This window comes from Vulpes lagopus, chromosome 16, assembly GCF_018345385.1.
Source record: "Vulpes lagopus strain Blue_001 chromosome 16, ASM1834538v1, whole genome shotgun sequence".
NCBI classification, from domain to species: domain Eukaryota; kingdom Metazoa; phylum Chordata; class Mammalia; order Carnivora; family Canidae; genus Vulpes; species Vulpes lagopus.
The window spans coordinates 4,709,801-5,863,233 of NC_054839.1; the positions used below are offsets into that span (position 1 = coordinate 4,709,801).

General features: G+C 39.7%; 2 protein-coding genes, 2 long non-coding RNA genes and 1 pseudogene across 5 annotated transcripts in view; all 5 read left to right on the forward strand.

The window, feature by feature from the left end:
- The first annotated feature begins 10,071 nt into the window (after positions 1 to 10,071).
- Positions 10,072 to 647,511, forward strand: NALF1 (NALCN channel auxiliary factor 1). Of its 2 annotated transcripts, XM_041730891.1 has the most exons (4): positions 10,072 to 11,886; positions 613,205 to 613,376; positions 645,481 to 645,526; positions 647,217 to 647,299. In XM_041730891.1, the coding sequence occupies exons 1-3, from the start codon at positions 10,987 to 10,989 to the stop codon at positions 645,501 to 645,503; spliced, it is 1,095 nt and encodes a 364-aa protein (XP_041586825.1). In that variant the 5' UTR covers positions 10,072 to 10,986; the 3' UTR covers positions 645,504 to 645,526; positions 647,217 to 647,299. The 2 variants fall into 2 exon arrangements, with proteins under 2 accessions (XP_041586825.1, XP_041586824.1); XM_041730890.1 differs by lacking the exon at positions 645,481 to 645,526 and having other exon boundaries at positions 647,217 to 647,511.
- LOC121476812 lies at positions 106,157 to 107,124 on the forward strand (annotated as a pseudogene).
- Positions 647,512 to 1,019,427: 371,916 nt separating the features above from the next.
- Positions 1,019,428 to 1,021,641, forward strand: LOC121476947. Its single transcript, XR_005984060.1, has 3 exons — positions 1,019,428 to 1,019,448; positions 1,020,225 to 1,020,296; positions 1,021,609 to 1,021,641. It is a non-coding gene; the product is annotated as an uncharacterized LOC121476947 (long non-coding RNA).
- An 85,663-nt stretch (positions 1,021,642 to 1,107,304) lies between these two features.
- Positions 1,107,305 to 1,120,670, forward strand: LOC121476949. Its single transcript, XR_005984061.1, has 4 exons — positions 1,107,305 to 1,107,405; positions 1,109,926 to 1,110,106; positions 1,110,932 to 1,111,214; positions 1,120,002 to 1,120,670. It is a non-coding gene; the product is annotated as an uncharacterized LOC121476949 (long non-coding RNA).
- Positions 1,120,671 to 1,148,682: 28,012 nt separating this feature from the next.
- ARGLU1 (arginine and glutamate rich 1) overlaps positions 1,148,683 to 1,153,433 on the forward strand; it is a 24,872-nt gene continuing 20,121 nt past the window's right edge. The window contains exon 1 of the mRNA XM_041731086.1: positions 1,148,683 to 1,149,259. Within this exon, the coding sequence (XP_041587020.1) occupies positions 1,148,913 to 1,149,259 (347 nt within the window). The 5' untranslated portion in view covers positions 1,148,683 to 1,148,912. The remainder of the gene's footprint in view (positions 1,149,260 to 1,153,433) is intronic.

Here is a 1,153,433-nt window from a genome sequence, read left to right on the forward strand (position 1 = left end):
CTTGGATGTTCACTTATAGGTCAACCACTCTTCCCTTCAGTGTGTATGGCTGGGGTAGAAGCTCACCCAGCTCTATACTGTCAAATGATTTCGGCGTTTGGAAGAGATGGTGTGTGCGCAGTGTGCATCTCTATCTACAGTTGTGGCTGTATGTATTACAGCGACACAGTTCACATCCCAAAGTAATAGGAGATTGGGAGCAACCTCACATTCTTAGGGGAAAACTGTTAAGAAAACCTCGGCCGTGGGGCGGGGGGCAGGGGGGTGTCACAGCCTTGCTCTCTGCTCCGGGCTCGACATCTTGACCGTGGAGTATTCTTCCTCCCATCTGGAGCATCCCAACCTCCCGTGACCCCCACTCTGACGGCCTGCACCCCAGCCCCCACTGAGTGGGGCTGTGCTGCCGCTAGGACTTCCGCAGAGCGGGCTACCGGGATGCCCAGCTCTAGATGTGGGTCATGTGAGGCCACAGTGATTGGATCAAGAATGATCACACCACTTCAGCCTCTTCAATCACAGGGAATGTCAGGACTTTTTGTGGAAGCTACTGGAAGAAGATCAGTCATTCCTGATGGTCTTGAACTTTGAAGCAATGAGGTGGTAGATGCTGACACGCTCCTTCCCCATGCATGTGAGAAGAGCCAACAAATTAGAAGTCAGAGCAGACTGTTAGACCATAAAACTGGCAAAGAAGTCAGTTTTCACCCCAAAAATACAGCTATGCCTGAGAAAGGGTTTACCCCTGGACTATTCAGTTACATGAGCCAATAAAGTGATTTCTATTTGGGCCTGTTTAGGAATTTTTTTTTCCCTATCACTTTCTATAGAAGGAATCTTAACTGATGCTGCATGTGGCTCACTGTCTCTGATACAGTTGTATCATAGGCATAAGCATCTTTCATGCAGCATGTTTTAGAGGAGAAGATATGTGAGATCCTGTTGAATTACTCTTACTAAAAAAATACTGGTATGTGCTGCTACTCTATGAGCTGCAGTAAATGCAAAAAGACATTCTGTCCATGAGCAGCTTACAACAAAGTGGTTTTGTTGTGTTGTTTTTAGAAGGTGTGATTGTATAAGCAAACACAGGCAATGCTTACAGGTACATATCAAGATGGGAGGGTCTTTAACACATATTGCCCACTTGATGTGAATGACTCATGATAGAATTTTAGGAGGTATATGAACCCTGCAAAATTGCAGGCAGAGTATTAGTGCATGAGGATATAGAATCTCTTTTGGGGAGACTCTGCAGAGCTTAGAGTATCAAAGAGATCCTTCACCTCCCACATGGTTAAGAGTCACTATTGTGTACATTATTGTGGAAACACCCAAAAGGAAAGTAATCAATAAGTTATATTTATGACATGTTGAGGACATGTTCACATTTATATTCCTAGAAAAGTAAATAGGATACGACTCAATATATACTGGTTAAATGGATTATGAACAACAAGCTCTGGTATGGTCAAGCAGCTCTTGGGTGGTTCTATGGAATGTCACTGGGAAATCTTGTACCAACCAGAGAATCCATTTGTGTAATGGTGAGACTGTTCTTTTCTTTTAAAAGAAAAAAAAATCCCTGAAAATGTATTCTTAACTGCTGCCACATGAACATTTATCATATTGTTCTCTACCATGATCTTAAAAATCATTACTTAGAATGACATCTCATACTTGCTATTGTGGAATCATTACCCCAGAAATAATCATTAAATTTACCTTCCTTAAAAAAATGTCCTTTGCATGAAGAGAAATCTCACAGAGGAAGACATGGACATGGCCAACATGCACATGAGAAAATGCTCTGCATCACTTGCCATCAGGGAAATACAAATCAAAACCACAATGAGATACCACCTCACACCAGTGAGAATGGGGAAAATTAACAAGGCAGGAAACAACAAATGTTGGAGAGGATGTAGAGAAAAGGGAACCCTCTTACACTGTTGGTGGGAATGTGAACTGGTGCAGCCACTCTGGAAAACTGTGTGGAGGTTCCTCAAAGAGTTAAAAATAGACCTGCCCTACGACCCAGCAATTGCACTGTTGGGGATTTACCCCAAAGATTCAGATGCAATGAAACGTCGGGACACCTGCACCCCGATGTTTCTATCAGCAATGGCCACAATAGCCAAACTGTGGAAGGAGCCTCGGTGTCCATCGAAAGATGAATGGATAAAGAAGATGTGGTTTATGTATACAATGGAATATTCCTCAGCAATTAGAAACGACAAATACCCACCATTTGCTTCAACGTGGATGGAACTGGAGGGTATTATGCTGAGTGAAATAAGTCAATCGGAGAAGGACAAACAGTGTATGTTCTCATTCATTTGGGGAATATGAATGATAGTGAAAGGGAATATAAAGGAAGGGAAAAGAAATGTTGGGAAATATCAGGAAGGGAGACAGAACATAAAGACTCCTAACTCGGGGAAACGAACTAAGGGTGGTGGAAGGGGAGGAGGGTGGGTGTTGGAGGGGAATGGGTGACGGGCACTGAGGTGGACACTTGACGGGATGAGCACTGGGTGTTGTTCTGTATGTTGGTAAATTGAACACCAATAAAAATTAATTAAAAAAAATTTAAAAAAAATGTCCTTTGTTTCATTAACAGCTTCATTGGGTAATCTTATAAGCATCTAAAACCAACATTACTGGATATTATTTTAGGGAAATGTATCTTCCCAAAAAGAAGTATGAAATAAAAGAGAGCCCCCCATAATATGAGATTTTGTAAGGATTCAGATATAAAGTAGCTCTTTCTTTTACTTTTTAAAAAATATTTTATTTATTTATGATAGACATAGAGAGAGAGAGAGAGGCAGAGGCACAGGCAGAGGGAGAGACAGGCTCCATGTTGGGAGCCCGATGTGGGACTCAATCCCGGGGCCTCAGGATTGTGCCCTGGGCCAAAGACAGGCGCTAAACCGCTGAGCCACCCAGGGATCCCCCTTCTTTTACTTTTATGAGGGATGATTTCTTTCAGGAAAAATAATGTTACTTTGTTTTAAGGTATATGTAAATTAACTTGGAGAGAGTTTCCATCTTTATAATGATCATCTTCCTATTTAGACACTGGCAGATTTTTCCTACTGTTCAAATATCTTATATTCCTCAGTAACTTCTGTTTATTTCTCCGTGTGGACCTTGCTCTGTGAATCTTGAAATGTTTTATCTTTGTTACTTTTTTACTTGCAAAACTGTGTGTGTGTTTATTACACACATACTCAGCATAGAATTTGGGAAAAGCTTAATTTCTATGATGATGATGATATAGATTTTTAATGTTAAGTGTGAGGTACTGTTTTTGCATTCTATGGAAAGTGCTCATGAAAGCCTGTAACTCTATATGTGCTAATTCTTAATCACAGATAATATTATTTAACACTACATTCTCCAACAGATGGATATTGATATTGGTTTAGAGTATGCATTCTAATTTGACCAATACTGGCCACTCTATCTCGCGGGGTCTTTACCTTGGACTGAAAGGTTCATTGGCTGTACCAAGTTACCAAGAGGGACCCTTTTAAAAATGCAGTTTCCCTGGACCTCATCTTGGTGCTACTGAAGCAGGTCTCTGGGGAGGGGCCCAAGTTTGCTAAGGCTTCACTTGATGCTGTGCCCACTAGCATTTGGAAACCACTGAGCTGCAGCCCATTGGAAGTGCACACATGGAGAGCAAGTCCTAGTTTTGTGCAATCAACCTAATCGAGTCAAGGTCATCTGAGGTTATCAAAAGATTCTGGCACATTTACCATTGTTGCTAATTAACCAGAGTCCTCAGACACCTGATGGTACCAGAACCTGCCTTTTTCTTTAAAGAGAGGTTGTATTAGTAAATTATAGTTGGCCTAAAAGTTTAAGGTTTAATCATATTTTCTTTATAAATGAACAGGCTACTCTTTATTAGTTGTTTAAGTTTAATTTGCTTTAAAAAAAAAAGATATGCTGGTCAAGAATTTGCACATTATCTATGAATTCCAAAAGCACAACATTCCTTTCTAGATCAATAGGTATTTAAGGATGTAATTTATTTTCACTTATATGTGGCACATAAATAATGTATAATAAAATCAAAGAGGATGAGCCTATTTCTGTGCATCCAGAAGACATTCAAAATGAAAAAAGAAAGCATCTCAGGGTTGTTATATATTTGGTTTTTGGAGTGGGAATATTCAAGTAGTGGTTCTCACTAGAAAAGAAGATGTTAGATTTGACTCTCTATGATAAAATTATTTGGCAGATGTTAACTCTAAGGAATTGGGGCAAATGTTTGAGAAGATGACAAATGTATTATTTTATATGTTTTATAATATAAAAACAGAGTAAGAAAACTGTCTCCCTTCCAATGCATAACAAATCTAGCCATTTAAATAGGAATAAAATACAAATTTCCATGAAAATAAGTCTAATCAAATATTGTAACAACTCTGAACTCTTTGAAAGACAGAAGCATAGATGATACTCTAAACAGAGCAAAAGGAGCTGTGATATATATGTAGATCATTTCTGCAGTGCTCTTTTGTAAAAGGCACATCCTGTTGCCAGATCCCTCAATATAATGTATTTGCAACTGTGTACTATTCAGCAACCTTCTGAAATGTGCCTGTGCTATTAAACTACTCTGTGCCATTAGTCACACTCTTAGGTGAAACCCACGTAGGAGTTTCTAGACTCCACAGCCTGCTTTTTCTGATAAATGAAGCCTACATTCCAGCCAAGCTATTTGCTCTTCCTTTTTACTGTGCTACATTTGGGCTGATAAGTAACAAGAACCAACATTTACTAATCTGGTTAACACCTTCTCCGAACATATTTCTCATTTTGATTTTAGTGAACAGTGATGTTAATGAAAGCAAACGTTCAAATCATTATCTACTTTTCCTCAATGAGTTCCAACCACATTCGGAAAGGCCAATTTCCTTTGCTTATTGTACAGTGTCATTCATGATGGAGCTCCATCCCTTCTCTCTAATATCTTCCTTTCCACCTCCCCACATACTTCCATACTCTAGCAGAGCCCACTCACCCATAAATTCTCCCCTGCGCTCTTTCAAGTACCAGAGTTCTTGAACATTGGGGATCTTCTTCAAGAATCCTTCCTAATGTCATTTAACCCCCTTGATACTTTGCTATCCTGATCCTTCTCAAAATCAGATTGGAGTTCACCCCTCCTGTGAAGTCTGCCTAGTTGGTAATCCTTGAGCGTTCCCCATTGTATTATGGTTGCTGGACTAGTCATTTTCTCTACTCCCTGACTAAGCTTCATGGGGTCAGACAGGGTCTATCCTCTTTGTCCCCCCACAGAGAACCAACGTACAGCAAACAGAGGCGGGATTGGTTGTGAATGTTTTACTTTCAGAGGGCATACACCCTTGAAGCTGTCTTATTTTAAAGCATCTTAATTCGTGGGAACTATTACGAGAAGGCAAGGTGGAGATTACAAAGAATTGTTTGTTCTTACAAAGAATTGACTATAATCTGTTGTAGAAAGAGAGTATTACTGTCTGAATTATAAAAAAAAAATCAGATAAAAGAGCAGGCTTCATAGCCTCTGTTATTTTAATGCAATATATCAGACTTTTACTAAGCATCATTGAAATATTTTGTGAGACATAATTTGACTAGATATGAATAACAACAAGCTAAAAACAACAGTGCCTGGTTTTGCTTCTTCCCCTTGTTTGAGAGTAATGGTCCTTTAATTTTATATATTGTACATTTTTAGAATTTTCTCATTCTTAGTCCTCTTTCTGATTCAATCACACACTTAGAGAAAAGAGAGTGAGGCTAATATTCTGAGACCATTAGAATTTGTGTGTCTCTGATTAAAATGAACAATGCAATACTGAAGGGAAATTTGTGTTATTATCTAATAAATGTGGATATGTATGCTATGATGCTTCCTACTTCATTCTTCAAAAATCTGGTTTAGTAAATATCCTAAAATGGGATTTATAATATAAAGTAAATGTTAGATACTACAAAATAGAAATAATGACTGTATATGAGTGTTGGAATTACTTATGACCTCTAAAATTGGTTGTTTGTTGTAATTATTTATAATGTGCACACAGTAGCTGCACAATAATAACTATATATATGAATACACATATATTTAGTTTATGATATATTGTGGCTGAGAATTCACATATAAAGGACAGTTGCCTGATTAATAAATAATATGATTAACAAACAATATTTTCATCTGAATTATGAAGAGAAATTCTGACACTAATCAGATTTAAGTGATAATTGTCAATTACCCCTTAACTTTGTATTGAGCAGCGAGGTTAAGGGAGTTTCTTTTTTTTTTTTTTTTTAATTTTTTTATTTATTTATGATAGTCACAGAGAGATAGAGAGAGAGGCAGAGACACAGGCAGAGGGAGAAGCAGGCTCCATGCACCGGGAGCCCGATGCGGGATTCGATCCCGGATCTCCAGGATCGCACCCTGGGCCAAAGGCAGGCGCCAAACCACTGCGCCACCCAGGGATCCCGTTAAGGGAGTTTCTAGAGAGTTTTCTAGTCTCTTGAAAAAATTCTGTAATGAGATGTATGATGAGGTGATGGTTCTAGGTGAGGAGTTTTGAGATTATAAATTCCTTAAATATAAAGTAAAAGTTACAGCTTTATCTCTGATGCCAGAGCTTCACCCATATAGATATGAATTAAGTAACTATGACTTTGGTGTGTTTCTAGAGCAGTGGTTCTCGATAGGGGCGATTTTGCTCCCAAGCATTTGGCAATGCTTGCAGACATTTTTAGTTGCCAGAACTGGGGAGAGATGGGTGTGCTACTGGTGTTTCATGAGTAGAGGCCATGGAGCCTGGTGAACCTTGTACAAAATATAGGACAGGTTCCCCCCCTCCCCAACAAAGAATTTTTTGCCCTAAATGTCCGTAGAAATGAGGCTGAGGCACACTGTGTGGAATAATTGTAAATAGTTTGATCTCAGTAGCTGTGTTGGTCCTTAGCTTTAAAATACCTCCCTTAGGAGTTGTTATGAGTCTGTCTGTCAATAACAGGAGCACTCACCAGAGCCCAGCTCCAGGCTTACACATGAAATTTGAAGCTGAAAATAAATATGGAGTGGTTGGGTTGGGAAAGGAAGTTAGTACAAAATTATAGCCTACTGGACTTGGGAGAAGAAAGACAAAATATGTATTTTAAGAATAAATAGGATAGTTCATTTTAGCACAACTTTTGCCCTTTTTTTCTTGGAAGAGGAACTTAAGAAGGTCTTTTCATAGTCAACCAACATGCTTTTAATCACTGTGAATAAGAGTATGTGTGACCTGAGTTGAAAGTGCCAGGATTGGAGGCACATGGGGTGCGCAGGACACTGGGTTGGGCAGTGGTGGGGTGCTGCACAGCTGGGGAGTTGCTGTCTGTTTAGGAATTTCAGCCTTGGATCCCTTACAACAGCCACTTTGCTCACCTTTTTTTGTAGGGTAGCAGAAAGGCTCTGATAGATTTTTCCATTTTTATGTGAAAAAGCCAGTTGCCCTCAGATCCTATTTGTGTTTTGAAACTCGGTCTGGTCTGTCTGTGAGCTTTCTGTGTGAGCTTTGTAGCTCAGGGACCCTGTGCGCTTCCCTAGCCAAGCATTTTCTGAGCTTTCTATCTTGTTCAGGAGAGATCAAGAGAAATATAAACCGGTCAAATTAGGAAGAAACAAAGTGAAGAAAAATGAAAGGGTAGATATGAGGCAGCAATGAAATTAAATCCTGCCACCCAGGTTTTAAATTGCGAAATGTAGAGCTAGAGATAAAGATAGATAACAGAGATAATCAAGAAAAATTCCTTTTAACATTATCTACAATTTTTAAAAAATCCTCACTTGGAGTCTACAAAAAGAAAGGCCTCAGAATGCATTTCATCTGTATTTTGTCACAAAGGGCCAACTGGTTCAAAACAAAAAGGAGAGGGAATCATCTCAGGATTTAGATATGTTCACTTTCATGTTCTGCAAAATCTTTTATTGAATAACAGAAATGCAGACCTCTGATATTATCTCCACATATATTATTTATACAGTAGAAAATGCCAGACCCTAAACTCATGTCCAAAAGCAGACTTTATGTTGTACTTAAATCTGATTGGGCTTAAAAGGGTTGAAGCTTTACATTTAAGAAAAGAGTAATCATGATAAGAGGGTAGAAGAATGCTCTCTAAAATTTTAAAGGATTTTTTCCAAAGGATATCCTTATCTACATAACTGGTTGACAAAAGAATATTTTATTCAATGTCAAGATATTTAAACTATTGAAAGAGAAGAATTAAAAGACTATCCCCTCAGCTTAAGCTGGGTTCAGATACAGAGCTCAGGAAAAAAAAAAAAAAAAAGAAGTTTTATTTCACGTTTAATGTTCAACAGAACTTCAATCTTTGCGTATTAAAAGATCTTCTGAGGTAAGGATAAACTTGCCATAGAACATATATCAGTTTCTAGATCTTATATGTAGTTAAAAAAATTAGCATGTTGAGATCCAAGTGCCAGAATGATATACTCACACCAATGGTCTTTTAAAAACATTACATGACACCTAAAGATCAACCAGCCTTCAAACTTCACCAAGCTTTGATGGTCACTGCATACAGTTTTTAGGAACTTAGTATTTATATGAGTAAAATTTAGCATATACCTTATGATGCTGCGGGAAGGGCTGGCTGCCCTTTATGTCTATAATCCTGCCCATTATGTTTTTCGCCTTGCCATTTTAAGAGATACCCTACCCTGTTCTCGTGTCTCAACGCTCACAGCGCCTCTGGAAGGAAAGTGAAGACGCATGATGATGATCCATCCTTTTGGTTCCCTAGGATATTTACTTGGAACAATGGCACCCTAGTATTGCCCACGTGAATGTGCACCGGACAGAGTATTTGGGTCATTAGAAAGCAGAGGAGGGAGACTGACAGAGTGAGTGGCTGGGGTGGAGCAAACCGCTGCCCAAAGCGACAGCTAGAGAGAGCCCGACAGCGCTGTGCTCGGGGTGCGCGCACCGGGGAGCTGGCTTCGGCGCAGCCTCCTGCTCCCGCAGCTCGGGTGGGAGTGAGGGGGGGAGCGGGCAGGGTCCTCGGGTAAAACGAGACCTTTGCCCACAGCATCGCTCTGCGCGATGAGATCGAGGGGACCCCCGATTTCCCCAGCGCGTCTGCTGCTTTCCGTTCTCGGAACTCCGAGAGCCGACGCTAAGGGGCACCAGAGGCTCGGACTGCAGCGGCTGCCTCCTGGGCACCCCGGTAGCCCGCTCTGCGGAAGTCCTAGCGGCGGCACAGCCCCACTCAGTGGGGGCTGGGGTGCAGGCCGTCGGAGTGGGGGTCACGGGAGGTTGGGATGCTCCAGATGGGAGGAAGAATACTCCGCGGTCAAGACGTCGAGCCCGGAGCAGAGAGCAAGGCTGTGACACCCCCCTGCCCCCCGCCCCACGGCCGAGGTCTTCTTAACGGTTTTCCCCTAAGAATGTGAGGTTGCTCCCAATCTCCTATTACTTGGGATGTGAACTGTGTCGCTGTAATACATTCAGCCACAACTGTAGATGGAGATGCACACTGCGCGCACACCATCTCTTCCAAACGCCGAAATCATTTGACAAAATAATTCGACACACTGGGAGCTGTCGATCCGCAGTTCTCTGGGGGTCCCTAGGCACACGCAGGGACCTCCCTAGCCAGTTCGCGTCTACTCCCCCGTCCCCCATCCTTTCCCGCGAAGTCCATCATTGCCTAGTTGCCAGAAGGCAGCACAGCCCCTCGCCCCGCTGGAAACCTCGAACCGCCCTCCCGCAGCTCGGACTTTCTCCGGAGGCAGAGTGGGAGCCGGAGATGCTGTAGGCATCAGCCAGCATCCTCGGCCGTGCGGGCCGCACGCTGACTTCGACCAGTGGCAACAGAAAAGAGGAAAACCGAAAGGTGGGGCGGGCGCCGGGCGCGCAGAAGCCCAGGCGGGGCCCGCGGGCACAGCCGCCCCCTCCGCCGCGGCCCGCGTGCGTCCTCGCCCGCTGCGCCGGGGCCCAGCCCGGTGCCACTGCGCCAGGATGGAGAGGTTTCGGCGCGGGAGGAGATGACGCAAAAGCCAGTGCTCCCCCCAAAAAAGTGTTTCTCCAGGACGAAGATGGCGGCAACTTAGCCGGGGACTGAAGATGACTGTGGCTCTCGGGAGGCCCAGCCCAGGCGATTCGGCCCCGAGGTCCGGGGGAGGCGGCGTCAGCAGTCGGAGCCCGGCGGCGGCGGCGCCCGCGGGCAGACCTGCGGCAGCGGCGGCGGCGGCGGCGGCGGCGGCGGCGGCTGGAGCGCGGGGTGGGGGGTGGGGGGGAGGGAGAGCCCTGCCGGCGGCGGCTGCCCAGGCTCCGGACTCGGGGAGCGCAAGCGAGAAGTAGGAGCAGGCGGAGGAGAGAGCACGGAGAAGGAAAGGAAGGAGGAGGAAGAGGAGGAGGAGGAGGAGAGGAGCTGGGGAGGCGCTCCGGTCGCCGTCAGTGGGCAGCGGAGACGCGGCATGCCCCTGGCAGGGGAGAGCGGGCTGCCCTCAGCAGGGCCATGGGGACCCGCGCTGTGACCATGCCTGGGTGAGAGGAGCAGCGCCAGCCGCCCCGCCACCTCCACCAGCATCACCTCCTGCACTCAGCTCACCACCGGCCACCAGCCCCAGCCTCCTCCGGCTGCCTCTCCTCCTCCTCCTCCTCTCTCTCTCTCTCTCTCTCTCTCTCTCTCCATTATTGTTTTCTACTCTACAGAGGATGGGGTCGGCTTATGACTAGGTCGGGAGCAAGTCAGATCTTCCTCCAAAGCTGGTAATATTTATGTAGGCAAAAAGAGAGAGACCAGAGGGAGAGAGAGAGAGAGAGAGAGAGAGAGAGAACACGAACCGGGAGGAGGGGATAAGGAAATTAAACCCTTTAAGTCAATGCATATTGTGGTGACAGCGGCACAGGAGCCCTCACGGTGGAGTCGGCCAGGGCTGTGCGTTCCCAAAATATGACCAGGGGTGCCTGGATGTGTCGGCAGTATGACGACGGCTTAAAAATCTGGTTGGCAGCACCCCGGGAGAACGAGAAACCGTTCATCGATTCAGAGAGGGCTCAGAAATGGCGACTGTCTCTGGCATCTCTCTTGTTTTTCACAGTCCTGCTCTCTGATCACTTGTGGTTCTGCGCCGAGGCCAAGCTGACCCGGACCCGGGACAAGGAGCAGCAGCAGCAGCAGCAGCAGCAGCAGCAGCGACAGCAGCAGCGACAGCAGCAGCGGCGGCAGCGGCAGCAGGAGCCCTCCTGGCCCGCGCTCCTGGCGAGCATGGGGGAGTCCTCGCCCGCCGCCCAGGCACACAGACTCCTCTCCGCCTCCTCGTCCCCCACCCTGCCCCCCTCCCCGGCAGACGGCGGCGGCGGCAAGGGCAACCGAGGCAAAAACAACCGGAGCAAGGCTCTTTTTCTAGGAAACTCTGCCAAGCCCGTGTGGCGCCTGGAGACTTGTTACCCCCAGGGCGCCTCCTCGGGCCAGTGCTTCACGGTGGAGAGCGCGGACGCAGTGTGCGCCAGGAACTGGAGTCGGGGGGTGGCGGCCGCGGGGGAGGAGCAGCAGGTGAGGGGGACGCATCCAACTCCGCTCTGGAACTTGTCGGATTTTTACCTTTCGTTTTGTAATTCCTACACACTTTGGGAGTTGTTCTCGGGGTTGTCCAGTCCCAACACTTTGAACTGTAGTCTGGATGTGGTGCTCAAGGAGGGCGGCGAGATGACCACTTGCAGGCAGTGCGTCGAGGCTTACCAAGACTACGACCACCACGCTCAGGAGAAATACGAAGAGTTTGAGAGTGTGCTCCATAAATATTTACAGTCGGAGGAGTACTCGGTGAAATCGTGTCCTGAGGACTGTAAGGTAGGAACAGGGGATTCTCTCCCCTCTCCCATCTTGCGTTTTTCTGTCTTGTGTGCGTTTGGCCAAGATGTCTTCTGGAGTTTTAAAAAAAAAAAAAAAAATTGTTTTTTTTTTTTTTTTTTTTTTTTTTGACGCTGGTTTTGTTACTTCAGTTGTTTTTGTGGTTATAAGGGCCTGACTTGCTGCTTGAGTTGGGAATGCCTCGAGGATCGCTTGTGGACTGGTGCCTTCTTCTGAGAATCCTTGGAAGCTCAGGGAAGACCCTGGTGTTCTGAGCTCATAAAGCTGTTGCTTAACTATCTCTTACAGCTATGCAATTGGTTCAAACTCTGTTCCCTTTAAAAAAAAAAAAGGAATTTGGATGCAGCTTGCTAGGAAGACAGACATGGGACTGCATACTGATGACCCCAGATAAAACCAGACTCAGCGACAGGCGTGTATGGTTTGGCTTATGGACCTGTACACATGATTTCTCTGATAGTGACATTATTAAATTGGTTGACCAGAGGGACAATAGAAAGTGTTTGTAGTTGTTTATGCAGGAAGATGAAAAAGCGTTTTACCTGTTTTTACAGGGGCAGTTCTGGTTGTTTGCAAAGTGTGGAGGCCTACCTAAGCATATTTATTCACCAGAAGTTCCTGGTGTTCTCTTAGACAATTGTGTAATAATTGATCGGAGACTCACTACAAGTAGAAAGTTTTAATTAAGTATCTGGTGATCGAAGATGAGTGTTAGCTTATTTATCAGACATCTTATGTAATTAGCTTTAGTTTTCAGGATGCTCTTCAGAAAGGCTGAATGGCAAGTGCTAGATGCTGTGAATGAAATATACCGAACTCTTTAATAATGTGTATTATATTCAACCTCTTCCTGCTGAATACAATAAAGGGTATAATCCTTGCTGATTGACAAAGGAAAAGAGAATCCAAGTTTCTCAAGAAACGTCAATGTAATCCTGGGTGCATGTGCTAATAGGAGTGTTCCTGTCCATGGTGCTGAAATGAGATTTGCCTGAGATCTGTTGAAGATGAAGATACTGCAGTGACCTTTTAGTAGGAAAGAAATGATGACAGAGACTCAGTAAGCCTTTATGTTTCATTCCAAGGGTAATTTCTTAAACAACACAATAAAATAGTATTGCTTTTTAAAAGAAATAATACACCACATTCTCTTCCTTTCTCTTCACTACTCCCCCACACAAGAACAGGACAACCGTCTCTCTTCTGCCTCACTTTGTATTGGGGAAATGTAATGAAGGGCAATATGGATCAAAGGTTTGAGATACTTTGATAAGAGAACTGTGCTAAAAGATACCTGTTTAAAATGAACATAGTTCAAGAGCTGTATTTTACTTTGGTTTGATCACTTGTGCTTTTGACAATTAAGCTAAACTCAAACTAAACTTGCTTTGTCAACATCCTTTAAAAGACCAGAAACATATCTTCTTTGCGCATAGTAATATTGAGTTTACAACATTAATTTGGAATGCTACTTCACTAGATAAACGGATCTTAAACTTTCTACCTATTTTTCTTAACCATACCACAGTAACTCATGCCTGGAGATCAAAGTTATTCTTAATGGCAGAAGTTAATGACTAATGTTTATTGCATAGTTGTTTATGTTGACAAGATATGTTGCATCAGAATTGTAAAGATAAGGACACTAATTCCACTACTAATAAAAAAGGATACAAGGGCTTCAGTATAGTTATGTTTAAAAATGGCACCTTGTAATAATATGAATTTGCTTGCTTCTCTGAATGCAAACTTTTATAGAAATTTCTAGTAATTCCAATTTGTATAGATTCAGTATTTAAAAGATAGTCTCCATTGCCAATAGACTGCACCATATTTTCAAATAAACATGTCTAATATATCTTTGTTCAAATGCCCAGATTTTAAATATATATTAATGTTTCTTTTCACCTTGACCTGAAATAAATCTCAACTTGATATTTATATTATCATAGCTGTAAGGTAGAGTGTAGGTTAAACTAATTTATCATATTATAAGCTACTTCTGTATTGTGTTTCTTTATAAAAGAATCATCATCACCTGTACACACAAAGGCATATTATAAAAATATTAAATCCTTTTTAGCAAGATTTCTTCCTCACATAGAAAATTAAATACAGACATTAAAAAAAATAAATACAGACATTTGAATTTTTCATTGCCATAACACAGAATTTATTACCCATGATGTCTTGTAAGCCATTTCTTGGTTGTGTGATTTTGGCTGATTTGTCAATTTGACATTTATTCCATAATAACTGTTTTCAAAAATTACAGTTTCAAATTTAAGGTGTCAGTGTTTTTGGCTAATAACTCATAAGTTGAGAATTTGGTTCCTTAGTTTAATGTATGATGTCTTTATGATTCTCCAAAAGTCACAAACATATCCACATACAAATTATACTACATGGCTAAAAATGCTACTTGTACACATTTGAAGGATGTGTCTGAATTCTTTCTAAATACAGTTATTTCAAACATGCTTACATTTATTAAAAGAAGATTATCATCAGGGACCTTGTCAAAATATACATTCTACGCAAAATTTTCCATGTTTTATGGTAGCCGCAAAGTCCTAGGTTACATTAAAAGTAAATGCATTATATTTCTTGCATTGGTAATATATTCATGAAAAAGATGCAATTTTGATACTTTATAAACATATTTTAGAACTAAAGGTAGAATATATTTAGTCATATTAGCTATACAAATTGTTATAATTCATATTCTAGGAGAAATATATTAACTTTATCATACCCATATATAATCAAATGACTAAAGCAGTGATTTCTAAGCTTTAAAACTTAGGGCATGTATTATTACCTTATAGTTTTATAATCTTCACTTCATTAAGATAAATGACACATGGCGTATATGTATAAAATTAGAATAGATCAAATTTAATTTTTATTTAACTTTCTTGAAAAGCTTTTTGGCCCATTATGCAAAAAACAAAACAAAACAAAACAAAACAAAACAAAACAACAACAAAAAAACCAAACAAAAACAAACCCTTAATGTTGATCTAATACGATCATAATGTCTTGATTGAGTCCAAAGTAATTAAAGATAAAATACAGCTTACATTTACATTAGCAAGCGTTTGTATTGCAGCATATAATAGAAAAAATTGGTATCCAAGAATATTTCCTAATATTCTAAAAAATAACTGGTTTATTTTTTTTTAAGGAAATACACACATTTGTCTAGGAAGTAATTTATAAAAAAATAAAGAACAAAACCCATTGCATATATCATTTATATTATAGCATTCAAACTGCTGTACTAAATAAATCAGGTAGCAAAAATTATGACAGTAATTTTTCTCTGTAGTTTGTAGTGTTGTTCAAAATAATGTTTTTGATATTCTTCTTTAAGAAGAACCTAACAAATCTGTAAAAACCTTCAAGTTGGGTGGTGGTATTAAAAAATACAATATTCTAAGTTACAAAATTACATATGCATGTTTTTAATTTGCTGAGTTTTTTTATCTAAATAAAAATCTTCTGTTAAATATGCCATTCTTTAGCCCCTAAGTGTTCTTGAAGATGTATATTATAAAAACTTGTGATACTTAGGAAATATAAGTTTCTGGGTGAACAGGTGAACTTTTGTTACTGCTAACTTTATTTACTTAGTATACCTTAGTGAAAGCAGGTTTGAGATTAGATTCTAACATAAATCATTAAATCCTCTGTATTTTAGTTCTGTCAGCACTTAGTCTAATCTTTATACTCTCACAAATATAAGCATTCTCATATTTTTATTTCTATAATCTCATATTAAAGCAGATTTTATTGCCTATTTTTATTTAACAATCACTGACCAAAAAGGTAACCCTGCCAGGGTTAAGCATATATGACAGTTGTGATACCTGAAGCTTTCTGCATTGTTTGCAAGAACCACTCACAAACAGTAACCAGTTTGGTAACGGAATTTAGGTTACATAATGTGCAGTTTGGAAAAAAGGCATTTCTTAAGTTCTTATTTATTTTGGTGTCATGCACTATAGATTCTTAAAAAATAGTTTTTTTAAAAAGAAAATAAAATATTTAACAATTCTTTCCACTAAAATATTATTTTGCTGTTAAGTGCTATTGTATGTATTATGACACTGTTCAAAAGTGTAGAATACATCTACAAATACAACTCTTTTATATTTAACCACTTTATTATTTTCAAATCTGTAAAATCAAACAGCCTAACCATGCAGATGATCACTTTAACCATTAATAAGGCCATTTATAAGGTCAAAGCCACTACCATAATCATTTTTATGACCCAGATTTTTTATTATATTTTTGCTCCACATACAACTACTGATTTATGATCTGTGTTTTATTTTTATAAGGAAACAACCCAAATTTTATCTTAATGTTGTTTTATAGACTAAAGAATGAATATTTTTACTTTGAACTTATAACTGGGTCAAATTGACAGCTATATAGGGCATAACCACAAAGTTTCAATAATTGCTGTTTTACACTCGTTTAATCACTTTAATTAGATGAAGATGATGTCTGCATATGCAAGGTGAATTAAAATATGAAGGAAAGGAGATCAAACAACACTTTGACTCTCAGGCTTCCCCATATATAGATCATAATACATTAAGATATATTTTCTTGCTAGATTGAATATGCAAGAACAAATATACAGATAGCTATTTCAAAGAAGAAAACATTTTGGTTTGAATTATCTGACCTATTGCTTAATTTCAATTCTTAGTTGCCTGTTTAAATCTTCATCTCATCTTCTATATCAAAAACACATTAATTCAGCACCAAACATTTTTTGTCATTTATTTTATATTGATTTATACTGCAAGATGTTTCTTCAATATCAGTAAACATTTAGTCTAGATCAATGGTCCATGGGGTCACATTGGCATATCCTGGGGGACTCTTTGAAGAAACTCTTAGTCCCGAAAGAGATTCTAAGGAATTTCATTGGTTTGGCTTGTGTTATTGGCTTGGGATCTCCAGTTTCCCTGGTGACTCTCGTGTGTGGCAAAGGTTGAGAACCACTGTTCTATTTGACAGTGACAGCTCCAATGCAAGGACCTTCTAGTTCCTGTGCTTCTATAATACATAATAATCTCATTTGCTCAACTGATGAGAATGGAACTCAGATATTTTTGAAAAGTTGTAGAAGCAACAGAACATAGCCAGAGGGCAGGGAGCAAATATATAGTAACTAGGATGAGGAAGTAGATGAAAAGTGAACCAACTGGATGAAAGTTTTAAGGGATATGACCAAAGAGAACGCGGAGAGAAGGAGGTGGATTCAGAAGACCAGAGTCTTGAATGTTTAAGGAGGGCGCTTTGGCTGTGACTATTCTTTCTTTTAGGTAGAACTGAGTCATCATACTTCTGTTTGGTAACGGGCTGATAATATGACTGCAGAAACTGAATGATCGTCTTTCTGAGCCTGACTGATAAAGTATTAGATTAGAGGAGCTCCAGCCTTATTTTTGTCTCTAATTTTAGTCTATATAAATGGCCAAAATTTAGACTTTTTAAAAAGTACATGGTTGGTTTTAAGAGAAAATCTTTTGCTTTTCATAATATTTTGCATGATTCTGTCCTATTCTTCATCTGTTCACTTTATTAATCCTAGGAAGTCACTAATTGTTTTTTTTTACTTTCCTTTAATTGTAATGATGAGACATATTTTTAAAACTTATTTCTATATTAGTATGATAACTACATGAAATTCATACAGTTTTTTTTTTTAAAGTACAAAAGCTAAGTAGTTACAGATTATGACAAAGCTTAGTTTAGGAATTAGTTTTAAGAGGATCTTATTATTTTGTTTGGAAGTGATTATAATACGAATAATATTTTATTTTATAACATTTTAGATAATAAGTTACTGTGAAACATTAAATCTAAGTTTTAATCTAAGAAAAAATTAGATGATATTACAATGAAATAATGGAATTTCTTTAATGAAATGTAAATTTACTCTGCTTCCTTAAAACTGAAAACAAAAGATGATTAACATTTGCCTTTATTGTAATAATTGGTTACTGATTTATAGTATGTACTGTATCGGAATACATGAAAATATTTCCTTCTTGGCTGTTGAAAGTGTTAAAAGGTAATAGTTGATCCCTCCCCCACCTCCAATCACCTCTCAGGAGTCGGTTTCTACATTAAATCATTTATAAACAAAATGTTGTATAAGTTACCACAGATGGTAAAAAAAAAAAGTCTTGCAAAAATAGAAATTTAATATCTGTTTAAACACTGTTACTGATTTTAGCAGTGACAGTAGCATATTCACACATAGTATGTGATAGGTGAATGCAACAATTAGTTCTATGGAAATGCATGGGGATTCTGTATGTCAGCTCCTCCATCCTGCACAGGAGGGAAAATGGGCTCTAGTCAAAACTGTGTATAAAGATTCCTTGGTTTTCTTACTTTTCTCTCAGTGTACCTTCTTCTTATCACCTGGCAGAGTCTCCTGGCATCTAGAAGTGGCATTTCCAAGGCCTGTGTCTCATGGGAAGCCCAAAGTTCAGGACTCTTTGCATCTCTACTGTCATCAAAAATGATCAGTCTCTTTCTTACTAAACCATCACTGACTTTATTTGAAAAGAAGATTGAACTAAGATGTAAATGGTTGATCGTGACAATGTATTAGCTCTCACAGAAAATGATTTGAATCACTCATAGATTTAAGTGCTTGGAACAAGCTTCAGCAGTAGCAGTTTAATAACCTTTAGAGCTTATTAGAAGTCAGAAACTTGTCTAATTCGTTTAATCTTTACATCATTTCTATATGAGGTAATATTATCACAGATTTTATCGATGAGTAAAGCGAGGACAGAAAGTTAACTATTCCAAGGTCAAACAGCTGAGCAGAGTGTTAAAGATCAAGTTCACAAAAAAAAAAAAAAAAAGATCATGTTCACTTTGTTACTTTAATGCATTTTCTCTTTTTCTTTTAGTATGAGCTTTATCAACATACCAAAGAATGGGAAGATTAGTATGATTAGCCCGCACATACTTTCACGTAATTTAATGACTGTTAAAGATCTTGCTGTGGGAGATAGCTCTGGGGAGGTGTCTGTGCTCCATTGTGAAGGACTGTATATCCCCTGCTAAGGCCTAGGAATTTTATTTTCTGTGTGAAGAAATATCAGAGAGGAATTTTAATCGAGTGGGATTCATTTGGGAAGCTTTGTTTTTTTTTTTTGTTTTTTTTTTTTCAAAAATTAGCTCTGGCAGCAATGTGACAATAGGTTGGGAGAGGGTGAAGTAATGCCAGAGAGACCGATTCAGAATATGCTGTCTTCTGTAGGGGTAATAGGATGGCTCCAAATCAGTACTCTCCAACAGAACTTTCTATGATAAAGGAAATGTTTTTTATTCTCCACCCTGTCCAATATGGTAGCCCCAAGCTATGTGTGCTACTGAGCAGCTGAAATGTGGCTAGGATGAATGAAGATCTGAATTTTAAATTTTATTTAAATTTAATTATCCTAAATTTAAATAGCCCAGGATCTAGTGGCTACCATGTTGGGCAGAAAATTCTAAATGACGACAGGGGCCATGGAAGTGGAGAAGAAAGGCCAATTCCAGAGACTTTTCTCAGTCCAATCTTACCAACTGTAGAGGAAGGATATGATTCAAGATGTATAAAGGGTGAGATTACAGATGTTGATACCATTGAAAGAAATAGAGGAAAGAACAAGTTGGGATTGACATCATTGAAAGAAACAAGGAGTTCATTTTTGTAGATAATGATAGCAGAAGATATCCAGCAGATAGCATGCCATGTGAGTTGGTTGAGGAAGTTTGGTTGTGAAGCTCACTCTCCACATGGAGGTTTGATGTGGGAAGCTGTGGACAGAGATTAGATGACCTAACAAAAACAAATTATATAGAAAGAAGGTTAAAGGTGAATCCTAAAGAAGAACAACATCTAAAGTTTTGGGCAGAAAAGGGACCAGGAAAGGAGACCGAGAAGCACAAGGAATGAGTGAAGATATGAGGGAGAATGAAAATGGGAGTGGGAGATGAATATACAAGAGAGAAGGAGAGGGAGAAGAATAGGCAGAGGGAAGGGAGAAGGAATCATGGGAATGTGATAATCTGAAGGGTAAAGGGAAGGAGTTTAAGAAAGATGCAGAATCAGTCAGGAGTGTCTTATCTTGCAGAAAGGACATGCGGGATGAAGCCTAGGCGTAGGTCACTGGATTTGGCCATTAGTTCTTGTCGACCTTACAAGAGTAGTTTCAATAGATTGTCAGGGAGAGATGTCAAATTGTGATGGATTAAGGAATGAGTTGGAGCTGAGATAAAGACTAGTCTTAATGACTCTTCCTTAGGAGAGAAAAGAGAAAGAGAAAGGAACAGGTGGAGAGATGTGAATTTATTTATTTATTTATTTTTAAAATGATTTTATTTATTTATTCATGAAGAAACAGAGAGGAGACAGAGAGAGGGAGAGACACAGGCAGAGGGAGAGGCAGGCTCCATGCAGGGAGCCTGATGTGGGACTTGATCCTGGGTCTCCAGGATCATGCCCTGGGCAGAAGGTGGTGCTAAACTGCAGAGCCGCCCAGGCTACCCAAGGGAGATGTGAATTTAAAGAAATATTTTATGTTGAAGTAAACTTGAGGATATTTGTAGATTATGATCTAGGACCCCGATGGGAATATGAGATAGAAAGTACCAGATTCAGAAAAAAAATTAGTGGAGGCACCAGATCCCAAAGAAAAGGTGATGGGCTCCCATCTATTCTTAGCCTTGGGGAGGAAGAGAGGTTGTATCTGTGCATTCTGCTATACAACTCAGATCCTTTATTTTGTTATATCTTAAACAGGATAAATGCTTTAATTTCAGGATTTCAGAAAATAAAAAGCATTTGTCATCTTGAATATGCTTTTTTTTTGGTATTTTTTTTTATTGGAGTTCGATTTGCCAACATATAGTATAACACCCAGTGCTCATCCCGTCAAGTGCCTTGAATATGCTTAAATGAAGTAGGAAATTCATTTTCAAATAATACAAAATAATGACTGTAAATAGCAACAATTATATAATACATGTTACTCTAAATACTTTCTTTAGGAATGTGTTGGGCTGAGGTTTAATTGTATAATTAATCGTGTATTAACCCACCAAATTAAATATAGCTATCTCTTTATAGAATTTCTTTTAAAAATATTGAAATAGAAATAAAAAGTAATTTTAAACCTAATAGAGAATGTCATAAAATTATTAAAAGGACAATTGAAGATAGCCTGGATTCAGCCCTCAGATTCACCATTTATTAGTTAGTGACATCACCCTAGTTACTTAAAATTGGGATTTTAGTATCTCTTCTATAACATGGTTACAAGGAAGAAATCAGGAGACTCCATACATATTATTATATCCAACCTAAGGCTTGATGATGCCCAATAAATGGGTAACAATTCATTAAAAACCACAGGGGGAAAAACATGAAAAAATCTATAAAATTAACATAGTCTTCACTTGAGATCGCATCGAAATTGTCTGGGAAACAATACCCATTTACAAGAGTTTTATAAGCAGACTTTGCGTCTTGGTTGATAAAATTCTCAGTTTTATTACTTCTACATGCTTCTCTAGAAAGGTGAATAAATTATTGAACAATGCTATCGGAAAACATAAGTTCAGCCGGAGTGAAAACATTCCATTCTTAAAGCTTGAAGTTTTTCTCTATTTTAGATTAAAAATTAATTTAATTAATGTGCTCGGCTTTGGACTATGTGGATTCCCTTAGGTTACCCCAGAAGGATTTGAGCCATCTTATGCAATTTTTTGAGAGGACATTTGGAGAAACCATTATAATGATCTTCCGTCTCTTGGTTAAAAAGATAAATCTTGGGGAAGGTTCTGTGTTAGGTAGTTTGTAAGGCATTGCAAAGTCATGCCTTCAAAATCTATTTTAAAAGATAAGGCCCTTTGCCCCGCCCTCTAAATATTTGGCTCTGTTTTTGTTTTTTGTGTCCCTGTTATTTTCTGCTCTGACCCACATTTACCCACTCAGCCACACTTAATATTTTTATTGATTGGGGAGTGAGAGGAAGTTTAGGTAAAAGATTTTTTTGATATTGAACCTGAGCTAGTAGACAAGGCAAACATGGCAGGTGCCACGACATAGAAGACTGAATGAGGAGAAGACTAGGCTATGCTCCGTATGTGGGAACATGATTACCCTGAGAAAGAGAAGACACGGGGTGACACAGCAAGATTCTTTAACTAGATAAAAATCAGCGTGTGGGAGAGGGGGGTCTTATTATCCAGTACTTTATGTGGCTCTAGGGTGAGAATGAGGCTCTATACATAGGTGTTTTATGCAGGAATATCTCTACTCCCTATAGGGAAGAGTGTTCTATTAAAGGGTACAATGGAAGAACTTGCCTGAGGAAATCAGAGCACATTGCTACAGAAGATGTACAAATGGGATGGGAGTTATCTGCCATGACCCTACAGGACATCCTGCCTGTGTGTTGCAGGTTGACCAGATGATTGTAAATATCCCATCCAACAGCCTTTGGCATAAGATGAGGCACCCAGAAGTGATAGGTTTACACAGTGAGCTTGTGCTTATTGCTAATCTCTGTCAAAGAAAAATTTTCTTACACAGAAAATATAACTGTTTTCCTAGCCTAGCACCTCACTCATAGTAATACTTTGCTTTAAAAAAAATGAAAGTCCTGACAATATCAATGTTAAATTATTTCTCTGGTTCCTGTTTATATTGTTATTGGTCTGAATAACTTTAAAAAAGAATGAATCAACTACATATGCTTACCCTGAAGATGTATAGGAATGGAGTTAGACGATAGAGGAATTTTTTTGTTGTTTTTGCTGATTTGCAGAAACACTCATTATCTTCTGATTACAAGCATATCCTTTCCTGTAATAGACTGTCACACACGACTCAGCACATGGTCAGACTGGGTAGAAGAAGGTGGGCAAGACATTGGGCAAGACAGTGTGGGGCACCTGTGCTTTCTGACACCATGGCCTCAGCCCAAGTCCAAGGGAAGTCGTGGGGAAAGAGACCACATGCAAATGTGAATGGTCTTGCTGGCCACTGGAGCTGTGAGTCTCTGCAACCAATCTGCTCTGTGGAGGGTTGGTCAATTAAAAGGTTTCAGATACGTTCTGTTTGTCCCATGAAGTGTCTCCATATATATTGAAAATTTAAAAGTTGCTTTCTCTATTGGTTTTGCAGTGCTTCTTTTCATGCATTAACTCACCCCGTATCTGGTTCTTTGGGGACATTATTACCAGAAGCAAAATTGCTGTATAAAATTCCCCACTCTTGTAGAATGGTACTCAATATTTATTAGGTTTTTACCTTAAATAAGCCCTATTCTGGTGATGCAAGCATCTTATTTCCCACAACAGTCCAACATCATGGACAAAACTAGCATTCTCAGCAAATAGGGTGACAGTGACTAAGAGTTAGAGAGGTTAAAGAATATGATGCTGAAGTTCTCACAGTAGGTGTGGTGTAGCCAGAGTTTACACCTAGTAGCTTAATCTCAGAGGTTTAATTTAGTTATTATATTACGTTGTCCACTCTGCCATAAATTGTTGCTCATGTCTAGTTGTTTTTTTATTTTTGTTTTTTTTTTTAAGGGTTGGGATTATGGGTGGGAAGTAGTGGGAATAGATGGAATGTAAAGTTCTTTGGCACATAAAAAGAAACACAACACACTTCATCCAGATTTCTTGTTGCTGCAGCAGCTTTGTGTGGGGAATAAACAGGGGCCTAAAAGTTAGAATGGCCAAGATACAAATTGCTGTTCCCTCGGATCCTTTGAGATAGGGGCACTTCTATCTAATTTGAGGGAACACTGAGAGGAGGAGCAGAGCATTTTACAGGATAGTAAAATGTAGCTGGCCAGTCGTCTTCTCAGCTGAAGCCACTCTGAAAGGAGATGATTGCTTCTTACCGCACAGCAGCGCCACTTGTCCTACTATTTAGACACTGAGCTCGTAGAAAACATTGACAAGTTTGTCCTTCTAATCTAGTAATTAGCTTCTAATCAAAACTGTCCTTCTAGTTCAGATCAGCTGCCTGATAGAGATCTTGAATTTAGTTTCCATAGGGGCATTTTTAAAAGCACTGTTTTATGTTTAACCTTGGGAATCATAGAGACCCTACTTAGATAAAACCTGTGATCGTCTGTATGAAGAGAAACAAATGTTTTTAAGAAGGGCGATCTGAATCTTAAACCACTTAAAAACAGGATTTCTCCTTCCCCGTAGTGAAAACTGGGCTGACAGCCAGGAGCCATTGGGCAAGACAGTGTGGGGCACCTGTGCTTTCTGACACCATGGCCTCAGCCCAAGTCCAAGGGAAGTCGTGGGGAAAGAGACCACATGCAAATGTGAATGATCTTGCTGGTCACTGGAGCTCTGAGTCTCTGCAACCAATCTGCTTTGTGGAGGGTTGGCCAATTATGACAAGTTTCAGATACGTTCTGTTTGTCTCATGAAGTGTCTCACTATATATTGGAATTTTAAAAGTCACTTTGGAAAAATGAATCCTTCCATTTCACTTTGGTTTAGAATTTTTTAACTTTTCATTTTTATTCAATGTGTCTGAAAAATTCCAATGAAGAAGAAGGAATTCAAGTCTGAGTAAACAAAATCCTTGTGGGCATAGTTTGATTTCAATGATAAATATACATTGTGTTTTCACCTGCTTAACCATGGACTTGATTGCCCTCTTCAGTTTATTGGTTAAGATTATTAAGATAATAAATCCACTCTTTAGGTATTTTGACATTTTTTGTTCTTATAACTTAATGGATGAAATAGGTCAATCATGTATGATACACTATTTTACCTCCCAAGAGTCAAAGGAGGCTATCTATCTGTCTATCTATCTATCATTTTTTTTTTTCAAAAACAAGCATACTTACTATAAGAGTACATGAACTTTCTTGTTTGTTGATTTGGTCTTTGACAAATAATTTTCTTAAATTCAAATACTTCAAAATCTGAGGGAAGTTAACAAAATCTCTTGGTATTTATAGTCCTGTCTTTAATCTTACATTTCTTTTTTTTTTTTCTTTAAAGATTATTTATTTATTTATTTATTTATTTATTTATTTATTTTTCATGAGAGACACAGAGAGAGAGAGAGAGAGAGAGAGAGAGCCAGAGACACAGGCAGAGGGAGAAGCAGGCTCCACACAGCGAGGGAGCCCGATGTGGGACTCGATCCTGGGTCTCTGCGATCACGCCTGGACTGAAGGCAGCGCTAAACCACTGAGCTACCTGGGCTGCCCTAATCTTACATTCATATTAAGAACTTGAACTTTTTCATAATAGAAATCTAAAATGTTTCCTTAAAGCTTTGGGAATTAAAAATTTTTTGATGTTTCTCAATTTCATAAAGGCAGAGATTTTTTTTTAAAGGTCTTAGTCACAAGAGCAAGTTTTAACACTGACGAGGCCATCTGTCTTTGTCGCTGTTGCGTGGTCCAGATGGGCAGCACTGCAGATGTGTTAGCTGGAGAGTTCACTGTCCTTTCGTTCCACTGCTTGAGTATTGGTGCTGTCAGCTTTTCCTTGCTTCCACTTGGCTGTGTCCACACAGGAAAAGGAAAATAAGATCAATAAATAACTACAATTAAGACAAATACAGATTCCCAAAGATTTGAAATGCTGTTTTGTTACTCAACTTTTTGGGCTAATCATCTTTGTCAAAAATATGATGCATCCCTACTGAGGAAATGATGCTTACTTCTCCAGTGTTGCACATTAATTGGACGGATGTTTAATTTTCTCATGGCATCTGCTTTAAACAGAAAAGTGCAAAAGCTAAGCAGTGCAAATGTGTGTTTCTTTAATGACTTGATTATATTAATAATACTAAAATAGTACAGCTAAAGGCATTATACGGCACTCAACAATTTCCTTTTTTCCAAGTCAAGACTAGGGTAGATGAGGAATTGTAGAAGAGTTAACTTATGATACATACAGTTCAGGGGAAAAAAATCGTATCATCATCCAAATATATTTATTTGTCTTAATGGCCTGATCTTTGAAATACATGGGTTCAGATGAAGTAGCTAAATTCATGCTACCAACAGACCAAGGAAAACATGCAATTATATTTGAGAGTTCCCATTTTCTACCTTTGACCAGTTACTACAGTTTACTCTTGTCTGTGTAGCGCTGTCTCCATTCTGGGCTATTTTAATCAATTCCCATCCTACATTTTAAAAAATACCATGATAATATATAATGCATTTAATATGATAAGTTATTAAGGGTAGTTTCCCAAGCAGCTGTCCAGCCAAGTTCCTCTGACTTCTCCAATAAATGATTAAGGGTTGTCCTCTAGGGTTGCTGTTCCTTGTTGTGGAATAAGCAGGTGAATCAGTGGGGCCAAAGAAGCATCGGCACTGAAGAGAACGCGTGCATTTTCTCAGAATGATCACAACAATTATTTGCAGTGGATATGATAATTGTCATCCAGATGCATTAAAGGATATTGCATAAGAACATTTTAATAATTTAATTTGTAATCATTGTCTCTGTGACTCCATTTTGTTATACAAATTTTATGTACTATATAGGAAAAAAACTGTATAGAGACAAATGAATATTACTTTCTAAAAATGGATCTTTAGTGGAGACTGTTGTTGGATAGTCTGAGCACTATTATTATATGGCAACAGTAATTTAGACACTGAGATAAAAGATATCCCACAGTGCACCTAGTTAAAAAAAGAATAAATAATCAGACATTTCATCATGTGTGACTCATAAGTGGACATGCAAAAAAAGTAAGAAATTTATATATAAACAGGGTAATTATTAAAGCAAGGGAAGGAAGGAATACGAGAGAAAATGCAGGACAACACTTGCTTTCCACTCCCCCCGCCCCCATGCACAGGAATGAGAGCAAGATTAAAGCCATGTAAATATCTTAATCCAAAAGCTGTTGTGCTCATAATGTGTTCCTGAAAGAAAACAACCTTGGCAACAAATTTTCTTTTTCATATGGTCCCACTTTCAACGTATAAGTGAACATTAGATTTTCCTCAGAGTCTTGAAATTTGGACCATGCCGCAACTCGCTTACAAAAACTTCATGGTTTTTCTGTTCAAATACAGTAGACTGTAAGATAATTATAAAATATGGTGTTTGATATCTTTGTCACTGAACAACAGAGGTATTTATATGGGAACTATAAACAGAGTATTTTATTTGTACATGCTTCTTTATGGGTAATTATGGGTTTGAAAAGTCAGAAACAGCAGTGTGATTACTCCATAGCTCGCAGCGGGGCTGTGTGAGTCCTTAATCTGGCCACTTAAAGAAAGAAACAGCTATTCATCTCTGAACCTTTCCAGAGAAGCAATTTTTAAAATCCGAGGCTGCTTCCCAAATTTAGAAAACTTCAGAAAAGTATATCACTTTTTGGTTCTGCTGGTGAATTTATGAATTTTAGGAAACTGGAAGGATACTGCAGCTTGATCGAAGTGCATCAAAGTCAGGAAGAGATTGAAAGAGAAAATATTCCACTTGATAGAAAAAAGCAAGAGAGACTATTTGACAGCATAATGGAAACTTTTTCATCAATCCTCCCATAAAAATGACGATTTTTTTCTTTATTACAAGATCTTATTCAGATATTTAACTAGGATGTTCAGAGCAGCAAAATTATTATATTACCTGAGAAATCATCCAGACAGTTCAAACAGTTCCAAAAATTCAAATTGTTCATAGGCAAATGTTTTAAAATAATACTTTCCAAACATTGTTCTTATTACTTCACATTATGAAATGATCTAGAGTGTTAGAAATAAAATAAGGAAGAGGCTCAACCCCTAATGGCCAATCATGGGCTTTGGTGGAAAGTCTATTCTGTGTATTTTTTTGATACTCCCCCAACTAAGAGGGTGCAGGCATGCCCTCCCTTTGGATCTAGGCATGCTTGTGGCTGCTTCATACAAAAGACTGGGGCATAAGTGATGCTCTGGAACTTCCATGGTAGCTGATAGATGGCCATGCACTCTTAGTCCTGTTTTCTACGACACATATTCTGGAGGGTTTGAGCTATCATATAAGACGTTCAAGTACCCCCAGACCAACCCACTATAAGGAAGCCCAAGGCATATAGAGAGGTCAGGGTGGGCTTTCTTGTAGACAGCCTCAGTTAAAGCCAGACTTTGTGTTGTCCCAGGCCAGGTTCAGACTTCTGGGGGAAACCTCCAGATGAGTCAGATGCCAGCCACTCTAAGTCACACAGAACCCCTCGGATCTTCTCCAAGCAGCAGACTCTTTAGAGGGAAGAAAAGCTACCTCCTTTATGTAGTTTAACTTCCTGATCCACAGCATCTTAGACTGTAATAAAAGGGTTGTTGTTTTAAACTACATTTTTGGGTGGTATGTTAGGCAGCAACGAACTAAATGTGGTTCAGTAATTGTTGAATGATTCTCCATTGTGTGAGAGATTCCATTGAATAAAACTAATGAAAGTGAAAAAAAAAAAAACCCAACAAACAACTGATGTGGCCTCATTTTTTTATTGAATTTTTAAATTCGTTTAGCAGTAAATACTCATGCATTGACTCTTGTGCACAATTCATCATCTGAGGAATTAGGAGACATATGAAAAGATACAATACCTGTGAGCAGGTTGTGTACAATGTAAGTGAAAAGATACAGTTTGACACTGAATATATGAACAGTGCCCTGAAGGGATATAGCACACTCCTCTGGGAATTCAGGATAGACCAACTTCTTACTTCTTTCACTGGCTTTTTACTAACATCTTTCACTGTTGCATCCTTATGTGGCAAATAAAATGTAAATTAACTGTTCAATCAAAATATATCTGCTGAAATTTTTGAAAGAAGCAATTTTAAAGGCTGCATTATTTGGAATATTCTGTTGAAATCTTTGTATTTTAAATTTTTTTTAAAGCTAAGAAACCACAATGAATGGGTCCTCTTGAAACTGAATTATTTACTGTGCATTTAAAGCATTTAAGCGTTAGATTATACTGATACTCTCTCATCCACTGAGTTTCTACTATTCTGTAGGAGAAAGTAGTTGCAGTTTCATGAACATGTTATAATATCACCTTTTTGTTCTTGCACCTTCGCCATAACTTTGGAATATTGTAAACAGCATTTGCACAAATTTGCACATTCAATTTATCTGAAAATTTTTGGGAAGCGTTAAAGGCTAATAATATTCATAGAAATCACAAAAGAAAACTAGGTATGGTACAGTCAGTAGCAAGTGGCATCATTTAACCATTAGGTAGAATATGAAGAGGTGAGCAATTGTCATGAAAGCACCAACTAGTTTTCAGAATGACTTACTAGACTTTTTATTCAATGGAGTGGTTGCCGTTTTCCGTGGATTATTCCAAAAATGAAATCATGCATTAGATTTCTTTTTGAAGTGTAAGTTGAAGTGAAACAGCTTGAGTTTATTTTTCTTGCTTTGCAAAAGAAAAAAAAAAGGAGGGATTTCTGTTGTATTAGTTATCTATTACTGTGTACCAAATTACCACAAACATAGAGATTTAAAACTGCGCACATTTATTATCTCACAACATCTGTGGGTCAGAAGTCTGGACATGGCTTATGTATGTCCTCAGCGAGCACACAGTTAAGGTGTGCTCCAGGCTGGGGCCTCATCTGAGACTCAACTCTACTCTTCATCTGAGAACATCAGATAAAGCCCTTGTGGTTGTTGGCAGAGCATGTGCCTTGCTGACCGAGGAACTGAGGACTTCAGATACTTGCGGCCCGTTGGCTGGATTCTGCCCTTGATTCATTGCCATGTGTCCCTCTGTGGAGCAGCTTGCTTTTTTAAAGCCACAAGAGGGAAGGGTTCATGGCAAGATGGATGTTATAATTGTACATAATGCCATCATGAAATGACATCCTTCTTTGCTCTATTCTGTTCTTTGGAAGGAAGTCCGATGGAGGCTACACAAGAACATAAAGACCATAAGAGGCATCATGGGGCCACCCAAGAGACTATTTGCACATATGTTACTTTTAAAGGTCCCTCAAATACATCATTCTTTAGATATTCAAAGACAATTTCACATATCTCAGACAGATAAATGTTTTTGTTTTATGTTGCTACCAAATCAAGAAATATTTGATAAATATTTAACAGTAATTGTAGGAAACCATCAGCATTATGAAGTACATATATGTTTTACTGTAGGAATAGGTAAATAAAACTTATTAGGCATGATCTGCATGGGGAAAATGGAATTCTAACTAAAGAAATCGAAAACAGTCATTTCCAAGCCTTTTTATTTCTTCTACAATTGTTTCTGTATAAAACTAAATTCTAAATTTGCCTTGAAATATTTCCTTAAAATATAAGAAACTTGCTATGCTTATGGAATAATAAGTGTCACGTAATTGCTTTAGAGGAATATAATCTGTTTCCTAAAATGTATTTTAGGGTAAATTAATGAATCTGTACAACTGTAGTTTCTAAGTGATGACTTATAAATCCCATAAAAAGATCGACTTTATTTAGACCAATACAGAAATCACACATGCCAGTTTATTCATCCATATAAATCTCATTTTTCTGGAATGCTGCCCATAATGCTAGATTCATATTAAAGGTTTCGGCAGTGGGATTTAAAATAAACATGAAGGCACATAAGGGCAACTTCCTTTATGACTAGAGACCAGGAAACACTCCTTTTTCAACTCTTCTGACTGTATTAGAATTCTTTTTGTGATGGATTCTAGAGTGCTGGATATGCTTATGGGGGCTGCATTTTTGTCTTTAGACCTTGAACTTCATTAAAGTAGTTGCTTAGCACATAGAAAATGGAAATCACAGTTTTGGAAATAATGTTCTGATTTCTGGGTTCATACTCATTGAGGAACTGGTACATTTCAGTATGGAGGGAGAGTAAATTAGATAGGATAATTGGGCAGACAGGGTAAGTAAGAGTCAAGTATACTGCTGCTCTGTGCACCTCAACTTCAGCTATTCTATGACATCAGCTCGCTCTGTTCCACAGCATACACTGATCTTCTAGTATTTAAGGAAGTTGAGATGGATTACTGCAATGTTTCATTACTAAAATGATTCCAAGCATATGCCACCCAATAACATCAGCTTAGTATTTAAGGAAAAATGGAATTAGAAGTTCTTCATCTGGACTTAGGTCATGCCAAAGTGATGAAAAGGTGCAAAGTTAAGGATTAAAAAATATATATCTCTGGGTTTTCTCTGGCTGTAATGGAACTGTCTCCTGGACATTCTGAAGTGACTGTTACAGTATATGTATATTGTTCTTTTTTTCCCTATGTATAATTGCTCACTTAGAAATATGTGCTATGTAACATCAGGTCCAGAACTCTATGATTTATCCTTGCACCACACTTGTTACACTAGGTACTGTTTACAAAATATTCACTGAATTGATATTATTCATTTGGAGAAAAGTTGAGTTTTGATTCCATAAACGTATAAAAAAGTTGGGTAGCCAAATCTGTTGTGATTCCCAGAAATCCTATCCATATGCTATCTTCTCAAGGAAATTATGTACAGTTCAGTTTTGGTCCTTTGCTGTGTGGGTTTTAGATGAAGTCATGCGGGATTACAATGTCAAAATCTTGTTTGAATTAAGGAGAAAGAAATTAAACAAACCATCTCTTCATTTCAAAGTATATTCATTTCATTGTCAAACTATCGGCACTTGTTGGATTTCTTCAAATCAAAGCATGATTCATATAATTACTGTATTATGATTCGCTTTATTAAAGGGCGGAAGGTATTTTAATGGTTTGTGACGAATGAAGAGAAGATGAAATACGAAGAACTTGTCTGAGTGAGACCTGCTGAATATTGAATTTAGTTATAGTTATTGTTGAATGTTCTCTTAATAAGATTGAATCCACAGGCAAGACATTTTGTTCCTTAAAATCCCACTGAAGTATATTTTAAGAATGACCTACATAATGATGAATTTTCAAATTCTTATTAGCATCCTGCAAAAAAGAAAAAAAGTACTCTGGCATAATGACCTGGCTTTTCAGTTTCAATTCATGCTTGTTATTATGTTTTCTTCCAGTCATTTCATAAGAGTATGTTGTAAAGTTATTGATTTCCCAGATTTAAAAAAAAAATCTATATTTTATTTATAGCTACTTACAACTTGCTCAACAGACTGCACTTCTTTCCTGTAATAAATATTAGAGGAGGGAATGTTAAGTTATTCTAATTGACAATTTTTAGAACCCTTCAAAAAGGACATTCCTTTAGAAATTTGGTAAGAGGATAGTATTAATATCCATTATTTACTAATTTACATCAGGTTTAATTATGCAGAAGGTAAAGACCGAGCTTCAGTACTTGAATGGAAAATAAGGAAGTACTTTTGCAGTAACTTTGTTTCTCTGGAAACCATAGTATTTGATGTTAAGGAACAGTGTCTGTTTCATGAAATAAGATTTTGATCATCAGTAAATAGTTTCTCTTCAAACATCTATAAAGTGCTATTAAGCTTTTTCTTTACTTTTCACTTGATTCCATTCATAGATGCCTTCAGTTTCTACTAGCTGTCCTTAGTGAGTTTTGAGTCAATCAGGCTCTACCCCAGGAAGGCAGCACAGACATCTTCCATATGTAATTTGGAGGTTTAAGGATGTATCTGATGGGAAATAAAACTGAAACAAAAAATTGGGCTGATTAGGCTTATTCACTTGTGGATTTCACTTACCTTTACCGGGTGAACCACTTGGGGAGCTTATTAAAATGTCAGGCTTGATTAGTGGCCTTGAGGTGGGGCCTGAGCTTCTGCATTTCCAAGTTTCCTGCTCATTGCTGTGATGCACATGCATGGATTCGACCATATTCTGTGCTGCATTGTGTGGGATTTGAGATGATAATACCAATGAGAATGCTTCCATCCTACCCTCCTTTGTTTTAGCAGACCCTTGACATTTATGATGTAACATCCAGAGTTTGACAGACTTGTAGATTTACTTCATACTACCACTGAGGTTCAATTTTGAATTGCCCATTATAAGAATAAGTCATTCATCAATTAAACAAATTTGTACTGATGCCTTACTGTGTGCTAGGCATTCTCTTAGGTGCTGGGTAACAAGACTCAGATAAGTAAATAGATAACGGTAATACGATGTGATTATTGCTACTTAAGGAATGTCCAGGTACTATGTGAGGCTTTGGAAAGCCTGCTCTGAGGAACTCATGTGCAGGCTGAAACCTGAAGGCAGCAAGGGTATATGTGGGACACGGCATAGAGAAACATTCCAGATGTCCTGCCTCCCAGAGTGCGCTCCATAGATCAACATCAGAGACCTGACTGCAGGGCTTATTAGGAATAGAGTTGTGGGCCTCTCCCCAGGCCTCCTGCGTCCCAGAATCAGAATCTGCATTTTAACAAGATCCTCAGATAACTCAGTCAAGGGGACACTGACTGTAGGGGAGAGAGTGGGGATGTGCAGGAGACTCTAGGAAATTTATTTCATTGGAGGAGACTGCTAGCAGTATCTTGAAAATGGTTCCTTGAAGACCAGTTGGTGAAAAGAGATTATTCCTGAGTTTCTTTGTTAGTTTATCATAAAGTGTAATGCTTTGTGTTAATTTTTAATTAACTGCTAAAAACGTCTGGAAGTGCTGAGTGCAAAGTCCATTGTTAGCTGGAAGCTCTACCACTGTCTGAATTGGGGCTAAAGTTATCAGGAGTGGACTCCTCTGGCTTCAAGTACTTGACTAAAGTCTCTATTGTCATTCAGGGAACAATCTCTGTTTGAAAAACGTTTAATTATTATTGCCAGACATGAGGAATATTGATTATGGCAATCTACTCCAAGAAAGGAGTGTTTCTTATAGACCGTCACTCATATTTAACATGTTAAACTTCATGTGGGCATTTATTTTCAGCGATGGAGGTGATGCTTTGGTTCTTCCTAACAGATGCTCCCTATTTAATTTCAGCTTTCAAACAAAATAGTCTAAGATCTCAGAAATGTAAGAGTCATCACGTAGAAGCATAAAACTGACATAGTCTTTCTAAATTCAGCCATACTTATTGGATGCCTACTGCAAAGATTGGTATATACATTGTAACTTTCATAAATCTGTCCAGTTAACTTTTGGTAAAAAGTTGTTTTTTACAAATCCACTTTATATTCCATCCATCCATCCATCCATCCATCCATCCATCCATCCTTCTAGTATCCTTGGATCACAGTTGATATATTCAAGAATATTATTTTTTCATTAGACTCATTAGACAGTTTGTATTTAATGCATGATCTATAAAAAGTAAATAAAATGAAGAGGATAGAAACTTGCACATAATAATGAAGGAAGTAAATTTCATATGCTGTGAGGTCCATAGTTAAGAATTTGTTTTAAAAGGAACTGAGGTTTGGGGCACCTGGATGGCTAAAAGGGTTAAAGCATCTGACTCTTGATTTCAGCTTACGTCATGATCTCAGGGTTGTGAGATCGAGCCCTACCTTGGACTCCACACTGGGTGTGGAGCCTGCTTAGGATTGTCTCTCTCCCTCTGCCCTCCTCTGCAATATAAGTAAAAAATTAAAAATAACTGAGTTTTTACTTATCAGTTTTAGCACCCTGGGCATTTTATTTTCAATTACTTTATTTTAAAAATGTTCTATACATTTAGCCTTATGTGATGGTTAACATTTCCTCCCTCCATCTCTCCCTCCCTCCCTCTTCCTATCGGTCCTCTTTTCTCTTCTCTTCTTTCTCTTCTCTTCTCTTCTCTTCTCTTCTCTTCTCTTCTCTTCTCTTCTCTTCTCTTCTTCTCTTCTTCTCTTCTTTCTCTCTCCTCTTTTTTCTTTCTTTCTTTTTTTCATTTTTCTTTTTTCTTTCTTCTTTCTTCTGATGTTATTTAAGAAATATATCTTATTCTACTTTCCTTCTCTGTGACCTGAAATGTTAATTATTACCATAACTTTGAAATATCTCAATGTGAGAAGCCTAATTTGTTTGAAGAGTCATCCATAATTTATAAAAGTTGTCAAGCTCTGTCCATTTTAGATGGGGAATCTCCTAAAAAACAGCCATATTTAGACTGAGAGATTGCTCATTTGTTATGACCATAGCACGCATGGTCTTGACTTAGGACTTTCTATGATGGCTTGGAGTATTTTAGGCTCATTCAGTATAATGTATTTCACTTTCAATGTCAAACTCTGAATCAGATGCTTAATCATGGGTCTGATATGGTACTGGCCCAGACCATGATGTCTCCCGGAACTTCTGATTTGGACTTGCATCAAGGTAGCTTTTACTCTTGGGTATCAGGAAAGGAGCAATTTGAAAATATAAATAAGGTGGAGACATGGGTGGGAGTGTTCAAGACACCTTCATGGATAAGAGAAAATTGCGTGGAGACACATCTACTCACTCTGAGTTTGTTTTCTACCTCCAGCTATATCAGCATAGAAATCATTTATACTTGTCTAAACTCTCATATAGGTAGGACATTCTGGGTTTTTAAGTGTATCTCATGCAAGCAGTAGATCCCCCTCCTTTCCTACTCCGGCTTAGTTCTAGATTTCTCTCTCTCTCTCTTTGGGACTTCCCATGCTCAGTCCTGGCCACAACCTACTGCTAATATAGTATTAATTTCATGTATCAAGGAGATTACTGATAGAATTCAGAGCCCTTATGGGAGAAAAGGAGGGTGAGATCAGTCAAATGAGGCTCAGAAAAACATTTAAAAAATAGAAAGTTACATACGAATGGGCAATTATTCAGGCATCTTTAAAAAACACCAAGTAAAAGCTTTCATTTTTTTAAGATCAAGTTTCAGAATTTAAATAATTTCACAAAACTACCACTTTTATAATCTCAAAGTGATATTATTCTTTTTTGTCTTAAATGTAAAATAGTCCTTCAGAAGTTATATAAAAGAGACTAAGGATTCATTAGTTACAGTGAAGTTCCCTTGCCCTTTATTTTGCAAGGAAGTTACAGATGCTTAACCATATTTTAGCTGAGGGTACTGGAGAGCAGTGTTGCTCCACAGAATTTTCACAATAATAGAAATGTTTTGTATCTTTACCATCCAATACAAGATGGTAGTCACTAGCCACCTGTGGCAGTTGAGCACTTGAAATGTGATGAGTAAAACAGAGACTACCTGTTTTAAAAACTATAAATCTTTAGTTTTTTTTCTAAGTTTAATTAGTTTAAAATTTAAAGATCCACATGTGGCTAGCGGCTACCATCTTGAGCAGCACAGTTGTAGAGAATGGCAGCGATTTCATAAATGTTGACTGCATGGCTTTTTGTAGCTCTGTGACAGTGTCGGGGTGACTTGCATACACCCTGTACTCAGTTAATGATGAATAAGGTGAGGTGTAATTAAAATTCACCATATACCAGTCCTTATTCATAAGTCATTTTTATCCACATGAAAGAATGTAAGACCCTTAATAAGAAGCTCTCAGGTGATTGTCAGTTTTTTGGTAAAGTCAAATGAGTTTGCTCCAATAGTTGTAAGATCAATGTTATAAGACCCACAAATTGTGTGATTGTGCTATGTGGCATGAATAGGCAGACTTGGCTGTCAGTAAGGTGAGCTTTGAGGAACTGCTGTCTTATGACGGTATCTCCTTTGGTGGGGCAACGTGTCATAGGGATGATTCTGTAAGTGATACCTGAGCTTCAGGGCCAGGATGTCTATCTCTGCAGTTTAAAATCGGCGTGAGCCATTTACTTAATTTTTCTGACTTAGTTTCTTTATCTCTAATAGGAGGAGAAAAAGCACCTAACTCCCAGGGTTGTTATAAAGATTAAATAAATCCAGATTACTAAAGCACTTAGAATAATGACTGGCACATTGTTAGTGCCACAGAAGTATTTGTTAAATAAAAGAATATACTTGGCATATAAAACATAGCTGTCAGCCATCATTCACTATTGATGATCTGCTAAATGTCATTACTTGAATGTTACATGTACTTCTGCTGCTTAGGCAAGGGTCAGTGGCATGGATAACATGTACTTGGTTCTTTTTTTTTATTTATTTATGATAGTCACACACAGAGAGAGAGAGGCAGAGACATAGGCAGAGGGAGAAGCAGGCTCAATGCACCGGGAGCCCGACGTGGGATTCGATCCCGGGTCTCCAGGATCGCGCCCTGGGCCAAAAGCAGGCGCCAAACCGCTGCGCCACCCAGGGATCTCCCATGTGCTGGTTCTTGGACCCTGGGCCCTTCTTTGCCTTGTCCAAGAATATCTGGGTGATACTCTTGTTGAAGAGAACATGTGAAATCTGATTGGGATACCAGGGAGTACACAGGGGAGTGTCTTAGTGATACTTAAATAACAAGCTGGACATAAACATCACACTGGCAGATGTCTCCTCCCAGACACTTGTCAAGGTTAGATTAAATCACTGTCAAGTCTTCCTGAAGGATGTGATGCGAATGATTAATTATACAGGAGGTTACAAGATGCTGAAAGACAAAATATGTCATGCTCAAAAATGTCTGAGAATTAGTAGCTTTAAAAAGAAAAGTTAATTATATTTCTTTATGGCATGTCTACTCATAGTCTTCCATGTATCACTGTGCCTTGTGAATCTCCAAACTTGTTTAAGCATTAGACTCTTTTTGAAAGGCATTGTGAGGAACTCATGCCCAGTATAACTCAAGGCACTGTAAAATAAATCAAACTAGGGGATCCCTGGGTGGCTCAGTGGTTCAGTGCCTGCCTTTGGCCCAGGGTGTGATCCTGGAGTCCCGGGATCGAGTCCCACATCGGGCTCCTGGGATGGAGCCTGCTTCTCCCTCTGCCTGTGTCTCTGTCTCCTCTCTCTTTCTCTCTCTCTATGTCTACCATGAATGAATAATAAATAAAATCTTTAAAAAAATAAATAAATCAAACTATAGTAGAGAGAATTTGAACACATGCTACTATTCATTGGTAAATGTACAAACTTCTGCTGTTAGTCTTTATATGGGATATACTTTTAATCTACATATTTGATTTTGAAAGCAATTCTAAGTTTGCATCCTAATGATTGCCACTACTTAGTGAATTTTTAAAAGGCAGTATACCAAATATTTGTAGTAGACACATTATTTCTTTGTGATCTAATACAAGTAATTTGATCTCTCTTGGTTTTTGATCTTATCTATAAACTAGGTTTTGTTTACATACAAGTAGATGATGAAACATCTGTTTTTATGTTTCAGTTCTGGTATCTTTGAATACATGAATTTTGGACCACATTTACTTTAATGATATATTTGGTATTTTAAGGAAAAAATAAATTCCTTGTCTGACCTTGCTGTACTTAGAAGTAATATTGTCTAAAATGTTCCAAAATAAAATAAACATTAAAAAAAATCACAATGTATATATGAAAAGAAAATAATATTTCACCAAGCTATAAATAAGAAAGATTTCATAAATACAAGCAGAAAGCAGTGTGTTTTGATTCTTCATATATAACTATTCATTTGTGTGTGTGTGTGTGTGTGTGTGTGTGTATAATATATATATATTTATTTATTTTAGAGAGAGTGTGTGGAGCAGGAGGGGGTGGAGCAGAGGGAGAGGGAGAGCAAGACTCTTAAGCAGGCTCCACACCCAGCATGGAGCCTGACAAGGGACTCAGTCTCATGACTCTGAGATCATGATCTGAGCTGAAATCAGGAACTGAGTGCTCAACAGACTGAGCCACCCAGGAAACCCCTGTTCACTAATATTTTCTGTCAAAGGATGAAAATTTAAATATAGATGTATATTTCTACATATGATTTGTGAGACACATTCTTTTCTAAGAATGTTTGAGATTTCAGTGATACTTCAAGCATCTAGTAACTATCACAAATAGTGAAACAGGAATGCAATCAACGTATTTCCCAGAACTTACTCAAACAGTATGCTTCCCCTGTGGCAGTGTGAAAACAGTCTTTGTGAAATGTGGTGTGTAAAAACAAAACAAAGCAAAACAAAGTTAAACAAAAAATTGAAGACATTTTAATTTTTTCCAGTTTGGGCTTCCTTTTTTTTTTTTTTTTTTTTAAAGATTTATTTACTTATTCATGAGAGACACACAGAGAGAGGCAGAGACATAGGCAGAGGGAGAAGCAGACTCCCTGCAGGGAGCCTGATTTGGGACTTGATGCCAAGACCCCAAGATCATGCCCTGAGCTGAAGGCAGATGCTCAACTGCTGAGCCACGCAGGTGTCCCCAGTTTGGGCTTCTTAAAAGATTTATTATTTGAGAGAGAAAGAGCATGCAAGTGAGCACATGAGTGGAGAGGGAGGGGCAAAAGGAGAGGGAGAAAGAATCTCAAGCAGACTCTACGCCCAGCATGGAGCCCCAGGCATCCTCCATTTCAGGACTCTGAGATCATGACCTGAACCAAAATCAAGAGTCAGGTGCTCAACTGACTGAACCACCCAGATGCCCATCCAGTTTGGGCTTTTTAAAATTTTTAATTGAGATTTCAGCTTTTCTTTTGCATTCTATATTGTATGGGCCATAAAAGCCCTGAGTCATTTTCATAGAGAAGAACCAAGAACTAATAAAAAATAGAACATTTGCAACTGATGATACTTAACATAGTGAATTTCAGCATTGGCATTTTCCCATGTCTTACCCTCAAGCATTTTAATATTATTTATTAATATCAATTGTTTTATTATAATGAATTCATTAATAATATTATTTTCCTTTTTAAGTGAAAGTACTCCCGAGGAATACTTCCTAATGTCATCCTCTTGCTAAGTGGTAATCTTTATCTTTGACCAGCCCCTTTTCCCTTTAGTATGGTACCCTGGGAGCATACATAGCCAGGGCTCTCACTCCATGGCAAGATCCTTTGGCAGTAATTTTGGCAGTGGCAGATGGAGGCATCAGCATTCCCAGATTGCCTTGACCATCATCGGATTGGAAAACCTAAAGCACTGTTAAAATTTTATTACTTGAAATCTGCTTAGGTATAATTGCATAAATTAACAAATATGTTTTGAACATGTTCTATATACAGATCATGGGGGAGGTGCCTATAATAGTTTCTGTAATTGTGCTTGTTGAATGCACGTATGAATAAATAATTTAAGGGGAGACACAGAGTTGCTTAAAACCATTTGTATTCCAGGCCAGAATGCTGTGTATCACTAGAAAACGGTCAAGTTGTGTCAAGTTGTGTCAAGTTCAACAAGGAAGGATTAGGAAAGATTTTATTTAGGAAGTGGTTTTTAAATTGAATGGTCAGGATGAGTGGGATCTTACATTACAGATAAATAGTCATCCTCTCTTTCCTGTTTTCTAATAGAGCCCCAATATCCTGAGGTTAGTTGCAGGTAAAAGGGACCATGTGATCAAGCCAAGTACTGGCCAATAAAATGCAGACAGAAATTCAGGGTAGCCCCTTGGTGCGGTCATCTGAAGGGGGAAGGGCATTCCTTTCCCTTCAATGGCTCCACTTGGCTACCTGAAGGCTAGTGTGATGTTCTCCAGCACCAGCAGGCATCTCGAGCCCTCATAAGGAAGGTTGTCATTCTATGGATGGTGCAGCAGACCTGAGGAGTATTTGGAGACACTAACCCAACATCGACTACTTTGAGCCTGATTTTTCCCTTTTTTACCAGAGAAATAAATCACCTCCTTGAAGCCACTATTATTTTGGGATTTTACTGTTACATGTAGCTTGCGTGAATAAGTAATTGAAAATATGCATATGGCAGTGATGTTGCTGAAGAGGTATATGGGCCATGCTCATTTCTTTTAGTTTCTTTATATTTATATTTATATCTTGTGATATTTAATAGGATCACTTTGTAGATCTCGTTTGATCTACACAAGAATATAGGAAGTCCATAGTATGTGTGTATCTGTAGAGTACTTGTGTTCGTGTCTTTGTGCATGAAGGGGAGGGGGTTGCAAGTTTAAATGGAAAGAGTATAATACACAATACCATTTTGCCATCCTAAATGATGCATAGAATAGTCTTGAAGTTATATCTAAGACACTAAAAATAATGGCCTTTCACCATCTCCATTATTTTTTCCATTTATTCTTTGGCTTCCAAATTTTTTATGGTCTGTGAACATTCTTCATTTAATATGTAAATAATATTTAAGAGATACTTTTGTCTTAAATGTGCACAGATTTTTATACTATGGACCCAGACTTGGTAATTCAACTCTGCCACTTTCTAGCTGGGTAACCTTAGGCAACTTTCTGAAATTTTCTTTCCTTTAATTTCATCACAGGTAAAATGGGAAAGAATAGAACTTACCCCAGAGATTGAATTAAAATATGGCACTTGGCACCAATGAACACTATCAAAGGATGAACAATTATTGTAGTGGGAATCCTTTCATGAAAAGCCATAGAGTTTAGACTTGATTGATCCACATTTAAAATAGCAAACAATTTAAATTGGGAACAGAAGCATGTTGGATGAGGAAACTGGAGTTTTAGGTAGGTTGAAAAGATTGAACTTTGGAAGAGGGACCAAAACAAGGATAAAGTACAGATGTTAAAACATCGTTTAAATAAGAACTGGGCACTCACACAGGTGACCAGAATCAGAGGAGCCAGCCTGCCTGCCTTCGTCTGGCATAGGGATTGTTTTAAGCCCTAACCTAGTTAGACCAACTAAATATCAACCTTTAAACCATAGCTTTTTTTTTTTTTTTTTTTTTTTTTTACAAATCAGGTATATTTTCCCACAAAGATGGCACTTTTAACCTATTTCATGGTGGCAGAGGTCATCATCTATCCTTGCTCTCTGAGGGGGCAAGACTCAGAATCAGAATAGGAATCTGAATTTTGCAGCCAAAGATAAGGCACCTGAGGTTTGTGTGGGAGAAGCATCTGGTATGCTGTCTCTCTGAAAGGCAGTACTGTTAATTCTTCTCTTGCCAGAACATAATAATTATTCACCAATAAAATGTGATAGAAGATTTGTTTTTGAATAATGACTTCTGTACTAAAAACATCCCCAAACGCCTTGCAGATGAATGATTGAAGAGCTCCCTTACTCTCCCACCTGTTCAGGAGTAACTGGAACCTCTAACAGCATTTTTTTTAAAGCCAAATGAGATCACAATGGGGGAAGACTACCGTGGAGGTGGTGTGTTTGACATTAATTTAAATGATAGCTTGAATAAAACAGATCTATCTCCAAGGCACTTTTTACACTCTTGCTGTCTTCATTGTTTCTGCTGAGATCTCTTTAATCAATGGTATAGCCTGGATGCATATTCATATAACATACATCCCACCAATTAGCTGTTATATGCAATGCAGTCTGAAGTGCCTCTAAGAACATGTCCCTGAGCCCCCTTTGAATAGGAAAAACAAAATAATTTCCAGATTTCCAAGTGGGATGTGCAGTGTAAGCACTTACTGAAAAACAACGTGGAAGCTGAAAACACATTCAATGTCATTTCATCTTCTTGCTTAAGGAAAAGGTAATCCATGGTGGGCCTTCTGGTATTATGCATGTGCATTAGCTGGGAGCTTAAAATGCAGATTCTGATTCCATTAATGAGACAGGGTGTGAGAGGGCATTTCTAACAGATCCCAGGTGACGCTGATGGTGCTAGTGTTTGCACTGCATCTGTGGTATAAAGAGATGCCTTCTAATAGATGTGAGAAAGGAACTCTACTTTGTCATGAGTGGTTCTTGAGCTTGGTTTACTGGGCTTTCAGCATTTGAAAAGTCAACTGAAAACAGAAGTCTCAGGTGCTGCTACTCATATTCTGAGCACCGGATATAAATACCAAACAAGTATTTGTATAGCACATGAGTCAAACGTGAGTTTAGGACCGATGTTTTCAAAACATCTAGATCATCTAATGATGGAGGCTCTCTCGTAAGTCACTTATGACTGCTTTCTCAAAGAGATGTCTCAGTGAAGTGACCTTGGAGGTTTTCAGGCTTTTTTTTTAATAGAAAAAACTGGGGACACCTGGGTGGCTCAGCGGTTGAATATCTGCCTTTGGCTCAGGGCGTGATCTCAGTCATGGGATCGAGTCCCACATCAGGCTCCCTGCGAAGAGCCTGCTTCTCCCTCTGCCTGTGTCTCTGCCTCTCTCTCTCTCATAAATAAATAAATAAAAATCTTAAAAAAAGAGAAAAAACGGGTAAAATATCATTTCCATTCATCCTCCTCCTCAAAGGTCTTTTCTGAAACCCGGTTGGGGCTATGAAGTGCTCTGTTGAGTAAGCGGAGCAGATGTCATGAGGGCTCCTGGGAGAGTCTGTGTAGCTGGCAGGGCATCCAGGGTCCCAAGACTCTCCCCAGACTGTGCTGGGTCTTTGTATGGCTCAGGCTGTATTATTTTTCTGTGTTCCCGGAACCTCCTTCTATTTTTTCAGGATCCATTCTACGCAGCATCTCCTGTACTTACAGACTCACCTAAACATTCCTCTAAAAGGTGAGTGCCCCAGGAAATGCATGGAGGTGTGTTGACAGTGGGAGGGGAGGGCCCTTCATTGCTAGGAAGAGTTCTAATAAGCCCACAGAGTTCTTCATTTAGTAGATCAGAACTTGAACCTGTGAGAGTGTCTGCTGCTCTTTATCTCCTCTTTTCTGGGCACCAGCCCATGTGTCTCTTCTACATGGTGGACACTCTTCAAGATTGGTGAGCTTACAAAAAGGGTTGTGAATCACATGTACTGTTAGCAACATTCATAGAGTGCTTTACTATTTACAAAGCTTTTTTACATAAATTGTCTCAACAGCGGATGTTGGGCCACTTGCCTGAGGTCAGTTGGCTGGGGTGGCTTTTGAAGGTTGTTCTGAAGCCGGGTCAGAGCTTGTCAGTGCTGGTAAATGCTGTCACATACAGAGTCTTCAAGCATACACTGGTATTTATTTACAAGTATTATGCAATCCTGATTTTCTTCCTTTTTATGTTATGCTATATTTTGAGTCTTTTCTTAATTAAAACTGTAATTTGATAAAAATATTTTTTTTAATTCCATTTCATAAGTAAATGGGCTCACCCATTTTTCAGAGATTAATTTCTCATTCTTGATGATGTCCTTATTGACATATTTAATAGGAAAAGAGCACCTGCTGAGCAGGAACACAACACTGGGCTCCATCCCACGACCCCCAGATCGTGACCTGGGCCGAAGTCAAGAACCAGATGCTTAACTGACTGAGCCATTCAGGCATCCCAGGGTTTTATTTCTCTGTGTATGTAAAAATAGAAAAAAAAATAGTTTAAGGAGCCATTACATGTGCACTTGTCTGCTTCTGTGTCCTGTGACACTGTATCTTGACAGTCATCTTGTGAATAAACACCGTGCTACATCAAAGGAAAAAAATCAATAATTAACTGGTCATTAACCCTATATCAGACTCCATGGATGATGCATGATCCTATACTTTCATGAAAGAAGGAAGCAGAAGAAAAAGGAAGATACTAAGGCAATCTGTGTCTGCTGTGTTGTTCCAAAGCCAGTTGTCACTGATAGCAGTTCTCCTCTATGTTATCTTCTCTTACTCCTCCATGCCATTTGCTGAAATTAGTCTGGTGCTCTTGTCTCATTTCCTTAGGAACTTTCCTGAGTGATTCGTTATATAGGAAATTATTATCCCTCAGTGAAGAAAGTAACATTATAGGTGAATGATGTTTTGACAGAATTTTCAAAATTAAATTGCATATCATACCTTAGCAGAGTTGAAATATCTTAATGTATATGCTCCTGAGAGAGTTATCTTTATCATCCAAATAGAGGATATGAGAATGAAAAACAATTCTGTTTTTCGTATCAAAAATTGGAGAGTAGAGCTTTTCTCCAGGCAAATGATCCAGCTGTCTGGGGTAACATTTAGACATGAAATTCAGAATCTTTTTAATTACACTCATTAATTGTTTACCCAGTTATTACATCATTAATTGCCACCCTTGTTGGGCCAGTACCCAGATGACTACCATCTCACAAGCTTTGCTGATAAGTAGGGGATGATTCATTGCATTTTCCTCCACTCTCTTGACATCAATTCTTAGAGGTTTATGGTTATTAAAAATATATATAACAATTCAGTTTCATGTTCCCTGACTCAAATATAAGACCGAAATGGTCTCATTTTATCCTATGTTTGAAATTTCTCCCTTAAAGTTGCCAAAGTTCATACATACATTACTGAATGGCATTATTAAAAATAAGAAGCATCTTATCTTAATAATGTAATATTGAAATTTAAATATTACTATGAGAAGAAATGAAAATGGTGTCAGGAAGCAATACCTTTTCACGGAAAGCATTTATGATGACATAGATAATGAGGTGGTCAGAAACCTCAGTTTTCCTTTTTTCATTTTTTGTATTGTGATAAGAACACTTAACTGGGGAATCTACCTTCTTAATAAAATTTAAAGTGCACAGTACCGTGTTGTTAAATACGAGCACTGTATTATACAGTTAGTCTCCAGCACTCATTTATCTTGTATAACTGAACCTTTACACTAACCCTTGAATAACAAGTCTCAATTTTCGCCTCTCTCCTACTCCCACCCCCACCCCCCCCCCCCCCCCCCCCCCCCCGAGCCTCTGGTAACTGCCCTTCTACTCTTTTTGTAGGAGTTTGGCTATTTTATTATTTATTTATTTAGATTATTTTAGATGCCTCGGGAAGTGCAGTCTTGCAGTATTTGTCCTTTTGTATCTGGTTTATTTCACTTAGTGTAGTGTCCTCTGGGTGCATACATATCGTCGCATATGGTAGAACTGCCTTCTTTTTTAAGACTGGATATATTCCATTGTGTATGTATACTACATTTTCTTTATCTGCTCATCTAGCAGTGGACACATAGGTTACAGAAATCTTGGCTTTTGTTTCGCCACTTTCATTAATTGGTTGAGAAATTTTTGACCTATTGTTTAATCTGTGGGCTGCCATTGCTTTGCTACATAAAACAACTTATTTTTACCATCTTTTTATCAGAGACAATTTTAAAGCTGAATGGTGATGGTTGAACATGAGTGAAAAAGTTAAACATGGCATACAAGAAAGCTAAATAAATTCTATGTAGTTCAAATCATGATCAGGAGATTGAAATGTACAGTATGAATTTTAGCAGATAGAAGTAACCAATGTAATAAGAGAACTAACAAGAATAGTGTTTTTTTTTTTAAGAAAAATTCTCTAAGTAAGGGGTGAAAAGGAGGTGACTGTTAATCCTACTAGCACATAATACAGAGAAAAGTTATTTTGAACCTGGTATAAAATGATACCAAAACATTCATATTTGTACTCAAAAGACATATCTGTCTTCTGAGGATAAGTATTTCAGATTCATAGAGATAGAAAAGTAGAATGGTGGTTGCCAGGGGCTGGAGTGAGGTAGAAATGGGGACTTCTTGTTTATTGGGAATGGAGTTTCAGTTTGGAAAAACATACATTTTGGTCTGCACAATGTAAACTATCCATCTTATCAATTTGCAGACCATACACTGAGTAGGACTGCTTTGAACATATTACAACAGGAGGTAGGAAGGGCACAGGGCCACAGACAAGTGGGTCGAAGTGGTGTCCAAGTATGTTTCTTGCTTATTTGATGAGAATATTGGGTAATGGCAGCACTTTTGGGGGTCATGTAAATAGATTAGGGTCGGCATAGGTTGTGAAATTACCAAGTTACTCCTTGCTAAGCCTCCCTGTGACTTCAGTGTCTTCAACACTGTGACTCTATGAATAAATTGAAAACTATATACCACCTCTCTTATAGATGACAGTTGCATATAGAAAAATGATTTATATGTTTAATGCAGTATAGCCTTCTGTTACAATACAAGCTTTGTCTAGTGAATAGTGATTTCAAAAAGTATATGCATGTAAACTTTACTGGAGAAAAACAGGTAAGCTTACTAATATGTTAGAAAACGTTCAGATGTGAGGAAGCTCAGGATCTTTTTCTCATAATTTATGCTGATGCACCGATAATACTTTGTTGCAGAATTAATACAGTTGTCCTAAATTTTATTATAATTGTTACAACACCAAAATGCAAAAAGAAGTTCCGTCGGTAATATGATTCCTTCAATGTCAATGGTTTTGTCTGAAAGTATTTGAAGATCTGGCGTTATGCAACCACTGCTAAGAAAACAAACGGCTTAGGTTTTAAAAGTTTTTTCCTTTCTGTTGTGGGCACAGAGTGTCAACATTGAAATGTCGAGTTTATCCTTGTGATTTTTGTCTAGTAAATTTCTGAACTACGCATGTGACTTTCATGGCACAGGGAATACAGTCCATCAGAGTCAGGCTTCGGTTGACCAACAGGATTAGAAACACATCAGTCACTGCCTAATACTGTGCTCTTTGGCCAGAGCATGGAGCAAATATGGCAGCAGGACGTAGAGGTAGGGACTTTTAGTCCATCTCCTTGTCATTCTGACACCTGCCAAAGATCCTTTTTCTCTCTGCTCTGAATACATAATAATGGAGAATCTCTATGGGGTATGTGCCTTATGTTCCCAGATTTGCATCTTCACTTTTGTTCATTTGGCCAGCCACAGTCTTACCTGCAGAAAAGGAGTGGGCTTGTTCTTGCTGCAGCTCGCTTTGAAAACTCAGTTCTAAGTTGAGACAGTGAATACAAGTTGTATTGAACCCCGGCCAGGAAAACAAAACAAAACAAAACAAAACAAAACAAAACAAAACAAAACAAAACAAAACAACAGTGTACATAATCTAGTGCTTAGAGAAATGTCTTTGTCCTGGTAATGATACATCTATAACCCAAACTATTCCTCCATGCTGATCCGAAACCCCAGCCCTATTCACCTAGATTGAGTTGCTAGTTTTTCAAGTGAAATTTTGAATTCACGTCTGTTTTGTACAGTTTTTGAATAGGTGAGCAATTGTTAAGCTATTATTCTTTTATCTGCTTCTCTAAGCAGAAATAAATCTTCTCTGAAAAGAGATATTGAATTGGATGCACTAGAAATGGAAATCATGTTTTTTGGTATGGGAGATTGTGTGTGTGTGTGTTCTGATTGAATGTGTTGTGCGTCATTAGATACTCTGAATTTCCTCATAGTATTCTCTTTGGGGAAAAAAGAAAGATCTCTGTGGTTCCACTTTCAAAAAACACTACTTTCTGAGTGATATGATTTAATCAAATGAAATTAGATGGTTACAGAAAAGCAGTGAGCACGCACTAGTATATGCAGGTGCTATTCTACCGAGAGCCTGACCTGAGGCCTTCTCACTTCCTGTGTTCACTGTGGTGACTGCAGATTAGAGCCACACACAATGACAAGAATGCTGACTCTATAATGCTAACAAAGTTGGGAATGCAAGTCTCCCATGGATCTCCATGGTAATTACTCATGAAAACCTTTGCAGAAAGAAAGAGATTATGCAGTTTAATAAAAGTGCTACAAGCATTTTAAGACTAGGGTGAAAAATTGCCCAAATGCGAAATAATGTGAAGTCTAATTCACAGATGGCTTCGGTTTGCTCGGACACTCTAAGACCTCTCTCAGCTGCCACATGCCCGACAACATGCACACACACACAGACGTGGGAAGCTTGCTTGTGGCTCTGCTGATGTTTTGTTCAAAGAAATATGTGAGCGTGGGTATTCCCAGGAGAACTGATCTTTTCTGTGCTGAGATATTTTTAACTGCCCTTTCTAAAATTTACACAAGTTCAATTTTCTTAAAACCGTAGCCAGTAATAATGATATTGTGTTTTCCCCCCAGCTCTCTACTATACCAACAAAGATGTGACCTGTCCCATTTTTATGTCTGTGGCAAATAAAGCAGTATGTTTACAAGTAGAATGTTGCCTTAAACATGTTGAATAAAACTAGACTTATGGATTTGCAGGATGCCATAGACTAAATGCATTTCTCCAAAATTCATATGTTGAAACCTACCCCCTAGGGTGGTGGTGTTTGGAGGTGGAGCCTATGGGAGGGAATTAGGTCATAAGGGTGAAGCCCCCTCGAACAGGATTAGTGCCCTTGTCAAGGAGACTCCAGAGTTCCTCCCTCCACTTGGAATGAATTGGCCAAAAGGTGGCACAATATTGCTGGTCTGGGAAGGTGAGTTTCGGCTATAGATTGTTATGCTTTTTCGTGATCTGGGATCCTTGTGGCAAGACACTGGGTTTAGTTCCTGAGAATAGATCTGTTCTCAATGATTCTGTGGCATACTCTGACTCTGACAGACATTATTAGAGGTGTCTGGGTGGAATCATTCTAAAGGAAAGATATAACTCATTAAGAAGGAGTCGTTTTGTTCCTTTAGCTAAGGCAAACTCTCAGCTGGCTGAAAGGCAGAGGAGAACAGAAGAAGAAAATGCAAAGTGAGCTTACAAATGTAGATAAGACTACTTGGAGTAGCCTTTTATTTATTAGGAAAAAACCTTATTTCTTGAATGCATACTTCACAACTATTTATTTGCACAATTTATGAAATATAAAAAATAATTTATTTTACAGGTTGACTCAAATAATACTAGATTTGATTGGTTAAAACAGGTGTCCAGTTGGAGGTGTCCTTTACTCTGAGTTGACTATGGTCTTCACTGGTCTCGTATATGTTTTCTGCAGGCAGTCACTTCAGTATTTCCAGTTGTGATGCTTCTGCAGGCTAATTGCCAGGGGGATGATTCTGACAGAGACAAATGCGACCCTCATTGAAAAGTGTTTATAAGCTCTCTTCTCTTTATATGAAATATTTTTCTTTTTCTGTTTCACACTTTCATCCTGGAGCCCCCCTGGCATCTTCCTGTTCATGCTGGACCATTACGGATGATCCTTCTTTCCTGCTATTTCTGGGGGATGCTCTCCTGTTTTAAGAATGCAGATTTTATTCCTGCTTTTTCTATTGTGCATGGTCCTCATGCTGTGTTTGACAGCATTTCAACTGCTGGCATTCCCCGAGGCATACTCTCTCAGGTTGTGTTGTTGGTTGAGTGACTTTGCACTATGATGGGAGCTGCACACATGCACACATATGCATAACACATGCATACGTACACTCGTGTAGGCATACACACATGCATATGTACATATGCATGCACACATATTCATACACACGCATATGCATGTGCACATACACATGCAGGAGGAATCTGGCTGGTACCTGTATAGAAATGGACTAGTCCAGAAAGACCACTTCCAGGATCTCAGATGAGTGCACATGCTCTCTCCATCGCTACCCCCTCTGTCTTTCTACTTGATTGTCTGTCTGTCTCTCTCATTTTCTCAGCCTGAAATAGTCTATTGCAGCCTCCAGCAAAGTGTCTGCATTTAAAAGACTACCGGCTGAATACCTCTAGTCTTTAATGAGTTACACTGGTTGTAGTAAAAACACAGATACATTATTGAACTTTGTTTGGAATGGTAATTGCTTATTTAAAAGGTTTATGAAGACTTTTTTTTTTCATGGTTTTCTGGGGGAGGGGAAGTACTGCTTATATGAATGATAAGGGAAGTTGATTATTTTCTACAAGTGTGTGGATTTATTTATTTTTAATTATCTCCCAGCTTTGATTATTAAATAATATTTTCAGAAGTTACTCAATTAATGCTCTCCATGAACTCCACGCTCTCCATGTTTTTAACATGGTGCGTAAGACTGTGGCCTAAGAATAGATTGGAGTGAAGAGATCAGAGGAAGGAAAGAAGGTCCTCATGAAAGATTATAAATATTTTTTTAAAAAATAATTAAGGAGAATCAACATTTTCTTTATATCGTGAGGCATTTGATATTGAACAATATCATTTCACCAATTAAATAGCATGTTTCTTTCAGGTTTGGTTAGCCACAATAAATTATATTTGAAAAGAGACAAGAAATTATAGTTATAAAGCCTTTTAATCATTGGAGATCATCCAATGTAAACCTATTTCCTCATCTTACCAGTGAAGGGTTGTCTAGAAAGTAGATTTTAGGTTACTTATCACAAAATAAAAGGGCTAGTTAGTAGCATAGGCCAGAAATTCTAACTCTTTCCCAGGCTAGGAATATACCAGTTTTACCCTGGGAACCTACAATTGCATTTTACTTTTGTGAATGATGAGTTTACTATTCACAACATTGCCTTTCCTTTCTAAACATCCAAGATACTGTTGGAATCTAAATGAATAAGAAAATAAACAACAGCAGCAAGGTAACCACTAGATTCATGGTTGTGGATTATGTCCTCAAATTCAGGAGAGGTGGAAAGCAATTTCTTCCTTTATCTTTTACTTTCACATTGCCAGCATCAGCCACTGAAGTGAAAAACCAAAATTCATAAGAGCAGTGGCGCAAAGCAGGCATGGCCCATGACTACTTAATGATGGAAAGTATGTATGTACTTGCACAGGTGGACCACAGTTGTGGTGGTGGCTTCTTTTCCTAGAGCTCTGTGATTACCCATATTTGTGTATGAAAGATGGAGGAGCCCACACATGCACAGTGGGGTTGCAATACAAGCAATTTTGGTGGGAATCACTTCTTATAATCCTTTAACCTGGATCAGCTTAGGCCAGAGTTTCCCCCCAGGAGTATCAGATCCCTGGCTTCTATTCTTCTGTCTTGTGTTCTCAAATCTGAGGAATGCTTCCCTGGAAACATTAATGGAGAAGAATTCCATCATAGACTTCTCATTTCAGTGAAGCATCAGCTAAAAGGAAATCATAGAAGAAACTGGTTTTAAGTAGTTAGGTAGTTAAGGAAATTATAGAAGAAAATGGCTTTAAGTCAGTCTATTCACACTGTATTTTCATTTATTTTCTGATTTGGTTGCTCATTCAATAAGGCTTTACTCTATGTCTGGCACCATTAGGTACTGGAGTCAAAGCAGAAGACTTTGATATGGCTCCTGCTATTAACAGTCAGACTATCTCGTGGAAAAACAGAATTATATACCTATAATAATTATTGTAAAGTGGGCTAAAGACGACAGTAGAAATAGCCATTTGTTTGTTCAACAGACAGATGTTGAAAGCCAGCCATGTACCATTAATGTGTGACACAAGACTAAGAAAACATCCTTTTCTTTAAGGCATGTGGAGTCTGATAGGGGATGATAATCAGAGCAGTAAGCACAGTAATCACACTGAGCATTTTCTAGATGCTAGCAGTCCAAGAAACGCTTGACGTGCCTAACTCATTGGCTCCTCACAGCAGCTTTATGAAGGAATCACTACCACTATTTCTGTCTTAGAGATAAGATGGCTGAATACCAGTAGGTTAAATAACCCGCACAGAATCACACAGCTAATCAGTAGCATGGACAATATTCAAACTCAAACTTTCTGGCTCTAAAATCTTATGCCTATCACACAAACTTATGTAAAACTGCATCAAAGGAAGATTACAGAAGGTCTCTGGAAGGTCATGGGAGGCTTCTCTGAAGATGTAAGCTTTGAAAGGTGGTGTAGGACAGAAGCTGGTGTACTCCACTTGGTGGAGAAGGGGAGATGATCGCAGGCAGGGGGATGAACGAAGGCCTTTGGAGAGGGTAGGCAGGCAGTAGGAAATGTCTGTGAAAGTCCGTGGGACCAGGCCATAGTGGAAGGTGAGGCGAGAGGCATGGGCTTCTTGGCTACAGTGAGGAAGCCAGTGCATCGGCATGATTATATATGAAGAACGTTTGGATGCAAGGCGGAGGGGCTCGTGGAGAGTAGGCTGGGTGGCTGTTGGACTTACCCAGGGAGAGTTGCTCACAAGACTGATAATGGGGGGTTAACAAACTGACCACCTAGAAAGGAGTTTTAATTGTATTCAAGTCTCTGTTAAGGGAAGACCCAACAGAGCAGTAACAGCCATTCTGGGTATGAAAGGCAGGGGTTTGCCGAATTGACAAGGAGGGTGACCAGCTGTTCTACAAGAGGAAAGAGAGAGATACTGACAGAAGAACTTTGGGTAATTGGACTGTCACAGTAAGACCAAACAAATGCTCCCAACAGGAGCATTTCCCTTGGTCAGCTGTGTCCAGCACATTTACACAGATTCTTGTCCTCAGCATACTGCGGTGGTGCTTGCTTATTTGTTATGGCCACTGGCAAACAGTTTATTAAAACCCAATTTGAAGAGAGACCAGACTTCCTCAGAAGGGTGAACTAATATTCACACACCATCAATTTCCGGTTTAACTAGAGCAGTTAAACTGCCCATTTCAATCTTTGGGGTAATACTTTTACACTAGAATTTTCCATTGTTCTTTTTACATTTCACTTCTTTAGGTCTTAACTATCTTTCCAGAAGGCAGATGCTATCTCTCCCTTTAACTGTAGTGCCGAAATTTGGAACATTTTCAATCACCTTAGTGCTAAAGCATAAAGGAAAAAGTGAAAAAGGCTGTAAATAGAAGGAGCCCAAGTTCTAACAGTATGCATGATTTGTCAACTGCAGTGCTGAGACTTGTATCAGTGTCTACGTTAATGGTGTAAAATCGCTTCCACATCTTAGTGGTGAAGCAGTGGCTCTCACAGTTGTGTTATGGGATCACCTGGAGGGCTAGTAAGAACACAGATTACTGTGCCTATCCTAGAGAGGTTCACTAGGTCTTATACTTGCATCTGGAAAGAGTTCTAATTGATAGTGATGCTGATGCTGCTAGTGTAGAAAGCACACTTTGAAAATGGCTGGTGGGAAGGAAGGGTGGTCTTAAACTACTTTTCCATGATGCTGAGCCACCACAGGGTTAGAGAGAGAGCAGAGCTCAACCACACAAGTCATTTTTTAAATTAATATTGAACTTTATTTATTTGAGAGAGAGAGAGAGAGAGAGAGAGAGAGAGAGATGAGAGATTGCACAGGCAGGGGAGGGGCAGAGGGAGAGGGAGAAGCAGACTCCCAACTGAGCAGGCATCCTGATGCAGAACTTAATACCAGGACCCAGAGATCATGACCTGAGCTGAAGGCAGACACTTAACCAACTGAGCCACCCAGGTTCCCCTCATGCACACTTTCTAAAAGAGCCATGCTTGCAATTAATTTAGTATGTACACTAGACAGCCTAAATAGAGTCAAAATCACTCTGAAGGTGTGTCATGGCCAGCTGATTCCTATAGCCCTTAGAAAATATACTTGAAAATAAAGATGAATTACGATATAATTAAGAGAAGTTGTTTAAAAGTTTAAGGAAGGAAAAGGAGAATGACACAATCTTTTCACAAACGAATTAAATTCGATGATTGGTTTAAACTCTAATTTCCACTTTTGTTAACATGGTTCATGATTCAACTTTATTTGGATATCACCAGTTACCTCATGAATGTCCTCTGATTGTTCAGGATCCAATCCAATCCAAGCTACCACACTGCATTTTGTTGTCATGCCTCTCCAGTCTCTTCTGGCCCGTGATGGTTTGTGTTATTTCTTTTCTTTTCATGACTATGACGGTTTGAAGTATACTGGCTAAGCATCCTGTAGAATGTCTTCAAGCTAGATTTGTCTACATTTTTCTCAAGATTTGACTGGGGTTGTAAGTTTTTGGAAAGAATACCACAGAGAAAAAAATGACCTCATCACATCGTGTAAGAGGAGACATGACAGCCACAGGACATCACAGCATCATCTACTTTTAGAGTGCTGCCAGTGTTTATATAACTACAGATAGAATTCCTGATGCCATGTGGTAGTAAACATGTAATAGTAAACAACTGAGCCAAGCCCTGTTTCGGTGGTTGAAGGGTATCAGGGTGTATAAGCCATGAGGAAATCAGGTAGAAAATTTTCTTTCTTATAAATATTGATATAATAAACCAAAGTTTGATGAACGTGTTGATAAAACTACAAATAAGTAAAAATCACACTTAAGCACAGAAATCTTTTTAGTTTTTAAAAGAACATTTGTTTTCTGCGCTAGAGACACATTTTAGAGTAAAGAATGTAGGCAGTGATGCACAGGTATAAGACTAGTTTGTGCTTATTCCTATTTTTTGATAAAATGCTAAGGGAGAGAGTATGCAAAATAGGTAGCTTTGCATTTTACCTATGTACTGCAGAGTGCATGGAATGCAGGGTGATTTTTACCAATACCTGAAGTCAGTTTGTGGCAGGGCCTTTTGACGCCAAATTAATTTCTTTCTTTCTTTCTTTCTTTCTTTCTTTCTTTCTTTCTTTCTTTCTTTCTTTCTTTTTCTTTTTTCTTTCCTTCTTTCTTTCTTTTCTTCTTTCTTTTTTTTCTGTCTTTCTTTTTCTTTTTCTTTCTCCTTTTGCTTTTAATTGTATGGAAAATGTTGCCCCTTTTGTAATTTCCAGTGACATCTGTCTTCCAAGCACCTTTTGCTGTAGATTGAGTCCTTGTGGTGGTGGGGGGGGGGGGGGGAGGGGGCGGGGGGGAGTGGAGCTGGTGGTGAAAAGCTTGCGAATGGACTTACTGAAATTGTATATTCTGGTCTGCTGAGTGTGGAGGTATTCCCAGCCCACCCTTAAGTGGCTGGATGGGGGAGTGGCTGGATGGGGGAGCTCTTGGCAAGGTCTTGTTTACTACATTGTACACACAATAGATGGCCTTGAACTGTGACTCTTTGTGGTATGATGAGTTCTAGTAAACTGACCCTTAAGAGTGCAATGGTTTTTGCACTGCAGTTATACGTTTTTGATAAAGCAATACCCAAAGTTCTGTTCCTTTGGAGGAGTTGTGGGGAAACTGAGTGAAAGGTAAAGACGAGAGAAACACCCTGATGATCTGCTAGGTGATCTGCCTTATTGCCATCTCCATGGATAAATTTTCCCTCTGTGCATCAGGAGCCTTGAGTCAATTCAAAGTCTGCTCTTCCCAACAGTTCTCAGGTTCCTTGTGCGAGGCTCCGTCGCCCAGCACAGGCCTTCTAAGGGAATGTAGGACATATTCCTGACTGAGGTGGAGTTCTGACTTGTCTGCACCCTTCACATTATGTCATGTCACCGCAGTGATGTTAAACCAATGGTTGGAATGATAAAAAGCATCCTTGATGGTTCTTTACAGGATCCTTGATGAAATCACTGTGTCAGTTCAGCCAGCATGCCCACACAGTCTTGATGATCCCTCTCTTGAGGTACAAATAAACATTTGCTAGATAGTCAAGGGCTCCCATGTGGGGTGTGGCATGTCCCCTGCCCTCTGTGCCCCAGTGTGGTCACTGTGCCCGCCTTAGAGCAACCCACAGGAGCAGTAGTGTGGGGCTGGTTGCTGCCGGATTTCTAACATTGATTATGAACAACATCATGAAATAATATCATATTTTGCTAAATCAGTGTCTCCTGTGGTTATTAAGCTACAGAGTAGGAATTGGAAAATCTCTGTAAGCAGCAGGCACTGTGACAGAAATATCAATGTAGTGAGGACTGGGAAACATGTATTTCCTATTATAATGTGAAGCCCTTGAGCACAAAGAGAAAGATTTATATAGGAGATAAAGGGAAACAGATTAACTCTCCCAATATTCATTTGGAAATTGTCATTTAGAATTTTGCACTCCCTAAATACTATAAGCTTCTGCCTCACAGGTTTTGAAAGAAGAAGTTTGCATGTCAGCACCTTTACAAGGTAGATAGCGAGCTTCAGGTAACTAGACTGAGGGCAATTTTAGCCAGCTTGTGTGATGCATTAGGGAAAGTCTCGAATAACCCATTCAAAGTAAATGTCAGATGGTATGCGCATTCAATTTTTAAAAACTATGAATGTGATTCAGGACATTGGAGTCAGTCATACTCATGAAAATATATGGTTATCAACAAGTCTAGTGACTTTAACATTTCTTTGGAAGAATAAGAAAACCTTGCATTCACAAAACATCACACAGTGCATCATCATGAAACATGGATTTATTGAGACCTTGTCTTCCTCAAAACACTGTGTATGGCACTGCAGACGACATAAGATGTCTCTATGCGAGAACAAGTCTACTCTGAAGAAGTGTGTAAGAGCATAGGTGTCTGAATGACTTTTTGGACCAAGAATGGGGCATAGAGTTTGGCCAAGCTGGGTTACATGAAACAGGGGTAGGTGGCAGAAGGAAAAGCATGACTTTGAGATCTGGGCAGGAAATCCGTAATGTGTATGTCAAGGATTTAGCTTCTGGGTTTCCTGTGAATAAATCTGTTGTTCAGAGTAGGATTGAACCAGTTTCAACTAGTATATAAATAACTGCAAATCAGAGACCCTGCAAAATAGCAAATTGCAAGGGCCACAGGAAGGTATAGCTAATGAAATCTGTTTGAGAGACATCAGGGAAGGATAGAAGAAAGAAGGAAAGGACGTAAAGGGAGAGAAAGGAAAGGACACAGGGAGGGAGAGAGAGAGTTTCCATGTGGAGGCTTTGGCTTCATTTCATGGACTTTAGAGTTCCAGAACTAGTGATACACTTCTTTTTTTTTTTTTTTTAAGATTTTATTTATTTATTTGTTTGAGACATAGAGAGAGAGAGACGGAGAGAGGCAGAGACACAGGCAGAGGAACAAGCAGGCTCCATGCAGGGAGCCCGACGCGGGACTTGATCCCGGGTCTCCAGGATCACGCCCTGGGCTGAAGGCAGAGCTAAGCTGCTGAGCCACCTGGACTGCCCTAGGGATACACTTCTAAAGGGATTTATGTCTTGATATTACTAAGTGGTCAGTGGGAAATGATTAATATGTATAAGTAGTAAAGGAACATAAATGGATGTGCACTTTAGAGAGATTGGTTTGGCCACAGTTTATAAAATAGATTTTAGATGGGTAGAACACTAACATGTTTGTATCAGCACTGCATTCATTTTTATTGCCGAATAATATTCCACAGACTGGCTCTGCCATGTATTTTTATCCATTCTCCACCTGATAGACATATGGGCCATTTGCACAACAACAAAAATTAAAAAAAATATGTAATACGTATCATATGTAATAATAAAATGTAATAAGCAATGCCTAATATATAGCCAATCTTAGAGGAAGATGTAAAATTACAGAAAGAAGCAAATAGTAAAACAAGTTTGAGCTTTCCAAAATGGAAATGTTATAGGAGGAATGAAATACTTTGGTCTTCTCCAGGTAGATTTCTGTGATTCATGTGTTGTTTATTTAGGTGATAATCTGTTTCTAAATCAGCCACCTCCAAGACCTGTAATGCTGCTGCAGAATATAATAGTCATTTTTATGAACTTAATTATAGTTTTGGTTTCTCTGTTCATTGTGAAAATTTGCTGTGGGCAAATGACACATACAAATAAACATATTTATTCAAAGCTTGCAATTCACAATTTATGAAAATTTGACCAAGCCTGTGCCACAATGATTATATATTAAGTGGTTCATCATATCCTTATGAGGCCAAAGTAGAATAAGCTTTCTAAAATCTCATAATATTGTGGATGGAAATAATGTAGCATTACTTAGAAATTACCATATTATACTCCTTGGAAACAGAAGCTTTGGCTTAAGAAAAATAAAAATAAATACTAGTTATAGCGATGAGAAGTTTTACATGCCAAATATTAAATAAGCTGTATAAAGTTCTAGATGGATCCATGGGTAATATGCATATATATCAGTAAGGAGGAGTTTGAGCTTTAATATTTTAACAAAAACTTTCTAGTCATTATCAGGAATATTATTTCATCAATGTGTCAAAAACATCATAATGCTTGGTAGAGCTAGACTGAGATGTCAGGGTTGTATAGTCTCTACACCTGAATTAAATGAACCCATTTCGAGTGGTTTTTTTTTTTTTCACTAATGTAAGTGAAAAAATGATCTTCAAATATCTTAGAGGTGAACAGTCAAGAGATAGTATTGTAATAAAACAATTCATTAAAGCAGGCCCACAGTGTTTATGCTGGCAAAATGTGGTCAGGAGTTATGTCTACTTAATACAAGTAAAACTGCATTTATACTTGGTATTATAGCATTTATTCTATATCCATATATTTCGTTAATGTAGCATTTATTTCAATAAAACTCGTGAAGATTTATTTTTTGTGGGACTTAATATTTCATTGCTTATTAGTAATCATGTTGAAGTGTTTGACTCTCTATGATATCCAACATTGAAATAATTTCTATTTCTTAGATTTCATTTCTCACGCTTTGTAAAAATATTGAGAAAATTTCGACTGCTATAATTAATTTTTCTAGATGCCAGTGGAAGCAACACAGGTGTAAATGTGCAAAGAGGTAAAGAGATTTAAGTTTCACCTAACCAAAAAGCAAATTTTAGACCTTAGGGGGGGCTGTAAACATCAATAAAATGCATTTTCTGTCTTCTGTGAACTCATTAGAGTGGATGCATATGTCTTATGTAAAAGATGTCAATCAACATAAAATGTAAAAAGTGTAACATAGACACTAAAAGGCACATAATCAAAATGAAAGCAACAATTATTTCTGATTGAGGAATCAGGGACAGTTACAGAACTGTGGCCTTTAAGTTTGCGGTTTGAGGGCACCTGGGTGGCTCAGTGGTTGAATGCCTTTGGCTCAGGGCATGATCTCGAGGTCCTGGGATCAAGTACTGCATCTGCTCCCCACAAGGGAGCCTGTTTCTCCCTCTGCCTATGTCTCTGCCTCTTTTTCTGTGTCTCATGAATAAATAAATAAAATCTTTAGAACAAATAAGTTGGAGTGTGATGGGTTGGTATAATTTCTTAAGTGGACAAAAAGAGACTAGCATTCCTCCTGTGGAAACAGCATGAGTAAAGCAAATATGCACTTGTACCCCACGTTTCAATGGTGATTAATTTTCCAGTGGTCCTGTTAGCTCTTTCCATCTGCTGCAGAAAGGGGAGCATGGCCATTGTTCACATGGGCAGAGGCAGTGGAGAAGGACCTTTCAGGGTTTGGAGTTTTGCTGAGTGACTATAAGAATGTTGTAAGCAGATCCACGGTATTGGAGAATGACTTCGAATGGCACATAGTCATGAGGTGGCTTATCTCAATAACTGCAGGAGGTGTTGGGGCCCTGAGAGGCATGTCTTTGGAAAGGAAGTGGTGATTGGCAGAGGGCTCATGTGGCTTGGGAAGAAAACTTGTGTACACAGTCCTTGTCTAGTTGACAGCCTTTGGGTTTAGTTAGGAAATTCATGGTCTGATTCACAGTGATGTTAAGAAGTGGATTTGGGGAGAGAAAAAGAGAGGGAAAAGTAAAACAAGATGAAATCAAAGAGGGAGACAGATTATTAGAGACTGTTGATCATAGGAAACAAACTGAGGGTTGCTGGAGGGGAGAGAGGAGAGGATAACTGGGTGATGGGCATGAAGGAGGACACATGATGGGATGAGCACTGGGGTTACAGAAGAATGATAAAGAATCACTGAACTCTACCTCTGAAATTAATCCTACATTATATGTTAATAAATTGAATTGAATTTATTTTTATTTTTTAAAGATTTTTATTTATTTATTCGTGAGAGATACAGAGAGAGAGGCAGAGACATAGGCAGAGGGAGAAGCAGGCTCCCTGCGGGAAGCCCGATGTAGGACTTGATTCCAGGACTTCGGGATCATGACCTGAGTCGAAGGCAGATGCTCAACCACTTAGCCACCCAGATGCCCCAATTAATTGAATGTAAATAATAATAAAAAAAAAAGAAGTGGATTTGAGGTTTTATTTCTTTGCAAACTACACAATTAAGAGAAATGTGGAATATTGAATCCAAAATCTCCCAATCTGAAGCTCTGTACCATATGTTGACATTGAGGCTGCTTGCTGTTGTGTGGGCTCAGATTCCCAGAGTAAATTGTTTCTTTCTCACTGGTATGATTTTCAGTGCAGACATTGCATGGTCTTTGATGTCAGAAAACAAGGTTCTTAGCCCTGGTCTTGATATTAGTAAATAAAAGTCACAGGTTTCCTGCCCCAAGAGTGGGTCCTGAATGGGACAATCTGGTCACAAAGCACTTTGATTTGGACCTGCTTTTGGAGGTGGCTTGACCCTATTCCCAACTCTGTCTAATGTTGTGAGCAGAAGCAGGGAGATAAATTTTAAGAGATTTGAAGGAGTTATCTGCCATATGCCTTTTCTCTTACTACATTGTTCTGATCTTTCCAAGGAGTACTTTTATCCCTATAATGAGGATTCTGACAAAACTAGAAGTGAACATGGAAATAGGCAAGACCACTCTATCAGCTAAGCTTTCTTATGAGTCCTGTGTGTCTCTGAGAGCCTCTGTTCACGGTTGATGTGTGTAGCAAGAGGCTCCTTTGAAGCTAAAACAATGTCATTGTCTAGAAGTCAGGAGAAACAGAGAGATTGAAACAAGACAAAGGAAGGGATGAGCTTGGAGGAAATGTTCAAAAACCTAAGTGAAATTTATAGTTTTTGGGGAAAAAAGGAAAGATAGGGAGAGATTCCTTCAGTATTGAAAAAACTAAATAGGTATCATAAGCATTTCATTGTAAACATTGTTTGCTACAATCATGGACATGATAGTCTTACAAAGTATTCCCTGTGGGGTATGTATCTTGGCTGCAAAAGCTCTGGAGTCCCCCAGTACCTTCACAGATTAGGTTATCATTATGGACCCGTAGATAAGTAAACTGTGTGAGGACTGAAAAGAAAAAAAAGCAATTTTCCTAAGTCAGCCTTGGTGAGGAAAGCCTAGAACTCAGTAGATAACGTTTGCTTACTACATATATTGCTGTCTGTAGAAGGAGCCACATTAAAATCTCTGCGTTCATGTATCAGCAATGCATTTGCTATTTTATCACTCTATGTTGGTAGGTAATGCAGTGTGGAAAGTATAAAATAACATCTACTAGTGCTGCTTTGGTGGCTACCACCTATTAGCTCTGATTTGTCTTTTTGGTGAAAATTAATGCTCATCTGTTTTGAAAATGTTCATTTCTTTGTTGGCATTTTTAGATGTTTGTGGATCATTTATCTGAAGTGTTAAACCCTTGGGACGCCTGAGTGGCTCAGTGGTTGAGCGCCTGCCCTCAGCCTGGGGCGTGATCCTGGAGTCCGGGATCGAGTCCCACATCGGGCTCCCTGCATGGAGCCTGCTTCTCCCTCTGCCTATGTCTCTGCCTCTCTCTCTCTCTCTCTGTGTCTCTCCTGAATAAATAAATAAAATATTTTTTAAATAATGAAGTGTTAAACCCTTTGTTTTTACTTGATATTTGATTTTTGCAGAATAAGCCAAGTACAGAAATATTTTTCAATAACTTACCACAATGTATATTTATGCCTGGTGATAATTTGTATTCTGGATGCACATAGCATGTGTTAGATTTTGAGAATGACATTTGCCATAATGCAAAGTGTTTTATGAAGCTGAATAAGCAAACTTCTCAGATCAATGAAATCATACTTATATATTGAATATTTTATAACTGGACTTACTTACAAAGAAGTCATGAGGAGATTAATACTAGAAGAAACTAAATACATTATTATGTTTTTTGCAAGTATGTGTCACTATTAGGTATTTTGATAAGTGTCTACTGGCTCAATATTTAAAGTTTTAAATATACATTAGAAAGAACCAAAATAGAAATAAGAGGAAACTGCCAAAAATTGTTTTAACTTTGAAAAAGAATTATAGGGTGTCTACTAGCAAAGTAATATGATTTATAGGGATAATTTTGAAAGAAAATAAATAAAACGTAGTACCTATGAGTCAGGAGTTTTTAAGCATGTGTTACAAATTTCTTGCATTTAAATTCATGGGGTTAAAAAAGGACTATTAAAAGTAGCCCCTTTTTGTTTTCAGTTACTTGTAGTTGGTTGGAGACACATACAGAAAGTAAAATGTAGACATTTCAGTTTCTTGGGAAATTACTTTAATGGCAGGTCAAAGATTAAGAAATGACTTTTGTAATAAATATTCTCAGAGTGAGTTTCAGATTTTCTCATCTACTTGGTATACTGAATCAACCCCATGTAAAAGCATTTTTGCTTTTCCTACAAGATGTCATATTTTGACATCATACTTTAACGATAAATGAACAATCCATTGCTTTATAAACCTCATGAAATTATATATTACTATCATTTAAAAGATTTATGGAATCATATTAAGAGATGGACACAATCCATTATTGACTTTTTAAAAGAAATGGCTTGCCCCAAGAGTCATTACTTTTTTTTGGTTCTCCTCTGATATAATTTCTTTAATTTCAAGCATAATGTTTTAACATTTCAGTGTTTTAACATTTTTACAAGTAGTAAAGCACAATAAATTCTATTTCATCTTCTCCCAAATTAAAAGGTCAGCATGACGCCACATCATCAAGTGGCTACATTAAGGAAACACCTAAAGGCATAGAGAATTTTAAAGCTGTCAGTAACAGAACCTGAAACACAGCAGAATATTTAGTATTAGAAACTAGGTCATCCCTGCACAGATGCATGTCCCTTCCTTTTTTCTCCAGGTCACTTTGAGGTTTATATGCTCAGTTCAAAATACTCGCAATCTGAAACTGTTACAAAAGGGTGAGCTTTCTGAATGTTTCTCTGTTTATTTCTATATAAGTCTACAAAATCTATTTAGAACATTGAATAACATTAAAAATGTTATAAGCAATCAATCTGTTGTCAGTTTAAATCATATTTTAAACATAAGGTGTTGGGCCTGCTCATTGTAATTTGGTGCATGAAACATCTCCTGTGATTTTATGATCAGCAGCCCTGTCCACGTGAGAGATCTGAGCCAGAAGAAGCCACAGGCCGTTAAACTGAAAATCCAACATTGACAGGAGTTAGAACTGTTAGCAATTCATTAAGAATATGCTTGCAAAATATTTATTCAAGACTTCTGAAACTATAAAACAATGCTGTATTTGCATATAATTTGCTCCTGTGATTGTAATCTTCAGGGTTAATTGCACATAGGATTAAATAAAGTATACCATTTCTCAAGGAAATGTGTATTTACTCATGGAATGTAATTTAGAAATGTCGAAAGTATGCGTTTGTGTGTGTGTGCTTGGAAATGAAGAGATTCAGAAGAAGGTGGATACACTCTGCAGTCTATTATAGCTTCTCCCATGTCCTTTATCTTGGTAGGAATAAAAGAGCCCCTAGGAGGAAGGACAGTGAACATGTTTATTTTGAAATTATCAAGGAGTAAAAGTATCTGGGACATCCTGAAATATTATCTGTACTTATGCTAAAGAGCCTGCAAGTGAAACAGTACAAAGAGAAGCTCGTTTGGAATTTTCAGTGCTAGTGACACTGATAGATTTTGGCAGAAATCGATGGTAACACGTGCACATTTAAGAAAAGTGCATATCATATATAAGAGTAATACACGGAACATCAGAGTGCAGAAATATTCCTCCATGGTGAGAAAGGAATCTGTTCAGATCAGCACGTGTGTACTGGTGCTCCCTGCCTGGCTGGTTTGTGAGGGATTTGTGAGGGGTTTCTCATCTCTTTATTTGGGAAGGAAATGCTCACATGCTAGTGGCTGATCATTCCATTGTAGATGCCTAAGGCTGTGTGCGTAGGGACGACACAAGATGAGTTTATACTGTGCAAAGATTGGGGAAAGCTTCTCAGCTTCTCCCTTAGGCTCCATTAAAGAAGGAGGAAGTGCAAGGAGTGAGGATAGAGCCTGTGAGTCTTTTTGCTCCTGCCTTCCTGCACTGGAGCAGAGCCTTGGACATTTCGTCAATGAATGATGGATGAGCTTGCCCGGCAAAAGGTGGCTATGTGCAAGGTCATGAAGACAATGAAGAGCCATGCGAGGGGGACAGGAAGGCAGGGCTGGACTTTAGTCTGTGCTGTTTAATATTAGTGAGAGGGCTTATAGAGGAGGATTTGCATGATTGCATCTCTGCTTAGGAAAGATAATCTTGGGAAACTACAGAAGAGAATAACTGTGACAAGTAGAGTGGAGAGTGGACAGGACTTGGCAATTCATCACGACAAGGGAAAACTCAGTGAAACTACCAGTTTTGTGATTTAGGCAATGTTTTGAGATCAGAAGCATGGGAAATGAACCAGCTCATCTTGAGAATAATGGAAGAAGAAGAAAATATGGGGCTCCTGGGTGGCTCAGTGGTTGAGCATCTGCCTTCCGCTCAGGTTGTGATCCCGGGGTCCTGGAATCGAGTCCTGCATCAAGTTCCCCAGAGGGAGCCTGCTTCTCCCTCTGCCTGTGTCTCTGCTTCTCTCTCAGTGTCTCTCATGAATAAATAAAATCTTTAAAAAAAGAAAATGTTAGATTTTACCCTCAATCTGAATCAATGATTTCAGGAGGAAGATGTTTACCATGCAGGACATGCTAAGTTTGTCCAGAAAAGCAGGTGTGGAAAACTGAAGCAGATTCCATTCCTTAGATGTCTTTGCTCAGGTTGGTGGCTCTCAAAGTCTTAGTTTGAGGTTTTCCTTGGCATCTGCAGCTCTAGCCATGCACTTAGAGTACCTTCTTTTTGGTAAAGGAGACCAAAGGACTAAGGTATGGGTACAAAACGCAATCAACTTAGAAAGCTTAGTGCATCTGGGTCTAGAAAGTCTAAACAGCCTCAAACGTGAGCTCTGAAAGCCAAGAGAGACCATTACGCATTAATAGTAAGCTGTTGGCCGATAATGAGATGAACCCTCCTTCAAGAAAAGCATTTAACTTCCTGCCGATGTCCTTATTGTCCATGGGTGTCTACTCCCACTCAGAAAACAGAAACAGAGGAACACCTGGGTGGTTCAGTGTTTAGGGTCTGCCTTTGGCTCAGGGCGTGATCCTAGGGTCCTGGGGTCGAGTCCCATCGGGCTCCCCCTGAGGAGCCTGCTTCTTCTTCTGCCCATGTATCTGCCTCTGTGTCTCTCATGAATAAATAAATGAAATCTTTTTTTTTTTTTTAAAGAAAACAAACAGGGCCACTGGATCTGTTTAGTTGATGCTTGTGGCAGTGCGGTGTGGTTGATAGCATGCATGAGGAGAGAAGTAAAGAAAAGATGTTCTCCTGCAGGACTCAAAGAATGGGTGACAAGGTGAAGGAACATTTAGGGGCAGTGAAGAAAAGACTGAGCAAACATTTGTCTACACTACTGTCACGGACCACCACGTTCCAGGTACTCATCTACGTCCCTAGCTCACTCTTGCTCTCTGCCAGGACCAAAGGCATAATGCTCAGAGGCACTTTCTGAGAGTGAGGTATGGCCATCATGTATTGGAAATGTCTTTCTCTGGTGAATTTTTACTTTTAGCTGAAGCAGAACTAATGCCATCCTTCACCATCGTTCCCACATCAGCAATGCTAGAGACTTCTAGTGTTCACTCCTCCCTGGCTATTTCTGTGAAATCCTCTTCTTCTGTACTCCAGACTACCTCAGCCTTGGTTCAGATCCTTATTACACGGCATACTACACAAATCTAAAGTGGTCGATTCCATGCCAAAATTAATCCCAACACTATTTGTTCCTTAGGGAATATGCAAAAAATTATATACCTTAGGGAATATACAAAAAATACAAAAACACCCCTCACTCAACCAGCCATTGGAAAGCCTCAGCTGTTAGGATCAGAATCGTCAACTTCTAGGAAGGCCTCTTTGATGACAAAGACCAAAGCAGAATGATCAGAGTGCACTGATTATAGGGTGAACACTTCGAAGTTTATTATTATTATTTTTTAAGATTTTAAAAAAAGTAATCTCTATACCCAACATAGGGCTCAAACTCACAGTCCCGAGATCAAGAGTCACACGGTCTTTTGAGCCAGCCAGGGGCCTCATTCTCACTTTTGATTTAGGAAGTTACTTGTATGTCCCAGAAGCCATTAGTTGAGATGAATCACGGAAGCAGCCCCTCTGCTGTGTATGGAAGAAGCCTTGATGGTCATCAGAAACCAGGATTTGGATGAGGCGCAGCCACCTTCATCTGTCCTTGGGTAGGGTGCTGCCCCCTGGAGTCCATCCTGTGTTATTTGCAAGGGTAATTGAAGAGCTGACTTGCCTAATGTATAGTGGTGCTCATTAAAGGCATGCTAAATTTGTTGTTTTGGGGTCATTTTATTTCTAATTAGTTTAGGAAATCAAAACAATAAACAAATAAAGCCTCCATATTTTGATAAAACTTTTCTAAGGGGACTTTTCATTCAAAGAATTTAGAAACTTGTCTGCATAGGATCTATCATTCCAAGCAGGTAATCATTACACTGATAAGTGCAGATAAAGCCCAGTGAAGTGTAAATGTAGTATATCGAGAATATGTATTCAGACAATGGGAAGTTTCATCCAAGTCTTTCTGCATGGTTTTTGTGCTAAGTAATACAAACCATTATTAAAAAAATTCTTATCCAGACTAGGCTCTAAAATAATAGTCTGATTTTATAAAGTGGGTTACCTGTGACTGAACAGTTTTCATTATTATTACCTGGGATTCTGAGAGAAATATTGACCAAATTATGTGAATTTTAGAAATGCTTAATTTAGAATATTGATGTCATTAAATTATTGTCATTTCCTCTTGAATTCATGCCAACATAGTTCACACATTGAATCCAATCTCCTCTGGTTTTCTGGGCTGTTCATTTGCTTATCTCAGTAATAGGAACAACTCATAGACATCCTAACCCAAGAGGTTGAGGCCCATTTCTTCCAGGTCCGGGAGGGTTGCCCCTCGTGCAGCACAATGCTAGCACTTATTTATTTTTTTTTTTAATTTTTTTTTAACTTTTATTTATTTATGATAGTCACAGAGAGATAGAGAGAGAGGCAGAGACACAGGCAGAGGGAGAAGCAGGCTCCATGCACTGGGAGCCCGACGCGGGACTCGATCCCGGGTCTCCAGGATCGCGCCCTGGGCCAAAGGCAGGCGCCAAACCGCTGCGCCACCCAGGGATCCCCCAATGCTAGCACTTATTAAGAAAAGGCTTAGCAAATATTTTTGAATAACTATATGCGTGATTCAATGACACCAAACTGAGATTTCCCTGAAAGTTTTTCCTTTTATCTCACATAAGAGATCTTTTCATTTCTACCTGACGAGTGCAGATGGAGCCTTAAATATCTAGAGCAATTGAGTTGATTAGTTCATTTGATCCCAACTTCCCACTAAGAATTTTTTCTCTGGCTCTTTCAGGTGATCACTCTCAATCTTAGACCCAAGCATTTGAACTGATAACACTTCTAGCAATGAAGATGGTATAAAATTGACTTTTCTCTTTTTATTCGGGTAGTCCACCCAGGAGCCTTTGTCTTATTCGTTCATTGATCCACATTCTAAAATTTATTAAGTGTATATCCTTCTGTTAAGCATTGTGTTACATACTACAACTGATATAACAGAAAACATGGTCCTTTGCCTCAAGGAGCCCATGTTTTGGGCAACTCTTCCCCGTTCTAGGAAATGTATATCTATATATGTTCTGTGCTTGAGTAAATTTTGGGTGATGACAGAAAAAAGAAGACGAGGAAAGGGTTAGAGAAAAAACAAATATAAGATGTTCCATTTTTTACTGATTCTAAAATTTATAGAATCATTTACAAATTATTAGAAAACCTATGTGCAAGATGTTTGTAAGGATATATTTTATAAATAGTATGATTTCGGTATTGTTTGTCAAAGTTTTTATTTTAATCTGTATTATATACAGATAAAATAGATGCAACTAATATAATTCAAAATAAAAATATCCCAAAGGCATGTGTTGGGAAGGCTAATTTTGTCACTTCCACCTGTGATAATAAAATATTTTTCTGGGGATATCTCCACAGCATACTAGTAGATAACATGCTAAGTGAATAATACATTTTCTCAAATGGGGAATAAAAGGAATGTCTGACAAATTGAAACAAAACACTTATAAAAATTATGACAGGAAAGACTGGTAGCCTATATTGATCTGTGATAAAATATCTTTTACCCCTGAGAGGAGCCATCTTGCAAACAATTCCTTAATAATAGAGCTAAAGATATTTCCATTGAAGAGCTTTCATAATTGAGGCGATGGCATAAGATGCACTTCATGCAAATTTCCTTTTTTTGGGGGGGGGGAAATTTCTAAAACACATTCCCACCTAAGCACATAACCAACGAGATGGCTCCTTAAGCCACCGATGCACAGATAGTTATAGAATTCAGGCAATGAAATGTGCAAAAGACAGAGAGTAATTCACAATGATTTCATTCAGCCAGCGCAGCAAAGGGTGTGTGTTGGGAAAGAGGAAGAAAGCAGGCAGCGAGGAGCTGGGTGTGCATGTGTGTATTCACGGCCAGTTTGAGAGAGCTGAGAAGATTCGGTTCATCCTTGTGAAACATTTCTGGAATGGCTCTCTATTGGTGTTAATTAGGATATGAAATTAAAATCTGTTCACGTCCAACTGAATATTATGTTAGCAACATAGGGCACATATTTAGTTGGCCCTGAGAGGATTTTAATTTCTGCAGTCAGTTTCTAGAAAAACTTGTAAGGAAGGGAATGTACTGATCTATAATTTCTATCGACATCTGCCAAGGTCCTGCCGAAACCATCTGTCTTATTTTTACTACTTGTCATTGGATTTTCTTGGAATTCCTTGTACATGAGAGAACAGTACCTGAGTGTTACCTATGACTGCATTGTGAGGGTACCTTCCTTAGTGTTTGCTCATTTATTCAGAATCTTCCATGCAAATATTTTAAAACAAATTGACATCATCTTGGTACAATTGAGCTGCTCTTCTGAGATATCTGGGAGATGTCTTACTACTATGCTTTCTATGCATGGATACCTAGGAAAGAAAATTAGGTATGGAGGCAGTGGAGAATATTTTAATGAAATAATTATATTCAGTGATCTGGAATCTCCAGATTGCTGTGACAGCAAATGACATTGTAGTTTTTAAATGCTTCTCTAACAAATATCTTAATATTATGCTATTTAGTGTACCTTTAATTTTTTTATTAATGTGTAAATAAGACTACAGGACAAAGTAAGTGAGGGCCAGTGGTATTTAAGGGCATTTAAACAGTTGAACTGATGAATTGTGTAGCACCTGTAGCAAAATAATTTGTGCAAGCCAATTCCCTTCAAATGTGTTGAGGAGCTAGAGTTAGTATAGAATCGGTTGTTCATTTTGCTGATGTTCTTCTGTTGGATTAAAGATAATTCTAGAGCAACCGTAAAGGCTTTGCCCCAAAGATCTATAGGTTATTATTTTGGAGGAAGAGCACAATACTCTAACTCAGTCCAAGTGATACTGAGAGGGGGACTTGGGTGTTATTTCATTTGCAAACTAGAAATTACTTTGGCTGTTTCTAAATAGTTTAAACATTTTGTTTAATTGCATGAATGCAAGCCAGGATGGAGCTTCTAGAAAAATCATAGGAATCACAGTAAGAATAGCACAGTAAGCTAATTAAAGAAGATTTTCTATAAAATATCGAATCTGAACGTTAAAGTGCCTTGAACTTCCTACTTCACTTGAGCATTGGTTATCTTACTCACAAGAGTTAGGCAATTTCTAACTCCAAGCTTTAGCAGTACTCTCCTGCCTTTTTCTTCTCTTCTTTCTCTCCTTCTTGGTCCTAAATTTCAGTCAAATAACAAACAAAGGTATGTCCTTTAAGTATGAGGATTGCAAAGGAAGTGTTAAGACATAGTTTGGTTCTTAACATTTATTAAGCCCCATCCTCCCCCTACCTCCTTTTCCTCTCCCCCTCCCTCCCCACCTCCCTCCCTCTTGCTTTCTCTCTTTCTCTCCCTCCCCTCTTCCTCTTTCCCTGTCCCTCTTCTCCTCCTCCCCCCTCCCTTCCTCTCCTCAGTCCCCTTCTCCCCTCCTTTTCTTCTCCCTCTCCTCCTGCCCCCCTCTTTCTTCTTACCTCCCTCTCCTCTCTCCCCCCTTTTTCCTTTCTTCCTCTCTCTTTCATTCCCTCTCTCTCCCTCTGTTTTTCTTCAGCTGACATTGATTTTTTTCCCTGTCTCTAATAATTAGTCAAAAATGATGTAATGAACCAAAATCCCAGAGATTCTTTACCTGCAGTTGTTTCTTCTTCCTCCATAAAGTAAAGGGCAGCTGAGCAACATGGGGATCCTCGCCCTTGCCCTTTTGCTTTCAACCACAAACCTAATCATCATACAGTTTGCAGACTTTCAGCATCCTTTGGATGATTTTTTGCATAAAACAGTTTTCTATGTTCATTCTATTTTTAAAAGCACTTAAGAATCAGTCTATGAATCTCCTTCCCTCCTACAGTTTATTATAAGCAAAACAAGCCCTGTCAATTGTAAGCATTGCTTGTGTAAGTAAGTAATGAGTCCACATTTCTAGCCTCTAACCTGTGGTCTTGGGGGCAGGGTGGGGGCTGAGGGGGCTGGAGAAAACTGATGAAATGAAAGTTCTTCTGCTTTCATCATTCTCATGCTTACATATCCAAGGGGAGGGAGGTGAAAAGGAGGTTCAGGAAAACCAGTGTTTAGGAAATGCATGTCCTGGCCCTGGCCCTGCACTGAGTGGGGGTGGGGGGTGGGGGGTGGGGAATGGCAAGTTACCTCTTTCAGAGGCAGGCCCCTACCACAGCAGCTCCAGAAGATCCTGGCCGCTCCAGCCCCAAGGCCGAGGCTGTAAATAGGGCGTAATGAGAGGAGGCTGGTGGCTGCTCCAGAAATAATTTTTCCTGATTTTGCCGTGCATGTTTTCATATCCCAACAGAAGGTGTTTCACTCACTGCAGTAAATGTCTAAGGCCATAGACATTTCTGCAAGGTTTCCCCTGGTGTGGTGTGGGAGGATTCTGTGCTAAGTGGAGGATGTGGCTGTGCTGTGGCCAGGCAGGCAGGCTTTGGGGATGCTAATGTCTGCCATTTCCTGGTTGTGAGATTTGAAATTTATCAGGCTCTCTCGAAGGCTGGGTTTTCTGTAAGATGAGGTTAATTATGAGTGAGTTGTTGTGAGCTTAAAAGAGAAAATATAAAGTTCCTGGCATTTATACATGCACAAAAGGCCAGAATTTATGTTTTTACTCTTTTCACTAATTTGGCAAACATTGCATGTCATTGCACAATATTTTGGGTAGATTGTTTTTTCTTATTGCCAGGACTTTATGTGCTGTGGGATGCGTTCAAAGTCAGACTAGCCAGAAAGACTTAGTTTTGGAAATGAGGCATTGTTTTATCTCACACTGGCAAACTCTACTTAGAAATACTTGAAATGAAACCGTAAAATTATTCCAAACTGAAAGAATTTCCACTCTGGGTACAATTTCTAATCATTTATATCACACCATCAGTTGACTAATCAGCTCTTTGAGCATCTTTCAGAATTCAGAAGAATGGACAGAAAGAACACACATGAAGGAAAAAAGGATTAATCCAATGAAAAGGATGCTATTGAGGAACTATCATAGCATGGAACTTTGCATCTATGTTTTAGGAGTTTCTGCTCATCTAGGAGGAGAATTGCATTACTAGTGATACATGAATACAATTAATAGTAGTGTTTTTGTTCTGAATGAAAAATATCTTTACCTCTAGAGACAAGAAGTTAGCACACTCAACTGCCAACATAGACTTAATGTGCATTTTATTTTATTGTGTCCTCTGAAAAATAATTTTGCACACAGAGGAGAAGAAAATACATGCAACTAAAATTGCCTGCCATCAGGGAGAGCTGATCCGTAGTGATTGTTAGTGAGTGGATAGCTGCCAAAGCGTCCTGTTTACGTGAGGATAAAAGCAGGAAGCATGAATTATGGGGAAAATTGTGTATCCTTCCTTACATATCAACACATCTCTGTGGCCAAGAATATTGTCTTCCAAATCCTAGCAATATGCCTTGCTTTTGAAAGACTTCCACAGAACCCACTTAACCCAAACTGAGGAAAACAGGGACGCTTTTCAAATTGGTGCTAATTGGGGGGCACCTGGGTGGCTCAGTGGTTGATCATCTGCCTTCAACTCAGGTTGTGATCCTGGCGTCCTGGAATCAAGTCCTCCATCAGGCTCCCTGCAGGGAGTCTGTTTCTCCCTTGGCCTGTGTCTCCGCCTCTCTTCTTTGTGTCTCTCATAAATAAATAAAAATAAAATCTTAAAAAAGAAATAAATTGGTGCTAATAATCGCCTTCAAACTTTTTTTTAAGTCATTTAAAAAAATTTTTTTTAAAGATTATTTATGATAGACATAGAGAGAGAGAGAGGCAGAGACACAGGAGGAGGGAGAAGCAGGCCCATGCCGGGAGGGAGCCTGACGTGGGACTCGATCCCAGGACTCCAGGATCGTGCCCTGGGCGGAAGGCAGACGCTAAACCGCTAAACCGCTGAGCCACCCAGGGATCCCCGAAACTTTTAAATACAGAAAAAAATACAATAGTCATCTTGAACCATTTCTCTTCAAACGCATTTTGTGAAGTCTGTTGAAAATCCATTCACATGCAGAATACGAAAGTAACATAAGAAGTATGATGCATTTTTTAATGCTGGAGGAGTATGCATGGGTTAGGCTGTTTTCATTCCTGCCAGACATTAGAGGGATGCCTTTGAGAAGTTTTATTCAAGTAAGTGTCAAGTTAGAATGGTACTTTAAAAAGGTAACTCTAATAGCGTCTTGGAGAATGAATTGAGTTTGGGACCATCAGGTAGAAACAGGGAGGATAGTTTATGTTTGGTATAGGGGGAAGGACCATGCTGAAAGCATAAAACAACACTGGCATTTAGAGAAAGTGAAGGAATAATAAAGATCAATAAAAATAGAGATTCATGCATTCAGAGATTATTTATAATTATTGGGAGAAATACAAGTCCTTGGAAAATATTTAAATGGCATTGGAATTGTAATGTATCTTGGCCAGCAGAAATTAAGATTAAACACATCTCAGTCACTTGTTCATTATCAAATAGGAGGAGAAAATTTGGATAATAGCTAGGTCAAAGATAATTTTTTAAATTAAATACAAGCAAAACACTACACAAAATATTATATTAGGCTAGAAAAAATTCAACTTAAGACATATAGCTGAGCAGTTCTATAAAGGAGAGAGATGAATGTTAGCAAGCTGGATGCTTATTTGATGTGACTAAAAACCACACTCGATTTATTATAGGACTCAAAAAGTTTAAAGAAACAAAGAACATGAGACAAATAAAAGGAAATCCAATAAATCATGACTTTAATCTGCAAAGAGAAATCTATTGAAGGAGAACTATTAGTCTATATAATTACCACACACAAAGATTACCTTACTTTAGCATCAGAACATGATTTGATGAAAAAAAAAAAAAGATTTAACTCTCAATATTTGATGTTTTAAGAAAGGATTGCATAGAAATATAGTAAGACACAAATATACTATGCTGATACACTTGTGACTCTAGGCAGCAATCTATCTGGTAAGAACCAAGATTGATTTTAAGATTACAGAAGAGGGAGGAGGAAAGAAAGAACAAAGACTGTTTTACAGTATGGGGAAATTTCCTCACTTGTACTGACTCAGCACAGGAGTACCCTGAGGAAGACAGTTGGAGAAGAATTTTTTTTTTCCCCAGAATGTTATATAGTTAGTGGAATCCTATAAATGTATGTTAAGCCATCACTCATTATTAGCTGGTGGTAATTGGGGTTTATGAATTGCAAAATGTAAAGTGCTCAATGCACTATGGGTTTTTTAGGGATAATGACCATGATAATCACTGTGTGTTTGGCATTATGCTAAGATAAAAGGATATGTGGAAGTTATAAAAAAACAGAGCCTTCTACCTTCTGAGTATCGAGTTTGTTGGAGGAGAATGACTGTACAGAAAAACGGAAAGGCTCTTTCTTCCATCTTTGTATACCTCCACTTGGTAAAAGGCTAGGGATGTGCAGCCCCACAGAAGCAGAGAGAGCTAACCCAGAGAGGGACTGGCTGGTCAGTTCAGGGAGACTTTCCGTTTTTTTGTTTTGTTTTGTTTTGTTTTGTTTTGTTTTGTTTGCTGATGTGTGACTTCTACAGAAGGATGCCTAACTGGACAAACTGCATTTGAAAGATGAGCCCTGCTGACACCTTATCCCTCCTTCCCTAGATGGATGGCTTTTTTCCTGCTTTCACAAGACATTTACTGAATTACTTATTTATTTTTGGGACTGAGAATGAGCAAATTAGATTGACCTAAATATTGCTAGACTGTATTTTATTTTATCAGAAACACAGGCACGGTTTCTAATTACCCTTGTATTGTGAGTAAAAATTGCAGATGTATGGTTCTAACATTACCTTAGCTAATTTTTGCCTGTTTTGCTTAGCATGCACTCTGTTCTTACAATTATTTGTGTATGCAAATAAATACTGTGTGAAGTGAATGTGAGTATTCACGCACCTCTTTTATTTTATTTATTTATTTTTCTTTTTGCTTTCATTATTAAACCTCTCCAGAGTTGAGATGATGGAATAGATGGATCCAGAGATATTATTGTCTCTCCACTGTTAGAAGAACCTGTTTGGACAGATTTTTTCCCTACTGTTTAAGAACTTACACCAATTATTTGGATCAATTGAAATAATAGCTTTAGGCATGAATATATTGTGTAAGCATTCCAAATATAACTCAAAAAGTATAAGTGCAGTAATTATTCAGTGCTTCCTTGTGATAGGAGTTTGTCTTACAGGACATTAAATTCTTACAATGACCCTGTGATGGACTTGCCATGGTTCTTAATATCCCATAGGTAGAAAATAGGGACAGTATGATTTTTTTAAATCCAATGATGTAGGCTCCAAGAATACTTGTTGAAACTGGCAATATGTGTCAGATTTTAGTAGGTTTTCTGTTTTGTTTTTGTTTTCGGTGCATGAGGGGAGTTTTGAAAAAATGGTCTTATAGTATATTGGTATATTTCGTGTTAAGTATTGACCAAAGAAACTGCATTGCACTCTGAATAGAGAACAAAAGAATTTTTCTATTATAATCTGTGTGTCTCTGTCCAGTTCCGGAGTATAACAATTAAAACAGTTTGAGGGAAAGAAGGATGTAGCAACTATTCAAGAGGGGAGAAAAGCTCACAGGAAAACAACCACAGTTTAGATTGGGTTAAAAGAAAAAACCCAAAAAGTGACATAACCAAGAGCTTTCAGACCCAGTGAAAGGGTGACAGGCAGCTCGTCCTCACTTCCATGGGCACACACAAAGAAATAAGGGGTATGCTGCTCTACAATGTGTTTCCTTCAGACATATTGGCCATAAGTTAAATATCAACTGTGGGAATAACTTACTTAAAGAAGATATTTAACTCTTTTTTTCTGGGTATTATTTGAAACTAGTGAAGCGTCTCTCTCCTTTTGGGAATGGTTTAGGTCTTAATTCCCATGCCTGGAAATAAGAGGAATGAGGATGAGTTAATAAAATTCATATTCAGGCTCATATTTTTTTCCAGAAAATTTCAAGCAACTTTTAAAGACTAAAATTAAAAAAAAAAAAAAAGGAATGATTCACTGTCGATTTAGAGACTAAAGAAAGTAGATAAGCTGAGGTGGGTTTATTTATGTCTGGATACCAGAATTTATAATAGGCTATGTAGGTGGGAGAGACTTTATAACCTAAAATTACTGTAGAAATTGATTCAGAATAACTAAGTCTGATTCAAACTTGTGACTTCTTAATGGGCAGAAACTTTTAACGATGAGATTTAAAAAGTGCTAGTACTAAAATCTTGACATAAACCTACTGGTTAATTAATAGAAGCAGAATCAAGTTATTGCTTGCTCTGTGCTTGGCGTCAACCAATGTAGTTTGGGAAAATGCTAAAGATAGGCTAAGTAAAACATTCCTGATAGCATTTTGCATGGTACTGGGTAGAGCATTTTATTTGATAAATATATTGTGATGGCATTGACTGACTCTAAATTCACACATACAATTTCTTCCTTTTGTGTCACAACATTTACTAACTTCTGCTCTTAGTCTGATTCATGTGAGGCTCTGATTCTCTCCCCTGGAACCTGGGGGATTGGTGCTGTTGGATCAGAGCCCCTTGGCCACTCCCATTTCTTCACTCTAGTCCCATTACCATTTGTGACAGACATTTGGGTTTCTCTTCAATCCAATCAAGGTCTCATCAACTTAAAAGGCTAAACACATTTGTTTTCTGTTCTAATCAACCTCCAGGACAGCATTTTTTTTTTTTTACTTTTTTTTTTTTTTTACTTTTTTTTTTTTTTTTAATTGGAGTTCAATTTGCCAACATATAGCATAACACCCAGTGCTCGTCCCGCCAAATGCCCCCCTCGGTGCCCATCACCCAGTCACCCCACCCCCCGCCCACCTCCCTTTCCGCTACCCCTTGTTCGTTTCCCATAGTTAGGTGTCTCTCATGTTTTGTCATCCTCACTGATACTTTCACCCCTTTCCCTTTATTCTTTCATTAATCTTTATATTCCCCAAATGAATGAGACCATATAATGTTTGTCCTTCTCTGATTATTTCACTCAGCATAATACCCTCCAGTTCCATTCACGTCGAAGCAAATGGTGGTTATTTGTCGTTTCTAATGGCTGAGTAATATTCCATTGTATGCATAGACCACATCTTCTTTATCCATTCATCTTTCGATGGACACTGATGCTCCTTCCACAGTTTGGCTATTGAGGACATTGCTGCTATAAACATTGGGATGCAGGGGTTCTGGCATTTCACTGCATCTGTATCTTTGGGGTAATTCCCCAGCAGTGCAGTTGCTGGGTCGTAGGGCAGGTCTATTTTTAACTCTTTCAGGAACCTCCACACACTTTTCCAGAGTGGCTGCACCAGTTCACATTCCCATCAACAGTGCAGGAGGGTTCCCCTTTCTCCGCATCCTTTCCAACATTTGTTGTTTCCTGTCTTATTAATTTTCACCATTCTCACTGGTGTGAGGTGGTATCTCATGGTGGTTTTGATTTGTATTTCCCTGATGGCCAGTGATGCTGAGCATTTTCTCATGTGCATGTTTGCCATGTCTATGTCTTCTTCTGTGAGATTTCTGTTCATGTCTTTTGCCCATTTCATGATTGGATTGTTTGTTTCTTTGCTGTTGAGTTTAATAAGTTCTTTATAGATCTTGGATACTAGCGCTTTATCTGATATGTCATTTGCAAATATCTTCTCCCATTCTGTGGTTGTCTTTTAGTTCTGTTGACTGTTTATTTTGCTGTGCAGAAGCTTTTTATCTTGATGAAGTCCCAATAATTCATTTTTGCTTTTGTTTCTCTTGCCTTCATGGATGTATCTTGCAAGAAGTTGCTGTGGCCAAGTTCAAAAAGGGTGTTGCCTGTGTTCTCCTCTAGGATTTTGATGGAATCTTGTCTCACATTAAGATCTTTCATCCATTTTGAGTTTATCTTTGTGTATGGTGCAAGAGAGTGGTCTAGTTTCATTCTTCTGCATGTGGATGTCCAATTTTCCCAGCACCATTTATTGAAGAGACTGTCTTTTTTCCAGTGGATATTCTTTCCTCCTTTGTCGAATATTAGTTGACCATAAAGTTGAGGGTCCACTTCTGGATTGTCTATTCTGTTACATTCATCTATGTGCAGGACAGCATTTTTTTTCTTTTTATAAGATTTTATTTATTTATTCATGAGATACACAGAGAGAGAGAGAGAGGCAGAGACACAGACAGAGGAGAAGCAGGCTCCATGCAGGAAGCCTGATGTGGGACCTGATCCCCGGGACTCCAGGATCACGCCCTGGGCCAAAGGCAGGCGCCAAACCACTGAGCCACCCAGGGATCCCCCAGCAGGACAGCATTTTTAATAACTATCGTAAATTTCCAAATTTTTCTTCAACAACTTTCTGACTAACTCTTTCCTTCAAGAACTTGACCAAATGCTTCTCTTAGAGGACAAAAACAAACCAGAATAAAACCATGTAATCATTGATGGGTAGATATGTCCCAGTCATCACATTAGATGCTGATGCTCTCAAGAGAAGCCCTTGGCCTCTGGATCTCACCTTGTAGTGGTTGATATTACAAGAGGACCAGCACTGAGTAGTAATGTATCATGTAGAGCTGTGGAATCACATGGGAGGAACAATAGAAATGATGGGAGTGGATGTGGAAGTTCAAGGAGGGGTTGCCATGTGAAGAACGAGGATATTTCAGGCAGGAAGGTAGTGATTGTTTACACATGGAGAGAGTGCGTCCTTTCCACAAGACTCACCGTATAGTTACCAGTGCAGGGAGAGCAGAGAGAGCCGAGGCCAAAACATAAATGGTTCAAATAAAAGGATTAAAAATGAGAAACATCATGATCAGGCTGACGTTTAAGAATGGGCATTTGGGCCCCCCTATGGAGAATATATCCATAGGGGCAAATGTAGAAGCTGAGATAATAATTAGGAGACTGTTGCAGTTGAGAAACAACGAGGATCAGCTGGAATGGTGGTGACAGCGTGGTGGAAAACAGAAAAATAAGGAGGCAGAAACGGCAGGATTCCAATGTGGAAGGTGGAAGTGATTTAAATACTATGGGTAGTACTCAAAGTTCAGATGGACCAAGATGTTTCAATGGTGGTTCCACTGGGTAAACTAAATATGTAAATTTAGAGTCATGGGTATACTGGCTTTAGGAGGGCTATGGCATAGTTAGTGACCACAGCTCTGGCAGATGTACACCTAATCTGGAAATTAGGAATATAAGTATGAATTAAGGTTTCATGAATCATGGCCATTGATGAAACAAATGAATCCTATTACCTAGGAATATTTGATTAATTGAAGCACATACGATAAGTGTTCAGAGAAGAGTGGTTTTATTCCTTACTCCATAATCTATAAATGTTAGTTTTCAAGAGGTTCACCCTGGTAGGAATATTTGTCTAAAGAAACGACTTTGAAAATCTATTATTTTACATATAGACTTATTATAACAAATGATAGACCAGTTATGGGAAGGTAGCCACACAAGTAGCTCTGAATCCCATTTCCCAAACCCCATAAGAAGACATACAAACATTGACAATAGCTTTAAATCCTTTACCATGACCACATAACATTAGGTCTCGTATTTTTTTGTAAAATTAAAGACACATTAACTGTGAATCAGAGAGGAAACAAAGAGCATAATCAGGACACAGCTCATGTGAATTTGCAAAGCCTTTGAGTATCTAATGAAGTATGTATCTTTGAATAAGCCCACTTACTTAGATATTCTCATTCATATAATTGTGATGATAAGATTTTCTGCCATATGCGGCTATTCCTGGAAAAATTTAAGGCTAGAGTTTCAGATTGGCCAAAATAATTGCTGTGTATGAATATGTATGGATTGCTCAGTATAAGAATATTTTTTGTCATGGCTGTATGAGAAGATCACTTCAGAGAAATTTTACTCCTCAATAACAAATAGTGATGAGAGCTTAATATAATAAAAAAATAATAGTAGGTGTATGTAATTGTTTAAGGCCTGGGAGATTTTCATTGTAGGTCAGTAGTAAGCATAGAGTAGGAGACAGATTAATTGTGTGAAGTGATTATATTAAGGCTCTAGGGTATTTCTTTACTCAGTAGCTTTATTAGCCTTCCTGGAGTCAGTATTCTTTTTCTTAAAAGGAAGATGACAGATTCACCAGACATTAATTTGTCCAACCAGATCTACTCTCTGCCATTGCCTGCTGCTATGGGAGATGGATGGGCCCATCACATCTATTCTAAGCTGTGTCTTAGTGAGGTCCTTCACCATTTGGTCCAGGAAAATAGTTGCTTCAGGAGAAGATGACAGAGAGGGAGGAGCCTGTGTTTGGGGTCATCCTTTAATTCTCTTCCTGGATGTTGCCTTGTCCTGGGTGGGTCCTGAACTCACCTTTGATCTTCCGAAGGAGACCCCTCTGAAACTTTCTTTCCTTCTCACCCCGCCCCCGTCTTTTTGGGTATTGGTTGTGGGAAAAGTTAGGATCCACTAGCCCCTGGCTTCTACACTACCCTTTATGCTGTCCCTCCATCCTATCCATGACTGTCCCTTTGTACAGTAAGTCTCCCCACATAGGCCAATTTGAGTACCATCTGTATCCTATCACATCCTAGAGTTTCTAGAGTTCCATCCAGGAAAGTTATTCTTTGCTTCTGTAGGTTTTGAGAACGACCATCATCAGAATAAAACCATTAGTAAGTTTGTTCAGGAGAACAGTTACTCTAAGCACTTCTTTGCATCTCAATGGAGCAACACTTCTTACCAATTTCATTTTCAATATTGATCAGAGTAAGTCTTCAACTGGTTCACCTGTGACATTTTTATACAACCTGAATTTTCTATTCTACATAAAAACAAGAGTCAATGATTTCCTGAGGAAAATCTTCATAAACTGACACTAGAAACTGGTCTTCAGGCATTCGTGCTGCTTTTGCATAGCAGTGTAAGACAATTACTGTTTTAGTGGTCACTAGAAGCATGCAGTTTCCATATCTGCTCCTCCTGTTTGTCCAAAATCACTTTTTGTCTGAGATACATCACTTAAGTAAAACAGGGTAATAGTTGTGTATGCTAGGTCTTCATGAAAAATCTTCTTTTCTAAAACAGATGAAATGTGTAGAGCCTAATGTGTGCACATTTTCCTGATGTTGTGTGTAGTTTGTCATCTCATATACCATCTGCAGCTGTGATCAGCTTTAGGCTCTCAGGGGGAGAGTTCTCTTAATACCTTACCCTAACGGAGAGGAGCGGTAGCATGGAATTGGTTCTCTGTGATCCGCTGGCCTCCTAAGAGTGCAGCTCTGTCATTGAGCCCTAGAGAGGAGGGAGTCAGAACACTTCTAACAGCTAAGGGGTTTTCATAAGATTTTCACATAAAATTGGTACACAGAAATGTAACTTGGCCTTCTCTATAATTTTCATCATCTGCTAGGAAGTAAACAAACAAATAAAAATCCCAGTGTTTGGTTCATAGGAGTCAGTATCATGCAGAAAAATAATCATAAAAAGGACTATAGATTAATGAGTTGCTTGGTTTATTTATTCATTCAACAAATTATACTGAGCCAGATGGTGAGACTATTATAACGGTTAAAACATATATTCTTATTGTCCACATAATGGTTACAGTTAATGCAAGCAGTGTTCAATTCAATAATAATTAAAATCAGAGGACAGAGATTTTAGAAGCACCTAACTAAAAATTAGACTCCAGATGAAGTGCTGTAAGGAAGAGCTGAAGGGTAGGGTAGGTTTCAGACACGGTCTGGTCAACTGGAAAATTTCTGCCTCTGTCAATTAGCAGAAGTTGTTGATAAATTTTAAGTGATCAGGCCAAATATCACACTCTTAAAACACAATTCAAACATGGAATTTTATTAGTGATGGGAACAGACATGGACAGACTCATGCAGCACCTGGAAAGGGACAGAGTTTACATGTGGGGGCTAGGGGCAAAGTGAAATAAAGTTTTGTGTAGATCCAACATGTAGATCAGATTAAAAATAATTTCCCTGGCTGTTTCTTCACCTGGAGGTTGATTTTTAAATCTCTTAAGGCTGGGGTCATACAGCCTCCACTTCAGGTAGATATACTCTCATATAGCAAGCACCTAGATCAGAATGATTAATGTGGGAAAGATTCATGGACTTAAAAATGAGTTTTTTTGTAGAGACATCTCTAGTTCCAAAAGTGTACAAGTTTAGATCTTCTGTATAATAATATTGGCATGGACAATACTGGTTATTTTCCCCCTTGCATAAGAAGAAATTTGTAAGATTAGCACAAGTAAAATGTAAGCTTCAAATCCACCATAAATTTGATAAATATTTAACATTTTTGCTAGCTCTAGTATATGCAACTGATAAAATACATAGCAGGTATTGATTAAGTAATTCAGTAAATGAACATCTGAATTGTGATGGGCAATATACTGAATGGTAGGAATATAAAGATGAGTTAAAAACTTGTTCCTCATAATCCAGGAACTTACATCTTATCATTGAAGGCATTGAGGTTTTCCACCCCAGCTTTATCAAGATATAATTGGCATATAATATTGTGTAAGTTTAAGGTATACACTGTGATGATTTGATACACTTATATACTGCAAAGTGATTACCACAATGAGGTCATTTAACACCCTTCACTTCATTTAATCAACATTTTTTTTGTTGTTATGGTGAGAATATATAAGAGCTGTTCTCTTCATAATTTTCAATTATGCAATAAAGTACTAACTGTAGTCACCATGCTATACATTACATCTCCAGAATGTAGTCATCTTATAACTAGAAGCTTGTATCCTTTGACCAACATCTTCTCATTTCCTCTTGCCTCCATCCCCTGGCAATCACCAGCCTACTATCTGTGTCTATGAGTTTGGCTTTTACAGATTCCACTTAAAGGGAGGTCATACAGTATTTGTCTTTCTTTGTCTGATATATTTTACCTAACACCTTGAGTGCTCTCAAGGTTCATCAATGTAGCTGCCAATGGTAGGATTTCCTTCTTTCTTGTGACTGAATAATATACCATCATGTATATATACCACATTTTTTTTTCTGTATCCATTTATCTTTCAGTAGATACTTACATTGTTTTCATGTCTTGGCTATTGTGAATAATGCTGCAGTGAACACCAGGAGCTATCTAAATGAGATAATTTTATTTCCTTTGGATAAATGCACAGAGATGGGATTGCTGGATCATATGGTAGTTCTATTTTAATTTTTTGAGGAACCTCCATACTGTTCAGCCTAGTGATCATATCAGTTTATGTTCTTGCTGATGGTGCCTGATGTTCTCTTTTCCCCATGTCATTACCAGGATTTATCTCTTGTCTTTTTGAACATGGGCATCCTAACAGATGCAAAGTGACAGCTCCTCATGGTATTGATTTGCATTTCTTTAATGATGAGTCATGTTGGGCACCTTTTCATGTACTTGTTCACTATTTCTGTGACTTCTTTGGAAAAATGTCTATTCATGTCCTTTGCCTATTTTTTTCAACTGGATGATTTGTTTTTGTTTTTGTTTTGTTTTTGTTTTTGTTTTTGTTTTTTGCTGTTTGTTGTATGAATTCTTTATATATTTAGATATCAGCCCTTATCAAATACCTGATCTGCAGATAACTTCTTCCATTTCAAGGTTAACTTTTTATTCTTTTAGTCTGTTATTTTGTTTTGTTTTGTTCTTTGCTGTCCACAAACTTTTTAGTTTGATGTAGTCCTACTTAGTGATTTTTGCTTTTGTTACTCATGCTTTTGGTGCCATATCCAATCATTGCCAAACCCAGTGTCAAGGAGATTTTTTTCTGTGTTTTGTTAAAGAAGTTTTATGGTTTTATGTCTTAATGTTTGAATCCTTAAATCAATTTCAGCTCATTTTGTGATTAGTGTAAGATAGGGCTCCAATTTCATTCTTTTGCATGTTTCTATCTGGTTTTCCCAACACCATATATTGAAGAGACTTTCCTTTCTTCAATTATTGTACCTGGCTCTTTGTTCAGATGTTAGTTGACTGTATATGCATGAGTTTATTTCTGAGCTCTCAGTTCTATTCTATTAACCTATGTGTTTATTTTTTATGGCAGTGCCATACTGTTCTGATTACCATGGCTTTGTAAATATAGTTTGAAATCAGGAAGTATGGGGTTATCAACTTGTTTTTTCCCAAACATGCTTGTACTTTAGCTATTTGACGTCTTTTGCAGTTCCATACAAAATAGATTGTTCTATTTCTGTGTAGAATGCCATTGGAGTTTTAATAGGGATTGCTTTGAATCTATAGATGGCTTGAAATAGTGTGGATATTTTAATAATATTAACCCTTCCAATCCATGAGGAAGGATGTCTTTCCACATGAGGGTTTTATTATTTTTTAAGACTTTATTTATTTACTTATGATAGACACAGAGAGAGGCAGAGGCATAAGTGGAGAAGCAGACTCCCTACGGGGAGCCTGATGTGGGACTTGATTCCAGAACCCTGGGATCATGACCTGAGCCAAAGGCAGATACTCAACCTCTGAGTGGGCACTCAGGTGCCCCTCCACAGGAGGTTTTTAATCTCAGTTTGGGGCCCCTGTGAAATGGTTGCATAGTAAGAGCCACCATTGCATAGTGCTTTTCAGAAATTAATACACTTTTCAAATATGTTAACTCGTTTGATAGTTTGGACACTTCTGAGAAATGACTATCAGTTATCACTCTCATATTGTAGATCAGGAAGTTGCAACTGGGATTAGGACTTTCCTCTAAGGCAGGGAAAACTTGTGCTAGATGGCAGTGTGGGAGTAAGCCAAAAGTTTGCATAATAAAAAAAAAAACACTTCAAAAAAAGTTAAAGTATTTAGGTGGGTGGGGGATAGAAGATATGGAAAGTAAGAGGAAATAAATGAAGAAAGAAAGAAAGAAATGTGCAAATAGCTAGAAGATTGTGAGTAGTATACAAAGCCTGAGATCGGCTAACTTCCAGAAGTTTTCAAATTTAAGAACAATAATTTGTGTAAAGGAGAGAATGTTGCTCCAATAACTACAACAGCAACAACAATTGTGAATTTAGGGGAAAAATATATCTTTTGGATACAGAGACCAAAGTAATACTAGCACATTTTGTATGAAAATTTAAGAAAATATTCTCTATTCATTTTTAATAAATACAACATTGTTTTCCAGAGGGCTTACAGCCATGAATCATCTTTACATTTTATAGCAGAGGGTGTCCAACGTCAAGGTCTCAGCATGCCATGGAAAGGAAATAATTGAATTGTTAGCATTTGCTTCCTTAGTAAAAGGAAGTTCCTTGTGGTCTTAGGAGAAGGTGGAAAGAGAGTAAAAGAAGAAATTTAAAAGACAGCTTAAGAGTACTAATTAAATCACCAGAGATCTCAGCTTGCTGTGTGAAAATGCCAATGTAGAACCTAGTCTAAGAGTAGTAGAGAGTTAGCTTTTGACATGTGTAGACGCGGTGTTCTTTCACAGCTCTGAATGGTTTGGCTGAGAGAATGTGAGAAGGGACTAGCATGTCAAGGGAAGAATGAGTCTGTGACTCTTTCCCTCTGCTCATTATAATCAGAAAGGCATGTGGAAACATATCAGTGTATGAAAGCTACTATATCTGATTTAGAAACATTATTATATGTGTGAATCAGAGATTATGAACTCTGGTCTGTAACTGTATATTCCCTCAATAAAATATGGAAATGAAAATTACTTGAAGAGGGCTGCCTGGCTGGTTCAGTCGGTTAAGAACTCAGCTCTTGATTTCAGCTCAGATCATGATCTCTAGTTCATTAGATCGAGTCCTGCGTTGGGTTTCCCGCTCAGCATGGAGTCTGTTTGGGAATCTCTCTCCCTTTCCCTCTGCTCCTTCAGCTTGTGCTGTCTCTCTCTCTCTTTCTCTCTCTCCCTAAAATAAATAAATCAATCTTTAAAAAAATTTAAAAAAAGAAAATTAATTGAAGATATGCCATTCTCATGTAGTTACAAAAATGGTATCAGAGATAGACTTTTCTATTTCAGAGCAACAATGGGCAGGGTTGAAATAGCCTAAGAAGAAATCACAAACTCAGGTGTTTTTTTTTTTTTTAATTTGTGTGTGTGTTTTTCTAAATTTTTTATTTAAATTCAGTTTGCCAACATATGGTATAATACCCAGTGCTCATCCCATCAAGTGCCCTCCTTAGTGCCTGTCACTCAGTCACCCACCGTCTTTCCCTTCTGCAACCCTTTGTTAATTTCCCAGAGTTAGGAGTCTCTCATGAACAAACTCAAATATTTGTGTTTTTTTTTAAGATTTTATTTATTCATGAGAGACACAGAGAATAGAGAGAGAGAGAGAGACAGACAGACAGACAGGCAGAGGGAGAAGCAGGCTCCATGCAGGGAGCTTGACATGGGACTTGATCCTGGGTCTCCAGGATCACACCCTGGGCTGAAGGCAGCGCTAAACTGCTGAGCCACCCAGGCTTCCCAAACTCAGATATTTGAATTAATTTTATAACAATGGTGGTGTGAAGATGTTTGTTCTCATTTAGATCAATATAGTGAGACGATGAAATGAATATACAGCAGAGACATGTCAGAAGGTCAGTGAGATTTATGTATGAAAAAGCATAGAGCTGTGAAAATATTGCATCTCTTTATAATAATTCAATCAAAATATTCTAAACATGAAATAATGATGTTCATACAAATCTTATTGTCTTAAAAAGGAAAGAAGAATTTGATGACATATGACTGTAGGGAATGAAAGATTAGGAGCAGTTAAATAGAAATACTTTTAGTCTTTTTAGTAAAAAAAAATGGTACTGGAGGAAAAATCAGAGTTTGTGGCTAAAAGATGCAGATTTAGGAGATGAGGGTTAGGGGCGAGAGCTGAAGCTGCTGAAAGCCATTGGCTGTTGGAAAAGAGTCTCTGAGAATAGGATGCTGCACACAGAGTTGCACATACTGAACAATGAGAGGCAGGAGGAAGAAGAGCATTGAGCAACAGCTGGGTGGGGAGTTTTGGGTTTATAGCCTTCATCTCATGTCCCTACAGAACATTTGTGCTTAGTCCCTTCTAAAAATAGGGAGTTCACTCCCTCACTAAGATGCCCCACTCCTGTCCCCGTCCTGGCTTGAAGTCTGCCTTTATCAAACGTCCAACTCTTGACTTTGGCCTGCATTCAGAAGTCATCCCATTGGTGGCAATGGCTTCCTTTAGGTCTGAGATGTGCACTGGGTGGTACACCCCCTCTGGGTGTTGGGGCTCTCGAGTCCTATGTTCTTGTTTCCTCCAAGTGCTCCTCACGTGGTATCGTTTTCACTTTCTACTTCCCTGATTCTTTTCCTCTGGGCACACACTAAGTAAGTTCCTTCCTAAAATGTGGTGGCCAGATTTAAACATGATGCTCCAAACACATTCCACACACCAAGGAATAGAGGGAGACAGATGTTTTTCTTTGTTCTGAGTCCTGGGTTTCTGTTCCTGCAGCCTAGGTCTGCAGGGGGGCTTTGGCAGCCAGGTGTACCATTCACTCCACTTAATGTTAAATATGCAGCCACCCCAAAGCTCTGGGTGTTGGTAACAAGTTCTTTCATTTATTTAGGTCTCCTTCATTTTGAGATCTGGAGTCAGTTCTTTCTTTCTTTTTAAAGATTTTATTTATTTATTCATGAGAGACACACAGAGAGAGAGACAGAGAGGCAGAGACACAGGCAGAGGAAGAGAAGCAGGCTCCATGCAGGGAGCCCAACGTGGGACTTGATCCCTGGTGTCCAGGATCACACCCTGGGCTGAAGGCAGCGCTAAACCGCTGAGCCACCAGGGCTGCCCTGGAGTCAGTTCTTTAAAACTTAAAATGTGCCCTTTTAAATCTGTTTTATAAAATTACATTCTTAATTCACCAGCAAAATTGGCAGAGAATTTGAACTGGACAAAAGATAAGGACAATGTCACTTCATAGGCATGAAGACCATTTTGGGGAAAATGTGAAAATATGTTTATCAGTTTTTAGCAGTCTGTGATATAAAGTCTATATGAAATGTGATGAGTTTTTTTTTTTGAGGTTTATTTTCTCCAGTTTCTTTAATGTCTCTTTTGCCTCCCTTCCTATAACACACATAAAATTAAAGTTCTGTCCTTGAAAGGCACCAGGGGCTTGGTCTCCCTTTCTTCACTGCTCTTCTCCAGAGCTGAAGAGGCAGACTTGCAGCTGCACCAGTTACTAGCTGTGTGGCTAGGGAAAATTTGAAATTGTCTTTTAACCTTGCTTTTCTTACCTTTGAAATGGGCACAATAATAATGTTGTTCTTGTCAGGATGCTGTGGCGATCATCCAAGATACTTTATGAAGATATGAAGCATTAGATAAATTGCCTCAAACAGAAAGGCATCAGTAAATATTAGCTATTTTTATTGGACTACCACTGAAAAAAAAATTCAGATTTTTTTTTTTTATATTTCAGCACTTACATCCAAGCACATCTCAAGCATTTTTCAAGTATGCATTCACATTTTTGTCTGTTCTAAAATCTGCTACATCTGAAAGAAACTGTTTCCTACTCAACTTTGTATTCTTAAGATCTGTCATGGTTCCTGGTACATAGTGGGTCCTCAAAAAATGCTCGTGAAGTTCATGTAATAAATGGATTAATAAAGGAAGATGTGATGCAATCTAAGAGCACACGTATTGACTTGACTACTGCTTGGTGATGGCGCTTATCAGGATGTAATGCTCCTGTAAACCTGTGACCTGTTCTTTACCTGTTAATCACTATGTTACTATCATTTCTAAAAGCTTACCATGTGCCAGGACAGTTTATGTGCACTTTCTCATTAATGCTCACTACCACCCTCTGACATAGGTTTGATCACTAGTCTCCTCTTACAGAAGAGGAGTGGAGGAACAGAGACTCGCTTAGCTGGGGAGGGGAGGGTGACAGAAGAACCCACCACATCAGGCTCTGAGCCGAGAGAACTCCTCATGCCCCTTTATTGCCTCTCACCCTGCTGATTTGCCCATGCTCTAGGTTTCTACTGATAATAATGATATTTTAAATATTTTATTTATTTATTCATGAGAGACACACAGAGAGAGGTAGAGACATAGGCAGAAGGAGAAGCAGGCTCCCTCTGGGGAGGAACTTGTTGCAGGACTCGATTCCAGGACCCCGGGGTCATGACCTGACCTGAAGGCAGATGCTCAACCCACTGAGTCACCCAGGTGCCCTGAAAATAATGATTTAAATAAAAAAAAAAAAGACTTTGCCCCAGATTTAGGTAGATTTGTACATTTGTATTGTTCTCTCCTGACTGCTTTCAGAAGCTACAGTTGATGGGCCCCCGGCACTTCCTTCTTCCCTCTGGCTGTAAAGCCCAGTTGTGCATGTGAGAAAAAGAAGGTTAGCTGTCACTTTAGGACAGTTTTACTGTGTCAGTGTTCCTAAGATATCACCACTGGGCTGTTCCAGGCCAGGTACATCACCACCACCTGCCCAGTCGTTTCCTAACTAACCTGAGATAGACTCAGCCTCCCCAAATCATCTTCCTTTGTCTTTGAAATGGTGGACGTATTTTCTCATGTTGTTACAAAGAGTAAGTGACATAACACATCCCAGCGTCTAAAATGTTGTCTAGCTTAGAGTAAAACTTGATTTTCTTGCCCAAATGACATTGATAACCCAATGGGGAGACTAGGAATTCACATTGATAACTCTAGTATGCTGTAGTCTCTGAGACTTCATGTATTAGACACATGCAGAATATGGAGATACCAGGGAGGAAAGATCCCTCCTCACTCTGAAAAGAGGGAGGAGGGTTCATAAAAATTAGGATTTCTGCCTGGTCCTTGGAGAAATTTTTGGCTTCTTCGGAGCATGGTTAATTTAATAGCAGTCTGTTTCCCTCAACTGACTGGGTGCAGAGACAGGACTGTTTTCCCAACATTCCCATCCTCACTGTCCAGCAGCAAAGCCTTACACACAACAGATACTCAGTAAATATCTGTTGGATGAATTAATAAATGATAGGGGATGCCACAACCAATGGGATATACTGGTTTTTAGGTCAGAGGTATTTTTAACTCTATTTTACTGCTGAAAAATTTAGACTCAGAAAGGTCATAATTTGTTCAAAATAGTTTATTTAGTCAGGAATAGTGAGCTGAACACAGAATTTCTGTAAAATCTGTTACTTTTTTTTAAGGGTTTTATCACCCTAATTTCAGAAGAAATTCCAGAATAAAATCAAACTTTTGAACTGTCTTGGGATCCAGTCTTGATTTTCCTACCTGATTTAAAAGTCCATTGAATCTGTTGAGAGCTTGCTAATAAAGAGCTGCCACTAAGATTTGCAAATCATTTGCAAAATGTATACCATGACATATAAAATTGGAGCTCTGCAGCACATGTATGCACGTGAAGAAAAATAGACGCATTTAGACTGACTCAGAATTACCGCTACTGCAACGAACCTTCTTCAATATATTGGAAATGTCAAGAGAAGTGATAGAAATAAGTGGCTGCTCTTCTCGCATTCATTAAGGGGTAAATATTCTAGCTTGGTATCTGTAGCATAGTAGACACTCAATTAATGTTTGATGAATAGAAGCATAACAGGCTGACTTAATTAAGTAATTAATTTAATAATGAACTCTTAAAAATACTTAAAGTTGGTCATTTAAGGGGAAAAAACTGTCTTTAGCAGGACTGAAACAAAATGACCTGTATAACCTAGTTGATCTTAAACCCATACAAAATAGTGATATTTATTGTTATTTTTAAATAAGGAAAGCAAACTTAAAACACAAATATGATTTTATTAAATACAACAGAAGATTTTTGTAAGATAATTTTTGGTCTTGTTTTGTTTTAGAAAATTTATGCAGAAACGAAGATATATGGTTAGAATAAGAAGAAAATATCAATCCCCTGGGATTATAAAATTGTTATTTTGTTTACTCCATGGCAAAATAATCTATCAATAACTTCAAAGTATAAACATATAGTAGCTTTAAACAAAAATAGAAGTCTGTATTCAACATTATTATTTATTATTATTATTATTATTATTTAATATTATTTTTAGAGGGGAGTGGGGAGGAGCAGAAGGAGAGGGAGAGAGAATCTTTTTTTTTTAAATATTTTATTTATTTATTCATGAGAGACACAGAAAAAGGCAGAGACATAGCAGAGGGAGAAACAGGCTCCACGTAGGGAGCCCAATGTGGGACTCGATCCTGGATCCTGGGACTCTGGGATCATGACCTGAGCCAAAGGCAGACTTTCAACCACTGAGCCACCCAGGCATCCCAGGAGAGAGAGGGACTCTTAATCGACTCCCTGCTGTGTAGAGCCTGAATTGGGGCTGAATCTCATGACCCGAAATCATGACCTGAGCCAAAACCAAGAGTCAAACATTCAACCAACTGAGCTCAGGCACCCCTCAACATTATTTTTTAACCTGTCTTATTCCATGCATATGATCAATAATCTGGAACTGTGGTTTATCATATATCGTAAGATAGGTTCACATATTCTAGTGCTGTTTTTGTTTTCACTTCATATTTTTGATAAGAAAATTGAAAATAGGGATCCCTGGGTGGCGCAGCGGTTTGGCGCCTGCCTTTGGCCCAGGGCGCGATCCTGGAGACCCGGGATCGAATCCCACATCGGGCTCCCGGTGCATGGAGCCTGCTTCTCCCTCCGCCTGTGCCTCTGCCTCTCTCTCTCTCTCTGTGACTATCATAAATAAATAAAAAAAATTAAAAAAAGAAAAAAAGAAAAAAAAAGAAAATTGAAAATAATTTATCAAGGTGGACTGTGTCAAAGATCTAAATAAGATACATATCACAAGTCAATAGCTTCTGTAGACACATAGTCAATGTACTGTTTACCTTAATTAAGAACCAGTACTTTTGCCTTATTCTTTGCTGAAATTGAGCTCTTTAAAAGTGAGAACTGTGAATTATTCATCCTAAATTACTTGTACTTAGTATATTCTATATACTCATTTAATGTTCATTAAATAAAGCAAATATAAGATGTAAGAAACCTCTTTTTAATGTAAGAGGTAATAAAGATCCATCCTGAAATTTTCCATTCCATAAAATCTAAACATTAATTTTTAACTAGGAACAATCACAAATGGTAGAGAGTTTGCATGTAATTTTCAAATACTGCATTTTTAATACTGTGTTCCATAGAACGCTGCTTCCAAGGGTTGTTAACAGGTGTTTCTCTTATATAGGGTCCAAGCTTTTTGGAGGTTTTATTATAATAGGCTAATACACAAGACCATGACCCAAGGAGAGATATAATTACTGTGTTTCCTACCATCATTTCACTGCAGAGTTTCTCTTTTTATTGAGTAAATTTTAGGAAAGGCCACTGTGAATGATGCTGCAAATTTCAAATTTCAAATTAGTTAATTTATCCTTTGCTGATATGTTTCCTATTTTGTTAATAAGAGACTTTTTTATTTTTAAGGAAGAGACTTTTTTTCATGTAACATTTCTTTCTTTTCTCTTTCTTTCTTCTTTCTTTCTTTCTTTCTTTCTTTCTTTCTTTCTTTCTTTCTTTCTTTCTTCTTTCTTTTTTTTTTTATGATAGTCACACACACACACACACAGAGGCAGAGACATAGGCAGAAAGAGAAGCAGGCTCCATGCATGGGGAGCCCGACGTGGGATTCGATCTCGGGTCTCCAGGATCGCTCCCTGGGCCAAAGGCAGGCGCCAAACCGCTGCGCCACCCAGGGATCCCTCATGTAACATTTCATACAACTCTTCAAATGCCTCAGTGAACTTATATTTTAGGTTGAATATGTATATACACATACATATTTTACATAAATACGTATTTAGGGAGATAGATAAATAGGTAGATATGGTGGTCTCCAGTCTATTTGATAGCCATTAAATGTTATATATGAATTACAATAATAATTTATAGACCTAAAATCTGTTTATATGTTCAATTGCAAAACATTTTAGAAATCAGAATTCAAATACTTATCATATACTAATAAAAACTTTATATTAAAATATAATCAAACCAGTCTAGAAATTTGGGATTTGGAAACATCCAAGAAATAAAGGTAAAAGTTGCATAATATTTGTAATTTGCCTAGATTTTTTGAGCTTTAATCACTAACAATGCAATTCTAAACTGTAAGATAAAATATTATATGAATTACAAGTACATTTTCTTTCTTTTTTAAAAAAAATTTATTTATTTGAGAGAGAGAGATAGCAAGCATGAGCAACGGGGGCAGAGAGAAAGGGAGAATCTCAACCAGAGTCCCTGCTGATCATGGAGCCTGACTTAATTTCATGACCCTGAAATCAGGACCTGAGATGAAACCAAGAGTTGGACTCTCAGTAGACTGCACTGCCCATGCACTCCTCTAAGGACATTTTCAAATGAAGTTACTTTATGCCCCATTGGGGAAAAAAAATGCATGTCAAGTGATTTTACATAAGGTGTTAAATTCAGACTCTTCCTCGGAAGGAAGACAAATGTCTTGAAGGACCTTGAAAGGTCAAGGAAAATTTAAACCAAAACCAAGAATGCAACAAAAGAATTGCCAGAAGCAAAGAAGACACAAAGAAAAGGAAATTCTTTAAATAGGGAAGGAAAAAGATGACAGTTTAGGTCATTGGAGATTTAATTGACTCCTCAAAGTCAGAGAGAACAAAGCAGTCTGAAGACCTTTTACAATGGTCCTATTGAGACTTCACCCCAGCCATTAACATATCTTCCTAATTACACTAGTCAACTCTCAGACAGGCTACTGGTAAACCCTGCATTTTTTGAGAAAAATAATTGGATAATGGCTTGAAAGCAATTAGAAGAATCTTTGGGGAAGAGATTCTGTATTATTTACCTGTAAGAAGATGGTACTTTGAAGTCTATTTCAGAAGTTAAAGCCCAGTTATAAATAATTGTGAAAAATATCTTTCCTGAAGCTGTGGAGCTTTTTTTTGATTGGTGAACTAGAGTTGCTATCCAGTGTTATCTGTGAATAATTTACTATGCATAAATAATGTTAAATAACTCTTTGACCTTTAAAACTTTAACATACAACAGCACTACCACATACACAGTCGAACTTGGCTCTCATCTACACTTACAATGTCAGGCCTCACACAATGGCCCCTGAATTTTAGGTAGGTCCCAACAACAGAAATAATCAAGATGTCTTAGGTAACTCTGGCTGCTGTTGGAGACTATCATAATTATAGGACAAACTGAAGTAGATTTTGAAGTTTAGATATTTGGAGGATCTACACGGATCAAATTTTCAAAGTAGTGGCCATAGCCCACTACAGCTTAGGCTCACAAGCAGAACATAGCTGTGTCCACACGCAGCCACGGATCTAAGGGGCACTGGCTGGTTTACTTAAGCTTAATGGAACAGTTCTTCAATTAAGCACTCTATTTCTGAATTCTGAAAAATTTGCTGTATCTATCAATCAACTACTCTTATTTCTCAATTGGTAGTGTGAATTTTAAGAATTGATGCTCCTACTTCCAAAGAAGATTTTATTTCATTTTCTTCTATTTGCTTATTAGGTGTTAACGATAGAGGAGTACTTACTCAGAGGATGGTTTGAATTGTCCAACCCTGTTCTTAATAAGTGTTTTCTGGAGATCTCAATTAGTAGAAAAAAAAATAAGTCTCAATGATTTTGTTCATATCCTAAGTGTTTTTGAAACTACTATGTAATATTACTTGTTGTGCTCTTTCACTAGGGTATTTTCTTTCTTTTCTTTCTTTCTTTCTTTCTTTCTTTCTTTCTTTCTTTCTTTCTTCTTTCTTTCTTTCTTTTCTTTCTTTTCTTTCTCTCTCTTTCTTTTTTTTAAACTAGGGTATTTTCATAGAATATCCCTACTCCTGCAGAGGAGTGCCAGTTATAGATAAGTATGTTTATTTTCACTTTGCAGAAGAAAAGCTAAGAATCAGAGTAGTAGAATAACTTGCCACAAGCATGCAATATTTAGCATATCTGGGCCATAATTTTAGAAATTAATTATCCACGTATTGAGTGCTTATTAGATAAGCCAGATACTGTTCAAAGCACTGTAGTTATAATGTCTAATTTTATTCTGGAAATGAATCCCAGAAGGCAGCTTCATAGACTTCATTTCCAGTTATGGAAACTGAGGTTCAAACGGTGCAATGACTTGTTCAAAGACTGGGGACTCAGGTGATGTGCTGAGATTTGCATTCAGGTCAGTCTTCCTCTCTGTTGCTCCTGCTCTCTCTCTAGGTGTCTAGGAGTATTTCCTATAATGACCTCCTAGTGATGATTCCTGGGGGTCCTTGCTTTCTCCATGTCTCTTTCTTTATAAATGTCTCCCCATTCTTTAAACAGATCTCTTCTTACATAGAAACATGGAAAGAGACAAACACTCTGTAAAGATTTAGCAATGTCTTAAGGTATGATCTAGAGCAGGGTCTGATAACAAATGTACAGAAAATGTCTATTATAAATGACATTATAAGGATGTATATATTTACAGTTGGCCCTCAGACAACAGGGGGTTAGGAGTGCCAACCTCCCATGTGGTTAAAAATCTGTATATAACTGTTGCCACCCTATAAACTTAACTACTAGCAGCCTACTGTTGACTGGAAGTCTAATCCATAACATGAACAGTTGATTAACACATTTTGTATGTTATATGCATTATATACTGTATTCTTACAATAAACTAAGATAGGGAAAAGAGTGTTATTGAGAAAATCATAAGGAAGAGAAAATACTTTTATAGTGTTGTAGTGTCAAAACATCCACATATAAGTGGATCCCATGTTGTTCACACATATATGTAGTGGCGTCCACATAATGCTTACATTATTACAAGAAAGCATGTGATAGTTCATAAATTCTCCCTAACTTTAAGGCATTAATGTGATTCTAGGTTTCTTCTCAGAAGGAATGCCCTTGTCCCCTAATTGATATATAGATATGTGATCATAGAATATTCTGATGTATACTATGAAGCTAACTCTTATAAACCATTGTAGAGCATTTTAGGATGCTAGAATAGAATTTATTTTTATTTATTTATTTATTTATTTATTTATTTATTTTTTAAATTTTTATTTATTTATGATAGTCACAGAGAGAGAGAGAGGCAGAGACACAGGCAGAGGGAGAAGCAGGCTCCATGCACCGGGAGCCCGATGTGGGATTCGATCCTGGGTCTCCAGGATCGCGCCCTGGGCCAAAGGCAGGCGCCAAACCGCTGCGCCACCCAGGGATCCCTAGAATAGAATTTAATAACCAGTTATTGCCACAAAACACTAATGCAGGGCTAGAATCTGCCTCTGCTGCCCAACCACACTTGGATATAGATCAGGGACAGGGAGTCCTGGCCCTTGAATTCATTCATTTCATTTGGAGGTAAGTAACAGGAAGCCACAAGCCATTTATACCTCTGGGTACAAAGCACAGTGTGACTTTAACTTACGAAAATCTACCATAGAAGGTCATGTGGTGTGCATTTCCATGTGTTAAATTTTTTCTCTGTGTTTGGGCACATGACATTTATTTTGTTTCCATATGAGAGGAGCACACCATGCGTATTTCTGCATCATTTTCTACACCTGAATTTCTCTTATGATTCTCCCTCTCCTGTTGCATTTTCCCTCTGACTCTTTTATGCTTTTGCCCCCACCACCCCAATTTCTAATTCTTGCTGTTGTTAGCCATGTGCTTCCTTTAGCCAAAATATAAAATAAAATTGTAAAAAAATAACTCTGAGTTGCTTTTGAGCTCTTCCTGTGATATGACAGCAAAAATTAATTTTCTTATTTCTGTAGCTTTTCGTTGATTCTTTTTATGGATCAGATGCTCATTAAAACAAAGACTGGGGCAGAAGTGCACATTCTGTGCCTTACAGTGACTGTTTTGAACTGAATCCACGAAATCAATATAGGGCAATCAGCAGTTTAGAAGTTCGATTACATCAGTTTATTTTAATGGAGTTTGTCTTGTGTTTTAAATTGAATCAGCACTCTTTGTTGCTCCAAGTATCAGTAAGTTTGTAATAGGAAATTTTTCTTACGTTTTACATATACAGATATAAATCTTTTCATAGGCTGATCACAATTCTAAAATATTCTACTTGACACTTAATCCATCTACTTAATTCTTATACATAACATTTACCCAGCCAATACTTGAGACAATGAATTGATTACAGGTTTCAATATGTACTTCTCCTGTCATTGTTAAAGCTAATAGATCTGCATTTTGGTCTGTTGTGTAATACAATTTCACTTGGAAGAAAATTTATTTTAGTGACCTGATCATACATTTTCTTTATGTCTGATTTTCACTTGATTTAAAAAGATAATGTTTGAGTGAGTACATTGTTACCTACAACTTCATCTTTTTCAAAGCAGCATTCCTAACACAGCTGCTAAGCCATTGCTTTCATTAGTTTGCTGTCGACTATGAAAGGTGTCCATTTTATTTTACTTGATTGCTGGGGATGATATGGGTTCATCTTACTAACACTGTCCTCAGTGACACTGACTAAGGATCTCAGGTGCTCATTAGCCACAATCCCCTCCTACATAAAAAGGGTGGGACTGCAAAAAGACTCCTTGTACCTACACCTTATATGCAATTACATCCACTTCACTTCGTAACTGAAGATGAAGGATAATTATCATATGTAACTACTGGTAGCCTCTAGTAGAGCTATTATGGATGATTGTTCTTTTTTTAGTTTTTTTTTAGTTTTACAATGAACAAAGAAAAAAACCCAGTTAATATATAGCTATTTTTAAAAAGAGGCTAATGTGACCTAGATAAAGAAGAATTTAAAACAGCTAGTTGATTGGACCCTAAAGGATGTGATTAGTCATAGACATAATATGTTCCTCAAATATTTATTAAGGCTTAATAATAGTTATGCTCTAAATATTTCATTCCTTTCACCCCCCCAATCTAGGTAATATTTATTAGTTTAAATATTTATTAATTTAGTAGGCTTAAATAAACTAAGGTGATATTTCAGGACTACTCAGTGAGACCAGGTTTTATAAATGATGCAAGCAGAGCATCTATTTTCATTTATTATGAATACAAATAGTTAGGAATTCCACCTACCAAATGGTCTCGTGAGAGACCATTCAATTTCATTTTTAAATCTGTCCTCATTTTTTAAGCCTATTCTCATTTTAAAATCTGTCCTTAAGTAGTGTAACTATTTGTATGTGTATATATAGGCAGAAACACACACATTTATATACATACACACATAATTGGAACTAAATAGGTAAATATTAGGTAAGTAGGGTTGCAAGCTTCTGTGCTAAGCTCTAGTAACTAATGAAGATAAGATGGCACTTCACACACACACACACACACACACACACACACACACACACACAAAGATGGCACTTCACTCTGCCATTACTTACATGACCAAGCTATACTGTTCCATCCACATCAACCAGATACTCACCTTGGATTTTTGTTGTTAGATAAATAAATATTTTAGGGAGAAATTTAGAAACCCTGTTGGACTGCATTTATTCAGCACACATTCTAATGATACCCAGCATTTTGGAAATGGGTATTTATGGCTTGTTGAACATTTGCGGTGCAGTGAGAAATCCATACATTGCAATTAACACAACAAAGCTGGAAAATGCAGAAAGTTGTCATTTTACTATCCTTCTGCCGAGCTGCTTGCACGTGTGGTGGTGGTGGTGGGGTGTCTGTGGCATTCTAATCCTAGCTGCATATTTTCTTTCTATGCAGTGGTAAGTCTCATTCAGTGAAGTGGCAGATATATCTGCTAGACATCTCTTTCAGTGGGTGAGGAACAGCGCTTGCTTCAGATAGCACTTACTAAGGACACCCAGTAATTTGCATTGTCTTGAGAAGCAGGGACTAGATGTCTTCCATGTATAAGCTACTCCCAAGTTGTGAGCTACCACCCTTCATAATTTGTACCAGTTCTTTCAGTCCAATACCTGGGAAATTACTAATCAATCATAGCTCTTCAAAGGGCTTGCCTTAATAACCTATAGTTTACCTTAGTACAGAGAGTATTTTTCCTGGAAAAATTGTAAACTCCACTAGAATATATCCCAGCCTGTCCCTGGTTGTTTTGCACTATTTCCACAGATTTTACGATATTGGTCATCTGATGAGTATTTTTGTGATTGAAGTGACTTCTCAGTATTAGCTGTTAAGCTTCCTATGTTTGACAACACAGCATGGCCATTTTGACATAATCACAGTAATTTTTAGGTGCTGGTTTTAAGAAGTCAAGTATACTTGGTCTTCCCTTTCTTGATTTTTCTTATATTACTATCATTTAGATGAGACAGTCCCTTCATTAGAGTACTTTACCATATATTGATCTCAATGTCTCTGTCTCTCTTTCTAGCTCTATGTGCATAGATATAATATAGACATAGATACAGACATAGATAAACAACTATAGATGTTTATAGATATTGTCTCTCTGTGTGTATATACACATACAATAAAGTTTGATGTAATGATGTTGCAGTATCTAGCCGTCTATTTCCTCTCTTAATATGCTCACAATATTTCTATCCTGGCTGAAAGAAGTGGGAACAGAAAACAAAGAGGTCACCACAGTGGGGACACTTCTTTAATATTATGGTACCTGACTGTATGTTGCCTGACAAGCTTTCTCAGAGGTCATGGAACAGAAGGGTTCAAAGACCAAACTAAGAAGACAGAATTGCCGAGACTATTACACCAACGTAAAGGTGCAAGGCAAGATAGGAGGAAGCAAGCCATAGGTAACACACTTAGGATAGGGTGCCTGTGGAGGGGGGCTGCTTGTGATCAAGTAAGGTAGACCTGTTGGCCTCTGCTGGGAAACTCATCCAGCTGGCTAGATACCTGCTGGTCCTGTATTTATATGATTTAAGTAATTTCAGAGTAATAATACAGTGATACAAAACAGTAGGAATTGTACTAGTGGAATATGTGTATATATCTGCATTTAAGTACACAAGTCAATGATAGAAATCATTCTGTATCTCTAAGTTTTCTAGTAATACCTATTTGCTGCTTTCCTTTATATACGTCTATTTCATAATGCAGAAATAGGCCCCATAAACTTAAGAAATCGTTTTGAAGCAAACTTAAAATGGGAACAATCTCATCGACTATTTTTCTACCCAGCGAACGAGGATGGCCTTTCATTTTTTTTTTTTAATTTCGATACGGAAAATTTTAGGATCCCAGATGTTCTGAAAGTACATAATTTGAGAGCCAGTGATTTAGTCTGAAGAAAATAATAATAGGACGACTAAATAACTATTTTAAGGCTAGAAGTGGACATTATATGGAGGATGGCATCTAGTGATACTTAATTTACTGGAGTTGCTATTTTTACCCCTCTGAAATCTGAGTGGTGACTAATTCTTGGAGGAGGAGGAGGAGGAGGTTTAAGAGCACTTTAATTGGATAGTTCTTATTTGTGTAGATGTTGATTTTCTTATTTTAATAATTTTCTGTTGTATTATGTTTAGGAGATTTATGAAATATATAAAATGCTTTCAAATGATTTGTTGGATGCCAGAAAATGATTAATTCATTTTTCTTTGTTTAGATTAAATATTGACACCTCTTAATTTAAAAAAAAATTATCAAAACAGATGTGCTGCTTTCTATTCTTTGTGGCATTCTCTGAGGCTGATATCGGGAGGTTGGAAATCCTGCAATTATTTCGCTTGTTCTCCCTCTGAAAATCTCATAATCAATCAGTTCTTGTTGCCACACAGATAAAATCTAATTCCTTAAGAAACGATATGACTTTTTAATTTATTATTTTATTTTTAATTGTGGTAAAAAAAAAACCACATAACCTAAAATTTACCTTCCTAGCCATTTTAAGTGTACAGTTCTGTAGCGACAAGTATATTCACATTGTTGAGTAACCTATCTCTAAAACTTCTTCAAAAGTCTCTTATAAAACCATAACTCTGAAGCCAGTAGACACCTCCCCACTTCTTTTTTCTCCAGCCCCTGACAGCCACCACTTTGTGAGACTTTCTTCCTCTGACTCCTGTCTGCACTGTTTGGTTTTTCTCCAGCTCATCTTAAAACCTACTGTTTAGGCACACCAAGCTGTCCATATCCCATTCAGGTTCCAATTTCAAGACTCTCATCCACATTCTTTCCCCAGTCATTGTATAGTTAACTTCTGACTCAACTTTCAGTTACAGACTTACAAGACTCTCTTAGAATGGGGGATGTACACCTACCGTGTGCTCCTGTATGCACCCTTCATTTCCAACTATCACAATTAGCTTAAAATTTTTCTTGGTAGAATGTGAGCCCTTCAAAAGTAAAACCAATGGCTATATAAATAAGAACATCTAATTTAGCCTATCATTTTATTCTTGGCCCCGTAGCACATCCTGCATAAATAATTGTTGACTGGATTAACAGTGAAAGCTCAAAATACCTAATTTGAATCTTATTTTGTCACCTACTGGCTGTATGCCCTTGGGGACATAAAGATGATGATGATAATATTAATTACAACGTTAGTGACAGTAGTAGCAAGCAGCCATCGCTGTCACTTACAGAGCAATTGCTATGTACAAGGTACTTTTTAAACTTTTACATGTATTAACTCATTTACTCTTCATAATAATCCTAGTCATGAGGTACTATGAATGTGCCTGTTGTTGGATGAGTAAAGAGGACAGGGATGCAGAGTGATTTATTCAAGGTCACTTAGCTCAAAAGAACAGAACTGTTCCTGAAATCAGACACTTTGAATCTGAACTCATGTTCAGAAATATCACTGCTTTATATGTCGGACCTCCATTTCTTTATTTATAGTATGGGTTATTGTAACTATTTCAAGTATGGGTAATGAGCATTAAATGTTCTGATCTATGCAAGCCACTTAGCACAGTGCCTATTTGGTTTTTTTTGTTTGTTTTGTTTTGTTTTTTAATTTTTATTTATTTATGATAGTTACACACACAGAGAGACAGAGACATAGGCAGAGGGAGAAGCAGGCTCCATGCACCAGGAGCCCGACGTGGGATTCGATCCCGTGTCTCCAGGATCGCACCCTGGGCCAAAGGCTGGCGCCAAACCGCTGCACCACCCAGGGATCCCCACAGTGCCTATTTGTAATGGGAGTTTAATAAATAACTGCATTTATGGCCATAATATATGTCAAGTGCCTTGCTCAATGCTTATAAGGCTGTAGGCTTTCAATAAATGTTAGCTCCCTTCTCTTTCTCCGTAGACAAAGTCAGAGGTGACTACTAATGCAAAGGAATTGGGTTGGAGCATATTGCAGTGGCCACCAAGAAAATAATAGGTACAAGCTGTAGAAGAAGAGCATATATTTAAGAAAACAGCATACTGTAATTGAGTGCTAATACTTTGCTGGGATTGTGATACAAACATCTGGCATTTGAATAAGATTCCTGACTTTGAAAGTATGTTCACATTTCTCATGTCATTTTCGTTTCATGGCTGACCTTGGGAGAAGAGACGTAATATGACAGTTCCCACTGTACAAAGATCTTCAGCAACTTACTGAAGACAGAGAAGCTAGGGTACAGAGAGGAACTCAAAATTGTACTTTTAGATTGTTATGTACAAATGAAATTCATCCTCAAACTAGAACATTTTTGAGAGCAGAGGTGAAAACATAATAATTAAGTTAGTAGACTGGACATAACCTGAGTCTGTCGAGGACCTGAGGAAGTATGGGGTCCCTTTCTTCTGCTCAGATTCTTCCTTCTCTTGTTCACCTTTTCTCTTGTTGGGAGCATCACACTGACTTAAAATATTCTTCATCCTTGAACTGCAGAGAATGAGTCCTCCTTATCAGGGTGTCCATCCTTCCATTTGCTATATGCACAACATTCCACATTATGGAATCAAACGTATCTATTTGGAAAGAATGAGAAATTTACCTTGATGCAATGACTATATACACACATGTGTAAGTGTGGATGTGTGTGTGTATTTGAGATAAAGGCTGATGGGTCAGCCTATCTGAAGTGGTTAGCTTCTATGACTGAACTTTCTTTTTGACCTACTAAAACTTCTTTTATCAGCTATATTTAATCATGAATTAGTTTCCTTATATGGCTGTCACAAAGTGCCATAAACTAGGTGTCTTAAAAGCACAGACATTTATTGTCTTACAGTTCTGAAAGCTAGAAGTCCAAAATCAAGTTGTTTGTGGGGTTTGTACTTTCAGGGGCTTTTGAGGGAGAATCTGCTCAACCTCTGTCCCAGCTTCTGGTCGCCCCCCATGTTTACCTTGCCTTGCAGATAAGAGACATCACTGCAGCCCCTCATCTTCACATGTCATCTCCTGTGTGTCTGTGTCTTTACAACAGTCATCTACAGTCCTATTGAATTAGGGACCCACCGTACTCCAGCATGACCTCATCTGGACATTATGTATGCAATGGTCTTACTTCCAAATCAGGTCACATTCTAAAGTACTCAGGGTTAGAAATTCAATGCTTTTTGTTGTTGTTGTTGTTTTTCTTGGCAGGGAACAATTCAGCTCATAACAATTAGTAAGATCAACCAAACCCAGTCGTATATGGAGGAATTTGCTAATGTTGCACAGTCTGTATCCATCTCTCTTTGGTGATAATCTGTGTTTTAGGAAAGCAAGCAAATGTAAGAACTAATTGTGTCTACTGAAGATATAACCTCCTAGCGACCCTCACCATGCATTAACTGGAAAATGGTGACAGGCTGCAATTTCATCGACAGGAATTACAAACAGTTACTACAAAATTAATGTTTTGCTTAAATTATTGTGTTCACCTGCTGTGCTTAAAAGATAGGAAAATTATTTTCCTTTTAAAGTTAAACAATGATATTCATGTTTTATTGATAACTATTTATTCCATATTTCTTAGTCATGAATAGTTGCTGATTGGAATGGGATTTGATATTTAGTAGAATTATAGATTGTTCACACTCCAGATGTTGAAAATGACAAAGAAGTTATTATTGTAACATGCTCTAGCTTTACATAAACTAAAGAGCATGGTGGTATCTGGATAGCTTCCACGTTCCATGCAGGACACAGCCAGGGAAAAGTGGCAATGTGGCTGAGCAAAAGTCACTGGGCTGAGTGACAGATCCTCTGGGAAGAGATGTGCAATCTCAAGCATTGAAGTCTCAAAGAAAGGGGCAAAAGTAAATGCCATTGAAGGTAGCTCGCTGAGACACCCAACAGAGGGGACGGATGGTTGCAGAGAAAGTGCAGGTAGAGTGTTGGCTGATGGCTTCTGTGAAAGTGGAAGGGCTAGGATTAGCGTCTAGTCTGGCAAGCAGTTCCCTGGATGAGTTGGAATATGGGTCTGGACTCACGAGACCCAGATTCACGTGCAAGACGGCAGAAGCACGCAGGTACCTGTTTCCTCTACCCACTTCTGCCAAGATAAAGGAGTATCCTTAAAAGACTGTCACAGAGAAGTGTCCCTTGTGTCTTGCTATTTCCTCTGAACCCATTGACTCTTCAGCATAAGACAGAGTCTGTTTCAAAATCCACAAGCATCTTTCATGCCTCTGCTCTGAGACCTCCATGGTTCTCCACCAGGCAACTGACATCATTCCTACCTGTCATCACCATCCTCTCTGACTAGAGAGTGTGTATGTATGCTTAAACACATATCGACCTAAGTTTTTCAAAATTATTGAAAGAGATGCTTTGGAAGTAATGATATAAACTGTTTATATCTACAAGAACTCCTTACTATGTATCAGACAAAATTCAGAGTCTTTCAGAGTTAGGGCCTGCATCTTTACAGATCTCTTCCTCCTTTTCCTGTTCAAATAGACCACAGTAGTATCTGTTGAGGGAATGTGATCCACATTGTTAGCTGGAACGTGAAGCTGTCCATACACTGTTGCCCTTCATCTCTTCTGAATTATTATTTCTCCCGAATGAAGCCTCCCTGACAGTGATGTCCATTGTCTCTGCAAACCTCTGGCCCCTTCTCCCACTGCGACAACATCCATGGAACGTCTTCCTTCCCTACTGCTAATTCAGACACGGTCTGTGCTGCTTTCCTATCTTCCTGCGTTTATCCGGAAGGGCTGCACACCAGCACAGGCTGCCTCGTGATGGCACTGCCCCTGGCATAAAGGCATGGACCGCTTCCTGCATCTCCTTCAAAGCTTGTGTAGGGCAAGGCTTTTGTGTTCACGGAAGTCTCCAGTCAAGAGTCATGTCTGCAAATAATGTTTTCCTTTACAAAATAACTTTGAGTGAACACTTCTAATGAGGGACAGCTGGAAGTGAAGACACATTTGTCGGTTTGTAGCCTTTGCTATGAACTTATTAAGTGAAACTTACGATAATAATGTGACAAAGAATTCATGAGACTGATTGTGAAGATTTGTGTGACCACCGTATCTAATGTTGTTACAACAAAATCAGATCCATAAACCTTTGATTGTGACCAAACAATTAGTTTTGCGGTGCACCTAGGCTTCTGTCCTTGTTTACTATGCAAAGAGATAGTGCAGGTCTTCTCTCTGAGGTTAATTGTTGCTTTCACGGCTCACTCACCTTCTTCCCTTATGCACTGTATGATTGTCTCTGACCTATGACGTTCCTGTGAAAATTGACATCCATGGTTAATGGGCCCCAAGAAATAATTCAAATGATGACAGATCCCTGGAGGTGTTTAGTATAGTTAAGTATGCATGTTTGAAGATGATAGTTGTGAAGCTACAAGAGCCATGTCGGGCTTTTCTGGGCTAACATTGTTTCATGTTAAAATGTGGCATCTCCATCATGTTTATATACTTCTGTTTTATATGCATTTTTGTATTTATGATTTCTATGCATTGGCATTAAACAAATAAAATACTTGGTTATGATCAATTCAAGTGCAAGTCCACACTCTGCATCTTTGCTCCTTGAAGGGCAGTCTCTGGACCAGCAACATTGCATCATAGCAAAAGCTTGTTAAACATGCAGAATTCAGGTCAAGAGACCAAGAGAAGGGACTTCAGAGGAATCTTTACCTCAATTATGGCATGATCCTGAAAGGGGCTGCTCACTCAGGTTACTCTGTTCTGGAGCCTTTGAGATGTTCTAGCTGAAAGCAGCCCTGAGAGCTGTATGGCATTCCTTCAACAGCAGCTGGAAGAACAGAGACAGCTCAGGGTTGTTCCAGAACCACAGCTCTGTCTACACACCAGGATCCTGAAAATGAAAGAAAAAAACCCCAAAAACTTTTTATCAACCTTTGTCAGCAGAATAGGACAGTTGACTACTCATCCAGCTCTGCAGTCAGCCACTCATCCAGTACCTGTAAGTGGTGATAGCCAGAAGATATGTCTGAGACATCAGATGTGAGCATAGTTGCTGATGTAGCCTGCGATCCTCGTGTTCTCTAGGCAGAGGAAACCATCTTGCGAGAAAACATCAATTAATATGGATGGCCATGAAGTGCATTGAGGACAACTCCAATTTACTCTCTCATATTCTGACGGTATTACTGAATTTAGAATAAAAGGAAACATTCAAAGGATGAAAGAAAATCTGACTGGAATCCAAACTGACCCCATGGGTTTAAGAGAGAAAATGAGAGAAAAACTGACCCTTGAACAGATCAGAAGCAGTACTGTGAGCAATCCAGGTCACTTTCCTCAACTTTTATTGCCAAGAAACCAGGTTTCAAGTAAAACAAGGTTCGGATGGAAGAGCTTTCCAGTACAGAGATCCAGGTGGAGATAAAGAGAGAGAGCAGCCTATGATTAAAAATTGTGGCTGATCAGAATGAGAAACCTCTGAAAATTGAAATGGAAGTTAAATCACCTGGTAATAATTCAGTATGTCTCTGTGACCTTAGTGTTTCTGAGGATGATTTATTGATTGAGGTCTTTGAGAAGTACAGATTACATCTGAATCTTCCAGAATCTGTGCATACTGAAATGACTACAGCAAAATTTATCAAAGAGAACGCTACATTAATCATCACAATGCCACTGGTGTAAGTCAAGAGCATCATCTGCTTTGGGTTTTCAGTGCTGAAGGCATGTGAATCACAGGACCTTAAAGGTTTATCTTAAACACTAGTTTCGTATTTTCTAAGAGTTCCTTTTCACTGAACAATGTTTTCTCATCAGCTCTTTATCTTCTTCTTCTTTTTTTCTTTTAACTCTCTCCTCCTCAAACTTGGCATTAAGCAGAAACTCCTAAAAAGAGCAGTGCCATGATACACTTGTTTAAAAAGCATTTCTAATGTTATTAAAGTAACAAATATGATTTGGGAAATTCTATCTGTTTCCAGGTGACATGTGAGAATTCTTGGTTTACTGGTTGAATTTTTTTTTTTTTTGGTCTAGGACATTTTTACTTCAGAAAATAAAAATAAAAAATTTAAAAAGCAGAGCTCAAGTGATGATTTGAACTACTACATCAAAATTACAATTCATAAGAAGCTCTATCTTAATGTTTTCTGGGCACACTAAGGTTTGAGCACTCTTCTACATCTCTATAAAGTGTACTCTTCCCAGATGTGGATTAGTGTTTGGTTTTGAAACATTGCCCTTGTTTTGGGGAGTTTAGACCCCCCAGAAAAATAATTTAACAGTTTTCATACACAAAAACTATCTTCTAGTGTCCATCTGGCAGAAGGAGATTTTACTTTGGGGTCACACAGGTGAAATATTATAAAGGAACCTTAGACACAGTGTCTTTGGTTACCTGGAAAGCCCGATTTCATTAGATACTCTGTGTTCAAGAGGACTAAATATTATTGAAAGTAGGTTTTTTCCTCCATAGTGACCTATTTTCACTGTTTATATTTGGTTATATTTTATGTAGAAGTCTATAGAATTGTATATAAATAAAAATTGTGGCCAAATTTATTTGCTGGATCTGACTTTTATTGCTCCTTAAGTAACCGAGCTCCTGGTTGTACAGTGCCTAATTTTATATTCTGATGAATGCTACCAGCTACAATATTAAGTTAGTCCTAAGTCTGCAGTAGACTGTAACTTTTTTCCTACATGTATATACATATGTGTGCAAACTCATATTTGGAGTTAATTTTGAGCAGCTCTGATAGTTGTGTCTATCAACCTAAATTCATTATAGGAGCTGTGGCATTTATAGAGATAAGTAGAGAACAGTTCCTGCTTTTTTGGGCATTTATAATCTAGTATGCAAAATAAATTGAACAGAAATCACTTTGGTATGAAATGCAACAAAAGAGCTCCTGATAACTTTTGGGCAGGGTAATCAAAAAGACATTCTTTGATAAACCGGTATTTAATTGAACTTTGAAAGATATGTAGCACTCCAACAGGTAGAAAAAAGCAAGAGCATTTTAACTGGAAGCAACAGTATGGACAAGACAAGAAAACCAAAAATGATGAGCCACGGAGAGAAAATGACAAATTCCCAGAAAAATAAAGTGAAAGATGTTTTTAAAAAATACCAAAAATTGAAGTCGGAGTGCTCTGCTTGCCACTACTCCATAATATGTACATCTTCTAGCCTTTCTCATAGCTCCGGTATATGAAGGCATTCTTGTTAATCCTGGCAGATGAAAATACTCAGTGGATTTATTTTTAAAAAACATTTCAAAAAAACCCTATTTTTAAAAAACGTTTTAGTTTTTTAAATAATTAAAAAAAAACCATATATGATAGAGAGAGAGTGAATAAGAGAGCACAAGCAGGGGGCCAGGGGAAGTGGCAGAGGGTAGAGAAGCAGGATCCCCACTGAGCAGGGAGACCAACATGGGGCTCTATCCCAGGATCCTGGGATCATGACCTGGGCTGAAGGCCAACACTTGACTGACTGAGCCACCTGATGCCCCTAAATACTGCAAAGAATTTATTTATTTATTTATTTATTTATTTATTTATTTATTTATTATGTTTTAAAAATTTTTATTTATTTATGATAGTCACAGAGAGAGAGAGAGGCAGAGACACAGGCAGGGGGAGAAGCAGGCTCCATGCCCCGGGAGCCCGACGTGGGATTCAATCCCGGGTCTCCAGGATCACACCCTGGGCCAAAGGCAGGCGCCAAACTGCTGCGCCACCCAGGGATCCCAGCAATTTAGAAGACAAATGTGTAAAGATATTTCTCAAAATAGTTAGCTACAAAACCACATAGTCTCAGAATGAAAACATCATTGAGAGGCATCTTCTACTTTAATACAAAGGATGGAAATCCTGTATATCTCCTTCCTGGTTTCCATTTCTGTTTTGCTTAGGTTCATTTAATGACAGGTTTCTTCACTGAAATTTTTAGGACAGCTTTGGGAAAGTCCTTGTTTTCTTAAGTTGATTTGAAATCAGAGGAAAACCATCCAGGGATCTACTTGTCTGTCTATCCCTAAATCCCAAATTAAGAAATTGGGAGTTGTGTGTGTATGCATGTGTATAAAATTTCTGAATACTCTAGAATCTCATTTTTGGATTGAATATAATGGGCCAGCAAATTCAAATCAGATCAAAAGTTTGTCAAGGGATTGCATTAAAAAAAATCACTATTGTGTATCTAATTTCACTTTCTATTGCATAAATAAAAATACAAATTTCACTTGAGAAGTAGGAAGAAAATAATCTCAGAATGAAACATCCCCTATTTGATAACTTAATTTTATCATATGTAGTAAAACTATGCACAATATAGTTTTTTTTCTCACATTTTTCCATGGATTATGGGAAAATGCTTTATCGTCAGCAGACAGACATTTCAAAAGCACGCTTCTATGTGACCTCTATTTTGTAATTATCTCTGGGTAAAATGTCCTTTCAGAACGGAACACCTGCAGTGCCTGGATGATTCGTTCGGTTAAGCAGCTGACTCTTGATTTCAGCTCAAGTCTTGCTCTCAGGGTCCTGGGATTAAGTCCTGTGTCCATGCTCAGTGGGGAGTCTGCCTGTGGATTCTCTCTCCCTCCCCATCTGCCCCTGCCTCAGCTCATGAGCATTCTCTCTCTCTCTCTCTCTCTTAAATAAATAAATAAATAAATATATATATATATATATATATATATATTATTTTTTTAAAGGAATTGAACAGTATATTCTCCAGCAGCATCCTATTTGGATATACCTCTGTGTAAGTGCAGCCACATACAGCTTTATCTCTCCTTGGCATCAGCAGTCTTGTTTGTTCACCTTGCACTTAGACTCTCAGAGCTGTTACTCCCCCATCTTTATTTGTGCAGGAAAGTTTCTGAACCTAAAGGCAACACTGTGTATTTATTTTTATTGAGCTATATCCTATTAGTTTGCCCCAGTGTTTCATTCTGTTGAGAACTTTGATAAATAATGGTGATATATCTCTATAAAGTTTATTTACAATGTCTTCAGACTTTCAAAAAATATGAGCAGAAAAATTATATAAAATTCCTCAAAGAACATATTCTGTGTATCAATAGTATGTGATTTTTAAAATTTTGCTTGGCATAAATAAAAATTAAATAAGTTTTATGTAATTAAAAAAATTCTGCCAGTTTGAAGTTTTGGCAAACACAGCTTTATATCTCTCCATCATCTGTTGAACATTTTTTATAAGGAGGTTTTTAAAAATAAAAATTCTGTATATTTAAGGTGTACAATGTGATGACTTGATATAAATATACATGGTAAAATGATTACTACCGTTAAGCTAACTAACATTTCTTCATAGTTAGCATATTTTGGTGTGCTAAAATGTGTACAGTATTATTAAGTATAGTCATCATACCCATACTTTAAGTATCTTATTTATCCTACATAGCTGAAAATTTGCAACCTTTGACCAACATTTCCCCACTTCTCCCCAACCCCAGCCCCTTGTAACCACGATTCTACTCTGCTTCTATGAGTTCAACTTTTTTTTTTTTTAATTCTACATATAAGTAAGATCATACAGTATTTGTCTTTCTCTGACTTCTTTCACTTAGCATAGTGTCTTCCAGGTTCATCATGATGTCACAAATGGCAAGATTTACTTCTTTCTCAGGAATGAATAATATTACATTGCGTGTGTTGTATCTTTCTTATCCATTCGTCTATGGATGGACATTTAGATTGTTTCCATATCCTGGTTATTATGAATAATTCTGCAATGAACATGGGAGTGCAGATATTTCTTTGAGATACTAATTTTGTTTCCTTTGGATATATACACAGAAGTGGAAAATTTGTATCATATGTTAGTTCTATTTTTAAGTTTTTGAGGAATCTCCATAACACTTTCCATAATGGCTATATCAGTTTGTGTTCCCATCAAGAGTGCACCACTTCCTCTCCAACAGTTGTTATTTTTTGTCTTTTTCATAATAGCTATCCTAAGATATATGAGATAATATCTCATTTTGTTTTTGATTTGCATTTTTCTGATAATCATTGATATTGAGCACCTTTTCACATATCTAGGGGCCACTTGTATGTCTTCTTTTGAGAGATGTCTATTCAGATTCTTTGACCATTTCTTAATCAGGTTATTTGTTTTCTTACTATTGAGTTGTTTGAACTCCTTACATATTTTGGATATTAACCCCTTATCGGATATATGATTTGCAAGTATTTTATCTCATTTTGTAGATTTTCTCTTCATTCTGTTTTTTCCTTTACTGTGCAGAAGGTTTTAAGTTGGGTGTAATAACATTTGTCTGTTTTTGTTTTGTTGACTGTGCTTTTGGGATCACATCCAAAAACTCATTGCCCTGACCAATCTCCAGAGGCTTTCCCCCTATATTTTCTTCTAAAAGTTTTATGGTTTCAGGTCTTATATTTAAGACTTTCATCCACCGTGAGTTGATTTGGGTGAGTTCAAGGTCCAATCTCATTCCTCTGCATATGGGAAACTAGTTTTCTCAGCACCACCTCTTGAAGAGACTATCCTTTCCCCTTTGTGTGTTCTTGGCACTTTCGTTGAAGTTCCACTGACCATTTATGCATGAATTTTTTAAGTTTTGGCAAACATAGCTTTGTATTTCTTCATCATCTGTTCTACATTTTCAAGAAATGTCTCCGTTGTTTTTGTGATGATCAAACATGTTTAAATTAAAACAATAACAAAGAAGATTTATTATTTTGCTGCCAAGAAACTCAACAACTAATTTGGGGTCAGGAAGAATCAGGGCAGAAGTTCATTGGTAACCCGTAAGCAGAAGCCAGTTATAAATAGGAAAAATGGCTATAAACACTTAGAAAAGTAATGACTTCAAGAAGTTAGAAATGTGTCAGGATCCTAGGAAAGGCCTTAGATAAGAAGACAAACATCCAAAGGGCAGATGGCCAAACAGAGACTCAGGGCTAGAGAGAGGATTTCAGAAGAAAACAGTTTTGTCCTTGTGAGGACCATTTGTCTAAAAGGTGATAAGTTGACTATGAACAAATTTTTTAAGAGTCTGAATCTCTTTGGAAAGATTTAGAACATAAATGAATTGACTTTAAAAAGCAACTATGAATCTCATAAAAATCTGCTTTCATCTTATTAAACCATAGTTTAATGTTACATATTATAATGTAACACAGACTTATGTTACAGCCAAAGTCTAAGTGTTGGCTAATACAACAGTGAAATATAATCAGAAGATTAATAGATTGACAGTCTAATGTAGAAGAAAGAAAAGTGTTGTATAATTTTTGTAACGAATATAACATTGGATACATAGCTAGAACATTTGACATGCCATTAGTTACCAAATTTAAGTCATTTAATATTTTTGTTTCATTGTGTATTATGATTACATTACATTTTCTTACATAAAATACTGTTTTTCAAAAACTGACACTGATAAAATGATAGAAGTGAATATATTTTACAAAATTTAAAATTTACATTTTATTATATATCCAAGTTCTATGTGCCTTGATTATATTAATTTCACTTGACATTAATTTAAATTATAAATTTAAATATATATAAATATTTATATGTTTTATGTGTTTATAAGTAATAATGAAGCACTAAGTTTGAGTTTCTTTTAAATTATTTTAAGGTGGGCAACCTCTCACAGGGTATAATATCTGTGAATTTCTGCTGTATGTTTCTCATCATAATTCAGCATTTGAGACATAACTATTTTACAAGGTAGTGCCTTAATAGGACTTGCGTTTGTGCATGTTCAATACCACTGAGCAGGCGATATATACAGTAGAAAGTTCTATTAAAATTACATAGGTCTATTTTAAAGAACTATTATTTATTTACTTATTTTAAAAAATATTTTATTTATTTATTCATGAGAGACACAGAGAGAGAGAGAGACAGAGACACAGGGAGAGGGAGAAGCAGGCTCCATCAGGGAGCCCGACATGGGACTCGATCCCCAGGACCCCAGGATCACGCCCTGAGCCAAAGGCAGACGCTTAACCTCTGAGCCACTCAGGCATCCCACAATTATTTATTTATCAATAAACTGTGCACACATTAGATAACCTGGTCTAATCTTGCAATTGATAAATAAGTAAATGTTTTTAAAATAAAATAAGCAAGCCAGGTAGTTCTTTGTGGTTACTCCAAAGATCAGTTGTTTGGCACTGTATAGCTATTTTAAATCTAAGTAATGTTCTCCAACTCTTTACAAAACAGGGATATTCTTCAAGGTCAGTTTCTCATTATCTTTAACCTGAAAGAAGGCTTCCATAAGAATACAAATGTGACTTCTCTTTTACCTCTACCTTGGGCAAAGCAATATGAAATATTATTGCAACATACTCTACTGTTTTGCTATGAGTCTTAAAATAATTTACCCACTCCAGAAAGGTTAAGGCATGTCATCCAGTTAAAACCTCCTAAGCCTACGAAATAGATTATTTTATGGTAAAGCAGCTTTCCTTTCTAAGCGTGCTTTGCCCTAGAGGAAATGAAGTTGCCACTTTAGAACGCTCAAGAACACCTTCCACTCAGCATCGTAACTCACAGAGATTAATCAGTTTCTGCTCTGTTTTATCACTCAGTCAAGAGGCTTCCAAATTAAGGTTGCCACCCGTCAGACTTGCACCTGTGCACTCTAGGATGCAGCCTTTAATGTAGGCTTTCTCTGTCTTTTTATTTTATTTTTGTTTTTATTTTTGGTTGTCCTACATTATTTATAGAACAGATTTTAAGATTAGTTATTTCAAATTTAGCACTTTTTAGCCCTCTGAACAAAATAAATACTCTTTGAGGAAGTTTATTTTCTAATTTTAAATATCTTATTTAAAAAAATATTTTATTTATTTATTCATGAGAGACACAGAGAGAGAGAGGAGAGAGAGAGAGAGAGAGAGAAAGGCAGACACAGGCAGAGGGAGAAGCAGGTTCCATGCAGGGAGCCTGATGTGGGACTCGATCCCAGGTCTCCAGGATCAGGCCTTTGGCTGAAGGCGGTGCTAAATTGCTGAGCCACCTGGGCTGCCCTAAATATCTTATTTTATGGCATTTTAGCGTAAAGGACTTTCATGATAACATTTAAGAAAATACCATTTAAGAGCTATGATTCTCTACTAGAATTACCTAACTAAGTATTATAGTATAATTATTATTTTAGTGGAAATCTAATATCTGCTTCAAACTATTATTCCTTATCACTATAACATCACTATTTGTGAGTTTTTGTTTATTCACTTATTGTTTTTCTTTGTTTTTTTTTTTTTTAAGATTTTATTTGAGAGACAGAGAGAGTGAGAGAGAGAGAGCATGAGTAGGGAAGAGAGGGAGAGGCAGACTCCTGCTGAGCAAGGAGCCTGATGCAGAACTTGATTCTAGACCTTCAGGATCATGACCTGAGCCAAAGGCAGATACCTAAACGACTGAACTACCCAGAGGCATTTCCTGTAATTATCTCTGGGGTAACATGTCCTTTCAGATCGGAACCCTGCAGTGCCTGGATGATTCGTTCGGTTAAGCAGTGACTCTTGATTTCAGCTCAAGTCTTGCTCTCAGGGTCCTGGGATTAAGTCCTGTGTCCATGCTCAGTGGGGAGTCTGCCTGTGGATTCTCTCTCCCTCCCCATCTGCCCCTGCCTCAGCTCATGAGCATTCTCTCTCTCTCTCTCTCTCTTAAATAAATAAATAAATAAATATATATATATATATATATATATTATTTTTTTAAAGGAATTGAACAGTATATTCTCCAGCAGCATCCTATTTGGATATACCTCTGTGTAAGTGCAGCCACATACAGCTTTATCTCTCCTTGGCATCAGCAGTCTTGTTTGTTCACCTTGCACTTAGACTCTCAGAGCTGTTACTCCCCCATCTTTATTTGTGCAGGAAAGTTTCTGAACCTAAAGGCAACACTGTGTATTTATTTTTATTGAGCTATATCCTATTAGTTTGCCCCAGTGTTTCATTCTGTTGAGAACTTTGATAAATAATGGTGATATATCTCTATAAAGTTTATTTACAATGTCTTCAGACTTTCAAAAAATATGAGCAGAAAAATTATATAAAATTCCTCAAAGAACATATTCTGTGTATCAATAGTATGTGATTTTTAAAATTTTGCTTGGCATAAATAAAAATTAAATAAGTTTTATGTAATTAAAAAAATTCTGCCAGTTTGAAGTTTTGGCAAACACAGCTTTATATCTCTCCATCATCTGTTGAACATTTTTTATAAGGAGGTTTTTAAAAATAAAAATTCTGTATATTTAAGGTGTACAATGTGATGACTTGATATAAATATACATGGTAAAATGATTACTACCGTTAAGCTAACTAACATTTCTTCATAGTTAGCATATTTTGGTGTGCTAAAATGTGTACAGTATTATTAAGTATAGTCATCATACCCATACTTTAAGTATCTTATTTATCCTACATAGCTGAAAATTTGCAACCTTTGACCAACATTTCCCCACTTCTCCCCAACCCCAGCCCCTTGTAACCACGATTCTACTCTGCTTCTATGAGTTCAACTTTTTTTTTTTTTAATTCTACATATAAGTAAGATCATACAGTATTTGTCTTTCTCTGACTTCTTTCACTTAGCATAGTGTCTTCCAGGTTCATCATGATGTCACAAATGGCAAGATTTACTTCTTTCTCAGGAATGAATAATATTACATTGCGTGTGTTGTATCTTTCTTATCCATTCGTCTATGGATGGACATTTAGATTGTTTCCATATCCTGGTTATTATGAATAATTCTGCAATGAACATGGGAGTGCAGATATTTCTTTGAGATACTAATTTTGTTTCCTTTGGATATATACACAGAAGTGGAAAATTTGTATCATATGTTAGTTCTATTTTTAAGTTTTTGAGGAATCTCCATAACACTTTCCATAATGGCTATATCAGTTTGTGTTCCCATCAAGAGTGCACCACTTCCTCTCCAACAGTTGTTATTTTTTGTCTTTTTCATAATAGCTATCCTAAGATATATGAGATAATATCTCATTTTGTTTTTGATTTGCATTTTTCTGATAATCATTGATATTGAGCACCTTTTCACATATCTAGGGGCCACTTGTATGTCTTCTTTTGAGAGATGTCTATTCAGATTCTTTGACCATTTCTTAATCAGGTTATTTGTTTTCTTACTATTGAGTTGTTTGAACTCCTTACATATTTTGGATATTAACCCCTTATCGGATATATGATTTGCAAGTATTTTATCTCATTTTGTAGATTTTCTCTTCATTCTGTTTTTTCCTTTACTGTGCAGAAGGTTTTAAGTTGGGTGTAATAACATTTGTCTGTTTTTGTTTTGTTGACTGTGCTTTTGGGATCACATCCAAAAACTCATTGCCCTGACCAATCTCCAGAGGCTTTCCCCCTATATTTTCTTCTAAAAGTTTTATGGTTTCAGGTCTTATATTTAAGACTTTCATCCACCGTGAGTTGATTTGGGTGAGTTCAAGGTCCAATCTCATTCCTCTGCATATGGGAAACTAGTTTTCTCAGCACCACCTCTTGAAGAGACTATCCTTTCCCCTTTGTGTGTTCTTGGCACTTTCGTTGAAGTTCCACTGACCATTTATGCATGAATTTTTTAAGTTTTGGCAAACATAGCTTTGTATTTCTTCATCATCTGTTCTACATTTTCAAGAAATGTCTCCGTTGTTTTTGTGATGATCAAACATGTTTAAATTAAAACAATAACAAAGAAGATTTATTATTTTGCTGCCAAGAAACTCAACAACTAATTTGGGGTCAGGAAGAATCAGGGCAGAAGTTCATTGGTAACCCGTAAGCAGAAGCCAGTTATAAATAGGAAAAATGGCTATAAACACTTAGAAAAGTAATGACTTCAAGAAGTTAGAAATGTGTCAGGATCCTAGGAAAGGCCTTAGATAAGAAGACAAACATCCAAAGGGCAGATGGCCAAACAGAGACTCAGGGCTAGAGAGAGGATTTCAGAAGAAAACAGTTTTGTCCTTGTGAGGACCATTTGTCTAAAAGGTGATAAGTTGACTATGAACAAATTTTTTAAGAGTCTGAATCTCTTTGGAAAGATTTAGAACATAAATGAATTGACTTTAAAAAGCAACTATGAATCTCATAAAAATCTGCTTTCATCTTATTAAACCATAGTTTAATGTTACATATTATAATGTAACACAGACTTATGTTACAGCCAAAGTCTAAGTGTTGGCTAATACAACAGTGAAATATAATCAGAAGATTAATAGATTGACAGTCTAATGTAGAAGAAAGAAAAGTGTTGTATAATTTTTGTAACGAATATAACATTGGATACATAGCTAGAACATTTGACATGCCATTAGTTACCAAATTTAAGTCATTTAATATTTTTGTTTCATTGTGTATTATGATTACATTACATTTTCTTACATAAAATACTGTTTTTCAAAAACTGACACTGATAAAATGATAGAAGTGAATATATTTTACAAAATTTAAAATTTACATTTTATTATATATCCAAGTTCTATGTGCCTTGATTATATTAATTTCACTTGACATTAATTTAAATTATAAATTTAAATATATATAAATATTTATATGTTTTATGTGTTTATAAGTAATAATGAAGCACTAAGTTTGAGTTTCTTTTAAATTATTTTAAGGTGGGCAACCTCTCACAGGGTATAATATCTGTGAATTTCTGCTGTATGTTTCTCATCATAATTCAGCATTTGAGACATAACTATTTTACAAGGTAGTGCCTTAATAGGACTTGCGTTTGTGCATGTTCAATACCACTGAGCAGGCGATATATACAGTAGAAAGTTCTATTAAAATTACATAGGTCTATTTTAAAGAACTATTATTTATTTACTTATTTTAAAAAATATTTTATTTATTTATTCATGAGAGACACAGAGAGAGAGAGAGACAGAGACACAGGGAGAGGGAGAAGCAGGCTCCATCAGGGAGCCCGACATGGGACTCGATCCCCAGGACCCCAGGATCACGCCCTGAGCCAAAGGCAGACGCTTAACCTCTGAGCCACTCAGGCATCCCACAATTATTTATTTATCAATAAACTGTGCACACATTAGATAACCTGGTCTAATCTTGCAATTGATAAATAAGTAAATGTTTTTAAAATAAAATAAGCAAGCCAGGTAGTTCTTTGTGGTTACTCCAAAGATCAGTTGTTTGGCACTGTATAGCTATTTTTAAATCTAAGTAATGTTCTCCAACTCTTTACAAAACAGGGATATTCTTCAAGGTCAGTTTCTCATTATCTTTAACCTGAAAGAAGGCTTCCATAAGAATACAAATGTGACTTCTCTTTTACCTCTACCTTGGGCAAAGCAATATGAAATATTATTGCAACATACTCTACTGTTTTGCTATGAGTCTTAAAATAATTTACCCACTCCAGAAAGGTTAAGGCATGTCATCCAGTTAAAACCTCCTAAGCCTACGAAATAGATTATTTTATGGTAAAGCAGCTTTCCTTTCTAAGCGTGCTTTGCCCTAGAGGAAATGAAGTTGCCACTTTAGAACGCTCAAGAACACCTTCCACTCAGCATCGTAACTCACAGAGATTAATCAGTTTCTGCTCTGTTTTATCACTCAGTCAAGAGGCTTCCAAATTAAGGTTGCCACCCGTCAGACTTGCACCTGTGCACTCTAGGATGCAGCCTTTAATGTAGGCTTTCTCTGTCTTTTTATTTTATTTTTGTTTTTATTTTTGGTTGTCCTACATTATTTATAGAACAGATTTTAAGATTAGTTATTTCAAATTTAGCACTTTTTAGCCCTCTGAACAAAATAAATACTCTTTGAGGAAGTTTATTTTCTAATTTTAAATATCTTATTTAAAAAAATATTTTATTTATTTATTCATGAGAGACACAGAGAGAGAGAGAGAGAGAGAAAGGCAGACACAGGCAGAGGGAGAAGCAGGTTCCATGCAGGGAGCCTGATGTGGGACTCGATCCCAGGTCTCCAGGATCAGGCCTTTGGCTGAAGGCGGTGCTAAATTGCTGAGCCACCTGGGCTGCCCTAAATATCTTATTTTATGGCATTTTAGCGTAAAGGACTTTCATGATAACATTTAAGAAAATACCATTTAAGAGCTATGATTCTCTACTAGAATTACCTAACTAAGTATTATAGTATAATTATTATTTTAGTGGAAATCTAATATCTGCTTCAAACTATTATTCCTTATCACTATAACATCACTATTTGTGAGTTTTTGTTTATTCACTTATTGTTTTTCTTTGTTTTTTTTTTTTTTAAGATTTTATTTGAGAGACAGAGAGAGTGAGAGAGAGAGAGCATGAGTAGGGAAGAGAGGGAGAGGCAGACTCCTGCTGAGCAAGGAGCCTGATGCAGAACTTGATTCTAGACCTTCAGGATCATGACCTGAGCCAAAGGCAGATACCTAAACGACTGAACTACCCAGAGGCAGTTCCCCAGTTGATTTCTAGGGAGAATCACCACCTATAACAGTCTCTGCATCAGCTGATCAGGGGTGCCTGAGTGGCTCAGTTGGTTAACCATCCGACTCTTGATTTCCACTCGGGTCATGATCTCAGGGTCATGAAATCAAGCCCCACATCAGGCTCCTTGCTCAGCAGAGAGTCTGCTTGAGATTCTCTCCCTCTCCATCTGTTCCTTCCCCCGCTCTCTCTCTCTCTTTCTCTCAAATAAGTAAATCTTTAATAAACAGACAAAAAGATGATCATATATTGGGGAGTATAGTTATGGTGATGCCTCATTTGGTTACTCATCTTCTAATGTCACAAATGACAGTGCCTATGGATGTGGCATGTATATTTTATATTGACACGTTCCCTTGCAGCTAAATGGCCTATTCCAGCTGGTTGACTTTAGATTCCTCACTTTACTTCTCTCATTCTTTCCCTCATCTTCAGATTCACACTAGGCAGGTAAAAGAACAAATATAACATAAGTAAATCAAAGACTGTGTGTGAGATTCCCTACCCCAGTATTTAGCACATAGATTTTCATATGCTAGGCATTTCGAATTCTTATTACTAGCTTCAGTTAAATATTCAAGACATTAAGTTAAATACCAGAGGGCATTCAATGCTTCTGATTCTAAAATTATTCCTGACTAATGAGTATTAATTAATCCTCAGGTCAGTTAACAAATATTTATTGAGTTTACAGTTTTCAAGGAACTGTGTTGTCAACATTAGAGATTCAGCAGAAATAGAAATACATGGAATTTAATAATCTGAACTCACGGAGAATAATTAGTGAATGAATGCAGTATAATTAGCAAAAATAGCCCATGCTGGTATAGCGTATAGACTTGTTCATTTTATTGTTTTGAGATTTCCATTCTGCTGCTTATGTTAAACAAAATATCTTATGTCCAACTGCAAAGCAACCATTTGTACATATTACATGTAAAATAAGGCTGAGTACTGTGTCTTATGAACTACAAACTACAATTGAAATATTTTTGCATACTTTAAATTAGTAAAGAATATAAAATTACCTGCTGAGAAAATAGATGGCCTATTACTTGATAGAATTTACCTACTTTTCATTTATTTGTACTTTTACTCTTTTCAGAGTGAATTAGCATAGAACATCTCATATTCTCCCTGATAAGAAGTGGGGAATCTGGGAATGTGTTTCACCATGCCATGGGAAAGAATACTTAAATTACTATAGTTGAGAGGTGACTGGGTGACTCAGTCAGTTGGATGTCCAACTCTTGGCTTAGGTCATGATCTCAGACTCCTGGGATCTAGCCCCGTGTTGGACTCTATGCTCAGCACAGTCTGCTTGGGACTCTCCTTCTCACTCTTCCCCTTCTTCCTCAACCCCCATGAGCACACGTGCTCTCTCTCTTTCTTTCTCTCTCTAAAAGAAAAAACATAAATCTTTAAAAAAATACTGTGGTTGAGGGATGCCTGGGTGGCTCAGCAATTGAGTGTCTGCCTTTGGCTCAGGGCATGATTCAGGAGTCCTGGGATCAAGTCCACATCAGACTTCCTGCATGGAGCCTGCTTCTCCCTCTGCACATGTCTCTGCCCCCCCCCCCTGTGTGTGTGTGTGTGTCTCATGAATAAATAAATAATACCTTTAAAAAAATACTGTAGCTGAGATTCAACTTTGTCATTAGATGTTAGATCTTTATTTGCTAGATGTTTAATTGTTAGAATTGAAAGTATCACTTGCAGAAATAACCTGGGCTCTTTCAGTTGATAACTGGTTCACTTAAGATGCTCCTCATTAGTAATAAAAATAAAAAAATTAGAGTATAAAAGGGCAGAGTGAGAGAAAACAAACATACAATTAACAAAACCAAAAGATAGATGTTAATTTCCTAACAGCTGGAAGAGAATCCTGGTTTCAGTAGAGTAGGAGAAAGATCCCATCTGGTGAAAGGCTTGATCTTCACAAAGTAAGCATTTGAAATTAGTTGCACAGCAATGGCAGATTTTTAACAGGTAGAGATGGAATAGAATGTCTTACATACAGAAAACCATGTGGATCATATGTAAGAATCATGTGTAAATCATTATCAGAGTGCAGAAAATAATGCTTGATTATGGCATAAAGTGTAAGCAATGAGGGCTCAAGATGGAAACTGAAGTCCAGTTGTAAAGGTTTTGACTATCATGACACCTGTTTTATTCAATGGACAATGAAAAAATAAAATTAATGACTCAACTGTAGGAATGTTGATCTGTCAGTAGAATGGATTAGAGTCGATAGAATTCGGAGAAATATTGGTTTGGATGGAGATAAGTTTTGAGAACACTAAAGCTGGCTTTCTTTGAGATCAAAATCCTGATGAGATTCAAGCAGTTCAGGAAACTAGTCTGTGTAAAAATATTTCCACTGATAACTTTTAGAAACATTCACAAGTGAAAGGCTTATTTAGATGTTTCAATTAAAAAGATTATTTATTTAATCATTTGATTCAAATGTAAAGGGCTTTGGAAAATTTGAGTGGGGATTCCCTCACACTCAAGTACAAATCAGTATAACCGATTTTCTTCCCAGTTGAGTTCACTCTAATTCCCCAGAGAGATATAATAATGTAGAATCGGGCACAATTAACAAGAAAAAAATGCCTGAAGTAGTGACAGAGCAAAACTGATAGAACTATATATAGAACCTTACTGTCATAATGGTAGATCTCAGGATATGTCTCTCAATTACTGATAGATCAAGAAAATGAAAAATCAGCAAAAATAAAGATTTGAACAACAAATGTGATTTAATAAAAACTACATCAGACTACAGTGTTTATATATAAGCATTTTTAAAAAAGATTTATTTTAGAGAGAGAGAGAGTGGGAGGAGCAGAAGGAGAAGGAAAGGGAGGGAGAGAATCTCAAGCAGACTCCTTGCTGAGCCCTGACTTAGGGACTCCATCTCATGACCCAGAGATCATGACCTGAGCCAAAACCAAGAGTTGGAAGCCTATCGGACTGTGGCACCCAGGTACCCCTATATTATAAACACTTTTTAATTATATGTTGTGCCTTTATTTTTAAAAATCATCTATTAAGCCATGCATAAAGTAGATCTCAACAAATCTTAATACATTTTGAAGAATTCATATTACACAAAGACATGGTGAGGTTATAGTGTTTAGTGAAGTATGGACTCTTAAGTCCCTCTGCCTGACCTCAAATCCCATGTTCTTCACTTACTGAAAACTTCAGGAAGATGAATATCCTTTTGCTACTTATTTTTCCCAACTGCAAATAGTTAATAATAGTACTGATTTTATAGAGTTATTGGGAGTATTCCATAACTTTATATATGGGAAGTACTTGGTAAAGTGCCTGGAACATAGTAAAATGATCTAAGAACTTGCTATTATCAATTATTATTATTATTGTGCAGGATGGGAGCAATAGGGAAGAAAGTAGACTTACTGAGTGAAGCAAGATTTCGTTTGGATAGACACCCAGAATGGGGATAGGGGTAGAAGAGTACATGGAAGAAAAAGGGAGAAGGGGGCCCAGTAACTGGGAGGCAGAGAGGGGATCAGTAAAATGGGGATGGAAATAAAGCAAAATCCTCTCTGTTTTTTGTTGAGTGTGTTGGGTGGCAGCAATGGCATTGGAAAACTGGCTACACCATGTTTTTGGCCCTGGTTCTGTCCCTGGCAGCTGTGGAAATGTCTTTATACATCCTGGGTGGTGGTTCCTTGGGGAATAATGACACAGGTGTGTCAATAGCACTCCCCCCCCCCCTTATCATCTTAGGCACGTCACAGGTTGGGAGTTCTGGCTTGACTCTGTAGTTTTAGATGTTCTCATGGACCTGGGACAGAGTACCAGTCATGGAGTTTCTGTGCTGTGTCAGCAATCGCAACCTGCTGTCATATGGTTTTAGGCAATTTTATAATTTCACTGCCAATTTTCTGTGAAGACCAAATATTGTGCCTTTGAGTTCTGATCTTGGTGTACATGTTCACAAGTGTTCTGATAGAAAGTAGAAGCCACGGTAGTCTTTTGGACGCATTGATGACAGTAGGAACGTGATCTATCTTAGAATGGGAGAAATGCTTGCATGAACAGAACATTTACTCTTCATTCAGTCTGATTTTTGGAAAATATGTGAAAGCTTGCTAGGAAGGCCCTGTTTAAAGAGTTATTACGTCGTGCCTCTTTCCAATTAAATCTTGAGAAGAAACCTCAAGATTTTAGTGCATATCTAGCAAAGATGTAGAAAATAACTATGTAAGGACACAAAATTTTCTGACAGCAACATCCCAAGGTAAATAGAGAGTAACCACTCTAAGTGCCGTTGTGGATGAATTAAAGTACAATCGATCTCAAAAGTCTATGCTAAAACAAAGTGTTAAACAGGGAAAAATTGAGTGCTGTAATGGAATGTTTTCATGTGATGTCTTCAGAGGGAACCTAATTTTTCCCCTCAACAGAATATCTATTTCCTTTACATATAGATTGAGTCATCAATATTTATTAAACACCTTGAGGTGAACCTAGGATCTGAGTTACTGCACTGCCTCACTGGCTACAATAAATAATAAATATTGGTACTGTGTTCAAGAATAAGAATACTCTGATTTGAGGGGTTTTTTAATCAGAAAAATAACATAGGTCATGATAAATATTTTACAAAATTTTTTTTTGTTTATGTGAACCCCATCATGAAGTAAGGAATGAGAAATATGGTCAGACCTTTGTTGGCTAAAGAGCAATGGGGGCTTCAGGGAGGATGTTAGAACTTTTTTTTTTTAAATTTTAATTTATTTATGATAGTCACACACAGAGAGAGAGAGAGAGAGAGAGGCAGAGACATAGGCAGAAGGAGAAGCAGGCTCCATGCACCAGGAGCCCGACATGGGATTCGATCCTGGGTCTCCAGGATCACACCCTGGGCCAAAGGCAGGCGCTAAACCGCTGCACCACCCAGGGATCCCGGATGTTAGAACTTTAAGAGGCTTCCATAATCTCATGCAACTGTCTCATGAACATTTATGTGGGTGCTGGCGAGCATCTGCAGTTTGACTCCCCTGCTCCGCCATGACAGAAGTATGAGCCAACTTCTCTCCTTGCTTCTTCTTCCCACTGTGTTGGGATACTCCTTGCCTTTAGTCTTTCTCTGCCTAACTTTCTATAGGTAGAAAGAAAACCTTGCTTCAGGAGTTATAAAAAAATAACAAAACCACGTGTTACCTTGGTTTTGTTTTTACTTGTGTACTGGTTGCAGTGAAAAGCCAGCTTTGTCTCTTTCTACTGCAGAACTTCCCATGATAGATTATAATACCCAGTGTCATGTTTGTTAAGAATTTTTTTTTAAGATTTTAATTATTTATTTGAGGAAGAGAGAGTGAGAGCGAGAGAGAGAGCACAAACAGGAGGAAGAGTAGAAGGAGAGGGAGAAGCAGAGTCCCAGCTGAGCAGGGAGCCCAATCCCAGGACCCTGAGATCACGACCTGAGCTGAGGGCAGATTCTTAACCAACTGAGTCACCCAGGTGCCCCTATTAAAAGATTTCTATTGAAGTTCATAATGGTTCCAACCTACTTGTTGCCAGTGAGGTGATTACATATGTTAATGAAGGAGAATGAAAAAGCTGTACAGTTGAATCATTCATTCAGGAGTGTCGAGGGTCTCCAAGTGCCAAGCACTGTGAGAGAGATGAAATGTACAAATGGATCCTTTCTGCTAAGTTCTTATTGGCTTAGGATTTCATCCTGAGGTTTGGACTCTTAGAAACTTGAGTTTGTCTTGATAATTGAGAGTATAATCATTGCTAAACCATGCCATAGGAGAATATTCATGAACCTCAAATGGAAATTTATCGAACTTCAATAAAAATAACAGTTTCACAAAAAGCAGATTTCTCAGGTTGTCATGACCAGCATTTTGTGTTCTTGTAGGCAGACCAAGTAGTGGAACCGAAGTCTAATCTCAAGGTTGTTCTGAGATCATGAAAGGAGAGGAAGAGGCGTGAATTGCATGATTCACCTGGACTAATATCCTGGGTGGTGCTAGAGGCGCGCACCTGACGTCTGTCCTCCTTGCTTTGATAATTAGTTCCAGGCTGATAAACTGTACCTTTCTTCTGACTGGAATTTCTTTGAGCTGTTAATATCTTTGACTAGGTTTTGGCCTTGGGGATATCATTTTTTAAAAGACTTTGAATAGTTATTTGTGGTTTAACAACAGTGACAGTAGCTACCATCAATTAATCATATGCTTAATATTCTCCAGGCCGTGTGCTGGACTTTAAATGCATGATCGCTTTGAAGCCTCACAAACCTATGGGGCATGTCTTCTTCCATTTCTTGCAAATGAGAATGTTCACATCTCAGAGGATTTAAAGAGCCTGCAAGATCTCGCATTGGATTAAACTCAAGTCCGTCTGACTCAAAGCCTTCTCTGCCTGCTTACTTTCTGAGCTTCCTTTTCATAGTCATGTCCTCGCCTTACAGCCAACCAGGCTGCTTCTAATATATACACCCCTGTCTTTTCCATTCTCTCTGCTGTAGCCTTAATTCTGGGCATCATTATTTGCTACCTAGACTATTGTGCTAGCCTTCTACAAGGATTTCACAACTCTTCTTCCCACTAGCAATCTATTTTTACATGACTGAATGATCAATTTTCCTAAGGCACATGCAGATCATGTCACATACCTTTTTAAAAAAATCATGAAGGCTTCCCATCGCCTATACAAAATAATCACCATTCTTGGTAAGATATACAGTATGCTCTGTGTCTAGTGTCAAAGTCCCCTTTCCAACCATCTTCCTGCTACCCCCCCTTTGCACAGCCTACAGCCAGACAAACAGAAACACTAACTGTGTTCTCCTTATAAATCTGCCGTATGACCCCTATTTTTTGTTTCTCATTCCTTTTACTTGATTAGGCATATCTTCAATTTTTTCATGTCTATATCCTAATCATCACTCATGACTTAACCCAATGAAGTTTAACCTACAGTGATGGATTTGGTACATAATCCATGGTTCCTCTCTTCTTTAAATGCCATCTCCTCTGAAGAGATGCTTCAGGTAGAGCCCCTCCTGTGAGCCTCCTTAGCACGTGATTTGCACTTCCATTATGGCCTCTATTACTTTTAGTATTATACCAGAGTAATTTAAGTGTGCCTTTTCCTACCAGAATATAAGTATCTTGTCCCAGAAGCTTAGACCAAAACAAGGATTTGAGTGCAAGCTATTTATTTTAGAGTTGGTTCCCTTAAGGGGGAATGGGACGTGTGAAGAGGGGAGGGGAGGATGTGTGTTAAGGAGTAAGCTGATGCTCTGAGAAACTGAGATTCAGGCCTCTGGAAATCTGTGAGACATTTTGTGTGTGCCTGCCAGGGAGAAAGAAGCTTGGTTATGCATATGCTGTGTTCCCTTTGGCCCTAGCTCAGGGCGACACCCAGGTAGACCTAACTCCCTAGCCCTCCCAGCCTGGCCTGTGCGGTCTGAGCTGGTCAAGCCAGAGGAAGCGCTCAGGGATGGACCCCCATGGTGAACCTGGTAAAGGTGCATGTCAGGAAATGTGTGTGCCTGGGAAACGTGTGTGGGTAAGACCGGCATTGTCAGGGCAGAATTCTGTGGATTTACCTCTATATTCTCAGTGATGTCCATAATTCTTAGCATGGTTCCATTCATTTCATTTGCTCCTTCATTTAGAACTATCTTATCTGGTGTCCATTAGATGCCAGGCCAAGCGCTCTAGAGATTGCGGCTACAGCCATTGAACAAGATGGATATCAGTGCTGTTCATGTGAAGCTTACACACCATGAGAAGGGGTCGGCAAAGAAGGAAGGAAATAAACAAAGGGATACTTCTGTACAACTAAGTGAGGGACACCTGTAAGCAAACTTTTGTTTGCCTATGCTAAGTTAAAGAAGAAAAACTATGTCAAAAGATTTTTTTTTTTAATCCAGCTAGTAAGGCTTCAGGATTGAGATGCATATCAGTGGGCCTGATTTTAGATGGCTGTCTTTTTACACTTAAAAAAAAATTCCTACCTTATTTACTTAAAGCATTTTTTTCAATTATTATATAGTGGTTGTAGGTATATGAAGTCCATAAGACTGCCTTTCAGAAAGACTACAGAAAAGCAGCTAAGTAGGTGTTCAATAGCTATTTCTTATTAATAATTAAAACATTTATCCATTTTCATAACCACACTTTATCCACAAAACAATAATTAAATTAAAAATAAATTATGTCCTTGATCAATATATGCTTCTGTAAATATTTCTCCTATGAGAGGTTAAATTATTTTCCAATGTAGAATTACTGTTCAGTAAGGTTTCCCTGTGAAATGGGCAGAGATATTCTAACCACATTTGTCATTTGGGAAACCAGCACTCAGAGAAAGTCATAATACTTGATGGAATTCCAACATCCAATTAGCACCATAACCTAATGTAAATAATAGGTATGGGAATTGTATGTCAGATATTTCACTGATGAATCTATACATATTGCCATGACTGAACTATCTTAATATGGATTTGGTTTTGTTGTTTTATAACTAACAAAATACTACTCGTGGGGATCAGTGTTATGCCAGCATATAGTAGGAACACATTAATGTGTATTGAATGAGTGAAAAAATATCATGGTCACTGTGACTCTAGCTCTTAAATTTAACAACATCTGAAGATGTTGTCTGCTACTGTCCTATCCATCCACCCCCACTCCCACCCTTTAACCCACAGAAATAGTTTACTTTTTTTTGTTTGCATTTTAAAGCATATATGTCATCCCTTGCTGTGAAGGGTCCACTATGATTTGATTTTTCTGATCCCCAAGAAAACTGGCGAGAAGTGGCAGCGTATTCCACCGATTTGGCAAACCATTCTTGGACTAGTGATGCATGCAAAGTGTTGCCTGTTGATAAAATGATCATGTGGACAAAGTGAGTAGATTCACTAATATCTAAGAATCGTCTAGGTTGCTAATCATTTGATTTATGATAAAGTAGGTGAAACTAATATGCAAAAACATTTTTAACTTTATAATTACAGATAATAATTTTATAATACTGCACACATGAATCTGAAAGATGAATAGTGATTAATAATACAATGGCTGATGCTATGTAATTTCAAGAAATTCTTTGTAAATGACATTTCATTGATTTTTTAAGTATTTCTTTAGTAATACCCCCTCAAACCAAGAGTAATAATTTGAAATCTCCAGTGATAAAGAGAGTAGATAAAATGTTATCAACAGATCCCTCACGGATTGTGTCTATCCTGATTCTATTCTAAGGCTTTGTTTCTATTCCTAATGGGATATTCTCATTCTGCTTCTATGATTTCCAATGGGAAAATGTATAGTTTTCTATATTCAGAGATATAGTTTTTTTTTTTTACCTGAGAGATATAAAAACATTATTTTTGGAATACAATTTGTGCAAAGCATGTAAAAATCATACTGATTTGAATACACTGTGGAGTTTAGTTCCCCTAGGCCCTAATAAATAACACAGTTTACCTTGTACAATCTGTCTGGCATTAGTCCAGTGATATGTTGGATATGTATTTGTTACCATATGTTCCTGATTCAGTGATGTCAGTATCAGCAGGTGAGAGAGTGTCCAGTGTATGACCAGAAAATCTCTGGAGTCATATTTTTGAGCAAACATGCTCTTTGATAATAAAATTTAAACTTCACTTTTCTTTTTGCAAATCATACACAGCTTTTTCAAAGAGGTATTGACTCCATTTCCAACTGCTTTTTATTTACCCATTGTAACGTTGTAGGAGAAAAGCTCTCAATAATCTGTTGTTATTGATTAGAGTGGTATTGCCATTGTGTCCTTGTGTATTCCCAGGTTCCTGATTATCTGAACCAAGTTGGGCATTAAGAGGATGAGACAGTTTGGGGACAGGGAATGAGGAGAAGCAGGGAAATTGGACGAAGTGCAGGCACATGTAAGACTCATAGTTTCTATGCCATTGGTTCAATGGAAGCTCTCCACCAAGGCCATGAAGCTACAGAATGTATACAAGTCCATCAGCGTAGAAAATGGTGACCTTTGATCCAAAGCAAACTTCTCATATATAGAAATAAATATTAATTGGAAACATTTTAAAAAAGCATAACAGTATTCTTTTCTTTTGTGACTAGACATAAAAAATGTATATGCTATTAACAATTTTTTAAAAGATTTTATTTATTTAGAGAGCATGAGAAGGAGGAGGCACAGAGGGAGAGAGAGAGAGAGAGAGAGAGAGAGAGAGAGAGAATCTCAGACTCCACACTAAGCATGGAGCTTGATGCAGAACTTGATCTCAGGACTCTGAGATTATGACCTGAGCCAAAATCAAGAGTTGGACATTTATTTGACTGAACCACCCAGGTGCCCCACTATTAACAATTTTAATAAGAACTCTCAATAAAAAAGAATTCTTAAAGATATCACCAAGTTTCTCCTAGAAACACTTGAATGAGCCCGATAAATAGGTGATATTAACTTACTTTTCATTTTGTTGACTTTTCACAGTGCAATAGTGCTGAGTGCAGAGATTTATATTCTTAAATGTTTTAATGTTGTACTTTAATAGCACACTGACTAAAAAAAAAAAAAAAATAGCACACTGACTGAACTAGTACCATTTTCACTGATTCTTATGTGCTCATATTTATGACTCTGTAGAAATTTTGTGCTGTCCAAGTGACTTCATGTGTTTTAAATCTCTGTCCTCTCAAATCACACATAGATGTATTTTGCATTCTTCAGAAAGAATATTCTGACCTCTGCATTAAAAGAAGAAGAAAGAAAAAAAAAAAAAAAGAAGAAGAAAGAAATTGTTTCTGCTAGGCACACAAACGATATGGTGGACCACTTGCAGTGCTTTATAGTTAACTGATACCTCATACAAAAATGTGAAAAGAAATCTACAAGGGGATATAAGGGAAAAGAGAGAAACTGAGTGGGGAAATGTTAGAGAGGAAGACAAACCATGAGATACTCCTAACTCTGGGAAACAAAGTGTTGCAGAAGGAGAGGAGAGGGAGGGATGGGGTGACTGGGTGATGGGTGTATAACCACTGGATGTTATACTATATGTTGGCAAATTGAATTTAAATAAAAAATTTTTTAAAAAAGAAATTTACAAGTAATTAGGAAATGTGTTTCTACCCTGGTTTCTTTAGTTCCTCTGGAAGTTATTTATACAAGAGAATATGGTGAGACTAAATAAAATTTAGCATTTTATATTTCTCCTTTTTTCCAGAAACCAGCAAATCTTTTAGGGTTAAGGAAAAAATGATTATAATTAGGAAATGTAAGTGGTTAACAAACATGGATGTTGATCACATATCATTATCAGAGTTTACAGATTGTAGTAATAATGGTCTTCCACTTTTCCCATAGTTTAAAAATCAATTAGTTTTAAAATAAGCATATCGGATATTATTTAGGATTCAGTGAATGGGAATTATGCATTGCCCTGAAATGTTGATACAACTTATTTCAAAAGTCATTTGGCTCAGTAAGCTTATAAATATGCATCGCTTTTGACCTAAGAACATTTATTGTTAGATGTAGAATAGAAGCAACAACAGACTGTTAAGAAATGGTCTCATGAAATTATTAATAATAATTACGGCAACTGGAAACTATATAATGGCTAATAAGGAGGTAACTGGTGCTTGTGTATGATCTATGGTCATGCAGCTATTGTGGAACTGTTTATAAAGATTTAATAATGCTACTTTAATATTTAGAATAAAAGAATATCATGGAAAGGTTGAGGTGGTCCTCAGCTGGCTTCCAAACTGGTTGAATCAGGCAAACAAACCTGGAAGTCGTAGTTCATGGATATACACATAATTAACAATGCAGACCTGCTCCAGTGGTTGGCAGGCCATTAGGGTCTCTTCACTTTCTGGATCTCCATCACCAAGTTAGTCTACAAAAATGAGGTTAATATGGTGGGGTGGCTTTCATTTTGTTTTCTCTTGTTTAAATTTCAGAGAAGGGTGTTGCCTGCCTCTACTCTGACACTTCTTTGTTAGCCTTTATTTTGTCATTGATCCATCAGTGCCTCTTCAAACTCACAATTAGTTTTTGAGTCTTTGATATTCACTCTGGCTTTTTTCATAACTTGTTAGCTAAAAGCACTAACTTAAATGACCAGAATTTCTAGACAGCAGGGTTGAGCAGACAAAAGGGACCATTTAAAACCCCTAACATTTGAACAGTGTTCTAATATGCAAATTAAACAATGTGAATGTAAAATGTCACTTGGGGCTGTGCTTTATACTTGCAGGTTCCTGAAAGAACTAACAGTAGGTACATTTTAAAGAGATTCATAACTAAGCACAAAGGAATGAGTAGGTTTGCTGCTTAGTTGTGTGGATTTATTCCTGCCTGTGAATTGCGGCATCTTATTTTCAGGGAAACCTACTGACAGAAGCAGTAGCAAGGGTGTAATCACCCTGTGGGAACAATCCAACAAGCAAACTCCAGCAGGGAAACATTGTACAGCCTGAGACATGTGGGTGCCACCACTGCCACCGCTCTCAAGAGGGCATCCAAATTTCTCACACACAAGGGCGCAACTGTGGGGTACAGCTTATTAGGTGTGTGTGCATGTATGTCTTAGTGCAATTGGGAAAGAAGCCATAAGACACCACCTTTATTCTCTTACTTTCCACTGGAATATAAATCACATTATATAATCAATCAATTATTGATTTTATGGTTATTGTCAATATGCTGGGACTGTCCCTGCCCTCAGGATCTTCATAGTCTCCTAGGGAACCTAAAATTAACATAAAAATCACTTCAATACAAGGTAAAATGAGAAAATGCCAAGAGAGAGGCAAACAAGTCAAAATAGAGAAAAATTGCTGACAAAAGCTTAGAAGTTCAAAAGCGTCTGGCTGTCATTCTTAGGTAAGACTGTGTTCAGTAACTCATCGATTAGCTATGTTGATGCGACTTCCAGATTCCACAGCTTGTTGAGCATCCACATTATCCTCATGGCACGGACAGTTTGTGGGTGAGGGGATGTTGAAGAAGAAGCCTGTATTCTTTTGATAATAATCTGTTAACAATGCGAATTCAGACCTACAAGGTACAGCTATCTGTATAAAAGCTATTGTTTTTTTCTCACGTGGTAAGATATTTTAGTAAAAATATGATTCTATGCTGATGGTTTCCACAGGAGTCTCTTTGAGGCAGTGAGGATAATCCTCTTGCTCTTTCCTCTTTTGCCACTTATCCTCCTCCCAGCTCCATCTAAGGGTAAAGAAAAATTAAACATATGTGCGTTCAGATGGGGAAATTTGGAGAAGTGAGCTTCTGTGGTTTCATAGCATCTTCCTGGATAAAATGGGCTTGTCAGCATTCTAAAGCCAGGAGAAAAAGGCAAGCTGCCAGAACTCAAATATTGGCTGAAAACATTTGGCCACTCTCTGCAAATTAATTATTTAATTTATCCAACCATGTTATATTCCTGATCATTTGGAATCTCAAGATGCCCGTTACTTAGTCAGCCACAAAGGCATATTGGCTTCGGTGTGCCGTTACTACAGAGATCTAGTTCTCATATGTGGAGTTAAAACCTGATGAAAACCAAACTGTGTTATGAAAATCCTCTGTCTCTGGGACTCTGATAGGAGTAAGTGGTTGAGGTTGCTGTTCCCACCAAGGGTCCATGCAACTGGATGAAGTCTTGATTGGTGCTTCTGAGCCATTGGTCTTCCTGAACCAGGTTGGCTGGTGGAAAATCATTTTTGCCATGGGCAGGCAGACAGGCTTTCCAGTTCACACCTGTAGTTTCTACTACCAGGACCCATGGCCTTTGATCCCATGGACACCAGTTAGCTACTGTTTTACTTCTTTTCCTAGAGAGGGATTTAGAGCAGTGTCTGCACTTTGTCCTATAATGGTGCCTGGAGCATCCTGGGGCAGTGGAAGCAGAAATAAACCATCATTTGGAGGATCTAAGGTAATACTATGTATACAGATTGCTAACATACAGAGAGTACTGCCAGTAGTAGTTCTCGTCATCATTGTTTGTGAGTACATTCCATACCTTTTTAATTTCATCCAAACATTTCTCTTTTTTCTTTTTTTAAAAGATTTATTTATTTATTTGTTTATTTATTTATTTATATATTTATTCATGATAGACATAGAGAGAGAGAGAGAGAGAGAGAGAGAAAGAGGCAGAGACACAGGCAGAGGGAGAAGCAGGCTCCACGCAGGGAGCCCAACGTGGGACTCGATCCCGGGTCTCTAGGATCCTGCCCCAGGCTGAAGGCGGCACTAAACCGTTGAGCCACCTGGGCTGCCCCAAACATTTTTTTTTTCTATAAGATAAACATTGTTATCCACATTATATATCAGAGAAAACTAGGCTCAAAAAGATCAGCGTCTTATCCAAGTCACCCATGTACTGGCAGGAAGAGCTAAACTGCCTCTTTCTGGATCCAAAATTTATAAGGATTTTTTTTTTATAAGATGGCTGGTGTTGCAGCCGAAAAGTAAATATATTTTCATTATTCTGCAGCCAGCTCTTGGCTCTTTCTTTAAGTTCATTATGTTGATGTTGTTTAAGGCATGAAAAAAATCCTTGGGTTTTCTCTTGCCCCAGATGCTCCCTAGTGATGACAATCCCCAACGTTCAGTTCTAGGAGTCATCACTGGCTGACGCTATTCTATATACGAGCATAAGGAGGTGACGTGGTAGCAAGACTAGGTTCTTCTTCATGTCTTCTGTCATTTTGTCTCCTTATTCTGGAAAGTACAAATGAATTATATCCTAGGAGCAACTTTGATGCCACGTGGTATCTCAAGGTAACTATATAAATTAAGCTTTACTGATGACCCTAGTGGCTTTTAATGTCATAATTTTTCTACCAGGTTTTAAAAAAAGTCATTGATTTATCTTCACTGTGAAGATTAGTAACAAGTAAAACATCTTTCCTTAGTTTCAAGGTAATATAAATGTATATATTAGACTAATTATAACATATGCCTTTGCTTTTCAAAAAAGTAATAGATTTAAGATGTATTAGTATTTTTTTTAAGATGTATTAGTATTGATGTTATTTTGCTTTGTAAAGGCACATTCAGATAAACGAAAATTGTAAGGTGTTGAAATCTCCCATGTGACCAAAATTCTATCACTGCTGTCAAAACTCAACAAGAAGACAAATAACTAAGATTTGAGCCACTCAGAATAAATAGAAGCCCTCAAAATTGTTATTGTATGAGTTTACACTCTTGAGCATAGGGATCTAGGAGTATCTGCAGTAAATCATGGGGACGTTCTAGTAAACCGTGGGGATGTTCTGGAAGCTGATTGTAGGAAAGTGGTTCTCAAGTTGCTTTAACTTCTGCAGCCCAGAACCCCAGGGTTGCTTAGGCTGAGAGAGACTAGACATTTGTCTAATTTAAGAAACTGACATAAGGAATGAGTGACTAATGTATTAGTGCTCTAGGCATTTTTTTATTCTAATAGAAGAATGTATTAACCCTAAGGAATGCCCACTATTTCTAGAGAATGTGAATGAAGGGGCTTTGATACAAGAGTTCTTTCTCTTCCCCAGGGAGCTGCCTTTATTTAATTCAAGAATTTTCATTTTAATTCATTGATTTAACACTTTTTTTTTTCAAGCGGTGGTATCCTCCCTCCTGGCCCCTTAGGTTTCTCTGAACTCGAAAAATAAGTCAGAGAAAACCAAGTTTCTACCAAATAGGTGAGCTAGATATGAAATTGCATATCCATATCTTTATGGATGAAGAAGGAGGCTTGGAGGAAAGATTCAGTGGTTAAAACCTGTCACTTATGTTACTCTGTGTACTTACATGTTCTATGTAATATATTTATATTGCTTTGTATACTTATTTATCATGACACCAAAAGTAGGCGGAAGACAAGGCAAAGCCTCAGATCTTGCTGTTAAGAAAAGTAGGTTAGCTAGCAGGTGTCCCATTCCCTGGAGGGGGCAGCTCAGTGGTCAGCAAGTGACCTTCCCCCAAATCACTTGGATGGGACATCTGGGAAGGAGGAATGAGTGGGAAGGGACAAGTCTCTTCTCACAAAGGGTGCAGTTATGGTACACCAAGACTCTGATGACCCAGTGGACATTACTGTGTCCTGGGGAAGATGAATTTTCTTCATGGTGTTGCTGCAGGTGTCCCTGCTGTCTGGCTCCTGATGGGGGGTTCTTTCTTGTATGGCTCCTTCCAAACCCATGCCTCCATGTTATTGGGGTCCCTTTGCCTATAGAAGGCTTGGTAAGGCTCCTGTGTCCACTCTTGGTAAACACACATCTTTTCCAAGTGGAGGAGGGCAGGCTGCCCCTTCTTTCTGCCTGATATCTATCTTTTACATCCTCTTGCTCAAATGGAGGATCCATTCAGGAAAGTCAACATCCAAACTGCAGGGAGTGCAGAGGAGACAGCAGAAAAAAACTAACAGAAGGATGGAAATTATTCAGTCATCACAATGAAAAAGTGGAAACAACCCAGAAGTCCCATCAGCTGATGGATGGGCGAATAAAATGTGATATATCCATAGAATGAATAGCATGCCATTGTAGGAAGAAATGAAATATCAGTACATGCACAACATGGCGAACCTTGAAAACATGCCAAGTGAAAGAAGCCTTATGCAAAGGTCACATATTGCATGGTCCCATTTACATTAAATGTCTAGAATCAGCACATCTGTCAAAATAGAGAGCAGATGAGTGGTTGTCGAGGGCTGTGGGAAATGGAGGAGTTTGAGAAAGAGGATGGCCAAGAAGTGCAGGGTTTCTCTTTCATTAGTAATGAAAGCATTCTAAAATTGTGGTGGTAGGTGCACAATTATGTGAATACACACGACATTGAATTCTACACTTTATTTTTATTTTTTAAGATTTTATTTATTTATTAGAGAGAGAGAGAGAGAGGGAGCATGAGTGGGGGAGAAACATAGGGAGACAGAAAAGCATACCCACCGCTGAGCAGGGAGCCCCATGTGGGGTTTGATCCTAGGACCCCGGGATCATGACCTGAGCCAGAGGCAGATGCTTAACCCACTGAGCCACCCAGGTGCCCCGAGTTGTACACTTTAAATGGGCGAATTTTACAGTATGTGAATTATATCTCAATAAAGCTGGGGTTATTTATTTATTTTAAAGAAAGGTTAGTGAGAATAAATTCCAGGAGACAGAGATTCTCCCTCTCCTCTAGTCATCTATGACATTTATGCCACAGAGGATGCGTTCCAAATGCATCCTCTGTGGCATAATGAGAGGAATGAGAGGATGTGTCCCAGACACCAGGTAGATGATCACATGGCAGTCTTTCATGGAAAGGGGCTTGACCTCCTCTCTGATAGCAGTTGGAACACTACCCTTGCTCTCACACAGTGAGTAGGAGAGGAAGGCCAACCCTAAAGCCAGGCAGCATGACCTCCTGGGAGGCTGCCCCTGCTGCTGAACAGTGGTTTGGCTCATAGGTAGCTAATCCATTTTTTCAAGAGACTGTGGTGTTCAAAGCACCCTGGAAAATGAACAAGTCACTGTGTTTACTGGGCACAATACATTCAATCACATGAATCCATATCAGTTTCAAATCACCTTTGTATTTGTATATATTTGGCTTATGTATGCTATTATACATATATAGCGTGTATATACGTTACATATAGGTATATACTCATATTTATGGGATATGTAGTATAGTATATGTTGTACAGTGTTCAAAATCAAGTGGAAAGAATCCAGAAATTCTTCATGAAGAAGGATGAATGATGCTGCTCATCAGGGAGCTCACAAAGAGCCAAGAATTGCTAGAAATGAGGGAGACAATATGTGAGGAGTTAACCTATGAGAAATAAGTCAGTTTGCAGCAACAGTAATTCCTAATTCCAATTTTCATTTGTTTGGTTTTCCTTGTCATATGATTCCTTTGGTTCCAAATCTAGGCACTTAATGGAGAATTCCATAGGGCATAGGCCGCAGGAGCAAAAAGGTTTTTTGGGATTTTAAAATTTACTATAGCATAAATTAATACATGAATTCTCAAGTACACTTTCCTCAACTGTTATCCCCAGGGCATAACATTTTGTTGATAATTTACATATAATATACAGGCAGTTACTGGCAGGGAACCATGACATTGTTATATCAATTTAGCGATTACCATTTCCTTACAGTATACAGAAATATGATCTAAATTGTTTCCTTGTAATGGCACAGGATTCCTTCCACGGTTTGTTTTCTGGGAAGTTAGTCAGCATGCTGACTTCCTAAGGAAGACCACGGCAAAAAACATCACATTATGAGGGGTGCCTGGGTGGCTCAGTTGGTTAAGTGTCCAACTCTTGATTTGGCTCAGGTTACGATCTCAGGGTCCTGGGATTGAGCCCCATGTTGGGTTCTGTGCTCCATTTTTTCCATGAGCCAGAGGCAGAGTCTCTGCTTGAGCAAGAGTCTGCTTGAGATTCTCGATCTCCTCCTTCTGCCCCTCCCCCTATTCAGGAGCACTCTCGCTCGCTCTCAGATAAATAAATTCTTTTTTTTTAAACATCACATAATACCCTAATAACACAGATTCCTGTACTTTATACTGTAGGAATGACTCCTATGCTCTTCCGACATTTTTGGCGTGCCATCCCACTCTGTTCATTAGCATACAGATGGCATGTGGTGCTAAGCACTTCATCACTGTTCTGAGGCTGAAAACCCAGAGGTAATTTGCAGGGTTTCTATGTTAGATGCCCATAATTGTGCACAGAGTTTGAAATCAAGCATTTCAGTGCACGTTAGCCTACAGACAGGAGTGTTGCTTGGTTCCTGCAGTATCACTATTTTAGATTATATTACTCATTTACTGACTTATAATAAAAGTTAAATGCATGTTGACAAGTCATTCCAAGATGCTTACGTGATTTTATGCAATAATAACAGATACTCCAAAACATTAAAGAGATATGACATTTTTATTGGAAAACACATTGAGTATGATTTCTGTATGACATTTAAAAAATTGTTTCTGAGATATCATAGGTTAATACAAGGCAATGCTGAATGTCTTTTAAGGAAAGTAAGTATTGGTTTGGAACACCAGGGATTCTTAGAGACTCATTTCCAACTCCAGCCAATGAACTAAATTAACAAACACAGCAAAACTGGGAAACGTTAAATCAAAGTGAAGTCCCAAATTGAATTTATGTCATGGCTAAAGGTAAAACAACAACAACTACAACATAAATCACAAAACCCAAAACTGAATGAAACCAACAACAAAAAACAACTCAGCAGCTAATGTCAATCACAACAAAAACAAAAATTCAGGAACCATGGTCTATTTAATATTCATGTTATAAAGAATGTGGCTCAGTCATTAGATAGGAGAATGTTGATGGAGCCGGAATCCACAGTGATAAGTCAACTGTGAAAAGCATTCAGGTATCAGCAATATTTTTATTTTCAATAACTTATTTGTGCTGACTTCTGTGAAGAGAAATCATTTTACTTAAAATGATAATAATAATGAGAAGCTTTTTGATAATAGGTCTATTACGTACAGGTCTATTTTATGAATGTGTTCTATCTTTTCTTCTGAAACAGGTCTTTGACCTTCCTGTAGAAGCTTTAATAGCAGACTCAGAAAACATGCCATAGAGATTATGTTATTGATAATCAGTAGGAATGGCTTTTGTTTAACAGACAAAGAGTTGTACAGATATAGGATATTTAATGTGTTTTGACTACATTGCCTAGATTAGACATCCAGTATATGCTTGAGGTGTCCCCCCAAACCCATCTGCTTTTCAATTATACATGGCCAAGGGGAGCTGCACAGTTTCTAGTTAGTTGGATTTATTTTAAACCAGTTTGCAAAATAAAAAATACATTAATGCCTAAAATCTTAAAGAGCATCTTTATACATTAGATTCCACATTTATGTTTTCTCAGGAGCAATGCAACGCATCACAAATAGCATCCCATGGGGATGAGGCAGAAAAAGAATTTATGATGGCCAAATAAAGACTTAGGTTAGGGATGGGTAAACTTTTCTGTAAAGGGCAAGATACTAAATGTTTTTGGCTTTAGGCTTTGCAGTCAATGTATAGTTTCTGTCACATATTTTTCTTTGTTTTATTTTTGAAACAACCATTTAAAAATGTAAAAGTATTCTTAGACCATTGCAATACAAAACAGATGCATTTGGATCTGGGGCTGCAGTTGGCCTGCTCAACCAAATTCAGTACATAGTTGGTGGCCCAAAGAATAAGTGTCTTCTTTTCAAGGTCTGTCTGGTGCATCCCTTAAGGGGAGTCATTTCAATTGGCCCTCTCTGACATGATGAAAAATGTATATATATATATATATATATATATATATATATATATATATACACCATTTATTAATGTCAAGAAGTTAATCAGAATGTCTTTCAACTACTGCATGCTCTAATTTTTCCCTTCTTGGAGCTTATTCAGTGCATGTCTTTTGGCCTGTTGGTTCTAAACCTTTCCCTTGCCCTTGGAACCAATGTCACTGCTATGCCTGCTTCTGAGGGAAGCTGGTTTCACACTCTCTGCCCAAGTTGTGCATCTTAAAGACTAACAGCATGTCTGCCATTTCCTCATAGCCAGATTCTTCTTCCTCTCCAGAATCAGAAACTGAAGAAATTATAGGAACTTGTGCCAGGAGCAGGGATTCTAATAGATGCCTCCTGCTGGACTTATGGAAGCTTTTTCTTTCCCTGTTTTCCTCAGGGATGCTCCTGAGACCATAGAGTCCCAGGGTGTGACAGTGTGCAGATTTTAAAGGAAAGGATAACACTTCCTAAGTTCTGAAAACCTCAGCCTGTGTAACTCTCGTGAGAAGTGCCATAAGACCCCGAATATTCTTCATGGAGAGTTTTTGGAACAACCCATAGGAAGTCAAATATAGATAAGGAAGTAATGAATCTATCCATTTAAATCTTTTCAGATGGAATTTTTACAAGATTATTTTAGTTTGTTTCTTTATATATATTGTCACCTTTTCCCTCATGGCAAGCTGTGCTTCTGTCCTTTCTTTGTGCAAAAGACACACTACTCTCGAGTCTGTGCTTCCTTTGCCATCATTCAGCCCCTTATGTCATTTAAACATTTTTTTTTCTTGGTCTATTTTCTGCTCTGCCAAGTTGAAATCCTAGGGTCATATAGTTTACACCATAAAGGAAGCATGAATCCCAAACTTGGAGAAATAAAAATGAAGAACTGCCAAACCTTGAAAATATCATCTCTTAGAAAAGAAAACCAACTGAGGCAGAACTCTTTGGAAATGGGGGATGCAAAATAGTCTTAAATTTCTCCTTAAAAATATACATGAAACAAACCTCATATTCTCATCTTTAATTTTCTGTGTTTTCTTTGTAAGCAATAGTGTGTTTTTGCAAATTAATTTGCAACCATCTGTTCCCATATGAAAAAAGAATGCCTTATTTTTCAACTTAAATTATTCAGCTTAAAAATTGACTGTGAATCTATCAATATAAAATTCTAACAGATAGGTAAGGAATTTTGATAAATGCAATTATACATAAGAGCATTTTGACTCTTTAGATCGTTTTTCCTCTTAGATAAAGAGGAAAAGTGGTGAGTAGGAAACATGTATCAAAGGTGGAATATAAAAAAAAGGCTTCGGAAAAAAGTCAAATAAAAATGGGAGTGTGCTGAGGGAAACAACGGAAAAAATCACAGCCCAGGTGTAGGTCTGCTTTATTTTGATGCACCTACTATGAAGCCCAGTTGGACATTTAGAATTGTTTTATGGGCAATTCAATAAGTCAAGTCACTAAATTAATGCTTGCCTGATTGCTTTAAGTGGAATTTTTAACTCTAAGTTACATGACTGGCATTTTTGTCATTTTTAACCCACATTAATTAATCAGCCTTGTACTTATGTTGGACCAGTTTTCTCTTTCCTTCTCTGCAAGTCCATTCTGTTTGCATGTGAGCTGCAAGGGGCCATTTTATTAAAAAAATTACTGGACCCTATTGATTTTGAATTTACCCTCTCTGCATTTGTAGACAATGTAAAATAAAAACATGCATTTCAGGTAGGTAGTGAAACTGAACATCAGAAAATACAAAAGAAATTAATGAGAAACTTTATTATAGCATGTGTATTTTTTATGATAAATATTAATACTATTTTGTATTATAATCTGTATATATCTGTATACAGATAATATGTATTCATATAGTATATTATTTAATGTATATAAACTACATCTATGTATCACATAGTATATATCATATGTTTATACATTATTTTATACATATACTATATGTAATATATATTTAACTATAGTACATTAAATTAAAATAACTTATTAGGTACTGATTATTTAATTTAAATTAAAAAATATACACTTAACTCCAGTGGCCCAGTGTGTCTCTGCAGCTTCAAAGTTGATAAATGCAAAAGTCAATGTGTATTTCTAGACTTACAAAAGAGAATTCTGGGTGCAGCCCGGGTGGCTCAGCGTTTTAGTGCCACCTTCAGCCCAGGTATGATCCTGGAGACCAGGGATCGAGTCCCACGTCAGGCTCCCTGCATGGAGCCTGTTTCTCCCTCTGCCTGTGTCTGTGCCTCTGTGTGTGTGTGTGTGTGTGTGTGTGTGTGTGTCTCATGAATAAATAAATAAAATCTTAAAGAAAAAAAAGAGAGAATCCTGTAAAGTCAGCATTGTATATCTTTGGTGGTTTCCTTTTCTTGCTTGTCTACTGTCTCATCCAATTTTTTTTTTTTTACTATTAACGAAATGTTATTTTCTAAGCATTAGCTGGAAAGGGTTAAATCTAGAGTATTTCTACACCATTGGAGAACTCTTGACATCCATACTAATCAAACAGATAGTAGTAAGACTGTGGCTCTTCTGGGCAGACAGACCTGTCCAGTTCTCCAACATGTTATGCTTAGATTGATGTAGTTCTTGACTCCAGCTTACATGTCCTTACAATCAGAGATAGAGGACTTCAAGAGATGTATTTTCATCTTATTTGTACAGGAAGTAAGACTCTAATTAATTGAACTCAGTTAACTTCATATGTCTTAATAACAAAGAAACTTGTTAATATAAGTCAATTTTATGGAGGTGAGTTTAATTTGATACAATGCAAATTAGACATAATTTTTCCATGACTTAATTTAAAAAATATATACATAACTGTGTGCATGCCATTCTGTTTCTATAAAAGTAAAATGAAACCAAATAAAATATTCACACAGGTTGCTGGTAGCATGTAGCTATGGGAATTGAATCAATGTATTAAGTGTAAAGTTAACTACATCTTGACTATGGTCTGACTGGCATTGGGAGAGAGATTTTGCTCCTTTTGGATACCTAACATCAAAATTTAATACATGTCTATGTTAAAAATCTTGAACTAGCTGTTCCTTTCTGTAATGACCAAGAAACAGAAACATACCAGAAATATATTGATATCACATAATTCAAAATAAATTTTTAGGATGTGGGGATAGGTGTGGTTGGAAGAGAGATGCAACGTAACTTTCACATCATTGCCAATCTCTTTCTGTGTTTAATGGACAATATGTAATGCTGTTATATATAATCCCTATTTAAATAATATATATTCTGGACTTTTCCATTTGGAAAACCTCAAAAGTCTGCTGTTTCCTTTGTTCATTCACTCAAGGAAATGCATTTCCTGTCTTGGAGGTTTACATATTTGGTCTGTTCTTTTCTTTTTAGGATTTTATTTATTTATTCATGAGGGACACAGAGAGAGAGAGAGACAGAGACACAGGCAGAGGGAGAAGCAGACTCCATCAGGGAGCCCGATGTGGGACTCGATCCCAGGACCCTGGGATCACGACCTGAGCCAAAGGCAGACACTCAACCACTGAGCCACTCAGGTGCCCCATGGTCTGTTTTTTATCATGCAGTTTAGATCCAGCAGATTTGAATGTTGACTAACCCAGTCTAACTTGTACTCATAATTTTTTTTATGAAACCTCTTATTCTTATGACAGAGTTTATGTGTATATTCATATGTATGTACACATTTGTATGTATGCGTAATTCAATGAGGATAGAGATTCAATAACTGGTTGAATGAATGAATGCATGCACATGATATTTAAAGAGTGTTTAAAACCAAGTGTTAGAAATTGCCAGACTGAAATTGGGGGCTAAAGAGGAAGGAAAAGAAAGCAAGGAGGAAACGCATGAAGAGAGAGCACCATGGTAGGGCAGAGCCTACAATGAACATAGTATACGATGAACAAGTAGTGGAAGTCGCTAAGGATAATAAAGGATAAAGGATATGATACAGGAATAAGTTATCTCATGTTAATCTTAAAAATTTTTCTTGGAGCACCTGGTGGCTCAGTCGGTTAAGCATCTGCCTTTGGCTCAGATCATGATGCCCAGGTCCTGGGACTGAGTCCCACATCAGGCTCTCTGTTGTGTGGGGGCCTGCCTCTCCTTCTGCTCCTCCTCTGGCTTGTGCACGCGTGCTCTCTCTCTCTCTTAAGTAAATAAGTAAAATCTTAAAAAAAAAGTTTATCTTTTAACATTTGTCTTGCTTCCAGTCGTATGTGACTTGTTTTGATTTATACATGCTTCGCATTTAGGAAAGTTTCAAAGCAGGTCATTGTGTCTTAGTTATGTAAGCAGGGAGGATGTTCTTCTTGTCTGTATGCCCCCACAACTGCCAGCAAAATGCCTTGCACACTGGAGACACACCAAGTCTCTTAAGTTTCTTGTTTCAGTCTTTCAGAATTTCTCAGCTGCATTCTTTTCAGCTTTGTTCAAAGAATTTAATTTTTAGCATATTTTAAGGGCTTGCCAAATGGATTTTTTCGAACTAGTGTGCTAGACTATGAGTTTCCAGGGTCTGGAGGATACCTACACATGTTGGGATGGGAATTGCAGTACAAAAGATACAAAGAATCCACCAGGGACCACAGAGCAGTCAGGCCTTCTGGTATGGATGCATCCATAATGGTACACCCTAGGAATCACATGCTTTATTTCACATTTATCATCTTCTTGACTATCCAGTGTAACTGACTCAATATTATAAATGGATGCAATAATTAATTAGAATTCATTGCACAAGGAATTCTAGCTTTGGATGTAAATTTTAACGATGGCTAGTAAGGTTTTCTTAAATATTGAACATCTATGACAAACACATGCATTGAAAATCCTAAATTGTGTAATCATTGTAACAACCACCCTTTAAGGTCTACTCAGTGCCAACATATATCGTAGTGGTGTTTAATCACAACTCAGGTGTGTGTCCACTGACTTCCATCCCCTATTGTAATGATCTGACCGGACTAGGGCTGAATGCTTTAAATGCAGTATTTGGGATCATTACAGCAACCCTTTCAGCATTTTATTGCTTCCATATTATAGATGAAAATCAAGGTTATGGTTAGGGACGTTTAGTGAGCTGCCTGGTGCATGTGCTAGATATACCAGATTTGATTGCAAGTCTGTCTGAATGCAAAGCCTTTCTCCAATACTCAGCTGCTAGAGCCATAGGCAGACATTTTAAGGAGGGAAATATTGGTGTTGTAAGAGGATGGCAGGAAGGCTTCACAGAAAACACTCCATTGAGGAACAGACTCACAGCTTCACGCCTGAGTCAGATGGCACTACTTATACCCCCTTGGTTCTGGAATAACGAAGTGAAGGCAGCCAGAGCAAGAAAGCATGTGACTGAGCTTCTTCTCAAATTCCTGTTACATGAACCATCAAATCATTGAGTTTCATAGACTGTTTCTCCTGTTTCCTTCAGTTTGGGTTCTCTGAATAGAAAAAGGCTATGGACATCCCACTTTTCTTTATAATAGGATCACATAATGAATTCCTAAATGTTCTTTCCCTTCCTCTCTGTCTCTCTACTTAGGTCATGGTCTACATATAATTCTACTGGAATGTCTCCATTTCTTAACTTACTAAATGTTTCATTTTGAATTTATAATGGCATTAAATCTCAAAGGTTGAATAAAACCCTCAAAGATGACTTCTTCAATTTATCATTGGCCAGAATGTATGGATAACCAGAGAATGCCAGAAAGCCTTATGAATGCATAGGTCGTTCAAGAAAGTTTAAAAATAATCATGAAAAGAGAGTAGGAATGTATCTGAGATATTCACAGTCACCAGCATGCTTCTCTGCACACTGCGGTTCCTCTGTCTCACAGGAGAAAGCAGGGAACATTTTAAATATTTTGCTTGCCACAGCTCAGCAGTAAGATCACTATAACAAGAAGCTGAAATGTAGATCGAGGCTATCCCAGGCATCCATCACTCCCCAGGAGTCAGGTGTTTGGGTTCTGCCAAAGAAGCAGTCTGAAGACATTGTGGGCAGAGCCCAGAAATGGGAAATCCCTTCTCAAGGGCTGGATGAGACTGCCTGCAATTTCCTGCAGCACGGGGCCACGCACGGACCAGGCTCAGAGCTGTATTCTGCATATTTTTTCAGGAACACATAAGACTTGAAGTATTAAACCTGCTATATTTGAAATGCAGTCTAGCATGGAAAATGAAGACGTCTATATGGACTCAGGCTGCATGCACTGCTTGCTTCTCTATATGCGAGCAGTTTGTTTTCGCTTCACTCCTGGAGGCCTGTCAGGGCTCTGAGCTGGACTGGACGGGACTGTATTTTCCTGATACTTAATCCTGGGTGCTGGTGGAAGATGATGAGGGACCAGCTCACTTGTGGAAAGGGCAAGCAGAGACAAGTGGCAGTGAAGCCACTTTCCTCATATGCAGTATTATCCCCTAAAAAACGACACCATTTTCACATATTAACTTTATTTCATGCATTTTGGGTGGGTGTTATCCAGAGCATTCACAATCCTGCCCTTGGTATCTATTCTAGAAATGAAAGTTATGGTTATTTTATGCTATGTTGCTTTATATCTGTTGAGATCCAGTGTCAAACTAGGCTTAAACTCGTCTGCTTCTGAGTAAATAATGCAATTCTCAAATCCCAAAGTGCCATTCCCATGATAGACACAATGAAGTGCCTACAAGCAGCACTGATGTTCTCCTGGATCCAAATGGATTCAGGAAACAATTTCTCCTGTTATCTCGGGGTTCAGTTCCGATCTGACTGCACGGATGAAATTGTGCTGGGTTATTCTCCCAGTATGGAAGACAAAAGCATGTATGCAACCTTTGGTGTAGACAGATGTGTTTCAACCTGTGTTTACCTGGAAGGTGGGAGGAATCACTACCCTCAGCCCAGCAGGATTTTGCTCCAGCGTGATCAGTCATTAAAAGGACATGGGTTAGAACTGCAGTGCAGACAGATGGGTAATGCTTGGCAAATAATAAACTCTGTCTGCATCCCCAGCCAAGTTCCTTCCATCATTTGATTTGGCTAATTTGCTGCTGCAATCTTATAGGTGCTCAAATGCATAACCTAAAAATTCACATCCAACAGGCATCACTGAGCTCAGTACTCAGGTATGATACTTGGAGCTGTGGCTGCTATGAAATTGAACAGAGCATATGATTGTCTTCAAGGAGATGTAATATTGCACAAAAGACATGTACAGATCTAATGAGGGGCAAGCTAACAGGGTGGAGGGCACCACAGTGTCATAGGGTAAAAATTATGTCCCTAGTTAGAGGGGAACTGGAGGGGCTCCAAGGAGGTGGTGACAAATGACAAATGTGGGATGATTTGGGGGTGGAGGCATAGTAGGTGGGGATGGGGAGGGTGTTCCAAACAAAGAGAGAGACATGAGCAAAGAAGGGAGAGAGTAGATAATGATCATTGGAGGGAAGCAGGAGAGCAACACGATGCCATTATATTTAGAGAAATCAGTCATGCAGCCACATTTGCAATGAATATGGGTGTGGGATGCCTGAGAACATGCCCATGAAAAGGCAATTTAGTGGAGTCTGAATTAGAAATGATGAAGGGCTGGTGGGGGGGCGGGCAGAAGCACATGAGTATAGGTTCGGAAAGGAAGAAAAAAAGAGTATACTATGACAGTGGGCTTTCTTTTCTTTAAAAAATATTTATTTATTTATTTGCTTATTTATTTATTTATTTATTTATTTATTTATTTATTTATTTATTTATTTATTTTAGAGAGGAGGTGGGGGCAGAGGCAGAAAAAGAGAGAGACTCTCAAGCAGACTCCCCACTGAGCTCAGAGCCAACATGCATCTCAATCCTATGACGCTGAGCCGAAATCAAGAGTCGGACACTTAACCAATTGTCTAACCCAGGTGCCCCAGCAGTGGGCATCAGAAGCCAGATCCCTGCAAACATTCTATTACCAGCAGCAAAAACTGTCTGAAAGAGGGAATGTAGTTGGAGGTGAAAGGAGAAGATCAGGGACTGGATTGGACTTATGTTAGTTTGTGTTGCTGGAGCATCTAGAACAGACTTCTGACAGGCAGGTAGAAATGTGGATCTGGAGCTGAGAAAAAGACCAGGATGGGATAAATAGACTTTGGTAATCTCTTTAAGAAGGCATGGTCCACGTAGAAAGCATGAGCATATTACCAAAAGAGAAGGTGAATGGGAAGGAAAATGCATGCTTGCACTCAGGGAGAAGGAAGAAAGAGATCCAGATGCAGTGTCCAGAGACAGTCGTGGGAGCTGTGGGCAGACAGGACAGGCCCTTTTGGAACATCTCAGAAATGCAAGAACTCAAACCATCACACAATACAGACTTCGAGGAACTCTGTGAACTTGCAAACCGAGAGGTTCTTGGTAAGGTCCGCAGACAGCTACTAGATTTCAGGTAGCTGCAGAGCTTAGGTTTGACGAAATAGGAAGAGATCACTCTTTCAAAATGATAGTGGTTTGCTAAAAAGAAAAAAATGCAAGAAAAAAGCAAGCTTGGTACCCTGAAAAGTGTTTATGATGATACCTTTCACTAGTGTCTGCTAGAGGCCAGGCACTGCAGATAACTTACCTCATTTAATTTGAACGCATAGTCATAACTAGGATTCAGGTGGATGGAAGGAGATGAAGGCATGGAGGACCACACGTCACCATACTGCCTTCTTCAGTAGAAAAGATGATTGAAGCAGAGTTTAGGACTTTGTTTCAATTCTGGATGGAGCCCCACCCAGCCTTGACTCTTCCTGGTTCCCACTGCGGTGCCCTGCGTACCGGACCTCGCTTCTTAATCAGCATCCCCTAGCTGCCCTGGTGAATACTGTCTGCTCCCTCCCAGCTCTGCCATTCACTGTTCCCTGGTGCTTCCTTTCCTCCCCTTCAAGAATTTTCCAGTAACCTGGAGGGTTTGTCGAACCAGCACTCGCTGGACTCCAGCACCAGTGCTTCTGACTCAGATTTATGATGAGACCTGAGCTTCTGTGTTTCTAGTAAGTTCTAAGATGATGTTTATTGTGCTTGTCAGGGCACCACACATGGGGAGTTTTGCAGTTTAAGAATATTGATAGACTTTTGGGAGGATGGAGACAACTTCAGATCTATGTGGTTGTCAGAAAGAAGAGGGATTTTGCTGATGTTTGGTCCCAGTGGATGGGAAAAGAACCCGTGTGCAGAGTGTACAGGAAAGAAAGAACTGAATTCTAAGGATGCGTTGATGTAGACAGCTGTAGACAACGTTGGGGAGCCAGGAGGACACTGCCAGGTGCCATCGAAGATTCCAGAGTGGACGGGGCCAGTGGAGCAGGGAATCTTTAAACTGCCTCCAGACTCTGCCATGTAGTGATTTTGATTCTGTCATGTTCAGCATTTTTATCAAGTGGCCTGGGCCACCCTTTTCTTCCCAGAAATGCGTCCCAACATTAAAACAATAAAAAATGTGTATAAATGAGTTCCTCTTCATAACACCAGCCTTCCTCTCACCACTCTTGGTCATGGAGCTGCCATCTAAACCACTCGTACCAATTGCTGCTCTCACCAGACCCTCGGATCAGGCATGTGGCCCTTGGAACCAGACATTCCAGAAATTTCCTCTGAAATAAGTCTGTGTTGAAATATACATGTGTCTCCCACCTCTAGTTAAGCTGCCACTGCATTATCCACTTTGGGGAAGGAGGTATTTTCAGCATGATGTCCAGTAAAGATTTTAAAATGTGCCGCCAGCCTGTATGGGAAGTGAAGAGAAAGTGAGTTGCCCAAACAACTTGTCTGTGACAAGTGTAGAGTTTCTCTCAATCAAGCCACGACCCTGGGTGGACTGAGAGCGAGATCAGGAGGGAAAGCTAATCAAACTGTCCTCTCCTGAATGCTGATAAGTCCTCAGTGAGGACTGAGGAGAAAGGTGTGCAGTGAAATGTAACACACTCACTCTTTCCCCTGGTGAGTTTCACACCTGGCTTAAATCATGGAGCAGTGTTCTGGAGTGATTGAAAGTTCTCTTTTCCAAATGCACAGACTCTGATGAATCTTGAACCTTTCAGCACTCTCTTACGGTAATAACCGCTGCTAAGAAGTGCAAATGAAGTCTGATGCCTTTGACAAGTCTTGAATGGTCTTGATGGAAGCATTGATAAGGGCGAGCCTGGATATTAATGTTGCCTTGAAGAGTGACATGAATGGGTTTCAATTACCATCTGGGATGGACACCCTCGTTTTTATAGGTAGCATCCATCTTTTAGCTTCCCAAAGTTAACTGTCTTTCATTGCATTGAACTTAGCAAACTTAGATCGAGTGAAGTTAGAAAAAATGGCTGGCATGCCATATCCTTTACTTGCATTTGTTTCCTTTTCTTTGGAGAGATCCCTGCCCTTCATGGTGGGAAGAAGCTAGGAAAGAGGCATCCAGAAAGCGCTGAAGGACAGCTTTGGGTTGTTGGCTCAAAATGTTTCACAAATGGACTCATTACCCTATCTCATGATCAATGATGGATGGAATGTTGGCCACAAAATGGATTTCTGATATAAAAATTTTTAATCAGGGACTCCTGGGTGGCTCAGCCGTTAAGCGTCTGCCTTCGACTCAGGTTGTGATCTTGGAGTCCCAGGATCGAGTCCCACATTGGGCTCCCTTCATGGAGCCTGCTTCTCCCTCTGCCTGTGTCTCTGCCTCTCTCTCTCTGTATGTCTCTCATGAATAAATAAATAAAATCTTTAATAAAATTTTTTAAATCATAATGTTGAAACCTGCAAGAGGCTTTGATCATTCTTTGTTCATTGTTTTGTGAAATTAACTTAAGTTAGAGTGAAGACCCCACTGGTAGTAAAAGCTAAATTTGGACCCTTACCCAGAGCTTCTGACTCCATCTTTGATATCTTTCCTTATGTCCTCTTCTGTCTCTCTCTCTCTCCACCTTGATTTTTATTCTTTTTCTCTTAGTTGTTTAAAAAAACTTCTCTCCTTTAATCTCTGCAGAGCACTGTCCATTATGCAATTCTTTTTCAGTGTCAACGATCTTTTCTCTGATGATGCAATAAGGGCTGTCATTCACCTCCCCCCCCCTTTAAAAACACAGACACAGAAAAATGATAAGTGTATCATACGTATACTGGATCTGCTGCTGAACTCGAACTCTCCATTTGATCAGGCTCTTGTGTCCACGCTGTGCTGATCACGAAGTGATCAGGGGCCCAGCTGACCGATTGAGCTAAGGTTGTAATAGTGAAGTAAGAACCCCATCTCATACAATCTGCTCTTAAATCTGGGAGTTGAATCTCAGATGGCATATTTAATTTCTGTAATCTTCAGTTGCCTCATCTGTAGAATGTGGACAGGCATCCATCGTGCAGTCCCACTGCGGGGATGATACGGGATCATTCACTGAGGCACGTGGCACAGTGCCTACCTTGCAGTACACAAGCAATAAATGGCACCCTTGTCATTATAAGTTTTTATCATTCTGTTCTACAGAGGAAAAAAAAACCGAGTCCTTAAAAGAGAACAGAGAAGGGAAATACTATGTGATGAATTAAGAAAGGAACAATGACCAATTATATTGTTGTGCTCTGAGAGAGTAAAACCATTTGTCTGCTTTTATTTCCCTCAAAGGATAATCAATATTTGAAATGCTCTGCTTTCTGAAGGAGCAAGCAAATTAGAAGAATATAATTAAATTAAAAAATACATTTAAGAATCCCATTTCTAGGGAACATTAGATGCTGCCTTGCAGTGGCAGTGATCTGACCTGCAGATTTGGGTCAGGAAAGCATCCCCACCACCGCAGGGATGCTGCAGCTCTTAATGCCCTGCTCGGAAGCAGAGGGCAGGGGTTTCCATCTCAGCGCCAGGTTATCAGGCTGGACGTGGTGCACGGCCCACATGGAAATGAAGCCTGGTCCAGGGTCTGTTTGGTTTGTGGGTTAACGAGTCAGCTTCTGTCTTTGATAGCATACAAGAGAAAGTCTTTTGAATTTAAGGAATCAAACCACTGCAGCTGTTATGAGGCAACAGTTTGAAAAGCTTTTGTAGACTGTCTGCTGAAAGACAGCTCTGTACCTTTTCATACAAGCCTTTCACACTGTGTGACATTTTCACTGCTTTCATTTTTTTTATCCTTCTAGCACATGCCACAGTAAAATTACAAGTATAGCAGTCCACCATCTGGTGAGACTCATTCTCCCTGAAACGAAGGTGGGGCTGTGAAGGATGCTCTCCATGTTACGTTCCTGTTCTCCTACATCTGCATCGCTCTGTGTTGTTTCTTGTATTGGCTAATTAAATTTTGAAAAAGAACCTTCAAAATTAATTTCTGTGGCTCTCAAGGCGTCAGTACATCCTCTTGGATCTTGGCTTTATTCAGGACCTCAGAACTTAGTTTGTGTTGATGGCGCACATGTCACATGTTTTAGGCTGTGTATTGCCCTGGTCCCTTCCTTGTTGCTGTTTACCATCTGTGTGTTTGTTTAGGGTTCCTTCTGGTTTTTGAATCCTGTTTGGGGATGTCACTGCTGATTAGTACCTCTTCCAGGGGAGAACAGGAAAAGATGGAATACAGGCATCGAAAATTCTCCAAATCCAAATGTTCACATCTCAGTTTAGTGGAGTCACTGGCCCACTTGGATATTTTTTATTTAGATCCTTGTTATCAAATCAAGGTAGAATTTATAGCTTGTGTGTTTATTATAGGATTAAAAGATAACCTAATTGAAGTTTGTATGCATTACGGTAATTTAATTAAGGTAAAAATTTAGAGGGCTTATACTTTTGGTATGGAAAGGATTAATGTAATTAAGGCCTTATTTATGTATAGTGGCTGGAGATTATTTTGTGTGTGATTTTAGGTAATCCATATAAAAACCTATTTCTCTTCTCTGAAAATAAATGAAAATTGTTTACTATCAATACATTTTTATTTCAAGCAGCAGAACTAAAATATTGTTTTCATTAGCAATATTCTACTATTGCAACCACATGTTTCCTATTAACTGGAAATTAAAAAGTAAGATCAATAGTTACAGCAAAAACATGCTTTCTTAGCCAGTCTCCCAGTCTGTTTCTTTAGGAGATAGTATTTAGAAGAACTCTTGAGAATGCGGTTTGAAATTCCCATTGAACACCTTGAGATTTGTCATATTTTAAGAAGATATTTCTTCTTCTTCTTCTTCTTTTTTTGATATTTCTTCTTTTTACAAACGGTGCCATAGAAACCCTCGTGGAATGTAGATATACCCATGATGATAAAGAAAGCACATGATATCATAATCATGGATACTTTCTCTAGTACCTATGTAACAGTTTGCTTTTCCTTTTAAATGTATATATTTCACACTAGGTTCTTTAGGGAACAATAAAAGAAAGATTATGAGTGTGATACAGTATCGCACTACAACACACACTACAAGTCCATAGACATTTCTGGAATATCTACAAAGAAATGGTAATCATTTAGTTCATGCGGATAACAGTATGATGTGCAAGATACAGCCTCTTCTTTCAAGTTGCTTACAATGTTGTCGGGAGATAAGGTCGATATACAACTGCTAAAACATGTCTGGGAGCAGTCAGTTTCCAAGCATTTCAGAAGAAGGAAGAGTCACATTATTTGGATGATACAGAAAGTATAAAGTAATAGTTAGGATTTGAGCTGGTTTTTCATAAAATAATTACTAACACCTAGATTCAATCATTCCCAACCAGATAAGACCTACTAAGATATAAAAACTAGGAAAAGTTAAAAAAAGAAAACTAGGAAAAGTTTGCTGTTCCACATAAGGTAGATGCCAGAGGGAAGATGTCATGTTGATTTTTATAGAACCACATTAATGCCATGAAGTGTAGCTTTCTCTCAAAAACATCAAGCATAGACTTTTCTATAAAGCATCTTGGGATTGAGGATATCCAACCTATCTCCTTAACATTGGATGCCTGTACCTGCAAATTTGACCGACTTATCAAGTCTCAATGAAACTATCATCACATGAACAGACATCAAATTAATAAGGAAGATTTCATATACATTCATAAATGTTCATCTGCTTTTTAATATATAAAACCAAATAGAATTAATTAATGGGAAAAACTTACTCTTTGTTCATTTTCTAACATTTTAATTGTTTCATCATGAAAAGGAAATTTATCAAATAGCCATATTGTCTATACCCTAAATAGCAAATGTTGAAAGGCTGGAAAGTAATAAAATGAGAAATATCTTGCGAGCCTCTCCAAAATTACTTCCTTAGCATTGTCCACTAAAGCTGTACTGTCCCTCACAGCAGCTACTGGGCATGTTTGACTACTTCAATTTCAATTCATTAGAATTAAATTAAATGAAAAATTCATTTTCTCACTTGAACTAGCCATGGTTCAGGTGCTCAAATGCCACATGTGGCTAGTGGCTTCCGTATGGAAAGTAGAGATACAGAACATTTCCATTTTTTTTAAGGTTTTTAAATTATTATTATCGAGAGAGAGAGAGAGAGCACATGAGCAGTGGGAGAGGCAGAGACAGACAGGGAAGCAGACTCCCTGCTGAGCAGAAGACCGAAATGGGACTCTTTCTTCTTTTTACAAAAAAGGTGCTATCCCAGCACCTGGAGATCATGACATGAGCTGAAAGGCAGACACTTAACCATCTGAGCCACCCAGGTGCCCTGAGCATTTCCATTTTTGTAGAAAGTTCTGTGTAACAGCAGTGCACTTAAGTTCCTTTCAGGATTGGCTGCTTAGGAGATTAAACAAAATTGTATATTTTTAATAATTCATTGAAATATAGCACTCATCTAGAGCTTTTGATCTCCTGGGGTTTCTTTCTGGACTTTGAAAATTCCTGTCTTTGGTTCAATATAAATACTAAGCTCTGATAACTATGGGTAATTATGGTGGTGATGTTGAGGGTGATGGACAGATAATGATGATGGGGCTCTTGGTAATGATAGTAAAAAGGAGAATGAATAGTGAGTCAACCTGAGGGAGTTGAATTTTTATGTGTTATCTAATGAGCGACTGTTGCCAACTCTTCCGATTGGGTGGTTTGTTACATCTGTGATGTGTGTACAGGCCCATTTATGTATACAGAGTCTTTTTCATCAGATGTGAGGGTTGGTGAAAACGTCCATTAGAAATGTTCTATATTTTCGGCTGAGAACTGTAGAATAGACCTTGAATTTATGGTGGGGCACTATGGTCTACTGTCAATGCCTGGTTGTGATTATCATATGCTGCAATTATTTTAAATGATGTAGATAGGGTGTTGTTGAATATTTAGTCTAAGCGTCTTACAATGTGAAACGGTTTAGAAGAGTTTCTATGAACCATTCACATGCCAAGGCTTCTGACCCAATTCTAGCTACTTACTAATGGAAACCAACTTCACAAGGAACTGATGGATCAACCAGAGTTTTTCCAAGGATTTTACTTTAGAGGAGACGTCTTCTCAGGGATGACAGTGATACATTTGCAATCTAAATTATCTCCTTTCCAGAGTAAGTTACCCCATGAAGCACACTTTTGGTCAGATAGCTGCTTGGTTAACACGCAGTCAGAGCTGAAGCCTTTCAGACTCATTTGATCTAGAGGCCTGAGAGAATGTAATGAATTATCCCCATATTCACTGCAGAGCACACCTCACCTGGTAACCAGAAGATCTGCCCAGCTCCTGGGGCAGTGTTGGATACACATGAATGAATTCCCATGCTTCATTTCTCCTGCCAAATAAACATCACTCACACTAACCTGTTTTATATTGTAATATACGTATGTATATGTCTTAATGGAATTTATTGTCATCCTTATCCAAATATAAGAAACTGAGTCTTTGGAAGTAGTATTTTTAGACTCCGCATTACTTTATTTTTAATATTCCATAATACAAATGTTGGGAGACCTGTCATTCAGTAAAGCTGAAACAGATCATGTCAAGTATTACAGGGCTTTTTGAACTTTGGTTTAGCCATTTTTCCTTCTAAAGTGTCATTGATAGTAGTATCATGTTGTTCTTTCATTTTTGTATACAGTTGATTTTATGTTGCCCCACATAAAGCTCTGCTTATTATGTACCTCTGATAAATATAAATGTTACTTATTAATAAACACATTGTATTTCTAAAATGAAAACTTCTAAAACAAGGAAGGCAAAAAAAGGTTTTAAAATCATTGGTTGGTGGTTAACTTGTTGGGTTATGTTTGTGGTTGAAATTGTACCAAAAGTATCAAATTCTTGATGGATTACTTCATGATTCCTTCTGTGAGTGCCCAAAAAAGTGAGGACTTCTTTGGTCATTAAACCACAGTGATACTAGGCATATATCTCTCTTAAGATAATAAAAGCTTGTTTTTTAAATTATTGTTATTTCATACTAATCTTAAGATTATACTGTAAGATTCTTGAGGATGAAGAGTTTGACTTAGTTGTTCTTTCTTCTCTTCAAAAACTTATATGGTGCCTGCTATAGCCAGTGTCTGTCCTTGACTGTATGTATGTTAGGGGTGAGACTATTTCAGGAGATCAGATAAAAGTAATCGAAGGAGTATCCACAAAATAGACTTTCAGCCAAAAAGACGGCAATGTTAAGGAGTTGTTGTATAGTGGTAGTCTCAAATAAAAATTGCTCTTGTTCCACAGCAAGATTACCCTGATTCTCGATGTAATAGAAAAAAAAAATGAAAGCAATATATATTTTACCCTAGGGTAGGCTATTCCCTGGAAGCAAATTTTATCATGGCTTTCAATGGTCCCATCATTATCTTGATATAAAAAATTTATACAAGCATTTTCTAGGTGGCTGCAAATTGACTTCGTTCATCTTTTCTTTGCCATCATCCAGAAAACACACCTATCTATGCAAACAATTTGAGGGAAATTGTAATTATTGTATTAGAATAACATGTGTTTCCAAGTCAAGGATTATTGTATATCTTCTAGGCCTAGATAGAAGTCCTAAAGCCGAAAAATTAGAGCGAAGAGAAAACAGAATATCAGTTAGAGTTCTTATTTGCAAGCAATGGACATTGGCCACTTGGGTGACTAATTTAAGCATAAAAGTAAATTGCATTTAAGGCTATTAAGTAGCTAACGGAAACTCTAGGAAAGCCAGCTAACCCAGCTTGAGATCTATGCAGCTAGGGACCATGCAATTTGTCCTCTAAGCACCTAGTCATAAAATAAAACAAAAATAAATAAAATAAAAATAAAAAAATAAAATAAAATAAACACCTAGTCATATGAGGATGTCACCACAACCATCTGTGGGACAGTGGACAGTGCTGCCACACTACAAACCCTCCCAGAACCTGTTCTCTGCAATTCCTTCCTACTTTGCAAAGTAGGAAGTTCCTAAAATAAGAATCTTATCTTGCAAATAAGAACTCTAACTGATATTCTGTTTTCTCTTCGCTCTAATTTTTCGGCTTTCCTAGCTTCCTCTTCAAAGTAGGGGAAATGAGTGCTGGGTTGACCTGCTTTAGCCAGAACGCTGGAGGGGGAAGGGAGTGTCTGAAATTTTCAATTTGTTTATGAAAATTGGATTCTGCCAAATGAGGTAGGGGATTTCTTAAATGTTAGAAGGGGATTCTGAAATGAAGCAACTACAAGTAATGAAAAAGACTATTCTACATAAAATCTGGTTAAATCTCTTTATCACTGACATCAGATGCATCATTTTTATGACTCAAGAAAGCAAGGAAATTAAATTTTGCCAGATTATTAGATTTACTTTGGCCTACCTGAATGGCCAAGGGAAACAACATTTGTATGAATGTACTGATTCTAAAAGCTGGAGGACAAAATTCTCTCTACATGTACGTGAGACAGCCAAGCAATTGCATTAAACTACTAATGAGATTGAAACTATTAAGAGAGAAACATTTTCCTGCTGATATTTTGGGTTGGAAGATAGGAAGTGTAAGGTCAAAGAATTGGAGACCCTCTGTATATGCAATCATTGAAGCAGCTTGAGGACAAACACACATCCTACTCCTTCTAGCACAGCCTTGTGTGAGTGGGGGCTGGGATTATAATAGTCTTTCTATTTATAAAAATCATTTTTTTTTCTTTTGGATGACACTGTTGCCCAGGAGTAATCCTTCTTTTAGGTAACCAAATGAAATAGATTACATCAAATGCTAAATTTAAATTAGCATGGAGAAAAGATCTTGAGGGAAGGGGCAAATAGGCATAAATGAAATCTCCTCAGGATAAAATTCATCTACTTAAAGGAATGCATGTGAGAAATCTCAGTATAACATGAATCCTTATCAGATTTAATGAAGCCACTGCCAATATGATCTGTCTTGCAGAGCTGCTTGTCCTTACCCTCCACACATCACGTATTCCCAGCAAAAAGAGATACAGGATGAAAGAAGAAATTCATAATGTCTGGAAGGAAGCAGAGTTCTGGCTACATTTCTGATTAATAATTTGACTTCCCTTCCCACATAGAGAGTCCAGAGGAAGCATTTTTTAGGCATTTTATTGCCACTGAAGATTGAATCTTAATGTTTCAGAACACCCCGACCTCCAGCTTTCTCTTTCTCTGCTGTTTAATGCGATGCTGGGAATGTGTCCTTAAACTGAACGACTTGTCATTATTCCAGATGCCTGTGTTACATAGTCCCTGGTGTCGCTGGAGTTAAACCTCAGGCTCCCTGTTAAGTTAAGCTTTCTGCGGCTCCTCCAGAGCTGGAGCCACTGCAGCACTGAACAACACCCCCCCCACCAACCCCTTCCATACCCGCAGTCTGTACAGCGGGAAGAATCACTAGCCAACCCCTTGCTCACTGCTGCAAATCTATTCCCAAATATAAGTTCTCAGTGGAAAAAAATAGTAATGAAAGCAAACCTCCCAAGTTTTATGTAAGCTTTTTCATTAAAGCATCTGTTTATATTTTCTTATACTGAAAGGTATCATTGTTTTCATTTGTCCTCAGCAGAGGGAGGTAGCTAATTCAAGATTTTTTTTTAATGTTAGAGCCTTGGTTTTGGAATAAAATTTAAAGACAATTATATTACTTTCTCAATTTCTTTTTTTTTTTTTAAGATTTTATTTGTTTATTCATGAGAGACACAGAGAGAGAGGCAGAAACACAGGCTGAGTGAGAAGCATGCTGCTGGTGGAGAGCCCAATGTGGGCCTCTGTCCCAGGACCCTGGGATGACACCCTGAGCTGAAGGCAGACAGTCATCTGCTGAGCCACCCAGGCGTCTTCTCAATTTCTTTCTAAGCTGATGTTTTGTTGTGTTTGATAAGACTCTTATTATGACCAATGCCAATTTCTATGTTGTTTTATACTTAATATGTCACTGTGCAAGCACAATTTGGATTATGACTGTAAATATATATATATAATATATATATATTATATATATATATTCACACACACACACATTAACCCCACATGCTGTATACTATAATACACACACACACACACACTATGTACACATATGATAGCATAAACTTTCTAGTGGGATGAAATTTGGCTCGGTCTTGTCACCCTCATTTTATAGAGTCTTGACCTTGGAAATACCTCTTTTCTTATCTATAAAAGAGATTAACATGTGCATCTCTTTCACATGGCTGATATAAAGTTGAAATGAGAGAATGTCTGAACATGGGAGAACCAACTTTCATGACTTTTATTGGCCAGGCGTGAGACTGATCATAGGAAGACTGGTGGCAAGTCCATTTGCACATTAAATAGACACACAAGTGGGGACCTAGACATCTAGGGGCATGCCTCCTCTTCCCCTCCTTCTCTGACCCCTCCCCAGCTTGTTCTCTGGAGTAAGTGAGCCACAGAGATTGATACTCAGGGCACCTCAATTGTAGACTACAGTTTAGAAATAAAACACAATGAATGCATTGAATTCTACATACTGAAAGATGGGGTTTTGTGTCCTAACATCCTTTCACTCGAAAATGCCTGTGGCCATCCATATATTTCCCATAGTTGTAGGTTTTAAATGGTTTCTTCTGATAAACCAGTAACCCCAAACCAAACTCTGGTGACATGAAAGTTTGGGGTTTGGGAACCCCCAACAAATATATATAACTGGATCAAAATTAAATGCTGCTACATTTTGGGATAAGAATGGATAGTATGTAAAATAATTGTCAGAACTGAGAACAGCTCTTATAAACTAGGAATATATATTCACTGAAAAAAAATAAAGAATTTTTATCTAAAGATGAAGGGATTTCCCAAAAAGTACAATGAAAAGGAAAGACATAGTAGCACAGAAGAGATTAGCAAATGAGATAAAACAATCCAGGAAATCTTAGATCTAACTCTTTGGAATTTCAGCAAGGGAAAACAAAGGAAAAGGAATGGAATAGTATCAAAGAAAGAAAGAATTCAATAATCCAGAATCGTGAAATACAAGTCCTCCAATGAAAAAGACCCCTATGCAACCAGAACAGTGGGTGGGGGAAAACTGTAAGGTACACAACCATACAATTTAAAACTGCCACACATACTATTGAGAGCCAACAATGTCTAAAAAAGAAAAACATTTCATGCACATGCATCAGATTTAATTAAATGTCTTAAGAGCAACACTAGAAACTAGAAGACAGAGAGCAATGTTTTTCAATTTATTTTGTACTGGAATTATACAACCAGCCAATTATCAGTAAGAGTGAGAGAAAATCAAGACAGTTTTGGACACTTAAAATTCTCAACAAAATTTTTAACTCCCTTTTGTTATTTATCATGAAGCTTTGGAGGCTGTGCTTCACCAAAACAATGGAGTAAATCATGAAAGAGAAAGCATGAGCTCCAAGAAACAGGGTATTTAATGGAGAAGAGTGGAAAGAGGGCTTCTCTATGGTGCAGGTAGGGGCAAGTTCTAGCGTGAAAGACTCCAGAAAAAATATTAAGAAAATGAAAAGTATAGGCTTTCAGGTACATTTAAAAATAAGTGGATTGAATTGGTAGGGTTTTTAGAGGGATCTTGAGAAATTTTTACAACAGATATGTTAAAAACGAGCAAAGAGATAACATTATTTCTTAGCCTTAAGAAAACATTTGTGGAAAGAATAAGTACATAACACAATGCTTGGGTCCAGCAGGGGACAATTAAATATTCATAAAATACATAAGCTAATTATTAATTTAACTACGATATTGCTTTAGAGGACACAGTATCCATCCACCATAATCGAAAACAAGTAGAACATTCCTAAAATATATAATTCAAGAATCAATTTTTAAGAGGCCTTTTTAAAAGAAATATTACTTTAAATGCTAAAAGAAACAGCTGAAATGGGTAATAACGATTGCTTCTGAGAAGACTAGTGAGTCAGAAGGGTGGATAGGAGACACTTGTCATAATAAGCTTTGTAATAGAAATTGATATTTTAAACTTTCTGTTGCCTGTATTAATTATAGTAGTTGCTACTCCATTGCTTTTAAAGAACAGAACTGAAAGTCAAGAAAATTTAGTAAGTTTGCTAATCTCATTCAGATAGTAAGTGAAAGAAGTATAATTTAAATCAAATCTGTCCGATTCCAAAATTCCATACTTCCTCATTAACAGAGTGTAACCAATAATTCCATATATGTATGGATACCCTTACTCTCTCTCTGCTTTGGTAAATAGACCAGTGTGATTTGCTTTCAAAGAGACATTTGGCCAGTTGAATTGGTCGGCGTCTGCCTTTATTATTATAGTACATGGCCAGTTATGATTTCCTTATCTGTTTGTTCTAGGTAGCTGCCTATGGTGTCTACAAAGTAACTGAAGTTATGGTAAAAAAGTGTCCTAACCTTACTCACACATCCAGATTCATGCGGACTCCCCCTTGCCAGTTCTATAAGAACATACTTATTTTTCTCTGATTTACTGGCCACTGGGAGTTGCTTTTGTATTTTATTTCCCTTCATCCTAAAGGGTAGATATTATTGGTGCTATGTCAGATATGACGACACAGGCTTGGAAGGTAAAGAGTTGCTTTAAGTTCAAGTTAGTTGGGGAGCTGTGGTCTGTAACCAGAACCAACTCCAGAAAACTAATGTCACAGAAGCAGAGAATTTCCAGAAGAGGAAAAATGACTCTATTTTTAAAATAAAATTTGATGGTATAGGAATATTTTGATGTAATAAGAGTGAGCAAGAAAATTGCAAGAATGAATAAAATGGGTCACAAACAGATAAATTGCTGGTCATTTGGGGTAGTACCTACCTGGCTTGTTGGTGAGTTTCAGTGTTTGTTACATGTAGATCTCCCCTCTCCTGGCCCTTAAAACAAAATCCAATGTATCAGAATTCTTAGGAATGCATTCTCAGGCAAACTAGTCAGGGCTTCACAGTCAATTTTGACTTTTCAGTGAAATAGATGATAGATGAGTGTGTGTGTGTGTGTGTGTGTGTGTGAGAGAGAGAGAGAGAGAGAGAGAGAGAGAGAGAGATTAGAATTAAATGCAGTATGCTTTGCTTTAATTTATCAAATCATCAGATTAAAAATGAAATGGAGGGCCAGGAAAAAGTGAATTCATAAATTAGGTTGAAAGAGTAAGGAGCATTGGAGGAAGCAGAAGTGAAGCATCCCTTGACAATGGGTTTTACCATCAAGATTGAGGCTGAAAAGTTTGACTCCTGAGTGCCTAGGATTTGAGACATTATCTCCAGCATGTCCCAGTCCTTTCTTGCTTCAACATCTGTTTGAAAATCCCATCAGTGTTTGTAACAAGCACTGCTCCTGGCTACAGGCTGTTGCACAGATTAATTCTACCTGTAGCACAAGCTTTTCTCTGTCTAGTTCTGTCTTGTAATGCTGAAACACAGAGAAATCAGGTGATGTGATAACATGGTTTGCGATGTCACCTCTACTTTCATGACCTTAAGTGTGGGATTTGATCATTCATTCTCTTCCTTAGTTTCCTTACCTGTAAATGAGGGTGACAGTGTGTACCACATAAGGTCTTGTAAGGATCCATGAAGTTAAGTGTATGACACAACTAGTCCAGCACTTAGAAGAGACTGTGGGTCTTAAGTCTGAGAGTCACACTTTAGCATTTCCAAAATCAAATTATTTTATATGCAATGTGTACATTTATGATATCTTTCTTTTTCCCCTGGGAAACACATTCTATTACCTTCCTCTGGTCAGAGTCAGTGGCACTAAAAATGGCAATATGGCAGGAAGTCCTCAGTAATCAATAATTATTTAGCTGAGGGCCTGGGTGCAGCAAGTTCTCCCTTTAACCCTTATTATAAAGAAAAGGAAGAAAAATGAGTTTCTAAAAGAAATTTGGCTCACATATAAAATAATGGTGCTTCCCATGCAACTCTCACTGAAAAACGTTTCTCTTATTTATTTTAGATATGTACTGTTTTTTTTTTTCCTATATAAATCCAGAAATTGTATCAATGTTCATGTAAGGACTGCTGTTGTTTTTAATTATTTGGGTATATAGTGAATTGGTAGATTTCTAGCCATACATCTATATGAAGTAGACCTCGTTAGTTTGACATAGCTGTCAATATATGTCAAATTAAGATTATTTTCAAATATGTTATCTGCATGGCTTTTTGTTGAGGTTTGTGAGAAAATTTTTACTCATAATGGGTAGTTTGTCTTTAGACTTGTCACTTTTTTATTTGAATTTGTTGGAGATCCCTGAAAAAGGACTAAGAATCCCTTAGTCTGTGTTTCTTTAGCAGCAAGTATAACACTTTAAATCCATAAATAGCCAAAATTAAAGTAATTCCTAGATTACTTCAAACTGGGCCTGATTTGCATAATATCAAACCAATTTAGATTTGATTTCTCAAGAAAATTGAGATTTTAAATGAAAAAAAAAAGTTTGTTTTTGGCTACATTTCATATTTATATCAAAGTATAGTGCCCAGTACATTTTCAAACTTGTTTTTTTTACAAAATATCAATATTTGGAAAAATTTATCATTATATCTTATATGTAATATATAGGAATCCCATATGGATGTGGATCACAGGGAGATAGCAGAAAATTGGCATTGATGACAACTCATTCTCACTAAAGTCTAATTCAAGGAGAGATGATTAAAGTTTTTATCTATTTTTGGCCTTCTCATAGGTCAGAATCATCAGGTGAGTGGTATTAAGTATCTATGAGTCTCAGTACATCTCTTCTTATCTCTTTTTTATATAGATAATTGTGGTTAAAATCGTGGTATGCTCATGTGTCCGTAAGGTTTTATTCTGCTTCATTTATTCTGTTCCAGACATGATAAATACTTATTAAACATGTACAGTGTGCTAAAAATTATGCTATAAGTGAAGGTAAAAAAGATAGATATGCCATCAGCTTGTTCTCATTATATCTACATTGTAATGGAGGGTTTGAAGTATTGAGATTTAACTTTTTTTAAAAGAAACAAACATTTTTACCAAATCTTGTTCAGATTCTGCATATGTTTGTTTTATTCATATACCTTTTTTGTTATTTTCAATTTATGGAATAGATCACAAACCATCCAACAAAGCATAACATTCATATGTTATATTTAAGAATATGCTGTATGATATAAATGGATTTCAGATGCTTGCCTTTTTCAATATTCAATTGTTTATTTGGTTCTGAGCAGATTTTAGTTTGTAAAAATTGTATTTTTTTAAAAAATACCTTTTTTTTAAGATTTTTATTTATTTATTCATGAGACACACAGGGAGAGAGGCAGAGACACAGGCAGAGAGAGATGCAGAGAGAGAGAAGCAGGCTCCATGCAGGGAGCCGGATGTGGGACTTGATCCTGGGTCTCCAGGGTCATGCCCTGAGCCAAAGGCAGGCACCAAACTGCTGAACCACTCAGGCATCCCTAAAAAAAGACTTTTTAAAAGTTTATTTATTTATTTATTTTAGAGGGAGAGAGAGAGCACGTGAGCGCAAACGGGAAAGCACAGAGGGAGAGAGAATCTCAAGCAGACTCCACGCTGAGTGCGGAGCCTGGCTTGGGGCTCAGTCTCACGACTCTGCGATAGTGACCTGAGCTGAAATGAAGAGTTGGTCATTTAACCACCTTGGCCATCCAGATGCCTCTGTAAAGATTATTTTATTAAGAACAACAAAAGTCTGGTTTATGTGAGACAGATAATAAGCTTTTTGTTTTACTTTGACTCTAATGTCACCTGCAAAGTGAGTGTGAGTTGACTTCTCATGATCCAATGCAGTCCGTATAGAAAACCAGGTGAGGAAGACATCCTTGGACACTTTATTGGCCAGCTGGGGTGGCCATGGCAAAATACTACAGACTCACATAATACAAACTGTCTGGAGCCTAGGAGTCCAAGATCAAGATGTGGATTCCTTCCGAGATGGGTAAAGGGAGAATCTGTTCCAAGCCTCTCCCTCAGCTTTTAGTGCTTGCTGGCAATCTTTGGCATTCCTTGGCTTCCCCAGCATCACCCTAATCTCTGTCTTCATCTTCCTGTGTGTGTCTGTGATCAGATCTCCCCTTTTTATAATAAGGATGCCAGTCACATTGGATTAGGAACCCGCCCTAATGATCTCATCTTACCTTGATTAATTGCTTTTGCAATGATCCTCTATCTATCTAGGGTATATTCTAAGGTTTTGGGCGTTAGGACTTCAGCATATGAATTCTGGGGGAATATCATTCAACCCATAACAGATCGTGAATTCTTGGCTCGGATTTACATAAAACTAAATGGATTTTCCAAAACTCTACAAAAAGGCACCCATGACCTGTATCCTTATCATCCTCTTGTTTGGTCGTGTACCTTCTTCATGACTGTTAGAAATTCTCCACAAGTGTTTATAATATGAATAATTATATTTCTACCTATCATTGTTTCCTTATCCTTTCAACTCTAGCTTTGGACCTTCGGTTAAGATGCCACTCTGAGTGCCATACATTACTTGTCCTCCACTGTTGCCTTCTGGTAAACTAGACCAGAAGGTGTTTTCCCAACTACTACTTTTCCCAACTACTACTTTTTTTTGAAGCTGTCCCATTGCACGCTGCTTAATTTTTATTTCCTAAATTTTAACATGAGCACTCTCAACATAAACAATTGATCTGTTCCACTTAATCAAAATATCTTTAATTTTGAATGCTTTCTTTAGTTCAAATCATTCACTCACTAACTCCCAGGAGATAATGCAAAAACCACTTTAGCTTCTCAGGACACATACCCCTAAAAGCTGTCATTCTGAATGTCCTACATTGAATTCTCCCAGGAGAAGTCAAGCCCTGGAAACTATTTGATGCTGTTGAATCTGTGAACTGCTTATTAAGAATATGCTGTTCCCCAGTTTACATCCTTTCCCTCTTGGTGAAGCAATGTATTGCTTCTTCTTGCACTGAACGCAGTCTCACTGGAAGCTTTGTTTGCATCAATCCTCATAGTATAATAGAGTACACCAAGCAAGGACTTGGGAGCACAGAAGAACTGAATTGGATTCTCAGTTCAGCATCTTCTTACCTCTGGAGCACTTCCTTCAACTCTCCTATGCTCACATGCTTCATCTATAAAATCCAGACAGGAAGATTACCTTCTGAGGTTTGTTATGAGTACTAATTATCTCTAACACTTCACGGCAAAATGTTCAGCTCCTTTCTTGAACTTGCCTTTGTGTATTTTTTTCACTTACTTTTACATACTCAAATGCTTTATTAAATAATAATTTCTTCAAAAAGATTGCAAGTTAAAATTAGTTTTATCTACAAGGAGCTATATTGTTTAATTACTTAAATGATAGCATATATGCCATTCAAGATGTGACCTTTGACGATGTCTTCAATTTGAAAGAGGGAATGGAGGCAAATAGATCAAATTGAGTTAAGAGACAGGAATGGAATGTTTTCACACTTACCATAACTTACTCACTTACCCATTACAAGAATCTGAAGACTTTCCATAACATGATATGTCTCTTTCCATTGCTATTATATTCCCAGATTTGCATGAGGAATTTAAGAATCCCCCAAATAAAGTCATTAAAAAGAATATCTGTCTTGACTCTTTGGTGTCTGTATTTTTTTTAATTAAATCTTTCAACATTATTATTGTTTAGAGTTCCAGTCTAGGCTTAAATGACCATCGCTTGTAATTCCTTTTTACAAGCATCCATAGGACTGAGGTATGTATATTTCTTTTAATTGCCAAACTGTCACCAGGATAGTTTTAATTGCATGCATCAGAATGCTGCCACAAAAATTCAACTCTGGTGTGATTCTTTATTTACTGGGATCCTAAAACAAAGAATAGACAAAGATTATGAATTATATCAGTTATAAGAAATTGTCATTATAAGAATTAAGCAGTAAGACCTAGTAAGAGGAAAAAAGAGAAAAGCGAAAGAGAAGTCCAGACACGTGGACAGGGGAGGGCAGGCCAAGGGTAAGAGGTGGAAGAAAAGGTGAGACAGCACTGGTTGGGATGGAGGAGGGGGAATTGAAGATCTGACCCCCTGGGAGCACTTGCAGACACCCGGCATGGCTGTGATTGTTGGCAGGGCCACTTCTCTCTGGATGTTTCAAGGGGACTAGAGAGACAGGATCCCCAGGGAAGCAAGCTGTCTGATCAGCCTTCCTGCCCCGTCCAATGACAGAACACAATTTGGGGCTTTTCGGACTGGATCTTTTTGTTCTGTGTCATTTTGTCCTTCCACTCCATTTAAAAGTGCCTTCCTGCTTCTCCTCATTACCATCACCCTCACCAGCGACCTCCACTTGGAGATTCTTGTTTGCCTGGCTTTGGTGACATTTTCATTAGATAATGCAGTTAGGCCACCAGACGTTCTGCTAGCCTCTGCCTCTGACCTCTGAATTTCCAGAGAAGATTCCTTCAGTTCTCAGCCAGTGGGTCCTTGGCCTTTGGGGCCAGCGTACCCTGCAGAGGAGCTGTAGGATGACACTGAGGAATGCTGCCTTTGACACTGTCCTTGTTTTTTTTTTCCCCCGAAAAATCCTTCTTTTGCGGAAAAAAGAGGTCTGGTTGCATTCATTTGAATAGACACCTTAGAACTGTCATCTTTTTTTTTTTTTTTTTTTTCTTTTTTCCCCCGTTAAGTTCTAAAAACAATTTCCTGGAGCTTTGCCATGCATATGTAAAACATTTTATATTGTTCAAGATATAGTTACATATTTTCCAATTGCTGGTCTCTCTGTGATTATTTTCCAGCTCACCGAAGTGAACAGAGATGGCACATAATTGAAATGTACTAATGTTGAGCTTGTCAGTACTTGAAGTAAAATCCTATCTTACCCTCTTGCAAAAGTTTTTCAAATTCTCAGCAATGTCACCCGAGAGGAGTGGTTGTAGAAAAAGTGTTTGACCTGTGATGTTTGGTGCCTCTGCTCCACATTGCAACAGCCCTGAGGGAGTGAATGACTGGCCCAAGGGCCTTTGTTTTCATGGCCATAAGATCATGGTTTGCATAAGAGAGCCTGTAGCATCAGATAGTAATGACAGTGATTTGAGAATGTGGTTAAGTTGTTTAGCACCAGGACGCCTGGAAGGCTCAGCGGTTGAGCTTTTGCCTTCAGCTCAGGGTGTGATCCCGGGGTCCAGGATTGAGTCCCACTTCGGGCTCCCTGGGTGGAACCTGCTGCTGCCTTTGCCTGGGTCTCTGCCAATCTCTCTCTCTCTCTCTCTCTCTCTGCCCCCCCCCCCCGTGTCTCTCATGAATAAATAAATAAAATCTTTTTTTAAAAAGTTGTTTAACACCGAGTTGGCCACAAAGCAATTCAAAACTGTCAGCCATTATTATAGTGTTGAGAATTATCACATTAGTCTATTATATTTTATTTCAAAAATGTTAAAATGCTGCATAAGAGGTCTTTAGATAAAGATTGTTATTTTTTAGAACTATATTTATTTCTTGCTTAATGTTTGGTTTGGAGATTTCACGTGTTCTTCCGAGGGCTGTCCAGTAGCCCCCTCTCTGTGGTGATCGAGCTGGCCCAGGTGTGCAGAACCACATGCTCCATGTGGCTGTTCAACACTTGACATATGCCTCGTGCAATTGACTGTCTGAATCTCTAATTTTATTTAATTTTAAGTTTTATTTTCATAGCCTAGGGTAGCCATATTTAGCAAATACAAATACAGCTATCCAGTTCAACTTTAACTTTAGACAAATAACAAATACATTTTTAGTATAAATATACCAACAATTGCCTGAGACATACTTTTACTAAGTATTTTATCTGCAAATATAAAATAGCTCATGTCACTAGTGTTTACAGTATTGGGCAGCATGGTCTAGGCTACTCATTTTTTTAAGGAGATGAAATTGCCATACTCATTTAACAAGAACATGGAAGACTTACCACTATATTTAATTCCTCCATCTCATTTTATGGCTTTTTATCTAAAACCAAAAGGCATAGTTTCTTGGTGATATTCTGGGAAGAGTCTGAGATTTAAATAATGTTAAACCAAACCTAATTTGTAATCTGTTGTGAAAGAGAAGCCACATAAATGAAATAGTGGCTAACTTCAGGAAATTACTTTCTTTGAGCCAAGTAGAATGTACAGGTGGTAAGTGGTGCACAGGTAATATAGAAGACAAGACTCAGGGAAGCGCCGGAACGTGGGTTAGTTGCCAAATGGGCAAGGGTTACAGATTTAAATAAGTAATGTTAGTTCCTTAGTTATCTGCACATGTAAGTCCCGAGCATAAGGAAATACCAGCCATCATCTGCTCTCAAGAGAGGTACTAGGAGCAAATGAGGTACTATTTGATCCCCCATCTCTGTAAACTATCTTTCATAATTTCTCAAACTTTAAAGAGAAATTATCAAATGATTGTCCTTATCATTGTCAAATTCATAATTATTTGAAGTCTGATGTATTTCATATTCTGAGACTTCAAAATTGGTTACATGTTTTTTTTTTTCTTATTAAATTATTAGAACTATTGTTAAGATGAGGATGTTTGCATAATCACCAGACAAAATGTAGGGAATGGTAGAGAAATAGGAGTAACAAGACTTTTCTGGTGGGATGAGCATGGGGATGGAGTGAATGTACTTTATAGACGTTCAGACCTCACACAGTTTAAGATGTGTTCATGACGTGTAGTATGCATATCTGTGAAACTAGGGCATGTTCCTTGTCCCTCACTCGGAGTCAAGCCACCATAGCTCAAGGCGGCTTGTCCTTTTTCTGCCTGTACTTTTGTCCCAGCCTTCTCTGTAACCCATTGGACATAACATGCAAGGCCATAGTGTATTCCCTGTTTTCATTGTTACTATCTTACATGCAACAGTCCCAGCACACTCTGTAAACACATTCCTTCTTAGATCCACTCCTGTGGCCATATCATGAGTAAGATAAAATACTCACCTGGCCTCCATAGAGGGCCCTTCCAGCCCTCCCACCCCATCTACTCTCGTGTCCCCACCCCATACCCCCTCCCATTGGCCCTCTTGCTCTCTCTCCTATGTAACAGGCTTGCTCTTACCCTGCAACCTCAGAACAGACTGTTCTGGAATGTCCTACCCCCAGATATTCCCACAACCTTACATAAAATTTTTAGATCAAACACCGTTCCTTCCAAGGGGCTAGCCCTCACCACCAACTGCATCATGCCCAGCTTTGTCACCTTTGCCTAGTTATGGTTTTCTTTTTTTTTTCTTTCTTTCTTTCTTTCTTTCTTTCTTTCTTTCTTTCTTTCTTTCTTTCTTTCTTTTTCTTTCAGACAGCAGGAAGAAGAAGGGCAGAGGAGAGGGAGAGAAAGGATTCCCAGCAGGCTGTACACCCAGCCTGGAACCCAAAGCAGGGCTTGATCCCAGGACCCTGAGATCATGACCTGAGATGAAATCAAGAGTTGGACACTTAACTGACTAAGCCATACAGGTGCCCCTGCCCCATCACATTTTTACAAATCAACCTGCTGTATGGTCTTTACAAGCACCTCTAGTAATAATATTTGTGGCTTATGTGTTTGTTAAATGCTCCCTCAACTAGAATGCAAATCTGTGAGAGAGGAACTCTTTCTCACAGTCACTATTGAATACCAGTAGCTCAGAACACAGCTAGAGCTGGCAAAGACTAGGTACTCCAGTTAGACTGGTTACATGAATCAACAGGATGATGTAATCACTTGTGTTTCTGCACTTTGCATTCATGTATCATCTCATTTTCCTCTGTGCTGTTGTCTTTTATTTATTTTGAATATGGTATGAGTAGAGAAATCCACTGACCCATTAAAGATTTAGAGGGATGTTGCTGGAATAAAATTTAGTTTCAGTTAAGTTTTGCCTTTAAAATATAATATATTCTGTATCATAAAGGAATAGAGACAAGGCTAGAGTAGTTGCTACAATTTTTCATTAATCCTCACTTATAATATGAATGTGCCTTCGGAAAATAATATAGTGTCATGTCTTTTCCTTCTTCCTCCTCCTAAAGTTTGCATTCAGACACATCCATCAAGAATCCAAGCTAATAAACAAAGTTGTTCTTTATCAAAAAAATTAGGTCATTCTTTATTTCAAGCTGTTGTCATTCTACACTTGAATTTTTAACTTGTTATTCTATGTAATCAATTTTCATACATTTTAAAATACTTTAATATTCAATGTACTCATTGTGCTCTTTCCCTACCTTTAGTAATATTGAAGTAATAAAAATGATAAAGTGAGAGTTTGGGTTTCTAAGGAGGTTTTGTTTTGTTTTGTTTTGTTTTGTTTTGTTTTGTTTTGTTTCACCAGGAAGGAAGATGAAATGTGCACACAAGGACCTATAGGAGAGGGCACGATATACCCCAGGCCCCATGAGCTCGGGGAACAAATGTCTGCTGAGTGATGAGAAGGAAAGAGCTCAGTGAGGCAGCAAAGGCATCCATGGGCCTTTAAAGATCTTTGAGATTAAGGTCCACTAATGCTAGCTAGTCCAAAAGAGGCAGAGATGTTATTTTATTTAGAAGCTTTGCACCAGATTGGAGATATCTGCCCACATTTGTGCTTGTTGATTGAGTATCATGAAATCTCTCCTCCTTGGTAACAGAAGAATCCAGGAGACACAACTGAGCTGAAATTACATGTGTTTTCATGCCTTGCCAACTGAAAGCATCACACAGATCTAAGATGTTGTTGACAGTGTTCTATCTTAGAAACCTGTGTCTTGAAATTACAATTAGGATGGAAGGAATATCGGCAGAGAGATGTCATTTCCTGACCCACCCTACACTTCCCCACACTGACTTCTTTCTTCTGAAATCTTCTCTGCTACCAATTGGGACTATCCCCTGCTCTGACAAATACTATGTATTTAGAATTGTTGAGGACAACACTGTTAGTGTTACATTCTGTCTTCAAGGATTGTAACAAAGTTTGGAGTAAGGGTCTTCCAACTCCAGATTCCAGATTCACGTACAGGCACTGCACACCAAAGTGAAGGTGATAAAGACTCCTGTCCTCCCCTCTGCACATTCACACAGAAAATGGGTTCTGAGACTCAGATGCTCAGCATGGTCAAGGATAAGAAACAAAGTTCAAAAAGGTACAAGGTGTCCCCCACCATATGAAATGAAGTTGTGCATGGGGAATTACTACTTCTGATCACAAACACATTGGGGTTGGGGTAGTGGAGTTGGTAAAACACACAGAGAGCTGTGAGGTATGTTCCCTGCACTTGGGAGGCTCAGAGAACCGTTGGTCTCCCATTCCTGAGAGTGTTGAAGGGGTTGTGGCCTGGGACTCAGTGCCCTGGGTATCCCAGATGGAGAGCAGATGGCTGAGAGGATACTCTTGGAGTGGCACCAAGGGTAGCCCCTGGCCAAGGTCTTTGGAGCAAGCATCCATGAGCACTTTACATGCTAATGATATGGGCCATAGAGGCAAGGGCTTGTGTTGGGTTGATGTGGGTCCCATCACCCAGGAGTCCAGCAGACTGCCAAAGGACATCTTTGGGAGTCCAGAGACTGAGGGAGAATCACATGTGAGCACCTAGAATAGAACTGCACCTGTCTGGGATGATAGACACAGCCAAAGAGAGAGGAGCCAGCAGGAAATCTCTAAAGGGGATTTGCCAGCAGTATCCTCAGTAAAAAGAGGTAGCTTCACACTCATGCCTCTCTGGGCACCCAACCTGCACACCCCAGCACTGTGAGAGGGTAAGACCACACAGTCCTGTAGAGTGAAAGCACTGCTGTGTTCTCTTTCCCTTCTGCAGGCAGTGTGGGAAATGGGAAGGTTCAGCACTAAGTTAATTTTGGAGTTTGGAATAGCACATGTTGCCATAGATTCTCAAACTGACAACTCTTGAGATCAAGAGTTTCATGACTGAGCTAGCCATGCTGTTGTTTGGCTTCTTACAACACACTTTACATTTTGTTTTTCTTTTATCTTCAAAATGGACACAGTAATACACTGTCTCTACCGTGTAACTGGAATTGTTAGGGTTTAGAAGAATTAATGCCATGTAGAGGGATTTATGTGAGGTTAGGACATGATGGAGCTCATTTGATGTTAGTTGAATCTGAGTCTATTTGGAGTTTATGAGAGGTTGGGATTGACATTTACAAGCTACATATCATATTCAGAATAGTTTTTATGTGTTTTGGGTGCATTATCTAGTTAGTCATGTCTGTCAGTGAAGTGGCTAGGGGTCCTTTGGATGCTCTGATTTCAGGTTCCAGTGGGAGTCTAGGGTTTGCATGGCTCAGGACAGACTATCATAGAAGCAGCCTCAGGATGGTTCCAGTGGTTCCGGAGAGGAGTGAGTCAATTAGGCCACTGCATTATTTCCATTCCTCTCCTTTGCTGCTTCCTGGGCTTCTGCATCTATAAATAGGTGATGCTTCTGGGACAAGCAGCATCAAGGCTGATGATAGGAGACACAGAAGAGGGTGTGCTCTACAGCACTTTGGGCTCCCTGGAGAGTATGGCCTCCCATTGGGCACCACAGTGGTCAGAATAGTGCAGGATCCAGGTGGCAACATCAAGCGTCAGAAGATGGAGCGCCTGTGGTGTAGGGACAAATTATTCCTGCTTTTCCTCTGGCTTGGTCTACCCTGCTCACCCAGGAGCTGTCCTGGCTCTCCCTCATGTCTACAGGGTCCTATTTGATACTTAGGTTTAGAGACGAACAAGACATTGAGATTGTGTAAAATGGTGATGTTTTCCCCCAAATTTTCTCCTTGGAACCATGGGTTCCTGAATGTACCCCAGGGCCATTTAGGGCGTGAGGGGTTAGATCCAGCAGCCTGTTCAGTCACATTAATTACAGATTGCTCACATGTGTCATTTGAAGTCAGTATGAGCAGTCTTACATACACATGTATATGCACATATGTGAATAAATTGAATGAGTGAATGAATGAACAAATGAATGAATGAAAAGTAAATAAATAAATAAATAAATAAATAAGGTTTTGGGCCCCTAGCCCAGTCAGCTTCTTTATTTTACTAGTAGAAAGGCACATTGCCTGCATTAGAAAGGCTAATCTCTTGAATACTGTGCATGTACTTATGTACTTCCAGGTATTTTGCTAAGTAACATAGGGTCATGTGCTGATATTAAGGAAAAGATCATTCAAAGGTAATAATATTATTGATAGTGACTGTTTAAAAGCTCAATTCTTTAAATGTTTACTCATTTGTAACTAAATTTAAAATATGTACTTCCGGGATCCCTGGGTGGCGCAGCGGTTTGGCGTCTGCCTTTGGCCCAGGGTGCGATCCTGGAGACCCGGGATCGAATCCCATGTCGGGCTCCCAGTGCATGGAGCCTGCTTCTGCTTCTCCCTCTGCCTGTGTCTCTGCCTCTCTCTTTCTCTCTCTCTCTCTCTGTGACTATCATAAATAAATAAATAAAATTTAAAAAAATAAAATAAAATATGTACTTCCAAAAAAGAAAGAAAGAAAGAAAGAAAGAAAAAAGAAAAGCCAAAACCATAAAGAACTGACCAACACACACACACAAGCAGAGGGGTTGGGGTCAGAGGAGGAGCCCTGAAGCCCCACCCCCCACTCCCAGAAACCCGGAGGTTGCTGTCCTGGGCCTTCAGTGCTGAAACTTCTTGGCTGCTTGCCACCACGGTCGTCAGCTTTTGTAGAGAGAAGTTTTCCTCTCTGTGAAAGTACAACAACAAATTATAGGAAGAGGTTAGCTTGGTGTCAGTGGCTCCACTTGGCCTTGCTGCTGAGCTTGGAGTGGGAGGAGCTGAGGCTGCATAGCTCCTGGGAGCTCCGGTACCGTTGGAAGAACCTAGCAACATCATCATCCCTTATGGCTGCTGGGAGGTCTTTGCTATTAATTTATTTATGTGAAAAGATTGACAAGCTTGTGAAAAATGAAATATTAAATTCTTGATCTAATAAAATATCATTTTGAGTTTTTAAAAAATCTCTAGGAAGCTGAATGATCTCAGAATGTATAAAACGTGCAGACCAGAGAGCCAGAGATGAAAGTCAGATAAATCATCATTTAAGCTGCCTTAAGTTTCTCCCAGAAAGGAGAAGAAAATACATATCAAACTCCAGTTCTTGGCCAAATGCTTTTGGATTGCCTCATGAGGTATGATAAATGAAACAGATGTTCAGAGGGGTTGGTCACCTGCTTGCAGTTACCGAGTGAGATTTGGCTTTTACCCCACGACCATGTGGGACAGGGCACTGTTGTAGGAAATCTCTCTGCCCACAACTCAGGAGCTATGGAAACATTTAGGTGAAGTGAATAGGTCATTCTAGAATGCTTTTTGCACTTGAAACCTGGAGATTTGCTGCCCACCTGTACCTTGTGTCCCTTGGACTCCGCACCTTCCCACCTTCCCAGCAGTGATATGCTGGTGCATCATTAATCCCCCCACGTTAAAAACATCCTCTAGTGTACAGGTTCCTTGGGGGAGGAGAAAGCTGTTTGAAGCACAAGCTGAATGTGTAAACCCTACGGCTCTGTAAATGCTTCAAAGAAGGTCACTGGCTTCAAAAATAGTCTAGCCAGGATTATTTTTCATTTTGACACACACACAAAAAAATGGGCTTTGTGGCTTCTGTAATTGTTCATGGCCTGGTTAGTAAGAAATTCAAAAATTCATGATTCCACTGAGAAAATAGGCTGCAGCTGTGTATGGGCATTTTTCACAATTTACTGTGGCAGAAACACACATAAAAGGTCATGAAATAAGAAGAGGTCACGCTAAACCCACATGGGAAGTGGGAAGTGTTCTAGAAAGTTCAAACTTTCTTAAGGCATCTGAAGCAAAGGTCTTGTTTACTTGATTGTTTTTGCTTTCATTATCTTAGATTTCATGGTTATTCCTTTACCCTGTAATCACAGACTTGGGTTGACTGAACAACATGATTAAAAGCAGTAGGTGAGTAACATGGTTAAAAGCCTTTTAAGCAATATTTTGATATTTTATGTGGTTTCGAATTTTTTCACTTAATATTTTATTATTATATCTTCACGTATTCTTGTATGAAATAGTTTTACTGTCTATATAATATTCTATTATCAGATTTGCCATGAAGTATTTTACTGTTCCCCTGTTGAAAATTAATTTTACTTTTGGTTTTTAAACTCTATAAATAATAATGTTGCTATCATAATTGTTGACACAATTCTGACCCAAGTCTGATTACTGCCTATGATACAATTTTAGGGAAAGGAACTATAAAATAGAATGCTTGGCATGGAGCCTGCTTCTCCCTCTGCCTATGTCTCTGCCTCTCTGTTTCTCATGAATAAATAAATAAAATCTTTAAAAAAATAAAATAGAATGCTTGGCCTTTTAAAGAATTTTGATAAATATTGCTGTATTTTCTCTGTTTGGTTTATACCAATTTATACGGGCCTGAGTTTGGAGTCCAATTTACTCTCTCTAGGCATCTGCCCAAATTAGAGGCAGTGTCTCATCATCTGAAGGGTGTTTGAACAGGTAGATAGTTCATATTCTATACGAATTTTTAAAAGTATTTTTTAAAGACTTTATTTATTCATGAGAAAGAGAGAGAGAGAGAGAGAGAGAGGTAGAGACACAGGCATAGGGAGAAGCAGGCTCCATGCAGGGGGCCCGATGAGGGACTCATCCCGAGACTCCAGGATCACGCCCTGGGCCAAAGGCAGACGCTCAACTGCTGAGCCAACCCAGGCATTCCTCTATAGGAATTTTTAAAATCATTTTGATATTTTAGTATCCCCTCCTTTTGCTTTATTAAAATATTTTACATTTTTAATCAGATCGTTTTATAGTCTTATAACCAAAAATAAACATAAGCATGATTTTATGTTTTTTAAAAATTTTATGTGCATATATGTGTGCATTTGAATGTGAAATATATACATATATGTGTGTACATATAAATATTTGACACATATATTAAAATGGCATGTATATTTATTTATATAATATTTATATTATTTATGTTTGGTATATGTATATATTCTGAATATAAATATTTTTCCCTAGAATCCTTCCTCCAACCTGTACCTAGAATTATGCTTCTAAAAGATAAACATCATATAAATCTGCTCATGTAAAAATTCTGTCATAACAACGTCTTGCTGACATGACAGAGGGCAGGGCAGCCCTCTGAGTGAGCCTCATCCCATCTGGTCAGCCTTGAATCCTTTTGTATTTCACAAATAACCTACATATTTTTGTATTGCCCACTATGTCCAAAGTAAGTGTGCCCTGGATTTTTCTTTCTACTCTTCTACACTTGAATATCTGTGGCTCTCCAAAAGCCGAATCCTCAAGCAAAAATGAGGAGAATGCTGACTGCCCACCTCATCTTTAGACACAGGATCCTACTCAGTCTTTGTGACTCTGTTGGTTGAAAAGGTAGTAGTTTATTTATTTATTTATTATTTATTTATTTTGAGAGAAAGGGAGAGAGAGGGGAATGGCATAGAGAGAATCTCAAACAGGCTCCATGCTCAGTGCAGGCCCAATATGAGACTTGATCCTAGGTCCATGAGACCATGACCTGAGCCCAAATCAGGAGTCAGACACTTAACCGACTGAACCACAGGTGCTCCAAAAAAGTAGTGTTTTAATGCATGTATACTGGCAAGTCCATGAGGTCTGGAATGGTCATTTGATCTTCATGTGGATTTGTTTAATTTGATTTCATACTTTCAAGGGACGGAAGGAATGAATAACCTAGTATCCTCTTATCAGGCCTGGGTGTGCTTCCATGAAAGGAAGTGACAGTTGAGGAAGTACTTAGTGACTTTGGGGGAAGGTAGGGTCACAAGATGAGGGTGGTGCGTTTGTTCCTTCAGAGGCTCTGACATTCTACCCGAGGCTGGCAGTTACTAATTAAACCTTTTAGAAATCTGATAGTGGATGGCTCCACATTCTTGGAAGGGAAGTCTTGACATTCTCATGTACCAGACCCCCTGCCATTAGTAGCAAGAAGAGAGTGGAGGAAGAGAATCCGTGTGTGAGTGTGTGTGTGTGTGTGTGTGTGTGTGTGTGTGTGTGTGAATCTGTTTTTAAATACCTGTATATGATTGACATTCTTGGGCCTCACCTGAATTTGCTCCATGACAGTGACCTTTGGCCTTATTTGCTTCCTTGGAATCATAACACAAAACCTTGCAAGGATGAAGGTTGGCATGAACTATGGCACACATCTTAGGGCAACATTGGCAATAGCTGTTAGGTCCTTTGTCCTGACCACATTGCCTGAGGTATTCACCAGATTCAAGTCTTCTGACAATAAATGTATAGCAACAACTTCCAGGATATATCAGCACAATTAGTTAATTTTTGACAATCAAAGACAAGGGCTATTTATTCTATTTGTCTGCATTCGGGTGCATGCAGGGGTGGCAGACAGAAATTCACAACCGATGTGGAATGGAAGTGCACAGAATGGGCCCTTCCCTGACATTCCCAGTGGGGCCAGGAAGGGCTTTTCTGGGGCAGTACCCGGGCTGGAGTCAGTGAGGTGTTCATGAAGGTAGGCAGTGCAGAGCCTGGCCCAGGGGTAGGTGCAGTCCTTGCTCCCTACTCGCTATTGTGTGACCTTAGAAACCACTTGTCTCCGCGAACCTCATATTCTTTGTAAGAAGGGAATGGAAACTACTTCTTGGTATTGGTGAGGATGAAATGAGATCGTGACTGCATTTGTCCCAAAAGTAGGGCTCAGAGGCTCTGTTGTACATCATCCTTGGAGTTATTTGGTGTAGGGAGTAAGGTGTATGGGCACATCCAGGTGGAGAAGGCAGAGAGTGTGGGAATCTCCATCTCCTGGGATGTGGAGCCAGAGCAGCGTTAGGTGAGGCCAGGTGAGACACAGGAGGGCAGGTGACAGGTGGGATGGGGCTGGACAGGCAGAGCCCATGGGTGAGTAACATGGAGGGGACAACATGACAGGACATTCAAAGCCACGCAAATGGATGTGATGATCTGGGAGGTGGGGTTGGGGAGTGGAAGGATGACATGAGTGGAAATAGAAACTGGGAGATCCTGTGAAAATACACCTTTTTAAAAGGCTGGAGGTGGAGACTAAGTGGCAGTGGCCAAGAAGATCAAGAAATTAGACAAAGGGCAGTAAAATCATTTCTTTCCTGACACAGAGCACTCAGCATATCTCATGCCCACCTGGTATTAGATAAACTATTTCATGAGACAAAAATGTTAATTAAGAAATATTTGTGTTGTTCAGACGAGGCCAAATGAGTTTGGTAAAGCAATTAATGCCTAAAGAATAACAGTTCATGTGCTTTATTTTTTCTAAAATCAACTGTTTATTCCAGGGCCACAAGGGCATTTCCTTGGTACACGTGCTTTCCATTCACGAACATTTCCTAATGTGAAATTCAACATTATGCTACTTTACCTTCCAAACTATGAGGGGTTTGCCTAGAAAGATTGACGCCAAAGACAGAGGGGTGACCGAGATGCCCCCTTCTGTGTAGTGCGCAGTGAGTGGTTATATTTTCACTAGCAAAAATTGTGATAGTGGACAAAAAGCCAACCAGGGCCCTCTTGGAAAGTAGATTTGAGGATTTATGAATACACATCCAGACAAGAAGCCTCAAGAAGATGTGTACTTGCTCCTGTGCTCCTCGTGTTTGCTTCCCTCAGGGTGTCTGGCCTCCCTCTTGGCAGCTGTCAGTGTCATTTTCCAGGTCACAGGTATTGCTTGCTTTCAGGGATTTGTCTTTTCAGTGGTCTCTGGCTTATGTAACCAGTTAGGACATGGAACTTTCTTGCTGGCCACTGCTGCACCTGTGTATCATCTCTCAGTGGCCATGTGGCTGTCTCCAGCCTGTACATGAACCATTTGTTTAGGACAGAGATGCTTTTGTTAAACATATGACACTCTAGACAGATTGTTTGGGTTAGACCACAGGTCATAGAAGGTTAGCGCTTGAGGGAGGAGGACGGTAAGGACTCTGTGTACATATACAATGTGATTGTTCAAATTGTTGGAGCCTTTGTTCAGTTTGAGAAATGTCCCCTTAGTAGTATTTTAACTTTGAAAATCCTTTTCAGCTTGGGCAGAATGCTGTGGTCAACACTTATTTTAGGACTTCAGTGTGATTAATGATGCATTTCCACATTTCTAGAGATTCCTGAGATAGAGACAAAGGATGAAGAAGTTATAATGCAATATGATGAAGATACTTTTAGCATTTCTAGCAGATACCTAAAGATTTATCCCCCTGCTCCAAAAGCCATTAGAACAACTCTAATCACATTTATTCAGCAGGCGTCTGCTGGGTGATAGTGCTGTTTGTGAGCAGGTGCCATGAGTGCTGTGGAGACGCAGGAGTCTGTACACCAGTGCAGAGAGCTCACACCAGTTTATTGGTGGTGTGCTGGGCACGCCACAGCACAGAAGCACATTGCCTTGGAAATGGTGCATGGAATGCTATTTTTCTTCTGGAAGGAAAAGTTTAATGTGAAATGTAATATTTGGATTGGACCTTTAAAACAAACTGTAGAAATGTGTCTCCATCCCAGCTGCCTAGCCCCTGGAGGCTCCTTTGCATGCACGCAGCAGAGGACCTCTAACCAGCCTCCCTCGGGCTGGCCTCCACACTTGGTAGCAAAATCCATCACACCTCCTGGTTCCCTGTTGTCTTCCTCCTTCTCCACCCATGAGAGGTAGTCACTGCTGAGCTCCAAGCTTCCACCAGAACCTTACTTCCAAGTAGCTGGAGGGGTAGAAGAGGCAGCAAGATGAAACTACTTTGACAGCATTTTCTCCCACTGCTTGCTTGGCCTTCCAGTCTTGCCATCCTGAATTCATCCATGGTCTCTGTCTGAGTCAGGAAAGCCCTTCACTCTCCATATTTCTCAACATCTTGTTTTATAGTCATATTGGAAGCAGTTTTTGCTTATTCTCTGTGTTATTCATGCATGCGTACATTATAGCACAAGTTGTAGGATTGTGATCATTCTCACTGGCAGTCTCTCCCCATCTGGGGTTGAGCCCCTTGAGAGCAGGCACAGGGCCTGTCATGTTGTATGATGTGCAGAATGGACTGTGTAAAGGCTCTTTGAAAAAACAAAACAAAACAAAAAAATGTGTGCATAAATGCTGACGATTTCAATAGAAATGAAGTGGAAAGAAGGGCATACAGTTCAGAGGACACAGCATGGAAAAACCTTTCCTTCTGGTTAGGAAAGCACACTGTGAAGAATCAGAAGTGCCCAGGGATGAGATAGAAAATGAAGGTGGGATGATTACATGCGTGAGATGATCGATAGCACACTCCTGCTGCTGAGAAGAGAATTTGCTATAATGCAGATTTTAGAAAAGGAAAGTGACACTCCCTCTTGTTTTGTGGGTCACATTCAGACTGCAGGGCAGGGGAGTGGGATGGCAGAGAATGGAGACAAGGACTCTTCTCAGGCTCTTGGCTTTTGTTCTTTGCATCTGAATCTTCCCACTGTGCATGCCAGGTCTAAGGAGCCAGCAGCGGCAGGAAGCCCGGTTAGATCCTGAGCTATGTGCCGAAACTGGAAGTGAAAATAAAATGGCAGGTTGGTATCATCTCCCATCACGAGGACATAGGCCCTCTTGGGATGATGGTTACTAGCCTCTGCTCAGAGCTTGAGGGGCTGGCACCAATGTGGGACATGTGCTGCGTCCTTGCCTCTGACACCCTTCTTGATGCCCCAACAGGTGCACCTGCATGACCAGGTTCCACCCCGTGCTCTCCTTCAGTGGTGGTGTTTAGTTAACAAAACAGCGATCTTGTGCTCACAGGTCCCTTTCCCCAGCGTGGCCAAAGGACTCTAAGTCCCCACCCTAAGAGAACAGGAGCAGCACCTCTGGTGAGGAGTGGCAGAGTCACCACACTCGTCCTGTGTGGTCTCCACCTGCCCAGGGTGGAGGAGGCTGCGGTCCTGGGGGCAAGCCACACCGCGGGCTACCAGATGGGGGATGGTGTGGGCTCTCTGCATATATTTTCCCCTAAATCTGTTAAAACATTTGCTCTGAGAACTATACTAAGCTAACAAGTGAGAAGCAGGAGAAGAAGAAACAGGAGGAGCAGGAGAGGGAAGCCTCCTAATGGGCCGTGGGCATCTCCCACAGACAGGATAGCCCTTGCGGCAGCAGCAATGACAGTAAAAGGGGAGGGAACATTTGAGGCTAGGGTTTTAGGTGTCTTTGAGGTCAGACGTGGATGCGTGGCTACTGTCAGCATTGCTGGGCTAGAAGTGACTGTCTAGACATTGTGGGACAGATGCCTCTCCACGGGAAGGTGTGCCAGTGGAAGAGAAGGGAGGTATGAAAGGCAGGGGCAGGAAGGGGCCGATGGGAGTGGGGTGGGGCGAAAGGTGTCAGACACTGGTCAGGGAGTGTGGGGATGACAGTCCGTGATGAGCAGGTCAGCAGTGACGTTGGAGAGGGTTTTCCATAGAAAATGTTATGACTACGTCCACTGCTAGACTTCAGTGAGCTCATGGCGGAGGGAATATACTGGTGGGGCTACTGCTCTGATTTCACTGCCAGTGGACATAAGAAAGTAGAGCTTTTTCAAGTAATGAGACAAAGAATAATATAAGAGAACCATAGTTTTTAAAAAGGCAATAATTTCCATTTCACTTAAGGGTTACATGAAATATAAGTGAGTGTCCCAGTGTCCTCTCTGGCCATCTGTTTACTTTTCTACAAAATTGTAGTAAGAGTAAGGCCGACCTAACTGTAGTTGAATGAGAATGATGTTTTCACGCCCTGTGTCTGTACTGAGCCTTTGCTCCATTCTGTGTCCTACACTAGATGTTGTGGGTAAGTCCTAAACCAGAGCTTACCTTCTAAGAAAATGCATGTCATGTTATTTCTGAAAGGTAAAGGGCTGTGCAAATATGTGAAAGATATTGTTAGATTGAAAGTATAATAGATATATTAATAAATCTTAGGTGTTAGCAAGTTATTTGGGAAGGTCTCAGGACACTGGACATATTGGAGAAAGAACTGGATGACTTATTTAATGATGACTCACAGCTGGTTAGGAGACTCAAGCATGTTCAATGATAAATGCATGGCCAGGGATCCTGGAGTCTTAAGAATGAGAAGCGGGAGAGCTTACGTTGTCCAAATGTCCACTGGGCCCTGTGTTTGGGGCTTCACAGTCTTGATTTTCATTCTTTTACAAACTTAGGAGGTCAATATTTTCAGTGTAGTTTTACTCTAAAAGGAGACACAGGGTATTTTTTTCCTTTTATTATAAAAATCATTTATATCTTTTGAGAAGATAAAGCACAGAAAAGTATAGGAAAGCAATCCAAAATATTTCCCAGCACACCGTAATGAACACCATTAATATTTTGGTGTATATCCTTTTAGGCATATGATTGTCTCTTGGACAGGAACTATTATATCCTGCTAACTTCTCTTTTTAGATTATTGAAGAGTTTGTGCACATTTTTCATATAATTATTGGTCATTAGTTGTTTGACATTTATGGATTTTTTTTCTTTGTAAATCTAAGACTATCTGAAGATAGTCAGAAGGTTTGCTAAAGGTGAATTCATTGTATAGAAGGATGGCCTGAGACAAGCATCAAAAGATGAATGTACATAAGATTCTAAAACGTACCTAGAGAGCATGGTCTTAGGGACTACCCCCAAACAACAGCAGAATGGCAGTTAGTGTCACCATTGCAAGTACCTGCTCTGGGCCAAGAATGATGGTGGGCATTTTTTACTCAGTAGCTCATTTAACACGTGTAACAGCCTCAAAAGAAAGATATCACCACTCTTATTTTACATGGGAAAGCAGATCCAAAGAGATGTCTTTGTTAGAGAACTCAAATCCCTTACCTCATGTTCACTCACACTGTTTGGAGAATGACAGAAAAAATGGGATTCTGATCCTTCCTATGTTCCTTTGAGCATGAGTGCATGTATGAATGTATGTGTCAGAGAATATTGCTAAGGGTATGGTTATTTTTCCAGTCACTGTGACCATTCTCTTTAGGTGCATTTCAGATTTTTTAAAATTTAAATTCAATTAATTTACATAATGTGTTATTAGTTTCAGAGGCAAAGTGAAATCTTGCCATTTGCAACGATGTGGATGGAACTAGAGGGTATAATGCTGAGCGAAATAAGTCAGTCAGAGAAAGACAGTTATCATATGATCTCATGCATTTGTGGAAATTAAGAAACAAATCAGATGTTTTTAAATCAAAGTATCGTTGACGCACAATGGTATATTAGTAGTTTCAGGTGTACAACTTAGTGACTCAACAAGTCTCTATGTTATGCTCTGCTCACCACAAGTGTAGCTACCACCAGTCACCAGACAAGCTATTATAATACCACTGACTCTATTCCCTGTGCTGTACCTTTTATCCCTGTGACTAATTCCAGAACCAGAAGCCTGAAGTTCCCACTCCCCTTCTCCCATTTTGTTCATCTTCCCACCCTATCTGGCAAATACCAGTTTGTTCCCTGTATTTATGGGTCTGTTTCTGCTTTGTCTCTTGTCTTGTTTTTTAGATTCCACTTATAAGTGAAACCATTTGGTATTTGTCTTTGTCTTATATAATGGAATATTACATATATATGATTCATCTTCTTTATCCATTTATCTGTTGATGGACACTTACGCTGCCTCCAAATCTTGGCTATTGTAAATAATGCTGCAATAAAGGTAGGAGTACCTGTGTCTTTCTCAATTAGTATTTTCATTATATTTGGCAAATACCCTTTTCTACTTTTAATTTTTGGAGGACACTCCCTACTGTTTTCCATAATGACTGTACCTGTTTTCATTCCCACCAGCAGTGCACAAGGGTTCCCCTTTCTCCACCTCCTTGCCAACATTTGTCTTCTGGATCTTAGCCATTCTGACTGGGGTGAGGTGATCTCTCATTATGGTTTTGATTTGCACTTCCCTGATGATCAGTGATGTTGACCATCTTTTCATGTTCCTGCTGGCCATCTGTTTGTCTTCTTTTAAAAATGTCTGTTCAGGTTCTCTCCCCATTTTAATTGGATGATTTGGGGTTTTTTTGGTGTTAAGGTGCATACATCTATACATTTAGAAATTAACCCCTTATTAGACACATCATTTACAAATATCTTCTCCCATTCAGTAGGTTGCCTTTTTGTTTCATTGATGATTTCCTTCACGTGCAAAAAGCTTTTTATTTTGGTGTAGTCTCAAGACTTTATTTTTGCTTTTGTTTCCTTTGCCTAAGGAGATGTATCTAGAAAAATGTTTCCATGGCCCATGTCAAAGAGATTGTTGTCTGTGTTTTTTTTTTTTCCTAGCCTTTCAGAATGTTATTTAAATTTACCTTGCCAATGCCTGTCTCAGTCCATCCTTCTATATAATGGACCTACTTGTATGCAAATGAGCTAATTATCTTCAGATGGTGTTAGATTTACCAAACTTTATGAGCAATTTTCATAAGTAAGTCTACACTGGAGGCATAAACTTTTCACCATACATGAACATCTGGTGAAGTTCAAAGGCTTAATTTCCTAAAAGAGGATTTAACAGCAGCTATTTTGCGTTTTCTGTGAATCATTAAAAATCACAGGGTGAGACCAAATAATTCCAAACATCATTTAAGTTGAGTCAAGCTTTCATCACTGAGAATTTGCAGCATCATTATCTGTACAATTTCCCGACCTAGACAGAATCATTAAACTGGCGGTACCAGCGAGTGGGAGGGTGGATGTGGAAATGGGACTTTGGAACTGTCCTTGCATTTGTTCTGACTTGCATTTTATCCCAAAGCACTTTCACTTTTCCTTGCTAGCTTTTCTCAAAAAAAAAAGAAAGAAAGAAAGAAAGAAAGAAAGAAAGGAGAAAAGAAAAAAAAAAAAGAACCAACAGTTGCTTTCTTAGTGTTTGATTCCTACCCTGAGCTCGCGCACACCAACAGAAGACACTTGAAATGAGGGAGACAAATACGCTGTTATGTGGCTCCTCTTCTGAACAACGTGGTTGTGTTGGTAAACCTATGTGATGAGCTCACATAAGCTCTGCTTGCAAACCTGTTGTAAATAACAGATGTTCCATTGTTCATGCAGCAGCTCTGTGCTCCTTCAGGAAATCCAATACTTCCAGCAGGCCTCAGCCACTCATTTCTATGGTATTGAGTTTGTTTGCTCCATTAATGCTCTGAGTTTGCATCACATGTTCCTGTTTATATTTATTTGGAATAAAGTTGGGCCTTGGGTAAATGTGTACAAAGCAGTTTTAAAGTAACATTCAAAGTTGGACATTTCATCATCTTTCAAGCATTTTCTGTGATAGAACCTTTTCGGCACAACCTTTAAAACAGTGACTGAATTACTGATTATTGCTCAAGGAAGTAATGAGCAAATGCAAATAAAAATGCAAGAGTTGGGATCCCTGGGTGGCGCAGCGGTTTGGCGCCTGCCTTTGGCCCAGGGCGCGATCCTGGAGACTCGGGATCGAGTCCCACGTCAGGCTCCCGGCGCATGGAGCCTGCTTCTCCCTCTGCCTGTGTCTCTGCCTCTCTCTCTCTCTCACTGTGTGCCTATCATAAATAAATAAAATAAAAAAAAAATGCAAGAGTTATGCGTGAAAAAAGGTATCATTAGCATGTACCGTTTACACAGTATCTCCCAAATACTAGAGTTAGATCGCTCCCCTTCTTTCTGGATATCAGGTGGAGGATGGTGCTAACATAGAGTGGGGGCTCACAAAGCATTTATAGATTGTGTAAATGAGTATGTAACTAAAAACATAAGAAAAATACAAAGTTAATATCAATGCTACATAATTAAATTTTCCAAAAAGTATCTGTAGAGTATTAACTTGAAAAGAGAAGGATAAAAGACTTTTAGAGTATGGTTTAGTGCCTTCCAATTTTTAAGCTATTAGAACTTTGTGTGTGTGTGTGTTATCTGAACGTGAAAACTCGGGATCATTCCAATATTTAGTGCACTGTTAAGGACTGTCTGTCTCTCAAGAAGATCGCAGCATCCTTGGGACCCAATCTCATTAACATCCATACCATTCCTCTGAGGTAGATGATAAGCCATGGCTAAATGATAAATGAAAAGCTGTTAGATTTATGACAAAGTATTTCATGCATGGAGTCTCAAAGGGCAGAGAGGCCTGGACTCTCCATGAGCACAACTTAGAAATCACAGGGCTGACCTACTCCTGATTCTGGTGTCCTTAGTTGTGTAGGTCCTGGGGTGGGGGGATCAGAAGTTCAGTGGCCAGTATTTGCTCAGGACTCCTACCTCATGATTGTCACAACTCTGCTATGCAAGTGGAGACAAACCAACAAAGGCAGATGGAGTATGAGGGTATCAGATACACAGACCCAACTAGCTTCCAATGGGGGCTACTCTAGGGAGGTTGGGACCCCACCCCAGCAGCCCTGGCTCCTGGCAGCACCACCTGCCACTGCTGCAAGGTGCCATGGCAGCCCTGAAACTGTCTGTGGGGCTGGGCTTCACAGAAGTCCAAGAGAAAGAAAAGGTTCGGGGACTTCGTAGATTCCAGAAAGGAGATGACTTAGTACGTTGAGATGGAAAGCCTGACTGCACAGAGGACTAGATACTATTCTCCTTTCTTTAAATCTAGTATGCTTCTTATTTGGGGAGGTGAAATGAAATATCTGGTTTTATTTGGTGGATGTTTCAATGATATATGCTGCACCATCCTTCAGTTAACAGGAGAAAGGGCGATTTCAAAATAAATTGCAAACTACTTAAATTACCAGTATAGGTTTTCAGTTAAATATGTTAAATATTTAAATTTAAATATGTTAAATATTTCAGTTAAATATGATAAATAAATATCATTTCTATGTGAGAAATAACCATTGATACAGACTTCCACATAGCCATGTATTTTTATAATTTTAAAGATGTTAATTAAATTGGATGTATAGATACATGATATAAAAATAAATATGTAATAAAAATTGTTCATCCTGCCATCACAAAAAATAAGAAAATGTTTTCCATTATAGAGGGAGGAGAGTTTTCAAAAATTCAAAGTCTCTTCTATGATTTTGTAATGGTTTAATGAGATGACTCTTAAAACATGAAATAAATAATTATAGTACCCCACCTTTTCTGTAAAGAACTGATTTCTGACATCCATAGAAGTTATGCAAATTAATTTTATACCTGATGAATAGACACTTGGCTTTTTTCTAACAGGAAAATTTAAGAATGGAACTTTTAATAATTGACTTTGAAAACTAAAATTTCCTTGAAAACGTATGTTGAAGCAAGAATATTAATATTCTGTTCTCCTTTGCATTGGTTCTCTAACTTCAGATAGGCCTTAAGAATCTTAGAAATCTTCTAGTTTAAAACTTTGCATAATTAATAAGGAAACTGAGGCTCAGATTGTTAATTGACATAAATAATGAAACGGAAAGCAGATTTCTCTCATCTTAATAACCAATAACTAGCATTGATATTGGAGCTTCTTTTCCCTTTGACTCACATTTAAAATTGGAGAGGTAAAACCTTTCAATTAGATGAAGTAAAACTTTTTTTTAAAACAAAAAAAGATTTTATTTATTTGATAGAGTGAGTGGGAGCACAAGCAGTGGCCAGGAGTGGAAGGAGAGGGAGAAGCAGACTCCTCACTGAGCAGGGAGCTCAACATGGAGCTTGATCCCAGAACTCTGAGGTCATGATCTGAGCTGAAGGCAGACACTTAACTGACTGAGCCACCCAGGTGCCCCCAAAGTAAAACTTCCTTGACAGGGGTGATGATAGGATCTATTCTGTGGCATGATTTTGTGAATTAAAGAAGACGGATATGGCTTATCCAAACTTAATTTTTAGTGTGTGGGGAGCAGGATTCCATAAAACTTATTTTGACTCTCAAATTTAAAATATCTTTTATGGTGGGGTGCCTGGGCAGCTCAGTCAGTTAAGCATCCAACTCTTGATTTTGGCTCAGGTCTTGATCTTGGGATTGTGGGATTGAGCCCCACATAGGCCTCCTGGCCCAGAACAGACTCTGCTTGAAATTCTCTTGCCTTCTGCTGCCCACCCCACCTCACATGTTCATGCACTCTCTAAATAAATACATAAATAAATAATCTTGAAAAATAACTTTTATAGCAACTAAATGTGACATTAAATAAAATTAGATTGCTAGGTATCTCTTTATTAGCTGAAACTGCATTTATTGAGTGATCAACATTGATGAAGGAAGAGTTGAGATCAAGATGATACTATAGAAATCTGAAAAAAAAAGGTCTTATGTATAATTGATACCTATTTAAAATGTTTTAATCATTTCTCTTATCCCATGACTCTACATATTTCTTTGTTTTTAATATTTTACAAAAACTTTTAAGGGAATTCACAAAATATAAGCAACATGACAAGACGAAGTAAATACAAGTAAGTATGAAAAATAATGTAGGAGAGTGGCACCTGGGTGGCTCAGTGGTTGAGTGTCTGCCTTTGGCGCAGGTCGTGATCCCGGGGTCCTGGGATCAAGTCCCACACTGGTTTCCCTGCAGGGATCCTGCTTCTCTCTCTTCCTATATCTCTGCCTCTCTCTGTGTGTCTCTCATGGATAAATAAATAAAATCTTAAAAAAAAAATAATGTAGGAGAGCAAGGATTTCCACCAGTAAGTAAGGCATTCAACTGAAGGTTATGCTTAGAACTTTGCACTAGGGCAGAGAAGGGAAAATACATTTTCTGAAGAGTTAGCATGCCTGAGTGACATTATATTTATTAGAAATGATCCACACATTTGTCTTTAAGGTTTACTGCAACCAAAGCTGATACAAGAACCTGTCAGTTATCATATTTACGGAGTCCATGTTGTAAAAAATACTCTTGCTCAAGAAAAAGTACTGTCGTGATACTAATGATATTTGTCTCCAGTTGTGTTTAGCAATATGCTCCATAGTCTTGGAATAAACACAACGATAAATCTCATCAATCCTTGTTACGATAATTGTTATTTTATATTGTATGTAAAACAGTTGCTAAGTATCAGAAAAGGGGGCTGAAGTATGCATGTGTCTTCTACAGTCAAATAATGAGAACTGTTTAGTCAAATTTACAAATATCAAGGAGTTCAGAGCTAAATTTATTATCTCATACAACAAATATCATATGTCAGGTTCTAAGCACCCAGTTGTTCATTGGGGGTTTTGTCATCTCCTTTCACTTTCTGTTTCACTCACCCGCTCTTGATGTACTTTGGCCTCAGTTATTGGTGTGGTCAGCTGGTAAAAACAAAGTACCGAAGTCCCCAAAGGGAGACAATATCACCTGAGTGGATAGACCTCAAATTCAAGGTGCCCTTGGGAAGTTGTCACAGTGCTTACAGAAAACCATGCTGGGGTAAAATTAGGTAAAGACAAATACAGAATATCACTCCAGATTAAAAGAACACTGTGCAAAATTAAAGAACCTTTGGGTACCTCTCCTCCATCAGATGCATTCAGAAGAACCATTTTCTTCTGTTTGTACTTGTAGCAAAAGTATATTAAAATCAGCCATGGATTGGAGATGATTGGAGTAGGATGGAAGTCTGTTCAGAGATAAGTAATAGAAAAGATGTTTATAACTTGGGTTGAAGTGTGGTGAGAAATGCAGATCAGATATGATTTGCAGATCATCATAATGATGTTGGCTTTTCCTGTGAATGAAGTGAGAAAAAATGGAAGGTTTTGCTTGGAAAGGGGACATGATCCAATGTATGTTGACTGTGGTGTTGAAAGCAGAGCTAAGAGAGGGTGGCAAGAATGCAAGTGGACATCAGTTTGGAAATTAACCTGATGACTTGAGTGAACCATGAGAGAACTTGGACAAGATGGAGAAGGGGGTGAAAAGAAGTTGGGTTGTGAGTATAATTGGAAGGTAGAACCAACAGAGTAAATGTGTGGACAGATGGGATATGTGAGTGAGAAGAAGAAGAATGGACGTGTCTCCTAAAAACTAGAAGAATAGAATCCTCACTAACTGCAATGGAAGAGACTGAGGATCAGGACTCAGTCTCAGGACACACTTTTCTGAGATGTCTGTTAGACATGAAGAAGGTAGTGCAAGCATGGGCTTAGTCTTCAGTAAATATTTTTGAGCTAGAGATATACATTTAGGAGTTCTCAACGTATAGAGGACATTTAAAACCATTGCATTAGGTGGGATCACAAAAGAGTGAATGTTGAGAAAAAAAGAGGTCCAAGTAGAGAGCTATGAGCTACTACAACACCAAAAAGTTAAAGAGTTGAGGAGACCTCTTCAATAAATGGTGTTTGGATAACTGGACAGCCACATGCAAAAGAATGAAACTGGACCACTTCCTTACACCATACACAAAAATTAACTCAAAATGGATTAAAGACTTGAAAGTAGGAAGAAAACATAGGTGGTAAGCTCCTTGGTATTGGTATTGGCAATATATATATATATATTATATAATATAATAATTATATATTATATATATTATATATATAATCTAATCTAATATATATATATTAGATTCAACACCAAAAACAAAGGCAATATTGGCAATATATATATTATATAATATAATTATATATTATATATATATATAGTATATATAGATATAATCTAATCTATATATATATATATATATATATTAGATTAGATTATATCTAATAATCTGGAGACCCAGGATCGAGTCCCTTATCGGGCTCCCTGCATGGAGCCTGCTTCTCCCTCTGCCTCTGTCTCTGCCTCTCTCTCTGTGTGTTTCTCATGAATAAATAAATAAAATATTTTAAAAAATTTAAAAAAATCAAGTGGGACTACATCAAACAAAAAAAATCTGCATAGCAAAGGAAACCATCAACAAAATGAAAAAGTAACCTACTGAATTGAAGGAAATATTTGCAAATCATGTATTTGATAAAGAGCTAATGTCCATAATTTATAAAGAACTTGTACAACTCAATAGCAGAAAATAAACAACACATTTAAAATGATGGGCAGCAGATCCAAATAGACATTTTTCCAAAGAATACTTACAGATGGCCAACAGGTACATGAAAAGATGCTCAACATCAGTAGTCATCAAGGAAATCAAAGAAAAAGCCACAGTGAGATACTACCTCATACCTGTTAGAATGGCTATTATATAAAAGACAAGTGTTGGCAAGGATGTGGAGAAAAGGAAATGTTGTGCTGTTGGTGGGAATGTAAATTGGCACAGCCATTATGAAAAACAGTATGGGGGTTCCTCAAAATAATAAAAATAGAACTACCATATGATCCAGCAGTTCTACACCTGGGTATTCATCCAAAGAATACAAAAACACTAACTTGAAAAGATATATGCACCCCCATGTTCTTTGCAGCATTACTTACAGTAGCCAAGACTGGAAAAAGCTTCATCCACTGACAGATGAGTACATAAAATGTTTTAAACACACACACATACAAACATATATATATATATATGTACACAAATGGAATATTATTCAGCCATAAATAAGAATGAAATCTTGCATTTGCAGCAACATGGATGAATCTTGAGGGTGCTATGCTAAGTGAAATAGACAGAGAAAGATAAATACGGTATGATCTCACTTATACGTGAAACATTAAAAAACAAGAACAATGATACAAAAAAACCAAGCTTAAAGATAGGACAGATTGATGCTTGCCAGAGGCAGGATGTAGGGGTGGTAAAATGGGGGAGAGGGGGTCAAAAGGTACAAACTTCCAGTTATAAAATAAATAAGCCATGGGAATGTGAAGTATAGCATGACAACTATAGTTAATAATAATACCATATTATATATTAAAAGTTGCTAAGAGAGCAAAGCTTAGAAGTCCTCATCATAAGGAAAATTACTCTGTAACTATGTAGGGTGATGAGTGTTAGGTAGACTTGTGGTGATCATTTCACATATATACAAATCTTAAATCATTATGTTGTACACCTGGAAGTAATATGAGAAAAACAAGAGTTGAAGAGAAGCCATAAATGGAGAATGAGCAGGAGAGCTGGACAGTGTGGCATCTGGGAGGCCAAGTTGGAAAGTGATTAAAGGAAGGATGGATACTGTGTACTCATGCTGTTGAGTGTGCCAGGCAGGTGAGAGCCCACCATTAATTACCGTGGGGGCCCAGGAAGCTACTGGTGACCTTATTGAGAGGAGTCTTTATAGAAGGATGAGGACAAAAAGCTGACTGGAATGTCTCATGGGAGGTGAAATAATGATGGTGATGATGAAACCTTTTAGATTTTTTTGTAATAAAATATTGCATTGTTTTCTAAATGCCTGAAACACATTTTAATGTACTTCTTGAGCTAGTAATACTGAGAACTTAACGTGTTTGGCTGTAGTTAAACTGTGGAATGACATAGTAAGTTCTACATTTTAAAAAAGGACTAATATCGGGATCCCTGGGTGGCGCAGCGGTTTGGCGCCTGCCTTTGGCCCAGGGCGCGATCCTGGAGACCCGGGATCGAATCCCACGTCGGGCTCCCGGTGCATGGAGCCTGCTTCTCCCTCTGCCTGTGTCTCTGCCTCTCTCTCTATCTCTCTGTGACTATCATAAATAAATAAAAATTAAAAAAAAATTAAAAAAAAATAAAAATAAAAAAGGACTAATATCTTGGTAGTTTTCATTGGAGTTTTCTACTTTGAAGATCATTAAAAATGAACTAGGTTCCCAATTACTGAAAATACCTCAATTGTGTGTTTTTTCCTACAGTAGCAGAACCAGCTACATACCTACTGGAAGTCTCTATTGGCTGTAGGATAAAACAGTTTTATTTCATCAGTTTTCTATTCAGGGCTATTACATTTGGACACAGAGGAGAAAATTTGTTCCCTAAAGAACTGATGAATAAATTTTGTGTGCTAAGTTATGAGAAGAATCACTAGAATTTGCCACCTATAAACACAGAACATCCTTCTTCCAGTATGAAAAATCACAGTACATTTTAATGTAAGGGCTTATTACTCTGAGTACCTATGTGACACCAGTGTAATTTCTCTTTCAGTTAAAAAGAATCATTCAAACTCAGTATTTAGTGTCATAGTAAGTGGGAGGGGAATATCTATTTTGTTTAGATTAATTTATTTAAACTTGCATAGTAGACATATCCATTCGAGTAATGTGCAGAATTTAAATTAATTAAAAATAACTAATTTAAGTTCATTTTAGTTTCTAAAATCTGTAAAACATACTTATCTTGGAAAAGCATAGTCTTGTTTTAGTTGGGCTAAATATGCTTTCAATTTTGTACCTGTTCACCGAGCCCCTGAAAACTGAAAGTATATTTTTACAACTAATAACAGTATTTATTATAATTTAATTAAAATATGGGATCCCTGGGTGGCGCAGCGGTTTGGCGCCTGCCTTTGGCCCAGGGCGCGATCCTGGAGACCCGGGATCGGGTCCCACGTCGGGCTCCTGGTGCATGGAGCCCGCTTCTCCCTCTGCCTGTGTCTCTGCCTCTCTCTCTCTCTCTGTGACTATCATAAATAAATAAAAAAAAATTAAAAAAAAAATAAATGTTTCTCTTAAAAAAACCAAAAAATTTAATTAAAATATGTTCATGGATGCAGATTTCCATTTCTTTCATTTCTTAAAAATAAGAGCTTACATAATAACATCTTACATAAAAGCTTTTGCTGATTTGCTAATTTCAATTTTTAGAATCTTTGAAATTATAAAACATCATAAAGGTGAATTATGTGACATTAATTCTATTTTCAGATTATTTTTAATGGACATGGTACTTGAGAACAACATGAAACACACTGAAAATGATACTATGGTGGCTGAAAACAATCCCAATTGTGATTATTCCTGTATTTTTTCACTGTTTTTTTTTTCCTGATTGTTATCAAGAGTTTTCTTAAGGAAATACTGTTAATGCTCTCAATAATTTTTAAAGTCTACTAAATAAAATGTAGAAGGTTAGTAGATAATATACTTTATTTGCTGCTCTGTCTCATCACAGAGACATATCCTGAAAATAATACGTTTCACTGGTACTTGGCTGACTCTAGTGCCCAGGACATCACATAGGTGTTTTCTGGTATACCAGTGGGTGGTACCTCCATTGTGCTCTTTGCTAGCTGGGCTATGATGATCAGGCCATGGGACATAGAGTGAATGAGAAGAGAGATAGCCAGTGTGGGAGCGGAGAGAAACAAGTCAAAGACTTCCATGACCAAAAGTAGCAAAAGAAGAAATTTAATTTTAATGGAATGAGAGAAGATTTTTGTTCCTTGACTCCATCACCATCCCTTTTACAGCTAATGGGGATTTTCGAATTTAATCTTTCCTAAAGAACAAGTGAATGCTAGTAGCTCCTTCTTGCAATTTTCCCAAAGATTGTAGCTATAGGAGAAATCCACAGAATCATAAAATTATAGATTAAGAATTGAGAAAATTTAAGAATCTGCATAGATTTTTTGCTTGTCTTTTCTTCATTGTCTTTTTTCTTTCCTTCTGGATGAGGCTGTAACAGGTTTAAGTATCAGGCTTAAAATATGTATAAAATTAGTGTTGTGGAATATATTTACTCCTTGACATTTCTTATTAGCTAGCATAATTACCTCAATGTGAATTGGGCTGGGGAACCCATGATTTTCCCCACGATGATGGATGACAGGATGTTATCTCAAACTGTGAGATGGGAGGTAATTCAGTTTTCACAGAACATTTATGTAATGCTAATTGAATTAATCCTTGGGCTTGTGGCATTTCTTGTTCAAGGTATTACACGCCTAGTGCTTTTATTTGGAAAGATGCTTTTCTGTCATGCATTTCGTATTTAGTTGTCTGTAGTTCAAATGGCCACTTGCAAAAGACACGGCTACAGTTACTTGTTTGGCATCATTGGGTCAGTATTCTTTCTTCCTTGAACATGTCATGAACGGAAGATGCAAAAGTAAAATCAAGCTAATCAAACTGCTTTCTTAAGCTAAAGAAGAGCATATATTTTACAGTTAAATTAAAAGTATCTGATGGAGCTTGATTGAATATACTTGCTAGCACTTACTGCTGATAATGGAATGGAATCTGCTTACATGCTGATAAGCTTTGGAGTGTAGAATGAGTATGGTGGACTGCAAGTGGATGAGGAATCCTGGAGTCAAATTTACACAGAGATGTTCAGTATATATCTCCTGATAATGACACAAACTTTTTGAAAAGTTCCTAGACTTAAGAAGCTCAGGGTACTGAACAAGTACCTTTATTTGAGATATACTTGCTTCATTTTCCCTTCTGACAAACTAGAGTTAGTTAATAAAGATACCAACCGCATGCTATAGAGGAGAGGAGGGAGATAGGGTCTCAGGAATAAGCACGGTGTTGGCAGTTTGAGGGGTAAGAAGGACAGCCTTTTTATATATCTATCTGACTTTTTCCTTTTAATGCCAACAACATGGAAGACATTCCACTCAGTACCAAAGATATGAAGATCAAAAGACACTCTGTACTGATAAGACACCAGCAATCTAGTGGGAGAAAAATAAGTACAGAAGATTATGTACAAATTATAGGCTAGAAGTATAAATGGAATGGTGTGTAGCACAAAGAAATGACTCTTGATTCACCCTGGGAGGTGTGGTTGACTTCCCAGTTGGAAGAGACACTTCAGTGGATTCTTAAAATGATAACTAGGAATTAAGAAAGGAAAGTATGTGTGTACATGTGTATGCATGTGTATGGTGAACTGTGACTAGTTGGGGAGGGTATTTCATAGAATATTTAACACGAAAGGACATAACAACATGGAAAAATAGTGGTGGATATGGGTAATGACAAATCATTCAGTGTGTATAGACTTGGAGCATTATGGAGCACATGGACAAGATTAGCTGGATATGCAGTCCAGTTTTAGATTCTTATGGGCTTTCTTGCATTTCATGAAGAAGTAATGGGGACCTATTAAATAAAAAAATTGAGTAGGGAATGACAATCACATTTTTGTTATAGAAATATTCTAGCTATAGTAAGGGAGAAGGATCAGAATTGAGGAGTGAATCATGACGGGGGCTTGTTTTAATTATACTGGTGAGAAATGCTAAATGTGGACAACGGTAAGACAGCTTCTGTGAGGCTGAAGGATGTGTACAAAGTAAAGGATCTGAGTTTAGAATAATATAAAGCTGTGGGCAGAATAAGAATTTGGAGTGTGATTTTTCAGAAATAAAACAATTCTGAATTATGACAAGAAGCAGAGTTTGAAAATGATGCTAGGTTTTCAAAAGTCATAGTGACTAAGTCCATTTTGTAATTAAAGTATAAATTCAATATTCAACATGAAGTATAGTTTAAGGAACAAAGTTTGGATACATGATATAAAATGACCTAAAAATTGTATATATTAGTAAGGAAGTGATAGAGGGCCACACATATTTAAAAGCAGACCAAAGAGATGAAAAATATGAAAACAGTTCAAAAAGCACAGATGATGGGCACAGAAAGCCCTTGTGTAAGCTAAGGAAAGTTGCTAGAGAGAGAAATAATTTGCAGGAGGCAAAGTTCAAAGATAGAAGAGAGTTTTGCAGAATAAGAAAAACTCACCAATCCTCATATTCAGGAGGCTTGCCAAATTTTAACAAAGATAAATAATAATACTTATACCTAGTGACAACATAGCAAAAGTGCAAAACAAAGAGAAAGATGGTGAGAGTAACATATAAGGGAACCACTGTCAGACTAGCAACCGGCATCTTAAAGCATCTGTGGAAACCAGGAGATAAAGTGCTCAGGAAAAATCATTCACATCCTAAAAGTCTGTACTGACTCAAATTCTCTTAGGAGGGTAGACACAATAAAGATAGTTCCAGTCCAAAATAAAGGAAAGAGTTTACCACCACAACCCTCACTAAAGGAACAAAATTCCAGAACATGCAAAATGACCTAAAAATAGTATATATTAGTAAGGAGGTGATTACAGGTCTGAAGTGTCAGATGGCATTGTGAGCCAGGAAATTGGTTAACAGGCGGGAAATCTATGCAAAATTATGTGTGGTGGCGATATTTCAGGTATTGGCAGAGAATGAGGTTTAAGCACTTACTTTAGAACAATAAAATGGTGAGCCATCCTTAGATAGCATGGAGTGGGGGGTAGGTTCTTCTTTAAAAGCAGATACACAGAGTATTTGGTCATAGTCACTGGGCAGCAGTGAAGGAAAAATACAGCTAAACAGCTTTGGAACATGAACCCACAGCATTAAAATTGTAGCCAATAAAATGGAGCCTTCTCTCCACAACTCTCTTGGCAAACTTTCTCTTCTCACTGAGGTCATTGATCAGTCCATTAGCCTCCCAAACACACACACACACACATACACACACGTGCACACACTCAGAGACACATTCACACAACACATACACTCACACAAAATACCATCTCCCTCCCCCAAAAAATAGTCAACCGAAGTACCTTCTTAAGAGCTGCTGTGTATTGTATTGGTGGTTATATTAGCAGGGGAAGGAGTGATTGGCTTGGGAGAATGAAGGAATATTTGTAGTACTTGTAGAATTTCACTATATATACTCACATAAAAGAATTGGATACAGGGATATCTGCATGGCTCAGTGGTTAAGCGGCTGCCTTCAACTCAGGGCATGATCCCGAGGTCCTGGGATAGAGTCTTGAATCAGGCTCCCCACAGGGACCTTGCTTCTCTCTCTGCCTATGTCTCTGCCTCTCTCTCTATCTCTCATGAGTAAATAAATAAACTCTTTAAAAAAAACAAGAATTGGTTACATTTGTCTGAGGCTCAGGGCAAAGTTTGAAACTGAAGATATATAAATATAAATGTATAAAGACATTTTTCTTAATTTATGATATTTAAACACAAGAAAAATTAATATGATGCATCAATAGAATCCTATGTATAATTAACCAACTAATAATCAATGCTACCTGCTTCTGATTGAGAGGAAGTAGTGGACTGAGTTTGTGGGCAACTATTTGGTATTTTCTAAATTCACTTGAATATTAAACAATATTAGAATAGGTTGAAGTTTAAGAATAAAAATAAGCATGTGTTCTGACATTTACAAAGGCCCAAAGTGTGGATAATTAAGTTCAGCCTTTCTTCTGCCTCCTTCTTCTTTTGCTCCTCCTTATCCTTCTTTTCTTCTTTTTAGTCTTTGGAAATATATCATATGTCAAAGCAAAAAACCAGTTGATTTTCAGTTACCTGCTATCCCATTAATAATTACTGTGCTCCCTCAACCTGTGAAATTTCACTGGTACCCTTTCCAAAGTTGTTTTCCACCTCTTTAATTATAAACTGTTTTCTTTTTATTTTTAAATATTTTATTTAAATTCAATTTGCCTATGAACTGTTTTTTAATTGCTAAGTAGTCTATGATTACGGCCGCATGCAAGGCATGCTCCTGGAGGCTATGATGGACAGAATGCTGAGCAAGCAATTCTAGTTCCTCCTCAAGAGGAAACATAAATAGAAAAAAATATATATTGTATTCAATTTACACTGCTTTTATAAATAAACCATGCCATCTCTGTAAAACTGGGAATTTGGTTGGAAAAATATACTCTAACAGATGAGTACAATGGTCTGGTTGCTCTATATTTTGTCAACATATGCACAAAGTGAACTATCAACAAAAAGGAGCATCTGAAGAGCTGCTCTGTTGGGAGCAAGAAAGCTTTGACTATAGAGATTTCATGAAAGGATTTGATCAATATTTATTGTGTTTATAATATGTAGATCACAAAAATATTTCACTAAATCAGAATGTTAATGTTATGTAAACACAGAATCTGAGAGGTCATTCAACTTTTTATTTGTGTATAGGCAGCATGTAGACACAGCCATTTAATAACACCCAACAAGATGACGTCTTCTACCTCATAGGAGTTTGCCAAACACAGAAATAAGTAACCCCTGCATCTGGAGTTTGAGCCCATTTTAAGGAAAGGGCTGCATAGACTTCAAGCACCATGGTTGTTCTATGCAAGTTCTACAAAACATCTAGAGAGAAAGAGAAAAGAGGGGTGCAATTTAGTCTTCAGACTAATGTTTTATGTTTAGTTTAATCTTTTACTTTGCAGTCAGGAGCAATAAAAATGCAGTCTTTTGAGTTGCAAATAAAGGCAGACTTTTGAGGATCTTGCTCCTATATTCTTCCTTTCTCATCTTTGTTACATAGAAAGTTTTCTTTTTCATCTGGAATCTTAAAATACATCCTCCTTGTCTGAAAGACCTATGAACTGCTCACATCACAGAACCTGGTCGCTGCCAGCCAATGATTTTCATTCCCTTTGCACACTTTGAAATGCAGTATGCACAGGATCTGGGTCAAGGCACACAATGACCATATGGTGTGAGCTATGGAACCCCTGGCAGGTGGAATTACCTTATTTTCCTTGATGTTTTGTGCAGAGACTGCCCTCTCCACCTGCCACAGACAGGTGACTAACTAGGCAGCCAGTCACAGTACTCCATGGTTTGAAGTGGAAAGATACTCTCCCTTTTAGGTCTTCTTCACTTTCAGATACTACAGCAAGGACAAAATGGGCTCACTGCGTTTAAAATGGGCATTTATATTTTCACTTGCTTGATTTTTAAATTTTTATTTATAATTTCCCACCCTCAATGTATGCGTGCATATGTGTGAAGGGCAAATAGTCAAAAGCAAGTAAGCTTGACCTTGAAAATACTCCCAGGATTGTTTCCAGTGGAGCAGTTGTGGTGTTCCCTGGAAACTTCAGCTGTGGAGGTCATTCCTCAGACTCCCGTTCTTTGTGACCTGAGGATAGAAGTGGAAGGAACATATTCTATTTAAGGATGGTTTATCTATACAAAAAACTCCAGATGCTTTTACTGAAAGTAAAAATGGAGATAATGACTTAGTGGACAGATTCCAACATTTCTACACTTTATTTTTTTGAATATTTTATTTATTCATTTGAGAGAGAGAGAGTGAGCACAGAGGGAAAGGGAGAAGCAGACTCCTCACTGAACAGAGAACCCAATGCAGGGTTTGATCCCACAAGATCGTGACCTGAGCTGAAGGAAGACACTTAATGGACTGAGCCACCCAGGCACCCCTATTTCTATACTTTACTTTGTAATAAAAAAGGAGAAGGAGAGGAGAGGAAGGAGAAGGAGGAGGAGAGGAGGAGGAGGCAGGAGAGATTTCCTGGGAAGATGATGTAGTAGGAGCATCCTAAGCTCACTCTGTCCCACAGAAACAAGTAGATAACAACCACATCAGTGTAAATAACCCAGAAAACAACGTTAAGACTGGCAGAACGGACTCTCCACAGCTGAACATAGAGAACAGGCCACATTGAAGAGGATAGGAAGGGCAAAAATGCAGTCAGTGGCTAAATAGACTACAGAACTATCAGTGGGGGGGAGCGATGTTGTGGCAGAGAGAGGAGAGAAACAGACTCACACCCTAGGGAGCCTGCTCAGGAAAGGTGAATCCCCATAATATTTGGCTTTGAAAACCAGAGGGGGCCGAATTTCACAAGTTCTTACAATCAGTGAGGTTTAAAACCTGAAACTTTAAAAATCAACAGGCTTCTGGAAGAGTCAAGAGGGCAAGAGGAAACTAAGTCCTTGCCCTTTAAGAGACAAATAGTTCTGGGGAGATACAGCATAGAAGCAACAGTTTGAAAATTGCCTGGCATAAAAAGGAGAAAGATTTGTTTACTAATCTCAGGTGTGTGCTGGAGGGCTAGGAATCCTTGGGAGACTTCTCCAGGAACAAAGGAGCTGCTGGAAACCATTTCCTTCTCCCACCTCTCAGCACATACACAGGATCACCTGCAGGAAGCAGTACTGTGTTAACCACTCACTACTTAACTTGCTTACAGCATGCCCCACCCAAATATTCTCCTGAGGGAATGCCCCGTCCAGCCAAACTTCCCACCCAGAATCCCTCCCACAGTAGATATGGGCAAACCTCACTAACACCTTGTGTCCCACCTACATCTCTTTTCTGCAGATCCACATCTCTAACCTGGCCTGCCTTGATCTGGCAGCTTCAGTCCCCCTCTCACCAGCACAGGCCTTGCTGACACCATCTGCCCCACCATCTGCCCCACCTCTGCCCTACCTGCAGTTCAGTTGTACTGCACCTCTGGCAAATGCCTGGTCTGACTTAGCTTACACCCAAGGCAGCCCTAGGCTAGCAACACAGGGGCCAAACTTTGCCTACAACAGGCCAAGGGAGCCATTGCAGGCAACTGGACTGAAGGAAGAAGTGGCCCATCCATAACAGTAGGACACACACAACACACCTAGGAGATGCTCCTGAAGCACCAGGTTCTGATAAATAAGAGATATTTCCCTGCAGGGCACTGCAGGACCTCTTTTTCATAAGAACACTATTTCAACAGCAGGAGACATAGCTGAAACAGGCACAGAGAGTTACACAAAACGAGGAGACAGAGAAAAATGAAAGAACAAGACAAAATCACAGCAAGACACCTAAACAAAACAGAGATAAGCAATACACCTCATAGAGGATTTGAAGTAGTGGTCATAAGGATACTCACTGGACATGAGAGAAGAGTGGGAGACTTCAGTGAGACCTTTAACAAAGAAATAGAAAATATTTTAAAAAAATGACCAGAGATGAAGAAACTAAAAATACGCTAGATGGAACATACAGTAGACTAGAGGAAGCAGAAGAACAGATCGGCAATTTGGAGGGCAGAGTAATGGAAAGCAGTCAGGCTGGACAAGAAAGAGAAAAAAATAATAAAATGTGAAAACAAACTTAGGAATCTCAGTGACATGATCAAGCATAATAACATTTGCAGTATAGGGGCCCAAGAAGAAAAGAGGGGGAAAAGAGGGCAGAAAACTTATTTGAAGAAATAAGAGCTGAGGAAGGAAATTAAAATCTAGATCCAGAAGACATGAAGAACCCCCAGCAAAATCAACCAAAGGAAGTCCACACCAAGACACATAGTAATTAAATGGCAAAAATTGGTGATAAGGAGAGAATTTTACAGGAAGCAAGAGAACAGAAAACAGTTCCATACTAGGGAAACCCCATAAAGCTATCAGCTGAGTTTTTAGCAGAAACTTTGCAGGCCAGAAGAGAATGGCATAATATATTCAAAGTGCTGAAGGAAAAAATCCTTCAGCCAAGAGTATTCTACCCAGAAATGCTCATTCAGAGTAAGAAGGAGAGATAAAGAGTTTCCCAGAAGAACAAAAGTTAAAGAAACTCATGGCCACTAAACTGGCTGTACAAGAAATATTAAAGGAGACTCTTTGAGGGGAAAAGTAAGACCATAAGTAGGAGAAAAGTAGGAAACACAAAAGCAGTAAAATTCAGCATATCTATAAAGATCAGTCAAGAGATTGACAAAATAAAAGAATGTAAAGTATGACATCATATACAAACACAATAATCCAAAATCTTGGGATGCAACAAAAGCTCTTCTAAGAGGAAAGTTTATAGTAATACGGGCCTACATCAAGAAGCAAGAAACATCTCAAATAAACATTTAACCTTACACTTAAAGTATCTAGAAAAACAAGAACAAACAAAACTCAAAACCAATAGAAGAGGGAATAATAAGGACAAGATCAGAAATGAGCGAAATAGAAACTTAAATAAACAAACAAACAAAAAAACCCCACAATACAACAGATCAATGAAACCAGGATCTGATTACTTCAGAAGATCAGGAAAATTGATAAACCTCTAGCAAGACTCATTAAAAAAATAATACAAAAAGAGGACTCAAACAGAATCAGAAATCAAAGAGGAGAAACAACAATGAACACCACAAAAATACAAAGAGTTATAAGAGAAGTTTATGAGAAATTATATGCCAATAAAGTGGACAATGTGGAAATGAATAAATTTCTAGAAACATATAGCATCCCAAAACTAAATCAAGAGGAAAGAAAATTTAAACAGACTGATTACCAGTAATACACTTGACAGTAAAAACAACAACAACAACAACAACAACAATGAAATTCCCAACAAAGTCCAGGACACAATTCTACCAAACATTTAAAGAAGTGTTAACACCTATTCTTCTCAAACTATTAAAAAAGAAATAGAACAGGAAGGAAGTCTTCCAAATTCATTCTATGAGGCCAGCAATACCTTGATATCAAAACCAGATAAAGACACTACAAAAAAAGTGAACTACAGGCCAACATCCCTGATGAACATAAGTGCAAAAATCCTTAACAAAATATTAGCAAACCAAATGCAATGATATATTAAAGAAACCATTCACCATAATCAAATGAGATTTATTCCTGAGGTACAAGTGTGGTTCAATATTCAGAAATCAATCAACATGATACATTACATCAACAAGAGAAAGGATAAAACCCATGTGATCATTTCAATAGATGCCGAAAAAAGCATTTGACAAAGTACAACATCCGTTCATGATAAAATTCCCAACAAAGTCAGCTTAGAATATACCTCATACATACATCACAGTCAATGGTGAAAAAATGAGAGCTTTTGCCTAAGCTCAAGAGCAAGGCAAGGATGTTCACTCTCACTCCTTTTATTTAACATAATACCAGAAGCGCTAGCTACAACAGTCAGATAAGAAAAAAGAAATGAAAGGCACCTAAATTGTTAAGGAAGAGTATAACTTTCAGTATTTGCAGATGACATGATACTGTATATAAAAAACCCTAAGGACCCCCCCAAAAAAAACTACTAGAAGTGATAAATGAATTTCTATATATTTTTATAAAGATTTTATTTATTCATTTGAAAGAGTACAAGCAGTGGTGGAGTGAGGGGCAGAGGGAAAAGGAGAAGCAGACTCCTGACTGAGCAGGGAGCCCAATGCAAGGCTTGATCCCAGGACCCAAAGATCATGACCTGAGCTGAAAGCAGACCCTTAACTGACTGAGCCACCTAGGGACCCCAGGATTTTCTAGACATTAATAATGAAGTAGCAGAAAGAGAAATTAAGAAAACTATCCTATTTACAAATGCACCAAAGGAATAAAATACCTAGGAATAAACTTAACTAAGAAGGTGAAAGACCTGTACTCTGAAGACTATAAAACATGGATGAAAGAAATTGAAGATGACAGAAACAAATGGAAAAATATTCCATACCCATGCATTGGAAGAAGGGATATTGTTAAAATGTCCATACTACCCAAGCAATCTATATTTAATGCAATCCCTATCAAAATACTGATAGCATTCTTTACAGAACTAGAATAAACCATGCTAAAATTTGTATAGAACTGCAAAAGATCCCAAATAGCTAAATCAATCTTGAGCAAAGCTGAAGGTATCACAATTCCAGATTTTCAGGTGCATTAAAAAGCTGTATTTATCAAAACAGTATGGTAATGGCACAAAAATAGACACATAGGTCAATGAAACCGAATGGAGATCCCAGAAATAAATTGACAATTATATGGCCAATTGATCTTCCACAAAGGAGGCAAAAATATGGAATAGAAAAAAGACAATCTCTTCAACAAATGGTGTTCGAAAAATTGGACAGCTACATGCAAAAGAATGAAACTGGACCATTTTCTTACAACATACACAAAAATAAATTCAAAACTGATTAAGGATCTAAATGTAAGATCTGAAACTGAAATCCTACAAGAGAGCACAGGGTGTAATTTCTCTGACGTTGACGGCATGAACATTTTTCTAGATATGTCTCTTGTTGCAGGAGAAACAAAGGCAAAGATAAACTATTGGAACAACATCAATATAAAAAAGCTTCTGCATAGCAAAGGAAACAATCAATAAAACTAAGCGATAACCTACTGAATGGAAGAAGACATTTGCAAGTGACATATTGATAAAGGGCTAGTATCCAAAACATATAAAGACCTTGTAAACTGAATACAAAAGAACAAACAATCCAATTAAAAATGAGCAGAAGACATGAATAGACATTTCTCCAGTGACATGCAGATGGTCAACAGACTATTGAAAAAATGCTCAACGTCACTAATCATCAGGGAAAAGCAAATGAAAACCACAATGAGCTATCATCTCACACTTGTCAGAATGACTAAAATAAAAAACACAAACAAGTGTTGGCGAGGATACGGAAAGAAAGAAGGCCTTGCGCACTGTTGGTGGGAATGGAAACTGGTACAGCCACTGCAGAAAACTGTATGGAGTGTACTCAAAAAGTTAAAAATAGAACTACCCTATGATCCAGTGATTTCACTACCAAGTATTTATCTGAGGAACTCAAAATACTAATTCAAATGAGTATATGTACCCCTATGTATATTGCAGCATTATCTACGCTAGCCAAATTATGGAGCAGCCCAAGTGTCCACTGGTGAATTAGTGGATAAAGAAGACATGGTATATATGTATATAAAATGGAATATTATTCAGTCATAAATGAAATCTTGCCATTTACAGCAACAAGAATGGATATAGAGTATAAGAGTGAAGTAAGTCACTCAGAGAAAGCCAAATGCCTTATGATTTGTAGAATTTAAGAAACAGAACAATTGAACAAAGAAAAAAAGACAACCCAAAGTATGATTCCTACCTATAAAGAACAAACTGATGTTTACCAGAGGGGAGGTGGTTGAGGGATTGGTGAAATAGGTGATGTGGATTAAGAGTATTCTATCATGATGAGCACTGAGTAATTAATGTATAGAACTGTTGAATCACTATTATATGCAATTGAAACCAAGATAACATTGTGTGTTATCCATACTGGAATTAAAATTTTTTAAAAGGAGAGAAATTTAGCTAATGCTAAGAATAACAATGACTTGATTATATTTATCAGTGTTTGATGACTAGCAACTAAAATAAATAATGCCCCAACGTATAAATAGCAGGGATAATTAGTAGGTAGTTCTTCTCATCACCAAGTACACTTCATTTTCTCTTTTAGGGGATCCCTGGGTGGCGCAGAGGTTTGGTGCCTGCCTTCGGCCCAGGGCGCAATCCTGGAGACCCGGGATCGAATCCCACATCGGGCTCCGGGTGCATGGAGCCTGCTTCTCCCTCTGCCTGTGTCTCTGCCTCTCTCTCTCTCTCTGTGACTATCATAAGTAAATTAAAAAAACACACACACACATTTTCTCTTTTAGCAGTCAGGAACCTTTCAGAGAAAGGTTCAAAATTACCTTATCCTCCCTACAAAAATATATGAAAAATGAGAGTGTATTATTAATCAATTATTGGGCTAACAGTAAAACCAACTCAATATATACAATTTATACATTTAACTCAAATGTGGTAAAATAAAACAAAATAGATCATTTTTCTTGAAATACAGTGTGTTTACAAATGTTTCAAAATGTATTTGTTTATAGTGTTCTATTTTAACCTTACAAAGGACATTTGCTCCTTAAAGAAATCCATGGTGAATTTGTTTGCAAATCAAAAACTAATTTTCTGTAATGCAAGATCCTTAAATTATTTCCCCCCATGTATCTGATTTATTTTATCCATTTATGCATCATTTCAGTGGATGCTGATTGAGGTTTGACTGTGTGCAATTGATGTTCTGTGAATTGGGGAGACAATAGCAAATAGGTGGTTATAGTTTTCCCCTCGCCAAGGATTAGTCTACAGGCAAAGTAAATCATTAAGTAAGCAGTAATATAAAAGAATAATATATATTATGGTAGAAGAACTTATAGCACTGTTGAGTATCTACTTTTCCTCTATGCTGAGGGTATATGTGTGTGCATCCCTGTCCTTAATGTGACAGTGTTTGAAAAATTTTAAGTGGCACAATGCAAGCTAGGTACATTAGGAAATCCAAAAAGGAAGCTTTGGAGAGCTTAATTTCTGTTAGCTGAAGTCTACCTGTTTAATTTTTAATATTTTCTTTAAAGCAGTGTACATATATAGAACAAACTTATAAAATAATCATCAACATTGTTTATAAATAGCAATGTTTATTGCTTTTAAAATGTATTGACTCCAACATCTGTGTGTCTTCAAATATTACATTGCCACTAGCTCCTTCTTATGTTTGTGGTAAAAGTGGAAAGGAAAATATAAAGCTATAATGTTGCCATATATATGCAATAATTTTGCAATTTAGATGAATTTAGCTGGTGTAATCTAAGAGATACTGTGCAAATGAAATACTATTTTGGAATAACATGGGTCTTCTGAGTAGATACTCAAATTGCACAATATATCTAAATAAACTTCATTTGTTTAAGAGTGTCATTTAAAATTACCTGGATTTTTCAAATGATTATGTTTCAAAATAATTAGTTACTGGCATTAAGACATTCTGGTGGAGGAATTTAACAAATTAAGTGAAATAAGAACATATTGTACCTAATGTTTCAGGGATCCTTTAGTTGGACGTTATTAAGTATGCCTATATATTTAATTCATGCTATATTTTCTGCCAATTATGTTTGAATCAGAATCAAAATCTTATTTTTCATTTTAGCATTAAAATTAGAATTATTCTTTTTAAAAAATATTTTATTTATTTATTCATGAGAGACACAAAAAGAGGCAGAGACATAGGCAGAGGGAGAAGCAGGCTCCCTGCAGGGTGCTCGATGTGGGATTCGACCCCAGGACTCTGAGATCATGACCTGAGCCGAAGGCAGACGCTCAACCACTGAGCCACCCCGGTGCCCCAACAAAATTAGTCTTGACCAAACAGCAACATTTTAATCACACCAAAAGTTGCCCATTTGATTTCTCACCAGTCTTCTTCATTCCTATTTCTACTTTGTTGCCTCTGACTTCACTTCTGTGGCAGCATATCTTCTGATAGCATCTGAGGTTAGAGAGTCCCTCTCAGTAATTTGACATGTCATCTTTATGTTGACATATTTACAGAGATGAATATTGCATTTATTTTCATAACCTACACCTTTCTCTTGCTACTCTGATCCCTACCATGTATCAGACTCCCATACATGTATACATAATAATGGCAGAATAAATGAATACCTAGCCTCTGCCAAGAAGGCTTGGAAATATATGCAGAGTTTTCTGTACATTCTAAGGCGTACTGATTTCATCAGTCAAGTTTTCAGAGAGAAGGCAACTGACACTTAGGGAGACAAGGTGACCAAGATTATGTGGTGTTAGTATTGAACTCAAGAAAGTACTGTTTTTTCTTTATTTTTCTTATTCTGCAAAGTCAGGAGCCTAGACAACATTTTATAATGTCTCATATTAGCTTCAGTAAAAAAAAAATCAAAAAGCAAAACTGGTAAAGTATTTAAGAAATCACAGATTATTCTGATTTCTCCTGATTTTGTACAGTTTGTTGTGATTGGTAGGCTGGTGAAGATGATCAGATTGGGCGAGAGTGTCAGATGATTAGGTGGTAATAATGAAATTAAGGCCAGTGAAGCCTACATTTACCATGCAAGTAGCTCTGAATTGTTTTATGTCAATCTATTTTTTTCTCAATAACAGAGAACCTTTTATTATTAGTAAAGATAAATGAAATTTTCTGATGCCATTCTTTCACAAGGAAAGGGCTTTGTTTTCTGAAGAGATTGGATTTCATCCAGCATATCTGCTTCTTGAAATTACACAAAATAATCATTAACAATACAGACAAATCACCATACCAGAATCTTTGAGTGTGAAGAAAAAAATATTGTGGAAAATTTTCCATCAGCATAAAAAACTGGGTTTTAGGGATTTCCTGGCAAAATTTAATGTTTTTATTAGTCAGTGTGTAGTTTTTATTGTTTTTTTTAGAATAAACTAGAAGGTTACCAGGCTTGATAGCTGTAGTTTAATATTCCCTTCCCCACTATGAGATAGTCTTTAAAAAAAATTATTTATTTACTTGGGAGAGAGAGAGAATGCTTGTGCATGCATGAGCTCATGCCCAAGGATGGAGGGTAGGGGCTGAGGGGGAGGGAGAGTCAAAAGTCTCAAACAGACTCCCCAGTGAGCTTGGAGCCTGATGTGGGGCTCGATCTCATGACCTTGACAAGATCATGACCTGAGCCAAAATCAAGACGCTTAACCAACTGAGCCACTCAGGCACTCCAATATACTCTTAACTGGAAACATTTTTCTTCCTTTTTATTTAATTATTTCAACCACAGCAGTGGTATCTAAGACTTAGATGGGAAGATAGAATCATAAGCATGGTTTAAGAAGTTTTTTTTTTTACCTCTTTCAGTTGCTTATTTATTTATTTTTTTAGTTTCTATAGCAGCAAAGAAATACAATACCACAATTCTATTAAATAGTCTCATGGAAGCCCACAGTAAATGTGAAGTTAATGGTCAAAGCTAAAAATGCTACTAAGAAACAAACCAAGAACACTTTGCTAGTGTTTCTGGAAAGTTCAGATGGCCAAAAAATGCTTTTGTGTTGAAATTTTTTATTTCCTGACAAGTAGAGGGGATGTCATAGTTATTCCCAATCTGGAATCCTTGGACAATGAGGTTTACTTTGACCTTCATTTGCCTCTGTTTACACATAGTTGGCACATGTATGAAAGAGGAAAAAAGTGAATGCAGTGGACATACAGCAAATTGTGAACAAATTCAGGATGCTCCAATCTGAGGTGTCCAGTGATATAATGCTTCTAATTATAGGTGCTTCCATATTGTGAAAAGGGATTAATTGATAGTGTTTCCAAGGATAAAGTCCTGTATTGACAATGTGAGGGTGAAAAATTTATCAAGATAGAAGCAGGCAGAAAAATAAAAATGGACTAATGCGCCTAGAATGTTCAAAGCACTATGGCTCAACATTTCAATTTAAAAAAACAACAAAAGAGAAAAAAATGTCTTTTTAAATACTGTGTTCCCTGTGCCCACACATACTTTCTCGCAGAAAGTTTAAAAATTCCAAGTGCATTAAGTAATTTGATATGAACACATGTAACCATTATTTTCCTATTTGATACCTGTGTCTTATTTATTTTTATATTTCCTCCTCTTACTTGCTGTGTGGCATTAGGTTGCAAAATACTTTGAATCAAAGTTAACAGCTTTCTTGACCAGTAGATTCCCCAATATGAAGAGGAAGTAAGTAAAAAATAATACAATATTCTTTTTTTAATAAGCAGCTCATGCTTTCTTTTTTTTTAAGATTTTTAAAATTTATTTATTCATGAGAGATACACAGAGAGAGAGAGAGAGAGAGAGGCAGAGACACAGGCAGAGGGAGAAGCAGGCTCCATGCAGGGACCCCGACGTGGGACTCCATCCCAGGTCTCCAGGATCACTCCCTGGGCTGAAGGTGGCGCCAAACTGCTGAGCCACCCGGGCTGCCCAATAATACAATATTCTTCATCATAATTGAAAGTTTATTTTTTTTTCAGCAAAGCATGATAAAGCTATGTATAGAGATGATCATAACTACATCCATAGAGATTTTTTAAAGTCACATATTATTTCTTCTTGTTTATGATCTCCCATTCATTAAAATGGAAAACTTCCATGTTTGAAATTAGCTTTGATGTATTCACAGAGGGCGCTCTCCATAGCCCTAGTTAAACATTTGAACATCAGGATGGAAAGATGCATCCTCTCTCCTTGCTCAACTCTGAATCTTATTTTGAATAGACTAGATCTTTGTACTTGAGATTTAATAATCTTCAAGTGTGTATTACTGAAAACCCAGCACTGTGGAATAGTTCATTAGGAACCTCGTGTAATCAACTGAAGCTTCAGCTGTGTTCTGAGACAGTTGCAAGTGCTGGAAGATGGGGGTGTGGGTGGGGCTTTGGTTTCATTTCTGAAAAGAGATAAGCAACCTGAACCATCCGTCCATTTCAGAGATAAATAATAGGCTATGCCATTGAGCAGGCTAGTTTTGAAATCACTGTTTAATACTTGGATCTATCAAATTTTTCATTCTGGTAGCTGTATGGACAGTCTCCATACTTTCATGTGCAAGTTTTGTTTGTTTCAGGAATTACTCTCACTCCCTCACCCCCCACCTCATCCCGAAAGAAATCAAGTCTCTGAGATTCCAAATACTGATGAAATCCTCAGCTATTTATTTGTTTGTTTGTTTGTTTTAAAGATTTTAATTATTTATTCATGAGAGATACAGAGACACAGGCAGAAGGAGAAGCAGGCTCCATGCAGGGAGCCTGACGTGGGACTCCATCCCAGGTCTCCAGGATCAAGCTCTGGGCTGAAGGCTGTGCTAAACTGCTGAGCCACCCAAGCTGCCCCTCAGATATTCATTTAAATGATAGACTACAAAATGGAGCTGGGTGACTCAATATTTTGGCATTGTCTAGTTAGAATGGTGAAATGTTTTAAAGAAGCCCCAAATGACCTATCTCTATGATTCCTGATTATTGCTCTGCACAAATGAAGAATGAGGATGGAAGGATGCTCAACCAAATGCCTCAAGTCAATGCTAGTGGATGGTATGACCCTGGGCAAGTCCTTTACTCCCCCTCTCTCCATATATAAAATAGGGAAAATAACTCATTTTTCCCTTCTCTCATAAGTTTTTAAGATTGAATGCAGTAATGGATTTGTACTATTTCCATAAGCAGATACTACTGTTCAAATGTTTGCCAGGAATGAGTTATTTGGTTTTGTTATAGGAGACCAAATTACTACCACTAGGTGCTGCAGCCTGCTTGCACTCTCCACTGGACCAGGGCTGGACTGCCAAACACTTGGTCACTTTGGATGGGGACACTTCAGCTCCACTGAAGCTAAAGTGACCTTCCTTTGCAAACGCTGTTATTAACTTGGGAGGCATCTGTGTCTGTTGCATTTTATTTATGAGGCAGATCAACAGTAGATTATTAATAACCATGTAGGATATGCCCTAATTGGCACGAACTCCTCCAATTCTGGCCATAACCAGCAGCTTTAAAATACTCATGTTAAGAATGGAGAGATGGGCAGAGTAAATTTAATCTCTTAAACATTTAGAGCGTATCATCGTGTTCTTTTCAACCTATAGTTCTCCTTTTAAGTTCCACAGTTTATAGGCTGAAGTAACTCATAACTATCAGCAACAGTCTATGCAGAATTGTATTTCTAAATGACAAGCTGACTTTTAGAAGCCAGAGCCTGTCCTGTGCCTGTAAAATTGTGTTTAGGATTATCTTTGTAGTATGGACTCCAGGACCCAGCATATCACAAAATACAAGGTTTCTCAAAAGAATGTTTGTTTTGTATAAAGTTAAATCTCCTAAAAAAAAGTTAAATCTTCTGTACTATCTCAAATAGTCAATTATCACATCTCTCCTAACTACTCTATAACATAGCATGACTTTTCTAAAATAATTCTTTAGGATATGTTCATTGTTACCTTTCTCCTGTGACCGATCAATTTCTTACTTTTGTGAAAAGTTTTATTACTACTTAACAAAAATTGGATATAGGTAAACATATGCAGTATCTGATAAATATGCCTCATGGAAAAGGAATGAAATTAGATAATTAACTCTATATCCCATGACTCAAATGTAAATATTTGACAAAGGAAACATCTGATTTAATAATTGTATACAAAAATATAACTTGGGAAAAATAATAACTACACAGTCAGTACATTTTTAAAAAACTATTTGTAAATTATATTGTGCAAGATATAAAACCAAAGAGTAATCTTTAAGAATGTGTTTGGTGTAAACAGAACATAACTCTGTATCTTTGTATATATCTTGACATTTTAATCTCCAGATTCAAGAAATCAAAGTCCCTAGAGGAGGATCTAAATATCTATGGAAACAAATAAAATTGAAAGTTCCCACAGTAAGGTGAAAGAGAAAGTAACAATGTTGATGCATAGTATAGCTGGTAATATCATTTTTAACATTTTAAAACAATGACATTGGGGTACCTGGTTGGCTCAGCAGTTGAGTGTCTGCCTTAGGCTCAGGTCATGATCCTGGGGTCCCCGCTGGGAGCCTGTTTCTCTCTCTACCTATGTCTCTGCCTTTCTCTGTGTGTTTCTCATGAATAAATAAAATCTTTTTTAAAAAGTAAAAGTAAAACAATGATATTAAAGAGAATGAAAACAAGGCATAGACTTGGAAAAATGTTTATAAAACACATATCAGATAAAGGACTTAATGTCTAAAATATACAAAAAACTCAACTCTAGGAAAACAAACAGCCCAACTAAAAAAATGGGTAAAAGATCTGAACAGATTCATTAGCAAAGAAGATACTCAGATGGAAAATAAGCATATGTCAAGATGCTCAACAATATAAGTAATTTGGGCATTGCAAATTTGAATAATAGTGAAATACCTCTGCACACCTTATTTCACTGAGCATAATCAAAGCTGTTCTCTTAAAAAAAAGGAAGTCTTAGGAGAGATCTTTATTCTTTTCTTTTTATTGCTTATCATCTTGTACTATATTCTCCACATTTAAAATGCCTGATGACTTAGATTACTACCCTATACTTAAATAGTGAGTGATATCTTCTTTTTAGGTGAATTATTACACTCTGTGTCATGTGTACAATAATGTATTTGATTTCTGAAAACCTGAGTAGATCATACAGAGTCCAGTATATAAGTCGATCAGAAAAGGACAATCATCATATGGTTTCTTTCATATGTGGAATGTAAGAAATAGTGAAAAAGATTATAAGGAAAAGGAGGGGAACTGAGTGGGGAAAATTAGAGAGGGAGACAAACCATGAGAGAGTCCTAACTCTGAGAAAAAAAGAAAGAGTTGCAGAAGGGGAGGTGGATGGTAGATGGGGTGACTGGGTGATGGGCACTGAGTAGGGCACTCGATGAGATGAGCACTGGGTGTTATACTTATATGATGGCAAACTGAATTTAAATTTTAAAAATGTAAAAAAAAAAAAAGAGAGAGAACAGCTTTGCAATAGTTGGGAAAATTAGAATCCCATGTCATGACATTTTATTTCACCACATCATTAGAAAATACTCGTGCTACTATTTAGAATTTGGAAAGGTTCTCACCTGTCTATACCTTTTTTGTTACTTTTTCCCCTCTCTACATAGCCGCCAGTAATCCAGGGAGTATGTGTGAAGAACAAGATAGCGAATGTTAGTGTTTTCCATGTATAACATAAAACCACTTACTCTTCATTTGTGATGGAATAGTCTGTGGTTGACAGTGCTCCTTCTGATAATAACTAGAATAGTTTTATAAAATTTGTGAAAAAAGTTTCTGAGAAGTATCAGCTGCTGAAGCTGTCAGAACTGGAAAGACCATGATTGAGAGTGAAGGGAAGACACTGGTATGAACCGAACTTGCTGTGCTGCATCCCTCTTCTCATAGTGGTGTCTGGGAACTGCTGAGGGCCAGCAGATCAGGACCTTGGGCTAAGAGCAGCCAATGGGAGGCAGAGAAAGCACTCAGGCTCTTTGCATCCCCTTTGAGCTTGAAAGAAAAAAAAAAGTTGGAGATGACCTTTGTCCTGAGACCCAGGAGTAAGGAACACAGAGAGAAGAGAAGCACAAAGAAATAAGCCCAGCACTCAGTACCAATTTCATTTTGAGTTATTTACTGATTTAGCCACTCAGGGCAAGAATCTAAGAAGCCAAGCATAATACAGCTGAAAAGTAAAGCTTTTTTTTTTTTTTCTTCTACTGTTTTCATGATGCTAAGGAGAGAGAATCTAGAGTTTGGAGGCTGCAAAAGAGGACAAGCTGTAGAAAACCCAGGCTGTCCATTGTCAAAAGAAAGCAAGGGAACAGAAAAACAATAATACTAAATGGTAAGTCAAGTAGGTTATAAATAGTAATATGGTAGACATAAATCAAAACATATCAGCAAAACCAAGTAAAATCAGCAAAATGTATATAAACAATCAAAATATGCCCCTTGACAATAGTGAATTGGATACAATATATGACTGTAGGACATTCAAAAAGATTCTACCTAAAGGTAACAATGGAAAATAGAGAAATGGAGAAAATACACAACTTTATTTTTATTTTTTTAAATTTCATTTTAAAGATTTATTTATTTATTCATGACACACACACACACAGAGGCAGAGACACAGGCAGAGGGAGAAGCAGGCTCCACACAGGGAGCCTGAAGTGGGACTCGATCTTGTGTCTCCAGGATCACACCCTGGGCTGAGGGCGGCACTAAACCATTGAGCCTCTTGGGCTGCCCTATCATATGACTTTAAACAGAAAACTGGCTTAGCTATACTAACTCAATCAAGATATATTATGTAAATAAATCATAACATTTCATACAGATAAATTATTTCATGGAAAGATGTAATAATGTGTAGGTAACTAATATTCTAGTTTCAAAATAATCATAGAAGTAAAATGGAAAATAGCCAATTTCACAATCTAGAAGAAAATTTAACCTACCACCCTCAGAAACTGTTGGAACAAGCTGAAAAAAAATTAGGATTTGGGAATTTGAACAGCATAATTAGCAAGCTTGACCTAATTTCCACTACCACCAATAAGTTGTGGGTACCTGTTCTTTTCAAGTTCATGTGAAACATGTACAAAAATTAACCCTAGGCAATCTCAGTACACAAAATGAAGCAAGTCTCAACTACAGGCAAAGGATTTATATCTTTCAGGGCAAAAACATTTTAAACTGAATGATAATGGAAAGATAATATATGAAAAGTTACAGAATGTAGCTAAACCTGTACTTAGAAGGGCATTTTTATCCATAGATACATTACTAAAAAAGAGAGATAAAAGGGCAGTGAACTGAATAATCATCTCCAAAGTCAGAAAAACATGAGCACTTTGCATTCAAAGAAAGTAGGTAGATAATAATAAAAATGAGTTGATATTACTTAAATTGAATATAAATATCAAGTGACTATATGTAAACAAAGTCTCCCTAAATTGGATTTTTGAATAGATTAATAAAATTGACAGATGCTTGGGGCACCCAGGTGGCTCAGTTGGTTGAAAGTTCAACTCTTGATTTTAGCTCAAGTTGTGATCTTGGGGTTGTGAGATCAAGCCCCGCATTCAGCATGGAGTCTGCTTGAGATTCTGTCTCTCCCTCTGCCCCTTTCCCCACTCTCGCTCGCTCTCTCTAAATAAATAAAATCTTAAAGATATTAACAGATGCTTGGAAAATCTGGTCAAGATCTAGAATAGAAAAAAAACAAATTATCGATATGAGGAAGAAAAAAATGGAGCATCATGACAAATTTTACAGATATTTAAAAGTTCCTAGGAAGTTATCAAAAATAGCTATGGCAATAAGTTTGAAAATATAAGTAAACTGGAAAATTTCTAGAAAGTTACTTAATTACTCAAAATCGGCTGATTAGCAAACTTAATTGCCTTGTAACACAACATCTTCCCAAGTTTTGGGGATGAAGAAGTGAACATCTTTGGAGGGACCATTATTCTGTTCACCACAGTCATCAAAGAAATGCAAACTGAATCTAAAAGTTGGCACCTCTCCATGTGCCAGGTTGGCTCAGTTGAAAATCACAAAAGCAAGAGTTGGGGAGAATGTGGACTAGCCATACTTGCTCATGGGATTGCAAACTAGAATAATCAATGAAAACTTGTTTGGTAGTATCTATTACAGCTATATATATATATATATACACACACACACGTAATATGTACATATGCACATGTGTGTATGTATAAGTAGCAATTTCACTTCTAGATATACACACATGGAAATGCTTATATATATTTATAGCAGCACTATCCATGGTAGCCCCAAACTAGAAACTTCAAATATTCATCAATGACATAAAGGACAAATAAATTGTGGTCATTGATATATAGTCAAATAAAGCAATGAGATTGAGTGATCTCTTGACAAAAGACAGACACAATACAACACAGGATATACAATTCCAGTTCTATAAAGTTCAAAATCAAGCAAAACTGATGTGTGATGTTAGAGTCTCAGAATAAAAAAAAAAAAATAGAGTCTCAGAATAGTGGTTACTTTTTCTGGCAAAACAGGATAGGTTAGGGATAGGTAGTACTGATCTGTGTAATGTTTCCAGAAGCATATTTATTTTATGTATGATAAAGTTCAAAATTTTTCAAAGAGGTTTACTTTAAAAACAAACACTTAAAAATGAAAATACTTTTAAGACAACCTGTTGGCTTATGAACTGTGCCCTCAGACTACTGAGACATTTCATCATTTGTAACTTAGGTAAAAGCATCCAAGTATCTTTCCAAACACTGTTCTTCCCAGTCCATAATGCTGGAGTTAGGGAGAATTCTTTCAGTAAGCTCAGGGAGGGGCGTTGGAATAGAAGAGGCACGTGCTGTAAAATTAATTACAATTTGGTTCCAATCCAATCTCTGACATGTATTGGCCACTTAGCACTGGATGGTTCTTGACCTCAGTTTCTGTGTAAACAGAGGGAAGTACCACCAAACCTGATGGGCTAGTATGAAAATTGGAACAGTGGAAGCATGGTTCTGAACACCTAGTACTGTTCCGGAATTAGCAGAAGCTGTCACCCAGCTGTGGATACCTGTCATTAAGCACTCATTGGACTTCAGTGGCAGAAGGAGTTTCAGATTCCTGACTATGAACTTCTTTCTCATTATGACATCCAGCTGCCAAGCAAGGCAGGCAGTCCCTGCTGCTTTGATACCTGCTCTCCCTGGACTCTAGAAGAAGTTAGTTATCATAAGGTCCAGGATTGTTGAGTGAGCAGGAAACGCAACAAAAAGATTTAGTTGTAAGATTCAAATGTTTTGGGGCACCTGGGTGGCTCAGTGGTTGAGCATCTGCCTTTAGCTCAGGTCGCTATCCCGTGGTCCTGGGATCAAGTCCCGCATTGGGCTCCCTTCAGGGAGCCTGCTTCTCCCTCTGCCTGTGTCTCTGCCTCTCTCTCTCTCTGTCTCTCATGAATAAATAAATAAATACATTTTTAAAAAATGATTCAAATGTTTTGTGGCATTAGGCACTGTACAACTTTCTTTGTGGTTCAAAAAAACCCTCTCCTCTTTTGAAATTGAAAATGTATTTTTTCTCATAAAAAGTTAATGTATTAAAATTTAAAAACTGGAAATAAAATTATGGGGGAGAAAATAAAATTACTCATTGTCCTAATTGACCATCCCCTTTTTTTATTCCTTTTCTCCAAATAACCATATTTTATTTCTTCCCAGATTTATTGAGGGATAACTGACACATAAAATTATATATATTTCATGTGTGCAATATGACATTTTGATGTAGGTATATATTGTGAAATGAACACCATGATTAAACTGACACATCCATCACCTGATGTAGATACCGTTTCTGTGTGTGTGTTGAGAACACTTAAGATCTATTCTCTTAGCAAATTTCAAGTATATTATATATTATTACTAACTATAGTCAGTGTATTTTAAATTGTCTTCACTTCCTTCCATTCTTTCCCACCCCTTCACTATATGTAGGGGTTTCTATATCCTGAATTTTTCTAAATCTCATTCTACTGGGAGTTTTTTTTCTAAATAACTTACATATTCTTTGAAACTATATTATAACTAGTATATCCCATACCACCCATGGAAATACCCACAAATCATTTATTTATTCATTTATAGCACAAATCATTTATTTGGATTTTGTAACATATTTAAGGGACCAGGTTTTGAGGAAGAGCATCACCAGCTCATAGATCATCTAAATGGGAATTGGAACAAATGACCCCTTCCTTCTATCAGGCCACACCCTATGCCAGGGCTCCATGGTTGAATTGGTGAATGCAGCCCCTTCCGTCCCTTGGGTTAGATGCACTGAGCAGAGAATGAACTGCAAAACTTAATGGCATAACAGGGCTCCTGAACCAAAGGTCTGCTGTGATATATGCCATCTGCTGACTAATGCTGAGATTTGCTTTTTGCCTCCACAGGCTATGACTCTCATTCATGCATGCAACGTTATGACAAGGCAGATACTCCAACACGAGGTCTCTGATTGAGCTTCTTTTCCTCAGATACCCATGACACAAGAGAGAGAGCACAGCAGCTGTATTTAAGTACAGCTGAACAGGCTTCTGAGTTAAGGAAACACAACGAGAAGGATGAAACAAGGTGTCAGTTAATGACGAACTGCATGGCGTGGCTGTGTTAGGGGCCACACACTGACTCCCGGTTCTCCCTCCACTTGCTCACGTCCCTTTTGCAGCAGCTTCTGCTGACTTTTGCCTTTTCACTGACTGCCCACACATCAATGTGCTGGTCTGTCCTTTCTCAGAAACTGTACACATTTCAGAAATAAATAAAAAAGTAGATAGGGGATTCATCTGGGACAAATTTCATTCGTATTTTCAAGAATTTTTGTTGATATTTGTGGGGACATGTTAGGAATTTATTCTTCAGAAAGATCAAAGTAGATGAATTTCGGCTCCACAACATGCAAGGTGCATGATGATTACCATCTTACACCCTAGGCAGATAAAACGTCTATTTTTTTTTTTCATTTCTTGGAAACTGAAACTCTACAGTGTTTGATACAGTACCAGACATACTTAATAAATACTCAATGGATAAATGCAGAAATGTTTATTTCACTTCAGATATTTGCTTATTGTGCAAACATAAGCCAATATTTTTAGTTTGGTTAACTGAATCATAGACAAAGAAAAAGTGAAACTCAGCCTTTCCTTTTAGTAAAATACAACTCCATGAGTTATGGCAGTCACTTCCTACTGGCTCTGGTATGCATCTAGAGCAATGCCTCTCAGCTTTTACTGTGCATAGAAATCTCCAGGGGATTGTCATCCAGTAGTTCTGGGGGATTCTATATTTCTAACAAGTTCCCAGAGAGTTTGGTAGTTTTGGTCCAAGGACCTCACTTGGTCTCAGCACTGTTTGTCATGCTTGACTGCAATTGGAATCCCATAGGGAGCTAAAAAAGCTGCTGATGCTGAATCTGACTCCTGAGATATTGGGATTTAATTGGTGTGGTGTCAGAAGTGGGTATTGAGGTTGTTGAAGTTCCCCTGAGTTTAACACCGAAGCCCTTTTAGCTTTTTATGTACTTCCAATATACAGGAATTTGAGAGCACTGTGTATAGAGAAACAGCTCTTAAACCTCTCCTAGACTGTTCTCCTCAACCCTGCTGAGTCGCCCCTGCCACCCAAGTCCAATATGTGAGGCTGATGTAGTTCATGAGCTCATAAGCTGAGGCTGTGTGAACCTGGCATTGCCTAATGCAGACTGAAAGGTGAGGTAAATCTGGGTAGCTGGCTGCTATCTGCCACTTGAGAAGTAGAAGCAGTGGTTTGTGTGGTGATTGAAGAATGAAACAAACAAATAAGATCTTGGGGAGATCTTGGGGCCCGGGTTTTCATTCCTCTCTTTTGAGGTCCAACTACACTTAAATGCTTTAGCCTTTACAAAATATTTCTACATCTTTGAAAGAAACAGCCCTCTGGAGGGTAGCTAGCTACTAGCAAATGATTCTTGCCATGATAATAAGTGATCAGTTTAAGCAACAAGGTTTGAAAGTCCTACTGATTATTAAATTATAAATGAGTACCTATGCTCACATAATCTGCATAGAAATATATTGTCAAAATGGCAAATGGGCTTTGGTGAAAAAAAATAGGAAGGTGAATGCAAGAGAGAGGAAGGATGCCAAGAACAGGGGCAACCATTCTTTCCTGATGACCATTTATATTCTCAGCTTTTGTGAACACCTCACCAAAGAGAGATTGAAAGTGTAGGTAAAAGTTATATAGGGTGCATAAAACTCTGCTCCATATGGGAGTTAATAAACCTGTATCTTAATGGGTTTGGTCCTCTTCATTTGGTCCTCTTTGCTTTGTTCTCCTGCGGCGGGGGTGGGGTGGGGGTGGAAATGCATGAACAGATTTCCCTAAGGAAGTATGTTCATGCCAAAGTTGCTGGAGATACCTGGAAAATTAAAACTGATGCATGAGATTTGGTGCTCTGATCTTATTTCTTAGCACTTTGGTACATAATTTGCAGAGGCAAAAGTGTTTTATATTCATGGTCCCTACTTTTGAGGAGTCTCCTATACAGTTTCTTTTATTTGTACATCGTTTTATAGGTGCTGATATGAGAGACAGACATTCAGGATTTAGAACCTCGTCATGCACATTCAAATTACAGCTCTGCCACTTTCTGTTGTGTAACCCTGGACTTCCATTTCTTCATCTGTGAGATGGAGTGATGAAGGTGTCCACCTCTGGTGGATATTGACATGATTAAATTATTTCTGATCAAGGGCTTGGAAGAGGATGGTCCATGCCAGTGGTGGTTTTGTTTTCTAGACATTATTACTATTCTATTCTTGCTCTCATGATGATTTTTATCCTCAAATTTGTATTTCTCTTCTCCAACTAGAAATGCTGACCTCTTATGCCTTTGAGTCTTTCACATCTGGTCCTGGGGCCTATTTATTGTACTTACTGAGTAGGAAGGTCCAGGGATAATGCAGTGAATGTTAACTCCTTTGCATTTGGGACTCTTATTATTTCTGCTCTCGGGAATGATGCGACACGCAGTTCAAATTTCTTTCTTTCACTGAAGCATTATTGTTAGAAAAATATTCATGCAAATGAAGTCTTTGGGAAAAAAATTCTTAGAGGAGTATTTTCCTCCTTTGCTTATAAATATTTCCATAAAGTGATGGATCAAAGTCCACTCTGAATAATCCTTTATCTATGGATTATTGTTTCAGCCTCATATTTATTAATGTCAAATTTCAGGAATTCAAACTGATTTGGGATTAATGAGAGATTATAAGAATGTTACTCAAATAGTTTGAACACATTCCTACTTTATCACAAAAGCATTATATTACAATGAAATAAAACCAACTAAAGCTGATACATCCAGGAGTATTTCATTTTAACTCATATTCTAAAATTCCTTGTCTTTTTAAATCCTAAAAATACTTGCACTGCTGTGTAACAAGGCACATTCTCATCAGTTTGGCTGTAGGCAGATCATCTAGGGCAGGTCATAATTTTTATTTTGTTCCCCTAATGCCTTGGTACTTCGCAGTTGAGACATGGAATTTGTTTATAACCTTTGTTGACAGATACTTTTGAAAAAGCAGGGAAGTGTCAGATCATGGAAGGTCTTGCATTCCAGGTTAAGGCCTGTATTCTGTGGAAAGCAGAGGGGGGTGGCATAAGAGTTTGCCTTGCAAGTCAGTCTGGCTGCCATAGAGGATGGATTAGGAGTAATCCATTTGTCCTCCGGCAAAATAAATGGCTATATTAGGTAAATTATCTCTTCCATGGGACAGCTATCTTTTTCATTATTTCTCTCAGGAGAACAATTTGCTTTTACTGGGAGTGTACTGTAATCAATCGGCTGTTCCAACAATAATCAATCAGCAACTGCTTATTGAGCCTCAGTTAATGAAAAGCATTTTACATGGTATGTGTGTACATGGAAGCCACATGAATGCCCCTGGTTCTGCAGTCTTTAGGAGGAAGCCTGACCCTCCCCCCCCCCCCCACAACCTGTGAGTTCATTACCCACCCCCCTCCCTGCAGCTTTCGCTTCAGACTCCCCATCCCTCTCAGTGCTTCCAGTACACTCTCTCCATCTGGCCCAGGGCCACTGCTCCCTCCCTCCACCCAGGGAGCTTTTCTCCAAAATCTTCAAATGGCTGCCTTCTGACTCATACAGGTTCCAACTCTGCAGAGGTCTTTCCTGATTATACCATAAAAATGCCCTCAGCTGCCCCCTTATTTCATTACTCTCCTGTCTGTTTTCTCCTTTAAAGGGTACCTCGCTCTCTGAAATTGCTTTATTCAACAATGACCTAAGTTTGTTGTTACCTGGTTATCTCTTTTCCCTATGCCTTGTCCCAGTTAGAAAACTCATTAAAGCAGGGACTTCTCCTGCCTTATTCACCGCTACCCAGCACCCCCACCCCCCAGCACTTTGAGCAGAGGCTGGCACATATCAAGCTTTCAATAAATATTTGTTGAATGAATGACAATGAGAAAATTCTCTTGAGAGCACAACAAAATCAAATCTGTGGATCAGGCTTATTTCATATATTATGTATTTATTAGTATGTGAGCAAGTGAGACTTATGAAGACTAGCAAGTATTAAGAAAAAAAAAAGAAAATGAGTTTGGTATACTGAAGAAAACACACAGAAAGACTAATAATTAAGTAAATTATAGGATTAAGACCCACTTAAAGCCTACTATAATTTCATATTTTGAAGCATATCTCTCCTTTCCATGCAAATTTGTGTAAGAAGAGTTAAAAAAAAAAAAAAAAGGCCACCATTGTTTCCAGGAGCAATCAAAAAGCAAAACAAAAGAAAGCTCAGTAAAAATAAATAGAAAAATAAAAATAAATGTATCTCTAAAGGCATCTGATTCTGTTACAGTGAGAAATAAAGAAAAAGGTTTGTCCTTTAGCATTTTCGTCTGAAAATAAAGAATTGTATAGTCTTCTCAATCAATCTCTATTTTCAGCAATCGCAAGTCAATCTTTTAAATAATATGCAAAGAAGAAATATTTTGGTTCATCTTGCAAGTTCTGTGGAATTGGCACAAGACAATTCCAAACAATTATGTTTGTTTAAAAGCTTTCAATGGATGGATGCATGAGCAAACCTATCAATATTTCATTCTAGTTTACTTCTTGTTTGGCAACTTCGATTTTTGGATCAAATTATGCTGGTTAATGGATTCAATAATTCAACTGGTATAGTGACAGTTTGTGCTTCTCAGCCATTTAGGAGGAACTCAACTGACCTTCTGCTTTATGCTTCCTTTGGTACAGATTCAAACTGCACTAATTAGAGCACTCATTCTTTGAATTAGTAGAGTTTCCTACTTATCTTTCCTTCCATACCTTCAAAAAATGTTTTTGTTTACATCTCATGTAGATGGCTTTCTTCCAATATCTCTCAATCTGATTTGGGGCTACACATTTAATAACTGAGTAAACTAGAGTGGAGAGACCAAATTATATTATAAATTTGAAAAAGGCTTTTGCTTCCTATTCAAGCCAATCATTTAACTGTGCAACTAATAGTTTTGCTTTTGGGGTGCTGCTGTTCATAATCAATTGTGAGCATTAAACAGCAGCTATGTGCTGTTCATGGGGTTAGGTGTTCTCCATACACTGATAAATTCCTCAAAATTACAAGGTCCTTACCATCATTCCACCACCATTTTATGGATGGGAGATTGAAATTTTGGAAGGCTAAGTTCATGCTCCAAGAAGAAGTAGCTGGTAAGTAATGAACTTCAGACAGAGATCATGTTGGGAACATGCAGTAGCCTTCAATGGTAGTCTTCAAGACATGAAGGAACTTGAGTGTGTGGCAACAGCCCCAATGTTTGTAGAAGGAACTCTTGTTGTTAAGATGTTCAGATATTCATATTTGGTCTAAATATTTTAATTATTGCCGATTATAGTTTATATGTACTACTAATTTGTGATTTGGATAACTATGAAGTGGAAAACAGAAGATAATGTACAAATATACCAGAAACTCCTTTTTTGGTCTAACCATAATATCACACCCATTCCTGGGCTTGTTCCCAGCACTTTCCAGAAAGGGCTCTCTTCAGAGTTAACTGGAACTCTGGCTCAACTTCACACCCATCCTTAACCTCTCCCTCAGCCACATGCTGTAGCATTCCATGCTGATACTGTAGGTTCTGCCTTTCATCTGGCTCTCTTCGGCCATCCTGAGAATCATCGACTTTTTTGATTATCTCAACATTCTTGCCATTGATTCTGCCTCTGCCTCTACAGTTCTTCCCTCCCTGGAAAAAAAAAAAGAGAGGCAAAGAGAGAAAGAGGGGTTGGGGAGCCAGGAGGAAGAAGAGGAAGGGAAGGTAAGAGGGAGGGAGGGAGGGAGCAAGGAAAGGAGAGAGGAAATAACTGCCTCTGGGTCTCTTTTCATATCCTTTTCCCACCTCTGTGTTCCTTCTCTCTGCTTATCTACATCTTTCCCACATTAACCGAAATCCCACCTCCAGAAATCTGTCTTTTCCTTTGCTCCAAGCTGTGGAGTTTTCTCCTTTCTCTAAATTTCTGCAGCAACACCACATGTTTTAGACACTAATTTGTTCTCTAATTTGCTCACATATATTAACTACATTTTCCCAGGTAGAGTACAAATACATGTGAAAGAAGGGGAAAAAATTAACATGTTGGTTACTCACTGCCTCCCCATCATCCTTACCTCCCTTCTCAGGGGCTATTCAGTAAATATACCTTATTGGAGAGTAAGTGCTTTTTAATGAGCCAGCTAATGTCCCCTACTTGGAGTCAGTCCTATAATTCTACACTATTTCATAAGGAACTAAAGAGCAGGTACTTAGCATATCTTGATTTTTTTAAATTTTTTTTTTTAAGATTTTATTTACTTAGTCATGAAAGACACACAGAGAGAGGTAGAGACGCAGGCAGAGGGAGAAGCAGGCTCCATGCAGGGAGACTGACATGGGACTCGATCCCAGGTCTCCAGGATCAGGCCCTGGGCTGAAGGCGGCACTAAACCGCTGAGCCACTGGAACTGCCTCATATCTTGATTTTTAAAAATGTCATTAAAACCCAATAATTCTCTCAGCAGTATCATATCCAGAACAACATGAGACAAGCTGACCAATTTTGTGATCTAAATATGCATATAGTGTTGTATGTTTGTATACTATTATATATATATATTTATACAAATATACAAAAATGGGGAAAATAAAATGTTGGACAAATGTAGGATGAACTTCAAAGAAAATTGTCTGGATTTGTTTTCTTCTTATTACTGAATGTCTCAATATGGAGAAAAGAAAATAGAAAAGAGGCTTAGAAAGGTGGTAGTGTGACTGTGATGAGATCTAGGCCATAGAGCATCACAGAGATCAGGGGAGGGAGTGAATGAATTGGGTGGGAGTAAAATCAGTGATGGGGTCAGCATTAACAACATGGCATGATCATTTCACAAAGATAATCTGTAACATGTGGCATTGGTAGAACAAGGGAGCTTGAAATGACCCTAGAAATGACCCTTCCCAGCTACTTACATTCCAGGTGTAATGTCTGAAAAGCAAAGGGATATATGATTTGCTCCGTGGCAGCATAGCTCTTACAAGTGCCTTTGTGTCCTGACCTGACTTTCTTTACATTCTACATCATTGTTTTGAGAATTTCTTATATCTGTATTTTGTATGTGTGCTTTATATACATGGAGAGCTTTAAACAATTATTTTTGAAATGTCACTAACATCAGCAATTGTCTGCCTTTATATCAAACTATATACTCTTGTGTATCTGAATGTGCTGCTCGGCCATTCTTTTGCTTGTAAGCAAAGCTTATTTCCTCCCCCCCGCAAAATTTCAAAATAGAGTATAATTGTAAAATCAACAGACTGATTATTCCCCTCTTCTAAAAATACATGCATGCCTTATTTAGCATGTCAATTCTCACTGAAGACAGGTGCTAATTTTTTAAAAAAGAGCTGCATTAATTGAAATTCATCAGTGAATCTACACACCTGCACTTCCATGGTTTTTTGTGAGACCTGTCATAAAAGTTTCTGCTTCTATTTTTGTTTTTCTGGGCTTTCTTTCTCTAGAAAACACATAATACAATAATTGTATTCAGTTTATTCTCTCATTCATTTTTTAAATAATTTGATTATACGTTTTTAATTAAATTCAGTTGATTAACATACAGTGCATAGTTTCAGAGGTAGAGGTCAGTGATTCATGAGTCTTATATAATACCCAGTGTTCATTACATCACTTGCCCTCTTTAATATTCATCACCTCATTACCCTATCCCCCACTCACCCTCAGTTTGTTTCCTATGATTAAGAGTCTCTTAAGTTTATCTCCCTCACTGATTTTGTCTTGTTTTATTTTTCTCTCTCTTCCCTAAGATTCTGTTTTGTTTCTTAAATTCCACTACAAGTGAGATCATGTGACAATTGTCTTTCTCTGATTGACTTATTTCACTTAGCATAATATGCTCTAGTTCCATCCACATCATTTCAAGTGGCAAGATTTCATTTTTTTTTTTTGATGCTGAGCAGTATTCATTGAATATATATACCACATCTTCTTTATCCATTTATCTGTCAAGAGACATCTGGCCTCTTTCCATAGTTTGGCTGTTGTGAACATTGCTGCTATAAACATTGGGGTGCAAGTGCCCCTTCAGATCACTACATTTGTACATTTGGGGTAAATAGCCAGTAGTGCAATTGCTGGGTCATAGGGTCCTCATTCATTTTGAATATAGCATTTATGCTCATTTTGTCATAAAGTCATTGATGCAAATATACTTGCATTATAATCTACTTAAATATAAACTGCTATCAAATTTAACCTTCAATACTTCTGGATAGAAGCAGCTAAAAGTGGAATTTATTTTTTCACCTTCAATTATTGGGTTTGGTGAGGGAATTAAGGGCAAATGACATCATCCTGGGGAGGCAGTTGAAAACATGGTGAAGAAGAAGTCATTAAGAGATGGAAGAGAAGGCCACTTGGATGGCTCAATCAGTAGAGCATGTAACTCTTGATCTTGGGGTCATGAGTTTGAGCCCTATGTTGGGCATAGAACTTACTTTGAAAAAAGACGGGAGAGAAATTAAGAGAGGATCAGTGACCTTGGAACATGCCCATGTGTGGAAACCACAAAAGTTGCAAATATTATTAGGAAGGTGAGTCCCTAGAGAAGGGAAGGGAAGAGCAGTTAAAGGAAAGCCAAGGAGACACATAAAGGGGTCTTGTGTCAGTGTCAGCCAAGGTTAGACTTACGGAGCTCACCCTGGTGTGCTTCCTTACCCAGGGATGGGGAATCCAGAAGGGCCACACAGGTGTGAATAACCCAAGGAGAGAAAGACAGATAAAGCAATCAAAGGGATGTGTGAGTGTGTGTGTGTTGGGGGGGGGAGAGGGATGGTGAATGACTAGATGGAGATAGAGAAATACATACATACATAGAGAAAGATACATACATACAGAGATAGAGAGGTAGACATAGCATTTGCCACCAGAGCATTGAAAATAGGTATATCCTATTACAGACACTTAAAATACTTGGATGTAATGCATCAGTGTAAATTAAATACCATATGCAAAGATTTCTGTCAATTACATATGTCATGTAATAGCTCTCTGTATTGTTATTAATATATTAATATATAAATTTAAAATTTTATACCCCAAATATGAAATGTGGAGGACTAAGATATTGGGATTTTGTCATTTCTGAGGCCCATATGCCAAAACTTTGATGAAGAAATCCAAGAGGAGAAAGAAAAAGAGAGAAAGAGAGAGAGAGAGGAGGAGAGGTGGGGGGATTGGTGGAGAGAGAGAGGAAAGAATATTATAATGTGGCTGAATTGCCTTTGAAAAATAAAAAAGAGCTCATGGTAAACATTACTATTTCCAGCTGTATATAATCTGTATCAGACAAGCTGAGTTGTCCCTCAGTTTGATGTCAGCAAGGATTTGTGGGAGCTTATCATAAAGAAAACAAATCATCTGCTACCTAAGGTCCTGGCAGGTCTGCATGACTAAAGACCTTAGAACCACCAGGCAAGCAACTTTTAGGAGTCGTGCAGCCCTGGTGGCACAGCGGTTTAGCACCACCTGCAGCCCAGGGTGTGATCCTGGAGTCCCGGGATGGAGTCCCACGCCTGGGCTCCCAGTGTGGAGCCTGCTTCTCCCTCTGCCTGGTTCTTGGTGTATGAGAGAGGGATAAGACAGTGGAAAATACAATTTGTCTCAATTAAATCTTCTTGAAATAGAGTGCAGTCTATAAATACTCGTACTTGCAATATCAGACAAAAGTAAAACAAATGTCCTAGAATAGGAAATTTAATTGGGAAACAGGTAAAGGAGAAAAAAAAAATTCACAGAGAAAGAGCATAGTAACATCACTTTTTTTTAAGAGAGAGAGAGAAACAGGAGGGGCAGAAGAAGGGGGACAGAGAATCCCAAGCAGTCTCCTCCATGTCCAGCGCAGAGCACAATGAGGGGCTCCATCTCACAACCCTGAGACCATGACGGGAGCAGAAATCAAGAGTGATGCTCAAATGACTGAGCCGCCCAGGCGACCAAGTAACATCACTTCTTAATCCAAGGTTAAATGTTTGTCTAAGAAGCATTTGATGTTGCAGTGCCCCAGTTATTAAAAATTGCCCAAGTTTTTAATGAATTATTTTGAAGTAAAAACATCAATAATTACTAAAAAATATGTATCACATTTGGCATTCCATGTGCAAGCTAATCAGGGTTTTGTTTGTTTAGATGGTTTTAGGTAACATTTACAGGTTGGCTGGACAACATTAGACAATGGCTTCTTGGGGTTCCTGGCTGGCTCAGTCAGAGGAACATATGACTCTAGATCTCAAAGTTCAAGCCCAGGTTGGGTGTAGATATTACTTAATTTTTTTTTAATCTTAGGAAAAAGATAAAAGACAATGGCTTCTTCCCTGAATAAGGGGAAAAAATGTGTGACTGGGAGAATGTTCAAGCTATTCCTTAAAACTCTGATCATCTCATTTTAAAAGAGCATTGAGAATCACTTCAAGCAACTGAAAATCCATGTTACCTTTTGATATGCAAAAATCTTTAGCAAATTTATTTTAGCTAATTACTTTTCCCATTTGCTGTATAGTTGTGAGCACATTAAATCAATACACCGCTTAATAATGTGAAACACATCTTATGAAAAGTAAAAGAGGTAAAGTGCTTTTCAGACATTTCTGTGACACAAAAGCAGATGAAGCAAAGGGTAAGCTTTTGAGTGAAAGCATGTTAACTCTAACAGTTTTGCCAGTGGCCTCAGTTTCTGACTGAGGCTCACAAAACAGCAAGAGATCAATTAGTATACTCACTTGACATTCTTCTTGAAAAAAACAGTGACATAAAGGGATAGCCTAATGAAAGGAAAGTGGAGATTGGGGATGTATAATGTTCATCACACGGAAAGGGCTTTGGATTTTGCCTTAAAGCAGCTCAAATGCACTGTAAAAAATGCAAAGTGGAACAGTCAGAACTGTCTGTTGATTCCTAACAGCAAATGACCAGAGCATGAATCTTGGCTGTCTTTTTAAATGAAATGCCTTGCTTTGGGAAGATGTCAAGTGTCTGTTACAAGGGTAGTAGGCCTTCATGATGGTTTATTAAAAAGCAAACCAACAAACAGACATAAGAGATCAATCACATGGACAAGGAGGCTGTCCATGCCACTGAAGATAGCTTTGTGTGATAACTTGCACATTTTCAGATTTTATATGGAATCTATAAATGTTGTGAAGATGAAATTAGAGATAGAACTTCTTCATGACATTTATAGATTCCATATAGACATTACTGAGAAATGAAAGTAATTACTTTCATTGTTCTATATATTTTATTTTTCTAGCTTCAAGGCAGGAAAAAGAAAAAAAAACCTTTCAAATTGCATTCCTATTTTTTAAATGAGCTTAGTTTCAGAATAACTCCAAAGGGGTAACCACCCTCCCATTTAAGGCAAACGAAGCCAAACTTATGGATGGTATTCATATTGAATATAGCAAATTTGTACTTTCTCTATGAAAAGTGGGATGTTTTCAGAACTAAGCTGAGAATCAATAATAATGGAGGCAGGGGGAGAAAACATAGAATCCACAGTTACAGTTCTTTCTGCATAATGGTATATTTCATTTGATTCTTTGTTCCAAATTGCTTTCTGAGTGGCATTATGTGTAGGCTTTAAAATATAAGTTTTAGAAGAAATTGCACTCCTGGGCTTACAGGGAAGAATGTTCCTTGGTTACTGACATTCAGGCAGCTTTCATGTAGAGAAAATATAGGTGCAAAGAGACTCTTGCATTACAGTTCCCCTGGCACATGTTAAAAGACAGCCTCCCTGTCCCCCCATGGTAAAGAACACTGAAAGGAATATGACTTTCTGCTAAAACATGGACTCCATTATGGGCTTTTCTGATAATAATCATAAGGAGGAGAAAACTTCATGAAGCCTGGTCATTTTAATAATACAGGGGCTGATAAATTAGTATCATGAAATCAAGCTGGTGCAGCACTTAACCACACAAGGTACCCATTTCCTTTCCTAAGTTGTTTGAAAATCACTATCTAATTCCCACATCTCAGGAGAAATAATAATATTTCTCTAGGTAGTTAAAACTTTTCTGAGGTTACTGGTGTATAGAGCACTGGCTAAGGCAGTTAAAATAGAAATATTTTTTTAAAAATTTTATTTATTTACTTGAGAGAGAGAGAGCACAAGCAGGGGAAGGGGCAGTGGGAGAAGCAGACTCCCTGCTGGTCAGGGAGCCTGAGGTGTGAGGCTTGATCCGAGGACCCTTGGATCATGACCTGAGCCCAAGGCAGATGCCCAACCAACTAAGCCACACGGGTACCCCAATTAGAAATATTTTTTGGGAAAAGAAATCACCTTCTGTACGTTTCGATTCCAGGTCCAATGTGTGATGGCACCTTGAGGTGCACTCCACTTTTGGTGTTCACGCTGGCAGGGTGTGGCAGAGAGCAACGAGAACCAGACGATGCCTTCATTTATTCAACCACGTTCTTACTATAGATCTTCTGGCTTGTTTCCACTGTCTAGTTAAAATAATAATGCAAGGAGCACTTTTGCATATAACTCTTTCACAGCATCTGTGATTGTGATAGATTTATAAAAGCGGGAGCTCCATATACTTTTAGAAGATTTCAAAACATCAATCACCTGATCGGTTATTAACAGAATCTATTAAACATCCATGCCATTATTTTATGTTGTGCATAAGATCAACAAGTCAAAAAAAAAAGCCCTTTGTAATCTGTATAGTCAATACTTTTAAAATAGTTGTTAGGGAACCGAATAAACACTCCGAGTGTTGAGTGAACAACTGTACAATTCCTCTGCTTTGAATATGGAATCCCTCATGTATCATTCATACACTAAATTGACTAAGCTGGTGTCGACATTGCCAAAACAACCTGTCAGTTCAGAGAAAATAATCAGTCAAAACAGTTATTTGGTGTCAGGTAGGAATGAATTTTCTCTTTATAACGGGTTTTGCTGGATTCGTGTAGCTCAGACTTAGAAAGCACATCTATTCCAGAAACATTGTCCTTCCTGGGAAACAATCACATTCCCGTGGCTTGGAAGACAGATGGAAAGGCCATATTAGGAAATGATGAAGAGGAACTGAACATTGGGATTAAATGGAGCAAAAGAGACCGGGTTATTTTTTTTTTCAGAGTGTCATTTATAAACTTTCATTTTCCAGAAGCATTTTGTAAGATAAGCAATGCCTCACATTAAATGTAGCACTAACATAGTAGAAATGAAAGATGGGAAATTAAGTTTTTTTACAATATACCCAAGGTACTCTGAAATTTGTTCTGATGTTGCTTAATTGCTTACGATATAGCTGATTATTTGAAGCTGATGGTTCATTTATATGTGCCATTATCTGCTAGATGCAAGAGTCAACATCTTTCCTGAATCTTTTGGATGTTCTCCAGTTAGTTCTTTTTATCAAAAACATTGAACAATATATGTTTTTCTATTTTTTTATTTTTTATTTTTCAAGTTACATTGCCTCTGGGTGGAGATGAATCTAATTCTGCATCTACATAAAGCTGCAAGTAGAGTAGATTAGGATCAAATTATCAGGTGCTTGTGGAAATTTAATCTCTAAAAGCAAGAAAAAGTGTTCAGTCTACGTGGGAGTTGTGTGTTGTGCCATCATCTTTGGTAATTCCTTACCATAAATGGCTGGAAGGAGCCATGTGCATATAAAAGCAGAGGTTATGCAGAATAAATTCATATGTTAAAAATAGAGATTTGTAAATGTCCAAGGTTTAGCACATTTGAATGTGTTACTGTTAACTTTGGCCTGAAATGCAACTTGGCATTTACCTTGAAAATTTGGAGCTTGAGCATCTTACTCTCATCCTGCTGTGGTCTCACCTCCTTTACTGAGAAGACTGGTGAGGGTAGAATTGGTGAGGGTAGTCAGGCAGCTGAAGAGCTAGAGGATCAGAAAAGGGATTCTGGGAAGACATAAAGTCAAAGTCAGGCAGCCCTGATGGCCCAGCGGTTTGGCGCCACCTTCGGCCCAGGGTGTGATCCTGGAGACCCCGGATGGAGTCCCACATCAGGCTCCCTTCATGGACCCTGCTTCTCCGTCTGCCTGTGTCTCTGCCTCTCTCTCTTTCTCTGTGTCTGTCATGAATAAATAAATAAAATCTTTTTTAAAAAAAAGTCAAAGTCCATAGTTATGGGTAAATCCAAACTTACAACTTAACTATGTCTGATCTAGGATTCACTATTCAGAAGTTTTACACCAAAAATTGGAAAGAAGCCAAGCGCTCATCCATAAATATTAGGGGAAAAAAAAAGGAAACTGATTCTATGGTATTAACTATAAAGTATCTCAGGATAGGTTAAATTTTAAAACAGTGCAGAGTAAGGTGCCTCTCATACTACAATTAATGCAATACGTAGGGAAAAGTGAGTTTGGATGCTTGTGTGTATGTATGGATGCATGTGTGCTTATGTGTCTGTGTGTATATACAGTCCAGGGGGTACACACTATGAGATTAGAATGAGCTGGTGGAGGTGAAGATTGAGGACAATAGAAATCAGAGTAAGAGCAAGACTTTTAATCTGTAATTTATTAAATCATTTTGATTTCCAAGCCATATGAATGAATGACTATTCTAAATGATAAAGTTCACTTTGAAAAAGAAAAACTTTATACCATTTAAAAAAATTTATTTTCCACCTCAAAACAAATAACTTGCTTGAAAAAAAGTATTACACAAGATGACATCCTGTGGTTTTCCCCAGAACTACAGGTGGAGGAATCTCTGATTTCTGAAGAATTTTTACCAGAAAATTCCAGTATACTATGGAGGGTATGAGGTATAATAAATAATTTGAATTTAAAGAGCTCCAGTAATTGTCTACTATGTATTTCCCCATCCTTCCTTCCCACTGGTCACATATAATTTGTACTTATATGGATATAAACCACACAGTAGCTTAGTAGAGGAGCATTAGATAGTAAATCAGAAGTAATCTGCATATAACCTCTTCCTTTTTTTTTTGTATCTTTTTTTTTTAATTTTTTTTAAATTATCTATTTATGATAGTCATACAGAGAGAGAGAGAGGCAAAGACACAGGCAGAGGGAGAAGCAGGCTCCATGCACCGGGAGCCTGATGTGGGATTCGATCCCGGATCTCCAGGATCGCGCCCTGGGCCAAAGGCAGGCGCCAAACCGCTGCGCCACCCAGGGATCCCTTTTTTGTATCTTTAGATAATTGACTAACGTATCTGAGCCTTCATTCCTTTGTTTGCAAAATGAAGATGATTATTCCTCCATCACAGAGTTATTCTCCATCAAAGACTTAATGGTATAATATTCAGAAACCTTTTACAAATATTAAAGTACGATGCAAATGGCATTTGATGGTATTATGGTTATTTTGTGATACTATTGAATGGCATTTACGCTTCATTAAACAAAGTCTACATGTTGACATACTATGCACATCCCCGGTAAATGTTCTCATCCATTGTCTTGCTTTAAAATACTTCTGCATGTTATTTTCCCTACTTCTGGAAATTATTTCCTCATCCTTTGGGCCAAATCAATTTCTTTCCTTCTGTTAGGTTTTCTTTTAATAATCGGCAGAGAAAATTAAAGACAGCAGAGCCAGGAGGTAAGTTCGAGCGTGCTTTAATGGGGAGCACTCCTGGGCAAGGTTCCGTGACTTGGAGAGGTTCGAGTCAGAGAAGTCGCACCCAGGCAAACCTCAGGGGGGGTTTATAAAGAGTTTTTTGGGGGAAGATGGGGATGGGGTGGCAATCTGCGCTGGTGGGAAGATGCTGGCTTGGGGTTGGCCATTTTCAGGTCCCCAGTCTCGCCAGCCCACCATTCTGATCTTTTTGTTTTGTTATAATGGGGCAATGATTCAGATCTGGCTGCTTCCTGCCGATAATAGGGGCGTCGTGGGGTTTATTGGAGGTGGGCAGGCGAGTGTAGGGGTGTAAGAGGAGTTGGGCGATTTCTTGGAGCTTTCCCTACAAAAATCGGATGACACAGGGGCAAAAGAAATTAGGATGATTATGGCACACAGGGGGCCAGCCAAGGGGAGAAACCAAGTCATCCATGTATGGAGGAAGAGGTCCCAAACAGCAGCACCCTGCCGTTGTGACTGGATGTGCTTCCGGAGTTCCTGGATTTTGGTGGTGATGATACCCGATTGATTGATATAGTAGCAGCACTCTTCATTGAGGAATAGGCATGTTCCTCCTTTTTCAGCTGTGAGGAGGTCTAAAGCCCACCTGTTTTGGAGGGCCACTGCTGCCAGGCTAGAGAGTTGGGTCTGTAGGGCCGTTAGGAAGTCCGCGATCCCGTTCCATGTCATCGTTAAGCTCCTGGGAAAGCTTATAATAAAAGTTTTCTGAGGCCCCAATGCCTCCAGCCCCAGCCGCCACCCCTGTCAACACTCCAGTACCTACCAGGAAGGGGAGAAAGACCGCTCTTTTTTTTTCCTGTGGGAGGGGAGTAAGGCAGACTCAAATTCAGCATCTGAGTACAGGGACACAGAGGGGGAGAGGAATACCAGAATACACCCAAATGTGGATGAGTCGTTGCTGTCACGGCACCTGAAGAGTAACCCACCCTCGCAGGAAAGAAAGACTCCAGGTACAGTGCAGTAAGGAGAGGATATGGTTATATTTATGCAGCGTGGATCGGGTGAGGCTGTACTATTAGAGGGCAGGAGGCATGTGAAGTTTGGGGCGCTGGTGAGGGAAATGGGTCACCCAATAAGTCCAGAGTGAAGGGTATGATCCGTTAGGTTAGTGGCTGTAATGGGCAGGTTCCAGGAGGGTGGGACAGGTACCCCAACAATAGCAGATCGGACCAGGGGAAGACAAACCCAGCAGGTGTTAGTGGTAGAAGTATTAAGCCACAGTTGATAGCTAGTGTTAATGATTTCCCTTGTGATGTGTTGGGTGTTAGGGATTTTGGTTAGTTGTTGGAGTGCCGTTAGGTTGATTCTCCTATATTGAGGTGGGGTTGAGAGTTTGGTCAGATTCTGCAGTATTGTTTTAGACTGATATTTTAAGGCCTGGTCCTGTACCCCGCCTCTGTCCAAGAGCCCTATTTGGGCCAGGTAGGACCAACATACTCATCTGGATTTGGGGTAAGCAGTACAGGGGGAGCAACTGGTTTGGGTTAGTTCAGAAATCCAAAATATCTTGCCCTGGGCTTGAGTAGTGATATTGGTCTGGGGGGGGGGGGGTTCCTGCATAGCCTTGGGAAGGCATGAAGGTGAAGGACTGGAAATATTGATTGCGTCCTGAGCTCTGCATGCATGGATCACAGGAGTTAGTCATGGTTCCCTGAGGGAGTGTCAGAACGAGGAGAAGGGGCACAGACCAGCTGAAGTTTGGTGGGCCCCGAGTTTTGGATAGTCCAATCATTTTGTAAGGGGGTCTCTTTAGTTTGGATATATGTACCCACGGGGGGTGACCTAGGAGTTTTGCGGCTATAGGAGTGGTTAGGAAAACAGTATAGGGGCCTGTCCACTTAGATTGTAGAGTCTTAGGGTGTAATTCTTTTAGTAAAATACTATCTCCGGGCGACAGATCTCGCAACATGTCAGGAGTCAGTGGCCCTGGAGCAGGAATGACAGAATCAGCGTGGGCCCGGAGAAGGGCTCTCAAGAGAGTCAGGTAAGGTAGATAGGGGAGAAGAGGGGGTGATGAAGGAAGGTTATGAATAAGTAGAAAGGGTTGCCCGTACAGTAATTCGAAAGAGCTAAGTCCCGAGGGTCTCCTTGGGGCTGCACTAGGCTTGGTTAGGGCATGGGGGAGGAGGGAAGGCCATGACAAGCATGTTTCAAGGGTTGATTTGATAAGCTGTTCCTTGAGAAGGCTGTTGGCCCTCTCTACCTTACCCGACGACTGGGGATGGTAGGGTACATGCAGTTTCCAGGCGATGTTGAGACTTTCGGAGACCTGCTAGGTGATGCTGGATGTGAAAGCTGGCCCGTTATCTGACTGTAAGGTTTGAAGGAGGCCGAATCTGGGGATGATGTGCTCGATAAGTATTTCAGCAACAACATCAGCAGTCTCTCGGGCGGTGGGAAAAGGTTTGATCCAACCAGTAAAGGTATCCACTAAAGTTAAGATATATCAGAAAGCTTTATGATGGGGTATATGGGTAAAGTCAAGTTGCCAGTCCTCGCCCAGTTGATGTCCCCTCAGTTGGTGGTTGGACCCCAGTCGACAGATCCTTCCTTGTGAGTTAACGGAGGAGCATGTTTTACAGGCATGGTGGACAGTTTTGATAGCCCTATGCAGATGAGGGTGATAAAAAGGGGCGACAGAAAGTGATACAACGCCTTAGGTCCTATGTGTAGAGACTGATGGATTTCAGTAAGCAGGGTGTGGAGGAGTTTGTTTGGGAGGGTGATTTTCTCTTGGAGAAAGATCCATCCCTTATCACCAGGTTTGCCCTCCATTTGTTTGAGCTCCTCATCTGAGTAAGACTGGGTATGGGATGTGTTCAGAAACAGAAGAGTGGCTGGGGAAGCCTTTTTAGCCATTTGTTTGGCCACAGTGTCGGCTTTGTTGTTCCCTCGAGAAACGAGGTCCTGGGATGTCTAATGGCCTCAGCAATGTATAATGGCCATTTTGGTGGGGAGGTTGAGGGCCTCCAACAACTTGGTAATAAGGGGTCCATTAACTATGGGCATACCCTTGGTGGTCAGGAACCCCCCATTCCTGCCAAAGTACAGAATGTATGTGTGTAATTAGGTAGGCGTATTTAGAATCTGTATAGATGTTAACCTGTAAGTTCTTGGAGAGATGGAGTGCCCTGATGAGGGCAGCTAACTCAGCCTTCTGGGAGGTAGTTCCCAGAGGAAGGGGAGCTGCCTCAATAATGGTCTCCAGAATGACCACTGCATATCCAGCATGCCACAGGCCATCTGGAGCCATGACGGAACTCCCATCTACAAACAGTACTCCGTCGGGATCTGGAAGAGGCTGATCAGAGAGACTTGGATGAGAGGGGGTAAGATCATCCAGGAGTTGTTGGCAAGAGTGGGTTGGTTCAGAAACAAGAGAAGGTGTGGGTAGAAGAGTAGCGGAGTTGAGATGTGGAGAAGTAGATAAAGAGACTTGAGGATTTTCAATAAACAGTAGATAATAGAGTTGGAGGCGTGAGGGGGTCAAATGGGCCAGGGATCTATGGCCAACCAGGTCTATTAATCGGTGTGGGGAAAAAACAGTGAGGGGCTGCCCGAAGTGAGTTTTAGAGCCTCCTTAGTGAGGGAGGCAGCTGCCGCCAGGGCTCTGACACAGGGTTGCCAGCCTTTAGTTGTGGGGTCCAGCTATTTGGATAGAAAGGCTACCGCCTGGTACGTTGGCCCAGCTGGTTGGGCAAGGAGGCCAGTAGCAGACCCAGATCATTTGTCGGTAAAAAGATGAAATGGTCTAGAAGGGTCTGGGAGGGTTAAAGTGGGTCCTGAGATTCGTCAGTCCCTGAGTTTGGAAAACAGGTTTTGGACTGCAGTGGTGTCAGTCAGGGGGCCGTGGGGGGTTTCCTTGGCTGCTTGATATATGGGTTGAGCCAGAAGGGTGAAGTTAGGTATCCAATGTTGGAAAAAACCCACCAATCACAGGAAGGAAAGGATTTTGGCGGCGCTTTGAGGGGGTTGGAGGTCCCAGAGCAGCTGGATGCGGTCCTCTGTCAAGGACTTGGAGGTGGGAGTTAGGGAATATCCAAGTAGGTGACAGATGGAGTGCAAAGTTGAGCCTTGGCTGGCATGACCCTGTATCTCCTGGACCCCCAAAAGTTCAGTAGAGTGGTGGTATCGTCCTCTGAAGAAGAGAGGGAAGGGCTGCAGAGAAGGAGGCCATCTGCATACTGAAGGAGGGTACTAGTTTTCAGAGAACATTGTTGGAGGTCCTCGGCCAGGGCCTGCCCGAAGCGGTGGGGGCTATCTCGAAAACCCAGAGGGAGGACCATCCACATAAACTGTCCTGAGATGTGTGTGTCTGGGTCCTCCCAGGTAAAGGCAAAGTAGGAATCGGGGTGTGAGGGGACAGTGAAGAAGGCGTCCTTGATGTCACGAGGATGGAAAAATGAGTGGTGTTGGGTGGGACATTGGAAAGAATAGTGTAGGGGTTGGGACCAGCGGAGCCACCTGCTGGTGGCCTCGGCCTCAGGCAGGACCCCCGGAGGGAGGCTCCGGGATGGGGAACCTGCCCTGCGTTTCCAGCGCTGGGTTCAGTTAAGGTCCTGGTGGTGAGAGGAGAGGGGCTCCCCGCCAGCGTGGGGCCTCCCTCTCCTCCCGGGTTTCAGCACCAAATGTTAGGTTTTCCTTTAATGATGGGCGGAGAAAATTAAAGACAGCAGAGCCAGGAGGTAGGTTCGAGCGTGCTTTAATGGGGAGGCTCCCGGGTGGGCGAGGTTCGTGACTTGTGGGGGAAGTCGCGCCCAGGCAAACCTGTGGGTGGGTGGGGGGGGGTGTAAAGAGTTTTCGGCGGGAAGAAGTTAGGGCGCCCTTGGCGGGAAGATGCTGGCCTGGAGTCGGCCGTTTTCAGGTCCCCAGTCTCGCCAGCCCAACACCTTCTATCCCCTGATTAAATATCATCTAATCCCTAAAGTCTTTCCTAATTAATATTGTCTTCTATATGGGACCCTTTAATTTGCTTAATTAATGAATAGACATTTATGACTATTTCCTATGTTTTAGAATTCTCAAGAGATGTGGGGAGCACAAGGAATCAACCTCACCTCATCCACCTTACTTCACAGCAAGCATGCTTGCAAATTTCTGTGCATTTCTGCAGAAATTTTGTGCAGTTGACTCAAACTGCACATATGTTGGGGAGAGGAGAAATTTTCTCTGCCTTTCAAGATTATTTTGGCTCTTCTAAGAATTAAATTGACATGAAACAGATTAACAAAAGAAAATCAAATTTAATTACATACATACAGAGAGTCTCTATAAGAATAGGAGACCCACTGGCAGTCAGGCAATTAAGGCTTACATGCCAGCTAGAGCTAAGGAGAAGCCTGTAGTGGTCTGAGACTTCAAAAAAGAAGGAAAGCAACTCACAGGAATATGAAAAAAGTAAATGTTTGGTAAATCTGTGTTTGTTGGGTGCTGGGCCCTACAGAAACAATAGAACATAGAGAGGAATTTTAAGGAAGAGGCTTTGCTAGATGTCTACCCCACCTAGCTCATATTATACTATAGTTATCTATCATGATTGCTTCCTTCCTGGAGGAGGTCCTCTAGCCATATTCTTTTGGGCAGTTGGGTGAAGGTCCGAGGTTTTTCCTGAGCCTTCTGTTTCTTAAAAATAATCAGCCTAAAATAATACATAGGACAAAGAGATATATTTTGGAGTGGCAAATTTATGTAGGAGAGCAAAATTTGCCATATTGTATATGTAGGAGAGCAATACAACAGGAAGAAACAATGGTGCAGATAGTACATTTGCCTATATTTCACGCCAGACATTGGAATATTTTTTAATTTAAAATTCTTAAACATTCAGAACTTATCGCAGAATAACTTTAGATATATGGCTCAACGGCAGTTAAATTATTTTCTAATATAATTAGCCTGTTCTGAAGCTCAGAAATATTTCCTTTCTGAATGATGTAGACTTTCAACCTAAACAATGTGATCTTGCTTGAAAAACATTATTTTCTTGGAAAAAAATGCATATAGAGAAAAATTGCTATATGGTTTGCTTTTTTGAATATAGATTAAATAAATAAGTCATGATAAGAGATATTGAAGCAGTGCAAGATTTATAAACCTTCTAAATTATATTAATGGGAACTTGAAAGAAAGACTAATCATAAATAATACAGAGTTGACAATGTATGTTTTATATTAATGTTATCTGTGCATTCTTATGAGGCAGTCATAGGCCCAGGTGATGCCAGCCCTCTCTTGTGATCAAGCTTGGGGCAGGACCCACTGCATTCTTAAGAGCATGTCTTTGGCAATAGTGGCAACCTATTACAGAAGGTTTTTTTTAATAATTTATTTTTAGGGGCTCCTGGGTGGCTCAGTCAGTTAAGTGTCTGCCAGACTCAGGTCATGATCTCAGAGTCCTGGAATCAAGCCCTGCATTGGGCTCCCTGCTCAGTGGGAAGCCTGCTTTCCCCTCTCTCTCTACTTGCTTGTGCTCTGTCTGCCAAATAAATAAATAAAATCTTAAAAATAAATAAATAAAAGTAATTTATTTTTTATCTTTCCAGCATTATTGAGATCTAATTGACATATTGTGGAAGTTTAAAGTATACAACATGTTGATTTGATATGCTTAAATATTGCAAAATGATTACCACTGTAGTGCTAGCTAATGCTTTCATCACATCACAGAATCACCATTTCTTTTTTGTACTGAGAATATTTAAGATCTACTCTCCTAGCAACTTTCAAGTATATAATAAAATATTAATAACTTAATCACCATGATGTACATTAGATCCCCAGACTGTATTCATTCTATTATTGGAAGTCTGCAGCCCTGGACCAACATCTTCACTTTTCCCTCATGCTGACAACCACCAAACTACTCTGTTTCTATGAGTTCAATTTTTTTTTTTTTTTATGTTCCACATTTAAGTGATTTGACCTTAAGTGATATGACCTTTCATATACTGGCATATTGTAGATTTTGTTGGTCAGATCAGGTTTGTTCAATGATCTCACCAAGTTTGCAAGGTGCAGTGAATCTGTTTCCCAGATATACATGGTTTCATATTAATGTATTTTTCTCACTTTGACAGAAAACCAATGAAGATGCTGTCAATCACTCCCAATTCCACTTCTATGATAAATTTCTATAATAGTTTCTGAAGATCATTTCCTATGGGAACACTGTTTAAATAAATAAATTAATAAATAAATAGAGAGATAAATAAATAAATATTTAACAATATCAGCCCTTCACTTAAATTAGATCTGAAATGGAGTGAGTTTGGCTGGTGACCAGTGATTTTTTTCACTGACTAATCATTGGCATTCCACCTGGGCAGATTGATTTGTAAATCCTTGGGGTGAAAGCAACTCCGAGATTTTGTAAACTGTATTTTTCTCTTTTCAGTAGCTTACTTTTGAGGTAAGCAGGTAAAATTCATCAGTGACAGGCTCGATAGAATATTCATTCTTGGAAAAACTCTGTCATGGGCGTTTTCAATATTATTCCATGAATCACAGCAGCAACAATTTCATTCCTGGTTACATGTGGCAGAACTGAGTCTTAGAGCAAAGAGGGAGATGAAGTCTCGATTATCCAGTTATTCATGATGACACTTGGATCAGAACCCCAGAAATTTGACTCCAATATGATTTCTGCTCAGGAGGTCAGAGCTTGGTCTAAGCCTTCATTATAGTCTCAGTGGAGTGGAGTGTGTCTCAATTTTTGTCATGGGTTTTGAGTGTTCAGTATTTGAGTAGAGATGATAGGTCAGATAGCCAAAACATGGCCTTCAGGCACATCTGAAGTAAATGTGTATTGTCCCAGAGGAATGAGAATAACTAGATACAAAAGGTAATATCCTGGGCAGCCCCGGTGGTGCAGCGGTTTAGTGCCGCCTGCAGCCCAGGGTGTGATCCTGGAGACCCTGGATCGAGTCCCACGTCAGGCTCCCTCCATGGAGCCTGCTTCTCCCTCTGCCTGTGTCTCTGCCTCTCTCTCTCTCTCTCTCTCTCTGTATGTCTCTATGAATAAATAAATAAAATCTTAAAAAAAAGGTAATATCCTAACAACCATAATAGAGGAAAAATACAATACAACCATCTGAAAGTGAGAGCCTGTTAGTAGTAAGCAGCACAATACTAGAATGGGGACAGTGGGCATGAAGAACATGATTGCCTTTTGCTAGGACAAAAGGCTTTCGATGACTCAAAGACCACCCCTCTATATTTTTACATCTGTCTAATTTAGCTTAAAAGTTCACCAAACATGACTCTTACTGTCCTGTTTCTCAAAGTTCAAAGTTTCTTGATTTTCTTCATAGAGATTAGAAAGCTTAACATTGTCATTAATAAAAGATATGTGCCATCATGTTTCTATAATTCTTTTAACCTCAAGCAACCTTAATAATATCAGGAAATATTGATTACATAAAAATATATTAAGAATATAGTCTTACTGACCAGGAAATATGCAAGCTACCTCATAGTGGACTGATGTGTTAACACAGTAATTTAGGACAGGAAGAATTTGGTGAAATTGCAAGGAGAGTTAAGGCAGTCAGATGTAATTACTGACTCGATCAATCAGAGCATCACATACCTTCCGTGATGGGATGGGTCAGCAGCAAAATTTACAAGATCGTGCATTGGTCTGGTCTTAATCATATGTTCTGCTTGGCAGATGGAATGCTCCCTGAGACTATGAGTCAAGTGTACCCTATGTTTGAGCCTCTAGTTAGCTAAGTGTCATGAAAGCTACCAAGAGGGGAATGGCATGAGTCCTTCCTAATGAACTTAGTGAAAAGAGAGAGAAAGGGAGAGAGAGAAAGCATGACCTGGAGTATGAGAAAGGATTGCTTCTGGCACTGGGAACTAAAGTTTCTTTTTAAAAAAAATCAAATACATTTTGGAAAACTTAGAAACACACAGGAAGGGTTATTAATTTAGATGAGGGAAAGCTTTAAATTCATGTGATGGGCACATTTCCATCATTCCTTCCCTGCAAAGATAGTTCTAGATTCCTCTACCACATGGTCTTATGGGAGTGGAATATCAAAGGAAAAATGGTTGAGTTAGAAATATACTTCATATTTAGGAGCCTATATCTGGCATGATTTGTTGGTTGGATGTCACTGTGTACTAAGTGCATACATTGATTGTCTTTTATACCCTAAATGTCCCAAGAGTGGGCAGAAGAAAAGAGATACGGTGGAAAACAACACATATGCACCAGGTTGTTAATGCTGTGACAAAGTGATTTTGTGCAACGGTATCAAAAACCATTGCCCATCCACCAGGAAACGCATGGATGAAAAAAAACATCCTTTGGTGAGATGATGAGGTGAGAAATGTGGTAAATAAACGGTCTAGCTGGTAAAGAATCTTGTTAGAGATTTGTGAACATTCAGTTTTAGAATTGCAAGGCTGGAGACTTTTCAGTTCCTCCTAGAATTTCCAGATGACACATACAATTAGAGATTACCCTGTCTCATTCAAACATTAGCACATCATTCCTCACAGAGATTATCTCTATTAGTGTATTATGGCTCTTTGTGGCTCAGGTATTGATAGGTTTAAATACCAAGGGCATTTCCCACTTGACCAAATCACCACCATTGTTTTGAAATCCTTTCTCTGGCTCACTATCAAATTGTGGTTCCAATGTATACTTTGGACTTCAATGATAAGCTTCCTGGCTAAGGATTGGCAGCTTTACTCTCTCTCTCTCTGTCTCTCTCTCTCTCTTTCTCTGTCCTAGAGGAGGCTTTTCTGGAATAGGTTTCAAACATCACAATTAGGGATTATTCAGTTTTAAAGGCCCTATAAAAGCCAATTGGAAAATGCCAAGAAAAAAATGTTCAATTGATGTGTGCCAGATTACTTAATAATGCACACACAAAAAGGACACCTGTTTCTTTCCAACCCCCCTAATCTATTAATGATATGGGAAATTTTACAAGAAAACAGAATGTCCAGGCACTAGAGCCTTGGAAATTTCTATATTGGCCTCCTCTGGTAGGGTATGGGGGTTGGGGGAAAGCTTTGGCTGCTGTTGTTTTGGTTAAATCTTGTCATACAACATGGTTACATTAGAAGTCTAAATGATAGACTACGGATAAGGAGACTTGCCTTCTTGTCCCAGTCCTGCCATTAGCTAGTTGTGGACTTTGACGTATGTCACCCAGCAAGCCATTCATCATATAAGCCAGGTGGCAGGACTCCATGATCTCTGAGTACCTTCAAGTTCAAAGTCTGCAATTTTCTCTAAAATTGGAATTCATTACATGACTAATATTTTTTCTAATCTTTACAAATTTGGCTGTAAGAAAAGATTGTATGTTTGGCCATGATCTAAGAAAGAAAAGGACAGTGCATAAAAGAGTCATTTTATGTTCTGAGGTGACCCCCTCTGAATTTTTTGTCATTGAGCTGCATTCCTTCCAAAATCCCACTTAATTAGGATGGCTCAGGAGGATGTTGGCATTGCTGTGAGGCGATAAGGTACTTTATGACAGAGTACTGCTCCCAGCGTTGTTCCAGGCATCAGAAGAGGAGGATCTTTCAGAGAAGCATGACTAGGACTATGGAGCAAGGGATAGATACCAGAAATATTTAGAAATACATCAGCAAGCTTTGGTCATTGTTGCCACATCTTAGCCCATCCTCAGACTGGCAGTCCTGTTGCCATCCCACTCTGTATACCCTGATCTTCAAACTTCTCCCCCAAGACCCTGACACAAGTGAAATCCACCAGCCAGTCGAATCAACTCTCCTCATCTCCATAGCCAGCACCAGCTCTCCTGCCTGCATGGCTGCAGAACCATTCAGAGAAATCTCCTGTTTTCAGCTCTTGTCCTCACTCCACCCCATTTTTCACCCAATGGCCAAGAGCTCTTTTATAAGGTAGTGGGGCACCTGGGTAGCTCAGTCAGTTGGGTATCTGCTCTTAGATTATGGTCTCATGATCTCAGGGTTATGGGAGCAATTTGCATGTCAGGCTCCACGCTTAGCAAGGAGTCTGCTTGAGATACTCTCTATCCCACTCCATCTGCTCCTCTCCCTGCTCTCTCTCTCTCTCAAATAAATAAAAATAAAATATTTAAAATATTTAAAAAATAAAAGCATAAGTTGGAATATGTCACACTTCAATTTAAAACTCAATGGTTGGGGTGCCTGGGTGACACAGCGCAGCATCTGACTCTGGTTTTTGGCTTAGGTCATGATCTCAGGGTGGTGGGATCCAGCCCTTTGTCAGGCTCCATACTCAATGGTGAGTCTGCTTGGGATTCTCTCTCTCCTTCTCCCTCTGCTTCTTCTGCTCATGCTCTCTCTCTCTCTCTCTCAAATAAATAAATAAATCTTTAAAAAAAATTAAAAAAATAAACCTCAAGGGTTTTTCCTTTACACTTAAGACACTACATGATGCTATGGCCCTATGACCTGAGGGCTCACAGTGCTCGAACCCCTACCTTCCTTTGCCATCTTTAAGAAAGTTATGCCCACACTGCAAATAGCTGGTTTCTTCCCATCTCAGCTGAAATCTTTCTCTGAAGAGGCTTTTCCTGATTGTCTTACTTTGGTCCCTCCTGTATTTTCTATCTCAGCATCATATTTATGTGTTCCAGAGCACTTACCACAAACTGAATAGCTTTTTATGTGTTTGTGTTCTTTTTTTTTATGATCTGCTTGGTGAGAGCAAGGATCATGCTTGTCTTATTCATTGTGAAATATTCTAATAAACGTGTTGAATGAATGAATAAATAAATGAACAAAATGCATTTATCAGTCCAGTTGCCTGCATCAATCAGTTCTAAGAATGAGATACAGGAGAATTTCAGGAAGAAAAGGGGATCATAAAAATTCAGAAGCTCAGAAGTTACTCAGAATGGCAAGTCAAGGGCAATCTGGAACAGCATGGGAACTCTGCCAGGCAAGGTGCTGTGGGATGTTAAAGAGAAAATCAAAGGGGAAGATGGAGACAATATCAGGACACCTAAAACCAGTTCCCCTCCTCTTTGGACTTGCTTTTCCAGGGAGCTCCTTCTTCCAATTTGTCATTCCTGTGCTGCTTTGTCTGCCAGACTTGCCTGCCTCGACTTACTTTGGCATTCATTTTGTGGCCTTTTCCTTACTTTTTGCCTTCTCTAACCCAGTGATATCCCCAGGTGCCTTCTTTGTGGCTCATCTTTACTGGAGCTTTTTTTTTTGACTAGCCATTGACCACCCTCTGTGGTGATAGACTATTGTTCTTAAGAATTGTTTTGTCTCACCTCATATACAGGTAATAAAACCAAAATATTCATTCAGCCTCTGATAAGTTGATATTCAAACAACTTGTTATATGGGGGGCATTATGTTCCTCCTCAGAGATGTGAAATAGAAACTTATTACATCCTTTCACAGAATGATAGTAACTGAAGGTATTCTGGTAAGACAGTTCAGTGTAATCAATAAGTGATTAAGTGATTCTTTTTGTCATTTTAATTTTTTTTAAATTTTTATTTATTTATGATAGTCACACAGAGAGAGAGAGAGGCAGAGACACAGGCAGAGGGAGAAGCAGGCTCCATGCCCCGGGAGCCCGACGTGGGACTCGATCCCGGGTCTCCAGGATCTCCCCAAAGGCAGGCACCAAACCGCTGCGCCACCCAGGGATCCCTCTTTTTGTCATTTTAAAAAGGGGCTTCCATATACTGAAGTACACTTGGATTGCTTCCTCAAATGAATTCAGGTTTTCAAAAATTTTTCATGGTTAAATTTAGAAGGACATAAATGTGTTCAAATTTAAGAAAACAAAGTTTGAAATGTAAAATGCCTAATTTCTCGTATTTGGATTATTAAATCCCATGACAAACTGAATATATCTACCATGAATTTAGCTTCTTTTCTATAAACCTATTTATATATACTGGAGAGATCCCAGATTTGTATAGGGTATATACAAATATACCCTAACATCTTTATATTAGAAATAATTCTTCAGAATGATTACATGTGATGCTCTATATAGAAAAAAACAACAGTAATTGTTCTGTAACAGCTTTTCCTTTGCCATTCCTAGATGTTTCACTTGTGTATTTTTATGCTTCAGTGGCATGTGGCTGCCAATCCTGTTTGGTTGCAGTCTGGGACAGCACTTTTGGAACTGTGTCTGTTGGTCATGTTCCCTCACTGTAGTGGGAGAGGACTCGGCAGCATGGCCACTGGCTTGTCCTTTCCTTCTCTCACTATTACTGGTGACCCCAGAGTACTATATGTCTCCTCCTGTGTCAGCTTGTCTTGCATTTGTTCTCTGGAGGATGATGAACTGGCAGCTGCTGACATCTGCTTTGGACTAAAGGAAGGGAGAGTAAACATCTTGTTATCTGAGTCACAGGTAGGCTTCCCTGTATTTCAGAAGGCTTCCCTGAATTCTCTTGCAAAACCAAATTTGTATTTTGTTTTCAGTTTTGACATTTTTCCATCAAAAAAGTGGTGATCAATGGCTTGGAAAGAGACACTTAAAAAATCTGGTCACAACATATATGGTGACAAAATGCTTAGATTATATTGAACTAAAACTGGCCAAAGCTCTTGGATTATTGCTAAGTATGATGGCCTCAGCATGACCAGGAGGCATCTCACAAAGAACAGGGTGTTCATCAGGCAGGTTGACAGAATCAGTCACTGGAGATCGGGTGCTCACTTTAAACCTGAGCACACGTGTGTGTCTGTGTTCTGGAATTTTAATCTTAATATTCAAATTTGCATTTTCTCTTCTTATAAACTTTTATCTTAAAAATAGATTTTTCTTTTCCAGGAAGTTCCTATCTTGTTGATGCAGGCATGACCTTTCACATCTGCTCCTTTACCCTCATCAGCCGTGTTAATATCATGTAAGAAAGCAACGGTCACTTAATGAGCATCAGCGGTGTGACAGGCATGGCACTTCTGATGCATTTGCTCATTTGGTCCTCACTACAGCCCTGTGTAAATTATATCAGTACAGCCAATTTACAGATTAGGACTTCACAGACTGGGCATTATGAAATTCCAAGGGACCCTGGAACTTTAAAATGGCAAGGCTGGCATTATAAAACCAGGCGTGGGAGACTTGCTTTGAGGAGTACATTCTTCTGAGCAGTTACCATATGTTTGGCTTTCTGTTAGACTGAGATGTGATAGTGTTCATCAGTCTTGGAAGGGCTTATAATTTAACTGAGCAGAATGCACATCTGCATTAAAAGAAAAAACAATTCAAGATAATCATTGCTAAGTTTAGATGACTACTAAGTTTATTTTTTTAAGATTTTATTTATTTATTCATGAGAGATACAGAGAGAGAGAGAGAGAGAGAGAGGCAGAGACATAGGCAGAGGGACAAGCAGGCTCCATGCAGGAAGCCCAGTGTGGGACTTAATCTCGGGACCCCCAGGATCATGCCCTGAGCTGAAGGCAGACGCTTAACCGCTGAGCCACCCAGGTGTCCCAATGGCTACTAAGTTTAGATGGACCAGTGCTAGTCAGCCTTTTCATATTAGGTGCACACAGATTGATGAGGCTGGTTCGCAAGGAGGTAACTGGTCCATGGGCTCTAGCACCTCCTGGCTATGTCCCATTGCCCTGGAGGTGGAGTGGATTGATAAATTAGTACCATTCTGAGCTATTTCCTGACTAATGGCTGGCAACTTTATAGACCATCAGTGCTTAGAAATTGGAGAAGGAAGGCTGCAAGGAGCAGGTCTTTTTATGGTACAGATGGAGGGGTTATGAAATAATCCTGGGATTTTGACAAGAGGGCAGTTGTGGGAGAAGAATTAGGCTGGGGGAATAGTAAGAGCAAGCATCAGTAGGTAAACCTGAAAACAGCGGAACCCGGGTGTAAAGACCAGGAAAGGCAGGGTAGGCTTCACTGAATATTTACTATAGACAAAGCACTGTGCTATCACAGAGAGAATACTTACATTGACAGACATGATTTTTCCTTGATAGGAAAAAAAATAAATGTACAGAGTATTGGTTGAATCGAGGGAGGAAGAGTGGAGGTCAAACTTACACAGATTGAATTTTAAAATCATGGCTTCATATTTAGATATTGGTGGTTAGAAACAAAAAGATATATAGGATTGAAATTAAGGAACTTGTTCTTCATTGTCAAAGTAGAAAAAGAATGTATGTGGTTGATGGACGAACTCCCATCTTTCTCCAGAGAACACAGAGTAAATTTGCTTATTTAATGAACATTTAAATAATAGCTTTCTATTTTTGTGGTGTGTTTTTAAGCGCTTTATCAATATCCATTCATCAAATCCTCTTAACTTCCTTCAGGAGAGACTGCACTTCTTTCTTTTCATTTATTGTGGTAAAAAAGATGTAAATTCACTCTTTGTATTAGTTGGGGTCTCCAGAGATGCAGAACCAATAGGTCATTTGGAATATCTGTATATCTATATCTATATTTATATCATCTATGTATCTATAGATCTAATAGAGTCAATATAAGGAATTGGCTCACACAAATGGAGGCTGTCATATCACAAGATCTGCAGCTGGCTAGGTGGAGACCTAGGAGAAGCAATAGATGGAGGTCGAAGACCTCAGAGCCTGGAAAGCCAATGGGATAAGATCCAGTCCAAAAGCTGGCCAGAGACCGAGGGAGAGCTGATATTTCAGCCAGACAAAGGACAGAAAAGACCAGTTCCCCAGCTCCATCAATAGGAGTTTCCTCTTAATCAGGTTTTTTGTTCTATCCAGGTCTCCAGTGGATTGGATGAAAGCCCACCATTAAGGGAGGGCAAAGTGCTTTACTCCCTTTACTGATTCAAATGTTAATGCCATCCATACACTCTCACAGACACATCCAGACTCATGCTTGCCAAATCTCTGGGCATCCTGTGGCCCAGTCAGATTGACACATAAGATTTACTATTACAGACTCTTAACAGTTATTAAGTGTACATTACGGTATTGTTAACCATATGCCCTTTGCTGTGCCATGGATCTCTGCAGCTTTTCCGTCTTGCTAAATCTGTATGCATTGAACAGGAACTCCCTATCTTTCTGCCTCTGCCCCAGGCCCGGCCTCTGCCATCCACCATTGTATATTCTGTTTCTATGAGTTTGACTGTATCTCATAAACGGGGAAATAGGTAGTCTTTGTCTTTTTCTTACTGGCTTATTTCACTGAGCATAATGTCTTTGAGGTTCATCCATGTTGTCACATAGAATTTCCTTCTTTTCTAAGGCTGAATATATTCCATTGTATGTATGCACCACGTTTTAAAAATTTATGCATTCATGGACACTTAGGTTGTTTCCGTATCTTACTCCTATAAATGATCCTGTAACAACCATGGGTCTTTAGCATCTCGTTTTCAATTCTTGTGGATATACCCCGGAAGTTGGATTGCTAGATTCTATGGCAGTTCTATTTTTAAACCTTTCTGAGGAAACTCTGTAGTGTTTTCCATTGTGACAGCACCATTTACAAACCCCAACAGAAGCTCTACTCTTCTTAAAACTCCAACTAAAACACCTTTTCTTGTTTTCTCTTAGCACAGCCGAGACAGACAGACACAAAAATCTATCGAGTACTGTGGGAGAAGAAAAAATGAAAAAAATCACACAAGGTGCAACATAAAAACAGTTAAATCTAAAAGGGCAGTTGCTACTCTGAAGATACCCACATTCCAGGCCCAAAGAGGGAGGAGTGTTTCTTGCACTCTGCTCTGTTTCTCTCACTCCACCTTCCTGTAACATCTACACATGGCAGGCAGCCCTGTGCTGCAGACAGAAGGGAGAGCTTTCCCTGACACCTCACTCCTTCGCAGACAGTGCCAGCTTCATTCTTGAGGCTCCCTGGTGTCATCTTGCTGGGTGCCTGCTCCTGGACCGATGAAAACCATTCTCCATGGTGATTCTTTCCTTCTTCAAATACTGGAAATAGATTTAGGGGACACTGATGGCTGGACATCAGGTTGACATCACCCACACATAAGCTCACTTACACCATTTACTTACTTTCTTACTTTCCATTTGTACTTAGAAAAGTATTTGTTTCCAAGCATCTTAATATAACCTAACTTTTTTAGTACAAATAAACTTCATAACCTCTTAAACCACCATTGACAACTCAGAGACAATCACTGTTACGGATTTGACACGTTATCATCCAGTACAATTTTTAAAAATTTGAACATATATTATATTCAGAAAAAAAAGTATGTCATTGTTTCATGCCTATTTAAAGTTTATAAATGACAAAATACTGTATGCATTGCTCTGTGTTTTTGCCCTTAAAATTATGTGTATGAGAGCTTTTTGTTGATATAGACAATATTCCTTTTATGTGTCATCTCATCTGGTCACCTGGGTGGATCAGGTGATTAAGCATCTGCCTTCAGCTCAGGTCCTGATTCCAGGGTCCTTGTATGGAGACCCGCATTGGGTTCCCTGTTCAGCAGGGTGCCTACTTTTCCCTCTCCCTCTGCCCCTACCCCTTCTTGTACACACTCTCTTTCTCTCTCTCTCTCTCACTCACTGTCCAATAAATAAATAAAAAATCTTGTTCATCTACATAGACAAATGGATATTTAATCTGTTTTTGAATTCTTTCTTTTTATAAATAGTGACACATTGGACACTCTTCCATAAATCCTCTACTTTATTGTAAAATATGAGTGCTTCTCTAGTATATACTCTTGCAAGGAGAACCAATAGGCTGTAAGTGAGAACACATATATCCAATTATGCTAGGTACTGCCAAGTTGCTGGTCAAAGTAGCTGTCCCAATTTGCTGTCCCCTAACACAGACTGCGAGTTCCTTTTCCACATAGCTTCATCAACGTTTGATGTTTCTGAACTTACATTTGTGCGGATCTGAGAGCAGAAAGGGAATTTCATTGTGGCTTTAATTTGTGTGTTCTTCATTACTTATGAAGTAAGTGGATAATTTCTGTGTCCTCTCTATCAGTACCATTATGTATCCATCTTCTTTTTGTTATTTGCTTTTTCTTTGCTGTTGTATGCTGTGTGCCAGGACACCCAGAGTTTAATGTACAACAATAATTATTTTATCTTAAACCTATAAATTGGCTATTCTTTTTCTTCTGCTGTTCTCTAATTTTTAATTTTTTTCCCTTTCGATCCCTGGGTGGCACAGCGGTTTGGCGTCTGCCTTTGGCCCAGGGCGCGGTCCTGGAGACCCGGGATCAAAACCCACATCGGGCTCCCAGTGCATGGAGCCTGCTTCTCCCTCTGCCTGTGTCTCTGCCTCTCTCTCTCTCTCTCTCTCTCTCTCTGACTATCATAAACAAAAAATTTTAAAAAAAATTTTCCCTTTCTCAAAAATTGATTTTTAAGAATGCTTACAAACACACACACACATTACATAGATATATTCATCCAAGTTGAGACACATACACACACATATATTAGATAAATACAGATATGTTTGGGATAATTGTCTGTTATGCAAATGAAATTGTTTTCTCCAAGTGTGTTGCTTGTCTTTTAAATCTGTGGTAATCTATGGCAATAATTGTTAAGATTCTTTTACAGGGATGGGAATTTTATTGAATGCCTTTTTTTCTGAATTAAATGATATGGTCATGTGATTTTATGCTATAATTTTAAAATGTGGTTAATTATATTTGATTTTTATTTTTATTTTATTTATATATGATAGGCACACAGTGAGAGAGAGAGAGAGAGAGGCAGAGACATAGGCAGAGGGAGAAGCAGGCTCCATGCACTGGGAGCCCGACGTGGGATTCGATCCTGGGTCTCCAGGATCGCGCCCTGGGCCAAAGGCAGGTGCCAAACTGCTGCGCCACCCAGGGATCCCTATATTTGATATATATCAAACACAGTATAATCCATGCTTGCATTTCTAGAATTAGTTGTATATCACCAAGTACAGCTTCCAACTCCCAGCCAGTCACAAGGCTACTCACATGTGTCAGGTTTTCTGATATGGTACCACCCCGCTTTTAGCAACACAATCTGTAGTGTAAATGTATTGCTGTGTACCAAGCCACCCAGAGCTTAATTTACAGCAATAATTATTTTATCTTAAATCTACAAACTGGATGGGCTCCACTTGCTCCAGCTTAAGTGGCTTGAAGGAGGCCTAGAATCATCTGGATATTGTCTCACTAGAATATCCGGTGATTGATACTGGCTGTTGGTAGAACTCTTAGCTAGAGCTGCTGGCCAGAAGACTATTATGTGTCCTCACAATATGGTGGCTGGGTCCTAAGGGCAACAATCCTAAGAAAGAGCCCATGGAAGCTATGGGAAATTTAATGACTTAATCTCAGAAGCCATGTAGCCTCACTTCCAACACACTCTGTTCTTCAAAAAAGACACTAAGTTCGGTCCATATTTAAAGAGGGAGAAGTTATATCACTTTTGTTTGGTAGAACTGTCAAAGAATTTGAAAACATGTTTTAACACAAGATGAAATGGATATCAAGAAAGGGACAAATTTTCTCAAAGAGCAGCATCCAATATTTCAGTGTGGTCCAGGGAAAAAGTCCCATCCTCCTGTAAAGAAAAATCAGGGGATTTTATTTATTGGGTAAATATATTTTCTTTGTCCAGGTATGGTTCTAATTTCTTTACAAATTTTGTTCATCAAGTCCTTATAAAACCCTATGTGTTAGGTTCTCTGATTATCCCATTTTCAAGATGCAGAGAATGAGTCAGAGTTGGTTAAGTAAGCTGTTCAGGGTTGCACAGGTAGTAGCAGAGAAGCAGGGCTCAGACCCATATGGTGTATTTCCAGAACCTAGGTTTTATTACATCCTGATTTCTTCTCTGCAGTAGAGACAGGTTGGGGCACATGAGAGGCAGGGAGGGGACACAGGGGCGAAGTGGTTGTCCTTAAGTGAGCCAATGGAATGAAATGAACTACCTCTGTTTATTTTTATTTTATACTTATTTCTTTAAAAAGATACAAATTATGCTGGCCCAAAATTTTTCCATTTTACTACTAGCTTCAAAGAACTAGAGTCTCATTTATTGAAAATCTCATCTGCTTTTGCTAATTATTTAATTCTACTTTCTTTTCATTATTCACTTCCTTCTTTGGGTTTTCCATAAGCTTATTTTACAGCATTTAGAATGTAATTCTTAGGTTATTTATTTATAACCTTTCTTTATATTTATACTAAAAATTCATTCAAGTTTACACATGTGCAAGACCAGTGTAGTTGACTTTCTAATATTTCTGTATGCAGTCCTCTTTTTGCTGTTAAGGTCTAAATACTTTACAGGTTCATTACTGTTTCCTCTTTGTTCACTTTTTTTGTTGATACACCTTGAAAATCTCTAGCCACATTGGAATGAGGACTTACACAATATAGCCCCTCTGAGAGTATTTTCTAGACACTCCCCAGGAACTGTAAACTAACTACAGTAACAATTAGCCTTCATAGTACCACAGAGGGAATTACCTCCAGCTACAAAAGGGCTGGGGTAAAGTTCAAATAGTGCTCTTGTTAATTGAGGAAATTTGATTGCTTAGAAATGAAAACAAATTAAGCCTAATAAATTGTTTCAGTTTTCAGGACGGTTAAAATTTATTTTAAAGAAATCCAAATCACGAGTGCCTCAGAGAAACATTAGAGCAGAGAAAGTATGGAACCAGCCCACCAACTGACTAAATATTCAACTTGGAAACAAGATTTGTGTTGAGAAATTAAGTTTTAAGTTGGATTTTGTTTTTATTTATCTCTAAATATACTTCAAATGTTTCTTCTCGAAAGGCGTTAAGAAATAGAAAACCAATAGGAAGATACAAGAATGTTTCCTCAGGGAGTAGTCAGTCCATAGCCTAGTGTTTAATTTGGTCATTGTAAACACTAGTGCCACTGTCACACAGTCATAGCAAGGCTTGAAAAGTGCTCATTTGGGGGCTTTTAATGTACATGTGAGTTTAACTAGTAGAAAACACATTTGTCTCAAATTGTACATTTTGCCTGCAATGTAGATATGAGTGAAGAATTATGTTCTTTAGGGTATGTCAGGAAATCTGCTGGATATTTAACTACTGAATACTAAAATTCAAACATCTCTAGGTTTGTGTCCCATGATGGATTATGATTTGAATGACATACCCTGGCTGAGTCTACATGTGTTTTTGGAAGGAATTAACTGGTGCATAAGAGGTAAGGCATTAGCTTCTCAGCATGGGAACAGGTTGTCTGCTAGAAAATGTTTCAACAAATGTTTTTTTTTTTTTTCAACTAATGTGTTTCACTGTGTGGAGGGGATGTTTCCCTGAAGCAATGCCTCCATTCTGCTCTGCTTAATGGGAGACACCCTCGTCTAGCTCTCTAGAGACACACCATATGGGAAAATACACCATATTTTCAGCCTATAGAACATTTGTGGAGTCATATGCAGACGGATGGAAATTTAGAAGACTCAAGTTAGGAGTTTTCCCTTCCTAGGGGTACAGCCTTATTTTCTTTATCAAGTCTTATTTTTTTTAATGAGACTCATAAGTAATACACATAGAAAAAGCAAACAGGTAGAAATATTAAAAACAAAATTATGATAATATAAAATCAAGTAAATAGGCCTAATAGTGAATTTATCATTGAGTCTGTTATCAATCTGCACAGCCAAATCCTGAATCAGTTAATGGGGTGGTCAAAAAATGTCTTTACTAGTTTCAGGAACAGTTGGCTATGACGCCTGTTAAGCTGGAAAGAGAGCAGGAGGATGTGTTACATATTTGATACCATGAACAGTAATAGCTTAAACTATTTCACGGAAGAGAAGCACATCAAGTTCTCAGAATTTTGATTTAAGAGAAACACAGGATATTATTAGATGTGATTATATGAAATGATGTCCTTGTCACAAATGGGAGTCATGCTTTGCCCAACACTTTGTATAAATCATCTTTTTGAAGTTGTAGGGCAAAACAGTTTAGAGCCCGTGTCTGGAGCTAATGTGTGCAACCCAGTTAGTTGTCCCATGACCTTGAGCAGATTATGAAACTTCTAATTCTTGGTTTTCTCTCATCTGTAAAAAAGAAACTATATTGCATCTACTTTAGAGTATATTTTAAAAATAAAAATATACATATAAAGTATTTAGCATGAGATTTGTCACATGGAAAGCACTCAGACAGTGAAAGTTATCAGTATTATGCATAGCATTATTACTATTTTGTGGCTAACAGGGTGATTGAAAAGGAAAACACCAATATCTGCTTCATAACAGAGTTCAGCCATGTTTTAAGCACAAAGCAGAGGTTCAAGACCAATGTACCATTGTTCATTGTCATCAGGTAACTTGGAAGTAGCACAAAAATTTTCCTTAGATAAATTTCATCCTGAGGACTTAAATTTTTTAAACAGATTTATTTATTTATTTATCTATCTATTTATTTATTTATTTATTTTAGAAGGACAGAGCATATGCGTGAGTGGGGGGAGAGGCAGAGGAAGAAGGAGAGAGTATCAAGTGGACTCTGAGCTGAGCACAGAGCCCTGGACACAGGGCTGGATCTCACTACCCTAAAATAATGACTTGAGCCAAAATCAAGAGTAGGACACTTTGCCAACTAAGCCACCCAGGTATCCAGAGGACTTAAATTTTTCAAATCAAAATATGGAATATTAATGAGGCAAACTGCCATATTCTGCTTGTGTTTCTCAACCTATGTTTTACCCCCTAGCCTTAGTTAGGATAATTTTTCTATTTGTGTTTTCACTAAAGTCTTCCAAAAGAATATCAAACATGTAAACTAGCATGCATTCTAGACTTTTCTGAAATAAGCAATGTTTTTTTCCAGATACATTTCCTCAGAAATGAAAAATCCACTAATTCAGGTTGGAATTACATTGCCTTGAGTATTTTCATTTTGATTCTGACTCTTCTGAAATGCCTAATTATACGAATAAGAAAAATTATTTCTCAGTTCCTTAGAAATAAGAAAAAAAAAACTACTGAAATCTAAATGTAGGTGGAAAAAAATGAGCAAATAATTGTTTAGATAAAGGACTAGCAATTTTGAATGCCACTTCTCAATTCCCCTAAACAGCAAAAAAGCAATTTTTGCAGGCTTGCATTTGGGGGATGGTGATGATGGTGGTGACAATGATGATGATTGGCAAGAATGCAATTATCAGGAGTATGATCATTTCTGACCTAAAGGTCACAGTTTAAAAACTGTTTGGAGGAGGAGTGACATTTGTATTTTAACTTCTGCTTGGATGCTTTTGTGATGACTTAGACATTAAGCTACATGGTTCATTTTTGTCTTCAAGTATGATTAGAGGACAAATTACTTCTGGAAGATTTAGATTGAAAATGACTTATTCCTCAATTAAAAATAAAATATTTGAGGTAAAACATGGTCTCCTGCATGTGACTCCTGTGTGTCCCTGTGAGACAGCCCTCCAGCTCCAGGGCAGCATAAGGGAAAAATGTCCCAGTGTTCAGTGAATTACATGTAAGTCATCTGAGTGTCAAAAGGTACAAAAAACATGACATTTTCAAAATAGGTAACTGTATTCACCAAAATCCTTTTGGCATTTGGAGTAGCAGATAGAAACATGGAATATGGCACAGCTATATGCAGGGACCATGGTTCCCTGGGCAGCCCCATGATAGTCAAAGGATTCTCATTTTAATCATTGCTTTCTTCTTCAATTTAGTTCATATGATCAGATTTTAAATTGGCTCTTTGTTCACGTGCCATTATGGATCTGTTATTAAAAGGAGAGGAGTGCACTTTTTATATGATATTCTTTAATTCATTTTCCTCTTTCATATTCTATACACATTGGCATGTTGAAAAAATAACCCCTTATCATTGATTCCAGACTGTGTTATTTACATGGTTTATGACTTCAGTCTTTTAAAAACAGCAGTAGTGATTCATTACTGCTTCAAAATTATAAAAAGAGCCCCTCATATTTGGCTAATGTTTCTGATTAACCTGAGAGTAAGTTCTTACATTTGAGCAGTTTTGGGTAGAACATGGCAATCTTTCTTCTTGAGATATGAGCTTATGCCTCTATGGATTTTTGAACAAACAGGAAATGGAGTCCTGAGTCCATAAGTCACCTGGAAAATGTGAATAGAAAGTGCATTTTAATTAGAAAGCTTTGAGAATACCATTTCAATAGGATTGAAATTTCACAACTAATTATTAAATTGCAGACATGTTCAAGAAAAAAGAAAAATGATCATTTGGATTAATCTTAACATTGCTTTTTGAAACAATTAAGGAGTAATTTTTTTTTAATCTCAAGAAGAATTTTGAATTTACCCAAATTTCTCCTCACTGACAGTTCTGTGACCAGAGAATCTGTATTGGGACAACAGCTTATACTATCCTACCCTTTATATCTCTGAAAAAACCTCTGGTCTAACTCATTCTATAGAATGAAAAGATTCGCTGTGCAATTCCTAGACAAGTTGTGAAATAAGCATATATTGTTAAATCTATAATGAAATATAAATATAGGAAATCATGTGTTTTTGTGTGTTTATCCTTTTTGGTCCAGCCAGCCTATGAATGGTATTGGTGAGATGCCTGGATCGATGTGAAAACTTGCAGATATGAGCATATGAATTGCAAGGCCAGATACCAAGGAAAAATTTAATGAATTCAATCTTTTACAGAATCAAACTAAATATTAAGTTAAGCCTTTAAATATTTCTCAAATGTTTAGACGTAAACTAGAATACAATTGGAAATCTGTTGTATAATATTTAAGGAAAGTAAGAAAGTATTAATAAGCCGTGTCACCAATGATAGAAATAACTGCATTCTAGGTTGTTATAATTTCTCAACTGATCGACCTAAAAAATATTTGAGATAAACAAACAGGTTTATCATTATTCTTTTAAGAAAATACCACTTCACTTCAGGGAGGTTGAGTAACCGGGCCACAGACCCTAAGCTAGTAATGGCAGAGGCACATCTAGATAGATCTCTGATATGACTCTATTCTGATGCACCTTACATTGTAACAGGCTATACTTTCTCTCCAAAAAGTAAATCCTTTCTCAACCCTCTCTCCAAAAAGTTAATCCTTTCTCAACCCTTTTCCAATTATAATTCATAAGAAGCCTTCTCTCTTATGACTTGAGTGTGTGGCAGATTCAAATCTCATGGTTTTGTAGAATATTATACTGAGTGATCTGTGGATCTTTTTGTCCAATCTTGTTATTGAATACATATGCTCATTAAGACCAAAGGAGTTTAAATTATTTGCTCGAGCTTCTGCGTCACAGAGCTGGGAATCACAACCAGGTGTATCTCATTCAGGTCAGAAGCCTTTCTACAATAAATAATCAAACCATCTGAACCTTTCTTTGATGCGATTGTCCAGATCATACTATTGATCTATAAGGAAAAAATGTTTAAGGAAACAAGGAGAAACTTATGCTATCAAAAAAAGGAGGGAGAAAGAGAGAAAAGAAAGCTTCAGTATTTTCACTCTAATAGGGTGAAGTGGCCATTGGTTTTAAGTCACAGCATGATTGATTCATAGCTAAGGATCTGTCTATGTGAAGAAACAACTTTGGTTCTACCTTTCCTAGGCAAAGACTATCCTTTGTCTTTGTTGTATTTTTGTGTGTGTAGATATATGTGTGCGCGTGTGTTTTGTCTTATTTTTTCATTGATAGCTTCAAAATAGTGCCTAAGGAAAAGAAAATGCTATAAACTAGTTGTGAAGGAGGTACTGCATTAGTCCTTTTGAAAGTGTAATGAAGACATTGCCTTTTTTTAGGGTATTCATACAACCTTGTGAGATTATAGTCAGGAGGCAGTATAATAATTTAGTTAACAACACTCAAACCCTATTAGTAAAAAAAGTGAATGCTAACTGAATTGGAGTTAATCAAGGAAGAGAGCCCAAGGGGATCTAAATAATTCTTTCCAGAAGGGCACAAGGACACAGTGTTAGAAGGTATATTGGAGGGCAGCCCTGTGGCGCAGCGGTTTAGTGCCGCCTGCAGCTCTGGGTGTGATCCTGGAAACCTGGGATCGAGTCCCATGTCAGGCTCCCTGCATGGAGCCTGCTTCTCCCTCTGTCTGTGTCTCTGCCTTTCTCTCTGTGTCTATGAATAAATAAATAAAATCTTTAATATCTGTTTTTTCATCCACAGTGTGTCTTCCAAGGCCTTTGCCCAGAGCATTTCCCAATGGCACAGACATTTCTCTCGCTCTGCACTCAGCTAACATCACTTCCAATCATGTCTCAAGTCCCTGCATACACATACTGTTGCCCTTTTATTCAAGAAATACTGAGTTCACAGTCAGGAATTCTTCAAAGTACTGCTGATCGATTTTAGAGGCCAAGGAAAGACTGCCCAAAATGTGCTACTTTAGCATATTGATTATTTTAAATAAAAAAATACTTAAGAGACAGACTGTGGAAGGACACTAAGGCCCTCTTCTGTTCTCCTGAAAGGAGGAAATGAACCCTCTAGGTGAAATATTCCCTCCTTCTCCCAAGAGGTAAGGAGTCATCCTAATCTCCAGAGGTATCACCAAGAAGACTATACAAACAACCCTTGTTACTTTTTACTCTTTTCCTACCCCAGCCCAAACTCTGTTTAGAATTCTTTACCAATTAAGCTCCCAAAGTTGCATTTTCTTGGCCCTGTCAATTCCTCACAGATGCAACCAGTACATGGGGATCAAGCCGCATGTCGGACTCTGGGCTCAGTGGGGAAGCTGCTTGAGGATTCTCTCTCCCTCTCCCTCTGCCCATGTGTATGCACTCTCTCTCTCAAAAAATAAAATAATGTTTTTTAAAAAAGTCATTCTACCTCTAAAATAATTAATAATGTGACAGAGGCATTGACAAGTTAACATTATTCTGTCTTTGCTTGCTACTGATTGCATATTCATAAGTATTATAAGAGAGACTATCACATTAGCTAAAAAAACTTAATTAAGTTGGTTGTTGGATGCCTGTCTTAATTGTCATTGTAACATATAATCTTCAAACTTCAACTTCAAATATCATGGTGATTCTCTTATCTATAATATTTCCTAGAGAGATGCATTTCCTACAGCTTCTTAACTGGAGGTAAGAATCTGATTGCTGTAATTAACCACCAGGTGATAAGCTACTGAAACACTGGTCTCGAGTTTTTGTGATTTTATTTTATACAATGTGATAATTTTGCTTCTGTAATAATATAATATGGTGTTAGGCTGTATAATGGGAAAGTGTTTAAAGTTTTTAAAATTTGCTTATTTGTACAGAATTATATATATATAAATATATAGGTATATGTGTATATATGTGTGTGTGTATATATATACATATATTGATTTATTTATATTTATGATCTATTTAATTAGCCAGGGACTTAACCAACTGCCTGTAGGTATTCAGGTATAATTCCTCTAATCTGCCCCATTTTAAAAATTTATTTATTTATTTATCTATCTATCTATTTATAAATATTTTATTTATTTATTTATTCATGAGAGACACAGAGAGAGAGAGAGAAGCAGAGACACAGGCAGAGGGAGAAGCAGGCTCCATGCCGGGTGCCCGACGTGGGACTCGATCCTAGGTCTCCAGGATCAGGCCCTGGGCTGAAGTCAGCGCTAAACTGCTGAACCACCCAGGCTGCCCACAACTTATTTAAATAAAGAAACTAAGTAATATTTCTTCATTGGATTTCTCTATAATAATTAGAATTTGTCAGCTCCTGATTCCACTATACTAGTTAAAATTGACATGAAAGTAAGACTGGAGTGGCAAAAAACAAACAAACAAGAGTACATAAAATGATGTTCTATCTCAACAATAATTTTGAAATGAATTCAAAGTAAAAAATAATAAAATGGCATTTTCATTGGATTTACAAAACTTTAAATATATGTCAATGACAAGTATTGGCTGGAATATGGAAAAAATGAGAAACCAGACTTCCAGAAGGGGTGAAAATGAAATATCTATTTTGAGAAGCAATTTGGCAATATTTTTGAAAGATGATACTAGATATGCTACAACTTAATGTTATTTCTAGATATATCCGTGGAGATACTCTCACAAATTCTGAGAATAATGTCTAACAATCTATTTGTGTTGTTTCATCATGAAAATCTATAAAAATCCAAACGGTCATCAATAAGATAATTTGTGACAAACTTCTACCATGGGATACCATAAAACAAATCAAATTATTTGATTCCTTAATTCAGAAAATATTTATTGTACATCATGTACTCTCCTAGTCTTTGAGGAAAAATCAGCAAACAAGTCAACAGTAATAACAACAAAAAGTCCCAAATACCATTCGGCTTTGCAAACAGGGAAGACAGATTATGTCAGATCATGATAAATAAGAAAAATATGCTACGTAACTAAGTAGTGATGTAGGAAGCAAAAAAAGCTGCTATGTCAGATAGGGTGCTCACTTATAAGGTGATATTTGGCCAGGAACCTGATTTAAGTCAGGGAGCAAACCCTGTCATTATGCGGAGGAAGAAGTTCTTATGCAGAAAGGGCCAGTGAATACCTAAGCATGGACGTCAGAGGAGTCCTAGATTGTAATTTCTGGCTAGCGAAAGTGGAATAATGGACTTCCCTTTTTGTTCCTATGGACAAGATTAAGGAAGGAGCATTCTGAGGAGGGGAAGAATAAAACATTTGGTTTTGGAAATATTAAATTTGTTATGCACATCAGGCTTCCATTCAATGATGTTGTCTTGGCAACTGAATAAATGAAACTGGTGTTCAAGGAGAAAGTTCAGGACTGGAGGTATATATTGGCAACTTCCATCTATAAATTGATTTAAACCTTGGAGATTGGCTGTGATCATCTAACAGCTGAGTATAGACATTAAAGACTGAGCCTTGGGTTATTTAAATATTTAGAGATTGGAAAATAAGAGAATCCAGTGAAAAGAGAACACAAAATTGTTCCAAAGATGAAGGCACAGAACCAGGAGTGCTTGGTTCCATGATATAAAAATTAAATAAAATGGAAATTATGTATCTATGAAAAATTAGGGGTGTGCGCAGGTGTCCATAAAGCATAATGTGGACAGACAGCACAATGTTACTGGCAGCTATCATTCTAAGTGATAGGAATAGGGATTAGGATATGTATTATGTGGACTTTTATTCATTACTGTACTGATTGGCTTTTTTAAAGTAATTATATATTATTTTTCCAATTAGCAGCAAAAGCTTTTTGCATCAAAAAACAAAACAAAACAGGGATCCCTGGGTGGCACAGCGGTTTGGCGCCTGCCTTTGGCCCAGGGTGAGATCCTGGAGATCCGGGATCGAATCCCACGTCAGGCTCCCGGTGCATGGAGCCTGCTTCTCCCTCTGCCTGTGTCTCTGCCTCTCTCTCTCACTGTGTTCCTATCATAAAAATAAAAAAAAAAAAATTAAAAAAAAACAAAACAAAAACAAAAAACACAGGCAGACTGTGCATAAGCTTAGTCTCAGGATAAGTTTCTCCTTCCCTTTACCATTCTATCGAACTATCTAACATTGATTATTTTTCTCTGTAGCTTTTATGTTTTTCCCCTAGAAGCCAGTCATTTGCACAGTTCAATACCCTTTATGTTACCTCTATTATTTATAAGAACAAAAGCCCTGGGAAGAAAGAATTTTCATGAGCATGAGATTGATAGTCTCTCCTGGACTTTAATGTCCACACTAAAATTCATTCATTTTTACTATCTTTATTATATGAAAAAAGGCTTTGGAACGAATGATGTGGAAGATGAGAATCTTCGGTAGACATTATCTAAATCTTGCCTCAAAAGCATAACTTAAGCCAGTTTTTGTTTTGTTTTGCCTTTTTTTTTAAGACTTTGTTCATCTATTTAGGGGAGACACACAGAGAGAGGCAGAGACATAGGTAGAGGGAGAAGCAGGTTCTCTGTGGGGAGCCTAATGTAGGACTCGATCCCAGGACCCCGGGATCATGACCCTGAGCCAAAGGCAGATGCTCAACCACTGAGCCACCCAGGCATCCCAACTTAAACCAGTTTTACCTTAATTCACCTTGTACTATACCTGCAGGAGTGCCATGTGTGCATGCGACTGTGTGTGTGTGTGCCCACGCGCACACACGGAGGGTGCATTGGTTACACAGATCACGAGGCATTAAGGCAGCAACATGCTGCTTTCTGCTAGTATCTTCAATAATAAGTAGTGTTTTTTCAAAGATTGACTTGGACAGTTTATCTGCAAGAACACGTCTCATATTCTAGGAGGGCAAATATGAAAATTAACCCTTTCAAATGTGCAAAATATTGTGCAAGGTTTATCTCAATTTTGAAATAGATCAAAATATCTCAAATGAATACCAAATTAAAGCAGGACCCATAGAGTCACATGCCTAGAAGAGCAAATGATCGCTGTTACTTTAAGTGATGTGACATAATTTCCAAAAGTTCAGCTTTTTAAAAGAACAGGCACGGTGTCCTTCCTAAGATGAGTATAACACTGAGTCCATTGCCAATTTGGAAAAGAGAAAAAACAAGAAACAGGAAAGAAAATTGCTTTTTTTGTATGAGAAGGCACTTAAACTTCTTTAGAGCATCTGACATAGCATGGTTATTTTCCTGGTGAGATTCGGGGAGATCTTAATGTCATGGGACAGCTGCAACCCTGTATTCACAGAGATGCTCCCTCCCTTCGATTACAGCTCTTCCATGAAGATTCCTCCTCTTGTTGCTCTCAGAGCCTGATCCCTTACACACATAAATGTGTACTCACACTCACACATGCAGACACACACACACACACACATACACACAGCAACACAGGCTTTCACTTGCAGGCTGAATTTTAGCAGACTCCATCCAAAAAGTCTTTAATGTTATTCATTTTGTTTAGCATCTCAGTAGCTAGTGGTGACTATCTGAACTATTTTATTTTATTTTATTTTATTTTATTTTATTTTATTTTATTGTTTTATTTTATTTTATTTTTATTTTTCAAGATTTTATTTACTTATTCATGAGAGACAGAGAGAGAGAGAGAGGTAGAGACATAGGCAGAGGGAGAAACAGGCTCTCTGAGGGGAGCCTGATGCGGAACTCCATCCCAGGACCCCAGGATCATGCCCTGAGCCAAAGGTAGATGCTCAACCACTGGGCCACCCAGATGCCCCAGTGGCTGACTATCTAAACGAAGCCCCCAGAAATATCTAAAAAATAAGTGAGAAAGCCAAATGGTACACTGCCCCTTCAGGGCAGACTTTTAGACAATGGTGGCAGATCCTACAAGCATGTGTAAGGTAGGACTTCCCTCCTCCTTGTGTGAAAATGTGTCTGGTACTTTGAGTCTTAATTTTCTAGTTATGTGGAATTGTTCTGCATTTTCTCTCACTCACTTCTAATGGTCACAGATGATGCAACTGATGACCATCTCAGACTAGACATGTTAATCAGAGCTTTGCATTTATCCTTTTAAAAGTGTTTATCTGGAAATAATGGCAATTAGAAAGCATGCCTTAGAAACATATCTGTGATTTCTTATAGAGAAGTATAATCAGCCGTGGTACTGCACTTAACTCAGTATCGACTATTTTGGATTGTCAGGAAAGTAGAGTCTGTAATATTGGTGTGCCATGGAAAGCATAAATAGCTAGGCAGTAATAGAAAAGCTTCCCGCAGTGATCTACACCCATGGCTATTTTTAGTATGATCAATAGGAAATATGAGAAACCTCCTTCTAACAATTTTAATCTACTAAAATTTCTGGACAAGCAAGGAGGAGATCCCTGAATTTGTTCTCATTGTTTAGAATGTTCTGTATAAGAATAATCTTTCTTAGAGGCATATTATGTTCTCATTCTGTCCTAGATTTGATGGACTCCAATTAAAAGGAAAAATTTTCCCTGGTTACGAGCAATGTGACAATTTTAAAACAATGAAGTTGCAGTTTTAATTTTAAAAAGGCTGAAAGATTTCCATTTCGCTTTACGTTGACACTAGAACACTTCAGGTACCCGGGTACCTGCCTGAGTAGCTCATGTTCTGGAATGTTTGCTAACAGAATGTGTGAATGTGTATGTATGTGTGTGTACATGTGTGTGCCTCTATATGTATGTGCACATGCCTGTATATATATGTATATATACAGGCACATGCATGTATGTGTGAGCATGAGTGCATATATGTGCATCTGTGTGCATGCATGTGCCTGCATGTGGGTGTGTGTATATATGTGTGTTTGTGTGTGCACATGCATGCATGCAGATGTGTGTAAAAATGATACCAGGCTCGTAAGCTTCTGGAACATCTTACACTGGAAATCATACCATTTTAAGAGATAATAAACCCCCCAGCCTGAGAGTTTACAGAAGATTCAGTGCATTCTAATTTTGTGCCAAGATTTTCTAACTTTTAACAGAGTTGTCATTGGGGAAGCACCATTTTAATACTTATTTTTTTTAAGGAAAAACAATAACATTAGTTTGCTTTTATTTTCCAACTTTAAGGATAATTGTCATAGTTGAATTTTGGGTAATTAAAATACTATCGTGTTTTTACATAGAAAAATTTGCTTTAAAATTTGCTATACGAAATTATTTTGGTTGTTGTAGTTCTCACTATTTCTGGCTCTCATAAATTAAACTCTAGTGGGCAAAAAATATTTTTAAGATCATCTTAACAGCAATAAATGTAGGATATTTAGGTAACATGCCAATTGATCAATTTCTACAGAGTATGAAAAATGAGGAGAAGGAAAAAGATAGAGATTGGTAATCTTAAAGTCACAAAATGACTATGTATTTCATTGCTCAGATTCATACAGATAATTCATTTATTCACTAGTCATAAATTATCCCATCAAATATTTACTAAATGTCTAATTCCCAAGCAGTAAAGTAGGGGATAGAGTGTTTAGAGGAGAACTGACATTCTCTGGAAGGCAGCACAGAACCAGATTTGGGGGTTTGATGGTAAGGGAGGGTTGGCTTGTAGAAATATTTAGAAATTGACAATTAGTTGGATACTAGGGGTAGATTGGAAAAGAGTCAAAGTTGACTCATATTTCTAGAACAGTTGACTTTGTAATGATCCCAAGGAAAGTTAAAAAAGAATGGCTACTGCATCCCTGATTGACATATTGCACATGTGGTGTGTGCTTTGCAGATAGATATGACATCAAATTTCAGAGCCTCAGAGGGCTGGTCTGAAGATCGTGACATGGGGAGTATCAATGTGCAGGTGAGAGTTAAAATAAAGAGAGTGTATGGGGTCACAAATGAAAGGAGAGAGAAAGCAGAGTAGGGGAAGAATGGAACCCTACAGAAAACCAGCATTTAGGAGGAATTCAGAGGAAGAGTCAGCACTGGCACTCCAGGGAGAAAAATCGATGGTGAGCAAAGGCCAGACCTATCTTACTTCTGGCATGCTTCTAACCAGGGAAGAATCAAAAAAGGGGACTTGGATTTGTAAGGGTAAAAGAATGAACTATGGAGGGGGAAAGAAAGCATAATATAATTAGTGAAATTTTGTGTTGTCAGGAAAGCCACATAGTGAGTTTCAAGGTCAACAGTATGGAAAATAGAAGGGAGATTACTTAAAATCAAAACTGGAGTATCCATTCAGTGTTTCTGTTTCAGTAGGCTAGTGGGCCCAAGAGCCTGCACTCACATTTTCAGCCCAATTTCCATGTTAGGAACCAATTTTTGAGAAAATTGGTTATGAAGACAGATGGATAAATGGATCATCATCTACAAGATTGAGATGCAGTGTTTTGGTCTGGTCAGGCTGCTGTGACAATATACCCCAGACTGGGTGGCTTAGAAACAGATATATTTCTCACAGTCTTGGAGGTTGGAAGTCCAAGATCAAGGTCCCAGCATGGTTGGTTGAGAGGTGTCTTTCATAGATTTCTTGTTGTGTCTTATCTGGTGGAAGGCACTAATCTCATTCATGAAGGTTCCCCTCTCATGATTTAAAACCTTCCAAAGTTCCTACCTCCAAATACCATCACCTTTGGGGGCTAAGATTTCAATATATGGATTTGGGGGACACATAAACATTCAGACCCCATTCATCATTTTGTAGAATAAGAAAGTTTTATTTAGATGTAAATTTGTCTTTCTATCTGGGGGCCTGAAGCTCCATATTCTTGAGCTTCTATAGCTGGCCGCACACTCCTCCTATATATTGTTGTAGAGTTTAAATATATTTTAAAAGACCTGATAGAGTACCTGGGCCATGATAGGTTCTAAACAAAAGCAATTTCCCATTTCTCTTCATTTCTGCTTTTTCTTTGGTAGAAATGTACCAATGACAATCCAAATTGGTCCTTGGTCAAAAATGATTTTTTTCTGTGATCTATAGTGATGACATTAAACAGTTATTTTACTGTCATTCAGGGTATTCGTGTCATGTGTGATCTCAAGCAAATGATGTGTGTTCCCCAAACCTATCACTTATTCTCACTGGATCTCAGAGTTGGCATTTATTGAGTGTTGTAAAGGACAACTTGGCCTTAGGTCCCTCAGAGCTCTAAAGTTGTTATGCATTTGTAACCTCTCACTTAGGGTCGTCATGTACTAGTTGAATTTATTAAAAGCCGTTTTATGTCTATGGGAAGTTGTAGTGATAGTAGGATAATGACCCAATTCTATGTGAAATCAGTAAACAGTTTTCAATACATACTGTCCTAAGCATTATAACAAATTTCAGGATTAAAAAGTAACATAAACATAATAAATGCCAAGAAACACAAGATAAGATGTTTTAGAATATGGTATATAACTTTACATGTTCTTAAAATTTAACTTTCTAGATTAAATTAATGATCCTAAATGTGATAAGAGTATCTATTTGAAACCTATTATTTAGATAATTAATGAAAAATAGCCAAATATATATTCTTTTAGGGAGGTATTAATGCTTAGTTCTTAATGTGAGCCTCATACATTTAGAATTATATGCATATTGAAAAATCACATTTGCTGTAGACCTCAATAGTGTTAACTAAATACTATTTTTACATATCTATAAATGACAAATGCTTGCTTGTATTTCTTTGGGCTTGTATTTCTAAATGCCAATATTAAAAATTTTGCTTTGGGCAAAAGTACACAAAAAAACATATGAATGTCATGTAAGGACAGATGGCTTTCATCCTGGAGGTTTTCATTTCTTATGTACATTTTTTCGAATTTACTAGTAACTACAAACACTGTCAAAAGTTATGCAGAGAAGATTCTTTAGAAATATGTGAAATATCTGTCTAGGCCTGTATACCTACTGATTTTCAGAGCCTGAAGATGCTAACTTAAACATTTGCATATATTTTTAAATAGAATTTTAGTTCAAATACATCAAGACAAACCTTGGTCAAACCAAAGCAAGGCATCCTATTATCTCTGCCATGAAATACAGTCACCTCTATAGCTGTCCCTCTGTTAGTAGATCTTACTGGTTTTAGATGTCATGGTAATTTTATCCCATTTCTTCTTAGAATTAAATGTTAATAATTTTTAAATAGTAGTGATGTAAATAATGTCAAAGGACAAGTCATACTTTTTATGAAACTGTGGTACAACATATTAAAAATAGGATAATATATTAAAGTATTTTTAAATGGATTCTTCTTGCTAGAAAAAAATATAGGCTTCATGATGATAATTACAAGCTTATTAGTAGAATTTTTTTATATATCTGTAGATAACTAGTGTTCCCATTCTTGCATCTTTTCATTCATAGGCATGATAGTAAATGTAACAGTTTGAGTAGACAAAATGTAATTTAAATTCCTTCTTTAAGGAAGATTCTAGCTATTTTTAGCTATATATATATATATAGAGAGAGAGAGAGAGAGATTAAAAAGGTTAGAAATAGCTAAAATGCTTTCATTTGGCCTTTTCTAAAAAATAAAAATGTTTTTGTTGTTTGGATATATCCAAACAAATACAAAATATTCTTTTTGGGGAGGCACAAAAAACAATGGGGTCACAGTATAGCAGATTTGCAAGAGACATTGATTAGAAGAACTAGAAAGTGACATCTCTGCATTTGGTTAGACAAATACTTGAAATTATAGGATAGGGCAAATGTCAATTTTCTACTTGCCCATTCCACAAGCTATAGAATCCCCTCTATCTTTAATACATCAGAAATAATAGTTTTTTCATATAGGTTCGTTGTTGGGGGAAAATGTACAGACTAAGTTTAATTTTTAGAAACTATTTTATCAAATATTTTAATTTGTTTAATTTACATATTTGAAATGATACCGAGAGTCAATCAAGAAGCTTTATTACGATTTTATTTTATTTCTCTCAGAATGAAGTGTTAATTTGCAATTCTAAAAACCACAAATGGTTGAAGAAAAGAAAGTGGCTTTCTTCTTTCCTCAATAGGAAGAGATATAAAATCAATCAAACCTTAATCTAGTTACACTTTAGTCATTTGGAAGTAAAGTCTCCCTTGTAATAAAAGGTAAAATAAAATGAATATGAATTCCTTCTTATGTTGCATCTGGCATTTAACTGACATATGTGGTGGAAGTAAGTAAAAATGTTCTAATTAATTTTTACATTTGTATACAGTCATTCGTCTGGGAGGTAGTTTCTCAATGTACTCAAATATTTCTGTCAGTCTTTGAAAAAGTCTGAAACAATGCTGACTGTCCTAAGCCTATTATATCGCAGAGTAGATGTTAAACTTTGTCACTCAAATGAGAATCCTTATTTGTTTGTCACTGCATTTACCTAAGCCTTGGGAAGGAAGAGGTTTCTGGAATATTCCTTCTATACTCTGTGTCTCACTCATGCCCTCCTTGCACTCACTTGACAGTTTTCTTTCTGTTTTCAATGGTAAGCATAACTACCAGAATGCCTATGGAAAGATATTTTGGTTATATAAAAATTACTTGAGAACTTTTGAAATATAGAATTCCCCTGATGTGAATTCTGTTACATTTCTCATTATTATTCACCCTATTAGGTATTTGGTCCACTGATTGGTCTCTTTCTTTCCTACCTATCCATTTCACATTTACAAGTTCTCTCTATCAACAAGTTTTATAACAGTTCTTATAAACTCTGTTACAGAGTTTATAATTGTAGGCTTTGTAAAAAGTCACACAAACCGCATGACTTCAGAGTTTATCAATCAACTATAGGTAACCTACAGGGGTTTCCAGGTGTCTGTAAGATAAGGCCATATTGCAGATAGAAGCAGTGGAAAATTGGTAGCTGATGAGCAAGGGAGTTATCAAAACCACACATGAAGAAAGTAACTGGGCCAATGGGAGTTCTTGCTATGACGAGACAAACATAGCCTGAACTTCTTACTTAATAAGACAATTAAAATGATACCCATTTACTGCTACCAAAGGACAGCTTAGAGAAATTCACAAGTGAGAGCCAGATCAAGAGATAAAGAGGTTAGTTGGCAATGCTTGAAGCTTGTTCCTAACTTCTGAGAAGGACTCTACCTAGTTTAAATAACAATTTTTTCTGTGTTCAAAATATTTCTTGGCATTGCCAAATATACAAAGTGGTTCCATTTTACTGTATGCTGTTGTACCTCAGAAAGATTTTGTAGACTTATGAATAATAGTTATGAAGATTATATAATTACTAATCTATAATATAAGCAACTTTATTTTCTTTGAAACAATGAATAGATTTGTTCAGTACATGATATTTAAGACAATAAAATACCACACAGTACAGTCTTAATTGTGAATATATGTTCCACTGTTTTTTTCCTAAACAAGTCTAAGATATTTTAGAAATCCAGAGGTTAACAAACTCATTTCTGTTTCCTATAAGAAAAAAATCATGCAAATAAAATTCTCACTTTATAAAGTAGATGTCGAATGTTGTAATTTTCATGAAATTATTACTGTTCATTAAAGATATTAAATCCTTTTATTTACCTTTACATGACAAATAAGATTAAATATTTTCTAAATATATGATGGTGGTATTTTTCATGATAAGAATATTTGTCAAAACAGTATTTGTGACTATTATAATTATTATCTTGATGTATCTCTAGTGTCTTTTTTGCCAGCAAAGCACAGGAGTAGAAAGATCTAATTCTGTTCAAGTAAAAGATAAAGAATATTAGCCTGTTAACTGATAAAAATAGAAGTGGCTAAGAGCTGACCTCGACCTTCTTTTAGCAGAGGTGTCGGTAATCCAGCTGCTCTAAATATGTGATCTGTTTGGTCATCCTGCTAGATGTTATAAATTTAAGCAAATATTGCATGTTCAATCACAGTAAGATAATCACTGCCTCAAGGGAATTGCCCAAAATCAGACAATCAATGAAAAAACTAGTTTACTAGATAATCTACCTCCTTAATCAGTATCTAATTATACATGAATTGTTGTGTTTTATAAATATTTTACTTTAATGTTTCATTTCACAATTGCAGTTTAGTTACACAGAATTTAGAGGTATTTTGTTAAACATCACAAAAACTAAGTAATAGCAGATGTACTCTAATAACCTTAATGTTTAGGCGCAAAACCCCTAGCTCTCACTATCCTGGAAAAGAAAATGTTGAATAGATCATCTATCCTCAGGCCATTGATAATTTTTGTATATGACAGCAAACTCATAAAATGAAATTTTGAAATTTCCAAAAACAGTTAAATCGGCCAGCATCAGTGCACTTGTAAAATCACAAAAGATATCAGGAATTATTTTTCTAAATGAATTTTTTTATAGTAAAAAACATTTCAGCTACTATTTAGTAAAAAGCTACCAGAATTTAGACAGTTGGAATCTGCTTTTGGCTTCTCTTACAACCTGAAAAAGTAACCAAAACTTTAATGGTGGTAAGACTAGTATGTGTAAATTTATCCTCACCTTGATTTTCCAACTACTCCTAGGGAGCCAGTATTCTTAAAATGTTAAAAGGCAGAAAAAGGTAAGACAACAAGATAAACAACAATTTGGGTAATTCACTGACTGACATTTGATTCTTGACTTAGCAATTCATCATACACACTACCACAAAAAAAGAAAGAGAGAGACAGAAAGAGACAGAGAAACCATGAACAAAAATTTGTGGTCCAGCATATCTTGGCAGTAACCAACCGGTTGCTATTTTCTGTCCTGAATATTTTAAGCAAATTTTCAATTAAAATGGATTATAATTAAATTATTTTGGGCAGAAATGTGCCCTAGCCTTTGATTAAGTTGATCATTTCAACATTTTTAAATGCTTAATCTGTTAAAATAACATCAAGTTGTGATATTGCCACTTATGGAAGTTCACTTGCTCTTGGTGCATTTAAAGATTTGGCTCTCTTTCTCTTTTTTCATGACTCCTGGAAAATATGATTGATTCAGTTTTATACACATGCAGAATGCCATCAACATGGTGCCAAGTATACCCCATTCAGAAAAAAACAAAAATTAAAAAGACATTACTTTTTCTGCAGCAGCCAAAATTATGCAGATGTAGAAATTAAAAATCCTCAGAGTACACAACAGAAATTGTTCAAGGGAAATTTATGTTATTCCTTTTCCAATCCCAAATAACAAGATTCATCAATACCAAAACAGCGTAATAGGCAGAGTGGTTCTGTGATGACTACTTTCTCTCCTCCAATTATGCTCAAACCATCATATCTCAGATTCCTTTTTCACTCCTACTTATTTTGGGGTTGTCTTTTTTCTTTTTTTCCCCGCATCAAGGCCCAGCTATCAAGGACTTTCCTCACAGTCTCCAGACATCTTAGGCTCTTATGGTCATGTTTGTCAACTCACCCTTCCCAGGACCTACAACATACCCTTGTACATTGTCATACTGTATCAAGCAAGAGTCAAAAATTGTCTAAAGTGATATGGACCCTTAACTTAGCTGAGACGCTCACTTCTCCTAAGGTTCTCTGTACTTTAAACCTCAGCCTAAATGTGTGTATGTTGATAGTGGCCTACCACTGTGACTCTACATTTGGAGGCTCTTGGACAGTATCATTGTGAGAGAACAAAGAAGGATATTTAAGACATGCCCACTTGATGTGGGCACTGTGGAAATAGCCCTTGTAGCTTAATTAAATAAGTTGCTGGGAATAAAGTCTTATTAAAGTCAGCAGGAAAATTTTTACAAGTCATTCAATCATTCATCCATTCATTCATTTATTTCTAAAAAAAAAAAAAAAAGATTTATTTATCTATCTTAGAGTAGGGGGAAGGGCAGAGGGAAAGGGAGAGAGAAGCAGACTCCGCCCTGAGTGTCTAGCCGGATGTGAGGCTCTGTCTCAGGACCGTGAGATTACAAATCTGAGATCACAACCTGAGCCAACACCAAGAGTTGGAGGCTTAACAGACTGCACCACTCAGGCACCCCTATTCATTCATTCCTTTACCACACTGCATGGTGGTGTGGTCTGAGGATGTGGAAGAAAGGGATAAAGATTGTCTGAATCCTTGTGTGCTTTGTGGTCTAGCAGGGCTGCACTCATGTCTACATGACTCACCCCCTAAATCCAGGTAAAAGTAAAAAGACAGACAGCAATCATGCAAAAAACAATAATGATAAAAGTTAACGACTTGAAGGTTGATCAGGAGCCATACACTTGCCTCATTCATCCTGAGACAAGGTGTGTTTCATTAACTTCCTGGCCTGTTGGCTGGCTTCTTCTCCTCACGTCAGGTGCATGTGCATCACAGTCTCAGATCCCCTTATAATAATATGTTTATTCCTTATCCATTCTTCCTCTCTCCTTTCTTCTCACCCCACTCTGCCCAGGAGCAGCAGATTGAATTGAGCTTTTGGCAACAATTGCCATCAGAAAAAGCAACATTTATATTTGAAAACTTACTTTCTTTATAGAGAACCTGGGATTTAAAAGCAAAGCATCATTGAAATAGGGAAGGATTATGCTGAAAAATATAGCTCAGAAGTATGTCTATTTTGTAGATTCCTGTAGGTTGGTAACTGACCTTCCTAAAAGGTCAGTTTGGGCTTTTGCACCACATAGTTTTTAAGTCTTTTGCTTCTCAAGGATCCATGCCTGGCTGAGAAAAACATGCTTTTCTGTCGTAGTTCAGGTAGAAAGGTTCATCAGTCCTGTGGAATTTCTGGGTCTCCTTCACACCTCTCCCACCCTCTTGAAACTCAGAGCCATGGGGACGCATTTGAACCATCAGCAGCTTTTATCATGCACACCCCCATAACTGTGCCCATTTATGGCTTCACGGAAGTATCTGAGGATGACGGAAGAATCACAGGAAAAGTGAGGCCCTTACTGTTTCACCTTCTACTGTGATGCCTTTTGTTCTTTCTCTCTGAATCTCATCCATTTCTCTTCTCTGTCCATAGATCTTATCCAAAGGGTACCAAAGCATAATGTTGACAATAGGAGAAGGTAAACATGGTAGGGTTTTGGTGATTTGGGAGTGGTCCCCCAGACAATATTCCTTACCTGTGTCCATGTTCTTTGCTCTAACACATTTTGTAAACCTGTTTGTCGCATAAATCTACTTAGGAGAGCTCTGAGTAACAGCATCATCTCTGAGTGATAGCTCTCTGAAACTATATTTCTAAAATGCAGTTATATAACCTACCCCCATAAATAACTAAATACAGTTATTTATTTAAATAACTAACAAAATAGTTAGAAACAGACCCCACATATTAATGTTCCAGCAGCATGTTGGGGCCATTGCATTCAGCACTAGAGCTGTGTGGAACCGAAAGTCCCTGTGACACTCAAACTTTTGGTGCATATGTCTTTTTTTAAAGATTGATTGACCTGATTGATTTGAGAGAGAGAGAGAGAGGGAGAGAGCACACGTACAAGCAGGGGGACAGGCAGAGGGAGAGGGAGAGAGAGAACCTCAAGCAGATTCCCCACCGAGTGTGAAGCCTGACACAGAGTTGAATCTCAAGACCCTGTGATCATGACCTGAGCTGAAATGAAGAGTCTGATGCTCAACCCACTGAGCCACCCACGCGCCCCTCAATGCATGTCTATAAGCCACGTTGACTGCTGGGATGCTCATTAGGATAAAGGATGGCAGGACTACAGTTTTAGTGCTTTACTTTCCTAATAACAACTCCAAGTTGGTTGGATAGTTATCCACCTCACTTTATAAATGGGGGAAGTGAGGTTAAGATTCCTTGGGATTGCAAATTCAGACCTACTCTTCCCTTTAGTGCCTTTCCAGAACACCATATCATCACCAGGAGCCTTGTCCCTTCTCCCTTTCCTTCACACACAGTCTTCTATACTCAGCAAGTGTAAGATGAATGCTATTGCTTGACTACATTTTGTTACCTGCAGAGGTGACAGGCATTCTTCCAGAGCTTAAGCTTCCAAGTTAGATGTTTTGGAGTATTACCTTTAAATCCTATCATATGTGAATGTTCCAGTGCCAAACATATGGTCAAAAGTAATTAAATACGTACTTTGCTTGAGATTTCAGAGAATTGATATTTGTCCCCAACAGAAAGGATTTTGTGAAAGGAGTGATCAAATCAATGAAATCCCATACAGTGTGTTTATGAGGTTGGTATGTGGCAATGGCAGAAAATAAACACAAAGAGCGTCGCTTTGTTGTTCTGAGGTATTTAGTGTCCTTGACTGTGATCCAAGAACAGATGGCAGAGGCTGTCAGCTGGGTGGTGAGGCCCCAGCAAGCAGGAAGTAGGTGATGATAAATGATGGGTAATTTCCCATAGTGGAGCAAATATGCAGAAGGCTCTGCTGAAATAACTACATGCTGGGCTAAGACATCATCCACAGGATCTTGTCCAATAGTTCATTTTTTCCTCCAAGAAAAGAAAATGCAGAAGTCTTCTCCTTTGCCTTTGTGAAATTTTCTTCAGAAAACTGACAATTTATTTGCCCCTGGGGGAAAAAAAATATCAGCCTTATCTGAAAGGTAAAACTGCAGGTTTCTTGCAAGATGAGTTGCATATTTCTTTCTGTCTGTAAGCACTTGGCTTTACCAAAGACATCTTGTTTGCTCACCTTGGCCATGCCGGTCCTGATGGGTTTTGCCCTTTGGTTAAAGGTTTGATCTCGTAATTCAATTCCCAGATTTATTTGTATCCATTTTCAGATGAAGGAACATAAGAAATGCCTTATTTGATTTGTTTCAACAACTGATTATGAAGGATCCATTTTGAAAGGAGATTGATACCTAACTTAATAGAAAAGTTAAGTCTCCGAAACCAGAATAAGTCCGAATTGCAATTTTATCACATTCTACCTGTGTGTCCATAGTCACTCACTTTATCTTTCTGAGCCTCTCTTAATCATCTGAAAAATGGGAAAAAAAATCTCTCCCAAGGCAAATGTAAGGATAAATTATTTTTAATTATTTAAGGAAGCCAGCTGCTATACTACGTAGTAAGTAGCTCATGGGCTACTATGGTAGCCTGACATGCCATGGTAGTGACAGCTCTAGTATTAGTAGCAGTAATAGTTAGTAGTAGTAGTAGTAGTAGTAGTAGTAGTAGTAGTAATCTCAAGAATACAGTATAGTGGAAGAAACAGGCATGGAGTCAGGAGAAATGTGAAAGCCACCCAGCCTGTGGGCTTCAGATGAAATGGTGCATGATACAGAGAAGTTACATCTGAGCAGCTAAAAAGTAATAGAGAGACCTACCTACTATCAGAAATGAATCTTTCCCTTTATCCCAAGTTAGGAGTAAAAACAAGCTGAAAGCATGTGGTGGTTCATTGATATTTGGTTTAATATTATTTATTGCAGTGATAAAGAATGAGAACCGTTTTGATATTTGACATTCACACAAGAAGCAATAATTTAAAAGCCTCTTCCAACTATTGCCTGTATTTGACACACTGATCACTGATTCTCTGGGGTTTAATTTATGATGTTAAATACAGGTATGAACTGATAAATGAATGCAAAAAAATGAGCTCTTCAAATCCAAGATTTGAAAGCAAATAGCTCATTTCGTTAAACAGCCATGCATTAAAATATGCTAAGTGAGTGTACTTTGTAAGTGTCTTGCTTATGAGTGGTAGCTTTATAGACTGACTCTCTGACATTCCAAAGCACAATTTCTGTTAAATCTCTTAAATCACTCTGGTTTATGTCTAATTTTCTTATGTTTGTGATATTAATCTTGTGTTCGTTTGCTGACTCCCTTGTCCTTAGGTGTGATTCATTCAAGCAAATACAGTATTCCTTTCAGGAACAAAAAAGGAAAATTGTTTATTGGAGAGACATAGGTTGTTACTCATCTTTAAAAACATCTCGTGATGGGGGTCCCTGGGTGGCGCAGCGGTTTGGCGCCTGCCTTTGGCCCAGGGCGTGATCCTGGAGACCTGGGATCAAATCCCACATCAGGCTCCCAGTGCATGGAGCCTGCTTCTTCCTCTGCCTATGTCTCTGCCTCTCTCTCTCTCTCTTTCTCTGTGACTATCATAAATAAATTTAAAAAAAAATTAAAAACATCTTGTGAGTTAAAACCAGAGGTTCTAGATGGCCAGGTACCAGCGACCTCTTAGAAAACATAACCTAAATCCTATATGCCCTTAGGCCTCGTTGCTGTACACTTCCTTATGACAGATATTGAACAAATAAGGGAAAGTTAGGAATGTGCTTGGAATGTGCTGGAATGTGCTGGGAATCTTCTTTACTGGAAGTCAAAGGAAAAGGTGATGAGGAGAGGAGAGAAATGGGCAGAGAAAGTAGTAATCTCAAGAATACAGTATAGTGGATAGTGGATAGTGAATAGAGAAAGTAGTAATCTCAAGAATACAGTATAGTGATCAGGTGTATTTCAGTGGGTAGGAACACCTAGGGACACACTCTTCAAAATTTCGAGGAAAGCCAGGTAGTTGCATCCCTGCAGAACTTATATACACACAAAATTCTGTGTATAGTTTCTGAAAGTTTAATTACCCCTAAAATATTCATTAGTGATGTTAGATTAAGAAGCCTCAGTCCCTTTAGGTCAGAGACTGGAAATCATATATGCTAACCTAGTGTACTTCCAATATCAAAGAAACTGAGGGTGCAAACAGCTTGTGATTTCAGAGGTATTTGTTATAGGAAGCTAGACTTAGAGCCGCAGTAGTCTTCTCAGACTGATCATAGGAGTGGATACTCACTGCATTTTACCATCACCAGCCACATAACAATAGGCGGCAAGTATTGATTATTCAGAAACTGAGATCGTGTATGTCTTACCAATCATACTTCATGGTTTATAATTGATCTGAAATAAAACATTTGTGGTATTATAAAACATACTGATAAATTATCTGAAAACTTTTTCATCTGATAAAATGTATCCATAGATCCTAAAATTTAAGATGCACATCACTAAAATGGTTTTGCAAAAATACATCTATATTATAAATATTATATTTTATAAATTGTATATTTTAGAACTATATATTATATTTTATAAATATTATATATATATATGTATCTATCTATATATAAATGTTTTACCTGTCAAAATCAGAATCTGTATTTCTTTCTTTATCAAAATACTGTATGACTCAGAAAAAGAGACAAAGAAAGAAGAAGGAAATCATAATGAAATAGTTTAAGAAGTGGTGGCAATACTCCCACCCTAGGTGTATTATGGGGAAATTTCAGATCATTGTGAAGAAAGGAAAGCTCTGAAATCTTCCAGAGTGGGAAATGAAGGGACATATGAAGAATCAGGAATCAGAACAGGGGGGATCCCTGGGTGGCTCAGTGGTTTGGCGCCTGCCTTTGTCCCAGGGCGCAATCTTGGAGTCCGGGGATCGAGTCCTGCGTCAAGCTCCTGGCATGGAGCCTGCTTCTCTGCCTCTCTCTTTCTCTCTCTCTATGTCTATCATAAATAAATAAAATAAATCTTAAAAAAAAAAAAAAAAAGGAATCAGAACAGCTCTGGATTTCTCAATAGCAAAACCAAAGTGAGAGAACAGGTGCAGACAGATGTCAGGCTGCATATATATTGCAAATAAAAGATTTGAAACTGTCTGGATCATACATAAACTTTGATTTTTCATTAGAGGAGAAAAATCATTATTAAATTATTGTTCTTAGAATTATTTGTTCTTAAGCATAAACTTTTCCATGTTTACAGGTATATAGGTTTGGTTACCCCCCCAAAAAAACTTTATACGTTTAACTTCAAATTTACCTTAAATCCTTCCCTAAATTAAAATTTAAGAAATAATTTATAACTATAGTTTATGGTTAAAACAATCTATACATTTTGACCCAATAACCAGTTATGCTTCCTGCTTATTCAACTTACAGGTCACCATACTGAACATCTGACATTTCTCTATTTTTTTCTTGGTCCGGAACTGTTTGACAAGGCCTCTCTTTTTGTTTTCAGAGTTTAAGGACAGATTCAATAGTTAGCTGCCTGTGACACCTTTCCTGCTTCTCTGAAAATACAGAGGAACTTCTTCATCAGTGCTTCTGGAACAATTGTATTTCCATCATTATTGTGTTTGCCATTCTGGACAGAATTTGAGTGTTTCCGCGTCACTCTTTTCCCATCAGCAGAGCAGAATCCGTGTTCTCCACGCTTATGTGCTAAGTTTCTTTCTTAGTGCTTATTCAGAGTTTGTTCTTAATCACTCTTTGAAAAACAAACCTATGGGGATCCCTGGGTGGCGCAGCGGTTTGGCGCCTGCCTTTGGCCCAGGGCGCAATCTTGGAGACCCGAGATCGAATCCCACGTCGGGCTCCCGGTGTATGGAGCTTGCTTCTTCCTCTGCCTCTCTCTCTCTCTCTCTCTCTCTCTCTCTCTGTGACCATCATAAATAAATAAAAATTAAAAAAAAAAAAGAAAAACAAACCTATGTCTTGGTGTTCATGTCATTATATTAATTTTGGGACACTGTCCAGTCAACAAAATTACCTTTCTTATTTCTTTAAAAAAAAATCTGTAAGTAGCATAGATGGGCTTTGCACTGAGCAACGTATGGCATAGGAGACTTTATTGACAGTGTAGACCAAAATACAAATATTGCTAGGAGAAAGCCCATAAGCCTATAGCATAGGAGAAGTAAGTGCCCAAAGAGATCTTATGAGAGAATGATCATCATAAGATGGAATCTGTGGGAACCAGACCAGTGGCCAATATCACGAACATAAGACGATGGGTGAGAAGAGAGTCACACAGAGTGGGAATGTGTTTGATGTGAACTGATGAGGGTCTGAATGGGTATGGACTGGACATAGAGTGACACATCACTCATGAGGGAACAGGCCACAGGACTCAAGCACTTATTTGCAAGGTTACACCTATTATCTGGACACTTCATAGAATATATGTTCATTTTGCTTTATTAATTAGTACTACAATGATCTACTTACTTTTCTCAGAGTTCAGTTCCCTCTCTCATTACACAATTTTCTTGTACTAAACAAGCTTTTGGTGTTAGTTTTTATTTAAATCATCAAGACAGCTGAGTTTGAAAGCTCATTGATATCTTGGTATTGCTTCTCTCTAAACAATAAACACATACTACATTAAACTTCTGAGGCGTATATAACAACTAAGGTGAGTGCTAAGTAGGGAACTCAAAAGATTTGAATAAGAAATGAGTTATGGTACAGGTTACAGAGCTTTGCTCTGTTCATCCTGCTCCCCTTTTTTTTGGCCTTTAATGGGGTTACTTTTTTCCTGTATGGAAAAATACCACATGTTCACATTCAAGTAATATCATAAAGAAACAATAACACAGCCATTACCCAGCCTCTGACAAATGTCCTGAATCAGTGGTTAGCTTACCGTGGCCTAATCAAAATGCCTCCAAGGAACAAACAGTGCAAACGAAACAGGAGAAACAACTCTATTTTTCTTCAAAAAATCGTTTCCAGGTCTTGGTTTTCCCTGCCAGAGCCTTTTACTTAGCTCTTATCTGGGTTTACCGTGTTGTGGGCATTTTTTCTCTGGTCTCCAGCTCATTAAAAGCCTCTCTTGGCTCCTGTTCAGACAGCCACAGTGAAGGACAGTTTTTCTTCTATTGTTACAGTGGCTCTCTCTTTCCTTTTATTCTTCAGCTCCTTTTTCTTTGATTCTTAAGTTGCCATCAAGCTGCTAGACCTTGCTGGTCAAAACCTGGCATTCCTTCCTCCAGTTCTTAAACTGTTCAGTTATGATTCAGAAAGAGGAGAAAAAAATCTATGCATTAAACATTATCCCCCAAAGTTTTCAGCTTCTACCTCCAAACTCAGAAAGAATACTTGTTTGTTTTAATAAATAGCTTTATTTATTAGGCAAATATATCAATTGACTGTCTTCTATGTGCTAGGCACGCTTCCAGCCCAAACAAATAGAGCAACAAACAAGAAAAAGCCCCGTCTTTCATAAATCATATTTTTAAGAGAAGACACAGAAAAACGGAACAAATACACAATAGTATAATTTCAGAGAGTGAAAAGGAAAGAGGGTCATGTCATGAAGAACATGTGGGGTGGGGAAACGCTACTTTTGAGCCATCAGCCAAGACAGACCTCTCAGGGGTGCCATTGAAGTTGGGACATGAATGATGAAAACTGGACCCATTGTATCCAGAATGGAGGCAGAGCATTCCAAGGGAGAGGAAAGACAGGTCCAAAACTCTTGGATAGGAACCAGGCAAAAGTGTTAGGGAGCAAAGGGAAGACAGACTGGAACATAGTACTTGAAAAGAAAAGTAAATACTGAATGAATACTGATTTTGAAATAGAAAGGAGACAAGATATGGATTCTAGGGGTCTCAGCAAGGAAGCTTGATGCCCAATTAGTAAGTTATTATAGTCATTCAGACAGGATATAAAGATGGCTTGTATCAAAGGGATAATAGTTAAGAAAGGGGTATGGGACTTGTAGAAAGAACAGGACTTGCTGATAGATTAATGTAGAATATGGGGGAAAGGAAAAATCCCAGATGAGACCAGTTTTTGGCTTGAGGCTCTAATGTGTACAAAGATCAGAGACTATTTAAGAAAGTAAAATTCAGCTAAGAATCAGGGGCTGTTAACAGACAGTTAACAAATTGGAACAAATTGGATCATAAAAACAAATAAGTGGAGGGGTCAAGGATTCAGATTTTAAGTTCTAGCCACTCACAATGGACTCTCAAAGGAGTAAAAGAGGAGACAATAATTGGAGGATGAAAGGAGATATAGTATCAGCCTTGGACCCATGGAATTTAGGTCTCAAAGTGAAATCTATCAGGAGATATTTTAAATGAATGGAGAATCAGAGAGTTTTAGTCTGGGATTTTAGATCTAAAGACAGAGTAGTAGAAGTGAAACTTGAGAGTGAAAAGAGGGATGTTACTGATGAAAAGGCAAATATCTTCTCACAAAATGGACAAAGACAAAAGCTGAGCTCAAGGCAGGAAGGAAGAGGAAGAACCAGAAAAGGCAGAGAGTAGAAGGGGATCTTGAAGAGATCTGGAATAACAAGAAGTTGGTGGGATGGAATTGGGAGAGTCTTAAGAACACTGTGGTTCATACAGCATTGGAGGCTACAAAAAATTTGAGGGAGAGAAAATATGCCAAAACAAACAAACAAACAAACAAACAAATCCACCCAATCATCTAATAAGGAGATCTTCACAACAGAGGCAAGAAGATTTAAGTAAATCCTTTAAATCAGAGAGGTAATAAATTGAGTGAGAAGCAATATGGTACACCCCTTGACTTTGCAAAGTAATTATGAACATATATTTCCCAGATTACAGATTACTTTGTTTGGAAGTATTATCACTTTACTAGCTTGGGGTATTGCAGACTGTTAGCTTTTCCCCCCAGATTCATTGATCCTTTCATCCTGGGCCAGTAGAGGTTAACGAGCACACACATACCACTCTCCTTGCAGCTAGGTGTGGCCACATGACCAAGTTCTAGCCAATGGGAGGTGAAAAAGAGATATGTGGGATTTGCATATGTTCATTAAATTGTTCCTTGTTCACTCTCTCCCATTCCCAAATGGAACCTAGGTTTGCTGGTAGACCAACTTCTATAATGTAGATGAGAATGACGAGAATGTCCAAGATGAGGACAGATTTAGAAGATGGAAATAAATTGGAATCTAAAATATCTTCATAAAGCAAAGCCATCATGCCAGCCTGATTTGCCCACTCCCTGCCTCTCACGTGAGGGAGAAACAAACTTTTATATTACTTAGGACATAGAATACTAAGCACTTCTTTCTTCTGAAAGCTTTGCCTAACTTGTAATTTATAAAAGGGATACAGTCCTGGAATATTATCTAGCTATGAAAAAGAATTACATCTTACCATTTGCAACAACATGAATAGAGCTAGGGAATATGATGTTAAGGGAAATAAATCAGTCCAGGAAGACAAATACCCTATGATCTCACTCATATGTGGAATTTAAGAGACAAAAGAAATGAGCAAAGGGGGGAAATGGAAGAGAGACAAGCCAAGAAAAGACTCTTACCAGAGAACACACTGATGGTTTCCAGAGGGGAGGTGGATGGGGGATTGGGTTACATAGGTAATAGGGATGAAGGAGTGCACCTGTCGTGATTAGCACCAGGTGATGTATGGAAGAGTTGAATCATTATATTGTATACCTGAAACTAATATAACACTATATGTCAACTATGCAGGATTTTAAATAAAAACTTATAAAGAAGGGATACAGGCTAGAGTTCGTGTACCTCTAGTCTCTGTAGGGTTGGCTATGATTTACCCCCCTTTTTTTTTTATTTTATTTTATTTTTTTTATTTTTTTTTAATTTTTATTTATTTATTTATGATAGTCACACAGAGAGAGAGAGAGAGAGGCAGAGACACAGGCAGAGGGAGAAGCAGGCTCCATGCACCGGGAGCCCGACGTGGGATTCGATCCCGGGTCTCCAGGATCGCGCCCTGGGCCAAAGGCAGGCGCCCAACCGCTGCGCCACCCAGGGATCCCATATGATTTACCCCCCTTATGAGAACTCTTATCCACAGAAGATTCTGAAGATTTTGAGCAATTGTTAAGTCCATCTCCATCTGAAACTAGAAAATATTTTGTTCCTATACTTCTGTCCTTCTAGACTCCTGATCTTTTGCCATTTGTCACACACTGCATGCCATTTCACCCATCCTTGCTTTCGTGCAGTTGTCTTCTCTTTCTGGAACGGTCTTTCACATTCTTTGCCTGGTTTATCTTACCCCATTTTGTGAGACCTAGATCGTGAAACCTTCCCTGAATTAACTGGGCAATGAGTCATTCCCTTCTTTGACCTATATAGAGGTGACCCACATGCAGGACTTCTTACATAGTCTTACCCTAGACTATCACATTGTGTGGTAATCATCTTTTTACATTAGCCTCCTCTACCAGGCTATGGTCTCCTGGTTGAGTAGATAGGATGAATTTTTTCATCATTGTTTTCCCACCTGGTTCACCCTTTAGAGTTTCTGATACGTAGAAGTCTTTAAAACTTTGAAGCAAAGAATTCTCAGGAGAATAGAGAAAGAAAAATGTTCTCTCCTTTGAGGTAATTATTGTTTCACTATCAGGAATTTTAGACCAGGAAGGAAGGTTGTCAGTGAATTGGTACAGATTACTAATTCAGTGGCTACATAGTACATTTAACTTTGGTCCAGCAAGAGCTGAATCATTATCTGCAATGATAAGACCTGTGGACCTTTCACTCTTACATGAAAAGTTGATGAAGACGGTAGATTGTATTCTACTTTCCTGATTTGAGCAGGACAGAGAACTAATCGCATCTGAGCTTGTTGCTGTTTTATGTCTTTGCTCTTGATCAGGAGTCAGAAATCAAATGTATCAAATGATCAGGAGTCAGAAACCACTTTCCAAATGTGACTTCATATTTTCAGACTAGAATTCAGAGTCCAAGGCTTGTGTTATAGATAGAGAAAAAATTATCACCTTAATATGCAATGATTTGGTTCATACTACAAAAAATCTGACATTTTCATAAACTCTCCCCAAACACAAGCTGGTGGCAGAAAGTGGCAGTCAGGTGTCCATCTTTAACCAAAGGAAAGAGAAAAGGGACCATGAGGCATGCAGAGAGGGTGAAGGAAATAGACCACATACATGAGAGAAAATGTCATATTGTGGGTGACAGCCACAAGTCATTTCTGTGGAGAAACAAACATGGCTTGCCATTTCCCAACACTATTATCTGTCCTTATGGACTCCCACTATGCTGTTGGCCTTAGTCCTTTGATGTAATTTTGCTCTCCTGCATGTATAAAAGAACCAGGTAGAGCATTAGAGTGTTTGGTGAACTAATTTACATTGTTTAATGGAGTTCCTAGGGTGGAGCCGTGTACAGGTAGGAGTCCTGGTTGGCTTGCTGGTTCTGACTCTGCCCTGACTTCATTGGCCTGGGGCTACTCCCTCCATCTCTTCCTCCTAGATCTTCTCAAATGCAAAATGAGTGCATTCCAACTGGTGTTGGCCTTGGAGTCCCTCTGAGTTTAAGAGGTTTTTCTTGGGATCCCTGGGTGGCGCAGCGGTTTGGTGCCTGCCTTTGGCCCAGGGCGCGATCCTGGAGACCCGGAATCGAATCCCACATCGGGCTCCCGGTGCATGGAGCCTGCTTCTCCCTCCACCTGTGTCTCTGCCTCTCTCTCTCTGTGACTATCATAAATAAATAAAAGTTAAAAAAAAAAAATAAGAGGTTTTTCTTTTTACCCCTGGACTCTGCTTACTAATTTTGTTGATGTCAAAGACTCATTAAAGCCCTACGGCTCCAATCTATTGTATATAATTTTTTATTCTATATCCAAATAATTTTTTTTTGCTAGTAGAACATAGAATTTCACAGTAGGCCTTATCTGTGTAAGTTTCAAATTTTCTTTACTTTTAGTACAGTAAAAAGGGTTCCTTTATAAATCTCAAGAACTTTATAGCATATATCCAGGAATTTTAGTAGCTGAGAGCATTATAATATAACATATATAAGTGCAAGATACTTTAATGTAAGAATATTTATTGGTCATTGTACTATTTCCAAGTTAGCAAGAACTTCTCTGCCTGCCCTAGATGGTTTCACTTTCTTTGCCAGCCCTGTTGTACTAGGAGTGCAAGCTTCTGTTTGTAATTCAAAGATAATGTCTCAGCTAAAGAGGCTAAAGAGGAGCTGTTCATTGATAGGCAGATTGAAGCATTGGGTGTGTCTTTTAGGAGTTTCAAGCTGCGGAATCAACCACTGGCCTGCAGAATAATAGAGCCACAGAGCCTTTTACTTGGTGAAACTGATCTACTACCAAGGAGTAAACCAAGTTTCATCTGTATGCTTTATAACATGAAAAAGCAAAGCATGATCTCCAGTAAGTGATTCTAAAACATAAGTATGATTTTAGCATCAAATGCATCTTTTCTTGGTTTGTCCATAGTACCAGGCCAGGTATAAAAATTCAATGATTGATTCATTCAGTGATACATTCAACAAATAACTTCTTGAGTGCTTGTTTTTGTTGGTACTAGGAATAGACCCGAGGTCAAGAAAGAGCCTCTGTTCTCCTGGAGTTTCTCATTCTAGTTGGGATGAAGAAGGAAGCAACAGACCAGGCACAGACATATGACATATGACAAATGACATATTCGCCATGTCACGTGATGATAAGTGATAGAAGAAAATGGTGCAGGATGAGGGGACAAAATGGAAAGTAACCAGTTTGCCATTTGAGTTAGTCTATTTGGTCAAATCTCTGAGCACTGTATCTTTTAGGATCATGTCTTGATGCATAAAATGGAAACTCCACAATAACACTAGTTTAACCAGGACTGAAATTTGTTTCTCATGTGATAGAAGTTCAGAGGCAAGTGATCTAGAGCGGTTATATCAAAGACCTGAGTGACATACATTTATGGTCTTCTATCTATCTGGCCTATCATCCTGACAAGTGACTTTTGTTCTCAAAGTCATTTTATTGATGTGGAAGCTCAAGCATCCTGTCCACATTCTAGGCAACAGGAAGGAAGTGTGTCTAAATGCTCTCTAAGCAGCATTCTTGGACATCACCTACAAGTTCTATTTACACCTCATGGACCAGAATTTAGTTTCCACACCTGGATGCAAGAGTGACTGGGAACTGCAGTTTTTAGCAGAAGACATTGACAAAAAAAGAAGAGGTATATTTGGGGCAGAAAGTTCCTTTCTCAGACACCAATTATGTGCTAAGTACTGTGGGTGTTCTGATTACCCAAGTCAATTATTTCTCCTACCCTGTACCCTGGCAAGCTAAGAGTTCTAAAGAAAGCCAAATTTGGGTCACAGCAAAAGAGACATCTACACAAAAAAAGTAAAATAAGAAAAATTAGATAACTGAGCAGAACCACATTGAGAAGACAGTAAAACTATTTGGTCTAATTATCACGACACAATTATGTTTCAACAGGAGGTCCATGGGCTATTTCTTGATGTGGTTGTCAGGTCAAGAATAATTCTAGAGGCACAAGCAGAAAAATGAAAAGGGCTTTCTAAAGGAAGTGTATATTGTGTGGCTGCAGAATTAGCAAAGGGAAGCATAGCGAGCTCATGACGATTTCAGAGAAGTAACAGGACACCAGATTCTATAGGGTCTTTTAGGCTATGGGTAGCACTTTGGATTTTTCTTTAAGTGGGTTGGAGAGATCACTGATATGCTTTGAGGAGAGTGATAAATTTGACATGTTTTAGAGGAAACATAATTTTTTTTAAAAAAAGATAACATTAAAACCAAAATGAATGATGAATTTTATTCCTGGACAGAAATGTGCCATTTTGTAAGTTATCTTTTTCTAGAGATTTAAAAAATAACTTCTGTCTTTCATGAATAAAATATTTACTTGCTAATTAGTTTACTCAGTGTAAAGCTGATATATGTCGCTCAAGAACTATGAAGGGCCTAAGACTTTACCCTACCTACAAGCTTATAAAAGCCTGACAGTTTCATGGATACGTTGGAAATCATAGGAATACTGAGTCAGAACAAAGGGCAATTTATTACCAAATAGCAACATGCAGACTGTTGTCACTTTATACCTGTTACTGAGCCCCTGTCCCCATAGGGCAACACAGAGTCCAGTGCCACTGACCCACTTGGTGGGTTGCATTACAGGAGGGGAACCCTGAGCTTAGAGACACCACGTCATTTATAATGGGTTGTAGGTATCCCTTCCCTTTGCTCTCTGGAAAGACCAAGAAAGATAATGTGATACATGATAGAGACAGATCTCTATCGCCCAAGGCCGTTCTCTATACAAAGTTTCTTGGAGAAGTAGACCAGACAAAAGGGAATCAGTACCTTTTTATAGGATATGCAGACATGCAGGAGACACTTAGAGAATTATTTCTTGAAATACAATTCTAGTAGTATCATTTGAAAGTATTTGTGCAAGATATAAAATCCCATTATATATGAATGATCATTTTAGTGAATTATAAATTTTCACACAGCATCTTAGGGTAAATCTGAAATGCTATTTATATTGACAGGTGGAATGTGAAGTTCCTTAGAAGCATTGAGAATTTTTTGTAATGTGTCAAATAGGTTCCACAATGATATTCTCATGTTTTATACATAAAAATAATTTTATTTTTTCTGTTTTAATTTTTTAAATTAAACATGTTTTAATTAACATATGATGTTCAGTTCAGTAGTTGAAACACAATCTATGTAAATCCTCCATATCAACAGGTTAAGAAGGGAAATCTAATGATCAATTAATTTACACAGAAAAGGCATTTGACAAAATACCGTATCTGTTTGTGATAAAAATGCTTAGTGCATTAGCATTGTGTTAAGAATATAGAAAGAACTCTCAAAACTCAGAATTAGAAAACAATTAAAAATGTGCAACGTAGGGCACCTGGGTGGCTCAGTGATTGAGTGTCTGCCTTTGGCTCAGGTCGTGACCCCGGGGTCCTGGAATTGGTTCCCACATCAAGCTGCCCACAGGTCCCAGCTTCTCTCTCTGCATATGTCTCTGCCTCTCTCTCTGTGTCTCTCATGAATAAATAAATAAAATCTTTTAAAAAAATGTGCAAAATACATTCCCAGTCATTTCACTGGAGAGGACATACAGATGGTAAACAAGCCCATGAGAAGATGTTCAACATCATTATCCACTGGAGATGTGTGCATTAGTGTTACAGTGAGAGGTCACTACGTACTTCTCAGAATCACCCAAACAGCAAGCAGTTGACAACGTCAGATGCTGGTGAGGGGGTGGAGAACTGCATTGCTCATCCCTTGCTCATAGGTGTATAAAGTGGCACAGCCACTCTAGAAGTGGTTTGCTACTTCCTCTCAAAGCTACAAATGGACTTACAAAGGATCTAATAATTGTACTCTTGGGCACTTATCCCACATAATGAACATTCATTTTCAGCCAAGAATTTGTACATGAATGTTCACTGCTGCCAAAAACTGGAGACTACCCAAATGTCCTTCAATAGGTATATGGTTAAGCAGCCTGCTATATACCTATGGAATGAAATATTACTCAGCAATAAAAATGAATAAAGTACTGATAACACACAATTTGGATGAACCTCAAGGAGATTTTGTGGGTTAAAAAGCCAGTCTCCCATCAGGTTATTGCCTGATTCCATGTACACAATGTTCCTGAACTGACATAGCTGCAGGGATGGAGAATATGTTAGTGGTCACCAGGAGTTAGGACTAGGGGATGGGGTGGATGTAGATATGAAGTGGTAGCTTCAGGGAGGTGTATGGTGATGCTTCAGTTGAATATGTTGATTGCAGTGGTGGTTACACAAAGCTACATATGTAATAACATTGTATAGAACCACACACATAGACACACAAACACACACACAGATAAGTGCATCTATAATGGTGAAATCTTGGTAAGTTTATGGATTGTAGCAATGTCAATTTTTTGTTTTTGATGTTTTTACCCTACTTGTGTAAGATGTTAAAGTTGGGGTTAGCTGGGAGAAGGATATTAAGAGTTTCTCTGCATAGTTCTGTATAATCTAATGCATATCTGTAATTATTTCAGAATGAAAACTTTGAAAAAGTGGGTGTCATTTCAAGTAGACTGTCAAGTCAATCAAGTGTGTTACACTTGAGGCAACCAAGGGGCTCAGTCGGTTAAGCATTAGACTCTTGATCTCAGTTCAGGTCTTGATCTCAGGGTTGTGAATTCAAGCCCTGCACTGGGCTTCATGCTTGGCATGGAGCTTAATTTAAAAAAAAAAAAAAAGTGTATTTGACTAAATTCTAATTATTTTCTGACTTTGAGTCCTTATAACTATTCTTTTAAAGATTTTGTTTATTCATCTGAGAGAGAGCAAGAGAGCATAAGTAGGGGTGGGAGGACTAGTGGGGTGAGGGAAGGGACAGAAAAAGAGGGAGAAGCAGACTCTCTGCTGAACAGGGAACCCTACCCAAGGCTTAATTCCAGGACCCTGAGGTCATGACCTGAGCCAAAGGCAAGCTGCTTAACTGATTGGGCCAACCAGGCACCCCAAATAACTATTATTTTTTTAAAGGCTGAATTTAATATTAATGTTAGCTGGGACTTTCATGCTAAATTTGACAGAATTTAAAGTTTATTATCAAATATCTAAGGTATCTTGGTAAGTATTAGAAAACCTGTACTTGTCGTGGGCATATACATGTACAAAATACATAGACCATTTTAATTTTTAAAGCAAACATTTATATATGTACATATAGATATACGAATAATCTAGTTTTATAAAAAATAATTCTAAAAATATGTATGGACAAAATTGGGAGACTTACATTATACTGTAGAAGATAGTTAATTTGGAGGTATAGAGTTTTTTTCTTTTTTACTTTCTCCATCACATATTTCATTAATATTTGACATTTGTATATCTTAGTCATTTTCTTTTAGTTGAAAAAAAAGTAAAAATCAGGAGAAAAGAAAATGAAGTTTGGCATCTGGCTATACACCAAAACATTGCTGCATTTCATTAAATAAAAAGATTCAAGATGCACTACTATAACGGCACTGAGGTCAGCTGCCCAGCCCTCAGCCGTTCAGGGGCACAGCCTCTGAGGCTCCCAGCCCTTAGTAAATGGATCTTGATGGCAAATGTCAAATTCCCTCGGTTCACACAGCTCTCTTTTAGATTCCCTAATGGTGACCTATAAAATTGGACATCATAAAAAATATGACAAAATAATTTGTTATAAAAGGGACCAAGAGCAATCATGAAATAAGAATGGAAGAAACCATATACAAATGAGACTGTGAGATGTTACAAGTGTATACAAATGAAGGAAACAACTTCTGCAGGAAGCAAGCCCTGGAGGCCTCCAGAGATCCACTCCTTATGGGCTGCCGTTGGCAGCCACCCACTTGGGAGGAAACAGGAGGCCGCTGAGGGTGGGCTCCCCCAGCACCTGTGGTGGGCTGATGGGTACCCTGCCCCTGGACCAGGCAGCTCTGGATTACCTCTGGTGATCTCAGCTCAAACTCCAAGCATTCCTGCTCCTCTGCAATTGTGCCTCGTATTGTCATTGAAATGCAGAGAGGCATGGCTGTGACTACAGAGACTTCCTCGCCTCTATTTTTGGGATGGAGGCAATTTAGGTTCATATTTATTAGTGCACAAATACGCAGTGTGTGACACACTGCCGGTGGGCCTCATTTCCAATAGAATGTGCTCTGCTCCACCCTTCTGTAAAATCCCTCCTGGCCAGGAAAATTGCGAATATCTTCTGTGAAGTGCCTCTCATGAAATCCTCCCCATTGCCATGAATAGGATGAATGTTTTTATAGAAATTCTTGACTTCAGGTGGGAAATGAATAATTTCTCAGCTTAATGTTGCCGAGAAAAATTTCCCTATCAGTTGGAAGTTTTCTTTTAACAACTGTTTCTCGCTAGGAAAGAGTCTTTTGGCTTACCTCGAAGTAAGTTGCCATTCATATATGTTAGCATACTGGCATATTCTTTGATTCTATTTGGAAACAGAGACTATCTTTTACCTGAAAAGTTAAGCCCTACTAGTCATGATAGGTGACTTTTAAGATTGAGAAACATTTGTTTCTGTTTTATTTTTTTTTTATTATTATTATTATTTTTTAATATTTTTCTTTTTTTTTGTGGAGTTTTTTTTTTTAATTTATTTTTTTATTTTACGATAGTCACAGAGAGAGAGAGAGAGAGAGAGAGAGAGAGGCAGAGACATAGGCAGAGGGAGAAGCAGGCTCCATGCACCAGGAGCCTGACGTGGGATTCGATCCTGGGTCTCCAGGATCGCGCCCTGGGCCAAAGGTAGGCGCCAAACCGCTGCGCCACCCAGGGATCCCTGTTTCTGTTTTAAAGAAAAATTTAAATGTTAGAAGCTGCTGGAGGTCACAAGTGAAAACACTGCAAAGTTTCATAGGGAGATTCAAAATTGTACCTAGACAGATACTGTAGGCTCGAGAATTTTGAGAACAATCAGATTAAGGAGAAAAGTCCAACTCCTCTCAGGCTGGAAGAAACAGAGGCCCAAGAAAATGTAAATACAGAAAACAAAAACAGAAAGGAGAGAGAGCAAACACAGGCCACACCCTGATATGATAGAGACCCACAGGCATGCACATCATGTAGCACCATGACAACTGTCTCCCGCTACGGATGAGGATATCATGCCTACTGAGAATAATAGCGTGCTCAAGAATGCATTTGTGGCAGTTTCAGGCCTAGAGAGGAGATTTGCCAACTCTCAGGATTGCTTTCTTTCCAAAATATCTTTGTACATCTTCTCTAGTGCATTGTAAATGGGGATTCTGTTTTGTGTTTCGGTTTTTGTTTGATTTGAACATGGCTTCCTTCTTGGCAGATTTTCTTTATCATATTCCTAGAGTTCCTATTGTATTATTCCTCTTCATTTCAATAATTTCTTCTTTTGGGCCTTTTTTTTTTTTTTTTGTTTCCTCTGGCAACCTCTAAGACTTCTGTTTCTTCTAGTGTGACACTATTTATTTTCATTTTATGTTGGTTGCTTGTCTTTGATTCTGCTCTTTTGTCTTTCCCCCTGACATAGACTACTTTTATGCCTGCTTTTCCTACATTCCCACATTCTTGCACCTTCCTTTGTTCCCACCTTTCTCTACTTCCTACCTGTATTTTGAGTTACCATTCATCTGTATCGTTGTCTTTATTCTGTTTCTTTTTATTTCTGCCTCTTCCTCTTCCATTTGCTTTCTTACTTCATTAAATGACACATTCCCTGATATTTTTTTTTCTCTCACTATAACCAGTTTCACCTTCCTGTTCTTCTCTGATGTAAACATGATTGTGTATGTAAGGTGAAAACCAAGGAAAATATCTTTTTTGGTAGGCATTGATGTTTCATTGCATTGGTCAATATAAAAATTAAAATCATATATATATATATATATATATATATATATATATATATATGCTTTTATATATAATCCTGTTCCCAAAATATATCTACAATGTTCTCTCAGATTTGGGAACATGTGGAAATTCTTGTGGTGAGTCGTCATGAATGTTCCCAATAAAAGCAAATCAAATCCTTTTCTTTCACACCCTGCAACAGTTTTACCTGTATGGGGGTTTGGGCTAAGAATTGTAATGACTGTCTTAGATCTGAAGGATAAAGAGACTCTGCTGCCACTAGCTGGACTGTGGATGAGAAAAACTGACCAAAAGAGAATCCTTGTTCCCTTTTGCTCACCCCTTCAAACCTAGAGCCCAATAAGGTAGAGGCTGATTCAGAGCCAGTGGTTCTTTCTAGAAGAGAGGGAGGAAAGATGTGCAGAGGCTCTGTTAGGCTCTGTTAGATGTTAGAGGCTCTGTTAGGAGCAACTTGTGGTGTTCAGGTGGCTTCTCATGTGGGATATTTGTCTGAGCTAGTCTGAAGAGAAACAGAATTCTGCCTCCCTAAGAATCAAGGTCCAAGATCTAGGGGCTTGGACCCTAGGATTAGACTCTATTTCCCTGGGGATGAGAAAGAGCAGCCAGGGTGAGCTCGGAAAGGCCTGGCCAGGTACAACAACCTCACTGATGAGAGGATATGGCTTATTCCCTCCAGGACACACTTGAAGGGTGATTGGCAATGACTTCTCTTCCATGGAGATTCCCAAATTAAGGAAGTAAGACTGTTTTGAAGAATCAGTCTCTCTCTCTGCCTGTCTTCCCCCCATTCATAACCACTTTATGTTACATTGTGCATTTCTAAAACCTTTGAAATTGAACAAAAAACAAATTAGAATCATGAGACTCTAGAGCTGACAAGACCTTACCATTGGTTAGTTACAGCTCTACATTTGAGAGATGAGCCTCTGAGTTGTAGGAATAGAGGAAGTCTCATTACCCTGAGCTCTGTCAGAATGGACAGCATCTCCTTCCCTACCACAGCTGCTTTCCAGGCAGGACGTTTTTCCCAATATGGCCCACATGTTCTAGAGTGAGCTCAGGATAGCAAGAGTCCCAAAATCCTGCTCTGGTGAACAACAGCAGGTCAAATGTGAGCCATCTGACAGATGTTGAGAGATCTTTGGAAGGGTTTTTTGATAAGGTTATAAAGGATTTGTAAATAGCATTTAATTCTCTCTCATATTCTAAAATGGTTATCTGCCTGACATGTTCATAGTGGATTAATTTATGCTTTTTATTTGGCCCTAGATGGATAAACCAAATAGAATTAGAATTACACAAGTAAATGTTATTTCAAACCCTCCAGTAGCAGGAAATAGCTTTATAACAAAATTACATAACAGCTGGCGCTGTCACCAGTGACCAGAATGGTAGTGTTTTCTTTTGATTCCCTTGCAACTGCACTATCTTCAAAGACTTTTGGAAAAGAGAGGCCGAGCTAAGGGACACGAGGGCTTTACAGGACTAGGTAAGTTATATGTTGCAATATCCACTGCAGTCTCCTCTCCTCATATGAAATCGACTTTGCAAACTTATGTCACCATTTCAAATGTAAATAAAAGAATAACACCTCCACACTAGTGCTTCTCAGATCTTCATGTGCATCCGAGGCATCTCAGAAGTTTGTCATCATGCAGGTTTTATTTCCAAGTTCTGGCTGGAGCCAGAGATTCTGCTTTTCTATGGAGATTTCAAATGACTATGGTCCTTGAACCTTGAATTCTCAGGGGCAGAAGTCTATACTACTGATCATGTTTGTCAACACTGATGGCTATGGTCTGGCCTGACTCTTAAGAGCACAGATCTGCGAGGACTGAGTATTTTGGGATGACAGCTTGTGATTTTAATCAGCAGCTGGCATTCACATAAAGTTGCCATCTCCATACTTACATGAGAGTCACCTTGAGGCAAGGACCATGTCACCTTTCATGGTTTCACTCCTTCAAGTGATGACCTTAAGCTAACTTTGTGCTCAATAAATTAAAAAAAAATCAAATTTGAATAAATGTTGTTAAAACTTCATTAGACATATTTTCACTCACATTAACGTATGCGGTAGAAAAAGTCCTCTGAATTGTGAGTTGAGAAAGCCTTCCCATCAGAGCTCTTAGTAGGGCCCCAGCTCCAGAATTCCAGAAGTCAGCATTGGCAATTCTGAGGTGGAAGAGAGCGGGAATTGGATGTTGAAACTAGGAAGACTCTAGTTGGCTGGGAGGTAATATTTTCTTTAAAAAGAAAGAACTCATAGCACCCAGTGCTGCTCCATCAGATTATTGCGCAATCCTTTAGGGCAGGGACCGATTTAATTTATCCTTGTAGCCTCCTCAGCCTGGAGCTCTGAGGGCGGTCAAAAAACATCTGAAGAGTGAGTTCATACGGCCTGGGAAACAAAGGGCATTATTGTTCTGAAGTTTACATCTGGAGGCTGAAACCCGGAGACTGTACAAAGAAGATTATGGTTTGAAAGACCCACTAGTTCCTTAGCATTTATCAACTGATTTTTCAGAGGAAAATAAAATGGAAACTTTTGTAGTGATATCAGATATCTGCAGCAAGCCGGGTGCTGCAGCTGTGGCGGATGCATACAGGACAGAAGAGGCACAGCAGGGGAGGAATCTGTGCAAGTACAGTGACTGCAAAGTTTACAACCTCCTATCTTCTAGAACAGTCATGCGGCTAGAAATTGAGTGGCAGATAAGGATAGAATACACGCATTACAAACACGTCTCTGACCGTTATTTCTGTGAGAAATGAAACTGCACAGATGCTAGCTTAAAGACTCCTTCAAAGTAGCATGTGTTACAGAATGAAATGGAAGTTAAGTCTATACCAAAATATGCTAATTCCATAGGTTTTCTACCATTCTGAGAAAGTGCACACATGTCTTCAAGCTGTATGGTACAGTGGGCCCAGGAATAAAAGGCAATATTTTTTAATTTCTAAGATCTCAAAGCAAAGTCAAATAGCAAAACCTATGTTTTGAATTTTCTGATAGTCTATTAAACAGTTACTGTTAGATTCTACAAATAAGGTTTCATTAAAGATGTCTAAATCCAAGGGATTACAAGACGGGCTCCTCCCTTTTGTATCCTGTTAGAGATATTAAAATGGCAAACGTTGGATGATTTATTTCAATAAAATCAAGTCTCTTAATACTAATGTAACTAATTTGCAAGCCTGAGAAGTAAGTGCTGGCGATATGTTGTCTCTGCCTTTGAAAAGTCAGTAGAGGGAGGAGACCATTATGTAAGTGCACACTTGCGCTGTGTCCTTCAGCAGGGGCACGCACAGGGCATAGCATCAGCTGTGCTTTGGGACCTGTGAAAGTTTCATACAAAGAGATGGCAATCTTCAAAAATCATAGGTAGGAATCCACAAACCAAAAATCTGACAAGGAGTAGAGAATTTGCTTGTGCTCAGAGTTTCTCCCTCCATATGGCATGTTGGGTAAAGGATAAAGTGGCAACTGCACACCCCTTGACCAGGAATACAAAATTAGCATCACCAGAGAGAGCGGAGAGACACTGGCTGTCCTCAAACACAGTGCCCTGAGAAACAGATATGTGTTTTTCAGAGGGGTGCCTCACGTCTGCCCAAAGTGAGAAACACCACCATATAACTGGCTTTTGGTCTTCAAAATATCAATGTCATGAAGGACTGAGTAAAATTGAGATGTTCCAGGTTAAAAGGAGACTGAAGAGACATGGCAGCTAAGTATACGATGTGATCTCAAACTGAATTTCTATCAGAGCAGGGGAAACATCACAGAGGACATCTAGGTCATCACTGGGTTTGTCACAATTGCAATATGGAATGTATATTCGATGAAACTGTGATATCTGTGCTGTACCTGCTAACTGTGATAGCTGAACTGTTACATAAGAGGATATCTTTGTTCTTGAGAAATAGGAACCTAAATGTGTATTAAGGGGTAAATGGACCTGAATCAAAAAATAACCTTCTGCCACGTGGTTCAGCAAAAACAAAACAAAACAACTGGCAAAGTCGTGCAACATTCAGAACACACATGTAATGACACAGAATAAGGAATTGGCATGAAGTATTTTTAAAAATAGAAATAGTCTCATAGAAACATGGGATTGGTAGCAGGTGGCAGGAAATCAGGTTAGGGAAAGGTATGTTGAGAACAAGTAATTGACTTTCTTCTCAACCATGTTGAGGAGTTTATCCTGGGTTTAAAATGTTCCCAGTGAGGACTTTCACGGTATGTTTTTTAAAAAGTTGTTTCTATGCCTTAGCAAATATAAACATATGAACATTTAAAAATATACTGGTCTTGGCAGAGCACCAGTAGATCGCTATCACTGGGGAGCATAGAGTGCAGACATCTCTGTGTGTGAGAGGGGTATATGTGTGTGGATTTATTATTATGAAGACATGACTAGAAAGAATGCACTAATAAACACATAGTCATGGGCAATTGCTCTCCATTTAAAATAATATAAAGTCTAACCCTACTTCATACCATATTACAGTTATACTCCAGACCTTTTAAAAGACTAAAACATAATGAGTAAAAAAAGTACTAAAAGAAACATAAAATATTTTAAATCTTGGGCTGCAGAGGGACTTCTGAGTAATACAGATTGTAATGCCAGTAGCTATTTTGCTTTTTTATTTGCAGGATCCTTGAAAGAAAATCAACAGACAAATTCTTAAATATTTCTTCTCTTCAGAGATTTCTCTGTCCTGGCTCTCTGGATCCCCACATCTCCCATTCCCAGCCCCACCCTGTGTCTCCTCAAAGGACCTTTCTCCTTTCCTGTCATGTCTGGAGTCTACTGTTTCTTTCCTTTTACTTCAAAACCCCCTTCATGCATTTCTCCCCATATCCTGCCACCAATTTATTCTCTGCATGTATGAGCTTATGTTTTGTTCTGTTTTGCTTTGCTTTAGATTCCACATACAAGAGAGATCCTATGATATTTATCTTTCTCTGTCTGAATTATTTCACTTGGCATAACACCATTGAGGTCCATTCATGTTGCCATAAATGGCACAATCTCATTCCTCTCATAGGGTTGAATAACCACGTCCACTTTTGACCTTATCTCATTCAAGCTTTCCCTTGGAGCTTCCAAATGCATGTTCCAGGAAGCCTGTGGATTCGATCAACACTGCTCTAAGCTTTTACTGGCTTTCAAACACAACACGTGCAAACCTACGTTTCTGCATTCTCTACCTGCCCCTGATCCCAAGTAATGTGGTCATTTCCCGGATGCTCCTTACCTTGCTTAATGGGCTTTCACTCTCTATTGTGATTGGGCGAGACCCTGGAACACTGTGACTTCCTGCTCTCCTCAGCCAGTTTCAGCCTCATCACCACAGATTCTATCTCTCTGCAATATGGTTCGTCTTCCCCTGCTTTTCTCACACTAGTATTGTTCTATTTTAAATCATTATTGTCCTTTCCCTTTTATACAATATTTTAGTTTTAATTTAAAATTTATCATGAGTGAACACTGAAAAGTGATACAAGTTACAGCCCTACAGATTTTATTACTTGTTTTTGCATAGATCTTATGCTGAGTGTATAGTGCATTGCATGACCTTCGTGTCCCTGAGAAGGAGGAGAATCTCCATTTTGATGAGTAGCTTTCCTCGCCCGAGCAACTTATCTAATAATGCATGTGGACCATGTGTATCACCTCTTCGGATATGATGACTGCCTAGGCTGAATGTGTTTGTTCCCTTACTTTGGATCTAGGAAGCTCAGATAACAACCATTAATATAGTATTGGATATTTACTTTTCTTTTGATTTCATCTTATTTCTCTTGAATGTATTTTTCTTGTTCACAAAGGTTTTTTTTTCAATTATTCTTACATTTTATCATACTCTTTGTATCTTTGTCAGCTACTTTTAACTTGTTTTCTCTTTATGAATCACAATCCTTAAGCAATTAAATAGTTATTCCTTACCTGGGCTATTTTCTGTGTCCAGTCACATCCATACTATGCAAGGTGTTGGGGATCACTGACTAAAGTCTTCTCTACTTCTTGTTTTTGAACACACAGGCTGTACTTTGGACACAATTCATCCTCTCTGGTTGCTTGCATTTGCTTCTTCCCCATGAGATCTATCCATGCATGCAGCTTGACTTACCACATCCACCTCTCCAAACCAAATTTCAGTTCAGACCACCGTTGAGGCCAGCAGCAAGCATAGGGAGTGATTTAGTTATGCTCTCCTCATGAAAATAATTATAAGCAACCACAGTTGTTCTTGCTATTTTACTTATGTGGTCACATTGGTATGTCTTAAAGATTTATTTATTTATTTATTCATGAGAGACAGACACAGAGAGAGAGAGGCAGAGGCACAGGCAGAAGAAGGCTCTGTGCAGGGAGCCCCACGCGGGACTTGACCCTGGGTTGCCAGGACCACACCCTGGGCTGCAGGCGGCACTAAACCGCTGTACCACCGGGGCTGCCCTGGTATGTCTTTTAAGAAATCTGGGATACTGTATTTGGACACAAATTTAGCTTATTGGAATTCTATAAAGGAAAGAAGGGACATCTGTTTATTCACAGATTTACCACTTATTGTCTGCAGTATTTGGGGGCCATTAATTTCTATCTCTGAACTCATCAACACTTAAATAACTTTTTCTTTTTCTTAGAAGATTCTCAGGGGAGGCTCTCAATGATATGGAGCCAGTAACCTCTGTGTCTCTGTAGGGATGTGTTTTGGGTTTGAGCTGTGTTTCCTCTTTCTGAATACCAAACCTTTCCAATATGAGCGACCACTGTGACTACAATCCATCCCACAAATACACAAACCCACAACTATAGTGCATAAACGTAACACTGAGAATAGGCACTTTTGATGAAATTATAAATGTTTCTGTTTAACAATAAAGAAAATTGGAGTCACTGTGGAACCTCTTTTCTATTCATCAGACACATGTTTCAGTTGTTTGTATTTTCTTACACAGTGTGGTATGGTAGAAAGTATATTGAAATGGGATTTGGGAACCACAGATTTTGTGCCTTAGGAAAAGCCTTAAATTTTCTGTGCCTGAGTGTTCTGTTCTACAAAATGTGATTTCTTTAATCTTGAAAAGGCCATCCTTCTGAGAAACCAAAATAATTAAAGGAAGAATAACCATCATCCATTTCCTGGGATAGTGGCAACAGTGGAGCAGGAGCAGCCCCATCATTTCGTGTCAACAGCACAAACAAAGCATCTAGAGTCCCTTATGGTGGCAGCAGTGTCCTCAGTTGGTTCTGAAGGGCAATTTGCACAGTGTTTAGCAATGATTTGGGCCATATTACTTCTCATTCTCCAAGTCTGGTCCTCCAATTTTTTAGGCAATTTTGTATTTATTTTCTGCTATAATCAGCCCAAACCCATTTCTTTTGCTCTGGAACTTAGAAGTGATCTAGTCAACTTACATGGTAAGCAATCATCTATAGCAAAAATTTAGAGTAAAATTAGACAAGTATTGATTGAACATTCATGTTTCAAACTGCAGAAAATCTTGGAGTTTTTTAGACAATAATATTAATGTTACTACTGCTAATAAAAGATAGCTTTATTGAGAAACTACTGTATGTCATGATCTGTATTAAGCCTTTATATGAAAAAAAAAAGCCTTTATATGCATTATTTCCTGTAATTCAAGGAAGATATAGGAACTCAAATCTGATGAAAATAAGCCAGATGAAAAAACATGGCCTATAATCTAGTGGAGGAGGAGGAGGATGACGATGACAATGATGAAGATTATGATGACAATGATGTTGGTAATGATGATAATGATGGCAATGACAATGATGATGACAATGACAATAATGATGATTATGATGATGACAGTGATGTTGACAATGATGATGATGACAACATCTGGAATGTGGAGAATCACAGTTAGGGTCAACCGCCTATATGACAGAGCTTGTTTGAAGTGTCTCAAGTCCCAGGCTCTAATGGACCCCAACTCTGATAAATCACCTTCATGCTCAGAAGGAAAGATAAGACTTATGCAACTATTGCTTATAGTGATAACCTCTACATCTCCTGGAATTAGCCTCAACTTAGTGGTAAGCATTCAGTTTTAGAATCCTAATGAATTTATTTGTGAAGCTGTTAATATCTACCATTGGGTTGATGTTTAGGCCGAAAGGACCATTTGAACAGGTATGGTACCTCAGCCAAAACACACCAGTGTGATTTTTGTGGGCTTCCCCACAGGGAGGAAAGGCATCCGTGGTCACTGTTTGGTACAGAGTAGTTGGATAACCAGCACAATTTCAGCAAGTTCTCTTGGTGTTAAACAAAAAATAGCTTGCTTTTAATAAATTAGGAAAACCAGTAAAAATAATGTATATGAAAGTACTCAAAGACATAAGTCAAATAAAACTTTTAGCAAAATAAGTACTAACAACCTATCAAGTTCCTTTTTCTGAATTAAAGAATACAGGGGCAAAGAAAAATAAAATATTCCAAGTTGAACTTGAAGTGGGGAGGAGGTGTGAATTGGGGCTTTATTTATTGCACACCCCAGGAAGGTTAGGACTAGTTAGGACAAGATATAACTAGTAAAGACCAGGCTGAAAAAAAAAAAAAAAAAAAAAGACCAGGCTGGTCCTCTTCTGCCAGCTGCATGGAGACATTTAACACCCTTTCCCCACAAGCCTTCCCAAAGTTTCCATGTTTTGCTGAACGTATGTGGAATTATCACTACACCCTCCCATATGCTTCTAGAAGAGCTAAATAAGAACTCTGTACAGACCGTGCTTGTTCACATGTTTGTTGTGTTTGTGGTAGTAGTCCTCAAGCTTACAAGAATTTGGTGTGGTCAATACTCAGTTTAGGTGAATGAAAAAATGGATAAATGAACAATCTTTTAAAAATACTAACAAAGGGCGCCTGGGTGGCTCAGTTGCTAAACCGACTTGATTTTGGCTCAGGTTGTTGATCTCAGGGTCCTCTTCTTCTGCTCCTCCCCAAATCATGCTCTCTCTCTCTCTCTCTCTCTCAAATAAATAGAATCTGAAAAAAACAAAAACAAAAACAAAAAACAAAAACAAAAAAAACAACTAACTAAACCAATCTATTCTTACTAGGAAGCAAGGCCCTGACCATAAGATTTGATCTAAGAACTTTTTAGGTGTTTCTTTTTTTTTTTTTTTTAATATTTAAAAATCTAATTAAACCATATCACTATTTTGGGAAGATTAACTGCTGTACACTAATCCATAACCCAACACATACGTGCAGGTCCAAGGCTGGAAATTTGCATTATGCAAATAATGTAGCACGGGTGTATTTGCTTCTCTTCTGTGTATTACTGAAGTATTCTTTCCCCCTCCTCCCTCCCACATCCTCTGGCCCTTCCCTGCTCCTCCTTCTCCCCTCCCCTCCTCAGTTCCTTCCTCACCTCCTCCAGCTCTCCTTCCTCTCTCTGTCAAATCCTGGCAGATAAGTAGAGCTTAATAAGAAGGAAGGGTTGAACAATAAAACAGGTAAGAATTCAGTATGTATCTATAAGGTCTCTGAGTCCTAATGTTAAAGAAAAAAGATGAGAAAAATGTTTTAACCCAAATATTTCCTAAGGCTTCTCCACATACATACAAGAAATATATTTTTGGCATATTTTCTAAGATAAGCAAAAAGAACTATTATCGGTCCACATTTGTGGCCAGTGCAAACCTCCCTTCCGCTATCCCTTTCTCTCTTTTATTTTATGTCTTCAAGGACCTCATTTGTGTAAGAATTTGACTGAATTTTCTTCAGCTAAAATAAGTTTAGTTTAACTATAAAACCAGAATAACTTTCAAGAGAAGAATATATCCTACTGTTTTTTTGAAAATCGAATACAATCTTAGACTAGACTTAGATAGAATTTTATTGATTTAGGGTTTGAGAATATTCAGTAATAATTTGAGTAAAGAGGTCATTTAACAGTATTCCTAAACCACATTATTTTAGGTGACATTGGGGCACTTGTTTTGATTTAAACAATATTCTAAACACATATTTTCATGCCCAGTCATTAAAATAGACCTTCATAACTGTTGGTGTGAATGTAAGCTGCTGTAGACAGTGGAAAACAACATGTAAATTCCTCAAAAATATCAAAACTAACTCTATCATATGATCTAGCAATCCCACTTGTGGATATATTTTCAAAGGGATTAAAATCAGGATTGTGAAGGGATATCTGCACCCCCGTGCCAAGTCTGTATTATTCACAATAGCCAAAATTTGGAAACAACCCAAATCTCTGCCAAGAGGTGACTGGAGATAGAAAATTAGTGTATCCATACAATGGAATATTAGCCTTAAAAAAGAAGGAAATCCTACCACATGCTACAACATGAGTAGAGTTTAAGGATAATTGAAGGGAAATAAACCAGTCACAAGAAGACAAACACTGCATGGTTCTGCCATTTCCATGAGTTAGATCTAAAGTAGAATGGTGGTTGGGGGAGGATGAGGAGTAATGGTGGTTGGGGAAGATGAGTTGTTGTTAAAGAGATATAAAGTTTCAGCCCTGCATGATGAAAAGGTTCTAGACACCTGCTGTACTGAATAATGCCTGGAGTGACAATACACTTAAAACTTTGTTAAGAGGTTGGATCTTAAAAAAAAAAAAAAAAAGGTTGGATCTTGCACTAGGTGGTTTTTGCCACAAGAAAAACAATCCAAAAGGTCCACATGGATGTACTAGTGTTATATTTTGCTAGCTAATTTTTTATCTAACCATATCGGCTTACAGACGGTAGAACTAAATTTCTTCTAAAATTATTTGATAAAACCTATTCTTTCCTAATTTAAATAGAACCCTCCCCAATTATTCACAATTATTTTTTAATTATTCTTAAGGAGGCTACCTGGTGAATGATACACTAATTAACAATAAAGGCAATTTGAATAAGCAGAGAAAAGTTAATGACTGTTATCCAGAGTGAATTTGGGTTTCTAGAGAGCTTCCCAAATTTGTTTTACTACAATCAAACATTTTCTCCACTCACAAAATAAACTTTGAGTGATAATTTGCATGAAGAAATTTGTATTATCCTGTTCCAGAGCCCTATTCTAATGGTTAGGGGTTGTGAACCACAATATAATTAAACAGCCTGCTGAATGATTGATTCCATTATTTTGGTTGCTGCTGACTGGAATAATTAGAGATTTGCAATAATCACTCAAATTAAAGTGATTGTTTTACACTTCACCTTGTCTTCTTTACCTGTAATATTTAGGAAACAGAGAATTGCTTCCAGTGGCAACCTGCCTGGGCAGCCGGGGCTCACAGGCTCTTCTGCGCTGCTTTCAGGGCCCCGGGTAGGTGGGTCCTTGTGATGGTCCCTGCAGAGTAGAGGGCCACAGGTAGCTTGCAGGTTCTCCTGCCTGCATGCACTGGCCTCTCCCTGCCTAAGCATTCTCTATGCTCTTAGTCAACATGCCGAGCTCCAGCCCTGCGAGCCAGCCTGATTGTGCATTCTGCAGAGGGGAAGACCTTCCCTCCACCAAAGAAATGGCAATATTTATTATCATGCCTTAGTGGCAGCTGGAGAGCGAGAGAGACAATATGAAAGTGTGGGCAGCAAATGTGGATGGCGAGCCACGCTCAGAGCCTATTAGAAAGGAAGAGTGCATTTCAAATTCTGAAGTCAAACCTGTGAAAATAATGTATCCAATTTGACGGGCACCATGGCTCGCTGTGACAACTCGTCTCCAGCTCCCATATGTTAACTTATTCTCTCAGCATCTTTAGGCCTGCTGCTGCCACCCAGGCAAGGCATGAGGGCATGCCATGCAGGCGGCTGTCCCATGTACCCAAGCTGCAAAGTCTCACAGTGACTAATTGCACTGCTTTCCCTCAGCCCTCCCTTGGCAAGAGATGCTCTGTGTTAAGTGCAGGACACGGTGGTTCTGCTGGAACCTTCCTTGCCCACTCTCTGAAGCAATGGACCCTCTGACTCAGACCTTAACGTATCTGTATTTTTAACTTGTCCTTGTTGCCTTTTCTCGGAGATTTCTGGCATACATCCTGCAACTGGACAGAAGGACAGACACTGTTAATCTACAGAAAGCTAAAAACAAAGTTTTGTGCAAAGAGCAGCTCAGGCACCTCCAGCTACACCATGTCACAGCCTGGCTCTGGCTCTGAACTTTGTTCTGGGCTCAGCGCAGACTGTCCGTCTTACATCAGGAGACCCTACAGGGAACCTGGGGCTTTCCACAGTGGGAGCACCCATCTGCCCAACTGCATAAGGCCACAGGAGTATCATCAACTGCAGAGGGGGAAACTGAGGCCCGCAGGGGCCGATCAACAGGCATTGTACTTGGCAGACCTTCTGAAGTGAGTGGGGATGCTGAGACTGGAACAGGTGACTTCCTGGCTCTGTTGCTTCATGAACCTGCTTTTTAATTAGGCATGGGCTCCTCTGTGCACCTGCTTTACCTGAGGCCAAATCAAGTCTAGGATAAAGATTCATGTGACCTTGAGTAACAGAGCAGGGTTGGGGGAAGTGTGTTGACTCTTCAAGGCTGGGACATTCAGGGCTGGCCTTCTTATAATTAAATCTGAGTCAAAAGACCCTCTATTTGTCATAACTTACTATTGTTCTAAGTGTATCAGTAAGTTTCCATGAATTAATGAGGCTTAGGGGGACACCTGGGTGGCTTGGTGGTTTAGCGTCTGCCTTTGGCTCAGGATGTGATCCTGGAGTCCTGGGATCGAGTCCCACATTGGGCTTCCTGCATGAAGCCTGCTTCTCCCTCTGCCTGTGTCTCTGCCTCTCTCTCTGTGTCTCTCATGAATAAATAAATAAAATCTTAAAAAAATTAATGAGGCTTAATTAACTCCTATTTCTATTAAACGTCAGGTAAATTGATGGATATTTTGAGTGGTGAGGTTTTATTTTTTTTTTTTTTTTTTTTTTTTTTTTTTTTTTTAATTAACTTTTATTGGTGTTTAATTTACCAACATACAGAAAAACACCCAGTGCTCATCCCGTCAAGTGTCCACCTCAGTGCCCGTCACCCATTCCCCTCCAACACCCGCCCTCCTCCCCTTCCACCACCCCTAGTTCATTTCCCCGAGTTAGGAGTCTTTATGTTCTGTCTCCCTTCCTGATATTTCCCAACATTTCTTTTCCCTTCCTTTATATTCCCTTTCACTATTATTCATATTCCCCAAATGAATGAGAACATACACTGTTTGTCCTTCTCCGATTGACTTATTTCACTCAGCATAATACCCTCCAGTTCCATCCACGTTGAAGCAAATGGTGGGTATTTGTCGTTTCTAATTGCTGAGTAATATTCCATTGTATACATAAACCACATCTTCTTTATCCATTCATCTTTCGATGGACACCGAGGCTCCTTCCACAGTTTGGCTATTGTGGCCATTGCTGATAGAAACATCGGGGTGCAGGTGTCCCGACGTTTCATTGCATCTGACTCTTTGGGGTAAATCCCCAACAGTGCAATTGCTGGGTCGTAGGGCAGGTCTATTTTTAACTCTTTGAGGAACCTCCACACAGTTTTCCAGAGTGGCTGCACCAGTTCACATTCCCACCAACAGTGTAAGAGGGTTCCCTTTTCTCCGCATCCTCTCCAACATTTGTTGTTTCCTGCCTTGTTAATTTTCCCCATTCTCACTGGTGTGAGGTGGTATCTCATTGTGGTTTTGATTTGTATTTCCCTGATGGCAAGTGATGCAGAGCATTTTCTCATGTGCATGTTGGCCATGTCCATGTCTTCCTCTGTGAGATTTCTCTTCATGTCTTTTGCCCATTTCATGATTGGATTGTTTGTTTCTTTGGTGTTGAGTTTAATAAGTTCTTTATAGATTTTGGAAACTAGCCCTTTATCTGATATGTCATTTGCAAATATCTTCTCCCATTCTGTAGGTTGTCTTTTAGTTTTGTTGACTGTATCCTTTGCTGTGCAAAAGCTTCTTATCTTGATGAAGTCCCAATAGTTCATTTTTGCTTTTGTTTCTTTTGCCTTCGTGGATGTATCTTGCAAGAAGTTACTGTGGCCAAGTTCAAAAAGGGTGTTGCCTGTGTTCTCCTCTAGGATTTTGATGGAATCTTGTCTCACATTTAGATCTCTGATCCATTTTGAGTTTATCTTTGTGTATGGTGAAAGAGAGTGGTCCAGTTTCATTCTTCTGCATGTGGATGTCCAATTTTCCCAGCACCATTTATTGAAGAGACTGTCTTTCTTCCAATGGATAGTCTTTCCTCCTTTATCGAATATTAGATGGCCGTACATTTCAGGGTCCACTTCTGGGTTCTCTATTCTGTTCCATTGATCTATGTGTCTGTTTTTGTGCCAGTACCACACTGTCTTGATGACCACAGCTTTGTAATATAACCTGAAATCTGGCATTGTGATGCCCCCAGCTAAGGTTTTCTTTTTTAAAATTCCCCTGGCTATTCGGGGTCTTTTCTGATTCCACACAAATCTTAAAATAATTTGTTCTAACTCTCTGAAGAAAGTCCATGGTATTTTGATAGGGATTGCATTAAACGTATAAATTGCCCTGGGTAACATTGACATTTTTACAATATTAATTCTGCCAATCCATGAGCATGGAATATTTTTCCATCTCTTTGTGTCTTCCTCAATTTCTTTCAGAAGTGTTCTATAGTTTTTAGGGTATAGATCTTTTACCTCTTTGGTTAGGTTTATTCCTAGGTATCTTATGCTTTTGGGTGCAATTGTAAATGGGATTGACTCCTTAATTTCTCTTTCTTCAGTCTCATTGTTAGTGTATAGAAATGCCATTGATTTCTGGGCATTGATTTTGTATCCTGCCACGCTACCAAATTGCTGTATGAGTTCTAGCAATCTGGGGGTGGAGGCTTTTGGGTTTTCTATGTAGAGTATCATGTCATCGGCGAAGAGGGAGAGTTTGACTTCTTCTTTGCCAATTTGAATGCCTTTAATGTCTTTTTGTTGTCTGATTGCTGAGGCGAGGACTTCCAGAACTATGTTGAACAGCAGTGGTGAGAGTGGACATCCCTGTCTTGTTCCTGATCTTAGGGGAAAGGCTCCCAGTGCTTCCCCATTGAGAATGATATTTGCTGTGGGCTTTTCGTAGATGGCTTTTAAGATGTCGAGGAAAGTTCCCTCTATCCCAACACTCTGAAGGGTTTTGATCAGGAATGGATGCTGTATTTTGTCAAATGCTTTCTCTGCATCTAATGAGAGTATCATATGGTTCTTGGTTTTTCTCTTGCTGATATGATGAATCACATTGATGGTTTTACGAGTGTTGAACCAGCCTTGTGTCCCAGGGATAAATCCTACTTGGTCATGGTGAATAATTTTCTTAATGTGTTGTTGGATCCTATTGGCTAGTATCTTGTTGAGAATTTTTGCATCCATGTTCATCAGGGATATTGGTCTGTAATTCTCCTTTTTGGTGGGGTCTTTGTCTGGTTTCGGAATTAAGGTGATGCTGGCCTCATAGAACGAATTTGGAAGTACTCCATCTCTTTCTATCTTTCCAAACAGCTTTAGTAGAATAGGTATGATTTCTTCTTTAAACGTTTGATAGAATTCCCCTGGGAAGCCATCTGGCCCTGGACTCTTGTGTCTTGGGAGGTTTTTGATGACTGCTTCAATTTCCTCCCTGGTTATTGGCCTGTTCAGGTTTTCTATTTCTTCCTGCTCCAGTTTTGGTAGTTTGTGGCTTTCCAGGAATGCGTCCATTTCTTCTAGATTTCCTAATTTATTGGCGTACAGCTGTTCATAATATGTTTTTAAAATCGTTTGTATTTCCTTGGTGTTGGTAGTGATGTCCCCTTTCTCATTCATGATTTTATTAATTTGAGTCTTCTCTCTCTTCTTTTTAATAAGGTTGGCTAATGGTTTATCTATCTTATTAATTCTTTCAAAGAACCAACTCCTGGTTCTGTTGATCTGTTCCACAGTTCTTTTGGTCTCGATATCATTGAGTTCTGCTCGAATTTTAATTAACTCTCTTCTTCTGCTGGGGGTGGGGTCTATTTGTTGCTTTTTCTCTAGTTCCTTTATGTGTAAGGTGAGCTTTTGAATTTGAGATCTTTCCAGTTTTTGAATGTATGCTTGTATTGCGATGTATTTCCCCCTCAGGACTGCTTTTGCTGCATCCCAAAGATTTTGAACGGTTGTATCTTCATTTTCATTAGTTTCCATGAATCTTTTTAATTCTTCCTTAATTTCCTGGTTGACCTTTTCATCTTTTAGCAGGATGGTCCTTAACCTCCACGTGTTTGTGGTCCTTCCATATTTCTTGTTGTGATTAAGTTCTAATTTCAAGGCATTATGGTCTGAGAATATACAGGGGACTATCCCGATCTTTTGGTATCGGTTCAGACCCGATTTGTGACCCAGTATGTGGTCTATTCTGGAGAAAGTTCCATGTGCACTTGAGAAGAATGTGTATTCAGTTGAGTTTGGATGTAAAGTTCTGTAGATATCTGTGAAATCCATCTGGTCCAGTGTATCATTTAAAGCTCTCGTTTCTTTGGAGATATTGTGCTTAGAAGACCTATCCAGGGTAGAAAGAGCTAGATTGAAGTCACCAAGTATAAGTGTATTATTATCAAGGTATTTCTTGAGTTTGGTTATTAATTGGTTTAAATATTTGGCAGCTCCCACATTCGGGGCATATATATTGAGGATTGTTAAGTCCTCTTGTTGGATAGATCCTTTGAGTATGAGATAGTGTCCCTCTTCATCTCTCACTATAGTCTTCGGGGTAAATTTTAATTTATCTGATATAAGGATGGCAACCCCTGCTTTCTTTTGAGGACCATTTGAATGGTAAATGGTTCTCCAACCTTTTATTTTCAGGTTGTAGGTGTCCTTCTGTCTAAAATGAGTCTCTTGTAGACAGCAAATAGATGGGTCCTGCTTTTTTATCCAGTCTGAAACCCTGCGCCTTTTGATGGGGTCATTAAGCCCGTTCACATTCAGAGTTACTATTGATAGATATGAGTTTAGTGTCATCATATCTATTCAGTCCTTGTTTTTGTGGATTGTTCCACTGAACTTCTTCTTAAAGGGGAATTTTAAGAGTCCCCCTTAAAATTTCTTGCAGAGCTGGTTTGGAGGTTACATATTCTTTCAGTTCCTGCCTGTCTTGGAAGCTCTTTATCTCTCCTTCGATTTTGAATGAAAGCCTTGCGGGGTAAAGTATTCTTGGTTGCATGTTCTTTTCATTTAGGACCCTGAATATATCCTGCCAGCCCTTTCTGGCCTGCCAGGTCTCTGTGGAGAGGTCTGCTGTTACCCTAATATTCCTCCCCATAAAAGTCAGGGACTTTTTTTCTCTTGCTGCTTTAAGGATCTTCTCCTTATCTTTGGAATTTGCAAGCTTCACTATTAAATGTCGAGGTGTTGAACGGTTTTTGTTGATTTTAGGGGGGGATCTCTCTATTTCCTGGATCTGAATGCCTGTTTCCCTTCCCAGATTCGGAAAGTTTTCAGCTAGGATTTGTTCAAATACATATTCTGGCCCTCTGTCCCTTTCCGCGCCCTCGGGAACCCCAATTAAACGTAGGTTTTTCTTCCTCAGGCTATCATTTATTTCCCTTAATCTATCCTCATGGTCTTTTAATTGCCTGTCTCTTTTTTCCTCAGTTTCCCTCTTTGCCATCAACTTGTCTTCTATGTCACTCACTCGTTCTTCCACCTCGTCAAGCCTCGTCGTTAGGACTTCTAGCTTGGATTGCATCTCATTTAATTGATTTTTAATTTCTGCCTGATTAGATCTAAATTCTGCAGTCATGAAGTCTCTTGAGTCCTTTATGGTTTTTTCTAGAGCCACCAGTAGCTGTAAAATAGTGCTTCTGAATTGGCTTTCTGACATTGAATTGTAATCCATATTTTGTAACTCTGTGGGAGAGTGGGCTGTTTCTGATTCTTTTTTTTGAGGGGTTTTCCTTCTAGTCATTTTGCTCAGTGCAGAGTGGCCAAAAACAAGTTGTATTGGGAAAAGGAGAAAAAGAGAGAGAAGGAAAGAAAAGAGAAAAAGAAAAAAGAGAAAGAAGAAAAAAATAGGGGAAAAAGAGAAGAAAAAGAAAGAAAAAGAAAGAAAGGAGAAAAAAGAAAAAAGGGGGGGTGGGGGAAGCAATCAGAAATCAAGAAGAAAGAGAGAAAAAAAAGCACAAAACAAAACAAAAACAAAAAAAAAACAAAAAAAAAAACAAAAACAAAAAAACAAAAAACAAAAAAAACCACGGGGGAGTATCTTCCGATTCTGTGTAGTTTAAGTCCCTTGACTTCCCTTGGAACTGGTCCGTCTCGCTGGTCTTCTGGGGGAGGGGCCTGCTGTGCTGATTCTCAGGTGTTGGCACTTGGGGGAGCTGCTCTGCCCCTGCCTGGTGCAGGGCTCGGTGGGGGTTGTTGACCCCGTGAGGCCCCGGGAGGAAGCCACAGTGGCGGGGGCAGCTCTGGGACCCTGGATCCAGCCCCCGCAGTAGCTCCGGGGCTCTCCTTCTGCAGGGCCTGGGGGCTCCGGGGCGGGGCCGCTGATCTGCTCAGTTCCAGGCAGGAGCGTCCTTGCTGTCCTGGGCCCTCCCGGCCTCTGCCTGTCCCGGGGGAGGCCGGATCCTGGGCTGTGTCCCGGCGCCCTGTGCTCCGGGGCCTGCGCTGTTGGATTCGCGCTCCCGGCGGTGCAGCCCCCTCCGCGGAGCCGCCGCCCGAGCCTCTCCGAGCTGTTCCCGGAGCCGCGCAGCCCCCTCCGCGCGGAGCTTCTTCCTCCGCCCGAGCCGCCGCCGCTGAGCTGTTCCCGGAGCCCCGCAGCCCCCTCCGCGGAGCCGCCGCCCGAGCCCCTCCGAGCTGCTCCGGGTCCCGCCGAGCGCTGCAGCCCTTAGGGAGCTCGGCGCACTCTCCGGGGCGCAGTTCCTCTGTTACTGTCCCCGGGAGCCCGAGGGCATCCCCGCCCTCCTGGGTCCTGCTCCAATTCCCGGGGAGCCCCTTTCCGCGGGGAAGGTTGGTGCAGCTCCTGCTCCTCCGGGACGGGGCTCTCCTGTCCTGGGGACACTCGCCCCGGCCTCAGCCCGGCTCCTCGGGGCCCCTCCCCCTTGGAGGCCTTTTGTGTCTTTATTTCTTTTTCCCCGTCTTCCTACCTTGATAGAAGCGCGAACTCTTCTCACTGTAGCGTTCCAGCTGGTCTCTCTTTAAACCTCAGGCCGAATTCGTAGGTTTTCAGGATGATTGGATGGTTTTCTAGGTAATTTGCTGAGGACAGGTGACTTGGAGACTCTACTCCTCCGCCATCTTGCCCCTCCCGTGGTGAGGTTTTATTGACAGGAAAGTTCAGCTAAGACCTTACAAATAGAAAATTATCATAATTTATCCATACATTGTAAAAATAAAATTAAAATAATGCGTAGTAAACCGTAATGTTAACTTCAGAAGTAATTGCTAGGTTCATTGAAAGATTAGATGATGTTTGTAAAAGGTTTACAATTACTTACAATAATAAAAACTCTATAAATATTAGCTTAAAAATGTAGTTACCTTTTTAATATACTGCAACTCCCCACATATCTGTTGTCAAGAGTGATGGGTAACAGGTAGGGGGTATGGAGCTATGGGCTGGCATGGGATATGTTTATTGATGATTGCCCAAAGCATGATAACAAAAATGTTTGTTTTTTTAATGAAGTGCATTAGGTACAGTGGGATTTCTTACATGATATAAAATAGTTTTATGAAAAAATTGTGTAGTGTGTTCCTAGCTTTTGCAGGCCAGCAAGCACACCTTATTTTTAACCGCTAGGTAGAATTTTTCTCTCAGAAAATTTCCGTCCTTTCACTTTGCCTGTGTTGATTTTCACTTACTGAATATAGATGCTATGGACAACTCATCTATATGTATTTATGAGATAGAGCTTCTAAACCTTACAAAATTAAATGAGGGTCATTGAATATCTAGTTTTAATTCACTGGTTTGCTAGAGAAAAGTTCAGAGTGGAAATTGATGTAATGTGTTATATACCCTTTATACTTTATTTAATATGAATACACACCATATTTGGATATATATAAATCACTGGTAAAACATACATTTTTTAATTCCAAAAAATGTGCTGTATCTCCATAAACATATTTTAAAAACTATAAGATTAAAGTATCGTCTGAAGACTAGAAATGCCTAATGCAGAACCATAAGATAATTATCCATCATTTTCATATGTTCTTTCCTTTTGTGAGACAACTACTCATTATGAATAAATATGCTATAGTTCCCAGAATGTTCTACAATGCAGTAAGGCTGAAACTCAGAAAGACTGATGTCAGGAGTGTTTTTGTGGTACCTGCAAGAGTAGAAAATTATCTTTGAACTAAGGCACTTCCTAGATTCTCTGTTTATGAGAAGGCAGTATGCACACATGAGCCCAGTTAATAAGCCTGCAGCCTCATGGTTCACTTATCTTTCAGAGAAGCATTTAAAATCACTAAATTCTCCTCTGTAAAGAAGGAAATTCTATTAAATGATCTGTATCTCGATTAAATGATCTGTTTTCCTGATATAATTTAATTTGCTAATGCATAATTTGCTCAATGCATTAATTTAATTAAATAACTCTATAGGCATATTTTGAGTCTTGAAAACAAGCATATGATATATTTATTACATATTGCACGTCATAATTTACACACATATATGCATAGTATATGCATTATTTGTTATATATATTATGTATAACACATAATATATATGTTATAAATATATGCAAAATAAGAAAATAACCTAGTTCGTAGGTTGCAGGCAGATGGTCAAGAAGAGCATCAGTGGTTTCAACACAGCACAATTAGTGCTACATGTAGTGTGTCATGGAATTAAAAGAGAGACAGGGAAGGGTTGCAGAACTTTCTGGAGGGATATTAGGAGATATCTCGAAGGGAGTGCAGTACTTGATGGATGGTGTAGGAGGAGGAAGGACTAGGTTGGCACCAAGATGGGGCAAGGATTTCTAGACAATGGTAACAGTGGCAAGGAGAGGAGCCTCATTTCTTCTTTCCTAATGGAGCTTTTCTTTTCTGTAATCACTTGTCCTACTGTAGGTGGTCATGCAGACATAGCTCTTCTATCTCAATTTTTAAAAACAATTGTTGTTTTACTAGTGGTCTCATGGATTTTAGGCTAGATCAATACATTCCAATTTAATACAAGTGTGTATTCACCACTTTGTTAAAATCTGTGTTAGCCCTACATGAAATTGCTCTAACATGGCCCTAGTATTGAATGCTGAGAATCGTTTATGGGGAGGGGCCATAGGTGTAGGTGTCAGGAGCAGGGGCTCTGGAGCTGCTGGCCTGCATTTAAAACTGGCCCCGCCATTTGCTACCTTGTGTCGCACTGGCAAATCATGCCTTGATGACCTCATCTGTAAATCAGGGATAATGATAGCAGGCTACCTCACAGAGTTATAGTGAGGATTAATTAAGCAAATGCACATAAAGTACTTCGCATAGTACCTAACCAATAGGAAACACAGAAGAGTCATTAGTTGTGTTATTACTCAACTACTGTTAAAAATTAATTTGGTAATCCATGGGTGGTATCTACTGTAGACTCTCTTAAATTTCAAATAATTGAAATTTATATTATTTTAATAAATATTATAAAATGAAAGGATCTGGGATTCCATAACAGAATTCAGCTTTTCTGGATTTCAATTTCAGTGGAGCATTTCTCTTTGAGGAAAACACTGGAACACTCACTTCACCACCTCACCCCTCCCAGTCACATGAACATGGTAAGCTATATGATTCTACATGTGAATTACTCTCTAATGCCACAAAAGTGCAATAAATGATATACATTCTATTTATGAAGTATGATTATTATTAATGACCATTTATTGGATACTCTCCAAGTATTGGGCACTGAGCAAAGAGCTTCACAAATACTTGCATTTACTTCTCTTAACAAAACTATGAAGCAAGTATTTATTGTCCTGACTTACAAATTAGAGGAGCTTAAGATGATAAGAAAGAAGAGGTGACTTAGTGACTGTCACACAGCTCACATTTGACTTGGATTTAGAATATCAGGCCTGTGGATGTCTTTCTGCAAATCCTCTATCATGGTTCTTCCCTATTCAATAAAAGGGCAAATATATTAGGGACTCGATTATACTGAGTGCTGTGGGAAGTGTTACTTGGATACATCAAACAATGTACATACACATATCAAGAGAGCAATATATGTGTGTGTGTGTGTTTGTACACACACACATCTTGTAGCTAGATATACATATATATCTGTCCTTTTTGTAGACATATTTTATATATGTTTATAAATATATACATACATCTTGGGTATCATCTATCACAACATTTCTATTCTTTCTTTACAGCTGTATTAATATAGATGACACCATTTCTATTCTTTACAAAAACAGAAGGTCATTTATATGCTTTATCAGTAGGATTTTGTTGGTCTATTTTTTTAAAATTTGGTAATGGACTTTGGTTTTTTTTTTTTTTTTTTTTGTAGGCATAGAGAGGCTGGACGGTTAGGTTGAAGAAAGCTAGCCAAGAGAAAGAAAGAAAGAAACCAAATAATGAAACTGGCCTCATAGTGAAGTATTTTTGATTTGTATTTGCAGTGCTTGAGGTTGCAGCTAGAGCTCTCTGCCCCCTGGAAGTGCAGATAAAAAGGTCAATATAGAACATGAATCTACAAATGAATGTCGTATTTAGGGGGGTTGATCCTAATTTAAAATGAAATAGCTCAGACCATTATACTGGACACTGAACACCCATGAGGTCAACTAAGGGGAAACACGTAAGAGATTTTGTAGGCAAACCTGCTCTCTGAAGAAGGCTGAAAAACTCAGCACCTTGAGTGTGCTTCCTATTGATTTCTCTTGCCTGCAGGGCAAACGCAGTAGGTGTCTGTTAAGGGCATGAAGTTCAAGTGGCAACTTTCCCTCTGACCTGAGGCCTGAAGGGAGCAGCAGGACAGGGTGAATCTGAACCGCCTTCCCCAGCACAGCAGCGCCTGGGATGCCAGAGGCCAAGTGGGAGTTTGCAAGCATCCCTGGAAGAAGGAAGCCCCAGAGGCTTCAGGCTGTTTGTGGGCAGGCACCTGAGAGCTAGCAAAGTGTCCTCAGATGCCTGACCTAGAGACCGTGATCACTTCAATGTCAAGGAAGCTCTTGTTTGTATTTGCTGAACAGAAGCCTACAAAAATGCAGCATCATTCTTTCTGGAAAGGTATTTGCTACTGGGGAGAAGTTACACGACAGAGGCAAACTAGTTATGAGACATACAAGTACCTCCTGCTTTCGGGAAGTTCTCTTTGCCACGCTTTACCTTTAGGCAAGATCTACAGGAGTCTCTTTTCCCTAATGGGAAGAAACCCAGATAGGATTCTCAGTGCACGCAGGGTGTGTTTGAGGTTAGTTTTGCAGAGAGCCCACGCGGGGACCGCAGCGCCCTCCAGCGCCTTCCCTGGCCACAGCGCGCAGCATCCCCGCAGCAAGGGCCGGCACTCCGCGCTGTGTCCCTGAGCATCTGGGCTTTACCACTGTGTATTTTGTGTATCCCTAAGCAAAATGTATCCGAAGGTATCAGAAAAGCCTAAAGGAGGTGCTTTTTGGGGCCTAGGAATTCTAAAAAAAATATTTTACATATAAATTAGTGACGATTGCTTCTTTGCTTTACACCATTTCGGCTTGGGAAGGCTTCATAGGAACTCTACTTTGGGACAGTGGGGAAGCCCTGTGGCCCCTCCTTAGATCTATTCCTGGGTGTTAGAGCTGAAAGGAGCAGAGATTCCTTTCTCAGTTCAAAGGGCCTTCAGGACCTTGCCCTGCCTGCCTGCCCCACGACCCACACTGCCTGGGTGTCTGGGGCATCTTCACACCCAGCCCCTCTCAACTAGAATGCATCAGACATCCTGCCTTCTCAGCCCTCTGGACACACTGGCCGCTGCCTGCAAACACCCTTACACCCCACCCCACCCCATTAGCTACTCTGACCCTACTTCAAGCTTTAAGGTTGGTTTGGGAGGGATGTTTTCCCAGACCCCACACCCGGCCCCCTTCCATCTGGCAGTAAGCTCAGGCTTTCCTGCCATACACTCCCATAGCCCGTTAGTTTCCTGAGACTGCAGTAACAAAATCCCACAAGCCGGGTCACTTAAAACAGCAGAAATTTCTCTCAGTCTGGGAGGCCTGAAGCTTGACATCATGGTTTCGGCAGGGCCCAGTTCTCTCTGGAGCCTCCAGAGGAGAATCTGTTCCTTGCCTTGCTCTTGGCTTCTGGTGCTGCTGGTGGTCCCTGGCATTCCTTGGCTTCTAGATGCACCACTCCAGTCTGTCATCACAGGACATTCTCCCTGTGTTTCTTCGTATCTTCTTCCCTTCCTGAGAACCTCTCTCTGTGTCTTTCTCTTCTTACAGAGACCAGCAGTGTCTCTACCCTAATGGCCTCATCTGAACTTGACTATGTCTGCAAAGATCTTATTTCCAAATAAGGCTACATTTATAAATACTGAATAGGACCTTGACCTATCTTTTGGGGAGATACAATTAACCCCTAACATATAGCAAACTGTATTTGTCCTCCAGAGTACCCAGGACAGTCTGCCATTGCATGTTTGCTGTGTGGTAGTGAATTGTGTCAAGCCGGTCCCCTCTGGTGGATTGTGAGCCACATGTGTCCACCTCCAGCTATGCCAGATCCCTACACAGGGCATGGCACACAGTGGCTCAAAAATGTTTATGAATGGATGTCTTACTTTTCCTTCCCTCCTGTGTGAACTATTCCCCATCCCCTTCTCCTTCCAAAGGCAGATATTAATAATGGTGACCTCCTTAGATCTGAGCTTGAAAAAGGGACATACACAGGGACAATGACAGAAGCAGAGATAGTGTAGTGGTTGGTGCCGGTGAATGCCCATGTTGTCATTCTGGCCTGTTCGGTCGAAATATGTATTGTCAGACTCTAGGCTAATCTAAGTTTAGCAGCAAGACGGCTTAAAAGAAACTGGATTTCTGACTTTGGAAATTGCTCATGCTTCTATTTTGCCTTTGAGACATTTTTGTTTATTGTAGTGGAAAATTTTGAGGAAAATTGCTGTTTTTCTTCATTTTGGATAGTTAAGGCATCTATTCTCAATTATGGTAGGCCCATTTGAAGTAAAGAAGTCTCTGAACTGGGAATATAAAGCATATTAAAATAAAATCCTAAATGCCAAGCCTTTCTAACTAAGGATTTGGGAAAATAAAAATGTTATTCTATTTGGATGCCCCAGAGAGTGTGTTTGAAGATTCAAGGCCACTTATCTGAAAGCATGGGTCAGCCCACCTCCTTTATTCTTGCAAATTGCTATTACACAGTTTGTTTAGAATTTTTCATAATTTAACTTGCTCTGCGTGTGGCTTGTTATCAGGTGTGTACACTTGGATTATCTATCTAATTCTAGCAGAAAGGGTGCATGTATTACATTTGAGTATCAAGATACTTTTTTTTTTTATTTTGCCTTTTGGATTGTTTTTAATTGCTGTTCGCAGACCAGAAACATCACTCACTGCTTGATTAAAAAAATTTCAGCTATATATATAGATAATAAAAATATTTTATCAGCTATAGATATTTTAACACCGTAAACTTTTCTATATTTTACTATTTCACTTCTAGTTTTCTCTGCACCTCTGAAATGTTCAGAGCTCTAAAACTTTTCTTATCGATGAAACTTTTATTTTTCTTTAGGAAGATATCTAGTAGGCAGAAATTCTCTAATGATTGAATGGTATCTAATGATACCTGCTTTTTCAGATACCCAGTTTCAGTGCCTACTTGGATCATTTTCCCCAGGGGTAGGCTTGCATAACGTTGCAGAGTTATGGCACTTGAATTCATAATATGAGGTTGTTGTTTGATGGTTGTTACTATTTTAAATAAAGTGAGCTGCAATTGAATCATAACATATGATGTAGTATTAATTTCAGGTTTCAATGCTACACATACCTTGAGCTATATTTATTCAGGTTTGGTATCTGGTATGGGAACCATTTATTCTGACTCTAAGAACAGAATTTACCCTGAGAAATAATAGTGTTTGTTACTCATTTCAGAGGATACGAACTTAGTGATAGCCCTGTTCCATATAGATCTTATAGCTTTACAATAATTAAATATATTTCTAATGTGCATTTTGCTTTTTCAAAAGACAATTTGACTTCTAATATTCAGGAAGTCTGTTAAATAGTTTTTGATCAGAATGAATGTGGATGATTTAAATGATCTCTATAACTGAGTAAATTACCAGGGCTTTCCAGAACACAAAGATTAGAAACTTAATAACAATGATGTTGCCAAGGTTATTATTGGCTATGACAGATAAAGGCATTAAGACAACTTATGTAAATCATCAGGGACTACAGGCTATCTGAATGCCATGGCTTCCAATGTTTTCTTCCTTTTTTTTTTTTTTTAAGTTTATTTATTTATTCATGGGAGACACAGAGGGAGAGAGAGAGGCAGAGACATAGGCAGAGGGAGAAACAGGCTCCATGCAGGGAACCCAATGTGGGACTCGATCCCAGGACTCCAAGATCACACCCTGAGCTGAAGGCAGGCACTTAACCACTGAGCCACCCAGGTGTCCCATGTTTTCAAAACCTGAATTAGAATGATAAATTATAGCATAATTTTAAAAGTCTGAATTTATAATATTTTAGTATATTTTCTAACAAGAGCTTAAAGTTCCTAATTCAACTTTTGTTCTTAATAAATTTGAAAAACGTAGAACCGTCAGTACCTATTCTAGCAAAAACGTGTGGAATAACTTCAGTTTTGCTTTAATTTTATTTCCAGTCAATGTGTATACTGATGAAAATCTATGGCTTCATACCAAACCAACACATTAAACAAACAAATCAGTAGATTTTGTTTGGGTAGAAATATTGATATTGATGGTCTTGTAAGCGATAAAAACACATTTGGACCAAATCTAATTAAACTATTAAAAAAAAAAAAACCTCAGCTTTATAGAGACAGTTCAATACAATTTAGCTGTTTAAAGTGTACAGTTGAATGGGCCAGAATGTACTCACAGATGTATGCAAGCTTTGGCACAGTTAGCTTTAGAACGTTTCATCACCACAGAGAAACCTGTAGCCTTTAGTTTTTACCCCTTTATCCCTCAGTTTCCACACCCACCCCCTCAGCTGTAATTGTGACTGGGTTATTTTCTGGGTCTATAGATTGGTCCTATTCTAGACATTTTATGTACAAGGAATCCTAAACCATATGGTCTCCTGTGGCTGGCATTTCAGGATCCACCCATATGGTTGGTACAAGTGGTCAGCACTTCATTTTCATGCATGAATAGTATTCTACCACATGGATAGAGGGTAACTTGTTTTCCCATTCGTCTTTCCATGGGCATTTATTTGGGTGGCTCTCACCCCTCGGCAGTTGCCAATACTGTGGCTGTGAACATTCATAAATGAAGTTTTGTTAGCACACCTGTTCTAAATTCCTTGGCATATATACCTAGGGGATGACCTGCCAGCTTCTATGGTGACTCTGTGTTTGGACAACTAAAAACTGCAGACCTGTTTTTCAAAGAAGCTGTGCCATTTTCCCATCTGCCAGCATCACCTGGGGGCCTGGTTTCTCTGCATTCTGGTCCTTAGCTGGTTTTCATCTGACTTTTCAATACTAGCATCTCACAGACTCGAGGTGGTGTCTCACAGTGGGTTCCGGTTGCATTTTCCTGATGACTAACAAGGGAAAGCATCTTTGTATGTGCTCTTTGCCCATGTGTATATATTCCTTGGAGAAATATCTCTTCATCTCCTTTCCACATTTATTAATTGGGTTAATCCAACCTGCTTTGTAATTTTGGTGATTTTAATTCTTTCCCATAACTTTGCATCTCCATAGTAAGGCTGTTTCTATCAAAGAAAGCCAAGCAGACTCTCCTTTGTCTTGCATTCTCTCTTGCCCTGTGCAGCCTCCACATGCATGCATCTCATTCACATCTATCACATTTAGGTTCATAGGTTACCCGCACAGAGAAACTTTCCCTGATTCCTCTGGACTGGTTTGGGGGTGGGGTGGGGTGGGGGGTGGCCCTATGAATGCCTCCATGGAAGGCTGTGTTTGGCTCTGCAGCCCTGGAGTTGATGACATTTATTCAACAGAGTATGGTGAACATGACTCCAAAGTCTCTGCTTGCATTTATCTCTCTCTCTCTCTCTCTCTCTCTCTCTCTCTCTTTAAGATTTAATTTGTTTACATGACAGAGAGAATACACAAGCAGGGGGAAAGACAGAGGGAGAGGGAGTAGCAGGCTCTCCCCGAGCGGGGAGCCCAATGTGGGGCTCAACTCCAGGATCCTAGGATCATGACCTGAGCCAAAGGCAGATGCCCAACCCACTGAGCCACCTAGGCGCCCCTCTGCATGCCTTTCTTACTAACCTTTACATGACTGAGGGCTTAAGTAACTTACCCAAGAACTCAGATCTATCACGTGGATGACCTGGGATTCAAGCCTTGATACCTGATTCCAGAGCTCATCTTCTTAGTCTACATTGGTTCATTTTGCTCATTTTTACCATATTTAGTTCTGGTAAGTAATTGGCTTACTGTAGCCCTTGACCCGGGTGATTTCCAAGGCTGACACCGGATATCTACTCACCACAGGATCCCCAACACTCATTACAGGAAATGCTGCTTATGCCTTCTCTCTCAGCTGCAGAATTCCCTGCAGCCTCTGCTGTCTTTGCTCAGCTAACCCTTGTTCATCTTTCAAAACACAGATCAGATCCAATCATTTCTAGAAGCGGACCCTCCAAGTGAGTATTGAAGAAAGCACATGTGCTTTCCTAAAGCAGAGCATTTATCATGCTATATTTTAACTCTTGTTTTTTCTGACTCTCCCAGTAAACTATGAGTTTCTTGGGAGCAGAGAGAGGAGTAAACTCATTGTACCCATAGTATATCCCACAGAATGTTTGTTGAGTCGTTGCATAGACTTGTCTGCACTGTATCTATCTCAGTCATGGCTGTGTATCCACTAATATCTGTAATTGCATTCAAGTAAATATTTGTAATTTAGCTGTGTAGAATTAATAAACCAATGTAAAATATTAACTGAAAAATCAGGCTTTTTGGGTCTTGAATAATATACTAGTTGCTAATGCAGCAGGGTTCCTAATTCATTTCTTTGGCAGCAAAATTCTATATACTGCAGCCATAAAAAGAACAGGTAAGGCTTCCTTATTCTTCTTCTGGGAAGAGAAACTGAGTTCATGGTCATGTATGCTGCCTGGCTCTAAAAGCTTGGTGAATGACATAGGCTTGGTAATACAAGGCCATCCCTGAACTCTGCCATCATATTTTATTTTGTTTTGTCCCTATTCTTAGTTATCAAGGGATCCTTCTGATTTCGTACTAAGGTAAAAGGAACAGTGCAGTGGTGGACCACAGTTCTTTCAGCTACAATGCCTTAAAATCTCACTGAGGCTAAGCCATCATCCAAGGATAGAGATTTGATAAATAAGTAGAGTCTACTGGTTTTCTTCATCCTGGGAAAATACTTAACATTTTCCCCTTTATCTGCGGTTCTATGTTTGTATCAGAAAGCTGTCATGTCATTGCTATTATAGGCTATTGGTGGAAATTTTAAGATACTTTCCATCTAAAGGACTCTGCTGGGGAGTCATTCATTTTAATAAGATCATCTTTGTTCTACCTAGTTTTTGTCTGTAACACATCTATTGCTTCAAATTATATATATGAAGTGCAGAGTGGAGGTTTAAAGCTATATATAATGGAAGCTCAGGACTTGATTGTGGTCAATAGGGGGCATAAATTTCTCTTTCTCTTTCTCTAAATGTCAAGGGATTGGTCACTCAGGTGTCTTGAGTCTGGAATAAAAGTTATACCTTTCTTCTGCTTACAAGCTCCTTTTGATCTAGAAAATGAAGGAGAAAAGATACTTTTGCAGGTATAGACATACCAAATTAATATATTGAAGCTATAACAGGACAATGGACCATTCAAACTGTAAGCAGCTTCTTTAAGAGCAAGGCTAGAATAGCAGCTCCAGTAATCAGCTTCCATTTTGAAATAACAAGAAGGCCTTCTTCAAACATGCATATAATGATACTAGCTTTATATTCTTGACAGTTGAATAATTAATTGCAATAAATTTGTAAGATTATTAAAAGCTTTGGATTGGGTGGGGGAAGTAAAGAGCATAAATCTTGCTTTTCATTTTTTGTTTATTACAAGTGGCTGTCAGGACTGTTTTTAATTCATTTAATATTCTTGTTAATAACAAGTCTAATTAAGAAATCCATTAGAAGTCTGTAAAGTTAATTTAACAGGGGGAAATCCTAATGGAGTGTTATTGGAATTGTCTTTATAAAAAGAATGCCACGGGCTTTCATGGATTCTTAATCAGAATCCCCTATCATCTAAATTAGTTCATGTGTGCAAACTTGTACATTTTCAGATTTTTAGTTTGAGCATATCTCAAAACATTTTTAGTGTATATTGTATATGCATGGAGTAGGTCTATCTCCCAGAAATGAATGTTTGCTATGTTGTCAGGAATTTGGAAACTAGATAACTAGATTATATAAAGTGTTCTGAGTATGAAAGAAGATTAAATGATTTTTATTTGTAATGAATTCAGTCTCTTAAAATTCAGTGGCCAGCAGTCACTGTGGAAATTGACACCAGAACATTCAATCAATTACTCTTTACAAAAGCAAATTGTTCACCTCTCTAGAAGATCTGTGTTTTCTACCTCCCAGTCAGCATATATTTACACAAATAAAATATCCATTTTAGAAAATCAAGAATGCAACTTTAGGTTATAGGATACTATCTTTTGATCATGATAGGGAAATTAGAATTTCAAATGTTACTTATGTAGCAGTAGACTGATAAGTGTTTAAATCAAAACTGAGAGGCAGTTTCTTCAAATTTAACAATACTTTTTATATATTGGGTATTTCCAGCCTTAACAGAGGCTGAAGAATATGGAGTTACACTCCTTTCCAGTATCTTAGAGCCATACTATAAGGAGCAGGAGTCAATGTAAAGCCCAGTCTATTCTGTACCCAAGGAGAATGGCATAATGGTCTAAGGGGTATTCCTCAACCATGACAGAGAATGACTTAGTGACATTCTGCTGGGAATTTCTAACAGAATAATAATTCTTTTAGAAATTGTCCTCCAGTAATTATTATATAGCTTAGGAACACTTTAAATTCTGATTAGGCTAACAATACCTAGTCGCTATCTGTTTCTTTGTGTTTTCTTAGTTTTTAATGATATTTTAAGAAACTACTTATTAACTAGAACAACTCTTAAAATTGCCATCATTAAGAACTTGAAAAAAAAGACTTTGTAAATGTATACATCTCAGTAATGTAGAGTAAGACCCATACATCATGCTAGTTAAGAATACCTGCTTTGGAGTCAGGAAGAAGAACTGGGTTTGAATCTCAACTTCAACAGTTTTAATGTAGACACAAAGTCATAATAGCTGTAGTGATAAACACATATTCATGTGACTTGGACCATTTCAAAGGTCAAATAAAGGAATAGTCTATAAAAGAAAAAGTGAAGGATGTATTTATTAAATGACTTAATTAGAATGTAAGTCAATCAGTGTAGAAAACAGATGGTCCTGCAGCTTTTGAGCTGGTTCTCTCCATGTTGGATCCCAATAATATCACCTTTGACATGAGTCTGTAAACTACTGTTGAGATGGCAAAGTGTAAAACCATCCCTTGGATTATAGAAATCAGATGTTAAGGGAATTCTAGTTCTACTAAAATTCTCAAGTGGAATGTTGAAAATGTACCCCAATCCCTAAGTAAACAAGCTAGAATAATGAAGCCAAAGAATAATAAAATGTTACATCTCAGTTATAAAACAGAGCACATGTTAGAGGGAATACATGTTCAAGTTAGTTTCCAAATTGTGGTGACTATTACATACAAAGCCCTCCTATAAAAAGGCTCATTTGGAGGTCTAAATGCCCCGAGGTAAGTAATCAGAAGAGGAGGGAAAACATATCAGTGGTTTTCCAACTTAAGAGTGCATGAAGATCCCCTGGTGGGACCCACTACAGAGTTTTTGAGTCTGTAAGACTGGTGGAAGGTGAGCACTTGTGTTTATCACAAGTTTCCAAGTAATGCTGATATTGCCGGTCCAAGGACCATACTTTGGAAACCACGACTCTAGCTTCCCTCTCACATTCCATCATCTCCACCATCCTTCCTGTGAATTTTTTCCTGTATCCTTTTGCCTCCCAGATACTTACTTCCCTGGTTCTCCCCAGGCAACAGTAGATCCCTCTATCCCTTCTCCTCACTACTGTCCAATAAATCAGATCCTTATGTCATCAAACAATCTGAAGAACTGCTTTCACCTCATGCCATCTTGTGACAGATGAAGACACTCCTTTACAGGTATTAAACTTTTAAGAAGTCCTTAACCAAAGCCATGATCTTTGATGATGCCCTTACAGCCCCCTGCGTGCAACACAGGAGTGAGTGGGGAGGTCGTTGTATTCAGTGAGCTTGTTTTGTTTTGTTTTGTTTTCCAAAGGAAAACCTTTCTAATACTCCCTAAATTCCAGTTCAAAAGATTTCTGGACACACATTAAAGAAACGATGCTAGGAGCATCTAAGTGGCTCAGTTGGTGTAGTGTCTGTCTTGGGCCCAGGTCGTGATCCCAGAGTCCTGGGATTGATTCCTGCATCAGGCTCCCTGCCCAATGGGGAGTCTGTTCTCCATTTGCTTCTCATCCTGCTTGTACTCTCTCTCGCTTTCAAATAAGTAAAAAAAATCCTTAAAAAAAGAAAAAGAAAAAAAATGGTGCTAGAACCATAAATTTACCATTATGCAGTTCAAATGTATAAAATGACTGAAAGTTTTATTTTATTTTATTATTTTTTTATTGAAGGTTTTAATTGAAAGTACAGATAGCAGTCGGATCAAGGCAAAGCAATCCAGTTTCTTAAATGTTATTTTAAGTTTCAGCTTAGTATTTATACTTAATTTGTTTTCTTATCATTTAAAATATGGTGTAGCTATCATTTTTATGTAGTTTTTCTAGTAGCTCTTCTAACATTAATGTAATTTTTGGAGCCTATCTAGGGGGCAAACCTCTTGTCTTTGGTCAACATAATTGCAATTTTATCTTAAAAACCAGCATGAAAATATGATTATATTCCTAAATTAATTTCTAAATTGCTATCTTTTTAGGGATTTATGTTTTCTTTAAATTGAAATTCTTGAGAGTTTCATTAACATCCAAGGCTCATCATATAAATGGACTAGGCATATGACATGGGAATAATCAAAGTCGAATGGTATCTATGAGAAATAATCAGACATTTTGAATAACTCATGTCAGAATATACAGGTATATAGTAACTTCATGAAGTGCATTTTGATTAATTTTCCAGTAGTTTATGAAATGTGAGTTTCGACTAGATTAGACCAAAAATCTGATGTTTCACGGAAACTGAACTCTTAATATTTATTATTTTTTTTAATTTTTATTTATTTATGATAGTCACAGAGAGAGAGAGAGAGAGAGGCAGAGACACAGGCAGAGGGAGAAGCAGGCTCCATGCACCGGGAGCCTGATGTGGGATTCGATCCCGGGTCTCCAGGATCGCGCCCTGGGCCAAAGGCAGGCGCCAAACCGCTGCGCCACCCAGGGATCCCTGAACTCTTAATATTTAATAAGAGAAGTTCCAAATTTATTGATGAGGATGTACACATTCAGGCCACTAGATAAAATACTTCTTTGAAAAACATCGTAATAAAAAAGAAATACTATCAATGTTTGTGACTCATTAAGAAAGTAAGTAGTGGAGTGTCTGGGTGGCTCAAGGGGTTAAGCATCTGCTTTCAGCTCAGGTCATGATCTCAGGGTCCTGGGACCCAGCTCCACATCAGGCTCCTTGCTCAGCGGGGAGTCGGCTTCTTCCTCTCCCTCTGCTGGTCCCCTGCTTGTACTGTCTCTCTCATTCTCTGTCAAATAAATAAAATCTTTTAAAAAGGTAAGTAGCAAAGTAATCCATGATGACAGTTCATTCAAAGAAAATAAAAATCACTGAACATTCTTAATGAATTCTTCAAGACTAACTCTTGCATAGGAACACATTACACATTGGGAGAATTCACAATATTTCAAAGGCTCTGATGCAGTTTTACTTTAAAAATTTGCCCTTGAACATCTATAGTTTTTGAGATTCTACTTCTGTTCAATTTCTCCTGTTTCTCTTTCATTTTATTCTTAGTTGACTACTGTATTCAGACCTGCACACTTAAAAATGATTTAGTGCACAATAAAGTTACTTGTAAATCAGTTAAGAAATAAAACATTTTTCAGCTAATGCTTTTTGGGTTACTAGCTAACTATGTGAGGTAAAAAATTTTAAGTTAAATCAGTGCACTAAATCAGCTATATTAAAGGTTGACTTATAAAATACGATGCCATAATCACATGGAAAACAAATACAAGAATATCCATTGACAAAATGATGAAGAACTTCATGAGCATAAAAGGAATGAAAAACTCAAAGGAAAATGTCCACAAACAGTCTTTAGAAAATCCAAAAGTTCGGCATGTCTTTTTAATTCAAAGGACAGGCAACAACTGCATCTAGGCAAATCAATCCAGTTCCTAAAATGTTATTTTTAGATAAGCCCCTTTAAATTAAAATGCAAGTGAGAACTGGAAAAATTATTTGCAAAATATCTGGCTGTCAAAGTCAAACCAAGATGAGCATACTGACAGAAAAATGGAAAAAAATACATATGAACAGACAAACCATAAAACCCCCAAATGTTCAATGTAAATTTAACTAAAAAGTACCATTCTAAATTTGGAATTAGAATAAATGAGGAACATTGATGATAAAATTGATGCTCCTCTTTTTAGAGGAGCACATTAAAAATATATAAAAACTATATATGAAACTCTATACTTTCTGGTTCAGTACTTCCTCTCATAGGAATGTCCCTTAAGATAACATCTCAGGTGCCAAGGGATAAATATTTTTAAGTGTTCAGCAGGGGGTATTTACATAAGACTGCAGGGGACAGAGTTCTGTCTCTTTAAGAGTTTTCACACAATTAGAATTTTGCCACTAAAAATTGCAATAAACATAGGGAGTATTCTTTGCACAGGGCCCAGATACATCCCTGACATTTACACTACTTCTATATTATTTCTGAAATTTTCCTGACAGAATGGGGGAAAACAGTTCATAGTTCATCTGTTACTTAGTAAAGCTTGTTTTTCTTTGTATGGTGTCAGCTGCTTTTCATAGACGATTAGCCTCAGTGTTCTGGATGGATTCCAGTTCATATAATTATAATGTAATTGGTATTATGTTTTCCCAATAGCTTTGGTGATTTGCAATATTGTTTTGCCTCCTGTTTGTCATGTCAGAGCTGTTCGGTTGTCCCAACAGGGAGAATTTCTGCCCTGGCATTTTTGAATGGAAGGAGTGTTTAATGTGTGCATGTGCATATATTATGCACATGTGCATGCTATGGACATATTAAAATAATCACGTTGAGTACACTTAAGCTTAAGCCAATTCTTTCAACTTTAGAAATATTGAAAAAGAGAAATTTGTCAGATTCTGCTTCTTCCCATGTGCATCTATGTCATTCACAAAAACATTCCTTACCCACCACTATGCACCAGGTTCTACATGGTTCCTGTGCTGGTGGGGGCAGCAGGCAGAACATAGGAAAACATGCAGGGATAATTAATGATTGGAATATATACTATGAATAGAACAAAGGGAGAATGTCTTACAGTGGCAGAGAATTTGCTGTGCACAGACTCAGCAGGCGCTCTGAGCAAGTGACTGGAATGTACCTATGGGACTGAGCTAGCTCTCTAGAGAGAACAGGGCAAAGGCCTGAGCCTGGGAGTCACAGATGTCGGAGGACTGGCTCTAAGGGTGCCCATGCAGCTGAAGGAGAGTGAACCGTGGGGGAAAGTGCCTGTAGGGTGGCAATAGAACCCTTGCTTTTTACCCGTGGCTATTGGTCATTCCTTCTCTTTGATAGGTGAGACTTCTGGGTTAGGCCACTTGTGATTTTGGCTTCTTTCTTCTTTATGAAAGCTACCTTGAAATCCATGGCCACTAGATGAAGGGATATCAAGCCGAGACCAGCCTGTTACACTCGTACCATAGATGGTTTCTCAAGTTCTGTCACTGTCAGAATCTAGTGAGAGCTCATCCTCTCCATCAGGTGGTGCCTGGTCATCTCTCGTGTGGCTGTGTGCGCTGGATTCTAGATCTGAACAAAATGAATCTTGCAATCAATGCAATGTGGGCAGAGCTAGTAGGTGTTTGGCTGGTAGTACCTGGGGCCATCCTGGAAGAGCTGGAAGCCAGCACTCTGCACCTTTTATCTGAGAGTCCAAATTAAGAGCAACAGAACACTACTTTAGGGATTTCAGTGTTTATACTATGAGAATATGGGATTGTATGAAGAGTCAAAATCATGAAACTTGAGGGCCATCCAAACTTGCTAGATCTTTTACTATTCCATGGAAATCCCTCACTCCCTTCTATCTCTCTATTTCCAAATCCCCTTTTCCCTATCTGGAATATTCTCTTTTCCTGACTCTCTCCTCAATTCCTACTCACCTTTTAAAAAAAAATATTTTATTTATTTATTCATGAGAGACAAAGAGAGAGAGGCAGAGACATCAGGCTTGCAGGAGACTGATGCGGTACTTGATTCCAGGACTCTCGGATCACGAACTGAGCCAAAGCAGATGCTCACATACTGAGCCCTAGGTGAGGTGTTCCTCTCCTCACCCTTTTTAAGGCCAAGGAGTTAAGTGACTTCTCAAAGCGACGCAACTTGTTAATGACAGAACTATAGTCTCATCTTCTGTTATTCATTTCTGTCTTCAAATGTGAGCATTGGGAGTGGTCTGCTTGCTGAGCTGTAAGCACTGAGAAGAGGAACGTGATTCAGACCATGTTCCTGACTTTAGGCTGCCCACCATCTCTCTTGGGTAGCCCTGGTTGAACAAGTGGAATGGGATGATGGGATGTAAATGAATGGATGGGGCGCTGTGGGGTAACAGAGGTGGGGCTGGGCAACCTAGGATGAAAGGACTGTAGAATTCACTGTCTATCTGAAAAATAATTAGTGCTTAGCCAGGAAGAGGAAAAGGTTAGTATAGGCAAGGGCCACACACAACCGGTCTACAGAAGTTCACAATACAAGGTATTATGCCATTTTTATTCATTAAAATATTAAGCTGTTCTCTGGTTTCTTGAATACGCTATATCCTCAAATTTTGAACAACACAGAAGTAGAAGTTTGATTGCAAGTGATCAACGCCGGGTTCTTTTCTGTACACCCTGAAAAATCCAATCTGTATTTTAGGAGTGCTATAAATGATTTTCCTAGATGCATCAACAACTGCTGACAGCAGCTTTTGTCATTAAGGAATGTCATCTGTTGTCCTTATCCGATGGGGTAATAATACCTCAGGGCTGAATGGATTCTCGTTTTCACCCCAGCTCATCCTCAGCTCATGCTCACACACCTGAGAGCAGGACAATGCCCTCAGATGCCTCCAGGATGCTGGCATCTTTGAAACTGGACACTTAGGCTGGAGGTTTGTCAAAAGCAGATTTTGAAGCCTCAGATAATTTCATAGGATAAAAAAGAAACAAATGTTCCAGGGACTCAGGTAGTGAATCCCTGATTAATTGGACAGATTTTAATTAAAAACGCATATGCTTCCATACAGATTGTAAGTAACTAATATGCCACATTGTTAGGATATATTTTTATACTTTTTCTTAACCAGAATATGTGGCTTAAACTCATTTTTATTACAGCATAAATGTAGTTTCTATTTACCTCATTATGTCAATGAACAAATTAGGCCCATTGTGAACACTTCTTTTCTAATCAGTAAAACATGTTGATGTTTTTTAATTGCTATTACCAACATGCAAATTATTGTATTATTGTCTAGATTAATTGCAGAGAATAATTTTGAGCTATCTTTATCACATAATTTGCTGGTAATTTAAGAATATTTATGTTTATATACACTTACATTTTTTAATTAGTCAATGTTCTTTCAATTATATTAGTAATAACCTCATTCATTTTAAAGTATATTATGTTTATATTCATTTGTAATAAACAAAATACTTCTGAAATATAAGAAATACTATTTTTTAAAGAGGAAAAATCCAGGCCGGCTTAGGCTGTGCAGAATTTTTTCAATTGAGGCCAAAACTTAGGTAGTTAATGTTCAACCATGTAAAACACACGTGTATGTATATGCATGCACACATGTGCACACTCATGCTCATACATTAATGTTATTAAAAATAATACTTGGGGAAAAAAAAATAATACTTGGGGATCCCTGGGTGGCGCAGCGGTTCGGCGCCTGCCTTTGGCCCAGGGCGCGATCCTGGAGACCCGGGATCGAATCCCACATTGGGCTCCCAGTGCATGGAGCCTGCTTCTCCCTCTGCCTGTGTCTCTGCCTCTCTCTCTCTGTGACTATCATAAATTAAAAAAAATAAATAAAAAATAAATAAAAAATAAAAAATAAAAAATAAAAATAAAAATAATACTTGTGTTCAAAAATGAAAGATTTATGCTTCCCAAATGGATCATATCTATGCAAGCTCTCAAAACATTTTTTTTTTCTGGACCATCAGAGTTCCTCTGTTCATGTTCCCACAGATGTCCTCTGAACCTCTTGCAAATGTTAACAATTTATCACAGAGGAGCCAAGTTAAACATGGAAGTGTATCAAGCACAAATCTGTTCATCCTTCTCCACATCAAAATGATCCCCCATGACAGCAGGTCAAGAGCTGTGATTTTCCAAGTAAGCGTCAACACATCATAGCCCTACTGGACACTTTCTTTTCCTTAACACTCATGGCAACAGAAAATCATGTTTGAAATTTCTCTGGGGTTAATTAGAAAGCTCCAAAGGCGCATTGCAAGTAACGTGGCTTAGAAGAATCATGAACGTCCTCATTTTCTCGTATCTGAGAGCCTCAGTGGATCTTCAGCAGATCAATTGGGTGGATCATAACTAGGTTAGACTATACTCCTTCTCAGTTTCATTTCCTATTGTCATTTGATAGACAAACACTTTCAAAGCTGTCTCGTGTTTGACTAATTTTTATCTGAGCAGCAGATGCTATTTCTTAATCATTAAGGATCTCTAAAATTGAATAGATTTCCATTGATTTGGAAGGTCTTACACTGAATGTTCTCTAAAAAAGAGGTATGAGCTGTACTTCTTGGTAGGACTAATCCCAGGCCTGTAATTTTAGATTGTCTTCTTTTGTTTTGACTTCTAAATCATATCAGTTACATCCATAACATAGCAATTCATATCACTCTCTTAGGATCCCCTTGCTAAACAATTTCTCACTGTTTATCCTACTACGGTAATCTTATTTGTAGTTGCAATGTAACTCAATCCTCAAAAATTGTCAGGCTTACCGTACTGCCTTGGAAAATCTTGCATGAGATGAATAATGAATATTAAATTATTTGCACAAATAACCACACTGTACAAGGACTCTGGTTTTCTCTGCTAGGGGATACATGGATGGCATCAAACAATCAATTGAAACAAAGTTAAGAGATAAAGTCATCAGAAAGTGGTACATCAGCTGCTGCCAGCAAAAGCTTTCAGTCATACTCTCAGTAGAGATGAGCTCTAAGTCACTGTTTTAGGTATAGCTAAACAGTCAAATTATGTTAATAACGTACTTTGTCTCAGCACACCGATGCTCAAGAAAAAAGTATAGGCAGAGGGTAAGTATCTCTAGAAAGAAAGCTAAATGAAAGCAACAAGGTAAAAAGAAAAGACATTTGAAACTTTTGCCCTATGAATGACAGTTAAAGAGTAAAAGGAAACTAAAAATGGGTAGGGGAGCGATATTTGCAAAGCTGATCTTGCATTAAGAGTAGACAACACTGAAAACCAGTAGTAAGAAAAGCAAAAACCCCATCAAAACATGGGAAGAAAACGTGTATGGGCACTCTAGCAAGGAGGATCTATGGATAGCACATGACAAGATGTTCCACATTATTAGCCGTATGGAATTGCAAATTAAAGCCCACTATAAGATAGCACAACATATCAGAATGACTAATATTAAGTATATATGTACTTGCATGCATATATGTATGTATGCACGCACACACACAATATCACGTGCTGGTGCATATGCAGACAGCTGGATCTCTCCTATATTGTTGAAGTAAAATAGAGCAAAAAAAAGTACAAAATAGTAGATGCATCCAGGAAAAGCTTGTCAGTTTCTCTTAAAATTAATTATGTACTTATCATATGCCCTAGAAACCCTAATGCTTTCAAAAGAAAGCACCTGGGTGGCTCAGTTGGTTAAGTATCTGACTCTTGATGTCAGCTCAGGTCATGATCTTAGGGATCTAGGATCGAACCTCAAGTCTGGCTCTATGCTTGGCAGGGAGTCTGCTCAAGATCCTCTCCCTCTCCCTCTGCTGCTCCTCCACTTGTGCCCTTGCATGCACATGCACGCAATGCTCTCTCTACAATAAATAAATCTTAAAAAAATAAAAATAAAAGAATCTGGATGACTGGGTGGCTCAGTTGGTTAAGCATCTGCTTTCAGCTCAGGTCATGATCCCAGTGTCCTAGGTCAAGTCCCACTTCAGGCTCACTACTCAGCGGAGAATCTGCTGCTTCCTCTACCCCTCACCCCTGCTCATGATCTCTGTCTGTCTTATGCTCTCTTTCTCTCAGACAAACAAACAAATAAATAAATAAATAATCTTATTTAAAAAAGGAACCCTTTGATTTTTTTACCCAGCCAAATATATATATACATATATATTAAATATTTTTATTTATTTGTTCATGAGACACAGAGAGAGAGAGAGGCAGAGACATAGGCAGAGGGAGAAGTGGTCTCCTCATAGGAAGCCCAATGTGGGACTCCATCCCAGGACCCCGGGATCATGCCCTGCGCTGAGAGCAGTTGCTCAATCACCGAGCCAACCAGGCATCCTGCAAATGTATATTTTACCCAGGCAAAAATATAAATATATGTTTATACAAGTTTGTATATAAGTTTATAAAGACTATTCATAATGACCAAAAACTGGAATCGACTCAAATACCTTCCAGTGGATGAATAAATAAACTGTGGTACTTCCATGCCATGGAATGGTACTCAGCAATTAAAAACAATGAAATATTGATACAACAACATAGATGCATCTCTGGTGCATAGCTGAAAGAGAGAAGTTAGTCCTGAAAGGTTGCAAACTGTAAGATTTCAGTTCTGTTTTGTTTATATTTTGGAAAAGCCAAAGCTCTGTAGAGATGGAAAATATGGTAGCGTTTTGCTAGGGGCCACGGGTGAGGGGACTGTGTGACTTTCAAGGAACAGTATGAAGGAAGCTTAAGGGGTAGAAGGACCGTCCTGTCTCCTGATTGTGGTGGTTATTACATGAATGGACACGAGTCAAAATTCATGGAACTTTACACACAAAAAGATCTGTTTAGCTATATGCTAACTTAAGTGGAAACTTTTAAAAAGAGGGTTCACATAGGCTCTTCAAATGTTCAGGATTCACTGACTCATCTGTAGGTTAATCTCCCCGAAGCCCCAGGCGCAAAACAAAGTCAGAGATGTGGGGTGAAGTTAAAAGCTTAGAAGTTCACTCCGTCTCTGAGATCTTTGTTTTCTGCCAGAAATTAAGTCTGCTACCGAAATGTTTCAATTCACAGCTTTTAATCTGCAGCTGTTGAACTGTGGCTTTGGAAATCATGTGAAACTGGGAATGTGTAAATATTATATATACAGTAACCTGGAAGGGAGTCTACGTTCCCTTTCTTAACTCAGGTTTGGAGTCCCTGACATCCCTGAGGTTGAGTAAACTTTTGAGTCATCCATCGACCTAACCCCTTTTTATTCAAGTTTTCCTATTGACTTACTCTCTCCGTACCAAGGGTATTCTAAAATTTTGATCATTACACTGCAGTGTGCTTTGAGGCTTTGGGATATAGAATGCTAATTATTATTATGTGGTATCCTAAAAAAGAAATCTCACCTATCTTGCCTACTGTTCTACTGCTTCCTTCCTATTTTCCACCACTTTACTGATTATTTTAGTCTGACTTTTTTCTGTAGGTCTACTTTCTCTCACCCTCCAAATGTTGACATTTTGTTGAGCTAGAAAGTTGGATCTATTGGTTCTCTTCCCTTACTCAGTTTTTTCTTTGAAAAATGGCGTTAACTGTTCTGACTTCTTAGCAAATCTGCTGTGGCCTCTTCAATGAACTACAGACATCCGTTTCCAGTCAGTTGGTTGTTCTGTACCTGACTTTTCTGACAACACCTGGCACTTTCTGTATTTGAAAAGATCCCAGTGCTGCCCAGAGTTGGAATAGAAACTCTCTTGCATTATTGATAGAAATTAAAGCTAGATGCAATTATGGAATTCAAGTTATCAAATGGTACCCAGGGTTTCCATGGCATGCCCTTTGAAGGCCCAATGGCATGCCCATGCTCCTTTGAGCCAGGAGTATCACCTTTTGGAATAAAAAGCAAAGCAAAACAAAATGTATAATCAAGGCCTCATTTTATAGCTGAAAATTTGAAAAAAAAAAAAAACCTTCAACATCTGTAGCTTGGTAATTGTCAAAATGAAGATAATTCTGTGGAATGCACTTCTGTATAGCCATTGCAGGTTTACATTTATTAATATAAAATATACCTACATTATACTATAAAACATAGCATAGTATATAATTGCTTCTAACTTTGATTTTCCTTGGCTTCATCAGATATTATTTTTATCATCAGGAAAAAAATGGATAAAAATTGTAAACAAGCTGGGGATACAATTTAAACAAAAAATAATTTTACTCTCATCTTAAATGTATTTATCATTCTGATTTGCCGTATTTCCACTGGTAGGAACCCCTAGTCCTCCTAACACACACATGTGAAGCATAAGAAGGCAATCTCTCCTTCTCCAGCTTTCATATCTCAGACAGTCTTGGCCCTTGGAACTCTGCAAGAACTCTGTTCTTCCAGAGAGTCTGGGTATGGGGTGGTATAGATAAAAATTGCTATTGTGGAATGGTGTGCAGGGGTGCTTTTGCAATGGAGACTCCTGTGAACTGCTCACCTGTACCACTTTGAGAATCATTCTTTTCATTGAAGCCTATCACCGACAACAGAGTCATCCCATCATGGGTGATCCAGGGCAAACACCATGGTGAGGACCACAGCTCTGAATTCCATTCCTAATTTTATGAATAACCATCCGTATGTGTGAGCCAAAGTCACTTCATTATATAACAAAAGACACCTTTGTCCCTCTCATCACTTTGGAAATCCCAAGGGTTTTAGGAACTCTGTCCCAGAAACAGGGGCGAAGGCCAAAGATATATTTCTTATTTTGAATCACAATATCACACATGCATTTAAATTCTTGTAAATTAAAATGATCTAGTGTGTTGAGAAATGCCGTCCTGGGAGAGATTTTTCAAACATCAGCTCCGTATGGCTTACAAGTGGACTCTGCAACTGCTTGCCTCTTGGAACCTCCTATAGGACTTTTGTGAGATTCATAGCAGTTACTCACCCTCTTTATGCTTCAGTGCCCTCCCCCCTAAATGGGGCTTAGAGTAGGAACTCTCCTATGGGTTTGGGGAGAGAGTAATATATCTAAGGTCCTTATATTAGTGGCTTGGACAACATACCAGCGTTAGCTAGGAGGAGGAGGAATAAGGAGGGCTTATTGCCGGCTGCAATTAATACACCTCTCCATATTTCTAAATATGCAAGGCCAGGCAGTCACAAGCCCAGCTCCTGGAGGGCAGGGATCTGTCCATCTAGCTCTAGCAGGTGAGAGTTTACAGTGGATGTTGGTACTGCCCCACCCTATGTGTTTAGAAATGTGTAGGGAGGCACATTTGGTTGTCAGGCAGGACTGGGGAACCCTACCAGTAGCTATGGCTACGGATGCCAATTGCTCTGCAGTGCACGGGGCAGTCACACACAGTGAAGTGCTGCTTCAGCAAATGACAGAAGTAGCCCTGTTGAGAATCACAGTGTACAGTGGCTTGCATATAGTAAAGGTTTGATAAGTTATTAAGGATTGAGGGAATAAAGTTCATTCACGATGAACTGAATGTAAAATGCTTACTCAGGTGCCAAGCACTGGGTAGCTCTAATAAATGTTGGAGCTTATTAGCTATTGCAGTTACTAAAGACACAGTTTGGGGAGCTGTTTCTCTGATTTCAGATTTAGGTCAAAAGACCTTTCCCAGTCTTGGAGCTCGTTTTCTCCAGGTATGTCTCAGATCTCTGCCTCTTTCTTATTGCAACAATCTTTGTTCTTCAACATTTTATTTCTGGATATTCAATGTGAAGAAAATATGTTGAATGAAGAAATGTAAATTACATGGGAGTTCTGAAACTCATTTACATTCTTTTAATTGTGGTTTTAGAGTACAGAATCCTTATCTAAGTGAAAACTGATGAAGCTGACAGCTTTAACAACAGATTGTTTTTATTTTCATGCACATTTCCTTTTGTACATGCCTGAAAACAGTTATATTCACTGGATCTGCAAAAGCAATTTCAAAGGTATGACTTGGGCTGGTACAAATAAACTTCAATTACCTATAATTTTCTTCCTGTACAAACCTTTATGATGCTGTTCCTAGTGACTATACCAAAGACCTTCCTGAGTCATCAAAAAATAAAGTCTAATCATTGGAGTATTCATTCTACTTCTTGAATTTTATTTTTCTCATCGAAGCATAGTTGGCAAACAATATTCTATTAGTTCTGGTGTACAACGTAGTGGTTTGACACATATATACATCACACAGTCATCACAATGGTTCTAATTGCCACCTGTCACCATACAAAGTGATTACCATATGCTTGTCTATTTTCCTCATGCCGTACTTTACATCCTTATGACTTATTTATTTTACAACTGGAAGTTGGTACCTTATAATCCCCCTCACTTATTTTACCCATTCCTCCACTCCCTTCCCGTCTGGCAACCGTAAGTTTGCCCTCTGTACCTGAGTGTCTTATTTGTTTGTTTTTTAGATTCTATATATGAGTGACATCACATGGTATTTGTCTTCCTCTGTCTGACTCATTTCACTCAGCTACTACTCTCTAGGCTTATCCATGTTGTCACAAATGGCAAGATTTCATTCTGTTTATGGCTGAGTAATATTCCGCTTTGTGTGTGTACTATATATCTTCTTTATCCATTCATTTACTGGTAAACACTTTATTTGCTTCCATAGCTTAGCTGTTGTAAATAATGCTGTAATGAACACAGGGGTGCATATATCTTTTTGAATTTGTGTTTTCATTCGGGGGGAAGGGGGATAAATGCCCAGAAGTGGAATTGCTGGATCACATAATAGTTCTATTTTTAATCTTTTGAGACGCCTCCATACTGTTTTCCATGGTACCTACGCTAATTTACATTCCCAGCAACAGTGCACAAGGGTTCCCTTTCTCCATTTTCACCAACACTTGTTACTTCCTGAGTTGTTGATTTTAACCATTCTGACAGGTGTAAGATGACATCTCATTGTAGGTTCAATTTGCATTTCCCTGATGGTGAGTGATGTTGAGCATCTTTTCATATATCTGTTGGCCATTGAATTCTAATTTTTAAACTGCTTTCCATATGAATTAATGCATGATATTATTGGCAACTTTAATCTAACCAGAGTGCTTCATTTATAAAAATGTCCATTCTCTAACTTTAGTTAGAGATGATTGCTATCTCCAGAATTAGCTGGTGGTTAATTTTAACTGAATAATGCCTGGACATCGTGCCCCAAGCTAATTCTTTCCTCCCTACTTCTGTCTCTTGGTAATGTCAGGAGACAACTGCAGTGGAAGAAAACATTACTTGGGCTGGAAAGTATAGTTCATTTTATTAATTCATGTAGATTCAGTTTCATTTAATATTTTGGTGTTAGATATTCATATTTTGACACTTCAGTTTCTGTGACTAAGAAAGAGTTAAAATAGGATCCTTCAGCGACTTTCTGTGTTCCAGCAAAAAGCAGCAGCTCTTTAACAACTTAAATCACCTTCTAATAATGGGCAAATGGCCATCCCTTGGTAAGCCATGCACTGGATGTTGCTTCTTCCTAAAATGATCCTCCAAACCATCACTCCACTTAATTCTTATAGCACAAAGTGTTTGTAAGTTATAACTTACAGTTGCACACTTTAATGAGGGTTCTATGAGGAGTTCTCTTTTCTTTCCCTACATCCTCTAATACGGTGTTATATAAAAGTCCTCTTTTATCATCCACATACTATGACTTCATTTGTTGAATAACCCACCACAACTGGAATTCAGTGCCCTAAAGACGTTTGCATCTCTTTTTGAGAATCTGAAATATACTATCATTCTGGTTGGAGATCATGTGAACAATAACTAAGATATATTTGTACCTGTGACTGATTATAAACACAGTTCACAAGCCATTGCCTAATGATTTTTACCCGATATTAACCAAAGCTCCCTGGAAGATGCTTTGTAAGCTCTGCACATTACAGTTTCCAGCAGAAGCCGTGCTTTGAGTGCACATCATCTGGGTGCTGGTCTATTTGTATGTTTGCTTTGTTGTCTGACTTTCAATCTCATCTCACTTGGTTTCCCCACAAGGGTCACTGTGGTCTTATCTTCACGTGGTAGTCCCATTTTACTTATGTGTTTCCCATGAATCACTCTGGCCTTGTAGTCTGGTATAATTCCATTTCAAATTCACTTTCCTGAATAAATCATCATGATGTTGAAATGGTCTCCTTTATTTAGGATGCTCCACCTGAAAATCATCATGCCTGTTGAAAAGCACCCAGAAGCAAATGTGCAATTTCAGGCTGACTCAGATACCCTCTTTCACTCACCTTCAGGATAAAGTAATAGCCGAAGCCTGTCAAGGCTGTGATTCACTTATGGAAACTTGCTCTCTGGCCCCCCTGCCCCAGCACTCACCAGCTCCTTACCTGGGTCTGCTTCTTATTTTTTCCCCTAAAACAGTTACCACTTCTCAGATGTCATACATTTCCTCGTTTATCATGTTTTCATTGATCTTCTGTCTATCCCCACTAGGATGGAAGCTCCAGGAGAACAGGTAACCTTGTTTTATAACCAGAAGTATCCTGAGTAATGAGCAAAGTGACACACAGTGCAACCAGTAAATATCTGTTAAATGAATAAGTGAGTGAAACAAAATATATACGTGGAGAAGAAAGAAACTTAAAATTGAGAAAATGGTCTAGTATTTTCTCTAATTGGGAAACAGAATTACTGTTCTGTTTTCATAGACATGTCCCACTGAAGTGTATCTCTGTGTTGCTGAAATATAGGATATATATTTTAAATTCACCATTCATTTCACTTAGGCCTTCCTGGGGCTTGTCGTTCTCCTGTTACCTGTCAGCTGCGATAGATTCACAGACCTTAACGTCATTTCCTAGAAATGTAGAGAGCACCTTTCTTTCCAGATACATATATGAGCACCTCAAATTGCATTTCATCAATTCCACAAAAACTACACTTACTCCTCCAACTCCCTGGTACCCCAAATCCCCACGTTTGAATTTATTCATAGAGTGTGCATAAACGACTAAACAAACCAAATCCATGTGTGGCCCCCATAAAAATGATCTACTTTATATTTAATCATTTGGGAGCAACTTTTGACCTCATCTAATCTGTTTCTCTTCTGTCCTTTCTTTGCCAGCATTTAATTCTTGAAATTGAAATTAAACAATAAAAAATAACAGGGCTATGCAGGAGACACAAAATAAAACAACTGTTTTTTCTCATAGATGACAGAGTCATTTTATACCTCAGTTCTTCACAACTTTTAAGACTTGTGATCCAAGGCAACTCATCTTCTCAGCTGCATTCCGTGCAGGCTTCGTGGGTTGTTTCTGTGTGTGCTATGATCTGGCCTTACTGCAAACTACTTCTCTTACATTAACTTGTAATTTCCTTTCGTTTTCTACTTTAAGAAAGAATTTCCCATTGTTATGGAGGAAGAAGTTAATTCAGGGTTGCTTTTGCCAACATTGCCAGTGTTTTACTGCTTTTTATTTCTTTTCTTTTGATTTTTTAATTATATTTTCTCTATGTTTTTAAACATTCTGAGCTCTTCAATTCTACTTTCAATGCATTGAAAAGTATGTACTAAATAGCACAGATTTTTTTTAATATTCTTAAAAATTTATTTATTCATGAGAGACACACACAGAGAGGCAGAGACACAGGCAGAGGGAGAAGCAGGCTCCCAAAACACAATGGCCAGTGCTTGTATAAAGACAGTTCCTCTGTTCTTGACATAATAGCAGTTACTTTTCACTCCAGTATGTTTTATGTGGATAGAACAGCCAGCAAACAGGATGCACAGTTTTTTGACCCTTTTGTCTGCCATGTTAGTGGGCTGGTTCACCTTGTCTTTATTCTGGGGTCTGCCTTTTCTTTCTTCCCTTCTGTGTCCTCAGACCCAGACTCTGTTCATGGTTGTCTTTGTCTTCTGTCATTTTAGAAAGCTGGATGGGAACTCTTTATTGCTTGTGGATCAAACATCAGCCTTTCTCTCCTGAAAACCCTGCAGGTCATGTCAGTCACTTCGCTGCAGAATGAATGTTTTCATTTTGTTTCCAGAATGGCCGAGGGAGGCCCTCCTGGAAAGGTGGCTCTCCCGCACAGGGCATAGCCTGAAGGAGCCAGTTCACTTCTTTGGGAGGGTTCCTTGGTCCCTTTCACACCCAACTCAACACCTGAGATAGTTTCCTTCTACAGCAGTGATGTTACCTTTTCTCCCATCTTTGTCCCATCACTTTGAATTATTTCTTTTTTCCCTGAAATCTGTTTTCATACCATGGGTACAGTAAGACCATTTCCACTCCAGTCCAACTCCAGAAATGAGCCTGGTAGGGCAGCTATCCCAGTGCCTGGGACGAGAGAGGCATGGCTCACTGTCTGTGAAGAAGGTATTGAGGGAAAAGTGGAATAAATATCTCTAACTCATGGTTACCATGGTGTGTTACAGCACTCTGTGTAATAGTACCTGCTTATTGTTAGCAATAATAGTAACAGATGAGCATAATTGTTTTGTGACTGAGAGTTGTTTCAAACCCAACATCTGTTGTTATAAAACTCTAATTTGGGGCAAATGTCACTGATTTCATCATAAATCTTTTCTGATTCCTCTCCTGGCCCATGGGGATCATGGTAGTACCTACCAGTGGAGCTGGCTATAAGGATGAAGTGGGTTTATTGATGTAAAGGGCTTCACGTGGTGAATGACACATGGTAAGTGCTCAGTATACTGATATTTGATACTCAGTATTATCTAAGCATGAATCTCCAAAGAAAAAAAATTCCAGGAATCTTTAACTTTTCTGTCAAACAATGCCCCATGCCTGACCTTTCCATCCTTGCTGTCAGGGCAGAGGTTTTGGCAACAGGCACCACTCAACTGTTGGCACAGGTCATATTTTCTCATTTAGGCATGGTTTTGTAACAATAGTGCACTTTTACAGAAGCAGTGTGTTTTGCCCACAAAGCTTCCATTTGGAGTGTCCATGATTTCTCATATTCTGTGAGTGAGTTAACTCAGAGTGAGTTGCTCAGAGGAGTTAAGTGACCTGCTTACAACCACATAGCTGGTGGGTCACATAGCCTATTGAATCTTCTTGGAGCTATTTGAGGACAGGTTGTATTCTTATTTATCATGGGAAGCACAGGATTAATACCTGTTAGGTTAGCAAAGATCAGATCTGATCACATTGTCCAGTGCCTACCAATTACCTATGTAATTCCTTAGCTTGTCTAATTTTTTTTAACCTCTATATCCTGTTGTCTGTCCAGTGATTCAACAACAGGAGTGAACAATTAAGTGGGCACATTCTAGGCTTTAGATCAGACAGACCAGAGTTTGAATATGGGCTCAACTATTTGCTCCTTGAACTTCAGCAAATTCCTTAAACTCTCCAAGAAAAGAAAGGAAGGCTTTGGCAAACAAACACAATGTGTATGACTTGGTTTCACACTGCCATGTGAAACGTGTAAATCTCTCTCAGTCAATTCACATATGCAAGATAATGCATCTTACATTTATCTAAATCCAGTCAGAGAAGTTAGTTTGATGTCCACATTTATAACTGGCCCAGTGGTCACTCACATGTCTCAGGATTCTTATGCCGAAGGAAAAATTAGAAGAGACTCCTCAAATCATAAACTATGAGCCACCAAGACACCCACTGTCCATTGAAGTGCATCTCATTATGTCTGATGACCTGGGTTTTCCAAATGGCTTGGTCTAATTCTTTTTCTGGTTTAGCATGCCTTGTTGGACCTTTGACCATTCCTCCAGATGACCTGCTACCTACAGGGAACAGGGGTCCAGTGTGAGGAAGAGAACCTGGGATCTTATCTGCTTGTGCATCTTCACCATTTCCCTAGGCTCGAGGCAATCATTTTGCTTTCTATTCTTACTTCTACCACCATACTTCAAAGGCACTTCTCTTCTCCCTTACAATAGCAATACACCCTTAATTAGTTCGGATTTCAGACAGGAAAAGAGCCAGGATGCTCTGGTCTTAAACAACTGCTTTTCCCTACAATACAAACCTCCTCTGAGGCAGGGAAATACAGAAGTCTCAGAAAGGGCTTGGAGATGGAGAGTGAGAACAATTCATGGCATGACAGTAGCACACAACATATTGTTCTGGCAACTTTTCTGTAGGTTCGATTTTTTTTTTAAGGGTTCAGGGCAGCCCCGGTGGAGCAGCGGTTTAGCGCCGCCTGCAGCCCATGGTGTGATCCTGGAGACCTGGGATCAAGTCCCACATCGAGCTCCCTGCATGGAGCCTGCTTCTCCTTCTCCCTGTGTCTCTGCCTCTGTGTGTGTGTGTGTTTGTGTGTCTCTCATGAATAAATAAAATCTTTAATAAAATAAAAATAAAAAATAAAAAAGGTTGAAAAATATTTTTTTCTTTCTAGATTAATAGCTAAGGGAGTTATTTTGCCACAGAGCACATAGAAGAATGATACATGTTAAGCATGCAGTAATCAGTAACCACCTCAAATGTCCAAATATCAAGGAGAGTATTTTTTTTTCCCCTAAAGTTATCCTTCAAACAAGATGGCATTGTCTTACATTTGAGTCCTCACAAAGTCCTTCCAACTGTGATGCATTCTTTTAAATGCTGATTTTGCAAATACTGTTTTGGGAAGGCATCCCAGTTTGAAGTATATTCAAGTAGTGCTGTTTTGATACCTCTTATAAGAGCTCCCTTAATGATATTTAAGTCATAGAAATTTACTACAGGTCTAATATTTACTCCTCGGGGTTAGGAGCCTACAGTGGCAATGACCTTTAGATATCTATAACTCCACAAGGAAATGAAAACAACCACAAACACTGGCTTTATCCAGATGCTTTTTGTGGTCTGGCATTTGATTTTCAGGAGATTGATCAAAGAGAGTCAAAGTTGTTGCTGGGCATGTGAAGGGGGTTCTCACCTGTTGCATGTTGCATAGCAAGGGAGAGTGCACCATGGAGAATCAAGGGTATCTTGGCAGGTGGATGTTAGAAAGGACCGATCATATGGCATTGAGGTTTGTGGTAGGTGATTCCGGAAGGGCTTAAGTGGGGTTTTGCTCTGGAGGCTGTCCAGAAGCAGGACAGGGTGGGGGATTCCATAATAGGAGATCTCAATCAATATTATCTAGAAGGGAAGACGGGAGTGACAACTCCACTGGACTGTGTATGAAAGTAGGAGTTACTCATGAGCCCAGATGGAGGGGTGTGAGGCTGTCTCTGATCTGAACAATATCCACATTTTGTCTGTGTTCAGATGTGATTACAGAGTGCTGTTGACCTGTCATGGTCACAGAGTGGCCTTGGCTCATGTTGAGGTTCTGTGGAATAGTTTGTGTTCAATAGCAGAATGCCAAGGCATGGCTGTGAGTGACCACAGTCTCTAGACGCCAGAAGCAACTCTGCCCTTTCTCAACCATTTTGTCATCTATAAATTGGGTATGACAATATTGATGTCACAGCATGGTAGTTAAGAAAAAATATTTAATATTAATTTAATATTAATATTTTTAATAAATATTTAATATTTAATATTAATTTAATATTAATATTTTATTTTAAAAAATATTTTATTATTTATTTATTCATGAGAGATACAGAAAGAGAGAGACAGAGACATAGGCAGAGGTAGAAGCAGGTTCCATGCAGGGAGCCCGATGTGGGACTGGATCCCAGGCCTCCAGGACCACTCCCTGAGCCAAAGGCAGACATGCTCAACCGCCGAGACTTCTAGGTGTCCCAAGAACTGCACTAAATAGGTATGAAAGTATGTGACATAGTATCTGAAACATATTAAGTGCTTGATAAAATTTAGTATTATTTCTTTGTTAGCTTAGAAAATACCAGGATCCCAAGCCACATCCACCTCTGTGGTGATTCTGATCTTGGTTTTCCACTGAAAGCAATGAGATTAAACCCTCTGTTGTCAGCTTACATGGGAGAGCATTTGAGCTTTGGGTAGGTAGCATGCAAGGATACACACTTTGTCCAGGAAAAGCAATAGCCAGCTTAAGTTTTAGTTAAACTAATTGTTCTTTTAAGAATTTCAAAGGAAAGTTATTTCAAAGTTATTTTCTCATGATCGTCGTAAGGAAATGTTTTGAACTGGTTAGTGGTTACTTGTTTCCAATTTCCTTATTAATGTATTTACTATCCTGCTGTTTTTTGTTGTTGTTTTTGTGTGTGTGGCTAAAATGAATAGATGAATCTGCATCTAATAAGAGATGTTGAAATTTTGAAAAAAAAAAAAATGGAACGGACCTTGTAATAGTGATTGTGGAAAAGTGCCCCAGGCTTAAGGAAGCCTCACCAGTATTGGGTCTTGGAAGTGTGAATATTTCAAAACTGAAGGAATACCCCACGTTGTAATCCGAGTATATCAATTTCAAATTGTTTCTCACAAAGTCCTTTCCTAAAATCTTTGTAGTGAGGATTTCGTTCCAGTAAATTTAATCAACGGTTCCCTAATTATTAATATACCTTTCAATTGTTATTTAAATTTCTTGGAGTTAAACCACTAAAATAGTGAAAAGTTGTCAATTGCATCAGATAAATATGAAATAAGAGCCCCAAGAATGACTGGTATGTTTGTGTGTGGGTATGTATGCATCTGTGTACAAGGTTACAATGCAGTATGTAATATGTAGATATAATACCACAAAATACAGACACTAATGGTAAATAGGAGAAATCAGTTCTGCATAAATAGTAGGCTGAATTTGTTTATTTTGCATATTCTCAACTAATTTCTGTTTGACACAGAGAAACTGATTAAAAAATAAAACGTGTATCTCAAATATTTAACTGCATTTGCTAACTACTGGAGCTTTGTTAAAATGTAATTTGCAAATAATGATTTATTCTGATGTTAGACTTATTTTCATGACAAATGTTTATAGCAAGCTTTAACAAGAGACATGTAAAAGTTTCCCAAATCCAAGGGGCGCCTGGGTGGCTGTGGTCAATTGAGCATCGGACTCTTGATTTCGGCTCAGGTCACATTTTTTTTTTCCTTTTCCTTAGGCTTTTCATTTGGCTTTGCAATCATCTATGCAACAAGTGCTAATTATTCCCTAATACTCCCTAATATTTTCATAAACATAGCAGGTATGGTTTGAAGGAATCCCAGCAGCAAGAAGCTAAGATAATTTAAGATACCTCAAACCCAAAGTCCTGATTTCAAAGCCAGTTCACCACACCAGAAAAAGTGGGTACTTTACAGCTACTGTAAACTTCGCTATCTTGAATATTTCTGCCTTAGCTGTCTGTGTAGAGGCTGGAAAACGAATACATACTGAGGAGACATTTTTCCCCCCAAAGGACGTGACTTGTCCTTTTAAACATGTATGAGCAGCTTTGTTAACCTCTGGTTACCTCAATTGCTTGTTTCTCATGTAACTTTCTTTCAACAGCCATTAAAAAAAAAAAATTCCAGCACATGAAATGCATGCATCTGTTCTGTGGCCATTATAAACAAATGCTCTGCATTCTAAGTCAATAAAGGCAAGTAAGTTTGAAGGAAAGTCTACCTTCCTCCTACATTTTGCTGCCATTTTTATAGCTTAAAAATCTGCAAATACCCCAAACTCGCTAACTGGGAAATCCCTAACAAAATGCTTAAACTATATCAGCTTAACATAAAATTCTATTTATGAAGTTCTATTTACAATATAAGTAATGATTCCTTCCCTGAGAAGTAGCTTAGAATTCTCATATGCATCCTCTTAATGTGCCATATATTTTGGACATGGTAGCTCTGTCAAAGAGCTCCCAATTCAATTAGAAATTAGCAATATCCCAGAAACTAAGTATTCTTTTCCTCCCTACTAAAAATCATTGAATTGTACACTTTAAATGGGTGAACTCTATTTTATGTGAATTATATCTCCATAAAGCTACTCAGTTTTAAAAATATACTATTTTATTTTTAATTTTAGTATATTTATGAAACATTTCATGAGATATGATTGATATATAAGAAGCTGTACGTATTTAACATACACAATTCAATTAGTTAGGGGTGAATATACACCTGTGAAGCCATCTCCACCATCAACGTCATAGGCTATAGTCATCATCTCCCAAAGTACACTTAGCATTAATATCTACCCTCTTAGCGAATTTTAAGTATGAAGTATACAGTATGTTAACTGTAGGCATTATGTTGTGAGGGATTTGTTTTCCATATACAAGTGAGATGTTAAACTTGAAAAAAAAAAACCTCCCAATACCATGGATATGTCAAACTTTCCAAATTTATATGCCTAGTTCTGGAAATCCAAGACTCACTCGTGCAAAGGCATACTAAAAATCTCTCTTGGCAGTCACCATCTGGACACATCAGAGACACCTCAAGTTCCATATGGATCCAGAGGACCTCTTAGCCTCTGCTGCCCACAAACTGGCTCTTCTATCACCATTCTCTGATTCTTCCCCACGCCCCCGTTGTCAGGTCTCACACATGGAAGTCATGCCTGGCTTTCTCTTTCACTCCCACATCCAGTCCAACATCCGTGCACCTGCTGTCCTACTTCCCTGTAAATCAGACCTTAACCAGCTTTGACCTTCTTCCTGGTACTAGTGAACCCTCTGGACCCCTGCCAGGGTCACCTCCCCCGGCTCCCTGCCTACACTGCGAGCCTCCTGCCTTTCCAGCAGGACATCAAATCATATCATTCAGCTCTGCACACACTGAGGAGGAAATCCACTCCTCAAGCCATACTCGGAGGGGGCCTCCTGCCTTCACTTATTGCACATTAACCTCTCCCACGGCCTCGACATTCCTCACAAGTACCCTGTTCTCCCTGCACTGCCTTCCTACTTGCTGTGCTGTCTCTCTGGAACATTCTTCCCTCACCTGCATGCCTCTGCTCCCTCACTGTCACCTGCTCTGAGCTTCTTCTGAGTTGCAATTCCTCTCTGTTCCCTCTGCAGGTAATTCTCCTTAGTCCTTACAGCTTCTGGCAGTTTTGCCTCAGACGTAGTGGTGTACCTATGATCGTCTGCTTCCCCGGCTGGAGCATAACCTCTCCACAGGCAGGGACTTTTGTCTGTTTTGTTCAACACTGGATCCCTGGGCTAAAAGCAGGGCCTGGCGTAGGTGGGCATTGCTATTTGTTGGATAAACGCATGTGGAGGGTATGGTATCTAGACTCCAGGGCTCAAAGCAACTTTGCCCAGGGTGACAAGAGGAATGACAGGAAAGGGACAGTTAGAATGACACCAAATGCTATGATGTGACTTGAAGGCAAAATAGAGAGAAAGGCCTGAGTGAAAAGATATTTGTCCACAATAAAAATATTAGTTTTGTGGTTTGGTTAGTGCCTAGCATAAAATTGAAAAAAAAAAAAAAAAAGGCAGTGTTTGGAAAAACCTTCAATGTCAGTATCAAGAACTTTGACCTTCAGGTTATAAGGAATATATACACTTTTTTTTTGCAATATATACATTTATATTAGAGAATGCATAACTGAATAATGATGTGATTAGACCTTTTTTTTTTTTAAATTAGGCCTTATTGATAAGACATCAGTTGTCTTTAAAACTTACAAAGAGCAAGAATAGCCACTGGAGGGTCTGCTAAAAAATAGGCCTGTCCTGTCTTATCCCATCTGTCTTCTGTTAAAAGCCAGTGTTCAGGCCACAGGTGTGAATGTCTCCCGGGGTCGATGGGGCAGCAGGGAACCTGAACGGATGAGCTGGTGGGTTGGCGTCCACCTGAGGCATCCGTGTTCGGTTTTACTTGTTTGCATTTGGGAGTCAGAGAGCACTAGTGTGCTGCTAGGAGTCAGCCGAGGACTCTGACCCTGCTAGAGTTTTCTGCAGGCTCCAATCAGCTGAAGTGCCAGCCGCAGTTGGAGCCAGACTCGGCTCAGAACGAGCTATGTACTGGGCCATGCTCCCCGCCGGCCCTGAAGTGGTTATTTCCACAAATAGAGAAACGAGCAAGCTGCATCCCGTGTTTATAGGTCTTTCTTTGAAAGGAAAAAAATACTCATCAAATGACAATATCATTATTCATCCAGCTATGTTTTCCCAAAGCATTTAGGAAGTCAAATTTCACAAAAAATGCCAATGCAGGAGAGAAATCTCAATGTAATCCTGTGGCTGCTTTCACACTTTCATCTCATTGTCTAGAAAAACATCTGACATCATCTGACATTCTAGAATTTATTGTTTGGTTATAAGAAGCAGATAGTACCTTATGGAGGGTTTTTTGTAGTTGTTCTTGTTTGTTTATTTTTAAGTAAAGATGCATCCAGAGTGCCATGGGCTTATGATCAGGTGCTCTGGAGCCACGGGTGGTGACCTGCAGAGATGGTGATCAGATGGTGCAGGTGGGGGTCTCTCAAGGGAGGGATCTCATCAAGGTCATCACTTTTCTCATCTGTTTTATGATCTCAGATGATACCTTTGATGCATCTCACTTGTCTAGATGAATAACCACTGACCTGTACCATAACATATATCTTTAAATAAAAATCTACCAAGGGGTATAACTCAGAGAAGTATAAGGATGATTTAGACTATGTACTATAAGGGGGTGGGTGTTGGAGGGATGAAAGGGAGCCTGGTGTGCTCAAATATCTCTTAAAGGCCTTTCTTGAAAACCAAAGAGTGGTATTAACTGTATTTTTCCCATTGTCACACCATCAACATAAAACATTCTCAAAGTGTTTTTATCATGTTCATATCTTCATCAGACTCTCCAAAACATTAAATAAGAAGGAAGCCTTAATATACCCATCATCCAAAATTATGTGTCCTTTGCACTCTTGACCTTATCAGGCAGGGACTCCATCATAGAAATGGATTGCTTTGCCCATAGTTTGGGCCCAGAAAGAATCTATCTTGTTCTAGGTTTAACAGTCTGCAAATGACAAAAAAATTTATCCAGTCCTTTTAAATTTGAGGGATTCTCACTGCTTCCTCAGAAGAGAGCCTCAAATCGTAATCCTTTTGCATTTGTTCATGAGAAGAGCAGCGAAATGCCCTTCCAGAAGTTCCATTTTTTCCAGTTGGAGATAAATTGTTAGTTGTTCCTATTATACATCAAACAGACTTACTCACATTAAAAGGAATGCCTGAAAGTATATATTTCATAAGATGGAAGAATGCAAAGAAAAGTAATTCCCTTTTCTTATTTTCTGGCAAATCATTATTTCATTTATCCTCCTTAAATCACCACATTCAACAAAAAGTAGAACTCTCCTCCCATCCTTGTGCAGTGTAAATAATTCACACGCCCACACTTAACATTGTCTGAGGAAATTGACTTGGTAAATGCATGCAGTCACGTTCACGTGATATGTTTGACATTCTGAAAATGGAGTTTCTCCTTAAGTACTTCAGTTTATTAAGTCACTGTGCAAAATATTTGTTATTTCAGCAGCTTCCCAGTGGACATCTTCACACCAAGGCAGAGGACACAATGGAAATGACAAAATATACATGTGTATATACATGTATATATGTAATGTGTAAATATGTATAAATATATGTAATGTGTAAATATATATACACAAAATATATATGTAAATATATATAAGTATACATATTTATATATAAGTAAATATAAATAAATAAACATAGATAGATAGATAGATAGATAGATAGATAGATGAACACATGAGAAAAGTGAGAGTTGCAGCAAAGTGATGTTAGACATACAATTATGTTTTAAGATGTAAGTTTTTACAATCACTAGTAACAAAATAGTAGGGCAGTTTTTTTTTATCTCTGTCCACTTTAGAATTAATGTATGTTGGACTGTTAAGCCTTCTCATATTCTTGCTGACAGGCTCCATTATAATCTTCGAACCTCATACATAATAATTGATACGGTTGACCTATAAACTGTGTGTGATCTGTTTTGATGGTATAGATAATTTTGATGCTACTTTTATATCTGACCTTTTAAACGAAATGTTAAGATGAGTTTTAAAGATAATGAGTTGCTTCAGAGAAACAATAGAGTTGTCTATCAGCATATTACTTGGAAATAATGAATAAAAATTGTACTATATGTAGAATGAAGGGAAAGAAAAGTCCCAAAGTCACTTATATTCCAGGAAAAGGGAAAATACACACACATAAAAGAAATTTAGAATAATTAGAGAAGAATATGTCAAATTAAGAATAGCAAGAAAAATAAACCAAGGCACAAGGAAATAATTGATTATATTTTTCCTTTGGTCTGTAAATATTGGTCTTTTTTTTTTTACAGCGTTCTCAAGTATTAGAATGATACTGTAAAAATCACACATTATTACAATAGTGTGAAACAGTGACTTAATCAAGATTATGCATGAGGCACGTAACCTAGAAATTTCCACCTGAATTATGACCTCTGGTTATAAGACAGTGATTTAAGTCTAATTGTTTGTGAATACTATGGATCTCTAAATCTCAAAATGTTTGAGAAACAATAATTTCTGTGTTTGAAGAAGTGTCTTTGAAGTGAACTATATTAATAAAATTTTATAAAGTGACCATATATGAGTTTTTTTCCCCTTCTGGCATTAATTTACTGACTAAAATAACTGAAATAGTAAGAAATCAGGCATCATCTCTTTTTACCTGTCAGTGTGTTGATCTGTTTTCTTTGCTGAAGTATAGGCATCCTTAGGACTGCACCATGAAGGAGTGTGTGTACACATGTGTGCGTGATAGATAGGTACCTGCAGACAGACATAGATGACAAAACCCTAAAAACATTTAAAAATTCATTACTATTATTCTTCCTACACATGTCCATTCTCGTTCAGTTGTTCTGCACGAAAACTGCTTCTAAGTGTTCTACTGAAGATTTTTTTTTCTTAACCTGAAAAAAATCCTTTCTAAATCTTAATGTAGGCAATTGTCAGGGATTGCAGTTTTTATTTCTCTTGTTGAAGAAACTTGGACTTCCTTGCTAAAATAATGACAGCAACATGAATAAAAAATCAAACTCCTGTTTAATTTTCTCAGAATCTGTACATTTCCTTTCATTTTCCTTACCCTGGTGATTGAGAGAGTCTCATTTGTAAGGCGTCTCTTCGGTCTGCAATTACTACCCAGCTCCACACCGTTTTCCCAGGGTCTCCTTCCCCACATTTTCTCTCCTTGAAATTGCAGTGATAAATCTTACCCTTTGATCATTAGTCATCATCTTCCCATATCCCTTTCTGCACAAAATCTGCTTACCCTCTGAAATCACTGCCCCAATTCAATTGACTTTTAGAAACCTGAAACCATTTTTAATGATGATCAGAAAGAGACATCTCCAGGGCTTTCTTATTTTCCCCAACATCAATTGTTCCTATTCTCCCAGAATTCTTTCCCAAGCCCTTGAATTCATCTCCTGTACTTATTCTGTCATGCATCCAACAATAGGAGCCTTTCCTTGGGCTTTCTCCTGTCGGACACATTTTATCGGCATGACTTCTTTGCTATGTGACTAATATTTTCCCAGCTTTCTTTGTTTTGATGTGGGAATAAGACCATCACCAAATACAACTTTTTCATTCTTTCTGGCTGTTTACACACATATTCTGTGTACAGGATTGGTTTTATGTGGCATCCCTTTATTTGGATCATCAATATCCCATCTACTATAATACTAAATTAATAAAATAAAAGATTAAATCTGCTTGGCTTCATCTTAGTTCTTTTGGACAGCAGTTAGAGCCTGGGGGAAGCAGTCAAACCACATGGTTGTATTTTATTTTATTTTTTTTTACATGGTTGTATTTTATAAACCAGTATCTGATCTTACAGGGACAAAGATTCTGATAAACAGGGAACAGGTAAGGTTTACAACTGCTGACTTTACCCGCGTGCATGTGGTAGATCTGCTGATTTGAGTTCCAGTTGTTTTGTTCTATTCAATTGTCAGATGCAACAGAGACAAATTCAGTCATTATCATTAATGGCCTATACCGAGAAGCCCTAGAAGCATGTGAAGGTACCTGAGACCTGGCTTCTGACTCTGGACTGTCTGTATTTGATGAAGAAGATTTTCATGCCATAGATGTCTATGATACCAATCAAATTACAGGGAAGTTATATCCAAAGCTCTGTGGGGAATGCTGAGGGTTATTAATTTTCAGTGCTTTGATTATAAAAGCCATTATTGATGGAGTAGCATTGGATGTGGATATGAAATCATCTGGAAAAATATAACTGAAGGAAAATACGTTACGAGGAGAGAGTGACTTTCCTGATATAACCTGGGTGATCAGAATGCCCACCTTTCTAGGGAGACAACTCAGGATACAGCCATAGCAGGTAATACAGAAACACCACAACATTATATATGATCAGCAATGGTATGCCTGTGTGTTATTGCTTTACAAAATTATGAAATATTGGTGTTTATTTGAAATGACATTCTGTTATTTACTTTTCTATTAGATAAATGCTATTTAAATAATAGGTTGGGAGAGTGCCTGGGTGGCTCAGTGTATTAAATGTCCGACTCAGATCATGATCTCCTGGTCGTGGGATCAAGCCCCTCAAAGGACTCTGCACTCAGTGTGGAGTTTGCTTTGAATTCTTCTTTCTCCCTGCCCCTCCCCACTTGCACTCCTTCTTTCTCTCCGTCTCTCAAATAAATAAATAAATAAAATAGAATGAATTAACAGTGTCAATTAATAGTAATTAAATAGGACTGATAAGTCAAATATATATAATAGAAATTAACAATATTTTTTATAACATTTACTTTTGTTCTTGGGTATAGCAACTTATTCTGACTTTTCTTAAACCCCCTAGTGGATGTTTAAAATTCATAGGCTGTATTATTATATATTCCTAACATTCATAAATGTGATCATTTTAGAAAGGAAATACATAAAATCAGGACTAATTAACCACATATTACCTATATTTAATAAAAAATGCTGACTGTTGCTGTCTGCTCTCTGGCACAGTAGGGTATCTTTACCGTTTGTTTCCATGTGCAGTAATACTTCTCTGGAGTGTCTGAAGCCCTCTTTCCTTGTGCATGGTAGTAAAACTGAATACAGTCAAACATGAATTTCACTTTGAGTTGTAGCTCTGTTCTTGTCAGACCCACATGAGACTGATTTCTGGTGTCCATCCCATGTGATGACTTCAACCTAACGATCCTCTCAACAAAGGGTTCAGAGCAGGAGCAACTTAGGGTTTTCCCTATTAGCAACAGCAGGTTTTAGACTTTTAGGAATTCATTTCCAGTTTTGCAAAAATGGCCCTCCACACTGTACCTATGGGCTTGTTTTGGGAATCCAGCTGTTTGTCAGTTAGGTCTTCTGCATCTAAAAATTCATCACACTGGCTCTCTGTGCCCCCAAAGGGTTGACATTTTTCAACACTCTAAAGCACACTGGTTGTCATCATAAGTTAAACATCCTCTTTCTCAGGAAACATGCTGTCAAAGCACAAACATAATTTGAGCTTGTGAAATCAAAGTTGGTTTCCAAATAAGTTATAATTTTAGTGAAGAAATTGAGAAAGGACTATTTAATTCGTTTTCCCTTTTATGATAACTTTTTTAAAAATTTTATTTATTTATTCATAGACGAGAGAGGCAGAGGGAGAAGCAGGCTCCATGCAGGGAGCCCGATGTGGGACTCGATCCAGGTCCCCAGGATCACACCCCAGCCGGCAGGCAGTGCCAAACCGCTGCACCACCGGGGCTGCCCTTTTTTTAAAAAAATTCTTATGCAGTCTTGGTGAGTTTTTGACATGGCCTACGCAGACCTCTGCACAACTCAGGTGTGGTCAGTTTATTCCTTTTGAGTCTTCCTCTGGACTCTTCAAAGGTTGTTTTGGAGGAGCAGTATAGACATTTCTGTAGAACTATCATCTTGTTCTCTCTTCTCATTCTCAGTGAACTTTCAAATTAGTGAAAGGCATCCTTCATTGTCACACTTTGAAAGTATAACCTTTCAAGCAGGTCGACATTTTAACATCTTCTGTGGCTGACAACATGAATAACCATCTGGTCTATGGGTGCGATCTCCTTCCACAGCTGTGAATTCAAAAAAATCTCATTAAGTGTTTCCACATATTTTAAGGCAACTGAACAGTGGCCAGAACTTTCAATGTGAAAGCCTTAATGCCACAGGGTAGTAAACCACACCCCCATTTAGCGGTGTTGTATATGAGGTATACATCACATTCGGAAGTAATTTTGGGGTGGAAGTGAGTATACAGATTATAGGCTGAGTGCAGTGTGCCAGAATTTATATTTGTGCTTTCTGCACATGTGCAGATAGGTGAGCAATGTGAGCAATGTCTAGTTTGCATTGGGACAATATAGCAATAGTCAGCAATGTCTGTTTTATGTTTACTTTCATTAAATCTTCATAGAAATCAAGAAGACATCTTCAAACTCCATTTTTCAGATCAAAGTACCCATGAGCTAGGGAAGACCATTTTTGACGTTTTCATTGCTGTCATTGGATATATCATTTGATACATTACACAAAACATGATTGTTAGTAGGATCTGGGAAGATCAGCTCTACAGCCTAAAGGCCAACATTTGTGATGTCAAAATTCTTTTTGTTCACCCATAAAGCAGATTGTAGCTTCTGATTTAGGAAATGTAACTTCACTCAGTCTCATTAGGCCAACAAGAGAATGATATGATAATGTGTGCCTGTTTGTGCAGTGGCTGCTATGTTTGACTGAGAGTATCAGTGTCTTTTGGGGCGGCAAAATATTCTGACTGATTTAGAAACTGGCCCATATTGATTGATTGATTGATTTAGAAACATGCTGATGAGGAGAGTCAGTCCCCCGATGCACTTTCACATCCCTTTCACATGCCTAAACCCAAATTCTTTTCCTCATTCTGTGAAATATGCTGTCTTCTGATTGTTTGCCACCCTGATCTGGTCACATGTGTCCTTCCATCTGCCATTAAAATAACACCTTCATTTTACCTTATTTTTCTGTGATGTCTGGGTCAGGCTGGCTTGTATAATCATTTTTTACCTCATGTGAACTCTTAGGAAACATGTCCACAATATCCATTACCTTGAACAATTAAACTAGAGTATGATAGTTCTTGATCCAGAACATGATACAGAGTATCTTGATACGGAGTATGATAGTTAAGCAACAGGCAAACAGACAGACTGTTAAAATGCATGATCAATGCCCATAAGCTGCAATACTGTGACTCATACGGCAGCAGGTGGGTCAATCCATGAGCCAAGTCACGGTCGTCAACATCCATGGTCAGGGAAAACCAGCAGAGGTGACCGCAGAAGGCAAACCATCTACACCATAGCCACTCAAAGTTGAAAACAGTGCTGTTCTCAGCGCTGATTTTTGGGCTGACATAGGAGGTGTGTACTTCTCAGGAGGCATTTCCTGGGATAGGGGACCCCTCAGTCAGAGCAGAATGCTTGGTCAGCCCAGCAGTTTATGCATCTTGATTGCTTGGTACGGAAAGGTGCACCAATGGTTTCTAATCCCACGAATAAACATTCTTTTAGCTTAAGTCTTTGGTCTGTGCTAAAATACCAATATTGCAAAGAGATAGGAGAGATGAAGATGATGATTTATCTATACTTATTGTGAATCAGTTTGCCAGAGAATGAAGCATGAACTAGCAGAACCCCTTGAAGTGGACTGTTTTATGGGATAGATTGAGCAAATCATCTGTAACTATAGAAGGGGGATCTGGGAGTGTAATAGACAAACCTCCCCACCTCAAAATGTTGCTTACGGTTCCTTCTCTTCTAAGGAATCCTGATGCATTCAGGTTCTTTCTTTCTTTTTGAGGGGAATTTTAGTAAGAAGGGAATATGGAATCTCCAGCAAAAGAGCAATTGGCCTTGGGAATGTGGATGAAGTTGTTTAAAGTCATCTCTACTAGAACATAAATTGCAGCTACTGTACCAGTCAGGGATGATTAGTACAGACAAAATCCAAAATTAAGATTCAGCTTTTGTCCTCACAGACCATTTAAAATTTCAGCCATAGTAAGTGTTACAGAGGGGAAGCACATGGTTTTGTGAATGTGTGATAAAGGGCAATTGCACTGATTAAGAGAAGACTTATCTGGGAAGAAGGAGTATTGAGCTGATATCTGAGGAAAGGTTAGGAGTCCCTATGGCCAAAGGCTGCAGAATAGGTCAGGAGAACAGCATGTGCAAAGGCCCTGTGGTGAAAAGCAGTATATTGATTTTGAGGAACTGAAAGAAGACCAGTGTCTTTTTTAGTGATAGAGGAAGTGGAGCACGATGCAAACAGAGGCAAGGTGCTGAGTTGAAATCGTGGGTATGTCTTTTCTTCTGTTTCTTGTTTCCTTTTTTTAAAGAAAGTATCTTTTTACATCCAGCCATTTCTGTTTGGAGCTGAGTGAGTAATAACCCCCACTAACCATTCTGTCTACCTGCCTGTGGATGCTAGCTGCCCTAGGCATGATAACAACCTGTCCTTTCTAACTGTCTAAAGCAGATAGATTCTCTGTCTATCCAGATTCTTTTGGTCACTATCTTCCCCCATCAGTTCAACTATGGCAAGGGGTAAATGCTGGCCTGCTATGCATATGCTTTTGACCTGGCAACACATACACTTCTTTTTTATCAGTATTTCTACTACTGATCTCAAATCATATCCATTTTCAGAATGAATCGTTAGACCTATTTATAAGCAAGCAAAATAGTTTAGTGCTGATGAAACCAACTGATAAGTCTTTTGCCTCATCCATAGTTTCTTCTACAGTTTTTTGTCTTATTTTTCTCTGCTTGCTTCCCCTAAGCCCTCAGAACACTTACAGGACTTTATTTGTTAATGTTCCTGACCCTACATTTCACTGAAGTCATTATTTGTGCAGGGTGACTAAAGGCACCAATACCTCTTACATTTACCCATTGGGACACCAAATCAAAGGTTACAACATGGCGGCCAACCTGAGAGCCTAACTTGCCCATTTCTTAAATTTTACACAATATAAATAAAAGGCTCAGTGTAAGTACTCTTTTGCATCACTTCTTTTTGCGCTCATTTTCTGGGTGCAGATGTTCCCAGGGAATGCCTGTTTGTCCATTCATCACCATTTTTGGTTTGTGTGACAGTCCTGAGCCTCGGCTCAGGGAAATCTCTTTACCACTGTGAATGCTATTTTCCTTGTACATAAAATGGAAATGATAATATCTTTTCCTGCATCTCAGGGCTATCATGAGAGGATAAAACCATAAACAAAATCCTGATCACGAAAGCCCTTGGAACAATGCTAAAAATTATAAAATAGTGGATCATCTTTTTTTAAAATACCAGCAATAAATTCTAATTCAGCCAGACTTGTTCTTAATAACAAATTGCTCCATTTGTCATAATTATTCTACATATTAATATCACTGTGAAGTCATTTCAACAGCTGTCTCTTTTGGCTGCAGATGTTTACCCTCAAAGAAAATGGAATTGTGTACTTGATTTTTCTGGAGTTTTGACTGAACCAGCTTGGAATCTCAACAAACTACAAAAGATCTATTGTTGCCTATCCATGAAGTGCATCTATTAGCAGAACCTCAAAGTTAATCTTTTCCGTCATGCTTTCTTCCTTTGGTATCTAAGAAAACATCCTCCTGGTAGACAGCAGGGAGTGATAGGAAACCAGGAGAGAGGACAAAGAAACAGCCAGTTATAAAAATACTGTGGAAATATGGGAAGGGTGGGGGGTGGTGAGATTGTAGCCAGCCTGGAGGAAGGCAGCAGAGGCTTCTGTGACGGACACTTCACAAAATGAGGTTTTACAGAATGAGAAATATAGGGAGGCCATGGCTCAGAGAAGAGCACAAGAAGACCTGTGAAAGCAAGAGTAGGTATTTAATTTTTTGACCATCAATCTGGGACTATTTCTGATACATCAATCCTCCAAGTCAGGGTACGTTTAAGCCAGGCCTGTAGAAATGAGGCCAAAATACATTTGGAGCCGGGCAGAGTGCCCTGATGGGTACATGCACGCAGACATCATTTATCAGGATGATAACACTGGCGATAATAGAATTATGATTATAAAATAATTACATATTCCATATTACAATTATTTTATCATTTACAATGACGAATCCTACCATGTTTTCACTTTGGCTCATTTTATCTGTTATCTTCAGGTTTTTTCCTCTTTTTTTTCCCCTTTCTATGCAATCTTTGTAAGAATGAATTAAATGTGCTCTGTAAGTCTCCATTCATGTTTACTCCAAACTTGTGGGGTGTTGTAAGGAGAGCACGTGTGTTTGGGGGGCAGGAGTGAGTGGGAGTGTGTATCAGGTAACCAGGAATCACATACGGGGTGAATGGGAGCCAGGCAAGGTTTGTTAGCAGCATTTCTGATGTGGTTATTTTTATGGCTTTCACATTCCAGTGATCATTTCTGCCTTCTCCTCTTGCATCCTTAATTTAGTCTTTGCAGGGGTAGAAAGCTAGGGCTGCCCTAGTTCCCATGGCACCTTTTGGACTGTGGATCGAGGATGCGCTTCTGGTGGGCACAGTCCAGGTGGCTGGTCTTCCACTCCCCCTTACTCACATGGCAGGGCACCCTGACCCTCCAAAGCTATCTATTCAACTACAAATGCAGATTCTAGACTCTTCTGGAAACCTTGTCTTCTTGTAGGTATCATTCACTTTTCCCTTTCTGTTTCAGACCTGGAATCAATCACCTAGTGCCATGTCTGTCATCGTTTATGACCAACAAAATCACTCGCATGTGACCCTAAAGGGGTTCTTCAAGGCTTTGTAAGTGCTTGCAGTCCCAAGTCCTGGTTTACCACCTGCACTGTACAAAATATCCTGTCATTTGGTTCTGTATTTGTTAGGCGTTCCACTTTGCTATGAAGTGAATCAGGACATGGCCTCTGCCACAATTTCTTTTTGCCTTTATTTTTAAAACAAATGTCTTCAACTATAATCCACTGTCTTGCTAGACTCATAAGGCCTTCACTCTTATGCCTTTTTAAGTTGAGTATGTTAAGATGCGTGGTTTAATTTTATTGAGGTAAAACAGTAAGTAGGGGTAGGTGCACAGGTGTCCTTATTCCTGGAAAATTAGGGGTGTAGGCAATTCTGCAAGGTTTCTCTGCAGAATATGCAGGAGATGATTTGGATTAATTAGCTTTTTTATTAGTGTCTCAGGTACATTATATTACCATTTACCATTTTGACAGGCTGCAATGAGTTCTTACATAATAAACCTGAAAAGTAAACCCCAAGAGAGTGATGCCCATATAAATAATGGTACTCTTTTTAAAAATGTGACAGTTTGTGGAAAAATCATAAAATGTTACATGGAGCTTACCAGCAAATGGATATACATTTCCAACCCTGTGGATCTGCCACATGGTGTAAATGTGTGCCGAATCAGCGCATGCTGAAGGTTTCATACTGCTGATCATAAACAACCGACGTTTTCATAAAGGCCCCCTGTTTATTTTTAAGCACCTCATCAACAATAAATTCAGTGTCCGAAAGGATAAGACATATCCACATACTTGGAAACTCACTTCCTAAGTCCTAACTCACTTCCTATGACATTGTGTGTGAAAATAACCAGTGGTCCGTCAACACCTGTTACCTCAGACCATTTTCCAGACACAACAGGCTTAACTACATCCAAGGAGTTACTGTTCTGCATCCACATCACTTTCTGTTTTATATATAAGAAGAGCTGGCTCTCCTTGTACATTGCTAAATGGCTTTATAAAATGAGGATTTAGTATCTTTATGGATATATATTTTTTTACACCCTTAGTGTCGATTTTACTCTTCAGACAGTTATAGTATTTCTCAAAAGTATTACCTCTATGAAAACATGATCAAAAAAAGCTGACCCCTTGGGGTCTCCAAAGACTAGTGGAAATATTTTATGAGAAAAGGAGGGAATGAGAAGGAAGAAGGAAATACTACATTCATTTTCTTGTTCCCTCCCTAGGAAAATTCAAATTGGAAAGAGGGCATGAGAGATTTGAAAGGAACACTCCTCTGTGCATACCTTCCCTGCCACCTTTGGGCAGCTCTCCGTGGGTCACCAGCTAGTGAGGCCACTTGCCCACACAAGACTGGGAAGCATCTCAAACATAGGAACAACTTTTCTCTCCCTTGGGCCTGTCCTCTGCTCTTAGAGACATGAGGATGGAGGGAGACTGTACATCTACTGGAAATTCCTCTCATAATCTTTCACCTCATAATTGCTGTCTGCTCCTATTACCTTTCATCTGTGGCTTAACAACTCCAGACCCAGCTTTGCTTTTTTTCTCTTCAGCAGTTTCTCATCACGAGATGCATCTAGTTAACTGGTGCGTATAAGATCAAGGCCTAGTGGAAAGGTCCACCTGTCCACTGAGCTCAGCTCCCCTTAATACCCATGGAGCAGAGAGAGAGTCATCCTGCACATGTGCAATTTTGGTCAAGATAAACAATGAATACATGTTCTGGATATTGAACCCTTTGCCTGACACTGAGTGACCTTCTAGAGACACACTGGGGAATGAAACCATGGGAGCTGCAGCATTTGGCAGTGTGGGAGGTAAAAGAGGGTATACATAGGTTAGACAAGTGATTTCACAGATTCATAGAGAATCATAACCATCTTCAGTGCTTTGAGCATAGATAACAGGGAAACCTGTTGTGGTGTAGGGATTCAGGAGTGTGTCCTCAAGGATGTAGGTATATTGGAGGGAACAATAAGAGGTGATGGGGGGCTGGGTTAGGCCATGTGCACATGCAAGGATCCCCCCATCCTACCCTGGAGAGGAGCACACTGTTTTGGGATCTGAGAAGAGGAGCCACAACCAAAGACCCTGAAAGTACAGTAAAGGTTTTGGACTTCCATCAAATTTTAGGTAAACATCACACAAGACAGTTTCCAGAAGCTGTGCGAGGATGCATCTATTTTTCTCTCCAAGCAATTGTTCATTTGTGCATTCAGTAAATAGTTACTGGAAATTCTCTCAGACTTGACTCTCTGCTGCATACCCACCGTTTAGAAGCCACTGAGACCCAACCTCTGCCTGCCCCCCTAGCAGCTCGGTCCCTGAAGTATTCACAGCGTCATCACTGAATGTGTGAAGGAAATGAGATGTGGGAAATGCACTGCCTTAATAGGGAGGAAGGTAGAGCACTTGTTTACAAGGTAATGATATTCACTCAGAAGTCTGCCCTGCAATGAGCTGCTTCGCGCTGGTGGATTGAGTTTACGGAACCTGAGGACTGCTGTCACTGCAGATGTCTGGAGCTTTAGAATGTTGGGAAATGTGGAAGGGACTAATGGGGTCCAAGTACTAAGCCTGCCGCAGCTCTAACACAAGTGCCAGTAAAGGGTCTAATTAATTTTTACTAATTAGCAATCACTGAGAGAGGCAACATTGAAAGGCACCGCCGTCATCTCCAAGAGGAGCACAGACACAACTTGTGAAGTCTTCATAATATGTCATTATTACCCTTGAAGCCCTACTTCCTTATTGTGACTATCATAGCTGCCCATTGAGATGTGCTGAGAAGGAAGATCCATTTCAAGTCCTGTGCATGTTAACTAGCATTTATGAGGCTGGTGAGTCCTGGGTGGGTAGAAACTGGAGCAGAAATTGATATACTATCACGTTCCACTGGTCAAGTACTTTGATCGCTGGGAAAACTCTCGAGACAAACACTCCACAACCGTGATCCCTCCAAGAAGCTTCAAAGGAGAAATGTATCATCGTGGCTATGAACTCCAGGTTCTTTGCGGACTGTCTCTGCTTACACATCCGCAGAGTTCTGATTCAAAAAATAAGGACTGCCTGCTGCTCCTAGGAGAGCAGGACTCATGGTACCTTTCTTCTGTTTAGAAGTCAGTGCAGATACCAGAATGCCTCACACATTCTGTAAAGTTGTCTCAGAATCAAAGAAATTTGGGACATGGGATGGGATTTATATTATATTATTTATATTTATATTTATATTTATGTTATATTATATATTATTTATATTATCTGTTAGCCAAAGCATTCAGTATGCTGATTATATGCATATCATATACATAAACATGTGCAGATATCAGAATACCTCATGTATTTCTTCTCTACTCACCTTTGCCCAACGCCTCCTAGGCAGGCCACATTGCCTGCATGCAGGACGTTAACCACAGCTGCGAATAGACTGGAAACATTTATTCCTTTGGGCATTCATTTCACAAGTATTGATTGGCTGGCACAGAGAATCCATAGATGAGTAGTAAGAAGCCCTGTTAGAGCCTTGCTTGTTCTTCATTTAACCTCGATGAGGAAGAAGGAAAAAGAAGGAGCAAGAAGAAGGTCCCTCCAAGTCCAGACTGAACGCTCTGCCCCTGCTAACCTAGTTCTCCTTGCCAAGGTCTTGTGGGGATTTCAAAATACTGAAGAATAATTTAAAGTTCAGACATCTAATGTGTTCTTGTGATTGAAAATATGACCATTCCCCAAAGTAATTTTCCAGAAAGTGTTTATAAAGCAAGAGAGTCATAATTGGACACAAAACTAGTTCAATTCGATTTTGAATATATAACATGCAGGAAAAATGAATAATTCTTTTTTTTTAGAAGTACTGTAATATATAGGGATATTGGACACATATTTCTTTATTTCAATTACCTTTTTACTGTCAGCGAGCTGTAATGAATGATGAATTTCTCATTCTTTTTTTGGCTTTCTGCATTGTGTTATAGTGATTTGAGGGAAAAAATGAGATTTTTTGGAGTTAGGAAATTTGCATTGAATATTGGCTTTTCCATTTACTTGCTAGGGGACTATGGGTAAAACATTTAACCTTTAAAATTGTGAACAGAGGGACTAGTAATAATAATAATAATAAACCAATAGCTATTCCTTTGATTTTTTTGAGACTCTTACAAGATTTTATATATGTACTTTAAACATATATTATATATACATATATATAATTTAAAAATATTTTTTCTAAACTCCAAAGATGTTTTAACTGTATGTTTGTGTAATATATTTATATTTATAAAACTGCAGTCCTTGTGAGTGCTACAGTGTTGTGATGTAACTAGCTTAAGAGTTTAAAAATTAGGTTCCAGGGGTGCCTGGGTGGCTGAGGAGGTTAAGTGTCAGGCTCTTGATTTTGGCTCAGGTCATGATCTCAGGGTCATGAGATCAAGCCCCGAATTGGGCTCCTCACTTAGTACAGAGTCTGCTTCTCGGTCCCCTCTCTTTTCCTCTGCACCTCCCCTCATTCCTGCTCTCTCTCTTTCTCAAATAAATAAAATCTTCTAAAAAATTGGGTTCCAAGTTGATGCTCTAATCCCTTTCTGTGTAATCTAATTCTTATCTAATATCATAATAATGATTGGTTCAAAGCTCTTTGAATAAAATTTGCATGGTTTAAAAAATCATGCAAGTCCTGAAGTAATCTGAAGTCTACTTTGTCTTATGGTTTCCTCCTTGGAAAGGCCTATATTTGTGTCTGGGTAAGAAATATCCTTTACAGGGCAGCCCCGGGTGGCTCAGCGGTTTAGCACCACCTTCAGCCCAGGGTGTGATCCTGGGGACCCGGGATCGAGTCCCATGTTGGGCTCCCTGCATGGAGCCTGCTTCTCCCTCTGCCTGTGTCTCTGCCTCTCTCTCTCTGTCTCTCATGAATAAATAAATAAAATCTTAAAAAAAATATCCTTTACTTATTGCTGCCTTAGTTGCTTTAATAAATCAGATTTCTCTATGTCACAGGTGGAAATCTGATTAGAAGAAGACTTAAATGTACACTGCATATCATCAAATCAAATATGCTGTCCAGTAGCTGACCATGAAAAAAACAGGCAATTAAAATATGATAAGCTATTGACTTTATTACACAACCAGATTCTAGAAATGGGTAAAGTTGTCTCAGAATCAAAGTAATTTGGGACATGGGATGGGATTTATATATATTTTATCTGTTAGCCAAAGCATTCAGTAATATACATATCATATACAGAAACATGTGCATTCATGCCCTCATTCACTGGTAGGTCCTGAGAATGTTTGCTTGTGCTGCCATGACACTTGGTGAACAAAAACACGGAATCAGTGTGGCATATTTCTGTATGGAGCCCACGTGCCGTTTGGGAGGCAGACACTAAACCGAATATCCCACCAATAGATGTAAAACCCCCACACTAAGCACTGCTGGGTCATGTGGTCCTGGCAGGGCAGAGTTGCATGAAGCTGCAGCCAGGAGGATGGCAGGGTATTAATTGTCGGGGGAGGGAGCAGCAGGACATGGTGACTTCTATTTTTCAATTACTCTCAGTACTGAACTTTGGCACCATGGCCAGGGAACTGCTGTGGGGTTGGTCTTGTTCATGTCTGTTTTCTCCCTGCCTGTCTGAGGCCGGAAGTTTCTCTCCCAGGTAGACCACTCTCCATCTGCCGTGTAGAGCGGTTCCAATGCATCTTTGCTTTCCCAAGACAATTATTCCAGGCCGATTCCTATACTCTTGCTGCAAATTGATCTTGTGTAAAGTTTTCTTAATTATTCTGCTTAAAAGCTCTGTTTATTTCTCCTATGTGCTGCAAAAATGTGCCCCCCCTCCACTTAAAGTGAAACTTGCTGCAGTCTCTCCCCTCTTTTTCCATCCCCTTCTCCTTATTTGGATGCTGTCTGTCCTATTCTTAAGTTCTGTGCTCTGCTGTAGATGTAGAAGGATATTACAGGCCTTCTTTTGTTGAAAAGTGATGTCTTCATTGGAGTCCCTGACTGTTTTAGGGTTCTCTAGAGGAAGAACCAGTAAAGTATGTGTGTCTGTCACTATGTATATATGGAATTGGCTCACAAAATTGTTTGCCCTGCAAGTTCAAAATCTGCAGGGCAGGAGGCAGGCTGGAAACCAGGGAAGAGTTGATATTGCCATCTTGAGTCTGTGGGTAAAATTCTGCTAGCATAATTCCCTCTCCTTTGGGGTACCCCAGTCTTTTTTTTCTTAAGACCTTCAATTGATTGAACAAGGCCCACCCATATTATGGAGGGTCACCTGCTTTTTCTAATATCTGTGGGTTCCAGTGTTAATGTCATATAAGAATTACGTTCACAGCAACATGTAGGCTTGTGTTGAACTCAACTATCTGGACACCTGAACCTAGCCAAACTGACATATAAAATTAACCACCATGCTGAAATCATCAGTTTCAGGCAGATGGTAGAAATACAGATAATAGAACACTAATAGAACACTTTCTATATGGCCTAAGTCAACGGTCTTTTTTTTCCACTAAAGCTTCTGGTATTTCTATTATTGATCAGCTAGCACCACTTAAAAATTAGTGTCACAGAGCAGAGGACTCCTGTCAACACTTCTGATCCTCTTGGCACCGTCAAAAGTCATCTTTGACAAGCATTGCTTATGCTGCTAATTAGACCCACACAATCCTTCCACTGAGTCCCATAGAACCTTGCACATTCTCCCCCTCAGGTATTCACTAGCATTTCCTCACCCACAACCCTTCCACTGGAGACAGGACTCTTTTTCATGCATTGCCCACCCAAGCAGTATCTTTCATAACAGGCCCTTAACAGACAGTTTTTAGGTGAACTACAAACAAAAAAGTCAAGCTTAGTGTATCTGTTTACATGCTTCCAGGAGAAGTAACATAAACAATTGTTAGTTCAGTATGATTGCTTTCACATAATAAGCTCTTTCTAATAGAAAAGAAAATATCACTAGGTTTTCTTTTTCCACGAGTGTTTGAAAGGAAAGCGAGAAAGATTTATGTGCTGTGAAATCATTTCAGATATACCATTGTGACAAAGATAGCATTTCATTTATTAGAAATTTTATGTATGGGCAATTTCCACTCTTGGAGAGAAATGTCATGATAGGAAATCCATTTAACTGTGTGAAATGAACACTTTCCTTCAGTGACTTTCTCGTAATCCCTAAGCATTATAATGCAATTGCTGTCTAATTGTGCTAATCAAACTCTTAGCAATCAATCCAGCGGTTATATGTTTGTCAGATCAGCTTAAATGTAGTTAATAGAGGAGAAGATCTTCAGGCTCAAAGAAGCAAATGCTGCCGCAGAACCTCCTTGGTTGCTCAGAAGAATCGACATGTTCAGGTCTTGGTCACAGGAACATCAAAAGGGTTACTTCAGTACCAAATGATCAAAATGTTTTCACTCTCTGTTTAGAATATTTTGAAGAATACAGAACAATTAGTAGATATATTAACCAAAGGATATTGGAAGACCTTCATCAGTACATTTTGTTTAAAATTAGAGATTTGGGATGCCTGGGTGGCTCAGCGGTTGAGCACCTCCCTTCCGCCCAGGGCATGAGCCTGGAGTCCCAGGACCGAGTCCCGCATCGGGCTCCCGACATGGGGCCTGCTTCTCCCTCTGCCTGTGTCTCTGCCTGTCTCTGTGTCTCTCATGAATAAATAAATAAAATCTTTAAAAAAAATAAAATTAGAGGTTCAATGGCAATCCTATATTTAGTGAATACTTACAGCTCTGGAGTTCACCTCTTTTTTTTTTTAATTTTATTTATTTATTCATGAGAGACACAGAGAGAGAGAGGCAGAGACAGAGGCAAAGACAGAGGCAAAGACAGAAGTAGGCTCCATGCAGGGGGCCCGATGTGGGACTCGATCCTGGATCTCCGGGATCATCCCCTGGGCTGAAGGCGGCGTTAAACCCCTGAACCACCCCGGCTGCCCTGGGGTTTACCTTAACTTGTATAACTGCTGCTGATCAGCTTCTAACATACTTCATTTCAGGCCAGAACAAAAAAAATACAGTAGGGCTGCAGTATAAACAGGTGTTACTGTTTTACAGACTCCCCAAAGAATCACGACATGGCACAATTTAGAATCTTTCTGAAGAACAGATTTGAGTCAGAATATCAGCAAGGCAGATATGCTAGGATGATTTAGCTAATGAACAACTTAGCTAATGAATTACCTAGTAAATAAGTAAGCTTAACCTCTAGAGAGGCAAACTTAGTGTTACGAAGAGAGTGTCTCTGAGGTCAGCAGCCAGTTTTTTAAAAAATATATTTTATTTATTTATTTATTCATGAGAGACAGAGAGAGAGAGAAAGAGGCAGAGAGAGAGAGAAAGAGGCAGAGACACAGGCAGAGGGAGAAGCAGGGTCCATGCAGGGAGCCCGATGCGGGCCTTGATCCCGGTCCCCGGATCACGATCTGAGCCGAAAGCACATGCTCAACCGCTAAGCCACCCGGGTATCCCTAGCTGACAGTTTGAACTCCAGCTCCGCCTCACTAGCCCCTTGTCCTTGACCCCTCCACTGCACCCCCCTACCACCTCAACCCCCTCGCCCCAAGCTTTGCCAGCCTTGCTGTGAAGTGAAATGATACCAACAGTAAGAGTGCTAAAAGAAGTTAGCTCCCAATGACCTGATTTGTCTTTTTCACCTCTACATTATGAGTAAAGTAATCCCCTCTATCCACTACTGTTTTGGGTTCTTTATGAAAATTGATCCTTTTTAAAAATTATTTATTTATTTATTCATGAGAGATACAGAGAGAGAGAGAGAAAGAGAGAGAGAGAGAGAGAGAGAGAGGCAGAGACACAGGCAGAGGGAGAGGCAGGCTCCATGCAGGGAGCCCGATGTGGGACTCGATCCCGGGACTCCAGGATCACGCCTTAGGCTGAAGGCAGGCGCCAAACCGCTGAGCCACCCAGGGATCCTGAAAATTGACTTTTTGAAACACACACACACACACACACACACAAATGCACAAACGCACACACACACACACACACACACACACTTTTCCTGCTGTCCTTCAAGCCAGAAATTCTGTAAATGGCTCATCTTCTAGAGCTTTAATCTCATACTCGGTGTCACAGCACTTCTCAGGAAAGTAAAACAGAGTGACAAAAGGTGGGGCAGGAGGCTGGGAGGGGGCAGAAATTGAGTGGAAAGAATTGTGTATAACTTTCCAGAAATGATTTAAGTTCTTCCACAATATTTATTTTCTTAAAAAATCCACTTTGATTTAAATAAAGTTACTGGCAATTTTCAAATACATGGTGGTCTCACTTCACATGTCTGAAATAATCATTTTACAACAGATTGACACTGGTATGAGCATCATATCCTCCTTGATATTATTTAATTAGTAAGTGTTCTCTACCCCTCTTTCCAATTCTTTCCCCTAGAGCAGATCTCACAAAAAAACATCATCTAGCACTCAAATTCAGTTTAGAAATTAATTATTTAATAATTCTAGTCACCAAAGAGCAAAGCGCCACAATGGTGAAAATGGATACGTGTAGAATATATGTCAGGGACAAATGTAACTATTTAAGAAGCTGGTGTGGAGGAGGGCAGAATTAGGATGAGTCTCCTTTGACAGATATGTTAAAATAATCAAAGTTCTTTGTGATACAGGAGATGAATATACTCTTCGTATTTCTTTAATGTGAGTATAAAACTAAAACAAGGCAGGGATATTAGGATGAAAAATTATTCATAAGAAGCCAGTTGTTCTGATGTCAGGAGTTTTGATATTCCCAAAGGCAGATCCTGATTATACATTGGGCATCTCGAGGATTTTGCATTGCCACTTTTCACAGTCAAATGTTTAAGATGCCTGGGCAGGGAAGGAAGAAATGGACCCAAAGTGGGGTGGCTGGTCCTTACTTGTTTTAAGGGACCCACATGAATAGCATCTTCTATGGAAGGAAGGCTGGAACTGACAGTGTGAACAATTCCTTTGGCACTCAGAAACCCATTTGAATAAAAAAGTAACTTTGATGTGAAGAATTTTTAATTCTCCTGGTTTGCCAAGTACTCTGCATGATGAAACTCTAGAGAAAAGTTTGAAATGCAACTTTTATGAAAAGTTAGAAATTATTTCATCTTAGCATTTGGAACAAGCACATTTGTTTCTAAAGATCCTATAGATTAATCAAATGCATATTTTTACTATTTAATGCAGCTGTATAGGATACTTATATAACAGGGAGATTTTGGTGATGCCCATTACTTATTAAATATTCAGCAAATAATGGCATATATTATTACCTATAAGCTCACATATGTGTGCTTTACTGTGATGCTTTATATTACATTTGTAAAATAATTTCATTGGAAGTATGTGTGTTTTATATAAGTCTAAGTATGCATTTATGAAATTGCAGAATTGATTAGATTTTGTTGAATTCCCTGAAGAAAAGAAAATGAGGTCCAACTAGAAATAAAAAGCATTTGCATTAAACCCAACCATGTTTGAGTCGTGCATTAAAAATGTATATTTTCATGTGAGAAAATTAGCTTTGACCACCAAATACTTGAAAGACCATGCCAAAACAAAAATCGTACCTGTTAAGGTTAAAAAAGCCAGCATGAATTTATTCAAGGTTGCTGTAATAAGAAGAGAAGCCAGCATCCCATCTAAATCCACTCTGCCAAAACAAAGTATGGAATGGGATTGTTGACTGTCTGAGTGTGCTGATTGTTTTTACTCCTTTTCCCTAAAAAAGTCAATTTTTCATGATAGGAGGTACTGTTACCACTTCTAGTTATGCACCTGCAGAAGAGAGGTCCCTCTCCCACCACAGAGACCAGGAGATGGCACGCTGTCTCCTCTGAAGTCTACATTTCAAGGGGATGGCTCCCAGGTTCTCAGGAAGACACTCCTGGTTTGTAGAAGTGGCAAGAGGCTTTACAATGATTTACAGCTCAAAAGGACAAAACTTGTAATATTTACAAGTTTAAAAAAAGAGTGCTCTAGGAAACAGAAGTTCAGAGGCCTAGAACCAGGAGGAAGCTTGTGTTTGTGTCTTCATCTCATGGAGGAGAACATTGGGACCATCATGGTTAACCACTGGACTAACATGTTGACCAAGCCAAGTTTCTTTCATTACCTTCACTGTAGGACAAGGCATGACAGAGTCTTTTAGTGGCTTCAGAAGAAAGACCCATGGACAGGTATTGATGAGCTTTTGAGATCTGGACTCAAAGGATTTAAAATGAGTCTTTCATTGCAGGGATCTGATTGAGATTGAGTCAAGGCCATGATACTGTAATTTAGGACTGGTAGACCCAAAAAGGCAAGTGTCTTGAAGCCAGTATTTACAAATGAACAGTGGTTTAAATAGAGAAGGATTCTATTTGGGCAGTTTGGTGGTTTGGGGAAAGTTCTTGAAGCATACAATGAAGTTATTTATAGGTTTATATATATATATATATAGCTTTATCTCCTTGAAAAAGAATTTGCTGGAACAAATAATAAAGGCAGTTGATGTAGAAGGCCTTCATCTTGGTCCTGATCATTAAACTATGGGATGACTCTCAATTCTTGGTAGTTAATTGAAGATTTAACTGTGCGTGTGCATTCATGTGTGTGTGTGTGCGTGCGTGCGTGTGTGTGTGCGTGCGTGCGTGTGTGTGTTAGAAATTGAAATAGAAGACACAGATGGTTTTCATTTGACTTGGATTTGCTTATTAACTCAGTTTCCCTAACTACAAATGCCATTCCTGAGAGCTTCAGGTATCACATGAAAACACTTTATAAGGTCACATCAATATGATTTGTGTTTTTAAAGGAATTAATGTCCATTTAAACACTCTAGTTACTCTCCTAAATTGTTTGTTGACTTACAAATTAATTGATCCCTGAGTTTCTAAATACCTCTTGGCTCATTACAGGAACACTTGTATTAATTGACTCAGCAGAGGATCTCTGTGGTTGTCTCTGCTGCCAGATAATTTTTACCAGGTGAGTCCATTTAGGGATTCTAACATAAATCTGTGATCATACCCGGATGAGACTGGATGCAAAAATCCCAACTCCATGTGCCTGAAGTGAAATGTAGTTTTAAACCGAATTAACCAAATGACCAAAAGTTTATAGATAACTTTAGTCACTGCCATATGAAGGATTAAATGTTTTGGATGGGATTATTCTGTCCAAATATCAAAGAAATAATTTCAAGTTCTTACTCAGAATGATCATCAATTTTCTTACAATATACTAAAAATTAATTCAATAGTATCAATATTTTTTAAAGATTTATTTATTTATTTATTTACTTATTTATTTATGATAGACATAGAGAGAGAGAGAGAGAGAGAGAGAGAGGCAGAGACACAGGAGGAGGGAGAAGCAGGCTCCGTGCTGGGAGCCCAACGTGGGACTCGATCCTGGGACTCCAGGATTGCGCCCTGGGTCAAAGGCAGGTGCCAAACTGCTGAGCCACCAGGGATCCCTAGTATCAATATTTTTAAAGACAGTAATATACTTTTGCAGCCAAAATTTAATTTAGTTTATTTTGTCTTATTTTTCTCTTACATAATTTTATGCATGAGGGATGTGGTCAAATAGGTGGTGGGGGATGTCAGATATTTTCAACTTGTGTTATACCTTTTTATTCTCTATCACATAACTGAATAGGTCAGAATAGCTGACCTTTTACAATCACTCTTTGATGAGCGGTCCTTATTTCAAAATTCAGAGCTCAGGATAGATCATTTGTGTCCATAAAATGTCAACTCAGTTATCAAGAGGCTTCTTGCCTACAAGGACAGGACTTCCTTTGTCACTTGAGGATGCCACTCCCAAAAGTAATTGTATTAATCCTAAAAGACTTCCTTTTTGAAATAGGTATTTCTTTCACAAAATCAATGTGTGGGCTGAGTGCTAATTTGTCTCCTAAAAGAATGGGGTTGCCTGTAGACCTAGAATCTCCTCTTTCCAATGTGCATGTCCCCAGAGGAGTCCTGGACCAGCAATTTATAGGGTTTTGGGCTGCTTTCCCTGTTAGTCCTACATGCATTTCAACTTCTTTGTCTATTAAAAAGAATAAAGGGGAGAACTGTATTTTTGCACTGGATGAAGGCTATGGGTGCTTCTCTGTGAGCTTCTACAGAACATTGTTCATCCTCAGTAAAGAGCTCCTGTGAGGAAATAATTTCTCCCTCAAAGTCTGTTATTTTCTAATTTTATTGTGTCCACTTAATTGAACTGAAAGAGACAATAAATTTCCTGAGAATTTCTTTAGCAGTTTCCAAAATAAAACAAAGTTGTAATTATACTTGTTTTCATTACTTTATCACTTGCCTTTTCAAGGACACCTTTAAAAACACTGATTTGGGGATCCCTGGGTGGCGCAGCGGTTTGGCGCCTGCCTTTGGCCCAGGGCGCGATCCTGGAGACCCGGGATCGAATCCCACATCAGGCTCCCGGTGCATGGAGCCTGCTTCTCCCTCTGCCTATGTCTCTGCCTCTCTCTCTCTCTCTCTCTCTCTCTCTCTCTCTGTGACTATCATAAATAAATAAAAATTAAAAAAAAAAATAAAAACACTGATTTGAAGAGTAAATTCTTATTTATCTAAAGAATCCCCAATAAACCCGTTGTCGAGAAGATCAGGCATTTGATCTTTTTTGTGGTAATGAACACATATGTATGGAATCAAAATGCCGTATGCAAACCAGAAGAGTGGTATCTTTCTCCTGTATTCAGTAGAGGAGCTGCATTTGTATGTAGAGTGCAGAGCTGCAACCCATCACCATGTCTGTCTCCTGGGCTTCAGCTTTTCTGCTCTCCTCTTGAACAATCTAGAGCCTCCTGGCTTTCTGAGGAGAATTTTTTCTTCCATCTTTCTGGATAGAACCAGTTCCAGAGAGCCATGGGTTTGTCTCTCAGTATCTCCAGGTAGGATGGATAGCTTTATCAGCAAGGTTTGCATAAGAGTGGCTTAATGTCAAAATGATTTTGATCAAGATTTGCATAAGAGTGGCTTAATGTCAAAATGCCATCATCTACCATGCTTCATTTCCTGGCTCTGTGAATCATTGTTCCTTCTCAGTCATAAACTGTTTATTTTCATCTTCATTTCAAATTGCAAAAGCGATATGTACTCTGCAAACACTCAGTTGATATAAAAACGTAGAAAATATAGAGTCAAAGTTGTCCCTCAGATTACTCAGAATAACTGTTATTAATAATTTAATGTTATCTTTTGTGATGTATAAATATCTGTGTACATATATATGCCTTATAAGTAACCTAATTATATAAAATATTTTTAATAAAAATATTTCATGGGCAGGGTGGAGCACCTGGGTGGCTCAGTCAGTTGAGTGTCCGAATCTTGGTTTCGGCTCAGGTCGTGATCTTATGTGTTGTATGACTGAGCCCCAAGTGGGGCTCCATGCTCAGTGGGCAGTTCACTTAAAGATATTCTCCCTCTGCTCCTCCCCCCACTCACTCTCTCTCTCTTTCTTTCAAGTAAATCTTTAAAAACAGTATTTCATGTTCATATAGATTCATCTTTCTATTTTTCATGGCCACATTATATTCTGTGATATGTACGTAAAATAATTCATTTCACAATGGATCGTTAAGGGGCTTTTAGGTTTTTCCAGTTTCCTCAGTTTTAGAACTAAGTCTTCAATAAACGTTTTTGTACGTTGTCTTAGTCAGCCTAGGCTGCTATATTGAAATATCATAGACTGGAGGACTTAGACAAGAGACATTTATCTCTCACAGTTCTGGAGGCTGGGAGATAAAGGTGCTGACAGATTTGATTCTGAAGATCATCTTCCTGGCTTACAGACTGCTGCTTCTTGCTGTGTCTTCCTATGATGAGGGAGAAAGAGAGCAGAGGCAGAAACAGAGAGAGAGAAAGAGAGGGGGAGCACTCTTGTCTGTTCTTCTAAGGACACTAATCTCACATGAGGACACCACCCTATGGCCTCATCCAAACCTAATTGCCTTCCAGAGGCCCCATCTCTGTATACCATCACATTAGGGGTTAGGGCTTCAACATATAGATTTTTGAGGGGGACACAGTTGAATATATAGCATATGTATATACATGTGCATATAAAAATATTACTAAAGGATAGCTTCTAGAAAAGAAATTTTTGGTATAATAAACTTCTGTTTTATTCATAACAGGTTATGACTGAGCAGTGTAAGAAAATGTCCTGACTTCCCTGAGCATATTACTATTATATATTATAGCATATTACTACTAACAAATATTTATGACCTTCTCCATCCCAGTAAAGCCTTTTTGCTTTTCTATCTGCTTGAGAGTTTCATTTTCCTTTTGAAAATGAGTATGTTTAAATAATTGACCTAAAGCATTGAAAACTCAAAACTTGGGCAGCCCCAGTGGCTTAGCGGTTTAGCGCCACCTTCACCTAAAGTGATCCTGGAGACCCGGGATCCAGTCCCACGTCGGGCTCCCGCTGCATGGAGCCTGCTTCTCCCTCTGCCTGTGTCTCTGCCTCTCTCTCTCTCTCAATCTCTCTCTCTCTCTCTCTCTGTCTGTCTGTCTCTGTCTCAAATAAATAGATAAAATCTTTAAAAAAAGAAAGAAAACTCAAAAATTTCCTATACTACTTACCTGAACTGTCAATCAGTAAAGAAGTAAGTTAAGAAATAATTAACTATTGTTAATAATATAGTATTGCACACATGAAATTTGCTGAGTAGATCTTAAAAGTTCTCATCACAAGAAACTAATTTTGTGACTATGGTGATGAATGTTAGCTATATATACTCTAGTGATCACTTTGCAATATGCCTGAAACTAATATTAAATTATGTGTCAATTATACCTCAATAAAAAAGAAATAGCTGTAATAAGTATATGCAAAATACTTAGTATTTTAATAAGTACCTTAACAATAAAGTATATGCAAAATAATAAGTATATGCAAAAAAAAATAGAAATAAGTTGAGATAGGGTTCATTAGACCCTTCCAGCTAAGAATTAATCATTCCAGCATGTTTTAAAATAATTTGTTTTTTAATAATTACTACAAGATAATTACTATGAGATCCAAAATAGCCATAGATATTGATTTATATGCTCTAAGAAATATGCCATAAATATATCTTGACTATAAGAATGCACTTTACATCTGTAGTATGTAATTTTGAATTTCTTGTTACTATGGTTAGACTTACAGAAATCATGTGCCTATTTTGTAAGTTTAAAAAATATAGCTTGAAACATGATCTGTGAGCCTGATCATCTATAAACAATACAATCTTTTATCTCTCAGTCCAAGGATATATTTAAAGACTAAATGTAGCTGGGTTGTAAGATAATATATATATTCTAAAGTAGAACTTATTAACACTTTGTTATCACTGTGTTTTTCAAATACTGAGATTTTTAAATCACATTAAAAAAATCAGTATATCTGTGAAAGTAAGAACTTAGAGCTTTGGGAGAAATCAAGGTCATATTTTTTGGTAAAAATTGTACTGAGGAACTGTGCTCAAAATTCAACAAAACATACCATCTTTTATGTACTATTAACTATAATCATACTTCTGTGTATTTATTAAAGAATCATCAAAGATTAACTTCAGTTGCTAATTGTGTATGTTACTAGGTGCATTTTGACCTTATGCCATGCAAATATACCTCTAAAACAATGATTTTCTCTCTCTGTATTTTCCCTCTTCTTTATTTCCAAAGTGCTTTGCTCCTATCTCATCCCTCCTTCATTCTTCCCTCCTTCCTTCCCTCTCTCCCTTTCTTTCTTGTTTTTTTTTTTAATTTAAGTAAACATACAGTGTTATTTTGGTTTCAGATGTGCAATATAATTATTCAACACTGCTATACATTCCTCAGTGCTTTCTTTCTTTTTACTGAAGTGTAGTTGACATGAAAATTTTTAAAGGATTTTCTGTATTGATTTGACAGAGAGAGAGAGAGAGAGAGAGAGAGAGAGAGAAAGAGAGAACAAGCAGAGGAAGGGGCAGAGGCAAAGGGAGGAGAAGACTCCCCACTGAGCAGGAATTCCCAACTAGGGCTCATCCCAGGATCCCAGGATCATGACCTGAGCAAAAGGCAGATGCTTAACCAACTGAGCCACCCAGGCGCCTCAACATACAATGCTATATTAGTTTCAGGAGTACAATAGTGATTCCACAATTCTACACAGAAAGCTATGCCTACCACGGTAAGTATAGTTGCCATTCATCACCATACAACATTATTACAATATGGACTATATTCCCCATGCTGTACTTTTCTTCTCCTTGCCTTATTTATTTTATAACTAGAAGCATATCCTTCTTAATCCTGTCTATTTCATCCACACCCCAACCCTCTCTCTTCTAGCAACCACCAGTTTGTTTTCTGTATTTATGATTCTGTTTCTATTTGTTTGTTCGTGCATTAGTTTTGCTCTTTAGATCATATACAGAATGAAATCACATGGTATTTGTTTTCCTCTGATTTGTTTCACTTAGCATAATACCCTCTTGGTCCATCCACATTGTCAAAAATGGCAAAATACCATTCTTTTTTTGTGGCTGACTGGCATTCCAGTGTGTGTGTGTGTGTGTGTGTGTGTGTGTGTGTGTGTGTTACATCTTCCTTATCCATTCAGCTAGTGAAGGGCACTTAGGTTGCTTTCATATCTTGGCTATTGTAAATAAGGCTATAATGAACATAGGGATGCAAGTATCTTTTCAGATTAGAGTTTTATTTTCTGTGGGTAAATACTCAGTAGTGGAATATAGCATATATTCATATATGAATATATATAATATTCATATATTATATGAATAATAGCATATATTCATATAGCATGGCTGAATATATATAATATTCATATATTATATGAATAATAGCATATATTCATATAGCATGGCTATTTAAAAATTTTTGAGGAATCTCCAAACTATTTTCACAGTAGCTGCACCAGTTTACATTCCTACCAATAATGCACAAGAGTTCTCTTTTCTTCACCTCTTCAGTCAACACTTGTTATTCTTCTATTTTTGATAATAGCCATTATTATAGCTATGTGTCTACATATTGGATTCCTCTCTTACTATTCCATAAGCTCACTCACTCATTAAAAGATGTTCATTAGGTGCTTATTTTCCCCAGAAGTTGTAGGGGTTTTGTATCTGCAGTTTAAAAATATATATCTAGTTAACCAACTGCTGAAAATAGACACCTGTTCACATCTTGTTTCATTTCATTCTCATATTTTTCTTATAATGACTCATGTTAAAGTGAGGAAACAGGCACAGAATTTCAAGTGGAGGAAGCTCTGGTAACTGGCATGACAGTTGTGGCTCTGAAGACTTAGAGCAGCACATGCTCAGCACTGATTTCATCCTGCTGTGGACTAGCATCAAGGGTTGCTGGCTCCTTCTTCTCCAGATATTAAGGTTTATGAGTGTAGAAACATGAACAGCTATTCTTGTTGGTACCTGCAAACATTTGTTGAATGGAATTTAGCTTTTCAGATAGTGGTCTCCATTTCCCTGTAAAATTATTACATTTTAATAAGTTAGGATTGTACTGAATTGAAACAAAAATCACTATACAGCTCACCAGAATGTTTAGCACTTTTCTTCTTTGAGTTGTAAAACACATCAGCAATTTGTTTTTTATTTTCATTAATTCAGTGCATCGCCATGACTCAAGATAGAGATAAGGAACAATCATATGACTTCTCTTAGCCTGATAGTTACTGATTTTAATAGTTCCAAAATATTGATTGCTAATTTGTCTAAAAATTTTACTGATAAAGTAGTTGACTTTTCAATTATCTTATTTGCTCTCATGTAGCTATTCCTCTGCTCAATGCAATATGAACATCAAACTTTTTAACTGGTTCTTATTTTCATTAATCATAAAAAATTGTACCATAAAAAAATTATACCATAAGAGTTAGAAGAAGGTAATGGAATTCTTATTGTGGATTTCACTTTGGTTGTGAAATCAAGATACTGAAATTAAAGAATCAGTGGGACTTGAATACACTGCTATCCTTTTGTAGGTGGATTGTGGAATTTTAAAATTTATTTTACAGAGAAAATGGGAGAATATGGAATAGAAATAGTTTTGCTAGAGAACCAGAGGCATATTTTTGACCTTAGCCTTTCACTAAAGAAAGTATATATCTATGCAGGGGTGCCAAAATTATACAGATTTTAACTTGATATTTTTCATTTCTATTCATAATAGAAATGTTACCAGGACTCATCTACTTCCATGTCAGGGTGGAATGATGTAGCTTGCTCTGTAAATTCAAGTGGCCAGGAACACATGTTACACAATATATAAAAAACTTACACATGTGTTTAAAGGACATATTGAAGTAATAGATAAAAAGAATAATAAAAACTGCCAAAAGAGAGAAGGTGGTCAAAACTGTCATGTGAAGTTTGGTGAGAGATGGAGTCAAGTCTGTAAATGATTGCCAGGCACCACCAGTTGAGTGCAGCATCACAGGGACATAAGTACATGAGAAACTTGGAATGAATGAAGTCGGTAGAGCAATTTGAAAGAGGCAAGAGCAGATTGCAACACCATCACCCCATCTGCACATTGCCTAAACAACCCCCAAATAGAGGAAAAACTGAGAAAACACCCTGAAAAGAAAAACACACGCATACACACAACTTTACAAGAAGTTTCAAAAAACCATATGATACAAAGAGATTTTTCCCAGTTCAAAACCCATTTCCAGCTTAATTCAGTGTTTTTTTTGTTTTGTTTTGTTTTGTTGTTGTTCTTTCTCTCTCTTATCTTGAGGAAGAGGCCTTTGAACCATTAAATAAGCTCTCTCCATCCCTGATTCTGCCTAAAGTCGAATAGATCAGATGATCCAAAATTAGATTTTAGAAGATGTCCATGTGCTCTAGGCCACAAAGGGCAGGTGATGGTTGGGCTCCAGGAAGCAGGAAGTTTCATGCTCCATTCACTCAAGATCCCATGCTGAGACTCTTGGTGACCATCCCCCCCCCCCATTAATCTCTTCTACCCCTAGCTCTCCCCACAACTGACCTTGCCCTTATTATTGGATACATCACATTCCTGAACTTACCCCCAGTGCTCCATCTAATCAATAGCTACAGCACTATTTTGGGTGTGAGTAGGATTCCTTTCCTGGTTCTACTTAGTGAAAATGGCCAAAACTCATTATATAGGAGAGCATTAGCACAGAAGATGTGCCAGTGTAAGCAATTGGTGAACCAACAGATTGCCTAGGAGTTGTTTTGTTCAGTCTTCTGTGATAGAGGTTTCCACAGAGCACAGAGGACCAGGCAGGTGCTAAGATAGGAGTAGCAAGAGTTTGAACAGGGCAGGCTAGGGATGCAGAAAGATTCAAAGGAAAAAGGGAAAACCTTAAGGTTTTTGCTGAACCAAAAGAGTAAACAGAAAGGTATCTAAATAACTATACCATTTGATTAATGGTATATATTAATAATATGCAAATATTTAATAAACCCTAAACCAAGAGATATTTAGTAAACCAGGATGCTACATGTCATTTCCTTTTATATTAAAAAAATCCAAGTTAAAAACTTCTATGATATTACCAAAATCCTGATAATTTTAATGATAGAAGGAATAAGTAAATAATAAATCAGTAAAATAATAAGTAAAAATAAATCAGACTTTCTGATTTTTGTGCCATAAATTTAAAAAGGTAAAAGTAAAGCTTATATGCCAAAATGTAAATTTAATAAAAAGGACAAAGTGTGACCTCTTCAATCCTCTGTGAAAAATAAAACACAGGCCTACCTTATAGAAAAGTGAAGATCCGTTCATAGATTAGTTATTTCACTCATTTAAAATTTCATATTGCATACATTTAAACTGTGGCATGTTTTCCCATAATGTAAAGATTCAAAGTAAGTCTTATAAGCATTTGGAGCTCACAGTGGGATACTTCTCTCAGCCCCCTTGTTTTGTCACCAAAGTGTCATTTTGACTCTTCCCCCTCCCAGCAACATACACTGTCCTTCACATTTAAATTTCCTTCCTTTTCCTGAGTAATAAGAGTAACAGCTGGTCACTTAGCAATTGCCCTTTGATATGCCAGTTTCTTATGGGAGTAGGTGAATAAATTATCTCTAATTTTACAATTGGGCAAAGTTGCCACTATGGGATTTGGTAACGTGTCCAAGGTAGCATGGTTTAGGAAGTTGAGGAGGCGGAGTCAGCCACCTGCCTGAATGGGTGTCTGACAGGTGGGTTGGAGACTTGGAGGATTGCCTCTTTCTAAGCCCAACTGGTGGTCCTGTTTCTCAGGTTTATAGCCCTTTGGTCCTAGCTCTTGTTTTATTTGTTTTTTTTTTTTTAAGATTTTATTTATTTATTCTTGAGAGACAGAGAAAGAGAGAGAGAGAGAGACAGAGAGAGAGAGAGAGGCAGAGATACAGGCGGAGAGAGAAGCAGGCTCCATGCAGGAAGCCCGACGTGGGACTGGATCCCGGGTCTCCAGGATCAGGCTCTGGGCTGAAGGCAGGCACTAAACCACTGAGCCTCCCAGGCTGCCCCTAGCTGTTGTTTTATACTGATCTAGGACTGAAGAGATTTGTTTACCCCAAAGTTCTCCACAACAGGCTTCCTAGCATCCGAAGGGAAGAAAGCAAGCCTTCCTTCTCATTATGCCAGCGACAAGCACAGTTTCTGGTTCTTGGCAAGGGTTCACTAACTGCTCTCCCTGCCTCTTTGGAGTCTTTTTTTTTTTCTTTTTCCCTTGTCTTGTGTCAATACGATCCATGCTTACTTTCTCTATGGTGTGTTCCTTACCCTATAAGAGCTCTCTGATCTCCACAGCTACCCTGCTTCCATTTTGAGCCTTTGTGACACTATTTCTATCATGTATGATAAATAAACCTTATTTTTGGGTGCATGATATTAGGGGTAGTCTGTCTTTATGTCTGTCTTATTTTGTACTTTGCATTTATGTCCACGCTTCTCAGTTCATAAACTTTTCGAAGACAAAACCTCAAATCTCTCTCTCTCACCTTACTCAGTATACCCATATTGCCAATAGAGTGAAGTCAAATTCTGAGGTGCATGCTTTTCCTGCCCAGCTCTCCTTTCCCCTCACTCTATCGTATACCATCTCACAGGTATTTACAATTTCCTTAGCAGATCATATGGGATGATGCTTCAGTGCCCTGAGGATGGTGAGGCATGGACTTTGGGGTCTAAACCACCTACCGTGAAATATTGCATCTTTTCCTTCCATCTATATGTTTTCCTCACTCGTAAAATGAAGACAATAATTCCTACATCAGAGGGCACCATGAGGCCCCAATGAAATAATAAATGTAACATCATGAAGCACTGTTTCTAGTATGAGTAGTTACTCAGAAATGAGAGTCCCTTTCTTTTTCTTATTCAAGACCCCACATCTCCTTCGATCTCAGGTCACTCCTGACTCTCTGTGGAGAATCATCTTTCCATCTGTGCTTCTGTCATTGTGTGCATACCCATGTTGGGGGTTCACTAGTAGGTCTCACAGGACTCAGAAAAGCGGTTGTGTTCATGATCATGGTTTCTTACAGCAAAAGGATGCAGAATTATAATCAGCAAAGGGAAAAGGTACACAAGGTGAAGACCAGGAGAAACCAGGGGCCAGTTTCCAGATGTCTTCTCCCAGTGAAGTCTTACCAATTGTCTTCATTCCCTCTGCAATGAAGAGACAGCATGTATGAAGGGTGCCAACCGGGGATGCTCACTAAGCCTCGGGGTGCAGGGTTTCATTAAGGGCCTGTCTCATAGGCATGTGACACTGACTCCTGCTCCTCACTCTCCAGCTCTGAATAGGTCAAACCACTGAGATCATGGGGCCAAAGGCCTCGAGGATAATTTAAAAAGGCCTTTACTGTAAGTTACACTGTCTGTCATCATAAACTATCTGGTTAAATTGATACAGGATGGCCCAGGGCTGCAGACACACCTAGTCACCGTGGTCAGGCAGGACTTTCCAAGGACTTAGAAGTTAGGCCCCAAGAGCCCACCCAAGACCAGCCCTCCCCAAGCAGGTCTTTTTTTCTGGAATGCTCAGGGCTTGGACCACATGAGCCTGCTGAAGTGACCCTTTGCTGCACACTATTGTTTGGTTTTGTTTTTAAGATTTTATTTATTCATGAGAGACACAGAGAGAAAAGCAGAGACATAGGCAAAGGGAGAAGCAGGCTCTCCCCACAAGCAGCCTGATGTGGGACTCGATCCCAGGACCCTGGGATCACGACCTGAGCTCAAGGCAGAAGCTCACCCCTGAGCCACCCAGGTGCCCCCCAAACTTTGTACTTGTATTTTTTTGGATTCTCCGAGAGCCTTTCAAAGATTCTTAGCAATTTACGGTTATAGTAGAAAGCAAAAGAACTCAGCATGGATCTTTAACTCCAAGAACACGTGATGGCAAAATGCATGATTTCTAGGTGAACAGAGAAACACCTTCCTTGGAAGCCTTTGAACTCTATGAAAACTCTAAAAAGAGAAGAGTCAAAGCTAATGTTTGCAAAGTTAATGTTAGATAAGTGACTGCCTAAAGATATGAATGGGACTAGCCTACTGCCTTTTCGAAAAGTCGTCTTTGTGATGATTGGCAGGATCTGGGATCTGAGACCCAGGGCAAAAAGTAGGATGAAGAACGTGTCTTTGCTTCTCCCACTCAGTTCAATGTAGTATTTCGCTGCATCTTTAGAGTATCATCAAAAACCATGTTTTGAAAACTTGTGGAGCATAGCCTTACTGCAATGGGTACATAAAAGGAAAGAAAAAAGCAGGTATAATTTAAAAAAAAAATGCTTCTGACCTAGTTGAAGACAAAATATGCATGCAGGAAAATGACATGTTTTTTATTCTGTCTACCTCACCTTCAGGCAGGAGGTAGAGTGCTTTCATGTAGAACACAGGGTTTTGGAAGTTTGACACAGAGGTGAAGGAATGTTTTTAATGCATTTATTAAAACCTCACATTCTTCAGCTGGCCAGGTCTAATTTTCTTTGTAGCTCTTTAGTTCATAAATGACATTACATGTGAATATTTATACAAGCCAATGTGTGATTTCACCTGGTTTTACCTACTTTATGGTAATGATAGTTTTCATTGATACAAAGACATTTATCATTAATATATTTTTTCCATTCAATGAAACTATAATTTCTCAAAGTTAATTTTACTAGATCTAATTTTTTAAAAAGGAATAAAAGTTATTTCTACCTTAAACAATGTCAGTGATAAATCTGAAACCTTGCAGCCTAATCCATATCTTTGGTCTTTACTCAGCCTTCAGGTTTTGTTATTGTCCCTTTTAACAAAAATACCCTCTGAATTTTGGTCTTTTAGGTGATCAGTTAAAATCAAGGCAGTATGCTCTGATTTATATACTCTATATATTATAAGGTGGTTTTAAGTCCCACATTAAATATTAAAAGATGTGTCCTCATGTGCCAATTGATTCCTTTGTAGAGAATAGGATTATGTTGAAAACAACCCTAATGTCATATATTTCCTTCTAATAGCCATGATTAGATTATACTGCCACTAGTCAGAGGCGTTCTTTCATTTAAAGGCTAACTTTGATGCCTCTAGAAGAATCTCTAGAAGAAAAGTAATTTTAGAATAACTTTCCCTTGAGTTGAGAGAAAGTAAAATCACTTTTAAAAAACCTGTGGTAGGGATCCCTGGGTGGCGCAGCGGTTTGGCGCCTGCCTTTGGCCCAGGGGCGCGATCCTGGAGACCCGGGATCGAATCCCACATCGGGCTCCCGGTGCATGGAGCCTGCTTCTCCCTCTGCCTGTGTCTCTGCCTCTCTCTCTCTCTCTGTGACTATCATAAATAAATAAAAAAATTAAAAAAATAAATAAATAAATAAATAAAAAACCTGTGGTAAAGGGGCACCTGAGTGGCTCAGTAGGTTAAGCAGCTGACTCTTGATTTCACTTTAGGTCTTGATCTCATGTTGGGCTTTGTACTCAACACAGTCTACTTGTCTTCTCTCTCTCCTTCTGCCACTCCCCCATCTTAAATAAATAAATAAATAAATAAATAAATAAATAAATAAAATCTTAAATAAAAAAATATGGTAACTTTTTATTATCATTATACACAGTCTGGTACATATACTAAGTACAACTATAATAACTATGAAGTTTTTTGCCAACTTGCAAAAGATAGCACCATGTTGAAATCTATCATGAGATTTACCAGGTGCAAAACAGATCAATGCTTTACTTAACCCCAGAATTCTGTGTGCCTTTTGCAGAAATTGAATTTGATGCCCAGAAACATCTTTTATCGAACAAAAGGCCTTGAAACAAATAAGCATATTGGGATAGAGCACACCCACTCCTAGCACAGAATAATACCCTGCATGTCAGTTGTTAGTTCATAATGTTAGAGGTAGCTGCTAAATCTGAGAATTTTGGAGATATGTGTTAAATTAGAAAAATAATTGGATGTTATGTAAAGAGTTGCTAACCCCAGTTGCTGAGCTCCCATCTATAATCCCTCTAGGTGAAGAGCCTGGTTTGAGGGATGCATAGCAGTGCCTCTTGGGGATAAATGTGGAGGTTGTGAATCCCTGGAGATGTCCTGGGCTTCTGGCTTTTTAATTTATCATCTTGTCACCTCCCACTCTTGCCTCTTTGGGGGTGAGATGAAAGAAACGAGGTATAAAGGAATATTCATTTCACTTTTTAATTAAACATTTGGTTTGGTTCCAAAATACAAGACTTCAGTTCACATGCACAGAAAAGATGTCAGAAAAGTGAAAAAAAAAAAAAAAAAGAAAAGTTAAGCCTAGAAAGGATTTTCTTACATAGGGGACTTTTACTTACTTTTGCTTTAGCAGGAAGAAAACTCTGCTTACAGATCCAAATGGCTTTCACATATTGCACCCTTGGAATGAGGCTATTTCTTGAACTCTGTTAGTGCGACTAAGTGCCATGCACCATAGAAGTACAAGACTACAATATTACTGTGGTCTCTGATAAAAAAATACTATCTCTTTTAAATATATTATGTATGAAAATTTGTCAGTATTTGGCTCTATTGTGTCATGTTATAGCTGAGAAAGTTTTTTCATAGCGTGTTTACAAAATGCATCTGTTTATTTATGTTTATATTGTACTTTAAAGGTTTTTATCAATGTGTGATTTATTAGCTCTATGGTGTAAAGTGAAAAGATCTATTTTAAAAGTAACCGATGCTTATTTTCCATCTGCATATCTGGTGAAGTGTCCATTCAGGTCTTCTGCCCATTTTTAAATTGGGTTCTTTCTTTTTTCATTGTTGAGTTTTCTTTGTATATTTTGGAGACAGGTCCTTTTCAGACATGTGTTTTGGAAATACATTCTCCCCAGTCTGTGGCTGGTTTTCTTGACCACGTCTTTACAGAGCACAAGTTTTTAATTTAATGTAGTCTGACATCAATTTTTTCCCTGGATTATGGTTTTGGTGCTGTATCTAAACTGCTTCTAAAAATAGTCGGATAGTTAAAAAAAAATCATTAGGCTGGTGACAAATATTAAGTAACTCCTTTCGTTTTATTGAAATAACACTTGTCATAGGTGGAAAATGAAAATTTCGTCCTAGACCTTCTATTCTTTGTCTTTATATGTCTATTTTGCCCCATTGGTATACTCTTCAGAAAATTTTAATTTAAACCTTTCAAGAATACATAAATCAATCGGAGAAGGACAAACATTATATGGTCTCATTCATTTGGGGAATATAAATAATAATGAAAGGGAATAGAAGGGAAGGGAGAAGAAATGGGTAGGAAATATCAGAAAGGGAGACAGAACATGAAGACTCCTAACTCTGGGAAACGAACTAGGGGTGGTGGAAGGGGAGGAGGGCAGGGGGTGGGGGTGAATGGGCAACGGGCACTGAGGAGGGCACTTGATGGGATGAGCACTGAGTGTTATTCTGTATGTTGGCAAATTGAACACCAATACAAAATAAATTTATTATTTAAAAAAAAGAGTACATAAATCAAAGCAGTTTTCCTTAGTTCCAAAAACATGTTGAAGGTCAAGGAAGTTCTTTTTAAACTTTAAATGCCTCCCTGTTGAACTTCACTTTGTACTTGATCTATCACATGCTCCTTTTTCTATCACAACCCTGGGAAATAGTGGCATTTGACTTTACCTGGCAGGCATTTCCTGCCCCGAACAGCATGCTCCTCCTTTGATAGTTTCTTCTCTCCTTCTGTCGGTCCAGGTTCTGATGGTGCTCCCTGTGTGCCTCTGGCAACTCCTGAGAGTGAGGCAGCCCAAGGCTCTTGGGGTTTGCACACCCTGTTCTTTCTGCCTGGAGTGCCTTTCCCACTGCTTCTTTTAACTTCTTTTTTAATTCTCTTGCTGTCATCTGCCTGTCTGCACACATACACATGTATAAACACATATATATGACATACAAGAACTGTATATAATTAATATATACACTTTGATGAGTTTGGAGGTAAGTGTTCATTCGTGAATTAATCAGAATGATCTATGCCGTACACCTTTCCATCCAAAAGTTTCCTTCTACCTTTATCTATCTATCTATCTATCTATCTATCTATCTATCTATCTATAATTATCATCTATCCATCTAGTAAGAACACCTAACATAAGACCTACACTCTTAGCAAAATGTTAAGATTGCAATACAGTATTGTTAATGATAGACACTATGTTTTACAGTAGATTTCTCAGATTCATTCATCCTGTATAGCCAAAACTTTGTAGCCTTTGACCATCACCTCTCTGTATTGTCCTTCCCCCAGCCCCTGGTACCAGTCATTCTACTTTCTACTTCCAAGACTTTGGTAATTTTTTAAAAAAGATTTTATTATTTATTCATGAGAGACACACAGAGAGAGGCAGAGACATAGGCAGAGGGAGAAGCAGGCTCACTTTGGAAAGCCCTATATGGGAATTGATCCCAGGACCCCAGGATCACGCCTTGAGCCAAAGGCAGACACTCAGCCCCTGAGCCACCCAGATGTCCCAACTTTGGTAATTTTGATTCATCTTGTAAATGGGATCATGCAGTATTTGTCCTGTGACTGACTTATTTTATTTAGCATAATGACCTCCAGATTCATCTATGTTGTCACAAATGGCAAGATTTCTTTCCTTTTTAAGGCTGAATAATGTTCCATTGCATGTCGATACCATACCATATTTTCTTTATCCATTCATCTGTCTGGGACATTTAGTTGCTTCTATGTCTTGGCCATTGCGAATCATACTACAATGAATATGGGAGTGCAGGTATCTCTTTGAGATTCTGATTGCAGTTCCTTTGAACTTCTACTCAAAGTAGAATTTCTGGATCAATGCTAGTTCCATTTTAGTTTTTTGAGGAATCTGCATGCTGTTTTTCCACAGTGGTTGCACTAATTTACATTTCCACCACAAACACAGGGTTTTGGAAGTTTGACACAGAGGTGAAGGAATGTTTTTAATGCATTTATTAAAACCTCACATTCTTCAGCTGGCCAGGTCTAATTTTCTTTGTAGCTCTTTAGTTCATAAATGACATTACATGTGAATATTTATACAAGCCAATGTGTGATTTCACCTGGTTTTACCTACTTTATGGTAATGATAGTTTTCATTGATACAAAGACATTTATCATTAATATATTTTTTCCATTCAATGAAACTATAATTTCTCAAAGTTAATTTTACTAGATCTAATTTTTTAAAAAGGAATAAAAGTTATTTCTACCTTAAACAATGTCAGTGATAAATCTGAAACCTTGCAGCCTAATCCATATCTTTGGTCTTTACTCAGCCTTCAGGTTTTGTTATTGTCCCTTTTAACAAAAATACCCTCTGAATTTTGGTCTTTTAGGTGATCAGTTAAAATCAAGGCAGTATGCTCTGATTTATATACTCTATATATTATAAGGTGGTTTTAAGTCCCACATTAAATATTAAAAGATGTGTCCTCATGTGCCAATTGATTCCTTTGTAGAGAATAGGATTATGTTGAAAACAACCCTAATGTCATATATTTCCTTCTAATAGCCATGATTAGATTATACTGCCACTAGTCAGAGGCGTTCTTTCATTTAAAGGCTAACTTTGATGCCTCTAGAAGAATCTCTAGAAGAAAAGTAATTTTAGAATAACTTTCCCTTGAGTTGAGAGAAAGTAAAATCACTTTTAAAAAACCTGTGGTAGGGATCCCTGGGTGGCGCAGCGGTTTGGCGCCTGCCTTTGGCCCAGGGCGCGATCCTGGAGACCCGGGATCGAATCCCACATCGGGCTCCCGGTGCATGGAGCCTGCTTCTCCCTCTGCCTGTGTCTCTGCCTCTCTCTCTCTCTCTGTGACTATCATAAATAAATAAAAAAATTAAAAAAAAAATAAATAAATAAATAAAAAACCTGTGGTAAAGGGGCACCTGAGTGGCTCAGTAGGTTAAGCAGCTGACTCTTGATTTCACTTTAGGTCTTGATCTCATGTTGGGCTTTGTACTCAACACAGTCTACTTGTCTTCTCTCTCTCCTTCTGCCACTCCCCCATCTTAAATAAATAAATAAATAAATAAATAAATAAATAAATAAAATCTTAAATAAAAAAATATGGTAACTTTTTATTATCATTATACACAGTCTGGTACATATACTAAGTACAACTATAATAACTATGAAGTTTTTTGCCAACTTGCAAAAGATAGCACCATGTTGAAATCTATCATGAGATTTACCAGGTGCAAAACAGATCAATGCTTTACTTAACCCCAGAATTCTGTGTGCCTTTTGCAGAAATTGAATTTGATGCCCAGAAACATCTTTTATCGAACAAAAGGCCTTGAAACAAATAAGCATATTGGGATAGAGCACACCCACTCCTAGCACAGAATAATACCCTGCATGTCAGTTGTTAGTTCATAATGTTAGAGGTAGCTGCTAAATCTGAGAATTTTGGAGATATGTGTTAAATTAGAAAAATAATTGGATGTTATGTAAAGAGTTGCTAACCCCAGTTGCTGAGCTCCCATCTATAATCCCTCTAGGTGAAGAGCCTGGTTTGAGGGATGCATAGCAGTGCCTCTTGGGGATAAATGTGGAGGTTGTGAATCCCTGGAGATGTCCTGGGCTTCTGGCTTTTTAATTTATCATCTTGTCACCTCCCACTCTTGCCTCTTTGGGGGTGAGATGAAAGAAACGAGGTATAAAGGAATATTCATTTCACTTTTTAATTAAACATTTGGTTTGGTTCCAAAATACAAGACTTCAGTTCACATGCACAGAAAAGATGTCAGAAAAGTGAAAAAAAAAAAAAAAAGAAAAGTTAAGCCTAGAAAGGATTTTCTTACATAGGGGACTTTTACTTACTTTTGCTTTAGCAGGAAGAAAACTCTGCTTACAGATCCAAATGGCTTTCACATATTGCACCCTTGGAATGAGGCTATTTCTTGAACTCTGTTAGTGCGACTAAGTGCCATGCACCATAGAAGTACAAGACTACAATATTACTGTGGTCTCTGATAAAAAAATACTATCTCTTTTAAATATATTATGTATGAAAATTTGTCAGTATTTGGCTCTATTGTGTCATGTTATAGCTGAGAAAGTTTTTTCATAGCGTGTTTACAAAATGCATCTGTTTATTTATGTTTATATTGTACTTTAAAGGTTTTTATCAATGTGTAATTTATTAGCTCTATGGTGTAAAGTGAAAAGATCTATTTTAAAAGTAACCGATGCTTATTTTCCATCTGCATATCTGGTGAAGTGTCCATTCAGGTCTTCTGCCCATTTTTAAATTGGGTTCTTTCTTTTTTCATTGTTGAGTTTTCTTTGTATATTTTGGAGACAGGTCCTTTTCAGACATGTGTTTTGGAAATACATTCTCCCCAGTCTGTGGCTGGTTTTCTTGACCACGTCTTTACAGAGCACAAGTTTTTAATTTAATGTAGTCTGACATCAATTTTTTCCCTGGATTATGGTTTTGGTGCTGTATCTAAACTGCTTCTAAAAATAGTCTGATAGTTAAAAAAAAATCATTAGGCTGGTGACAAATATTAAGTAACTCCTTTCGTTTTATTGAAATAACACTTGTCATAGGTGGAAAATGAAAATTTCGTCCTAGACCTTCTATTCTTTGTCTTTATATGTCTATTTTGCCCCATTGGTATACTCTTCAGAAAATTTTAATTTAAACCTTTCAAGAATACATAAATCAATCGGAGAAGGACAAACATTATATGGTCTCATTCATTTGGGGAATATAAATAATAATGAAAGGGAATAGAAGGGAAGGGAGAAGAAATGGGTAGGAAATATCAGAAAGGGAGACAGAACATGAAGACTCCTAACTCTGGGAAACGAACTAGGGGTGGTGGAAGGGGAGGAGGGCAGGGGGTGGGGGTGAATGGGCAACGGGCACTGAGGAGGGCACTTGATGGGATGAGCACTGAGTGTTATTCTGTATGTTGGCAAATTGAACACCAATACAAAATAAATTTATTATTTAAAAAAAAGAGTACATAAATCAAAGCAGTTTTCCTTAGTTCCAAAAACATGTTGAAGGTCAAGGAAGTTCTTTTTAAACTTTAAATGCCTCCCTGTTGAACTTCACTTTGTACTTGATCTATCACATGCTCCTTTTTCTATCACAACCCTGGGAAATAGTGGCATTTGACTTTACCTGGCAGGCATTTCCTGCCCCGAACAGCATGCTCCTCCTTTGATAGTTTCTTCTCTCCTTCTGTCGGTCCAGGTTCTGATGGTGCTCCCTGTGTGCCTCTGGCAACTCCTGAGAGTGAGGCAGCCCAAGGCTCTTGGGGTTTGCACACCCTGTTCTTTCTGCCTGGAGTGCCTTTCCCACTGCTTCTTTTAACTTCTTTTTTAATTCTCTTGCTGTCATCTGCCTGTCTGCACACATACACATGTATAAACACATATATATGACATACAAGAACTGTATATAATTAATATATACACTTTGATGAGTTTGGAGGTAAGTGTTCATTCGTGAATTAATCAGAATGATCTATGCCGTACACCTTTCCATCCAAAAGTTTCCTTCTACCTTTATCTATCTATCTATCTATCTATCTATCTATCTATCTATCTATCTATAATTATCATCTATCCATCTAGTAAGAACACCTAACATAAGACCTACACTCTTAGCAAAATGTTAAGATTGCAATACAGTATTGTTAATGATAGACACTATGTTTTACAGTAGATTTCTCAGATTCATTCATCCTGTATAGCCAAAACTTTGTAGCCTTTGACCATCACCTCTCTGTATTGTCCTTCCCCCAGCCCCTGGTACCAGTCATTCTACTTTCTACTTCCAAGACTTTGGTAATTTTTTAAAAAAGATTTTATTATTTATTCATGAGAGACACACAGAGAGAGGCAGAGACATAGGCAGAGGGAGAAGCAGGCTCACTTTGGAAAGCCCTATATGGGAATTGATCCCAGGACCCCAGGATCACGCCTTGAGCCAAAGGCAGACACTCAGCCCCTGAGCCACCCAGATGTCCCAACTTTGGTAATTTTTGATTCATCTTGTAAATGGGATCATGCAGTATTTGTCCTGTGACTGACTTATTTTATTTAGCATAATGACCTCCAGATTCATCTATGTTGTCACAAATGGCAAGATTTCTTTCCTTTTTAAGGCTGAATAATGTTCCATTGCATGTCGATACCATACCATATTTTCTTTATCCATTCATCTGTCTGGACATTTAGTTTGCTTCTATGTCTTGGCCATTGCGAATCATACTACAATGAATATGGGAGTGCAGGTATCTCTTTGAGATTCTGATTGCAGTTCCTTTGAACTTCTACTCAAAGTAGAATTTCTGGATCAATGCTAGTTCCATTTTAGTTTTTTGAGGAATCTGCATGCTGTTTTTCCACAGTGGTTGCACTAATTTACATTTCCACCACAACAGTGCACAAGGGTTCCATTTTTTTCCCCCACATCTTCTCTGACATTTGTTGTCTTGGCTTTTTATTTTACTGTTTGTTTTTGACAAAGCCATCCTAACAGTTACAAATGGCCAACAGGTATATAAAGGTGCTAAACATCACAAATCATCAGGGAAATGCAAATCAAAACCACAATGATATATTGCTTCTTTGTGCTCATTCTTACTAGGTAAAGACCAGCTCAGGTACTGTTTCCCCCAGAGGTCTTGCTGGTCTCCTCCATCTAATAAAGTGCCCCTTATCTCTCTTGTCACAGTGATTCTCCACTGCTCATTGTGCCATATGTGAGGGCTGGTTGCTTATTTATCTTCCCTCTCCCTCATCAAACTGAACTGTTCTTCTGCCATAGGATATGCCTTTCCTTTGTCTATACTGTGTCTAGAATGAAATCAGCATTAAGTAGATGGGGGTTTTTTTTGAACCAAAAAACAAATGAACAAATGTATAAATGCAAAATGTTTCCCTCTGTATTATTTTCTTCCTGTGGCTTTGTTTTTTGAGAGCAGTAAAATGATAAGCATAGCACATGAGAGATTACTCAAGGATAGTGCTGTGGAGTGCCTATCAGTTAAACTATGTGGCCTGAATGATGTAAGGAAGAATTCACCATACAGAAATGAGCAGGCGAGAGAGAGGCAACGTCTGTATTTGCATTTGGAAATATCTCTGAAGACTATCAGATTCTGCACTTGCACAAGTAAAGAAAATAACCTTGAATGAGGTTGCCAAAGATAAATAAATAAATCAATGGAAACATGCTTGGGAAGTGTTTTTTTGTTGTTGTTGTTGGGCTTTCTTAACCAAAACAAATATTAGAACATTTGTTTAAAAGATGATCTTAGATTTCTATTTACATCTGTTCATGTTATCTTCAATTGGGCCATTAAGCTTTTAACAATAAGTAAATTGTAGTATGTTCAAAACCACATATATTGCTTTTGTTTTATCTTAGCCTAGAAAGATAGAGTTACCAGTTCAGCAAATGAAATATTAAGCATCCTCCTAATGAGGTTTTATGCTAGTAAGTACTCAAATTAGGGAATAGAATCCCTTCCTGCTTCTCTCCTGCCTACCACAAATTCTGGGGCCTCAGCACATTGTTTGTAGAAGCAAATTTGCTTAACATATTATTTCATCAATTATATCAATGCCAGTGTTAGTTCTGCATGTCTGAAAATCTCAGTGATCTTCTATGGTCTCCTGATTTCACCTGCTGTGCTTCTCACAGGTCCAGCGAGAATGCTCATGCTTCCTGGCCTCTGGCTGGTTAACAGGGTGACCATGGGCATGCCACCTCACCATGGCAGGTCTTAGATTCCTCACCAGCAACATGAGGGATTCAGAGCAAATCCTCGACTGTCTCCTCCAGTGCTCATCTTCCATGGACACATTATTGTGTCAATAATGTGTAGAGGTTTTACTTCAAACCAGACCATTCACTGTTGGGATATAAACTTCTTCACCGTTAAAGCGTTCTATTCAGCTTTCTTGTAAAAATTAAGGAAAGGCTCTTTCCAGTGATGTGACCATTGAATCTTTTTGTATGTTATTTTCTACCTGATGTTCTTCTGCCTTTTGCTCTCAAGTCAGTGGATACCATATAAATGTCATCATTTTAAAGTCCTGAACTAAATGAAGACAGTAACTTCTAGAGCTGCTTAGTGGTGACAGAGAACATATTATGGCAACTGTTGTGGAAAGTTCACATCGATCAAATCTCATTTCTTTAATGAGATGATATTGTTTGATTTTAAATACCAGGTTTTTTTTTTTTAAATATATGAACATGACTTCTCACATATACTTCTCACGTGCCATCCATATAAACCACTCCTGAGCATAGATGAGTTCTGTTTCATTTTTCTGAAATAAAGGCCCTAAGAAATCTTAGAATGCACACGGAGGGTCATAGGACCTGTACCGTCGCTGAAAATAAGACTCTTTCTGGAAACCCTCATAGTGGGAAGAGTTTCCCCATTTGTGCACCAGGGAGTAAAAAAGCCTGATGCAGAGACAGGAAATACTGTTTAGAATCTTTAAATGTTTTATTAAACTGAATAGGCCAAGTAGAGAGTTTCATTTAGATGTGGTATGATTTATTTGCGTGATTCCAACTGGTCTCAACCAAAGAATTCTGAAGTTGTTAGATTACTCAGATAATACACAAATTCTGAAAAGTTAATGATAAATATCATGGGCAACATAAATCTCAGTGATAGTGTGGTGTAGGTGTTGACCATTGCTTTCACTTTTATGCAATGCACTTGAGCGAAAAATAGTATCTTGTGCTCAAGTTCTGAATGAAATAGGCACAGTGGTGTCAGGAGAAAGAAAGTCCTAACTCTTGACAAATTCCAATTCTAGGCTATTCTTCTACCCTCTGATGTGGATTGTTAATAGTCTGTAGCAATGAAGAAGATCCTCACAGCTCCCTTCCCCAACTACCTAGTATTTTGATAATCCTACAATAAAAAAGGGAACACTGCAAAGGGCACCTGCAGGGCTCAGTGGTTAAGCATCTGCCTTTGACTCAGGTCATTAACCCCGGGGTCCTGAGATCGAGTCCTGATTTGGGATCCTTGTAGGGAGCGTGCTTCTCCCTCTGCCTGTCTCTGCCTCTCTCTCTCTCTCTCTCTCTCTCTCTCTGTGTGTGAAAGAAAGAAAGAAAACGAAAGATTTTTTTTTTAAAGGAGCACTGCAAAATAAGGTAAGACAATCCAGGATATTTATCTGGTGAGCTGGAAAAACTCATGTCCACCCAAAAACTTGACATGGATGTTTATAGGAGCTTTATTCAGAATTGCCAAAATGTGAAAGCAACCAAGATGTCAGGTAGGTGAGTGCTAAATAAATATCCAGACAATGCACTATTATTCAGAGCTAAAAAAAAAAAAAAAGGCAATGAAGCCATGAAAAGACATGGAGAAACCTTAAATACATATCACAAAATGAAAGAAGTCAGTCTGAAAAGGCTGCCTACTGGAAGGTTCAAACTCTGTGACATTTAGAAGAAAGTATAACTATGGAGACAGCAAAAGGATCAGTGGTTGCTAAGAGTTAGGAAGGAAGAAGGGATGAATAGGTGAACCACAGGGGATTTTTAGGGCAGTGAAAGTGCTATGCATGATACCAAAACATTGGATATGTGTCATTGTACATCTATCAACACCTAATAAAATATACAACACTAAGAGTGAGCCCTAATGTAAACTCTGGACTGTGGGTGATGATGATGTGACACCAGAGTGTATCAGTTATAATAAATATGCCATTCGATCAGGAGATGTGGATAGTGGGGGATGTGTGGGGACGGGCTATATGGGAAATCTCTATCTTCTAGTCAACTTTGCTGTGAACCTGAAAGTGCTTTAAGTCTTTTTTTAAAATAAGGTAGTATTTATGTTCAATCATAGAATTGTTGAGGTGTTCACTGTAACTTGGAATTTCATTAAACATTAGCATTTAAGTACTTAATTTAACTGGGAGACAATGTGTTCTATTGCCAAGTAAAGCAAAAACTGGATTATTAAAAACACTCCCATTGCACTTTAATTTAACGTGATAAAATTGTTCACTAGCCAGCCCCTAATATACTGGTAATAACACATAAGTCTCTTTCATCTGCCTAATGGCAAGAAGATTTAACTCCTAGCAAACAACCACCGTAACAACACAATCTCAAGAAAGGATCTATGGGCCCAGGAAAATCATGTGAATGGTGGGCAGTCCCTGGAGGGACCTCTGGGGTGAGTGTAGGGATTATGTTCTGTCCAGAATGATGTCATTCAGCTGGTTGTGACACAGAAATATTTCCAGATTGTTCACATTTTCTATAGAAACCAGACTGTAAAAACCTCCCCATTTCAAAACCACGCTTCAATGTTAAGCGCGTCTTGGCTGGTGAAAACAAGCATATTGGCAAGACCAGTGGGTCCTGTGGGTCAGCATTGTCTCACCTGCTAGAGCGACAGTGCTGGTTTGAGAATGAGACTCTTGAGGTGTGCTGAGCTAAGGCACTAAGGTGAAGTTGGGCTGGGAAGAGGGGTGGAGAAGCAGGATGAGGTGTGGGCAGCAAGAAGGTCAGAGGAAAAAGGTGGATCAGGACATGATAGAAGGATGGAGATGGAGCAGACAGAGAGAGGGATCAAGGAAGGAAGAAAATAGTGTGAAATCACGGGAGCGATAAAGCAGAGGGCAAGCAAGCAGGACAAGGTGAGAGCCGTGCCCTGTCCCTGGAATTCACATCCAATAGATAAGGCTGAAGGCAGTCCACTCTGTTGGGCCAGTGAGGTGACTTTTGACCTTTGCCACTCGTACAACTGTTGAACCTTGGGGGGATAAATGTCATTTAGGAGTTGGCAAAAGTCAAAGATGGTGGGAAGTTGGAAAGAATCATGCACAATTTCTTTATTTGAGAAGTCTGATAGTTAAAAGAAAGGAACTGATCAGCGACGATGGAGAGTAGGTGAAGTCAAGAGAGGACTAATTTTCCTGGTTAAGGGAAGAGATCTGTTCAAGTGTAAAGCAGAAGTGAGAACCAGCGAGGAGGACAGTGAATAAAAGTGCTGGTGGAAAAGAGAAAATGAGGCCGAGATCTCTCAAGCGTTTATTTAAATATGCTTCTTGTTGCACCTATTTTTAAAAAGACACTGTGCCCTGTCATTCCGGAAGCTCCTATTATTTCACACACTCATGGCTTATTAAGTGCTGTTTGTTCTGGGCATTATAACCCCTAAGTGATCTGGACACAGTATGTTATTATAAAGCTTTAAATTCATCTAATCTAGCCAATGTGCTTCAAGAAGATATCTTGAGACACCCACAATATAATAACTAGGAGGGGAGATCAGGAAAACCTAATTAACTCATCCCAGGCCTTCCTCCCCCGACTGACAAGTCTACACGGTTATATAAATCTCAGGGATGAGTCCTTATATCTGCATCTGCATCCTGGCACAAGAGAAGCAGACATTTCCGCCTGCTGACGTGCTGGCAGGCTCCTGCCAGCCCTGGTGTCAGAGCTCTGAGCCAGCCTGCGGTCCGTGCACGGTCTGCTCAGCAGAGCCCGGTCATCCTAATTGCCTCCCTTTGGGTTTTCATTTCATCTACAGGGGAGCTGGTTTCCAAAGGTCCACATCCTTTGTGTAAGCAAAATAATATGAAATCCAGTGTTATTTCCTGTTCTGTGACTCACGCCCCATCTGGCACAGTCAGGGATTGAAACATCGTCTCCAGGGCACAAAGTGTTTAAAATTTAGCTCATCGTTTGAGGTTTGCACAGCCCATTCCAAGCCTATATTTTCCATTGGTTAAATATTTAGTATTGGCAACATGAATTTGGATTCTTTCGTCGTCTTGCAAATTATTGCTTTATAACGACGAGGGAGGCCTAATGAGGTTGGCAGAGCCTTACTCCATGCCAGATTTGAAGCTGCTTCAGGCCACAGAGGCTGGGGGATCCGCCCGTGGCATCCGTAAGACACCTTCCACATGGCCCATCTGCCTCCTGTTCCTCTGTCCCCACGTTAAGCACACGTCTGGTGCTTCGTTGCTCCCACACCCCCAATCACTCTGGGCAGTAGCCTCAGTGACATGCTTGTTTGGTCATCTCGCTCCTGTACTCCAGCCCCTCATAGCTGGCTGCCCAAATCACTGCAGAAACAGCTCTGGGAAAATCCTCAGGTGCATCAAGTCTTTCAGATGCCTGCATCCCATTCTCTTCCTGGTCCTCACCACTTGGTCTTCCTGCCCTCCCCAACGCTGGCCAGAAGCCACCTTCTCCACCTGGGGCCTGCCTGTCCCTGCCATTCTGGGATGGGCACTGCCGTGTTTCCCTACCTCCCTTGGGATGATTCCTCTTCTGGGGTTCTCATTCCCACGTTGACTTCCCCTAGCCCTTTAGATGTCGGTGTTTTGAAGATCTTCTGGCTACATGGTCGCCTTTATGGTGTCGTCTAGCCCTTTGGACCTTAAATGTAACTCTTAGAGCGATTCTAAGATCTGTCTCCTGTTCAGGGCACTGGGATTGGCTTCCAGGGGGCCCTATGGTGGAAGGTGTGTCACTATTTCTGTCACACTCTCAGTGCCTGTGCCTTCTTCCTGTCATTTTCCTCATCATGTCTCAATCCCCAGCTTCCCTTGGACAGACACCTGGGAGGTGGCCAAATCGGCCGATGCCTGGTGGTGAAGGAGAGAGGTCATTGGAGGCAGTCCACACTGTCCCCTTATTAGTTGTGGAATCCTAGCAAGGCATCCAACCTCTGTGTGCCTCTGTTTCCCTGTTTGCAACATGTGGAATGTTGATGAGACCTCTCGCTTGGGTTGTTATGATGATAAAATAAGTTGCTATATTTACTTTTTATTTTTTTAAGATTTTATTTATTTATTCATGATAAATAATGCCTCACAGAGAGAGGCAGAGACACAGGCCGAGGGAGAAGCAGGCTCCCTGCAGAGAGCCCGATGTGGGACTTGATCCCAGGACCCCAGGATCACAACCTGAGCCAAAGGCAGACGCTCAACCCCTGAGCCACCCAGGGGGCCCATGTTACTATATTTAAAAGACTGAGAATAGCATCTGACACATATTAAGAGCTGTGTGGATGTTCGCTATTATTATTAAACACAGTTTTGTTCGCTAACCTACATTTCTAGCACCAATCTCTCTCCTAAGCTCTAGGGGCAGAGTGGTGTCTTGACCTCCATGCTCCCCAAGCTCTTGACGACAGGATCAATTGCTCTTTACCTACTTCTACCAGCCTGCTTGAGCATTATCTTCCCAGACTTTTAAAGAAAACTCATTATATCCTACCGGCATTCTTGCTTAAATCTCCTCAGTCACTTTAATTTCTTTATCTCTTTTACCCTCCAAATATACCCTCTGCAATGTTACCTCTTCCCTTTTTATCCATTTCATTCTTATGGTTCCATTGTCAATGATCTAGGTCAGTCTTTCTTCGCTAGTTGGGACAATGAAGGTTTCCCAACCAATTCTTCCGTTTTCACATGTCACCCAACCCATCCTCTGGTCCCGCCTGCCCACAGCCCATGCGATGTTCAGACAGCACAGCTGGGCTCTGCAGGCATTCAGAGGCCAGGAAGAGCCCTTCGGCTCCTATCACATTAGCTTGAAAAAGACAGTGCCTATGTGAACCCTATTTGGGCATAGCATCCTTATTCCTTTGAATCCCTAACGTATATGTGTATTGTGCTACTTTTAGATGTTTAACTTTCAAAAACAATCCCAGGGTTGTTTGTATACACAAGTGTGGGGGTTTTTTGGACCCTTGTCACCTAAAAAAATCTCCTGGCAACTTATAGGTGCTCATTAGTTGTTTCTCAAATGATTGAATGAATCAGTAATGCATACAAGGGGAGCCTGGGTGACTCAGTTGGTTAAGCATCTGCCTACAGCTCCAGCTCAGGTCATGATCCCAGGGTCCTGGGATCCAGCTTTGCATTGGGCTCCCTGCTCCTCTGGGAGTCTGCTTCTCCCTCTCTCCCTGCTGCTCCCCTGCTTGTGCTCTCTCTCTCTCTCTCTCTCTCTCTCTCTCTCTAAAATAAATAAATAAAATTCTTTAAAAAAAGTAATGCATACAAAAGTACCTAAACACAAATGTGGACATGTGCATATGACCACCAATCTGGGCCATGACACATCCTGGACACTATCCCTCCCATTCTTCCCTGTAATTATTATATAAATACTCTATCTCCCCACTTTAGTGGACAAAGCCAACTCTATGCTAGGGTAGGATGAAGTGGTCCAAGTTACCAGACTATGAGAAATTGTCTCTTCGATGACCATACCATGTGACTAAAATTCCAAATACAGGAATTTCTCCTTAGGATAAAGTATCAGAAAGAGAAGAACAATGTTAAAAAATCAAATTATCGCTTTAATATATCTGCATGCTTCTTTTCCCCTTTTTTGGTCAAATTCACTTCAGTCATTGTCGCATAGTGATTGGGCACTGGTTGAAAGACACGGCTTGGTGTCAGGTTTGAGCAAGGTACCTGCCGTGTGGGGCCAAGACACAGGGTGACATGGAGCTCAGGACAGAGCAGGAAGGCTGCCTGAGGGTCATTAGTCAGAAGCTAATGAACACTATATGTCGAAGAAAGGGAGCAAATTCAAGCCTGGGGCGGGGGGGGGGGTTGGCAGGAGGTAAACAGAAGACAAAGGGTTAAAATGACCCTGTATTTGAAATAACAGCCATCAGTTCCCCAGGAATCAGAGCTGGATCAGAAGCCTTTTAGATGCTCTGGACTGCAGTAAGATCATACCAACACCCTCCCAAGTGAAGCCCAGAAAGTTCAAGTGCAGACAGCCCTGTACTTCAGCAGTGGCTGCAATTGTCAGGTAGGGTCTTGTGCTCCAGTGTCTATGGCTATTGTGGAGCTTAATCACTGGGAGCCCTGACACCAGATGGCTGGCTTCAAATGCAGTGGTGTTGATGGTGGATGCTACCCCTGGGCTTGAATTCAACACGCACACAGCGCAAATCTGTGCCTTGACGGGTAAGTGACCCTTAGCCACTTACTTCTACCTGCCATGACTCATTTCTTCCTCTGTGAAATGGGACTAATAGAAACAACCCTCTGAGAGAGCTCAGAAAGACAATGGATAAACAATACCTATAAAGTGCTCAGTATGGTGTGTCTTGCCAAAGCTCCATAAAAGTTAGCTCTCGATTTTCCTATTTATTAGTAATGCAGAGATTTGAACATATCTAGGAGATTGTGCCACTCAGTAGAAATAAGCTTTCCAGAGTGACTGGACTGAGACTGCTAAGTTTTGTGGAGAGAGGAGAGAGGGAGTTAAGTGTGGAGCCCCCTGTCAGGTCTAGTTTGGGTGAATTCTAAAGGGGAAGGACCAAGGAAGCAAGAGGGCAGCCAGCGTTTACAGCGATCTTTCCAGGGAAATAATAATAGTAGTAGTAACTAATAATAGCAATAGTAATAATAAAACTTGGAAAGCAAAATGTTGCTATTTTATGACTTAGCTACCGGCCACTCCTGATTTAACCAGCTTGGCAAACCAGGAAAAGTGACTACGGGAAACATTCTTGTTCATGAAAGGGCTCACAAAAGGGCTGAACACACATTTATGAAATGCAAACACCTATGCAGAGCCTCCTCTGTTCATGAGACAAATATTTATTTTATATCTACTATTTGTCGAGCAATGTCAGGTGCTAAGTGTACAGTGGTGAGGAAAAAGGTCGCTGCTTCTGCTCTCACAAGGCAAACATATGTCTACTGGCTCAGAATGGACCATGTGATTACTGCAGACATTGCCAGACTTCTTAATGCATAAATGCCTCTGCACAACCAATGTACTTTGCAATTGTTTAGTGGCGTTCTATATTTTTGTCATCTGGAGGACATAAATAATAAGCTTGCAGAACAATGTAGAAGAGGATTTTGCCATAGAGTCAGCGTATCCTCTTGACCATCTCTTTATTTCAATGTAAGAATAAGCAAACCAGGACACAAATAGTGTGGGAGGGGAGTAACCAGCATAAATTATAGATAGTCCTTGAGGAAACAATATCTCTTCTGGAAAATTAGCCTTAGAAAAAGTATACAATATTACAAAGACAAGTGAATAAAAGTACCATCAGTACAGTAGTTTTAATATGGAGAAAATGGGAATTCCTTCCATAAATAATGTCTATGAAATGAAATACTATGCTGCGAAGAAAAATAATGATGTAGAATAACCATGATGGAGAAAAAGTCATGATACACTAGATTTTAAAAAGGTAGGAAGCAAAATATAGAGGGTACAATTCCAATTTTCTAACTGTGTGTGTGTGTGTGTGTGTGTGTGTGTGTGTGTGTGTGTGTGTCTGTGGGTATATGGGATTATTTCTGAGGGATGAGATTTTAGGCATGTGTTTTTCTTATTCCTTTATCTCCCTTCAGTTTTTTTTCACATGTCTCTATTGAATGGAATTTACTTTAAAATCAGAAATGTGTAAACACACCAAAAGTTTAGGGAAATAAGAACATAAAAAGTACTAAATGGATTTAGATAAAAGAACATACTGGAATTCCTCTTAGCTACGAAAAGCAATCTGTCCCAAATAAAAATATGACATATATTTTTTAAAAACATTATGATAGATTCCAATGAAGAAATAAATCACAGATGAATTACATGGGGTCATTCAAATTAAAGATGAGTTTTTCTGCTCAGCACCATTAGCTCCAGGGGAAATGGAGCTAAAACCACCACGATATACCCCAATGCATCTATCAGAATGACTAAAATGAAAACATAGAGATCACTCCAAATGCTGGTGAGGATGCAGAGAAATGGGATCATTCATACCCTGCTAGTGAACCTGGAGAAAGTCACAGCTATTCTGGAAAATAGTTTGCTGGTCTCTTTCAAAACTAAACCCAGTAATTGTTCAGAGAGATGAAAAATTTATGTTCACACAAACAACTTACATGAGTGGTAATAAAAGTTCTATTTGTAAGCAGCCCAAACTGAAAACAACCCAAATGCCCTTCGGTGAGTAAATAGTTAAACACACAGTGGTCTGTCCATGGAGTGGAATAAAAAATAACAAACCGTAGATACAAGTAACTACTTGGATGGATCTCAAAGGAATTCTAGTGAGTGGGGAAAACCAATCTTAACAGGCTACATATTGTATGATTCCATTTGTATAACATTTGCTGAAATAACAAAATTATAGAGACAAAGAACAGATTTGTGGTTTTTAGGAATTAGGGATTGTAGACAGAGGGTGCTGGTATGCCTATAATAAGCTAGTAGAAGGGAGTTTGGAATAGTTCTGTAACTTGAATGTAGCAGTGGTTACATGAAAATACACAAGTGATAAAATTGCACAGAACAAGCATGTGCATGCATGCACACACATACACAAATGCACACACATGTGTTTTTAAAACTGTTGAAATCTGAAAACTGATCAACCCTATCAGTGGGTCAGTTTTCTCTTTTCATAGTAAACTATAATTATGCAAGATGTACTAGGCAGGAAGCTTGATGAACAGTTCATGAAACTTCTTTGTATATTTTTTTTGTTTTTGTTTGCCACCTTCTTGTGAATCTACAATTATTTCCAGATAAAAAGTTTAAAAGGCATGTGTGTAGGAATAGATGAAATAAGATCAGCAAAGTGTTAATAATCTTTGAAGCTAATGGGTAGCTGCAGGTTAATTATCTTATTATTTTATTTTTCATATTTTTTAAAATTTCCTTAATGAAACAGTAAAGAAAAACATTTTTTAATGAATATTTGTGGGGCACCTGGGTAGTACAGTCGGTTAGACATCTGACTCTTTTTTTTTTTTTAAGATTTTATTTATTTATTCATGAGAGACAGAAAGAGAGACAGAGAGAGACAGAGACACAGGCAGAGGGAGAAGCAGATCCCATGCAGGGAGCCTGACGCAGGACTCGATCCCTGGACTCCTGAATCATGCCCAGGCTAAAGGCGGTGCTAAACCGCTGAGCCACTCGGGCTTCCCCAAGGGATCTGACTCTTGATTTCAGCTCAAGTCATAATCTCAGGGTCCTGATACCTAGTCCGGTATTGGGCTCCACACTCAGCACAGAGTCTGTTTGTCTCTCTTCCTTTGTTTCTCCTTTCTCTCTCTTTAAAATAAACAAAATCTTTAAAAAATGAATTCTTTTTTTAAATGAATTCTTTTATTTAAAAAAAAGACGTGTATAGAAACTGTTACTCTTTCTTAGTAAATAATTAAGAAGAACAATGTCTTGTGCAAAATGGAACTATCCATATAAATATATTTTAACAGTCAAGACATAGCTCTAGGATGGCCCATGAAAACAAATAAGAGGTTTAATGATCGTGTGCATTTAGTCAAGGTTTATTCTAAGCCTTAGTTTTTCCCTTTTATTTTTCATTAATGTAATTTTTTTCTGCACCATTCCAACATTCTTCTTTCATTTGGAGAATGTAGGTATACTAAGATATAAGGATGTTAAGGTGGTTTCTGATTTGCTGGGTTCATAGTGCTACTCCACCCTCCCCCCCCCGCGCCCCCCCGCCAAAAAGCTAATAGTCTCCAGAAATCTGTGGGCAATAGAATTGGCCACATCAAATTACTAAAGGGTGAAGACACCAAATCACAGACTGTTCTACCTAGATTTTTTTTCTCTTTAAATAATCCAAATTGATGAAAATCCATGTTAGCATTGCATACCATAAGATGACTAGGTTAAAATGCTCAGTTAAAGGAAAGCACCAAGTAAACATCTTTATCTTAGTATGATAAGCAGGAAATTTTCAGTAATATTCTTAGCAAAAGATTTCGGTGGGGTGCGGGGCACCTGGGTGGCTCAGTCAATTAAGCATCTGCCTTCTGCTCAGGTCACAATCTCAGGGTCCTGGAATGATTTCAGGGTCCTGGGATTGAGCCCCATATCAGGTATCCCTGTCAGCGGGGACTCTGCTTCTCTCTCTCTCCCTCTGCCACTCTTTCTTTGCTCATGCACTCTCTCTCTCTCTCTCAGATAAATAAATACGATCTAAAAAAAAAAAAAAAAGATTTTGGTGGATATTCTATGCCTAAAGTGAATCCTGATTTTATAATCAATTTTTATCGTAGACATTATTAAAGTAGTCAAGTATATGCAAGGAAAAATGGGAAAAGATAATTCCAGGAAAACCAAAACTAAAAAGAAAATTAGTTAGGATGGTTAATATGAATACTAAAGATGAAATACTTCATGTTGCTAATAAAATTGGATGATGCAAATTTAAATATATTACCAGAAGGACTGTTTGGATTATGCAAAACACATTTTAATAACCACATTTGAAAACAAATTAAGTGTCACTAACGATTTCTCTAGGTCCTTTTTTAGTGAATTACTTAATATAAACTTCCTAACAAGTATTTATTTAAAATATAGTCTCTGTGCACCTACTATGCACTGACTGCCATTGTGCAAACCACAATATGCTGAGATGGCATTTTATAGACATGCCCACTTGCAAATACGAGACTAGAAAACCTTTAAGGGGAGCTAAATATAATTGCAACTACATAAAATTAGTTTAAAGAGAAGGTGTTCTTTATATTTGGACATATTTATAACTGAGAATTTTTCTAAAAATAGGCATTAATACTTCTGTTCATATATGTGGTATTTCCAGTGTTGTAATGAATTTTTCTTTCTTGAAACAAATTGACTGCATATTCTCTCACACTTTTAACCATTAGGAAGGCTAATTTTTTTTTTCTATAAATTATTCTACACATCAGAAAAATGTATTTTTAAGCTTCTTTATTTTACTGTCTTGCCTGTGTTTAGGGACTACTCAGATAAATTATGCCTTTATGCTTTAGTCTTATTTTTTTTAAAGACTTTATTCATTTTTGAGAGATACACAGAGAGAGGCTGAGACTTAGGCTGAGGGGGAAGCAGGCTCCCCACAGGGAGCCCAACATGGGACTTGATCCCGGGGCTCCAGGATCACACCCTGAGCCAAAGGCAGACACTCAACCGCTGAGCCACTCAGGCATTCCTATGCTTTAGTCTTAAACACAGGATTTAAAAATATCGTCCTTAGCATCATAGGAATCTGCACTTGTGAGCTTGCTGTTTCAGTTCAATTTTGGCCACTGTTTCAACATTGATTTGCCATTTTGTTTTGGTTTTTCATGTTTGGGTTATTTTAAAAATTGTGACCCTAAAGCATTTTAATATGACTCAAAAGTTTAATATACATAGTTAAATTTCTTTGCTTCCTTTTAACTACCCTACCCAACACTGTGAGGGAAATCAACTGGATAGCTTAGACCCTTATATTCATTCTCTCTTATGACAGTAATGGGTTTCCACCTTAAGCCCTAGGGCTCCCTCCCATCACACACTCTGCACTGCAATGTAAGGTATCTGAGAGCAGATACCAAACTAAAAATCATCTCAATGAGAAAACAAACTTAAAACAGAAATTGTCACATTTTTCTATGATTTTACCTTGCCATAATTACAAAATAAGCCTTTCTTTGTTGTTGACACCCTTGGTTTGCCATCTTACCTATGCTCATCCAGCATGGAGACACCCTAGATGAACATGAGAGCCCTACAGAACTTTTAGAAAAAAATAAAGAAAACATTTAAGGAGCATCTGTTTGACACATGGAGCAATTTAAGATTTTTTTTAAAAGATTTTATTTATCTATTGATGAGAGACACAGAGAGAGAGACAGAGACATAGGCAGAGGGAGAAGCAGGCTCCCTGTGGGAGCCTGATGTAGGACTCGATCCCAGGACTCTGGGATCACGCCCTGAGCCAAAGACAGATGCTCAAACACTGAGCCATCCAGGCATCCCCAATTTAAGATTTTAAAAGCTTATCAGTAATTAGAAATAATGCTATTAAAATTTGAAAGATCTCAAAGAAACATTCAAGCAGCATCTTGCCAAGGGAAAGGAATCAAAGCTTAAGGATATTGCTCACTTGAATGTAATGCCCATTTCTGAAAACTAATTTCATCAGTTCTGTCTGCACATGCATAATAAAATACAACCAAATAAAAATTATAGGTGCTTCAAAAAGAAGTATGAATGCTTCAATTCAGGATTTTTTTAAACTTTTTTTTTTTTCAATTGAAGCGTAGTTGGTGCAATGTTACATTAGTTTCAGGTGTATGACATAGCATTTCAGCCTCTCTACATGTCTCATCATGCTGTGCTCACCACGGGGGTAACTACCATCCACCGGACAAGGCTGTCACAGTACCATTGACTATAGTCCCAATGCTGTGCCTTTTATTTACATGACTTATTAATTCCGTAACTGGAAGCCTGGATTATTTACTTTCATGACTGAGGACACTTTCCCTAGTTGGAATCATTTGGGTTGGTTATGTAGTCATGGCTCTACCCTTCTCTTTTCACTTCATACCAGAGACCAACAGCTCTCCCTGGATCATGACTCATTCATGTCCATTTTATAGTTTCTGAACTTTTTTATTTGTTTTTTTTTAAAACTTTTAGATATTACCTTTATTTTTTTTTAATTTTTATTTATTTATGATAGAGAGAGAGAGAGAGAGGCAGAGACACAGGCAGAGGGAGAAGCAGGCTCCATGCACTGGGAGCCCGACATGGGATTCGATCCCGGGTCTCCAGGATCGCGCCCTGGGCCAAAGGCAGGCACCAAACCACTGCGCCACCCAGGGATCCCTGAACTTTTTTATTTGTATACGGGATACTGGTCCTGAGGCTTTACTGGTTTCAAATATACAAACTTTTGGAAAGCTCACTTACATTACTGTGCATGTTAGCTACCCTGTTAGCTGGTGTTCTTGGTTCTTCATTGCTAGTCCGAATGATGACAGGACACCAAATTGCCTTTTGCCATAGAACAGCCTCTCAGTTGACATCCACTAAAACATTTTCACAAGATGTCATGTTGTTTGGCATTCTCTTGACCAAAATGATTGGTTTTTTTCCCCCTGCCATCTTCCTAAAATGTATATAGCAATAAATGAAGTTTCTTTGGAGTTTATTAAAATATCTGTGTGGTACATGCATTTACTGTATCATCTTGTCCTCACAACAACCTGAGAATCAGGTCTGACCCCCTCCCTGAAAAGGTGAGAAACAGGTTTAGAAGTGCCCACAGTGGTAAGAGGCAGGGATAGAGACTTACGGCTGAACGAGCCTGAAATTATTTCATACCGATCCACAGCTGACTATCATGAGCTCCAGTGGATTTGGGAGAGATTGCTACTTAGATGATCGTGTCTTGATGCCTTAATTTTTAAATTAAAAAGTGGAAAGAAACTTATTAAGAGGCCTGAGAGATCTTCAGGTGAAGAGAGGACAAGGATTAGTTAAATGGCCAAGGGGCAGGAGGAGGAAGGGGATGAGGTGTGGATGGGAAGGTTTCTAGGGCTGCGGTATCAATAGGATTTGCCACCTGATTCCTTCTAGTCCTCCAAAAAATAGAAAATAGAATTGCATATCGTGGATGAGGGCTCTTTAGTGCTGAGACAAGTGGGAAAACGACTTCACATCTAGTTTCTGATCTCTTCATTTTGGTTTCCTGATTTTTCAAGCCCAATGTGCTGGGCACTGCAGTGGGCTCCTGGTGGTTTTGCCGACTGCAGGAGGTGCCTGGGGTGGCTTAGAGCAGCTCAGAGGAAGGGTCTGTCCATCCTAAGCATTGAGCCCCACCCCATGCTGGTTTCCCCATCTGCTCAGTCACCATCACTGTGCACCTTTACATTCTTGTAAATGACATCATGAATGCCAAGCAGCAAGTGTACCTTAAAATTATATTTGAGGGACGGCTGAGAGGCTCAGTGGTTGAGCGTCTGCTTTCAGCTCAGGGTATGATCCCAGGGTACTGGGATCAAGTCCTACATCAGGCTCCCTGCAGGGAGCCTGCTTCTCCCTCTGCCTCTGCCTCTCTCGCTCTCTCTCTGTGTCTCTCATGAATAAATAAATAAAATCTTTAAAAATGAAACAAAACAAACAAACAAAAACTTATTTGATGACCAATGTTTTTGTCCTGCATATTCTGGGATTGCCTGGTACATGTGTAGCTTTCTCTAACCAGAGAAATGGAGAATAATTAGGGAAAAAGAGGACACTTACCCAGCTTTATCTAGGCAGGACCACACATACTAGATCATTTTGATACACCTACATGTAACATCATAGGAATATATTTTTGATCAGTGGTTTTCGGACCTCTTTTAGTAAGTGATTCTTTCCTTCAAAATGAAGCCCAGTAGTCGAAAAACATGCAAAGACCTGAGCTGACATCTCGATGTAAATGAAACAGAACAAACAATGGTAATTTCCACTAGAAAAAAAAAAAAAAATCAGGTAGATGGGAAGGTGGGTTTCCTTAAAGCAGGCCTGAACCCAGAACCATCCCCAAATTACTCAGGCCAGCCCATCATCACTTCAACCTGGAAACCTGGAGACATAGGTCCCCATTCATAGTTAAATTACAGATAACATCAGCATGTAATTAGAGCACAGAGTCTCAAAATTGCCTCTCAAAAATGCCATCCAGGCCAAAAAGACTTTATTTTTACCGAATGGAATTATCAGCATATTTTAAAAATGAATGTGTTAACTAGAAGGAAGTTTGGTCAGCCAGGAAACTTAGTAAGATGAGAATTGCAGAGAACACATTGGCAGTATCCACGAGAACATGATGGAAACAGAAGCTGACCAGAATTAGGAATCTGTAATTGTAGTACAGATAATTAGAATAGGAGAACAACTAGCTTGCTTTTATTACTGTGTGCTAGATTTTGTACGAGGTACTTGACGTATATTAACTCCCTTAATCGCCCTGACCACCCTATAAAATAAATTATTATCCCTACTTCCCATAAGAAAACCCAGACACAGAGAACTTAAATAAGTTATTCAACGTCACAGGGGAGTAAAGCCAGAGCTTCAAAACAGGTAAGCTGGTCTACAGTCTGTGCCCTGCCTGGGCTCTAGATGAACTGACCAGACGATCTCACTTGACACCATAAATAGTCCAGTACTCATAGGCTAACTTGACTTCTTTGATGTTTTAAAGGCAACCTTCTAGTGATGAGAGGTTTCAACATGTGGTTCTACCTGCAGAAATCATGCTATCTGATAGTTTTACTTCCAAGGGTAAAATATTAAATCAGCATTTTGGTTTTAATCATCTGTCTTATTTAATGAAATCACTCTAAAACTTTCCCTCTTAATGTGCTGAAAAGTGCTATATGTGGACCTATAGAACTGAAGGCCTAACCCAAGCCATGGTCCAATGCACCGTCATCGGCGCATTGTGTGGAAAGGCCATACTATCACCTTGCTACTTGCCTTCTTGCTTCTGTTTGTTCCTGTTATGAGACCACTTCTAGAACGTAAGGCCTTTCTGGCTCTACCAGCCTTCAGGTGAGTAATTAACACCAGCGGCACTCCTATTAGCCCTGAAAAGGTAAAATCCTGTCTAAGGCTCATGGAAATAAGCCCAGGGACTGGAAAGGAAAGCAAAGAGCCCTGTAGGGCATCCGGTTGTTAGCAGACTTAGATCCAGCTGCAAAGTGAACAGGAAATGTCATGTCTCCCAAGGTCCTGCAGCAGCTGAGGATTGCCCTAATGATGCCCTCTTTCTTACCAGTAATACCCCATGCCCACTTTGCTGTTCTCCTCTATACTGGTATATACAAATGTTGAACTGCTCTAGCTCCATGGTGGCACCCAGTCCCAATCTTTACTGCCTCCTGATTTTCTGACTCAGAAGCAGCAACCAATCTAAAATTGATCCCACTTCCCTTAGATCATCCTTTGAGTCCTTCTTCCCCGTCACCAAAAGATAAAATGCTTCCTGTTTCACTCTCATGGAATGGCAGTCCACGGTTCTTGAGTCACCTCCCTCCTTGCAGCTAGTCAAATAAATCTGATTTTGTCAAACTGGTGGCCTTTGAGCCTTTGGCACCTCGTCCAGATCCAGCACCTGGTTCTGAGGCTCCTGGCCTGGCTTCAATCTCTATGGCCTCAATTTGCTGCTCTTTTAACCAGTCTGTAACTTCCAATCTCCAAGACATGATCTCTGGTTTCTGGCCAGTTCATCAGGTCCTTTTATTCACTTAAATTCCCACTTTTTTGAGAAAGACATTAATGTGCACCAGGTGGAGCAGGGAATCGGTATTCATGCAAGCCTGATTATAAGAAGCATTATGTAAGCTTCAAGTTCCTCTTTGGTAAAATGAAAATAATATCTACCTCATCTACTAATGTCATGAGGAATAAATAATGAAATTATAGAATGTGTCTAAAGACTAATTGTTTTTATTTTTATTTTTTTATTTTTTTTAAAGACTAATAGTTTTTAAAACGATCTATTCCTTCCCAAGATACTGCTCACTTTTCTGACCCCAAACTAAGTAGAGCCACTGCCCAATTCCAACCACGGTCTTTGTCTCATATGTAATAATACTAATACTAATGATAATGATAATAATACAAGAGTACCGATTCAGTAGTTAACAGTGACTGTTACTAGATATTAACAGATATCCTAAGCAGTTAAAATTCACTTAACAGGGACACCTGGGTGGCTCAGACATTGAGCATCTGCCTTGCCTTCAGTTCAGGTTGTGATCCTGGAGTCCTGGGATTGAGTCCCACTTTGGGCTGCCCACAGGGAGTCTGCTTCTCCCTTTGCCTATGTCGCTGCCTTTCTCTGTGCCTCTCATGAATAAATAAATAAAATCTTTAAAAAATTTACTTAACATTTCCAACACCTCTCTAAAGCAAGTCTCATTAAAAATTTCACTTCATAGATGAGAAAACAGGACCATGGCAAGGTTACATTACCTGCCATCACACAGCCTGGCATAGTGCTTTAAAAAGTTGAATTGGTGGACAATATTTTTAGAAATCCAAAAATTTTATCTAAGACTCCAAATTTCTAGCTTCTTTGGAAAAAGTTGAAACTCTGGCAGCACCTGGCATGAATTCTGACACAGCAAAGTTAACAGGGTCTGGGTAGTTGACTTAGATGGGTGGGTGCCTTCAGGCAAGCGCATCACCATCTAACACTGTACACCCACTATTTTGCTCCATTTTGTAGACTCCTGGCCCCTAGGCTCCTGCTTAAGTAAAGTAAGACTGTGTTTGCATGTAAGAAATGCAGTAAGAGAGTGAGAAGAGGAAGAGATTTTTTTAGCCTTTGGAACCTAGACACTGGACGTAATGGAACTCTTCTATCGTTATGTTTGTTTAGCTTTCAGAATTAAATTACGGACCCTAATAAATTGATAGTGGTTTTGCTCATTCCAGTGTTAGACTTCCTTCCTGTAACATTATAACAAATTTAACTCGTGCATTGAGAGAAAAAAAAAAACTTATTAATACCAGTGCTATACATTTTTTAAAGTGATGGATTGTCTTAGTCTTATATTCTAAAAGAAATGACTTAAACATTTATTTTTGAAAATTGCAAGTCATTTATGATTTGCAAGTATTAGATATGTTTTTATTACTCTAAGCAAAATAAATCAATTTCTCCAAACTACCCCCAAAGAATCCTCTTAGGAAGAAAAGATATGCACATGTTGAAGAAAAATGAGTAACTTGTAAATAGGATCAAAGGCATGGCCAGGAAAAGCTTTGACTGTCTTGCTTATTCTATAAATATTTTAGAATGAAGCTTACAACACAGATTCACTCAGTTTACTTCCAGCTAAATCTGAAGTAACTAGGGCACTCCACTGATGTTGACTAAGGGTAGTAGAATTTTAATGCAAAAATATATAAAGATAGAAATTAGTCAACATTTCATACAGTTTCAGATCTATTTCTGAGCTTCTCTTGTACTAAGGGTATTCAATGGAGAATGGTCTGGAAGACCTTCTTCCATGATTCTCTGATTATCCAAAATTTCCCAGAATTTGGTCAATATGGCAAATTATATGGAACCAGATACTTGAAGAGAGTCCCAACAAACTCCCCAACACAATTTTTAAAAGCACTAATTGGTGAGTTGGAAAGGGACCTTTTAGATAATATTACCTAAGGTCAGATGACTCATCACAATTGGTGACCTGCTCACCTTGGTTGAAGACAGGGACATTTTTAAAATTTTATGCAATAGCAGCCAAATGAAAATTATAACTGCAAGGATTGAGATTGAGATAAGACTGTGTCTAAAGGAGCTCCTTGAACAACAACACAGTACAAGAATTATGAAACAAGTTCAGTCCGGTGACAGAAATTGGCTTAAACTTTTAGATTTTAAATTTATGGAATTTCATTAGTTGACTAAAATCCAGTTTCAAGCAAGATGCCACGTTAACTTCCTCACAAATAAGAATAGATTGCAATAAATATGCACAGTCAACAAGTGCTTGATTTCTGAGTGTTTACTTCTCCTTTATACTTTATGCTTCAGCACCAGACTTACTAGTAGCTCATCAAACACACCACCTTCTGCTCTTCCTTCCAGTGCTCAATACAAACACTATCACTGACTTTTGCAAAAATGTGTTCCCCTGCTTCTCCAGCACTTGGGATGGTGTATGTAGTAGGTGCTAAATAAACACTTGCTGACTTAATGTAGTAATGTGACACATTCTTTAGCTTCTGTTAGCTCACTTAGTTATGCCTCCTACTAAACTTTAACACACTCTAGTTAAAGCAACTCTTTTCAGTTGATATTTTGATATGTTATTTATGTTTTACTAGTCCACTGTCCTCACCTATGTATATATTCCACAGAACCTTTTCCTCAACTGGGGTAGCTAGGATACTCCACTGTTGTTGATCAAAGGTAGAGTGTTAATGCAAATATATGAAGAGACGGAAGTTAGCATCTCTCAGGGCTTCAAAATGTATTTCTGTAGCCTCCTTTGTAACCAAAGGATACTGGACTAGAAAACCTCTTATATCTCTTCTTTCTATGATTCTCTGATCCTGCATAAAATGCAGTGATAATGGATAAAGTAGATATTTTGAAATATTAAATGGAAGCATTTGTTTTTAAAAGTTCAGATATTAAAGTATACATATAATTAGAGCATGTAAATTCCTTTTAAATTGTCAGCAATCTGTAATTTGCTTTGCAATTTCAAGCACAGTGGAAGGATAATACAGTCAAGGGTAAATTGGTTTGTTTGTTTGTTTGTTTTAGATTATATTTATTTATTCATGAGAGATACAGAGAAAGGCAGAGATATAGACAGAGGGAGAAGCAGGCTCCCCACAGGGAGCCTGATGCAGGGATTCATTCAGTCTCAGGACCCCGGGATCATGACCTGAGGCAAAGTCAGATGTTCAATCACTGAACTGCCCAGGTGCCCAAGGTAAATTGTATTTCTTTCTCCCCGCTCTCCCTTGCTCCCACACTCCTTCCTGCCCAGTAGCATCTGAGACTCTTTCTAGGGAAACTCATTTACTTTGGCTGCAAAATCTGGTCTCATGATGAAAGTTCAAGAAGAGATTCAAGAGACAAATACTGAAACCAGGAAGGATACTCCAGAAGTGGAGTAACTGGTTTCACCACATCCAGCTAAAAGCGGAGTTCCCCACCAACTTGGAGTGATGTGGAAATTAATGAACATAGAGAACAGGACGATCAGGGGAAGACAGCACAGGAACAAAAGAAGCTGGAGAAGATGTGGTGCAGCATTGCAATGGGGAAGGAAGACATGCTAGTTGTCTTTTCTTCTAAAATCACAATCCAAGGGCAAGTGAAGTTTCCCTTAGATATCTCAGAAATATTGTCATTCCCTACTATAAAGACTCGGGCCAACATATATACCAGCAATGGAATGAGAAGGCAGCCAAGAACAGAATCCTGGTGAAAACCAGCCACAAGGGGAACAACTAGAGAGGATTTGTTAGTGTGAGTCCTGTTAACATGGAATGTTCTCACTGTCCTCTGTCTAAGGAGTCAGTATTTATTTTCCTTTAAATGTTATCACTCCTCTGGCAGCCACATGGGCATAATATTACTCTAAATGCTCAGTATGAGAATAACAGAATACGGCAAAAATATGATCTCTGTCTTTGTGCTCTTGATACTAAATTAATACATAACGCTGTGTTGGAATTAGGGCAGCAACCACCCAGCACTGTGGTTACTGACCATTAAATATAACTAATATAAAAAAAAATAAAAAATAAATATAACTAATATAAATTTAGATATTTTGGGGGTACCTGAGTGGCTCAGTTGGTTACATGTCTGACTTTGGCTCAGGTCATGATCCCAGGGTCCTGGGATTGAACCCTGTGTTGGGTTCTTCATTCGGTGGGAAGTCTGCTTGTCTCTCTCCCTCTGCCCCTCCCTCCTGCTTGTGTGAGCACTCTCTCTCACAAATAAATAACTAAAATCTTTAAAGATAAATAGATAAATAATTAAAGATGAAAAAGCGTTTAGATATTTGTAAAATTAAAAAAAAGACATTTGCAATTTTAGCTTTTGGGTTATGTGAACTCTTCATTCCTCAACCCATTAATAATAGTTGACATCTTTGAGCTTAAATACCAAAAACATAGCAGTATGCTTTAAAAATGAATGGCCACAGCATGTATAAGATCATGTTGCTTGTGCACAATGTTAAGAGTCTTAAAAAGCAAACATAGGCATAGAAGTGAGAGCGCACATTCTTTTCTTTGCTCCTCCACTTAAGGGGAGACATCCACCATTTCACCATGAACTCTGATGGTAGCTTTTCATAGGTGCTCTTTAGGAGACAGAGCAAATTCCCTTTTATGCTTTGCTGGCAGTTTTTATCATGGATGGGTGTTGAATTTTTTCAAATGCCTTTTCCGCATTGATTAAAATGATCCCAAGTTTGATTTTGTTATTTTGCTAATATGGTAAATGTCATTAATTTATTCCCAAATACTAAACCAGTCCCACTGTTTAAGATAATCCACACTTGGTCACAATCTATTAATTATCCTTTTTTATGTGCTGGTGAATTCTACCTCTTTTTAAACTTTTCTAGATTTGGGAGGTGTTTTTTAATTGTTTGCCTAATATTTTTTTTCAACAAAATGAATTTTCTCTTTGGAAAACACTGAGTTCCTAATTGTAACTTCAAGTATTATTTCTGAGAACATATGTAAGCAGTATTTAAAAATGTATCCGGAAGACACTCTAAAAGGCAGAACAAATATGTTAATAAATGCACAACGTTCATTGGGCAGGATTGCTTGTTTCCTGTTCTTGTTGGGACTTCTTGCCTTCTAAGATGAAGTTTTCATCTTGCAGTTTTAGAAAGGTGGCTCTCTTAAGGTGAACCACTGACTCAGTTTCGTTTGTATGTGACACAAACTCCCTGGCTCCACAGCATCGGTGGGGTTCTGCAGCAGCAGCACACTGCTGTGAGTATAGCGAGGAGGAACCAGGGATTCCAGGGGCTGGGGAGGCTGCAGGAGGTCTTCTGGGACCCTTGGGGCCCTGCTCGCTGAAAGCAATGCTCTCAGAAAGGAAGCAGCTGTTCTGGTCAGACCATTGTTCCGATTATGTAATGTTACCCCCCACCCCCACTCTATCTCACCGTCTATCTTCAGTTACATAGTGAGGATGTTAATATTTAGCAAAGGCCTCCACATCTCAGGCATCAGATTGTTACCCCTTACCATGGCCTTCCTTTTCATCTTTAAGAGCACACTATACCATCAGCCTGTTTGAGCAGGGGAAAAACTCCAGTACTATTGCAGTTCCCTTCAGGAAGCAAATGGCTAGGTTAATAGCTATGTTGAAACTGCTTGATTTGTCAGCAAGTTAGCGCAAAATGTAATCATTTCTTGAATGGGAAATAGACCTTTATGTCCCTATATAATCACACAAAAGTCATTTAAGAAACAAATAGATTCGTCACTCAGAAAAGCAGGTAAACTGCTGCATGCACTTATTAATATAATGAAGGAAAACATCTCAAATGGATCTACTAACATCATTTTGAGCTAACTTGGCTTTTGATTTTTTTTTTTCTAATCAACCTCCAGATGCTATTATTTTTAATGTCATCTTAGCTCCACAGCTGGGAAAGATTTTCAGAAGCCCATGAAGCAGCTCTATGATCCGTTTCAGGGCCAGAACTAGGAGAACATGTCTGCTTTGTTATTTTCAAGTGACTGGAATTTCTGACACCTTGGGCTTTTTGTCCACATATTTCTTTTCTTCGGTCTCTCTTTTTCTTTTTTCTTTTTCTTTCTTTCTTTTTAAAGAAGGAGAGTGTGCACAAGCAGGGGAGGAGCAGAGGGAAAGGGAGAGAGAGAATCTTAAGCAGGCTCCACATCCAGTGATGAGCCTGATGCAGTACTTGATCTTACAACCCTGAGATCATGACCTGAGCCAAAACCAAGTGTTAGATGCTTAACGGACTGAGACACCCAGGCACCCCATCCATGTATTTCTTGCAGAGAACAAATTATAAATGGTGATATGTGTCAAATCTGCCTCCAGAAATAAAACTGATGTAAGGGCCCCATGAAGGAAAATATCTTGTCAACACAGCCAATCCTTCCACAAATCTACTATTTGATGATCGTCATCATCTGGAAGCCAACATGGAGATAAGATATCCCAGAAGAAAGGGCACGCCAGGCAGTTGGTTGTATTTCTGTGTCTTCACTTTTCTGTAAAGACTGGTAATGGTAACCACATTTACTGAACACTCAATATTTGGGGCCCTCTGCTAAGCCCTTTATATTCACCATCCTATTGAAAGTAAACAAGAATTCTGTGAGATGAAATACTCTCTTCATTTGGAAAATGGGGAAAATGTATCTTGGAAAGGATATTTCAGGTCCTCGAAGTCAGAGCTAATAAGTGCAGAGCTTGAATACAGAGCAAGATTTGTCTCACTTCCCAGCTCTGTGTTCTCAAGTGTTGAATGCTGCTATCCTTCTATGATGTAGGTCCAATGACTTAAGTGGTCTTGTGTTTGTGAGCTCTTATTATTGTTCATATTTGGAAAAGCATAAATCATTTTGGGATTCTAGAGCCAACTGGAAGAAAGGTGCAGAAGGGCTAGGCTGGCAAAATGAACAGAGAGAAAAATCTAACCAAACAGCCTTGTATGAATTGTATGGACTCCTTTTACAACTATAGAGCTAGTGTGAATTTCATTATCTTTGTGATGATGGATCTTTATGCACAGATGAAGAGAAGATCCCATGTCTCTTCACCTACTAAGAGAGAAGTAAAATGAATGTTAAGTTTAAGTATCAGTGAAAATCAACCTACAGTAAATTGGTATAAAATTCCTAATTTTGTAAATATGGTAATTGAAACAGTAGAGTCCATTGACTGATACAAGATGTCTTTACATGTTGGCAAAATAATTTTCAACTCAATACAGAGTGGAATTATACCGCACTGAAATCAGACTTCTTCAAAAGGTAACATAATTTTGAAATTCTAAAATTGGATATGCAATTGGCCAATTCACTTCATATTTTAATATTTTCATAGGGCAGGGATGTCACACGTTGGTACTTGATATTTTCTTGATGTTCTAACACCCCCTCCTTGTTCAATGGACAGCTAATTTGCTCACATTCCCTGGTGGCATAGTGTCTTCAGTGAACAAGACTGGTTGGCCTTGAGATCCAAGCACAGAGATCTGCTCACTCCTGGTGCTCATCCACACATCAGCTGGCAAATTGGCTGCTTCTGTGTTTCTTAAGATGTATCTCTCTATTTCAGCAGAACATCGTGGAGTGTAACCTTACACACTTAATGGAAAATGATCTCTAGGGAAATATTTCCCTTTCACTTCTCCAAGAATTTTTGATAGGATGTGATCCATGATCATCGTCTTTCTTTCATGACCCAAAATGAACCATCTTTTAACTGAAGAAATGGAAAGTGTTCTTCCAAGAAAAAAGAGAATTATCTCCTTAATCTGCCCTCCATAATCTAGCAGCAGATTAATTTGGGATTGGCTGGGCAAATTACCATAAAAGCCAAATCTGTGACCAGTTAAGATGTAGATCAGACAAATTAAGATCATCTTATTTGTAGAAGAAAAATGTAGTCTAACCTCAGAAAGTTATCAGTCATCATTATATAGCAACTAGTCTATTTTCTAGCCTAAAGTTATTACAATATGTAAAATGCATCGTAAAATTATATATTATGTACAATAATGTACAACAATAAAATTAATCCAGTTTTCTTTTTTTGTTTACCTGGCAGCTGTAACAAAATGAGCATTTTTTCGTGGTGTAACTACTAATGCCAGAATTTTTAGGTTCAGAGTGTTTTTGAGAATATGCACACGTAACTTGCTGAGAAGTGAAGTTAGAACAGTGGGGAGTGGATGTCTATTCATGGCTAACACAAGGGGCTGGTCAGACTTCTCTGTAAGATCAAACATAAAAACTAACCTTGAGGTGGGGATGAAAGAAAAGATTGTGATGACATGAGTGGGGGCTGGAGAGAAGGGTCAGTGATTGGGAGTAGGCTTTTGGGCTCAATGGGAGGAAGTGCAGCATCTTTGTGATGGGCAACAAGAATACAGCAAGAAATGAATGTCTCATTTATATCATTTTTGCCTTCATGAATATAAATTCCTTTATTGTTGTCCAAAGTAGTAAATGAAACTGATCATAATCTGAAATTATTTGGCTGGGCAAATTATTAAAATCCCAAAAAAGAAATGAAAACGGATAATGTAGGTAGTGACAGCTTAAGGTCAGAGGTGTTTGAAAATAAAGGCCCCAAGGAAGTTGAAGAATAAAGGCCCCAAGGAAGTTGAAGTGTCTTGTTGGGAGTTGTGAATTTACATAGACAAGCAATTTTGGATCTCTGTCACCCTATCTAGAGGTCAATGTTTAAGGTATAGCTGACAATTGGCTTCCTCACACTTTCATTTATTCACAGAAGTTATCCTTAACCTTGAACGCATTTTGGATTATGCTTGGCTAGCTTTTAACACCTACTAATGCCTGAGCCCCAACCCAGAGAGTCTGATTTTTTGAGAGGAATAGAGAGGGATGGCATCTGATCATCACCATTATTTTAAAGCTTCCCAAAGAATTCTAACCTGCAGCCAAGATGAAGGAGCCTTGAACTTTGTGAGAATAGGGAATATAATGCTGAAAATGTCATGCAAACAAGGAATTTGGAATGGTCCACTTTCTCAAGTGAGGTTCCTCAGTGAATCACATTTTCCACTAATTAAAATCCAAAAGTATTTTAAATCATTACTTTTTCTTAGTTCCTCCAAGGATTCATACAACCACTGCCACCTAGATGCATGTGAAGGAAGTGAATTCATTACATACAATGGCTGCCTTGGGGCAGTCAGGGCTTAATTTTCTTACAGAACGCCTGTTTAGGGATATCTGGTAGATAGAAGAAGGGGGCATTACACAAAGAGTGAGAACCACACACAGAGCGGCATAAATATTTGGGAGTGCATTTCAGAGCCTTGAGGCAGTCACTTCTGTGTCCATTAAGGACATAGCTAAGGAATGGTGGTGCTATTCAAAGTTGGGACAAGCCTCTTTCACACAAACCTCCTTAACATGGCTCCTATTATCAACCAACACCTAATCAATTGAGGTTATGCTGTGCATTGAAACTATTGGCATCATGGCGCTAAGCAAGGTGACCAAATTCTTCATCATGCAAACTGGAACAGTGTGTGCATTTGTGTGTTCAGGGAGTACCCTGATGGGTAAACTGAAACATCAGGAGTCAATTGGGACCTCTTCAAGCATACCAAGAGGCAGACTTGGACCTGTTGCTGGACAGTAAGGAGTGCTACTAGAAGGGAAAGTTACTTGGACAGCACAGAGAGGGCCACATTATGAAGAGAAAAGTAGTATGTGCCCTGGAGTCAGACGGAACTGGGTTTAGATACGAAACTCAGCATCTGTTAAATCTGCTGGCCTTGGTATGTCCAATGCTAGGTATTTGGATTAGCTTTTTTGCTCAATGTTGTATTCCACCTGCCTGACTGTTATGGAATAGCTTTTCAATAAGTTTGTTTGACTATATGGACAAATGAATGAATAAATATATTCCAGAATCTCTCTCCATTTGATTTGGCCTGCTGTGAATGTATTCTGTAGAAATTGATCTGTCTTATTATTTGGAAATCCAAATCTAATCTCTCAGCCCTTCTAGAGGGAAGTTAAGCAGCCTAATATATATATTTTTAAGATTTTATTTAGTTATTCATGAGAGAGACAGAGAGAGAGAGGCAGAGACACAGGCAGAGAGAGAGGCAGGCTCCCCGCAGGGTGTTCAATGTAGGACTCAGTCTCAGACCCTGGGATCCTGCCCTGAACTGAAGGCAGATACTCAACTGCTGAGCCACCCAGGCGTCCTGTAAGCAGCCTGATATTTCATATGTTTTAATAGCTTTATCAAACGTTGCCCTTATGAAACTGCGGTACATTAAGATCCCCAAGTCTTTGTACATCAAACTGCTTTAATTGTCTCCAAAGTGTACATGCATGTGTGATATAGATTGAATTTAGGGTTTTTACATTTATCTCTGTTAAATTTATCTCAGGTTTTTTGTTCTGTATTTTCCTTACATTTGATTTCTTTAAATTTTATTCTTTCTTTATCCTCATGTTTCTTAGCAGTTTGGCGGTGCTGAAAATATTGAATAACAATATTCATTAAGAAGGGTAGAAGGAGAGAACACAGTGCCCTCCACTATAGGTTCTTCTCTCCATTGACATCATTTCATTCATGAACATTAGTGAGTACAGTTCTCCTGTCAATAGCAAATCAACCCAACAGTGCTATGAGCCCACACTGATTTTGTCATATTATCTAAACAGAATCTTCAGGAGGTGTTTTAGGTGCCCTCTGCACTCCCCCTCAATTGCTTTAGCAATTGGTATTCTACTAATCACCCTAATTCACATTTGGCAAGTAAGCATAATAAATACATGGAAAATATTTTGCCTACTTTATGATTTCTTTCTTTAAAAGATTTGAACAATACATACTGCAAGCATTTTAAAGTTATGGCTATATGATTAGGACCCAATATAGAGCCTGGTCTGTAGCATGTATTTTATTCATGCTGAATAATCGATCTTTAAATGTCTGATGATTTATTTAAGGGCTTAGATGGGAGGATTTCACTATTTAAAAATAGTGAAAAGGATGTAGGTTTGTTATTAGCCAGATAGATGTTATGTTGCACCAGAATATTCCTAGTTTGTTAAAATAGGAGACCAAAGGGCACCATAAAAAGTTAACAATGAAATATTTAGCTTAGAACCTCCTCAAAAGCACTGAATTTTTTTCCCCAAAATACTTAATCAGACATTTGAGCATCCAGAATTTAACACTATGCCACCATGTTGCTCTCTTTTGTAACATCCCTGTTATTTTGTGGCTCAGTGCCTTTTCTTGGGCTGTTTCTGATCCTGAGAGGTTCTGTCCTCGGAATGTCAGAGCTGGAAAAGACCAAACAATAATACCGTTTTCAATACCTCTCAAATAATCGGTGATTAGAATGAGATCCAGAAAATGGTTTTTGACATTCAGCCTTCAGTAGCTCTCAACTGCTGACTTCTAGTATGGAGAGAAGCAGAGATCTAGGGGAAGATCCCAGGTTCTGGGTCCAGATTGCCAAAAATTCTGGTCCTGGTTAGGTCATTTGCAGAAGCTGGGTGATCTCAGCCAAATGACTCTCCTAACTTCTGAACCTCAATTTCTTCATCTCTAAAATGTAATAATCACATTCCTGACCTCATTTGGCTGGATCAGCTGGAGCTGAGAGATGTAAAAGCCTGAGAAGAGGGAGCACCATGTACAAGTTAGATTCCACTATTGTCAATACTACCCTCCCCACTTCTTCAGGAGTCAGTTCACGCACCCCTCTTCCAGGAAATCTTTCCAGCCATTTCACCTGTTTCTTCAGTAATTCTGTTTTGCCAATTAGTTCGTTCTGCCTTAGATAACTCAATGTCTTTCTCTCTGGGTAAGGTGGCCTGCCCTATAGACCCAGTGGAATATTTCAAATCAAATACATGCTTGTTGAATGGAAGAACATTTTCCTTTAGTGTACTGAATTTTGGAGATAGCTTTATCTTTTTTTTCCACATTCTTAATAGTCTTTAATGGGGAATTTTTATTCCTGGAACAGAGCTCTCAGCCAGCTTATGAACAATTCCTGTTAGGCCTCTTGAAAGAGGAAGTTCATAATTGGATCTGAAAAGGAAGCCCTGTTCCCTAAGCCTAATCACCCTAGCTTTGAGCAAGCCCAAGAGAAATCACAAGTGCACCCTCTCTCTTTCTGAATCTCTCTTTTCTCTCTCTCTCTCTCTCTCTATATATATATATAATTAATATATATATATTAATTAAAGATGACAAAGATGTCAGAGACCTTTCTTCAAATCTCTTTTTCTTCCATTTTTGCTAACTTCATCTCTGTCTCTCTCTCTTTTCTTTCTTCCTGTTCAAAGTTGATTGATTTGAAGTACTATTTAAGAACATATTATCTAGGACTGACAACTCTGCTCTGGTTCTCTGGATATTCCTTCCATTTCTTAAGAATTTCAACTTTTAAGAAGTGAAATTCAAAGAAATGTGCATGTTTATACTTCAGGTAGTATGCCTCTTGAAAAAATAAAATAAAATTCCCCAGTCAAAATGACTGTGATAACCTCTTAACAACTTATACCATAGTGCTTTTTAAAATTTAAAACAAAATGTTCTGCATGTTACATTCTGGAACTAAAAAATATTTTGGAAGCAGTGTAGTAAAAGTATAAAAAAGTGAACAGAAAACACAAATATCTACGTTGTTCTGAAAAACAGCAGACAAATAGTATAATCATGTATGTTAAATGGAATAAAATAATTATTTGTAGTAAAAAAAGAAATTTTAACTACCTCCTCTGTGTATATTTATCTATTTGAAAAGCCAACATACTTATTTTAAAAATAATGAAATTATCCATTAACATACATCATTGCATGATTTTAGATTTGCATATTAATTTTCTCTACATATGTGTTTGGAATATATAATAAGAAGTGAGGTAATCAGCTAACTTGTTTAAGTTATATAATGGGCTTAGTAATTATTTCATATAAATAAGATTAGCTATATCATCTTAGTTTTATAGGCTTTACAAAGATCAGTTTTAATAACTGTATTATACTTCATTCTCTTATATCAGAAGCCTGAAATCTGAATTATTTTATGACTCAAGGTAGCATGATGTCATTGAGCCAGTGTCTCCAAAAAGCAAGCTGTTGTGGGGTAAAGGAAGAGAAATAAATCTTGGAAGCAATCTGATAAAAATCCTTAGTCTGTGTCTTTGAAGATAGTGCTTACTTGGTCGGAAAAATCTAGAAATTCTGAAGCTGCAGTGCCATTTTGAGGATAGAGCCTGGTTACATAGAAGCAGGTGTGGAGGCCACAACTCTGACCTCTCTCAAAAGCACATCTAATTGGACCTTTTCAAGTTCCTCTTTTTTCTGTATATTAAATGATTCCTTGTGAAAATATGAGGAAAAAAAATCCTCCCAGACACTCTCCTGCATTTCAAAACTGGTGGAGTAGCATGAAGGTTCAGATGTGGTGAAATCTCATGTGAATCTCATGTGACTCTTAGGTGAAGTTTCAATATCTGTTCTGTCTGTAGGTTTCTAAAACTCTCTAAAATGTCATGCCACATTTATTCATTTATTCAACAATTCCTGTTCTTTTGGAGCTTACCACTGAACACAGGTGACAGATAGTAACCAAGCACTGACACCTTGGAGGGTGCAAGAAAAAGAATCCCATTCTTTAACAGCATGTAACAGAAGTCCTTACCTGGTGTGACATGTCGAGGAAGCCTTCTCTGAGGGAGTGATCTTGAAATATGAGGGGATATTGGAGTACAGCTAGGAGATATGAGATGGAAAGAACCCATTGGGGGAACATCTCCTACAGAAGAAAGAAATACTCATTTCCGGGAGTGAGGGCTTGCACGCTCCCTCCAGGAAGAAGAGAAGCATGTGTGGTTGACAGGATGGAGGAAGAGATAAGAGTGGGAAATGTCTTGCAGTCTCCAGTACAGAGATATCTGAGATGTTCTCTTAAAAAATAAGTAAGTAAAAATCAGAGTGAGTAGGAGGTTAAACTTTTCCTAATAGGTTAGTCCTAACTTAGTCACTCTCTTTTTTCTCCTTCTATACTTTGTATAGAAATATATGCTCTCTGTGCTATTGTGCCACTGGTTTTACAGTACATTAGGCCAGATTCACTGATGACATTTTTCTCTTAGGAAATGCACCAGGTCTAAGACGAATGACCCATTAACAGGAAGAATATATCTACATGTTTACCCATGTTAGATTTGTGGTTGTTCATATTGCTTCCACTAGTATAGCTCTGAAGTTCTCTGTCTTTGATATAAAGCATTCTTGTCTCAAAGGGCTAGTTTGCATTTTATTCCAACCAATTCTCTTAATGTTTCCAGGAGGCAAAAATTAGGAGCACAATACTACTTTTTATTTGCCAGAGAAGTTTTGATCTGCTTAACAGAGCAAGGTTCTAGAATAGATACCCCTTTCTCACCCAACAGGAAGATTGAGGAACTTTGCAACTGACAAGTGAAAGGGTGTATATTTTGTGTGTCCAATTTATAGGGGAAATGCTAAGGAACAGAGAGATATAGACCTATCAAGGTGTCATCTCTTCATGTGGAATACCAAAGCACTAAAAATGAACATTTTAGAGACATGTCAATAACTCGCTACATGGGAAATTTTACAAATCCCTGGAGAAGTTCTGCAAATCAAGTGAGCTTTCACAGAAATCACAAAAGTTGAGATCAATAAGGGCTTGAACAGGAAGATGGCGTATTATCGATGGCACATGTCTAAGGAAAATCTGAAATGCTAACTGCTTCTCTCCAACAATGACATCAATTACTTTACACAACCTCATTATTTTTTTAATGTGGGTTGAGGTGATAAATTGGCCTTTGTAAGGTCATCAATAATCACTTAAATTAAAATACTATTCTGTTAATCATGTGCAAAAGCAATCTGCAAGCATGTGGTATGTCAGACTGCCTACGTGTGTTTGAGAAAGCAGCTTGTCCAGACAGACTGAACAAGCTCCATACACTTTGGAAAGTTATCTAGGAGTTAGCTACACCAGTTCATTTGTTGTGTCTCTTATTTTATGAGATCTTATAATAGAAGCTTGCATTTAAAAAATTGAAATCTGAAGCAGGGAAACAATTCTGTTAGAAACAGTATTTCCTTGGATAAAGAAGATGTGGTTTATGTATACAATGGAATATTCCTCAGCCATTAGAAACGACAAATACCCACCATTTGCTTCGAGGTGGATGGAACTGGAGGGTATTATGCTGAGTGCAGTAGAAGAAGAAGAAGGACAAACAGTGTATGTTCTCATTCATTTGGGGAATATAAATAATATTGAAAGGGAATATAAGGGAAGGGAGAAGAAATGTGTGGGAAATATCAGGAAGGGAGACAGAACATAAAGACTCCTAACTCTGGGAAACGAATGAGGGGTGGTGGAAGGGGAGGAGGGCGGGGGGTGGGGGGGAATGGGTGACGGGCACTGAGGGGGACACTTGACGGGATGAGCACTGGGTGTTTTTCTGTATGTTGGTAAATTGAACACCAATAAAAATTAATTTATTAAAAAAAAAGAAACAGTATTTCTTAAAATCTAGATGAATGCTGACAGAGATAAATGGTTCTGTTCAATTAATAATTTAGTGTTCTTTAAAAATAACTTGATAAATTATCTGCATATACTTACTTGTCTGAGGCTGTAGCCCCAGGAAACTGGCAAACAGAAGTTTATGGTGAGTTTACATGTTTGTGTTTACATTGGGGTTACTGAGGTAGTCTGACTCTGGTTCTAGAGTCAATGAAGATTGAAGGTTTCTGTCTCTAGTTTATTAATCCTTTATGTCTGATAAATCTTCAAGGAAAATGATTATTAGTTAGTGTAACAAAATGATTATAAGCAGATTTTGGAATAAGATAGTCTGGCATAGAGTCCTGGCTTGACTACTAAATATATCAGTTACTTTGGGAAATTATTTTAGTGCTTTCAGCCACTGCCTATTTGCTAAGAGGGAATAATCTTGGGACACTTCTCAATGGGTGGATAAGAGTGTTCAGTGCAGGCTGATTATGAATAACTGCTCCATAAACTGTTACTTGCCTCTCTTATGAGTGAAAAAGATAGGAGAAGGATCTTTTTAGCCCTTTTAGGATATTCTGGATATGTGGTAGGTGAATAGGTAGTAAAGAGTTCTTATATAATTGATGACAATACTGCAGGGAGTGCATCTCCCTGGAAGATACTCTCCTTGGGAAGTGGTGGATCCTGGAGGCAGGTTGCTCTGACTCTTACTACCTAGGAGATTCAACATGTGGTTGACTGAAACAGTTTTGCTTCATCATTTGTCTTTTGGTTAGTGTGTCTTTTACAATGTGTCCGTGGTATGTAGTGGGCACCCAGTAAAGGTGAGCTCCTATTACCTGCAAGGCAAAGCATCTGCCAGACAAAAGAGAAAAGGCCACTAGACCTATTGCCACCTATCGAGTGGGTGGAGATGAGTGAGTACTGTCAACCCAGCAGCATACACGTGTGCAGGTGTCTCAGTCCAGTGGAAGTGATTTCAAATTTGTTTTTCCCTTTAAAGGAAAATTTTTCTTTGGTTTATCTGTAGTGCGCGATGGAGGGGGTTTCATAAACACTAATATTAAGTATTAAGAAGGTATTTTAAGAGTTTGAAATTAGGAGATGGATAGGATGTTTTGGAGGAGAGAAGCGGGTATAGGAGCAGGGATGCTAGCTGCGTCTGAGTAGTAGATGATAACTCCCCATGTGTCTCTAGGACTTGTTTGAAGCTGCCCAGGATTCTAAACTGGGAAATTGGAATGTGTACATCTTCCAAGTGGCACTATCACTCCCCTTCTGACTCTTCCTTTTCTTTTTCTTCCCTTTCTTGTCCTCCTCCACATGGATTATCCTCTTCTCGTTCTTTTGTGCACTTCTCTCATGATTTGTAGCAGTGGAAGGAGTTTTACATTTGACTACTATGTTTCGAAGTAGAAATGCCAGTATCTCCAGCCCTGCCCCATGACATCACTCAGGAATCATAAAAGGTATTAATAGCTGTGTTTTCTTCATTATAGTAGAATTGCAGTTAATACATACAAAAGGGGTGATGGAAATAGCACTATTTATCAAACATCCCAGTAGTAATGATTTCAGAAAATTGGCATCGATGGATGCTAAATCTAGTAGCCTAGAGTATGATGAAAAAGAAGACATTTGCATATTCTGAAAGTATCTTTCCATGAGATATTTGTTAATTGCAAAGGAGAAAAATAACTTTATAGTGGAGAAACCTGGAAGACCTCACACTAACCAAGTAATCAAAGTGAACATCACCAGTAATGAGATGTGTCAATATCACACATTCTCTAATATGATGTAGAGAGCAGGACACAGCACCACTATTGTAGTGTGGTTTTCCAAAAGCATACTCTGAATTTAATCTCTATGAAACATTAGACAAACCCAAATTGAGGGACATTCTAAAAGGAAAAATAAAAATAATTATTTTCTGGAGATTCATTAAACAAATCATCCTGAGCATATAATACAGTCTTGCTTTGCAGTAAAAAAAAACTTGTAAATAAATAATTAGAAGATCTGTATTCAGCATATGGAATTCTTCTGAAGCTTTTGGCATATATACAGAATTATCCATATGTCTTCACTAAATTCATAATAATAACGTATTGCTTTTCCAGAGCAATTTCAAAGTTAGACATGTTATTAGGGCTCCAAAATTTATTTTATTTTTTACCTGAGCTGAAAATATTTAATATGAAAATATTATAGGATTTTCCGTCAAAAGCAATTATAGTGAGTATACCAGGAAAGCTTAATACAGGATTTATTTGCACATTTTCTTTCTCTTGTGTTTTCCCCTTCTGTCATTTGAGAATAAAATAAAGAAAAATGTATTTTCTTCAAGTTGCTGTCCTCTTTTTGAAATAATATTTGCTGTTTGTGAGAGGCTACTCGTTTGGAGCACTGGTTTCCCCCATCAGCAGAGGTGGAATATTCCTTAACTACCAGTGACAACAGCTTGGGTTGCAGAAGACAGCAGAAAAATAGCTTCCTTTACTGATTCTGGCTCTTTGTAGCACTGACTATGTCTTGGACTTCCTAGACTTAGAAACTTTTGCTCCAAATTATCTGTTCCTTCTCATCTTTTCTTATTTTTCTGAGCTCAGCTGGTTGGAGTCCACTCTTAAATAAGTATGTTACTAGTACCAGATTGGGGTTTCCTTGTGAAGTCGAGAGTGAAAAGAAATGCATCAGTATGTTGATACCTCCCAAGGCAAGAGTCCATGTGTCCACATCTACATGTGTTGTGTATGTGAACAAACTGATATACTTCAGAGTCAGTATATAATCACTGTGTTAATTTCCTGTCACTGCTGTGACAAATCATCACTAATATGGTGGTCTGAAACAACACAACTTTATTATCTTACAGTCTTGGAGGTCAGAAGACCAAAATAGGCTTCACTAGGGCAATGTCAAGATGTTGATAGGATGGCATGACTTCTGGAGGCTCTTGGAAGTGTTGCATTCTTTCCCCTTCCCACGTAGGCAGTCCCAGGGACTGCCTGCATTCCTTGGTTCCTGGTCTCTAGGCAACTATCAGACCAATCTGACCTTAACTCCCCCAGCCACATATTTCTCTTGTGGAGGACACTTTTGGTTACACTGGGTTCGTCCAGATAGTCCAGAACCATCTCTCTGTCTCAGAAGCCTGTACTTACATGGATAGGCAAAGTTCCTTTTGCCATGTAAGATAATATATTTGCAGGTTTGGGGGATTAGGTTGTGAGCATTTTGGGGGCCATTATTCTGCCTATAATATTCAACCTGCCATCTATATGCAGTAAGGATGTGTTGAAAAAGCAGGATTTTAAAGACGTGGAGAACCATCTACACTGCTAGCATTCATTGATGTATTGAATGTAATTATTAATATTCATGCTGTGGTTTTTAAACTTTTTTTCATGAGACACTCAGGTGCGTAGAATATCTCTCTGGCTAATTTAAAATAAAGTCTTGTTGGGGACTGGTTTGTTGATTAACACTCTTCTTCATCATCAGCATGTACTAAGGTAAAACACATGACAACAGTTGAGATCCTAAAACTCAGAGACAGTTATAATTTCACATCAATGTTACCAGTACTGAAGAGTAAAATCCTAATGGGGAGGAAAATTAGCTTAATTTTTTAAAAAGATTTTGTTTATTTATTCATGAAAGACACAGATTGAGAGGCAGAGGGATAAGCAGGCTCCATGTAGGGAGCCCGATGTGGGACTTGATCCCAGGACCCCGGGATTATGACCTGAGCTAAAGGCAGACGCTGAACCATTGAGCTATCCAGGTGCCCCAAGTTTAATTTTTTAATATGATGCTGGGCATAGTCATGTGTAGAGAAGAATTTAGTAAATATTTTCATAAGAATGATTGCAACCACAATGATGAATGGGAACAGTGGCCCTTCCCTTAAAAGGGGATCAAGTTCCATAAAGCAAATATGGAATGTTTCACAAGTAAGAATCTAATGGTGACATGGAAAGAACCATTACTTCTTAGGGAAAAGAAAACCAAAGCAGAATCCCATGCCTCATTGATGTCACCTTCAGAAAACACAGCTCCAGTTGCTTTGCTTCTAAATAGCCAATATTGTCAGTTAGCCTTTTCCAAAGATGTGTGTGAGTCAGGGCTTTGGTGAAGATTGGGCTGAAAACCAGCAACCCTCTGACCTTTTACACCGCTCAGGACCATTCTTCCAGTGTCTGCAGGAGAGGGGAAGATCTGCTCAATCAACAGGGCAAGCTTGCAGTGAAGGGTACTGACATTGCTCCCCAAGCCTCTCTGCCAGTCTCCTGAGGGCCACACGTGCGAGATCTATCAGGGTAATTGAGCACAAGGAAGAGTCGTTATAGCATTGGGCATAACAACCGTTGTGTCTATCCTTCTCTTTTATATTTATGGAATAACATAAAATTTTCTTGGAGCAATTTGTTCTCTCATCTGTAATGTGCTGTTTTCTGAATCAGAGTTATCATGCCATTTTACTAAGGAGTTATTTTATACACCTATATAGCACAACATACCCCCAGTAAACAAATAAAACCCTGACTGGCTGACAAGTAACTCACACTGGAGCAGTTAAAAACTCTGTTTTTTCAAGGAGAATCAGGATATAAATGTGGATCAAACACCAAAGAAACTGCAGAACAAATCTGTCTTGGGAAGATTATAAATCACCAGAGCTCAGAGAAGACTACTGTTTAAGATTTCAACACCTGTCATGAGGTTATATGAAATGGTTTCCTTTTTCCACTCTTGAAGTAGAGAGTATGCACTGCTGAGAGGGGCACAGTTTGGAGAAAGAATGGTATTTACCCCCACATGTCAAGCCACTTGAGCACTGTATGTTGGTGAGATAAAAACCAATCACAGATCTTCTTTATAACCTTTTATTTGCATTGTTCAGTAAATGTAGTCAAGGCAGCCCCTAAAATAAAAATAATAGCGCAACATCAGGTGAATATTTGATGGCATGCCTGGAGAAATGCACAAAACACAAAAAGTAGGGAGTTATAAAATATTCCCTAGCCAATGATAAATAAGGCACATAGAAATGAAAATGTGGCTCTATAGGCCCATGCATGTGGCTGACTCTCCCTAGATAAAGTATGGAATGGGTTCCACTATAAATCCACAAGAGACATTATCATTTCTGAACTGAAAGCCATCTATGTAGTTCTCATCACTTTTAGGTGATCACCACTGTGCCCTCATGCATCAGCTATAACTTCTCTTGGAATCATGTCAGGTGTATGAGCATCGATGGAATTCAGTTTTATCAGCTAGACATGGACAGTATCTGGCATCACAATAAAAATAACCTCGAGCATGTATTTTTTGTTTTCGCTTGTACATCATTATTACTTTATTAATTAACTTTTCTCAAGGATAGAAGGAATACATTATTAACAGTGTCAAGTTAACAATTTTTGAGAAATTTATATTAAGGAATCCAGCTAAATAAAACAAGTGTGCCTCTAAAACAGTCCAATGATTGTATTCATTTGTTATTTTTTAGCTTTTTTCTAAAATTGAAAAAAATATTACCTTTGCTGGTTATAAAAGCATGCATGTAATTCAAAGCAGTATCCATTTGAACCAGGATTCTTCTTTTAATTCTCTTTGTGGTATGTCTGAATCAAATTTTATAACTATAGTGCCCTAGGAGCAATAGGATATAGAAAGTAAGAAGCCAAATGCCTTTCTAGAGTATAAACTCAGACTCACTTCATTTCTTTACTGTTTTTTTCAATTTTTTCAATTTTGCAAGTATAATTGAGGCTGGTCCCCATGAATACCAGACACGTAAATGTAAGTAAATTGTCTTCCTGGCAGTCCATAGCAAATTGACGTCTGATTTTTTCAAATATTTTTACAATTCACTGAAGAACAATTGAACTTTCAGATAACAATGAAAGATACACACACACACACACACACACACACACACACACACACACGATTATTTATTTATTTGAGAGAGCAGAGGAGACCCTGAGCGGGGGTGAGGGGCAGAGGGAGGGAGAAGCAGACACCTTGCTGAGCAGGGAGCTGGACATGGGGCTCAATCCTAGGACCCTGAGATCATGACTTGAGCCAAAGGCAGACACTTAACCAACTAAGTCACCCAGGCGCCCCTAAAAGCTATGTATTTTTAAAAACATGAAAATCAGGGAAATACTTTAGTAATTAATTTGCTTATTTTCAGTTGCCAGCATGATTGATATCTTCACAATATTTTATAATTTTGCCTCTTTTTTTAAGGAAATAGTTCATAAATCATGTTGATTAAGCATTTTGAAAGAAATGGCTTTAAAAGGGCTAAACAAAGAACTTAAAATTTTTGCACCATTTAATTATTTCACTAGGAGAAGATCTCAAAGTTGAACCACCCATTTGGGGCTTCCACCTATGACTTATACCTTTGCCCACTGGTTATTCAATCTATGCTGGAAACTTCTCTAGGATGTGAAGTCTGCTGCCTCCTACAAGAGACAGTTCTGTTTGTATTTAATGCTATTCCTTCTTATCCAAAACTTATATATCTTTTTCTGTACATTCCAGGATTAGCTTTATAGCAATATTACATGAGTCATGTCCTATCTGCAGGAAAACTGCCTGATTTTAGATATAGGCACAGATGATATACCCAATAGCTGATATTATGTTAGAGAACTTCTCAAATGTAGTTTTATAATTCTAGAAATTTTTAGAACTAATGTAGCTACTTCTATTTCATTATTTTTTAATTAGAAAATTATGTTTAAACCAATCATATGTAAATCTACAAACCAAAATTAGAAAGAACCATAAACTCTTGTGAAGAAAAAAATATCTACTCAGAACATAATGCAGTTCAATGAATCTTTAGTTCTTTGAGGAAAAGTTAAGAATTCCGATTCTAGATCACTTATGTTTCATTTTTAGAGTGTATATAAATGGTCTTTATTTTTGTGGTAGTGGGTGTACATGTATGAGAACTAGATTGTGTGTTATCTCTTGCTGCATACAAATAAACAATTGAATAAAAGAAACAGGTTTTATCTCACAGTGTCTGTGGGTCAGGAATTCAGGACCAGTGTAGCTGAGTGGTTCTTGCTTGGGGTGTCCCTGGAGGCAGGAATTGTGGATTTGTGGTCATCACAAGGGGCCACCAGGAAAAGATGTGCTTCCAGGTTCACATGGGCCTTAACATACAGCTCCCTCCTAGGTTTTCTTCGAAGTAAGTGATCTAAGGGAGAGGGAGAGAGGGAGAACCTAAGCCATTAGCAGTGGTCTTTTTTGTCACCTATAGAGTAAATAAGTCATGGAGATGAAATGTACAGCATGGGGAATGTAGTCAATAGCGTTGTAATAAAGTTGTATGGTGACCGATAATGTCTACACTGATCGTAGTGAGCAGTGAGTAACATGTAGAACTATAGAATCCAGTATGTTATGCACCTAAAGCTAATAGAACAGTGTCTGTTAATTTAAAAAAAATACACATAAGAGACTGAAAGGGAAGGGATGGGGAAGGATATTCCATGTAAGTGGGAGGAATACCTGATAGGAAAAGAACTTACCCTGGGAAATTAGAACCATAGCACAGGCAATGGGTAGTGGTCCAACACAGGATGACTGAGGAAATCATGGGACTGGTTATTCGGAATGTCTTCCAGCCAGTCCCAGAAAATAAATTCTACATTATGAAGGGGGATAATTGAGAGAAAGAATGGTGTTTTGAAAAAAAGTTAAGTAAAGCATTGTGTCACAGGTCCATCGTAAGAAAGCAAGTGAATGAGGTAGTTGTTGTAATAGATGGCCCCTGGGATGGGAGGAAAGGGCCCCAGCTTGGCCAGGTGAATGTTGGAAGCCAGCTGTAGCCATGAACACCGTGAGATGGGCACCCGAGTTCTGGAGAGGCAGGACAGCTCAATAACAGGTCTTCATGGCAAAGAGTGAGGACTGATTCTTCTTTCAAGGGAATGTTGATAAAGTCAAATTGAGATGAGACAATGAAAGCATAAGAAATAGTACACGTAAATGTGTAAAGACTGGCAGGAAGAAGGGAAGAGTATGGGAAGAGGTCAGTGGGAAGTATTTGCAAAGGCTGGGAAGACAGCTTTAAGCTCAAGTGGGTCTCAGATGTCAGACTCTATGTGTCACCCACTCTATGTCAGAAGTTCATGTGTGCAGCGAGCATTTCTCAATGCTGTAGTGAGGAACCAGGAAATCTTAAAGAGCTGCCAGGTCTTAGTGGAACACATCATTTTGGTATGACTTTCAGAATATATTAGAGATTATTTTAAATGGGAAGTACAATGCAGAATTGGATGACCTAATTTGGTTGCATTTTCAGCGAGAGGAAAGGTAAGCCATGATGCCACATACATGATTATACAATTTAATTTTACTCATTTCAGAGCGAAGTCCTTTTATGGCAACAGTAATTAATTTGGGTGGAATGTCACAAATATATTATTTTTCTATTGATTTTGGAAGTTTGAGGCTTTTTTTTTTCTTTCATAATGATGAAATCTGCTATGTTGTCAGTAAGATTCATGGGAAGGAAAGCTTGCCAGTTTTCGCCCACCGCTAATCCTAAATCTGTTTCAATCTAGGTAGTACAGTATGTACTGTTGTTTCCAAGCAGAGGAGACTGTTGTGCACAGAAAAAGAATATCTCATTTTGGTCCTCATTTTTTTTTTCCTTAGGATGCTGGGCATTTGGAAGTGGAAATAAAATCAAATAAAATTTTACTATCTCAGAGTTAATATATTCTTTGGTTAATCATTTAACTTTTAACTCACTGGTCCCTCATCTTCATGATAAAAAAAAAAGAAAGTTAGCACTTGTTATTTATGAAGACAGGATATATACAAGGCAGAGAGTAATTCATAAATGTATTTCCTATATACAAATTGTAATACAATCAGTTAACTTTGTATATCTTGGTTCATCAATCTATGATATGTTTTAAAAATAAGTTTGCAAAAGTAAATTTATTTTTTTTTTTGCAAAAGTAAATTTAAAGAATTATGTTGGGTTATACTTACTAAAATGTCCCACAAAGTTTGTTCTGAAAATGCAAATATTACTAGACTGTTATGTTGCTCATATGGATTTTATTTGCAGTGAAACATCCTAATTCATCACTTGAATTTTTATCTTGCAATGACAATTTTGGTTTTATCTTTATATATGTTGAAGTTATCAAACACTTGCGTCTAGAATGTTGAGCAAGGGTAAAATCATCTGTAGCTATTGATAAAAAGGAAATTTTAGAATAAGTCTATTTTTAAAATATTATTTTAATAGCCTGATTGTTTATGATTTCCACTTTAAGACTTGCCTCCTTCCAAAAACAAACCCACTTACATATATAAACATAATTTTATAGAAACATCTGTTATCAAGATAGAGAAGTAAAATTTAAATTAATCTGTATGTTAAAAAAAAATAATAAAAAAAACCTTGTTTACTGGGAGCAAGACATTTCCATCTTAAGTGGAGAGAAAAAAATTATTATTTAAGGATGATATGATTTTTAACCTTGGAAAATGTAAGGTAATTTAATGAAAATCTGGTTGAAAAAAATAGAGGTCAGCGAGACAACAGACTATGCAATTAATACATAGAATAAATTATATACATATTATTGAATATAATGGAAGAAATTGACTACAAATTTAATTTTGAAAAAATAACAATTACTCATAAAATGCATAGGTAGAAACTTAACAAGGAATACCCAGAATCTATAAAAGAAATGCTGTATAGCTTTTGGAGCAAACAAAAGAAAAAGAATCAATGCAGAAACATTTCTGGCTGTGAAGCTCAGTGCTACAAAACATTGATTAATTTAAAATCTCATACTTATATTGAATTTATGCTCAGCCTAAATCCTACAAACCCTTTTGGTTTTCAACTCCAGAAAATAATTCTGATTTGTATAAGGAGGAATGAACAGGAGCAAAGAGGCAGAAGAAGGAGATATGAGGAAGGAATTGGTTCACTGGCATTTGTTGAGGAAATAGAATTAGAAACGAAACCATCTCTCCTCCCAGAAAACCTCTCCACAAAGATAGAAGAGTAAGCCCTCATAGCACTGAATGAGCATTAAACTAGAAAGTCAGGAGACTGGGGGATGGAGGGGGCCGGTCTGAGAAAGAAGGATGTGGAGACCCTTCTGAAGATAGAGTGCCTGGGCCTGCTTCCACAGAACCCTCCTGGGACCCTCTCCACAAAGCAGAGTTTGGGGCATTGGTGTACTAAATGAGTCAGTCCTTTGGCAGGTTTAACCTTCAGGGAGTTGACTTTCGACCATGATGTCTTCAGCAAGTAGTCTAGAGTGACAATGAAATTGGCACGGGGATGAGCAGCAAGTCAGGGACAGAATGGACACCCCATAAAAACAACCATATATATAAATGGAATGCAAATGAATGAAGAAATATTGTTTAATAAATGCAGGTAGGATGGTGGGGTAGCCATTTGAAGTAAAAATTCAAAGACAGAGGCAGAAAAAAAGGAATGAAGGAAGCATGGAGGAAGAAGGCTTCATAACTTTTATCAAATTATTATCAATATTGAATATTAAAAAGTGACATCATGAAACTACAATAAATATACATAGAGGATTCTTTAAAAATAACGTTCAGTACGGGGAAACTTTTTAAAGCATGTGATTATTACAAGAAATTATTTTAACATATAATTTCAACTACATAAACAAAGCATTTAAAACAAAGCATTGGACACATTTTAATGTGTCCATATAACAAAATTCCCATTTAAATGAAAGTTAAACGAAAACCTGAGAAAAAGTTTTTTCAATATCTATGAGAGTCCTTCCATCTTTTTTTTTTTTTTTTAAGATTTTATTTATTTATTCATGATAGACAGAGAGAGGCAGAGACACAGGCAGAGGGAGAAGCGGGCTCCACGCTGGGAGCCCGATGCGGGACTGGATCCCGGGTCTCCAGGATCACGCCCTGGGCCAAAGGCAGGCACTAAACCACTGGGCCACCCAGGGATCCCCCCCTTCCATCTATAATATATATTCCTAATATAAGATCAACATGACGAGGAAAACCTCACAGTAGAAAAAAACAGTAAAATACACAGAGTTGGGATGCTTGGGTGGCTCAGTGGTTGAGCATCTGTCTTTGGCTCAGGTCATGATCCTAGGGTTCTGTGATTGAGTCCCTCATTGGGGTCCCTGCAGGGAGCCTGCTTCTCCCTCTGCCTATGTCTCTGCCTCTCTTTCTGTGTCTCTCACGAATAAATAAATAAAATTATCTAAAAAATACACAGAGTTGATTCACAAAGGGAGAAAAATAAACTGTCAGTAAACATGAGATATTCACCTTTTCAGTTATCCTGTAATTCAATGAACTCGTATCCATAATTATATCATTTCTGTTTTTTAAACATATATATTCTAAAATTTGTACAGAGACAATTTAAGAAGATTGATAACTTTGGTTTTGACATTTTTCTCTGATTTGCCTGTAATATGCAAGTAGGCCTTATTAATGGATGATACTTAGACATAGAAATTATGTTTCTTATACTGGAAATATGACTCAAATCTATTGTCATTTAACCTTTTTATCATTGCAAATAGCATGCACTTAGAATTAGGTGGTAATTAATTATTTTTTCAAGCTTATGTATTCAGAACCACTTGCTAAAATATGATATTAATACATAAACATAAATTATACAATAACACACATTAAATATTTCCCATAAAAACCAAAAACTTCTTTTCACTCTGGCAGATGGAAATGGGATTATTCTCTTTTCTTTGCGTTCTCTTCTGACTGGGTTCTGGAAAAGATGTTCCTCCTTTTGGCAAGAAAACTGCGGTTAACGTATTCAACAAACCCAGGTTAGGTTTTTTAAAAGCTCACATGGCTTTCATAGACCACACACAATGGGAAGTTCTTCTCATAATATTTCCCTAATGAGAAAAATGGGTGTTTTGCTGGAAAGCAAAGCGACAATTTAGACTTTGATAGGTAGACACTGTACACTGCTACAAAAGCATATTTCTTTTATTATTACAAAGGAAGATTCTACAAGTTCAAATATAGCATGATGTCCATTACTTCCTTCCTGTCTGAGACAATTTCCTGAGGCCAGATGCTCTCATGTGGTACAGCTAGAACTGGAGCACTTGCAGTGTGCTGCATCAATGTATTAATGGGTTAGTCTGCCTTTTTTTGATATTACACTTTATAAATATTCTTGAGGCAAGATTCGACTGAATAATTGTCTTATCCTGTGCTGCAGCCATCACATTATGTGATGGTGACATGCAGAGCGCATTAAATGCAATACCCACTCTGCAATTGTGACTTGCTGCAGAAAACAGAAACAGAGCGGGTGGTAACCTACTACTGTCCTTTATGAAAATCTACTGTGCTGGTGAAGATAGCATATCTGGCAATCTGGGACTCTAATAATACTGCAATGGCAGCATCAGGTCGATATTCTGGTGACATGGAAAACTATTGCCTTGCAGGCAGCAGATGTAATTCATACCCAATAACAGTGATCATTTACTAATATATTTTTTTAATTTAATGTGAGCTTATCTTTAAATATCACTAATATTCAAGTTTTTATCCACTAAATGAAAATAATAATAGTACCTGATCCATAGCCTTATGCTAAAGATTAAATGAGGTGATTTTTGTGACATGTTCAGCATGGTGCTTGGTATAAATAAATCTTCAGTAAGTGTGAGCCATTTTTGTTGCTGTTATTCCAGAGAAAGCTGAGGTTCATCTGGGAAACTCATTCCAGTGTGAAAATCTGGACCTTATGGTGTTTCAGTCTCTGTCCCTTGGAGTCACAGCTCAGTTAGCTGTGAAAGTGTGCGTTGGACAGATTTTAATAATTTGTGGATTGTCAGGTTTTTAAAAGTGCAAATCAGATTGTGTCCGTGGCTTCCCATGGTTCTTAGGATAAAATAGTAAAGAGAGATAGACTTTTGCCAGCCTCACTGGCCTCAGCTCCAGCTTCTCCCTTCTCTACACCACTACTCCTGCACCCTCAAATCTGCAGAGGTGCTTCAAAGGAAATTCCTGCGGGCATTCTGTGGTTGTCTTTCTGGACTTCTCCCAGGGTGTCCTTTGGCCTGAAAAGACCCCTTCTTTCCAGTCCCGTTTATCTAGTTAGCTGTTCTCATTATTTCAAAGTGACATCTTCTAGGAAGTTAACCCTAAGCCCACCCCATGTCAATGCAGCAGTGAGTGCTTAAGGTAGACCTGTGTGCGGGATGAGTGAGGAAGGGCACCCGTAGCTCACTGTAAGTGGTCAGTAAATATAGCTAGTCTTCCTTTATTATAGCTCCTAATACTCTGCTCTTCCTGGTGACTGCCATCATCCTATGATCACTTGTCCTCATTGCAGTGAAGTGCAGTGATGGAGGGAACACCATGGTCTGTTGGCACACTTCATCTGCAGCACCTAGCACAGCGTGTAGCCTACAGGAAGACTTGGACACCTGAATGTCTGAATGAGGAATGAGGAATGAATCAGTGATTTCAAGTCAACTTCAGATTTTATGTTTATCTCCACCCTGTGGGCAGGACTACAATGAACCATTCCCAGAAGAAATGGATCATGGGCCCTGCCACATAGGAAAACCCAGAATCTCCTCACATTTCCTTGAATTTCACATTCCCTCCTTTTGTTCATGAGACTTCTCAAACCACCCTGAGGGGCTTAAAAGCTTAGATGTAATTTTGTTGTAAAAATATATATATATTTCTTTCACATTCTAAAAATGTCACCCAAACAAATGGGATGCCTGGTTTCCGACACTTCTATTGGCAGTGTTGTGACTCTCAATTTGCTATACTACCTCCCACCTGCAAATCTTACTGTTATTGAAAATTGGGTGACTTTGGAACATCTCAGAACTGAGTTTTAAAGTCTCTTCCAGGGGACCCTGGGTGGCTCAGTCAGCTGGGCATCTGCCTTTGTCTTAGGTCATGATCCCAGGGTCCTGGTATCGAACCTCACATTGGGCTCCTTGCTCAGGGGGAAGCCTGCTTCTGCCTCTCTCTCTGTCTGCTTCCCCCCCTGTTTGTGCTCTCTCTCTCTTTATGTCAAATAAATAAATAAAATCTTTAAAAACATAAAATCTCTTACAGGACAAATGAATTCAATAGAGGTGGAAGTTACAGCTCTGCATAGATCTTTTTCAGAACAGATGCAGAATCGCCATGATTTTGCCTGTGTCTTTTACACCACCACCCACTCCTCCTTTAAGATTTTGAATAAGAAATATGGGGCACAGTTGAAGTAAATATTCTGAAACTGATTGACACAAATCCCAGAATCCCAGGCTGTTTTCACCTAAGTGCCATGTAGACTGGTTTACTATTTCTACTTTTTTTTTTTCTGAGACATTTAGAGTTTCCCTAGTCCATACCCAGAAAAACTTTCAAGTGTTTTAAGAGCTTTAGTTATTTGCATGTGTCTGTTTGGTTCTTCAAGCCTTTCCAAATGCAACTATTCCAATTCATAAGGGCCACGTCCTCATAAATGATTGTCCAGGGCCGTTGGGCAGAGCCTGCATCTTCCCAATGGAGTTCATGTGACCCTGGCTTGACAGACCTATGTTTCAGTCTCAATGTGGATCATATTTGTCAGTTGATTTCTTTTAATAGATCATATACAGATTTGCTTTTCCATCTTCATTCTTATACTTTGGGGAAGGAGAGTTCCCATAGTGCAAATCAGAATATAACGACAGGAAATCTGCATATTTAGCAATGCCAATGCTGAAAATATGTCATTACAAATAAGACTCTTTGAATATTGTATTGGCTGCTAGGTTAGAAATGATAATCATTAAATTTTTATCATTACCCACTCCCTGAACACTGTAATCTCTGTGTATCTTGACTTTCCCATCATTGAGGGTTTACTTCAGTTCCTTTCCTTTATGAAAACAACACTGAATATGTCATTTTCCTGTATCATTTTCTTTGAACTTTGAATTCAACTTTTCACCTTTAATCATAAATTGCTTCTCATCAGTCTTTGAACCAGTTTCAATTTGTTTCCAATCTTCCTAATGCATGAGAAAGCTGACATAAGTTAAGAGTTCAGGGTATGTATGCAGTCAGGTAGGTTGAATTGAAATGTATCCATCCATTCCATAAATACTGGTTGACCTCTCCTTATGTGCCAAGAACATGTTTTGTTCTAGACACTGAGATGCAACAGTGAATAAAACATACAAAATTCCTGTTCTCTAATGGTTGACATTCTAGTGGGTGTGACACAATGTAAACAACTAAACAAATGCATATCATAATATCAGGTATAGATATGAATATGAAGGAGGAAAATCCAAAAGGATAGAAGGCAGGAAGGTTGGGAGTATGCTGTTAATTAGGTAGTGTGGACAGGAGAGATCTCTCTGATGATTGAGGACAAATCGTGATGGTATATGGAGAGAACATTCCCGGAAGAGAAAGAGCAAGTGTGAAAAGGTGGGGGAGTGCTTGACATGAACTAACAAGACCTGCAAGCAGTCAGTGTGCCTGGAGCAGAATGGCAGTGATATAAGTGGTTAAGTGTGGAGAGAGGTAAGGTGCCCATTTGGGATACCAGGACACATGTTCTGAATTGCAGTGGTGCAAGCCATGCATGGAGAGTTGAACAGGACCATGGTGTGTTCACACTTGCTTCATGAAAGGCTGGCCATTCTCTGGGTAACAGATTATAGGGTAGCATCTTTCAAATGTTTAGATCATTAACCACTGCTGTAAATCCATTTTTCACTGTGTCCCAGTATAAATATACATATATATATATTATGTGTGTTTATATCATGAATAATAGTTTCATGAAATAATCCTTCACAACGTGCAACACACTTTATATCGCCAATTCCACTACAGTTATTCCTTTACTCCTGTTTTGCCAAGGGACTGCAATATACTAAGTACATTCTCCCACCCAGTTCTGAAATGTACTACTCTAGGACATCAAAAATAAAGAGCAAGGATACTTATCAGGAAGTAGGAGTAGAATTTTAGGTGAGAGACAGTGGTGGCTCTAACTAAGGTGGGTATGGGAAGGTGTGGAGGTTTGCTGGTGGACTGGATGTTTAGTGTGAGAGAAACAAGGGTGTGTGAATTTTTATTTCTATTATCCCCCCGAGTAATCTAAAGGCTGGGATTGTTCAAGAAGACACAGAGGAATGAAGGAGGAAAATATTTGGAGCAGAGAATCAGTAGTCCAGTTTGGGACATGTTCAGTTTCAAGTTCCCTTAGACTTCTAAGTAGCAATATCAAATAGACTTCTAGAGGCACAAATTAGGGAGGAGGATGAGAACATAGATAACATTTTAAGGGCTCTAGCCAAAAGCCATTGGGCTGGGTGAGATCATAACGTGAGCAAGTGAAGATGGGAAAAATCAAAGGCCCAAGATTTTCAGAGATATTGAACACATCACCAGGAAGAAAAGGAGACCCACAGAAAGTCCAAGGAAATAAGGGGAAACCAGCAGCACATGACATCCTGGAAGCCAAGTGAAAAGGGGGTTTAATTGATGGGAATCACCTGCTGCAGATAATTTAATGTGTTGAACCAAAGACAGTTGATCTTCATGGTTCCACTACCCCAACTTAAAAAAACATATCTTTCAAACCCACTTATATTTTAAATATTTTCCACTTCTTAAGAAGCTCCAAAGATCATTAATACACACACACACACACACACACACACGAGTATTTTCATAAATTTTCATAAAACTGAACCCTTGAAAGCTGATGGTATACTTTCCAATTCCAGTATTTTGGAATTTATAGGAATTAATGTATCTATATGTTTCATTATCACATATACATCTATTAAATCCCTTCTCCTCTCTGCTGTTATGGTGTGTCCCATTTCCAGCATCTGACGATCCAAATTAAAAAGCTGTTACACTCTGGGTAATCAATAGACAGGGAAAGGTGGCCTGTTGGCAGTGGTTGGGTTTGCTCTGAAGAAAGAATGTGTAGGAGTGGGGCACTACAAGAGGCAATGTGTTGGACAGATGAGGGTGTGGGTAGAAATCTCCAGTCTGGCTGTATGGTATCTTTATGTAATTCACACTAATGGATGTTATTAGATCAAGATCTGCAATTTAATTTCTGGATAACTATAGATAAGTTGTGTAAACTTTCTGTAAGCATTGGCTTCCACATGTGCATACTGAGAACCGTATTAAAACTGATTTCATTGGTTGTTGTGATGGATACGTGTGACAGCATGCAACGCTCATAGAGTACGTGCATTGTCTAATTCACTAGCATTGATGTTCTTTGAGTTCCTGAATGTGTTCGAGTCATCATTCACCCTGAGATGGGGCACACACTGTTCTTCTAAGCCTCATTGTTCTTCACTGATTAACCTCTGCTCATCAATCATGGTGGAGCCCAGGCAGCAGTTCTCTAGGAAAATTTTCCCTAATTGCCCAGACTCTCTCCCAGGTTTCCCTCTACCTGGCCTTTCCTTCTCACACTTTTTGCATTATTCATATAGTGACTTGATTAATTTCTTCCTAAGACCATAAGAAGGTCAATGAAGGGTCATTTCTCTTTTGAGCATCATTGTGTCTCCAACATCTATCCCAGAGCCTCATCTTTTCCATCAATACTTGTTGACAGAATGTTCAATGACTAGTATCATCATTATTTCACTGCAATGGTGATTAGGTGGTAGGTCTTTTTTCAAGAACCTCTTCAATTGAGTTAAGATATGACATCCACCACTTGGGGCCCAGCTGGTAGCCACCCCTCCTGTTCCTGATAACTTCTTTCAACATAAAGCTGATAGTCTACTCACTTTGGTTTTCTTTATTGATTCATCTTTTTAAACTCCTTGTAATTATCCAGCTCAATATTATTTTGCTATGCTATATATAATCCACAAGATTCGTTCCATAGAAAATTTATATTCCTATTAAAGTACATATGGCAGCATTGGAATATTTGTTGACTGTCTAGCTTCATCTGTGACATCCCTGTGTATTATTTAGTAATGAAATTTGTTCCCTAAGTTTTCATGAGCATATACTGCATGCTTTTTTGATGACTGCCTTCTTAGGAAGCAACTGTTTATTCTTCAGAATATGTTTTCTCTGGGTCAATTTAACCTTAATTTAAAAAAAAAACTCTACATGACCATTAATTGGAAACATATTTATTTTTATTTTTCAAACCTAAGCCATATTGTCTCACTGGGAAAATCTTTTGAAGCTACCATTAATTCAGGGGAGCTGTCATGGGACTGCTGAGACACCTGAAAGGCCATTTACTCTCGAAGTGCCTCCATTCTGTAATGGTTCATGCAGGTTTCAGGAATTGTTTTAACCTCTAAGTTGCAAGTTGCACACTGACAGAATCTCAGTCAGAAAAATTTTCAGAATTACATTTTCATTAGGAGAAAAATATTCCACCCTGGGCAGGAGTGGAAGGATGATTTTGGATTCATATCTCTTCCGAAAAGGTATACTTCAGGATGGGATTTAAGGTCATCTTTATCATGATAATGATGTATTTTCATGTGTGTGTCTTACAGAAGATCTGTAAATAAACTTTTATCTTTTCAAAACTTTCATTGGTTGCACTCTGATGCATGATAAAATCATCAGTTAACACTGATAAATCTTCAGCCTTACTTTTATGTTATCCAATAGTACTTTACCCATTTATTCTTTTCCGCAAACTAAAACAATCTTAGGACCATTTTTTAAAACGTAATGTAAGATCATGGAAATAGGAAGTAAAAATAAGATTCTCTTAAGATATAAAAAGGAAAAAACACTGAAGAGGCATATAATTTCAATCATATATATAACGTTCCTGAATGAGGTGAATCATTGCTTTTCTTTGATCTTTGAGGGGAGAAAAGGTATTGGATTTCCTTGTGGAAGAATTTGCCTTCAGTGTTTAGCATTTATTAAAACTGCTGACCACTTTCCCCCCTGCTTTGCAGGACTGATTTAGCAACTTGCTTAAGCATTACATCCAGCATGTCATATAAGCTATGAAAAATGCATTCTTTTTCATCTTCAGAGAACATTTAAAATGTTGAATTATGCATTTTAAAGACCAAATAAACAGAGTTATTGAGTAGCCTGGATGTCTAATCAGTTCAGACATGCTGCTTTTTTCTCCAGACCAGATTCACCTGCAGAGTGGCTCTTTACTCAGTGGGATTTCTACCGGTTGCATATGTGCTCTGTTAGAGCAAGTGCATTCATTACATGGGAGAGCAAGATACTGAGGATTAAAAAAATAGCTTGAAAAAATAAAAAAATAGCTTGATATAATCTTTAAGTACAAGAATAAGAAACATTGAACTGTTTCCATGATCACCCTTCTATGCATCCAAATCAGAAGGGATTGTGGAAACAGAAGGAAAAGGCAGAAGAGAAAAAGAAAAGGTGGGAAGAAGTTGGGGTCAGATAGGGAGTGCTAGCCCTATATTTGCCAAGAAGCTGCAATTAGTCAACTCAAAGTCTAAATCATCAGGCCTGGAGGTACCCATACCAGACACCTTGATATTGACAAAACTCTGGCCTCTAGCAGGACAATTCTTATACAGTTTTTGCTGAGGTCTGATACTTGGAGCAATAGATAGTGCTGAAATGGTGATGAGTTGGGGTGGCAGAATGGCCAGAAACAAGGAAAAGATCCTAAAAGTCATGGATTACGGTGTTATCTTTAGAACTACTAATAGTGGTAATTCTAAATAACCCGGGGATGCCTGGGTGGCTCAGTGGTCAAGCATCTGCCTTTGGCTCAGGTTGTGATCCTGGGGTCCTGGGATCAAGTCCCACATTGGGCTCCCTTGGGGAGCCTGCTTCTCCCTCTGCCTGTGTCTCTGCCTCTCTCTGTGTCTCTCATGAATAAATAAATAAAATCTTTAAATAAATAAATAACCTGTTTAAGTTGATACACAGTCCCCTCGTATACTTCAACAAGCCAGCCCTCTTAGGTAAGAAGGATATAACCCCTTCTAGAGGCAAGGAACTGAAGCCTTGGGAATTTAAATACTTTGCATAAACACACAGATTTCACATTCAGCTCCTGCTTTGAAGCCCATTCTTTTCTGTGTCCCTTAGTGAACTTGTAGTTGCAGCATACCTCTAGTTGATGTATTTATCAGCAAAAGCCATTAATGACTTATGTAACTCAAAACCTAGATAAAGTGTCAAGTATTGTGTTAGTTACCTATTGCTGCATAGTGAATTGCCTTTATGTTTGTGGCAATAGCAGTTTACAACGACACTGGCTTATCTCAGTGTCTATGGCTCAGGAATCCAGGCACAGCTTAACTGTCTCCTCTGCTCCTCCAGACTGCATTCAAGCTCTTGGGCAGGGACAAAGCCTCATCTGAAGCCTCGACTGTGGAAGGATCCATTTCTAAGTTCATGTGGTTGTTGGCAGAACTCGGGTTCTTTTTTTTTTTTTAAGATTTTATTTGTTTATTCACAAGAGATACACAGAGAGAGACAAGGACATAGGAAGAGGGAGAAGCAGGTTCCCTGTAGGGAGCCTGACATGGGACTCGATCCCAGGACCCTGAAATCACGACTTGAGCCAAAGGCAGACACTCAACTGCTGAGCCACCCAGGTACCCTAGAACTCCAGTTCTGAGGGATTTTGAACTAAGAACTATTGGTTGGAGGCTTTGCTCCATTCCTGACTACATGGGCCTCTCCAGTGTTGCTGCTTGTTTCATCAAGGCCAGCAAAGGGGAGAGTCAGTCAGTAAGGGTGAAATATCTGCCTTATGAGGCCTTAGCATGGAAAGGGCATCCCATCAGTTTTGCTAGGCCAGCCCTAGCAAAGGGCTGAAGGAGGAGGGGAGTATACATGGGCACGAAGGTAAGAATCCCTGGGGGCCATGTGAATGTCTGCCCTCAATAGGAATGGAGATTAAAATACCATTTTATAAGAAATGATAAGGATGTAATCTCACAATTCAGCTTAATGCTAAAATAAATCAATTAATTAATTCAAGAATAATTAAAATGTCCGGTTTTGGAATTAAAGTGATGCTGGCCTCATAGAACGAGTTTGGAAGTACTCCATCTCTTTCTATCTTTCCAAACAGCTTTAGTAGAATAGGTATGGTTTCTTCTTTAAACGTTTGATAGAATTCCTCAGGGAAGCCATCTGGCCCTGGACTTTTATGTCTTGGGAGGTTTTTGATGACTGCTTCAATTTCCTCCCTGGTTATTGGCCTGTTCAGGTTTTCTTTCTTTCAGTTCCAGTTTTGGTAGTTTGTGGTTTTCCAGAAATGAGTCCATTTCTTCTAGATTGCCTAATTTATTGGCTTATAGCTGCTCATAATATGTTTTTAAAATCGTTTGTATTTCCTTGGTGTTGGTAGTGATCTCTCCTTTCTCATTCATGATTTTATTAATTTGAGTCTTTTCTCTCTCTTTTTTTTTTTTTTTAAATAAGGCTGGCTAATGGTTTATCTATTTTACTAATTCTTTCAAAGAACCAACTCCTGGTTTTGTTGATCTGTTCCACAGTTCTTCTGGTCTTGATTTCATTGAGTTCTGCTCAAATCTTTATTAACTCTCTTCTTCTGCTGGGTGTAGGATCTATTTCCTGTTTTTTTCTCTAGCTCCTTTAGGTGTAAGGTTAGCTTGTGTATTTGAGTTCTTTCCAGTTTTTGGATGGCTGCTTGTATTGCAATGTATTTCCCCCTCAGGACTGCTTTTGCTGTATCCCAAAGATTTTGAATGGTTGTATCTTCATTCTCATTAGTTTCCATGAATCTTTTTAATTCTTCCTTAATTTCCTGGTTGACCCTTTCATCTTTTAGCAGGATGGCCCTTAACCTCCACGTGTTTGAAATCCTTCCAAACTTCTTCTTGTGATTTAGCTCTAATTTCAAGGCATTATGGTCTGAGAATATGCAGGGGACAATTCCAATATTTTGGTATTGGTCAAGACCTGATTTGTGACCCAGTATGTGGTCTATTCTGGAGAAAATTCCATGTGCACTTGAGAAGAATGTGTATTCAGTTGTGTTTGGATGTAAAGTTCTGTCGATATCTGTGAAATCCATCTGGTCCAGTGTATCATTTAACGCTCTTGTTTCTTTGGAGATGTTGTGTTTAGAAGACCTATCGAGTGTAGAAAGCACTACATTGAAAATCAAATTGCTTGTGTAAAAAAATCCTTGTTGCCTTTAGTCTCTTCTATACGCATTATGCAATCATGTATCTCCAGTCACATAGCATTGGAGTTGATTGGTAATTATTACAGCAAAAAAAGAAGCTCAACATCGTCTTTTAAAGTGACAATTCTTTCAGTTGGGTGAGGATAATTTAAAAGTGGTCTGTTTGTTTTAGAGATGCATAATATTTTTTCCTTTGACATGGAAATGAGCAGCTCCAGAGAAAAGCCTGTCATACAAAAACCAGTTGACAAAATAATAATTTGCTTTAATTTATCTCCAGTATTTGTTGTGATAAAGATATTTCAGATTTTATTTTAAAGAGACACCATAATCATCAGTGGACTGCTGGACAAGAAAATGAAATCCTTTTAATATCCCAGAGTTGATACAAAGTTCCTTGGGTTCAACATGTTGACCAAATCAGAATATACACATAATCAAGACCTCATTTATTCTGCAACATTCTTGAGCCCATCTCGTGGGGTTGCAATAATCAGGTAGCTAAATAATTTTAGAGGGGAAGAAGTACCTACGTGGGGTCTTATCTAAACTGGCCCAGTCAGTTACTTTTGAGCACAGTGATATATAAGGGTTTGTTTTATAAACTGTGTCATTACAAAAGATAGTAAGAGACTTCTAAAGATAAAAAGTAAAACTGGTTGTGTTAAGGCAAGTTAAGAAAAGCAAATTTAAATTTGTGGGTTTTTTAATGAAAGTTCAAAGATAGGATAATTCAGAAAAGATATAAGACAAGTTTTAGAAAAATACAAGAGCAGTATAGTGAAATCAGATCAATCATATGATTTGTTGCCCATTTGGAGACAATTTTGAATGTGAAAAAGGATATTTGAAATACGTACTTTAAAAAAAATGTATGTATTGACCAACAAATTGATTTATTACATTGGCTGACATTAAAGAGTTAGATACAAAGATCATTTTAATGAAATTCCCTTTAAAAATAAAAAATCCATTATATTAAAACAAAATAGTCCTTAATAACCTCATATTAATTATTTAGACATTAAATAGTACCACTAACAATAATTATTCTTGATAGGTTTTCACATACTTTTAATGGGTGCATTGGCTACATCTCTCCTAAACACTATATCTTTGGCATTTTCCAGTGGGATGCTTTTTAAAATGTGGTCTTAAGTTTTGAAGAATATTATTGCCTTCAATCTTCATTAAATATGAATTTTGCATTGTTTTACTTGTTTTATGTTCACAATATTTGAAAATATCAACATGTCCAATTAACTCTGATCATGCTATACTATTTTTAATTTAGGAAAAAAGTCTTTATCTGAGAAATTCAGAGGAAATTTTACTAATTGGAGCTTATTCTCAATATAACTTTGTATTTAATTGGATAAATATTTGTGCACAAATATTATCAAATTTTTTTGTTTCAAGTCGTTCCATCTTTGCTTGAAAATACGTTTGTGACAAACTTAACAATGTGTATTTATTATTATTATACTAGATGCTTTATGGATTGGTTCTTCAAAACTGTAGGTGTCCCAAATAACACGTAATTCTGGTACAGAGCATAATTTATCCAGTTAAAATTAAGAGTTCCTTCAAAAATTCTTCCTATGAGTTGAGGTATTTCAAGGCTGTAGGTAGAATATCAAAATTAAATCTTGAATACCTTTGAACTCATATCACATTATTTTGTTCAGATTAATCTGTTCCTTCCTTGCTTTTATAAAACTATCGTTTTATTTTTCCTTTTTACACACTTTATTTTCAATTGCTGAAAAAAGCACTATAAAAAATCAAAAGCTAATTGTTTTGGTGCTTTATCAAATATTTTGATTACAAATTTCAACTTTATTTTGACCAAATAGAGCAAAAACTTACAGGCTTTCAGTTCAATGACATCTAATAGTATGCTTGGAATAATTTGCAAAGTTCTTTAATCGTTCAAACATTTCTAAAATCTGATCTATAGCTAACTTTACATTGTACCTAAACACTGCAATTGAAAATGGGCGAACTTAATCTAAAAGAACAAGAATAACACGTTTCACTATGAACAGAACAAATTTCCTAAAGCTTTATTTTGATTTCATGAATTGGTTGGAAAAAATCAAACTTACTGAAACGAACTGATTTTTAATTTGGAACATCTGACGATCCTGCCATTGTTACTCTCCATTCATAAACGTTAACTGCTGGTGATCTGTACCTTGAAATCTCAGCGTTGGAAAATCCTTGAAGTTAACCTTGTCCTAAAGCAGTTTTCAAAGTGTGGATCCCAAACCAGCAGCATCACTGTTAACCAGAAATTCATTAGAAAAACAGTTTCTCAGGCTCCAACCCAGACCTCCTAAGAGGTTAGCAATCAATGTTATTACAAGTCCCCAGATGTCTTTGATGCTTGAAGTTCAAGAACTACTGCCAAAGAGCATAGTTGAAGGCCATCTTCTCCCTTTTGATATTTATTCTGTGAATGCAATTTTTTAAGGTTTACCTAAGGTAAGCATACTTATAAAGAAAAAAATATAACCACCGAGTAAATTGTTTACTATTAAAAAAACCTTAGCTACTCCATTGAGTAATCCATGCCTCAATTTACATAACTAATTGATAATAGGCTAAGTTCATATATGTTAATATGCCTAATTATGTTTGAAAAGCTAGAAATTAGATGATTTGTGAATCATTTATTAAACAATTACACGCGTAAGACATAGTACACAATTCTAAGGTAGAGGCATAAATATGGTGTTAAGCAAATGTCATGGAGACAATTAGCAAAATTTTAAGTCTAGTCTCATTTTTATTGTACATTATGGTCTTGTAAAATGGTTTAAATAAAACATTATGGTCTTTTAAAAGGAGCATCATTATGCATTGACTCTAGTTAACATCATTTTATATAAATAACTTAATTTTGCAACAGTAGGGCACACAGAATTATGTAATTATTGCATACCTTCTTGTTTTTTCCTGTTTTCAATGGTTGTTTTTGTATGGTCTTTTTAATGACATGTCTATAAAGGAAGAATCAAAGTCATTTTAATAGAAATCAAAACTGAGCTTTGGGGCATCCTGCTACTACTTCCTTTCCTCTTGGTAATATGTGTCAGAATTTCCCTAGTACTTTAAACTCTGAGATTGTTGGTGGGGTCTGAGGAGGGTCTGAACTCTTCCAGGGAGTGGAAAGCCAGGGAACTTGAATTAATCAGGGTTCTTCAGGCAAGGGACTCGGGGCGGATGTATCACGGTAATGATGCGGCTAGACCATGGAGTTTTGAGGAGCACTGTGACAGAGCAGACAGGGGAAGGGACCTGTCTTTTTCATCACCTAAGCTGTTTTCTTCCTCAGGCATTTTGTCAGTGTGTATGTGTGTCTGTGCTTGCGCTTGTGTGTGTCTCTTGTTTTCTCTTAGTTTTGAAGGCTTAGTTTTAGGAAGGTACAGTGCAGGTTATATGAGCCATGAATGTTGAGCATCTCACTATATTGTGGGTGTTTTATTGTGTATCTCAAAGTAAGTGTTCATTTATATGGAGTCGCACACACATCTGTGTGCATACACACAGAAGTGCACACAAACACACGTACACACTCTCAGGCACATTCGAACACAGGTACATTTTTCTATTTTATATGTGTGTATCTCCATAAAAAAGAGCATATATACACATAACATGTAATTACATATACATGTATGTTTATATGAAAGGTTGAATGACATTTCTTTCCTCAGAGTATGACATGACACATATCTATCTTAGGTATATATATTTTATGTATAGCTCCCCACCTCCATTTTTTCTTCTATTAAACAAATAATAAGACAGTAAGAGAGCTGATTCTGAAACTTTTGTTGCAGGTCCCTATGTCTAGCCATGGCACTGAGTCTGAGGCTTTTATGGTAATGCCAGACGTGCAACCCGTAGCTGTATTGGCTTTCATGGGGATTTTGGTTGCAAGACTTATATTTCTTTAATCTACTACTATGCTACTCATTAAGATAGACATTTTTCACTGCCACCAAGACATTCTGCTCTAAAATGGAAGCTTTTCTACCATTCCCTGAATTCAGGCTTCTTCACTTATAGAAACGCTCAGATTTAAGAGTGAGGGAATCAATTTTCTAACTGGTGAAAATTCAAAGAGAATGATTTGTTTCTCTTATCTCTTCAAGTTGGAAGAATATTGCTTATGTGTTCCTAACTATCAATTCATTCTCTTCTTCTTATAACAAATATATGTTAAGTATTAATTATATGCTGAACATTGTCTTTTGTGTTGAGAGATTAGCCAGTCATCCAGATCCTTATGAGTATTAAATTACTCAATATTAAAAGACCAAGTCTGCTTATCATAAATAATGTGTGGACATTATTTGTACTTGAGACAGGAATAAGTAAAGAAAAATAAATGAATTTACAATTTAGCAAAATATACTCTTCTATTAATTTATTCCACAAAAGAAGAATTACCCCAAAAAGCCATCATTTTAAAATACTTCCACTCATTTTTGAGAAGTACCCATGAGAGGGCATATATGTTCTTAAACATTACTATTCACATTTTCCATTTTTTCTATATTGTTTGAGATTTTTTTTTATTTCTTTACGAATGAATTAGTTACAACTTCGAACATTTATGATTCCATCCCTCTTTTGGGAAGGTTGAGGGTAAAATCTCTCTCTCCTGAATCCATGGGATAACTGGGAAAAATCTGAATCTTAACAGTGTTAAGCTTTTGTAGTTACTGCTGTGGATAGCCAAAATAACAAGAAAATATGCAGAAAAGATCATTTTGCAAGGAGAAGCATTCCACACTTATTTCAAAATGATTTCTAAAGTTGGAAATTATAACCTTTACCATGAAGTTTAGAGAAAAAATACCAAATTCATTTTTTGAAAAGGACAACCAGGGTGAAAAATGAATTGCCCATTATTTTTCTGCTTCTGGAACATTGTCAGGCTGGTGGAGGGAGAATTAATAAATATCAGTCAAGTTCATCCATATGAGGATCAATTATGTAGTAGCATATTAGCCACCGCAATTTTAACCACTTTTCAGAATGGCCATCATTTATATCATTAGCCTTATATGCCAATCCTTGGGTCATTTTTAGGATGTTGGAATTTTCTATATTTAGGAAGACATATTAATATTAAACATCAAAGTAAGTTTTTGATTCACCTCCTGTCTATGACCACTAATTAAATAGATAAGAGCCAGGGATTAGGTCCTTAGGGCCTCAAATTGGAAACTGTAATAGGTTATTCTACTTGACAAATATAGAGCAAAGGGATGAACCCAAGGTTGTGTCTTTGGGGAGCTCTAAAAATCAAAGTGTTGGAAGCCAAAGTTAATATCAAGTAATGTTTGCATACAGAGACTCTGCCAGACTGGGGAACAGCTCGCACACGATGAGAGTGGAATCCTGGGGGGTTTGCCTCCAATTACATAGGAGTGACTAGGAATCATCTCTTTTGGCTGACACATACATGCAATTAATAGCAGATATACCAGTCTAAGTGAGTGTGCTTGGGTGGGTGCAGTGAATTGGAAAATCACCTCCAAGATCTCATCAATGTTCCTTGACATTCCATGGAAGTTTTATCTTCATGTCAGAAACACACAGATGATAGGTTGAATCCTGGAGCATCTCTAAGTGATTCTTCCTCTTTTTGGCATCTCTAGGCCTAGAGAAGAGAAGGGACATATAAAGGATAGGGAGAAGGCAATCACTACGGGCACTGCATGGAGCTAGAAAGAAAAGCAGACACTTGTGAATGGACTCTGGAATGGCAGACTTCAGGAATGGTGGTTCTTAAGTGGTTTCCCTACTCTGATGGCTAGCTGGGTGCTTAGATACCCTCAACTGCTGTTTGTGGTATTGAGGGCAATACAAACCAGACTTGTAGTAACAGGTGTTCCTTTCCACAAAGGGTAGAGTTCTTTTGTCCAAATATTTTCCCAGGGCCACCTTGATTCATTTAGTCTCTGCCTTTATCTTAACTGATTTTATATATATTTATATGAACTCACAGTCTGATTAATATCATTCAAACAATTAATATCGATAATTCTTACTTTATAATTTTCACCGAGAAGTAATCTCTCTCTCTCTCTTTCTCTCTCTCTCTCTCTCTCTCTCTCTCTCTCTCACACACACACACACACACACACACACTCTGTGGAAGACCTGAAGTGAGGGTGTGAGCAAGGAAGAATCCTGAGAAACCAGCCCCAGGACACCATGAGGGAACTACAATAACTGCATTACATTTTTTGATGTGATGCAGCTTAAATTAACAAGAACGGCACTGGAGCATTCTTTTTCAGTTCTTTCATTCAGTGCTCACGGTGGGGCTTTTCACAATACTTTCTGTGTGCCTGATGTCTTTATTCCGATGGCCTCACCTGAGACACCTGTCTCCATGATAGCTTGCAGTGCCGTCCTTGCTGTAATGATCATTTTCCATCATTGCTCTCCTGACAATCAGTCTAGCTCCTTGAGTGCTTTCAGCATTGCAATGGGATATCGAGATGTTCTTTTGATTGAAAAGAGCCTTGTATATGGTCTCCTTGGTAGCACAGCTGTGCCTCCTGGAGAAGTAATATTGAGAAGCTTCCCTGAATGTCCTGCCTCACGTGCTTCCAGAACTAAATGTGGAAGAGACCATAGGAGAGTTTATTTGATAACAGGATGTTTCCATTATGGTTGAATTGTGCCACCCTCCCCATTTGTACTTTGAAATGTTCTGCAGATTGCATGGTGTCCTCCCACATTCATATGTTGAAGGCCTAATCTTCCATGTGATTCTATTTGGAAATAGAGACTCCAAGGAGGTGACAAAGGTTAAGGGAAGTCATAAAGACGGAGCCCTAATCTGATAGGGCTGGTGTCCTTAAAAGGAGAGGAAGAGGCACCAGTTCTCTCTATATATACTGAATGAGGTTGCCGTCAACAACCTAAGGAGAGAGATCCCATCAGACACCAAACCTGCTGGCACCTTGATCTTGAACTTCTAGTCTTCAGAACTTTGAAAAAATTAATGTCTGTGGTTTAAACCATTCAGTCTAAGGTATTTTGTTACATCATCTGATTTGACTAAGACAGTCTTAACCCCATACTTCAGAATGTGATTGTATTTGGAGGTAGGGTCTGTAAATTTCATTGAGTGAAAATGAGGATATTAAAGTGGGCCTTAATCCAGTATGAAAGCATCCTTATAATAAGAGTAAATTTGGAAATAGACAGAGGAGAGACCACGTGAAGACCATATAGATGGTCACCTCTAAAGAGAGGCTTCAGAAGAAACCACACCTGCCAATATCTTGATATCAGATTTCCAGGTTCCAGAAGAGTGAGACAATAAATTTCTGTGGTTTAAGCCACTTGTCTATAGGATTTTGTTATGACAGCCTAGCAAACAAACTAGTATAGTTTCAGAGAAAATTACAAATTTTCTGTCTAGCAGAAGCAGGAATAACATAGAGGTAAACCTCAGAAAGATATGCCCATGAGTTCATGGTGACAATGTCAAAGGCTTAGCCCTATAGTTCTTGGATCCTCAAAAGGAATCAGGAGTGGGTTCTGATTTGTCTGCATCTCCTGGGAGGCTCTGAATAGTTACCGGGAGGTTTACCGTGGTCTTCAGTTGAAGATCTTCAGTGTGGCTGTTATAAACTTCAGTGTGGGGAAGATCCTGACCTTTCCTAGTGTCACCCCATGGCTGACCAAGTGAGCATAGTCATCAGTCAACTCAGCAACCACCTCCATAGGTTAAAGTGTGACCAGTGGGATCAACTCACTTGGTGTAATCAAGAAGATTATCTTAGTTTCTGAAAATAACGTTCCAACTACTGGCTGCCACAAACACAGAGGTAACCAACTAGACTAATTAATTCTTCTTGTCTTATAAAAGCTGGTCTTCTTGGAAAACATTAACATTCTCATTTCTGAAGTAGCTCCTTGATGGTCTATTAATTTCTTTGGGGCCGAGGGAAATTATGCCCTATATTTTTGTGTTCTCTCTTAGCACTTAGCACAAACAGGAACTCAAAAATATGTCGTTCAATTTAATGAAGCAGGACATAATTGGTTCTCCCCATTAGTATGCTCTACTTGTATCATCCCTGATACTTTGCTGGCCATAAGCAAATGGGTGGAGATGTTGGTAGAGTGTGTTTTGCTTTCCTTCCTCCTTCCCTGATTCTTGCTTTCCTTCTGCCCCCACTGTCCCTTCCAGATCCCCTTTCTGACATCCACATGAGTATGGCCCACACATTTCTGGAAGATGCCCTCAGCTCCACAGTTAATCTGCTGTCGATTTTGGTTTTTTCTCCTATAAAAATCTCATTTATCTTAGATATTTTCATAAAAGCCTCTAATAACAGAATTTGCCCTGAAGTTTCAGTAATGTTAAGAATATATAATATCTCTGCAGATAACTTTTTTATTTCAGAAATAAAGACTTAAAGAAACACTTTCATAATATTAGTCTCTTCAGTGTCACCAATCTTACCACCTGATCATCAGACAGATTTGTGTATACCTGGGCTTCAGATGATGCCAGTTTATATCTTTATCTTAGCTTAAATATTAGTAGCTCTTCCTTGAAGCACTTGGGTGGCTCAGTCAGTTAAGTGTCCAACTCTTGATTTGGCTCAAGTCATGATCTCAGGGTTCTGAGATGAGGCCCTGTGTCAGGCTCCTCGCTCAGCATGTAGTCGGCATGAGATGCTCTCTCTCCCTCTTCCTCTGCCCCTCCCCCTGCTCTCTCTCTCTAAATAAATTAATTAAATAATCTTTAATGGTTCTTACTTCACTCTCAAGTGTTCCATCTTGAATGATGTATTATGTGGCCATATCACATAGTCTACACATTTACAGGGGCAGTTTTGACTCCCAAAAACCATTATTTTAAGGTTTCATTTATTTTAAGTTGCCGAGATCTTCTCCAGTAGATGTTATTTACTACCAGACTCAGTCTGAAACCTGTAGAAATATTTCCCAGTATCATTTTAATAAGTTACTGAACCAATGATGTCTAATAAAATAGAGATTACTATTTTTAATTGATAACTTCATGTGAGCATCCCTTAAAATAATAATGTAAGTGCACTGCTTAAGGGACAGGAGTAACACAAGTTACTAAAGTACTTAGTAAAAATCTGAGAAGTATATTTGGTATGACATTATTTGTCTGTTATCTTTGGTGTGACATTATTTTTCTATTACATTATCCCACAGGTTCCTCTGATCCAGGCTTCAGCTGCATGCATCTTAGCCACCTTGATACTATCTTCCCAACTGTCAATCTGGGCATTTATTATGCAGCATTTTCCTTTTTATTGGTTTAGTCAAGTATCTTGGAAAGTGTCTGCTTTTCATTTCTTTGTCAGTTCTGAAACCCAAAATTCTGGATACAGATATATTTTGCAGATCATTTTTTCTATCAGTTTTGAATTAAAATATACAACGTTAGTACAGGTAAGATTTTACAATAATAAAAAAAATAATAACAAAAAACCCCAAAACTCGCCAAGTCATTTTGGCTGAATCCATCATCGACATTTCTGAGACGACTGTCAGAGTATTATTTTCTCATATTGTGGTTTATTTAATCATCAATAACGTTTGCTGGTTAGCATAAACATAATTCCTAGGGTTTTTTTTTGAGCTATTTTATCTTTGTCATCTCTGTTCTTTCTCTCCCAATGGGGATTGAACCCATGGGCCTATTGATCCATGGAGTTACTGAAAATTAAATAACATCTCCCTTGCCCGAAGAAAGGCAATCCTAGTGAGTGTAGACATTGGCTTTGGGTCACCTCCCAAGCTAATCATTCCAGCTTAATGGCAAAGACTTTTACAGCATCACTGCTTACATCAAGTAGTGATAAATTTGAAAAATGTATAAAATCTGGGTGAATTGCCGTGAAGCCAAATGACTAATGCAGTGACGTGGAATAGTAAGAAGTTGACCTCCTTCACTTATTTTCCCCTTCTTCTTCCTCTTCTTTTTCCTCCTTCTTCTTAACAGAATTACTCACATTGAAAAGGAATTCTAGAGTTTTCGAAAGTTGAATAAGACATAAATCCAAAGTTAATGCATATTCTTTCCCATATAACTCTTTATAGTAAGTAAAACATCAGGGCAAATCTTAAATGTCTTTAAAGAATTACCAAGTTAACACAGATAACAAGGTTTCACAACATGCTTCCTTCCCCCTCCCTCCTTCACTCCATTTCTTCCTTCCTCTCCTCCTCTGGCCTTTGTTACACTCTGCCACACATTGACATTCTTTAAGCTCCTGACACAAGCCATGATTTGCCCTCTCCACCCCCACTGCTCCTGGGGTATAACTCCTCCCTGGAATCTTCATCTCTCCATGCTGGTGAGATCCTTCTTGCAATCTTGATAAAACAGGATGTTAAATGGAACTGTGTCACCCAGATTCTACCAAGGCCCAAAACAATAGATATCACCTTCCAAAATGAGACGGTAGACACATTCTTAAGGAGATAGAGAAACAGTGATGTGTCCCCCACCCCTGGAAAATCTGACCATCAAAAGCCTGGCCAGCCACTTCTGAAAACAGAGGCGTGAAAAATTATTGTTTGAGGGGGCTGTCTCTATCTGATACTTGTCGAATATCAGAATTTGACAGGGCAAAAGATGCATGAGTATTTAGCATGCTGCCTGTATGGGAGGCAGCAAGCAAGGGATTGCTTTAGATATTGTCAAATAGAGCAGCTGAAGGGGCAAAGGACATAGTGCAAAGAAGCTGGAAGTGTTGGCAGATGCCTGGGGACAGAACAAGAACCACAGGCAGCCAGCTAGAGCAGTGATGCTCTAGCCTGGGTGTGGTGTGGGCCTCTTCTGGGCTGGGCCTCCAGGGGACTGAGGGGGAGGAGTCCCAAAGATTCCATAGAAGTAGCCCAGGAAACAAAGACTCACCTTCTATCAGCTGTAACTGAAGAGTGCGATGTCAGGGGTTAAGCAAGAAGGGAGCACAGAAAAGAGAGAAGCCAAGACAAAAGGTAGGGGAGCAATCAGAATTTCAAATAAAATTTGACATTTCTTTATTATTACACTGGACTGGGCACTTGAATTCCTGATCTGAGAACATGACTTGACTTTAAGTGTTTACAGCACTGTTTTATCATCTGGGAAGGAGACACTTCTTGGAACCTGTCCTGGATTCTACCAGCAGAGCTGGGAAGAAACTACCACATAGATTTCAACGGGTGGTAAAGGGAAGGAAAGAGTTGCTTTAGGATGACACTCCCCAAATATCTTACCTGCTCAGGGAGTGCTTATATCAGCTTCAATGTTCCTTCCTCCGCATTTCATCCCCAGGGCTAATTATTGTGCCTGGCACATAATAGATGGTTAACATTTTTCTAAAAATACATTGTCGTAGTGAGCAATCTCAACCTTCCTTCCATTCTTTAAAAGAGAGCCTTGTCTGAAATCTGACAATTGAGTTAACTTCTCCGTGCTTTCCCTCTCTCGTCAGTAAAATGACAGCATTGTCTAGGGTTGGTCTCAGAGAGTTAATGATGCCCACGAGTCAGCCTTGTCTCAAGCTAATTCTAATAACATCAGTTTTTCAGTACTATTGCTTATTGGTTTCTGTTCTGGTGGTTTTCTTTTTGTTTGTTTTGCATCTTAGTTATGTTTCAAGATGCTGAATTCATTCAGGATTTAGAAGTTTTAAGAGTCCAATGTCAAATTAAGTTTCTGTTCAAAAGCCAATAGCCAACCATGAATTTCACCTAGAAATTGTGAGATGTCGAGATATAATTTAAAAAAATTCAAACCCACGAGTCTTATTTTCATGTTTCAGCATCTGACAAGTTACATTGAGGGACAATATTAACTAATAATTGGGCCATTAAATCTACCTTCTTTTCTTTAGGTTCTAGCTCCAACTGTCACAGCAAATTACATATGAATATTATAAATTCTGACCCTTGGAGGTGCCTGGGTAGCTCAGTGTGTGAAACACATCCCTTGGGCTCAAGTCATAATCCCAGGGTCCTGGGATCCAGCCCCACATCGGGGTCCCTGCTTAGCGAGGAGGAGTCTGCTTCTCCTTCTCCCTCTGCCGCTCCCACTGCTTGTGCACTCTCTGTCAAATAAATAAATAAAATCTTTTAAAATAAATAAGTAAATATAAATTCTGACCCTTGAAATAATTCACTTATTCAGTAAGTGTTAATTGAACAGAGCTGACTGCCAGGCACTGCACTCAGCAGCTACAAACATCAAATGATCAATGAACAAATCAGGCAAAATCTTGCCGTCATGAACTTACATGTTAGCGTATTTGCAGAACAGGCACGCCATAAATCATGAAGTCATAAATAGCTATATAAATTAGATAGTGTGTGCCCATTTTCTAGTGCTACCGCAAGAAATTACGACAATCAGGATGGCTCTAAGAGTAGAAATTTAGTCTCCGTCTTGAAGGGTAAAGTCTGAAATCGAGGTATCAGCAGGATTGGTTCTGTCTGTGGCCACGAGAGAATCTGTTCCAGGCTTCTCTCCTAGGCTTGTACATGACGATCTTCTCCCTAGATCTCTCCATTGTCTTCCTTCTATGCCTGTGTCCAAATTTCCCTGTTTTAACAAATAAGGACACCAACCATATCATGTTGGGACCCACCAAAACACCTCGTTTTAACTTGATTACCTCTGTAAAGACTTTGTCTTTAAATAAGGTTACGTTCTGAGGTCTAGGGGTTGGCACTCTACCATTATCTTTCTTGATGTAGCAACAGACCTCAACCCATAACAGTATGTGAGAAGGTGATAGATATTTTGGACAGGGACCTGGAGTGTGGCTGTCTGCAGAGGGAGCAACCTTGTGATGTGGTAAGTTACAAACATTGTCACACCTCCCAGCAGCTTCATTGACTTCTGAAAGTCAAGGATCAGGGGAAGCCTGAATAGCCACGGGAGGGGAGAGGGTGGCCCATTGGGCAAAGACACAGCTCTAGGACCAGATCAGTCCCTGAATCTAGAGAATTACATTATGCTGACATGTTCTTGTGTCATAAGAGCTGCAGTGTTTTAAAGATATTTATGGTTGTAAGGAGTTTAAAGAAAAATTAACAAGAAATGTTTAATATAATATGTGGTATATTCTTTCATTTCTTGTTGCATGACTGTTCTGGAGATGTCTTCTTCTTTTTTGGATTTTATTTATTTATTTGAGAGAGACAGAGACAGAGAGAGAGCATAAGGGTGGAGGTAGAGAGAGAAGCAGGCTTACTGCTGAATATGGAGCCCGATGCAGGGCTCAATCCCAAGATCCTAGGATCATGATCTGAGTTGAAGGCAGATGTTTAACCTACTGAGCCACCCAGGTGCCCCTGGAGATCTTTTCTTATAGATTGTAATGACCTTGCTCCCCTTGCATGGGGGCCTCCTGGATTACAGCAGCTCACAGGCTCTGATGCTATGCCTCTTTCTTTTCCTCACATTCTGTGTGTGCTGAGATGAAGGTGTGGAGAAGCAGGCACCATTCCTTCTTAATATATTTTACTCGATGGAGTGCATTTTATTTAAAAAAATGAGTTAAATGTCCAGTCTGCAGTGTCTCTATCCAGGGCAAGACTTTCTCCCTTAGGTTGTAAAATCTTGTGTCAAATGATACCTGCTTTGTTTTGCATGGCACCGAGGTCTTGTTTATTAGGAGATGCTTACTTTCTCAGATTATACAGCCTTTTTTTCCAATTTCTTAAGTATTCAAAAAGAGGTGATGTTAGGACAGACATATGGATGAGAACATAACAGAGTTATGCGTGAGCATAGCTACTTGTTCCCCCCTGAAGCTTTACAGTTTGCAAAGTACTTGGGAATAGAGCTTTTAGCAGAGAATTTTTGAGAAATAAAGGTATTTAAGCTTTTGTATCTTGGTACCTGTCCAGTGGACACATCCAGGGTAATAAAATATATATGACAGTTTTTCTCTTGCTTCAGATCATAGCTAAAAAATATCTGTGTTGAGTGGATTTCAGACGATCTATAGTTATGAATGATTAAGTGCTGTAAGAGGAATATAGGGAGCATTACATTATACCTCTGATCCTTTAATAACTAGACCAAAGATAGCAACCTGTTTATTTCTCAGAGTCAGTGGGTGAGAATGGGGTTTGGTGCTGCTTCTGTATTATCATCATTAACAGAAGAGAGAGGATATAGAAAGGAGGTGTGTGGTGGGGCAGGGCTGGGGGTGCTGTTCAGTTCTTGTGCACCAAATGCTTTCCAAATGGGTTCCGATGAAGCAAGCAGAGAAAGAGAGAATGGCCAGGGGGAGAGGGTCAGTGATGGTACTTCCACAGCATGTTAAGGGCACCAAGACTTCTGTTTTAATCATGCTGAGGAATGACTTAGCTTAAAAATGCAAATACCTATGAACTTCAGCCAACTTTATGCAAAATTTGGGCTGCTGCCTAACCAATTGTTACCATCACAGACTTGCAAATTTGGCACCTTCCCTCCTGCACACATTCTGAGTCTCCACTTCTGTGAGTTTGGGGGGAAGGCTTGGCCTCCTCTGACACCATGATTACATAAATCTCACCTCAGATCAGAATTGATCTTGGAAATTGTATCGCCCGTGGAGTGGGGGAGGGGGGGATGTGGGGCTCATTTTCCTGACACTGAGCAGATTGTCTGTAGAGTCCCAGAAAACTCCCTTTTAATCTGGTGGTGTGCTTTTGATGGAACAAGGCAGCAGTAGACAGGCGAGTGGCAAACCCCAATCAGTCGAGGTTGTAGCCCATTAAAGGTGTGAAGATAAATCATGTCTTGTTCGGGAAACTGGAGCTCTTGGAGGCAGGGAAGAACCTGCTGCTCACTTGTGTCTGGAGTGGGGGAGGGGGGCTGAACCTGGGAGGGAAACTGTGTCAAACATCATCCTGCCTGCGGTCACAGAACGAGACAAATCAATTCATACAAGGAGTAATACAGGTTTCCGAAATGTCTGAGTTTTCAAAGTTACATTTGGATCACTTCCAGAAAAATCACTTAATTTCTGTTATATTTCTCCCAAGTCTCGAAGACATTTGAAATGGCCAGAATGGCATATAAAAGAAGCATTTTATTTGCCCTACCCAGGGATGCATCCCTCCGTCGTTGTCGCCCTTGTGTGCAGCAGCTACAGATGCTGGGGGCCAAGTGGTTTTCTCATGGGGGCAGGGGGGGCTTATCTAATGCATGGACTGAGCAGATCAACGTATCACCAACTGGTCCGTGGTGCCAGCTACTACATGAAGAGACTATTTGCAATTCTCTGTTTAACGTGTCACTTTGACTTAAAAGATAACTTTGTTCTTATCCCTCCCCTGGGACATCTGTCACCTTACACTACTTCCCTTTGACCTCTACGCTTGCTGTGTGGAAACTAAGTGTTTTCCAAGGTGCAAGTGACAGCACTTGACTAGAATAATCTCAGGTTCCTCTAGGGAGTAGCCTGTGAAAAATTTGTGCACTTATCTGCAAGAGTCACCAGGATGTCCTTAGAATATTAAAACTCTGGGCGGCTGGGTGGCTCAGTCAGTTAAGAGTCTGCCTTTGGCTCAGTTCATGATCTCTCATCCCCAGATAAAGTCCCATTTCTGGCTCCCTGCTCAGTGGAGAGTCAGCATCTCCCTCTGCCACTCCCCCCTCATTCTCTGTCTTTCTGTCTCTCTCTCTCATAAGTTAATAAAATCTTTTTAAAAAAAGAGAGAATATTAAAAATCTGAGGTCATCAAGCCATTTCCCTTCCTTTACAGAATCCACGTGATTGTCAAAGATCCCATCTCAGTTAGCTACCATGAAACCAGGTCAGAGACTAAGTATAGGTCTTAAAATCAAGAGAAAATTAGATTCAGGAAAATCTTTTCAGAGCAGGTGACAGTTCGGTGGCATCGTAGGAAAGGAAGAGCTCGGAGAGTGCCACGGACCAAATGTGTGTGTCGTCCATATCCAGATGTGAAACCCTAGCCCCCAACGTGAAGGCCTTAGGAGGAAAAGAGGTTTGATCTTGAGGGTGGAGCCCCTGTGAAAGGGATTAGGTACCTCACAAAGGGTACCTTGGAGAGCTCCCTCACCCTTCTGCCTGCAGAGGGTCACCCTGTGATGTTGTCATCCTCAACCAGGAAGAGGGCTCTCAGGAGACCCTCAGTGCCCGCAGCCTAGCCAGGACTTGCAGCCTCCACAACTGTGAGAAATAATTTTTGTTGCTCCTAAGCCAGTCTGTGTTCCTTGGTTACAGAAGCGTGGATGGACTACGGGAGAGGATTACAGAAGGACTTTTCAAGTAGTGTAAGGAATTGTGCAAAAGCCCAGATAGTAGAGAGCAAATTGCTCACAAACTGAGGAGGAGACATCACACACACAATCATATCCCAGAATGGAGAAGTGGCTCCACATGAATCAGGGTATCAATTTGACTTTATAGAAAACCAATCAAGGAGACTTTGTCTATAAATAGCACTTTTAAACACTTTGTTTTGTGAAAATTCCAAACATCACATTAACTCAGTTTTGAAGAAAATATATTTTGAGTGAAGATACCTATTTTTGACCTGCTATTTACCAGCCAGCTTCAATGCCAAGCTTACTAAGCATGTTCTTCCTGAGAAGACATGCAAAGGAATAACAATCTCTTGTCCAATAGTGTTTATGAGAAGTGTGATTTTATGTCCTTTAAAGGTGAAAGTTTTTCCCTATTTCAAAACTAAAAAAAAAAAAAGGAAAGTATCTATCTGGTTTTGACAAAACCAAAGGCATTTGTATCTATGTGTGGGACCCATGTTTTAATCTGCAGTTTTGAGCTGATGGACTATTCCTATTCCAAGAGGTATTATTTTTTCATATCGTATCTGGATTGATTTAAGAAAGGTCATTTGGGGCAGCCTGGGTGGCTCAGTGGTTTAGAGCCACCTTTGGCCTGGGGCGTGATCCTGGAGACCTGGGATTGAGTCCCACGTCAGGCTCCCTACAAAGAGCCTGCTTCTGCCTCTGCCTGAGTCTCTGCCTGTCTCCCTCTGTGTCTCTCAGAATAAATAAAATCTTAAAAAGAAAAAAAAGGAAAAAAAAAGTGGGGGGACACCTGGTGGCTCAGTGGTTTGGTGCCTGCCTCTGGCCTAGGGAGTGATCCTGAAGACGAGGGATCTAGTTCTGTGTCGGGCTCCCTGCATGGAGCCTTCTTCTCCCTCTGCCTGTGTCTCTGCCTCTCTCTCTCTCTCTCTCTCTGTGTGTGTGTGTGTGTGTGTCTCATGAATAAATAAATAGAATCTTTTTTTTTTAAAAGAAAGGTCTTTTTTGTTCAACCTAAATATCATATCATTAATGATTGAGAACAAAATTTAAAACTGCTTGATGAAATAGCATTTTCTGTCAATGAAACTAGAATGTGGAAATATGGAATTTTCTCCTTTAACATTGTTTTCTAAGAATTGCCATACACAGATTGCAAACTATTGAACAAAATGGAATCTTGTCCTCCAAGTAGCAGGAAACCTGTTATTTTAAGATACTATCAGTGCAATTAATTTCCAAGAACTTAAAAACGTTTGTTTCACCTCTCCTCATCATTGACATATTTTGAGTTAAATAAAGGAACTCTTGATTTAGAAAAGAAAAAGAAAACAAGGGAAGGGGAGAGACTTATCTTTTTTTTCGACTAAGCATACAAAAAATGAGCGATTCTTTGTGTTAACTTCAGAGATTTCTGAAATAACAAGGTTGGGAATAATAGCTAACATTTAATTACTTCTTACTATGTGCCAGAACTATGTTAACCACTTTACTCTGATTATATAATTTAATTTTTATAACCATATAAGGTAGGTATGGATATTATCATCTGCTTTCTACAGATGGAGAAGCAGATTTACAGGGAATACTTTTCTTGCCTGAAGTCCCACAGGGATGTGTGGGGCTGAGATTCAGACCCAGGCAGCCTGAATCCCAATCCTAAAGGCAGAATCATTGGGAAGTAAACTAGGTGTTGCATCATGCCTTACAAAGAAACAGTAACAAAGCTTCCATATGAAATTCTGTATTTGTGTGGCTTATTTTCATTTTTTAATCATGTAGATAAAGACATGTTTCTTAACCTTTTATTTCATGGCTCTGATTCAGCGGGTTGTGTTGTTCATAAAATCAAACTCATAAGGAGGGAAGTTGATTGGAAATAATCAATAGAGGATACTCATAAATAAAGGTTCATATAGTATCTTACATCTGATTGAAAAAGAAGCCTTGCTTGATTTCACTTATTTAAATTATAATGGATTTACCTTTAATTTGGGAAGAATTATTAGTCCAAATCAGTCACTATAAAGGGATATAAATTATAGGGGAGAGAAAGAAATAACATATTGCTCCCACTCCAAATAAAATTTCAGAAGAGTACCCTGCTTCTTAAAAAATATAATTGTTTAGTGGCTCTGGCACTAAATGCCTAGATTTCCTAAAAAGTAAGACAAGAGGCCAAATCTAGTCTTCTCTAGAGGCACACCAACATTTGAGTTATAGATGCATTTGGTTTAAAACAGTGCTTTTAAAAACAAATTATAAAGCCCAGAGCTTTTAATTGTTAAATTGTGGTTAACTTGAATTTATAAGGCAAATAATACCTAACCTAACTGCACTGAGTGTGCATTAAAAATGAACCAACCAAATTATCTTTCACATAGATAAATAATTTATTTGTAATTTTTATTTTTATTTTACTTATTTTTTAAAGATTTTATATTTTTTAAGAAATCTCTACACCCAAAAGTGGGGCTCAAACTCACAACTTTAAGATCAAGAGTCTTATGCTCCACTGACTAGCCAGCCAGCCCCTGTATTTGTAACTTTTAGAATTAGTTCCTGATTTTACAAGTTACTCATTTTTCACAAGCTTTTTTTCCCCATTTCTTAAACTTGACTACACTTAAATACCATGGATTTATTATTGCCTCAGGAAAAAAAAGAGCAAATGTGGTCAGGCAAACTGTTTCTTTAGTGCATGGGAATAGAAATTTTATTCCCAAAATCTGATTGTTATCCCCACAAAATATTTTTAAACATGATAAGGAGATAAACATTGATTATTATGCACAAAGAAATTGAAAACGTTTTTTCTGAAAAGTGTAGATCTTGGAATATGTTGAACTTCAAAATTTGATAGTTTTAGAATTAAGAGAAAAGGAGATCAAATGTAAATGAATCTGAAATGTCCAATATGCAGAATGACTATATACACAGCTATGGAGGCTTATGTAAATTGAGTAAGCATGTCAAATCCTAACCAGGTTAGTAGAACACCACCAGATGGAGAAGAGGGTCACCAAATGATTTTTGCCATTTTATTCCTAAAGCTGTGTGTTAAGTAGCAGGGATCACATAATACCCTCAACAATTGCTGTTATTATTTTGAAGCTGTAGACATCTTGCAGACTTGTGCTGCAAGAAATCTTTATCGTTTAATGAAGTCACAAAATGTTCAAAATGAACCCAGCGATGGAGCTTCATGATTTAGAGACTGAGGAAGCCCTGCAAAGAGTTGAGATGTGCCATGTGTCAATCCTGGTGTCGCCTTTCATCTGTCACTGGCAGCTGAAGCTGGGAGAGCTAGGGCTGCTGCCTCTGAGAATCTGGCAATCATTTCTTCATGTACCTGCTCTGTGCCACCTGCTCCACATCCATGTTTATTCCCTAATATAGAGCTATCACAAGCCATGTAGCCACAAGCTGATGAACCATGTCAGAAAACAGGTCGGAGAGAAGACACTGAACTCAAAATCAGCTGATACTGTGCTTAGTGTCCACCGGCAAACTGAGGGACGCTCTACTAAACCACTGACCGGTATGCTCAAAAGTGTCAGGGTCCTGAAGACAAGGAAGGGCAGAAGAATGGTCTCAGATCATAGGATACTTGGGAGGTGGAACAATTAAAGCGTTGTGAGGTCTTGAATCCCTTCCTGACATAACAAAGACGCTAGTGGTAGAAGAAGGGTTATTGTTTAGTTAATAGCATTGCACTGATGTTAATTTCTTAGGTCTGATAATTAAACCATGATTATGTAAGACAATGATATTAGGAGAAGCCGGGTGAAGGCTATATTGGAATTCTTGGAACTGTTTTGGCAACTCTCTGTAAGGCTAAAATTATTTCAAAATTAGAACTATAAAAAGTTAAGAAGTAAAACACACGAAGAAAGATAGGGTTGTAGGATTCCAAATCATACATTATGACTCCTAAAAATTTATATGTTGACATCTAAACCCCAAAGCGATGATATCAGGAGGTGGGGCCTTTGGGAGGTACTTAGGTCATGAAGGTGGGGACCTCACAAATGGGATTAGTTCTCATGAAAGAGACCCCACAGAGCTCCCTCACTCCTTCCACCATGTGAGGACAACAAGGAAGAACTATAAACCAGGAAGAGAAACAGACCCCAAATCTCCCTGTGCCTTGGTCTTGGACTCTCCAGCTTTTAGAACATTATAGTATTGTGTTAGAATAGCCTAAATGGACTAAGACAATAAGAATATTTGGCCAAACTCCTCTTATTGTGCTGGGTTGTTAATACAACTATGAAAATATGATTTTTACTTTTAAGTCATCATTTATATATCACTATATACATGTACCATGCATAAGCTGTGTACATATCGTGTGTATACTACCATGTCTGTATCAACTAGGTCATCATTTTATAATGGTTTCATACTTTCATACATAAAATGTTATAAATTTGAACATTTTTAGTGAACATCATATTTCAAATTCATGGTCCCCTTCCTTTTTCTAGGAACACATAGCCTAAAAACCTTTTAAAGCAACGGTCAACCGAATAGACCAATAGTTCTGAGTTTACCCAACATATCTAATGGATATCTCACTTCCTATGTCCTTAGCTAATTTTCTCAAGAACACAAGATTATAACCCATACATTGCAAATTATAGAAATTGACAATATTAAAATTATTAAATGCATGTCTTTTAGTGGCATGAAGTAGTATTGGGCATTACTACTTCATAACTCTCATGAATTTACTCCTCTTTTAGCAAAACATATAAATGCAATTGATAAATTATAGTTCTATTCATTAAATTATTTTTTCAAATTGTTATAAAATTCCACTGTGTAATTCATTTGACAGTTCCATTTTTAAAATTTATAAGAGTTCAGATAGGCTCTGAATTAGATGAACTATTTGCATAGTCTTCTGATTTATTTTTCCATCATAAGCAGTGACTGGCCAGATGGAAAATGTTTCCTTTGTTGGGGGGAGGATTGGAGGCTCTGCACATGCCTAGAGGCAGCATACCATTATTTTGTTTTCGTTCATTTGCCCAACAGCTATTTATGGTACTCTGCTTTGTTCTAGGCACTGTTTTAAATGCTAAGTATTTAACTTGGAAAAAAAAGAAAAGGAAAATTTCTGCCTTAGAGAAGGTATATCTCCATAGGAGAGGTAGACAATAAATATTCAATGTAATTTCAAGATTGATGAGCACTATGATATAAAGAAATGGGTAAGTAAATAAGAAGTTGAATTTGAAGAGGGAGAGGCCATTCTAAGAACAGTGGTCAAAGATGAGCTCTTTGAGGAACTGGCATTTGCTTAAAGATCTAAATGTAGAGATAACTTTAGGTGGTAAGAAGAATGGGCAATAGCCTTGAGAAAGGATGGAATCATTTGGAATGTTTGAAATCCAACAGGAAGACCAATGTGACTACTGGGGACTCAGCAAGGCAGAGATAAATTGGTTGTTGAGGAATCAGGGTCTAGAATATTAGAGGCTTGCAATCTGAGAAGGAGGTTGCACCTCATTCTGAATGCAGGGTAAACCTTTAGAGGGTATTGGGATGAAGTGTAACATGATCTGATTAAGGAAAATTTTGGATGGGTCACTGGGACTGCTTCGGGCAGAAGACACTCTAGATGGGAAGGGTAGATACAAGGAAGTGGATGAGGAGGCAATTGCAGAAGCTCAGCAAGGGAGGATGGTGGCATGAGTTAGGCTGGTACCACTGTGAGGAGTCAGAAGAATTTGTTAATGGAGTCAGTGCGAAGTAGAAGGGAAAAATCATGGATGAGCCCTGTGGTTTCTCACCTGTGTCATACTGTGAGTGGTGATGCCATTTTCTGAGAGAGGAAGTGCTAGGGGAGGAACGGTAGCCAGTGGTGGGGAGTGGAGGTAAAGTTGGGGGTACAGTTCAAATAGCAGCAATGGGTTTGGGGCAGAGTTCAAGGATGGGGATCGAAGTGGCACTCATGCTTCAGAGATGGCTGATGGATATTCCTGCAGGCTGGAAGCATAGGGACCAGAGAGAACTAAGCTTTAGGAAGAGAGGCAAGACCCCTCCTGCTGTCCTGTGCCTGTTGGATCCCGTGCATCAGCAGGAACTTGGTTGAGAAACAACCTATGAAAATCTCCTACTCTCAGATCCCCCTAATCTATTCAGGAGTCCTCAGCATCTCTCACTCCAGCCTTTCTGCTCAGAACTTGGTCATGGAGAGGCAGAAGGGGCTGAGATTCCCTTTCTCCTTCTTCTTTTTCTTCTTCAAGCCTCATTTCCATGTATAATAAAACCTTCTTAAAATATGTGTATAATTGGGGCTCTTCGGTGACTCAGTCAGTTAAGCATCTGCCTTTGGCTCAGGTTATGATCCCAGGGTCCTGGGATCTTGCCCTGTGTAGGGATTCCTGCTCAGCGGGGAGTCTACTCTCTCTCCCTCTTCCTCTGCCTTTCCTCCTGCTCATGCTCTCTCTCTTACACACTCTCTTTCTCTCAAAAAATATTAAAATATGTGTATAATGAAATAGGATTAAACCAGTACTACTAACATGTATCCACTTTCTAATCTCCATCTTTTGACAAACTTTTCTATTTTCCTCAGAGATGGAATATTCTCTGTTTTCTTTGTTTCTGGAAAATACTCCCTCAACAAAATAACAACCCATGTTCTTGTACTGAAAAGGATGTGGGAGGAACTTCACATCCTATTTGATGTTCCAGAACTGCCTTGAATTAATACTTACATGTCTCTCTTCCATGTAAATATCCACTCAAGTTTTAAGTTTCATTGGTTAAGGCTATCAAGTCAAACTTCCTAAGATTCTTGGGATCCCTGGGTGGCGCAGCGGTTTGGCGCCTGCCTTTGGCCCAGGGCGCGATCCTGGAGACCCGGGATCGAATCCCACATCAGGCTCCCAGTGCATGGAGCCTGCTTCTCCCTCTGCCTGTGTCTCTGCCTCTCTCTCTCTCTCTCTCTCTCTCTCTCTGTGACTATCATAAATAAATAATAAAAAAATATATTTAAAAAAAAAAACTTCCTAAGATTCTTAAGATGATTTGCTTGTGAAGCTTTATGTTGTTTTGGTTTTTGTAATCACTATTATATAAGTAAATAAACAGAGTTAAGATAATACAACTATAAAAGAAACATAGTTTTCCAGTATGCAAAAATCTACTAAAGGCTGGGAAAGTTAGAATTTTTCAGCCTATGTTGATTTAAATTGCAGAACTGGAACATTAAAAATACTAATGCTTTTTTAAAACATGTATTTTAGTAGATATATTCAATGAACAACCCAGAAATGCCACATATAAAGAAATAACAAATTAGTACTGGATGTATTGATATAGTAATTATAAAATAATCTGTTCCTTTCTCAGTATCATAAAGGGGAGAGAGGGCCGTATCTGCCGCACACACACACACACACACACACACACACACACACACAAATTCTTGGCACATGTGTAATTTTGTTTTCTTGAAACTTAAAAGGAGTCTATATTAAATGCAGAGGTAAGTGTGGTTTTTAGAATAGAGCATTTATTCACCTCTGGCTTGGCATTTGGGGCATCTGCATGTCCTACTGATTAAACATAAAGACTACATTTCAGCGTTGAGTATAAAGCACATATGTTCTCTTCAGTCCATCATTCCTCTCTCACGGGTGATAGGTTATCTTAGGGCCTATCATTGGTCTGAAGGTCTAATTAGTTCTGAGCAGGTGTCAAATAAAGTGCTCAGGCTGGGGCGGAGTTCATCAGAGGAGGAGGTTCCTGCGAGTCCAGGGTGACAGTGACGAGGCTGCACTGGCAGTGGGGACACCCTCTAAGGAGGCGGGCACTCCCCATGGTCCCCATGTGGGTACAGAGCATCACTGCCTCTGCTGCATCTCCCCTTCACCTGCCGTTCATAGAGCGCTCCAGGCACTCCGAAAACCTATTCCGAGTGGGAAAACATTATATCAGCAAATTATCCTTTCTGCTTTGTACAAACATAGAAATCCTAGACTGTTTTGAGCAACTAATGGAGAGTTACTATAGCAATAACCAAATCAGGTCTGGGTTGGGACTAGGACTTTTGAAGTCATTGTGATTTGTTTTTGTCCGTTTCCTTGGTGATAAGAGAAGCTATAATTAATTAACAGCCTACTACTATGGTTATTTCTGGGTTATCACTGAACAGAACATAAAGTGATTTTTTTGAGCTGTGTACCTTCCAACTCTATTTAAAGTAATTTTTAACAGACAAGGTGGTCTATAGAGATAAAATAATTTCTCTTTAGAAGAGGCCCTGTGAGTTACCTAGCAAAGCAATTACTCTTTCATGATACAATACCAAGTTGTATTAGCTGTGACTTATCAACCCACAGTGGTGATCATTACTTTGGCCAAAAACTACAAAGAATAAAAGCATCCTAAATTAATGTGATCTTAATTTCATTTTTCATTTAAAATAATAAGTCCTGATTTCATTTCCCCATGTTTCAAGATAATCAATATATCATTTGTTTTTCTTCAAAGAACCTGAATTTAAAAAATAATAATAATAAAAGACTCAATCCCTCTCTATCTTATTTTTCAGCAATATTAAAAATCGGGGGAAAAATCTTGTTACCTAAGATTTCCTATAAGGTTAATTATGAATTTTTTGTTCTGTTCTTACCTATATTTTTCAACAATAGCACTGACAATAATTCAAGTGAATTTCCAGCTTTCTAAATTCTCAACTCAATGTTTTATCACTCTGAACCAGAATTTGTGCTAATTTCTCATAACGCTTATGGCTAGAAAAAGTGTCACAATCCTCACAGAAATTTTATTCTCAGGATAAGTTTAGAAATGGATTTTATTTCACAGTGTTCAAAAGCACTTGGTGAGATGTGTCCACACATGTTTAATCTGAACATATAAAAATTGGCCCTGTCACAAATACATATATATGTATATATGCATATATACATTATATATACATAATGTATCTGCAGCTTTTTAACCTGCTAAGGAGCAGATACATAATAATAATTACCATTCATCCTTCTATATCTCAAGTATACAAATCCAATACAAATCTGTGAGAACCTTTTGGTTTACTCTTGGGGAAAAAGTTGTCTTTGTCATTGTCTCCAGCATCACAGAGAAGGTAAAACAAAAACTGGTGTACCTTTGATCTTGCAGGCAACTCCTGTGCCTGGCAGCCGAGAATTTAGAGCGTAATTGTGTTTTGAATTCCCACTCCGGTTAAATTTGGAGGTGGCCACAAAAGACAAGCAGGAAGAGTGAGGAGACAGATTTTAAGTGAAGAAATCACATCTGATAAAAACTAGAACAGCTAGAGAGAAGAAAAGCTGTTTTGGGGAAGGAATGTGAACATGCATACATTGTGTCCATTTGCTGCCCCCAGTCCTCAAAGTTGGAGTTACAAGTGATTTATGTATTGCTGTTGAAAAATTAGTCCAATATGCTGGACTACTTTGAAAATAAACAGAAACCTATCTCTCAGGGCATTTTATACCAGGGCCCTGAGTCGGGGGAGAGACCCTGCCATCTTTCCTGGCTCCTCCTTGTTTGCATGAACCCCTGGAATTCCTTTTATTTCTATGACCCCCGAGAAGATCCCTGTCGAGTGAAGAAGCAAAGTGCATGTGTTCAGTCTCCACCATCCCCTTTGGGGATGCAGGCACAGGGCTGGGTGATGTTTTGACTCAGGAGGAGACCTGGTTACTGTGCCGCTTTCAAGTGCCAGACGTGGAGGTGTTTCTTTTTCGCCCTTGTACCTGTCACTTGCGCATCCGCCAAGGCTCCTGGGTTCCTCTAAGCCTTCCTCAGGAGGAGGGACATATCTGACCACCGGTAAGAGTTCCAGCTCTGGTTTCTGATAAGCCCCTGGTCCTAAGGAGGCCCTAAGGCAAGGCTCCTCCCCCATCAGATTGGGGAAAGACAATGCATGGGCTACTGCCCAGGTGTGAATTGCTTTCTACAGTTTTTGTCTTCTTTGCTGAATAGGAGGCAAAATGATTTAATTGTCTGGGAGGGAAACAGAGACACTGGTTGGTATTAAGTGTCTGGGAGAGGAAGGAGGCTCTTACTGTGCTGAACAGGAGGGAGTTGACAAGAGAAACACAGAACAATGGCCAGGTGTTTAACACTGGCTGAGGTCAGTGACCATGGGTTTACAGTGCAATCAATCCTCCTGGTTGTGCAATTCTCTCCATTTGTGTCTAGAACATATATGATAAAATGGGTGACTTTTTATCCTCCTTTCTAATGTGGCAGGTGTGGGTTATAGACCTATCATTGGTAAGAGGACTCTCTTTCCTAGGGGTTTTGAACCATTTGATGTATTTATTGTAGGTAGGAGCTAAGGTATTTTTAAAATATTGGATGTAATTTGTGGACTCTGTTACATTACAGTCTTCAGCAACTCCCTGAAGACAGAACGTGGCTGATTTTATTTGCAAGGTCTTCTGGTTTTCATACGGGTCCAACTGTAACTGAAACAACTACTCATTTAGTTTATTCAACAAACATTTATTGAGAACCTGTTATGTGCCAGCTACTTTTCTAGGCATGGAAATACAGAGATAGACAAGGTAGGCAAAGTTGCTGCTTTTGTAATGCTTATATGAATATATGCTAATTGTCTTTAAAAAAAACAAGAAAATATTGAGAAGAGAAAGTGAAAGTTCTTCTATGAGAGGTGGAGATGTCCATGAGTGTGTGAACATTGGGGGAGGATCATTGGTATCATCCTAGAGCCTGGCTCTCCTCCCAGGCTCCACTAGTTCATTCCCTATCCCAGTTTGATATATCCTTTCCAAGCTGTCTCTAGAACATTCTTTTCTGTGTGCTGTGAATGTTTATCAGGATAAGGGAATCATGTTCTGTGTTTATCCTTTCCTCAACTTGGAGCTACTTTTTTTGTTCTTTCTTTTCTTTATAGAGTTCTTATATTGATTTAAGAAATTAGAATATTAAACTATTAAGAATTGAAAATTGAAGCCAAAATCAATTTGCTCTATTCCTATTGTTCTATTTCTTTCCTCAATTAATGATGGGAAATATGCAACATGAAGCAGTCAATCCCTGAAATTGGAGAAAGCACAAAGATGAGATATTTCCTAATTACCTACATGGTAGGTATTTTCTGGAGTGTTTTTTTTTTTTCTTTTTTTAAATTAGATTTTTTAAAGATTTTATTTATTTATTTATTTGAGAGAGAGAGAGAACATGAGCAGGTGGGGGAGAGGCAGTGGGAGAGGGAGAAGCAGACTCTTCACTGAACAAGGAGCCTGATCCCAGGATCCTGAGATCACGACCTAAGCCAAAGGCAGATGCTTAACCAACTGAGCCACCCAGGTGCCCCTGTTTTTTTTTATTATTCTTTAATATAAATTTTCATACATAATAATATTTTTGTGGAATGTGACCAAGCACGTTCCAGATTTACTCTTTGACAACATGAAAAATACAAAAAGAATTTCCAATTTATCTTCATTGGCTTGGTCGAACAGAAATGTCAAGTGCAGCTTGTGCATATTTAATGGATATGATTAGGCAAGAAGATTGTATTTTTAAAACCACATACTTGAAAGCTAAACACACACATATGAGATATTATAGTCTTATCCCACTTATATAGTTAACTCATTTTTATTTCTTGAATCATAATTGCTAAAACATTAAATGTACTACATTTATTCTATCAGTTAATGCAATTATATTTATTTGCACTTTTTTTCCTGTAAAACTAAACAAAACAGAACTGAATCATGTATACCATGTATACCATGTATGCATGTATAATCATGTATACCATGACTACCAGAGGTGATTTTTAAAAAATATTCTACCCTTCAGTGAACGGTGCCATTTCAGTTACAAAAGTGTACCTCTTTGCCAAGCCTACGTAAAAATAATCAGGCGACCCTTTTCATTTCATCAAAATAGATTGTTAGTCAAATTATCTGAGAGAATGAATTAGAAAAAAAAAACACAAACAACAAATTCTCTTTGTTGATCTTCTGAGATTAGGGTAAAGCCCAGCAGCTTCTGTGTCCAAATGATCAGGGTAACTCTTAGCATTTCATTCAGGATTTCTGTGAGCCACTCCGTGATGATTACCGAGTGCTTTTCTCAAGTGTAAACTGCTTAATTACTGTTATTTTATCGTTGTAAAGAACATATATTACAAAATCCACCAATGTCCTCTGTTCTTCCGGTTTTCCTATGCAAACCCTTCTGCTTCACTCAACCCGAAGCGGTTCTCTTCCCAGGGATGCACCTTTGCTTGGATTGTCCCCCCCGTGGAACCTGCACATTCTGTGGGGAAGAATTTACTATTAAGAATGTGGAGGAGCACCTGGGGCCTCAGTGCTTGAGCATCTGCTCAGGTCATGATCCCGGGGTCCTGGGATCAAGTCCCACATTGGGCCTGCTTCTCCCTCTGCCTGTGTCTCTGCCTCTCTCTCTCTGTGTCTCTCATGAATAAATAAATAAAATCTGAAAAAAAAGAACGTGAGTTGTTATAAAATAACATGGGAAACATGCTAGTTAGAGAAACAGTGGAAAGGTTGGAAAAGTGAGTATTTTAATATAACTTAATAATTTCCATTGGGAGGAAAACATCCTAACTGTGTTTTTTAGGTGATAAGAGGAAAAACAATGCTCCATTTTCAAGAATAAGTATGATGTTTAAAACTTTGATCCTCGGGACACCTGGGTGGCTCAGTGGTTGAGCGGCTAAGGGCATGATTCTGGAGTCCCGGGATCAAATTCCACATTGGGCTCCCTGCAGGGAGCCTGCTTTTCCCTCTGCCTGTGTCTCTGCCTCTCTTTCTCTGTGGCTCTCATGAATAAATAAATACAACCTTAAAAAAATAATAAAAATAAAACTTTAGTCCTCGAATGCTATTTTTCATAAATATTTTTAAATGAATAGAAACTGCCTTAAATAGGTTGTTTGGACTGATAACCTTTTACCATGCTCAGTCAGATTTCCTTGGCCTTTATGAATCGAAACTGTGCTTCTGTGTGGTGAATCAGACTAAATCTTCATGTTCAAAAAAAAAAAAAAAAAAAAAGAGAGAGAGAGAGAGAGAGAAAAGAAAAGAAAAAGAAAGGAAAAGATGATAGTGTTGCCCTCTTGTGGCTGTTTCAAAGACCAAGTTGATGCTTAGAAAGGTCGGATATGAGGAATATCTGTTACAGGGAGAGGAGTTAGCCCTGGAAATATGGACAGCCTCTTTTATTTGGTCCTGTTTAGGAATGTCACTGGACCAGTGAGTTCTGACCCAGTAGAGGTCCCATCTTTCAGCAGCTGTAGGAGCTGCATTGAGTGCAAAGTGCAAAGTGATTCAGGTGTGGTCAGGATGCCAGCTCTCACTGGAATCTTGATTAAGTCCCTAAAGAGACTCTCAAGTTAAGACATCGGGATTCAAATTCTTTATCTCATATCCAGTCGGTTCTGGACCTTCAGCCTGGTCTGGGGTCTGCTTCCCTGCTGGAAATCCACATCACCGATTATCCTCTGTTCTCCTTCCCAAGAACCCTGGGCTGGTTGTCCCGAATACCAGGTGCTGGTCTTGGATTTGCTGCTCACTTACAGTCATTACTAAGTTACTTTCCTCCTCTGCCTTATTCTTCTGTAATAAAGAATACAAGGAAGAGAGCAGAAAAACCCACACTTGTTGAGCGCCTACCAAGAATCTTGTTTTCTCCTAGGTGTTCTGTACACCTTATATGAAGGTGTCATTATTCATACGATGAATTATGTCACTCAGATAATTATAGGAACTGATGATCCTAAAGGAATCAAACAGAGTATGCGTTATTATCCCTGGTTTACAAGTAGGAAATCAAGACTCAGAAAGGTTAAGTGACTTCATTGAGTTAATAGAGACTAGTAGTGGAGGAATTAGGGTCCAATCCAGACATCTTTCATAGTCTAGTCACGAGTGTTACTGAGAGTGGGTGAGTTCCATTAGTAGGTGCTTAGGTTTGAGAAATGCTGAGCTGAACAATGTCAGGTAGATTTTCTCCAGTGCTCCTCTTGGCCTCTGATATTAAATGTCCACAGCCATGTGTGAATGCCCTTTGACCACAGATTAGTGCTCTTCCAGGCTCGTTTGGAAAGCATCAATAGATGGATGTCCACACATTGTTTTCCATTGTCTCACAGAATCAAGGATCTTCCTTGATTATTTCCTCCACCTCTGAAAGCATTTGTCCTGATTCGTGTTTCTTTCTATGACTGTCTCACAATGCTTATCATATGATTTATTTTAGTGTGGTGATTTCAAGTATTTCTTCTTTGCTTAAATTTTAAATTCCTAGAGGGCCGACATTAGTCTAGAGGTTAAGTATAGTGCCTTTCAAGGAATAGGCACTCAATAAAGAGTTGTGGAATGTGAGAATAAAAGGCTGCGCTTAGGCAAATTACAATTCATATTTAAGCTTGCCTGGGATGTTCATGGCTGGCATGTCAGATGTCCCTGACAAGTTATTATTGTTTCAACAGAGGCATTGCCTGTCTTACCCGGAAGGGTGTCTAAAATAGAAATTGCAGGCATCGTGACACGGCCAGATGGATCTGATCGAAAGGAGGTTTCAGGGCCCTTGAAATCACAAGCCCATTGTTAGAAACTTAGCATCAGTAGGGCTTATAGGAATTTGAAAGATGACAGAAGGAGACACTTAGTTCATCTGTGAGGATTTATTCTCCCAGCACTTGTCCTCTGTGGCTACACGAGGCTCCCCTGAGCTTGTAGGGCTCTGGAGCAAGAGTCCACCCCACCTCCCTGAGCCCTATTCAGGTCCAACAGCAGAGATGCAGTCACAGCATCCTTGGGTTGAACGAGCTCTTAGAGGCCATCTTGACAGGTTATTTTCAAACCATGTAGGATCTTGGGATGAGGGAAGTCTGGAAAGTGATTCAATTTTTATTTCATGACATATGTTTAAATACGCCTAAAACTTAATAAAATGGTAACGCATCAGGCACCACTTTTCCTTTGACTGGCACTGCAAGTTCTTATCTTTTGCTGTTTCTACCCAATCAAAAAATGTCCTGGATTGGAGGGTCAATTACTACTTTTTTTTTTTTTTATTGTGATTCCTCAGGGTCAGTACAATCACGAGAACTTAAAATCGGATATTAAGACCTTCATAAAATCCCAACCCTATGCTGTTTCTAACTTCAAACTGCTGTCTTTGTCAAAATCACCACTTCTGGGTAATGGATTTTCTCATAATCAAAGGTCTAAGGACAGTCTCATGAAATATGCTTATTCTAATGAACTACCACCATTGCTGGTTTATATTTTGGGTCTCTCCTGTGATGATGTCTCAAAACTCTTGCTTCCAACCCCCTCCCCGCACCCCCCTACACACACCTGCAGTGGAAAAATGTGGGCTCACAGAAAAAGAACTAAAATCTGGATCTCTTAACTCAAAGTTTGCTGTTTGACCTTCCAATATGCTTTGCCACAGTTTTGGTTAAAGTCAAATAATATGGTGAGTGAGGAGGAAGTAAATCTTTTAATGGATTAAAAATTATAAAGCTTTGATTTTTTCCCTTTCATATGAAGTCACATTTAGATCTACATGCAGAACAGCCCTCATCTGATTCATTGAAGCCAGCATTAATCTGAGTTCATTATGACCACCAAGGATAGACATTGGCTTTCCACCACCGCTGACTTAGCCTTCGCAAGTCTTCGAGATTCCTCATTTTGAGAATGTAGGGTAGGTAGTACACAGACCTTTGCAAAAGCATGTTTGAATTCTCTCTAGAAATCAGGAAACTCCAGTTTCTTTCAGAGTGGGGTCAGACACAGACCATTTGGGGTAGAGGAAGGATGCCCCCCCACCCCGGCCATTGCCCATTCATCTCACTGTGGTTGGTATGCCCTGGGTAGGGATTACTCGGTGATTGCTCACAAGTATTTGCAGCAAAGCTAACTTTCCCCCAAACTATAATTTAGAAGGCAGAAAGTGAATCTGGGGTTTTTATTCTTTGTCAAGTTCATCGACTTGAAATTTCTGTGCCTCCGGCTAATAGACATTTGACTTTTTGAAAATAAAATTTACAGGTTTCTGAAGAATGGCATTCTATCCACAAGCTTCCCATGATCGCTCTTCCCCCTGCAGGGCAATTCGTGTTAATATGAATTCATAAAAAATAAAAGTTCGTGATAGCTTGTCTTGTTTATTTTCTGTTCCTCCTTTGGGTTGGTAAACGAATGGACCAGACATGTATAAGGCCTTAATTACTATCTTCTCACATTTGCCCTAAGACCATCTTTGAAAAGGCATTAAAACTCAAAGCGTGGAGAAAACATCCTGTCTTTTATTATATTGTAGAACATCATAAATAAGAGGTATTTTTAAGAATAAGCTACTTTTATAGTATCCACTATCCAGAAGAATTTCATCTCTTCCTATTCTTTAAAACTATAAACAGCTTGGATAATAATTAAACTGCATTTGATAGGATCTTCTAAACAAATCTTTAGTAACTCAAGCAGAGGATCATGTTTGGGCCAAAGTAATGATTTCTCCAAACCTTTTATTTCATGACTATGTTAGCTTTCTGTATGTGGTAGCTCTTAATTTTTAATACATCAGTGTATTAATTTACTCAACATATATTTATTAAATATACTCTTTTAGGAGGACAAAACATGTACTGTGGCTTTTTATATACATGCAAATTTGTACACACACAATGAAAAAGATATAGGGGCACCTGAGTGGCTCAGCCAGTTAAAGCATCTGATTCTTGATTTTGGCTCAGATCATGATCTCAGCAACCTGGGATAGAGCCCTGCTCTGGCTCTGCGCTTAGTGGGGAATCTGCTTGGAGTTCTGTCCTTCTGCCCCTCCCCACAATCATGCCCTTGCATGCTCTCTCTCTCTCTCTCTCTCTAAAATGAATAAATAAATCTTCAAAAGGTATAAATATTGCAAAGATAGGGCAGTCCGGGTGGCTCAGCAGTTCAGCACTGCCTTCAGCCCAGGGTCTGATCCGGGAGTTTTGGGATTGAGTCCCACATCGGGCTCCCTGCATGGAGCCTGCTTTTCCCTCTGCCTGTGTCTCTGCCTCTCTCTCTCTCTCTCTCTCTCTCTCTCTCTCTCTCTGTGTGTGTGTGTGTGTGTGTGTGTGTCTTATGAATACATAAATAAAATCTTTAAAAAATATATTGCAAAGATATACATCCATTAAATATTTCCTGTTTTTACCTCTTAATTGTAAACAGGCAATTACAATTTTCTTCTTGTATGCTACTTAACTAATCTAAATTTACCTGTAATAAGAAAAAGGTTTTGAAAAACATTATAGAGTACCTAGGAAAAACTATTATATTCCAGATAGTGAAACATAAGTCCAAAGATGACTCTTGACATTCTCTGGTGGAGGAACCACACCTGGTTGAGGACATTTGGGAAACGCGTCAGAACACATCCTGAGTGACCTGCTGTGGTCATGCATTCCATGCTATGGAAATTCAGAGGAAGAGCCCTGAACTGCCCTTAGAGCAATGGGTCATAGAGGCAAAAACTGGGAGTTTGGGAGCAGATAATGAGTAGACCACAAGTAGAGCAAAAAGGGAGCTACATTTCATGCAGAAGAAATGGAGGGTACAAATGCACAAAACTGTGTGAACAGTTGGCATATTTGATAGTGATGAGTAAATAGGTCAAAATATAATGCATTGGGGGTGTGGCAGGAGATGAGATTAAAATGTGCAAAGGAACTTCACCATAAAAGTTCAACCCTAGGCTGAACTGGGGCTCCCCAAAGGGTATATTGGGAAAAGGACCTTTATAAATATAATTAAGCTAAAGATCTTGAGATGAAAAGATTATGCTAGATTATCTGGATGAGCCCTAAATCCATTCATAAGTGACCTTATAGGAGACACTTAGAAGGAAGCCCTGGAGGAGATGCCCTAAAAAGAGAGGCAGATATCGGAGTACAGTGGCTACAAGGAATGCCAAGGATTGTCTGCTGCCACCAGGAGCTAGGAAAGGCAAGGAACAAAATCTCTCTAAGAGCCTCTGGAGGAAGCCCAGCACTGCTGACACCTAGGTTTTGGACTTGTGGCCTCCAGAACCATAATAGAATATATTTCTGTGGGTTTAAGCCACCAGGTCTATGTCTGTGGTGACTGGCTGTGGCTGCCATAAGAAACTAATACAAAGGGCATTGCATGCCATCTAATGAAGACCTTTACTTGGGCTTCGGTTGGGAATAAATCCATCATATTTGTGTTACAACTTTCCATGGAGGAAAATAATCCTTTAGCTTAGATGCAAGAGCTCATAGGTTTTTATAATAATTATAATGAGTTAGAAAAGCCAATTTGGGTCTGTTTATCTCAAAATAATTGCACAGAACTACATATTTTATATACATAGGGTGAAAATACTCCATCATTAGCACTTTCCATAGGGAATCTAGGTGCTCAGTATAATGGCTGCACTGAAATCAAAGATAGTGTCTTCAGAAAGACATCCTTTTAAAATAAATATTATTGATATGAATGTATTTTTTTGCACAATGAAATAGTTTACCTGAGTTCCTTAAGCCCTATCTTGATTTTTAAAAAAAGATTTTATTGATTTATTCATGAGAGACACAGAGAGAGAGGCAGAAACATAGGCAGAGGGAGAAGCGGGCTCCCTACAGGGATCCCGATGTGGGACTCGATACCAGGACCCCAGGATCATACCCTAAGCAGAAGACAGATGCTCAGCTGCTGAGCCAACCAGGTGCCCCAAGCCCCATTCTGATTTGAGCAATTTTCTTAGCCTGTCCGAACATTTGGTAGTTTGTCAAAGGATATTTTGCCTCTTTGCCTCTAGGGTAGTTATGAATATCAAAATGAAATCCCATATGATTTTGCACAAAGGGGTGCAAAACTGGATGTGAGAACATGTGTGACTCTGGGTACACTTCTGCACATAATTATGATGTGGTATTATGGAAACGTCCTAGATAGCTTGTCCTGTGAGCCCACGAAGCTCCTAATGAAGCCACAGGATTTGTGTGTGCATATCCTCTAGGTGGACCAAAATTCAGACCACCTTCCCAATTTATTCTCCCCAGCTTTGATTTACTTTTGTAAATCAAAAGCCAGGAGAGATGCTGAACAAATAGGAAACATGATCTACACCAGAGCTGAGGCTGAGACTTTGTCCTCTAGCTTCTTGGCCTGAAATCAGTCAGGACAATGTGAATCCTGGAACAGTATTCAGGCCAGTCTCATTCAGGACTGAGCCACCTGTGCACACCTCAGGAGCACTGGCTGACGAGGCACAGGCCTGTGCTCTGGCAGAGAACGAGCCATGGCTCTCACCAAGAGCTTTGCTTTAAACTCAATCTTTGATCACTGCAATTCTTTCCTGAATTGCATACTCAGGATGGAATTAATGTAGTAAACCTGTTCTTATCCTTCACTGATTTCTTTAAATTAATTACCAAATTTAAGCACGTACCACTTAAATGTAGTTTTTCTTTCCTTTTCCTAACTTATACTACCCCATTGTCATCCTTGAGTTGTTCCCAGCATCCCTTCTTGTCTTCCACAGAGGTTGTCCATGCCCAGGGACACTCAGAATAAAGACTCCATTCCCCACATAACAAAGTTTGGGCCAGTGGGATTTATATGGGAATGACATGGAATATTCAGGAAGTGTCTTAAAGGGATGTCTTCATTTCTTCCATTACTTCTTTGTCTGCGTGGTCCAACACTTAGGTGATACCTTGACGTGGAAAGTATATTGATGGCAGTGGATCAACAGAGGAAAAAGAGGTGGGATCCCAGCTGATGTGGAAACCTCAGACCAGACATGATGGCTTATAATTAATTGACAGAGCTATAAACTTCTACACTGCATAAACCACTGTTATTTTGGATTTTCTATCCCATAGCTTGATCTCTCAAAGCAAAAGCCAGATGGCAGAGTTCAAGGTGTGTGGTCGGAATTGGCCATACTGACAATGCGTCATTGAAGGAATAAAATAAAGGGGAAATTATAACCACTATGAGAATTTCTTGTCCCCCAAAATAAACTGGCCTGTGAACTTTTGATGATATACTTACTCATAATGAACTTACTCATCTCAGTATGCCCCCTTCTTTTTGGTTGCAAGCTTAGAGCAGGCTTTGCATTAGAGAACTTAGTAGCAGACACAGAATAAAAGGGAAAGAATGGAGAATGTTATAAAAATCAAAATGGTTATAATTCTCCCTTTAAGTTTAGATGTTTGAAATCTATGTCTCATCATTAGGAGTAATGAATCTCTGCGTATGACCTGATATTTTGGGGTCTTAGAACCATAGCACAGTGAACACTTTCTGCTCCACACATCTGTAGCTACAAATCCAGATTTCATAGAAACCATTAGTACGAGGAAAGTTCATGTATGAGGCTCTCACAACAACTGGCTTCCTGGTATTGAGCCACAGCACATGCTAAGAATGACTTTGTTGTTTCTATCAAAATAGTGATTATCACTCTATGTGTCTCTGGGTGCTTCAGGATGGCCTCTGCATTCCTTGTGTAACTTATTTTGTTGTATTCTGCACACAGGGAAATACAAAACATATCCACAATTGGGTTCATAAAACTTCCGACCCTGTTACACTGTAGCCAAATAGCCAGGTGCTTGGTGTGTGGGGACAGCATGATGAATGACAAGTGAGAATAGGGAAAAGTATATGCAAGTGCATGGTTGTGAGGGTTATTTGACCAGCCAGTGGGGTCGTAGCTAGAAGGCTCTATTAAAGTTCGTGCTATTTTTAGAGGAGGATCTTTCTGCTTGGATTTAAATGTCCAGTTGCCTGTCGGACTCAGTCCACCAGTGAAGCTACAAGAGGTCACTCTCTTGAGGAATCAGAAAGTCTCTGCAGGAGAAGGTCTACCTTTCCAGCAGCCTGAGTGTAGCACAGCACATTAGGAAGCACCGTCAGAACAGCAAAAGGCCAGAACTACTGGAGGTATCGATGCTTCCATTATTATTTTTTGCTTCTCCACTTTGGCCATGTTGCCTCAGCTCAAAACCTCTCGAGAGAACTCTCTAAAGCAGAGGAAGATTGAACTGAGAGTTACACATTCATGGTGTGAATATCCTTTGTACAGGGATCCGAGAAAAAGTTTAGAGCAAAAAGAGCTATGAGTGAATAATTTTGAAGTTTGGGGAATACTTAGGGTTCTTTAGCAAGAGGGAAACAGAAGGCCAACAACTTGTGTTTGCCTTCACACCTGGAAAGTACTTCTGGCTTGCAATGGAGTTTTTTGTTGTTGTTGTTGTTGTTGTTGTTGTTATTGTGGGGGGTGGGGGTTGTTTTGAGCAAAAAAAAAATTTTTTTTTTTTTTAGCTACAGATATTTCTGCTCCTTTTTCAAACTTGGTCTGATCACTTCCACAATAAAACCGCATCCATCATTGTATGTTTTGATGAGCAGGTTTTTTTTTTTTTATGAAGAAAAGAAAACACCATTACACAGTTCAGACATAGAGCTGAGTGGTGACAAGTGCTCTGTCCTTACTTCAGTATGATATTACATCATTGCACGTCAGGACCCTTGAGAGTTGTTCAAAGCAGGACAAATTTTCACAATATTAATTCTGCCAATCCATGAGCATGGAATATTTTTCCATCTCTTTGTGTCTTCCTCAATTTCTTTCAGAAGTGTTCTATAGTTTTTAGGGTATAGATCCTTTACCTCTTTGGTTAGGTTTATTCCTAGGTATCTTATGCTTTTGGGTGCAATTGTAAATGGGATTGACTCCTTAATTTCTCTTTCTTCAGTCTCATTGTTAGTGTATAGAAATGCCACTGACTTCATGTATACAATGGAATATTACTCAGCCATTAGAAATGACAAATACCCACCATTTGCTTCAGTGTGGATGGAACTTGAAGGTATTATGCTGAGTGCAATAAATCAATCGGAGAAGGACAAACATTATATGGTCCATTCATTTGGAGAATGTAAATAATAGTGAAAGGGAATAGAAGGGAAGAGAGAAGAAATGGGTAGGAAATATCAGAAAGGGAGACAGAACATGAAGACTCCTAGCTCTGGGAAACGAACTAGGTGTGGTGGAAGGGGAGGAGGGCGGGGGTGGGGGTGAATGGGTGACGGGCACTGAGGGGGGCACTTGACGGGATGAGCACTGGGTGTTATTCTGTATGTTGGCAAATTGAACACCAATAAAAAATAAATTTATTATTAAAAAAAAACAAAACAAAACAAAGCAGGACAAATGCGTGGGGCTTTGCAGGTGCATCAGAGCTCCACAGCCCTCCAAAATCTGTTCTTATGGGTTGACTTCTGTCCTCCAAACCAGATATTTTGAAGTTCTGACTCTCAACACCTGGGAAAGTGATCTTATTTGGAAAGGTTTTGCACGTGTAATCAAGTTCAGATGAACTCATTAGAGTGGATCTTCCTCTGAGGTAAGTAGGGCCCCCTACTTACTGTAAGAAGGAACTACCATGAGAACACAGGCACTCCCAGAGGTGACATCACATGCCCGCAGAGGCTGAGACCACAGTGATGCAGCTGCACACGAGAAGTTCCACCACCAACAGCTGGAAGAGGCCAAGGAGGAGTCTCCCCTCAAGGTTTCAGATGGGGAAAGACTCAGATGACATCCTAATTTCAGAAATATCTGTTGTTTTAACACCCCTACCCCTGTTGGTGGTACTTTGTTACAGAGGCCCTAGAAAACCAATAGGACTACTCTTTCCCATTTTTGCGAATATCATGGCCAAAGTCATGACCTGACCCAGTGTTTTCATACCCTCAGGGTAGCTTTGTCATTTGTTGAATCGACCAATATAAGATAGATGATGCTCTAGTAATGAGCATCTCCAAAATTTGGCAGCTTAAGAAAACAGGAGTTTAACTCTCCCTTCTGTACTCATGTAATGCAGCTCAGCAGTGGGAATTCTGTTTATCACTGTTTTTCAGTCCCCAGCCTATGACTGTGCCATCTTGAAACAAGCATTCAGGATTTTCTTAGACAGGAGAAGAGGTCATGAAAAATCCTGCACTGGCTTCTAAATGATTCAAGGCAGAGGGGAATCTCATCTTTTACTCACACTTTGTTGCCCCAAAGTAAGTTATTTGGCCTTGTCTCATTCCTAGGAGATGAGAGAGTGTGCCGGGAAGCAGAGATGAGCAAAACGTAATGAGGACCCCTGGTCGTGTTACCACATTTGCTACTTAAAAAAAAAAAAAAAGATTGTATCTATTTATTCATGAGAGACACAGAAAGAGAGAGGCAGAGACATAGGCAGAGGGGGAAGTAGATTTTCTGTGGGGAGTCTGATGCGGGACTCGATCCCAGGACCCTGGGATCACACCCTGAGCCAAAGGCAATGTACAACCACTGAGCCACCCAGGTATCCCCTACATTTGCTAATTGCTTCACTTTATTTTCTCACTTATAAATTGGAATCTCAATACTTACCTTCTTTGGCTGTTGTGAGATTCCAATAAAGGTGTGTAGACCACAACAAATATTAATTCTTTCTCTTTCCACTTTGTTTCTGCATCTTTATAAAACCTTTCCTTCTGTTGCACTTCCTCTGACTTGAGAGTTTCTCTCTGGCCCATTCAGTGATCCCTCTACCGCCTCCCATTCTCAGCCCTTATGTCTTCTCTTGACTCTTCTTCCTCCTCCAGGCTCTGAAATCTAGGCTCTCTGCAATGTCATCTTTTCCATTTGCACCTCCTCTTTCAATGGTCTCCATGTCTATTACTGCACCTCATATCTTTGTGTAGATATCTCTGGTCTTTAACTCTCCTCGAACAACAGAACCAAATTGCCAACTACCTGCTATTTACAATTTCCCGAGCTAGCCGTGTTTCCTTGTTCTTCCAGAGACTTTCTGCAGCAGACTCCACCAGAGGCTTTGAAGCTTACACCAAACGTCATTTCCTTTCACGATGTTGCCTGAATTCCTCCAGCCTACTTAGACCTAATGTTTAAGTACTTTTTATGTACCTACCTAAGTATGGATTCATGAAAAGAGGCTAGGCCATGATTTGACAAGTAAGGACAGCAAGTTCTTGGTTGCTGGCATAAGACAAAAATATTTCCATGTGTGTAAGAAAGACTTGGCTGAAAAGAATGGAACCTGAAACTGATCAAGCCTATAGACTTAGAGGAAGCATGGGGGATAAAATTACACAACACCACTGCTATGCAGTCCATGACCTGAGACTATAGGAAACTACAAGAAGAGAAAATGTTGTTAGCCAAGCATATATAAGAAAAAAGACAGAGAAAAAGAGGAGGAAGAGATAGGAAGAGAAGAGCGGTGGGGGCTGGGGGCGAGAGATAGCTGTAGATCAGAAAAGACATATCAACCTGTTACAATTGTTGCATCCTGATTTGAACAACCCATTAAAAATTATGAAGTAAGAGAAGTTTGATTCTTTGAAGGTATTATTTTAGTTTTCAGGTATGATAATGTTATTTAGTTATGTCCTGAAAGTATATTTAAGTATTTTTAAATAAAATACATTAATATAATGTCTGGTATTCAAAATAATCCAGAGTGTGAAAGTGTGGGTGGGGATATAGATCAAGTATAATTTGGTGCAAATTGAAGCTGGATAATAATATTGAGGGTTCATGTTATTCTCTTTTCTTTCTGAATGTACAAAATTTTTCATAATTAAAAAAAGATCAGCTGAACTTGGTAAACAACAACAAAGCCTCCACCAATGTTCCTGATGTGAAAGGGTGAGATATCTCATTAGCAGTTCAGTTCCAAATGGATTTGATGATTCCTATGGGTTTTTGATATGGAAGTACAGAGGAAAGACAATTTGGTGCCTGAATTCTTTTGGGATCTGAGGATCATAGTTCAGTGGTTTGCATTATAATTTAAATCAAGTTTAAACTCTAATATACTGTCAAATCACAAATAACTAACAACTTTACACAAACTTCCTTTTGCTCCAATTCATTTCATTTCCAATGCAATCTGTTGACTTGTGAATGCATACAAGTATCTACTTTTATTTTCTCTTTATTAGTGTCATAGCAGCCTTCATCAAAGTAATTATTTCTATTGCCATGCATTTAATTTTAACTTGTCTCTTGCATGTTGCTACAAGTCATTTGCAAATTCTCATGTCTATGCAAGAGCATAACCACATTCATGGTCGTGGTCATCAACTTTAAAAATCAATTTCTCCCTTGTGCCCATAGTGAAAATGATTACAGGTTATATAAAAGCAAGTTTTATCATGACAGTGGAGCAGAACTGATGCGGCATACTAATTTAGTCATTAAAGTGTACACAAAAAATTAAGTTGTCTGCAGAGTTTTATTTATTTATTTTTTTCTGCCACAGTTGCACTGTTGCAGGAGAGCACCCTCTCTTCTGATGGGATATAGAATCTCTGAAGCTCTTAGGGGCACTTTGATTTCAACTTCACTTAGAAAGTGATTAAAATGTTATACTCTAGAGGCTCCTGGGTGGCTCAGTCCGTAAAGTGTCTGCTTCAGCTCAGGTCGTGATCCCAGGGTCCTAGGATCCAGCCCCACGTCAGGCTCCCTGCTCAGCCGGGTGTCTGCTTCTCCCTTTCCCCCTGCTTGTGCTCTCTTTCTCTCTGTCAAATAAATAGGTAGGTTCCTGCGAGTCCAGGGTGACAGTGAGGAGGCTGCACTGGCAGAGAGACACAAAATTTAAAAAATAAATAAAATGTGACACTCTAGAAGTGGCAAAATTTTTTCCTTAATTCCTAAAGTGGAGAGATATTGCCATTAACCAAACAAGAAGGAATGGAAAGAGGAAGGAAGAAAAAGGGGAAAGACCTCTTAGCAAGTAGAACTTCGTAATTTTTATGATATGCCACTTAGTACTTTCTCCATGTTGATGAAATCGGCCACTTGTAAAAGAATATTCTGTTTGTGTCTTTTATGAAGTGACATCACAGCAGCTTTTCAACAACTCTTTTAGCTCTAAATCTAACTAGATCACCCATTTATTCCGTTCTAAACACAGAGGGATGGGAAGGCAAAGCCCTTTCAAACTCAGACCTTTGAAGTCAAGGAGAAGAGTCGGGATAATCGCAAAATACATCAATGAACAATACACAGCCAGACAGTGGGACAACTGGGAAGGTGGGAGATGTTCACTGTGGGTTTCAGTGTCCAGGAAGCAATCCCCACAAGAGGAAGGAGACTGAAAGAGACAAATGGGAATCCTTTGATCTGGGAGAAGAGGAAAGCATGAGAGAGCAGTGCACACAATTCCAGGAAGGGAACATTCAGAGCCTCTTTGGGGGACCTTAGTGGAGCAGCCCGACAGCAATGCAGAAGGTAAGATTATAGGCTAATTCAGTGAAGTTGTTCAGGATCTCCAGTAATATCCAGGACTTTAAGCATCTTTTAAAACCAGGAATTAACACGCAAAGTGACACTTTAAGAACGTGCTCTTCTGGTTGAAATGCTGGTAAAAAGCTGCAAAGGTAAGCATTCTCTCTCTGCCATTCTGTCTTTCACCGGACCCTGGAGGAACCTGTATGTGAATAGAAAGCCTACATGTTACCCATCAAGATCAACATCTCAATTATGCATATTGTCATGGTTTTCCAGCTTGTACATTAGCATAGATCTCGGTTCAGGGGTGTGGGCTAAATTTGCTTGCATAATATAGTGTGTTCAATGATGCAGGGGCCACACATATGGTTCATTCTCTGGGATTGGCAGAGGACATTGTATTTTTAATTTGCAACACTGTGATTATTTGGATACTTTAGAATGCCATGTTTCTGGGAGTTTCTTCTCCAAACCTCCTTTCTAAGGAGGCCTACTGTTCCAGTAGTTTAATAAGCTTTCCATATCTCTTGTACTGTGGTTGGCATGACCGCACAGACAATAATGGGGTTTCAGCATATGGGGGGAGTCTGGTTCCCAGCATGTGCAAAGAGCCATGCACTGGGAAGCAATTCTCATCTTTACCTCACTGAAGCTCTCGTACTTTGTGTGGTAGTTACCATCCTTCATGTTCAGTGAAGAGTTAGGTCATTTTCTGAAGGTAACACAGCAAGCAAATGATGAAGCCATGGAAAAATCATATTAATAATATTAAATTAATAATAATTTCATTAAGTTGGTAATAAATTTGATTGAATTATATAGTTGAGGTATATGAAGGGACTGTGTATCCACTTAACAGGTTATTTATTTGTTTGTTTAAAGAGTGTATTTATTTATTCATGAGAGACACACAGAGAGAGGCAGAGACATAGGCAGAAGGGGAAGCAGGATCACTGCGGGGAGCCTGATGCAGGACTCAATCCCATGAACCTGCGATCATGACCTGAGCCAAAGGCAGATGCTCAACCACTGAGCCACCCAGGTGCCCCTCCTTTGCTTTTTTTTTTTTTTTTTTTTTTTTTTTTTACTTATTGCAAACATAATAAATGCATAGGCCAATGTCCTGCTGGGACAATTATCTAACCCTAATACTATCCCTGCAAATAACAGGCCACAGTGACCCCTGAAGTAGCAGGGAGCTGTGCCGAGCTGTTTATTTGAAAACACTTCAAGAAATGATCCGTTAAACTAAGTGCTCTACAATTCATGCCCATATGTTATTTCATGGCTCTCTGCAAGAAAAATGTAGAATTACTTCCCATTATCATCTGCAGATTATGTCTCAGCACTTGGGTGGCAACATTTATTTTTTTGGAGGATCGAATGAGTACAGGGGAGAAAAGAAAAGAATCATCCACTGGCGATGCCCTTCCTCTCCATCTCTGTGTGCAAACATGTCAAAGCTACTTCCTCTGTGACGTATCCCAGAAGCCGTCTCTCTGAAGAACTGCCACAACATCATTCCGCAACATCTTCTGCTTTCTGTATTGTATTATATGTATTCTTATTCATCTCCTTTCTCTTTTATCAGATCTCAGGCCACTTTACGTTTGATTCATCTTATCTCTCACTGTGCGTACCTGAGTAGGACATACGGTAGTCATCAAAAATTTGTCTAAACAATAGGATTGTAACATAGGAAAGTCCTGAGTAGGAACAGAATCAGTGAATTTTATGTGGATGGCCTCTCTTTTTCACACTGATGTTCAAAATGTGAACAAAGATTTCTCATAATAATGAATTCGACAATCTGATTGAATTCATTTTGGTCCTTGCTGAATTTGACCACAGAACATATCCCTGTCCAGTGTGGCTAACAAGAGAAATTTTATTTTATTTTTAAAGATTTTATTTATTAATTCATGAGAGACACAGAGAGAGAGGCAGAGACACACACAGAGGGAGAAGCAGGCTCCGCATAGGAAGCCCAATGCAGGACTCTATCCCAGGACCCCAAGATCCTGACCTGAGCCAAAGGCAGATGCTCAACCCCTGAGCCATCCAGGCGTCCCTCCAGAGAACTTTTAAAAAGAGTTAATTAATTGTAACAAGACTTAGGTCCTCTCTAACAAGCTAAATTTTATTTCAGCAAGAGTTCTATTTACTTTCAGCTTTTGTGTGATCATGAACTTTTAAAAGTACAGATGCCAGTTATTACTCAAAGTGATTTAATTCTAAAGCTTTGCCCTGGTGGGGTAAATTGCATGATCTGTGGGTTTGTATCACCTCTCCTGACCATAAGTTCTAGGCAACCAGTGAAGGTAGATGAGTCAAGAAGTCAGTGACAGAACAGATGCATTCTAGAAGAATAGGGCAAAATTATTGGGTTAATTTTGGATCAATAAAGACTAACCAAACCATAATTTTTTTTCCAAGCAATTTAAGATTCCTTGGTAGATAAACAGCAATATGAAAGAATCTAAGTTTTAGGAAATCACTGTGGCCCTCATCTCCCTAGAGACCTAAGTTCCTATTTTGTGAAAGATCCTTGACATTTTGAAAACTTAATTAACTGAGCATCCCTGGGGTGTAGTGGAGTCTATATTTTCATTAAACTCCCCCTGCCTAAAATATCTGACATAGATTTTCTTTGAAAACTAAACTGTAGACAGGAACCAGTAGTACATGTTTCGGGGCAGTGGGCACATCTGTGCAGCCTCACAGAAGATCTGTGAAGTTCCTGAGATTTTCATCCCTGCTGACTGCTCAGAAGCGTTGCATCTGCTGTGTGTCTGCTGAAGCAGGGGCCACCAGGACTTCATGGAATGGGCTTTCCGAGAGACAGTAATTTGTTACAGAAGAGAGGGCCTTTATGTAGATAGAGGCGAGATACCACTGATCCTAGATTTTCATTGAAATTCTTAGGTGCCAGGAATCTTAATTATTAAATGCACCGATGCAACTTGCTTGAGAAACAGATATCCTACAATGTGAAAAATCTTTCATCTTTTCTTTTCCCAATATCTAGTCAGTATTTTCTGCACAGGAGTCTTCCTTAGAAAAAAAATGTAAAATAAGTATATTCTAGAACCTGTCATCACTATGCCAAAATGAATGGTTGCCAAGACCAGGATTTGTCAAACTGAAATTAGAGACTGATCCTCATACATAGCCTTGCTTGGAACGCCTTGTGACTTAGTTTATCCCCCTTTCCCTGTTCTTTTTTTTTTTCTCCTTCTGCCTCAAAAACTGCCTTTTGGCATCCAATTAGTTGTTTATCCCCGTGATGATATGTCAGTACACTTGAGTTTACAATCCTATTAGGCAGGCACTGTTTTCTATGAGCCCTGTCACCTCACAGTGCACTGCTGTCCCCAGAAGGACAGTGGCACCTTCCCTAAGCAGGAGCATGGAAAACTAAGGGCAAAGGCTAGCATTGCCCAGATGCCTGCTGGGGCTTGCCTGCTAGGAAGATGGGTTTGAGGTTCTCCATTCTACAACCTTCTGAAATCCTTCATCCTCTCAACCCTCCATGAAATCCTGGGATTGCAGCTCTCAGCAGGGTAGGTGATTGTGTTCGCCTATCTTCTCTTTCTGGAAACTTCTTTCTCCAGCACAGTTTCTGTTGTGTCCCCGTGTCTTTGCAAATGTGATGCCAATAGTCAATTCTCATAGACACTTCTAAATCCAGGAGACATTACTAAGGAGCCAAGGGCATCAGAAAGGGGCCACAAGGGGGAAAAAAAAAGAGTCAAATTCTCAGTGTCCAAAATCTTTCTGAACCACCTCACCTCTGGAAATAGACCCTCACCTACAAGTGGCTCCTAGATTTCTCAGCTTTGTCTTCCCCTCCTCCACAGAGCCTTTTCAGCTTCTCCCTCAGAGTCCACGGACTCCCTGACACCTGCCTTACGTCAGGCAGGACGGTCTACGGCTCTGCTCCCGGCCCTGCCCAAGCCCTCGCAGGCCTGCAACGCAGTCCGTTCATTCCTGCATCTGGAGAAGGTAGAGTGCAAGTAGGTAGCTCAGCAAGTGAATAAAATACAAATGCAGTTCGCATTTTTCACAGTTCTAAACATTTATTTTAGGTGACAGTAAAAGAATGATGGCTTGGATGTCAAGGGGAGCCTGGTTCCAATTTCTGTGTAATTTTGAACAAGCTATTTGTATTTTCAGATCCTAGGTTCTCTCAGCTGGAAACGGGGCCCTAATATGAGGTCGTTGTGAGAAGTAAAAGTGTCAACACACGTTGAGCATTTAGGGTGAGGCCTGACACAGACTAGATGCTCAACAGATACTTTCGCTTGTTTCCCTTGTTTAAAGTATAACTATAAATGCCCATAAAGTTTACAGATGATAGATGATATCCCTGATTGTAAACAAGCACTCATCAGTATGTCTTGCACCGTTACTGGTGTATGTGAGCATGCCAACGTCGGGATAGGCTATTGCCATCATAACAAATCACCATAAAGTTTACAACTTAAAAGAATACAAATAAGTGGGGCACCGGGGTGGCTCAGCCCATTAGGTGTCTGCCTTCAGCTCAGGTCTCAGGGTCCAGGGATCTTGCCCCAAGTGAGGTTTCCTGCTCAGCGAGGAGCCTACTTCTCCCTCTCTTCCTTGCTCTTGCTCTCTCTCTCAAATACACAAATAAAACTTAAGAAAAAAAAAACCCAAATATGTTAAAAAAAAGAAAAAGAAAAGAACACAAATATCTCATCAAGGGTTCTGTGGGTCCAAAGTCCTCATTGGCTCAGCTGTGGGATTTCAGAGCCTGAGATGCAGGTTTGTACGGGCTCTTACCAGGAGGCTCTGGGACACATACCCCACCAGGCATGCTCAGGGCATAGCAGAATCCAGGTCCTCAGAGTTGTAGGACAGAGATCCCCATTTCCTCTCTAGCTGTCAGCTGGTGGGCGGAGGGCTGCCCTTACTTCCTAGAAGATTCTCTCCAATCCTTACATGTGGGCCCTACATCTCAGAGCCAGAAATAGCACCTCCAATTGTGTTCACACCTGGGGTTCCTCTGACTTTTCCTTCCTCTGTATTTTTCTGTTTCCGATGAAAAACTGTTCTCCACTTTTAAGGATGCATGTGATTAGATTGGGACCAATCAGATCATCTAAAACAATCTCCCTGTTTCCAGTGCCATCATACTTCTATCCGCAAAGGTGAGGAGTCCTTCAGAACATCTTTGCTCTCCAATCCTTACACGGGAAGAGTTAGCATTTGAAATAAAATGGAGACGTAATAAGTGCAGAATGGAAATGAGCAACATATGAAGAATGTATTGTATCAGATTTCATTGATTTTTATCCTTATAATTTTAATGACCTAAAAATATCATCCTACACATATTCCCTTTGCTTCTTCTGAAAATAAATGACTTGTCGCCAAATGAAATAAGTGAACATTCCTCATTAATGATTAAGAGAAGCATGTTTATTATATGCATTTTAAATTCATCCTATTGATTGCAGACATTTATTGATATCTGTTGAAGTATTAAAGTTACTTTTGAGTAAACTTACCTTTTTAATGCCAGTGAAATGGTTTTTTTAAGTCTGATATTTCAAACTTATAAGAATTAAATTATTTGATTCAATAATATGCACGAATGACATTACTATTAATTTTCCTTTGAAAATGCCCCTGGCAAATCAATCAACCAATCAAATATTGAGAAGCTCTTTTGTTTTCTACAGAAGTCTAATAAAACAAGTAACATTCAAAGCTAGTTTCACAATTGTTACAACAACTGAGAAGTGTTTTGAGATAATTTAATGTAGGCAAAAGGGGGCACCTGGGTGGCTCAGTTGGTTAAGGGTCTGCCTTTGGCTTAGGTCAAGATCCCGGGGTCCTGAGATCGAGCCTCACTTCGGGCTCCCTGCTCAGTGGGGAGCCTGCTTCTTCTTCTCCCTCTGCCTGCTACTCCCCCTGCTTGTGCTCTCTCTCTGCAAATAAATAAATAAAAACCTTTAAAAAATAATAAATGCAGCCAAAAGAAAAACTGGAGTATTTTGAAATGGGTATCTAGGGAAGAATGTCAGTGGTGTTTGACATGTCTTACTTAGAATCAAAAAGTATGTCCAGGCTATTCCTCTGTTAGGAAGTAGGATAGACCAGACCACGTCCAGCCTGGTGCAGAGTAGCTGCTGGTGTGAGGAGTGTTCTTGCTATAGCATTTGCGTCATAAGGACTGTGTGTCTTAAAAGCTTGGAACATTTCATGGACAACCAACAATTAGCTCTCATCACTGTAACACGCTCAGCAGACATTGCTGGAGTTTAAGTTTATACGTTATTATTAGCATAAGTACAATATTTGCAGCCACTCCTAGAGGTATGGTTAGTAATTAGAAAGTCTTTTTATTTTCACTTGACGCAAACACAGACTTTTCTATTTGCACTCTGTATTATTAAACAAGAACTCAGAAATGAGGACAGGCCCGTGGACTCAGGGTCGGGCATTTCATGCTCATCATTAGTTGACTTGGCTGGATAGTCTGCCCATGAAAAAGATGATGGAATTTTAAAGTAGAGCTTGTCATAATTACACAGACTATTTTGTGCACCTTGTTTCATAACTCAGGACATTGTTTGCTTTTCTAGGAAGGCACAGAGTTTAGATATGTCCAATTGAAATTTCAAGTGCCAAAGAATGCTCAATTTAACAGGTAGAAAGAAGTGTACTGAGGTAAGAGTATCAGATGTTTGGTGGTCCCCTGGGTGAGCTGGCATCCCTGATGTCAAAAATAGAATGATGAGGTGACTCCACAGGCAAATGAAATAGGCTGAACCCAGAAGTCAAGACAGTGAGCAGCCCCCACATCTGCGGGCAGTATCACACCCCAACCATCAGTAGAAGCTCCTTGGAGAGGAATCTGGTAAGACCAAAGAAATTTACTCACTTTCAAGACCTCATTATGGCTTTTATAGCCCTTTCCTCCATGAAAAAATATGAAAAATTATGCTTGATCACTTCATTAGCGTAAAGGTGAGTGGGATTCAGGCTGGATTGTATTCACCTTTTATTTTCTTTTCTGATTAAAAAAAAAAAACATTTATAGGTCCCTAGTTGGAAAGGATTTAAGACAATTCAGGATTAGTCCTGAACTCCTGAATATAAGTATAATTTGAAAGACCTCATTAGTAAAATTGTGAGCCTCCTCCTCAAATTCCAAGGAGGAAGAAAAATAGGCAGTTGTCCAAATTACATAATCTACAATACAGAATTGGCTTCATTGTTTCTCAAATTTTGTCAGAATCCTAAATTTGTGACAGTGTAAAATTTGCTCCTTAAAACTAACAATTTCAGAGAAAAACCATCATCATCAGACATTTTAATTATGCCCTAATATACCAATTTTTTGTCAACTCCCTTTCTGTGTGGCTTGTGTTCAAGCATTTAAAGATGACTACAAAAATGGGAATAGCCCTGTCTACTTTCATTTCAATTGTAAGACCAAAGTACATATCTACCTTGTGCCATTTATACTTTATTTTATTTAGCAAGCACATACTGTGTTTACGTGATGACATCTCTAAGAATTTTAAAATATCAATCCTCATTTAATCTCCACAACCATTCATTATGGGTTAAATTGAATCACCCCAAAAGCTGTGTTGAAGTCTCAACCCCCAGAATCTGTGGATGTGGCCTTAATCGAAAAGAAGCTCTTTGCAGACATAATCAAATTAAGGTAAAGTCATCCTGGAGGAGTGTGGGCCCTAAGTCCAGTGTGGCTGGTGTCCTTATTGTAAGAGGCTATGTTATGTGTGTGCGTGTGTGTGTGTGTGTGTGTGTGTGTTTACCACAATAAAATATAATCCTTATATACGTTGTAACTAAAAATTAAAGAAAAGGATCTATTACCCATAGTCACGAGAACAATTTAAATTATTCCATTATAGTTAAACAACACAAGAAAGGTTTTGAAAAATACAGCATGTCGCATCCCAAAGAAAGACTTCATAAAAATTGGGCTACAATATCTGCCATGAAATTGAAACAGCAAGAGCAGGGCTAGGGGATGGACTTTCTTTCCCAAGTGAGCAATTAACTTCTTTGAACAGACTCTTCTGCAGATTCATGCCTTGTCAACCCAGCCTGCTGTAAGAGGGACTATTTCTCTGGATGGTGCATTCTAAGCAAAAAAGGGGAAAAAAATGAACTGTGAAGATAGGATCTTACAACTATTGATCCATAGCAATGTCTGAAGATGGCCTTCAGCCAGATCTTAACAAGCAAGCAAAACTTTACTTGAAACACAACTAAGTTCCCAGTCTTAGTGAAAAACACTTCACCATATATCATTCATGTGGGCAGTAAAGTAGAGTGGTTAAAAGCTTGTACTCAGAAGCAATTGGATTCCAGTTCATCTGCTCTCCAGATGGGCTTTGGGCTGGCTATCTCTCTTAGTGCCTCACTTTCTTCCCTGTAGAGGGAGGTGATAACAGTCCCTCCCTCATGGGTGGTCTATGAGTTTTTAGGGCTGCCATGACAAAGTACCACAACTGGGGCTTAAAATAACAGAAATCTATTCTCTCAGAGTGTGGGAGGCCAAGAGTCTGAAATCAGGGTTGTTCCTTCTTGGGTGCTAAGAGGATGAACCTATTCCATGGCTCTGTCCCACATTCTGGGCCCTGTCCATAATCCTGGGCAATTAATGGTTTGTAACCACATCACTCTAATCTCTTCCTCTATAGCTGTATAGGTGCCTTCCCTCTGTGTGTCTTTGTCTCTGTGTAAATACATGTATATTTACAATATGAAGGATATATATATATATATAATTTTATTTTTACTATATATATATTATTTTATATTTACTATATAAAATAATAGTGATGATAGTAACCATGGTTTGTGGTGAGGATTATAAAGCTAATATACATTATATACATTTAAGAAGTTGGCGTATTCCCCCCCCACACACCCCGTATGCACACACACACACACACACACACACACACACACACTTGGTGGGTTTAGGTCAGTTGGCATAAACTGTGTTTATTGTATTATATCTTTTCAAGTACACTGAAAGTGAAAAGCAGCTCTCTACATAAGAACCCTGTTCTAAATATTTCAGAATTTATGCAAAAGTAACCTCCTTGGAGGTGTCTTTGCCAGGTCTGAAGACATTTTTTTTTCCACCATCGATATAGTCTAGGCCTTCTTGTCCTTAGCACCAAGTGTCTGTTAGAAATCACTGCCATCGCTAGCATGTTGGCAGAAAGGAGGATATGTGTGGGTGTTCCAGGAAAAAAAGATATTAGGAGAAAGAAAAATTGGGCAGTAACAGAACTTTTCCTAAATCTTTTCAGCTTTCATTCTATAAATCAACTAGAGTTCTGCAGAGCCAAAATCTGTCACTAAAGTTCTTTCCCTGGGCTGCAGGGCTGTGATTGAGTGACTTGTCCAAATCTCACAGACGTGATGGTTCAGGAGCTGCCCTTTGCAGTCTGTGATGAGATAGAGACTATTTGTATTTTTTAAAAAAAGGACTTTATGAAAATTGAATTTATGAGGAAATAAACCAGGATGTAAAGAGAATATTAAAACACCAAAACTGAAAATGCACAAAACATAGACTTCCAAAGGCCACAGTGGGAATGTAAAGGAGACACCTGAGTTGTGTGCAGCCTCGTGGCCGCTGGCACCCTTCAAACACGATAGATCTGTATTCTGCTGTCAGTGAAATATACAATAATTCCTCTTTTCCCTCAAATGCTTTCTCCCTTTCCCACTTTAGTTTCTACCTTAATAAAATAAAAAGGAAAGAAAAAATATACAGGAAGCACTTAAAAGAGTGCATATGACAACATACAAATGTAAGAGGGAGTACCATGTTGGCGTGGTAATGGCCATACCTGAAGACAGATTGGTGAGGAAGTCCTGCCGTCTTTGAAATACATTAGGCAGGAGGGATTTTCCTCTCTGCAGTTTTGCATGGTAAATCAAGAACTGTGTTTTATTATTGTCGAGACTCAAGAGGCAGGTAAAATTAACCATGAATAGGAAATATAATAAAGAAATTGAAGAGGAAGGTGTTTTTCTTAAGAGAAAAGATAAGAGTGGAACACAATTAGGAAATGTGTGCATATTTGTGTGCATGCATACACGTGTTTGTGTACATACACTCAAAGAACCACATCTGTACAACTGCGTTTCTATTGATTATGTTATTTGTAAAAGCATAATACATTCTGGCTAGTGTCAAGATCTGATGAGAGATGAAGGAGAAAGTAATGACTTCTTTAAAATTGATGTTTATTGGAACTGGGAAATGTTCTGTCATTATTAGCAAGGAAAGTATGGAATTTCTCATGTTAAAAAATGTAAGTGGTATGGCTTGTCCAATGCCACTAAACCCTCTAGTTCCCCAAAATTTACATGAGTGACTCTATGATGTCACTAAAGAAGTCATATATCCCTTTGTTTTTTCTGGGGGGGATATGATTTTTGAATGACATTTTTGGGGCATCCTGGGCCTTTGCTTCTCAAAGAGTGCTCCGTTGGACCAACAGCATAAGTATCACCAGCGGCTTGTTAAAAATGCAGATTTCTTAGACCCCACCTCAGACTTACTAAATTAGAATGGGGCCGGGGCAGGAATCTCTATTTCAGCCACCCCTCCAAGGTGACTTGTATGCTCCTTTAAATTTGAGAAGCATCATCAAAGTACATAGACATGATTATTTGACAACCTAACATCTTTGCCTTCCTCCTGTGCCCTTAATAGAAATTTGCTACATTTTAAATAAACCCAGTACATGAATCTCTAAGCCAAGAACAACAATAACAATACCGCAAATAATAAGTTTTTTAAATGAAGTGTTTTAAATGAAATAGATTATGAAATTTTAAATTATGGGCACTTGTTGATACGATAGGATATGACTCCATTTGTTAATCTGTTTTATTTTATTTTTTTAAAGATTTTTATTTATTTATCCATGAGAGATACAGAGAGGGAGGCAGAGACATAGGCAGAGGGAGAAGTAGGCTCCCTATGTGGAGCTTGTTGTAGGACTCAATCCCCAGACCCCAGGATCACACCCTGAGCCGAAGGCAGACGCTCAACCGCTGAGCCACCCAGGTGACCCTGTTAGTCTGTTTTATACATAAAGCTTCAAGAAAGACACAGGCAAATAGGCCCAATATTGCATAAAATAGCTATTTCTAAACAAACCCTCCCATAAATCTCACATCTGTATTAGATAATAATAGTAGTAGCCACTCTTACCTAGTGCTTAGTGACAGGCCTTTTCCTAGAAGCTTTGCAAAAATGAATTGACTGAATCTTTACAACATACCCATGATGTGTTGTTTGGTTATTAGCTCCATCTTACAAATGGGAAAATCAAGACTCTGAGAGGTTGAGTCAGTGGCTAAGGTCACACACGTAATAAGTAACAAAGCCCGTAATCCATGGCATGCAGCCTAGCTCCAGATGTCATACCTTAATCACCAAGTATGTGACTTTATTTGTGTTATTTCACTAGTGAGAAAAGTGGAAAGTTCAACACTTTGTTAAGGTGACACAGTTGGTACTTGGCAACCCAGTTTTACCTCTCTCTCCAAACTTGACTGTTTCCTATTCCAGCTCTGTCTCTAAATACTAACCACATAAAATGGCCTTGGCCTCTACTATAAAGGGATTGTGTCCCATTGGGACTGTTAAAAGAATTAGTCCAAATAACCCATGCAAAGAGTTTAGTGCTTTGCACATAGTAAAAACTCAACTTTAGCAAAGATTATTCATTACTGTATTAAGTAGACAAAGATGATACTGATTTCATAGAGTTTAGGAAGTTGTTTTAGCTAAGAAACATCTCCATCTCAGAGATGTTAAAATGAGTAAATACATGCATATTAAAATGAATAAAATATGGCCTTCTCTACATGTTGGATTTTAAATCAGTGTGGAATATTGGATTGTCCCAGCATAACCATACCTGCAGCCAGTTTGTTAAGTTGTTATTATGTGCATGACAGGTGGCAGGAATATATATTTATTTTTCCCCCAGAAATCTGCTAAGGTATTTTTAATATTTCACTGCACAGATAAGACAATTGGGACTTAAGACAATTGGGACTTAGAGAAATTAAACAGCTCTTTCAAAATCAAACCAGTGAGCTCCAGAGTCACAATAGATATTTGGACCCTCTGATCCCAGCCTTTGTACTAAGCTGTGGTGCATCAATGGTCCCAATCCCTGGATACTTTTCTTCAATCTTTCTTCTGTGCAAGTCTTTCAGCTCTGAGAACCTGACTCTTCACAGAGGAAAGAGCCATAACAATTGCATCAAAGGGCTTCATGAGATCAAGGTAGAGAAGGCAAGACCATTGAGGATGGTGTATCCAGCCCAATTCAAAAGCAAGAGTTCAGCTCTTTATTAGTGTTAATTGCACTCAGGAAATAAATACATTACACATCAATGAACTTTAGCAATTAAGTGAGAAGTCCCCAAATACACCTCAACTCCCTCAAGAATTAGACACACAATAAATTAAAAAGAAAGTGGAACATTTGAAAGCAATGCAGGTAGGGCCACTGGGCTCTAGTTCTTCGAAGTATTTATGCAGTAGATTTTATTCTGCTGCAAAGTAATTTCCCTATAATTAAATATAAACAAATAATAGAATTATTGACTTTGATATTGCATTATGGTCTGAGATAGACACATCAGCACCTGGCATTCTAAAGGACCCAATATAGGCTTTCTGATCGAACAAAACACATTTTCCAAGGTATAGGCCACACCATGATAGGTTTCATGCCCAGAATAAGCCCTGTTCTTCTAATGTGCTTTCATAGTTAACAGCAGTAAGCATTTTATTTTCAGGACAAGCTAATACTTGGGACAAAAGAACAATAATGCTGGTTTCTTTTCTTTTGATTGATCATTATGCATATTAATTAATAATGATTAATTAATAATGATTAATTAATAATGATTAGAAAGGTCACTTCAAAGTTGTTCTTACTTTTCTATCTTTATCTCCTTGTCACTGTAAATTAACGAGAAATGAAATGACTTGAAGACTTCAAACCAAGCCCAATCATAAATTTAAATTTATTTTTCCCCCATTCAGGAGTTTTGCTTGAAGCAGGCAGTTGGAAAACAAAATGTAAACTTGTTCTATAACAAATGACTTTCAGGGTAGTTTCATTAAAAAAACAAAACAAAACCAGTTACTTCTACTACTGATAATGGGCTTTCCTCCCAGTTTTGTGCTACATGAAATTAAGGTTCAAGCATATTAATACAGAAGAGGAAGTTAAGGTCTGGTTAGTTGATAGCATGTGACCCCCCCAGCCCTTCTTGCTGACAAGGTAGAAAATAGCAGCTATATTGTGCTCTATGTGGTTTCAACAAGTGACTTTACAACCTTGGTGGCTGTTACACTGGTAGCAACCATCAGATTAAATATATGCAGAATTCCATTATTTTAATATTTGCCCTGTGAAGGTTCTGGAACATAATTTTGCCACTCATGAATTTACCACTAGATTTTAGATACTAAAAAGATACTAATTATGCAAGAAAAAGGAAGACTACCAAAGAGATCCATCCCCTCCCCTATTCTTTTCTTCACCATCCTGTGGTTCTCTAGGACACTTGTTTAGCGGTTTAATTTTGAAAGATTCTTTAATTTTGAAAGATGCATTTCCTACAGCTGAAAGAATTAATTAATTAAAATTTGGAAAGTCTCAATTTATAAAACTAAAAAAAAGGAACTAGTGAAAATCTGGAAGTTACATCTTTATTAATGAGGTTAAACACAAGTGTAGTACAGTTGATTGGGAGAATTAAAAAAATGAGTATAACTTCCTTAAGATGAAAAGAAATGTCATCAATTATATTTGTAAATGGCTATAGATTTTGAGATGGCCATGAAGAAGTCACAGACATGCCCCCACGGCTGGGATTTTAAATTTTTAAAGTGATGGAAAATTAAATGGAGACAGTCAATTGTAGATGAAAGTAAGGAAAAGGTCATTGCTCTGTGGGATTTGATAGGAGATCTCATATGTGCTTCCTCCAGACTTTCTGAAGACTGGTGAAGATTGGTGATAGATTCAAAACACTTCATGAGTTTTATCTGTAGTACATATAATACAGGAGATCAGAGAGCTGCTGTTTTGGTCACAGTGCCCAACAGAAGTTGTCAGGTGTCATTTAATGTAATCTTGAGGAATTTAATGTTCTCATATAGGCAAGCCACCAATTTTAACTTCCTGGGGATTAACAATGAGATTATGGATATTAATTACTGAGTCTCATCTTATTCTCTCTCATTAGCAGAAGACAGTCTCTGTGTGAGAGTACATTGATGCTGGCTTTGCACCTGACTTGGGCAAACGTTCTCTCCAAATCGGTGTCCCCAGACTTCGTGCTGACTCTGCCACTGGGGAGACATACCAGGACTCAGGGAAGTGACCTCTTTAGATTTCCTCGGCTCCTCATCTCTGACAGCAGCTCTCAACATCTCAAAACCTAAACCACGAAAACACCACCATTAATAATAAACAGTAATATAACTCTTCATCATGAATTCTGCCTGAAGCTAAGAAGATTGCCTTCCATTACACCCAGCAAAACAAAAGACCACAAAACTGACAGCCTCAACAACTTAGTAAACATCCCCAGCAGTTTGTTCCCAGGCCGGCCGTGTATTCAGGTGGCTTCCTTATTTACACCCAGCCCTGCCAAAAGAAGGAGGTGATTGCTTTCAATTTATATAAAGAACCATTCTAGAAAGTAAAAAAAAAAAAACAACAAACAAAAACCAACCAAACAAACAAACAAAAAAAAACCCCACATATCCCTAAAGTTAAATGAAGACTCCATTTCTAGTAAGAATTGTAGTTTCAATACATTTTATCTCTGCTTTCACTTTTCAAGGTTAAAAGCATAATCTTACCTCTGGTGAACTCTCAAAGTCTTCCCCTAAGGGAATGGACAGAGCCTTCTGAAGAATGTGTAAATCAAAGGAAATGTAAAGGAACATTCTAGAAAATCAGAGCTCATTTGACAGGATGCTTATGAAGGAGGCATTGGAAAAGATTCTGAATAGGAAAGTGAGGGTCCAATTGAGGAGTTGAGCCTTGGTCGTTGGTTCTATGGGCCACATGTTCTTAATTGCATGATCAAATCAGATGATCAGATTCACCAAGGAAGCATTTTTCAAAAGACACACATTCTGGAGTTTCTGTTTTGAGAAGATTACCCAGGTAATAATGACATCTCTGTATGCAAATCTTAGAATATTAATGCTATATTACCTAAAGGTTTGCTGAAAATTGATTTCCTTGAATTTGATCTGGCATCACATTAATTAAAATATAACAAGAATATTTAAATAGTGTTCAGTTTCCTTTACAATGAAGATTTTGAAATTTGCTGAGGCATTTCTTAACTTCTAAACATAACTTCATGAATGAAACAGTGACATGAATGAACAGAATACATTCCCTTTATTTAAGGGAATCTCAAAAGAAAATAAATATACAAAAATAAAGATACATCCTTTCCCTGAATTATTCATCAGTGAGGAATTCTGAAACTTGCAAATCAAAATAGGTTCTTGAATAGCAGGGAAAATACAGCCCAAACCAACCAACAGAAGCAATCCCTCCTACAGATTGGAAGCATTTACTGTCCTCTCAGGAAAAGAAAGGAGGAGAGCCGATCACCCCCATTGTAACTTTCCCTTCTTCTGCATTTAAGCATATTGTGTATTAATAAGCATTTTATGGAGCAGACCTTTTAAAATATCTCAGGTATTGAATATTTTATGTGTTTTTTCAGATTCTATTAATCTCAACTGTTCATTGATTGTGTATTTGGGAATTTACCTACAAATTTATTTGTAACCCCCAAATCAATACTTGCATGTTTTCATGGTTATTCAGGGACACACACACAGAGCAGCAAGCAGTTTGTGTTACCCTGTGGGCACATCCCCAGCTGAGGTCACACAAGGAAACACTCTGCATCTTACTTTAACTCTAATACCACAAACAAGTACTGTTTTCGTAGTCTGGGTAGTGCCATGTTTTGGGGCTTTTTTTAATGCTTTTTGTTGGTGGTTTCACCATTTAAACAGCCACTGAGAGTAGTGCTGTAGTGTTGTCTAGTGTTCCTCAGTGCAAGAAAGCTGTGATGTACCTTACAGAGAAAATACATCTGTCAGATAAGCTGTATTCTGACACAAGCTACAGTGCTGTTCGTTAGAGTTCAATGTTGACAAATCACCATTATATATCAAATCAGGTCTCTTTAAACAGAAACACACATAAACAAGGTGGGGTACTGATTAGTTGATGAAAATGTTGGGAGTGGGAGCTCTCAGGAACCCAACCCTTTATGTCCCCTAGGAGCAATGGTTCAGTATTTGTTAATTTAGTGTTTGTGGGATCTTGACATATATTAGCATGAGTAATGAAACTACTTCACATTTTCCACAATTTATTTAAAATCGTTATTAGGTGTAGAATTGCATTATTCTTTTATTGTTTTAAATGCTGATAGGAATTCTGTTTCAGCAACGAGTTTCTGCAGAAATATGCTCCCATCTTTACTGTTCTTCAGTGTAACCATGAGTGGAAGAGTTACTGTCTATATTCCATCGATCTGGAGCTGCAGCTCTGGTGATGAAAGAGCTTTGCTCCTCTGTTAAGCCCTGAGGGAGGCCATCTGTCACAGTAGGTGAAAAGGATACCCTCTAGTTATGTTTCTCCACTTCTGCTTCTCTATGGAATTTTTGTCACTATTTAAACAGTTTTGATTTAACCCCCTTCCATGTTTAAATTCTCTCTCTATATGCCAGGTGGCACTGTGGTTAAATGTAAGTGGTTTTGTCTCTTCTGCAAAGTGGGCAATCAGTATGGGGTGGAAAGACTCATTCCAGAATTGTTATGGAACCAATAAGTGAATGTTTTTGAAAGTAGGTTGTTTATTGCCATTTTAACAAAATCTATGTATTCAAAAGCAGATCATCTTACATACACAATATGATTATATACAAAAAGACAATTCCAGGAACTAAGCATTAATATGCAATTTATTTTTTTAAATTAATTTATTTATTCATGAGAGACACAGAGAGAGAGAGACAGAGACAGAGACAGAGACACAGACAGAGGGAGAAGCAGGCTTCGTGCAGGGAACCCAATGTGGGACTTGATCCCGGGACTCCAGGATCATGCCCTGGATCAAAGGCAGGCACCAAACCACTGAGCCACCCAGGGATCCCCATTAATATGCAATTTAAAATGGCTCCTTTATTGGTATCTAATTTAAATTTACTGGCAATTTTCTTTGAAAAGGAAATATTTTACACATAATTTTCTTTTGAAATTGACAATAGAGACAGGATACTGACTGATTTTTGCCTTTTTTTTTTTAATAGACTATTTTGATGTCCTTTGAAATGTATTTTTCCTCCTAAGGGTTAGTATTCAAGGACAAATGAAACTGAAATACTTTGAGAAAACATTCGTGAGCATTTGGATTTTCTTTCTAAATATCTGACCCTTTATGATTCTTTAAAATATGCATAATAATTTCTTCTAATGATTAGTTGAAAGAAGATTGTATCTATTACAAAAAATTGCTTCTTTTTCTAATGAATAATTATGTAAGTTTAAAGAAAGAGCCCAGGATATCCATCAGGAGAACAGGAGTTTAGTAGTGATTCTGTTACTAGTTCAGCATGTGAACCACTACAAGATACTTGATTTTTCTGAGACTTGGTAACTCTAATTGTGAATTGAGGTGCTGACATAGTGTTTCACCTCTGATTCATGTCATCTAGAGGAAAATATGGTAATGTACACATGCCAAAAGAACTTTGCCTTTATGGCTGTATCATTTTTGTTATTTACAAACAAATTGTTTCTCAGTTCTACAAGCAATTGAACAATTGTTCTATAGTCTTCAGAATATATTACTAAGAAAGGTATCAGAAAAATAAGTTAGGTTTGAATTTTCTCTAAATGATAACAAAACTTGAAATCAATATGTAGGACACTCTGGTTCAATTTTGTAAAACTGAAGTTTTACTGCTGTTATGTAAACTTGATTTGAAACACTTTAGAAAAAGTGAATATTTGAAACTACTAGTGTTTTATTTTCTTCTTTAGTTCTCTTACCATCCTATTCTCTATTGTTGCAATTATTACATATTTTATGTAAGTTTGGGGCCATGCTACATTTCTGTATTTATATGATAGCAACCCTAGTCAGCCATTAAAACGATTCACTATGTAATTTAGAGAAAGGATAGATGTGGAAGTAGAAAAAGATGTGGTGCAAAAGGACAAGTTGGTAAAAAACATGTTCATGTATTTGAAAGGATTTTGTGAGCATAAATGCTTATTTTTATTCTTGTTTTGGCCATTCTATGATGTTCTTCATGACAGAATTTGAATTTGGACTTATCACATTTGAAATTGAAAGATCCAGTTCAGCTGTTTGTACACAAATATGAAACAATTATTGCTGGAAGCACATTTATTCCAGTATCCCTGTGTAACCATGGTGATACAGCCCCACAGCTTGAAAAAAATTGCATAGCACTTGCGTCTATGAAAAAGACCTCATGCTATAATTCTGGATCAACCAAGAGAAGAGGGTGGAAACACAATATACTTAAAGCCCAAAATATGCAGTGCCTTTTATTTGACACTTTCTCATTTGGGCTTACATATACATAAACAATTCCTTTCATAGTTACCTTGATGTATTTTTCACCCCAACTGAGAGTCAAGTGAGTATTAGTGTGATTCAGGATTTTATTCCCTACAATTTCATCTATTTTATCAGAATATCAAGGATGTAGATAAAAATGGAAATATTATGTTGATATCATAGATACTAAATATCAAATACCCACATATTTGTCAATGTCTTTTCCCTTTTGTCATCTAGTAAACAGAGTCTCAAATTAGTCCTCTTTGGAGTGAGAATAAAGAGATCAGCTCCTCTTCTAAGGGCTGAAAATCTCCTGGGTTGGTGCCATAACGCATATTCCAGCCAGAGATACTAGAATTTTGACAAGGGCACACTGCCTTGAAATGACTGCTTTTGATTCTGGTTAGTGTAGCTAATCAATGCACCCATCCTCCAGCTCTCTTCACCCTTCCTGTGGGAAGCATGAGTCTGGAGGCTGCGCTGGGAGTGGGTACTGGGACACTTCCCAGAGAGCTGCTCCTCTTGAGTTCTCCAGAACCAAAGAGGCCTTGCAAGCAAAAGTCACATGTGTCATTCCTCAACCTCACTTATCCAAGTCTTAGGACCTTGCCTTGGTCAGTTGAAGTTGCTTTAATAAAATACTTTAGACCAGGGGGATTAAACAACAGACAGTTATTTCCCACAGCTCTGGAGGTGAGAAGTCCAAGATTAGGGTGCCACCTGGGCAGGTCCTGGGGAGTTTACAGATGGCTGCCTTTTTTCTGTGCTTCACATTGGAAGAAAGTGGGGGGGGACATGCACCCTGGTCTCTTCTTATAAAAACACTACTCCCATTCACGAGGCCCCCACCCTCATGACTCCATGCACCCCTCCAAAGCCCCATCCCTTAACACTATTATGATAGGAGTGAGGTCTTCCACATATGAATTTGGGGGAGACACATCCAGTCCATGATAGGCCTGAAATGGAAGGGGAAAGGAAAGAAGTGATCTAAAATTTCAAAAGGTGAGGTTAGGCAACAAACCCCATGGGGACAATTTCTTTCTCTCAAAAAGTGAATTAAAGAGTCAAGTCAGATTTTCTTAGGAGAGAGCTACTAAACAGATGAAAATTAGGTTTGTTGAAAAACAGTTACCTAGGTCAGGACATGATGTTTCCTGGATACTCGACATCAGATTGCATTTACTAAGGAGCAATGCTAGTGTGATTATTTCCACACCACTTGACTATTAAATCTCTACATGGATTTCCAGAAAAATGTTGCAGAGTTATTTGCATTGAAAATTCAATCTTTTGTGCCAGAGAAGACTTTAATGTCTACTGAGATTTTATTCTTATAATGTACTTTTGTAAATTCCATAAGGCTAATTTTCAGTTTTATACTTAAAACAATATTTTAGAGAAATGTAGACTTTTTATGTTTATGGTCTTGAATATTAAGTATCTCATGATCCTGATAATATAGGTCGACTGAGAAGCTCTGCCTCATATATAGATGTTATAGTGTCAAACTCTAAGTTATGTCTCTGATTTAAAACCTAATTAACAATATTTTTGTAGACATATTAGCTCAGAGTATCTGTCCTGAAATTCTTTTTGATCTTCAGTGGAATTGCGTTTGCTTGAGATTCAGCAAAAGAAGTAAATTCCTGATGGCTTAGATAACCAGTGTGGATGCACCCAGAAACCATGTGTGTTGTCTCATTTATTTCTTCCTGTGAATGTAAGGGCTTAGACTTTGGATTACAAGTTTATCCCTCTATTTCCTCCTTTAAATAAATGAGCTGAGAGGGACACCTGAGTAGCTCAGTTGGTTGGTTAAGTGTCTGCCTTTGGCTCAGATCATCTTCAGTCCTGGAATTGAGCCCCGCATTGGCTCCTCACTCAAACAAATAATATCTTTTACAAAAAAAAGGAGATGAGAAAATTGTGTTCTTAGAACCTGGGCAAAAATATTTATGAGGCACTATGCCTCATTTAGAAATGAATTTCATTGAGAAATGTATTTTATTCTTCCAAACACTGGTGCATCCCTGAGACAGGAGAAGAGAGCAGAGCAAACAAAGGTTGAGGCAAAGCCATCCTGTCAAAGTGATCATTATAACTAATTGACAGAGGAAACTGCATTCTGTGAAGGCTTCTGATATCAGGTTTAGAGTTTAGGTTGATCTAAATTAGATAATTATTTAAAAAAAAAACAATTGAATAAACCTCAAGAAAAGTTTGTTTTAAGCACCAGAAGTATTCCAAGCAATGGAGGTAGAGTGTGAAACTCTAAAGAGGAAAATACAAGAAAATAGAGCAGTGAAATCTGAGTGCATGTGCATGTGCATGTGTGTATGGATGCATGTGTGTGTGCATGTCAGAGGGGAAGGGGGTTTAGAAAGACAAGGGATAGGTGCCTGGGTGGCTCAGTCGGTTAAGCCTCTGCCTTCAGCTCAAGTCATGATCCCGGGGTCCTGGGATGGAGCCCCACATCGAGCTCCCTGCTCAGTGGGGAGCCTGCTTCTCCCTTTCCCTCTGCCTGCTGCTCCCTCTGCTTGTGCTCTCTCTCTTTCTGTCAAATAAATAAATAAAACCTTAAGAAAGAAAGAAAGACTGACAAGGGATTTAGGAAAGAGAAAGTCACTTAGGCTCACCTCTGAAGGGTGAGCTGTGCTGGATGGAGGGAGCCACACTCTCAAGAGGGAATGGCAGAGACCTAGGTGTGTCCCCACCAACCTGTACAGTCACCAGTCACATACAACTGATAACCACACCCTAGAAACCTGATAGCTGTTGAGGCCAACTACAAGGAACTTAAGAAGAGATTATTAGCCATTTGAATGCTGGCCTTGCAATCCCAAATACTCAAAATGAAGAGAAATTGAAATGATCACCTACAGTGAGATCTGTTTGAGGTCTGGTGGCTAATGTCAGTGAAAGTTTTAAAAGTATTGCCATCATCACGTTTCATCACCCTGAAATTATTCACAAGCCTGATATATTACCATATCTAGGACACCCAGTGACATTTGATTAAGTGGTAATTACACCAAAAGCCTGATAATAGGAAAAAATGCATTAAAATATGTGAATGACAACCTATTAGAATATTACCCATTATAGAATAGTTTGGACATGGCAGTCTCATTCATATTGCATTTGTTTAATAAAATGATCTCTCTCCAAATGAGTATAGCAGGACAGCTTCAGGATGAGGAGAAGGCAGCATTTCCTGCCTCCCCTCTTCCAGTTAGCTTCATAAGGTATGGGAAGCAAGTGGCCAGCAGAGCTGCAGCCAATGAGCCTAAGACAGTTGTTGGACTCCCTTGATCGTTTTGTAGCTTCTGGTGTTTAGAGACAGGCAAGAGCTGTAGATCTCCTTTCCTGCAACTTTGTTATCCGGTAGACTACTAGTACAGTGGAATCAAATTTCTCTCTAAAGCAAATATTTATTAGCAATGTGACACTAAGACAGTCATTCTATCTGTGCTTCCAGCTCCCTCAAGCCCCATTCTCTCCGGACTGGCCCTCTTTGGTGGCGAAAACTGTCAGTGCAGGCTTCCCACAGAGCAGGTGTGCCATTGGCAAGATCTGCCTAACCTGATGGGATCCTGCCAGTGAATCCTCTAAGGCTGCATTCAGACCGGATCAGGGCTCTAGGCAGGAGGGGGCTCCATGTGTATGAGCACAGATTCCATGCTGGCTACTTCCCCATATCCCAGTCCTGCAGGGTCTGAAGCTCCTGTGCAGCATTTATAGACAGTGTACAATCTTCAACACCCCTTGTAATAGGATGATCATTACAATACCCATTACATCGCTCGGTCCTTTGGATATGGTCTGAGACAGAGAACCTGAGTCCTAATCCAGACTTCTTCACTTGCTAAGAATAAGCTAATTACTTAGCCAAGTCTCAATTTTTATTTTTTATAAAATAGGCAAAAGAGAGAGCTGTTCTAAGAATTAATTGAAATAATGCATGTAAATAACACAGTGCCTTGCACATAGGAAACGTTAATAATTAGTAAAGGCTCTCATGCCTATGGTTGGCAATATTCTCGCAGTCCAGGAATGCATTTTTCTGTCAGCCATGCTTGGACAATCTTGTTTATCTGATGGAGGATGGACAAAAGTGTTTTTGTTGGGTAGCAGAGCCCAACCTATGTTAAACTTCACTTCAGACATGCCGTTAAGAAATGCCGTTTGCTAATTTTGCCAGATGATGGATTACTTAGATAGGGTTCAAATAAATCCCAACCTCCTGCTTCCTGCTTCCTAGCTTTTCTTCCTTCCATATTTTTTCTACTGCCACAAATTTTTAAAAACTTTGTTTCAAATTTTCATATTTTCCTTTTCTGATGACTTGCTGCTCATCAAATGATTTGACAAGAAATAAGAATATTTTCTTAAGAACTAGCAGGTACTATAGGATAAAGTATTAGAAGTCAAAGGACAGAAATGGAATTTTTTCTCCTCTCGGCTGTGAAACTAGCCAGCAGATTTGGGACCAGTCATTATTTTTCTTTTATTCCTTTTCTTTGGTCAAATCAGGACATGAGCCTCACATGATTGTCTGGAAACTGAGTTAAGACATAGATGTGAAATTGGAAAATATAAAAATTTTGAAGAGGTAACTCAGGATGCATTCAATAATCAGGTCTTTATATTACATTATGTAATTTGTATATTTGATTTTTATTTTTTATTTACGGTGTATTCTATTATCCCATTTTTAGGACAATATGCACACTATGCTTTTCAAATTATATGGTACTTGTTAAGGGTCATGAATAATTTGAGAACATGAAAAATAAGTCACATGTTAACAGAGTACTTCCACATTTCCACTGACAATTTCAACATTTGATTGAACAGAGGATCTTTGGCAGGTTGGAGTGGATTGCGATAGCCATCTTTATAATTGATTCTGTTGTTTCAGCAAATCCATTTTGCATCAATAAACATAAATCATTTAAGAGGATTAAAGTAAGAACTTCTATTCATCCAGGTTTTGTTAATATCAAGTGTAGAAATGGTCTATGTGGTATTGAAGTATGTACCTTGAGCTATTGACAGGACATACTTTGGCATAACTGTCCTGGATCAATATATTTTGTTTTAGCTCATCTGCAATGAATAATGATTTCTTTAGAAGTTGCATAAACTACTGAAAAGTGGAAATAATTTTCAGGGAAATCTGGCCATTGCTTCATGAGATTACAGATATATCTTTTACACACACACACACACACACACACGCACATGTACATGCGCCCACACATGCACATCAAACTCATACACAAAATACCATGAGTTAATGTAATGGTGTGGTGAAGAAATGCAAAACTTTGATTAACTGACAGTTAAGTCTTTATGCCATGCTTTACCTGACATAAGGATACATTCTTCGAATTTAGAGATTTTCCAGAATCTTGTTTTTGAATATGTAGAGACATCTTGATACTGTTTTAAAACAGCTTTTGTTTGTTTATTTGTTTTTTTTATAGAACTGTACTACTTTAATCTGCTAACCAGAAAGCTAACTACAAGGTTAAACATGCAAATTTGACCTCAGGTATGCAAATTTGAAATTGCCTCTAGTGCGTTTAGGTAAGCATACTGACCAGAAGGAGGAAGAGTTAGAATGGGTTTAAAGCTTGTCGTGGACAAAAAGCAAAATGTCTTAAAATGCTAAACATTTTGAAATAAATGTTTGATTAAAAATACAAGATAAGGATCCCTGGGTGGCTCAGCGGTTTAGTGCCTGCCTTTGGCCCAGGGCGTGATCCTGGAGTCCTGGAATCGAGTTCCACATCAGGCTCCCTGCATGGAGCCTGCTTCTCCCTCTGCCTGTGTCTCTGTCTCTCTCTCTCTATGTGTCTCTCATGAATAAATAAATAAAATCTTTTAAAAAAATAAAGATACCTATGACATAAAAAATAAGAAGTACTGGAAAATATTTGTCTAAGTGTTGAGACAATTATAAAAACGCATCTTGTCTAAAGCCACCTATAGCTTTCCTACTGGTGGAAAACAAACAAACAAAAATCCATACAGGAAATAAAGGAGAGATACATTCTAACAGTCTGTCTGATATATTCAAATTTAAAACAAAAATTTAGGGAAAAAGTATAAACAAAGGACCAAAGAAACATATAATGAGTATGTATTCATAATTTAGGTATTTTATTCTACAAATATTTGCTGTAGGCCTACCATAGTACAAGTACTCTAGTAGGCTCATGAACTGGAGGAATAGGTAATCATCTCTTATAATCTGATGTGCAGAGCAATGAACAACGAGGAGCCACTGGTAGATTTTTAAGCAGAGGAAGCTATAGTTAAACTTACATTTTTAAAAGAGTTCTCCAAGGACAAAGTAAACAAATTATTGGAAAGGCAAAATCAGAAACTAACTCAGAGGCTAATAATATAACCTTTCCTCCAAATCCCCCAAAAGCAATAGAGCTGTGCAAGACTAGAAATGTGGAAGCAGGATGGATTTTCTCAAAAATTCTAAAATGACAACCTGAAGATTAAAGCCCAATTGAAGCAAGATCATTTAAGTGCCCTGAAATCAGAGTAGAGCTTTTAAAGCTGTTCACTAGACACTGGGGTTTAAGGACATAATACTCTCTCACTGAGCTAGCTCTCTTAAAGTGACTCAGAAGCTGTGTGGCACGAAGGGCATTTGCAGCTTTGTGGGGAGGCAGAGCTGAACCCTGCCACAATTGTGGATAGTGAGGGTCAATGGGCCAGCAATCGCTTGATGGGACTTCACTGGCCACCTCTCATCTGCTGTATTGAGGAAGTGATAAAAATTTCTTCATGAAAAGATGAGTGTCTTAAAAACAGAACCAGCTCTAATTGCAGCGTTAGATGAAAAGAGCAAGTGAAGTCAGTGCTAGTAAAATCTTCCTTGGTATTTACCCTGAAGCCAGGGATTAGCATGCAGTTTCCAGGAAATTACAGATGGAATATTTTTCTGAAATACACAAGGAAGAGAAGGGGAAAGGTAGTGTAATAATGATCCAAGATTGGTTTCTGATATTCAGTGATTGGTTTGTGGTTACTTAAGAAACAAGAGTCATCCCAAGAATCCACCATTAGTTTATCCAAGCTGGTGCCAGAGATTATTTATCTTCTGGGACGTCTTTATTGTTGTCAAAGAGGCACTCAACAAATTAAAGCCTTGTGACAACCTTTTAGGTGAAGATATAGATATGTAGGTTTGTTCACATTGCACATAGGTGAGTTTATAGCTGCTTCAAGTGTTCTTCTAGAGAATGTTGTTGAAGAAAAATACCAGTCTGAAGGGTGCAGTGTACTACAGGACTTACAAGGACCGACTGGATCAGCGTGACCCACCAACTGAAATAACAAAGCAAATTTAGAGATTGTGCGAATGTTCCACAACATTTTGGATAATCTCCACAAATACAAGACAAGGAAACCTGGTTTAACAAAAACCCTGAGTTCAATGTAAAACAATAGGGTAGATGGTATGGCTATAATAATAACAACAATAATAATAATAGGGCATTAGGCTCTATTAATAGAGAAAAAAGATGAAAACTCTCACGCTACCTGAATTGGTTGAATATGTTAGAGTTTTCGTTAAGTTTTGGAAGTCATACTGTAAACAGGGATATCAATGAAGTACAATTTAAAAAGTGTTAACAGGTGGAAAGTCTGTGGAAACCCCCCAAAATGGTGTGTTTTAAAGAAATTGTGGACAAAACCTGTGTCATTCCAAATGTAGGACCAGGAGCAATTCACAGAAATTACTGGAAACCAGAGTTCAGTTCCAGATGAGGACAAGTTTTGTACCATCTAGAGTTATCTGAAAATGGAAAGGGCTGCTTTTCCAGAGAGAAAAAAAGTTGGCCAACGTCCTGATCCTCAGAAAGTCATCTCGCTAATTATTCCTGAAATCAGCATTTAAACACTTGGAACAAACTTGCTAAGTGTAGCTTTTTCTTCAACTCACAAAGCAGATTTAATGTTTCCAGTGGAGTTCGAGATGTTCTTCTAGCAGTGAAAATTGCCCAAACTACAGGGAAAATGATTAATACTCATTATCAATCACTTGCAATGTTCTCATATTTTTGTCTCAATATTCAGAAAAATAAAATTGCTTGTTCTGTTCTTTTAGGCAGCCTGTTCCCTTCAACTCATTAATTTATCTTGGAAACTCCACTTTTCAAATTTAAAGGCTCATAATTAGAATGTTTAATATTGATGGAAAAATTAAAATGAATACATTACCAACAAAAATAAAAACATTTGCCAACCTTTTGAATAAATGTCCGGTAGACTTGCTTCATCTACTGTAACCCTCGCTATTTATCTTAAGATCCGGTGTGTAATAATATTGTAAATTTCTCCAAGTTTTAAACATCCATATCCATAGCCTATGAAGTCACATGAAATCTTTTTTATAAATACTCACAGGAAATAATATTCTGAAAGATATAGTTTCTCTTGAGACAATGTCATCAATAAAAGTTTACAGAGGTTCATAGACAGAAGGAGCATTAGCGGTCGTGCGATATAACCTTTTTCGTTGTAAGATGAAATTTTGCAATCAATAATGATGACACGGGTAAGCTTGTCCTGTCACAGATCAACGTGCCCAGGACATAGAGCTTAGTAAATGTTCATTTAAGCCATGGCTCCTTACTCAAAGGACCTATGGTTCTTGCAACATTAAACATTTATTTATTAGTGATGAGAGGCTTGTAGAAATAATTCTTGATTGTTGCAAGATCTGTTTTGTAGTCCTGATGATTTATTATCCATCCCAGACCCTGTGTGATTAACAATTGAATTCTGTTTCGGTCCAGTGGTCCCTGGACTTGATTCTCAGTAACAGTGAAGTCAATGGGGAAGATTGATTTGGAAAATGCCCACTTGGAGTTGTGGTTTCACTGACCACAGCAGGGTGGGTCAGGAAAAGGTAGTTTCATTTGATTAGTTTGTTTTCTTTGGGGTTTTGTGTTTGGTGGGTGAGAAGAACTCAGGGGAAAACTTCCAAAAGAAAGGTTGCTGTTGGGATGTTTTTCTCCTTCACGGTGAATTTTCAGATTTACTTTCAAGGACTGAAAACGGCCATGTCTTCCTGCTGCCAGTCAGTGTCTGTTTATTTTATATGCGCATATTTAAGAGGCTTATCCTAGAGAAGTATCTGCATAGCATTACACACAACAAGCCAAAAGTCCTGGGATTTGCTTTCCTGGCAAAGTGCTTCTATGCCCATGTCTTCATATACCATATGTTTGCCAATGAGGTTTGAAATTTATATCTGGAGCCCTGTTCTCTTCTCTGAGCTGCTGTTAAATGTCTCCACTTGGATGCGTCACAGACACTTTAAATTTAAACTCTTTAAATTGGCCTCCTGGGCTGTCCATTCAATCCAGCTTCTCCATTTCCAGCCTCAGATTGGTGGTGGCTCTTCTCACCATTCAACCACCCTGGAATCATCATCATCTGAGCAGCTCAGAGTCCTCAGGTGAGCGTGAGGGCAGAGTGCGGTGGGAAAGGCACGCACAGTGGCAAGAGGCTGCCTTAGTTGCTAATTCTGGGACCACCATACACTGATTGCATGCCTTGGACAAGTTATTTGAATCTCACGATTCTACTATTTAATCATCTGTACAAGGAGGACGATTGTCTTAGAACCTACCTTACATAGATGTTTTGAGGGTTTAAAATTAATATTTGTTATTCTATATTTATATTATTTATGCACCTTTAAGAACAATGCATAGCATATCACACTTTCTCCTCACATGTAGCCAACCACTGATTTTCATCTAGTTACCCCTTTAATTTTTTTCTTCATCCGTTCCATCCTTTCTGTCCTGGCTGCCAGTACTTGAATTCTGGTCCTTGTCACCTCTCCGTGAGATACTGCAGTTGCCAGATTATTTATTCATCGTCCCTATGTTGGTCTTACTTTAAATCCATTCTTTATGCTCCTGGCAGAGTGATCTTCCACCATATAAATCGAATCATCATAGCATTCTGTTTAATGTTCATCAGTTCAATATTCCTTTGTGACTCATCATTTGTTTTTAAAGATTTTACTTATTTATTCATGAGAGACAAAGAGAGAGGCAGAGACATAGGCAGAGGGAGAAGCAGGCTCCTTGCGGGGAACACGATGTGGGACTAGGTCCCGGGATCCCAGGATCACGACCTGAGCCAAAGGCGGATGCTCAACCACTGAGCCACCCAGGCATCCTGTGACTCATCATTTTAACATCTAAACCCTTTGGTATTTTTGATGAGACCATTCACGAATAGCCTACTTAACAGTTGGTCCAGCCTTGTATCTTGGCACTTTCTCTTTCATATCTTCTGACCAACACTGTTCAGTCCTCTGTCTCTGGCATCTAGCATCTTGTGAAGCTATTAGGTTCGGGGTGTATTAGCAAACTGAGCTCCTGAGCTATGCTGCTTAATCTTCTCCCAGACAAATGTAAGTCTCTGTATGAAGATGTATGGGTGAATGTGTCTTAGAAATATACATTCATTTTCTTTAGAGATGTGCCTACATATGGGGGCAACTATACATACAGGTGCTTCACCTTGCTTCTGTAATTTAGCAGTACCTAGAGGACATGGCTTCATAAGCAGTCTGTACAGATCGAATCCTTTGAGTCGCTGTTTCATGAATTTTGTGTAAGGCATTCTCCAGTAATGAACCTTTACTCTGTCCCCATATTTTTGCTTGCATAAACAGTGTGGCCATGAGCATCCTTTTACATAGTCTTTGCCTACAAATGTAAGAACACTGAGTGAGAAAATTACCAGAAGTAGAATTGTTAAGTCTAAGGGTGAGAACACTTAAAATGTTTATAAATATTTCCAAGTTATGCTTCAAGAAGGAGCCCGATTTTTACTCCCACGACAGTACACGTGAGATCCCATTACCGTCCTCTGCCTCAGAGCATACAGACATTTTTGCCTATGTGAATCTGAATTCCCATTCAACAGCTATACTTTATAAATACTTCCTTTCTCCTCCGAGGTTTTTTGGGTTTAAAAAAGTGATAGTCCCGCTATGGTTCACTATAGAATAAATCTGGGTTTTTGCAATTTGCATGCATTCAGCAGCTCAATAACTTGGAGAACCTTCTGAAAGCAGTGACAGATTCTATGCAAAAAGAATACAAATGTGAATTATAGCTTTTATTTCGTTTAAGGATGAGTTTTGCTGTTGATAATAAGAGGGAGAAAAACTTCGAAAAGATGTGTTTATTGTGTGCTAATCGACATTGATGTAGTTCACATATGTCCTTGGAAAACTGTCACTCCTAAACAAATCTTTAGTACGTAAATATTTTCCAAATGAAATGAAAAGTTAATAGAAGTTATTTGCTTCTTTTACTTTTTTTCTGGCGGAATTCTTATGCACAGTATTATCACAACATATCTGCATGCTTCTTATGCAGTAGCAGGAAAGTACTAGAATCTTTAGTGATTATTTCTTGTGTTAGTTCTCTTAACTTGTGGTATAGGGTTTTGCATGCTTGTGAAACACCTTTTCATTCCAGAAATTCAGCTTTTATTTTTATTTATTCAACTCTTTTGTTAGTCTTTGCTTCTTTTCCTTGACTACCTTAAACAATTTCTGTGACATTTTTATTTAAAAAATTCTAAAATTAATATTTGGCTGCTTTATTTTATCTGAAATAAAATATTATTTATCTGCTTTATTTTGGTGTCTTTATTTTATCTCAATTATCCCAGATCTTCTTTAAGGCATGGAGATTGTGGTTTAATGTAATTGCTGGTTAAGAGTTCAAAAATAAATTCATTATTTCCTGTTTTTAGGCTATTTTGTGCATATTGTCAATATGCATCTGTTATATACTATTTCATATAACAAATACTTTATAATATACTCTTAAAACTGATAAGATTTAAACCAGACTAGAAATGCCATCCATTCTGTTCATGAGGTAACTTATCTTATCCAAACTAAGATTAAACTTTATGCTTTTGAGTAGAGGGTTTAGGAGCTATCTTGATTTTGAACCTAATGATGATTCCCAGGAATTGTTGTTTTCAGATGTCTAATTTGCTGACATTGCAAATATATAAAATTGTTATCAAAGTCATAGAAAAAAATGGATAAAAACTCAATCTTTTTCTTACTGGGACCTAAAAATGGCTTTGTTAAAAGCCAATGACTGTTATTCAAGTGCCTACATTCTTGAATATTTGTTAGAAATGCATTAAGATATATACTTAGCTAGGCAAGTGTTCCTGTCTCAGTGATGGATTTTTTGCATGGACTGGCTAACTCCAGAAAATAGTTACATTATCATCTTGACTCTTAGCTTATTGACAATCACACTCGCCTTTGAAATAATCTTCTGTTTTACTGAAAAGTTTTGTCATAGGTGATAAAAAACTAAATGTAAGACAAAGTATTATTCTGATTGCAAAATCAGAATTAGAGTCTTAGTCACTAGCTGTTTCAGGTATAATGTTAGGTAAGTTCCATATCTATCACACAATCTTTTTTCTCTTTCTAGAAAGTAGTTTTCATTTACATTTCTAAAAATAAAATAAAAACTTAGGTGTTTACTTTAGAAAATGTTCAGTACTTCCCACTTCTTGCTTTCTGTTATAATTGCAGTGATGACTTAATTAAAGATTTAGGCGCTATTCTTTGGCAACAGAGAATGTAAAATGCGGTCACGGGTTGCAAATAAATCAGCAAAATGCAAAGCAAGTACATTTTTTTTAAAAAAGAGAACTACAACTTAAATCGTAAGATTTTAAGACTTTTTAACTTCCATTTCATTTGTCATTTTTATTGGGAAAAGACTATGCTCATTTCTACTACTTTGGGAAGGAGAAACCAAAAGCAAAAATAATTTTAAGCCAAGAGAGATGCTGTAGACTCAAAAAAATAAAAAAATAAATAAAAAAAAATAAAAACACTGAACAGAAATAGAGACTTAAGCTGAACGTAGGAAAGAGTTGCCACATTTTTCATCCTTAAGTTCTGATAAGTTTGGAAGACCTGGAGGAACTGAATTTCAGTGTCTAAAATAGAAAACACTTATTCAAAAGTAAATCTGACAAAGTACATTGGAAATTGCACTTGCTCAATGCCAGCATGAAGTTGCCTGTGTATGTTTTACTTTATGTTACAGGACAAAGTAACCAAGAGAAGGCAGTCGAGGTAAGAGTATGGAAGGCTTTTCAAGTCACAGGGAGGAAGCGGCACATATGCCACAAAGCATCATAAACTCCTAAGTAAAAAACCGCTCAGGGGTACCTGGGTGGCTCAGTGGTTGAGCATCTGCCTTTGGCTCAGGTCATGATCCCGGGACCCCAGGATGGAGTTCGCATCGGGCTCCCTGCAGGAAGCCTGCTTCTTCCTCTGCCTATGTCTCTGCCTCTCTGTGTGTGCCTCTCATGAATAAATAAATAAAATATTTTTAAAAAACTGTTCTGTGCAAACCAGTGTCCTAAAGAAAAGAGTTGGTCTGTATGGTTCCTCAGAGGCATGGGAAGAAGGTGTCAGGAGGGGTAGCAAGCAGTGCCAAGAGCTTGTCTTCCAGGGGAGCCATGAAGCAGGGTAAACCCAAGAGACATTTTTCAGAATGCATGAAGGATTTATGATGAGGAACTTTGCCAATGAAAAGCAGAGAAATCCTGAAGTCTTTCACATTTTCTATTTTGACACACAAAAAGGGCATCAAGCAAGGAGCCAATCTGAAGGGACGGGTCATATTTTTAGTTTTGGTCAAGCTGCATTTAAGGTGAGGGCAAGGAATCGTCATGGGAGGGCCCGGTTAATTGTTGGGGAGTGTATGGCAATCTAGGGGAATGACGACATCGAGAGAATTGGTGGTGACGTGGCAATGGGGAAAAATGAAGGAACATTGAAAAGTATTTTCAGGGTCTGCACCTGCCCCCACTCCACCTTGCGGCATTGTATGGCTTTGATTCCATTCCATTGCATGAGCTTTTTCTCATTTGTTCCACAAATACTTTTGAGAGACTACTAAGTATTTTGCATGGTGCTTATATACTGGAGATGCTAATAGAAAATGAAGAGATTCCGTTCTGGGGTAGGCAGTTTATCGGAAAATATACACAAAGGAAAAGACGGTAAGAACTCAAGGGGGTAAGCTCAATGTCCGATGAAGTATATACCTAACCTAGACTGAGCAGGGAGGAGGTGCACAGGAAAAAAAAAAATGTTATTAAAGCTAGATAATTAGGGTAAATCCTGGTGAAGGGGAAGAGGGGGAGATCCTGTGCAAAGAAATAAAGGTGGGAGGGAAAAGAGAAGATCACTTCATGCAGGACCTAGTGGAAATCCAGTCTTGCTATAGAATTAATAGAGGGTGTAACTAGACAGACTTCAGAGAGGGTGCAAAATAAAGCACTAAGTCCGGGCACATCATGCAGAGTCTCATTAAGGAACTAGTTCATTAACCTGGGGCAATGAGGAGATGAAAGGATTTGCATTTCCAGATTATGCAGACGGTCCTGAGGAAAGTGGATTCTAGGCCAGCTGGAGGCCAAAAGCCTAATTAGAAAGCAATCAAAGTGTTCTAGGACAGCAAGGGTGAGGGCCCTTACTGGGGTGATGGTGGCAGGGCTCGAGAGAAGGGGAGCAGACCTGAGAGTTATTTCGAAGATGGCCAGACTCCGTAAATTATAAATACTCGCAGGTGACTCGCAGGTGTTTCACTTTCTTCTTTCATTGCTCTAATTTTGTTTTAGAGTTAATTTAGGTTGTGGTTATGATTAGTCTTTTCCATCTGGAAACTCATGCCTTTAAAGTGCTGAGAAATACATTTACATTACTTTTTAAGAAAATCTTGTCCTGGGACACCTGGGTGGCTCAGTGGCTGAGCATCAGCCTTCAGCTCAGGTTGTGATCCTGGCATCCTGGAATGGAGCCCTGCATCAGGCTCCCCGCAGGAAGCCTGCTTCTCCCTCTGCCTCTCTCTCTGAATCTCTCTTGAATAAATAAAAAAAATCTTTAAAAAGGGAAAAAAGAAAATCTTTTCCCTTCTTGTCTGTGCTCTCTTTCGGAGAGAGCTTTATTTCTTTCATTTATCAATTTCTTAATGCCTGTTCTTGATCTTGCTCTTGGCCATTTCTCTCTCTCTCTTCCCTATTTTTTTCTTTGTTACTTCCTGGAGATTTCCTAATTTTATCCTTCACATATCAGAAAAATTTTTTGTTATTTCAACTATCAGCTGAATATTTTACATTTCTTTATATTTTACATTATAAACTTCGAAGAGGTCTTTCTTCTCTAGTCCATTTGTCATGAATGCAGTTTTTTTTTTCCTTTCATTTCAGTGAGAACATAATTTTTGTAGTAGAGTCATTTTCTTCTGCTGTTGGGTATTATGGCCGTTTTCCCAAGTTCTCCCTTCTCATTTGTTTTGGTTCTAGTCTTTTTAAGTCAGGAGTTTTTATCAAATACCTTGTGACACTTTTTTTTTTCTTTCTTTCTTTCTTTTTTAATGATTAGGAGTGAGACACTTAAAAAGCTGACTGGGTAATCTCTTAATGGTGGGTGGGAATATTGGCGTGATTGCGGAATTCTCTGTGTGAAAGCTCCAGCGCGGGCCCTGGACGGTTCTTTCTCTGCCAGGTCAGTTGTCACTTCTGCATTTTGTCTTGTATGGATTACGATTGTGGCTTTTCGGCTTCTCTCTCTGAGTTGCATAGAAGCTGAAGTTCTTATTTCTGTTCCGATTCTCCTTGATTTTATTTTAATGATTTCTAAATTCAGAGAGCACTTTTAGAAATGTTTGAATTGGGGCACCTGGGTGGCTCAGTGGTTGATGGCTGTCTGTGGCTCAAGATGTGACCGGGGGTCCAGGGATTGAGAGTCCTGCATTGGGCTCCCTGCAGGGAGAGCCGGCCTCTCCCTCTGCCTGTGTCTCTGCCTCTCTCTGTGTCTCTCATGAATAAATAAATAAAATATTTTTTAAAAATCTGAATTTTACCACCTTACCATCAGGAGCCTGCCCTCCCCCCCTCCCCCAACTCTTTTTTTTTTAATGGATCACTTTTGGGGAAACTGAATTGTGGTGGATTTGCTCAAAGAGTATCATGTGAATTTAATGAACAATAAAATAGAGTTCAATTTCGAAAAAACTCTTCTTTGGCTAATGTGCTTCAGGGTTCACTTCTAGGCCAGCAAACCCAAGGAATCCCACATAAAGATGTTTTATTAATTAGAAAGCTTATACGTTCTGAGATATGTGTTTTAAGATCTGACAGTTTTCAGATTAAAGAAGCAACATCAACCATTTCACTTTTCAGAGGCTTCTTTGAAAATTGACATACAGTTTCAATCACAGCTTAAGCTTGGGTGGTAAACATGTTTATCTTTTACAGAAGCTGGCTGGGAGGTAACAGGAATTATCTGCGTGTGTGGAGCCTCTTTTATAGCTCGTTTTTTCACTTAGATTGTAGATGAAGTACCTTCAAGCAAAAATAATACAAGCAGTATGGATAGTGGAGATGAGAACAGCTGAAGAACGATCTCATTTGGTAGAAAAAAAAATGTGTTATAACGTCATTCAGGATATTTGGCTGGCTCTGACTGAGTAGTTTTCTTATCAGATTGAGACTTTTTTTTAATCCTTTGTGTTATTTTATCCATTTGTGTTGTTTTATCCACCATGTCTTATGATGAGGGGTGGATATATTTCCATATTTCACATAAAGAAAAAACCAGATCTTTTTTGTTATCATCATTTTTTTTTTCCTGGCAGAAGAGCTACCTTTTTCCTTTATATTTGATGAAATGAAATGAATGATGATACCTCGATATAAAGAAACATCACTGGTGAGAAGAAAAGAAAATCCGTTTTGGTTATTTGTCACTATTATAGGGGAAATCACATCTTACTACCTGAAGCATTAAGATATTAAAAGCAAGACAAAAACAAAAACACAACACATTCACAGAAACACAAAACCAGCTAGCCCTGCAAATACATCCCCCCCACCCCCGCCCCACAGCTGGGAGCCCCTGACACAAGAGTGCCATAGGGATTGACATTTTGGAGGTGATCTCTCGGGGTATTCTGCTTCTAATGTGAAGAAATAAAATGGCTCTTTATGCTTACCTAAGAGGAATCTTGTTGACTGTAAAACTCAGAGAATGGATAAGATTGTAAAAGCAAACCACTTCAACACAACGAACACGAGGCTGGAATGTGAGCCATATGATAACCTCATCCATCACAGAAGCAGGGTGCTTTTTAAGAGGAATATACTGTATGTTCTGACTGTATTCTGGCCAGTGCCCTGGTGAAGAACATGCTAACTGAGCTCCAGAACTGGGAGTAGTCACAAAAAGTGGACAGATTCTTCTGCACACCAAGCACCAACCTTCATGCCAAGCTCCAGCAACATTACCCCCTAACCGAATAGATTTTCTAGATCTTTCCTTGTCTTTCTAGGCAAGGAGGATCTTTCCAGGTCTTTCCTGTTCTTACTACAGACATGTGTACTAGCCTCTTATCAGGGTAACACCATCTCATTACACGTCAGTTCAGGCTTTCCTGACTCAGATCAACTCTGCCTTCTCTTGAGAAGTCTGAGTCTTCCTTGCCTCAGGATTTCTCTCAGAGCTTTGAGAAATGTCCAGCGAAAGTGATCATGTTCTTTGGCATTTAGAAGCAGGAGTATTTCTTGCTTTCATCTAAGTGGTCAAGAATTCCAGAAGCCAATGGATGTGAGGAAACCGGTCATCCTGGAGACCTTATTGTAGTCTATGATTCCTAACCCCTTCTGTACTCAGAGAAAGCCTTTCTCTGAACAAAGAGCTCCTTTTGCTCCGGCTTGTTCTGTTCATTCACTCATCAACAGTTTGGTGAAGCAGTAAGGGCTAGGCAGATACAAAAATGAATGAGATGATGACTCACTATAGTGAACTCCTTGGTTAGCAAAGAGGAGAGTTAAGTGATGGACCCATTTCTACTGAAACAATGCTGTTGTAAAAGATAGATATATAAGTAGACAAGACATTTGGTCTGTAGTCTACATGCCTTAAATTGGATTAGAAGTCAATCCAGTTTCTCACCTCAAAAAATTGGGGTGGGGGAGGAATTAAAAAAAATGGACAGATAAGGAAGGAGGATTCAAGTCTGAAGAGGCTGGTGGCTCCAGAGAAGAGGAGAAGGAATGTATGGGGATGCTTGATTGAGGATTGGCTTGAGGAAAACGGTTGGTGGGTCACCCACACCACATTTTTGCCATTGTAAACAATTTTGCAATAAATCTATTAGTTAATAAATACTTTTCAGATTTGGGATTGATTTTTTTTTTTTTTAGTAGAGACTTTCAAAAGTAGAGGTAGTAGATTGGAGGTACGAGCATTAAAAATTCCCTAATACATATTGCAAATCACTTTCCCAAAAGGTATGCCAATTGACGCTCACCTATGATATCTGAGAGTGCTGGTTTCCCCAAAACTGTGGTAGGATTTGTTTATTTATTTTTGTAACTGTCTATTGGAAAATGGAGAACCTTTGGTTTTGATTTAAAATCAATCAATGTTGGGGCACCTGGGTGGCTTAGTAGTTGAGCATCTGCTTTTGGCTCAGGGTGTGATCCCGGGGTCCTGGGATCGAGTCCTGCATCGGGCTCCCCATGGGGAGTCTGCTTCTCCCTCTGCCTATGTCTCTGCCTCTGTGTGTCTCTCATGAATAAATACATAAACTCTTTAAAATATAGATATAGATATAGATAGATATAATAAAAGCAACTAATGTTGAATATTTTTTCTCAGTCATCAAATGACTGGGTGCTGGTATTTCCTTTGTTCTGAATCATCATTTCATGTCTTGCACTCAGTAATTTTTGGAAACTTCTTGTCTCTTTATTGATAATCCATGGGAAATTGGTGGTGATATTTCATATGGTTACAAATATTTCTCAGTTCCTCTTTACAGTTTTGGTTATGGTGGTTATGGCTCTTAAAGAAATATGGCAAAGGAGAGCACAGATACAAGGTAGGGGAAAAATAGAGGAAGTGGGTTGTAGAAATCTAATGATATTCCCATTGCTTCCCTGAGCAAGATACCATGTAGAAAAAACAATGGCATTAAAGCAGCACAATTACCGTATTTACTACATCCCCCACATTAGTGTTATACCAAGGATGTAAGATGACATATTTCATAATACCAGCTGTGCCTCAGAAGACAATCACAATATCATTAATGATAGTTAGAAATTTCATCATAGGTTACAGTGTAATATATCACTTCTAAGTAATTGTCATTAATCACAGCAAGTTTATATGTCCACTGAAAATATTAGTATAAAGCGAAGGAAGATTTCTTTTTGGCCATTAGACATGAAGCCATACTATTTGCGTTAAAGAGTATCTATTCTCCCAGTGGTTCAAGAGTGAGTGGACTCTGTGGTGCTGCAGAGAATGAGGAGGTCGGGGGTGGGGGCGTCTAAGACTGAAGCCATCTACTGCTTATCTTCTGTCATCAGATTGAATGTTTGCCATCATAACTCCAGCAGATTTTTCTTTAAATTAAAAAAAAGGAATCATGTAAATATAATCCAAATGAATCAAACTAATTAGCAAAAATGATCCTCTCTTGAAGTGAATATATTCTACCTGCCTCGGGGCTGCTACCCTGAGGTTGGTGCCCAAATGGAATCAGTTAAACCACAGCCTTCCACTTTGTCCTGTCCTCCCATCTCTGTCTCCAGAAATAACACCTTTTCTTAATGTAGGTAATAATTTTCGTTGTCACGGCAAACAAGAGAAAACAAAACATTCTCTCTGATTAGTGAGGACAAATGGGCACAAAACAGGACAAAAGCTCCAAGCTACTGGTTCTCCAACTTGGCTACATGGTGGTATAATCTGGGGCTCTTTGACAACTCTGGGGGGCTCACCCCAGAGGGTCTGATTTAATGGGGTTCAGCCAAGGCATTGGCATTTCTAAACTCCCCAGGAGGATTCTTAAGGCAGTAAAGGCTGAGAACAAGTGGTCTGTGGTGCCACCCCTCCTCCCAGGTGTGCCGTTAATAATTAAAGTGACTAAGAGGTCAGATGTAGCATGGCTTCAGTAAGGGGTGGGAGTGTATGCTTTACAAGGAAACACACACACATATGAACACAATATTATGTCATTAAGAAAAAAATGTCAACTCAGGGCTTTCAGGTGAGGTTGAACATGGCAAAGACACAGCATTCTTTAAATTCTTAATTCTCATGGTAAAAATATCAGGTAAAATGGTGTTTCCAATCAGTTACTGGTTGAAAATAAGATGTTATTCACTTTTGTGGTGGTGGTGGTTACTCTTGTTGACAGATCATGATCAGAGTCTTTTCCCTGAGCTCCAAAACTTATAAATGATAATCCATGCAACATTGAGCATTTACCAATCATTGAAATACCAGATTTCATCCTTGATACTAAATCACCACTGATACTAAATGATACCAAAACCATTGCCATTATTCACACATACACACAACTGTGGACCATGGTAGTGAGCTTTGACTTGGATTCTGCTGTTGCTCTAGAGTTTCACGGTTGCTGTAAGGTTCTGCTGTTGCTATATGATTCCACTGTTGCTGTATGATTCCACTGTTGCTTTCTGATTCCATTGTTGCTTTCTGATTCCATTGTTACTATGATTCCACGGTTGCTATATGGTATGTCTGCAACAGATGGGAAGTGGAGATTCATTTCTATAACCACCTTCCAATATCCGTCTTATGTCAATGTGAGAGGTCTCAGCATGGGTTCTTTGGTTTGTTCTTAATGTTTGGCCCATCCAGTGTTTCTCTTTATTTTCAAGGAAGTTAATCTGAGAAAAAGAACAAAAACTTTTTTGGGTATAATGAATAATTAATTTGAGATAATATTTTAATCATAGTTGTTAATTTTTAAATTTTATTTAATTTTCAATTATTTAATATGTAATCATTTTTAATTTTTTTAATTTGTAATTTTGAAAAAATCTTAAACATATAGGAAGGAATAAGAATAATGAATCCCCAGACATCCATCACCCAACTTCAACAGTTATTAACATCTTGCCACTTTTATTTCACACTTCCCACAATCCTGTTTGGTTAATTTGTTACTGTTTTTATGATTTTTAAGATAAAAATTACAAACTTCAAAATGCATACATCCTAGAGATGCAATTTTGACAAATGTGTATACCAATGTCATCTATACTTTTTCATAGCATTGAATCTTTTCTCTACTAGAATGTTTCTTTCTTATTACACCTGGTCAGTCCTGAACCTCCAGAGGCAACTACTGTTTATATTTTTCACATTGTATTATTTTTAGTATTTTCTAAAATTTCAGATGTATGGAAATATGCAGTATATATTTCTTTTGTACCTGGCTTCTTGTGCTCAATGTAAAGTATGTAAGATTCATCTATGTTGCTCTTTGTAGGAGTGTCTTGTTCTTTTCCATTGCGATTTAGTATCCAGGGAGAAAATATGGGTTGGTCAGCAACTCAATGATGCCATTAAGGATACAGGCACCTTCTTTCTACCAACTTCTGTGTGTCAGAGTTGCCAATTTTCATGGATACAAGTTATATCCTTTTGTATCAATATCTAAAGCAGGAGAAGGGGATAAATTAGAAAAACTTGGAAATTTTTAAGCTTAGTCTGGAATAAATAAAATTAACATTTGGATAAATAAGTGAAAGATATGGATATAATGATGCCATTTGTTTTAAAAATCTCACTAACCTATAGGCAACCAGCTTTTTAATTTCATTTTTATCTCCAAACAATTGTTACTCTGAAATTCTGCCTAGATATGGAACAGAAGAATATGAGATTTTATGATTTATTATGTTGCTTTTCTTAATGTAATTCACCTAAAGATGGTAAAGGAAAAAAAAAAATGCCTTTAAAAAAAAAAAAAAAAAAAAAAAGCATGTTTGGTCCCTAAACAATGTGCTGGACACATTGTAGAGACCCACCTATAGGAGATGGTTTGCTGACTTATGACCACCCAGCTGATGAGTGTAAGGCTATGACTTGGAGGAGTGGCATAGGGTTGAATTGGAGGGTTAATTTTGTTCAACCAACTGTAGTTCGGAAACCACTGGTCACATTCTTTTTAATAGCTTGTTATCACCTGCATGCTGAAGGACTTCATCTGAGTTCTTACCATTTTATATTCACAAAAGACCTCCAATAAGACCTTGGAAGACTTCTACATTTATTTTCCAGGAGTTAGCCTGTACTCATAATTACCTAATGGTGTTTAGTATGTTCGTGGAATAATAACAATAGTGATAAATATGAGACGAAATTTGCATAGGGCTACAAAGTTGACAAAGCCCTGACTTCACTCTGGCAATTGACATTCTTATCACTGCCATCTCATTGACACTGGGTTCCTTTGGCTTACTAACGTGTTATGGATCTCCTTTCTCGTTTCACTCTGTCTTCTTTAATTGGATTTTCCTCCTGCCTCTAAGTGTAATTATCATTCAAGGTTCTTAAGGAGGTAGACCAAGAATGAGAACATTAGAATTCTAGTCTTGGATCTGCATTTTAAGCATTTATAGTGGATTCCATTAAATCTCTCAAGCCGTAGTTTGTTTCACTATAAAATGGGCATCTTCATATTTTTAAAATTAATTCTATGGTTTGTTGTCACTATCAATTGAGGTAACACGTGTCCAACACTCTGAACACTCAAAGTTCCTTAAAGTGCAGTGCAAATTTATGGCACCGCAATTACTCTGCTCTCTGCATGGTCTCAGCAAATGCGTCTTTTTTCTTTTTTTCACAGCTCCATCTGTATTTATGACTCCTAAATGTAAAAATATATTTTTCTACTTCTGGCCTAAATTTCAATTTTTAATTTTCAAAATTCATATCTTAATGTTCATTAGTACCTCAAATTCAAAGTTGAGGAACCAATTGTTATAGTTGAAGCATAAAAGGGAAGCTAGATATGAGCATAACACATCTAACTAGAGAAGGGGGATGCTCTCCTGTGTGTAATATCTGCATTATTAAAGATGTTACTGTAACCAAATTTGATTTTTAAAGTTGCAATCACTATTACTATCTCTCGAGTTATATAGGATAAAATGACATGGTGAAAAAAGTGTATGGCCATAAGAAACTGTGGGTATATCTCTAAATTATTTCTAAAGCTTGAATGGGAAACTGAACTATAAAGAACAAGCTGTGTTTTGACTTATTTTCAAAAGGATCTTGATAGTGAAAAATAAAATAAGAAAGTAAATTAATATATGGTTACTTAAAATACAGTACTATTTAGACAATTTAACTACCTGAAGATCTACCCCCCCAAAAAAGAAAAAAACCTCAGTCTTTTAAAAGATACTATCTGCCATAATTTTGAGTTCCTCTTTTTGAAATTCAGTTGCTCACAAGGGAAAATGTTTATTGAAGAGAACAGCTAATCCCTCATGAATCTGGAACATCAAGAAAAGATTAGCTCGATAATGTGTTATGTAATTGGATAGCAGAAAGGCCATGTTGGAAAAGGAAACTTCATTACTTTGGAGTTTGGAATAACAGATAGAAAATGATATTGAGTCCAGCAGTATCACTGCTTTCGGGAACTTCAGAAAATAGATTGAAAATGGGTCAGGCTATGTTGATTCTATATCGTTAATAACAAGTGTCTCAAATTAGGAGAAAAGAGGAAATCAGGCTAATTCCACTTGTGGTACAAACATCCTAATGTTTTTATTTGTCACTTATACACCTATAGTTGATTTATTTTATATATATGTATATACATATATACACACCTCTATCATATACCTACAGAAAAGTGCATAACACATACATGTACAGTTTGTTAAATTTTCTCTCTTGGTTTGGGTCATTTGAACTTGTCAAGCTATTTTTGTTTGAATTTTATGATAACCATTCAATATCCAGAATACAAAAATCTCCCACAACTCAACAACAAAAAGACAAACAAAAATGGACAGGGGACATAAATAGTTCTTTGAAGATTTATAGATGGTCTATATGCATATGAAAAACATTGTCAGTCATTAGGGAAATGTGAATCAAAACCATCACGAAGTCCCAATTCATATCCACCATGATGCCTACAATAAAATAAGGAACAACAATTTTAAAAAAAGGAAAATCATGAGTGTTATCGAGGATGTGGAGTATGTTCTATAAATTAGGTTCAGTAAGAAAGAGAAGATCCTTTGAGGCTCTGGACCAGAAGGAGGCAAACCATGGCCTGTGGCCCAAACCTAGCCAGCAGCACCATTTTTGGCAATTATTGCTCAGTTCTGCTCATGATTCCATAATTTATAATTCAGCAAATGCTTCAAGGCAAAAACAGACAAGAAAGTAAGCGTCTTAAATGAAGGGCCGACCTCTGTGCGGCTCATGCTTCTAAGCTCTGGGATCCTCACATCCTCACATCCATGCTTACTCTCTGGTGGTGTGAACAAGAGTAGATTTTCCACCTAACTTTTCTGGTTGGTTGTGGCCATAGCATTGGTCTCTTAGAAGCTTGTCTGCCACTACTGGCAGGATGACAGTCTCAGGGTGTTGCTTGTTGTTATTATATGTAAATTTTATTTTAACAAAATATGTGAGAATAACTACTGTTAAGTATAAACTATAAGAATAGTGGTCCGAAGAAGTTCAGAAATGAGCAAAAGAACAATAATGTCATACCATAACTTGTAGGGAATAATTTCATTCCAAGATGTAGTTATATATGTGTGTATATGTGTGTGTATATATATATGTACATACATATAAGTGTGTATATATATATATGTATATACATACATATAGTAACTATGTATATATTTGTGTATATTTATGTAAGTGTACCAAGATATCTATATATATCTTGGTATATATATTTATATATATGTATATCTATATATCTATATATATATCAGTAAGTTCATAAAAATGTAATCCCATATAATGTTCTCACTTTTGGTGGGGACAGATGCAGGCGAGTGGTTAAGTGACCCTTCCACATTCACACAGTAAGTCATATCAGAGGCGAATCTACAGCAGAAGTATGGCTCTCTGCCTTTAGAGCACTTTTGGGGGAGGGCAATATTTCAAAGGTACTGCCTCATGTTACTGGCTGTGTCTTGTTTCAGTAATTTTTATATTTGCTTTACATTTTATCGCCTTGTATGGTTTTTACCTTTTCACTTTTTAATTCTTCACATCATGGTGTTTGGTGGTCCTCAGGTTTGAATTAGTGAGTACACAAATGACGGGACACATGGATGAATGTCGCACATTGCAGGCTGGAAACAGCAATGCAAGTCCAAGAACCACCAAAATGTGTGTAGGGATCAGGATGAGGCATTAAACCCACCAGCCTCTGCTAAATTTCATAGGTAGTCTGTATACAAGGGGAAAATAATTTACACCACAGACTGTATTTAAAAGGGAGAAGAATTCAGGGAAATCTCAAACCTTGAATGCTGGCATCCTGTTTTGTAATAGTTTAACCTTAAAGATGTAAGAATATGTAAGAAAGGTTGTGACCTAAGAATTAAGGTTTTTAATCTGCACCTGAATTTTGACTGCTCTGGATATTTATCCTTCTAGCTTTGGGGGATATATTGAAACAAACAAACAAACAAACAAACACTTGAAAAGTTAATCTGAAAGAAAAAAAAAAGTTAATCTGTTCCTCTTGCTAAAACCATATTTTAGCTAATACGTTTTAAAACTGCCTGTGGAGGGTAAACCAGCATGAATATTAGGCACTTAAATAATCAATTTATTCAGTTAATTGCATTGTTTTTCATTGATATTTGGAAGCGATATTTTCATATTTTATTCCATGATGTGTCAATAAGGAAGTGGCAACTGCTAAAATATTCAAACAGCATGAAGTTTTAGCTTACAGTTAAAACTTAAGATGAAAATAATATTGTTCTATCTTTTATCATAACCGAGTATAAATACTTTGAATATGGTAAAAAATAAACAAAGTATATGTGTACATTCATTTCCTGTCACTTAGGAATAATGCAGATATTAGTATGAATCATTCTAGTTGTCCAAATGAACTTAATTAAAGCAACAGTGTAAATAATTCACCTTGTTTAATGAAACTACAAGCACATATGATTAAAATTTGGGCCCATGGGTGTAAATGTAAGGAATATATTCTTATCATGTCATTATCTTGGATTGGAATTTTCTAGATCAATGTTTACTGGTTTTCTAACTAAGTGGAGATACATGGCAGAGCTATGGCATGAATAATGATCAGAGCAGGAACCTTGGGTAACCAGTATTTCTAATTATTTAGAGTGCTAGTGTTTAATAGTGTAACGCTCAGATCCCCAATCCTTGCTGGGCAGTGTAAGAGTAGACTCAGTTGGTATCTGTCTAGATTTGGGGAACTCATTACCCCATACTGACCTTCAGTTCCTGCAAACATTTTGGAAGTTCCTGTGAGGGGTGGGATCTTATGTAAGCTAAGAAATACCTTTTTCTTGCTATAGGCAACATGGATGCTGCCTGACTGAGGATCCTCTGAGTCCTTGAGCCCAACTGGGCCTGTCTGGCACTTCCAGAGTGAAAAAATGCAAGAATTAGTTTTACAAAACTTGCAGGGGCACCTGAATGGCTCAGTGGTTGAGCATCTGCCTTTGGCTCAGATCGTGATCCTGGGGTCCTGGGATCAGGTCTCACATCAGGCTCCCTGCATGGAGCCTGCTTCTCCCTCTGCCTATGTCTCTGCCTCTCTCTGTGTCTCATGAATAAATAATTTTTTTAAAAAGTTAACAATAACAAACCTTGCAGCTCTTCTTTCTCTCACAAAGAACTTGGCAGGAATACATTCATGTTACTGTTTCTATTCTGGAATGAGAATGATCACCTCCAATAACAAATATTTTTAAATTAGGCTGAAATCATCTTGCCTCCTATCCATCATAGGAGATCCCAGGGTCTGCCCCCCACCCTGCCCCTCCACCACAGAGGCACGCAGGTGCACACGTACTCACCCATGCATGCCCCATTCTATCTGCACTGCTGTGCTGTGTGAGAAAATAATACTCCCCTCACATCTTTTCTGTCCCAATAAAATTAGGGTTCATGTGAAGCTGAGGCTCAGGTTCCTTTGTCTGACATGACCTGTAGGTCTAAATCTTTCAGGCTCGGGCTGAGACTACTATTATATAATTATCCAGATGTAAAAACTGCAGACAAGCTAATAACGTACTCATTGCTATTGAATTAATCACTATTAATCGAAAGCACAGTTAGTATCGACTTTGAGAAAAAAAAGTTTGTTTTACAGTGTTTTGGTAAATATATCCCTTTCAGCGCACATTCCTCCATTTCCAGTTCTTAGCTGTAATCTTTTTCTTGATGCTGTTCTCTAAGAACAAGAACCAGGGTTTTGTTGAGAAATAGCTGATTCTCAGGCAGGACAGGGAACATCCCAGCAGAGCCTGAGACAAAGGTGGGCAAAAGATCACTTCTGTGCTACAGCATGAGAAAATAACAGGCAAAGCCAAAATGAGAGACAGTCTACGAAAACCTGCTTGGTCCTCCTCCAGAGTGTCAAGATCATGGAAGATGAGGGAAGAATGAACCCTCCCCAATAGAAGGAGAGGATGAACAGATAATAACAATATCCAGGGTGGGACCCTGGCTTGGATCCTAGGGCAGAAAAAATGGATGATGAGGGGTGGGTGGGGAACTAGTAGGTGTCAATAAGCTATTATATTTATTTAAAAATATTATTCCAAAGTGAATTACCTGTTTTTGAGAATTGTGCTACAGTTATGTGCATCATTATCATTAGGAAAATCTGGGTGAATAGTATATGAAAAATCTCTATACTCTTTTTGTAATTTCTCTGTAAGCTTCAGGTTCTTTCAGTAGAAAAAAATAAATATATGTCTGTGTGTGTGTGTGTGTGTGTATAAATATATGTTTCTTGACTCACAACCTGATCTGTTAGATTTGCCCAAGCTCCAGTGCATAAATATAGAAGTTTTGACTACAGTTGGGGACATGTTTGGGTGGATAACAGATGGCTTTTACTGTAATAAGGGCTCCCTTTAATTGTTCAATAATTCCTCAGAGAATTGGATAACATTGTCTGACCTGTGTGTATCCATGGAGATATTTATAAATGTGCCCTGTTTCTCGTTTTTCTGCTAATGTATGCACAGTTCATATCCATGTGGCTATAATCCGTTCGGCAATAATTCATTAAGTCTGTTCCATGTTGCCATCTGTTACATAACTTCAAAAGTCATTACCAAAATATAAAAATAAGTCTGATTATTAAAGTAGGAAATTATGCACTAAACAAGTTTAATTCCAGTTTGGATTCTACCTCCCAGGCTGGACTGCTTTCAGAGTGTTCCTCAGTTGTGCTGGTGGCCATTGCCTTTCTATAGAAGTTCTGAGACCCCTTGATTTCTTTCCCCCTTTCTCCTTGTGAGTTACACTTTCCAAAATCTAGCCTTTGGAGGATTTCTGGCTATGTCCCTGGGTAAAATGTAAAGATAAAGTTACCTGCTCCTTTTAATATCCTGAGGTCAGATACCCTCCTCTGTAAGTTTCAGACACAGAATTAATTTCAGCAATATACTTTATTTTAGGGACAAGGCAGTAAGACTCGGGTAGATGAACTGTACAAGACCTCAATGATTTTACTGGAAATTGAGAAAAACACTGTTTCTTTTCATTATCAAGGCAGCCGTTAAGTCATTCATTCTTTCATTCATTCATTCCTGTTCATTGATTCATTAACAAACATTCATCTTGTGTTTCCAGGTCCTCAACACTAGAGGTAGGAACAGTGAAAAGACATGATCCTTTTTCCCACAGAGCCTCCAATTTAATGACAAAGGAAAACCAACAGTTATAATAAAGCCCAGAGGAGATTCACAATAAAATCACAGGAAAGAGCCCCATTATACAGACTGAGAAGGTTGAGGATACACAACATGAATTTCATTTGTATTTTCTATTAGAGGTCTAATAATCCATGAAAAAATAATACTCTGGCTGAATGTGGGTCTAAGGGTGGCTAATAAAGCTGCATGAATTTTCTAACTTTCCCCCAGACACCTGTTGCCTGAGTGTGAACTGGAGTTAACACCTGCCGCTGCTCATTTGCAGAGGTGGCTTGTCCTTGACATTGGAGGAGAGCCCTTGAACTAAGGACCTCCACCGTCCTTTGAAATCTAATCTGCAAACACTTCCAATCACTTCACCTTGTTTTGATCAGTTCCTGCCATTCTTTAAGATTCTATCTTTATTCACTTTTTACCTGGTAATTGCCTATCTCCCCCTGTAAAGACCTTAACATTTATACACATGCTGTGATCCAGAAGATTGTGTGACAAGCCAATCCTTACTACCTATTCCTTAAGAGAGTGAAATCCAGGTATCAGTGGATACCCTTGCTCATCACTTTAAAGTGAAATGCTTTCTCTTAAGATGTTCCTCAGTGTAGGTGAAACCAACTTGAAGAGCTTTACAGAAATGATTTTTTCTGGAGCAATGTTAGTGACAAAGTTAGCAACTAAAGCATCTCCATCTTAGATCTGGTTCCTCTCTTAATCGCTCTCGAGGAACATATTATTTTACTTTCAGACTTCTGGTCTCACTGATGAATATTCACCAGATAGCCTTCTAAAAGGTAGCCAGCCTCACAAAATTAAACTATGAACAAATTTAGCTGTAACTTTTTTTTTTTTTTTTTTTTAGAGAAAGAGAGAAAGGGGGGTGGGGAGGAGCAGAGAGAGATTTTTAAGCAGTCTTCACACCCAACGTGGAGCCTAACCTGATGACCCTGAGATCACAACCTGAGCCGAAACCAAGTTGGGTACCCAACCAACTGAGCTACCCAGGTGCCCCCTAACTGTAATTCCTTTTTAATAGCATTAAGTCTAGGTATCTTCCAGTTGTTCTTCTGACATGTTCAAAGAAAATGAAAAAAAAAAAAAAACCCACACTATAATAGATTACAACTGAAAATGCAGTTGGATGCATTACAAGGACTCTATTGGCAGTGTTCCTTGGCAGAGAAAATACAGTTTGGGGGACTGTTATTAATTTGATGATATTGTGCAATTTTTTTGTTTCTTTCATTAATTCATGTCTTATTAAATTAGATAAGAAAATGTACATAAAAATGGAAATAGAGCCAAATTGGCAATGTTTTAAAAAAATGTTTTGAGTGTTCCTGGTATTTTGCTTAATAATTTTCAGAATATATTTTGGCAAGCTATTTTCTTTGGTTCTTTAAGCTCTTGCATTTTAAAGGAATTCAAAGTTTGTCTCAGAATTTGCACTGAGAGTTCAAAATACCTACTTCCAAAGTGGAACTGAAATAACCAGTACTTTTGTAAGAACTTTTGAGAAACTTTTAAAACAGTGCTTCTTTAAATAATCAGATTTTGACAGATGAGGGTGAATTTCATGTCCTTAGGGTTTGATTCTAAAAGAAAACTATAACATTTGATTTAAAAAAAAATAATGTAGTTCAAAATCAAAGTAATTCAATACATATGTCTGTTTTGCTGCTGAGCATCCATCCCTCCTGCTCTTCCCCATCCCCTCCTCTGCTCCCTCCTCCTCCTCTGCTCCCTCCTACCCCTCCTGTTTCAATAATCTGGGAGAGGTTTGAAGCAACAGAGCAAGAGAGCCAGAACAGCAGTGAGAAGGATCTCCAGTGTCTCTTACCGAGGGTGAAAAGATGGTGTGTTGTATTGTTGAGTGAGGACTCTTCCAGGGGCAGTGCCCGAGACACTCACTTGCAAGGATGGGAGACTTTGAAGAGATGTGCCTGAAGAGACACAGGGCAGGGATGACAACTTTCTGACCTCAGACATGTTTCTCGAACTCTTGTTTCTGTTTCCACATCTTTAAGATGAGGATGCCAGTAGTCCTGTCCGGGAGATAGCATTGGTGCGGATTCTATGAGTTAGAACGTGGCAAATGTTCAGAAGAGTACCCAGCACATGTTACACACTAAATAAATACCTGTGGAATGAAGAAAATTTTCAACAAATTTTAGTTATTATTGTGCTTGTTGCCACCACCATTACCTAGCTTCTACAAAGTTCTACAGCTGGTATGGGATATAGGTCTGAGTTTGAAGTTTGGATCTGATATTTCATGACCATGTGACCATGGACAAGTTATGTAACATGAGGCTCAATGTAGCTATAATGAATGGGAAAACATTGCCCACAAAGAGTATCAGGATTAAATAAAATAATGCAAGTCAAAAGGAAGAAACAGTATCTGAGCTCTGATGGTAGGAGTGTCACCTTCCGCCTTCACTTCCTCCATCCCCATGTTCTGAGACTGGCCAGGCCCCCAGTGGGCTGAGACTGGCAGTGGAAATCCCTCGGGTTAACTAGACAGACAACTGAGCAGCCACCGGCAGACCTGGTGACAGTGCCTGGCAGACACTGGCTTACCTCGCAGTAAAAGAAGGTAGAAGAAACCCTGTTTCCTGGGTAGTAGGTCAGGCAGTCTAAGATGAGCTTACACCCTCTCAATTTCTCTGCTAAACTTGCACCCTGTGCCAGAAAATATCTGTGTTTATTTTTATATAAAATCAAAAGGTCTTTCCTCTAAGTCTTTAAACAAAATTGCTTTTCCAGCAAGATGCTTTGTATTTTTTTGGTTTGCTTGGGTTTGTGCCCACTAAAGCCTGGTTTCTCTAAACAGGAGCTTCTTACAAATGCATATTCCCAGGCTCCACTCCAAAATTTCCATGGGCCAGGCCCAGGAATTCACTTTTTTTTTTTTTAAAACAAGGGCATATGGGAATACTAAACAGGCCCGAAATGGGGATGACTCTCTTAATTGCCACTGGTTGCGATAAGTCAAATTTTTTCTTCCAGAAGCTTTTTGCTGGCTATTGTGATAAAGCTCAATCCAATGCCAGTGAGTGGGAAGCAGGAAAATAAGAATTAGAGGCTGCCAGGAAAGTGTTTGGTTGCCTTCAGTCTATGATAGAATATCATGAAATAGCAAAATCAATGCATGCTTTTCAAAGAATCAGACTCCAATAGGGACAGGGTAGCTATAGTGAGATACTGCTTTTCATTGATAAATTTCAGTATCCTTCTGTATTGAATTGTGTAAGAAGTTAAAATGTTTCAGGACTGTGTTCTATTTGGAAATTAAATCAATTTGGAAAATGTATTAATTGTGAAAGTAAAATATCTGAGATATTTAGTTGAGATTAACAGAGCATTTCTTTGAAAAAATATTTTCCTTACTTTTCTAGATACCTAATTTCTAGATATCTCAAGAGATGAGTAACTGAAAATCTTTTGTTTTATTTTTTTTTATTTTTTTATTTTTAATTTATGATAGTCACAGAGAGAGAGAGAGAGAGAGAGACAGGCAGAGACACAGGCAGAGGGAGAAGCAGGCTCCATGCACCGGGAGCTCGACATGGGATTCGATCCTGGGTCCCCAGGATCGCACCCTGGGCCAAAGGCAGGCGCCAAACCGTTGCGCCACCCAGGGATCCCAAATCTTTGGTTTTAAAGGTAACTTCAGGTTATCCTTTATCAATAAAAATCACATCACACTTTTATTTCTTATTACTTAGTGCTTTTATTTTATTTTATTTTTAAGATTTAATTTATTTATTAATGAGATACCCAGAGAGAGAGAGAGAGAGACACAGAGTAAAGCAGGCTGCCTGCAGGGAGCCCCGATGTGGGACTCGATCCCAGGAGCCTGGGATCACGACCTGAGCTAAAGGCAGACGCTCAACTAGTGAGCCACCTGGTGCCCCAACTTAGTTTTAGAAAATGTTAAATCAGATATAGTTTGTCATTTGTTGTTCACATCAGTATAGCTAATGGATAATCAGCCTCCAGAATAAAGATATACATTTGGGGAGAGGATTTTACATATTTGATTATATACTTGAACTAGTCAGTAAGCATAATTAAGCTACAAAATATGGCACAGTAGACACCGTGATGCAATGATAGAAGTATAGTATAGCTGATTCAGGGTAAGCCTCAGCCAACCAGGAACAAGCAAAAGCCTTGTTCCTGAAATTTGCCTCACAGTCTGAACTGAGGACTCCAGGACACTCACACCTTCGATTAGAAACTACTTCCAATTGTGTCAGTTAAGTGTGTCTATTTTTCCTTCTATTGAATAATGCGCAAATTTGAAGATAAACTCAGAAATCTATGCCAGTCTATAAAAACTACAGATGATATGTACGTAAATATATTTAAGTAGCACATGCCTTGCTATCAATTTCTTTACTTAAACTATAGCAGGTTCATTTTAAGATAAAATATTGATACAGAAATACTTTGTTTTTTAATTAATCCTTTTTTTAAGAGAAGAGGGAAATACCTTGCTTACTTAAATCACTAGAACAGGTTTCATGATATGAAATTAACCACCATAATTTGTAACAAGATGTATTTCAATTTCCTGTTGCTACGAGGAAGTGAGGTGGTGAGGAAGTTTCTGAGAAAGGTGCTACTTAGCAGTTTCAAAAGCTTAATAAAAGAATTCTATCGATGAAGTCTATTGAAGTCCAAGCATCCTGACTATATGACAATTCTGTCATTATCTTGTCAGAACACGGAAATGCCAATATGCTGTTACCTGCCACCCTTTTCTTCTGAGCATCCCTGGGTAAGATCATGGTCCAAACTCTCCCCCATCTGAACAACCTCATTATTGCGACTGCTAGTCCTAAGAAATGGCTTGAGTTTTAAATGCATTTATTCTTCATACCTATTCGTTCACACTTTGTGACTCATGGAATGGCCATATTTCTTTAATGTTCTTTTAGTCATTGAAGCATCTATATTCCAAGCTATTCTGGTAGAGTGCTGGTGACGAATTCATCCAGGAAATAGCCTGTTTTATCCCCAAATGGCTCTCAGCTGGATGACTGCAGATGGAGACTGATGGATTTGCGTGTGTATACTCAGATGTCTACACTCCCTGAAAGGATTAGTAAATTTGGATCTGATTATCTTCTAGTTCACTGGTCTTTAAACTATCAGTAAACAGTTTTGAACACATCCCTCCAATAGGTCTGTGTATGTATTCATACATAGCATGCCATATCATAGTATTCATATGTTATAAAGGTATACCATGATACGCCTCTATAATGTATACCTACATTATAAAACAAAAAGAACAGAAAATTCAATGTTTCAGTGAATTTATCAACTCTTTCATTGAGTATTTAAGAAGCACCTGTTTTGTGCCAGATGCTATTCTAAGTGGTAAGGATTCAGCAGTGAATAGGACAAAGTTTGATACTTCATGGAGCATGTATTTTAATGGGTAGATAAACAAAAAATACATAAATATATGACATAATGCTAGTGATAAGTATTTTGAAAAACACATGGTGTTTTTCAGAGTATGATGAGAGGGTATTATTTTAGCTAGGGTGATCAGGAACACTTGAGTAAAGTCTAATAAGCAGAGGGAGGGAAGAATAGTATTTGAAGCAGAGGGAATTGAAAGTAGAAGACTTGAGAATGGGGGATGGAATGAAGATAAACATAATTTACATATTAATAGTTAATGAGCTGCTGTAAGGAGAATGAGGGCATACATATATTTCACATGGTCTTTTAATACTTTGAATCTTTTTGAGCAAACTGCTTGTTTTGTCTAATGGACTTATCATTTTTTCTAACTTCAAAAAATAGCTAACAGAGAACTCATACCAGGAGTAAGAGAGTATCACTGTGTCACTGTTTTCTTTTATCTACACATAAAATATTTTCAGATCATATATTTTCCTACCAAGACATAACACTAGTCTGCTATTAAATATGATTTATATTGGTCAATTGAGGTATGACATCAAGTCTTTTAATAACAGTTATGAATTTTGATTAGATAAGATTATTTTATGATAAAAGCATAGAGTTAGTTGTTAAAATTTTACATTTGTTATTTCACTATTCAATATTAATACAGAAAGACTTAGAAGATAAGGATCAAGTCTTTGGAAGTGTCTGTATGTCACGGTGAAATTATTAGAACCAGAAACACACAGAAGCTTAAATTTATTAATAATCAGCTGTACAATTTTAACAAACATCAGAAGGTCATTTAGGTTAGGATACAAATCTCATGTTAGGTAATCAGAATTCCATGTGATGTAACAAACCTGTCTTTGAAAAAAGCTCTGTGAATTCTGGAAGAAATCTGAATTGCTTGCTCTTTGTTTGACCTATTCAGAGTATCAGAGGGGCCCTAACAAAACAAAAACCCAAACTTCTAAGACAGCAATTGAGAAGCATAATGATATACTAGCTTGTATTATGTATGATTTGTGTACATTATTGCAGAAAGGGAAAAGTCTAAACTAGAAAGTGTTTATAATGCACACTCATAGAAGGGGCCAGATTGATTACTCGATAGTGTTATATTTGCTGTAATATTCCACTGACAAAGTCTGAATCTGTTTGTACCAGAATGGTTTTCCAAACAGCATATGTTGATGGATTGTAGCAGAGATGGAGTGAAGACTATAGTTATCATATATTTTTAGTTACTAACAGTTCTTATCAATTCTACAGCAAGGTAATCATTTCACACCTTCCTAAGAATATGAATCATCTATGTATGTCTATTTTTAAAATAATTCATTGAAGTGAAATTTATATAACATAGAATTAACCATTTTAAAATGAGCAATTCAGTAGCATTTTACTGCATTCACAAGGTTGTACAACTACTACCTCTATCTACTTCTAAAATCTTATCATTGCTCCAAAGCAACGCCCTGCATACATTAATCAGTTTCTCTCCTTTCCTTGTCCCTGGCAACTACCAATCTATGTGTTGTCTCTATAGATATACCTATTCTGAATATTTAATATAGAATGAATCATACAACATGTAATCTTTTATGTCTGGCTTGTTTTCCTTAGAATAATGTTTTCAAAGTTCATCCATGTTTTAACATGTGTCAGTAATTTCATTCCTTTTTTATGACCAAATAGTATTCCATTGTGTATGTATGTGTGTGTGATGTATGTGTGTGTGTGTGTGTGTGTGTGTGTATGTCCCAATTTGTTTATTCATCAATTCATGGGCATTTGAGCTCTTTCTGTCTTTTGGCTAATGTCAGTAGTACTGCTACGAATGTGTGTGTACATGAATTTGGTTATCTGTCTCCAATCCTTTTATTAGGAGATATATGATAATTCTGTGATTAACTTTTAGAGGAAACTGCCAAACTTTTTCCACAACAGCTGAACTATTTTACATTCCCACCAGCAATGAATGAGATTCTCTATTTTTCTTTGATTTTCCACAGTTTGATTATAAAGTTGGTGTGGATCTCTTTGAGTTTATTCTACTTGGAATTTTTAGAACTTCTTAGAAGTATAGCTTGATTTATGTCAACAACTTTGGGGACTTTTGGCCATTATGTCTTCAAATATTCTCTGTGTCATTTTTCTCTCTTCTTGCCTTCTGGGACTCCCATAATGCATATATTGATTAACTTTAAAATTTCCCATAAATCCTTTAGGCTCTGATCATGTTTCTTCATTCCTTTTATTTTTGACTCCTTGGGCTGGATGCTTTCAATTGTCTCATCCTCAAATGAGCCAATTATTTTTTCTGTCTGCTCAAATATGTTGTTGAACCTCTCTAAGGAATTTTGCATTTCAGTTTTTGTACTTTCTGCCCCCAAATTTCTATTCCATTACTGTATTAGTTAACAGGCTGCCATAACAAAATACCATATACTGAGTGGCTTAAACAACAGAAATTTGTTTCTCAGTTCTGGAGACTAGTGAGTCCAAGATGAAGATGCCAGCTAGGTATGTTTCATTATGCAGTATCTTCTCTTGGCTTCTAGGTGGCATTTTCTCTCTCTGAAGGTACATAAGAACTCCTCTTTGTGATTTCATGAAGAGAAACAGAGAGAACTATCTGGTGTCTCTTCTTATCCCATTAATCCCATTGAGAAGCCAGAATCACTAGGGACCAGGTTGAAAACAGGCTCCACATCAAGTATCTGATTAGCTAACAAGTTCACCAATTTTACCTCTATCATTTATCTTCTCCAGGCCATTCTCTCTGTTGTAACCCTAATCTAGTCTTTAAATGAAAGCATTATATATTTTCTTAAAGCACTTAGTGCTGAACCCAATGACATTGGTAGCAAACACTCAGTTACTGCTATGATTATTTACTCCATTGTTTGCCATATAAGTTAAGCCTGACCTCAAAAGTCTTGTCTGGGATAGAATATTGGTGTTGGAGCACCTGGGTGGCTCAGTCAGTTAAGCATGAGACTCTTGATTTCAGCTCAAGTCATGATCTCAGGATTGTGAGAACGAGCTCCGCATTGGGCTCCACACTCGGCATGGAGTCTGCTTAAGATTCTCTTTTCCTCTCCCTCTGTCCCTCTTCCTGCCAGAAAAACAAACAAACAAACAAACAAACAAAACAAAACTATGTTAATGATGAAAACTTGGAGTTCAGATGGGGCTGGTCAAATTAGCAGTGTTAGGTATGTAAGGTTACACCTAGATAGAGTCTACCCTTCCCTGGGTCCTTCCTCTTCTTCAACTAAGGTGCATCAGTTCAGCTGACAATTCAGTCAGTACAGAGTGAAAGCCTTCTCTGTCAGGTTTAAGGAAGTCAGGGTTTTAGACTCCTTGCCTTCATATACTTGGACCAAGAGAGATACCTCATCATCACTCAAGGGTCTAACTACTGTCATTTTTATCATTTCTTGCTGCATCACTCTATTCTATTTCATTCTGTATCATCGGGCTTATAGCAGGACCATGGTTACTCTAAAATATTCTCTTTGCCTCTTCTCATTTTATTTCCTCTAATTAAAATCTTTTCCCCTCATGTTCAAATTATGCCAAATGGTAAAGGATCAACTCACGTTCCACATTTTCTGTGATGCCTTTCCTGCTCCTTCTTGCTACAGGAAGAACCTCATTATTTCAAGAACTCCCATGGCATTTCTTCTGTAAAGCTCTTATGGGATATATCACTGTCAACCTTGTACCAGAGGTATTTGTGTATGTTTCTTATGTTCCCTGTTATTTTGGGAATCCCTTAAGAGCAGAATTTTTTTTCTAAAACATCCTTATATCCCCAAAGCACCTAGCAGTATTTGCATGCAGCAGGCACTCAATAGATATTTTTGGAATAAATTAACATTTTTGCCAATGAATATATGTCAGGGTACAACACTAACATAGACATAGACCTTTATGTTTGCATGTGTATAGAGATACAAAAGATGGACATGCATCATAGAACAGTTCATAGAGAATATTAAGTGAAATTAAGCAAATATATAGCTCTGCTGTGGCAAACGATCAATGCAAAACACTGCAATATTCTATTTCTGATCACATGCCTTTTTAAAGCCAATTAGGAAAACTAAGGACATGGTATCTAGCTGTGAGACTTTTCAGTTTGAGATGTAAGTTCTCATAGTTTCCAGGGACAAGTGATACAAAAAACAGATACAAAATGGAGATTGTGGGGATTAATGATAAAACAGAAGAAAGATAAAACTGCAGGTTGCAAAGAAGCAAGATTGGGTGGGATTTTTTAGAACAAGGAAGCATTTTGTAGGCAGAGTTGAGTGGGTAGAGATGGACAGATTAAAGACAGAGGGATAAAAAAAAATAAAGACAGTGATAACAGGATAATTGATGGTGCAAGGTCTGGGAAGAGGAGATTTCAAGAGCATCTCCGGAAAAATTTACATTAGAAAGGGTTGAGAAAAAAAAAAAAAAGAAAAAAAAAATAAAAAAAAAAAAAAAAGAAAGGGTTGAGAAAAACAAAAAAGAAAGGGTTGAGGAATGGGTGAGGAATGGGGCAGCCATTTCTTCCATTGTGTCTGTAGGAAGTAGAAAGCAGATGAATGTTTTGAGTAAAAGAAGAAAATTGACAGCTTAAATCAAGATGGCCTTGATCTCAGTCCAGTTAGAGGCTGATGTAGAAATTGAGAGGTTAAGAAAGTGCAGATAATTTGTTTAAAAAAAAAAAAAAAGTCCTAAAAAAACAAATAGGCAGATGAACGCTTGAGAACAGATGACATTCATTTACCTTGAATCCAGTCACCATTTTTTGCGGACTTTTTCTGGTAACCTTGCTGCAATGTTGAAAGGGGAATTTAATATAACATGGGAAGTTTAGCTAAATATGTAAAGCAGATAAAAAAAAATTCCTATATGCTCTGGAAAACATTATTCAAAATATTCAAAAGCTAATGGTTTTTGTTAACTCTTCTGCTTCTTCTTAGCCAGTCATTTGTAGCTTAATAGGATCAGGTAAAAGTATTATCATTGTGAGATTTAAAAGAACAATAACAAATCAATAGTAATTAACTGTTAAGTGGTTTTATTTCATATAAACAAACTATTTTATTGGGCATCCAAAATAAACGAATATATTCAGAATATCTGGCATTCTTTTTTTGCTCTATTTTAGATTATGAGAAACATGATAGACTCACCCACTCGTTCACTTATTCATTCACTTATTCATCATGTTATTGGAGCTACTGAGTGTCAGGAAACATGAAAGCAGTGTCAGAGAGAAGGAGGAGGAAAAAAGCCCCGCACAATCCCTAATTCCAGGGAGTTTACTATCTGATGTCTTATATCATCTTCTTCATGTATTTGCTGCATGAACAACTATCAAATAACACGGACTTATTAAGAGTGTTTCTAATTAAAAAAACAAACAGACCAAGCACTATGCTTGGGCAGATAAATGGTAAGGCTAACATTAGATCAGGAGTTTAGGAAAGGCAAAATTCAACATTGAGTACAGATCTATTTTGAGAATGAATGGGTGTATAAAAGACATATAAAACAACCTACCTCGTAACTGACTCTTTCCTTTACTAAATACACTCAAAACCACAAATTTACGTGAATGACAAGTTGGTCATTGATGTGACCTATTATTAAATGGGTAACTGATATTTTGTGGCACATTTTTTAACATCTTATAGAAACTTACCATTAATCATTGTATAAAAGGAAACACATCAGATGCCTTTGACCAAATTTTCTCTTCAATTACTAAATCAGCAAAGTTAAAGGCATAAATATAGTTATGATATGGCAAAAATATTATACACTGTAAATGGGAAAAACAACATTTACTTAAAAAGATTCATGGGAGGATTACCTGATGATGGTGAAGGGCAAATTATGTAAAACACTTACTATCATATTTATTTCATTTGTGAAACTCTTACCAACTTGCTTGTTCTCTTAGGGTCATTTTGATTTGATGCTTATAATTTAGAATATAGTTTAGTATATCATTTCCAGAAGCTCTCTCATTGATACTTTTGAAATTACAGGTCAGTAGAAAAAAATGCCTGGCATTAGTTGATAGGACGTGGGTGTGGACCAAAGTAAAGGTTAGGGAGATGGAGAGAGCCAGAAATAAGAAACCTAGTTACATCCTGTAGGCATTGGTTCTAAAAGCCAGTTTCAGTAGTAGAATGAGTGACTTCTAGTAGCCATTTTCCAGTGCAACACTAATGAGAACCTGACAGCCAAAATCCAAATTTAGAAACTGATAATGACTCTTCTTGGCCCACAGACAACTTAAAACCGCTAAATCTTGACCAAGGGAAGAAATAGAAAGCTTCCCTTCTGGGTAGTTGAGTTTTAAAAGGAAATTGCCTAAAGTAGACATGAATATGCCATTCTTCCTTTTCTGAGAGAAGACAATTGAGAAGAATTAAGAAGAATATTTATTATCTAACTCTTAACATTGTATGGTGGACACTAGAATAGTTTATTCATAACTAGGATAATTGTTTAGAAAAGAAGAGACTTGCATAAATAATGAAGCCATTTTTTTTAAACTGTAGCATTCAATAATGCTTCTTAGTCATTACAAATGACTTTGTAATTTTAAAGTAATTAGTTGGAAATTTTCTAGTTGATATCCACCATACCTTATTTCTAAATCACAGTAGAAAAAAAAAGTTATTTTAAATTACAGGAAGCTCAAATAATTTTGTAGAACTGAAAAAAAAAACCTATAATGTGAATGCAGTGTTCTGTATCTCCTATAACTTATTTAGAAGAAAGATAATTTAATTTTGAAATGTTTCTTGAAGAATATTCTTTTATATTTTTCTCTTCATTTCTTTCTTCATTTATTTCTTTAAAATATACTCATTAAGTTCAAAAAAAGACATCAATATTTTTAGTAAAAAAGAATTGGCTAGCTAAGTTTAAAGATAGCTTTCAGATTATACAATGTTTTAAACTTTAAACACCAACACATAAATTTAGATTTCTTAAATTTATGAATGATGTATTTATCTCTTGATGTAGTTTGGGAAAAAGCCTAATTTTATGTCATAATCTATAGAAAGCTGGAATGGAATATGTTGGTTTTCTTTATAATTGTCAAAAGAGGAGACATATAAATATTTTTCTTTATTGAACTAGACTTGCAGAAAGGTGACCTTAAAATAGCTTTTATTAGACCCAGAATTTATGATTTTATGTGTATGAGTTTCAAGGTCATTTTTTTTTTCTAATTCTTCAACATTGATTTTACATTTAACTGGTTGTGTGCTAAATCCATTATGGCCATGTTAGCCTATTATTTCTTACTTTGCACATAATCTAAGGTGACAGAGGAATAACCCAAGGGAAAAAAATGAGATATATGTTTAAAAGATGCTCTGAGCATGTTTCTTAGAAAATTTAATTTATTTGGGATATGTTCATGGTAGATCACCTCTAAGGAGACCCCATGACCTCTGTTTCCTGATATTCATACCCCTGTATATTCCCTCCTTTGAGTGTGAACTGGACTTATGTCTTCTCTATAATAAGTAGAACATAGAGGAAAGGATGGGATGATAGTTAGGAGATTGGAATAGAAACAGACAGTAGCTTCCTTTGGGGCTCTCTCTTGACTCTCTGGTGCTAAGGGGAGCCAGATGCCATTTTATGAGCAGCCCAGTGGAGTGGTCCCTGTGGTGTAGCAAAGAACTGAGGCCCTAGTCCAACAGCTGTCAAGGAACTGAGGACCTTGGATTAACAGCCCTTTAGAAATTGAAGCCTGCAAAAATGATATGAGTGAGCTTGGAAGTCAGTCTTTCAGCCTCAGCCTGGTCTTAATATACTGAAGGCCTAACCCAAATCTTAACTACAGCCAAATGAGTAATGTGTTCAGGTTTAGCAAATAAAAATACAGGACAGCCTGATGAACTGGAAATTCACATAATCAAAGGTAAGATTTTTCAGTATAAGAATGTCCCATGCAAAGTTTGACACACACATACTTATTGTTTATCTGATGTTCAAATTTAATCTGTTTTTTGTCAGGCAGCACTAGACCTGAGCTGTGGTGAACTGGAGGCATAACTAGGCACCATTCAGATTCCTGATCCCTAGATACTGCAAGATAAGAAATATTTGCTATTTGAAGCCATGAAGTTTTGGGGTTATCTGTTATACAGCAAATGTACTAATGCATTATCTTATAATTAGATAAAGGGTCATACAGGCCTGCGAGGTGGACCAAATTGATTGACATGTGTTTTAATTGGTCTCACAAATGGCAACTAATGATTATGCCTTTATTTTGCCTATCTCAGTAGGATAGAACACAATTATTACTGTGGGAATGGGAGAGACACATTACTTGCATTTAAGTACTACTGACTGAACACTGTCATGCTATTCACCGTAATATTTCTCAAACCCTTCCCCTCTTTTCTCTTCTTGCTTTTTCTCCTGCCAACCAGATAAAGCAAACCCTATCAATTCACCTGATCCACTGCTGTGGCCTTCTAATGACTCTCCCTGCCAGGATGCTTCTACTTGCCTAGGGATTCTCTACGATGTCAGGGTCCATCTTCCTAAATACACAGTCATCATACTTGTTTTCCACAACCCAGAGATTGGGCAGGATAATATTTGGACCAGGAGTAATGCATCCTAAAAATATGGCTAGTCTAAACTTTTGTTGGTTTTGTTCTGCCGGGTTGTCTTATTTCCTGGTGTAAGAGTCACCAAATCATTCACCATACACCCATTGTGATAGGAGTTCCATAAAGAATGGCTCCGTTGTTATCTAAGTATGTGAAATGCAGTCTGTCACTCCCGATGTGGTATATTCATGACATGCAGTAGCAACGGCCAATACAAGCTTTGTGGATATTTATTTTAAAAAATACGCAAATTCACCAGTACAAAAATTTGTTTTCTTAAGATTTTATTTATTTGACAGCGAGAAAGAGAGAGAGAAAGAGGGCACAAAAAGGAGGAGTGGCAGGCAAAGGGAGAGGGAGAAGCAGGCTCTCCACTGAGCAGGGAACCCCATGTGGGGCTCGATCCCAGGACTCTGGGATCATGACCTGAGTGGAAGGCAGATGCTTAGCCGACTAAGCCATCCAAGTGCCTCCATCAGTACAAAATTTTGTATGAAAATTAAAGATTGGTTAAAATTAAAAAAATAAAATAAAATAAAATAGGTTGTCAGACCCCTGGAGATTCAGGTCTTTTTCTTTGGAGAGCTCACTAGAGTGATAGTTATTAACTTTATTGGTATTGCAGACTCTATTGAGAAGCTAGTAAGCATGATTCCTATCCCTAGCAAAACGCAGGGAAGTGCTCCCACAGAAATTTGTAAGCAGTTGAAGGTATTCATAGGACACTTCAACCTATGTGGATTAAGAAGCATAATCTCACTTTATGCTGTGAGATCTGTGATCCTGGGACTCAGCAGGATGTCTGTTCAGCACCTCTGTTTGGAAAGTGCCTTGTCCACTCTCAGTGATTGACCCTGCTTTTCACTATGGATTCCAGCTAAAGGAGATTAATTCCCTAGAAATTGGTTTACATTCTTCTTTTTCATAATTCTTCTTTCTTATGTCATTTTTCTTTCTTCTGGGCACTATCACTTTGCAGCCAAAAGACAATAAAGATGTTAGGTGTCCCAACTGAACATTTGCAATTCTCCTTTGTAATCAAGTTGAATGTTTGTCTTAATGACATTATATGTTAATCCTTCAGATGGAAAACAAAAACTTTATATAATGTGGAAATAATCACTTTCTATTTGGGCAGATAAATGTGACAGTGGCTTCTTTTTTCTTGTCTATTGAGTAAAAATACAGAGGCAAAGGATAACTGTTCAATATAATTTTTATTATCAAATAGTATGGTAGGACTGGTTTACTGGTCCAATGGTGGAAACTTTACAGTAAATTTAGTAACCAGAGTTGCATAAATAAAAAGGCACTTTATATCTATTGAAAATAAAAATATTATATTTATTTACAAAGTTATTTTCACTCATTAATTAATGTTTTTTTCCCGTCATTGGTGTTAGCAGGTCCTTATGTTTCATTTTGCAATTAGGCTGGGCTGCAAGTTTCAAAGACCTTAATCTTAGTGCTGTAAGCAAAATAGGAATTTATCACTCTCTCAGATTAAGTGGGCATAGGCAATTAGAACTGGAAGGTAGCTTTATGGTGGCAGGGACCTCAGCTGCCCCTGTGGTTGTGCCACACATGATTGCCAGGATGTTCATGTTCAAAGATGCTCTAGTGGTTCCAGCTATTACATCCACCCGTGAAGCAGCTGGAAGAAGATGAAGGCAAAGAAGGCATACTTGTTTCTGTAGGGACATTTCAAATTTCCTGCCTGGTTTCTCATGAGGAAAAAACTTAGATCCCATGATATATATCTAGTTACAAGGAAAGACAGGGAATGTGACCCTTTAGATGGAAGAGAATTCACCCAGTTAAAATTTGATGATATCATGCACATATGTGTATGAGAGTAATGATGGTTTATTTTAATGTCTTTATCTTAAAGTCAATCTCAGTATAGACTTTTAAAAATATTTTATGACTGAGGAAAAGGAATGCAGCTGAAGCAATGAGCTGCTAAAAGAGATATTCCTGATACGTGTGTGTGTGTGTGTGTGTGTATAATTGTGTCTGTGTCTGAATATGTGTGTTTGTGTGTGTGTGTCTGTATGGGTGTTTGTCTGGATGTATGTGCATGTATTTGACAATTTTGTAAATATTTTGCAGAAGGAAAAGTTTAGAAACACAACCTAGCCAATAAATGATTTGGTAAAATAAAAGTGACACAGTGCACTCAGGAGCTTACTCAGAAATAAAATCTCTCTGGCTGCAAGTGACTAGGCAATGTTTGAACCCAATGCTGAATTGATCATAATGAAATTTAATTCTAAATCAATGTAAAATCAAGATATATTTCCTGTTTTTGAGAAAAATAATCACCAGCCAAATAAGCCAGTCCTTTCTAATCTTTGGTTTGATCCTTAGTATGCAGCACATTGAAAATTTGGTCAAAACTCTGCATGTAACTTGTTTAGAAGAATTAAAAGATGACTATGATTTTTAAAGCCTGATGAGGTAGAAAGTTCCATTCTTGTTATCTGCCGATAGGTGAATGAACAGAAGACATGAAGAACCTCTGTGAAAAGTCTCATCCTTACTAAATCATGGCTCTCCCTGTGGCTCACTCATTCTTGGACATCGCAATGTGCATGGGTGGTTGTTTTAAAAGCACTGTTGTGTGTTTGTAGAGCTAGCCCTCCAAGACTGCCACCTGTAGGAATTGGGACAGCTTAGAACAATTCTGTGTTGTGTGTTGTGTTGTAAAAATCTAGTACCATTTTTTAATTTCTGGGTAGAAGTCCTGCTGGCAGAGGGGATGCTCAATGCCATTCTCAGTAACAGTGTTCCCTTTCTAAATATTTCATGCTGATCTATTCCCGTGTAAAAATAATATGTAATTGTTTATGTGTAAAAATAATACAAAGAGATCCCATGTGCCCCTTATTCGCTTCCCCAGTGGTATTATCTTGCCAAGTTAAAACATCGCAACAAGAATATGATGATAATGCTATCTATCCATCCTATGATGTTTCTCTAGTTTACTTGTGCTCATTGGTGTGTGTGTGTGTGTGTGTGTTTATTTGTATACAATTTCATTGTATGTGTGTGTTTGTGTATACACCACCCCAGAAAAAGCACAGAAGCACAGTTCCATCACAGGCCTATTTATAAGCCAGCCCCACCCCCCTTTAATCCATAGCAAGCATTCAAGCAGATCCCTTTGATTCCCTCCTTTATTCGTCTGTACTTTTGTCATCGCTTTGCGCAACTGTACCTTCATTGTCAATCCTTATTTATCTGCGGTCCCAGCTAGACTGTAAATTCCATGTTGACCCTGTATTTCCAGCACCTTCCATGTGGCATGAGGCAAAGTAGGTGGTCTATTAGCATTTATTGACTCACTGATGGATTCTGAGGGAAAATGAAAGAAACAAGGTGTCGTGGATGGAGCCTTGCCGAGGAGACAAGTGATTAGCCCTGCAGTGAAATGATTGATTTGTGGAGCTCAGATAACCCTTGTATAAAATAAGGCAGAACAGACCTTGAAGCAGTGCTTGTTCAGGTAATGAGGTGTGTAGAAAGTTGAACCGGTTGGGCTCTCAGGTTGTAGCCACCGAGTCAGAAGGGAAGAAGCCTGATGCGGTGGCCATGCCTCTCTCTGAGGGGACCGTGTTCAGACTTTAACGTGGTGCTAGAATCTAGCCTGAAGAAAAACTGCCTTATCATTGAGCAATAGAGGGGAATTTTGTTAACAATTCATATAGCTGATTTTGTGCATAATTATGGCTCATGTTCTGTCTTTTTTCTCCCCCTTTTGGATAGTTAGAAATTGCAGTGTGGTGTGCTGTGAGGTTGGTCAACTTCTGGCATGTGTTTTTCCCATGACACTACACTTCTGTGTTCATAGTTCAAAAATAGATGATCTATAGAGTCATATTATGAAACTCTTCAACAGGTGAAGTCCAAACATAAGAGGGTGGAAAACTTAGAGCAACGGGAAAAAACTGAGTAAGAAGGAATCAATGCCAATAGGGAAAGCAGGTGTTTGGACAACAGTGTGAACTCCTTTTTATCAGCTGTCTTGGTAGGCATCTATTTGCCAGGATTGGTGTGGGCAAAGTGCCATGTTAACTTATAATGAAGAACCTTGTATCCTTTTGCACACTAAAAATGTGATTTCTTTAATTTCACGAGGATAAATAGGGAATTTTTTAAATTTTAAATAAAATATAAACACAAAATATGTATGAGTATTTTGTACCCATGACAAAATCATGAGGTTGCTTAAAATCTATGAGTCATGCAAAAAAGAACTTTGCACGGGAAGAGAGTAGATTTATATGGTATCTTCAGCTTGCTTATAGGATGTGTATGTTATCTTGCCTGGGTCACTGGCACTCTCTCTTTTGCTGGATTGTTTTGCAAGAACATTTAACCTTTCTTTGTCTCATTTGCTATTTTTAGGATTAGAGTTGATAGCATTTGACACTACTTCTGGGAAGTATGAGAGGATAAATCAGAAAGAATCTGAAATACTGATCTTTCAACACTTTAAAGAAAATCCAAATACTATCCATCTCATATTTTTGTAATTCCCTACAGTGAAACTAAATTGCTGATTTCTTTCTTAAATAATACTTCAGAAATTCTTAAATTATTTAGCTTATATTTAAACCTCTCCCTTGTGGAAAAAAATGACAAGAGTTCCAAGATATCATGGGAAAAATAACTTTGTATTCAGAGACCAAAGGAATTGTTATAATTTTTCTAAATATGTTTCATTTTAGAAAATGTCAGGTCTATGGCATGCCTTCAGATTGATGTTTAAAGTGAATTTTGACATTTAACAGTTGAATTAAAATAAAATGCAGTGAACTACAGAGTATCAAGGGATATGTTAAGTAATAACCAAATTCAGTAATGCTAGATGGAGAATAATAAAGAAATTCAACAAATCATTGAGGAAAAGATAAACAACTCAACAGCATGTTAGAAAAAGCACAGGCAGTTCATGAAAGAAAAATAACTGGACAACACCAGAAAATATATTTAATCTCATCATAATCAAAGAAATAGGTAATATAACCAAAATTAAATCACTTTTTTAATCAAGCAGTTGGCAAAAAAAAAAAAAAAAAGAAAGAAAAAAAAAGCTGGATGACACTAGTTTTCATAAAGGCATGCTGGTAGCATTTCTCTAAAGATAAAATGCTTTCCAACCTGGTAGGTAATCTTTAAGGAATTTCTCCTGTAGAGATACTTCGTGAACTGCACACAAACCTAAGTGCAAGTCTATGAAGTGCAACAGGGTTTGAAGGAGTGAAAGATCAGAAATTACCCAAATGCCCAGCAAAGAGGAAATGATAGATTAGATTATGACATATACGTATGGCATTAAGATGAGTATTGTAGGATCACATTAATCTCTAAGTCAGCATTAACCAAAAAATGGAATTCAACAATAGAATTGTAACACACAATGTGATTCTAGTTATGTATTAAAAATGACTATTGCACGAACATCACCTGAGTGGCCACACAGGTGCATATAAATGTAAATGCATCGAGAAACAGTTTGAATAACTGGTCACCAGAACACCAAACTAGTCACCGCTGCTCCTTCTAGAGAAGGAAGTGGGACATGACATTGGGTCAAGGTAGATGTGGTTGCAAACAGCATGTTTGTCCTTTTTAAAATCACATTACAATTGTATTTGTAAAAAAAAAAAATTTTTTTGTAAAAAATATTTTTAAATGCAAGTGGCATCGTGGACTAATTGTGTTAACAACAACAATAAAAAGAAAGTGGCATTAGTCCAGTTGGTGATAGAGTGTATAAAGTTTGCAATAGTAGTAGTGATGATATAAAGCAAAACAAACCAAGCAAATATTTCCCATCACTCGATCTGGTAAGTTGCCTCCCTTGTGTGAGATCAGGCCTTAGTTGCATCTGAATTTGCTTACTGGTTTAGAAACAGAATTGGGGTAGTTATTTCAATTTAGTCAAAGAAACATATGCTTCCCCAATGAGTTTCTAATAGAAACCAGTTAAACGAATTTAATCTTTAAAATGAGGGACGCCTGGATGGCTCAGTGGTTGAGCATCTGCCTTCCACTCAGGGCGTGGTCACAGATCCTGGGATAGAGTCCCGCATAGCGCTCTCTGTAGGGAGCCTACTTCTCCCTCTATTATTCTGATTTGCTCTCTCTCTCTCTCTGTGTCTCTCATGAGTAAATAAATCAATCTTTAAAAAAATAAAATGTGATGAGAAGCAAATTATTTGTGTATATAAACTAATGATTATAAACCAACATTTAAATTATTTTTCTGAAATGACCTCAACAATTATTAAGAAATTGACAACAGAGTTAATGAAAAAAATCAGTAATTCACCACAACTGAAAAAGTCTTTTAAGTTATTATGTAAAATAAGGATTAAAATACATTAAAAGCAATGGTATGTTTCTCACATTTGGGGGGTTCCAATATCATGAATGGAGAAAAAAATTAAACACATTTTCTTTTCAACTTATTTTGCATCTGAATCTGCCAAATGTACTCTTCATTATCAAGTTAAATCTGGCCAGAATTTCATAAGGAATGGTCATCTATGTTTCTAATTCAATGGATTTACATTGGTTATTGCTGTGAGGTGTCTGTGAGTACCAGTTAGGCATGAAGGGAGGCCTTAAACCTTGCCCACGTGGTTCCAATCTATGGAAAGACCTAGAATAATTTTTATAGTAAAGTGATATAATAGGATGGTACCTATGGACCATTAGGAAATAAATGGAGTATAGAGGCCATAAAAATATGTGGTAGTCTTCATGTTCAGGAACTTGAGTGACCCAATGTGTTTTCTATAAAAACCCAGCAAAGATTCACAGAATGGTTGCTGTGAGTCCACTGAAGCAGGTGTGTGTATAAGTGTAAGTACACAAACATATATACATTTGTATATGTGTATAGTGTGTAAGTATATATATATATATATATACACACACACACACATATACACTTGCATATGTGTAGGTATATGTGTGTGTGTGTGTGCCCTTATTGTCTTTTTATGGGCTGTTGGGAGACTATACATTTATGCATAGAATATAGTTTAGCTGCTAGACTAAGAACCCTCCAAAGGTGACTAGCCATCCTGATCTGCCAATAATGATTTCTAGGATGTGGGACTTTCCTAAAATCCCTGGTAGACCTGGTAGACACCCTAGCCCTTCCTGGCTTTTTTTTTTTTTCCTTTGCTACCCACTTAAGGTCATTTTTCCTGCTCTTAAACATTTGGCAGAAGAGCTTTGTGTCATCTCATTATGAGCATCAACTCTGTAATGCTCTTCATTTTGCCCAATACTTCTACACTGAGCACCACATGCAAATGGTACAATTGTAATAGATATTGTAAAGTGATTTGTCACTTTGAGTTTCATGATATACTGAAGTCACTTATGTACAATGTCATGATCTTGCCCAAGAATGAGGGAGTAAGCCCAGGGCTAGGCCACTCAGTACAGTACAGTCATGTATTTTTGCCCTGATAATATCAGAAATATATGTGAGTCGAGAGCATCAACCCAGTCAGGTAGCCTAAGTGATATAGTTTTATAAACAGTATTTATTCCTATCACAATGTAAAATTTTAGCGTAACTTAAAATTTCTGGTTTGCTGGGGTAAACAGTTGTTTTCTGTGCCTATATCAAATGACTTTTAGAAGTGAATGTATATGGGCACCTGGGTGGCTCAGCTGGCTAAGCATCTGCCTTCGGCTCAGATTGTGATCCCAGGGTCCTGGGATGGAGCCCCACATCCAGCTCCCTGCTTAGCAGGGAGTCTGCTTCTTCCTCCCCCTCTCCCTGCTGCTCCCCCTGCTTGTGCTCTCTCTCTCTCTCTCTCTATTTCGCTCTCTCTCTCTCTCTTTCTGTCAAATAAATAAATACAATCTTAATTAAAAAAAAAAGAAATGAATGTATTCATCTGGGGAAATAGATCCCATGGAAGGGGCTGCTGTTTTGGTTTGATGTACAGAATAAGCATTATCTGAAAAGAAATATGCAGTTTTCACATGTTCTTGCTTTATTTGTTATAATAGGCAGAAGCTTGCTCAATCTTATTTATTCCTTAATGTGCTAAGCATGTAAGTAAACAAGGAAATAAATTAATAAATGCGATTTATTGTTAGGTCACATTATTAGTGCATTGAAATAAGCACCATTTTTGTTTCATTTTAAAATTCATTTATAAAATGTAAAGTTAGATCTGACACAGCGAGTACAAAATGAGTTAAGTGCAATGTAACGTTGAACACTGGGGAGCATTAATCTGGGTTTCAGAAGTTAATGATCTAGCTATGGACAAATGATCCCAGAAATGCTTTGCAAAGATACATATGACCTAGATAGATTTTTCATGCCCAGATACTTTGTTGAAATGGAGAGAAAAATAGGAAAGCCCTATGCCTATAAAGCTGTGCCCTGAAATTTCCACTTTGAAGCTGCAATGGTCAAGCTATTTGTCCTCTGGTATATTTATTACTTTTTGTTAAATGATAAGGGATTTATTTGCTCAAGTAATTGTATATCTAGAAACAGTTCAGTCTCTGAGCTCAACTTAATCCAGTGGTTCCTGCCCTATTCTCTGTATCATTTTCTCAGCTGTGACCTCTGTATGTGTTGACTCAGGGACGTCTCGTTGCTTTCCCTTAATTCTGGGTTCCCTTTTTTTTTATTCCCTTCGACCTTTTAGCCCTGGTTCTCAACATTGACTTTTACTACCTGACCGCATATGCTTCACTGTTGCTTTGTTCCTTTCTCCCAGTCTCTATGGGTGTTTGTTTTGCAAACTTCCTTTTGTGGCTTCCTGATGGAAACTTTTAGCATAATGTGGGTTAGAACCCAATTCTCTTGCTCTGATGATCTCTGGGTCTTGACAGGAGAGTGGGGTTTTACAGAATTACAGGCTTGGTATTTGGATAGGGACTAAATTATTTCTATCACAAATCTTGAGGCCCTAAGTTTCTCTATTAAATGATCTTCTATAGATTTTGAATACTAGCCATTTATATAATAAGACATGTATAAATATCTCCTCCCATTCCACAGGTTGCCTTTTAGTTTTCCTGACTGCTAAGAAAGGCACTTGATGTGATGAGCACTCGGTGTTGTATGCAACTGATGAATCACTGAATTCTACCAATGAAACTAATAAAAAGAAATGATCGTGTAGTTTCTGCCTAAATCCTTTTAAAGATAGGGAGCTCAAGGTACTTTCTGTCTGAGAGCTTTCCTGTGAGCACCTTCTTTCACCTTTAAACTGAAAGTTAACTCCCTGAAAGTAGCACCTGGAAATTTTAATTTAGTATTAGACAACCACAATCCTGTTTCAACTTGAACATCCTTCAATATTGAAAAGCAACTTAGAGATCTTTCACTGTCTGTGCCTTGATTCCATAAACTATTCATAAATATATTTCCTTTTATAGGTCATTCATTATTCTGGTTCCCTTGTTTTTGGATGCTTTTCACTTTGTCAATATAGGGCAAGAATTTAACACAATACTCTTTGTGTGGTGTCATCAGTGAAGAATAAATCTATAGTATTATATCTCATCCTGGTAACATCCTCTTCTCCAAGAACTCCAAAATCATCTGGCATCTTGGTGTCCATATCATCCTAACATCACATCAAGCTTACATAATTAGCTGCAGATAAATCACACCTCAGGTACTTACACAGCTGGGTTTTAGACTTATGAAAGGACTTTGTATGTATCCTAATTAAATTTCACCATGGTAGATTTTACCAGTCTTTCAAGCTAATAATGATCTTCAACTCAGAGGCTATTAGCTCTCTCTTTAGCTGGAAGAATGACACACGGAAACATGAAACATTTTGTTTTACCTTGAATTTCAAATGCTTGAGGAGGCATTGGGAGTGGGATTTTGCAATGTAAAACCAAAACAAACAGAAACAATGTCTATCTTGCCTGACACACTGATTTAGTGTCCTCAAGTTAAAAAATACAAACCTAGAAGAAAAAGTAATACTCAATTTTAATTCATTAGAAACTATTATCATTTAATAGATAATTAATATCATTTAATATATTTTGCCTAAGATCCGAACCAGATCATCTTTGCAGTCATTTGCCATTGCCCAAAATGATATGCCAGGTTGTTTCACAAAAGTATATTCTAGCAGGAAGCAAATCATCTTACTTAAAAACTTCTCCAGTTCAATATGCACTAGATTAGATTCACTTAAATATTACTGCATATGTGTGTATATATTATATACATATCATATAGAAGCTGTGCCCTTTACCACTGATTACTACTAAATTACATTTCCCTCTGAAAAGGAGCTCTGTAACTTGCTAAATGCATCCAGCAAAGCCCAAGTTGTTTAGAGCTAAAATTTTCTCTTACTCCAATCCTGATAGAAGAAAGACTTTCAGAGCCCATAGGGAAGGGTCTTTACAATGTTTCATCACCCACCCTTGCCATCACCCCAAGGGCAGGCTTTCTGCATAGTCATGTCACTCAGCTATGTTTGTCTGCAGAGATGGCTGCCTGCGCCTCTGGCCACCACAGGGCATCAAGTGGTGGGAAATAGGTCACTGGCCTCTTCACAGATGGGAGAGCTCCCTGGAGCAGTTTCTCAAGATCAAAAGAGAAAAACCCATCTCAGCAATGCTCTGAGGTTCTTTATAACCATTCCAGTGGTTTTTACCAGAGCGTATGAGATTAAATCTAAATCCAAAAAAAAAAAAAAATGTGGGAAGGATGATTTTGAAGTCTCATGAGTATTCATGGTAGCTCTTTACACACAGGCATTTTCTCCAGACATTAAGCATATGTTAGATGCATCAAGTATTCTGAATTTCCTATCATTAGTGAAACAATTCTGTGCTCCATGAGAGGTGAGATCTTGACTGTCTTATTTACTGCCATACCCTAGGGGCAGACTAGTAAATGGTCAACAACTGAGCCAAAGGATATGCATGAGTATATGCATCTAAGTTTATTATACATTTTGCTGATATAAAGGATGCATAGCACACAGTTTATATCAACACAAATATGCAATACTCTTGTAAATTCTTTGTAGCCAATTGATTCTCACAGAATGTTTTTGCTTATTTTTGCAAACTCTTCTCTAAGTAGCCAAACTATGGTTGCAACTGACAAGAGTGTGTAATCCCAGATTGAATGATGGTTGATATTTTTAGTTATTTACATTAACCACGAGAAGAAAGTGATAGGGCAAAAAGTATATTAAAACTCCCTTATTTGTCAATCTTATGAAGAAAGCAATTTCCTTTCTGAGTGGATATCTTTTGAACCCTGGAAGAATATTTCCTCAACTCTTAAAATGTGACAACTACTTCCATGAAGCACTTTTAAATTTAATTTGATTAAAACATTTTCTTCATCAATTTCTTAGGATTTGACAATCAATACAACAATAAATCAAGCTGGGTTTACATGGTTTACCTATTTCTGTGCTATAAACTTCCATCAGGGCTGGTCTCAAGGTACAATGTGACATCACTGAAGGCAGAGCTGAAAAAAGATTTACTGTAGCACACCACTATGCAGTATGCAGTGTCTCCACCACCCAAACAGACTAGATGTAAACAATCTCAAGCACAGATCACAGTAAAATGCAGTACAGTAAGAAGTGATACATTTTGAGTATATTTTGTCTCTTCCTAATATGATTTATTTAACTGTAAATTTATATAATTTCACTTTTAATAATGTCTGTTCTTGACAACTAGTTTGCAAAATCCTTAGAAATTTAACAATAGGATTTCCCAAGTCAGTATGAACTGGATTCACAAACCATGGAATATCGTTCTTGTCCGATAAGCATATTTTCATACTGAACATACAGTGTCAAATAATGTTGTTAACATTGCCTGTGCCAATAACTTATTTCTCAAATTTCTTAACATATTGATGATATCTGCCTGTATTAAGAGGCCAACAAACGTGTTGATCAGTTGGTAAGATTCCACTTTTTATTTGAAGGCACAAAAGAAAAGTGACTAAGAGGCAGACAAATTGAGTATAAATCTTGGCTCTGCCACCTACTGGATGGGCATAACTAAGGAACTGACTCAGGATGCTTCACATTATAACGTGGTGATAATAGTAAGAACCACTTTACAGGTTGTCGTAAGCATTAAATCAGAGGCTATTTATCCTATATGAGCTTGGCACATGGCAAAAACTTGGAAAATGTGAATTATTGTCAATTTTGGATTTGTCCTTCCAAATGTTAATTTAGCAGTTGGATTTCTATGTCTGTAATCCAGAGTTGGTCATCTTTGCCTTTCTCAAACCTTGCAAAGGTGTCAGCCAATGACCCAGTAAGGCTGAGTAGCACTCTGTAGCTCAGAGAGTGAAGGGCTCATCCACCAGTGAGTCTTCCCTTGCCCAGTACCCACTGCTGATGCAGAGAAGTTGAATTCTGACCTATCCTCTAATGTGATAGGACTTATTTCACTATTAGGGGATACTAAAACATAAAGGGATGAACAGAAAAAGAAAGATCTTTCTTGATAAGAATTAATATAGACAAAAGCTTTCTGCCAATACAAGAAGGAAAGGCTAAAAGAGTTCACTGTGTTTTCTGCCAATATGCCACCATTCAGGGAGAGGATGAGCAATCTTTTAAAAAATCGTCAATTTTTTCTGCTTTAAAATAGGAATTGTATGTCTATGAGTGAAATAGATGTTTCCCGGGTGCCTATAATCCTCTTCCTTGAGGGGTAGAAGATTGCAGAGTATTTGTGAAATGCCTATAAATGAGAAACTGAAGAGAAACTGAATGTGTCCTCAGTTGAGCAATCTTAGACTTCTAAAGCAATACGCTAATACAGATAAACTAGAAAACTAATTTGGAAAAGAAAAGATTAAGTAAATATAGATTACCATAGGTCAGATGATATGTATTAACTCCTATTGTGTGTTTTTGTTGGGTTGGATATTTTAGGGCTATAAGCCAATAGGTTAATAACAACCAGAAAGTGTTTGTTTGATTGAATTGTACAGGATTGAAGTGCAATTTTTCAGAAACTCTAGGCATATTAGGGAGGTGACATCAGCAATAAGAATTTTTAAAATTTCCGTCATTGACAACTAAGAGGTTAAAGGACAGGTCTTGTGATGCAGGCTGCGTCATATTGCTTACCGGAGGTGGCATACTTAGTGTAAGTCAAGTGACTGACAAATGGGAGTAGTGGCTATAGAGATCACAGTCCCTCACTCCACTGACAATCTTTTGGTTGCAGTGTTAGAAACTTCTACTAAAGCTTTTCTACGACTTTGCCCATCTCCATCTTGTAATGTGGATGGCTCCCCTCCAGCTCATCAGTGTAATTTCTCCTTACTATCCAATACCCAGTGTAAGTCTTTTTTTCTCACAGGATGCTTTTCAGGGTCATGTAAGGTTAATGGTGTGAGCTTCTGATGGAAAAATCTGACTTCAAATTCCTGGCTCTTCCTCTGTCACCATGTCACCTTGACAGGTTAATTCTCCTGCTCTCTGTTCTACAAAGTAAGAATGAGAATATCTCCCTCACAGGACCATGTGTTATTCAAATTGTTGGAACATGTCAAGTGCTCCACACTTTGCCTGTGTGAGCTTGGCATTTAATGATTATTACTCATCTTACTCTTGCCAAGCTCTTATGTGGTTATGGTTTAGATAAGCACATTTAATGCTTCTGGACTAAACATCCGTCATTTGCAGATAGTACTGGATGCACTGGGGCATAGAGACAGTGGTTTGTGCAAGATGGAGCCCTTGCCATCATAAAGTTTATATTCTGGTGGGAGATCCATACAGTAAACAAGTGAAGACATGAATACACGATAAGATGATGCATGAGAGAAGCGATGAAGAATACAGAGACAATGTGGGGCATTGAGAGGGAAGGCTCCTCTGGAGACATGTCATTTGAATAGAATACTGGATGACATTTGAAGGTCCTGGAGAGGCAATGATGAGGAGTGAGGATTGCATGCACAAAGGTACCCCGTCAAGAATGCGCAGATATGCTCAGAAAGATGCACAAAGCCTTGGGTGGCTGGAGAGAAATAATCCCGATAGTGACTAATTCGGTTATACAAATTGGCAGGAGCCATGCTAAGGAGGAAGTGTTCCATAAGTCGTTTTATAAACCATGCTGTGGAATTCATATGTTAGAATGATACAATCTGATTGCAGCATGCAAACAAGCATCAGAGATGTTGGGAACACAAACTCTGAGTTGCAAAGAGGACGATGAGGCGGCTTCCCCCACCCCAGTGTGGAATTTAGGAACCCCACAAAGAGACTAACTTGTGTCTGTTTGCTGTTGTGGGTGGTCTCCTGCAGAGAGGATGGGAACATCTGCAAGCCAGTCCCAAGTGGGTCTGCATCTGGAGAAGCTCTAGCTATCAATCACTTGGTGTCTCTCTTGATTTATGGGCCAATGAATTTAGGAAGAACCTGCTAGGTGTCTACGTTGTTGCTAAAAAGATGTGCTTCACTGCTCCAAAAACAAAGTGGTCACTTGATAAATGGAGGTAATAATTTGGAAAGCATCTGAGACAGAAAAAAGCAGCGGAGAAGGGAATGGTACAACAAGAAAATAGAAGACATCATTTCAAAGTCTTAGCAAATATGAATGGGTTCAAACTGGCCTTTAAAAATTCTATGTAGTGGCTCTGAAAAGCCATACAATAGTAGAATTAAGAGATTTCAAGGAAATGAAAACCGACACATTCTAAACACCATTCTTGAAGAGACATTCACAGTCTCATTTTTCTCTCAAAATCCAACCATGTAACTCCCAATTAAACTTGACAAGAAAAAGTCCCTCTTGGTAGCGGACCACAGATAAGTCAACATAGCCTCCCAACACACTTTAGCTTATATTGTGTTAACACCTGCCTTCTTTGGCTTTTCCATAATTAAATTCCAGGGCTCTCCTACCTGCAAGTCACTGATCTGGTTTTTTTTTTTTTTTTTCGTTTTGCATTTTAAATTATTTTATTTTTTATTTATTTTTTAATAATACATTTTTTATTGGTGTTCAATTTGCCAACATACAGAATAACACCCAGTGCTCATCCCATCAAGTGCCCCCCTCAGTTCCCATCACCCATTCACCCCCACCCCCCGCCCTCCTCCCCTTCCACCACCCCTAGTTCGTTTCCCAGAGTTAGGAGTCTTCATGTCCTGTCTCCCTTTCTGATATTTCCTACCCATTTCTTCTCCCTTCCCTTCTATTCCCTTTCACTATTATTTATATTCCCCAAATGAATGAGAACATATAATGTTTGTCCTTCTCCGATTGACTCATTTCACTCAGCATCACTGATCTCTTTGAAGCAGAGTACTGTTACCTCTTCTGATGCAGCGGATCCCCAGGCCGCCGCCCATTGGCTGTGGCTGCCAGTAGGTACTCACCTTGTCGCTGGCGACACAGTCTGCATTGGGGCCGGCTGCATGTCCCATTGGCCTGTCTGTGGAGCACAATTTGCTCTTCCACTTTTACCAGATTCGTGTCTTTTTAATTGAGATAAGACGAGCCCTGTGTCTTACATTACTTTCTAATTCCATGACTTTTTTTTTTTTTTTTTGATCGGCCAGAAATAGAACTTTCTAGGACTTCCTGGGTTTGCTGCTTTCTGAACATGCTCCTTCCAATGAGGTCGAAATGGAGGCATTTATTGGAGAACAAATTCAGCTGGATGATGGGCCCAGACTAATGAATGGCAGCATTTTGCCTGTTTCTCTCCTCCGGAAACTGTAGTCCAAGATGTTATTAAAAATAAACATGGGTAGCATTCCAATCTCATGTCTCCCACATCGAATGTTACTACTGTCCACAGTGCCCTTGCAGTTACAGGGGAGAGAAGATTTGAACATCCTCCTCCTTCTGACATTCTCTTATCCTGCTCCCTTGTTTGTTTTTGTTTTTAAAATATTTGAAAAATCTTGGAGATCCTGTGTGGCTCAGTTAGTTAAGTGTCTGTCTTCAGCTCAGGTCATGATCTCAGGGTCCTGGGATCAAGCCCCTCATTTGACTTCCTGCTATGTGGGGAATCTGCTTCTCCCTCTTCCCCCCACCCCCACATTCATGTTCTCTCTCTCAATCTCAAATGAATAAATAAAATCTTTTTTAAAAATAAAGTATTTGAAAATTCCCGTTACTATTGCAGAGGGTCATATTTTGAACTCTTTTTTTCTGATATGAATACACAAATACCTTTTTGTTTGGTTAACATCAGAAAATAGTTTTTAGCTAATTTCAATGATGTACATATACTTTCTCTGTGGTATTTTCTCTTGGTAATATGTCCTTAAATAAATAGATGATTTCTTTTTCTGATGTAGAACCAGCATTACACGTGACTCAAATTTAGATTCCCAGTGGTAGTAAAGAATTGGTCTCATCCTTACTTCTGAACCCTGGCTGCACAGTCGAATTAACTTGGGAGCTTGGAAGAGAATGCCAGCACCACAGCTAACCCCCAGAGAATCTGTTATAGTTGTTCTGATTAGGGGACAAAGCATTATTCTATTTTGGAACTCCCCCAAGGGATACTAGTTAGCATCTGGAGTTGAGAACCAGTAATTTATAACTGCCAGAATGCCCCTTACAGCAGGTGCATACTTATAAAGTGATCACCTGACACACATGTAGTGGGTCCATAGGAAAATCAAGTGTTATAATTAAATCAACAAATATAATTTACAAACCAAAACTTTTATGAAACAAAAACTTTTAGACAGAAGCTCAAGACAACATGACTTATTAACAATATGGTTTTTTATTTATTTTATTTTTTTAAGATTTTATTTATTTATTCACAGGAGACACAGAGAGAGAGACAGAGACACAGGCAGAGGGAGAAGCAGGCTCCCTGTGGGGAGCCCAATGCGGGACTAGATCCCAGGACCCCAGGATCACAACCTGAGCTGAAGGCAGATGCTCAACCACTCAGCTACCCAGGCATCCCAACAATATGTTTTTTTGTTGTGTTTTGTTTTAAAGATAGATCCTAAGAGGGAGGGAAGGAGAGGACAAAAGGACAGAAAAGGAAGGGAGAGCAAGAAGATACTTGGGATACAGTGAGAGTGTCGTGCATCCCTGGCTTAATAAAAATGACCGTTTCAGCCATATCCTTACATCTGTATTCAAAACTTAAATTGTTTGCCTCTTTTGAATCTAAAAGTGAAAGCAAACATTTGTGCATGACAAGTATGTACAAGTACATACGAAGGAGTCACTACCCTTCAGGATGTGTCAGGCTCCTGAGGGGCTCAGCCAGCGAAGTGTCTGCCTTCAGCTCAGGTCATGATCCCAGGGTTCTGGGATCAAGTCCCTCATTGGGCTCCCTGCTCAGCAGATAGTCTGCTTCTCCCTCTCCCCCTGCCTCTTCTCCCCTTGTGTGCAGGCATTCTCTCTCACTTGCTCACTCGCTCACTCACTAACTCTCAAATAACTAAATAAAATCTTTCAAGAAAGAGCATTAATCAGAATAGACTCCATCCCTAGCATTCTCCTGTGCAGTTTTACTTGTCTGAATTGTAAAGACCTTTTGGGATGTGATTTTTTTTTTCAGAATCTTTTTTTTTTTATTCCTCTATATTTATTCCCCAGTGAGAAGATAAGTTTCCCAACAAACTGTATTTAATCTAAATTTCCTTGCCATAAATCATCACAAAACAGAAATGTAAGCTTGTAACTGAAAATACAATTATCTTCCTATCATATCTTTGTCAATAAAATCCCAGAAGATAAATTTTGCTTTGATAGCAATCTGGGTCATTTTCTGTCATTTCGTACAGGTGATATTAAATAATAGTAGTGCTCTTACTCTGAATAGACTGCAGGCTAAGGAGAAGGATACAAATTCTGGAATCAGGAAATTTTTCTGGGAGTAAGATGCTCCAACTCATGACATGTCACTGCCATTTTAAAGATACACATTTTGCTTTAAAAATATGTTTGCACATTCATGTAAACAAGGTACACATCTGTGTTTTCTATTTATCATCTTAGATCAACCTTCCAGAATTTTATTTTTAATCTTTGTATTTGTTGCAATGTCTCCATCCACATTCCTTCATGTGAACACCATTCACTTAGAAATCGTTTGGCATTCTGTGTATCAAAGTCTATCCATCACCCCGTACATTCAAAGTTTCCATTTGTCAAAGTGTCCCACTGAACTCTAGTAGAACAATTCTTGTCCATTAGAACGTTCTGCAAAGATGAAAATGTTTATGTCTCTGCCGTCCAATATGACCACACATCACAGGAACTTGAAATGTGGCTAGTGCAACTGAAAAACCACCACCAACAACAACTATATTTTAAATTTTATTTAATTGTAATTAATTTAAATTTAAAATGCTGTATGTGGCTGCCAAAGTGGATGATTAACATACAGAAAAAAAATTAGAAAAGTTAGACTTTATTAAGTTTCACTGTTAGCTTTTCCTTAGGCTACAGAGGATTTTGAATGTTTTGAATGGGTAAGTTTTGTGAGAATTTAAGCTTCTGAATAGATTACTTTCAGTGGTTGTCCATAATACCTGAGAGTAGGCCATAATCAGTTGGATAACTAAACTCTCAAGATCTCAGCAGGAAATGATAGGTTGTAGCCTGAATGTTAAGTGTGACAGTCTTGGAAGAGAGAGCACCTGGGTATTGTACAGTAAAAGTTCTGCATAGAATTTCTTTCCTGATTCTGCAGAATACTTGGGTCTTTCTTCCTTTTAATGCATGTTCTTTTGTTTTGTGACAGTCGCCTTTCCCCTTCCCTTGTGAAGGGCCATATTTTTCTGCTTTCTTGCTCTCTTTTTACCTTTAACTTTCTAAATAATTTTCCTCACCCATTCATTGTTTCAGCAAAGTGGTGGGAATATTAATAATAATGTTAAGATACTTGGCAGGGTACCTTTTCATCTGAGATGCTTAAGGTTCTCCTGTCAATGCGAGTATCCTCCGTGATGCTTGATAATGACTAGCGATTTCTCCATCCTTCCCCACCTCTTCACTGAGCCAGTCTTGTGTTAGACTTGAGCAAAATGTCCAGGTGTGACCTCTTCAGATGCTGCATAATAATACACTGATTGATATTCAGCACATTTCTGTTTTGGAAGTCAGCCAGAATGAGCCCAGGGAGGGACTTTGTTATCTGTTTCCTCCTCTGTGATTTCAAAATCCCTCAGTTATTTGAGATCCCTGTACTTCCTCTATTCTGATCTCATTCCATCATCGTTACCTTTTGTTTGCTACATTGAATTTAGTAAATTCCTTTCAGTCAAAATAACAAATATCCCCATGTCTCCCTGGAGAAGTAGAGAGTTCTTTTAAGTACGTGCGATTTAATGGACACGTATCTTATGGTCTTGGCGAATGATATTCTTTTCTCTCCTACTATATGAGGCAGCTCTTTTGTTCCTGCCTTAATATTAAACATCTTTTCACCAAGGATTTTTAAAAGTTGCTTTTATATTATAATTTATTTTAAAATAATCAAATGGTATTGTCTTTTCCTCAATTGCTTTGATGGCTTATGCAAATCAAATTCATTCTGGGGTATACGTATCACGAAGAACACTGACTATCCATGTCTGTCAAGATAATGCAAGTCAACAGATTATGTCTGCCACCATCTTCTCAAGAGCTTTATTTCAATGGATAACATTAGATAAAAGTGCAAGATAAATGGACTGCTCATTCTTAACTCTTAAAAATTTCCCCTGTCAATATCAAGGAAGAAAAAGGAGTCATATGCTTAGGAGTGACTTACATAATATTTTGCCATTATGTGTCTCAACCAGTAGATTATGGGTGGCATTAATCTGGATTCACTTTAGCACTTCCAACTGTTTCCTTTTCCTCCTTCACGTTAATCCAAGGAGATAAAAAGGCCAAACTAATTAAAAATTAAATTGGATGAGAAGAATTTATTTCCTGGCTAAGAAATGTTCAGTTGCAACTCTGAGTAAATTTTTACAGATGAGAAGTAAATCCTTATGAATAGGTCTCATAATGGGAAAACTAGAATTCTCCAATAAAAAGGACTCCAGTGGAAATTGTCATAAATGTGTGCAATGACTGTACTGGAAATGTACTTTGTCATCCAGAAAATTACCATTTAATTAGTTGTTTATCATGATTTGGGGAAATACTTTTGAAAGATGAGATGCTCTCCTTTTTTCTTTCCTACATCCTAACGTAAGTATGATGTTTGGTAATTTATTGTAAAGAATAATCTCCAAAGTAGTGTTTTCTCCCAGAGCAAATGTAAACCATAATTTTCTTATGTTTAAATAGCCTTTGGTTTTCATATTTTTAGTGTCAAAAGACTCCAGCAAAACCATCTGAATAGGGAAATGTTTTTTAACAGATTTTACAATCTTCAACAGATACTCATGAGACATCAAAATATGTAAATATGGTTGAACCATCTTTTTGAAAGATATACCTTTACCTCATGAGAATTTTGTGTGACATCTCGCCCTGCTCTGAAAAACAAAACAGGTATTAAAAAACAAAAAACAAAAAAACAAACTTGATCTCTGAAAGAGAGCAAAGAAGATGAAAGAATAAAAAAATTCTACATCCTCTAACAGGATTTCAAGCATTAGTATTTGATATTCAAGCAGGATTATAACTCTCCCAGTTTTGCTTCTTTTAAAAAATAGTTTGTTAAATATCATAAACCAGAATTTACTGTATACTGTACAAAAAAAAAAAAAAAGTAGCCCTCTGATAGGGACTGAAGATAAGCCAGGGGAAGCTAGATCTCAAAAAGTGAAGACAATGATTTTTATCTTTGTTTTTGTATAAGGACTTCTTATACCTGAAAATCTGCGAGAAAAATATCCCATACTATTTGAAGCATGTCTTCACATGAATTTTTAAAAATGCACAGATGTAGAGTGTGCAAATGCTGAGGGTTTCAGAGCAGTAAGATGATCTTGGAGCAGAATGAGATACAAGTCCGTGGTGGAGGGAGGGATATTCTCAGGAGCAGCAGGAAGGAGGAGATGTCAGCGTGAGGGGAAGGTGATGGCTTCTGTTTCATATGAGCTGAGTTCGAGTGTGAGGTGATACTTGTTTTTTTGTTTGTTTGTTTGTTTGTTTTTTGTTTGTTTTTTTATGGTTCTGACAGCAAGATGTCAACAGTTCATTTTATTGTAATGCATTTCCTAGGGTCTTATTCAAGTACATGGGACAACAACATTCTTAACAGTTTATTTTTTTTCATATAAGATTGCAGTATTTAAAATTTTTTGTATTAATTTTTCTTTTTTTAATTTATTTTTTATTGGGTGTTCAATTTGCCAACATATAGAATAACACCCAGTGCCCATTCCATCAAGTGCCCCCCTCAATGCCCGTCACCCAGTCACCCCCACCCAGCTATTGCACTGCTGGGGATTTACCCCAAAGATACAGATGCAGTGAAACGCCGGGACACCTGCACCCCGATGTTTATAGCAGCAATGTCCATGATACTTGTTCCTCCAGAAGGAAATGCTGGAGCTCCATTCAGGATGTGGAGTCAAGCCTCAGGAGAAAAGGAGCAGTGGTGTAGACATTTGGTTTTAGGAACCAGCCACACTTAAAAAAAAAAAGAAATCCAGGTTGGGGGAGGGACTTAATTCAGGTTGAATGTCCAAGAAAGAATTCCTTTATTTTAAAATGTTGAGGGGTGCCTGGGTGGCTCAGTGGTTGAGCGTTTGCCTTTGGCGCAAATCATGATCCCAGGGTCCTGGGACTGAGTCCCACGTCGGGCTCCCTGAAGGGAGCCTGCTTCTCCTTCTGCCTGTGTCTCTGCCTCTGTGTGTGTGTCTCTCATGAATAAATAAATAAAATCCTTAAAAATAAAAATAAAATGTTTGAGAAGGGATTATTTTGGGAAAAATTGAAAATATGACTTTTGTCTGCATGGTTGTTAGGCAAACAGAATGTTTTTTCTATTTGATATGATTTCAGTCTCTTTCTGAAAACGTTTCTAGGAGAAAAGATGTGAAGAAGAAAATCAGCGAAATGAGTAGATCAGTGTGTAAAATGACTAAAATGATCCTCTTTGGATTTATTTTACAGGAAGGATATATTCCTAGAGAAAATTATTATTAAACAATACTGATTTGAAAGCCAGTTATTCCTTGGTGAGCAAAGATTGAATATATCTTTCTTTGACTTTCTACAATAGCTTATATTTGGAAATAGTTTTATAATTCAGTAATTGGTTTCCCATCTACTACCCAAGTACTGTCTTTAGTATTTTCATTATAAGAACAGTATGAGGCACAAACAGTTCCTCCCTGAGGACTTTGGGTCAGCTGTGCAAACAGGACCATTCAGATTCAAGGAAGGGAGAAATGAGAGACGAGCTTCAAAATATATACAAGAACTAGATCAGGCAAGCTTCCCAAACACTGGCAGCATTTAATCATTGACAAGGAGAATCTATGTCAAAGGAAAGAACACACCCACCCATGAAGAAAAGCAAATTAGTCATAGTAAGGCTAAAATTTATTTCACATTTTTTTTTTTTGTCTTTCAGACGAAAAATGAGTCTATTCTGGTAAGATGTGAGGTCATTATCATAAAGCTTGTGCAGCACTTAAATAAATTGTGGATTTGGCATCAATACATACCTCTTGAGAGTGACAGTCCACACTCTATAGATGGTGTGTTTCTTTGAATATATGGTCATCAGAAAATTACAAGAAGCATCTTTTCCCAAGCAAGATCACTATAGCAATTGGTATTTATTTTATCAACATCATAACATTGTTCTGGCTCAACTTTTTGCCATGTCATTATCTAGAGTCAAGATGAACAATGGAGTAATTTATTGCAGGATTTGAAATGGCATCCTGTTGAGGGAAAATTCTATTGCAAATCCTGACACAGAATGATGACACAGACTGTTGTGAAGTCCTCGATATGCCTTTTATTGATGAGTTCAGTACATGGGGCAGCTTTCTTGTAGTCCACAAGGCTAGCCTGATTTCTGTGACTTCAGAAGCTTTTGGCACTGCTCTGTCCAGTATTTTTCCTCAGTGATTGGAATAGTGAGGGAGAGGAGAAGAGAGGATAAATGAGAAGTACCTTCAACCGCACAGCTTTTCTTTGGCAGAATTGAATGACTCACAGAACCCACAGTGTGGGAATCGAATAGAGATATCACATCTCTTTCTCTCCCTTCCAGCTGCCTTCCAGATCCTCAGCAGAGAATACCCTTCAGCTTACTGATCCCTGACGGTCAGCCCTGTTTATACGTACAGCACTAGCTGTTCATCTCATGCTGTAGGAAAAAATAAATAAATTTAAAAAATAAATAAATTTAAAAAAAAATAAAAATTCAGCTTTATAAGAAATAAAGAGAGTGGAAGGGAAGGTAGCATTTAACATCTGAAGGCCTTTCTCTAGCTCTATCCATACAGATGTGTGCATTCATTTATTTTCATTTCTTTAAAAAATATTTAATGAGTGTCTAGCATGTTCTAAGCATTATGTTTGATGCCAGGCAATAAACGAAGACAGATAGTGGTCCTAGACTTATACCTAAGTCATATAGGGTCAGGATTTGGATGAGGAAATGTGGTCAAGTACAGGAAGACATACCAGCACATATTGTCACAAGGGCCCTGCAGGAAACCACCCGGGCTGTGACCAGGACTGATAAGAGTGAGGAGTGGGGCTGGGCTGAAGCTAGTCAAGTGGTCTGGGGGAGTCTCTCTAAGGAAATGGAGTTTAAGCAGAGATCTGAAGAGGGAGAAAGGAGAGGTGGAGGGTAAGGCAGGTGGCATTCCAGCACAAAAAACACAGAAAATGCGGAAAGAGCTTAGCTTGCTTGAAGAGACAGAGCCAAGTGGCAGACTCAAGGGAGGGAACCAAGAGCATGGCACAGAGCTACACAGTGGTCAGATCACAGCGCGGTCTTGGAGGCGAGACCTCAGCAGCGATTGCTAGGGCGGTGAGAAGGGAGAGGTCAGCAAAGGCTTGAAAGCAGGGAGTGATGAGGTTTGGGTCAGGTGCCTTGCCCGCTGTGTGAGGATGGATTGCCCTGGGGCCAGCACATAAGTGGTGGCCAAGGGGAGGGTGGCTTCCTTGAGGCTGGCAGTGGTGATGGAGTGAAGGGACAGCTTGGAGGTATTCCAGATGCTCCTTGCAGGTGTGATTGATGGCAGGTGCGATTATCAGTCTGTTTGCTAACAGAGCCGAAGCTGGAATATGGCTGAGAGTGGTCTGTCCAACACATTCAATTTATTTAGGAGATGATTCAGGGAGTCTCTATAACATGCTTACCTCTCACATCTAGAGAGTGACAGAGTCTATAAACCAAATCTTCTTGCTGTGGTCTTTTTCCAACAACACCACTCTGCAAAATGGACCTTCAGGTAAACAGAGACACCAATCACATGCACGTGGCCATAACTTTGAATCATCTATGAGTTCTGCGTTAATCCATTAATTAAAATAAATGTAAATGAATTCAAAACGTATCATTCATAGCTTGTTCAAATATTATGAAAGAAAAGGAACGTGCCACTGGCAAAAACGAAAAACCCCACAAAACCACGATGCCGCTGTATTCTGTAGAATAAGTAGAAGAGAGGTCATAGTACCAAACACATCTCACCATTGGTCTGTGTTTCCTTTCCATTCCATCTGGCCGTCAGAGGCTGACAGCTCCTGCCGCGTGCTCCCCTGGAGCAGGGCAGGGAGGAGGGAGACCGAAGGACGTTCCCAGCAAGGGTCCTTCTCGTCCTCTGCAGCTTCCAAGGTGGACACAGTGAGGACAGTGGGCTGCAGGCTGGAGTGCGCAGAGGAGGCAGGGCAGAGGAAGGCCAGCTCCTCACTCAGAGCCGGCAAGTCTTTGATCGAGAGGATTATTCACTGGTCCTACCAGACCCTCTTTGAAGATGTGTTTATCTACTTTTCTGAGCTGGGAGTGTCAGCCAGGAAATGGACTCTCAAGGCCAATTTGGACTAATTTTAAAAAAGGGATGAGTGGCTCCATGGTCTGGTTTGTCCAAGGGTTTAAGAATTCAGAGGGTTTTCAAGAGCAGTGCTAATTGGAAGATGAGAGTTGCCCCAAGACCCACCGGAGTCAGCAGGCTCTCCCATGTGTGTCCGCCAAGGGACCTGTTTGGATTCATTGCAGTGGCCTCAGGGAAAGGCGTGTGCAGTGAAGTGACAAAGGAGGGGTCCGCTCCCGGCCAACCCTGCTCACCTTGGCTCCACAGCACTTCACTTTTAGGGATTCCACATTGCTGATGGCAGTAATGCCTGTGACGTAGATGTTCCCATTTTACAGGCAAAGAAACCAGAGTGTTGGAATAATTGCATGACTTTTATAGGGCCTGACATTCAGTAATAGTAGGGACATGTGTCGGCTTTCCAAATGACAATAAGATGCCTACTGGATGCCAAACAGTGTGAAGGACTTTTCTTATGTTAATCATTAAATCCTCCCAAAGGCCAATCAATGAGCTCAGTCTCATTCATAACGTACTGCTTGGGGAGAAACTGAGGCATGCACAGGCTCAGTAATGTGCTCTTGGATGCAGAGCTACTTACTAGCTACTTACTAGCTTACATGAAGAAAATTCATGTTCTTATCAAGTAGGCTTCACTACACTTACTAAAATGGCAGGTGTTTATTTCTAACCAATATTAAAGTGTTCCGGGGTTCTCTATGATCGCATCCCAATGTGTGGGAGACACTGTCGCTGGATGATGATCAGCCAGGACGCCAATGGTGCTTTTCTGGGAGGGTGGTCTTCACATGGGGTGTTAGGTTATGATGCCTATGTTTCTGGTTGTGCTGACAGCGCTGTACTCCTGTGCTATAGTAGGAAAAAACAAAAGTGAAATCAGGAGTGTTTGGTAATATAACATGATCCTATAGAGGAGGAATGGTATTGGAGCAACATTATACTCTAATTAAACTCTGAGGGAATCAGGTTGGCCCCAGAAAGTTACTCTGAAAATTTCTTTTCCTACCATTTCTGTTGATATATATTTTAAAAGACTTTATTTATTCATGAGACACACAGAGAGAGGCAGAGACAATGGCAGAGGAAGAAGCAGGATCCCTGCAGAAAGCCTGATGCGGCACTTGATCCCAGGACCCCAGGATCACGACCTGAGCCAAAGGCAAACACTCAACCACTGAGCCACCCAGGGCCCCCCATTTCTGTTGATTTTTAAGCTTCAAGGTAAAAGGTAGATCAGCTCTCCTTTATTGCCATCATAAGCACGCATTTTTGTAGTTTGTGCCTTCCCTGCAAGGGTTCATAACAAAGCTGCCATTGTTTGTGAATAAATATTCAGTTTATGTATATAAACAAATTTTCTCTCTTACTGAGAGGATCAAAACCTATAGTTCCACACTTAATGAGTCATAGATTATGTATTCATCACTAATTGAATCAATTGAGATTGATGTTTTTATAGCTAGTGAAATAAAGGGCCGTCTATGAAGAATTTCTGTGTTGAGCACAAGTTGTGGTGTGTAAGGAGATGAATTCAAGCAAGATGGGGTCAGCGGGGAGCCCCATGCACCCTGGCCACGGCACCCAGAGGAGCAGGAATTGCCTTCATGGGTGGGCATGGTCTCCTGGTGGTTCACCAGCAGAAGAAGATTTGGGAAAGACAATTTTCTATTAACCATTTTGAGACATATTTCCTATGTTATGATGCCTTCTGACACTCCCTTTCCTTTTGAATTCAGCCTAAAAAAAATAGGTGAAGCAAAGGATATCTTTAGACAAATAATTTCTTCTTTGGATTAAGCATAAACACCTTAAATTCTGAAACTGTGCCCTAACCCAAAAAATCTGATTTATAGCCTCACGGAATTCTTAAAAATGTGCTCTGACACAGAAATGGAGTACAGATTCCCACCTCAGCTAAGGTTGTTCTTGTCATGTATTTTCGAAAGAACCTGGGATTGTTAAGACTCCGTGGTGTCTCAGGAAAGAGCCCTCATCTTTGTGGATTTCAGCCTTCTCCTGTCCTAACACAGATGGTAATAGATGAGCACTTACTAAATACATTCTCTGTAGGGGTGAAGTCCTTTCATCTAATAACAGTCCCACCATTATTATTGTTATCTCTGTTTCATAGTTTAGCAGACTGAGAGAGAAATAAAGTAGCCTGTCCAAAGTCATGGACACAGTAAATGGCACCACTGACCTGGGAACCCGGGAGGTCAGGTGCTCAGAAGCACAACCCATCAGCCCCTAAAGGTTGGGAGGAAGAACTGAAACTGCATGAAAACACCCAGCCACGTTCCTGTTTCCATATTGTTCATCCCAATATTGAAAAATAAGTGTGACACTTGTCAATAACTTGTTAAATGCCTGTTTTCCTATGATACTGTTGACTTCATCAAGGTAGAGCACAATTCTCCTACTATGTAGCACAGTTGGAACCCCAGAAACAATTACTGTGTGGATGAATGGAAATCTCATTATCTTGAGGTTGATATTTTAGTATATTACTTAATTTCCACCTACTGCAGGCACTATTTCTATTAAATGTTTTTGTAGAAAGCATTTGTATTGGTTGTATGGCTAAGGCTGCCATAACAACGTACCACAGACTTGGTGGCTGAAACAACAGAAATTATTTTCTTACAATTCTGAGAACTTGAAGTACAAGACCAAGGTATTGGCAGGGTTAGTGAGGCCTCAAGGTCAGGCCTCTCCTCTCAAATGCTAGTTGACCATCTTTAGCCTATGTCTTCACATGGTCTCCCCTCTGTGTGTGTCTGTGTCCTGATTTCCTTGTCTCATAAGGACAGCTGTCTAATGGATTAGGGTCTACCCTGTTGACCTCATTTTAACTTCATTACCACTTTAAAGGGAGCTCTTCAAATGTAGTCACATTCTGAGGTGCTGGGAGTTATGGCTTCAGCATATGGATTTGGGGGAGACACAGTTCAGCCTGTGAAACCATTTCGATTTAGAGTGACTCCTAAGTTCCATTTCTAGTAACAAAAATTAACCTCCTCAAAAAAAAAAAAAAAAAAAAAAAAAAAAAGAAAAAAAATTAACCTCCTCACCAGATCTACCTTAACAGAGCTCTTGAATTCAGAAACTTAGAAATCACCTGACTCCTTTGGCCTCCACAATGCCTCCCTCCAGGCTGTCTGCTCACCACCAACCATTCCCCCCAGGGTGCTTTCTTCTTGTTTCACAACGAATTTGCTCCCAAAGACCTGTGCTACTATTCTTCTTTCCCTTCATTCTTCCTGGGAAAATGTGTATAACTGCATGTGTCAACAGCTCCTAGATTTGTATCTTAAACCCCAGTCTCTCTCCTGAGTTCTAGAATAGTGTAAACTCATAGTATTCCTCCCCAAACCAGCTTTTAATACTCTCCTAGAATAAATGGCACTAACTTAGCTAAACTAGGAATTTGGTACTTGTTATAGGTTGAACTGTGTCCCCTCCCCCCAAAATATATGTTGAAGTCCTAAGCACTTGTGAATGCAGCTGTATGTGGAAACTGGGACTTCGTAGATATACTCAAGCTAAGACAAGGTCATTCAGGTGGGCCCTAATCCAATATGGCTAGCAGCTTTGGAAGAAGAGGAAGCTGCCTTGGGAAGACACAGACATACCCTGGAAGCCATGTGATGACAGGCAGAACGTGGAGGGTACAGCTGCCAGTGACACCAGCTGCTGGGAGAGAGACATGGAGAAGTCTCCATAGAGCCTTCCAGAAACCATGACTCTGCCAACACCTCCACAGAGTCTTGGGCTTCCGTCTCCTGAGGTGTGAGAGAATGAATTTCTGTTGTGTTAAGCCCCCCAGATTGTGGTCCTTTGTTACAGTCGCCCCAGGGAACTGACACAATGCTCAATCTTAAATAGTTGTGTTGTTCCTTTTGCCTTCTATGTTCTATCAGTCACTTTGTCCTGTGTTATTTATCCCACAAATTCTCAAATGCATCTCCTCCTTTCCGTTGCAATGCCACTGCCCTAGCTCAGGTTTTTATTACTTCTTGTGAATATTGCATGTCACTTGTTTCTCTTGCTAGCATCTTGCCCCACTTAAATCTATCCTCCATACTGCTGCTGCCATAATCTAAGTAAAACATCTCTTCATAAAGCTCCCCCTTTCTTAAAATCCGATCTTCCGGTATATGATCAAGTCCAAGTTTCTCGCAAGGACTTAGAAGCTCAGCCTCTCCGTCTGATTGTTGGGTTGCACTGCCACTGCCTGCCCTGCAATTTACAAGGACAGCAAATTGCTGATATTCTGTCCACGCAAAAGCACATCGTTCTAGGACTCTTTATTGTTGCTCCTGTGCCATCTGTCTGGAGAGCCCTTTCCTTCTTGATTCCCTGAGCTAAGATCTACTCATCATCCCAGATTCAGCTCAGAATCAGTTCCTGGCATGAAGGCACCTTGCCCTTGCCCACATCTGGCCTTATGTGTTCCTACAGTTCTAAGTAGGTAGTTATTGGCGCTTCTTGGGGGCAGGAGCCATTCCCTACCAAGAGGGTGCCTACAGGGCCACCGTGTTCAACCTGGACAGTCTGCTCACTGGCACATCAACCAGCTGTCCATTTTAGAGAAAAGCCATGACTCCCATGTCCTTCTCATCCTTCAAATGGCATTTACTGAGTGGACATGATGGAAAGTGCCCATCACTTAATTCTGGTAGGAAGATAAGTTTTTAGGAGCTAAATGACTCGTCTAAGGCCACACAGTTGGTAAGTGGTGATTTCAAAGCATAGACGGGTCACATTGTACCACGCCGGCTCTCTATTTTATAATCTTGACGCTTGCAACAAATTACATTTACTTAATAGACAGTATTCCTCTTATACAAAGTTCAACTCTATCCTGGAAAAGAAATCTTATTTTACACTATTAGCCTCGACGTTTTATAATCCTCCCGATTGGAGATAATATACTTGCTCATCCTGTGCGTCTCCTATGGGAGATTTTACTGTCACGTGTGTGTGTTTGAGTGTGTGTGTGTGTGTGTGTGTGTGTATCATGCATGTCATTATTTCTTAATCATATGTATGTCTTCCGGGAATCTACTTGAGACGACTGCAGCAAAGTTAGGACCCGGAATATTTCTAAATATTTTTATACTTTTCTTCATACTTAGAACTTCAACATTCTGCATACTTATGGTCTAAATGTGTGTTCTAGAACTCACAATCTACAGAGTTTAACTTTCCCTATACCTATTTCCACCTCTTATTATTAAATATTTCTAGTTCTGCGATTTCAAATTCGGTTGCTAGTTGAAATTACTTATAATGCACAAATTCTATATTTTGTGTGGGTTTATAATAATTTCTCATAAAATAATCAAGGACAGAAAAATAACAGAGGGAGAAGTATTATATAATATGTCCCGGGAATGTAATTGGCCAATTATATTGGTCAAATTTAATTAGACCATTGGACAGGAGATTTGCAATGTATGTTCACTAATTTGATGGGTAACATTGAGAAACACATGGCTTCATGTCTGTGTTCCGGTGTTCAAAGTGAAAATATTATTCGCCTAGCCCTGGTGTTTGCAGTTCTGGTATCTCTGGGCTGTGCCACCTTTTCTTCTGTATCCTGACAAAAGCCTTGCACGTTACTGAAAGAGACTGACCTCTGGTCAAATGCAGCTCCCCTGGAACATTTGAAATGGACTTCTCCACAGAAAAAGTGGAGGCTTTCTGCCTTGCCAACCTGAGAGATGGTGATACTTCACTGGACTTTATCCCTGTCTCGTTCCTTTCTCTGTGTCCTTTTGCAGATGGCATGTCTGACACTAGACAAAATGCTGTGACCTGGTACAAACTGCAGCCCGAAACCGAGAACACTGAACAATAACAAGCCCTGGGGACTCCAGTCCTCGTCATCCCCAGTCTTCTCCATTATCCCAAGCAGATGGGATGGGGGCAGAGCTCGGAGGAGGAGAAAGGAGGTAGCAGACATGGGTACCCGCCGCACAGTGCTCCCAAGCACTGTTTGCAGATAGTGATTGAAGGAATTCATGTATGAGTCATATGCTTTCTCTTTTGGAATATTTTCTCTTTGTAAAATGACATCATTCTCCATGATAATATTTACAAGTGCAGAAAACTCCTTCACGTGTCTTCAAAATGTGGGAGACAGTAATAATAACCAATGCCTTTTGAGATGTAGACCCACACTAAGTAGTAATTGAACAGAGTAGAATAATATCAATCTCTATAGTTCATATGATTCTGTCATAATTCTTTGAAAACCATTGGATTAGAAGTGTTCTTGAAAATGATGCTCCTTTGGGTCATAAAAACAAATTGCATTTTACTGGATGCAATGACTTTTTTAAAAAGTATGTGTTCCAAAACTTGGATTCTTTTTATGTTACTCTTCAGGCAGCCAAAAAATGTTAATAGATGGAATTATTAGTCAATATGTAACAACTAGGGGCACCTGGATGGCTCAGTGGTTGAGTGTCTGCCTTCCACTCAGGTTGTGGTCCCAGGGTCCTGGGATCGAGTTCTGCATCAGTATCCCTGCAGGGAGTCTGCTTCTCCCTCTGCCTATGTTTTTGCCTCTCCCTCTGTGTCTCTCATGAATAAATAAATAAAATCTTTATATATATATATATATAGTTTTAAAATATATATATATAAACTATATATACTTATATAGTTTATATATATATATATATATATATATATATATAAACTACTTTCAGGGATCATTCAAATAGTAGGAAGGTGGTATACTTTGTTAGTAAATATTAACTGTTTTATTGATTTGTAATAAGATTTCTAATAAGTTATCAAATAATGAATGATATAGTGGTATGTTAATCCCTTAAAGGAGTTAAACACAAAACCCTACAGGAAGAGAATGTGAAAAAGAAAAGGTGACTATTTATGGAGAGTTTTGAGCCTCTGTTTCAGAGGAAAGCTGCATGGGATTAATTGGCTCTGAGGCTCATCAGGATGAAGGAAGCAGAAAGGAAGGAGGTGTGGGGTATGGGAGCAGCACCATAGCTTGTTAGCATTCAAGAAAGCAGAGCATTGGGGTTGTCATGTCATCAAGTCTGTCTGATGTCTAAGGAGGGGATACTGGGTGTCAATCAAACTAATTACCCAAAATAGAGAAGTCATAAACCAGTTCTTAAGAATAACCATGTTGGAAGGCATTTAAAAATTATAAAGTAAAGCAGTAGCAGAGCTTTTGTGCTTTTTTTTTTTTTTTTTTTTTTTTTTTAAGCTGAGCTTATACCTGGAAACAGTAGTAGAGACTCAGGCGAAGTCACCTGAGATTGCTCTTGGCAAGGCCAAATAGCCTTCGGTGAAGGAGAACAGATGATCTTGGAGGAGCCTGTTCTGCTACTTTTCCATGTGACCCAGGACGCTGCTGAGCACAGGTTCGGCTCACAGAACCTCTCAGGCCTCCCAGGCTGGCTGTCCGGCCTGTCTTTGATGTTTATAAAAATGGCATCCTCATTAAAGCAGAGAACACAAAATCCTGCCACCTCAAGGACACGTTCCCTCTTGTGAAAGGGTAATCAGGTCACAGTTGGCACAGACTCTGCCACACAGGTGGTGTTGTCTTATGTCTGAAGATGCAGGCACAGCCAGTCACCCGGTTTCCCTAGCAAGATGGGGCTCACCGAAGCTTTGGGGAAAGTCCTCCTTGCCAGTTGAGTTCCACCGGATACAAATTTTCTTTGTTTAAAGATATAAGGAAGAAAGGTAGAGAGTGTTTGGAATAAGATGTTGATTCAAAAATCTCCACCGAATGGTGCTGGATTTATTTAAAATAGAACATTGGCCCTAATACTTAATTTCTTGTTTGACACTCGGAGTACTGGAAACCATAGTCAGTTTGTACTATTGCAAAAGTAAAGATTTTTCAGCAACACACTTCTTTATTTCTATTGCCGTTCTATTTCTCATATAATTTTTACAGTAATGCAGGAATTTGAATAGCAATATAATAAAAGGAATGTATAACAGAATACATTCATGTGATATGAGAATAATACATCTAAAACTCTTATTCTTTGTCATTTTACAAATATACTGTACATATTCTTAATCAGGGTATGATTTTTCGTTTAGCTTGAGAATGAATAACTTTTAAAAGTGACTTGTTAGCTGCCTTGTGCATATTTTATGAATGATACTCTCTCCAATTATGATTATTTGACTCATTTTTGCATATGAAATACCTTCACAGTCAATTTTCTGTTGACTTTTAAAAAAGCATGCCTTTTAAATGGCAAATAATTTTTAGACAAAAGCTTTCAAGAAAAAGGAATAGAAGAAATTCTGCTTTCCTTGGGCACATGGTGGGATGCAAAAGTTGTTTCTAAAATGAAGGCTATGTTGCTATAATTACATTTCATTAATAAAATATTTTTAAATGTCAGGGGAGAAAATTATTGTTCACCTCATTATTTGATAACTTATATTAGGAATAAACAGCACTTTGTGTGTGTGTTATTTAAATCTCTCTCTCTTCCTCTCTCTCTCTTTTTCTGGCCTTGTGTGGTAAATGTAGTTGTTCAGGCACTGAATTCAATTTAGCTGGTATTGATTGTTGTTCTGCTCTTCCTGCCTAAGACCTGCTTATGTAATACACAGCAGAGCCAGACAGAAATACGCCTTCGTAAGTCTGTAAGCAAACCACTTACATGTATTTTTGTCCTTTTTACTGTTCCCAAATTTTGGCTGCGATTGTCTGTTGGGGATGTTTTCCCCTCAGATATCTATTTCAATGCCCATAAAGGTCTTTTCACTCAAGATTTCCTGAGGATTAAAATGGGTTGAGGATTAGTGGGCCCACACTCTAGGCTGTGAATGCTGTACCCCTGTGCCTTCTCCTACGTGGTAAGTTGTTTTCTGCTATAGCGAACCCCAGATGCTTCTTGTTCTAACTTGTAATCCTTTCTCCCTAGAAAAAGCTACTACTGCTAGTTGGAGGTGACTCTCATCCCTCTTGCTGTGGTCTTTTGCTGGGGGGCACTTACTTCTATGTCTCTTCCTGCTCCACTCGATCTTCCTGAGATGAGGTTTCAAACTAAGACATGGAGAGGAATCTCTGTCTTTACATTTGTATTACTCAATTTTCAGCATTACAGTACATCCCTTTTCAGCTTAACCATGTTTATTGTTTTATATCAATTCTCAGGGGCATAGAACCAAAAAGCTTTCCTTTGAACTTAAAACAATCTCCAGAAGAGAAGCAGTGTGTTGAGCAAAGAACGCAGATTCTGAAGCTAGTCTGTTAGAGCTCTGAGTCTTACACCAACTCCAATCACCTGTGTATGTGATCTTAAGCAGGTTACTTCTCTGTGTCTCAATTCTTTCACCTGTAAAGATGGAGCTGTGACAGTACCTCATGCCTGGAATTATTTGGATGATGACAGTCTCATCATACCAAGTATCTAGAACAATAACTTAAAAGGAGCAAGTGCTCAAAAAAATGTAGGCTCTTTATATTGTCTCTTTTGTTAGTTTTTCCAGGAGCTATGCACAGTCTTTTTGCATGGGGTTTTAGCTCTCTCTCTCTCTCTCTCTCTGAGTGCTCCACATCTAGCCTCATCATTTCCACCGATGTCACTAGTGAAGTGAGAAATATTATTAAAATGATGAAATTTCCTAAATTTTAAGTACATATCTAGCAATTTGAGCTTATCAATTTGGTCGGTATTGTGAAGAAGAGCCCCTTTGTGTCTCTTCTCAAAGGATTGTGATTAGGGCGATGCATTCAGTTGATTTCTAGCTCTGTTGTCTGTGCTGAGTGAAAGAGCATAGAAGCTTAGAGCTGGAAGGCCTCTGTGAGATCCCATCTATGTTTCCCTGTTCTCCCATAGTTGAGATCTCTTCTACTCTCTATGATGTCGAAGATGATTTAGATAATCAAGATGACTACACTCGGGGATGGTCTTTCCAGTATTGGACAGCCTCCTTGATGAGCTCTATTGTTTCCCTTATTTGGAACTCTTCATTTGTTCATCTCTGATGTGGATGTCAGGCAGGAATAATAGGGCATGCCCTTCCCCACCTAATTACCCTGGCTTTATCTCCAAGGGCTTACGTAAATGGTGACTATGAAAAAGGAAATGACCATGATTTGTAGGACTGACGTCCTTGTCCCTCCATTCTTCCCAGGCCTTAATTGTAAATGTTTAAATTTAGATCAAAGTGCTTGATCAAGCTTGCTCATTCTAAGTGCCCTAACTTTCATAGTTGTCCTGACATACTTCTTTACACCCAACCATTTTGAACTCTATTATTGGAAAATAAAAGGAAATAGATTAAAATTACTTAAAAATGTTGGACTACTTTCACATGAGATGAAACATCAAAACTTCTCTGTTGCAAAGGATGCTGTGTGTAGTCACCAGTGAAGCAGAAGATTTAAAAGATTTTTGAAGGGTAGCTAATATTTTCAGTTCTTCTCTTTGACCTTGAAACCATTATCATATGGTTTGGGGTTGCTCTTTAAATGCACAAATCAGGGCAGTCCCAGTGGCCCAGCGGTTTAGCGCTGCCTTCAGTCCAGGGCGTGATCCTGGAGACGGGGGATCGAGTCCCATGTCTGGCTCCTTGCATGGAGCCTGCTCCTCCCTCTGCCTGTGTCTCTGCCTCTCTCTTTCTCCTCTGTGTCTCTCATGAATAAATAAATAAAAATCTTAAAAAAAAAAAAAAGCACAAATCAGTTTGGGACTCAAAATTACAAAAATTAACAGCTTTCTCTTGAGGGCAAAGAAATTTTTGCACAGCTCAAAAACTGCTTTTTTGTATATTATAGTCCGAAGGCTTTAATGAAGAGCTACCATTAAGGTCAAATTGTAGTTGATTGATAGCAATGCTGAGAAAAAAAAAAGGTGAAAAATACGGTTCATTTTTTTTTTTTTTAATGTGGCGCTTTTCTGTGTAAAGGAAATTCTAGTCTGAAATTAAGGCAACTGCCAATATGCAAAATTCTTCTCAACATAGGGGGGAAAACACGGATTATATGAACCATTAAAAGAGCCACCATCTGGAAGACATTACTGTCTAATGAATTGTACTTACGTAACATTTAAAATCATTACTACTGTAGAAGACATTTGAGATAACATGGACAAAAATATGCAACTAAATGAGGAGATGTGAACCTTTTTGTGTAAAGGTTTGTATGTCATTGGTATGTGTATGGTCTTGGATCTCATATTCCTTCTTTTCCCTTTCTTACCTTGTCCTGGGCAAACATTTTCTATAAAAACTCTATTTGCGGGCAGCCCGGGTGGCTCAGCGGTTTAGTGCCGCCTTCGGCCCAGGGCCTGATCCTGGAGACCCGAGATTGAGTCCCAAGTCAGGCTCCCTGCATGGAGCCTGCTTCTCCCTCTGCCTGTGTCTTCTGCCTCTCTGTCTGTCTCTGTGTGTGTGTGTGTGTGTGTGTGTCTCTCTTTCTCATGAATAAATAAATAAAATCTTAAAAAAAAACCCTCTATTTGCCAATTTTCCATTTCAAGATACATGCTACTGAGCTTCCATTTGGTAAGTTGAAAACCCTTGAATCTAGAACAGCCCACAGCCATCCCTGGCTTGTGGACATCTAAGGCACCCCCAGGGGTCCTGTTCTCCAACCCCCAGCCTGGCTGGCTGGGTGGCTGCCTTTCTCTTTTACCTTCTCTTTTTGGGTTTTCTTCCACTTTTCCACATCTTGTCTTCTTTGTGTTCCTAACAATACCTACTAGACAGGCAATAAATATTTATTATCTTGGAGTTTATAATTTTCCTACTTAATTCTACTGTTTCTTACATATTCAAGGGGGGAAATAACCCAAAGAGAAGACATGGGGTATGGAAGTAAATACAATAATGCCGATATATTCACACATAAAAATACTTAAAGTCTTTTCCACCCCAACAGACAATCAAAGATAAAGTTGCTGACCTTATTTTGTGCTTCTGGTCCATGTGCATAGATATGGAAATGCTTTTGAAATTCAAGGGCATATGGAGATGAAGGTGAGAACATTTTGTAAGTATAGTTTCTCTCCATGTACAAAATCTGGAGTTTCTAGTTTATTAGATTGAACCATATGAACGTGCCATTTTTGCAGATCAAAATGCTTGAATATTAAGAGTTTCTTTTGGCTTCACTTACTAAGATGAACATATACTTGAAATAATAATTTTAATTCAGAAGTGCTTCTGTTGATAAAGATAAACGGTGGCATCTCTTTGTCAAGTTAACTGCACTCAGTCAGCAGCAACTCACACACATTATTTTGTAATAATTCAAATGGTCTTTCTTCTCAAGGGCAAAATCCTAGGAGAAGACTTCTCTATAACGTGGCAAATCTTCTGTCACAGCATGGCACAGGGCTCCTCTGCCTTTCCTTTTTTCTTGCACACACTTGAAGCTTAGTTTGGAATCCGAGGCAAGAAAAATAGTTTCGCTGAGACAGCAATGAGAACATAAGTGAACGTGGAAAACCCCTACCTGGCAAATGAGCTTTTTCGAGCCCAGGGAGACTTTAATTAATGTTAATGGAGAAACCTCCTTCAAAACCCAATTAAGCACTTAAATGTGTTCTTAATGATCTCTGCTCCCTGAGTCAGGGTGTAGAGAGGGGAATTGATTTAACACCAAGAACAAAAATATAAATGTTCGTGGGTCTGTCGTGCTGCTTTTTCTGTCGAAGCTTTGCTTTCTCTTGGTAAACAGGCTTTCCTCCAGATTTCTCAGGCACTCTGAATCTCCTGTTGACCCCTCGTCCCGCTCTCTTGAACGATGCCGTGCAAAGGTTAGTAGCTGAGCCAAAGGCATTCTTTGATGCATAATAACAGTTATATAAAGCATTTTTAAAATACAAACAGATTTTGAATACCTAATTATGCTGCAGGTGTTGCTCAGTCCCCAACATGAGAAATGATCCTCACTCTGTCTTTATCAAGGGCTGACAGAATGAAAACTCCCTCTCCTCAGAGAGAGAATGTCTTTCTCCAGCAGCCCGTCATCCCCATCATCATAATTGGTACTGATGTTAGATTAGCATGTATTTCCCATGATGTATATCCTCATTAAATGTTTTTTAAAGTGAAATCCAAAATGAATTTGCCCACCTAGGTTTACTATTACTTCCAAATAGTTGAGTACCTGTGTCTAAAAGACGGCTTATATTTCATCTGACACATCTCTGGCTCTTCCAATAGTTTTATACTGGAAGCTAAAAGCAAGACAACATTAGGAAATACTATAAAACATTCACATGACATAGCTTCTAAGAAGAGGGTTGGCTTGAACCACAGAAGATAATCAATTTTTCAGAAGAGAATCATCATAATTAAAATGGAGGTTTTTTTTTTTTTTTAGGGAATCAAGCAGAAACATCATCAGCCAAGAGTCTTCAAAATCCTTCAACTTGTGTATTACCCTTATATTACTGTGTGTGTTGATGTTGTTCCAAATAACAATACAAATGACTCCAAAGGACCAAATTCTTTGTGGCATATGTTTGAGATGAACTTGACCACAGAGCATATTGCATGGCTTAGGCCATTGCTTTGCCTTTCCAACAGAAGTATACATTTAACCTCTAGGCCTCTTTTCCCCGCGGTGACTCAATGGTCTTTTTCTCGCCTGCTTTCCCTTCTCTCCCTACTCTCCTGACACTGAATTCTTCCCTCCGTTCTACCCCCTTTGAGATGCATAAGATCACACAAGTGATGTTTGATGATCTGATTTCTCTGAATTAGACTCCCAATCTGGCAACAAAGAGATCATTTCAATATAATTATAAGAGCTATGTTCATAATTCCATGCTGCTTCATTACCTATATTGCATATTTTCAAACAGGCTAGGATAGGTTGGGCTGCCATTAAGCTTAAGATTCACCTTCATGGATATCACTGTTCATCTAAATTAGCCCAAAATACAAACTGTTCGATTATGGTACCATTCCTCTTACCAGTGTATCTGGTCTATGCTTCTCACATACTTAGCACGTGTTGGTGGAAGGAGAAAGTCCATAGACAACTCACTATTCTACCAGCATGTGTAGCGCTCACATTTTGAAATATGGGATTTTGCCAGCACATACTATTGGCAAAGTCCTATTGGATTTGACTTTCCTTATGTATATATGATTATTTTATCTTTCCTACAATCCTATGAGGTTGGTATTACCCATGGAAGCTCAAGTAAATAAGCTAAGTGCAAATAAATGCACTTCTTCAATGTATACCAAGTAATAAAAGCCATGGCTCACAGCTTCCCGTGGCTCTGTCTCATGGGAAGGAATCTATTTCTCCATTATGTTTTCTTCTTCATTATATTGTCAATCTCATCTTTTAAAACTGGAATATATGGGGAGTGTGTGATTGTTTTAACCATACCTACTTTCTTGTTTATCAAGACATGAAAATCACTAGTACTATGCAGTCTTGAATGATGTAATGAAGATGTTTCAGAAAAGCAGTTTGCTAGAATTTTAACTTTAAGTAATTACTGAGAATAGTTGATCAGAAGGTCTGAATTCATTCATAATCACCATTTTGATGTTTAAAAGCCCTCTACAGACATGGTGTTTACCAAACACTTTCCTTAGGAGTTTTACACATTTTGTGTCTTGAAAATCTTTAGCAGCTTGCAATGATCAAACCCATTCAATAAATCTTCATAGATGATCAAGGCACAGTGCTAGACATGGGGGGCTTTCTACATGTGTCAGAAAAAATATTGCCCCAATGACGAGTCCAGTAGATGACAAACTGCTTTACCATTGTCAAAGGAGAAATTAAGGCAACCACAAAGCCGGTATCAAGTGATTCACAACAGTGAGAACTGCAGGATTGAGAGGTATCTGTAGTGGTCATCTGAGGGGTAACTAAGGATGGCCATGCTTTTTTCCTACAAAGAATATTGGGGCAAATTGCACACACAAGTGAAGGTCTATGTAAGTACACAATATCTGTATTGCAAGATGGGAGATATGTAGAAAAGGATTAGGACTTTGACTTAAACAGGAAGAGAATGATTGCAGATGCACAGTGTCAGGCCTCAAGGAATTTCCCACGCAGCTCTGATGATGTATTGAGGTGTTCAGTCTATACTTTTTATTTTGCCAAAGAGAAATCTCCTGAAATAATAGAACACAGAAATGTCTACATACCATATATATATATATATATACATATATATATATGTATATATATATATATATATATATATATAGTGACAAATGAACCACCTACTTAGTGAACAGAAAATATCTAGTCTTCACAGATGCCATGTAGCCAAATGGCAGAGGCCACATAGCCAGCCAAGTGCCTGGGTCCTTGGGGTCTGAAAATAGTCTGGGTTCTAATTTCTGGCTTAGCTTGGTTGCTTCGAGCAGGAATGTGAACTTTCTGGGCCTCATTTTTCATACCCACAAGAAAAGAGGTAGATATTGTTATTTACTGCAGAGGTTTGCTGTGAGGATCAAATGAACTACTACATATAATACTTCTCCCAACATTTTCTGGCACATAATAGATGCTATGTGTTCTTGCCTATCATCTTTGATTTCCTCAACCTGTCAACTTCATTCTGTTGTTTCAGATTGATAGTGATTAAGAAAAGTCATGAAATGGATGTTAACATTTTTTAGATGGTAGATCTACAAAATGCAAGCCTCAGGATTTTGTATTTTGTTACTCACTCACTTTACTCCACACACAGTGAATGAGAAACCTTGCTGAGTGGCTTCTTACATGAGTACTATGTGAAAGAAACAGGCTACTGGCTAATTCTCACTGTGAAAGAAGCAATTTCCATCTAAATGTTTTATGCATTCCAATAAGTATGTAATTAACATTATTTTGCTCATGTAATAGACAATGGAAAAGACATTTTCTAGCTGAATCTAGTTTTAAATAATGGGAAGGACCACAAATTTTAACCAATAAAATCAAACTCTCTCTCTCTCTCTCTCTCTCTCTCTGTATATATATATATATATATATGTATATATATATATATATATATATATTTAATGAGAAAATATATATTTTAGCTGCCTGGCACAATGTCTCCCACATTATGAACTCTTTATTATTTATTTATTTTTTAGTTGAACTACAGTGGACACACAATGTTATCTGAGTTTCAGATGTACAACTTAGTGATTGGACAAATCTAAACCTTATGCTGTGCTCACAAGTACATTTACCATGTGTCACCAATAGTTGACTACATCCTCTGTGTCAGACCTTTTATCCCCATGACTGAAACCAAACTAGATTTTTGCAAGAGTTTTCTGATTTCTTCATCTGATAATATACAACTTACTCAGAGTCTTCCCTCCGGTCTCTCCTCTGGGTGCTGGGTGACATCAGCAGTGGCATGTAGTATGGGTTTAAATCCCAGGCACTCACTGCAATAAATCACTTTCCTCCCAGCTCACTGACCTTCAAGTGAGAAACTTTTACAAAGGGTACTAAATTACGTAAAGACTATTGGAATCCTAGTTCTACTCAGAGGAAAGAAATGTAAGGAGTGTTCATGGATGTGGAAAGTAAAGTTTTGGGTTTTCTTGTTTGGTTGGCTTTTGTTTTAATGTGTAAGGAATAGCTCAGCTCTAGTTGCAGTGTAAGGGGAGCAGGCAGGTGGTATTTTTTTCCCCTTGATGTGGTAATATTTGGCCAAATGTAAAGAAAATGTGTGTGTGTGTGTGTGTGTGTGTGTGTGTGCATGTAGTGAAAGTATAAGAAGAGGATGTCCCTTTGATTTTATTTTATTTTTTAGTATCTCTGTGTAATGAAGTTGAATGAGAAGTTAACTTCGTTGTTGGGGTTTCAGAATAGGTATTTTAAAATGTATTCTAGGGGCTCCTGGGTGGCTCAGTCAGTTAAGTGTCTGACTCTTGATCTCAGCTCCCATCTCGATCTCAGGGTCACTGAGTTCAAGCCCATTGTTGGGCTCCAAGTATTCCATTTACACACGTGACTGTCCTCTCCCCACCCCCATCTCCATTGTTGGCGGCATTTAAGTTTAATTGTCACCTGAAACTCCCCATTTTGATCTTGCCATGTTGTTATATTTTATCTCCATTTGTTCTTGTTGCTTTTTTCCCCCCACTGAGAACATAAAGAATGTGGATTCATCAGTTAACAGATTCTCTCACTTACATAGTGATAAACTGTGAATAACTAAAAACCAAACAAGTCAAACAAGTGGGGTTTGTGTATTAAAAATCACATTTTAGGGGCGCCTGGGTGGCTTAGTCACTTAAACATCCACCTTTGGCTCAGATCATGATCCCAGGGTCCTGGGACTGAGCCCCACATTGGGCTCCCTGCTAAGCAGGGCGTCTGCTTCTCCCTTTGCCCCTGCCCCTCCCTGTACTACTACTACTACTTCTTCTTCTTCTTCTTCTTCTTCTTCTTCTTCTTCTTCTTCTTCTTCTTCTTCTTCTTCTATCTTCATCTTCTCTCTCTCTCAAATAAATAAATAAAATATTTTTAAAAATTAATTTATTAATTAAAATCACATTAAAAATCACTATCAGCAATAAGCTAAAAAGCTTTATCATTACTCTTGATTTAAAATGATCTTTAAGCCTTATTATTTGAAACCAAATAAAACCAATTTATTAGATGATTAATCATTGTTTTAGGGGCTATCGTCATCAGCACAGCAAAACACTCTAAGGAAGCTAACTGCTAGTTTTAAGTTTTAAGGCATTGTCAGGACGCAAACTTCGTGAGCTTTTTATCAACCAGCCTTGCTTTGGACTACTAATATACAACTAATATTCAAATATAGAAATGTCATTTGAATGTGCAATGATTTATGTTTTATTGATGCATATGGACATTCATTCTCAATACAAAAAATTCTTCAATTTAAATATCCAGATCTTCTGATAGAAGTCTACATAATGGTTTGAAAAAGTACTTTCTTAATTTAATTTAGACATATTCCGATACAGTTATAGACTTTCTGCCAGGCTTTACTCTGAATGGTGCTGCCTTCTTCATTCGGAACAATATGTAATAATCAACCCTCTGCTCTGAGGCTGCATCCCCCATGGTTACTAGCAATTTTATTATTCCAATGAATTTCATTAATTATAGTTTTCAGTAATAGTGAATATTGTATTACCTTAAGCAAGGCATTATTCTGTATTAAAAACATGTTTCCAATATGATGCTAATCCCTGGATAAGACAAGACATATGTACTAAGAGTGGTCCACCTGCCTCAAAACTACTGTACTGTGTCTGTATCTGTGGAAGTGAGAACAAGATGTCTTCTTGTCCCAGATTCCTATGTTCTGAAGCACAACATTTTCAGGGTGAGTAGAAAGGGTCCATTAACCTATATTTGTATTCTCAACTCTATGAATAGTGTGGTTGATTTTTCTCTGTGACATACACAACACGGAGAAGAGTAAATGCCTTATATTTCACTAACCTACAGGATCAGATCATGGAAAGTATGGGACAAAAGAACACTCAATTAAAAATTGTCTTAGGAAATGTTTTAGGGAGGAATTAAAAAACCCTATCTTTTATCTTGACTGTTTGCCTTATTTTGAATTATGAAGCCATTGTGCTTGAGTGAATATTTCTGTTACTTGAGCTATATCAACTTCACCATTCGAAGACATGTATTTTTGGACTTCTTCAACAACTACATGACCTAAAATGTTAAGGGACTACATCTTGCTTAATCTCAGTGTTTAATGAGGAATTAGAGAAACAGACAAATTCAGGAAGGAAATATTTCCATCTTCTGTTATCCCTCTAAAATTGTTCAAAACGTTTAAGAATCAAAAGGAGGAGTTATTTACAATATTCTTTGGACTCGACAAAGTATTTACTTTTCACAAGATGCCAATAAATGTAGTATTAGCAGTCACAGATTTAAGGCTTAGCAACTAAGTCAGCTAGGTAATACCAATCATAACAAAGAAATAGTAGATTTTACCACTATTAGTGCTCGTTAAATTTAGCACCCTGATGGCTTATCCAAAATTGTATTTATTTGCCCAGTTTCTATGGCTTAGCCTCAAAAAAGTGCATCAGGAGTATCGGATGTCATCGAGTTTCTGGGTTAGTAATAGTGATAATTAAGTGTTGGTTAAGAAAATAAATTCTGGGATCCCTGGGTGGCGCAGCGGTTTGGCGCCTGCCTTTGGCCCAGGGCGCGATCCTGGAGACCCGGGATCGAATCCCACATTGAGCTCCCGGTGCGTGGAGCCTGCTTCTCCCTCTGCCTGTGTCTCTGCCTCTCTCTCTCTCTCTCTCTCTCTCTCTCTGTATGACTATCATAAATAAATTAAAAAAAATTATAAAAAAAAAAAGAAAAAAAGAAAATAAATTCTACTAAATAGAGCAGGACCACCTCATTGGCCTATGCCACTTGGACTCACCTCTCACTTATGTATGCACGAATTCATTTATCATTCAGGAAATAACCCAGTCCTGCCCCAGACCAAGCCCCCCACTAGTGGATTATTCATTGATGAGTAAGGACAGAGCAGGTTCTTGCCCTCATTATGATTTTATTTTTTGTGTAGTCAGTTAGATAAAATCCATTAAAATATACTAGTGCAATTCAAGCAAATGCTCAGTTTAAATGTCTGGCCAACACAATTTCACAATTGACATGACTTTTTCCAGTACTTAAAAAGTTTATCATTGCTTTTTGAACTATTTCAGGTTTCTTATAAGTGGGCTATACACACTCAGGGCATTCACAAGATGATCCATTGGAATGTGACCGGAAAATAGTACAATTCTATTCAGAGTTATCATCTATCCTATTCTTTGCAATAGCTTATGTTTTGTGTCTGTTTTATAGTGTGTGTATTATACAACAGTTCTTGTGTATACTTTATAAATCAATATTTATGTAACAGAATATGCTAAAAATTTTTGAACAAGTGAATAATACCAACTTTAGCAAGTATTGTTTAAAATGTATACAGTTTAATGTCACTTCTGTATAATAATAGTTGAATAAATGTTTATGAGAGAAATGACCAGTGTAGGGTAAAGGGGTGGATTTAGGACCAGGACCAGAAAAATAAGCTTCCTGACTGGTGGTAGCCATTAGTTCTAGCAAGAGGCATTTTTTTTTTTTCCAGACATAGTTCTGGTTCCTTCCTCATTAACAATAGTATTACTTGTGTCATCAATGGTAGATTTTCAAGCATGTGTCAATAAGACCACAAACATGATCCTTTGCAGCCCTTAAAATATTTCACTCTTGGATAAACTGCAGAGCAGTTGGTAAAATGTCTTATTGAAATAGGCAGTGGATTATGAAGTGTAGAGAAAGTTTGAATCTCCAAAACTTACCCCCAGAAGAGGGGTTTCTCCCAGCCCAGGAACAACTCACAGAAACTCCTAGGGGTTGGTGTTTGTTTATACCTGATGTGGGTGGTGTGCAATAAAACAGAGTCAGATGATGAATGGGAGCAGGGGAAAGTGACCAATTCTCAGCCCGACTCTGCTCAATTCTGCTGTGCGGCTCTGGCCAAGTTGCTGTGATTCCTGAGCCTCGTTTTTCATACTTGTAAAGTTGGAATAATCGCACTCTTCTCACATAGCTAATGCATTGAAGACACAGCAGGAAAACCGATCCTAGTAAATAGTTATCGGCTTTCACCACTATCTTCCTCCTGCCCTCTGCTCTGCTTCTTTCACAGGCATGCCGGCCTCTACTGTCTTCCTCTCTCTGATGAGCCATGGCACTCCCTTTCAAGGACTTATCCCTCCTCTGGTCCAGAACCCTCCCCTCTTTCGGTCATCAGTGACTTCTGCTTTCTCCAAAGGCAAGAGCCCTGATCAGAACACGCCACCTAGCAGGTCTTGCCTCGTCTCCTTTCATTTGATGACATTATTTTTGATGCCAGGAAAAATGTCCTCTAATGAAATTTTTAACCTGCCTTCCACCCCTGCTCTCAAGAGTACTTATCTCGTGTCGGGTCCATAGCCAGCTCTCAAGAAATAATTTTGGATTAACAGATAGATTGAACGATACCTTTGAAGCTCCAGTTAGCTTCTTCTGTTTCATGATAACAGGCTGTAAGTCTGTATCCTAATTGGAATTTTGTGTATTTTTGTGCTCACTCTGTGACTTTTTAAAGCTATAAATTCTAATTGGATCATGGGCACTTTTTGCTGGCAATCAGTACAGATCAGGTTTAAATAAATAGCATGTTTCAAGGGCTACTGCTCTCCCAAGGCACTGGTTTGCTCATAGTCTACAAGGGCAGTGGTCGTCTTTCCCCATGCCTGCTCCTCACTGCTAGCAAACATTCTCGGATAAAGCAGAAAACCATACTGATAACATGATGTTGGCACTAGTTGCTGTGCATCAACTCTGATGTCAAAATCAGAAGTGCTCACATCCATGGAAAACATGAAGACTGGAAAGATCTCACTCAACCAAGGGACAGGGCACCTTCTTTGAGCAAAGGTAGATTATTGTTTTAATTGATATCTCTTGTGAATCTGCTACTGGTAAAGCAGGGCTGCCATTGTGCATTGTTGGTTCAGAAACATCCGGACAATACAGCCAGGAGATAGGAAATTTGGATATATACCCACAGCATTTTATATTATGGTTCTGTAATGTATACAACTATGTAAAATTATTAGGATAGAATGTTATAAATAGTATCAGAAACAACTAGAAAATAGATAACTAACTTTATTCTTTCAGATTTTCCATATCTTACTTTGGGTACTATGACAAAGTCATGCATTAAGTTTCTTCAGACCTTTTCTATGTGTGTGTTTAAATGAGACAATTAAAAGTATGTTCCATTCTATTTAGTCTTATGAAGAAATGAATACATCTGAATTTTTTTGGTGAATTTACTGATGACTTATAGTTCTACTGAATACATTAGTATTTTCTAAATATGTTCTAGATTCCGGATTATGACACTCATTAATTTAAGTAATCATCAAGTGCTCCTGTAATCCTACACGAGTCCTACAGAGTAGGGGAAATTTGCCACATTGCCACATTCACTTTCCTTCTTTATTTGGTAAATACATTATCCTTTTATATGACTAGGACTGGTTTTAGATTTTCTATCTATAGACTCACTTCTCTATCTTCAAAAGGCTGATTTCCCACCTTTTAAACCTTTTTCAACATTCTAAACTGGCCTAAGGCATGGAACACAAAACTGAATTTATATTGAAGTGTTTGCTCACTGCTTTTTTAAAGCTGTAAATTTCTAATAAGGTCCTTGGTACTTTTACTGCAGTTCGTAGAGACCAAGTTTAAATACATGGTGTGTTTAGAGCATGATGAGACATGAAATACTGCCGCATTCCCAGGTATTAACTGGTTGATGGTCTATAAAAGGAATTTCATTTTTTCCTATTCCTACAGCCATGCCCACCCATGGCTGAGACTGAGAAGTAGTCTCCATGAAAGAAATGCTTTTCTCTCCAACTTCCATAGCAGAGCTCCTGGCGTCTTTGTCACTAACATGAAAATCTGAACGTGGATCCTTAAAAGAGATATTTCTTGACACTGAGATGGCTGTTCACTGTAAGCTTAATTCATCTACTACTAGCATCTTTATATTCATTTCTGAGCATACAATAGAGCAGTTCAGGAAACGCATGCATTAGCGTAATCTGTCTGCCAGAGCTTTGTAGCCAAACTCTCGGCCAAAGCGGCAAGTCCATTTTTAAAAACAAGTAACTCTGCCCTCTGAGGCTCTGCAGGCCTTCCTGAACCCTGCTCATTCCACCACACCCGGCCACCCCTTTGTGTGGGAGCCCTGGCTGCTTGTATCCCAATCCCCATTGTGTCTCAGGACCTAAACACGGCCAGCTGTTTGGAGAGTGAGGTTCAATCCATGAAGTAGTCTTTCCAAATCTTATTTTTAAAGGATTTCCTTGGCCTCCAATAGAAGAGTTAGTTAATCAGTTCAAAGGGATCCATAGGATTCACTGTCTTGGAAGCTCATCAAGGTTCTGGTTTGAGCCTCTATTCTGTACAGGGGGCCAGAGCCAGTGGGACTGGCTCATATTAACCACATCACAGGACAGAGCTGTGAAGACCTGAGGGCCATGGGATTAATTCCCAATGAAAATCTGAGGAAGGGAAAAAAAAAAAAAAAAAAAGAAAATCTGAGGAAGGGACAACCCAGGGCTCTGAGACACAAAAACGCACAAGTGTCCCTAGCAGGGAAGGCAGACAAGAAAGGAACTTCGGGTTCAGGGCAAACCTATAGAGACAGTCCATTTCAGTTCCTGAGAAGAGGTGCATTAGGCTTACAGATGGGGCCACACAGGGTGGTAGGAACCAGCTGGGCTAAGGGATCTGCAAGTCGAACGGGTTGAAGAGCATGGCTGCAGGACCACGAAGGCATGGCAGGTTTAGTGAGCCCACAGGTCTCCCTCCATGGCTAGAGAGTAGAGTGATGAAGGGCACAGAGAGAAATGAGCACCAGTGCCAGGCAAGCAAAAGTCACGATACTCTGGGCCCATTAAGGAGTTCCACGTTCTTCCTGAGTACTGTACAGAGGCCTGGAGTGATTTCAAGTGGCACAATGAGATAATCGCATCAATTGTGGAACGATTACTCAAGCTCAGTGTGGAGAGCAGCATGGAGGAGGAGTCCATGCCTGAAGTCACCCAGTGAAGTCTGTGGATGTGTCCATGTGTCAGTCTAGTGATGGTGACAGCTGGGGTGGTGGGGGAGTGATGGTGGTGATAGGAATCAGAAGGTGTGAGTAGATCTCAGAGATGTTTAGGAGGTGGACTTGGAGGTCAAACAGCTGTGGGAGGGAGCAAGAGGAGGCATCAGGTGTGACTCCCAGCTTTCTCACTCTTGACTCTCCCTGAAGGGAAGATGCCAAATTCCACTGTGGGACCCACAACAATTAAGAGGATTGAGGACTGACACAGAAACATGTCAGGGACCATTTCAAGAGCAACCAGATGCTTGAGAGAGAGAGAGAAAGGTACTTTGCAAACCAAGATTTTAGCTTCACTGTTTTACAGATGACCACTGAATCACCATGGGACTGGATAATTGCCCTGAAAGTTTAGAACAGAAGCCTGAGTAACACCAACATTTTGGGGGAATGGCCAGGGACAGCAGTGACAGCAGAGACACTGGCACAGACGGGGGATGCAACAGGGAGTGAATAGCTGGAGTCCCACGGATGTGGCAAGAAGGAGCTCAATCAGTAGCGTTCAATACTGCCAAGAGGTCACATAAGAAAACAACCGATTTTAGCAGCTGGATTTATCATCAGAGAGGCCAAGTTGCTTAAAAAGAACAGCCTCTGTGGAGTGGTTGGGGCTGATGCCAAGTCAAGGAAAAGAAGTTGAGGCAAGCAAACTGGGGGCAAAGCCAGGCAGGTGTAAATGAGGGAGAAAGGGGAAAGAGAAACCAGGCTGGCTTTGTATCCCTTGGATAGCTCTGAAGACAGGGACAAATTCTCTGCTTGTTTAGGATGGAGCGTTCTCTATTTATGAAAGTTCCATAAAGTGGGCTTTTTTTTTTTTTTTGTCATCTGCAGCATCTCATGTATATCCACAGACCTTCGCAATAGCACCCCAGTTGGCAGACTGGCCCAGCTGGCCTCACCCCCTTTACTGACCGGCCTCTCTTCCTGTGTGGAGTGAGCCCAGTGCTAGCATGGTAGTGAGCATGCTTCGGATGGGCTTCAAAATGTAGGGCAGCGCCAGGAAGCTAGGGGAGTTCTGAAGTTCAGGGGAATAGACCAAGTGAATAACAAGATCCCGAAGTGGGTCACAGACAGAAACGAAGACATCTGCATCTTATTTAGGAAACAGAGCCAAGACATAGCCCTGAAGACAAGGTGAGCTGACATTGGAGGATCAAGGAGCCTGGCGCTCAGTACACTGCCCATCTCTTAATGTATTCTGCAGAAGCCTTAGCTCATCATTAGGCAGAGGTTTGTTTTCTTGTTTCCCTCTTAGAATACATCAGCATTTCTGATTTCTGGGTGCAGTGTGCTTTAACGAGACACAGACACAAATAAAAAAGAAAGCCGACATTCAGACACAGGAACGTGAGCATTCATTTTGCTTCTACCTGCATTTACAATTGCAACAGCATGCGGCATGCATCAAAGTGCACTAGCCCGAGGCACTGGCTATAGCAGACTATTGCTTACATAACCAGTTATTTCACCCTCACACACTCAAAACTTGGCCACTAATGCATTAGAGCTAACAGGGAAGGATCTAATAAAATGTATCAACACATGTTATAAATGTAGAAAGAATCCGTCCTTGCTAATACTTGGAGAAATAGGGAAGCAACCTCCTAGTAGAAGATGACAGCCATTTCCGATACCTGACATTTTTCTTAAATGATAAAATATTGTAACCAACGTGATATTTTTTTTTCAGCAGGCCAATGTATAGTTGCAATATAAATCTCTATCTAACTCTGAATCATTGATACAGATTTGGGGGAGGAAGGCAAGCATATTTAAAAGAAATGAGAATCCCAGTTTCTATTAGAATCATATTACTCTTATGTTTTTGAAAGGCTCCTCACAAGATTAGTCATATCCAAATGGAATGTCCAGAGCCAAAAGAAGTAATAAGAACCAGACATGGTAGATGCTAATAGTCATTTATAACCGCAATCCTGTTGACCATGATTATTTAGGATACCATGTATAACTTCTAAGGAACAAAATTGTGACTGTTTTAGGGTCACCCTTCTATCCACATAAAGCATTCCCTTCTGGAGCCCTATAGCTTAACATCCCCTGACCGCCCATTGTACCTCTTGGGATTCTCAGCTCAACCATGCTTGTGCCATTACACCCCAAACACTGCTGAATACTGAAAATTATCTTTAAGACACATCATTCTTCATTGTGAGTTACAAGATGAGTTCTGTAGACCAGGCTCCCTTGGATTGCCCCTCCTCTCCTCTCTCTTTGCTGTCCTTATTCACAGCTTCAAATAGGCCTGTGTGTCCCAGGGATAGGCATGCAGAGAAGACCCAGAAGTCAGCCTGGAGGCAGGTGGGGTGGCTCATGACAGCCCACTGTGTGCAATTACAAGGGAAAACTTCCAAAGTGCAGTCCTGAAATGAGATGATTTGGGGGCGGGAGGGGTGGCGGGAAGGATGTTAGGAGTGAATGATGCCTTCCAAATAACATGGCACATTATTAAAACAACAGCCTGGAAGCCAGGTTGCCATCAACTGCGATCATTCGAGGCCCTGATGTCCACTTTAAAATGAAAGGCTCAGCAGGACCACTGCCAGGACCTCTCCATCTGGAACACCCTGCCTCAGTGACTCCAGAGATGCACACCTGTTCAGGTGGTGACCACTTCCCGCATCCCCCAGGGGAGCTCCAGCTGCCAGAGTTCCCAGTGAGAACAGTGCTAGTCCGGCTGTGGAGACCTGAACTCCATTTGCTTGCTACTATAAATTCTCTGTACTTGTTATTTTATTTGTAAAATATTTCCCAAACACATCTTGAAGTTTTCCCCGGGAAACAAATAGCAAGTGAGAAGATGGTTTGGGGAAAAGAGAGAATATCGTGATCCTGATATTCGGTAAAAATGACATTCTTCTTTAGGCCATTTTTATCCCTTAGTCTGTTGCTTTTGTAGACTATAACTTGAGAATATTCCCTATTAGCTGTATGATGGGCAGCTGTCAAGCAAACATTCTGTACAGTGGTCATTTGCAGAGTGGAGGTGAGCACGCAGGTGGAGGGATCCTTTGAGAAGTCCTTCGTGAGCAGGGTCACCTGGCAAACATTGCTGTCCAGACACAAGAGTCCCTGCCCTCGGGGAGGGGTGTGGGTGAACTACGTTCACCCATGAGTTTATCGACTTACACATTGCATTTTTTTCTTCTCAATTTATTGTTCAGCATCGTATAACCATTTGTACCATTGAGCAACACCTAGCAAAGCAATTACCTAATATTTCTCTTGAGAGGAGAAGGTGAAGCCATCATAAGAAAAGACTCCTGACCTTCTTCATACGGTAGAGTTTTCATGAAAAAAAGACAGCTGTATTTATTGTCATTGTGTGCTTTTGTTTGAAAATCTGTTAGTACTTTTAAAAATTAATCATCTGGTTTCTTTAGCTTTGTGCCACTGAAAACCATCCAACTTTCTCAGACTCCCTTCCTCAGAACAGTCTAAAAGGGTGTTAGAAATTATCTCAGAGCCATTCACTTCTGACACTGTCCTACTGAGAAGCCTCCTCACAGTGCATTGGCACAAGCTCTCAGGATCTCCCAGGACAGCCTGTTTTATTCTGGTACATCTCTTCTGGCAAGAAAGCTCTTCATGCCACACCATCATGTACCTGTCTCCTCTCCCTTTTGTCTTTAGCCTCTGAGTTCACATTTAAAAAGCTCTTGGCTTCAGTACATGGCAGTCATTCCCTCCAAGTCAACAGTAAAGGCCTCACCTTTCTTTTTCTGCTCAGAAATCTTTCCCTGATTAGGACACCTGGTTGGCTCAGTAGTTGAACATCTCCCTTTGGCTCAGGTCCTGATCTCGGGGTCCTGGGATCAAGTCCTGCATCAGGCTCCTGCAGGGAGCCTGCTTCTCTCTCTGCCTATGTCTCTGCCTCTCTCTGTGTGTCTTTCATGAATAAATAAATAAACTTTTTAAGAAAAAAAAAAAAGCTTTCCCTAATTGCTTTCTGACATATCAAATCCTCAGCACTAAAATTTTAGAAGATGTTTAAGGTGCAGATGAGGAATCTTCCATTGCATTTTAAAAGTCTTGGAGTCAGTGCATAAGAACTGATGATGTGTTGAAACCTGGCCGGAGAGGTTGTTATTATGCCGTGGAAGGTCCAGAGTCCTGAACACTTTCATCCAGAGTTACTACCTGATATTTATAAAAACTGCTTTCATTACTTACTAGGCCTTTAAGTGAAAAATCTGAGAAGGAAATATAGCTGAAATAGCATTTAAGGAACCAGAATAAAAATGGATCCATTCCAGTTGCATGATGCCGATTGCAAAGAGAATGTGGATATTTCAGGACAGTCTCCAATTTGTGATACCCCATTGTCTACAAGAGGGGACAGAGTCCTGCCCATGATGCGGTTACCAGGACCAGGATGCAACTTGCTGTTCAAAAACCACTTTAATTTGAAAAATTGGTGCAAAAGCAAAGTAGGAGGCAGAATAGGAAGTGCACAGTCTGGCCCATGCATTACATGCAACTTTCTGGAATTACAGAGCAGTATTCCCCAAAAGCAAAGGCGTAACTCTACTTTTTACAACCCAGAAGTACACAGAATGTGAGCATTCCTCAAAACAGAACTTTACTGTTGGAACTGTATACATACTCCTACCCCTAGAACCGACAAAAGGAAATTAGAACCAGGAATTGCAAGACAGAAATCCCATTCTTAGATTATATCATAAATGTCCTCTATCGTATTATATATTATGTCGGATTGCACGAGTACCAATGGTATTTTGAAAAACAATCTGCAACTGCCCCCAAGTACAGCTGAAGAACCATTCACTTTTCTTTCTTCTGAAATGCATACTTCTAGCATGGTGTCACTGCCCCCACCTGCCACTTCTGTCCTGATGGCCCACATTCACACACTTAAGCCTGTTGTTTCCACATTGAAATTTAAGAAATCTTAGGGGTTCCCTCAGCTATTGTATTATTTCCTAATGTATGCTATTATCTTAAGACCTATTCGGGGGATCCCTGGGTGGCTCAGAGGTTTGGCGCCTGCCTTTGGCTCAGGGCGCCATCCTGGAGTCCCGGGATCGAGTCCCGAGTCAAGCTCCCGGCATGGAGCCTGCTTCTCCCTCTGCCTGTATCTCTGCCAATCTCTCTCTCTCTCTCTCTCTCTCTCTCTCTCTCTATGTCTATCACAAATAAAAAAATAAAAATTTTTAAAAAATTTTAAAAAAGACCTATTCAAAAGACCTATGGGAGTACAAATTATTTGTATATTTTCCTATCAAGTTTTAAAGAGTTATAAGCCCTTATAAATAAATTACTTTCAAGGTGGGGGTGCTTGGGTGGCTCTGTCGGTTGGACATCCAACTCCTGATTGCAGTTAAGGTCTTGATCTCAGAGTCGTGAGTTCAGGCCCCTCCGTTTGGCTCCACATTGGGCGTGGAGCCTACTTAAAATAAATAATTAGATACATAAATACATAAATAAATAACTGAGGACAGCAAATAAATTACTCTTAGCCTATATCTGAATTTCACATGCATCCCATTATACCCCCACCAAAGCACCTTTGATCAAAGAATTAAGTTTCATGTTGATCAAACTAATGCAAAGTTATGAATAAAATTGCAACATCAAACAGACATTGGCCAGGCAAATGCAATTTGGTGCTGATGTCAGATTGATTCAACTCCCTTATGATTTTATAAATTCTTCTTAAAAGACATTTCCAGATTAAACATAGCATAATTCTGAAAATGCAGGATTTGGAATCCTATGGAGAGTGGGTTTGAATTCTGGATTTTTCATTTACTCCCATTCCTAATTATTATTTGTATGCAAAGCACAACTCATAGTTACCTTCCAAGTGTGTGCAGAGAATTACCTGGAGGAAAAAGTACAGAACGTGCTTAGAACAGAGTATGAAGTTAGTAAATACTAAGTGCTGTTCTCGCTCTTACTGTCAAAAGTTGATGACCTCGTAGTGTACGTTTAACTGTAAACCAGTCACGTTTCTAGATAAAACTGAGTTCACAAAATCTTCCCTGAATGTTATTAACCTGGGAAATAGACAAACAGCCACCATCGGTGCCTGGAATCTGGGAATGACCTGAGTCATAGTGATCTATACTGTACATGGGTATTTTTGTCCTTGTTTTATTTGGATTTAGGTGCAGCTTGATTCCTTATGGTAGAAAAAAGGTATTGGTTCCATATTTATTTTCCTAAATATCTATTAAAAACAAAGAGATAAATGAAGTCATAAGCATTTCACATTTTATCAAATTAACTAAATTCTTAACCCATATTCATGTGGATCTTACACTATCTCAAAGGTCCAAATTGTGGTTTTGATGAGATTTCACTCCGAAACACATCGAGGTATGTTAGGTCTGCACCAGGCTGGTTGTTTCCGGGCTTTGGGACGATGAGGTTTTTAATGCACTTGATGTGAGTCATAAATGTAAATGCCCACTGCTACTTGTTCTAGGGCTCTGGTGCTGGCAGGCTTTGTCTGCACCGCCTGTTGGCCCCGTTGGCAGAGGACTCAGCGCCATCTAGTGTCCCCTGGAAGCCCAGCTAGAGGGATTTCCTATTCAGGACTGAGTCGCCGCCGGGCACCCTGCAGTCAGTGCCTACAGACCACACACTGGTTATTTGCTTTCTGTATCACTGGATTTTGAAGCTTCCGGTTCTGATGAACTCCACTGTTTTTCAAGCGAGTTCCATCAACTCCAAAGCCACGTTACCTTTTGCATTCTCTGAGAAGCTCACTCGATAATGTTTTTGCCCTATTGCAGACTTTCGTTGCTACGTTGTTATCACTTGCAGCTGGCATTGTGTTAAAGAGCTTTCTGGAAATGAAAGTTTCCTTATGATCCACTTGGCACCACAGCATGCTTCTCACAGTACAGCATGTCCTGTATTAGAGACAGAACTCTTGTCATCCCTCCCGATTTTTGATTCTTCTCTTTTTCAGATTGTCTACAAAGCCTGGCTCTGTTCCCAGTACTTTGAAGTCGCTCAGTTTAACTGCAGAAAGACAATTCCTTGCAAGCAATACTGTTTGGAGGTTCAGACGAGGTGTCCGTTTATATTGCCCGACAATGATGAAGTCATCTACGGGGGACTCTCAAGTTTCATCTGTACAGGTACAGTGCAGGGCAGGGTCTGCCACACAGCCTCTCCTGGTGGTTTGCTTCCCTAGGTGACGTTGCTTTGCTTTGTTGTTTCCTTCTATGGATGTAACCTTGAAGATGTGCCTGGCAGGTTTCCATGCTTTCCTCAGAGATGCCCTGAAAGAACTTGGTTAGGAAAGATCACATTATGTCTAGAGTGCCTGTGACCCATAAGCATTAATTTTGCAAAGGAATAATTCTGAGGGGAAAATGTTATAGCAATCATGAGATATGCTTAAATCTGACTTAGAGAATGCTGCGTGCATCTTTGTATTACATAAGAACAGATGATGTGACAAGGCCAGTAAAATTATGCATCTTCTTCGCATTAGACTATTTTCCTGAGAAGTTTTACATTACTTTATCTTAAATAATCAAGATCATAAAGAACTGTCTACCTAAGGTATTCATGTGTGCGTTAGAGATGCACAATAAAGGTTCAATACAATTTTATCTTATAGTTCCCCTTAACAATGTTTGCTTCTTTCAGCAAATGACTCAGACTGGGCCAAACACTAATATCAGCCTTCAATTTCTGGATATTTACAAGCATTACATAAGTTAGACAAAAATAAGATGTAAAGAATAAGAGCAAATTGTTTTTTAAAAAAATAAATGGTGAGTAGACAAGTGAGAATAAGACACTTTGCCATGATGATGTGATAATCAGAGTTGTTGCTCTACATTATCTCAGTACAAAAAGTGTTATGCGTGTCCTTGTCACTAGATGACTTCAGTTGGGGCAGGGTTAATTTTCAAGGTTTAAGGATAAAATGCTACCATAAACATCAAGAAATATGAAAGGCTCCTTCATGTATTAGATTTTATGAATCACCCCCAAAACAGGGTACCATGTTGAGATGCTCAAAATGAGGGTTTATCAAATTAGTTCTAGCTCACGTATTCATATAACTATGTGTTAGCCATACTGTTCTAAGTGATAGGATATCAAGAGACAGTTGAACAAATTACTACCCTAAGAACTGGATGCTTTAAGAACTGGATGATTATTTCCTGTGCTGCCCAGCCTTGTGAGAAGAACATCTCAGTGAAGGCTACGAGACATGGGCTTTTGTCCTATTGCTATTAAATACATTCTTTCCCAGCCATCAGGTAGCTCCTCATTAGTAAATTAGTAGTAACAGATACCCCTTAAGCACGTTTGCTATGAGGATTTTGGATAAGGGAGAAGCACAAGATACATCAGCAATAGGCAATAGTGATTGTATGTAAGAAAGTGATTTGTAGAATGTAAATGGATTTACTAATCATTTTTGTTATTCACTGATTGAATGCAGAAACCATTTCTTCAGCTCCTCTCTTGTGGGAAGACAGAGCAAGAATGAGAGAGAGAGAGACAGAGTGAGAGAGAGAGAAAATGAAAGGGGAAGGAGGAAGGAAGGAAAGAGGGGAGGAAGGAGGAGAGAAGGAAGGAAATAAATTAGTATCATCTCCCTTTGAATTTGAGCCAAAATTAATCAGACACAGGCTATTAATTTACTTGACATTCACATAAAACTTTCCGTAAGTTGTCATCAAGATAAAGTCTTCAGTTCTTGACTCTGTGGGCAATCAGGTTGTCTGTGATGTTAGGACTTCAGAGAACCTTGTGGGATTTTATGTAAAGGTTGTCTTTTCATTCACATGCATATCGATTTTTTTTTCCTAGAGAAGGTCAGTAGTTTTCATCAGGTTCTCAAAGTAGACAACAACCTCAAAAACCTTCTCATCAGATGAAGGATGGATGGTTGTCTTTCTCTTCTCCTGTTCCTGGTCTTTGATCTGCATGTGTGGATCTGATATAGGTTTGAATATTCACCCCTCTTCCTTGTACACTTTCAAGGCCATCAGAAAGCTGAAGATAAGATGCAGTCTCTTTTCCACATAACATGGGTAGAAAGTCCACCATATATGTTTTTTAACTGGGGTATAGTTGATTAGCATTACATTAGTTTCAGGTGTACAGTACAGTGATTTGACAAGTTTATAAGTTATGCTCTGCTCACCACAAGAGTAGCTGTCATCTGTCACCCTAAACACTATTACAATATCACTGGCTATATTTCTACCCCTTGTTCCTGTGACTTATTAATTTTATAATTGGAAGTCTGTACCTCCCACTCCCCTTTACCCATTTTGTTCATCCCTCACACCTTTTCCCTCTGGCAACGATCAGTTTATTCTCTGTATTTATGGGTCTGTTTCTGGTTTTGTTTGTTTCTTTGGTTGGTTGGTTGGTTGGTTGGTTGGTTGGTTGGTTGGTTTTGCAGATTCCACATCTAAGTGAAGTCAAATGGTATTTATCTTCTACCTTATAGTCTTAATTGTCTTTGAGTTTTGAAAATTCAGCTTTTTTATAGCCATGGCTACATCATTACAGAAAACAGGAAAAAGGGAGGTGTGTCACTGGGTGGGTCCAGAGAAAATGCCATGGAGCCTAGAAGATTTTCGGGAGAATCCCATCCCTGAACACCCAGAACCTAACTCTTCATTCACCACTCTCACTTCGGCTCCTGTTCCTTTCATTACTGAACTTCTCAGGATCCCTGGGTGGCTCAGCGGTTTAGCACCTGCCTTTGGCCCCAGGAGTCCTGGGAGTCCCAGGATCAAGTCCCACATCAGATTCCCTGCATGGAGCCTGCCTCTCCCTCTGCCTGTGTCTCTGCATCTCTCTCTCTCTCTCTCTCTCTCTCTCTCTCTCTCTCTCTGTCTCTCATGAATAAATAAATAAAACCTTAAAAAAATAAAACATTACTCAACTTCTAAAAATGTGCAGAATAAAATCTGAAGGCATCTTATCCTGAAGTTCTACAAAATTTTCTGACAGAAACAATACTGATCCTCAGATTGAGCTTCTTTTCTAAGATGTGACCCAGGTCTTCTTGAAGAATTCTCTCTCTTGATAACTAGCAGTCATCATTCCCCCTTCAGAGGTCCCTTGAATTTTGCTGCTAGACCTGAATGAGAGAGATGTTTCTACTGATGCCAATCACTTGCTGGCTTTTCTCCACTAAGGACGGTTCCAAACAAGACCCCAGAACAGCATCCTTCTGGGATGATGTTGGCCCAGAGAATAGCTCCCAAGAACCACTTGGTCAAAGCTATGGAGCCAAGAGTAAGACTTTTGTAGGTATAGTATTTATTCTCCAACATTGTCACACAAGTTTTGGCAGCTCATCTCTTACAGATGGACATGAAGATCCAAATAACTCACCTTTTAGATGGAGTGAATGTGACTCATGTCAGATGCCTTATTCATTTTGAACGAAATGTCTTCAGTACTCAGGCAGGATTGGACTAAATATAGGAAAGAAATAGGAATTTTTTTTTGCTAGTTTACCACTTGGCTTCAGTTAACCTAAGGCCACCTTGGAAGGCTGGCCCACAGTAACTTTTCATGTTCATGAGTGGTGTTGGACTTCTTCCTTATTGAAATAGGTAGGATGACAATCACTAAACACAGTTTTATGAAAAGAAATTAACTAATAGATTGGTCTTAATCTTGCCTCAGTAATTTTTGTTTTAATTTAATAAGTTTTTTTCCATTCTATATTGTGAAAAATATAATCATTTATCATCAAGAATTGAATGAGTAAATGGAGTGTCCTTAAATTCCACATACTTAATTATGGAGGTTTCCCTACTATTGGAAATATATCCAATTCACATATTCCAGAAGAATAGAGATATCCTCTAGATTCAACCTCAGAAAAAGTGTTCAAAAAGCACATTCCTACATATGGCTTGTTGCCAGATGCTGTCCGAGGGAGCATCAATTTTGTTCAAGGTTCTTCTGCATGGTAACAATCAAGTGGTGTGATGATGGCTTTTCCTTAGAGTCATCTGCATCCTGCCTTTTCAGGAGGTGGGGTTCTAGGACACCCAGTTCTTCCTCTCATAGGTGTTATTATTACTAACTCTTATAGACACTCAGGATTCCTGTCATCTGCCCAAAAAGGGCATCTTAGCTCTTGGGTTCCGTTTTGGTGACAGTTATTAGTGTTTAGGGCATCGTTGTTTATGACATTTGCATTGCTTACCCACCTCCTAAATTTGAATGTTTTAAATTTTTATGTTTTGATCACCTGCTACTTCATGTGTCTCTGATCCTTAGTAAGCCCATCAGTTACGAAAAAAACCCAAAACATCCGAGAACACATGTCTACTGCTACTCAGTGTCTTTGACTAAGGATGTTACAGAAGGTCTTGGCCAAATGCTCTAACCACAAATGTAGATGACAGGAAGAGGGCCTCCGTATATGTTTAATTTTGATTCTGTTTTAGGAGATAAAGGAAAGACACTTTGCTTGAGATCACTCTTGGGTTTGTTTGTTTGTTTGTTTGTTTTCCTGCTAAAGAATAAAATGGACACATTACTTAAGGAGTATTTGAAAAATTAATTGGGCAGAAATTCTGATGTGCTGTCAGGGTGAAACCTGTCTTTGATGTTAGGCATTATCGAGCTAAAACTTTCCAAGGTGGGTTCTGTTCTTGAGCTCAGTTTGCATAATGCACTGCTATTTTAGAAACTCCGTTTTTTCATCTTCAAAGCGCAGGGGTGGAGTCGCTGGTAGATTCTACATGTCAACCCATCACTGTGGTAATTATGTGGATTTCCCCCTGCACCCTCCCCCGCCTTGTTCTAGATTCCCCGGGAGGAATCCCTGATTGCTTACCTGTAACAGTGAACCAACATTAAGAAAACAGCAGTAGCAGAGGATCACAGGCTGTGGGTGCTATGGTAACAAACATTATGAAAATTGCCATTTGATTGATAGATAAAATAGAGCCGACAAGATTTGCTGCTCTATTTTTCATAAATTATTGGAAGAAAAAAAGTAAAGTTGGTCTGCTGGGGGTTACTGACAACGGAGATAAAACATATTTTGAGAAATCTGTGTAAATTCTGCATTTCATTTTCCAGGGCTGTGACAAGAATAGGGTTATGTTTCTGTCTCTGGGGGAACGCAGTGGGCTGCTGTTGGTGGTGACGGTGACAGGGCTGATTAGAAGTGATGGAGGACGGCCGCCCCCTGGTGGCGCCGCTGCGCCACTGCAGCAGGACGTGGTCCCTGCTGGCGAGATGGGGAAACGTCCCCTGGGAGAAGAAGATGGGAGGAAATACTCTGATACGCATATTGTTCAAATCAGAGAGGAATTTTTCTTAATGTCTCATGTCTCATAATTCACATGAAAGCATTCATAACTGGGAAGTATTATCTCCAAAATCCAGTTCTGACATGACTAGAACTGATAAAGACTTTTTTTTTTTGAATGATATAAAAGATTTTCCCATTAAAGGACAGTTTTAGTGGAAAAACCAGCTGCCCATAGATTTTCTTTTGTACACCTATGCTGTTTTAAATTTCTGCATTTTCCTCAGTGTGTGAATATATTTCACTGTTTTCTAGAACGTGGTGGAAGAGGAGTTCTGAGAATAGAATGACCAAGGGGCACTTTTTTATAGTGACATTTATTGTCAACCACCTTCTAATAAATACATAAAAAATAAGGCCAAGAGAAATTTGAGAGGAGATGGCATGACTAGAATAGAATAAGGAAATATGAAATTGGGTTATTTAAAAAAAAAAGTAGAATGGAGTATCTTTGTGTATTGGGGACATCTTCTTCCATTAAAACATTGTGCTTTCTGAAGTTTATTTGACTTCATATATCCCGATCTGAGTTCAGGTCTTCATCCTCAAGACTGCCTTTCCCAAATTCCCCTCCGACATATTCCCAACAGCTCAGGTTTGCCTTGAACAGAAGGATAATGCAGGGAATAGGCGCCGAATGGCAGTTAGGAGTCTGGATTATGCCCCCAAATGTGAATTTTGGAGAGCCACACCCTCTAGAAGGTTTCTATGCCCTTGTCCCTCCAAGAGGCTCACAGAATCTGGAGTTTAACGGGGACCATCTCTGGTCCATCATGGTACTTGCAGAAGGTCAAAGTGCCATCATCATTCCAGAGCAGAAGGAAGAGTCCAGGCTCATTCATGTTTGGGCAGCAAGATACTTGATACCTGAATGATCCCAAGAAGAAATGTGGAGAAATTCATCTAGTTCTGGCTTTGCCGATAACAGTGATCAAACCCTTCATAAGCCTGCTCCCTGAGACAAAGTTTGGGGGAATTCTAAGAGAACTCAAGTTGTCCTTCATGATCCACCTGATGGAACAGGAGAACTGGAAGGGGTTAGACCAAGGGAAGTTGAGGCAACCAGGCCTGGAACCAGCCCCAAGAAGGGTGCAACCTGGATCGCGTTGAGCTTGGAGCTTGCCACTCCAGAGGAACATCAAGGGCTGAGCCTCATCAGGTAAGTGAGCCCTGCAGATGGACCAAGCAGAAAGCTGGCCTCTTTGATGCCACGTAGGGAGGATATGAGTGGCATTGGCTCACGGTTGCCCATTACCTTGCAGGGCAGGTGACCTTTCCTGTATCTGCCAGCTATGTCTGGTCTTCTCTGAACCACCCGGGATGGACAACCACTCTTTGCTCAAGCCAGAACTGCTGAATGCTACCGTCACCCAGGGGCAGTGCCAGGGACCGGGATGGCGAGATGGTTAGTCTGAACCGAGGTGGAAGTTGAATGAAAACGTCAGCGATTTTCTCTAGAGTGAGAAGGGGGATGACATACACGTCCTCATCATGCAAGTTCCCCAGAACTTTGTGTGACTCATTAAATTCAAAAGTGCTTACAACTGGCATGGTAGTGGTGAAGGCAGTAAGGCAAGGGAACGATGCTAATTCTGGAATTTCCATTAAGAAGGGCGGGCAAAGACGGATCTCCCAGAACAGGTGAAATCTTACTTAATGAAGTAGTGTGCCTGGTTTGCCTGCAATTCAGTGTCTCTGAATCATCTACATCCTCCTTGTAGCTGCTCTGAATCCTGAACTGCTTTAGACATTGCAGGTATCTGACAAGATTATAGAGTCAGCCAGTTTTAGAACCAGCTTGAATTACAGAAGCCATGTGGTCTGATGTTGCTTTAACAGAGGATGATACAGAGCCTCCCCCCAACACATACACCCTCTTAACGAATGCTGTTATTCCAGAAAAAAGGAATAGACCCACATTCCCTGGCTGGTAGATCAGTGTTTGTCTTACTAGCACGAGGGGAAATGACCAGTCAATCCATCCTGAGATGAACCTGTGGGCAGTTGTTTCCTTCCCATATAGCAGCTGGAGGACACGGGTCCGTGGGTGAGAGGACCAACCACAGCTGGGGCCTGGGTAACACGTGTTCAGCACTTCAGCACACACGTTCTCTTTCACGACACCACGTGTTGCATTAAAAATGAGTATGATAAGTATTCTCTGCCCAGCCCATTTTTTTCTGGTTGAAGGAAAGAGACCTGTCAAGCTCTGTTCTCTGGGAAATGCACTTGGATGAGTTAGCAAGGTTTTTAGGTTGCGTACGTACAGAGATGCACACGTGTTAGTGCAAAGGGTCACGACAAAGATCCGAAGTCTCTAAAATGTTGGTGTAAATAATATTGTCAATCTAAATGACCTTCCTCTACTTTGTGTTTGTTCATATGTTTGGGTCCCCTAAAGAAGTAATGCATTGCATAAACTTTAGAAAGGAAAATGAATCAATTTTTCTCAATTTTAAACTCTTGTGGGGTTTGTCTTTTTTTTTCTTTTTCTTTTTTTTTTTTTTTTTTTTTTTTGATGGTTTGGCTTGGAATTACCAGATGAGATGTATCAGGTAGTCATAATGAATACTCTTTTAGAAAAAGAATATTAGAACATGTTGTCAATCTGCATGTTCTTCAAATTAGTAGAATTTAGAAACTCAGTTTTCACACGCATGATGCAGTCATCGTTCAAAATAATTTTTAAAATTTTCTTTGAAAATAATTTTCATAGGGGTGCCTTAGTGGCTCAGTCAGAGGGTAGATGTCTGCCTTCAGCTCAGGTCGTGATCCTGGGGTCCTGGGCTAGAGCCCCGTGTTGGGCTCCCTGTTCAGCCAGGAGTCTGCTTCTCCCTTTCCCTCTGCCCCTTCTCCTGACTCCTGCTCTCTCTGTCTCTCAAATACATAAATAAAATCTTTAAAAAGAAAATAATTTTCACAGTCTACAGCATCCTTTTTAGGCTTTAGGAGATTTATCTGAATGTGTGTATACACATGCACATGTATACAGACATATAGCCATATATGTATAAGTAATTTGTTTATACAAGTCACATATACAATTTAAATATGCATATAATGAAAAGAGCTAAATTTCACAAGTAATGCAGATAATTATAAAAGGAAATATGGGGATCCCTGGGTGGCGCAGCGGTTTGGCGCCTGCCTTTGGCTCAGGGCGCGATCCTGGAGACCCGGGATCGAATCCCACATCAGGCTCCCGGTGCATGGAGCCTGCTTCTCCCTCCACCTGTGTCTCTGCCTCTCTCTCTCTCTGTGACTATCATAAATAAATAAAAAAAAAAAAAAAAAAATTAAAAAAAAAAAAAAAAAAAAAAAAAAAAAAAAGGAAATATGTTTAAAAATTGAAAATCAGTTTTTAAGCATGGCTTTAAAATTAGCTTTAAAGCCAATTCCAAAAACAGGAGTGAATCCAATTTAAGGAAGACAGCACTGATGGAATTAATGTTTAACCTCCCTAAAGGAAAGCTTGAAAATACAGAGCCCAGTCGAGAATAAAACTTCTAGGATGCTATTTAAGATGATTTTTTAAAAGATTTTATTTATTCATTAGAGACAGAGAGAGAGACACAGAGGCAGAGAAGAAGCAGGCTCCTCGCAGGGAGCCCGATGTGGGACTCGATCCCAGGACCCCGGAATCACACCCTGAGCCGAAGGCAGATGTTCAACCTCCTGAGCCACCCAGGCATACTAAGACAATGATTTTATTGCCTTTATTACCCTATTGGTGCTACTACTTTCCAGTCCCAAAGGTGCCATATTGTCTCTTTATTAACCGGTCGATGCCATCCAAAGTCAAGCAGGGAGTCTGATAACACTGGCTTCACCATGACACTTGCTCCCTCTGGTGAGTGTAGGGTTCTGGGTACTCTCCATTAGCATTCCCTCCTGACTGAACATTTCATCATCAGAGGGGAAAGAAAGCTTTGTTGGGTTGAGTTGGAACATTTGCCATGATTCAGTCTTTCTTTGTGTATGTGGCCTCAGAAAGCCCCAGAAAGTCCAGCTTCCTCTTTCACCTTTGAAGACAAACATTGCAAGGGAAATTGAAATAATTTCAACCACAAGAGAAATAATGGTCCTGAGATAGTGTCTATTTCATACTGCAGCATGAATTCTTACAGTCATCATTTACTCATTAAATGTAGAGTCCTATTTTGAACGTGCAAAGCCAAAGATTGTTGAGTCTGATCTCTTCCACAGTCTCATATTACGTGCACATGAGTAGATAAAGTCAATATCTTTGCCCAACATACCACATTGTAAAGGCCAGTTTTGGGCAGCCCAGGTGGCTCAGCGGTTTAGCGCCACCTTCAGCCCAGGGCCTGATCCTGGGGTCCCGGGTTCGAGTCCCACATCAAGCTCCCTGCATGGACCCTGCTTCTCCCTCTGCCTGTGTCTCTGCCTCTCTCTCCCTCTCTATCTCTCTCATGAATAAATAAAATCTTTAAAAAAATAAAAATAAAGGCCAATTTTCAGGATTTGGTTACAAAGCCACACTAGTTTTCACTAGCTGTCATTTCTCCTACAGTGATCATTCTCTGTGCCAGCACGGTGGGTAGACCTGTGCACTGCATCATGTCCCACTCACGCCACCGCTATTCCATCTCTTGGTTTGCCAATAGAGTTGCTGCCCATTGTATCCATGAATAGGAGTAAAACCATATGACTGTACTGATGTCACTGAGACTAAGGAAGCTATGACATAGGCTTGAAATAAATACATTGTATTTACTTATTTGTGAATTTGTAATACATGCACATACATGGCACAATGTTTGAAAGATATTGAGGAGTGGAAATGAAGCCAAGTCTATCCCCACTCCAACCGACAACACAGTTGTTGGCTAGAAATTTATCAAAATCCAACCCGTTCCAAATCGATGGCATTTAGGTGATTTCTAATTTGTTATTAAATCCAGTTTGGCAAGGGCTGTTTTTGTTGCCTTCTTATTCCTCCACTTGTGAGGTTATCTGTAGGGTAGATGCTGTAGCAAGAGGTGGAGGTGGGCTTGTTGGATCAGAGGGTTCTAGGCGATTAGCATTTGGAAGAAACTCATCATGTGGCCCATTCAGAGCAAGGATCATCCCTTTCTCAAAGTCCTCATGCCTTTAGGTGGTCCCTAAACTCCTGCACAGGGTTAGATTTGACCCTGTAACCCACGGTGCCCTGCCAGCCTCACTTGCCATCCCTTCTCCTGTGGAGTCCAGCCCTCCCAATGCCATCCAGCATAGCATGAGGCACACCCTTCTTCATGCTTTCACTTGGCTAACCCTTGGGTATTTGTCATTCTCTTAGGAGGCTCCTGACACTCCACATTGGGGCTGAATGTATTTGTGCCCACAGCACCCGTGCCCCCATCTTGTAACCCTGCTGTGCTGCAGGGCACTTCATCATGCGGGACGGGCCCATCCTTCCCACCTGACAGTGAACCAAATGGGGGCCAGAACTTAACACTGCTTCTGGAAGTGTCTCCAAGGGCTAACAAAAGTGCCTGACATAGAGTGTTTAGTAAGCAACTACGTAATGGATGAATTAATGGGTAACAGCCCAAAGGGCTCAATGGTGGTCCCCATGGTAAGCAAAGAGGGTGCTTCCCTCACCTCAGGAAGTCCTGAGAGCCGGCAGGTGCCTTCTGCCTGTATCCCTCTTCCCGACATCATGAGGACTCACACAAAAGGGGGCTGACAGTTAGATGCACTTTAACAAAATATTTCCCCTGTGGAGACCAAAGAAAGTCAGCATTTCACTTTAAAGCCATCTGTTCCCTCTTGTTCCATCCCCCACTGCATGCATTATGAAAATTCGTGTTGAATGGAGTTCACACCATCCTCCTGCAGCTTGCTTACTCAGTGCAGCCGGAAGCACTGGGATTTTACAAAAGCCTAGTAATAAATGATGTGACATCTCACCTTATGGGATTTACATATTAAATGCCCCCCACTTGCCACCAAACTGAATGTCATAATTCTGTCCTCAGCCCCCTAAATTCATGGGTTGACGTCCTAGCCCCCAGGTCCTCAAAATGTGATCTTATTTGAAAGTGGGGTCTTTATGGAGATAATCACGTTAAAGTAAGGTCATTCACCTGGGCCCTCATCCAATATTGGCTAATGTACATAAGATTTTGCTGGGCCTCCCATAACAAAATGCCACCGACTGGGTGGTTTAAGCAACAGAAATTAATTTCCTCATAGTCCCGGAGGCTGAAAGTCCAAAATCAACGAGCTGGTGGGTTTGGCTTCACCAAAGCCACTGCTTGTGCCACTTTTTGTGGTGTCTTCACATTTTCTTCCCTTTGTATGTACTCCTGGCATCTTTCTGTGTGTCCAAATGTCCTTCTGTTAGGACATCAGATTAGAACCCTTCCCCCTCCAAGACCTCATTTTAAATTAACCCCTCTTTAAAGGATCCATCTCTAAATAGGACCACATTTTGAGTTACTGGAGCTTAGGGCTTCAACATAACAATTTTAGGGCATACAGTTTGTCCCACAAGAACAGGCTCATAAAATAGGAAAAGTTGGACAACAGAGAGAAGATGCTGTGGAGAGGCACAGGGAAGATGATGGTCTTCAAACCAACTGACCAACACCCTGACCTCAGACTTCTGGTGCCCAGAACCATAAAAACAGACATTCCTGTTGTTCAACTCTCCCTATGTGGCATGGTGTCATGGCAGCCCCAAGCAATGCCTAGCAATTTTGGAGTAAAGCAGACAAATTCAGTATTGTTTGTTCAAGAATAGAATAATGTGTAAGTCTTATATGAAGACAAATTTTGCATACTTCAAAAGTTCTGGAGGATTAGAAGAGAGGAAGCAATAAAAAGGAATTATAAAGGCAATGAGGTAGCTCAGCAGAGAGGATTTAAAGGATAATACTTATGTAGGGAGAGTAATAATGAAGAAGAGAGAGCACTAACCATTACAGATCATTTTTAATTGTAAAATAAAATTATTTTGGTAAATTTCATGGATCATCTTCTGAAGGAGTTTAGAACCACAGCTTGCAATGTCGTCGTGTGTGCTGTGTCCACATTTTCATGGTCCAACCATTAGCAGATTTTTAAGCCTGGATCCAAAAACCCTTTATCTCAGATAACTGCTGTTAGAGACTTTTTGTTTTAGAGAAATCTAGCCACTCTCTGTACTTTCTGTTCAATATTGCTGTGAACCTAAAACTGTTCTAAAAAATAAAGTCAATTGTAAAAGGGGAAAGGGAAAAGCTCGAGCCAAATAAACTTTCCATCTCTAGATAAATTGTCTTCTATTTGAAAATGTGATTGTTCTAATCACTTCTAACCTACTCTTGCGTTGGAAAGAAATATATAACAGTTTTATTAAATTGGTGGACAGCTTTCAAATTCTAAATCTTAATCCTTTGAAAAAGAATGGTTTACATCTATGTTCATTGCTGTTATTCTTTCCAAAAAGAGATAACTTTTGAAAAGCTTGAAGAAATTTCCATCTAGGAAAAAATTACATTTATTGAAAAATTACGAGCTCCATCAATTAGCACAAACAGAAGCAAACCTAATCATGGAACTAGGGGACCCCCTGTGTGAAATCATGAAGTCTCCTGGATGAAAAGACCCCGTCTATCACCCAGCACCTTGGTGGGTCTCACGCTGCCTCCAAGGACCATCCCTTGGACTGAGGGAAAGCTGAAGTGTCACTGGGAACTGGTTCAGTAATCACTCAGAAGTGTCTGCAGGGTGAAGAAGCAGGTAATGCCTTGCTTGACTCATATTTGTCCAACACAGTAGCTCAATGATTAAACCTGGGAGATAAGAACACTGAAGAGTAGGGAAATAAGGAAGCTTTCCCAAGTTTCCATGGTAGCCACAGGAGAAGCCATAAGAGAAGCCACAGAAGAAGCCACGGCATCTGACTTCCTGCCTAGCACAGCATTGGCTCTCACTCACTGGTCCTTTTCACCAGGACTTGACTTTGTAACTTCCATAGCTGATCTTCTCTTACTGTGAGTTTCTTACCACACACTGGACTCCAGAGGGTCATGAGCATTTCTGGTTTTTATTGTAAAATGCTTGCTATGCTAGAGAGATTTGTCCAAGGATAAATGTGGTGAATGTATGTAAAATTATATTCTTGGAGGTGCTGGGTGGCTCAGTTGGTTAGGTGTCTGACTCTTGGTTTCTGCTCAGGTCATGATCTCAGGGTCCTGAGACCACCCTGGGCATGGAGTCTGCTTAAGATTCTCTCTCTCCCTCTGCCTCTCTCTCTCTCTCTCTCTTTCAAATAAATAAATCTTTTTAAAAAATCATATTCTTTCTTCTCCATATTTTACCTCCTGAAAAGCATGTTCTATGTCCTTTCTTCCTAAGTATGTTTTTTTTTTGCATTTTCATGCATTCAACAAAAATTTCCTAAAGACCCATTGCATTAATTTTCTATTACTGCTCTGACAAACAGTCACAAATGTAGTGTTTAGAGGCTTAAAACAAAGCAAATATATTATCTCACAGTTCTGTAGGTCACAATGTGGACACAGATCTCATCAGGCTAAAATCAAGATGTCCAAAGGCTTTGTTCTTTATAGAGGCCTGAGAAGAAGATTCAATTCCTGTTCATTCTGAATGTTGGCAGAATTAATTTCCTTGCTGTTGTCAGACCAAGTTCCTCTTTCTTGCTGGATGTCTGCTAGGATAACTCCCAGCTTCTAGAAGTTACTCACATTCCTTGGCTTGTGGTGCCCCTTCTCCATGCTCAAAGTCAGCAATGGTGGAGAAGGCTCACCCATCACATCTCTCTTACCCACAATTTGGACCTTTGAGCTATGAATCCCTTTCCATTTTAAGAGCTCGTGTGATTAGATTAGTCTCATTTGGATAATCTCCCTGTTTTAAGGTTGGCTAATGAGCAATCTTAATTCCATCTGCATCCCTAATTCCTTTTTGCCATGTAACCAGATATTCATGTTCTGGGATTCAGATGTGGACACCTCTGGGGGACATCACTTTGCATACACATACTATCGAGCATTATGCCAGATGCTGGTGATAGAAAGATTAATAGATGTGGTTCATAACCTAAGAAACACATGTTCATTTGTAGAAGTGAACAAATTAAATGAAGGCTGGACTGGTGCTATTATATGTAAAGTATGAAGAAAGTACAGAGGAGGAAGGGCATATTCACTAGTTCTCCATAATTTTTCTTGTAAGTATGGAGAAAGTTATTATCACAAATGCACAGACATGAGAAGGGGATACAAACTAGTTTTTCCCAGTTTAAACAGGTTATTTCCTAAGCAAAGATAAAATCCAAGAAAATTTAATTCATTGCTTCCAGGCTACCTTCCTGTGTCACTATCACTACTATTGCAACTACCACTAGGACTCCTACTGGCCACTAAACTTGAGTGGGGACCTGGGCAAGACATTCAGCTGAGCACTTAAGATACACCATCTCATTAAATCCTCACAATGTCTCTAGGAGGACATTATGTGTTGGTGACTCTTGCAAGTGGCAGAAACTTAACTGAAACTTACTTAAGCAAAATGAGAATTCATTGTTTATATAATTGAAAAATCCTGAGATAAACTTCAGAGCATCTTATATATCATTCATTAGGTGGATGATAGAGAGATAGATAGATAGATAGATAGACAGATAGATAGATAATACATAGATAGATAATAGACAAACATAGATACAGTGAGATATATAGATATATGATCTATATATAGGTACACATGGAGAGATTAAGTATTTATGTGGATCAATCACTATTTCTAGTTCCAACACTCATTTTGCTTTTTCTCCCCAGCTCTGAGCTCTGCTTTTATCTCTGCTAATTGAGTTTACCAACAGCGACAGATTTATAACCTCTTGGTTTAGAAACCACAGCTGGAAGAGACCACCCCATTCCCAGTATTTCTGCAGAAGTCCTGCATTGGAGTAGATAGCCCTAACTTAGGGTCCCATGACCACACTTGAGCAGTCACAGTGGTGTGGGCCAGTCAGGTGGCCCCTGGGCCCTCCTGCGTGGGAAAGAGGCCAACCAGCCTCACCTGCACTGCATCCATCCAGTGGAGGAGGACTGTTTCCTAAAATAAAATCCCTATGCTCTGCTCAGGGGAGAAAGGCACGTTCCCTAAACTAAACTGCGGGTGTACCTGGAGACATGCCCCTGCCACAAGGAGATCAAGAAAGCATGCGTGACTCTCTGAGGGAGCTGTAGAGCCCAGGGCAGCCTCATCCCAGACACTGTGCTCGCAGCGGTGTGCCAACTACACTACAGAAACTAGGCATTTCCTTGACAAATCTAACTAGAAAAAAAAATAAGCTTAATCATTTTAAAATGTTTTGGTGAGTCCACATGAGCAAAAAGGAGGTAAGAAAAGAAAAACCACCATCTATCACCAAGAGGAAAATACCATTTTATACCATGAATAGGGCTTCGAATTATTAAATACTCTTCCATAGCATAATTTAATGTTTGAGTGATAATACAGTATATGAGCATAATGTAACTTACTTAAGTGTTTTACTGAATGCAGGACTATAGAAGACATGCTGCTATGAACATGTATGCACACATTTCCACACACTTCAGATTTAGTTCCCTAAATGCACTGAAGTGGGCTTGGTGGGTAAAAGGGCACACAAAAGTTTAACCTTTGATATTTATTGCTGAAAACTCAGAAAGTTCATGACAACATAGATTTCCCCAGCAGTGCGTTATACTTCTTGTTTGTGAGCATAGTTTGTCATAAGGAATATGCCCCCTTGTTGTAAGTGAAATAATTATGCTTCATTACTTTTCAATTCTTTAGATAGTATTTGGACTTTTTTACATTGGCTCTTTTTAGTTCTCTTCTATGTTGCCTAATAACATCTCCTTTTAATTTAATACACCATCTTTTCTTTTTTCCTTCCTTTCTTTCTGTCATCAGCCATGCACCTTCTCCTTTCCTGTTTCTTGTGGGAAACACAGAATTTTTAAGGATGCCGTTTCACCCACATGGGGTAAGACGGCACTAATCAAACAGTGCAGATGTCAAGCAGAGGGGACCCACTGAGCCTCATTTCTCCACACATTAGTTTATATTAGTACTGCCTCTGAGAGGCGTTACTTCGCAACACATTCTTACTATTATTTTTCATACCTTCTCAGTTAATAGGTCTCCTACCAAACTGATATTCTCCATCTCTCAAATAAGTGTTGTAACTAAATGTTAAATCCTGTTATTTAAAAAAAAAAAATCCTGTTATTTTTCAAAAAAAGAAGAAAAAAGGAGGAGGAGGAGGAGGAGGAGGAGGAGGAGGAGGAGGAGAATTTCCTGATGTTTTATTTCTATCACTTTAAACGCTTCCTTTGGCTAATTAGCAACCATTGTCAGTCTCCTTTGTATTTTGTTAAAACTTGAGTCTTGTTTCTTCAATGGCAGATGTAAACCAATGACCCCAGAGGGCGACAATCAGAAAGCAAAACAGAAATAATTCAAGATGTCATTGGATGAAATGAATCATAATTACATCGCTCCACCTGGCATTGTAACTAAGGAAATAAACAATTAATGTGCTGCTGCCTGAGACGTTCCCTTTGGCAATCAACGTGCTGGAATTTCACTTAATGGAAAATATGTGTGAATATAAGATATAACCTTATTTTTAATGGAAGCGTGCCTTCTATCAATGAGTGATAGCTTCTTCAAATGGATCTATCCCCCATCTGCCAAATCCCCACCTGCCCACCACCAAAGTCCCTGCTTCCAATGTTTCTGTAATTCCTTTCTGAAAATAGTTCTTAAATTGTTTTATTTTCCTTTGAATGCCCTACTTTATTTTTTTTTTTAAGATTTTATTTATTTACTCATGAGAGACAACAGTGAGGCAGAGACACAGTCAGAGGGAGAAGCAGGCTCCCTGCAGGGAACCCGATGCAGGACTGATCCTGGATCTGGGACCACACCCCAAGCCAAAGGCAGACACTCAACCACTGAGCCACCCAGGCGCCCCTGTTAAATTTAATATTAACTCTCAAATACAGAGACCAATGTTCTTACCTGGTCCACAAACTGTCTTGTATATTGACTTTTCTTTGGAGTCAGACTATTGCCAACTTAAGTTTTGGCATTTGTTTTGAGTAAAGACATTTTGACTGAAGTCACAACTGTTTTTGTTCACATTTAATGTTTCAAAAACTGGTACATCAAATTGGGAAAATAATTTCCCCCTAGCTCATTGAAAAGAAAGCCTATTTTTGAAGTCAGGATCTACTTATGAGGTGTTTCCCTGCCTTGAAGCCATTAACGTGTGTCTGCGCACGCATGAGTGTACACAGACGTTGGGCTAGTTCTATATGGGCTCTATTACAGAGAAAGTCTGGTTTTCTTTTTAGAAAGAAAAGCAGGAAATGTTGTTCGTACTCTAAAAACACTGACGGATCAAAGCATTAGCAAAACTGTCTCTTCAATTACAACTCATGGTTTGAGACACTGCAGCCCTAGAATTATTTATATAGTTTCCTGTTTGCAAGGATATTTCCTTTGCAGACTCATAGGTACCAAGGATTTCCAAATTAGAAAAAGGACTGTGGGATATACACTAAACAATGACACTGATTTATAAAACCAGTGGGCCCACTGTGCCATTTCCCAGAGGAAAATAACAAAAATAAATAGAAACAGAGAGTAATAGGTAATGTTCTTAACAAGGACCATACAGTTTTCTTCATGGGGCTTCTTGGGCAATGCTGCTGAGCTGGCTAGTGCTAAGCACGAAGTCACAGAAACATCTATGAGAGAGAGCCAACGTTTTCACATCCTCCTGTGATGTGAATTCCTATGACACACTTACACAAATTTTTCTGAATCTCTGAAATGTACTTCATGAAATTCCTCCAACACTCTTCCCATCTGTGACAGCAGTGTGACCAGAGAAGTGAAAGCATCTCGCAGCAATGTTGGTTCATAGTGAAGAAAGAGAAAGAATTAAGATTTTTATTCCTTTCTCTGATGACTCTTGTAGGCACCACTTGAGTCCCAGGTACTTGGTAACTTATGAGAAACAAGAAGAGGAACATGAGTCTTTCTATCCCAACAGTACCCATGGCCCTGAACCCTGCCTTGTTTTGAGACTTTGTGCAGACCCAAATAGTTGCACTGTAGCCTGGAATCCATATGGCTCTCCTCCACACCGTCCAATAAAGCCTCCTTCAAGGACGCCAGGAAAGGATTCATTGGGGAGGGAGTAGAAAATTAAAATGATACAATTGGTGGAATGTATCTTCTTTGTCCATTTTTTTTTTTTGCTTTTCTATTTTCTTATAATACATTTTTAAAAATCAAGAACTCACTTATAACTATTTTCTGGCAAATAACAATGTGCAATGTGATATTTAACAGTGTGTGTCAGATTTCTGTTTAGATTATATTCCCTCCGGCTGCAGACAGTCTTTGTTTTTCTAGCACAGTCCTGGAAAACTTTAGGACCCATTATCAAGACATTTTCAAATGCCCAATTTATTTCTCGACTCAGTTTATGGCCTTAATGAATGAGTGAATTCTCTGTAGAATATCTCCGCCATTTTAATGTGGGCTTTTGATTTTCATTTCATTTAGCATCATTTTCAGTTTTTAGAGCAATTTATAGTCTAGTTAATGCAGAGTTAGCTTTCCATGTTGAATGGCCTTTATATAACCAGGTATTTGTGCTTTGTCATCTAATATACTCAACTTACTGAAACGCTCTCTTACAACTCCAGATACATTATTCTTTGCGTCTTTCCCCTCATCAAACAAATACTTATTATTCTTTGGGGGATAAACAGCCTGCTAGGTATTTAGATCACCAAGACGGCATGAAGGAGTGATCCTTATTCTCAAATGTCAACTAGAAGAAAAGTAATATAATGTTGTTAATATTAGATGCCAGACCATGCTAGCATTTGTTCATCATAGTGATCTGAGACACCTCCACTGCTCTCCTCAAAAAACTACTCAAACGTATACCTTAAATACCTAAAATTTACCCTTGCTTAAAAAAAGATACTATAAAAATTATAAATATACAAATACTCACAAATTTGATTCTATTTATTTCCGTAGATGGTCATTATAATTTGGTCATTATGATTTCTAAATTTCTTAGCTTGACTTCTCATTTAATATTGTCTTACCAGCCCAATTATAAAAGAACCCTAGAAAACTAGCAAATTCTCAAGAGATAACTTATTTCTATTATTTTTACCTTAAAAAGGGTGGACACTGGGATCCCCAGGTGGCTCAGCGGTTTGGAGCCTGCCTTCGGCCCAGGGTGTGATTCTGGAGTCCCAGGATCGAGTCCCACATCAGGCTTCCTGCATGGAGCCTGCTTCTCCCTCTGCCTGTGTCTCTGCCTCTCTCTCTCTGTGTCTCTCATGAATAAATAAATAAAATCTTAAAAAAAAAAAAAAGGGTGGACACAATTTGGATTCTGGTGTTGATTTTGTATTTTTTGTATTTCCAAATAAATCCTATTGTGTTCACGTGAAATTACTCTTCCAGCCAATATAAAATGAAGAGATACTAAAATTGAAACACTAAGTTCTGCAACACTAAGGATTTACACGATGGCAAAAATTATCTTGGTAATGGGTAAACCATTGCATTGCAAACCATGGGTGTAACTAATGGTCCAAGCTGGCAAGCTGAAGCCAAAATTTTATGTCCCATGTGCCTCTAAATCTTATCAAAATTGAAATAAGAACTATAAAATGAAACATATTTGTAGAAGCAACAGAACCATTTTGTTTTGTTTTGTTTTACAAAGTGGGACACTATTAAAATGCAGACTTACAATTTTTTTTTTCTGTGGAAGAGCAAAGGCAGTTGTAAGATTTTAGAACACAGCCAGAATTGGGAGCAGGCTCTAAGAGACCCCACAGCGGGGAAGGGTATCGTTCTTCCATCAGGACCTTCTACTGATTGTGGCTTGTTCTGAGGATATAGCAGGATCAGGAGGACACGGAAACGTTCTGATGAAGTGAAGCTCTCAGCAGACACTGAGCCAACTGATTCGTCCTCACGCAGCAGCAGTGTTTGCCCACAAAACCCAAGGATCTACCTTCTAATGACATTGAATGAGATCCTGAGAGGGGTGCAAGGAAGCCTTCTTAGCAATGCCTCTGGAAGTGGTGGGAAGGGAACCTCAGCTTGTCCTTTTCATCCCCATTCACTCACCCAAGGAGAATGCTGCCCTGCAGAGAGACCTGCAGCCTGAAGGAAACGTTATATGGAAGGGCTGGGACCCACCCAATATAATCTTTTTGGAGAAAACATAACAAAACAAAAGGACACAGAGTGGAAGCAGACACGGGATTGGCTATCAAAGCAATGTGTGAAGGACTTTTTCCAGAGTGAAAGAAAAATACGGTTTTAGTTGCAAGGAGCTCAGCAGAAGAAGCTATAGAGAAACCATATGCAAACATATCTTCTTGAGATTTTATAATACAACAGATACATGCAACATCCAAAAAGGTTTCACTGAAGATAGCAAGCTCCCTGTGAAACGAGAGGGATGCTGACATTAGTGTGGAGGCAGGGTGTGGGACTCCTTGGTCTTCTCCCCCAATAATATGCCTGTGGGCACATGACATTACATGACAGAAAGCACTCTGCATGTGGAATTAAGGTTGCTAACCAGCTCATATTAAATCTTCCTAAAAATAGGAAGATTGTCCTGGGGGATCCCTGGGTGGCTCAGCGGTTTAGCGCCTGCCTTTGGCCCAGGGCGCGATCCTGGAGTCCCGGGATTGAGTCCCGCGGTGGGGTCCCGGCATGAAGCCTGCTTCTCCCTCTGCCTGTGTCTCTGCCTCATTCTGTCTCTCTATGTATGTCTATCATAAATAAATCAATAAATCTTAAAAAAAAAAAAAAAACAGGAAGATTGTCTTGGGTCAACCAGGTGGGCCCAACATCATCACAGAAGAGAGAAGTGCAGGGCCAGAAGGATGAGTCATGAGGATCAGAGAAATGGGAGGTGGGAAAGACTCAACTCCACTGTTACTAGATTTCATAATGGGGAAAGAGGCCACCAGCCAGGGGGATGAGGTGGCTTCTAGAAGCAGATCTCTAGTCAACTGCTGCAAGAAAATAGGGATCTACAACCACAAGAGAGTAAATTTTGCAAATGTCCTGAATCATCCTGGATAGTCAAGGCCAATTCCTATATTTCAGCCTCACAGAACCCCAAGTGGGGAAGCCAGTCAAACTTGCCCTGGCTTCTGACCTACAGAACTGGGAGGTGAGAAACAGATGCCATTTTAAGCCACTGTGTCTGTGACAGGTTTTTACAGTAGCAATAGAAAGCCAACACACATCTTGGTACTGGAAGTCTGGGGCTGCATAACAAATACCAGGAAATGTGGAAGTGGCTTTGGAACCAGACCATGGGGGATGTTGGGAGAAGTTTGAATAGCATGATAACGAAAATCCCAGATTGCCTTGAACTGGATGTTGGTAGAAGTGTGGCATGAAAGACCACTGGCCAGGGCTCAGAGGGAGATGAGGAGGAGGGTGTTAATGGTAACTGGAAACATGTTATGTAGTATTAGGAAGCCTATCAGAATGGGATCCTGCAGAAGCATGGAAGGCAGAGATTGTAAGCGATGGAGTTGGCTCTATGGTGGAAAAGATTTCCCAGCAAAGTGTTTCAGGCTACATCTGTAGCCTGGTGTTTTCTTGCTGTCTAGAATAAAATGCAAAAAGAGACAGATAAATTGAGGGAACCATTAAACAATACAAATCCAGGATTTGATAATTTGGGAAAATCTCTGTCTTCCAAGATGGCAAGAGATAAAAAAATGTCCTGTCAGGAAAGCATGCTCTGGAGAAAACAAAACAGAACAGAACAGAGGGTGTGGCAGCACAACCAATGCCAACACCTCAGAAAGTCTGAATGTTCCACGTACGCAGTTATACAGAGGCTCTTTGAAGAGGTGACAGGTGTGACTCAGAGATCCTCTCAGCCATCTGAGCAGGGGCCAAAAACAGCAAAGGGATTATCTAGGAAAGATCTGTGGAGGCGCTTCTTGTCGAGAGAGTGAATCCTTGTGACACAGACAAGAGTCTCACATAGTTATCAAGAATTCATATCAGCAAAAACACTGCCAGCTTGGACTGGAAGGGACAGGCAGGATGGAAGGAAGAAAGGGAGTCAGACACCCCCAGCCACACTAATGAAACTACTCAGCTGTAAACACGTGCCGTTTGTCATAAAAGAGGAAGGATGGTCAGAGGGCAGAGCTCTGGGCCCAGAGGGGAAGCTGAGAACCACACAGGATTATTCCCAAGCCTGGAAACCAAATGGAGTTTGTGGTGCTGGCCTTCAAAACTGAATTGGACGATGACGTTTTTTCCTGCCATTGTCTTCATTTATGACGCTGAGTGTCTGTAAGTCCTAGCCTGTGCTTGTCTCAACGTCTCAACATTGGATGCTGGGAGCAGATAACTTGTTTTCTACAATCTCCACAGATGAAGAGAAATTGTGCCCCAGGATGGATTACATTTAGAATCACATCCATACCTAATGTAGGTGATTTGGGTCAGGAAATTCGAGGATTTTGAACTAAGATCTAGAGGTTTCCATACTTTGAGTTGCTGCTGTTTTGGGTGGAGACATTTGGAATCTTTGGATGTGGTTTGCATGTGGCATGGATGTGAAACTTTGGAAGCAGAGGGCAGAGTGATAGACTGAGTAATGCCTTCCTCAATGAAAAAGATGCCTGTGACCAATCCTTGGAACCTATGAACACACTGCATGGCAAAAAAGATTTTGCAGGTAGGATTGAGGTTATGGACTTTGAAGTAGAAGATCATCCTGGATAATCTGGGTGGGCCCATTCTGATCACATGAGCCCTGAAAACCACAGAAGAAGACAGACAGTCAGAGACACAGTATGAGAGGCAGGAGAGTTGACACTAAAGGAGGGTTAGAGAGAATGAGTAGGACCCACAGATCATTGCTGGCTTGGAAGGTGGAGAAAGGGACCACCAGCCAAGAAGCAGGGATAGAGACCTCCTGGATGCTGAGAGTTACCCTGTCAACAGTGTGTGAGGACTGCAGGACCCCAGTCCTACAAGTAAAGAAAACCAAATTCTGCCAATACACTTAATGGCCTCAGAAGTAAATCCTCCTCAGAATCTCCAGAAAGGAATTCAGCCCTGCCAACACTTTGATTTTAGTTTGTGAACACAGGCCAGAGAAACCAATCAGCCTTGCTAGACTTCCCACAGGAGTGTGAGTAGATGAATGAGTGCTGGTTTCACCGCTGAATGTGTGGTGAGCTTTTACTCATCAACAGGAAACACATACAACTAGAACCTTCACCACTAGATGCTGAGATACAGCCAACAGATGCCTCAAAAGTTATTAGAACCAAAAAGATTGTGAACTAGGATCTATACCTGACAAACTGTCTTTCAATTGTGAGAATGAAGTTTTTTTGTTTAAATTAAATATGTATACTCTTGAAAGTTTACCTTCCACACGTCCCATCTGGAACATAATTTAAAGTTTTACTCTAGTCAAACAAAAGAGTAGCCTGAGAAAGAGAATACTGTAGGATCTTGTGGTGGTATAGTGGAAATCACTCATGAGATAATATGTGCAACAAAAATATCCTGCTCATATTAGAACATTGAAACTGGTATGATTATGAGACTGGATGGGTCAGTGATACAGGGAAGAAGTTAAAACATTTTTTTCTGATTCTATGAAAAAATGCAAGGCAGCTAGAACCTCAGGAAAAATGTGCAAGAGAATCATGAGTCATATATCAAGGAATCTAAAATTTTCATGATTTTTATGAATTGATGAAGCATAAAAAGTGAGAATCTGTTTTTCCTAATATGTAAATGATGTTGAGTAAGAGTATTGTAATGAAATAGGATTAAATGAATTCTCAGGATGCACTTTTTTTTTCTAACTTTCAATATTCAAAATTAATGTACATAACACATACACACAGGAAACTGTAGTTTTAGAGAAAAAAAACAATTATTGGCCACCTTTCGGGATCAGGGGAGGAGGAAAGAACTGTAGTGAGTTCTTTAGTGGGTCTAAAAATCACTGGATTAAGAAATAGCTGAAGGAATTTGTTGTATAGAGTTACAGAGATAATCATTCCCAACACAAAAGCAAACCAAAAGCAGATACAATCCATCAGAAGTGTTTATCCTTGGAGAACAGGATTAGGATTGAAGAGAAAGGTATTTGTTTGCTTTCCATTTTATTGCCTTATGTTGTTCCAGGGTTTTTATTTCCATACTCATGTAATAATTTTCTCATTGCCATTATTGCTCATTTATTTCAAAAACATTATTTTTTTATGATGAAAATGCATTCCAGTTAAAGTCTCCTGGGTGGGCATAAGTAAAAGGTTATCATGCAGTCTTATCCTTAGGACCTTTAACAATTCCTCTTCAGGAAAAAAAAAAAAAAAAAAAGGAGCAGACAGTAAGTGGCAAAGTAAACAGAAGCATCTGACTTCCCCACTTCTGACTCCAGTGAAATAACCAAGGGAACATGAGAACTGTAGGCCATTAGAAAGGGGCTTCCTAGCCACCCCAAAACAGAGCCATTTCTTTAAGAGGAATAGAAATCAGATCAGATTCGAGCACACTGGGGACTTGCTTGCAATTCTCCCTCAGGAGAAAGCGTGAGCACTGTCGGAGGGAAAACATGGAGATCTGTGATCCACAAGTCCTTATTTGGAGGAAAATGCTTTACAGAGTTGAGAGAGAGCTGGTCAATGTTCCACTGGATTTTCTGAAGCCAGTGCTGACCCTAGGCATTCTCCACAGCTGTGCAGGGGCCCTCAGGACAGGACATGGGCTTCTTCTGAAATGCAGCCCCGAGGAGGTGTGGGTGGTCACAGGAAAGCAGATTCAGAAAAGATGCAGGTGAAAAGAACTAACTGGGGAAAGGTTAGCCAGAGCCCTGAATCCCTTCCTGTACTTCTAACAGCATCCTCAGGGGAGTGAGATGTCAAACTAAATAAACAACAAAGCTACTCCAGCTGTTCTGGAGGCAAATGGAAACATATCTTTGTTCAAAGATAAATATACAGAATATTATTTCCTAGGGCTATTGTAAGAAAAATGTCTCACAATTCTGGAGGCTAGAAGTCCAAGATGAATGTGTCATACGGTTGGTTCCTTTTGAGGGATGAGAGGGACTGTCTGTTCCACTCTTGACTCCTAGCAGATTGCTGGGTTTGCCAGCAATCTCTTGTTTTCCTTGACTTGTAGATGCCTCACCCCTTCACATGACCTTCTCCCTGATCTGTTCCAGTCTTCCCTCTATCCATGCCTGTCTCTGGGTCCAATTTCTTTTTTTTATTATTTTAAATTTATGGACACAGATCACATTGGACTAGATATCACATAGTGGCCTCATCTTGATTAAGTCTCTTAAGACCTTCTTTCCAAATCAGGTCACATTCTGTAGTACTAGGTTCTAGGTCTTCAACATATCTCTTTGGGGGACTTGATTCAACCTTTAACACACAGAAAATGAAATATGGAATCTAATTAGAATATACTTTACATGGGAGGAGGAAGACAGAGTTTGAGAAGAAGAATGATAGAGCACATATTTGAGAAAAGTTACTATAAGGGTAATTTTAGACTGCATCTACTCAATAAAATTCAAGAACATATAGGACCTTTAAAACAAAGGGAGAAGAGTAAAAAGGGAATTTGGCTGAGAAGCAGGCAACCATAACACTAGGTTTAAGTTAAAAAAAGACAATATTGCAAGGCAACAAAGAAAATTTGCAAATACATTATAGATGTGTAGTATCAACCATCTAGAAATTGGAATAAGCCAAGGGGAGGGATGAGCATGTAGGGGCAAGGCCCAAGGCAGAAACCAACAATGTAGAAATGGTGACAGGGAATGTGATAAGTTGAAAACATACAAAACATAAAACCGAGGAAAGAAACAATAAAAGAAACGATGAGAAATATCTTTCCTGAACTTCAGGACACTCATTGGCAGGTTAAAGTGATTCCTCCCATTCTGTAAAAATTTTTAAAATGAGATTAAATTCAAAACATTTCTGAATTTTGAGAGTGAAGGAGGTATCCTACAAGCTCCAGGGAGAAACTACCATATTTGACCACTGATGTTTCATGTCCCTCAAAAAGAGTGGATGGCATCCATGGACATGTCTGTTCTGCAGGCATCTCTCTCTCATCTCAGTACCTGGCTGGTGGGACCGGCAAGGATGATCAGAACAAGTCCAGGATTGTGTCACAACCTGATGGCATTGAACTGAGAGAACCAGATGAGGAAGTCCTGTGTGTGCATATGCATAAAAAGACAGCCAAGCCTTCCTTCCCCTGCGAGGTGTGCAGCGGGGAGTTGAGATTACAGTGCTCATCTCCACCACATGAGGACATGTCCTTTTCTGATGACCAATCCCGTGATTCATGTCACCTGGTGTACCTTGTATTTCATGAAAAGGGCTTGAATTTTTCCACTATTCCTCCTACCATCTGTTCTTATCCTTTTAATTTTTCACCTAAATCAGCTCCTGTGAGTTTCTGTTAATTGCAACCACATAATCTCTGAATAAGATCTATATAAAGCAATATGCAGGTATTATTAATAATTAAGAGGAGACAGGCTATAAAATGAGTAATGTGACAATAATTGAGTTTAAAACATCTGATGGTAGCCAAAAATGATACAGAATGAGGTGTTGAAGGAAACAAAATTTTGTTAATTTATCAGTGATCCTGAATTACAAAAAAAATAGGTTCAACTATGTATGTTTTCTAAAAGCCAAGGTCTAGTAGAATTGACAATAGCAAGCATTTAGCACATTATGAAAAAACAGCATTTAAATATGCTTACATAGAAAAAGATAGAAAAAAGTAAAGAAACATTTTTAAATGTTTGGAAATGCTATTATATGATGATAAAAGCAAGATCAAGCACTACAAGTCTGACAGTAAATGTAAGTGGATTAAACTCTCCTTTTTCAATCATTGTGAAATTCTTATAGGTAGAACACAGTACAGAGAAAATATAGAGATCAAGAAAAATTAAAATAATGGACAAAGATATATCAGATGACTGTGCTAATATGCATGAAGTTTACATTAATACTGGACAAAATATGTTCAAAACAACAACAGAACAAAACCAACAAAACTTCACCAAAAAAAAAGTATATGTATGTACTTTGTAAGAACAAAGAGTATCATGTTTTCTTGATTAATAGTAAATGTCAAGTGAAAAATATGAAGTTATTAATTTTCTTTACCTACTGACTTAATAGCCAAATGTATAAAGCAGAATCATCAGAAATGGTTGAAGAAGACACATTTCTCAGTTGATGACATTCTGAATAAGAAAAAAAATATATAAACATAAAGATTAAGCATTGTTACCAATGTTAATATTTGTAAAAAATAGTAAAGATGATAATTTTACATAACATGAAGAAAATCCACAAAGAAAGCAATTAGGGAAAAACTTTTTAAAGGCCACATTCTTGAAATTAAGGTAAATAAAACCTGAAATTAGTGACAAAAATAGTTTTGAAAATGTATCAGTGACATTATTTAAAAGCCATAAAACACTCTTTTAAGTCATTTAGATATAAAAGGAAATGGGTATTGCAATTACAGAATATGGAAAATCACTACATATTAAAACATAAGAAAATTGGCTGAAGCTATTCTCAGATGGAAATTTAGATCAGTAACTGAGTTATTAAGGAAAAACATGAATTTAAATGAATAAAGTGGCACTCAATTCAATATAGTTAGAAGGGGAAATAATAAATGAAAATCAACCAAAAGATAAAAATAATTAAGAAATCAATGTATTAACGAACAGAATATATCAATGTTCAAGAGCTATATCCCTGATAATGCAAAACAAAGTGGGCAAAAAAAAATCTTGAAAATCTTACCAGGGTCAAAAAAAGATGAAACAAAGTTTAATGATGAAGGAGAGGATTAGAAAACTAGTTTTAAAATATGTATAGTTCTACATGGATAAATATAAAAGTCTCAATAAAAAAAGCTATTTTTAGAGAAATATGAATGATCAAACTTGTCACAAAACAACCTTGACAGATTAATAGCCATGAAAGAAATTTTAAAATTATGAAAATTACCTTAAAGAAAGACCTTATAGCTAGAAAGTTTTATAGATTCCATGCCATATAAATTACTCTAGAGTTACTAAAACTCAATAGTAATGTGTATAGAATACACATTTATAGTATATGCATATTACATATACAATCTCACTTAGTAATACAAACACAGCATTTAAAATCAATACTACCCAATCAAATAAAGAATAACATGGTAAAGTATAGTCACACATGCTGAATAGACTTTTCCATGTGAAATATAGAAATTACATGCACACTCTGTGTGTATATATGTGTCCGTATTAATTAAAAAGTTGGGGAAACAAAAAAAAAAGTTGGGGAAACCAATTCCAGCAGTTTCTTTTTGTTTCTTTTTTCCTCCTATCAAAGTCACATTTGGAGTGATTTCCTCTCTTCTTTTTACTTTACTGTTTTTTTGAGACTTTTGCATTCAGAAAAATTTTAAGTATATCACTTGTTCAGATATCTGAAAAAATTAGTCTCATATATGATGGTAAAAGGTAAATTACTGAGATAACAAAGGAATATATGTGGTTATTTTAAGGATTTCCTTAGAATATTTGGCTTTCCTGTACTTAGACGATATTTATAATGACCATACTAGAGTAATTGTTTTGAGCTATGAAAAATAAGGTTTTTCCCATTGAGTGGCTCAGATGAATGGGAAACAGTAAAATAATTTGAATTGGATGTTCCTTAAAGTCTTTTTTCATAATAGATTCTGATTCCACTATTTATCCCAACTTAGAATAGGAATAATAATTATTATGTGAGATTTTACTATCTGCCAGGCACTCTTCTCAGCAATGTATGTATATTATTTAATTTTCAAAGAAATCTCATGAGGTTGGTACTCTAAGCTAGAATAATAATTGCTATTATTATTATTCAATGTCAAATAGCAACTAATGATTCATCAGAGATTGCAAATAGAGCATTTTGTAAGCAAAATGTATCAGAACATTTCATTCACTGAAAATTTCCTCTTTTCCTTTCGAAACCCCAATCAGTTATATACCTGTGCAATGAAATGATTGCTTGAGAAATGATTTTCATTTGGAAATAAGTTCTCGTGGTCCCTTGAAATGATGTGGAAGAGTTAGATGCTTTGGGTAGACTTCCCAGGAAATGCATCTGTATGCAGGTGGTTCATCGGGAAAGTGTATCTGTGAGAGTCAGGAAAGGAAGGTTAGGCAGGGGGTCAGTATCCGAAGCTGAGATGGCCTTTCACAGATGCTCTGATGACTGGAAGTGGCTGCCCAGAGGCTGTGAGATAGTTTCTGGGGAAACACTGAGGCAGGATCCACCTGCCAGCAGCATTCCTAGCTAGGGGAGTGGATCTGAGATGGAACAGAGTAGAATGGGGCAGAGAAGAGTGCAGTCATGTTTTCTATGCAGACTCAACAGGAAAGAAATTATTTTTAGGCATAAATCTGAAAGAATGGAAGAATGGAGACAACAACCAGAACCTCTTAGAAACTAGAACGAAAACTGGTGCCCAGTAAAGGGTTTGTTGAAATCTTTGCTGACACAGCAGAGGGGAACCAGGAAGCAGGATTCACATCCCAAACTCTCCAGACACAGGGACAGAGGGCAGCCCATACTGTGAAGGCAGCAGCAGAGTGAGGATAGGGTGGGAGGTAGAAATCTGTTTAGAAGCCATCAGATCTGCACAGCCCATGCCCACCTCTCCAACCCAGCACTTGCTCTCCTCAACCCCAGAGAAAGGCATTTACCCATTTCTTTATGCAGGGAGGACTATTTTTAGGAGATGGTTGGAGAGAGTTGTTGGGTTGGGTGCCACTAGGGTGGGGAGGTTTGGGGAGGGACCCAAAATGTGGGTTAAATGAATGTGTACACACTGGGTGGAGACCCTCCCAACCCCAGCTATCTTCTCCCATTTGATTCTCAGCACTGCCTCTGTTCTCCTGGACAGATAACACTGGCTATTTTCTAGGAAATCTCACCAATGTAAAGGGAAGAAATGAACAAGTTTTTCCATTTAAACAGTTCAGGCAGGTTCCCTCACCAGGCCACTCACACCCCTCCTTAGGTGTCCTGATTTACAATGCTTTTCACTGTGGGCATTCAATCAAGAATGCATAGGCTTCCCACATAAAAAATAAGAAACAAAGAAGAAAAACGTGGCTCAGAGAAAACAGAGCCCATCCAGGGAGGAAATAAAACATGAAAAATACAAGCCCTGCAAATATCTCAGCAATAAAAGGATATGTTGCAACTGTGAAATGAAAACAGTTCAAAAAAAGAAAGAAAAAGAAAGAAAGAAAAAGGAATAAAGAAAGAAACAAAGAAAGAAAGAAACAAAGAAAGAAACAAAGAGAAATCCAACATTCAGAGTTCATAAAAGAGCTCTCGGAAATTAAAATGTGATAGAAAAAAAACACAATAAAATCATTACACGATAAAGCTCCCTGAATCCTCCAGAAAGTAGAGCAAAGAGATGAAGTGGCATAAAAGTAGGAGAGTTGAGATCAGAGAATTACAGGACAGTTCCCAGAGGCCTGATGAAGGAAGGCAGGAGTCATGCTCAGAAATCTGAAGGATAAGAATTTCTGAACTGGAATTCCATGCTTAGCCAAACAAGCAGTTAAAAAGACAAGGTAGAATAAACACATTTTTCGACATGCAGCGTCTTGGATATTTGCTCCAATGGACTTTCCTTAGGAAGATGCTAGATGCCACAGTCCCCCAAATCGAGAAAGGACACGTAGGCTATTCCTGAATAGGAAACCCAGAGAACGGGGATGCAAGCGTCCCCTGCGAGGGCGTTCACTGAGACAGTGGGGCTGGAGGTTGGGCGCCAGGCATAAAACAACAGGTCCCAATGGTAGAAGACTCCAGGAGAAAAGATAGAACACCCTATTTTGCTGGAACAGCTGGGAAGTACTTGAGGTTGAAGTAGTAAGTACTTAGGAAGCTGTAAGATAATTATTATCTTAGGAAAACCAAAGCTGTAAGTTACAGAAAACTCAAATTGACTGTGTGTCTGAGTTAAGAACTGTTTTTTGTCGTATCCTAATAAAGAGAACTTTGTTGAATGACTACCATGCAGGGACGGGGGTGCATAGGAGCTGAAAAATGAGTATTGATGATGTTGCTGTCATGTGTCCCAGGGGGAAATCTATGAAGACAACAAGTGAAAAATCAAGAAAAGCATAAAACAGGTTATTTGCAGAAATGTAGCTAAATACAGAAACAGCGAAAAGAGGTTCAAGTACTTGCCTCTGAGAAGGAAGAATTGGGGATGGGGGAGGTGGAGGCATTTAAAAAAAAATTTCTTGTGGAATTGTTTGATTATTCATATATATGCATGTATAACCCTGAAAAAAAATCTTACTAAAAGGATGCACAAGGGGAAAAGGAACTGTATGAATTTTATCAGTCGAGAAGAAGAGTACATTTATTGGCCTGAATGAACTGCTTTATTCTCTATGAAATGACTTTAGTCATGGAGTTTGCTAGTCAGCAAACTAGCTTCTGAGTTTGGGAGAGCTTCTTACTTGGATGAAATCATTAAATATATTCTTGTTATATTCTAAAATGTTGATCTAAATGACCTTTAGATTTCTATTCTTATGATCTTAACTATAAACTCTCTTCTTTGTAGAATATAATTTTGGAAAACGTATACTTCAATAAATGATTAGCCTACTAGTGAGGTATCGTATATGAAAAAAGAAAATATCATACATTAAAAATGTCGTAGCTGCAGACCTCATTAATTCAGTTTTTTTTCCATATTCTATCTAGGAGAAGGTGAAGTTTACCTTTGAATGCCTAAGAAGAAATGAATATTGTAAGCATCATTATAAGGATATCTTGGTCATTTCTTTAAAAGAAACTGAAGATTGTAGTATATAATATTGTATTTAATAGAGTCTCTTTTTTTAACAAATATATATCGAGTGTATTAATGTAATAAATGCTTGTTGAGGATCTATTTTGTTCAGGCATTCTACTACGTATTGGGAACACAAAGCCAAAATATATAGTTCTTGCTTTTAAGGTGACAGATGAATAAGGAAATTGACATAAAACTAGCAAGTGTGCTGAAAAGGACAGATAACAGTGGCTCCAGTGAAGAGCTAACGTAGAATGGACTTGCAGCCCAGGACAGAGTGTAGACTTCACACAGGGAATTTCAGGGGAGTTGAAGCATAAATGAGAGTAAAGTCCGTGGACTGATGGGAAAGAATCTAGGAACAAAAAGCAGTCTTGGGCAGTGGTGAAAGTATCATGTGTTCTGGGAAGAGCCAGTAGCTCAGGATGTCCTGAAGCACAGGTCAAGGAGTCTGAAGAGATGGGAAAAGACATTGTAGATTGTATTATGTAGGTGGAGGCAATGAGACACTATTAATAGCTATTATTATTAAGAGCGAACATTTTCAAATGACTTCTCTATGCTAGGCACTAAGCCCAGGTCTTCACATACCAAATCTTATTTAAAACTACTCTATCCTCACTTCAAAAGTTTCAGGCTTGAGGATAGCACAATACAATTTGTGTAGAAACTTTATTCTACCATTCTTGAGAAAATGTGGCTGTTGAGTGAAAAGAAAAAAAAAAGACACAGAATGGTTTAAGTAGCTACTTAACAACATTACACATAATAGGGCAAGGGGCAAGATCGGAAAGATGGAGGTAGTCATGCGTTTTATTCTTTTTACCACTTTGAAAGTTTCTAGAATATCCATCAATCAATTTAAAAATGAGAACAATGTCTTATTATAGAGGAAGAGGGGAAAGGAGGGGGGAGAAAGAAGAGATTGGGGGGAGAGGGAAGAAAAGAGAGAGGGAGCAAAGGAGACAGTCTTTCATGGGGAGGCAGGTGCTGGAGGCGGGGAGGCTGGAAACAGAACTCCTAGAAGGATGGGGAGACCCTTCTGGCAATGTCCAGGCACAGGACAGGCATCCTTCAGCAGAAGAGCAAATGGAAGAGTCAGAGCATAATTTACCAAACAAATCCAAAGGAAAGGGTCCCCCCCTTGGATGCTTGGGCGGCTCTGCCCACTCACCAAGAAGGAGAGCGAGGACCCCTGAGGGTGGGGAGACCAGTGAAGGCGGTCCCCGAAGCTGTGATGCTGTGCTTGGGGGGTTGCTTGGCTTAGCACAACCAGTTACTAGCTGTGGCTTTGGGCGATGCACCAGTTAATCATATTCCTGGTGAAGAGAAGGGGTGGGGGGCGGGGGGTACGACCCTGGGCACCAAGCGGGTGATTCCGCATTCATCAGGACCCAGAACTTCCCCCTGGTCTGAGCTCCGGGAATAGAAGCAGCACAGTGAGGCATTCGCAAAGACGGGCCTGCGCACAGTCGACCGACCATGCACCCACATGGTCTCCGCCGGCCTCTCCTTTACGAAGGGCTCCGGCCCGCCAGGTGTTGTGGCTCAGAACTGAGAGAGGTGACAGCTTCTGCCCGCTGGGAGCTCCTCCCGGCGGCTCGGCCCTCCCCGTAACCGCACCCTGTCTTCCTCCCGTCCCCAGGGCTCTACGAAACCTTTCTAAGCAACGATGAACCCGAATGCTGTGATGTCAGGAGAGAAGAGCGCCCGAGCAAGCCCTCCAGGGGGACGCTGGGGCCCAGCAGCGCCTGTCACAGGACGTCGCCCACAGTGTCATCCGCAAGCAGACTGTGCCACGGCAGACTCAAGCTGTGCGTGCTCGTGCTGATCCTGCTGCACACCGTGCTCGCGGCCTCCGCGGCGCAGAACGGCACGGCGCTGGGCCTCGGGGGCGTGCAGGCGCTGGACGAGAGCTCGCCGCGCGACGAGTAGCCCGGGGGCGCGGGGGCGCGGGGGCGGGGCGGGGCGGGGCGGGGCGGGGCGCGGGGGCGGGGCGGGGCGCGGGGGCGGGGCGGGGGCGGGGCCGCCGGGGCGCCCGCAGCTCCGGCCCCAGCTCGGCCCCAGCTCGGCCCCAGCTCCGGCCCCGCCCCGCCCCGCCCCGCCCCGCCCCGCCCCGCCCCGCCCCCGCTCGGGCCCACCCTCCGGGCGTTTTTACCCTCTCGCCGCTGCCCGGGAGGCCGTTAGGGAAAAACTGAAGATGGGCCTGGATCCAAACGAGGACACAAACACAGCTTTTTATTGACTAAAAGGCTGTAAAGTGACTTAAATTTCTCACACCATTTTATACACTGTGTTTTAATGTTTGGAGGTTTTATTTGCTTTCCCTCGGTTTGGATTTATTTGTTTTCTTTCGTTTTAATTTTTTATTTTTATTTTTTATTTTTTTTGCACTTGTTACTACAGGATTTATTTTCGGGGATGGTTTCTCAGAGGTAAACTGAGTCTTCACTGTCTCTTTCTCTCTATCTATATATATATTTCTAGTCATTGTGTGTGTTCATCAGATAGTTCTGTCTCTATGTCCTGTCAGTTTCTATTAGAGGAATGATCGCTATGACCTCACGGTATAGCAAAATACAACAACAACAACAACAACAAAAAAAATCATAAAAGATAAAAAAAGACAAAAAAAAGAAAACAACAAAAAATACAAATAAAAAAAAACCCCTAACTCTTCCCTCCTGCCTCCAGCCCCCCCCCCGCCCTCCCAGCACCTCCCCTCCCCTCCCCTCCCCTCCCCTCCCCTCCCCTCCCAGCACCTCCCCTCCCCCTCCCCCTCCCCCCCTCCCCCCTCCCCCGCCCCCAGCAGACAACGTGGCTTGCTTCTGTTTGTGCAGCCGCAGTGCGGGCGCGCGCGCTCCGGGGCTTCGGGCCGCAGTGGTCCACCCCACCGGGAGCAGAACAAGAGGTTCCTTTTTAGCCGAACAAACAAGTGCTCTCCATGGTAGGCGGAATCAGACACTCAACACATTTTTATGTTGACAACAAAATAAAAGCAAAGAAAACCACCATGAACTATGTTGCTCCCGTTCCCCTTCTCCGAGCCCCCCGCCCGCTGCCCCCACCCCCGTCGGGATGCACGAGGCTGGAAGCCCCTCCTGCAGGACTGCAGGCGGGCTTTCGTGCACATCTCGGTGTGTGGGGGCCTTTGAACGACAACAGAGGGTCTGAGGACACAAATCTGGGTTTCTTTCTCCTCTCTGTGGTTGTGGAGGAGGCCGTAGAGATGCTCCAACACCTGCAGTATACAGAATATGTACAATTTTACCCCAGTATCTCCCCAACCCATAATTTAAAATTTTCCAGGTATAAAGTGTATGCAATTCTGCATTATCACAAAAGAACTTGTTAAAAGAAATAGATTAGCCATTTTCATTCAAGTGCAAAAACTTTGTCACTCGAACACGCTCTAGATAGTTGATGAGAAAAGGAGAAGTCAGATCGCTCTGTTTGTATTTTTCTTTTTGTGGGAACATTTCACCTGCTGAGTGTATATGAATTTGCTTTCTAAAAAAAAAGGCTTTTATGAGTTTACAGTAGAATCAGTGGAAGGAAGAGTTCATAAGGGCTGTTTTTAAAAAAACAAACAAACAAACAAAACAAATGATTAAAAAAAAACACTTCACATTCCTTCCTATACTCTAACTACATTTGGGAAGTGCACTTCAGATATGTTTGCTGTGTAGCTGGGAGATGAAGGAAAACCATAGAAAAGGTCCTCGTAGCGAACAAAATTTAGTTATTAACTTTATAGCTATGAAATTCCCCCTGGCATTTGTTTTTGTTCAAACAAACTTTAATCTCTGCATCATACTTAACCCTGCGACATGCGTACAGTATGCATATTTTGTTTTGAATAAAAAAATGTTTTGTTCCAGTCTGTTAAGAATATTCAAAAAATAATAAAGGTATTGCTTAATAAAATTGCTAGAATTGTTTAGCAGTACATGCACAAATATTTTACTAGATTCTTCGTTTTAATAGTGTTTTGTTGAGACTGAAAATCCTAAAATGGTCTGCGCAAATACAAAAAAAAAAAAAAACACCAAAAATCCAAAATTCTCCAGTTTTTGTTCCTTTTTTAAAAATGTTTTTTTTTTTCCTGGAAATGTTAACACACATTCACAAGTGCATGTGCACACACACGCACACACACACATATAACAGTCACAGTATTTTTAATTTACAGAAATACAGTGCTATTTCTGGGGCCACAGTGGGTGGAAAGAGGGCTGGGGGCACTGAGTTGTGGTGAGTGTTAAACACTCGTAGAAATGAATGTGTTTAAAGGGCATCTACTGATAGGCCACAGATTTCTGTGGAATTGGGGGATGACAGAAGTAGGGAAGCAGTGGTTAGAGGGTGAATGGGTGCTGACTCATAAAAAAAAGATTTAGGGTGAGCTCTTTTTCAATTGCCCTCTTTAAGGGCTTTAAGACATATGGCTAGGAAGAAGTTTGTTCTGAATTTCCCCTACCTCTGCCATGCAAAGGCCACACCACAGTGCATTTATCCAGTGCTCCTCATGCTTTTGTTTGTGCCATGGGAATTTCCATTCTTTGGGATGATGACAAATCAACACAGATGCAAATTCCACCCACTCCCATGGGAAGAAGTTATTATTTCTAGGCACTGGGCAACATGATTGAAAAAAAAAAAACAGTATCCCATGACAATCAGGGTTCCATTTTCTCTTAGTATCTTTTGCATCTGGTTAAATTTTTTTTCAAATATAGAGGGATTGGAAGATACCACTGGGCCATGTTTCAGCTTTAGTTTGGGGAAGATGGCAGCCAAAAGAAGGAGACCAAAAACCACCACTACTTTACCAGACAGGTAAGTCCTCCAGAAAACAATTTCAAGGGTTGGGAGAAACAGCACACAGTATTTAATTGTGCTGTGAACCTATAATTTAGGTGAGGAAGGGCTGGAAGGGAGAGGGCAGGGATGAGTTACACCCCACACGTCAACCATTAGATTGTCGCTCCTTCTATCTAGTAGGATTCTTTTCTTGCCATATACGTTTATTCTTATTATGTGAAAATAATCTCAGTGCCTGGTATTTAATACTGTAAATGTGTAAGTACTTCCCTATGACATTTCCACTGACACAGGGAACTAAAGCAGCTTTTCCTGGGGTCAGCCAAAGGAACTGAACAGGCAATGACTCCTAGTCAGAGTCAAAAAGCAGCCATTGAAGATGCAAATCTCACTACACCCACAGGTCATTTAGTTTTTCCACTTGATCAACATACATATGTTAATTCTACACACAAAAAAAATTAAGACACTGCACCTTTGGTTTTTTTTTAAGATTTTATTTATTTATTCATGAGAGACACACAGAAAGAGAGAGAGAGAGAGAGAGAGAGAGGCAGAAACACAGGCAGAGGGAGAAGCAAGCTCCATGCAGGGAGCCTGACGGGGAGACTCCAGGATCACGCCCTAGGCTGAAGGCAGGCGCTAAACCACTGAGCCACCCAGGGATCCCCAACACTGCACCTTTGTAATTGTCATCCCATTTTATTTTTCTCATAGTGGATATCCATGGCATAGCAGATAATGAATGACAATATTGAAACTTTTATTTCTGAAAGCAAATTGAAAATCAAGAAAATAATATTTCATCCACAAATGTGTAGAACAGTCTTCCTCATGTTTAAAATTGTCTTTTTTTTTCTGCAATAGAGAAATTCCAGCTTGTGGAAGATTTCGATTCTGGAAAACCAAATGTCAAGTAACATAGTGGAGTTGGAGGTCATGCCTTACAGCATTTACATTCAGTGAGACTTCAAACTGAATGTTCTTTCATTTAAAAGATCATGTTGTGGGCAGCCCAGGTGGCTCAGCGGTTTAGCGCCACCTTCAGCCCAGGGCCTGATCCAGGAGACCTGGGATCAAGTCCCCGTCAGGCTCCCTGCATGGAGCCTGCTTTTCCCTCTGCCTGTGTCTCTGCCTCTCCCTCCCTCCCTCTCTCTCTCTCTCTCTCTCTCTCTCTCTGTCTCTCATGAATAAATAAATAAAATCTTAAAAAAAAAAAAAGATCATGTTGTTCCCCTCTCTCACTATATAGTAAGTGAAAGTTGTTCATTTAAATGGCATCTTTAGAGACAAAGGAATGTAGTTCCTTACCAATGAATTGTTCCCATTAAGTACTAGAACCTGTAGTCATTAAAATAAAAGATTTAAGTCAGGCAGCAAGGAAAGAAAGGAAAACAAGAAAGAGAGAGAAGGAAGGAAGGTAGGAAGAAAAACAAAAATGGATTTTTATATGAATGAATAAGAACATAATTTTTGCCAGGAAAAAAGAATAAATGAAAGATCCATGTGCCCAAGAGATTGCATTTGATACCCAGACAGCATTAAAACATTGATCAGTCTGAGACACCATTTGTGTTCTTTTTTAGGTAACAACTATATTTGCTACTGGAAGTATTCAGTCAGAGATATGAAAGGTGCATCTTGTTTTTACTAGAATTGCAGACAGGTATTTGATTATATACACATGCAAATATACATATAAGGAGGAAAGCTATAATGCTATAGCACGCCTTCATAGTGATATGTAGGCATATAATGTATATGTATATACATCATTTACAAGTAAAACTTTAACCACAAAATTATTCCATCCATGACAATACACACATAACATTATAATGAATGAATTCTATTTTTGTTTTGCTAAAGTTTGAGCAGCATGCTCATTTAAACACTCTACCTACTTTGATGCAGAAAACAGACTCTCAGATTGTCTCTATTAGTGAAGGAATAATAATTTTTAAGTAATCAGAATCTTCTCTATCTCCCAAGCATTAATGATGTTTAGAAAAAAATGAATATTTCATGCAGGTACTGAGCGATGGTGAACAACCAGTCTTTAAATGGGAAGGGGGAAAAAAACAAGTGGAGCATAAAGCAGTATCTCCACAACATTTATAAGAAATTTGAAACTGCTTCAGAGCCTAGAAATTCTCTGTACAATGATAAAATGAGATAGATAATCCTCTTGGCCTTGGAATAAAACTCAAGGCACGAAACCAAATATGAAAGATATTCTGACATACTTCAGGGCTGTGTTTACCTGACACAAGACATTCAGCTTAAAGTTACAAATCGTAAATTGCCTGCTGTGTCATCTGAAGCCACACAGGCTGGTAGCCAGAAGCTGGAGCTCCCACCACATCTGAGGGTGAATTCCAAACATGGGCTCTGTAGCGCAGTGAGAGTCATAGGTCTCACCCCTGCTATGGAAGTATAATTTATTTTCTCCAAATTCTAAGATAAATATAAGATGTGTAGGTTTTAACTTAAAAAGGTAAAAATGATTAAAAGAACACAAAAGGTTTCCAATGCCTTAAGCCACATCTGGCCAAGTTTCCTCTTGCTACACCCCCAGCTGCTCCTCCGGTCAATGCAGTGAAATAAAGAAGAAGGAGGTCGGTGGGAACATGTTGATGAAATCCCCAGCTAAGAGTGGTAGTACAGTGTGCTTTTAAAACTCTTTGTTTACAGCTGAAAAGAAGCACAGGATCTTAGGGGCAAAGCCATGGTCTGCACAAGGCAGCCAGGACATATTTGAACATGAGATCACATAATGTGCAAACACCTAGGGGACCACTTAAGTGAGACAAATAATATAAATGTGCCTAGACACAATGGGGTCCTTGGTTACAGTTGTGATGATTACATGTTCTTGAAGGAAATTTACTGCTTTCTTGTGGGAACTGCTCCTGCAGTCTTTCGGGGTCACGGGATTAGACTGGTTTTTCTCTTAATATATTTTAAGGCACACTTCACATTTTTAATCTAATAAACTGACCATGGATGACTTTTCAACAGTTTTTTTTTAAAAAAAAATATATATATATATTATAGAATTAAAGTGAACTCTAATGACTTAATGTACACAGCTTCTGTTTCTTATTGTCTGCCCCTCCCCCCACACCAATTCTACAAGGAATAGTAAAAGAAATACATAAGAATTGAGAGGTGGCCCCATGGGCAAGTGTGAATTGATCTAAGATGGTCCTGGAAATAATGATGCAGGCTCAGAGTGGTTTTTATTTTTTAAAAATAAAAGCTGCTTGTGGATTTATTTTTTCTAAGTACAAATCTTTGACACCTCTGGATTCCATAAACAAAAACACTACAAGTAAATTTAAACGTATTCTGCATGAATATAGTTCTAAACTGAATTGCTATCTCTTTGTCTTAAAAGAATATTATAATTCCCATGGAAAGAAATCACACTGAAAAAATCAGGAAGCCTGAAAAGTTTTTGATAAAGTCTACAGAAATGGATTATGTAGAGTTCTTTTATTTTCTTTCATTCTTTTTTTTTTTTTTTTGGTAGAACCATTTATTCCCAGCACTCAGTTTAAATGGAAAGACCTGAAGTATGATTATAATCTGAACAGTCTACATTTGAGAGAAGCAAATATTGTGGATATAAAATTTAATTTTTTTTTAAGTTTTAGTTTTAATTCCACTTGGTTAACATGGTGTTCTATTAGTTTCAAGTGTATGACATAGTGTTTCAACATCCATATATCATTCTGTGCTCATCACAAGTGCACTTCTTAATCCCGGCACCTATTTAATGCATCCACTCCACCTCTTTTCTGGTACCCATCAGTTTGTTCTCTATAATTTATTCTGTTTCTTGGGTGACCTTTTCTCATTTCCCCAATTCTAGTCTTTCTACCCCATCTTGCCACTTCTCTGTATCTACTAGATATTTTAATGTATTTGCATATATTTGACCCACTCCCTATTTCTAAAACTAACATATTCAAATGTTTTCCCATTTACAATTTCACTGGAAAGCCAGACTATTGCTATTGATCTATGGATATTGGCTGCTGATCAGCGGGTATAGAAATGGTGACCCTTTCTCTGAAAACTTCCAGCCCCTCCCACACTGACTGCCTCAAGCTGCCAGCTGTTCAAATGCTAGCTAACTAGAAGGGCATTTGTTTTGAAAAGTAAATTTCAACATATGTCCATTTCTTATTGACCATCACACCTAACAGAAAGTGAACATCCAAGCAAAAGTTAAAGTTCTATGTGGACATTGGGAAAAGCCTGAAATGAAGACTACATCCCTGTTACTTTTTCTCCTTATTTTCTTCCTTTTACTTGATACGATTTTTCATTTCTATGTCATGATAAGCATCTGAATGTTTGCACTGGAGCTTAATGGGCCATATTTCCATTTTTAATAGATTTATCAATGATATGTGATTTATTAAAAATAGGGATGACTTACAAACATGTTATTTTCATTTTTTCCTAAGTTCCTTCAAATACACTTTTAAGTAAATAGAAACAGAAACAAGTACTAATACCTGGCAATTCTGAAGGGTTAAGAGTGATGTAAAAATGAGCAAATTTCACTAAGCTGTTATGTAGTACAGAAGCAGCTAGAAGAATGCTTTATTTCTCAAATTTCAAATTCTAAGATCCTTAAAATATTAAATATTAAATACTGATTTTTCAAAAGTTATAAAAGTCACTGGTAAGGTTTGTTTATGCCTTGTTTCTTTGGTCAGCTAGATTGTGCCTCTGCTTTTCTTCTCACTACCATTGTGTTATTGATCCAAGTAACTCCTCTTTAAATATAATTGGCCAAATTTCTCTATGTAGATATGTTGTTAGGCTTGATTGTCTGTTGATTGAGATTTTAAAAATTATCTAGTTAAATATGAAGCTTTCAGTGCTTTATTTAGCTTCTTTCTTTTGTATCTTACTTTTATTTTATTTTTTATTCCTGGCTATTTCTATATATGGTTTGAAAAAATGGAGCAGCCCAGCTAAGGTAATAATTTCTGCTGACTTTGTCGATCCATGGAGAAGATGAGGGAACCAAGCATATGGATTGAAGTTGCCCAAAATGGTCAGTCCAGCTACAGTCTTGTTCCCAACCTCAAGAGCCACAGGCATGATGTTTCTGGATAAGCCAGGTGCTGATGTGGCCATAAAACCAGGGATCCTACTGAGGCCCTTGTTAAGAATGTCATTATATTATAACACCAAAAATGATATGTCTATCTATATTTTCCTTCCCCTTCATTTAAAGGGCACACAAAAGTTATCAGTAAATGAAATCTAACAGCAACAAAATTTGTTTCTAAGCCTTTAAACAATGATTGAATTTTGATGAAAAACTCCATAAAACATTTGCTACACCCCCTACACAAAAATCAAGTTGAGCCAAAGCATTTTGATTTAATGTGATTATCTTTTTCTGAAATATGATACAATGAAATAAGGTTTGGGGTACCTAAAGTGTACACCGTGATAAATAAGTAATCAACTATATTTCAAATATTTTCACGTAATTCTGCCATAATTAGTCTAAAATTTGGTACTCTTCTTTGTATTGCAGTTTGCCTCTCCCTTTAAAACAATGTAACCTTTTATTTCATTGATGTGGTTTTTTAGAAGCTGTCTTTCTGTAGCTTTCTGGATCTCTTCAAATTTCATATGGAACCTTGCAGAGTCAGACTCCTTTCAGTAAAAAGCTTGGAATTAATATCTCTACTCATCTGTTCACCCCAATGTGTATCAAAGTACTCATGTTGTTACGAGTTGTTATAAGAGATTTAAGTACCTGCTTTGATTCTGATCTTCTTTGCCCTTTCCTCCTCCTTCCCAATCTCTACCTCCCTCTCCTCTCTCCTCTCTGTCTCTGTCTCAGCCTCTTTGTCTCTGTCTCAACTTCAGGATTTTGAAATGAGATCTCTTAGTGTCAATGTCATTATTGAACCATGTGGGCTGTCCTCTGATTGTTAAAATTGGAAAGAGGATTAAATTATATTAAAAGATGTGAAATATATTAAATGCAGCATCCTTAGAATATGTTTGGTTGTGCAACCAAGACCTTTTAATTTTCTTGTGAAAACTCTGATGCTCTAATTTTATTATAATTACAAAGAGATAGTCTGTTCCAAAAGAGGAAAGCTGTGAGAGCATATGAAAAGCACTAATATAATACCTTTACAAGAACGCATTTAAAGATGCAAACAGTGACTTTGACTTTTTCAGGGTTAGGCATTTGGATTTACATATATTATAATAAAAGAGAAAATTTACTTTCAAAACTCGATTTTGGAAAAAATGTATTTCAACTGAAATGGAAATTTAACCTCCACAGAAATCCAATTGTATTGCATACATTTTTAAACTCTTGAGAAATCCATTTTTATATTTTTTATGGAGAAGTAGCATCTTAACAAGAGCTTGGCCCTCTTTATCAACACCCACAACATCCCACAACACCACTGATTTTGTATTTATCTGAATAATCTGCAAACTATACAGTGGTAAGTAACACTACACCTTCAAATGGGTGGATCGATTTTGAAAGATCTAGGGCTAAAGAAAATACGTGAAGGGATTCTTTCTTTTAAGAGTAATCCATCTCAAATTTTATAACCCTGTACAATGACAAATAACAGCCAAATCCTGCAGAATGGAACAGGAATATTTAATGTATCAAATCAGCATGGAATTTTATTCATAGATACAGATAAACACCAGATTTCTTCTTTCTTTTCCCCGTGAACCCAGCCAATCAATTCATCTATTTCTCCCTCAGGTTTTTCTCAGAGGTAAGTGTAAAGTGAAAATTTATTTCTTGTGTCATTAGAGGAGGAACGATGAAGCTCAGGGACAATATTTTTTGTACCCCTGTCAAAAAGTCCCTGGTACACTCAGCTCTCATCATCAGAGCAGGGGGCACTGCATCTCCCAGACAGCAGCTTCTGATGACTAAGCTTTTCTACTGAAGAGGATTGGGAACCTGTCCTGAAACAGCAGTCAAGCTCATATAAGAACAAGATGTGGGGGAAGAGAATACATTCCTTTTTTAAATCATGTGATGAACACAAATACAATTTCTGGGCAATAAAAATACGTCTTGAGGTATTCAAAGGAGCATTATATAAATTTCTTTTCTTCTGTTTTATTTTATCAAAGTTTCCAGAAAGTGGAGCACCTGGGTTATTTAAGCTCTGCTTTGGGCTCAGGTTGTGATCCCAGAGTCTAGGGATCTGGCCCTGCATCAGGCTCTCTGCTCAGTGAGGTATCTCTGCTTCTCCCTCTCCCTCTGCTGTTCCTCCCCCTGCTCATGCTCTCTTTCTCAAATAACTAACTAACTAACTAGCTAAATAAATAAATAAATAGATAAATAAATAAATAAATAAATAAATAAAATCTTAAAAAAAAGTTTCCAAAGAGTGGAAAAAACCCTGGAAATTAAAATCAAGTTTTAATGCCTTTCATTTTCAGAAGAGTAAGTATACCTTACATTTCCATTTATTAACTTATTTTAAACAGACATATGAACTGCCCACATTCATGACTTTCAATCATTTATTGGAAAAAAAAAACTTTGTGAGAAGTCTCCAGTCACTGGGACTAAGCTAGGCTTTGGAGAAACTGATATAAAAGAAGTAATTTTGGTCTTCTGGGAGTTCTGGGACCAGTATGGGAGAAGGGCATAGGGTGATGATGCGAAGAGTAGGCCAATAGGATGGTAAACTTAGAGCACTATGGGAACATTCAACTCTGACTGGCAAAAGTTAAAATTTCACAGATAAAGTGGCCTCATAACCAAAGAAGAGGTTAGCAAGCAAATGACAGAGTATGTGGTCTCATGCAGAAGACTAAAGCAGAAGAGACCACTGTGTGCAGTTCAGAGAGACACACTGGGAGAGTCTCATGGTTGGAGAAACAAGGGGCCACCCAGCTCAGAAGTTTGGATTTGACCCCCAAAGAAAAAACCATGAGAGACTATTTTAAAAATTATACTGCATAAGGACCTTCATGCATTTAAATTTTTTCCCTTGGCAAGAGCATACAGCATAGATCGAGGGAAGTAAAGCCGTAAGGGACTATAACATTGGTGGGAAATAATGAGAGTCTGAGCAAATGCATCAGTGAATGAGACCAAGAAAAGGAATGGATCTGAGAAATAGTATGATGTAGAATAGTGGGGCTTGATGATTTTCTGAATACGAGTGATAAAGATAAGTAAAAAAAAAAAAAAAAAAAAAAGACATGCATGAAAAGGAATCTCAGTTTTCCAGTGTGGCCATTCATCATATAAAGAATCCTGGAAGAATATATTTGGGACCGTGGACAACCTGTGCACATTTAGGAATGTTTCAGGGGTCCAGGAGACTGCCTCACAGTAGCATAATACATCTGTTACTTAGGATAACGCTGCCTGTTCTACAAAATTTCAATAGCTCAGCTTAAGAGTTTGCCTTTTGCTTCCTTGAACACCTAGTGAGTACCTCTCCTGTGGCTACTTCCAATTCCCAGGCTTCTTGTCTTGACCTCCCACCCAACCCGAGGCCTCATCTGGGCCCATAGCAACCCAGATGAAAGGGACAGTGTGGGAAAGCTGCAACCACTTTCCAAACATGACAGTGACTGAAGCTTTGGAGACTAGAGCTCTGAGGGAATTGAATGACGTTGGGCATAGTGGTTAAAAGGACAAAGAACGCTTAGAGGAGACATAACTTTTCTTAATCATCTGTCAAGGTCAGGCATTTTTCATAATTCATTTTTGGTTCTCACAACAAATCTCAAAAAAGTTGTTTTCCATTCTAGATTATTGGAGGAGGTACAAGTCTCAGAGAGCCACAGAAACAGGTCAAGGTCATATAAGTACTGAACACCTGTGTTTGGACTCAAGTGTGATTTTTCTAATGCCAGGCTTTTCTGCTTCCCTCACAAAACACTTAGTATAACCCTGCTCTCCTTCATCTGGGAAGAGTCCAGAGTAAATGAGACTATTTAAAGTTCAATTTTAGTCTTAAATAATATAAACAAATTGCATTTTTAATTGTCAAAAATAAAGGAGAATTGCAATGAAATTGTTTGGTGAAAGCATCCCCATTTTTCCATTCATGCCTTTTGGTCCTCAAGGTCAGTGAATTTATAGAACTTTCTATTCACAGATTTATACTTGCCAAATCTCTGGTCTTATAATGAAGATCTGGCTTTTCAGTGTTGATTAAATATGATCATATCACAAGGCTGTGGAATTCCAAAGAAAATTAGTCAATATTAATTGAAATAGGCTACCATAGGGTTCAGGTCAATGGTCAAGATGAGTAATAGACATTATCTTCAATTTTGACAGCTTTACAGCTTAGTGAAGGCTACAGGCATACAGAACTGGCAGCCATACTTTTCACTTTATATTCTTGGCCTATTGTTGGCAAGTGATCAAATAATCTTTGTATCCAATGATTTAGTGGTTGGGATTCATTCTTTCAAAGCTGAGAGTGAAAATCACTGTTCTCCATAGGGAAATATATTAAAAGAGAGAACATAAATGTTATTACTAAGGACATATAAAACTGAAAGGTGACACATTATAAACCCAATGCTATATCCAGCTCAATGACAACAATGGTCATTTGTGGACAAAGTTGGAAATTCTTCTTGAAGTCTCCACATGTTGGGGTGGCCAGAAAAATTCCTATAATGTCATAAAAATCTATTTTTAAGAGAGTATTTAATTTTTCTAAATGACTCTTTAATCTATTTTTTTTTACTTGATTTTCAGAATCAAAGATAGCATGATATATACACTTTTTAAAAAGATACGTTCTGGATTTTATTGTCTTAGCCTTGGTCCTTCTAACTTCTGAAATCTTTAAAACCTGCCTCTATATTCCAAAATAATATATAATAAGCAGTTTTGGAAAGCACTGGGTAGTTGATTTTACTAATTGGCAAGAGAAATATGCATTGTACTGACTTTTGGTTAGATAAAATTAATGAGTACAATTGTCTTGGGGTCCCTGGGTGGCTCAGTCAGCTCAGGTCATGATCTCAGAGTCCAGGGATTGAGCCCCATATCAGGCTTCCTGCTCAGCAGGGAATCTGCTTTTCCCTCTCCCTCTCCCCCTCCCCCCTGCTCGTGCTCTTTCCTTTTCTCTTTCTCTCTTTCTCAGATAAATAAATAAAATCTTTTTAAAAAATGAATACAATTGTCTGTGTGAGCAAAATGGAGATTCTGGGTATAATAGACTATGCTGGGTTTTAGTCTATTTCCTGATGATAAGCCCAAATTAAATATCTTCATAATATCTGTCAGGTTTTATGTGCAGAAATTACAAGTTGTTTGCATTATTCAATATGGTAATGGGACTATTATGAAAATCCCAAGCTGATTTGTGAGCTAACACACTGAATAAGAACTCACTAGAAATTAAAGAATCTATATTTTGTTGTTCTTATAGGGAAGTTGTTCAATATAAATCTGGTTGAGGAACAATGCATTTGGAAAGGTTAAACTAATAAACCTGTATTTAGATTATCTGGGATTATCTGTCAAAACTCAATTTCCAGATTAATATTAATTCATTTCTGCTTAATGGGAATATCTCTATTTCTTGGAACAGTGACTTTGCTAATAGTAATTTGATTATGTATGGTAAGATTTAGAAAAGAGTTAATGGCAATGTATTTTAATATTCCTTAGCATTATAAAATTAATCATTTAAAGTAACCTTACCCACCTAGCACATCAGTAACTAACAGATAGCTAACATATCAGTTACTTAATACCATGAACACAATATTTAGATACTTATCACTTGTACATACCCAAAGGAGATGCCAAAATCTCACTGGCCCACTATAAAACATAACTATGTAATAAAACTATTATAATACAATATAGACATATTAGAATTTTAATGAAAATGAAACATTGCCTGAAATTTTAGATAGCAAAGTCAAAATTGTAAATTTTTGTCCCCTACTGAATATATGAATTAAAATTCTTTTTTTCATCAAATAAAAAGTAGAAAGCCAGGTCACTTGTTCACTAATCCAAATATCCTAGTTTTACATAATTTGTGGTGTGATATTTCTAAAATAATTTGAGGGTGTTCTTAGCTAACTTAGCCCTTTTAAGGTTTCTATTATTTTAATACAATTTATTTCTAATTATGAAAAACTTTGTGGTATGTTTTGTTATACTGAAACAATCACAAACTCGCAGTATAGTTGCAAGAACAGTCCAATCAACTTTTCCCCCTTTCCCAAACCATTTGAGAATAAATTGCCAACCTGAAGTCCTACCTTCTCTGATAAATTTTAAGTGTATATACTATGAAAAAAAAACCACTCTTCTTCATAACTACAATACAATCTTCAAAATCAGAAAGCTAATAATGAAACTTGCCACTGTCTAATTCTTGGATCTTATTCAAAATTTCACCTATTGTCTCAAAAGTGACCTATAGGGTAAAATAGTCCAATTTAGAATCACATGTTACATTAAGCTGTCATGCTTCTTTTGTCACCTTCAGTGTGAAACAGTTCCTTAGTATGTCTCTTACTTTTATGATTTTAAAAGTTATACGCTACTTATTTTTTAGAAAGTCTCATAATTTGTGTTTTCTGATCATTTTATAGTATTATATTGAAGGAATATCAGAAATATTTTTCCTATCATGTAAAACATGATTTTGGCCTGTCCCATTAATGATGATCTTCATTTTGACTACATTATAAAAGTGGTTGCCAGCCCCATGCCTGGGGACATCACCATAAAAAAACAACAGAAATAGAAAAAGCAAAATAAATTCAAATAAAGAGGAAAATCATGAAAGTAGACAGAGCAAAACGACACTTTATATACAGAGAACCATCAAGCAAAGAATGTCAGCACCTCATCAGAACTTATGGGACCAGAACAACATTTTTAAAATTCTGAAAGGAAAAAGTAAACTTTCTTCCTCAAAAATTCTATAACTAGTGAAAATATCCTTCAATAATTAAGATGAAACAAAAGCATTTTCAGCTAAAGTCAAACAGAGAATTTATCAAAACTAGACCTGTACTCTAAAAAATGTTAAGAGAAGTTTTTGAGACTAAGGAAAATGGTAGCAGTGGGAAATCAGGATTGTCCAGAATGAATGGGGAGCATTGGAAAAGGTAAATATAGAGCTAAATATAAAAATAATTTTTTTCTTAATTTCTTTTAAAAGGTCACTGTTGAAAATATAAAGTGTAAGATTGCATCAGGGGGTTTATAATGTTATTAGATGTATTGTGAAAAGATAAAGATGCATATTGTAATCCCATTTACAAAAATAAATAAATAAACAAGTACAGAGAGTTATAGCTAAGGAGATAATATAAATTAAATTAAAATTCTGAAAATATTCAAAGAAGACAAAAAAGAGAGAACAAAGGAATGAAACACATAGGGACAAACTGAAAGTAAATAGTAAAATATTAGACCTAAATCCAACTATGTCACCAATTACATTAAATATTCCAATTAAAAGGCAGAGATTATTCAATCAGTGGTTCTAATCAGACCCAACTGTCTAGGTTCTAACAAGACCCAACTGTCTATAAGAGAGACCTTTTAAATATAAAACCACAACCAGGTTGAAAGCAAATAGCTGTAAAAAATATATGCTATGTAAACAGTAAGTGTAAGAAAGCTGAAATGGCTATATTAGTTAAAACAGACTTTGAGAATCCAGTATTACCAAAGTAAATAAGGGAGTTTCCATAATGATAGAATTAAAGTGAGAAATTCTATGATAGTAGGAGACTTTCATACTTCTCCTTCAGCAACTGACAGAACTGAACAAAAAAACAGCAAAGATATAGAAGATCAGAGCACTAACAATCACCTAGTTGTACTTGATACTTACAGTGGTAGAGTACGTGCTCTTGATACTTACTATGGTAGAGGATATGTTCTTTTCAAGTGCTGATAGTATAATGCAAACAATAGAGTTAACAATAGTATAAACAAAAGTATATATACAGGGCTATAAAACATGTCTTTAAATTTTTTCAAGGATTAAAGTAATACAGAATGTGTTACATGATCACAAGTGAATTAAATAAAAAGCCAATGATAGTAAGATATCTTTAAAAAAGGCTAATATATTTAGAAATCATTTTTAATATTAATGTATTTATTTATTTTTTAAGATTTTATTCATTTATTTATTTGAGAGAGAGAGAGCATGAGCAGGGGAAGGAGTAGAGGGAGAGGCAAATTCTCCATTGAGCAGAGAGCCTGACTCAAGGCTCAGTATTAGGACCAGAGATCATGACATGAACCAAAGGCAGATGCTTAACCAACTGAGCCACCCAGGCACCCTTATTTTTAAAAATATTTACAAATTAAACACATTCAAAGAAATCACATAGGAAATTAGAAAATATTTGTAATAAAAATGCAATATATCAAAATTTGTAAGGAATAGCTAAAGTAGTTTTCAGACAAATATACATAAATTCAAATGCTTATATTAGACACTAAGGAAAATTTAACATCAATATTCTAAAGTTCTGGGCAGGCCGGGTGGCTCAACTGTTTAGTGCTGCCTTCAGCCCAGGGCATGATCCTGGACACCCGGGATCGAGTCCCTGTCAGGCTCCCTGCATGGAGCCTGCTTCTCCCTCTGCCTGTGTCTCTGCCTCTCTCTGTGTGTTTCTCATGAATAAATAAATAAAATCTTTTAAAATTTTTTTAAAAAAACAAAAAATAATAAAATATTCTAAAGTTCTGCAAGATAGTAGAAAAGGAAGGGCAAAGTACACTCAAAGCATGTAGAAAGGAAAAAAATACTAAGAGTGAGAGATGAGTTTTTGCTATGCACTTAATGTTTGTATCTCCTCAAAATTCATGTGTTGAAACCCTAATCCCCGATGTTATGGTATTTGAAGATGGAACCTTCAAAATGCAATTAGGTCATAAAAGTAGAGTTTTAGTGATGAAAGTATTACCCTTATAGAAGACACATTAGAGAAATGATGCCTTCCAGCCATGTGAAGACACAGCAAGAAGGTTGCCATTACAAATAAGAAAGAAGGCTCTCACTAGACATTGAAATCTTCTGGTAACTTAATTCTTGACTTTGTAGCCTCCAGAACCATGAGTAATAAAGTTCTGTTGTTTGAGCCACTCATGCTATAATAGTTTGTTACAGCAAACCAAACTGATTAAGACAGGAATCATCAAGATTGCAAAATAAAATAGAGAAAAGTAACCAATCCAAAACCTTGCTTTTTGAAGTTATTGACATTTACAACACCCTCGCTAAACTAATCTAAAAATTAAAGGATGCAAATTATCAATATAACAAGTAACTAAAGGGTTATTACTACAGATCCTACAGACATTAAAAGGATACTATGATAATATTACAAACAACTTTTGCCAATAATTTCAAAAAAAAAAAGGAATATAAAAATCCCCTGAAAGGTTTCACAAACTACAAAAGCTCACTCAAGAAGAAAATAATAACTCAAATAGCCTTGTATTTAGTAAAGAAAATGGAATTCACAGTCCAAACCTTTCAAAAAGAAACTCCAGTACAAGGTGGCTTCATTAGAGAAACTTTCAAACATTTAAGAAAATAGTAATACCATTCCATACAAAGTCTTTTAGAAAATATAATAGGAGGGAACATTAACCAACTTATGTTATTGGTCTGCATTACCCTATCAAAACCATTTGCTTTTATAAAAAAAAAGCTACAAAAACTATATTCTTCTTGAATATGGCTGAAAAATCCATGGGTCTTGTCAGTCAGAATGGTTTTCAATCAAACTTGAAGTTTTATTGACTATGTCAATATGTGTGCACAATTTAGTTACATGCCTATAGGATTTTGTGCATGTTGAAATAACAAAATGAAATAAAAACTTTCACATTTTTTACTATATTAATAAATATTATAATTACACAAAAGTTACAAATATGTAAAAATTAGAGGGAAATAATCTCCAAATACATATATATTTTTAAACTTTGCTGAATAATGGCTGGATGGGTCAATATTGCTCAGTATTTCCTTATAAGGGCATTCCCCAAAAAGACCAAATAAGCCCAAAAAAATTATGCACAATAGTTTTTCATATATGTGTATATAGATGTGGATACCTGTGTACTTTTATGTTCAATGAGTAAAGTAGCCTGATTAAATATTATAAAGGGCATTTAAATATTTATATGCATTGCCTTTTCATCTCCTATACAATTTCATATGATTATAAGAAAGATTTTTTAGCTATAAACATTGATCTGTGTTGTTTCTTTGGCAAATAGTGGCACTAATTATGGACACAATATACATATCAAGGTGTTGGCAGAACCATGCTGCCTCTGAAAACTCTAGATGAGAATTCTTCCTGCCTCCTGGTCCTCTCAGGTGTTTCTTGGTTTGTGACAGCTTCATTTCAACCTCTGCCACTGTCTTCACATGGCCATCTTCCTCATTTGTGTCTTTGGCTTCACATGGTGTTCTTTTTTCTGAGTCTCTGTTTGTAAAGACATCACTCACAATGGATTAGGGTCCATCCTAATGACCTCATATAACTTGATTATATTTGCCAAGATCCACTTGCCAAAAATGGTCATATTCACAGGTACTGGGGGTTAGGATTTCAACAATCTTTTGTGGGGTATGATTCAACCCATAACAAATAATATTATTTGCCTGAAGGATCAATGCTGATTATTATTACTAAGTGGATCAAGCACTTTGTGTTAATTTTCTAATAAAAGAATTTGAATTGGCAGCCCTTTCCCTCTCATTCGCCTGTGCATATTAGCATTGTTTGATTGGTCTGTAAGACCTAATCAGTAGGCTTAACTATAATTTTGTTGAATTCAATAAGAATCACTTGTTCATATATAGGAACAATATCTACAAACTAGCTCTCATTAACAATGTCATTTTATACTGATACAGTTAATTATTCAAATATTCAACATCAATGAGATTTATGTCCAAGGAGTAATCATAATTCCCTCACACATATTTGTTTCATCAAACTGGATCATCTGTAGTGACTTGCCTGACTGGATTACACATGAGGATGGTTCATTCTAGAACCTCAGTCCCTTGTTCTGATCATCATTTAATATAAATTGACTTTATGAAAATCATTTGAGTCCTAGTTCTTTTCTCCATGCTCAAGTTAACTCTGAAAATAAGTTTTTCTTCCTGGATTTCAAGATTCCTGATTTTTTTCTTTACAAATTTATATTGCAGATCCATCCTGAGGATATATCAGTGGGCTTAACAACACTTCATGTAACAAAGGAAAGCATCCCTATGGCCCCTCTTCATCAATGATGTCTCTAGGTACTTCCAATCTTTGCACTACTGACATTCTGGGATCGATAATTTTTTGTCACGTGCATTGGAGGATGTTCATCTGTATCCGTGGTCTCTACCACTAGATGCCAGAAGTGCCCCCATCCCTATTATTGTGACAATCAAAACATCTTCATACATTGCCATCCATTTCTTGAGGATCCTTGCCCTTGACTGAATTATGACCCCTTGAAGGAAACTGGATGGGCTCTCACTTATACAAAAATGCCAAAAATGCTGGAAAAAATCTTATAGCTCTTAATGTCTTTGTTTTTCCAAGACAGAATCTTTAAAAATGCATGCAGTTAAGTGTTGTCATTATTTATTGATACTGGTAGGATAATATTGATAACACAGCATTATTTATTTATTTATTAATATTTCATTTATCTATTTAGAAAGCATAGGAGAAGGGCTGAGGGGAGAGAGAGGGTGAGAGAGGATCCAAAGCTGACTCTCCACTGAGCTCGGAGCTCAATGCAGGGCTCCATCCCACAACCTGAGCAGAAATCAAGAGTGGGATGCTTAACCAGCTGAGCCACCCAGGCGCTCCAATTTGGCATTATCTATCGATAAACATTTTATTTGGAGTCATTCTGAAGGAGTTTTGTTTGGCGATGTTTTGTAATTAAAATCCAAACTTTTAATTCTGTTACACCCGTTTGAAATTCAATTTAAGAAGCCATACTTTGCCCTAATTAAAATAATTTGCTCAACAGCTACAAGTGAAATAAACAAACACAAGGAGGAAAGGAATGAACTTTTGGATGGCAGGTGCTTCCAAATGTTTTTAAAAATTGTTTTGCTCTCTTTTATTTTCTCTCAGGTAAGGAAACTAATTCGGAAGGAATAAAATAATTGACCTAGGTGTGACAGCTCATTTTTTATTGTTTTGTTTTTATACATAGAAAGACAATTTACTTCTTCAGATATTGATGACAATATATTCACAAAACTCTGAAATACTCAGGATAGTTATGTCATACAATGGTATTGGTGTCCATATTCATTAACCAGATAAGTCAATACCATTCTGAGTGATGGGGTGACTGTTTTCTACATAAATAATCAATCTTAGCAACCAAAACCTAAGAGAATATTACCTCATATCATGGGCCACTCAAAAGGACTATCCCCTGAAATTCATATTTATGTTGATAAATATTTGTAGTCATAAATATTTGACTACCCTTGAAGCGCATGTCTTCTGAGTTACATAAATAATTAAGTAATAAAGCATTATTTTACAAAAGGATGTTGTAATCCTAGTAAACACAAGTAGATATTGCTGCTAGCAGTCTCAAACAACAAACAGAAACAATACCAAAACTGAAGCATTACCAGAGCAATTTATGATAAAGAAAAAAAAAAGAATTTCAGGGATGAATAAGTGTAGAGGATTGAGAAATAAAGTCTTCTAGTCATAAAATAAATAATACACAGGGATATAATGTATAGAACAAGTAATGTAGCAAATATAACCAGATTTATTCTAGTGATCATTTCATTTTGTATATAAATATCAAGTCACCATGTTGTTCATCTGAAACTGATATGATGCTGTATATCAGTCATACCTGAATAAAAATAATAATTTCAGGAAAGTAGAATACAAAACAAAAAAGTGTAAGGTTATTATGAAATTATAAAGACTTCTCTGTGAATCTGAAGCATATAGCTAAATTATAAGCTGAAAAGCAAAGTGCTCAAGCTATTGTGTGCATTGTCTCCATTATATAAAAAATGCTTCACCTAATCTATAAGGTCACAAATACTGGAAACTAAGGTTTTGGTTCTTAATAAAAACTAACTTTTTTCTAAAGATTGATTTTAAATAATAAGATCATGGTAATCTTTTGAACAAGTGTTTATAATTGAATGACTCTCCATAGAAAGGACATAGGATGACTTTACTATGCTCTGTGGTAAAAAGTGTGCCTGGAATCTTCTTAACAAGGGCAGCCCCTTAGTTCCTATGCCAGCACTCCAATACTGGGGACTGTCTCCTAACCAGGGTTGTGCAGCAGGGCTGGGGCAGCCTATTGCTTGATATAATCTAGGAGTTAACAGATTGGTGCTTTCAGAGTTTATCAAAATATAGTTTTGAATTTTTCATCTACCACTCAGTTTACTAAGAAGAAAATTCACAGCACTGGGTACAGAATTATTCCATCCAAAATAATATAAAGGACCATCAGTGACTTAGATTCCAACACTGAGCTACTTAAGAGGAAGTGCCTTAATAAAGGTGCTTCTTCTACATTTCAGGAAGACATGCATATGATGAAGGTAATTTTTCCTCTGAGGGGCAGAAGGGAGACTGGAACCTGTGTTGTGTGCTGGGTGAGGAGGGGCAGAGATCCATGCAGGACCTTAGACTTCAGTGATCCTTCCTCCCTCCAGGGAAAAGGGCACGTGGGCTATGTGAGTGTGCCTGTCCCTTGGCCCTGTGGAAATGAGGGGAACTCAACATCTGGGTGGAGAAAGAGCAAAGATATATGGGAATGGAAAGAGCATTTTTCTGGAGTCTCAACAGGACACTTATCACTTTCATTCTGCCACTCTACAGGCTCCAAGAGCAGAAAATTCTGTCCTTTCCATCACATGCCAACCCATAAGATGCTGAGGCAGTTCACCTCTGCCACTTAATGTACCAAAGAACTGTTGGTCTAAGAGGCCTTGGCAGCTGGGGCATAGGAAGAACCAGCTCCTTGGTGAATTCGAGTAAATGGAAGAGTTCAATGATGACTTTTTAAAAAGGAAATGAGAGTATTCAAGGATATTAAAGCACATAAGACAACTCATGTTTTGGAGGATGTTTTTAAAAATCTGATTATTGAAATAAAGAGTCAGGTACTAAACTGAATGTTGTGGAGATCTAGTAGGTCAAGTGGGAAAATTCTTTCAAATCGTAGGAAAATATATGAAAAGATAGAAGTCATGAAGGCAAAGCTAGGGGACTTTAAGGAGAGATTCAAAAAATTTATGAAAAGATGTAATGAGTAGAAGATAGCCAATTAATCAAATAATAGAAGAAATTTCCCTCAGAGGAAAAATTTTGTCTGGAAATTGAGAAAGATCATTGAATTTCATATGGGATTGGTGAGAAGAAACAAATATCTAAGCACAGACTTGGTCCAAAATCTCCAAGCCTCAAGGATAAACAAAAATCCTTATTAAAGTATACAGAAATAGAAATATAAATTCTTATTTTTACTTTATGCACAATGACATTTCTACTCTTTTACATGAAATTGATGGACTTCATCATTTAATGAAAATGTATGGTGTTTTAGTACAAATATAATATTTTAATGTAGTAGTAGCATGGTGGAAATAGCAAGAACTTCAGAGTTAGACAGACATGACCTTTTTAATCTTATGGCCTCCAGAAAAGAATCTATTTTACTGAAGCCCCAGTGTATTTGTCTGTAAAGTGGGGATATTTATGTCACAGAGTTGCGGGAGGCATTAAGTGGCTAATTTCACAAACATGTATAGAGATACTTACTCTGTGAACATCATCATGCCAGGCCCAGGGCATCCAGCTGTGAACAACACAAATATAATCACCTTCTCAAGAAGCTTAGAGATGTAGACTATTGCAGTATAGACAGATACTACATGGCTAACCTTATTGTTTGTAATTTTTTTAGAGTTGTAACTCTTCCAGATTGAAGCACAGGATGCACTGTGACGGCAAGCCGTGGGTGGGAATGAAGGCAGAACTGATGTTGGTGTTCATGTAGACTTCCTTCACAGCAAACAAGATGGGCTCTTAAGGGTGTGGGACCAAAGATGTAGCAGTCTGATGCAATGAAGAGAAAATAAAGGGAAAAGTGGAAAACTATGGAGCCTACCAGGTAGAGGGAAAGGCCTGGACATGGGGAGATGGTGTGGAGGAATTTGGTAGTTTCCAGGAACTGGAAGAAAACTCATGTAGATAAGCAAGTGATGGCCTGTGAGCCAAATCCTGCTGCCCTTTCTGTACAGCCAGTGAGCTAAGAACACTCTTATCTTGTTGAACAGTTAAAAATGTTTAGATCTCATGTTTTTTCTTACCACAATACAATAACATAAAATAAAATATTTTAAAAAGATAATATTTTGTGAAGATGAAGATAGGAAATTCAAATTTCAGTTTCCATAAAGTTTTATTAGAACATGGTCCTATCCACTTACTTACTTCTGTGACTGCTTCCACATTATGATGGTGGCTTTGAGTGGTTGCGCCAGAAATCAATGGCCCACAAAGGCTGAAGTATGTACTATCCACATCTCTGCAGAAAACGTTTGCCAACCTCTGACATAGATAAAACACAAAAACTCAGGGAAGAGTGGAAAAATGAAACCCTGATGAGGTAGGCAGGACACAAATCATAGGCTGTATTTAACAAACAATAGGTTGTTGATAAATGATTGTTGTTGTTATTATGCGAGACACTTAATCACAATTTATATCACTGCATCTACAGGAAAACACATTTCAATATTCCAGCCAAACACATTTAATATCAACTTTGGATCATAATCAATTCTTTTTCTGTAAGTTCAAGAACTCCTTTATTTAAAAAATAGTTCTGATTTATATATAAGCTCCGGTTTATAAACAAGTTTATAAAAAATGATGAGCATCCCTTTATGTTCTTGGTTGTACCTAGAGGATAATTAGCTGCCCAGTGGTGGAGAGAGATAGTCTTATTAGCCACTGCTGGCAGAGCAATTTTTCTGCTTTGAAAGTAAAGTCAATTGTAGTGCTATGTTATGAGATGATGAGCCAAAAATACATTTGATTGAGCCAAATGGGCCACTCTATTCCAGGTTACTCAAATCAGAAGGGACACATCTTGGAAAGATTATAAAGAAAATTAGTTAAGAGGATATTTTCAAAGTAGGGACCACAGTGATCACTACCATGTTCTAGGAGTTGGGCAGGTTTTTATACAAATGCTGCTTTGGAATTTCAATCAACTGTTAATTATCCATGCTAATGGGGGAGAAAGGAAGTAGAGACATTACAAAAGTATGAATAACCCCAAGTCATTTTTGTCTGGCTTTGGTATGCATTCTATGTGTTTTCAGCACCTGGCTCACCTTAACAATTACATTTGATTAATATTAAAAATTCTATTTCCTAGGCACTAACATGATAGCAGGGAAAAGTCACTCAGAAACAGCTTGAGAGAAGCTGCTCTTGAATTTAAAAACTTGCTATTATAGCAAAGTGGATAATTCCCGGAAATGTTGTTTAAATGGTAGAATATTGGCAGCTGTCAATATTTGCCACATGGAGAGGGCACCGGCTTGGCTACAAAGCAAAGTCTTCCCATTCCTTTGGAGATTCCTTTTGCTAAGTGCTACAAACTTTAATGTGACCAAATCTCCCCATGACAGCTCCATGTCCTAATTCTTGACTAGTCCTGATTCTCATTGCTTCCTAGGACCTTTATACATCTGGAGCTGATGCAGGAACTTTCTTGACAGTAGAGTAAGTAAGACTTAGCAAAAACAAAAACAAAAACAAAAACAGGGCAGCCCCGGTGGCGCAGCGGTTCAGCGCCACATGCAGCCTGGGGTGTGGTCCTGGAGACCCGGGATCGAGTCCCACATCTGGCTCCCTGCATGGAGCCTACTTCTCCCTCTGTCTGTGTCTCTGCCTCTTTCTCTGAATAAATAAAAAATAAAAAATCTTAAAAAAACAAAACAAAACAAAACCTAGTCTACTGTATTGGCTTCGATGGTGTAACATGTAGCTGTATTCTTCCCTGAAGGGACCAGATACAGAAAATGGAAACCCTACAATCTGGCCTATGGAATATAAATAACCCTAACCATTTCCCCATAGGTGAGGTAATTAATAGACTGCGGCCAGAGAGAAACAAAAGACCTTTCAAAAAAAGGAAAGTGTGGCAGAAAGTCTTAAATTTGCCACATATGATCCATGTCTCCTGTTTCACTCTTTTTGGTTAGTCCCACACCCTTAAGTCAGATATTCTCTATTACTCTTGCCAGTCAAAAATCCCATTCTTGATCCATGTTTCTCCATGGTTTTACCCAAGATGCTAAGAGCACCAGAAGAAAAACAACTACACCATGATGCTGTTTGATGCTGCCATTACAAATACAGAAGGTCTAACAGTGACAACAGACATTCGTGCTGTGCTAACTTTGCTTTCTCTCTCCTGTGCTCTTCTCTGGTTATTTCAAACTATCTTTTCCCTTCTCAGATCATTGACTTCTTATTACTCAGCTTAAGCAAATGACCTCACCTTCCCCTTCTCAAAGAAATGACAAGCCATCACAGGAGACATTTTCACTTTCTGTCCCTAGTGATGACTATCCATTTGTACCCAAACACACACACACACACCCCACATATGGAGTCTTCTGCCTGCAATGGGTAACATGTCTGTCCTGGCCTAGATCAATCCCTTCTTCTGCCTCAGGACACTGTCTCCTCCTGATATCTTCAGGGATTTTTCTCACTTGATGATTTTTTTTTTTCTATATTGGATTCTTCTAATCACTACTTAAGCATTCTTCATCCTCCGTCTTAAAATAGACACTTGACCCCACTAGCAACAGCTGTATCTCTCTCTTCCACTTCAACTAACTTTTTCAAATACTTGTTTATACTTGCTGTCTCTAGCTCTTCCCTTCCTGCCCTACTCTGCCCTACCCTAAAATCCACTATCTCCCCTTTTACTTCAATATAATGGTTCTCATGAGATCACCATGATTTCCTTGTCAATAAATCCAGTGGACACTTCTAGCTTTATATTCCTTGACCTTTCTGCAGATCTTGGCCACTCCCTGCTTCTTGAACTGTTCCCTCTCATCACTTTCATGACTGCAAACTCTTCTGATTGCTCTCCTGCCTCTTTTAGCCTGTCCTCTTTTGCTTTCTTTCCTACTGCCTCCATCTTCCCAGCGCATCTCCGGTTTCTGTCGTAATCCCTCCCCCTTGTCACAGTGCCCCTTGATGAATTCATCCTCTCCATGACAGTTACAACCAACAAATCCAACCTGGATTTCAGATGTGCTTCATAGTGCCAACAAAATCCCAACAAACCCCAACAAAAGCTCTCCATTGAGATATCCTTTGGCATCTCAACCCCAAAATATCCAAAAATAAAAACCTTCTCACTTATAGTCCTCCAACTTCTGTTTCTACCTTGGTGAATGGTTCAAATACCGAGTTAAATAACCCAGAAAGTTGAGACTCTTCATGGTCCCTCCTTCAAACAAACCTAAAGTCCTATTGATTCTACCTCTTAAATGTTTCTCTTATATGTTCACTGTGTTTCATTCCAACAATCAATCCCTTAGGATGATGCTGACTTTTCTAGTGAATTGTTGGAAGAACTTTCTTTTTTTTTTTTTAATTTTTTTTTTGTATTTATTTATGATAGTCACACAGAGAGAGAGAGAGAGAGGCAGAGACACAGGCAGAGGGAGAAGCAGGCTCCATGCACCGGGAGCCCGACGTGGGATTCGATCCCGGGTCTCCAGGATCGCGCCCTGGGCCAAAGGCAGGCGCCAAACCGCTGCGCCACGCAGGGATCCCGTTGGAAGAACTTTCTAAGGAACTTGTACTCCAGTCTTGATTGTTCTCAGTCCCTTGTCCACAGTGGCAGCATGACTTTTTGTAAAAGACCTAAATCTGATTATCATTTCCTTTTGTATAACATTATTGTCATATTTTTTTGGTCATACATTGGCAAAAATCATCATTAAAATGGCTAATAAGGATCTTATCAAATCCTCTTCTTTGTCAGCCCTATAATTTTCTTTCCATCCACCAATGTCCTCTTTTTCTCATTTTTGATTGCATTTCATTGAAATCACAGGATTAAGCAAGCATTCCAATTAGAAAAACCATTACACAAGCGTTTCCAAACACAGCCATGTTTTGGTCTGGGGTTTCCCAATTACTGGCTATGACCTCGGGCAAGGTATTTAACCTATTCATAACTTAGTTTCCTCAACAATAAAATGGCGTTGCTAGTGATAATCATTTCTGGCTCACAGTACTATTTTAAGGGCTAAATAGGTAATTCAAGCACAGTGGTTAAAAAAGAGATTGGCATGTACCAAGTGCTCTGAAGGTGTGGTCCACTATTTTTTCACAATTATTTCCTTGCAATTGCTCAGACTCTCTTGATGGTTCTCCTAAGATGTTAATTAGACAAACTCTAACACAGGAAAAATACAAATTTACACAATCTCTGGCTTGTCCCATACAGAAAGTAGTTGCCGGATCTTTCCACCACACAAGCAGACTGATTATATAACCCATGGGCTCCAGTGGGCTTGCAATACTGTCCAACAAAATGCCAGGTTTTCTAGTCATAATACAAAGCCGTTTTGATGACTTTTCTCAATTCTCAAACCTCCTGTAGCCTCCTTCCCACAAATCCTCATTTTCAGCTTATTAATTTGCCTTATGTTCAATCAAGAGACCAGGAAATTTCAGACTGAAAGCCTGTGATCATCTCATCTCAAATCTAAATCCCCACCTGAGTCATTTCCTACTTCTCTCTGTCTTTCCAAAGAAAGGGGCGAGACTTCTCTCATCAAAGAGCAATACACACTATCCAGGGTCCCAGCCCCTTAAACCTTTCCCAGGGATGTGGCTCCCTTGGCTGTCTGCCCCACCGTCTCTGTCCACTTTGCCCTCTGCTGATTCCTCTCACCAACATTCTGGATATTTCACCCAGTCTGTAACCTAATGAGAGGCCAGGTTAGAAATTAAAAAAAAAAAAAAAAAAAGCCAAGGGCCTAAGCAAGATCATCTGAGAAGAGAGCAGAATGTAGATTAAAAGAGGCCAGAGCCCTAGGGCCCACCAGCATTTAGATACCGTGAAGGAAGAGCCAGAAAGGCTCAGATCACCCCCACACATGTATTCTTGTCCACCTGTCCTTCTATAACCATGGGCTGATGTCTCTGCTGACACCCAGGTTTCTTGACACTTTCAATACCAGGGCTTCCTGCTTCTCATTCCAACTACGCCCAACTGAACTCTGAACAGGTGCAAGTTTTAAAATTACTTCAATTTATTTTGCTCACATCTCTTTTTCATGTTCACTTAAAGGTGACATATGATTTGAAAAATCTATGCCTGAATATGTCAAGAACAATATCTGCTGATAAGTATAAAGAGGGATTCTAATTAAAGGACAGCTTTGGGTTATAGTTTAATTAGCCACATTTTTCCCCAGTGGAACATAGAATATCAATGTGTCCTATAATCAGCGGCATCTGAGTTGTGATGGGAAACTTACCACAGATGTACAGACACCTTCACTGATCACCAGTAATACCGAGCTCGTCTCCCCCCACTGGAACGCTCTTCTGTTCTCCTTCAGGTGCTTATCCCAATCCTAAATTTGTTTGTCTCTGTATCTGCTGTGTAACTATCTCTGGAACTAAGGTCTTTGAAAGCAAAGTCATACCTGTTTGGTTCACCCAATATACATGCTGCCAACAGAGCAACTGGTTCATGATGGACTTTCACTTCGTGTTTGTGGGTTTTCTTAATCAGTGGGTGCAAGCCTCCTTTGGGAAGCTCACTGCATGTCAGTAATGAAATGTTAGTTGCTATAGGCTACAATGAAGTAAAAGACCATCGACTTTGATTTTTACCCTAGACTTCTGTCCTTAAGTACTAAAACAAACTTGCTGTAAAAACACTTTAACATGAGAACACTCTAGGGCTTTATAAAATAAGACATATAAAAGGCCATTGGTTTTTATTTAGCAGTACAATTAGGATAAAGCTTTAAGATTTGGTCACTGCATTCCCCAGGTGAACCTTATTAATGAAATGACCAAATGTATAGTCAGGAAATGTCCTGCAAGCATGGTTGCAGACCCTAAAATGGGACTTTTCCAGAAGACAGAACAGAAGACAAACATAAACAAAGCTCTGGAAATTTCTTGCACAAATCTAAAGCAAAAATCCCCATCTGGGTTTTCCTTTGTGCAACGGTGGACATAAACCAGAGTACAGCAACCATTCCATAATCTCTCAAGTCCTTAAGCAAAGGATAAATGTAATTTTCCCTTCTGGATAAGAAAATTAAAAGTCAACGCTGATTTGGAGCAGGTGTCAACGCTTAAGTGGATCATAAATCATAATTAAATAAATGGTGCCTTATCTCATCTTTTGATCTAAGTTTTTCCTTTTCAAGACAAAGTGAAATGGTAGAAATCCTTAGACCAGTTATGTTTCTTTGGAATGTGGATTTGTCCCTTTGGTTCTGGGTGGAGACTGGTGTTATTACATGAGACATCATCATTTGTGTACGTGTGTTTGGGCACTGTCTTTGGCTGCTCTTGTAGGATGGAAAAACGCAATTGAATCACAAAAGCAATTAGAGATCTACAACTTGCATTTGAAAAATCAATTATGAGCTGCCACAACAGACCTAAGAAGTTGAACAAATAAAATGTAATAATTTGCTTCCTCCTGGGGATAATGTGAGACTAAATAAGAAAACATGTATGAAGTGCTCTTTGAAAACGTCTCAATGCATGATATTAACAATCATTATTTTTCCTATATTTTCTGGCTCATTAATTTATATCCAGATTTGAAAAGATTTATGCACCATTTTAATTTTAAAAAGCCACACGAAATAATAATTTTAAAATAGATTATATGTAAATTCACAAAGGAGAATGTTTCTAGGGTGCAAAATGATTTTTAGAATTTGGTTTCTTGTTAAATCCTTTTTAGAAATGTTAGACCAAATATAACCAGGAGAGGGCAGTCATGCTTCATACTTCTACATTCTGCTCTTTAGCTTGGACAGGAATAGTCATTTCAATTTTTCATTGCAAATCAAAGCATAATTATAAGCTAATGTCCTATTCTGCCACCAGCCTCAAAGGTCATCAGAGTATGTTCTATAAATGAAAAGAAATTGTTAGTTCTAATTACATGTAAAATTAGTATTGTATGCTCTGGAACTGCTTGTTTCTTGTTGGTTTTACTCTTCCTCTTAAATGGAAATATCATTAGAGAGACAAAGAGTAGCTCCCAATATCCTTCATGGATTAAATCCTATGCATTGTAGTCTATTTCAAATATTTGATTTATTATCTCTAAAACTTAGATCGCTTCAAATGCAATTACTATGTTTTTGTAGCTCCTGAATTTCTCAGCAAGGATACTTAAACTTACTTGAGTGAAATGAAACCAAACAAGAAGTAAATTTAGTTTTTTGTAAACCAGATACTTTCCCTACAGTTTCCTGTACTCAGGAAAACTAAAAATAGTGGAGTTGGCTTGGGCTCTGACCTGGTTGAAGGGGTGAATGTGGCTGTGTGTGCATTTGAATCATGACTCTCCCCAAGTCTTGGAAATGATGTGTGGTTAATTTGAACATAAGATGTATCAGCAAGAGGAGCACATTCATGCAGAAGGAATAACATTCTAAGTGACCCTGAAGAGCCCAAGGCAAAATTCTCAAGTAAGCAACTATCTGGGGCACTCTCATCCATTTGGGCACTGATACTCCTGAATTCAAGTCAAATTTAGCAGAACTGAGAACAATGGATGGAAACTACAATGAAGCAGATTTCAGGTCAGCTCAGACAGAGCTCTGTAACAATCAGGGCCAGGGAATGAAAGAATGGTTTCTGTGAGAAATGAATTAGTGACCAAGGACCAAAGTAGCTACTGAAGTTCAAGGAGGTTATCTTTAAGTCAGTTGACAAATCTAGAATGTTGTAAAGGCACTACATACTTGTTGAATGTCTATTACGTGCAAGCTACTGTTTCCATGGATCTTCATGCTGTTATCACTCTCCAAATCCTACTTTGGTACCATCCAAGAGCCAGTGTTTGAAGAGATACTCAGTGGGTTTCCCTTTGCTTTGAAACTTTAACTGGCCCATAGACCAAAGACTCTACCAGCTTCTGAATCTCACAAATAGGTACAATCTATAAAGAAGGAAAGCGTAGAATAGGTTCATCTTTGTTTCACTTTCTCTGGTTCTACCGGTGAGTCAGTGGCAGTAGACACTGGGTTCAGATGCTAAACTGCAATTAGAGCCTCCTGTTCTGTGCCATCAAAATGCCCCACTCCTTCTCAAATGCCCTTTCCCAAAAATGTGCACCCTGACGTTCTGAGGATATCCAAATCCTTCCCTGTGAGTGAGAAGAGTCAGACTTTGTCCATTGCACCTGCCTCTTGTTTGGGCACAGGGGCTGAGCTGCTCTTCACCCCTCTTCCGCCCCATCTCATCCCCTGCACTGGGTTGGTTATCCAAATCACTTCTCTTTGTCCATCAGTGCCCCGTGGGATCATGAAATCCCACTGCCTTTGAGGGTCTTCAGTAATTCTCTTTTGATCCCTGTGCCCATCCTTCATTGTATAAGCCAGACCCCCTAAAGCACTCTCCAAATGGCCTTTTAGAGATTCTCCCAGTGGATATTTCCTGACCACTACATATGGAGCACCATATATACCAGGAATCAGGTAAGCCGGGCTTTAAATGAATTACTTCATTTAATATTTAAAGTAACACAAATTAACAAAATTAATTATGAGAATTAATTAGTGATAGATGTCAGGAAGCCCATCCAGTAAAAGTGACCTGGCAATGAAGCCTGCCACATCCTATACCAGTTTGATTGAACCATGAATGGAAAATATATATTAATGTGTTTTGCAGCCAAAATGAACAATAGCTAGTGAGTAGACTAGGTTAAATACGTTTAATTTACTAAACTACTGGAGGAGTCATAAAAAGTCATCAAAACCCAAACTGATCCAAACCAATATTTCAATTAATTCTAGTGCTCCAATTTAGTTTAAAAATTAAGCAGAGGCATAGTGCTTTTTTTTTTCTTACTGTTCTTACTACTGTTCTTCTATTCACTTACATAAAACACTTGCAATTGCGAAATAAAATTCCTTATTTATACACTGGAATAATAATGGAATAATAATATTAACCTACATCATAGGAATAACTTTGAAACTACGTTAGATTATCAAAGCACCAATACATAGTAAATGTTCAGTAAACGTCAGCTATTTTTATGATTTGCAATATTACCAGAATGTCATTCCTAAAGCAAGAATTTGTGTCCCATTTGTTCATTCCTATGTTTTGGCACCTAAAACAGAACCTGGAATGTCATACACACTCAAGAAATGACTGTTGAGGGGCAGCCCTGGTGGTGTCAGTGGTTTAGCGCTGCCTTTGGCCCAGGGCATGATCCTGGAGACCTGGGATCGAGTCCCGCATCGGGCTCCCTGCATGGAGCCTGCTTCTCTCTCTGCCTGTGTCTGTGTGCCCCTCTCTCTCTCTCTCTCTGTCTCTCATGAATAAATAAATAAAATCTTAAAAAAAAAAAAAGAAAGACATGACTGTTGAATGCTGTCTGGCATAGTGAATAGAGCCTGGGCCATGACACAAAACTGTTCAGAGAGCAACGTGCCCACTCCGCTGTACAGCCTAGATACTACTCAATCTCCCTTTACTTCTTCATTGATAAGTGAAGGTAATGTTAATACTCATCCCATAGGTTTATTGTGAGGGTTAAGTGGGAAATGCTCATAAAATATTTAGAAAAGCCCTTGGAATATTTACTAAGTGGCACATAACTATTAACAGTTGCTATACTGTCTTGTAGTGTAAGAAATTAAAATTTCGGGTACAGTATTTAGTCCTTCCAATACACCAATGCTTATACTTACGTGTGAGCTGTTACAAATGAGAAAGTCAAAGCATAAGAGTTATATAAGTTTTCTAAGGTCAATTTCTAAAGCTCTGTGGTCATAGCTCCAGGTTTTGAAGCAAGGTGTGCCTCATTTTAGTGACCACGTTCTTCAGCATTAGCTCCTTTATACATGGTCCTGGGTAGGTTGTTTTAAAATAAATACAGGGCAGCCCCGGTGGCCCAGTGATTTAGCGCTGCCTTCAGCCCAGAGTGTGATCCTGATGACCCTGGATCGAGTCCCAGGTCAGGCTCCTGGCATGGAGCCCGCTTCTCCCTCTGCCTGTGTCTCTGCCTCTCTCTTTCTCTCTGTGTCTATCATGAATAAATAAACAAAATCTTTTTAAAAAATAATAAAATTAAATAAAATAATACAGTATACTCACACAACTGGTATATGATATAAGTGATAGTTGGTATGAATTATCCTGAAAATACTCAACATGCATATACTTGCACAAATCTTTTTGCTTATGAAGGCAGCTTTCTGGCATTCGTCAACACTCTGACCAAACAACTGGGCTGCTGGTCTGAGACACATTTGGGCCAGCAGTGTATCTGAGGAGTCATCAAGATGTCACTGTAAATGCATATGGGTAGGCAACATCAGAAGCAGGCCCCAAGGCATAAGATTTAAACATGAAGAATAGTTTCAGAAGAAGCATGCTGAAGTTCAGAATGAGACAACGAGAGAGGGAGGTTTTTTAAAAAGATTTATTTATTTGGGGGGGGGAGGGGCAGAGGGAGAGGAAGAGAGAACCTTCAAGCAGACTCCTCACTGAGTGTGGAGTCCAATACAGGGCTCGATTTCATGACAACTCTGAGATCATGACCTGAGCCAAAGTCAAGAGTCGGAGGCTTAACTGACTGAACCACCCAGGGGCTGAGAGAGGGAGAGTTTTGAGAGGGAGCTGTAGGGCCCTACCTGAAGCAGTGTGGAGATCCCATAGCTTCAAGAATTGTTGTTCCCACTAGGCTAAGATGATGTGTAGGTCATCCTTGTTTTTTTTTTTTTTTTAGGTCATCCTTGTAAGTCTATGACTGCTTATCTAGTCCCATGTCTTAGACCAGACCTCTTCGTTATAATATTCTCCTGGGCCTAGAAGAAGCTTAGTTAGCATCCTCTGCTAATTCATACCATGCATATTGAGTATCCAGTAGACCAGAAGCCCAGTCTTCTGACCTGACTGGCAATTTAAGATTTGACAAATTTTTATCTTCTTAGGCACCTCTTGTCTCTTTTTCAGTGCACTATTTATCCTTGGAGACTTCTGTCTCTATCAGAGCAAGGACAAAGGAGCATCCTGGGCCCATGGTGTTGACTTTCCTAGGGGAAGATTTTATTTATTTATTCATGAGGCAGAGAGAGAGAGAGAGAGAATGAGAGAAAGAGAGAGGCAGAAGGAGAAGCAGGCTCCATGCAGGGAGCCCAATGTGGGACCCATCCCTGGGCTCCAGGATCACGCCCTGAGCCGAAGGCAGATGCTCAACCGCTGAGCCATCCATCCATCCTTATCTTAACTATTAACATGAGGTTTTTTTTCTCAGTATTTCAGATCATCCCTGGGTAGAATGGGGTGGGGAGGTGATAGAGCAAGCAAATAGATGTTACTGGAGCTTAGCCTCCACACATCTCACTGAATCGTATAGCAATTTATTCTTCTTGTATGGCTGGGGTCATGCATACATAGGATTGAGAGAATTGTGTGTGTCAGGACGAAAGTACATAGTATGTACCATAATACTATTATGAGAAATGCCTGGTTAATGCTTGATTTTGTAAAGAGCAAAAAGTAAGATGGTTTTCTTATTAACCGGGCTTAAGCAAGTTCAAATATACTTTGAAGTATTAATAAATAACTGATACTAAGGTGTATTAATTTGTTGACAACTCTGCTACATACTTTTTCTGATGTTTTAAATGAAATATTAACCAGTGTTTAGACTTTAGCTCCAGATGATGAATCAGGAATATAGTTTCCCACAGAACTGATTGGATGTTTTTTGTTTATGGCTGACTCATGCATATTTTGGGAGCTTCCCCATCATTCCCACCCCCACTTCAACACGTAAGAGTTCAGATTTGTTCATTCCTAACTAGAAGTTAAATTTTGCAGTAGAAGAAAGTGGATGTAACATCTCTCTATTTAAAAAATTAAATCGAGAGCATATATGGTCTTACCAGGAGCATTTCCAGGCTTGCCAATAAAATTAAAATATCATTTGTGTGCATCCCTTTGCACACTTCCAAATCTTCCAGTAAGTTGTTGCACTTACCACTAGCATCTATAAGTTATTTCACGAGGCTTTCTCAGAACAGAATGGCTGTGCTGACTTGTGCTGCTTTCAACAGCTTTTTCTGTCTCACACATCCCCTTGTAACTTTCAGCCACACACTGTACAGTTAAGATTTATGTTAACAAAAAATTATTGTTAATTATTTGCCAGATATTCTGCTAAGCATTTGTGTTTGTTGCTTCTCGTATAGCCCCATAAAGTAAGAAGTGCTCTTATCTCCAGTATAAAAGTTGGAAGATTTGAGACTAAGAGATATTGAACAGCTGCTATGTGGCAGGTATTAGATTTTAGCCCAGAGCCTTCATCTCCGAATTTTCGCTAAGCATTTTGCTCAGACACTAGAAATGTAAAAAATAAATAAATTAAATTAAAAAAAAAAAACAAAGATATCTCCTACTAGGTAGAAAAAGTTAGAAGATGACATATAAACAAAGAAAATAATTATAATATGATTGGTTTCAAAGTACTATTATTTACTAAATATTATGGGAGGGAGATTCACTGAGATTAAGTTCCTATTGTGTGCCACCTACTCTTCTGGGCACCTTGCAGATGCTATGCCATTTAACGATCAAATTAAACTTCTAAGGAAGCTAGTGTTGGCCCATCTAGAAATGCAGAGGAACAATGAACGTCAGGAGCCATGGTTGGGGATGGCCAGGGAACAGAATGGACAGGCCTCTCACCGAATGGAATGGACACTAAATATATCCTCCACATGGCAAAGTCTGCTCTGGATTCATCAAGCCCTAGGACTTTCTCCAGGTGGGCACACATCCAGACCCATCTCCCAACCTTCCCTGAGTGAAGTAGGCTCCTCTGAGTGATTTCTGTCCAGTGGGATGTGAGCCTAAGGGATACTCATAATTTCTGGACTTGACCCCTGCAAGGTTCACCTGCCCCTTCTCATGTTCCTCATCAGCCTGCTGGAAGCAGAGCATCCCATGCCAACTCTAAGCCACAGGGCACAGTAGAGCCACCATATGAAGAAGGCTGTGTCTCTGAAAAATGGAGGGAGGGACAAATCATCCTACATGGCATTAAGCTGCTGGGGGTTGGAGCTTGTTAGAGCCTTGAGCTTACCCTAAGTATCTTGGATGTTGGTTTGGTTTTAGAGAGGGAGACGGTATGTGTTTTGAAGATGAATCTGAAGTGTCTGGTATTTGGCAAGAACTGATGCTCGTGACAAATTGTGGGGGAAAAACAGGAAAGTTCTGATGTTCTTCCAATTCAAGTCGCAAACATTAGTTTATGCCATTTGGGGACTACTTGCCAATTCTTGTTGAAACAATTTCTAACTGGCCCAATAACAACCTACAAATCGACCGAATAGGACCTTTAGTATGCTGGTGTAACACCAGCTCTCAAATTTACTGTGTGCAATAAGCATCTGGGGACAAATTCAGATTCTAACTCACAAGGTTTGAGACCTGATAGTTTTTACTCCTAACAATCATCCAAGTGATTCTGACACAGAGGGTTAATGGTGAACCCCATTTTGGAAAAAGCTGCCTGAGGTCTAATCTACAGATGGGATCCAGACTTTCTGAGATTAAAAATGGAAGAAAACAGCAGCGCTCAGCACACATGAAGAAGGACTCAGTAGGCAGAATCTCAGGACAGGACAGAAGAGCAGCCCCGAGGGGATGTGGTCCCAGAGGGAGCGAGGCAAACGAATACCCGACTCACCTTTGTTCACCTGGCAGAGTTTCTTCTTAGGCCAAACAGCGTTCCAATGGGCCCATTACCTGGAGGGGTCAGCAAATAGGACCCATCGGCTTCTCCAGGTCCCACATTCCTGTTCTATGTTATATGGATCCGTATGGTGTAAATAATTTAAATACTGCTGCATATAAAATACATATCAGAATCTACTTCTGGAATCAAGATTCTGTCTTGAGACTTGGGAGGTATTTTTAATAAACATGAGCTACCTTTGGATGTTCGTCACTGTGAACTGCCCATCAGAACACGTGAGCTATAAACTGGTGCATTTGCTCTTGCTCATTCATGAACTTATTCGAATAAGATGATGGCATTTCTTCCTGACAAGCTCCCCATTGTGCATTCCTCTCCTCTTCCTGCTTTAAGGTGACAGGATGGAGCAGGTTCCATTACGTTCCATCTCGGCTTAATCCCTTGCTGCCACGAGAAGTGGAAAATGCAATTAAATGCACTTCTGAAACCTGCCCCCAGAGTGCTGTTTACAATATTGCCTGCATTAAACAGGCGGAGCACGGCCATGCGGCCACTCTTTGCATCTGGTAGCTTTGCCGAGCTTTGGGAAACCCGTTTGTAAATTAAAGCATTCAATCAGCTGGCCTAGGAATAAATTCCAGTTGTTATAAAAGAATATAGTTCAAATAAACACTCTTGTGAGCTCTATGCAGAGTCGGGTTGCAGGGTGGGAGGGCTGGCAGGGACTCCATGGGGGCTGAATTTGGGTTCCATTTTGTTCAGAAAATGTCAGTGGAATTTAAATATTCACAGACCTTAAAGTGGCCTTAAAAATAGGACTTTAAACCGTGCAGGACTTTACCTTCCTCACCTTAAATGTCAATCCGTTATTTGGTTAAGCAGAAGCATCGTGAAGGCTGCGCATTTCTTTAGGTGAAAGATGTTGCTTTCCTGTCTGACCATATGTTCCATCCCCTTCTCTCTCAGGGAAGAGTGCTAAGTAACAGGTGTGTAGGAGCCAAGATAAGATGAAACATGTTCTTGGCTCCACCTAGTGCCTGGTGGGTGGCCATAGTCAGGACAGGAAGCCTCTCGGTGTTGCCATTTGCCTGTTTAAATCGAAGGCATCAGATGGACGAGGACATCACACTTTCTACCCACAGCATCCTTGTTCCATCTTTAAGGGGCCGGGAATTAGATGGGGCGGGCACACTGAGCGAACATTTCTTCAGCACCTTCCCTCAAAGGACGGTCGATTTCCACCCCACCACTCCCTCCTGAATATCCTTTTTCCCTCTCAGAAATGCTTTCTTTTTCCATTGGTGAGTGACCACATTCCCAGGCATCCTCCACACATGAGCCACAGGCTGGAGATGACTTGTAGTAGCTGTGGTCTCGGGGGTCCTTCACCATCTTCTTCTGTGGCCCTTCTCACTCTTTCTCTCATTGTCACAGTTAAAATATTTGCATTCCCATCCACGGCTTACCCCAACATAGGCAATTCCAGAGCATGGACAATTCATCTCCTGCCTGTATTTGCCATTTGTCACTCCATCTCTGTCTCCCACTGTCCCCTCTCTGTCTCTCTGTCTCTGTTCACTGGTCCCCCATCTTGCTCCATCTCTGTGCCCCTGTCCTCCATGCATTGCTCTCCTGTAAGGTGGTAAGTAAACTCAAGATGCAATTCTCTTCAGTAGCAGCTGCAAATGTGTTGAGAGGCTGAGGTGAGCCAAGCACAGAGCCAAGTGTCTGGGATCAAAAGAGGCCTCACAGGAGGACACCAGTCCCTGTTTTCTCCAGAGCCTTTCATCAGGGAACACTCTCAGCTTTGGCAAAAACATTTAGCTCCACTGATCCACAAGCCTGAGGTGACCAAAGAGCTTGTGTGTCAGTCTTCATGGACCATGTGCCCACGGGTCTCACTATGCCATGAGCCTGAGAAACGCCCTTGCGCAGATAGTCCTAGCACCTTCCTCTCCCCAGAACACTGGACCGACATTTAAAGATTTTATTTATTCATGAGAGACACACACAGAGAGAGAGGCAGAGACACAGACAGAGGGAGAAGCAGGCTCCCTGTGGGGAGCGCGATGCAGGACTCCATCCCGGGACCCCGGGATCACATCCTGAGCCAAAGGCAGAAGCTCAACCACTGAGCCACCCATGTGTCCCTGGATCAGCCTTTATAATGATTTTCAATTCAGCTCTCTTTTCCCTTGCTGGAATTAACATCTTAACCTGACTCTAAGCCCTGGGAGCTAGTGTCTTGCCACCATACCTGTGTCTTATCAGCTCCATCTTCTATACTTGACCTGAAATTGCATCCTGAGGCCAGGTGCTGGGATGGGTCTCCTGGTCCCACCTGACCCTACATTCTGCACACACATGTCTGCCAGTGTGCCTGTCAACCAAGTTGGAAACAATGTGCATAGGAACACTCACTGGATGGAAACTGGAGCGGACTTCTGGTCACCCTACTTAACAGTGGTCAGCTTTGCTTTTCCCCACACACAGCCTTTCCAGGCCCAGCTTCTTCACCCCAACACCTGCTTTGGGTTTCAGGCTTCATTGCCTCTCACAACTCCTTCTACCCCACTTATAACTCCATGAAGAAATAGGCTCATAATATGGTTAGAAGGACTTATATTTGGCAGACCAAAAATAACAATGAGTCGGTTATATTTATATCATTGCTGCAAGTAAGAGATCTCACAACATGGGAAGCAGAAGCCATGAGAAAGTAGGAAGCTTGTAGTAGACTCAGAGGTGCAAGTGTTGTGTGGTGGCCTAACAATGAATACATATTAGAGATAGGGGCATAGTCTGTAGGAATAAGGATGAAGATTGACCAGCAAAGGTGAGAAGTGGAAACATTTTTGCAGAACTATAGGTTTCATTTAGGAGGTCATGACAAATCTTCGGAGATGTCACTGAAGTCAAACAGGCGCATATACCAGGCTAAGTAGTAAAAAGAGGTTTCCATGAACAGCATAGAGAATTGGATTATAATTCCAGGTCTGCCTGGGCCAGGATGTATAGTTTTAGACAAGTTATTTATTCTCCCACTGACCTTAGGTATTAAGGCGTGTGTAGAAGTGGCCAGTAACATTTTTTGTGATGAACCACTTTGTAATAAGATGACTCTGAGACATATTAGGAGTGACTCCATAAGAGTTCTGAAGGAAAGATATTTTATGGAGTTAGAAAAATTAATAAGGAGTATATCACATGATGAGCAAGGGGGCAAAATGTAGCAGTAGGGAAATTAGCCAAAGAATCTTTATAATTATGATATGGACTAGTGTGGTGAGTATAAGCAAACATAACAGAATGTGAGAGACTTTAAAAAGAAGGAAATTTACAGAATGTTTTTGTAATTTGAAATGGAAGAGGAAGTCATAATGACATAGAGATTTTAACTGAGTTAGAGCAAGAATGATAGTACCATAACTCAAAATTAAGGAATTAGAATCAGAACAAGACCTGGGGATGAGAAACACTTTCTGTAAAAGGCCAGATAGTAAAAATTTTTGTGGCCATATTGTCTCAGTCAGCACTGCTTAATTCTGCTGTGATAGCACAATGGTAGCTGTAAACAATATGTAAACAAGTTGTCATAACTTTATAAATAAAACTTTATTTATAAAAACAGATGGTAGGCCAGATTTGGCCCATGGACTGTAATTTGCTGACCCCTATGCTAGATGAGTAGACATTTGAAATGTTGATTTTTGAGAAATCACAAACTTAAATGCTTACAATGTTGAGTAGGTACTGCAAATGTGTGAATTGGTTCAAATGTAAGTAATAAAGAATAATGGGGTATGCAGCAAGAAATCATGCATTATGTATGATGAAATTAAAATTCAAAGCATTAAAAAATAAGTGTTGTATTAGCTAGTCAAAACAAGTGGCAGTTATGTGAATAGGGCATCCAGGCAAAGATAACCTGGGTGGATAAATCACAGGTTGATATTATGGAGTTACCTATACAAATGTAATGACTGATTCTAGGAGCTTGATCTGCCTAGAGAAAAATTAGGGGGGAAAAAGTGAATTTCATTGTTAAGTCCTGGAATATGCCCACTTTAGAAACAGAAAAATGTGTTAGTCACAAAAAGTGTAGCCCAAGAAATAAGAGTTTCAAAGAGGGGAAACTATTTCCTGAAGAGCTGAAGATGGAAGAGTTTGAAGAAGGAGCAGTCAGGTCAACAGGATGCTGTACTGCCTAGCAGTCCCAGAGAACACAAACTGATAGGAGACCCATTGGTTTAGAGTGCAAGAGGTGTTGATGTCCTTGGAGAGGTTGTCTCAGTGGAGAAGTGTGAGTGGAATCTTAGGATTTTAGGTTACATTGTGAGGATAAGACATGAGTAGGAGACCAACCCTGTAGGCAGAACATTTGATGTAGGAACAGACAGGTCTGGGTTCAGCCCTCTGCTCAGATTGTTATTAGCTACTTATAACTTAATCTCGCTACAGTTAGTTTAATCTCTTTGAGATACAGTTCTATTATATTTAAAATGAGGGAATTAATATTCTTGCTCAGGATTGTGATAGAACTGGAAGTGAGACAGATTCACGCACATCCTACCGTGGTGCCTGGCATGTATCAGCCTCTCAACATTTGCCTCCCTGGCCTCTCACTTCCCAATTTTCTTGGAATATATATATCTCTGTTTTAAAAGGTATGGTGGTCAACACCCAGTTATAACCTGGCATAAATCAACCTCAAGTTCTTGTCCACGTGAAAAAATAAAGGGTCAAGTTGAAGCCATGGGATAGTCCATTTCTTAATGTGAGAGAACATACCAGCAAGAACCAGAGCTTGCTCATATGTCTGCTCAACTAGTTATGATTCAATGCAATGTTGTTGTTTTTTTTTTTTTTTTGCACTCTAGGTGCTTTTATGCTAAAGGAGAAGACAGCAAGATTTTTTTAAATGTTAAATAACTTCCTTTACTACCGTTTGAAGTAAAAGGACTTTTATTTTAAAATTAATAACATAAGGGAAAAGGATTCTACCCTATGATTAAGTCAAAATGAACATAAGGCAATTTTGAACTCTTTTTTCCTAATTGTCAAGCCCATGAATTAAAGTTGTAAAGTCTCAGAAAATTAATGGTTAACATTAGTTCAATTGCTCTAAGAGCATTTCATACTACAGACTAAATTTTTAGAGATTTTTAAATAAGAATATTTTGGATTCCATACTTAATATATAGGTGACTCTTGAACCACACAAGTTTGAACTGCATGGGTTCACTTACAGGTGGGCTTTTTACAGTTCATACTATAAATATACTTTCTCTTTTTAATGATTTTCTTAATAACGTTTTCTTTGGTTTACTTTAGTGTATGATAGTATAAAATAAACATAACATAAAACATCCCATGTGTTAATCGACTATATTATCAGTAAGGCTTCTGGTTAACAGTAAGCTATTAATTGCTAAGTGTTTGGGGAGTCAAAAGTAATACATGGATTTTTGGCTGCATGGGGGTTGCACACCTTAACCCCCACATTGTTCAAGGGTCAACTATAAACTGTAATGAAATTAATGAATTTCCTAAGTGTCATGTGTAGGTCTGACACTCTTTTGATATTATTAACCTAATTTATTTTTTTAAGAATTTTATTTAGTAGAGAGAGAGAGAGAGAGAGAGAGAACATGTGCATGAGTGGAGGGAGGAGCAGAAGGAGAGGGAGAGGGAGAAGCAGACTCCCTGCTAAGCAGGTAGTCAGATGCAGGGCTTGATCCCAGGACCCTGAGGTCATGACCTGAGCTGAAGGCAGATACTTAATCAACTAAGCCATCTAGGTGCCCCTTAATAGCTTAATTTAAATAATACTTTATAGTTATTTGGGTTAGTATTTTATTAAATGTCAATCCCCAAACTTTTAAGATGAACTATATAATACCTATATTTAAAATGAGGATATTGATCCTACAAAGATTATCACAAAACGACTCAACTTTTTACCACCTTGTTTCATCTCTAATGTTTGTCCTTGGATCGGAGAAGTATCTACTTCTTCAGAGATCCCTAAAAGGCCCGAAAACCACTGTGAAAACTGGTTTGTATCTTCACCCTCAAATCCAGATCCTAAAATAATTGTCTATCATCCCAAGAGTGAGAGCCTAAAGTAGTTGGAAAATATGAATAAGCCAAGTGGCATTAGGGGGCACAGGTAAAGAGCCCAGACCCAAGAAGGGTGACCAGCAGTCTAAATCACAATTTCCTAAGTTTCGGCACAAAATAAATTTCAATCTGCATTTCTCCCTCTATATGAGAAACCTGATCTGGCAGGTGGACACTTAAGAGGAATCTTAAGCATAAGACTTCTAGGAGACTTAGTACTTTTGCAACAGAGAAGTGGAGAGAGTTAATGAGGATGAACCTTCCAGAAAGCTGACTGTAAGACAAAGAGTATATGATGGAAGGAGAAAGGGGGAAAGGACTGAACACACTCTTTCATCCATTGACCAGATAATTGTCATCTCCTCGATAGTAGATGAACAGGAGGCATGGAGAAGATGATGAACAAGATACTACGAGTCCCCTCCAGGATCTTTCCTCTAGACACGACCTTGGGATTTGAAGCAGTGAGTGGCTGGGGAGATGGGCAACAATCCAGTCCCTGAGGAGAAGGGCTTGGCGGGCCAAAGCAAGTCAGCTGGAATCCAGGGCAGAATTCCTTTCTCAGAAGAGAATAATGGTACAAGACAGGAAACCAAGACAGACACTCAGCTGCAGACTAAACAAACACAGGGGAATATTGGGGCAGAATTATAACTTGATGCACAGGGACTGTGCAGGGGCTCTGCAGAGACTCCAGGAAGGACACTCATGAGCTGAGACTAACTTTAGACTTCATCCAATGAAGAATGGACCCCTAGCCAAAGAGTGTCTGTAGCTGAAAGGGACTTAACCAAGATGAACTGAGACTTAGCCTTTAGACAACAGTCATCACATGGTGTCTCCTAAATAGTCAATTTTGGTGTGTATTTTTAAAGTTAACTTCTATCTCTGAAATTTTCACATTTTCTCTCAGTCCAAAATTTAGATTACCATGAATGTTATAAAAGATCCAAGTTGATTATAACTTCTAACAAAGTGAAACAGTGAATTTGTTATTTTTAGTATATTCATATCACTCAATAAATACCCATGGTCTTATCCCCTCAGATGTAAAAGAGGGATTAAAATCTGTCCAGCTTTGGCGATCCTGAAATTAGAATTTTGCCTTGTCTATAAGATACTCAAACATGTGGTCAAGTAAATCAAACATCCTGGAGATTTAAAGTGAATTCTTTCTAACTATTTTCTGATATGTGGCAAAATAGTTCATCAGTTGAAATTTTAGGTTGAATATTGGGATAATACTATTTTCTAAGTATTTCCAGATTTTTCTAATTCTCATGTTTTTTATACTATTAAATAAAGCAATCCACATTTTTAAGACATTATATAAAGAGCATTTCCTGCCAGGAGTTGCTGGCAAAGATTATGTTTTTAGTTTTCTTGTACCCCAAGTACCTGAAAGTCTCCTGGGAATGTTAGCAATTGCTAAAAAATTATTTGATTTGTACTTCATGTAAATATGACGAGCTGATTCAATATTTTTACCTATTGGGTACACAGATGGTCCCCAGGATGGTTTGACAGGTCCAAACAGGATGGTTTGACAACAATCCTTCAAGGTTGCCAAATCCAACAAGATTTCACAGCAACGAAGAGTAATACATATTCAGGAGAAACTGAATTCAAATTTGGAATTTGGGTCTTGTCTCAGTGCAATGATATGCGGTTCAATCCTCTATCCCAGTCCTGGGAAGTGGCAGCACATCGCCCACTCAGCCACATGGTCACCAGGGTCAACAACTGATATGCTGACAACCCTTGTGTACCTGTGCATCACTTTCAGTATTCTATATATTACATGAGATATTCCACCTCTTATTATCAAATAGGCTTTGTGTTAGATGACTTTGCCCAACCATAGGCTAATGTAAGTGTTCTGAGCATGTTTAAGGCAGGCTAGGCTAAGCTATGGTATTTGGTAGATTAGGTATATTAAATTCTTTTTTAATGTATGATATTTTCAACTTACAGTGGGTGTTTTTTAGAGGGGAAGAGGGGCAGAGGGAGAGGGAAAGAGAGAATCATAAGCAGGCTCCACGCCCAGTGCAGAGCCCGATGCAGGACTGGATCTCACAAACCTGAGATCATCACCTGAACCAAAGGAGTCAGACACTTAATGAACCAAGCCACACAGGCACCCCTACAATAGGTTTTTCAGGATGTAGACCTATGGTAAGTTGAGGAAGATCTGTATAGTGATTCTTGTGTTATACCCTGCTGGAGAAGGGCCACCAGGATGGCCACTGGGAAACTGATATCCTGGAAAACTGATCTAGAAGATCTCCCAGGGAAAGAAAATGCCTATCCTCCTACCATAACTGAAATGTTTGGAATACTTAGATGGATGAAGGGAGTTTTAGATTTACACATTGAATCACCAGTTAATCAGGACTGAGTGTTCATTCATTCAACAGATTTTTGTAGAGCACCTACCTTCTCTGTGCCACACAGTGCAGATCAGGAATACAGGGAAGGTTAAGTCAAAGACTCTAACCCCATGATACTCCCACTTTTATGGGAAACTCCGAAAACAACCAAGAGATCACAAAAGAGCATTCTCTCTGGTTCATGGGTATAGCTGTACTAGGTGGCCAGAAGCAAACAAACAGCTAGCATACTTAAGCGTGTTAAAACCCAGCACCAGTCTTATAAATAAATTCTAATATTACTAGCTCCTTCTTTAAAATATTTTTTACAATTCTTCCATTCCATGTCATTCATACATTCATCAAACTACTTATAGAGTGCCTAATGCCAGGCACTTTGTAAGCTGATATGACTACAAACTTGACAAGTGTCTGCTCTGAGGAATAATGTATGTGAACAACATTACTGAATGTGTAGATAGATAGATAGATAGATAGATAGATAGATAGATAGATATCTCTATAGGAATTCACATGAAGGAGTGCTCAATTTTGTGTGCTGGGCATAAGGTAGAGGAGGGCTTCTGAGAAAAATGTTTCACTGGAATTAAGCAGAATTTCATTATGTGATGAAGAACTGAAAAAAGCTTTCCCAGGCACAGAGGCAGCTAGGATAATAGTAACAGTATTTTGGAAACAGCAAGTAATGTGTCTGAACAAAGGAATTTTGGCAACAGCAGGGAGATGGCCCCATGGAGATGGGGAAGAAAGATTTGTTCTTTGATACTCGAAGGTAGTCGAGTGGGCAGTGAAAGGCTTTGCAGACTTTGCAGGGTTTCATCTGATTGGAATCATCCAATTGGCTACATGAAAGCCCTGGAAATCCTGCCTCTGTGTACTCTAACATTTATCCTCATGTAAGTTCAAGTGGGGAGGAAATCACCATGTACATAACCTTAGAAGATAATTATTTATAACTATATTATAATCTACATAGAGCAGTTATTAGCAGTCACTCTTCTCAGCCATAAAAAGATCATTAATAAGGTGAAAGACCTAGATATACAGCAAGGGGGATTTTTCTCAAGGCTTTATTTCAATGAAGGAGAATACAATATAAATCACGTTTTAGTGATGATGAAATGTGTGACAGCAAATCTAAGTGTCATATATCATAAGGAGAATTTTGTCAAATATCATATTTCATTCTGCTGACACAAAACTATCAAACATCTCAGACACTGTCTCTGCCTGGCTACATAAATTTCATGTCAATTTTATTGCCATTTTGTTAATGAAATATAAAAATTAAATGTATTGCAATGAAACTGTGAAATAAGTCATATTCCACATGCCTTTGGCTTTAAGGAAAATAGAGTGGAATAGTGATAATCAAGTATTGAGCCCAGTGGTGAAAAAAAGAGTGAAAGTCTATAAAAGTAATCTGATGGATGTTCTCTACCTTTCCTCACTTCAAATTTAGTCTGCTTGGGAATCTGTGTTTAGGTAAGTCATAGGTCATTCTCTATGAGCTAGGATTGATTGACTGACTGATTGACCAAACCAAAGCTAATCCTTTGTTTAATTAATTTTATGATAGCACTCTGATGAACAAAAGGGGTCAAATAATAGATCCCTATTGTATAAGTTACATGAAATTGCAAACAATATGCAACCCCAAATGACAGCGTAGCCGGCCAATTGCCTTCAGCGAGCATTAATTTGTGTCCAAGTGTATGCCAGGCCCTGTGCTTGTAAATTGCTTTGTCACAACCTCATGATATTTGTGCTCAGGTTTTCAACATCATTTCTACATTTTCCCAACCCACTCTATACAGAATGGATGATAAAAAGAGGGTGCCCCTATGGAAGACTCTGGGAGAAATAGACATAACCAGAAAGAGCCCCAGCCCAGCTGGATTTCTGAGCTTCTGGGGCATTAGATATACTTACAGCAGAATGCCAGTCTCTGCCTGGCTAACCTACTGAATGAGATGACTCCAAAGGCTGTGTCCCTGCTCCCGCGAGCATCCCACGAAACCTCTGAGTCAATAAAAAAGCACATAAAGGTGCAGGAAAGGTGAGCCAAATACCCAAGACAGACATAAGGGGCGATGTCAGGATTTTAAACAAGTATCACAGACAAAACTTTCTAATGATTATTGCAATATATGACTTTGCAAACAATATTTTCTATAAATTGGGTTTTGACTTGAAGGAAACAGAAATCTATGTAAATAGGGGCTGAAGCTTGATTTTCTCAGACTCTGTCTATTCTAACAATGAATGAATCCGTTCTAAGCTTATCTAACTGTGGCAGAAGCAAAAGATCAGCTCATCAGATTTTGGCCTAGAATTCTTTATAAAGGTAGAGAAAATTATGCCTACTAAGAATTCCATTTCAGTTCAATTTACTCTCAGCTATATGGAGCATCTGAAATGGGAACAATATAAAAGGATCAGGAGAGCTTTAAGAATAAAAGGAGAGAATTAAGTGTGCAGAGTGGGTACACTGAAGTTTTAGCACTAAGTAGAATGCTTTTACCAGGTAATTGTCGGTGTGTGTGTAACAGCAAGCAAATAACATTTGTTTATTTTCTTGTATTTCAATTTATGTATCACCTATATTTGTAATACTTCTGTCCACCACAAAAAAATAAAATAGAGAAATTTTACTTTTTGAAGATTTAATGTGGGAGCAAGACTCAGAAACAACTCTTTTCTCCCCCTCAAATGCAGTATTCTATATCCAGACAGCAAACATCATTGAGAAAACACTTCATGCCTAGCAACGGACTGACTCCTGTCTATACTTACAGAACACTTAATAATCAGAAGGATTTATTAATGAAACTCGTACAGTCTTACTCTGATTATTGTATATAAACAAAAGTTCTTAAAAATTATTAAAGAATTAAAATTACTAATTAAGTTAACAATAAATATCAAGAATAGGGTAACTTCCCCAGGAGTAAGAAACTCGTTGTTTATATATTCAAACCACTTGTCTAGCATCAGTTTTGTTTGCTGTAGAAACTGGACAATGCTGAGATGGGTATCAAGCCTTCTGTTCAAAAAATTCCTAGTATTTTGCTACTTATTAAGTAGGTCTCCGTGTTTTACAACCGTTCTGCCTGTGATATTAGACACTGCGTAAATATTTGTAATTTATTTTCTTTCTATCTTACCAAGGGAAGATCAAAAGGTTTTATGATTTAAGTTAACTCAGCAAAGAACTAGTCAAATGTCTACCTCACGGGTGAGCCGTAAAGGTTGCTTATCTCTTTTACTGCATGCTTGGATCAGTAGAATTCTAAAAGCTTATAATATTTATCGAAATGTATTTTCTGAGGAGGATTTATTATTAATGTATATGATTCTGTCATTTGTTCACCTTAGCATTTATTTTGTTAAGCACAGGGATATAGACAAGGATGAAATGCAGTCTGCTATTCAAAGGCCCACGCTGTTATCCGCATCCCTACCTCGGACCTGGATCAAACAGGTCACCTTCACGATTGTGACATTTGTGCCTACCACTACCTTGCTGCATCTACTCTCAAAACCAGAGTCCCCATGTTGGAAGTAATTTTTTTTATTTCTAGGTTTGGAATAACACTGGAGTAAATCATTTCCTCGATTCTGTTGTGCTTGAAGCACATTCTAAACTCTGCTTTCCCAGTGAAGCCCGGCTGGGTGAATGCTTCCTCTTTGAATGGGCTGAGGCTTTGTTCTTTTTTATCATCTACACACAGGCACCAAGGGGTCTCTTGGCTGAAGTAGGTTCCTCGGGGCTGAGGTTTTCGTTGTGATAACCTAACCATTCAAGGCTTTGCCCTTTAGATGGGCCCTTCAGACTGTTTAATGAAGCGAAGAGCTGGCAAAGGACTTTGTTCTCTCGGGGCCCTTTCCACCGCTTGGGACCATATTGTTTTACAACACACTGATAGAGAGCTTTTATAAGATTTGCCTCACGTAAGTGCATTTTAAGAAATTCACATAATGCTTGGAAGAGCAAGATAATCAAAGATGGAATGGGAAATGTGAGGATGATTGCATTTTAAAGGCAGAGCATATGATTGGATGTTAAAAACAACTTTCCCAATTTTCAAAAGTACCAGGTTTTAATATTCACATGCAAAAATGCCACGATAGATTTAACAGAAACGCTGCACTTAGAAATTAAGAAAGTAAAGAAGCGAAATGTGGTCAGGGTCTGTGTAAAGGCTTCCCTTTCAGACACAGAAGCTGAATTTCCCATGCATCCGGAGACTCTGAGGGTCCTGCAGGGCGCATTGGAAATCACCGTGGTCCCTGGTGACGAAAAGCTCTCAATGAGTACAAAGTGTTATTATTATCCTGACAGTTTGAGACACCCTTAATGGCAATCACTTAAAAGAAGGCTTTCACAACCAAAATATTACAAAATTAACCTTTTGGGGAGTTGCGGGGCAGTTATCAAATATTTGGAAGCAAGGACAATTTAAGGGAGCCATCAGAAACTCCACAGTCTAACAAGAATGAGGTTGATGAAGATTGTGTCCAGTGTAGGAACAGAATACTGACTCCCACCGTCCTGAAAACGCTCTGCAGGGAGAGGCCTTTCAGAGAATGGAGGCTGTGATTTGTCTTCTTCGCCTGGCTTAGAAATTGCAGAATTTTTTTAAAGGTTTTATTTATTTATTCATGAGAGAGACACAGAAAGAGAGGGAGAGACACAGGCAGAGGGAGAGGCAGGCTCCCTGAAGGGAGCCCGATGCAGGACTCGATCCCAGGACCCTGGGATCACGACCTGAGCCAAAGGCAGTCGCTCAACCATAGAGCCACCCAGGCTTAACCTTGCAGAACATTTTTAAGAGTTCGAGGCCAGGGGTAATTGATATATCTTATCAAATTATACACAGTTAATTGTATCACCTGACATGACCCGGTTGACAAAGAATATGTGATTGCCCTTCAGGAGCCCTGGACTTGTATCCCAGGGATTCCTACACCTACTTATGTGCTCTGTGTCAAATCACTGAACCTGATGAGCCTGCTTATCAGTTGTCACATGGAGGACTCTGGACGAGATAATCACTGAAGTCACTTCTAACATTCCATGTTTGAAAGTCAATATAGCTAACATCCATCTCAATACATCCAAGCTCTTCTGGCATGCTTTTCAATTTATAACATCATCTGTGGACAAGATCCCCACGATGTTGGGAAAGTGGAAATGAGGGGAGGTGTATATTGATATATTTTGGGAAATTGTGATTGTGTTAGTATTTTCAAGTTACAACCTGAATATAAAAACTCTTTCCTGTACCAGGCATTGGGCTGGGGGCTGGGATATAATGAACCTAACCCAATGTCCACACTCAGTGCAGTTGGGAGACCATACAAATAAAAAGACAAACTACAGTGTGATCGATATTATGACACAGGTTTCTTCCTAATATCCTGTGTGTATTTTCATGTCCATAAAACACAGCTTTATGTTTGCTGAGCTGAAAGTCCATCTATGAATAATACTGACATAATGTCACTAGCTTTCATAATAGCTCTCTGTTAAAAATGTGAAAAGCATACGTTTTTATGTGCCATGTTGACTCTGGATTCTAGGCCTGTGCCTGAAACCCTCCTCCCCATGAGGTGCCCTCCCCCCCTTCATCTAGCTATATCCCACTCACCCTTTAGGCCAACTTCCATTGCAACTGGTCATGACCTCATCTCAGCTAGCTCCATAGCCATGGTTCTCAGAGTACAGCTCCTTGGGCAGCAGCATCACCAGGGACTGCTTAGAATGCAAACTCTCTGGCCTCATCCAGAGCTGAAGAATCAGTAGACCTTGGAGGGGGACCCAGCAATCTGTGTTTGAGCCAGCCTTCCGGGCGATTTGGATTCTGCTGACTTATAAGATTAAATCACTGCTTTGTTGCCATTGTTCACTTATGGCCTATAGATGGTCAGCTCCACATATGCAGCAACACACTTCCCAATGCCCTGCTATTCATGGTGTCTGATGCATATTGGGTAGTCAAATATTTTGAAACAAATCTTTAAAACATAATATAAAATAAAAAATAAAAGCATCTATCTGTGTGATAAAATATCGCACAGATAGAATATAAACTTTAACTAAGGAATCTATCCTGCTGGAGATGACAGATTAATCCCACTTAAAGCCTTCATCTTGTACTTCCTTCCCTAATAATTCCCATAAGCTTCTAGCTACTGATGTAGTTAGATCAGTGACTCTCCACTGGGATCACCCCTCCCCTCCCCGCCAAGGGATATGTGGCAATGTCTGGAAACATTTTTGGTTCTGACAACTTGGGTAGATGGACACTTCTTGCATCTAGTGAGTAGAGACCAGGGATGCTGCTAAACATCCTACAATGTCCAGGACAGCCCTTCACTATAAAGAACTATCCAGTCCAAAATGTCAACAGTGCCAAGCTAAGAAACACTGATCTGATGTGTGAGAAAGTTATTCCAACATCCTGCCCAGCATTCAAGCCCTTTATTAGAAACTTACCCACCCACCACTGGAGTTCTTCAAAAATGTCCCTGATTTCCTCCTAACATATTATGTCTTGCCAATGTAATTTTTTTTAAAAATTTTTATTTATTTATGATAGTCACACAGAGAGAGAGAGAGAGAGGCAGAGATACAGGCAGAGGGAGAAGCAGGCTCCATGCACCGGGAGCCTGACGTGGGATTCGATCCCGGGTCTCCAGGATCGCGCCCTGGGCCAAAGGCAGGCGCAAACTGCTGCGCCACCCAGGGATCCCGCCAATGTAATTTTTAATAAACTGTAGGAACTGAATTAAACATTATAGCAGTTAATTAGACATAAAACTTTCTTCTCCTAAACATTCACTAAGACTCAGGTGCAGACTACAGCTTAATGGCTTTACAACAATGGCATATCTTCACCAGAGATGCTGAACTTCTGGATCTGCAGAAGTCCCTGTAAGAAGTGATTTTTTTTTTAATTCTTCATAGCAGTCATCCCCAAGGTTAGGAAGTCAATAGTTCTTTCCCTCTGACTCATTATAGGGAGATAAAGGAGACTGCAGGCACTTCTTTTTAAATCTGTTTCCCGGGGGACACCTGGAGAGCCCAGCAGTTGAGCTTCTGCTTTCGGCTCAGGGCATGATCCTGGCGTCTGGGATCAAGTCCCACATCAGGCTCCTTGAAGGGAGCTTGCTTCTCTCTCTACCTGTGTCTCTGCCTGTCTCTCTCTCTGTGTGGGTCTCTCGTGAATAAATAAATAAAATCTCTAAAAAAAAAAAAATCTGTTTCCCCAGTTGTAAAGTGGTGGCTTGAACAAGCTGAGGAATAGCTTACCTTTGGAAGATATTTCAAGAAATGCCTTTTACACACATGACCAACATGATGAATCAGCAGGGCATTTTTACCACTGAGTCTGGATAGAGCTTCAGATGTAGCATAGAGCAACAGGCACTGGTTTGGCAACTATGACCAGGGAGCAGAGATCTGTTTTGTGCTACCCTGATATACATTAAGTCTGTGCTCCTTAAGTGATGTATCTCCAAGCTCTCTGAGGAGATATTTCACCTTAACCTGGCATACCACCTACCCCATACAATGGTAACTCCAAAAGGAGCATCAAGAGTGCATGGTTGGTGGGTTGTCAACAGCTGCTTCCAGCAACAGAACAGAACAAGTTATTCCTGCCAGGACAGTGGAGGCAACGTATTCAGCCATGACTTCTATAGAGCTGTAGGACCCAAGCTGTCAGGGGTGACCTCTCACCTCAACCTGCACAGGACAGATGAGGGCAGGACGCCACATGATGGTTGTGAGACCAAAGAGCTCCGGCACAAGACTTGTCCGGAGCCTGCATGCCTGAGCGCCAGCTGAGTCACACTTCAAGGCATCACCTTCAGTGCATATTTTCCTCTGCTCTCCTTGAAGCAGGACTACAGAGGAGACTTGAAATGACACAGGTTTCTAGGAAATGTGGCAAAACGCCAAACCCTAGCCCAAGAAGTGGGAGCACACAAAAAACACTCAAATCTCAGGTAGCCATGCACTGCACGCTCACCTTCATGATGAATTCTAGGTTCCAGAGATTATAGGGTGGAATTACATAATTAGATGTTGGTAATGGTGACTTCAGAGCAAAATTTAATTTACTGATATGGTTAAGATAAAGAGGATAGTGATCAGCTGTCTGTTAAATTAGGCCTTCACTGGTTGTAAAGGGTTCAATGGGGTCCCCATGTAAAAGGTTTGGGTTGCCTGAGTCTATGTCTAGAAATTTGGCTTCTGTCAGTATGCTTAGAAAGGATTAAATGTGGACCAGCTTACTGTGATAAAACTTAGAAGAGATCAAGCTAGTATTTCACATTATAAGACTAAACGAGTGAGATAAAAATACTTGAGCTTACTGTGCAGAATTTATAAGGGTCACTCTGCAGTTTTCAGGAACCTGAGGATAGGTGGGCACCAGAGCAAATGTACAATAGTATTAATAATTATTGTCCTAGATAATATATAAACCTAGTGGACTCTGCATTTCTTGAAACTGAGCACACTAGTTATTTCACTGATTGAATATTCAGATATGGGAGATGTATGATTTCTTTCTGTTAAATGTTGAATGGATACTATAATTTTGTGTTTTCTGACTCCCATTTTTCTATGCTTTGCATAGATTTTCCCTCTTTGGTTGATACTGACCTTTTCTCATACAACCAATATACTAATTCTATCACAGATCATCACAATTAATCATTCCAGGCTGAAGATTTCCATCCTCGGCTTTTCCAATTTGGATGGAGATACAGCATTTGCAGTTAGCTGTCACTCAGGCGAGCTAACTTTCATTAGATTATTTCCTAAGGATTTACCTTAATTGTAGTTTCTAGGGTCATATTTCTATAGATCAATATTCATTGAACTCGAATCAGATAAGATTATTGTTTCAGGGGCGCCTGAGTGGCTCAGTTGGTTAAACATCTGCCTTCAACTCAGGTCATGATCCCGGGCTCCTGGGATGGAGCCCCACAAAAGCCTTCTTCTCTCTCTGCCCCTTCACCCCCATCATGCTTGCTCACTCTCTCTCTGAAATAAATAAATAAAATCTTAAAAAAAAAAAAAAAAGACCATTGTTTCAGCTGGTTCACGCTCTCCATAACCTCTAGCTCAGTACTATGCCCTGGACCATATGATGGATGGCTGTTAATCAAATAGAGTGAAATTAGGGATTCCCTAATTTCAGGGGTTTAGCGCCTGCCTTCGGCCCAGGGCGTGATCCTGGAGTCCCGGGATTGAGTCCCACATCGGGCTCCCCGTGTGGAGCCTGCTTCTCCCTCTGCCTGTGTCTCTGCCTCTCTCTCTCTCTGTTAAATGTTGAATGAATACTATAATTTTGTGTTTTCTGACTCCCATTTTTCTGTGCTTTGTATAGATTTTCTCTGTGTCTCTCATGAATAAATAAATAAAATCTTTAAAAAATAGAGTGAAATTCATAGACGTATTTTTGGTCTACTCAATGCTAAGCATCGACTCTGACTCCTTCTTTCCTCACAGAATTAATTACTTTGGCTACATTTTCCAAATCACATACAAATGGAGTATTTCTCAAAAACCCTTTCCTGTCACTTATGTATGAAATAAGTACTTAAAAGTTTTTTGTGAAATTGATTTTTAAAATTATTGGGTAATCTTTCCCCTGAAATGCTGCGATAAATGTGGAGTGTAAACTTCTGGGAAGCCGGGGATCAGCCACGTACAGTCCTGGAGCTTCTCTTCACACAGCACTCTTTGCACCCAACGGTTCTCAAACATTTTCCTCCTGAAGACATTCTTTGTTTTGTTTTGTTTTCCTCTCCACAGCCACATGCTTTTAAAGCAATCCTCCAAAGATAGTTAAGTACAAAGCTAATCCAGAGAAACCATTACCACCAAGCAGTTATTCCGTGTCCTCTGCATGCTGCCTCCTCCAAAAGCCCTCAAGCCTCAGAAGGAACAGCAGCAGGTAGAGAAGTGGGAGACTGACAACGGCGCAAACTAGGTCCATTCATTCTGTTTCATGGTGCTGCCACCAAGCAGTTATTTGGGGATATTTCAATATGTTTTTTCACTTCATTAGAAGTCTCCCACATGTCTGCCTTTCCGATGAACAGAGACTTTGTGGGCATCGGCTAAGTCTACATGGCGATGCTGCATCAAAATGGTACCAAGGGGTCTGACACCTTCTGATTGCTTCTCCATATAAAAGCCCCGTTTCAGGGAAAACCAGAATTTTACCAGCTTGCACGACCTCTGTATGCTCCAGAGGAAAAATAAGGGAGCATATATGGGTTAGCACAAAATTTCACGTGAAAAGCAATACACACCAACATCTGTTGAGGGTGAATGGTGTTAGCCACCTAGTGAGCTTCACATCCAGTGTGGTGGTGTAACAGGTCATGATTATGTGAAGTACATTAGTCCTTTGCTTTGACAACAGGCAAGAGTACCCAGAATGACCTATTCCAGTTCCATGACTTTCTGAAAGTCAATGTTGGTGGTGATAATTTTAGATAAATAAAACCTTCATTGGTCCTAAGAACTTGGACATTATTCTTTCCTGAAAATTATTCACCCATTACAGCCAAAATGTGTGATTTAACATCTTCTCTTCCCAGCATTCATCCTCCTTCTTTGACGGCATACTATTAACTTTTATACTTAAATTTTTCTGTAATTCAGAAATGTGTAATGACTGTCTTAAAGCCTACCTACAATACATAAAAATGCATTTGTACTATTCTAATATAAAATTGCTTCTATGAGAAAAGAAAATGTGTTAAAGATCAAGGAATATTGTTTATAAGTGAAATGAGAAGTGACATTCTTGATACCACTTAAAAATTGCTTCTTTCAATATTCATTCGCGCACTTTGATTATTCGTATGTCTCACATTCGTGTTGTTTTACCTTAGCAGAAAACAAATATTTAATAAGTTTGATTGACATTGGGGCTGACTGGAATATCATGCCAATAAATTTTGAAAAATCAGCTAACAGCAGAGTACTGAGAAATGCAATGTCACTTTATCATTGCAGAAATAAAAATACATTTTCAATTTTTCATGACGTTTAACCATCCTTTCCTGAACTCAATGAATCTAAAATATGTGGTTGGATAAAAGTAATTAAAGTGTGGACGTTTTGAGTTATTTTGATATTTGAAATGAGAACTTGTCTACCTTACTGCTCCTCATCCATCAACCTTTTTTTTTTTTTTTTTAGCTTCAAGTGACCTTAAAGTTATTTAGACACAATAACCTTGAAGACCAGTTCTTAAACTTTGATAAGCAGCCCTTCTTTATTTTAGTAAGATTTCTTTGACAGGGACAATAAGATCAAGGGTTCCTTCATTTTCACTGGAAACTGAGGCCAGAAGCAAAATCCAAGCGTCGCACTGAACGAGCCTCTCCTCAAAGACAATGCTTTTATGGATCACATAGACACAACCAAGCAGTCACCTCTTTCTGGTTCAAGAAACATTGCAGCAAACAATGGGGCGGGAGGAGCTATGTTGTTCTTGAACATGATCGTAGATTATTATAGTTTCTTGATTTTAGAAGTGGTGCATCAGGTACCCTGATAACATGTCCATGGTACATTTATAATATCCTACCTTCTTCCAAGTTGCCAGTCTGAAGAGACATTTTGATAGCAATAATACAACCCAGGTGCTTTTTATTCCCAAATTATGAACATAATGTTAATTTTGTATAAAATGCAATGCCAGATGATACATGGATGTAGGACATGTTTATACCTGCACAGATACGGATCTTAGCATTCAAGTAAGAGATGTGTATTTAGGAATTATGTATTAAAGGACTGGATTTCCCTTCTGCAGAACTGGTTCTCAAGTTGTGGTCTCCAGATCAGCAGCACCACCTGAGAAATTGTTAGAAATCAAGATTCTGGGGTAACTGGGTGATGGACATTAAGGAAGGTACATGATGTAATGAGCCGTGGATATCATATGAGACTAATGAATCACTGGTCTCTACCTCTGAAACCAATAATACATTATATGTTAATTAATTAAATTTAAATTTAAAAGAAGAAGAATAAGAAAAAAGAGAAATGAAGATACTTGAGCTCATCCAGACCCACTGAGTCAGGATCTCTTGTGGTGGGGCCCAGAAGTCTGCATTTTAACAAGCATTTTAACAAAAAGAATCTGATGCACACTGATCTGAGAGCCACAGTTTTGTAGCAGTGGTTCTCAAAGCATGCAGTATGCTTGGCGAATCCCCAAGACCTTTTGAGCTGCAAGGAAAACTACTTTTTATAATAATACTAAGATTCTATTTGCCTTTTATACTGTGTATTCTATTTGCCCTTCTGCTATAAAAGCAAGGATGAATGACCCTGCTGATTCCTTAACACCAAACAAGGCAGTGGCACCGAACTATATTAATAGATATGTATTTTTTTTACCAGCACAAGCATACAATTTTATAAAGAAATGCTAATTTCACTTAAATACATTATTTATTTTTAAAAAGATTTTATTTATTTATAAGAGACACACAGAGAGAGAGGCAGAGACATAGGCAGAGGGAGAAGCAGGCTCACCGCGAGAATCCTGATATCACTTGAGTTGTAAGCTGAATTAGCAGCCTTTATTCGTGGAACAATATTTTTACTTGATAGAAAACTGACAGACTGGTTATTCAGATGTGAGTATCTGGCAGACATTTTCTCCAAAATGCATAAAGTGAATTCATCATCACAAGGAAAAACAATTGACAGGATTTGTTGCCAAATGTTGAGTTTAGAACAAAAATTAATATTTTGGACACCTGGTGTTTGTCACTGTAGGCTTAATGGTTTTCCTGCGCTTTACTCTTTAATGAAATCAGTTAGGATAATTACAAATGTGATTTTTAAAATAACATATATGAATATGTTAGCTGCATAATTTATCAAATTGTGTACAGTAGAATAGCCACCCAAAGTGCAAGCCAGAACAAAGGTTTCTAAAGTAAGAACACATGGGAAGTTCAATGGTAGAATTTTGGGTTCCATGTTTCACCTGACCTTTCCAAAACAAGTACTTGTTGAGTTTTGCTGAAGTATCAAAGAACACCCAGAATTACCTGAAAGGGCGCCAGAGTACTCCTTTCTTCTTACATTTCATTTTGGTGTGAGGCTAGATTTTTTTCTCCTATACCTAAGCCAAAACAATGGCTTACAGCAGATTGAACGCAAAAGCAGATCTGAGAGCACAGCTGTCTTCTGTTAAGTCAGACATTAATAGATTTGCAAAATGCAAAACGATGTCAGGCTTCTCACTTTTTTACACATTGGAAAACATGGTTATTTTCATACAGAGGTGTTGTTTATCTTAACATAGGATGGTTTTATTATTGCTTTTTAAAGAATAATTAATAAATAAATACATTAAAATTGTACAGCCTTTATATCACAAGTGTCCATAGTTATAACTCACACAAACAGAAGTTCTTGGCATCCTTAATAAATTTCACCTTCCCCTGAGAAGTAAGTGCTCCCCTGTCAAAGAAGTACATTGATGACATCGGTCACAGGATGGAGACATGACCCGCTGTGCTCCCTGGTTCTGCACCTACCAGAGTCTTTGCTATTTCCAGGACCCAGCTCTCAGGCCGTCCTCTCTGAAGAGGAGCTTCTCCTGATTTCTTCTTGCCCAGATCCTTGTTAAGGCTTCACTGCGATAGAACAGACTCCCGTTTGTTTAGGCCATTGTTAATGAGAGGCCTTGAAATTAACACCATTATTATTATTATTATTATTATGCTAATAATGAGTTGTTTTTCCTTCCAAAAAAGAAGTATGAACTCTGTGGTTCAGAGTGGGTCACTGCACGGGATGTTATGGGGACACGGTATCTTGCCTTTTCATTCTCCCAAGGCCTCCATTTCTTATTTTCAGGATCGCAGGTTCCCTGTGGAGCTTCTAGGCATCACATCAGCATTCCTGGGGGCAGGAGGGGAAAGGAGATGGATGTTCTCCTAGCAGATTGTCTTCTTCTTTGTAAAGGGAAGCCTTCTTCAGGGGCTTCTGCTTGTCCCTTGCTGGCCAGAACTGGGTCATGCGACTACACCAGTTGCAAGAAGGCTGGGATGGTAAGGATTTTTACCTTCCCAGCTATCGGGGCAGCAGAAGGTGGAGGGAGAGGGGTTGTAATGGCTTTCAGAGAGCAAACCCATGGCATCTGCCATGTGCATCTGTTAGTGTGCCAGTCATTCTCTGTCACACCTCTCCCACTCGCCACTATGCCTCTCCACAGCCAAGACCTGCCTAACATTCCATCTTCATCCCTGTGTCTATCCCAGCACCTGGCTCCATGGTCTGAGGGGCTTCCTCTATGAACACTCTATTTTAAAGTTATAACATTGTTAATTATTCCCACATTGGCCCTCCTTACCCCTTTTCCTGATTATTTTTTCTTCAAGGGCAATTGTTAAAATCTAATACTCCTTCTCTCTCTCTCTCTCTCTCTCTCTCTCTCTATATATATATATATATATATATATATATATATATACCAACTCTAATACCAGCTCAGAGATATATGAGTTTTGCCTTTTTTTAACAGATGCTAAGGTCTCAGGTTTATTTGTGCAAATAGCACAGAAGGACACCAGCCCCGCGCAGACAGAAGCTCAGGGGTTGTACTAGTCTTTCCATCCTCACATTGGCTGACAGAGGCCCCTACACAGGAACCTTTGTGGGGCCCTGGACATCTTCAGGAGACTGAGCTGGTCTTGCAGCTACAGCCAGGGCCTTAGTTTGAAACTTGGCCTTGGCTTTTGGCCTGTAGAGCCTGAGATCCTTGGCAAGATGGGCATGAGCATGTTTCCAGAGCTTGGGGTGAATGACATAGGCAAATCAATTGAGCTTGCGGCTGCCACCCTTTGGGATCTTGGGTTGACCTCATTGAACTTGATGAGGGCCCTGATGGCCTTGGCACATGTATCATGGCCTTGGCAGTGTTGGCTTACATCTCCTTTAGGATCTTCTTGTGTTTCTTGGCAAAGCACTGTTCCTCAGGAACTTGGTTCCAAACTTCCTTTGTGATGGAGGCTTCTTGATGCCATTTCTGTACTATTTTCATAACTAGTTGTGAGTGGTGTGGTTCTTGGACTTGACTGTGTCTGCATCAAAGCCAGCGGCTCCCAGGGTGCCTGGCCAGAAGAAAAAGAAGAATTTTTCCTCTTTGACTGCTACATCCCAGGACCTAGTACAATGTGGAACATGCATAAATGTGGTGCTCCATAAATGCTTGTTGAATGAATAAATAAGCGCAGTGAACGTTCATGGAAGAAGAGAAAGAAAGAATGAAGGAAAGAAAGAAGAGGACACAAGAGAAAAACTAATCACTTCTTTCCAAACCAAAATCTTATAAATTATTGATGAAAAATCATTTTGTAGGAGTTGAGAAGTATGAATATACCTTCAGCTTATTGCCAACTTATCACTGCATAGCATTTCTTATAATTATTGTCTTTTAGAATATACCATACCACTAACTTTCAGAAGCTTTACTAGTAAATGTGATTATGTGACTCTCTATATTCTTCAGAACGAATGTTGTATGAGTTAAAGATGTTATCATTATAATAATTTTATTTTGCCGACATTACTTTGAATCATGCTCTGTAGGCAATGGACACCTCGCAATGACTCATCATGAGGCAGTAAGCCATCTCTTTTTTAAATCTGAAAGATACATTTTCTCAAAAATATACATTTCTCAAAAAAAATCCCTCTTCTTAATATTAATGTTGTATTCCTTTCTTTGGAAGATGCTGTTTGAAATTCTGAAGACTGACAACTTCACACAGGCTTGATTTGTTATTTTCTGTAGGAAAAGCCTCCTGAGGATGTGAGAGCTGCTCTCAGAATGAAGAGTAACAGTGCACACTTGAGTTTACAACAGGGAACTGCTGTTCTGTCATTTAGATGTGCAATGTTGCTGTGCCAAGCAGCACAGAGCATCAGAAAAGATTCAATAATCATCCCTTCACTAATGTTAATTGTGACTGGCAATGGACAGCAGTGTATGACTCTTGAAAAGAATCCCCAAAGTGAGGTTTCAATTCTACATTCTTTTAAACAAATAAAATACATAAAACCACTCATTATTCAGAATGAATCTTACTCAAAATTTCCAAGGGCCAAACAAATGTTCTTCCATTCATCGTTACAAGTGGGTGGCAGGCAGACCATATTTCGCTGTTCGAGATGGTAAGCAAAAAAGAAAGGGACCTTCCAATATGGAGCAGTTAAGAGACTAATCATGGCAATCACCTGGTGCTTGCATGTCAGCCTCTATTCTGAAAACCCTCTGCACAAGTTCATTAAAATGGTGCTGCCTTTTCAAATCATTGCTATCAATATTTATTTTCACAGACTTCTAAAGCTGCAATCGTCCCCCGCCTCCCAAAATTTGGCTGCAGAGCCTCAAAAACACTTTGTTCAAAACAGGAAACGGGAGGTAACTTGCTGTTAGTTTTATTGGATCCTGTTAAATGTTAAAACAAACAAACAAACAAACAAAAAACTCGTGCATTGATATTTTATTCCATTTTTTAGAAAATGGGATGTTTAATTTCGTCATCCTCCCCATCACCATCCGGGTTTGGTAAAATATACGGCAGTGGGGAGGAACAACACACCCTCTAGATTCTCAGGACTTCGCCGCTATGTTTTATCAACCAGGGAAGAAACAATGGAGCCAGAGGTGGCCTTGGTGAGGTGGGAAATTAAATTTTTAAAAACATTTTCCAGCATGGGCTGTGGCATAGGTATTTGTGCATGCCCCTATACCAGACTCAATAATATTTTTGAAGATAATGATAAAGAGGGTGTTTTTGTAGGGATAAAAGCAGGAAAGAGATGGGGCAAAGAAAACCTGTTTGGAAGGCTGCCCAAGACTCTACGTCGGGTCAACAGGATGATCTTGTTTCCATTCTCACAGAGGCACCAACCTCAGGTGGGATGGCTGCCATAACCCTGTGAGAAGGAAAGTGGAGCAAGAAACTGCCTGTTTCCATGCATCATTTGTGTAACTTGGGGGTGACTCAAGCCCTAGAGGAAGCCCAACTGATTTGCCATTCAAAACAGCAAGAAGGAAAAGGGGCTTGCTGTTGCAAAGATATCCCTCAAGACCTTCAGAGCTGGAGAAGGCAGAAATCTGCAGAGACCCTCTGGTCTCTGATGCCCCGGGATGTGTGTCGGGTCATTTTCAACCTTGCCTGACTGTCACTGAAGGTTGAAATCCACCCGGCGTGGCCGCTTGGGTGTCCAAGGTGTGGGAGCAGATCATGGAACCCTTGTTTCCAACTGTGACACTGACCAGGGGGTTGAGTCCCTGCAGGCACACTGCTGGGGCCCCGGGCTGGTTCTGTCCCAATCCCAGTGCAGAAGGAGGAATGAAGATGCCTCCAGGTGGACACCCAGAACCTTTGCCGTTCACTGTCCACAGATGACACGAGCCTTTGAATATGCCACCCTAACAGCCACGCCCCACCAGGCAGGGCCTGCTGTGTTCTAATGTGTCATCCCAGCTGGCACCTCATTTCTAATACTGGTAAGTAGTAAATGCATATGCATGAGAATGGGCACATTTGCCATTAAAAGTAGGTTTCCTTTAATTAGAATTTTTTATACTCTAGTCTCTCAGTTTATGAACCTTTCTGATAGATGAGCTTCTTTTAGATAATTGGTTGGGATGAGTGAATGCCCCAATATTTGTTTAGCAAGGATGTCAATGAATTATGAATGGAAGCAAATAGTTCCATTGGGCAAGCACCCTAATTAATAAAGCCAGTTTCCTGTGGTCTCACGTATGCAAGAGCGGTACCAGGGCTCTGTGGCAATGTAGCCGATGTGTGTAACAGATGTTAGAGGTATTCCTGGAGACAGAACAAGGCCCAGGGGAGGCAAGCTGGCTGGACTCTGAAACAATGCTCTTTTATTCTCTGAATATCTTTTCTCCCTTCCTTACCACAAGGACCTGGACCATATCAAGGCATTTGCATAAGACACTTGGATAGTTTCATCGCTAGCCCTGATGATGTTTGACAGGACCTCTCCTGGGAATTCTCTTGGGAAGTAAATATTCGTAAACTACAAACAAAGCCAATCTATAGCCAGTGTGCACATGTTGCATACCGCCTGATAAAATAGCCAAACATCTCTATACCTTTTGCTAAATAAACTGCTCATAAGCTTTAGGCCCCACCTTAGATTGCAGAACCTCATCATTATCCGGTAACAGTAGAGATAAAGTCTGGCCCCACAAGAAGTCTTTAGGTCCAGCTCCCGATATTAGTCTGGCCTGTCCTTATTGGAAATTTCTTCTGCCTTACTGGTTGTGATATATTTGGAGTTTGATGTCTGGGTGGCCTTCTCAACCCCCAAATCTTACATTCTTTTATTTTTCAAAGATTTTATTTATTTATTAGAGAGAGAGGGAAAGCATGAGCTAGGGGGAGGGGTAGAGGGAGGGAGAGAAGCAGATTCCCCACTGAGCAGAGAGCCCAACGAAGGGCTCCATCCTAGGACCCCGGGATCATGACCTGAGCCAAAGGCAGGCGCTTAACCACCTGAACCACTCAGGGCTCCACCAAATCTTACATTCTTAAGTTTTGCACAACAATACAGAGTGGAATGCTATTTGAGTCTACAGGAATGACTAGTACCTTTTCATCTTCCATGTAGGCATCCATCTACCTGGATAGCCTTGGGAGGAAGAATAGAAGGCAGGGCACTGTTGTGGCCTTAAAATATATTACATTCTGGCATAGCAAGAATATGAAACCCTAAGTCCCTGGTAGGTTCTGTGCTGCTCTGAGGCTGACTATGTTGCTAGGTGCTTTGATGCATGTTTTATGTCACTTAATCCTCATGATATGTACATGGGTGGAGGTATTACAGTGCACATTTTATGGCTGAGTACAAGAGTTTTGACTCTTTTCAGTGGAACATGGGGTGTCACCCTTACTCTGGATGGCCTCTGAGATTCCTGCCCCCTCATCTACATACACAGTGTCTATTACTGAACTCTTTGTCCGTGGGTAAGACCTTGGAATACATGGCAAAGGGAAAGAGATTTGCAGATGTCATTAAGGTCTCTAATCAGTTAACTTGAACTTAATCAAAGGATGGAGTAATCTGAATGTGTCTGGCCAATCAGATAAGCACTTGAAAAGAAACCCAGAGGCCAGAGAATGTCTGAACAGCAGCAAATGCCCTATGTGAAGAAGGAAATTGCAATGGTATGGAGAGGACCACACAGCAAAGAGAGGCAGGGAGCCTCCGGGAGCTGAGATTGTAGACCCACAACCATGGAGAGCAGCATTCTGCTGACAACCAGTGAACTGAGGCAAGGAAACGAGCATTGGATGGGACCCCAGGCTCAGCTGGACCCAGATTCACACTTTGATGAGAACCAGGGAATGAGAACCTAAGTTACCAAGTTTGTACTTTAGACCCATGAAAACTAGAAGAAGACAGACATATTTTAAGTGTGGAGTCTGTGGGAGCTATTATGTTAGGCCTCTGGCCAGCTCAGAGGTCATGCACATGAAGGTCACACACAACAGACCATCCACAAGAAAACACATGAAGTCATCTATTGCCTGCCTACAAGGAGGATAACCTATAGTAGCCCGATGTTCAATTCATGCCAAGTATTGGTTGCTAATGGGTACCAGCATTTAACTTCAAGGTGAATGAGCAGAAGCTCAGGCCTACATTCATCCTGGAAAATATTTGATGTCAACTACACATCAGTCAATAGGTTTATTGACTATAAATGATGTTGAAGCTTCAGTACCAAAAAAAGAAATAGGGTATGGTAGTTGTTTACCCTATGAAGTATCAGAGACCACGTAACTATTAATTAGAACTAAGTTAGTACAGATGTGGTTAAAATATACCATGAGAGGTAGGGCGAGTGGGGAGGGGCATCTCATCAGTTGGGGAACCTGCATTGGCTTAAACTGATATCTGTGTCGGTTAACCTGAAAGTAGGCCAAAGATAGCAGTCTTTCCATTTTGATTGAGCATCATTGTACATCATCTACTTAGGATAATTCAAATGACTTTCTCTTAAAACCACTATAATGAACATAAATGACACTGACAAATATGGGAATCAGAATCATCGAAAGTTTACTGTGCTACATTGAATTAGGCTTGAAGCCTTGCCATGCTGTCAGAAAACTGTCATTACAATGAGCCCGTGGGTAGAGAAAAGAGCAGCTGTTAAGTTCTGTTACCTTGAAGAAGGGTCCTCTAGGCTTCAAGGCAGCATTGATCATCCAGCTACACCTCCAAACACCAGTTTCCCTTCAAGGCTGGCAACTCCTCTATGTCCATAGCTAACGAGGATGTAGGATTGTTCTGCTATGGCTCCAATATGCCTGTTTAGGGTTCTATCCACTAGAATCCTTGTGATATCCTGTTATGCCTTCATTTAAGACAACTGGATAATGCACCAGCATCATGTTCGGCCAATGCTGTAGACGTAGATTGGGATTAGAGATGTTTCCCCAGCCTTGCTACCAAATCAGGCTCCCTTAGGGATTGGAAGTGGAGGGCTATTTGTAATTATACCTGGAGAACAGGTATAAACCAGGGCACTTCAGGCAAATCAGGTCTTATGGTCACCTTTGTTCTGAGGGTCATTGATCTCAGCAAAATTCAGCCACACTTGCAGACATTTGATGGCAAACAAAATGGTCAGCAACCTATTACATGAGCAGTGAGATTCCAGCTCTTTACTTCTGGTAATCTGAGAAATGTTCCATTGAAGTTTCTTCCTGGACAAGCAGTGCATTGTTACAGTGGCAGGGTTCACCGTGACCAACCAGAATCAGGTTGGAGTAAGCTTCACACTATCACCTAGTGTCAGGTGATCACAAACCTTCTGACCAGTGACAGCACAGAGCACCATGCAGGGCTTACTGCCTGAGATGTCCCTCCCAAGGTTAGAAGGTGAAGGTTCTGCTAGATTCATAGAGCCTCTCATGCGAGACTGGGAGTAACTCAAAAATATCTGAGCCAACCCATGTGTCCTGAATAACAGTGCTATGGCTTGAAATGTGTACCCCAGAAAAGTTATGTTGGAGTCCTAACTCCCAGAACCTCACATTATAATTTTATTTGGAGATAAGGTTTTTATGGAAGTGATCCCGTTAAAATGAGTTTGTTAGGGTAGGCCAAGGGGAGTTTAGAAACAGAGGCTGATAAGCACACAAGGAGAATGCCGTGTGAAGATGAAGACGGGGTGGTGGTGAGGCTTCTATAAGCTAAGAAACGCCAAAGATTGCGAGCAAACCCCCCAGAAGCTAGGAAGAGGCAGGAAGAATTCTGCCCAGAGTCTTAAGGGATCATGACCCTGCTGGCACCTCCATTTCACACTTTAACCTCCAGAACTGTGAGGCAATAAATTTCTGTTGCTTGAAGCCACTCAGTTTGTGGCATTTTATTATAGCAGCCCCAGAAAAATGAATACAGCCACATTCATTAACAAACCAGCTGTCACAATTAACATGATCCTGTTTTGAAAAGGGAAGATGTACACACCTAAGGACTCCATATTCCGAGTAACTGAGCACACACATAAAGGTGAATGTCAATGTCAGGAGAAGAAGACTGTAGCCATGCAAAAGATGTGAGTGAATATGAGTGGTAGGAGACAACTATTCCACAAAACTATATCCCTCTTAGACACTTCCCAGGAAACACGCTTTGCTCAAGGATTTTTCCATCTCAGGGTGGTCATAGCACAGACTCCCCTAGAATACATTAGCTTTGCAGATGTATTCTCATCAGAGCAAAGCCAAAATCAACCCCCTGCTGTTTCACAGACCCATCTTCCCAAGCAGTCACGTAGGTCAGGAGGACATCTTCCTGTCCCTTAAAGTCACTAGCATCCTGGAGCCCAACACACGCTGATCATCTTTCACTTCTGTCTCTATCCCCCAGTGCCCTGATCCCCGTACATGACCTTTCTGCCCACCCACAGGAATGTAGAGTCCTCCCTGGAGAAATGCCCTCAGTTGCCACTCTTTCTGCTTGAATAAGTTGATTTCAGTATGACTCCTCTCTCTTTCCCTCTTGCCAGGAAGAAGTACCACTACTCTTTTCCTAGATTAACCTCTCTTCATTCATCTTTCCATAGAGTATCTGGTGATTTTCTGGTTTATGCCATACACTGTCTCAGGAACTCTCCATACAAAACACTTCTGCACCCAGGCACCTTACAGCTGCTTGTAAAAGACAGACTTAGGGAAAGAAAGCTACAGTGCAGAGTGATGGGCTTCAAGACAGGATACAATGATACCAATCCAGCCCTACAGCTAAGCTACAATTTTTAATCAGACAGCGAGATCCCCTCCCCTTCTGTGCCCTCTCAGCCATGGCATTCATTCTCTCTACCTTCACCTTTCTGCATTTCATCCTGTGATTTTGCTTCATGATTCTCTCACTAAAACCTTGATGCATAATCATTATTTTAGATAAGGAAAGGTCCCAACCTCATAGGATAACTTACGTGTTTTTTACATATAGTGTGTCATCATGATTCTAGGAATAGATCACTTTTTAAAAAAATATTTTATTTATTTATTTATTTATTTATTTATTTATTTATTTATTTGACAGAGTGAGAGAGAGAGAGAGAACACAAGCAAGGGAGTGGCAGGCAGAGGGAGTGGGAGAAGCAGGCTGTCGCTAAGCAAAGAGTCCCATGTGGGGCTCAATCCCAGGACCCTGGTATCACCACCTGAGTAGAAGGCAGATGCCTAACTGAGTGAGCCACCCAGGTGTCCTAGGTCAGTATTTTTAATCGAATCATACAACACACGGAGTTTTGAAATCTTTTTAATTTTGCCTATTACCATATTATGTCATAATTCAATCTTCCTTCATACATGGCATATGCATTTTATATTATTTAGCCTTATTGCCTATAGTTAGATATTTCCCAGACTTGTGTTAATGGAAACAATCCTCTTGTGAATATCTATACTAATATGCAAATCTTTTGCACATCTCTGATAGTTTCCTTTGGAATTCCTGAATCCATATGTATATACTATTATAATAACTTATATAGCTAAATATTTATGCAAAGATTATTTTTACCAATTTACTCTCCCAGATGCAGTTTAAAGGCTAGCCTCTTTTTTAATTGAAAGGAACAATGACTCATTCATATTTCTTAAGTACTATCAAGGGGGTGGAAGTAATATGAAGACGCACAGGAAGGGAGTCTGGAGAAAGCCAAATTATCAGAGAACAAAAAGGACCAGGACCAGGAAAAAAAAATCATTCTCAATGACCTTAAAAATTGAAATCACAAGTTTGTACATGCTTCTGTATTTTCATTATACATCTCCGCCATGACTATGATCTTTTTTTTTAAATTAATTTTTATTGGTGTTCAATTTACCAACATACAGAAAAACACCCAGTGCTCATCCCGTCAAGTGTCCACCTCAGTGCCCGTCACCCATTCCCCTCCAACACCCGCCCTCCTCCCCTTCCACCACCCCTAGTTCATTTCCCCGAGTTCATGACTATGATCTTGTTATTTTCTGCATTCTCTTTTTTTTAACTAAAATCTTCTTTCTTTTTTTATTTAAATTCAATTAGCCAACATACAGTACATCATTAGTTTCAGATATAGTGTTCAATAATTAATCAGTAGTGTATAACACCCAGTGCTCATCACATCACGTACCCTACCTCATGCCCATCACCCAGTTGCCCCATCCCCCCACCCACCTCCCCTTCTCAACCCTCAGTTTGTTTTCCAGAGTTAGGAGTCTCTCATGGTTTGTTTTACTCTTTAATTTTTCCCCCTCTCAGTTTCCCCACCTTCCCTTATGGTCCCTTTCACTATTTCTTATATTTCGCATATAAGTGAGATGATATGATAATTGTCTTTCTCTGATTGACTTATTTCACTCAGCATAATACCCTCCAGTTAAAAAAAAATACCCTCCGGTTCCATCCACATTGATATAAATGGTAGTTATTCATCCTTTCTGATGGCTAATATTCCACTGTGTATATAGACCACATCTTCTTTATCCATTCATCTGTTGATGGACATATTGGCTCTTTCCACAGTTTGGCCATTGTGGACATTGCTGCTATAAACAGTGGAGTTCAGGTGCCCCTTTGGATCACTACATTTGTATTTTTGGGGTAAAGACCCAGTAGTACAATTGCTGGGTCAGAGGGTAGCTCTATTCTTAACTTCTTGAGGAACCTCCATACTGTTTTCCAGAGTGGCTGCACCAGCTTGCATTCCCACTAACAGTGCAAGAGTATTCCCCTTTCTCCACATCCTCTCCACCTTTGTTGTTTCCTGTCTTGTTAATTTTAGCCTTTCTGACAGGTGTGAGGTGGTATCTCATTGCAGTTTTGATTTGTATTTCCCTGATGACAAATGATGTGGAGCATTTTTTCATGTGTCTGTTGGCCATTTGCATGTCTTCTTTGGAGAAATGTCTGTTCATGTATTCTGGATTATTTGTTTTTTGGGTGTTGAGTTTGATATGTTCTTTATAGATCTTGGATACTAGCCCTTTCTCTGATACGTCATTTGCAAATATGTTCTCCCATTCTGTAGGTTGTCTTTTAGTTCTGTTGACTGTTTCCTTTGTTTTGCAGAAGTTTTTATCTTAATGAAGTCCCAGTAGTTCATTTTTGCTTTTGTTTCCCTTGCCTTTAGAGACATGTCTTGCAAGAAGTTGCTGCAGCTAGGTCAAAGAGGTTGCTGCCTGTGTTCTCACCTGGATTTTTGATGGATTCCTATCTCACATTGAGGTCTTTCATCCATTTTGAATTTATCTTTGTGTCTGGTGTAAGAGAATGTTCCAGTTTCATTTTTCTGCATGTGGCTGTCCAATTTCCCCAGAACCGTTTATTGAAGAGACTGCTTTTATCCCATTGCATATTCCTCCTGCTTTGTCAAGTATTAATTGACCATAAAGTTGAGGGTCCATTTCTGGGTTCTCTATTCTGTTCCATTGGTCTATGTGTCTGTTTTTGTGCCAGTAATGATTACACCTCTATAATATCACTTGCATCAGGCATTGTGATGACATCAACTTTTTTTTTTTTTTTTATTCATCATTCCACTGGCTATTCGGGGTCTTTTCTGGTTCCATACAAATTTCAGGATTATTTGTTCCACCTCTGTGAAAAATGTCGATGGTAGGGATTGCATTGAATGTGTATATTGCTCTGGGTATCATAGATATTTTAACAATATTCTTCTAAATCATGAGCATGGAATGTTTTTCTAACCCTTGTGTCTTCCTCAATTTCTTTCATAAGTCTTCTGGAGTTTTTAGAGTACAGATCCTTTACCTCTTTGGTTAGGTTTATTCCTAAGTATCTTATGGGTTTTGGTGCAATTATAAATGGGATTGATCCCTTAATTTCTCTTTCTTCAGTTTCATTGTTAGTGTATAGGAATGCAGCTGATTCCTGTGTATTGATTCTGTATCCTGACATGTTGCTGAATTCCTGTATGAGTTCTAACAATTTTGAGATGGAGTCTTTTGAGTTTCCACATATAGTATCATGTCATCTGCAAAGAGTGAGTTTGACTTCTTCTTTGCCAATTTGAATGCCTTTTATTTCTTTTTGTTGTCTATTGCTGAGGCTAGGACTTCTGGTACTATGTTGAACAAAACGGTGAGAGTGGGCATCCCTGTCATGTTCCTCACCTTAGGGAAAAGCCCTCAGTTTTTCCCCCATTGAGAATGATATTCAATGTGGGCTTTTCACAGATGGCTTTTTATGATATTGAAGTATGATCCCTCTATCCCTACACTTTGAAGAGTTTTAATCAAGAAAGGATGCTGTATTTGGTCAAATTCTTTTTCTGCATCAATTAAGAGGATCATGTGGTTCTTGTTTTTTCTTTTATTAATGTGATCTATCACATTGATTGATTTATGAATGTTGAACCACCCTTGCCTCTCAGGAATAAATCCCACTTGGTCATGGTGAATATTTCTTTTAACATACTCTTGGATACTATTGACTAGTATCTTGGTGAGTATTTGGACATCCATGTTCATCAGAGGTATTAGTCTCTAATTCTCCTTTTTGATGAGGTCTTTGTCTGGTTTTGGGATCAAGGTAATTCTGGCCTCATAGAAGGAGTTTGAAAGTTTTCCTTCTACTTCTATTTTTTGAAACAGCTTCAGTAGAAGAAATATTATTTCTTCTTTAAATGTTTGGTAGAATTTCCCTGGGAAGCTATCTGGCCCTGGACTCTTGTTTTTTGGAAAGTTTTTGATTACTGCTTCAATTCCCTTGCTGGTTACTGGTCTGTTCAGGTTTTCTATTTCTTCTTGTTTCGGTTTTGATTGTTTATAAATTTCTAGGAATGCATCCATTTCTTCCAGATTGTCTACTTTGTTGGCATATAGTTGCTCATAATATATTCTTAAAATTGTTTGAATTTTATTGGTTTCATTGATGATTTTTTATTTTGGGTCCTTTCCTTCTCTTTTTGGTAAGTCTGGCTAGGTGTTTATCAATCTTATTAACTTTTTCAAAGAACCGGCTTCTAGTTTCATTGATCTTTTCTACTCTTCTCCTGGTTTCCATTTCATTGAGTTCTGCTCTAATGTTTATATTTCTCTTCTTGGCCTTGGTTTAAGTTATATTTGCTGTTCTTTCTCCAGCCCCTTCAAGTGTAAGGTTAGTTTGCATATTTGAAAGTTTTCTAATTTTTTTGAGAGAGACTTATATTGCTATGTACTTCTCTCTTAGGACTGCCTTTGGTGTATCCCAAAGGTTTTGAACATTGTATTTTCATTTTCATTTGTTTCCATGAATTTTTAAAATTCTTCTTTAATTTCCTGGTTGACCCATTCAATCTTTAGTGGGATGCTCTTTAACCTCCAACTGTTTGGGTTCCCAGAAATTTCCTTTTGTGATAGAGTTCAAGTTTCAAAGCATTGTGGTCTGTAACTAAGCAGGAAATAATCCCAGTCATTTGTTATCGGTTGAGACCTGATTCGTGACCTAGCATGTGATCTATTCTGGAGAATGTTCCATGTGCATTCAAAAAGAATGTGTATTCTGTTGCTTTAGGGTGGAATGTTCTGCATATACCTATGAAGTCCATCTGATCCACAGGTTATTCAAAGCCCTTGTTTTCTTGTTGATCTTCTGCTTAGAAGATCTGCCCATTGCTGTGAGTGGGATGTTGACATCCCCTACTATTATTATATTATTATCAATGTACTTCTTTAATTTGCTTATTAATTAATTTATATAATTAGCTGCTCCCAATTTAGGAGCATGAATATTTATAATTGTTAAGTGTTCTTGTTGGATAGGCCTTTTAAGTATGATATAGTGTCCCTCTTCATCCCTTACTACAATCTTTGGTTTAAAATCTAACTTGTCTGATATGAGGATTATTACCCCAGCTTTCTTTTAAGGTCCATTAACATGATAAATTGTTCTCCATTCCCTCACTTTCAATCTGGAAGTGTCTTTAGGTCTAAAATGAGTCTCTTGTAGACAGCATATGGATGGATCTTGATCTTTTATCCAATCTGACACCCTGTGCCTTTTGCTTAGAGCAGTTAGCCCATTTACATTCAGAGTAACTAATGAAAGATATGCATTTCGTGCCATTGTATTGTCCCTGTTTCTGTAGATGATTGTTTCTTTCCGGTCTATGTCACTTTTGGACTCCCTCTCTCTTCACTTACAGGATCCCTCTTAATATTTCTTGCAGGGTTGGTTTATTGGTCACAGAGTCATTTAGTTTCTGTCTATCTTGGAAGCTCTTTATCTCTCCTTCCATTCTGAATGACAGCCTTGCTGGATAAAATATTCCTGGCAGCATGTTTTTCTCATTTAGTACCCTGAATACATCATGCCAGTCCTCTCTGGCCTGCCAGGTCTCTGTGGATAGGTCTACTGCCAGTCTAATGTTCCTACCACTATAGGTTAAGGAGTTCTTGTCTCAAACTACTTTCAGGATTTTCTCTTTATCTCTAAAATTTGCAAGCCTCGCCATTATATATCGGGGTGTTGATCTATTTTTATTGATTTGGGGAGGGGTCCTCTCTTCCTTTTGTACTTCAATGCCTGTTTCCTTCTCCAGATTAGAGAAGTTCTCAGCTATGATTTGCTCAAATATCCCTGCTGAACCCTCCTCGTTTTCTTCTCCCTTGGGGTCCCCAATAATTCTAATATTGCTTTGCTTTATTACATCACTGACTTGCATTCTCTTTTGTAGATATTCCCACTTTATATTTTCTCTGCTGCTGGTTGTTTAGTGATTTCATTTTATCTGTTGATTTCTCTATGCCCCACCCCCTTGTAGTTCTTCCTTCTTTAAAACTTAGGCATATCTTGGGGTGCCTGGGTGGTTCAATTGGTTAAGCATCTACCTTGAGCTCAGGTCATGATCCCAGGGTCCTGGGATTGAGCCTGCACCTGTTTGGGCTCCCTGCTCAGTGGGGAGTCTGCTTCTCCCCCCACTCATGCTCTCTCTCACTCCCAAATAAATAAATAAATAAATAAATAAATAAATAAATAAAATCTTTACTAAAAACAAAAACAAAAGCAAAAACAACTTAGGCATATCTTGACACATTTTGGATCTGACTCTTTTCCATCCAGCATAGTGTCTCTCTATTTATATTGGTAAATATCATCTACGTGAATAACAAATTACTTTCCCTACTCCCTTCTGCTTTTAGATCTTGATATTTAACTGTAATATGCAGAGCTACTTGTGGATTTCAGAACTACAGAATGGAATGTATTCCCTTCCTCCTAAATCATGGTCTTCCTTCTATATTCTGGATCTTAATTAATAATCTCATTGTCACTTAGCCTTCTAAACTAGAAAATTTTCAATCTCTAACTTCTAAATAACAACCAAATGGTATGCATTCTCCTATGAGTTCTAAATTTTTGGCACTATATTCCAGTTATCCTAACACTACATGACCCTGGTATTTTTCCCTTAAAGTATTAAAACAGTTTCCATCAGGATTTACTGATAATAGTTTAGTCCCAGCTTCCAAACAAGCATGGTTCAATTGCTTTATCATATCACTGTCAAAATAATCTTTCAAAAAAAGAGTGATCAAGCAACTCCAATGCTTATAATATTGTGTTGGCTTTCCAGAATAAAAATGTAAACTCAGTGCAACAAGGACCTTCAACTCAGCAATAGTCTACTCTTTTTCTGGCATCTGCTTCTGCTCATCATTGCATACTATGTCTCTGCCATGTTCCCTAGACTTGTTGATTTCTTCTTCACCATCCAAGCCATGCATGCCTCACGATTTCCATTTATACCCTCCCATTCCCTTCTTTGCTGGAAAACTCCTACCATGGGCTCAGTTCAAATTACACCCTCCCTACAGAGCCTTCCCTGACTCTGCAGGCAGAAACTTGTGTTTTCTCTGTATTTCTGTATCATTGTGTATATTTATCTATTCATTACGCTCATATGATATGATCTCATGTTTCTCATACATATCCCTTCTGTTGTATTTCACATTCCTGAAGATCATTTCACATTCTCTTTCCATCTCTAACAGTTAATATAACACTTATCACAGAACAAAAACCTCAGTAGTATTTGATAAATGACCAGATAGCTAAAATAATAAAAAATATAATAGACATTATATATAGCACATATAATTTACATATAATATATACATATGCAACAATTTAAAAATTTGTGTTGTGTGCACTGAATCAAACTTCACTACTTGTACCTAAATGTGTGACATCTGACTATATTGTTGTATGAATATATGGTTCAGGAATGACCACTAACAAGGAGTATACCTCTGTATCCTCAAAAATAGACAGCAGAGCTAGGGTTTACAGCAGTTAGAGAAAGAAAGAGTTCAAAAGTACTTGAGACATGACCAGTGCTGATTGGCAGACCCCTCAGAGATTCGGCAAGGCAGGGGCTACTTACATTTTACAATGAGAAAATGCTCAAACAAGATTATGCTTCAAAGCTTCATTTTATCTCATTAATAATATCTTAACACACACAATTAATGTATTGTCTCATTTAGGGTCTGAATTTGAGGGCCTCTCTTTTTGTTTATTTGTTTGTTTGTAAAAATTTGGCTTTATTTGTCATTTAATCACCTTAACTCAGTTTGCCATTTTGGTGTCCACAATGACAGCCCCACAGAAGCTGGGGTCAGCCCCTACCCCCAGTCATCACTGACCATAGAACAATGCAGGGCCTCACCCATGGCTGTTATCCACCATGTTCCCATCAGTGGGGCCGCAGACTGGGTGGATTGTTGAGGAGGTGTCAAGTGTCTGCTCAGGACTAGGTCTAACAAGGCCACTTATAGTGGTATGCTCTGGACTGGGGGTCGACAGACCTGGTTCTGCTGCTGACTTGCCAGGTGGCTTTAGGCAAATTGGTTCTTATCCTTTGGTTGGTTTGTTTCCTGATTAGTGTCACTAGTAAGATCTCCTAGGAGCTCCAACTGTGTCAGGTGCCAGCTTTGTCACCTCTACTAAGTTGTGACCATGTGAAGCTCTCTTTTAAGTTGGAACTTGGACAAAGTAGACATGTTGATTAGGCCTTGCTGGGGGGAGGCAGTTGGAATGGGAGAAATAATTTATTCTCTATGTGTAAATATTCCTGAGATTTTCTCAACGCCAGTTACTATGCAGGCAGGTGACAAAGAAATATACCAGATGGAGATCCTTATCTTCATGGAATGTTCATTCTGGTGGAAAGAAGGCAAGAAAGAAGCAAATGGGGAACCTGAGTGCTTCAGCTGGTTGAGCTTCTGACTCTTGATTTTGGCTCAGGTCATGATTCCAGGGTCCTGGGATTGAACCCCGTGTCAGGCTCCCCACTCAGCAGACAGGCTGCTTCCCCCTCTGCCTCTCTCAATCTCTCTCTCTCTCTCTTTCTCTCTCTCTCAAATAAATAAATCCTTAAAATAAATTTAAAAAGGAGCAAACATTAATGATTTCAGAGTAAGCAAGTACAAGAAAGAGAAAAAAAACCAGAAGGAAGATGCAGCACTAGGTCACTGAGGTTGGGCACTGGGCAATATCAAGCTATAGGAGACTCCTGGAGGAGATGGTATTGAGATTGAGCTTTGGATGCCAAGATGGAGACAATTATGGGAAAATTAAGGGAAAAGATGCTCCTAGCAGAGAGAGCAGTGTGTTCAGGGTCTGGAACAAGCCCAGGACACTTGAGAAACAGAGACAAATAGCATGGCTGCAGCAGTTCTGGAAAGAGGCTGAGAGTGAGACAAGGCTGGAGATGCAGCTATGCCGCAAAGCCTACCGGGGGTCTCCTGGTGGAAATGAGGAAGCTGAGATGTCATTGTGTCTTCACTTAGTTCCTGTATGCCTCTGTCAGCTCTACGACCAAAGAAAACCTGTTTACTTAACCACCATGTCCTCAGTTGCATCAAACAGGTGCTCTGTAACTGTTGAATTACTGAATCAGTGAAGGAGGCTGCACATGGCAAGAACCAAGATGCCTATCAGAAATTCAGTGGAGGTAATATGGTCCAGAATGCACTGAGAACTTACCATGGACCAAGGGAGCTTTAAGCATTTTATCTATAGTAACCAATTTAATCTTCATAACATGTAAAAAAAAAAGGGGACTGTTATTACCCAGTGCACTAGTGAAGCAGCTGAGGCCCAAATTACCTTTTGCAGTAACACAGCATTGGAAGGGGCAGAGTCTAAGCAATCCTAACCCTTCTCTTAAGCTGCCATCTCTTGGCTGGTGGTGTAGATGTCTGGGTAAACAAGCCTAGGTTATGGTTGAGGTTGGGCCAGGAGGTGTAAGCAAGATTAGCACAGAGGTCCTGGGCAAGCTGAGGGCTCCAATTTAACAGCCAGTGCCACCAACCGCATCGTTGGAAGCATTTTACATACATATCATATGACCCTCAATTTGATAAGGTAGTGACTTTATCCATGCTCTATGATCAAACAAACAAACAAACAAACAAACAAACAAAACTCAATTTCAGGAAAATTAAAAAACCTGACCAAAGCCAGATGGCTGGAGAATTCAAACCCTGGGAGTCTACTCCTGGCAGAACTTGATGAAACTGAAACGGTTTATTATCCAGTGGAAATCAGAGACATGAGAAACATTCCTCCCCTTCAGAATCTTGGCCTGGATCGAGGATGTGAGTGTCCCATGTTCTCCTGGAGAAACAATAACAGCATGTCTGGCTCAGCCCCAGTTGGAGACTTGAGAGACTGTCTCAATGCCTGGAGGACTTTTGCATTGGGCAGAGATTTGAGATTGAATGTGATGTCACATCAGATGCCCCCTGGCCACTGTGGTGGGTTTTCTCTTCCCGGTGAAAATTATCTGGATCTTTGAGGTCTACCTCCATTGGTGTGCCTTCGCTCCAGAAATAGGCTAGGGGTTACACCCTGTGCACTGCACCCCATGCTCCGCTCCACATTCCCATGTGTGGCTGGCCCCCCGCATGCACAGTGAGGGTCATGGGGTGCTGTCCTCCTGCTTGGTTTCATTCTGCCCACCGGGCACAAGGCAGTGCTTCTGTGTGTTGTGGTACCTTTCAGGGATCTCATGAGCACATCTATTCTCTTGATTCACTCTCTGGAAAGCTTTCTCACCCCGGACCCAGGTGAGGCTCCATCCGTTCCAGACTGGAGGTCAGTCAGCTGACAGGTCCTCACAACCACCTCTCTTTCTACCCTTCCTTCTACCCCTCACCCACAGCTTGAGGTCCAGGGAGCCCCTTGACTCTCTCCACTTTGTTGAGTAGCTTCACATAACATAGATAGTTGTGGATGGGTTCTAGCTCTTCGTACTGAAATGGATGTGTCTGAATCCACATTGCAGACAGAGCTTAGCTTCCCATGCAAAAACTCCTTTTGACCAATTCTTGAGGGGGGAGGAAAGTGAGCATGGAAATGCTTGCCATCGACTATTCTGTTTGCTTAGGTAAGTGCTCTTTCTGTTACTTTCTTCTTACTATTTGCTTATTCCTGTTTCAAAGTGGTAAGTGGTATTTTTGAACTTATGAAGACCTATCTGAAAGCGTGTTCTTAAAAGAGGTTGGAAAATAAGAGTAAGAATAAATTCCCAAGATTGTGGCCACTGAAATCTCTTCGACTTTCTTCAAGGAGTGACACATAAGGCTGTGGAGGGTCCAGCTGCCCAATAGTGCATTTCTGGATCTCCAAGGGATTGCATAGTTGGAAAGGCACCCTCAATGCTATAATTGGTTTCTTTGGCTGCTTTTATAAATGTCCAAATTGCAAGTGACACTAAAGAAAGATTTTCTTTGTCTACCAGAAGGTAGAAGAGGTTTTTAAAAAGTACAAAACGAGCAAACATAAGTCTCTGCCCTGGCAGCCATGTTGGCAGGGACTTTATGCCATTAAAGATTCAAACCAATGTTACACAGTGTTTCAAATCCAAATTATGTTTAAAAAAAAAAAACAACAATAAACATTTTGACACTTGAAAGAATTCAGTTCAGATAAATCATCTCAATAACCGATGGCATTTATGTGTTTGCCATTGTTTGGGCAAGTCCAGAGTGTACTCTGGGATGCATCCCATAAACCACTCCCTTGTAAGCCCCACCTCTAGAAATAAATAACAAACTTTTCCTTTCCTCACTTCTTCCTTGGAAATTACTGTGTAAGAATTTCCACTGGAGAAGACCATTCTTTTCCCTTGAGGAAAAATATAATTCCCCCTCCTGCCCCCAGAACACCCTACTCCCATGCTCTCATTAGGATCCTCAAAGCCTACAGTAAGGAGGCAGATCTCTAATTGCATGTCTTCAAAATAATAGCTTGATAAAAATGACAGATTTGGCCACTGCATTGTCTTTTTGTCTACCTGACACCAAGCAATCCTGGTGGCCAATATTTCTGAGGAATTAATTGGACAAAGTGTCAGGCACACCCTCATTTTGCAACTCACCGCCCCATGCAGCCTTGGGGTGGCGGATGGGCAGCCTGGTCTCCCTTTGAAGTTCTCATTTTGGGAGTTGGGCTGTGAAGTCTCCTGCAGCTTGCCCTAAGGACAGTAAAACTAAAGACAGCAACTCTTGTCCAGATCCTCTCCAGACCTCAAATCTATCTTAACTCCTAGCTCCTACAGAGTGATTTCCCTCACATATGTCTTCACTGATCCCTTTCTTCCCTCACATTTCTTGTTCTATTTTTAAAATCAATCGATGTGCCAATACTCAAATGCCGCCTTGTGTTGTTATTTAACAGTTTTATGTACATCTTGTTGATTGTAGAACTTGCGATTTATATTTAACTGGGTTTACGGCCTCCCTCTACTTATCTTGTCTGGGCCCATGCCCAAAAAAGTTTTTATATTATATATATATATATATATATATATATATATATATAATATAAATTATATAATTTATATACAAAACGAGCAAACATAAGTTTGATTATATAATTTATATAATTTATAGTATATATATTATATAATAATATATATAATTTATATATATAATATATTATAATTATATGTATAATTTAATAAATAATATACAATAATATTAAAACCAAATAAATAATCACATTAAGTTATGGCTTTTAAAATTCATAACTTGCAGTACGTCCTGTGTTGTATAATTACCAAAGTGTGTGTATTTTTCAAAGAAATGTAGCTCCTCTCTATTTTCTACAATTCCTAAAAGGTATTTCTACAATTCCTAAAATCCACCCAACTGATGGATTCTTCTCTTCCAGATCCCATCTCTTTACTGTTTCTGGAATTTCATCAAAGAATAAACTTAGGAATTTTCAAGGTCCAATGCTCTACATTTGTTTTCTTTAACTTTGTGCACATTGCAACTTCATCACATAATCTGCTTTTCTTGGAATACATACATTTTACATGGATTATATTATTTTGACCTTTGGCTCACCTTCAGTGGGAGAGTGGTTTAAAAAACCTTTTATTTTAACCACATCTGCACCCCATACTTTTGGTTCTATGGAAATAATAAAATTTACAAAAACATTTCATTAACAACTTTTCATCTCATGTGTATTTTTATGTATATTTACCATTAAGGTAATTATCATTAAGTTTTCCCAAATTCTTCATTGATGAGTCTTCATTATGCCAATTTGCAAGAAGTTTTGATTATTTCAAGCATCTTTGTTCTGGCTAGTGGCTTTTTCACTAGATTCAGCCATCAGTCCTCGCTAAAAATGTCAGTTCTTATCATGGATTAACCTACCATTTGTTCAGCCTGACTCTAAACACAAGTTCAGCTATTAAATAACTCTGAAAAATAGACCAACTTTCTTACTGATAATCCATGATAAGGATTCTTGACCCAAGATCTTTATATTTCCTATAAGTTATAAACAGAATTCGGTGCATGTGGATATGTTATTTTTCTGGATCGAGGGACTGTATCTTTGTCAGATTCCCCTGAAAGTTCTATGAGGCTGGGCTGTGATCCTTTTTTAGTATTCTCCGGGGGGTGCTGGAGGCACTGTCATTCATACCCCAAAGGCGATAGTCACTTGTGAATCTTAAAGACCTCTGTACTTGATGAATAATTTATATTTCCTCATAACACTTTTGTAGAAGAAAAAGAAGTGATCAACCCCATTGCTTCTATTTTCCATGTGCCAGAGCAGAGCCAGAAGGAGGTTAAGTGATGGGGGTGCTTGGGGACAGGTTCAGGCTGAGGGAGGGAAAGCAGAGCTTGGCCTCTGATGGTTGCAAATATGTTTCTTTCTCTGGGGGAGTCTCGTTCTCTCCTGCTCTCCCATCCTCCACTTTCTAGTTCCTGATCACACAGAGAAGCCTGTGTTTCTCCCAGAAAGATTTGACTCTCCTCCGGGAACACCATAACTAGGACTTAGAGAAACGGAACTCGGCCACTCAGGTTGTTCCTTGAGACCACCCCTGTATGGACCACTGCTTCTCCTGCCCCACATAGAACCACAGTAGGATGGACACCTCAGTTTTCTGTGTGTTCTGAGGGAAGGGCCAACAAGGGCAGGGTGGTGGGGGTGGGCATTCGCTTCCCATCCCTTTCCTCTGCACCTCTACAGGCACAGGGATACTTTAAAAAATGCTTGTTTGATTCCCTCAAATTAAAGCCTGTGTTTCTGAACAAGCTTTTTCGCTTTTGCCCCATATGTGTCTCCTGTGATCACTTCGCATCCAGACAGGAGAAAACAACTTCTGTAATTGCTGACTTAATTGGCAAGCATGGATCTCCAGGCAGCACTTACGTGTCTTATCATGTCAGGTTGTTCCACGAGTCTTGGTTGCTCCAGAATCACATTATTCCCAAGAATGGCACCACACATGCCTTTCATTTCCCAGTCACTGTGTTAATTCCCACTCTCCACTCCCGCTGGTTTCAGCCACCTTGACGGTGTATGTGGGGTGGGGGGGCGGGGGTGAACACCTGCAGCCACTTGGCTATGTCACAAGGAAGCTTCTTCGTGTGTGTGTATGTTTGTTTGTAGACTCTGTTGGTACAACTCACCCACGGATGGTCCCCAGCCAGCGGGGAGTGAGGGGTCCCTCAGGGGTCTTCTCAGTGCAGGGACCATGGGGTTGTGGCAGGGGACGTGGGCGAAGAATTTCTCAGCGGGCTAAGGATGAGATTGCTTATTGAAACTGGAAATAAAAATAATGAAACCACAAGATCACAGAAATCCAAGGATTGTAGACTTGAAAGGGACTGTGGAGAACATCTAATTTAATTCCCTCTTCTAGGATAAAACACGGGGCTGAGTCCCAGTGAGGTTAAAAGATTTTAAAAAGGATAATTTCATATTTCTCTTTGTTTTCTTCCTCGAGGGCTTTCAATACTTTTTGTTTGTTTTTGTCTATATGATGTCTTCTCTGAGAATCTACTCTTAATTACGCTGGGCATGAGGTGGGAAAGACAAATTCACAGTGTTAAAGAATGAAGCCATATTCTTCAGACCTCCTCATGTCAGAACGTAAACTTAACAAATTTCTTATTCGACTGCTGTTGGTATTTATTTATTTATTTTTAAATTTATTTTATTAAAGATTTATTTATTCATGAGAGACACAGACAAAGAGGCAGACACATAGGTAGAGGGAGAAGCAGGTTCCCTGTAGGGTGCCTGACATGGGACTCGATCCCAGGACCCCAGGATCATGACCTGAGCCAAAGGCAGACACTCAACCACTGAGTTACCCAGGTGCCCCAAAAAGGAGAATATTCTGCTGTAATCCAACCTCCTGCCTCCACCAGGAGCTTTCTATACCTGGACAGAGTACGGCCTTTCTATATGTGTCCTCTAAGAAAAGGGGTGTCGCTGGAAGAGGGATGAGGTGTTTAGTAGGATTACAAAATTTCTACCTGTGTTTCTACTGTGCGTCTTTATAGAGTTGATCTTTCTATACTTACTGTGCCGTTTGCACTGATGATAATGAATTTGTTTCATTTGCCTTGTCACTGTGAGATTGTGCTTCCCGAAACGCTGTGTCAAGGAGGATTCTGAGTCCCTGTGACCTCCAAAAGACTCCCTATCTCTATTCTGTTGTGTGAGGCAAATCCGGGGGTATTTTCACCTGCATCAATACAGTGCATTGGTTATAAGAGAGGATGATCAATGGGAAAAGCAGCCATAAGAAGACACATTTTAGTGGTCCTAAAGATAGAGTCATAGCAACTCTAAATGTTGAAAAGACTAGAAGACTCTTAAAAACAAAATCTTTAAAACATTCAACTTAGTTATTTTTTTAAAGCTTCTCTTTACTTACTTAAGAATAGCTCATTCTTTTTAGAAAGCCTTGAGGCTACTGGACCTAAATAATATTAACCTACTCTTGGACTTTCATTTAACACATTTCTCAAATTCTCATTAGCATTTACAACCATGAAATGAACTTAATTCATTTTTTTCCATAAGAAAGAGTGTATAATTTGAAGGTTTGTTTTGCTACTAAAATAATTATCTGCCAATTACTGGTGGAGGGTGGGAGTGGGAAAAGACAAGTGGTGCATTCCATTTAGAAGTTAATTATCTTACCAGAAGTCACCCTCTATTGGCACGCAGTGCCCCTGTCAACATGGATTTGTATGCCAGGGTATGATGCGCCCTAATCCATCTCACAGCACCAGACAACTACATACCAAAGAATGGACTCATTTTAAAAACTACAGTATTGAAAGAAAATAGTTAATACAAGAAGTGTGAAATCTGCCATGATGCCCAGAGGAGTGTCAAAAGTATGGTATCCCATATTTGTTTTATATTTTTTAGCATGTGATTTTTTAATAGTAGAACCTGTGGACCATTATTATTGCGCACAGATTATCTTCATCAGGCAACATTTCATTTCTCTGCTGATGAGCATTTTTTAAAGAAATTATTTAAGGGACACATAGATGAGACCTTAGAGCTCTCTCCCTCTCCAGTGGGAACCAGCTTGCTTAGTGACTGTCTTTTGAGTAAGCTTGATTCTGTTTTTTAAGAACTTTATTGAAATTTGGTTGACATACAATAGACTTTACGTATGTAAAGTATACAGATTTACAAACTTCAACTTACATATACACAAAAACTATCACTGTAATTCAGATAATCAACATATATATAACCCATCCACATTCCCTCATGGCCTTGGTAATCCTCACTCTTGTCCATCCCTGTGATGGTTTAATTTTGTGTTAACTTGTCTGGTCCAATGGTGCCCAGATATTTGGTAAAATTTATTCTGGATATTTCTGTGAAGGTGTTTTTTGGATGAGTAGCATTTAAATTGGTAGATGCAGAGTAAAAGAGATTGCCCCCTATTATGTGGGTGGGACTCACCCAATCATTTGAAGGACTTAAAAGAAAAGATGAGCTCCCTAAGTGAGAAGGAATTTTGCCTTCAGAAGGCCTTTGGACGTTAGCTGTACGACTACTCTTCCTTCCAGATTTTGGACTTGCACCTGCACAATTAGAGGAATCTGTCCTTAAGATAAAACTCCCTTTCTCCACATCCTGTTGGTCCTGTTTCTCTGGACGATTATGACTCATACATTTCTCCATTGCCCCACTATCCCCAGCCCACTCTCTACCCCAGGACATCAGGCATCATTAATCTGTTCTCAGTCACTATAGATTAATTTGGACTTTTAAGAACTTAATCCAAATGAAACAATACAGTATATACTCCTTTATTGTCTGGCTTCTTTCATTCATCACCATTAGTTGAAGATCCATCAATGTTGTATGCATCGATAATTTGACTTTTTATTGATAATTTGACTTTTTATGGCTGAGTCATAAAGTGTAGTATGGATATGCTGCAATTTTTTTATCCATTCATTCGTTACTGGACGTTAGTGTAGTTTCCAGTTTTGCGCTATTACTAATAATTTTCTATGAACATTTGTGTATGGAAATATGCTTTTGGCTCATTTGGGTCAATGCCTAGAAGGATGGCTTGGGGTCATGAGGTATATGTACAGGGCTAATAGGCTTTTAATTCTGCTGTTCTCTATTATATAATAGAGAGATCAGAAGCCCAATGTACCATTCTCCTATAAATTCTAGCTATGAATTATGATTTATTTCCTCATTAGAGTGCAGTTCCACTTTTTGAATGACTATTTACAGGTATGTCTTTGAAGTTGAAGGGAAATAAATCTAAACTCACAAGTTCTAAAAAATAACACTCGTTTCAATTAAAAAGAGGATTGCTTTACATTCTTTCCATTTAACTTCAGTCAGTGAAGAATAAAATCAAACTCAATGAAGAATAGAATTACAGGCTTTTGTAGGTGTCAAAAATGTTAAATACATACCTCAGTCTAAAAAATATGTAGTCATCTTTTCCCATTATGGAGTAGTCTGTAGTACAGTGTGGGACTTGGTTTAGCAGGTCAGACCAGTATTTACTGAAAAAAACAAAAAAACAAAAAAAACAAAAAAACAAAAAAACAACCCACCAAGCTTTTGCCATTGAAATAGAGCTGTAGAAACATTCCTCAAATTACCTCAAAACTGAGAACTAAGTAGAATTTTTTACCAACTAAACTCAACCAAACTGCTTGCCTTTCTGTTTTCCTTAGATTCCGATTTGTTTGCTCTCACCTGTATAGGGGTAGTTTGTCACCAAGCAATGTTTTCACCATTAGCAGACTTATCTTCCAGAATCTTCTTTGTTGGCATGGGTAAGGACTCAGAAGCAAAAACATACTGAGTCCTGGGACACTAAGGGAAACATCATTTGAAGTGGTATTATCATTGTTCTGTAAGTGAATTCTTGGCTTATCGCTAACATCAGAAAGATAATTTTAAAATAAATAAAATAAAGTCAATCAGTTATTGAGCCCTTGGGCACCATCAGATAGGAAGAGTAATAAATCAGGCTGATAGCCTTAAAACAGCCCCTGATTTTTCCTACTAATCAAATGAGATCAGAACTCCTCCATCACTACAGGAGAAAAGCCAAAATTAATTAGCTTATCCAACAGTGTCATTTACTAAATCAAAAGCCTTTGAAAGGTCAATGAATCTTGCCCTTATCATCTCATTATCTTCTATCAGTAATGAGGTATCATTAACCAGCCCCAAAGCAACAGTTATTTTAGTGTCGTGCAGAAGCTTGCTGTAGCTGGTGACACTTGGCTGCTTCAAAAACAGTAGCATGTGAAAAAGTCTGTTCTCTTACTTCCAGCTCTGCTTTAATACTTTAAGTTCTCCATGACTATATGGAAATAATATTTTCCCTCCCTTACTTAATACATTTTAACTGGAAAGATACCATAAAATTCATCAGTGCCAGTACCCATGCAAACCCTTGTAATATTTTTTTTAAAGATCTACTTATCTATTTGAGAGAGAGAGAGAGAGAGAGAGAGAGAGAGAGAGAGAGAGAGGAAAAAAATGAGAGAGAGAGAGAAAGACAGAGAGCGTGTGGTGTGGAGGGTAGAGGCAGAGAGAGAGAGAGAAACCCAAACAGACTCCCTGCTGGTGCAGAGCCCAATGAGGGGCCCCATCTCACCACCCTGAGATCATAACCAGAGCCAAAATCAAGAGTCACCCAGGTACCCCTCACAGTAATTTAAGTATAACTTTTCTACTACTTGTTTTATCCACTCAATAATATTGATTGATCACCTACTGTATGCCAGGCATTCACGGAGGCACCCATAACCTCAATGTCCTTGGACATTGTTAGTGAGGAAGTAACTCACTCTTTGTTTGATATTTCCTTTGGCAACAGGGATGAGCTACCTTAAAATGATGCATTAAACACTCAGTACATGAGGGTCTACTCCACGCTACCCCATGCTTGGGATTTGCTGGTTCGACGAGATCCTGTTGAATAGAGAATTGGGTCTTAAAAAGAAGGCCTCTCCTCCTCCAGGGCTTAATTTTTAAGTGGCATGAGACATACAGAATTGAGAATCTTGATGGGAGCCTGGGAAGCACTGGATCACCACGGACTGGCTGAGTGAACTGGGAGATTGGGACTCACAGCAGAGGAGGAAGAGCCAGGGCTGGGGGGTGGGTGGAGAATTGATCCTGGGATGGGTGCAAGTGTGTTATTTGGAGAGCAAACTTCAGGAAAGGGAGCATAGAAGCAGAGGTACAGATGCAGGAATACAGACCGGGCTTTTAGAGAACAGCCCAGCAAACCAACTCTCCCGCTACCACAGATGCCTTGGCGTTGTAGTTCCCCAACATTTTGGGGCCACAGACCCCTTCACATACATACTGGTGTGAGGAGGTTAACAGTAACAATAAGAAGAACAGCGGTAACAGTAGCATACGCACAATTTCAATGAGCTGTGTGCTGTGTTTCATACAAGTCCTTTCTCCTAATTTAATCCTTCCAACCACATCACTTCCCTTTGTACCAGGCAACAAGACAGGTACATATAGTGTAAAAGTCCCTCAGCGAGAAGTGGGCCACTGGAATTTGAGCTCAGCACTGACCTGCCACTACAAGACAGGCCTTTTTTCCCAGGAAAAAAAGAAAGCAATCTGCATTTCCCACACAATTTTAGTGGGTCTATGGACTTTGTTTCCAGGACTGCAGGATTCAGCAGTTTTGACCTGTAGGATAGTTGATAAAAATGCCAAATGAGGTGTTTTCTGTCAAAAGAAGAAACATGGAATAATATTCCTCAACTGGGAATGATGCAAAAAAGCAGGTTAATGTAGGAAGTATGGAGAGAAAGTTACAACAGACCAGTGATGAGTGCACTGGAGGTGATGTGCCAAGCACTTTGACACAGTATTTTATATCCCTTCATCCTCCACTAGCGCCATCTCTGTAGGTAACTCCTCTCCCACCCCCCACATCCACACAAACAGGTAAGGAACCCAGTGTTCTGAGTGTGAGCATTTTCCCCAAGGTCGGAGGAAGCAGGCAGAGTTTGTGTCTACTCTCCCCTCCCCAGGTAACACAGAATCCATGTCTTGCACCAGCTCTGTGCATCCGTCTCCCAGCCTCTGTGAACTGACCCCTAATGGCTCAGTTCAGCCCCCTGCAGACTGGTCTTGGCCACCCAGTTACTGCCCAACTGGTAAAGAGAGTCAGAAGTCCTCTTCACCACCACCACCACCACCAGCAGCTCAAGGTCAACGACTGGAATGGACATACAAACACCCTGTACTTGGCCTTGAATCTAGACACACTCTCAGAGCTCCTGCAGAATCCTGGGAAGTCTGAGTCTTCATCTGAAATCCCACCCTTTTTTTGTATGTCCTTTCCTCTGTTCTGCTTTCCCTGGCACCCTGGAGCACTTCCTAATCAATTGCTTGCACTCAGATCTTTGGCTCAGGCACTGTTCCTGGAAGAACCCAAATTCAGATAGTCATACCAGCAGTAAGACTAAAAGAGTACTAGACCTGTATTTGATCTGCTTTTACTGGCTTCACAAAAGCCAATAGCTACAGAATCATAAAGAATCAGCATCTTTCTAGATTATTTATTTGTAGCATCATTTGGACAAACCAACTCTAAGGACTCTTACAAATGGAGATTTTGTTAAATAAAAACATTTGAAGATAAAATTAACAGAGCATAAATTATTTTTAATATAACTTCTAATGATTTAATTTTCAAATGTGTGGATTATAAATATGTAGATTACACATGATGCATGAACTCCCAAAGGCTTCTAAAACCAAACTAAAGGTGAGAACTCTTGAGTGAACTTCAATATTATGAATGAGGGCAACTCTAAAAGAAATATGATAAGAAATTGTACCAGTAATGCAGAGTTAATAGGCTCCAGTAGTAGTTTTTGGCTTGGTCCTGATGTAGATTTTTGAAGGTGTATCTTTCCTGGTCCTGTTCCTGATCCATGGATGGAGAGCCCCATACTACATATCTTAGCTGCACAGGGTAATGACTGTGGAAGCCACAAAATCCCATTGTGTGTGGGATCAACAAACTGTGAGCCACCACAGATGTGAGAGGTGTGGCTACTGGTGGTAAGAATGTGAAGAAGCAGCACATATACAACATAATTCCAGGAGAACATTTCTATGGATCATGGTCCTATATGCTTAATTTTTCTGCAAGGGAGAAAAGAATTGAATTTAATTGAGTCCTCTAAGACACAGGGTTTGATTAAAGCAAGCATGTTGATCACCATAATTTAATATGTGGCAGGTTTTTCCTTCAATAAATCATGGATATGAATTTATTTTAAATACATATTTTTCTCTAGTCTGCTCACTGAGACAAAGAGATATTTTTTCATTCCCTTAGGAAAACCTATAGTCAGCATGATTTTTATAAAACATTACCATTGGTCTTAGGGAAAGTTAGTTCCCTTCCTAGTAGAGAAAACAAAATAAAGAGAACTTTACCTTTTCGAGCACTTTTGATATTTTGATATCAAAATACGTTATAACCTTTTAAAATTATGATTGCATTCCTCCATTTGGCCCATATGTGGTATTTTTATTTTAAAATTTTTTTTTATTATTTATTTATGATCATCACAGAGAGAGAGAGAGAGGCAGAGACATAAGCAGGCTCCATGCACCAGGAGCCTGATGTGGGATTCGATCCTGGGTCTCCAGGATTGCGCCCTGGGCCAAAGGCAGGCGCCAAACCGCTGCGCCACCCAGGGATCCCCATATGTGGTATTTTTAAAACCCTTTTTTATTTTTGTGAAACAGAGGAATCAATCACAAGAAGAATTCCATAAAATGGAGAAAAAAAAAGAACTATAAAGCAGAGTCCCCATAAGTGGGTCTGGATGAAGAGTCAGATGAGGAGTACCCCAGATAAAGCTTCTTCTTTTCATTAGGAATGAAATTGTTCCTTTCACTCATCAGCGGGGGTTCTGCAGTGAGCTCATAGGACCTGATCTGAAATAGCATGCCTTTGGCCAAAATACATGGGACTTCTCTACACAAATAATCAGATGGAGAAACTCAGTTGGGAAAAAGAACAATCTTTTTAAAATATAAACATCAGTGAGAACATGAAGAAAGCTGTAAGACAAATAAATGCCTTTTAGAATATCATTTTTTAGAAGGAAGCAATGAGTCTTCTGCTAAAGACATCTCTGACATACATAAAGCTGCTATTTATAATTCAATTGTTTCTTTGTGATGTATTAAACAGTAGTGGTTTTCTCTTTGGATTTGCTGGAGGTATTTGATCAGAATCTCTAAAAATGTACTTGCATGAACTTCTGTCAAGTGCCTGAATGACAGTGTGAAAGAATGTTTGGGGATGGAAAACATCAGTGCATATGGGATTGAGTGACAACTTCTTAAGGAAAACCTTAAAAAGGAGGTTTCTAGCCAAAATGTTTAATTACTGCCTAATCAAGATAGGCCAAGCCATCTGTTGGCTGAGATCTTGTCCCCACCTTGCCTGGTGATTGGTCCATCATGTGTGAGAGAGCCATTTCCAACTGACATGTGTCATCTGTCAACCCCCCAACTGTAATGATGAGCAAAGTTGCTATCAGCTGTCAATGGGCCATATGGAAGGATGAGTAACGAACAGATTGCAACCACATCACACAGACTTGGGAGTGTTTAAACAGGCGAACCAACATGCCACTCCCGAGCCACTTCCACTTAGATTGGAGCCCCGCAAGGGAAGGTGAGGGAAGTGGGGCCATGGCTATGCATTAGATGCCCTCTTGTCTTCACTTTTTACTGGAAAGTGGAATAGAACAAATAAGTAAAAAAAAATATTTATATATCCTATCAATCAGTCAATTGATCAATCAGTATATATTTGTTAAGGTGGAACTAGAATAAATCTATACACAGCAATAGGCTAATGTCACAGACACTAACCTCAGGAGTACTGTCAGTAGGGAAAAAAAATGATCTTGATTGATTAGTTTGAAAACTAAGGTGAAACATCCATGAACAAGGCTCTAATATCATCTCACTCTGTTTTGGGGAGCCTCATGTAGACAAGTGAATCACCCAGGGAGAATGTTTTGGTCTAAACATATATAAAGTACTTAACTACTTGGCAAATGAGGCTGCATCTTAATGTCATGTCACACATTATACTTTCCCAGAAGCCTTGTGTAGTCCAGTATTCTCGGTTATTCCAAGATTTGTTCATGAGTTTATCATGGTGAGTAACTTAAAGAGTTATCCCATAGCCTTTAAGCTGTAGAATGCATTCATATTAAAATCAAAATTATATCAAATTAAATTAAAACTTGATATTGAGCCCAAGGGAGTAGTCATTTCTAGAACTAGAGTAAGAGCAAGTGGATGGCAGCATCTTTTTATAATCAGGGAATTAATTTGCAATCCCAAATTTTTCAACTCCATTTAGTTGTGGGCACTAATTATTTTTGCTTAGTGGTTCTCATTCCTAGCTACACATTAAACCAATTAAATAAAAATTGTAGGAATTGAGACCCAGATATGAATGTATTTTTAAGATGTTATCTATCATTCAAATATACAATTGAGAGGAATTATTTGTAAATTTAGTTCAACTGAATTTTGAGAATACAAGACCTAGACTCACCTCAGGCAAACTGAAGGCTGAAACAACTTAGTTTTGCCACACATCTAGTAGTCAGGGCGCCTACAGTGAACCAGGGACCTTGGTGTTCAAGGTCCAGTCTTTTTCCAGCCTTTTCTGTGTGCATCCATTTCATGCAAATTGTTTTCTACGTGAATATCCTGGCAGTACTCTAGTTCTATGCAGACCAACACTTGTCTCTGAACCCCCATCTATCTTCAATTCCCTTGCTGTACAAAACAGATTCTCTAGGATCCCAAAAATGTCAACCGTGCAGACTTGACCAGCCTCATGGCCAATAGGAAGTCAGAATTATTACCACCATTTTGAAGACAGGGAGAAATAAAGCTTGAAGAGGTCAAAAAAATTTGGCTGTGTAATTGTAGTGCTAGATTTCGTCCCAGGCCTCTCTGACTCCAAAGCTGGCATTTGCCTGTTTTAACCAGGAGCATGGATCTACTGCTCCCCTCCCTCAAATGTGGATCTAACTTTTCTAGAGAGGAGTCATTTCTGTAGCTCTGGCCCATTCATCTCTAGCCAGTTCCATCAGCCTCCTCCTTCTCACTGGAGGATATATCTGGTTCTGGTCCTATCACCAGCTGAATTACAAGAGGGCCAAATATACACACCATCTTCTCTTTCTCATTTACCACTGACCAATAAAGGCTCCTCTGACCTTTATACATCTAGACTTCTCCTTCTCATTATTATAAGAACATTTTCTCTGTAGCTTGGTTTATGTTTAAATGCTTGATATTTGATCAATAAAATGAAAATAGCCTGATAAATGGATTCTCCTTTCCCTTACTTTTGGAGGAAGATTTCTTTCTTTCTTCTTTCTTTTCTCTTTCTTTCTTTCTTTCTTTCTTTCTTTCTTTCTTTCTTTCTTTCTTTCTTTTCTTTCTTTCTTTCTTTTCTTTCTTTCTTTCTTTCTTTTCTTTCTTTCTTCTTTCTTTCTTTTTTCTTTCTTTTTTTTTGTATTTAATATTGATGAATTTCATTAAAACTTCTGAGATCTGTTTTTCTTAAAATGAAAGGAAAAATAATTTTGGATTAAACATTAATAGTAATATTAATTACATTTACTCGAAAGTAATGGAACTCTACAAAGTAAGTATAACAATTTGATTTACTGAATTTTTAATAAGTAAAGGAAATAAACAGCAAAATAGACTGAAAATCTACTTCATCTCTTCATCCAACCAAAAGAGTTCTGAGGTCTTTCTGGAATTGGGTTACAATACTATAAATAACATTTAAAACATTTCTTTGGTACTTTTAATACATTTATTTGCTTAAATGACATATTGTTTTATTTTAAAAAATAATATATACTCATGCTATAAAACTTGGAAAAATAGAAAAAAGAATAATCACGAAAAGAAAACTGTTAATATTTTAATCAAACTGTTTGATTTTACTCAGATTTATTGGAAAAAGAAATAAAACTGAAGAACTTGCTAAATGTAAAATAAAAAATTCCTCTCAACAATATGTATAAATTCTTAAAGGTTACAATAAAGCATAAAATTTTCCAAAACCTTTACAAAGTTGGTCATTATCCAAAAAGTGATAAATCATTTTCCGATGGTGAAGTAATTATGGCTTATGGCTATCATAAATCTACCATGATTATATCCCTCAACTAAGAATATCAGTCAGCATTCACTCTTTTTAGGAATTACCTGAATATTGTTTGTTTGACTTTAATATTTCAAAGGCACTGCTTTTTAAACTCCATCAATTGTTAAAAAATTATGTCAAGCTTTCATTTTGGGAACCATGATTTATTTTCATTTTTTTTTTAACCTTCGTAATTGCCTTTTTTTTTTTCTCTACAGAAAAGATAATCACTCATTTTGGATGACACTATCTATTTTCTTCTTCAAGACATTTTCTTGCAGTCCTCAGACTTCATGTTCTAATTTGGAATGATTATTTCTTTACCTGCAGTAAAGAAGTCACTCTAAAATGTATCTGTTATTCCCAGTCGAGAGTTAGTCCCACTTTTCTTTAAACTTTTATCCTTTACTTCTTCATATTTCTATTTGAATTTGCTTCTTAGATTTTTAAAAATTGTTTATAGTCAAAGAAAATGTGCATGGACAAATAAACTTCCTGAATCTCTTCATGTTGGAAAGCACCTAATTTTGCCCTCAAGATTGAATGCTAATGTGGTTTCCTTCATTATGGTTGTTGCTCCATTGTTGTCAAACATTGGATTTTGCTAATAAGAAGTCCGGTGTTCGTTTAATACTCACTGTTATTTCTTTTTAAAACAAAGTTTAGAATTTTTCTCTGTCTGTGGATGTCTGAAATCCCTCACCATGCTATGTCTATATGTGAGTTGTTTTCATGCTTTTCAGAAATTCCTGAGTTTTGATTTGCTAATGATCCCCTACCTTTTCACAGTTGTTCAGATCCTTTTTTGTTATTAAGTAATATGGTCAGTGTTCCATCCTGAACTAGCATTGCATACTTATTCTTTCATTTGGCACTAACTGTTCTAGGAAAACAAATATTGAGAGGACCACTCTTGTCATCCACAAGGAAGTAAAACACAAAAAAAATTAATTGTAGTACAAAGCGTTTAGGTCACTTATCATTAAGCATCTTGTATTGGAATTCTTAAGTGACAGGATGTCTGATGCAAGAAAAATCTTTTTCAGTTGTGATAATTAAGAAAGGCTGTGTAAAGAAAAACAGCACTTGAGTAGAATGAGTAGGAACTGAAATGGTGGAAAAGAACCCAGTTTGGATAACCACGAAGGGAGGAAGAGAAAGAGATTGGTGGGGAAGAGTGAGAAGACAGGCCATACAGTACATGTTCTTCGAGTGGAACAAAAACACTTGTGTGAGAAACTGGTGGGATGTATAAGTTTGGAAGGAAATTTCATTTCCTCACAAAATGCCTGAGCACCTATGATGAAGCAGTCAACAAACCCAGTGCAGAGTCAACAGGTTAGCTGTGCTCTTTGAGTGTAAAGCCTCTGGGAAATTCAGTGGAGTAAATAAAATGAAGTAAATATGTCCAAATTTATAAGCTGACACACAGTTACGTGTGTATATGTGTGTGTGTGTATATACATATATATATACACAGTATGCTAAATATATATAGAATTAAAATTAAATATATATAAAATATGTCATAGGACATAAAAGGAGTGATTTTTTTTTCCTGTAAGTGCATCATGAATTGAGCCTAGGTGGTGGGGTATTATTCTTTAATGTGAGTATAAAGCCACTGGACCTGAATCGGTAGGAAACTGAATGCTTTTGAAAACTTCTGATCCGGGAAAGGTGATACAAAATGTGCCTTATAAACTTAAATCTGATTATGGTTTATGGTACTCAGCAAAGAATAAAAATCAGAAGAACCACCAAGCTAACGAGGATACTTTTACAGAAGTCCATATGAGAAACTCAAGAAAAATGAAAAAAAAAAAAAAAAAAGCCAGAGGCAAATACAAAATGTTAAGTCAACAGAAAGTAGGCAGATACCCATACCTGAAAGAAAGCAGCAGGGATTAAGGGAAGAAACAAGAGTGAGTGTGGTCAACAGAAATGGAGATTTTCCGTTTTAGTAACTGGGGATAATGAAGGTATTCTAAAAAAGAGAAAACAAAATAAGTTATGATAAAGGAAAAAGCACAAATTCCTTGCACATGATAGGTCTAAATCAAATCATGTTTCTCCCTCTGTTATGGAAACTTTGATGAGTCTCTATAGTTTCTGGGCCTCATTTCCTTCATCTATAAAACGTATTGCAGAGGATATATATGTATAATATTATATATATATATACTAATATATATTAATCTTCAGATTAAAATTCTATAATTTGTACTAAGTTTGCACAGTATTTTTGGTGTTATTTCTTCAGTACCTTTGTCCCATATATTCATAAGAAATACACAAATTCCATCCTATATGGGTAATGATGCTAATCCCCTACCTATATATCTCACCTTAGGAAGGTTAGTTTTTAAGCGTCCCTTGTACTTCCCTTCAAATTCCAGAGCAGGAGATCAAGTAGAGGAATTTTAATGTGGATTTCAGTTTTATATATAAATCATCCTGTCATTTTGGCACTGCAGCTGAGTTTCCTCATATTAGCTGGAGAAGATCATGAATAAATTTGCAGCATGCTGCACAGGGGATTATGCGTACATGAAATAATTCTTATTGGCAATTGCTTTTACAATTCACTGCACAGAAAATTTAACATGAAGGCACGGAATCCCATTTCTCACACTAGAGTGAAAGCTGAGAGCCACACACACAGATGTTGAAGAACCACTGCTATGCCGATCAATGTGTCTTCTCTACAAACCTATTTGGTTGATCCATTTCAACATCAGGAGTGCACATCCCTACTGGCCATGATCTTCCAGTGGGGACCTTTAGTGCTCATAGAAAATTGTGATCCTTTCATCTGGTAATCAAAATCTGCCATACTGACTCTCATTCCTGAGTGTGATTTGGAATGTTCTGGTGCAGGAGCAAAGAACATGTGATGCATGTGGTGATCTCTGTACCATGCCCAGGGAAGTCACCGTCACTGGACTGTGGTGTTCCTTCACACCAAGTAATGACAGGCTCTCAAGCTTTCTCAGCATCGTGTTCCAGGCAGTAGCTATCAACTGATCAGAGCAGGCATGCTAGGTCAAAAAGATCTGTTACTTCTCCCCTTATTTCCTGGTGCTTGCGGTTAAGCACCCTGAACATCCATCTTCCAGTTCAGCTCTAACACAGGCTCTGAGGCCAGCCTTTCCCATTAGGGAAAAAGTTTAAGGAACCATAAGTCAGAATTCCAGAGACTCAGAAAGAAGTCACCCTCTTTATTGTTGCCACAAGATATTGATCTTGTACCTTAGTTCTAGTCACTGGGCTTTGACTTATTCCTTGAAATTGTTGGTATATAGTGTCAGATCTGAGTTGACGTCTTGGTTACCTGCCAAGGATACATCATTTCTTATTCTTAATAGTCTCTCTAGAAGGCCAGAGTCCTTTCCCTAATGCCTACTGCTTATGTTACCTATTTTCTGGAAACTTAAATAGGTTTCATACCTTTCCACTTCTGCTGGGACACACTCTTTTGGCCCCCCTTAGACCTGAGCATTACCTGCTGCCAGGCTTCTTGACATTCATCCTGTCAGTTCAAGTCTCTAGGTGAAAATAGAGTAAACTTGGCACTTGTAAAGCATTTCTGAGTTGACAAAATCTGCTCTCTTCCCATAGGCTGTATCACACTGTTCCTCACTGAGTCCGGTTTTTATACAATACTACATGAATCTTCATCTTAGTCAAATTGATCTCTGAGTGTGTTTGGTAATTTTTTCCTCCTCTGAAGATTTTCTTAAAACATTCTCTCCATCCTGTATATCCTCTCATGTCTTCCACAAATATTTCCCTCCCTTATTCAGCCCAGAGCTGCTTTAGATCCTCTCATCTTCCTTGAAACTTACTTCTTAAAGCCAGTACCACAATTCATTCGATAGCTTAATAATTCTTGATACTCTGTCTCACAGAATCAAAAGTTCCCAGGTTTGGGGGGAATACTGGAAACCAACTTGTTTAAATACCAACCTAGTGTGATGTATGAACCTCCTCCACAAATCCCAATCAAGTGTATACCTAGGCCATATTTGAACTTTCCAGTGACATGGGGCTTACTACCCCTTCTGTCTTTGTAAATATTTAACTACCAGTAATCTCCTCCTCAGTTACTTTACTCTCATGGTTCTAACTATACTCGGGATGGAAACCATAACCACAAAATGATGGTCCCTTACATGTTTAAGACAAACTCTTATGTGTTCCCCAGTTCTTTGGTTAATACCCGGAGACTTCAGTTATTTCTGAAAGTATACAGTTTCTACTTATCTCACAATTCTGGGTCTGATTTACATTACCTTTTCTTTTTATTTGTCTTCAGATAGTCTCATTGGAGATAAGTTCCATTCTTCACTCTGTTCTCCATAATGATCATCATCAATGCTTGAATATGTATTCTAGAGTTGTTGATTAAAACTGACTTTTTAAAAAAATATTTTATTTATTTATTCATGAAAGACACACAGAGAGAGAGAGAGAGAGAGAGAGAGGGAGAGGGAGAGGGAGAGGGAGAGGCAGAGACACAGGCAGAGGGAGAAGCAGGCTCCACATAGGGGGCCTGATGCAGGACTCGATCCAGGATCTCCAGGATCACACCCTGGGCCGAAGGCAGCGCTAAACCACTGAGTCACTGGGCCTGCCCCTAAAACTGAATTTTTAGTGAGGATTTATAAATCATAGGCTGGTATTACTGTGTGTGTGTGTGTGTGTGTGTGTGTGTTGCAGGGTACACCATATGTTAGGCCATCAGATAAATCTCAATGAATTAAGAAATATTGAAGCAAGACAAATTATGATCTCCAAACACAACAGAATCAAATTAGAAATTAATCATACAAGGAAATCTGAAGAAAAATTCAATCATGTAATAATTAAGTGACACTGTCTTAAATAACCAGTGGGTCAAAGAAATTAGAAATTGTTTTGAGGTGAATTAAAACAAAAATACAAAATGCCAAAATTTATGAAATGTAGCTAAAGAACTTAGAGGGAAAAATATAGATGTATGTAAAGATGTATATAAAAAAGTAAGAAAGATGATAAATCAATAACCTAACCATTACTGAAGAAATCAGGAAAAGAGGAGCAAACTACACACAAAGTGAGCAAAGGGAAGGAAATAAAAAATATAAGGATAGAAATAAATGAAATAGAAAATCAATAAAAAAGTCAACAAAACCAGAAGTTATTTTTTTAAAGTTCAACAAAGTGTACAATTGTTAGTTCTACTGTTCAAGAAAAAGAAAGAAAAGAGAGAAAAGGCTCAAACTACTAGAATCAGTAATATAAGAGAAAGAATTGGTACTGATCTTATGGAAACAATGAGAACCACTAGGGGATACTATAGACAATTTTATGTCAAAAATTTGATAACTTAGATGAATTTGATAAATTTCTAGAGAGAAATGAACTAACAAACTTGACTCAAAAAGAAATTAAAAAAAAATCTGAAAAGAACAATAACAAGAGATTAAATAAGTAATCAAAAAACAGCCCACAAAGAAAACCTCAGGTTCAGAGGTTCATTCAGATGGCTTTACTGTTGAGTTGTATCAAATATTCAAAGAAAATTTAAAACCAGCTCTCAACAAACTTTTCCAAAAAATAGAAGAGGAGTGAATAGAGGCACCTCAGTGGCTCATATAGTTAAGTGGTCAGCTCTTAATTTTGGCCAGGTCATGAACTCAGGGTCCTCTGATTGAGCCCCCTCACCCCACCCCTACCTCCCTGCTCCACGCTCAATGTGTTCTGTTTGGAATTCTCTCTCTCTTCCTCTGCCCCTCTTCCACACTCATGCACACACGTGCAGGTACTTTCTTTCTCTTTCTCTCTCTAAAATAACAAAAAAAAACCCAAACACATGATCTTAGTAGATTAAGAAAAAAGTGTTGGACAAAATTCAACATTCTTTAATGATTAAAAAAAAAAAACTCAACAAACTGGGAATAGATGAGAACTTTCTCAGCCTGATACATTATATCTATGGAACCCCAATAGCTAATATCAATCATACTTACTAGTAAAAGCTTAAAAGCTTTCCATATGAAATAAAAAATAAAACAAAGATAACTACTATTTCCATTCAACATCAACTGGAGGTTCTAGCAAGGGAAGTTAGGCAAGAAAAGAAAAATATCTAGATTACAAAGGAGAAAGTAAAACAATCTCTATTTTTAAATGACATACTACTGGATGTAGAAAATTCTAAGGAATCCACATAAGAAACTATTAGAGACAACAAAAAAGTTCATCAACATTGCAGGATAGAAGACCAGTATGCAAAATCAGTTATGTTTCTATACACTGGAAATGAACAATCCAAAAATGGAGTTAAGAAATCAATTCCATTCACTGTCAACTGCATCAAAGAATAAAACCTTGGAGTTAATTTATCAAATGAATTGCAAGACTTACACACTAAAAACTATAAAATATCACTGAAAGAAATTGAAGATGGGGAAACAATATTGTTAAGATAACAATACTCTTCATATTGATTTGTAGGTTCAACAAAACACTGGGATCAAAATCCCAACTACCACTTTTGCAGAAACTGACAAGCTGATTCTAAAATTCATATGAAAAAGCGGAGAACCCAGAATATCAAAGAATCTTGAGAGCAGGAAAAAAAAAAGTTAGAAGACTCACTCTTCCCAATTTCAAAAATTTTAACAAAGTATAGTAAATAAGACAGCATGGTGCTGGCATACCAGTAAGCTTGCAGATCAATGGAATATAACTGAGACACCAAAAATAACCTTAAACATTGTGATTAATCAGATTTTGACAAAAGTGTTCAGAAATTTTAATGGGGACAGAAAAATCTCTTCCACAGATGGTGCTGTAGCAACTAGATATCCACATGTAAAAGAGTGAAGTTGGACCCTACCTCTCATCATATCAAAACTTAACTCAAAATCGAGTGGAAACAAAACAGGTATAAGTCTCTGTGTCCTTGGATTAGGCAATGGTTTTTTTAATGTGACACCAAAGCACAAGCGACCAAAGACAAAAGAGATAAATTGGAATACAGAGATACATCAAAATAAAAACCTTTGTGCTCCAACGGGCACTATCAAAGATATCAAAAGATACTCACAGAAGAGGAGAAAGTATTTGCATGAATCTGATAAGGGTCCAACAGCTAAAACAAACAATTCTTATAAGTCAACAATACAACTACAAAATAATCCAAGTATTTGAATAAATATTTCTTCAAAAAAGATAATACAAATGACCAATAAGTACATGAAAAGACTCAAAATTATTAGTTTTTAGGGAAATGCAAACCAAAACTGCAGTAAGGTATCATATCAACCTACTAGGATGGTTATAACCTAAAAGATGGACAATACCAAGTATCAGTGAGGATGTGGAGAAATTGAATCCTTCATGCATTGCTTATATAAGTTTAACATGGTACAGCCACTCGGAAAACATTTTGGCAATTACTCAAAATGTGAAACTGAAGGTTATTATCCAACCTAAGAATTCTACTTCCATGTATATACTGAGAGAATTAAAAATATGTATCCACACAAAAATATGTATATGAATGTTTTTAGCAGCATTATTCAAAATATTCAGAAAGTAGAAAGAACCAAAGTTTTCATGAAATGGTAAATGAATATACAAAATGTGTAATACTTCATACAATCAAATATTATTCAGTCATCAAAAGGAGTGAAGTGTTGATCTGCTACAATATAGATGAACCTTGAAAATATGATGCTAAGTGAAAGAGGCCAGATTCTTCAAACACAATTTGGTTTGTATGAATTGTCCAGTAGAGATACCTTTATAGAAACAGAATGTATGTCAGTGGTTGTGTAGAGTTAGGATGTATGGGGAAATGGGAAAGGACCACTAGTGGGTACCGAGTTTCTTCTGGGGTGTGATGAAAAATTTTTAAATTGATTACAATGGTTGCATAACTCTGAATATACCACAAATAACTGGATTGTACACTTTAAAAGGATGGATTGTGTAGTATGAGGATTTATATCTCATCTAAGCTGTCACATTAAAAAATATAAATGGGTGGGCTTGGAAGGCTGAGCAAAAAAATATATACATTTAGAAAATTGATTCCTGTCATTTGTTTAGTTAACAACTATTTATAGGTGCTTAATCCATTTCTGGAACTATTCTAGATGCTGTGAATACAAGGATGAACAAGCCAAGCTCCCTGCCCTTAAGAACAGAACAAAGCATGTGGATTACAGGTACCTGATGTATGTCCTCTAGAGTCCCAGAGAACACAAAGACACACAGAAATGTGGATAAATGGGCCACAATATGATACCGTGTGGATAAGAGAGCACAGGCTGGTCAGGGCAGAACTTCTAGTAACTGTACTACTGGGAAGTGAAGATGGATTAAGACACACATTATGGATAAAGAGAACCAATGTTTTAGATTTTGAGCAAAACTGAACACATAATCTGGATAAACTGTTTGGTTTTTCTATCAACTGATTCAAATATCTGAGGCTTTTCATATCTGCTTTATTCAATAAATTGTAATCTCTATCTCAAGCGTTTATAATGCCCAGGCATCAAACAGCATTCCCTGTCCTATCTCATCAAATCCAGTGGTACGTAGCATCCCCTGCATTTTACAGAAAAGGTCAGTGAGCCTGTACATTAAATGGTGAAGTCAGGACTGGGGCAGAGTTCCTCTGACTCAAAGAGTCCTCTGTTCTCTCTTTCTGGGGCACCTGGGTGGCTGAGTCGGGTAAGCATCTGCCTGGGGCTCAGGTCATGATCTCAGGTTCCTGGCATCAAGCCACATGTCAGGCTCCCTGCTCAGTGAGGAGCCTGCTTCTGCCACTCCCCTGCTGGTGCTCTCTCTCTGTCAAATATATAAATAAAATCTTAAAAAAAATAAAGGATCCTCTCTTTCTGCCACACAACCTCCCCTCTTTTGCAAGGTGTAGCATCTCATTCCAAATGAATGTGTGCTAGGTAAAATTACCTGCAGAAGCACATCGTGAAAACTGAATGGGAAAAAAAATCAGAGAGGGAGACAAACCATCAGAGACTCTTAACTCTGGGAAACAAACTGAGGGTCATGGAAGGGGAGGGGGACGGGGGATAGGGTAACTGGGTGTTGGGCTTTGAGGAGGGCAAGTGATGTGATGAGGACCAAATATCATATGCAACTGATAAGTTATTGAACACTACATCTGAACTAATGATGTACTATATGTTGGCTAATTGAATTTAAATAAAAAAAAGCACCCAGTGAAATGACATCTTTTATGCACTCAGAGAGAAATATCAGGGAGCATGAAGCACTATGGTTTTACAACACCCCACCCCTCACCCTGGAGAAAGTCCCCTGCTTAGTAATGACATTGTTGCATGGCTACGTGAGCCTCCAGTGATACTCTCCACTTCTCCCAAGAGTCAAGTGGCCACCGTTGGGCCAGCCAGAGGGGACCTCTGTGGAAAGCCACATAGAAGCTGAGAAACTCACCCTCTTTAATTTAGGAGAAAATCAATTAGTTAAATTCTCTCAAAAATAAGAGCTGCTTATTATTTGAGGAAGAGAATTAGAATCAAATCATTATAATTCGTGGTTCAGTGAGCTCCAAACCTCTCATTAGAATCACAGAAATTTCCCATTTAAAAATTCTGTTTAGTCTTCATTTTTTCTAGGATGGTGAATGGATTTACAAAGAAAAGCTTTAGTATATTTTGATGGCATTCATATTGCAAAGTAGAAAAATTCATGCAGAAAACTTCAGTTCATCCAAATGCCAACGTGAGGTGTCATGAAGAAACAAGAAACTGTACTTTCGCCAACACGAATATGGGCTTCATTCAGCCACAAGTTCCTGCTCTGCTGTGCAAATTAAACGTGTTCTACAGTTTATGCCAAATTTCTCTTGTTTGGCATCTAACATTTTCTTTCCCATTTTTGGCCCCCAATTTTTAAAAAAAGAATATTTTTGACTATCAATCATGTAAGATCTATGCTTGTATTTGATTCATAACCTCATTCTGGCACTGCAATGTACTGGATATTCAGATGACTAACTAGGTTGCAATACTATTTATATCGGCATTATATCATTTATACAAATTTGATTTTAATTCAGCACTGGTTAATGGGCCATAAAAATAAAGGGTGAGCCAATAACAAAAGGAATATGGTTTATTGCCTGAAAGAATGCCTTGGGACTGCAGTTGCTTGATAAGTTAATAATAGCAAAACATTAACTTCCCCCAAGGCCTTTGTCATCTGTGAAAGTGAGATTGTATGATAGCCTTTTATAAAATAATAACTTTATATATTCTGAAAGAAAGAAAACATAAAATGCAGGGAAATTGAGTGATTTCCTGCCTGAACAATAAAGCTGAAAGTTCAGGTGTTCTTCCTGCACACTGAAGAAGAACCCTGGTTTTCACCAGCATCCTGCTACAGCTCCTTCTCCATCACCACCCATAGAAATAGACTGGCTGGAGAAGGGTTTTTGGTCAGGTGTATCAGCCATAAAATATAAGCAAATCTGTTCCATGTTTTAAGAATACTATAACCACACTTACAATCAATCTAGTTTAATTTTCTGTTAAAAATTTTTTTTTTCTCCCAAGGATTTTGTTCACAATGGAGCATGCTGTGAAATGTTGCTAAATGTGATCTATTCAGTCCTCTTGCTGAACTGACTTGGGAGTTATGGCTGCAGACCAAATGGTGGGTGGGGTGAGAGCCCCTCCCCTTCCTCCACAGTAGATAAAATTGAAAAATATGTTCTCTGACTGGGGCAAAAGGGTTTTCCCTAAAGGTTTTATCCTTAGAAGCAGGCTATTTTAGAATAATGAGTAGAGAAAGAAAATAAAAGATGCTATTTTTTTAAATTGCTGCTAATATTATTCAAGCAGCATTTGACTGGGATCAGAGGCAGATAAAACGGGGTGGCGGGGGAAGACTTTTGGATGGAAACATTTCTAAAGTTCAGGGGTTTGAGGATGAATTATTAGATGTAGCATTCAACATCACAACATAAAAGTGGATGATAAATGAACGCACACCATTTAATTATGGGTAGAAATTCTTTGAAAAGAGAAAAATAATTTTGTTGAAATAAAACTATAAAGAGTCCTTTGAATGTAAACTTTACTTTAAATATTTGCATTTCACAAAAGGTTGGTTTTTGTAGATCAATAATAGGAATGGCCCCATGACTGTAGGATGTTTCCACTGCTTTGTAACAATGCTGCTATAGGGCAAATGTAAAAACTGGAAGATAAAAATGCACTTTTCAACAAAATACTTAATGATGTAGAAGACACAGCTTCTACCACCCTTACTAAAGTGAAGATTTTTGTGATGAATCTTTTGGTTCACAGTGACATGAATTATTTTTAATTTGATTATCATCTGGCATAAAGCAAAAGTTCTAGAAACACCTGGCTCAGTAAGCAGACATGTGACTCTTGATCTCCAGGTAGTGAGTTCAAGCCCCACACTGGGTGTAGAGGTTATTTAACAAAATAATAATAAAAAAAAATCTAGAACAATTTGCATGCTGTGGTCCTTTACCTGCCTAATAATTTGATTGCAATATTGACTTTTAACCTTTGCTTTTTATAAGTTCTCCTGCCCAGCCCAGCACAGAAAGTCATGACCCAAAAGAGGTGAGAAGGATAGCTGGTAAGAGGGCAGCCCAGTGTAGGGAGCTTGAGTCCACGCAGAGTTGGGATGGCATTCACACGAAGAAATGTTCCAGCCCAAGGTGAATGTTATAGCTTAAGCAATGTGAGGGGACAGCCTGTGGTGGCTCGTCATGCTGGGATACCATAGCTTGAGAGAGGCTAATCTCAAATAATAGCTCAGGGTAGTAGCAAGGGATGATTGGCTGCAGGAAGGGGAATTGATCATCTAAGGAAATAGTTTAAAGGTTGTCTGAGGCAGATTTCTCACTGTTGGAAGAATCGCAAATACAAAAAGAAAGAAAACTAGAATCCTTTGAGTTTGCTTTAGAAATGAGGTATCAGAGTGAACTCATCGCTTTCAGTAAGAATAAATAGATACAGAAATAATTTAGATGTAAATGTTTGTATCTTTATAATTCCCTTCTCCCAACAGTGAAAAAAATTCATCTCACATATTCCTTACTTTATGTCTTTATTTGCTATAGTTCTTACCTCCGTCCACTAAGAAGACCCATGATTAGTGACACCACAAAAGCACATCTGGTATCTGGACCTTGGCTTCTAACATTATTTTCCTCTCCAAGGAGCCAGGCCTTCTGGAAGAAATGGTTGATTCCAAGACAGGGGCAAGGAGAGTACACAATGACCTTTGATCATATTATGCCAGATAGCAAAAAAATGTGCTAAAGAAAAAATTGTGGTAACATGTTAAAACACATGGAAGCCTTCCTAAAGAGGCTCCCACTGGTCAAATCTGGGACAGTTTGAGCATTAAAATAAATAATGGCAATAACAGATTGTACCCGGAAGTATCTTTGAGTACCTTCTGATATTGTGTTTACATGAATAAATTGACAGTTTGATGAGGAATAAGATTTTCATATGATCTCAAAAACTCCATACTCCCCTCTCCAAGCAAAGCAAAAACTGTCAATTACCAAGGGAAAAGTTACATTTTAGAGTGAGAAAGGTCAACATATACCATCTAATTAATGATCAAAATTAACTTCATCAACAATGCAACAAATTGAACATGTGTTCCACCAAGAAGGATGTAATGTGAAGAACACAGCTGCTTCTGAGGCATTCCTGACAAATGTATATAACTTGTATTCATTTATGAAGAAACTTCAGACAAACCCCAGTCGAGGGAGGTGCTACAAAACAAATGGTCTGTAATCCTCAAAACATTCAAGATCATAAAAGCCAAGGAATTGATTGGAAACTCTTCCAGGTTCAACGAGCTAAGGATTATAACAAGAAATGCATGTGTGGTTCTGAGACAAAAGATTTTGCTGTACAAGGACATATTGGGGATAGCTAGAAAGAACTGGAAAGAGGTCTGAGGATTGGATGGTGATACATAATGAATGGTGTTTCCCTCATTTGAGGTCTGTACATGGAAGAGTGTCTTTGTTTACAGGAACTACAAGCCAAAGCGTTGAGGAAGAATGAGACGCTCATTGGCAACATATCCTCAAATAGCTCAAGGGAAAAACTGTTTCCATACACTGTCCTTGCAACTTATTTATAGGAAATGATTATATCAAAGTTAAAAATTAAAAATTAAAAAAAAGTTATCAAAGAGAAATCACATTTATGACATTGTCTCTTCCAGCTCAGCCTAATCCCTGACAATCAAGAGAATTTGGTCTGAGTGAGAGGAAACCCAAACACTTCAGAGCTTGATCTTACGTAGCTCTTCAAGTGAGATGGCATTGCTCTTGGGAAGAATGTTTGGTGATCTCCCTTGTCTGTTTTCAGGGACAAGTTGCTGTTTCTCACAATTCATGATGGCCACATCTCAGTATCACCTGTGAATCACTTTATCTTCCCAGGATTTCCAGTGGGAATTCACAGTACTATATGAATTGAGGAATTCAGGAAATCAGCCAGGACATTTCGATTTGAACACACCCCATGGAGCATTTTGCAAACTTTGGGATCACCTCAGCCTGCTCCTGTGAGCGTTGTCATAAAGTGAACTGTCCTTTCCATGCCTGAAACTCCTTTTTCAGGGGAAACATTTTTTCTTTGGATTGCAATTCCCAGTCTCCAGTATTATTTCTTTTGGAATGAGCTGTTATTCTCCATGTGCCACCATGCCAAGATCATCTTTTACCTCTTTCTGCCCTGCACCACGTCTCAGGAACCTGACCTCTAAATTGCCTGGGTTCCTTGGTCCTCTGGCTTCTTATGGGCTCGACTAGAGGCTCTTCCATGATTTTAGTTCTCACAGAGGCTCATTTGTTAGTGTTTCCACTCTCAGATCCTTTCTCCAGGCTTCAGAAAGGTGGTTCCATATCTTTACCTCTTCAGGCCCAGGGTGGTAACAGCTTCCCATCATAGCCAGCTCCTGGACACTTCACTCTTTCTCATTCTGCAAACACTGTCTCAACCCTGCCTCTCCATCCATCTGCAAAGAGTCCCTTTACCGAACAAACCTCAGTAAACCCTGTGATTGTGCCAGCTGCTTCTTTCAGAGCCCCAACTGAATCTTCATATGCAGTTTGTCTTGGGGTATCAGCTAACCAAATATGAAATCTGGAAATCAGAAACTGAAGGAGTGAGTCATAGGGAAAAACTTTTCTACAGCATGACGTGCAATTTGGAGTGTGGGGGGCACTCTGGGTGATGGAGGGGAGCCGAGCAAGTGGTGCAAGATCCCTGTGAACTGTCTCCTTGGGGGTAGAAGAGAGGGTGAGGGGAAAGAAAATATCAGAGCTGAAAAGGAATGTCATTCTGGCTGTGCCAGTAGCAGAGGTAAAATGAACATGGAAAGCCAGCCAGTAGCTTTGTATCAGCATCGGCTTTGGTAGTAAACATGCCTCCTTAACGCGTGTCCACTCACCCGCCATATGTGGAAACCAGAGAGTCAAAAGGAACTGTAAGATGTGTTTGCTGAAAACTGCTCATATGGTGTTGGGAATGCCCTCCAGTTGGGGCTAGTCAAGCTTCTGACCTGTTTCAAAAGTTCTCACAGTCCTTCTCTCTGCTAAAATAAAAGTATTATGTACCAAGAATGGAAAGTCTAAATAGTACTGTTTCTAAGTTTATTTTAAAGTTGTATCTATAGATGCTAGCCGCTATTTGAACTTCCTAGGGATGGATTTGCTGCTTTAGATCATACTGAAAAGCCTGCACTGTTTTTTTTTTTTCTAGAATTGTACTAGATTTTTGAAAAGAAAAAAAATACATGAGAGATCCATCATCTGTTGAAACAACCACATTTTTTGAGTTGGAAATTAAGATGTGGGTCAGAACTTCGAAGAGCAGGGTCATGTAAAAATGAGCAGGAAAGTCAACCTGCTGCCAGGGATTCTTTTTAAAACATTCTTAGAAAACTGCCCTCGAATTGGGTTCAGGTAGGAAAAAATGAAGACATGTGAGTCAGTATTGATATTCTCTAGCTTCTATGATATTTCAGAATTACACCCAGTACCAAGATGAATAAAAGAAATTCTTTAAGAAAACATGGTTTTTGACATAAAATTATCCCATGACTTGGTGGTGGGAATGTTAGGCACCTTGAGTCTTTCTTTTTGGAAAAAGGAGCTTGCTGGTTTGGGAAGTGACATGCCTTGTCAAGACCCAGGTTTACTAGTGGTCTAGCAGGGACTGGAGTGTGGCTTGGGCTGCCAGGTGGTAATGCCTCAGTCCTGGGGCCACAACATGGGAGTGGCTGGATCACGGTTCATGGCAAGGCCTCACATTCCCAGAGTTCCCATCACCTCACCTGTAAAAGAGGGATTTATGAAGAAAAAAAAGAGGGATTTATGATAATCTGTCGGGTATTCATTGTGAGTATCACATCAGTAATACATGTGGAAGTGCTTTCTAAACCTATAAAAAGAGGATACTAACTATGTGAGTCTTTTTATTATGATATCACACAATCCCCTCAGTGAACCTGATGAGAAGTCTGGAGCTGGGGTTGCAGATTGATTTGTGAATACTCACCCAGGAGGCGATTCCAGAACTGGGTCTCATTCGTACATCTGAATGTGGTTTCTACAGACATCAGCTTCCTCTCTATGACATTCCTACCAAAGTTTGCAGTGGCATGTGACATGGACCCAGAAAACAGGACTGGACAAACCTATTTTTACATAAGGATCTACTTGAGCTCCACCTAGAGAGAGAGGTATTTGAAGGTTTGGCAATGCTAATCCTGGTCATAACAGCCATGAAGATGGTCTCATCTGTACATCTCAGTCCGGTTTGTAACATGTAATAGGATAAAGAAAAATCTTTCTAATACTCACCTAGCATATAGTAATGGAAGTATTTTAAATTTGCAGAAATCTTTTTTTTTAATTTATTTATGATAGTCACACACACACACAGAGAGAGAGAGAGAGAGAGAGAGAGGCAGAGACACAGGCAGAGGGAGAAGCAAGCTTCATGCACCGGGAGCCCAACGTGGGATTCAATCCCGGGTCTCCAGGATCGTGCCCTGGGCCAAAGGCAGGTGCTAAACCGCTGCACCACCCAGGGATCCCATTTGCAGAAATCTTAAATATCCTCTGTCACACAGCAGGGTTGGTTGGATATAATCCCCAACACATGCTTTTATTCCGTGTCCCAGGTATTCCAAAATAAATTCTAAGCATCACGGTGCACACAGTACAGTATATTTAATGTTTCTCAGATATATTTGTCAACATAAAATAGATTTGTTTGTCTTTTATGGCTTGATTTTTAGATATTGGTAAACATCTTGAGATAGGTGAATCCAAGGAGAGGAGCATTTTGAACTTCTGAATGCCACCATGTCCTCAAATAAATTAGACAGCAGATGGAATCCTGATGTTATCATTCTGTGCTAGTCCCAGTATCTTCTGTTCCTTCAACATTTTGGTATATATGAGAGTAACTGTCAACCGCATCGGGCATGTGGGAAATATGTACCTGGTAATACAAACAAAATTTTTTAAATCGCTCTGGTCTGCCATGACACGTTTTTAGTAAACCCACAAGATTCTTTTCTAAATACAGACAACCCACTAAAAAGAATTTATTACATATTTTGGGCAAAATTTACAATTGTGTGGCTTCTGGAAATTCCAGAAGATTTGCAATATTTGCCATTCTCCAGTCAAAAAACAAAACCAAAAATACCTCTTTCTATAATCCATATGTTTTTAAAAATTGTAAAATTTTTCTGAGATGATGCAAATTTACTTGATGCGTTCAAATGTAATTCTCATGTACATCAAAATTTGAATTTCTTTAAACTGATAGGATTTGTCATCTATGTTCTGTGCAGCGGACTGGAGTTTTGAGCTCTGCCCATGGGAATTGCCCTACCCTTGGCAGTCTGGAACCATGCTCTGAGTGGATGGCTCTAAAGCCAGATCGAAATTGCAGTTTTGCCTTGGTCAGCACTGCCTCATACTTCCCAAATGCCTATGCCTTTTTTGTTCTTGTTGTTTCAAACAAACAAAAAAACTCTATTTTTTTTTCTCCAGCATTTTTCATGAATTTCATTGGTCACAGGTTTGAGCTTTTCCTGACATGGTTCTCACAGGTTGGTTTTATGCTTTCCTCGTGTTTCCATTTAGTTTTGCATTACAGCATGTTTCATGAGATTCATCAGGAGTCAGGGATGAAGAAAATCAAGCGAATATAGGAGGCAAACATACTTTCAGGACTGGCACATCTGAAGACAAGCACGCACAATGTGCCAGAGCCCTAATTCCTATTGTTTCCCACTCCCTTCTCCTTCAGAGGTCATTCCTCAGGAGAGTCTTCCTGGGAAAGTTCCTGGCAGCAGCCCCAACACTCAGGGATGGAAAGCCCCTAGTGTCCCCTGAAACGGCTCTCCAGCTTCACCCCTTCTGGCCACAGAATGCCTGTTTTAAGAAACTCCCCAGGCTTCCCAGAAGAAGCAATAGGAACTGGGCCTTCCTTCATTTGCTCCTTCATTCATTCATTCATTCATTCATTCATTCAACTAATAACTTATTGAGTGCCTATCACATGTGACAGGCACTGTTCTGGGTGTCCAGAATACCCCTGGAAACAAAAGTCAGAACCCCCTGCCCTCCTGCAGCTTGACATTGTAGGCATTCTTGTGGATCTCAAAGGACAAGAAGAGAAAAGAAACCTCAAAGGGGGGAAAAAAAAACAACCAGCACGTACTAAAGCTGAGAACCACAGAACAGCCTGATATTTTATCAGAAATCTCTGCAGATTCTTCAAGAATGCAAGAACGTAATGTCCAAGGTGAAGAGCAGCCAGGAGCCTGGATAGACAGGATGGCCCCATCAAGGAGGCTCTGAGTGTTGCTGGGTCTGCCCAAGTTCCTACTTGTAATAACCCAATATTTGTTGAAATGGAGTAAAAAAGCTAGGACATGCAGTTTAAATTTTATTTTGAGAAGCACAGTAGTTCTTATAAAAACTAATTGATGGGTAGTTTTTGATGACTGAATAAACGAAGGGAGCAATGAGTGACCTAAGGAAAGGGAACAGCGCCAGATTTGCATTTTCGGGGGCGCCTTGGTGGCTCAGTGATTGAGCCTCTACCTTTGGCTCAGGGTGTGATTCCAGGGTCCTGGGATCAAGTCTCCCCATTGGGCTCCCCACAGGGAGCCTGCTTCTCCCTCTGCCTCTCTCTGTGTCTTTAATGAATAAATAAATAAAATCTTAAAAAAATAAAAGATTTGCATTTTCAAAAGATAATTACTGCATCATTTTAGAAAGATTTGAATGGGAGAGTGGGCAACCAGAATGGAGACCAGATAAAAATGCAGCAAGAGCCCCAGGATGAGAATCAGAGGCTTGCAAGTCACCAGCCCGAGTAGCTGGAGGGACTTCATGGAACCGCTCACTGTGCAGGTGCACACACTGCCACTGGAGTTGTGCAGGGGGCCAGCCTTTGGGTGGACGACAGCAAGGGCAGTGGGAATGAAATGTGCGAGCAAGACAAAAACATACTTGGGGAATAAAAACAGATGGACTTGATGACTGGTTGGATTTTTAAATTTAAATTCAGTTTATGGATAATTACGGAAGTACTGAAAATTACAGATAGCTTTCCTTAAATGTTATTTGTGTGACCATAGCATCCATTCTTAGCTTAACATTAGCAAACCATATACTACAGGTAACGATTCTAAAAAATTGAAAAAGTGATTTTTTTTTCACCTGTTATTCGCCAAAAGGCTAATGAACATGAAATCTGTTGCTATAACTGTATATGTTAAATTTAACGCACACTTAGTTCCCTTTATGAAACTTTTGAATCTACCATGATATCCCCCTGGCCGCTCCCACTGTCCGCCCTTTGTCTAGACATCTGCTGTGTTGAAACACTTTAGCACATTTCTTAATGCTTGATCATATATGGCTCTCTAAATATTTCTTGCTTGCTACTCTAGAGTCACCATGAGGGCAAGCTCCTCTTTGTAGGTTAGAGGTGGCTTAATGTATGGTGGGGTAAAATAATGAAATTAATGTCATTAATTTCATCTTTCAAGTTTTGCAAAAGCAAAGCCTCCCTCTTGCAAAAAAAAAAAAATCTTTGTTTTAAATGTGTTCTTTCAGTCAAGTAATTTTTGAATATCTTCATATAAAATTTTTTTCAAAGATTTTCTTTATTTATTCATGAGAGACAGAGAGAGAGAGAGGCAGAGACACAGGCAGAGGGAAAAGCAGGCTCCCTGCAGGGAGCCTGACATGGGACTCGATCCCGGGTCTCCAGGATCACACCTGGGCCGAAGGCAGAGATAAACTGCTGGGCTACCCGGCTGCCCTTCATATAAAAATTAATGTGTTAGAAAAGATAGTAAATGTCTTCCCATCTCAGCATTAGAATGATTAAAAGTCACCGATCTGTTCTTTTGGGGGCCATTTAATTTCTTCATCTCAAAAGTTTATTGCAAGTTTGTAAGATTTCATGTTTCTCAGTTTCTATTTCCAATGTGTGGATGTTATTTCTATATTTGTTAAAAATGTGTCTGCATTTTGCACATTTCTAAGATGATCTGCAGGTGTGAAGTTTCTGTTCAGATTTTTAAGTAACTTGGTTTTTAAAATCTTATCTTTACATGAGAAACTCTAAGGTGCTGGAGGCTGATTTGGTTTTCAGAAGATAGGCTTGGTTTTTAATGGCTTATTCACTTTAAAAGTAAATTCAGAATGTTTATTAAAAGTCATACTAATAAAATTTTGTTGTCATTCTTCACATCATGATTTGGGACACTTCGCAAGATAAAGAGACCGTAAACCAGGTGGCACAATAAATTTGGGTAGGAATAAGAGAGGATCATTTATTTTCCAGCCATTACTGAGATTTCCTGGAAGAATAATTTTGTAGTAGGCAGGGATAGAGGCATATTTGATCGTATTTGTGGTGAGCAACTTTACACTTGAAATCTGGTGAGTGTTACTCTCAGGTGTAGGTTTTGGACAAGGGGCCTCAGACAAGGAGAAAACGTCCTCCTGGGGGAGCCTCCCAGGCCAAGTTTAGATCGGGGACATCAAGGTCATCTGGCTGCGATGTCCGTGCCTGTAGCCTGTGCAATTGACCTTGGCGTAGCCAGGCCTGCCTTCCTCATGCACTGCTGCCCATGCTCTCCTCCTGAAATGTGAAGGCACATGATCTGACACAAGAGGGTTACTATTTGGTCAAGAATATTTAAGCAGTTCTGCAATTCCACTAGAAGTCCAGGCCAACTTACATGCAAACGCTGATTTCCTGCCCAAAATCACTCTGTTGCCCCCACCACACTGGATTGATAAAGCAAAGGCAGCAAGCAAGACAGCAGGAAAGGGGTGGGCATCTCCATTCAGCCTAAGTCTTGTTGACTTACAATCTTGACCTTGCTGATCTCGGCTTCCTCATTCTGAAATATGGCCAGTCACCACGGTTCAGGAAAGAGGTCAAGACCAAAAAGCACTGGCAAATGTCCATGAGCTATTTATAAGAAATCAAGAAAGTCACTTTGTGAACTTCATCTTTATTGGGACTTCTTTGTGTTCGTGTTGATTCTCTTATTTGATGGTGAACTCCTTGAGGACCTGTCTCCTGGCTCAGCTATAAACATTCATACCACCTGCATGTTGCTTCTTATGGAGCACCATGAAACCATAGAACCTCAGAAAGGTTCTGAAACCGTTAATCACCAGCCAGATTCTTGATATTTCTGCCTGAAGTGCACTGTAGTGGTGTTTTCCATGTCAGGCTGGCTAGGCTATGGTACCTGGTTTTTGGTGATACACCAATCTAGAAGTTACTATGAAGGTATTTTTTTGGATGAGATTAACATTTAAATCAATAGACTTTGAGTAAAATGGATTACTCTCTCCATGATGTGGGTAGGCTTCATCCCATCAGTTAAAAGGCCTTAAGAGAAAAGACTGTGCTTCTCCAGGAAAAATGAATTCTGCATCCAGATGGCCTTTGGATGCAAGACTGTAACATCACAGCATCAGCTCCTCCCTGGGTCTTCAGCCTGCTAGCCTACTCTGTAGATTCTGAACTTGTCAACCCCTATAATCTCATATTACTCATAATACTCATAATATATATAATATTATATATATAGTAGTATATATAATATTAATATATATGTATGTATAAGTACTATATAGAGACAGTAGTATATATAATATTTATATGTATTTATATATATATATATATATATATATATATATATATATATATATAGTCTGTTTCTCTGGAAAGCTCTACCTAATATAACCATCTAGCCACACCTCAAATATTGTCCAGTGATCAGGAGTGTTTTTCTGGGATTGACCTCTGAAACAATACAATCTTCAGATTGAACCCCACCTCAACAAAGTTCCTATGATTTTGAGGAAATTGCCTAGACCTTTTTGAACCTGTCTCTTCATCTATGAAACAGGTATAATACCAACTATCCTGACAGAATGTCTTGGAAATTCCAGATGTTATGCTTTGATAAATGGTAGTCACCATTTTTGGTTTGATAAACTAAATGTGAATAAATCCTGCTAATTGACAGTACCAGCAGCTAATGGCATAGCTAGTTTGAACTTCCAAATGAATTCATCTTTCTTGGCTAGAAATTATCTGAGTACTGCATATTTTAAGATTGGCTTTTGTTACAATGTTGCTATGCAGGCTACAAAGAGATCCCTCCAGAACAGAGTCAACTTTGTTTTCTCTGACACAGTAAGGAGAAACTGCTCAGAAGATGGCTCTCCTTGGCCGGTAAGAGCAAGAGCTAGTTGGGGGAACCACAACTGATAGTCAAGGCATCGAAAGACAATGGTTTGAAGAGCTGATTGGCCCCATGGAACTTGCTTTAAAAACAAATAGTGTAGGAATACAATGGAGAATCTTTTTAAGGACAGGCTCATCACCATTAATCAGATTCCCAAGTAAATCAGATTTTTCAGAAGTGATCAATCAGTAGCCTAACGTGCATAGGTGGTATGGGATATTTTTTATATGTGAGGACTCATATTTTTTCTACAGACCATGACCACTGTGTGGGTATTATTTTCTAAAGGTGAGTAGTAGTGATTTCAAGGGCATATCAGTATTATGACTGACATTTTGGATATGAATTCATAAAAAATTATTAAAGATAATTTTTTTAATTTTTTTATTTATTTATGATAGTCACAGAGAGAGAGAGAGAGAGAGAGAGAGAGAGAGAGAGAGGCAGAGACATAGGCAGAGGGAGAAGCAGGCTCCATGCACCGGGAGCCTGACTCGCGATCCTGGAGACCCGGGATCGAATCCCACGTAGGGCTCCCGGTGCATGGAGCCTGCTTCTCCCTCTGCCTATGTCTCTGCCTCTCTCTCTCTCTGTGTGTGGCTATCATAAATAAATTAAAAAATAAATAAATAAGGGAGAAAGCACAAGACCTCTTACCTAAGGATAATTTGGTTGCACAGTATAGACATAGCCAGAGAGTAACCTACTAAGCTGTAATGAAAATTGTTAGTAAGAACCTATTAGATGTCTAGTTCTGTGCCAAGTGCCATCCGGTAAGCAGCAGAAGCTGTTTGTTGTGAGTGGTTGGCCCATAGCCTGTGGCCATCTGAATAATCACACAAGAGTAGAAGTTACTCAGAGACTCTCAGCTTAAACCTAGAATATTAACTGCAACAATCAGAGACAGGATGTTTGCTGGACTCCAAGCAGTAAGCTACTGAGGATGAGCCAGGACTTGTCTGGAGTGTTCTGAAAACAATGAATGGGAGAAGGTTTAAATCAGGGAAGTTGTATAGCATTTTCTTCAGTAATGAAAATAATACAAATACTAGCAAAAGCTTATATTTAGGTACTGCCTATGTTTAAGCCCATCACTTCTGGGGGAAAACTGTGAGAAATTATGCTTTTTTGCATTGGGTTTTTGAAAATAACCAAAATTTTTCCATAATTGACTTTACCTTCCATCCTCCAAATAGTTTGTTCAAATTTAACGTTTGTCATTTTATCTTCTTCCTTTTTTTTTTTTTTTTGTCCTTTAGAATTACTTCTTTAGGGATTTTTTTTTTTTTTTTTTGATTTGTCAACAACACGGGATAAGACTCCTTATGACCCTGTGAGAGAGTGCACGGAATCAGGACAGAGATATCTATCCACCAGAACAAAAACCCAGTCCTCTAGATTGTCCGTAAGCAAGCAATTTAATATTGTTTCTTTCCATGACCTTATGATTATTCAGGAACAAAATTATCTCTCTTTGCTTGACTTTGTAAGGCATTTGATAGGTTGATTTTCCTCTTTTGGTCATTTGAAGCCAGTCTTATCTACCTATTCATGGGAGCTGTCTCAGCAGTTAGCTCTTATTTTAGGGAAAAAAAGAATTTGTGCAGTAATATTTCATTTTGTCATCACAGATAACAAATCAAAAAAGAGTTCAGCTCATAATGTACTGAAAAAGAATAGTTCCTAAGGATGCTCATTTTAAAATAATACTAAAAAAGAAAAGCAAGCTCTCTTGATTAGCGATTTTAAGAATTACTAGGTCTTGCTTTTATATGAGCTTAGGAAAGCTGTATTCTATGAAATAAATATTTTTATATCAATATTACAGACAGTCTTCAAAATTTACTGAAATTCAAAATGTAAACGGTGTTAGAGTCAAATTTTTAAAGTTTACTTTTGTGGTTCGTGCTGTTTCATTATGCTCTATAATATGCATTGTTAAATTTGTATTTAATTCCCAGATATGCCCTTCACTATGTGAGCACACTTAATTTTTAAGCCCCTCCTCATGTTCCTTGTATTCTAGTCTCTAGTTGGCAAAGCTGGAGGATAAACAGCATATTTACTCGTAGGAGTTTTAGTGAAATGAACACAGATCACTGAAGAATGCTTAAAAAAAAGTCTTTATATTTGAGAGCAATATAGTGAGGTGTTTAAAAACAAGGATTTTGGACTATGATTAGGCCTGTGTTTGTGACTGAATTCTGCTAAGTATGAAGTATGTGGCCTGGAGAAAATTTTAATTTGTCTCTCTAAAGTTTGTCATCTTTAAAATTAGGATAACAGGGGTGCCTGGGTGGCTCAGTCTGTTAAATGTCTGCCTTCAGCTCAGGTCATGATCCTGGGGTCCTGGGATCAAGCCCCACATCAGGCTCCCTGCTCAGCAGAGAACTTGATCCCCTTCTACCCTTTTGCTCCTAGCGTGCCTGTGCAAGCATTCTCTCTCTCTCTCTCTCTCTCTCTGTCAAATAAATAATTAAAATCTTTTTTAAAAATAATAAATAAAAAATAAAATTAAGATAACAATCATACCTATCACATCGAGTTGTCATGAGGATTAGATGACATAGGAAAGGCCATTTAGCATATATACTGGATCTCGCCTCTCAGCTAGCACTGAGGTCCATGTATTCTCGCACAAATAATAGTTGATTAATCTATTTCCATCTAATTAATACTGTTTCCTTCAGGTTGGAAAGCAGGACTGGTTCCAGTCTCAGCTGGAAATGCAGGTGGGGGTCTGGAGTGAAAAGTCTTAGCTTTAGTCATTGCTTTCAGAGTCATCAGTCATTGTGCAGCCATCAAAGCCACAAAATGGATGTAACCACCTGGTAAAATACAGAGAGAGAGCAGGAGAGAGAAGAGGCAGAAAGAGAGATGAGGGCAAATTCATAGGGAACATAGAGTGATGGTCAGTAAGAGGAAGGAGAAAGTATGTATTTTCCCTGAAGCAAGAGGGATGGAATTTGGATTGGGTATGGATAAAACCAAAAGTTTTAGCTGGGAAGAAGGAAAAGAATTGACATATTTAATGATCTCCACTTTCTTTGGTGTGGGGTTTGAAATAATTAATTAGAAATCAAGGAAGAATATATGTAGGAGCAATCAATGGACCAGTTTCAGTAATGCATTTAATTCACTTATGAGAATGGAAGTTGAGGTTAGAAAAAAACATGGGGCCAGTCAGGAAAGCTCCTAGCTGTTAGAATAACATTTATCTTCCCACTAAGGGAAATGATAAGATGAACACAAAAGATTTGGAATCTCCAATTCCTCATAGAGGCAGGATAAACTGTAAAAATCTCAAGAATCACTTTTCCAGGATTCCTCTCCTTGACACTTGGTCCAATCTTAATGTCCATCCTCAATATTCCCAGAGCACCCTATCAAGAAACTCATCACACTGGCTTTTCTATTTGTCTTTCTCCCCAACTAAGCTACAACCTTCCTAAAGGCAGAACCGTGTCTTCTCATTCCCTGGCATCTAGCATATAACCTGGAACATTGTTAAAATTCAGAGATGATGAATGAAGGTGAGTGAATCTATTATGTACAGAAGCTAACTAAATAGTAGTGATATAAATAACAAAATCGTGGGGTGCTTGGGTGGCTCAGTCTGTTAAATGCCCAACTGCTGATTTTGGTTCAGGTCGTGATCTTGTGGGTCATGAGATCGAGCCCCATAGGGCTCTAGGGTCAGTGGGGAATCTGCTTGAAAATTTTTCTCTCTGCCCCTCCCCCCACTCATGCACATGCATGTAAGCACTCGTTCTCTCTTTCTCTCTCTCAAATAAATAAATCTAAAAAAAATAAAATCTAAATGGAACATGGACATAACATATATAGAGAGTAAGCTATGTTAAAATGGGTCTTCTAAGAAAACGAAGGATAGATAATTAATGAACACTTTTTGCAGCAAAGGTCAATAAATTTTTATTAAGTCATTCTAGTCAAAATTTGCATCCAAACAATAAGTGTGCTCCTCGTGATTGATTCCAAGTTATTCTGTGAAGCACTTAACAGATGCGCTAAGCCTTCTGTCAGCTGAGAGCCAAGGGAGGAAGAAAATAATGAAAGGACTTTTCTTTTCACGTATTCTCGAACAGGCTTTTCTGTTATAGAATCAAATCAGCCTGACCTTCCCTGCAACCAGCAATGTCTTTATAGTATTTGAAAAATGCCACACAGATGGCAGTGTCTTTTATATGGTGAAGTTATGCCTGTAGCCACTCAAAGTCGGTGATTTTATGGAATAGGTCTGGTAGTGACTTGTCACAGCTCGGAGATGGTCAGCCAGAGCAATTAGGGAGAAAGTATCTTAGGCCTAGAGAAGATGAAATCCCCCTACCTCTCAGAGCATAATTTATTTTAGCATCCCTCTATACACTGTTTTTCCAACCTTTTTAACATGAACTCATGAGATTACGACCTAGTTATTTCTACATGCACAAGTATATCAGAAGTTTCGTGAATTTTCCTTTTACCTCTCACTTCATGCTATCACTCTTCTGTTAAGCTTTGTGAAGTCCACGCCAACCCATACACTGATTTCTCAGCCATCAGGGGTCTTGATCACGGAGTGAGAAGCACTGCTTTGATAACTACCTTGTGCTATGACATGGCAGGAACATTGAAGCCATGCTCTACAGAGTACCCTCTGCTGTCCCACTGTTCTGTTTCTGCCCTTTTCCCTAATCTCTTTAGCCCAGCTGATCAATTCAGTCAAATGTCAGACTCTTCTTTTCTGTGATTAATTTTATCTGTTAACTTCTTTTTGTTGCGTTTGGTCATCTTGTTTTGTTTGTGGTGGGAGCTAGTGATGAGAGAGAGAGAGAGGAATGCCAGACCATGTGAGCTTTGTCTTGGGGTAAAAGGTAAACTCTGGGAATCCTGAAAGGTAAACAGGACTTCAGTGTCATCCATCCTAACATGGGTGACACCTTAACATCTTCACCTTGATTTTTGACTCTTTCATGCATCCACCATTTTGTGGTACTTGGTATCTGTCAAGTTCTGTGCCAGGCTGTGGGGATTCAAAGATGAATTACAGTTTTCTGTCATAAATATGTTCTTAATCTGGGAAGGAGAGCAATGTGGGGAAAATTAGGAAGTCATTTTGAAAAGTCAACCTGTTCTGGAAGGCCGCAGCATCTCCATCTGAGTGAAATATATCTCAGTTCAATAAACTCTTGTAAGACATGTTGCCGTGATATTTAAATTTCAGTTGATGGAGAAATACACTTCTGGGCCCAGGAGTGGCTCTATCTTTGGGGTGGGGAAGTGATTTGAGCTTATGAACCAGCTCTGAACTAGCCAAGGCTTCCTTTAAACCACTCTTTCCTTCTTGATTTCAGACCCTCATCCCTCTCTGGAGGGACCATTTGAGATTCTTCTCAGTGATGGGCCATTGCATGGGTGGGGCGGGGGCGGGAGGGGCATGCAATGCTTTAATCAATCCATTCTGCTAATCTTAGTACCTATCCTGCTCTGCACCAGGGCCAGTATCCACCTCATTGTTAAATAAGTGTAAGGCAGAAAAAGCTTCGGAAAGCCGAGGTGTAGGTAACTCTAGGTGTGATTCGGTACATATTTGCTTTCCTCCTGTGGATAGCTAGAGGAGATTATCTTGCGTCTGATACCATTTGCTAATAGTGATATAAAAATGCATGTCAGGAGAAAGAAATCCAAAAGCATGAATAAGCCCTTAATTATTTTCAAGAAAAAAAAATGTATAAATAGACTGCTTGCTGGGAAAAGATTTACATTTTACCTTATAAGTCATTTTAATGGCTTATGTTTGAACTGAAATGTGATAGCTAAACTAGTGACTATAAATACACAGAGAGTTCCAACCAGAACAGAATAATTTGGTAGGGAAAGGAACAAGCAGTGAGATTAGGTATAAGACAAGGTCTGGTTTGTATTTGCTTTGGAAGTCAAAGCCAGCCAAACCAAAGTACACTGGAGGGTCTCAGTGACAACTGTGGACTCTGCTCAGTTTCCAGTATCTATCCCTTGGGCCTCGTTCTGAGGCTGCTGTGCCCTGGAGTACAAATAGCTGCCCTTGGTTCTACAGTTCCCAAACCCCATGCTCCTCAACAGGCCGTGCTATCTTTCTCATGCCCAGGCTGCTCTTCCACCATGAGTGACATTTTCGTGCCCACCTCACCAGATTATGCTGATAATTACAGGAAGGCTTGGTGTGTAGTACGAACTGAAATGGTAGTAGCTTTAAATTTGAACCCAAATTTGTTCTTCCATTCTCTTTTTTTTTAATGTACCATCCAGTCCCAAGATTCCCCTATTGTCTTTATACAGAAGATGACCAAATCCTTTCTGCCTGAGTTGCATTGCTTGCTGCATGCGTTCTCTTGGGTAAATCACTTTCACTTCCAACTCAGCATGTTAAGTTATCGTATTCATCTTCAAACCAGCTTCATGTCCCAGCCTCTTTCCCTCTAAATGGTAGAATTATCGAGATCAGTTGTGTAAGGTCAAAATACTGGTGTCATCTTCAACTCTGTCCTTCCATTCATTAATCCCACCCCTAGTTATTGTCTGCACTGTGTCAGGCACTGCCTTAGCACTTAGCATCCACAGAGTGATGAGCAACCAGGACATTCAGACCATTCAAACCCAATCTTCTTTATTCTCTTCCTCTGCTTTGGCCCAGTCAGCCCAACTTGCCTGTTACCCCCTTCTGCCATCCCCTTGACTCAAGCCCTCAACTGGAGTAGCAGTTAGACCTGCCTTCCCAACTGTAGGTGTGGTCCCTACCCCTTGCCAGGCTGCTCTGTGGGTGCCACATCCTAACAGGACTGCAACTATTCTCCTGCCTCTGGCAGGCGGCACACACTTCTTCTCGTCAATGGGATGAAATCACCTTTCCTGTCTTCTCCAGCACAGATCGTTGTAGCTCTCTTGTTCCTAGAACACAATGGGAGCTCTTTTATTCCTTTGCTTTGGCTGAAATCTCTCCTAAAACATGGAAGATTTTGCCTTCACTCCTGAAAACTTTGCTGATCTTCTATCAACTTTTTTTCCCTAAAGACTTTACAGAGCATTCCTAGCCAGAAGCTGATAACACTCCTTCATGCTGATCTCTGCTTTATTTTATGAGAAGAATATCTCAGAATTTTCATGCTTATCAATTAGCATGTTTTAAAGTTGAAAGTACATTTATTGCCAGGAGCTGAAGTTGCTATGGCTTGTGGCTTGAAACTTCTAGTCAGACCGTCACTGCTTCCAGAATAAGACTTATGGACTGTTAATGGACTCCCAAATGAGAATAACTCTCCAGATCACCTGCCTTTGTTGGCTAAGTTCAGACTTGAGCTGTGACTCTTCTTTGATTACATGCATACTTCTGTCTCCAATTTATATTCTTTTTCAAAGAATGTAAAATAGTTCTGGAGAGTTTGCATGTTTGTTTTTCAGTTGTGGAGTTTCTGAAGAAGTTATGTTAAATGTTTGAAAGATGTCAAAAGAAATAAGCTTACAACAATTTTTTTGTAATCATGAAAAAATATTTTCCTGACAAGTGAAAAAAGGTACATTTATTTTCCTTACTTTCTCTGCAGGTTTTTGACGAGACTATACAATGTTCCTACTTTTCATCTCTCTCTCTCTCTCTCTCTCTATATATATATATATATATATATATATATATTTATATATGTACATATTTATTTATATTTATATATACCTATATATAAAACACATTTATATGTCTACATTTATATATATTGAGAAAACAATAAAATTTGGAGCCTCGTCCTGCTTATATGAAAAACACAAGACAGTTTGGAAATTTCATATCATTATGTTTGCATGTAAATAATTACTTGTAAAATCTAAGTAAAAATGATTGGCCTCCACAGCCTTCCACCATTTACCACCAAAATGGCTGAGATATGCATCCAACACAGGGGACTCTAAAGTAATCTTAACAAAAATGGCCTTAGGTCTTTGCAGTGGTGACTTCAGTTCTTAAATTCACTGGAGTTTCTTTTCTGTAGCTAGGTTGTGATTGATTGTTCTAAACAGAAACACTGGTAGATCAGAGAATTAACTAAGGGAAATCACAATGTTTCTCCTTCTCTCCACTCTGCACCAGTGCCTGCTGGGCAGGTGGACCCAGCCCTGGTAAGCGGGTTATCACTCCTTAGGGTGCTCAGAAAACAGCAAATGTTTTCATTGACAGGCTGAAGGGGTTTATAGTGAGAAAAGGCTCACTTATGAGGTAACAAGACTATCCAAAGAAATCGATCACAGTTAATCTTCCAATTGATAAACAAATATGTACTAAATTTTTTTTAAAAAATTAAAAATTAAAAAATAGGGAACTGCACTAATGTATAGTCTGAGAAAATGATTCATAAAACTAACACATTTGGAGTTACAAATCCACAATTTCATATGAAATAAATTACCCTCTGGTCTTTTCATAAATTTCTTGGAAGTAGATTTATTACCAAGAAAGGTTACATGGCAAATATTTATAGATTGAAATATATTTTTACATGCACAAAGGCACTACTGCAAGGTTGTTTTGGTGGGGGGAGGGTTATCCTAAAGTAAAGTGCTTTTTGGCTCTTTATAGAGTGCACCTTACTATATGTGGCCTAACAAGTCTGTGGTCACTTGTTTCCTGCTGCTTAGAAACAAATGAAGAACTTTTATTTTTTTTAATTAAATTATTTAAATTATTTTTTAATTGCATTTTAAACTTTTGAAATGCGTGTTCTAAAAATCCTTCCCTGGAGGCACCCTCCTCTTCCCTTCAGCTGTACAGATGTACAGACTGTTGCTCTGTCCAGACCAAATACCTCCCTCTCTCAACCTATTACCTCACTTACTGCTTTACTTCCCATACAGAACAGTTCATGATTTAGCTAACATCTGTTTCTTTCTTTCTTTTTCTTTTTTTAAAGTGGCTCCACACCCAGTATGGAGCCCAACATGGGGCTTGAACTCATGATCCAGACACTAAGACCTGAATTGAGATAAAGAGTGGGACGCTTGACTTACTGAGCCCCCCAGGTGCCCCAACTTTTATTTCTATCAGTACGTAGTGATTTTAGGAGTGAAGGTAGATTGCCCAGCTTTCAGTTTGAATCAGTGCCTATGTTTCCAATCAAAGTTTGAAGTTCATGAAAGAAAAAACAGAAGATAAAGGTTGAGGAAGGTTTCTCTTTTGGATAAATATACCCCAAAGTTCTTCCCTAGAGCCTGACAATTTGGTAATACTTGAAGTCTAGTTAAAAGTGCTATTTAGAAAATATCAAAACAAAACTATTTAAGATGGTCTTCAAAATCCTTTTTGAGTTGGCCTCTGCTAACTCTTCTTATGCTTCCTTTCACAACACCGTGTCTCTGAAATGTTGTGCCTCCCTCATACTCAAATCCTTCCAGAGTCATGAGATGTGGTGCTATGTTCTTTCCATTTGTACTCCCCATGTCTCTCCAATATGCTTCCATCTTTTGTCACTCAACCATAGGAGACACCAAATTGTCATCTCCTCCACAATGTAGGTAAGGATCATCTCCACCTAGCCCCCATTATATTCCCTGAAACTTTACTGTATGTTAGCTGTATACTAATTGCTTAATCCCTACCCACATCTGCCTTGAAACCCCAGAACCTCAATTGGCACCTGACATGAAGAAAGTACTCACAAGCACTTTTTTGAATGAAATAATAAATCAGTGCATGTGTGGATGGATAAAATTATCAATGAATGTTTCTCTGAGCCCACCATAGATAATGCATTTTTCCCTGTGATTGATCTTTCCACTCCTGATACGGTTCTTCTGTGTGTAGACGTGTTTTGGATATGGAAAGAAGGGTTGTTTGTTGATCCCCATTCTGAAAAACCTCCTTCTTGAGAACAGGCACTTGCAGCTGTGAATTTGGTATAACCACAGAAGAGTATATAGACTGAGAGATCAGAGGATCTCAGGAGTTATGTTTTACAGAACTGCCCCAACCATACAGGGAAATCCTTGTTTTCATTGATTCCTGAATAAAAGCCAATTTCCTTTGCTTTTTTCCAAAATAACAATTATGTTTAGGACACATCCTTGTCCTTGCTTTATAGACTCCATGATGGGGGTAGGGAGATGAATGAGAAATGTATCCCCTCGTGTCTTTCAGATAGCCCTCTACACCAGAAGTTCTTAATATTTTGGACTGTCAATGTATAATTTCCAAAAAGTTAAGAATATTTTCTGTGGGGATCCCTGGGTGGCGCAGCGGTTTGGCGCCTGCCTTTGGCCCAGGGCACGATCCTGGAGACCCGGGATCGAATCCCACGTCAGGCTCCCGGTGCCTGGAGCCTGCTTCTCCCTCCGCCTATGTCTCTGCCCCTCTCTCTCTCTCTCTCTCTCTCTCTCTCTCTCTCTCTCTGTATGACTATCATAAATAAATTTTTAAAATTAAAAAAAAGAATATTTTCTGTGTACCCAAATAGAATGAAGGTGCTCAAGGGTTTTATTCACCTCCTTAATTAGTGGGGGAACCAAGAAGATGACAAATCTGGATCTAAGAACATCTGAGGAAGAGAGGTTTGGATATATCCTCCGGAGATGCATTTAAAAAGTTGGATATTCGAATGAGATGGGATAAGTTAAATAGAAAACTGATTAAAATCCTATAGAACAACAACAGCAAAAAACCTAACGAAGTCTTTTGGGATTATTTTTTTCCTACTGAACAAAAATCCACAATTAACATGTAACTTCATGGAGCCTACCCTATAGTAATAAAGCAAACAACCAAGTCAAACATGTTGAATATATATTGGGTAAACTTGATGAACAATAACCCAATATGATATGGAAAGAGCATACATACAATTCCATTTTTTGCCTAATTTCCAAGTTTCATATAATTTTTCTTAATAGCTGTTAGCCTCTTTGAGAATTGATGAAAGCCATGAATCAGTTTTGGGATCTCCATGAAGCCCAACCACAGGTTCCCCATGGTCCATAAACTCAAGAGTGGAAGCTCCTGGTCCTTATTCCGCATAGCTGAAGCTTGTGCATAAGCCAGGAGATATTTGGTCACAACCAGACTGACCATGTATCTTTGATTTTCCTTTCAAGGAGAGTGCAGGATAGCTAAAACAAAGTGGATTCAAACTCAGGTAATTGGGCCAGCTAACTCTTCCAGTCTCCAGAGTAGAAGAGAAGTACCTTGCACTACTGTTTCAGCTTGTCAAATGCAAATAATAGCCAGTTGTGAGTGGCCATTGCCTTCTGCTGTGAGAGTCACGATGCCACTGAGCTCCAAGAGAACTGTCTCCAGGGGAAATGTGAGAAACTCTAGCCTGTATAGATGTGAAAAAAATGAGTAGGAAATAGGGACTGAGCCATCATAATACAGAGCAGATAGAGAGGACTCTGTCCTCTCTTTAGCCTACAGTAAAAAAAATGCAACTGTTTATTATTGTTTTATGATGCTTTTCCTTATTTTCCAATAAATACTTTGGACAACTAAAAACTAAAAAAATATTTATTTTCAATGAAAATATGGCACTGAGTTTCCATTTTCTAAGAATGTTGATGATGCAATTGCATGGATTAGCTTGTTTTTTCAAAGTTCACCATCCACAGAGGGAGAGGAGGAGGGTCCTAATGATGTCACCAACTGCTTCTGAAAGAGCCCCAGTATCTACTTTTAAAGTTAGTTTTTATTTTTGAGACTTGACCCAAATATTATTTGACGGCTTTAGGAAAGCTGCTTATTTACATATTATTCAGTAAAGCATGATGTTTCATTTAGATCAATGACTCTTTCAATTAATTTCACTGATTTCTTTAATTTTTTATTTTTTATTTTTTTATTTTTATTTTTTTTAGTAATCTCTACACCTAACATGGACCTTGAACTCACAAACTCAAGATCAAGAGTCACATGTTCCACTCTCCAAGCCAGCCAGGTACTCCACACTATGTTTTTTTGATTCCAGATTTTCATGTGCATCCGCAAAAAGTGAAATCTTTTCATATGTTGGCTCCATTGGAGGAAGAATATGTCAAGGAGTTAAATAAACAGCACCAGTTTTATACCAGTGCCATCAGGTGCTTCAAAGGGGAAAGAAGTTAATCCTAATAAGACTTCTAAGTTTTCACTCAGTACGCAGAATCAGGGGAAGTTTCTTGGAGTTTCTGTTGAAGGTGAAACATGATTACAAATGTTATTATAAAGTCAAATGAAAAGTTTAACATTGAAGATAAGACAATATGTTCTGTTGTTGTTTTATTTGTTTGCTTTTAATGACAACACATAATATATATTTTGGTCACAGCATTGTGGTAAAGCAATTCTTTCACTAAATTAAGATACCTAAGAGCTTGGTTATGGTGTATACATAATTCATAATTGCATCCAAATAAATTTCAATATTCTGTCAAATATAGAATGATCACAAATATTTTAGTATTTTTACATTTACAAAAACTCAACTCCAAATTTTTGAAGGAAGTTGATAAGAAAAAATCCTTTGGCATGGCAGTTAACTCTGCCACCCAACATCAGTTAGGTTTTGAAATGTTTGATCCTTTGAAGAATTGATTTCATACCTAAAGAAATATTGAACTTTAGTTGCAATTTTGTTCAAAGTCATTTGAAAATCTCTACTCATATTTAATATGTTGAATATCCAAAGAAAGTCAACTTAAGAAAGTTTTAGCAAATTTCAAAAATTCAAAACAAAGCTTCTGAGTTGGAAGATATTATAAATTGCTCCTAAAAAGCAAGGGATGAACCAGATTAAGTGGTGAGAATTCAAAAGGTATTAAAGACTTAAATGTGATCTTTTATCATTGTATTTTGAAATAAATTGATTCAGCATAAATATCATTCGATGGACTCCTATTTTTAATTGGGTAAATCAGTAATTTATAGCAAATTAAAGTGAACCGAGAAGAGCTCTAAATGTGCAGCATCTAAATTTAATTCTCCTAAAATGCATTAAAAAATATTGTAAAAATATCTGCTGAATAAAAGTATCCAAAATGGAAGTATTGGGGAAAATAGCTAATCTGAAATATTTACACAATTTAGCATGAAAACAAATGAGAATATTATATGTGTAGAATAATTAATTTTCAGATTACTAGCTACCTTAGCTCCCATAAAGTTTTTCTTTCTCATTTAAAAATATTATGGTCATACATCTATTTCTTTGCTCTTTCAGCTCAGTGACTGGAGGCAATGGACATTCCAGTAACAATAAGTACACTAATGGCCAGATCTTGGTTTCTAATACCATTCTCCAAGAAAGGAAGTCAGGGCTCCAGAGAAAATTAGTTGAATTGAGGACTGTGCAGCAGATATATTTGATGGAGCTTATAAGATCTGGCAGTGCCAGAAAACAAGGTAGGCTAACAAAAATAAGTATCTACATTGAAAGCATTCTGTCAGTGGGACATAGGAGCCAACTAAAGGAACTCTCAATGGCCAAAACTGGAACATGTTGAGCAACAATATACAGTAGTGTTGAAATATAACTCAAATTATAAAATGAATGTCTAAATATCCATGAGATCTTACTAATATAAATAAATAAATAAATAAATAAATAAATAAATAAAAGAGAGACTATATAAACGTCCCATGCAGAATAATTTGAAATAATTTATGTAGATATTCTTCCCTTAAGGAGGTAGAGCATAAACCCCTTCTGCTTAAGTATGGACTGTAAATAGTGACTTTTTCCCTAAAGGGACAGTATGGAAAGTTAAGGGGAGTAACTTTCTGGTGAAGACACCTGGCAAACACTACCTCAGTCATGTGATCCATGTTGGCATCAACACGGATCACATTACATGCCATCATCATGATCATTAATGCTTGATATATCATCACTTTGCTATGATACAAGAGTTGGACTTTACTTCTGTGATCTTCCTCATCAGAACACATTAGCCCAGTCTGATCTTGAAAAACAACAACAACAAAAAAAAATTAGACAAATTCCAATAAAAGGGCATCCTGAAAAATATCTGGCCAGCGCTCCTCAAAACTGTCAAGGGCATCAAAAACAAGTTTAAGAAACTATCACAGCCAAGAGGAACCTAAGGGGACATGATGGTTATATGCTCTATAGTATTCTGAATAGAAGTCTGGAACAGAAAAAGAGTGTTATATTAAAACAAAGACAATCTGAATGAGCTGTGGACTTTGGTTCATAATAATGTACCAATATTGATTCAGTAATTATAACAAATGTATCATACTAATGTAACATATTAATAGCAGGAAACTGGGTAAGGAGGTACATGGGAACTGGCTGCACTATGTTTTTAATTATTCTGCAATTCTAAAACAGTATTAAAAATAAAATCTATTTTAAAAAAATAATAAAAGCATATATACAAGGACTCACATTCCCCTTTTAGCTTGAGCTCCAATATGGCTCAACTGACACTGACTGTATCCCCAACTCGGTCAGCTGGAAGATCCCAATATTTCTTATATTCATTTTAAGATTGTCAATGTATTTCTGCTTAATTTGAGCCAGAATTTCTTTCAAGAAACAATCCCAAGTGTAAAAATACTATAGTATGCTATGATTTGAGGCAGTCAAAACCCTTAGTAAATAGATTTTTAAAAAATTTTTTTAGTAAATAGATATTTTGTATAAAGAAATCAATATCTAAATTTGAGTTCAGTAGCTAGAAAATTATGCTTTGAAAAATATTGCTTATCTTAAAAAAACTACACTTTAAAAATTAAAAACAATAGTACCTTATTGAAAAAAGTCTTCAGAAAAATATCAGTGCCGTGCATCAATGTTTAATATCTTTGCTGTTTTTCTCCCTTTACAAATTACTTCTACTGAATTTACTCTTAATTTTAAAGATTCATAATCAGTGTGAGGGCACTCACTTGCTAGGTATTCTTCATATAGAAACTTTTATATTTTGTGAATACTTTAGGAAAAAAATCCCTTTGTACATTTTCTTACTATCTAATTTGATGAATACCTAAGAAAACATTTGTATTCATCTTGTTTCTATTGATCAATCTTGTCCGATGCATCTTAACTCTTCACTCTCCAAATGAAGATATTCCCATTTCTGATTTTTTCACATTGAAGTATGCAAATATTTCATCCTAAGTATCTCTCACAGACATTGCCTTTATGCCTCCATTCAAAGTAGCTTTCTTTAACAAACATTTTGTCACTAAATAATACCTCGCTACCTCTATCTGACCCATTCTTGCAGTTGTACTTATTCTCACATCTCACTCTGTGTGAGGTTCTTTAGATCATGCAAAAAAATTATCTTTGTGCCGCAACATCACTTGGTATTCGTTCATCTTTATAACCACGGAAACGCACCACACAATATGGCAAACTCCCATAAAACTATTTGTAGGAAGAACTGCAGTTTGGGCCAAAATCTGTCAGAAGAATTGTTGCAACTGTATTGAGATTAATGAAATGGTGTTTCCAGAACAGGGGTAAACTCCAGAAACACTATGGTAAATGGAAGAAATCAGATGCAAAGACCATGTATTGCTGGACTCCGTTTACACAAAATATCTGTAAAGGCAAATATATAAAGAAAAATATATAAAGACCAGTGATGCGCCCGGGTCAAGGGGTGGAGATGGATTGACCTAAAATGAATACCTCCCTTCCTGGGGTGATGGAAAAGTTCTCAATCTGGATTATGGTAATGTTTGCATAATTATGCAAATTTATTAAAATTCATTGAATTGCACACTTAAAAGGGTACATTTTGTAGTATGTGAATTTTACCTCAATAAGTTACACCTCAGTAATTTAAAAATGATGCTTGACAAGATGGCAGTGCAGGCGAATAACTCAGCCAGTTTGACCTCACCAAGATGAATTTCTAAACTTGAAAGTTATTATAGTTACTTTGCCTGTGAATCTGCTCTGAATTTCACAGGGGGCAAATTGCAATCCTAGTGTGTAGGAACAAATGTGTTCAGGCTGCTTAATACATGATAGAAACTGCAAAGTACTTTACAATGAATCCGCTCTACCGAGAGCTTCAGAAATTAATTATTCTGGATCTTGTAATTACTTTCAGTTTTATTCAGCCATTACCCCTTCACTTCTATCATTTCTGTTTGACAACTTTAAAAAAATAACCCCTTATCTTTCTTCTTTTCATAGTTAAATGTCAGCTAGAGTTTTAGATGCCCCTTTTCATTAATGCAAAGTTCCTTTCTTTGTGTACATGAGACTACCGAGTTCAAGCAATTAGTTGTAGAAAAAGCTATGAAAATTTTATATTTCCAAGTGAACTGGAGCTCCTAACCTGGGAATAAATAAATGTCATTGATGGGCTAGAAATCAATAAAGAAAAGCTACAAGGAAGGCTTTGTTGCAAGAATGGGTGCTCTTAAGCAACCCTTAATTTCTGGATATTTATGGAAAGTATTCATGAACATAGAACAAGGGCATTATTCGCTTCTTTGTATGATTGGGGGAAAGGACCAGAAAGGAGCCAGTTAATAAAAAAATTAAAAAGTCCAATGGTGAGAAATTGAACATATCAACCATGAAATTGTGTTAATTCGATAATTAAAGTGTCTTAGTTCAAATGTAGATCCTGGACACTTAACAACATGGTGACAAAATCATTAGGAATGAAGGCATATTAGACACACATTAATAGCTGAAACGGATAAAGTGTAAAGCTCCCTTCAAGAAAATGCTTTTTGAACAGCACACAGCAATTATGCATAGACCTTATATTATTTCATCGTTCAAAGAGGATCTGGGAAGAAAGACACGGAGTCTTTCTAGTTCGGGTGAGTTCTGAAGGGCACAATCAGAAACAGAGGAGGACCGGAGATGAAAGGGAGGAGTGGGGGGATGCAGAAAAGTAACAAATGAAGAAAGATGAGCACAAAGCACGGGGGCTCAGCCCTCCTCTGGCTTGCAGCTCCCCGCTTTCTGCTTGGACTCTCCCCTCGCCAGCATCCTTTGACACTTTGTCCCTTCCAGATTTCCTCTAGTCTCTTCCTATAGTCCACCTTCACTCCTCTCTTCCCTTTCTTCTCATAAAAACATCCATTAAGGCCAGGAAACTCTTGAGAAAAATGAAAATGAATGTTTTAATTTTTGTACCAAAGTCAGGAGGTGCAAATGAGGAAAGGCAGCGATGCATCACCTCTTTATAGCTCAGACGGGAGGGCCACCTTCTGAGAAAATCGCAAACCGGGGGCTTTGAAACAGAGGGCTGTAGGGGAAGAAGGTAATTCATTACAATACCTATTGTTCTGAGGCTGGGTGTGCGAGCTGATATTTGTACAGTTTCAGCTGGGTAATTGGGTTCTCTGGCTTTGTCTCTTTCCCTTGAGGAGTTTAAATTTTTCCTTTCAGAACCATAATAGAAAGATGAGTCAGTGGCCCAATTTTTTAAAAAGTAGATGTTTTTTAACGTAGTTTACAGTGTAGTTAGAAAAGACATGGCCCCTGGGACACCTGAGTGGCTCAGGGTTGAGCATCTGCCTTTGGCTCAGGTCATGACCCCAGGGTCCTGGGATCCAGTCCCACATCAGGCTCCCCACAGGGAGCCTGCTTCTCCCTCTGCCTGTGTCTCTGCCTTTCTCTCTGTGTGTCTCATGAATAAATAAATAAAATCTTTAAGAAAAGAAAAGAAATGGCCCCAATTCACAAGAGGGTCTTCTCTTATGCATAAAGCATCCATGAAGCTCATTTTGAATGAGAAGAAAAAGGAAACTAGATGCGATAATATTATATTCCACATCAAAACAATATTCATTGAGTCATTTTATATCATCAAAGCCACCTTTGTACTTACTGCCCCACGTTTGCCCCTGCTGTCCATTATTACTATTCATAATTATTATTATTATGGTACGTTCATTATTATTTGCATTTTTACTTCTGTGATGAATAGAAGGCAAAGAATAGAAGTTAAATAAGTTGGGTGGGGCCATTCGTGTCATACATTTTTAGACTGAAAAAGACCAATCCCTTCATCTTGCAGACAGGAATAGACGTTGTAGAAAAATCTGAGGCCTCGCCTGGGTTACCCTGCCAATTGGGAGCAGGCTTGGAGCTAGAAGGTCCGGCCTCCTAGCCAGCACTGGCCACTAGATCAAGCTACCTTTTATTTGGCCTCACAGTGACCCACCAGCATGGAAACAAGCATATTTTACATGTGTTTGCATTCTTTTTGACTAGATCATGAAGTAAAGAACTCCTGCAAACAAACCAGTTAGGATGTGCTGGCCAGCGCCAGAGACCTCAGAAGAGTAGAAGACAGAGATGGTAATTCAAGGGCAGCCTTAGGCCACACTTTTAAAGCACCCCCAATATGCCAGGAACTGGAACATTTGCCAGGACCACAATGAGGAACAGATCCCGGGTAAGAAATCTCCAAGGCAGCCCCCTCGTTCCTGTCTTGCTCTTCGCAATTGCTGAATGCAGCTGGAGCTCTCTTGATCTCTGCTTTCACTCCCCATTCCAAGTCCACTTTCCTTCAAAGCCTCGTTCGTTCTCCTTGCTATTTTCTGAAAAAAACAAGAGAGCATTCTGCAGCGCTGTCCTGAAAGTGCACATGACATTGAGGCAGGCAGTGGGCATCTGCATGCTCCTTTATCACTGACATTCCTGAACATGCATGCACATCACCATAGGCTCCAACAAGAGAGGAGAGCAGATCCTCATGAATATTTTCATAATCAATCTTCATTTTCAGAGATGTTTTATTTTTATGACATATCTCAGACAAAACTCAGGATACGTTGCATTAGAGTTGATTGCCTAAGAGAGCAGTTCTTTATTACTTCCCTCTGGTGGCTTCAGGCCACGGATCCCACCTCTCTGTGCCTCCTTTCCTCCTCTGTGAAGTGAGGCTAACAACAGTCTGTACCTCAAAGGCCGGCTGTGAGGATTAAATGAGCGAGCTAAAATTCAAAGCCCTTAGAGGAATGACGGGTGCATGATCAGACCCAAATAACAGCTGTTTACAATTTATCCCTGGAAAAATACTAAAGTTGTAGATGAACTACCACATTCTAGAGTAAATTATCTTTTAGAATAATCATACCTGGTTAGCCATGGACTGTTCACTAGTTTGTTTGTTCATTGTCCATGGGTCATAAGAGACCAGACAGCCCCCACACACTCCCAGGCAGGCCTGCTGTGGGGTGCTTGAACTCAAGTCTTGATCTTTCCACCTTCACACTCAATCCAAGATTCTAGGAGGTTCATGGCTCTGATGTTTGTAGTGTTCCTTGGAAATAGTTAACATTTGTGGGGTTATTTATATTATGGAAATTAATACTCTCACTGTTTTATTCATTAATATTTTAATATGTTTATGATAAGACTCAACCCAAACCAATTTCCAAATCAAATCTGTCCCTTAATAATTTGATTTGTCGGAACAGAGAACAAAAGCATTACCAACAGAGTACTTTGAATGAAATTATAATTAATTAGGCATCTGAATGCACTAACTAATTTTGGATGAGTAATTAGATGACTAATTATGTTGAAAACAGAACCGTGTGCTTAATGAGATGACCACGGCCAATTCTACCCACAGGGAATTTTTTCTATTAGTTAAACTTTTGATTGTCTTTGATGATCTAGGGTCACCTGTTGCATAAAAAGATACGAGGTTCGAGTTGAGCCTGGTTTTGATTTGTACTTTCCATTAGACACCCACAATTTAAAGCCTCTTTCCAAAACCTGTGTTCCATGATGATCCGCTGCAGACTTATTGGCATGCCATTTCTTCCCCTTGACATCTTTCACACATACATACTTTCCCACCCCCACTTACATCCTAAGATAATTGCTTAAAGTTCCTAAATATAGCTACAGTGTATTATTTCTGCTTAGGTTTGGGATCTACACAATGATAAATTAAACAAGAGGAGAAGTAACACATTGATTGGGCTATAGATAAATCTTAATCCATCCAGAAGAAGTATCTGAACTGGCAGTTTCTCCTTTGAAAAGGCGCTGCCTGCGACCAGCTCAGATCACAGGCAACCTTGAAGCAGTCAGCAGTTCCGTTTCAGGCAGCTGGTTCTAACTAGCACCTACTTGGCAGAAAGCTACATTCAGGATTTCTGGTTTTAAGTTCAAACCAATATTTCATAGCAATTGTGTTGTCAGAATTCAGGTCAGGAAGATGGCAGATGTTAATTTAAACCAAAGAAGCAAAAACAAACTCTTTTCACTTTTTCTTTTTTTATCACAGAATTGGCAGCTCTGCCTCAAATTCTGGACACAAAATAAACTGCAAGTGGGTTAGAGACACATTGTGTAGAGGAGACTTTCTGAAGGTATTTTGGTGCCTGGGAAATACAGAATAGAATCTGAAATCAGGCAAATCATGTAATGGTAGGGAAAAGGGACTGTCTTTGTAAGTCGGGAAACAATACCATTGATTTGCTTCATTTTAAAAAACAAGCTTAAAATCATACTGATCCCAGCTTTTGTGAAAAGGCTTTTGCTGGTCCATACTAACCAGTGAGCCAGATGGTAAGATCCATCCCCAGAGAAAGGCACAAGCCCTGATCTCTCCTTGTTTCCTAGACTTAGAAAAGACTTCTGTTCCAGAAAGGGCTACATCTGCACAAAGCCAAGTATCCATACCTGGAATCCAAGTAGAGTCATACCTACTCTCTGATTCAAATCAAGATTCTCCATCCTTTTAAGCTCAATGCAAAGTTGAGGAAAGTGTCTATGAGTCCACAGTAACATATGTGTATGCGGGGATCTGCGTATGGGCAAAGGGCTGAACATTTGCCCTTCTCTTCCATCTGTTTGTTAGTTTAATAAGGTAAAGAAAGATCGTACCATTGAACATCTCCCTATTCTATCTTGAGAGAGTATCAGACCTCATAATTCCTCACATTCTTCAGAGTACTATCTACTGAATGAAATAGGGAGTTCTTTTCACACCAAGGCAATTATTAAAAAATTATCTATTGTACTCTTCAAATCAGTCACCAATTATTTGACTAGTGTTTGAAGATTATCAGGTGGAATTACCTGTCTGATCAATATTTTCTTTCCATGACACCAATAAACTATGTGCACCCCTGATTCCTTTTATGGCTTGCTTGTTGACCAAACATTCCCATCACCCCCAAGCAGTTCTTAGGTCTGTGAAGTGATAATCTTATCTGGTCTGCCATTTTATTTTGGTTATTTTTGCTGACCTTTTCCTTGCTCAAGAAAGCTTTCAAAAATGTGGGTCTTCTACCTGAGAATATTGAAACATTATTTACCTTAGATTAGGCACTTTGGAAGGTCTTTCTTGAGGAGACACCTCATGCTTCCACATCCTGCCCGGAAAAGATCACTTTAGATATGGCAGGCTGCATGTGACTTGTTTCCGTGCAGACAGAGTTGCACTTAAGGAAACTGGTGACCTTTTGCTTCTGCCAATTTAACCCCAAAAGCAAAAATAGAAGCCCGCTTTGTAGTGTATTCCTCTATGAGAAAAAAAACAAAAAAGAAAAGCTTTGAAAGAGAAAGGTGGTTCTACAAACGTCCTGTTGTGGAAATGTAGGCCAAATTGGGGAATTGACACAACAAAATCCTAAGAATTGTTTTAGCTTATCCTCTTTTCAGGTTAATTTTTCCTAAGTTGGGCACCGTGATGCACTCTCCTCTAAGGTAACAATTCCTCTGACTTCAGAAGGCTAGGCATTGTTTCCTTTCCATACCAGAGACTTACTAGAAAAATCTATACTATGTCAGAATAGCTGCAAATATGAACAGACGAGGGATTTCAAAACAGTCACATGCTTCTGTTTCTTAAATGTGTAATTTTAAGAACCAACCCTGGCACATTTTCACAACTTGAGAATATTCTGTCCACTGTCCCTGCATTGATGTCAGTGTTAAACATACTAGGAAAGACAGTAAGAGAATTTGACCGTAAAAAAAAATGTTTACTCAGTCCAGTCCACTACTGTCCAATATAAGTGGCTTTCCATAAGCCAGGAGTCTATACATAACTGAACTCTTTCAATTCAAGTAAGTCAGAGTTAACAAATATTTATTGAGTGTCCCTAATATGTGCTGAACATATGCTTGGTCTTATGGAATAGAAAATACCAGAATTCAGGAGAAAGAAAAAATAGTTTGCAATTTATTATTGATCAAGAGTTGATTTAGTGCTAACATGTTTTGATATGTCAGTGTATGCTGTGTGTATGTGTGTGTTTGTGTGTGTGCATGGGAGTTTGCGCATGTATGCATATGCATATTTGTTGTATATGTGTGTGTTCCATGTTTGCTGAAAGCATATATTTTCTAAATTATGTATAATTCAGATTGGTGTCTTTTCCAAACTCTAGAGCAAAAAAATCTCCTTCTTAATTTTTATGTCTGGTTAAACTATATTTGCTTTCATGCATTGCTTATTATAGAATTCTACTTGGTATTTGTATTGAGAAATCCATTTCCCTAGCTTTTTGATAGAGTACAGTACACATTTTTCCAAAGCAAATGCATCAAGCACATTAAACAGGCTTTAAATTTTGTATTTAAATGAATGAACTTCACTGGCTGTGTTTGTCTGATCTGTTAACATTTACTTTTTAGTGCTTTGTAGAAAGGACGTAAGTTTATATTGGACACAAGAATTAGTGTTCTAAATAGAGTTACTTCTGTATGTAACATTCCATGATTTAGAATGAAAAGTATGTCTTCACTACCGTTTATTTATGTGGACATTCACTGAAGTCCATGCTCTAACTACAGTGGAATTCCTTAGGCAAGTTACATTTCAATGTACATTTATAAAGGATGTAAGCTCCAGAAAATGAATTGAGAAGAAGCCAAGAGAAGAGTACCACACTTTGTCTCTTGATAAAAATGTTCAGATATAGTTTGTCAGTGAATTCTATCATTTTGAAAATTATATTTAAAATATTAGAGTGACATTATTGTTTTATTGTTTTGTAGTTTGTGGGGCTATGATAAAAGACTATTAATACTAAGCAGGGGTAAATTCTTTCCAATAATTTATTAACTGCTTCCCAATTAAACTAACACAGACCTCAGAGACTATGAAGTGAAAAACAGGTGTTGGATCGCCTTTATCCTGTACAAGATCCGGAACTGTCACTTTAATGCCATACACGTGGTAGGCAGGCACTGCTGAATGGTTCTCAGGACGATGCTACCCAAAACAATGATACCATAGCTCCTACAACAAAACATAACAAAAAGAAGAAGAAGAAGAAGAAGAAGAAGAAGAAGAAGAAGAAGAAGGAGAAGGAGAAGGAGAAGGAGAAGGAGAAGGAGAAGGAAGAAAGAAGAAGAAGAAGAAGAAGAAGAAGAAGAAGAAGAAGAAGAAGAAGAAGAAGAAGAAGAAGAAAGAAGAAGAAGAAAGAAAGAAAGAAGAAAGAAAGAAGAAAGAAAGAAAGAAAGAAAGAAAGAAAGAAAGAAAGAAAGAAAGAAAGGAAGGAAGGAAGAAAATGGCGATATACTGTTAACAACTCATGAGTTGAAGTGTCTAAGAGTCAATGATCATTTCTAAGTTGAAAATGGAGAAATAGACCAAAAAAAATGTTAGACATAGTTTCTGCTTTTCATTCCTGGTTTCATATAGACCTTAACAAGTCACATCCTTTCACATGGTGTGCTGCAGAGGAGGATTAGCATCATCACTGCAATTTTGTTGTAGCATACCCCATCTCTGTCCATGCATGAGAGCTATTAAGAAGGACTTGGTCCAAGGTCAAGTATAAATTCAGCTGCAGAGGTTCCTCCAAGAAGGTAAAATTATGATTACTTCAAGATGGCTTATGCTCCCCCATTAGCTGAGGTTGAGAGCCCATGCAGCTGTGACACAGCTGGGAAAGCACCTGGCTTCCCACCATCTAGGGCTGAGCCCGCACGCCGCTCTGGAGCCTCCTGCCCTTCCTCACCAGTGAGGTGGAGACGAGGGCTGGGAACAGAGTTCAGAAGTTGAAATCTTCTCTCCACTCCAGGTGGCTATGTAACAAATACCATCCTATGCAGATCTAAAGGATCCATTTGTCAACAGGAATTCTTCAAAGCCATGGTATGTAATGTTACTTCCAAATACTAAAAAAAATTCCATATATTGTGAATGTACTTAAAGCAGTTAAAACTTATCGATTTATAAAAGTGAAATCTTATTAATAATCCCCATCATTTGAAATGCAAACAGTTAAGTCCTATATTTCAAATAACCATTTTAATCACAGTTGGTAAAAGCTGGAACAATAAGAGCAGACAAGTAAAACATTCATTTATCAACCTGTATGCATGTAGCCAAGAAATTTTAAAGAACCTGAAGTACCAGAGCTACAGCGTGGAGTAGAAATCAGGCTGCTGGGTGACGTTTCTTTATTGTTGGTCAACTTGGAAATTAAAGGAATTAAGTAAATTCTGAAAACATAAATCAAGGAAAAGTTTGAGATCAAGTAGATCCAAGTAGATGACATAGATGCATGTGGGAACTAAGCAACCCAGAAAGACTCAGAATGGTGAAAAATAGGCACTTTCTTCCCTCAAAAAAGCAAACAGTCCAGGGTGGGAAAAAAACCAATGTGTGTAAGTAATACAATGGAAAGAGAGGAATTATCAGTCAAGAAAGGGTTGTTTGAGCTGAGTTTAATAGTATCTGCATTGCTAATAGTGAATAACTGTATAAAATAATAATGAATAGTTAATCCAAATTGGAATACTAGAATTCCTATATTTGTGTCTTTAAAAGGCAGCTATACTGGGTGCCTGGATGGCTCAGTCAGTTAAATAAATGACTCTTGTTTTCATCTCAGGTCGTGATCTCAGGGTCATGGGATCAAGCCCTGAGTCAGATGTCAGGCTCTCAGCTCAATGGGGAATCTGCTTGAGATTCTCTCTCTCCCTCTCCCTCTGCCCTTCCTACTTGTCCCCTCACAAATAAATAAATAAATCTTAAAAAAAATAATAAAATGCAACCATAGTACTGCCATTTAAATTGGTTTCAATTATTGAACTGTGTAAAAGTTCTATATCACAAATCAACCCTGAGATAACAGAACAATTATTACTGTTCATGGTTTATAGGTAAAGATACTGAGGATCATGGTAGCTGTATGGCAAGATTCCACTGGGCACTATTCACATTATAACTATCCAGTGACTTTCATCAAGTACCAAAGATAGTTAATGACAGAGCTGGATCTCATTGGCAAAGCTTCAGAATGTGAGCATTAGAACCATGTGAGTGAGCCTTTCCCAGCTGGGTAGTCTTGGTCCTGATATTTACCAGCATCATCGTCTTTTATTCTTTGTGCCTGTTTCCTAAACTGCAAAGTAAGATAATAGTACTTTTTTCACATGTATGTTGGGAGGATTAAGAAAATACACATGCAAAGCACTTAGTACAAAATTGACATATAATAAATAGTTGCAGTTATGTAAAAATGAAGAACTAATGTCTTCTGTCTTTGAGGTGAGAACTCATTTTGATATATTGAGCTTCTTATTTTTTAAATGGATGGATTCCATTTAGCTGTATCATTTTTATAGTATTTTACATGTAAAACGCACACTGATACACATACACCAAACTCACATACACCTAACTTTGTAAAATCTGTGAGAATTTGCCCAGCCTGGAATTTGCATAGTAATCTTTACTGAACATCAAAAACTTTGCGATTGGGACAGCCTGGGTAGCCCAGCGGTTTAGCGCTGCCTTCGGCCCAGGACCTGATCCTGGAGTCCCTGGATCGAGTCCCATGTCAGGCTCCCTGCATGGAGCCCGCTTCTCTCTCTGCCTGTGTCTCTGCCCCTCTCTCTCTCTCTCTCTCCTCTGTCATAAATAAATAAAATCTTTTAAAAAAACTTTGCTATTGTAAGAGCTTAAATACTATTCCATTTTTTTGGAATAGTCTAATGGGTTACATAAGTTCCTGTCATTAAATTATTATCAAAAATTAAATTTGTAATAAGCAGCTGACTTAGTATGTAAGAAAATGTTTCCTTTTAGGACAATGTGATGATGGTTTTAACTTTCCTTAGAAAATGTCTTTGGGTTTAGTTTACTTAATCTGAAGATAATTAAAGATAATAAAACAAAAAGTCATACAAAATTTAACTTCCGATAAAAAAAAAAAAGAATCATCATTTGGGCAGGAAGAAAAGGGCAGTTTCGTCTTTATTTTTTTTTTTTAATTATGATAGTCACAGAGAGAGAGAGAGGCAGAGACACAGGGAGAGGGAGAAGCAGGCTCCATGCACCGGGAGCCCGATGTGGGATTCGATCCCGGGTCTCCAAGATCGCGCCCCGAGCCAAAGGCAGGCGCCAAACCGCTGCGCCACCCAGGGATCCCCAGTTTTGTCTTTAAAATGTGACTCTTAGCTTTGATAATAGAAGTTTTCAATAAAATCCCTTCCAAAAGAAGTTCAATTAAATGAAAAAGCACCCAAGTGTGTATGATTAAAAGTATCAGCAACTTAATTCATCAATGTGTATTCGGGGTATTGCTAATACACCCATAAATAATTTTTTCCAGATTTTGTATACTCTTCTCATTTGCTCAAAAGCAAAATATGTTTCACTCATTCATTTTTTCCTTTCATTCGTGTCTTCATTTAGTCCATCAACAAGAATTACTTCAGCAAATAGTAATAATATGCACCAGGACTAGGTAAGATATGTCCTTGCTTTGAAGGAATATAATGTACATGTAAGTCAAGACACATAAATATCCAGAAACAGGAAGAGAGTAAAGCACTTGCAGCAGGAGTCATTTGGAAAGCTTAAGGGAGAAGTAGCTGCTGGACTGAGCAGGGACAGGCAGAGATGGGTGACAGGACATTCTAGATGCAGGAGAAGGTAAGTCATGTAAAGAGGACCAATCTGTGGGGAATTGAAAATAGGATTATGCAAGATTTTGAGAGCAGATTTTAGAACTATTTGTTGTCAATCATAAATTCCACCTGTATTTTGGGAGATTCTATACAGGTGCCAGGCACCTTTTTCCTTCATTCTCAGTGCAATGGTGAATAAAACACATGCCAATCCTTGTCTTTTCATCGAATTTACATTCTAGGGTAATGTGGGATGGGGCAGGGGAGACAGACAACGAGATAAATACACAATATATGTTGTGTGTGTGTGCGTGTGTGTGTGTGTGCGTAGTGTATTATATTAGGGCTGAACATTTTAAGTAGGGTGTCAAGGATATGCCCAGTGAAGTGACATTTGAGTATCAACCAGCCAGGAAGAAGTGAAGTAGCAAGCCCTAATGGTATACGAGGGAAGAACATTCCAGGTGCAAAGCAGCCAGTGGAAAGGCCCAGAGCTGGGTACATGCCTGATGTGTCAGAAGAATAGGGAGAGGCTGGTGTAGCAGGAGAGGAATAAGCAAGAGCTGAGGGCGAGGTGGGGGGGTGGGGGAAAGGGGTGAGGGAGGTGACATAGGGTACTGGAAGCAGAACTTGAAGAAGTAGGCTACTTTAAGAGGCTCTGGCTCTCACTTGAATTGGTATAGGAAGTCTCAGAGAGTGACTCGATCTTCCTAGATAATGAAAGGATCGTCTACCGAGCCTGTTTTCTAGAGGTGGGGAGTAGAAGCCAAGGGAAAAACTGTGAGGAGGTGGATTGTCCACAAATGGTCATGACAGCTGGGACCAGTGTGGGATGAGCAGAGTGGTGGAAAGTGATCAGGCCCTGCATACATTGAAGGTAAGGTTGACAGGACTTGCTGTTGAGGTGTGCAAGGAATAGCAGACCTAAGATAACTCCAAAGTTTTAGCCCTAAGCCTTTGAAAAGAAGCATTTGTCCTTACCTGGAAAGGAAAAAGTGGGAGGAGCAATCTGGGATGGAGAGTGGTCAGGAGAATGGCTATTTTGGTGCCAGTTTGTTCAATTTAGTCATTCATTATTCATCCATTATTTGTTAATTTTGCTTATTAATTATACTTTTATACTGAGATAAAGTCACACAAACCTACAAAATAAGGCTGCTTTATCAATGGATAGTTAAGAGCTTTACCTCTTTAAAGAATGCAGTATTGCCAGTGTTAATGATCTATTTTATTTTGGTTGTTTTGTTTTTAGCATGACATAGAAGTGAATAAAATAGTTGGCCAGCAGAGATGGGTGAGTGCATAAAGACAAACTGTTTCTGTGAAGCAGGCTTTGGAAATTCCATAATGCCAAGGCATAGGAGGAGCTTCCCAGGGGTCTACTTATAAGGAGACCGAAAGAGACAAAAATGCCCCATCAGGCTCCTGTATATCCAAAGCTACCCTAAACTGGAGAAAGAGAAAGAGGGATCCTTTCAATGAGAACAAGGGACTATCCATTCCTCTCCTCCCCACGTCCAAGAATATCCTAAGTACCAATTTCGATTCCAATATTTCAAACTATAGCAACATAAATTATGATGGGTGGCCCTGAGATTTAATAACCTGCCATATTACAATGAAGAGCTGTCCCATCAATATCAATAACTGAGAACATGTGCAGAAATCTGTCAAATATATAGGAATCGAAAGAGCAAGACGTCTTACCATACTTCCTGTGCTAATGTACACTAAATGATTTTAAATGCCCTTTTTCAGTTTCATAGATTTTTTGGCATGTATTTGGCCAATTTCAGCCTTACATAAAGAAACATGCATGTGTGTTTTCTAGGAGAAATCTTTACAATATTTGATGGCCACGTTTTTAAAGATGCAACAAAAACTTTTGTTTGGAGAGTTTAATTATGAGCACTACAGTGACTATTCTCCCCTATGTCTCATGCATCCCCAGGTTTGTTCTATTAAACATCTGAAACAACACTTGTTAAAAACATTATATCCTCTCGTTTCTAATTTGACATGCTGGTATTCTTTTATTCCTTAAACTTTCATCTTTTTAATAGGAAATAATTGTCTAATTCATATTTAATTTTCTGCATAGAGGGCTTTTTTTCTAAATTAAAAATAGAAAATTACAAGCTAGGGTAGAGTTGGATAACGGGCTGCCTACAGCCCATTTGCCATCAATGGGTTTAACCTCAGGAAAAGCAAAAGCAAAGCAACTTTTAGTTCATTCATCACACATGGTTGATGCCAGCAGCAGCTGAACTGAGTGGTACGACGCTGTTTCATGAAAGAGGAAGGAAAGAAGGAAGGAGGGACGGAGGGAGGGAAGGAAGGAAGGAAGGAAGGAAGGAAGGAAGGAAGGAAGGAAGGAGAGAGGGAGGGAGGGAGAGAGAGAGGAAGGAAGAGAAAGGAAAAAAGAGGGAGGGAGAGGAAAAAAGTGGGGAGGGAGGGAGAAAGGGGGGAGAAAAAGAAAACTAGAGAAGAAAAAATAGAAATCAAAACAATAGAATTGTTTGTAAATTAAAATGGAGCGATGCTATGGATGAACAAGTAGTGCCAACGTCAGTGGCGCTTTGTGTCTTACTTTAGGTCTTGCTTCTTGTTATGGGGTGCGAGTTTGCGTCTCCCCCAGATCCACATTTGAAGCCCGACCCAACTTGGGATGGCATTAGGAGCTGGGACCCTTGGGAGGCGGAGGAAACGGTGCCCCTGTAAGGAGAAGAGAGACCAGCGCTCTGCCTCCCCCGCCAAGCACAAGCTGAGAGGACCGCCTTCTAGGAGCCTGGAAGAGGACCCCCAGAACCCCACCGTGCTGCTGTCCTCATGTCAGACTCCCCGGCTTCCAGAACTGTGAGAAATGCATGTCTGCTCTATGATGTTCCGTGATGGCAGCTCGCCGGCCGGTGGGCATCTAGGTGGTGGTCTCCGGCTGCCCCTCCGCGGTACACCTGCCTCCCCACAGGCCCGCGTGGAGGGGAGCAGGCTGTACCCCGACCTCAGAGAACTAGACCCAGACACCGTGGGGAACGACTTTTATTTCCTTTTTTGCTGGTGCATCTGCTCATTTGCAGACCAGTTAGCTCTAGGAAAGCCTGATGAAGGTCAAAAAGGCCAAAAAGAGCTATTTCACCCAACGTCCTTCTTGCAAATGTCAAACAATAGGCTGTAGGTTTAACCAATCTTCAGAGACGTCGCCTGAAATAAACCAACAAACGAACATTCTTCACAGTCCGCGCTGCTGCTTGGAATATGTGGCACTTTGTTTTTGACAAACGAAACTTGCCTCTTCCCACCATGTGCTCCTATCTGGGAGCCTGTAACTCTAAGGATTAACTTCCAAGTGCATTCGTAAGAGAAGTAGTTCACATCTTTATCCTCCAATATTCTGCTGCCAACCTGGGCAGCTCTACTTTTAGAAGTTTACATTTTACACTAGTAACAACCCAAACATGTTGCTTGTGTGAGGCTAACTGAGAGACCCGTGCCTCTTGGTGATAAATTGAGGGAAAGTTCCTACCTCACCTGTGCAGTCTTGACACCATGAGAGTGACACCATGTGGCACAGCAGGACATATCTGGCGCCTCTTAATACCTAAGACATATGCTGGTTTCTTTAACTGAATGTTTTTTAAAAGCTGAGAAAACAATTGGTTGAACAGAAAGAAATTTATGGTGTATTATACAAAGTTAAGCTTAATGATTTTCTTAAATACAAACATTATGCCTATCAGTCTCTTTTCAGGAGTAGTGATAATGATCAGGAGCTGGTCTAGGTTCTGCAGAGCCTGAAGCTTAACAGTTTTTTTGATCTTGTTTAACAAAAAGAAAACAAAATGCTTAATACATCCATAGGGCTCCTCCAGGGTCTTGAATTGGTGTCATACAAGAGACAGGACCTGAAGCATGGTCATCAGCTGCCTGATCATGTCCTTTTTCTGCCTGAAACCTTACCAGGGGAAAACCAGACACAAACCACCACCTTACAATGACACCACTCTGCTCTTCGAGTCAAATGCAAAGCACTTTTATGTCTCAGGAGTAAACCCTGGCCCTTGTCATCTAGCCAGCTCCATCCTCCTCCATCCCCCCTTCACACTATGATGTGCAGAATGCTGTCGTCCTTACACACCTGAGACACATGGGGGCATTCCCTCGGGAGCACTGCGCCTCTTCATGAGCTCATCTTTATCCCCAGGCCTCCCACTAGCCGGGCTGATGCACTGCACAGTGTGAGTTATGCTTCCAGAGTGTCCTTGCACCCTCTGTTCTTCATTATCACCATGTGCTGGGTTTGCTATTGACTTATTTGTAGGCTGTAACATGTTGAGGACAGGACCAAAGACACTGGGTAATTTGCAGTCCTGGCGTCCATCCTCCAGCAGATGGGCAGGTTGTTAGATCTCCCTGTGCCTGAACTCTAAAGTGGGGATGCTGATAGCCATGGCCTCCTCGTTGTCGGGAGCACTGGGTGAACTCTTGCCTGTAAAGCACTTGAAGTAGCACCTGGCCCATAGTAGATGCTCAATAAATGTTAGCCGTTGAGATTTCATGAAAAGGCAAGTATGTGCTCCGATTAAAGGAACTCCTTCCCTGGGTCTGTTTGGCTCGATACTCCCCATACGAGCAAAGATCTGCAAATAGTCAGTGTGAGTGTGTCGAACTCAACTAATCTGTATTGGGACAAACTACCCTATGCGAGGTGCAGGGTGCAGGATGAGTGCACAGCGTCCTAGACCTCAGCATCTCAACCACCGGCTCTAATACGATGGAGGGAGAGCCAAGTCTGAGGTAAGTGATGGGGCTGGAGTGGACACTTGCAGGAAGGAGAGCGTTAGAAGAGGGGCACCTGGGGGGCTCATTCGGTGAAGCGTCTGCCTTCAGCTCAGGTCATGATCCTAGGGTCCTAGAATCAAGCCCCACATCGGGTTCCCTGCTCAGCAGGGAACCTGCTTCTCCCTCTCCTTCTACCTCTTCCCCTGTTTGTGCTCTTTCTCTCTCAAGTAAACAAATAATTTTTTAAAAGAAAAGAAGAAGAAGAAGAAGAAGAAGAAGAAGAAGAAGAAGAAGAAGAAGAAGAAGAGGAGGAGGAGGAGGAGGGGGAGGAGGAGGAGGAGGAAGAGGAGGAGGTGGAGGAGGTAGGCCAGATATTGATGAATGCATCTAAGAGCTTACTTGAAATTTTTTAATTTGAAGGAATAACACTATGATAAAAATAGGTATCACCGGCAAAGACAGAGAACATCAAGTTACTTCACAAACCCATCAGGATAATCTATTACATTGAATAATTATTTAATTAAGGTTCACACAGAAAGCATTCATTTTTATAGGAACTACCTAAGGTGTAAATCACACTGGAGCTGAGAGAAAAGCCAGACAATCTGAAATTTGAGATTGCATTTGGTAAATTTATATTAAAGGGGGGACAAAAAAGGGTGGCAGAGACTTACAGAACGCTTTGTCTCTCCAAAGCCACAATTAATGTTACCTAATAAAAGGATCAGAGCTGTACCCCCTTGAGTAATATAAATTATAATCCTTAGAGTCCACATTATAGAAACCAGCACTTCAGATTCACATTTGCATTCACAATTTTTACTCGTATGGGTTTAACTGTGAATCTAACCTAAAGAACATCAGACACCGAATCTCTCAGAGGACATGGCCACAGCTCTTTGTAAAAATGTCATCGTGAAATACAGGGATAAATATATTTGTGTCTATTCTTATGCCCTTTCTCAATACATTCTCTACTTCACTGATCAGAATCAGCTGTTTTAGAGTACAAATACCCTGAGGACAAGAACTAAATCGAATTTGCACATACAGCAGTGCACACACTGTTGATAATAAGAATGATTAGCATCAGGGGTTTTTAACTTGGCACTATTGAGGCTGTGGACTGTGTGATGCGCTGTGGTGGACACCAGCCTTGCATTGCGGGATGTCGGCAATAACCCTGGCTTCCACCCTCTAGATGCCAGTTATCCCCCCACCCCTCTTATGCCAACCAAAAATGTCTTCAGACATTGCCAAATGTCAACAGGGGGGCAAGATCGCCCCCCAGTTGAGGACCACCACTCTGAAGATGTGCAGGCACCATATCCTGTCCTAAAGGCAACTACAGTTGGACAATCTTAATGCACCGGGCTAGTAAGGGCAGAAAGAGGTATAGGCAGGCCACGGATTCTACCTAGAATCTGATTAAATTACCCACTGGATTCAAAATTGGGAGACAGCATTCTATTTTTAAAACTCTGTATAAGGAGACAATTGAGAATCCGTGCCCTAGTGGTAGCATCAAAGAGCCATGTGGGGTCCTAGGTAGATTAAACTCTTTCTAAAGCCACAGTGCAATGTAACTGGCTGCCAGGTCGATTGCAGTTTGATCTTCAGCTGCATTAAGACTTGCATAATTTGGGATCCCTGGGTGGCGCAGTGGTTTGACGCCTGCCTTTGGCCCAGGGCGCGATCCTGGAGACTCGGGATCGAGTCCCACATCGGGCTCCTGGTGCATGGAGCCTACTTGTGTCTCTGCCTCTCTCTCTCTCTCTCTCTCTCTCTCTCTCTTTGTGTGACTATCATAAATAAATTTTTAAAAAAAATTTAAAAAAAGACTTGCACAATTTATTAAATGGAGAAGTTAATACTCTGTACCTTAATTTCTGGAATGTCCTGAGACCACATTTTAAGAATATCTGGGGGTATACTGAGAAATACTCAAGGAATTGTAAACTATCAGAGAAATCCCTCATCTCAAAACAGAATAAATGGTTTTAGGAGGTATGATATGCTTTAATATTATTGAAACTCAAGCACACACCTGAAGACCATTGATAAGATGTTACAGAAAGGGTCTTAAATTCCACATGAGCAATTAAACTTGAGTACTGGTGCCCCTTCTAATCCCGATTAAACAGCATTCCTTAAAATGATCATTCATTTTTTTCCTCTCTGGCCCATATAAGATTGGGACCAGAAGGGTGCTGGGATGGGTCATCCCTTTAGTGGGGAAGCGAATCCTCACTGCACTTCATATTTTGATTTCATATGCATATGCATAGCTCAATACTCCTTTACAACCATCTTCTTCTCTTGGCGTTGTTCTTTTAAGAACAGGATAAATAGCAAGCCCCTGGTGAGCGCTACTTGGCTTCTGCAGATATGCAGAAAGTGTTTCAGACCAAATAAATTATTGACTATTCTATTCTAATACAACAGAATTTATCTTTTCTAAATAGCTTTTATCTTAGTTACCTAGTGCATCATTATTTGCGCAGCTTGGGTTTAGCCATGAGAAGGTCACCACTGAGGTTCTAATCAGATGTAGCTGAAGGATCCCGCCAATAAAGCTGTTCTCATTCAACTGGCTTGTGAAGGTGTCCTCATAGAGAAACTTCCAGAATTACCTGCTAGCTCTAGGATTCCTTATTTCTTGGTCGACCTGTTCATAAATAGATTCTTCTTATTCACTTATGTCTCAAGTATTAGGTTGGTGTCACTTGTGAGCACAAAGTGATTCGATGCCATAGCGTTCTTGGGTCCCTGTTGTAGAGTATACTTCCAGAATATGATGTGTTCTTACTTAAAAATGTAACTTTTGTTTGTTTTCAGTTTAACCTGAAGATGGCCGACATGCCCTGGTCTTAAAATTCCTTACAGAAAACACATACCTCTTTTATTTTTTAAAACATAGCATTATATCTCTAGTTAGAAAGCATTCCAAATCTTTGAAATCCTCTCTTGTTCAAATATCACTCATTCTCTTTTGTGTAATCCCAATCTTTAAATTCTCAATCAGGTTAATAATTCCCTACCAAGTAAAATATCAAGTTTCCTCTCACTCCAAAGTCAAACATAATCTGAGGGCAAAAGTATTCTACAAATGAAATCATCTGATAAGAGTCTACCACAAAGGACCCATCAATTTGTAAGATGTTTCCATTATTGTCAAAATTTTCACTGGTCCTCTTCAGCAAGTGTCTTCACTTTGTCTCATATACACAGATTTGCTTGCTTGGCTCAGTACTGTTGTTGAGTTCAGTAGATGGTGTTGAAGTTAAAAGTCAGGAAATTGATTTTTCTCATCATCACTAATCATGAATCTCTTCATTTCTGTGTCAGACATTTCCTACCTGTAAGGTGAACTCCGGTCCAAGGTGAGGATGTGATTAGGATTAATAAATAAATATCCAAGGGTTTTCAAAGATACTAGACACATTATGACACAGATTTTTATATTAGTTCTACAACTTACCACGAGGTCCTAGGGGTCTGATGGTTATGAATTCAGGAACTGATAAAGCCTGTGAAAATGTAAAACATGCAAGCATGCCCTTGTACGTTCTTTGAGGGAAGGTGCCCTCTTTTCCTCCTGTCCCTGTAAAGTTCACACATGCAGTTATAAATCTGCTTGTGGATCTGCCTTGTCTGAAGCTATGGCCCTCTACAGAGAGAGGTTCCTGTCAGCCTGGAGGGAGGAAGACCACTAGACACATCCAGAAATTCTATCTCTCCATGTTCATCACAGCATGATAGCTAGATACAACCTGCCCATCCACTCACGACATCCTCCCAGCTTCTGTCTCACTTATTCCTCAGTCTGTCCATCCAACAAGCTCTTACGGGGGACTAAACAGACACTGGCATACTCCATGTCACATCTCCTCTGCCCACCTCTGGCTTCAGCTGTGGCTGGATGGACAGATGTCTGCTTTCCGACAGTTTCCCTCCACAGTCGGCCCTGTGTGACTCTCAGCTTGTTTGTCTCTGCAATTTCTCCAAAGTCTTAAGAGCTCACCCAGTCTGGGCATCAAAGAAGTTGGGAGGGTGGATCCCCATGATAACCATTACTGGTGGGTGGAGAGATGGGCAGATAAATGCCCCAATCCATCTTCCTTTGGAGGAGAGTTCTGGGTTCCATGTGATGCCATTTTTCAGCAGGGTCTCCAGAGGATGGGAGCCCCATTGCTCACAGTGATAACCAACTCTTTATTGGCTTTTTAGTGACACACCCTTTATTGGTTATTTCCTTCCCCATGCCCTCACTCCTAGAATCATCTCCCAAACAGACCACCTGCACTCAAGATCTTATCTCAAGCTCTCTTTTTGAGTGAGCTCAAGCTAAAGCATTTCCCAAATCACTTCAGTTCAATAAACTTTGTTTGGCTATTAACTCTATGCTAGAAAATGTGCTCAGGTTTGAAGATAAGCAGTGCTATAGAGCATTCTCATCTCAAAGAGTTAGGGACTTTCTCTGGCAGGGTGCCACAGGAGATACATCACCACAATGCAGTACTATAATTGCGTTAAGAACAGCATGTACAAAAAATGAGCTTGGTCGCTCAAGAGAGGGAACAACAAATTTTTTGTGGGGTGGGAGCAGTGGAAGCAGGGAATCTGTTCTAGAATGCTTCCAGGAAGGTATTTAAATCAATGCTAGCTATATCAAAATATAATGGGCTGTAGGAAAAACAAAGGAAAAGCAGAAGTAATCTGAACAAAGGCTAATATCATGGAATATCTATTCTTTCAACATGAGTTATAAGAACATTTACTACACACCAAGTTTCCCACTAGGAACTTGGACCGTGTCAGTAAAAAAGACAGCATTTTGTAGGACATCTTGTCAGGACCCATTGTTCTATGTCCCAAGTGCTTCTCAGACTTTCCAATGACTTCTCTGACACTACACTGTGAACATCTTCACATCAGGGACTACATTTTCTTGAGTTTTTTTTTTTTCTTTTTCATGCATATTTTATCAAAAATCTCCCATTTCTCATTTCTTATAAGTAGATATACTTTAGTAGGCAGTGTGATGTCTTGAGCCATTTTGAGGAGTGACTCGATATAGAGATGAAGGGACCCACAATGATGTGTCTGAGGAGCTTAAAATTTTTTGGCGTTCTTGGACCAGAATGTCTAAAATAATCAAATGTTCTTGGTTCAACACTTCCCCTTAGCTTCTCAAGCCACTTCTCTCATCCTTGAAATGGCAGCGTGTGAAACACTCAGCTGAAGGAGGGCTTCACCCAGAATAATCAGTCAAGAAATTCGCATCTGCAAACCTGACCCAGAGTCATTCAGAAACCCAGCTCCGAGAGCTTCATCTGGAAAACTCTGTCAGTGTGGTGGAATCAAAAGTGGAAATGCAGGTGCAAAGGGACACAACTGGCTCCTGACCTAATAAATTGCACCGCCATCTATGTCTGTAGGACAGATTTGTTTCCTGCTAACATGTGTCTTTCTTGTCTTCTAAACACAACTTGAGCACACCTTTTCACAGCCCCCAAGAGAGACAGAGTCTTCGGGCAGTGGGGCCTGAGGGATGGGACCAGTGCACACTGGGCTTGTCTTCATCCACGGAAGGTCACACTTCTTGCAAAGTCAGCGACTGCCTGCCTCACCAGGTCCCGGCTTTTAAATGATGATCTCAGTTTCTCAGCTCAGTAAACTTCCTCGTTTAAATATTCCTCTCATCTATTTTTTTCCTCCTCGGGGGAGCAAAGTATTTCCTGACATCTGTTTTGAATTTGTTTCTCTTTTAATTTCTGTGTATGCCTCTTTTTCCTATCATCTGCCCCAAATTGAAAATAACATATGGGGTTGAAGAGTTTCCTGCCATTTCCAAAATAATACTACCTTTCACCTCAGGGGACTCCAGCGGGGCATTTGGTGCTACCTATACATAGATCACGTGGCCAGTGCAATGCAACCCCCTCCGTGTTAGGGGACTGAAATGAAGGTGTGTGTCCCTAAATGTCTCCTACCGAGTATTTCATAAGCCTGAAAAACCTCTGAAATAGAAAGATGGATGGCCCCTGTTCTGGACTGAATACTTGTATCATCCCCAAAATCTTACTCTGAAGCCTTAACCCCCAATGGGATGGTATTTGGAGATGGCGTCTTAGGGAGGCAACAAAAGTTAGATGAGGTGACCAACAAGCACATGAGAAAATGCTCTGCATCACTTGCCATCAGGGAAATACAAATCAAAACCACAATGAGATACCACCTCACACCAGTGAGAATGGGGAAAATTAACAAGGCAGGAAACCACAAATGTTGGAGAGGATGCGGAGAAAAGGGAACCCTCTTACACTGTTGGTGGGAATGTGAACTGGTGCAGCCACTCTGGAAAACTGTGTGGAGGTTCCTCAAAGAGTTAAAAATAGACCTGCCCTACGACCCAGCAATTGCACTGTTGGGGATTTACCCCAAAGATTCAGATGCAATGAAACGTCGGGACACCTGCACCCCGATGTTTCTAGCAGCAATGGCCACAATAGCCAAACTGTGGAAGGAGCCTCGGTGTCCATCGAAAGATGAATGGATAAAGAAGATGTGGTTTATGTGTACAATGGAATATTACTCAGCAATTAGAAACAACAAATACCCACCATTTGCTTCAACGTGGATGGAACTGGAGGGTATTATGCTGAGTGAAATAAGTCAATCGGAGAAGGACAAACAGTGTATGTTCTCATTCATTTGGGGAATATGAATAATAGTGAAAGGGAATATAAAGGAAGGGAAAAGAAATGTTGGGAAATATCAGGAAGGGAGACAGAACATAAAGACTCCTAACTCGGGGAAACGAACTAGGGGTGGTGGAAGGGGAGGAGGGCGGGTGTTGGAGGGGAATGGGTGACGGGCACTGAGGTGGACACTTGATGGGATGAGCACTGGGTGTTGTTCTGTATGTTGGTAAATTGAACACCAATAAAAATTAATTAAAAAAAAAAGAAAAAAGAAAAACAAAAACAAAAACAAACAAAAAAAAAGTTAGATGAGGTGAAAGGTCACAGGGTGGAGCCCTCGTGATGAGATTAGTACCTTTACAAAAAGAGACACCAGAGAGCTCTCCTGAGATCTCTGTCTCTGCCCTTGTGAGGACACAGCAAGGAAGTGGCCGTGTGTAAGCCAGGAGGAGAGCTCATGCCAGAACCTGACCTTGCTCACACCTTGACCTTCTACTTTCATTCTCCAGAACTGGAGACAAAAATCACAGTTGCTTAACTAAAATCACAATTGTTACACCATGGTTGTTGAAGCCACCCAGTATATATTTTGTTGTGGCAGCCCTAGCAGACAAAAGCAGCCTGGTTGCAGAGATTGTCACTGTGGTCTCTCTGTGTATTCCATAATGTCCTCGAGAGATGTGGTAGCCTCACTTCCGGCATTTGGGGCTCTACTGCCCCTATTGACCATACTGATCAATATATTCTTCTGGATTCCCTGAAGTCTGGTAACTCATGTCTAAGGCAAAGACTTTGCCTCTGCCATATGCAATGATGCTATTTGGGGCATGTTTTTAATGTATTCATTACAGACTTTTTGGAGAATAGATGGACATCAAATGATCTATAATCCCACCATCCTAAGATAAATAACAAGTATAAATTACTAAGATTATTTCCAGTCTTTATAATATGCTTATCTATGCTTAAACTGAAGCACATATATGCAAGCTTGCTGTGTATATGCTCATGCGTGTATCATCCTTGTGTATTCACATGTATCACTGCAGGTCCAGCAGATATGTCTGTATATGTGTGTGTACACTCTGATACATCTGCATGTGTGTCTTACATATCCCTACACACACACACCGCACCTCTGATATTAGCACAGGATTCTCTGTGGTCTGGAATCTAGAGAATGAGCAAAACTGGAAAGTGAGGAAAAAAGAGTTCATGGAAATTGTTGCTGAAAATTAGAAAATGAATTCCCCTTACTGTTCTTTGAAAAAATGAGAGTAAAAATCAGAATTCCTTTTTATTTACTGCTCGACAACTGGACTCCTCTCTGAATACCACTCCATGCAAAGACTACGTCATGCAGCTCCTTGCTTATATTTAGGATAATATAAAAGGTATGCCACCAAATGGTAATGACAAGGTCCAGTCTGTTCCAGCATGTGTCACTTTCCAAAGGGCTTCATCATTTTCTGCACTGAACATCTGTCTCTTTAAATGAAATGTTTTATGAATAAGCACTTGTTACACAGTACAGTGGTGTGTAAATGTGGAATAGTGTTCTTAGCAATAATGGAGGAAAAACTCAGGAATCAAAGTAAAATGTGGATAAGGGAGAAAAGCACGATGAAGATCTATCTCTTGCCATTGTCTCCCCCAGGACTGCAATGAGGCCTATACCAAGGATAGTCACAGCAGCGCAAACGTGCCCGTGAAAGCCGCTGCCAGCCCAGCACGGCTGGGCTCTGGGTCAGAGGGTGGCTCCGCCATCTCTGAGTGACACTGGCAGCCTTTCCACATTCCCATGTCTGCTGGCCCCTGGCCATCTGCATTTTGAGATGTCCACAAAAGAGTGGGAAAATATTTTCCTCTCTTTTCCAGCAGGAAATAATTTCTGCGAGTGATTGACTACTCTAAACAGTCTTCATTCTAGAATCCGCATTTACTTAGATGAGCATCTCCTTTTATAAAATGGAGTATCTGTTCAGACCATCCCACAGTTCAATTCTCACGGTCTCCTATGACCTTGGAAAGGAAAGAACAGGCCTAGAGGGGTTTGCTGGGATATGGTGTTCCTTAACTGTCGATTATGAACTTCTAAAATTACGAAGATGGAGAAAAGCTTGGAATCTTTCCTGAAGGTACTTAGTCTATGCTTTTCAAAGTTCAGAATGTGGCATGATGATGAAACGTTAAGACATAAATAATGATTTTTAAACATCATAAGAGGTTTTTCCAAATTAAATGATTACACGATTCCTTAAAAAAAAATGGATACAGGTGTTCGGTTTCTTTACAAGTTACCTGAAAAATGATTTCCTGAAGCTGACCAAGTAAAAGGCTCCATTACCATTCTGCATCAATTCCAAAGGATGTGGGGTGTCCAACTTGGGTGAGGGAGGGGTAAAAAAGAGCCTGAGAATATGAGATCAAAGCATGTACACGATAGGAGAAAACGCTTTTTCTCTGTGGCTTTGAAAATCTTTTGCAAGGGATCCCCTCCCCACCTACTCTGGGGTTTGGCAGATGGTGTGTGCTACAGATGGATACGGAGTAATACAGCTGTTAAGGATCTGGCACTCTTGCTCTGTGGTGCTCTATGCCAGCTGGCCGGCCGCAGCCTGAGCTCGGAGAAGGAGCTGATTCCTCCCAGCTGTTATGCAAAAGACAGGAGAGAACTGTTGTTGCTCACCAATTTTCCTTCTAAGCCATTTTAGCTTGAGCTTGAGCCCAACAAAATAACGTTTCCCCCGATGGCTACTTCTTGCCACACGGAGCGCTTCGCCCACTTTATGCATGCCGCTGAATGGAATTACATTTGGATAAGGTTAGGAAACGGTGAAAGCACTCCATGCAGTGAGTTGTGAGTAGTGCATGAAGGGAGGACTCTCAGTCCAGCAGGAGGGGTGTGTGGGGTGTCCCCAGGGGCTACCCGCCACCAGCCCCAATGCAGGCCACTTAGACAGGCGGCCAGGAGACGCGTCTCCCAGCACACCCAAGAACCCCACACGTGGACATCACCTTGCTCAATAACTTGTTTCTAGCAGAAGATGCATCAAACAGTATTTACAGTTAATACTTTAGAAAAAAGAGCTCTGGATTTGAAATGAAATGGAGAAAGGAGTCTACACCTTTCAAAGACTGAAGAGCAAATCCTATCTGCAAGACTGGAGGTGCAGGGGAAAGTTATGTGACCTGAGAGTCCAGGGAAGCCCGCAGACCATTTCACTTAGAAAGCATGAGGGTCACATCGCCTTTTAGAAATGTGCATGTTGTATTTTCCCCCAAGAGGAGGAATTCATTAAGTTCGTCATTTATTTTGTATGTTTTTGAATTTATACTTTTTAAGGGTGTTTTGGTCTCAAACCCTGAATGTATACTGGAAGAGAAAACTCTAGTCCCTCCCTGGTGCCTCCAGAAACCCATCCGATACCATCTCCCACTCTATCCCCAAACATTTCCTCACAGAGCATTTGTTCCTTGTGCCTCGTTGGTCCTAGCAGCTCTGTGAGGTGGGGATGAAAAGGGTGAAGATGATTTACTGGGAAATGGGATGCCTGCAAGATTCTCTGAGGTGATTCGCACCACCCAAGATGCTGCCAAGGCCTATAGATAAGCCAACATAAAAAAATAAAAATAAATTTAAAAAAATAAAAAAAAAAAGATGAGCCAACATCTTGACCTCTGGGCAAAACTAAAGGAGAAAACAGAAAGAACATGCAGAGGTTCTACCTGCCAGAAAGGCACAGACCACCAAGCAACCCACATGTTGGCTTCTTAGAATTCCTTGCTTAGAGTATACCATGTGGACTCCCAAACCCAATACGCATAATAGAATCTAAAAATCAGTGGTCAAGACCAAGTTCATCTAACACAGTGGAAGGCAATGAGTCAAGGCCCACCATCCCAGAGAACCTTGTGGGGTTCCAACAGGACACTATCTCTCTGACCTGCCTCATAACTACGTTGGGATTCATTGGCCCTCCGTCTCTTGAGATCTGATGCACCCCCCTAGCTTTCCCCAAGTGCAACGAAAGCTATCATAAAACTTAGATGTGCTACCCATGACCTGGGAGAAGGCAGGGTAACCAGTGGTATGATTATTATAGAACATGGAACATAAAACCAATAAAAGACAAATTTATAATTTACAGACATCAGAGACCAGTTGTGGCGAAGCAGGGGAAGAATACATGAATGACTGCTGACTTCCATTAATACATAATCATGAAATATTTTCATAAACAGAGTTGGAGGAATGATAACTCTTATTTGTAAATAGTGTTTTTTAATACAGCGAGGTGAAATTAAAGAACAGGATTTCTCATGCAATCTATGCTATATTTCTGCAATTCATCTAGGACTTGTGGATAAAGCACTTTCAAACACCCTTTTTATCTCTCCTGGCTGCCAATTTTATCACAAATAGAAGCAGCACTTTAGGAAGTAACAGAACATTGACCAATAAACACTGTCCAATTCAGTGATTTATTTTCTTCAAAAGTTATAGCTGTGTTCTAAATGATACCCAGCAAAGGGTCACACATTAATTTAAAAATGTCTCAATGGGAAAATTTATCTGTGAACTTTGTGATGTCACCACATTATTGTAAAACACCTTCTCATTTTTTTTCCCTTCTGCAGGCAGCAATAATAGCAACCTACCTCACAAATGTTACTAAAGACTCAACAAAATGCATATGTTAAGCACCTCCTGTGTGTGGAGTGCTGTATGAGGCAATATGGCAGGGTAGGGATGGTAGGGGAAGGAAGAAGACAGGGAAGGAAAAGTCTATTTTAAGGAGTAGACTTTGTGCTGATGATCCTAGTGAGCTAAATTCTTTCAGTGCTAAAGAAACTATCGATTGGATTTTCTGGGGGCAAGGAGAGAGGGGGGTAACCCCCACTAAGTTTTTCAAAGCAGATAGGCTTAGATGAAGAAGAGTAAAGGAGATAGAAAGATGGATAGAAACAAGTTATGTCTGTTATGCCTCATGGTTAATATATTTTTTAAGATTTTTATTTATTTATTCATGAGAGACACAGAGAGAGAGTCAGAGACATAGGCAGAGGGAGAAGCAGGTTCCATGAAGGGAGCCCAATGTGGGACTCAATCCCGGAACTCCAGGATCACGGCCTGAGCCAAAAGCAGACGCTCAACCACTGAGCTACCCAGGTGTTCCTCATGGCTAATAAATATATGAAAAGATTGGAAGAAATAGGACTTTATTTTAGAGATGAGAAAAAAGTCACGGATTTCCAAAAAACTCTTCCAAAAGTTGAGTTACTTAGTCCTAAGATATATTTTTCTCATACATGTATATGTAGGTCATCAGACCAGATTATATTATTTTTTATTATACTGTTGGATTTGAGGTTTATGACAAAGAATGATAGATCAACTGTTAATTTCCTCCCTTCACCAGTATAATGCTCCCTCCCTTGAGATTTGTTGGGTAGCTTCTCTTTCTCTACTACTAAAACCCAGGGACAATTTGCTGTGCTCTTACCCAAGAACAGTGCCTCTGGAAATAAACCTTATACTGTAGAAGACCCTGTGAATATTAGCAGAAGAGAGACCCAAATAATATCTAGGGCAGCCGAGAACTATGAGGTGTGGAGGGCATCTGATACCATTGTAAATCCACCTTCCTTTCCAAACTAGGTCTTCCTTACTTTGAAAAACAAATTCTTAGTGCTAACTAAAGCTAATCACTATTTGCCAAACTCATTGTGAATGTCTCTATCTTCATATTTTCACTCATGCCAATTTTTACGATGTCGTAAGGGTCATTGTGAATGATAAATGAGATTGTACACATATGGCTCTTGCCATGAGCCCTGTACTTAACTAGCTGTCAGTGAAGATCAGAATTTAGAAATAAGTCTTTTTGGTCCTATTCACAACCCAGCTTTTCTATGCATCTTTTCTGAACTTTTGAAACTGTTGTGATCTATGCATAGGAAAGGGGGCAGTACTTCCAAACAATGAGTCTTATTTGGTTATTCTTCGTGAATGTGTGTAGGATAGTAATTACATATCCACTTCCAGAGCCTCTCTCTATACCTGAAGTACGACTTTGAGCTGAGTATCATATATGGCAAGAAAGTTAAAATACTGGAACACTATGATGAAGTGTGGTTATCAGAGTACTAAAGAATAAAATAGGTGTGAAATGAGCCATAAGAAATGATCAGCCACTCATGAAATCCTCAGTCTTCAGAATGTCTTTCCTTTTGTTTTACTTCGACTATTATTTCTCAGTAGTCTTGTGACTTGGCCAAATTCCTTAATAAGGGTGGATGTGTTAATTGCAGAGGGTACTCAGTCTGCCTTCTGTCTCAAAGTTGTCTTCAAATTATATTAATTTCACCTACTGAATTTCTGTCATCTCAGCACTCTTTCCTCCCAATTGCTGTTCTATGTATCCTTGAAGTGCCAGAAAAACTAACCTCTCCTAATATTAATGTCCTCTTGGAAAAAAAAACCCACCTGTTATAAAAAGATGGTGACCACCAAGTAGGTGGGAAATGTTAGAGAATCCTCTGGTTTGGGAAGAGACAGAATAATTTCTAGGTGGAGTACAAAGGAGAAGGATGCCTGAAGTAAAGTCTTTCAGTCTCTGATTGTTATGATTGTTTTCTGCATTCTGCCACCTTTGGCAATCCCTTGTTCTCACTGCAGGATCAGGGTCTAAAAGAAATAACTCTACTGCTTCAGTAGGATCTATTTAACTGTGTTAATCTCACCTAAATTTGGTAAAGACTATCTTCAGTATAATTATTGTCCATTCATTCACTTTTCAAATAAACTTAGTTGGAACTACTCTGCATCAGGCATTGCCCCTAGTCTAGGGATATAGTGGTGAACAAAACAGACAAATATCTTTGCTCTGAAAAAACTTCATTTGCCTGAAGGGAGGCAAGCAATAGGATGAAAGATACTCCTAAATGCAAACAAATAAAAATGCATAGGAAATATCAGGATGGGAGTTGAGATGACATTTCAGATGAGATGGCCCAAGGAATGAGAAAAGAGAGAAAGAGGGAAATAAATGTCAAGGATGACACCATGGCATTTGGTCTGAGTGACTAGAAGAATAGAGTCCATTACTTGGAAGGAGATGAGTTCAGAGCGGGTTCAAATATCAGGAAATGTCAGGTTTTAGACCCATTACCTATTTTCAAGTATGAGAGTCAAGTGGGAATGTCAACAAGATATTTGGGCAGTTGGGTATAGAGGGAGATGTCTGGATTCAAGATATCAATCTGGGAAACAACCTCCAGATGCTGGTCAAGGTCATATATCTGGCTGACATCCCCCAGGATGCACAAAGGTAGGATACAAGTGGGAGGTTTAAGCGCTGTAGAGGTCAGGGAGGTGGAGAAATCTGCAGAGGAGCTGGGAAGCCAAGAGGAAACCCTGACAGTGTGACATCATGAAAACCAAGGAGAGAAAACATCTGAAGGCAGAACATCATGTCTATCAAATGCTACTGAGGGGAAAGGGACACAGGGACTCAGAAATGGCCACTGGATTTGCAACTTGGAGGCCAGTGATGACTGAGGTGGATGGTGGCTTTAGGAAACTAAATCGCAGGGGACTCAGACAGAAAGGGAAGAGAGAATTTGGCTTCTTAAGCATCAAGCGCTTTCCTCCAAACCTTTCTTTATTGAGTGGATTGGCAATAAGAATTCTTTCCATTTTTTTCAACCAAAGAAATAGATGGGTTGTTTTCTTAAAAAATATTTGAAAGACACAAGGACACTTGTTTAGCTAAGGTGTTACTTGAGCAGCTTGGCAAACACAGTCCTATATCCAGCAATAACCAGTGACAAAATTCCTTCAATAAGGATGTTCTAAAACAACACTCAAGTTAGCTTTCAATCCAAAAAGCTTGAGGCATTTTTTCCCCTGGTAAAAATGGTAGGCTGGAGTAGAATTACTAAAAAATCCTGGAAAGCTGGCATTTTCTTTTTTTAGGAATAATCTCCTAAAAGCTTTTTCTCATGTATGAGTACCAAAATACCAAAGTCAACATCATTTTCCTTTTGTTTCCATAGCCCTTCATGGAAAATATTTCTCAACCTGGGAGCAACTCAGATTTGCACTCTGGAAAAATAAGAGCAACATCAACCTCAAGTATTATAGAGAAAAAAGTCAGAAGTTATATCTTCCAGTAGTAGATTCTGGGCTCAATTACTAGCTTCTGTGCCAAAAGAAAAGTAACAGTGTGTTTTCTCTACCTAGAAAGGTGGAAGTACAAGGAAACTCTCATCTTTGCCGTGTTAGACAATTAAACGGATTATATTGCAGTAAAAAGTACTAACAAAATCTCACTAATGATAGCCACCATTTGGTTTTCTAATAATAACTCACTCCCTTTTCGATGAATAAGAAGCACAGGGGTGCCTGCCAAAGTGCCCTGTAATCAATTTCTGACTACTAGAAAGGTCCTTTTGCATGAGAGGAGAGATAAAAACATGAGCTTTGAAGCAGAATTTTGATACATTTAAAAAATCATAGATCTGATGCTGGTTAACTCCTGAAATGCCAACCAATGTTATTAGAAGTTCTGCGTAAAGAGGAAACAAGGTCCTCTATTCAATCATCATTTGATATCCACATGGACAACACCTTTGTAACGTGGGTTGTCATCCATCAGCTCGCCTGTGATCAAGGAGCCCCAGTTCAGCACTGAGTTCCTGAAGTCTAATATTTACCAAATGTGCAGCCTTGATCCTATGCAATCCTCTTTACAAGTCAGAAAATGGAGACCCCTAGCTTCCTCGAAGCCCCCCAGTGACTTGTGATTATAACTGGTACACAGCTCCAAGTCTACACAATTGCCATTGTGATCCTCATTCCACAAAACTGTATCCCGTTCCAAACCTCTTTCAGCAAAGTTAAATCAGTTTGCTGATCTAACACGGTGGCACTTGCCTTAATTTGGGGGTAACTATTTTAAAAGGGCATTTAAGGAATATAATTAGATCCCATAATTAACTAACCATGAGCATCCCAAACTTACAGCATTATTATTGAGGATACAAAATTACTTAAAATTTTATTTACACTTTCAGAAATTATGGAAACTTTAGTGCAGTCATAAGCTATACCTGTTTTTCCATTAGAATGGTAATTTGCTTAATTAAAAAGGAACAAACTAAATAGGCTATGAATTTACTTTTCATGGTTCAATGTGGGGTTTCCAAATTTAACAAAATTATCCATGGGATATACTTACACTAAAGAACCACTAGCTGTTTCTCTTATAGTCAAATTTAACTGGGTATTCCATATTCTATCTGGCAACCCAGAACAGCATCACAAAACAAAATTCATCATAAACATGAATAGCATTTATGTGATTCTTTTCTGGAATGGCAAAAGGAAAACACTTTCCTTTAAGATAGCGGTACTGTTTTAAAAACATGATACAAAACTCTTTCTAAGCTGAATTCAGAAGTAACAGTTAAGAGCAGTGATTCCCAAATGTGGTCTCAGGGTCCACACATTAGTGTCACCTAGACACTGCTAGATGTGCAAACTCAAGTCTCACCCATATCTAAAGAATCAGAGATTTTAGGGAGTGGGGCCCAGTAATTCTGATATGTGTCCAAGTTTGACCTCCACTGACTAGCAAATTGTTTTCCTTGCATTAACATCTCAAACCAACTGGAAGACACTTACAAACTTAAAAACCTAAGTTTTGTTGTTGTTGTGGTTGTTTTCTGGTTTTTGTTTTTTTATTATAGATGCAGAGAACTTGAATCTTGCCTTTTACAAGGAGGATATGGCTCTGGGGAGAGAGGAGAGGCAAAGAGACAGTAAGGTTTGACAACTTGTTTTGTACAGCTTTTCATCCAAGGGCTCCCTGAGATAGTTTCCTAAGCAGCAAGATTATTTATTGACTACAACTTAAAGTCATTTAATCAAATGAGCTCCATTGTAAGGTCAGCTTTGCAGATAGCAGGGCCACCTTATCTAAACAATGCTTTATAATGGTTCTTAAGTAATAGCAGGTAATGAACATTCTGAAGCTGCCGGGTAAAATGCTAGATATAAGGCTTTTGCTTTTCACACCGTAGTCTGGATCCAAGATGTAAATAAGGAAATGAAACAAAGAACGTCTAAAGCATTGGATGATCTGTGAACCACAGTCCTAGGCTTAAGCACATTTTCACTTTGGTAGAGTTTGGTTGGGTAATATATTATCTTAATTACGTTAACAGTGAATTAAATACCCATGGGCTCAAAGTACATATTTCATGTATCCTAATGATATTAAATCGAATTGTATCACGTGATGACAAAAAGCTATCACTTAGCTGGGATCAACGATCTTTTATATCTGTTTGTTTACCTTAGATTTTGGCATGGTCTAAGGTTTTTGATTAAGCAAGTGCATGTTTTGTTTGGTTTTTAGATGAAGGAGTAAACATAAATTAGCTTTGATGTTATGAACCTCTTTGTCACATTCTTTTTTGAGTTTTCTCTCTTAGGTTCTAATTGTAGGAAGTAACTACTGTTTATATATGATGTATGTCACCCTTTCCAATATAACATTCTATCTTCCTTCAAAGATGTCTGATTAAATGTTTCATTAAATATTTATAATGTTAAAGTCATAATATGTATAAAGACAAATGCAGATGTGTATAACTGTATTTATAATAGGTGCATAAATACATATATTACATAGCTATCACATCTGTCAACATTTGCACAAGATTATAATCATCTATATGATGTTGTGGTTTCCTATACTAAGTATATACCATGGCTACATAGACCTTCTCAGTAAATATATGGGCTGCCAACCCAGAAAGTCTCAAGAAAAAGGGATAAGGACTATGATGTCAGACAAAGTGCCTTACCTGATCCTCATTATAACTAGAGGATGAGGAACTCACTCACATGAAGACTTTTCCTCAAGCTTAAGATGGCAGAAAATTACCCATCACAATTGCAGTGAATAGCCAATTTCTAATCTGAACTCTTGAACTAAAACTTGAAGGGTAAGACATTCATCCTTGAATAATGGGTCCATGCAAGAATTAGAAAATGATCAGTTCTCCCAGGATTTGTTAATTTCTCTAGGATGAAACTGGTCCTAACCAAAATTATGCAAATCTTCACTGGCCTGGTATCCTCAAGAGTGTGGCATACAATGAAATTTGGTTAGTGGCACAAATGACGAGACGATGACAGTCAATCACAGAGGCCTAGAGTGAGCTAACCAGGTGCTCATGCATTTGCAGCAAAAAGTGTTTGAGTTAATCTTATTGTGAAATTTGACAAATTAAAAAAAAAAAAAAGTATAGTTGTGTGTAACAATTTACTGCGTGTAAACCTGTTAACTTCAAAGAAAGAAAGAAGAAAGAAAAAGAAAGAAAGAAAGAAAGAAAGAAAGAAAGAAAGAAAGAAAGAAAGAAAGAAAGAAAACAAAATATTCCCCTTCAGTTATACACTGACTTTAGCTGAAAGTAATGTGAACAGTAATAAACTGCATCTGTTTGAAAATACAATTCCCTAATTCTATCATTCCCTGAGGCAGAAACAGCTATGACAAATAATTATCTTTGTGCCACTCAAGCATGAAGAGCCCAACATTGTTTTGAAAACTTACTCCAGCTAACTTCAAGGAGAGTCCTCTAAATTCCCTTGATTATGAGTATGTTTCTCTTCTAAAGCAGAGGAGAAAGTATTCTAGAATGTTCAAGTCACATTTGTTTCCTACAACTCATTTCTTTGTGAAAAGAATTTCATCCATATGGCAAATCACAAATTCATTAATATTTTTATGGTCCAACAAGTCAAGACATGCTTTTATAGGTAACATCAAAGCAAAGATTTTTTGTGTTTTATCAAACACTAATATTTGCAAAAAATTATTAAACCTAAAAGTTCTTCCACTGAACAAATAAAACTACAGCAAAACTAGAGAAAAAAAATCATTAAAAAAGGAACAATTCCAGTACTAGTCCTAATGTTTGATTTGGATGTAAAAGGTACTTCAGTTGAAATGTTCCGATGATGTAAATGGCCTTCTTGCTAAACCAACGTGAAAGGAATACAGTGCATTTCTTTAATGATATAGGGTTTCTACAGATTTTCTCATAGCCCAATTTCTGTAACTAGTGTTCACAGACTCCTGAGGCACTTTGATTTAAAATGCTCACATGACTAAATTCTTCTATTTTACATGGCTAAATACATTCTGGATAGTGAGTCATTTTATTTTTGTTCAGAGAGAATAGTTTGACTATGAAGGCTGAGCAGAAAATTTAATCTTGAGTTGTAAAATGTGGCATGAAATGCTATGAAATTAAGATGTAAAATGCTGCCAAAGGAGGCTTTCAAAGAAATAAAAAGTAAAAATGTTTCACTGGACTGAAATCTCTTCTTAACTGGACTACTGAATTGTAGTGTGTTACATATGAGAGATGTGTGCCCAGGAGAGACAGCAAAGTTTGAGACAGGCTGGAGGTGGGGCGGGGGGTGGGGAGGAAGGACAGTGGGCCTGAGCATTTTCAGATGCTCAGTTATCTGGACCAAACCAAGTTCACATTTCTGAGAACTCAAGTTCCATTCAGTGCACCAAACGTGCTTCTAAACAGTCACTCCCAACAGGCCAAGGTCTGGGCATGGCAAGGATTACAAAGAAGAGGAAAACATTCTTGTATTTTGCAGCCTCTGAAGGGTCATATGTGGGTAGACAAAGAGGAGAGAAACAAGATATAGTTACTTTAAGTCTTACTGTGGTTAGTGATAAAAAGCCATTGCAAGGAATTTGTATTTGTTTCCTTTGCTGGTCACGGAAGAGGGCCAGGAGGTATCTCACTGGAGTGGAGACATGGTGAGAGTTAGTTTGTCAACCAGGGGGAGGAGCTGGTGGAAAAACAGGATGTGGGAGACAGTGGAGTGAATTAGGAAAAAGATCAGTGACGTCTGATTCATCCATAAGTACCAAGCCCCAAACTCCTCCAACTTTCTCTCCTTGCTATAAGGAGCTTAAAGAATGACAATTTGGGCATCTGGTCAATAGCCAACTGCCGTTTATCTATACAGGGAGATATCTTTACAAATTATAAGTAGAATTTTAACAAGAACTCATTTTTCACAGGGGAAAGCTACAGATCAAGTGATGAAGTAAAACGGATTCCCCCCGCACCACTGTACTGCCACCTGAAGTATTGTTAGGAGCCTCTATAGTCAAAGCCATGCTTCTTAAGAGTAAGAATCACCTGAAGATGCTGTAAAAAGGTGCTCCACCTGGGGCCAGGATGAGGCTGCATCTAACCCAGGGATTGACGATACTGATGGTCCACCAACCACATCTTGAGTACCGAACAAAGTATTAAAATGCCTCATTTTTGCATCATGTATGACAGGGAAAGTGGTTGAAAGGTGGGCAGAAATAGATCCACTATGTATAATAGTAGGATCATCATTAAAAACAGTAATGATAATAATAGTGCCTCACATTTATTTAGTGTGTTATAATATACAAAGTTCTTTTATCACATTAGCTCATGTGCCACTATCCAAATGACCTATATATTCAACTACTATCATCTAACGTGTGTATAAAATTGAGATAATTTATATATTCATTTTCCTTAAAATTTTTTATTTATTTATTTTGTAAAGATTTTATTTATCTATTCATGAGAGATACAGAAAGAGAGGCAGAGACATAGGCAGAGGGAGAAGCAGACTCCCCACGGGGAGCCCAATCCTGGACTTGATCCCAGGACGCTGGGATCAAAGTGCTGAGCCAAAGGCAAATGCTCAACCGCTGAGCCACCCAGGCGTCCCAATGATGACGAACACTTTAAAGAGATGACTAGCAATAGTGAAAAATTTTAGGACCTTCTGCATTATACAGAAAGTAAATAGCATTGCATCCCCAGTTTCCATGTCACCTTAAAATCAGAATTCCAACAAAAAGATGTGAATTCAAAGCCTTTTGCCTATGTATATCCACCAAATTATGTGGATTTTTCCATGGGCGTATTTCATAGCGAGGAAAAGTAGGTTGCAAGAATAAAAATTGCCATTTAAGAATTTTTTCCCCCTCAGAGCATTTACATCAGTTATTTCCATACAGATTTTTCTAAGAGTCACATCCAGATAACAAAGTACTGCAGAAGAGAATTGGGAGTTTCCTTTATAATTGTACACCAGATTGATCTCCTGTAAGATGGATCAAGAAATACATAGAGTCCAACTGACCAACAAGAGAATTCAACATGCATTGCATTATTTAAAAATTTTTTTGAAAAAGTCAAGTCTAAGGAATGAGGAAGCATAAATAAAGGCCAACGGTCCAAATCCTTTTTCCCAAAAGAAAGCATGATAAATCCCTATCTTTAGCTACTGCCACTTACTCCGTGAAATTTGGGCAGCACGGGGTATGCAGAATGGAGGGCCAGCCATGCAGACTTTGCAAGGTCAGAATGCTTCTCTGGTGCCTGGGGCATGCTTATAGCTGTGCTGGGATCCTGGTGATGAGGACTTCTCAGCTATTCCAAGTTTCATCTGCTTCCTCCCTTCTCTGACCATAGTAAATGGGATTCCCAGAGCATAGATACTCACCTTTGATTAATTAAAAGACCATAAATGTACGTTTTGACATCCTCCTTTCTCTGATTGGGCCAATTCTAACTCTACTATAAAGATTCAATGGAAAATAGAAAAATGGAGCAGAAGCAGGCTCAGCAAAAAAAATGGAAGGCACAAGAACCAGTTAGGTGGATCTGTCTCCCTGTCACAAATATGTCAACGTAGAGGTCCCACTGCACCAAGTTCATGAACTAGTGGAAGAACCCTTTCGATTTCTCTTGATTTCCTAAGCTCTTCCATTCTCAGGTATCCACCCAACTATGGTTGGGTCAACCTTTTATCGATGTGGCCATGTTCTGAAATTGAAATGCATTAAAAAAAAAAAAAAAACTCTTGGGTCAAAATATAGAAGATGCTGTGATATCATTTTGAACTTACGTAAATATGATAGAGAACACTTCTGTCCAGAATTTCTTGGGTTTGTGTAAAATGTGTCCAAGGCAAGTAGATAAACTGTTACCTGCCTGGCTTGTAATTGAAGAAATTGCTGATGCCATGCACTTGTCTGGGGTCATAGCTCCATGCCTTCCTGGTGTTCCAAAGAATAGCAAAAAAACCAGTTTAAATATTATGTGATTTTTTTTTTAATGTGAACAAGGGACCTTGAAAATCACTAAGTTGTAAAAATGCGGATACGTCAGCATGCCGGGGAACATGGGAAGAGTTCACAATTGAGATCCCATGGGTCTTCCTTTTGCCTCTTCCCCAGACCTGCAGGTGACTGCTGGCAGAGCATCGTTTTCTCATTTCTGCTGGAAAATACACCCCTCCGGCCCTGTGACCTGCAGGCAGCAGACCGGACATAAAGGTCCTCCAGCTCACTCCTGATGCTTGTAAACTGGGAAAAAGAAAGGGACCCAAAATGTATGAATGAATAGTCTACCTCCTCTATCAGTGAATGGCAAACAGGCTACCGTGAACAATAACAAAACACTCAAAAGAATCAATGCAGGCCAAGACGGTAAGGATTTTGCATGTTTTGTAAATATATCGACCCATGTGTTGTATTCTTTCATTTTTCCAGTTCCTAGGGTTTAGCTTCCCCATTTCTTATATGTATATGCAAACTGTAGTTAAATATTCAAGTCAGGACATGCTCCCCCCACCCCACCCCAGAAAAAGATTACGAATTAACTGACGTGAGGGCAGCCTGGGTGGCTCAGCAGTTTAGCACCACCTTCAGTCCAGCGCCTGATCCTGGAGACCCAGAATCGAGTCCCACATCAGGCTCCCTGCATGGAGCCTGCTTCTCCCTCTGCCTGTGTCTCTGCCTCTGTGTGGTGTGTGTGTGTGTGTGTGTGTGTGTGTGTGTGTGTGTGTGTGTGTGTGTCTCATGAATAAATACTAAAAAATAAAAAAAGAGAATTAACTGAGGTGGTAATTTATCCAGAACAGACAAATGAAAATCTTCAATAAGGAGTACACAGGGGAATGGATACTAGGCAGGACATGAATAATTCTGTTCCAAAAAAAGTTATCTGGAAGCCAAAACACATTTTCCTTAGGATCGTTTTACTCATGATGGAACCCTAGAAGTCCACTCAGTTAACAAATCGAACTGGATTAGAGCCCTCTGCATACTAGCCCATCTAACCAGCATCTGAGGGAATGAGTTCAGATTTCTGATCTGGTGCTGCGGGGGCAGGAGCTTGCAGGGTGGTCCCCAGGCTGAGCACCCCCAGGGAGCCAAGGAGGCTGGGGGTAGCGGGGCACTCAGGGCCAGGCTAGAAACAGTCATGGGGGGCGGGGTGCATCTCAGCAGCTAGCATAGCTCAGCTTTACCCTCCCAGAGTTTAGCCTCCTTGCTCCCCCTCCTCTCCCACCCTGTCATCCCTCCTACATAGCCAATCCCAGGGACACTGTCCTGTGCCATCTGTACCCTTAGTATCTCAGCTCTCTAAACACCTGACCCTCTCCCTTAAGCTCAAAATTCCACTGAATCGCTCAGGACCACTCCCTTGGTGGATTCCACTGTCTCTGTTCAAGCCCCACTGCTTCAGTCTTCCTTCTGGGAGTAGGGCCCTGGCCACCTCCACAGAGTCCCCTAACGCTGCTGCTCATCTCAGCAAGTGCCTGCCAGGTCCTTCATTGTCCTTCTCCTCACATTTGCCCATTAAATTTTGGGTTTCCTAAACTCTCTGTCCTCTCTCTGCCTCTCAGCCAGTGCCCTCTTCCCTCACCATGGCACCCATCCTGGGTCCTGGCCTCCTACTGCTGGATAGCACCCACCGCAGGGGCCTGCCCTTCCTGCACACTAGCACCTACCCTGGGGCCCCTCCTCTTCCTGCAGCTTGGCACCTACCCTGAGGCCCCACCCCTTCCTGTATCCTGGCACCCACCCTGGGGCCCTGCCCTTTCCTTGTAACAGTGATTATAAAATGGAAAGAAACAACAAAATACTATTCAATAAATAGTAGTTGTTACAGACATTAGTTTTTAAATTAGTAAGTTGCTATTTCCTAAATTTTGTAATTTTAAACATCTCTTCCATGTGTTATTAAAAACAAACAAACAGGTTCCCATATTGAATAGACTGAACCTTCTAAAGATCCTAACTTGGAGAAAAAAACAGACATACCAAATCTAGCTTTGTCACCCAGGCCTGAAAAGTATCCTATGAAGGGTTTCCCTATTGTCCTTCACCCCTAAATTAAGATTCCAAGAGCTTCCCCTAGAGTTCCTCAATTCCTTTGTCCTCAACCATCCCAGCTGCTCCTTCTCATGTTGGTATAGATACTTCTGTAAAACTACAATTAGTTATGCTATATTGACATAAACATTAATTGTGTTGATAGAAATTCTGTTCTTGCATACTCAGTCTCTCTCTCAGTGAGTGATGCACTGGATCCTCAAGAGCAAGAAGGATATTTTCTGATGCCATGAAACTTCTCCTACTCATACTACAGACCATGGTATGGGAAGGCTTATTGCTGCCTGCATAGCTGGTTTGAGGGACAAAGCCAGGTCCCCAAAGCTGTTCCAGGACTCCAGCCAGGCATGAGTTGATGTACGACTCTTGCAAAAAGAAGACTCCTGGATTACACTCTAGACCAACACAGCTCCATGCTTTACTCATACTGATGTATCTGGACATTTTCAACTTTTGCCTTTGACTTCACAGGATTATTCACACACCCCAAAAAAAGCTCTCTTTAAAACATGTTATCCTTTCCTTGTTTCTGAGACCATGTTAAGTACAAAGATGCATGCAATGTACAAAACAAAATTAATTAATATAAGTAATGAAAATCTAAATGTGACATAAAAGATTGAAAAGTGCAATGGAATCTGGAGTGAAGTCAGACTGCAAAATGCTTGCCATAAATTTCCCGCACCTCACTGAAAACGGACCACAAACCCAGACCAAAGTGTTCTAGAATGAGCAGATGCAGGAGTTACCGTGCTCTGAATTTATGAACAAAGCAGTTCCTCGAAAGGACCACAACTCTTTCTAATATTAAAAACAGAAGAAATTTCTCCTGTGGATTTCATGTGATGTACATAATTCCATGAGTAACAATGATTTTAAGGACAGCATCCTTCCAAAACTGCTTTTCATTAACTCATTTGAGAAATACACTCACATTGTACAATAAAGGCGATGGTCTAAAACAAAAACAGCATCCACATTTATAGTGTCCTGCTTTCCTGGAATACAGTGATCAGTCATGCTCCTCTTTGACAATGAACATCACACCTTGTGATATATGAAAGAGAGACATGTTACTTGCAGAAATAAATACAATCGAAGCATAGTTTCCACATGCTACATCCTTGCATTCTCGTTTTTTGATATAATGAGAAAAGGAAAGCAAAGATGTAGCATGTGAAAACTAAACTGCAACTGCATTTATTTCTGCAACTAAGGTGTCTTTGATTCGTATATCAAAAAAGTAATTTTTATAGCACTTCATCTTAATTATAGTTTTCCTTAAAAACATTTTATCCGTCTATGGATTTGATTTTGAAAACAACTTCCTCTGGAAAAGATGGCATCGATTTTTTTTCCCTTTAACATACAAAAATATTTATAACAGATCCTATCAAGTTGATCTCCTGCTTGCCTTACTGGATTCATGGCAGTACAATAATGAAGGAATTCAAGGAGCAGATTCTAAATTAATCGGCAATTTGAACTTTGAATGATCATTGCTTTGTGCCTGTTTGGGAAACATGATTGCTGGATTTAGAGTCGGATAAAGACAAACCACTCTGCCCTGACAAATCATTCTTCTGAGAAAATTGAACTGTTCTTTTTCCAACGGGGTAATGATACCTAATCCATCGAGATGTAAAAACTCTATAAAAAGGCCTCTTTACAGAGCACTCGGTCAGCTGGTTAAAGAAAGTGAGCGGTGTTCTTAATGGAAGATAAACGGTTGCCCTATAGGGTTTTATCTGTCATACTAATCTCAAAAAGCGTCTCATATAAAACTAGAGTTAAAAAGACTGTCAAGGCGAGCTATACTACTCCGTAAACGAATATCTGGAGCTTAGCTCCCCAGCCCTGTGCATGTGAAATGTTTAAAATAGGTGGAAGAAAGCTTTTCCCTCCACATTAGTCTAGGCATACTCAGTGAACCCGATGTGAGATAATCCAAAACAATTCAGGTTCAACAAAGGTTGGGAAAATATTGTAGTAGACATAAAGCTTTGATGGAGAACTTCTTTGATCTGAAGATTATAAAATACACCGTTTCTAATCTGACAAATTTTGAGCTGCAAAGCACAGTATCTAAACATTCCTCTTTTGTCATAACAGTTTAATCCCTTAAGAATGTGATTTAAACCACTGGGGAGCAAAGGTTACCATGAGATTTGTATGAAAGAGGAAAACTGCCTCAGACACCTTGATAGAAGTATGCGAGGGTCATTAAATTATAGAACAATTGTCTCTGCCAGGTCACCTTCAGTTCAAGACATGCCCAGTGTCCCTTTTTTCCCCTTGCAATTAGGTAAAAGATGAAACAAGTCTCTTCTCTCTCTCTCTCTCTCTCTCTCTCTCTCTGTGGTATTACCTTAATGTCTACCTTTCCATTTCCTCTTTTTTTTTTTTTATTGAAGCTGAATTTCCTTGGTGACACAAACCAATGTCTGTACGTTCCCCAATAGCCACAATGAAATTCTTTGTAAAAAAGGCTACCAAGTCACCATTACATGATTTCCATGCATATGGTTATGCATGGTTTTATCAAAAATGCATATAAAGTATTGTAACCAGTGATACCAAGTGTTAAGCACAAGAATGACCATCCATTGTAACAAAATGAATACAGTTGTTTTTCACGTGGGGCCAAATGAAGTTTAAAATACCCATGGTGACCAAATGCACTTCCTCATTCCCTCTGATGAAAGGGAGTTTATGCCTCTGAACATGAAGACAAAGCATATTAACCACAGTTATCTTAACTTTCTCCAACTACTAACATAGAGCTGGGGTCAAAGTATACTAGATATAGGACTGTCTGTCCACTGATCATTAGGAACCTCAGTATAACTGATGCATCCCTATGTGTTAAGTGTCCCTCTTTGGGATTCAATTAAGAACAGATTATCAATGATGTGCTCGCGTGGGTGGCAGAGGCATTATAGAAATGATGTTCAGTATTTAAATTAAAGATGAATATCGCACCTCTACTCCACCTCTCACTTTTTGCTGTGAGAAAGGGGAAAGAAGGCTGGCTAGAGCAGAGAGATTTAGAGCTTCATTCAGTAAATACTGCTTCCCAGCCCCCACAACTCCAGATGGTTTGGAAAGCCTAGAAAACATGCATTCTATTTCTCCCAGAAGTGCAGAGTTAGGAGGAATCTTGTAAAATCCTCTGCTCCAAGAAGCCAGATTTATGTATGTAAATGTCTAGATGCTTCAGGAAACAGATATTCTTTTCTTAAATATTTTATAAGCAAATTAACCCGCACACTGAGCTTGCCAGATGACTAATTTGACATCTATTTCTCAGGAATAGGTACCAGAAGACACAGAGGCATAAAACTAAGTCTGAAGCCCCTGGGGCTTTTGGTTCTTGTCACTGCAGAGATTGAAAACCACCTTGAAATGACATGTCAGTGCAACAGCTTTCCTGAAGGTCTAAGTCCGTCATCAGGGTGATGAAGAGAGGTTAATGGAAATCTAAGCAGAGTTCTGGACTAAATCCCATCCCCGCAGTGAATGAGGACATAGAGTTGATTTGGGGGAAAGTGTCTGAGAGCATCCTAACACAAGTTAGAAAGAACCTGCACCTTCTAGGAGATAAGATCAGAGTCACCTGGCCCAACCCTGGCAGAGCTCATGGCCAGCACTGTGCAGCCATGCACTCACGTAGCATTCACTAAGTGCCCTGAGCCTCCTGTAGAAACATGGTGTCTGCCCACAGGGAGCTTACAGTCCCTTTCCCTAGCACCTAAGTATTGGTTCTAGGTCTGATGGGCTGAGTCAACTCTTGCCAAGGGCCTAGACTTCTCTATAAGCCATATGGATTTACAATTCTATTAAAATCTTAGTAAGAGGAACAAGTGCTATTCATTCACTTCTTGCATCATTGGGGAAGGGACATAAAATTAGCACGTCACTCTGTGAACACAATGCTGTGTTTATATGAGAAAAAATTAGAAATCGCACTTAACGATACTTTCCTATGGAAGCTTGACAGTGTTCCTTCACTAGAACAAGTAGGCTCCCATCAACAAGAGTTTTTTTACCTTTGTCTTGTTAGATGTGTCATCTTAACTCCCTTCTACTTAAAAAAAGAAAAAAACAACATTTTAAAAGCATCGAGTTTTTCAAATCCACAGAACTAACAGCTTAATATGTCAGAGGACTCAGCTGAACTATTTATCAGGTGACCAGCTATTATTTGTAAGAACTCGTGGAGGACACTTGTGAAGCAATAGAGGACATGTAAGGGCAAATGTAGTGTCTATATTTAAAAATGGGATGAACAATGACCCTGGAACTATACGCGTCAGCTTATTTTCCTTACCTGGAAAAACCAGAACAAATCATCCAAAAATCAATTTGCAAGCTCCGAGGAGAGCACAGAGTGCTAGATAATAATTCACAGGCCATCGTGAAGCAAAAGGTTGTCAAAGTTTTATAATTTCTTCCTATGATACTGATAGCCTGGTGAATTAGAGGACAGAAATGGCCTCGTATTTCTTCCTCAATAAAGTTTATTGTCTTTTATTCCCATATAATCTGAGTAAATATGAACTAGGGCTGGAGGTCATGATAAAGTTACACGGTCACAGACATAGTCATGGCATTTCACTGAAATATTAATCAATGAATAATTCCATTTCAACTTTATAGCTTAATAAAGTGGGATTTTGTAAGAGGTCCAGTTGGGACCTAGTCCTATTTAATATTTTCAATTTGACCCACATACAAAATAGACTGTGCACTTGTTACGTGCACCAATGATAGTCTAAAAGGTGTAATTATCACCTCTAGGCAAAGAATTAGAATTCAAAAAAACACTGAAATAATAAACAGTGGGATTTAGCAGCAAAGGGAGAAATATAGGATATTTTTCTTCTTGAACAACAAGAAATCTATGAAGAAAGGATCATCAAGGAATTTTCAAGTATAAATTAGAAGGGGAAAAAAAGGACCTAGGGTTTCAACTGGACTTTGAACAGTTGTTCAATAAAAAAGAAATCAGTTTAAAAATGGAAATTTGGAAATAAAAAGGCATTTTTAAATGATCAAATTCAAAAAATAAATAAAATGATCAGATTCATTATTTTGCAGTTAATTATAACTGCTTTTAAAAGGAGGATTACAACAAAATTAATGTAGAGTTGAGTGGACTAGCACATAATTTGCCTGAAACGTAGTGGGTGGGATGCGGGTCTCACACAGCGGGGACAGCGGGCTGTTCTCCCCTCTCCCCAGAAGATACCTGGTGGGCATGCCAGGGTTGAACTGGACACCCCCTTGCTCAGAGTGTCTAAATATATGCCTCTGTGCTTTGATACTACTCCAAAACTTCTACCTGTCTTTGGAATTAAGAGCAAACTTTTGGAAACATCTAGAACATTTTGACAGGGTGACTGTACACCTGTTGAATCCAGTAATCTAAAAGTTGGCTTATATTTTATATACCTTTTCTTTTCATTTTCCTAGTATTTCATTTCTTTTGTAGTTTACAAATACATGGTTTTGCAATGAGCTGGAAATTTGAAAACCCGGCTTCTCATGACAGATAGTTTGAGAAAAATTGATGTGGAGCACATAGAAAAGTGAAAAAAATTAAATTCATTCATTATGTTAACACCAGTTTGGAGACTATTTCCAGAAAACAGATTGTAATATGCAAAAAAAATATCAAAAAGATTCAGAGTTATGAATATGATTCCCAAATAAGATGTAAGACCAATCAATGTATTCTCAATCTATGGACATAAGACAATTCCTTTAAAGGTCTTTCTGTTTTGTGATATCATCTTTCTAGTTCTTCAGGGTCATTTTTAAGTGTCTTTCTCTCCTCCAGAACACTTCAGGCAAACATGTTTATTTTAGTATCAGTGGTCATGCTAGTAATGGTCTTCAAATTCTTCATTTTAATGGATTATTTCTTAAACTATCAAGCAGTCCTGGTCCTGTCATTGTTTATGTCTAGAGTCATTGCAGAATCAGTTGCTAGGTGCTATCCATGATCAAAAGCCTGAAGTCTACACGGGTTGCCTATCTGTTTCTTCTTATCTATGTTCCGATCACTCCCCACAGAGCTCAGTGAGAGTGGAGGAACTGGGACGATCCTTCACACCTTATTTCTCTAGGCTCAGGCCTGCTTGGCATCCTCTTTTATCTATGAGGGGGGGCAAGTTCCATCCACACTCACACCTTCAACATGTCACTTGACAGTAATTCATAATGGAGGGTCTTCCAAATGTAAAGATAATGAGAAAAACTATATGAAAACACCCACAGGTTAATAGCCTGATGGGCAAAAGTTTATCTCATCTTTTCCATCTACGATTTTCCTAACACTCTGTCCTTTGACACCCCCAGGGAAGAACAATGGTGAGTTCCCATACAAATCACACTGGTGTTGCTAACTGAAATATACATGTACCAACCTAAATGAACCACGTGGATGGCCAGGCATTGGCCTGTAAGACCCTGTTTGAAACACTGTGTTATAGGCTCTGTCAATATGGGTCCCTTCTTCTCTGTTAGGACTAGTCTTGAATTTCTCAGTGACCCCCAAAGAGCAATCATAGGGCCTATCTGTAGAACAGCACATTGTCCTTGTCAAGAAGCCAGGGCCTCATCAGTATTTGACTCCTGCTTAACTACTTCAGGGGGACCCATTCACCTCTACCTTAAAGGCTCAAGCCCAGAAGACTTACCCATACTCTGCAGCCCAGCATTTGGGGATGCCACCACTGCACAGCTATGATATCCAGGCCTCCTGCTCTCACCCACCCAGATGCCTCCAGTCTGCTGTGCCCTACAAATTTCTGGAATGCCTTCCACTCTTACACCATCACCAACCTTCCTCTAGCTGCATTGTATCCATCTGTCAGGGCTCACTAGCTTCACATCTTCTATGCAGCCTTCCTGGTCAGGGCCAAGCCCCCTATATGTGCGCCTATAACATGATGCTTACATGGTTCTTCCTCTCCATGAACCCACAACTGACAGCTCCTTCACAGCCTAGAGCAGCCTCCCTTGTCCCTTATCTTAGTCTTCATGGTACCTGACATGCACTGATGAGCATGCTGTCTGAGCACAACTCCTTACTTTCTGGGCCTTGACACATCCGATAGAATAGCCAACCTCTATATGGGAATCCGTGAGGAACCAACTAGCTACTCCATGTCCTGTGTCCTTATCATCCCTCCCTGATACCCAGAATGTAGGTGTCACGGCTCATTAGTTTTCTCCTGAGGAGTCATTTAAACTGTCATTCTGCAATTCTCTGTGCTTTCACTTTGGTGGCATCCTGTCACAGATGCTGCTCTGGAACTTCCCTACATCTTCTTCCTCTCCCTGGCCCCGCCTGGAAATTCTGTTCCTCTTAGTCCTCTTCAGTACATCTTTTGCCTAATATTGCCTGTGTCCTCTTCCTCCATTCCATGTCCTTTCTGCTTCATTCTCCATCACCCACAGCCAGAGTCTGCACTGTTTCATCACCCAGAACTGCCTTTCTCCATCATACCCTCCATCTGACCAACCATCTCCTACTCTGTCAGTTTTCTCTCCCTTCCTACCCACTTTCTCTGCTAAATCTCCACACTCCCCATTCCTCCATTTCTCCTCTTGGATTGGACCCTCTCAGCTTTCCCTCCTTCTCCTCATGGTTCAGTCTTTCTGTGTGATCACCTGAACAGTGGTCTCACTGGAAGCCTTGGTTTCCTGCACCCCCATGTCTATCCACACATCCCTCTGACAAAATCCCAACCCTAGCTCATCTCCAAAGAGCCTAGAGCCAAGTGACCCAGGCTTTGAGGAACAAAACTAAGAGGTAAGATGGTCCCACCAATATTTAATGTCCACCAAGGTGTGTGAGCTGCCTGCTGGGCAGAGTGCTGGGCACACAGAGCACATGACTGCTTTCCATTAGCCCTCCAGTGCCTCTTCTGGAACTCTAGTTGAATCTGAGGTGAATCCCTTTTAATGAATTCTTTCTATTTTTCTCCGCTTTCCATTTTTGCAATAAAACACTTAGATTTTTTAAATATTCTGTTTATTTATTTATTTAGAGAGACTGAGAACTAGCTTGCCTGCATGAGCAGTGGGGAGAAACAGAGGGAGAGGGAGAGAATCTGCAAGCAGACTCCATGGTAAGCACAGACCAATGTGGGGCTCAATCCCATGACCCTGAGATTTTGACCTGAACCAAAACCAAAAGTCAGACAGTCAACTAACTGAACCACCCAGGCACTCCAAAAGAAACTCTTATTTTTGAGTGAAGTCTTATTAAGAAATCCTCAACATTAAAAATAGATGAAAGCGATAAAAGGCAGTATCCACTTCAATTGTTTGGCAGAAATAAATGTTTAATTTTCATAGCCTCAGAAACACCTTATGTCATCCAGGGTGGCACAGGGCTCATTTCAAGAACTGCTATGCTATTCCTCCAGGCTGTAAGATTTATTATAAAATAAAAAAGGCAAATCGCACAGGAGTATATTTAGTATCACTCCATTTATACATACATACGTAGCATAACATCTTACCACTGGAATAGGGTGGATCCCAAAGCCAGGATGACCAGTGTCCTTACAAGAAAAGGAGAGAGACAAAAGAGAAGCATCCATGCAAAGACCCAGAGATACAGGAGAGGGCCACATAAAGACAGAGCAGAGACGGGAGTGATGTGACAATCAGCTTTGCAACACCAAGGAGACGGCACCACCTGAGGCTGGGAAGAGGCAAGTGAGGATTCTACTCAAAGCCCTCAGAATGAACCAACCCCATCAACACCCCATCCAGACTTCCAGGCTCCAGAATTGTAGGAAAATAAATCCCTGCTTTTCAATCTATCCAGTTGTGTGATACTTTGTCACAGCAACCCTAGAAAAGGAATACACAAGACTACCTTCTCAGTAAAGCATATCTTTCTAGCTTCACCATTTCCCACATGGCTGCCTGTCCTGCCCACATGCTGAACAGTTGTCAGACCCTATAAACAAGACACAGTAAATGGAATTTGTATTCAGTGGCCCCTGGATTCAAATTCAAGAAGGAGTTACACTCAAGGATTTAATAATTTTTATGTCTGGTTTTGAACTATGTGATGTATGATAATATAACAATTGGGACATAATAATATTCCAACAGATGGAATTAGAGTCATCATATTGCTTTATTTAAGATCCAACTGAATCAATAGTGCATTATTGATTATATTTCCCATCAACTGTCAGTAAAGAAGTGGAATTGAACCATGAATATTTGACATGAGAAAATCATTAATTTGGAAAGAGCTTTCAAAATTACACACATAACAGGGATCTGGAGTTAATCCTCACAAAGTGCATTAGATTACTTTTGATTTTAAAATGTCCATATAATTCTTAGGCAGCATTATTTTTCCACTGTAATAAATTTCTAGAATTAGACTATATTCTATTCCAATTTATCACCGAGAATAAAATCACACACTTAAGAGGAGAAACTGTGAGGTTAACTTCACGTGCAGTAGGGACTCCCACACAACTGACCTAGAAGCATCCAAAAGTTGTTACAATAGCTGTCTTTGAACTTAACCAAAACAGAACAAAAACTTCCTAATTTCCTGTCAACAAAAATCTCAGCTGGACCTCTGGGACCTATAATTAGTTGATTTTCAGGTTTAATTTTTTTGTTTTGTTTGAAGCTTCTCTTTCTAGAAAAATCTCAGTCTCCTGATGAAAAGTGCTTGATGTGAAATGGCCTTTGACCTAAACAAAGGTATTCATGATGTATTTAAGGTGCTCCTTCTGTATACCAATTATTTTAGCCTCCATGGTTCTAGATAAAAAAGCAAAAAATGAATATGATGCCTTATTTTTCAAAGTTCACCAATTAATAATCCACCAATTATACAAATAGAAGAGATAAACATGTCACTAAATCTAAAAATAAATAAAAGTCAGGTCCTGCCCCAACCATGGACCTACCCCTGAGCTCTCTTTGAGGTATTCATACCAGAATTCTCCTCTTCCTCTGGACACATCAAGAACATCAGCCACACTTAATAACTGGGGGATTTTCAACCTAACCTTATGTGGACAAGCATGCCAGTCATGCTCATGCCCCTAATCCCCATGGAGATTTGGGTTTTGATCGCCTCCTCTGCCCCAGCCTTCCCTGAGAGCCTCCGTGGGTGTGGTGAGCCTTGGTTAAAACTGGAGATCAGACAATTATCCTGTTTTTACCTGCAAAGTGCCCCCTACCATTCGCAGGGGTTGAGAGGTGAGGGGGAAGATAAGAAGTGCAGTGAAAAAGTGAAAGTAGGAAAGTAGGTGAGGGATGGGCTGGGAAAGGCTTTGGATGCCAGCAGAGAAGGAACAATATGATCAGATCCTTCTCTGAAAACAATTGTTCATATTCCAAATGCTCCTAACACTCATGTGGGCCATCACTTTTATATCTGAATATCACAAGTGCCAAATTTTGTAAATGACTTATTTGCCATATAAATTAGAGTGCAATCAATATTATTCCCATAATAATGGAGTTTCTCAAACTTGAGTAGTATGTATACTAAAGAGAGAGAAAGAGAAAACAAACTTTTAATGGTGACCCCTCATTTTCATTATTAAGTTATTATGGCAGGCTGAACATGCACCCTCCTCTCTCAAAGATATTCAGGTCCTATTTTCCAGAACCTATAAATACTACTTTATAGAACAAAAAAGGGAGAAGGTAGTTTGGAGAAATGATTAAAGAGAGAATTTGAAACAAGGAGGTTATCTTGGATTATCTTGGTTGCAGTCACGTGTCACCCAAATAGAAATGAGGCATGGGAAGAAGGTAGTATGAAGGCAGAGGAGAGAAAAGTTTGAAGATGCAGCCACAAGCCAAGGAATACTGGTCACCATCAAAAGCTGGAAGAGGCAAGGAACGGATTCTTCCTTGGAGTTTCTGGAAAGAGCGTAGCCCTGCTCAGACCACAATATTGGCCCAGTGTTAGTGACTTGGGGCTTCCAGTCCCCAGAACTGTGAGAGAATACATTTCTTTCATCTTAAGTCACCAAGTTTGTGGAAATTTATTGCAGCAGCCTTAGGAAAACAAATACAGCTACCAATTATTTCTAGGATAAAGTTGCTGTATAAACATCAAAGAATGGATAAACTCCTTATCCTTAATTCTATAATACACCTGTCAAAATTGCCAGCTAATTGATAAATAAAAAGGAAATGAGTCAATAAAAGTAACATAACATGCACAAAGATTGCAAAATTTGTCACCCTTAGCACCAGGAATATAACCCTGAATGCCATGGTCCAAGTTCTCCTAAATGTACCTCTCCAAACTTCTACCTAAATTGTACCAGGGGCCAGATGAGGACCTAAATCTCCCACCACTTTGTCCTGATTGAACTACTGCAAGACCTCAGGGAAGCCCACCACGCTAAATATTTAATGTTCACATACACAGGCTGTCTCTGTCCTTTTCTCATTAGCCTTTGCAATTCAATGAGAACTAACTGGTGGCAAGGAAAGAGTGAACACAGACACCGGTGGGAGTCAGTAATGTTTACAGGTGGGCCCCTAAAGCAGTGCTTCTTAAACTTTTTGGTGTGCAGCCACAGACCCTCTGAGCATCCTCTGGGCACTGTCTGAGAATCTCTTAAAGTCCCCACTCAGGTGATGTCAGTGTTGCTGGATCACAGTTTGAGAACAGAAGATGTAAATAGCCCATCAGAAATGTGTTTATTTTCCTTCTTCAGATGAATGGATAAAGAAGATATGGAACTGGAGAGTATTATGCTGAGTGAAATAAGTCAATCGAAGAAAGACAATTATCATATGGTCTCACTCATATATGGAATATAAGAAATAGTGAAAGGGACCAGAGGGAAGGGAGAGAAACTGAGTGAAGAAAACTCAGAGAGGAAGGCAAACCATGAGAGACTTCTAACTATGGGAAACAAAGGGTTGCAGAAGGGGAGGTGGGTGGTGGGATGGGGTCATTTGGTGATGAGCATGAAGGAGGGAGCTTGATGAGATGAGCACTGGGTGTTATTCTGTATGTTAGCAAATTGCATTTAAATAAAATATTAAAAAATTAAAGTTAAAAAATAAATACATAAAGGAAATGTGCTTATTTTACATTTCTTCATCTCTTGATAGAAATCTTTTGAAAGCCTTTAGTGAGTGGATGGAACCCACACACCCACCCCAACAGAAAGGTCAGTCTGAGGCACACTCCTATTGGTTGAGATGGGCACAGAAAGCTGTGCTGGCAAGCACCCCAGGAATATCAGTGCTTCACACACAACAATGTATTTCTTTTACAGGACAAGCCCCCTGGCCTGTGAAGTAATGTGCATCCAATGGCATCTCTCCAACAGCAGCTTCCCAGGCTCTGGCATTCAGGCTGGTAAAATATCCTAAGGGATCTCTGCAATGTGTGGCCCAAAGTTTGTGGCCACAGGGAGCCCTGGCGGGAGTGCTGCTCACCAGCTCCCGGGTGCATGGCTCCGAAGTGAACACATTGCCCTTCTACTCATTGTCTGGTTTCCAGAACTGGTCACCTGGCCCCATGTCACTCCAAGAGGGTCGGAAATTTGGGAGCGCTCATGGATATTTGGGGAGCAGTAAATATCTCTGCCCAAATGTTCATCTATAGTAATGTCTCTCTCAACCACTTCCTTCAAAATATTTGATGCGAGAGAAGGAGCAGAAAGTACCAGGAGCCTTCCCAGAATTGGTCTATTAGCCAGCTTGTCTATGACACAGCTGTAATAAAACATTTGCACAATTATGCAAATAGTCCTCACACTAATATTAATTTATCATACTTATGTTATCTCCCAATTTTAAACTACATATAATTTGGGAAGACAGAAAGGGCTTTTTAAAATCTATTCAAAGGACATTTGTGGGACACCTGGGTGGCTCAGTGGCTTCTGCCTTTGGCTGAAGTCATGATCCCGGGGTCCTGGGATCGAGTCCTGCATTAGCTCCCTACGAGGAGCCTGCTTCTCCCCCTGACCATGTGTGTGCCCTTCTCTGTGTGTCTCTCATGAATAAATAAATAAAATCTTAAAAAAAGACAACAAAAGGCATTTGTTTCGGTATTGTACCTGGATTAGATTAATTCTATAAATATATCATTTCCTATAACAAAGTCAGAGGTAGATAAAGTCATTATTTGTGTGAAATTGCCAATATTATATTCCAAATAATATGTTAAAAAATGTAAATTCTATTATGTGTGTTTTTAGATAAAATAAGAATTTGTATAGTTACTGTTTAGTAGTATATGCTTGCTTTTTAAAAATTTGTATATTGCTGGGCAGCCCGGGTGGCTCAATGGTTTAGCACCTGCCTTCAGCCCAGGGCCTGATCCTGGAGACCAGGGATCAAGTCCCATATCGGGCTCCCTGCGTGGAGCCTACTTCTCCCTCTGCCTGTGTCTCTGCCTCTCTCTCTCTGTCTCTCATGAATAAATAAATAAATATTTTTTTAAATTTATGTAATGCATGAGATTAAGACCTGGAAAAACCCGAAATTACATTTTAAATCTTTTCTCTTATAAAATATGATATAAACACATATAAAATGAATATTTTAAAATTATTTATATATAAAACTATTTTAATATATATTTGATCAAAAGGCAGGCCCCCAGACCTGGAAACAGGATATGTGATAGATGTGGCATTACAAATCAATAGAAACATAAATTCTAAGATCAAAGACCATACACAAACTAATGAAATTACACACTTAAATACATGTGCACGCACACACACACACACACACATACACTCACAATTCATTGGATTTTTTAAAAGTTTTTTTAGATAAACTAAAAAAATTTTAAAGCAAATATAAAATAATGGCACTGTTGTTAAATAGCTTTTAAGTAAAGCTCATACACACATAAATGAAATGCTAAAGATTGACAAAGTCGGCTTAATTAAATTAGAAAATGGAATATGGTACAAACTAATTTTAAAAAAAAAGGACAACTCAATAAAGAAATGAGCAAAAATTGTGAATATTTTGCCATTCACAGAAAAGAAAATGAGATTAGCCAATAAACATATGAGTATAGTCCTGCAACGTCATTAGAAATCTCAGAAATGCAAATTAAACCAATGATGAATTCTATTTCAATTCATCAGACTGGAAAAACTATTAATGGCTCAGTGTGTGGCAGTGAGGAGGACGGAACTGGCAGAGAACTGGGTGAGCAATCCAGTAAGACCCAGTAAAGCTAAACGTGGGGTTTAGGGGTTCTGCTTCTAGACAGGAACCTTTCTATTCTCGCACTAGAATGTCTGCCATATGTGCACAAGGATGTTCAGGAGGATTTTTGCAGCAGTATTTGTAACAGCGAAATAATGAGAGGGCTGGAACAAAATCACTATCCCTCAGAATAGGAATATGTAAATAAGCGGGTTTATTCAGATATGGGAATTCTGTAAGACAACCGATTGAATGCACTATATCAGCATGTATCAACGTATGTTGACGACAAAAAATAAGGTGCATAAGGGCAAATACAGGGTGATATACTTTAAGTAAAAATATAAGCAGGACAATAATATACGTTGCTTATGAACATAAACAAATATCCAGGAATACAAACATCTGCACAGCAATGATATACAAAATTTCAGCCTCCAGGGAGAAAGAGAAGGAGAATGGACAGGACACCAGTGTTACTGTATCTCTAACTTTTTTTTCTTTAAAACAAAGAAAAGAACTCTGAAGCCAACGTAGCAAACTGTTAACATCTGTTAACTCTGGGTGGTCGACACATGGTTAACTGTTATATTATTTTCATTGCTTTTTGGTATGTTTGAATTATTTCGTATAAAAATAAAAATGCTTAAAATCAAAATTGTCAATTTATTTATTTTTCCAGTTAAATGGCATTTTTTTTATATCTCCAAATGGTTGATTTCATTACTCACATGCTTTTAAAATATTTTAATGATGATCACACCAAAAAAAAAGTGGCAATATTTGCTTTATTTCTGCATACAATTGTGGGAAGGGAGAGTGAATATTCATTCTTGTGCATGTGAGTATGCTGCTTACGTGGAAGTCAGAGCTCATAAAAGAATGAAAGCTTTTAGCATAGAAAGTAAGTCAGAGAGCAACATCCAGGATGGAAAAGAAAGAGGCTAGAAGCAGAGGTCAGTTGTAGTAATAAGTTATAGTAGTAATAACCCAGCAAAGTTATGAAGTCCTAGCAGGGGGAGTACAAAATTAGAGATTTAAAAAAATATTTTTTAATAGCAAATTCAACAAGATTTGACAATTAAGTCAGTATAAAGCGATGTGTAAGACAGCTGAGATTTTATGCCTCAAAGGAAGCAATATTAAGGTAAAGGAGACGTAGCACTTTTAAATGGAGGGACGGCAGGTCCTGTTTCAGACATGCTGGATTTCTTGTGAGTTACTTCAAAGTACAAAATGCTTTCCTTTCCTTTTCTTTTCTTTTTTAAAGGTTTTATTTATTTATTTGGGAGAGAGAGAGAGAGAGAGGGAGAGAGAGAGAGAGAGAAACAGAGAGAGCAGGAGCAAGGGGAGGGGCAGAAGCAGAAGCAGACTACCCGCTGAGTGTTGAGCCCAACACTGGGCTCTATCCCAGGACCCTGAGATCATGATCTGAGCTGAAGTCAGACACTTAACAGACTGAGCCACCCAGGCTCACCAAAATGGTTTTCTAAGTGATCAAATGTCACTAGAGTGACCTGTAACTTGGGTTGTTAATGGGTCGTGTATATGTTGTCTCCCATAGGAAGCTGGAGATGCCAGTTCCCCAGCACAGAGGAAGGTCAACCACAATAAGGCGGTGGGAAGAGGGGCGCTCCCCTCAAAGTTCTTTCCCTTGGTTTCCACCCCCCTCCATATATTTCCTTTCTTCTTCCTCCAGGCCCCTTTCTCCCCTTATGACTAAATATATAAATATATTTTTAATATTGGCTATTTCATAAGAGTTCAAGAGTCCTTATCGTTTTTTTATAAAAAGCAAATTGAACTTACTTAAATTCCGTACTTTAAAATGTACTATATACAGCATGAAATGACATACTGCAGTTAGTTTTGCTTCTTTGAGGGTGTTGTGTTGGCAGATCCTTTTTCTGGGGCTTATTGCCCTTTCAAGATGAACTGAAACTTCCCTAAGTGTTTCCATATCATCACCACCAAGTGTGCCTCCTCCTGAGTCTAAGGATGCTGAGCCTAACCATTCGTCTACACAGCCCAGCCTGCTTTAGCCTCACCAAACAGCCATATTCACCAATTCTCTGGATCTAAGATAGAGCATTCCAATCTGCAGAATTTCAGTTGCCTTGTGACCTGCTTGTTCTTCGCCAGGAATGTCCAGAACATCTCTATAAAAAAGGGAATTTATCATTTTTCCTACCATTCTAGCTTAAATTTCCCTCATCTTAAGGTATGACTCATAAAGAAAGGCATATGGAAACATTATTTTGGCCCACAATTATTTATTCAATAAGTATTAGTTCCAGGCAAAAATCCAGACACTGAAGTATAGTAATAAATCTTTAAAAAATAAAAATCTGTATCCTTACAGAGTTTATATTTTTGGAGTAAACTATCAAGTACATCACTAAACTAAAGTAAGAGAAGAGAATAGGTAGGTATTCAGGAGAGTTTACAGATTTAAATAGAGTTTGCCAAGGAAGGATTCATGTAACATATAATCAGAACATACAGTTGAGCAAAGACCTCTGAGATGTAAGAGATATTACAAGCAGCTAATTAGGAGATGAGTGTCCATGCAGAAAGCAGAGCACACGCAAAGGCCCTGAGGTAGGGCTTCTTACTGTGTCGAAGGAATAGCAATGAGGCTGATTGAACTAGAAATTGAGTGAATGATGCCAGGAGAATGAAGGAGAATCGTGATGAAGACATTGTTAGAGGGTGAGTGCAGAGCTGCACACACGGTCATTAAAGCCAGAGTAAAGATTTTGCCTTTTACTCAGAGTGAAATGGGAAGATGCTGGATGATTTGATTAGAATGATATGCTCAGGTTGCTGTGTTATGAACATACTGTGTGGACAAGGACAGAAGCAGGGGGACCTATTAAAACGCCTTTGAAACCGTGCATGGAAAAGATGATGGTAAATTAGCCTTTGAAATTAGCAACAGAGCAGCAGTATTTTGAGGCTAGATCAATTGCATGCAAACTACAAGTGAAAGAGGAAAATTAAAGTTTTTTGTGGCCTGAACAGCCTGAGAGGATAAATGTGTTTTTTACTGACACAGGAGAATGCAGAGGGAATGGCTTTGAAGGCAATGAAGAGTTTACGTTGGAGATTAGACCCCGAGGCGAATGGGAGTAGGTGACTATTCATCCAATTCTGGTGTCCTGGGGACTATTTCCCTAGTGTGGTTTGTAGTTCAGAGCAAAGCCCATAGGTCTTCTGCTGGATTCCACATAGGTCTAGGGCTGCCTACAGCACTGTCTCTCTCTTCTGTGGCCAGAGGTAAAGAATGGGCTCTTTATCCTTTCTTGCTGTTGCTCAGAGATGCTCCTGTATCTCGTGATTATCCCCTGAACAGAAAGTACCTGTGCACCTTGCACCTGCATGAGTACGCACACATGCACACACTCACACACCCAAGCACCTGTGCGCATTGCACCTGCTTGAGTGCACACACATGCACACACATACCTAAGTACCTGTGTACATTGCATCTGTGTAAGTGCAAACACAAGCACGTACACACACACACACACCCAAGTACCTGTGCGCCTTGCATCTGCATGAGTGCGCACACACACACACACACACACACACCTAAGTACCTGTGCGCGTTGCACCTGCTTGAGTGCATACATATGCACACATATACCTAAGTATCTGTGTACATTGCATCTGTGTAAGTGCAAACACAGCACACACACACACACACACACACACACACCCAAGTACCTGTGCACTTTGCACCTTCATGAGTGAGCAGACATTCACATACACACCTCCCTGGGACAAAGAATACTTTTTCAAAGACAGTGGGGTCCAACTCCATTTGTAAGAAAAATAGGGGATGCCTGGGTGGCTCAGTGGTTGAGCACCTGCCTTTGGCCCAGGGCATGATCCTGGAGTCCTGGGATTGAGTCCTACATCCGGCTCCCTGCATGGAGCCTGCTTCTTTCTCTGCTTCTCTCTCTCTCTCTGTCTCTCTCTCTCTCTCTCTCTCTCTCATGAATAAATAAATAAAATCTTTTTAAAGATTAAAAAAATAGCATTCCCCTAACTAAAGGAAATGAGAACCGCTACGCCAGCCAATTTATATTTTTAAGAGGACCTCCAGGCTATTGGTCTAAAACGAGCTTCTCCAGCAGCTCTGGGTAGATCCATGTGTTGTATCTGTGACATTCTGCAGCTCACAGCGTGCCTTCACCTATCACAAATGGTGAGGACCCCAAAACAAAATTTTGCTCCCACCTCAGAAGAAAGTATTTACTGTCACATGAAAAAGAACATTCTACCTTAACCTATTTTAACTCTTATGCTATATCAAGGACTCTTTATATTAACAACACAGTATTTTTCAAAAAGCATCCAGCTATTGTATTCCATGTAATAAATTAAAGTTAAACATAATTGAGAAAATGCATTTGGATACTAAAAGACAACTAACCCCCCCCCCAACATAAAATAGAAGTGAAAAAAATAAAGAGAACTACCCTGGAATACTAGCACTGAAATGGCCTTGAAGCCTGTCATTCCAAACCTTGTCTAAAAGAGAGAATTTACAAGACTTCAGATTCGAGACTTCCTGCTTCCCTGACATTCTCTTGTTCCCTTCCACTCTGGGGCTTTCTTTCCTTCTTTTTAAGATAAGAAGTAAGATCAGGGGATCCCTGGGTGGCGCAGCGGTTTGGCGCCTGCCTTTGGCCCAGGGCGCGATCCTGGAGACCCGGGATCGAATCCCACATCGGGCTCCCAGTGCATGGAGCCTGCTTCTCCCTCTGCCTGTGTCTCTGCCTCTCTCTCTCTCTCTCTCTCTCTCTCTCTCTCTGTGACTATCATAAATAAATAAAAATTTAAAAAAAAATAAAAATAAAAAATATTAAAAAAAAAAAAAAAGAAGTAAGATCAGGTCTCCAGGTTTCTCCATTCTTAGTGATACTTTCAGTTCTGTTTTCTTAATCTCTCTTCTGGTGCTACTTCTAATTCCTTTTTTAAAAAAAAGGCTTTCAAATTTTCTACACAATAAAGAGTGCAGTTATTTGTGTGTAACTTCTTTTTTCTGCTGAGAAGTTTTCCATTATCCTCATGTAGTGGGAGACATTTGAAGGTACTAAAGGAGCTCCTTCTCATACCATTATCAAGCTAACCCTGTTGTACATATACTCTTTTTTTACCCTCGGAGAGAACATGTACTGATTGCCAGGTATTGCTGTGTACAAGGACCTACAAGCAATGGTCACCTTCTCGAAGGGGTTCAGAGTCTGCTGGTGCCAAGATAGGCATGTGTGTAGATGACAGCTTTCAGGTAAAGTCTGTGATCGGATGAAACGGCTGTGCTGAGATTGCTAAGGCAGGTAAGAGTCTCTGGGGCTAGAAAAGTTTCACCAGGCCTATGGAGGAATAAATGCAAAGGCAGAGCCATGGACTGACATGACCCTTTGGTGAAGTTCAGTGACCTGGTGGTAGTTAAAACAGGGTGGAGTCAGGAAAGAAGGGGTAGACGGAACTGGCCTCTTATTCAGAGGGTGAAAAGCTTTGTGAGCTCAGCCACACATCCTAGAGTTTATCCATCTGACAAGGGGAGCTGATGAGGAATGCTTAAATAGTGAAGAATGATGAGGACCACTCTGGAGGGGACACCACCAGCAAGTGACAACATTGTCCTAACATACCAGAGGTCCCGTGAGGCTCTGCTGCCCTTCCCCTAGACCATACAATTCTGACAATTGACCTTGATATTTTTGTGATTCCATTATCCTTTTAGTGATATACTGTTCAGAGAACTACCTTTTAAAAATTATTAAAACAGGACAAAATGAAATGGAATGTACATTCTATTGTTTAAATATCCTTTGGAAATTAATTGATATGAAAGTATCCTATCAATGTCTTACAAGATTTAACAGATTTTAGTGTCAATCAAAGATGTGTCCCATGTTCAGCTTTAGGTTTTCATTCTTTCTTGTAGGGTTAGGTAATGTTTGGTCTGACAGTCTCTTCTCACTGTAACCTGTGGTCAATGGAAAGTATTTTATGGGTGCAACAGGAGTTAGGAAAAAGAGGGAAGCAGAGAGAGGAGGAGTATATTAGACAGGTTTCTTCAGAGAAATGGAACTAATGGAATATTTATTTATTTACTTTATAATATTTATTTATTTATGTTCTAAAATATAATATTTACATTTTATTTTAAGGACCTGGTTCACTCTATTAAGAGGGCTGATAAGTCCAAAGTCTCGAGGGTAGGCTACCAAGCTGGAGTCCCAAGGCAGAACCAATATTGCAGTTCAAGTTGAAAGGCGATCAGGGTGGAAAATTTCTTCTTGCTGGAAGGTCAATCTTTTGCTATATTCAGGCCTTCAACTGATCGGATGAGGCCTACCAACATTACAAAGTACCTATCCACATTGTGAAAGGCAATCTGTTTTCCTCCAAGTTCATTGGTTTAAATGATGATCTCACCCAAAAACACCCTCCGAGACACATCCAAAATACTGCTCAACTAAATAGCTGGGCACTATGGCCAGCCAACATGACACATAAAATTAGCCTTCCCAAGCAGGGAAGGTAAAACGAAGGATAGAGAGGAGTAGGAAATGCATCTGTGTGTGGTAGAAGCTGTGTCCTGTTGCTGAGCATGGACCGGGTCCAATATGCTTCATACGTGAAGCATGATTCATTTCCTAAAATAGGCAATGCATAAAAAAGAAGCATACTATTATTTTAGGTTTTAAGTTAGACTAAAGATCGATATAAAAGTAAACATACCCCTCCTTGATTCCCTGTGGATTCTGCAGAAATGTACTATTGCTAGACTACCTTTCCATAGCATGTAGAGAGATACTTTTGGCGTGGCTGATCAGAACATCCATGCTTTCTACGTTATGTCCATGCAAAAATCAGCTGATTTTTGCTACCTTAATGGATCATAAAAACTGCCATGAGAAGTGTGTGGCTATGACATCCTGCCAGGCCCCGCTCTAGTACCCTGTCATATACTGGCATGGCCCATGTGGCTTTAAAACACTTTGAAACTATATTTAGAGCTTCTCAGGATATAAAAATTTGATCATCCATTCCTTTATTTTTATGCTCAATTTCCCACTTCCTCCCCTCTCACTTACTTTCCACTTCAGGTAATACCTCCCTGTCAGAGTCTGTTGTGTCTAAAGCTTTCTTCCCCGGCTCTCGGAGGCAGTGAGCAAGCTCCCATCTAAAGCCAGCCTCCTTTCTTCACATCAGGTTGTCTGACCCGTAAGAACTCAAGCTCTTGCAAGGAGGAGAAAAGTTCAGACCTTAGTTTTGTGGCTTCCGTATTCCAGGGCCTCCCTGGAAGCAAGGAGAGAACTGAGAGAGCCACCACCCACACCCCCAGGGAGTCAGCCAAGCCATGTGGAGATTTTTCAAGACAAAACTGGAAGACTACTTGCTTTGGGAGGAAAATCCCCCTGCCCAGATTGGCAGGCTGCAGGATGGGAGGTCTCAGAGCAGCACCTGTGGGAGGTAAAAGAATCTTCTGGAACAGGAAGTGATTTAAGATAAGAAGTGAGGTGAGGGCACAGTCTACCGCCCAGGCAGCCCACACTTATCATCCTGATGAGGACAATATCCAACCTTCACAAGGGGCAACGGGCGCAGTGTCCTTACCTTGCTGGGCTTTTGTGAACTCAGGAGCAGACATCATCTTTCCTGGATACGAGACTATGTGATAGTCAATTAGTGAGGGAGATGAAAGTAAAATTACAACAGTATAAAGGGATTTTTCACAATGGTTTGAGAAAAAAGCCCTGTGAGAAGACAGATAACCCTCGGACGATGAAGGACAAGACGGCTTCCGTTACTTAACATCTTTTCTGACTGATGACAAGGGCATTCTTCCAGCTTCTCTTGGAGACTTTAGGGGAAAATGATTTTTCTTATTCAATATAATAATTTTCCAGATTCCTTGACTATAAGGAAACGTTTCGAAAAGGTTTTTTTTTAAATAGACCTCTTAAGAATAGATGAAAGGTGAGTTGATGGCTGAATTGTTCTTAATCCCTCCTCCATTTTTCTGGAAAGCAGCGCTACCACAGAATGTGAATAAATATATCTATCTGCTGAGAAAAAGTGCCAAGAAATTGCCATCAAATTCCTGGAGTTTTAATTTAAAAAAGAATTAAGGGAATATAACCTGTTCCAGTGTTCCTACTTTTGGTATCTTCTTATATTTTAGGTTGGCTCCTTTAAAGGGAATTATATAAAAATTACTGAGATTCAGGACATTTTTGCTAAATTCACAAAAATCGTGACATCTGGCCCCATGATAATTGCAAAACCAATATCAAATCATCCTCAGGTAAGGAAATTTTAAAAATGTATGACCGTGAATGATAACTTGCCTTTGGCTAGATTTGTCCCCAGCGTTGCAAAGACGACCAATGTATAGACATGGGGCATGTTTGGAAGAGCCCCAGGGCTGTTTCTCCATAGCTCCCCATGCATTTATTCTGTGGATTTTTTTCATGGATGGGCTGGGATTACTCACTACATCATCTTTATCTTCATTTATTTCCATTTAACTAAAGGAAAAGGAGCTTCTCTCCATTGCATCAAAAGTAGCACCCAATCCTCCAGACAGAAAGTGACATAAGGTGATGAAGAAATCATTTTTGCAAACTTCGATAGATCTTTCCCTGCTAATGATCAGATCGAAGCAATAGATTCTTTCCCCACCCGTGTCTCTCTGTCTCTCCCTCACCCTCACCTCACTCATGTTTCTGAGTGAGTACTTGGCTCAGCCTTTGACCCTAAGCATGAAAGAAATGACTACTAGCTAGTAAATGGCAATGGAAAGCCAATGTCCTTCATTGAGAGGGATTGTTCTCTTAAACGAATACCAAAGGGGAAATCGTAACTTAGTGTTGCAATTACCTGACTTCCTGTGATGGTCCCTTTTTGGCACATATCCACATATCACAAATTCTTTTCTAAAATCATAGCTCAGCTCCTGTTTTCTAATTTTATGTAGCTAATATCTTCACATTATTTCAAGGACTCTTCACTCCCTCCGTTGCTTCCTGAAAGAAAAAGGAATTATTTTAAGAAGGAGAGTATTCTTTAAGGAAACTAATCGGTTAGATAGGGAAGAGATTTAAAAGCAAATTTAAAGACTTGGAAAGTAATTTAAAAAAAAGAAGAAGAAATCTTTAGAAATAGATATTGCATCTGTAACGTTGTTTTAGAGTGTCTCAGTTAAGGAAATGGGCTAATCAGTAGAGAGTATTAAGTGGAATCAACTAACATGATTTCTAGTCTGAGGATAAATGTTAAAAAACAAAAACAAAACAAAACAAAACAAAAAATGCTGCAAGGCCAACCTTTATTTGTTTGAAGAGTTTCACTAAGAAGGAACAACTGTAAAAACATCTGCAGGCAGCTGGAACTACATTTCCATCACCACAGGGCAGCTGAGATTCATCCAACCATCTCTTCTAGGACATCAAAAAAAGATGAGCCTAATTGCTTTAGCCTTGGCTGGTTAAATAGTTAAGTGCAGGTCTGTGCTTCACTATGTGCGAGGGGGAATAAATGATTGTGTGATGAGATTGAACAATAGCATCTCAAAAGAACTTCCCTTCCCCAAAGCTCCCCCAGGCGTGCAGCGTGAAATGGGGTCAGCCTGGGATGCCAGCTCCGACTAGGCAGCCTCACGGCAAATAGGAGATGCTTTTCGGTCTGACACTTTTATAAGAAATTTATTCTTCTGAATGGAAAACCTAACCCTTTTGGGGGAAAGTGAAGCTTCTAGACTGAAGCTAGGCAGCATTCTTTTGAATTGAAGCTGAACAAAGTACTGTCTTCTAAGACAAATTAGGCCCATTATACATGTGAAATTGGCTGAACTTACTTATTTAGCTAGAAATTAGTTGCTACTATTCACTGACTTTTTCTATTCCATTTTTCTTCCTTGGTGTTCTTGCAGGTGTAAATGCAAGTTGTCGTCATATAGAGCATGCCTCCTTATGGTTTATCCCTCCTACTTTTCTAATATGATGTCCCTTCTCTATTCATTTCCCCATACAGTGGCCAATTTGTACAAAGAACCATATGAACGTATGTGAGAAATCTGGAGAAGCCACCACCATCAAAGTGCTGTGACAAAGCACTTCACCTTAGGCCATCCATATTCTCCATCTTGTCACCCTCCTCAAAGATCACACTTTTATATGATGCTGTCGGACTATCCCTTGGTAAGATGCAGCCTTCTACCCATTGCGTGTAATTTGGATCTACCCTATTATAATGATGTCATACTAATGCTTCCTTTTCATGTTGTTCTGTGTATGGATACAGTCACATATTGCCATTGCTTAACTGTACCGATGTTCCTAAAAAGGGCAGAAAAGAAAGAAGCTATCCTTTGTTCATTTCAGAGAAGTATACTTCTCCTTATCACAAATGGAATTAAATATGAGAACTACATTAATTTCCTTGGACACAAATATAAAGTTCATTGTGAAGAATTCCGAGCAAAATTCAGAAGAGAGACAGAAGGAAAAAAACCCTCAATTTTCTGTTAACAGGAGACAAAGTATTTACACGAATACCATCTCTAAAACAGAAGATACCTGGGCCCCTGGATGACATCAAGATCCCTGGAATCCCTAATATGGAAGGTAAAATCTGCTAAATCATGGACATTTTCTACCAAAATGTTTCATCAGATTTTCAAATGACCCAAAAAGTTTCAAAATAACTCGAAGGGGAAACTGATGCATTCTGTTATTTCAAAGAACTACATTTTAACCCTGATCAGGATCTGGGAAGAGGTAATTATATGAGTACATCCTACATACAGACATACAGTTACTCACAGGCAAAGGGGTTGGGGTAGAAAGGCTTCTGGTATGAATTACCCATGAAAAAGTTGCCAGGGTCCTATTTGCACTCTGATCCACATGACTTACTGTGAGAAAAGCAAAGACACTGTGTTAGCTACGGCCATCATGTTGAATGTTATATCTCTGGCACTCATTTATTTTATAACTAGAAGTTGGTAGCTTTGGGTCACTTTCCTCCAATTCCCTATCCCCAAAGCCCCTGCCTCCTCTCCCCCTTTGGTGACCAAATGTCTTATCATTCTCTCTCTCTTCTTTTTTTATGAGTTTGGCTTTTTTTTTTTTTTTGATTCCACGTATAAGTGAGATCTTACAGTATTTATCTTTCCCTGCTTGACATTTCACTTAGCATAGTGTCCTCAAGTTTCATCCATGTTGTTGTAGATGGTAGGATTTCCTAATTTTTCATGGTTGAATAATATCCCATTATTTACATACCACAACTCCTTTACCCACTCATTCATTGATGGGTGCTTAGGTGGTTTCCATGTCCTGGCTATCATAAATAATACTGCTATGAACATGGGGCCCATATATCTTTTTGAGTTAGTGTTTTCTTTTTTTTAAAAAAAGATTTATTTATTTATTTATTTATGATAGACACAAAGAGAGAGAGAGAGAGAGGCAGAGACACAGGCAGAGGGAAAAGTAGGCTCCATGCTGGGAGCCTGAAGCGGAACTTGATCCCGGGACTCTAGGATTGCACCCTGGGCCAAAGGCAGGCGTCAAACCGCTAAGCCATCCAGGGATCCCCGAGTTAGTGTTTTCTTTTCCTGTGGATATATGTCCAGAACTGGAATTGCTAGATCATATGGTAGCTCTATTTTTAATTTTTTAAGATACCACCATACTGTTTTCCACCAAGTTACATGCCACCAATTAATATTACTACCAGCAATGTACAAGGGTTATCTTTTCTCCACATCCATGGCAATATTTATCTCTTGTCTTTTTTATAATAGCCATCCTGACAGGAGAGAGGTGGTATCTCAGTACGGTTTTAATTTGCATGTCCCTAATGACGAATGATGTTGAGCACTAAAATGGCGTACTTGTTGGCCTTTCATATATTTTCTTCAGAGAAATACCTATTGATGACCTTTGCCCATTTTTAATTAGATTATTATTATTAATTTTTTTATTTTTTTAAAGATTTTCTTTATTTGACAGAAAGAATGCACAAGTTGGGGGAGGGGCAGAGGGAGAAGCAGACTCCCCTTTGAGAGGTGAGCCCAATGTGAGGCTCAATCCCAGGACCCTGAGATCATAACCTGAGCCAAAGTCAGAGGCTTAATTGACTGAGCCACCCAGGTATCCCTTTTAATTATGATTATGATTATGATTATCATTATCATTATTATTTCTATTGAGTTGTGTAAGTTCTTTATAAGTTTTTAATATTAACCCTTTATCAGATACATGGTTTACAAATATTTTTTTCCCATTCCATAGTTGGTCTTTTCACTTTTGATGGTGTCTTTTTCTATGAAGCTTTTTAGTTTGATTTAGTCCTGCCTATTTATTTTTTATTTTGTTGCTGTGCTTCAAGTGTTGTATCAAAAAAATTAGTAAGACCCATGACAAGGATCTTTGTTCCTCTGTTTTCTTCTAGGAATTTTATGGTCTCTGGTCTTACATTTAAATTTTCAGTCAATTTTGAATTTTTATGAGTGGTATAAGATATAGGTCCAGTTTAAGTCTTTTACATGTGAATAGCCAATTGTCTCAGCACCATTTATTGAAGAGATTGTCCTTTTTCCAATGAATATTCTTGGCTCCCATGTCAAGTATCAGTTGACCATATATGTTTGAGTTCCAATTCTGTTCCATTGGTATATTTGGTTTCATAACAGTACCATACTGTTTTGATGACAATAGCTTTATACTATAGCTTGAAATTAGGAAATGTCTTACCTCCTACACATTTTTTTTCCTTTTTAGGTTTCTTTGGATATTTGGGGCCTTTTGTGATTCCACAGAGAATTTAGGAGTGTTTTTCTACTCTTGTAAAATATGCCTTGGAATCTTGATAGGAAGTGTATTGAATCTATAGATGGCTTTTGGTAGTATTGGCATTTTAATGATATTAATTCTTCTGGTCCATGAACACAGAATGCCTTCCCATTTACTTGTATCTTCTTCAGTTTCTTTCACTAATATCTTGTGATTTTCAGTGTAGAGATCTTTCACCTCCAGTTAAATTTACTTCTAAGTATTTTGTTGTTTTTGATACTATGGTAAATGGGATCAATTTCTTTATTTCTTCTTCAGAAATTTTATTACTAGTACATAGAAACATTACTGATTCTTGTATATTATTTTTGTATCCTGCAACTTTGCTGAATTTGCGGATTAGATCTGATAGTTGGCTTGGCCTAATAGTCTTTAGGATTTTCTCTACATAAATTATGTCACCTGCAAACAAAGACAATTTTACTTCATCCTATCTAATTCTGATACCTCTTATTTCTTTTTCTTTCCTAATTGCTCTGGCTGCGACTTCCCATTCTACACTGAATATGAGTGGTGGGAACAGTCACCCTTATCTTGTTCCTGATCTTAGGGAAAAAGCTTTCAATCTTTCATCATCAAGCATGATGCTAACTGTAGGCTTGTCATATACGGCCTCTATCATGTTAAGAAATATTCCTCCCATGTCTAATTTGTTAAGACTTTTTACCATAAATCACTGATGAATTTTGTCAAATGCTTTTTTTTTAATCTATTGAGATGACTATAAGATTCTTTTATTTTGTTCTATTAGTGGGATGTATCACATTGATTTGTGTATTGATTTGTGTTGGACCATCATTTTACCCCAGGGATAAATCCTACTTGATCATGGTGAATGATTCTTTAAATGTGCTATAAATTTGGTGTGCTTGTATTTTATTAAGGATTTTTTTTCTCTATTAATCAAGGATATTGGCCTATTATTCTCTAGTACCCTTTTCTGGTTTTGATATCATGATAATGCTGGCCTTATAAAATGAGTTTAGGAGTGTTTCCAGCTGTTTGAGTGGTTGCTCAGGACAGTTGTGTTTAATGGTTGTTATTTCCTTGTTGAGCTTCTTATTTTGTTCATGCATTATTTTCCTATTTCATTTAGTCCTCTGTTTTTTTTGTAATTTGCCGAACTTCCTTAAAAGATTTCTTCTGAATTCTTTGTCTGAAGGTTGTCTTTGTCTTTGTCTTCTTTGTCTGATGATTGATGAATCATTTTCTCAAGGTCAGTTATTAGAGCTTGATTAGTTTCCTTTGGTGGTGTCATATTCACCTGACTTTTCATGATCTTTGATTCCTACATTGGTATCTGTGCATCTGAGTAATGAGTCTCTTCTTTCAGACTTTATAAGTTTGCTTTGGCAGAGAAGATTCTTCACCCATAAGCTCACTTTGGGGTTTTGGGTGTTTCTGGTGGTAATGTCTTTGGGCAGGGGGGCCTGCTGTTACAGTCTATTTGAGGCAAGGCAACTGTTTGAATTCTGAGGATGGGAATGGAAGCGTGTACTGCAGGTTGAAGACAGTTGGATAGAACTATTGGTTTAGTTCTCTACCCAAGTGAGACTGCAGGATGGGCTCCATGATTGCATGAATTCTCTGGTCAGGCTTTCAAGATGGTCAGGACTGGGTATTATACTCAGGAGTACAAAGACCTATGCATTAGCTCACATGCCTTGGCAGGATAGCAGGCCAGAACTCAAAGCCTGTACAGCTCACTGTTTGGGGACCTGAATCAGGCCTGAGTGTGTACTGAATTCCCTGGTTAGGTGAGGGCCAGTTTTGGTCTGCAGACAGGGGAAGCACAGGCTCTCTGTCCAAGTGCCATGTGCATTCCCACTGGCTGGGCCCTGAGATTCCTGTAATCTCCATGCTGGGGGACCAGAGTCCAGGCTCCCCTAGTGTGCCCCACAATGCTGGAGAGGGGCTGGTTTTCCCCACTGGCTCTCTTTTGCTGCTGGAGGAACCAGAAGCTCAGGGAGAACTCCATGTGGTGCAGGGCTATCCTGGAGAAGGGGCAATGTGATCAACAAGCAGCCTCCTCTCTAACCCCTCCAGCACAATCTGCCTTGGTCCCTGGGGCTCTAGGGTGCTTCAGGCTCACCCCTATGTTCTAGAATTCTCTCAGTCATGTTTTATTCTGCTCAAGTTGTTCCTGTGAAGGGGAGGCAAAGTTAGGAACCATCTACATGGCCGCCCTGGTGATGTCACTCTAACTGGATATATAATCCACTAGGTAAAATACACACTTACAGAATCACATTTATTTTCATTTATTTGAATGGACCTAACCAGTGATAAATAAACAGTTACACTTATGACTGTTTAAGATTGTTCCTAGTGTATCGCTTATGACAGAATCCAAGTTTTTACCTGCTACTTATATTGGAAAGAATTCTATTTGACAGAGGAAATATTATCATTATGTAAGGAAATATTGCTAATGCATTGATGGTAACAGTGTGACACATAATCCAGTTAACTGCAAAAACAATTGGTCAGCAGGCTCAAGGTTTGGGTTTCTCATTGGAGCGATCTGTCTTTTTTCAAAACATAGTCCTTAGATAAAATAACAATAAGAAATATTTTTTAAAGATTTTATTTATTTATTTGAGGGAGGGAGGGAGAGAGAAAGAGAAAGAGAGAGAGAGAGAGAGCACAAGCAGAGGGAGGGCCAGAGGGAAAAACAGACTCCCTGTGAGTAGGAAGTCCAACTCGGGGCCCGGTCCCAAGACCCTGAGATCATGACCTGAGCCAACGGCAGATGCTTAACCAAGCCATCTAGGTGCCCCAACAATGGTAAAAATATTAATAAAGATTACTAATAGCACCACTAGTGGTCATAACCAAGGAAAACTTGTAAGAATATAAAATGTTGCACAATTTTTATGGGACCAGAGTTGGACACCCAAAGAGTAATTTCTAGAAATCTATATGGGGCCAATCCCAGCAAATTGTCTAGCCAGGAGGGGACAGTTGGCTCTGGTGACCACAGGAGAGGCCAGCTATGTCTCCTGGTGGGAAAAGAGACAGGATGACTCTGATTCCAGATAAAACTAAAGGGAAACTTAGCAACAAACTTGACAAGTTCACCGCACTTCCGCAAGGGGGTCTTACCACAGCCTGATAACTCTGCCCTCACAGCTTAATATCAAACAAATTATAAGTGCTGAAAGTTTTTGTTATATTTATTGAGAATTGTGACTTTCTGAAGTTTCAATTTTGTCTACTTCTGTAAGTATTTTCAGGTTTAAAGCACTGTGCTGATGATTTTCCACCTTATAAAGTATGGTACAGAAAACACCCCTAAAGCTGCAGATATCCTCATGGGTTTAACACGCTCCCTTAAAGGCTCCCCTTGTGGCTGTGCATTATCACTCAAGCTCATAATATCTCTTTCGAACACCGAAGAGTGAATATGAAACCTTAATGTTTTGGGGTGAGGGAAATATTTGGGGTGAGCAGAGTCTATTTGTTGGGTTGTTAAAAAGGTGACGGGTAGATGAAATCACCAAAGTATAAGTGACCGTAAGTCAGTTTAGGAGGCCATCTCAACCTCTCCAAGTTGAACATTTAGAGTTAGATACTCCTAGTTATGAGCTCAGTTCTTAAATTCCCTGTACACACCAGACACAGTGCCATTTTTCACTTTATCAAAGTTAAGAAGGCTCAAACATGGACCTCTCTGATTTTGGCATTTTTTTTCTCTTAACAACAGTGCTATTAGTCTTCAGGATTAACTGTGTTGTTTGTTTTGTTGTGGCTCTGTCAACTCTTCTTTCAACATGGGGATAGAGGCCCCGCAAAATGAAAACTCTATCTTGAGTCTGATCTCGGATTTGTCTGTATAATACTATCTGAAACACAGACACATTAGCCATAGAAGGATAATATTTGTATTTAATTAAGATTAATGAGAAGACAACATTTTTATAAATTTCTGGAAGTACAACAGCAGATACAATGTGACCTTTGCTCTTGCAAGAGCTGTATCATTCCCTGGTGGAGACAGGCGTGTGATTCATTCCATTGGGCACAAGGCTATTGGGGGCTCCTGATACGTTCACAGAAAACCAGGCAGAAAAGCAGAACATGGAAGCAAGTGGGACCAGGCTAATGCTTGAGGACATTTGGGAAACCTTGGCAGAAGAGTTGGCATTTAAACTGAATCTTGAAAAGATGGGAATTTTGCATTGGAAGGACCGTGGGAGGACAGTGTAGGCAGAGAGAAAGGAGTGAAGAAATGTACTGATGATGACAGCTAGCCCTGGAACATGTCTTCTGAGCCCCAGCCTGTTCTAAGGACTTTAATTATTGGCTTTTTTAGTCCTTCTAACAATCCAATAAAGTAAATGCTACTTGCCCCCACTTTATAGATAAGAAAGCCTGGAAACATGGACAGTAACCTGTCCAAGCTTACAAAACTTGTAAGTGGTGAATGAGAGGCTGGACCCAGGCAGACACCTTCCAGGACCCATATAGATGTTTAAGAAGCTACGAGTTGGCATGACCAGACATTAGATACATAGGAAGAAAAGGATGACCAGATTCACAAGGACACCTGTGTGGTGTGCCTTGTCTCATCTTGCAAGCTAAGGAGTTTGGAGTTTATCCAAATGGAGTTGATGGAGAATCATTACAGAATTTTAAACCAAGAGAATGAAATGTGTTCTAGAAAAATGGTTCTGGCAGCCTAGTGGGTTGGACCAAAGGAAGTTGGGCAGGGAATGGGGGAGGTTTACAGGGCAATTACAAGAAAAAGTCAGGGGACACAGGTCCAGGAAAGTCCCCTATAACTCATGAAGCCCAGGTATCTCCTTCGTGGAGTTAGTGAAGACCAAAGATTCATAGATTAGAAGGAGACCTCCTGGTGGTGGTGTCCTTTGGGACTCAGATGAGACAAGTACAATAAAAGAGTCACAGAGGGTGGGGATTGTGCTGATTAAGATCCCGTAGTGAGGACTGAGAAGGGAAAAAGTTCATCTTGTCCCCATTCTCTTGCTCATGTGTCCTTACACTCTCCTGGTATCTCTCCCCTTCCTCCCTCCCCCAACCCTTCCACTTGCTTCCAAACAACTCTCTTTATTTCACAAAATAAAATAAAGTCACTCTGACTCCTTGTGGCTTCAGAGCTCCCACCTTTTGCTTTTGTTCCCTTCTCAGCCAAGTTGCTTGAAAGTGATAAAAGTGACATCTTCCTCCTCTTCCTTCCCTTCCTCATCTCCTGTTCATGTTTCCACCAACTACCATCTGTGCTCTGCCTCCACAACTCCACAGAAATGACTCTGGCAAAGGGTGGCAAAGTCATCTTTCTCATTAGAACTCCTAGGCACTCTCCAGTCCTTATCACCCTGAGTCTCCACGATCACTCAGTATTTCAGATCTTTCCTTGGCCAAATTTTAGCCTCCTTTCCAAATTACAAATGTATTAAGTAGTATTTCTTTTTAATTATGGCACTGATGGTGGATTTTTTAAACTTCAGAGATAGATTTCAATCAGAAGATTTTTTTTTTTTTTGTCTGTTTGACTTTTAACAAACTCTATTTCCTAGAAATACAGCTTTCTCTGCCCCTTGCTGGAAATATTCTTAAGCCATTTCACAATTTAGGTAGAGAAAAACCTACCTAAGAAACTAAATTCATCCACAGTCTCAGTGGACATCGCCTAATGAATGTTCTCCCCTTATGGGGTAACCTGCCTCCTTCTTTTATTTTTGAGAGGATTCACAATGATGCTATGGTGTGGCAATCCTTCTTGTGTCCTCTGGGACCCTGAGAAGGGTGTTCCCTCTATAACAAAAATAGTATGAAATAAGAAGCATAAAAACCTTTCTCAGGGGGAGTTCCCCTCTACTTGCTCTGTGGGGTGCTGCCTTATTCATGAATCATTTAACAAAACCAATTAGATTAAAAAAAAATCTCAAAGCCCATCCAATAGATATAAAATAAAAACATTCCTACCATGATAAGTCCTACTCACCATATAATTTATATAAATTATCTGTAGAGAGTATATGGATCAAGCCTCATAATCCCACACTCCCCTTGCCAGAGTTTATCAGCTCCTAATGAAGTTTCCAGATAAACAGACACTATTCCATGACAAATGCTCCCTGTGTAAAGATTGTAGGATTAACGGACACAGTTAGACTATGACACTATTCCCTTATGATCCTTCTTCTACATAATGTTTTTCTACCTCATGTGGAGGTCCTTCTCTCCTTACCCTCAAAACTGTTGTTCCCTAGGCTCTTTCCTTGGCCTACGGGCCTCCTTTCTCTCATTGCTTTGGATGATCTTAGTATTCTCAAGATTTTGATGATGTGTACAGACTGACATTCACAACCCTGCCTTGTCCCTTTCTCCCTACCTGTGCTCAGAGCCATCACTCTCGGGGTTCAGATTTCTGGTTGTGCCACAGGATAGCCATTGGTGTTATCCAACACATCCTAAACTGGGCCTGTGATCTCTTCAACTTCCTAACCAAAATTGATGCCTCTTAATATTCTCCCAATCTCAAATATCAGTACTATCAAGAAGCCAACCACTCATACCAGAAATTTTAGAGTATTCCTAGATCACTCCCCCAAAATGAACACTTTGTTAACTATGCTTATGTCCCTTACCCTGGTTTTTCCTCACAAATATGTTTCCCACTCTTCCCTGGATCAACTTCTGACTCTCAAGTCAGAGCACAAGGAGAACCACTAGTCTATGCATGCCCCCAGGAGAATGAGAGCACTTTCTTAAAGGTAGTTTGACATAATGTTTGTACCTTTATACCTGAGGGTTTTTTTTTCAATCGCTGTGTAGGGAAATTTGTGAGCAAAAATATTTTGATCTAATACACGTGATATTAGCCAAGACCCATAAGAGATTGAAACTATGGTTTAAGAAGAAAACACACAAGAAATATGACACCAGGTATATCCATTAGAGAAGGAATATAAATCCATAATTAAACTGGTAGCTCACCTTCTGCATGGCTTTCCAGTCTCTACTATTAATTTGATCAAACCTTAAACTATAATACCAGCCACTTTACTAAAGGGATAAAAAATTTCCCCAATATGTATTCCACTTGCCAATATGTCACCCTAAAGCAGAACCTATCTATTTGGGTCATTTCCCTATAGCTATTCATGTCAAATTAAATTATCTGGTCATCTCGTTTTGATTCCTCATATGTATTAACTATAAAAGAGCTTTCCCCCCAAAAAAGGAGAGCAGTACAATTGAACAAACAGGGTGGTAAAAAGAAGAGCTTGCCTTCCTTCCAGATGACTCGTTCCAGAGATGTAAATGGGATTCAATTGTGCACAAGATACCTGTGACTTTCAGTTTCCAAATCAGTATGTGTATGTTTCCAAATGTGTATGTTTATAACTTATTTTGTCTGAAAACCCAGTTGTCACTTGGCCCATTTTCAGCTAAATCTAAACCTTGGAAATGATTTAATGAAACTCAGTCAAATCCTAGAAGTACCATGTTTGGTGTGTCCATCAGCCCATTGCTGATGCAAATGAACAAGATTTAAATTTCAATTGATCAAAACCATTAATTCATTCAATACATCTATAAACTGGCCATCAATTTTCACAGAGGCAAGTGATTCATCCCAAACAATTACAACTCTGAAATTGAAATTGAGCTCCCCCTCCCCCCACAATAGATTGGTCTGTTTTGGAGCTCCCTTGGTAAAGTCCATGTAAATTTTACCTCTTTCCCACTCTGACCTCTGAAATCTTCTACAGTTTTGGGGTGGGGTGGAGGGCGGGGAGGGGATGGGCAGCAAGAATGAAAGAAACCCAAAGTGTGTTTTACATGTAGGTGCCTCCAAGGGATTGCAGCTATTGTTGTGGAACTGGCTTCATGGGTGAGCTTTTTATCTACTTGGGGGGAATAGTAAGAATGAGCTCCTGAGGGAACAGGATCTCAGAGTATGAATTCACATCATCATTTTCAAAGGATGACATCTGATTTTTAGAAAGTTGTCTACTATGTTGTATGTTATCTTCTGCAATGAACTAGTCCTGAAAGGCAAATGAGTTGCTAAAAAGGCAAAGTTACAGAAAAATATTTAAATCTTGGAATTTGATGGTACACCCATCAGCAAATCAGCCATTGTGACAACCTACTTCTTTAAGATACCAAACATCCATATGTGTGTTGTCTAAGACAACTTGCTGAATTTCAAAGTATTTCAAACTGAGAGCCGAGTATATGTATGGCAGGTGTCTCTTAAATCCCAACTCACTGGGATACACACTGACATTTGCCCAGAAAAGCTTTAGAGTGTTTAGTGAAACTCAAAATAGTAACATAAATATTGACTTAAAAAAAAAAGAGCCCTTTAGGTCTTCTGGTTCATCCCAAATGGGTTCTCAGTGTTTTTTATAACTACTTTTAGGATGGCAGATAATGCACTGGTGATAAAGCTTTTTATTAATAAATAATTCAGTAGCCAGAGAGTGTAAAAACATCATTTGTACTGTGGCTGAGCGTCTTGTTTTCTAATTATAAAGCGCCTGGAAGGCCTGCTGCTCCAGGCCTGAGTGATTTCACCAGGTTTGTTCTGTGGTTCCCCATTGTCGCCCTTGAAAAGAACATTCCCACAGAGCGGGCTCTAAAGACAATAAACATCATATGTAAAAAGAAATGACATAATCTTCGGTGCTGATAAGAGGCTTTTCCCAGGAGCTGCGTGGGACTGCAGGGGAGGCCTGCCCAGGCGGCCGTCTGCTCTGGGTGCCTGGAAGGAAGTGTCCCTACAGGCCGTTTACTGGGGCCAGAAGTGGGCAGGTCCCTCCCTGACTCGCTGAAAATCAATCCAAGGAAGTCTGATGCCATGGAACGGTTTCCTGTCCGCTGTGTGGGAAATTTAACGGAGTGCAAACGGCCAGCAACAATGGGACAATATATTATAATAAACAGGAAAGATAGCATTGGCCACGGAACTCAATGGCTGGAGTTCATGAGGCATTCATAAGATTGACAAGTGAATAAATTAAAACCAAAAGGTTAGGACATTGAAAGAGAAGTTAATTTTATGTCTGCCCCGGAGCTCCCCTTTTCAGACTCAAATTAAGACTGTGTATAATAAAATGAACATAAAGTCTTAGATGTACAAAAAGGACTTCGTTAAGACCTACATCATCAGAAAACCAGAGAGTCTTTTACAAACGTCCCCATGCATGTATAGTCGTTGCTCATGGTGCATTAACAACCCCCTCGACAGCGTGACCAAAGACTTATTTAAACGAGTTTCTTGCTTTAAATAAACCTGCTCTCAGCAACCAACTGTTCATCCAGGAAGTGATGTGACACCCCAATACACTGAAGAAGTTTACTCAACCAGAACCAAATGGAAATGTGTGCAACTCAGCTCTTTTTAAAGAACCCAAGGAAAAGCCACATGAGATCCTTCAAAACTGCAAATAATTATAAACAACAGAACATAACGAACTCTAAAACAGACTTCAGCTAAATAAACAATGATCAACTCATTTCTATGCCATCGTAGCTTCCCTTTCTAAAGATGCTCTAAAGTTTAGGATTTTTTTTTTTTAAATAAGAAAACGACTTTAATTAGAATTCACCACTGAACCTTGGTTTGGCAATGAAGTGTGTAACACACCAAATTCTTTCTCCTAATTTCTATTAAGGGCAGAACGTTGCTCAGTAGACAAAGCAATACGCTGAGGATTTTGAAACAATTAATTGCAATCCAGACTTTGCCACTAACTCTCACTCAATCACGGCTGCTTGACAGGGAAGCATGAATCTACTATGTAGTTTATGAACATTTGTTTTAAATTATTACAAAGCATGAAGTGGTTTGGTGATTGTTGCTCGTGAGCGATTCCACATAACCTAGTATTTAGAAGCTGTCTCTCTCAAGTGCGCCTTGCAAAGCTTTGTGTGGGCTTCAAAGACATTTCTCTGCCTTATTCATTGTACTCTTTTATTTTGGACTGAGACGGTCTCTTTCTACATTGTGGATTATTGACAGGCCCTAATATGTGGAAAGTTATATGACTTAGTCTTTGTAAATAAAAATTAGCCCGAGAATTACTAGTCACATAATAGTCTTCAGTACTTTAGAACAGAAAGATAATACCCGGGAGCCAAACTCTGGTTTTATTCTAAAATAAAATGTCCACTATACTTTTAGAAGAATATAGCACGGCTAAGAAATAACACCCTTTGTTCTATTTATTATTTTAAATGTGGTGACAGCCTAGATTTTTTTGTTAGGTTTGCTTAAAAAGAGTTTTTGGGTTTCTTTTTAAGTCAATTTTATTTATTTGTTTAAATTAATCCAACCTTACTCAGCCTCTGGGAAAACACAATGGAAGTGGCCAGCAGAGGGCAATAGATCACAGCAGAAACCGGCTGTTTATCTGAAAGGTAAACCCTATTCCTTCTCCCAGACCAAAAAAAAAAAAAAAAAAAATCTATAGTTTTATGTGAAGCAATCTCTGAGCAAAGAAACAAAAATGCTGGCATCAAAATATGAATCAAAATGTGGAAGGAGAACTCTGAGGCTTCCCAGAAACACTGCTGGGTTTAGTGACGTTCCCCTAGGGAGCCACCTCCACACCCTGACTCCATTTTGTCTCTCACCAAAAAACTAGCAATGGGCTTCTTCACCTCAGCTTCGTGTTTCATTTCGACCGGATGCCACAAGGCAGCAGACACGCCGAGGGCTGCTCTGCGCAGGAGCCCAGGGCGCCTTCAGCACTGGCGGGGGGCTAGCTGCCCGGGGCCTGGGGCAGGGCTGGGCCTGCTGGGCCCACAGAGCTTGTCCTGTCCCCCTCTCCCCTGCTCCATAGGACAGGTCTCATATCCCCTTTCCTGTGCCCAGAGTCACCAGAACATTCTGAGTGCCAGCAAAAGATTGCAGAGAGAGCCCCAATCCTCCCAAGAGGCTGTACCTCCAGATTGGCCCTCTGGGTCTTCCAATCTTTTAATAGAGTCATTGAAATTAAAAATAGAATGCTTTCATTTAGAGCTCAGGCGTTGGTCCTCCTGTGTCCTCCCTCTATGGAGCCAAGGCCAGATGTTCGTCCCCTCCCGCCCACCCTTCCTTCAGCGTCTCTCCACCCCCAGCACAGCCACCCCCAGCAGCTCTCACTCCCTGTTCCCCTCTGCAGGCCTCCACTGGGGCCTGGATGCATCCTGGGCTGGCCTGTTGGGCCCTGACCTCTCATCCCTTCTTCTGTGACCTGTCACCCCCTGAGCTCCCCCAGCTGCCTGCTCCTGGGCTCCTAGGCTTCATTTCTTATTGCTCACTATTTTTGTTCCAATCTCTTCCTCAGGAAAGCAAAGTAAGGGACAAAGGCCAACACAGACTATTATAATAATCACAATAAGAAAAAAGACAGGCTCCCTGGGGTCTAAGAGCCCAGGACTCCTGTGAATCCACTGTCCCTTGGTGAGTAAGACCTTGAGTCATCTGACTGAGTGGGCTTACTTTTTAAAATTCGTTGTATTATGCAGAGGAAAAAAAAACAAACAAAACCACTTCATTCCTAAGCAGCAGCCATGTCCAGTGAATTCAAGGTACATAGCAGGTGTAGCACTGAGTCCTTCCCCTCTGCAGACAGACAGTGCAGCTCCATTCACTTCACATCGGGCGCCCGCATGCTGGATGGCCATGGGTTTTACTTGAAAGGTAGAACTTGGCTACCACTCTCAGATACTTCAGGACAAATGTCAGAATTCACACTTGTAAAAGAAATCTATGTCACCATCCAGACTATGCATGTTTGATTTTAAAGGAAAAGGTATTTTTAACTATTCGGTAAGGGTCATGGGATTTCCAAGGGTCATGCAAAATCCTCATGCTTCCCTGCGACTGGCTACCCTCCTCACACCTCAACTGAACTTGATCTTTTCAAAAAGATATCACTCTGGAAAAAAAAAAAAAAAAAAAAGATTCCACAGTTTGACCCAACAGGCCTACCTTTGAAAGAAAGCCTTCTGTCAACAGTCGACAGTCAGTCACTAGAGACAGTCGCATTTCTCCTCATAGCCAAAAGGAAGAGCCCAAGGCTCCCTTGGCCTGCATGATTTTGAAAACCATCATATCACCAGCAACATTTTCCACTCTGGTCAAAATTCAGAAGCCTGGTTATTTAACCTTGTACACAATTTCAACATTTTAATTATGTTCATACACCTCAGCGTAAACATGAGGGTTCTCGATACTGAGCCTGAGATTTAGGGGCAGGGCTGTGTCTGGCCCTCGCTCAGAGTTAACCCCCTGGCTGGCCTCTAAGTAAAGCTCATCAATAGAAATGCTCGCGAACTCTCAGCCTTCATTTTCAAAATACCCCATGATGGAGAAGTCACTATCTCAAAAGGAGGTCCCCTCTATGTTTACCTAATATAAGGGCCAGATAATCCATCCTTATAGGAACCCCAGCTTTGCTCATAATTTCTCTGAACTGATCCTAATTCTAACTCCTGGGCACCCACTGGGCAGAAATCAAAACGTTCTTCTATAATCAGATTGAACAAAGCTCTCAAAAACAAACAACAACAACAAAAAAAGAACAAAGCTCTCCTGTCTTCTTGAGAATCCTCTGGGCTACACAGGCCTGGCTCCTCTGTTGTTAAACGGGTGGAGAATCAGGGCAGACCCAGCCTCATTTCTCAGGGTGTGTGTTCCAGACATGAAGCACTGGGCCCAGAACAGAGTCCCCTGGGGGTGGCCTGGCCAGCTCCTGATGAGACATCTCATTTTTCTTGATCAAGTCATTCTCAAACTTTTTTGTGTCCAAGAATTACCTAGGGAAGTTGTTAAAAATGGACATTTCTAAGCTCTCTTTCTAGACATTCAGGTTTCTAGGGGCCCTGAAAGCTACATTTTAAACAAAATAACCCAGATTTCATGGACAGGATCCCCTCAGCCCGTATTTCAGATACATTTCCTGAGGGGGTCTATTTTTTTAACAATCTGGCCTCAGATCTTACTGGGGTTTTTTTTGTTTTGTTTTGTTTTTTAACCACCTTATGGACTCACAGTGATATTACAACCACCGAAACAATAAGTCTTCTTACAGGAACCTCTATCACAGTTCCCCATCCTACAATTGTATAACCAAGTTTTAAGGCTGAAATTCATGAAAATGCATTTATTTCTATGTAGTGCTGCCAGATAAAACACAGGAAACACAGTAAAATTTGAATTTCAGATAAACAATAAATCATTTTTCTTAGTGGTATGAATCTATACTAAGACATTATTCATAATCTACCTGAAATTCAGATTTAACTCCTATATTTTTATTTGCTAAATCTGATAATCCTATCCCTGGGTAACATATTCTGACTAAATAGGATTTTTTTTTCTAGTCATGCCTGTTGTGACCATTTGAGATCCTAATTCTGCCCTCAAATGTTTTTTGCTTCTCAAAAATACTGCTTCTACTTCTGACCATCAAGTTACAATCCCTGTTTATGTAAACTTCCAGGGACAGGTGCAAAGTTGATGTTTGTACACCAGCTGTAAAAAGAGATCCAGGCCCTGAAGCTCACAGAAGTGATTGCATACAAAATGTTCATTTTTCTCCATTATTGCCAACCTTCCCCAAAGTCTGTGATGGCTAGTTTCTTTTCAGCTGTAGTATAAATAAAAGCACACACGCTTTAGAATCAGACGGCTTGAGTTGAAATACTGGCTCTGCCATTTAAAAGCTGTGCAACCTTGAGCCGTGAGTAGACCTCTCTGAAACTTGATTCCCTCACTTGTGAAAATGGGAAGGCTGCTGTCATTATGAGAAGTTAGTGAGCTGACGCAGAGGAAAATTTCAAGCGTTATGCTTAATAATTCATAATTCCTCAAAAATAATTCTTCATTCATGAATTTTTTAACTAGATATGAGAGCTGCAAGTTCAAGTTGGCAGGACCAAGCGCATGGATCATTTCCCATTTCTCTTAAAGTCCATCAGAAGTATATAAAGTCCAGAAGAAGTATAAAAAGAAATAAATCCATGGCTATAAAGAAAAAGAAGAGAAAAGGAAAGGAAGTCATTATCAGATGTACATTATCAATGAATTATAGGAAGATGGAAAGCCAAGCCAAGTCCCTGGGCAAGTGGAACAGAACTCAGGTGGCACGGTCCAGAGTCCACTCTCCCGTGAAGGGGGCCCAGGGAAAGTGAAGCCCTTCTGTGCCTCTGCACCCAGAGGTACCGATACAAGGGAATGACAGCAGGTATGGGGAGGATGGGAAAGACAATATGGCTAAAAATGGTGGAACCATGTGAATATTTCTTTTCACTGATGCTCTTCTATGCATAGGTAGCCAGGGGTTTATGGGCACTGACACAACAATAGGAGGGATGATGTGGGTGTGACAGTCCCAAGTTGTGACATTTCCTTTTGGGAGAGGGTGCGCTTGCAGCCAACAGCAGGCTGGAGGGAAGCCAGTTGGGAGGCAGGCTGACCCCAACTTCTCTGGGGCTCCCGTCAGTGTCCCCACAGCAGAGAGAAGCTGAAGGGTGCACTTGGGGGTGGAGTTTGTGGCAGCACGGTGGAGGAAACCTCAACCAGCAACTCAGTCTTTTGGTCTTTTTTTTTTTTTTTTTGTATATTTTTTTATTGGAGTTGGATTTGCCAACATATAGCATAACACCCAGTGCTCATCCCATCAAGTGCCCCCCTCAGTGCCCGTCACCCAGTCACCCCATCCTCCCACCCACCTCCCTTCCACTACCCTTTGTTTGTTTCCTCGAGTTAGGAGTCTTTCATGCTCTGTCACCCTCATTGATATTTCCCACTCATTTTCTCTCCTTTCCCTTTTATTCCCTTTCACTATTTTTTATATTCCCCAAATGAATGAGACCATATAATGTTTGTCCTTCTCCAATTGACTTACTTCACTCAGCATAATGCCCTCCAGGTCCATCCACATTGAAGCAAATGGTGGGTATTCGTCCTTTCTAATGGCTTCAGTCTTTTGGTCTTAAAAGGGGGGCAGGTGTCAAGGAAGAACTTCATCTGGATGAAGAAGAAAACAGAGAAGACAGAAAACTTTAAAAAGAAAGAATAAAAGGAGAAGGAGGAGAAATAAATCTCTTATTGATAAAATTAGATTTGAGGAAAAAAATCTGTTTCAAACAGAATGTTATGAAAAAAATCACAGTGAAGACAGGTGGGAAACTATATACGATTGGTGAAATTGAAAACAAATTCATCAGTGGAAGAGACAGAAAATAAAAGCCAAGCAATCCACCAGAATGTAGAATGACATAGCAGAGGTGGAAAGTCTAAAAGCACATACACAACATAGAGGACAAATCCAGGAGGCCTAATAGGCAAATAATGCATATGACAAATGGGGGAAAGAAAAAAAAAGTGGGAATTATCAAGATATAATGGAGAATGAATTCCCCAAACCTGAAAAAAAGGTCACCTGTTTTCAGATCAAAATAATCTAATGAGGATAAAGGAAAATAGATGCAAAAGTCCTATGCTGAGATACAGCGTCATGCATTCTCACAAGAGCAGAGATAAAAGTCTCACGGGCTCCTGTAAGGGGTGGAAGAGGCGTCCTATCAATGAACAAACATGTCATGGCTGTCAGATCCCTTGCCAGCAACACTGGCAGAAGGGGAAAATGGAGAAATGCCTCTAAAATCTAACGGAAAATGATTTAGACTCCAATTAGAAATCAAATGTGAGATGCTAGCCACATTGCTAACCATTCAGAGATCCTAAATTTTACTCCTCATAGACCCTTTTCTGAAAATCCGTACAAATATGAGCCACCAAAAGCAGGCAGGAAAAAATACAAAAGGATAAACCGTGGGATTCAGGCAACAATGGATCCAGACCAAAAGCAGGTAAAGTCAATCCCAGGATGAGAGCGGCACAAGTGTGGAGCAGATCCAGAAGCAAAAGGTCCAGCTCGGACTACTCAGGAAAAGGCACATAACTATAAACTTCCAGGCAAGCAAATACTGGAAACAAATTGTTGTCCGATTAGGACACAAACTAATAATGAGGCAAGAAAAGCAGGGCTAGCCAGGGGCCCTCAGGTACAGGAGTCAGGCATGCTGCTGACAGGGCTTGTGGAAAGAAATGGACTCCAAGTCATGTGCCGAAGCCATGCCATTTCTTGAGGTTAGAAGGTAGAGGGCAGCCCCGGTGGCCCAGCGGTTTAGCGCCACCTTCAGCCCAGGGCATGACCCCAGAGACCCCAGATTGAGTCCCACATCGGGCTCGCTGCATGGAGCCTGCTTCTCCCTCTGCCTGTGTCTCTGCCTCTCTCTCTCTCTCTGTGCCTCTCATGAATAAATAAATTATTAAAAAAAGAAGAAGAAGAAGAAAGAAAGTAGGTGATAGCAATGGGGAGAAAGAGATGGAGATTCATGTGAAGTGTCTTGAGCCTCAAAAAGCCAGGGTCTGCTGTTGCTGTGGCTTCGTTTTCTACTTACAGGGGAAGGAGGAGCAGTGATCTGAAGGCAGCATACAAAAGAGGGAGGAGAGAGCCATGCCTTGCTCTATCCCCAAGGGATGTGAAATGCACGACAATACACAACAGCTATGGGGAGGAGGTCTGCAGGGCAGAGCATCACCCCAGACAATAGCCAGGTACGAAGAGTTGGAGGACACAAGGTGTCTGCATCACAGGGGGCTGTGGGAGGTGGGTGAAGGTGAGGCCGGGCATAGGGAAGTGGCGATGAAGACAAGGAAGAGAAGTGTGGTGAGCTTGGATCTCAGCAGACCGATCTGGGTGGATTCTGGGTTTAGTGTATTTTTAAGTCACAGACAAAAAAGACTCACTTCTACCTACAGTGCCCTGGATAAGCACAACTTCTGAATGTGTGGAGTGTTTCTTTCTAAGATTTTGTGATGATCCAAGATAAAGTAAAATATTCGTGGAAAAAAAGGGTCATGAGAAAAGGCTCAGACAATAAAACAGAAAGCCTGAGGGGAATGGGGGTAGTCAGTGATGCAGATTTTCCTAGGACAAGGAAAGGAATGACAGGAAAATGCTAGTATTCAAGAGAAGGATGGGACCTCCTATTAACCCGGGAGCAGAAAGTGTGTCATCTCACTTAATGGTGACAGACACGAATGGGAGGGTTGGAGGTGATGATCAGTGCATCAATTCACATTTACATCTGGGTGTGAGAGGTGATATTGCATGCCCATGCTGTTCATATGTCATTTCAATTCTTATCACATGTGTCAGGGATTTAAATTTAAGACAGCGACATAAAGATAATCATGCAAACAATGATTTGTTTCAAACATGTCCTACAAGGAAACTCAAAGTCAAAGGTGATTCAAAGATTAGAAAGTCTGAAAAATGGTTCCAGAAATCATGCAGAATGAAGGAGCTAATAGATATCTCTGTGGAGAGGACTTTTCTGTAAGAGCACTATTTTATCAGAATTATGCTTAAGAAAATTAGCCAACATCCAAACATTAGTATCAGAAGAGCAATCAGCAGATGCAGCAGGAGCCATTGTGGTCTTTGCAAAGACCCATAAATATCCCCAAGTGCCATTAGTCTGACAGTGTAGGTGATGAGCGCAGGTTATTCTGACGAATAGATGCATATTCCAGACACGCTGAACTGGTTCCAGAATATATCATTAGGGGACACCGATGACATTGGAGATAGGGGACCTCAAAGCAATATAGAGCAAAGCGCAAGATAGATGCAGTATAATTAAGGCAAATGGTCAAAGGTGTCAGAGGGCACAGAGTTGTTCAACAGGACCAGGAAAGAGGTGAGGGCAACGTGGCTTTGGCTAAGCACACAGGCCACTGCAGACAGGAGAAGGACACAGAGGAGACTGAGGTGCACAAGATGTCACAGAGCAGATCAATTCTGACTTACACAGTAATGGAGATAAACTGCCTGAAAACAAGATTTATAATTATCGACGATGCTAACAACACATGGTAGCAATTTTTAGGACTTTATCTTAAAGGAAACAATATACCTTAAGCTAAACTGACCCCCCAAAACGTTATGTGTGGTGTGTGGGGGTACCCGCAGTGGGGTCCCTTTCAGTAGACATTACTGAATGTCAACTACATGTCAGGCACTGGGCTAGGATTTGGAGACACAATACAAATATGAGTCAGTGAGGAGTTTGCAGTATAGACAGAGAGAGGGACCATGGGAACATCTCGGTATTCCATGTGTTAGAGGCAGGGCATTGACATGTTGTCACGGAAGGGTCATGGCCAGGAAGATTTTCCATAAAGCTTGGCAGTTAAAAAAAAAAAAAAGTAAATAAAAACTCTGTTTATGGCAAGAGGAGGTAAAGGGGCATCCCAACAGAAGCAAAGGGTGGTGGGATGGCACCCTGTGATCAGGGCCTGCACACTGTCTGGTCGTGGTAGAGGAGAAGATTTCAAGCAGGCAGAAAAGAAATGGAGATAAGACGGGAAAAGTGTGGCTCAGTGTGGATCACGGGCGACCTTGTATTTCAAGTGGGGAAGAAAGATTTTGTCTTCAGGCGATGCAGTCAGGAAAGGGTTTAAATCAGGAAGCACCATCGAGAGATCCAGGCTTTCTGCTGGATCATTCTGGTGGCAAGGTCCGAAGCAGCGAGCCACATCACCGGATGGGGACGGGGAAGTGCTGGACAAGAGGTGTGTCTGGAGCTCCTCCCCCAACATTATAATCATAGCTGCGAACTATTAACCGAGCCCTGTGTGCGCCTTACCTGCGTTAACCTCCGCTACTCCTGAGAGCAGCCAGCTGTCTCTGTGTTCCAGATGTGGACTTCTCCCTGAAGCTCAGAAGAGGTAAACAACCTGTCAAATGCGCATCTGAGTCCCGGAGAGGCTGTAAAACTCACCCTCTTTCTACCACATGTGCTTGAGAAAAGTTTTTCCCTAAAAATCGTTAAAACTAAATAAATCTGAAAATCTGTAAATAAATTCACTTTGGTGAGGAAAGCAGCTCACACCTCTTCCCATAACTTCCATCGTGTGCCTCAGGCTGGACCCCAAACCATTTCTTTCTGAAATACTATCTTGAGTTGAGCCCTTTGCACAGGCTTCTCCTGCACACTTGAGCTTCCGAAGGGCAGAGTGTCCCACATCTCTCGACCCTCAGTTCTCTGCAAATGCTTGGCCCCCAGTAGACCCAATTATTGGCTGAATGAATAAAAGATTCTTCCCCAAATTGCTTTTTAGCACTGTAAAACAACATTGGTAAGGGCCACATTACAGCTTAGGTAGTGGTTTTAACTCTGAGAGTTAATGTCCCTCATCAAAGGACAGGCCTCCCCTAGATGAGCACAGGGGATGCTTCTTCCTTCCTTGGACTGGCCTGACCACCAAGCTTTTAACCAGAGAGTGATAAAGAAATCAACTAGTGGAGATCTTTATTCACTGATCTTATAAATATGGTCTAAATATTAAATAGGCTAGAAATCAAAGAAAACTACATTAAGTGCATTTACAGACTCTGATTTCTTTAAATGCTCAAGTGAGATGTCCATTTTCCAGGCTTTGCTCACTCTAGCATAGAGCTTCACGTAGCCATCATCCCTGTCTGTCTTTGCAAAGTATCCCCCTAACCAGGTGTGAAGTTGGATATTAGGATTGCAGCGCTTCCAGGGACCCTCAGCCATCAAGGGACATTAGACCGCCCTGTCTTCTCGGGGCACTCTGGGCTTCTTACACCCACCAAAGGTTTTTCTCTCCATTGGGCACCCTAGATCCACTCTCCAATTAAGGCCACTCACGCTAATTAGATGGCAGTTCTCTCAGTGTGCCTGTCCTTATCATTCCAGAATGTGCTTTCTCTCCTTCCCATCCCCTGACTCTACTCTCATCTAGGGACCCAAGCAGGCAGGAAGCAATTAAAGTAATAAGAAACCAGTCTGCTTGTTATCTCTGAGTCTAGAAGACCCCTTCACACCTGACTGCCTCAAGGGATTTTCTTTACTCGCTGCCTTTTTTGGTGGTTCTTTCTTTTTCATTTTGAGACCATTCCCTCCAAGTCTTCCCTCTTTCCTGATCAAATCTCTATTTTATAAACAAAGACTTTTGTTATGAACTCCCTTACAGCCATCAACTTCCGCATACTCTGTGAAAGGGGCTCTACCATTATGCATAGATCGTAAGTTTTAAAAACCAAGCCTCAAAAGGATTGAAAGCTCATATTTTACATAGTTTTTCCCTTAATCATCTGACCTTTCTCCTGGGTAAATAAGATTCTCATCTTTCACTCGATAAAGCAGGTACATTTTAAAGGAGTTCAAACTGAATTGCTAAATATATTTTCCCAGCTGACTGAGGAGGGAAATCAAGTCACCCAAATGGAAAGCCTAGAGCTCTGAAGCCAGAAGACTAGCCTTGCAGACAACAGAATGCTGCTTGCTCATCATGGCAACGATAGATCTCCGTCCTCCCTAAAAACCTGCATTGTAAATAATGCAGCAAGCACAGAGCAAGAAATCATCGCTTTGCTTTTCTTCCCTCTGTGATCCCTCCGCATGTACTACATAGATGCTGGTGAGACAAAGGTGATATAAATAATGATGGTGATGACAAAGAAGCCTAATAGCAGAGAGAAACTTGGAATCCTCGCTGTCCTGAAAAGAACAGTATTCATCATCCTAGTGAAGTGCACTTGCCAATTCCCTCTGTTGAAGTGGATACCAATATTATATTAAATATAACAAAATATATTACTATTTTGTTATTTACTAGTTTCTCCCCACCAGAATTTGTTTTTCTCAACTAGAATTTAGTGCCCAGGATAGACGCTATAGTTCTACTGAATCCCCGGTGCAAAATACAGTGTCTGGCCTGCAGAAAACACTTAGTCAATACTTGCTTAATTAATTAATCAGTCAGTTCATACCCCGTTGTCATCCAACTCATACATAAACCTTCTGTAAACAGATATTCACCACCTCCCTAGATAATCCATTCTGTCCTTGGAGAACTCTGTTGTCATCTTCTTAGACCTTTTACCTCTTACCCAGGATGCAGGGTAACACTGTGGAGCTCAGCGAGCAGGGTTCATGCCTGCAGACTTGAAATTCCCTAGGCTTCATGACACCACACCACTTAGGGGCACTTACTTTGTGCAGCCAGCCAGAAGGAAGTGGATCTGCAGGACCCCCAGGAGCACGCGCATCTGCCCTTCCCCTGCCTACTTCTCAATGCCAGGCAGTTCCTCTTTGGTCCTTCCTTGGATGGCCGAGTGCTCTGAGAAATGCCTGATGAAGACATTTCCCTCCACTTCATGGACCCAGAAAGAATTAACATCCTCAGTAGCCAGATTCAAACAATTACTGTGCTATGACATTAAAAACAGGGCATTTGAAAGGAGAAAAACCTATGTTTTAAGTTCAATTCTTATACTCATCCCTGCTTGCATGTAAGGATCATCTGGAAACCTAAAAGCAGACAGCAAGGCAAAACCATTTCCAGAGACTTGGATTTAATTCACCTAAGGCAAGTCCTGAGCATGGGAGTCATATCTTGGCTTCCCTGTTGTTCTCATGTGCGACCACCATTGAGAACACATGCACATGGACATACATACTTCAAGTTGTGAGAATAAGACAAGAACTTAACTTCCTCGCATCCCAGGTTTATCATCGGCAGAACAGGGATTGTTAACTTCTTCCCTTACTTGACAAGGCACAACAAAGATTAAATATGGTGTGTATATAAAGGCACATAAAATATTTAATATATTTCATAGTTACATAAATATATCTTTCATAACATATATGAAACATAAATATATAAAATATATTTATAGTTACATAAATATATAAAATATATATTTTATGATAATAGTTCTAAATACATGTTACAAGAAAATTTGTTGACTTACTGGTTTCTATTTATTCTTTATCTTATTGTTATTTTTCTTTCCCTCCCAAAATGTTAGTAAGGACTTTACGTTGCCTTGCCTTGAGTGTATATGTGCATGTGTGTGTGTGTGTGTGTGTGTGTGTGTGCGTGTGTGTGTGTGTGATTTTTAGGGACAAGACAGAAGCTTCCAGGAACTCAGAAGCCTCCCCAGCCCGGACTTTTTGGAAAAGCCTAGACTCCTCGGGGAGCTGGAGGCCAGGAGCTAAGAGGCTCATACCAGCTTCCTTAGCACAAGAGGAGGGAAGACTTGTAGTGCCCAGATGCAGGAAGAAGAGGGTTGGGCTTGCAGGGAAGGCAATTTGGTAAAGCGATCCCTTCCCAGTAGACCTCTGACTGCCCAGGGGCAGCTTTCATGACCCCAAGCCTCAGTCCCTTAAGCAAGTGGCCAGATCTATAGGATGAGCCAGGGGAGTGAGCCCAGAGAGCTACCTCAGGTGCCTGCCCAGCTGGCCGCTGCAAGCAACAGAACTTACCATTTCAAAGCCCACATTTCACTTCATTGTCACTAGAATGCTTCTTTCTGTTAGCTCCGAGGGATCCTGGAGCAAACGCTTTGAGGTATAGAAATAAAGAAATATCACTATTTATCGTACAACTCCGATAGTGTGAAATAAAAGTCAGAATGAATAGTTTTTCCTTTAATGAAAGTTAAACAAGACCTGCCATGTATCTCATAGCTACTATATTTGTTCCTAGGAATATCCTTTAACCTCAACAAACTAGAGGCACCTGAGTAGATCAGTGGTTGAGCATCTGCCTTTGGCTCAGGGCATGATCCCAGTATCATGGGATCGAGTCCCACATCTGAGTCCCCACAGGGAGCCTGCTTCTCCCTCTGCCTGTGTCTCTGCCTCTCTGTGTCTCTCATGAATAAATTAATAAAACCTTCAAAAAATAATAAACTCAACAAACCAGGTTAGAAATAATAATGATAGAAATACTATCATGTTAATACATTTGTCCCCCTTACCTGAAGGGGTTGGGTTCAAATGGCACCGTATGTTTCATAGTAAAAATCTGTTCTGTCATCACAATGAATGAAGAAGCTATGTCTATGCCATCGATGGATACAAACACATGAGCTGAGCAAAGTCAAATTCAGTAACTTCTAAATAGCGGTGAGTAGGTCGGAAATTCAGAATAACACCAAACAGTAAATGCTGTTTAGCATTCATCATTAGTTGCTTCCACATGCAGGATGAAGTAGCCTAGACATGTTGCAGACTCACATAGGCTGGGACTTGGAGATGTTGCAGATTCAAGTCGAAGTGTAGTCCCTGCCCCTGACAGCCCAGTTCCACTTCAAAACCATTCCAGAAAAGCTCTGTCTGTCTGTCTGTCTCTCACAATTGGGAGAAAAGTCATCCTGGATGACTACCCCTGCAGATCTCCTACTCCAGCCAGAACCTCTGAATACACAAATTCAGCCTGTCAATGATATAACCCAATTTACTTGGGATAGGAAATCGCTTCCATAAAAGATTAATAGGTACTATAAATAACCCAGGAAGGTTTGGAATTAAGTATATTGATGACATAAATCAAATTCACAGTGTGAGGATTTTGTGTTAAGTTTAGGAATAACAACCCGTGTATTTGATATTTAGAGTAGTTGCAATCAATGTTCAAGAGACTTAGCGTCCAAGAGAATCCACAAGATTAGCCTGAGATTGCAATCTTTTAAATGTAGCTAAGCAATTGCTTTAAACTTATCATTTTAAGTTGAAAGCTATAAGATAATTTGACTAAGTTTTTAAATTATACTAGAATATATAAAACCAGCTGAAATCACCATGTTGTCTAGAATAAACAGTAAATTTGTCCATTGGATGCTATGTCTTTGCTCTGATAAAGTATAGAAATTATTTAGCATTTAAGGACAAAAAAATTGAAGCGTTTCTAATATCAAATAAAAATGCCTGTACCCCTTTACAAGGTAATTTTTGCAACCCTCAAGATGTCTGATCTCCTCTTTCCTGGAGTTTTAGACACAAACAGGTTGAACAATGTCATTAGATCAATTCCTAACCATGTAAATGAAGAAACAGACAACTTAACAGAAGTTAAGTGATTTGCTCATACTACAGAGTTATTTAGAGACAAAGCCAACAGGAGATTTCATGACCCCTCATCAGAGTATTTTCTGTATGGTATCATCTGCTTGGCTTATTGTTTAATAGAATGATATTGTCCCCTGGGACATTTCACTGATTGTATCTTAGTCCAAACACAATAGATGGTCCTTATTTTTCTAGCCAAAAGAAAGTACTTAGGCTATCCCAATCTTTACAACCAAGAACTTTCCTCCTCCTGGTTATAAAAATTATCTTTTGTGTACATAATAAGAAAGCTGATATCCTAACCAAACTACACCCACTTCGTTTCTAAAACCATTGGAAAATCCCACTGAACTGAACAGTGGATTATTCTGGCTACAGCTTATCCATCATTCAAAAATACTGACTTTCACAATGTCCAATGTTCTGTGTTCAATTTCACAAGTGTAACAAAGAACGATTCCATACGATATTTTGTGAAGTGCTTAAAACACTAAATAATCCTCCCAGGACCTATTGGAGAAGTATCTTATCCTTTAAGAACACTGATTACTTTATTTCTGCTATAAGCACAAATCAAGGTCCTGTTCTCAAGTGTTAATATTTCTCTCGGGGTAGATGGAGAATAGCTTACTCAGGGGAAGAAATTTGGCTCACTGTCGACAAAGCACTCACAGCTCTTTGGAAGAGCAGCATTGTATAAATGCAAAGCTATTATTATATAAAAGCATTCAGAGGATAATATTAGCCATAATTGTATTAAATATTAATATTAATGCAAATGGTGGCTGAAAGCTTAAAGAAGAACTGTTGTAGTCGATAACTAATGGAGCAAAAGTATACAAAACTCGTGTATTTCTAACTATACATATCATGCAAACCCAACACACTGAAGACAAATAATGAATTGTTAGAAGTCATGCTGTCCATCTTTGTTAACTCTTTCAGCTCAAAACAAATTACAAAACAAACAAAAAAACAAGACTGTCAAACGTTTTTCAATAAGCATTGAAAATTGGACTTTAAAACTCAACTATATTTTATCCTCATATGTGATGGCTTTTTGATATGGCAAATTGGGTAGGCTAAAATACAGTCCTCAGTCATTCAAACAAACACGAGTCTAGGGATTTTGTGGATATGATTAGAATCCCCAATGATTTGACTTTAAGTTAATCTAAAGGGAGGTTATCCTAGATGGGTCTGACCTTATCAGGTAAGCCCCTAAAAAATAAAGAGGGTTTAGGGCTTCACTGAGCCTGATGATTCCATGCTTTAGCTCAAACTCATGGATAACAGTCTGCTCATCATCTTCCCTTCCTGACTTTCATCCTATGGACCTCAGACTTACTTAGATAATTCCCACAATGGTGTAAGCCATTGAAATAAATTAAATAAATGCAATAAATGTATTTTCAATAAATAAAAATATCTATTTTCTCTCCATCTGTCCCTTTATCTGTATCTGTGTCTCTCTACTTTCTCTCCCACCCCCTCTTTGGTTCTTTTCTCTGATTGAATCCTGATGGATACACTGTATTTTCCAGAAAACATGTATATGGATGATTAGATTTTCATGAGTAAAAGAATGTGCTCTAAGAAATGTGGTCTTATTTTGTATACATAACATATTAGGGAAAATAGTTGTTTAATTTTGTTACCGTTATAAGTGAAAATCTGCCATTGATGTTGAAGGACATCATGACTCAAGATGGATGATCTTTTCCAATATTTCTTAATTGTATTTCAAATGAAATTCTAAGGATAATAAATCATTGGGTCCTCAAAATAAAAGCTTCAATATTTCAGCTTAAAGCAAAGTTTTAAAACCTGGCAATCATACATGATCACATGAACATAAATACACACTCTAGCAGAGCAAAACAAAATGTAACAGTGGGGCCATTTCTAGACAAGCCCTAGGAATACTGAAAAAATTTTAAATAAATTGAACTCTAAGTTAAAAGTTAAACAAGGTAATTGAAGTAATTTCATCTGGTTGTAATAATTATCTTCAACCTTTTCTCCTGGGCAGGTTTTGCTATCTTAGTAGATGTCATACATGTATAATTGACCCCCTTTTAGAAGCAAAAAAGCCAAAATAATTTAAATGACATATTAAAAAGGGTTAAATTAATTATTCCCTCTTGGTTAAAACCCCATGCTTGGTGAAAACTCCCTAAACAATAATGTCTCAAAATTAAAAGGCATCAGGGAAAGTAAAATACAACACATTCATAAAATGGAATATTACACAGCCATAGGAAATTATATTATGAAGTAATTGGTACAGTTGGAAAACGGATATATAATCAACAAAAGTAGGTTAGAGAATTCCATATATATAATCTGATTTATAAAACATACAGAAAAAAATATTGGGGATGATGTCCACAAAACCTAAACAGCATTTATCTCTTGGTTGTGGAGTTCTCAGGGATTTCCCCCCAGATTTCTACAGCTATTATGTATTACTTGTACACCTAAAGCTATTTGCAAAAAATGAAATCAAATGCTCACTTTGGCAGCACATACCCAAAAAATGAAACCAATAATTTTAATTAATTATTGTCTATTAAATAACGGCAAAATTTTGATACCAAAGCATGAAGCATTCCTCCTGGAGCATCCACTGCATTTAAGGTAGGAACTGCACACATTCTGTAATGAGCTCTTCGTGTGCCATGTATCAGTGGTCCTGGCAGATCTCTGAGTCTAGACTCTGTGCTGGCCATGCACGATGCTTCTGGATCAGCTTCCTGCCTTCAGTCGGCATGTGATCAACACAACCTGATTTAGTAAGAGAAGTCAAAAGTACACTAAAGCCTTGGTAGTGCATGTGTATATATATATATATTATACATATAATATATATATATATAAGCACACACACTTACACACATAGATACAAAGTTGAGAACTTTGAAGTTCATCAAAGAATTTGTTTTACTTTTGCAGAGACCTAGTTAAAATTCATCATTGTGGCCAGGCTGCTTCACATATACCCCTGTTCTTATGGTTGAATTATCTGTGTTTTCTCAAACAGATGTTTTGATTCCAGTATTCTTACTTCATTTACTACTTTTCTCCCTCAGGGATCATGGTTCCCTCTGCCAGGGAGCTTCTCCTTCCCATGTTAGGCTCTCTTTTGTCAAAATTATTTTTCAGATTTGAGACAGCCAGATGGACAGAAAGTATAAGAAAGGAGTCCAAAACATGGGATATTTAAATCAAATTTTCAAAAACTAGTAATTCTTCCTGATAATTTATAGGTAATAATCTCCCTGCTTTTGCTCTCACATCTGTGTTCCCTACATATGGAAAGGAGTGTAGAATATCAGTGACTTCAAACATTTTCTATTCTGGATCTATGCTGGATGTCACAGCAGACTCTTTCTTTTGACTTGCAGTTTGCAAAACATCTCTGTCATCACTTAAAAAAATTTTAGGGCATAATGTTCCAGCCCAAAGGCTTGCCTGGAGAAAATGATTGGGAATGTATGAACAGCTCTATGGGGAATCAGTGTGATCTGGATGAAGTGGAAATAAATTCTCCTTTCACCAAAACCACTGAGAGGTTTTCCTTTGCTTATTGATAATAAATCAAGAATATACACCCAGATCAGATGGCCAAAGTTCTAATTTTTTTCAAAATCAGATTCAATGTATTAAATGTAGCTTGTGGGGTACCTGAGTGGCTTGGGTGGTTAAGCTCAGGACTCTTGGTTACAGCTCAGGTCATGATCTCAGGGTGGTAGGACCGAGCCCTGCATGGGGCTCCATGCTTGACTGGGAGTCTGTTTGAGCTTCTTTCCCCTCCCTTCTTCCTTTGCTCCTTCCCCTCCCAAATAAATAAATAAATAAATAAACAAACAAACAAACAAACAAATAAAATCTTTTTTAAAAAATGTAGCTTGTTATCTGGCACAATGATAAAGAAAACAACCAAACTGATTAAAAAATATTTTTAGTAACAACAAAAACTTGATTGTCTATGCTATAAATATGCAATTATCATGTGTCAAGGAAATAGATGTAGATTTTTGGAATATTGAAAGAATCAAGTAATAGCATTAGGAACAACAATAAAAATAGCTTGGAAGTTGTATAAAGTGATATATGTTGAGTTTAGAACCATGTGCACACACTGGACTACTGGCTAAATGTTTCAAATAAAAAAATCTCACTTAGAAATTGGGGCTGCTTCAGCTCCTGTCACGATGTCAAGCAAATGGGGGGCTACCAGCCCTCTCCCCCAGGCTCAGCTTGGAGATCCACATACATGAGGCAAAGTCAGGTGGTGTGAGACACTGACATGAAAGCCATGTGACAGCCCTGAGAAGAGAGAAGGTGGTTGTTTCTGGGGAGTGCAGGAAATGATGGCCCAGACAGAAGTGGTCAAGGAGTGTGACAGGGATATGTTGAGGGAGAGCATTTTCTTGGTGAGGCTTTCTTCCTCAGTCAGAACCCAGGGCAGGTAATTGCTGCCTGTCAGGTTAAAAGCTTCCAGAAGAAGAAGGCAGATCACCTACCAGGAAGTTAGAATCAGGCTGCAATCAGACTTCTCATCAGCAACACAAGATGCTAGAAGACAATGGAGCAAGTAGTTTTGGTAACACTGAAACTAGAATTTTTCCATTGAATTATTTTATCAATCATATGCATCCACAGAAGTTTCAGTAGACAAAACTTTCCTGAAAGAAACAACTCAGAAACAAGGAAAATAGGGGGAGCCTGGGTGGCTCAGTCCATTAGGCATCTGCTTTCAGCTCAGGTCATGATCTCAGTCAGGTTCCTGGGATCAAGTCCCATACTGGGCTCCCTGCTGAGTGGGGAGTCTGTTCTTCTCCCTCTGTCTCTCTTCCCCACTTGTGCTCTCTCTCTTTCTCATGTGCAAGTTCTCTCTCTCTCTCTCTCTCTCTCTCTCTCTCTCTCTCTCTCAAATAAATAAATATTTCAAAAATATAAATAAGGGAAAATAAATTTAGGTTCTATGATATATATATATTTCATATGTATGTAGTTACAGATGAATAAATAACTTACTATTGTGTGCTATTTAGGGAAAAAGGCAGAAAAGCAGGTAAGGAGAAAGGATGAGTTTGGAAGTAAAAGACCAGGCTAGAGTTCAGTTTTAATTGCTTGGTTCTGTTTTGTTTAAGGATACAGACACAGATAATGAACAGTCTAAAAATTCATGAAAAAAATGTAAATAACTATGGGCCCTTAAAAATCAAGGAGTGCTTGCCATAGCACAAAAATAAAACATAATTTTTAAACCAAAAGAAGAAAAGATTGATCTATTAAAAAACAGAAAAGGAGAAAAAATTAAATATATGGTTAAAAAAAAACACAAAAAATGCCGTAGTAAATCTGGCTATAAGACTTACAGGAATACTTTCATTCTGTGATCAAGACATTCTCAGACTCGGGATACTCCAATATAACAGATTGAACAATTTGTTGTCTAGAAGAGACACAGTTAAAAACCAAAGGATCCAGGAAGATTGTAAATCAAGGGATCAAGAAAGATATAACCAGACAGAGGTAAGCCATAAGAAAGCCAAGACAGCGACTTTAATATCATGAAAAATAAAACTCAAAGCAAAAATGTCATAGCTGACATTGAATAATAAAATAACATATCTTAGGATATTATTTTATAAACATTTATTGGCCTGACAACATTGCCTCACATAATATAAAGAAACAACTAACAAAATTTAAGAAGAAAGAGATAACTCAAAAAAGTTAATTAGTCTTGCTCGTAGGGAAAAGAAAGTATATTACACTTCACTGAGATACTGTACATTATTTATAAGCCCCGTAAAAATCTGAATATTTGGCAATGTATTTTATTAGTGAGACCACAGGGAAATGTGCTTGCTTGTATGCTGTGGGTGGCAATGCAAAATCATTCAACGCTTTGGAAAAGGATTTGTCTCTTTATAGAAAAGCTCTAGATGAATTAACTCTGACCCAGCAGTCCTACTCCTTAAAAATCTATCTCAAAGACACAGTGACAAAAATACAAAATGAAATTCACACAGGGTACCTTTTCAGCATTTATGTCTCATAGCAACATACTGGAGACAACCCAGGTGACCACTAACAGAACGTTGAAAAACTTAACACATCCCCAAGATGGGAAGCATGTGACCGAGTATAACAAGCACTACAGAGGAGCTCTAGAGAGTGAAAGATCTCTAGGCTATATTGTTAATGAAAGAGGCAAAGTAGAGACAGGGGTAACATTTTTTTTAAAAAAAATTTATTTATTTGAGAGAGGAAGAGAGAGAGAGTAGGTATGCATGAGCAAGGGGAAGGGCAGAGGGAGAGGGCAAAGCAGACTCCTGCCTGACCCGGGGCTGGATCTCAGGACCCTGAGCTCAAGGCAGACACTTAACCAACTGAGCCATCCAGGTGCTCTGACAGTGATTACTTTTTACAAACTCTTCAGTAAGTAAGAGGGAAGGCAATATATACTTTTTCAAAAGAAACAATGTAAGGATAAATAATAAGCTGGTTATCTCTGGGAGAAGGAAAGAAGTAAATTTCTGAGCAAATAACATAAAATAGTTAGGTTGAAAATCTTGTAATATTGCATTTAAATTGGAAATATCACCACAGTTTTATGATATGCCTGGTTTTTCAAACCGTATATATGTTCCAGACTAGGAGCCAGGAACTTACGAGCCCTGCTGGCCCTCCCCTGTGCTCTCCCAAAATAATTCCCATGAAAGGAGCCTGGGCACATAGACCTACAACTGATGCCAGGTCTGTGGTGGAAAGTTTGTATCATTTGTATCTTTTTGGCATAAATTTTTGTTATGCCAAAAAGTAAGGAAGTTATCAAAGACTAACAAATCTACTAAAAGGACACAGGAACTCACCTAAAGATGCTTCTGTTGGCCATAAAGGGAGAAACTGGAGCATGAAAAAGAGTCCTGATAACAAATGGAGATGCTTCCAGCATATTTATGTGCACAAGATCTTGGTATTAAAGTACACAGGTTGGTCACCACTGGAGGTTGCTAGGATGCTAGCCCATGATTCTGAAAACTGATAAAGGCAAGAAAATCAAATATCCATTCTGAATTATTTTTGCTAGTTCTATTTCAGGGTAAGAAAATGGCTACTGAGGGACATCTCTTTCCTATGGAAGATTTCCAGCTAATAAATGCAGAAGGAATAAGAATCACAAAATCACCATTTTGCTATTTCTAATGACATAATACATTTAGGCAACAAGGACCCAAGATCTCTGATTTTAAGTTTAGCAAAATTGGAAATCAATAGCAACAACAACAAAAAGACTAAACAAAGTTCCACATACATGAATACAAGAGATTATTACTAGAGGAGTTTGGAGTTAAAGAATAAATTACATGAGAAATTGTGGAATATTTAAGCTGAACAGTAGAATTCTACATGTCAAAATGTGTGCAATGCATTCAAAACAGCATGTAGCTTGTGATGAATTACTTGGCGAGCAAGAAAGTTGGGAAATAAATAAGCTAAGCAATTTAAGAAGTTGAAAAAAAAGAACAAGAGGATAAATTCAAAGGAAAGAGGTGGAAACAAAGAAAATACATAGGAGGGTAAATCAGTGAAATGGAGAATTACAACAAACCTAAGAATAGTAGTGATCCATGAAGTAAGGAGCATCGGGATCATTTGACTTTCTGCCCTTGAGATCAAATACTATGCAAGTGCATAAGCCAAAGTCTAGAAATAAAGTCTAGATCTGCAAAGGCCTCAATATAATATAGTCTAGTAGTGTCCTTCAAATTCTTTTTAACAGTTTCTAACACCTTTCAAATGTACTAAATGCAATGAGAAGATGACCTCAAAGTCTGAGAAAACAGTCCCCACGCAACTGCCACTACCTCAGGCATCAGCAGCAAGTGCAGGAACCACCTTTGTTGCCATCAGCTGACTACAAATTCAAGGATCTCCACACTCACCCCTGGGTTCAATAACTCACTGAGGCTCTTACACTCATGGTCACTTTTTTTTTTTTTTCAGGCAAAGGATGTGAACTAGAACAGTCAGAGGAAGAAGGCTAGAGGATAGAATCAGGACACATCACTGCCCCTTCATTGTAAGTCTACTGGTGAAGCTCACCCAGACTTCTAGGGTCCCGGGTTTTTGTGAGGACCCCATCACACACTGCTTGCCCCTCCTGGAGGTTTGGGCTAATGCCTTTTTTCTCCAGCTCCTCCAAAAGTCAAAATTAATATTGCAAATATCCATTCTGATCTTGGTGGACCTTGCCCACCAAGGTCCCTATCATAAGCACATTGTCAGACTGTCCAGTGGCCAATGTCCCAGGCAGACAAGGATGTGCCTATCAGGCAGGACACTCCAGGTGCCTAAAAATCACATCTCAGTATCAGAGAGCAAAGGCCAGGCCACTTTTTCTTTTCTTTCTTTTCTTTTTTCTTTTTTTTAAAGAAACTATGAGGGCACCTGGGTGACTCAGTGGTTGAGCATCTGCCTTTGGCTCAGGTTGTGATCTTGGGGTCCTAGGATTGAGTCTCATATCAGGCTCCCCACAGGGAGCCTGCTTTTCCCTCTGCCTACGTCTCTGCCTCTCTCTCTGTCTCTGATGAATAAATAAACAAAATCTTAAAGAGAGAGAGAGACAGAGAGAGAGAGAGAGAGAGAGAGAGAGAAAGCATGAGCTAGGGGGAGGGCCAGAGGGGGATGGAGAGAGAGAATCTTAGTGGAGCCTGACTTGGGGCTCCATATCATGACTGAGCAGAAATCAAGAGTCACATGCTTACCTCCCAGACCACTCCTTAGATAAGGATCATTCATCACTGCACACTGAACAAGAATTTTGGGAAATGAGACAGGAGAAACTGTTTTTTAAGACCTAGGTGATCCTGATAAGCTAGATTCAGAAACCGGTGATATGGTTAATATTGCATGTACAAATGAAAAATCTGAAGACCCAAGAAATTAAATGGTTTGTTTATGTGGCAATGATCACACAGACAATAAGAGAGGAAATAAGTCTAGAGCTTGGCAGCTTGACTGAGCTACAGAGGACATGGGTCACCATTGGACACCCTCTCCCATATTACTCACGCATTGTCTGCTGATGGAACAATGCCTTTCCCATGTATCTATAAACCTGTTCACATGCAAAAGTATTGATGAATTCTTTATGACATTGTAATTACAAAGTGGCAAAGGAAGTTTGGAAGGTGTGCTCTGTAGAGAAGACTAAAGAGTAACAGCATGAGTATCATTTACCTATTACACCAGCAACCTCAACCTTGCCTTAGCCAATCTCTGTGAGAAAATTTAATCTCCTCAGTCAAACATTAGCAATTGCTAATTTAATAAACCGAAATGGATGAAAAGTCCGGTGGTCCAACTATTTCTTAAATAATTTACCATTCATTCAACTTCACCTGTGCTTCACCTATGCAGGAATCTTGTATAGTACCTTCATTGCTAAGAGATCATTATCCCTACTGAACTGTCAACTATCTACTCTTCCTTTTCCCAGTTGTACCTCATAGTGGCACCTAATATCATAGAAATATCAGAATCAGATCAGAATCTATTTTCTTATTCTGGGTTGTTCATATTATTAAGCCTTGTTGCATAAATGTTGTCTTTTCTCACAGTAACTGAAATAAATCCCCCTACTCAAATTGATTATTATTGCTGAAATTTCTGAGATTGCTGATATGGAATTAATGATGCAGATATGATTTATGTCAAAAAAATTGTCACAAGTAGATAAACAAAATCTAAATTCTACTCAACTGATAAATACTTGTTAAGATGAATTTTATTCTAATATTATTAAATCTAACTCCTAGATTTCACCAAGGTGGTGATGCTCTATCACTATCTGCTTCCAGATTTGTATGAAGATGAAGGTTTGTACAGTCCAAGCATTCTTCTGGCCATCTGTTCAGTCTGGTCACCAGTGATACGCTCATTGTCTAATGCAGCAGGATTCTTTGGCCATCTCTTTGGGGTCAAGCTTGGGTTCTGGGATTTGGGTCAGGGTTGGTGGTAAGGTCATCCTCTTGAGATGCTCAGTATATCCATTCTCTTCCAGATTATCCCCTTTCCCTGCATCCTACAAGGGAGAAGAGATGGTGGTCCAAATGAACTCACCTTTCCATTTCTGCAAATCTCTCATCCCCCTTTGCTTTGGTTTCTTCTCCGTGCAAGAACAGTATCTCCTTTCCCCTTCTGTCTAGAACAAACCAACATCATCCTCTTAGTAAACAAAGGTTTTAGAATATAAGACCAGGATTGGGTGTCTACAGGTAACTTTTGCTTCAGGTTTCATAATAGAAACATCAATGAGGTTTTTCTCTTTGCAGGTGGGAAAAAGAAAGAAACGGGGAAAATTAGTATCTCATTGAGTCATCTTTTTTTAAAAAATATTTTGTCCACTTATAAGAGAGAGAGAGAGAAAGCACTAATGAAGGGAGAGGCAGAAGGAGAGGAAGAAGCAGACTCCCCACTGAGCAGTAAAAAGCCCAACACGGGACTGGATCCCAGGACCCTGGGATCATGACCTGAGCCGAAGGCAGATGCTTAACCAACTGAGCCACCCAGGCGCTTCTCAATAAGCCATCTTGTTACACACGAATCCAGAGGACAATGGTTTGTTATAGTCTTTTTGAAGTGACAGTAGCAGAAAAGAGCAAAAAGTGTTAGTGTGGAATAGTGCCCCCTCACTACTCCTGTGACAACACAAGAATGGATTGGTCCAGATCATCAGCCCACAATCATGGTATTACTTTCTTTTACCCTCTGCTTAAAAAGGCATAAGACATGAGACAGTAGTCACTTATTTTAATGTGTTTGGTATATAGGTTAAGAAAAAATTGCTATTCATTCATAAGAGCTGTTAGAACTGAACACATACAAATGATTAGTTGAAGTTATTAGCCTTTTGCTAAAAATGTAGTGTGACTACACAGAAAGAACCAAGGTGCTCTTCTCTCTGAAGTAGAAGATACCATAACTATCTTGTGCTCGGGACAAATACTTATATATCATTTACATCATTCACCATCATTTTGGGTAAAACCACCCTCAAACTTTAAGGGTTAGCAAACTGCAGTGTGGAGCGCCAGAGCTAAGAATGGTTGTTGCTTTTTTTAAATTGTTTTTTAAAAGTCAAAAGAAGAATGATATTTCATGACACTGGACATTTATGAAATCAAAAGGAAATGGACATGAGCAAAGTTTTATAGGAACTCAGCCATCTCAATGGTTTATAGAATGTCTCTATCCATTTCTGTGCTACAATAATGGAGTTAGGAGTTGCAGCAGAGAGAGTGTGGTCCACTAAACCCCAAAATATTTACTCTTTAGTCCTTTCCATAAAATTATGGCTAACTCCTGCATTAGAATGTACTGGAGGCAGAAAGAGAGGAGGTTTGGGTTGTTTGGGTTTATTTTTAACGTGTGTTTTCTGGTTCTATTCCCAAGGTTCTAATTGTTGCAGCTTGTATAGAAGACCAGGAATCTGCATATTTAATAAGCATCTCAGGTGATACTGTAGCAAAAGATCCTCGGATCACTCTGAAAAAAGCATTTTTAAACCCGGTTCTGAATGTACATATCGCCTGTGGATATCTCCTCCTGGGCAAATAAACATTCCTTATCTCTCTAGGATATTCAGGGGAATAAGTACATTTAAATAATAAACTATAAATAGATGTTTAAATATTTAAATATTTTTATTTGCTAAGCCTGAGGTGCCTTTGTGCCTTTTTTAAAAATAAATTTACTTCCTACATATACTTGGGAAAAAAGAAATCATTCTTTCTAAATAACATTTGTCAGAAATAATAATTCTCTTCTTCCCCAATCTAGCTCAAATTTAAACATTTGAACAAAAAGAACATAACTAAGAATAAAATGTGAGGGAAAGGAAATATTTCCATAACAATGTGTGCAGAGACTAACCCTACCCAGGAGGCACACATGGCAGAAAATGCTGTATTTAAGGATACAAAACGCTTTCTGTTTCAAGTTGCAATTTAAAGACACTTGTAGGTTTTCGCAATTTTTCTTCAAGGTTAAAATTTCTGAGGTTATTCCTAAGAATGTTGGGGAAATAGATCACCAGGAAATGCTTCTTTATCTGCTTCTTAACAGATAGTGGGTGATGTGTATAAAGCACGTATTCACAAATGAAAAAGAAAGAGGAGCTGAAATGTCGGATTTAAAACTTTTAAATTCAGCCTATAATTACATTGCAGTACATTTGTGATATTTTTAAAATTCTAATAAAATAAATATGATAAATTTAAAGAATATTAATGAGTTGTGACTCAGCCAATTAAGCTGGGTTTTCCCACTAATGGAGGATCAAAGTTATTAGAGCTTCTATCTTAACTCCTTTGGGACATTTTCAGTTCTTGGTTCTTGGTGCAGAGAATGTGGATCATCATGGAGCATGGTCCAGTTCAGTTGCACAGGACCTAATCTTCCCTAAGCACAGGGTCTACACAGTAGGAATATTTAGCCCCATAACAATATGTTTGCTGATCCTTCTCTCAACTTTACTGACCACCACTCTGCTGCCTGGTTAGCATTTCAGCTCAGCCTTCCTTCTTCAAGTCCACACAGATCAACCTTCTCTGATCACCATTCCTTTCTTTCCCTCTTGGCTATATTCTACTTTCACACCCTTAAGTCTACATATTTAGAAGAAATTCCTGTAAGAACATCAGTCTTGGTTGTGCCAGAGCTCTGGATGCCTTCTCATCAATCCTGGTTTCCGGGAGACACTGTAATTGTGTTTCTCAGCCTTTCAATTCATGGACCTATAAAGGCAGAGAAGAGTGAATGCATACACCCAGGAGGTATAAGACATGCCCTAACCCACCTGCAAGTGCCCTTCACTGTCTCACATAGGGTAGTATAAGTTGACCAGATGACTGATAGCTACATAGACACGGTACCATTTTGTAATTGTAAACCTGAAGTCTATGAAGTGACCTTGAATCCAATCCAATCCAATGGTTGAAACAGTCCCTTATCTACTTTTAAGCCCTTTAGTTTTGGGTAGGCTGGAGCACTAATAGGATCTCTTGGTGCAGGGTAAGAGCCAAGATCCTTGGGATTGGTGTTCTTTGCCTCCTCTAGTCTCCAGAGGGATGTCCCTATCTATCTGGCATTGAAAGCTACAGTAGTTTAGCATGAAGTCTGGTCTCCCTCACCACCAGAACCTATACCTTCTCTGAGCACCTGAATCTTACCATAGTTCTCACCTGTCACAGATGCCTCGCATAGACCATGCCTTGTCAAGAAAACTTCCCATAGTCTTTTCGGAAGAGTGACCTCATCTCTTAATGTAAATGGTCTTTGGCAAGGTTCAGCTATCTCCTGAGTCTTATATTAAGGAATTTTGGGACTTCCTTTACCCCCTGTCTACCACATAGGAATCAAAACTGACACAGCAAATCTTAATTTCTGTGAATTGTATCCTTTCCAAAAACAATATGTTGAAGTCCTAACCCCTAGTACCTCAGAATGGGACTTTATTTGTAAATAAGGTTGTTGCAGATAGAATTAGGCTAAGATGAAGTTATGCTAGAGTAGGATAGGCCTTAATCAAATATGACTGATGTCCTTATGATAAAAGAGAAGGCTCTGGTGACAATGGAGGCAGAGATCGGAGTGACACACCTACAAGTCAAGGAACTCTGAGGATTGTCAGAAAATACTAGAAGCTAGAAGAGGCAAGGAAAAGTTAACTCCTAGAGGTTCTCAAGACAGTATGTTCCTACAAATACTTTTATTTCAGACTTCTAGACCATGAGACAATAAATGTGTGTTATTTTAAGCCACACAATCTGTGGTACTTTGTCATGTCAGCCCTGAACAACTCATGCAACCTACTTCTGTGGTGTTGTCTACTTTGACCTGGATGGTATCTACGCTGGGGTCAAGATGTCGAAGCAATTCTCAAGCCCTAAGTCAGGAAGGCAGCAGAAGCCCCTTTTCTTCTAAGCCTTTCCTTACCCAGCTAACCTAAGTCCCGAGCTGACATCTTGAAAGAGAAAACCAGAGCAGAGTATTGACCGCTTCACTATCCTCTCCAATTTCTCTTTCCCCACCAATCCCTGGTCTCAGAGGGACAGCCTTCCTGCCTCCCTCTGTGTCATGACTATCCTCCCACAGCACAGTTTAATGTCTTATGAGCTTGTCTGTCCTGGATTGAAGAGGAACCTTATTTATTTATTTATTTATTTATTTATTTATTTATTTGGAACCTTCTTTACACCGTGGGGCACCATATGACTCAAATATTCAAGTCAAGGAGACCTTGGCTGGCTCAGTTGGAAGACCATGTGACTCTTGATCTTGGAGTCTTGAGTTCGAGTCCCACATGGGGTGTAGGATTACTTAATCAAATATTCAAGTCAAACACTTGATAAGCTAAATAGGATTGAAAAGAAATTGGAAATAAGGGACTCTCCTCAGAAGAAAATGTGTCTCTGGAAAGAGACTACTAATTCATAGCCAGGAAAATATTGGCCTGTTTCATGGTCCCTTCACATGGATATGATCAATTGATATCAAGTACAGTGATACTGGACTTATGAGAGGCTAGCTGCTCTATATCTTCATTCTTTGCTACTATCCTATGATTTGCACTTAATTCTGCTGCACCTGGTAGCCTCTGTTGGCTTTGGAGGGAAGAATATTAGAGTTGACGCTCCTCGCACATGGATGTCGACACAGGCGTATGTCGGATAAGGACAACCGAGGAGTACCAAGTCATTCTCTGGGACCTTCAGAAGTCCTGAGAAAGGAGAGAGTGACTTCTCTACCCATCCTGGGACCTCAGATTTTCACGTTGCATTGAACCCTTGCAAATAATGCAGTTGGTCACATTGAGAATGAAATTAAAGCTTCTTGTCTCCTCTCTGTACATCCAAGGTATTAGGCAGTGGCTAATGAGAACTCCTGGCTTAAGGACTGGTGTGGTGAGAGCTCAAGAAAGCCTGAAAACTTGGGAAGAGAGCAGGAAAAGACAATGACAGCCGAGGGCAGGACAGGGGCAAGGTGACAGGTGGCAGCACCAACCCCCCCACTTGGACACAACCTGACTGGAAATCAGCTCTTGTGAAGTAGTAGGAATACTTTGTTTTTAAATGTGAAGTGTTTCTGTTACTGATTAGGTACTCAGATTCTTAAAGCACCATAGAGAAGTAATCAGGTGAAGATGCAATCGATTTTCGACCACAGACTTATTGGGACCAAATGTTTCTGCAATTAAAGAAGCCCCAAGAAATATGTGAGTGACCTACACTTCCCTGAACCACGGCCCACTGGCCTGTCCTCCGACTTTCTATTTGCACTTGTTTTCTTCTAATAAACAGATACACGGGACTTCTATTACTGGAAAACCTAAAGGCAAAGTCAAAAAAGGCTAAAATTAGACTTTGCATTTCCAGGTGGAGTACCAACACGCATGCATCTTATTGTTAAAAGCAAACATGCTTATGTGCACAAGTGTGCCTACATGTGCATGAGTGTGTGCTTGTATGACACAGAGACAGTCACTGCCGCTGTGCACCTCACCCTGAGCCCCAGTCCTCTGAAGCCTGTCAGAGAACACATGGGGAAGCATCATGTGGTTTTGCCCGAGGTGGAAGAGAGGACAGCCAAGTGGTGAACCGGTTCAACAGAAGGCACGGCAGATCCACGGGAGGCAGTTTTCCTTTCCTTGCTGTCTTCTAACCCCAGAGAACACAGGGCTGATCTGCGAAACCAGAAGGAAAAAAGAAGTTAGAGAGAAAGTAATCTTCCCTTGAGTCCTAGTTACTGGAAGGTCTTGTCTTTAGGGACATAATTTTTCAATGGTTTGGTAAATATGGATTTGGGCAAGTGCTATGTAGGCCCCATTTTGTAAGCAGATAAAATTATGGCTGTAAGACTAGAAAGCAGGCCACAATTGTTTTATGAAGTTATTTGGATTCATGCTGAACCTTTTTGTGCTTTGGTAGGTTTCACCCACGGATGGGGATGCTTTCTCCATTGGGCACCCATAGGGTGTTATGCCCAGTGACACCAGGCAATCTGGCAAAATGTACCTGCTCCACATAATGGTAATTCCATGTGTTTTGTGTAGTTCTTGTCTGTCCAACTTCATTATTAAATTACTTTCTTTTTTTTTTAAAGTTCACTTATTTATTCATGAGAGACATGGAGAGAGAGTCAGAGACACATGCAGAGGGAGCAGGCTATCTGAGGGAAGCCCAATGCAGGGCTCAATTCCAGGACCCCGGGATCACAACCTGAGCCAAATGCAGACCCTCAACTACTAAGCCACACAGGCATCCTGAATTACTTGCTTTTCTTATCAATAATAAAAAATGTATTGCATGCTTATTCTGTGTGAAGCCCTTTAAATAAATCATCCATGTAATTCTTATGCCCACCCCGTTGGGGCAGGTGCTAGTGTGAAATGCCCTTTAGGAAAGGTGTAGGTGGAAAGAACTTATAGAACCAAGTGGAGGGTCTGTATGAATCCAAGTGCATGCTCTTTAATCAGGTTTATGACATATCATAGATATGGCCAAAGAATGATACAGTGCTTTAAAGAGAAAATAAAACTGGGAGAAAATACATTGCAATAATTTTATTAGGCTGTTGTGAATTCTTTCTATAGTAGTTGAAAAAAAACTCATGAAAAAAGCTCAGCATTTTCCATTGTTTCTTATCACAGACTCCCTTTTCCCCTTCATTCAACTACTGTGTTGCTACAAAACATATCATAACAAAGTGCTTTTGACCTTTTTTCTAATCCCTGGGGGCCCAGATACAAACATTTATTCATGGGGAAAATACCTTAATCAGGGCATAAAAATTACAGGTGAAAATGATATTATATTTGATAAAAAGGAACAAGACATGTGAGAACTTTTGAAAGAAACAAATCCAAATTTTTACATTTCAAATAGATTCATTTTTAATGGATGTCATACATATAATGTCTTCAATAATAAACACAAAAAGCAGTTACTTTCAGGGCTTCCAAAAAGACACAGTCAAAAAAAAACAAAAACAAACAAAGAGACACAGTCTTTCCCTGATCCACCCTCCTCTGGTAACTCTGTTTCCCAGAGACAAGACCACTTTTACATACTTAGGCTTTAGTTTTGCTGCTGGTTATTTTTGTATCACTAAGGAAAATGGCCATATTGCTGCCTTGATGCATGAGATGTGAGCATGATCCAGTGATTTCCACCTGCAGTTGGCAAGGGAAGGCAAAGGCAGGCCATTGAAGGCTCCAAGTCATATCCCAGCCAAACCCTGTCCGTGGACAGCCTGTCTTCCACAAACCCATGGAAAATAAAAGTCAGTTCTGAAACTAGTGAGGAGGTCAAACCTTCAGTAACCAACTTACACACACGCACACACACACACACACACACACACAGACACGAAGAATGTGACCTTTGGCCTCCCTGAAGAATGAAGTCCATCTAGCAGTCCTTCAGGGAAGTTCTAGGCACAGACAACTCAAAAGGATTCTTGTTGAAATCCTTTTTCTTTCTACTTTGTTTTCGCTCACACCCTTTGCTTGGCTGAGTGGGTAATCCAGGACTTTTGAAATTCCAGGGCATTGTGTGTGCTGGCTACGAAACCCGACCCCAGTGTGAAGGCTCCAGGAAGTCGTTTTAAGGAACCAAGAATATTTTGTAAACAGACAACTAGCATTGGATTGAACACAAATACACATAAGCCACCACTTGTTTGTGTCTGCTAATGGTCTTCAGGGTTGGAGACAAGGTTTTAGGTTTTAGCTTACACTTCAATGCAGCCCAAATTAGTATGGCCAGCAGCAGTCATGTGATTTTCTTCACTTAAGAAGTGATGGACTTTTTAAAATAAAAGGCACAGCACTTTTTTCTATGGGAGTCTCCTCAAAAGTAATCCTAGCTATCTTTAATAAAAGAGAAACAAGGAGCATGCTTTTGGAAGTAGAAATAGACACAGTGTAGATGGGCAAGATCTAAAATAGCCAAGTGTGCTGAGTATTTCCCAGTGGTCATTCCCAGGGACCTTGGGATTGTTTACATGATCTTAAAATATTTTTAACAGTCTTGAGATATGGCAAAGCCAAAACGTTTTTGATTTGGGAACCAACATAACAATCATGTTTTTTCTGGCAGATTTTATAATATGACTTTAGTAGGGAAAACATAATGAATGTATGAAATAACCTGTCTGCTCACATTTGAGCAAATGTGGATTCAGTTACACAACTGTGTATATGTGTGTGTGTGTGTGTGTGTGTACATAAAACACCTACCCAAACTTTTCAGAAAAGTGACAATGAATCTTTGAGTCTGTAACCATCCACATCATGCTTTACCTCATACAAATCAGTGCATGAGAGTCGTGTTCGGCTCATTTCCCTGGCCCTGTCTGCAATAAAATCTACATCGTCTATTCCCAATCTGCTATGCAAACACATCATTATCACAGATTCAGGAAAATCAGACTTTCTGAAAAAAATTTCCTGAATGCTGATTCATTTTACATTTTCCCACCACAGAAGAGACATTCATGAATGTCTGTCACAATTGTGATGACATGTGCACAAATCTATGACAGAAGAGCCAACGAGCTCTCATCTTGGAGAAAGAATCCGCCGTGAAAGGAATTTAAAAATAAGAGCAGACAAGAGTCATGGTTCAGGCAATGAAGAGTTTGTTAAGCAGAAAATAGAAGAGTTTTCAATTAGTTAAATGAATCGGGAAGGCCACCTGTTTTTCTCAATCACAACAAAGTCTTCAACTATCACATGGACATCATCACCAGATACACTTCTATGTTTCCCTCCATGATTTTTTCCGCACATGGCTTTGTGCCGTGGAAAGGACACAGTGAATATCGTGACATGTTATGAGTCGCATTGCACTTCCTTAGTGATGCATTCACTGACATGTCTGGCAATACTAACTCTACTCTTCAATGGATGTTGGTTGAAGGCTGAGTTGGCTTAGCAGAGATGCATCTTTCTTTTGGATTTCTGTGTTTTGTTATGTACTCTCTCACGGGGAAAAAGAAAAGAAAAAATCAAATGTGGACACCTATTAAGGATGACAGCAAAACAGACATAAAGGGCTGAGCCCTTCTGGTATAAGCTCATCTGCCAAGAAGAGCATCCGGAGTCTGGAAGGTTGGTCCTTGCATGGTCACGGGCGTGGCATGTCACTTGGGGTGTGTTGTTGCCATCCCGGAAACCTATTTTTCCTTAATAGCAGTAGCCTCCTCCAGGAAAGGTTAGTGAGCTCTCTGATTGAAATGACAGACCAAAATAAAAATGGTCCTTTCTCTTCTGTCACTGTTGACTGGCTTCCCCCAAAGCCTGAGCACAGGGTAAATCCTCAGAGTTAAGATGGTGCTTATTTTTAGAAGTACTGTGAGCTCCGTGGGTACGAACACAAGGCATTTGTCTTAGCAGTTAACAAATTGCCATCATGTTAACAATTTCCCTCTTGTGCTACTAAATCACCAACAACTAAAAGTAGAAAACGTATTATCAAGTGTGGGCTGTGATTTAGGGAGTGTTTATCTAGACAGAATCTGTGAGACAGTAAAGAAAGTTGGATTTCTCATTGAAGACTTTGCTTGAAATCTTGTCTGTGTCCCTGAAGGCTGAAGGACCTTGAGAAAGTCCCCTCAATGGTCAGAAACTCAGTGTCTCTTCTTCACTGTGAGCATAATAACATCTATCCTAAACATTAAGGGAGCAAAAACAAGTAAGACAAAGGCTTGAGGGGCTGCTTTAAAATACGACATCCAATTCTGAGTTTCTCACTTCCGTTCAGAATGCTTCTACATTCTAAAAAACAATTTAAATGATGCCATGAGAGAAAGAAAACTGAATGAGATTCAGTTGATTTACCAGATTCAGTTTCTCATAAACTAAATAACTGTTTCACTGATTTGTAACTTCCTAACTAATGATTCTGGAATTGTTTAGAAGCATTCACCGAGGACCCAAAGAGTAGCAAAGGTTGACCTTTAAACTTCAGAAGCATCCCCTGATGGTATTTTTGTTATTTTCAACTTATTCTGGAATCCTCCCTCCTGAGAAAAAAAGCTGGCTTCTGGAAAGAATTTCTGTGGATCCCATTGTCATCGCTGTACACCCATCTCAGCAGAAGGCTACATTTTGTTCGCAGTGATCACATCCCTGCTATGAGTGTAGTCACCGCCTGGAGAATTGAGACAACTTGAGAGATAATTTAATATTGAAAATAATTACTCTTCCCACCACTATTGCACTATCTCAAATGATATTTTCCCCTTAATTATGTAATTAATTGCCTCAGTTCTTCATTTCACTCTGATGGAAAACCCGTGAAACACCCAGCCTCGGAGAGCAAGATATTATGATTTTCCATCTACAAACAAACAAATAAACAAAACTGAGGGGTAGACAAAAAAAAATTGTGACAAAAATAAATGTATTCCCAAGACTCAAGTATGCTACGTTTCTGCATGTAAACAAATATTCCTGTTTATGAGATTAACACATCAATGGCGACAGAGACAAGCTCTCTGAGAGAGAGCAGGGCCAGGAGGGCGTCATGCTGCGGACGGGCGGGCACTCAGGTGGTGCTCTGCCAGCTGGAGGAGCTTTACGGAGCCCCAAAGTCGTGGGTATGATTGTTCAGTCACTGAAGTATGTGCAGCTGTAATGTGTGGGTGGTCCCACATTCCTCCCAGATCCTGAATTCAGCTGTAAGGCAATGACTCCCAAATGCACATCCCTAGACCAGATCACTATTCTAAGTTCCAACCAGTTAAATCCAACTGTCTAGAGGACCTCGCTCTTGGGATATGGGCAAGTCCCTTCCACATTTCTAAGCTTCTGATACCATGAAGTCTTTAAAAGCAGGGGCTCCTGGGGCGCCTGGGTGGCGCTGTCAGTCAAGCACTTGGCTCTTGGTTTTGGCTCAGGTCATGATCTCATGGTTTGTGAGACTTAGACCTACATTAGTCTCTATGCTCAGTGGAGAGTCAGCTTAAGGAATCTCTTTGTCCCTTTCCCTCTGCACCTCCCCACTGCATACTCTCTCTCTCTCTCATGTTCTCTCTCTCTAAAATAAATAAATAAATCTTAAAAAAAAAAAAAAGCATATGCTCTAGAGCCAGATTGCCCCCATTCAAATTTTGACTCTTCTACTTTACAAGCTGTGTGATCTTGGCCAAAGTACCTAGTCTCTCTGTGCCTTAGTTTCTTCATCTATAAAATGGGGAAAATAATAATAATACACTGTCACAGAGTTATTGGGAGAATTAAGTTAGTTAGTTTCTGAAAGGGCCTTCAGTACTGCCTGACACTATAGTAAACACTCAATAACTGCCAGATTCTCTTGTGATTCTTCTTCAGTTTCAATGAATGGCTCCAGGAGTTCCCAGCCTTTTAAACCTGGGTCCATCTCTGGGACCAATCACTGACAGACTCGGTGACCTTTGGCAAGTGACACAACCTCTTTGAGAGCCTCATTCTTCATCTTGGGAAATCGGCTTGACAGAGATTTCTTTAAAAAAAAAATATTTTGTTTATTTACTTATTCATTCATGAGAGACACAGGCAGAGGGAGAAGCAGGGTCCATGCAGGGAGCCCGACGTGGGACTCGATCCAGGGTCTGCTAGGATCACGCCCTGGGCTGAAGACAGAGCTAAACCGCTGAGCCACCTGGGCTGCCCTTGACAGAGATTTCTAATATGCACTTAGTGAAACAACTCGAGGGGGGTGCTTAGGGCAGGACCTGGACGCCAGCCAGCTCCAAGTAAAGGTAAGCGATTGCTGCTGTGGTCCTGGACGCCTCTCCTGAGCTCCCATTTCTAATTATTTAGCAAGTCTTTTTGCTTCCAACCCTTAAAAAAGTCTCAAACAGCTCCCCTCTTCCTTATGCTACCTCTCACCTTTTGTCTTTCATCTCCTGATGGAGCCTGGGACCCTGGCTTCTAGCTCTGCGGGCCATCTGCAGACCTGCCCTGGAACAAGATTCTCAGGTGTAAGGAGGGTATATTCCTGCTCCCACCCCTCCAGGCCTTCCATCCTCTCACTTCCAGCATCGTTAGAGCTGCCAGCCCAGAGAGATGCTGCACCCCTGCTCTGTCCCCACTGCAGCCCAGCTCAGCTCCCTGCGGGGACACCCCAGCCTCATCTCCCACACAGCCTGTGGGTCTCTGGTGCCACCACCCATGCCCACCGCCCAGCACGGCAGTGCCACAGTCATAGGAAACAGCAGAACAAGATACAGGGGGCAAATCCCGCAAAGCCTTCTACCCAGATGCCTGCACTCTGAAAGTACCACTCCGTATGTGTGTTTGAGCTGTCAAGCTAGCAATTCTGTGTGGTCTTGTGTAATATATAGAAGAGAATACAAATTCCCCCTCTAATTTCAAGTTGAAATATAAGAATTGACGTATGCTTTTTTTTTTTTAGATTTTATTTATTTTGTTTGAGAGAGAGAGAGAGAGAAAGCCCTGGGGGGTATGGGACAGAGGAACAGGGGAGAGAATCTCAAGCAGACTCCCTGCTGAGTGCAGAGCCTGACCAGAGCAGATCATGACCTGAGCCAAAATCAAGAGTCAAATGTTCAACCCACTGCACCATCCAGATGCCCCGAGAATTCACATATTCTTTGGTGAGTCTGAATGGTTGCAGTTGCGGCGATGGGAAAACTTTGGGAGTTTGCATTCACTCCTCGTTGCCATTCAGATTATTTCAGGGAAAACACGGGTCATCTTCTCTGAGCAACTTGACAGTCGGGACCAGCTCTGCCCCCTGCTCTCACCCAGCTGTGCCTGCACACAGGGCTCGCTCTGTGGTCGCTGCCTTTCTGTGTGGGTCCTCCCTACCTGGTCACCTTCTTACCTGTCTCTGCTCTTGTAGACCCTGCAAGAAGGGGGGGTAACCTGTTGGTCCATACTGTCAGAGCCCAGCACGGTTCCCGACGCACGCAGGAATGCTACAGTAACATAGGCAAAGGTCATGAGTCCCCAGAATAAATTTTGTGTCACAGGAAAAGCAAGCTGGATATCTGACTAAGCTTTTTCTTGACTCTATTTCCAGTTCTGTAAGATACACCATGAGACTACGAGGGATGGTCCTCGAGGTTGTGGATGATGTAAGCCGGTGCTGGCTGATGTCAGCCGGTCACGTATTGGTGGATGCCTGAAGAATACCTTAAAAATGTTTGAAGTAAAAGTTTTCAACAGTCGTGAGTAAATAATTCAATCTTCCTGGCCCATAAGGACCTACGGGTATAGCAGGTCCTTTGAAAACATTTTGGATTATCTGCAGGTGATTTATTTTGCACGAAGATTGCCGTGGGTTCTATCCATTCCAACCTCCCTTGAGACTCCTGGGACCTGCTGCACTCTTTGTCACCAGGACTACACCCTTTCCAAGGCAACATGCCAAACAGAAACCTTTTTTTATTTGTTTTGGTGGTTTTGTTTTGGAGAGGTTTTGGTGTTTTGTTGCGGTAGGTTTTGGGGAGTTTTTTTGTTTTTTGTTTTGTTTTGTTTTGTTTTGTTTTTTGTTTTTTGGGGGTTTTTTTGTTTTTTTTTTTTTTTTTTTTTTACTTTTTGTCAACATTTGGGTTACAATAGCTGTGACAGTAGCCAAGCTGATAAGAAGGGAAAACCTTTTAAAAGTACAAACCTTGAGCAAGAAAGGAAATTACCAAATAGAGATTTTTCATTCTCCTGGAATTAAAAACAGCCTGAAATTAAAGCGGCATGACTGGAAGTCTACTCCGTTTTTTTTCTAATTGGCTTTTGAAGTCGGCAAAGAGCCGATTCTGAAAATAGAGCACAGCAATAGCCCTTCCTCCCCCCTTCTTCCAACTAAGGAGCTCCTTAGTCCCAAGAATGTCATGAACCTGAAAGCTCAAGAATTCTTCTTCAAGTTCAACTGCTCTTCTACTGTTTTCTGGCCCTTTAAAGAGAGTCACCAATAAAGTCGGCCTTAAAATTGCAGTGCTTTAAAAAAAAATAGTGCAGACTAAGCTTGATCAGGAATTTTGGCATCTCTTGAATGGAAGTCCACAAACTGACTTGTTCTAATTTGGAGCGGGGGAGGCGGGGACAGGGAGCGTAGAGGGAGGTGAAAGCGAGTGCCAGGAAGATATAGAAACTTCAGCCAATTAACTTTGTCTTTCTCACGCCTTGAGGGTTGGGCAGGGAGGGATCCCAGAGGTCACAGTCCAAGTATTCTTTCCTTTGGGCATGGACAGGATCTGGGTGGTCCAACACAGTTCCTTGAACTCAAAGACTCTTAACTTTGCTTCTTCTGACCTTCCATTCCCTTCTTAGATTAATTAGTTGACAGTAAAATCAAAATGCAAAGAAGCACAGAGTACTTCTGCAAAAATCAATTGCCCTGAGTAGTTTGGAAGATGTGCATATCAGATTTCACCTTCTGTCTCTGGCTCTCACTTCCTTCAAATCCAGAGGATGGCAAAGTCACTGCCAATGGCATCTGTTGAGCTGCTGTAGCAGGAGTATCTCCCTCCTCAAACTGTCTAAACTTTTCATTAAAAGATACATAATTGACTTTTCAATTATTGTAGTTCTTCATGCTAATCCAGGGTGAGAATAAACTATATCACAACAGAAGTAAATGGAGGACAAGTCCCAGCCACCTTAATCCAGCAGGTCTAGCTTAAAAACCATGCTTAAGTTTCTTTTCAAGTAGATAAAATTTTTCGAGTGGATTGTTATGCAGTCAGCTCAGGCTGCTGTAACAAAATACCACAGACTGGGGGCTTCAGTGACAGACAATTATCTCTAATGGTTCTGGAGGCTGGAAGCCCAGGATCAAGGTCCCAGCAGATTTGGTTGTCAGTGAGGACCCACTTCTTGGTTTGCACCTGACAGTCTTCCAACTATGTTGGAAGTAAATGAGCCTCCTAACCCCGTCTCCTTCTAAACCCTAAAGACAGCATGTTTAAAGCTTATGGCTGTTTTGGTAGGATGTGTGTTTCATTTCTTTTTGTTTTGTTCTTTTCTAGTAAAGTTCTTTAACAGTAGACTTAAAGGTAAGCTTGATTATACCTTTGAAGCTCATTCCCCTATACAAGAGGTAGAATTGTCTAGAAGCTGGAACTCCTTATGTTTCGTGATCACAAAGTGTAGCTTCACAAGAGGAAAAGAGCTATATTTTTCCAGGCAAACAAACTGGCCAGGAATATGCCATCAATGACCAGGCTGTGGCTTCTGAATCATGGCGATAAGGAAATGACTGTCTTCTATACTTTCCTATGTACTACATCGTTTGCCAGAAAAATATCTGAATTGTATGTGAATAATTCAAGGCACTGTAGTCTTTCCTTTTCTGATGGCCATACTCTAAAGCAATTGGGCAAAAATCCTACTCTTCAACTACCTACAGAAAAAAACTGGAGACTGGATATTAGCAGAGCAACTACATAAAATCTCACTAATTAGGGAAAAAGTCCATTTCTCAGGATCATCATGTGCTGTGATCCATGTTGTTCCCCCACACCATGTTACTGAGTGACAAGATAAGACAGGACAGGAAGCAAGAGCTTTTGGAAGGATTTTGCCAGGCCCTAGGAAGGGCTTAAAGCCCCTAAAACTCACAAGAATATGTTAAGTTCTATTTGGGGTAATTGCGGTAAACATCCAATTAAGGGATTTCTCGCCAGAAGTTTGGAGTCAACACATTTCAGAGCTTTTCTCTGAGTCCCACTATACCACCAAAGCAGCACTGGTATCAAAAAAGGCAATCCTAGGAGAAGGGGACTGTGAGCCCACAAACACAAAATAAGTACCAGGTCCTCAAATCGTTGCAATAATGGCTGAATTTAAGGCAAGAAGGTCCTTCCATTTATCTAGGTTTTGTCTGTTTATTTGGTAATGCATTTGCTTCTGTATAGTTAAAAAAAAAAAGAAAGAAAGAAAATCACTCTGTTAAGAAATTGATTCTGCACAAATGGTACTAATTAGTGAGGATTTTAAATATTTTTTTAAGCAACATTATATGAGTCAGCTAATAATGTCCTAAAATACCCAAGACTGGAAAGTCATCTTAACTGTAAACACTGGGTGATTTAATAGATATGACAGCCATTGAAATGACCAACCTGGTGCCAAGAAAGAAAGAAACTCTAAAGAGTATGCCTTGCAAATGAAATATTATTTTATTAACTGATAGAATCACAAGAAATCAGTAGAGCAATGCAAGAATGAATGTTGAATAGTTATCTTCATGTGTGAATCTAAGGCACTCATAATCCAGTATTTATATGAGAGAATATAATAATAAAGAAAATTATGTTTCCATAATTAAATTGTTATCCTTTGAACATGTTATTTAGAAGATTTAAGCATAAAGTCATATTTTTAAATACACTTTTTAAGTGATCTATAATTACATGGGAGAACAAAGCATTGCAGCAAACATCCTGTCCTAGAAACAAAATGTCTGCTGCATCTCTGCTTAGAACCTGAAATAATTAATACCTATGACCTCAATTTTGCAAAGTATTATTTTTTCATTTTGCCTATAGGGGAGTGTTTTGTGAAAACTCGTTTGTAACACTGTAAGTGGCTATGTATTATTGAAACTGAGTAAGAAGTAGCTTGCCTAAGGCCACTCATAATAACAGTTCCAAAAAGGAGAAAAATTCAGGAGTGTCAGACTATTAATGTTTTAAGTTTATTTGGATAAAATAAATTTAAATATATTATTTTGTGATTTAGTTAAGATGATCTGTAGTCAAGCCTTTGCAATCAAATTTGAACTACTCTTCAACCAAAAACTATGGTATATGGATTGAATGTGGGGGGGGGATGAGACAAAAATTTTATGATACCTATAATATTCTTCAAAGTCTGTGATTTTAGGTGCCATTGTAATGGCAAAGATAAAGACCAGATCACGAATGGATTTGAAGTAGAATCATGAGTCTTGATGTTGATTAAGATCAAGACGACTTTAAATTTATATAAGACTCTTATCATACTTTACAAATTTCAATTTATTAAATTGTTCATATTTATCACTAAACCTCCTCCTAAGCCTGTCTTCTCTATCGCATTTGTTGATATAGCTATCTACTCATACTTTGAAGCAATAGACCCATCCTTGACCTATCCACCTCAACATCCATATCCTATTTCCAAAATGTTAGTCAAGCTCTTTCTTTCCTTCACATTCCCATCAACACTACTCTTGTTCAGGCTCCCATCTTGCTAATCACTGCATTAGCATCCTTCATGCACACTCCTTCCAGTTTTGCACACCTTAATTCCATCATTTTCAAAATCACAGTCCATTGAATCAGAACAAGGGAAGCTAGTTAGCTGGCCACAAAGCATACTAGCTGGATGTGCCCATTGGGATATGGTGCTAATGAGCCATCTCTCCTAAAACTTCTAATGACTTTCAATCACTTAAAGAAGAACCCAATTCTTTCACATCCCAATGAAACTTTTCATGACCTGTCTATGGATATCTTCCCTTTGTCCCATCTGGTTGATCTGTGTGCATTATTTCCTCAGACTCCATATTCCCAGCTGGGCTCAGCCAATAGGGAGTACAGCCAGACTGGCGGAAAGGAAGGGAATGGCGTCAGACTACCTCCGCTCCAGCTACCTCCCTACATTCTCACCTCATCTTCCTCAACAGAAGACAGGTCCTCTTGTCAGGGTGCCTCCTCCACAGAGCACTCTCTGTCCAGAGTCTGGAGGCTTTTCATGCCTACGGGCAGTAGCACTGCCTTCCTCATGGGTCAGCACTATTTTTGTGGTTTCCTAGACGCTTGGCACAGCTCTGAACATAGCACCTTGATCAAATTGTGGAACCCGGTATCCTACTGCATTGCTGGAGACTCACTGCCAAGTTGGCCTCCTGGTCACTCCCTTTTGTTTCCAATGTTGAATCATCTTCTTTCCCCGCCTCTTGCCAACCCCTTTATTTGTACTCTAGAGTGCTCTCCTTACGTGATCTAACCCACTATCAGTGTGCTGCATAGATGCATTCTTCTAGAACAACATCATTTCTCCATTTTCAGGTATAGGGTTGTGTGTGATTAATGCAGGCACGTAATATCTCTTCCCTGTATAATTCCAGAGTCTTTTTTGTTGTTGTTGTTAAATCTTGGCATCTACACTAAGATAGTTGGAGTCTTAATTCTAGAATCCTTCCACTTTCTTACTGATGTGTCTCTTTGGGCACTTTATCTCATCAGTTCAGATCCTGGCAAAAGGAGATGACAGTAGCACTTTTCCCCCAAAGCTGGTATGGGGGTTAAATGAGATAACTCATGTTAATTTTGTAGCCCAATTTCTTAAGTGTGGGCTCCCCATATTCTTGCTGAATATTATTTTTCTGTTTATCTATAGAGGCAAAAAAGGAATTCCTATTTCTTCTAATAATGTCTAGTCATATTTTGTTCCATTCAGTTTATTGATACCAGGTTCTAGATACATGTGTCTAATACATGATCATTCAAATTGGACTGCCAAATGTTAAGTGAGAGTCCCACTCAAATACCCCACTATCAAAACGCCTTCATAGGATAAGTCCTGCTATGGTCCTGCTGTGTGTTGGACACTCAGGTGAATGTTGGAGACACTCAGGTGAGTGTTAGAGTGAGTAAGGAACGCACCCAAAGTCATAAATGGGTGGGGGCTGAGCTTAGCGCTGAACTTCTGACTGCAAAGTCATCTTTCCACTACATGGCTCCCCGATTGAACATCTACAACTTGCAAAACACTGTCATGCAAACTGCAAGGGTTATGTGGATTAGAGTTTTGACTACTGCCCTAAGGAAGCATAAAAAAATTACTAGCTCTGCCAAGCTGGAATCCAAATCGGTAATAAGAGAGTTGTATTTAAGAACCATAAATATTGCATTGTAAACTGTCATATAAATAATCTGTAGTTCTTCCCAAGTGTTCTGGAGGGAGCTGCACATGTGCGTATCTGTCTGCTTGAGTCACCCTCATCGACAATCTTCGGGGTGTATTCTTCTCTGGCTGTCGTCTCCTGCATCAAAAACGCAGTAAGCGTCTCCCTGTTGGCCTATGTTTGTCTAACACCTTTTTCTGATTGTGTTCAGAAACATCACAAGGGAGAACTTTGCTATCTCACTGCCAATAGAGTTAAGTTTGCTGAAACTTCTTCAATAGGAAGGAGTCTCAGCTCTTGCCCTCAGCCCGCCTTGCCCTCCTTCGCCTACGATGATTTGGCCCGTGAATAGCGCGCCAACAGAGTTGTCTGCTCTGACAATCTAATTTCTTAAGACAGAGGTGACCTAAGAAGCACAAATTCCCTTTCCCTGCATGAGGCAAAAAGAATTTGGTGTCACCGCTGGTATGAGGGGGGAACAAACCCCAGAACGTCTGTCAGAACCCTTGGGTTTGGCCGGGCAGACCTCCCCGGGTCCCAGGCACTGGGCCCTGCACACTTGCTGCTGTGCCTTCAAAGGAGCGGAGGCTCTGTGGACTCTGACTTTTCATTTCTAATCGAAGCTTTCTGCCCATCCCTCTGTCTCCCTTGATTCTTTCAGTGCCTCCTTTTCATCTTTTCTCTCCCGCTTTTTTTTCTCTTTCCACTTTGTTTTCAAAGATAAATAATGTGTTGTTAAATCACGTTTAAAGGATGATAATAGAGAAAAAAAATAAGTTAAAAGAAATAAGCCTTTTGTGTTTTCTTGTGACTTTTAACCCATAGAAATATATTAGTTTCATATCTTTAGTGGTCACCGTATCCACAAGAATTGTGTTCTAGTTTTTCACTCAACACTCTTTGGTGAACACTTCTTCCTTCCCTATAATGTTAGTATAGTGCCTATTTTAATAATTAGGTGATAATCTGTTTTGTCAAGATGCCTCTTCTTTTTCTCTCCTTCTTCCTTTTAACATACTCGGGTATCTCTGTTTTAATGATGTCTGCTTGAGCAGGCATTAGGTTTCTTATAGCAACAGGTGGTGGAAAATTCTAGTAAAACTTTCACATAGCTGATTTTAGCTAACCTGGAATTCATTCATTTCTATGCACAGACTTTGGGGGCATGTTAATGAGTATCAGCAGTGTGTGGTACACATAAAGCCAGTACTTCTTCCACCTTAACTGCTGTTGTTAAGCTCACATCAGGTTACTAGTTCCAGTTCCCAAAACCATTCCAGGCAGAGACTGATAAGGGTTATGGTTCATGATACCTTGTCAGCTATGTGGAACATGGGTTGGATACTTGTTGTGTCAATTATTTTAAAGCTTTTGCTATTTCTCACACTTTCACTCCACTCTTGGAATTCTTAAGGCATAATTCAACTCTAGTTTTTTCTAGATAGGCACAATATCCCTGTTTCCAATTCTCAAGCAATTTTCCTAAGGTGCAACTCTATTTATATTTATGTGTCCAACCTGCCTAGAAATGGGAGGCCAAAGGAAAATATGAGCTTTGTGATCAGCATTTTCTCCTCTGACCATGGACCCACATTCCCTGTGCTTCCATGTGTCATGCCACACCATCCAGTAATACTCTCAAGTTCTAGCTGGATATCATGAACAAACTCAAGACACACGTTGTTCTATTCTTATGGCAGTGAAATATTAACCAACAAAATGAGCAGCAACATTGTAGTTAAAGTCTCGTAATCTCTAATCCACGAAGGCAGGTTTTTAGAATGAGGAGAAATGCCTGACTCATACACCAAGCTTAGAATTTATTTCTTTGCTTTATGTTGTTCCCTGATACTATTCCTCAACCCTGCAATGACCACATCAAGTAATTTCCTACTACACCTCCCCCCAAGTGAAAAACAGGTATGGTAACAGAAGAAACCACAAACACAGGTTACATTGAAAAAATGTCCCATTTCCCCTGACAAATGAGCTGGAATAAAAGCATTATTAGGACACAAGCGGGCGAAAACCCTTGATTTTTCAAGGTAAAATCATCATTTTCATGTAAACATAAAATGAATACACGTAAAGATTTTATTTAACTCATTTATAACAGTGGGAACCAGCCAGATGTTAAAATCAGTTCAAAAATGAATTTAAAGAATAGACATCGACAGAGCCAGTCAGGAGTGCTGAAATTAATTTATAAGCAAACAATAAACTGACTAATATCCAATGGGGAGATAAAAATGCAGTGTTTGGGGTCATTTTTTCAGCAAGGTACAAAAATCAGTTAATGCACTGGATAAAATTCATTTGCTTTGCTCTGGACAAGAATCATTTCCATTATCAGTTTTCTGCAACTTCCACTCTAAAGAGTTATAAAACAGAAAGGTAATTAAAATTCTACACTTCTGTGAAATCGGTCCCCACACAGCTCAATCCCATTGCTACTAGACACGTGTGGACAGGGCAGGTGCAGAATGTTCCCATGGAAAGTTCTACTGAACAGCACTGTACTACCTGATGACCATAAAAATACATAACATATGTTATGTTTGCTAATAACATGATTTCTAACCATTACTACACCCTACCCCATAACACCAAACCACACCATACGGAATTTTAGGTGGCTAGACAACTTGCTAGGCACACACCCTTTTTCTACTACTATTTTACTTTTGCAACTATTGGGCAGCATTGTACCATCACATGTGGACTGGTGCCACACTGATGCTGCCCAGCTCCAGCACTGCTGGCTGGAAGACTGGAGAAGTTGTTCAAACTCTTTAGGCCTCTATAATGACATATCATCTCATACCTGTCAGAATGGCTAAAATTGACAATACAAGAAACAAGTTTTGATGAGCATGTGGAGAAGAAGGAACCCTTGTGCACTGTTGGTGGGAATTCATAGTGGGGCAGCTACTGTGGAAGACAGTATGGAGGGTCCTCAAAATGCTAAAAATGAAACTACCCAATAATCACCCCGTTGGGTATTTACCCAAAATACAGAAACACTAATTCAAAGGGACACATGCACTCCTATGTTCATTATAGAATTATTTATAGTAGCCAAGATATGGAAGCAACCCACGTGTCCACTGTAGATGAATGGATAAAGAGTATGTAGTATATAAATATTACTCAAAATATAATGGAATATTATGTATGTGGGAATATTTTGTATATATAGTGCAGTATTACTCAACCATTAAAAGGAATGAGATCTTGCCATTTGTGATGACATGGATGGAGCTAGAGAGTATAATGCTAAGTGAAATAAATCTGAGAAAGACAAATACCATATGATTTCACTAATGTGTGGAATTTAAGAAACAAAACAAACAAGCAAAGGGGGAAAAAAAAGACAGAAGAAGGCAAACCAAGAAACAGACTCTTAACCATGGAGAACATACTGCTGGTCACCAGAGGGGAGGCAGGAGGGGGATGGGTGAGGTAGGTGATGGGGATGAAGGAGGGCACCTGTCATGAGGAGTACCGGCTGATGTATGGAAGTATTAAATCACTACATTGTACACCTGAAATGAATACGATACTGAATGTTAATAAACTGGAATTAAAATTTAAAATAATAAAAAATAAAATAAAAAACACAGGATGTGGGGAAATAGACATCTTTCTACATGACTTGTGAGAGTGTGAACATCTGTAATCTAATAAAGGGAAAACTCTACACACTTTGTGATCCAGCAACCCATTTTCAGAAATAAAAGGACCAACAAGTAAGAAATAAAAAAAAAAAGAAAAGAAAGAAAACATTAGGCTTCATATTTTTTGACAAAATTAGACAATAATCCAACCTACATCATACAGTTGATGGAAGAATTTAATGAGATAATATGCATAAGAAACTTATGCGAGGTCTCATATTTAGACCCAGGAAATGTTTTCTATTAGTGCTAGTATTTTGAGTCAAATAAATAATGAACATTGTTAAAATGCCATAAATCTCAAAATGTTATTAAATATCACTTCTTATTTTCAAGAGAGTTAGAGAACAGAAGGTTAAGTAAGAGGTTGTGACCATTTTCCATGATACCTTTTCTTTGTTATGAATGTACCAGATGTCCCACATAAAACCATAAAACCTCCCCACACTGGTCACTGCACACAGTGAAAAAAACCCCGGAAACGAACACTTATGAACGACCAGAAGCAACGGAATTAAATGAGAATTTTGCCGAAAACCAGATCTAATTTTCTGGCTAAAAACACACGGCTTTTTGAGCGTTTCAGTTTGTTTCAGCTTCCCTTCCAGTGGGAGACCTAGCACGGCTGTGCGCTTCTCTGCTTTAGCCAGGATGGAAGCGCCTTCTCTCTCCCTTTGGTTTTTTCTTAGATGTCGCAGTACCGCTGCTGAGGCTGAGATGAAGGGGGCGGGGAGCAGTCGGAGACCACCGCGGCGCGGGGCAAGCCCCCCCCGCCCCCGCCCAAGCCAGAATAAGAGGCTGGGAGGGGGGATTCTTGGAAATTCGATGCGAGAGCGGGGCTGGGCTCGGGGTGCGCGGTGCCAGCTCCCCGGGCGTGCACGCACACGCTCAGCACAGGGGCTGAGAAGGGCCAGGGTCCCTGCTAGATGAACTAATCTCCAGAAGCAGGTCGGCCCCAGCCCTTGAAACCCGAGCGGACCTAGTGGCAGAGCCCGAGGGTGAAATCCTAGCACGCTAATCGGCCGCAGGACCCTACCCTTGGAAAATTCTGTGTTTGCTAAACACCTTGCGCCTGGGTACCCCGCGCTGAAAGGGGATGCCTTCTCCGTTTCAGCCCTCGGGGGCTAATGTTCCGCATCAGGCGGCGCGGCCATCCTCGATCCGACATCCTCCCTTTTAAATCCACACGAGTTTCCTTTTTCATGATGTGAGCAAATTGAAATCTGTGAGCTAGTGATTTGCAAAATGTAGCGTGCTGCAGGGAGAGCTTCCTGATTAGTCTGGTCCTGTTGTAATCATTGGTTTTCCAGGAGTAATTCAGGAAATGTGCTCAGAGCAACCTCATGCCCGCCCGCATGCACGAGGAGACACAGGAGGATTTTGCAGATGGATATTTAATATACAAATAGTCAAGAGGAGCCGTTCGATTGCATTGTGAGGACCCAGCTAGTTAGTATGTGAGGACCAGGGCCAAGAAGCATGGTAGGGTTCTTTCTCTCCCCAGAAGTGCCTCAGATAATTGTCTTGTGAAGGTGAGAGGGTGCTCGAAACCAGATCCGCCTTCATTCCAAACCCTTCAGGTAGCCTGAGAGGTTTATGATAATGAAATCCTCCTTTGTCGTTTACATTTCTTTAGTGGTTATTTATGCAAATGATCAGATGTTTCACTACCTAGAAACAGATTTACGGATGAATAAATCCCTTCCTCTTAATGAAAACATTTCAGCCCTCCTAGCAGGGAAGTCTCAGAAAGGATATTTGTTTGGGTGATTATAAACTACTTTGATACCCTACTACACTGAGCTTTGGAAAATAAATAACTATATTATTTGTGACTGCCGCATGACCGAGCCTTTGAGTAATCACATTTCCACTTAACAAAGAAGCAAAGTGAAATCGGTATTTTAAAAAATCACTACATGTACCTAAACACAGTACTACTCGGTGGATTTAACAATGAAACGTCCCCCGATGTCTCTTCCGAAGAAGATCTCTCCAGAGTAAACAGGGACCTCTCAATGCAAAGAAAGGGAAAAAAAAGAAATAAGAAGAAAAGGCTCATGCAGCTGTCATTCATTTACTTGGAGAAATGCTCACAGAGAAAGCCCTGCAATGATTTCTACTCAGAGAAAAGATTGCTGCACCTTGAGATCTCTCTCACCATCATCAAAGGGTCCTGCCACCAGTTTGGTGCGGACGATAAAGAAACCACCCAACACAGAAAGCAGACCTGGAGAACCATCCTCAGATGTACTAGGAAGGAAATCAAAGAAACGATAAACAACCCAGTGACTTCAGGCATCCTCGCAAGCATGCAGCAACTATGCTTTCTGATTTGACAGAGTGTCACAAGCAGCTGTGCCATCATGTGAGGGTCTGGGTGTTTCACAACAGCTCAGATAACCACTTAAATATGTCTGCATGATGGGAAAAGTCACTTTATTCCTGCTTTTTCATTTCAATAGGTTGCTTCGGGAAAGCCTAGGGAAAGCTGTACTTGACACTTGTACAAAAATTTCTTTCATTTAACAATTTGAACATGCCCCCTAGTAACCTTGTAACCTAAATAGATGATGGCTTTGTAAAAAACGTCAAGCTAGTCACTGACTTCTGAAAAGAGAGTGCAAACATTTTATTACATTTCATTTTATTAAAAATGTGTTATGTGTCAGTTTGCAACTTCTGAGTTCCTATGTCTATCACAAGGAGCACGTGGAAACAGGGGCAACCTCGGTTGAGGGTGTTTGAGTTCAGTCTCTGCACCAGGCTGCAAACATAAACCATAGAGGAGCACGCTCTGGGTGAAGTCCGCCCTTTCCTGTGTGGGTGACCACTGCCAGATGTTGGATTTCTGAGTTTTAGTTGTCTCCTATAAAAGGGATGGTTATGAAACCTAAGGAGTCAGAATTAAGTTAGGTGATCAATGAATAAAACAAGTAGTCTATCAAAAGTTACTGAGTAATTGCTAATTATCAGACACTGTGTCTGAAATGCAGCTCTCAAAAAAAAAGAGCCATTATTAGAGGGATGTATTAATTTTTATCCATCTATGTCTGGATCAATACATGGCCAACTGCTACTCATATATAACCACCTAGCTCAGAAGATTATCAGATTTCACTAATTTGGGCAAATTAACTCACTTTCAACTTTCAGAGGAGAAAGCAAGATTTTTTTTTAATTTTGCAGATTTAATTTTGAAAAGATTTTAATTTAATCTTAATTTTGCAAGATTTTTAATTTTTTTAATTTTGCAGATGAAACAGGCTGAAAAGTTCAAGTGCATTTTACAAGGCACTGAAAATCTCCAAGAGCAGGCACATTAGTTACAGATACAACTTACAATCACCATTTCGGAAAAAGTTTAATTTACTTTTGCTTTGCCATTTGTAAAGCAGAGTATAGAAATAGTGTAATGGTTAAGCAAACAAAGGATAAAGCTAATACAAAAATAAAGTTTAACTCATTATAATATTCCAGGCATTAATGAAGTAATATCCCTGTATCTGTATGATTTATAGATGAAAAGTCTGTTTTAATTCACATTCCCAAGGGGTCGGTGCCTAAGAGTGACTATTCACATTCTAGCAATGCAGTGGTTAAAACTTTAAGTCTTGTTATTATGATCATTTCTCTTTTCACCTGTTAATTGCCAATTGATGTTTCTTCTTTCATATTTCCTCCTCATAACCAAAAAATTTTTGTCTCTGAGGATGGTTGTTTTTTTTTAAAAAAAGATTTATTTATTTTTGAGAGAGAGAGAGAGAGAGCCCATGCACTCTCACAAGCAAGAGTGGGGGCGAGGGAGAGGGAGAAGCAGACACCCTGCTGACCAAAGAGCCCCGCCTGGGACTCCATCCCAGGATCCCAGGACCTGAGCCAAAGGCAAGCACTCAACCAGCTGAGCCACCCAGGAGCCCTGTTGGTAGTCTTTTCAAAAAATTTTTTTGATTAAGAAATTGATTGAAGGGGTGAAAGGTATTATTTTATGATATATTTTGCATATATTTTTTGCCAATTTTAAAGTTTGTCTTTTAACACCTTTTTATGCTGTTATGTATTGTTAAATAGTAAAGCTACTAATTTTATAGGATCATCTATTTTTTACAGAAGCTTTAACTTTCTATGTCACAACTCTTTATCTTTTCCAGTGTAAATCCCAACATTGGTATCTGACTTAAGAAAGGCCTTCTCCATCTCAAGTTTATAAAGATACGTTCTCTCTTTTCCATTACCCAGAGAATTTTATTTCTTTGAGTCTAATGTTTACTTGTTTCCACTGGACAAATGCCTCTCTCCGCAGTGACTTGAAATGCCAATGGGACAGTCACAGGCAGTGGTGGACTGATTACCTAGGATCTTCGAATTAGTGGTCTCCCTACAACCTTGTCCTGCACCTGCATTAGCAACTGCAGGTTCTCCATCATTCGTCTGGGCTGGCCTTGTCACTTTGGCCAGAAGAAGGTGGCTGTAGTGATGATGTGCCTATCTCAAGTGGCCATGCGGGCTTCTGCTCTCTCTCTCAACACACCTGGATCAGCTGGTCCAAGAGACCATGTAGAGAAGAGCCACGGTCCTCAGCCTAGGTTGTTTTGAACCAGTTTACAACCAGCCAAACTTCAACAAGGTTGGCTTGTAGATTCATGAGCAGTAAGAAATGCTTATTGGGGGGCACCTGGGTGGCTCAGTCACTGAAGCATCTGCCTTTGGCTCAGGTCATGATCCCATGATCCCAGGGTCCTAGGATTGAGCTCTGCATCCATCAACTCCCTGCTCAGCAGGGAGCCTGCTTTCTCCCCCTCCCTCTCCTGCTTCCCCTGCTTATGCTCTTATGCTCTGTCAAATTAAAAAAAAAAAAAAATCTTTAAAAAAGAGAGAAAGACTTACACTTTCCATAACCCCCTCCCAACTTGAAAGTATTTTACTGTCCACCCCTCATGATTCCCGTGCAGCATTTTCTGCCCACGGGTCCTGTCCCCCTGCTGTAATAAAACCATCCTTTTGCACCAAAGATGTCTCAAGAATTCTCTCTTGGCCATCAGCTTCCAACTCCAACATCTTTCCTACATCACTTATTATTATAAGCATCTGAGATTTTATTAAAGAGGGGTTAACTGTTACAGACACTCAATTCTTATATGTGCATATGAATTTTCTGGACTTTATCGTGTTCTGTGGGTTCTGGGTATGTTTCTGCAGATTATATTTCCATATTGCTATTCTATTGATGATTTTCTGCCAAATTCTTAGCTATGGAGAGTGTAAATGCTTCTGGAGAAGGCTTTTCGCTTCTTTAAGTAAATATCTGTGCAATACCTACTACATACATAATATGAAGTTCTACAACAGATCGGAGGATGGGCATGAAACCACATGCTGAGATCGTACAAACTCTCAGATCTTCCATACTGAGTGACTTTGCTAGAAAATAAAAATATGTGGACAGCAAAGCAAATATTGCGCTGATAACCAGAGGCAGAGAATCACCCTCTGGCCAAGAGTGGTTGGGAATAAAAGTAGAATGCAACCAAAGAGAGAAATAAAATCTCGTAGTAACAATCTGCAAAATGACTCAATAAGATAAGGCTGTTACCTTTCATTTTATAGATGTGAAAAATCTGTACATAAACAGACTTTTACGTTTTGCCCAAATCTTCTAATAAACGGAAATGTGTGATTCCTGAGATAGGAGGCAACTGGGTGGTCCAGGGCTGAACTGTGCTCTCTTTCCAAACTCAAATTTATATTCTCATCCCTTCTCCCATCTTATACAATAAAGGCAGACTCTCAACTGTACTGGCTTTCACTTTATGTATTAATAACATTGCAGCATGTTGTGAGGTTTAATTAGATAATAAAGCACTTTGAGGCTCCTCCCTCATCAGCCTGTGTAAGTGAAGAATATCGCTAATGTAATAATTATCGTATGCACTGACAAATTCCCCCTCCCCCCATAATATGCAGACACACTTTTAAAAACCCGGACAATCACATCAGTTTTGAGTATGGGAAAAAAATAAGATCTGATGAGGACCTTCATCTTGGGATGGATGAACTATGTCGTGCTCACCCGCTTTTTAAAATTTCTATTTATATTCCCTCTTCATTTAAATGTTTAATTAGGAAGGAACACTTCCATGCATTATAATTAAATGCAAGCACGGATTCTTCACCACAAAAGAGTCATTTTCCATTCAGTTTATACAAAGTTTTGTTTTGTCCCCGAATGAATCAATATGAAAATTAAGCTGGTAGCCTGAAAGCCTTAAAAAGAAGTATAGCTTTCATAATACAAGGAAGATGAAAATGAATTAAAAACTCAAAGCCTATCCTTTTAGAATAATTGCATGCTATATTCTTGCAACCTTAAAGGTAGCTTTCCCAGAGAAAAGAAAAATGAACAAAAGGGCCTTTCGTTCCAGTTTATCTTCTTTAGAAGCTGGAACTTTCCACAACTGAAGTCCGATTTTTCACTTTTAATTGGGGAGCTTGTAAGGGGATGATGGCAGGCAGGACAAAAGGGATCCTTGTTCTGAATAGCGATGGAGGGAATCCTGGACAGGATGGGACATTTGGAGATAGAGAAGGAGTCAAAGTTCTCATGTTCATGTGTTTCTTGGAATCTTCTGCAGGCATTCTCACCCTTGCAAGAGCTACAGAATGTGGCCAGAAATCTTGTACCTGAGAACGTACTGAAGCTATGAAATTCTTGTTTTACCTGTTTGACCCTCCCTCTGGGCTTCCATGCGCCCAAACTCGTGGGCAATGTGTACACATGTGTGCGTGTACAAGTGTCTGTGTATGTGTGGAGCCAAGAAAATGAACGTTATTCCGTTTGATTTTGTGCTGAACACTTTACAGGCTGTAAAACTTTCCCATGCAGCACTAGCATGGACCTCACGATCGCACAGTGACTGTGGAAGCCTTTCTCTTGGTATTTTTTTTTGAAGATATTATTGATTTATTCATGAAAGACATAAAGAGGGAGGCAGAGAGACACAGGCCGAAGGAGAAGCAGGCTCCCTCCCTGCAGGGAGCCCAATGTGAGACTCGATTCCAGTACCCTGGGATCGTGACCTAAGCCAAAGGCGAATGTCCAACCACTGAGCCACCCAGGTGTCCCTCTCCTGGTATTTTTATTCTTCCTCTAAATAATTCACTTACACCCCTTCTTCCAGGACCTTGACATTAAAGAAATTCCATCCAGACCAAAATAGACCCCTTTCCTCCTCCTTGAAAGCATGTAGTAGGTGTGAGTTCAGACTGAACTGGACATAGGACAGCTCACATTTACCAAAATGTTTTGTTCATTTTAAACATCGATGTTGAGTTTTGGGTTCAGTGTGTCTAACCTGCTCTTTTTGTTAGCTTGAAGAGCAGATAATTCCAGGCTTTTCTGTGTGCAAATCGCACAAACACGCAGATGGCATCTTAATTATCGTGGTGTCCAGAAGCTAATATGTATGAATCTGTCCACCAGCATTTAAATGGGAGTGTTTTTTACTTACCTAATTGCAGGGGGGAAAGACAATGGAACTCAGCAAACCACTGGAATAGCCAATCTCAGGGCCACTGACTGAGCTGGTGCCATCTTGGTGTATTTTCAAGTAACTAGAAAGTTAAAGTACAGCCAGATGGATTTAGATTGTGTTGAGAGCAAATAATGAACCAAAAAATCGATACAAAGATAATTATGTTTTTCTTCTCAATAATGCATGTGACACGTTATTGCCCAAAATACGCACATTATTGTCCTTTGCAGTTGCACATAGATTCTATAACACATTTGCTAAAGATTTCCCTGGTAACATGACTTCTGTCCCTTGTGCCTGAGCAATCAAAGGGCTTACTTACTGAGCAGGTTTGCATAGCCATGGAACACTGGAGAAGGCCAACTTGCCCACTTGTGGTGGCAACTCACCAAACTCGCCTCCCCAGGGAAGAAAGGTTGCAAGCCTTCCCTTCACTCCCAGATGCTGACGCTCATGACATTGTTGCTGACAACCGTGGTCTGCAAAGCACTCTTTTGTGGCTATTTCTGAAGGATGGAACTGCTCACTGAGGTTTCCTAGCACAACTTCTTGCCACCTCATCTCTGATCAGGGCCTGGTACACTAATATATGTTTGTAGGCCAGAGGAAACCACTTTTCCACGCATGGGAGGCATCTTCTACACCCCTCCTCACTTGTGTTTCATCCCAAGCCTCGCATTCCGTCCTGGTCTTGGTGAAGCCAGCCAGTTACCTTCCTCCTAGCCAAGCCCGAGCATGGAACACACCAGAGCAGGCAGGGCAGATGTGCCCACAGGTGCCCCTCTGGAGTCAGAAGGACCTGAGTGGGGAAACTGCCAGAAGGTCTTGCCAATCAGTTCATAGCAGTGTTTGTTTCTCAGTTCCAAAAAGATTGAGCATGAGAAAAACTAACAGGCACCTAGGTATTCTCTATACTCTCTTTGTGACTCTTCTGTGAGTCTAAAATAATTTTGATAGAAAAAGAATAATACTCATTAATTTTTACTGATCACTCTGTGCTGGACACTGTTCTAACTCCCATGCATGTAATTATATCTATATTCATACATATAACATAACTATAATTTCATTTAATCCTTGCAAAGTCCAAAAAGATAAGCCATCTTAAGCTCATTTAACAGATGAGATAACTAAGGCACAAAGAATTTAGGTCACTAGCTCCAGGCCACACTCACACTTGGGAAACGCCAGAACCAGACTTGGGACCAAAGCCACATAGTTCCAAAGACCTTCTGAAGCTTCCCTTGGGTTTCTTTGCTCATTTTTAATAAAAATCAGGTTTGTTATGATTCTTCAGGGTATTACAAATACACATTCAAGAAAGAATTTTGGTTCCCAGGTCACCAGAAATTGAGAGACACAGCTGAAGTGCAAACTTAGCTGGAATAACATACATTTGGGCAAAGAACTAGGCGCGTCCTCGCATGGCTTCTTGGGAACATGAGATGGAAGCACAGAGGCCTGCAGAGGGCAGGCCCAGTGTTTCATGCATCCTTCATGTTGTGCTGGTAAAGGCCTCACAACTGGCTCTCCAGAGGGGGTTAGCCGAGCCATAGTTTGCAACATTTGCTTATTTTTGTGGTGAGATTCCTGCCATGGGTGATGTGGAACTACCAACATAGCATCCACAGGCCCTCAAGTACCTAAAAAGATAACAATTAGCTCTTGGAGCAGGTCTACGTGGACTCTAGCACACCACTGGATTATCATTACAATGACTGTAGCATCCTATTTTTTAAAAGAGAGAAGGAGAACAAGGTAGGAGATTTCATGACATGCCTCACATTGATGCATGTAATACTTGGGCAAACATGGGGAAGAAAATGTATAAAGACAGCTCCTCTTTAGAGGGCTGACCCACATTACGAGTCAATTCCCCATAGAAGACTAAGTCACTCATAACAGTTTAGAAATCTGTTTTTCTCCGGCTTACCTTGTGAGCTGTTCACATTACACAGAAAGAAAAAAGAGAGGTCGTGTCACCATGTCACAGGGCAGTCAGGAGGATTGACCAGACATGCCATCTGTGAGTTTGAAGATTTTCTAAAGAAGTTACATGATAAGAAAAGAAAGAAAGAAAGAAAAAAAAAAAGCAAGTGTCTTAAATATGTTACTTAAATATGTTACTACCAAAGTGAAGATGTTAACATGGGCACAAATTCAGCAGGAAAAAACCAACTTTACATTGTTCACTTTCATGTTCATGTGTTGGGACATATGGAACATTCCAGGGAAAGTCTTCCTGGAGAGGAAGAGGAGTGCTTTGCATACGGGGACGAGAGGATTTCCTGACGACTACTGAACCAGACAGGAGGCCTGGTTGGGTGCTTCTGGTGGACAAACACACATTTATTTGGTTATTACCACACTCACCTCCTGTACTCTCAAACGCAGTGCACACATGGTCACTTACAGACAGCTCCCCAACCACTAAGTTATCTGACTCATTCCAACAGTATTTAATGACCTGCTAGGCATGGTTCTTGAGAGGCTGAAAATACAGTATTGAATGTTTTCTGCTGCCAGGGGGTATGTTCTTGATAATTGCTGTGGAGGCAGAGGGGAAAATGCATGGTGGGGAGTCAGAGCTGTCTAGCATGACCCAGCAGCATATGGTAAGGTTGCCCCGAGGAGCTCCCCGGGAAAGACTCATGAGATGTGAAGGACGGTGTCTAGATGGTGTTATCTAGATGAAGCTCAACATTGGGGAGAAAACATGGCAGGTGTAGAGACCCACGTGCTTGAAGGTTTTAAGGCAGAAGGAGTCAGAAGAACATAGAGAAGCCTCATGTGTAGGGTGCTTTGAAAGCCAGAAGAAATAGGCAAAGATTGCCTCCCAAGGGCTCCCACAGGCCAAGTTCAGGGATTATATTTACAGTAAGAGCAAAAGGAGGCCAGCGAAGGGCGAGGCAGGGTGTGACACCATTGGATCTGCAGTAAGAGTAAAAGAAGAAATTGCTCAGTTTGGTCTATAAACCCTCTGACTATGAGCTGTAGGGTGATTAAGCCAGTTAATATTGAAAGCACATGACAGAAGCATTTTGGTAGGCGGTTAACTACTTTCAGTAGGGGCTGAAGTAGAGAACTAACATACTTTGTAAAAAACAAAACAAAACAACAACAAAAAAAAAAACAACTATTATTTTAAGTACTAAATGAAAGTTTATATTTCCCAACTGAAAACCTGTAATATTGCCTTCATCTTCTAAGTATTTATTAAGTTTGTTTTATTTTTAAAGAAGAATCCAGATTTGTAAGGCTCCATTAAGCCATTCCAAAGCTACAAATGGAAAGAAATGAATTTATTTAATTCCTTTGGAGCACTCATAAAATCCACAACTCCTACATGTGTCCATTTTCCTACTCAACCAGCATTTTGAAATATCTATTATTTAAGGAGTCCTGACCTCTGTTAATCAGATGGCAGACTGAGCCTATGGTAAGGCTCAAATCTTTCTTCAAATCCCATGGCAATGATAGAAGGCATAGAAAAATACAAAAGAAAAAAATTTGCAGCACTCTCAAAGCAGAGCATAGGCCTATCATTGGACTAGAAATTTTGAAGAATTTCTAAGAGATACACGACATCTGGAATTCAAAAGAGGAAGGCTTGGTCAGCATGAATATTCCAGAAGTTAAAACAAGGCAGAGAAAGCAGAGCCTGAAAGTAACTGGATGTTTTGACAACAAAACACCAGAAAAATCTCCTCTAAAATCTTGTGGTGAGGGAGGGTCTCATAATTTTAGGGAAAGAGGGCCATGAAATAAAGTCCAACATACTTGACTTCATAAAAAATAAAAGCTTCTGTGAGGGAAAAACCAAGTTATTAAAACTCTGAATACGAACAACAACAATAGCAACAAACAGGAAATATTTTGCAATGTGGAAGACAGATAAAAGTTTAATGATTTTATTTTATTTTTTTAAAGATTTTTATTTGTTTATTCATGAGAGACAGAGAGAAAGAGGCAGAGACACAGGCAGAGGGAGAAGGAGGCTCCATGCAAGGAGTCCAATGTGGGACTTGATCCCGGGATTCCAGGATCACGCTCTGGGCCAAAGGCAGGCACCAAACCACTAAGCCATCCAGGGATCCCAAGGTTCAATGATTTTAATGTATAATAAGCATTTCTTTAAAAAACCATCTTTAAGAAAGAGATGAATACCATAATGGAATAATGGGGAAGAACCAATGGTAAGTTGTAAAAGCATTCAAAGGACCATGGAATCTGTTTTGTTCAGTTATAATGCTCAACTTACTAATAATCAAGAGAATTCAAAATACAACATTTACATACACGTGTCTTTTCAATCCAATCGCTTATCGAACAGAACACTACCCAACGTTGACAGGCGTATGGAAAAACCCGGCACATGGCTCTTTGGGAATGTAAGTGTTGCTGGAGAAAAATCTGCTAATAAGTACCACAAGCCTTGAAAACGTTCACCACTGCTAGTTATCAGTTGCATTTGTAGCCATGAGCAGGTGAGTGTGTATATTACTCTGATGTACTGCGTGCATTTTGTCTATGAATGTGGTTTAAGCCTCACAGTGAATATTGAAGGAGGCTTGGCTATACGTCTGTAGAGATGAAGGAATTCACCACCAGCATGGTCAGTGAACCCCTCAGACCACACAGCCAGGAAATGGACAAAGTAAGTTTGGCATCGTATGTGCTTTACCACAAGCCCACGCACAATCTCTGGTATTCCATTACATCTAATATATGTCCACGTGTGTGTCCCACTTCTTTGCCTGGGGCACGGAACCTCTTGTTTTGGCAATGTTCTCTGCTTTATTAACTGGAGTCTGAGAAAGACAAGAGTAGGAATGGAAGTTCACCCTAAAGCTGAAGTTCATTTGTAAAAATGAAATTAAAGACAGATAAAGAGAAAATAACAATTGTAGAAACCTAATGTCAATAAAACCTAGTTTAAATCAATTTAAAGAACGAAACTTAGTGAATTAAATACTATATGTCGCACATGATACCTAACTTTATGTATACAAGCTGATGCTGCCTATAATGCTATGTAAATTATAAAAGAGACACATAAAATATTCTTTGCGAATCACATCATTTTTATCCCATTCACATTATAAAAACATGTGTATATATGTGTTTATGTAGTCTCTTAAATCTCTTATTGGTATTTTTTTTTATTTGACAGAGAAAGATAGAGAGCATTAGTAGGGGGAGTGGCAGGCAGAGGGAGAGGGAGAAGCAGGCTCCCACCCCAATGTGGGGCTCCATGTGGGGCTCGATCCTAGGACCCTGGGATCATGACCTGAGCTGAAGGCAGACGCTTAACTGACTGAGTCCCCCAGGTACCCCTCTGACTGATACTTTTAACGCGATATTCCCAATCTGAGCAGGGTCTGAAGTGCAGTAATACATAGGTGTCCCCAGTGGGGCGTTTGCACACTTGAGCTGCTCTTTCTATCTTCTGCTCGTTGCAAATGACCACATCTCAGGCCAACACCAGGAGGCCCCCACACGTGGAAGTGGAAATAAATGTCCTCTTTGTGTTAGGTCTGTCATCTCAGGGCTTCCTCCAGCACCTGAGCCCAATGCATCCAGTCTGCAGATCAGGACAGGAAGGGAAGATGCTGTGAGAGCACATGCAGAAAGGGGCCACTTGAGTATTCCCTCAAGGCTACTGGGGCCTGATGAGCTCCGAGCAGGACAAGAAGCTTCCTACCAAACAAGCGGGTGGTGCAGGGTTATATCTGCTTGTCCGCTATCAGACTTGGAACTCCTTGAAGCAATGCCTTATTCATCTCATCATTGTCTTCTTTATCCCACCAAGGTGCCTGTCATGGACCAGATCAATGAATGAAACTATCAGACATCAAACTGGTGCAAATGACTTGAAAGCGCAGGCGAGCCTAGGGCTTCATGCTTTTATAATTTCTGTCAAGAAGAAAAAAAGTTTATATATATATTATATATACACTATATAAAGTATATATATATAATCTGCATATATATATATATATATATAGTACTGTCAGGTCATTGTTATGTGACCAAAGAATATGCAACATGCAATCACGGATGAATGCATCCAGAACTGTCTTGAGTCCTAGAAACACAAAGCATATCAAAATGCCAGGAGCCAGAAAAGCAGATTTGGAGAGTGACTTAAGTTGGGGGTTGCTGACAAACACCCATCGCCTTGCTCTGCTGCCTTTGAGTCTACCTTTCATGTAATCAACACTACAAATAATGGAGAGGTAATCCAATCTTTTTTGATTAAATATATTTATGTGCAATCGCAGGACAATGGGACAGTGATTGATCCACAAAGTAAAATACAATTGGGGGAAGTTGTCAATGTCATAATTAAACAGCAAAGGGAATCATCCATCCGGAAGGTGGAAGGAAATAAATCTGTCCTGGGGAAAGGCATGTAATGAGAGCTATTGAATGGCCCTAGGTCTGGGCAAGCGTGAGAAACACTGTGGAATTCCCACGCAACCATCAGTTCAGATCCTGCTCAAAGAAATACAAAGCTTTAACTGTAATATTGGGGTAAAAAAATCCACAGAAAAACTTGTTATCCTAAAACTGATGGTTTATTTAAATACTTAATTTTTATAACAGGGACCAGGCGTCTTTATACACAGTGTGGACTTCTATACAGAGCAGGGGAGGGTTATTGCCCAAGATACTCACTTCAGCTGAAGAGCCATTGCAGCAATGACCACTAGCGTCCCAGGCTCAGAGGAAATGGGGAATCGCGTGACCAGACCCACGGACCCCTGCATGGCTGCAGGAACAGCTCCTCTGTGCACGAGGAGAAACGGGACACAAATGTTTGTGGGTCGCTGCCCGTGGCACGTCAGCATATCAGCACCCCCACACAGGCCACTAAGAGTTTTCACTCATCTCGGCTGGCGTGGGTGAAATATCACAGTAATTATCAAATTCAGGATGCTGGGTAGGAGAACTTTAGGAATGCTCCAGCAAATTGCTTCCATTTTTCAGCTCACAGTGAGAAGAAAGGCAGAACCAGAGAGAGATAAAAAAGAAAGCAAATGAGCATGCCTAATACAGGCTGTATATTCTGCGTGTGTACATATATAAATATATTAAGCTTCCCTTTTGTGCCTTGGAGAGAAAAGAACAGCAATCAGCAATTCAGGGACAATCAAATAGATTAAAGTGAACATCTTATATGTCTCAGAGGAGCCAGCACTAACATCTTTATCCCTGCTCAGCTACCTCCACTCCATACTGGGTGAGGGAATATATTTTATTAAAAACATTTCTTTTACCTGGAGGTCCTGTCAATGAACAGAATGAAAAGAAAAGAAACTGAGTATTCTTTGTGTGCCAAAAATAAGCTAGTTAAGAAAACGTTATTCTTTTTTTAATAGGGGGAAAGAGAAGAGAAATGAACTCAGATTTTCCCCCTGTGAATTTCAGCAGCACGTCTGTTTCCTTGACGGACCTTCCTTTCGTATTCAAGATGCGTGTACTCATCAAAAATAAACTTTGCACTAAATATAAGCAATTTGGTTCTTAAAACATTTTTTTCAAAGACACCCAGGGCATCTTATTTGAAAAATTTTGTTTTATCAGAATTACGTTGACATTGCTTGATCTTACATGTACCAGCTAGCACAGATATTGCAATGTATTTTTATTGACAAAAGAGTCAGATAATACAATTTAATCTAATTTGACTCACGGTATGTTGATATTTGTACTATGGCTGTCATGTTTTAAAATGTTGGCTGGGTTTTCTGTAGATCCATTGAAGTCTAAGCTTTAAAAACAAATATACATCCCTCAAAAATGTTAAGGTGATTCTGCTTTGAAGCTGCGTTCTCTTCAATAGCAATAGAGCATAGGGCAGTCAAAGACCTTTCATTTATTTCACTTTCTATTTATCCTCTTGGAACTTTCTTTCAATGCTTGAACATTTTAATATGGCAGTAAGTTATAATTTCACATTTCATCATTGTAACTAATGTTTAAATATCTAGTTGTTGAAAAGATAAACATAGAAACATTAAATTCCATTTTCTGAAAATCACAAATGCTTTAAAAGGGAGGGTATTACTTTACAAATTAGAAATCTGTGACTTTTTCTCCAAATTCTCTTAACCAAAAATGAGTCCCTCAAAAGGCAGACAGCCAGCTGGGATTTTCATAAATGCTCTTTCTAATGCAGAGTCAGCTTGGGATTACTGGAGGAGAGCGCATCTCACTTTGCACATCTGAGCCTTGTAAGCAATCAATTTAAAGATGGTGGCTGAGCAGAATTTCATGATTTTTCCTGATTTATTTTCCTCACTTGCAAAATGGGTGAAGAGGGTTATTCAGCAGGAACCACCCCAAATGTCCTTGGCTCTTCCAAAATGAGTGCCCATTATGGGCCAAGTCTGACAAGCAGCCCACAGAGCATGCTTTCCTGTAGACTTGAAACCCACAGTTTAATGATTTCATGTCAGTAGCCCAGAGCGAAGACAAAGCAGAAAATATCCAGGGCAGCTCTATCTGACCCCAAAGATCCCGAGTTTTGTGCTAGACATTGCTGCCTCTTCATCAACTCCAGGTCCAACTGCTCTGAGTTGCTTTTACAATCTTCCTTCTTTATTTTCAGGTCTTCACCATTAGGCGTGGGTTACTTTTGTCGGTCAGTCTTCCATATATCCCACAATTATAGAACTTCAAAAGCATATCTGTCTTCCTTTTGGGACAAAGCTTCTGGAGGCCTTGTAACTCAGCGAACTGGATTTCCCTCACCAATTATTGCATTTCTGGAGCAGAATACATCATGCAAGTCTTGATGATTAAATCCTTGCTTGTCATCTGTGTTAATTGAATCTACTGAACCCTTTGAAGTGAGAGACAATGACTTTCCCAATGTGGTTTTCCTATAGTATCTTCAAAAATAACCAGACATCTATGCAGTTAGAAGACATTTCCATGTTTCCTAATGTTTAACAAAGTACTCTATCCCTTCTCTGTGTAGAATATTCCATTACACTCTGCTTACCGATGGGTTAGCCAAAATAGAAATCCACCCAGGCCTGAGCAAGGATGTGGGGAATCAGTGAATTTCTCAGGAATTCATGGTAATATGACTGCAATAGACTCAATGGTTATGTCCCCTCAAGATTTGTATGATTGAACCCAAAATTCCCAATGTGATGATATTAGGAGGTGAGGTCTCTGGGGGTGATTAGATCATGACAGGGGGCCATCATGAATGGGAGTAGTGCCTTTATAAGAAGAGACAAGAGAGGTGATCTCTTTCTCTGCCATGTGAGGATACAATGAGAAGGCAGCCATCTGCAAACAACAGAGACTCACCAGACACCCAATGTGCAGACCCCTCGATCTATGACCATGCAGCCTCCAGAACTGTGCGAAATGAACGTGTGTTGTTTGTAAGTCCCTCAGTCAACGGTATTCTGTCTCAGCAGCCTTGACTAAGATGATGACCCATGCCAACATACACAATGACTTCGTTTCCTAGAGCTGTTGTAACAAATTGCCACACATCGGATAGCTGAAAAGAACAGAAAGCTATTCTCTCACAATTCAGAAGTCAGAAGTCTGAAATTAGGGTGCCAAAGGGATGGTTCCTTCTGGAGGCTCTGAAGGAGGGTTTATCTCATGTCTCTCTCCAGCTTCTAGGGGTTGCAGTCAATCCTCGGCATGCGTTGGCCTATAGACACATCCCTCCTGTCTTTGCCTCCCTCTTCACATGGCTTCTCTCCCTGTCTGTGACCTCTCCTCTTTTTATAAGGAGTCATTGAATTTAGGATCCACCTAAATCCAGGATGATCCCACTTTCAGACCCTTGACTTCATTACATCTGCAAAAACTCTCTTTTCAAGTAAAGTCTCATTCTGAAGTTAAAAGTGGACATGAATTTTGAGGGGACAATATTCAACCCACTAAACACATGTACATACTCATGCCATACTAGCACTATCCCAGAAACAGAGCCAATGAGATATAGAGACATAGACACAGATATACGGAAAGAGAGAGAGATTGCACACATCCATCTATATGTATATTCACATATTTATATTTGTATATTTATTATATGGCGTTGGCTTATGCCATTACAGAAGCTGAGAAATCCCACCATCTGGTGCCTGCTAGCTGGTGACATGGGAAAGACAGTGCTCAGTCCTAGGGCCTGAGAGCTTTGAGATGGTATACATTCCAGCCTGAGAAGCAGGAGTGCTGAGGGCAGGGGAAGACTGATGCCCCAGCTAAGCAGTGAGGCAGAGTGAATCTAACTTCCCTCCATCCTTTTGTTCTGTTGGGTCTCTCAGTGGATGGGATCATGATTCCTACCCACTTGATGAGGACAGTCTGCTTTACTCAGTGCACCAGTTCAAATGCTAAGCTCTTCTGGAAATACCCTCCCAGACACACTCAGAAATAATATTCACCCAGCTATCTGGGCCTCCGTTGGCCTTGTTATGTTGACATAGAAAATTAACCATTACAGGTGCATACATATGTTAGATACGTTCCTATTGTTGAAGGTGTACAGAGACTGGAAACCTATTTTTTTATTTGTTTCTTTAAAAAAGGCATCTGGCTAGCTTGGTGATAAAAAACAAAACCCCTCGGATACATAAAGTTTGAAGGAAAAACTGCAGCTGTTACATTTTAACACGTTTGATTTTATATTGTATTATTGTATTTCTTGATACTCTATTTTCAGAATCTTATTTGGAATAAAGCAAGCAGAATTAAAAAGAGAGTAATACAATAAGTGGATGGCCCTGCTTATTGATTAAAATATAAAAGAGTCTATTAATAAGAAAGCAACAGTCTTTTCAATTTCAAAAACACATTAGTATTTGAAGCATATACACATTTAAAATTGCTTTAAAAATAGGCTAATATGCTATTGACCTTTTACTAATATAGAATCTGCATACAAGACTTGGGCTCTTCCAAGTGCTAAACAAATATACCCGAAGTGATCAGCCATCCATGGGTTGGTTTGGTGAGATGTTTTTACAGCAATGGTTCTCCAATAGGAGTCATCACATAGGCCAGGGACATTGGGCTATGTGTGTTGTCCTTCTCCTGGGGGAGAAGGCTGTGTGCCACTGGCATCTAGCAGGTAGAGGCCAGGGGTGCTGCTAATCACCCTGCCATACACGGCACAGCCCACTGCAAACCTCTACCTGACCCAACTGTCAGTAGGTCCAAGGTTGAGAAACCTGTTTTAGAACCACACAGAAAGATTCATGCTGTTCCAGCATACTCTTCATTCCTGGCGTAACCAGAGACATCTATGACTGAGTTCCCTGGTTAGAAAACAAAGGATCAGTTGCCTCCAGATTATTGTACCTAGAACTTACGCTTCATTTCCACCATGAATTAACTGGTTTTCACTGTAGGCAAGAATGCAAGCACATGGGCTGTGCAATGATCATGATGCTAAGTGATCGGAGCCCTGCGTGCAGTGGGCCAGTCTTCTCGTTGCTCAATCCCAAGTGTCCCCCAGGAATTATATTCCAAGGAAAGTCATGCATGGATTGCAGGGGTCACCAGGCCCCACCTCTACTCTCCTCCTCTTTCCCCCAGGTTTTAGGATGATAACTACTCCCACGTGGTTTGGAGTCCTAACACCTAACTCAGAGTCAGGAGACATCCTTTCTACCCACCCACCTGAAGGCAAGGGATGTTGTGGGACATGATGACATCATGGTATCATTTGAATAATGAAGGCGATAATAGTTATTTCCCTTAAGTATTAGAACTTATGATGCTTGTTTTCATTTGGATCAACTCTAGTGTGCCATCCTCTCCACCCACCCACCCACCCCTCCTCCTGAGGAGTGGCTTTCTGCCTGAGCCTTGTGGCTGCGGGGCCTCCAACAAATTCCCCTTCGTTGACTGGAGTGGTAACATAAAAGGGGCGGGGGGGGGAGGATTCCACTGTGCTCTCCCGTGTATGTATGTGTGTATTTGTATGTGAGCGTGACAGTGTGTGCACATGTGTGTGCAATTACCTTTGATTCCTTCTCAACATCCTTGTGAAGCAGACAGGTGATGAGCTGAGCCTTGCATTTCGTCTACAGGAAATTGGGGCCCACAGCATTAAATCCACTCATCCCCAGTTGGTCAGGCAGCCCAGAATCTCAGCTTCCTGTCTCCTAGCCCAGGTCTTGCTCTTGACCCCACAACTTCATAAGCCTCCATGGGCAGCAAGCCTGCATGCTAGAAGGCTGTGATCAGTTCCAGCCATATCTGAGGGGTTATGTCTGGCCGGTAACTCAGACACACCAGGTTCAACTCCATTCATATCCACTTGGAAACTGTTTAGCCAACAGAGCCAAAAGCCTAAAATATCAGAAGATAGACTATCTCTGTCACCTAATCACTGTCTGTTTTACACTTCATGATGCATGTGAGTAATGAGTTTGAGGACTTCAGCAACTTCTTTTATTGCTTGTTCTTTGGTGGCTTCCCCCTTGTAACAAACCTGCCTCTGAGACAGCTATTATTAATTGCATATTGTTTTGTGTTTCTCGGGTTTCATTTCACTGACTCCTCTCTTTTTCTCCCCCTTTTGGTTTGCAGATCCCTGCTGATTGCAATATTTAACCATTTCTTCATAGGGATCTTTCTAATCCAATCTAATCTTGGGATATGAATTAAAGTTGACCAAACTGTTTGCTACAGTCTCGTCAGCATTTCTGCATTCAAAGGTGCTTTTAGACTCAGTGGCAGTAATATGGATTTCCCCACATGGTCTCTTTGACTCCTGCAAGTCCACTCTGTCCCAACATCTATTGTGTTAAGCAAATAACCAACCACACCGGGCTGGCATCCTACTCATTGTTAATGCTAAAGCAACAGGATTTTCTCCAGTTCACTGACAGCCCAACCTGTTATCAGCAAACCCTCTCCAGATGAAAACTGAAGAGAATCATATGACCCAGAAAAAAGATTAGCCTTCAGGAAGTCTTTGGGTTTTGCCATTTTTATCAAGACATCCCAGAGGGAGTGGAAAATAATAAAGTAAAATCTATTTCGGGAATGAAGCCTGTTTCAAAATAGAGTCTATGAACTTTCAAATTTGCAAGACAGGGCTTCTCAAAATAAGCGGCACTAAACTGGGCTATGGTAAACCCAAGGGGACCAGAAGCAATTCAAAACAAGGAATTTAGGAACTTTTAATTGCCTCATTTTCAATTCAAACAGGAGTGTAAGTATTGATATTAAGCTATAGCTCAATTGCACATACCGATCAGCTAGTTTGCTGTGACACATGAATCCTCAGAGATTTGTCATTACACAGGATTTCTGTCATTTCAGATGAATTTTCCACCTTGTTGGAAACAACTTGCTGTATTGCTCTGATCTTCTCCTTTCTATACTTGTGTCTGGGGAGGCTGATAAACATTACAATGTTCTGAAAAAAGCTTGGGTAGGAAGCACAGTCAGTAACTTTTATATCTAAAAAGACATGGTGTGAAAGGCCTTATTCTGAAAGCATATGACATTTGTTTACCAAAAGGGATACAAGGGCTTCGGAGCCCAAGATTGAAATGTGGGTTAAACCGAAAAATCTGAAGTTTACAAAATTAGAAAACAGATAAACTGGCCAACAAACTGCCAAGATTTATGCCCCAGCACCAGTTGCAAGGATTTCAAACCAATTCAGAGATTCTGAAGTGCCTGGTACACCTCTCCAACTAGCACGTTTTACTTAAACGGGAGCCAGTGTGTGGTCTTCTGGTCTATGCCAGCTCCCGGTGCTCCATGGACAGAGGAGGCAGGAAGCAACAGCACCTCTCATTCAGAATCATCAGCAATAAGCAAAAATATTCATATTAGTCAGTTTGTATATGAGCTATCTATTGTTGCATGATAAATTATGGCTAAACTTAGTAGAATAAGGAACAACCACTTATCATCTCACTGTAATAGTCTGCTCCCAAGTTGGTCCACAGGGATCCCCATCTCAGGAATGTATTATGGAATCACCAGAGGGGTGCTTCGGTGGCTCAGTCAGTTAAGCATCCGACTCTTGATTGTGGCTCAGGTCATGATCTCGGGGCGGTGAGAGCCCGTGAGAGGCTCTGTGCTCAGCAGGGAGATTCCTTCTCCTTTTCTCCCTCTGCAGCTCCCCCTACTTGTATACATGTGTGTGAGCTCTCTCTCTCTCTCTCTCTCTCTCTCTCTATCTATCTCTTAAAAATAAATAAATATTTAAAACCACCAGAGTATGAACTTTAACAACGAATTATTAACTTTTACCCCACAGGCAAAACATAGACACTTTCTCCTACACTCCCCAAATCTCATTATTACGGCAGCAACTGAGACTCATGTTAGAGATCTTGGCACCCAAGTAAAGCTCTGCCACAAACCTCTTTAAATGTGCTTGCTTGACTACAGCTCCTCCCTATCTGAAGACCTGCCAACTGAAGAGACAATTCCTCTGTGCCACATACCAATACGTGATGATGAGAAAAACTTAGGCACCCAGGGTACACCCCACCCCTTTTAAAAATGGTAGAACAGAGAACACACAGGAGACACTAGTCCATGGCGATTTTGAAATCTAGCAGGGCACATGTTGACAGTTCCTCGATGAATAGTCAAGGTCTGGGAATAATCTCCACTCACAGTTTGTGGCTCTGCCCAACAACCACTTGCTTTTCCTCTGAATTATTCTTTCTTCTCCACAAAAAGTAGTTCATGTTTTCAGCTGAATAGTTTTCTCAGAAATTTCGTGGTTCTAGAGGTCTCTTTTTAATGCTACTCTTTCTGTTCCTCATAGTTCAAGTAAGCAATCTTTGTCCCAATAAAATTCTTCAAAAATGTTATGGGCTTCCTATGATCCCTGCAAGCATTCACTCCTTTAGACAAAAGCCATAACCACAAATATCTTTGAGATAAACCTTTCTCTACCCTGGACTTTCTCTGAGACTGGTAAGAGACAACCTTTTTTAAGATTTCTGGAAATTTTATTTTCTGAATGGTCCACTCAGGTATGGATTAAGTATTTCTGCAGTCGTAGCAAAGGAGTTTATAACCACACCCTTGGCTACTTCTTCACATCATGCTTCCTTGGCTATGCTCTGGATTTCATTTTTGCCCTAGAGCCATTTTTAACATTGGCATCATTTGATAGAGGTCTGGGGTTTTCTAAACAGCAATTCCTGTCTCCTTGATGATTCCAGAACTTCCTCTAGTGCATCTTTTCTACAAGCAGCAAGTAGAGTCCAGGCGATCCTCCCCACTGCCTGAGCGATTCCAGATCCAAGCCTACATTTAAGTGTTTCGTTATGGCACCTCCAGATAACACATTCCGTATTAGTTAAATACAACTGGATGACAAACTGCCCCAAAACTTAGTGGGCTAACAATAAAAAGGATTGTCTCTTACCATATATTCTCTGTGGCTCAGAAGTTCTGGTTCAGCTCAGCCAGAGTCTCTCCTATGATCAGACTCAAGATGACAGACAGTGCTTGACCGGGGCTGGTGGGTCCGCCCCCCGCGATGGCATTCTCACGTGCCTGGCACACAGGTGCTGGCTGTTGGCAAGAAATCTCAGTTCCATGCTGTAATCGCTTCTCCAAGAGCTGAGAGGTTACCCTTGAGAGCTGGCTATTGACCCAAAAGATGGATCAAGGCAGAAGTGATACTTTTATGACCCAGCCTTAGAAGTTACTCACCACCATTTCTGCTACATCCTGCGTGGATCAAAAGTTCTAAGTCAGACCCATATCCAAGTAGAAGAAGAGTGGTCCTTTTGTATGAAGAGTGCCAAAGATTTTGTGGACATGTTTTTAAAGTACCACAGTATGCCTTGAAACTGCAAGTATTCATAATCCTGGGATACATCCAGAACTGTCCAGTAATCCTCCACGTCTTCAGGATGAAGAAGACCAGCATCCTTAGGAAAAAGGAAGGCATTAGGTCTTCCTTGGTCTCAGGTTAATCTGAAGGGCGAGCCAGGAACCAGGCCCTTGCAGAGCCAGCCTGAAGATTTGGACACAAGAGCTGGCTTTGCTTCACAGCCTCGAAGCAGACTGACCAGAGCAGGTGTCTTATCCCAGGAGAGTCTACAGTGTTTGTCTGCCCCTCCAGGAGGCTGGCCTCTCAGGACCTCAGAAAGAATGCTAACCCATGAAGTAAAGGAGAACTGTTTGTAAAAGTTCATAAAATAAAATGATTTCTATGGCTGGAGAAGAGAGAGGAGTAGCTGTGATGGGGGTGGGAGGGTAGGTCAATACTTTAAGCTCTCTGTTTAATACTAGTTAGCTTGAGCATAGTTTAAGCATTGTGCTTTATAATTTCCAGGGTAGTTTTATATGCATTTTAAGTTAATATGCAACATTTCTTTTGATGCCAAAAACTCTGGGTGATATTTGGTGTTAATATGCAACATTTCTTTTGATGCCAAAAACTCTGGGTAACTTGATATTTGGTGTTTATTTGTACGTGTCGGAAAGAAAGTTAGAGCTCATTAATATTTTATGACATGGTCATGATACAGATTAACATTGGAAAACATCTATGAATAGGGCAGCATGCATACACATTTGAGAAATACTAGCTATTTCAATTCCATACACAGGGAGTGTGGTCTTCAAGGAATCAGGAGTTTCTTGGAGAAGGTGGCAGTACTTGTGGTGTTCTGTAATGCAAGACTAATTGTCATCATATTCATAGCAGAGGAACTAATAATGGCTCTGAAAGCCTGATGAACGGAAATATTCATTTTGACACTATCAGGATAGTTCTCAGAAACCTTAATCTTGGATGATGAATAAAATTTTCTTTCAAGAGATGAAGAGAAAGAAAGTCAATCTCCATGATGGAATGAAGCTGCAGGGACCAGATTCAGGGCAGAGGTCACAGGTGGAGGTCTGAATCCCCAACTAACCGACTGACCTGTGCTCTGTTGAAGGCAGAGGGGAACGAGGGCAGAGTCCTGCGGGAAATGAGACAATCAGGTCTTCATTTGAGGAACCTTGTTCATCATCATTTCTCCACTTTAATTCTATGTGTGTACTTTTATTGATCTTAGAAGCAAATTAGCATCTCCTGGACTTGCTGTGAGAATTTAGTATATTAATATGTGAGAATTAATGATTAAGCAAAGGGCTGGAATAGCTTTGGCCAAAACATAATGCAGAAAAGTATTTGGAAATGCTCACAAGTGAGAGGATTCTCTAAATCCTTCCACTTAATTGTAATAACAATAAAAACAACAGCAAAAGCTCATTCTGTAATCCACATATAGTATGAAAAGAAGAAACTAATCTTGTCTTTACATTCCAAGACAATAGCAGGATAGATTTTTTTTTGAGAAGATATTTTCAGGACTCTCTCTTTAGAGTTTGCTATCCTTCTTCACGAGGTATTAACATACTTTATTGAACAAAAATATGTCCGAAGCACAAAAATAAATTTTCCTCCTTTTCCCCCGTGATGCTCATTTTTCTCCTGGACCGGGATGCTTCCAGAGCAGTCGTGTGCACAGAGCAGTTTCCTAAAGCTTCCAACATGGTACACCAGGCGCATGGCCAGTGTGGGGTGGAGTGAACCCCAGGGCCACTCTGAGAGCAGACAGGTGCTTTCTGAGATTCTGAGATGATGGAGCCCAGTAAAGGTAGGCAAATAACTTCTTTCCTCAAATGCTGTTCTTTTTAATTTATTTTTGTGATGGGGCTTACTTTTTTGTTTAAGCAGAATTATCAAAGTGATCTCTAAGTAGTTTTTATTGGAACTCAATTAAAATACAAGGGGCATCTGGGTGACTCAGCCAGTGAAGCATCTGCTTTCAGCTCAGGTCATGATCCTGTGGTTCCAGGATAGAGCCCTACATGGGGCTCCCTGCTCATCAGGAAGCCTGCTTCTCCCTCTCCCTCTGCTTGCTGCTTCCCCTGATCGTGCTCCCTTTATATACTAAATAAATAAATAATACCTTTATTAAAAAACAACAACAACAACATGAGGCAGAAAGCTCCAGGATCTAACTCATTTTTTTCAATTGGTGTTCCCAAGATATTTGTTGTTGAGTGATGAATGGCTGGGTGTGGGAAAGCTATACAGAGGTGCACTGAGATGAAGGGCAATGTGCCTAAGAAAAGCAGATGGAGGAAGAGGTCAGGATCAGATCATGCTGGAAAGCAGGCTACTGTTCTGGAAAAAAGCATTTTTTTTAAGGGAAAAAAAATACTAGTGTAAGGAACATCGTCAAACACAGGATATGACATAACTTATCCAGACTACAAATAAGATGTACAATGGGAGAATTACCTATTTTTTTAATTGCTGTTTCAACACACTCTGATCGAAATGTGGATTGGGAAATAAAATGTAGATTCTAGAAATAGAAGGAGGAAAAGCATAATAATAAATTACCCTTATTTCTAAACATTGCCATCTGTTTTTTTAATTGAAATTATATACAAACGTGGTGTTTAATAAGAAATGAAAAAGAAAGTCTTCTCTGCATTCATGACATCAAGTTTTAGTCAACTGCGGATACAAAAATAAGATTTTTTAGGGGCACACCTGGGTGGCTCAGTGGTTGGGCAGCTGCCTTTGGCTCAGAGTAGGATCCCTGGGTCCTAGGATCAAGTCCCGCAGTAGGTCCCTGCTTCTCCCTCTGTCTATCTCTCTGCGCCTCTTTCTCTGTGTGTCTTTCATGAATAAATAAATAAAATCTATTAAAAAAAGATTTTTTAGAATACATATTTAATTGAAATAAATTACAGCGCATTAAACTCAAACCTTAAAATCTCTAGAAAGACGGACATCTGGGTTTTGGAATCAGTTCCTCTGCTGCTAGGCAAATCTGTCTTTTTGTGTCCCACCCATAAGTGTGGGTTAAGTTCTGTGGAAGGAAAAACAGCATGTGGGAGGCTACATGGAGTCCACTTTGTCCTCCTGGAGCCGGGTGACGGAAGTCTGCTGAGAAAGGATCTGAAAAAAACAGGAGAAAACAGGCCAAGAAAAGGAAGGATAATGAAAGCTCATGTTTTCCTGGGCCTCTGCTCCATGTTGAAAGCTGGAGCAACAGGGACCTTTAAAAATACAGGATCCTTTCTTCCTCCTCCAGTGGATTTTAATGAAGAGACACAGGGCCTGAGCAATGGTAGCTCTTGTCCCTTTTGGGCCTCTTTCCCAGTCCCTGCCAGAGCTGTCGCTGTGGGGACCTCCTCACTTATCAGAAAGCCCCCAGGGAGGCTCCCCAGGAGCATAGGGACGCTGAGGTACTGTGCTCAGAGTTAGGCCCCTTAGAAGCCCTATGTTCTGTCTCAAGACAAGGGGCCCCAGGAGGCCAGTGGAGCATTTAACTAATTTCTTCTGGGTTAATCCATAAGTTCCAGAAGAAAAGCACTGACCAGCTGCTGAGCTCTGTCTGTGCACTGCTCTAAGCCGGCTCAAGTGCAGCCCGCTCTGTGGCACTCCGTTCCAGAACATGTCCAGGCTGCGGGCCCCAGACCCAGCCCACACCTGAGCCCAGGCGCCTTGCCTCCGCAGGCCCAGGATGTGAGCTCCCTGACAGAAACAGATGGTGGGGTTTCAAGCCGTCGCTTCCAGCAGAAGGTAGATGTGCAAGCGAGGAAGAGAGCCCAGAGGGAAGCGGCAGGGTGGGAGAGGGGCCATTTGTGCTCCAAATGGAATATGAGAGAGCAGGCTCACACTGGAAGTTTTCTGTGGGTCAGCTCAGAGGAAAAGACCATAATTAGAGAAGATACTTTGCCATCTTTTCGGCCCAAAAGGATAACTACCTGTTTTCTCTCTGAGCTGTGTCCCCTTTAAAGCCACTAGGTATCAGGGTCATCACATGGAAGACCAGAGAGATTCAACTACTAAATCTGGAGGCTATCATCTCTCCCAGAAAGTTCTTTGCACCACCTGGCAGCACAGTACAAGGCATACAAACCTATCTGATAATGACATGGGTAAACCAAATGGGAGGTGGTATCCTCATGCCTTAGCTGTGAAGACTGGCCACAGAGTATTTTTCTTTTATTTAAAAATTAGCTTAGAGAAAAACCAGAAATAGTGCCTAATGTTTACTTCAATAGAAAAAGCAGAATCTGAGGAAGAGGGAGGGAAATGAAGTGATTTGAATATATTACCCACAAAAACTGCAATACCGTGTGATATAACCAAATACTCACTTTGAATATATAAGGACATGTTTAACGCTATTCTTGTGCTTGGGGGCATCTACCCAAGCACTCAAACTCATCCACATGCTTTCCAGGGACATGGCAGGTGTGTTCCCTTTGATGGACAGCTCCATTGGCTGCAAAACCTTCCCCTTAAAAGTATTCCAGAAGTTAGATCCCAGGAAGGACTGCAGGTCCTAAAGAGTCTAAGAGCTATTTGATAAGGACAGCAGAGTCCCTGAAAAGAGCAGTTCCTGGTGAGGGTCTTTCTTCCATTTGTTGGAGAAGCTCATGTAGCCCTGTTTGTAACCAGAAACGAAGAAGGCAAAGCACTAAAGCAACCAGGAACTGGCAAATGCACGTTTGCAAATATAAGTCGACACTGAAAAAAAAAAAAGATACCATGGTGGGACACAGAGGTGGCTTTATTTCAATAGATTCATTCCTGACATGCAACGTGTTCTCAAAAAGAGCAAAGAAACAAGGGTATAACGTAGTGCTAAAAACAAATAGGAGGATCATAAATACATAGTTGACAAGAGTGATAAAGTCTCCTAATCCTACTGCTCATTATTTATGTTTGTTTGTTTTGTTTGTTTAAGAGAGGGAAGGGGAGAGGCAGAGGGAGAGGAGAGAGAGAATCCCAAGCAGACTCTCCCACTGAGCACTAAGCACTAAGTCCAACTCTAGACTCTGGGCTCGATCTCATGAGCCTGAGTCAAAATTGAGAGTGGGCCATTTAACAGACTGAGCCCCCAGGCACCTCTACCACTCATCATTTAATCTTAACAACACCAAGAGAGGGGGAAAAGCCCAATTTACACAAGCAGAAATATCCAGGCACCTTTTCTTCATCTCCCTGACAGTAGCCCCCAGACAGGATCAGGCCATAAACTATCCTCTGGTGTTAGCAGCAACTACTCTAGAATGGATACATACGTGTTTTCAAGGCCACACATTGAGAGCAACTTCTCCTACCCTCTCTTCCTGATCTGTTCTTCCGACATGCCACACACAGTCCCCACTCAGGACCTTTGCACGCGCTATTACTCTAGATGGAAGACTCTCCAAACATCTTGCTTACTCAATACAATCCTCATCCAATACTCATTCAATACAATCTTAACTGTTCCTCATGCCCCCCCAAAACCCATTTCTCTGTTATCATTTTATTATTCTTCAGATATTTTTTTCCACCTGGCAGACTATGTATTTGTTCATTTGTTTATCATGTTTCTCTAACCACTAAAATGTAAGCTCCATGAGGGATGCCTTTCTCTTCAGTGCTGAGTTTCCAGTTCCTGGAATACCCTCTTGCACATAGTAGGTGCTCAATAAATATTGGCTGAATAATTGCATGAAGCTATCATAGTTAAAGTTCCACTGAACTTAGAGTTTTCTGCCCCTCTCCACACAACTGGGAAAGAAGCCATGGCTTTAGAGCACAGATCTGACTGTTGTCACTTCCTTATTTTCAAACTTTGCATAGTAAACAGAGAAATGAATAATTTAGAAGGCTCCTCACATAAGATAGATCTTAAATCCCTTAAACTGGTTTACAGGGCACCTGGGATCTACCCCCTGGACATTTCTGCAGACTTGTTTTGCCACTACTCTATCATGTACTAGAAGCGTGAATTTTGGAATGAAATTACTGGGGTCAGACTTTGGCTTTATCACTTACTGCCTGTGTGTCCACAGCATTTTCGTGATTGTTTCATTTGCAAAATGATGTTAATAATTGTACTCACCTTATAAATTGTGTTTTGAGAAAGTTAAGAGGACAGGGAACCTGGCTGGCAACAGTGGGTTCAGGGTCTGACTCTTAATTTGCTCTGTGTCTTGAGAGAGCATTGGGTTGTAAGCATTTGCCAAAATTCAGAGAATGTACACTTTTCATTAGGTGTAAATCTTACACCAAAAGAATATAAGTAAGTATTCAAAATCATGATGCACTGCATAGGTATTTAGGAAGAATTATACTATCTGCAAGGTACTTTGAAATACACCAGGAACATATGATGATTAATTGCTGGATACAGGAATGGAAAAATGGGTAGGACACGTGATAAAGAAACTTTAGTTCGTTGTTAATGCTAGAATCCAGGTGGCAAATATATGGATGTTTGTGTAGAAAAGCCTTCCATTTTGCTGTATTGTAACATTTTCACAATAAATCTCGAGGAAAAAAAATACAAAAGCTATCTGGCAAAAAAAATACTAATTTAGATTATCTTTAGGTAAAAAGATTTCACACTTGTCTGTTTCCTGTGAAAATAAACCCAAACAAGTTTCCTTTAGTTCTTTGAAAGTCCGTATTATATATACTGCCTGACAATTATTGACAAACTTACCCACACTAGCTCTAACCATATTTTTAATTGACCATTTTTATAGAACAAAAGTTAAATGAGCCCAGTCTTTTGCAATTAATTTTTATAGCATCATTGATTAGATTTCCCCAAATAATTTATTTCTCACTTCATACACTAGAAGGTAATCCCATTAAATATAGTAGTGTAACATTTTAAACCAGACTGCCTTGGCTTCCCATTGAAAGATTTACATAGGTCTGAAACAAGAGCTATTTCTGCCTAATGATCTGTATGTAAAAGCAACAGAAATATAGGAGATAGGAATAATCAATCTATAATATGTTATATATTTCCTTAGAGTTGTCCAAGTAATCAAAGATTTCCTAGTGAGGGTGATTATACATTGCTGTGACTCCAGTTAACTAAACACCCAAAATATATGTTTCTCTTCAATTTAACATTACCTCTGCACAGATGGGATAATAAAGCATTTGGTGTGGGCCATTCAAATATATAGCCTAATTATCTAATTCAACCAGTAAATAAAATAAAGCAATCATCTACAGCCTATAGGGCACCAATAGCCTCTCTGGGAAGTTATAGAGGCATAGACAGAGCCCTTAACCTTGGAGGGTTTTCTATCAATGACAGTTAAGGAAGTCATACAAATAGAGGGAAATGAAGGCCCTGCTCTTAGGAACTCTCTGCTTTGCTGAGGGGCAATGCAAAGATAAAGTGAGAAAATAAACACAAGATGGTGTCATGAGAAAATACACATATAAAGATGAAGTAGTCTAAAGTATCTCTCCCTCAGGAGGCCAAATGTAAGCTACAAAAACAATTTCAGATTGTTAATGAATACTTTAAAAATCAGTAACTTTGGAGCACCTGGTGGCTCAATGGTTGAGCATCTGCCTTCAGCTCAGGTCGTGATCCCAGGGTGCTGGGGCATCCACAGGGAGCCTACCTCTCCTTCTTCCTATCTCTGCCTCTCTGTGTCTCTCATGAATAAATAAATAAAATCTTTAAAAAAATAAAAATAAAGATCAATAACTTCAGTGTAGTACCTTAATATTGAATTTAGAGAAAGGAAAATGAACAAATATTTTCTAATCTTAGGCACAATAATGGCTAACATTTATGGAATATGTTTTAAGGTAGTCTGTTACTTTTCTAGTAGGAGTAGAGAAATTCTCATAATTTTATGAAGTAGATGCTCTTTTCCCCATATTACACTGATAAGAAAACTGAGAGGTACGGATTAGGTCAACTGCCCAAATCTAACGTGACTAATAAGAGAGAGGGTGGCACTGGTGGATATGTGGCTCCCTGCTCTGTGGGCTGAGCCCTTCTGTTCCACTGGAATGAGCCATACCTGGTGCAGAAATGAGTCTTTAGGTCAGGATTGGGTTAAATAATTCATTTTTCCAGATATTGTGTATTCTATAATGTCTCTAAGACTGAGTCATTTAGACTAGAATCAAAGAATTTTAGCTCTTGTGATGTATAAGAAAAACTGAGAACAAAAGTATTTTGGAGAATCTTTAAAAAATGTAAACTAGTGTACTTGGGTGGCTCAGTCTGTGAAGCGACTGCCTTCTTCTCAGGTCATGATCCCGGAGTCCTGGGATGGATCCCCACATCGGGCTCCCTGATCAGCGGAGAGCCTGCTTCTCCCTCTCCCTCTGTTGCTCCCTCTGCTTGTGTTTTCTCTCTCTCTCTGTCTCTCTGTCAAATAAATAAATGAAATCTTAAATAAAAGAAAATAAATAAAATAAAATAAAATAAAATAAAATAAAATAAAATAAAATAAAAATGTAAACAAAACTAAACTTTTTCCAGCAAGCTGGCTCACATTTAATTTAGAAATCAGGCAGGAGCGTGAGGGAGGATCCCCAAGCATTACCCATATTCTCCCCTCCATATAAATAACAATTAGCTTTTACTGAGTGCTTACTGTGTACCAGGCACTGTTGTAGCCCTTATATGTATCGGGTAACACTCCACATTGTAGAGTTAAGGAACCTGGGGTGTAAGTACTTAGGGGAATCGCTCAAGGTCATTCCACTGACAGAGCTCGGTTCACACCCCAATACTGTCTATCACGGAGACCAGTCACATTCCTGTTGACTCAGATGCACTGCCTTGTCCCCAAAATGCACAGTATGCACTTTCAACCTTGCCAATTCCTCTGTGTTGGGGCAGAATTTTCCAGCGTGATATACCTATTAACCAGCTCTGACTTCATTTTCCATTCTAAAGTCTCCCAGGTCTGTATTTCTACAGTGATTATTTACCTCTCCCTTCTTCAGGGTTCTGAATGAAATGGAAGAAAGAAGGGTATGTCTCTATATTGTCTGCATCTCTGTCTGTATCTACATATCTACGTATCTCCATGCGCCAAACATATCCTTGCTCTTTTCCTGTCTGGAAGATTCACTGTGGGAGGTTGGCCTCAGTTGCAGACATTCAAAAGCGACAAGTTTTTGAGATGGAACAATGTATACAATGGGTGTTTTATCCTTGACAATAGCAATTAAAATCTCCTAGACATCCCTATATACCGAGGTATATAAATATATAGCTATATGCCTATGCACTGAGACATACTATGCATACATATAGAAAAGATGTGTAAACATATGTCTATGTACCTATCTACATACATGTGCATGTGTTTAGGTGGATAGATAGATAGATAGATAGATAGATAGATGATAGCTAATAAGTAGATGATACAGGTATTTTCAAGAGTGAGTAGGGGAAGTTGAATGCTCACTTCCTATAATGAACCATTTTTTCTTTTAAATTAACTGCTTTTTATCCTAGCCTTTAGTAGTGTAGAAATGTATTCATTGCTTGTTTGGCTTATGTAGTTTCAAACTTGGGGGAACCTCCTTCATGGTCACAAGCTATGGGCTGTCTTCTGGGTGGCCATCTTGCTCTGTTTATTCCAAAAGGAGGCTTCTCCAAGTGAGTGGTATAAGCCAAATCTCAAGTCTTTTTTTTTTTTTTTTGTCTTTTAGATTTTACTTTTTATATGAAAGAGAGAGAGAGAGCACGAGTTGGAGGTACAGACAGAGGGACAAGCAGATTTTCCTACTGAGCAGGGTGCCTGATGTGAGGCTCGACTCTAGGACCTTGAGATCATGACCTGAGCTGAAGCCAGGAGCTTAACCAACTAAGCACCCAGGTGCCCCCAAACTTCAACTTTTAATGACCTTTAAACCCACCACCCAAGGGTGCTTTTGAGTAGCATTCTTGCATTAGGAAAACTGGACCATACTTCTTCATAATTCTAACTCAAAAGCATTGTGTGTACCTATGTACAAAAATAAGAAGTAACATATGATTTTTAAAACTCTGCACTAGAACTATATATATAATATATGTTATATATAACTATATATTTATCTATATAGTTAAATCATAAAGTTCTATATTTAGTAACTTAATAAAAATATCTTAATTTTATCTTTATTTTTTTGTGGATAAAGAGGCCCAAAGCAAATAGATCTTTAAAATCTTCAGAAATAAATCACATGAAAATAATTATAATCTATAATTCATAGCTTTGTTTTTCACAAAGGTAATAAGTTAAACATTCTCCTTGGAGATTTCTTTATAGTGCAAAATGCTACTAATTAATTAGAACTGTTCTTTCTACAACTTCTTGACATGCCAAGCAAGGATATTAACGTTTCCAAAGAGAAATGGAAACAGTTGCAGGGTTTGAAGAAGGACTAGGGATCATCAGCCTGAAATTAGACATTATGTTTATGTCTAAATGTTTATGTCAGACATGATTATGTTGTCTTCCCAGCCTTGATTCCTTCAAGATTTTCTTCTAGGAAGCAATGGTCAGCTGGAGGAAAGGAAAGCAATATGTAGCTGCACACATTTGCAACTTGGTCTGAATATCACAGTGAGGAAAGAAATGATGGGCTAGCTGGTGGCCAAAGTGTTCTCAGTAATAGTGTTTCACTGTGTCTCCTCTTCACAACTCCAACTCTTAGCAGCATGACTTGAGCCTTTGTTCTATGCACAAACATCCCCAATTCCACTCAGATTGTCCTGTGGTCACTAGGAAGCCAACACTGTGCAGACCCTTCACACCTACATCTTCCCTGTGTCTCCAACTGTCTTGCAAAGAGAAGTAGGCCTTCCTAAAAGTAGCCATTCAACATATTTTATCTCTGCCAATGCGATACAATGTGCAAATATTTTTATGGCCACAGGCACACACAGAGAAGACTGTTACAAAGAGCATTTCCAAGAAAGTGCTTAAAATATTTTGTTTATCCTATTTGAGTACCAAAAGAAAAAGAAAATCCCTCCTGTTTGGATCTCAGGTCCCTTCATAAGACCTATGCTGTTGAACAGTGCCCCTGGTCAATAAAAAAATCTAAGTAGTGATGATAGCTGACTTTCCTTCCAGTGGTTGACCCTTACGTTTCACAAGTGTTTATCTTCATGACTCACTTAGGAACACCCTCCCTTACCTCACATGTCAGTCCCTGTAGATAGAAACCTTAGATCATAACAATGAGAGCAGAAAATCCCGAACCCCTCACATCTCCCGGACTCTTCGAAACATCCACTGAAAGAAAAAGGAAAGCATAGTGGACACTGCTCAAAAGTTGGTGCGTGCTGCATGTGGTGTCTTGGCGACCCTCTGAGTGAGACGCACAGGTGAGATGGTCAACACCTCTGCCGTTGGATGTCACCTCTTCATGGCACTCTGTGTGCTAAAAAAGGAAGGTGCTCAAGCTGGAATATGCATCAATTTTCCTATGCATCAGTCTTCCAAGAGATGCTAAAATTTGAAAGACTGATTGAAAAAATGCTATTTAGGCAACTTCAAGAGGAAAGAGAAAGAATTCGTTTTTCAGGGTCGTGACCAGGAGAAGACTAATGTCAAGAGTCAGGGAGGAGCTCTACCAGGTGTCTACTAAATCTCTCTTTTCTTCAATTTAAATAATGAGGTGACAGGTGCATTTGCATTAAACATATTTATTTGTGGGTAACATATTTGAACTAGTTCATCACTTTTAATTTAGGTTTAATTGAATGTTTATAGATATTCAGGGCTGCTAATGTGATTAACGTTTTTATATATTTCCTAACCTAATTTACTTGAATACGTGTTCAATGTATATTTTCGACATTGATCATGCTGGGCTTAATTTCCAGATTTTCATCTACACTTTCATGCCAAATGAACTCCCAGTTTCAATTCAGCCTACAACCACACTTTTATTCTATATCTTATGCTCTCTAAATACATTTTGCAATCAAAGCCCAGATGTATTCTTTAAAAAAATCTGTAATTTGACATGTGACTGAACTTCTTGAAATGAAAACATTTTGTTATTTCAGAAACTCAGTGGGTTCAATTTTTTTCCTTAAATGTAGGCATCCTTATAATAAAGATGATTTTAAAAATCAAAAGAGAATTTGTTTTTTATGCATATTGCCCTAGAATTGCTGAAGGGGAACAACCTCACCAAGAATTTTTTTTTTTAATGAAATTGAAATTAAAAGGTAACAGTTTCACGTAACAGACTGGCAAAAATTGAAACAGAAGCCCATGCCTAGCACCGGCCAGGGCAGCAGGCTATAACCTGGCTGGTGGAATTGCAAACTGCCATGTCACTCACTACTGTAGGAAAAGTCTTTAAAATATGCATACCCTCTAATACAGTAGTTTTACTTTTAGGAATCTAATCTATGGAGATAACCAGAAATGTTGGAAAGCTATATGTACGAGGACATTCCTGCCCCCTCATTTATAGTAGATAAAGGTAATAAACAACATAAATATTTAGACAAAATATTTAAGGAAGTACTCATAAAAAGACACTGGTAGCCATTTAAAGTAAAGATAGAAGTATTTGGTAGCATGGAAACACACTCACGATATACCACTAACCAAAGGAGTAGGCTACCGATAGCATAATGCCAATTTTTACTAACTTGCATGTAGTATCTTAAATGCAGAGAACAAAGATAAGATTAGATATATCCCAAAATGTTAGCATCACTTATATTTGACTTGTGAGACAATGGGAGATTTAATTTGGTTTGTCTTTTTTATTATTATTGTTGCCTTTTGTTTTTATTTATTTTTATAGTTTCTTCAGAGAACATCTGCTATTTTCATAGAATGAAGAGAGTTAAGTAGCCTTTGATTGGAACAATGCTTAATAGAAATGACATTTTCTTTCTATTTTTTCTTTATTGTATTTAAAAGAGGCCAGAGGAGGCCCTCCCATCCATGTCACCTCTACCCGCCCTCCCTGTCCAGAGGTGTTAGTGGATCCGCTGGGTCACAGCCCATGACCCTTTGCATCATGAGTGAGGCTGCTGCACATCCAAACACCACACTCATAAATGGGGTATCTTTTTTGGCTTTTTCTTGCTTCTCTTTGGCCAAAATGGCTCACTGAACTGAGGGTCCCTCCCAAGCCAAAGGCTGGCTTGCTGTCTCTCTCTGTCTTTACATTCAGTTGTTTGGGTTTGGATTCTTTCCACAGCTTCTCCCCTCCCCCAGAATAAGTCAGCTTTGAGAAGAGTGAGAGTCCAAAACTGGATTTGGGCTCCCCGCAGTGAGGAGGACACTGAGACTTGAAGTTAGGCTGCCTACTCCAGTCTTGTTTGCCAAAGCATTCTGCAGATTTCCTGCACAAGTCCCTCCAACACAAGGTTGTGCATCCAGTCTTATTTTTCTCCTATTCTTACTTATGCCTGAAACTCCCTGGGAGCCTCCTAAGCCAGGGACACTAGGATTTGAAGTGAGAATCAGGCATTCCTCAGTCCCCTAAGCAAACACCACTCATTAATTTAAAGATTCTTGCCCCATCCAGGCCTCGCATCAGGGGCCTTTGATCTGGGTTGTCCTGTAGGCTCTGCTCCTCGAATGGCCCTGAGCTTGGTTTAATGCTCTGCTGCTGCCATCTTGAATTGTTGAGGGATATTTCAACAAAAGGCACCCGGGCTGCCAAATTGTGTAGCTGGTTATACCCTAGCCTCAAGCACTGAAAGTTCTTTTTGATAAAATATGTGGAGAAGTCAAAATTCACAAATAGATAAATTTGCTTCGTGTACTGGGGAAAGGAACATAGGAGCACCTCTTTTCTTGTGGATTGCCCGTTAATACAAAGAACTGTAAGAACTGTCTCTCTTTCCCAGCAAGCCTTCTGAGCCCTTCTTTTTTTTGCACCTAACTGTAGATTTGCATTTGAGAATTACTTTCAGAGCTGAAGTAAAAACCCTGGGCTTTCTGCACTGTTATCGGAAGAATGGACAGGAAAGGTCACTAAACTATGGAAAATCATAGATAATCTGTGACCTCAAGATTTCAGCTTTGTAAGTATTTTCACTTAATCATGACAGGCTGACTAATCTTTGGGGGGTTCTAAGCTTATGTCGAGATTAAATTCATATGTAAATAGAAGAGCAAGCCTTGTCTGATGAGCCCAGCGAGGCTCTCTTGGATCTTAATCAGTCATTGGCTGGCGGGCAGGTCAGCTAGTAAATCAAATTATGACATCATAGAATGTTCCCAGTATTGATTCTTTGTCGTGCCATCTCTAAGAAAAATAACATCACTCTCATCCTTCCCCAGGATTTAGTTGAGAGGCCTATGCTCATGGCCTTTCTAATCAATGTCAAATTTCCTTTGGGGCAAGGTCAGGAATAGCCGTTTTAGCTGAAACAATAACTAGAGATCACAATGGAATTATTTCTATCCATAGCCAGCATGAAGTTATGTTTACTGTGTCTCTTTTAATCCAGTGCGCTGCCAACAAATTTATATTAAATGCATGTAATATTCCAATCTGTTTAAAAGATTTGGTAGAAAATGAAAGCATACAGTGTATTATGAATAACTGTCTGTTGAGAGGCTCCAGGGACACACTGTACTCGTTTTAAATTCATCATATTAAAACAGATATGGTTCTCCTATGCCAATACCCTTTCCAATTTGTTTACAGCAAAATGGGTCAACGGACCATTAATTCAGTTGCAAAACTGTCATCTCTCGCTTTAGGTTTTGTACAACTAATGAGACTTCACTGGTATTTGCTCACACAGTCTTCTGCACTTCAACGTTAACGATTTCTATTGACAAGGTTATTGGATTCAAAGTGAAATGTTTACACTGAAAGGGGAAACAAGCGTCAAATATGAAGCTCAAATAGATACTCCAAGCTGGAGAAGCTTATCATGGCTAAACCTGCTACTGTTTATTCCCTCTAATGAAAAGCAAGAACAACAGGAGACATGGGGATGAATGTAATGAAGAGAAACAATACCAGGATTCTGAGAGGTTAATCCAGGCACAACAGAGTTAATCTGGGAGACGCCCGGGGAGGTGTAGGGCTAAAGACTTAGACAAAACTTGCTACTTTTTGATCCAGTTGTACCCAATGAATGACTCTATTTGCAAAGAAGATTTTGGATTTTCAAACCAGTGGGGCAGAAGTTACATCCTTCATTTGTCTTGTGAAACACATTTGGGTACTTATTTCCCGAATAAATGATGTCAAACATCTTAATTTTCTTCTTGAACAGCAAAACAAAAGGGCCGTGACAATACAGATACTTAAGAAGACACAGAGTTTGACTCAAGACCAAAAAGTCTCTGAGAGCCAAACCATGTATCCAACAGATGCTACAATAATATTATTTTGTAAAATGAGGATAAAATGTCATTCTATTTAATGTTCCAAGTTGAAAAGATAAAATGTACACGTTTGATGAATGATCACTTAAAGTGCTTTGAAATAATCATTTATTTCAAACTGCATAGTCTACATTATTTTAGCTGACAAAAGGGTTAAATTTAAGAGTACGGCTCTGCTTTGCACATGAGTGGAAAAGCTCTGGCTTAAAAAGCTGAACTTTCAAACTATGAGTGAATTAAACTCACTTAGGATTTTCCTAAGTAAAAAACCAACCATAACCTGGAGGTGGGGGGTTATTTGAGTCAAATTAATATTTCTGAGAACTAGCCATGTTCTTTGAATTCAATAGCATATCTTCAGCGTATCATTAAACACTCACATGAAAATCCCCAGAGATTAGAGCAGAGACTACAACACATAAACTGTCCACAATTACACCACACTCCACATTTGAATGAATGGGAAAATCTGAAAACAGAGTTATAAGAACCAAATAAAAGCAATATCACAGCCTTTGTGGAGATGGGTAGATGGACATGGGGGTATGTTACTGTCAGAGCATTAAATTGGCCTTGCCCTAAATCCAAGTGAATGTTTCCACAGTTGTGTAAGAGGTTTTATCTTAATGGCAATTTTCTGTTCACTTTCCTAATTTGAAATGTTATCATGGAAACATATTTTACAGTGAAATGTTTTATATCAAACTATAAAACAATTTTCTTACAAAAGATTCTTAAATTTACACAGTTTTAAAAAGTATATCTTAACCTAGAGGGGTAATATAAAAATCATGCTGAAGTGTAAGTGCTACTTGAAAATGTATTTACCATTGTTATTTCTTATTGTTTAATAAAATGAGCTTCAAAGCAAATAAGATATCTTCATCTCTCAAGGATGTATCATTTTTTACATTTATAAATGCATCAGAAAAATAAATATGTTTATAAGAGATTCTTTTTGAATTGCATTAGTGAGGTTATATTTGATCTCATTATTCAAACCTTTTTCATTTTCCAGGATATTATTTTTTTTTTTGACAGGATATTATTTTTATATTGGTTAAGTATAAATGAACACAACTTATATAAAGCAACAGTAAAAATGCATTTCTCATGCACATGTTTTGTTTAATTCTTAACTGTTTTGTGTAATCCTCTTTTTAAAAATAATTTATAATGTTATATGCTTAACTTTGTCAAGATCACTCAAAAGTTTCTAGGTAACAACATGACTAAAATAAACCAAATAGATTAAAAGATAAAACTGAATCCTTAGTTATTGTAGTTAGCACAACTTGCCTCCTGGAACATATAAAGGAGACCCTCAACAATGGGCATTATTTCATCCAAAGAATAAAGAGAAACCATGATATTGTCTGAATTTGCAGAAAAAAAAAAATGCTTCCCCCACTTCCCCCCAAGGACAGAACAAGGACAGATGTTGGAAATTGCAATTACAAGTAGACTTCAGGTCAATATAAGCCGAGACATTTAGAAAATTTTAGGTGCTCAACAGTCAAAATGGCTGCTTTGATTTGTGGTAGGCTTCATATCACAGGATATTTATTTAAGAGAAAATAAGAAAACAAGAAAAAACACCTTTCTGTAAAAGGAAGTCTTTATGGTCAGGTGGTGGAACTAAAGAGCCCATAAAGTCTGTCTCAGTGTAATATGTTACATTCTGCAAACATCACAGCGAGTCAGGAGGCTGTCACATCAGGTGTGTGGACATATGTTTACCTGGGACTTCTGTGGAAAACAGAGCAAAGCCCATTTGGGGCTGCCTTTGGAAAATCGTGATGAGACCCATCCAAACTGACTCTAGAGAAACTGATTCAAGGTTATCATCATCTAAGACATAAAGAGTCTCAATGCTTCTGAAATGTTGACCCTTCTTCCTGCCTCATTACCACTCCTTATAGCACAGGGTGTGAGCAAACCAACCCTCATCTGGGTGCTTCCTCACCCACCAGTTTGTGAGATGGATGGATAGATATCTATGATCGTGTCTTTGTGTACATTCTGTTCCCCGGAAAGAATTCCAGAAAAGATGACAGGCAGGGGAGCTGAAATGGATGGAGAAAGAGGAAGAAAACCCACAGAGGTTGTTGGGAGAAAATAATCTCTGAGATTGGAATGGGGAGAAGAGAGAGTTTTTTATTGGGGCATTTTCCCCCTCAATTAATAGTGGATACAAATAATGTCCCCCCCCTCCCCACCCCTCGGATGCCTTTCCTTACCTTCCAGATCTGACTGAGGCTCTGCTATGTGGTCCCCACCTCCTGTAATTCTTGCTTACCTGTTACTTGTGCCCCTGGGTAGGAAGTGACCATCTGAACATCTGCATCCCTAGAGAAGTGAGCTCAATGAGCAAGGGGGGATCACTTTCTATTACAGAGCCAATGTCTCCCCCATGCTCACCAGGGATCTTGCACAGGGAGCCCCACTACACCTTCAAGACAGCTAAGTAGCAGTATTTGTGGTGCCCAACAGGGCATAGCAGCTCACTCAGATTTCGGCCTTTGGAGCCAGAGGGGCCTGCGTTGTAGTCCTGGTTTCTGTCACCATTTGCTGTTGGACTTAGGGAAGTCGGTTACCTCTGTATGCCTCCAATTCGTCCTCTGTAAAGAGAGGATTCAGACAGCGCTCCTAGGAGCACCAAATAATCAGTGAGTATCAGGCACTTGGAACAGTGCCAGGCACGGAGTGGATGGATCTGACTCTTAAATGCTCTGCGAAGATGCCCTAAATTATAAGATATAAAAACATTTTCTTCCCAGAACAGAGAACAACAATAGGTGATGGACAAGTGTTGTTAGGCGGGATGAGTGGTAGAAGTAGTACCCCCACTAGGACAGCCCCCAAGGGACACACAAGAGCTGCTGTGGAGGACAGACACGGGTGAGTCACAAGTACTCCGACGTCTTTGCCTGAGAAGCCATTCCCACTGGAAAGGGCCTGAGTGAGGCTCTGATGAGAGGTATTCATTCCCAGCATCTGGCCGCTTTACAGAATATCAATTCTTTCCTTACTAATCATTGTCATTACACACCACCAACCAGGAGATGCATGTCCAAAAGAACTCCTTATTAAAAGCACATATGTTGTCTGTAAGATGTGACCAAACAGCATGGAGAGGGGACAGGGACAGGTTCAGGAAGTATCCGTTTACCCAACAGAGAATTCACTGAGCAGCTACTATGGACCAGATGTCACAGTAGGTGTAGATGTTTGTGATGCCAAGTTAGGCAAGGCCATGTCTTGGGATCCTAAGGTCTTTCTTCAGTGGTTGATGCTGAGGAAATTGGCCAACCCCTTAAGGAGGGAGGATACATCTCGATCCTCACCTTGCACCACCCGTTAAAACAAAATCTTAGGCATCTTAAATGTAAAACAATGAACAAACAAACAAACAAAAAACAAATACAAACTATAAATGAAGAATTGTCTGATACGCTGGTAGAATAGAACTTTCTAAATGCATAGGTTCAGTAAAAGAAATTTAAAAAGATTATAAGATGATATTAATTCACAATTATTATACTTACAAGTCAACATATCATGAAAATAACAAACCAGGGAAAATATCTGAAATAAAAACAAGAAGTCAGCAATCTGGAATTCACTTTATTGCCCTGTAGGATGCTGAGCCCTCCCCAAGCCCACTGCACCATCAGTTGATAACATCCTACCCTGGCTACTATGTGAGATTCTGAAAAAAAAAAAGGATGCCAGGCCAATGCTCAGGAACTCTAGAGAAGCTGAGGACTTCCAATAGAAATAATTAATCATAACAAATTTAGGGTGTTAGCAATAGCAGAAAGCTGTGGAAGATCTATAAAAGCTCTCTGTACTGTCTCCCTAATTTTTTAGTATATCTAAAACTGCTCTAAAACATAGTCTACTTAAGACTAAAATAAAAAATATACATATTGAGAGTAAAGTCTGTTACTAAACCGTAAGCAAGAGAGACAACTTTGGCTGATACATGGTAATCACTATTCTTTTAAGATATTTTTCTTTCTATTGAACAAAAAAAAAAAAATGTAGTGATCTATATTCATATCTTTCTTCTTTTTAAATTTGTGGTCCTGATTAATTTTACTGGTAGTAGTTTTCTTCATTTAAGAGTAGTGATTGGTCATCCCAAAAAGAAAATCTAAATATATAGCCATATACAAGTGAGATAGATCTGGTAGTGAAAGAATACTTTGTGTGTTTGAGTAGCTGGGTGTATCCTAAAAATATACAAAGGATATGCAATTTATATGCATATGACTTTGAATGGCTGCAGAGCCCTGCATTATATGACAGATTATTATTATTTGGCCAGTACCTTACTTTGGGACATTAACATTCTTCACAATCTTAAATGTTGTTTTTTTAAAACTTCACTCAGCGAAGAACTCTTTCTATTCATTGTGGCATACTTCTGTAATTATTTCCTTAGCAAAAATACCTAGAAATGGGATTTCTGAGTCAAAAGCTATGAATAATTCTAGGATGTCTATAAATGTTGCCAAATCACTCCCAAAATTAGCGCCACTGTACATTCTAATAAGCCACGTTGGAGAGCATCTATCTGGCATGTCCCTTCATTAATTAGATCAGTCGTTTGGCAGAAAAAAAGTTTGAGAAGCACTTGTAGGTACCATGCTCTTGTTATAAAATGCCCTATTGTCCAAATATAAAATAGACTAAAGAAAAATTTCAAATGAAATTCTTACATTTTAAAATTATAACATTCTACAAAACATTCTATTATAACATTCTATAAAATTAAAAAGATTTTGGGTTATTTCCCTTGTTGCTCTATTAAAAACTACAAATTAGGGACGTGTGGGTGGCTCAGCAGTTGAGCATCTGCCTTCAGCTCAGGGCGTGATCCTGAGTCCCCAGATGGAGTCCCACATCGGGCTCCCTGCAGGGAGCCTGAGCCTGCTTCTCCCTCTGCCTATGTCTCTGCCTCTCTCTCTCTCTCTCTCTCTCTCTTTCTCTGTGTCTCTCATGAATGAATAAATAAAATCTTTTTTAAAAACTATAAATTAACATTGTTAGATACAAAATACATTAAATAATAAGGAGAGATAGACATGTATTGGCATCTATATAAAATTCTACTTCCCACAACAATAGGGCTTCAGTTAAAAATCAGTTGATGATCATGTTTATAACTTTTATAAACTGGTAAATTGGAAATTGACTTATCATGGCTGCATAGAGCTGGCTAGCTAAGTAGCTGCAGTCCTCAGCGTGTTTTACATCAACTCAGGGTGTTTTACATAAAACAGTAAGTATAACATAATTATTGTAGAAAGAATGCCTTTTGGCCAACAGGATGAAGTGTGCAGGAAATGTTCCTTATTTTCTGGAAGTCAGCCTCTCTGGCTCTCTGTGCCCCATGTTTCCAGACTTATGGGAAATGTAATCTCAAATATGACGGCATCACCCTCCATCTCCAGAGCTGTGGAGATGATTCCAGAAGTTCCCACATGGGCCTTGCAGGTTCTGAGGCTCTGATGCATCTGCACTGGCAGGTTCCTGTTTGGGTGGGATGGGGAGACCCAGGACCCCTTCCCCTTTCTAAACCCAGAACCAGCTCTTTCTCTACTTGGGCACTCAGTCCATGCAAAAGCCCCTCAGGTACAATCCCTGCATGTGCTTTCTTTCTGCAAGAGAGAAACCCAGGCTTCAGGAGAACACATCTTTACTTTCTAGCTCTGCAGAAATTCCTCCCGCAAACTTTCCCAAAGCAACAGCTACCTGCTGATATCTTGCAGAGAAAAATACAGAGGAAAGAGAAGACACAAAACAATATTTAAACTTTCTTTCTTTCTTTCTTTCTTTCTTTCTTTCTTTCTTTCTTTCTTTCTTTCTTTCTTTCTTTCTTTTTCTTTTCTTTTCTTTTCTTTTCTTTTTTTTCTTTCTTTTCTTTCTTTCTTTCTTCTTTCTTTCTTTTTCTTTTCTTGCAAAGAAAAGTTGTCTAGTGTAAATAGTGTCATCAGCTGTCCTGAGATGGATCTCTCTGGAAACCTCAATTTCTCAAGAATTAGTAAATTAGGGGGAAAAGTAGGCTGAACAATTTCGGTAGAGAGAAAAGGAAGACAAAGAACATACTGGGCTGGGATTTAAACAGAGTTTACAGCTTCCAATGAGGATCTTCAAATGCCAGTAGGGTTGGGATCAGAGTTACTGCAGACATTTTAAAAGAGGGGAGGTTTGCTCTGCTTTCATCTCCCCGGAACGTCCTCCTCCACCGGGACCTTTCTTCCTACCTTAGCATCCTCAAGTGTTTGTATCTGATACTGAATCTCCCTCCTTTTTTCCTCTCAAGCTCAGGCTGCAGGTGCTCTCAAGGTGAGCTCAATACCTGAGCACTTGTAGGCTACATATGGAAAATCCTTCTGGAGCTCTGTAGGGACCATGCTCTGAGTGGGCAGCCTGGAGATGGGACTTTCACAGAGGGAATGTCGTGCCTCTCCTTAGGAAAGGAAGCTGCTGTAGCGAACCAACAGAAGAGACATTTGGAGCACGTGAATGAATTAGACCTTCTGTAAACTCAGGAACACAATGTGCACACAAAGTTACTCTGCTTGCTCGAAAGGGTGGCCACGACCATGTGGCAGCTGAGAGTGGGTGGAGGACTACACACTTTCAAAAGTTTCTAAAGTAATTATTTAGGCAGGGAGGCATCTGCTTACCATAATTTTCTACATAAAAGGTTTTCTTTTCCCCATTTGCACTAAACACCCTTCCTCTCCATGTCCAGTCTGTTCCTGGAGTCAGAATTAATTAATCCATCTCTGGACTCGAGTGACATGTTGTTGTCACATGTTGTATGGCCACTGATGTACTGGGTTTGGCACTGTCATTGTTGCACATGTGCTTGTCTCTTCTGGTAGATTCTGAATGGCTCTGAAACAGGGGCCAGGTTTCCGTCCTATATTCACTCACACATTCAAGCAATATCATCGCTCTGCTCCAGGGAGGACTGCAGGTAAGTAGCTAGCTAGATATATGCAACAATGCTAATGTGGGGAGGGAGAACTGCTTGCACAGGATATTAGATCTCATTGAGATCAAGCAACTGGGTCCTTTGGCTTTAAAGTCCCAGCACTTAGCATGGTACTTGGCACATAGTTCGAACCATGTTTGCCCTGCTGAATTAAGTTTGTGGTTGTATCTAAACTTTGATATTGGGGCACCCAGGTGGCTTAGTCGGTTAAGCATCTGCCTTCAGCTCAGGTCATGATACCAGGATCCTGGGATTGAGGCCCACATTGGGCTCCTTGCTCAGTGGGGAGTCTGTTTCTCCCTCTCCATCTGCCCCTCCCCCTGTTCATGCTCACTCTCTCTCTCAAATAAATAAATAAAATCTTTAAAAGAATAAAATAAAATCTAAGTCCAACTTAGATTTGGAATCTTGCTAGTCCGGTAATAAGTGGCCCTGGCCCTCACCTGTCAGTTGACTATTTCTGAAAATAGATGATCTATGTGAAAGATGGTTATTGTTCTAAAAAATGATGCTGTCCTAAAGATATGTGAGCAAGCAGTGCTGCTTCAGTGTCAATACTAGATCTGTTCTCATTCTCCACAAAATAATCAGGATAGAAGTCATGTCAGTGGGGAAAATGGTGTAAAGAGATTATCTAGCAATCCAACCTTCTTTTTCTGTGGCTGGTAACACTGAGTCCAGATAGTGCTCAGATTGAAACATTGGAGAATGTCCTTGTCTCTACAATGATGAGTAAATGCATCCACCTGGGGCTTTTGAAGATTTTATTTATACCTCCACTATCTCAGCAATTATTAATAAGCTACAATAGCTTCATGTTCTGTTTTGAAGTGTGTATAAGTAAATATTCAAATTGCTTTAAACTTATGTTCATATCTCCTACAGGACTATTGATATTTTGATGTGAAAACTTAATCTTTCATATTTTTTATACTACTGTCCTTGTTGATGGTTATCTGAAAGAAATAATGAATGAATGAATGAATGAATGGCACTTTTGATGTAGACTGAATGCTAGTTCCATTTGGATCCTGCAGTACTGACACTTTTCTTCACTTTGAGTCTATTAAGTCAATTGAAGGAAATCTTTCTAATCAGTATCACCCATTTCCCTCTAAAGAATCAGATTCTTTTTTTGGAAGTTACTAGAAATGAGTTTGCAAAGATCTGAGCAGGGTCCTATGTATAAATTTAGTAAACAGACACAAATTCTTGTGACCAATAAACTTGTATTATTTGTAATCAAAGCTCTGGTTCCTTTATTCAGTACTTGGCTCTTGGGCCATACACAGAATTAACACGACACATTCCAGGGAAAAGTTCTGTGAGACTGGGTGGGCGGTATCTCATGATCTGTGACATCTTTACTTTGTGCAATCATTAAAAACTAATCCTAAGCACACTTTGTCATTTGTAAAGGCCGACCCTGCAACATGTTGGGGTAGTTACCCCTTCCTTTTGTTCAGAAACAGAAATGATTTCAAACACTTCTAAAGCAATTTCATACATAAGTGCTTTTAAAAACCACAAATGACTATTAACTGTTCATGGAAAAGAGCCCTTCTATCCCGATAAGAATGTAATCATATTTAGACAAATTTAGGAGATGACATTCTAGACCTAGCAACACCTAGAAGATCTCTTCACACATCATTTGCTTTTTTTCTTCTTCTTTTTGATGGATGGATGAGCAAACTTTAAGGAGCTAATGAGCAGTTAAAAGTTGAAATGGGAAGGGACAGTAATGTTAAGACAAGTTAAAAGCTCTTCCCCACACCAGCTCCCAACACTGCCTCCCCAGCCGCTTCCCCTGTGAACTTTTTGTGTTTCATTCATTTTGCTGGAATTGGAAGTGGAGAGGCCAAGAAAAGGCCATCTCCTGCTTCATTGACTAGAGCTATCCTGTAAGCGAGTTTAATGGGTTAGAAGTTAATACAGTGACAGTTCTAAGGAAAGTTACCAAGTGTTTCCAGGGCCTGGAGAGGCTCCCTGCAGCTCTGGCTTCTCCATTCCCCTTGTCTTGTATGTGTGGAAGCTTCCATGACAAACCAGGGGCACGTCTCAGGAAACAAAGCCAGCAGCTAATAGGAGTGTGAAGAGCCTCATTAAGGAAGGATCTGGCAAAGAACTAGCTGTAATTAGAGCTGACCTTAAAGTGTTGGTCACGTGAACAGATAAGCTCTTAAAAGAGAAATCAAATTTCCTTTAAATTTGCAAACTATTGTTTTCTTGTATTCATCTTCTAAAGAAGGGCCCTCCTCAGTGGTGATGTGAGCCCTCTTGGTTACACCAGGTTCCTCTGTGAGCTTTATTTTATCATCTTCTTTTATCAATTTATCATTTTCCCATGTGGTTTCCTCCAAAGCACATCCAGGAAGGGGCAACAGAGCCATGAAATTCTTTCCTTAAAAAAAAAAGAAAAGAAAAGAAATTCTTTCCTTCAACTGAACATAAAAAGAGCCTTTCCCTCCATACCATCCAAGCACATGCTTTGGGATATATATTTTTGCTTTTTTTGCTGGAGTAGTGTACATGAGAGAAGAGCACACAGTTCCTAAAACTGTCTGAGCTTTTGCAAATGGAAAATTCTCATCTAAGCAGCGCTCAGAGTAAGAACAGAATGTGGCCAGCTGTGGAAACAAGTGCCAGCAAGTTTGTTGTCTTGCAGTTCTAGAAGCTAGATGTCCCAAATCAACCTGTTAGCAGGATTGGTTCCTTCTGGAAGCTGTCTGTTCTGGGCCTGTCCCTTAGCTGGAGGGACAGCTGGCAATCCTTGGGGTTCCTTGGCTTGTCAATGCATCCCTCTGGTCTTTGCTTCTATCTTCCCATGGCGTCCTCCCTGTGTGTCCTCTTCTCTTCTTATGAGGTCACTCCAATGATGAGTCTAAACCTGATTACATTGGCAAAAACTCTTATTTCCAAATCAGGTCACACTCCCAGGTACTGGGGCTTAGGGCTTCAACATATCTTTTGGAGGGACACAATTCAGCCCATAACAATCAGTTTGTAGACACTCTTACACCCACCTTTCCAGTCTCTCTCCTCCCCACAACTCAGGACAACCACTGACATAATTTCTGACAGCACAGTTTATCATTTGAGCTTTATTTGAGTATGCCAACTCTATGTGCTATGATAGGATTTTTAAGGGTGGCTTCCCAAATGTTACTAGTCATGCAGATTCTCTGAACTGGCTTCACAGCTAATACTCCTGATTAGCAATTAATTACACAAACAGTACATAGTATTACAAATCAGTTAGCCAATCATAAAATCATCATGCCATTATTATGGAAGAGAAGTGAGGGGGTTTAGAACACGTTACCCCAAAATATGGCACCTTGGAATATTGAATATTCTGAGCTGAAGGACTTTGAGAAATGGACTCTGTCTGCCCCTTCTCTAGTACAGGTCATAGGACCCTTGTGTGAGAGGTGCCCTCATCATACCCAGAGGAAAGAGCATCCTATCTTCAAGATGGAGGGATGCCACAAAAAATCTGAGCCAACAGAACCTGTCAAGTTTCCCCCAGTTTATCACCTTTACCTAATATTCCTTAATCTATCATACCTTTCCAGGACTTCCCACTCTTCCTCAAACTTAGTATAGAAACATGTTTAACTCTTTCTTCGTGTCTTCACTTCCTTATGAAGCCTCCCATGTCACATATTAAATATTAAATATGTATGTGTGCTTTTGTCCTGTGCATCTGTCCTGGTTAGGACTAATTTCAGACTAAGAGGGTAGAGGAAAAGTTTTTCTCCTCTACAGAAGAAAGCAAAGTAAGTTTGTTTGTAAACAATGGTTCTTCAATAGTAGCAACATTATACATGAATGCATCAGATATATTCAGGTCAGCTCTCCAACATTTGTAGTATCAGGTGTGCAAGAAATGCACCTCCCCTGATTTCTCATTTTAAGCCAGCACTCCACTAAGACAATAGAACTTAACCACTGTTGATGTCATGTTTCCTGGATTGGGTCTAAGTTCTGGGGAGCTATGTGGTGGAGAGCCCTGGGGAAGGTTTAAGGATCTCTGGGTCACCTGTCTCTGCAAGTATCTGCTGAGATGTCCGTGGCTCTGATTGTGGACTGTTAGTCCATGTTGGGCCACGAAACAGCTCAGCTCTCAGCTCTGTCTCCTGTGAATCCTGAATTTCCTGAGAATCTTCCTTTTATTTCTATGCTATGTGAGACTGGGATCTTTGAGTCCATTTCTTTGTTCCTGTCTGCCTTGAGCTTTGCCCTTCCCCAAAACTCCCCAGGGAAGGGGAAACAGGTTGCAGAACATCCTGCTCTTACCTCATGACCTTCCCCATGGCCATTCCACCAGCCCAGGGAAATCTTTTTCTCTCCAGGGCAGAGAGGGGAGCCCTTTGTCTTGATCATTTTCTCAACTATCTCATCTAGGCCTTGACTTTTCCAAGTCCCCCTAAGGATTTTCATTTTTCAAGTATATCCCTATTTTAAGAAATGAACATAATGTGTTCAATGATTGTGTACCTTTGGACAAGTTATTTATTCTAAGTAAAGACTTTCCTTATCTATAAAGAAGGGATAAGAACAGTCTCCACCTCAATGAATTTTTTTTTTTTTAAGAAAAGGGAATTGAATTAGTTGAGTTTATCTGTGGAAACATTTTTAATTATGCCTGGCACATAGAGAGACTCTATAATGTCAATTGTTATTAATTCATGTATTTATTAACAGCTTAAATAGGAGTGGGATACAAAATAATAGGTGGAAAAAGATTCACTTTGCAAATTAGAACAGATAGTTATTTCCTAAACTTATAAAAGTCACTCTAAATCCAATAACAGGATGGTGGAAATGAACTGTAGTGAGATGCCAAGAACAGAAATGTGATTTATGCTCTATTCACTCTAATATGGCAGCTAATGGTATTCTGAGAGTATGAGGGGCAGTGCTTGCATGTGTCCTAGACAAAGGATTTTCCTCCCTTGGAGGTAAAAAGGTGACAGGTAAGTAAGCCAACACCAATTCTTTCAGTAAGGTTAAAGCATTCAAACAAGATAAAGTTAAGGTACTCATTCCACCTAAAAACATGGAAGGATAAACAATGGCATCATGAAAACTCTAATGAACCTTTCGAATGAACACAGGATGAGTCAGTGAAGTAAAAACCATGGGTTGTCAACACCACAATTAGTCCTCCTGTGCTGAGTAAACACAGGAGGGCAAGTCGGCACTTCTAAATGGTTTCATTTTGTCACTTTCAGTGGTGTCAAATGGACTACAATTAAGACTTAGATAGCATGTTAAGTGACACTGGTCTCACTGAATCTAAAGATCACTTTCACAGCAAACACTTTGTTTAGAGTGCCATACACCCAGTGAGGAAAATAAATATTCAATGGAAATGATCCCGATACCTAAGGTGTCATGTGTCTGACAAGTTGACAGTCATCTCAGCTGGAATGCATGGAAACCCAACTGGATGTCTGTTCTACTCTGCAAGTTATACTCTTGGACAAGTGAGAAGCCTTTTGAAAGAGAGAATTAGTGACCAGCTGTTCTTCCTCCACATTAAGAAGGAAGGGGAAAGATAGTTAACATACAGCAGGAGGGATTTCAGTGACATATGAGATACAACACACTCAGTAGATAGTAGAGGGTACTAAACCATACCAACATAACTGTAAGATCTTCTTTAAAGATATTAAAAAACCAGAGACAAAATCTGTGAAGATACATGGACACTGATGCTTCAAATTAAGGAATATGGATTAAAGCGAACGGGTTAGAGTAAATGGAGTGCTCTTTGAGATGTCTTTTGTCCCATAGTACTGTAACACTTTTAAGAATGCAAGTATTGAGAAAGTCATTTGGTGCTTAGACTTATCTCAAACTTTCTGCATATCTTAGGTATGTGATTCTGCATTAAATTCTTGTAGCTACTTGTTACAGGAAGTTACTACTACAAAATATTTTGGTGGATATGACGACTAGTGAGAGCAAAAGGATTTAAAAATCCTGATATGACCATTAATTTATCACATGGCCTGCACTTTAAATCATGAGTCACCCAGAAAGTGCTTTCCCAGTTAGTGACTTAAATAAGTCTCATGTATTGTCTTTTCAATAAAATTCAAAATATTTATTGAAATAGAATTCAGTGCAGTGATTATTTGTATAGAATAGTATTTAATGATTCAGGGGGATAAGTTGCCAATGTATTGGTCTTAAAATAAAGTAGGTTACCTAACTATATAAATTACCATTTTGCCTTTTTTAGAAACATGTTTAGTAGAAAGAAAACAAAAGAATATAAACTAATATATATTAGCAGTATTGCTCAGTGATAGATTTAAAGGTGGATTTTTGCCTTTCTTATGTTTTCTGAACTTTCCATGATGAATATGTATCATTGCATAATGAGAAGCAAAAGCTATTATAAAAGTAAAGAACATTGTGTCTTAATGGTGAAGAATAGATTAACATTCTTAAAAGGAAAATTTTGTCATGGAATCCTCAGGTGAGTCTCTGCACCCCAGCCTGAATGGAGGCAAAGCGTGTTTATGGGATTGAGCTGAGAGGTGATAAACATCTATTTAAAAGTATCAACTGGCTTCACCAAATGTTGCAGAAATAGCCTGGCATTTCGGGGTATTATGATTCATGGGAGGGGGATCCTACTCTGATGAAATAGAGCTACCCTCACAAACACTGTGCTTCCACATCCCAACTCGAGTGTGTCCAATGGTACTTGTGATAGAGCCGCAGCTCACCGAAGCACATTCCAATCACGTGGTATTCAGGAAAGCTTGGGCAAATGTTCACCTTAGCAAAATCTTTCTCTGTGCTACAAATGAATTATGGTGCTGATGTTGATAATTCACAAAAACCCTTTCAAACATCATCACTTTTTTTTAAAAAAAAATTATTAACATAAGTTCCTTATAGAATTTTTTCCCACCCTAACTTGAGTTGTATGTACTTCGCAGTAATAAACTGTGTTTTCTCCTTGAAATAGAGTGTACTTTTAAAAATAGTCATTAACTTACATAAAACCTTCACATTAAAATCAGGGCAGGACTGTGGAAAGGGTTGAAAGAGATGTCAGTTGCTGTCTAAATCTCTTCAAGATCACCAGCAAAGAGAATCAAGCCTTGGTATGTGTACTTTGTAGAATAGAAACTAATTGTCAATATTTAATTTTTTAAAGTGTATTGGAGAGAAAATTGGATGTGACTAAGGGCTACTGCCTGGACATGGAAAGTAGACCAGCACTTTGTCCCCTGAGTGCCAGCATGTGGTGGGAGGTGCCAGGATCATGGGAGCTCTAAGGGAAATCCTGGGTTTCTTAAAGGCATCGCAGGGATGTATTTACTTTCAGGATGGAGTTCTGGGCAGCTGCATCCCCTTAAAGAGGCCTCAACCGGGATCCCTGGGTGGCGCAGCGGTTTGGCGCCTGCCTTTGGCCCAGGGCGCGATCCTGGAGATCCGGGATCGAATCCCACATCCGGCTCTCGGTGCATGGAGCCTGCTTCTCCCTCTGCCTGTGTCTCTGCCTCTCTCTCTATCTCTCTGTGACTATCATAAATAAATTAAAAAAAAAAATTAAAAAAAAAAAAAGAGGCCTCAACCAACAGAGCTTCTGAATGCTAGAGTAGAGGCTCTAATCAAGATGCTCCCCTACCAAGACCATCACCTGCACCTGTGAAATGCAGATGGAGGCCCCACCTCAGACCTACCAAATGAGAAACTCTGTGGTGTGGCTCAGCACTGTGTCTATGGAGTCCTCCAGTGAACCCGATGCACACTTCAGCTTATGAGCCACTGCTGTGAAGGTACGACAAGGGAAGCGTCAAGCAAGACAGCTGAGTAGGTCATTAGTAATTAGCACTCCTCCTCAGGTTTCTTCCTGGGCCTGCAGTGGGATTGTATTTGCCCCACCCTAAAAGATAAGAATGGCCATGCGGTTTGCCATGGTTGATCAAATGTGAATGGCAATGCCTCGTGTCATGTGGGAGATGCCAGTTGCTACATCTCCTAGGTCCTGGAGGTATCAGAAGCAAAGTCCAGTTGGTGCTTGTAGAATATGTTACATGAGCAAAAACGAACCAGTACTTCTTTCAGCCACTGATCTTTGGGAGTCACCTGTTACTACATCATAAGCTAGCCTATCCCGATGGGTATAAGAGATCCAAGGACCGTGGGGCTGGTCGACCAGCCCACCAGCACAGCTACATCCATCCCAGGCACTTTCCCTGCCAAAGTAGCATTAGAGCACCCCTGGGCTTCCCAAGAAAGGAAGGATGGAAACCAGAGAAGACTAGCAAACTGGAAGAGACAAATTGTACATTCAGAGAAGATTTCAAGAAATGTGTTTCTGATGACCATAGGTTACAACAAGGACAACAGGTAACTGCAGCTAATACACAGAGGTGAGGCTCAAAGACCACGTGCAGTGGTCTCCCTCAGCAAGACGTAGATAAGAGGCCTTCTGACAGTTTGTACTAAAGGTATGAGCTCCAAAGGCCATCTCAGACGGAGGAATCAAGAGGGACAAACAGAGGCAAAAGGAAAGACTGACATTGACATCAAGATCAGAATTGATGGAGGTGAACTGTGACTAACTTCATTACATGTAATTGGACTTATGGGTGGTGGTGGCATCTATGATAGATGCAGAATTAAGGCACAGCATTCTATTAGAGAGAAATGTAGAAGGCTACATTTGTGCACATCTGATCTATGCTATAATTTTTAAATCTTCTAGTTACAGAAACAAAAAATGATTATGTTCACAGACTAATTCGTGAGGGCTATGGATGGAGAAGACTAGGCAGATGGAGCTACCATCTAAAGGTCTGGGTGGCCTTTTTGGGAAACAACATTTTCACTTATGAAACTTCTGAGCTGAGTCTCGATGATGGCAAGGAGCCAGCCCTTGAAGGTTCTAGGAAAAGCAAAATCCTGGCAAAGGGAAGAGCAAGTACAAAGGCCTAGAGGCGGGTATTGGTGTTGAAGTGACAAGAACATCTCTGTGTCTGCAAGTCCAGAAGGCTTTCTCCACCAGAATTGCCAAGAGAATTAAGCCCTGTGGGAAATGACCTGAGTGAGCATTTTCTCAGCTCTCTTTTAAAAAAAAATTTAAAGACCTATTTATTTATTCATGAGAGACACACACACATGGGGGGGTGGCGCAGAAACATAGGCAGAGGGAAAAGCAGGCTCCTCTCAGCAGCCCGATGCGGGACTCGATCCTGGATCCCAGGACCATAATCTGAGCCAGAGGCAGGTGCCCAACTGCTGAGCCACCCAGGCATCCCTTTCTCAGCTCTCTCAAGTTTGGTACCATCCTGGATGCCCCAGAGAAAGGCCATCATGCATAATGCATACTTAGGGTGCTATGGCTAGTTTTCTCAAAGAATCACAACTGAGAAGGGCCAGCCAGAGAGAGGGATATCAAAACCCAGTTGGATGAAGTAGGCAAGGTAGGTTTTGTCTACGTAAGGTGGCAAACAGCAGTGGGGTGCTATACTCTTACATTTGTAGAAAAGCACTGGCCGCTGTTTGTAAAATGGGTTACAGAAAGACAAGAGCCACAAAAGAAAAGGCACTCCATCAAGAGGCTTCTGAGTTGTTCCAGATGAAAGATGACAAGACAAAGACAGCTGGTGTGGGAGGTGGGAGGTGATGACAAAAGTTCACTTTAGAATATAATTTAATATAGAGCCAGATTCGCTTATGGGCTCTACATGGAGCCAGGTAGGAAGGGATGGGCCAGGGAAGTCGAGATGAGAGAAAGTCCAAAACCAAATATGATTCCCAAGCAAGTGATGGTTGTGATGCCAGTAGAGGAAGTCTGAGGAAGACTAGAGGGAGAATGGAGCCCAGGATGGGAGAATCATGTGGATGCACCAAGTCAATAGTTGAAAATATGAATTTGGAGCTCAAAGGAGAGGCAAAATCTGGATATGTAAATAAAGGAATCATCAGTATACAAAAGTGTTTAAACCATACAATGGGATGAGATCAACTAACCCTATTAATTTCTCTTAGAAAGCCATCTCTTCCTCTTACTTGTCCTGCCATTAATCTTTGCTTCCCAAAGCCCCACTGCGGTACTTCCGTACCTCATGTGTGGTCTGTCTCCTCAGCCATCCTTCTTGATCATAACTTCAATTTATCTTCATTTTGCACAAATTAGATCATTCTTTTATTATGTAAAAAAAAGTACTCATTGTGTGCAAATCTCTCTGTTAGGTGCTTTGGTGATTCAAGAAGGAATAAGAAATAGATTCTGATATTAGGATCTTGTAGTCTATAGAAATGACAGGTTCGTAAAGAAAAAAACAACATATTTCTGGTACTAGTAATAAGAGTCTTATTTCCTTAGGAAGGAAAGCAAAAGAAATATCAAGGGTTTTAGGACATGGAGAGGTGATTTTTAGTTTCATGGGTCTCAAATATCTTTGTTGGGAAGGATATATATGGGTTGGAAAGAAATGCCCAAATTACATCTTGATCTTGATTAGGTTCATGGTGCTCTATGGTCCCAGGTCTCCCAAGAGCTCCATATTTAGCTGCTCTTCCATCCTCTGACTTTCAAACATTAGAGTTTTAAGTTTATTTTTCTCCACTCCTGGTACAACACTCATTCCCTAGGCAAGCTCATCTACTCTGATGGCAAATCTATACTACCCCTCCAACTTTTTGACCATACAACATTTTTTTTTAAATGCAAATCTGAGGGATCCCTGGGTGGCGCAGCGGTTTGGCGCCTGCCTTTGGCCCGGGGCGCGATCCTGGAGACCCGGGATCGAATCCCACGTCGGGCTCCCGGTGCATGGAGCCTGCTTCTCCCTCTGCCTATGTCTCTGCTTCTCTCTCTCTCACTGTGTGCCTATCATAAATAAATAAAATTTAAAAAAAATGCAAATCTGATTCTGACAGCTCCTGCTTAGAGTGTGTCAATTCTACTGCCTTTAGGATGAACATCCAAAATCTGACGCCCCACCCTTAGCCTGCTTTTTGCCTCTTTACCCTCTGAATGCTCTTCTGGAGTCATGTTCCTCCAATAAGATGTGCTCTTTCCTGCCTCCGGGATGTTATTCATGAGATTCCTGGTGTTTGCCATGTTTCTTCATCCTCGCCTTCCTCTAGCACCCAGCTTATTCCTACTACCTCCCAGATTAGATGGTGACCTCAGGAAGCCTTCCCTGACTCTGAAGGACTTGCTGCTATCCATTCTCAAAGCAGCTTGTATTTCTCCTTCACTGTATCAGCAGAAGTATGACGAATTTATTTGTGCAATATTTGTGTTCTTCCTCCTTGTCCCAATAGTCTATAAGCACTGTCAGACCTAAAGCCAGGTTGCACTCACCCAACATTGCACCCTCAATACAAGGAAGACCTGGATCATAACAGGTGCACTTTAACTTTTACTATTCAATGGACACATGCTATTCCTCGATTTCTCGACTTGACTTTACTCTCCTTCATTTCTTGGACATATCTGTCCTCGACCACTCCAATGCCATTTTTCCTTTCCCATTATATTTTACATTTCCACCTATTAGAATATTTTGGAGGGCCATTCTCTCTGCCCCTTTGATGGGGAAATGGTCTCCCCTCTTCTAAACCTGGGGTGTATTTTCTGGTTTCTCCAACTGACATGGATCACTCCTGCCAAGCTCTATGATGATTCATAAAGAAACAGAATGCCGATTCAGTTTTTTTTAGCTGCCAGGAGGTAAGGACTATGTCTTCTATAATTCTGAGGCACTGATAGCACCTACCATAAGATTTTAGAATTTAGGAGGTATTCAAATCACACTAGCATGATGAATGGTTACTAAAAAAAAAAAAAAAAAGTTGCCACTTAGAAGGTTAATATTAAATTATTTGGAAAAATCTCAAATGTAGAATGGTTTCCTCCTGAATGACATTGGATAAAGAGAAAATTATTGTTCTTGCACATGAACTAGGATTTCCAAAGAGCTAAAAAAGAATTTTCCTGTTCCCTGCTGTTATGCAACATAAGCAGTTGTTTCTAATCCATTTGTTGTAAGGATAATGGGATCTTGCTAGAGAAAAGACAGCTTATATGACCTTCCAGGTCCACAAGTGTGGTCAGGGGACCTAAGCCACATCATAGGGGGACCAGTTAGAGATATGCGGTTGTTTAGCTCATAGGAGAATATAATATGAAGGGGAAACAGGCATCCTGGTTATCTTCAAATATTAAAAAGGCTCTCTGTTGGAAGGGGAAATAGACTTATTCAAATGGCCCCAAGAAGCCTTTCTAGGAATAATGAAGAACTATTTCAGGAAGATGGGAGGTTTCCTTAAGATGAAGGCGAGCATTATAATATCCAGAACTCTCCAATGAGAGAATGAATTACCTGTGAAGGTGCCGAGTCTCCTTTCACTCGGAGCATTGAAGAAGTTGTATGAATATTTAACAGGAATGTTATAGGAGATCTCAGATGCAGCAAGGCTGGATCTAGCACTTTTCACACCCAAGATTCTTTGATTATATCATAATAACAGCTAAGACATATGCAGCATTAACCACAGGCCACGTCCTGTCCTGAGCTTTTTATATGTGTTACCTCATTTCATTGTCACAACTGTTATTACACCCTTGCAGGATTAAAGACAAGGAAATGGAGGTGCAGAGACATTAGGTAATTTGCCCTAGTTCCCACAATGAGTAAGAGTTTAATACCAGGACATCTCATTTATGTTGCCTTTCTTTTTTTTTTTTTTTTTAAAGATTTATTTATTTAGAGAGAGGCAGACACATAGGCAGAGGGATAAGCAGATTCCCTCTGGGAGCCCCATGCAGAACTCCAGCCCAGAACCCCAGGATCACGACCTGAGCCAAAAGCAGACACTCAACCACTGAGCCACCCAGGTGTCCTGTGTTGCCTTTCAGAAGCATACAACAGATGTAGGTCCAAGAAGGGAAAGCACTTCCCTGAAAGAGGAATGAAAAGGCCGACACGTGAGTTGATCTCAGGAAGTGTGTGTTGAGAATGATTTCTCTGTATTGCATAGTCCCCATGTGGGGTAATCCTGTTTCTTAGTCCTTTCAGCTGCTATAACAGATAGCCCATAGACTGGGAGGCTTACAGACAACAGAACTTTATTTCTCACAGTTCTGGTATGTCCTCAAAGGATAGAAGGGACAAGAGGGACCTCTCTGGGGTCTCTTTTATAAAGGCACTTATCCCATTCAGGAGGGTTCCCCCTCATGACCTAATCACCCCCAAAGGCCTCACCTCCTAATCCTGGGGTTAGGATTTCTCCAATACATTGGGGTTAGTATTTCTATATATAAATCCGTGGAGGGGCAGGACACAAATATTCAGTCCATAGCAGACAATTAAGCTGGGGATATGGGATTGGTGAGGTGGGGCAAACCTTCCTTGGAGCCACACTGATCAGGGAGGTTGGACGCTAGGTCTTAGACTGGATACCCTCATGGGTATTTTTTGTTTGTTTCTTTATTTAAAGATTGTATTTATTTATTCATGAGAGACACAGAGAGAGGCAGAGACATAGGCAGAGGGAGAAGCACACTCCCTGTGGGGACCCCGACGCGGAACTCGATCCCAGGACCCCGGGATCACGTCCTGAGCTGAAGGCAGACGCTCAACCCCTGAGCCACCCAGGCGTCCCCCTCATGGGTATTAAAGAAGCAGGACAAATGCCTGGACGCAGGATAGAAAAGTATGAGTCAGAAACTGAAGTCTGCAATAATGTGAGGGCATGTTTGAGAGTTCGGTCATTGAAAATGAAGAAGAAAGGTATGGGAGGGTATGACCGGAGGGCAGGAGGTGCAAAGGAGGAAGATGCTCTGAACCTGAGGTAAGGGTCAATCAGCGGCCAGAGCCTGTTCATTCCCTAGCGATGCTGTAAAAACCACCACAGACCTAGTGGCTTCAAACAACAGAAATGCATTCTGTTACAGTTCTGGAGGCCAGACGTTCAATCCGAGCCTTCTGGGCCTACGAGCAAGGAGCAGCAGACTCTGCCTCTCGCCCCCTCTGGCTTCTGGTGGCCGCTGGCCTCCTTGTTTTGAAGGCGCATAAATGGAGACTTTACCCGCATGGGGCTCCCTGCAGGGAGCCTGCTTCTCCCTCTGCCTGTGTCTCTGCCTCCCTCTCTCTCTGTGTCTCTCATGGATAAATAAATAAAAATCTTTAAAAAATAAAAAAATAAATGGAGACTTTACCTCCGGGGCCACATTGCCCCCTCCTCTGTGTGCACTTGTCATCGAACGTCCCTCTGCCTCTCTCTCATAAGGATAACTGTGCCTGCACTTAGGATCTACCTAGAGAATTCAGAAAAGCCTCCCCACCTCAGGATCTTTAATCACATCTGCATAGACCTGTCTTTCTCTCTTTCTCTTAACCGAATAAAGAAGCATTTGCAGGACCCAGAGATTAGCTATCTTTTGCATTTTGGATGTGGCTCTTTTGCAGTGCCTTTGTTCAGTTTATCACAAATGGTAAAGTAGATGTACAGAAGGGTCCCCAGGAATGAGCTAGAATTCGGGAAGAAGCAGGGTCTGCAGACCACAAGGCTGGAGGCCCTTGTCTGTGTGTGCAAACAGTTTTATGAGAGCACAGCCATGCCAACTTGTTTACATACCGTCTCTGGCTGCTTTCCTGCTACAGGGCAGAGTTGAGTAGTTTCGACAATAACCATATGGTCCTCAAAGCTGAAAATATTTACTATCCGGCCCTTTACAGAAAAAGTTTGCCAGTCTCTGGGTTGGACCAAGAATGTGACAAAACCATCCTAGGGAGATGTTTTCATTTACCATCGATCAGTGGTCACATGTGGATAAGAAGGTCAGTGGGAGAAAAACCTACCAAAGAAATCCTTAAAAATGCCATTGGGTTTTACAGTTTAGAGTTTACAGTCTGGGGTAAAGATATTTTATTAAGATGATGAAGGTAGAAAACAGGGATTAAGAAAATACTAAGGAAATTGATATTAGCAAAATATTTTGTCATTCGCTTAATCAAATATATCTGTTACCTTATATATTTTGTATACAAATATGTATTTTTACTAATTATGTATTCATTGATAAAATATATTTGCTGGAAAACACATTTCAAGAAGTTTGTGTACATCCTTAAAGGAAAAAAATTAGAATAGGAGTATATTCGTGTAGCAAGGTAAAATAAAGGGAGGCTTATGATAATGTTTGATTGTGTCAACAAAGACAGGAAAAATGTAGACAAACTAGGGGGGAGAACGATGGATGGAGCAGGGCGGAGGGAAAGCTCAAGAGGACCAAGGTGGGGAGCTCAGGGAGCAGGATTCCCCTCAACAGGCAACCGCCCTTGCCAGGCACCTTAGAGGAAGAAATGGTTGGAGTGCACCTGCAACGCAAATCTTGAGATTAGAGATATGGCAGAAAGGGAGTTTGGGAACTTTATAACAAATGAAATGCATCTAATCATAGATTTTAGCAGCACAGGGGTCTTTATAGGATCCTGATTAAATTGAGACCCTGGATCATTCGGTGAGAAAATTTTATTAGAAACCCAAGGAGTAGGGTCGTCTGCTGAGTGGAAGGAAGTCCAGACTGGGGCTTGGCTGTGGGAAATGTGTTTCCCAGCTGTTGGAGGGAATGCATGTAGGGACCTCAGGAGAGGCCCCAGAAGGGTTTAAGCTCCACTGGGGAGCACGGGTTTGACCCAGTCAGTAGGGAGGTGGTGTGTGTGTGTGTGTGTGTAAGAAAGAGAGAATTAGATGAAGAGCAGGTGTACAGAAAGAGATAGAGACAGAGAGGCTCCCTGACAGCATTGTGTAATCCTGAAAAAGGACATGCTAAAGGGTGCCAAGTGAGGGCTTCCTTCAGCACACAGTTTACTACAGCTGGAATGGCCAAAACGTAAGGGCAGGAGGGATTCTTAGAGAGAGGATGGCATTACCACCACTGCTTCCACATGCGGACAGCAGAAGGGGGCAGGTATTTGGGAAAAAAGGAAGGTGGTAGCAAGGAAATCTTGCTGTTCATTCTTGCATCCTTGGTGACTATAAGAGCTCCCGGCACAAGGGAGGAGCTCAGATATCTGAAGACTGAATTAATGATAAATTACATTTTCAAGAGCCTACAATGCACTAAGCACAACCTTCCCTCGAGGCAAACTCCCCAAATGGCATTATTATTAGCATGTTACATCCCATGCTTACCATCAACGGATGGGAATACTGGGCCCAGAGAGGTAATAGCATTTGCCAGAATAGGCAGCAGCTCAGGGGCAGAGCTGGCACTCGAACTCAGGTCCACCTCACCACTCTGACTCATTCCCACCACCTTAGGCTCCCTCTAGTAAACCTGCAGAGGCCAGTGAAGGCCCAGTGCCCGGTGGCAGGATAGGAAGAAAGGAGATCTCTGCTTTTGCACTTTATTTGAAGCTCTGAGTCTGTAACTGCTGGTAAAAGCAGTGTCATTAATACCCATCCTTCCACATTTTACCGTCTGCTCATGTTGGGGTCTGCTTGTTCAAACATCCTGGTGAGCGGAGGGCCCTGGGGTGGGGTCAGGGCTGCCCATAGGGACAGGCCAGGAGGAAGGGAAGACAGAGGAAGGCATCCAGAGGGAAGAGCTAGCAATCATGGAGACAGTGTAAACAATGTCAAAGAAGCAATCAAAGGGGCTGGGTTGAGGTGGACACTCTCACGGATGCTGGCAGGGGAGCAGGAGTCACGGAAGCCAGACAGTGTTGGGGCACCAGCATAACAACACGCAGAACCCCAAGAGTGCCAAAGGCCCTGCCCCAGAGCCAGGCCTCCCTGGATGGGGCTCCAGGACCCCCTGGTCTGGGAGAGCAATCATGAAGTGATGGAGTCAATCTGGACAACCTGGAGGTCGTTTCTCTCGGGCTGTGCATGCCCAGTGACCTCTCTGTGCTGGGATGTTGTCTTCCCCCAGACGGTTTTCCAACTTACGACTCTTTCTCCTACCGTAACCAATGTCAGGCTCCGAATGCTTTTCTCAGGCACCTGGTTTTTCTCCCTGCTTCCAGTTTGCCCCCGTGGCTGGCTATCCATCTCTTTGAAAGCCAGGGTCCAGGGAGGCAGAGGACTCTCCGCTTGTGATAAAACACAACTGGTTTGGTGGCAGTGATTGTGTCTGCTCCCTGCACTCACCTGGAGAAGGCTCATAGCCCTTGCAGAAGACTGAGTTTTCCAGAAGTGAGATTTCCTTGAAAGTAGGGCCTCTTCCAGTCTGTCCTGACCTGAGTCCTCAAACATCTCGCACGACACCACGGAGGCTGAGCAGCTGGGCCCTCTCCAGCCTCTCCATGAGCTCTTACATGTGCCTCACCTGCACCCGCTGAGATCTCACCCACCTCCCGCCAGCCCCTGCTTTCAGGATTAGTCCACTTTTGATGCAGAAAAACTTGGAAACCATTCAGAAAAGCAGGAAGTTTTATGCAAGCTGCTCCGGTCCCCCATGGGCATTGAAAATTGCAAGTCGGTTACATTTCCAAGGAAAATGTGGTGCAACAGGCCAATTAGCATCCACATCCTAATCACCACCTTCCGAGTGTGTCTGAGTGTGTCTCGGAAAGTCAGCAGCGCCTGGCGGGCGCGGGCCTCACAGTCCTGGCCGGAGAGGAGTGGGAACAAGCATCCGGATCACAAGTCGATCAACCCACCGACTTTCCAAGTGAAGAAGAGAGGCTATCGGCAGCCAGACCCTGGGCTGTTTGCTTCTCCACGTCTCCCTGCCTTCCCCGCTTTCAAGTATACTCTGTGTCTCTACAAATAAAAATATTAGGGGCACTCGGGTCCCTCCAACAAAGCAAGATGTGGTCCCTCTGCGGTGGCTGCATCAGTAAATGAATGGCACTCCCCGGGCGCAAGAAGAGTAATATCGGATGTGCTTGGGGATCTTAATAATACCATTATTTGGGATGAGACCAGTGGAGAAATTTGTTTTCCCTGTAGCACCTGGAGCAACCAAAGTCCAGAGAGAGCAGGAAAACCAGTTTTTCTTAAGCCTGTCTCTGAGATTCATTTTCCCTCCTTAGCAGGGACCTGTCAATCAAACATCTAAAGTAAGAAAATGGCCATTCTTACCAAAAAGCAACCCACAGGGGGCTCAGGCTCTCACTTAGGTGGAAACCAATGTTTTCACATGCTCCAGGAAAAGAGAAAATACCTGGCTGGTGCTTTAGGGTTTCTTTTGAGAAAGTTAATGTTCTAGAAATGAATAGTCAATACAAATCAGACAAATCGTGGGTGCCTCTTCCACTCCTGGGCCAAAGCCATCACAAAAAACTGGAAACTTGCTGAACTTTGGTCCAATTTAAGCTCTGCTCCTGTTTCAAACATAGCAGGAGAAAAGGCTTCATTTCCAAACCTTTTGTGTGTGAGGGGGACACCCTCTTATTTCCTCCCTTACTCTCCTGCTCCCACTTCTCCTCTTTCTCTGGCCATTTTATAAGAGACTTATAGAGTTTTATATCAGCTCTGTGTATTTTAGAGAATCGTGGAATATTAAATTTGGAAGAGCTTGAGGCCATCAGGCCCGGTTCTCTCCTTTTATGGACAGGAAATCTGAGGCTCAGATACATTGAAACGCATCCAAACCCTACACCTAGTTAGTGGCCACTGCAGGAGCCGAGCACAGCCCCCCTTCACCATCCAGCAGAGTGCTGTGTGCACCACTCTAGAGATTTCCAAAATTGCCTGCTTGCTCACATTCTGAAGGGCCCTGGTGGAAAGCACAGGTCCCCGTCTTTGCGGATCCTGACTCCACTGTAATGACCTTCCCAGGTGATTGTTGGGGGCCGGTGCTGTTTGGGAAACCCTTCATGACAATGCATTGCTCTACCCCTTTCCCTCAAAGGGGGATTGTCTTTCACCATCTGCAGGGAAGCCATGGAGGGAGAGCCGGGATCAGAGGTGGGGAAGAGCCTGGCAAGAGTCTGGCTGCTGGAAGCCGTTCTGGAGCAGAGAAGCTTGAAAACTGGGAGTCACTTTTTAGCATGACCACTACAACCTCCACGATTTTCCCTTTGTCCAAATTCCTAAAATCTCATTCTCTCTTTAGGAAGCCATCTCCTGTTGTCTTTTATTGGGTTAGTCTTGTATTCATAGTTGTGCTTCTCGGCCACATTAATAAATTGAGTGATTATTAAGAAGAATGTCAAATTCATCCTTCTTATCTCTTAATATGTAACATAAGGCTTGTTAATTAATTGATTTAAGGCCCGTTTTCACTTCCAATTTGCAAGACAAACAACAAGACAATATTTTCCCATTCTCTTGCCATAACCACACAGAGTAACTAGAAGGATTATGGAAAAAACGCACATTCCATTTTTATAGAAAAATCAGTCATATGTGAGAAAAAGCTGCTAAACCCAGTGAAGGTCAAATTAGGGTGAGGGTGAGGGGGAGTAAATATAAAGAGACAATCTCTGTAGTTACAGATCTCAGACTCAGTCAAGAAAATACTCATTTTTCCCAGAAACCACCACATCCACGCCCTGATATAGAGCATAGGAAGGGGCTTGTGGTCAGAGTTGCTGGGATTTGTGGATATGCGGGGGAGCTAGCCCAGGCCAAGGGGGTATCACACATGCCACATTTTTAGGAAGCCCTGTGCAGTTGAGGCAGAGCATAGGAAAGAGTCTCTGCACTGTGGGCAGACCTTCAGCCCTCGACTCTGGTGAAGGAACAAGAACACTCACACAATCCTATTTTATAAGAAGGATTCTTGCTAGCCTGGAACTCATCACATCCAAAGGCAAAAACAGCTAAGAAGAGAAGAGAGGAGAAGGGGTGGAGGGGGAGATGGTACACAACCACACAGCTTTAAGAAAAAAGAAGAAAGCAAAATAACGCTCATCAGAGGACAATGACACAAGCAGATATAAAAGTATGACCCAATATCTAGCCATATACACGCTCAAAAAAAAAAAAAATCAATCACATAAAACCAGATCAGGAAATTGCTTCTCTAAAGCAAAAGTTCCATGTGGTAATATAAAAATTCAGGGAAGATCTGCCAGGAAGACAGGAAAAGTTGAAACTTGAGCTAGCAGGGTTCAGGAAATAAGTGGGAAATTAATAAAACACTATCTCAGAGACAAAGAGCATAGTGGAGGTAGCAAAAGAGAAAACAGACATCTTATAGAAACCTAACAAAGGCCAGGAAGGTGAAATGCAAATGAACTAAGTATCAAAAGAATTAGAGAGAAAATGGTAATTAATCATGGGTAACGCAAGACAAAGGAAATCCAACATATGAATAATTAGTGCCCAACTCCGAAGAAAGGAGACTCCATGAACCTTCCGTAGTTCAAAAAGACTTACTGAAATGGCATATGTCTTAGAACGAAACAGTAACAGAAACAAAAGACAACAGTCAACAACAGGACATACCCCAGTGATGTTGCTGGACTTCACAAATCAGCAAAGGAAGGAAATTGAAAGCCTAAATAACAAATTTGAGAACACATGTGGGTGTTCTCAATAATGTGGGTGACACATTGTCACTGTAAGGTCAATGAAAAACAATATTTATCTTTTGGTCTGTTACAAAGGTAGTAAACTTACAATGTTACAAAATTTGCCATTTCCTGAATTAAGCAAGTCTTAAGTGTCATTAAGTAGTTACCTCTTAATCCCTTGCTTCATGGTAGAGAAAAGTACCAGCCCATCCCAACTGAGTGCAGGGCTGGCACCCACTGCTTATCACTAGTCCTGTTGTGTCCAAAATATCTGGAATTCCAAGGTGCCTCAGCAGCAGGGTCAGTGCCATAAAACAGTATTTTCTTATCATAATATAACATAAAGTGTTTTTAAAGAATGACATTTATAAAATCTATCCACTTAAGATTTTAAAGGTTTCCAACCTTAAATGACTATTGATAACAAAAGAGGTAAAAAACGATAGGCTCTAGAAAATATCATAGAGCTAAGATATCTTAATAGTTAATTGTTGATGTTATATCGTAAATAGAAAATAAAATACTAAATTTAAGTATTTAATATTTTATATAATATATAATATAATTTAATATTATATAGCTAAAATGCTGTAAAGCCTAAAGCCAGAGAGAAGATACTGCATTATTTATATTCACCACGATAAAGAGTAAAAATAAATGAGGTAAGGATCTAAGTCACAGCCAGAAAAGGAAAAAGAAAGTCCAAACTGATTTATTAGCCTGAAATATATGGACACCTAACTTAGCAGGGATAAAGCCAACAATTACTTCTCACCATATTTCCTTTTGTACATTTAGATGTTGCTCCATGGGTATGTTGATATGTATTATCTTTTTCAATGAATACTTTTTTGGTGGGGGAGGAGAGAGAGAGAGAGAGAGCGAGTGCATGCAGTCTGGGTGGGAGGGAGGAGCAAAGGGAGAGAATCTCAAGACAGGTCTTGATCTCACAACCCTAGAGAACATGACCCGAGTGAAATCAAGAGCTGGATGCTTAACCAATTGAGCCACCCAGGTGCCCCAAGTAAATACATCTTTTTTTCCTGGGACGCCTGGGTGGCTCAGTGGTTGAGCGTCCACCTTTGGCTCAGGGCATGATCTCAAGGTCCAGGGATCGAGTCCTGCATCGGGCTCCCTGTAAGGAGCCTGCTTTAACCTCTGCTTATGTTTCTGCCTTTCTCTCTGTGTCCCTCATGATAAGTTAATAGATAAAATCTTTAGAAAAATAAAAAATAAAAGTGAGTGATTCCTTCCAGATCTAAAAGGTTCTGATTCTGCATCTAGAACATGAACCCACACATCAGGAAGGAAAGGCTTGAGGATCAGGCCTGACCTTGCAGGGTGGCCAGTGTCTGGAAGAACACCCAGCAGTCCTCCCCAAGGACCTTAGGTCCCATCCTACATCATAACCTGGGGTGTGGACACCAGTGCCTGTGCTCACTCTAAATCCCACCCTGGATGTGCCCAAACTCTCTGACCTGGAAAAGGGTTATGGGACACACTTGAGTTCGGGTAAGACTCATAGGGTGAAGGTTTGAAGAAAGGGAGAAGATAGGAAATGTAGTCTGAAAGGGCAAGGGGCAATTCTGGAAGACGATCCAGCTCCCATCTTTACGAACTGTGTGATCTCCAATGACACAGCGAGCAGGTTGTTCTCGTCTGAAAGCTGGGAGAGCAACACCCACTTCACGTGGAGCTGTAGGTGCTGAGTGACAAGGAATGTAAAGTATCTGGCATGATGAGCACTCAAATAGCTCTCTCCTTTCTCGCTCCCAGAGGGCTCTCCCTTCGCTTCACAGCAAAACTCCCACCTGGTGACACCATCAGCCCCCGAAGGGATGAGACCAGCTTTCACCAAATCTGTGAGACTGGCAGGTACCCAAAGAGGATGCAGTGAAAAGGCTGACATGGACTCATGAGGATACATTCCTCCCGACGTTACTCTGGTTCCAATTATATAAATTGGCGGTTCTATTAGAAACAAACAAAAGAAGCAAACAGGAAATAATGCATACATCTAACGTGAGTGTGTCCCTCTAGGGCCGCGGGGCTAGGGGCTATAATCAAGGAGGATGGTCCTGTGCCAGCAGCAGAACTGCCGCCCCCCCCCCCCCCCACGACTCCACTCAGCCCTCCTGGCCTCTCAGGCTCCATGGCGCACAAGGAGATTCCCGCAGGTCCCGCCAATCACCTCTGTGCTGATGACTTTGCAGATGTCATCTCCAGTCGGACGTGTCTTCTAAGCTCCAGACCAACAGAAAGACTTGCCTTCCAGACACCTCTGGCTTGACACCTTGTGTCCAAAGGCTACCGTAGACTGAGTGGCTTAAGGACAAGCATCTGTTTCCCTCAGGTCTGGAGTGAGGGATTCGGTGTCTGGTGAGAGCCCCTTTCCGGTTCACACGGCAGAAGGGAGGGGGGCACTCTCTGGGGTCTGTTTTACAAGGGCACTAATCCCATTCATGACCTGATCACCGACCAGAGGCCCTGACTACACATACAATCACATTAGATTTCAGCCTATGAATCTGGGGGGACCATGAACATTGCCCATAGCCCACCTCAAAGTCAACATGCCCCCCCACTGAACTCATGAAGTCCCCACATTGACTTTAGTCCCTTCAACTTGCAGTTTCTCTATGCCTTGTCTCACCGCATCACAGAGCCCGATGACCCATGAGCTGAGTGATGCTAGACCCGTGAGCTCTCTCTGAACCCTCACATCAAGCAGACGTCAATTCTCTCCATCCTACGCCATGAGTATACTTACAATTCCACCCCTCCTGTCCTTCCTCAACTTTTTAGCTCAAATCATCTCATTTGTTTCTGGGAGTTAACTACATGAGATTCCTGACGTAATGCCTCATCCAATGCATCACCTATGCCAATACCACGTTGATCGTTCTAGAACCTAGGGAGGATTAAATCACCCCCTGGGCTGAGATTTTTCCATGCTTCCTCATCACCTACAGATTGAATCTAAAATCCTGGAGCACCTGGTTGGCTCAGCGGTTGAGCATCTGCCTTTGGCTCAGGGCATGATCCCAGGGCCCTGGGATGGAGTCCCACATCGGGCTTCCCCATGGGGAGTCTGCTTCTCCCTCTGCCTGTGTCTCTGCCTCTCTGTGTCCCTCATGAATGAATGAATAAATAAATAAATAAAATCTTTTAAAAAAGAAATCTAAAATTCTTTGTATAACCCTACTAATTCTTTAGCTTCACATCCCCATTACCTAGCCACTAATTCTTAGGAATTAATTTGTTTGGAAGATCAAGAAGCTGTTTTTTTTTTTTTACTTTAATCATTGCATCTGTCATCCTCTCCTCTTAAAATGTGTCCTAGAACCACTACAACCCAACTTGTGGGTTGCCTCCCTGCGAGCCTGTCCCTCTAGCAGTCTCCTTTGCCAACACTTACTCAGGCACTGCCAGGCTCCCCTCATCTCTTCTCCCTCCAGAGCTTGCTGTGAAAGCACTCACCACCTCATTACAACTCTGACAGTGTCATTTCCCCTCGTGATCATTTAGGAGAAGGAATCTGTGGTCCTCACCTTGTGGTTCATGATGATTGGAACCCAAGGCAATCATTGAATTAAGGGAGGCCTTTCTTTGCTTTCTTGCAGAAGTTTGGAGCCTATGCCCCTTCCCCCAGCTAACTGTCCTCTTCAAAATGCCATGGCATCTGTAACTTTGCTGCCAATTTTCTCATCCCAGAGGACATGCAGACAGCATGTGCCAACATGGATGTCAAAATTAATGCATAAATTCACCACCTTTCAAGCCATCCAGCTTCCTGTTCTTATTTCTTCCTTTTGTCACTAACATTCCCAATTCAGAGACTTAGCATCTTGGGCTCCGTCTCACTCATCCTTCTATTTGATTGCTTCCTTAACATTTATTATTCCTTGGTATTTCAGTTTTCAAAGAGACCTCTGCCTAAAGCCTTTGCCATGTGGCTGATCCACACAAACTAATACTGCAAGGTCTCCTTCATAAAGCCAGTCCTTCATCCTGAACCTCAACATTTCTGTGTTTATCTGACATTAAAAATCTCAGTCCTTTTATAATTTACCCTCAAACTACAAATCCAACTTCATCCAAAGTAAATCCCCATAGTAAAGCTTCCTCCCTCTCCCTCCCTCCCTCCCCCCTCCCTCTCTCTCTCTCTCTTTTGAGTTAGCCTCGTTCTCCTGAACAAAAACCAGGCCCCCATCTGTGTTCATGTGTCTTCACACCAAAATAGATGACCACTTCTTTTATTCTTCAACAGATCCTGCTCATTCTCCAAAGACAAACTCAAATTCTACATTGTCCTTGATCTTGACCCTCCCTGAATTCTGGTATTATATGCCTGTAACGCACATACCGTGCTTTATCACTTCCTAAGTATGATTCATGTCCTGGTCAGGACCACTACAAAAAAATACCACAGACTGAGTAGCTCATAAACAACAGAAATTTACTTCCCAGGGTTCTGAAGGCTGGAAGTCCACGATCAGGGTCAGCATGGAGGGTGACGGCTCACTCCTGGGTCTCATATGGACCTCTCACTGTGACCTCATATGGTGGGAGGAAAGGGTCTGGGTAGCACTGTGGGGTCTTTAAAAGGTACTGATATTCTTTAGGAAGCTCCACCCTCATGACTTAAGCATGTCTCAAAGTTCCCATGTACTAACACCATCTATCACCGTTGGAGGTTGAGAACGTTAGCATATGAATTTGGGGGTGGAGGATGCATTCAGTTTGGAGCAGCATAAGTATTCCATTGATTAGAAAAATAAAATAAAAGAAGCAGCTGGAGCTGTGTTTATTGCTCTGACTCTGGCGTGCTCTCCTCTAAATCTGAACCTTTGCAGCATAAATCAGAGCCACAGGAGTAATTAACACACAGCAAGTTGGGTAATTGATCCTCAGTAAGTGGCCAGCATGATTTCAGAAGCTTTAGTTGAAATGGGCATTACGTATAAATGGATAACTCAGTGGAGATTTGGCTTCCTACTATTTCTGATTTGCTTCGACATTCTTGGAGAAGGATGAGGGGCCCTCATCCTCATCCCCAACACACTTGAATCATTTGTTGAGAGAAGTTTCATTTGAGGAGAATCATTTGAAGGGCAAGGTCTACACTTGTGAAACGTTCATATCTGGTCCTGAAAATTGAGAAGATACATGAATGGCTACTTAGAAGCCACGGTGTTTGTGTTTAGATGGTAAGATATCCAGGTCCAGAGAGAGATCCAGTTCCATGGGAAACAAAGACAAAGTCATAAGTCAAAAGGACATGGGTGACAAAACAAAACAAAAGGACATGGGTGACAATGGTTAGACCCTGCCATATGGAAAAGTGATGGAGTTGACTTAGCACTACATCTTGGCATTACCCAAGGCACTGGCCAGGAAACACCATCTTTCATGAGCCTCCATCTATACCCCTGTCAGATCATCTTTGTATCAGCTGCCTCTCAGACTTCTGGGATGATCTCTTGGGGATACAGCCCACCGAGATTCCCTAAGTTCTGTGGGGGTGCTTGATGGTAACTGTAGCCTTAATCCTGAGATGTTAACTTACATCTTCTATTTCTAGGATTCTTACCTGCTTGACATTTATCAGGAAGGCTAAAAGGTATGCTTATGAATCAGCTAATAAATAGCTTCTTTGAATCCAGATGTCAATGGATAGGACGAAATGAAAAATCAATTTAGGCTAAAGAATATGTATTTCAACTTTCATTGAGTATCTGTATTTTCTTCAATCATCTGATATGTTTATCTATTTTGAAATGACATAGAAAGTAGTGCCGTGCTCAGGAGTACAAGCTATGGGTTAAAATCCAGGATGCCTCAGGTACTAGCTCTGCAATCGTGTTTAGTGATTCTGTGTTTCTACTTCTTCCCCTGTAAGATAGTGAGGAAGTGCCCTCTGGAAGAGTGTTGTGTTGAGTCAGGAAGGTAACACGTGAGGGTTAACATCTGGCACAGTGCTGGTATTAGGTACCACAATCATAATCTTATTATAGGCCCTAAATACCTTCTGACTCATCTTGGCATTCAAGACCCCATATATACAAGGAAGATCATATCCAGAAAATAATCCGTCTGACTACCTTCAATGAATTTGCTGTCTAGCTTTCACTTTCTATTAGCTTTTTTATTTAATATCAGTTACTTACCCAAGTCCAGAGAGCAAGTAGCAAATCTGCAGTTGAAGATGGGCCTTATGTGCTTTTTCTCTTGACCATTTCATAGAGGTTTGTTTTAAAATTATTATAATTAATTGTAGTAGCACCTGGGTACCTCAGTGGGTTAATCATCAACCTTGATTAGGCTCAGGTCATGATCTTAGGGTCTGAGACAGAGCCCTGTATTAGGCTCCATGCTCAGTGTGGACTCTGCTTGAGAATCTCTCTCTTCCCTCTCTCCCTCTGCCCCTCTCCCACCTGTGCAAGCTCATAATCTCTCCCTAAAATAAATAAACCTTAAAAAATAAATTATAATTAATTGTAATAGATAGTGTATATTAAAGAGTTCAGTGATAACATGTAATTAGCCCTCAAGGATCAGCATGAAAGATGGGAAGGGTCAGAATCATGAATGCCCTGATGGAGAGGTGTTGAGTAGGAGGGCCAGATGGAGGCTCCTAAGCTGAATATGATCATCCTGGTGTATCTTCATCTGTGTGTTGGTGACATGAATGTGGATATTTATAAAAGTCCATCATGCTGAATGTTTAAAACTTGTACCCTTTACTTTATCATTATTTTTCAAAAAGAGAGCTCAAAAAGTCAACAAAGTATCTGAAAAAATTATCCAGGGCATACAGTTACATGTGTTCATAGTTCTCATTCTATTGAATATGGATTAGTTTTATATCAGAAGCTTAAACTATCCCACAATTACACACAGCAAAGAGGAGATTTGGTAATTATTTGTTTAAATTAAGATAGACAGCCAAACTTGAGTAGAAAAGAGATAAGATTTAGAAGACTGACCTGTTGTGGATCAAACATAGTACCCAGAAGCTTGATGTTGGAGATACACCTTCTGCCCAGGGAGGCAGGTTAACCAGCAGCCCTTTTGCTCCCTGGCATCCCACACAAACGTTGCCACCTCAACCCTGTGGGCTTGGCCATCTGCTTTCCTAGCAGCCACACAACCCACCACAGGAGAGGGGACCTGGGGGCCAAGCCAACTTCTTTCCAATCAGGCAGCTTTGGTTTTATAATCTGAGGGACCTGGGCAGTCCACAGGGAGCTTCACCTTTGTGTACTGAACAGCACACCAATTGAAACTCTTTTCTTGGGCCAAAGACCAGCCCTAATGATCCCCAGAGACTAAAGGATCGAATAGCAAGTTCACCACCTTCTATAATCCACCCTACACTAGAGCTACACTGGGATTTGGAGCCGACTCATTTCTTCCTGGGGAACCTCAGTGAGGACTATCCTCAACAGGTCAGCATCACAAGCACCCGGGGAGGAGGGCGGGGACCTAGGGGTAACAGTAGCTGCTCTGTAGTAGCACCGCCTGCATGCCAGCACCCAGCTAAAGGGTCCCCTGTGTGGCCCCTTCTATCTCAGGCAGCCCCGTGTCAACTCTCATTACCTTCATGTTACAGAGAAGAGGTCAAAGCCCAGGAAAGCTACAAATGACCAAGTCGCCATATGAGCCAGGATTGGAACCCAAGTCACATGGCCCCCAAGAACCTGGGTTGTTCATCAATAAAATAAATTTAGTTTGGGAAGCACTTTTTTTTAAATCTATGGATGAAAGAATGATATATGCCAGTGGACTGTATCCTTCTACCCTACACACCACACCGCTCCAGAAATAAGCCAATAGTAGCCACATTAAAAAAAAAAAATCTGTATGAAACAACACTAAGTCCATTACTACCATTCACACTGCTTTATAGATAGTGCTCATGTGACAGTTTTGGGAACCCCCACGTGGAAAAGAATGAAATAAAATCTCTAAAGAGGTAGAAACTGTTTTCATATTAATTTTTATTTAACAATATCACCAATGTGCATGAAGCATATATTTGCTGAATCCAAGAAGATGATTGAACAGAATAAATGAGATTTTCAACAAATTTTTAGCCTTGATAAATTTCTCCATGTCATGGATTGGGTTCAGCAGAAAGCAGACAGTTGAAATGGAGGCAGTGGCTTCCCAGGAGTATGCCCTCTGGACCACGGCTGGTACAAGTGCTGGAGGGAGGCGTTAATGGAGGGATGGGGTGCTGGGGGCAGTTACAGTGGAGACCCCAGCCTGGGCCATGGAGAGCTCCGGAGCTGAGCAGATCCTTCAGACTTGTCACCAACTGACGCAAGGAAACTGGCCTTTCTATCCCCCACCCTGGACCAGTCACTAGGTCGGGCCTGCCTGCCATCGGGGTACAGTCTCAGTCAATGCAATTCCCTTGTGTTGGGGGGAAGACCCCATGCAGTGACCTTAGCCTTACCACACAAGCTTGTGTGCACCTCCTAGAGATACGACCATGTCCTAAACCCTGAAAACCATGAACTTATTTGGAAAAAGAGTCTTTTCAGATGCAATCAAGTGATGGATCTGGAGATGAGATCATTCTGAATTATGTGAGTGTGCCCTAAGTCCAATAAGAAGTGTGCTTACAAGAGACACACAGAGGAAGACATGGGAAGAAAAGAAGGCCATGGGAGGATGAAGAGAGATTGGAGCAGTGTAGCCACAAACCAAGGAGCTCCTGGGGCCACCAGAAGCTGGATGACACAAAGAAGGCATCTACTCCAGTGCCTTCAGGGGACCCCTGACTTCTGTCCTCCAACACCATGAGGGATGCTCTTCAATTGTTCATTTTTCTGTGATAATTGTCACCATGACAGGAGAGGGCCACCCTTGGAAAGGGAGAGTTTGGGAAGCAGAGGCAGGGTTGGGGGGTGGATGGAGCAGCATCTTGGTTTCAAAAGGAAGGACCTGAAAAGTGTACTTCAGCACCCACCACACCACCAGTGCTGGCTTCCTCCAGAAGGGTGCACACTTCCTCCTCTAGGTTCTGTCTTTGTGACATCCCCACCAGTATCTCCCTTCCAGATTGCACAGCTGTGTGGAGGCCCAGCCATTGCTGTGGGCACACTAGCAATGGAGGGAGCAGCAGCTGCCATCCGCTGGCTCACAGAATGGCAGACCAGTAAGACCTGTCGAAAAGCCTCAAAGCTTTTTGGTGGGGACATCAGGAAGTTGCCTCACCTAAATCAAAGGAGGAATGTGGCCCAAGGGGCAGGGAGAGGAAAGGACCTCTGACTGAGTCCCAGGAAAGAGTTGGCCAGGTGAGGAGCGAAAAATCTGGAAGATCAGACAGCAGGTCTGAGTAGTGAGTCTGGACGCGAACCTCAAAGGCTGGAGCGAGGAAGGAACTTGCAAAGAGTGGCTCGTGGGCTTCTGCACCCGGGCTCCTCGAAGGGCAGCCACCGTCCTGCAGTCACGCTCAGGGGGGATCCCCAAGATGAGCACACAGGGAGGAGGGGCAGGCAGGGTCAGCGTGTCTGAGGGCAACCGTGTCCCCCACAGACCTGTCCTGTGAGTCCATAGGCACAGCATTGACACCTGTTGCTCTAACAGAATGTTATATAATGTTAGTGCTACAGAATGTTAGTGTTATATAATGTCAGTGTAGTGCTCTAACATTCTGTTGCACACTTTTCACGCACACTTTTCATTGTTTGCAATAAAGAAATGATTTCTAACTCTTCCTATGGGCAATGTAACTACCATATAAAGAGGTTAGCAAGGGGCGCCTGGGTAGCTCAGTTGGTGAAGCGTCTGCCTTCAGCTCAAGTCATGATCCCGGGGTCCTGGGATTGAGTCCTGATGTCGGGCTCCCTGCTCAGTGGGGAGTCTGCTTCTCTCTCTCCCTCTGCCCCTTCCCCGTACTCATGCTCTCTCTCTTTCAAATAAATACAATAAATCTTTTTTTAAAAAGAGGTTAGCAATTTGTTACAAAAACAAGTCTAAGTTTTAAATCTTCTCTTTCATGGATATGCTATGTACATACGTAGGTATGCATGGATACCCTATTCATACACATTTGTGTATTGTACACATATAAAATCTTTACCAAACAAACAAATCTTTACCATTAGTCTCTCTCTCAGTCTGTGTGGATGTCCTGGTTAGTTTTAACCATGAGCAGATAAAATCCAATTAAACTTTTTTGGTTACCCTATTTAAGTCTCTTTGTATGGGTATAAATGTATGGATGCAAGCAGGATTTGTCAGCCTCTGCATTCCAAGCACAACACTTGTCTGTGCTGACAGTGGCTGGAAGTAAAGAGGACTACCTGGTGGCTGGAGATATAAAAGGCGTAGCAGCAATGACAGTCCCTGAATGGACACCCTCCTGAAAGCCAGCAGCGTTCAGCACCCATCTGGCTCCTGCTCCAGGAGGCAAATGCAGCATCTGCTTCTGGAAGTCCCAGAAACGAGTACACTCCTGGCTTCTATTCTGTGGACAGCAAGCAGGGTGGAGGGGAGAAGGAGAGGGGCTTTGAGCAGAGCCTACCGGGGTGGTCGGCAGCTCAGAAGTGGGGGTGTGTAAACAGCTGCTTGGTCATTAGATTCCTCAGGCTTCCGCATGCTCCCTGCACTTATCTGCGAAAGCTGCCACTCCGGGGCTCTTGGGTGATTCTCCTGTGGTGGCAACGTGGGCCTTAAAAGCAAATGGACGAGCTTAGCTATTAAGGGTCAATCAAAGCTGCTGGGAGGGTGGGTGTTACAAGTTTAATCAGTTTGCATAGTTTGTTTGTTTGTGATCACTCTAGTTTATTTTAATTTACTACATTTAGGTGAACAGAATTCTGCATGCCTTTTATCACCAGGCTTGCTTCTTTTTTTTTTTTCTTTCTTTCTTTCTTTCTTTCTTTCTTTCTTTCTTTCTTTCTTTCTTTCTTTCTTTCGAGGCCCTGGCAACAGTCTCAGATCCTGGGTGTAGATATGTAGTTTTCTGGCACTGAGCACGTGTACATATTAATACCTGTGAGAACTCAATTGGTGTGGCGACAGATATCACAGGAGTGGTCTTCAGAGCCTAGGCTGCCAGGAGCTTTGCTTTCTTCCTGCGTCTGTCACCAGTCTGCTCATGAGCAAGGCTTTGAAGAAGAATCATGGGGAAGTAACTAAAAGTAACAAGTGATCGCTCCTTCTGTCCTTCTCAAAGCAAAACACAAAATAAAACATGATGTAAAGAATAGAAAGTATGTACCAGGAGGTGTGAAGAAGAATACAAAGTATACATTAGGAGAATGATTCCTTCAACATCGCTTCCCTGTTCTTCTTCTTCAGTTGACACAGAGGACAATCAGGCAAACGTCTATGCATGAGGCTCCAAAAATCTCCAGGGTTCATAGCTTGCCGTGGCTTGCCGTGGACACTGTTCACATTTCCTTAGTTATGTGTGTGAACTGTAAGAACCTTCTTTTCAACGTATCAAGACAAAGGTGGATCCAGAGAGTGCACCCCGCTGCAGAGCCAGAGAGAGCTCAGAGAAAGCACCCCCCTCCAGAACCCAGAGAGAGCATCCACCTGCAAAGTGTGTCTCCAGGGAGCAAGTGCCCTGTCCCATCACACCGTCACGTGATCATGTCTCCTGTTCTGACCAACTGGATTTCTCAGACCCTGGGAATAAAATGTCCACCTTTTGTTTACAAAATATTATCTATATAAAGACAAAAAGGAGGAAAATAACAGGAAAGCAAGCATTCTTAGCCCTGTCAGATAAGTGCAGAATTGGCTTTTACGAGCTGGAAGGAAGCTGCCTTCAGGGTGTCCGAGGAAATCTGCACAAGGACGATCTATTTTCGTATTCCAGAATTGAAGCCATGCACCTAAAATGGATACAAGTAATCTCCTGTGTCTGAAAAAATACACATGATCCAAAGGGAACCTCCAAGACAACTGTTCAGTTTTGTGGGTTTTTTTTTTTTTTACAATAATGTGCGGTCCCAAATCCCTTGAGCAATGTGATGCCCTCTAATAGGAGAGCAGAGGAGAGGGGTCTATAAAGAAGAGCTCCAGGCAGAAATACTGGGTGGGGAGCGTGAGGGAGTTCCCTCTGAGGAGAGGCCCACAGATGCATTGCCCTCAATGCCTGCCTCCCTGCCCACAGCCACAGCCACGGGGGGAGCCCAGGGTCAGCACTACGGCAACCCCCCATCCACAGTACCTGCTGTGGAGAAACCTAACCCTATGGCCAACAGCTGAGGGTCAGTTAAATAAAGTATAATGTCAGTTGTGAAAAAAACAATGAGATCGGACAAGATTCCAGTGATAGTGTGTAAAAGCAAATGACACAACAGGATCCCTTCTTGCAGAATACCGGCCTTGGGAGGTTAATACAGAGCTACCCAAAGACAGACACACAGAAAAGGGGCTGAAATCAGGCAAACTGAAATGTCAACAGTGCCTAGCAACAGATGAGGCCACGGCCAACTGTGCTTTTCTTCTTTGCATTTTTCTCTGCCTTTTTGAAAAAATGTTCTATGTTGAATACATGCCAACTAATTTTTTTCTTAATTTCTAGGTGTTTTGGTCCTCCCAGCATGCAAAGCTGTTGTTGCTATTCCTCTTAGAAATCATTTTTTTTTAAAATCATGCCAAACTTTTCGCCTCGTAGTTTTCAGATGAACATTAAATTCCATGATTACTCTCCGGTATTAATAAGCAGTTGCTGGGATCCCTGGGTGGCGCAGTGGTTTGGCGCCTGCCTTTGGCCCGGGGCGCGATCCTGGAGACCTGGGATCGAATCCCACGTCGGGCTCCCGGTGCATGGAGCCTGCTTCTCCCTCTGCCTGTGTCTCTGCCTCTCTCTCTCTCTCACTGTGTGCCTATCATAAATAAATAAAAATTAAAAAAAAAATAAGCAGTTGCTTTATTGATAATCAAGAAATTGGTCACGTAAATTATTTACCACATGAAGGACTATTTTACTATTTTTTGTGACTCGATCTGAAGAGAAGGGATTAAGTGGGTATTGAGTTCATCAAAGTTTAACAAAGAATTAGGAAGAAATCACTTGTTTCAGAACGTTCTTCATGTACCATGTTGATACAGTGTCACCTTTTGTTGAAGTGAACATCTCTGCATACACATGCACCCACATGCACCCAAAATGCCAAAATCTCCAGTCATTTCTAAAAACGTCTATGCAAGGTTATGAGTTTTAAAACCAGTATAAAAACAATAGGCATGGGGATGCCTGAGTGGCTCAGTGCTTGAGCATCTGCCTTTGGCTCAGGTTGTGATCCCGGGGTCCTGGGATTGAGTCCTGCATCAGGTTCCCCGCAGGGAGCCTGCTTCTCCCTCTGCCTGTGTCTCTGCCTCTCTCTGTATCTCTCATGAATAAATAAATAAAACTTTTAAAAACAAAAACAAAACAAAACCCCAACAGGCAGGGGCAATAAACACCAGTTTCCTGTTGTATTAACACTATTTCTTCTGAAAATCTAAAAAAGCATTTTTCAAATACCATTTGGTCATACATGGCACCTTGTTGGCTATTTTGAATTTACCTTCACCAGTATGTGTGAAAATATGAGCCCAAGGGGTGTGCACATGAACAGGAGAACTAGAAGCCGCTCATCAAATTTGTACGGAGCAACTGGATTTTCAAAATGTGCTCCACTGAAACACTTGCAGAATCAGCCACAACCTCAAGGCGGTGGAGCCAGTACAAAGGGCCTCTCACTCCTGCACTCACGTGAGGTTTTATTTTCTTCAAATATTTAGTCGTGTGCGCTTGCCAAGATACTGTTTGGGGGGGGGGGGGAATTAAAGGTCCCTTGGGACAGGCGGAGAGTAAGATGAAATCTCTCACTAGTTCATGGCCTAGTGAGAGACCCATCCAACAGTTCTTGGTCACGTTTGTTTTAATTATGCACGCAACACCAACCCCAATCGGGAAAATTCTACGTCAAGACAGGAATACTTTTATTCCCAACATCCCGATCCATTCGCTGGTGCTCCTTAGTGCTTCTTGCCTCTGTGACTGCACCTTGACTTCCTCCTATTTTTCATCCTGACACGCACATAAATGGCTGTTACCGGGCCTTCCAGAATTTGGCTTCTGGTTGCATTCTATTCGGTTAAAAGCTTGGAGTAGGCAAGCGTGAGCCCATAAAAATACGATCTTTAATCTTAAGGACTTCCCGTCCGGAGAGGCGTCAGAGCAGACCCAGCGGCACCAGGCGAGCGGCCTGCCCTGGGGGCTCCCGCCTGCCCTGGGGGCTCCCGCCTGCCCTGGGGGCTCCCGCGTGGGTGAACCACCCGGCTGAGAGCCACTCTGTGGGGAGCTCCTCCGGCTCCGCATCACAAAGTCGTCTTGCCCCTGCTGGAATTTCAGTCCTTGTCCCCGGGAATGAAACGAAGCCTGTTCCGGGGTGAACGCGGGAGGGTGCTGGCTTCCCTTCCCGGGAGAGAGCGAGCGGCCAGTGTTCGGGCCTTCCTCCTGCCTGGGAGCCGGGAGCGCAGCCCTTGGCTTTTCTGGCAGCGCCGTGTCCTGACACACTCGCCCGGTCGCCACAACCGCCAGCACCTCGCCGGGGCCCGCACGTCGCCGGGTCCCTCACGTCACGGGGTCCCTCACGTCGCCGGGTCCCTCATGTCGCCGGGTCCCTCACGTCGCCGGGTCCCTCACGTCGCGGGGTCCCTCACGTCGCCGGGTCCCTCACGTCGCGAGGCCCCTCACGTCGCAGGGTCCCTCACGTCCAGGGTCCCGCACGTCACGGGGTCCCTCACGTTGCGAGGTCCCTCACGTCACGTGGTCCCTCATGTTGCAGGGTCCCTCACGTCGCCAGGTCCCGCACGTCACGGGGTCCCGCACGTCACGGGGTCCCGCACGTCATGGGGTCCCGCACGTCGCAGGGTCCCGCACGTCGCCTGGCCCAGCACGTCGCCGGGTCCCGCACGTCCCGAGGTCTTCCGAGGCCCGCGGCCCCACAGCCCTGGGCTTCCGAGGCGGCAGCCTGGGGGGGCCCGGCGCCCCGGCCCGCGCCTCCGCATCATCGCCGTCGGCCCCACCCCGCCCCCCAGAAACAGATACTGCCCGGAAAACAACGGAGCTTCAGTTGGGGAGCGCGGCCAAGAATCCACCCAGCGTCCCGCACGTCTGATCCCCCTGGACTCCGTCGAAGTGCAGGCACACTCGGTCCGCGGGGATCGCTTGCTCGCCCAGACCGCCCTGGGCGCTTTCGGCGGCGCTTGCCCGCGGGTGGGAAGAGGAACCGGCGCGGCCGACGGACGGACGGACGGACGGAGGAGTGAGGAGACGCGGGCAGATTTATTGCGATTCCCTTCGTGTCGGGGGGGGCGGGGGGGGAGCGCAGACAGACTTGGACACGGCAAATGCGGGCCAACGTGCTTCCTGCTAACCTGCAGCTGCCCGGATGACGCCTGCATTGCTGCTGTTCTGTAGAAAACCACAGGGAACGCGTCCGAAACGTCTGACGGGCGCCCGGGGGCCCAGCCGGGGGGCGTCTGCTTCGGCCCGGGGCGTGACCCTGGAGTCCCGGGATCGAGCCCCGCGTCGGGCTCCCTGCATGGAGCCTGCTTCTCCCTCTGCCTGTGTCTCTGCCTCTCTCTCTCTCTCTCTCTCTCTCTCTCTCTGTGTCTCTCACGAATAAATAAATAAATCTTAAAAAAAAAAAAAAAAAAAAAGCTTACGAGGAGGTGTCCTCATTTAGGTCTATGGGCGTAAGTAAGCTTTCTCCTGCAACACCTCTACCAGGAAGGCTCAGGTCTGGTGCTTACGGCATCGTGCATCAGGTAATGACTCGCACACATTCTAGGCCTGAGTATAAAAAACTTTGATAATGACTTTATGCTAATAAAAACCTGTGGCTGGAAAATAAAATATATATTGTGACCTGTCTGCTAACCTTTATCTCTAAAATAAATAATATCTTGCTCGTGTGGATGTGTCCTGGAATTAAAAAGGAAATTCTCCTTGAAAATTAGTTTCTGTTTTCTGCACTAATAGTAAGGAAGGTTAAAACTTTTTTAAAAAAGATTTTATTTATTTATTCATGAGAGACACAGAGAGAGAGGCAGAGGCATAGGCAGAGGGAAAGCAGGCTCCCTGCGGGGAGCCCCATGTAGGACTCAATCCCAGGACCTTGGGATCAAGACCCAAGCTGAAGGCAGAGTCTGCTCAACCGCTGAGCCACCCAGGAGCCATGGAAGGTTAAAACTTAAGAAAGAAAGAAAAATAGCGAGAGTAGAGGGCTAACTGAGGACAGTAGCTGAGAGCCCTGGGCCCCCACCCAGACTAGGCCAGCATGATGGCAACAAACCACTCCCCTTCTTTGAGTCTCAGGATCCCCCTCTGTGAATCTCCTCCAGAATACACAAGGCCCAGAGCCCAAGGTAACACTCACCCTGCACACTCAGCGGGTTCCAGCAGCTTTTCAAACATGCACTCCATCAATAAGCCCAAACCCCACGAGGCACCCACTGTTGGATGAGGTCATTTCGGCCCAGAGAGGCAGAGCTCCAGTTGAAACCCAGAACAACTCTAGGAGTGACCTGCTGACCACTGCACTACACTACCTTCTGATCTGGGGCTCTGGCTCTCATTTGGAAGGGAGTAAGGAAAGACATGGTTGGCAAGACAGGCCCATGAGCCGTGTTCACAAACCAGGGCGACTACTCTGTAACTGCTGACGCGCTCATCTCACCTTACAGCAGTCAGCATCTGGATTTGGGCTGGCCATCCTATCCGGAGGCTGAGGTGTACAGATGTACTTTCAGGAGCGCTGCAAGGGTTGAGTGACCAGACTCTGCCATCTTATCCTGAGCCTTTAAGTTGGCAGAAACTGGACTTAAAAATCAAAATTATGCCTAGAGGTGATCATACTTATAAGAGCAGATTTCACGCTTAGGAGACTGACAGGGGAATTGTTGCATAAACCCCAGAGCCCCTGTAGTCATCTATGAAGGAGCTGTTCAAATTTTCTTTGTCTCTGTGCTGGTGCTCACAGTCTTTTACAAGATTTAAACAAAGTAGATTTTAAAAATATATATAGCAACAATGCAGCTCGTATTTTATCAGCATTAGTAAGCAAATGGTAACAATTGCAGGTGTGAGCACAGCAGGATGGTTTCCTATACTCCCAAGTCCTGAGGAGATTTTCAAAATACCTAATGTTCCTGGGATGATTCCAGTCTATTTTTCTTAAAGGTACAAAGTCATCGACTTTAAGAAAGGCCTACTCATGCTCTCCTATTTTTTCATGAACTATAGAGTCAGTATCTAAAACTCAAAGCTATTTCCAACAATCTGTGTCTCTTTTCAAAGATTTGGAAATCATGGTGCAGACGCTCTTTTGTTTCCCCCTAGATATCTTTTTATACAAAGACTTTAATATCTTCAGCTTGGATTATTTTTCATTTGTTTGAGCTATTTATACATTACGAGGAACATTTCTTAAAGATTTAAGAATTGATATACTGGAATAATTGCATTATTTAACATTTAGCTGTATCTTTTTCTAAAATAGGCATAGTGCTTCTGAGATGTATCTGGAGTACCTGCTCTTCTTTGTATCATGATGTGGTTCTCCAAACTCCCTACATGATCTGCACTGAGTGACAAAGGGCCCAGTGATTTTTTTCAGAAGAGAGTAGACCCCAGACACTGTTCCTACTCAGTGATTCTAACCTGGCATCATCCTGTCATGATGATAAATTGTATGTACAATTCATAGTCGGAGCAGATGGGAGAGTGCTGGTTATTAAAATCTAAATCTGTTTCCCAAACAAAAAGAGAATTGTTTACCTCTCAATGAAACATAGATTTTTCATAAAGGAAATTTTGGATATTCCAGTTTTAGTAACTGAAGCAATTATACAGTTAGGGACACCTAGACTCTAATAAAATTAAGGTTGACTCTAAATGAAGTTAAATAGAAGGCACTCATTCATTTATTCCCCAAATTCACTGAATACCTGCTAGCTTCCAGGAATAGAAAGATTTACCAGAAAATTTGCTGTGAAAATAAATAATATTTTTCTTTCCATTAAATACTTAATTTGGGGGCAAATAAACCTTATGGTATGTTACTGCAGCCTGGTCACATAGAGAGACTGTTTTAAGAAGTGCTATACAATAGCAAAAAGACAAGATACATTTGGCTTTTAAAATACTTGTAAATTCAATAATCTTCAAGGCTACTCAAAAACCCAGACTTCAAAATTTAAGCCCATAGATGGAGACAAATGCTGTAAAAGGTAAACTGAATTCCATTTGTCAGCTTCAGAGTTTTAGGCCAGCCAGGGTAAAAGAAAATTAGGAGATTTCAGATCCAAATTTATTGATTTATTCATTCATTCTTAATTTAGCAACTATTGATTGAGCTCTAGTATGTGACAGTCTTGTGGAAACTTCTGGAAACTGTCATTCATATATTTTTGACCCCAGAAGTCATCTTGTTCCAGATGCATTAGTTGTACCTTTGGTGAAGCTGAATGACATCAGTCAGCTTGATTACCTAGATGACCTCCAAAAGACACTGACTTTAGAAAACAACAAAACAACAACAAAACTCTATTTATTACCTTACTATGTGCTGGACACTTTTCATGCATTGTCACATATCTGTATGATTCTGAGAAGTTTTGGGTGTCACTGTTTCACCTATAATTAATGAACCTGTGTCTTAAGCAGGAAATTCTGCCCAACGTCTCACAGATTAAGAGGCAGGATGATGCTCGAATTTACCATCTACTGCCTCTGAGGCCCTATCCCCAATCTGTACACCGCACTGTACATAGCTCTCCATCTAGGCAAGCAGGCAGTCCCGATCTTGGAATCCTTACAGAAAAAAATGTGCATTGTTCCATTTTAATGTCGGCATTGATTTTTCTTTAATGAGTTACAGTTCAAGCATTTTGTTTTCAGAAAATGTAACTATAAATTCCTAAATTCCTATAGGCCAGTATCTGCGAGAATTTGCCAGAGATACCCAGTAATTGAAGAGACAATCTAAGGGGCATGTGATTTACCGGTTCCTCCTGATTTTCTAAGCCATATTCCTGAATAATGATACCATCAGAACCAAAACTAGATTATATTATCTTCTCTCTCTTAGAGAAAGTTCTTTACACAAGTTGAAATTTAGTATAATGTCCTGAGATTTGAAGAGATGGTATAGAAAAACTTCCATCAGAAAAATTCACTCATTCAGCAAATCTTTACTGAGTACTGCCTTATGCCAGCCTTGTGTCCAAAACACAATGTTGAACAAAAGTGTATTTGGCATCTACTCTCATCAAATTTACATTTAGTGTATGCAAGATACAGAAAATGATCATGAACAAATTGTAACTCTGCTAAGTACTTGAAGGAGAGAAACATGATACTTAAAGAGTGGATCATTAATGGGGTTTGACCTAGGCGAGAGATTAGCCTGCAAAACGATAGAAATGATACTGCAAAATATAAACTATCTGTTTTTGTTAGGATTCATATACGAAGCATTCTTTGTAAAATTAGGTAAATTAAAATGTTTTAAAAAATTTGTTTCACTACTTGGTTGTGTGTATTTTTTTTTTTTTTGGTTGTTTCCCTCCTTTTCTTTTCTTTTCTTTTTTCTTTTTTGGCCTTTCATCTGACAAAGACAAACTCTGATGTAATCTAACACAGTCTATTCCTGTCTTTAAAATATACTTTCTAGGGACGCCTGGGTGGCTCAGCAGTTGAACATCTGCCTTTGACTCAGAGCGTGATCTTGGGATCCGGGATCAAGTCCCACATCGGGCTCCCTACATGGAGCCTGCTTCTCCCTCTGCCTATGTCTCTGCCTTTCTCTCTCTGTGTCTCGCATGAGTAAATAAATGAAATCTTTAAAAAATATATATATATATGTACTTTCTAGAAATTAAACGTAAGTTTGCTGTTGAACAGTAGTATTAAGGTATAATTCATTTCTCTTTGTTACTTTAACTTTGCTCTCTTTGTATTTTAATTGCACTGTTTTAGATATGCTTTAACATTTAATATGCCTCAAATTTTTCAAAAAATTGTAAAATATGAGTAAAAAGAAATGATTAAAAAATTACTTATTTTTAATTATCACCAGATTTGTTGCAGGATTTTAATGTTTTTTTAACTGCAACCCCTATCTTGTGAAGAAACAGGTCACAATATACCTAGTCACATTGATAACTTACTCAAATAGTCTTTTTGTGGCATTATCTTACATTGTACATACCTCTATCTTTGTTGTGAAAGTTTGCAACTACAGAATAAAATAGTTATTGCCCATTTGTTTAGTAAAGATTAGAAAGATGAACTGAAGCCAAATTATATTCAGATTGAAAGTAATGAAGAAGAAGCAATGCCTTCATTGGTCCAACCTTAGTACAACTTTTTAAAACAAAGAAGCTGGTCTACATGGCATGCTCCCTGGGAGCTGAGTTTTTGCAGGAGTGTACAGCCATCCACCTTTCCAGCACAAGTGTACTACAACCACTTACAAGTCTACAGGGAAATGAGACATTTATGTATTATCTACATTTACCTCTTTCTTTTAGGTCATCTGCCTTTTTTCCCCTCAAATGTCACTTTTGCTTCCAAATGTTGGTATACTTGATCATTAGTTACATATATTAAAGGACATAAGAAAAATGGTCACTGGGATTTCAGAAGTTAAAATTGCCCTTCTGGCCAACACATTGGAATACCAATGAGTAATCATCAGTCTTTATGTCTAAGTACATGGTGACTTAAGTCAGGTAAAAGGAGATTTCCAAAGTCTGCCAATCAAGGTCCAGCTCTGGTGCTTGAGTAACTTCAGTAAAACTGCCCCCAGACAAACATCTCTTCAGTTTTCAACCTCTTTGCCATAAAGCGTGGGATACCTGAAATTTTTCTACTCTTGAGTTTCTCTCTGGAGGATTTATGATTCTTAGGTTTCAGGAAAGTTGAGCTAACTTGATGACCTATTTTCCTTCCCAGCTACTCAACATTCATTAGTGTGACTCTCACGTCACACCATCTTACACCATGTTATTGCTAGGTGACATTCAAGAAATGACATAAGAGCTGTAGGCAATGCTTGTACTAGAAGAGTAGTAGAGTTGTTCACCCACAGATCAACTAAGAGAATAAAATGGACCTCAAGGGCAATAAGACAAAAGTAATAGTTATGGAACATGGAGAAAAGTTGTACATGAGAATAGAACAATGTAGCTCACCTCAGATAGTTCAAAGCTCCTCCTGTTGGTCTCCAGTGGAAGATGACCAAGTCAATCTAAGAAAATGAAATCCATCCCAGATGAATGAAAAATAATACTTTGGAGAAAGAATAACCTAAGAAGTCAATAAGGAAAATAAACTCAGCTGTGGTGACAAAAAAAAAAAAAAAAAAAGAGGTGACAGTGAAGAACAAATTGTGGGTGACAAAATGGTAATGACAAGCAAAATGGTAGCCAGCCCATGACAAGCTAGTGTGAGAGTTCCTTTTCTTGGAATGAAACTGAATATCAAAGAAACGTCAATAGAAGTTCATTGACGGTCTCTCGCGAAGTACTCTTTCCAGAATGATACTTTTTAGGCCTATTTCTCAGACTTTCTCACTTTTAAAACTTTCTAACCTCTTTTGTTTAAATGCCTACTTTGGTATCAGACCTTTTCCATTATGACAGAATGAATGTCTTTTAAACATTTGAAATCTTTCCTAAATGAGATTTCTGATGGGAGGCAGTAATGATGCTGGTTTGTCAAATCCTCCTTTGTCATTCGCTATTTTCAAATCAAGTACAAATTAGATCAAAAAGCACCAGCACCAGAGTTGAAAACTGTTGTATTTCTGTGAAAATCCGAAGGGCAAACAATTATGTGTAAGTGGGGAAAGGTGATTTTACGCAAAGGTTGTTTTCCAGCTTACTGCAAGAAGCTAATAAATGCGTGTCTTAAAATTCACTTAGAGCAACCCAAGAAAAATGTTAAGCTTGGATTAAGCACAGCAAGTCTTGTTCACCAGTAAAATTAAAACAAAATAATTGCTATCCTGGAAGAGCCTAAGTAGTTAGCCTCTATATAAAACTAACCAAGAGGATATCAGCCCATAAGAACCTTCTGATATAAACAAATGGACAGAGAGAAAGCTTCCATTTTTTTCAAAGATTTTATGTATTTATTCGTGAGAGACACAGAGAGAGGCAGAGACATAGGCAGAGGGAGAAGCAAGATCCCTGTGGGGAGTCCCATGTGGGACTCGATGCCAGGACCCCAGGATCATGACCTGAGCTGAAGACAGACGCTCAATCACTGAGCCACCCAGCTGCCCCAAGCCCCCATTTTTTATCAGAACATAGGATCAGGGAAGACTGATGGAAACACCGCAGGCCCTTTTCTAGCAAACTAGCAAAAATGTTTACACTGAAGAAGGCTGTGAGCGCAATTCCCACCTTGTGCTATAAGACTGGCCCACTGCAATCTGGGGAGCGATGATGGACATATCTGGGGGACAGATGTGAAGTTACACACAGTTGCTTTCACAAGAAAATGAAAAAGAGGGATTTAGGAAAAGACCACAGCTAACAACAGGCAGGACAAAAAGAAGGTCCTATTTGAAGAAAGCAGAGAATTGAGGTAATCCTACAGATTCTTCCTACGTAAGACTGCTTTGTGGGGGAAGCATTCTAGCCTGGGCCTCTGTGGTTAGGGTGGTGCTTGCACATCTCTTAATTTTTTGTTTCTTTTGAAAATCTCCCGGCTACCCTATTTCCCTTGCCACTTTTATAGCACTCCTTGAAAATGGCATTTAAAAGAAGGAATAACAAACTGGCACATGTGATTTTTGGTAAAGCCCTATGATTGTCTTACAAATGTAAAGTTTTTATGCCAGTGGAGGAACCAAAAGATTAAGCCTTTTTCTTTCTTTCTTTCTTTCTTTCTTTCTTTCTTTCTTTCTTTCTTTCTTTCTGTTTGTTTGCAATTTTATCTATCAATTTGACAGAGATAGTACAAGCAGGGGGAAAAGGGAGTGGGAGAGGGAGAAGCAGACTCCCCTCTGAGCAGGGAGCTCCATGCAGGGCTGGATCCCAGGAACACCTCCCCATCCCCCCACCCCCACCCCCGGCAGGGATCGGGACCTGAGCAGAAGGCAGACGCTTCATCCACTGATCCACCCACATGCCCCAAGAAACTGACCCTTTAAAGAACGTTGGGAATCCTTGGGGCTTTTAAAAGTTGGAAGGAAGATATAGCAATAAACATGTGGCTCAATTTAAATAAAAAGTATGGTGGAGCAGAACCCTGACCTTTGCAAAAGTCCCACAGCAAAAGGACTGGGTCTACTTTGAATGAGCATCTAAGTTAAGTGAAGGAAAGGCTGACAGGAAATGGTTTTAATTATTCTCCCTAAGTACCATTCTGCAGGCACTTTGCCAAGTATATTTTCATAGAGAAAATGCAAACACAAAAATAAGATGCAAATAGGGCAGCCCGGGTGGCTTGGCGTGATCCTGGGGACCCGGGATCGAGTCCCACATTGGGCTCCCTGCATGGAGCCTGCTTCTCCCTCTGCCTGTGCCTGTAACTTTCTCTCTCTCTCTCTGTGTCTCTCATGAATAAATAAATAAAATCTTAAAAAAAAAAAAAGGATGCAAATGGCTCTCAAGTGTACTAGTATGTCTTCCAGAAATGTTCTGAGACCTTATTCATGTTTTGAAATTTGCTACTTGTCTTTAAAAGCCATCCTGTGTTTCACAACTTCTCTTAAGGTCAAGCACTTGAAACTTCTTTCGCTCTATGAGGGGCTGTCTACATTTTGCTAAATGCATTTTCTAAAAAAAAAATTCTCATGACTTTACCGTTGACTTAAACTTTTAAGCTCAATGTCGAGTGGGATAGATGAACACTTTCTACAGGATTTGTGAAAATCGGAATTCAAACACTAACTAAAGATAGGGTTTCTGGTGGGTTATAAAGGGAAGATGGGACATGTAACATATCTCACTGTCAAGAGTATCTACTTAGGAATTGTGTCACTTTTTATTCTTTATTCTTTTTAAAGGTAAAATGATAAAAATGCTCTGTATGTGATGAGTGTGATTATTGCCGGCTGGCTTTTTTGGTTTTTGATAGTGTGTCAGGATTTGATTCCTGTTTACCTAAGTCAAAGAAAACAAGGTTGTTGTGAAGGCTGCCTGTAGCTGTTTACATAACATACCTCTCAATTCTAAGAATGAGTACTGCTTCCTGCTCAAACCCAAAAAGCTGCAATGGGGCATGTAGTATTCGGACACACAAAATCACAGCAACAGGGATGATCAGCAAACCCTTAGGTTAAGGAGAGATCTCATTTCTACCTTCCCACGTACCTTTACACAGCATGATTATTCTGTGAATTCACGGTGTATTTTTACCTCTTCCTTTTGTCTGAAATACCATTCCCTTTTCTCCTTGCTCTAACTCATGAACGCCTACCCATCCTCTTAGCTTTCTTAACTCCAATGCCACCTCTTCTGCTTTTCCTCAACTATGTCAAGCAGAAGAAATTATCCTCTCCTCTGCATTTCCATAGCATTTTATAAGCACGCATCTTTTAACAAATATCCTGTGGTATCTGAATTAAAAATTTACATGTGGAATTCCACAGCTAGACTGTAAGTATCCCATACACAAAGCCCTTGACTTATTTACCCTTCTGCCTCTGGAAACCAGTGGTACAGAAATGACAGATAGTGGTCATTCAATGCCTATTTGCTGGATGGATGGATGGACGGATGAGAGAATGAGTCTATTACTCTGAATCGGTGCTGTTTAGTTCACTTGATGTCACAACTCTATCAAAATCATAAGATCTTATGGGATTCTTATGCAGGATGCAAGAATAGACAATCGCAAACAAACATGAGCCAACCTAAAAGGTTTCTAAAATCTTTCGAACTCTAGCATTCTGTGATTTTATGATTTTTAGGCATTTAGGTGGTGAGCCATCTCCCATGACCCTTTGCCCATGGATGGTGAAGGATGCATGAAGGATAATGGAGTCGTGGTATTATATTTGGTTTTATTTATTTGGGCATCTGGGTGGCTCTTAGGATTTTATTTATTTGGGCATCTAGGTGGCCCAGTGGTAGAGCATCTGCCTTGGGCTCGGGTCATGATCCCAGGGTCCTGGGATCAAGTCCCGTATTGGGCTCCCCACAGGGGAGGCCTGCTTCTCCCTCTGCCTATGTCTCTGCCTCTCTCCTGTGTGTCTCTCATGAATATTTTTTTAAAAGACTTTTAGTTATTAAGTAATCTCTACACTCAATGTGGGACTCGAACTCAGAACCCCAAGATCAAAAGTCACATGCTCTACCAACTGAACACACTGAGTCATGGTATTTTTTAGCATATTTCTTTCTTCACTGCCTTTTTAAGAAGTTAGTGAAGCAGACGAGCTCTCTCTGCTGTCCAGGCAGATACTGAGTCCTTTCCTCTCTACTTGATATGGCAGGTGTCCTAACACAGCAATCCTCTGTTTGCCTCCCCCATCTGCTTGCTTCCACACACTGGTGTCAAATGACTCACAACAGCCTTTACCTGAGGCTCTGGGAGAGTCAATTTTGTGTTGACTTTGGTTGTATTATTAACTACATTCTTTGAGATCATCTATAGTTTTCAAGATGAAGCACTTCATGATGTTTTCTTACTAAGCAGATTTTGAGTTTATATAGGAAAAGATGATAGCTACCAAAATAACATCTCTCCAGAGAAATGAAATTCACTTGGAGGTAAACATGGTAAATTCTGTTAAAAGATAAGTGAGAAAAGAAGAATGACCATCAACACATTCAGGAGCAATACTGAAATCTCAGAAGATCACTGCTGTACACTGGCCCCTATTAAAGTTTATTTATCCAGAATTTTCTCTACAAGGAGATGGAATTTCACTCTAATGATGCAAGCTGACTGATTACAGAGAGAAAGATTTCTCTCTGTGATAGCATCCCTCTGTAAGGGTTATCTTTTCATTCAAATGTTTATTTACTCAATAAAGATTTCTTTTTCCATATCAGACTCCATACAAAGTCATGCAGCCCCTTCAGGATTATTCTCCAACCCGGAGTGAAGATTCCATAAACACTGAGAATGCAGAACAAGACCAAGCAGAGATAGTTTAACCATACCATATCTCACATGGGTCATTCCAGTTATGGTAAGGATGGCATTGGCCCAGCACTTAGAAACTTTTCCTCCATTTCTTTAAATAGCAAAGTCAAATCACCAGTATTTAAGTATCTAGGTTTTGCAACTTGTACCAACCACCAGCAAGTCTTCATTAGAAGCATAACCATAGTTTCTGCTTTTAACAAATTGAAATATTGATAAATTATAAGATGAATGTTAAAATGTTTAAATAATGATGACTAAAATGAAATGATAGTTTAGTTGTACAATATGGCGAGGCAGGGGAAGGGCTTCATGTTTTGTAAAGACAACTGTGTTCACTCAGAGCATTCATGAGGTTGAATTCTGACTCTGACTTAGTAAAGAAATGCTCTAAATTCCAGCTTTTTTTATTTTCACAAAGTTTTCATGAAAATGAGAAATAAAGCTAAGTTTAGCAGCAAATCACTGATATTTTTACAAGCTAAAAGGGCTTCATGGAGGAGACAGAATTTGAGGGCATCTTTAAAGGATGATAGAGGTTGAATAAACAATGAGGAAGGGAAAACGCTACCATGTAAAGCGTATGGTGAAGCAGAGTCTCAGGAGCCATTCTGCTTATCTTGTTCAGAATGCAAAGGCTTAAAGATCCACCTTAATTGTGCTGAACACATTTAAAATTCAATTTCCCCCAAAATGAAGTATCACTTGCAATCTCTCAACCAGGTACAGTGTAAGAAATCCCCTCACCACTTTCTTGGGTTTAATGGGCTAATTACTCTGGCTGAGTTCTCATCCCAGTTTTGTTGCAGCCTCCATGGGCTACTCTCCACGATTCCTCACTCCAGACGTTAGGAGGATTAACCAATCAATTTGAAACACCTTGTAAAAACATGTCAGACTTTCTAATTCCTCTCTGAATTAATTCCTGTTCCATTCACATTTTTACCGTGATGGGTTTTAAGCTACATGTACAATTGCAGGACCCCTGACCTAGAGCTCCAAAATTCCTCCAGCCTGCTTGTCTCACATTATATTAATATTGCAGAAGCAGCAAAAACGGTGCTTCCAAATTCTACTTAGGCAAGGGACTTCCTGGGGGAAGATTGCTGGGATGTTCTGCATGGACCAATTTAGCATTGCCTCTCATATTTAGTCCCATTTATGAATGTGCTGCCAAAATTTCTAAACCATGCAAAAACAACTTAAAATCACAGGGAGAATTAGACTTTGTCACCTTATTCATCTTAATGCCCAAAGGATCCTGGGGTTCTTGATTTCTTCTTTCTTTCTTTCTTTCTTTCTTTCTTTCTTCTCTCTCTATCTCTCTCATTTTTTTTTTTTTTTTTGTCATGAGAAGGAAGTGTAAGCAATCATATCTGGGTCCTGGCTGGACTCCTAGCTATGACTCCAGAGAAGACTGAGCTCATGGCACCAGCAACTTTCCTCTCTCGACCCTCAGCGACTCCCATGGGCCAAAATAAGCAATGCCATCCTGGTACTTGGCAAAACAAGCTCTTCTCAACTGGAGGTCATCTACACATATCTCCTGAAAGATGCTTATATTCAAAGCAAAGATTGAATCCAACCCACTAACCTAAGGTTCGGTGGGTGGATCACGCAAGGCAGAGCACCAGAATAAGTCCCTTTGGCAAATTTTTCTTTCCTACTCAAATGTGTCTCCTTCTAGTTAACAAGTAACAAAAAATTAAGTCATACTGTCACACTGGTATTCTGGGTTTTTTGTTTGTTTGTTTGTTTTTAACTTTAACCACTAATAAGAATGAAGTAAGTTAGCCATTTTCTAGAATTCATTTCTTGCAGAAATCTTTTCTGTGGTAAGAGTTGAAAAAATCCCTAAGTTTGGGGAAAAAAACAAAAAACAAAAAACAACAACAACAAAAAAACCCAGACTAATAGATCTGACCTTGAGGTAGCATTGTATAAATATTTCCTGGACAAATTACATTTCTTTTCTTTTCTTTTTTAAAAGATTTTATTTATTTATTCATGAGAGACACAGAGAGAGAGGCAGAGGGAGAAGCAGGCTCCATGCAGGGAGCCTGACATGGGACTTGATCCCGGGTCTCCAGGATCACACCCCGGGCTGAAGGCGGCACTAAACCGCTAAGCCACCAGGGCTGCCCCAAATTACATTTCTAAGATCTAACAGAGCAGTGATAACTTAGAATATAAGCTCAAAAGATCATTTTTTACTGATAGCTGATAAACCTAACTTTTCTTACTGTCCCTTAGCCACGCTATGGTATAGCTAAGTGTGTCCATGCTGACAATATATTAGGATCTTATCATTAAAATATATTCACTTCATATACATACACTTTAATCTTTAGGAAACCACATGGAAGTATCATTGCCAGGGTTATAGCCTATTTAATCACACTGGCACATAATTATTTTTTTAAAAAATCTTAATTTACAAAACTTTGTGCACAGACCTTTTAGATAAACCAAAGTTCCCAAAGAATTAAAAATAGAATCTTCATAAAAGAGCCTAATTTGAGGAAAAGAAAGAAAAATTGTCAAAAGTTTCTGGCCAGCAATCCCTCTCAGAAATCCAGAAGGGTCTCCAAATGATGACACTGAGGGGGCCGTCCTTTCTCAAGAACAGGATGTGCCAGTAGAGTGGTTAGCCAGGAAACCGTGCACTCAGCACACCGCCTCCTCCCGCTCTGAACTTGGTTCCCAAAGCAGAACTCAGCTGACATCTGTGCTGCTGCAGCCCAGGTCACAACTAGCCTTTGAAGGAGTTTCAAAGTCAAACAAGATAAGAAACACCTTTTCAAAAAGAATCCTTCCAACAAGTTCTGTGATGTGAGAGTGGAGTGCAAGAGCCCTGGTATCTTCTCAAGAGCACTTTCTGGTCCTTTGAATAGATAAGAGAAGTAAACTGGCCCAGGGGTGGGGGGTGCAAAGGAAAGGGAGCACCACCAGATCAGGGACAGAGGGTGTCTGTTCTCCCTGGAGGGGACAGGCCACCAGGCATCCAGGAATGACAGTGAGAGACACACATGTCAGAGTCCCTGAAATCCATGAGCCACAACCAGCTGCTAGTGTACCAACTAGAGAGAATGTGGCCCACCTTTCAGAGGGGCAAAGATATCTTTAGGCCTAAAGATAACAGTAACCATTCACTCCGATCTTCCTGGACCCTCTCCCTCAAAAACACCTCCTCCTTGGCTAAGAGGCAGCTGGTGACAGGCCTGGTTCCCTGGGAAAGGACAGGCATGGGAGTGGGGAATGACCTGACCTGGGCTGGATCACTCAATGAAACATGTTGAAACTGTCACAAAGTTTTTTTTTTTGTTTTTGTTTTTTTGAGATTGACAAGATTAGGCCTGTCCTGTCCACTTTCCCTGGGGCCCCCACTAAGTGTGAGTAATGAGTAAACTTGGGGAAGAGCTCCATCACCGTGGACATCATCTGGCCATCTGAGCCAGTACACAGCCCTTTGCTATTTACCTTGGTCATTAGGTTCATCAATACAGGGCAGCATTCACTTTAATTACATTTATTAACATCTCTACATACAACCCATTATTTTCTTTCTTTTTTTTTAAGATTTTATTTATTTTTTCATGAGAGGCACAGAGAGAGAGAGAGGGAGAGAGGCAGAGACACAGGCAGAGGGAGAAGCAGGCTCCATGCAGGGAGCCCGACGTGGGACTTGATCCCAGGACTCCAGGATCATACCCTGGGCTGAAGGCGGCACTAAACTGCTGAGCCACTCAGGGATCCCCCAACCCATTTGTTTCTATGTGCAATTTTTAAGAATGTATTCTCTTCAGAAAAAGTTGTTTTGTTTTCCTATTTTTTTCTCTCCCTAATTTAAGTGTTTTTTTTTTAAGCCATTAGGATCATTACTAAAACCGTAATATCTCTCCCCACTATTTTCTTTTTAAGTAAGTTTCCTTTAGTTTGTGTAGAAAAACTAGTCATAACAGGCTCTAAGCTAAATTTGTAAAATTGGAACCAGTGAGAATTTTATACCCCTCTACAGAATTTGGTTAGTTAGCTGCTACTGCTTCTACTTCCTCCTCTTCCTTGTCTCCTTCTGAAATAAAATATTTTATTTCATGTTGCTGAATAAATAAAGGGATTTTTTGTTAAGATTTTAATTTATTTATTCATGAGAGAGAGGCAGAGACAGAGGCAGAAGGAGAAGCAGGCTCCCTGAAGGGAATCAGATACAGGAATCGATCCCAGGACCCCGGGATCACGCCCTGAGCTGAAGGCAGATGCTCAACCACTGAGCAACCCAGGCATCTCAAAGAAAGGAATTTTTAATTACAGAGGTAAGTGTGGAACTTCATGGTGTATTATTTTAATTCTCTGAAAGTCAGTCTGAACCAACCATTGTTCTTACTCCACAGCAACTGTAAGCCTGGGACTATTTATTTCTTCTACAGTTATTTAAAAGTAATTCTGTAAAATGTTTCTACAAAAGGTTGAGTCATAATGTGAAAACATATATTTAAATTGTCAGAAAATGCCAAAGCTTATAATATGGGTTATTATTCGTAAGGTTAAGGAGATTGATGTAATAGAAAAAGTAAAAACTCTGAAGATAGATACTTGATGAAACCCTGGCCAAGTTGTTGATGCTCTCAAATATCAAATAGAATTTGATATTCTATATCGTAAACAGAGATGGGGTTTAGATACAAAATAGATAGAGGCTGAAACTATGCAGCTGAAATAAAAGAGAAAGTTAAAAACTTATCTTTCTGGAAAAGCAATGGCTTTAGTAAAAAGTCAATCTGACCTTCAATTGTCATTCAGTACGAAACATACCATGCTTTATGTTAGCTGCTCTTTTACTCAGCTACTAGCATCAGCTATTCCTAACAGAGCCAAGAGCTCAGAAATAAATCAGAACACTTTCAGCACTCAAAAGTGTTGTCATGAAATCAGGGGCCTTAAGCTCACTTACTCAACCCTAAGAGTCCCTTACAGTGTTTACAGAAAATATAGCCACAACTTGCATATAAGATACTACTATGGATAAATGAAAAAGACACAAGGGAATAGCTATAGATTAGCCATGCAAGAAGAAAAACAAGGTGCTAAGAAATACATAGGAAAAAGTTTCAACTTCAGGAGTAGTCAAAGAACTACAGATTGAAATAAAAGACATTATTTTAATTGTTAAACAAGCCAGTATTTATTTTTAATGATCGTATTGATTGTGTACAGGAGTTAGGGGGCAAAGGGAAGTCTGTCTCTCCTGTTCTGGAGATGGATAGATAAAGCCACACAGCCATTCTGAAAAGTAATGTGGGAAATATTTGCCAGGTTCCTTAAGAAGAGTTATCTGGGGTGCCTGGGTGGCTCAGTCAGTTAAGCATCTACCTTTGGCTTGGGTCATGATCTGGGGGTCCTGGGATGGAGCCCTTTGTTGGGCTCCCTGCTCAGTGGGGAGCCTGCTGCTCCTGCTGCTTGTGCTCTCTCTCTTTCTCAAATAAATGATATATTTTTAAAAATTTTAAAGAGTTATCCTCTTTAACAAGGTAACTCCCCTTCTAGCATGCCATTTTAAAGAAACAAATCAAACTGGAGACAAAATTTGTGTACAAAGGTGATTCTTCTAGCCCTATTTATAACAGCTAAAAATGGAAACAAGATAAATCCAAAAATAGGTTAAGATTTATTCAAATACAGTCTTGATTGAAAATTGTGCCTGTAATTGTAATGAAAAAAAAAGTTCTAAAAAATTATTAACATCCTGGGAAAATGCTCATAGAACAATGGTAAGTGAAGAATGAATAATGCAAAGTATTACATGCAGCTTTATTGCAAGCATGTAAAATGGTATAATACAGATGACAGCCATTATATGTATAAATAATACTTGCATATTTACATGGAAACACATAAAATGTATTTGCATGTTTATGAGTAAATATATATGGAAACCATCTTAAAGAGACTCCAAAGGTAGTAGTATCATCTTTGACTAGTTTGCATATTACATTTTCCATGATACTTTTCTATTTTTCAGAGTTTCCACAGTGGGTCCATATTATTATTATATAATCAGCATTATACATTACACTTGGAAAAATGACTCATTAAGTATAATTACTTTAAAAAGACACTCAGAGCCTCCTTGCTCTATTTTACAGGCCCACTTCCTTTGTAGATGGCCATGTGGCTTCCTACTGCAGAAGTGATTAGGATCTGTCCATGAAGAAGCAGAGGGAGGTGAGCAAGTTTCTTAGAGCAGTGCATCTCAGTAAGCCACACCCCAGTGGGGTCCCTTTCATCTGGTGGACATCAGGTCCTCCCACAGGTAAGTCTGATCCTTTAGCAGACATTCAAGGAACCAGAAATGGAAATTCATCCATAAGATGTTGAGCAAGGCTTATCTCTGCATATCTGAATTGAGCATATGACATGATGGTCAAGCCCTACAGTCAGGAGGGCTGGCTTGGAACCTTAATTTTGCCACTTGGTGGTGAGGCGATCTGGTAAAACATTGAAGTCATTCCAGTGCTCAGTACCAGATCAGAAACATGGGGGCAAACGTAATGTCTACTCCACGGTGTTGCTGTGAGCACTGAATGAGCCAATCCGTGGAAGACTATAGACCAGCACCTGACGATAAGGTTTGGTTGTTATGATTATTGCCATCTTCTAAATGATGCTCTCAAAGCCAGTGTTTCTGCACGTGTGAGTCCTGTGACTGCCTGGACCGGAATCGGGAGGAATCATGAGGAATGCTTGTCACAGATGCAGATTCCATACTACTGAGTAGGAATTTCCATAATAGGTCCTGAGAATATATATTTTTGACAAGCTCCAAGTTTGTTCTCAGATGCACTAAACTTTAAGGCACACTGCACTAAAAATGTTATTATAATTATAATTCTCTGTAAGTGTCCCTAAGCTATCAAGGAAAAGTTAAACAATGTTCACTAATTCTGCTTAGGTAGCTGAGAAGTGCAAATGCCCTCGTAAATTGAGGCCTGACAAAAAAATGAAGAAATAAAACTTTATTTCTAAGTTCATTTTATTTCAAAGAGAAAAGCTTTCACTATCAGGAAAATTCATTTAATTGGAAGACTTCATTTCTTGAAGATGTTAGTTCAAAAAGGTGTTACTGTATCAGTATCTGCTTATGTATAATACCATCCATTGTATCACAAAAGTAAGATATTTGCTTCAACATAATTCCCAAATTTTCTAAGTTATGGAGAAATTTTGTCTATCCATAATGAAGTAAATCTGCCTGCTTCTAAATAAAAAGGAGATACTTAGAGGTTACATGCTTAAAATTATTTTTAAAAAATGCAGTGTCTAATTTTAGATTTTTTTTTCTCTTGGCAGCTTCTCCTATTTACTCTCTGTACCTCATAAATACAAAGAATTTTTTAAATTTGTGTTTAACACCAGTTATAGCATTATCCGATGTCCATATGTTTTCAAGCTGTATTCTGACTCACGAAGCCCAGAGCTCTTCTGACCAACTTGTCCGACTGAATCTCCCGAACATGTCCATGTGGCCAAATGCAAGCCCAGCACTTGTTCTTCTGCTCTCTCTCCTGGCATCATCCAGGGAGTCACCTCAGGTCAGGATGGAACATTCATCAAACCCACTCCACACGCAACTCAGGAATAAGGGAAGGACACTCTACCCGGCAAACTGCAGACTTCCATCAATACATGGGCTGTTGGGATCCCTGGGTGGCGCAGCGGTTTGGCGCCTGCCTTTGGCCCAGGGCGCGATCCTGGAGACCCGGGATCGAATCCCATGTCGGGCTCCCGGTGCATGGAGCCTGCTTCTCCCTCTGCCTGTGTCTCTGCCTCTCTCTCTCTCTCACACTGTGTGCCTATCATAAATAAATAAAAATTAAAAAAAATTAAAAAAAAATACATGGGCTGTAATTGCAATTACAGCAGATTTCTACTCAAAACCCAAACATTCATAACTTCAAAAAGTTCTTCTGTAAAATAGTTTTACTTCAGTAAGCATTATCAAAACTGATTTCCATGTCAATTTTAAATTTCAGAATTTTTATCACTCTAAATGCATATTAGCAAATTAATCTAATTTATAGACTATACCTTACTTAAGTAGATGATTTTGTCTAGGTTTCCCTGAAATAAATGAGGATTTTGGATGACACTGATCTCTTTAATTATACTAAAGAGACAACCATTTATTTTAAGTGTATGCTATTCAGAGTTATTTTTAGTTCATGGTAGATATCAAAATATTCACTTGAAAAGTTGAAGAAACCCATGCTTGTTAAATTGGGGGAAGATAAATGAGCAAGCTCAGGAAGCTTTCAAGACTATGGCTACTTGCAAAAGGTACTCATGTCAGCATCCAAATATGCCTCAAGTTTCTATTAAATGTCGCTCTTATTCTTGTAAATGGTTGTTTAATGGCCAATACAGTGAACTTTTAACACATCAGAGGCCAGGATGATTTAGACATTTAAGGGGTATACTACTCTGTTCCCAAACAAAATACTCAATGTCAACTAGCTGAAGCCATCATAATGCTGAAAACAACAGTACCATGGTTTAGCACCCATTAGTCTCTCTCTCTCTACTTTTTTTAAAGATGCATTTAGAGAGAGACAGAAACAGAGACAGAGAGCATGAGCGGGAGGGACAGTGGGAGAGGGAGAAAATCTCAAGTGGACCATGCACTGAGTATGGAGTTTAATGCAGAGCCCCATCTCACCACCATGAGATCACGACCTGAGCCAAAACCAAGAGTCAGTTTCTCAACTGACTATACCCTCAGGAACCCCCACCCCATTAGTCTCTTAAAAGCTCATTGCCACCTACTTTGTCAAAATAATACATTAGGAAGCTGAACCTAAGTTTGGTGTTGTAGAGAAGTATAGGTAAAGTTTGGAAAGAATATGAGTTAACCCAAATGGGTCCCTCTTGATGACATCAACAGAGACCACCATAAGGGGCTCATCCATATGGAGTCATGGATGCCCCAGAGGAGAGCAAGAGACTATATGACCCCAAAGGGTAGCTGTCATTTGTCTTGGGTGTTTGTTGGACATGTATCCATTTATGAAATGATAATTTTTCTCCCTAATTGCAATATTTCAAAAACTAAATTAATAAATATGTGTGATGCAAAAAACCTACAGTCCTTTTTAAGCATTTTGACAGGCTTTCTCTCTAAGGGAGTTCACTTGAAAAAGCCTCTATTTGTTTAAAATGCAAGGTCTTGTTATTGACTGTTTTCATTCCAATTCTGGTGAAAACTAATATTCTAGTCATACCAAATAAAATTTTATAAAGAAAAAAATGTTTCTAGCTAGTGATATTGTACTTATTCAATTGTCCTCCCTCTAAATGAAAAATTAAAGGGAAGAGTTCTTGATAAGTTGCATAAAATTCATTTTTCAATGTAGGAAAGGCAAATAAAAGAGACCTCTTAACTCAGTACTTTCCTTCATCATATCGTATATTTTCCCCCAGGAAAGACTACCAGTCCCAAAGTGTCTAATGGCTTGAATGCTTAGGTCCCCTGCAAAGTCATATGTGGAAATTCTAACCCTCATGGTGATGATATTAGGAGGGGAGAGGCCTTGGGGAGGTGATTAGGTCACGAGGGTGGAGCCCTGATGAATGGGATTAGTGCTTTGATTAAGGAGACCCCAGAGAGCTCTCCAGCTCCCTCCACCCTGTGAAGATACAGCAAAAAGACCAGCCATCCAGGAAAGGTTCTTCAGCACTCACCTAATCTACCAGTGCCTTGATCTTGCACTTCTCAGACCCCAGAACTGTGAGAAATAAATTTATGTTGTTTATAAGCTACCCCATCTATGGTTTTCTGTTACAGCAGACTGAACAGACTGACAGTGGCTTTCTCCAGCTCTTAAAGTTCATAACTAAGTATGGCTAAACCATGGTTCCTCCTCGCTCCTCCAGGAAGCCAACAAGCTGAACTGCCACCACCTCTCTTGAAGGCAGTTGCACAAGCCAATACCTCACCTCCTCACCCAGATCATTTGCTTCTGCTCCAACCTTAAATCTAAACCCCTTTCACACTCCTTTGCACACTTCTGCTGACTTTCATTGTTAAAGAGAAAGATGCAATTCAGACTCTGGAATTAGATTCTCCCTAGAGACATAGCAATGCTTTGTACGTAAAAGAGGCCAAGTGGAGTACATGGCTCCTTTATTCTATTACTACTGCATTTCCTAGCTTTTAATAGTGTAAAGGCAGGTACTTGCTAATGAACTCTTCCTGTTGGAGTTTTCTCTCCAAATCTAAGAACCCAGTAGATTTGGAAATGACTTCAGAAAACCCTTTGCTCTCAAAATTCGTTCATTCATTTTCTGAAACCCAAACACTAGTAGGATTCTGGGATTTTACTAGTTAACAAGAGGCCTGGATGCTAGTTTATCCTCACGTTCTTTTATTATCTGGGGAATGCTGGGAGTGTCATTTACCTTCTTTGGGTCTCAATTGCTTCATTTAATCTAATTCAACAAATACTTATGCAATATCTGCTATCAATTAAGCACCTTGACAGTTCAAGGAGAGGACCTATGCCAATGACCTGAGCTGAACCTTTCCCCTGCTCAATACTGTGGCTATTAAACACTTGGGTGATTTGGGGGTGCCCGGGTGGTTCAGTCAGTTAAGTGTCCAATTCTTAATTTTGGCTCAGGTCATGATCTCGGGATTGTGAGATCGAGCCTTGTGTTGGGCTCTGTGCTGGGTGTGGAGCCTACTTAAGATGCCCGCCCTCACTCTCTACTCCTCCTGCCCATGAGTGTATGAATGAGCGAACTTTCAAAAAGAAAGAAAGAAAAGAAAGAAAGAAAGAAAGAAGAAAAACAAAACAAAAATAAACACTTAAAATGTGGCTAGTGAGACTGAGGAATTGATTTTCAAATTTTAATTTTCATTAGTATAAATTTTAATTGAAAAACTGATATTTATTCAGTCATTAGAAGACTATGGAACAACTTGAGCAAATGAATTTAATTTTTAGATGTTAATTTTACAAAGTCTTACTACGGATCAATTATTCCCAATGAAAATTTTTTGCCCAAGTTGAGATGTGCTATAAAGAGCACATGTTTTGAAAGCTAGTAAGAAATAGGAGTACAAAATACCCATTAATGATTTTTATATTGATTATATGTTTAAGTGGAAATATTTTGGATATGCCAGGTTAATTAAAACATATTTTAAAAATTATTGTACTGGTTTCTATTTCACATTTTTTAATGTGGCTGCCACAGCTCATAGTTTATATTATATGTTTATTGGACAGTGCAGCTCTAGAACTCCAAAATAAATGATTACATGTAACACACCTGCCTCACCTGTAGCTAATTTCCTATATCCCATGCAACCTGTCTAGGTTTTAGGTTTTTTTCCTGTAGAAAACCCAACTATACTTACCTTCGTCCTTTGTACCCTGCTTAATTCTGAGTCTTCCACCAAAAGCAGCTTGCTACAATGCATTTGCTTGCTCTGTTGTTTCCTAATATGTGAAAATTTCATGAGGAAAGAAACAATGGTTTGCTATTGCACCTTCAGTCCTGGCATAGCACAATGCCACACACAGAGCAGGTGCTCACATGGGTGTATGTAAAATAGAAAGTATATATGTTCCTGAGAAGAGTCTACATTTAGTACTTGAAGGTACCAAGTTGTTCTTTTGTTCTTTTTAATAGGACAATTCACGTACAAGTAGAAAGTCACTTAAATTTCTTTGGAAAAACTTTCCAGTTTCTTTAGAGAACCACACGACAGGAGTTTTTTCATCAAAACCATAAACAGTAGTAAATATAACTTAATTCTTAATATTATTGCCCCAATAATTTGAATTAAAATTTGCATATCTTTAGAAGCACACAGAGCATTTTCTCCACACATACACACAAAAATAGTAAAGACACCTGCACCCCGATGTTTCTATCAGCAATGGCCACAATAGCCAAACTGTGGAAGGAGCCTCGGTGTCCATCGAAAGATGAATGGATAAAGAAGATGTGGTTTATGTATACAATGGAATATTACTCAGCAATTAGAAACGACAAATACCCACCATTTGCTTCAACGTGGATGGAACTGGAGGGTATTATGCTGAGTGAAATAAGTCAATCGGAGAAGGACAAACAGTGTATGTTCTCATTCATTTGGGGAATATGAATAATAGTGAAAGGGAATATAAAGGAAGGGAAAAGAAATGTTGGGAAATATCAGGAAGGGAGACAGAACATAAAGACTCCTAACTCGGGGAAACGAACTAGGGGTGGTGGAAGGGGAGGAGGGCGGGTGTTGGAGGGGAATGGGTGACGGGCACTGAGGTGGACACTTGACGGGATGAGCACTGGGTGTTTTTCTGTATGTTGGTAAATTAAACACCAATAAAAAAAAATAGTAAAGACACAAACTAATTTATCCCATTGCAACTATTCTTCAAGATATAAAGGGGTAGCACTCAATTTCTTGATAAAATCATACATTAGTAAAGCAATTTGGAAATAGACACCCAGTTTGACCCCTTGTTTTTCCTCATTATATGCTTTACCTTGTGCAAAAGGGACAGAGAATGACTTTGCTGGCATTTCTGACTGTCACTTATGGCTGACATAATACATAGTATGAGGATTGCTATTTGTGGTTTAATTAGATTGAATTCCCACTCATAATGTTATATGTGTCTGCATATTATTTGCTAAAATGTAGAAATAATAGAGCAGTATTCTTTGAAAATTTCTTTTACAAACTTCCATTACTAAATAGCTTTTGCTTTCATTTGTCTTTTAATTTAATTATTATAACAGCAATATTATCATTGAAGAATAAATGAGCTCCATTCTCCCCTGTGTATGCTGACATAGTTTTGCTAGGAACCCACTGAATTCTGATGAAAGAGTACCTGAAAAATAAATAGAGCTCACAGCTGTATCAAGAAAATATGGTCTCTCTATCATGTTATCCACCAATGCTTCTGCCCAAAAAGGTAATAATTGATCAGATACCAAAAGTGTGAGTCCCAGTGCTGGACGCCAATGCCAAAATGTGCTTTCATTCTAATGTAACTCTTTACCAAAGGAACTCTACCAATGAGCTCTCAAGGCAAAATCCCAATACTCCAGAACTCAAAACACAAAAGATCCTTTGGATTTTATAGTTACCTTGACATCAACAACAAAAACAGAAGATTAAAAGAAGCACTGGACTAACGTGTAGAATGAATTAGTAGAAACAAGACAATATATACATATTAGAATACAATAACAGAGAGTCACCTCTGGAATGGTAAGAGCCTCTGAAAATCTGCATCTCCATTAAAGCAATGACAACACTGGCAAAATGATTAAAATCAATTCTGTCAGAATTATGGAAATCATCCAAAGACTTACAAAAATCTGAAGAATGTTTATTCAATAAAAACCAGCTGAAGCTCGGTAAGAACAGTGAGTTTTGAGACATCTCAAATTGCTCTATTTCCATCCTTTACTCTCTACCTTTACAGGAGCCTTAAAAAACAACAGCCTTGCAAACATGATAGCCATGAAAAACAGTAGCCTGGCAGCCACTGGTGGGTGCAGAAAGACTTTGGAATTACCCCAAAATCCTCCTTCACAGAAAATTGTCATTGTTTGGCCTGTCTGGAAGTTCCATGGGAACCCTAATTTGTAAACCTTCTCTTCATTTGACAATCAAAATAAGTTCACTGAAAATAATCTCTTCCTAGAACATTTTTCACAAACAATCACTCACAATTGCTTAACATTGTGGCTGCCTGAGGAAGTGATGTAGTTGAGGCAAATGAGAAGCTGATCAAGAAACTTAAAGGAAAATCTGAGGAATGAGATGTACATAGAATCTTTGAAGAATTCTGACATATTACTGATAATCAAGAAGTCTACATGCATATGCAATACTGTAGACAGGTTCAGGAAAGAACTGAGTAAGCCTTAATACCTCACCTCTGGTGGACCTTGAGCTTCTGCACAAACAGAACGTAAAGCAACCAAAGAGTGTTGAAGCTAGACACTCCAGGAGGCACACAGAACCTGTTGACAAGAGCTGGGATAGTTATTCATTCAAGGTATTTCTGGAAATCTTGGCATAAACATTAGCTGGCCACTAAGCTAACTGAGCAGAGACCTCAGTGGTCATAAATAAAGAATAGAAACTTTACAGAATTAGTTCAATAAAATCATTAAACAATTAAACAACAACAACTATAAAAGAGGAAAGGATGGCCAATACATATTTTGTCAAAAGCAGTCAGTAGAAACCTTCCCTGAGGAAGCCTAGGTAACAGACTTTCTAGACACGTACTTTAAATCAGCTATTATAAATATGACCAAAGTACTAAATGAAAACATGTCTCATGAACTAAACAAAAAGTATGACAATGGTGTCTCACTAAATGAAGAATGTGAATAAAAAGATACAAATTATAAAAAGGAACCAAGGAGAAATTCTGGAGCTGAAATATTCAGTAACTAAAATGCAAAATTCACTAGAGGTCTCAACATCGGATTTGAACTGGCAGAAGAAAGAATCAGCAAATTTTTAGAAGGTCAGTTGATATTATCCAGTCTGAAGAGGAGAGAATAATAATAATAACTGTAATAATAATCATCATGGTAATAAACATGAACAGAGCCTCAGAGACCCGTGAAACACGATCCAACCTATCAACGCAGGCATAACGTGAATGCTAGAAGGAGAGAGAGGAAGAAAAAAGAAAGAATATTTGAATAAATAAGATCTGAAAACTTCCATTATCTGATGAAAAACATTAATATACAGATCCAAGAATCTCAACCAATTCCAAGTAAAATAAGTACAAAGATATTCAAACCTAGTCATCTCATTTTAATAATCAAACCATAGAAAGCCAAAGACAAACAGAGAATCTTAAAGTAGCAAGGGAGAAGTGTGACTCGTTGCTTATACAGAATCCTCAGTAAGATTACAGTTGGAGAAAAAAAAAGATTAACATTTGATTTCTCATCAGAAACTATGGTAGACATAGAAAGAGGGATGGTATATTTAAAGTGCTGAAAGAAAACAATTGTCAACCAAGAATTCTATATCCAGAAAAGCTCCTCTTCAAAAATGAAGGAGAAACTAGGACATTTCCAGCTAAATAAGCTAAAAGAGTTGCTCACTAGCATACCTGCCCTACAAGGAATACTAAAGGGAGTCTACTGGACTGAAATGAAAGGACAATATACAGCAACTCAAAACCACATGAAGACTAAAGAGCATCAGTGAAGGTAACTCATAGCTAAATACAGGAAGACAATATAAATGTACATTTTTTTGTTTGTTTATAGCTTTTCTTTTCTTCTATCTGGTTTAAAAGATAATTGAATAAAATAATAATCATAAAGTTGTTTCCATGGGTTTATAATGTGTAAAATGTCATTTTTATGACAATAATAGCACAAAGGATGGAAGGTGCAACAGAGCTATGTAGAAGCAAAATTTTTGTATACTACTGAATTTCAATTGTTATTAATCTGAACTTGATTGCTACTAACTGAAATGTTCATTCTAAACTTCAGGAAGGCACTAAGAAAATAACTCAAAAAATATATAAAAGAAACAAAAAGGGAATTAAAATAGTACACAAACATCTATCTGTTTTACACAAAAGAATGCAGTAATGGAGGAACAGGTGAGGAAAACACTAGACATTTTAAGAAACATAGCAAAATGGCAATGTCTTGGGCTGAATGCTGTCCTCCCCCAAATTCAGATGTTGAAGCCCTAACCTCTAGTATCTCAGAATGTGAATATATTAGAAGATATGTGGGTTTTTTTTAAGATTTTATTTATTTATTCATGAGAGACAGAGAAAGAGGCAGAGACATAGGCAGAGGGAGAAACAGGCTCCCTGTGGGGAGCCCAATGAAGGATTTGATCCTAGGCCCCTGGGATCATGCCCTGAGGTTCAACCATTGAGCCACCCAGGCATCCCAGAAGATATGTTCTTAAAAGGGCTGATTAATTTAAATCAGGCCATTGGGATGGGATTTAATCAACCCTGAATGATGTCTATAAAAAAAGGAAATTTGAAAAAAAAAGGAAATTTGGACATGCCTTTACATGAGGAATTTCATGCACAGAAAAAGACTATGTGAGGACAGAGTGAGAAAGCAGCCATGTACATGCCAATGAGAGAAGCCTCAGAACACATCTAACCTGCTGATGCTTTAATCTTGGACTTCTAGCTTCTGAGAGTGGAGGAAATTATTTTTTATTATTTAATCCACATAGTCTTGTGGTTCTTTGTTATGGCTGCCCTAGAGAACTAATACAAGTAGACATTACTTCTATCTTATTAGTTAATACACCAAATGCAAGTGGATTAAACACTCCAATCAAAAGGCAGACAGAGATGGATAGAATGAATTGGAAAAAGAAAGAAAAACAAGCATGACCTAACTATATGTTCTTTCCAAGTAACACACATTAGATTAAAACACGCAAATATGTTGAAAATAAAAGGAGGAAAAAAATATATCATGTAAACAGTAACCAAAGAGAAGTGGAATAGCTATATCAGACAAAAAAAAACTTAAAAAATGATACTGGAGACAAAAAGAATATTCCGGGGCAGCCTGGGTGGCTCAGCAGTTTAGTGCTGCCTTCAGCCCAGGTTGTGATCCTAGAGACCCGGGCTTGAGCCCCATGTCAGGCTCCCTGCATGGAGCCTGCTTCTCCCTCTGCCTGTGTCTCTGCCTCTCTCTCTCGTGCTCTGTGTCTCTCATGAATAAATAAATGAAAATCTTAAAAAAAAAAGGTTTAAAAAAAAAGATCATTCTGTGTTGATAAAAGAATCAATCTCTAAATATGTATGCACCTAACAAAATCCTGACAAAATTCAAGGGACAAGAAAATGTCACAATACCCAGAGACTCCAACACTCCATTTTCAATAATGGAGAGAAGAGCTAGACAGCAGGTAACAAAGAATTACAATTCTTGAACCACATTATAGACCAACAAGACCTAAAAAATTTCTATAGAATAGTTCATTCAGCAACAGCAAGATATACATCTTTTCAAGTGTATGTATTCTCTAGGACTGGGCAACTGGGTGGCTCAGTTGGTTAAGTGTCTAACTCTTGATTTTGGCTCAAGTCATGGTCTTAGGGTCATGGAAATCCCTGCATCAGGCTCTGTGCTCACTGGGGAGTCTGCTTGGGATTCTCTCTCTCTTATTCTCTCTCTATCCCTCCTTTCCTAAAATAATAAATATATCCCAAAAATATGTGTTTTCTAGTATAGACCATATGTTAGGCCATAAAATAAGTCTCCATAAATTAAAAAAGGGCTGAAATCATACAAAGTATGTTCTCCAAACACAATGAAATGAAATTAGAAATCAATAACAGAAAGTTGGGAAATTCACAAATACATTAAAATTGAATTACACATTTCCACATAATCAATAGGCCAAGTAGGAGGTCACATGTAAAATTATAAAATACTTTTATATGAATGAAAATAAAAATAACATACTAAAATGTATATGTCCAAAGATTAGAGAAAATTTTATAGCTGTAAATACCTACATATAAAAAAAAGGAAGATCTCAAATACGTATCCTAACCTTTTACCTTATAGTGCTGGAAAAAGAAGAGCAAGCCAAAGAAAGGAAATAATATTTGGAGCAGAAATAAATGAAATAGAGAATTGAAAAAACAATAAAGAAAATCAAAAATTGGTTTTTTGGGAAGATTACCAAAATTGACAACTCTTAACTAGTCTGACAAAGAGAAAAAAAGACAAGACTAATTAGAATAAAAAATGAAAGAAGAGGGATCCCTGGGTGGCGCAGCAGTTTAGCCCCTGCCTTTGGCCCAGGGCGCGGTCCTGGAGACCCGGGATCGAGTCCCACATCAGACTCCGGTGCATGGGGCCTGCTTCTCCCTCTGCCTATGTCTCTGCCTCTCTCTCTCTCTGTCTCTCTCTGTGTGTGTGACTATCATAAATAAATAAATAAATAATTTTAAAAAATGAAAGAAGAAATATTACTACCATCTTGACAGAAATAAAAGGGATTATAGAGAATGCTATGAACTATTACACGTCAAACAAATTAGACAACTTTGATGGAATGGACAAACTCCTAGAAAGAACATAAACTACCAAAACTGTCTAAAGATATTCAAAAGTATGAAAAAACCTATAACAAGTTAAAAAAAAAAAAAAACAAGAGAGAAAATTCCCCACAAAGAAAAGTTCAGGCTCATATATCTTTACTGGTAAATTCTACAACATTTAAAGAATAATACCAATCTTTCACAAAGTCTTCCAAAAACTAGACTAGGAGGGAAGACATCCCAACTCATTCTCTGAGACTAATATTACTCTAATAATAAAAATAAAGATGTCACAAGAAACGAAAACTACAGTCCAATACCCATTATGGAATAGACATAAAAATTCTCAATAGTGCACTAGCAAAAGCAATCCAGCAACATCCTAAAGGGATTATATACTAGGACCAAGTAAGATTTATTCCAGGAAGGCAAGGTTAGCTCAACATATGGCAATCGATCATTGTAGCACATCATATTTATAAAATAAATAAGCAAAAAAGCACATGAGCATGTCCATCGAGGAAAAAGCATTTGACAAAATCCAAAATTCTTTCATGATAAGGAAACTTAAAGAACATGAACAGAAGGGACTTTCACAACCTGAGAAAGGAATCTACCGAAAAAGAGACTCCACAAGCAATATCATACTTAATGGTAAACAAATGAAAGCTTTATCCTTTAGATAGGAAACAAGACAGGATATTCACTACTGCCACATTTATTCAATATTGTACTGGAAGTTCTAGCCAGGAAGATTAGTCAAGAAAAATAATAAGAAGACATCCAAAGACCTTGAATAGAGAAAATACTAAAGAACACACACACACAGGCATACACAGAGGAAAATACTCTAAGAACTAAAGAACAAGATCAATAAGATTACAAGATACCACTTCAATATACAAATGTAAATTGTATTTCTGTACACTAATAATAAAAAATCTGAAAACAAAATTAATGATTCCATTGGCAATAGCATCAAAAGCAATAAAATATCTACAAGTAGGCTTAACAAAATAAGTGTAAGACAAACACTGAAAATTACAAAACACTGTTAAAAGAAATTAAAGGAGATCCAAATAAATGGCAAAACATTCCATGCTCATGAGTCTGAAAACTTAATATTGATAATATGGTAAATATTCCGAATTTGATTTGCAGATTTAACACAGTGCCTATCAAAATTCTAGCTAACTTTTTTTGTTGTTGCAGAAATTGACAAATTAATCATAAAGTTCATTTGAAAATGCAAGAAAACAATGATAGCCAAAACAATCTTGGAAAAAAGGAGCAAAGGTGGAGGACTCACAATTCTGGAATTCATAATTTATTACAAAATGGCAATAATCAAGACAGTGAGGTATGGGCCTACGGATGACATATAGATCAATGGAAAATAACTGAGAGTCCAGAAATAAGCTCTTACATTCGTGGTCAGTTGACTTCAGCAAGGGTGCCAATACAATTCAATTTGGAAGGATTATCTTTTCAATAAATGATGCTGGACAACTGGTTATCCACATTCCAAGTAATGAACTTCCATCTCTACCTAGACCATATGCAAAATTTAACTCAAAATAGATCAAACCTCTAAACGTAAGAGATAAATTTTTAAGAATCTTGTAAGAAAATGCAGGCTTAAATCTTCATGAACTTGAATGAGGCAATAGTTGTTATATATACCAAAACATAAGCAATGAAAGAAGAAAAGAGAAATTGACTTTATTCAAAATGAAATGCTTTTATGTTTCAAAGGACTCCATCAAGAAAGTGAAAATACAAACCACAGAATGGTAGGAAATATGTGCAAATTACATATCTGAAAAGTTCTTATATCCAAAATATACAAAGAACTCTCACAACTTAACAATAAAAATACAAATAATCTGATTTTAAAATAGTAAAAATATGTGAATAGACATTACTCCAAAGAAGATATGCGACTGGCTTACAAATTCATGAAAAGATGCTCAGCATCATTAGTCATTAAGAAAATGCAAATCAAAACCACAACGAGATATCGCTTCACACCCATAGTGATGGCCATAGTTAAGAAGATGGACAGTAAAGATTGTTGATGAGAATGTGGGAAAATCAGATACATTGCCAGTAGGAATATAAAATGGTTCAGCAACTGTGGAAAAGATTTTGGCATTTCCTCAGTTAAACATGACACCATAAAACCCAACAATTTCACTCTTGGATAGGTATCCAAGAGAATTGAAAATATGTGTTTTCACATAAGAAAGTGTATATGAGTTTTCATAGCAGCATTAGTCATAATAGCCAAAAAGTGAAAACAATCCAAATATCTGATGAATGAATAAATAAAATGTGGTACATCCATATAGTGGATGATTATTCATCAATTAAAAGGAACCAAGTAGTAATATATGCTACAACATGGATGAAATTTTCTCAAAGTGCACATCACGATAAGTGATAGAATACAGTCACAAATGATCATCCACTGAATGATTCCATTTATATGAAATGCCCAGAATAGGCAAATCCATAGGGACAGAAATTAGATTAGTGTTTGCCAGGGTCAGGGTGGAGGAGAGGGAAGTGATTGCTAATGGGTCCAAGATTTCTTTGGAGGTGATTAAAGTGTTCTGAAATTAGGTAGTAATTATGATTATGACTTTATAGCCATGGGAGTCTATGATACCATTTAGTTCCATGATTTAAAAGCAATATTAGCAATATGTAGAACAGATAAAGGGAAGTGGCTCTGTGAGCCAAACACCTGGACTTTGTCACCTCAGCCACCCCATGGACACCCAGGGGGCAGCAGTGCTATCTGATATAGCATATACTCCTCATTTTAGAGCTGAAGACACTGAAAGACAGATTGAGTTGCCATCACAAGAACACACAATCTATTCTTGACAAAATGTGTTCAGGCTTCAAGGGGAAATGAAATAGGCAGAGATGATGCGTGGAGAATGTTCGAGAATGTTCAGGAAAAGAATAGTACAGTGTGGAGAGAGCCAAGACAATTGCGTTTCTGTGATGAAGTCATTCAGACCTGGCATGAGTTTAAATTAGGCAGTGATGTAACCCCCGTTGTGTGGGAGCTCGTCTGAAACACATCTGTCTCTTTCACAATGCTCTGCACACAACAAGTGTTTATTGATTCAATGAATGAATCAGTATTCTCCTTGGGTTTGTTCAAGGGCAGCCCCTGTGGTGGCATCTGCTATCTATCTGCAGGACGATCAGAGGTGGCCCTCCACAGGGAAATAAAATACTCGTCTCTACCCCTGCATGCACCAGACCACAGGAGAAGCCCTAGGGGAGGGATTCCAGAAAACTTCTCTCTCCTCCAAGCTTGAGAAGGAGGGCAGCAAAACAGAAAACAGGGTACATTGTACTCGCTTATTTCTTAATGGCTGATAACAATAGACAAAGTCTGCACTTTGGTCCCCAACTTTCATCTTTTTGATTGGCCAGAGGCAAAAATGAACCAGTCCATTCTGTAAATACAATGGGCAGACATTTCCAAGGGGTCCCCATCAGTCCTGCCTGACCTTCTTTCAATACCCCAACAACCGGTACAGTCTTTGGGGGGCTGAATGTCTCCAAACTGAGTCATGGTCTTGGTTGGATGGGGAGAAAAAGTATATGAACTTATCTGAGAAACAAAGACTAGTGAAAGAAAGAGCCTTCTAACCTGGAAATGAGAGAAACCTTTTGTGAAGACATTTCCTAGTTTTCAATACCCAGGGAAGACGTACACAATAGAGAAAACCCCAGCGGCCAGCGAGGAGGAAATCTATTTATTTGCACTGTATTGTTTCTTGCATTAGATCATGATTCCCAGGAAGGGCTGTTGTGACTGTTTGAATTCTAATCGTTACAAGATGCAAGTTATGCCTCAAGATGGTCATGTGAATAATGTCACAAATAATGACAATTTATTTTAAACATACGTACATTTGTTTTAAATATACAAGTCGTGGCATTATCCAGTAAAACCACGATCACACCACCACCCAATAATGGGAAGCAACCACTGTGAGGACACGACATAGGATCACAGGGCTATTCCTTATTTTAGGATCTCAAGGAAAAAAAGTCTGAGCGAAAGTCTTCTCGTCATGGTAGAATTTCCTGGCTCTTTCTTTGTTGGACATTAAAGCGATTAAAAGGCTTCTATAAACACTGTTTGTTTGCTTTGTTTCAGGTATACTCTTCTATTATTAAAGTTTATCTGAAGACAGAATTTCTTTAGGGAAATTAATGCCAAATCATCTTTCCTGAGGATGCAACACATGGGAAGATGTTAAAAAAAAAAAAAAATTCTTTTGCCAGAGGGGAACATACTCCTGACATTAGCCATGATGCACTTTGTTCTCATTATCATAAACTACAATCATTGCCCATAAACATGCACAGAAGACATGCAGAGAACGTTCCAACCGCTAGGGAAAATTACTCATCTTCATCTCCCCCAGTGGCTCTGGGCTTTGGCACGAGGGCACACACCCGGAGGATGTGGTCTGGTGATCAAAGGCCAGCCGCCCTGGCCCGGTCTCCTCCAGCGGGATGGGTCAGAGGGGTCCCTCGGTCGGAAATGAGGCTGCTTCGATTCCACAAATGTGCCGCAGCCCAACACCCCTCTGCGCCTCCATGGCTGACCTTTGCTTCCTCAGTGGCCTAGTGTTTGGCACGGCTTTTTATTTCATTTTAGAGCAGCTGCAGGGAATTCCTGTTTGGATTCCTTACCCTCTGTTACACGTCCCTCCTACTTTCCTCTCTGCGCCTTCTTTCCCGGGGGGTGGGGTTAAACAATATCAATTATCCCTTCGGAACTGGGGAGTCAATCTGGCTCTCTCCCTAGCACCCTCGGCAAAGGATTGGGATGAATCAAAGCTTGCTTCACATTTTCAAAGGAAAATGCCTCCTCAAATCAGATTTTTGATGACTTTAATTTTCCCCCTTTGAGCCTCCAGTGGAATCATAATTCCCTTTATGTGGAAGAAAGTACATTGGCTCCATTAGCCAAATACTACAAAGCTGCAGAGTGAAGAGCGGGGGACAGCTTGGCAATCGGATGCTTATGTAAAGGATCTTGTTTTATAGTAGCTGCTTCTAACATGTGTGACTCTCTGCCAGCTAGTAAACCAGGCTCCGTGTATAAAGCTTGTTATGAGCTTATAATGAAGCATCCAGGTCCATTAGTCCTCAAAGCATTAGGTTTTTTGTTGTCTTTTGTCAGCTTAGTGGGCTGTGCTGCTAGATGTGGTGCACGGCTAAATGAAATCAAATCAAATTAAAATAAGCAAATAAAAATGGAGCTGATGAGCACAAGCCTCACAGATTACCCTGTGGTTTCTCTATAACCTAATTATTGTACCGGTTAACTTTTCTCCTTCTTTTTCCTCATTTGTGAAGGACGAATAAACTTTGGTGAGTATAGCAAATAGTTTAAATAATTTAGACGCCAACTGGATAGCTCCCTAAAATTATAAAGGAAAACAATCTTCTTCAATGTTTTGCATTTGGATAAAAATAAATTTCATACAAAAATACTCTATCATTTTTTGTTTTTATTTAATTTTTAAGATTTTTGAGCATAGTTGACATACAGCATATTTTTAAAATTTTTTTCCTTTTTTGAGTTGGTGGGTAATTGATATATAACATATTAGTTTCAGGCATACAACACAATGGTTCAATATTGGAATATATTGAGATGATCACAAAAATCAATAGATTTTGATTAAAAGGTGGAAGATGATTTCCACCTAAAAGGTGGAGATGCTTTCCCCTCTGTATGTGGAAGGTGAAAAGAAAATCCTTTCCCCCCTGTTTTTTATGTTCTCTGGTTCCACCTGTCATGGGAACTTAGTTACAAAACCTCTAAGGGAAGAAGGTCTCTAACTTTGCATATTCCAAAGCCTGGCTTATCTAATGATAAATTGCCCTAAATCACCCTGTGTGTTTTGGTTCAAAGCACTGTTTTCACCTGTTTCTTGTGATTATGTCTTTAAAGTCACAAGGGGAGGAGGAGTGAGGGGAATTATACAGATGACCCAGGTCAACATAGTGTCCCGTACTCCTCAAGAGACACCCAGTGAAAATTATTAGGGGCATTAAATAAACTTCCTGAGTTCTTCACTTCATTTTATTAGCACAGAAGCAGTCTTTCTGGGCACGACACCTCTTAAGGAAAGGTTGGCAGTGGATATAAATATCTTCAATCTATTTTTCCCTTCCTTGACTGGTAGACAAGGCATAGCCCGGGAAGCATAGCAGAAAAAAACTTTAGCTTTGGGGTCTTGCTTTGGGACCTCAACTTGCACCTTGTCCCTGTAACTGAACTAGCTATGAGACCAAGTACATTACTTAGCTAATGCAAGCCTCAATTCTCGATTCCGAAAACGAGCCAAAGGTAGCCTCCAATCCCCGCTGAAAGGGTTAAATGAGACCGCATACTTAATGAACGGTTTGGTAGAGCATGCATGCAATACTCATTATTTTGTTTGACTCTGGATTGGATCCTTAGGGCACTATGAAGAAATCATTGATCCTATAAAGATCCTTACTCTTATAGAATCCTCGCCACTACCCACCTACCAAAACCAAAACCCAAAAAGAAAAACAGAAAAATCACATTAGTGTGTTGGAGCTATTTCAATATGGTTATAGTCAGTCTTCACAGTTCACTTAGACAAATCCTCTGCTTATTGCGTTGCTTCAACAAATTCTAATGTCCTCCTTATCTGTACTTTTCTCTATGTCCTTGAGATACATGGAAGCGTGGATTACCAGGTTGGCTGTTGCCATCAGTGGTTCACTTAGGCATTATTAAAACAAATTCCCAATCCAATAAAGCCTCTCCCTTCTGTAAACGTAAATTATATTTCACAAGCCTGAGAACATACGAGATTGCCAAATGTGAAGCAAGAAGCCTTGATGACTTCAGTGCGTTCTCAGCCCTTGATTACAATTTGATTTCCTTTGGCATCAAAAGACAAACTATTTTAGTGAACAATGTTCTTCCGCTAGCAAGAGTGAGATCTAGTTACTTGGCAAAGGACCTGCTCATTTGCCAGACAACATGTCCAATCTCTCAGCAAGAGCAGCAACACCGAATCTGATTTAAGAGCAACACGAGGTGAGAAAAACCACAGAAAGTCTGTGGCTCCCTGACTTGTGCATGTTGGAGCGCTGGCTGGTCAATGACCATGTCACTGTTGGCTTCTCAGGTGCCTGCTTGCTGTGAGGTCGCACTGGGGAGTGAAAGGCATGCCTTTCGCTGGTTCCTAGGCTGGGCACTGAAGTCAGTAGGTTTTAAAATATTATATTCTACTCAAAATGCTTTTTCTTTCCCTGCTGTTTGTCACTTGGGCTTTAAAGCTAACCATGTGGCTTCAGTCTCCTAGAGAACCACCTAACCTCCACCGAACTTCACACGCTGGCAAGTTGCTCTCTCAAGAACTTTCGGCCTCTCTCAACAACAGTGAATGTCTTTCCTTGGGAGTTCCTCTGAGGTTTCATTCCGCCTGTGCATGGAATCATGCTTGATCACCTGGGGAGTATTGTTAATAGTATTGCTAGCCTCATGTTAGCAAGTTGGCTTACCTCCCTTTCTACCAGGAAGGATTTGGCTTGTGTGTGCATGAGGAGGAGCCAGGAGCATCTCTGTTCTCATACTGGGCGTAGAGAGAAGTATTAGGACTCAGAGACTCTGGGTTCCCTTTACATTTCTCACACTGGAGGGAAACACTGACCACATACCCTTGTCCCCAGTACTTTCCACTTTGGACCAGTACCATTCCAAAGGAGAAAGCATCTTTCAGCCACATGGGATAGTGAATCAGCCTGTTCTGGTAACAAGACAGTATGTGAGCCCATCCAAACCATCTGAGGGCTCTGGAACCTGATCCTTTTAAAATCTCCAACCAACCAGAGCCTTGTGCTGGCTACCTAGAGCTCTCCAACCCAGCTTGTGCTAGAGAATTTTCTCCATGCCTTAGTCTCTTCAATTCTGTCCTGAAAACATAGAAGAAGATAGAAGATTTAATTCCTGATCTGTTTCCTGTCTGGTTCTCACAGAAGGCCATTCTTTGCGGGTTCATGGTTGAATCTAATACGCACGTCAAGTCTAAGAAATCAGCAGATCCTCAGGTATTAAAGGTTCCCCCCTCATGTGTTGTATTTGCATTTTAACAGAAGCACACTACAGATGATGAATTTAATCCCATAAATATTGGCCTAATTTGATAGTAGTTTCAGGCACCAAGACAGAACCTCAGAGGGAAAAATACATTTTGAGGTAAGTGGGACTTTGGCATTTAATTCATTATCATGTAGGCATATGTCAAAGTTGGTTTAATTATTAGCTAACTAACCGCAGCACAGAAATAAAATTATCTGAGTCAAGTGTGTGAAACACCAGAAGGATCCACATTTGGGCATCCTGATGGAAAAATTAGGCCATTGATTTTTTCATACCTAAAACTTCTGTAACATTGTGGCTCCTGGGTGGCTCAGTCAGTTAAGTGTCTGCCTTTGGCTGAGGTCATGATCTCAGGGTCCTGGGATCGAACCCCACATCAAGCCCCCACATTGAGGTCCCTGCTCAGCAAGGAGCCTGCTTCTCCTTGCCTCTGTCCTTCCCTCCTCTCATGCTCTCTCTCAAATAAATAAATAAATAAAATCTTTTAAAAAACAAAACAAAACAAAAACCTCACAAACTCTGTGACATCAATTTTGCCACTAACAATCCAATAACAGCTTGGCCTGAGTGGATTTTATAATTCTTTTTTCTTTTTTGTATGACAGTAGAAGGCCCACTTTAAGAAGTACCATAAATTTGATGGAGAGAGGGAGGAGCAATCTATTAATACTTAAATGTCTTTGTCCTCATTCTGACATAGTTGAGCAGATCCCTCAACAACATTTTTGAAAGTCTCTTGGATAGGGGTAATTCAACAATGATAGAAGATTTAATTCTTGACCTAAAGTTGTTTCTAATCAAGCAAAGACATTAGGCATACATATGAGAAACAAACAACCTATGTGGCGTGCAAAATATGTTTTGATGAGCAAAGACGATAGAATTTCTGAGAAATGTAGGAGTGACTTAGTCACTTGGAAAGTTAGTGAAGATCTCCGTAAAATTATATTCTTTTCCAGCAATTCTGCATGTACATTACAGAAAATTTGGGAAACACTGAGTGGTTCACAGAACGACATGGGAAACAGTAGAAGTCTCACCCTCCAGTGATGCGATGAATTCACTCCAGGCAAATAGCAGATTTACTGGGTACTTACATATGTGTATGAGACAGCATGAGGTCTTACAGAATTGAGATGATATTATATAGGACGCTGTCATGCTTCTTTTCACTTATCATTAAATTATAAACTTTCCCCCCATACCGTATAACTTTTTCAGAAACACATGTCTCACATTTTTTATCAAATTGTCTGTTAGCGTTACCCATGCAAGATAATGGGAGAAAATCAAGAACAAACCACGTATCAAGTTGGAAAGTTCCAGACATAGTTAAAATCATCCTTATTTCAGAAAGAAATACTCAAGAGCAAAAAAAAAAAAAAAAAAGAAATACTCAAGAGCACACACAAACAATATTAAAATAGAAAGGTGGGTGAACTCTAATGGAGTGTGCAAAAAAATACCAGGAAGACATCATACTGGAATATCACCTAAGGACTCAGGGGAAACAGAATCTCTGAACATTATTAAACAGAACCCAGAAGAAATGCTTTCAAGTTTTTGAAACTCTTTATAGCAATCATATTGTTTATAGTTGTTGCCTCTGAACTTTTTTAGCAAAAGAATCTATTTTTCATGTGAGGGATCCCACTACAGAAAATTCAATAAAGGAGACACCTGGGTGGCTTAGGATCTGCCTTTGGCTCAGGGCATGATCCCGGGGTCCTGGGATCAAGTCCTGCATTGGGCTCCCCGCAGGGAGCCTGCTTCTCCCTCTGCCTGTGTCTCTGCCTTTTCTCTGTGTCTCTCATGAATAAACAAATAAAATATTTTTAAAAAAGGAAAAGAAAATTCGATAAAGGGTAGGCTCAGAGCCAGCCAACCAAGGGAGGTCAAGAAAAAGCTCAGCCCTGGTTTCAGATCAGCAGTTGTGATGGGGAGCTCAGTCGGGCACTGTTATTATACAGGAGATTAGAAATTACCCAGTCTCCCTGCTCCTTTCCACCTGGACCTTTCACAGGCAATATGCATTTCTGGGGAACTTCCAGATTGAGGATTCCAACCATAACATTTGGAAATGTCCTTCTAAGGGTCCCTCCAACCTAAAACAGAAAGCATGGAGGATAGGGGAGTAGAAGTCTCTCTGCTGACAAAGTACAAACAGATTGAGATTTAGTGCCTGGTCTTCCCTCAAGGGTCCCTAAATGAGGATAGGATGTGAATGAATTAGTAAAAGCCAAGGTTATATTATGCTCTGGCTTTACCTGTAACCCATGCAATTGATTTATTATTATCTCTGTTGGACTCACAGGAAACTGAGTCTTGCTGGTCCAAGTGGGCTGCTCAGTCCCAGTGGTCTCCTCAAACCAGAGCTCTTCTTATGGCACAAAATGTGGACTCTGCAGATGGGTCCTTTCAAAAGTCATTTTAGGGCAGTTCTCTGAGTTCTACCTATTTCATTTTCTTATTGCTTGGGCAGATTTCACCAGAACATATATAAACATATATATAAACATTAGATTTCAAAACAAATAAAAAAATAATGTAAGGGAAAGTCCCTAAGGGAAAAAGAGTACATTAACTTTGTGTGGTGACCCCTAGAGGGTGGTACAGAGTGGTTCATTCTTTATTATTTTATGTGTCTGCAAAATGGTGATTAATGAATTAATCATGGGGAAAAAACTCAACGAGTTTATTTGTTGGAAACGAAGTATAGATTAGTTAACTTTGTTTCTCTGTCGCACACACACAGTACACACGAGGAGAAATACATATACATGCTGAAGATTCACAGTTCATTTTATTCCTCTATATTTTTAACATTTTGTACCTTTTCTGTAATGACCAAATAGTAGTTTCATAAGTGAAGAAGATGATAATTGTTGTTTTTCAACGAAAAAATAAATAAAAAACGCTCATTGTTTTCTCCCACATCCTATCTAGGCTAAACCAGAATTGAGCACAACTGAAGTAGACAATACCTCATGCCAGCATTTATAGGATTCTCTAGCCCAGAAGGAGGACTACAGTGCACTAAATACAGAGTCATCCATTTTAGGAACTTTCTACATGCCAGTCACTGTTGGTATGTGACCCAACAGTGCATATGATCCCTTTAATAATGCAACGGTCCTATTAGGCAAACTCAATTAAGTACTTCCAGTTCACGGAGGATGAAACCGAGGCCTCCAGGTGAGGTGTCTTTACCGAGCTGGTAGAGGCTGGTTGAGCCCAGGCAGTCTGTCCACAGACCCCATCCGAACCATCAAGTGGCCTTTCCTTAGAGAGAGCACAGAGGCAGCACTTCCAGGATTCACAAAATAGACTTGCGCCAAAGCCAGTGCACATCCCTCATCTAGATGGTTCAAGACTATGAGGGCATGTGCCCTGGCATCCACACAAATGATGAGGCCATTTGCAAAATCATAGTTCTTCCACTAACAAGAAGGAGGCTCTTGGAGCAAGGAGACAAGAAGAGTTCCAAGGCATTGTGTACTAACTTGCTTCTACATTTCCTTCCAGGGTAGAACAGACCAAAAAGTATATACATGGGCGTGTGTGTGTGTGTGTATGTGTGTAATTTGTTTTCTTTTTCTTTTTTAATTTTTATTTATTTGAGGAGAGAGAGAAGGAGCAGGGGAGAGAAGGAAGCAGACTCCCCACTGAGCAGGGATCCCCCATGTGGGGCTTGAACCTGGGACTCCGGAATCATGATCTGAGCCGAAGGCAGTCACTGAACCCACTGAGCCATCCAGGTGCCCCAATTTGTTTTCTTTTAGTTAAAGAACCAAATTTGACTTAGGGAGGGAATCACCGGCTGAATCACTAGCATCACTTCCTTCAGCATCTTGATAATGATTTAGAAAAGGAAATCGTCTGAGAAAAGGAACATCTCACAGTGTTCTTCTCCATGGGAAAAATATATATATATTCAGTACCAAAGACCCTATTCAACTTGAATGTGAGAATCTTTCATTTTCTGACAAGTCCTCCATGCTGGAAGAATTCATCATCTTAACCAATTAGTGATGGATCAAATTTGAAAGATGTGTGCGAGCAGAGAAACACATGCCCTCACATGCTTCTCTCCAATCAGGAGATGCCACTTCTGGACTTGCTTGGAGCAGGGATGGTGGCTTGCTCACTCAGTTGCTCATTCATTCATTCATTCAACAAAGACATGTAACTGTAATCTAAGATGTCAGCTGTTATCTGGACTACATTTGTGAACCCACTAAAATTTCAGTCTTCCGGGAGTTTATGATCTAGTGGGAGAGGCCAGCAAGAAACAAACAAATGAAAGTGTGAGATAAATTCAGGTAAGAGTTATGCTATGACACGAAATGAGGCAGGATCAGAAGGGAAAGATGATAGATTTGAGGAAATGAGTCATGAAAAGCTCGTGGGAGGAGAGATCTGGGATGTGGGAGCTGCAGTTCAGAGTCTCCAAAGTAAGACTGGCTCACATGCTACAAGCAGTGAGGAGGCAATGACCCGCAGGATCCCAACCCAGTGGGTGGCTCTCAAAGTGAGGCAGTGCTGCCACACAGGGACACCTGGAGTACCTGGATGCCTGGGGATGCTTCTGATTATCTTATTATCCGAGATGGGGGTGCAAGGCGAGTTTTCCTGGCATCTAGTGGGTAGAGGCCAAGGATGATGTTAATCATCCTACAACACAGAGGAGAGCCCCCAAATGAAGAATCAGCCAACCCAAGACATCAGTAGTGCCCACAGTTGAGAAACTCCCTGTTCTAGGAGCCCCTGAGTGGCTCATTTGGTTGAGCATCTGCCTCACGGGGTCCTGGGATCGAGTCCTGCCTCAGGCTCCCTGCTCATGGGAAGGGTCTTGTTCTCCCTCTGCCCCTCCCACTTTCTTGTGCTTTATCTCTGTCTCTCAAATAAATAAATAAAAAAATTTTTTTAAAAGAAAACCTGTTCTAAATTCTCCCCTTCAGTCCTTCACAGATTGTCCTCTTTCCTGTGATTAAGGAGGACTAATTAACAGAAAATTTAGGCAATAAACCAAAACAAGCTTCTGTCCCAGACTGTATACACCCCCTCAGGAGGAAGGACAGTTGAACTGACCATACATTCACTGTACTAAATGAATAAGAAGTGCACCATCTCAAAGAAACATACAATCAAAAGTTTAATACAGAACTACTCTTAGCTTTATAAAATCTCTAACTGCAATATTAGGGAGTATAAATACGATACAGTGTCAATTCCTTTTCTATTCTACATTGCCTCTCATACCTTAGTGCCGTGACATCACTTTGTCTCACACAAGGCAGCACAACAACCCCTTCGTTTCCTATCTGTAGCCAAAAATTTGGCAGGAAATGATGCAGTTCCCCTAAGCAGGATCCGGGATGACCCAGGAAGAGTCAAAATCACAAGGTCAAGGCCTGGGAGCAAAGATGCAGCCATATGGGCTGGATGTGAGATTTGAGTCGGGAGGTGAAGAAAAGCAGCAGATTGGGCTCTTGGAGAGGGCAGGCATCACCCAGCAGGGGCAGCTCTGGGCGATCATGGCAAGTCTGTGCCAGACGAGAAGCCAAACGAGCTGCACAGAGAATGAGACGAGAGAGAAGTAGAGAAAGTCAAAGGTTAGGGGCACTTGGGTGGCTCAGTGGTTGAGCGTTTACCTTCAGCTCAGGTCATGATCCTGGGGTCCTGGGATGGAGTCCTGCATCGGGCTCCCTGCGGGGAGCCTGCTTCTCGAACCTCTGCCTATGTCTCTGCCTCTCTCTGTCTCTCATGAATAAATAAATAAAATATTAAAAAAAAAGTCAAAGGTCACAATTTCATTATGCAGTTTTTCCAATACCTTTCAAGTGAAATGTGTTCAACTCTGCTACCAAGATGTTTTGGGGGAGATGAGCAAGTTGCTTGTATTCTGGGGAAAATGATTGAAGAGCCATGCAAAAGACTGTGCATTTGCACTTTCCTGACCTCCCTCCACTTTCTCTGTGATAAACCATTTGAGATGTCCCAAGTATGAGTTCACTTACAATCAGCGGGTTGTATTCTTCAGGATTAAAGAGAAACGAGAAAACGCTAGGCGTCTTTTTCTCAGCCCTGGTCTCACAATCTCCTCATTCATCCATGGATTCTGATTGCTGTGACTTTCCTCTCCCCTCCCTCCCACCTCTTTCTTCTATGTTTAAGAAGTGGAGACCTGAAGATGGAAACCAGGAGAAGACCCTGTAGGCCTAGAAAATTAGCCTCAGGTTGAGTCCACAGAAATTAAGTAAAATCCAGTACATGGCACCTAAAGATGCTCCAGTAACTACGTTCTAGCAAAAATATACAAAATCTGAGATTTTTAAAATCTGCCTGAAAATTTGGATATTTATGATCATTGTGGTCATAATGCGGATAAGGTGCACCTGTTATATTTCCGACCAAAATATGTATCAAATTTGTGAAAATTGTGAAAAGGTAGAAACCGCTCCGGAACCAACCAAACTGAGACACACACACACCCCCACCCCCACCCAGTTACGGGATGGGTGAGTACAGAATAGACATTATTCTCATGGGAAATAGTATTATGTATTTATGACTGCCTCTGCCTCGTTTCACAGTTCATTAAGGAGACAGTCCAAGAGGAGATTGCACTGTTATTGCTTAGCGCCCGTCCTGTCTCTGCCGCTGCACAGACGCATACATCCCCGCATAAACAGCGTACAGTTCAGGTGCCTTTGGAACCAGCCATCCGTCTTACACGCTGATAAATGTCTCTCCACATCACTGGGTAAATTTACATTGTCTGGAGTTAGGGGGGAGCAAAGAGTACAGAGGAGCTACAGCGGAGTTCAGAACCAGAGAAAAAGGCGCGCAGGAGGGGCCTAGGGAGTCCCCACCGTCGGAAGAGGCAGGCCAGTGACACTGCGGAGCCCGGAGATCCATCTGGTGCAAGGTTTACTGCTGGCATGAAGGGCTGGGAAAATAAAGCTGATAAGGATCAGGTCTAGATCTTAACACGGAGGTTAATCTCGCCTCTGTTTGGAATACACAAGGTTCGGGGGAGGGGCTGGTGGTGTTCTCCTGTGTGTGTGTGTGTGTGTGTGTGTGTGTGTGTGTGTGTTTTCAGAAGGGGAGCCTGGGACGTGAAGTTAAGTGTACACCAGAGGAGCAGAGAGTTAATCCTCCGCGTCTGCCCAGGTTCCAGGGCCCCTCTGCGCGGCCAGGAATCCCCAGGAGGTTCCAGGAAGGGGCCTGGTGGGCGTGCTCCGCGGCCAGTCCACAGGCCACTGCTTGTCTGTTCCCATCAGGGTCTAAATTTGTCTCCATTGTTTCTTCTTCTTTTTTTTTTTTTTCCTCTCTCCTGCTAAAAATGGGACTCGGGCCCAGGGAGGGACAACATCTTGCAGGAGAGCCCTGACGGTCGGTGCCGGGGTCATCCGCAGTGTCCGCTCCATGTGCCGCAGAGATTACAGCCCGAGAACAAAGACGCGCGCAGAGCGGGGCGGGGGGCGCGGCGGGTGGACCCGCGAACGTGACCCGCGGAGCGCGCCTTCCTGCCACGCTGGGGCCGGGAGCCCGGGGCAGGGGGGGAAGGGGAGCCCGTGGGAGCCCGTGGGGGCCCGGGGGACGGGGGACCCCGGGGGAGCCCGTGGGGGCCGGTGGGAGGCGGGGGGAGCCCGTGGGGGGCCGGTGGGAGGCGGGGGGGGCCCGTGGGGGGCACGTGGGAGGCGGGGGGGAGCCCGTGGGGGGCCCGTGGGAGGCGGGGGGGGCCCGTGGGGGCCGGTGGGAGGCGGGGGGGGCCCGTGGGGGGCCGGTGGGAGGCGGGGGGGGGCCCGTGGGGGGCCGGTGGGAGGCGGGGGGGGGCCCGTGGGGGGCCGGTGGGAGGCGGGGGGGGGCCCGTGGGGGCCGGTGGGAGGCGGGGGGGGCCCGTGGGGGCACGTGGGAGGCGGGGGGGAGCCCGTGGGGGCCCGTGGGAGGCGGGGGGGAGCCCGTGGGGGCCCGTGGGAGGCGGGGGGGAGCCCGTGGGGGGCCCGTGGGAGGCGGGGGGGAGCCCGTGGGGGGCACGTGGGAGGCGGGGGGGGGCCCGTGGGGGCACGTGGGAGGCGGGGGGGGGCCCGTGGGGGCCGTGGGAGGCGGGGGGGCCCGTGGGGGCCGTGGGAGGCGGGGGGAGCCCGTGGGGGACCCGTGGGAGGCGGGGGGAGCCCGTGGGGGCCCGTGGGAGGCGGGGGGAGCCCGTGGGGGCCCGTGGGAGGCGGGGGGAGCCCGTGGGGGCCCGGTGGGAGGCGGGGGGAGCCCGTGGGGGGCCGGTGGGAGGCGGGGGGGCCCGTGGGGGGCCGGTGGGAGGCGGGGGGAGCCCGTGGGGGGCCGGTGGGAGGCGGGGGGAGCCCGTGGGGGGCCCGTGGGAGGCGGGGGGAGCCCGTGGGGGGCCCGTGGGAGGCGGGGGGAGCCCGTGGGGGGCCGGTGGGAGGCGGGGGGGAGCCCGTGGGGGGCCGGTGGGAGGCGGGGGGAGCCCGTGGGGGGCCGGTGGGAGGCGGGGGGAGCCCGTGGGGGCCCGGTGGGAGGCGGGGGGAGCCCGTGGGGGCCCGTGGGAGGCGGGGGGAGCCCGTGGGGGGCCCGGTGGGAGGCGGGGGGGGCCCGTGGGGGGGCCCGTGGGAGGCGGGGGGAGCCCGTGGGGGGCCGTGGGAGGCGGGGGGAGCCCGTGGGGGCACGTGGGAGGCGGGGGGAGCCCGTGGGGGCCGGTGGGAGGCGGGGGGAGCCCGTGGGGGCCGGTGGGAGGCGGGGGGGAGCCCGTGGGGGCCGGTGGGAGGCGGGGGGAGCCCGTGGGGGCCGTGGGAGGCGGGGGGAGCCCGTGGGGGGCACGTGGGAGGCGGGGGGGAGCCCGTGGGGGCACGTGGGAGGCGGGGGGGAGCCCGTGGGGGCCCGTGGGAGGCGGGGGGAGCCCGTGGGGGCCCGTGGGAGGCGGGGGGAGCCCGTGGGGGCCGTGGGAGGCGGGGGGAGCCCGTGGGGGCCCGTGGGAGGCGGGGGGAGCCCGTGGGGGCCCGGTGGGAGGCGGGGGGAGCCCGTGGGGGCCCGTGGGCGGGGGCCCGTGGGGGCCCGTGGGAGGCGGGGGGAGCCCGTGGGGGGCCCGTGGGGGCCGGTGGAGGCGGGGGGAGCCCGTGGGGGCCGGTGGGAGGCGGGGGGAGCCCGTGGGGGCCGGTGGGAGGCGGGGGGAGCCCGTGGGGGCCGGTGGGAGGCGGGGGGAGCCCGTGGGGGGCCCGTGGGAGGCGGGGGGAGCCCGTGGGGGGCCCGTGGGAGGCGGGGGGAGCCCGTGGGGGGCCCGTGGGAGGTGGGGGGAGCCCGTGGCGTGGGGGGCTCCTGTCCCAGTCCCAGGGCCCGGCCTCCGCGTCAGGCCGCCGACCTCGCATCCCCCGGCTGCTGCGGTTGCCTGGGCTCGGCGGGAGCCTGGGGCTGGGGCCTCGGGCGCTGCGAGGGCGGACGGTACTGCACAGCTTGCATTGCACCAAAGGGTACCCGGGGGACCTCAATACCACTTCCAGTAGGTCTGTTATGCCTGGGGGGTGCAGTCCAATATTTTTCATTTATGCGGGATATTGGGCTTCCTAAATCAATGGCACGCAAGTCAGTGACCCAGGCGATAGATTTTTGGAGTTGAATGCAGCAAATCACTTCTCGGTCACCCAACCAACGTTTCTCTCTGCCAGGTTTCTAGCTCAGCGGTGGGTTGGGCGCTACTGGCAGGTGTCTCAGCACCTTTGCCCCTGTGAGGGCCTCTGATTTGAAGGACCACATATCTTTAAAAAAAAAAAAAAAAAAAAAAAAACAGAACAAAACAAAACACGATAGCCTTAGAAGTTAAAAACTGTGCACTGGGGGCACGTGGGTGGCTCAGTGGTTGAGCCTCTGCTTTTAGCTCAGGTCGTGATCCCAGGGTCCTGGGATCAGTCCCCCATGGAGCTCCCCGCAGGGAACCTCCTTCTCCCTCTGCCTGTGTCTCTGCCTCTCTCTCTGGATCTCTTATGAACAAATAAAATCTTTTTTTAAGAAAAGTGTGCACCGTTTCTTTCAGAGATTCAGGGCAGGAAAATGTAGCCCGCCTTAGAAGCCTTTCTCAATTATATTTTACAAGATAGAAAGAATGCAAATACCCACAGCCTTGCTAAACTGGATCGAGTCTCCTGGTACTTTTAAGATGAACGTCTCAATAGCCTCTGTCATCACTGCTGCAGTGTCTTGGGGAATAAGGACAGGACAGCGGGACTGGGGTTGACTCAGACATACCAACCAAGGCTCCCCATATCCCTGAGGCGCCACCGCTGAGCACCTGCCAGCCCCCTTCCCCATGTTTACTGATGCTATCACTCCTGAAAGCAAGTTATGCGTGGCAAGCGGCTCCCAAAGAGCTGATGGAAAATCGGTAAGTGGAGGACAACGATGTGTACACTCTTCCCCAAAGTGAAATTCGTGAAACTTTTACTGTTGTTTTTGCAGCTATTCAACTTTCATTGAACTTCTTGTGCAGTATCATTTATGAACTCCCAGCAATGAGGTCAGCATCCAACATGTGGGGGAAATGAAGAGAGGAATGAACATGTGTGCAGAAGGTAGTGATAAGTGAGAGGCGAAAAGCAACCAAGATATGCTTTTTCTTAATGCTATTACTGCTCGTTTCAAAATCCCATAATCAAATTTCCAATCTCTGTATCATTAATCACCTTTCCCAGATACCACAGAAGTAAAATACTTCACAATAATGGCCCCTGGGTCGTTTTGCATCTGCTCATCTCATGTGCCTGTGATAATATTATTTCCCTTTGATTTTTGCAGAAGTATGTGGAACCTGTCATCATTAGGCATTTGGAAAGCAATTTGCAGCCTCTTGGCAGTTGGTCTGTCCTTGAGATCTAGAGGGTGTATGGAGGAACATGGGTCAATGAGGCCCAAGGCAAGCAGAGGACATGCTTCCAGATTGTATCAAAGTACATATTAAGGTCATTTTACATGGCTGTTGAAACTCAAGAGATAATGTTAGAAAACAAATTTTACTGGTACCTAAAATCAGAAATAACTGGTTTAGTGGAATTTAGATTTGGAGAAATTGTGTATCGACCCCAGAGGGCCGTGATAGAGCTATTTCTTCTTTCTTATATCAAATTTATCTCAGGACTCTGTGTTCTAAGAGGCAATAACAAATAGAAAAGTCAACCCTCAAAACTTAGGGTTTAATCACATTAATATTCACCTGATCTCAGGGTAGGAAAAGACTTTTCTTAGGATAAAACTATGAAAGAAATGACCAATGGAAAAAAAAACCTGTTTATACTTTTCTGATGCTTGCAGTATACTAGATACTGTTGTGGGCGCTTCACAAATACCAGCTGACCTGATATCTCTAACAAATGTATGAGATGTACTCTAAATTAACCCCATTCTGCAGTAAAGGAAACAGGGACCATGAGAGAAGATACGATTTGCCCAAGACACCAAGGACAAAGGTGGGATCAACTCAAGTCCTCTGACTTCTGAGTACATCGTGTAGGCTTTCTGGAACTCGTGCCTAGACTTTATTTAAAAAATGTAAATATTTATAAAAATTTTTAAAAAGTAAACAACAAAATATAACAAGAGAGCTAGTTCATATCTATAGAGAGTCTAGATCAGTAGACCTCAACTCTGGCAACAGAATCATTGGGGAAGCTTTAAAAAATGCCAAAGCTGGGGCGCCTGGGTGGCTCAGCAGTTGAGCATCTGCCTTCAGCTCAAGGTGTTATTCCGGATCCCAGGGTCCCGGGATCGAGTCCCCCATCAGGCTCCCTGCATGAAGCCTGCTTCTCCCTCTGCCTGTGTTTCTGTCTCTCCCTCTGTGTCTCTCATGAATAAATAAGTAAAACCTTAAAAACAAAATTTGCCAAAGCTCATAACCAAACCCAGGCCAACTAACTTGGAATCACTGAGGAGGAATCTGGCACTGCTACATTTATTAAAGCACCACAGATGATTCTAATGTGCAGCCAAGGTTGAGGATGACGGAGAGATAAGGAGAAATTTATATCATCATTTTAACTTAAAAAAAAAAAAAGAACAATGAGCATCAGTAAATGAATCACAGAAAAATTTCAAGTGGATGATGGCAAATGATTACTCTCATCACTGGTAAGCAGAGATATATGGTTTCAAACAATGGGACATCATTTAGTTCCTATCAAATTAACAAAAGGTTTTTTAAAATTTTTTGACAATGATAATGGCGATGATGATATCCTTTTTTAGCAAAAGAAGTGTATTAGGTCTATAATTTGGTACATGCTTCCTAGAAGTATTTAATGAATATGGATTAAAACACTAAAACTGATTCCACTTCTCAGAATCTATCTTAAGGAAATAGAGATGGGCACTTTCAAACATGATAGCGTGTCTGTAATATTATTATTTATAGTAGCAAACTTGGAAACTTTGTTCACAGCAAACATCAGGAGAGTGAATAAATACATTTTTGGTACACTGGTACTGTGGACTACATCACTGAGGCATTTCAAAGTCCTCTTCATGTAGAGGAAATGTACCTATGGTGTGATACTATGTGAAGAAAAACCGGACACTATGTATTTCCCATGCTGCATGTGCATAAGTATATTACTGGAAGATAATAAGTGAAACATGCCCCATAGTTATCCCTACATTCACATTGTTTCTTGTAATCCCAGTAAGTGACACTGCAGTTATAGGACATGGTCCAGCAGGCTGGGTGACCACTAGTGTGGGAAGGCAGCGGGATCATTCAGATACTGATCACGTTATTCTGCTGAGAAATCCTACGACCCATGAAATGTGGTCCCAAATCCAAGGACCTGAGATACAATGCACACATGCAGAGCCGGAGTTCACCATGCCAGGCCTCTTGGTGAGATACATGAGTATCTGCTGCACTTCAGGCTTTCGGGTCCCTTGTAGCCACCTGGTTCCTGGTGTCACGTCAGTGCTAAAAGATGAGCAAACCTCTGCAGATATTTTCAAAAATCCAGAAGCAGAATCTATGTTCCCAGATCACATTAAACAACTTTTAACATATTTATGCAACTTATAAATGTAAGCCAATTAGCACACATGAACCGACACTGCATTCCCAGGCTGCGTATTAACTCCAGTTGTATATGAAAGTTGTATATGAAAGTGTACAGCTGTAAATTCTGAGATTTCATGATACATCACATCCTTGGAGTCATGTCGCCGCTCCAGAAGACCCCTTTGCTTGGGGATCAGACACTCATAACCTCTGCATATTGAGTATTTAGTGCCCCTCACCCCATTCCAACTTCCAGAAAAGCCCAACTGTAAACAAAGAGAAGGAGAATTTTTCTGAATTTAAGAGATATAAGGAAATAGTATATATGTGTATATATATATATGCATATGTTTATGTCTCTGTATAATTCTCGTATTTTTTGCTGAAATTCATCATTTAAAGAACTTTTCTTCCTGAAACTGCCACTTCCTCCCTGAACCTGGGGATCAGTAATAATATCCCATCAGGATTAGCTAGAGACCATCACACAATTCAGTTGATGGAATCTAGATAAAATGACTTGCACAGCGGGAGCAAAATCATTCTATCTTCAGCAGGAAGCTCTAGCAAAGGAAGCAAAAAACAAGAGTTAGACAGAGACTCTGGTTTTTGTGCTTCTCCCACGTTAACAAGCATCACAATGAGAGGCAAGTCACAGCCATCAGGATTAAGAGCCCAGCAGAGAGCATGCTACTGCAGGCCATCCTGCCCACTTACAACAACAAACCTCTGGCCTGACTACGTTCTCAGGGCTGGGGTTTTTGTACAGCTCACTGTGAAGACACGGGAAGCTCTGACTCTCCTGGCTGTGTGTGGCTCCACCCCACTCCCCTGCATGTCATTCTGTGCCCACAGAATTGAAAGGACCAACAAAAACTATCTAGAAATGTCTTGGTAGGCAGCAGATCTGAGGGTGTAAGAGAAACAAAGCCACCAGTCCTCACTGTGGGTTGTTGCTTTTCCTACTTTGGTAAATGAACAAAAAAGGAGGTGAGCCCATCTCTACTGAGTACTATGGGCAAAGGTTGCAGAAATGTTTCGATAGAGGGAAGCACATAATGCTGCCCAGCCATGGGACATACGGGATGACAGCAGAGGAGAAGCCTGACAGATCACAATCCAAGAGGCTGGCTCTTTGGTTAAAGATGTGATGTGTATGGCTTGTAAGTGGCCTTCGGAGTTAGCATAAATGGGCGTGAATATGCCTTATGGGATTAAATCCCCACCTTGCATTGTACCCTGCAATGCATGGGCTTCTCTGTACTCAGAAATGAGGTCTGCCCGCATTTGGGAAGAGGCCAAGGAAAGATAAAATGAGGTCCCCCCCACAAAGAAGCTTTCATCAACACTAGAAGGAAGTAGATAATGCTATTGATAGCACCGCTAATTTAGCTGCCCTGCACCCACTGTCACCTTGTTTCCTCAGATTCCAAGGAGAAGAAGTGCTCCCCTAGACTGACCCCAACCCCGCCTACACCCCACACATCATCCAGCCTAACTGAGCTTGCTCCCTGTGGGCCTCTCTCTGTGTACATCCAGCCTCTCCGTCTCTACACCATCTGCACCTCCTATGGAATCAGAGCACATGCTCAGGCTGCTTCCTCTGTGGTGAACGCCTTTCTTTCAAGCCCACAGCCTTTCTCTCTCCCACCCTGCCTCTCCTTTCCTTCACAGCCAAGCATCCAAAAGAACACTTGAGCCCTGCTGGCCTCGGCTCTCCTATTCTGTCTGCAACTGTAAGCAATTAATCTTCTCTCCCTACCCATCTGTCACATCTGCTCCTGCGAGGCAGTTTGCTGGTTGTCACCTGAAGGGACTCCAGTGTCTGCACTCAGCATTGTCCTTAGTGTATGAGATGTCTTATGTCCTTAGGTAGACTCTCATCTCTAGCCTTGAGGCCACCAGAGCTACCTCACTGGGTCACCTGGTTTCCAATGTCACACTTCCGAAATTCATTTCCGGGTTTCTGCTGGATGATCTTCCCAAACTGCCATCCAGTCATCAGAATCTTTCAGTGAGTCCTTTCTGTCCAAAGATAATGTGGAATGTTGTTGGTGCACATCTGGGGCAGCTGGGTGACTCAGTTGGTTGAGCGACCGACTCATGGTTTTGGCTCAGGTCATGACCTTGGGGTCCTGGGATCAAGCCCGGCATCGAGTTCCATGCTCAGTGTGGAGGCTGCTTGGGATTCTCTCTCTCCCTCTCCCTCTGCCCTTCTCCACCCCAAAATAGATAGATAGATAGATAAATACATTTAAAAATAAAATCTTTAAAGTATGTTGGTGGTGCACATCTACTCAGTGTACTGAGTGCTGCGTTGTGCCAGGTATTTTTTTTTTTAAGATTTTATTTATTTATTTGAGAAAGAGAGAGAGAGAGAGAGAGAGAGCATGCACAGCTGTGGGGGAGGGGCAGAGAGAGAAGCAGACTCCCTGCTGAGTGGGGAGTCCGATGTGGAGCTCAATCCCAGGACCCCAGGATCATGACCTGAACTGAAGGCAGATGCTTCACCCACTGAGCCCCCAGGTGCCCCTACATCCTACCAAATATTGTGTCAGTGCCGGCGCACAATGGAATACACAGACATAATCCTTGCCCCATGGAGCTTATAGTCAGAATGAAAGAGCAAGTAAAGTGATGAATAGTATGGTTTCAAACTGCAGTGAGGGTTACCTAGGAAACAAATCCTATCATAGAAATTAAAAGGATGGGGAAAATATTTTGGATAGAGAAGTGTGGAAAATTCTCTCTGAAAAGGTAGCATTAAAGCAAAGCAGAATTAAGCTCCAGCTGAGGGTTCAGGGAACACAGAATCCAGGAGCATCTAAGATCCTGATTCAGGACAGTGCTGGGCATGCCTAAGGAAAGGCAAGGGGTTTGGGGACCTGGTGGCTCAGTCGGTGAAACATCCATCTCTTGTTTTCAGCTCAGTTCATGATCTCAGGGTCATGAGATGGAGCCCTGTGTGGGGCAGGCTCTGTGCTGAGCATGGAGCTTGCTTGGTATTCTCTCTCCTTCTCCCTCTCTTCCCCCGTCCTCTCTCTCTCTCTCTCTCTCTCTCTCTCAAATAAAATTTAAGAAAAAAAATTTTTAAGGGCAAGAAGGTCACTGGACAGCAAGAAGGCTGGACAGCAAAAAGAGAAGAGTCAAGAAAGAAGGTTGCTAAAGCAGGCAGGGGCAAATCCTGCCTGGTCTTACAGACTAGATCAAGGAATCTGGAGTTTATTATAAGCACGATGGAAAGCTTTTGAAGCATAATAAGCAAGGGAGACACAATCTAATTTTGTTTTTGAAACAAAATTCTGGCTGCACAGTGACAAATGAAATGTGGAGCAGACAGGAAGCTAGCCAGAAATTATTGCGATGGTCCAGGCCAGTGACAATGGCCTAAACTCTGGAGGTGGGAGTGCAGGGGGAAGGAGACAGGTGCAGAGGCAGCGCTGCGGGGCTGGCCAGCCGAGCAGAAGGGAAAGCAGGAAGGAGACGAGGATGCCAGAGTTTCTTAGCCTGGCAACCTAGTGGGTGGGATGCCATCATTGAGATGAGGGTGATGGAGACGAACAGATTTTGGGGAAAATTAGGAGTTAGGCCTCAGAGGTGTTAACTCTGAAATGTTTAGTTAGAGACATACTGTAGATAATTAGAAATATGAGTCAGAGGAACTATCTGGATGAATATATAAGTCATCTATACATGAATTATATTTATAGCCATGGGGATGGATGAAATCATCCAACAAGAGGGTGGCAAGTGAGAAGAGTGTACAGCAAAAAGAAACCCCAAATCTTGGAGGTGCAATAGAGGAAGGGGTGCCCAAAAAGGAGAGAAAGGAAGGTGCCAATGAGAAAAGAAAACAGGAGAAGGTGGTGCGAGAGAGGCCAAATGAAGAATGTGTTTCAAGAAAAAGGAATAAGCAAACATACCAGTAAGATGAGGGTGGGAAATTAATCATTGGAATGGGAAGAGAGGTGATGAATAAAAGACATCTGGAAACGTATAGCTAAGTGGATAGATAATTCAGGGAGGCAAAACTACAACCACCCGCTAAGTTACACAGGAAACATACAGACCCTCACAATTAATCAAAGATATAAATACCGACGAAAAGCTTTTTTGCTAATAAATTGGTAAATCGTCTTTTTAAGTTATAATAACAAGACAAGTACCATATGATTTCACTCATATGTGGGTTTAAGAAACAAAAGAGAGAGAGAGAGAGAAAGAGAGAGAGAGAGAAGGCAAACAAAAAAAAAAAAAACGACTCTTGAATACAGAGAACAAACTGGTGGTTGCCTGTGGAGAGTGGGGTAGAGATGGTGAGCTAGGTGATGGGGATCAACAGGGCACTTCCTGTGATGAGCACTGAGTACACACAGAATTATTGAATCATTATATTGTACACCTGAAACTAATACAACACTATAGGTTCGTCATATTCAAATAAAAATAAGTTTTTATAACAACAAAATGTCAACCAAAGTGCAACAGGGTTGGTATTCTATATATTGCTCTTGACATTATTCATTGGTGCAACTCTCTACAAAAAAATAATTAGGCAGTATCTATATCAAGAACTTTGCCCCAGGAGTTGCACTTATAGGAATCCAACTTAAAAAGTTAACCTAAAATATTTGCATGCCCCAGGTTGTTCATTCTAATATTATTTATGATACTAAAAAAAAAAAAAAAACAGGAAAAAATTAAATATCCCCAAATAGTGAAATAGTTAGGTAAATTACAGTATATCTACTGAAATAATATGCAGACCAGAATATAAAACATGTTTATGATACAGAGGGAAGTAACAGACAAAAATACATTTCAACTCTGATTATAATGTAAAAGTTTATTTATTTATTTTTTTTTAATTTTTTATTTATTTATGATAGTCACAGAGAGAGAGAGAGGGAGGCAGAGACACAGGCGGAGGGAGAAGCAGGCTCCATGCACCGGGAGCCTGATGTGGGATTCGATCCCGGGTCTCCAGGATCGCGCCCTGGGTCAAAGGCAGGCGCCAAACCGTTGCGCCACCCAGGGATCCCATAATGTAAAAGTTTATATGCACTTAAGAAAAAGTTTCCAGAAAGAAAGACACTTAGAAAAGCTAGTAGTTTTATAAGGCAGGTAGAATTATAGCAGATTATTCCTTCTGTTTTCTGTATTTGCTGTAATGTAGTCTGTATCACTTTCATAATAAAGAAGATGTTATTAAATATTTTTGACAATATTATTCTCTCTTGGCCATATGGGTAACAACTCTGTCATGAATTTAATTTTAAATAAAAAGGGAAAATATTAATATTTATGATCTTGAGATCACAGTTGTGGGGTTTGTTTTTTTAATGAATGCAAGACTACGTGTGCTGACATATTTATTTTGAGACCCAAGTTCCTTGGTTTATTCCATTTATAAATATGTACCTTAGTGACTTGTTGTAAATGTGCTCCAACTCTTGCCTGGCTAGCAGTTGACAATCTCTTGAAAGATCTTTACTTTCAGGATTTTTCCATTCCGACTTTGCCAAGTCACCAGTGTCTGAGGCAGATGCTCCATGAGACGTCTCAGCTCTTTGAAAATCAAGACCCCAGACTCCCTGGGACATGAGCAGAGTCCCTACTAAGCAAGTATTTTTAGAGCGCAGGGGCTGAGGGGCTGTCAGCCCCTACCTGAAACCACATTCCCCGAGCAAGGATTGAGGTGACAGACAGGTGGCTTTCCCTTCTCAGTAAAGGATCTGGGCTGGGGAAGCAGGGAAGGGCCTTTCTCTATTTCGTAATCAAAAGGACACAGGGCAAGTTATAGCAAACCATTTCTGAGAGACATCCCATCCAATTATTGGTTAAAAAAAAAAAGAGAAAGAGAGAAAGAAAAGAAAAATAAATAGAAAAGGATGAAGAAAGTAGAAGAAAAAATTAAAATACCTTTAGACAATGACAGCAAATTGTCCAACTCAACCACCAGGTTTAATTCTGGAGAAAAAAAACATTTTAATAATGTCAAATAAGTTTACCCTCATTTATCTCTACAGGAAACTGGACAGAAGAGGGAGGAGGAGCCTGAAAGCAATGCTCGGTGTGCCCTGTGTGAGTTACTCAGGCGTCGGAGAGAAACGGAAGCACATGAGAAAAAGTGAGGCACAGCCCAGAGAACTTGCGGAGACCACAAAGCAATCTATAATCTTCAAGTCTGGTCTCCACATAGAATAACAGGTTTCTTCTCCATTCTAGTAAGATGCAACAGATGATTGAAAACCTTCACGTATAACTTGGTAATGCAATTTTAAAACATGCTTTCTCCAAGGCAAAGGCTGACTGGTTCAGTGAAGAGAGCAGCCCCCATCTTCCCAAAATCTGACTGAAGCTAAAAATGACATAAATCACATAGAACTATAATTTGCAAATTCACTGTGTGAAGTAATTAATTAAAGTATGGCTGAGTTTTAGGAGTTGGGACTTTGATCTGACACGTGGAAGAAATGTAGTGAAACTAGTCGGGATCAGGCTGTAACGTTAGGGCTTAAATGGTTTTCTATGCTAGTCACAAGTTTAATTACTTCTTTTTTTTCCCACTGACAGTCCCAAATTAAAATAAATGGACCACATCGAGACAAATCTCGGATGCATGTAGTAGTGCCTAAGACTATATTATTTCAAGTACAAGAATAGCTGGAAAGCCACAGTAAGTTTGCTCCTCCAGTTTGTGCTGAGTGAAGAGGAGGAAGGAGGGGTCATGTGGGCCATGGCGGGGAAAGCAAACAGCTAATCCTGAACCCAAGTCCATGGACTGCTTGGGGGAGCTGCAAGTTTTGCTTGCTGTACCCTCTCTTTATGCAGGCCAGCGGGAAGGTTTTAACAGAAAAGTCAGCCGGGGCGGGGAAGTGGCATAGACAAATGCCCTGTGGTCACACAGTGTACTGGGCCAATTCCTTTCTAAGTGCAGGTAAATTGTTTTATATTTAGTGACAACAATTGACTGTATTACGAATTAATGAGGGGTCGGAAGCTTGTTTGGAGATTGTCTGCCCACACATTTGCCATCACCATAAAAAAAAAACAACAACACAGCAACAACAACAAAATATACTGCTCATAACTTGAAGCAAGGAAATGGCTGAAGACCTCAGGCTGGGGAGTTCTAGAAGCCTCCAAGAGTCCTCTGGAGGATTTCCCTTCCGGCTCCTCCGGCTCTGGGGAACTCCTGGGCAGCATTCACACTTTGTCAGAATCCACCACTGAGAGGGGTTCTTGGGTCACCCGACCTTCTTGTTTTCAAATTCCCGGCTTCCTAGTATTTTCCCAGGACGCATTGTATCTCACTAGAATGACTTGGAAAGGAGCCGGGGTCTAGGGCAGTGGAAACAGGAAGAAAGCTGCCCCCTCAGAACCAGGGCCTGCTGCCCTCCTGGTGCTCAGGCTTGGGAGGCAGAAGGAAGCCGGCGCGTGGACAGGGTCACAAGGAGGTGACAGCCTGACCAACTCACCCAGGAGGTTCGGCAAACATTTCAAATAGGCCTCCTTCCAGGAACCATGCTCTGGCTGCCAAGGCCACATTTCTTCACGAGAAAACTGTGTGAGGGTCTGTGTCTGGCGTGGGTCATGCTGAACAGCATGGCCAGAACGTGGCACTTCCCTCTCCAACCACCACAGAGGCTGTTTGAGATTTTCCAGTTTTCCACAGACCTCCTCTGGCCCATCCTCTCAGGAGGCGACCTCCTCTCCTCCCTCAGAGAGAATGTGCATGGAGAGGTAGAGCAGCTCTCCACGAAGCCAAACAACCTACAAGTGCGCCCAGCCTTCCAAGAAACCCTTGTGCTTCAGTCTTCCAGACTGTTTCTGTGTCTTTGGGACGTTGCCTCACTCCACCAGTTCCTGAAGGCCGTCCCCTTCACCAGAGATCTGCTAGGCATCTTTGGTCATCTTCGTGAAAACATAATTATGAAAAGATACCACTTCCTCTAACTATACCTCTTGAATCTCATCCCCAGGGTGACCCCTCCCCATGTGGCTCTGCCCCCTCCCCATCATCAGCAGCAGGGCTGCTTATTCTGTTATTCTGTTCCTTCAAACCCCAGTGTTTGCCTGCGTCCATGCCAGCTAGTTCTAAAAAATGTCAAGAAAGGGAGGAGACTGAGGAGACCTAACTACAAAATCTTCTTCTTTTCTAGCAAATTCCTCTTTCTCATACATGAATTTTCTGGAAGTGTGGTCTACATGAGTCTAGCCCTCTTCCTCACCTTCAATGTAGTCTTCAGCCTACTAAAATCTGCCTTATACTTCTTTGCTGAAATCACTCTCATAAAAATTTGTTTTGTCCTTTGTCACTACTGGTGTGCTATAGTGGGGGTGGCCACTCCCTCTTCTTCAGGCTTTCATGACCCTTCCCCAAAAAATCTAGTTTTCCTCCTATCTCTCTGACTGGTCCTGCCAGCCCTTTGAATATTGAAATCTCTCCAGTTACTGTCCTGAAGTGCTTTCTCCTTTCACTCTAACACTCTCACTGTTTGGTCCCATTCATTACAGAATTTTAATAACTCTATCTCTTCTGATGACTATCAGCCAAAGAGCTCCCAAACTCCAAACCTACAGAGCCAATTGCCCAATGGACACCAGCTCTACTTGGATATCCAATTAGCACTCACATCCACAAATCTCAACATGAAACTTATTATAGCTCGGTGAGGGATATAACTATCAACTCAGTTGCCCAAGCCAGGCAGCACCTTGATTCTTTTCTATTCCTTTCCATCACCCTACAAACCAATGGACGTTGACAAGTGGTATCTATTCTGTTTGCTACGTGATTGTCAACTGCACCCAGTGGTGTACTTATGCTCAGTACCTTCTCTCCAGAATTCTAAGTGTCTCAACTGCTTTTACAACTTCTCTTCTTGACCATTTCTATCCCACTTTCTAGAATTATCTTTCTAAAGCACAAGTATGACTTTGCCCACTGCCACTTAAAATCCCTTAGTTGTTCCTGGTTACTCAAATATACAACCTAAAATTCTTTAAAGTGGCTTATATGGCCCTATGTAACCTAACATTTCTCTGTCCTTTTCTCTCAGTATCACCTCTGTACATTAACTTCCTCTGGCTTCTAGAGCACATCTTATCTTATACCGTCCCACATGACATTCCATCTGCCTAGGATATCAGCTGTCCAACCCCCCCTGCCCAACAACTATGTAGCTCTAACCCCCTGCTCCTCTTTCACAGTTCAACCGACCATCACTTCCACTGGAATACTTTCCCCGACCTTTAGATCCTACCACCTCCAGGTCTGGGATAGGTACTGTGCAACTTAAGGAAAATTATTGAGTCACATAAATTATGAATTCAAAGAAGATTCTAGCTTTCATAATATGAGATGCAGGGCTCCATTTTCTCCATGTTTCAGCAATGCTTCTTGCTGGCGTGGACTTCATTCTTGTGTGAAATTTCTTTGGGAGGCAGGAATAGTGTCAAGCCTGCATCTTCACTTGCTTGCTGTCCCAAGGGATTAATAACAAAAGTAGAAGAATGGAATGTCAGGAGGGCAGGGAACTAAGTAAAACCATGGTTTTACCATGGTAGTAGTCCAGGCAAGTACCATTTAAACCCAAGAAATGATGGCAAAATGTATTATACGTGAGGTCCTAGATCATTCTTGAAGCCATCCCTCATCACTCCCCAGCCTAAAATTCTCTTCTACCAATCATTAGATGGTTTCAGGAGTTACTATAGACTGGGTTACAGGCAGTGGGAATACATCATCTTCATAGGCTCTGCACAGACTGTAGGGGAGTGAGCAGGGACAATACAACAGGCCGGTCGTTACAATGAAGGAGAGCTAGATGCTACGGAAGTCCATGGGGGGAGTGGAATCCAGCTTTTCGGGTAGAGCTGAGGTTAGAAACATGCATGGAGGGCCACTTAAACTTATTCCAGGGTTTGGAGTTTATCCAAAGGGAAGCCAATGAAGAGCTTTAGGACTAGAAGACAGACAAGTCAACTGAGATGAAGAAAGAGGTAGGACTGCCATGGCTTCAGCCAAAGATGGCAAAACTGGGGATGGTGAAAATATGTAATATATGAGGGTGAAAGACTGGAAAGCTGCCTAGGAGAGTATAGAGGATATGGGGATGACTTAGAAGTGGATAGAGAAAGAGAGAAAAGAATTAGGACTGCTTCTCAAGTGATTCTATCAAGTTATTTACTGAGCTCAAGGAGACAGTGTGGGGCAAGTTGCCTATACTCTTACAGTAGGACTAACAATCTTGGCGCTTGATTATATCGCACCTGTAAAGATATAATAAAGGAACCAGCTTCCCTGGCACTGGAAAAATGATAAATCCTGATAGTGACAGTGACATCTCTCTTATACTTCTGAGTCCATTAAGGAAGAAAATTAGCAGAACAATGATTACCAAAGAAGCTGCGGAGATTCTACCTTGAGAATTCTCCACATTGGACTGGAAAGCCACGCACATTGTTGAATGGCAAGGCAGAGTTCTGTCTAGCCATTAGACCATCGTTTTTATTTATATTTAAAGATTTTTTATTTGTTTGAGAGAGAGAGAGAGAGAGCGCACGAATGGGAGGCGCCAAGGGAGAGGGCAAGACAATCTCAGCAGATTCCATGCAGAGCCTGATGTGGGGCTCAATCTTATGACCGTGAGATCATGACCTGACCCGAAACCAAGAATCTGTCACTCAACCAACTGAGCCACCCAGATGCCCCAAGGCCATTGTTCTTAAAACTTCTTTTCCAGGGGCACCTGGGGGCTCAGCGGTTGGGCACCTGCCTTCAGCCCAGGGCGTGATCCTGGAGACCTGGGATCAAGTCCCACATCAGGCTCCCTGCATGGAGCCTGATTCTCCCTCTGCCTGTGTCTCTGCCTCTCTCCCTCTTTCTCTGTGTATCTCAGGAATAAATAAATAAAATATTTAAAATAATAAAATAAAATATAAAATAAAATAAAATAAATAAAAAATCTCTTTTCCAGACTGTTGAACTCAACAACTTCACAATTACTTTGGCTGGCAGAGACACTCGATGTGCTCTTTTGATCTTTGAAGTGTTTTATTTTCATTCTAGCTCATTCCAGAATAGTTCTCTTCACATCCAGAATCATCTTCTTAGCAACTGAAATCACGAATTTAGCTATTTTGCATTGCCAGGTAGCACATTAATGAAGAAAAGTGAAAACTATAAATAGCCTTGATGATGATAAGTAATCAGATCGAATACCACAATGAACACTTTTCCCTGAAGTATTTTCAATTATTTCTCTTTTTTTTAAAGTCGCCATATCCTGAAAATCAGGATAAAATTTTTCTTCATAAAATGCCCAGAAAACTGCCTGCATTTTAAGAAACCAAAGATAGCAGTGAGGTTAACATGAAGCTAAACAAAGATGCTTGTCAGCAAACTAAAAATAAAATTGAAATGGACCCTGAGAAGGAGTAAATAAAAAGTATCATTTAAAGGTAATTAAGTAAAAAGAATAAATAAATAAAGGTAATTAAGTTTGGGATGCCTCGGTGACTCAGGTCGTGATCCCAGGGTCCTAGGATCGAGTCCCACACCGGGCTGTCTGCAGGGAGCCTGCTTCTCCCTGTACCTGCATCTCTGCCTTTCTCTGTGTGTCTCTCATGAACAAATAAATAAAATCTTTTTAAAAATAAGTAAATAAAGATAACTAAGTTCTGTCTCCCCTTAACCCAGCTGAGTCACTATTCCCTCTTCTAAAAGAAAAGCTACTTAAGAAAAAGTTCTTAGGGGCATCTGTGCTATTTTTCGGCCAGGCTGCCAGTTAGGTATAAATGAAAAATGTATTTGTTCAAATTCTATAAATCGGGGGAGAAATGGGGGATGGGACTGGTGACTTGATGGGAGAGAATGAATAGGCATCAGAGAGAAGCTCTAAAACTTACCAACAGACTATTTGTCTTGTCGCTTTATTGTCTCCATATGGAGCTATTAAAATAGAACAACATAGAAACAATACATAGGGCGATAGCCCAAGTTCAGTCTTCAATTATATGCTTTTTGATTACACAGAAAACTGTATTCAGATTGCCCCTCCACCCACATTTTATTATCTGAGTTGAAGATGTCTGGACAGAGATCAGAAACTTTATTGGAGTGACCATTTACTCTGGAAATCTTTGCTGAGCACACTTCGCCCCGCGGAGCTGCCCTCCCTTTGCCCAGCTCACCCATCTGGTTTTGCCCTGTGTGAAAGCTTTTAAGTGGGAGGAAAACAATGTGATAAATGTCTTATTTTCCTCCATCGTTGGAAACAAAGCTTTGTGACACATTTACTAAAAAGGGCAGTTTATCTGAGTGTATGTACATGTGTGTTCAGGATTAAATGAAGTCTAAAAAGAATAAAATAGTATGTCTTCTAAACATTGTAATGACTGGGACAGCTGATAATGTCAATTGTAATGACATAATTTTTGAATCTTTTCTAGGATCTCAGAATAGTTCATTAAAAGAGACTGTCTCATGCAATTAGGTGAGTGAGTGGGAAGGTTAACCTAACAACCACAAATAACCAATCCTATTTTTCTCTCTGAATTAACTAGATTCTTAACTGAATCGATCCACTGTCTCGTATTTACAGGAAGGCAGCCAGAGTCAGCTCTGCGGTTATGAGAGCCTTATACAGGTCATCTATTTGCATCCTGTGTAAGAACTGCGCAGACACTCCCAGAACAAATCAATATCAATATCTAACATACATTTCAAAACATTTTCCTTTCTAATTTATTTTCTGTAATTCCGTTTTATTCCAGAACCATTCTCCTTTCTCTTTGCACTTCAATTCTGAAAAGGTAAAAAATATCTTTCAGAAACCTGGGAACTGATTATATTTCGACACACAATTAGAAATTTCACATTGGAGATAAAAAAGACTTTAGGAGTAAAACAAGTGCATTTAGAAAGTTAGTTAAGAGGACATAATCAATTCTAAGTATGAGCAAAAACAAATTTTCCCAGAAAAGAAGCTACATAGACATGTGGCAATCTTGGAACAAAGAACAGAGAGAGTCTTTTTAGGGTTAGGATTTCAGCTGCTAAGAATGAAGGCTCCCTCTCTAATCAGGAGTAAGAGGGGGAAGGAGTACAGAGCAGTGATGCTCACACTTGAGCACAAGAATGGGCCGGAGGGCTTGTGAAAACAGATTTCTGGGCAACATCCCCCAGGGATTCTGGTGCTGTTGGTTCTGGAGTGAGACCTAATAGGGCACTTCTGAGCCTACATATGATGCTGATAATCAGTCTAGGGACAGAGGAACCAACTGCAGATTCTACCAGCATCTGGGCTGGGGCCAGCCGGCCTCCTCCAACAGGAGAGGTACTCACAGTCTCTCCACGCCAATGGCATCTGGAAGGGGGAAATCTGATTTGTCTTTTCTCCCTGCATCTTGGTGACCTCCAAAGGAGCAGATCAGTTCCTCGACAAACCTAGGCTAACTATACACCTACTAAATACTTTTTTAGTTTTGTGATTTTTTAATTTTAATTTCAGTACAGTTAACATCCAGTGTTATAATGGCTTCACTTGTACAATATAGTGATTCAACAATTCTATACATTTCTCAATGCTCATCACAGCAGTTGCACTCTTTCATCCCCAACCCCTACATCCCCCATCGCCTCCCCGCCACCCTGCTGCCCTCCCCTCTGGAGACCATCAGTGTGTTCTATGTAGTTAAGATTCTGTTTCTTGCTTTGTCTCTCTGTCTCCCTCCACCACCTTTGCTCAAGTGTTTTGTTTTTTAAATTCCACATATGAGTGAGGTCATAGGGTATTTATCTTTCTCTAACTGACTAATTTCACTTTGCATTATACTTTCTAGCTCCATCTTTGTTGCAAATGTCAAGATTTCATTCTTTTTTCATGGCTGAGTAATATTCCATTATACATATGTAAAACACACATACACACACACGCACACACACACACACACACGCACACCACTTCTTTACCCATTCATTTATCAGTGCACATTTGGGCTGTTTCCATAATTTGGCTTTGTAAATAATAATGCAAAAAACATATGGATGCATATATCCCTTTGAATGTGTGTTTTTTATTTGGGGGGTAATACCAAGTAGTATCGTTACTGGATCATAGGATAGTTGTATTTTTAACTTTTGGGGGAACATCCTTTCTGTTTTCCACAGGGGCTGTACCAGTTTGCATCCCTACTAACAGTCCAGGAGTGTTCTTGTTTCTCCGCATCCTCACCAACTTTTCACCTAATGTCTGCCTCCAGAAGTATCTTTCCAACCTCTTTTTGCAAAGTATTGGGATCTCGGGGTAAGAGCAAATAATTTCTACAGGGTCATCGTGCTCCTTAACTGTAGTGCTAATTGTACGAGCTCGAGTACATCAAGTCATTCCTCCAAAGCTCAGTTTCCCGAGTCATAAAAATGGTGGTGGTATGAAATATAGTATGTGCCTCTACAACATCAATGAAGATCAATGAGACAAAGCCAAAGTCCCTGTGAAGCTGCAAAGCACCCCAGAAATTTCCAAGGACCGTTATTAGATTTCTGAAAATGTCTTGATTACGGAGCCAAGATCCTTTTGGAGCAAAGGAAGAGAAGCCTTAAAATGCACAGCTCTGTGGAAGGTGAGTGCGCTGTAAATGAAAACAAGTCAAGATACAAACAAGAATCCTATCCGGTTATCTGAGTGTTTCCGGTCTGGATGGTAAAAAGAGGCAGAAACCTGAGAAGGCAGAAGGAGAAAGTGCCCAAAGATGAAGGAGGAAGTAGGATGGCAGAACGGCCTCCAGTCATTAGCCAGGGGCAGGAGCTGGGACAAAGCAGCCAGGGCTTCTCCTCTTACAAAGCCTCCAGCGGCAATGGAGATCTTTTTGTTTGTTTTGTTTTGTTTTGTTTTGTTTTGTTTTACACTAGGAGTATTTCACACACAGAAATCTGGTTCCTTAAGGTGCATTTTTAAGAGAATTTTCAGTTAAGTGTTCCTCTGTTAACACCATCTCCTCATTCAAAGAGGGTGCGATATTTACCTGAAACAAGCCTTGCCTTTCATTGTCATGATAGTATCTTTTCTGCTGCTAAACTCCTCTCAGGCCTAGAAGTCACAGGAAACCATTTCTGCCCCTGTCTCTATCTTCTCTCATTCTATGAATTTTGTGTCTCAGATGAGTCATTTATAATTTGGTTATTACAATATTTATCTCAGAGAGAGATTAGGAGCCTTAGCTGATGTTTTTTAGAATATGCGGAAAGTCCCTACTGTAAGATTTAGAAAGAATGAAAATGACATTAATATATTACAAATAATGAAAACAGTGGCAAAGAGAGATGATTGAATTTCAAATGTTGCCATTACTCTTTTTCAAAAACAATTTTTTTTAAATAAATGAACTCCTGCTAGACATTTTCTTTCTTGAGAGATAATCTTTCCATTAGTAGAGTAATTTGCAAAGCAAAACCTTTGTATTTCCTTGGGTTGACTTGTTTTTCTTCTTTTTAAATAGATAAAAGTTCTGTGACCAGGTTATTTAAGGGGCCCGGTTTCCATTTGCAGAACACTCAAGCCTTGGGCAACAGAGGACTCTGCACATCGCATGTGTGCGGTGCTGCTGAGAGAGACCCCCTGAGACTTCTATCACCAGCCTGACTCTGGGATCAGTTTAACAACTTGCTTTGAATGCATATGAGTCCTGACTGCTAAATTTGCAAATGCCTCCCCACAAAGGTTACGCACCCACTGTAAATGCAGCATCTATTCAAAAAGATGGCCAGGTTGGTTGCTAGGAGATGGTGGGATTCTCTTAGAGAAAAATCAGTCCTGACAAAAAAAAAAAAGAAAAAGAAAAAAAGGAAGAAAAAATTTTACATAAAGACCTTTTAAATATAAATACCTTTGACAGCAGCTATTATTATTCACTGAGTTCCTTCACATCTGAATAAATGGCAGAAAAATGATATTATTCATATGCCATTATACACTAAAGTGTTAAAATAGAAAAGAGTCTTATTCCCTTCTCTCTCTCTCTCTCTCTCTCTCTCACACACACACACACACACACACACACACACACACACACTCTTTCTCTTTGTTGTTGCTAAAGAGAAAGGAGAAAGCTTTTTTTCTTTCTTTCCTCTGGATTTCTCTGCTTTCCACTTTGGATTCTTCCCCTCCTCCCCCCCCCCCCCCCCCATGAAGGAACCTCTCGAAAAACCTCAGACCAAAGATGCGCATTACCGCATTTTCCTTCCAGACCCAAATGCCTATTTCTAAAGGAGGGTGGAGGTGGAGAAGAGGGGACACCAGCTAGATGATGCAAGCAACTTCCCCAAAGGGGGGTTGGGAGCACGCACGTGGGAGGCTGTGCCCTCTGACAGCAGGCACTGTCCAATTCCATTTCAATAATGCTTACAATTTTCCTCCTACTGGGTTGACCAGAGCCATAGCTGCCCTATACGTGGCTCCATGTGCTCAACTTTTTGCTGAAAGTGACCCCAACAAATAAAACATGCAGCAAGTAATAATTCGCTGTTCATAAACGGTGTCGTGGGTAAATGAAGCTGCAATCATTCCTAATTTTGTGTGCCCTGCCTGCCCATTGAGAACCTGGGAACCTCCCAGCTGAAACACACAAAGGCGTGGGGACACACAATGCTCGCGGGGGCCAGGGCCCTGCCTCCCTTTGACCAGAGCCCCGAGACTTGTCGCCCTGGAGCTCACAATAAGGGATCAGTGTTGAAACACATTTCATTACCATGAGAATGGCCACCCCCAACTCCAAGTGTATTATTTTTGTTGTTATTGTGAATACTGTACAGAGTTTCTCAAGAATTTTTTTTTTTGTAGCCTGCCTTAGAATTGGGCTGAGCCATGTTTCCTTACACAAATATTGACATGAATCCCTCCGTTTATTTAGCATTTTCCTGTGAAAGGCTCAGTATGGTAATGTCCCTTCATCCCCTTTCACACATTTGTTCTGACTCTTGGCACCAGGAAGTTCTCATTGTTCTAATCAATGCTTACTGGCCCAATGACATTTTTTCTCTTTTAGTGACAGACATGGTATGTTTCCTTCTCAGAAGTTCTCATGAGACTTTCTTGTACTATGTTCGATACACATCAGGAAAAAAAAAGAGGCAGAGGCAAAACATTTGCAGGTTCTTCTTTTCCTGGCTCTTTTTCACCCACCGTCTTCGTCAAAGTTTCCCTGGCAGAGGTGCTGCTAATCGTATAAAATGCCAAGATGCCAAATAAGAAAGCCCCTCAAGATCCCAGTCACTTGCTCTAAATTCATGGTACAAGAATCCACTGCTGAATTGTGGCAAAAATCCCTTTGTCAGTGATCCAAGGAGGTTACATTCTGCTTTTTCATGAAAGCACTCACTTGAATAGCTAGTGTTTCAGGTGTTCCAGATACCCCCTCCTTTTTTTTGTTAAGATTTATTTATTTATTTATTCATAGAGACACACACACAGAGAGAGAGAGAGAGAGAGAGAGAGAGAGGCAGAGACACAGGCAGACGGAGAAGCAGGCTCCATGCAGGGAGCCCAACACGGGACTCGATCCCGGGTCTCCAGGATCACACCCCAGGCTGCAGGCGGTACTAAATGCTGCACCACCGGGACTGCTCCCCCCCCCCCCCCCTTTTTTAATACACTGACTCAATTTATACAATTTTCGCTGGTCAGATAGCATTCTCTCTACTCGTGATGAGTATCTCAGTTTCAAGAGCTAACTGGTTAGTGTGCATTTCTTGCTAGAAGAGAACTCATTTATGGATTTCTCCTTTGAAATACAGACTACAAATGGAAGCAACTGGAAGCCCCCTGGATTTGGAGCCCCATCCGTTGTGGGGAATGAGCGGTGTGCTCTCCAGGTTTTCAGATGGAGAATCGTTTGACTTCCCTCTTTTGCTTCTCCTACCCATTCACATATTTATCCCAATGGTCCCAAGTATTTCTGGACAAGTTAGGGTAGACTAAACTGTGGCAGAAAAGCCCTGCTCTAAACTTTCAGTGGGAGAGGAGTCTTTGGGGAAACCGAGAAGCTCAAGGCTGACTTCAGCCTCACGGAGGGTGTACAGGGATGACCCCTCCTATCATGGTTTCCTCTTGGCTCCTTTTTTTCAAAAACCTCAGGTCTGTGTTGGTAAACTGGTTTTATTAGAGAAAAATCACTGCAGGTGAAGGCAAAGATCTGGGCATATTGACAGAACCAAAGACCTGTCAGGTCCAAAGGGCCACGAGCAATTAAGCTGAGATCAGGACCACAGTGGTTCCCATGGGCTGGGGAGCCGGGCCCAGACACGGAGCTGCGCCCTGGCTCAGTGCCAGTGAGGCTCTCAGGCCCAGGAAAGTGTGGCCCAGTGCTGCCTGGACAGGCTCAGGGGCACCGTGGAAGGTCAGCGAGAGGCTTTTAGGGAGCGTCACCCAGCATCGGCGACAGCCCTAAGCATTCCTCACTGTCTCTGTGGTCTCTGTGCTCCCCCATCACCCCTCTGTGCTCTACTCTCACCCCAGATCCAATCGAGAAACCCTCCTCCCCTAAACTGTGAGCCAGTCCAATTGTCACCCAGTGTGAAGTTTTCCAGGGCACAATGCAAACATCTCTCCTTGTTGTTACATTCTTCTGCGAGTTATACTCCAGGTATGCTTTATTTCTGGTTCATTTCCGGTGACTCAGTTACACAGGATGCAAAATTATGATAATAATGCTTGTCTCCAGATAATGAATCAGGGGGTTTGAATTTCTCATAGCAGAGATGTTATACAAATGCAAAGTATCATTACAACTAAAATCCATGACTAAAGAAATTAAATTTCCTGGAATGTTTTATATCTGACAAGAATGTTTGTAATCCTATGTATTTACCGCTAAACGAGGTAGACTACAAGAAAGAAGATATTTAAAGGGAAAGAATGAGTTCAATGGGAAAAATTAACAAATGGGAAAATTGCAGTGCTGCATTTGTATTTTATGGAGAAAAAGAGTTTGGTAAACATGCAACAGGAAACCCTGTTTGATTTCTGCAAGGGAAATTTAACCAGCAACAGACTCATGTAGAATCTTCAAAGGAGAAGTTTCTAGACTTGTTTACCTTTTGATATGTGGCTGAAAGAGAACACTAAGGCCTTGGTTTAAAAGGAGTGATATCATGAATAGTTTCCCCCGCTCGGCAAAAAAGCTAAATTCCTAACGGGGCATGGAACAAACGAAAAGCTTGACCGTGAAAAGCTGAAGAAAACATATACTACATTTTTGGGGGGTGGGAAAAAGTGACATATCCCAAATTATTTTCCAAATTCAGTTTTCTTTGTTGTTTCACAAACACGCAAGGCAATCAGACTCAGGCTTGTTGTATATACACCACATGGATTTGGAAAATGCAACCTATTGACTCTTTTTCATACTATTTCCGGCTCCCTTTTTGTTGAGGGGTACAGACCTCTGGCCTTATGACATCAGAACAATGACAGAATCAGCACCTCTGGAAACCTCGTGCATTTATGACATCATGCACACCGATTTAGAGGTGTGCCCTCTACCCAGGTAATGACTGGTGTCGTGTCAAGCTATCAGTCCAAGAAATGTCAATGACACCGCCCCACCTCCATCAGAACTAAGGACTCCTCTTTGAGACTCCACCATGCCACTGCTAGAACCACAACATGCCAGCCCATTTCTGTGCTTCCTGAGAAGCAAGGAGAAGACTGTGAGGTCGGCAGCAAGAGCTGGGAACAGTGGGCAGAGTGTGCTCAAAAATATACATCCTATATCAACTTCAGCTCTATTACCCTCTACACCTCTCATCCTTCAAATCAGGGTCATAGTTCTCTCAGTTCCCTGAGTGCACTCCACGTCCAGGCCAGCTTGGATGGAGGCGATGCTCCCTGACCCCAGCAGTGCTGTTTGCGGATCTGGGTACCAGACTCGGCAGTTGAAAAGGCTGATGAAGAAGCTCCTTTATGTCTCCAACCCTGGGGGTGCCCTGTGCCTACACCAGCTTCCCTGGTCCCATAAACCTTGCAGAACCCTCCAGTCAAGCACCTTCACCTCACACATGTGTCCTCACATGCACCCTCTTCTTGAGACCTTAAGTCCCTTGCTCAGACAGATGTCTGCCACTCAGGATCTATAGACATGTCACTTCGCTTACTCCTTTGGAACTCCCTTTGCACTTGACATATATGGACAGATTAGGAGCTTTCTGGGGGGTCCCAAAGGATAGGGACACTCCTTGATACTCCTTGACACACTCACTCAATGGCAGCAAAGACTTCATCTCTATGATCGTATCAGAACGAGATTTGCTCAGAATTTACTTTGGGGAAAATAAGCATAACGGGGAAGCTGAAGAAGAGAGTCAAAGCATTATATTTTAGTGCAGTCAAGTTGAAGTCATATTCAATTAGTTATGTTTTTAATTAATCATAAATATTTCAAACCTGTACGCAAGTGCCGAAAAACATAACACACACCTACTGACTTACCGTAGACATTAAACAAACACTAGCATTGTGCAGCATTTGCTTCAAATTACTTCAAACATTTTAGTTTGAAGAGGTGAAGTGCAACATTTTAAAGTGTCCTTCTTCCTATCTCTTACTCATCTCTCTCCCCAGTGGCAGCTTCTCATATAATAGTGGTGTGTATCATACTTGTTTTTGTTACTTATCTATGTAAGAATGCATATGCAAAATATATATGCCACTGCTTCCATGTCTTAAATTTTACGTAAAGGTTTTCATGCTGTTTTATAGTTTGCTTTTAGACTCAATTATGTTTTTCCACATTATCCACATGGTTGTAGATGGATATAGTCCTACATATGTTGTACACTCTCCCACCTGGTGATTATACCCTTGTTCTTTATTCATCACTCTAAGAAGGGATGTGTAAATTGTTTCTGCTCTCTGCTGCTATGGGCAGCATTGCAATGATGATCATTTTGCATGCCTTCTTGAATATTCTTTCCTAGAACAAGATACCCATAAGTGAAGTTGCTGGCACCTTCAATTTTCCTCCGTAATGTTCAGTTTCTCTTCAAAGAGGTGATAGTAATTCACAATTCCACCAGGGATGTGTGTACATTCCTGTTTTCCCACAAGTTGATTAGACAAGTAGGAAACTACTGTGTTACCTTGCATCTCCATGGAGGCCCGCATGGGTGAGCATTCCTCTGTTGGCTCTTCCTTCGTGTCCTTGGCCATTATTTCCCTATTAGGTATTTAAGCTCTTTCCAGTTGATTCACAAGAGTCCTTTATATATTCTAGATACGAATCTTTGCTGTGTAGGTTGCAAATACCTTCTCCGGTTTGGTTTTCCAATTAATATTAAGGAAAGCCAGTGCTTATAGAAGAGTTCTGATGTTAATATTGGGTAACTTATAAAGATGTCTAGAAATAGTTCTTTTTTTTTAAGATTTTATTTATTTATTCATGAAAGACACAGAAAGAGAGGCAGAGGGGAGCCCTGGATGGCTAAGCAGTTTAGTGCCTGACTTCGGCCCAGGGCGTGGTCCTGGAGACCCGGGATCAAGTCCCACGTCAGGCTCCCTGCATGGAGCCTACTTCTCCCTCTGCCTGTGTCTCTGCCTCTCTCTCTCCTCTCTCTCTCTCTCTCTCTGTCTCTCATGAATAAATAAATAAAATCTTTTAAAAAAAGAGAGATAGAGAGAATGGCAGAGACACAGGCAGAGGGAGAAGGAGGCTCCCTGCAGGGAACCCAATGCAGGACTCCATCCTGGGACCCTGGGATCACTACCTGAGCCGAAGGCAGATGCTCAACCACTGAGCCACCCAGGTGTCCCTAGAAATAGTTCTTTGGATAATTTCCTTCTTTTCAGGGCTGAGCATAAGGCTACTTAGGTTTACCTAAAATGTTATACTGTATATGTCCTCTTAAATATTTTCAAAAGATGTGACAGTCTTTAAAGTCCATATCTTGGCATCGGTATGGGAATTGTTAAAATTGATTTATACAATAAAAAGCAGATTCTGTGCCTGCTAAGCCTGAGTTTGAAGGGTAGAATGCCAGTAGAATATCCTCAAGCAACTACTTATCTTAGAAATCATTTTATAAAACAAATCCTGGTCTTGGTGACATAATTTGTTCTCTGCCCAGAGTACCAGGGAGAGCTTCATGAGAAGTAAATGTATGTCTGTGTACACATGTGTATATTTGTATATGTCTAGAGAGTATCTTTATTTTAATCTTACACTCCACTTGATAAATTAAACTTTGAGGAAACTATGTTTTTATGGCACTAGTGTAACATATGCATCATGGAAAAGTAATTTAGTTATGTCTTAATTCTTCACTCATTTCCACTAAAATAAATACAGAACAGATTCAGAAAACTGATGCTGAGGACAGACCTAGTGAATCTGTGAGCCTGTGGCTGGAAGCCTAAAATATTATTTTGAATTAGGCTATTAACTCATTTGAGATAATTCTAACCAGATTTTGGTCTGTATTTATTCAACTGATTTATTGTCTGTTTTTCTCCCTCCCAAATGGGACTCATTATGTCTCTTTAAGGCAGTGTTTTCCATGTTTTCTACCATTTTTATTTTTCAGGGTACTTGATATCCTAATTATTGAGTTATGTATCATGTAGTCCTAATTATGAAACTTAGATTTACTGTGTTTCCATTTTAGTGGGTAAGTTTGTATGTATGGACATACACACGTACACACTGTGTCAAAACGGCCCTTTTAAAAGATGGTGATCACACTTTAGTAGCTTTGCACCCCTTCAAACATCTCTGTGGATTTGTGGAGACTTCTGACATGATAATGGATTTCCGTGTAGGACTGGAAACACTAGAAACAACCATAGCCCACTCAGTCATCTACCTGGTGCCTTTGTTCATCTGCCCCGGAAGAAGAACGAGGTGAACTGGGTGGTCTTTGTTTTACAAATATCAACATGGGAACTGAGCCTGGGCAGTCTCAGGTGGGGACCTTACCTCTGTAGCTGGTTGTGATCTTGAGAGAGCCACTTAATATTTGTTAATCCATCTGTTAAAGTGAGAACACTCATCTTCTGTGATCAACTGTCCTAGCTCACAGTAAGCTAGAATAAGCACACAGTAAGTGCCAGCTGCTTGTTCATCCCAACTGTGCCTTGCTGAGTCCTAAGAATATCCTCATAAACAGAGTCCTTCCTTAATTTTCTCACACTAGAAACCATCCCAAAGTAAGAAGACCTTATGTCCATCAGCTCTTGCCAGCTCCACTGAAAGCCAGGTACCCATGAACCCTCCAAGATGCCCCCAGATGGGGAGAAGATTATCTGCCATGAGTCAGGGCTTGATAACAGTCTCAAAGAAACTGTGATATCCTCACAGCCTCACCTGTGCCAGCAATTCTGGAAATCTGCCAGAGTGCCAGGGGAAAGATCATCCTAATAAACCATAACACATCCCAGGGAATCAGACCTTCCCATGAGTAATAACAGGTTACATTCCTACAGGGGCCAACGGTTGATAGAGGTTTTCATGTGCTTTATCGGCTTTCACAGCCTCTGTGTGTGGTCAGGTAGATGGTTCTCCCTCTCCTTTCAAGGAAACTGAGGCTCAGAGTGGTCAAGAACACAAAGTAATGAGTGGAGATGGGATTTGAGAGTCTTCTGACCACCTGAATTCTATCATATTGAGTTGTACTCCATGAAATTGTCATTTCTGTAGTAGCGTTGTTAAGTTCCTATAGTTTTCTCTATACGATGCCATCTTACTCAGAATTTAGTAGCATGTGGCACACAGTGTCACAAACTAGTCTAAACAAAACTAGGAAATCAAATTGCTGGAGGCACTGAGAATCCTGCAGTGTGGCTGGCGTCAGGTGGAGACTAACAGAGACTCAAACATAGAGACACATTTCGACCTCCACCTGGGCATTCCTTGGCATTACTGGGTAAACCCACCTCAACTAGTACAAAGCTGGCTACTGAATGCTCCAAGTTTCCCTGATCCTAACAACCAGAGGTTTCAGTGAATAGTGGGTTCCCTTCTTACGTTATGTTCCAGGAAATGCTAGTCTGAGCCTATGGCCTAAGCCCAGGTCTGCCACCATGACACTGATGGAGGTTTGGGGGATGTATGATTGACAGCTCTATTGGTAATAGGAGGGAGCTTCCAAAGTTGAAGAGGAACTCAATTCCCAGAAGAAAGGGAAGATACCCTTTCCCTTTCATGTTCAAGTACACATTCCTACCAAGAGTCTAACGTTCACTTCAATCCTGCACTGAGACTCCACTGAAATCCTGCACTGACTCCACAGTCTCCCTAAAAGCAGAACAAAGAGAGAGAAAGAGGGCAAATGATGAGAAAAGACAGAGAAAACTCGTCAGAGACCAAGTTAAAAATGAACTCCAAAATGGCTAATTTAGTTAGCAACACAATAGCATTAATCACTTATAAAGTTGAAGAAATGTATTTCCTTGATGTTGACAATGTTCTTATCTGAAAAATAAGAAAAAGAGTGAAGTTTTATATGGAGTTTTTAAATATCAAAGGTTGGTTCAAGGACAAGGTTTACTCTTTCATCTATCAATTCCTTTCGATGTCATTTGAAAAGTAAATAATGTTCATCTACTAGACAGCCCACCTCCACTGCCCCAAATTTCAGTTGAACAGGAAAGAGAATTGATTTCAGGTCAGAAACAAGCAAGCTACTCACATCTACCCTACAAATTGTATTGGCAAGAGTAAATAAGAAAGAGCCCACTGTGCCTTCACCACACATTACGGCCTATACGCGAAAAGCACTGTCTTGTGAAAGCAAGGCAAGCTATCAGTTCAATGAGTATATTTTATATTTAATATGCTTGATTTCCTTCATTTTTAAGTAAAAACTAAAATTAAATACTCCAATAGTTTCCTTCTACACCCCAATCAGCCCCTGGGCATCACTTGAGTGCATATAATGCTCCTATAGACACTGAGGTGGCTGCATGACCCCACTTCGGGCTGGCCCAACACTTCGTGGTCCCTGCAGAAAACAATTATGCTCTTACTGTTTAAACAGCACACCAGTGACACAGCAGAAAAGCGAAGGAGAAAATTCAATTCTGAAAGGTTTACTGACTTTTTTCAAAATCATAGAACTGAATTACTCATAGGATATACAGAGAAGTCGTAGTTTCCAAGAATCATGGTCCTGTGCCTTAATGAATACCTTAAAAAATAACTCAGAAGTATTTTAGCAGAACATTTTAACTGAATTTGCTATCTTCACCCCCAAACCTAAGTCATTTCTTTGATCAATGAGTAATTACATAGAGCAAATTTTTCATTTAAATGCCATGGCACCTGATCTTGCTAAAAATACACCAGAAAAATGAAGTCTCAAGCATGTCTTCTTTTCCATAAACCTTTCAAAGGATTCATATAGCATCCAATGCTCATTTTTTCTGCTCCATATTATTACTAAGATGAGCTCTTCATTTTATGTCTATACTGATAAAATTTTGACATAAACACATTTCATAGGAAAGAGATTGAAGAATTTCTGCCAGTAAGTAAAGAAAAATTTCCATTAGTAAATACAGATATCTCTCCATTTTCAAACATAAATGGAGTAAACTGTTGGTTATTAGACTTGAAATTATTTAATCAATTCCTATTTCTGTTAAAGAACAAACAAATTTTAAGGAGACGCAAGGATCTAACTGCTTGGATTCTTTTTCACACTGACTCCTGAAATCTCCAAGACATTTCCAATCACTTGCTTCACTTTCTAAAGACAAGTATAACTCATTGTCTTATATAAAAGGTAGTAATTTTTTTTTTAACTTCCAAGTAATGCCCTTGAGAAATGGCATAGTCACAAATCATTAGCATTGCAGGACACTTTGCAGAATGGCTGCAAAGAGAATTCAAGGTCAGAAGAGAATTATGCATAACTCAGTTTGATTTCCAGTTGATCCAGAATCTCAGTAGTACTTAACACTAAAGTTTTACTAATTATTTAATTAGCATTAGGCAAGGGGAAAAAAACATAAAGCTTTGCTATGTTTTGTTTTGTTCTGCTTTTGCTATGTTTTGTTTTGCCTGCTAAGAGACACAATTTTAATATAGTGAACGCCAAAGATTTTAAAATATATTTGCAAGAGCTATTTTCTTCTTTCCACAACTATATGTTTAATTTCAAGGAGAAGTTATAGTTCCGGCATGTGCAATAACAGTGTTTGCTGTGTAAAAAGAACCAATGGAGAGTACATTTTAAGTTCTATTTCAGGGTTTAGTTACAAGTAAAGAAGGAGGGGAAGGCAAGAATGGTAAAATTACAGAATGGTCATGTGTTCCAAGAGAAATCCATCATCCAGCTCTTGCTCCAGGATATCAGTTGATAGCATCAAAAGATAAAAGTCTCATTTGCCAATCACATCTCCTAAATAGGAAAACATTTTAAGTGCCAGGCAAAATCCAGTTTATAAATGTTCAGATGTGCTCCAGATTATGTCCTCAGGAAATCTAAGTTACGTGTTCTTCTAAGAGAAATCTTAAAAGGAATAATTATTGAAATGATATTACCCTGAGCTTTTCCAGACTGTTGCTGTACACACAAGATTCTCTTGTGGTCTCCCCCTCGACTGGCTGCTCCGTGCTCGCCCTACAGTTTCCTTTGCCCAACATCTAAGTCCCCTTAGTTACACGATGGCTTTCACTTGCTTTGCATGTCAAATTCATATTTGAATAGTCTTTTTATATTTCCCTATTTCTAAGCAAATAAGAGAGACCTGCATGGTGAGAGGACTGTTAATCATATTATATGAAGAACATACAAATAGAAACAAGAGGGAAGTGGAACATTAGTTTTATCTGCAAATACCCGAAGGATTGCCAGGTGCACATGACGTTCTGTACACATCTTGTTAACTTCAGAGCGTATCTAGGACCAAGCAAGTTTGAGCTCAGAAGAAGGAAAAAGGCTTCCACAGTCCTGGTTGTCCACAAACAGAATGAGCTGTCTGGTAAAGAATTAAGTCAGGGTGTTTATTTATCTGGTAGAAGAATAATGCAGGGATATCTCAACTGGGAAGTTCATCAACCTGAATAATAGCTAAAGACTCTTTCAACTCCTAGAGAATCTGGCTTCCTTTGTCTTCTTCCAGTGGCCTCATGCCATGTATCTGCCACCCAACTCTCCCCTTCAATCTACCCTCATCTGATAACCCGGTTTACATAGCACTTTTTGCTCCTGTTCATTAATCACCAAATTGTCTCTGTTTCAGACTGTAATACCTTCCAAACTATATGATCATAAGCAAATTATTTAACTGCTCAGGCCTGCAATTTCCTATCTACCTCAAGGGGTGGTTGTGAGGGATAATTAGATCATTTATGTGCAGCATTTAGCACAACTCCTGGCACATAGTAATTACTAAATAATGTTTGCTATTATTAGCTATTATTATTGTACCCCAACTCCCAGCTCACTGTCTCCATGAGGCATGCATGCACTAATCAGACCCAGGTTTGGTTGATTCACTGAAGCAATTTCTCTCACTCTTAGGCATGCAGTTATTTCCAGCTGGTTCAAATTTGCTTAAAGACATTTGGATAGAGTAGTAGAATTGCCAGGGATCCTCACATAAGAATCCTACCTGAAAAAAAGCAAATATCTACTAAACTTGGTGTCACTCAGCCTGGAAGTCTTCAGGGATACAAAATGTCCACTCGAAGCAGAGGGAACCTCAGGCTTTCTGTGGCTAGCCCAATCTCTGGACATGCCTTTAACTAGAAGTCAAATCAGCAAATGAGAGAAACACCCAGGGGACCCTCCCTTAAAAATAAAAGGAACAACAAACCCAAACTGAAGACTCAACAAAATAACTGTCCAGTAGGGGCACTTGCGTGGATCAGTAGGTTAAGTCTCTGTATTGGAGCAGAAAACAGGCCTTGCTTGAAAAAATTGGTAAAATTCTAATATGGTCTGTAATTGAGCTAATGGTATTAGATCCTCCTCCCTTCCCTGAGTCCACTTGTGTAGTGTTGACATAGAGGATGCTAGAGAAGCTGGGCGAAGAATGTAGGGAACTCTGCATTGTCTCTATAAATTTTCTGTAAGTCTGAAATTGTTTTAAAATAAAAAGCATAAAAAGTATAATATAAACATTTTTAAAGGAAGAATATTTTATTTATTAATTTTTATGATTTTATTTATTTGAGAGACCGAGAGAGAGAGAGAGCATAAGCAGGGGGAGAAGCAGAGGGACAGAAAGAAGCAGACTCCCCACTGAGCAGGGAGCCCAACACAGGGCTGGATCCCAGGACCCGGAGATCATGATCTGAGATCAAGTCGAAGGCAGATGCTTAACCAACTGAACCACTCGGGTGCCCCTATCTTCTTTATTTTTTTTTAAGATTTTATTTTTTTATTTTTTTTTTAAATATATTTTATTATTATTATTTACTTATGATAGTCATACAGAGAGAGAGAGAGAGGCAGAGACACAGGCAGAGGAAGAAGCAGGCTCCACACACCGGGAGCCTGACGTGGGATTCGATCCCGGGTCTCCAGGATCGCGCCCTGGGCCAAAGGCAGGCGCCAAACCGCTGCGCCACCCAGGGATCCCAAGATTTTATTTTTAAGTAATCTCTACAACCAACATGGGGCTTGAACTCACAACCCCAAGACTAAGAGTTGCTTGCTCCACTGACAGAGCCACCAAGGTGCCCCTAAAGGAGGGATATGTTAAAGGGAGATATTATAAATACAAAATACTCTTATCCTCATGCCCTTAAGCACTACACTGAAATGAAAAAAGAAGCAATAAAAATTATAAAGGCAATTTCCATGGGCAGAATTGTGTTCTTCCAAAACTTCTGTGTTGGGAACTCTAAGCTCCAATGTGTCTGTACACAGAGATGGGGACTTCATGAGGTAATTAAGGTTAATGAGGTAGTAAGGGTGGGGCCCTGACCTGATGGGATCATTGTCCTAAGAAGACTTGCCAGGGAGCTGGGTCTCTCTCTCTCTCTTTCTCTGCCATGTGAAGACACATTGTGAAGGCAGCAAGCCAGGAAGTGGGCTCTCATCAGGCTCTACCCTGCCAGACCCTGACCCTAGACTTCTGGCCTCCAGAACTACAAGAATGTAAATTTCTACCATTTAAGCTGTCCAATCTGTGGTGTCTCATTATGGCGGCCTGAGCTGGCTAATAATATGTCAATGTATTTTGTATTCCTGCCATTACAAATTGCCACAAACTTGGGGCTTGACACAACACAAATGTATGATCTTATACTTCTAGATGCCAGAGGTCCGATTTGAATCTTGCTGAGCTAAAATCAATGTGTCAGCAGGGCTGTATTTCTCCTGGGTACTTGTTTCCAGTTTCTAGAGATACCCTGACTTCCTTGGTCCTTGGTCCCTTCCTCCATCTCCAAAGCCAGACATAATGCATGTCTCTGGCCCTGCTTCCAGAAACCTCACATCCCTTTCTGACTGTAGCCAGAAAGTGTCTGCCCTTTCAAGGATTTGTGTGAGTCGATGTGCCCATGCTGAAAATCCAAGAGGATCTCCCGACATTAGTTCTATATCTGTAATTATGTCTGCAAAATCCCTTCTTTAATAGGGCAGCACACTCCCAGGTTCCAGGGCTTAGGGTGTTGACCATCTTTGGGTACCATTAGCTATCTACCACAATCTCTGCTGATGTAAGAAAATTGACAAGGATTCGAACTCAGAACACTATCAGGAAAATTAAAAAAAAAAATTTGGACCAAATCAACAAAGTTATGGGGCACACATATGTAATTTCCCCAACACATGGACATAGAGCAGCAGGACTAGGGATGCTGTATACACACACTCTAGCTTGGTGGATGAGGAGGGAGAGAGGAAGGACAGAAAACACAAAACTCATTCCTTCATGTGCCACATGGGATGGGTAAAGATGTTGGTGAGATGAGGAGAGAGACCTGTGAAGTCTGGCAACTTGATGTTCCTTCTGAAGAAGCATCCCCCTCTGAAGAAGCTTTGTGGCCCTAGGTCAGAGACGACAATGAGAGGAAGAATAGGCCCTCATTTATGAAACTAAAAGGCAAGCTTACAAGTCAGTGTAAACCCACCTTTCTCACCCATCGACTCCAATTCTTATCATTTTGATTTACTGATATTGAAATCCTAATATCCTAAATTATTTGCTAAGAAACAACCAGTAATGGATGGGAATTATTTTCGATTTTATGAGAGCTTTTCCCTACTGTTCCATTTTTAACCAGGCTAAGGACCATAGTATATATAAAAGGGTGAGTAGACTGAATTGATTTGTCATGATTTTTTCATTTTTTTAAAATGCTCTTCATATGGACTTTATTATCATGAAATCTGCTTTGCATTATTAAAACCAGCAGGGTAAGACATTGACAATCATGGGGGGGTGTAGTTTATTTTACATTATGGCTTAAAATGCCATCTTGGCCCTTTATCTTCAACATCCTTAAAAAGATGAGAGATTTTCTATGATATTGAAATTCTAAGTAGTGTTACTATATATTTTAAGTTTCTCCTCAGATAAATATGTCTAAAGAGATCATTTATACGTTTGAATAGTGAATCTTTCATGTTTAGAGATTTATGACTTCATGTTTAGGAATTTAACATGCCTAGAGATTTATAATGAAAATCATGAACCCTAGGTACTCTATTGTATCTGAATTGTTCAAACATTAAAACAAAATATGCAGGAAGTAATTTTTATGCTTTCTTTGTAATTTGGAATTCTTCTGTACCTGCTTCATTATCTACCTGTTCTGGGTGGGGCGGGGGGAGCACTGTTTATGATAAAGAAGTTAAAGGAGTTTTTCTTTTCTTTCTTTCTTTCTTTCTTTCTTTCTTTTTTTTTTTTTTTAAATAAAAAAGAAGTTTAAGGAGTTTCAAAGGCTTTTACTTGACATGACTCCTTGGACATTTTACTCATCTCTTCCACTGGGCAGTTATAATCATGTAGTCAAATTATGGCACACTTGCTTCAAGTGTGTTTGTTACTTTGATGACTTAAACTGGTCTCACTCTTCATCCAATGAGGAGCAAGACCCCACAGGGTATTGGCTGTCATCCAAACATTGACAACATTGGAAAGGAAGGATGACGTTAGCAGCTGGGAGTATCGAGGGTGGGATGGGATGAGAAAAGAGTCAGAGGCTGATTTAAAGAGAGGTGCTCTTGAAAGTGGGGATCATCCTCGGGTGAGCACAGGTGAGCTGGGTCATCACAGGATCCGTGTCCCTGATCGAACAGGAAACACTAAAACCCTTCATGCTTTCCAGTCGGTGTATGAAATTGAAGAGGAATAAAATTAATGCCTCTCACAGTATGTCACCCCCAATGTAGCTGAGCTGACCCTGTGGCCTCTTTATTTCATCGCAGCTCTTATTGGTGAAACATTGTTCTTTTCTGTCAACAAGTGTTTTATGCTATTTTTATTTTATTTTTTAAAAGATTTTATTTATTTATTCATGAGACACAGAGAGAGAGGCAGAGACACAGGTAGAGGGAGAAGAGGCTTCCTGGGGGGAGCCTGATACGGGACTCAATCCCAGGACCCCGGGATCACTACCTGTGAAAAAGGCAGATGATCAACCACTGAGCCACCTAGGCATCCCTCTACAAGTGTTTTAAAGCAGTCTAGAGGGATCCCTGGGTGGCGCAGCGGTTTGGCGCCTGCCTTTGGCCCAGGGCGCGATCCTGGAGACCCGGGATCGAATCCCACGTCGGGCTCCCGGTGCATGGAGCCTGCTTCTCCCTCTGCCTGTGTCTCTGCCTCTCTCTCTCTCTCTCTATCATGAATAAATAAATAAAATCTTTAAAAAAAAAAAATAAAGCAGTCTAGGGAGATAACTATCTCTTGAGAGCATTTTGCACTTCAAGAAAATGGCAGTGAGGTGTGACCCATGCTGGGGTGCCTGAGGTCCAGGATAGATTGAGGTCAGAGTGCCTACGATCTCGGGTTTCTGGAGAGCAGTATCTAGAGGTGGAAAACTGTCCTTTTTCAGGGCAGCTGGGACATACTGTGTCCAGAACCCCTGCTTCTCTTTCCCCACTTATGCCCACATTCAACTCATCCCTGCAAGCAAGGCCAGCTCTAGCTTTTCTGGGTGTGGGAAAGTGGGAGGATCCACTTTCACTAGATCTTTCTTCTCCTTCCTTCTCTGGGGACATTCAGTGGAATTGAGGATATGGAGGGAAGATGGAAATAAAGTCTCAGAATGAATCCAATCAAAATGTCAGCTGTGAGAGTCTGCTTCAACAGTGTTTTTGGGATCTGAAGCAAGCAATGCAGACTTCAATGAGAAGGATTTGATCCTTCCCACAGAATATATGCCCAAAGAGGTGGCACATTGGCCAGGATGGTCAGAAAGGTAGACCCGGGCATGGTCAAGAAAGGTAGACATGGCCAAAATATCTGTGCTGTAATCCAATTTTTTTTAAAGATTTATTTATTTGAGAATGAGAGAGAGAGATTGCACATGAGCAAGTGAGGAGAGGGAGAGAGAATCTCAAGCCGACTCCCCTCTGTGCATGGAGCCCTACGTGGGGCTTGATCTCACGACCATGAGATCATGACCTGAGCTGAAATCAAGAGTAGGACATCCAACTGACTACGCTACCCAGGTGTCCCCAGAATTCTGCATTTCTAAAGAATGATCAGAACTACAGGAGTTAAATAAGCAAAAAGAGCCAGATCATTGAAAAAACCAACAAAAAAACAAAAAAAAACCCAAAAAACAAAAACCAAAACCCACAAGCCTAATCAATATATTATACAGGCATTAAGACCTAAATATTGTATCTCAGCCTTGAATGCCCTGACTTGTCACCCCTGCTCCTGGGTTTTCAGGGAGTGGGGTGAAAGAGGAAAGTGAAACACAATTGAAATGTTCAATTTCACCCAACGGATTAAGTTTTCCTTCATCCATGTTCTTTCTAGTGGGTTCCTGCCCTCCTGCCCATGCTTCTTTCTCTTCTCTTTAGAGAAGTCATTGGTTATCACGCACATCATCAAATAATGGTTCTGCATAAAATAAACAGTTGCACGAGGAACCTGAGAGGTTTTTTTTCCAGATGTATGAATAATCTAAATCTCTTTTTTCCCTAATATCAATGGAACTGCATTTAGTTTGTTTTTGTTTGTTTGTTTGTTTGTTTTTGGAATTCCAGAAACAACAACAACAACAAAAATCTTTCCTTTACCTTAGGCTCAAGAAGTTAGATCAACTATCCTGCAAACATTTAGGAAGTTAATTATAGAAATGACATTTCTATTGTTGAACTGTTGTGGAGCTCTTGGTGTCAAACCGCATAGCAACTGCTTGCTTTACCCTGAGGCATTAAACTGCTGCGGGTAGGAGGGAGGGAAGAGGGAGGTGGGAGGGGAGAGGGAGCCAGCAAGGAAAAGAGAAGCAGATGTCTTCCTTGACCTTCTTCACCCTGTAGACAACAGCTCCTGAACTCATTCCTTAAGAAATCACTTAATTTCCAGAACGGCTCCTCAATCCCCAAACTTAGAAAGTGACTCTGCTGACGGTGGCCTGAGAAGAAGCCGGCCCTCTTCGGGACTCCATCTGCCAGGCTGTGCTCTTCACGCCCTTTGCACTGAATTCCAGGAGGCTGTGGCCAACAGTGAAATATAAAGAGGAAACCTTGTTCTCTCCCAAATGTCATTCACTGCAAATGCTTTTTTTTTTTGTCCTTAATGCTTTGAGCCCAAAGAGCCTAGTTTATAAAACCCTTTTATTGATACTCTTTAAATCATTATTCTTGAGATAGAAAAAAAAATCAACCACAATTGAGCCACCTCTCACCTTGCCCCTTTATTTTTCCATTTTGTTCTACAAGAGTCTCCTGGCTTCTTCTCACATGGGTGCATTATGCCTGGGCATCCTAAGACCTGGTTCCCACCTGTCCACAACACGTGTCGCTGGCCGAGGGCTATCTACAGCTGCCTACTCTGGGAAGGAAAGAGCTTTCGCCACACACAAAAATTAAATCTGTCCAGGTTGCCCACTTTAATCACTTGGTTAAATATAATGCAATGGATGACATATATATATATATATGTATATATATATATATTTATATATATTATATATTTAAATATTAAATATATATATTTTTAAATCTCACTAGGGACAGAATGATGTTTAATTAGGCATTTAAAAGCCACTGTTAACTTATACAGACCTCATCACAAATGGTTTTGCAACCAGCTCCGCGATCTGAAACACCAATTAGTTTCAATTCACACTTATTATCTGTCCCTCATTAAAGCATTTACTTCAGAATCTAAAATGCTTAGTATTCAAGAAGGTGTTGATGTTTTACTACGATCAGAAGAATATATATATTGTCCTCCTGAAAAGGCATCCTGCAAAATATCTGCCTCTGCATTTTCTTTTTTAATTCTACAGGCATGCAGAGGGCTTCCCCTGAAAACATCTTTTGTTGAGACTGATGCTCTTACTCTGAAATCCTATTTATTCCATTGAAGTCTTCTTCATGGAGGGCCAGCCATTTCTCTCCTGAGGCAGCTGCTCCCAGGAGCATCAGCAGCTGCATCTGTCACAGACCTACAGAGGACTCCAGGACCATGCCACCCTGACCACTTCATGATGCATGGCCTGTCTGCATGCCCTTGTCTCAAATGGCTTGGACAGCTTGCTGCTCACTCAAAAGCCCAGCTTTCAGGCAACAGAACACATAACTAGGAAGTCTATCAGTCAGGTTTTTCCAGAGATAGACAATAGATGGTTAGATTTTTAGGAACTGGCCCACATGACTTTGGGGGCTGGCCAGTCCAAAATCCACAGATGGGGTCATCAGGCTAGAAATGCAGAGAAGAGTAAGCTAGAAATACAGGGAGGAGTAAATGTTGTAGTTTTGAGTACAAGTTCCACAGGGCAGTGGGCTGGGCATTGAGGTGGGTCTTTATGTTACAGTCTTGAGAAGAATTCTTTCTCTAGGAATCCTCACTCTTTGCTCCTGGGGTTTTCAACTACATCTAAGGAGACCATCCACACTGCAGAGGTAATCTGCTTTACCCAAAGTCAGATTTATCTGTTCTTCACATCCAAAACATACCCTTATGGCCATGTGTAGGCTGGTGTTCGACCAAACAACTGTAGCCTAGCCAAGTCGATGCATAAAATTAACCTTCATGAAAAGAGACTGCACCCTAGAACCTGACAGCTCTGTCACCTAATGACTCCAAGACCTTCCTTGGGTTTCAGTTTCCTTATCTGTAACATGCTTCAGTGAGAATGAATAAACCAGTCAGAATAAATGCATCTTATGGTCAACTCAAGGATGAGGAGCATTTGGTTAATAAAGTTGGATTTCCTCTCACTGATGTGTCACCAATAATGTACTAAAGGGTCATAAGTCATTCTTCGAGGCATCCAAATTTGGATGCAGATGATCATCAAACTAGTCATATTCTATTGTATTCAAACAAACATTGTAGTAGGGTCCAGGCGGATTCCAGTTGACTCTATTTTGGGGGGAGCTTCAGTCTTGAGGGTCTCTGTGGGAATAGACTGAACTCACTAAGTTAAGGGAACCATTCAAAAATCCAGCCAGATTGCTTTGTGCCAGGGAGATAAAGTATTAAAGTTCAGTGGAAGGATGACTGCATAGTGTGAAGGATATGATAGTAGAAGTTATATGTCCTAATTGTGTGACACTGAATCAGTTACTCGACCTCTCTTCACCTCAATTTCTTGTCTGGAAGATAGGAAAGTTGGAAAAATGACTTTAACATTCCCTCCAATTTCAAATCGGAATATATTAGAATTCATGTTCTCTTCCCGAATGGTTTACTTTCATTAAGGAGAATCTGATGTTGGTTAATTCAAATGTTTTAAACTCTTAAATGGATTAGGCATAAAAGTAACCTGAAACTTCACATCTAAAAGATTTTATTTTCCTGGGCTCTAGGTCACATGGTGTAATAACTATTTATATTAACTACTGCAATGAAGTCAGCTAATAGTGCCATTTTTATATTATCTCTTCAAACTTTTTATTCTCAGAAGTTCTTATGACTAAATCTTCCTTTAGCCAGTTTGTTTGCAGCTATTTCTCTTTGGCAGTATCTAAGTTGATATTTATTAGATCTGTTTTTCCTCCAATTTAATATTCTTCTGTGGATACTCTACTTTTAGGGATTAATGGTCCATATTATTACACCTTTTTGATGAGTTTCGATTTTTCTTACTATTTGTAACTGTTTGGTCTTGGCTTCTAAACTATAAGGTGCATCAGAAGATAATGTTTGAAATAGGGATATTTTGATATTTTCAGGAATGACATTCAATAGTAAAGCCATATTTTCTAAAAAGAACAGAAAATATGTGGTAAGTGAATAAGCAAGTGAATGAACAAAGGGAGTGAGGAAATACTCCAACAACTTCACTTTTTCTCATTCGTTGGCTGTGTGCCCCATTGTGAGTACTATGGGGCATGTACCGTATACTAAAATGAGGCTTAAGAGATGAGAGAAAATATGTACAAAAAAAGAAGAAAAAACATCTAAGTGTTAGCTACAAATCCATAGATCCAGCCCTACCTTCACATTTCTCTTATTCCATCCACCATTCATTCAACGAATATCACTGGAGCACCTGCTGTGTGTCTGGCACTCTGTCAGCCACTGAGAACATGAGCAAAGTAGGAAGGATACCCACCTTCAGAGAATTTATACCTCCTCACCTCTCTGCTAAAACTGTACAGTAGGGCCAGAAAATAAAGATGATGCCTTTGTGACAAACGAAGAAATTGGGAAGGTTTTTGTTTGTTTGTTCGTTTCAGTAGAGTTGTTTATTTCAGTAGAGCTGTTGGGTATTTGGTCATGTTGGTGTGAGTATATACCTCACTCATCAGGTCACCAGTTTTGCCTTTGAAATAAAGAATTTAAAACACGTGTACTCATGGCACATACTTAGGCACTCACCAACACCCAGCCAAAACTGATCATCAGTGGGAAGGAATCTTTCTGGGCCTGATTATTAGTTGTGACTTCAGGAGACTCAAGAGAACAGGTGTCCTTTTGGGCCTGTGGCAATGTCAGCTAGTGATCAGCCTGGGTGGGTGGCAGCTTCATGCTGCATACAGGTTTGTACTGGACCCCTACAAGTGTGTAGTCTTGGAGGGCTGGGGCATTCTATCTGGTGGATTTGACATGTCGACATATTCACTTACCAACTGGTCTGTCATATATATTGGTACCAAAAATAATTTTTTTAAGATTTTTTATTTATTTATTTTGAGAATGAGAGAGAGAGAGAGAATGAGAAAAGGGGTGGAACAAATGTAGAGGGAGAAGCAGATTCCCCACTGAGCAGGGAGCCTGATGCAGGACTCGATCCCGGGACCCCATGATGATGACCCGAGCCAAAGGCAGATGCTTCACCAACTGAGCCACCCGGGCACCCCAGTACCAACACTAATTTTAAGAACAAACTAATTGATTCAAAAAAAGACATGAAATTCAAAGTAGTCGATTGAAACAGGTATTGAGCTCATGAATAAAAGATTTCATAGGAAATGTGGTTGGAACTACTGGCTAGAGTCAGGCTTGGGGTTTTCAATGATCTAAAACTGTTTTCACTGTTTCACAATCATTGATGCAGCCCCTGCCAACGTAGTGTAAGACTCTCGAGGACACAAAAATCGGTAGAGCTAGGGCCCCTACCTCCCAGCAGGGCCTCCAACACCAGTCAGACGTGGTTTAGCACGTGGAGATGACCTGTGTGAACATTCAAGCCTGTTGCATGCCAGACAAACAGCAGTTTTACAATTACGATGGCATCACTTTTCAACATTTCTCCATCCGAAAATGTAACTATGTTTATGACGAACATTCATTAATATGCTCAGCACACAATATTCATACTCTGTTACTAATGCTGTTTCCTATGTGAAAATTGGCAACCCACAATTGGTATTAATCAGAACTTGAAATGGACCACACGTCCTCCCAAGCAGTTTTAATAACAAAAGGGCACTACGTTTGGAGGAGACACTTATCATAAAAGTTATATTACATGGAGCTTTTCCACCACCAGAGGATTTCCAAGCATATAATTTGCGGGCTTCTGCCCTCCCCTCCTCAGTTCTGAAATGTGGCTTGTTGTCTGGATGATGATTTTATGCAGAGGAATCCCGCACCATCACCCAGCCCGGCCTATAAACGCAGATCATTTACTTCTGTCATGCCCGAAACCCTCTTCTCCTGATTACATCAGCCAGACGAGATGCCTGCCCATCCTCCTCTCAGGGACAGTTCTAGAAAAAAAAATGATTTTGAAGACTCTTGATAAACCTCAAAATTCCACTTACAGTTCTAGATAACAGGTACTTCCTTTTGCAGGCTGCAAATTCATTGAAAGTCTTCACCCCCAACCCAGTCTCTTCCTCACTTCCATTCACAATCTGGCTGGACTGTAAGTAAGATTCGAAGCTGCGCAGATCTTACTGACCAGAGGGTAGTCCTTTGTGAAGCCGAGCTTACATTTCATTTGCTATTGTTCGAAAACATTTTTCTTAGTCTATGTTCTTATTCAATTTTCCTGTCAACTATTAACTCCTTCACAGATAGCTATGGAAGTAGCTTTCCTGATATTAAGGAACATACCAACTTCCAGAAAGATTAATACTAATGCGTCTGCACATTAATTCAAATGTTCTCAGCTCCTTTCTTGTCATTAGCAAAATAGAATAGAATAAGCGAAAAAACAGATTGCTAATCATTGAAATGATAGTAACTCAACAGGTAGCAAATTATGCCTGCAGACAGTCTCATTTATATATTTATTTAGTAGGACATTTGTTTAATCTGTTTCAAAAAGGATTTCAGGTGGCTTCAGTAATTTATTTTTTATTTTTTATTTTTTATTTTTTAGATTTTATTAATTAATGACAGAGAGAGAGAGAGACAGCGGCAGAGACTCAGGTAGAAGGAGAAGCAGGCTCCATGCAGGGAGCCTGACATGGGACTCGATCCCGGGTCTCCAGGATCACACCCTGGGCTGAAGGTAGCGCTAAACCGCTGAGCCACCCGGGCTGCGCAGCTTCAGTAATTTTTAAGGTATATTCAGTTGGTTGAAAGGAATTTTTAACGGATAACTTATACGATGGTTGGGTAGAAAAATTGGACAAATTACATTCAAGGCACTTAGAACAAATTGCATATCTCACACAGTAGAAACAACAGCCTGGCTGGACAGGAGTCAACGGACTCGAGAAATGGTTTGAGTTCTTTCAGACTTCTGTAATTACTTTCAATTGTGTAGTTTTCCTGATACTTGAGATTTCTTAAGTAAGTTTCCAAAATGGTTAGCGTTACATAACACTGAGCCAGTGCGTTCACTGGCCAAGGAATGTAGCTCTCCGGTGATGCTCACCCCCCCTCTTCTGCCCCCAGCCCCAGCCCTGAAGCTCTAGAATCACAGAAAAATATTTCCTTCTCACTTGGTGCTTATTTGGAAACAAGCATTCAGTGACCTCAAAACCAGGTGCTCACTTTTGTCAAGCTTCTTCAACCCTTCGTGACATAGGCCATTGTTATGCCTCTCATCATATTCATTAAAGAACAAATAAACAAACAAGACTTAAAAAAAAAAAACAGAAGTGAGATGCCTTGTATACACTGAGGCAATTTATATGGTCTGAGTGAAAAAAATAAATAATAAACCACTGACTTCCTGTCTTCCGTTCTCTTTACCAATCAATACATCTAGTTCTCTTTCAAATATATTAACGAGGAATAGACAAGGAGGCACGATTCTTTTTAAAGGCTTAGAAAATTCAAACATTCCTTTCCCGTAGCAATTTCATTCTTCTTTCTTACACATCTTGCGGGCAAATAGCATAAATATGCTTGAGATTTATTTTCTCCCCATTTCCAAATCTATGTGCTAAAAATTATAAAAAGGCAGAATTTGCCCGAGAAGCTCCAAGACTCATCTTTTGACGCCAGTTTTTCCTCTTCCTTGACATTCTATCCCTCTTCGGGTTTTGTAAACAGTACCCTCATTAAACCTAATGTTGGGATTGTCTATATCACTTCCACTATCACATAGACTTCTATAATACAAATGGACATCATTGTGCTATCTCTCGCAAGGGTATTTACTTTAAGAATAAAAGGCCTTATTAGCGGTTAATGCAACCATGTTGCATTAGAGACGCGGCCAAGTATTGTCCTAGATGGCCCTGCTGATTTGCAGAGCAGCATATGCCCAGAGTTCCTTCTACTGTTGATAAGAGTATCCAACATGTGGAAAGTGATGGTGAGCAGTGGACAGACCAAATGAGGATGAAAAAGAGACGAGTGGAAACTATAGCTGTCTCCAAGTTACTGCTCTAGTAGGGGAGTGAGCAAAACAAATATACAAATAATTGCAGTATGAGGCACAATAAACCAGGCATCAGTAAAAATACAAAATAATTCAAGAGAAGGAAAGTCCCATTTATTGTGTGCCTGCTAAACACCAAGCACTATGCATCTATTTTCACTGACAATCTTAAGGTACCATTTCAGAGAGGTATAATTCAGCCTAATATATTTCCCCAGATAATGTAGCAAATTCGAAGCAAAGCCAGAAACCAAGCCATGATTCTCGGGTTGCAGAGACCCTGCCCTTAAGAGGGGGGCACGTCTGGATGAGATAGAAAACATCATAGAGTAACCGGCACTTGACGGCTTGGGTGAACAAACAGGATTTCAACAGGCGGTGTTTCGAATCCAGAGGGAAGTCCAGGCAAAGGCAGGGGCATGAACCATAGTGCAGAGAGGGTCAGTGAACAACCATTCTGCCTGAGTTTTAGGCGATGCCGAACAGTGTAGCCGAGCAGGATCCCAGGCCACACTGCCTGGGTGCTGTTCCCACCAAATCGCTGTGCCACAAGGCCTGAAATTCGGGTTCAGTATTAAGTGCTGCCTTGAAGTCTGATAAGGTCAGGAGGGCTTCAAGGGGCCTATCCACACATTCTCTTCCCCGTGCTGCTCCTGCAGATAAGAGCCCCCAGCCAAACATCACTTCTTACCATGGAGAATGGGCCCAGTGCCAGCTTGTCCCTGGGCACTGGGTTCCAGTTTCCTGGCTGCCCACGGAATGACTCAACAAGCCAGCCACACCCTCCCCCAGGAACCACAGGGCACCCCACCCTCTTGTTACTACACACACTTGTGCGGTCCTGCAAGGCAAGCCGTGTCCCCAACACCCGAGCTGTGCGAGTAAGTGACAGATAAACTCCTGTGTGTCCCATCTGTCCAGCGTCAACTGTCACGGGCTGGGCCATCCCCATGACTGGAGGGCAGAAACGTCTCCTTCACCAACAGAGTAGACAGGTGACAGGTTACATTTCAGCAGTGTGACCCAGGAAGCTACTTCATGTCACTGTGCTTCAGTGTCCTTACTGTGAACATGCAGATGAGAATCCTACTTGCTTCTTTCTTTTATATTTTATTTATTTGAGAGAGAGAGAGAGAGAGAGCAAGGGGAGGGGTAGGGGGAGAGGGAGAGGCACACTCTCCGCTGAGCAGGGAGCCCAACACGGGGCTCAATCCCAGGACCCCAGGATCACAATGTGAGCTGAAACCAAGAGTCAGATGCTCACCCTACTGAGCCACCGAGACGCCCCGATGCGATCTGTTTCTTGAGGCTGCTGTGAGGGTAAAGCAGTATCTGGCATAGACTAAGCCCCTTCGAAGTGTGGTGGCTTTTCATCAAGGGCTTCTCACATGTCAGTCACTGCTTCAGCATGTTCTATGTTTTAACATATTTAATCCTCATCCATAAACCTATGAAGCAGATACAGTTATCATCATTACATTTTATCATCAATGAGGAAATTGAAATCAAGAGTAGGTATTACCCATGTGGTGCCTCGGTGGCTCAGTTGGTTAAGCCTTCAACTCTTGATGTTGGCTCAGGTCATGATGCCGGGGTCAGGAGATCCAACCCCGTGTTGGGCTGTACACTGGGTGTGGAGCCTGCTTGAGATTCTCTCTCTCCCTCTCCCCCTCTCCACCTCACTTGCATGGGTGCACTCTCAATCTCTTTCTCTTTCAAAAAGAGAAAGGAAAAAAGAAAAAAATACTTTAATAAGAGTAGGGATTACCCAGCTGCTATGTAGTTAAGCCATAACAGAGATTCAGACAGCTGATTCTAGAGCCGTCACCTGTCAGGGGAGGGCTGACAGATCCCCAGATTCCCCCGCCCCCAGCCAATATTAGAGACAAGAGTAGCCTCCACACTCCTTGTTACAGCACTTGGCAGATTGAACAAAAATTCTTCTCTAATTCGCTGCTACTGTCATTAGAATGTTTGCTCCCTAAAGGGCAAAGACAATGTTTGTCGTCTGCTGGGGAATCTCCAGTCTAGTTCCTAAAACAGTGCTCGGTTCCCGGCAGATGCCTGGTCAGGGGCTCCTCACATCCCTGCTCGGCTTTTGCCCTCCACGTCATCAGACTCTGTGGACAGCATTGGCCTTTGGAGAAACCAGTCCTGGTTTCCAGGGTTCTGGATTTCTCCTTCTCGTTCTCATTCAGGGCCTATCTGTCTCCGAGATGTAGAATTTCTCAGAGCTCTGTTCCTATGTCCTTCTTGCTATGTCGTCTGTGCATCCTTCTTCGGGAAGCTCACAGCGACAGTTTAGAGACTCCCTTCTGTCTGCAGTTGACCTGAAAGTCTGTATCTCCAACTCCCCTCTCTTTCTCAAGTCTCACACTCACATTTCTGATGTTCACCCCCCATCCAGCCCCACAGATTCACATATGTAAGATTAACCTCCTTGTCGACTGCACCCCACCCGCCCTCCTGTTCTTCTGTGGTCCCTGTATTTGTAAATGCTGCGGGGTTTTTTTTTTTCTAGCACTCAGGCTTGAACTACACCAGACCCGGAGCAGCAGGCTCCCCCCGAAGATGTGCTGCCCACAGTATTTTCGACACCAGGGCTTTCCTATTCTGACACCTGCCACAACCCCAACGCAGATCTCCAGGGCCTCCGGCTTATGACTGCCACTAACTGGCTTCCCTCCTCCGGTTCTTCTCTGCTTCTTTCCACCTCCACACTGCTGCCTGCTCATTAATAAGCCAAAATCTTAGCTGTGAACATTTATGGAGGAGTTTGGGAGCCAAGATGAGACTTATGATGGAAGTTTGCAGCGGGATCAGGAGGCAGAAGAACAAAGGCCAACGTGCACAGGTGATGTTTCCTTTCTGGAAAAAAGTGAAATCACAAAAAGTGATGGCTCTGTACTTCAGGGGTCAGAGATGGGTGTTTTGTTTATGAGAACAGAAATTTGAGCTCACTCTTCATTTACAGATTAGTCCATCATTAGCAGACAAAAGAAGCAGCTTGAAAGAGGAAGCAGAGGTGTTACATAGTGGTAAGTTGAGGCAAGCTGTGGGAGGGATGAGACTGCGGGCACAGGCAAGTGGCTTGCCTCTGGAAAGAAAACCCATGCCCTCCACTCTCTTTCAGTGGCTTTCAGGTTGAGAGGGGGGTCAGCCAATGTTGAGGAATTCAGAGATAGAGGGAGAGCCATCTGAAAATAGAACTCTAGGGATGCCTGGGTGGCTCAGCAGGTGAGCGTTTGCCTTCAGCTCAGGGCGTGACCCCGGGACCCTCCCAGGATCAAGTCCCACATGGGGCTTCCTGCAGGAAGCCTGCTTCTCCCTCTGCCTATGTCTCTACGTCTCTGTGTCTCTTATGAATAAATTTTAAAAAAATGAAAATAGAACTCGAGGGAAGTGAATGGACAAACAAGTTGGTACAGACACCAGAGGAACCCAACAGATGTAAACACCAGCATCAGCCTGCTGTGATGCCACTTCCCAAGTTTTCAGCTCAACGGGGTGGGCTCAGTGTCACAGCCTACGTCAGTCCCAGTAACTTCTTTCCAACACTCACTGCCACCATCCAGTGGGGTTATGCTCAGCCCTGGATTACTAACCTCGGCTCCTGCCAGAACTTTCATGGGAAAAGACTTGGTGAAAAAGGAAAACCATGACATGAATTGTTTTTGACGTAAACAAGCAGTGCGCCACTTCCCACATATTAGGGAAACAGTTGGATTCTACATCAGGGTCTGAGGACTTCAAACAATGCTACCAGGAAGCTAATGGGACGGGGACACGGAAATTACTCTGACTCCGCACTCAATAAAATAAAGAAATAATTAAAGTGCAATTTATCACTGGAGAAACAATGGGGGCTGAGCTGATAAAATACCCAAAGAAACGATGTGAACCATGCGCTATGTGCTGGAATGGAGTAGTCATTCTTGTGCCGGAGTTGAATGCTCTTCTCTAGAACTGCAGAGGCGATCTAAAATTAGGGGGGAAATGTCATGTTATAGGGCACTTCTGACTGTAACTCAACCACCATGTGTGTAGGTGTTAGGCTTTCGAGCAAAGAACATGCGTTGCCACATTTGACAAGACCACTGGCTGTTTTTCCCCGTACCTTTATCGAACCTGTGTACGTGGAGGTCGAGGGAGTTAAATAACAGAGTCTGCCCGGGAGGTAGATTTTTTTTATTTTAAAATTCTGTAAAATGAACTATTTTTTTTTTCTAACAGATAATTAACATTTTACCAAGTCTGGTTGTCTGCTCTGTGGGGAGCAGCTGACTCACTGAACCACAGTACTATCTCCCCTCCTAGGGTCTCCCTGTCTCCGAGGGGGGTTCTGTGCAAGACTTGGGAGCTCTGGGTCTCTCCATCCCCTCCCCTCCTTGTGAGATGTCTGGTGCCCTCCTATTCTCCTCCACTCCCAACAGAGCTGCCCTCGAGGCCACTTATTTATGCCAAGGCATGCCAGAGAGTGTCATCAGCCACCGAGCAAAACCACTTTTAACACGCCAGATGCACTTGCACCTCCAGATGATCGCCATGCCCTGCCCGGGAGCCTCCTGAAAGGCCCTGGCTCCCAGGCCCTCGCTACCACTGCTCGGAACTTGGAGCCACCATCAAACAGCATGTCGCATTTGTTCCAAGGGCCTCGTGGCAGTAGCACTTCCTCCTCAGAGAGCGAGTTTGATTTCTGGAAATAACTGGAAGTTATTCTGAACCTGGGCCACTGAAAAAGTTGGGTAATGGTCCTTTTTTGGTCCAAGATGATTTCACAGAAATTCCTCGCGAGTGAAAGCGCTTCGGGATCAAGGAGCCAAGCAGGCAGGAGGGCCCGGCGGGCTCCGTGCAACCATGGTTCTCCCGCACCTGTCCTGGCAGCAGCTGGAAGTCAGATGAGAACTGCAGTGGCATTAGGCAGTTGGGAACAGGCAAGGGCCCCCATTCCTTGCTGAATAGATGCCCGGTGACATTCTGGTTTGGAGGCCAGCGAAGTTTTGTAATGCTGGCCACTGGCCTCCCTCTGCTTTTATAATGCTGGCCACTGGCCCCCCTCCATGCCACACACTCTCATCACAGCCCCCCCTGCCTTTTTTCTCCAGCCACACCCTTCAGCTTTCCAAGAGCTCTACGCCCTCAGGGCAGGTGCCCCTAGGTTAAAGAAAGCTTCATCTCAGAGAAATTCCCATTCTTTTCATCACCTTTAGATACTTGCTTGCAGCCCAAGACCCCACATCAAATGCAGAGAACCAGATCGCACCCCACACCTCCTGCTTTTGAAGAGGCTGGAGGAGGGGTATGCAAATCAAAGTGGAGCAGACCTGCCTTCCTTGGGGTTTTCAAAGACCTAGCAGGCCTCAGAATCACCTGGGAGTTTACTCAGGTGAGTTTACTGATGGGGTGGCTGAGCCCACTCCTACAGTTTCTGGTTCAGTAGCAAGGCCCTGAAACTAATTTGAATCCCTCTCCTGCCAGCTCCCCCACAAACTCTCACTTTGGGGTGAATTTCCTAACTTCTTTCAGTGGCCCGCACATCTGCAGGTGTTGGTTCCAGCACGGGCAGAAGTGGTCCAACATTTCCTTGCCCTTCCCCTCAGTTTCCAGGACTGCCAACACACAGGATGACTTCTGGTGGGCAGCCCTGATCCACCAGAGCTGAGTTCAGACCCGCAAATGTCTCCCTCAAAGCCTGGCTGATGACTCAACCGTGGGAGAAGAAATCTCCAGGCCCTAGATGTTGAGGAAACAGATCAAACAAGTCTTGACTTCTCGTGTAGCCAGATGCACTCTCTTTGGTGTTTATGTTTATATTCTTCATGCTGGACTTTGAGGCTTTGTTTGTAGGTTATATTTTAAATAACATATTTCATCGCTGGCCACCACTGTTCTTAAAATAACCGGCAAAATGTTAAAGCAATGGTTTCAACTTGAGCTCTAAGTCCCAGATACTAGTAGTGATGGCTGGAGTCCTGTGTTGAGAAAGATGTTGAGGCTGACACAAGATGCAGCATCAAAGTGCAATGATTGGTTAATGATGTCTGCCATGGAAGGGGATATAGGAAGTGGCAACATGCTCTTGCCATCCTTGGTTTTCCAGCATACATGTTGCTGAATTTTTTACAGGGATTTATATCTGAAGCTAAGGGTTGCACCCACACAAACGTCTTCCAGGAAATGTGACCATCCTAGATTCCCTAAAATCTTAAAAAAATGTATGAGTGCCTTCAGCTCTGCTCTATATAGAAACATGCCGGCCAAGGTCCATTCTGGAAGGAAACACCCACTCCTAAGGGAGAGAAAGTACTCTTGCTCTTCTTCTTAACATTTAGGGAAGTTTACTGAGTTCACCTTAAAACAAGGTAAATCTAGAGCAGTCTCTCTGTCAACTGGAGATTTTTTATCATTAGAACTTAAGAGAAAGGGGATATTGCTGCCTTTTAGTGGGCAGAGGGCAGAGATGCTACAAAAAAAAAAAAAACCACAAAAAAAACAAACAACCCTACAATTCACCAGACAGCTCTACAGCAAAGAACTATTAGACCCAGATGTAAATATTTCATTTTTTTTATTTAAAGATTTTTATTTATTTATTCATGAGAAACACACACAGAGAGAGAGGCACAGACAGAGGCAGAGGGAGAAGCAGGCTCCATGCGGAGCCTGACGTGGGACTGGATCCCAGGTCCCCAGGATCACGCCCTGGGCTGAAGTCGCTGCTAAACCGCTGAGCCACCCGGGCTGCCCCCAGATGTAAATAGCGCTGATTCTCTGAGTGCCTGGTTCAACCAATTATATACCCTTAGTTTATGAATCCCTGAATGGAGAATGTAATTCTTCCAATAAGAGGAAAATGAACCCAATTCTTGTTTTTGACCGAGGGAAAGCACTATCTATATGCAGTCTTCATCAACCTAAAGGAAACTATATTTATAAACTCCTACCGCCCTGGTGTTTCTGCAAACCAGACATATGGCTTATACCTTTTTACATGAGCACACTACCTGTGGCCACAGCAAATTTGTTCAGGAGACGTGGCTGGGAGGGTAACTTGCCATTCCTCTCACCACTAAGAAGGGTCAGACTAAACAAAGCATTCCTTGTGCCCCCCTGTTTACTTGCAGTAAATGATAATTATAGTTTTTCCCATCTTTTAAGATCAGAATATTTAAAGGACTTGTGATTCCCACACCTATACAAATGGTGTGCTTAAAATGCTACAATCTTAAAAAAATAAATATTTAAGCCTCAGTTCATTTAAGATATCAGGAAAAAAAAAAGTTCTGGGTTTTTCTTTTTCTTTCCTGATCAAATAAGGATCAAAATCAGCTACAACACTAGATTTTGAAAAACACTTTAAACTGTAGCGTTTTATTGTAATGAGTCTGTGGCTTTGCAAGGCAAGCTGAAAAGTTAGGACAATCAACCGGCTCCCAGAGGGGAAAGTGTAGTTGTATAAGCACTGGTTTGGGGGATGCATATTCTGTAGAATCAAAGATTCCAATCGTAGCTGGGTTTTCTCAACCCTAAATTCTTCTAAGATGCATAATTGGATATTATGCAGTTAACTGAGAAGGACCTTTGGAGAAAACAAAAACCAAAGTTCTTTTAGATCTTCAGGAACATGAGAAGCTAAGCTTTCAACTCTCGCCAGATGCCATTACCATGAATTTCTTCCAATATATTGTTTAGTCATAAAGCTTTATCCTTGATATTACATGTGATCCTGAAAGTTCAAAATTATAAACCAAGACTCCAGGACTTGCAATCCCAGAGACAGGCTGTGACCAACACACGGCATGTGCTATCTATATGTTTTAAAAAGCTACTGATGATAAGGTTGAACTGGGGGGGATTTGATTAAAGTCTCCACCAAGTGCTTTGTGAGTGGTAGCATGGATAAAAGGGGGTGGCTCCCTCCAAGCAGATGCAATTGCAACTCAGTAGGAACAGTTATTGCACAATTACAAGAAGGGTAGTGTTTCCTGCTCGAAGCCTCTGGTGTGTAAAGGAATTTTAGACTCTCTTGGGATCCAGAATAATCCTTTCCTTGGAGACTTCACACTATATCCTCAAGGACTGTACACTTCCCATCACTGATCACTGCGGTAGGACCAGATAGCAACTGCTTCAGAGTTATCTAAGACAATCCATTAAAATGGGGGTTATAACCCATCCTCATAGCTCCCACCCCTTCCCTGGGGCTACCTTCATGCTGACCTCAAACCCCTTCCCTGCTCTTCTCCCTCTTTCTTATCACGGAGCTCACAAAACACATCATCCTCAGGTTTTGTTCACAACACCACCCTGCCTCCTTCTTGTCACTTCCCCACCGGTGTGGTTTATGTGGTCTACTACGTCTTCATCAAGCCCTCTCTATGGTCCCTGCTGATGCTGAGACAAGATGACCTAAGTCTTCTGGTGTGGTAGGTGACCTCATGAAGGTCCTTTCCAACTGGATCACTCAAGCACCCACCCTTGAGGGACAGCTCGACAATGAAGGCAAATGTTAATGTGGCTTGGGAAACTCAGTCTGATTGGTATGACAGGGAAGAAAAGAGATTTTTTTTTTTTTTTTTTTTCTGCATGAAGGAGTAGGAACAAAAATTCAGAGGCAAAGATGTCAGGGGATTTCTAGCAAATACTTTGTCCAGAAGCTCAGCAAGTACGCTGGAAGCCACACTAAAAAAAAAGTTTTGTTTTGTCCAAGAGGCCAGAGGAGTTATTAATGTTTTGAGGTCAGAGTGGTTACACGATCAAAGTGTTTTGGGAAAATTAATTAGATGGTGTTATGGGTTGGCATGGAGTGTGGGTGGAAGTGAAAAGTCAGTTAGGAGCTATTAGTGATGAGGAGTGAGGTGGGGAGGCCTGAGCCTGGGTGGTAAGAGACCAGGAAAAGCATTCCAGGAAGAACCAGCAACAAGCAGCAGTGCCCGGGATGGGTCAGCTCCCCCAGGAGAGGAGACCAGGAGTGCGTCAGGCCTGTACTCCATCAGCGGCCTTGGGTGGGGGAGTGGGGGGATGGGGTGTGAGGGGGCGTGGGGCAGACTTTGAGGCGTCTCTGTTCTACTCGTGGCCCCCACAGTCCTCAAGAAGGGACATGTGGTGGTACTTCCTAGCTGTGTGCTGTCTTAGGAGATAATGTCTCCCCAATTCTCAGCACGCCCCAGCCCTGGCCTGAGTCTGCCCCCATCCCCATCCACCACTCTGGTTGAGTCTGACCAAATTAAATTCAGCATTTTAGAATGGACCAACTCTCTGCCTTTTTAATTTTTTTTCCTGCCTTTTAAGTGCAAAACCTAATTTTCTGAAGCAATTGTGAAGATGTTCTCCTAGTCCAATTCTTTATTTGAGCAATTCCAGCCAACTTCATGGGCCCAGTGAAAACAGCCTGCTTCTGTGGAGTCTGATTTGAACCCCAATCTTTAGCTTTCTGTCCAGTGTGGGGCAAGCCATTTAAACTGGCTGGCTCTGAGTTTTCCCATTTTAAAAAAAGGAACACCTGGGTGGCTCAGTCGTTGAGCATATGCCTTTGGCTTGGGTTGTGATCCCGGGAGTCCCACATCAAGTTCCATGTCGGAAGCCTGCTTATGTCTCTGCTTCTCTCTGTGTCTCTCATGAAAAAATAAAATAAAATAATAAAATAAAATAAAATAAAATAAAATAAAATAAAATAAAATAAAATAAAATAAAATCTGACAATAACCATGCAGGAGCATTATAAAAATTAACACATGAAAGCAACTGGCACGGTATAGAAAGGTTATATACTTGGTGAGAAAATACTAATAACAAAATGGCCATTTTGTTGTTATTATGACACATACAGAACACTCTGAAGTAGGTATTCTCAACTCGGCTACACCTAAGGGGTTGATATAAATATATATACTTATGTATAGTCGCATATATGTGTATAATATAAATATGTTTACCTAAAGAGTCAGTAAAAACTACAACCACAAATAAATCATGCTGCCTTTTAATCTGTTACATACATAAAGACTCAAACACACACGGGCTCAGTTCATTCAAACATCATTCCACATGGTTACGGTCCCAGACCCCTCCAGTCATTTACACATACATGAATTTAAAGGTTTTAAAAAAATTCATTTCTTCTAATCCCAATTGAAGAAAGGGAATTCTAAAACATCAATATATCATAATTCTTTTTAAGTAATTAAGCTAGTGATTAGCCTTTAAGAAAAGACATTTTAAAAAAATGAATCTTACTATTTCAGAATAATAAAAGTTTGTTTTGTTTTGTTTTTTTAAATTACCTCTCTTCTTCTCAACCAGGACCAGCTTCTCCCTGCACTTGGGAGAGTCCTATATATCATTTTCAGCACAACCAGCCCATTTACAAATGGGCCCATTTCTGAAAATAGACCTTAACATAAACACGAATCCTTCCCAGAAATCAGAACTTAAATAAGAAAAACAAGTCTGTTTGCTAGAATTTCTTCAGCTACTCAGCTTTTCCTTCTCCCTTTCTGCTCATGCATTGACTATGAGGAAACCACAATAGCCTAGTGTTCATTTACCTCTGACGAGGAAAGAGAAGAAAACTCAAGATGGTGGCTTCTTAATGACTTACTTATACAGAAAGCGTAAGAGGAAGGCTGTGTTCATGATGTTCATGATTGTTCTCATACCTGAAGTAAACGTTTGATCTGTGCTTGCTCCTTACTTGTAAAGCTCCCTTCCAAAGGATTCTTACTGGGGTTAGCTCTTCACTCCTGGCTCAATAGAAAGCTCTCTGCCCTGTTCAAAGTCAGGGGCTTTCATCTCCCTGACCTCCTGCTTGCTCATGGTCTGTGCACACACAAGGAAGTGGTGCTCTTCAGCATCTAGCAAAGCTCTTAAAACTCAAGGAAATGTGCTTTTTTATCTCATTCTTCCTCCCCTCAGGACCACTGATAGTGATTGAGTTGTGAAGAGATGTGGGTGATGTAGGCAATTCATGCCCATCTTTATTATTGCTTCAGTTTTGAATTAAATATTCGGTATTTCAGGAGGATCCCTGGGTGACTCAGCAGTTTAGCACCTGCCTTCAGTCCAGAACGTGATCCTGGAGTCCCGAAATCGAGTCCCACATCGAGCTCCTTACATGGAGCCTGCTTCTCCCTCTGCCTGTGTCTCTGCCTCTCTCTCTGCCTCTCATGAATAAATGAATAAAATCTTAAAAAAAAAAAAAAAGATTCGGTATTTCAGAAAAACAGCTGGATATATTAGCATCTGACCTGAATTTTTATGGTGTCATTTGACCATTTTAAACTTGGCAACTCTCTACACTTCTTCCAGCCTAGCTGGGTGTCAGCAGCAAGCTTCAGCCTTGATCCTCATGTGTTTTTCCCCATGATTACTGATAGTCCATTTGGTTTTGCAGAGAAATGTAATAGCAATCTTTTTAAAGTTATATATTGATTTTAATTAAATATTAATCCATTTTGTACAGTAGAAAAATTAGAAAATACATCATCCAGCCCCTCAGAAATAACTACTTTTAACATATGGGTATAATTTATTCTAGTCTTATTTGTCTGCATTTTCTACATGCTGGAGACCATTCTTTATATACAATTTTATATCCTACTTTTGTTTTGCTTTAAAACCTATCATTAGGTAGGTCATTAAACACTCTTCACAAACATTTTAATGGTTACATAATATTTCCTCATATGGATATACTTTACATTAATTATCCAAAGGGGACATTTGGGTTATTTCCTACTTATATTAGCACTGCCACAAATATCACTATTCATAAATCTCTATCTGCACTTCTAAACATTTCCCTAGGCTCCTAGAAGCATAATTTCAGAAACAAAGGATCTTAGGTTTTAAGAGTATTATTCCCTATATTTTAAAATTTGACTGACTTCTAAGGTTTGCTACAATAAGGTATTTCACAATTGTGGAGGAGAATGCACAGACCTGCCACTTCCAGTGTGAAATCATCAAACATTATAAAGTTACACATCAGGAGTCTAGAATTTCCCTCTGTATGCTTCTATATGTGTCTACATGTGTGTCGCTTCACTTTTCTTTGATTTTATTCACAGAATAGTTCAAAATTTTCTAAAACACAAGTAAAAAAAATAAAATTTTTGTCAAAACATTTTGGATGATATGGAAAATACTTAAAGTGCTCATTTCTGAAGAGACGGACAGAGGAGGGTGGAAAGTGAGAATGTTAGTTTTAATTTACTTCTTTCTCTAGTATTGGACTTTTCTAACTAAGTGCATGTATTGCATTTTTAAATATCAACGAGGGTGATCCTCATGTGACTACAAGTTTCTTATTGTTTTCTTAAGTAAAAGGTAACTTTTGAAGAAATAAACAAAGGGGTCTATCATCCAATTTATAATGAAAATGATTAGTAGAAAAAGTCAATAAAAAGTTAAGCTGTTTACAAAATTGTTTGTGGTAAAATGTAAATAATAAAATAATAAAAATACAATCTTAATAATGAATAATTTAAACAGAGATATAAAAAATAAAAAAATAGAATCTTCCATTAAATGAGATGTGCAAAATTTGGCAGGGGAAATTTTCACGTAGTAAAATCTTAAATGTATAATACCTGATAAAATTTTCATTTTTAAGTATCTGATGTAGATGAATATTTTCATGTTTATCAGCTCTTATATTTCCTCTATTTAAAGCCTTTCATGCCCTCTGCTATTTACATATTAGGCTCTTAATATCTTTTCTTATTGATTTGCCTTACTTTTTGTATTATGAACCTATTAATGATTCATTTACGATTCTTACTTGCAATTTTTGTTTTTTTAGCCAGCTCATTTATAAAGTACTGAAGTGATTACTTTGCTTATTGCATCATTGTCCTCGCCATTCCCGCTGAAAGTTCCAAGACTTTCAATCCCATTTGTTCATTTATTCACAAGGCAGGATATATACTTAGCATCCACCTCGGCTTATGCAGATGTGTGGTACCTCTGGGCAGTGGGCATCTGAACTTTGCTCCAATCCCCACATGTAACAGAGTACCAAGTGTATATTCATTTCCTAGGGTGGCCATAACAAGGTACCACAATCAGCGGTGAGGGGTCAAACAAGAGAAATTTCTTGTCTTATAGTTCTGGAGGTAAAAGTCCGGAGTCAAGGGGTCCACAGCCTCCTGAGGCTGTGAGGGTGAATCTGCTCCAGCATCTCCCCAGCCTCCCATGGTTTGTTTCCTATCCTTTGCATCAGCCCAATCTCTGCCTTCATCTTCATGGCGTCTGTCCTCTGAACATGTCTCTGCGTCCAAATTCCCCTTTTAATAAGGACATTGGTCATATTGGATTCAGATATAACCTAATGTCCTATTTACAAATAACATCACATGCTGAGGTATTGAAGTTAGGGCTTCAACATCTCGCTTTGTGAGGACACCATTTAGCCCAAGACAAGTTAACCAAGACGTGATGGAATTGTCCTGGTTCTTAGGCCAAAGCTATTTTTAAACTGAAATACATTTATTTATTTATTTTTTAAGATTTTATTTATATTCATGAGAGACACACAGAGAGAGGCAGAGATATAGGCAGAGGGAGAAGCAGGCTCCCTGCAGGGAGCTGCATGTGGGACTCGATCCCACAACCCCAGGATGACCAACTGAGCTGAAGGGCAGATGCTCAACCACTGAGCTACCCAGGTGCCCTGAAATAAATTTATTGAAAGACATCAGGTGACTCTCAAAATCTCTGAGGGAGCAAAGAGCCAGGCTTGCATGCTATACCATCAAAAATAACCTAATAGGAAGAGGTCTGGTCGCATGGCCATGTGACCTGTGTCAGCACACAGCAAACCAATGCTCACAGGGGCCCCTGCACTGGGATTAATGACCTGCTCTTGCTGTCTTGAAATTTTAATGATTGGATCTTTGAACTTGTGTTTTGTCAGTGAGGTCCAGATAAAATGCGCATGTTCAGGGGAGATAGGTAACACATGCCCAACGCTCCATTCTCAGTGGCCTGGTTTGCCTATAGCATTCCGACACCTTATCAGCACAGAATTCCGGTGGACTCACTGAGTCTGGTTGCTCAAGGAGGCTCAACGCAAGTGCAAGGAAAGTGTTGAATCTGTGATGAGTCAGTGCTGACAGCTCAGTCCACACTTTCTATCTGAAGTTGAGCTTGCTTCCAACAGAGAGTGCAGGCCCAAGCGAACAAGAAACCCTGTCCTACCATCTCTTACACTTTGCTGTGAAAGCTAACCACTCAACTGCCCACTGATCACATAGAAAGAAAGGGAAAGATCGGGCAAGTCTTTGCTCCACGGAGCTCCAGTACTCTAGAACTCATGAGTAGCTGAGTCAGAGTGTGCTGATGGAGAGTGCATGTAGGAAGGGGTGAAACAAAACAGTTTGTGCAACTTTCCACTATTCTGGGAAGTTCAAAATACACATGTGTATGTGGGCTAGGAAACACACACTGTCATGTTGGTGATTCCGAACACTTGTTAAATGCTCTTATATTTACATTGAAAACTGGCATTGTGCAGTATGGAGATAAAGATAAAAAAAGTTCATGTGAATAACTTCACCCTTTATTTTTACTTACAAGGATATTAAATAGCAAATAAGAAAGCATCATGACAAGTTGGGAAAGAAGTGGCAGAAAAAGAAAAGGCTTTATACTTTAATACCTTAGCATTGTTTTCCAACATCTTAAACAAGGGCCCCACCAAATATGTAGCCTGTCTGGAACAGCCTAACCTGCCACAGGCTACCCCACAGAACCCTTCTTCCCCCATAGCCAGACACCTGGCCCCAGCAACCCCAGAAACTAAAAATTACAACTCCAACACAGGTGTGCTGGTATTCTATTAGCCCCTAACACATGATCACATGCTTAGTGGCTTCACCACCCCAATGTATTATCTGACAATCTGGAGCTCGGAAGTCCGACATGCATTCACTGGGTTAGAATCAAGGTGTGCAGGTTCCTTGCTGGAAGCTCAAGGGGAATCGTCTTCTTGCATTTTCCACCTGCCTCTCTTAGCTCGTGGACTCTTCCTTCACCTGCAAAGCAGCCGTGGCAAGTTGCGTCCCATTCATGCTTCAGATCTCTCCTCCTCCTTCTGTTTCTCTCTAATCCTGCCGGGAAAGTTACTCGGATTTCAAGGACTCAGTGATGAGAATGGGCCAACCCAGGTAATCCAGGATAATCACGGCCTCCATTATTCAGAGATCTAACCTCCCTGGACATATCTACCTCCATGTCTCAAGGAAGGGCAGCTTACAGAACAGTGGAAGGAGGATAAAGAAACATGGTCTTTAGTGCCCCTGGCTGGGTCATGCAGGAAGACAAAGCAGGTGCTGAGAGAGAGAATATATGGTATCTGCAACAGCATGTTGGTTGGTGGAGGGAGATGGCAGAGAGAAATACGAGAATTTTACATGATGCCAGTACCAAAGCCCTGTGACATAATGCAGCCGGACAGGCTGAAAGGGCATGGTCTGCCGTCCTTACGCAGCTGCCTGAAGCCCTCCTGTCGATCTTAACAGGGCTGGATTTGTAATCTTGTACCATACTCTAAATGAAGCAATTAACTCTGTTGTCTTCTTTTCTCTACTATTGTCAGATACATATATTTTTTGCTTTTTTTAAATACCCACAATAATCATGTCAGAGAGAGATTAAGGTACTATAGAAAGCATAAAATTTACATATAGCTTTTGCTTTCTTTAAGTTAAAATGGAACTTTAATATCTAGTTATTATTTATGGTGATATTAAATTCGGTTGCTGTTTTTAATGCAGTTTAAATTGCTATAGAGGCATAAAGCAACAACAACAAAAAATGATTCTAGTAACACCTAACAAGCAGGCAATGTGATTTAGGCTAAAAGCCTAAAACTTAATTAACTCTGCTGTAATATAGCAAAGGCCATGCACCATATTTAAAGAAATCAAAAAGATGGAGGGGAAAATTTACACCTACGTTGATAGCAATTGCATTTTTATACTGCTGACTTTTGAGTAAGCAAAGTGTTAGAATCAGGGAGTATATTCATTTTTAGTCTGCACCTAATTTTTTGAAGAAGTAGAGTATTTTCAGCTAGGAAAAAGCATGCAACAATTTAAAAAGAAAATGATTCTAAGTGCTCCCACACCAAATTCTAATTTTCACACAACCTAGATGAGCCAGGCACACTGAAAGCTTTACGGAAACAGATCTTTTGTTGAGGAAGCTGGGGACAAGGGAATAGAGGAATCTGGGCAGTGTTGTGAATTTGGTTTGCTGTTCAGGACACAGAGGCAAGCGATCAAATATCAGGACCCAGAAAGAAGAGAATATCCCGAGGCCACTGGGAATTTGCAGAAGTGTTTATTTCGATGTAAAAACACATTCTGTCCTGAGCTCCAGTGAGTGAGACATGTAAATCCTTGCATTATGTGGAGAGGAGAATTGAGGTGTTTTCTCATCCTGGGTGGGATAAAAGGCATCCCTCCCTGGGGGCCTCACTTCATGTTCACCTGGTGCAGCCTGCTCGAGATGAAGGTCCATCCAGGTGTGAGGCCAGAGGAGGGTGGATGCAGTGCTCAGCCTGAGCTGGCTCCAGCCCCACAACATCTTCCTTTGATCAGATGCTAACTATTCAGCATACGTAAATGCTCTTGATGGGCAATCCCACTGTCTGGACCCAAATTATCATAGTAACGAGGCAGCTTCGTGGGGATCCCCAAGCAGGGGTTGGACATGAAAGAGGAGGATGGTGTGCACAGAAGTCAATCCTTTTATCTTTGAGGAACATGTCCAGGTGTCCTGATAGAGCACACACAGGCAATATGGCAAAAGAACTACCAATGGGAGATGCACTCCCAACCAGAATAGATGCCTGCTCTATCATGGTGGCCCAGGTCCCCCTTCATTTGAGATATTTTCTGATTTATTCCTCTATCACCCTTGACTTTCCTTACTCTCCTTCTCTCAGAGAGCGCTCTCCACTGGGGGATGATGAATGACAAAATGCTGTCCTTCCCAGCACTTGTGGACAAGTCATTTAAAGATAAGTCTCTAGAAGGTTGAGAAGACATGCATTCTCAGCAGAATTCTAGGGCACTGGGGCAGACCAGTAGCAGATCATTTTCATCAGGTGGTCTTTTTTAGTGTTCCTCCCACTATACTGTCTGCTAATCAACATCATCATTTTCTCTTCTACTTTGCTGCTCATGATGCACAGCTTCATTTAACTACATGTTAATGCATCAGGTCTTTCTCCAGCAATCATGCAGGGTGAGAAGAGGCAGATGCCTCCCGCACTTTCAGGCCCGACAGTCCTACAGGGGACCCAGGTCTGTGGCTGGGACCAGTCGGCTGATGAGAAGATACACATGTTAGCTATGGAGCTGCTGCCGAGAAAGCAATTGCTTCAGATGGGGGCAAGTGGGGAGACGAGAGGAAATGTCATGGGGGGGGAAGTATGGGGTCAAGGGCATTGATACCTGAAGGATCTGTGAGGTGCATTGTCTGTCACACGATGTATTCGGGGAAGTAGCCTTGTGCACACACATCACAAATACAGGGACAAAATTCAAGGTGGCATGATAAAGGTGGTTTGGAGCCAAATCATGGAGACTTGAATACGATACAAAGAAACATGACTTGACCCACACAACAAATAGCTCATCTAGATGGGAGAGACACCATCACTCCCTTTCACAGACAGGGAATCTGAGAGTCCAGCCACACGGCTACTGGGCAGCAGGTGTGTCCTTCAGATCCAGCCTCCCACCCACCTCCAACAGCCTCCTATCATCATACGGATGAGCCATGCAGGTGACCTTCAGTGCTGCTCACTCCCAGGGCTGGTACGTCCAACTCTATCCATGGGTGTTGTAGGACGAAATGAATCCCCCCAGAAAGACTTGTTGAAGTCCTAGACTCTGGCTCCTGTGAATGTGACATTATTTGGAAATAATGGGTCTTTGTAGATGTCATTAAGATGGAAGTTAACACGAAGTCATATAACCCTGTAAGACTGGTGTCATACGAAGAGAAGAAACACAGAGACAGCACAGAGGGGAGACTAGAATAGGATGGGCAGTCAATCCTGTAGGACTGGTGTCCTTATACGAAGAGAAGTGACAGCACAGGGGGGAGAAGACCACACTAAGACACACACTCATGATGAAGCCAGCTGCCAGGTGAGGACACCAAGGACTGCCAGCCGCCACCAGAAGTTAGGACAGGGCTGTGCCGACACTGTTAAGACACCTCTGGTGTCTAAGCCACCCAATTCCTGGTACTTGGTTCCAGAAGCCCTAGGAAATGAAAACCTTGTCCAAAGCCATTCTGAAGCAAGCACAGCTCTCTGGGTGTCTGAATTACTTCATGGACAGAATTTACAGAGAATCCATAAGGATGCACAGGCTTCCCTCCCTTCAGGCAATCAAAGCTGGAAGTCACCTCACCTTCCGGGGTCTCCCGTCACCCACCCAGGGGTCACGGATTTCCTCTTCTCTCTAGATGCTCCTTCCAGAGTGGGATACAGGGAAGTTGAGCCTTTTCCAAAAGGGTAACACTGGGCCAACCTCAGGCTTATACCTTAGAAAATCATTTGAAGCCAGAAAGAGAAACGTTTGACCCAAACATCTAAAAATGAACAAAAGGCGCTGGCCATCCACGGCCCCACCCGCTGGTGCAGGGAAACACACTCTGTGATCTACACTGCCTCGTGTTTACACACGAGCTTTATCCCAGAAACACATGGTGGAGCTAGTAAAACAGTAAGGATGCCAAGACAAGAAAACTGACAGGGCAGAAAGTCAGGAGAAAAAGGCTGACTTTTCTAAAAAATACAGAAACCAAGACCAAACAACAGTGATTGTTCTAGAATTCAAAACAGCTTGGAAGGTAGCTTCTTTGCCAACAATGGAAAACTCACTCAAGAGGCAGAAGAGAGGAAAACCCTAACCAAATGAAGAAATGCAGGAAGCGGGGGAGGGAGGAAGTGTGTTAGGGATTAAGTGCAGCATCCAAGCTGACCTGAAGGCAGGGACCTTCTGGAGTCTAGGAGAAGCCCAGGAGGGATTAGAGACTTCATTTTACAGGCGCACATTTGAGCAAGTCACACAGCTGACGAGTGGAAGAACCCTACTTTAAACTCCCAGCTGAATGAAAATTTCGTGTTTGGGTTTTGTTTTTTGCTTCTAGTTCTTGTTTTTTGTTTTTTTCCAGAATTCCCCCAGCTGAGGTAAGAAGAGTAGAATTTTGGCATCCTGATTAAAGCATGAGAATAGAACTCAAAGGAATGAAACTGAAGACTGTATATACTGGTTTGGGGGTTGTTTCTTGCTTTCTTCTTCTTCTTCTTCTTCTTCTTCTTCTTCTTCTTCTTCTTCTTCTTCTTCTTCTTCTTCTTCTTCTTTTCTAATATGGATGATGAGAAATGAGAGCTTCCCAGTAAATACCAGAAAACTGAGTTCTATTGGAACAGCTTCATTCTAAGGCATGTATGAACAAACCAGGCAATAATGCCAGAAGAAGAAGTCAGCTAAGGAAAAATGACAATTCTTTTTTTTTGGGGGGGGGGGGAGGGATCTGCCTTTGAATCTTAAAATATTTGGCACAAACCTTAACAATAGTTCAAAGCTATTTCCTACCAGCTGTAAGTTAAATATTAGAAGTGAATGTCCTCATTGTGAATACACACATAAATGCAAGAACATAAAGCTGTCGGTTTCAAAGGAGGTTGTATTTCTCGTGCAGCTGGTATCTTAGGAAAGAAGCACGAGCACCATTCTTTCTTTCATTCTCATCTGTGACCCTTGTGTCGAGGTGCCTTTGGCCTAAAGCAAGATGATACTCTCTAGAAGGTTTTAAACAGTTTGTGTCACTCAAAGCGTGGGGAAAGGCCAGGATATGGGCCAGCAGGTCAGAAACACCAGTATTTGAACCCTCGCTCTGCCACTCTGAGGGTAAGGTAAGTCAATTTCTTTTTCTCAGCATCCTCTCCCATCACATGGAGATATCACACAGCAGTTGTGAAGAATAATTAGAAGCTTTGTGGAAAATCCTAGCCGTCCTCCATCGAACGGCACCCCCAATCACCACCACCACCACCAAATTCTATCTGCTTCCAACCCCTGGCACCTGTGAGGGTGACCTTTACAGATGTGATTAAGTCAAAAATTGTGAGATACACTCGTCCTGGATTACCCGGGCAGGCCCTCAATCCAATGACAAATGTCCTCATTAGAGGCAGAAGAAGAGAGGACCCAGATAGAGGGGAGAGGCAGAGATCCCAGTGATGCAGCTACAAGCCCAGGAACACCCGGGGCCCCCAGGCCAATGTACGGCAACCAGCAGACAGCCCCCTGGAACCTTAATTGTGAATTGAGCCCCGCAGACACCATGACCTTGGGACTTCTAGCTTCCAGCACCATGAGAGAATAAATTTCCCAGTCTGTGTTAGTTTACAGCAGCCCAAGGAAACAAATACACCTGCGAAATAGTCAGTAATGGCATATTCTGTCCTCCTCTTGTTCTCCTTCCCAGCCTGGCTGAGGCCCTGGTCTCTGCTTCCTATGGAAGCAGGACACGGTTCTCTAGGGAACAACCTGAGAGATCAACAGTGCCCCCTGTACCAGGACATCCCCCCACACACACCAGCCCCATCGTGCCTTTGTGGAGTCCTGGTGGGGAAGCAGGGGCAGCTGTGATGCCCACTGAAGACCACCTGTAGAAATGGGCCCTGTCGTCCCTGGGTTAGGCACTGTCTGAATGCTTGCCACGTTGAGTACCTGTCATCTCTGTAACCAGCGTAGGAAGCACATCAAGCCCATCTTACAGAAGAGAAAACGAATGCACAGAGAGGAATAGCTTGCTCACAGCCACAAAGCTGGGAGATTTGTGTCCATCCTGATTCTGGAATGCATACTTTTAGCCACTGTTTTCTAGGGCTGCCGTAACCCAGTAGTGGCTTGTGCGACAGGAACTCATCGCCTCATGGTCCTGGGGGCTGAAAGTCTGAAAAACAGGCAGCAGGAGTTGGTTCCTTTGCGGGCCCATCTTCTCCTTGTCTCTTCCCATGGTCTTCTCTTTCCACATGTCTCCATATCCAAGTCTCCCTTTTAACAAGGACACCAGTCATCCTGAATTACAGTCTGCCCTGATGACCTTCCGTAACCTTTATGACCTCTGTAAAGCCCCAGTCTCCAAACAGGGTCCCACTCTGGTGGAGGAGGTTAGGACTGCAGCACATGGACATTACAGTCCAAATCTTACCAACCTTACACTGTGCTGGCTTTCATACATGAAACCATACATGCATGAAGGAATTGTGGGGCGAACAACTGTCCTCCTGCCAGAAGTCACCAGCCCTGAAGCACACAGCCTGGCTAGTTCTGCTCTCATTGCCTTGCCGTCTGTGCTCGTGCAAAACCATCAGATGGTGCAATTGCATTCGGTGGGTGTGAGTACACACTGTTGGCATCAAATCCTGGCTCTGATGTGTCTTGATTCTGGAACTTTGGGGAAAGCTTTCAATTTCTGAGTTGAGCCTCTGTTTTCTCTTGGGAAATAAATACAATTCCCATATCCTAGGGCAGTGGGAGGATGGGATGAGAGAGCCCACATGAGCTAGGGCTCGTAAGGGTTCCAGACTGTGGGCCTGGTTCTTGGCTACTGCTGTCTCCCTCTTCTCATGACCTCTGCTCATGACCTCTTCCCTGAGCCATTGCAGAGCTTGCCCCCCGAGGATCTCATGACTTGATTTCCCCCAGCACTCCCTCACCATCCTGTCCCTCCCTTTTTATCATCAGTGGGAATTAGTACTTTCCCAGGATCTGGTCTTGGTGGAGTAGGGCACTGGCAGGTCTGGGCATGGCCTGGGCAACCATCAGGTTGCAAGTTGTCCAAATTATAGGATCCAGAAATGCAGAGAAAGCTCAGACTTGACTCGAGTCAGTGTCTGTACCCAAAGGGGTATAATTCAGCTGCACCTTTTCATTTCACACTCAAAAATCCTATGAGATTGGCAAACCAGATACTGGGATTTTCAGCTGAGAATATGATTATTTATCCAGCGCCAGCCCAAATGCAATGGCCAAAGTCAAAGATGGTGCAACAATAAATGCCAGCAGAATGGGGAGTCCGGGCTCCACTCAGTTCAGTTCAATTGGCTCAATAAACATTTACTCAAAATCAAGGAATCATTAGAGCCAGTCCTAAAAAACAAGGGTGTAGAAGTAGAAACAGAGACGAATCTCTCCTGCCTCTCTGAGCATTCATAGTAATAGGGCAGCAGATGTATTGATATTATAGGAGGGAAGTATGCACACGGTTCAGTAGAAGTCCTGAAGGGGGTGGCCCACCCAATCAAGGGGCTCAGGGGAAACCACATGGGTGACACTGGCAGGGTGGAAGAAATATGAGGAATGAAAGAATCTCCAGGCAGCAAGTGGAAGGGGAAAATAAAAACGGTAGTGTGGTCAGCCTTTGCAGGCAGAGGCAAGAGCCCTGGAAGTCTGAAAAGCCATTTGTTTCTACTAACCTGGTGAGCAAACGTGGGCAAGTGGAGTGTGGTAGTAGAACCATAGCTGTTCTGGTGGGGGTGAGGGGCCAGGGGCCAGATGACAAAGGGCCTGGAACTGTTTCATACCCAATGTGAACATATTTTGTGAATAACAGGAGGCATTTGATTTGCTTTAAATGAAGAGACAAAATCAGCTTTGGATTTGAAGAACTCACCACAGAGGATGGACTCTGGCAGCAGTTCTCAATCTTTACTATCAGAAGAATTCAATCTGGTAGGTTTATTTAAGGGCAGCCTACAAGGCCAACCCCTAGAGTTTCTAACTCAATAGGTATGGAGCAGGGGTCCAGAACCGGAATGTCTAATCAGTTTCCAGCTGCTTCTGGTGGTCTAGCAATCTCACTTTGAAAGCCACTGTCAGAGTTGGGGTCAACTGTGCAGGTAAGGAGACCAGATGAGAGGCTCCCAGATCAGGGCCCCCAGGTCCTGAGCTGGGACAGTGTCAGTGGGATGCCAAGGCAAGGCTGAGTCTGAGCAACTTGGAAAGGCAGTCTAGTGACCAGTGGCATGTGATGAGGTGGGAAGGAGCCTGGGGTACCTCCCAAGTCTCTGGCTTCTTAGTTGAGTGGATTGGCACCAACATCTAAGTCAATAGGTGGTGGGTGATGGGGAGAAAGGTCCTGGGAGGCCAAACAGGTGAAACCAGACAGGCTTCTAATATCTGGTGTGGGAGAGGTCTTTCACAGAGATGGGTGAAGTCCTCTAATTGGGAGGCTCAGGGAATGGGGCTGCCCTGAAGAGCAGACTGGTTTTGTAGCCATCTCCATGACTCATTTCTGCTAGCATTTACCTCATTAGCCAGGCAATCAATTAGAAACTTTCAATCTGTGTTTTTGCTTTAGAATAACATGCTACATTATCAGGACTTATCATGTGTTTTAAACACCAACTGCCCGTAAATAGTCCAGAAGAGTACAAAATAAGATACTCTAAATTTTGCATCAATTTGCCAATCATCTTCTTAAAATATTATTCACCAGTGAATGTGAAATACGTACAGTGTGGTTTGTTATGCTTCCAGGCCTTAGGCGGTAAACTAGGTAGCGTCCTTTAAGCGCCACAGCAGAAAATGTATAATTTATGCATTATTGTTTTACTAATAATTTTGCGCTCCATAAATTAGGTTTTATTAAATGACACAGTGAATACAAGTTGTAACAACCAGTCTTTTACTTTTTTCTACTGATGTTTTAAATTTCATTTCTACTATTATTAAAAGTACACAAATGACTCATTTATGAGAAAACAACGAAAATATAAAATAAATAAGCAGAAAGCATCAGATTATTATCATGCTCCGTTTGGCAACTATCACTTCTGATGTGACATCTATTACTCAAATTACTATATTAAGTCTCTCACTGAAATTTTCCGTGGTATCGATTATGATTTGGTAAGTTTGGGAGAGAAAGGTTTGTGTGTACTACATTTTCTTGACGAGAAAGGCCATTTACATCAGTGTCTTAGCACTGTCCCATGTGGTCAGTGTTTTAGCACTGTCCTGTGTGGTTGTTTGTGGTCACGTGAGGGGCTCTCTTCAGCTGATGTCTGTGATGCCCCCTGCTCCTGAGGGGTGACCTGTAGGTGTGCCGATCAGCACGCCTTCCAGAAACACCTGTGGGCTGAGCTGGCGGGAGTGTGGCCAGCAGCAGTGGCAGGGGACCCCCACTGTTCTGGGGGCCCCCAGCCAGTGGGCCAGCACAACAGGGCCTGGCTGACTCTGCCCAACACAGGACTCCTCTAGTGAGAAATCTTTGCTCTGTGTGTCCTGGCTTTCTTACCCCTTGTCTGTAGATTCTATGAAAATAGGAACCATGGCAGTTTTATTCACTTCACAGCAGGAGTGCAGCTCTTTTTTTTCTTTTTCTTTTTTTTAAGATTTTATTTATTTATTTGAGAGAGAGAGAGAGAGAGGGAGAGAGAGAGGGAGAGAGAGAGTTAGCAACAAAGGTAGTGGGAGAGAGAGCGTGAGTGGGAGGAGAGGGAGAAGCAGGCTTCCTGCTGAGCAGAAAGCCTGATGTGGGGCTCGATCCCAGGACCCTGGGATCATGACCTGAGCTGAAGGCAGACGCTTCACTGAAGGAACCACCCAGATGCCCCAGGAGGAGTGCAGCTCTTGACACACAGTGGGTGTGTGCACAGAATGTTTGAGTCTTCGCAAAATTCATGTAGTGAAGGTCTACCCCCCAAGGTGATAGTATTTGGAGGTGGGGCCTCTGAGAAGTTATTAGGTTTAGATGAAGTTATGAGGGTGGTGCCCCCAAGATGGGATTGGTGTCCCTTTAAAAAAGAAGAGATGGGAGATCTCCTCTCTCTCTCTCTCTCTTTCCTCCCCCCCTCCTTCTCTATCTCTCCCCCCACATCCCTCTCTTTCCATCTCTCGGTGATGCCTGCACATGTGAGCACACAACCCAGAAGAGGGCTCTCAGCAGAAGCTGCCCATGCCAGCACTGTGAGCTTGGACCCCTGGGCTCCAGAACCAAGAGACACACATTTCTGTTGTTCAAGCTCCCAGGCTGTTACCGTTATCCAGGCTGACTAGGAGAGCTCCAGGGAGTCATCTGAGAATCGTCACCCTCCATCAGGGTCTGCCTAGTCCTGCCTGCCCCCCTCTTTCCTTACATATGTAACCGGTCTGCACTGCAGCCCAGAGGTCTTCTAGTCCCACCTCAAACAATGGTACCCTCTATTCACCTACCCATCTTCTCTCATCTCCCCTTAAAAAGGTCAGTGGCTCTCAGCTGGGATGATATCAAAATCCTGAAGGTGTGCCAAAAAGTACGGCAGGGTCTGGCATGCCCTCCAGCCTCATTACCAACTGCACTGGCCCCGTGTCTCCCTCCTTCTCTGCCTCCCTGCCCATCTCTGTCTTGGAATCACAGGTGCCACGAGATGGAGGCAACGTTTGTACACGAGCCTCTCTCTTCTGGACCGCTCTGTTTCTCTTCACTCCCTCTTTGCCAAGGCAAACTTTACTCTTCCTTCAGAGCTCAGCTCTAGTTAACTTCCTCAGGAATGCCTACCTTGACTGGCAATTTCTCTTATTATTCCTTCTTCTAAAACCATGAACCTCTTCTTAGAAACACTCCACTTGTTGTCTTTCCATGTATCACCATGGTCAATTCTACTTCTGTCTCTCCCACTAGACCATAGCAAGCTCTGCAAGGAGCAGAAGCAAAAATTCTTGGTATTGTTGTTAGCACTTTGCTCAGTATGTTATCTCCAACATCAACATCTGGCACAGGTCAGACTCTCAAAAAGCATTTGTTGAATAAATGAATGAATATACCCTGTATGATGAACATGAAAAAGCTCAGGGTCCCCATGCCAAGTTCCATGATTAAAGATGAGAAACTGTTGCTGGTTTTCTCTCTTGGCTTTTTGAAAGATTTGTTCCCAGTTTCCCTTCCTGGAATCAGTGAATGCAACTAAAGTATATGAGAGCTGACTCTGGAAGACAACTCTAAACAAAGTGCAGCATTTGTAAACACTTAACCCGGACACAATGCCAAAAAGCATATGTTGGAGTGGATTGTAGCCATGTGGCATGGAGCTGTGGCAAGATTCTTTATGGTTTTTAATTGAATTGGGGTTGCAGGCCCTCGCTATCAGGCCCTTCTCCGACCTCCCCAAATAAAAATGTTTTTAAGCCTCTAGAAAACATCCGTGTTTAAACCAACTCTCAATTTTGACCCCTTCCTACTGCAAAGTTCAAAAGTTGGAAGGTCCTCTTGCTTAACTCCTAACCCAGTTCCATCAGGAGCTGGGCTTTTCTTTCCAACATGGTGGCTATATAGGTCAGCGGTTCAGTCAAAGTCTGACCCCAAATTCAGCAGCATTGAACCCATACATCCTCAAGGAAGCATTAGCAATTTAGAAAGAATGAACAGTGTCAGTAAGAATGTTTTTCCGCTTTCATTCTCAGTGAGGAATCAGAAATGCCTAACATCAGCAAAGCTGGTGAGGCCCAGACAGCCCATACCTCTCCCATATTTTCAACATATGAAAAGTATGTGATGTGGAGGAAAGGATGGAACTATATAGATCTTCATAGCTCTATGCCCCTAAGAGAAAGCTTCATGCTGAGAAAGCTTTACCCCATGTTATCCATGGCTTAAAACCATTCCTGCCACATAACTCAATGCATATTTCAACTTTCTTGAGTTGGATGGGCTAAAACCAGAGTAAGTTCCAGAGAGCTTTCTAAGTACTTTGCATGTAGCAACTCATCTCATCCCTGTGATGTGGCGACTATCACTACACCTTTCAGACGAAGAAACTAGAGAGAGACCAAATAACTTGTGCAAGACCACCAGGCTGGATAGTCACTTTTTAGGATAGGCTTAGCCCTCACTTGGCCAGACCATGAAGCCAGTATCCCACCCTGGTCCCTCACGGCCATACACTCAATGACAAACTATGGTTTCGAGTCTACCTTTCAACTTGTCATGTTGCCACTCAACTCCATATGTCTTCCTAGATTTCTAAGCTTAGGATATATGAGCTTGACATGCCAAAATATCACCCCAGTTAAAAGAGAGTTTGTGGATGCAATTTCTACACTAAGCTGAGTTACTCTTCTGTGAAGAATATCTATGAAGTATATTCTCCACACTGTAGGAGTAAGTAGTTGGTAGGATCAACAAATTCTTGAGTCCAGAGGAGAAGCAGCTGTGCTCTATTTATGTACAATTTGCCTATATAGCAGCTTCCTTAGCTTGTGATCATGAAATGAGACCACACTTTTTTAACAATCAAGAAATTATGGCAAATCCTCTGGACCTGTGCCCATGTGGGTATGGCTCCTCCATCCTGACTCCTCCCTGAAGCCATGCTGCTGCCTCTGCTCTTCTGGACACCACGTCTCCCAAAGATGAACACTCTTGACACCCTACACCATCCTGAAGAAGAGATTCAGCTCTCTCATTTCTCTAACACAATGACAGCATCGTGTGTCATGGTTGCTACTGGAAGGGGCGTGCTCAGATCCAAACCACACCTCAGCATCTCTGCCCAGCATCCCCCAGACTAAGGCGCCCACAACTGTCCCCCATCCGTGGGAATCCTGGGGGCTCCAACCCTCTGCATCCAGATTTAACTATCTCCTGGTCCCAGAGAGATTCTGTCTTCCAGGCCCAGGCTCATCTCATCCTTAAGACGGAGAGTAGTCACAGCTATTTCCCTGAAGGCGTATCCCACATCCCACCCACCAGTACCTAACTCGGAAAGCCTGAACCAAACAATGACAATAATTCACAAAGCAATACCCCAAGTTTGGCTTATTCAGTTTTAAATAACACCATGTGTGGGAATGCACCAGCCCAATTCCAGAAACTCAGTGCTGAGCCCCATTTCACTGCCTTCCCCCCCACACAAGGAAAGGAAACATCAGGCCTGCTTGTCCCTCATCATGCCATGGTCCAGTTTTCCAACTTGCCACACACACACACACACACACACACACACCTCTAAGAACGAGCAAAATTTTCTGGCATAGAGCACTTGAAATCATATTAAGGGGTGAAAGAACATTGTAGATGATTCAGCAAGGACAGCACGTTGGTAGAGACTACAGTTTACATTGCTCAACTAAACACCAATCAGCCCAGCAGGACACACGTGGCTGCACAGTATGCTATGGCCTTCAGGGCTGTGCTGTATTTCCAAACCCACAGCCCCTTTGCTTCACCTCGCTCTCCACTGGGGTTGGGGGTGGGGGAGAAGGCCAGGATGTTTGGAGTGCAGGGGGCTCCCCTCCCCTGCAGTCAGGCTTGACCAGAGAGGGGTCCTGCTGGGAGACCAGGAAGAGGCTCCCTCCCTGGAGGGACCCCTGGAGCTGCTGTGCCCCCGCCTCCACCCTCCTGAGGTGGTCCTTGCTCCATGATTCCCCCTTATCCCAGTAGTGACCCCACCCCGTGTCCCAGTGGGTCTAGCAACCCCGTGTCCTAAGCACTGGTTACAGCACTGTTCCTTGGGGCTTTCCAACAGGCCGCCCACACCTTTGCAAACAGTCTCTTATTCATCCTCCTCCCCGAGGCATCCCAATCTGAAATGCCAGTGGTTTTCTTGTGGGACACAGATGGACTCGGGGCTTCTCCAAGACAAGGGTTGTCTGGCTGCGAGAGCCCATTACACCGGCCCACGTTCAAGCAAAGGAAGGGTCCCTTGGGAGTCTGGGAAGCCACAGAACGTCAGGCCGTGTCCCGCATCCGGTTCTTCCCTCTTCTCCTGTCTCCACCCAGCACTCTCTCCCCAAAGTTAGAGCCAGGCTTTTGTTCCTAAACATAATAAAGAAAAGTGTCTGGAAGTGAACAATACAAGTCTTGGCACCTAAAGGCAAAATATATTATTATACTTGTTTTCGCAGGACCTGGAAAAGAAGCAACCCAAGAAGAGGAATTTTATTATAAGCTGGATGCCTCCCTCCTGGCCTTTCTAGGCTAACCTCTAGAACTTGCTTGGGAGTCTGTTTTACAGGGAACATTGGCTATAGGCATGTTTGGTTGTTTTGTTTGGTTTTGTTTTCCATTATAAACACTGGCTTTTTATGTACTATTAAGCATTTCAACCTAGACTGAGGTTCTATTGCATTTTTAATTTTAATATTTCTCAAATGATTTGGAAGAGCCCACTTAGAGCAATGTTTAGAGGGTCCACAATTATTCTAATTACAGTAGTCTTAACCAAGAAATGGTAATTGTGTTTTGTTTGTTTTAGGAAACAGCCTTTCGGGATCCGGGGGCTCCGAGCTGTGTTGAGGAAACAGTAGAGAAAATCAGGTAAACAGTGAGGGTGGACTGGGCACAAAGCAGAAGTTTGGGGGCAATGTGGGAAGGGAGGCATATGAGCTGCTTTTGTCCTCAGTAGGAAGGCAGAGGCAGGATCAGTATCTCTGGATTGGTGTGAGGAGTGAGTCAGGTAATAAATATGTAGGTGTCAGGCCCAAAGACACACCCAAGAAGCATGCTGTAAGTTATTGGTATAGTACTGAAGAGTGTGTGAGTTTTATTTTTTATTTTTTTATTTTTTATTTATGATAGGCACACAGTGAGAGAGAGAGGCAGAGACACAGGCAGAGGGAGAAGCAGGCTCCATGCACTGGGAGCCCGACGTGGGATTCAATCCCGGGTCTCCAGGATCGCGCCCTGGGCCAAAGGCAGGCGCCAAACCGCTGCGCCACCCAGGGATCCCCATGTGTGTGTGTGTGAGTTTTAGATACAAATTCTTTATTTGTTCTTATTCCATGAAATGCCTATGATTCCCTAACAGGCATTTGCTGATACCTGGTCTCGGACTGAAAGGATGGGAATGAAGCACCCAGTGTAGACCCCAGCACAGCATCACGGGCCAGTGGCAGGGCTCCTGGGCAGCATTTCCATTCTGTTCTCTGGAGAGCACCATGCCCAAACAAGGATGGAAGCGTCCTGGGAGAACCCAGAATGATCGAGAAGATGTCGAGACCCCAGACTGCACGCAGGAAAAACAGATGAAAAATGGAGGCTGCATAGCCCAAAGAAAAGAAAACCCTAGAGGAATCGTCTAGGGCACCTTGAAGAGTAACAATACTGATAATCTGTTACTGAGTAGCTACTCTCAGTCAGGAACTGGCTGCAGCCAGGAACCAGGTACACATTTTCTCAAACCTTCACCACCACCCTGTAAAGTCAGGTTTTAGAATCACTGTTGCACGGAAGAGGAGACTGAGGGTCACAGAGAACCAGACCCTGCCTGCCCACAAACCCTTCTCACGCTACCCCCCTTGCCTCCCTTCTGAGAGCTGAATTGCTGTCATAGAAAGGAAAACAGGCCTGTTTCTCTCGGAGTCTGAGGCACAGAACCAGGAACAATGGGTGGAAATGACAGGAAGACAGATTTCAGGTCGATAGCAGGAAGAACTCGGTCACACTGGGGTTGTTCACAGGCGGAAGGCGCTGCCTGCCTTTGGAGACTAAATTTCCCATCGCTGAAGATATTTGAGCATTGTTGGGAAGAGGGGGGTGGTTTGGAGAGGAGAATAGAGTAGCAAAAGTGCATCTGCGTTAAGTGAGATTTTAGATGTCTTTCCCTCTCCTAAAATTTGCTCAGTCTGTGAAACAATCAGTTCCCAGGTTCAGAGGAGAGGGTTGGTTTTGCTTTCCCCTTTAAGTTCTCCTTAAAGACTGAGCAAAAAGCTGTGTAAGAATTCAAGTGCTCTAGGGAAGAGCTTCCCACAGCCACCTCCAGCCCATCCCACCACAAGTTGAAGGGCTTTGAGGTCAGGAGATTGAAGTGAGCCCTGAGACCAATCTTAGCATCTTTCTGTGTGTGGGTCTCCAGCTGGGAAGCGAGTCCTCCCCCTCAAGGGTAGTACCCCATTCCAGACGCCTTAATCCTTACAGTCATGCACTGGGGAGGCAGGGAGTCATTCGATATCTCACACTGAACCTTAGCAAAATAAAATGAAACACAAAATATAAAGTAAGACAACTTTTTTGCAAACAAAGCTTTAAAAAGAGAGCCAGCCAATGTGTTTTAGACATCTCACAAAGTTCGCATTGTATTACAAAATTATTTTTAATGAAGCTGTTATTATGCTACAAGAATGCAATAAAACATCCGAAACCTGAAATTTCCTATTTTTATCACCTCCTGTAAATTTTTCAAAAAAGCCAAAATGATTTGTTTCAAAATGTGTACAGGAATAATTGGATTGAGAGTTTTCATGCCAACTTTCCATTTGGAATGAAATCTAGAGACTGTTACTTCATAAACCACTGAAAATATGAGCACAAAATGAAAAGGGTAAAATATTATGGAATCTAAGTGCAATCAAACATAACACACCCTGGAAGGAACCACTAGATTTACCATCTCCCAGTGTGTGGTTCAACACAGAGAACTCTTTTATATAACAAAGTGTTCACACACACACAAAAAAAATCGGTTTTACCTGAATCCCCTAATTACTTTCTGGAAAGAGAAATGCTACATACATGAATTTCTGTATGTGAATACATAATGCAAAATGCTAATTCTACACAACATTCAGTATAATATTATTCTGGATTCTTCACAAAGGTGATATGCAAGCTCCCTTAATTTCCTCTTTGCAAAGCAAATATTAATTATTCCTTGTTTCAAAAACTTAATCCTTGGGTGTGAGGCAAATGCACTGTGGCACATGAACGAAGTATGAGAATTTCATTTCAGATTGTGTGATTCGTTGTAACAGTCCTGCTAAATGACCAAAAATGAATCATATGCCCAAATGTGTAAGTATACAGGAAGATGTTACTTATCTCGTGATTTTGGATTTAATTTTCAATTCACACCTTTCTTAAAGCCACTCCTGACAATGAGTCACTGAGGGAATAGTCAAACCCTCAAATGCAAATCAAGTTTCTTTTCGGTGAACACTCTCTCCAAAGCATTCATCTCTGTCAGCGTATCCAGGGCATGCTCTTCCAGAAATAAGTAGAGCAATTCTGTCTACCATCTGGCTCCAGGAGCAAAAGGTTTCTTCTTCTTCTTTTTTTTTTTTAAAGATTTTATTTATTTATTCATGAGAGACATAGAGCAAGAGGCAGAGACACAGGCAGAGGGAGAAGAAGCAGGCTCCATGCAGGGAGCCTGATGCGGGACTCGATCCCAGGACTCCAGAATCATGCCCTGGGCCAAAGGCAAGCACTAAAGCCACCCAGGGATCCCAAAAAGGTTTTTCTATGCAAAGACATAAAACTGACCTGCCCCTTAGTCTAGACTTAAAATCTTTCCAAAGATATCATTCATCTCCTCATCCATTCCAAATGGGTGAAATCTGAGACGGATCAGTAATCAGAGGTGAAAGGACCGGACCTTATTTCATATGTTTACTTAAGTTGTTTGTGAAGAACATAGGAGCTGGAGTTACTTCTTCAAGTGAACCAACATCCCTGGGAACCAACCCAATGTTTACTTTTACTATGTGACAATTGAGCATGTTTTCAGAAATACGGTAGGAAACACTGCATAATAGAAGCGACATGGGTCTATGTAACTTTGCAGATGTCAGTGGTTAAAACTACTTGGCTTTCCCTGCTTGAACTGGAGTGAGATCTCCCACCCTTGGTAACAATCTAACCACATGAGTTTATGCTAACATAATAGATAAAATCACAGTTGGAAAAAAAACATTAAAAAAATCACTATAACAAAAGTGAGTTTGAGCTCTCTTTAATTGTTCTTTTAATCCAATGGATTGCTTGCATGTGCAAAGTAAGTTCGGGTTTCGGCATTAAAATTGTCTTTGTTCTCCTTCTTTCTTTGGCCCCACTAGAATAATATGCTGCATACTGAATGAATATGGTCAACACCACAAACTATGAGTTCTCTTTGGCTTCTGCTGCTGTGAAATTTTTAAACCGATCATTTTTGAAACACTTAACCCACCATGAAGAGACTTTCTTAAAGAAATCTTATGGTCTTTGTTTTACCTAAAGCAATTAATGAAATTGGTGTCCATGCAGGTGGGGCAGGAACCATGCAACACCCACAGAAATTAAGGCCAGCCAGGTTCCAACTCATTGGTATAGAAGTCAGCTTAGAATCCTACAGGGTAAGATGTTGCCCTGTGTGCTAAATTAAACTCTAGTACAAAACTGTCTTCTTTCAGAACCAAGAGCACTAACAGAGTCATTTAACGATCTCAGTGGACCCACTATGACATGCTTGAGTCTGGCTCAGTGTCTCACTGTCCAAAAAGCTCCTGCTTTGGAACTGTAGCCACATGCTCCTGCAGGTGGAAGGCTGGCTCTCCAGTGTGTGTCCTAGAGTAGGAGCATGCTGGCCAGCTTGTAGGGCTGGAAGCTCCCCCCTCACTTACTGGCTAAGTGACTCTAACTATAAGCAAATCCCTTAGCTTCTCCATGTCTGGGTTTCTCTGTGCACCTAGCTGTCACAGTGCCTAGCTCACCATGCAGTTGGGAGGGTAAAGCAGTTAATGAGTAGCTAAAACAAGAAACAAAGGTCTTTCTTTCAGCTCCTGAACTAGACTACTGACTTTTTTGGGAGAGAAATTTTCCTAAGGACTCATGAAACATCAGTTTTAAGAGGCTGTGCCCAAGAAGAGCTGGAGGTAAAGCTATTCACACTCTTTTTCCATCTCCTAGGATGTGCCCCGTCCTCGGACCCACTTCTCGTTCTGTTTTTACTTTCCTGTGGCATGACCATGGACCCAGCTTGTTACGTGACTGTCCTTCCCCCACTTTCCAGTGGCTCAGAGTTAGGCTTTTAGAGGTTTAACCATGTAAAGCTGATAATTCATTAACTCTAATGACATCTGCCTATCAATATGAACATCTGATTTTAGTCCAAGGTAATTCTATCATTTCGGGCTGAGTGACACAGGGTAACGTTTTCAGGAGCAGCTAGGGTCCCCCTAGCTGCCTTTATATCATATGGCTCACCCCATCCTTCTTACGAATTCTGTCAGCCTCAGATATATAGACATAACCTGGTGTTACAGTCTTTTTTTCAGTAAAGCATGTTGATTCCACTCAAAGGGCAATCAATAGGACCAGTATCAATCTTATGGAATCTACTCATTTATACTGCAATTCATATATAAACATTCCAATTAGAATTTTTTTTTTTTACTTTTCATCAATTATACTTTATGTATAATAAGAGAAAAAACATCTCAGGTTTGACAGTATACGTTACAAGGTCTGATTTATATAGTTGTAATTTTCTGTATGTCTATTTACATCAATTAAGAAAAGGTCAACGTCTCACTATTTCCGATCAGACTGTCTGTAGCGGTGAAGATAAAAGTCGAACCTCCCCGAATGATAAATGCTTATCTTGTGTTGTACTATCTTTGCCGTCTGCAGTAGAGCAGGTGAGTCGGGCTCCTGGGAGCCTGGCTCCAGCGGGTGATTTATCCAACTTGCCACTAGGGGGAGGTGAGGCTAACTAGTGACCCAGATCAGTGGAAGGGAGCAGGGAAAGTGCAGGAAAGGTAGTGAATACAATTGCCCAAATCAAGGGAAAAGAGGAGGCCAGGGGAAGAGGAAGAGCTCTGGCTGGGCATCAGGGATACTAAGGGACTCTCACCGATTTTTTCAGATGAATGAAGAGGAGCCCTGATAAACAAGCAAAGGGGGGCCTGCCAAAGCAAGATGGCCAGGAGCTTGTTTCTGAGTAAGGGGGAATCTCTGCTCCCTCCTTCATGGGCGCTCCCCAGCCAGGAGTGCAGGGGAATGAAGTTTCAGTTCCTGATGAGAACAGTGAGCATTGAGGAATTACCAGCAGTGACATGGACCCCCATTACTGATAACATGCTTGGTTGCGTTTTGGCTTTGTTCAGTTTTTGTACTCAACATGGGCTCCTTCGATGTCCTCAGTGACATGGATTAGAGATGAGGTGCTGGGTGAGGAGGGGAAAGTGCAAAGCATGGGGGTGACAGACCAAGCCCCTGTGACAGGCTTGGTAGAAATGAGCACTGCATCTTCATGTTTAAAAGAGAATCTCTCCTCCCCGAAGCCATGTCCCATTCAGCATTTCCCCAAAATAATGGCAAAAGTCACCATTGAAATGGATTGTTAATTGTCTGGGTTCAATCACTGATAAGAATAAACCTGCTGAGGCAGCTGGCTTTTGTCGCTTTGGCTCATAAGCAATATTGTTCCAGCTCTGGGGATCCTGGGAGGACAAGGGAAGGAAGAGGAGATGAGGAAGGAGATACACAGGGCAGACAGACTCACCCTCCAGGAAAAGCCTACCACCCAAATGCCTGAATCCAATGGGCCAGAAGAACCCCCAACCCGGTCCTCACAGGGGGCCCAAAACTTGTCCCCATGGGAGTCTTCTGTGCCAAACTAGAGTCTGAACTGCACCCAGAAGACAATGGGAAGCCTGTGGTGGTATTCAGTCAGGCAGCTGGTAGCACTACAAATCAGCCCCATCAGCACTCCATCATATTATTCTAATCCTTGGCATAGCAATGACCACTACCTAATATTTATTTATCTATTCACTTGCTCATTGCTTCATTGTTACTGCCTGTCTCTCCCCACTAAACTGTAACTTTCATGGCAGCAGGGACTTTATGTTTTGTTCACCACAGTATAACCAGCAAATAATCTAGGCCAGACATTGCAAGTGCTCGGTAAGGATTCCTGCATGAATAAAGATTTGATATCAGAGGTGGGAAATGGGAGGTCAGAAGCCAGAGTCTGCAGCATGCGGGGGGGAGGGCGGGGGGAGGCAGGGCAGGCAGTTGAGGCACAGTATGCAAGTAGTGTTTGGGATCAAGAGGAGCTCAGAGATGGTGGCTGCTGCAGTGTGCCCAGGTAGGGTATATCACCCCCCAGCTGCTGGGAGTGCTGGTGGCTCTGGGCTCCTCACCAAGCCCCTCTCTGGGAACTAGCTTTGGTGGAGACAGTCACACTGCCCAAGTTCATAGCAGCCACTTCCAATGGTTGATCGATGCAGGGGGTGGATGGTAGGGGACTGGCCCCTCCTTATGGGAGGACACTCGGAAAGGCCATCCCAGATCCAACTCCCAGTGGGACTGGTTGAGGCCTTTCTTATGATCTCAACAAGAAAATTCAGATTCTCCTGCTCAGAGTTACTTCTGTCCTTCCTTTATAGCTATAGATACCAAGGTCACTCCTCCATAAACTGGTCTTACACAGATCTTCATCTCTACATCTACTTCCCAGAGAACTTGACCTTGGTGGTGCCAGGAGGGATCCGAGGAATAGACTCTCATGTTGAATTACCGAGCTGGATCATCCAGCTCCCAGCTGGAACTGAAGACCCATCCCTGGTGGTAAGAGAAGCCCTGACAATTCCCAGCTCTCTGGAGAAGCACAGTCGTTCAAACCTTCATTGGTGATGGAACTGGGATGTGATACAAGGAGGAGGGAATGTGCTGGTAGGCTGGAAGGTACAATACCCAGGCTTTTGAGAGACTCAGAAAAGCTGCCACTCATGAGAACCAGGAAACTGGTGGCTTTTGCTGAGTCACTGACACATTAGAAAAAGATATGTGAAGCCCAGGGCTGTGAGGCCCAGAGTTATGAATCACCACTGGAAGCAAAGCATGAAAGTTAGAAAGCCTCATGGGTAGCATCTGAGGAGGTCCTACATGACCAGAGGGCAGAAAAGGCCAAGAATAATGAGCAGAGCCTAATTATGAGGACAGTAGCACTCCAAAGAATCTGAACCCCCAGCTCTGGCAGATCTGTTAATCAGGGCCACAGACCCCACTGGGGTGAAGGGGATCCTACAATTTGGATGAGGACATCGAGTTAGCTCAAGCCTGAAAATGCCATGCAGAGCCACGTGGGCCCCATCATCTCTCATCAAGGGAGGAAGAGAGGTCTCCAGACTGCAAGACCACACAGGCTCCCGAACATTTTACCGCCACTGTCACTCCCACCAGACCAATGACTAGAGTTGGGGGCAGACAACACATGGTGGGAAGTGCTGGGGCAGCTTAGGGGAAAGAGGGCTGGCAGGGTCCAGCCCAGGTGGACTGGCCACGCTGGAGATGGTGTACAGGGCTGGGTCTTGAGGGTGATGGATCAAAGGGGGCAGGAGACAAAGGTTGGTAGGGAGAATTTATTTATACAGATACTGTCTTCTACCGTAGGTGGTCTGCCACCCTGGTAAGGACTCCAAGAGACGGTTGCATTCTGCTGCTGGGATGACTCTTGGAACTTTGGAGAAAATTATGGTCCATACTAACTAAGGCTGAAATGGAAACAATATCAATGAGGAGTGGACAATCTTGGGTGCTATCAGTCTTGCAGAGCCACCCTGTGTCAGCTGAAGAGAGCATCGCCCAAGTGCATGCCTTCCCTGGGAGCAGTCTGACTCCATGACTGGTCCAGGAGTGCAGGGAAATAACAAACACCCACCCCCCTGACCTCAAGGTGAGACAACTCTAAAAACCCATCCAACTCCTGAGCTCCCCATGAGATCGGAGACTAACAGGAGTGGCTAGAAAGGAAAGATAAAATAACAAGGAAGTAGTATCCCAGAAACAAGAGAAGTTGCTAAAAGGAGTGTGTGCAAGTCCCTGGGATTTTATTTACTATAATCTAGTCAGAGGGCAGTGAGGCCAAGTGGAGGCAGGTAGACAGGAAACTGGATTGGCTAGAGTAATTGAGAAGTTGGGTAGTGGCCACAAGGAGTCTCATTTCTATTTCCTTTATATATATTTGAAATATGCTGTAATAAAAAGTTAAACAGAAAGGGAGTGAATATGAGTGGATATCAACAGCATTTAGGTGGCAAATACAGAAAACCAGGAAACCCAGGTGCCTGGGTAGTAGCTCAGTTGGTTAAGCATCCAACTCTTGATTTCAGCTCAGGTCATGATGTCAGGATCGTGAGAATGAGTCCCACATTGGCTCCAGGCTCAGCTCAGAGTTTGCTTGTCTCTCTCTCTGCCCCTCCTCCTTGCTTGCACAAATGTGCTCACTCTCTCTTTATCTGTCTCTAAAATAAATTTTTAAAATCTTAAAAAAAAAAAAAAGAAAAAGAAAATCAGGTAACCAAGACTTACCTTTTCATCATCTCTCTGTGGCACTGTTCTAGGCTCTGGGGACACAGCGGTGAACAAAGCACATGAAAATTCTTGTCCTTTATGAAAATTAGATTCTAGTGGGAGGGAGACAGACAGTGAACAAAGTAATTAGGACTGACAAACTGTTTTTGTGCACCGGTGTGTTGATCCTGCCATTCCTTCCCTCCCATAACGGAATCTTAGTGATACATAACAATTTCAGGGATGGAGACAGTACAAGAAAAATATTCTATGAAAGCACCAGGACCACAGATTGCATACCTAAGTTCTTGCTGGACCGTGGTGTTGGGCACCCCCTAACCCAACCATAAAGCAGAAATATAGTTTCCTCCTTCTCAAAGCTAGCAGGAGTGATAGCATGGAAAGAACCATCTACAGGTAACCCAGAGCCAACTATGCATTCCACTGTGTGGATTTTTACCATGGGCTCTGAAAGATGCAAAATGACTCTAGCAGCTCCATACCCTACAACCTCTGACATTCAGATTCCCCGGGAAGACCAGAGTCTCTTTTCCCAAGATGGTGGGCTAAATCTCCTTTATGTGTCACTGGCTCCAATTGACTCATGTGCCCCAAATTAGCCATTGTCCCTGGAAAATACAATGCACTGATTGAGTCTTATGCTCCTCAGACTAAGTCTTATGCTCCTTTCCTGAGCTGAGGGTGGAGTCTTGATCAAGGACTAATCACATACTATGAACAGCAGGATTTGTTTTGACAGTACGGTCCACAGGATTTGATGATGAATTTTAAAGAAGTAACAGAGCAGTAATTTCCAATGAGGGTGCTGCCACTCAGAAGGCAGTTTTGGAAATTGGTGGGAGCATTTCTGATTGCTACAATTATTAAAGGGGAACTACTGGCATTGAGTGGGCAGGAGCCAGGGATGCCGGATATCCTGCCCAATACAAGGCAGCTTGCAAAGAGAAAACAGGCCTGAGTCCTGCACAATTTCCATACATCTCATCCAAACTTAAGCCTGAGTACATGCTGTACAACAAGATGGGTTGCAAAGAGATTTATTTTCTGTGATACTGTCACTACCCCTAACCCATATCATAACAAAGAAATCATTTTGTCCCTAACGCTTACAAATAATAACTGAGCTCATTTACAAGATTACCATACTTCCTCATTTTTTCACTCTAAGAGTCTGAGTCTGTAATGTGTCTTGACATGTTATCAACGTATCCACTCCAATTAAGGGTATTTCCCTCATCCTCTTATTTTATACCCTTTTGAGAAAAAGACCATAGATATGAGGCTCCTGCAAGATTTTCCCCTGGTCATCAGGGAAGGGCCTCCTACTATCAGATAGGGAAGATGGGACATCCTGATGCCCAGCAGATAGGAAAAAGTGCAGCTGTAGCAAAAAGTCTGCATACATTTGAGGGGGGAAAAAGGAATTTAAATGAGTATTAGAAATATGCATTTTTAAAAGACTACAGTATCTATTCAGGAAAACACTTAAGTTCTATAAATAAATCACAGTGCTTATCCAGGGAAGCAAAATCCAAGGCTCTCATTGTTAGTTTTTCAACTTAGAATACATGGCATGAAGATTGCTCAGCTGTCAAGGGGCTGTTTTTTTGTTTTTGTTTTTGTTTTGTCAACATTGGAATAGCTCTGGTTTTCCTAAAACTAGTTTCTAATCTAACATTGGTTTTTAATCAGTGTTCATTTACTCAGATCTCTGCTCTTTCCCATTCCTGAACTTTCTGTTCAGAATGCCTTCTGATTTTCTATCTCTTACATTCAAATGCTTCCCTAGAAGCAGCTGCAAGCATCTCGCCAGTTCATTGCAGACTGTTTAATATCTCTGTTGAGTAACTCATTACCTCAAAATTTAGGGGCTTCAAATAATATTTATTATCTCACTGTGTGCCTGCCTCGGGTCCATGCCTGTGAGGCCTCATCACGTGATGGAAAGATTAGAACAAGAAGTGGCTGGAATAAAGGGCCATTAAGGCTCCTCCCAACCACAAGAGATTACTGTAAGAAGACATCTGCACTAAATGCTTTTTTGCGTTCTCAAGGAGCTTATCTTTCAGAAGAGAAGCTTTGTCTTTCTAGTTCATGTCCCACTTCTGTGGAAGCAGAAGTCAGCATCTATTCAAGCTTATAGATCCTGGGCAGCAGAAGGTACAGATTAAAGCCAGGGCAACATGAGGCATATGGGTTCGGCACATTAGAAGGTTGAACGAAATAATTCCTTCATTCAAAATATTTATTGAATACCTTCCATGTGCCAGATTTGTGTTAATTATTAGGCACTGTCCCGGAAGCTAGTTGAAATTTTAATAGCAAGATACCCTCATCTGCCTGAAACTAGGTGAGGGACACAGAAGGATCCAGGCAGAGCTTCTTAATTAATCTTGCAAATTTCAGACATGTGATAGGCTGACATCTTGGTCAAGGTTAATCATGATAGTAGGAATATTTAATATCTGACACGGATGTGGAAAGTCTTCCCTGGACATTCAGTGATGGGACACAGAGGAGCTGTCTTATGTTGTGCTGCTAGAAGCAGAGCCTGAGGAGAGGATCTTGGTTTAAGAGGTTGGTTTAGTGATCTTGGGAGAAGGGGAGCAAAGGAAGCAGGATAGAGCAGGAAGAAAGCAAAGCAAGAACGTGGTTTCCTGGAGACGGGGACAAGCTCCAGTCAGGTCCCACAGGGAGGCTCGGGGTTTTGTTCTACTGTGAGGAAGGGGCACTGATTTCTATCCCTGGGCCATTCATTCCATCACTGGCCACAGTCCATGTGGATTTAGCAACACAACTATCACTTATATGACCTTAATGACACTGGGTCCAAGGGTGAGGTGGAAGCACAAGCCTACCTACTGAGCATATTCAAGAGAGAACGGGAAGCGAAAAACTGCAAGCAGCGGGTATGGACACCTCTTTTGAGAAGTATAGCAGCAAGTGAAAGCAGAGACGATGGTCGTGGCTGGGGAGGCACGTGGCTCAGAGGTCTTCTTCCAATGAACAAAATTACATTGTATTTCTATACTGATAGGGATAGTCTAATAGAGTGGGAAAACAATGATGCTGAGAGAGAGGAGAGCTGAGGGGGACAAAGGGGAAAGAAAGCAGTGCACAGGTGGAGGGTGTGGCCCTGGTGCGGATAGGGCATCTGGAGGAACTGGGTGAGAGACAGCCTACCAGAGTGGGTGGCCACGGTGATGGGGCGGCTGTTGGCTTTGCTCTGGACCAGAAAGCATGGTCATGAGTAGACAGCGATGCTCATGGGGGCCTGAGGAAGAGACAAAAAGTGGTGGAGGTCTGAGGAGAGGACGGAGAGGAAATAGGGACCTAGACAGTGAGGAGGACGAGGAAAATTGGAGGTCATGAATAACTTCCCTAATGCAAGTAGATTTTGAATTGATTTGAAATTCTCTGGGGAGACGGTCTGACACTAACGACTTCTCATACTCTTTCTGTGTCATAGTATGACCTTTATTTCTGTTACCTTCTTGTTCTCTAGCCAGAACTTCCAAGACACAGATTCATGTTGGCTTTTGTCTCCTAAATATCTCTCATTCTACTTCGTGCTCTTCATCTCAACTCCTAGCATTTTATGACAAGCTGGCATTTCTTCTTCTTCTTTTTTTTTTTTTTAAGTTTTATTTATTTATTCATGAGAGACAGAGAGAGAGAGGCACAGAGACACAGGCAGAGGGAGAAGCAGGCTCCCTGTGGAGAGCCTGATATGGGACTCAATCCCAGGACACCAGGAACACAACCCACGCCCAAGGCAGATGCTCAACCACTGAGATACCCAGGTGCCCTGTGTCTTTTTTTTTTTTTTTTAGTGTATGTGCTGCTGAAGCGAGAACCAGTTTGTTGTCTTTTCTTACTGAGTAATGGGAGTTCTTTTTTATCCTGTAGTATCCATGATACTGTATGTATTGTACATATCTTCAGCCACTTCATGTCTTGCATTTATACCTTCTTTATGGCATCTTTTTATGAACAAATGTCCTTAATTTTAATATAGTCCAATTTATCAATCTTGTATTTTATAATAAATGGTCTTTGTGACTTGTTTAAAAAAAATCCTTGCTTACCTCGAGGCCATAAATATCTTCCATATTTCTCTTCATGTTTCACAATTTTGCCTTTTACAACTAAGCTTTAATTTAGCAATTGAATGCAGATGAGGCAGGTGGTCTAGGTGAAATACCAAGATTGGAATTTATAAGTCCAATCACATGCTTACATTGTAGGGTCTGAAGTTAATCAATGGCCTCATCCTACAGCAAGAAAATAACACGGCTCAGAAGATTTGATATCTTTCCACCAGCATCACTGTTATCCTCTTATGTCACCAGTTTCCCCATTGAGTTATGTACTGCCACTTTGCTCTTCATTCTTTCCTCTCAAATATTCCATCTTGATCACTTTTTTCTGCCTTTAGGCTTCCAGTGGCAGTTTCCCCATCCTTGAAAATGTTTTCACTGTCTCCCTTGCTCCTAAAAGATATTTTCACCGGCCTACAATTTCAGGGTGATGGTTATTCCTTGACAATACCACTTCTCTGTCCTCTGGCCTTTGTTGCTGTTGAGGAATCATCTGAAACTCCAACTGCTACTTTATTAAAAACAATGTGTCTTTTTTTCTTCTGGTTCTTTTTTAAAATATGTTTCTCTCTTTGTCATTGCTGTTCTGGTTTTTCTATAATGTGTCCAGATGTAGATTTCTTTTTATTTATGGGGTTTGTATGTATTAGGTATTTGTGTGTGTGTATATATATAAATATAAATATAAATATATATATATATATATATAGAAGATGCTTTATGGGAAGTTCTTAGTAAATATGTCTCCCGATATTCTTTTTTTTTTTTAATTTTTTTATTTATTTATGATAGTCACAGAGAGAGAGACAGAGAGAGAGAGAGAGAGAGAGGCAGAGGGAGAAGCAGGCTCCATGCACCGGGAGCCTGATGTGGGATGCGATCCGGGGTCTCCAGGATCGCACCCTGGGCCAAAGGCAGGCGCCAAACCGCTGCGCCACCCAGGGATCCTGTCTCCCGATATTCTTATTCTTCACTGTTTCCCTCCCCATTACTTCTGGAGCTCCAATTAAACATATATTAAGTGTCTCAATGTACCCTGCACTTCTTTCCTTCTCTTTCATATTTTATAAGAAATGGGAGCAGGCATTAATGGAGCAAAGTAGGAAGGTGTAAGAGTGTTTCAGAGGGAAGAGTATGTGTTAATTGAGCAAAGCCCACAGGAAGCTTGCATGGCCGATGCTCACAGAGAGAAGGGACAGGTAGGAGATGAAGCAAAGACATGGCGGGGCAGGTTGTTGAGGGTCTGTGGTCAAAAGTGGGGACGATTGCAGGATTTAAAGTCATGGCAGCAGGATCATATCTGTGTGTGGAGAAACTCACTCAGCTTTTGGAAGACAGAATGGACCAGACGAAGGCCAGACAGAAGTCAAGAGACTAACTATGAGGCTATTGTGGTGTCTAGGCAAGCAATGCCAGCTTGGGGTGCCTGGATGGCTCAGTGATTGAGTGTCTGCCTTCAGGTCAGGTTGTGATCCTGGGGTCCTGAGATCGGGCTCCCGACAGGGAGTCTGACTATACTAAGGTTATTAAGAGTACAGAGCAGTGGAAACCCTCCTGGAATGCTTTGGGCAATGTACTTTGAATAACTACCTTCAGGAGAAAATGGAACTATCTAGTTAGCCTGAGAATGGAGAGACTTACTACCCACCATGTAAATTCCTAGAGATTCTCTTGTAGTAAGTTACATACAATAATATTCACAGCAACATGTTTTGTATTAGCAATAAAAGTGGAAAAAAGTGGAAACAACATAAATATCCTTTAAATGTATAAAAGATAGTCTGAATATATTCATGTAAGGCCATATTATACTTTGAACATAATTCAGCTTCCCACATCAACACAATAGAAATTCAATAATGTTGTGGGGAAAAAAAAGAAACCCAAAACAAAAAAGAAAACTAGCTTAGGATGCATACAATAATATGTCCTATAAAGCAGACAAACTAGAAAATGTATAATGTAGTTTAGGGAAGACATACCATGCTGGGAAAACCATAAAGAAAGAGATGATTATCACAGAGACCAGAAAAGTGGTTATTTCCATGGGGGCAGGGATATGTAATTCAGGAACTGATCACACAGTGGATTTCTGAGGTGCTGGTGATGTTCTAGTTTAGACAGGATTCTAAACCTATTTTATATTTGCACAAATAACACATTTACATATAAACAATACATTTATGTTTTATGTACTCTCACAGGCCTGCTCTATTTCATAATATATCTCAGGTTTTAAAAAGCGAAAAGCAATAGCAATTGAATATAGCTACTCAAATGAAGAGCTACAGTAGCCCACACAGACAACATTTTTCAGGAAGTTTTGCTATGAGACAGAGCAGAGCAGTGGTGTTGTAACTAGTAGAGTAGGACAGGTCAATAATAGGTCCTTTTTCTCTTTTTTAAAATATTTTATTTATTTATTCATGAAAGACACAGAGAGAGAGGCAGAGACATAGGTAAAGGGAGAAGCAGGGTCCCTGATGCAGGACTCGATCTCAAGACCCCAGGATCATGACCTGAGCCAAAGGCAGATGCTTAACCACCTGGGTGCCCTTATAGGTCCTTTTAAAGATTTTATTTATTTGAGACAGACAGAGAGAGAGAGAGAGAGAGAGAGAGAGAGAGAGAGAGAACATGAGTGAGAGGGGGAGGGGCAGAGGGAGAAGCAGACTCCCTGCTGAGCAGGGATCCCTGGACCTTGAGATCATGACCAGAGCGGAAGGCAGATGCTTAACCCACTGAGCCACCCAGGCTCCAAAGATGGGAAACCAAACAGCCCTTGCTAAGGTGCTTCTGGGAATGCGCCTGTAAAGCAGAAGCAGGAGGTGATACCTAGCAGAGACAGACTAGCCTCAGGCAGTAGAAGCCTACCACCGGCAGATGGGATGGGGAGGAGCCTGCCCTTCCAGAACAGCATGGATGTCTCACTTTTACAACAGTGTGTAGGGCCAGACGGGTGTGGGACTTTGAAAGGAAGGCAAGATGAGGGGTTGCCCATCTCATTACTCGGAAGTCAAAGGCTAGTGGCTTCTTCTATGGAGAGGCAAGTGGAGAGGAGGGGATATAAGAATTTCACGAAGTGTTAGGAAAGTGGGAAACATTTTGCAGAGTGTGGCAGAACCATGAGGGAGTGCTGCGTGCCCACGTGGGGCTTGTGGTCATGAGCGATCACTGACCCCTCCTGCCCCGTGTATAATTCTCCCAGATGACTTGTAACCTCCGGCAGGTGGAGGTGCAGAAGAGCTGGAGGGCTGGGTCCAGGGGTTCACCAGGGTCACACTCAGGCTGGCCGGAAGGAGGCTCTTCAGTTGGTAATGTTCCCCAAAGTCCACTCCTGTATTTTTCTATTACTGTTTCTTGGGACCCCAGCTACCAGAGCCCTACTCTCCCCAGTGACCTCTAGGTCACCATGCCCTCTCCACCTAACACTGTGTCACTCACCAAGGCATCAGGGTTTCACTTACTTAACCTCTGATACTAAGTTCTGAACGTTAGGGGGGAAAAAAAGGCATTCACTCTCACTAGTCACCAAACACATAGAAATTAATGGAAAGGGAAAACCCAGTGTGTGGCAACCAGTTTGAAAACATGAACCAGAGAATGCCCAGCATGGTTAGGAGTCAAATGAAACAAACACTTTCATGTGCAGCTCGTGGGAAGACAAAAGCTTTGCGGGGCAATCTTGCGAGAACTTTGGAAATCTTTAAAAATGTTCCCCCTTTAATTTAATAACTTCTAGAAATCGCCAGTCCGCAAATACATTGGGACATATATAAATATTTCACATCAGGTTCACCCCATTCTTTTAAATAGTAAATAATTATAAACAGCACAGACGCCCAAACAACCTATATAAGAGATTTGGTAAATGTATTATGGCCCACTTGTCTCCTTCACAGCCATCAAGAATAATCATCTAGGTGTGTATTTATTGACACAAATAATACCCACGTATATTTTAGAATAAAGAGGAGCTGCAAAACAACATATAGTTTCTATTTTAGTTAAAAATATGTTTATGTTATTGCTGAGGTCTATCCCCACAGGGCTTCTTCTGTGGATGTCTCTACAGTGTTGGGAATGCCTCAGTTTCCTTTACTCGCTCAAAGAAGATCCCCTGAAAGGATTGCGGACTCATGTTGACAACTGTGAACCAATCAAAAGTTCTTTTCAAAAGGGCTATTTTGAAGATTATGATTCTGACTTTGGCAGAACTAAGGTGATTGGCAGCGGAAGGCATTCCAGGTAAAATTCCTTAAATAAAAATGTGACTTTAAATTATACACACACACACATTTAGGTGTTATCTAAATAGAAAAAAGGAACTCTAGCACTCTCTGCGCAACTCTGAGGCAAATATAAGATTATTTCAAAATAAAACTGCTAAAGAGAAACAACAGACCTGCTGGGCAGATGAGCTCCATACGCGAAACCCTGGACCGCTCCGCACTGGCACCGGCACTGCGATGCTCAGGCGCAGACGCCCGCCCGAGGCCTGGCATCCGGGAGGGCCGCGGCCTGCCACCGCGGGTGACTGCCCCCAGGTCTGCCACGCTCTGGGCAACCTGGCAAATAATCAGAATTCTCCTTGCAGCCTGGAGTGAGATCAAATACGACCCTGACGGCTGGACACAGAAACACCGTAACTCCCGGCAGAAGGACAGCTGGCGGCCACGCACACGCGCCAAGCCCCGGGGAGCGCGGGCTCAGCTGGGGGCGAGGCGGCCGCGGGGACAGGGGACAGGGGACAGGGGACAGGGACAGGGGCAAGGGGCCAGGGGCCAGCGATGGCGGCGACTGAAGGGCCAGGCACGGCGGCGCCGCAGGGCGACAGGACCGGACGCTGCCCTGGGAAAAACACAAGTGAGAGCGGGGCCCTTGCAGAGGCGCCGGGGGAGGGAGGGTGGCACGGCTCGGAGGGTACACAGGGCGGGCACCACGCGCACACACACAGGGCTCGCACCACACACACACACGGCTGGCACCACGCACACACACACGGCTGGCACCACGCGCACACACACACGGCTCGGACACACACACGGCTGGCACCACGCGCACACACACACACACGGCTGGCACCGCGCACACACACACGGCTGGCACAGTGCACACACACACGGCTGGCACCACGTGCACACACACACGGCTCTCACACACACACGGCTGGCACCGCGCACACACACACGGCTGGCACAGTGCACACACACACGGCTGGCACCACGTGCACACACACACACGGCTCGCACCACCCACACACACACACACGGCTGGCACCACGCGCACACACACACGGCTGGCACCGCGCACACACACACACGACTCGCACCACGCGCACACACATGGCTCGCACACACACACACACGACTCGCACCACGCACACACACACAGCTGGCACCACAGGCACACACACACAGCTTGCACCACGCACACACACACACACACGACTCGCACCACGCGCACACACACGGCTCGCACACACACACACACGGCTTGCACCACGCGCACACACACACGACTCGCACCACGCGCACACACACACGCTGAGACACACACACACACACGGCTCGCACCACGCGCACACACACACGACTCGCACCACGCGCACACACACACGGCTGGGACACACACACACACACACGGCTCGCACCACGCGCACACACACGGCTCGCACACACACACACACGGCTGGCACCACGTGCACACACACACACGGCTCGCACCACCCACACACACACACACGGCTGGCACCGCGCACACACACACGGCTGGCACCACGCGCACACACACACACGACTCGCACCACGCGCACACACATGCTCGCACACACTCACACACGACTCGCACCACGCACACACACCCAGCTGGCTACCACAGGCACACACACACAGCTTGCACACGACACACACACACACACACACGACTCGCACCACGCGCAACTCACACGGATCGGACACACACACCAAACACGGCTCGCAACCACGCGCACACACACGGCTCGCACAACACACACGGCTGGCACCGGCGGCTGGCACAGCCAGCACACACACACGCTGGCACAGCGCACACACACACGGCTGCACACGCCACCACAACGGCGACACACACACACACACGGCGCACCACGCCACACACACGGCTGCACACACACACACCGGCTGGCACCACGCGCACACACACACGGCTCGCACCACGCGCACACACACACACGACTCGCGCAAGCTGCACGCGCACACACACACGGCTGGCACCACACGCACACACACACACACGCTGCACCACGCGCACACACACACGGCTGCACCACACACACACACAGACTCGCACCACGCACACACACACACACGACTCGCACCACGCGCACACACACGGCTCGCACAACACACACACGGCTGCACACGCACACACCACGACACACACACACCGGCGGCACGCACACACAACCGCACAGCACACACACACGGCTGGCACCACGCGCACACGGCTCGCACCACGCACACACACACACACACTGGCACGCCACACCACACACGGCTGGCACAGCGCACACACACACGGCTGGCACCACGCGCACACACACACACACGGCTCGCACCACACACACACACACACACGGCTGGCACCACGCGCACACACACACGGCTGGCACCACGCGCACACACACACACGACTCGCACCACGCGCACACACATGGCTCGCACACACACACACCCGACTCGCACCACGCGCACACACACAGCTGGCACCACAGGCACACACACACGGCTTGCACCACGCACACACACACACACACGACTCGCACCACGCACACGCACACAGCTGGCACCACGCGCACACACACACACGGCTTGCACCACGCACACACACACGACTCGCACCACGCACACACACACAGCTGGCACCACGCGCACACACACATGGCTGGCACCACGCGCACACACACACGGCTCGGACACACACACACACACGGCTGGCACCACGCGCACACACACACGGCTCGGACACACACACACACACGGCTCGCACCATGCACACACACACACGACTCGCACCACGCACACACACACGGCTGGCAGCACGCGCACACACACATGGCTGGCAGCACGCGCACACACACACGGCTCGGACACACACACACACACGGCTCGCACCACGCGCACACACACGGCTCGCACACACACACGGCATGCACCACGCACACACACACACGACTCGCACCACGCACACACACACAGCTGGCACCACGCGCACACACACATGGCTGGCACCACGCGCACACACACACGGCTCGGACACACACACACACACGGCTCGCACCACGCGCACACACACGGCTCACACACACACACACGGCTCGCACACACACACACACAGCTTGCACCACGCACACACACACACGACTCGCACCACGCACACACACACAGCTGGCACCACGCGCACACACACACAGCTCGGACACACACACACACACGGCTCGCACCACGCGCACACACACGGCTCGCACACACACACACACACGGCTTGCACCACGCACACACACACAGCTGGCACCACGCGCACACACACACACACGGCTTGCACCACGCGCACACACACACGACTCGCACCACGCACACACACACAGCTGGCACCACAAGCACACACACACGGCTCGAACCACGCACACACACACACACGGCTCGGACACACACACACACGGCTCGCACCACGCACACACACACGGCTCGCACACACACACTCATGGCTTGCACCACGCACACACACACACGACTCGCACCACGCACACACACACGGCTCGCACCACGCACACACACACACACGGCTCGCACCACGCGCACACACACGGCTCGCACACACACACACACGGCTGGCACCACGCACACACACACACGACTCGCACCACGCACACACACACAGCTGGCACCACGCGCACACACACACAGCTCGCACCACGCACACACAACTCGCACCACGCGCACACACACACGACTCGCACCACGCGCCCACATACAGCTGGCAACCGCGCACACACACGGCTCGCACCACGCGCACACACACACGGCTGGCACCACGCGCACACACACATGGCTCGCACCACGCGCACACACACACGGCTCGCACACACACACACACGGCTGGCACCACGCGCACACACACGGCTCGCACCACGCGCACACACACACGGCTCGGACACACACACACACACGGCTGCACACACACACAGGCTGGCACCACGCACACCACACGGCTGCACCACACACACACGCACGCACCGCGCACACACACACACGGCTGCCCACACACACCACGGCACGCGCACACACACAGCTGCACACACCACACGCACACACACACACGGCTCGCACCACGCACACACACACACGCTGGCACCACCCACACACAAGGCTCGCACCACGCCACACACACAGGCTCGCACACGCACACACACACGCTCGACACACACACACGACACACACGGCTGCCACCACACGCTCGCACACACACACACACCTCCACACACACACACACACTCACCACGCGCACACACACACACACGCTCGCACCAGCACACACACGACACCACACACGGCTGCACCAGCACACACACACGCTGCACCACCACACACACACGCTGCACCACGCAAACACACACACGCTCGCACACGCCACACACGCACCACACGCACCACGCACCACGCACACACACACGGCGCACCACGCACACACACACACGGCTCGCACCACCACACACACGACCGCACACACACACACGGCTGGCACCACCACACACACACAGCTCGCAACACACACACCGCCCACACACGCTCCACCACTCGCAACCACCACACCACACCCACACACACCACCGCGCACCAACACACACCCACAGCACCACACTCCCACCACGCACACACACCCACGCCACACACACACCACACACGCACAACACACCCCCCCAACCCACACTCACAACAACACACACACCCACCAGCGCACACACACACACCACACACACGCCCACCCACTGCACCCCACACACGCACCCACACCGCACCCACACACCCACACACACCACACCACCCCCACACACGCTACACCCACACGCACGACAACACACACAACAGGACACGCACACACACACGGATCGCACCACGCCACACACACACGGCTGCACACGCCACACACACACGCTGCACCACGCACACACACACACGGCTCGCACCACACACACACACACCACGGCTGCACCAGCACCACACACACACAGGCTCCACCACGCACACACACACGGCTTGCACCACGCACACACACACACGGCTGGCACACCGCACACACACACGGCTACTGCACACCACGTCGACAACACACACACACGCTTGGCACACCACACACACACGGCTCGGCACCACGCCACACACACACACGCTCACACGCACACACAACACACGCCATCACCACGTGCACACACACACGGCTGCACCACGCACACACACACACGGCTCGACACCAACGCACACACACACACACACGCTCGCACACACCACACACACACGGCTGGCACCACGCACACACACACACACCGACTCGCACCACGCACACCACACAGCTGGCACCATGCGCACAACACACACGCTGCACCACGCACACACACACGCTCGCACCACACACACACACAGCTGCACCACGCGCACACACACAGGCTGCACACGCGCACACCACACGCTCGACACACACACACACGGCTGGCACCACGCCACACACACGGCTCGACACACACACACACGGCTCGCACCATGCACACACACACGCTCGCACACGCACACACACACAGCTGCACCACGCGCACACACACAGCTGCACACGGCACACACACACGCTCGGACACACACACACACGCTCGCCACACCAACACACGGCTCGCACACACCACGCGCACCACGCACACACACACACGACTCGCACCACGCACACACAGCTGGACACGCGCACACACACATGGCGGCACCACGCGCACACACACGGCTCGGCACACACACACACGGCTCGCACACGCGCACACACGCTGCACACACACACACACGGCTCGCACACACACACACACAGCTTGCACCACGCACACACACACACGACTCGCACCACGCACACACACACAGCTGGCACCACGCGCACACACACACACAGCTCGACACACACCCCACACGGCTCGCACACACACACACACAGCTTGCACCACGCACACACACACAGCTGGCACCACGCGCACACACACACACACGGCTCGCACCACGCACACACACACGGCTCGCACACACACACACACGCTTGCACCACGCACACACACACACGACTCGCACCACGCACACACACACAGCTGGCACCACAAGCACACACACACGGCTCGCACCACGCACACACACACACACGGCTCGGGCACACACACACACGGCTCGCACCACGCACACACACACGCTCGCACACACACACTCATGGCTTGCACCACGCCACACACACATGACTCGCACCACGCACACACACACGGCTCGCACCACGCACACACACACACACACACGGCTCGCACCACGCGCACACACACGGCTCGCACACACACACACACGGCTTGCACCACGCACACACACTGCACCATGCACACACACACGGCTGCACCACCGCACACACACACACGGTGCACTGCGACACCACACACCACAGACTCGCACACCACAACGCTGCACCACTCAACACGACTCGCAACCACTGCGCACACACACACGGCTCGCACCACGCGCACACACACACTCGGGCTCGCCCGCGCACACACACGGCTGGACACACCCACACACGGCTCGCACCACGCGCACACACACACACGGCTCACACCACACACACACCACACACACGGCTGCGCACCGCGCGCCACCACACCACACGGCTGGCCACCACGCACACACACACACCGGCCTCGCACCACGCGCACACCACCACACGGCTCGACACCACACACACACGGCTGAGCACACACTGCGCACACACAACACGGCTGGTACACGCGCACCACACACACACACGGCTCGCCCATGCGCACACACACCCGGCTTACACCACACGCACACACACCACAGGCTTGACACCACGCCACAGACACACACAGGCTTGCACCACGCACACCACGCACCCGGCTGACACCACCACACCACACACAAGGCTCGCACTGCACACACACTCAGGGCTCGGCACACCGCACACACACACACAGCTTGCAGCACACACACGGACACACACGGCTCATACCACGCACGCACACATACACACGTCTCACACCACACACACACACACAGCTCTCACCACGCACACACGCACACACACACACACACACGGCTTGCACCACGCACACACACACACGGCTCGCACCACACACACACACACACGGCTGGCACCACGCATAGACACACACAGCTCGCACCACGCACACACACACACACGGCTGGCACCACCCACACACACACAAGGCTTGCACTGCACACACACTCAGGGCTCGCACCACGCACACACACACAGCTTGCAGCACACACACGGACACACACGGCTCGTACCACGCACGCACACATACACACGTCTCACACCACACACACACATATGGCTCGCACCACGCACACACGCACAGAGCTCTCACCACGCACACACACACGGCATGCACCATGTACACACCCCATACAATATACACACTACACACATATACACCACAGACACAACATACACACATGCAAACACACCCCACATACTGCATACAACATAGACACCACACCTCCACATACAAGCACATACAACACAATATATACAACACATACCACACCCAAACCCACACATACCCCCAACATAAACCACACACACTACACGCACATACAAACACACAAAAGAGACACAATACACACACCACACACAACATATACAACATACACACCATTTATACCACATACTCCACACACAATACACACACACTACAGTACATATGCCACATACACATAATACACACCAAATACCAAACATAACATACACCCTACATACATACAATAGACACAATACACACAACATATACAATACACATAACACGCACAATGCATACACTCACATACAGCACACACATCAAATGCATAAAGTAAAAGAAACACCTAATTCCCTGATCCAAAGTAAGTTATATTATGGACAAATTGCATTTGGTTGTAATGTTACTTAATTTATTCATATTTCTGTCATAAGGTATTTGTCTGGATCTGCCATGTTCCCACACCTCCCTCCTCTCTGCGGGGCTGTGCCTCCTGCAGAGTCTGTGACAAGAGAAGAAACCAGCAGAGTGACTGTTTTTACTGTCAACCGTTCCTCCTCTCTCGGCCCAGACTTGTCTCATCTGCTACCACACCTGCCACTTCCCCTGGCTTGCTTCCTCTGAAGTCCCCTTCTAGAAATACCAAGATTCCAGATCTGCCCTTCTCCTAACTCAGCTAGTTACTATTTGGCCTCCATTTTCCTGCTTCTAAAAATGCTCTGATCACTCACTCGATATTGTTCCCTTTCCTATTCTATTTGTTTTTGTGTTTATCACTTATACCTTCTTTTTTTTTTAAGATTTTATTTATTTACTCATGAGAGACACGCAGAGAGGCAGAGAAACAGAGGGAGAAGCAGGTTCCCTGCAGGGAGCCTGATGTGGGACTCAATCCCAGGACCCGGGGATCATGCCCTGAGCCAAAGGCAGCCGCTCAACTGTTGAGCCACCCAGGCGTCCCACCTTCTCATTAAAATGTGACTTTTCTGTCATTCTATTGGAGTTTGGGAGGTTAAGGACTGTTAATGACCTATGCTGACTTCTCAGTGTTTAAACAAAGTCTCTGAACTAAGTTGTAAATGTGGAAATGACAAAGGGGTCTGGGTAATAGTAATGATTAACCTTATTTCCTCTCATCTGAGATAAAGTTTTGCTTTTATTCCAACCTTGAAGTTTTTCCCAATAAATGTACACAAAAGTATTAACTGGCATATCCACCCCCACCCACAGCCCAGTCCACTGCAGAGCTTCTGAGACCAACCAAGGAGAACCACATTTCAAATAAAATGATCTCAGACTCTTGGCAGTAGGAGTGCCCAGCATGATATACAGTCTGTTTAGGCAGAAATAATAATAACTTTCCACACAGATATAAATTGACTCTAAGCATGCATGACTTTGCATTTTAATCCTCTCACTATCCAGTGGAACCAACTTTCATTAAACAAACTTAAGCCATGGAAAGAAAAGTCACTTATTTAAAAATGAGCTGGAGTCCCTACTCATCCAAACAAATAAGAAAATCATAGACTTAAATTTCTGATAGCATCTGGTTTTGCTGCAGCCTTCAGACACCACGCAGGTGAATCTTTAAAGTAGTATTTCCTGCAGATGAATCCTTAAAGTGAAACTTTCTGCCATATGCCAGGCTTTCTAAGGGTGAAGTGACTGTCAGCCTTCAAATGCCACCGATACTACATTCTTACTCAGATACTTCACACCTTCCTCCCTTACCCACTGCCCTCCATCCCTTCTGCAAACACACACATTCAGCAATACCAGAAAGAAGGTGCTGATGAGCCCATGACATTTGCTTTAGTGGTGTTGCTGAGAGGAAACGCAAAGTTTTTTGTTTTGTTTTTTTAAAAGCAGAATTAGTGGGAGAAGGGGATATTGTAGAGAGTTTCCAAGGAATTGGAGGGGGAAACAAAACAAAACTTCAATCTTTTTTTGAAAAGATGATGTACTTAGGGACACCTGGGTGGCTAAGTTGGTTAAACATCTGTCTTTGGCTCAGCTCATGATCTCAGGCTCCCTACTCAGCAGAGTCTGCTTCTCCCTCTCCTTTGATGCTCCCTCTCCTCCTTCTCTCTCTCTCTCCTTCAAATAAATAAATAAAATTTAAAAAAAAGAAAAGAAAAGAAAAAATAATGGACTTAGATGAGGACTCAGCATTCCCCATCATGGAACTCTGAGAGCAGAATGACTTCTGAGGTCAGGAGCCTTGTCCTTCCTGACATTGCTCTGTCTGCTGAGTCCAGGATGCATTTTTGTTGTGTGAATAAATAGAACTAGTAAAGGGAAAATAGTTAAGTAACAAGCGTGTCTATATGGTCTGAAATAGTATGTAGTTTTAAAAAATGACTTAAATCTCTATGCACTGGCAGGCAAAAACTATAAGACACATATATGGTTAAGTTAAAAAGTTAAACAAAAATATGTATTTGATAAACATAAGTAAAGTTCCAGAGGCCCATGCACCGGATATAATAAATGTTATCTCTGGAAACAGAAAGGCCAAGAAGACTATGTTTCATCCTCGTTATTTCAATATTTCTAACAAGAGGGCATTCACGTATTACTTGGGTAGATAAATAAATGTTTCCAGTTGCCAGCTGATGTTTTTAGGTTTTGTGTACTTGTGGTAAGTTTTCATATTTTTATTCATTTTTTCAATTTCCTGTTTGCTTCTCATATTTTTTACTTTACCTTTTTTAAAATTAGTTGTTAGTAATTCCCACTTGTTGATAACATATTTTTACTGCAACAAGTAATGTGTCTAATTTTTTTGTTGTGATCTTATGTAATAAACACACACCTATTCACAAAAATTGAACTATACTATTTTTTTAAAGATTTTATTTATTCACGAGAGACACACAGAGAGAGGCAGAGTCATAGGCAGAGAGAGAAGCAGGGTCCCTCTGGGGAGCCCGATGCAGAATTGATCCCAGGACCCCAGGATCACGACCTGAGCCACCCAGGTGCCCCTAAATATACTATTTTCAATCTGCATACCTTTAAAGTAAATACTAGATCTTTTCGTGTATCATACTTCTGTGTCAGTATTCATAATGACTTCATCCTATTCCTTTGCACAGATATACTAAAATCCTATAATCTCTTATATTTAGATATTTGTGTTATAGTCTACTTTTAAAAATAAAATGCTAAGAAGTACAAGTTTGGGTTTAATTAGATCATGTCTTTTAAAAAAGCTATAGTAATGTCAGTTATTACCCAGGAAAGTTGTACTAATTTAAATTTGTAGTGTATATGAATTCATGTTCCCCTATCAATATAAGGAATCACTTTAGCATTAAAAAAAACCCTTTGCTATATGATAAGAGAGAAATAAAATCATGTTGTTTTAATGTATCATTCTTTAGGTATAAATAAAAAATGTTAATATTTGTCTTTAATTCTTTAGGGCAGTACTTGTTCATGGGTATTCATTTTACCTACTGGGTTTTCATTTTTCTTATTGATTTATAAGTTTTCATTATATACTAAGGTTATGAGGTCACAACATATATTGAAATCTTTTTTACCAGGTCCTATAACTTTAAACATTGTCTCTCTCTCTTTTTTTTCTTTTGTTCATAAGAAGCTCTAAGTTCTTATTTATTAAAATTAAGTAATATGTTCCCTTATTGGTTTTTCCTTAGGGTCATTTTTTTTTCCTTAGGGTCATTTTTAAACCATAACCCAAAATATAGAAGTAAGAAAATATAAATTCTCAAAGCACTAGCATAGTTTTGATTTTTACCTTTAAATATTTAAGATATAAATAAAAAAATATGCCAGTGTGCACAAAACATAAGAACATGAATTTAAAACATAAAGACTTTAATTCTCCTGGAATCACTTACTTAATTTATATGCAAACAGGAAGTGAAATTTATTTTTTCCCTACATGGTTAATTATCCTGATACCAGTAAATAAATATCATTTATTTATCTACTGTTTTGTAATACCGTTTTCATTATGTACCAAGTTTTTACATAAACGAGTTCACTTCTGAATGTTCATTCATTCATTCCCTCCTTTTTTCATTGAACCAATTTTTGTTGAGGAAATACTACATTCTAGGCACTGTTGTAGGCACAAGTGATACAGGCAAGATACCTGCCTTTTCTGGCTTTTGTTCTACAAGTAGTCACAGGCAATGAACAAACTGTGATAAGTAGGAAAAAGAGAAACAATACCAAATAATGCAGTAGAGTAACAGTGTGGACAGGAGGACAGATATTTTAGCTAAAGTAGTCAGAACAGGCCTCAGTGAAGAATGATAACTGAGCAGACACCTGAAAGAAGCAAAAAGAACATGAATAATGCAAGGGAGTCTCACGTGTAGTACAGAAAAATAACTTGTGAAAGTCTAGGGGTAGAAGAACAGCAAGTGCAAAGATACTGGGGCAGGAACAGGTTTGGTATTTGGAGGCGAGGGTGAGCAAAAAAAGCCTAAAGCAGCTAGATGGAAATCAGTGGGCAGAAGTTCAGAGATTTAGAGAGGGGTCTTTGCAGGCCATGAGATGAAGATTCTGTAGCTAGGGAGTGTGGTCAAATTCCCATTGCTAGAAAGAACACCCTCATGGAGCACTGTATGGAGGGAAGACACAGAAACAGGAGCAGGACTGGGAAGGCCAGTTAGGAAGCACTTGGGGTCATCCAAGAGGGGGTGAGGCAGTAGTTCCCAGGATGGTTGGGATCGATCAACCTCAAGATGTGTAGCTATGTTCCAGCTTATGGGACTTGGTGATTTGCTGGATAGAAGAGAAGGGTATTTGGATATGGTAACTGAGGTGTTGAAAACTTGGTGATGCACACAGTTCCAGGTAGGAACATCCAGAGCTTGGTCTTAAATATGCTAAGGCTGAGATTCTTTCTCCCTGTCACGTGGTGGCATTAAGCAGGTGGTGGGACCCTTCTCAGGAGGAAGGTTCTGGCTGGAAATACAAGTTTGGGAGGGTCATTAGCATTCCTGAGTGTGCAGGGACGGAGGGGCTCCTGGACAGGAAGTGTAAATGGGAGGCTGAGAGGTGGGGAAGGGAAGGAAAATGTAGATGGAGGAACAGCCAGTGCAGGAGGCCAGGGGACAGTGCCCTGAACCCCAAAGAGGAAAGTGCTTTAAGAAGGAGAGGAGGTCTGCTTCTGCAAAGCTGCTGAGGGATAAGATGGGCACTGCCAAAGGACTGTTGGGTTTCGTCACTGGCCAGAGTTGTTACAATGGAGGAGCAAGGCTCCCAGTTGAAGAGAGTAGGGGTGAAGATCCAGATATGGGGAAAACAGAAACAGGCATCTGGAGAAGTGTGTGGAGAAGTGCATGGAGTTGGGGAACTTTGTTTTGCTTTTTTAGTGGAAGCTAATTCATCATGTTTGTACAGTGATGGACTGACCCAGGAAAAAGAAGAAATTAACCATGTGGATAAGAGGTGACAAAGGCAGGGACAAGAGGGGATGGGAATTGAACCCAGCAGGGGGCTGAGCTGTGCAAGGACCTTTCTTCCATTTCCATTCCATCCCATTCATCTGTGGCTCTAATGCTGGCCTTAAACCCACTTAGTTCTCTAACTCTATGGAGCATTTTAATGTCTGATAAAGGAGGAGATACCTTGCTAACATTATTTTTAGTCCTTATTTTAAAAATTAACACACAGAAAAATATATAAAAATAAAAATTAACACATACATTTCCAGCTGACCTGTTTTTATTTTATTTGTATTTGTATCAAGTTCATTTCACTTGAAGAGATCATACATTCATATGGTTCAAAATTCCAAAGTTACCAGAAGCAGAAAAATTTAAAAAAAATTCTCTCTTTTGTCAATGTTTCCAGAATATGCATTTCCTCCCACGTGGAGGCCCACAATGTCACCATTTCTTGAATATTATATCAGAAATATTTTATGCATATGCAGGCACAATTATATTTCTTCTTTCTTTTTCCCTTTTTATATAATCAGTGACACAGAGCTCTGCCTGTTGCTTTCTTCACTTAAAATATACTAGAGATTATTTAATACCAATAACTAAGGAACATTCTTGTTCTTAGGAAAAAATTCTAAAGAAAAAGTCTCTAAGTAAATGAAGAAAGAATCTATAAGAGAAACACAAGACCATAAGTAAGAAATGGCAAGATTAAACAGACAAATAAATGGGAAGATCATACAGAAATGAAGATCAATTGGAAGATATACACAGGATAAGAGATAATCGACAAAAATGTAGAGAAATAGAAGGTAGTAATGAGGAAAGTGAACAATGGAGACTGAAAGTTTAGAATAATCAGAGAGAAGATAAAAGAGATTGAAGACTACAACATAAAACAGTCTGCGTGGCTAGACTCTCCCTATTTGTTTTTTTTTTTTTTTTTTTTTCTTTTTTTTTTGTTTTTTTTTGACTCTCCCTATTTGTAACGACAATAATAACAGGAACGGTAAAACGGGGCATATACTTGAATATGATTTTAAAATACGATTTTAAAAACTTTTTAAAAACTTCCTCATGAGGGATCCCTGGGTGGCGCAGCGGTTTGGCGCCTGCCTTTGGCCCAGGGCGCGATCCTGGAGACCCGGGATCGAATCCCACGTCGGGCTCCCGGTGCATGGAGCCTGCTTCTCCCTCTGCCTGTGTCTCTGCCTCTCTCTATCTCTCTGTGACTATCATAAATAAATAAAAATTAAAAAAAAATAAAAACTTCCTCATGTAAAAGCATGCATGATTCTAAGTGAGAAAAGCGCATACTATGTCTGAGAAGCTGATGAGAATCTTCAAAGGACACACACATCCTAGTGAGGTTACCCAGCCTTAAAGGTAAAGACAGACTCCTTTGGGGGCAAAAGGATGGTCTAGTTTCTGATTTCTTTCTTTCCTCTTTTTTTTTTTAAGGTTTGTTTTATCTATCTATCTATCTATCTATCTATCTATCTATCTATGAGAGAGCAAGAAAGCACAAGCAGGGGGAGGGGCAGAAGCAGACTCCTTGCTAAGCAAGGAGCCCTACATTGCGCTTGATCCCAGCACACCAGGATCATGACCTGAGCTGCAGGCAGATGCTTACCCAACTGAGCCCCCTAGGTACCCTGGCTTCTGATTTCTTCACAGCAATGATCGATACCTGAAGACAATGCAGTAGTAACTCTGAAGACAGTGGAGCAAGAACTCTAAGATTAAAAACAGAGTAACAACAAGTCCATGACATGAGAACTTTATTTCCAAACAAGCTTTCCTTCAAATGAACAGACAGCAAACATTTTTGAAGTTGCACAAATTCAGAGACCATGACCCCCAGGAGACATTCCTGGGGAACTCTCAGAGGAGGAATTACAGTCAACCCAAAGCACTGCTGTGATGCCACAAGACTGGCACTGAAGGGGGTGACAAAGGGCAAGGACAGGAATGTGCAAACTACGCACACTGATGCAGAGGTCATGTGATGGAGGGCCACACGTAGATGAGAATGGGAGGCACAGGCAATCCCTTGGTAATCACTGAAAGTCTGCATGAGCAGACAATGCTGCTCAAATGTAAACACTGAAAAATATGTGACTGATAAAATCAGGTTATAGAAGAAAAAGAGGGAGGGAGAAGGTTCTAACGTCATCAGTGCTGTCTAAAAATTAATGAGTAAAAGAGTGGGTAATATTGAATTTATACAAGGAGTGCCTGGGTGGTTCTGTCAGTTAAGTGGCTGATTCTTGGTTTTAGCTCGGGTAATGATCTCAGAGTGGTGAGATCGAAGCCCACATCCAGCTCTGTGCTCAGCAGGGAGTCCCCTTGAAGATTCTCTCCCACTGCCCCTCCCCACACTCTCTCTCTCTCTGTCTCTCAAATAATAAATAAATCTTTCAAAAAATACTATATTTATACAAGTATAGCCAGTAAAATGATATTACATACCTTAAACGTAAACTCTATACAAAAAGCAAAGAAAACAAACGATATAAAGACTTTAAAAAAAAATGCCCTAAAAACTGAAATACAACAGAAAATACTGGGACAGAGCTAATACCAAATGTATACATTCATCATTAAATGAAAATGGGATTGAATCACATACTAAAAGAGAAAGATCTTCAGATTTTATCACAAAGCAAAACCCAACTCTATGCTATGCACAAGAGACACACCTCATAAAAGTGATTCAATTCAGTTAAAGAGATGAGCAAAGTACAGCAAAGCGTATACAAATAAAAAGGAAGCTGTGCTCCTGATAGGAAAGTCAGACAGAGTAGAGTTCTGCCCCCAAACCATTAGAAATGACAGGAAGGGCACTTTGTTATGATCTAAATACCCAGCAGCAATATTCCCAAGGAAACTGTAGGAGACCGAACGGGAACCAGACGCAACCCACAGCAGGGAGAGATTTTAATTCACCTGTAAGCATATGACAGATTCATAGGATAATAGGCATCAAAATCAAAAGACACAGTAATATCAATAAACTGGGGGAAAATATTTTCATTATGTCTGGGACAGAATACTGAGCTTCAGATACCAAAAAAGTTCTTAGAAATTGAGGGGAAAAGCAAAAACTTAATTAAAAAACAAAACAAAACAAAACAAAAAAAACACCATGCAAAGGATATAGACTGCTCACTGAAACACCAATGCGAATAACCCTTCCACATATGAAAGAATGCCCAACCTAACTCATGAGAAGAAAACTAGTTATAAAAATATAATGAGGGGTACCTGGGTGGCTCAGTGGCTGAGTATCTGCCTTTGGCTCAGGACATGATTCCTGCGGTCCTGGGATGGAGTCTTGCTTCTCCCTCTGCCTATATCTCTGCCTCTCTCTGTGTCTCTCATAAACAAATAAATAAGATGTCTAAAAAAAATATTGCACTAAGATGCACAGTTTCTCAGCAAGCAGATTCCCAACTTTTACAATACACTGCAGGACTGCGATTCTCTTACAGAGCTGATGGTGTGAATGATCACAATGCTCCGGGTGGAGGAGGTCATCTTGGCAAATCCAAAGGCATTTTCATGGGGTCCGTGAAGTATATTCAGGTGGCCCCCACAGTTCACGGGTACAGCAAGAACTGCCCTGACAGAAAGAAAACAAGAAAGGATGTGTTGTTAGTGTTAATGAGATTCAGCAATAAAAATAGAGGTCATCCCGTTGTCTGAATTTCAGATAAACAATGCATTATTTTAGTAGACGAATGTCCCCTGCAATAAGTATGTCCCCTGTAGTTTTTGTGACATACTCTCAGTACCTTTGGTTAGAAGTTTGAGGCAAGGAGGGCAACTGGGTGGCTCAGTGGTTGAGTGTGTGCCTTTGGCTCAGGTTGTGATCCCAGGGTCTTGGGATGGAGTCCCATATTGGACTCCCCGCAGGGAGCCTGTTTCTCCCTCTCTCTGCCTCCCTGTGTGTCTCTTATGAATAAATAAACAAAATCTTAAAAAAAAAAAAAAAGACTTCACATGGGACTTCAGTTACACAGGTCAGGCCCTCCCTCCAGCCCCCACGCCTCCTACCCTGACCACTTTCTAGTTTGATAACCACACTAACTGAGCTTTATGAGCTCAGAGCCTTAGATCTCTGGCTGAGTGGAGGCCTCCATGGTGAGGAATGGGCCTGAGCAGACCCACCTCTCAAGAAATACTGGGGCTGGAGTTGTCATGAGTATGGACAGCCAATGAGGCCAAGAAGCAGCCTCCAGCACTTGCAATAAACAGCAGCTACATCTGCTAATAATCACCATAGGAAGAAGCAGAGTTGAAGGATTGAGAGTGGATGTTTCTGCTTCATTCTGCCCTGGACAGCTCTAGGTGGCAGAACAGCTTTCTACCAAATAAACATCAGCTGCAAAATTCAAATGAGAACCTCTAAGGTTTTGGCTGATGAAATTATAGAAAGTACCATAAAATCATAGCTCTGCAAAGGAGCTGTGGGGCTGGCCTCCTGCAGGCCCTTTGTTTGCAGTTAAGGGCTGAGGAATGTGAGTGCCAGACAGGTGCAGTATCTTGCACAGCTCAAACAGAAACTGCTAAATGTCCTCGGCTAAATGCATCACCATTGTCATTGCACACTATATAAAACATTTATTATTCGTAAAGGATGGTGTGATGATCTGTACACACACCTGCACACTCCTCAGACTCTCATCAAGAGGTGGAGGCTAGGTTTCTCACCTTACATCCGGGCCAACCTTAGTGACTCCCTTGTAATCAATAGCTCATAGCAGAAGTGAGCAACACAGCTTCTGGAGGTAGGTGAGAAAAGCTTGCTAGCTCCTGCTTCCTTCAATCTTGGGTTGCTCGCCTTAGAGCACTGAGCTACCATGATGCTACAATGTTGGAAGGAAGTCAAGGCCACAGGAGGAGGCCATATGTGGGTGGGGCAGCTGGCCACCTCCAGGCAACCACCAGCATCAACGTTTCCTTCCTACTACTAACAACTTTGAGATGGGAAGTGAAGAAAAAACAACTCACTCCTGGACTACTTTATGGTCACTTGAGGCCAACAAAAGTCAAAATACTATACTTGCTTGGGGAAGATAATGAAATAAAACCTAGTTTTAAATTTTGACTTTCTGCAGCACACATTCTTTGGGGGAACAAACATAAGGAAGTCCCTAGAGGTTGTTCTTTTTTAAAAGATCAGGAGATTTTCAGATAATAAACACTTGATTAGCAATCCAGTTCCCAAGCAAATAGCTAGGCAATTAATCACATGTAGACAAAACTTTTCCTGTGGAGAAAATTTTGTTGTTGTTGGAAAATATAGCTTTGCTTCAAAAAGTATTTGAAAAGAAAAGCAAACCAGGGGCCTCTCTGCTCTGAAGTGCAATATGGCCAATTTACTTCCGTAATGTAAACGTGATTTCTTTTTCCTGATTCTCACAGGCAAAATAAACAGGGAAGCAGGGTGAGGTCTTGAGTGGGTCTCAAGTGTCCTCAATTGCCCCTGAACCTGCCTGACGACAATTCATCCAGAAACATGGAAAACCAAAGTATTGTATTAAGTGTTTCTACTAGGTTCCTAGAGCTACTCTAGCAAATTACCTCACACTTGGAAGCTTAAGATAACAGAATTTTATTTTCTCACAGTTTTGGAGACTAGAATCCTCCATGGAGGTGTAGGCAAGAGCCATATTCTCCCTGAAGTCTCGAGGGGAGAAGCCTTGCTGGCCTTTCCGGCTTCTCGTGCTGTCCGGCCAACAATCCTCCATGTCTCTTCAGGTATGGCAGTCTTACTTCACTCCGTGCCTCTGTCCTCACACGGCATTCTTCTCTGTGTGTGTGTCTGCGTCTTCTTTCCATTTCTCACAAGGATACCTATCAGATTGCATTTAGGGCCTCTATTTCAGGGTGCTCTCATCTTAACTGGATTATATCTGTAAAGACCCTATTTCCAAATAAGGCCATATTTGTGGATCCCAGGGGTCAGGACTTGGAAACAGATTTTTTGGAAACACAGTTCAACTTGTACCAGTGTCCTAAATAGAGGTCTAAATAGAGGGCTGTGGTTGTGGGGATGGTAGGGTAATTAACTGCAGGACATCCCATGGCTACTTCTTTTGTAGTCTGGAGAACTTGGATTCAAATACTGACTAGTTGTGAAGCTGTGCAAAAACTCTTTCTCCCCTCAGTCTCAGAGGACTTATCTGTAAGTGGGGATTAATTGAGATAAGTGTGGCCCCAGACCAGCAGCCTGGGCATTATCTCATGAGAAATGCTAAAGTCAGGTCCCAGCCCAGAACAACTGAGCTGGAGTCTGCATCTAAACTAAATCTCCAGATGACTCAGAAGCACAGTGAAGTTTGAAGAGCACTTAGCACAGTCCTTGGGTCATAACAGTTTGCCAATAAATGCTACCCCCTAAATGCTATAAAGGCACTTCAATAAAGCAGTTCAGTTAAAAAATAGAAGATCATAGGGGAAGGGGGTTAAAATAAAACAAGATGAAATCAGAGAGAGTGAGACAAACCATAAGAGACTCTTAGTCATGGGAAACAGGGTCACTGGAGGGGAGGAAGGTGGAGGGATGGCATAACTGGGTGATGGACATTAAGGAGGGCACAGGATGTAATGAGCACTGGGTATTATAGAAGACTGATGAACTCTACCTCTGAAACTAATAATATGCTATATGTTGATTAATTGAATTTAAATAATAAAATATATTTTTTAAAGTTGAGTTAATATTTAATAACTGTGGACTAAAATAAAAAAAGGAGAAAGGATGGGGGTAGGCCATTTTCCAACTATCCAAAAAGAAATTGGTTAACTAGCAATAGGCTGGTAGTGAGATATTAACTTTTAGGATTCTTTGTGAATATTTAAAAAAAAATATTTTTAGTTTAAGAAAATATTGTTCACATTAAACAGGAAAAAGAAATCCAGAGAGGGGAGAGGGTTCAGATACATTTTTAAGATTGTGTTATCTAATGGATACTTGGGTGGCTCAGTCACTTAAGCATCTGCCTTTGGCTCAGGTCATGATCCCAAGGTCCTGGGATGAAGCCCCACATCGGGCTCCCTGCTCAGCAGGCAGTCAGCTTCTCCCTCTGACCCTCCTTACCCCCACCTCCACTCCTGCTTGTGCTCTCTTTAATAAATAAATAAAATCTTTTTTTTTTATTAGAAAGAAGACTGTGTTATCCGAAAGAAACAGTGAATTTGGAGATTACTGGTGTGTAACTCTTGTGAAAATTTTAAAAATTATTTAAAAGTATAAACAACAACAAAAAAACAAAGCCAAAGCTTGATAGTCATGTTTCTCTCCCTCCAAACAACAAAGAAGCTGAACAAACTGGAAATCAGTGACTTTTCTTACATTTACAAGGGAAATGAGGTCAAAGGATAAACCTGTACCCTGAACACAGGAGAGATAGGTGAGGACAGAGACCACAGACCAGCTAATCTGAGGCAGAAGCTGCTAGCACCAGAACAGGCAGGAACATGCATGTGCTTTAGAAATTGCTGGAAGCTGAGGATGGACTAGCTTGAGAGTTAAAAGATCCTGGAGACCCAGTCTAAGCAAGGATCCCCCACATTTTCACAGAGTTCTACCTCCAGCACCCTCAGTGGGATCTCACGGTGAATAAAGGAGAAAAGTCCCTTCATGTCTGACAATGGGTAAGGCAGGGGAATAGCCATTCTGAAATAAATCATGACAAACACCTACCCAGCAAGAGAAAAAGACTTCCCTGGAGCCTTCATGGGGAAAGGAACATCCAGCCAGCCCCCTTTAGCCTTCTCATCTCACCTCATGGGAAGGAAAATTAGCTGAGAAAATCTTACCAGACTCACAGCCAGGGGTACAGACTCACTGAAACACTGAGGCCTAATTATAGGATTATATATTGATTCCCCTCTCTACCCCCTTACCACCAAATCAGTAAGCTTGCTGTACAGTAATGGGGGTAGAGCTAAAAGAACTGCACGGACCAAACTCTACCTAAGGAGGAATTCCTAGGGAAACCCAAAGACAATGGAGAGACAAAAACCAGGACACTAGAGGAAACTGAAGTCTCTGATAACTACAGCAACAATAAATGCATCCTGACTCCTAGGCAGATAAAAATAAACTTCACAACAAAGGCCCATCTACTTAATTCCTATTACCCAGTATATCACATCTAGCTTTTTTTTTTTTAAAGATTTTATTTATTTATTCATGAGAGACACACAGAGAGAAAGAAAGGCAGAGACACAGGCAGAGGGAGATGCAGGCTCCATGCAGGGAGCCTGACGTAGGACTCCATCCCAGGTCTCCAGGATCACGCCCTGGGCTGAAGGTGGTGCTAAACCACTGAGCCACCAGGGCTGTCCACATCTAGCTTTTAGCAGAAAGTTAAAAGGCCTGCCAAAAGCCAAGAGAAAAATCAAAATCTGAAGAGACAAAGCAAGCATCAGAACCAGAGTCAGCTATGGCAGATATTGTGGAATTATCAGATTGAGAATTTAAAATAACCATAAATAAAGATGCTAAGCACTCTAATAAAAAGAGGACATAGCATGCAAGAACAGATGGGCGATGTAAGCAGAGGGACGAGACTTGAACTCAAAGGTAATCAGAGAAATCAAAACAACCCAAACAAATGCAAAATGCTTTTAATAGGCTCAGAGGTAGACTGGGAACAGCTGAAGAAAGGATCAGTGAGCTTGCAGACACTCAGTGAGCTTGAAGACACAGCTGAAGAAAGCATCAGTGAACTTGAAGACGTTCAATAGAAACCTCTCACTGAACTGCAAAGAGAAAAAAAGAATGAAAAAAAAAAAAAAACGAGCAGAATATCCAAGAACTGTGGGGCAATTACAAAAGGTATAACATAAGCTAATGAAAATTCCAGGAGAAGCAAGAGAGAGAAAGAAGTAGAAGAAATATTTGAAGTAATGTTAGCAGGCAATTTTGCAATATTATTGACAGAAATTAAAACACAGATTCTAGAAGGTAAAAACAAAAAAGTGACAAATACCAAAAAAGCTACACCAAAACATATTGTACTCAAACTGCAGAAAACCAAAGACAAAGACAAAATCTTGAAAGAAGCCAAAGAAATAAAAAAACATCTCACATATAGAGAAACAAGGACAAGCATTACAACCACACTTCTTCTCAGGAACCATGCAAGCAAGAGAGTGGAAAGAAATACTAAGAATTTTAAAAGAAACAAAAAAACTCCAAAATTTTGTACCCAGTAAAATTATCCTTCAAAGGTAAAGGAGAAATAAAGACTTTCTCAGATAAAACCCAAAGGCATTTGTTACCAGTAGAATACACTGCAAGAGATGTGAAAGTTTCTTCAAAGAGAAGGAAATGGATAAAGGAATCAGAAACTCAGATCTATGTAGTGAAAGAAGGACTCAGAGAAGGAATAAAGGAAGACTCTGAGGTTGTCCTTGGAAGCTCATACCACCAACAATGTTGAATTTGAACTGAACCCCATACTCCTGGAAAGCAGCAAGGAGTAAGAGATATCCCATCTATGCTTTGCCTTCCAGGAAATGGCATATTGCCAAAAAACTCTCCTCCACATATGACTTTGATGAGACTCACAGGACACCCCCACCTGCCACAACCTTGATTACCTAAGTAGGACAAGACCAGACATAGATCTTACAGTCTCATTCTTTGCCTCATAAATGAGCTGAACTATTTTGTTCTCACTGATCAATGGGAACAAAACGCTTGTTAATCAAACTTTGGTTAAGCTTCTCTTCTGCCTCCAGGTGCCCGAACTTTAGCCCATCCACAGCATGAGCCAGTCGACAACACTTTGTGAGAACAGGCTGGCCTCAGAGGAAAACATTCTCTGATGTATGATATGATCGTGCTCCCCTTTCACTCACTTCTCCACACCAGGCTTTCAAATATCCTTGTTTATCTCTCTTTATCAAAGAAAGCCTGGAGACACCTGCAGATATTATGGTCATGACATTCTCCCCATTTCCATGGTCCCCACATCCCCCAATCGCAAAAGGCTTCATTCCCCACATGCTACACCCCACGCCTTGCAATAATCCTTTTGAATAAAGTCTCTCCTATTAAGTCCAGACTTGTTTCTTATGTGACATGAAATTTGGCCTCTGCTCTGCACTAGCTTCATGTCAGAGCTTGCCAATCTCATGCTCCCATCTCTCAGAGATCAGTTCTAGTCAGTGTCCAGTCTGGACAAGCTTCTGGACAGGCTTTCTTTGCCTTTATGTGCTCACAACACCGAGACATTTTGCCACCTTGCTCTTTAGGCATTTGAGCAGAAAGGCACAGATCTCTGCATCTATTGCTGTTGCTGACTCTCTGTATGTGCTTTATTAGTCTGAAAGGTTTTTTTCTTTCTTTCTGAGCAAAAAAAAAAAAAAAAAAAAAAAAAAATCCCTCTCTGTTTCTTAGGCAAACTTTTGATTTTTTTTTTCTCATAGAGTTGCACTTACAATTTTACAATTAACTGTGCCTAGAATAGGGCCTCCTAACAATACTTTTAGGCAGAGAATTAGAGTAACATTTGTTTAAGGGAAAAAAAGGCTATATATTTTGTATAGAACTGAACATTTTTAATTGAATCAAAGGATAGTTTTTGGAAGCTACTACAGTTCTACTGATTTTATTACCAGAACTATGATTAAATCAGTTTATTCTATATTCAAATTATGTAACATTCTGTAATTATGAATTGTCAAAAGCAGTTTTAACAGAAGCCATGTTTTAAGGTTGCTAGGAGAGACCAGACAATGCATCCCACGTTTATCTAATCATTCAGATTATGTTTTGTTAAATGCCTTCCCTGTGTGAGGTCCTATGGCTGTGATGGGAAAACAGCAAAAAACAAATCAGACGTGGGTCCCCCCGCCATACATACCTTGAGGAGCTCACTAAACAATTTTTTTATTACAAATATGTAAAGTTCTGCCAAGGAGAACTAACCTGCCGAAAGGTAAGGAGTTGAGTATGGGTGTCAGCATAGGGCAAAATTAGAGAGATGATCTTCTGAGAAACAACAAAGAAAACTAATTGGTTGTTATGCAAACTGTGCAGAGATTTGCACCTGGTGCCTCTGGGCTCTGCTTATACTTCAAATGTAGGTATGAATCTATAAGTAATTAGCACAATATTTTGCACATACTGGGTACTCAATATATGAAAAATATAATCAGGCAGCTCCTTGGTATTCTTTTGTATTAGGGGATTGTGTTTCAGAATGATCTGCTTCTAAAAGATCTGTTATTTACATTTGGCTACTGTGATTATTCAAAGATGAACTGAGGGAGCACTTTGGGAGAAGGGATTGGAGGGGTGGGTATCTGGAAATTTAAACAGAAGCTGAAAGCAAAACAAAACCAAAATCACACTCAAAGTAAAAATCACTCAAATGCTCGTCATTCAGCATGTATTCAGTGTATATTTATCAAGGTCCGCATGCTAACCTCTGGGTGTCAGTGAACATAAAACAGCAAAGGGCCCTAGATCTTGGATTCCAGGGGCAGAAGGCAAACAATAAACAAGTAAATATATAAGAAAACAAGGTCAATTCAGGGAGTGTGAAATGCTGAGACTTTGATGATTAGACTTTAAAGCAGAGGCATGAAATATGTATGCTCATTCCTTCCCTGAGCTCTCAAAGAAAACCTCTAGTAACTTGGGAGATGGGGCTTGACACACTTTTTTTTGCAGGTTTTTCCTTCGAGGGGTAGCAAAAAGACATGGCTTGAGTGAGCTATAAATCATCTTCCTTTAAAAGTTCTACGAATTAGCAGCATAATCAACAACAACTAAACTATGGAGAGAGCCCAAATGTCTATTGACTGATGAATGGATAGAGAAGAGGTGGTAATTCTATATACTATGAAATATTACTCAGCCATCAAAAGGAATGAAATCTTGCCATTTGCAACAACATGGATGGAGCTAGAGTATATGATACTACAGGAAATAAGTCAGTCTGAGAAAGACAAATACTCCATGGTTTCACTCATGTGGAATTTACAAAAGAACATAGATGAACATATGGCAAGAGGGAAAAGAAAAAACGGAGAGAGGGAAACAAGCCATAAGTGACTCTTAATGACAGAGAACAAACTAAAGGTTGATGGAGGGAGGTTGGTGGGGGATGGGCTAGATGGGTGACGGGGATTTACAGGGCACTTGTGATGAGCACTGGGTGTTGTATGCAAGTGATGAATCACTGAATTCTACTCCTGAAACCAATATTTTACAGTATATTAATGAAGAAATTTTGAATATAAAGCTCCATAAATTATCTTTAAGCCAACCTCAGAATACATGCAATCTAAATAAAATAGATAACATGCATTGCAAGCAATCAGACTAAATTTTTAGACTGCTGCTCCAATCTAGATCCTTCTATGTAGCTATCATTCACATGCAGAAATAGAAGCACACAGATATGTTTTTGGAAACAAAAATGAGATTGCAACCTGCACATTCTTCTCTATAAATTTCCTTTTTCACCAACCAGTCATAATTATACTAAGAACATATTTACAAGTAAGTCCATATAAATCTGGACTGTACTGTGTTTGTGGATGTACCGCAGACTTCTCATCCTCCCATGTTTGATTGTTTTCAATTGTCTGACATCCAAGCAACACCCCAAAGAATATTCTTACACATCAGTATATCATACATACTGTGCTATTATAGCTGTGAGACAAATTCTTGGAAGTTAGACTGCCAGCTTATAGGATATAAATGCTTAAAATGCTGATAGGCCTGGCTAACTCAACCCTTTGCCATAATACTTTATTAGTAATTTTTTAAATAACTATCAACCCTAAAGAAAACATATACACACACAAATAATTGTTATTTAAATTTGCATTTTCTTGGTTACTAGTGAGGTTTAGATTCTTTTACCAGTTTTTTTTTTTTTTAATTGGTTGTATTTACTTTGTGAATTGCAGGTGTATGTTCTTTGCTCATTTTTCTATTGAATTGTTTTTCTCTTATTATTAGAAACTCTTTATACAGTAGAGATATTAATGCATTGCTTGCTAAATATTGTAAATGTGTTCTCCCAAAGTCTTATCTTTTATTTAAATAGACAAATATATTAATCATTTACACCAGTGTTTCTCAAACTGTGGTTAGTGGAATCCTGCAAAAGAATCATGTGGAGTGCTTGTTAAAAATGGAGGGCCCAAGCACTGTATGAGAACCTTTAGGATAAGACACAGGATTTTGTGTGTCTTCTCAAATCTCCAAGTGGTATAACCAACCATTGTTTCATTGTCTTATTTTTATATCTTACATGATTATAAAAAAAAGCATATGCTTTTGAATATATTTAGATTTTAATCCATCTTAAATTTACTTTTGCTCCTGTTGTGAGGCAAAATTTTTAAATTTACTGTAATTTATTTTTAATCTTATTTTAATTATAGCGATAGCATTTATAAACCATTTTTTCTACTAAAGTGTCATGTTTATCACATATTGTAGAGTTTCACATCCCTGTAGTTTGTAAGAGAAATATCCCTTTTTTTCCCCTAAAATATCATATATTTATAAAGAATTCACAACATGTAGAAAAACACTAAGGAGAACTTTTTAAAAAAAATCCAACCTGTAGCAGATTGACTAGTGTCCCCCAAAATTCATGTCCATCTTGAACATGTGGTATTATTTGGAAATAGGGTCTTTGCAGATGTAATTAAGTTAAGATGAGGTCATGTTGGATTAGAGTGGGTCCTAATTCCATCACTAGTGTCCTTATAAGAGGACTGACACACAGTCAATGCCACATGAAGCCAGTGACAGAGACTGGAGGCTACAGGATGCCAAGGATTGCCAGCAGGCACCAGAAGTGAGGAAGCATGGAATAGATATCCAACCACCCCACAGAGCCCTTAAAAGAACCAAGCTTGCCAACATCTTGATTGTAGACCTCTGGACCCCTTAAGTGAGTACTTTTCTCGTGTCATGCCACCAGTTCATGGTGCTCTAGGAAACCAATATATCAACTAATCAGAAATAACTATTTTTAACGTGATATGGGCATTATTTCACAGGTGTGTGTGTGTGGGTGCACATGCATGTTTGTGTGTATACATATTAGATTGACAAAATATTTACATTGTCATGGGGATAATGCTATACAATCTATACTATTAAAAGTTTTTTACTTGAATGTCTGAAGAAAAATAATAGATCTATCCTTCTATTCCATTATTTTCCTATTGCTGTGCCAATATCTTTTCAGTTTAATTTTTTATAGGCCTAATGCTTACTACTCTTTTTTAAAGGGTTTCCTGATAATTTACAAAATGTAAACTTCTGTATAAAATTTAAAATTATTTGGTTATTTCTAACACATTCCCAAAAGAACTTGGGACTCTGATGGGAACTGCGCTAATTTTGTAATTTAACTTGGAGAGAACTGGCATAATTTTGATACTGACTTGTCATGCAAAGATGTGGTGTATATTTTTCACTTACTCAGGTCTTGTTTCTGCCTTTCAGCAAAGGTTGAGGGATTTCATCATGAGGATCTTTTAACTTGTTAATGTTTATTCCTAAGTCCTTTTATATTTTTTGTTGCCATTCCGGAGAAAATCTATTATTTCATTTTTAATAGGCTATTATTTATTCAAAAGGGAAATTTTTCCTTTTCTTATCTCTATCGACTTAAGCCTTTTACTAGACTGTTTTAAAATTGAGGCATCTAGATTTTCAAGGTTTTCTATCATCTATGAATAGTAATGTCCCTCTTTGTTGGGGGGGGCGGGGGGGGGGAGCTTGACAGTGGCAGCCTGTTGTATACCATACAAGAACAGAGAGATTCCCTGGCTAGGACTTAGAGGGTCTTACCGGTGATGTGCAAGGGCTCTGCACCACATACACACACTTCTGCTTTGCCACCTGCTATCTGTGTGACCTGGGTAGCTAACTTCTCTACCTGCTGGACCTCAGCATCCCCATCCCTAAAATGAGGATCAAGCACCAGTTAATAAATGCAAAGCATCCGGAACAACTCCCGGCACCTGGAGCCCTATATCAAGCATTGGCTTCCACTTACCAAAGTCCACGTCATCTCCTATAAGCCTCACAACTACTTCATTCATTGTGCAAATGAGGAAGCTCAGAGAAACCAGGAACCTGCTCAGGGTCACTCTGATACAATACAGGGCTGCCTGAGAGAAATCCAGCTTCCTGGAAAATAATGCATCCGTTCCTGCCGAGGTAGGGTTTCATTCTCACCAAAACGCGACGGGTTCATCCGGACGGTGTTGGCATCTCGCCGGAAAGCAGGAGTGCACCAAAAGCTCAGGTGGGGACTCCGGCTCCCGAGCGTCAGGCTGGCGCGGGGCTGGCGGAAGGAGCCGAGTGCGCTCGGAAGCGCTCGCTTCGCCTTCGGCGACCATCGTCAGGGGGCGGGGCCCGCGTAGCGGCGCGTCCCGCGCGGGGCATTGTGGGGAGGGCGGCCGGTGCAGCCGCGGCTGCCATCTTAGCAACTCCTGGCGTTGCGGCCTTGTCGTTGGAGGCGGCCTTCGTGGCGGCCGTCGACCTCAGAGAGCGGTTTAAACTCAGCTGGCTGACAGCTTTCCTTCCCCCGGCCGAGACAGCACGGCCAGCCGGCGTCCGGAGGAGGAAGCGAGGGCAGTGGGACGCGTGCGGGGCCCGAGTCCAGCGGTTAGTCCGAGCGTCGCCCGGAAGGATGGGCCGGTCTCGGAGCCGGAGCTCGTCCCGCTCCAAACACACCAAGAGCAGCAAACACAACAAGAAGCGGAGCCGGTCGCGGTCGCGGTCGCGGGACAAGGAGCGCGTGCGGAAGCGCTCCAAATCCCGGGAGAGCAAACGGAACCGGCGGCGGGAGTCGCGGTCCCGCTCGCGGTCCACCAACACGGCCGTGTCCCGGCGCGAGCGGGACCGGGAGCGCGCCTCGTCCCCGCCCGACCGCATCGACATCTTCGGGCGCACGGTGAGCAAGCGCAGCAGCCTGGACGAGAAGCAGAAGCGAGAGGAGGAGGAGAAGAAAGCGGAGTTCGAGCGGCAGCGAAAAATGTGAGCGCCCGCGGGGGGAGGGGCGGGCAGCCCGGGGGAGGGCGGGGGCAGTGAGGGGCTGGCGGAGCGCCGTGGGGGTGGGGCGAGGGGTCGCGGGGGCGCAGCCTGCGGCGGGACGGACGCGGGAGCCGGCCGGGAGGGAACCCCGCGGGGCTTGCGCAGGAGAGGCTGGAAGCGGGGAAAGCGATTTTGGCGCGAGAGAGGAGCGGAGTGCCGGAAGTAGGAGGTGGGGCTGAGAGCGGGGTGGGGGAGCTGCCCGGGCCGCTGAGGGCGCGTGGTGCGCGAGCCTGCAGACGGGGTGGGCAGCGGTGGCGGGCCCGCAGGTGCAGAGCCCAAAGGAAGTCACCCCCGGGATGCGGGTTGCCGCCGCCCGCAGCGTGCCGGTATCTGGTATCGGAGCGGGCCCCCTCGGGAGTAAGACATGTAGGTGGTCTCACTGTACACCCCCCCCCCCGGCCGAATGCATTTTCCGTTAGCACATTCCTTTTGTTAAAGATGTCGCGGTTGCGTTTCTTTTTTCGAGCGCTGGTCGGTTTTTTTTATTTTATTTTTTTTATTTTGTGAGCTGTACAAACAATGCGCACGCTTGAAGCTTACAGTCCGATGAGTTTTGGTACTTGAGTTCACCTGTTTCACCACCATCCCAGTTAAAACCTACTCCATTTTTATACTTCTTTCCGTTGCTTCATATTCCCTTGTAGTGCAAACTTAAGTGCAGTCCTGTCTTCGTTTTCCCTTTCAGTACACTTTTGTTTAGAAGACGTTTGAATATTTGCTTTTATTTTCGCATTGCTCGTATATGCTCCCTTAATGGAGGGAAAATCAGAGTCATCCATAGTAAGGTTCCCAACTTGAAGTGACTGAGCACAAGTACTTCTGGAAGAGGCACTTCCCAGGTATCTTTAGATTCAAGAGTAGGTGTAAATAATTCCAGAGTCAGGATCTTTTGGTTTTAAAATGCAGGTTTTGTTTTGGTTTAAGACCATGGTCGTGTGATGCTCTGGGTATTCATTTCCCAAAGCCAGGTGGAAAGGTAGAGTTGGTTTGCCAACTCTCACTGCTTAAACCAGCCGTCTTCCTTGGTTCATGTTTAGAAAGCGCTCGTGAGGCGGAAAGTAACTGAATTTAGGGTCTTCCTGAGACAAATACATGTGAATTTTTACATGTTTGGATTTGTGTATTCTAGATTTTCCAGCAGAGTTTGTTTCTAAGAAGCAAAGTAAGGCACAAGACTGTAGCACTAACAATATTACGGAGGAAGCAATACCAGGAGAGCTATTTTGCTGCATACTTTTCCTTTATGTAGAGCTGTTGGTGATCAACATATGAAAACCAAATACAAGTAATAGTTTCCGAACAAACCTTGATTATATAGAATCCAGGTTTTTTTGGTCTGGGACAAGATCCTTAACTGTGAAAATGTAGCTTTTAAATAAATCTCAACAGATGAACGTTTAGAAGCTTACTTAAGGCATCTCTGAGATAATTTTTCCACGTGAAAACAGATGTCCAAAGAGAAATGATTTGCCATTCACTGGAAAGCTAAAACTTGTAGGAAAAATGAAAGGAACCTTGGTATGCAAAGAATAATTAGAAATGTTTAGCAAGCTACACATGAATAGCAGAGACAAAACCCAGGGATTACATGAGAAAATCAGGCAGCTGTACAGTTCCAAGTTGACAGAAGCAGCAAACTACCATTAGCATTAATGAAGGGAGGAGGGGGCAGAGCCAGCAGCCACCTATACACTGAATTCCTCTGTGCCATGCAGTAAGGCTCTCAATACGGTGTAATGTTTTGGGAATAACACAGAGGAAACCATGGAAAGTTACAGGTTTTGGAGCCACAGAAATGGGCATAAATGGCTGTATGTCTACGAGTCTCTGTGGGTTAGCTCATTTCATTCAGCTAATATTTATTGAACATTTAATAAGTGCTGGGCAAGATGCTAGGGACTGTTAATATTAAAGATAATTGAGTTCTCTGAGAACCTTAAAGACTTACAAGTAGCTACATAATAATACAGTGTGGTAAATTCAGTGATGCTCATGTGACTGTAAAAAGGAAGATCTTAGGTAAGCACCTTAGTTCTCCTAAGGAATGGCTGGTAGATTAAGAGACTGTAAGGCATAGGAAGTTACATGGGGCCCAAAGCAGAGTTCCCTCCACCCCTAGATGAATAAAGAGAGGGAGGAGGGCAGAATGGCCTTAAAGTGGGGTAAAACAGTGAATATTGACTGGAAGATGAAGTTACAAAAGTACAAAAATCATGGAGTGACTGGGGAGGTAAATGGTGGGAATCACAAGGAGAGTCTCAAATGCCGTATTAAGAAGCTTGGATTTCATCCTAGAAACAGGAAAAGTTGTAAGGAAGTAAACAGTGTTGTCTCCCCCCCCCCCCCCCAAAAAAAAAAAAAAACAGCACAGAATGCTCTAAAAGGATGGCTATTAGAGTTAGGCTACACAGGAGTAGTGAGGGGGTGGTTATTGGAATGGAAAAGAGGGACAAATTTAAGAAAGGTTTAGTGCAAATAAAACTGAATTGGAACATAAAGGAAATTAAACATTAATGTTGGTAATCATGTTTACCTTGTGGCAGTTGCACTTCAGCTACCAAAATGTTCAAGTAACTATTTGTGTGGTAGACTGATTAAAATGACAGAAAAGGTGGATGGACACAAAGGAGTTTCCGTTTGTTACTTGCACCGTGGGCACTTACATTTGGATATGGTGAGTTTATCAAAGGTTGATGGGGGACACTGAAGCCTAGAGGAAATCTTGAGATTAGATGGAGGCAAAAGAGCAGTTTGTATACAGGACTGCAAGAACCTTAGGGAATGTGTGTTGGAGGAAGCAGAGAAGGGATTTCAGAAGAATGCATAGTGTCAGTGTACCTTGAAAGAGGTTCAGTATGAGATGAGAGATGGTGAGACAGCAGAATTAAAATATTCTCTTGGGTTTAACCAATTAGAAAGTTTGTAGTAATACTAGAAACCAGTTGCTTTGCTCTTTACTGTTGTGAGGCCTTGAATAAATCACCTGTAAGCTTGGTTTCTTATTCCTGAAATGGAGATACGGGTCTTGCTTATTATGAAGATCAGAAATAGTGCATTGGAAGTATCTAGACATAGTTGGCATATAATGGGCATTAGTAAATAATTTGTATGATATACTTTATGTGCATGCAGCCAGATTGAGCCTGGTTGAATTTAAGAAGTGATCTTATGAGTTGCTACATTAAGACAGTGAAAGGCAGACCTTAACATTTAAAAACACTTCTTTTCCTCATTTTTGAATAGCTAATGCATAATGTTGCAAAATTGAGTTCAAAAAGTTCTACCTCTCTAATCTTTCCTGTGTCCCAACCATTCAGTGTAGTTCCCTCTCCTTATCATTTTTTTATGTATTCTTTTGAGATGCTCTGTGCATATCGAAAAAATGAGCAGCTGTGAATGACTTCAGCAAATCAGGAAATGTTAATGGTATAATTTTATTGTAGCCTGTGATAATCTGAGTTTGTGAATATGCTTAGGGTTTAACTGCGTGACAGACTGAGAGCCTTCTAAATTAACGTATCTAAACTGAACTGGGATCTATATGAGTGATTCCTAGAATACTTGAAGAGCTCATTGTGAGAGCAAAAAGCACTTTTTATGAGCAAAGTCAGTATGTGGAACTATGTATTTCATGAAAGTTAGGACTTTAAGACCATGTATTAGGACGTAAGATCTACCTGATGTTAATAAGAACCTGATAAGTTTTTAAAGTGACTATTCTGGGGATCCCTGGGTGGCGTAGCGGTTTAGCGCCTGCCTTTGGCCCAGGGCGCGATCCTGGAGACCCGGGATCGAATCCCACATCAGGCTCCCGGTGCATGGAGCCTGCTTCTCCTCTGCCTGTGTCTCTGCCTCTCTCTCTCTCTCTCACTGTGTGCCTATCATAAATAAATAAAAATTGAAAAAAAAAATAAAGTGACTATTCTGATACTTAAATCTTTCTGCATGGGACCCCTGGGTGGTTCAGCGGTTGAGCCCTGGCCTTCGGCCCAGGGCGTGATCCTGGAGTCCCTGGATCGAGTCCCACATCAGGCTCGCGGCATGGAGCCTGCTTCTCCCTCTGCCTGTGTCTCTGCCTCTCTCTCTCTCTGTGTGTGTGTGTGTGTCTCTCATGAAT

Coding starts and splice junctions, on each gene's coding strand:
- NALF1 (XM_041730890.1), top strand. CDS start 10,987: ATGACCAGGGGTGCCTGGATGTGTCGGCAGTATGACGACGGCTTAAAA. Junction 11,887..613,204: donor CGTGTCCTGAGGACTGTAAG/GTAGGAACAGGG, acceptor TCTCTTTTTCAG/ATTGTCTACAAAGCCTGGCT. Junction 613,377..647,216: donor CTCAAGTTTCATCTGTACAG/GTACAGTGCAGG, acceptor TCCCGTCCCCAG/GGCTCTACGAAACCTTTCTA.